This window comes from Arvicola amphibius, chromosome 7 (assembly GCF_903992535.2).
Source record: "Arvicola amphibius chromosome 7, mArvAmp1.2, whole genome shotgun sequence".
Classification (NCBI taxonomy): Eukaryota; Metazoa; Chordata; class Mammalia; order Rodentia; family Cricetidae; genus Arvicola; species Arvicola amphibius.
The window spans coordinates 110,375,747-111,529,179 of NC_052053.1; the positions used below are offsets into that span (position 1 = coordinate 110,375,747).

The 1,153,433-nt window shown below is 36.6% G+C and overlaps 2 protein-coding genes, 1 non-coding gene and 1 pseudogene across 3 annotated transcripts; all 4 read left to right on the plus strand.

Annotated features, from left to right (window-relative positions):
* Window positions 1-185,351: 185,351 nt before the first annotated feature.
* On the plus strand, window positions 185,352-888,251 carry Mdga2 (MAM domain containing glycosylphosphatidylinositol anchor 2). Its single transcript, XM_038337153.1, has 16 exons — window positions 185,352-185,424; window positions 500,290-500,429; window positions 563,411-563,585; window positions 627,403-627,599; window positions 640,494-640,626; window positions 668,677-668,946; window positions 708,955-709,284; window positions 733,520-733,813; window positions 797,286-797,555; window positions 818,394-818,542; window positions 853,507-853,684; window positions 857,176-857,331; window positions 857,770-857,928; window positions 872,656-872,786; window positions 886,412-886,517; window positions 888,163-888,251. The coding sequence occupies exons 1-16, from the start codon at window positions 185,352-185,354 to the stop codon at window positions 888,249-888,251; spliced, it is 2,850 nt and encodes a 949-aa protein (XP_038193081.1).
* Window positions 579,726-580,101, plus strand: LOC119819115 (annotated as a pseudogene).
* A 115,915-nt stretch (window positions 888,252-1,004,166) lies between the features above and the next one.
* LOC119820083 lies at window positions 1,004,167-1,004,291 on the plus strand. The gene has a single exon (XR_005286355.1). It is a non-coding gene; the product is annotated as a small nucleolar RNA SNORA63 (small nucleolar RNA).
* Window positions 1,004,292-1,029,753: 25,462 nt separating this feature from the next.
* Window positions 1,029,754-1,031,571, plus strand: LOC119819173 (60S ribosomal protein L10-like). The gene is given in 2 exon segments (XM_038337233.2): window positions 1,029,754-1,030,137; window positions 1,030,140-1,031,571. Coding segments are annotated over 2 exon segments (675 nt in total). The 5' UTR covers window positions 1,029,754-1,029,813; the 3' UTR covers window positions 1,030,491-1,031,571.
* Window positions 1,031,572-1,153,433: the final 121,862 nt, after the last annotated feature.

A 1,153,433-nucleotide genomic window follows, 5' to 3' on the forward strand; every position in this document is an offset into this window, starting at 1 on the left:
GTTTCTATTGATTTGCGGATACTGAAGTCATGGTCAAACCATGTTATTTTTTTTCACATAGTTGCTGATGGCCAATCCTTTGGCTGTGTATCTTTGACCTCTTGGCAGACCAAATTCCAAAGAGAGCAGAAAACTTCCATGCTCTAAGCACTGGGATGAAAAGATTTGGATACAAAGTTTTCTCCCTTCACAGAATGATTTTATGGTTCATAGCCAAGGCACCACAATGGCATTGGTGGCAAGTCCATCTGTAGTGAGCAATTTGAGGATGAAAAGTTCTTCCTGAAGCATGCAGGTCCTAGAATCTTATACCTGGCAGAAGCTGCACCAAACACAAATAGTTCCTCGCTTTCCATATACACTGCCAGGACTGAGTGACCTAATGATAGGCACATGGTCTTCATGAGATGAATGAAGGGGTGCTGCTGTGGAACCCAGGGAGAGAGAGTCAGGAATGGCAACACCAGCAAGATCTCCATTGCGACTCCAGACAGCTTTAATCCCGTTGTGAACGTGCATACATCCAGCTCTTGCTTCTGTAACGCTGGTGAGTTCATCCACCTATTTGCTTAGAGTGCCCCTACCATCTCTGTTCTCACTGCTCTCACTTAAGCTTTCTAGGCTCCATGTTTTCCTCTTTCCCCTTCACATCTCCCTAGATTGCAAAGTCAAGTTTATGATTGTGAATGAAAAATTAATAAGAAAAAAAAGAGAACATGGCTACACATAAGTACTTCACATATTTTTGATTTGTTGGATTTGAGTAGATTTTGAGTGCTGGGATGTTGAAAGCCTTCAGGTTAATCCAATGTGCTTCAAGATTCCTTCTCTGACATTTGCCGCATATTAGTCACTGATAATTGGGTCTCCTGGGCTCTTGGTACCCCTGCCCCCTTTTCATATCTCCGTTTGCTATACTCGTTAACTGGAAACTGCTCAAAGAGTATACAGGCTCTCAAACACAGTAAAACTAGCGAAGATAGTCATTGTTAGCATGCTGTTTGTCATTTATGTATGTGGCAAAAGGCTGCTATTCCTTTATCTTTCAGAAGCAAAATCTTGACATTTTCCAAAATAATGCCCACAGACTTTGGGACTTTTGGTAATTTTTTGAACAATTGAGAAAATTAAAAAGTATTTCTACTTTTTTAACATTCACTGCTCTTGCTAATGCTGCATAATTTGTCCATTCTCTTACTTAAGATCCTTGCATTGAAATCATTAGTAGTCTAAACGGGAGTGGTAGAGTTCTCTTGTGTCCATCAAATATATAGCAATAAATAATCTATTGTCATAAAGATATTATGGCAAAACCATTTTACAGTTCACACTTCTGCAGTATTATCAGAGTGTCACATGGTGGCTTTTCCTCGTATGCAAACAAATGGTTTTGAGTTTGGGTTTTATTAGTACAAATTTACCTACGACATAGGCCTACTCTTTTACTCTAAAGCAGGAAAGTTACTGTTCATAAACTAAGTAGCTGGTAACATCTTAGGTGCCTGTCGGCATTCGGCAACATTAAAGTGCAGCACAAGTAGTGGGAAAAAAAACAACATTTTGCCAAATCTACAAGGGGAAAGTGTTTTAAACAAATTCACATGTTAAGGTAATTCCTTACCTAACTCATATTGTAAAAGAGAGAAGGAAATTCAAGCCAGCTGGCATTTTTTGCACTGATATCATAAACGTAAATGTTTGTTTGTTTGTTTTCCAAGTCAGAGTTTCTCTGTAGCTTTGGAGCATGTCCTAGACTGTAAATATAAAGTTTTAATTGAAAGATAAATTTAAGTAAGAATTTTTACTGCCTTTTAAGAAAGTGGAATGGCGGAGAGAAGCGAGCATAACATACTGTACTGGAGGTTTCTCCTGCCTGCCAGTTACCAAATCATCACTCTGAAGCTTAATATTAATTACAAACTGTTTGACCTATTAGATCAGGCTTATATTCACTACCTCTTGCAACTTTAACCGATTTCAACTAGTATATATTTTACCAAGAGGCTCATGACATGTTATCTCACATCTAGCTTCCCAAAGAGCTCCTGGAGGCTCCTGACTCTGCTTTCTTTCTCCCTGTCTCTCTGCTTGGATTTCCTACCTGGCTCCACTCTTCCTGGCAATGGGCCAAATCAGCTTCTTTATTAATTAAAGGTAATAAAGCATATTCACAGCATACAGAAGGAAATATCTTGTGCTCAACCTTTACGTTGACAATGGGTCAGACTCCTGATAATTTTCACACTGTTTCTATTTCTCAGGGATAATATCTGTGGGAAATATTCTTAAAGACTAGGCTGAAGCTATTGAGAAATCTAGTTGGTTCTTCCAGAGAATCAGGAAATATATTCTGAGACAATTAAAAGAAGCAAAAGCTGAACAAAGGCGGTCATGGAGAATAGTTATCTGCAGCAAACTATTATAATCATAAAGTTATTGGTGCAAGGAATCTTTTGTGGCAAATGAGGAAACAGCTGTGTATTCCTTCCAGGTTGATGGAGAGCAGAAAAGAGACAGAGCAGAGCAGGCATGCAAACCACAGGCTATTCGTTAGAAATTACAGCAACACCTGAGATCTTTAGAGATTCAACCAATTTTAACGAGATTTCTGAGCCACAAGAATCATGACAGCTAACTTAGAAACTGTTATAAAACTTTAAGATTTGATAACATTCATCCAGTTTTTAATGCATCCTTGTCATTGGCCCCTCACACAGTTTGTGAAATAAATTCCCCCACTCTATAAAATCCTAAAAAAAAAAATCTCTAAATGCAGTCAGAGAGCATAAAGGCCAGTGAGGCTTGGGGAAGAGAGCTTTGTCAAAGCTTGACAGTGTAATCTGTGTGTTCTGCACCTTCTATTCCCAAAGGCTGAGGCTTAGACGACAGAGAACAAATGATGTAGGGAGCTGGAAAGAGGCAGCACAAACATATGACTGAATCCAATCTCGATGTGAATAAAGATGTCAGATTGCCCATATTATATCTCCCGTATACTTCCTGTCATAAACCCCTCTCCTTTAATATACATTTCACTTCAGTCTTTAGGTTCACATGCAATTTTTAGAAAAGAATTAGGTTTATGAATAGTTCTATTTCCCATATCTCCATTCATTCTTCAAGTAAGTAGCTTTTATATTCTTTAAATAGATGTCAACAAGATAGCAACAACTAATAAGATTATTTAATTAATAAGATATTTTTTAATTAACTAATTACAGAATTCCCTTTCATCTGCTTCCCTGAAAAAAAAAAACGCAGATAATTTGTTTCTAATCCCTTTCGGGTTTCTTTAGGATTTACTAAACCATCTTTACTGACCTGCCATTTAGGTTCAAGTTCTTGACTTATGGGTAAGCAAATATTTCACGTTGCGTGAAAGCTATCGTGTTCTCATTTTTGTAAGTAAAGTTTTATTGGCACACACCCATGTTCCTCTCATTATACCACACCTAACTTGACCATTAATACCAGGTCCAGTTTTGCTTCAGCGTCTGTGAAAGCCCCTTTCAATCACATATATGTATTAACTCAGCAAGCTCATCAATATTCCTCTTCCCTAAAATGCACAAATGAGGTAGTCTTTTAAGCAGCCTTTCTGCATCTGTTTTCCTGCCCATCTTCTATTTTTTAGTAAAAAAAAAAATTATTTATTATTTGAGAGTTTTATATGAGTTACTTATAACATGACTGTCATTAATTTATGATGTTCTGGCCTACATGCATTCCGATTTGATTTTTTTTTCTTCAACTTTTCAGGAATATAACTACTCTACAGAACTCATCTATTTTGTAATGTCTAAAATAATTACATACAAAATAAAAATGCAAACCTCTGTCTAAACTGTCTACTGATTCACACCTTTGTATATGCTAAATTTAAAGTTCTATGGATAGCTTATAGTCCCTTCATGACAAAATTATTTCTCTATAAAGACAAGATGTTTCAAAGCCATTGTGAATTCTCTAAATCAAATAGTTATAGACTTCTCTTTCCAACCATGTTCCTTCATGCTTGCATTTTTGCAGTAAGCCAATATATACCTAATTAATATGGTAGTTATTTGAGAATTTCATTTTTCCAACATAATATTTTATCGATTATTTGGGAATTTCACATCATGCTCTCCAATCACAATCACTTCCCAGTCCATCTAGGTCTGCCCCCACCCTTCTGACCTCCAAACCCCCACCCAAATAAAAACCAAAAAGGATAAGAAAAACAAAAAAACCCTACAAGTTCAATTTATGTTGCCCATATACTCACTGGAGCATGATCAAATTCCCAGTAGCCAGCCTCTTAAAGAAAGCTGAGGTCTCCTCGCCTGCAACCCTACCAGTGTCCTCAATTGTTGAGAGCTACACTGCAGCAAACTTACCATTTTTTAAGAGTTATCTTTAATGTTTTCCTGTCTAGGCTGTTGTTTGGGGGCGGGGGAAGTGTTACACAAGCCTCCTATGTCCCCTTTACTCAACTGAGTCTGTGGTTATTGATACCACTGCAAAAGTAACATCTTTGCCATGTATAGTCATTGGGAACACAGACCATAGACTGCCATGAGTGTTTTGAGAGCAGAATGAACCACGGGCATCCACAGGTTCTCCGGCATCAATACGAGCCATGGACCTCAACATGGTCTCTGTTGACAATGCAGACCGCAGACATCAACATGACCCTCTGCCATAGCCTGAGCCAAATCACTGTAGTCCTTGATAGAACATGGTCCATAGATATCAACAGGGTTCCCTCCTGCAGTAGGAGAAAGGACTGAGGCATGGTCTCAGGTGACTGCACAGGACACTCCTGTCAATATTGGGCACAGAAATTCACATGATTTTCAGTGGTAACACAGGCCAGAGTCAACAACATTGTCCCTGGCTGCCATAGGACTACAAACCCAGACATGATCCTCAGAAGCAGCACAGACCATTAACTTCCAGGTTTTTTTTTAAGTTTATAAATAATAAAACTTACAGTGGGTCTACTTAGTATAATAAAAACTAGCTTATGTCCAGTCACAAAATTAATCTCTGGAAAGTATTAAGAGTTAGGACTGTAAGAACATAGTTTTCAGTTCCATGTCCATAACTTAACATACTGTTTCTGACCTTGGCAGTTTCATTTTCTCTCTCTGTCTCTCTCTGTCTCTGTCTCTCTCTCTCTCTGTCTCTCCCTCCTCTCTCTCTCTCTCTTGAAAATATATTTTTTTCTTTCTCAATTTTTATTTTATTGAAAATATTTTTTAGAGAATGTGTTCTTTTTACATTCCACCAAATCCTCAGAGCTCTTTTTATACCTTTTCTCCTATCCAAGTCCAACATTCTGCCTGTCTTTCATTAGAAAACAAGCAGGCATCTAATGAACAAAAACAAAAAGATATAAAAACAGAAAATTGGAATAGGACAAAACAAACAAATAGACAAACAAACAGAAGAAAAATAGCAGGATTTCAGAAGCAGTCATGACCCTCTCCAAAGGGACATACACAGCCTCAGAAACAAAGGACTGGAACATCCATCCAACAAAGACCATATTGAGCATATTTTGACTACATTTTCACCCCCTAACACTTCCCATACCCAATCAAGAACTTTTTTTTATCATTGCATGTGAGACCTTCCACTGAGAGATAGATGTCAATGTACTAGAGACTACAAATTTAGAGAAAACTGACATTCTCTCTCTTAATATTTGTCAGTTGCTAACAGTTCTTCATTAGTCTCTATTTATCAACTGCCAACAGTCTCATCTCCAATTATATAAACTTCTAATACAGTGTACACAATTACTTCACACGCAGCATTCTGTCCACACATAGAACAAGTGCTTTAAGTAGCCTACAATTAGTTCTTCTGAACCCTGCCATCTTTGACACAGCCTGAATTCTGACACATTAATTTATTGGTGTCAGAACCTAAGCACCCATATCATGTCAATAGATAGTTTGCTCTTCATCACACACTAGGGCTAAGAATAATATAAAATATGCCACAAAATTTCTATTCTATGGCCATGTGCTAGCAGTTAATTAATCTATGATTATAATTATATAATATATAAAATATACAGGGTTTCTCAATAAAATCTTCTATGCCTATAAAAGGTAATCAATTAACATAAACCTTCTTATGCCTTCCACAATCAAGTTTACTTTGGTACTGATATGCTCTCTTTTCCCTGGTTTATTTAGAAGTTTGTTCGTGTCTCCTTAGGCAGTGTCATAAAACACTACCTTTGGGGGAGGAAAAAAATGTGAACCTGGGGAAAAACTGGAACCTACAGACTCTCTGTAGTCGAGAAAGCTATAGAAAATTGAGCACCATCATGATACAAACAGAAAACTGACACTCCCCTGCTGGATCTGTGATAAGAGTGTCCTCGGTGCAATGTGCCATTGTCTAGAAACATTAAGGCTTTGGAGACAAAAATAAGAAAGTAGGTTTGGCTCAACCAGACTCTTATTGGCATGATAATAAGTACCTGGGGCCTGGTGATTAGTACATTTTGGAAGGGGTAGGATAGAATGCTGCTGTCACAGAGAAGCCACAAACAAAAGCAGGGAGCAGCATATGGAAGGATTTGGAAGGAGGAAAGGGCATGACAAAAGGAAGTAATTATATTATAACAGATAAAAATAAAAAATTAGAAAATATAATATTACAATTGTAGCTGTTTTGAAACTAGGTCTTTGTCTCCTAACACACCACTTGCCTTTTGGACATGGCCAACAAAATCTGAGAGGGCCAATCTTCATTGCCAAGAGGAAAGACATAGAGAAAAAAGAGAGTTACCTAACAATCCTGTGAAAATGAGGGAAACTAAAGAATTGTCACAGATGAATTGGAACAAGGGATTGAAAGAGGAGGGGAAAAAACATAAGATATAGGCACACAAGTTCAAGGAGCCTTTCCTGATGTAAAGATGAGATCAGCCTGAAAAGTTCTCAGATTCAAGCTTTTCTTTCTTTCTTTCTTTTCTCTCTCTCTCTCTCTCTCTCTCTCTCTCTCTCTCTCTCTCTCTCTCTCTCTCTCTCTCTCTCTCTCTCTCTCTCTCTCTCTCTCTTTCTGTGTCCAAACTTCTTTTATATGACTTACAGGTGAGGGTCTCTGACCTTACTTAGGGATGCAGAATCTTCTGAAGGTTATTTAGAGAAAGATGAAGAACTGATCCAGGTCTAAAAACTTTATCTCTCTACTGAGACACTACCCAGAAAATCTTCAAGTAAGCATAGTTCCAGAAGAGAAATCTCTATCCACTGGCAGAAGGTCAATGTCTCCCTGGCCCCAGAAAGAGTATTACTCTAAAATAGAAGAGCAGAGGTGGATTGAAGCTTGATTAAAAGCCCATCACCTGAAATGGCTGTGTGTCTGTCTATACAGCCTGCTCCAGGGTATACCAGATCGTGATCACCAGAAGAACAACAGCAACACCAGAGGCAGCGAGAGAAAAGAGCCAATGTAAGCGTGAGAGGGGAGAAGGAGGCTGGAAAGGCTCCAGAGCCATGCTGGGAAAGTCCAGCGCCAATGAAAATGGAAAAACCTGCAATCCAACGGGGGGGGGGGGGGGGGGGATTTCATCCATCACACAAAGATGTGGGTGTTTACCTCCTTCTTGGAGGATCCATTCTCCACAGTCTCCTCGGTCTGTTATCCATAGCTAATAGTCCCCTTTGCCATCAGAATAGTCACATGGTTTCAAAAGTCACACGTACATTTCCAGTAACTTCTCTGATTGCCGAATAAATAAAATGGAAGCTGGTGTTCCAGGGTTTACTTTTTTTTCCTAGATTTTTACAGTTTTTTGTTTGTTTGTTTGTTTGTTTGTTTTGGCTGCTTTATTCTAGTCACCAAACACAATGCTCAGAGGGCCACATTTCACTGCAAATCCCACTCTGTTATTTTGCAGAATCCTTCATCTGAGCAGAGCATGCCTGGATTAATTCCTCCAACGTCAATTTCTTCTCTCTCCTTTTTTTAGTCTTTTCTCTCATCCTCTTCTTCCTCTTTTTCTTCCCCCACCCTATCTTTTAAAAATTTCTTCTGCACTTTTTTCTTCTCTCTTTCCATCCTTCCCTTTATTTATTCTTCCCTGTCTTTCTTTTCCGTCTTTCTTCCTTTTCTTTCATTCCTTTCTCCTTTATCTCTTTCCCTCACAATCCCATGCCTTCTTTCTTTAGCATTCTTCCCATTTCCTTCCTTTTGTTCTTACTTTCTTTACGAGTTCATTTGTTTTTCTTCTTTTTCACTATTTTGAGGAAGTGTTTCATCACCTCACGCTGGTCCTGAACTCACAATCATCCTTTCAGCCTCCTGAGTTCTTTCAGAATACCATATTAGTCGCTATGCTTGTCTTCCTAGACTCTTTGATCCACACACCTGCTTCATCATTTCTTGTTCTTAATCTGTGTTTGGACCTAAAAGTCCAATGTCTCTGAGAGGGAAGTAGTTTTTGTTTGAATTGCATCTCTCTTTACCTCCTCATAATAAGGTGAAGTGCCAATCCCCAACAATACAAACAAAATGTTTTTATTGAAAAGAAAGTCCTTGAAAACATAGCTAAATAGGTTGTCTTGGTTTTTTCCTCAATTGTTAGTTTACTCAATATATCAAGTGTAATAAGAAGAGTAGAAATAGAGAAGGACATGTAGATGCACGAGAGAGCTGAACACCACATCTTGTGACAAAAGGAAGAGAATGGAGTTCTGTAGATGCAAAATAAGTAGTACCATGGATTACACTAAACCAGAAAGAAGGGTATTTTAAGGGAAGATGCTCTGCACAGAGGGGACAAGGCTTTGGAAATCTTGATTTTCAATTTTGTGCTCCAGAATTGTAGGATAAAATTTTTTGTTTTTAGGCCAATTAGTTGAGCATTGAGTCATGGTCATCCTTATAAACACCATAAAACTTAACGTTGAAGAATGACTATGCCAGAAACAATTATAGGTAATGTGTAAAACTATAAGTACATAAAATAAAATTGGAAAAATTCTAAAATGGTGCAATGGTTAGGCAAACTAGAAAAATATATAAAGAAGTGTAAGTATAGCACAATAAAATGTTTATCTATGAATAATGTATAGATAAATACAACATGAACATTCACATTGATTTAATTAAAATTTAATATAACAACAATAGGACAATAAGAAACAGGATAGAATAGTAGAGTCAACAATGTTTGTTTTAAAAGTAGAAAAAAATTATTGTACATAATTGATTAATTATATAATAATGGTGTATATCTGGCTTCCGGTTCATGGAAACAAGAAAATAATCAAAAATAGTTTGTATCTCATGAGTTGCTCACCCGGCTATCTCATGAAACCCAGGATCATCAGCCCAGGAATGCCACCACCCACAATGGGCTGGGCCCTCCTTCACCAATCACTACTTAAGAAATGCACTGCAGAGCCTGGAGCTGGTGGTGCACACCTTTAATCCCAGCACTTGGGAGGTAGAGACAGGCAGATTTCTGTGAGTTCGAGGCCATCCTGGTCTATAAGAGCTAGTTCCAGGACAGGCACCAAAACTACAGAAAAACCTTGTCTCAGAAAAAAATATATCTAGAGAGAGAAATGTGCTACAGAATTGCCTACAGCCTGATCTTAAGGAGACATTTTCTTCTCTACTTATTTATTTTTCCATGTATTATATTCCAACCACAGTTTTCCTCTACTTCCAGTATCCTCCACCTTCCACTTCCCGCAAATCCACTCCTCCATTTCCCTTCAGAAAAGAGCAGGCCTCTCAGGGATATCAAACAAATGGCATAACGAGTTTCAAAAATATTAGGCAAATAAATTGAGGTTCCTTCCCCACAGGTTACTAGCTTCTGTCAAATTGACAAAATACTATCAAGCAAACTAGCCAACATTAGAAAATTTGAAAATACGAGATGATTAATTAGAACAAAATATTATTTCGAGAAGTTTTTATCAGATGAATTCAAGAAAATACATAGAACAGAGTTGAAGGTTAAAAACCTGTATGTGCCACCAAAGGCAAATGTATAAGGGTTAGTACAGACTTACCTCATCTTAGCAACTCTTCAGAATCCAGCTCCTTTTGTTATCGTTTTGTGTTGTTATTGTGTCTGTTGGTTTATTTTATTTTTGTTGTTGTTTTGTCTCTCCTCATTGTATATTATTCTATGACATGTGTCCATTCTCATGTGTCTTTCTTTGCAACTTTTGTGATTCACTAAAGTTTATCCAATTTTCTTAAGTTTGGCTTTAATTCCTATTCTCTCAGAAAAATTTCACTGCTAAGGACTTACTTCTTTTATGCAGATGGTCGACTCTTGGAATGTTTTGCCCCATATATATATAATGGCCACATTGGAGCCATTAATTTATGTTTCAAACCAGAAAATAAAATACTACTATGTATGGCTTTTTGGGTTTAAAACTTAATATTCAAGGATATTTTTAATCTTTCTAACATCACTCCATTTTCTAAGACTCTCAATTTATCAAATAAATATTATCAGAATTGTATAGTATTTCTTGCAATGTGACATTTCTGATATAAAATAATTTGCTTAAATTGAAAAAAATTAAACAAAATTTTGTCATTATATTAGCTCCAAATATATGACTACAAATAATAAGACAATCTGAATATATACAAAATACCTGTCAAATGTTTGTAAATTATAAATGATTACATAGTAGTCTGGATAGATAATAATATTGTTAAGTATTTATAGGTGACTTGCATAAAATTACTAAAGGCATTCTCTATGTCAGTTCTTAATTTTCAGTTTTAAAAGATAATTTAGTGCTCTTGGAAAATATTCACACATTTTGTTTTCTGGTTTTTAAATCACAGTACCAATATATTATTAGTTAGATAAAAGACAAATGATATCACATGTGGGTAAATCACACTCAGTTTCTTGTTTCAAGCTAAATAGTATCATTTTTCTTTTTTATTTACCTTGCAAGAGTGTCTTTAAAAGAATATTCCAAATTTCCTTAAGAAATACATTCAGAAAAGATCATTATTTTTCTCTGTTTTATAAATCTTATTTTACAAATATTATGTTTTTTGAAAAAAAAGCAATGTAACTACAAAAACATTGCATTATTTTCACTTCTCATGAGGCCCCTTCACTGCAGTAAACCAGATTTAAATGTTGCTGGAGTTCCCAGAATGTCTATTTACCACCCGGGGATAGTATCCCTGGAGATTCCACAGACATGAGGAGATTGATGCAGGGATAAAAAGCTCGAAGCAACTGTTAAAATATGCTCAGATAGAGATGGAAAGAAGAGAGTTAAGAAAATAATACAGATTTTAATTAAAGAAAGAATAAAGTTGTCTTGGGAGTACATTTGTATTTGACCAAGTTTTATATATATACCAGTTATCTGTTGTGCTACTGGAAAATAAGCCAAAAGTACATTATATTCATCATTAATGGTTTTAATAATTATCATCATCATTTACCTGAACACTGGATGATTTTTGTTGTTGTGAATTCAAGCTGGTCCCTAAAACATACATAGAATTAAAAACTAAAAGATGACTATGCAAATCGAAATTGCTTCCAATCATTCAACATGACCTATCAGAAGTCAGACTTATTGATTAGTCATAAATTTTGTGTAGTACATACTTAGATATGTAAGTGTGATAAACTGAGTTCACATTTAAGACTTGTCAATTTAAAAATATTTGAATATATGCATGTGATAGAGTTGTTTCTAGGTGAAGGCAAACAAATTCAATTCTTTTTAAGAAACGTTTTATGAATTACTATTAAGTTTTAGTGACCATAAAGGTAGAATCTATGATGTCACTTTTTGCATAATAAATGCTGTGGAAAATAGTTAATACTGTGTTATTTTCCATCTCCCAGTAAAATAAAATTTAAAAATTATTAAAAATTGAAATATTAATATTAAGTTATATATGCTCTGCTGTATAATGATGTAATAATAACAAAAATAAATTTTTATAAATTCTTTGAAACAAACTGAGGTAGGTTAAAGAAATTAAAGTTGATGGACCAATAATATTATAAGAAGGTTAAAATAAAAACATTAATGTATAATAGAAACCAAAGGAGTGTGTAAAAAAAGAATTTTTACTTAAAATGCCAAACATAATTTAACAAGGTAAAGAAATATGGAAGAATTATTGAAGAAATAATGACTACAATTTTCCCCAATTTAATTAAATCAGGTCATTGTAGATAGAAAGTCCCAGAAAACCCTGAAGGAAACAGTCAAAAGGCTCATCTTGCTCAAGCTTTTGGCAAGTGAAGTTCTTCATGTGAAAAATTCTTAAAAATTCTTAAAAAGTTATTAAGATCTTTCTCTCCTTTTCTTTTTATAGAAGATTCCTATATTCATGGCTTTATCTTCTGAGTAGGACCAGTATTTATACTTTTATCTAAGTATGATTTTTATTGGCAATATTTATTTTTAATAGAGTAGTTTGCTTTTCAGTATGTTGTTTATTGTCATACAATAAATGTACATGGTATATAAAAAAGAAAATTCAGAATGAATGGCAAATCTTGCACAATTCTACATCACTATGTAAGTTATAGCTTTCTGTTACTTTCTACATATTTATTCCAAATATATTATATGTAAACATTTTAGATGGTATTATAATATGTAATATATTGTATATATTATATTATAGACTTATATATAAATACATATACCATATATTTATATTTTCAAAGAACCTACAAAATACAAAGTTTTTAAAATGTGCTGTTGGGTCTGTAATATTTATCTGAAAAGTGAGGCTCATGAGTCGACTAGTTAAAACGGCACTTGGGAAACTCTGGGGTTACCCACAAATATAAAGAGAACAACTTATGGCAAGAAAAATGTGTCTTACAAAAGTATAATTTTGAAAATGTCCTTGTGTTCAAAACCATATTTTATTGACATAAAGTTAAATGGCATAACAACGAAGTGTTAGAATCACGATGGCAAACTGTAACCCCAAATAAACTAATGTGCAAAAGGAAAACAGCACTGGAAGGTGTGTTCCCTGCCAGAAAAGATTGCTACATCTTCAAAACACTAAAGTGACCGATGTAATATTTATAACACTGAAAAGCATTAAATTATTGAGGAGCTACATTTGCTATTACTTTGGGAAGTTAAATGTCCACAAGTTCTCTAATATTTTTTTACTATATTGTGTTTCCTTTGATAATAAAAATCTCAATTCACATGTTTATTCATGTTAAGTTATTACTTTATTTTCAAAGTCCCTCTTCATTGGCATAAATTTTACCAAAATCTGCAATACTATAATAAACAAAATATATCATACATATACACACATATACATTATATAACTGCACACATATCACATACACACACATATGTAAAGGCAATGTACTCTCAGGACAAAAATCCCAATTTCAGTCAGTTTTCACAGCCATTTTCTTCTCTTTTGGGTAACTCTGCATGCATGTTGCATGTCAATAGGGTATACTGAGTATGGTTTCACTATATAAAAATAATCTGGGTATCATGTTAGATTTCTCCTCTACTGGCTGTTCTGTTGCTATTGATATCAACCCGGTTTCTATCAGAATTTAAATGCCTTCAACAAAAAGAAATTGGAAAATAATTGAACTTTTCACAGTTTTTTTAGAGATGCAGGAATTATCTCTACTTAATAAAGGATATTTGTTGATAACATGCATAAAGAAAGTGACCCTGCTAGCTCATCTCATTCCCTTTCCTGCTGTAAACTTCAAGTCTTAAAAACCCGCTCAAAATTTTAGGTCTCTATAATCTGTTAACAATGATAAAGTTCTGTTACCTTATGAAAAAACTGTGGATGAATTTTTCATAGTTGATATATCTCAACTTCTTGAGAAAAGAAAATCCTCTTATTTCATTACTGGAAATCCACAAGAGTCTTTCACTTGTTCTTCCAAAATTGAATGTTCCTGTGCTTGCAACCCAAGATCTTACTTTAGGCTGCTCCAAATTTTCCCAGGCACTGTTCCTTCAACTCACTTAAAGAGATGACCTATTTCACCTGGCAGTGCAACTTCTTTAATACCTAATGTCCTTGCCACAATTTCCTTAACACTCGAAGGACTTCCACTCTGGAGTCCCAGGGTATGAACTGTTTCTCAGTTCAACAATAGTTAAGCCAGAAGTTTCAAGATGTTCCTGAACTTATTTTTTTCTCCTACACACGCCAACTGTATAACAAACTTCCACAACTTTCAAAGTGAAAGTCAACAACCATAAAAAATAGTCATGACCTCACTTGAAAACGATTTTTCTCACTTAAAGTACACAAGAATACATCTCTCTACTGCTTCATTCTACTCCACATATGAGGCAGACTTTCTAGAAGGTGAATTTTAGAAGTACAATTTGCCCCAGTGTGCATTTGCTACATGCATACTGACTTGTGGCAAAATGCATACTCAAATCTAACTAAACGTCAAATACATTAGGGCGTTCTGCTTACAATTGAAAACATCCTGCCAATGCCAAATTTAACTTCAAGGATTCACTTCTATATGCCAAAGAAGAATGACTTCTAACTGACTGACCCTCTCTGTTCTATGATAACAACCAAAGGTTACACTGTCTTTAGAGTTTCTCACTGTGTGTGAAATTTATAAAACCTCTAAAATTAGGGTTTCATTTTATGCAGCTACATCTACGTTAGCTCATCCTGAAGTGTGTCAAAGACATATTTACTCTTTAATTACATATTGTAAAACATGTTGTACGGTGCTGTGCTGTGATGCAAGGTACCCAATCACTTTGTTATTTGCAAGAAATTTTAATTAAAATATAAAATGACATTTACGAAGTTTGTAAGCATGTATCTACCCTTATGGTTCCAAAGCACTAGGAAATATCCTAGGCATAAGGGAGATGAGTCTATTTAGAATCCTAAAAAAAAGGGAGAGTGAGAAATGGGAAGTTATAGAGCCAAAGAAGGATTATGAGAAAAGAAAGTCTAACCAGAGAAAATCACCAAAATGATGATCTTGTGAACACTGTCCAATCCACCCTCACCATCACTGAATGACTTTGCCTAATCCAGGAATCAGAATTAAGGTTTTGTTTGGTTTTGGTTCAGCAAGTGCCATGTATATACCTTCTGAAGGACTTAATTATAAATATTATTATACTTTTGTCCTGAAGCTTGCAGATTGTCCACTATGGTTTTGTTTCCTATAGTCCTGATTCCAAGCCCAGCACATCGAATATGCTAGATCACTGAATAATATCCCCAACCTTGTAAGTTCTTTAAAGTCATATTCCTCTTTTATTTGTTTATTTATTTATTTTGATACAGTTTGATTCCAATTATTTAATCTCAAGCTCATGGTCTCAAGAAGTTTGTACCTCACTTTCCTGTATATCAAGTGCCAAATACCACTCTAATCGTTCCAAAGAGTATAAACGGTTCTAGACATATTGAATGTAAATCTGGGACAAATTCTAGTTGAAGAAGGCATGAAAAGTTGGAACTTATCCAAATGGCTATAGTCACTTACCACTGCACTTGGGCTTTTTATTTCACATATTTTCAATAAACATAATTATTTATACATGATAATGGGATTCTGTATAATACTTGCACACATACACAAAACATCTTTTAAGCATATCTAATTATTCTGCATTCGCATGTTCCACACTCCTCCCAATTCCAAGTCATCATTTTTATTTTTAAGTTGATATGAATGGACTTCTTTGTGATAGTTCCACACATGCACATAGCATTGACTAATCATATTCTGCTGTAGGAACTTTTACAGCTAGTAACCTTTAAGTTACCAGCCTACTTGGGCATGGCCTCTTATACTATAAATGCCACGTAAAGCTCACATTCCCTCTCTCTTCCGGCTGCTGGATTCTGTTACTGTTTCCTGTTCGTGCAGAGGACCATGATCTGTGAGTCTACCCTTAAATAACTTTTTATTATACTCAATTCTGAGCTAGTGTGGGCTTTCTTTTTAGTATCCATCTTCAATATTCAATCTCCTTTACTACACACCTACACACTATTATTTCTAATCTCAAATAATTGCTACCTTTTGGTCAGTTTTTTTTCTATCTCATTTGTAGTACTTGCTTGTCTGTTTGTTTATGATTTATGTTACTATTATATCCATACTTCTACCTATTTTGCTGCAAATGACAGAATACCAGCCTTATTTCACACTGAATAACAGTCTTTTGTATATATAACACATTGCTTCATCTTCCATCTGTTGGTTGAGGTCAAGGCTGCCTCTAGATTGAGCTGTTATGTATCATCCCGCAGTAGATCTGAGCATCAGCTATATTATCATCGGTGTGCTGGTTTCATTTGTTTGGGATATACGCTATGATGTGGGATAGCTCAGCCCATTGCGGGTGATGCTATTTGTGGAAAGATGGTCCTGATTTGTATAACAGAGAAGCAAACTAGGCAAATCATAGAAAGCAAACCAGTAAATAGCATTCCTCCTTGCTATCTGGTTTAATTCCTGCCTCCAGTTTTCTCTCTTTAGTTCTCTTAGCTTCCATGATACTGGACTATAACCTGTAAGCCAAGTAAATCCTGTACTACCCAAGTTTATATTGGCCAGGATTTCTTTTCACTGTAGCAGATAGTAACTAGATAATTCCACAATTACAATACTAGTTTGCATTCTATCAACATCTATAAAAATTATTCATATTCTTACAAATATGTTGTTGGGTTCTTTTAATAGCAGCTGTGCTACCTGAGATGATGTATCTCATCATTTTGATTTGCCTTTCCCTGATGAAAATTTTTTCACATAATTACTGGCCTTTTGTTTTCTAAAGCTTTTTGTTAAAGTTTATGGTTTCCTTGCATATTTTTAATAATATTCCCTTTATTCAAAGAATATTATGTTGTTGCTTTAGTTTGCTGAATTTTTTATTCTATAGAAAATTTCTTTTTATATAATAAAAATTATTTTTTTCTGTTTGTGATATTTTAATTTTTATTTTTAATTAACATATAATCATATCATTCTTTATAACCCCTCTCATGCCTTTCTCCATTTTTAAAATCATGACATATTTATATTGTACTGAGTCTGTTTATTGTTGCTTGTATTATATATTTTTAGGGCTGACCCCTTGGTATTGGATAAATATGCCAAGGGATATTCTCTTTGAAGAAGACTAATTCTTCCTCCCTCAATAGTCATTAATTTCTTATAATTCTTAATTTAGGGGTGGGGCCCAGAAAATTTTCTACTCCACCTTAGGATGTAAACTGGTGTTACATTGTTCAGAGCCTATTTGGGCAACCATATTTTTTAACATTTTAAGATGTCAAATGTACATACCTTCCCATTTCTAAAAGATTCAGTCTTGCAGTAGAGTCTCTAGTGCTCTGGCTCCTATATTCTCCATCCTTCTGTGTTGTACCCGGGGCTTAGATATAGGAGTGTATTGTAGACATATCAACTGGAGCTAGGCATCCCGTGCTCAGATTCTTTGCACATGTGAACAGTTTTAGCTTTCTGTAATGGTTTCCTTTCTATTGCAAAAATAAGGTCCTATGATGAAATGGAAGAGCTACCCTTATCTGTGGATATGAAGATCAATATTTAGAATATAGTTAGGAATTATACTGTTATAGGAAAATGATAGCAATACATTCTACTCTCAGATCCATGACTTTACTATTCACAAATAGTTGGCTAATTTTTCAGTACTAGGTGTGAATTCTCTCCTGTCAGATAGGTTTCACATCTAATTAGGTTGTTGTTGACTCCTCTCGAGATATAAGTGCTTCTAAAGAACCGTTAGGGATATCTTCCCATGTTGGTCATTGTTGAAGTTCACAGTTATCACAGCTGTGATTGCTTTCCTCATCTGGTACCTTCATGTACTATGAAAGGCTAAGTTTCCAGTATAAGCTAATTTTTCACAATACTTGAGAAGCCTGACACGTCATATGCAGCATGACTCTTTCTGACTTCTGTGTTAGAAGTGTATGGTTTCTCAGGAAATAGGGATTTACCTTTAACTTCTGGGAGGCAGCAACAATAGTCTCTATTGTTTACATCCCATCAAAAAGGTTTGTCAATTTCATAGCATTTGTACCACTCAGACCAATGGGTCTGTCGTGTAAGAAAAACATCACTATTGTAGCTGTTTCTATAATGGAATACTTTATAAGCCAACTTCAGACAGAAAGCAAATAGATTTATAGTGCAGGTTTTTAGTCTAGACGATCAATAGGTATGGTGTAGGGTCTCGCAAGGCCTTCCTTTGATACATCAAACTAGAAAGAAATGCATATAATGTCTTCTGTCTCTTATTTTTCCTATTCTCCTTGCAAATCCACCAAGATTTAATGTTAGACTCATTCCTTCTAGCCTAGTCTAAGCAGATTCCAGAAGGTCTCACTTCTAAACACCATATTCATAATTAAATTACACCTTATTTATACCATTAATATAGTATTACATGCCTTTGAAGTTTAAACCACTGCAAGAGACTGGGGAGATAATCCTTAGCAACTGATTGTAGCTAGGCAGATGACAGATATATGGTAATAGATAGACAATGGATAGATAAATAGATGATAGATAGATTCATACATATGCAGACTACATACATACATATGTAGATTTATAGAGAGATGATAGAAAGATGATATGGAGAGAGAACTGATAGTTTAATTATATAATATTAGATAGATTGAAAGATAATTCAAAAATAGGTAGGTAGAGAAATAGATGATAAATGATAGACAGACAGATGGACAAATGGACGGACTGACAGACAGAGAGATAGATGAGAGAAAACAAATGAGCAGAAGAAATAAATGATTGATAGATGTACTCCACTGATGTTTTTCCTTTCTTTTTGGTTTGGTTTGTTATGAGAGGTCTTTTGTAATTTCAGCAGGCTTTAAATTCACCGTATTTCTGTCTTAGCCTCCCAGGTGCTGGGATTTCAAACATGAACAACTCATCACATGTTTTCAATATGAAGAGTGATTAATATTTTATTCTTGTGTAGTTTTTAACATAAAGTTTTTAGTTTTACTTTTACTTCTCAAAAATTACATCTTTATCAGTTTTGTAACATTAGATAAATCCTTCATTACCTGAGGATTGTGTTTCCATATATAACACTTTCCCCATCATTATTAAAGTTACCCCTATAGCAGTTCCTTTCGAATTGACAGTCGGCTACTTTTCGTGGATCTTGGTTTATAATACATTAGTGTACTCTCAATCTTGCTGACAATCCTCATGGCATAGGTAATGTGAGTTAATTTTTCAGAGGTTAATTTAAGAAATATGACATAATTATATGTCTTATAATAAAGGATTATCCAAAAGCAGAACTTTTACCACTGCTTAAAATGTTCTCTATTCTGATATTTATTATTAATATAAAAGATAGGACAGACAGAATTGTTAAACAATTTTCTTATTTTTTTGCTCCAGTAAAATTTAATTGTAAATTGCTTTAAATCATTTAAATCATTTTATGAAAGGCTTTGTCTATATTCATTTATTCTCATTCTTGAATGTAAACCTGGCAGTTTTATGAGTTGCAGTTATGAACTATTCCCAGCTACCTTAATATGATTGTTCAATTATACTAAAATATTTCCCAATTAGCTAATTGCACATAAAAATAATATCATTTATTCCATAGCAAACCCAAGAGTACCATCAACAAAGAAAAAATCATCTAGTCTAAATGAGAAGATATAGCTGATGACAAATGCATTGTCGGTGCTCTGAGAATTTCCTGTAATCTTCAATCAATTTATTCATGTTTATTCAATCAAATCATTTAATAACATTATGTAACTATGTAAAGTATCTTCTTAATTATGTTCTTCATATATACATATATTATACAAAATTATACTTTGTTAATTATGGAAGTAGATATTTTTCTGTCTGTCTATCTTTGTAGGGTGACTATTAGTGTGGAAACACCTTGACAAAAAACAACTTGAGGATAAAAGGTCTTATTTTGTTTACATTTCCCCATCATAGTCCATCATCAAAAGAAGTCAAGACAGGAACCTAGATGCAGGAATTGATGCAGATTCCAGTGAGGAGAGCTACTTACTGCCTTATATCTTATAGCTTGTTCAGCCTGCTTTCTTACAGAGCCCAGGACCATTGGCCCAAGGGTGGCGCTGCCCCAAATGGATTGTGCCCTCCCACATTTATCACTAATTAAGCAAATGTTCTTCAGGATTACCAGTATCCCAGTTATTGAGGCATTTCCTCAATTAAGGGTCCTTCCTCGTGGGTTACTCTAGCGTGTGTCAAGTTGGCATAAGGACTAGCCCACACACTGTATTAATGATACCATGTTTGTATTTCACTTGTGATAATTTTTTAGCTAGATTTTTCTTCTTTATTGAAAAAGACACATACTACAATTGACTTAGCTGTATTAAATGATAGCAATGTGAACAGTGTATTATTGGTTCTCTACTATTACACAGTTTTATGTAAATTAAACTGATTGTAGTAACCTAGTTGCTTTCTGTCAGATTTTTTTGTTTGTTTTTTTTGGGGGGACTCAGCTTATCTTTATTATTATTATTATTATTATTATTATTATTATTAAAAATTTCCGCCTCCTCCCCACCTCCCGTTTCCCTCCCTCTTCCTCCATTCCCCTCTCCCTCCCTCTCCATTCCAAGGAGCAGTCAGGGTTCTCTGCCCTGAGGGAAGTCCAAGGTCCTCCCCCCTCCATCCAGGTCCAGGAAGGTGCGCATCTAAACACCAAAGCCAGTACATGCAGTAGGATCAAAACCCAGTGCAATTGTCCTTGGCTTCTCAGTCAGCCCTCGTTGTCCGCCACGTTCAGAGAGTCCGGTTTGATCCCATGCTTTTTCAGTTCCAGTCGAGCTGACCTTGGTGAGCTCCCATTAGACCAGCCACACCGATTCAGTGGGTGTGGGCACTCCTCCTGGTCCTGACTTCCTTGCTCATGTTCTCCCTCCTTCTGCTCCTCATTTGGGCCTTGGGTGCTCAGTCCTGTGCTCCAATATGGGTCTCTGTCTCTATCTCCATCCATCGCCAGATGAAGCTTCTATGGTGATATACAAGGGATTCATCAGTCTGTCAGATGTTTTAAGCAAATGGAACAGATTTTAGAGGTCATCATAGTAATCCCCCAAGACATGTGGTCGCTAACACCAGTTGTCTATATGTTAGATCCGTGTTAGGTTTGGAGGACTGCCTTCATCTGCATCCCCAAGTCTCCCAACTTTCCTATTTAGTGTGCTTTAGTACATTTGCGTGGGATTCTAATACGGAGAGAGCATCATTCTAGTTGCAGAAAGTGTCATGGACATAAACAAAGCTATTCAGGGGCCTAAGAATAGTGTTAGTAGAGTTTAAACAGTAACACATACATGTGGTGACGTATTTATTATTAAATGCACAACTCTCTTATGGATTAGTTGATTCAAATTAATATTCAAATTTCTTGATAGAGATATGAAGAAATTATTATTATAAAAGATTGGAAAATCTTCCATGTTTGTATGATATTAATTTCATATTTAATTGTATGTGACATAAGACTCTTTTTTTGAAATTTTTATTTCACATCAAGTATAATATACACAAATATGATAATGGAATATGTATGTATATATTCTACTAAAATAAGCTATTATTCTGAGATTCTTTGTTGGCAGAATTTGTTTTTCTCACTCTTAAGCTAGATATGCTAAAGAATATATTAGACTAAGTGTCTTTCAGCCATTTTTGATTCTTCTGTTGAGAGTTTTCTGTTTTGGTATTTACTCCATTTTTTAAATTGGATTATTTGTTCTTTTGATGATCAATTTCTTGAGTTCTTTGTATATTTTGGAGATTAGACCTCTGTCTAATGTGGGGTTAGTGAAGATCTTTTCCCATTCGGTAGGCTGTCATTTTGTCTTGTTGACCATGTCCTTTGCTTTACAGAAGTCACTAAAGGAAATATTTAACAACCTTAGTCATCAGAGAAATACAAGTCAAAACAACTCTGAGATTACATTTTACACATGTAAGAATGACCAAGATCAAAAACACTAATGACAACTTATGCTGGAGAGGTTGTGGAGGAAAGGGGACACTTCTGCATTGCTGGTGGGAATGCAAGCTGGTAAAGCCACTCTGGATGTCAGTGTGGTGATTTATTAGAAAATTAGGAAACAACCTTCCACAAGACCCAATAATACCACTTTTGTGTATATATCCAAAGGATGCTCCATCATGCCACAAGTTTATGTGCTCAACTATGTTCATAGCAGCTTTGTTTATCATAGCCAGAAACTGGGAACAACCTAAATGCCCCTTGACTGAAGAATGGATAAGGAAAATGTGGTAGATTTACACATGGAGTACTACACAGCAGAAAAAAATAGTGACATCTTGAATTTTTCAGGAAAATGATGGAGCTAGAAAACATTATTTTGAGTGAGGTAACCCAGACACACAAAGACAATTATCACATGTACTCACCCATAAGTGGTATGTAAACATAAAGAAATGAAAACCAACCTACAAATCACAATCCCAAAGAATTTAGACAACAATGAGGACATTGAGACATACATAGATCTAATCTACATGGGAAGTAGAGAAAGATAAGATCTCCTGAGTAAATTGGAAACATGGGGGACCTTGGGGGAGGGCTGATGGGGCTGGGAGAGGCAGGGAGAGGAGCAGAAAAAAATGTAGAACTCAATAAAAAAGAATGCTTGCTGCTTTTCCAGAAAAAAGAATATATTAGATTAATATGTAAGCCCATCCCACAAAAGAAATTAAAAGTACAGAAAATGCATGCTTTGAAAATTCTCAAGTAGTTTTGGAATGAAATTATGGGAAAAATAAAAAAAAAACAATAGTATATTGGGAGTGCAATTACTTCATTGGAGTAAAATTAAATTTGAAAAATTCATTTCTAATGGTAGTTATAGAAAATATCATTTTTCTATCAGTTGATGGATGAAGATTGTTCAGAGGGCCTATTTGAGCCTATGCAGGTTCCCCTAATGTCAGTCCAGAGTTAGTGAGCTCCTACTAGCTCAGGCCAGCTGTCTCTCTGGGTATCCAGAGAGGGGTCTTGACCCCTTTGCTCATATTATCGCTCATTTCTCTCCTCAACTGGACTCTGGGGGCATGGCCCAGTGCTAGCTTTGAATCTCTGTATCTGCCTCCATCAGTTGCTAGACGAAGTTTCTTGATGACAGTTAAGGTATTCATCAATCTGATTACAGGGAAGGCCAGTTCAGGGAGCCCCTTCACTATTGCTTAGGGTCTTAGCTATGGCCATCCTTGTGGATTCCTGGGAATTTCTCTAGTGCCAAGTTTCTTGCTAGTCCCATAATGGCTCCCTCAATCAAGAAATCTCTTTTCTTCCAGTCCCCCTCTGTCCTTTGGAAGCAGATGCAGAGATCCATAGCTAAGCACTAGGCTGAGCTCCCAGAGTATAGTTTAAGAGAGGAGCAAAAATATGAACAAAGGAGTCAAGACCATTATAGGAATACCCACAGAAACAGCTGACCTGGGCTAATAGGAGTTCATTGACTCCAGACTGACAGTGCGGGGGGAAGGGACTGTACAGGCTCTGAATGTGGGTGACAGTTGTAGGCAGTTTGTGAGGTCACTGACAGTGGGACCAGGATTTATTATCCCTAGTGCTTGAATTGGCTTTTCGGAGCCCATTCATTTTGGAGGGATACCTTTTTCACTCTAGAAATAGGGAAGAGGGTCTTGGTCCTAGTGTCAAAAGTTGTTGACTTCCCATAGGAAGCCTTATACTCTCTGATAGTGGATGGGGAGTGGGATGGGAGAAGGTAGGAGAATGAGAGGAGGGGAGGGAAGGGAACTGGGATTAGTAAGCCAAATGAGAAAAAAGTGTTTTAAAATCAATAAGTAAAAATTTGAAAAAGAAAATATCATTTTTTGAGATATAAAATTACATAGTGAATTGAGGTGTATTTACTAATTCATTTGAAATATGTCATCAAATCCTAAGCCGATATAGCTCTGAAAAAATAAATATTTCCAAGAGGATATCTGAGTTTAAAATTCAGCATATTTGAGAAATTAGGTTTATTGTATGTATAAATACAAACAATTCATTTTAATAATTGAACTTCTAGGAACAAAATATATATATGATGACACAAATTTCAGTAGAATTTTGTAAGTTTCCCAAATATACTGAATTTAATCTCACATATGGCCATGTATTCATTACAAAGCCTGGTTTTGACCATTCAGATATGTCTTGTTTGTGTTTTTCCAACAATGTGAGGAAACTCAGGTTATCAAGTCGACAGTGATACTGTCTCACCTGGGTCTCTGATACTCTTTTAATTTATTCTATAGTAGCTCAAAATATATAACTTCCTATCTCAAAGTACTACTGTCAGGTCAGACTGGTTATAACAAAGGACTGTATAGTGTGAAGCCAGAGGGAAGTTCAGAAGTAGATACTTCTTTGAGGGGACAGACAGGGGATGCAGAGGGAACAAGTACCATTTCAGAGCACTGTGGAACCTTAGAGACACTACTTTCTTTAGAATAATAACTTTCCATAGGATTCCTGAACCATAGAAATATCAACCCAAACCTAAAGAACTGATTTTTTTGAGGGCATTTAGCACAGTTTGCTATTGTAAACTCCTACTGAATTTTATAACTTTTAAATGTATACTTCATACATTTTAAATATTTAAATCTTTATATGTACTCTGGCCTCATACACCCATTTTCAGACATGAACGTGATGATAATGGAGGCTTACAATGCATGTAAAGGAAGAGAGGTAAGTTGAGAGGGTCTGGGGATGCACAGTTGTGGTAGGGTGATTGCCTTACATACTCAAGGCTCTGAGTTCTGCCCCCAGCATCACTAAATAAAAAGAAAAGAAAACCTGGTGAGAATAAACCATGTAATTTTATAATTGATTGATATCGCCTAATTTCCAAATATTGTGTTTTTAGTTTGTTTCAACCCCATGCCCGTGAGCTGACTTGACATTTCACCAAGCCTAATACAATCATATGAATGTATAGACTTACTGAGTTTTCTTTCTATTGGAGATATGTGAGAGTCAAGTGTTATTTTCTTAATCTCTCATCACAGCATATCATATTATATGTATAACACAACAGTTAATGTTTTCTGATCCCAGTACACATGAGAGTCATCTTAAGTTCTTTATGCTTCTGATTACCTTTATTTGTTAGATATCCCTGAGAAAAATCACACATTGCATAAATTTATAGAAGGAAAATGGAAGATCCATAAATGTGATATTATATATTGGGTCCAAAGGGGTAAGGAGTTATCCCTTTAGGAGACATAATTTTTTAAAACACTCTATTTTTAGAAATATTGATGAGGTAATACATTTTATTAACATAAAACTGGATGATACTATAAGCACTAGCAGTTTTCAGGTGCCTAAAATAATAGAATGCTTATGATCATGGATTATATATGATTATATTTGCATGCACATTGTCTGAGCACCAATTTTATGTGTGATTGATTTTCAAAGTGTGGAGAACAGAATACATTTTCAAGGTCCATTTATTCAAGATGAGGTTCAAGTCACATAAAATATAAGTAACTTTGCATGAATTATAAAGACAAAACATTTTCCAATATGCCATTGTTCACATGGATTCCTAAGGTAGAGCTCTTTCATTAATGATACAATTAGTTTAATCTGTTCTTCCATAGCCTAATATTTATGCCAAAAATTCTAGTTTATATGATCATCCTATTTTATACACACACACACACACACACAGACACACACACACACACACACACACACACACACACACACACACATATATATATATATACCAACAACAGAGGACACTTTCTGATGAACTTTTCTGCAATGATTAAGTACATCAAACCTTGTTAAGCTTTTCATTCATTCACTCATACGTGTAAACATTCATTTATTTATCGAATTATTACCTAAAAACTTATTGCAAATATGCATCTTCATGACATTTATTACTTCATGAGGAAGTAAGTTAAGAAAATTGATGAAGTTAGATATATAACTGGATATAACATAAATTGTTTCAGTGTGGTAGAAGAAAGACTTTCCTTAAGTAATTCTATTAAAAATACCAAGATAACCATGTTGTGTTTCCAACATGGACAACAGAATTCTTTTCAGGTTGACCATCTCATATTTCTCCTTATCTCAACATGCCTTCCTAAAACTTTCAGTACTCTTCTTACTTTTATTTTATTATTTTTTTCATAACACATTGAGTCAAATTAGTGATGACTTTTTGTGTGAATATGGGCCCATCTATTGGAGCAGGGGCAGCCTAATGACTCTCCCTTAGCGGATAGTTCCTCATTTAGGAGTGGGGCCTGGCGAGCTCCTTCTCTGTTCATAATGGAACTTTGGCTGACTAGATTTTATGTAGAATCTGTATCAGTCGTTTGTAATGCTAGTTTCCCAGAACTGCAGCTACCAACCTATATGAAGCTTTAGTATCACACAGAGGTCATAGTTAGGGTCACAAATTGATAAGTTCAAATGGCTAGTCATTGATTTCTTCCATCTCAGTCACTTGACATTTATATAAAATATGCAGTTAATTTTGGCCTCAAGCAATAAAAGTAAATTCCTACTTATTCAAGTAGAAAAGTATTTAGACTTCAGACTTCATAGAGCATGTCATAGTCATAAGCCTTTATAGATGTAAGCTTTTATAAATGTAAGTCATTTTCGTAATTGTATGTGTATGTATATACATGTTTATGTGTTCATATATGTGAATAAGGTTTGTGCAATTATGTGTGAGAGAAGACGATATCAGGTTTCCTTCTGTATTGTGAAATTTGGGAGATTTGTTCTGTCCCTCTCCTCCAAAGTAACTAGGAATCAAAGTCATTCAATGAAATTCATTCAATGAAATGTTTCAGATGCAAGATGCTACCATTGGATTTACAGACATTTTGGTGGTTGAACTTGTGTCCTCCTGCTGGGTAGCAAAATCTACACCCACTGAAGCTTCTCCATAGCCTGCACATAAATTCTTTCCCCAGAGAATTCCAGAGGATAGTATAGTAGTTGTGACATATCCTTAAGTTTAAGGCAGTTTTGAGAATTTAGGAATGATACATAAGATATGAAGATGTATAATTTATTAAGTAATCCATTATTAGCCTTAAGGGGTAACATTCTTTTGGTTCTCTTTAGATCCAGAATCCAGACAACCAAATTAAATTTTATCATGGAACAATATTATGCAATATCTAAGACAGCATTAAAATGAGGGCTGCTGAGAAGCCAAGGACAACGGCACTGGATTTTGATCCTACCACACATACTGGCTTTGAGGGGGCCTAGCCTGCTTGGATGCTCACCTTCCTAGACCTGGATGGAGGGGGGAGGAACTTGGACTTCCCACATGGCAGGGAACCCTTACTGCTCTTCGGACAGGAAAGGGAGGGGGAGTGGAGGGGGGAGGGGGAAGTAAATGGGAGGCAGGGAGGAGGCAGAAATTTTTTAAAAAAATGACAAAATATACAACTTTGGAAAAGGCATAGTACAGTTTTAAAATTTTCCATATCAATGAACAACATTTTAAAGTTGGATAGAATGAATAGAGTACAAATACAATTTCATGATGTTCACAATCTTTAAAGTTTAATCTTCTTTTTAAAGTGAAAGACCATCTTTAGCTACAAGGTGACATCCAGTATTAATGACGGCATTATTTGTTACTCAGTTCAGGGAGAAAAATCCTGATTGAACAGTCACTGCTAAATTTTGAGTCTACAGTTTTCTCAACCTGAGAAAGTTTGCTTATGTAGGGAGCTCTTCAGGATAGCATGCTATTCATTAAGTCGTTGCTATTCCACTCATTAAATCATGACTTCTGCATATAGAGCTTTCCTAAGAAACACAAACATTCAGCCCATTTCTCTTGTATGAACTTCTAAAAGCAAACTGTTTGGAGCTTGCTGGATAGAGGAGTAAGAGGACTCAGTTCGTAGATGGTGGAGCCCAGGAAGGACATGGATTCTTATCGCTGATAAGTTAACAAGGAAATTACATGCATCTTTACTCCATTTTTTAATCACCTAGTATCAATTACTGGGAGACAGTAAACAGACCAGAAACTATTAGTATTCATTAATCATGAATGAACAATTTTGCCTTTTGAATAGGTTTTAAATACCTAAACATAAAGTGGTAAATAAAAATGGCAGAAAAATGTACAATGATTATTCCTAAATAACCGCCTCAGTTTCCTGACTTGTGACAAATGGGGATTAAAAAAAGACACTATGATAATATTAATAACTATAGTATTTTGAAGAAAAATGAGAGCATGAGACACCTTAAAATCTTCCATGATGATCCAGAAAGATGCCACAGGCTTTCTGATTACTATGCCATACCTACCATTTCTTTTTATTGTGTCTAATTTCATGTTATACTCAAAGACATTTCTTTTTTCTCTGATTTTTTTTTCACCAAAATGTTTTTCATTGTTTGAGGAAGGTATTTATATAGGCAATATATTATTCTTTTCTTCTGGACAAGTAAAATCAATAATCATTGTACCTATTAGGAATCATTGCTCTATTGTTCACTAGTAACTGTGTCTCCTTGCGCTCTTTCAAATATATCATAAACAACAGTCTGGTATTGTTTACCAATATCAAGATTAACGATGGATACGGGAGAGCAGTTTATATATATATATATTATATATATACATATATAATATATATATGTCTTGTTAATATTGTAAACAATTTTGTGAAATCATTGCTTTACACTTGATGTCTTGAATAAAAACCCCTAGAGAATGAAACAGCATCATAATTCGAATTCTTTGGTATCAAACAAATCTATTAATTTAATCTAAAAAACCTTTAAATAAGGTAAATATATTTGTTCTCACTATTGAGTATTTTATTGTATATGGTAGTTTGTGTAATAAGACACACAAAGACAATAACATGAATAAAATATAAAAATAATAGAAAACCTTTTTATTCAGAGTATGTATAATTAACTAAAAATCTCAGGACTCTACCAAAAGAATCTTTTCCACAGAGGGATAACTTTTAATAGTTTGCATTGTACGAGATCATGCCATGCACATTAATTCTAGAAGGAAAATGGAAATACAAAATTTAGGAAATGAAATGACTCTTGCGGTAATAAATTACCTATTTAAGAATGACTACAACATTGTTTTTTACCGCCGAGTAGTACTCTAATATGTATATATTCCACACTTTCTTCATCCATTCTTCCACTGAAGGGCATCTAGGTTGTTTCCAGGTTCTGGCTATTACAAATAATGCTGCTATAAACATAGTTGAACAGATGCTTTTGTAATATGATTGGGCATCTCTTGGGTAAATTCCCAAGTGTGGGATTGCTGGGTCCTGGGGTAGGTGGATCCCAAATTTCCTGAGAAACCTCCACACTGCTTTCCAAAGCGGTTGCACAAGTTTGCATTCCCACCAGCAATGGATGAGTGTACCCCTTACTCCACATCCTCTCCAGCAAAGGCTATCATTGGTGTTTTTGATTTTAGCCATTCTGACATGTGTAAGATGGTATCTTAACGTTGTTTTGATTTGCATTTCCCTGATTGCTAAGGAGGTTGAGCATGCCCTTAAGTGTCTTTTGGCCATTCGAACTTCTTCTGTTGAGAATTCTCTGTTCAGTTCAGTGCCCCATTTTTTTAATTGGGTTCATTAGCATTTTAAAGTCTAGTCTCTTGAGTTCCCTATATATTTTGGAGATCAGACCTTTGTCTGTTGTGGCGGTAAAAAACAATGACATCTTGAATTTTGCATGCAAATGGATGGAAATAGAAAACACCATCCTGAGTGAGGTAACCCAGGCCCAAAAAGATGAACATGGGATGTACTCACTCATAATTGGGTTCTAGCCATAAATAAAGGACATCGAGCCTATAATTCGTAAAAATCCTAGAGAAGCTATATAAGAAAGTGAACCCAAAGAAAAACATATAGTTATCCTCCTGGATACTGGAAGTAGACAAGATTGCCGGACAAAAAATGGGAACATAGGGGTGGGGTGGGATGGGAGGAGGGGGGATGGGGCGAGAAAAGTGTGAAGTGGAGGATGGGAAGAGCTTGGAAAAGAAAATAAAAGAAATGTAAAAAAAAAAAAAGACTCAAAGTTTCACATAAAAAAAAGAATGACTACAACAAAATACATGTGATTGCTAAACTAAAATTTAAACAATTTCTTAATGAAATTCAAGAATTTAACTGAATGCAAAGCTATACTGTATTTATGGATCAGATTATCAAATTTATTTTTTTTGTTTAGGGTTTGGTAATATCAAGATTGACAGTGGATAAAAGAGATGTATAAGAGCTATGTAGGTTGCAAGAAAAAATTCTAGTTCGTGTGATGTCAAATTATTATTAATTATATCTCTTTGTTACATATAACGTATACTATAGGCAGCTTCATTAAAAAGATCTCCTGAGTAAATTGGAAGCATGGGGAACTAGAGGGAGGGGAGAGGCAGGGAGGGCAGCAGAGAAAAATGTAGAGCTCAATAAAAATCAATAAATTTTTTTTTTACTATAAATAGAAGAAAAAGTAAATGAGAAAAAAGTTTATATGGCTCCACAAAAAAGCAAAGGGACATAAACATTAAAAGTGGACATTTTTAATAAGCTGCACAAACACAATACCTTAATCATAGCAGAAATATAAATATAATAAAACTGACTTTAAATTTGTATCAATAAACCAAGATCCATACCAATGCAAAATATCCATCTCTATAGCATTTCCCCCTTTAAAATAAACAAACATTTGTAAACAATCATTTAGGGCATAGTTCTCTCTAAAATGCTTCCTGCTTTTTGTTGGGCAAAGTAATTTTGGGGTGTGTTTATTGTGACCTTTCAGAAGGTCTTGGTCCATCAAACCACATTAGTCTGGAAGCAATCCATAGGTTGTCATCTTCTGTGGATACAAATGCTGAACCTCTTTTCCAAAGAAACATATCCTTAGACCCAAATTCTGAAGTCATAATACCTTTAAAATATATATGTATGTTTAGTTTTAGAGCCCATAAAATAAAATGTCTCTCTGTACTTAGCTCATTTACAGTCAAAACATTAAAAGAAAACACAATAATATGCATAATCCAGACTCTCTTTGTATATTACATCTTTATGCGGCTTATTTTTCTTACTCTATTACTTTTTCTACAAGTTTAATATTTATTTTATTATCTTTACTTCTTTAATCTATGATTGTCTATACTATTTTATATTACATTTACTTTCTCCTTACTCTTTTTCTTCTCTCTCCCAAGCCTATATACATTTTTTAAAACACACTTTGTCTTATTTAGAGGTCTTTTATGTCTGAATCTGTCCTCTTGTGTTTCTGTAATCCTTTTCTGTAATCCTGGAGAGCTTTTTAAATGATAAGCAGCTTGGTTACAGCAGCCCTGCATGCTAGCTCTGCCTCTCTCCATCTTTCCTACATCAAGAGAAGTCTTGTCTCCCACCTCAGATAATTTAATCAACACAAACCCTCACAGCTTTGCCCAGAAGAAGGTTTTTCACAGTCACTCTATATAAAGTTGACATTGAGGCAAACCATCACAACAAACAAAAAGAAAAGTAGTGTATTTCTAATAAATATAGTGTATTTTTTATCAATTAATATTCTCAGCTATAAGTTAATACTATCTTAACACAAATGGGAAAGCAATATAATAAGATTACAATTATATGAGCTTATATAAATTTGCATGAGAATTAACAAAGTGATACATGTAATAGACTCAGTTGTGATTGTTTATACTTTGGGATCAATTTCTAGAGACGAAATAGTATTTTCCTGGGTGAACGATTGCATTCTGTATTGTAACACTTGTCAAATCTAATCAAATCAAGTACCTAAAATATGAGTTAGTTATTGTATCTAGATTTTTACCTTACCACAAAAACAGTTCAAGAAATCCAAGTTTTGATGAAAATATTGGATATTGTTTTAATGCATTATTGCATTATAAACCTATATTGATAGGTTTATAAAATGGAACAGCCCCTTTGACATATTGTTTTCTATATCCACATCTAAACAAGTATATACTCTGTGGCCTATAAGTTTCTATAGCATGTCAACATAATTATTTATAATCTTTAAGGTGCATAACATAAGTGCTTCTAGCTATTGATACAAAAGTATGAATTTATATGTTTGCTAAAAGACTATTGAATCTTTAACTGTGTTATTACAATTACTATGAACAGTAAATCAAATTCCTATCAATAGGATCAGACATCTACTCCCTTGGGTTCTTAAAATCTTTTCAACACCCCTTGTGTGATCAAAACACATTATTTTTATGTATGAATATTAAATCAAATATTAAGAAGGAGACAATGTATACATATATATGTTTATGATTGACAATATTATTGACATTTTGGACTAACACTTTTTCCAAGATGCATTGTAGGTCATTTAAGAGCATCCTTTCTATCTGACTGATAGATATGATCAGTTATATTACAGATGTGACAATAAAAAATATTTACTTGAGCTAATGGGAGTTCACCAATTCCAGCCAAACAGGGAATGAAACAGCATAGGACCAAACTAGAACTTCTGAATGTGTGTGACAGTTGTATGGCTAGGGCAGATTGTGGGGCCCCTGGCAGTGACACCAAGATTTATCCCTACTGCTTGTACTGTTTTTTTAGGGGGAACCTATTCTCCTTGGATGGATAACTTGTTCAGTCTTGATATAGTGGAGAGGACCTTGGACCTTCCCCAAAGCAATATGCCTTACCCTCTCTGAGGAGTAAATGGGGAGGTAGTGTGGGAGGGAAGGTGGAGGGAACGTGAGGAAGGGAGGAAGTGGGAACAGAGAATGGTATTTAAAATGAAAAAGTTAGGTGGTTTTCTTTTTTAAAAAAATACTAAAAAAAAAAAAAAACTACAGACATTATCAAATGTCCCTGAGATTAAATTACTAAAAAAGTATCTATAGACATTATCAAATGTGCCCTGAGGCTAAAAGATCAACTGCAGGTCAAACCCAGTGCCACAAGGAAATAGTATGTATCATTCACTGTTCTCTTATTCCTGAGTACAAACTAATAGATTATTAATAAGCATAGATCATGATGACTCTTAAAGAAGTAAAGTATTGATGATTAATTAAAATCTGTTTTTTAAGTTCAGTTGAGAGGTAGCTATGGGAAATCTGGTAGATTTAATGGCTTCTGTGATTATTCCAATTCCTGTTTGGGGTCTTACTATGTTTCTAATGTTTAATTTCCTATGTATATGAAAAGAAAACAAGTTCATTAAAATCTTCTAAATCTGGAATTCCATATTACTGATATTTGTGCTCAGTGTCTTATGTTTATTTCAATTTTGTGAACCTAAATAAGGTACTTTATTTTTAGAATATAATATTTTTATGCCTTCCTTTCACATTTACATGTATATTTTGGCATAAATCTTATACTCCAGATCTTGCCTCATGTTCTCAAAAAGAAATATGCTTGGTTGAACAGCAATGTAAATGGAGACATATGTTATGTGAGATGACAGGAAGAAATTCTCAAAGATGAAATTGACACCATTAGCATTTTTAAGGTCATAGTACTAATAACTATTATTGATAATTTAGTTAGTTTATTAGTGATAATGATCTAAAACATGATATTGGAGTCTACCTAGAGCTACACGAAGGGTTGTCATGAAGAGCATTTAAAGATAAATAGTATGACATTTACTAACCAACACTGCAAGAAATTCATAACACAAACTGAAGGATTACAAAGTCATTGCAAATGTTGTTATAATGTGAAGATTTGCTACAAAATACCTATTTCATCACCATATTACTACTATTTTCACTGAAAATCTATGAAGAAAAATACATTGCTTAGTTACTAATGAACTGTTAAGCTACTGCGTGTATTGGGATGTTTCCTGAGTTCAGTCTTTAATTATTACTGTTTTTTTTTTTATTTAAAGAGAAGATATTTGATTTGTATACCACTCTTAAGTGTTATACCGCAAAAGGCAATATTGTAAACTGCATTAGCTTACTTCACACTACATATAATTTCCAGAAAACAAAGGAGAGTAAATATTTGTCTCAACTTTTCTTTCTGTAACTTGAAAAACTGATTATAAAGAAAACAAAATGGAGAATAGCACTTTAAAAATACTTGACTTGAAAGGCATCTTGCATAAGTTCTTTACTCTCTCAAGAATATTTTAGGCACATATAATATAAATCAGTTTTAGTTATTCTGTAGCTCTATGTGCTCATGTATTTAAATATTTAAATTTCAGGAATTATCATATTGGTCTCTTGAATTACAATGTGCTTCATGGTCACTTGATAACAACCAAAATGGTGTTTTGTTTGTTTGTTATTAATAAAGGGAGTTGATCCCAAAGTTATGGAAGTAAAAGTCTGATATTTCAAGGTCTCAGTTAACTACACAAAGTTAAGTTTGGTGTAGGGCAATTTACTCTTCCATTTAAGTATAGGGATATACATTATTGTTCCTAGCTATAAATATAGGAGTTAAATTATATGTGCTCAATACTGTATTTGAGCTGAAGTGAGTAAATTCATTTCATTGAAAAGCCTATTATCTACCAGGTGAAAAGAAATCTTCTCTTGTAACTTTTCATAAATTGCTTGTTTGCATTTTATCATTGCATGTCTGATAATTACCTGTCATCTCCTCAACGCTTATAGAACTTACAATATTAAAATTATTTCCAAATACTCCCAAAGGCACAAGAGTACATTGTATTTTCAAAAAATTGAGAACTCACAGCAGTTTGCTGCATTCTTTCTGTTTCAGTTCTTCAGACCCAATGTTTTGTAATTATGAAACACTCCATACCTTGAGCAAGTTTTACAGCCCACTAAAAAGCCAATTAATGTTAAGCTCAAAGTGGTTCTTTTGCACTGATATTGCTGTGAGCTGTTGGCTTGGTTCAAATATAAAGTGCACTTTCCTTTGACCTGTAACTGAATGCAGGGGTAGCTCATTAAGAGAGTTGTAGTGTTTCTCAGGCATGGATACATTACTAATGCTCGGCTTTTAGAAGAAAAGGAAAGGGAGAGAAGGCTTGCAGGCCAGAGAAAGTTCAGGTGCAAGGTTGATGCCATACACAGTTCAGAGCAGCTCCTAGCTTGCTCTTGCATTGAGCAGGGGCAGGTCTTTAGAGGTCAGATATAAAGGAAAGTGTTTATTTCTTCTTCTCCTTATTAATCTTTCCAGTTTTGGTTTAAATGCAGAGCTTGTTTAATAACACTGTAAATTTGTATTAAGTATTATTTGTTGGAGGTCTTTTTAAGATATTTAAAATATTTAAATATTTTAAGTGCATTGGTAGGCTTCAACAATAAACTGTCTTAGCTCCACCTTTTTCTCCACCCATTTTGTGATGTCATTTCCTTATGATCTTTTTGACCAGTCTTCTGGAGATGTCCTTGACAATGTCATACCTGTTGCCAGAGGTTTATAGTTCTTCTCTTCTACCCACATGCTAGTTCAAAGAGGATATAACTAAAATAAATTGTTTTTATCAGAACTGAAGGGATTCCTGACCTGATAGGACAAGGTCTACCTAAACATAGCTCAGATGGTCAGTTACTATTGTACCCTAGAAGCATTTTCTCCGTCAGTTTTATCCCTAAACTAAGAATCTCAGTGACAATTTCCAAAATCAACTATTCTTCATGCCATGCTTCCTTTTGCATGACTTTCAGGAACCATGGTGGGAAAAAATATAGAGTGAGAGGAATTAACAAATGCATATTCCCTACTTTATTTATAAGATGATGTGAGACCTATATCTAAATTTCTTTATTTCATCCAATAGCAATATATGAGAGAGAGAGGAAAGAGAGAGAGAGAGAGAGAGAGAGAGAGAGAGAGAGAGAGAGAGAGAGAGCTGGTACAGCATTCGTGCTCTGGTCCAGTTGCGACAGGTTCATACATTCCATGGCAGGAAGCACATGGATTAGAAATGTCAGGCAGACAAAGCAGAGATACAAAAGAAATAAACAGAGACACAGAATAGAGTCAGGAGGACAGCACAGTGAATACTGAATTTGCCCGTGTTTATTTTCCATAGCTTTGTATATCCCAATCTAAAAGAGTGGAAGAAGACAAAAGACTGCTTTACCATGATACAAAGAAAAAACAGAGTAATTACCTCTCTAATACCTGAAACACCAAGTAACTATATCCTGAGTTAAGTATTCTGTTGTTTAGGCAGGATATGCAGCAAACAAATACACTTTAGACCAAGCTTCCTGTAGGCAGCTACTCCCTGGGTCAAATTTCCTGTCCTAACCTTGAGGGAGCAAGAATAGGCCTTAATTTTCTGATCATTGGTCAAGGTTGAACAAATCTAAATCCGTGGGCTCTGACAATTCTAACATTTTTAAATACTTATGAACATCAATAATAAAATAATAATATTGTTACCATAGTGTACTTATTAAATTTGTTTTACATCTAAATTCAAAGCATGTCGCTTGCTCATGTACATTATTAACAATGGGGCCTTGTTTTCACATGTGTAAAACTAAAAACAGCTGGAGTTTAATAGAAGACTACATGATTAGCAAAGCAGATAAGAGGTAGTGAAAGGTATCATATTTTTTCTCTTATATCAATCTAATCGGAAACAGAGCAGCTTAAAATATTTAACATTTAATTTAGCCAGTACTCTATAGTTTGAGCTGGGTCCACAGGCATTTCTTCTCTGTCTTTCTATTTCTCTTTCTCTGTTTCTGCTTTTGTCTCTGTCTCTCTCTTCCTAAGTTACTGCTGAGATTGTCTCTGTTAGAAGATTTACTACCTAGGTAGTTGAATATGGCTGTAATCACATACCTGATGATAAGCCTAGGTACTTGGGAGTCTCTTAAGAAAAACTTTCAAAGAACTCAGAAAAGCAACATTCCAGGTGGGAGGGAAAAGAATCCAAATACACACGTTCCTAAATAACAAATAAGGTCACAAATGGCTTCTGCAAACTCATGAATAATACTGTCTTAATTAGCTGTGTTGCTATATAAAAAACATTTCACACTGGGAACTTTTAACAATCAAACATTAATGTTAGGTTTGAGGTTGTGTGGGTTAAGCTCTTGACTACCATACTTGAAACCCCAGACTCTATCAGTAGCACTCCATATAAACTTCTGTAGTGATGTGTATGCCTGTATTTCCAGCACTATGAAGTGCCAGGAAAGTCACAAGTTCATGATCATCTTCAACGACGTCTTGTGCTATATGGGACTCTGTTTCAAAAAAATGAACTATTGATTTCTTATCAGTCTTGAGAATTTGAAAGTCAAAATGTCAGACAGCATGGTGTCTCAAAAAGGCCTTTTAATGGCAGATAGAATATCTGTTGATAGATATTCTCAAATCCCAAGAAACAGAAAAACAGGGACTGATGTGTCTTCACCAAGTTGAAAAGTAAGAGCCTTGTATAACCCATCCATGAGGGTTCTCTTTCCCAGACTGCCATACTTCAAGAAGACCCATTTCTATACATCACCACAAAGTGTGTTAATTTCAACATAGGGATTTTGGAGGGAGCACCTTCAAGCCAAAGATAACATTTAGTAGTTTTGCATTATATCTGAAGTCTGCATACCCAGGTAAATCAAATAATTTCATATCAGATACAATCACATAGTTTTACACAAGGTAAACAGATGCCAATGCAGATAATTATCAGAGGAGTAAAAGCTAAGTTCACAAATTCACCATGCTAGCATTTCTGTCTGCCTAGCTTAGAGCTCTCATGGAAATGATCATGTGAGAATAAGGCAGCTTAAATTTGAGAAGAAGAAAAAAAAACAGTGGGGACATTCGTTTGCTTGGGGGAGAATTTGTTTTCCTCATGGAAACAAAATTTCCTCAGGAATAAAATGTTTCCTTCTAAACATCAAGATTTTTAAAGGGAAAGGAAGCCTCTTATGCATGATGACTGGAAATAGAACACCTGAGGAAGACAAACTGCAGAAGCAGCTGATGAAAGAGAAAAGATCAAGCTAAGGAGTTGAAAAAAGAAGGCGAATGAAATTGTATAGAAGAAATGAAAACAGAGAAAAGGGAGCCTGATGACATATATCATAAGCACAAAAAAAATCTTAGAGACTGGCCATGTAAGGCAGTGAGTTTTGTGGAAACAGCATTCCCATCTTCCGAAATGAGCCAAGAAAAAGGACTAGAAACCATAAATCAAGGCAGCTCTTGAGGGACTATTACCACATCCCCAGTTAGGAGGTTGGAAGAGAAAAATTTAAGCCACTCTTGAGTGCTTCTGTAATTGGATTTGGAATATTTTTTAGTGATAAATAGTCTAGTAAAAATATTGATTGGAAGAAGAGTGAAAGTAGAAATATCTAGGGATGTACAACCGAACCAAAAACCTGGAGCTTAAATCTCAGCTCAGCTGTTTATAGAAATGAGCCCTGGGTAAAGTATCTCAACTTCATTGAGATAATTTGTTGGGTTATTTATTGATATAAGCTTCAGTTTTCTTGTCTATGAAATGACGTTTTTAGTGTTTCATTTTATTTGGAGCAAAATTATAAAGTCTAATAAATTATAATAATTAGAAAGGACCTGACTTGGAGCTGTGTGGTGGTGGCACAAGCCTTTAAGTGCTGCACTCAGGAGGCAGAGGCAGGCAGATCTTTGTGAGTTCAAGAGCTAGTGCCAAGACAGGCTCCAAAACTACAGAGAAACCCTGTCTTGAAATACCAAAAAACTAACAAATTTTAAAAAGAAAGGCCCTGGCTTGGGAACTGGGACTTTCCTATTCCTGAGCCTATGAAATGCTCTGGTGGGGTGTTAGTCACTGTACATTCCATTTTCTTTGTAAGACCAAGAATTTTTAAGAAGAAATGATAGATTGGCTCAATGTAATATCGGTAACATTGTTAGAGTATTCAATTTGTAAAACGATTCATGACAGGATTTAGAAGAGGTTTTGGGGATACTGGATGAGAAACACTTTTTAAACCTTTATTTCTTTTATAGTTTAGCCTACAGCGTACTAATTTTTAACTTTATTTTATGCCTATATATTCTTAAAGGACAAATGGGCATTAACATGTTAGTATATTTCATAGCTAATGTTTGAAAGTTGTAATATTGCTTTCTTCTCCTGTAAAATTATTGACTTCACAGTAATTAGAAAAATAGAGTTTTGAAAACTAGATTTTGGTATAAAGGGGGCTGAATAGAGGAGTGATTATTGGGAGCAGAAGGTGAACAGCTTACAGCGGCAGCTATGTATTCCTGAACCCTCAGAGTCACCTCCACCTTCTCTATTGAATGAGTCTTTACAGACAATCATACAATTGATGCTATTGGTTACTTTATCTTAACAGTCTTTTCTCATTTCACATACCAATCCCTGTTCCCACTTCCCCCTTCCTCCTGCTCCTCCATCTTTCCCCTACCCAACCCCCATCCACTCCTCAGAAATGATAAGGCTTCCCAAGGGGAGTCAACAACATCTGAGGCAGGACCAAGACCTCCGCCAAAATCTAGGCTGGTCAAGGTATCTGTCCAAAAAGGATGTCTCCAAAAAGCCAGTTCTAGCACTAGGGAAAATCGTCATCCCACTACCAGGGCCCCACAGATTGTTTAAGCCATACAACTAACACCCACATTTAGAGTGCCTAGTTTGGTTCTATGCAGGTTCCTCCCCCAATCTGTCTGGACTTAGTGAGTTCCCACTAGCTCAGATCAGCTGTTTCTGTTTGTATCCCCATCATGATCTTGACCCGTTTGTTTATATTATTGCTACTCCCTCTCTTCAACTGGTCTCCAGAAGCCCAGCCCAGTGCTTATCTGTGGATCTCTGCATCTGCTTTCATCAGCTGCTCGATGAAGATTTTATGATAACAATTTAAGGGATCAATCTGATTACAGAGGAAGGCAAGTTCTGGCACCCTCTCCATTATTGCTTATGGTCTTAGTTGCGATCGTCCTTGTGGAGTTGTTCTCAATTGTGTAAATGTACCACAATTTCTTAATCCATTTTTTTGGTTGAGAGTCAAGAAGATGTCAGAAAATAGTAAGATATCCAATGCTCTTGGATAGGTAGGATCAATATAATAAAAATGGTGCCAGGTTTCATGCTAGTTCTATAACGCCCCTCTCAATCAAGTTATCTCTTTCCTTGCTCTCCCTTTCTGTCCTTCCTCCATTTCAACCATCCTATTCCCTCAAGTTCTCCTCCTCCTCCTGCTCTCTTCCCCTCTTCTGCCCTCTCTTTCTTCCACTCATGCTCACTATTTTGTCAGGAGATCTTGTCTATTTTCCCTTAATATGAGGAACCCATGCATGACTCTGTTAGGGTTCCCCTTATTCCCTAGTTATCCTGGGGTCATGGGCTATAGGATGGTTATCCTTTGTTTTACATCTAATATCCACTTATAAGTGAATAGATACTGTGTTTGTCTTTTTGGGTCTGGGTTATCATTATCTCAGCCAGGACGTTTTTTCTAGTTCCATCCATTTGCCTGCAAATTTTAAGATGTCATTGTTTTTTTTTTAACCACTGAGTTGTTCTCAATTGTGTAAATGTACCACATTTTTTAAATCCATTTTTTGGTTGAGAGGCAAGAAGATGTCAGAAAATAGTAAGGTATCCAATGCTCTTGGGTAGGTAGGATCAATATAATAAAAATGGTAAAGATTTAATGCAATCCCCATAAGAATCCTAACACAATTCTTCACAGACCTCAAAAGAACAGTACTCAATTTCATATTGAAAAACAAAAAAATTCGGGATAGAAAAGCAGTCCTGTAGAAGAAGAAAGGAACTTCTGGAGGCACCATCATTCTTGACTTCAAGTTCTACTATATAGAGCTATGGTAATGAAAATAGATTGGTATTAACATAAAAACAAACAGGTTGTCTTGGTGAATGGGCGCACCCCTCACGGTCCTGACTTTCTTGCTTATGTTCTTCCTTCTTCTGCTCCTCATTTGGCCCTTGGGAGCTCAGTCCAGTGCTCCAATGTTAGTCTCTGTCTCTATCTCCATCCAGCGCCAGATGAAGGTTCTATGGTGATATGCAAGATAATCATCAGTGTGGCTATAGTAAAGAGTCAGTTCAGGCCCCCTCTCCTCAGCTGCTCAAGAAGCAAACTGGGGATGTCTCCTTGGACACCTGGGAACCCCTCTAGAGTTCAATCTCTTGCCTTTCTTCAAATGGCTCCTTTAATTAAGATATATACTTCCCTGCTTCCATATCCAAAGACCAACTGGACTGGGACTGATGGAGCATGTGATCAAACCGGACTCTCTGAAGGTGGCTGACAAGGAGGGCTGACAGAGAAGCCAAGGACAATGGCACTGGGATTTGAGTCTACTGTATGTACTGACTTTGTGGGGACCTAGTCTGTTTGGATCCTCACCTTCCTAGACCTGGATGGATGGGGGAGGAACTTGGACTTCCCACAGGGCAGGGAACCCTGACTGCTCCTTGGACTGGAGAGGGATGGGGAGGGGGGGAAGGGAAGAGGGGAGGACAGAGGAAATAGGAAGAGAGGAGGAGGTGAAAAATTGTAAAATTATATAATGTAATAAAAAATGAAAAAAAACACAAGCATCAAATTGAAATTGACAATAAATTATGTGCGAGAAAAAAAAACAGACAGGTTGATCAATGGAATCAAATTGAAGACCCTGATATTAATCTACATACCTATGAACATCTGATTTTTGACAAAGATGCTAAAATTATACCATGGAAAAAAGAAATCATCTAAAACAAATAGTGCTAGCATAACTGGGTGTCAACAAATGAAGGATGAAAACGCATCCTTATCTATCCCCATGCACAAAGCTCAAGTCCAAGTGGATCAGACTATAACATGAATTCAACCACACTGAACCTTATAGAAGAGAAAGTGGGAAGTAGCCTTGAATGAATGGTTATAGGAGAAATGACCAGTAGCACACACACTAAGAGCAACAATTAATAATGGAACCTCCTGAAACTGAGAAGCTTCTGTAAGGCAAAGGGCACAGTCAATAAGACAAAATGGCAGCCTACAGAATGGGAAAAGATCTTCACCACATCAGACAGAGTACTGATTGGTGTGAAAGTCCTTCTGTATATATGTTGCTTTTATTGGTTAATGAATAAAGAAACTGCCTTGTTCTGTGAAGGCATAGAATAGAGCTAGGTCAGGCAAGGAATAACTAAACTGAATCCTAGGAGAAAAAAGTCAGAGTCTCAGAGAAGCCATGGAGCCATCAGGGAAGAAAGACATGAGCCACCAGCTAGAACATTGCTCGTAGGCCACAAGCACCATGGTAAAATATAAAATACTGGAAATGGGTTAATTCTAGAGGTAAGAGCTAGCTAGCAAAATGCTTAAGTTTCTGGCTAAGCAGTGGTTCAAATCATGTAGTTTCTGAGTTAATTTTAGGGCTGAGCAGCCATAAGCAAACAAATGGACTCCTACAACAACTGATCTCCATATTATATAAAAATGCAAGAAACTAGACATTAAAATACCAAACAATCCATTTAAAAATGGGGCACAGACCTAAACAGAGAATTCTCAACAGAAGAATCTCAAATGAGTGAAAGACACTTAAGGATTTGTTCTACATCGTTAGCCATAAGGGAATGGTAAATCCAAATGACTCTGAGATACCATCTTAGACGAGTCAAAATGGCTAAGATCAAAAACACCAATGATATCTTATGCTGAAGAGGATGCAGAGTAAGGAGAATACTTCCTCATTGCTGGTTAGAGTGCTAGCTTGTACAGCCACTTTGGAAATCAGTAAGGTGGTTTCTCAGAAAATTGGCAATCAATGTACCTCATGATCCAGCAATACCACTCTTGGACGTCATTTACACAAAGGAAGCACACTCATACCACAAGGACATATACTCAATTGTGTTCATAGCAGGGTTATTCATAATAGCCAGAACCTGGAAACTACATAGATGTTCCATACTTTTTTTTCCCAACTGGTCCAGAATATTCACAAGAAACAACAAGAAAGAAAAAGGAGAGGGGAATGGGAGGAGGAGAGGAAGTGTAAATTTTTGAATGGAAAACAAACAAACAAACAAACAAAAATAAATAAATAAATAAGAAAGAAAAATCTAAATTATCATGTTAATTTTTTTTAAAAAGGGGGAGAGAGAGATTTATTGATTTTGAATCTACTCATTCATCTTAAGATACTGGTAATTCATTTAATTAGGGTGAAGATCACTAGAATGTGCCATGATTGGTTCTGTTTTGTTAGTTTATTTGTGGGAAAATACCTGGTGGCAATCTGCAGGATAAATAACACTGACATTAAAACTGATTTTAAAAAATAGTACAGATCATAAGTTCATTAGTATAAAAGAGAAACAGCTTAAAATATGTAGTCTTCATAGGATTATGAGCACATCACTCATCTTTATATTTCATGATAAACAGCATATGCTCAATAAACTATTTTTTGCATTAACGTAATTAAGGATCGATGCAGAATTACTAAAGTAGGGCTCCAAAGGATCTAGGACTGGGAGGTCTATAAAGGGTCACCAGCAGCTTCTGATACATACTTATCCACAGAGACATATCAAATAGAAATGGAGCTGATTATGGGGTTCAGCAGTTCCTGACTTGCAGAAATGTGTGTGTTAAGAGGTCAGCTTTCTCACTAAGAATTAGGAGAAAGTTTTTGGATGGTGGAAAAACTTTTTATGCTTTGAATAATTACACCTCTAAGACACTGTACTGAAACATAAAACATGGAACTGAAAAGAAATATAGCCATAGAAATGTTCTGACAATTTTTGTGACACACAGGACTTTAGCTTATTGACCATGGTTAAGTTCTGTTAAATAGTCTCTTGTCTGTCTTGGGATCTGTCCCTTGCTATCATGAAAAATTTCACACTACAATATCCTAGCACAGAAGTTAAAAAGAAAACTGAATTTATCCCCAAACTGGGACAGACTGCCACAAGCATCTGATTTCCCTTTCCATGTCTTTCTTCCTGCACACATGAATGTAAACATGACTGCTTTTCTGCTTAGTATATTCAATGTAGATACAATGGGTACCTTGTAGTTACAAAAGTGAAGACTTTTCTTCATTTTTTAGAAACATATAAAACTCTTCCCTCTACCTCTGTAAACCCTAACCATTATGCTTCTAAGAATATTTACTGGAAATTTGTAGTTTAGTGTTCTAAAGCCTTCTTTCCATGGTCAATTTGATTGTACCACAAGGAGCTCACAAACTATCTCCTCTATATTATACTTAAAGGTTTTTTTTTTAAAAAAAACAACAAAGCTATACTTTCTCTAATTCTGCTTTCTGTGACTTAAGCAGCTGGTATTTAATATAGCTGTTTATTATAGTTGCTTTCACACCACAAACTTATGAAACTGGAAACTGGAAACCAGAGAATCTAAGTAACTTGCCAAAGATCTTGCCTCTAGTAAATGGCAGATGTGAAATTTAACCTGTCAGTCAAGCTCATGGTATTTGCTCTTAAGGCTGCCTATATTGTTTCTTCTCCGTCTCCATTAAGCCAGTTATTCAGGACTCTATCTTTATACACATCTTTGCTTCAGTTGCTCTAGATATCTCTTCATTTTCCCTCTGTCTTTCATCTTCCATTTCTCTTCTAATCCCCATGGCTCTGTATTGTTGATCACTACTTTTTTTTTTTATCAAAAACGGTTGCCTTGCCTTTTGGATGATTAGTTTAGAACAATGATGCTGTACATATATATTCATAAAATTAAGAAGTAAAGTATTCACGTTTTAAGCTACACAAGTAGCAGAATTCATGCATCCTTGCATGACATAAATACAGAAGGAAGGGTTAGGTGGACAACACAAAAAGAAAGTTAAGAGCAGAAATAGATTTTTATGTACAAATTATTTCTTACCATTTCAAAGTACTAAAAAACTTAATTTTAAGCATATTTTGACTTTTTCTAAACCCTTATCTTTGGAGATATGCAAGGTCATTTAATTTTATTAATCTTTTGAAAAATAAGGTATAATTATTAGGTGATTTATGCTTCAAGTACGTATTCAACAGTCTCCTAATTAAAAAACTATTAATTTCAAATAATTTACTGCCTCTAACATAAAGATATATCTTGCATTTTTTTCTTTTCAGGAAGTTATGGATTTCAGGCTTACATATCAAAAGGAAACAAATTCATATTTTATATACGAAGCAATGCTTGCCCTTGTAAGATAACATCCAAAAATAAGGCTGTATTACTTCTAGCATAGTATACATGTGTATCTATTACCACATTCTTTAATAGAAATGAATATATATTAAAGGTTAGCTCTGATTTAAATACTTTGCTAACTCTTGTAGCTTAATGCTCAGCACAGGAGATATAAATTACAGTGCTTCAGTAAAGGAGAAAAAATAGGATAGGAGAGGAAAGACAGGTCAGGGTGGAGACATTGAGCTGTTTGTGGAAAAGTTTATGAATATAATTTATCAAAGTTATTTCACAAAAGTGATGATATCATTACTTACATGAAATATTTTTTAAGTTTTAGGCTAATTAAATTTAATTAATTTTTATAGCCTATTATAGAAATCCTGACTAAGTTTATCCTTTTCAATGATTTAAAAATATTTTGCACAGATCTTTTTCTAAGTTATGAGCTTAATATAAATTCCGCTCCATAGGAATGATCTCAGAAGGGAAGAGAAATTTATAAGAAAAATATCTTTGAAAGTAAAAATATAATCATAAAAATAGTTTTAATAGTGATATCTAAAAATGGAATAATAGTAGTCATTAATAGCATACATTGCAGATCACTGGAAGAAAAAATGATGTGAATTTTTTAGAGGGAGATAATGGAACAAACATTAAAAAATCAAATACATGAAACAAATGGTAAAGACAGCTTATCAAATCATCTTCATACAAATTTACATAGAGCACAGCAGAAGCAAACAGAGGACTCTAGGAGTATATCGCTATGAAACAGAGGGAAAGAAAGTTTCAATAAAAATGCTCTTGCCCCATTCATTATGAAAGTTCCAAGTCATATTCATCAAAACCACCATCTCTAAAAAATGGTGGGCTCCAGGAAGATACTCAAAATTTAATGAAGAAAAGACATATTCTAATCATGTAGGATTTTATACATACTAAGTTATAAGAAACATATCTATATATAAGAAATACCAAAAACATATACTTAGGAAAATAACAAAGGCATGACAAAATGTTCGTGGTTAATCTTCTCAATCTTGTAACTGGTGGTTTTTGTCTTTGGATATTTGCTAGTTTTGTAATTGCATTCATCACCAAGTCTGGTTTTAACAAAGAAATAATAATGAGGTATGAGAAGAGCAGCCCTAAGTTATATCCCTGCCCCCACTTGAGGTGCTTATCTGAAAAGAAAACATAATATATACCCTCTGCTCCTGGAGTGGGGGAAGGAATTTTGAGTGCATGGTGACCGGTCTTTGATCCCTGCCGGGGTCAGGTTACAGTCCCTTTGCAGCCCCCTCCTCATTTGGCACCATGGTATAAAAGCCAGCCCCAGCAGGACAATAAAGAAGCTGTTCCACCTCAACCTCCTGCTCTGTGCATTCATTCAATCCGGACACCCTTCGCCGAGATTCTTGGTTCCAGCCCGCGCTGGCGCGGCAATGAGGAGGTTCTCTCCCACTGTGGATGAGACTTGCTGAAGAGTAGTAGAACTATGTCTTAAGATGGAGAGCTTGGAAAAATTCTCATGTTCTCAAAGAACTTTCAGTAGAAAAAAATAACATGAGAGAGGAGGGGAGGGAAAGGAGAGAGGGGGGAGGGCCAGCAAAAGCAAGACAGAAACAGAGAGACAGAGAGATAGATTGAAACAGACAGACAGAGAGAAAGGTCTGCTAGTGCATGAGTAGAGGAAGGGCTGGTGCAGGGGCAATCTTTTCCTCTCTGCCCTTGATAGGACTAGTAGCCAAGTCAAGGCCTCTCATTGGCCCAGAGCTGTTGCAAAGGAGTAGAATGGATGTCCTGCATGTCTTAACTATCTACATGTGTCTTTTTCTGCTTTCCTGAATCCAGGATTGCCAGGACTCATCATGACAGACTTTCCTTGATAGCACTGTAAAAGTTGAACTAACACTCTAGCCTAAAGTGAGTATTTTTAATTGCTACTATTGCATTTTCTTAGTAAACACAGACTATTTTTTATTGTTTCTGTATAATTAGCATTGTACTCTTCGAGAGGGGTTGCAGGCTGAGATTGATGCCTTGAGCACTGAGCTGCATTCCTAACTAAGTGGGGAGAAACACCACCTCAGGTCAACTACAAATGACTACCATACAAACATTCCCAACACTTCACCTGAAGTATCCACAGGTAGTTTGTCAAAATGCCGTAAATTACTTAATTCCAGTTCAGTAAGTTACAATAAATAGATTTTAGGAATTGAAAACTGAAAGAAGGATTGCTTCCCAGAAAATTATTAATCCCACACTAATGCACCCCAAGGAAAATGATTCATGTAAAATCCCAAAGAATTCAATAAAATATTTATAAGAATTTATATAAAATATAGCCGGGCAGTGGTTGCGCACACCTTCAGTCCAAGAACTCTGGAGGCAGAGGCAGGTGAATCTTAAAATTTTCGGTCAGCCTGATCTACAAGAGCTAGTTCCTGGACAGGCTCCAAAGCTACAGAAAAACTCTGTCTCGAAAAACCAATATATATTGGTTTTATAAATTATATATGTATATAATTTATAAAAATGTATAAATTATATATGTATATAATTTATAAAAATGATCAGTGAACTCAAAATGGACATATATAAATGTCTGGATGAATTTAAAGAGAAATGCATAAAGATGAACAAAATAAGAAAGTCAAAATAAGATATGAAAGAGATAAGTAGTAAGGATTACTGGTAATATATAGTTGAAATTTTGGAAGTTAAATTCTATACAAACTACTATGTGATGAATCATCAAGTAAATAAATTTTGAGGGAAATTAAATCTCTCCTAGATTAGAATGAAAATGAAAGTGTAATATACCAATATAGGTGAGATATAATGAAAGTGATTCTAAGCTTATATTTATATATTCCAACATTAAAAAAATCTGAGAAATAATAAATAACTTAATAATTCATCTCAAAATCTTGGATAAGTATATGCATAAATAAAGAATAGGAGGGAGAAATAAATATTAAAGATTGAGGTAAAAATTAAAAAATGAAAACAAAAATAATAATGCAAAGATATAATGAAACAAAAAGTTTCATTCACTGAAGGATAAATAATACTTACAAACCTTTTGCCAAACTGACATGTAGAAAAGAAAAGCTTCATCTTAGAAAAATTAGAGATGAATAGGGAAACATAACAACAGACACTAGAAAACAATTAAGGCATTCTTTATAAACTTACATCCAAATAAATTAGAAGACTTAGACCAGAAAGAATTATATAAGAATCTAGATACATGACTTAGCAAATTAAGACAAGAGCATACAAACAACTTAAATAGATATGCAACATGTGGTAAAACTGAATCACTGATTAAAAAAAAATTTCTTGACCAAAGAAAATTTGGATCCAAATAACTTGGGTGTTGAATTTCTACCAGGCATTTAAAAGGAAAATAATACCATTGTTCTTCAAATTACTACATAAAATAGAGGGAAGCAATGTTACTAAACTTATTTTATAGATCTAGTAATACTCTGGTACTAAACTTGAAGGGGCGTGGTCGGTCAGCAATTGGAATTAACCAAACTAGCTTTATTATAAAATACTCAGCTTTAATAAAAGGAGGAAAAGGGAGAAACTTACAAAGCCAGAGTTCCAGCGAAGCGCAGGAAACAAAGAGGAAAAACAAACGCACAGGGATGTTTTCTAGACTGTGTGTGGCCCCGGGGGGACACACCCCACAGACAAGGTGATTGGCTGGGGCTTCCCCTTCATAATCTGAATATAGATACAATAAAAAGAAAATTGTATTTCAGATTACCTCATAAACATGCAAGTAAAAGTTCACATTAAAATATTTTTCAAATTAATTTCAATATACTTAATAAATATCCACTATGACCAGGAGTACATAAGATGCAGGGTTGGTTACAAATCAGTAAATCAAGTACATCATATTGATTGATTCAAGGACATATCATATTATTACCCAGTAGATGTGAAAAGACTTTTGACAAAGTTTGATATTTATGATAAGAGCCCTAAAGAAGGGCCTGGAGATATGCCTCAATGCTTGAGAGTGCTTGTGGCTCTTTCAGAGGACCCAGGATAATTTTTAGCATTCATGTTAAGAAACACAGTACAGCCTGTTGCTCTAGTACCAGGGGACTTAATGCATGCTTCTGGGCTCTGTGGGCACCTGAAGACACGCGCCCCCCTCACACACACACACGCACACACACACACACACACACACACACACACACACACACACACACACTATAAAAATCATCTCTGAGCTTCCCTTCAAAAGTGAAAATAGAATGACTATATGACTTAATTATATTTATCCTTGGTACATAGATAAGGCGACAAAGTCAGCATGTAATGGAGATACCTGCCTACCAGTGTATGTTATAGCAAAGCTCACAGTAGTTGATTTGGAATCAGCTTAGCTGACCACCAGCAGGTGGGTACACAAAGAAAACCTAGCATACATGCACAATAGAATATTGTTCAACCATAAAAAAATAAAATAATGCCATTCGCAATAAATTTAATCTAACGTTTTTTTTTTCACTTAGCAAAATAATCCAGTTTCACAAAAATAAGTATTTTGTGTATTTTCTCAGGGGTAGATTTTGGCTAACCACATACACACATACACCACCACCACCACCACCACCACCACCACCACCGCCACACGGAGAAATGGGTCTTCTTTGTAAATTAGTGTACATTAATTATATTAAGAAAAAGAAAGGAAAAGTAAATACTATTAGTTACTGTATGGGATTGTTTTTGCTATTCCAGGGTTTTTTGTTTTGCTACAGGAAATTGAGCATTATTCTTTCAAAGTCTGTAAAGAAATGAGTTGGAATTTTGATGGGGATTGCATTGAACCTGCCGATTGCTTTTGGTAAGATGGACATTTTTACTACTTTAAGCCTACTGATCCATGAGCACAGGAGGTCTTTCAACCTTCTGATGCCTTCTTCAGTTTCTTTCTTCAGTGACCTAAAGTTCTTTCCATATAGGCCTTTCACTTGCTCGGTTAGAGTTACCCCAAGATATTTTATATAATTTTTGGCTATTGTGAAGGGTGTGTTTGCCATGATTTTTTTCTCAGCTGGTTTATCATTTATATATAGGGGGGATACTGATTTTTTTAGTCAATTTTGTATCCAGCCATATAGATGAAGGTGTTTATCAGCTTTAGGAGTTACCTGGTGGAAATTTTGTGTTGCTCATATATATCGTCCATAAATAGTGACATTTTGACTTTGTCCTTTCCAATTTGTATCTCCTTGATCTCCTTTTGTTGTCTTATCATTCTAACTAGAAATTCAAGTACTATATTGAATAGGTATGGAGAGAGTGGTCAGTTGTTTTGTTCCTGATTTTAGTGGAATTGCTTTGAGTTTCTGTCTAATTTGGTGTTGGCCCTTAGCTTGCTGTATATTGCTTTACTATGTTTAGATATGTTCCTTGTATCCCTGATCTTCATGAGATGATCATGAAGGTGTATTGTGTTTTGAAGGTGTATTTGGTTTTTCAGCATCTAATGAGATTATCATTTGTTTATTTATTTCAGTTTGTTTATATAGGGAATTATGTTGACAGATTTGCATGTATCAAGCTATCCCTGCATCTCTGGACTAAAGCTTGATAATGATAGATAATCTTTTTGATGTATTCTAAGACTTCTAGTAATAGTGGATATGTAACCTGAACTGGCCGTCTCCTGTAATCAGATTGGTTACTACCTTAATTGTCCTCAGAGAGCCTTTATCCAGTAACTGATGAAAGCAGATGCAGAGATTCACAGTCAAGCACTGGGCTGAGCTCTGGGAGTCCTTTAGAAAAAAAGAGAAAAAAACTTGATCAAGCTGGGGACATCATGGTCATCACAAGGAAACCCACAGAGACAACCAACCTGAGCTCACAGAGGCCCATAGACACTGTACTGACAAGAAGCTGGCTTGTGACTCACCACATACATATGTTCTCTACATATGTGTGGCAGTTGTTTAGCTTGCTCTATTTGTGGGACTCCTAGTAGTGATAGCAGGATCTATTCCAGATGCTTTGGCAGTCTCTTGGTGACCCATTCCTTACCACACCTCAATAAGAGGGTGGGAGCTTAGCCCTCACTCAACCTGATATTCTATGCTTTGTTGACACACATGGGAGGCCTGCCCCTTTCTGAACAAAGCAGAGGAAGAGTGGATTTGGTGGGGACAAAGTTGAGGTGGCTGGAAGGAACTGGAGGAGAGGAAGAGGAAACTGAATCAAGATGTAAAATAAATGAATAAATTTAATAAAAAAGCATAAGTAATGACTTATCACATGGACTCAAAATTCATTTATATCAGTTTGTTAGAAAATATTGCCTAATGATCCAAAGAATTAGGAGACACCTAATTGCATGTTGCCCCACATTTTTGTGTATTAATATTTGGGAAATACTGATTGAGAGATGAAACTGATTAATTAATAGGCTCTTATGTGTCCTTCAGTCTGACCTTGAACTTACTACATCCCTGAAAACAATCTTGAACTTTTGATTCACCTTTTCCCATCTACCAAGTGCTGGGATGACAGGCATGTGCCATAACTCCTATCTTATACTGTGCTAGTTATTGAGTCTACAACTACTTGCAATTTAGGCAGACACTTAAACAACTGAGCTATGACCTCAGCCCATATTTAGAAATTTTAAATTTCACATATAAATTACATTTTTAATTTGTTGAATAAAACATGCCTTAACACATTGCCTTTAAGTTCTTGACTATACAGATATTTGAAAATACTTTCTGTATAGTTACTATTTGTAATACCCAAGTTTTATTCTTTTAAAAAAATATATTTTCAGCTAAAATTCTAAGTGATCTTGAGAATTTGTTGAAATTTACATCTTTGCTATAAGATGATACTATAACATTATGATTGAGAATGTGATTTGTGTTTTAAGATACTTTAATTTGAAGATACTCATAGGTGTTTTTTTTGTCCTCAAGAGACAGTGGTAGAATTTAGAGTGATCATGGGTGAACAGGTATCATGAGATTTAGGAAGGTCTAAAACTAAATTTGCTTTGAAGTTATGTACTTTATAAAGACAGGAATGCCTTATGTTTTAAGAATACCATTGTACTCACCAACCCACCATAGATGCATTTGCCTTCCCAAGAACTGCCCCAAATCAACACAATCAACATTCAAGTTTTAAGGGCAGCGTGACCATGAACAGTTACCATAGCTTCTTGAGGGAAAGTCAACTTTCTTTAATGGTAAGGACCATGAAAAGGCAACTATACTCCAGGTGAAGGTCTCACACCTAGATTCTGGACAACACAAACTGACCATAGTGAGCTCTTACAAAAAAACTAACATGAAGTCACAGGAGAGTTTGGAGGATAAGAAGTTTATCTGGAAGAGGTTAGAGAAAGGGATAGAGCATGATCAAAATAACCTGTGTACATGTGTAAAATCCTTAAGAGAATAAAAACATAATAAATTAATTACAAGTTAAAACACGACTAACAGAATCATATGTAAATAACGTAAATAACATTTCTCCTTTGGAATTATCTAAATAATAGAGAGCAGAGATGTATAAGCAATGGTTGCTTATGATTCTCTCTTCATTTTGTAAAGGTCTAATCTATGCCTAGACTTAGCTAAAAACTACTTTATCCAGTTGAGTTAAAATATGTTTAGAATATTTCCTATCTGAGAAGGCCTCCAAATAGACTTGGAAATGAATTTCATTAAAAGATAAAATCACAGCTATTCAACTTTATTTGAAAACCACCTTTAGTTCTTTTTGTTGATGCTTTGATGCTATTTCAGAAACTCTCCTAGGATTCAGAGCATCAATAAGCATAAAAGTGATTCTGAGCTTTTAACTATGGAAAGACGCCTGCCAAATGAAATCCTGCTTGTGCCCACTTATGACTGTATAAAAGAACAATCACTGCCAGTGAAGGAAAAAGAAAAGAAAAAGAAAGAAAGAAGGTAACAGTAGAATCTCTTAGTAGTTCACAATCCTTTCATCGTCTTTTCTACATCAAAGATGAGCTAGGTCTCCGAGTAGCGCCACCATAGGCAGGTGTGAGAAATTGTGTCTTGTCCAGGAACTTCATAAGGAATCACAGTGTGAGTCCTAAAATTTTAACTCATTCTTTTTAAAGAACACACACAGACACACACACACACACACACAAACACACACACACACACACAAATCTATTATGATCTTTTAGCTTCCCACTCAACAGTTTTATAGGTACAATATAAATAAAGAGCAGTGGGAAAAGATTCGATGATCTTTCACCCAAAACAACATGCAAAATTATGGAATAATTTTTGCCAAGGAGAAAAGTTGTTTCTGCTCAGTGTGTGAGACATGAGAAGTGGGCAGGTTGCTGGACATTTCTAGATGTGAAAAGCTCTGCAGTCTGGAACTTGTGATGTTATCTGTCTTTCCTTTTACATTGCGTTGTTGTTGTAATGTAGGTAATTTCTATTTTACAAACTGGGATGATAGCTTGATCTTTAATTTCTGGTATCAGCTGGGGTAGGTTGCCAGTAGCCTGTTATTTATTCAAACACTAATTTTGCTGTTGCTTGTTGGAAGGCATTGCTGGTTAGTCAGAGGTTGCAGTCTATCACGGCCTGGCAGCTTTTTCCAAAAAGCTCAACAACATGGAGACTCCCTCCATCTCCAGTGAAATTTCCTGCTTGTCCTTATCTGGAGAATGTCCCTGGGACCTTAGAACTGACTTTTTCTGAAAGCTGTCTCTAAACCACATACTTGATTTATATTGAACTAGAACCTTGGCACAGATTCCTGCTAAGAAGACTTGTTCTAGGAGTTCTGCTATAGGACTCTATGCCACATATTCAGCCTTGTGACAGGAGCATGCCATTGAATACAAATTAGAATTTGTCTCCAAGCACCCCGGTCTTATATATTACTTATATTCTGGGGAAAAAAAAAGTTGATCTGATCCCTGAAGTCTGTGTCCCAGAAGGCTATCTTCATCGTACCCACAGTCATGCTAACACTGTTCCCACCTTCAGCTCCCTCTACCCTCGTGGACCAATGCAGCCAATGATTCCAAGGAAGAAACAGAGCCACCGCTGTTGTGAGGTGTGTTGTGCTCGAGTGATTTGAAGCAAACTATGCTTTACAATGTGGATGGGTCTCACTATCAGCTGAAAACCTTATGAGGAAAAAGGGAGATTTTTCTGGAAAAAAGGAAATTTACTTCAACTGGCATCCCCTCTCAGCACAGTTTATAGCCTGTTGGACTGCCTGACATATTTGGGCTTAATCATATCTACAAGATCATAACCCGCCAATCACATAAGTCGGTTTCTGCAAACAAACACCAAATGCAAAGTTTCTCTCCTTCCTTTCCTTTCTCATAAAGAGCACTTGGTATCACACATCTCAAAAGTTTATAACCAAAAAAGCAAAAAACTTACCTGAAATGATGCATGAAATAAATAGCCAAATAGGGATGAAAATAAATTCAAGATATTGGTAATGCATAAATGGAGTATAAGGCTGAACAAATTAAGTGCCAAAATATACAAGTTCCTAAATGGGCAATAACTAAAAAAAATATTCCATTTAGTGCTTAAGTAAAACTCAAACTAATACTAAAATGTTGGCTTTGGAGTTTGGAGTAAAATGTGAAAAATCAGCAATGTATGTATGCCAAATACTTGGGAAAAGGAGGAAAATCTTCATATCAAGGAAGTGATAGAATTATTTAAATTATTTTAATTTAAATATGTGAAATATGATGCCCTGTAAGAGAAAATTTTATCTACTCATTAAAATAAATGCAATCGACTGAGATTTACTTGCCAATGAAAATATTATTAGAAAGGATTGAAATAAAAATTCAACTTCATGTAATAGCTAGGAAAAGAGGTTCTGTAAAGCACAATGAATAAAAGGTCAGAGACAGATATTGGGGTTCAACACCTGAAGACCAGAAAAGCAAAGCAGCCAATCACTGGCTCTTACCTTGACCTCAGTATGAAAAGGGTGATTTTGCCTCCAGGAAACCTCAGAATAAGAGTAAGTCTGAGAGCTTTCTTTTCCTGTTTTATAATACTCTCTAGCTCTGATATTAAGGGCAGGCACCACTACCACCTGGTTTCTATGTCAAACTAGTGTGGCTACTGGGATTAAAGGTGTGTGTCCTTGTGGCTATTGGAATTAAACTTCGAAGTTTCTGTAACTGAAAACAGGGGAAAAATTTTTGTACCTTTTCTGTCATAATTTTATGACATCATAAAAACAACTAATTCTAATTTTTTTCTTTTTTTTTTCCTTTGTGGTATTTCAAGGCAGGGTTTCTCTATAGCTTTGGAGCCTCTCCTGGAACTCACTATGTAGACCAGGCTGTCCTTGAATTTATAGAGACTCTTCTATCTCTGCCTCCCAAGTTCTGGGATTAAAGGCATATGCCACCACAGCCCGGTTTATAACTCAAATTCTTAAGTATATAAAGAATCCTTGCTTTCAGTTAAAAATCACAGATAAATAAATAAATCTTTATAAGGACCATATCTAATTTTTAAAGTCAATAAATATGAAAATCCAACCCAACAGTATCTTGAATCCATACTTTAAGCTATAAAATAGTCAGCCATGTTATGAAATATTGCTCAGCATCACCAGAGCAATCAATTCTAGCTAGTGGATCTGCCTCAGATCCACTGAATGCCTGGAATCACAACATGAAATGTGGATAAGGAGTTGCCGTATCCACACTCCAGAACTATCTATAAATGCCCAAGTATTTTGAAAAACCTATAATATTTATATGGTCTTATATACTGCCAGGAAACAACACACTGAGAGAGTACTCCTGGGCCGCACACCATTTTTCTTTGGGTGCCAAAAAGTCATACCATAACTTGGTCTCACCTCTTAAAGATACTTACTTGGTTGACAAAGATTCCCCATCACACACATACATGCTTTCGTCCAGGTAGATACTAGATACTGTTGTCAACTAATATAAATATAAACCAATATATTTATAATAAATCAGTTCTTGATTGTTGATGACCCTAAGCAAATACACAGGTACTTTTTCATAGCTATGGACTATGCATTAGCTACTCTAACCATCTTTTAGATATTGAATTCTATGATCTATTTTTAAGATTGCTTTCCTTCCAAATACAAACATGAGAGCCGTTTGGCAAACCCAGCCCTTTTATTTTCCCTCGAGAATATCTAGCCACCAAAAGCCCCATATTACTAAAGTGATAGCAAGAAGCATAGTGTAGCATGCCCTGGGTTGCAAGAACTATTCCTAATTTATTAGTTCTTTCATACTGAGGAACAAGGTCTAAAGACACTCACCATGTTTCAAAACAGTCTATTGCAGCAAAATACAATAGGGCACACAATGTCTCTGACTCTCCCTTCCTTTTTCTCTTGAATTTGGCTTACCATGTAGATTTTACTGATGCTACTCTTTGTACATTGTCCTCATACCTGTGTACTTGTTCCTTAGCTTAGAAACAGAGTGGAGACTGAGGGCTTTCAGGTAGCCCTATATGAACATACACCAGAAAATCTTCTTCAGCTGTATTTGTTAAGAGTTTATTATTGAACTAGAGGACACTATACCTAACACCCACTTCTTTTATTGCTCTTGGTTATTTGAGATTCAGCCATATCTACAACTAGAAACACAAGATAGCTATAGAAAAGTTTTACTAAATCAAATCTATCCAAGAAAAGGTATTGTGTGGGTGCTGGAATCAAAGAACCACAAGTAGAGATAATCATAAGGAGGAAATTTTGCTAAAACATCACTAAATGTTTCACATAGAAACAGCAGGAAATTCCACATTCTCCTCCAAAAAGAACCTGCATCTCTGCTGTATGGCCCTGAGGTGACATGAACTGCTTTCTGGTCCATTGTTTCTTCTCCAGTATTTCTTGCAATTTTGATGAAGCAAAGAGTTAAATAAAAGCCACATGTGAGTAAAAAATAGAAGAAAGAAATGTCAAGTATCAAAATACTCATTTCTTTTATTGTAGGTCTCAATTAGGCTTTCCCCTAAAAGAAAGGGGACAATCTGAACTACATCAAAAATTTGAGTTTCCTGTGTTATTATCTCAGATGAGCCAAAAACATATTAGAATGCTGGATTGTGTTGGCTGTCTTTAACTGTAACAAAACATTCAAACCAATAAATTTTTAAAAAGTAAAAAGATATTTGGTTTAAGGTTTTATAAGTTTTAGTCCATGGTTATTTGGCTCCATTGATTCTGTGCTTGTGGGGCATCAAAGCACCATCAGAGAGAATTGCAGTAGAATTAAGGTGCACAGCTTGTGGTGGACAGATGAATAAAGGAACTGTGGACAAAATAGGCCTCAGGTGACATATTCTCAACAACCCGCTTCCTCCAAACAAGCCTAATGTTTCTGTCACCTCCCTTACCCCATTAATATTAACCCAGCAAACTCTGTTCTACTGATGTTAGAGTCTATGATCCATTCATACCCCCAAATCCCACTTCTGAACATTTTCTCACTTAGAACAAAGCACTCAACATGAACTTTTGCAAGTTATCTCAGACCCAAAATCTACAATCATGTTAAAATCAAGAAAGGGGTCTCTACCTATGGAAATTAGAAACTAAAATGAGAAAAAGTGATTGCATCTAATTTGAATCCTCCTATGTACATGTTGTTGGAGAATCAATTTGCCTCATATGAAGATCATTTCTAATTGCTATCTACACTTTCAATTTTTATATAGCCATGGCCATAATACAACTTCATTATGGTCAAAGTATATTTATGCAGTCATCTTGACATTGATCCTGATCAAAGAATTTCTTTGTTACTGAATGCTATATAAGAAGATATTTGCAATGTTTTCTGATATTTCTATTGATTTTACTATTTTTCTTTTATTTCTCATATTATCTTTATGAATTTTGTATGAGTACTGTAATTTAATGATTTCCTCCCAACTCTCCTTCCTCCAACTCCTCCCATATCTCTCCAGACTTTTATTCAAATTCATGTCTTATTATTTAAATAATATTATCATACACACATATGTATAAATTTATAAGTAAAGAATACTAAGTTTACTTAGTGTGGCTGATATGTAAATGTGTTTAAGGCTTATGACTTGGTACTGTATCCCTTATTAGGGCTGTCCTCTCTGAAACAGACTGGAACTCCCTCTCTTAGCACTCATTAATGACCTGTAGATATTTACCTGAGAGTGGGGCTTTGTGAGGCTTCCCATATTCATATAAGAATGCCAACATTTGTTGTCATGTTTAGGTCTTATATAGATGACAATACTATTCATTACATTGATACAACACCCCTGCTATATATAGAAGACATTATCTCTCAACAAGTGCCCCGTTGTTCTACTCTTGCAATATTGCTACCCACTCTTTCTTGTCTCTTGAGCCTTTGATGTAGAGGTTGTGTTGTAGATGTATCAGTTGATATTACATGCCTGATTGTCAACTGTGATCTGCATTTTTACTGGTTATGTTCTTCTGTTGTGGTTTCTATCTTCTGTAAAAGAAACTCCTTTGATGAAGGGTTATAGCTACACTTATTTGTGGGTATAGGAGTATGTTTTAAGAACATGGTTAGGGAGTATGCTGGTTTAGGGAAGTGACAGACATAGGTCTCCCTCTAGCTTCTACCAGCCACAGGTAATTGCTTAGGTTTACAGCACCAGACAGGAATTCTGTCTTATTGAGCAGGTCTTAAGTCCAATTAGACATCTTCTGTTTATTCCCAAGATATAAAGTCATAGGGGAAAATAAAACCTTCTCCAAATAAGGAATGACACACCAATAAAGCTACAAGAAGCACACAAGAACACCAAATAGACAGGGCCAGAAAAGGAAATTTCCCAGACATTGTACAGTTTAAAACCTTTACTACACAGAACAAAGAAGAGGAAAAAAAATCACATCACATATAAAGAAAATCTCATCAGAGAAACAGTTAATTCCTCAGTGGAATCTTTAAAACACAAGGAGTATTGGCAACACAAGAACCAGTGGATATGGCTAGAGCTATGAGCTTGGAGAAAAGAACCTTGAGTATGACCTCAGCCTACTGAAACTCAGCGTCTTTTTGCTCTTAAGAACCTTGAGTATGTCCTAAGCCTACTGAAACTCAGTTTCTTTCTGGTCATAAGAACAAAACTTAATTACTAGTATTTGAACCACTTATTTTTAACTTTGTTGCACAACATCATTATAGTAATTTCTAACTTATATAAAACATTTTAATACATGTTTTTAATAGGCTATATAATACATTGTTGTACTTAATCAACTGTGCTAAAGTAACAATTCAAGCAAGGGGCAATAGGGAGGTTTTAAAATTGTAAGAAAAAGAGTTAGAAAATGATTTTCAATTATTAAAATATGGAGAAAGAGTCTTAGTTTGTTTAACAATTTTCTAATCTTGCAGAGATATTTCTTCTTTGCAAAATATTTTCTATTTTGGCTTGTTTCAACGTTATGTGAAAACATCCTCATGAAAGAAATAATCGACAGTAAAGCAGTAGATCTGTAGGGAAGATTAAATTGGTAAGGAAAGAATTTTATCAAAACAATTATATGGGTGTGGTAACCCAGGGCCAGAAAGGCAAATACTGCAGCTTCTCTCTCATCTGAGTTTCCTAACTCCAAATCATCAGATGTTAGTATACAACATGGAGTAACCACAAAGCCAGTGAAGTCTAAAGTTGCCATAGGCACCAGAGGGGAAGCTTGAGAGATGAATATCAGAATAAAGATGATTTAAAGTGGGAATAGAAAAACAAAGAGGAGAGGAAAGCATGTATGAGGGACAAAAGTCAGTCCAGAAGAACGGGGGACAAATAACATCAAGGCTGCTTGACAACGCCTTACAGAATCATATTATTTTATATTTGCCTAAAATTATACACGATTGGGCTGTGTGTGTGTGTGTGTGTGTGTGTGTGTGTGTGTTTATGTGTGTGTATGTAAGAAAGTTATGCCACTTAGGCTGCTGAGAAGAACCATAAACTAACAAGAAGCTTCTGTTCGAATGGCTAGGCAGGGTACTCCAAGTGACTCCCAAAACAGAATAGACTACTAATATAATCCTGGGTTCACTCTCAGGGCTAAAAGGTAGCTCTTTAAATGAAGGCACTGCACACATAGAACGCAAGACTTGGGTGGTTCACCTGGTCAAACTGAAAGCCACCATTCTGCTATGTAGTTTCTTACCCACAAGTCAGATAAAAACCTTTGTAACTCTAGTCTCAAAGGAAGCAATGCCCTCTTCTGGCCTCCATGGACACCAGGAACATATATAAGCAGACAAATCACTCATACAACATAAAAATAATAAAACATATTTTTAATTTAAAAAGGCAAAATACAAGGGAAAATTACAAGGCAAGTTCTGTAGGAATAGTTTAATAGGTCTGTGCATTCTGAGAGCACTGGGATCTTATGCCTTTGAAATGTGACCAGAGCCCTGTCATGCTCTAATACTCTGTAGTGCAGTAGAATGATTGGAGTAAATATTAAGTCAGACAGTTTTGGAGAGTCTTTATTTAGCAACAGCTGTATGACTTGCACAAACCTAATATTGTAGAACAGGATTGATAGTGAAAAACCACATAATCTTTTGGTCATGGGGCACTGTTACATAAATACATCTGTGTTGGTCATTTTAAGACTGCCAGCAACAGTTTATTGGATTAAAATAAAGGGGTTGAAGTCAGGACTACAATATGCGTTACTTGAGTGATCTCTTAGAGTTCATTCAGTTGTGTTCGTGTGGCGCATCCATCCATTCATTAAAGCCCATTTGTATTTCCTGATGAAACAGAAAGGAAGGCTTGCAGAACTGCATATCTAGGTGGTATTCTCAACCCAATTTCTTGTGAAAAATGAACTATGCTGATGCCAATTCACAGAATTCAATTTTACAGTTTTCTCAAAATTGGTGTGTGTTCTCACATTAATATGTGTCTATGTTAATTTTTGAGACTGTAATTAAAATAAGATGGGTATCATAAGTTTTCACCTTGTTTATATTCAATATTACCTTGATACATTTCCATATGCCTTTCCCCAGTAAATAAAGTGTTTTCTTTTTCATACTTTACTGCTCATAATTGGAGGACACTGTCTCAAACATCCTGAGAGGGGAAACGTGAGATGGGCAGAAAAGACAAGTGGCAAAAGGATGGCAATAACCTCATAAGAAGAAAGATCCTAGCACTAGAATAACACTGTGTTGTTTGTCCCATTCTGACGTGTTTATTTTGTTTTATATTATATTTTTTATTATTGCCCCTTAGATGCCTGTTTTTTTTTAAATGAGATAGAAAGGGAACAGATCCAGATAGGAGGGGAAGTGGATCAAGAACTGAGAAGATTAGAGGGAGGGGAAATTGTAATCAGGACATAGTACATGAGAAAAATGTCTGTTTTCAATAAAAGAAAAATGGTTTTGCTGTTAGGAGGGTTGAGGTAGTAGAAGATAAGGAAGCTTCTTTGATTGACATCAAAGTCCTACTTTCTTTTTTTTTTCTTTTTTCTTTTTTCTTTTTTTTGGTTTTTCGAGACAGGGTTTCTCTAAAGTCCTACTTTCTTAAAACCCAGTAGAACATGATTTTTTCTTCCAGCTCTAGTCAGAAGAAAGCATAGTAGCATAGTGATTTAACTTTTGTAGACCAGAGACACGAGGTTCTCTAAGAATTGTTTTTCAACAGTTTTATTGTTCTCTCATTTACTTAGTCAAAACCATCTGTACAAAATAAGGTAGATTTGGCTGACAGCTGTAGCTGGGGTGGGCTGTGAGCAGATGTTTGTGATTGTCCTCACCTGGCCTCAATGTTGCTTCACACCCTCATGTTATGGGAGAGAAGCAACTAGTTCCCTGGCCTCTTCTCGTTTGCTCTCTGAAATGTCATACATGCATATAATGTGTTTTGATCAAATTCCTCCCTACTCCTTCTCATCCACCCCTATACGCACACATTTTTCCTGCCCATGTTGATGTTATTTTCTAAGCCTCCTGAATCCACTCAGTGTATTCTAATTTAGACCCATCTACTGGAGCTGTCTACTACTGATATGTGTGGCCTCATAGGTATGGTATCCCTGAAGCAAAACTGACTCTCTCACCCTGCCAGTAGTCATCAACTGCCAATAGTTCTCCAGCAATGATGGTTGGCTTCATCTTTGAGGTCTTCTGCAGGCAGTCTCTGATGGTGTGACTTAATGTGTTCAACCGTGCTGACATGTTAAATAAGTACCGCTTCTCTGGAGTTAAGGGCACTGAAGCTTTGCCTGAGGGCTACACCTGCAAGATTGAATTACCTTCCAAAGGCTCCAGTTCCTAATATAATCAGAAAGAACAGAGGTTTCACAGTCATTTATAAAGGGTAGGAATGTTTCTCTACTGAAACATCAGTCTGGTGAATTATTCTGCTCTGTAACACATTTATAGGAAATAGAAGTTAAAGTTAATCATTAGGAAAATCAAAACCATCCATTACTGATGCAAGAATAAGTTTTACACACATGTTGTGAAGGAAAGACACATTGTTTATTAAAAATAGTCAGCTGTAATAAAAAATTTACTGTAAGAGATGGATTCTCGCTCCTCTTTGAAATGGCTTGAATGTAGGAAATATCTCAGCATAGTAAATGTGGAGAAGTTAGTAAAAGAGATATTCAGAGTTCAGGAAAATCTGTCTTCATCCAGTTAGGGTCTGTTTATTTTTAAGTAGTGTCTTAGTTAGGGTTTCTGTTGCTGCAACAAAACACCATGACCAAAAGCAAGTTGAGGAGGAAAGGTTTTATCTGATATATACTTCCACATCATAATCCACCACTGAAAGAACTCAGGACAGTAAGACAACCTGGGCAGGAACATGGAGACAGAGACTGATACAGAAGTCATGGAGGGGTGAGCACTGCTTACTTTTTTATTCCTTGTGACTTTCTCAGTCTGCTTTCTTATAACACCCAGGACCACAAACCCAGGGATGGCACCACTCACAATGGGCAGGGCCCTCCCCCATTGATCACTAATTTTAATAATACCCTAAAAACTTTCCTACAATCTGATTTTATTAAGTCATTTTCCCAGTTGTCATTCCTTCCTCTCAAATAACTTTAGCTTGGGTCAAGTTAGCATAAAATTAGCCAGCTCAGATAGGAAAACTTAAAGAAATTCTAAACAAAGCTGTAGACCCGTGCTATAAACTAGGAAACCTCTAAACATGCCATTGTCATAGGACACTTAAAGTGTCGCCAGTACTAGCAGAAGACGTATATTGACGTCGTTTAATTAGACATACTCAAATCAAAAGACTGTAAATTATCTCAATAAGGTTTACATTGACTAATTACAGTTGAAATGATAATCTGAACAATATAGGATTTTAAATTTAATACACAATCAACCAGCTTGAGTTTCTTTTTACTCTCTTAAATGTGATTCTAAGAGTCCTAGGTGTTAGATGCGACTCATAGTGAGTTCTCGCATTAGTTTCCCACAGCAGAACGTAGGTGTTGACAAACAGCACCAGAGACAGCCGAACAATTTTATCAGATCAAAGTGACCAGTAATGCATGATCTCACCAAGACAGAACAATTCAATATGTGATTTATAAAACCTAAATTTATATCTGCAACAAAAATTACACACTTACAAATGTGTTTCTATAGAAATAATAAAACAATTTTAAAACAGCACCACGAAATTGAGTGGGAATACTGAATTTTATGCATACTATATATACCACAGGAGTTCACTGTGAGATACACTCTACAGTTATTCTTCTGTAGCACATCTTTTGTAGAGGAAGACAATGGTCCAAATTCACTTTCAACCAAATGTGTTAGAAATTCTAAAGTCAATTATTTTATTCCAAAGAAAACAGTACATCTTGAGAACATTTAAAAGCATTCACAATTAAGACTTATTTGTTAAAAGTAATTCCTTTGGACTATGAAATCATTGGTTTTTAAAGAACTCAATTGAATCGATCTGAATTTTTTGGCTAAAATTGCTATTTTCATCATTTACAAATGAATTAAATACCCAATCCAATTTTATATATTAAGCCATTCTGCAAAAAATTCTTTTATTTTTCTCAATTAAAAGCAATTCACTACTTATCTGACTTATTCAGTGGTTAAAAAACAGTGAAAATACTTGATGCACAAACTAATTTTAAATGGTTACTGGTAAATATTATCATGACTGCATTTAGCCTAAGACTGCTCATTTTTCTAGCAGTTTGTAAGTGATCTCATTGAACTTCACCAATATAAACTGCTACTGCAAGAAGATATGATTTTTGTGATGCTAGCATTGTAATGTTTACTCTTAGTGTTGTGAATCATGAGATTCCCTGGTATCTTTAGCAAAAAAAAAAATACATTGAAATAGCATCTTATATCAAACTCTTATCATTATCATTGCAATGTTTTGGCTGATTTTATTCCTAATGCTGGATGTTTCATTCATTAATTTGAAATATTTCTTTACATTGGAGTAATGTGTACTAACATAGTAGTAGGTTCTTACAGAAGAAGGTAGAGTTACAGGCAGCTGTTAACCATCAGATGTGGGTGCTGGGAACTGAACGTTGGTCACCTGCAAGAGCGACATGATTCTTTAACCACTGAGACATCTTTCTTTCCCTGTCTTGGACTTAGTTTTACTGACTTCAAACTTTCTTTTAGATCTGTCATAGCTAGAGCACGAGCATTCACATTTGTAAAACTAAAATGTTTTGCCATGAAGTATATTTAAGTCACTCTCTTCCCATTCATTTTCAATAATTTTGGAGGTTATAATTCTTTATTGTTTTTAATCTTCATTAACACTATAAATGTGTGACTAAAATGAAGGTATAAATAATCCACACAATAACACGGTCATCCATTATATGAAAAACTGTTCGTCTTCAGTTTCCTCTGCCGCTGCTTTTGACATTTCTACAAACTCACCATACAAGTTCCGTATGGTATGTTTCTTATTTGGACTTCTGTCTAACATAAAAACCATAAGCTTTAATGATACTGTAAAGATGTTAATTTTAAAATCAATTTTATTACACTTATTGCTTTGTGCTTACAAGTACACTCTCTAAGACATAAACATTTTTCCCAGAAGGCCAGGTGTCATGCACACTTGTAATCTTCTGATTTAGGATTAGGAGGAAAAGGCATGAGATTTATTAATTTGAGACCAGCTGAAAAGCTGAACTTTACTTTTTCTTTTGTCAAGATTGTCAACTTCTATAAACATCCAATATGTATTTTAAAGAATGTATGTTTTTTACAATGTTTTATATCTACACACATAAATGCTTTTCCCTCTGTTCATATCATCAAGCTGTTAATAGTTAGTCAATACCTCTCTGCTATCTTTTCTTTATCTAGCATCTTCCAGTTTCTGAAAAGCATCATCTAGTATACCACATTAAGAGTGGAATTATAAATTATAGCTATGGTTTACATATATATATATATATTATATAAAATTTGATTAACTTTGTTCTTTGATTGTTTCATATATGTGTAAAATGGATTCTGGCTACTCTCATACCCCACCCTCTTTTGTCTTTCCTATGTCCATCTCCAGTCATGCAACTCAACATGTACCTAATTTCATCTCCAGAGCCTCTACAGGTAGAGTTATAGGCAGTTGTGAGCTGCAAGATGTTCGTACTGAGAACTGAGCCCAAATCATGAGCAAAATCATTGTACGTTCTTAACCCTTGGCCCCCTTTCCAGGCCCAGCTATTCCCTTCTATGTTCTATTACCATATGTCTCATAAGGTATTACTCCATTTTATGAGAAATAAAGAGAACTTTATTTCTTTCCCTAGGATATAGTTAAAACAGTCTGGATCTAATCTACATGAGAAGTAGAAAAAGACAAGTTCTCCTGAGTAAATTGGAATCATGGGGACCATGGGAGATGGTTGAAGGGAAGGAGAAAGGAAGAGACGGGAGCAGAGAAAAACGTATAGCACAAAAAAATCAAATAATAAAAAAAGAAAACCAGTGTTTGTGATAGGATCATTTATAGAGAGACTTGTCTCTCTCTGGTCTCCTGGAGACTTATACTTCTTAACTTCTGCACACATTTCTTCTTAGCCTTAAAGGGCCAGAAATAAGACTATTCATTAGCTCTTGATTTACACTTGGGACTTTAAACACTTGCTTTTGTGATGATTTATACACTTTTTACATGTTCATTGGTCTGAGCAGAGCATCTTCTCATGACTTTTTCCCCCAATCATAGCTCTTAAGTTTTGACCAGAGAGAAGTGTCTAGTGTGAATGAACAAGAGACATGTTTTCTCCCTGCTGTTGTTTTTGGTAATCTGATACTTGAAATACTTCATGTTTTTCTTATCTTAACAAAACGTATATCCATAGAGACCCACACCCAGATATTAGGCATAGTGTAAAATACCTGGGAGCACTCAACACTACACATGATGTCTCCATCAAATCAACCAACCACACCCCAAAGTCTCAGGGAACCCTGTAAAAAAAAAGAGGCAGAAAGAGTGTAAGAACCAGGAGAGACGGAGAAACATGACCCTCTAACTCAACATGAATAATACTCATATGAACTCACAGAGACTGAGGCAGCAGCAGAGAGACTACATAGGTAGCACCAGGTCCTCTGTGCTTATATTATGCCTTTCAGATTAGTGTTTTTATGGGATTCCTGTGTGTGTGAATAACTGAATCTCTGTTCCTTGTGCCTTCTCATGTGTTCTTTTCCTTGTTTGTTTTGTCCAGTTCCAAGGTGTTAGTTTTTGTTTCATCTCATTGTATTATGTTTTATTTTATTTTATTATTATGCCTTAGAAGAGTGTTTGTTTCCTAATGTGAAAGAGAAAGGGGGTGGACCAGAAAGGATGGGAGGTGGGAAGAGACTATGAGGAGTAGAAGGAGGAGAAACAATAAAATAGATATATTATGTGATTAAAACATTTTTAATTAAAGTAAAATTATTTATAAGATCTAACTCTGCTTTTAGAAAAAATAAAAGATTAAAGCATCTTTTTCTAAGGCATGTGTGTGTAAGTGTCTGTTTGTGAATGAGCTCAGATTATCTGGAAAAACTGGGTCATCTTCTCTTCCATGTTCTCTTTGCTCATTTATGTCTTCACAAACTCATCAGCTCAGTGATCCATCAAACCAAGTCTGTAGAAATAATTATAGAAATACTAAGAGAACAGGATTAACAAAATTATTTATTTTTCTCATTCTTATTGAGTATTGATTTAAGAGTACATGTCTATATATCAATGATACAACTTCAGATGAATGTTTTTTTTGTCAATTCTAAAAATTCAAAGGGGTTTTAAATTCAGTGAAAAACCTGCAAAAGTTTGAAACTCTAAAATCTCATGGTGAAACAGAATTAGTCTGTCTGACCATCTATCTATCTATCTATCTATCTATCTATCTATCTATCTATCTATCTTCATCATCATCATCATCTATCTCCTTCCCTCCATCTTTTCTTTCTATCTTTGTCTCTCCTTTCTTTCTCCTTTCTCCCTAATACACGTTTTTCAAAGTCTCCTCACTCTTGAATGCTGAAATCATAAATGTTGTGCCAGATGACTATTATTAGTTTTGTGAATGCATTATAGTAATAATTATTCAAATAACATGTGATGAAGCATTGTTATAAGAAAAAAATCAAGTGGTATGTCAATAAAAATAAAAACACTAGCTGATTTTGAAAGACAACAGGAGACACTAGCTAAGTAGATGTTTGGATGCAAATAAGTCAGTCAAAAGTGAGATAGGCAAAATTGAAATAGTGATCTTAGAAATTAAATATATTATCAAATTACTTAATCAAGACATGGAATCTCTTGGAATTGACAATATTTAAATTTAGAGAAGAAACAGTGAGCAACCTTGTAAAAATGAAAGTTATAGTTATAATCAATAAATAATGTAAGAAAATCAAAAAACATTCAGAATATGATACTCTATTTTCATGTCCAAAAATTAACATCAATTGCCAGCTCAGTCAAAAATTTCAAGCACATACAATGGGAAACTTGCTTACGATTTGAAATGAGTGAAAGTAATTTTAAATCATTTTATACAGTAAGCAAATAACTATTGGTAAAGGCATACCCACAAGAAAACAAGCATTCCAGAATAGTAGAACAAATTTACTTTCTGCTGAATCATTTTCCATGTTGCATTTAGGCATCCTGCTGGTTTCATTGATTTCTGTAGAGCAGAGAAACTTGCCTGTTAAGGTTCATTTTATTGCAAGAACTTCTGAAGGATAATGTCTTTGATCAACCAAACATATAATATATTCAAAATTTTTAATCTTATCAAAAAAGGAAAAAATAATTCCATTGCTCTCTTACAAATAATAAGGATATTAGTGTTTATTCAACAAAATCTTTTTTCGCTGAATAATGAAATAAGTTTATACTTATAAATTGATAAAATATAAAATAGAATGCATAAATTTTAACATAACCATTTTGAGATGTTATAAGTGGCATTAAACAATATTATAGAATAAGTGAAAATAAAAATAATGAAGATAATCATTTTTTTTCCTGAGTAAAATACTGTGTCAATCTACAAAATTTATGTCAACAAAAAATATATACTTTTTTTAACACAGGCTTTCAGGTAGAACAGGCTGGCCTTGAACTTACTATGTAGCTGAAGATGTCTTTAAACTTGTGAGCTTCTTATTTCCATTTCCCCACAGACACTACAGCCGGTTTTCTATATTAGAGAAGAAACCCATAGCTCCATGCATGTTAGACAAGCAGTCTGCCAGTGTGGTGGATCTGCCAGACATCATCATAGAAGTTTCTTTATATATGGATGATGGTTAATGCCAAAACGTACATTTGGTTAACCTACAGAGAATTAGTGTCAATAAATTACTCAAATGCATATGTGCTATGGGATGTTATTTTTAGTGGTGAAATGTGTTACATTTGTTTATGCTACATTTGTTTAATAATGTAATGATGTGTGATTAACTATGTAAAGATGTGTTGCATGTGTTTCATCTTGCCTGCCTAAACACCTGATTGGTCCAATACCGAGATAAATGCCAATAGTTAGGCAGAAAAAGGATAGGCAGAGCTGGCATGCAGAGAGAATAAATAGAAGAAGAAATCTAGGCTCACAAATGTGGAGAGAAGTGAGATGAAAGAGGAGGGAAAGCCCAAGGCAAGAAGCTAGGCAGCTGCCAGCCAGACACGTGAAGGGATGGAAATAAGATATACAGAAAGAAGGGGGGAAAGGTAAAAAGCTCTGAGGCAAAAGGTAGATAAAGAGAAACAGGTTAATTTAAGTTAAAAGAGCTAGCCAGAAATGATACACTGAACATTCATAAATTATAAGTCTCCATGTAATGATTTGAGAACTGGCTGGTGACACCAAAGAAAAATCCCCAAAGGCTCAGGAAAAGGGACACGAACATTCTAAAAGCCAGAGGTCATGAAGGACTGGAGAGAAACAGTGCCTTCTGGATTTGACATTATTGCAAAATATTTATTTAACCAGGCAAAGATGTGTTACACTTATTTATGCTGCATGTAAAGATGTGTTGCATGTGGGTTAATTAAATAAAATTAACCTAGGATCAGAGAGGTGGTTTAGCAACTGCTTGGCAGGAAGTAGCAGGGAGGAGCTTAGCATGTTTCTTTTTAAGTTGGGAAGGTGTGTGGTGTGGAAGGGCATGGTTTCCAGATGTCAGCAAAGAGCGAGTGTTAGCCAGCTGGTGCTCTAATTCTCTAAGCACACAGATTTGCAGTCTATCCTTTGACTCTTGAGTTTTATTAGAACTGTGGAAAAATTTAGTTAGAACTCCCTTTAGTGGCAGCAACAGAGCCATTGTCTGGGTTAACAGAATTCCCCCAAGGCTATGGCCTTAGCAGTTGGGCTACTTGTCATGTTAAGCACAGCCATTGTGACGAAGGCAGAACAAGGCTACAGGGCTGCCCTGCTTATGCATGCACAGCAGTTGCAGACGCCAGCAAATGTTATCAGTCAGCAAATGTTATAGTAAAGAATTGGAAGTTTGTCATGAATGGTCTACAAGTGATGGCTTCTGGGGGAGAAATGGTTTTCTATACAGCTCTGGCTGCTGGTAGGTGAACCATGCTTCAGTTGCTGGTCACACACCTCAGAATATGGACAATAATTCAAGTTACTATAAAGATATATTGTATATTATATTGTGAAATAAAAGAGAACACAAAGTTCAAGATTAGGGATGTGGGGGTGGATCTTGGAGAAGTTAGGGGAGGAAGTTTGGAGTGAATATGATCAAAATACATTGTATGAAGTTCTAAAAGAAGAGAAAGCTATTTAAAAATTGAAAGAATGATCGCAATTTTTTTTATTTTCATTTAACTCAAATCTTTTAACATCATATTGTATTTGTGACCTTATATGAAATTTGACTAAATGAATTAACAAAGTTTAAAATAAATTTAGTTAGGAGATTAATTAAAAGTCTGATCCATAATGATATTTTCTTCAAAGACATTGTTATAATTAAAGAAACTAATCTAACAGTATTTCTAGTTGCATGTGACTTTAGCATACTGACTTGATAAATGGACTCAAACACTCTTGCTTCATTCGTCGTGTCTTCAACATCTCAGTGGGGATGCACGCTAGTACTCTAGCCTTTGCAAGGGTAAGAGTAAATATAGACCGAGATGCTGGTGAAAAATGAGGTGGAGCAGTAGAAATCCTGACTAGGGACACTTCCCTGCTTTGTCCTCACTCTCTCCCTGCCTTCCACTGCGATGACTCAGATCATGCTCCTCTTCTCAGAATCTTAACAAGAAACTGAACCTGTCCAACTCACTTTTGTTCCCTTTACAAATGAACTGTCAGTGATCGATATAATGTATTCTGTATTTAGCAATATAATAATAACATGATTTCTTTCCTTCCTGAATATGGGCTTTAAATTCTCACATGATTCAAAACAATTTCACCTCTACAGAAGTTCTATGGAGCACTTACCCCTTATCTTTCAGATCAAGTACTTCAGGGAGAACAGACACAAAATATTCTGGATTTACCATGGATTAACTATAAAATCCCATGGATTCTAGATAACAGCATGTTATGTTGTGTTCTGGAGGATCTTCAAGTCAAATGATTTTGCCAACAGAAGCCAGCCCCATCTTGGACTTTGGTGGGTGCTTGCAGCACAGTGTAGCTCTGAGCATCCTGGGAAAGCAATCACTTCTGCAATGTGGACCCTTTGTTCCTCTGCCTTCTTCAACTCAGAGCTTTCACCTGCTGGCTGTCATTCCCAGAACAACCTTGATTATAAGTGGCCTTAGCTGTAGGGCAGTGCTAAAGGTGTGTGATGTCCTGTCTTTAGCATATTTTTTCCAGTTGCTGTTAATTACTGAGATAAAATGTGTATGCATCTCTCTCTCTCTCTCTCTCTCTCTCTCTCTCTCTCTCTCATGTGTGTGTGTTCATATATATATATATATATATATATATATATATATATATTCCGGTTCTATTTTGTTAGTAACTTAAATTAGTGCCAGTAAGAAAAATTTTGATTTCTCTTTTCTGAATTCTATGAAACCAGTGTTGTATTTTATTTGACACATTTCAACATGACTTATCTCACATCTCTTTAACTCACTTCTTTTTTAATACATTTAGTAATCACAACGCTTCCCAAATCCGCCTTAATTTTTTTCAAAATATATGTAGAAAGCACACACAACACTATAACATTGCAAGTAGGTCACATAGAACTCCCTGGAGGGAACAGAAACTAAATCATTTTAATATGCTTATTACTTGAAGCCCATCTGAAATCTTATTAGTGCTGAGGATGTAGAAGCTTTATTCTCTTTCCCCTTAGGCTGATGACTTATTTACATATCAACTTCTTCCACGGGGCTTGGAGAGGGTAATAAATGGGCACTGGATCAAAGAATAAAGTGGTATTCAGAAATGTCTTCTAATGGAGATCCTTCTTTTGTTGAATTACCAATTTGAAGTGATCATTATGTCATGAGCTAATTGCTAAGTGGCAAAGAACTTCTGAATCTGCATTGTTCATGTCTGACAGGATCACCCAGGCATTGGACTTGCAAATGCAGCCTTTGGCTCATGGTGGCTTAGTGTAATGTATGAAAATCGGAGATGGGTGTTTCAAACCAAGAAAATTCAACTCTGATTTCACATGCATCAAGAGCATTTGTGTGACAAAGTGAACGCTTTATCAAAATCATCTTTTCTATTTTAGTCGTTTGCTTAGTATTTTTTAATTGATCCTTTAGACGAAATGAAGGATATGTGATAAAATTTCGTGTTTATCCATAATTCTACTGGTAAAGCAGTCAATATGTCGTGGAACATATCACACACTGCATAGATGACCTACAGAAATGCGCCTTTCCCCACACTCCACTTTCCTCTATTGACCTGCCCACAATAAGACAATGGACAATCAAAACAGTGATTTTTACTAAAGCCCTCCAGGCCATGAAATAAAAATTCTTAACTAGTTACCTCATGTAGTAAAATAAACTCAAATATTATTCTTCCACTGCAACTTGGTGCCCAATATACCATTATTGTACTTAGTGACTCTTCATTTGGCAACTACAAATACATACCATAGAGGTAGTACTTAGAGTGAAAATACTTCCAAAATAACATTTATTATGATATGCATGTATGTGTATATATAAGTGTAAATATATATAATTGTAAAATTATGATAAGTATACTTAATTAATGTATTTATACAGGTTAATGGACCCTGCCAAAGCATAGATTTCACTCTTTTTATAGAATACAGTAGCATCCCAGACAACACTCAGCTGTCTAGCAGATGCTTTTACTATGATACTTATACATAGATTAGATTAATACTTTAAATAATGCACTTGGGTGTTATAACATATTCAGAAAGAAGAAGTGCAGTTTCATTTGCAATTATGGATAGATTCAAAAAATGACAATGAAAATATCTCAAAATTGCTTACATTAGACTGTCTGAAAAGGATTACGTATATACTGAGCCTTCTGATTATAAAAAAGGTTTCAAATGTATATCTCATTTAAAATTTAAATGAGCCAATCTGAGATATTTACTTGATTTTGGAAAAATCACCTGTCTTTTAGAAATTCAAATAATTTACCACTTTGCACTCATTTTTTATTCAGAGAGATGTGCTTTCCTTGGCCTCCTGACTTCAAGGATTTAAGGCATTGGGGTTTCCCAACTCTTTTTAGGATCTGGTGTAGAGTCCCTAACAGGGCTTCTCTGTGTATCCCTGGCTGTTCTAGAACTCACTTTGTAGACAAGTCTGGCCTTGAATTCAGAGATCTGCCTCCTTCTATCTCCCAAGAGCTGTGATAGCTTTCTCATTTCTTTGTTGTCTTTGACACCACAGATGTACTCAGTGTCTTTTGCCTTTCACGATATATCAACACAAAGGCAATGCTTACTAGATTCTGAAATATTTTCTGATTTTTACTTCTAAATTTGACTTACTGAGTTTGACTTGAAGTTAATATTTAGAAACATACCTCTAGAAATAATATTCTTCAACTTTTTTCATACATATCCAATAAGATTATTTAAATTAGAGTTACCATTTTCTCAGGATTCTTTCCAACTGAACTAATTTCAGTAATTTAAATTATTTAATTCACTTTTTAACTTCTAAAATTCTTAAATTATCGTTTTCTTATTTCATTAACATATATTTCATGCAAAGAATTGTCAAATCCCACCAGAAACAGCTTCCAGTAATTTACCAGCCCCTTATATGTATAGTCAGAGATTAATTTTTAATTAAATAAATAATTGCTGCCTTCTAAAATATATCAAATCAAATTTTATATATTACAAATATAATATCTTCTAGAGGTATTCATATTTTTTCACTAAATGTCTCCATGTTTATTTATGAAACCTTTCCAAAAATTGTATGTTAGGCATGCTTTTGTAGCGATTTCTTTCAAGAATGTATTTCCCTGGAAAGATCTCTCTGCAGTTTATTCTATGTCTATTTCAAAATAGTACAACCTTTGATATAGGAAAGGAAAACGCCTACTGAAGCTCTGAGCTCCCGTGAATAATGCCATCATTATATTATTTTTGGTTTTTTTCACAGAAGTTTTTTTCCCCTGTACTTTCAGTTTTCATGATAGTTTCAGCTATAAGGTAGAGGTTTATACAAACTCAAGTGTAGGTAACTTTCCACTTCCATGCTTTTGGAAATCACTTTTGTTTCCCACACTTCCTTGACTATTGTGTCTGAGTGTTTGAAAGCTACATTGTTGTAGAATTTATTTAACAATGTAAAAATGTGTTACATTTGTTTATGTTGCCAATATTACTTTAACTACGTGAAGGTGCTATGAGTTGCATTTCTTTACGCTGCCTCTGTTTAATTATGTAAAGATGGGCTGCGTTTGTTTCACCTTGTCTGCCTAAGCCACCTGATTGGTCTAATAAAAAGCTGAATAGTCAATAGCTAGTCAGGAGAGGGATAGGCAGAGATGTCAGGCAGAGAAAAATAAGTAGGTGGAGAAGAGAAAAGAAGGAGCCAGATGCCAGGGAGCCCCCAGCCAGAGAGATACTGGAGGAAACAGGAAAATAAAATACAGAGAAAGAAAGATAAAAGGTAAAAAGTCCTGAGACAAAACTTAGATGAAGAGAAAGGGGTCAAGCTATGAGAGTTAGCATGAAATGAGCATATGGTATGGCTGGGCATTCATAACTCGTAAGGATTGTCTGTGTCATGATTTGGAAGATGATTGGTGGCTCAAAAGAAAGCTGGCACACTACATGGATTCATTTGTTAGCTAATTTTTCTTCTATTGTTGCTATAGGTCTTCACAATATCTTGATTATATATTTAGTATTGGAATTGATGCAATTAGAGTAAATTCTTTAATCATATCCTGTCTCAATTAATTTTGCTCTGTATAAATTTTGTAATGGTTTATAAGTTTTCTTGTGAATTCTTTTGAGGATACTGAAGCTGGATAGAGGCTGCTCACACCAATCTGTGGAAATAGAAGCATTCATAATGTAAAATTGACTCCATGCAAGAGCATGTTGTGATCTTAATTTTTCTGTTTCTGTTCCTTTCTCTTCTATTCCCAAAATAATCATGATCTAAATATGGAGTTTGATGGGAAAAACTTGTTGCACAACTCTCAAACACATGTAATAAATGTGTGTTTTTGAAACTTTCAGTTTCGAAAGTTTTGTTGTTTGTCATTGTTCCATTAAGGAAATTTGCTGGATATTTGGATATTGATTAAGTGTCGATGGTGGTTAATCCTCATTATCAACATGGCTGGATTTAGAATCATCTGTCATGTCTCTGAGTGTTTTCGTTGAGTCACAGAGGTTTAACTGTAGAGGAAATGCAGTCAGAGCCAACCCACTTGGCAAGGCTCCTTTTCTAAATCACAGAGGACACCTCTCACTGTGTGGTCAAGTTGCATCAAGGATGAGGCCGCTTTTTGAGAATTTTTATAATGTCATGAATCCATTTCATAAGGTCACGATTCTGGCGACCTAGTTATCTCTCTAGTTCTCATTTATAAAAAATTTTATTTCCCATGGGAAATTTGGAGAGTAACGACGTTTCTAAGTAACCTGAGTTGCTGATGGATTTATTCCTATATCTTTCCAATTAAAAAAAAAAACAGGTTTCTAATTTTATTTTCCAAATCTTAACTGATATCATTAAGAGATAGAACTAAATTTTGCATACTGGCATGTGGCATTGTGGCCTGCAGCACTGTTAGATTCATTTTAAACTCACAGGTATTGCTTGGGAGTCTTCCTAGAACTTCCTCTGGGTATCCAAGGCCATAAGAAAAAGATTTTACTCCCATTTTCAATGTAACTTCTTCTTTTCTTTGTCATCATCACCTGTCCAATATCTTCTCACAATGTGACATTGAGAAGTGAGTGGTTGACCTTTCCCTGGTAAAGACTTCTTTCTCCCACTCTTGGCATTCTTTAGTTGCTGTATAAATAATTGTGAAGAATTGTGGCCTTCTTGATTTTCCTCAGTTCACACTACCTTGTCTATTTTGCTGCATTTGGTTAGCTCCTTTTAAGGAAGTCATGTTGGTGAGTGTTTATGGGGGTAGCTTCTGACATTCCATGGTGAAACAATCTCACAGCAAACTCCCAGATTCTTTGACTCTTACAATCTCGTTATCCCTTTTCTGCCATGTCTCCTGAGCCTTCTACCAAATTATTAGGCCTGATAAACATACAGAGAAGTAATATTGTACAGTACAGTATATATATATATATATATATATATATATATATATATATGAAGGGAATAAAGGAAAGCTTGCTTAATTACATGATGTGACATTTTCTTAGCTAGCAAAAAGAGATGTTGAAGATACCGAGCTTTTACTGGGCATTGGACTAGTTGCTTAAATAAACAACTTAGAAAACAAGCAATAAAAAATAAATGATTAGAAAACTCTTCCTCATGTTCCTGATTTCATGGAAAGAAATATACACTATTTGAATATAAGAATGTTACCATTTTCATTAGTGTTTAGACACTTTATAAAATTAAAAATAGTCCATTCAACTTTTAGCTCAGTAAGAGATTTCTCCTGGCTGAAATTTTAATCTTGTCCAGGCAGCATCTTGATTCTGTTCTGGATGTAGAACTCAGACATCTGGGCCATCTGTTTCTAATGGAGATTTCTCCAGTGGTCTTCCTTGATCAAACCTGATTTTTCTTAACTCAGAATAAATCCATAGTTTCTCATTTTCTGTGGAAACAAAAACAAATCTTCTTCTCCAAAGTAACTTATCTTTTGACTTCAATTTTGACTTCAAGTTATTTTCAAAATACCTATCTTGGATCAATTAAGCAGCATTTATAAACAAATTTCTTTTAGCAGCTGTTGCTCCTTCCCCAGCATTCAAACAATTCAAAGAGAACCTAATAACATACAGTATCCAGACTCTGTGTATTTTTCATCTTAACATGGCTTTTATTTTAACCTCTATTTCTTTTATTTTTACTTTTAATTTTTGGCTTTTTGAGGCAAGTTCTCTGTATATCTTTGGCTGACCTGGAACTTCCTCTGTAGACCAGGCTTTCCTTGAATTCACAGAGATCTTCCTGCCTCTGCCTCTCAAGTGCTGGAATTAAAGGTGTGTGCCACCATGCCTTGAACTCACAGAAGTCTTCCTACCTCTGTATTCCAAGTGTTGGAATTAAAGGTGTGTGCCACAACACCTATTCTCTCTCTCTCTCTCTCGACTTAAACTTTTTTTCTTTCCCAAACCTGCATATATTTTTAACACACTATAAAACATTTAGAGGTTTTCTTCATCTTTGAATCTCTCTTTACTGTATATCTCTCTTTCTGACCACATGAACCTTTAATTTGCTAAGCAATATGGAGAGGTTTAAAGGTATGGCATTGACGACTGGATCCAATCCATTTCTTAGCTTTCTGAAATTCTAGCCTCATGGTGGAGGGAGGTATCGGCCGTAGCCATGTTTATTACCATAACTCTATGGTGTTTCAAGGTCCCTACCAGCAAGCAAACTGCAACATTGTGCTCCCAAACCACACTCAAATGCTCTGTAGCTGGACCTCTTGCCTGAAAGAGTAAGAGTTTGTTCTGGCAGGATGGCCCAGAAAGCCAGCATTTTAAAATGGCACACTTTTTTTCCTGTTATAGCTGAAAACCAAAAGCATGAGGTCAGATTTTCATCAATACCGTTGAAGTGTTTTATGTCAGGACCTCTTAAACGAGCTGCTGCAAGCTAAAGCTGAGTCAGGAAGCCTCTCTTAAATGAGAGTGCTTGCTTGCTTCTAGCAGTCAGAGCACACCTGAGAAATTGCTGCTACCAAGAAATCATGCTTAATGCTGTTATTTTGTGTCTAGAATTACCTCCAAAGCTCTCTCAGGCTTTATGTGGATACAGTTGTCCTAGTGGGCACCATTTGTTTGTCGGGGTTTCTGTCCTGCCCAGTTCCCACAATCATTAAGTTCCAAAGAAATCACACAGAGGTCTACATTAACTTATTACTAACTCTTATAACTTTTATTAGGTCATTATTCTTGTCTATGTTAGCCATGTGGCTCAGTACCTTTTTTAGCGAGGCAGTCATATCTTGCTTCTTCTGTGTCTGAGCTGGACTGCAGTAGACTAGGACGTTCCTCTTCCCAGAATTCTCCTATTCTCATTGATCCGCCTCTACTTCCTGTCTGATTGCCCTGCATATACTTCTTGCCTGGATACTGGTCAATCAGCATTTATTTAAAATATAATTGACAAAATACAGACCATGGTACCACACTACTGGTATGCGCCACCAACGGGGAAGTTAATAAGAATCCTGAGCTAATGGACCAATCAGCTTATAATTAATGTAGACCTCTGTGTGATTTCTTTGGGACTTAACAATTAAGGGAACTGGGCAGTACAGGAACCCCAACAACATTTTAACACTAATGCAGAAACTATATTAAATGATTTTTGTAAATTGTCATGTGTTGGATGAATGGTACAATCCTGAGCAAGCCATATATTCCTACTTTGCTAATTTACATCATTAAATTTTGTTATTTTATATACAATCTGCTAAATATATCTGCACCAAATATATCTAGCAAATTCTTTTCTTTTTAGCATGTGCAATATTTGTGTGGATGTTCATATCTTCATCTCTTGATATGTTAGTCTGTACCTTCCATCATTCAAAAATATGCACTTTATTAATCTTTTAAGAATCATACTATGCCTTTGTTGGCCTTCAGTATTGATTAATTCCAATGGTATCTCTGTTTTTTTTTTTTTTTGTTCAAACAGGTTTCCTAATCCAGAGGCAAGGACCCAAAAACTGTATACATTTGCTTGTAAAATGCAGTTACTAAAGGGCTTAAATTGTGCTCTAGTGTTAGGAGGTCGCTTGTTTATTCCCAGCTGCTCAGTCCTGAAATAATCACACAGAAACTATATTATTTAAATCACTTTTTGGCCCATTAGTTCTAGCTTCTTTTGGCTAACTCTTATATATTAATCTAACCCATTTCTATTAATCTGTGTATTGCCATGTGGCTGAGGTTTACCAGCTAAAGTTCTAGCATCTGTCTCAAGTAGGGCTACATGGCTTCTCTCTGAATATGCCCTTCTTTCTCCCAGCATTCAGTTTAGTGTTCCCCACCTACCTAAGTTCTACCCTATCAATAGGCCAAGACAGTTACTTTATTATTTATTTATTATTTATTATATAGACTAAGAATTTCCTCTTCCCAGAATTCTCCTATTCTCATTGATGTCATTCAGAGCATACAGAGGGAAATTCCACATCACTCTAAAGGGCAATAGATATATGTCCCTCATACATTGAAAATTGGCTTTTATTATTTTTAATTTCCATTATCCAGTATCCCTTATCATTTTACTTTTCTTTCATCCATGATCTGAATGTTGATTTATTTTATCAAACTTGTACTTTTTAAAAATAGCTTTCCTTTATTCATTTCTCATTCAGTCCCTATGTGGTAAAAGACCAGTCTGTTGCTACCTTCTCTTTGAAACCCACATAAACATATCTTGGTATATCCTACTCACTTGTTTAATTTTTTATTCTGTTATGTAAGGCATATTTTCTATTTTAAATAAAAATGTAGAATTATTTTTATATTTATTGAGTTATTTAGTTATTCTCTCTTTTAACTTCAGATATATGTTTTATCTTAGTATGTAGCAATAAAAGGAAGAAAAAATGGAACATTCAATAATGTTGGAGTTTTTTTCTCAACTTGATCTGTAAATTCAAAACAATCCCAATCAAAGTCTCAGCAGGCTTCTTTTTAGATGTTGTGTTGACAAAAATCATTCAATATTTATATGGTAAGATCAGGTATAAAATAATGGAAACAACTGTTCATGAATTAAGTGTGAAGTCTCACACTGCCTGCTTTTTGAGACCGCCGAAGTAATCATCCCAATATCAACACTTGGACAAGCATGAGAATCAATGAAACAGAGTAGGGACTTTAGAGTAGACTCAGAAAATATAGCCAGCTGATTTTTGCCCAAACACAAATTAAAAAATAGTGTGACTCCATATGCAAATAAACAAAACTAGGCACATCTCACATTTTATGTCAAAAATGACAAAATGTAGATTGCTGAACTAAGTGCAAAATGCAAACATGCAAATTTTTACTATAAAATATAGATAAAATATAATTTATAATGAAGTTTGATCAAAATATTTTAAAACATCTCTAAAGTTAAACAAAATGAAAATAAATCTATTCAAAAATTTTAAAATATTTTGCTCTGCAAAGAAAACAGTTACAGAAATGAAGCATTGAGCAAATAGGGGAAAACATTTGCAAATGGTGACATGCTTGGTAAAGGCTTGTGTGGTATGCACGTTTGTATATATATGCACAATATGCATATATATATCCTATTGACAGATGATTTTTTAGTTTATATAATAGGTTTACTAAAATTATGAAAACAGTTTTTTTAAAAGCAAAATGATAATTCTAAACTCAAAGAACCTGTTTTATATTATTACAAAGCTCTAATAATCAAAATTATTATTGACAGACAAATAAATATGCTGACCACCCATGCAGAAAAAGAAACACGGGAGAAACTCATACAAATATGGCATGTAAGATCTGAGCAGACGTGTCATTGAGTATTACAAATGTTGCCAAGGAATCAGAGCATGCAGAGCCCTGATTCCCTGCTGCTGAGTTCACAAAGTGGCAGCCTGCAAGGGTATTTCACAGCTTCTTACAGAACTTACCAACAAGTGTGTACTTGATGTTCTTTGGTAACGTTCAGATTGTTACATGTCAGAGAAATGCATGCCAAACTGAATCCTCTCTAGACGGCCCATACTGGGACAATTTGAACAACTAAAGAGTGTAGTATGGAATTGTAACACAATGTATAATGCAATATCTATGAGTTTTGATAAAAATTTTATCAAGTAAACTTTGGAGAATACACTTACTTAGCTTTTTGAAATCATAAGGCTTCATATTTATTCCTTTCCTCCAAATTCTCTGATATGGCTTGAGTTGTCCCAAATATTTAATAGTAATTACTCTATGGGCAAATCTTATGAGGTGGGAGGGATCATTGGAAAGTGATAAGTTGCCTTCATAAATGACTGTGTCCTTACAGGAAATGACTTGGGAATTTCTTCACATATCTTTTATCTCAGTAAGTGGAAGGTCTTACTTGAGGAGAAGACATCCTTTCAATAGTACCAGATCTGTCAGCGCATTGATTAACTTCACCTTCCCGACATGAAAAAACACTTCTGTTGCTCCTAAGCTACCCCTTTTTGTTGTTGTTGTTTAATCAGGCTGAACAGATACTCTTCCTCACTCCTGGATAGTGACTTGCTCTCCAAGGAATAGCAGGAAAGAGGGAAAAAATGTCTTTATAGTCTGCCAATAAATGACAGGTGACCCAGACTAACATCAACAATAAGCTACAGCAATAGCTTAATCGCCTATGTAATGAAAAGACCATTTCCCTTGAAAGCAAAGAAAGAGATATCTTGATTAAAGGCACCATTATGGCGCTAGCAGGAACCATGGCACTAGAAAATTTCCCAGACATCCACAAGGATGACCCCAGCTAAGACTCTAAGCAATAGAGGATAGGGTGTCCAAACTTACCTTGCCCTGACTGACGGTCTTAAATATCACCATAGAACTTTCATCCAGCAACCAGTGGAAACAGAGGCAGAGACCCACTGGATTGAATTCAAAATCCAGTTGTAGAGTTGGAGGAGTGAGAATATGAGCAAAGAGGTTAAGATTATGATGAGTACACCCACCGAAACCGTTTACCTGAGCTAATGGGAGCCCACCAACTCCAGCCAGACAGAAAGCAAACAGCATGGACCAAACTAGACCCTCTGAATGTGGATGGCACTTGTATGGCTAGGGCAGGCTGTGGGGCTACTGGCAGTGGCACCAGGATTTAACCCTACTACTTGTACTGGCTTTTTGGGAACCTATTCTCTTTGAATGGATATCTTGCTCAGCCTGGATATAGTAGGGAGGGCCTTGGATCTTCCCCAGAGTATGTGCCTTACCCTCTCTGAGTAGTGGAAGGGGATGGGGAGGGTTAGGTGGAGGCAATGGGAGGAGGGGAGGGAGTGGAAACTGGGATAGGTATGTAAAATAAAAAAGGATGTTTGTTTTCCTTTGGAAAAAACGAAGAAAAAAAAGACCATTTCCCAACCTGAATTTAATTTAGCACAACCCAGTTTCCTTCCTAGATTTGCCAACAGGAAATCTGCATGGGCAGCAACAAAAGCTTTCCTTTCATTCCTACTGAGTTCCCCTTTATTATTCACGGGTGTTTTCATGAATAAACATCTTATTTTGTCTCTTTACCTTGAGTAAACATCTCTAAATTCTATTCTGTCTTGCGTAAACTTTCTAGAAAAGCCAAATGACATTTGCTTTCAATGTAATAATTGGTATTGTTGTGTTTAAGTTCAGTACAGTGGTGTTTGTTTTCCATCTCTAGAGTAGATTGATCTTTTCACTATTCCATTCTGTCTCCTCTGTTGATTTTTAATCATTTTTCTTTTGTTATTTATTTATGTGGTTTCTCTTACGAATTTTTATTTTACTATAGTGTGTCTTCATAGCCTACCTTTTACTTACTATGTGAACAATGGGCAAATCTTAAAGAAGTAAGACTGAATTACCACTCTCTGTTCTGTGCACCCTCACTATTGAATTCTACATATGATATGACACTAGCATCAATGCAGATATTATTAAGCCATATGTGGTGTTTATATCCATTTGCATGGCTGCTGCTGCTTCTGGTGGTGCAGACAGGGGTGTGCTGGTTTAAGCCCATGCTATTCTGTTACTTGCATGACTTTTAGTCTGTTACAGGACATATGTGATGCAAAAGAAACCCTTAAGCTTTTGTCTCTATGAAAACGTCTTATTTTACCTCCATCTTTAATAAATATTATTCGTAGATTATGTGAAAATGTCTTTTACCTCCATCTTTAATAAATAATATCTGTAGATAAAGAAGTCTTCATGCACAACAGTTTTTCTAATATTATTTAAATATCATCCCAACATTTCTGGCCTCAATCTTTCTGGTGAGCAATAGGCAGCACTTTTGTTGAGCTGAATGTAATGTCTTTTGTTTCCTAGATTTATTTAGTATGATTTTATTTTATTTTGTTACAGCATATGACTCTTTTCTCTTTTATTCCTGCTTTTAGTATTCAATTAGATAATTTCCCACTGACCTGAATGTAGGTCAATAATTCTTGATTCTTTCTTCTGCTGTTCAGTCTGTTTATAGGCTTATAAGAGGAATTCTTTAGCTCCAGTTTTTCATATTTGCTATTCTTTTTTGACTGTTCTTATGTCTACCACTGTTCATAGTTCCCTTCTCCTCCTACTGCCTTTTGCACAGGTTTTTTTTCATAGCTACTTTAAATTATCTGTCATTTCAACAACATCTTTTAAAAGTGGTTTATTAGAGTTATTATTAAATTACTAATTGATAATTCATGTATTTTGGGTTGATTTTCTCTGAATTAGCCTCATTAGATTCTGTCTTCACTTATCCAGCAATGTTTGCTTATATGCCAAAAAAAGCATTAACAATATATATATACACACATGTATGCACATGCAAACACATAAACAAAATACACATACATATATGTATGCACACACACAAACACAGAACACACATATATGTATGCATATACATGCACACACACAGAGAAGCACATTCATACAACACACACACATTCTGCGTTAGTTACTTTTCTTGTTGTTTGACAAACTTGACAATACCTGACCAAAGAAACCTAAGGAAAAACTCCTTTGGGTAACAATCCGTTCACTCATGGAGACGGTGGGACAGAACTAATGGAGATCACCAACTCCAGTTGGAATGGGACTGATGGATCATGCGACCAAACCCGTCTCTCTGAATGTGGCCAACAGCGGGGGCTGACTGAGAAGCAAAGGACAATGGCGCCGGGCTCTGACTCTCTTCCGCATGGACGGGCTCTGTGGGAGCCTTCTCAGCTTGGTCGATCACCTTCCTGGACCTGGGGGGGAGTTGGGAGGACCTTGGTCTTAGCATAGAGTAGGGAACCCTGATGGCTCCTTGGCCTTGAGAGGGAGGGAGGGGAGGTATGGGAGAAGGGGAGGGGAGGGAAGGGGGAGAAGGAGGGGAAAGAAAGGGGGAGGAGGAGGGGAGGGAAGGGGGAGGAGGGGAGGGAGGAGATGGAAATTTTTAAATATAAAAAATAAACCATGAGAAGAAAAAAAAAAAAAAGATCCATCATAGAAAGGAAGAAGTCTTGGTGACAGGAGGTTGAGGCAATGGATCACATTATTTCTGTAGGGGAGGCAACCAGAGAAAGCTGAATATTGATCCTTAACACCCATGTTTTACTTTTTATTCCATCGAGAACCCCAGCCTATGAAATTCTGTCCCCTTGTTAAGGTTGGATCTTCTCATTTTATGGACATGTTGAGAGATTTGCTTCCAAGGTTAATTCTAGATCTTATGTAGTTGATAATCTAGTTTAACCACCATATATGTCTGGAAAAACTGTACTTCTGAGTTGACCCTGTCTTCCAGTGATCTGGGTCAATTACTCGTCAGTGCTATAGTTAGGCTCATTTCAATATAGGTTTCAAGCTATTTGAGAGTGGGTTCATAAATGTTCCTTCATTGGGGTGGAGAGATAGCTCAGAGATTAAGAGCAAGTACTTCTGTTGTGGAAAACCTGGATTCAACCCCCAGCACTGGTATTAGGCTTCAAAACTCGTCCGTGACTCTAATTCCAAGGGATATTATATAAATCACCCTCTTCTGGCTGCCTTAAGTACCAGGTGGGAGTGCACTACACCTACATGGATATAGGCAAAACACTTAGACAAATAAAAATTAAAATTAAAAAAATCTAAAAAAAGGAACCCAAACCCACATTGTTCCTTCAGCAAATAAATAGGAGACTTTGCATGTCTGAACCACCTCTGAACTCTCTGTGCTAAACATGTCATACTCACACATCTGGAGAAGTGTGGTGTGTGTGTGTTGGTGTGTGTGTGTGTGTGTGTGTTTATGGTGTTCATACTCATATACTCATTCATGTGTACACATATTTCAGACACATATACATGTATAAACATTTTCTTGAAGAGACCCAAGATTAGAGTTGAGTGTTTCCCCTCTGCTTTTGTTTTTCATTAATTTTTGTAACAGGGCAACTCAGTGGAACCAGAGCTCATGAATTCAGAAAGACTATCGGACCAGGGAGCTTCAGAGATCCTCCCATAACTGCCTCTGCAGAGCTAGGAATACAGGATTATGTCATCACGCCTGACTTTTCACATGGCTGCTCTACATCCAAACTCAGGTCTTCGGACTTGGATGACCATCTGCTACAGAGCATCTCATCTTCAAGCTTTTGAGAATTTTCATTCATCTTCCTTTGCTCACTTCTAACCAGATGACTTATGTTTTGTGTTCTTTGTAAGACCCAGCATGTCTGAGTGATTCTCTCCAGTGTCCTGTGTGGTCCTCAGGCTTCAGTAATCTCTGCATGTCTCTCTGTAGTGTAAGGTTGAGAACAGGTGTTCTCAGTTGAATTTCTTTCTGAAGACAAGAAGCAGGTGACTAGGACAATTTCTCCCAAGCACCTGTCTTACGCTCATGTCACATGCCCATTATGCTAGTGCCTGATGAATGCCTGAATTGTCTATTTGGTTCTCTTGGTGTTCTTGTCTTCTAGTGAGAATTCTACAGTCGGTTGCCTACACATCCAAACCTCACATGGAAAATGTGCCAATTCTTTTCTGCCTACTTTCTTTCCAGTGAAATTTTAGGGATGCTTATGAGTAAAGATGATGCAGATTTTACTTTTTTTTTCTGTGGCTACTATACCAGCATTAGCCTTTGGCATCTTATTAAATAATATAAGCATTTTCCCTTAGTTGTAGCTATTGCGGCATCTCCTTTCACAAGCTGTTTCATTTTGTATGGGAGGAATAATGGGCCCTTTCTGCTCTAGACTTTGCTAATTACTTTGTGAGTTATAATTGAGAGTATTTCTTTACATGCTCAGAGTACTGATGAGCTTAAGAAACTATAATTCCTAGCTTGGGTGGAAAGAGTATCTTTTCCCAATTCTTTGTGTTTCCTATGTGGAACCACTGTCTTTTCCCCCCTTATTTGTAGTGAACTAGTAATGCCTTCATAATTATCTTTAAACAATAGTTCAAGAATGTTCTTTTGAATTGTAAGAATATGATTTATTGTATTCGTAAGAGTTTATTATAGGCAGAGACTGTTCGTTCATTCCCTGCCACTCAGACTCAAAATAATCACACAGAAACTGTATTAATTTCAACACTTTTTTGCCCATTATCTTAGGCTTCTTATTGACTGACTCTTATATCTTAGCTTACCCCATTTCCATTATTCTATATTTTATTAAGAGGCCCATGGTTTACTGACAAGGTTCTGCCTGGCAGCTCATGCCTTTCTCCTTCAGCAGCTAAATGGTTTCTCTCTGACTTCTCCTACTTTCTCTTTACAAGTTTGTTCAGAATTCCCGCCTTGCTCTATTCTACCCTGTCTAAAGACCCAAAGCAGTTTCTTTACTAACCAATGGCTATAAAGCATATTCACAAAATACAGAGGGATCCCCATATCAGTTTATGGGTCTTATAAATCTAAAATCATTGAGACGTAAATAGTTATTTTTCAGCATATATAATACCCAGACTTTTAGCTTGCCATGTCTCAGTAGTAAATCTAATTCGCAGTGGCTGAAAAGACTAACATGGCTAACTATCAAGAGAAAATTCTGTCTTCCCTTCAAGAATAAAGAGGTAATTTTTCTATATGTAAAACTTGAACAATATTGCTCTAGAGCTTAGAGTAGATGAAGAATTCTGAAGTGTAAGTACAAAAGTCTAGGTAGGATTAAGGTAATTATGCAGACATAAAAAGTCACATTGAATACAAAGATTTATTGCTTAAGCCTAATCCTCAGGATAATAGAACACTAGCACAATTCATTGAAATAATGAAGGGTCCATTCCTTAGGCCTTGTGTAAAGCAATGTTTAAAGCTTAAGAGAAGCTAAAGAGTGTGCTTGACATAACCTGAATATTAAATACTATTTCTATTTTGAAGATATCCATTTGAATATAAGCTTAATATCTTCAGATTATAAATTCATAATAGCTAATGAATTATTTTATTAGGTTAAATTGTATTCATAAATTCCCCCAATGTACAAACACCCAAGGGCATAGTAGAGTTGATACTAGTATATTTCGACAATACATTTTTGATTTTACTGTTTTCCTATTATTCAGGATACCTCTTGAATGCATGCATAGAAGCATACAAAAAGAAGTAAAAAAAAAAATCCTTGCTTCTCTCTGAGTACAGATACATGCATACTCATTAGTTAAGGCAAATACTCAGTGATTAAAATACTGATTGCTCTTCTGGAGGACCTGACTCACATGGTGGCTGAAAACTATCAGTAACTCTAGTCCCAGGGGATCATATGCCCTCTCTTGCTTCTCTGGGCACTGAAACTGTATGGTTTACAAACATTCAGGAACACAACTTATACACATGAAATTAAGTAAAATAATACATATTTTAAAACATCTGATGAATTAAAAGCACAAATTATATCAAAAATAAAAGGACAGGAGACAAATTTTATTTTGCTAGGTATGTGCCTGGTGTGTTACACCATAACTTGCCTTGGAACTCTCCGAATACATTTTTGAAATGGGTGGCTCCACGATCAGCATTCAACCTGAGTCAATCACTAGTAAATGGTAGTATCAAAATAGGCTGTTATTGATTTCTAATTTTATATTTAAGGAGAAGCATTGTTATGGCAGGATCAGAAAGATAAATAGATGGGGTCTGACTTCAAAGACACTAGTTTCTTCTAAAATCCCAGAAAATGGAGTTCAGAAGAAGGAAAGCCATCAAATAATAAAATTCTCTCAGGGACCATTACATCAGCTCTTGACCAGAGAGAATGGAGGACAAGCACACTGGCAAACGCACACACTGTTCACCTTACAGTGAATAAACTGGAGCTGGGACTGAAAATTACCAAGTCACCGATGTCTGTGGCTGGGTGAATCAATGAAATGAGGTATAAAAATGCCTCATATTAAAGCCTAGGGACTCTTTATAAGATAAACTTTGGTTAAAATTCAGCCTAGAAATCAGCAGGCAGCTTGACTATCCCCCAGCAACACTCAAGGCAATGAACAAGTTGTCTGAAATTTAGAGATGCAGCTACCAGATAGTGAAGGAGTAGGAAGACCTGCGATTTAAAGATACTGGATTGCTCTAAACTACCACTCATCTAGAAAAGACAATATTCTTTCTTTTCCTAAACAATGACCTTCCTAAAGCTACTGTCTGATGACAGTCATTAGGAAAGTAATTAAGAATCAGATTTAGATAGGTGAATATACTAAATTCAATCTAGGTATAATAAATCTTTGGAATATGTATGTCTTAAAAATAAGGCTACATATTTGGATAACATCTTTTATTGATACCATTAAATGTACATATTTGAATGAAAATAATTTTGACACTGGAATTTATTATATAATAAGCCACATAGTCCCTAGAAACAGATATATTGTTTTTTAAAATATAAAACACACATTTAAGCACAATATATAAAACCAAGTGCTCTAAATTATGTGAAAAGTATCCTACATTTAAAAACTCTTTTAATATAGTTTGAGATAATTAGATTTCAACTCTATCTTCTAAGAAGAATTCTTCCCTCCCTCCCTCCCAACCTTCCTCTCTCCTTCTCCCTCTCTATCCCAAGAGGTTATATCACTATAACATCTCAGGTTGGCCTAACTCTCAGTCTGTACATCTAAAATGCATCAACCCCTGTCAAAAACCTAAGACCCCAAACTGAACAAAAAGTTGCCTGAAGCCAGGTATTGTGGATTCGAGAAGAAAAGCAAGCTGACCCTTATCTCAGACACCCCCTTGGATACAAAGACACAACAGCCCCAATAGTTGTCTAAGGAAAAAGAGTTGACCTCCTGATAGAATCCTTCTTTCCCATTCTTTAGCCTTATCTATGAAAAACCCACCTTGAATCATGCAATCTCCCTTCTCTTGAATTGTCATCATTGAGTCCAATGACCTCACACTCACATGATCAGGGCTAGAGAATCTCTCTGGTATTAAGTAAAAAACTTGTTCTAATAGTTTGAGGTTCACCTTTCTTGGTTTCCCTACACACTTAATTCTTTTTTTTCACAATGAATGTAAATTTTAATTATAAAACAAGGAATATGAACAGAGCATTTAAAATGATCTCAATCATTTTGGCAACTCATTCATATCATTGCAAGAAACAAATCTGATCTTAAGAAAACATTATTTTATGAAAAACTTAAGTTGGACAGTTTGTTTCATTATGGGAGTTAAAACATGTTTTAAAAAGAACCTGGAGATAAAACCAGTTTCTATCCTGAAATAACTGGTATAAAACAACATGACATCTTGAAGCTGAATAGACCGGAACAATCTCATCTTCAAGCATTTCCCTTCACTGAAACAGACAGTATGGAGATGGGGCAGAGGCTCTGCCACACTTAATTCTACAGCACTTGCTCAGCCTCCCTGAGGACTGGGATAATCAACAGATATGACCATACTCAGTTTAGAAGGCTATTTCCTAAAAAAATTGCCTCTGCACATCTGCTTCAGTACAAGGGTTGGTGTTTTCAAGTATGTTTCTACTTCAACATGTATGCCAGCATAATCAGTTCTAATACACTGTCAGTACTGTTTCTTTTTCCTCACAGAAAGAACTTTGTCTAAAAAATAACACTAATTGTACATGTTTGTGAAAATTGTACTGAGTCCCAGTCAGTGTGACTTTAGATTAGTTTGCTATGTAAAGCACATGGAGCCAAGGCTAATAAAAATGACTGTTAAACATGTACGTTTTACTCTTAATTGTATAAAGATTCTGAAAAAATTTCCATGATTGGAGCAGCAGTTTACAGAATTAAATAAACACGTTCTTCCACGATGCCAGGGTCACTTTAATAGCTTCCATTATAGGCTGGATGTGTGATAGAGAAGGATTGCTTTAGACATGGTCATGTTATCTTCGTTCTGGAAAACATGATGAGAAATAAGAGACAAAGAAACAATTCAAAGTTGACTATCTGGTCAGAATAGATACTAAAATAAAAAAATAGCAAAAAACTTTGTTTGTAAATAGCATAAGAACCGAAAATATAGCCCGGCAGCAGTGGTGCATGCCTTTAATTCCAGCACCTAGGAGACAAAGGCAGGGAGATCTCTGTGAGTTCAAGGCCAGCTTGGTCAACAAGAGCTAGTTCCAGGACAGGCTCCAAGCTACCGAGAAACCCCGCCTTGAAAAAAACAAAACAAACAAAGAAACAAAAAGGAAATAAAAATATAGGTGAGAAAATATATTTCTAAATATTTACTGAATAAGACGTTTATATATGTTATAGACTTTTCAGATTGTGATAACCGAATATAACATACAGATAATATGTGTCATAGTTCAAATTTTTAGAAAAAATATGTGAAATATTTGTGAGAAGTAAATATAAAGGAAAAATAAATAACCTAAGTACTCAGCTTTGGAATAAACATGTAAATAAAAGCAACAGAAGATGCTTGGTCTTAGCATAGAGTGGGGAACCCTGATGGCTCCTTGGCCTTGAGAGGGAGGGAGGGGAGGTATGGGTGGAGAGGAGGGGAGGGATGAAGGGGGAGAAGGAGGGGAGGGAAGGGGGAGGAGGAGGGGAGGGAGGGGGGAGGAGGAGGGAAGGAGATGGAATTTTTAATATAAAAAAAATTAAACCATGAGGAAAAAAAAAAAGAACTCACTGAGCTGTTGCACTATGATTTGCAAACTTGTATGGATGCTGCATATAATAAAATTTAGCTTAAGATGTGAAAAAAAGAAGATGCATGATAAGACAAAATTAATTACTTAGGACAATTTTAGAATTGAACATATTAACATAAATTAATACATTCTTTAAATTGATTCAACACTATGACCATGACCCTAAGATGGAGTCATCTGTAGAACACAGAGTTCCGTGCCTCTTCTAGATAGTGACATGACTTACATTTCTACAACGCTAACTGCCGACACTCAAGGAGTCCCGAAATTCATGAAAATCTTCCACATACTTTTGAGAATCTATGGCCAGCTATCTACTAGCTCTCTGAGGATTTGTCCCTGCCTCATCAACTTGTCTAGAGCCTACCTGAGTGGTGGTGACTTGAAAACCTATTCACACATCAACACTGAGGGTCTTTTCTAGTTTGTTTTCTATTGCTGTGATAAACATCATTATCATAAGCAAGTTGGGATAAAATGGACTTACTTATTTTTCAAGTTGCAATCCATCATTGTGGGAAGCCAAGTTAGGAAAACAATTGAAGCAGAAACCATGGAAGAATACTGCTTAGTAGCTGACTCCAAAGCTCACATTCAGCTAAGGCTCACTTAAGCTCAGGCTACCTTTCCTATAAAGCCTGCTTAAGGATCTCACCACTTACACCTGGCTGGGTCTTTATATATCAATACAAATCATAGTCACACTTCCTAATTCTTTCCAAATGGTTTATCAGCTTGGGACTAAGCATGTAACATATGAGTCTATCAGAAGCATTCTTCTTCAAACCACTACATTCTTTATCCATCAAATCATACGTAAAACATGGTGATTTTTTTAATACCTATGACATTCCAATCTTAAACCAAGAAGTGATAAAAATGAATACAGGTTCATCACAAAAAGAAGGTTGAAACTGTATTAACAAACCTCTCAACAAATAAGAGTCAAAAACAAGATCATTATCATAGAATTTTAACAGACCTTTAAAAAAATACCTGAAACCAAAGTTTCTCAAACTATTTTAAAAAACACAGAAAAGAAAGAATGAGCCAAATTCTTTTACATGACCAATATTGAATGATAATTATATTAGTTGGAGACAAAATAACAAAAAATATTACCCAAACTTCCTGGTGAATATATATGCAATAATTATCAATAAACTACATATTAGGAAACTGAATTTAAGAACTCATGATAAGGAGCATCCACCATGATGAAGGTGGCTTCATTCCAGAGACATGGGGTGCTTCCCACATACATAAATAAATAAACACAATACACAACATGTAGATATCCACAAACTTATCTCATTAAAAGTAGAATGATATTGGGGAAATCCAATATACCTCTAATGGTAAAAGTCCTGGGGACACAAGTATGATAAGAGATGTATCTTCACACAATAAAGTAAGTGTACAAACTGTGACACAGGACATGTGAAATGCAGAAAAATTTGAAGCATTTCAAGTAAAGTCAGAAACAAAACAAGGATGCTTTTATTCCCAACCTCCTGCTCTTTAGTCTTAGCTAGAACAATAAGGCTAGAAAAAAGATAGAATTTATACAAATAGAAAATAATTTTGCGGCGCATGACCCTTGTCTGTGCTCTATGTGCCGCTATATAGTTCATGAACCCGGAAAGGGGCTTGAGATGAAACACCACAAAGACTCACAGAGACAGCACAGACAGAGACACACCTCTAGTCACTGGTAAAAAAGAAGCCCTTTATTGAATAGCACCACGGAGGCTTATATACACACACAGTCAGGTTGACCAACAAATGAAAACACTCATCCCCTGATCCTCAATCAAGGCCAGAGCAAACACAGCTCAGGAAGCAGAGCTGGACACAAATTTCAGTAGCTCAAATCAGAAAGTCAAGTGAAGGCAAGTAGCAGGGGAGAGCAGCTGGAGGCCAGGACTCCAAATGGTCCCAACATAATTCAAATTATATTTATTTGAAGATTAAATGATTTATGCATAATAATCCTAAAGGACTCTAACAAAAAACTCCTACAGCTGTTAAACATGTTCATAAAAATAGCAGGAAGTAAAAGTAACATAAAAATTGGTTAGCTTCCCATATAAGTAATAACAAATATACCTAGAAATAGTAAAAGTAATTCCATTCACTAATAGCCTCAAATAAAATAATAAAATTAAATAAAACCCTGGAATAAAAGTAATTAAGGAACGAGAGACTTGTACAGTAAAAATAGTAAAAGACTAGAGAAATAAAGTGAATAAGACACCAAAACTTAAAAGCGTCTCCAAATTCTGGAACTTATTTGATAATATTGCACAACTGGTTATCTGACCAAATGTATTCTACAGATTCCAAGAGAATTCTCCCTCCAAAATTAAATGCAACTATCCATAGAAACTGAAGAAATCCAAAGTTTAAATAAAACTCCAAAAGTTTCAGAATAGCAAAATTTATCCTGAGCAATAAACACATCCCAGGAAGTAGTTTCTGATTTCAAGTTATATTATAAGGACATAGTAGCAAAAGAGCATGATAATGTCATAAAAATAGACAAACTGATGAGAAGGATAAAATTGAGGGGCTATATCAAGCCCCATTTACTAACAGGCAATCAAAAATGCCATTGGAAAAAGACATCATCCTCAACAATGTTGCTAGACAAAAAGACAACTACATATAGGAGAAAACAAGCCAGATCCGTTCCTTATATTGAACAAAACTCAACTCCAAATGGACCCAAGCGCCTCCACTGAATTATTTGATGTAGTGGATTGTTATAGAAGATTGCTCAGTGTATATGCTCAGAAAAGAACTTTCTAAACAGAATTCTGCCAGTACAGGCATTCTAGAAGTGATAATTTGTACTTTCTCTGTGTCTTTTTTTCTTTTATTTAAATAATTTTTTTTTCATTTATTATACATACCAACAACAGTTTCTCTTCCCTCTTCCCTAATTGTGGTTCTGAATCCATGAGATCGCATGAGTTCAGGTGAGTTGTCTCTGTGGGTTCCCCCTCAATACCCTCCTGGCTCCTTCAATTCCCATTCCCTTTCTTCAGCAAGATTCCTGAACCTGAGCCCAGTGCTTGAACATGGATCTCTGCACCTACTTCCACCAGTTACTGGATAGGAGTATATCTAATGACAGTTAGGGGTAGTCACCAATCTGATTATAGTAGATGGCCAGTTCAGGAACCCCTCTTCACTATGGCTAGGAATCTGGCTGCAGTTATCCTTGTTATCCCTTGGAATTTCCCTGGGGCCAGGTTTTCTATCTAACCCCAAAATACCCTCCAATCAAGATATCTCTTTAGTTACTCTTCCCCTCTTTTTCACCTCCCAACCTACCTGTCCAACCCACTCCCACAAGTTCCTATCCATCTACTCCCTCTCTCCCAGCCCCAGGTTTCCCAGGAGATCTCTTCTATTTTCCTTCACTGGGAAATCCAAGCATTCCATTTTGAGAGCTCCTTGTTATCTACCATACTCTGGGCTGTAAATATAGGCTGTTATCTGTACTTTATTCCTAATATCCACTAACGAATGAGCACAAATCGTACCATGTTTGTCTTTCTTGCTCTGCGTTACTTCACTCAGAATGACTTTTTCTATTTCTGTCCATTTGTCTGCAAATTTCACTAGCTTGCATTTACAGGTGAGTGATACTCCACTGTGTAAATTCCTGGCATTTTCCTTATCTATTCTTTGGGTTGAGGGGTATCTAGACTGTTTCCAGATTCTGGCTATTATGAATAATGCTGCTATGAACATAGTTGAGCAAGTGTCCTTCTCGTATGATGAGCTTCCTTTGGGTATCTGCCCAAGAGTTGTATAACTCCTACCCAGGGTTTTTAAAGTAGATTGATTCCCAATTTTCTGAGACACTGCCTTATTGATTTCCAAAGGAACTGTACAAGTTTGCACTTACATCGCAGTGGGGAAGTATTCACCTTACTCTAACTCTCTACAACAGAAGCTGCCATCATGTTCTGGATCTTAGCCATTCTGACAGGTGTAGCATAGTTTCTCAGAGTTCTTTTTTTTTTTTTTTTCATTTCTCTGATGGCAAAGAGGTGAGCAATTCCTTAGGTATCTTTCGTTTTTTGAGTTTTTCTGTTGAGAATTCTCTGTTAGGTCCCTACCATATTCTTTTTTTTTTCCTCTTAGACTCTTTATTGCAGCATTTTGATGAGGTGTCTGGATAGGGGTAGCTAGCTTCAGGTTAGGACTCTCTGAAGACCTCATGGGCTTTCTCTGCTGCTCCAAGCATCCAAACAATAGAACCCTAAGACCTAATAGGATAATGATCGCCCAGGATGAGCCGGATGTAATTCTCTAATCTGTAATTTGACTCTGCCATACAGTAGCCCTTTATATCTACAATCAGAGAAGTCTCAAGATATGCCAGTCAAGTGAGATGCAGCAATTCCACTGTGTTTCAGTTGTGTGTTGAATGTTGCACAGTGCACCACTGTCCTGTCTGGAATCACTTCATCTGCATTCTGGAATCTGAAGGTTATCTGTTAATTATGTGAAATTATGGCATATGCAGAGTCAAATTACAGATTAGAGAATTACATCCGTACCATATTTCTTAACTGGATTATTAGGTAATTTGTGTCTAATTTCTTGATTCTTTATATATTTTGGAGATCAGCACTCTGTCAGATGTGGGGTTGGTGGAAGATCTTTCTCCATTCTGTAGGCTGCCATTTTGTCTTACTGACCATGCCCTTTGCCTTACAAAAACCTTTTAGTTTCATGAGGTCTCATTTATTAATTGTCAACTTCAGTGTCTGTGCTACTGGTATTCTATTAAGGAAATAGCTTCCTGTGCCACTTCCCACTTTATTTACTATTAGGTTTAGTGTAACTTGATTTATGCCAAGGTTTTTGATCCAAGCCTTGGATTTTGTTCCTGGTGGAAGACATGAATCTATTTTCATTTTTCTACAAGTCAAAATTCAGTTATGGCAGCACCATTTATTGAAGACGCTTTCTTTTTCTATTGTATAATTTTTGGCTTTTTGTCAAAAATCATGTGTTTATAGGTGTGTGGATTTATGTCAGGGTCTTTGATTTGATTTAATTGATCCATATGTCTGTTTTTATGTCAATACCAATCTTTTAATATTACTATATCTCTCTGTACTAGAGATTGACGTCAGTAGATGGTGGGAAATAATCAAACTCAAGAATGAAATCAGTAAATAGAAAACAAAGTGAACAGTGCAAAAAAACCAATAAAACTAAGAGTTGGTTATTCAAGAAAATCAACAAGACATGCAAATACTTATCAAGCCAACCAAAAGGTCAGAGAAGCAATATCCAAATTAACAAAGTCAGAAATGAAAGGAGGGATATAGCAATACATTGAGGAATCCAGAGAATAATCAGGTCATCTTTCAAAAAACTCTATGTCACAAAATTGGAAAATCTAATAGAAATAGACAATTTTTGATAAGTACCACAAAAATTAAATCAAGACCAGATACACAATTTTAATAGACCTATTACTTCTCTGGGTCTTTTTAATTAATTTTGATAAGTGTTTGTGAATCTTTTTGTTTCTCAAGTACCAACTCCTTGTCTCTGTGATTTTTTTAATGTTTTTGCTGTTGTTATTTCTATTTCACTATTTTCAGCACTGAGTCTGATTATTTCTAGCCATCTTACTCCTTTTGGGTGTGATTTTTTTTTCTTTGTTTTTAGAGCTTTCAGTTATGCTCTTTAATTGATTAGTTTTAGATATCCCCTTATGTTGTCTTATTGCTATTGCTAGAACTTCAAGCCCTATATTGAAGAGATAAGGAGAGAGTGGACAGCCTTGTCGTGTTCCTGAATTTAGTGGGATGGCCTTGAGTTTCTCTCCGTTTAATTTGATGTTAGCTGTCGGCTTGCTGTAAATAGCCTTTATTATATTTAGGAATATGGAAGCATTGTCCTTATTTGTTTCAATGCTAGATAATCCTTTGCACACCTTAGGGAAAAACTGTCTTACATAGCTGTGAAACACTGCAGCCTACAACAGTGACAAGTGTGCCCCATTGCTACCACAGTTGTGTGATTATATAACAGGTAACCAACCACTTCATCATTGTATTTCATGCACTTTTCACATCACTGAATTCATGTGTGCTGTTAACTCAGTCGAGAGCCTGTGGTTTGATTAGACACAGGTGCAAGGAGTGGCACCTACTACTAATATCCCGCTAAAGAGACTTTACATGAAACTGACCTCTAGGTACTTAATTTGTACAAAGACGAGTGCAGCTCTCAAACATCAACCTAAACATCTTTTTGCTGTATATGTCAATGAAGACAAACCGAGGGCTCACAACTTGTCAGATAATAAGAGGCCATTAAGTCCTTAGCCCTAAATGGGCTTGTCTGTCATCCTCCCCCCTCCTGCTAAAGGATCATAAAATTGGGTTAAAATAATTGTAAGATAATTAATAATTAATTAACAATAGTAATTTTTACATGATAAGGCCATTGCCACCAAAATTTTGCAGTGTCTGAGGACTGCATGTACAAACCTGAACAAGATCAAGGGAGTCAAAATCCTGTATGTGTGAGAAGATCACAAAGTCCCACCCTTGGCTGAGGTGATTGACGGATGCTGAGAAAGGAGAGTCTGCTGTTCCAGGGATGCAGTCCTTGATAGGCTACTCATGCTACAGTGGGTGGTCCTACATCTGTGCCCATACCTGCGTTAAAAGTTAATCATCATGTGTATTAAAAAAGAATATGTGAAATTGAGAGAGCAAAGAAGTAAGGAGTAGGGGGTAGTTAAGTGTAGGAATGGAGTATGGAAAAGTCACAACACGGGGCTGGAAAGATGGCTCAGAGGTTAAGAGCATTGCCTGCTCTTCCAAAGGTCTGAGTTCAATTCCCAGCAACCACATGATGGCTCACAACCATCTGTAATGGGGTCTGCTGCCCTCTTCTGGCCTGCAGGCATATGCACAGACAGAATATTGTATACATAATAAATAAATAAATATTTTTTAAAAAAGGAAAAGTCACAACACATTTGTACAAAATGCTCAAACCTTCATATGTATATAAGCATATATGTGCAATTTATATACATATGTAAATTAGGTTAATAAGATTCTATAAAGCAATACCTTTAGATGATAAAAATATTGATAAGTGGTAAGAAAACTTTTATTATAGTGAATACAGAAATAATGCCTGAGATAATCATTATTATCCACATATACTATAATTGAATTTGTTCCATCAGATATAATTTAGAATGATGGGTTTCCTTTGAATATGACCTTTACATGGTTCCTGAAACTCAAATCAGAGGAGATTTTACAGATTACAAATAAATAACTAATCCTATAAACAACAAATGCCAATGTGTATCAAAAGATAACATTCGAGCATTATGATGAGGCAAAATAATCCATGTTTTTCTCTATCCCCCACATATAAACAAATCCATAAATCCATAGATACATATTCCATGAAATAGCATGAGATATAGCTACTGTCAGAGTAGCTAACTCCTCTTGGAGAAATTGTAGGGATCATTTTAAGAATGAGTATCAGTTACTCTGAGCCAGGGCAAGTAAACCAAATCACTAATGTTAGATAAGTTTATTATAGGCCCAATAACAACTCTGAAGCAATTTTAAAAGAGTCATTTGTTTTTATTTTATATGCATGTGTGAGGGCCTGCACTTGTGTATGTGTGCCACATGCATGCCTGGTAGCCAAGTAGGCCAGAAGGAGAGAGTCAGATCAATTAGATCTACAATTTCAAATGTTTCTGTGCTGCTATGTTGGTGCAAGGAAGAGGAGGTGGATACTTTGCAGGAACAGTGAGTGCCCTTGATCACTGAGCCGCTTTCTCCAATCATCTACACCAATGTCTCAAGATGAAAAAAATATTCTGCCGTTAGTATGGAACATTAAATATGTAAATTCTGAGGAGTAATCAAGGAGAATTTCCCCAACTACTTAAACTGAGAAACATAAAGGTATTTCTAATAAAAGTTTGAGCCACAGGGTAATACAAACAGAGCAGTGGGAGAAAACAGGGAGTCACAAAAAATTCACAAGAAAGTGCGAATTAGATGAACCTTCAAAGACATAATATCTATATTATGGCTTAAATGTTTTTCCAAATCTCATGTGAAGATTGAGGCTGTAAAAGTATTCAAATTTGGGCCCCTTAAGAGGTGATTAGGTTACAAGGGTCTGATCTCATGAATGAATTAGTGCCTTGTAGGAGGAATACATTTAGTCATTGTAGGAGTAGAGGGCTGGGCCAAAAGTATGTGGTTTAACCCAAATATGTGCTGCGTCCAACCTCTTACCATGTACACCACCCAGAAACGTCCTTCTGAGAGAGGTAGCTCCTAAATCTAGGGCTTCTCTTCTCCAGAATTGTAGCCAAAAATAAGTATGGGTGTGCACGTGCCAGTGTATGGCATATGCAAGCACATGTGGACTTGTGTGTGTGTGGCGGGGGCAATAAGAAGTAGAGGCCAAAAGGACAATTCAGTGTGAGGTTCCTCAAACAATCTTATATTTTTTAAAGGTTCTCATAACTTGCCAAGCAGTCTAACATTGCTGCCCTAGGGAACTGTGGTCCTCCAGTTCTTCAGTTACGAGCTTGTACCATAAAATTCACTTTTTAAACATGGCCTCTCAAGATCAAACTCAGGACTCATTCTTGTAAAGGCGCAATTGACAAACTGAGCTATCAGATGGCCACAGATGAATTTTAATTGCTTCTAAATTATCTTCTTTGTAGTATTCTGTTCATAGAGGCAGAAATATGAACAATGACAATTGTTCATAATATAGGACTAGTGTGACTAAAATTTTAAGGAAAGTATCAATTATATCTGTTCCTCACACTGTAAGCCAGACATGAGAATATAGACAGTGAGACACTAAATACTTCAAAAACCAAAATGCAACATAAATTAATAGAATAAGATATATCAACTAGTCTGAAAGAACATTTTCTAGATTTAATTTTATCAGAGATAATGAAGGAATGCAACAAATGGCTATAAAGCACTTGTCCTATAACACACTGTTGGAAAGCTCAGAAAATCTTGGAAGGTTTCAGGCATCATATATCTCATGCATGTGTTTGTTTATTCTTTTTATTGAAACTTGACGATGGAGATCTTCATCAGGCATTTAAAATGCAAATAATGTTTCCTTTTGTATATTTATTATAAATTTTTAAATATTGACTCATATATTCATTCTACTTCTAGAACCAAAGTGAATAATATCTTTTTTTAAAATAAATACCCCATATCATTTTATCACAAAATATGTACACACACTAACATTTTTAAGACTTTTTGTAGTTTTTACTAAATTATTTCTTTTTCTGATTGAATTGTTCTATATTTGTTTTATTATATAATTTAACTTATACCATCATAAGCATATTATAAATCTGTGAGATAATTTTAGAGTACACACATTCATTCCAGAATTTATGTGTCATGCATGAGAAAAATGGGCCATTAAATTCTTGTCCTTGGAACCTCTTCCTTACTGAGCCAAGCTAAGGTGAGAGAATGTGGAAAGCAGTCACATGGGCCAAACCCCAGAATGTTAGAAGAAAGTCAAAACATGCACTGGGAACTGAGCTAAATAGTACCATCTACAGAAGGAACCTGGTTCCAGCATATATTTCTACTTAACCATTCTGTGGAATGCTGTTCATATAAAAAAATAAGTCAACAGAATAGTGGTTATTGCTAATGTCATCTAAACTATAAAGCCCCCCAACTACCTGATCTGCTCTAAGCAACATTGGTTAGTCACTCCATGGACAGACCTAGTGATCAAGGTTCAGCCAGCTGAACTAGAACGTCTTAGCCATGGAGGATATGCAGATTGGCCATGATGGGAAATTCCTGGTAGCATAGTCTCCAAAGAAGAACAACCTGCAGTACATTGATCTCAGCTGGTCCTGTTGCCGGTGAACGTTCCACTGACTCAGTAAGTTGACTTCTCCTGTTGCTTACTTGCTAGCACAATTACATTTAGTCTTTTATCTCCAGGACAACCTCGGGTGTTTATTATTATTATTATTATTTTAAATTTTATTTATTTATCTTTTTAGACTCCTGACAATTTTCCCCCACTGCCTGACTACAGCTAACTGCCCATCTAAGAATGTAAAGCTGGTTTTTCTATTATTAAGGTTACTTGTGGATAAATGGCAGTTAGTAGAATGAAACCTATTCACATGCTTCACATTATATGTTAGTTATGAATACATCTGTTGATATTGGCAAATTGATATGTGTACTTATTAGGTGTTTTTTTGTTTTTTTTTTTGTTTTTTTTTGTTTTTTTTTTATATTGACACAAACTAGAAAAATGTTTGTAGAGGGCACATCAGTTGAGGAACTGACTCCAAAGATTGACCTGTAGACAAACCTATGAAGCATTTTCTTTAATCATGATTGATGTGTGAAGATCCAGCTCACTAAGGGTGGTACGTCCCTGGGTGAATGGTCCTGAGTTATATTGGAAGCAAGCTGAGAAGCTATGAGGGACATGCCAGTAATCACGGTTCCTCCATTGGTCTCTGCCTCAGTTCCTGTTGCCAGATTTCTGTCTTGAGTTCCTCATTCTGACTCCAATTCAGTGTATTCATTCATGAAACACTATAAATTGTAGGATTAAATAAACCCTTTCTTCCCCATGGTGCTTTTAGTGTTTGGGTTTTATCACAGGGATGATGTGGGATTCCCCCTCTGTATGCTGTGAATACCATTGGTTAATAAAGAAACCTGTCTTGGGCCTGCACAGAGAATAGAGCTAGAAAGGGGAAACTAAAATGAATGCTGGGAGAAAAAGGGGCGTTAGAGAGAAGCCATGTAGCCCTCCAGAGACAGACACTGGGAACTTTACCCAATAAGCCACAGCCATGTGGTAATACACAGATTAATGGAGATGGGTGAAATAATATGTAAGAGCTAGCCAATAAGAAGCTAGAGCTGATGGGACAGGCAGTGATTTAGTTAATATAGTTTCTGTGTGATTATTTCAGTTTGGGGCAGTTGGGACAGACAAGCGGCCCTGCTAGGACACAGTGATATAAAGTTGACTAAGACAACTCTATTAGTCCTGTGTTGTCTAAAGGAACAGAACTTACAGAATGAATGAATGAATGAATGAATGAATGAATGAGTGTTTGTGGTGTGTGTGTGTGTGTGTGTGTGTGTGTGTGTGTGTGTGTGTGTGTGTGAAGGGGATTTATTAGAATGAAATACAGGCTGTGGTCCAGCTATCCCAACAATGTCTTCTATGAACAGAAGGTCTAAGATTCGAGTAGTTGTTCAGCCTATGAGATTGAATATCGAAACTAGTTTCAGTTATGCCTTAATACTGAAGAAGTAGGCTTTTAACCGCCAGTGAAGAAATGGAAATGCTGACAAGGCAAAGACAAGAAGACAAAAAAGATTAGCTTCCTTCTTCCATGTCCTTAATATAGGCTGCAAAGAGCAAGAATGACACAGATTAAAGGTAGATCTTCCCTCCTCAATAAACCTAAATTAAAGGTGAACTTCTCTCCTCAAAGATCAATGTTGTAAGTGTGTCTTCCCACTAGAAAGTAGCAGACAGATCTTTGTGAGTTCAAGGTCAGTCTGGTATACAGAACTAGTTCTTCGACAGCCAAGGCTACACAAAGAAGCCCTATTTAAAAAATATTCAAAAATATAAAAAATAAAAATAAAGAAGTGTGATTTTCTTCCTTCAAATGGTTTACTTAAGAAAAAATTCATTACAGGTGTACCAGTTGATGACATTTTAATTAATTACAGATAAAGTCAAGTTGACAATAGGCATCAGAAAATCTAGCATATGGGGATTTTAGTAATGTCATTCACTTCCAGAAAATGCTTCTAGTTTTCAAGCACAACTAATAAAATAGATTATGACCACAGATTATTTTTATAAACCCTTTTTGGCAACTAATTAGTTGCACTTCAGATTTGTTGAAATAAGGAACATAAAATGTTAGGAACTGAAATTTTAGCTTAGTTATTTGTATATTATACTATTTTAATTTTTGGAAGAGCCACTTAAATGCTTTATTAAGATTTAGCAAATAATAATACACTAGATAACCAACTCTATTTTTAGAATGTATTTTATTTTTCAGATTCTGATTTTTTGTTTTATTGAGCAATATATTTTCCTTCTCTCCCCTCCCTTCCTCCCTACTCCCCTTCTAATTTTTCCCATGATCCCCATGCCTCCAATTTACTCAAGAGATCTTGTCTTTTTCTACTTCCCATGTAGATTAGGTATATGTATGTGTCCTCTTTGTTGTCTAGGTTCTCTGGGGTTGTGAATTGCAGGCTGTTTTTTTCTTTACTTTAGGTCTAAAAGCCACATGTGAGTATTATATTTGTCTTTTCTGATCTGAGTTACCTCAATCAATATGGTTATTTCTGAGTTCCATCCATTTGGCTTGCAAATTTTCAAGATGTCATTATGTTTCTCTGCTGTGTAGTACTCCAACATGTAAATATACTCACATTTTCATTTATCCATAGAATTCATTTTATTTTTATCTAATCCATCCCTCTTTTTCCAGTTCTAAACCAACATGTCCTTCAACTTACATAAGTGTGGTGTGGAGTCGGTGTGTGGTGTGGTGTGTGTGTGTGTGTGTGTTGCATGTGTACATTTGTTTGTATGTGAGCTCTGTGTCCTGCTCTCTGTCATTGTGTGTTACTGATTTGGAGCTATATATGGTTTTGCTGTATGTCCGACATCTTTCAGTTTCTTCCCTGGGCATGGAATTGTTTTCCACTACAGGGTAGTGTTTTACTTCAAAGCGTCTCTACCCAATCCCAGTAACTTTCCATCTGTATGTCAATCAGCTCTCGCTTTCTGTGTCATCTGGGCAACAGGATGACAGCTTCACTCTTGCGCGGACTTTGTGTTCTTTGTGCTCTCCTTGTCCTCTGGAATGTCAACATTCATTCTCTTTTATTTGAACCCTTGCCAATAAACATTTCTCAAGAATCTAAATTTTAGTGTGCTTCCTTCCAGTAAAATCATGGCTGAGAAATAGAGCAAAGAGGATGTTTAAATTCTTTAGTAATTTTATTAATTTAATAATGTTACACGCTATGTCTTGAACTTAAGGTGATTTTTTATCAAGATATTTTGAGGCTCCAGCTCAGTTTATTCAGTTTATGAAAACTGTTTATGATGAAGCTAATTAGCAAGGTCAATTTTTCATTTCTAAGTCAAGAATAAAAATCACAAATAAAGCCGGGTGGTGGTGGCGCACGCCTTTAATCCCAAGCACTTGGGAGGCAGAGGCAGGCGGATCTCTGAGTTCGAGGCCAGCCTGGTCTACAAGAGCTAGTTCCAGGACAGGCTCTAGAAACTACAGGGAAACCCTGTCTCGAAAAACAAAACAAAAAAAAGATCACAAATAAATTCATTATTTTGTTGAAAAAAAACTATATAATTGTCTTATATTAATGAAAAATCAATTATGTATTCTTAAAAATAAATTTGCTTACCAGAGCATGATTTTAATTTTGCAAATTAGAAGTATAATTAAGCTATTATACATATATAGTTGGCTATTCATTCGAGTCATTAACTTATAGCAGCTGAGAAGTCCACACTAAGCTTGTACAAACATGGACCCTGTCAATACTCAGACAAAGATAAAGGAGAGACTTGTGACACTCCTACCTATTAGTGCTGAAACTACCAAGTACTGATACATGTAATGAGAGGAGAGAAAACCTTGCTTCAATATAATATTTCATAGATGCCCTTCAGTCTCCAATGGATAGCTCCAATCCAATGGTCTCACAGACATCCTCTGATACACTAAAAGGGTCACAAAATAGAACCAAAAGTCAGGAGCCTAGGTGACAGATTGTTAGGGATGGAAGGGTATGAGAAGGATGGGGTAGAGAAGTAAAAGTTGGGGAAAGAATAGTCAGGATCTCTTATATACATGTACGACGCTGTCAAATAACAAAAGTAATTCAATAAAAGTTGGTTGTTATTTGAGACATGATTTATGACTATTATTTATTGTATATTGTTATTGGATGATTGTTTGATAAAAAGTCATTTAAAACTCCCTTATTGAGTGCAGCCAGGCCATAAATCTTAAGAAATCTCATTTGCTCTATACACATTTTACCTTGATAACTTTACTATAAAACATTTTGGTTAAAAATTTAAAATTAGCTTTATTTCCTAACCACATTGATTCTGTATTTTTGAAACACACTTATATTTTAAGAAAAGATACTGAAAATAGATGAAAGAAATTGTTTAATTTTCTATCAGGATAATGGAGGAGAAAGGATGTTTTAAGTGTCCAATGATGCCTTTATGTTTCCCTCCACACTTACAATAATCTCACTCAAGTATGATGCCCATTTTGTTAGTTGCTGGAAGTTAGACAAAAAAAATAATGTTAAGAGAAAATTTTCCCATAATTATCAATTCTTCTATATCAGATCTATTTATTTATTGTGCAATAGGTCAAAATATCTCTTTCAATGAACAGTTTGCGTGTCTCACATAGTTCAAGTCATAAATGACATATTTCTGACAGGAGTCTAACATCAAACTCCTGGCTGATATGCAGTAACTAAATCATTGAGAACTAGTCTAACTATCCTCTAATATCAAAGATTATTAGACAGTGTGTTTTTCCTGATGTATACTACCTTAGAACTCTGAGTATATATTGAGTGGCAAGTTCACTGGGCAGATAATACCTGCCTAGTGGACATTACAGTATGGAAGCTCCAGCTATCCGACATTTAAAATTATGAACTTCAGAAAAATTGATTCTAATCAGTAGGTGTGTTTGCTAAAAAGAATATACTTTGAACTTCAGGCAGAAAATATGATTAGAAATATTTGGATATTGTAGAACACATCTGTAAACTGCTACTTGGAAGATGAGGCAAGAAGACTACAAGTTTAAGGACCCAGCATGGGCTTTACCGATAGACCCTGTCACAAAAATAATGAATTAAAGTATATTGATTCAAATATGCAAACTTAACTTGATGAGTGAATATTTAATCACTTCACTGCCTTATATCTGAGGTAGTGAATTTTCTCCGTATTATTTCTATGTAATAAAGTGTACTTGTGCCACGCATTTATTATAAATGATGTTTATTTATTATAAATTTGCTATAAATGATGTCCTGGTTAGGTTTTTGCCAACTTGATACGAGCTAGAGTCTTTTGTGAAGAGGGATTCTCAATGGAGAAAATCCCCTCATCACATTGAAACTGCAGGCATGAAATTAGATAGAAAAAAACTATCCCACTGGGGGGGTGGTGCTTTCTTTGGACAAGTGTTCATGCATGATAAAAGAATAGCAAACTGAGCAAGCCATGCGGGGAAAGCCAGAAAGGCAAGCATTTCTCATGGCTCTGCTTCAGTTCCTGTCTCCAGTTCCTGCCTGCTTGCATTCTGTTCTGACTACCACTCCTGGATATACTGTTACCTGGACTTATAAGATGAAATAAACCCGTTCTGATCCAGGTTTACTTTGGTCAAGCTATTTTATCACAGCAATTAAAGCCCTAACAAGGCATAAATTGACTCCAGATTCATGGTATATTGCTGTGACAGATCTGAACCTTGGTCTTTGGGTATAGATACCATGATGAGTTATTTGAAACTCTGGGCTGGAAGTGCACGGAGCGCTCAGGGCTCATGGAGATGTGTTATGGGAGCTTGGAAGAGTGTTGATTATCAATGCAGACAATGGAAGCCTGGCTTGTGCCGTTTCAGAGGGAAGCAAAGACTCTATCAGAGCCACTTATGTGATATTTTGAGTTAAGAGTCTGTGGTTTGGTCATGTGTAAGTGAAAAATTGGCTACAGTTAGCAATGAGAAAAAAAATCTACTAAAGTGAAATCATTGCTTTGCTTGGGCAGCTCTTGAGTTTCTGGTCAGCTGGGGCAGAGGAATCAGGTGTGCTTAGAAGAGAGCAGCAGATTTGAGGCAAAGATCTGGGAACTGTTTCTTAGTGACTAGCACATAGAAGCTGTGGTCCAGACGAAACCAAGGTTTACTCTTCGCTAGCAGCGAAACTTGGTTAAGAGTCTTCCAGAGAGTACTTCTTTTGAAGCCATGAAGAGGTAAGTCATAGAGAGCAGCCAGGGCTTGGTACCATATGAAGCCAGGAGGAGTCATTGGTGAAGGTGTGGCCTCAGTTGCAGTAGTTGAAAGGGTCATGGAGAGAAATTGAGACTTGGCACCATGAGGTAGGGTGAGAGTCCCTGAAGACAGACTAACGGCGAAGGGAAGGGACAGTCCAATTACAGTACTTTGGAGATACTGCTAGGACAAAAGCAGCTGTAGCAAGGAGCCAGACTTAATGTAGAAGACAGGTTCGTGTACTTTGGGTGTTAGAACAGGAGAAAAGAGCCGGGCCACTAAGGCTCTTTCTTGGCAGATGCCGAGTCCCCAAATCTGACACTGATGCTGACACAGCTGAGCTCTTGTTTTGCTTTGATCTGACTGTAACTGTGCCATGATTCTTCCACATTGAAATGAGAACATATGTAAGTTTCTTTTTCTTTTCTTCTCTTTTATGTTTTTTTTAAAGAGTCCACAGTTGAGAGACTGGATATTTTAGAGAGGATTTACACTTTGAAAAAGATGTCAGATGTTTTAAAGACACTGAAATTTTTAAAATGTTTGAATTTTTAAAGACTGAAGGGCCTTTAAAACTTAGAATGCATTTTATATTGAGATGCTGATATTGCAAGAGCATGAGCTCTTAGGGACAAGTAAGAAAGCAAAGTTCATAGTTTAATAGTTAAGTGTTATGTGTCGAGTTCATAAGGGGTCAATCATCCTGTTTTTTGTTTGTTTTTGTTTGTCCTTTTTTCTTTTTTCTTTTAAAGTTGACACAAAATATCCACTTGGCAAGAGAACACTCTCAATTGAGAAAAGATCCGTGGTTTGTTGGTGGCCTGTGATGTTTCTAATGACTGAAAGGCTCAGCTCACTGGGGTAGTGGCACCCCGGGGAGGTGATACCTGTTGGTATCATGACTTAGCAAGCCATGAAGAGCAAGCTAAAAAAACAGCATTCCTCCATGATTGGTGCTTAAATTCCTGCCTCCAGGTTTCTTCCCTGACTCACTCAGTGATATACTGTTACATAGATATATAAAATGATATATAAAATGATATGAACCCTTTCCTCCTAGTGTCTTTTAGGCCTGCTGTTTCATCAGAAATAAAAATCCTAACTGAGACCAATATTAAGACTATAGAAGCATGCCAAAGAAAGCCTTCTATGCTGCTTATCCAGGAACCCACACTGTAGGGTGGCAAAAGATACTTAAGGGCTGTCAGGAGGAGATCAATTGAAAATGTAGTCAGTAGTTTTGTGTATCTACTAGCACTAACCTCCATGCTAAGCATTTTCCACTTGCTGCTTTAAATAAAATTTCATCTTTGACGATATCGGACCAGTATGGTTATTTGTTGGAAGGCCCATTTGGAAGCATGCCCCTTTAACACATATTGTCTGGAGGCAGAGAAGGCTACAGGGATGAAGAGGTTCTTATTCTTACATATAGTTTTCAATTTTGATGATCTTTATATTTTGATGAAATTTTATCTATGATACTACCTCCAGGTTCTAGGTGTTGACTTACTTTAATTGCAAAGCCATAATTAGACAAAATACATGTTTCTAATGGTCACCATAATGTTTTGAAATTTCTCCTACATAGAGATATACTTCTATGAACATTAAACATATTCAAGGAACCCGGTAAAGAAGTTTAACCTGATATTACAAATAGGTGATGAAATTATTGCGTTTTGATGATAGATCAGAAGTAGAGAAATGAGGGGCAAGACAGAGAAGAGAGAGAGAGAGGGAGAAAAAGAGAGGGGGAAAGAGAAAGAGAGAGAGAGAGAGAGAGAGAGAGAGAGAGAGAGAGAGAGAGAGAGAGAACAGAACACAGAAAATGAAATTAGAAAGCCATTGGCATTCCAGAAAGTAAATCATTTCCATTAACTTTCACTTGTGTAGGCAAGGTTGTGTTATTTAACATAGTAGTAGGGAAACAAATGGTTGTTATTAATGGTTGTTCAGGTCTTTTTCGGGGGACACAGAGCTGAGCACCTCTCCACCTCCACCTCTCACCCGTATTTCTGGGAAGCAGTAGCCTTGAGAACATAACTCACTTCATCTGTGTGATATGTTTTGATCCTAGCAGTTGAGGGACAGCAGGCGAAAGACTCCGAAGCCCTGGAGAGCTGGAGCAGTCAGACAGCAAAGCAATAAATATTCAGCACAAACGATTCCTTCCATCTCCTCTGTTGATTTCCATGATGCGCTGTGAAATGCATGTCATACACTGTATGTCACCTGATGTTTGAAGCTGTTGCAGAATCTGGCTGATAGTTTGAACTTTTGTGACTCCACAATATTCGTAATAATATGCCTTTGATACTTTTTTATTTAATTTTACTGAACAACGCTGGCTATCTGATATGTTAAATTTTGCATGACTCGTCCTGTATGCACAAACATGGTATTGGTATGAACATTTCTCCAAAAAATACTAAGATGAACTTTCAGTGGATGCTGTCTTCAAAATGCTCATTAGCTGTTCACTTGTTATTGTTGCCTCTGGGAGTTTTTGTTGTCGATGTTGCTATTGTTTTTGTTTTTCCTGTGAATTTGTTGTGACAAATGAGAAGAGAAGGGGGTGTTCTTATTTCACACTTTTGTAGCCTGATAGAGTATTCAAGCTGTAAAATGGATATGATGTGGCAACCTTAGCACTGATAAGGGATCTGTATAAGTCTCTTAGGTGCTCATTTTACTGATATTTATGCAGCATATAAATATATTCAATATTTTAAGGGTATGCAGATTGAATTATGTGAAATAAAAATTCTGCTTTCCGATCAGTCATGAAAGATTGATGAGTAATGGGCTTAGAAGGAAAGGGTGAAAGAATAGCTTGCCAAAGTATAGGTTGGCGATGGTGAGTAAAGGATGTAAGGAGCAGGCGTTAGGGACTGTGTTTCTCTCAACGTCATTTTTCCCAATGAGCAGTGCTCATGCAGCTTTCCTCCAAGTATGCGTGCTGAAACTGGTGGAAGACAAAAGAGCCCTGCTTCCTAAGTTCATGACTGAAGTTCCTTGTCCAAACAGAAGGCTAACCATAAAATGGAATATTAATTTATTCAATAGGTAATACAAACTTATTTATGTTTTATTTAAGCTTTATTTATTTTAATTGTGTTTGTATGCAAACCTGACGATTGTTGTGTGTGTGAACATCGGCATGCCTGCAAGCATGCGTTTGTGTGTGTTTGTGTTTGCATTGTAACATGTTTATCTGTGTCATTAGATCAGAAAGCAGTTATCAGGTTAGAAAACTGTGGGCCTGGGAACTGAGTCCTGAATCCTCTGCAAGAGCAGCAAAAGCTCTTTAGCAATGGGGCTATCTCTCTCCAGTCCATAGACATCTTTAGAAACTAAGGTTCAATGATATTTGGAAAGCCTATTCATATTAAATCAATGACAAGTTTGATAGAGAAATATGTTCAGATAAAGATGGTATGATGGAATAGTAATAAAAAGCAGGCAAGGATTTTAAACAAAACATGTTTAGTTAGGTCCCTTCTTATGTTCCTGTGCAACATTTCCTGCAACATGTATCCTCCAGGTCAGGGGCTTATAACCGACTTTTAGTGTGTCATATGTCTACTTCAGGAGCAGAAGAATTCTTTCTAGTCAACACAATCTGTTTCATGTGTGTTGGGTCAGGAATGAGAAAAGACGACGGAGGAAACAGTCAACTTCTGTCAATATTTATACTTTAGGTAATGTGATCCTGAACCACTGCGTGAAGTGGATGTATTTCATGGTCTGTGTACGTCCCAGGTCCTCCACATTGAAACATGTGAAGAGGAGATTTGAGAAGACAGTTGTGAAATGTAATTAAGGGAATTGTCAGCATCTCTGAGTCATAGCAGACGCAGGTATGCTTAGGAATGCTAGGTCTTGTCATCATCAATTCCCTTCTCCAGGGTCACCATGCAATAAAACCAGCTAATCTGAATTATCAATCCAATCACTAACTCCAATTCTTGGGATTTGGATTTAGAAAAATCTAATTTTGTTCAGTTAAGTGTATTTATTGTGCAGTTCATAAAATTTGTATCCAACACTGTTCTCCCATTTATTCCAGTCCTCAATGCCTGCCATTCGGTTTCAGGGAGAAGACGTGGCCTTCAGGAAGTAATAAGAGTCATGTGCAAACTGGGCAATATTTGGCAGATGAAGAGACTTGTGAAGTCTTTTGTGGTGTTGGTACACAATGCCTTTTTTGGATTTAATTAAGGACTTAATTCTATTAGAAGTACTCTTCTGATATCTGAATCCAGATACATTACTTTACGAACAAAGCTAAGTCCTCAGGAGAAAAGTCATGTGTTTTTGGTCTATTATATTCCTAACCTGGCTTTATGCACATATTGAAAGCAGTAACAGTTACGAAATTTTAATGAACTACCAAAACATCTTCACTTGTGCATCTGCTCTCCGATACGCACGGCTTAATAGTCTGCGTTTTATTTTAGCTAGCAAGAGTCTTGTTTTTTTAAGAAACAGAAAAAGACTTTTTGTACTGAATGGACTGAGTCCACTTGCCTATTTTCAGTCTTTATACTTTCAAAGTGAATTTATTCTACAGATTCTTCAAGATTTCCAGGTGATAAAAAGGTGAAATATTATGGCTCAGTGCATCAGATTATGTTCGGAGCCTCATGTGAATTTGTACTGTCACTAATAAAAACATCTTAACATTTTATAATTTATCAAGTTCTGCTATTTTCTCCATTGGGGGCTTCAAAGCCACATTGACAAAAAGAAACTGTATAGGAACACTGTTGGCAAGGAATGATTCCAGTCAATTAGGCCCACTGAGATAGGAAAAGAAATGGTGGCATTTGGCGAGAAACTAGGGCTCTCAGAGTTAGAAAGAATCGGGTTGTTTGATTGTACCAGGCAGGAAAATTCTGAGGCAGAAGACAAGGAAAACTGAGTTCTCCTTTATGCGCTGATATAACACAAATACCCTTTTCCCATAGAAGCAAAGGGCAGATAGGAGGAGGCTGACACAACATGTACTCAGTTGTAATTCAAGAAAGTTTAGGTCTGCCATTGCAGATAAATATGGCTGTATAGCCAGAAAGGCATGGCCAACCTTCTTCTTTTTTTTTTTTTATTTAAAAATTAAGGTTTATTAGTGTTAGTCTGATGAAAACCATACACCAAAAATGGCTCAGAAATCCACAGAAGAATGTATCTTACAGCCTCTCATTTATTAGTAGACAGTAATTGCTTAATAACAATTGAGAGGTAGCTGTGCTTGGCTGAGATGTGTGGGAAGTCTCTTCCTGGATTCATTAGTAATTTCCAGGCTTTCCGGACAAAAAGTAGTAAGCATTGCTTTTAAAAATTTACAGTCACCTGTACTTTTTAATTTTGCATCTGTGGGGTGAGTTTTTTTTCCTTAATTCTTACATTACTATGTATATATTCTTGTTCCTCCTACTAACTTCAAGCTCCTTTTAGGTCATTGCCGCATGACATGTCAATCTAAGCTCACATCAGAAATGGTATAGTTAAATCACACACACACACACACACACACACACCACAACAGTTGTGAAAATTACATGTTTTCACTGTTTGTGTTGGTTTGGCCTTTTAAAAACATCTTAGAACAATACAATATGTATTATTTTTCAAATCAGCTTCTTCAACTAAGTATTATGCATTTTAAAAGTTTCATTACTTGATATTTACAATTTTGAGATCATAATTAATTACATAATTACCCTTAATTTATTAATTTCACTTTTGTAAACATTGTGTTAAAATATGAATCCTTGTGTTTCTCTGCCTCAATTTCTGCTGTTCCCTTAATGTTGGGGAGCTGAGGTCAGTTACTTACTTGCTTGTATCTAATTCCAAGCTTACCTGCGTCTCATAGGATAAGGTGTAATGGATCATTTCCTAAAAGATCAAATAATATACAGAGTTTTATAAGTATAGTCCACATTTTCTTCCTCTTCAACTTTGTATGCATTCATTCATGCTGTGCTTTTTTGCAATCTTGAGATTCTGGTTATGATGCTGACCTCTGAGCAGTGACATTCTCATCTTTGTTCCAACTGGTTCAAAGATTTTTCTTAGCTCATTATTACTACAGTAAGTTGCCAGTTGTCATGTATCAGATTAAATAATCTTTTTGGCTGGGAGGTTTTATCAGATAACATGCCAAATTATTTAGCAGCATATTTTTGTTACTAGACTGAACATATTTACCATTAGCCTGAATTGGATATTATAATTGATTTTCTAAGACTAAACTACTATATCATTTTGTAGTCACTCTTGATCTAGACCTCCAAGTATTGTTATGTTGGGATGTGCTCCCTTTCATCTATATAAATTTTTCTTATTGTATTAGGATGTATTATTTACATCAATACTTTTATTGTACCCAAACTTGATAATAAAAATGGTTCATTTAAAGTTCACACATGTTTTGGATATAGTTACTAATAACTATTTCATAAAAATTTTGATGTTTCCTCTGTAATGCCCATTGATCCTGGTGTTTGTACCTAGTAGAAACATTAAATTTTAGTATGGGTACTACTGCAGATATTTCTCTCCATTTTAATGCTTATGCCCTCTCATATATCACATCATTACTATTTATATTTCAAAACTTTTAATATCAAAGGTTTTTTATATAATTTTTTGTACCTGGTTTTATAAATCCTCCTTTTTCAATAAAGTCTTAGGCAGTGATTTGTGTCCAGGAGTGTGAAAGAGAAAGAGTAGAAGAAGGAAAGAAAAAAAGAAGGGGTTGAGGAAGGGAAGGAGGAAGAAGAAATTGTCTTACTGTATGCTTTGGGGAAGGGTAATGGGGTCTTAGGAACTTGTGCTTGCCGGGTGAGTACTATTTATCATTGCACTATATCCCAGGCAACCTGTTTACTCTGATTTTGAGACACTCTATGTAGTAAAAGCAGACCTTAAACTGATAATGTTCCTGCCTCAGACCCTGGAGAACCTGGGATTAAAGGTTCCCATCAGCATAGGTTCAGTTTCTATTACTGAAATTTTAAATTTTGTTGAGGAAAATTCTTCCTATATTTAATACCTTCAAGACATAATGTTCTCTATTCTCAAATGTATGTTTTTAATCTTTTTTGTCAAAAATTAAGCAGGCATGTCTTGCTAATTTTATTCACAAGTCATCTATCTTGTTCCAATGGTCTACCTATGTGTTTTTGTGGTCTGGCACGAGGCTGTATCTCTGTAGCATACTGTGAGTTTGTTTGGTTATTCCTGAAAAAAATTAAAAAAAAAACATCTAGCATATGATCAAGCTATTTCACTTCTGGGCATATACCCAGAGAAATTCATATTTTATTATAGGTATATTTGTCCCCCTCATGTTTATTATTCCTTTATTTTGTTGCAAATAGGACCAACCTAGTTGTCCATCAAAAGGCAAATACATAATGCATAATGCTACATATATAAAATGAAATATTGTTCAGCTCTAAAGAAAAATAAAGTCACAAAATTTGCTTGTGAATGAATGGATATATAATGTTAAGTAGAGTCAAACTATCTCTAAAGAAAAAAAAAACTTATCCCCTCCTCCCCCCCGGCAACATGTGGATTCTAGGATTTTCAGGATCATGAAACCTACCTACTAAGAATAAGGATATTGTTGTTCATAAGGAATAATCCCATGTACTTGGAAATGAAATTTTCATGTTTATAGTCCAGTTTCTGAGTCAGGCACTACTACATTGGAACATTTGACTGGGCTATCTGTTGTTCCCACCATGTCACCAAAAATTGCTTATTGCTGCTATCATGTAGAACAGTTCTATCAGTGAGAAGTGTCAGTGCAATAATTAAATGACTGGTAGATGAATATTGGAATAAAGTCCATGGTATTAGACTCACAGACATTTTTTTCTCACATCCCCATGCTTACTTTGTTCATATACTCAACAGCCTAGTAGCATTTGGGAGATTATGAATTGGGCAACCCATTCTTTTCACTGGGTTTCTGGTGTGTAGTACTTTCTTTCATATTTTCTTACAGTGATACCTGCAAGCAGTTGTATTATGTAATCTGTAGTATGTGAGCTGTAAGACCATCCTCAGATATGAAACATATTGTTCTTTTGATCTGGAGGACCTCCAGTGTTCTATTCTTCTGGCAAGGAGTACAAGAGACTGACTCTTATTTGTACGTGATCTATCATGTTCTACATCACCAGGATTCTAAATTTCATTAATTGGACAGGAATCATCCTTTGTAACATAAGAGGGAACCATTTGGTTTTTCCCTTGCTGCTGTCTCAGCATCATTTTTCTCATTAAATTATATTGACAAATTTGGTAAAAAAAAAAAAAAAAACCATGGATTACATATGCATGCACTCTTCTTGAATATATTGTTCCATCAATCCGAATGTGGATCCATATGCCAATATTTCACTCTCCATAGTGTATTATGATATGAATCTTGAGATCAGATAGCATAAATTCTTCAACCTGATTTTAAAAAGCACTCTGATGATGCCAAATGGTTCACATTTCATACATGCTTAAGAATCTGCTAGTCAATTTACATAAAAGTATTGCTGATATTTTAATCAGAATTTAGTTTGTTTTGTAGTTCACGCCGAGAAAAATTTATTAGCAGAGATGTCAACATGTATATCTTTACCTAATTTTAGGACCTGTCTAATTTTTCCTTGTTTGAAATTAATATTGTGTATTTTGTATTTATTTTTATTTTAACATTTTACTTAGCAGCTCTAACTTCTTACATTTTAGTGGTGGCTCTCCTGTTTACAAAACTTATAAGTTGATAGTTTAGGAATATTACAAATTAATTTAAAATTTAAAAAATCTATACTTACCGTGATTCTCTTTCCTGCCTCTCAACCTTCCCTTTAATGTTGGCCTTCTTCTTTCTTCCAAATGTTATAACATCTATTGTAAGTAAGCAATTAATTCCCTATGTATTTTTTAAATGAAGATAAATATTTTAATTACCACACACATATAAACAATATAACCCCACTGATTTCTGGTTTGGAAAGTTTCATATGAGAAAACATGCTAATATTCTAGTTTCAGTTATTCACAATTAACCTATAACCTTTTATCCAGGTATTTTTGGCCGGAGAGTGGAGTATGTGGGGAATTGTTCTACTCGTGCCCATGAAGGCAGGAATTCATTGTCCTGCGTCTATTTTACTTTACATTCCCCTTGTTTTATGGACATATGGTCTCTTAAATCTGGAGCCCACCAACTTAGATCACAAGCCCCAGAGCTTCTCCTGCCTCATCTTCGCCAGTGTTCGGGTTGCATGCTCACACCAACAGGCTTTTTACATGGTTCTGGCAGGTGCAACTCCAGTCTTCATGCTTTTCCAGGAAGCATTTTTTTCAGACTGAGACATATATGTCCCTGTGTCAACCTGGCACTTTTAAGATGTCCTCTTAGTGAATGTTTCAATTTAAATTGTTATGATCTTCAATGAGATGTTTGTCCTTCTACTCTTCTTGTAAGACATCTGAGATTTTAGAATTTTGTGTTTATAGGTTTTATTAAAGAATGCAATGACTGCAAAGTGGGGCTATGATTGCCATTTTAGTGTTTATTGCACATAATTGACTTGTTCAATTTGTTTTGTATTCTCCTCCTGTGTCTATTTGAATGATAATCTTGAGGTTCACTGATCGTTTTTCCATTTTCAACCATGTGAACTTTGAAGACAGCAATCCTTTAATTTATGTGTTCTATTTTTAGATTTTGTCACTTTTCTTCAAATCTGTGAACAACCATGATTTGTTTAAGTTTTTCTCTTCTAAGACCACTATTTTCAATTTCTGTTTAACATTGACTATTACTATTGATTTTTCTTGTGGTTATGCTGAACAATTTTCTGCTTCTTCTCATATATAGTTTCTCAAAGGCATCCAAATTTTGGGGACTATATTGCTGGTTATTTGAACTTTTATTTTCCCCTTCTTAAAAATGTCTCTCTTCTTAAGCAAGTTCAGAATTGTAGATCAGCAGGATTTCTGGAAGGCCTGTTTTTAAACTTTTCCTGTTTATGATTTAAAGGTTCCTCTATCTAAGAAATGTGTTAGTGTTCTCCAAAGGCCCAACCCCTATAATGCTACAGCTGTCACTGGATGCTCTGCAAAGGCCTGAGCCCTGCAATGCTATCCCTGGATGACCTGCAAAGGCCTGACCCCTACAATCCCGCCCACTGGATTCTCTGAATGTTCATTGTGTTTTGGATTATAGGAGATGCTTTCTAGCTCTGTTTGAACTCTGGGAATTACTCAGCTCAAATCTCTCAGCACATTGAGTTCCCCATGAATGAACAATTTCACACCTACCCCCATGTTTGAGGGTATCCTTTGCATGTTCTAGGAGGTCCTCCTTTAGATACCTACTTTCTCATTGGTAATCTGTTCATAGTTCATACTGTAGGTACCTTAGTCTTCTCTAGCTAGTCTGTTTCCTCAGTCCAGTGAGGTCAAAGATAGTCACCTGATTATTTCCCTTTTTCTTAGATAATTCTTGTGTTATCTATCACAATATCCTGAAAAAAATTTAACTCAAAGTATCTGCTTTTGTATACAATTTTTATATTTAAAGGATCCATAGCCAGAAACAGTATAATGCATCTATTCATTCTCAACAATATTTTGTTATTTACTGACTTTGTGACTTTACTTATTTACCCAAACAGATTATTTTACTCATTTTTCTTCCATTTCTTGTCATTCCATCATCAAAAGCCCTTAGAAAAGTTTTAATTATGTGTGTGCTACCTGTTGTTTCTTCTTGCTTGCTCACGGTGCTTTCCTTGATTATACTCATCTCAATCTTTAAATGCTAGGTCACATTTTGCTCTAGGGAGAATTTGTGGTTATTTCTGCTAGGAGTTTAATGTAGTAGAAAAATGGGACCAGCTTGCAGTTTATGATGCCAAGATACTCGGGTCAGATGCTTTAGTATAATCTCCAGCAAGGTTTTTCTCAGGACTACACACAAAGATTACATTGTGTATTTCAGGGACTTTAATTCCGTTTGGATTCAGGTTATATATCTTTTGCATGTTTGTTCTGTCTTTTTTTAGGGGGTGTACAAATAGATGTCTTTATTTACCTGTAAATTATAACACATTGAAATGTAGACTTTCATCGGAAAACCCAGTAGTTACTTACATAGTTTATTCTTTGTTTAATTTTGAAGAGCTTCTTTCTGTCGTTTCTGCTTGGTTTTATGGCAGTGTGTGTGTGTGTGTGTGGTGTGTGTGTTTATGTGAGTGTGTTTTTATGCATATGTATATATGTTTTATGGTTTTTTGTGTAGAATTTTATCATTTTATCTCCTCTGCCTTTCAACATTACATTTATTTACTTATTCTTTGAAGAAACACATCTGATATTAAATCTATCAGATTTTGATCTGTTTCCTCATTCTCTGCATTATTTTTAATATCTCAAATTTGCTTTAATGTTTTTCAAATTCCTAATACTGTCTCCGTATTTATTGACTAAGAACTAGTTGTCTTGTCTCCTTTAAAACAAAACCCTTAAAGAATATAATTTGCCCTCTTCTGGTCATATCAGCTTATAGTGATGCAATATTTAGCGGGCACAGGTTGCTTATAAATAAAGTTTCAAGACTTCTTGGAAGCTTTATAGATCAATGAAGTTGCTAGGGGCAGTCTTCTGGATAGCAGCTTGGGAAAGGAAAATGTGTGGGAACTTCTCTTCCTGCAAAGGATGGAATTCCTTTTGTGTTTCCAAATGTGTATGTTGAAACTCCTTACCCCAGTGTGATGGTTTTTTAAAGGGGATGCTTTGGAAGATGATTGAGTCATGGACGGTAACACCTTCCTGAATGAGACCCATTTCCTGACAAAGCACAAACCAAAAAGTGGGTGTCATACATAGGAATCCCAACACTCAGGAGCCAGAAGCTGGAGGAACAGAAGTTCAGGGTTATCATCCATATGGGTAGGTTCAGTTTGAGGTCAGTTTGGGGTACACAAGGCCTTGGGTCGAAAAATTAAATCAGCAAAAATAATGAAGGAAGGAATGAAGGATGGAAAGCAAGGAAGGAATTAGGAATGAAGTGTGGCGCACCGAGCCCCCGTGTTGCATTCGGTGCTCTATTACCCAGTTACCGAGCTTAGGGCAAGGGGCTGGAGGTTAAAATACACAGACACACACAGACAGAGAGACAGCAACACGGGCCTCCTTGAATTCCCCAAGAATGCCCCCTTTATTGTGTTCAGGGGCAGATTATATAGAGCGTAGCACCGCCTTAGCCAAACCCACCAGAAACCACTCTCCCTGTCATCAGGAACTCCTGAAGGTCTCGTGCTCAGAGCAGCTGTAGGCACTCGCATTAGGGGATTACAAGAAATTCAGGATCGGGGTCTCACTGCTCCCCAACAATGAAGGAAGGGGAAAAGGAGAGCATTTATGTGCCCTATGAGTATAGAGAGAAGGCTGCCCTCTGTAAATCAAGAAATAACTAAACACCTGAATCTGGCAGATCTTGTACCTTCCCAAGTCACTAGAATTGTAATAACATGTTATTTTAGCCATTCAGTATACAAAGGGTTGTCTAATTGCCTAGACTGATTGAAGACATTCAGTTTTAGGGAATGCTGACAAGCTTGGTATGGATTATATTCCGGGTATAGATATAGAAGCTTGTTTGGTTGTATCAGAAAAAGTAAATTGTCTTGCTGCCAGTGTAGAAATGTTTTATTATCTGTGGATATCCTATATTTCTTCCATTTATTAAAAGACATAAAAACATATTTGAAGCCGGGCGGTGGTGGCGCACGCCTTTAATCCCAGCACTCGGGAGGCAGAGGCAGGCGGATCTCTGTGAGTTCGAGACCAGCCTGGTCTACAAGAGCTAGTTCCAGGACAGGCTCCAAAGCCACAGAGAAACCCTGTCTCGAAAAACCAAAAAAAAAAAAAAAAATTTGAACTGTGATTGATTTGAAATTTTGTCAGAGCTACCTACATCCTAAGTACACCTAAGTAATAAGCTGATACATTAGAATATTTTTCCATCTTTTAAAATATTTTCATCTTTTTTTTCATGGTTTATTTTTTTATATTTAAAAATTTCCATCTCCTCCCCTCCTCCTCCCCCTTCCCTCCCCTGCTCCTCCTCCTTCCCTCCCCTCCTTCTCCCCCTCCCTCCCCTCCCCTCCACCCATACCTCCCCTCCCTCCCTCTCAAGGCCAAGGAGCCATCAGGGTTCCCTACTCTATGCTAAGACCAAGGTCCTCCCAACTCCCCCCAGGTTCAGGAAGGTGATCGACCAAGCTGAGAAGGCTCCCACAGAGCCCGTCCATGCAGAAGAATCAGAGCCCAGCGCCATTGTCCTTTGCTTCTCAGTCAGCCCCCACTGTTGGCCACATTCAGAGAGACGGGTTTGGTCGCATGATCCATCAGTCCCATTCCAACTGGAGTTGGTGATCTCCCATTAGTTCTGTCCCACCGTCTCCATGAGTGAACGCACCCCTCACGTTCCTGACTTTCTTTCTCATGTTCTCTCTCCTGCTCCTCATCAGGATCTTGGGAGCTCAGTCCAGTGCTCCAATGTGGGGCTCAGTCATTTTCTTCATCTATCCCCAGGTGGAGGTTCCCTCACGGTCCTGACTTTCTTTCTCATGTTCTCTCTCCTTCTGCTCCTCATCAGGACCTTGGGAGCTCAGTCCGGTGCTCCAATGTGGGGCTCTGTCATTTTCTTCATCTATCGCCAGGTGGAGGTTCTATGGTGATATGCAAGAAATTCATCAGTATGGCTATAGGAACTGGCCTTTTCAGGCTCCCTCTCCTCAGCTGCCCAAGGAACTAACTGGGGGCGTCTCCCTGGAAACCTGGGAACCCCTCTAGGGTCAAGTCTCTTGACAACCCTCAGGTGGCTCCTTAAATTAAGATATATGCTTCCCTGCTCCCATATCCACCCTTCCTGTATCCCAAGCATCCCATTCCTCCGAGCTCCCCCCATTCTCCCCTTCACGCTTTTCTCTCCCCATCTTCCCTTGGCCGCGTCTCACCCAACCCTCAAGTTCCCAATTTTTGCCTGGCGATCGTGTCTACTTCCAATATCCAGGAGGATTACTATATCTTTTTTTGGGAGTTCACCTTCTTATTATCTTCTCAAGGATCCCAAATTATAGGCTCGATGTCCTTTAATTATGGCTAGAAACCGATTATCAGTGAGCACATCCCATGTTCATCTTTTTGGGTCTGGGTTACCTCACTCAGAATAGTGTTTTCTATTTCCATCCATTTGCATGCAAAATTCAAGATGTCGTTGTTTTTTACCACTGAGTAGTATTCTAGCATGTATATATTCCACAGTTTCTTCATCCATTCTTCCACTGAAGGGCATCTAGGTTGTTTCCAGGATCTGGCTATTACAAATAATGCTGCTATGAACATAGATGAGCAAATGCTTTTGTAGTATGATTGGGCATCTCTTGGGTAGATTCACAATAGTGGAATTGCTGGGTTCTTATTGTAATCGATTTCTTCTTTTCTGCTTCCTTCAATTTAAAGCTACTTATTTTGCAATCCTTGTGTTAAAGTTTTATCCAAGAAATAGAAACAGCGGATTTGTTTATAATAAGGGATTTGTGTCATATGTATTTGTGGGTTTTGGGTCCAAAGCTTCATGGCCCTATTGTTTCTGTTTTTGGTGCTGAAGACATTAGAAAAAATGCAAAGATGGGGAAAAGATGAGTGAGAAATACTGATATTAGAAATAAATATTTAGAAGCTTAATGGAATTCATGCCATTTCTACTGCCTCCTAATGTTCTTTCCAAGATGACACAGTATACTTGTGCTACTAATATGAGCTGCAAAGTACCTGGCTCAGAACACAAAGGTATTGAAAGAGGGGGTGTACGGGAACATTATCTTTGTGGCTTCACCCCAAGAAAGCAAAAGAGTTACAATACTGGCTGTTGGCTACAGAAAGAAGCAGTGATTCTTCAGGGCTTAGTAAAGGCACACAGAACAAAACTTTCAAATTTGTATCTAAAATAATTTCCTAATGTTTAGCTTAATATTAAAATTTATTTTTAATTTTAGACAGTCATCTATCTAAATCTCACTAAAATAAGATAGAAATTTATTTCTGCCTATATTATTGAGCTAGTCCAGGTCATTATTTTTTTGTAGAGAATTCACAGCACAAGTAAGAAGTTGCTGCATCTCCTAGATTTCTACAATTCTAAGTTGAATGCATTATTCGGCTTTATGTTCCATGAGGATATGGGCTCAATAAGCACTTCTTCGAAAAGTCACTTTATATTCATGAAAACTTCTTGGAATCCTCTTCCTTTAGTAGCTAAGGACCTTAGGTTTTTTTTCTTTCTTATCTAAATTAAAAATCATCAATTGAGTCTTTGATTTAAAAAGGAAGATATGAATCTTCTTGATCCACTAAATTGATGCAAATCCACTTAGCAGGATTTTTCTAGTTCTTTTAGTTCTTACTACTACCAAAGATGTCCTGGTGTTCAAAATATTCAGTGACTCCCAGGGCTGGCTAGGCAACAGACACTGTGCTGTTGTTATAGACAATTTCTTCATACCTAATAAAAATTACACTTTATAATGTAAATAAAATATAATCATTAAAAATAATCATTTTAGTAAACTTTCCGAGATAACACAGACCTATTCAGCTGAGGTTTGGCTTTCAAATTGTCAGTCATCAAACTAGAACTGATCAATTAAAACGATAAATGAATAAACAATAAATCAAAAAGAAATTTTAAGATTAGACTTTTTTTTAGATCTAATTCTTGGGTCCTGGTATAAAGCACTCTAAAATAAACTGGAGACACAGAGTTTACAAAAGTGGAACAAACACTGATATTGTCAAAAGCAAGATCTGGTCAATACAGACAAGTAAATTTGTTCAGGGGGAAACAACTGTGGGTGCATTTAAACACAGGAGTTTTATTTTGTACCGTTTTATTTAGTTCAATAGTGGTAAGACAGAAGAAAATTATTTTGAATGCCATAAGAACATAAACACATTTTCCCCAGGGTAAAATGTTTGTACTAACAAGTTATTTTTTAAATTATCAAGTAATTTTTTGTGATCATGTCATATACACTTTAATTTAGAGTTTACTACTTTAAATTTTATCTTTAATTTATGTTTTGACATAAACCATTTTCAGATATTCAATGTGAAATGTTTATCAAATGTAGACACCCAGGCAACCATAATAATACTCATAGCAATAAACATACCCATTGTCCCCAGACATATCTTTGCCCTTCGTTATGCCCCCCTCCTACTTCACACCCATCCATGAGGAGCCATGGACTACTTGCTCTCACTGTAGACTGATTTGCATTTTCTAGGTTTTTATGTAAATTGAATCCTAGGATATGAATTTTTTTTTCCCAGCTTCTTTCACTTAGCATAATTGTGTTTAGATTTGTCCATGCTGATGATTCTGTCAGTAGTTCATTTTGTGCTAATGCTGAGTGGGAAGCCTTTTAAGAAATATACTAATATTCATCTACCATTTCACCTACTGGTAAAAAAATTAGATCATTTCCAGGTCAGTGGTTTTACAATGATGCTGATAAGAATATTGATTCATGACTTCATGGATGGATACCTTACTTATTAGTTTGGATAGGTTTCTGATGTTAAATATTTATTTGGTGTTTAGTGTGTGCTTTGGTTTGGAGACAGCATCTCAGCATCGTGTACGTAATAGGCTGGCTCTCACCTCACTGTGTAATCAGAGACTATCTGAGTCTACCTGCTTGCTCTTCGTGAGTGCTGGAATAACATGTGTACACTATTCATCCTTGTTCTCGCTATTAAGACTTAGAGGGTATCTTGTAGCTTTTATCAGATTCTTCATAAAGGAATAGCTAATAATAAAATAGAGAACTTTTTTCTAATAATTTTTTGTGCTTTTTTGTTTGTTGTCTTTTGCCACTGGCTAGAACTTGCAGTAGGGTAATGTTACTGAGAAAAGGTAGGAAAGGTAAATATTTTCATCTTACCTTTTTATGAAGAGAAGCAATTGATATCTAATGATTAATTATGATACCTACTGTGAAATTCAATGCATAGAATTTTGAAAGGTCTTAGATCTGCATTTATTTTATTCACTAATATTTCTTATAAGTCATTATTCCTTTGGCTTTATAATAATGATGTTCCAGGGTATCAGTTGAAAACCATTACCTCTTAAATTTAGAGTTCTTTGATGATTAATATTAATATATATGATTTATGTTATTATCTTCCTTTAGTATTTAATAGAATTCAACAGTAAAGGCATAGGAGCCCAGACTTTCTATTTTAAAGGAAAATGTTTGATGGAAAATTCAATTTCCTTACAATATAGGAGCACTTAAGTTATCCACTTCATTTTCAAGATCTTTGGTAAATGATAGCTCTATAGGAATCAGTCTACTTTATGTAAATGCACTTACTGTTCCTTAATATCTAAGAACCTTAATATCTATAGAACCAATTGTCTTATCCACCTGTTGTTAACTTATCTCTCTCAGCTATCTCTCATCTATTGCTAATCATCTATTATTCATCTCCCCCAACACACAGACTACTTAAACCTGTGTTATAATGTTCTAGTTTGCTTCCCATCTCTGTGATAAAAACATTCTAAGCAAAAGAAATTTGGAAAAAGAAATGGTTTTATTTTGCCTGTTACAGTCCATCTGAGGGAAGTCAGGGCAGAAATTCAGCTAGGAGCAGAAGCAGGAACAATAGAGAGAAGTCGCTTAATGTTTTTCTCATGTGGTTTTCTCAGCTTGAACCACCTGCCCAGGTTTGGCGCCACATACAGAGGTGGGATGGGCCCCCCACCATTAAGATAATTTTCCACAGATATGCCTTTATGTCATTCTGATGGAGGTAATTCTTTAGTAAAAGTTCCCTCTAACAGATGATTGTAGTTTGTGTCCAATTAGGACAAACTAACCAACACAGTCTGTCTAGAATTTAGCCTGGGTAAGGCCTTACCACCTCAGTGTGTGAAAGCAGGTTTTACACATGAGCACAATAGAATCATTAGATTTTTGGGATGTCTCGAAAGTCCTAGATGCTGATTCTATGCCAGGAAGGACACCAGAACAGGTTGTGAGGAAATCTGAAGTCTGGTTTAAAATAAGTTGAGAATGCTGGAATCTAGTCATGTTCACCCATTGATTTTCAGGGGTTCTCAGAGTTGAGAAGTGAGGAACAGCTGCACAGTCTGCTTAGTTCTTCAACGTCAGAGGATAGCTGACTCCTCACATGGTTCATGAGTTATCAGGCAGAATCCTTAAGCTTAAGACTGGCTGGGTCAGAAATCCTTTATATGATGAGAGTCAACAAAATATAGATAGGCAGAGTCTTATGCAAGGGTTGCTTTTTGTTTTGTTTTTATTTGGTATTTTTGAGACAGTGTTTCTTTACACAGCCCTGGCTCTCCATGAACTCACTCTGTAGACCAGTCTATCCTCAAACTCACAGAGATCCACTTGCCACTGCCTCCTGAGGCAAGGTTTGTTTCAAAAGACAAGGTTTGAGATATTTATAAAAAGAGATTAGTCAGTCAAATCAATGTATCACAGAGATGCTTGCATATCAAGTATTCATTGCAACACTATTCCCAATAGTTAAGTTAGGAAACCAACTTGGTATTCAACATCAGAGAAAATGATAAAGAAAATGCAGTTACCAAAATGTATAATTCAATAAAAACAATTTAAAAGTACAGTCACCTGCACAATGCATTTTTCACAAATAATTAATTTAATTGCCTGCAGGAAAATGGACTGAACTGGAAATAATTATATTAAAGAATGTAGCCAGTCTTAGACAATATGTGTTTGCTCTCATTTGTGGGTGCTAGAGATTATAAATACATAATATATGTACTGATGTCATGGACATAGAAGCAAAACTATGTGACAACAAAGAAAGGGGACTTTTAGAGGAGAAGTGAGAAGAGGAAAGATAGGAATGGGGGATATGCTCAAAGTTCATGACATTTGCAGGAAAATGGCTTTCTGTAGACTATATAATAAAAATCAATAGAACATAAAAAGATATTACCTACAATGTATAAGAAAGTCCTCAGATGAATCCCCATGTTTAAGAATAATCAAAGAACTGATCTACAAGGAACTAAGAGAGATATTTATAGAGGCCAACAAATATTTTAAAAGGTAGGACTCAAACCTACAATATATGCAATATACATTATATGCAATATAGCTGATCCTTAGTGCCATTGATTTAACTACCTAAATATCACAAATATTCAAACAAAATTGCAAGTATATAAATTCAGGCTTTTTTACTATTCCCTGAGTGATATAGTATAAAGAAACAAGGTACTTACATGATGTTTTGGGATAATCTTTTTGTTCACAGTGAAGATGTGTCTTTGCAAGAGTACCTTCTAATTGACTTAATGTAGAGTTGAATGGTAGATAGCTAGGCAAGAACTGTTAGAGATGATTTCCTGGCAGAGAGCAAAATTTAGGAAGATATAATCTAGGCGTTCTGGAGATATCAGCTAGACATGAAAGTTAAAAGCCACCAGGCAGTAGTAGCACATATCTTTAATCCCAGCATTTGGGAGGTAGAGACAGGTGGATAGCTGTGAGTTTGAGGCCAGCCTGTTTACAGAGTGAGTTCCAGGGCAGCCATGGCAGCTACACAGAAAAACCCTGTCTTGAGAAAACAAAAACAAAAAACAAAACACAAAAAAGAAAGGAAGAAGGACAGGTAAAAGCCACATGGCAGAGCATAGATTAAAAGAAACAGGTCAATTTAAGTTATAAGAGCTAGTTGGGAACAAATCTAAGCCAAAGACCAACATTCCATAGTTAATTATAAGTCTCTGTGTCATTATTTGCAGGTTGAAGGTCCCAATGAGAAAGTACTATTACATATGGTGCCCAACATCCAGCCACATAATCCACATAAGGTCCCAGAAAGTAAAAAGGCAAATAAAAGAGTTCCAAACATGGAATCAGAATCAACTTCTTGATATGGTTTCAATGTGACAGGCTAGGCATACAGAAGTGTGGCTCTTTTAAGAGGCTCTGTTGTGCAGTTGAGCATTTGAGCAACTAACACTCATAAAAATTAATAAATAAAACAGTTTAAAGTAATAAAGTCTTTAAGAAAAGAATAAAGTAACATAAAAATAAAAATAAGCTATGTGAAGATGGGGAATAATGACTCCTGGATCCTATATGTTGCTTTGTTGGCTTAAAATGCAGATTAGTGAAGGACAGATGCTGCTAAGAGACATTGGATTGTAGAAAAATGCTAAATTAAATCAACCTATACATTTTAAGAATGTCTTAACTTCAGAATGAAGTCATAAAATACATTGTATTGGGGTAGAGGTTATTATTTTATTTTCATGAGAAACACAATGATATGAATTTCTTCAAAATTAATAAATATTGCATCAGATCAGAGGAGACCTCCTGAAAGTCCTGGCTACAGAGAAGAAGGAAAATAAAACAGGTGACATGTAAGCTGATCCATCTACATGAAAACAGCTCTGATACCAGATGAGGCATGAAAAACCTTGTTGACTACAGAGACCTCATGACTTAGTATTATATGCCATCCATTCATATGGCATCAATGGAGGTTTTGTTTTATAGTTTGATTATGCAGTTCAAGCAGATTTAGAAAGTCGACAGATGTCTTTTTATTTGTTCATACATAAAACAGAGAATCATCTTTAGCTGATTTATACATAACACACATTCCATACCTATGTTGATGTAGATATATATGGGACCTTTCAAATTTTGTATACTTTCAGGACAAAAAGACCAGCCATGAATAAAGTCAAGAGAGGAGCACAGGTAATCCAGCCTTTCAGAATCCCTCCGTTAGAGTTAGAAAAATGTCAGATTGGCTAACTGAAATGGTCCAGCCTCACAGACTACTCTAAACAAGACTTCAGATAAGCCCTGTACTTTCCCATCACACTGATATTGGACATCAGCTAATTCTCCCAGACCTGACCATTATCTCCGTTTTCTCAGGGTCACCTAAAGATGCTGTTGCCTTCAGACAACAGGAAGTCATCTAGAAAACACAACACCTACATTCCCAAGAGGTTGGGTAGGCGTTTTTTGTTTGTTTGTTAGTTTGCTTGTTTTTTTTTTTTTTTTGACATTCAGTGGATTATGAATGTGTGTCATTTTTAAGGGGTTGGTTGCAAGTTGTTACTGGTTACGGTCAGTGAAGAAACTAAACAAAAGAGATTATATTCAGGGATCTCATTCTGAAAAGGAAACATGGGGAGAAATGGAAGGGAAAAGGTTCATTGAATCTACTTTTAAACTAAAAATTTTACAAATATTTTAAGTTGGTATGGATTTTTGTATATTGATACAAATTTAAAATTATTTATGTTATACTGTATATATGTTTCTGCTCTTGTTTAATATATTTTTCTACTATGATAAAATTTATTGTTAGTTTGTTCTAACATACTGTATTATGTTTCCAGAGAAGGTATAAGCCATGTGAAAATCCTGAGATAAGGATTTTGATATTGTCAGGCACTCTGGAACCAGTGCTATTAGATACTAATGGACCACTGTGCTGAAAACGAGGTTCAGAATCTTATAGAAAAACAGATCAATTCAAGGAAAGTATAAAGCATTAACAAGTGGTGAGCATGGGGTCTGAAGAAACCATGAAATCGCACTTAACCCTTTGTTGTTTGGAAAGGGGGTTGCAGAAACTCTGATGGTATCAGGACTGCACAGGCCTCCATAGATTGCCGTCCACTCTGTTTATGGAAACTCAGCAACACCAGTGCTGGATTACTGTATGTCAAACCTTAGGGAAATCAGAGGTAATGTGAAGATAGCAAAACAGGACATATAAATTGTAAAGAACATGATATCTTGGACAAATTCCTTTGATTATATCAAATTTTGGTACTGTCCTTTCTTATCAAAGGTGAAAAAAATATATTTGGCAACTCTTGGAAGTTTCCTGTGATCTTCTTGTCTAAACAATTCTCTTCTTGGAATTGTAGAGACATGTTCAGCTCTATGAATAACTAACAAAGCATTGAAACAGTTTCCTTTCTTGGTTTTAGAATCACAAGACTGTTTTGAAATAGAAATACCAAAAATTATAGATATCAATTATAGATTCATAGTGTCTACATGATATTACATTTTAAACTTATATAGAAATATTTTTAAATAATATTATTTTTAAACAAACTAACTTAACTTAATCATAAGAAAATAGTCAATTTATGTGTTTAATCATTAGGCTATTAGTATAGTTGTTTCCTGTTAAATATAAAAGAGACCCCAGATGACTGAGAGTTACCAGGCCAATTATTCATTTAAAGATTATTAAAATTTGACCTTCACAGATCTGTTTAAAGAATCAGGAAGAGTCAGGCAGTGGTGGCGCACACTTCTAATCCAAGCACTGGGGAGGCAGAGGCAGGAGGACCTCTGTGAATCTGAGGCCAACCTGGTTTACTGGTTTACAAAAGCCAGTTCTAGGACAGACTCCAAAGCTACACAGAGAAACCTTGTCTCAAAAATGAAGGGGGGGGGGAAGCAGTAGAAGTGACTTCATTCCCCACCTCATGAACATAAAAACACCAGTTCCACCAAAAACAGCTCTAGCAATACCTTAGCAGTGGGAAGGATGGAAGAGTGAACACTAAGAATCCCTGAAATAATTTTTTTGCTGTTATCTTGAATCTCACACTCTATACTAGAACTATGCTTCTCTTTCTTAGAATACTTATTCTAAACATTTAAAAAGAAAATCTTTGTGTTTTGCTTTCTAATTATGACTTCAAGGTATAGCCAGCTCTCCTCTAAAGATGATTATTGTTTTCTTTGGGAAATAAAAAAGAAGCCTTTCTCTTTAGCTATCCACACAAACTGTCATCTAATTTGTATCGAATTTAATGAGAAATTAGTCAATGTGTTATAAGACAATCTGTTGTTAATGAAGAATAGCAATTTCTGTTTAACGACTATTAAATGGCTTTATTGCCAAAATGCATCATTAATACTCATTATTACATTGGCATGAATCTGAAACACAAACTACATTAATTGCTTCCTTTTCATCTCTGTATTTTACATCTCTATCACTGCACACAGGTAACGCCCACAAAGAGCTGATTACACACTCGCCAACTTCTCTGAAACAAATGTCCACCACAACAACACCATCACTAAAGCTGCTCTCACTGAGAACATCTCAAAAAATTAATCCCAGAAGGTGAGAAAGCAGATAATTTTTAGAATTTATCTCTGGAAACTTAAGTTTACAAATAAAAGCCAAGGCACATTTTGCCTCATTCCCCTCAGAGTAAGTGAGAAGGTTAATCACAAGAATATGACAGACAGTAAGATGACTCTGGCCTGGGGCATTACGGGTGCCAACTGGCAGAAAGCTACTTCCAAAGGATGGAGGTCAAAGTGAAATGAAGCTTAAATACTAAATTCTTTTATTTCTATTGTATTTCCTTTGTACTTATTATTGATGCTTTATTATATGTCTCAAAATTTATTTTAGAGATGTCATACTTCTGTAAAAATTGAAAACAGATGTGATACCACCATGAGAGCATAAGTACAACCAAAAACAACAAGCAAAGCATCGGGAGTCACAGAGAGATGTGATTACAGGGGATCGATGCTTTTCAGCAGCCTGTGCAGGGTGTCATGTTAAAGCATGACAGCATCCTAGTCTTCCTCTGTTTCCCATCAATTCCCTCCATGTAAAAAGCTCTCAGTAGCTCTTCTCCATTGATACTTAGGATATGTTTTTATAACAGTATAAAAATGTATTGCAATTAATAATATAATTCCTTTGAAGGAAACAATTCATGAATGGAATCATAAATATTTCTTAGAATTCAGATCTAGACCAAAGGAACGTGTAAAACTGCTGGATAATGGTCAATTATACAACACCTCTCAAAGGGCTGCATGTCTTTTTCACAAGCATGTTCATATACATATGTTACATAAAATATGAACTGTTTACTGCTCTCCTTTGCTTTCAGGATCATATTTTCCATGAAATTACGTAGTAAGGAATTTACCTTACTATTTCTCAGAAGATTTTATAGCTAGTATTGTGTCTACTCACTTTTACATTATAATGGTAAAAGAGAAGTTCCCATTTTTATTTTCTGAAAATTTCTATTTACTATAACCCAGTTCAGCATATCTGTATTTGCTATGAATGGATATTTTATGTTTTCAATACATACTATAATTGGCCTAAAATGTTATGCACATTCAATGTGAATTGTTTAAACTGATAGGTTAAAGCTAAATTTAGGAAGCATATCTCTGAGTCAAAAACATTAGGCACAATTGTACAACTGTACATCAAATATAGCTAGTGACTATATTTTAATTTGCACTGTAACTTCAATCTCTTTTGCCCACCAGTTCCCAGAATAACCACTCTGAGGCTTAATATTAATTACAAAATATTTGGCCTATTAGCTCAGGCTTATTATTAACCTGCTCTTCTCTATGTTATTGCAGATGTCAGAGCTCACAATATTGCTTTTTGTCAATTGGTTGTGCAGACAGGTGTAACCCTGAATAATACACATCAATACCAGAATAGTTTTGACTGTTTTGCCAGTAAAATGAACCACATATGGAACTACCCACTCTCTGCACATAGGTATTCTATTTGAAAATGAATGAAGGCTCACACTATTCGATTTATTGTACTGTGCTTAGAGTTGAGGAAGCAGAATTTCTATGGTAAAGATCATAAATACCATAGTATAACATCTATCAAAAAATTCCATAGCAGGAAGTAACAGTTGTCTGTAGTTGTGGGGACACATAAATAAATATTTAGCAGTCATTTGAGGTTTGTGGAAGAATTATAATCAGATGGAGGTTTTAAGGCTCAGGTATCTGAGTGTTTGGTGTCCAGCTGGCAGAACAACTTGAGAAGGCTATGATACAGTTTGCAGACAGAGGCATGCTGGAGGAAGTATGCCACCAGAGGAAGAAATTGCAAATTGGTAGCCTCACTGAGCTTCATTGCTGTCTCTGTGTTGTGTTTGTGTTTGGAGGTGTGTTATCTCACTCTCCTCCCCCAGAGGCCTCCTTCCATGTCTCACCTTTAGAGAATCTCCATCCAGAACTGTACACAGAATAGATTTTCTTTCATGTCACTTTTATTCATGGTATAATATCATTACAAACAGAAAGCATTCACAGGGAGATTGGCATTTTCTCGGAGGCAGAAGAATCTGTGCAACCTTTCTGTGATACTTGAGGTGTAGAGGAAACCCTATCACTTAGAAAAACTAGAAATTACAAATGAATTACTCTGAAACCGGACTATCCTACGTATTTGCATCTAAATTCCTAGCCTTCTTCCCATCCTGCTCACCTGTTCGTTTTCATTTTTCCAGTGTTTATAAATACATATCAAAACAGCTCAAGGCAAGAGTAAGTTACTTAACTTTTAATAGAGATTCAAGTTCCCATCAATGAGTATAATCATTAATTTCCCCCTTTTTATTTTTGAAAGCAAGAAAAAAAAAAAAAGCAGGTAGAGCTTTCTCCAAACATCAGATATTTCTCAAAAATCAGCACACATCGTCTTAATGATTTGGGTGGTAGCTTTGTTTAGTTACTTTGGGGCCATTTGGATTCTCAAACTGTATCTTGGATATGTCACCTCAAACACCAGACACTGTTTGCTATTCATTGCTGGAAGCTCATATATGGAATCCATGTAAATGTGTAGATGATAGGTTTGATTCATTGCATATTTGTACACAGACTTCATTGTTGTTCCCAGGCAGATGACTATTTTGCCTCCAATAGTTATTTCAGTGCTTCAGTGTGACATGTCAGCTTCTCAAAGAAATTCTTACGAGGGACTTTGTGTTAGCCAGCTGCGGAAGTGTTCAAAGAATCGGAGTGGGATTTCTTAGTAACAGTTACCATCATCTCAAATACATATTGTTCAAACATTAAATTCATCAGCCAGCCCTGAATATTTTCTTGCTTAAAAAATACCTTGTTCATGATTTTTCCCCTCAGGAAACAACATACCAACAGGACACTGGTTATACTTATCTGTGACATCAGCCATCAGACTCAGCAACAAACTGTAACAATGAAGCTAAAGATAAACCTTTAGAAAAAAAAAAGCATTAAAAGCCTGTCAAACATCCATTAAGTACTGATTCCTCTGGGAGGGATGCATTCATAGCATCCAGTTCCTGACATTGATTAGAGGCATGGGATCTGAAGGCAGTTCACTATTTGTTAGCCCCGAAATTACACTCTGGAAAGATAAACAGCATCTGGCTGAATTCTCCTATCATGAGTTCTTTTTAAAGCCAGGCCAGAAAGAGAGATTCTGCATCTTATTTCAGTGTCCAACATGCTGCTAATTTCTAATCTGCTACAAAGACCTGATTAGTCAATGAACATATTTTGTTGATAAAATCTCCCCCAAACAATGAAAATGCAAACTACTTTATTTTGGAAACTATTGAAATTGTCTAAAAGATGTACATCTGGCACCCCAAACATTTCAACTCTCATCAAACTCTGCCTGTCCTAGTTTTTGGCCATCCCTGCACATGATTATTCCCAATCTTTTTGGAAATAACCAAAGGACTAATTAGGTCACTTGTAGCTTGGCTTCCGGGCCAGTCCAGGATCCCAGCTGGAAGTGAAGGCCCTTAGGAGAGCAATCACCATGTCTAACACTGCTGCTTGGCTTTGGGGATGATTGACATTTCAAGAGCTGAACAAGCTTAACGTTGAATAAAATGCATTGAGGCAGAGCTGACACTAGGAAATGAACACATTTGTTCAACAAATATTTGCCAAGCATTTGCTATGTGCCAGCCATTGTGCTAGGTGCTGGATATAGAAAGAATAAAATGAAATTGCCTCTGTACAAAAAAAAAAAACATACAGCCTATGCATTGAGACAAGTATGTAATTTACAATATTATATGGTACATGCTATCAATGATTCCAAAGTAGGGGGTTACTAGAATATAAAGTAAGAGTCTAAAATGAATTTTACCTGGAAAAGGAGAAAGGTTTTGGAAGAAGAATAAATACACTAGCAGTATGAATATTTCTAGGAAACTGTAAATAAGAAAAGACAGAAGCCGATAGGACACATGCATCTTATTAGAAACTGAAATACTTACTATGCTCATCACCTTGAGTCTCAGTGCCATAGTGTCTGCTTCTGACTTTCCCTAGGATCTTAGAGATGTTCCCTATTCCTTTTTTGGTGAGAAAGGGGAAGTCCAAATAACACATAATATGGCACCAAATAAATTCCCAATTCATGGGTTACATCTTTTTATGTCTTTCACCAGTGGAAAAAATAGACACTCAGATATCAAAAGCTGTCACAAATACTTCGGGTTCCCCTCTACAACTTGACAATAACACCCCATTGCTGAAGATATCACATACTAATGTCACAGACATGGAGAAATATAGCTGGTACTCGACTGGAAATTTTACTGTGACTTGCTAGCATTCATTGAGTTGGAAGGTGTTATATATGCTCCGGGAGGAGAAAGGCAATCATCAGGCTCACCCACATAGACATGCTCTAAGATATAATAATTACATACTTGTGATTTATACCCACTGGTACAATAGTTGCATGAATGCTATGGAATGGGCCAAATACTTTTTAATTGGTTTAAGGACTGATCTATGAGATAGAACATCTGACACATCTGACACTGTTCATGAAGTCAAGAACCTGAGACTAGATGTTATGGGCCTCCTTCATGTATTAGATAGCAAATAATGCAAAACTCACAGATGTGCCTTATGCTTTAAATCTTCAGTTCTTTTTTTAAATCTTTCCCTACTCCAAGATCTTTCCAACCCAAGTTATGTTTACTTGGCTATGCAACAATTGGGCAATTCTTATACTTCATTAAAATTTAAGTCTATACTTTTATAAGATTCATGTAATTAAATGATACCAACTCACTTTTATCTATTACCATCATGACAACATACAGAACACTGTAGTATTAATAGATGAAACAAATAACACTTGATTATTTTGACTATACTTGCTTATTGTTTGTCTACTTCAAAATTCCATCTCCACTAAATGTTTTAATTTTCATGGTTTTAATGAAATAAGTATTATCTTATCAGTATATATGTATTTATCAAGCAAAGGAACATTGCCCTCGGATTCATGCTTACATTTCAATATGCCATGGCTAATATATTATATTTGTCTTTATATCTTCACATGTTAGTCAGTTTTTGACCCAAAGTGAATATTCAGAAGAGAGGTGTTAGCTTTTGAATAGATGCATGAAGTATAGAGAGCTGTGATGGGATGGACTGTAGATGTGAGCAAAAAGCCAGTTCATAAAGGCCATTTAAACCATATCTAGAAATTTAAATCTCACATGAGAATAAAGTGTGAAAATGAATTGCTTAAAAATTTGACATAATAAAATTTACGTTAGGGTTGCCCAGCTCAAATGTCATATGAAATCAAAAATAAAGAAAACAACTGAAAAGTTCTAGTGGAAAATTTTCCACATCTATCATTACATCTTTGAGCTAAATGTAAAACATGCTAGCATAAGAATAAAACTTTTAAGAACAAGGAGACCAGACACCAAGGAGGATGGGTGGCCCAGATGATCCAGCATTTCAAAATGCCTCTGTTACAGTTCCTCAGAATTCTGCAACCAGAATAGATTCAAGGCTGCTGGCTAAGATGATACAGGCTCACAGAATGCTCCAGTCAGGACTTGCTACTCCTAAATTTTCCCAAGGTCCCTCAAAGATTACCAGCCCACCGGTCAACAGGAAGTAGTCTATAAAACTATGCCCACATTCCCAAAATAATGGGTTGTAGATGTTTATTATCATTTAAGGTGGGGTTTGATTACAAATTGTTGTGTTACTGGTCATAGTCAGGAAATGGATAAACAAAAGAGTTAAATTCAAAGTTTTTTTTCTAAAGGAAAAAGGGGGGTTGATATGATAGAATAAAAGGCAGATTATTGAATATACTTTCAAACTAAAAAAATGATAATATTATTGAAGAATGCTCTCCATATTGGCCCTCAACATTCATCTGGCCCTGACATGCTTGTAATACTATGTATGTCAATATCTTTTTTTTGTGGAGAGCATCAAAGAAATATTTTGAAACTAAAAAAAATATCTTAATACATGAGAGATGTATTAAAAGTTTTGATCTCAAAATTAAATTTCTTTATCAATATTTGGCTTCATTTTCAGACTGACATTTTTTTACAAAAATTACAAAGGTTGACTACCAACGTATCTTACAAAATTCATTGAAAAGGGATGATATCCCTTCTGTCTCCATCTTCTCATTCAAAACAATGAATGTATTTAATTAATACTGAGAAAAACATTCATTTGGCAAAGCAATAGCCCTTACCCAATGTACCATCTTCCCTCTAACTTACCAGTAATTAACTATATTTAGAAACTGGCTGACTTACGCAAATTGTATTGTTTTATTGAATCGGAATTAGATCATATACAAACTGTAAAATTTATATGGTATTATGGGCCTGTTTTCATTCAGTACTGGGAAAACAGACATCTTGACAGTTTACCTATTTTGGATATTACTGTGAGTATGAAGAAAAACTTAGAAGCTGGATATGTGACCCATGTATGTGACTCCAACACTCTAAAGACTGATTCAAGAGGGTTTCCAGCTCAAGACATCCTTAAATATTAAGATCATTTTTTTGTTGTTGTTGTTGCAAAACAAAAGTTTAAGAGAAAGTTGAACAGACATTTTTTATATGTTTTTGTTTAGGAGACCATGTATATTGCTGCTTCAATATAGTACCTCATCAGAACATCAAACCAAATCTACAATATAACTAAGTATGGAAAACATACTAATTTCCATAGAGATTGTTTTAGTCTACAGTGTCTTGGTTTCTCTTTATCTGTCTCTTAATGACTCCCAGATTCATCAGATAAAAATCAAATTATTACATATCCAAGGTACCCCTTCTCAAAGAAATTTGTTTTCTGTTAGAGATCTCAGGGCTATTTAACCAAAGCTGCATGCAACTAATAATTGCTTTGGTCCCTGTCACATAAAAAATTCATAAGTACTCATATGTGATATGAGGTAATAGAAAACTAAAGAATGGAATGTTTAATAAATACTAAGCAAAAATCATGCAGCCAATATCCAACAAAATAAAGAAGTAAAAAAATACAGAGACATAATAGAACATTTGAAACATTTTCAGAAATAACTATTATTAATAGAAGAAATGAGTGGCAAACAAAATTTTTAATCTGTGCCTGTTTTTAAACCAAATTTCTTTATACTTAAAATTGCATGAAATTCAAAAAATATCATGACTAAGGATTATCACATCCTATAACTTTATTGAAATGTTAAGAAAAAATTGTTTTTATTTACAAATTTTATTTGTACCTTCTTGATTTCACTTGACAAAAATGAATCTATTGATAGAAATATTGGCATTATGACTGTGAACTCCTTATGGAATATAGCATGATATTTAACCTATAGATCAGACACAAAACAAATTCAGGAAATACAATCTTAACATGCTGGGGTTAAACTATCCAAATGTATTGTATTTATAGTTATTTCAATGATGTTTTAATGAACACTAATGACCTTATACCCCTCTACAGAGAATTTACATATCAAAATAAACAAAAAATATTGCTTAAAATACATTACAAATTTCCTTCTTCAACATTCTATTTCTTTCATTGCAAATATAATAGTTTAATCCAAGTTAACACACAACAGTATTAATAACATTTTAAGAAAAATTTGGTTTGCCAGAGTACTTTTAAAACTGTTTTAATCAGATAACTGTTTACATATGTGTATATCAATTCTCATCTTTTGTTCCATAATTTATGGTTGAATTTTAAAAGCTACTAGGGAAATTTATTGATATGTGGTTTATTTTGAAAATATACAGAAATATTATGAGTAAATAATATTTCAAATGTAAGTTATCAATTAACAGACAGTTTAAAAATATAATTATAATATTACTAAGAGCAATATTATGGTTATAAGTTCTAGAAAAAAAATTCTCCAAGTATGTTTAAATCACACAATCTTATAAATCATTAGAAATGTGAAAGTTAATGTTTGTCATGGCTACCAACATCTGTCAACTGGTAAATGTTATAGGGAGCACAGGGTCCCTTGTTTGTTTTAGCTACCCAGCTAGCTTACACATAAACTGTATTAATTAAATTACTGCTTGGGCAATTAGCTCTAGCCTCTTATTGGCTAACTCTCACATCTTGATTTAACCCATTTCTAATAATCTGTATATCACCATGAGTTTATGGCTTACTGGGAAAAATAAAGCATGTCTGACTCTGGCAGCTCCATGGCCATTCTTCCCACTTGCTCCCTCCCAGAATAGAGTTCTGTCTTCTACCTAAGTTCTGCCCTATCAGGCCAAGTAGTTTCTTTATTGATTAGCCAATGAAAGCAACACATAAACAGAAGGACATCGTGCACCAAATAAATGCTCCTTTAAAACAATTTTTATTCTAATGACACCCTAGGCTTTTGTCTTCATTTAATGTCAACTTCTTATACCAGTGAAATATGTAGTTCCAAATGCTGTAGACAATATATTCTAGAAACAGCAAGTAATATCAAACCATACATGTATTATGTAATTTCTATATTTTCATATACTAGCACTGAAGTTTAATTAAAGATTAGACACAGGAGAAAATTAATAGTAACTAGTAAATGAACAGAAAATTGTAACAATATATGCCAAATACATTCTGGCACCTCTATCTTGTACTGGAGCCATTATTCTATAAAATAACAATTAGGTGTATAAAAAATTGTGATAGCATAAGATAATCTAATTAATAACACAGCTACTGTATGATTAAGAAGTAGACAGCCTACACTGCATGACTCCTTTAAAAGAAGGAATGACAAAAGTCATAAATAGGAAAGGACACTACAACACAAATTTCACCACATTATTCAAAAGAACCAAAATACCATAAAATTTGGTTTCCCACAGGTACTCATGCCAGGAAATCAGATAGGTGATTCCCTCTTCTTCTTCTTCTTGTCCTCTAATTCCATTCCCAAGTCTTATTCCCAGCTCTACATATAGATCACCAGCTGGAACGACCCTTTCTTTCTGCCCCCATTTCCATGAGTCTAAACATATCTGGGAGCACACCCAGATTTCCTCCCTCAAGTGGGCCTTTTCAACACTTTCCTGTTCTAGTCGCATCTCTATCTTTAGTTCCAGGTCCCAGTACCTAGAAAGACATTCTACTTCCAGATCCCAAAGGCCACAACTCTCAGTATCTCAGAAGTATCCCCTCCCAGGCAATCCACAGCCACTATGCCCCCCCTAAGAACCAGAGAAGGCAAACAGAAACCAAAGAACAAAGCGAGACATCCAACAAAACACAAGACCAGTTATAAGCACCTATAATTACAACCATCCCAATACCAGTTGCCTAGATGTAAACATAAAAAAAAAACAGTGACAGACAGAATAATGTGTCTACACTTGAGCTCAGTAAAACTACTACAGTATGCCTGGATAAATGCAATAGAGCTAAAACATGAGACAAGAACTTCCAAATAGTTGCTATGAATATGTTCAAGTTTCTTAAAGAGGTTATGTATAATTCCATTAATATGATCTATGAAAACACAAACCCACAGTGGAATGAAATAATAAACACTGTTGAAAAATATGAATACGAAAGTATAATCACAAAAGAAAACCCAAACTTAGGGGAAACTGAAAATAAGAAATTTAAGATATTGAACAACAGAGGAAAGTTTCACCAACAGAGTAAAGAGATAAGAAGAGAATATCAGTTATTGAACCCATGATAGAAGAAAAAATGCCTTCATCTAGAAAATGTTTAAATTTAAAAAAAATCTAGACACAAAACATTGAGGGATTCTAAGACACCACCAAAAAATCAAATCTCCAAATCATAGGCATAGAGGAGTGTTGCAGAATATTCCTTTATACTCTGTGAATATGTGCCATTGTGATTGATTTTTTAAAGTAAGTAGTTGAATGACCATTATCTAGGCAGAAAGAGTTTAGGCAGACTTCTGGGGACAGAGAGGACTCAGAAGGAAGAAAGGCAGTCAACGGTCAGACTAGGAGGAAGCACAATGGGCCTTACAGAGTAAAGGTAACCCAGTCATATAAAACAATGCAGATTAAAAAATATGGGTGAATTTATGCTATAAGAACTATTAGGAAGAAACCTAAACTAATACCTAGCTTTCATATTAATAATAAGTCTCCATATCATGACTTGTAAGCTGGAAGTCCCAATGGAAAATTTCATCTACAAATGGTGCCCAACATCCAGCCATGTATATCTACACAATGCTTGAGAAATATTAAAGAAAGGTTAAAAGTTTAGAACATGGAGTCAAATGCAGCTTCTTGGGGACCACCATTGCTTGTATAGGCTCAGTGGCATACAGAGACTTGGCTATAGGCCACTGTCTGCAGGCTGGAGTCAGCCACTAGTACCATTTGCCAGTATCATATGCTAAAGCGAGCTCTGAGGTAGATGACATAGCAGATTAAAATTTGTCTGATGCAATTAAAGAATGTTGTAGGTGTTCAGTAAAGACAGATCCAGATGGAAGACACCTATTAACAGGTTATAACATGTTTTTTTAAAATTATGTAGGCTTTAAAAAGAAAATAAATTAGGTACAAGCAATTATAAGAAAAATTAAATAACTTATAAATGCTAAGATAAAGTATATAAAGAGAGAATAAAGTGATATTAAAAGATAAGGGAAGGGGGAGGAGGAGGGGAGGAAAGGGGGAGGAGGAGGAGAGGAGATGGAAATTTTTAAATATAAAAAAATAAACCATGAAAAAAAAAGATAAGCCATATGACGAAGGAAGAAGTCAAACTTTCATTACATGCAGATGATATGACCAAAGAACTCCTACAGCTGATAAACACCTTTAGTAATGTGGCAGATACAAATCAACTCCAAAAAAATCGGTAGCCCTCCTATACACAAAGAACAAAGAAGCAGAGAGGGAAATCAGAGAAACATCACCATTCACGATAGCCACAAATAGCATAAAGTATCTTGGGTTAACCTCTATCCAAGGAAGTGAAAGATCTATTAGACAAGAACGTTAAGTCTTTGAAGAAAGAATTGAAGAGGATACCAGAAAATGGAAGGATCTCCTATGCTCTTGGATTGGTAGGATCAACATAGTAAAAATGGCAATTTTACCAAAAGCAATCTATAGGTTCAATGTGATCCCCATCAAAATCCCAACAAAATTCTTCACAGACCTTGAGAGAACAATAATCAACTTTGTATGGAACCAATTCTTGACAGGGAAACCAAGAAATATACCAGATAGTCCAGGGACCTATGTGAAAACCAAATGCCAGTGATCTGCTAAAGGAACATAGCAATAAAATTACTCCTAATGACATTCTGATATACTCATAGAAAAGTGCTTTCTTCAGTCATAAACAAACTGCTTTCTCTTCCAGTGGATAGAGATGGATGTAGTGATTAATGGCCAGCTAATGCACAGTTAGTGAGAGACATTAGAACCACACAACCTTAAATAGGATGTCTTCATCAGATCTTTCCCCTCAGGGCTCAGGAAGACCTACAAAAAGAGGAAGAAGATTGTAAGTACCAAAAGTGATGGAAAGCACCTAGGAAACAGGCCTTTGAAACACAGCAGAACTGATACATGTATGAACTCATAGACATTGTGGTAATATCCACAGGGCCTATACAGTCTGGAGCACATGAGATCCCCCAGTTCTAGCCCAGAAGCTATGTCTAATTGATAATACTCACAATAAACATAGGTTCTCCCACAGAGTCTCAGTGGGGATACAAAACACTATTAGAGCTGGCCCCATGCCCAGATGTATACGGCCAACACAAAATGAACTCTTTGACATATTTGAAGGCTGTTTGAAGCACAATTTTTTGTCATGGCATGTGTTTGTTTATTTATTTTTTATCTTACATGCCCTTCAACTGTATGTCTGGCTCCCAGGTGTGTTTTCATGGGATTTTTGCATGTATGACTATGTGTATCTCTGCACTGTATGTGTGGTCTTGCTTTTTCTTTGGGTCTTTTGCTAGCATTTGTCTGTTTCTTTTGTCACATTCTGATTGATTTATTCTGTCATATATTATTATTCTTTAGATTACTGTTCGCTAAGGAGACATAGAGAAGGTGTGGATTTGGATGGGAGGAGAGATGGGGAGGATCCTACAGGTGTTGTGGGAGGGGAAAATGCAATCAGAATAATATTAATGAAAGCAATTATTTTCAATGAAAGAAAAATCAAAAAATAATAATTCTGTTATTTAATAAACAGTGAATACACTACACCAAGAGAATTAACCTTTACAGTCAGTGATGCTAGATAATGAATTTTTACATTGATTTTTAAATGTCTTCTTTACCTTGATGAGGACTAAGAAAGAGAGTCTAAATTGGCTAATCATGCTACATTAGAAAGTTTATAGTCATGTTTTTAAAATAAAATAAGTGACACAGCAGGAAAGGCACAAATCTTCAGACAGACAGTGACATGATGCTTCTTTGCTGTGGAGGGTGGAGCAAAGGATTGAACCTATGACCTCATGCACGCTAGGTAGGAAGACTGTGCATATGACAAATATATGTACATCTGTGCAAGAAAACATATGCTATAGTGTCTCTTGTTAATTTTGGAAGTAACAAAATATTAATTTGTATAAAAATATTAAATTTAATTTATGTTTTTGTTTTAATTTTCAGTTAATTCAGATGTTAGTGTGTCATGGGATACTGGAACTATAGAGAGCAAATCTCTGTGATAACTTCCATGCTCTCACATGAGTGGCTTTAAAAGAGTGTCAGTATCTTGGCAAAGTTTATTCGATGTGCAAGTAGATGTGGTTTTCATAAGTGTACAAATAAATACCTGTGAACCTTGAAATTCAAAAGATGTAAAACAAATGGGAAAGATGTGGCTTTTAAATGCATTTGATTTAGACAAACAAAGGTTGTTCAAAATATTTTTAATTATTTTTTCATCTGTATGTGCATTGGCAGGAGAGGTCAAAATAGTGACCTGTTTCTTCTTACCTGAAATAGACTGGCAATCTATTATAACACATCTATAAATGAATAAGATCCACAGTGTTCTCAAGACCCTCAAAGCTTGGGTGGTGGGGACTATTTCCTTAAAATCAACAAAAATAAAGCAAAGTTTCTGTCCTCTTTATGGTCTTGATTTAAAGTACAGGGCAAGGTGGCGCACGCCTTTAATCCCAGCACTCGGGAGGCAGAGGCAGGCGGATCTCTGTGAGTTCGAGACCAGCCTGGTCTACAAGAGCTAGCTCCAGGATAGGCTCTAAAAAAAAAAAGCTGCAGAGAAACCCTGTCTCGAAAATCCAAAAAAAAAAAAAAAAAAAAAAAAAAAAAAAAAAAAAAAAAAAAAAAAGTACAGGGCAGATTAAGGAATTGGAAAGGGTTCTGGAGAATTGACTAGGTTGAAGTTCTAGATTATGGAGCCTTATAAACCATGTAAGTGCCAAGAGGGCTTGCCAGCTGCCTGTAATTCCAGCCATTGACGGGAAACTAAAAGAAGGCACATCCTCTGCCTTTGTGCACATAGACGCAAACATGAATGCACACATACATAACACATACACACATGTGAAAAAAAGATAGGAAATATTCTATAAAATATGTTTCATTCATAAAAATATCCACCACAAACCAAAATATATAACTGAAAATGGTGTCAGATAATGCTTTTTAAAAGCTGTGGCAAATAAATAGGGTTTTGTGGTTTGTATAACAGGAGCTCATTACAGGGAAAAGACGTTAAGATTGATCTGTGCTGCAATTACTGCCTTACTGAAGGGATCATTCTTCTTTACTGGATTTTGTTTTTATCTGTACAACTGAGGAAAATGATTGAGCAAATAAATCATGCAGGAGCTCAGGAAAACACTAACTGTGGAATAGACTTTACTTTTAGAGTTGTTTGGGACTGGACTGTAGGTTCAACTCAGTGATAGAAAAATTGCCTGATATTTGTCACAGCCCAGGGTCTATCCATGAGACAACATACACTTACAACACACACACACACACACACACACACACACACACAGACACACACACAGACACACACACATACACACACATGCACATAAAGACAAAAATAGATGATAGATAGTGAAAGTGAGCAAGAGAGAAGATAATTGTGGAATTTCTAAATTATTGCTTAAACATATTCAAAATTTGGAAACTTAATTCAATTCTTTCTGAATTAGAAAATCTGGTATATGATAAAGAATAATTGTGTTACATGAATTCCTTTAAAAACATCTGCCAAGGAAATTTCTGAGAGTGTTAAGTCAGAGCCTAAAGTTTAAGACGTTAAGACTATTTATAATAAAGCATTTGGTAGTCGATTTTAACATCTCACTGGAGATTCGGGGGTATTTATCGGTTCCAGCAGCAGCAGTTTTAGACCTTCCCTGTTGGTATAAAAACAAAAGCCAGGTTGATCATTAGCCGTGAATTTTTCACCTTCATGACTCAAATGGTCACCTCCAGAATAGCTGGAATCAGACCCAAGGCCAGCTTCGTCTGACAAGGTTCTCACGTACTCAGCCCAGTACCTCAGGCCCTTCGCTTCTGCCGTAGAAACTGCTCAGACTTACTTTGTCCTCCACGCTTTATCAACATTCCACTCACACATCAGAATTACTGAGCACGGTAGAAAAAACTGCTTGCCTACTTGACAATTTTGACAACAAGTTAGGGCACAAGCCTCTGAACATGGCTTGGAAGAATTGTCTAGATTTGGAGATCCTATAGTAGAAGCTGCCAGGGATTATCCTGAAGAGCTAACTGAGCTGAGAAGACGAGAATAACAACTGGTAGCACCATTCCTAGGGCTGAGGTCCTGAAGTGCATAGAAAGGACAAAACTAACTGAGCAACCGCTTCCTTCAGCTGCCACACCATGATTTCCCTGCCATGATCGGCCGTATCTAGAAACTGAGACATCTTAACCCTTCCTCCCTTACCCTGCTTCTTTTCAGAGCATTTTAATTATAGCAGCAGTAAAAGTAGCTGATACACTGGCACCCCATGTTTGATTCTCCATTTACCCAAAGAAGCTAAAAATCTCCGCAGTGCAGAGATATTCCCCCTTCATAGACTGCCATAACAAAATATACTGACTGATTCACCCAATAGAAATTTATTTTCTCTTGGTTTTCATGGCTGGCAAGGCAACATCACAGAGGCAGTAGGCTTGAGTCTTTCTGAGGCATCTTTTCTTGGTTTTCACATGAGTCGGCCACTCTCTTTCTGTGTCCCAACAGATCATTTTCCTCTGCAGCTGCGTACACAAAGTAGTTAAGTACCTCTTACTTACTCTTCTTTAATGTACACTTCTCATATTAGATTAAGATCTGCCGTAAGAACCTCATTTAAAATTAATCATCTCTTTCAAGGTCCTATTTTCAAATGCAGCCACATTCTGAAATTCTGTAAGTTAATTCTTCAACATATAGATGATCTGCAAGAACTATGAGCATTTATCTCATTTGCTAAAATTTATATGTTATAACTAGATAGAATATAATACCTTATTTATGAATAAATTCATTTTTATCTATTTACTCCCTAAATAATAATCAGATGTGGCTAAATAACAGAAGAAATTAAAAAGCAATAAACTTCAATAGAAAATTTTTTCCTTTCGTTGTTCAAGGACTTTATCAGTTTCCTTAAATCTCCTAAAGCTCACTTCACAAAGTGCGGTAGATATGCAATCTTTAGAAAGTATTTAATAATGAATATAAAAAAGGCAGAAAAGTGAAGTGTTGCCTAAAGTCAAGGGCAACATCATTATTGGATTTAATTATATAACAAAGAATATATGTACCTGACTCCCATACTCAATGATGGTGATATTTCAAAACGGTTATCCCTTTTATTAAGTGGTTGTTAATATCAGATTTAAATAAAGAAAACAAGTAAAACTCTTTGCATAGTGCCACAGCAACAGAGAATATTCAATAAATGACAGGGAACACAAAGAAGGATGTAAAAGAAGCTGAGTACTAAATGTTAACTTACTTGGGTGGGTCTATGCTATTAAACATTTGGCTTGTTTTGCAAATACTTGGCATCCTTTTCAGACTAAAACTATCATACCAAATCATCACATTTTTCTCCTTCATATCTATTATCAGCCTGCCTGTAATTTGTATGTATTGAATGTTTCCTCTGTGAGACCATCCTCCAAATATTTTTTAAAGAATTATTGTTTTTCAAAACCCCTCGACCTTCAAGCACACTCATATTATTCCTCATTTTAAAAGAAAAAAGCAATTTCCAACAGTCATATATTTACCAAATTCCTCACAGTTCTATACAACTTTGCCTGGCATTTTCACTGTTAATCACTAACTAGGTTGAACTCAAATAATCCAATTAAAGATCCATAATGATTAAATTATTAAAGAGACACGGGTTTAAAATAAATAAGCACAATTTTCAAAATTACACATTTTCTGTTTTTTTTTTCTTTTACTTTTTTACAAAGGAGATGCAATTTCAAATTAAAGAAGATCCTTTTGGACAAATCTGCAAAATGTAGCTATTCTGTAGTTCATTTCAGTTGATGAATATGCTACTTGGAATGTTCCATCCAAAAGAATTGGCTTTGCTTCTTGTCTTGCCTGATGCCTTTGTTTTAAGATACAGTGACCCAAAGGGAAGCCATGCTCTTCTCATGGGTGTCAATCACCAATGTGGGAAGGTATGATGTTTAGAGCAGCATGACTGATGCTGGCATGAAAGCAAAAATATGACCATTCCAGAGATAGCACATTTTAGACTTTGGTTCAAAAGTTATCAAAATGTTTCCTCAATTTTTTTTTGAATTACTAAACCTATTTAAGTCAGATTTACATGCGCTATTCCTCCTTTATGTTTGTTAATACATGTGCATCTGCATGCTATGTGTGTGGAGATGCCAGGGAGGCAAGAAGAAGGTGTCACATCCTTGGGGGCTGGAATTAGTCAGTTAAACTACTTGGCAAAGGTTCAAGCAAATGAACACACATCCGCTGGGTGAGTAGGACACACTCAGTCTCTGAGCCCTCTTTCCAGCACCTGCTGGGGCTTTTGTTTATGAAAAGCCAAAGGCTTGCTTGCCTTACTGGAATAAATGAGAGATACTAGATAAAAGTCTTGAATTTTAGAATTTGAATTAACTGTGAGAATTCTTTAACTGATTCACTTTCCTCTAGGTCACATGTAAGCTTACTATAATTTTCCTAGGGAACTATAGATTGTAATTTTAGAACAGAAAATAGGAAAAATTATTCTTACACAAAAAGTGTTTATATCTATGACTAAATTAACAAAAAGGCCCTTGGCAAAAAAAAGAGAGCAGTCCCAAATAGGTAATTTCACAAACGATGATGTGAAATTCTTCCATGAAATTGTTTTAATGAGTACCTTTCCTATAAGTCAAGTGTTCTTTTCCATACTTAGACCCATGCCAGGGCAAATTTCAAAGAAAATAAAGAATGTCTGCTATCATCATTTGAAATGATTGCTTTGCTTTAAAAATGCATTTACTTTCTGTACATACTCTTTCATCATCGTTGATATAAGAATTCACTCTATCTTTCTGCAGAAACTGTCAGACAATATATTCTCACTGGAGACTATTTATTCAAAGTCTGAACCTTGGCTGCCTGTGAACTCTGTGTAATGCTGCTGCTACTGTGATACCCATGGCATTTATTATCCCTGGAACACTTTCTTAAATTTTTGAACTATCATCTCAGAATCACTCAGTGCTCTGGCCTCTAGTAATCTGTGCCTTCATGGAAACTTCTCTTAAGGACAATAAAAAGAACAAGTGAAAACATTCCAAAGCCAAAGGAGATGCTTCTTTGCCCATAAGAGATGTATATCCCAAGATTCTTAAACAGAACTGGGCATGTACACAGGTATTTGAACTGGGCATGTACACAGGTAAAATCATTATTGGTGGTGGTCCATCATTGTACAATGCCTACAAGCTATATAAAATATTTTTTTTGTTTTTTAATGTAAATATTGAGTGATATGATGATGCTGATTAAATATTCATGAGAATATATATGGTGGATCGGTGTGAGTATGAATTAAAATCATTACTTAAAATAGTAAGTTTGATCATCTGTGTCTGAGTCTCAGCAGCTAAGGACTTTCTTTTTTCTAAGCAGTTTTCTATTTTACTTTATTTTGCTCTTTATGTCCATTTCTCTGCTATCTAGATCTTTGAACTGAGTGAAATAATAACAGTCAACATTATTGGGCATAAAAATTGTAAAATATTCTTATTTGACTGATTATGCATTAAAAATAATTTAATTTCTTTCTTAATGTTAATTACTATATAATACCAGCTGTATTAAATGATAACTATAACATAAAACCTAAAGAAGAATTGAGAGACAGAGTAAAGATATTTTCAAACAAAAACATATAGTAAATATGAACTAATCAAAATTTGCTGACACAAAAATGTGTAGAATCTCATGATGAAATAAGATATTTTATTCAGACAAGTTATGATATTAAAACTTTACCTGCTTATAGTCATTTCACAACTAATAATATGCAAAATACAGCTAACCAACTATAGAATCTAGTATATTTATTTATAGTTTGTTGATTTACATTTTCAAACTTGTTTGACTATCGTCTTAGTTATAATTTATAAACAAATGATTTGATTTTATAAAGTGTTTGTGAGCTACTATATTCCTATCACATTTTCTTTCTGTCAAGACAAAAAGCTGCTTATTTTCTTTTTATTCATTTAAGAGAGTACATACATACATACACAAACCAAAAAAAAAATTGACCTCAACATTGAGCTTGCTTATAGTGATCAATCTGTTTCCTTCCTACAGGAAAAGTCTACTTTTCATGATGTGCCACATTTTACCCAGTTGATTTAGATGATAAATTTAATAGTTTCCAGGTGATTCTTTCTATTTAAGCTCCAGGTGTTGAAAATAAACCTTGGACATTGTTTTCATTCCTGCAGATTTTTTCCTGTAGTCTGAGTTTGATTACCTTTAATGTCTTTACTACAAGCTGGGCAATTGCTTTGCTGATGAAATAGAAGTCATGTCGTAGAGCACATGAGCAATCTCTGAAAACAATGTGAAGGCCTGTCAGAAGCATCTCAAGAACAGTTATAAATTTCAGATCTGAACACTCCCCAGCTTGAAGGCCCCGACCAAGCAGATCAGTTAGCTCCTTTGTAAGACTACCAATTTGCTTCCTATATGAGAATACTGAGGCACTGTGAGACTCTTCCTGAAAAAGACTGAGGCAGAGTTGGGACTTTTTTTTTCTATTTTATTCTTGTTAAAATCTAAAAAATAGAGTTGAATATAAAGATAGAATTGCTAACATAAATATTACTGAACTTAAAGGATACTGAAAATTAAAAACTCATTAAACAAAACAAAAACTTCATGGGAAAGCCTCATCAATAAAAGAGGTCACATAGAAAACTTAATGTCCATGTCTGTAGTAGGAGGCTGTTTGTTCATTCCTGGCTGCCAAGACTCAAAATAAGCACACAGAAACTGTATGAATTAAATCACTGCTTGGCCTATTAGCTCTAGCTTCTTATTGGCTAGCTCTTACATCTTAATTTAATTCATTTTTATTAATCTTTGTATCACACGTGGCTGTGGCTTACCAGCAAAGTTTCAGCTCAGCTGTTCCCAAAAGTGGCTACATGGCATCTGCCTGACTCTGCCTTTGTTCTCCTAGCATTCAGTTTAGTTTTTCCCACCTACCTGTATTCTGCCCTGTGCAGGCCCAAGACAGTTTCTTTATTAACCAATGGTATTCACAGAATTCAGAGGGGAATCCCATATCAACTCCCATTTTCTGTCTAAATAAAAAGGAAGGTTTTAATTTTGACATAGTAAAATTATATATAACAAAACAGGTATCAAGCAAGAATTACAGTTACAATATTTATATATACTTTATCTTTTATCATAATTAAGGAAAACTATAATTATAATTATCTATTCTTCAACTCCATCAAAGATCCCAGAAGGATATAATATTACCTAAGTTAGCAGGAAGAGCAGTTTAAGCAAATTCCAAAATTTTAGGATTAACAGAGACATCTCACTGCCTGGACAGTCACCCAAAGTTCTTTGATAACATTGTGGGCACCCATCTTCAGCCTACTGGCCCGCAGTATCTGACAGACTTTCCCATGAAGTAGGAAATTTCAAAGACAGTTTCATCTATATTGGAAGTTTGTCAGTCACTTTTTTCTGTATCCTGCAGAATGTTTGGTAGACTCTTGCATGAAGCAGGAACCCCGAAGAACTGTCTCACTTTAGGCAACTTCAGCAGTCTTTTCCCAGTGGGTCCTGCATGTCCAGTTCATACAGCATAACAACAAGCAGTCTAGGAAAGAGAAGTCTTCTACCAAATGGCCAACATACTCCACAGGGAGCCTCTTTGATGCCCATCTTCCTCCTGAAGTAATTGGTGCTTCCAGCAGCAGATGTGTCTCATGTCATGAAAAGTCCTAAGTTCTTAAAGCACTTTAAATGCCATATTCCATAGGTCTTTAAAAGGTTTGAAGATTATCTATCTAACTGAAATTTATTTCTATATATCTAGAAAAACCTAAACTAACATGACTACAAGCTTGACTATTATAGATGACTATCTATTATACTATTTTTCTTAATTATACATTACATTTTTTTTTGGCTTTTTAAGATAAGGTTTCTCTGTAGCTTTTGGAGTCTGTCCTGGAACTACTTCTGTAGACCAGGCTGGCCTCAAACTCATGGAGATTCTCCTGCCTCTGCTTCTGCCTCTTGAGTGCTGGAATTAAAGGCATGCACCACCACCACCTGGCTTATACATTACATTTTTAAATGAGCATCACATACACAATACCTTATTCAAGAGCAGAAATATACATATAACAAAACTGACCTTAAATTTGTATCAATAAACAAAGATCCATACCAATGCAAAGAATTCATCTCTATATCATATCTTCCTTTAAATGTAAACAAACATTTATAAGCAATATTTGGAAATTTGGGCACAGTTCTCTCTAAACTGCTTCCTGCTTTTTGTTGAGCAAAGTAATTTTTGGGGGTGTTCACTGTGACCTTTCAGGGGTTCTTGGTCCATAAAATCACATTAGTTTGAAAGGATTCCACAGGTTCTTATCCTCTGTGGAAATAAAAGTGAACCTCTTTTCCAATGCAACAAATCCTTAGACTCAATATTTGTAATCAAGATATCTTTAAAATATATAGGTTAGTTTAGCTTAGCAGTCCATACAATAAAATGTCTCCTTACTTAGCTCTGTCACAGTCAAAAAATTCATGAAAACACAATAATACACATAATCCAGACTCTCTGTGTATTCCATCTTTATGTGGCTTATTTTTCTTACTCTATTACTTTTTCTACAAATATAATATGTATTTTATTATCTTCACTCTTTTAATCTGTGATTGCCTGTACTCTTTTATATTACATTTACTGTCTCTTTTATTCTTTTCTCTCACAAACCTATGTATGTTTTTTAAACACACTGTGTCTTATTTAGAGGTCTTTTATGTCTGAATCTGTTTTAGTGTGCATCTAAAATCTTTTTCTATCTAAGAGCACTTCTTAAAATGCTAAGCTCTGTTACTAAGACTAAAGCTGCTTTGCCTTTTGGCTTCACCCAGTCCAACATTGTAGTGCGGGGATCTATTCAGTTCAAGCCATGCTCACAGCTCCATTTTCAGACACTCAGTGGGTCTATATTGCCATTAAGCAAATTTTAAAACTTGCTAACAAACCATTTAAATGCGTTATAGCTGGACCTCCAGAAAGGATCAGAGTTTGTGCTAGCAGCAAGGACCAGGAAGCTGTCATTTCAAAACCACACATTTCTAATAATAAAAAATAAAATAAAAAATAAAAAAGAATCAAAGGTTTAACTGTAGAGGTTAAACACCATCTTATTAAACATCTGCAATGGCTAATTGATTCAGTTTAACGGAATTACTGAGTGACTATAAATTTAGCTAAACACTGTTTTTTGGTATAACATTTGGCAATGTTTCTAAAAAGGTTTGAGTCTGTGGATTCAGCAAAGCAGGAAGGCAATTCCACTGTCGGTGAGCATTGTGTAATTGGCTGAGAATCTAAGAGATCAAAGAGTAGAGGAATAAAGTAAGTTTCCCCTCCAAAACAAACAAACAAAAACAACAACAAAAAAACACACATTTTTTTTTCTACCGCTGAATCAGGAAAACCTTTCTTAAAGGATCCATGGCATTAATCCATGCTTAGCTCTGGTCTTTTGTGTCTAGAATTCCTCTCCAAGCTTTCTTAGCTTTAATGTAGATACAGTTGACCACTTTGACATGCCAAGTTGTAGTTGGAGGCCGCCTGTTTGTTCCCAGCTGTTCAGACTCAAAATGAGTACACAGAAACTGTATTAATTAATTCACTGCTTGGCCTATTAGATTTAGCTTCTTATTGGCTAGCTCTTGCTTCTTAATTTAACCCATTTATATTAATCTGTGTATTGCCACATGGCTGTGGCTTACCGGCAAGTTTCTGGCTTGACTGTTCCCAGCAGTGGCTACATAGCATCTCCTTGACTCTGCCTTCTTTCTCCCAACACTCAGTTCAGTTTTCCCCACCTACCTCTATTCTGCCCTGCACAGGCCCAAGCCAATTTCCTTGCTAACCAATGGTATTCACGGCATACAGAGGTGAATCCATTTGTCAGAAGACTTAGTAGAAAAATTTTATCACTTCTAAAGCAAAATCTCAAAATGTAAAAAGATATATGAAGGAAATATAGAAATGCTTTTTGTCACACTGCAAATCCTAACCTTTGAATTATGAATCTCAGAACATGCTATGGTGATTTGAATAAAAATGCTCCCCATAAGCTTGTATATTTGAATGCTTGACACTACTTGAATTGAATTAGGAAATGGCAAATTATTGGAGGAATTGTGTCACTGGGGGTTGGCTTTGGGGTTTCAAATGACCAAGTCAATCCCAGTGTCATTCTCATCCAGCTGTTTATGGATCCAGAAATAGAACTGTCAGATACTTCTCCAGCACTACATCTACTGTTTGCCACCATGCTTCCAACTACGATGAGAATGGAGTAAACCTCCAAATCTATATGCAAATCTCAATAAAATGCTTTATTTTTATAAGAGGCATGTGTATGATTGTGGTCATGGTATCTCTTCACAACAATTGAACATTGACCAGTACAGAAGCAGAATGCAATACACAAAGCACAGATAATATTTTCATAACATCACAGAAGCAGATTTTTCAAATATAAAGAAAGAAATGCCCATACAAGTTCAAGTAGTAGAAAAGAAATTGGCCATATCATAGTATCATTAAAACATGTTAAGAATCACAGAATAGAGAAAGTTCATTCAATGCTTTTAGAGAGAACAAGTTAGAGGAACTTTGAAAGTCAGAAATTCTTTAAAAGACCTATTCTGAGTTTGAGGGCCAACCTAGAATATTGAACCTAGCAAAACTACCCACTAAAATTGAAAGAGAAACCAAAAAAAAAATTACATAAAAGAAGAAATTAGGACCACTAAATCAATTCTATAGACGATGTTTTATTTCTTTCAGTTCCTCTTACTTTTGGTATTTTATGATTTGAAAACTAAAAATTTGAGGGTATAGGGAGATGACACACTGAATAAAATATTTGCCTTTCAAGTACAAGCAATATAGTTTCGATAAGCATATCCCAGATGAAAACATGTGGGGTTTGTGGTCTGCTATAATTCCAGTACTCATTGGGCATAAACAAAGAATCCACAGAACAAGTGTCTTGTTAGATGGACACTAGGAACAACATCATTCCATTTTTGGGATTCTTGTTGTCAGATGATGCTTTCCAAATTGAAAGAGCTACTTTTTAAGAAAGAATTTATCCTATGAAAGCATTCTCTTTGTTTTCATTTGAATGCTGAAGACTACACATACACTTTTCTTATACTTATGTGATATTCTTGATATATAGGTATTAAAATTATTCTCTATTTGCTAAAATTGAAAAAGGGAAGAACATTGATAGCTGCTCATCTGGAATCTAGCTGATAAATAGGTACCTTGAGTAGGAATGTGGGGCCTGTGGAAACAAAAATGCAATGAGTAGCTATTTAAAAAATTTTTAGAATGTATGTCACTACCCTTCCAATATCACTATTGTAGGCAGAGTCCTTTCTTAGTATATCTCACTTTTCCCTTTAAGATGATTTCTCTGAGAATCTATATTCATGCTAGTAGTTCACATGTAGCTTCTTAATTTGAGAGGCTTGGATGAGCTCCAGTACTGACTCCAATCTCCAGTCCACGTGAGAGAGCTGTCTTGCACAGTAACGCCTCATAGTCATCCAAAAATCATCTCCTCCTCCTTGTGAAGTCACAGAATCGTGACCAACAGTAATGAAGCATGATGCGAGGTTATTTTGATGGGGAGGGACAGAAACTTCTGTCTACACTACAAAGTCGTGGAGTGTTTTGCTGTATAGTGATAGACACTTAAAAGCAGCAACATCTCAGGATACAGAAGACATTAGAAACCAAAATAGCAGTTTGTACAGAAGAATGTGTTAGGAAGATCCATAAGTAGGCAACGGAAACATAAATACTGACACAAAGGGTAGAAAAACAGCACAGAAAATGGTTCTTATGCTAAGACTGGAAGAATGGAAACAAACTATTATGATTCCATGCAACAATATGTAGAGATTTCTTATAAAAATAGCTACATTCCTACTTTCCTTCAAAGTGAGGGTACACACACTATTTGAACATAAATGAACCCTCAATTCATTCATCGTTCTATTAAATTTACTTTAAAATATATAAAATTGTATATTTTTAAAAAGAAAAATTACGTGTGTGTGTGTGTGTGTGTGTGTGTAATAAAGCAAGGAAGAAATTTGCAATCTTGGAATAGCTGTCATCCTAAAATCCTTGCAGTCTGTTGCTATAGTGTCTTTTTCCCACAGAGCAAATGCATCCCTTAAGAAACGTGATAATGCTTTCATTGTCCGTGAAGTAATTAGCTATGAATAAGTAATCTCACTTCTATTTCCAGGGCTACTTTATATTTGAAATGTTCTTTGCTCTGTGTTAAGCAGTTGTACTGTTTCATCTACTAGGGAAGACATTGTTAACAGGTTTTAATATTTTTGAGACAAAATCACACCAAACTGTCTTAGCTGACTTTGAATTTACTCTTATAACCCATGCAGTTTGTGAGCTTATGATCCTCCTATACTGATAACCCAATTAGATGGGACTGCAAAATTATGCTATCAGGATTACATCTGATATTTTAGAATGTTATTTTGTATTATACTATATCAACATTCTTAGAAGTATTCAAAAGAATTTTCAGTATCCTGAATTCTAGGAATAATCTTCTTTGGTCTATCATGTAGCAATGATACATAATTTCTATAATAATTAGGAAAAATTATTTCACTTATTAGAATATCGATTTTGTCTAGTCACTTAGAGGCACAAGAAGATGCAAATGTTGTTAAGAATCTAAGCTACATAAACATTCGAAACATCTTTATGTACTTAGAGATAAATATCAAAAGATAATGAAAGTGGGAACTATAACAAATATGATCAAAGTATATTATTGATAATTATACAGTAGGAATAGAAATGATAGGAAGGAATTCTTAGATCTCCATAATGAGGCACCAGCAGAAAAACAGATTTAGAAGAAACATGAAAGGACAACAGGAAATCATGGTTGGGGCCAGTCTTAGTGAGATATACCTGTAGTCCCAGCATTGGGAAGGCAGAGGCAGAAAGATTACAAATTAAAGGCTTACCTGGATTACAAAGAAAGACTTTAAAAAAGGATAAAGAAGATGTAATAAGGAAGAAAGGAAAGACAAATAAGGAAGAGGTAAGAGAGGAGGGAGGGAGGAAGGAAGAAAGGGAGTATAAATAAGGAAGAGGGAGGGAGGGAGAGAGAGAGGAAGGGAGGGAGAGAGGGACGATAGCAACAGGCAGGTCAAAACTAATTTGGTATAGTGAATAAAGAAAATGAAAATTAAGGCATGAATATGGTTCTATTTTATCACCTAAAATGGAATAATTCTAATATATGGAAAGGATAAAAGATCATTTTAGTACATTTTTAAAGATGAATTGATTAGATGAATTGATAGGCTACTGCTTTTAAACTTGATTCTTAGTCAAAAGAGAATGCATGCAATCAGTGCTTTTCCTGAGAGAAACAGGTACTTTGAGACTAACAGTCCATGAGGTTCAAGGATGAAAGTAAAGATCTGTGTTTGATATGTGAGCTAAACAGCAAATGAACCTGCTTTTTAACTTCGGTTCTCAGAGCTATTATTCTGCCGTATGTAGAAGAAGCATAATATTGTTTGTGATTTAAAGAATGTGATATATTCTCTGATACCACATGATTTTATAATAGTACCTTGTAATACATCATAAATGACTACTCAGCAAGACATCCACCCACCCCATTCAACTTTTTAGGTCAATCACTTCTAGATGACACATTATGTAATAAGCCCAATTAAATCAGTAAGATCATTGGAACTGAGAAATTAGTTCCTTCATCATACTCAATGCTGAGTGAAATCGCATCAGAATGATTAAAGAACCGATCGCTAAAGGTGGCACCAGGTGAAGTATGTATATGGTCATTGAAGGATAGTTTATTTGCTGCAAGTATCTTTATCATGTTCTCATGAGAAAAAAGACTAAAAATTCAAGTTACTTTCCAGAGGTGTGCTAACCAACATAAGTAAAGGTAGCATAAAGGCAATATAATTTACAAGTTAGTAATGCCTTGGGTCGTGGCATTAAAAACATCAGCCTTGGTAAGAGGAAGTTCCTTTCATTGGTGTGCATATTTCAACTCTAACTCTGTGGATCCTCTGAGGAAAGAAGCTGTTGATATGCACAAAGATGTTTGTCTAGCTTATGATACAGCCTGTCCTCTAAATTAAATGTCCTTTGACATGCATTCAACACAGAACAAAAATGACTTCATAGTGCATTCCCTTTCAGAAATATTCATCCACATACTTCTTTCTTAATTCCTTTTAACAGACCTTCTATTCCTATTTTTTAAATTTCCAACTATCCAAACAAATTGCTAACAGGTAAACATCCCCAGTGCCTTCCTATGTGTACTTGCCTCTTGGTCCATACAAAGAAGACAGCAAAGCATACTTTTCTAGTATGTCTAGTATAACATCACACTTCACTTCTGCCATCCAGAATGATCAGAGTGTAGTATTACAAATCTCTAAATCATAAGAATTTCTCCATGAAGCCACCATACAAGCTAAAAGAGATGAGGCAACTCAATAAGAATTGGTTTCAAATAAGAGAGATCCATTTGCTTATTTAATTTCTGTGTGCCTATGGTACCCATCTGAGCCAACTCTCTTACCCATTTCTGTCTACTTGATATATTGACTTTCCTTATACTTGAGCCTGGGAGATCAGAGATGATGATTGAGACCTCATCTTTATGGTCTCCTAATATGTCAAAAGAACATCAAGTTCTTACCAGTGCCAACCACTGAGTCAGAAACTATTTCTCAAGCAGAAAAATGGTTATCTGACAAAGAAGGTATCATATCAGTTTCCTGAAAATCCTCTGAGAGTTGTACTATGCTTCTTCTAAGGTTGATTCCACTGAGAATATTCTCATTTGCTCCAAAAATTCAAATGTCATTAGATCACCTGGACTGTAAGTCCCAAGGGGAAATTCACACAGTACTGAAGCTCAGACTCATTACTGTTACTTTATTTCTCTCTGGGAGATCAACCACTAAAGCAATTAGTGTACAGATTAAAGTACGATGTTAAAAATGAACTGCATTTCTTTTAAAATTTGCAGTGTCACCCCAATGCACCTATCCTAGGTTTGGCAGGGGGGGAGAATTGGTTGGCAGTGTTGCAGTATAAAGTACAAGATGAAACAATTCACTCTGAAGTGTGGATCTTGAGCTCCAGACTACTGGGCCCTCAGAAATATCATAGCAATATTAATTAAGCCTGAAACTTTATTAGGTTTATCTTTGACTCTGATCCACATTACTGAGACATCTAAAGTGTCTACTATTTTCAGCTCTTCCAATCCACTGTGAATAGTATCAGCAATTTACAAATTAATGTTGATTACATGAGCAGTGTATATTTTTCAAAGGTTCGATGTGATCAATACTTCTGGAGACTATAGTTACAGGGCAATGACCAAAGCCTAGATGTACAACTGCTCAAAGAACTGTTGGGTGTGCCATAGAAAGCAAACACATTCTCTTGGTGGTTCTAGCACTTCTCTGGTGAACATCTGCAAACCAGATCCCACTTTGAATCATTAGCTGCAAGAGACAAATTATTGTTTAAGGTGTGTGAAACCTTTGTGTGGGGGCAGGGGAGGTTAGAGTTATGCCTCAGGAATTAAGAGCATTCAATACCTTCAGCACCCCTGGGTCAGTTCCCAAAACCTCCATCAAGTGGCTCACAACCATTGTAATCTACCTCCTTGGAATTCAATGCCCTTTTCTTGTCCCCAGAGCAACCTACACACAGGTGCAACTGCATACATGCACAGACATAAACACATACACATAAACAAAATAAAAATAATGTATTTCAAAACAAATTTAAAAATATTTATATAGCCACAGCCAAGTGTTCTACCACTGAGATGTATCTAAAGGCTAATGGTGGAGGCTGCTTGTTCATTTCCTGACCGACCAGACCTGAAATAATCACACAGAAACTGCATTAATTAGAACACTGCTTGCCCAATAGTTTAAGCAAATTTCTATCTGTTATAACTTGAATAAATCCATTTCTATTATTTTATATTTTACCACGAGGCTCGAAGTTTACCATTACTGGCCTATGGGCATCTTTTTCCTCCAGTGGCAATGTGATTTTTCTCTTTGACTCTATCTACTCTCTCTTCCTCTATCTGCTTGGAATTTCCAGCTTGCCCCATTGTGCACTGCAATAGTCCCAAAACAGCTTCTATATTAACTATTGGCATTCACAGAATACAAAGGGGAATACCATATCACCTCCCCTTATCTGTCTAAATAAAAAGAAAGATTATAACTTTAATATAGCAAGGTTACATACAAAACAGTTATCAGAAAAGAATTATAGATACAATATTTATATCTACTTTATTTTTTAACATAACTAAGGAAAACTATAATTATAACTATCTATTCTTCAACTCCATCAAAGACTCCAGAAAGATATAATATTACCTAAGTTAACAGAAAGTGCATTGTAAACAACTTCCAAAATTCTAGAATTGACAGAGACATATCAATGCCTGGACAGGCATCCAAAGTTCTTTTGTAACATTGGGGCATCCATGTTTAGCCTACAGGTCCATAGTATCTGGCAAACTTTTCCATGAAGCAAGAAATTTCAAAGACAATTCAACCTATACTGGCAGTTTGTCAGTCACTTTTTTCTGTGTCCTTCAGAATACCTGGCAGACTCTTGCATGAAGCAGGAACCCCGAAGGACCATCTCACCTTTAGACAAGTTCTGCAGTCATTTCTCAGTGGGTCCTGCATGTCAAGTTCATACAGCATAACATCAAGCATTCCAGGTAAGAGCAGTTTCTTGCCCAAATGGCTAACCAACTCCTTAAGGAGACTCTTTGATGCCTACCATCCTCTTGAAGTACATTTGTGTTGCCAGAAGCAGATGTGTCTCTTTATCATGAAAAGTCCTAAGTTTTTAAAACATTTCAAATATCATATTCTGTAGTCTTTGATGATCTGAAGATTAACTATTATAGACGACTTTCTATTAACCTGTATTTCTTAATTATACATTTTAAAATGAGCTGCACAAAAACAACACCTTATTCAAGATCACAAATATACACATAACAAAACTGATCTTAAATTTGTATCAATAAGACAAGATCCATGCCAATGCAAATCTCTATGGCATATTCCCCTTTAAATGTAAACAAACATTTATAAACAATATTTGTGAATTTGGGCACAGTTCTGTCCAAACCGCTTCCTGCTTTTTTAGTCTGGAAGAAATCCATAGGTTCTCATCTTCTGTGGAAACAAAAGAAGAACCTCATTTCCAAAGCAGCAAATCCATAGACACAAATTCTGAAGTCAAGATACCTTTAAAATATATATGTTGGTTTAGCTTAGCAGTCCCCAGAATCAACTTTCTGTAGTCAAAAATTCAAATAAAAACCAAAATAGTATATATAATCCAGACTCTCTGTGTATATTCCATATATACATGGCTTATTTTTCTTTACTCCTTTTAATTTATGACTGTTTTTACTCTGTCTCTTTAAAGACTTTTTTATTTAAATGATGTACTTCTTTTTATGACTCTCTATACTCTTTTTCATCTCTCTCCCAAGCCTATGTACATTTATCTAATGCTGTGAACCATTTAGAGGTCTTTTTTTTTAAAATCTGAATCTGTCTTTATTTTGTATCTAATTATTTTCCGAACAGAAGCACCTTTTTAAAAAAAATAATGCTAAGCGTGCATGGCTAGGACCTACATGGCCCTGCCTGCTTGTTCTGCTCAGTCCAACATAGTGGAGGCTTGTTTGCTCGCTCTGAGAGCCATGTATATTGCTCCATTTTTAGGCACACAGCAGCTCTATGTTGAAATTAAGCAAGTTGGACCACTCTGCTCTCAGACCCTATTGAAATCATATGTTAGCTGACCGCTTGAGAAAGTGCCAGAGTCTTTAGTGCTAGTGAATCAGGAAGCCTTCTTAAAAGAGATTTGCAGTTTTTGTTGCTACTGCTGAGTCACCGTCTCTTAAAAGAATCATGCCTATGCTTGCTTCTAGCAAACAGAACCTACGGGATAAAATGCTGCTACCAAGAAGTCATGCTTAACTCAGTTCTTTTATGTCTGGAATTCCTTTTTAAGCTTTCTTAGGTTTTACATGGATATAGCTGACCACGTTGGCATGCCAATTTGTTGGGGGACACTGCTTGCTTGTTCCCAGCCACCCAGAATGGAAATAATCACTCAGAAACTTTATTATTTGTAATACTCTTAGGCCAATAGCTTATGTGTATTTCTGGCTTGCTCTTATATACTAAACTAACCCATCTCCATTAATCTGTGCATTACCACAAAGTCATGGCTTACCAGGAAAGTTATGGAGGGTTCCAGCAGAGGTGTCTCTTCCAAGCAGTGGCTACATGGCTTCTTTCTGTCTCTGCCTTCTTTCTCCCAGCATTCAGTTTAGTTTTTCCACCTAGCTCTATTCTGTTTCATCACTGGCAGAATCAGATTAATTAATTAACCAATAAAAGGAACACATAGACAGATGGGCTTCCCAAATCACTCTAAGTTCCTGTTTAAGAATATGTTCTATTCTTGTAGTAGCATGTCCACAATTTTTCAGTTTTCTTTTAGATTCTGATTACCAACTTCGAATTCTTACTTCCTCATTAGTTTTCCATGGCTTTAACAGATAGATAGAAAGATAGAAAGGTAGATAGGTGTAGGTAAAAATTTGGAGATGTGAAGAACTTTAGAAACCAGGTTTCTGCTTTGCAGTACAAATATTAATCCAGATTAACTCATCGGTTCTTACCAAGCACAAGACTATTTCTTTTTATTTATTTTTTTGGGGGTAATGGGTGGTTGAGACAGGATTTTTTTGTGCAGCTTTCGAGTTTGTCTTGCAACTTGCTCGGTAGATCAGGCTGGCCTTGAACTCACAGAGATCTGCTAGCCTTTCTTTCCCAAGCACTGAGATTAAAAGGGCACCACCACTGCCCTGCTACAAGGCTTTTTCTTAAGTGACTCTGTTAACCATGGCAACAATGGCATGGAGAAGAAACACAATATGTTTTGTGTTTGCACTGATACACAATTCAAGTACTTGTGTTCTCTTTATTGGGTTTTCTTGTAATCTGTATTGAAAAGTTTTATTTTAAGATATATAGATATATTTCCATATGAAAATTACTTTTGGTTGAATATCATAACAAGATGCTTAAAATAATCTTCATGATAACATAATGAGTTACTTTACAACAATCTTTCTTGTTTTGGGGGTTGGGTTAACATATGATTTCTGGAAATTTATACTCTTAAGTGATTTTTTAAATTAGTTTAGACAGGATATGTTTGAGTGAATCAATTTGGTAAAAATGCATATAATTCAGATGCTTGATAACTCCGGAAAATAAATGGCCAGTATGTGTTATCTGTAGAATAAGCAGAATGGTGGGAGAATTTAATTTGTCTTCTTGAAGTTGTCACTTCAGAGTCTGATGTCTTTAGAGATCTAAAAAAATTAAGCCAAAGTAGAGTTGTAAGTTATTTTTTAAAATTTAATAAAATGTTAAGATTTCTTAAATGCATTTTTAATTTTATATTTATTAACATTCAACAGTGTGCAATGAATTAATACTTTTGTTTTTTGGCTGGCTCTTTTATTATTTAATTAGGTGATGTTACTGGAATAGGGAGACTGTGTATGTATTTTCTCCATACTATTGATTCAGAAATACCACCAAAATTTTTCTACAAATGTATGTTTTAGAATGATGGTTGCCCAGAATATTTTTAAAGAACCTCCTGTTTATATTGTTTTCCTTTGCAAACGTTATTGATTTAGGAGTTCAGGAGAGAACTCAATCATTGAAGAATGAACCTTGCATGAATACATGAGTTGGAGTTTGAGAACTCAAGAACTCCCATACCAAAGGCTTGTAATCCCGGTGCTTAAAGTTAGAGAGAGAGAGAGAGAGAGAGAGAGAGAGAGAGAGAGAGAGAGAGAGAGAGAGAGAGAGAGAGGGAGAGAAAGGGAGAGAGAGAGAGAGGGAGATCCAGAGAGATCCATTAGAGCAGCCATTCTCAACTTTTCTGTCAAGATCTCATTGGGGAATCACATGTCAGATATCCCACATATCAGATATTTACATTACTATTAATAACAGTAACAAAAATACAGCTATAAATCAGCAAAGAAAGAATTTTATGATTGGGGTCACCACAACATGAAGAGTTGTATGAAAGTGTTACACTGTTAGAAAGGTTGAGATTCACCACCCTAGAAGTTCATTTTCCAGAGAGCACAGCCTACTTGGCAACTTCTAGCCCAGTGAGACACCTTGTCTCAAATGATCAGTAGATAATGCCTGAAGAATAACACTAATTATTGTCCTTTATTCTTTTAATACACATGTGCCCACATCTGCCCACATATGTGTAACTATGCACATGTAAACATTCACACAGGATCTTAGTAGTTCAATATAGAAAACAAACATGAAGCAAGTCATTGTTTTGAGATATAGCAAAATGACTTAATGAAGTTTGTTATTGGTTCTTTATTTTTTGTTTTAACAATAAGAGATCAATATTTTCACAGGAAAAGGTTCACTTAGTTAGACACTCAAATAATTGTCTCCTTCGGATATTGTTTGTCAAATAAGGAGGTAGTGCACTAACATGGTGGAAGTCTCTTGTTGAAAAGAAAGTCCCATAGTTCATCACATTATTATCACTAATGTTAATTATTTTAAACATTTAATTATATAAAAGAAAAATTGCAACTTTGACAAGTAATCTTAAAATAAAATTTTCAAGACAGATTAAGACAAGCATGATGAAAAATTGCTTGAAATTCACAGATAATGTAAAGCCATAAAGCTTTAATGTAAAGCTATAATGTAAAACTATGAAGTCACTCTTAACGAAATCACAAGTGTTCGTAGCAAAACCACAAGAAAGTTTAAAATAGAGCAGTGCGATAGTTAATCATCTCACCAGTCAGCTTGTCTAGACCTGAAATCACCCAGAGGAAACCCATCCAAGCACACTTGTGAGAGATTATGTAGACGATGCTAGCCTGTGAACATGCTACTGAGGGATTATTTTGACAATGGTAATTGATATGGGAAGAGTCAACCTAAAAGTGGAAATCAACATTGTCAGAGTAAAAGAAATAGTAGCTGAGAAAGATCATTAATCTCTCTCAGCTTCTCGACTTTGGATACAATATCATGCATGCTTGATTGACTCCACCATGGAAATGTGAGCAAAAAATAATTTTCTTTTACCTTAAGTTTCTTGTATCAGGCTAATTTATTATACCAGAAAATTAACTCAAATAGACAGGGCAAGGATGATCAAAAAGTCTATCTGCACACTTAACACTCTTTATTTTCTATGAAGCCCAAGTTCATATAGTTAAAGCATGATTTTTTACTCCTTCATTGTGCATTTATTTTAAGTTAAGTAAATCTAGATATTAGATCAGTTCTACATGAAAATAATTATCAACAAAGTGTTTTAGAAAAATATGGTGAGCTTGTTTTTTGCCTATCATTGGAGCTGAGGTGACATATTTGTCTTTTGACAATCCTATATAATGATATATAGTACATGTGTTTTTGAAATGATGGGGTTTTGTTATTTGCTTAAAATGAATATGTTAGAAGTTGTAATAATATTTACTTATGTTGACATGAGATCTAGAGAAAATTTTTGTGAAATTGTCAGTATTCCATTGTTTTATATGTATTCTGATCCCTATGTTCATTTTGAGAAAATCTATTTCAATATTTTATGTACCTCAAATTTCATGAAGATTTAAAAAAAATATGAAACTTAAAATAATTACAATAAATTTTGACATTTATTCAAATTAAAATATGTGGGGTTTTATACTCTTAGAAATTTGTTGTAGGTACTTAGTGTTATAAACTTTCCATTTTATTGCCTTCATTTTATCCTGTAAGTTTTAATATATGGCATTTTTTATTTCAATTCTAGGATTTTTTTAAAAATTTCCTTCTTGGTTGCTTCCTTGGCCCAATCATTATTTAACAATGTTGTTTAGTTCCCAAGTGTTTGTATACTTCGTATGATTTCTATTTTGTTGATTTATAACTTTATTCTATAATAGTCAGATAGAATGTAGCATGCTTTCAAGTTTTTCTATATTTGTTGAGGCTTACTTTGTAACTTATTATGTGGTTAAATTTGGATAAAGTTTCATAATATACTGAAAATAATATGTGTCTTTAGTGTTTGGGTGGAAATTTCTTCAGATATTTGTTTGGTTCCTTTGATCTATGCCATCATTTAACTCCACAGTTCCTCTGCTAATTTTCTAGATGTCCTACCTATTGGTGAGGGTGAAGTCACCCACTAACATCACTATGTTAGCATGAATCAGACCTAATAGTGTTTCTTTTCTGAAATTAGATGCCTCTGTGTTTGGTGCATACATCTTTAGTATTATGGAATCCCTTAGGTGGATTTTTCTTTTAATTCATATGAAATGTCTCTCCTATTCCTTCTGACTAATTTTGGATTGAAGTCTTTTTTGTTACATATTATAGCTATGACAGCAGAGAGCCAAGGATAGTCCACGTGTGTGATGTCTTGAGTGAATGAGTATTGTTGTCATGAGTACTGCCATGTCAAGACTCCAAGACTGTAGACCTATGGAGGCAGTGAAGACCGATGATGAAGAGTCTCAGTGGGATGACACAGTTTTCTTCAACAGTCTAAATCTATGTGTTCAAGTAAAATTGATCAGTGAGTGCAGAGACTAGCAACGACTGACTCCTGTTGGAAGTTACAGCCTTACAATACTACATACAGAGATCTCTTACAGAGGCTAGCCAACACTAGCCTCTGTGATGTATCTAATAAATTAACTGAGGTTCCAGGTAGTGGAATCTTACCTGATGCCTGTTTTCTTTTATGAGAGTCTATAAGGTCTTCATCCCCTTGCTGCCTCTTTTCTGGGTTCCAGGATACAAGCCATGTAAGTTGAGGCATACAGCTGCTTGGTTTTTAGTTTTATTTACTTTAAATCCTTCTTTTTTTTTCTTTTTACTGTAAAAGGATGGAATCTATTGTTGGTGGCCAGGTGTTTCTTGAAGGCAGTCAAAGCGATCTGGGGGAGAACCTGTTCTCTAATCCAGTTTGTTACTCTGTATCTTTTTTATTGGGGAGTCGAGAACAGTAATACTTGCAGCTGTTTTTGAAAGATGTATTTTAATTTCTGACATTTGCTGAATTGATGATTTTTTTGCATTTCTTATGATTACTGGTTCCAATATTGCTATTGCTTGTTTGCTTCCAGTGGTCTTTTGAATAAATTCATTTTTCATTCATTATTTACAGTATTCCTTCTAGTATCGTGTGTGTGTGTGTGTGTGTGTGAGAGAGAGAGAGAGAGAGAGAGACAGAGACAGAGACAGAGACAGAGACAGAGAGAGAAGAGGGGATTAGTGATAGAATCTGGGTCTTCATGCAAGTTAGGTACATATTCAACAAAATATTCCTTGTTTCACTTCTTTTTTCTATATTAAACTATTAATAAATAAAATAGGAGACTGGTCAATAGGATGAAAGTAATCTGTATGATTTGAAACAAAAAAATCCCATTTTAAAAGTTGGTAATATCAATTCCATTAGAGTTCTTTCTCTGCTATAATGGAAAAAATATTTTCTCCTTTTCTTGGGTGTCTCCCAATCAAGGAGGAAAGTGTGACAGAATTTTTCAAACACCTAAAGAGGATAAACCCAGGAAAACTACTTAAGGTAACCTGGTCACAATATGAGGAATGGAGCCTCTAGCCATGTACACTCTGTAGCCCTCAGAGGAGGAAGAATAACTTACTCTGAATAATTAAGAAGCTTAAGTGTGCTAAGCAGCATTCAAATAATCTCTTCTTGGTTTACCACAAATGAAGCTTTCAGCATGCAGAACATGCTTCAGAAAAAACAATAACAAAATCAAGTGCAAAAGTAAGATACCTAAACTTATATCAGAATCTGGAAGAGAGGAATTAGCATATCTAAAACTTAAGTAGAAGTCATTTGGAAATTGAGTAGAAAGAAGAAAAAAGGGAAGAACAAATAGTGAGGGGAAAAGGAAAGGGATGAAGGAAGGAAAGAAGGAAAAGGAAGGAGGGAAGGAATAAAGAATGGAGGGATGGAAGGAAGGAAGGAAGGAAGGAAGGAAGGAAGGAAGGAAGGAAGGAAGGAAAAGGAAGAAGGGAAGGAAGAAAAAAGGGAAGGACAGAAAATTAAAAAATCAATGTTTTCTTGTTTTAGTCCTGGACTAAAATCAAGGGTTTTTTTGTTCTGCTTTGTTTAGTTTGAGAATAATAAGAACAATGCATTATATATTCCCTTACTTCAAAAGTCTTCAATAACCAAATGCTAACTAGCCACCTCACCTTGCTTTTCAAGAAAAGTTTGCAGAGGAAGCAAAAGGACATGTACTTTGTAGAAAATACGAAATACAAATGTTGCTGTAACATGATACAATTTAATTGCTTTAGAAACAGTAAAATAGGTTTTATTCAAGTGTGAAGAAAGAGTTCATAAAGTACTGCATGGCTTGCTTGGGTGCAAGAGCTACAGTCCCTAACCTGTGCTACTATACTCGGAAGGGAATCTCAGCATTTTACAAATAGAAGAGGTCAGGAGCTAAGAAACTACTGAAGTCTGTTAATAAAAATCAAACTCTCCCAGACGTAAACTCTCTTTTAATTTTAAAATTATTTAGCATATTTTCTACAAATTTTTGCAACTAAGGTGTATGGAGCCACACTGTGATGAACACATCTCTAAAAATTTATTACCAGATGGAAAATAAAATTACAGTTATTTACTAAACAGGGCTATGACATCTTCAGTGTCAGAGAACAATGTAAAAAGAGACAAAGTGAAATGTAGTCATGAACATAGCCAATGAATTACCCAAGGCTTCAAGAAAAATTACAAATCAGTATCACTAATACACTAGCAATATTCACTTGAATCTTTAGTGGATTAATTGAAAACGCTAAGGGATATAAGCAGCTACTTGCAGTGGATGAAATTTCGGTTAGCCTCAGTCTTGTTTCTTGGCATTAATGAATGAGTGGCAACATTGGCTGCTAGAACAGACATCACTTTTATGCATTCAGATGCACAGAATATGAATATACCAATTGAGAATGATTTTATGTAGTGAAATTACATAAAACTTGTATATCTAACATGAAAGGACATTTTCTAAGTCCTTAAAATATTTGCATAGCAAAAATTCTTCTAAGTCGGGTGTGGGTTTGGGCCGGACAGAAACCTCTGCCAACAAATGGTGCTAATGCAGACAACTACATCCACATAAAACCTGAGAGAGCTTGGGAAGTAATTCTAGACACAAAAGAGTTTCTCCCTCATCTTTGGCACCTTTCTGCCCTGCTGTATAGTTTCACAGAAGAGATGTATTCCCTTAAACAATCTTTTTTTTTTTTTAGTTTTAGTTTTTTCCTCTTTTTATTACTTTATAAATAATACCAATCAAAATTCCCACTTCCTCTCTTCCTCCCACTTCCCTTCTTTCCCCCCCTGCTCCCTCCCCCCACCCCTTTCAGTTTTAAGACAGGGAAATGCACCCTGCCCTGTGGGAAGTCCAAGGCCCTTCCCCCTACATCCAGGCTTAGGAAGGTATACATCCAAAGAGAATAGAATACCAAAAGCCAGTACATGCAGAAGAGACAAATCCCAGTGCCATTATCATTGGGCCCTCAGTCGGCCCCAATTGTCAACCACACTGCGGCCTTTGTAAGAGGCTCTTACACAAAGGACTTAAATGTTGTTTATGAATAGCTGACAACAGGCTTTTGGGTGGTGGCAAGGACCTTGAAACTCCATACAGTTGTGGCAACAAACAGGGCTCAGGCCAGTACCTCCGCTGTGAAGCTAGACTCTCAGAAAGCTAAGAAATGGGGTGGGTCCAGCCATCAAAGCCACGACTTTAATACTAGCCATATCACTTACCAAATTAAAAGACTTATGTGGTCAGAAAAAGAGGAATATACAGTAAAGACAGATAAAGACAAAAATAAAACCCTCTAAATGGTTTACAGTGCATTAAAAAATATATGTAGGCTTGGGAGAGAAAAGGAAAAGGAGAAAATCCTTAAAAAAAAAAGAAAGAAAAAAGAAAGAAAGAAAGAAGGAAGGAAGGAAGGAAGGAAGGAAGGAAAAAAGGAAAGAAAGAAAGAGAGTAGTTAGGTGTGGTGGCACATACCTTTATATCCAGCACTTGAGCGGCAGAGGCAAGAAGATCTCTGTGACTTTAAGGACAACAGCCAGATCTATAGAGTGTGTTCCATGACAGCCAAAGATACACAGAGAAACCCTGTCTCAAAAAACCAAAAATTAAAAATAAAAATAAAAGAAATAGAGTTTAAACCAAAGCCACGTAAAGATGGAAATACACTGAAAATCTGGATACTGTATGTTATTGTGCTGTCTTTGAATTGTTAGATGGTTGAGGAAGGAGCAACAGCTGCTAGAAGACATCTGACTATAAATGCTGCTAGATTAATCCAACATATAGTTTTTGAAAATGCCTTGACTTCAAAATTTAAGTTAAAAGATATGCTACTCTGGAGAAGAGGTTTTGCTTTTATTTTCACAGGAAATGAGAGGCTGTGAATTCACTCTGGGTTAAGAAAAATCAGATTGATCAAAGAAGACCCACTGAAATATCTCCAAGAGAAGTAGATGGCCCAGATGGTACAACATTTCAGAAGACCTCTGTTGGAGTTTCCTCTGAGTTCTATATCAAGAATATCCTCAGAATATTCCAGTCAGGACTTGACCATAATTCTAAATTTTCTTTAGGTTCCCATTAGATTATCAGTGCCCCCAATCAGCAGGAAGTAGCCTAGAAAACTACACCCACATTCCCCAAAATGGATTATGCATATTTGTTTTACTTTAGAGTGTTAGTTACAAGTTGTTATGGATAATAGTCAAGAAGAAAGCTAAACAAGGGCGATTAGATTCAGAGTGTTTGTTTTGGGAAAAAAAGGGAGAAGTACTGTGGAACAATGGTTACACCCTGTAAAGATTTGTCACTTGTATTGGTTTAATAAAACACTGACTGGCCAGTAGCCATCAGGAAGTATAAGTGGGGTGACTACAACAGGAGAATTCCTGGAAGAAGAAAGGCTCATCTGCAGTCATCACCCAGATGCAGAGGAAGGAATATTAGAATGCCTCACTAATAAAAGGAACCAAGCCACATGGCTAACACAGACAAGAATTATGTGATAGTTTAATATGCTAAGATGCAGAAATTAGTTAATAAGAAGTCTGAGCTAATAGACCAACCAGGTTATAATTAATGTAGGTCTCAGTCTGGGCAGGATAGAAACCGCTGTCAACAAAAGTCTACATGGAAAATTTCAACAAAATAACAAAAGTGAAAAAGGCAAATTTTACAACAATTTAGTGTAGCATACTTAATCAGAGAGTTAACCTTGGAAAAATTAAAAGTTTTTTCCATGCCAACTTTAGTTAATCAAAACTTCAAAACAATCATTACTGTATTTATAAAAATTTTTAGAAAACATTTTAAGCATACAATAAAACAAAGATTCCCCAGTCAGTGCATTATTTATCTGTTTGCAGGCAAACACTAAATTCTTCAGTAAATATGTGAAGCTAGGAATAAACTAATTATTCAATCTAACAAGGTATGACTGGAATGCCAAATATATCTCAAGAAATCAGAAAGAAGAAAAATTACAGATGAAAGCCAAACCAAGAAAATTAATTAGGAAGTAAGAAAAGAATAGTTAATGAATTTATTTGAAAACTGGTTGTTTGGAGTACATAAATCTTAAAAGCTCATGTAGCATGTATACTGATGAGTGTGTAAGTATAGGTATGTGTGTATGTGTGCATATGAGCACACACATATGTATACACATAAAAGATAATGAATAAATTTTGAGAATGAGAAAATGCTGTAAACATATATTTGCTTAAGTAAGAGGCTTAATAAATTTTATGTGTGTTATCTATGAAACTATATTTTAGTCACTGTTAGGAAATGCATGAATAGAGTAACAAAGAACATATCCCAGAGCCTGCAAATCTAGAAGTTAAGAAATTATTAAATTCTTTTGAAATTATATGTAATAATTTATTTATTTATGGAGATTATTAAAGCCAAATACTTCCAGATTAACCTAAGGACTACAGTATGAAAATAAATTTGATATAAGTTTTAAACAAGCACAAGACATTTCTGAATAAAATTATGAAGAAATTCTATACATTATGAAATGCCTAGTGGATTACTACAGCCATATTTTCTCCATAGAAATATTAAAATACCTTAATCTAAGTTCTCTCTGCCTCAGGTTTCTCATCTTGAAACTATGATGGGTACTAATTTATTTATAAGGTGGCTCTCAATGTTGAAATATTTTAATGTATATAAATGACTGAGAGAGTTTATCATATAACATCCCAGTGAAAAGCCATCATCCATAAATGGCAATAATCATTAAAATTAACTTATTTTAGTTAGTTAATATCCATCAAGATGTCTTTGAATCAAAATATAATTTTGAGAACACTTTCTCCTCATTTTCACCCAAATATAGAAATTTAAAATTGTGTATGTGAAACTATACTGTTCTTCTTGGAGTTTTGTAAATAAATGATATGTTTTTATATGGCATGGTATCTTATTCATATAATAAACACAAGTTTAGATCTTGGTCCATACCTTTGGCAGAAGCCTCCTACCTATCAGAGGCTATGACAGTTTCCTGAACACCAAGTAAGACTTACCCTTAGAGCACCCATTCCCACCCTTAAGAATCCCAACCACCTTTCCTCTCCTTGTTATCATATCCCTGCACATACCTCTGTCTAAAGCTTCCTAACCCAAAGCCAGGTCAACATCCCAAATCCCAGAGGACCCCTATCTAGATCTATGGTCATCCTTCTGTTGGACCAGAGGCCATCTAGACCAAATTAAGGGTGACCCTCTACTCAACCATGGGCCACTTCATCTCGAAGACCAGAGAGGAAACAGAAGCCTAGGAATAAAATCCACATACAACAAATAGAAGTCCAGAAATTAGCATCTAGACCTAAAATCACTCCTAACCTAGATACCTTGAATGTCAAAGTAAGAACACAATCAACAACATCCAGGGAAATATGTTACCACCAGAGCCTAGCTGTTCCTCTACAGCCAGCCATGAATATTTCAAAATAGTAAACAACATTAAAAACAACTTTTGAAAACAATAAAGGTCCTTAAAGAAGAACAAAACGAAATTGGAGAAAATCATTAAATCCCTCTAAATGTGTCAAGAAACCAAGAAAAAGCAAACAACCAGTTGAAGGAAAGAAATAAATATGCCGGGCGGTGGTGGCGCACGCCTTTAATCCCAGCACTCGGGAGGCAGAGGCAGGCGGATCTCTGAGTTCGAGGCCAGCCTGGTCTACGAGAGCTAGATCCAGGACAGGCTCTAGAAACTACAGGGAAACCCTGTCTCGAAAAACAAAAAAAAAAGGAAAGAAATATGTTCAAAATTTGAAAATTCAAATAAAAGCAATAGAAAAAACACTAGCTGAGGAAAATCTACACATAAAATTTAGAAAAGCAAATAAGAACTAAAGATACAAGTATCACCAACAGAATATAAGAGATGGAAGAATCTTAGGCATTGTAGACACAGATATACTGGTCAAATAAAATAATAAATCTATGAAATTCCTAATGCAAAACTTTCAGGAAATATGGGATACCACAAAAGATCAAAGGTAAGAATCATAGAAGAAATTTCTTGTCTCAAAAGCCCAGAAAATACTCTTAACAAAATCATAGAAAACAAATTTCAAACCTAAGGAAGAACATGCCTATAAAAGTAAAATAAGCTTAGACAACACTAAATTAATTGGACCAAAAAAGAAAATCCCTTCTCTATATAATAATTAAAATACTAAACACCTAGAACACATAAAGACTATTAAAAGCTGCAAGAGAAAATATCAAATAACATATAAAGGCAGACTTTGAAATCTAGAAGTACCTGGACAAATGTGCTGCAGATTATGAGACCAGAGATGCCAGTCCAGACTACTCTACCAGCAAAACTTCCAATCACCCTAAATGGAGAAAGAAAGGTATTAAATAATAAAGTCAAATTTACATAAAATATACCCCAAAATTTAGCCCTACAAATGGTACTAGAAGGAAGATTACAACTCAAGGGGGTTAACTCCACACACGAAAGCACAGGCAATAAATAATCAAAAACCCAAATAACCCATCGAATGAAAACACTAACAAGCATCTTTATCTTTCCCTCTCTTCCTTCTTCCCTCCCTCCCTCCCTCCCTCCCTCCCTCCCTCCCTCCCTCCCTCCCTCCCTCCCTCCCTCCCTCTCTACTTCCCTCCCTCCCTCCTCCCTTCCTCCCTCCTTCCCTCTCTACTTCCCTCCCTCCCTCCATCCCTCCCTTCCTCCCTCCCTTTCTCCATCTCTTTCTCTTCCTTTAACAATAAAAACTACAACAAAATAACAAGAATTAACAACCATTGGTCATTGATATCTTTCAAAATCGATGTACTCAATTCCACAATAAAAGGCCAGGTTAACAGAATGGATGTGAAAACAAGATGTATCCTTCTACATACAAGAAATTCAACCCAACATCAAAGATAGACATTACCTCAGAGTACAAGGTTGAAAAGAGATTTTCCAAACATAGGGTCTCAAGAAGCAAACTGGTGAATCTATTATAATATCTAACAAAATAGCTTCAAATCAAAATTAATCAAAAGATATGGGGAAGGATACTTCATATTTATTAAAATAAAAAATACCAAAATGCTATTTTATTCTCAACATCTATGACTGTGGCAATTTGAAAGAAAATCACCCAGAAAGAAAGTGGTACTATTAGGAGGTGTGATATTTTTGAAGTAGATGTAGTCTAGTAAGAGGAAGTATGTCACTGTGTTAGTGAGCTTTGAGATCTCCTTTGCTCAAGCTAAGCTCAATGTGGTAGACAGTCTACCTCCTGTCACCTGTGCAGTAAGATGTAGAACTCTCAGCTCTTTCACCAGAACCATGGCTGCTTGCATGCCACTATGCTTCCTGCCATGATGATAATGGACTAAACCTCTGAATGTGTAAGCCAGCCTCAATTAAATATTTTCCTTTATAAAGCTGCTCTGGTTATAGTGTCTCTTCACAACAATTGAAACCCTAACAGAAAATGCACCTAATACAAGGACAGTCACATTTGTTAAATATAGGTTATTATTACTTCTATGGGGAAGCTAGCAAAGGCAATGTCATAGAAGTAAATAGTAAATTACTGATTATCAGGGATGGAAAAATGTTTTAAGGTGAGATGTTGAGAAGACGGATAATGAATGAGTACAGGGTTACAACTGCATAAGTAGCAAGATTTCTAATGTTCTGTAGCATAATGGGATAACTGGTTGACATCTGATGGCATATTATAACACAAGGGAATGACAAATAGTTGAGGTGATGAATAAGTCAATTATATACATTTATAATACACATATTAATGTATTAAAATATTATACTATACTATATTCATGAGCATGTAAATTAGTTTATATCGTTCAAATTAAGATAATTTTTGAGAAAAATGCATCTGGTGAGGATTTTTGCTTTGTGATGAAAAATATAGTGTCTGTAAACCTGCTACTTCATATGCAGTAAGTTTATTATTGTACTTGGGTATAAAAATGCAAAGGTTTCTCTTCTTGTCAACTAGGAGCAAGAAAACAGAGAAGAGGAATTGGGAGATTGTGGACTCTTCTGGGCCACTTATAACCAGTAGGGTCCTCATAGGTCACAACTGGCACCCCTTCTTCTGTGTTTATTTGAACATAACAGGACTCTTCACTCCCATGCAGAGACAGTTTTATTTCTTTTAAGGTTTGTTTACTTATTTTTGTGTGTATGGATGTGTTGCCTGCCTAAAGAACTCTGAATGTGCATAAGTGCTCAAAGTCATAAGATCAAAGATCCTGGGACTGGAGTTACAAATAACTGTGAGCCACCTCATGGGTGCTGGAAGTAGAACCAGGGTTCTCTAGGAGAGCAGTCAGCAGTCTTAAACTCCGAGTACTTCACCGAAGTTTTAACATGGATTAGGAGTCTTGACTTTAGTTGTCCTGCTTCTTTGTAGCTTATTTAGATAGTTATTATTTTAATGGTTTATTAAACTTTCTTCATTTGGGATCTCATATTATACTGCAGTGAGTAACATAAGTTAAAGATGTGTAAGCGCCTACGCTATACACTATTTGATTTGCTCGGACTATGAAAGGCAGACTCTTTATAATATAATATATATAATATATTATGTTATATAATATTTTATATATATTATATATATTATATTATAATATATAATTATTAATATATTAATATATAATGTAATATAATATAATGACACAGATGAAATGCTCCCTGAAGAATTGCATTCTCTGGATGCCTTGGACAGTGGACCAGTAACTGTTTCATTGTGAGTGTGTGTAAGGCTCTGCGTGTGCTTTGCCAGGGATGTTGCAACATATGATCTAAATCTAGGTGGCTTAAAGCAATGCAACTTTATTTTCTTACAATCATGGAGGCCCAACCATTGAAATCAAGACATCTGAGAACCATGAGGAGTCCGGTTGAAGAGAGGGAGGGGAGATTATATGAGCAAAAGGGTCAAGACCAAGATGGGGAATACCACAAAGCCTGCTTACCAGAGCTAGTGGGAGCTCACTGACTCCAGACTCACAGCTGGGGAACCTGCATAGTACCGAACTAGACAATCTGAATGTGGTGACACTTTTGGGGCTTGAGCAGTCTATGGAACCATTGGGAGTGGGACCAGGGCATATCCCTAGTGCATTTTGGCTTTTTGTAGCCCATTTCCTACAAAGGGATCCCTTGCTTAGCCTTGATACTGGGGATGGACTTGCTCCTACCTCAACTTGATATGCCAGACTTTGTTGACTCCCCATGGGAGGCCTTACCTTTTCTGAGGAATGGGAGTTGGGTGGAGGGGGTGGAGATGGGGGTGTGTGGGAGGAGGTGAGGGAGGGATAACTGTGATTGGTATCTAAAACGGAAAAACAACTTTTGAATAAATAGTTGAGAGAGAGAGAGAGAGAGAGAGAGAGAGAGAGAGAGAGAGAGAGAGAGAGAGAGAGAGGTGAGTGGCTGGGTCTTAAAATTGCAAAAAGAAAAAAGGAAAGAAGAAAAAATATGAGACATATGGTCAATACCATGTCACAAAAGAATCTTACTTGCTACAGTGATATACATATTAGTTGTAAATTATAAGAATTATAAAAACAAAATAGACAAAGTAGGCTATAGAGCAAATGTGTTCACCGTCTTTCTTTTCTCTCTGAAGATGCTGGGAGTCCTTTCTGTTTTTTGACTGAAAGATTTGTCGCTTCCGTCTTTACCTCTGTTGGTGAATGATTTTCTTCTCTGTGTCTATACTTGTCTTTTAGTTCCCTTGTGTTTTCCTTGCTGATCACTGAACCTGAAACGCTGTGAATACTAGGTAAATAAGCGCCAACTACCCTACACCCCTACTCATCCCTGCCCTCTTCACCAAGAGACATCTGCGATTCTAGAATAAGTACACACTACCTTAGTTTGATCTCATCCTAACTAATCTTCCTCTGCTACAAATTTATTTCCCAAATAACATCAAACTCTGAGGTTCTGTGAGGGACCCGAATTTTGGGGGATGCCATCTAGCCAAAATCTTCTTGTCCTCTGCCACACTTTTCTTCCCATGTTTTTTTTTTTTTTTTTTTTTTTCCTTCTTGTTCATCAAGACACATTGGGTGACATGTTTGTTAGTCTTTGTTATCTTAGTCTCCTAATTTCTTCCTGGAGGTTTATCCCCCACCCCTGAAGGTGGCAACTTTCATGGTTTTTCATGGGACACACTCTTCACCAAGTCGTGCACTTCTTTTGATCAGCTCCTGTATCGCCAAGACAATGCCTCCCTTTTGTAGGCTACCCTATATGAATAGTTCATCATATTCCTACTTGCAAGTATATTTATAAAGGATTAGGATACTTATCATAGTTAATATTTTGGAAAATGTTTCTCTATTCAATCTATATTTGAGTTACTTCTGATTCCCTATAACACTTGTTACTCTAAGGCTTTTTGGTTATTAAAGTTAAGCATCCCTTCAGAGAAAGGGCAGAAACGAGGGGGGAAGCAATCACACACACACACACACACACACACACACACACACACACACACGAGGGTGGGGGGAACTCCCAGACTCAACATTTAAATGACTTAGCTCTCTGTCCGAAGATTCAAACAATAGTGTCTCTATAAACTAGAGAGTGGAGGAAAAGGGAGCTTGAATGGGAGAATTACAGTGAAAGGAGCAAGAAAGGGAGAAGATGTCTATGAGAGGGAACAGAGAGTGGGGAGGAGACGTGTTCTTTATATTTCAAGAATTTCAGGTGCAGGAAGTTCCCTTGAATCATGCATTATCTCTGATACAAATGCCCCCCAAACTGCGCATGTGTTGCACTTCAGTGACTGAAGGGCTGGAGAAGCCTAAGGCTGAGAGTGGAGGGCATTGTGTACTTCTGATTCCATGGTAGTAGGTGAAGATGTGGGCTTCAGCTAGAGCAGATAAGTGGCAAATGCTCCGAGTTCAAGAAGAGACAGTCCTGGGTGAGGGTGCAGGAGGACAGTTTTCCCCGGGACCATCCAACATAGAAAACCCAGCAATTAGGTTTGAGCCAATACACCTGTGAGCCCTTGAGCTTGCTCTTTACACCTTACCACCATAGATTGAGGCGAATAGGCTTTAGCAAGATAAATAAACTGAGGGAGAATGTGAAAAGTTATATTTCTCTGAGTATATGCCGTGATAGCAAATCAAACCCATCACCTGTTTAGGAGTTAAATTTCCTTACCTTTATTTTCTATCACCTAAACATCTATCTGTACATGGTTTCAAATCTCATGAAAAATTTTTGTTAAACTCTATTTAAGTCCTTTATGCCCAATCTGTGGGTGAATCAAATCACTTATTCATCAGAAATAGTGGATTTATTTAGATTTTCAACAGAATTTCCGATATTATTTGGATGTTGGTTTTTAATCTGCCTTTAATCTGGTTTATTGATGGCCCTAACATCTTAGCTTTTTTTTTCAAACTAATGTGTTTTTTAAGCTAGTAAGTCAAGCACAGTGATATGCAGAAACTTCTCTTTATTAATATTTAAGCTGTGGAGTTCTCCAAGGATACAATAGGAAAAAGAACACTTGAAAAAAAATAAACCTGAAGCAGAATTGTACTCTCAGTTTTTCAAGTTTTCAGGAGATCTTTAGATAGTCCTAAGTACTGCCCTACCAAAACCTTTCAGATAAAGTGCAAGGAAATCTGTAGGATTCGATGTGAACGGACAGAAGTGGGGCAGCCGAGCCTTAACTAAAACAAGGAATGTAATGCTTAACCCTAATAGTTATGCAACTGGAGATTAGAAGATGTCATATATGCAAGATGAAAATCACTTGCAATTAACCCACACATGAAAGCTCTGACGTAACAAATATTATCAGAACAATATCAAAATTAATTACTTCAATGCCCCTTGCCAGATTCTGAGTATGATACCACATAGATGCTATTTTATTTTAAAATCTGAACATGTTCTACCTCCTTCCATTTTACATGACAAAGATGTTAGGGTCCCACTGTATAATTCAGGCCCAGGGTATGCGTGTAACAACACTGAGTCCTTCTCTTATTTGCTTCATTCTCTTGCCCTGCACAGTACATTTATTTATTATTATGACTCTTATTATTCTGATACTATTTCATGTACTCTCAATTCAGAATACAGAGGAAACAGAATTAGAATTTATCTAGGACAGGCTACTATAACTGCCAAACCAATAACATCTAGGGGTAGGCTTCTAATCATGGGTTCAAGATTATATTGTATTTAACAGAAATCTAGAGTAGGGCACAAAATCCTGGATATCTAGAACCAAGGACTAGAATGCTTGGCTTTCAAAATATATAGCATATAAGACAGTAATACTCTTTGCCAAATGAGTGAAAGCTCTCCAAATTATGCTACTGCTTTTAAGACGAAAACAGAATGTGAAGAGCTTCAAAATTCTTGATTTTGTTAGCTGGCCTGACACCTCTCAGCGGCAGCCACAGTGAATATGGAGGCACTAGCTCCACCATCTGCATCCTGCCAGACCACCAGTATCTGCATAGATCTCTTTCCCAGGCACCTAGCTGACTCAGGATTTGCTTTCTCCAGGGATTTTTGTTTGGTGTTTGGTTCCTTACTCACTCCCTTTAGATTGTTTTAGTTCCGTTCATTTCGGGGGAATTCAACTTAAGTCCTTTATTTCCAGTATTAGCACTTGCCATTCTCATTCTCTTTGTTCACACTAAAGTCTTGTTCAGGGTCAATTCTCTTTCCTCAAACCAGCCATTATCTCATATCTAACCCTGTTAGGAAGATCTCATTGCTAAAGTATCAATACTGGCCGCCTGTGTTTGGGACCCGCAAGGTCATTGCCAGTTCAGTGTTGTACTTCTTGTCTTTATTAGTCATCTGAGATCATCAGTTGCATGTGATGTTGCTCAGACTTTTAAGATTGGCATCTATTACTAAACAAAAAGAAAGAAAGAAAGCCGAATGAACAGGAATTTGGTAAAAGAAAAATTTTATTGGTGTAAAAGATTTTGTTAATTAGAAAGTTAGTTCCGGCATGCGGGTTTTATCCAACTTTATTGAAATCTGAGCTATCTTTAAAAAGACTGGCCTTTTGACCAAGGGATAGGTGGGTCTCAGGTGTATAACTGAGCTACTGAACGATTGAGCTTGCCAAATTTTTGGAAATACTGGAAGTGAACTTAAATGACTAAGGTAGGGGTTCAGATATACAGTTAATTAGGTTAGCTAATAGCCATGCCAAGCTGTGTGGGGTGAGAAATCTGTGACTCGGAGCATTAGAGCCAACACAGTTAAGTTTGGATTTTGTCTGTGAGTAAAATTCCCAAAATATTTCATGTAGATCAATAATGATGCTTCTCATCCCTGTTTCCTTTTTTATAATCTGGCTAAGGGAGCATTGTAGATTGGAGTTTGTGTGATATAACTGTCTGCCAGAGGAACAAGAAGTAGGATAAATATAGTATACAAGATCTAGTATTTGTATTATGATAAGGAACTAGATTGGAAAAATTAAGACAGATTTGTCATTGATGTTCTGCATTTTCCATTCTCAGTCCTATTTCTAGAATTAGTATTTCATTTTTGGCTTCTTTACTGTACAGTCCAGGCTGGACTTGAACTCACTGTCATCCTTCCTCATACTCCTGAGTACTTGGGATTGCAGGTATATACACCAGGTCTGTCTTTCCTATCTAATACTTGTCCCACTGTCTAGAGTGGTTCCCATGAGCCCTTCATTGACATTGTCTCACTCACACTATTTAGGTTGAAACATTATGCTCATATTAGAGAATAGAAATGGAAGCACTAAATATTAAATGAATACTTAATGTTAATGAAACTGTAGTTAACAAACATGCAACAGTTGACTAACCTAATTCAAGCTGTCAGGGAATAACCACTAAGTATTTTATGACGCGCCATCACACTCAATAGTGGCCACAATTGTACAGGATACTGCTGAGTGGGTCAGGCTAACAGTGTCATGAAGGAAGTGTTAAATTCCATATAACAGATATATTCCATACATAAATAAAAAACAAACTGGTGATCTAAGAAGTGACTCACACTACTTCTGCAGGAAGTTCCTCTAAATGGGCTACGGCACAGTGTCGTGTCATGTTGTGGATTCGGTAACACGTTCTCCGGCTGTTGTCTCTGGCATAGTACCTTCTATCTGCTAGGACATCTCCTGCCTGCCTTTCAGGCTCAGCTCAGGCTCACCACCTGGAGGCCTGAAGTAGCCAGTGCTAAGGTGTGACAACAGCATCAAGCCTGCTTGGTCAGTGCAGCCTGAAAAAAAATGCTGAATTTCAAGAAGAAAATAATAACTTAATTAAATAAGCTGACCAATTCTGTCTGTACGCTATCTATATGTTTTTTTTTATAGGAAAGCAAAAGCATACATTAAGACTAGTGTAGTTTTTCATCTTATGTTTGTACAATACAATACAACACATCATTGCATGCAAAATTGTCCCTATCTGGGTTCTAAGACTTTTTGGAACACACTTGCAGTGACAATGCATGTATCGGCCAGCACATCCTGCCCCTCAAGAACCGAGTGAGGGGACGAGTCATGTCTGCTGGTCCTTTATCTGTTATTTGCCACAGTGTCTTTCACAGTGTAACTCTACCTTACCGTTTCCCAAATTTTCAATTCAACTATTCAAATAAATAGAAAAGGATCAGGTTAGCCACATTTTTATTCCCAACTCCAAAACATTCACTGAGAAACTGTCGAGGGCTTTATGGTAATTTTTAAAACCCATGCAGGGCTAAACATTCTATAGAAATAAACTTCCTGTGTCCACGGTGTGGAGTGTTAACAGCCAACCACATCAGAACCACACACAGTTTTCTGGGTTTCTTTACCACAGCGACACACTGACTGAGCAGGATGACACACTGAGTCTATGATTGCACAGCGAAGGGTTAAATATGAGTATAAATACGGATGTGAAGTACAGGATTAGAAGAGTACATAGAACTGCATGTAAGACGTATCCTGAGCTTGCATGTAAGAGGAAGGCACTCCCACGAAACAGCTGTGCTGCTGCAGTGTATAGGAACGAGATACTTCCAATAGGACAGAATCATAAGACGCCCCTCCACCCCGAGATGACCAGTAAGTAAACTTCAGTTATTTCCTTTCAGAAATACCGCACATTGAATTTTGCTTCTCAAGTGAGTTTCACTCCATCTAGTGAAAGCGGTCTCTCTTACATGAAGGGTTCTCAACCCTGGGAGCCATCCTCAGGAACCCTCTGAAATTCATGGTTCTTCATTCCTTGTAAAGCGAGAGAGATAGCGCTAGCTCACACTCTACAAAAATCGTATTCACAATTCACCAAGGGAGAGAAGGGTGGTGGAAATACTGAGGGCTATTCATTTCTAGTGCTTGGGAGTCCTCCCCCTCCCATTCCTCAGCAGAACTACCGCATGAATAGAAGGACCTCGCAGTGGCACTGTGTTATACCAGTTTATCATGGAGAACGTTAAATGAATACTCTGTACTCGAGATTTTCCTGACAGTAACTTTTCCACATGTGTAAATGCACATATTTAACCATTTCACTCACTTCCCTACCATGTTTGAGCTAAGGAGATTGTAGATATTAAACACTAATTTGAGTAAGAAACATACCAAAGCAACTCAGATGATCTCAGATATTCCCCCATTACATTTTGGTGAATTAGTTCTACACTTGTTCTAGTGTAAATTAAAGATGCTTGGACTTTCTCATCATTTTGTAATAGGGAAATTTTTAAGCACCTCAGAGCTGGATCCATTTCATAGGCAGAACCCTCAAAAAAGAAGGGCTTTTCCAGACATTTAACTTTAGGGGGCAACTAAAAAAACCCGACCCTCTCTGAACTCCTGGTGTTCTTTCCTCCCCCGCGGACTTCCTCTGATATGGTGACCATATTTCCACTAAAATATGACAGAGAGCGAGAAGCATGATGCGGCTTCCAATGCCTTGGCCTGTTCTGCCCTCTAGGCAAGCAGAGTGGATCCTGGAAGACCTTGGATGGTAGGAAGGGATTAAGGTGTCCTGTAATTACCACAGGTCTAAGGACATAGACGGCCCTTCCCTTCCCTTCCGCGTGCAAACGGCAGTGGCGGCATCGGAAATGAATTACCAGCCCTCGCCCCCATGGAGCTAGGGAGAACCAGGGAGGGCCTCAGCAGGGTAGAAGAGTGACTGGGTGCTGCTGCCCCTCGGAGCCCCTCCGCGCTGTCCACGCTGATGAGCTTCAGGGCTGACCCCGAGCGAGCAGAGCCAAGGAGGTGCCCGGGAAGCAGAGGGGGCTCAGAGGAAGGCAGCCGAGCCGCGCACTCGGCTTTGACGTCGCCGGGTTGCGGCTAGCAGCCTCGCGCTCTCAGCACGTAGCGCACAACGTGACCACACACAGCCTTCCTCCCTGGCAGCCGGGCCGCCTGCGCTCGGCGTCGGCCGCTTCTCCATCCTCCTCCTCCTCCCTCCTCTCGCCTCCGCGGAGCGCAACCCCCCAGCGCCAATCCAGGGATCCCGGGCAAGCATAGGGCCCGGGGCGCTCCACCGCCCAGCTCGGGCATCTCTGCCGCAACTGCGGCCCGCGAAGCAGCCACGCATCCGGGGTGCCCTCAGCGGGCGGCCGTTCCTCCGTTCTGCTCTGGATGCCAACACTCCGGTAGCCAGGGTGGGGAAGCCCTTCTGCGGCTCCGCGGTCTAAACTCCCGCCAGTCCCGACCGCCCCCACCCCCTCCACCTGGCGGGGGCGGCGCGGAAACGAAGAGGACGCGCGGTACGGGTGGGCACGCGTGGACGGTGTGCGGATCTGCTCTTCGTTCGGCGTCTTTCCTCTCCTACAAGTGGCGGTGCTCGGACTCTGTTCTTAGCTCCGGGGATCAGTGCTGCAGGCAGGAGCACCCTTTTCGCTGGCGGGGCGCTCAAGGCTGTTGGGGAGAGCCGTGGCAGTGGCAGCAGCGGCTGAGGCTGGTGCCTGGCGAGCTCCAGACGGGCACTCCGCTCCCGCCTGGACCCTTTCGCCCTCCTCTCTCCTCCTCCTCTCCCTCCTCCCCATCCCCCGTTTCCCACTCCTCCTCTTCCTCCTCCTCCTCTTCCTCTCCCCGCTCGGCGATGCGAGTCTCTGTCGTGTAACAGGATTGGCGTTGCAATGGCAACTGATGGAATGGGGGAAGGCAAGACAGCAGGGCTGGGGGCTCCGGACTGCGGGCGGGCGAGCCGCTGCCGCCGCTTGACGCTCCTCTGGGGACCTTCGCGAGTTACTTTGTAAAGGCGAACCCGGGCGAGGGAGCCCCGCTTCGTGGCCGGGTCAGAGGCCACTTCCTGCTCCCCGGCTGTCCAGCGTGGTTTGCATCTCGCGGCGCCCCCGGGGCCCCTGCCTGCGCCTGCCGCTTGCCCGCGCCGGGAGCCCGGAGCCTCTTCCCCGAAGAAGACTTGTCCTCACAGCTCTGCTTCCCATCACCGCCCCCTGCTCCTCCCCGGCGTCTGCGATTTTCCCAGGCGCCCGGTGTGAGTGCGGCTTGCGTGTGAGTGAGTGTATGGGGTATTGTGTAGTGGGAGTGTGTTCGCGCGTGTGCTTGTGTGTGTGTGCGTGTGTGTGAGTGTGTGCTTGTGGTGTGTGTGTGTGTGTGTGTATGTGTGTGTGTGTGTGTGTGTGTGTGCATGAGTGTGGGGTGTGTGTGGCTCCAGCGCTCTGCTCGCGGCCGCCGCCAGGGAAGGACAGACGGACAGAGCTTCCTTCCATCGGGAGCAGTTCCTGAGCACCTCATCTCGGCCCGGGCACAAGTGGAGCGCGCCTGACTGGACGCTGGCCTCCGGAAGGTTCCACTGCGTCCCCCTTGGGCTGGATATGTTTATGTTCACGTGAAGATGGATTTAGTGTACGGTCTCGTGTGGCTGCTGACAGTCCTTCTGGAGGGGATATCTGGCCAAGGAGTGTACGGTGAGTGGAATCGCTACGCTATCGTGACCTTGTGATTCCTAGGCAAGATAGGCTGCTGAGCTAAGATGCACGACTCGCGCCTTTCCGGGGGCCCCTCCTGGCGTGGCATTTGATTTACACTTCATCACGTTATTGGGAGCTGGAAGGAGGCAGCGAGCGCGCTGCGGATTGGGCTGTGAGCGGCTCCCCAGGCTCCTCGACTGGGGTTCTGAGTTGGGTCGGGCCAACAGCTTCGCACTCGCGGGAACTAGTGGCTTTGCACTTGATTTATCCCCGCGGGGGAACACAGGCTCTTGCAGTCTTGGAATTAATAATGGTTTAGCTGCTTGCAAGCCGCGGAGTCACTGCCGCGGTTACCCCTAAATGGAACCTTGGAATGTGACCCCCTTGAGTCCCTTTCACATTCCCATCCCTTAATTCCTGGGAAGTCCCTCTCCCTGCAGGTGCTTTCTTCCTTTCCACGTTTTTACCCTTTAGAAAAAAAAAAAGAACTCTTTTACCCTTTTCTGTGAATGTCTACAGGACTTGCTTTTCTGGCTCAGGAAATGGGTGACAGTTGAGTTGTATTCTGCACCAGCCGTGGCCATGAGCACTGATTTGGGGAGGGGAAATAGCAGGCAAGAGTCTCAGTGCCAGACACAATTAAGGGACATGTTTGTGTGAATGGATGAGCAAATGCATGAATGAACCTAAGATGAAGTCCGCGCGTCTCTGCTATGGGGCAGGACACCACTCTCTACAACCAGAACAAAATCTCAGCTTCAGAATGCCCCATCCAAGAGACTTGGGACCTAGGAAGGACGAAGGGTGAGCTTATTAATTGGAAGGCTTTTGAAGTGCTCCCAAACAAATCCTGGTTCCTTTGCCTGTCAGCAGTTGGCACTCTTGTGTTTAGTCACCTAAGACTCTCTCTCTCTCTCTCTCTCTCTCTCTCTCTCTCTCTCTCTCTCTCACACACACACACACACACACACACACACACACACACCCCTCATGTTTTTCTTGGATGCCTGTAGTAAGTTGGAGTTAGCCTTATCTTCTGGGACAAGCTGACAATGCCCTAAAAGAAAAGGAACTTTTGTATTCTCAAGATCTATCTATCTATCTATCTATCTATCTATCTATCTATCTATCTATCTATCATCTATCTATCTATCTATCTATCTATCTATCTATCTATCTATCTATCTATCTATCTATTGGAAGGATATAATGAAAAAAGGGAAGATTTGGAGGATAGAGCAGGCCAAGACTGCCTCTTAACACACACCCTCATGCACTAGGAAAATGCATGGAAAACTCGTGCTTCTGCATTGCCTTAGACTGTTTAGGCTAGGTCAATAACTACCTGGGGCAAAAACTATGAGAATCCATGGAAATGCTGGCAATTTCCCTTCGTTCTCCAGAACTCCAGAACTGCCTGTAGAGTGGTTACTGGAACCATGGACTTGAAGTCCTCAAACTCCTTGGGAAACCTATAGTGTGCAGTGGGTGGATGAGTGCAGCAGAAACCATTGAGCCCTTACTTTCTCCTCTATCTTCCATCCTGGGCAAACAGCTACATAGTGTGTGGCTGGGGCGCAGTGGGCAGAAAGGGGTGATCCTCAGCTGAGGGCTTTAGCTCTTCCTGCTGCCACTCCCTTTCATGTCTTCCTAGTTTTGTTCTAGGCTTGAGACAAATCCCTTCTTGACTTTCTCCCACCTCTGAGCACCTTCATTCCCCTGTTCTCCATTTTCTTGCCAAGTCAAAGCCACTTCTCTCACAGTAGCAGTGTCCCTCGCAAACATGGTGGTCAGTGTTGGCTTTGGTGAGTTAAAATATAGGAAAGAGATAGTCAATTTCCTGAACAGAGGAGGGCGGGGCCTGAAGAGAACTAGGATTCACTTAGAGTTCTTTTAAGGACTCTGCTACACACTCTCTCTTTGCCCCGAGAAGGAGAGAGAGAGAGAGAGAGAGAGAGAGAGAGAGAGAGAGAGAGAGAGAGGAGAGTGTAGGATGTAGGGCTTTAGGGAGTTATTGATTGAGGGAGTTATTCTTTCTGTAGTGTCTGTTGATCTCTACATCTCTCTCTCTTCTCCTCTACTCTTCTCTCTCGTCTCTCTAGCTCTCTCTCTCGAGAGAAACAGGAACTAGAACTCAGGATTCTATCTAGGGTCAAGGATTGCTGGTGAGAAGAGTGGTTCCCTTGAGTTATTGTCATCTCCTGTCCAATTTTATTTTTCTTTCTAATTGGCTCAGATCTTTCCAGCTGAAAGGAATTTTTGATTTGTTTTTAGAAATATATGAAGTATGCCAGGTGGTGGTGGTGCACACTCCTTTAAACCTAGCCCTTGGGAGGCAGAGGTGGTGTGGAGCTCTGTGATTTGAAGCCAGCCTGGTCTGCAGAGTGAGTTCTAGGGCAGCTAGGGCTGTACTGAAAAACCTTGTCCCTGGGGTAAGGGGTGGTGAGATAGACTCCGAGGAGGGAGGAATTCTGGAAAGATAAGAGAGGAACTTTGCATTTTCCTGACACTCACCATCTTTTGGGTTACTTAGGCAAGCCCCCTGTTGGCCAGAAGAATGAGGTTACAGCTTGGCAGGGTAGATAAGCAGAAATCAATAATTTAAATAAGCCTTGCCTATGTCACTTATCAGTAAGGAGGATGCTTTTCCATTACTGAGTTGGTCACTATGATGAAGAGAGTGGCCTTTGTTTCATGTTATTATGAATGGGGCTGTTAGTCACTTAGCTAGGAAGACAGTTGGCCTTGTGTGGAAAATATTAATCAGCATCTCTAGCCATTATAAATGTCACAGCTATTAGGTGGGTGAAAATAGAACATTTATATATTACTTTTCAGATCTGTTTTATGGATCATAGGAGGTAGTCTTTCAACAAATGAACCTTAATCATCAGCCTAAACTTTGTCTTAGAACTTTTTAAAAGTGAGGGAGTCAGGAGGAGGACTCTCAAAATTCCTGCATCAGGACTTCAGAGAGTGGGCTCCAGCAATTCCTGCTTGTCACCTCCCTCCTGGTGACTGCCACAAAGTCCACTAAAGCCAGAGAATGCTAAGGCAGATTTACATTTCATTGGTTTTACTTTGTAAATCAAGACCTTTCTTCACCTAAAGTGATTTCATTTTATGTTTTAAGTTTTCATGATCAAGAGAACACTTTATATTTAAAAGTTGGAAAACATAGATTTTGAAATCTATGAAATATTTTGAATATTTTACATTAAGATCTTTAAAAAATAATGAGAACTTTAAACACAAACGTTGAAAAAGTTTGTATGCTATGATAACCTGCAAACCTGTAAATCCACCATCACTTCATTTAATCATCCCTACCACATGCAAAATATTATTAATTTTTTGCACTGTATTTTAGTGACTAGCAGTAAAAGAAAATAAAAAGCATTTTCTGGCTAAACTGTGGGATCCCGCTTCCTCAAACCTGAGCATAAAATTCAGTCTTTAAGTCCTAGTACATTGAGATATTTGTTTTAAAGTATGGATTGTATCATCACGATGAATAAAACCTTCCAATTATTGTCATCTAGGCAGAACAAGACTTAGTTAAATGTAGAAGTTTTCTTCCCAAATGTAGTAGCTTACTGACATCAATCTTGGGTGCTGCTTTGGGAATTAGCAGTCCAGTGTCTACTGTGACAGGTGATGGAAAGATATTGGCCCTCCACTGAAAATTCTGATGCAATTTTATTTTTAAATGGGAATTGCCCTTTATATTTATTCCAAATTTTGAATTGTATGTAACATTACAATATATAATTACATACACTCCCGGAAGAAAAGAGTGCAGAAAGTTTATAATAGAATAACACAAGCATGTGAACTGCTTGGGATGGGTATTTTAATGAGATAATACCTATTTTGGCTTACTTGCATGTTTTTTAATGGTTAATGTTTTTAAGATTATACCAACTTGAATTTTACAAAATTACTTGCTTTAAAAAATTATCCCAAATACTGTTAGGAGGTTAATTTTGTTTCAATTCTAAATGGTCATTAAATGAATAATGACCTGATATCTCTTTTATCTGGCGTTATTAATTTGGTGAGTTCACTCTGCATTGTGCTTGGGGAATTTATTAGCTATAGTATGAAGGGTCAGGATGTCAACCCCAAAAGTGTTAGGTGACTCCTGAAGTAATCTGAATTGTATGTTTTGAAACATTTTCCTGTCAAATCATGTTTTTTGTAATTATTTGTATTTACGTGCCAAAAAGTTGAAGAAAAATTGGTCCATGGCCTCACTTCATGTGTACTTGTAATCATTCTTCCCTTAACTTCCAGGAGTTTATTTAGTCCATCCTGATTATTGCATTAGCACAAACCAATCAACCACTCCCCACTACAAATGGAAAGTCTAGCTCTAGGTATTTTTAATGGAAAGAAGTCAACTACTTGGTGCCCTGAAATAGTTAAAGCACTGTCTACGCAAAGCTTCCCAGATCAAGAGCCATAAGTAGAATTTGCTCATTAAACACATGTACTTGACACATTACCCATCTATATTTACCCATTTCAGGTCATATCAGCAAATCTCACACAGCTTAAACACAACACTGTAGGCAGTAGCTGAGCAGAAATGACTTGGCAGGATTGAGAGAAAGGAGATAAGTAAGACAGGAAGGTTCTGGAAGAAATTTCCAACTGTCAGTGGGTTGAAGCTGATAAACACATTGATTCCAATGGATAAGGCTGCAGCTGAAGGTCGACCGCTCCTTATTCCCAGTCCCCTGACGTTGCCTGCTCGTAGCAATGTTATCTCAAGGTATGTTTATTAGGGTTCTGTCCGCTGTGTAAATGGATACTGCCTTTGATTGAACCATTTGAAGTTGTCAGCCAGCAGAAGAGGAGAGTTAACTTAATGTTTTGGGGGGACTTAATCTGAAAGCACACACCATACAATTAGGCTTAGACTTCACCCTCCCCTGTCTTCAGCTACTGTCCATAGGTGCTCAGAGAAAAACACCACCGAAGAAAAGCATCTGGGGTGATCTGCTTATCTTGGAAATTTGGGGGTACTTTTGGCATTATTTGGTGGCTACGTTGGCAATATTTCACGTGGGAAACAGGCATATAATTTTACACAGTGGCATGTGCTTATGTCCTCAGTGTCCTCCCTGGGTAAGTCTTACAGGTGACTCTAAGTAGTTTAGATCGAGCAGGTCATACACCAAGGCCAAAAATTTATAGTGGATAAATTGATAATGGTGGCAGGTTTCAGACCACTGATGATCAGAGGTGAAGACATAGAAGTTAGGTAAGTCTTGGGAAGCCACGACACCAAAGAAATCACATGAAAGCATTTTTTAATCATCTTAATTTCTTTAATTTTATTTATTTTGGTAATAAAGCTTTATGTTTACTTTGTATATAATTTTTGTTTTTTTACTGTAAGCCACCTAAAACTTCTGCGAGAAGCCAAGACAAATACTTTTTTTTAAAAAAAAATGTGGGCTTGGTATTCTTCATAAAATGTATTATTTTAGTATAATTTGGGTAGAGTTTATGGAGATGTGATTACGCCTGGGTCTCGTGGGTCCAGTTTGTACCTGATTTAGAAAGAGATAGAAAGTCATGGATTGCTCTTCACATAGAGACGTGATTCATCACACACATTCTCTGGCCTGGTCTCCCTACTTCTGGAAGATAACGAGAGGAGTGGGGCTCAAGGATTGTGTCCCTAAAGGAATGCCAACAGCAACACATCCAGCTTCATCCTGCAAGTGAGCTTCAGGACCCCTGTTCCTTGTCAGTTTAAGGGGTGATGTTGGCGAGGAGTAAAGTCAGGGATGCTTTTCCTTTCCTTATTATTTCCCTAGATTGGTATGTTGGAAGAATATTCAAAGTACCCTCTTGAATAAATATGTGAACATATTCACTCATTATAATTGCTATTAATTGAATGGTCTCACAAAATGAATTTTTTTCTGTCTTTGCTTCAGTGACTGTCAATGTAAAGATATCACTTGGACTAGACTGAAAACATTATTACATTCGTAAAAATCTATCCAACATTTCATTTTCAAATCTAATTTTATAAATTTTGACAATGTAAATTCAAAAAGTTGTGAGAAGAGACTTAATATATTATTAAGTCTAATCTAAGACAAATTATAACAGGTAGTCTGAAATACTATGCTGTGGGTAAAATTTTATTTTTCCAGTATATGGCTCTTCATTGCGAAGTATTTTCTATACAAATTACTAAAACATTTCATGCTCCATTATCAAGGAATGTACTCAGTTTTTTTGGGTGAGGGAGTTTATTCCAGTTTAATTCCATTTTCTCTTCTAACATTGCATAGATCCTGTGTAAAGTATCCCATTATTGGTTTCTTTCAACTTTTTAAACACATGATATTATTTATTATCTTAATTTAAAAACATTTCATTTTCTTTCTTACTGGTATCACTTATTAAATTAAGATAGCTATTTATATTTTACAGCACAGACCATATATTCACAAGGAGCTCACAATCACAGATGACAATATCAACTATTAGAAGCGTAATTTTGCGATCTTATATTTACTGTTGGTTTTCATTTAAATACTTATTATGGAATAGTGCAATGTGTTAGAAATTTTCAGAAAATCTATTCATTCTGTCTGTAAGTATTCTGTGTCTACAATTTTACTCAAAGAATGGGTGTTTCTTGTTATTAATGAAAAAAATCTATATTAAGAATTGGTAGTTGCCAAATGGGATCACATTAGTGACATTTTACAATATCATTAGAGAGAAATTATTAATATATAATTTTCTCACTGTAAGTAGACTTTGGGATGTGCAGATATCTGAGTGATTTGGTGCATGGGAAACATGCCTAAATGAAAGAAAACAGTTGGTTCTCAGTGAGTTACCCCAGAGCTCTAACAGACAGCTTATAAGCAGTTGATATCTAAAATAAATGAGTAGGAAGTAAAAGCTGTTAGAAAAAAATGTATGTGGCCTTTAAATAATGTCAAAACAGAGAAAAATCATAATTTCTTTTCCGAGATAACTAAAACTTTGCTCAAGTGTATCAAAGCAGGTAGAAAAAGAAAAATGCCTGTTCTTTGACTGAAAGATGCTGTCAGGGAATTAACTAACTAATTAATTAATTAATTAATTGGTTGGTTGCCTGAAAAGAAGGATGGGCAGATAACAGGCTACCGAAGGGAATTGATTTCTCTGGAGGAGAGTGTTTTTCTGATGGTTAATTGTGTCGTATAGGACATGAGGAAAGTTAGGCTTGACACTAAGCATCGGTGCATTCCGTTTGTTACCTCTGACTGTATTTGTGAATTGTGTCTATCTACCTTGGGTAGATGTCCTATTCAGGGATACGAAGCTACTATGCATATTCTGGGAAGCACAGAGACTGTTTCAAGAAGGCATATGATGCACATAAATTTGTGGCCCTGAAATTTTGTAGAGATTTAGCCTAAGTACGGGGTAAAGGCAGTCAATTAATCAACAGACTTGCTATGTATGCTTAATGTAGTTATGTGGCAGACCATAAAGTCATAGGTAAGCCATAAAAGTTATCGAGGGGATAAACTAATGGAAAACACAGATTAGGACAGTAAGAATTGCCCTGGTGATTGGTTTAGAAAGGAACAACTATAGATGCTAGAGGCAACAGAAAGGTGCTGCATGCACCATGGGTTGCACCATGAAAACTTGTAAGCATGGTTCAAATAAAGAGGGAAGGAAGAGCACCGCTGCCTGAATTTCAGCTGGAGGGAAAGCAACACAGAAAGAAAAGTAAAGCAGAAATGGGTGCGTGACAAACCCAAAGAGTTTCCTTAAAGTTTACCTCAATTAGGAAGAGGTGTCTATCCTCTAAAGCTTGACATCATCCTTCAAAATTCTGAGCAGCATCTGTGAAATAAAGTGTCTGAAATTTACTTAGCTACATTATGTGCACCAGGATTCAGAGTTGGTATTGTATAGACTGCCAAGCCCTTCTTCACACCGTAGGAGAGTTGTCTCAGTTCCTGGGAGTTTCTGGGCTCTCCCCAAATCTTGGCAACCTACATCCAATCCCCTTTGGACTTAAAGTAGAAACAGCTTTGCAAAGGTTCTTTAAAATGTTGAGGAGAAGTGCTGTTCAAAAGCAGCAGAGTATGGACCTGGGAAAGAGCTAGAATATCGTGTTCTTTTCAGGTAGAGCCACCGAGGTGAGTTTGCTGCTGAGGGAAGATTGCTCCACTGTGCTACATCACCCCTTTTCAGGGAAGTCTGCTCTGGTGGGAAACCCACAGGCAATGGAGCTTTCCTGTCTGCTCACTCTGTCACCTCAGGTTTCATGGGAAGCACAAAACGGAAGGGTTTGCTTGTGGTGCCTTTTCTTATTCATGGGACAGAAAGGAGCAAGTGTAGAGAGTTTCCATCCTCTGAAATCTAACTGCCAGTCAAAACCACTGGCAGTTGAATCACATCTGCCAAGCAGTTTTTAGGAAGGACTAAGGGATAGGAAGCTCCCCTTTTCCCCTGAAAGGCAGTTCGATCGGTCAGTCTATCTGAAAATGTCTAATACATTTTATGGTTATGGGTAAGTTTATTTTCTTATGTCAGTATATATGGATTGAAATACTAGCAGAAATCTTGTTTTTGTATCAAAGTCTATAAATATTAGTTCTTTTATTTTTATTTTATCTTTTATTCTGTGGTTAATTGAAAAGCTGCAGTATAAACATGATTGACTACAATGAGAATAATATTATGGATGTGATATAAAAATATTTATAATTTTAAGATTTATTAAGAACATCTGATTTTGATTTAAAAAAAAACACCAATATTGATTTCTTACCCAGATGTTCATACAGTTTTTCTTAAAAGTCAATAAACTATATTTAATTGAAATGCTAAGATAAGATATTATTTATCTTTAAGCCATTATAACAGGCAGATACATCTAGAAAGCTGTTTTATTCAGCATGCATTTAAATAAACATACATTTGCATATATGGCTGTAACAAGAATTGGTGATGAAGGAGCCCATGAATTTGAAAGAAAGCAAAGAGGAGAATGTAGGAAAGTTTTGAGGATTGAAAGAGAATAAGAAATGTTGTGATTATGTTATAATCTCAAAAAAGATGAAATAATTTCATTTTTTAAAAAAAGTACTTGGTTTCTGTTTTTCTAAAGATGAATTATTCTCTTTTAGAACTCTTATTTATATTCATAAAATCAATGAGATGCATAAATCTCTTGATTTATCATTCATAAATCTCAGGTTACCCATATGAATACTAGAATATAACAATTTTTTACTACAATTTTACTTAGGACTTACTGTGAACACAGTATCATGACTTGTGAGGAATATCTTCATTTTATGAAATGAACAATGTTGAATTTGCATTAGCAATTGAACACGTCTGTACTGTAAGACTGAGATATGAAGAGACACAGCTGTCAGGTAGTTTTTGAGTTCATTGCCCATCATGTCTCAGAGCTCAGAATTGGTGAGCTTATACCTGAAGCATTTCCAAGAAGCAGCATGACTAATGTTTTTTATATTGTTTTGTGTTTGTGTCTTTCTGCTCATGCTTACATAGATGTGTACTGTACTTTTTCCTCATCCTCTGAGCCTTTTATTGTTTTTTTCAAAAATTTGTTTATTTTGCCTTTATGTATGTATTCATTGATGGATGGGTGGATGGATGTATTGATTGTGTGTATGTGTCTGTATACAAGCCACACTGGGCCCTCAGAGGACAGCTTGCAAAAGTCACTTTTCTCCTTCCACCTTGTGGGCTTCAGGGGTTCAAGTCAAGTTATTGGGCTGGGTAGTACGGACGCTTACCCACTCGTTTATTGTGTTCACTTTCTCCTATTGCTTCATGTTTCATCTTGGTGTATCCTTTCTATGCCTCTCCTTCTGACAAAAATGATACATTCCTTAAAAAACAAATTTCGGTTTTAGCTCCCAGTCAATTAGACCTCAACCTTTGCCTGATACCATTCTTCCTTTGTGCACATTCATCTAAATACATATAGTCCAACTAGGGTTGGAGATAGACATTCTCCACTATGGTCATTCTATATTATATGGTCAAGAGGATAGTGATATGATTACAGTAAAGACTGGATTAGAAGACAGGCGGTGGTGGCGCACGCCTTTAATCCCAGCACTCGGGAGGCAGAGGCAGGCGGATCTCTGTGAGTTCGAGACCAGCCTGGTCTACAAGAGCTAGTTCCAGGACAGGCTCTAAAGCTGCGGAGAAACCCTGTCTCGAAAAACAAACAAACAAACAAACAAAAAAAAGACTGGATTAGAAACCACCGAGTCTCTTACTGATGCAAGGATTGTTCATACTGGACAGCAGCCTGGGTTACTCACCCTCACTCAGGCTGAGTATGCTCTGATAGTTTCCTGCCTCACTAGCACCTTCCTCCAGCCATCGCAGCTGGCATCCAAAGACCCTTCCTCCCTGTTCACAGTGATGCTGCTCTTGAACTCTATTATCATCACATTATTTTGGATAATGTTTGAAAGCACATTTTCCTGCCATTATTGAACCCCACTTGCTAATGCCTTAATGCTTTGAGATTACTTATTGGGAATAAAATGCTTTGATACCCAAATGTTTAACCTCTCCAAGGGCAGAGAACTAAAAAATTTATACACAAACACATTTGTATGCTACAAAAAATATTTCTATATTTTATGTAGCTTGCATGCATCTTTTCTGAAATAGATTCAGAAAAATAATTCATAAAATACAAGTGCACATAAGACAATTCAGAGACATTTGCCATAGTCTTTCCTCTTGTCTTTTAGTAGTCGAGGTAGAAATAGTTCTCAGTCTACAAAGTACTATTCTTTTACATCTTACTTTATCTTTAGAGATAAATGTGCACTTGGGAGCCAGCACCACTGCATGGTCAGAGGACCCTCTTTTCTATCAGTCAGAGATTTGTCATGCCCAGATGTCTCTTATGAGTTTACAGTTTACCAGCCATTTCTACAGTCCCCCATAATACATCTACAAACAACTCGAGGAACTTAAGTTATCGTCCAGGGTAATTGTAGCTAATTTAACATAGAATACACTGTTCTTTAAAGATAAAGTCACAGATACAAAAGAAGTGCTGTTACAAGCCACACCCTGAATTAGAAGTTTTATAAATATTACACACCATGCCCTAATTTTTGAATAAAGTATATTTGAAATATGAATTTCCAGAGGTTTTAATTATTATTGCAAATCTTGCAGTGACTAAATTTAGAATGGAATATGACATGTATATAAATATAAGCATTTGTATAAAGCAAATGAATTACGAAAGCTATTCTCAGGTACATGAATGCTTAGATTTCTTGTATTAAACCATGCAAATCTTAAATAATATGCAAAATATAGCTTTAATGCTAACTTTTAGCTTTAACCAAAGACACACACACACACACACACACACAGGTATCATCACTTCATAGCATAAAACTTTTATTCTTGGAGTTGAAAGTTATTTTTTAAAAAGAATTGTTAAAATTTATTTTTGGATTGATAGGGTGTTTTAAGCCTATTCATAATTAGAAAGTATAGCATAATAACCTATAAAAAACCTGCCTCTATTATGTATTTTGCAGAAGTTATCTTCTTCCATGTAAAGCAGTTGCATGTGGTTTTATATATTAAAAAAAATCCCTTTTGTCAGCTGTAAGACTTCATTTTCCCCCAAGCTGATGAACAATCACTGGCCTTGGAAAGATTGATAGTTAAATGTCATATTTGGTCTGATTTCTGCCTTAAGTTCCCTCTGGGTATGGCTGGAGCGTTTTTCACACTGAGTTAATTGAGGAGACTATATCAGTGGATTTCTTTTCTTGAAAATCTTGTGCTGAAGAACGTTGATTGCAAGCTCTGCCCTCCCCTTAGCTAAGCAAGTTCCTCAACCCTCAAAGCTTACAAATTAGTGGAGCTTAGAGATTTGTTTTAGGTGTTTAGCTACAGCCTTGCTGCTATAAATGTCATTTTCCCTACGCTTTTGAATGCAGTTACTGTGTCATGTAGTATAACCCTGTGCCATTTTGACTATTGTGTGCTTGATACAGAAACTGCTTCCATAGGAAACCGTTCCTAGCGAGAACAGGAAAGGTATTATGTTCAACTGTCCTGCCATGCATTTCTAAGCAGCTGATGTTTTCTTTAACTCCTAGTCACCCGTAATTTCCAGAGGCGATTAAGTCACTCAGAATGACTTTAGCTCTTATTTGAATCTCTCTGTAAGAGAAGTACCCTGAAATTAACTGTAGCGCCATAGTTCATACTTGGAGGTTAATGTTTTCTAGTACAACTAGGGTCATAGTGTACTTCAAAGTCAGATCTCCTTTTTTTTCTCCATTTTAAAAACATGGAGAAGTGTTGCCTTTGAGAATTCCTTCTCCAAAACAGTGACAGTTTTGCACTTTAGCCAAATGCTGGAAATATGTGGGATATGGTGTTGTTTGCACACTGAAGAATGTGGTAATATTATAGGATGTGGACAACCATTATTTTCTAAACACACACTTCAAATTAAAATGCAAGGGTATGTGAGAGAATAGAGTAAAAATGAGTTAAATGCAAGTGAAGAGGAGTGGTCTGTTTTATTCTTTTACTGCTTCCTGCATTTGAGATTACTTACAGAACAGTACGTCTGCTTCTTATGTCTTGCTTTCCTTTAAGTTTATGCACTTCACAAGATCTTAGACCCATGTTCTGTTTTGGTTAATGTTGAACAATGATTTTAACACTGAGTCCATAAAATTGTATACCTAATAATTAAGTGTATCTTAGTTATGATTTTTCTTACATCTGAACATAACATTATTATATATTATATTAATTATTATATATTAATCATTAGCAAAAAGAAAATTGAATTCTATAAAAACTATAATAGACATTTGTAAGCAAAATAAAAAATGAAACAATTTATGCATCTGAAAAAGATGGGATTTTTTTTTTTTGCTTCCAAATCTAAAAATCCTAGGTTTTCTTAAAGATGGTTCTTAAACTGACCCAAAAATACTTAAATATGGAGTTCTTTCCATTCACTTTCATAATGTCATATTTCCAGAAATTATTACAGCATTATAGAGCTTTGCACAGATGGGGCAAAGCAGAGTGCAGTGTTTACATGTCGTTTGTTTGTTTTCTCTGGGACAATTTATATATAATTTTTTAATGTAAAATTACTTAGGAAAGAATCTTTAAAAAGAAAAGAGAACTTTGAATAAAGAATTGAAGAATGTTGACTCAGGATCAGCTACAAGGGAGTTTTATGTAGAGTGGTTGGGATTCTGGATGCCTCTGGCCATCACTTGGAAATTTCAGTGGCCTGCATGGGAATTGTCAGTGGGGTAACTTTGAAGGACATGAGCTACTGGCCAGTATGCCTTTTCTGAGGCCACATCCACAATGGATTCATTTGTTATTCATTTAAGTAAGGAAATGTGTGTGTGTGTGTGTGTGTGTGTGTGTGTGACCTTCATACCAGGACCTTCTAAAAACCACCAGCTTCAATTAGTCTTGCTTAAAGGCAGATCCTCCATTTCCTTATTTGTTTGTTATAAGGAGCTCAAGATGGAAAGGTATCAATGGTCAGAGAGTTTGGGATGCCTACTGTTTCCTTTTGGGAGTCCTATAAAACCTAGAACTTCATAGACGGGAAGCACAAATACAAATGTGGCACACTGGGAGCAACTGGGCCCATGTATACATCTTAGTTCTTAGATAAGAATATTCCACTCCACATTCATCCCACATGAAGCCAAGCTATGTGAACTGGGCTGAGAGAGACTTGGTAGTTTTACTGAGCTTCCCAGGAACAAGAAGTATAAGTTGAGGGGAGCTAGTCATTGCATCATGGTGGATATACGTGCCTTGGGCTCCTTGACATGTACTTTGCGTGACCAATTTCTTCTAATTTGTTTTCAGGTTCAAATGTACCGTTTTCATCCAATAATGACAGATTTCTGCAGAACTTGCCTGATCTTACAAACTGGCTGACCAAAACTAACTACTTTTGGTATCATGGTTTCTTAATAGCTTCTTCTCAGGCACTCTGCCTAAACCAAGGCTCAGTTGCACACTATCAACTGCTTCTAAGTGTGTGTAGTTCTTGAAAGTGACTGGAACTTACTTAAAACCATTAGATGTTTTTAGGGGCTTTTTTGTTTGTTTTTTGTTTCTTGTACCAGGGCTTGTCATGAACTCTATAAGGTATATTTTCCCACCAAAGATATTTTTAATGTCACAGAGTTTGTGGTCATAGATGAAAGCAGTAGATTACTTCAGAGAACCCTGTACTTTATATATATATAAAGTTTTTGATGTACATAGCCTCTCTGTTAGTCATCATTCCTTCAGTCATATTCCATAAACAGGATAGACAGGATATGTTTTGAACCCATTTAAACCTGTTGGATACTGTACTGCTTTTTTTCTTTTTATTGGCAGTGTAAGATGTAATAATTAGTCTTTTCTTCCTCTTTAAATTTTATATACATTGGTGTTTGACATTCTTGTATGTCTGTGTGAGGATGTCATATCCCCAGGAACTGGAGTAATAGGCAGTTGTGAGCTCCCATGTTGGTTCTGGGAATTTATCCCAGGTCCTCTGGGCTCCTAAAACTTCCACTGATGTTGTGTTTGCTTTACCATGGCTTCTCAAATTCTTGACAATTTGTACTTATCTAATTAATGCTATAAATTCTGTAGATATAATATAATGTAACATTCTTTTTAATATCTTGTAAATACAGTACATATTCTTCCATACTATATTATTATAGTATACAAAGGAATTTATTGAAATCTTGTTTCGGAATAAGAGATGTGTTCTATTGTTTGTACCATAGGAATGAGTGATTCTGGCTCTTCTCTATGGGTGTGGGCATGAATGATTTGTTAGATAGATTCCCATGAATCTTGAATTAATCTGTCATTGCAAAGATAACAAAGCCACCTAGTACCTATTTTTGGAACTCTTTACTCATGTGAGATTTTTTAGTATCCATCTGCTTGTTCTAGTAATAAGATGAGCAACAAAGTAGAGAGCATATGGATACTAAAACATCTGCTTCTTCAGGTCATTAGAGTCGTGGTTATCGGTGTCTATTATCCTTGAATGAAACACTGGATTTTTCCTGCTACTTGTTTAAAGATGGAAGAATAGGTAATTCAGAGAAGCGCCTTCACTGGGCTATGTACCGTTTTTACTATGTAGCTTCTTACAGTAAACCTTCTGCGTTGTTGTTGATAGCTCAGCACTTCAGAGTGATCTTTGTTGCTTAGGAAACTCAATTTCCCCACTGCTTTTACAGACTCCAGGTCTGCCTATATAGTCTTAGCAATGTAAATGTTTTTGTCACTAATGCAGACATAGTCAGTTGGAAAGAGGAAATTCTATTGAAAGATGAACAGAAAGATGGCCAAAGAGTTAATTTTGTTCAACAACATATAAATATTACCAACGTTGAATTACTTAATTTTTGTAGAAAGGGGAGACTTATACTCTGATTTTTCCCCCACCGTTGATGCTAGTCTCATTAATAGAAAACTTAAGAACATTCTTGTGTTATCTGATACTTTTATTGCTTGTTATGTATGTATCCTGAAAGTTCAGGTTTCTTTGTGAATAATTTATAAGAACTATATAAAATTTTGTTCTCAGGAATAATAGATGAGAAGGATATTGGGCACATTCACATATTCTGTAAATAAGCTTCCTTATTCAATAACAGTTGAGATGTTCTCATAGTGCTCTATGGTAAAGGGAAACTAACATCTTCTAACAGAAAACTTAATTATTAGATGCTTCTTTATGACTGTGCTTTTCCCTTAATAACCACAAAATTAAGATCTCTAGAGCTCTATATTTGCCCTGGTGGTTCTCAACCTTCCTACTGCTGCAACCCTGTAATACAGTTCCTCATGTTGTGGTGACTCCCAACCATAAAACTCTTTTGTTGCTACTTCATAACTATATTTTTTGCTACTGTTATGAATCACACTGTAAATATGTTTTGAAGATAGAAATTTTCCAAAGAGGCCCTGACCCACAGGTTGAGAATCACTGTCTTAGACCCTCTAAATATCATGTCTGTCTGATGTTTTCAAATTTGCGTAGTGTATTAAGATTTTTTTCTGTTCCATCTTCCCACCTTCCTTTTCTATCCCTACCTCTTATTAATCCTTCTTCTTCTAAGACTGGTATAATTATTTAATATGATTTTTACTAGTTACATCAATGTTCTTCTAAAGGGCATAAATTCATTCTTTTTTATAGCTGAAAAATTCTCAGTTTGTATGGATACCACATTTTCCTTACCATTCATTCATCTGTTGTTGGGCATCTATGTGGTTTCCGTTACTTGGTTTTCATGATGGATACTATAATAAATATTGATGTGCAAACATCTCTATGTCTCTCTCTTTCATATTTCTAACTAGTGAGCTCAGAAAAGTAAAAATTAATACTTTAAAAATAAAGTTTTGATTTTTACATAATACTTTCTCTTCATATGAAAATCCTGCATCTTACAAAGTCACCCACCTAGAAGACTCGCTTGATTGACATTACACATTCTGTTTATGACTGTAAAACCTGTCCCTCATTTTGATTATAAATTAAGTTTGAAAAATGGTCCAAAGATGCACCACTGTCATCACCATGATTGATTCCATATTTGTCTATGGCTATAGTCGTTACTAATAAGTCTTCCTATCTCCTGTTTGAATGACTCTCCAACAACTCCATATGTCAAACCAAATAACTACAAAATAGATTTTGTCCTTTCTCTGTTGTGTGTAAAAACAAAACAAAAGAAAACAAGAAACGATCCAGTGGTTCCCATTGCAATGCAGAAAAAGGCAAACTTTACGATCACTTTTGGGCATCAAGCTGCAACTTACTTTTACTGCTGCTTTATGTAGGATTTCATTACCCATATTTAAGAATTATTAATGGAGTTGCAAAGTTTTCATTCCATTCCGTACGAGCTGTAGACTCTTCCCTGTGTCCAGTTCTTTGCATGCCTATCCATTGCTCTAAACAAATCTGCTCCAGGATTTTCCGGGTCCTCCAGAGGAAAAGAACCAATGAATGAAGTGTGAGCTAGTGCATGTGTACATATGTGTATGTGCCTATAACTAATGAATTGTTTCATGTATATGAGAGATGGTTAGTTCCAAGATCTTCAGTTGCCAATGTGAGGAACATCCATGGCTTATGGTACCTAGAAGCCTGGTTTGAGATACTCATAGAGATAGGACGTTTAAATTTGAGTTTATATATAAGAATAACAGTGAAATTGAACCTCAGAGACACACAGGCAAGAGGTATTCTGGCTTATTTGTGGGAGATCAGTCTCTTGTTCTATTCATCTGACTGAATGAAGCTTGTCCATATCAGAGAAACCGTGAGGTAAATTTGCTTAATTTTTAAAAAATGTAAATGTAACTAAAATGTAAGCTCCGAACTCATGCCTTATTCATCCTTGATGTTTACAGCACATAGAACCTAACATGTTATAACACATTTATTTTGCATTTACTGGAGCTGTAGAATGATTGGATAGATACCCGAATAATTTTTTTTGGGGGGGGGGATGACCGTCAATAACTTATTTTATCATTCTTGTACTAGGTATTAAACCTAGACTATGAGAGCTAATATAACAGTGAGATGTAGTCCCTGAACTTTCATTTATAGACGGGGTCTCATTAAGTTGGCTCCCATTAGCCTCTTATTTGTGATTGATCTTTTAGCCTTAGTTTTCCAAGAAGCTACGGTTACTGGCTCTTTTCAATATTCTTGAACCTTTAGTGATATTTGAGGTGGTAATTAAAGCCTCAAAATAATACAATAGAAGTTTCATCTTAAAAATTTTTAACGTATCCATTTAGAAAAGCAAATTACCTAGCCTGCCTTTTGACACAAGTCTAGCTAGACTCATAATTTTGGAAGGAATCATTAAATATTCAGTGTGCACAAACATTTTATGTTACTAATATTAAGCATTTCTAATATGCTGTTATTGCCAAATAAGCAAATGTTCTAGCTTCATATAAAATCAGAATCCATACACTGTCATTTACAGTATTAATACAACATTAATATCCTTTGAGATAAAACTATATTAGTCTTTTTTCATTCTTATCTTAAGAGAATATGCATTTAGAATATTGTTCAATAAAGAAGCATTGAATATATAGGAAGAGATCATAAAATTAAGTGATCTTGAGCATTATTTTATGTCCCATTTCACTGAGGTCAAAATTAAGTTACAAAACTTATTCTGCTGAATATATTATTATTCTATTTTTCTTATCTTCTTTTCCCTTGCCAACACAACGACTTTCAGTTCTTAGTTGCCATTGTTCTTTTCCTGACTCTCCAGGACACTCACATGTCAGTCTTTGAGACAAGCTTTCTTGTATTTTAGTTCTTCATTTTAAGCAGTTAATTGCTTTTTGTCGTTATTGGGTGCAATTGTTCATTGCTGACATTTATCGTGGGAAATTATGTACACAGTACAGTACTCTCTAGACATGTAGGAAAACATCTGAAGAACTATAAGAAGGGTCTTTGTCTTCATGTAATATATGTTGTCTCTGGCATGACAAGGATATTTTGTCATCATGCCCATAATCTATTTAGTGTGAATGTTCTTCTATGTATCAGGTAATTTGTTTAATAAATTCGTAAAATATTGCCTAAATAGTATCCAAGAATTCACAGAGCCAGATTGTATAATTTGTAGAAAGACAAAACTATGAAACTAGTAAAACCCAGAATAGGCTCCAGCAGTATCCTGTCTCTAAAGCATGCCCCCAGGCTATTTAGCAGTGGAATACAGCACAACTTGGAGGGAAACACATGCATAATACAGGAGTGGGTATTTGAAAATAAATACAATTTAAGTGATCAGTCACAATGTATTGTTTTTATTGTTTAGTATTTAATAGGAATATTTGTGTGATGATCAACTACTATAGGATTAAAGATCAAATTAGATGAAGACAGATATACCATGGTGTTCGTAGTTGAGTGTGTGCTTCATAACATCTCATACTTAATGGTCCAGTGTCTTAAACAATGAAGAAACATGTTTGGGACACATAGGAGCACACTTTTCACCCTAATATTACTCTGCTGCATGCATAGGTAAATTAAGTGCAAATCCAGGTGGTGTGGTTGCTTTGTCTACAAGAGAAGACTAGCAATATTTGCAGTGTTTGAAGACTGGGTTTGTTTCTCCATTTAGGTTTTAATCATTTAAGATAAAATTTTATGATATCCATTCTCTGAGCCAAATAATAAATTTGAGTCACATCTTAAATGAATTATGATTTTTATATTATTAACTTGTAGTTCCTGTTAGTATACATTATTATGGAGAACGACACCCCAAAATGGTGTTACAAGGGTGCATACTGGCAAAAAGTGTAAGAATTCTTTTGAATAGATATATGATGCAGTTTATAGAAGACCCGTGGGGACAAATTTATAAGGCGGGACACATGCGACACACTTCAAATGATTTGGATAATTAAAAGTTTGTTTTAAAAATTCTTTCAAATGTGTTTTTTTTTTTTCATGGTTTATTTTTTTTATATATATTTAAAAATTTCCATCTCCTTCCCTCCTCCTCCCCCCTCCCTCCCCTCCTCCTCTCCCTTCCCTCCCCTTCTTCTCCCCCTTCCCTCCCCTCCCCTCCACCCATACCTCCCCTCGAATGTGAAGCTCTCATTTCAGAGACAATTACCCAATGCAAACAAATTAACTAACTAACAAACAAAAATAATAGAAAGGACAAAAAAATAAAAGAAAGAAAAAGCAAATAACAGAAAACTTTTCTGACTTATGGTTTGTGTACAGTTTGGCAGTGAATAAAACAAGTATGTTCATTTGAGACATTATAGTACCAGAGCCGGGAATTAGTGCAAACGGTGCTTTCCATAGTCAGCACTCCTCTGAGAAGATGAAGCACTTCCTAAGTCAAGCAGAGCTTCAACCCTCCTTTATATCACAGTGTCGGAGAATGTTCTAAAGAGCTGGCCCAATGAGTACAGAAAATACAAATGTTATGCTTAGCTCAGTGGACATATGCTAACATTGTGGAATTAGAGAGCAAAACAATTTTAAATTGTTTTACATAAGATTTTCTATGATCAGAATTTGTCCCTAATTACACAATGTCACCATATACTGTTATGCTTCTGTTAGAATCTGTACTAAGTATTGTGAGACATTAAACAAGGTATTTAACAATAAGAATCACACTGTGGTCGTATGAGCCCTTTATGTGCATTTTATGTACATTCCACAAAGAAGAATACACTAATTCTGGTCTTCCCTAATTGATTAAGATACTCAAGAAAATAACAAGTCTAAGTTCATAGATACTAGAGAGTTAATTTATAGAAATTCCTCAAGTATACATGAAAAATATAGTTTGATATTTAGATATGCATTTGAAAAGTGAAACAATGTATTTATGTATATAATCACATCTTGCTATTTGACATAAAACACATTGTTTAATGTTATGAGACTGAAAAAGATAAGCTCAATTTTTATATTGGCTGTTATTGTCGATTTGTTTCAAAACATTTGATAGTTTCAAATAAATACAAGGATAATGTCTGGTTAAATCTTGTTTCATCCATTAAAATTTTAAATTAGAACTACTATGTTAAAGGTGTGTATGAATATGGTCCACATCACTTCTGTAACCATGACGTATAAGCTTCTCAGTGCCTGACACTTAAAGCCACCAGGTACAATTTTATGGTTTTGAGGCTGAAAATCTAAATTGAGTCTTAATGTCACTCTTCATGATGTTCTCTTCTTTCTTGAAGATTTTGGGAGAAGCTGATTATTGACTTTGCCTCTCTGAACGATTGCTTGTATGTTTTTGATTTAAGAGCCCCATCTTTCCTTTCAAATCCAGTCTAGGAGTAGCATTTTCAAACCTATTATCCTCGTCTAAAATTCCTTCACAATCCATATAAACCACTGACTATATTTAGGTCTTCCCTACGACCCACGAGCATCTTCAAATCTTAAACTCTTTACTTACTGGGGACAAGTCATTTTTCCTGTAGAAGGCACATATTCTGGAATTAGGTGTGGGAATCTCCAAGGGACCTAGGTGCTGCCCATCATAGTCAGATCCTAGAATGTAGGGAGAGCATTTCCCTATGAAGTATACACCCTTATTTATCTTGGTATGACTGTGCACAAGCTCTGATAAAGTGAATTAAGCCTAGCTGTGAGAAAACTCACCTGCTCGGCACTCCGATCGATCCAATGACCTTTTAATAGCTCATTTCCTTCTCCTCACTATGCAAATTATACCAAACAAGGAGAGCCCTTCCTAATGAGCTTTCAGCTATTACCGTGTTTTTAAAACTGATTCAATCAGTTCCCCTCTCGATTTTTATTTATTTCTCCTACTTTTAAATGAAAGTGAGCGAGAGACTCTAAACTGCTGTTTTTATTTCAGCACTGTTTGCCCCTAAGTTTATCTTTGTGAGCAAAATGAAAAGTGAGACATTTTTATTATTCAATCAAAAGAACATTATACTGTATAAAGAAAACAAAAATTACAATTCTTGGTATTTTATGTGCACAGTAGAACTCTCAAGGAGGGATTAACTGCTCCTGTCAGATAGGTTAACAGTTGATGCCTCCTTGCTTTTTTACGTTTGAATAGGCAGTCATAAAAAGATGCAAGGTTTCATTCCAGTAACTAGCAAGCTGTTCCCTTGCACTTAAACTATTTCTAAGAGATGAGAAATGGGAGCTATTGAGAAGCTATTGCCATTTCTGTTTGCTTCAGTAATCTCTTTGCAGTAAACCTGATGAACTTGAATAACTCATTGATTTACATGTTAAAAGTGGTGAATTAATGACTTCTGCATAATTTTAAAATATAATTGATAGGAAGCACCAGGCATGCTAAAGCATCTTTAATCCATTTGGTAGACATTCTCATGATTTTTAAATTTATATTTTATTGTGGAAGTTTGAAATAATATTGCATAGGCTCTATAGTTTGCCATTTATTTAAGAGTAGAATATAATTTCCCAACATGTTGCAACCAATCAAACAATATTAGTAATAGTGAATGCTTGAAAATGCTTATTTTTTAAAAGCATACAATTTTTAATAGCATGGAAAATAAATTTTTGATAAAAAAGTATGTGCTGGTAATATCCTTATATATGTGCACATGTGTACATCCATACATATACACATGTATAAACATACATATATTCAAGCATTTAGATATACTCCCCCCACACACACATACACACTCATACCCATGCACTTCTTCTCTATTGACTTGCCAAGTGAGGAGACTATAGCAGAGAAAAATCAAATCTATGTTCCACAACTAGTAAATACTTTTTGGGTCAACATCTAATATATCTCCAGAATTAAAGCTCCCAACATAAATTGAATTGGATGTTTTACATTAAAAGCACAAGCCTAATGAATTTGCAAATCACTAATCTCACTTAAAATTTTTCTAAAACTTACAAAATAGTCTGTGTTCACTTGGCTGCAGTTGGGATGTAGACCTTAGAATGTTTAAGACTTCAGGTAGTTGTTTATGGGTGGCAGCCATGAAGAGTTCAGGATGTCTATGCCAGTGATATGAAGCTGTTGTCCTTAGCAGTATGCTTGAGGTTGAGTGAAATGTCAGTTTTGTTTTTGTTTTTGTCTTTTATTCTGGTGTATCTGTAGCATACTCCGCAAAAACGAAAACTTTCTTCAAACCCTCCCTCACAGTGGTCACTGGGCAGGTGCTGAGCTTTTGTCCTTTGAGGCTGTTTGTGATATTCATAGGCATCTATGTTTGATTAACCCATGCAGTGGTGTTCTGCTTCCTGTCTTTGAGGCTCTGTTCTCTGAGTGTGGAAATGTTAAATTGAAATAGCCTGTTCAGATAAGTAGCAAAATCATCTCCATTTTAGCGCTGAGAGAGCTGGGTAATATGAAATAAGCAAACTGCCCAAGGCCACCATGATAATAAGGTGTAGGCTTAGGATTGAAATTTAGGAAATTCTGCTTCCAGAGTCTTTTTATATACAAGTAGTTCAGATTCTAAATGTTTCCTTCGGGAGAGAAGTCTATCTTCTTGACTTTAGTTTAACTCACATTTTTTCTCTAAATTCTTATACCAGTTGGGAAAAGGTAGTCTGAATCTTACCTCTTTTTGTTTCTTTTGGAGTTTTATCTTGTTCTCATAAATGTACCGATTTTCTGCTTTTGTCCTCTCCCCTGCCTGTTGCTCACTTTCTCTGCACTTCCAATCCTTCCACTCCCCTTTCCCTTTTCTCTTTTTTCCCTACTTCTCCTCTCTTCTTTGTACTTTCAAGTGGAATCAAGAGACAAATGGACTGGTTAATGAACTTACATACTTCAAAACTGGCAGTTAGTGTGGCGTGCCTGACAAAACAAGACTGAAATATTACAGAGAAAAACTTTCCAATTATTTCATATCAATGATATTGTTATTACAAGTCTTCAACCTAAAATGTATTGCAAAGGATTATGTACTCATAATGATAGATATATTATATTGTAGATACTACTTATCAGCCTTTCTATTGACCTTTTATTGACACTGATCTAGACTTTTCAAACTCTTAGTCATCATTCAATCCCTTATTAGATTGTCATTTCCTTTCAGTTTCCTGTCCTGTATTGGTGTTCGTTCTCTTCCCCACCATTTCTGTAGTCATATAATCTCTGATATATTTTTGTTTCTCTACATTGTATTGTTACATTCACACTTAAAGCAAAATATGTGAGATGCCATTATGATGGAGGAGAGTTATTTGTCTATGTTACTTTCATTGGTTAATTAATAAAAAAAACTGCCTTGGCCCTTTAAGAGAACAGAAAATTAGGTAGGCGGAGTAGACAGAACAGAATGCTGGGTAGCAGGAGTGGGGAGACGCTTCAGGCAGTCGCCATGCTTCTCCTCTCTGAGATGGACACAGGTTAAGCTCTCTCCTGGTAAGCCACCCCTCGTGGTGCTATATAAATTACTAAATATGGGTTAAAGCAAGATATGAGAATCAACCAATAAGAAGCTACAGATAATGGGCCAGGGACCAGGCAGTATTTAAATGAATACAGTTTCTGTGTAATTATTTTGGGTAAAGCTAGCCGGGTGGCGGGCACAGTCCCGCCGTTCCTTCAACACCATTAAATGTATTCAGTGATTCAGTAAATACAGTTTCCAAGTGTGCCGAAGAAGAGAAGAAATGATTGATACATGTTTTGAAATAAGATCTTTATCTACTTTACAGAACACCCTTTAACTCAGATGCATTAATTTAAGAATCAACGTAGTTGTATTTCTATATACATATGTGTTTTTTATGCATGTAATATAAAATAATAATTAATGAAGAAGTTGAAAGACAGTGGGTAAGATATGAGGGAGACTGTAGGGTAGAAAAGGTGTAAAAAAAGTACTTATGTTGACACTCAAAAACAAAATTAAAAAATCAAAATAGTGGTCTGCATCTCTTGTTCCTGAACTTTTTGGCTTAATTGTCAACATATCAAATGTAAATATGCTTAATTTATATTATATATATATATATACATATATGTTGATATAAACAATATTTATCTTAAAATAAAACAGAGAATGTATACTATGTTTCATTCACAGGGAATTAGAGGAATCGTCTTTCTTGCCTTGTAAAGCAACTTAATCATTATAAAGACAAATTAGAGATTTACTTATTTTTAGGAAATATTTGAAATGTAACCTATAGGCATAAGGCAACTGTGTAATCTATGTAGTCATCTAGAGAAGAAATACTCTGACTTAATCAGGCTTATGATGTGATCTCATAAGAAACATGCCGAGAGAAGGAAAGCTTGAAAAAGGGTGTTTGAGTAAGTCCTCAAAGATCAGAAGTATGGGCAAAAGAGGATATTTTTAGCTGAGGGAGAGCATAGCACTAAGTCAAGTTTTTTGATACTTGGTGGACTATAAATGGGAAATCCATAAAGAATCAAAGATGATGTCTGAAAAAGAAATAGGGACCTCCTAGGGCAGTGTATAAAGCTAAGAAACTGATTCTTTAACATTCTAGAAATATACAGGCAGGCCACCACATACTTTCAGAAAGCATTATGATGTGGTTAGCTTTACAAAGGAAACCAAATAACAAACAAAACAACAACAAATGTTTAAAACACCTCTATCAGTGCATAAGGAAGTTTCTAGGACAAAACTAGAAGAAAGGAGGACAGTTAAAAAGGCATTCAAGTAAGTCTAACAAGAAATAATAAGGTCATGAATCAACATAACTGTGGCAGAATCAAATGAGGGTGTGTTTGCTGAAGACACAACTATAAGATGTTAACAGAAGCTAAAAACTATATGCATGTTTATGGCAAGGCAAATTCCAAATGTTGTCTCTTATGAGTTCAGTTTTCAGCTTGTGGAATACAGAACAAAATATTATTTTGTATGGCATTATATATGTAGAATACAGAACAAAATGTAGAATACAATATGTAGAAAAAAGAACAAAATATGCAAGAAAAATAAAAAAGAACAAAATACTGAAAAACAATATGTAGAATACAGAACAAAATATTATTTTGTACAGCATTAACATTTAGAGAGAGGAGATGAAAATACATGAATTAAGTTTTGAACGTGTGATCAAAATGCTCAAAGGCACTCAACGTTAAATGAGCATGCCATGGGGCTGGGTAGACTACAGTTCTGGAGGCGAGGGAGAGAAACGGCTTAGACTGATTCCAAGTCATCATCATTTACCCAGCACATTTTTGCTCATCTTTCTTCTTGTGCTAAGTACTGTGCTTAAAGCTAGCACTCCAATAATCAGCAATGATTTACCCCCATTCCTCAAGGAGCTGGGAGTGAATTAGTCAATACGAAAATCAGAGATGATCCAAAAAGAGGTTTTCTGTTGTGACTAATATCACACATGCACATGGACTTTTAGGGAGCAATAATGTTTTGATGTGTTGGTGTTAAAGCAGGCATCCTTGAATGAGACAGCAGCAGCAGCCCATGACAGGAATCGAATGGGAAAAAGACATAGAAATAAAAGCATAACATGTGATATGAAGTACCATAAATGTCTTTAAAAGAAAGACAACAAAAACACATTTTCCTTCAGTGTCTAAGAGGATATTGATGACCCTTGAGGAATCAAATGCAATTATGAGTAAAGATCAACTTGTAGTGGTTTGATGGGAAATGCAAAAAAGACCAGAGGTCATAAGTGATATACACACACTCAAAACAGATACCATCCCTGTTGTATGCAAAGGGGAAGTAGGCTGAGGAAAAGGCTGAGTTTCTTTGTTGAGTCAGAGTGGGTCAATGAGATTTTTCAGGAGCCATAGTGTCTGGACCTAACGGTGGTTGAGAAGAAAGATGATATAGTTTTACCGAAATGTGAAGTGATGAAGAGATTCACAATTCAGTTCGAAAAAGGCGGCAAACATAATTGCATATTACACAGTGAAAGTTGTGAGAAAAGTGACCACGATCAACTTGGGGATTTTACTGAACAACTGTGTAGAAAGTAGGCTGAAGAAATCTTTAGGTGAAATTCCTTTGCATTGTCTAGCATTAGGGTTACAGATAACAAGAGTGTGCAGATACTAAGCATTTGCTGAATAAGTTCCTTAGACTCAGCTTCCTTCTTAAGAAAAAAGGAGAGAATAAATTGAGTTGAGGTGTTAAGAGTCACCATAGGCTTCCATTGCTGCTATATTCTGTTGCAACAAAACGAGATTTCTAATCGATATCTTTGAAGAAATTTTCTCTGTTCCTCACCTCTACTGCTTAAATTTATTTTGAATGAGTTTGATTGGAAAATGGTTTTGATGTTTATATTTGAGAAATGCGTATGTCTGAGCATATTATATAAGCAGGCATGCTCTGTGGTTGTACACAGACTTACAGGCACCAATCCCTTCAATATTAGAATTAGAATTGTGCCATTTCATCTCCTTGGGTAACCACATAGACACTGAATCTGTGCATGTTGACATTCACCTAGCCAAGGCCAGTGTGGGAACAGAGGTATAATTTAAATGGTAATAGAGTCAGGAGGAACAATGAAATAAGAACAGTCAACATTTAGTATGTATATGCATACATAATATATATCACATGTATGAATAATACACACACATGGAAAACAGATCATGTATCAAGAAATATGAGACTTTATTTTATCTAAAACTGTCTTGCAGCCAAGAATTTTTTTTTTTGTGATGACTTACACTGGTCTGTATTTCATGTAGCAGACTATTTGAGGCCATTTCAGTATAGGGACATGGATGTTTCAGAGTGAGGAATTTTGCATTATTAGGAGTGGAGATATGTTTCTTTGAGATTTTGTCACCCTTAACTATTATTTCCTCAAATACCTTCAAGGACATTGTTCATAGAAAATTTTTTGAAAATGTTTTATGTTAATTATTACAAGTTACTAGGGTTATGTTTATCATTTGCTTTGATATTGATATGCCAAAGTTTATCTTTAAATATTGTTTTATTGAAATTGAATAGTGTACCAGTGAAAATAAAATTCTTTTATTTCTCACTTCTCTCTCCCCCTTCGTGTGTGTGTGTGTGTGTGTGTGTGTGTGTGTGTGTGTGTGTGTGTTGTGTTTAAGGTTTGAATTTTGGACTTATTCTTTTGATTGCACTACTTATTATTATGTTCTTATTATGATATATGCTACCAGTGCAACTTTATGTCCTATAGAACATGTAGACAATAACAGATTCGAGAGAGTTGTTGTATGGATTGAAATAAGAAAATGCCATACTTAGAATGCTTAGCCTGTTGTATGTACTAAGGCATTTTAGTCACTTAAAGTTGTTGAGATTGTATAAACATGCATGCATCTACTAATGCTGAGTTCCGGGGACCAGATAGTTTCAATTGCTGTAACTATCTCTGACTTTAGGAAAATTTTTGTGGCGTTAACTCTGATGATCACTTCACACCCAGAAATCAGCAAAAGCTCTCTCCTTTTGTGCAAAGGCATGATTGAGTTGCAATGCAGTTTCGTGTGTTTTCCAGTCATACTTAGTTATTGCTTCCAGTAGCTGTCTTTGTTATCTTTTTCTTTTTTTAATTTAGGTATACCTATAGGACTATACCTATACTTCAGGAGTCTTTGAGTCCAGAGGATCAAAGTCCTTGAATGTAGAATATCACTATGAATAGATCAGATGCATGATAAGAATCTATGCTGCAAGAAATTGCTGTTACTGGCAAGCCTTATTCCCCGAGGAGCTTTTTCAAAAGCATTTCATTTTATATTGCTTCCTCTTATTTGTTCATTGAGAATTTTTGAGCTGGAAGCTTTTGAATGAATATATTGAGTGAAATTTTGTGTCTGGCCATCCTTCTCACAGATTATGTTTTGCATAAGGTGTGCTTATTTTTAGCTCTTCTAATTTAACACCTTCCCACAGTATTCTTGAATATTTCACACACTGCCTTAGATGAAACCTGTGCTCCCTGGAAGACAACAATAGGTGTGGATATTTTTCTTGACAGAAAATTGTCCTGGTGAGGGCATGATTATTTCTGAAGACTGAGTTGCTCCTGACTTCAGCGACCATCGAGCTTTGGAGGTTAATTGTTTTCTATGATGACCATTGTCCTTAACACCAATACTGTGGCATTTTTGACAAACTCCTGCAAAGCTCTCCACACTCTGAACATCAAATATGTAACAGATAATGACAATTTGTAACATTTTGCTTGTGTAGTTTACATGTATAAATTAAATTCATTTTTTTCTGTAGAAATCTTTTTGTGCTTCTTACTTTGTAAAAGCAAAATTTATTAACCATCTTCCCTCTTAGATCACATGGTGTGCTATCTTAAATTTAGGGTATGATTAATTCATTTAATTGTTATGAATTCTACTGCATTTATTATCCTATATTAAGTAAAACTTGTGCTGCAGATACTCATTACATTTTATTTTTGAGGAATTTGATAGGGAAATAAGTAACCCATTCAATGTTAAAAGTTCTAGATGAAGAATTACGAACACTTCCTCCTTAGTAAACAATGTAAACCTTATTTGTTACCTGTCCTTTTAGAGTATATGATACCTAAAAATGGTATAATTCCAGGATTTGAGAAATTTTAGGTTGTATGACTATACAAGTAGCAAATACCACATACCTACCTGTCAGGTGCTGCTTTAAATGGTTCCTATTTATAAACTATGCAGTGCTTGCCACCGGTCTTCTAGCTAGGTGTTATATTTGATAGTCTGGATGGGCAATGCATGCGAAGTACATGACTGTTCTTGACTTGCTTACTCTCATAAAGATTAGTATTGGAGGAGCTGGAATACAGTCTTAGAGTCAAGTATCCTTGAACTCAGCTTTCTTACAGCCAGATGCTCATTTGAAGTTAAGTTATGGACTTAATAATGATTAAGAGAAAGATTCTCAGAACAGTGTGTCTTTTACCTAACACCTCACATTTATTCAATGTTACAAAACCAATAAATAGAAATAGTTTGCAACCTATCTAGAATATAACTCAAGAACTCAATAATAGAACTCAAACAGCCTGACACAGAAACCAATGAGTATTTATAACTAAAGCCTATGTATTAGGCACATGAGGAAGCCATGTTATTCTTTTCTGGGAATTATGGTTTCATAGAAATATGAGAACAATGGCTGGTATTGTAGCCTATTGGTAGAGCACTTCCCTAGTATATACTTAGTCCTGAGTTTGATCACAGCACTGCATGAACTAGGCATGGGAACAAAAGGCTGCAATCCTTTCAATCCTCTGCTCAGCAGGTGGAGACAGGGAGAATAGAAGTCCAACTTCTAGTAGCCTTCAACTACATAACAAATTTGAGGCCAGTCCAGGATACCTGAGACCTTTTTATAAAACAGCATAAAGACATAATCTCATGGATGAGTTTTATACTATGTAAAGTATGAGAATATAGTTTATAAGGCTTTCTCTACGTAAGATCAGATTTAGAAAAAAACATTGAAAAAATATAAATCTAGGGTTTAAAAACATTGATTTTTTTTAATATACTGGTAACAGATGTACATATTATGCAGAATTTATTAGGAGTGTTTACTATTATGAAAGCCTAATTTACTGATCACTTACATGCATTCATATTTACTCATTGTTGATATACATACAAAGTTAACCTATAATAGAAACCAATACAAAACAGGTGTTATATTTGTTATTATTAGTTGGCAAGATTCATGTCGGCATTGTGATCAGGATTTTATTTTCATGGGTTGCATATACCTGACATACAAAAATCTCTCCAAATTTGAAACCCGGATTGTTTTTTATATTTCCTTTATATTTTGAGAAACACTGTAATAGGCATCTGGCTTTTTTCTTCTCTCAAATTTTTCTTAAGGTGAACTTCCAGAAGAAGGATTACTGGGTCAAACTATACAAACATTTTTCCAAATTGCTTTCTAAAAGACATGTACCTTATTTCCTTTCTTGAAGCGTCCATTTACTGGTTAGGTACATATTGCTTTGTATTTCCTTGTAGAAAAGGACAAACAATCTGGTTTTCAAACCTTTAACCTTCGCAGTATTTCAACAAGGAGAGGTCCTCACCTAGACCTTTCCCCACTTATTTTACTTGGCACCACTCCTCCAGGTATAGAGGCAGGCATCCAGCAGTCAGACTCGAGACTGCTCCCTGGGAGCGACTTTCAGGATGAGCTCATGGAAGAGGACCTGCCCTGTGGTGAGAGCTGGTTTTAAAATAAATTTTCTGTTGTTTTATCAGTAACATTTGTAGAATTCTGTAGCTTTCATATCACGTTTATTAAATGTTTAGTGTAGTTCGTTGAGGAAATTATTGATATAACCCCAATATTTCAAAACACAAAAATTCTTTCAAGTTAAAAATCTGTGTTTTCTGTTTATATGCTTTCTTTATGTCTAATAATATATTTGGAAACTCTTCAAAAACTTTTATTTGTTTTTTAAAATGTGTTTGGGTGTTTCCCCACATTTGTGCCTATGCATCATCTCTTGTGTGTGGTGTTCACCGAGACCAGCAAAGGGCACTGAAACTTTTGGAGTTGCAGACTGTTGTGAGTCACCATTTGTTCAATGGGAATTGAACCTTGATCCTCTGGAAGAGCAGCCAGTGCTCTTAACTACTGAGTCATCTCTGCAACCCCTAGTATTATTTATCGTTGAATTCATTTACCTTTATTTATCTCAGATTTAAGACTCATCCCAAATTGCAAACAAATTACATTTAATGTTCGATTTTTCCTGACTTGTTTAACTTATACACAGCTACACATGCATACATACTGTGCAACGTGGTGCTTTGAAAACTCCAGCCCTGATGTGGTTGGAAAGGATTCCTTTAAATTCTGAAGCCCTTTTGCTTTTATTGCAGTGTTAACTGGTGCTGGTAAAGAGTCATCCCTGTGCTCGATGTCAGATGCGCAGTAGTAAATAAAACAGACATCATCTTGACCCGAGAGCAATTCATTATGTAGAAGGCTCAGAACAATAAAGCATAATATAGAGAGATTGCATACACTGGGGACAACGACGGGAGCAGTACTGAGGGCATAATGAGAACAGCTGGGACAGTGACCTAAAATGCTTTCATTCAGCGACGCTGTTCCAGGAGCTTATGAACAATAACAGTTATTAATATCACATACTCAGAAATGGGCCAGCCTTTTTGCAAGCATCATTTCATGTAATGATAACAAGGTTCTGTGACATAGACATTTCTATTGTCTTTAAAGAGAAATGACTGCAGATCAAGGAAGTTAGCCAAGTGCCTCTCCTTAGTCCACACGTAAAGGGCAAAGCCCCATTCAGAGTTAATCCCTGTCTAAAGTCTGAGGAGCTGCTTTATACCAAAATCCCAAACAATGACTCGGGCAGTATCCATAAGGGGGAAAAAGAGAAAACAAACAAAAACAAACAACCATAAAAACACTACTGCTACGCCACACTTACCTTTCAGTATCATAAATTCAAGGAAGTTTAAAAACTTCAGTGTTAGATTTGCAGGAAAACCCAGGTGAATCTAAACTGTAGGGATTTTTAGAGAAGAACCATTGAATTTGAATTTGGATTTTATTCTAAGGATACCCTTTATTTGAACGGTGCTGTTAAGGAAAACAACATTTTACACTTGTCCATTGCAATGTTCTTCATGGCTCTTGAATGTAGATTGGGGTACAAAGAACAAATCTGAAGACAGAGGACCGGAACAGTGGGGATAGTAATCAAGGCATTAGATAGCAGCTGGCAGACTGGATCCAGGATGATATCATAGGACATAATGGAGAAGGAAGACTAAGGGTTGATGGGGAAGGAAAGAGGCCTCAGACGTCCATTTACATTTCTGGGATTGAGCTGACTCATGGAATCATTCATTGCTTTTAGGAACTCTGGGTGGTAACAACGATCTACTGGGAAAATTCTGACTTCATTCTTGGGCGTATTAAATGCAGAAGCCTGTAGCTCATTTAGAATAGGTTGTGTGAATCCACACTTCAAGAGAGACTCAGCATAGCATTAAGAGCTATTTTAGACCAGAGTGCTGGTGATGGGGGCTTCAGAGCCATGCACTCCACACTGTGAAAAAAGTATGCGTCCCTCAACTAAACGTAAAGTATATTGATATTTAAGAGACAGGAAACCTACAACATAGCCAAGAAGAACCATTTTCATCTAAGAAGAAATCCCAGAACGCTGTAGTGTTGCAGAGCTAGAAAGAAACTAGAACCGAAAAACACAGCATTACAATCTAAACTTTAAATTTTGTAGTAAGGGAATAAGCCACCCAAGACTTTTATTGCTATATATGGCCCATATTTATAAAAATGCATAACATTTTATGGTATGCATTATAGAAGCAGTTTTCATTTTCTACAAGTACTCATTCCAGTTCACTAGACTTTCTATGATGTGTTCATTTCATAAGTACAGCAGTTAAGCAGCTAAGTGACTCCTTCAAATCTTGTGCTATATTTTATATGTGTTTGTGTTTTTATTCTTCATAAAGATGGAATCTGTACCCTTTCACAATACATCATAGGTAATCCCTTCTTATCCAATCCAGCTCTGAGCTGGGCCCCATATTCTCAGGTGTTCCTTTACTGTGCCGCTCATACCATGACCTGTGGACCAGAGCATCAGTAACACCTGGCAATGCAGAGCCTTTGCTTTCAGTGTAGAGCGCTCGCATTAGAAAGTGCATTTTAATGAGATCTTTCCATTGGTTTGTGCTCACAGTGAACTCCGAGAAGCTGAAGGGCTGAAGGGCCACAGGGAAATCCTGCGTTTCCCTTCTAGATGCTTCTAATGAACTACAAAGCAGAATCTTTGCCTCCTCAGAAGAAAGTCTCCACTTTCTTTTAATTGCTGAACTACCAAATATGCAAAATTAAGTTATAAGAGGAAATAATAAGGGTTAAGTTTGAGCTAGCTTGCTAAAACAACTGCAAAATGTCAGCCAGATAATAATTTTATTCTAATGAGAAACATGTCTTCTTTTTGGGCAGGATATCACTTCTTAGCCCAAGCTAATTGCATTTTTAGTCCTCAGCACTTTCCTTCTGACTAGCCTGTTTATAAAGATGCACTTTTTTTCATCTCAGGTTAATAAAAATGGTTATATTGTGTCAGTATACCAGCACATCCACCCTCTATCATTTCCTTCCTCAAAAAAGGTCCTTTATAGCAACGTGCATCGTTTAGGAAATAATGTAGTGCTTAGTGATATTTTTAAAATGTAAAGTCCATAATATCAGTCCATAAGCAAGTATCATTTTTAAGTAGCTATTAACAAACTGCTGGGGAAAGAGTATATGGCCATCTTCTAATGACTGACAAAATTAGCTAATAATAATAATAATATGTACAAATTCACAATACTGATATACGACAAGGTCTTTACCAACTTTTACAAATCTATGCAGAACAGGTTTTGCTCCTATTACACTTAGATGTGCTATGAAGCAGACCTTGAGACATGTTCTAATGTGTGGGTCTTCCGATAGGGAAGGCCTTTGTGCCTCTGCCTGTAGAAGTGAGTGAGATAAGTGTGCACTAAGAGAGAGGTTGAGTGATAACACAGAGACTGTGACAACCCCAGTGAACTCCGTCAAAAAAAAAAAAAATCTGTCAATAGGATGACCCTTCACTGTTGGGAGCAGTGGGACCCCAGATCTTGAATTTCTTGTAATCCCCTGATCTGAGTGTTTACAGCTGCTCTAAGCATGAGATTTTCAGGAGTTCCTGATGGCAGGAGAGTGGTTTCTGGTGGGTTTGGCTGGGCGTGGCTATCTCTATATAATATGCCCCTGAACACAATAAACGGGGCATTCTTGGGAAATTCAAGGATGACCCGTGTCGCTGTCTCTCTATTTGTGTGTGTGTTGTGTATTTTAACCTCCAGCCCCTTGCCCGAAGCTTGCGAACTGGGTTCAAACACACAGAGTGCAGACACGGGGGTGCGGTGCGTGGCAACTGGAGGTCCCCACCGAGGTTTTGGCAATTGGATGTCCCCACTGAGATATTGGCAATTGGAGGTACCCACTGTGATATTGGCACTTTTCCCAAGTGACAGAATCCCACACTCCCGCTTTTAGCAGTCTTCCTGCCTCAATCTCTTGAGTGCTGGGTTAAAATCGTCCCTCTAGAACTTTATAACTGAATGATTTGCTGTTCTTCAGCTGAGGCAATCTACAAAGTGCTCACTCTGGGCTGCCATCAGCTGGGGCAGAGAAATCTGCATTTCTGATGGGAATCAGAGGGAGTGATGCATTGCAATGTGCCCACTTCTTTTCACAGTTTAAATCCAAAGCAATTTATGGCCTTTCAGGATGTCCAGATAAACAATGGAAGGTAAATACTGCTTACAATAGTTTGAATCCATACACTTGTTGGTGTAATATTTAGTGAGGATAGTACATGAAAAATTCTTCACTGTGCAGTTCTTTTTTTGTTGTTGTTGTTTCAGAAGGCTGAAAATAGACTTCACAAGTTCAGGAAGGGACTCTGAAGCTGTTAAACTCAGGAGACAAGTCTAGATTGTTTTAATGAACATGGGGTTTGCATTAAAAGAAACATTTGTCATGACAAGAATGAATTTCAGCATAGATTACTGACTGATAGAATGAATATTCATAGGATGTAGTGAGAATTCATAGGAGAGCATCTAATCAAACAGGGTGAATGAATGCTTAAGCAAAGGCTTAACTATGAGTGAGCAGTGTTATCCCCAGGAGAGGAAGGGAAAGATGCTAAAATGTCAAAAAAAAAAAAAAAGACATTGGAATTTATAGACAGGAGCTACATCTCTTGGTCAGTTTTCTGTTTACCTGTAATGAGCTTTATGGAAATGACAGATAATCCTAGAACTAAAGAGGGCAACACCTAAATTTTAGGGATCTTGAGATTGAGGCAAGAGACTTTTCATTCTAAAATAAAATTAAAACCTTGTGACTGCTAGAAAGCATAAAAAATGCCATCCAAAAGAGTATGACAATGAGAGAATCCAATCTCCTAGAATAAGTATTGGAGAGTTAAGATTAGAGAGCAGCAAGTCAGGCCTTGTGAAGCACACTGGTAATCCCAATTTTGGTGAGCAAAAACAGACTGTTCGGGATTTGAGGTCATCTTCAACTTCTCATTTCCAGGCTAGTCTGTCCTTAATGAGATGGTTGTCTCAAAAGAAGAGCAACAAAACAAACAAATGAACAGACAAATAGCTGAGAAATGTCTCAATAGATACAGGCCTTGCTTTACAAGCTTGAGGATCCACATTGGGAGTCCCCATACTCACTTGAACACTGAACACTGTAATTTATACTTGTAGTTCTGTTATTGGGGGCAGAGATAGATTTTGGGGGCTCTCTTGTCAGCCATTCTAGCTGAAATAACTATTTTCCAGTGCTCTAAAAAAACACTGTCTCAATAAATAATGTAGAGAAATGTAGAGGAAGATACCTAACACAAATGTCTGACTTCTGTATTGGCTTTCAGAGTCACATGATTATAACACACACACACACACACACACACACACACACACACACAAAGGGAGGAAAGAAAGATTAGAAGTGGGAGATATTTGAAGAAAAACATTAATAGTCTAGATAATTAATGTTCTAAGAACTAATTTTAAAGGAAAGAATATGAATATGGATGAACACAATCTAGGTTTAAATAATCGTATGTTTATTTCAGATGCTAGCTTTATTTGATAATCAAAACCTATTGAAAACTTCTGGTAGCATGAAACCACAGTCACTCTGTTTAGGCATTGAAAATACAATATGAACTTTGTATAGTAGTGACTTTTTACACATTGGACTATTTTGGCCGTTAGCAATGGTATGTGATTATTAGTAGGATTCATTTCAGCATGTAAGTTTTAGAAAGAGACAAAACTTTTAGTGCAAAGGATATTGTAATTTGGAGCTAAGGGAAATTATTGTTTTTGTTGTTGTTATGATTATTGGTTTGAACCTCATTTTGGATAATCTATGTTCTTTACCCTGATTCTTATTGCAAATAAGGGCAATTTTTTTCCAGTTTATTTATTTTTTATTAAAAATTGCCATCTCCTCCCCTCCTCCTCCCCCTTCCCTCCCCTCCCCTCCACCCACACCCCCACTCCCTCCCTCTTGAGGCCAAACAGCCATCAGGGTTCTCTACACTATGTTGAGACCAAGGTCCTCCCAACTCCCCCCAGGTCCAGGAAGGTGAGCAACCGAACTGACAAGGCTCACACAGAGCCCGTCCATGTCGTAGAGACCAAGCCCATCGCCATTGTCCTTGGCTCCTCGGTCAGCCTCCACCATCAGCCACCCTCAGAGAGTCCGATTTGGTCGCATGTTCCATCAGTCCCATTCCAAGTGGACTTGGTGGTTTCCCATTAGTTCTGTCCTGCCGTCTCAGTGGGTGAACGCATCTCTCATGGTTCTGACTTTCTCATGATCTCTCTCCATCCGAGCATAAGGAGGGAGATCATGAGCAAGGAAGTCAGGACCGTGAGGAGTGCGTTTACCCATTGAGACGGTGGGACAGATCTAACGGGAGACCACCAAGTCCAGTTGGAATGGAACTGATGGAACAGGGGACCAAACCGGGCTCTCTGAATGTGGCTGACGGTGGACAACGGCAATGAATGTGAACTCTACAGCATGGACGGGCTCACTGTGAGCCTTAACCTTCACCTGGCGATGGATGGAGATAGAGACAGAGCCCCACATTGGAGCACCGGACTGAGCTCCCAAAATTCTGATGAGGAACGGATGGAGAGAAATAAGGGCAATTTTGATTGACTACCTTTTAATAAAGACTATTATAGGTCTCAATGAAATCATTCAAAAATAAATTAAAAATCAATTTCAGAAATAAACTATGCCATAACCAGTTGTTGAAGGAGGAGACAAAGAATTCAGGAGCAATGACTTATAATGTCTTGCGAATCTCACTTACTAATTATGCCTTTTTTAGGAAGATAACTTAAGGTCATGACCAATGAATTGGAACTTGAGAGCATATGTTGGTTTTGTATTATTACGATGATGATAATTTCACATATAAAGTTGATAAATGTAGAGTTGTTATGTTTATTATATAAATATTTTTGCAAACATGAAAGGTCTATGCAATTAAATTATCACTCGTTTAAAAACTGGTAGTGTGGCTTTTTCCAGGGAGTACCTTAGTCTTTTTAATTCTGTGAAGTACACACATTAAATGAAACAAGAAATTATTATTGGGCACAATGATTGCAGGCAGAAGTGTATGTTTCCCAGGTTAAGATCAAAGGAATTAATTGGTTTTGACTTCTACCACTTCACTGTGACCTCAATTTTAACTTAAAATTGGACACTCATAGGGAAATAGTTTGCCATTCATCTTATAACCTGGGGGGCTTTTGTTTTTGCTTGTTAACTGTTTGTAAATAACACTAAATTTACTTGTAGGCACTGGACCCAACTAATCCCTTTGCTCTACTTATGGGTTTATAATTTGATAACATGTCTAGAGGCTTTTTCTGGAGATTAAATAAAATTACTCAAGTAAAACCAAGGACATTCCAACTTACTAGTCTGTAGACTTGTCCTTTACATTTTACAATGACTATTTTTTTTTTAAAAAGCACTTATGTTATATAGGTAGACTTTAAATAAACCCAGTGTCTCAGAGAAAAAAGCATGTGAAGACTTCACATCACCTCAGGATATAAGGCACCTGAGCATCTTTTCCAGAACTAACCACAGTAAGCCAGTCATGAGCCTGAAGTTTCTGGGTCAAATAAGGGAACGTCTTTGAACTGATGGCTAATTTAGCATGTACTGGAGTTTCATTTTGGATTTTGTTTGTTTCTGTGTTTTACCCAAGAGGCAGACATCAAAAGAATAATAGATAGGGCTCTGGTGCTAAAGTCTACCACAAACATACTTTAGGAATGTGGTCAAGTTTAATAACACACAAAAGTAAAAGCTTAATTTTTCTATATCCTACAAAATGAGGATATTAATGCTGGATTACAGAACTCAAAAAGAGCACAAGGATAGCCAATTTAGGCATATTTAATGAATTAGAAAATGTTTGAGTGGAAATGGCATTCTGTGTAATGAGGTAATAATAGTCATTTCAACTTTGTCATCATATTGGTACTGATGTGATATTTGTTGTGTTCGACTTCATAAAGACCACCAGTTCCCTCAAAACTTGCTTTCAAAACAGTGATCAACAGAGGAACACTTATCACCAACCTTTTATTTTCCTGACCTAGACATCCTACTCTAAAGCAGCAGCCAGAGTTCAGTGCCTGCTTTCTTGTCCATAGTGCAACTATCTGGCCTCAGAAGCTACCCTAGCGAAAGTGACTTACCTACTCTGGTCAGTCTGTGTCACTGTAGGAAGATCACTTGACTCTGGGAATCAGTAGTATCTGTTTTCTGCTAGATGCACCTATGGCTCCCCACTTAGTTTCTTTTCTGTAATGCTTACTATAAACCTCATTTAAATTCTGAAGATTATCTTTTGTCTTCCATCTCTATCTCTTTTTCTGACAATGGATGGCTTTGCTTGCTTCTCTTGGGAAATAATCAGAGATGTGTGTCCAGCCTGAATGTCTTTCTAGACCCACAAACTCTGTTTCATTTGCTTAGGTCTCACTTATGCATGAGATTACAATATAAAGGAGCTTATTTAACTCTTCTATTAGTTTATAATTCACTGTGCTTTTCCCCATTGGCAACCCCCTGCATATTTCCTAGAAATGAACTTACAGAATTGCCTCATTCAAATATTTCTTCTTAGTATTTTTTTATTGTTTCTGACTTAGCATTTAATTTTCAGTAGATATTCACTCAATAAAATGATGCTATTGTTTTTCTACTGCCCCATCTAAAGATCTTATTTTTCATATTATGACTCATAGGTAACCTTGTCTGTTATCCTTTTTTTTAAATTTTATGCAGTACATATTGAAAAATTATGGCCATATTTTGAGGCATAGTGAAATGACTCTTGAGGAAACATATGGTTATATCCTTTAAAGTTCATGAGGATATTTGAAAGATACCATTGAGGTGATAGATACTTAACTACTGATGAATTGAATCATTTCTGCATAAAGTACCTGTGACTGAGCAGCACCCACAATATTTCCTATCGTCATCAGTGTAAACGTATGGGATATTCTAGCTTTCTTTATAAACTTTAGAGAATTTGTATACATAATGTTAGATGAGCTGGACTCTCATTGTCTTAAACAAAAAAGAGAGCCTATTTCTCACCATATGTGTGGGTCATGATTTTGTTGTGACCATTCCCTCTGGTCTGTCAAAAGGAACATTTCCTATTTGAGACATGTCTTATTGCATTTGCAGATAATAGCAAGATACAATGTTCTTATAAAAGAAGAACAAGCAGAAAGTGACAGAAATATTTGTTGGAGAATTCTTATCACATTTCATTGGGTAAAACAAATTGCATGTTCAATTGTGATTCTCATGTTTTCTTGCATTGTATATATATGAATGTTTGTTATAAGTAGGTCTGTGACCAAGAGAGTTAGCATGAAAAGAAGCAATAACCTTTTATTAATGAATAAAGGATGAGATAATTCACCTGTGCATGTGTGAGTATTGTCAGAAATGAGAGAGATAAGAAGAAGTGGCAAAAATATTTACTAAGAATGACAATCCCATAGTGTTATTAAAGAGTTTAGAGAGTTGAGAGGAAGCTAAGGATTGTAAATAAAAAAGAAATAAAGTTCTAATTTGCACCAGTGTGTGTTATGGGAAGAACTATTGGCCAGTAATTAATGACAGAGGCCAGTAATTACAAGCATATATATTCAGATAGAAATATTACATTGGACAGCCAGCGTGAGGATGATCAATCTTTCAAAGGTGGGACATTTTTAAGTACTTTTAAAACGCTTGTTATTTTAGTGTATGTTACAGATACACGATTGAGTGTAACTTATTATTATTATTAATAATATTATTATTATTATTTTGGTTTATCGAGACAAGATTTCCCTGTTTCGTTGGCTGTCTGGAACTCTCTCTTGAAGAATAGGCTGGCCTGAAATTCACAGAGACCTGCCTGCCTCTGCCTCACGAATGCTGGGATTAAAGGCGTGTGCCACCACTGCCTGGCCTGAATGTAACTTTTAACATTGAGGTTGCTCAGTTTTTCCAGGTATGATTGTGCTTTATGTGACAAATTGGTGTCCACTTTTTCCAACTTGGGGTTTATGTTGTCCTTGTTGGAGTAATGGTGCTCCTCAACCACCCTGACAGCACACACATCTCCAGTGCTCTTCTGTTGGGAAAAAGTCTCTTGTTTCTCTTTTACTCGTTTGTCTGTTTAATTTTCATTTGTGAAGACTTCCAGTTTTCTTAGAGCATCTTTGTTGACTTTCTGTGTTATCCAACTGGATCTGTGTCCTTGAACACAATGTAGTACACTTACTACTGGTTATTATTCCAAACTGAAATCTAAATTACTAATATGCTTGAATCATACACAATGATTAATAGGATGACAAGCATTATGTTGTTATTGGCTTCTTGATGTTTCATTTATTGCTAAAACTTGGCATCTACTTGTTGCCTTGGAATTCACACTCAATGACTGCTAAAGCTCATGAAATCAGTATTTAGCCAAGGATTACACTTATATTCATGAACCAGTAGCATCCTGTGAAGCTAATTTATTTTCTTTCTTTTTCTTTTTCTTTGCTTTTTGAGGAAGGGCCTCACGAGGTAGCCCTGTAAACATTGCTGATCTTGTATTCATGACAATTCTTCTGCCTCAGCCTCCTGAGAGTTGGGATTATACCTCTGACCCTTATGCTACAACCTTTTTCTGTCATAAAGACATAGAGGGTGGCTTTGGTCTTCAAAATTGAGTAGGTGGCTATGACTGTCAGTGTTCTACCATGCTTATAACTTTAGAGAAATCCATTAGTCAATCATTCTCAGTGTTGTGATTGGAGCCGTTGGAGATAGCCAGTTAAATTTTGAGTACATAGATCAGTATTAAAAAATCTGTTCCAATGCTGTGTGTATGTGTGTTTAAAAAAAAGAGAACTGTCCATCAGATGACTGAATTTGTGACTAGAAACAAAACATAAAGTCCACAGCCTTTGTAAATGTCAGGGCCCTACTTGAAAAGGGCAGTGTAGCCCCCTGTGTTTGAGTGAGCACAGGGAAGAACCTACCATCTGTGTGGTCTCTTGAGAGATGCCAGGGCTATTCATTCAGGGATTCCATTTCTGCCATCTAGAGAGAACAGATAGATCTCATTAAGAAAGGTCCATAGAATCAATATTGATGGATAGATAGGAAGCAGTCTAGAATAATAGGACCAAGTAGGGATGGAATGAGGAGAGGAGGTAGTGGGAGGGAATATGAAGATATACAGCTAAAATTAAGGGGAGTTTGAGGAGGAGGAGTATGGAACCTTAATGGATAGACACCTCCTGAGATATATGCATAAATATGATGGTGATCTAAGTAAAATTACCCAGTAATGAGGGAGACAGAGTACCAGTTGGCCATCTCTTATTACCAACCAAAACTTCCAGTACTGGGTTTATATATGTTTGATTGAGTTGTTCACCAAAGGGACCACAGAAATCTCCAAACAACCCTGGCTGTTGACAAGACTATAGATTACTCTCTACAAGCTGACAGCAAGGCCCCATTGCTGACAACAACACCTGTACAACTCATTGAAAATGGTGATGTCGAGTTGGTTCCTACATGGAGCCTCCACTCCTCCATTCCAGCATGTTTGGTACAGAAAGGTACTCAGCACACTATCAAAAAATAAGTGTGAGTACCAAGCCTGCCACAAATCCTATATCTGCAATGATGTACTACCCTCAACACATGCCAGGGCAATGGTGGCACAAAGCTTACATGGGTAACCAACCAATGACTGATATGCCGTAAGGCCCATTCCATGTGATGGAACCCATATCCAACACTGCTTGGGTGATCAAGAATCTGAAACTACATAGCCCAAGGATTTAGGGCAGAACCAAATAATAGTGGTATAAAAGAAGGAAAAATGTACTGATAAAGTGACTCCTAATGATATTCTGCTGTGCTCATAAATCAATGCCTTGTTAGCCATCATGAGAGCTGATGATTGATTCTTCCTGCAGCATATGGGAACAAATGAGACTCGCAGCCAGACATTATGCAGAGAATGAGAAACCTTGGAAGTCTCATCTCTAAGTGGGATGTTTCCATTAAATCCCTCTCCTCAAGATTCAGAGAACCCCACAAAAGTGGAGACAAAAAAGTAAGAGCCAGTGGGGATGAAGGAGAGTACAAATGAGTGGGGCTTTGATTCTTGTGCCCTCTCTTGGGCTATTTGCATTCTGTTGGTCTGTCTTGTCCAACTTCAATGTGATAGTTTTTATTTTATTTTATTTTATTTTATCTTATTCATTCATCATCCTAAATATAACTAAATTCATTCATTCCTTTTATTTAGTTATATTTAGAATGACTGAATGAATTAATGGAAGGAGAAATGAATGGGTAGATGTAAACCTAGGCACTAGGATAAACATTAACAATAGGAATATCATTTTTATGTGATGGGAGATGAAAAATCAGTTTTCTTCAATGGGATGGCATAGGAGTATATTAGCCACTCCAGGGAAGATCTCATGTTCAGGGACAGTGGCATAACAAACAATGGATTAAAAAAGCAAGAGGATCTGTTACTCTTATTGCAATTAACTAAAATAACCATCAAAATATGCCCATTATCCTACTGCTTTAAAAGCCTGAGAATAAAGCAGCATAATAAATACATGACAATAATTTCTTCAGGATTTAATTGCTGGCTTCCGGTATTGTCTCAGAAATTCAATTGAGTGTATATCCATGAATATCAGGATTTTTTATTTCTTTAAACATATTTTGAAGAGAAAACTTTTCTTTTTAAATATTTGTTTTTCTCTTTTTATTGGGAGCCTTGAGTTCCAGCCTCAGCACCCTCTAAGGGTTCAGTTAAGATTCTCTATGGCAAGAGAAAACTTGGCTAATTGGATCTGAAGGTAAATGGAATAAATCAATTCATGTACGTTACCTCTACTTGTTTTTTATTGCTTGGGCAAAGAAAGAGTGAGAGAGAAAAAAAAAGGGGTGATCTCCACCAGATTTTTAGCGTTTACAGGCATGCTTAAAAGAATCCCTTAATCAAAGACAATGATGATAAGCATTTCTGAATCACAAAAAAGGGCAGGTAGAACCTGACAAAGCAGTACACCAGGAAGTAGGTGGCACCACCCAGGAGGGATCAGCTTTAAAAGGGAAATACCGGACATTCCAAACCATTAGATAAGGTTACTAAATGTCCTTTAACCCTGGACTGTGAACACAGACCTGTTAGTAAGGGCTTCCTATCTTTTTGAAATTCCTACATGGGTCTGTTAGCAAGGGTAATTGTGGCAGACTGATTCTATGTAAATCTGACTGTTAGAACAAAGAGTGTATATTATTATAGAAGATCATTCCTTTGCCCAGGTAGGAGGAGGAAGTTACACTGATAAGGTATTTTGGGAAATAATTTCATTTTGAAGGGAGAATCATGGCTTCACAAGGTTTTTTACAGATTTGTTAGCGACTTCTCCGAAAGACAAGTGTTCCCTCAGCTCTGCTGAAGGGGTTTCTCCCTGTGGATACACTTCCCATGGATTAGTCTAATAGATCTGCCAGCTGCACGTTCACCTTGTAGTCTTGTGGGATCTATCATGTTTCTCTCTTTTTCAGTTTCCACTCTTAGGAAGTGAATGTTTATTTCCGTTATAGAGGAATCATTCACTGTTTTCCTATGTTACCTTTTCTTTAAATCTCTAATTTAATCTTTGTAATAACTCCAAAGAATAAGTGTGAAATTTGGGATTCTTTTGAAAAAAAAGATTCCATTTATTTACTGAAGCCTTAGAAGCCGTTTCTTCATAACACTTCCCTTCTCACTCCCCCTTTCTTGAGAATGTCAGTGAGGAACTTAACACATATGAAGTCTACGGACTGTAGTAAAGGTATAACTTCATAAGAATGTAATTGTTTATTCTTAGCACCAGGTAGGTGCTTCAGTTCATCATGTAAGAAGACTAATGTGTATTTGAACAATATAAGAAATATTTTGCTGTTCTTTTAGTTTACTTACTGGATTGTATCTACTCTTGACTATGTGAAAACACTTGTTCCTTTGGAGACCAGCGAGTTAGCTCCATCTTAGAGTCCTCTGCTTGTGAAGGGCATTTTGACAATGGAGCTCTGTGATCGGGCTGTGCAGCATGGCTGGAGAAGACGGCAGATGTTTTCGTTACTGCTGCTGTCCTCTGGGTAGGTTAAAGATCACATTTTAATTTTGAGCATTTGAAGTGATGGTAGTGAAAATGAAGGAGTGGATTTTGGTTTGGTTTAATCAACTTAAATTTAGTGAATGTGATTAAGGACTTTATATTGGATAGAATGGTTTTATATGATACTTCGGGTCTTGTTATTGTTTGGGGGTACAAATGTTTCTCATTAATATTCCATCTTGGAATTTACTCAAACATAAAATAATGTAACTTTCTTTAAAATGTCTCAACTTCTAAAAGAACTGCTATCTTTTTATTATCTTATTACCAAGGAAGAAATATTATAAATCAGTAAAGTGTCTCTTATCCCATTTGGATGACATCTCCTGAGTGGCAGAAGTCACCACATGTCGAAGGCAGCACATTACAGTGAGCTTTGAGCAGAGCCAGTAACCTAGCAGGAAAACATAGGGAAGGGTGTTTGAAACTCAGGTATTACTTAAGATGAGAGTTTTAAAAATGATGAAGTTTCTGTCTTAGAAACTCAAGTGGAAGAAGAGGTATAAAGAAGCAAGTTTAAAAACAATTGCAGCAAACATTGAGTGCTGTCTATGCATGAGCAACCTTAGCGAAATAAAACCCTTCTAACTAACCAATTCAGCATTTACTGCCAAGAACAAAGTCTTTGCAAGTGTTCGCTGTCCATCACGGAGTCTCAGACAACACACAGACATCCATTTTATGTCTCCTGCCAACTTTGGCAGTTGTATCCTATCTTATTTTACTATCTGCTTCCAAATTCAGAGTCAAGTATATTTTTTGCTGTAGCATAGGTATTTGTGACACGTTGTCTTTTGCGTGTCCCTAGTCATTTGTCCGCACTCTTGCCCCCCACTCGTGCTTCCCTAGGAATACTAAAATGCAAAAAAAAAAAAAAACCCTACACTTAAACACATATACACACACAAGAGGAAGGTGGATAAACCTACCAAAGTGTATCTTTAAATAAATCATGATACCCAGGAAAAAAAATAATCACATGCCAGTTACAGAATCCACGTTGTGACCTATAAATAACGACGATGATGCTAAACTTGGGGTATTTGTCACACATCAGATCTAGATTGAATCCTTAAAAGACAGTGCCCGCTGTCACCCAACTCACATTATAACCAAGTAGTATCGCCAGCCCTGTTTCCTGATAGACCACACTAACACAGAGAGCCATTGCATCATAACAAAGCTTTGGCGCTGGATGTGTTAATGTCATGCGATGTAAAAATTGCTTCATAGTGTGAATCTATTAAATAATTACTACATTTTTAATTTTATTTTTTAAGCACCAAAAACCATGAGTCAGCATCCTTGATTTGATCAGGTAGAGTTTTAGAACCTTGTCCTACAAATTTGCATTTATTTATTTATTTTACAAATAGTAGTGAATCATTTCAGTGAATGTGGATCCATGAAACAATATTGTGTTAGAATTTATTGCAATTTCCCTGTGAGTTTGATGAGTACAACGTAAATAAAATGTGTTTTGTGTGTATATGTGCACGCATGTATATCTGTGTTCCAGAGTGTATATGCATCTGTGTGCACACACGTGTTCATATGTTCATATATTCATATGTGTGTTTGTGCATGCATGTGTGTCTGTGTGTGCATACACTCTAGTACTGACTTTACGATAAGCATGATTCTTCATGAATCTATGTAGAATAGATGGAAGGAAAAGCACTGGCTTATAGAGATAATAAACAACTTTTGGGCATTGTGAGAAAAATGATTTTTAATAAGAGGAAACTAAGCTGAGAAGGCTCCCACAGAGCCCGTCCATGCAGAAGAATCAGAGCCCAGAGCCATTGTCCTTTGCTTCTCAGTCAGCCCCCGCTGTTGGCCACATTCAGAGAGACGGGTTTGGTCGCATGATCCATCAGTCCCATTCCAACTGGAGTTGGTGATCTCCCATTAGTTCTGTCCCACCGTCTCCATGAGTGAACGCACCCCTCTCGTTCCTGACTTTCTCCCTCAAGTTCTCGCTCCTTCTGGACCTGGGGGGAGTTGGGAGGACATTGGTCTTAGCATAGAGTGGGGAACCATGATGGCTCCTTGGCCTTGAGAAGGAGGGAGGGGAGGTATGGGTGGAGGGGAGGGGAGGGAAGGGGGAGAAGGAGGGGAGGGAAGGGGGAGGAGAAGGGGAGGAGGAGGGAAGGAGATGGAAATTTTTAAATATAAAAAAATTAAAAAAAAATAAAAAAAAGATAGAAATCCAAAAAAAAAAAATAAGAGGAAACTAATTTAGAATCTAAATGGCATTCATTGATTTCCTTAAGGGTGGCTAAATGCTGTCAGCCCTCCAGCCTAACTCTAGAACTCATTGTTAACAGAAAACTCATATTGTGAGAGTATTTTAAGTTCAGTGATTTCTGATGAAAAGCTGAGGAAGATTTCAATTGAAGACACAAGTATCCAAATAAGAATATGAATATTGTACAGTGTGATATGGAAACTCAACCACATGAAGTCTTTCCTGAACAAGAAAAAAAAATGGTCGTATCTAATACTTCTAGAAAACACAGTTTCACTCTTCTGACTCTTACACTCTCTCTGCCTCCTCTTTTGCACTGATCTGAGAGCCTTAGGTGCAGAAGTTGTCCTGTAGATGTCTGGTTGGGACTAGGTTTCACAATTCTGTGACCTGATTGATTGGGAAATTTGCTGAGAAAAAGGGTGGAAAATGTTTCCAAGGAAAGAGAACACCAATTGGTTAACAATAACAAATGGGTGGCCCTGAAAGCATACTTACAAAAAACATTATACAGACTGAGAAGGCTGTATTTACATATGTAGCAATATATATACATATATATATTTGTATATATATTTGAAGAAAAAAGAGGCCATGAATTTGAAAGAGAGTGAGTGGCATAAATAGGAGTGTTTGGAGAAACAAAAGTGAAGGGTGAGTTCATATAATTATATCAAAGATTAAAAAACTAACTTTTCGTATTATATGATGAATGATAGAAGCATATTTTTCTTGAGAAATCAAGAAAGATGCATTGTGTGTGAGTCTGTATTTTCAGTTAGCATATAATTCTATATTATAGATTTCTTAAGAATTAGGTCTTACAGTTGTAGCTTTATTTCTGTTTAATATTGTAATAAGTTTAGGTCTTCTTTTTCCTAATTTATCACATTATTTTTTTCTATGTGTATTGTGTGTATATATGTGAGTTTCCTGTAAAAGTCAAAGGACAACTTTCAAAAGTCAGTTCTTTTTCCACCATGTTGAACCTGGGGATCCAACTGAGGTCCAAGGTAAGCTTGTGGCAGGAACCTCATCTCACATGCTGTCTTGCTGCTCAGATTTGTTCTGTTAGAGACTGTATTGTCTTCAAAATATCAATTAAGCGATTTTATGTATGTATATATATATGTATGTATGTATGTTTCCTGGCAAATGTTTGAAATCGGCCTAGCCGCTTACTTTGTTTCTTTGACTTTATTTTTTTTTTTTTTTGCTATTGTTCTAGGATGTAGCAATCCGTTGAATAGAAATATTTTAGACAGTTTGCAAAAATAATAATAAAAGACAGTATAATAGGGAAGAGCCCTTAAGGCCAGACTTGCTGAAGTTTACTATTGGAGTGTTCATGTGGAAGGTATTTATCCAGTAAAGGCTTCTGTTGTTGCTTTAAGGAAGAAGGATAACAGTAGATACGTAAGAATTTGAGTAAACTATGAAGAAAATGAAAATGAGTAATGAAGTAAGAAAATGAGTAAACTATGGCAATTATCACAGTGAACAGCATAGGGAAACTACTTAAACCTGAATGTAAGTGACAGCAATCCCTGCCTCACTAAAGCTTCAGTCTGATGCAGCGAAGACAGCCAATATGGCATTTGTTGGTCTCCAGAGCATGCATAGTGTCAGAGACCCATGGTAGAAGAAAACCTGTGTCCCCTTGGACAGGCAGCTGCTGGAGGGGGAGCCCATGTTAAATTTTTCAGGATATATTTAAGTAACATAGCCCCTGTTGACATGTTTTAACTAGATATGGATTTCATTTTGTATGTTTTTAACCCGTGGAAATAGAATATGTCCAAAGTGCACTTAACTTCTGTGTATAACGTATTCCCTGTAAAAATCTATTTTAGTGCCTTTTGTGGGGAAAAAAAAATACAGATAGTGTTTAAAAGCACGAACAGTAGGAGAAGTGGAGAAGGCTTATTAACACTTCAAATCACAAAGCAGTTACCAACTGTTTAGCATAAAGCCCGGTCTTCAGATGCCCCAACAAGCTTGTGTTGGGCCACCTGTCTCATTCTGCTGGTTGAAGATAAGAGAAATGCTCCAAAGCAGAGAAAGACTTAGTGTGGTCACACTGGGAAGAGAAAGTTTGGTTTTAAACAGAGAACAACACACACACACACACACACACACACACACACACACACACACACGTTCATGCACACACGCATGCGTGTGCACACACACTCGTGTCTGCGTGTGTGTGTGCGTGTTAAGGAGTCTTTGTCAAGGTGTGGTTCCACTGTTAATGTCCCATCATTTTCTCTGACAAATTGATTCTCTAAGCATAGATTCTTACCTTCACGGACAGTTGTTTTTATTATTGGGTCTGTCATGTGTGGTTTTTCTTTCCCAGGAATTCAAGGCTATTCAAAGAGAAAGGTTGGGAACAATAACTATTTTCGTTTCCTTAAGCAAAAGAGAACACAATCTGAAGGCAGACAGGCTTTCATCCCAAACTGAGTTTCCTTGTATGTTCAAGTTAGGAATTAATACCATCTAGCAAAATAAGCTTCTAAGAGATTCATACTTAAATGCTTTTTTAAATATCCAAAAATTATTTTTTAAAATTCTCTAAAAGTATTTAAAAAGATTGTAGATAGCCCAGTTTAAATTTTAATTGAAAAATTTACAAGTATTGATTTGTTTAATTTTATCTTCATGTGTGTGTTCCTTTGTATATCTATACTATATGCAGTCAGAAGATAACAGATTCCCCCCAAACTGGAGTTGCAGATGATTGTGAGTCACCATGTGGATGTTTGGACTTGAACCTAGATGCTCTGTAAGAGTAGTAAGCAATCTTAACCTCTGAACCATGGCTAAACCACAAAATTCAAAATTTGCATGATATTTACTTGAATTGTGGTTATCTAGAGCATTAAGTAGTTTAAGAAAGTCATTGAGGTGGGGCATAGTGTTGTACAATTTTAATCCCAGCCCTTGGCAGACAGAGGGCTAGGCAGGCAGATTTCTGTAGTTTTCAGGATATCCTGGTCTACATAGTGAGTTTCAGGCAACCAGGGATACATGGAGGGACCCCTATCTTAACAATGATAAAAAAGTAAAAGTCATAGAATTTATTTTTAAATTATTTTCATTATATTTTATAAATTATTCAAAAATTTAAAGTATTAGTAATATAAATTAACGAGTTATTTTAATGCTTTGTGTTATGGAACTATATATCCACCTAAACTGTTTTTATTAATTGCATACATTAATTCTTTATGTGGCATTCATTGAATATGGTACTTCATGATAGTCACTAACTTTTGCTAATAAAGGACAGAAGGCAAATACTTAAACATATACATCACATATGAAATAATATGTGGCAAGTACAATGGTGTAATAACACTTAGGCACAAATTAAGAGAACCACAGGTTTTAGATTAACTATTCTTTTAGAGACTTGAGAATCACGTTCAAATAGGGGTATCAGAGTATAAATCCCTCTAAAGGTTATGCTCAGGATCCCATGTAACTTTTATATTCATGGCTCTATGCTAAGGACTCTTTGCTGAGCACCTTCCTCCATACCTGAGAGATACTAAGCTATGTTGCTTCCCCCTCCTTGGCCTTACAATATAGGTTATCCCATGGTATTTTAAAAATATTCTGTGTTGTGCTGTTGGACAAAATTGATCAGAGTTCATTGCCTCCCAGGTTCTCTCGTTTCCCTTGGATCTCCTTTACTTGCTTTGGACATGCATCTCTAACCTGCTTATATTTGAGACGAACCTATGAAAACAGACGGCTAGCATGACCCCACTGAACTTGCTAGTATAGAGTTCTTTCCCTTCTCAGTAAATACTTAGGGCAAAAACCGCGACCCTTTCAGTTTTTACCTAGGTTGAATGACTATCTGTGAATATAGCCTGACTGCTACACACAGCTCTCTGATCTCCTACTTGTTTGCCTATAGTCTTTACTTTTTCTAATTCAAGACATGGTATTTGTACAATGTATGGAGTAGAGCGTGACACGGTGATATAGAGACACATTAGGTAATGAACAAATCAGTGTAATTAGCATATCCATCTTGTCCCACGTTTATCATTTCATTGTAATAGGAACATTAAAAGGCCTTCTTCTAGCTGTTGTGAAATGTAAACTCTTATAATTTACCCCTCTCTCCCTGTGCAACCTAGCACTAGCACCGACCACTTATAAACTAGTTCCTGTCTTTTCACCTCTTTCCTACAACTTAGAGGAAATGGACAGGATGATTTTTTTTTAACGTATATATTTTTTGTTTGGGATGTGAAACAACTTTTATCTTAGAAGGATAACCCTGTCTGGAGTTTTGTTTTGCATATTAGTATCTACAGACTCATATACTTAGGTTTTTGCTGCCTCTCTGACATTCTCATATTCTCTCTCTCTCTCTCTCTCTCTCTCTCTCTCTCTCTCTCTCTCTCTCTCTCTCTCTCTCTCTCTCTCTCTGTGTGTGTGTGTGTGTGTGTGTATTCCCCCACATATGTGAGGGGAATGTGGGCTTTAGAATGTTGTGGAGGAGTGTGTAAGTCAAAAGACAACCTTGGGTGGTAGTCCTTGCCTTCTACCTTGTTTGAGACAGGATATTTTGTTGTTTGTCTGATATTTTGCCATGTTCAGTGGTCCTGGCTTTTGAGTATCTATCTGTCTGTGATTCCCTCCTATAGAAGTGCTGGAATTACAGATACTACCTTTACATATTCAACTTTTTTTTGTAGATTCTGAGGAGTCAAATTCAGGTCTCATATTCATTTGGCAAATTATGTTACACACTAAACCAACTCTCCAGCTCAGAACTTCTTATTTCTAATAGCTGTTAGTCACAGCTCTTGACACACAAACTTTCAACACCTTCTTTTTCTGCCTGTGTCTACCATGCAGACTGGATGTTTTGTGTTCTCTTCCTTTGAAATATCTCTTCCTGATTGCATCATTCTTTACTTACTTGAGTCAGCATGCAATGATCTTTGTCAAGCACTTTGTTCTCAGTGTTTCTGCCATTCCTATCAATGTGCATTCCTCTCACCTAATTTTATTCATTATCATCAGATATTTATTAGCTATATCCTTGATCCTCTTTCCTTTCACTTCTCATATAAACTTTATGAGAACAAAGACCTTTGTTGGTTCTGTTCTGCTTCTCTGATTGTTATCTATACTACTGATAAGAATGTATGAATTTGGTACAGCTGTTTTGGAAATCCATATGGTGATTTCTCAGAAAATGTGGAAACAACCTTCCTCAGGACCCAGCAATACCACCTTTGGGTATATAATCAAAGGATGCTCAATTATACCCCAAGGATATTTGCTCAACTATGTTTATAGCAGCAATGTTTGTCATAGCCAGAAACTGGGAACAACCTAAATGCCCCTTGACTGAAGAATGGATAAGGAAAATGTGGTGCTTTTACACAATGGAGTACTACACAGCAGAAAAACAAAACAAAACAAAAAACCCATAATGGCATGTTGAAATTTGTGTGCAAATGGATGGATCTAGAAAACATCATATTGAGTGAGTTATTCCAGACCCAGAAAGACAAATATCTTATGTCCTCACTCATAAGTGGCTTTTAGACATAAAGCAAAGTAAAACCAGCCTACAATTCACAACACCAGAAAACCTAGACAACAAAGAGGACCCTAAGAGAGACATACATGGGTCTAACCTACATGGGAAGTAGAAAAAGACAAGATCTCTTGAGTAAATTGGGAGCATGGGGATCATGGGAGAGGGTAGAAGGGAAGGGGCAAGGAAAGAGGGGAGTGGAGAAGATGTGTAGATCAATAAAAACAATTTAAAAATAAAGGCAAAAAAGAATGTATGAATTTAGTGCTTTTTACATGAAAGTTACCCTATAGCTTGCCTGGTTGCAATTTGTTTTGAGGCCCATTGACTATAAAAAAAGGTCTTTATATCTCATGTTACTCTGAACCACTATGGTCTACGAGTTGCTGTGAGATAGTGATGAGCAAAGGTGTGTGAAATATTAGTGTCTTGTGAGCCATGAACCAGTGATGAACAGAAGTGTGTGCTGTGCTCCTCTATGGCACCTTCCCCACTATGATGTCCAATAATGCTAAATGGACATCGCAAGTGTTCATTTATTGCATTTACATTGACTGTCTCTAACCATATCACCATCATTGTGGTGGTTGGATTGCAAAAAACAATTTGGTAATTTAAATAATGGTATTTTAGATTTTGTATTTACCCTCATTAAATAAAAGTAATTGATAAAATGGGAATAGAAAAAGTAGCCATCGTGCAATCTAGAGTCTGGCTTCAATACTTTGATCTTGTCACATTTATAACAAAGTGTTCCCCTGGGGACAGATTAAGTCATTTCTTATATGTGTGAGATTAAGATGCTTTCATTAATGAGATAATTATTGACTACTTATTTGAACATAGTGAATTCTTATGAGTACTAACCAGGTTTCTAAAACACATATCTCATTCTCCATATGACCTATATGATTAAGTCAAAATTGCTTTTTCTTGATTAAAGGCCCATTCTTCCTTTACTGATCCCAATGAACTCAGCACTCTATGGCTTAGGAGGAGCCCCCACCCTCTGTTTGCTTTTGATTCTCATCATTGACTAAAACTGGCTACACTGATAGCAGCTGCTCAGCCATACAATATCCTGGAATGCCTTATGTTTAAACATGTACATCTTTAAATTAAAGGTGTGGAGTATTATCTTTAATTTTTGAAAGAAAACAGAATGTTTCTTAATGTCTAGGAAGTATACATTTGCAGTCCTGAGCATCAACAGATGGGATTATTAGAAAAAAATTACATTGCAGTGACTCATTTAGTAGAGCAAACACTCTACAGAGTAAAAGAAAACCTTTACCAGTTGCACCTTAGACAAGAGACTAATATTCAGAATCGACAAAGAATTGCAGAAATTGAATACCAAGAAAATAAAGTTAACAATCAACAAGTAGGAAGAATGAATTGAATAGACACCTTAAAAACAAAAAGTAATAAAAATGGCCATCAAGTATTTTTAAAAGTATTCAATATCCTTAGCTGTCAGGGAAATGTAAATTAAAATTGCATCAAGGTACTACTTCATCCTAGAAGAATGGCTCTCATAAAAAAATCTGATAATAAGTGTTATGTGGAGAAGGAGGACTCCTAATTCACTATTGGTAGGGCTTCAACTTAGTACACCTGCTGTGTAAATAAGTTTCAATGTTTCAAAAATTCAAAATAAAGTATCATATGACCCCTTTATTTCACCTCTGAGCATACACAGAGAGCTCAATATACAATAAAATAAATATTTTTACACTATATTCATTACTGATTTATTCACTATAGCAAAGAATAGGAACCAATTTTCTATCCCATCAACAGATGAATATATAATGAAAATTTGGTGTATTAGGAAAGTGAATGTACTTAGAATATATAATGTTAAAGTAGTTCACACAATTTCAGAAAGATAAAAACTTGTTCCCATATGTGAAATTTGGCAGTTTATATATGCATATATATTACCAAAGAGTAAGGAAGTCACACAAGTTTAGAAACAACATGTATTTTATAATAAATGTGAAACACTTTGTTATCTGATGGAGTTGCATTAAAGTAGAAAAGTTTAAGCTGTTTTCTTATACACCAATTTCTTACATGAAATTATCAGTTAATATAGACTTGACCTTTGATAGCCATTACTGAAATAAATATCAACATAGAACAAATATATCTTAAAATAAAATTATTACTACTAATCACATTTTATTACAATCTGATTATTGTACTGCATGCATATTTATTTACTCAAACATACTTTTATTTTCATTCATTGAATTGCTAATAGAATGACAAAGTTTAAGGGATACAAAGAAAGCAACAAATTAAAAATAATCCTCTCTGCTTCTTGGGCATGGCATTTCAGTTTTGCCCAAGATGCACGCTTTCTGACTCACGCGCAGCAGCTCTTTCTGACCTCACAGTGGGAAGTAAATCATATCATACATCTTTATAAGTGCACTGCACACTGTAGGGGAGGGCCATGCATTTTGCATTTTCAAACTGCTGTGGGTGGATCTGCTGACATCAGGAAAACAGGACCTTTAGCATTTTGTTTCAGATGAAGAACTTCTGCTGGAGGCTAAATTTTTGTTATTGCTACACTTAAACAATACACAATTGGCTCTACTGATGGAAAAAAATAGGGGTTGGTTTTCTTCTGCTACAGCATGATGATTAATGAGCAAATATATGCTTAAATTTATGTATGTGTATATGGGTCTATCTATCTTATGTCTGTCTGTCTATCCATCTATCCATCTATCTATCTATCTATCTATCTGTCTATCTATCTATCTACCTATCTATCTATCCATCATCTATCTATCTATCTATCTATCAATCTTTCACCTGTGTTTCTATTTATCTACAGGGATAAAACCTTTCATACTGAATCATGTTCTTTCCAATATCTATTATGTTAAAAGTTCATTGATTCTCATAAAAATGTATCTTTTTGATTCGTCTTTACAGAAACAAGAAGTAATTTCAGATTTACAATGACAAGAGATTAAGTATTTAGTATGACCAAGAAACCAACTCTGCATTTTCTAATTGGTTGATTTGTCCTATTTGTGTGCATAGTTTATGTATTCTTGTTCTCACAACACCCACAGCAAAGGGCCCGTTGAAAAAGGACCTTGATCTCATAGACTAAAATTTAGTTGAGAAAAAAAAAGTAACAAAATGCAAGGTAATTTCAGTCAGTTATTTGTGCTATATATATTTTTCAGATTACTTTAGGAAATAATTACTTTGGGGAGGGGTGTTAGTAGTCATATTTACAGCCTTTAGTGCTGACTTCTGTGGGATAGCTCCATGAAGGAGCCTCCCATAAGAGGGAGCAGTAATGTATGTGTGTGGAGAAGGCACAATGAAAAAACTGAGTCCGCCATAAAGCAAAAGAATAGGGACAGGAAGGCAGATTGTTCAAGGCATTACTTAAGGAAGATACTGTGGAATTGCTATGAGATCATTATCTTTTTGTTAGGGGTATTAATCCTTATTTTGTCAGCCAGAATTTCACAAACTTCCTGTAGTTAGTATTGAAGATACTTGAAGAAATTCTGACAGTTCTTTTCTTCATTCATTACCATTATGAAGCTTGCCCATAGACTAGTGGGAACATTTGATTACTTTGTCTTGTTTTTTTTCTTTAAAAAAAACTATATTTAATTTTGCGTGTATGTATATGTATGGATATGCGCATACATTGTGGTCCTCTTAGAGATTAGAAAATAATTTTGAGAAATCAGTTCTTTATTTTTGACATGTGGGCTCTAGAGATCAATGCAAGATGCCATTAGTAATCCTCTTTACCTACTAACCTAGCTTGCTGTCACTAGTTTAAATATTTAATAGGGCAATTTGATGTGATTTTCCCATTCTAGCAAGTGATATCAAGATCTCTGATATGTAGTAATAATAAAATCCTGTGAATGATACAGCAGTGTTACATTTTATGTCTGATGGTTGACTCATCATTCGCTGTGGCGCCATATGCCTCTTTCACTTAGCGTGTCATAAATTTTGGAATGTAAAATGCTTTAAATGGTAGTAAAATTTTCATTGTATTTGTGAGCATGTGAAAACACAAGTTTTGCCATGTAACTCTTGCTTATTTATACATAAAAAGTATAATGGCCTTCGTTATGTTTTATTGCAAGATTCAACTGTTTAATTATTTATTATTTGTTAGTCATTAAAACAAGGTAATTTAATTAAATATAAGGAAACATGATGAGAGTAACATGTGTAGCATGAAGTTGTACAAAAAAATGATGGAAGACAGAAACTCAAATCTGAATATGTAAGCTGTATGTGCTTATAATCCACCTCCAAATTTAGTGGTTTAAAAGTCTAACTTAGGAATTGTGGTTTTATGGATTGTGTCATGATCCTATTGTTGTCTGCAACACTCTTGTCGTCATGAAGCTAGAATAGGTAGATTAGCCACCATTGCCTCATCCTGTACAGTAAGCCCAAGGAAAGTACTGAGGAAAGTCAGAGAATGCTCTGAGGGTACTAAGAGGATGAAAATGCAGTTTAGTTGGAAACAGAGCAATATCATTCCCACTTTTACTTTCATAGGGGCTATGTAAATGTGAGGTCACTTTGGTATCACACTTATCCTAAATTTAAATGAGTTGAGGAACCAAACTTGGTAAGGATGGTTGGAAGAGTGTTGGGGAGTAAAGAGGAAGAGGCGAGGAAGTGAAAAATAATTCTTGAGAATGCAAAAGTGGAGGAGGCTGCTAATAAGCCTTCTGTATTTTATCCTGTTGCTCAGTGAAATCAGTCACTCATATGGCTGTCAGCAAAGTCTTTGACACTTTAGAGACTCTGGATATTGGACAAGAGAAGAAGAAAACAAAGAGTGAGGGAAAGAGGGCAGGAGGTTATGAAATGTTTTTAAGGAGAGGCTGGGATGAGTTAGAGAATCGAGAGTAAACCCAGTCTAGGTTTTGCCCGCTCATAGACAAGTGAAAGCATTTGTTAATCAGCAGAGTGCAGGAGATCAATGTTTCCTTGGTTCAGAGGGGACACCTGGCATAAGAGCACTTTATATGTGACATCAAACAGTGCCACTTCTGAAGCAACATTCGGAAGAGTGATGATTTTATGTTTAGTGTGCATAATTTGAGGGTGTACTATGATGTTTTTGGCTAATACATGACTGTTTGGAAGTGTTGCTCATGGGGTGCTTTAGTTTATGAAAGTATTCAAATTGACTCCCGTAGTTTCATTAATGATGGGGAAAAGATTGTAAAAGCAGAATCAGTTAGTAGTGAGACAGAAGATTAGAATCTCTTTATTTAAATCATTGAAGACAGAAAGAGCGAAAAATATGTCATGTCTGTGCAACTTGGCAGACAGAATGTATGACTGCATAGAGATCTTTGGTTGTGATTTCTGTTGAGATGTGACTCATCTGCCTATTCCCCTAAATTGGTCAGATGGACTTACAAGGACAAGCAGCTCCTTGTGGGTTTGTGGACAACACATGAATGAGAGTTTTACAGCAGATCTGTTTAATGTGCAACTTAGGATCTGTGTTATTTTATTTCTTGTAAAAAACATCAAGCTTTCAAAGTTACTGAATACCTCACTTGAACTCCTATAAAGCATTCAATCAGAACAAAGTTCAAAGGAGTTATGTTGTACACATCCTAACCTTTTGCATCGTCTAGACACTTTTATGCAACACGACATAGTCACAGTCTCTCTGTGCAAAACTATGGAAGCATGGGCTTTGGGGCATGCTAGCTTTGAGCCAAGGTTTCCCATTCACCCGGCTCCAGGTTAGCTGATGGTATTTTCCTGTCCTCATAACTCTTACGCAATTACTCATCAGTTTCGGTTATCATTTTTTACACATTAAAGGAGCAAAATGGAATTCCTGCTCTAACTTTTTATTTTCTGGAAATAGTTTCACATAAAGAAGAAACTTAGCATATGCAAATTTCAACCTAGTAAGAGAGTACTCAGAGGTGTCCTCTTTTTCTCCCGACTTTAGAGGAACTGTAGTTGTTTGTATTTTATAGAGCTCCAGAGTGCTGTAAACACGTTCTAAAAATAAAATAGAATTAGTCTCCTCTTTTGATGAGCGATTCCTCTGATCAAAGTTATTATTGCTTATGCTTTGGCATTACCTGATCTAAAAGTCAGCATTCATTAAATCTGTTGATGCCGTCTCCTTGTGCTGTGCTCTCACATGCCAGGTTGCTTGTCATAGAATGATTGTCCCTGTCAAGCGGCTTGGTGAACAGGTCTCTTGGTTAGTTGGAATAGGCTATTAGCATGGTTAATTGATTAATGTCATCTTTTCATAGAAATATTAAGCTGATGGTACATGACTGTAGGGAAAACATGTGCCACGTAGTTAAAATATTCCTTTTCCCCAGATCAAAGCAGTCACGGGTGCCTAAGGTTCTTTTTGGGAAGAAATTTTCCTGGTAAATTACCCAGTCTGTGTTCTAGGCATTCTCTGTCTGGGTGAGTGAACTTGCGACAATACTCATACCTAGTTCTGTGTGATAACTCCAGGAACAAAACCTCAAAGTAGAACTCCAAGGCTGTAGGACAGTTTCTAATTCTTTTCACGTTGTACAGATTCAGGAGCCATCCTTGGATTCAATGCCAGTCTCAGTTTGAATTAATATCTGGTACTGCAGGCTAATCCATGCACTGAGTTGCTTTCTCTCCATGGACACTAGGCTAGCACATCTAATCAGTGTGCACCCATGTGGTTAACATTACCTCACATGCCACTAAATCTGGAAGTAAACCATCTTTACTCACATTTGTTTTTTTGTTTTTTTTTAATCGCAACCATGTTTGTACCTCTGACAGAATACTGCCAATTTTTCTTATTGTTTTAAATAAAACCATGTATTTTAGTCTTTTGAGTAGTGAAAAGAGAAATGAGCAGAACTTGTTTATTCTAGAATAGTGAGTTCAATTATTATTTTTTTGTTGTTGTTGTTTGTTTTGAGCCCTGTCTGACTTTGTAGGCAAGGCTGAAAGGTACTTGACCTCCTCTGCCTCACCCTTCTGAGGGCTGAAATTGCAGATGCACACCTTCTTGCCTGTATTCAAAATATGTGTGTTATTGTAAACATACATTATAATTTAAGGTTCCTCTCTTCTGTATTCCTGCATAATCTTCCAGAAGATTACTAACAGCTCTGGATAAACAAATAAAATTTTTCTTCTAGATTCAGGGAATAGGTATTCTGGAGGAAGTCACAAAGGTGGAGAAGATGCAGGGTTAACAAACAAGAAAAACAAAGTACATGCAGAGATGCCATCATGAATTCTATTACTTTGTATGCTAGTTAAAAGCCAGGGTTCCAAGAAATGACGCATGGATAAAGGGGTTTGCTGTATAACCCTAGGTACCTGATTTAGATCTGAGGAACGCACAGAAAGGGAAACAGAAACAACCAACTCCACGGAGTTATCTTCTGATATCCTGTTACACATGTGTCCAAACACATACCCATGTACTTGCACATGTGTGTGCAGGCACATGCAAAGAACACACACAACCCCCCTCTTTTACATACACAGAGAGAGAGAGAGAGAGAGAGAGAGAGAGAGAGAGAGAGAGAGAGAGAGAGAGAGAGAGAGAGAAAGAGAGAGAGAGAAAAAGAGAGAGAAAGAAAGAGAGAGAGCAAGACAGTGTTATTTTGAGTTTTGGAAGAATAAAAACATTGATTTATTTTCTAGTAGACTTACAACTCGTCACGTTGATGATCCTTTATCTTCCCCTGTAACACGATGTTCCAACAGCCTCTCCTAGGTACTTACTGTAATCATCTAAAATCTTCTTTGTTTATGGCCCCTTGATGAATCAACATATGTAGGAAACAACAAATAGTATTCACCCTGCATCGCGAAAGAAACATACATATAACTGTGCTGTCAGTGTACAGTATAGCTGATGCTGAAGAATCTATGCTAAATTAAGATTCTTTGTGTTCCATTTTGACTTTATATCAAATATTCTGTCAGCCTGTATCTTTTGAAAAATAAAAAACCCTGTGAAGAATGACTTGTGCTATGGCTTCACAAAGCTCTGTAGTCTCTCAGACTTTTAAAAGATATTTAGTACTGCATATCCTTGCGTGCTGAAAGAAAGTGCTAGCAATAACACAATGTAATTTTGGTATCACTAAATTTAAAATTTGCGTTAAAGTTGCCCATTAAGTCAGGGAAAACTTACTGGATGACAACTTTTTTTTTCTCAGTGTTTGAAAATGACTTTTATAAAAAGCTTTCAGACAGACGCTTAATTGAAAGCTGCCTTTTAGCTGTATGATGGATTTATTCAAATTTAGATGTATGTGTCTGTTCTTTTCTGTGATCTTAATGGTAGACAGTGTCTATGGTGTTTTAGACACGGATGCACTGAGGATGGGGTTGTGGACCCCCAACCACTCTTATGTGTTAGTATGCATTTTTTTTGGACCCTACCAGCCTGAGACTGTAATGAAAGAAAGATACTAGAATCTGGGGGAAGGTGTAGCAATCATTTTTGTTACATCCCAAAGGAACCCTGTAGTCATGAATTCACCAAGAATTAAGAATAATATGAGCATACTCTCCTCTGACAATCATGCACAGTTTGAAATTTGAGAAGACAAGGATAGGATAAATCCTGTATGTCTGCAAACCACACATCTCAATTCCGCCAAGCTTAAATTTCCATCCTCCCTTCTTTGCACGGCTGTCTCACACAGTACGCTTTTGCCCTTCGACACAGAGCAGCACACCAGCCAGTTGATCTGAAAATGTAATTAGCAATGTCCTGGCCTGAGATACCTGACAAAAAAACAGGTGAAACAAACTTATTTATGAAATCCATTCTGCTTGTAAATTAATATATTTTTAGAGCACAGATTTGCAAAGAATGTAGAGGTAATAATCTGTTTCTCACATAGGGAAACTTCTGAAGGCAAACAAAATCAATAAAAGTCCATGCCTGAGCAAGAGGTTAATGGACTTAAGTGAGCGACTCGTGCCTTGTTATTCCAAGCATGTATTATGTCTTACTACTAGGAAGGGCGAGGTTACCAAATTCAGCAGAATATTCAGGTGTGTGGAAGTGCTTTGAGGTCTCAGTAATCATGTCTTTCTGCCTACGTATGAATCAGTAATTATCCTAATATGATTTACTGCTATTAAAATGTAATGAAAAATGTAACAAAACAGACAAAACACCAGCACTTGCCTCAGCTTCTGTCTGAACTTTTTCTTCCTTGGGTTTGTCTTGCTCGCTTTGTTTCTGATGGAACACCTTGACAGATTCCTGTCAAGTTACAATAGTTGGCGGTGTGATGAAAAGCCTTTGTGCACAATGATATTATAAGATACCTAGAAGAAGGAAGGATGATGTTTTTCCATATGATCTAATGATCAGATTTAGCAGGTGATATAAATTTATGGGGAAAACATGGATTAACCCAATGGTGGTGAACAGCACAGTATCAATATTTTTTTTTTCTACTAAACTGTGCAATGTAGAAAGGGTCTATTCTCTTGGCTCTATCTCTTATGAGATGTATTTGAAATATACTTAAGTAGAGAAGGCTCCAAAGATGACTGTAGCTTTTCAATTCTTCGAGTGTGGTGAGTATAAGGAATACACTGCTATTATAACTCTTTGTAGAAAGACAAACTTAATGGCGGTGTTTTCACTGTGAACTCATAAAATTCAATTACAGCAAAGGAAACCATCAATAATCTGAAAGGCAGCCTACAGAATATGATACAATCTTTGTTAACTATACATTCAACAGATGATTAGTCTCTAGACTATACAAAGAATGTACAAAACTAAACATCAAGAAAACAACCCAAATAATAATTGGGCCATGGAACTAAATGAAAATTTCTCAAAAACAAAAATACTTTTCTTAAATTTTAAGCAGCCTATGAATTGATTTTCATGAAGATGTCACGTTTTTCTTAACTGCTTGCTTAGAAAGTTTAACCTTGAATTGGGCATTTTCACAGTGTCACATCTTATAGTATACATGCTCCAGGAAAAGTTGATCGAATTTTCTCATGGAACCGTCTGAAGTCAGTGGCTTTGGTGGCGTTTTCAGTGCAGCAAAGCAATGAGTCAATATGCCTTGGCAGGAGCCGTGGATTTTATTAGATACCACTTAATGCAAAGCAAGGTTCTTACAGAATTGGCTGACATACTGCATGTATTGGCTATGGAGACCAGTTCCCGATCTGGGCTCATGTCAGGCCTGTGAGTTACTTACTTTCAGAAACTAAAGACACTGCCTAAACTGTAACACTAAAACTTTTACCCATAGAAAAGAGGGATACAAACAACTCACCTTATAGCAATATTTTAAAGATTCAGTAATCTCATATAGCAGGGTATTTAATAGCGTCTGTATTAATTAATTCTTGGTGTCAGTAGTAGTAATGTTTTTATAGGGGAAAAGAGTAAGGGAGAAGAAAATGCAAATTGCTAGGCAATGTAGGAGAGGATGAAATTGGAACTGGAGAGTGATCAAAATCAAATTGCCCAATGATTCACAACCTTAGAAACATGAAAGAGATCTATAAATAAGGATAGGCCTTGAAAATCACCTTTCCAGGATGACTCAGAGATAATTTCTGAGGATGGTAAGGAGAGAAGTCATTTCTCTTCCTATTAAGGTTATTAGGGAGAATCAGTTGATTACTTAATTGATTAAGTTCACTTAATATTTCTACAAATCTTCTTGTGTTTTTTACTTAACTTTTAGATGAATTTTATTTAAAAACTATTAACATACAACTAAATACATGTTCTATAAGTATGTTGGTTCATGAATTTGAGAAATACAAATACTTTCATAACCACTTTCTTCATCAAAATATGGCATACCTCCATCACCAAACTGAGTATATTAATTTATAGCCAGGCCTTGTGCAACAACCAAAGCAAGATTAGTTGTGTGTGCTTTAAAAGGTGTGACATAAAGTTCTATTCTTAAAATTTTGACTTGTTTCCTTTGATGTAATATTTATTTAAAGTCAAGTTTGAGTCTATAAAGAATATATATTGCAACATATATGAATATATAATACACACACATATACATACATATATACATACATACACACATATATATATTACATATATATATATATATATATATATATATATATATATATATATATATATATATAAAACCTCATACACAAGAGAATTGTCTGTACCTTTAATGAAAGTTTTGGAAAGTATCAAATAGTAGTGAAATTGAATCATGGGGCAGTGATCATTGTCAGCCCACACAAGCTTGCCTAGCGTGGGCACTGTCTCTGACTCATTTCAGGTGATAAGCATTTAAGATGCATGGCTGAGGGTGGATCCCTCAGCATAATTAATGCTTCCCACTTTAGTATGCTGTCATGGCCCTGAGTCAGTCCTACATGTGTGCGTCCACATGGATGGGCATGTTTTGTGAGTTTCTCTCTCTTTCATGCCTCAGAATATAGCAGTTTTTAAAATTATTCTTTATTTTTGTCTGGTGTTGGGGACCAGCCAAAACTAAACGTTTGAAATGTTCTAAAGATCTTTTGAAACTGCAGATTTCTACATTCAACCCTTACTGTGTCTAGAATCATCATGCTTCTTCCACAGGGTGCCCAGATCTGTTAGGAGCATTCAGAAATGGCAGAGAAGCTAAAGCTATGGTCTTTGTTCTAGAGAAAAATGTGTGTGACCAAATGGAATCTGGTAAAGGAGTGGGAAACGAGCCACACCTTAAAAATAGGTGAGATTTCACTTGTAGGGACTGTGAGGCATTCTAATTTAAAGACAATGGGTAAAATTAAGATGACGGTTGGAGGTATGTGGAAGAAATTGGTAGACAAGCATAGCAATATCATACCATAATTACCTAGAAGAATTACAGTAGAAGTGACTTGAAAATAAGGGTTCTGTTTTACTCTGCTCTCTTCCCCGCATCTGGTTCAGTGCTGGCATCTTAGGACAAGCGTAATGTTTACCGTTTAGAGAATTGAAGAGATGAATGGAATCTCATCACCACAACTGTACCAAAAAAATGTACCTTTTTATCAATTATACACACACAGCTAAAAACTACACCCCTCCTACTCTTTAAATTATGAACATGGTTGTATGTCTTCTGAGAATACAAAGACCATTAAAGACTTTTTCCCATTGCTCTTGTAACCCTGAGTCTAAACAGTTGTTTCTTAAGGGTGACAGAGACCCTCTCTTTCTAAGCCTAAAACTTACTTATCACTTATACCTTTCAGCTCTGGACGTTACTATGATCCTTTGGAGGGTTCTGTAGATAAATGTGTCCTTTTATGGGAAACTGGATTTGTTAATAGCATCTCAGAAGATATAGTGTGTGCTCTAGTATTCATGATGGGATCTGAAAGTAGGAATCAGCATCAGAGAATTGTTACTTATTTGGGAACAAGCTTTACTTTGAGGGTTAATTGTACTCTATACAGGGCTATTGTTTACAGTACACAGTTCTTCTGAATTCCTTTTGGGGAGAAGAAATATATTGACTTTTGTTATAATGAATAGCTTGCAAATTGTATTAATTTTTTTATACTTTTTGAATTTCACTAACTGGGGATGAAATTATATTTGGAAAGGATTTTAAGTGGTAGACTTCTCTACACGAAATACTTTGCAGTACTTCATTTCTAAAATAATCTAGCGGATCTTAACTAAACTTCTGCCTTAGACTGGCCCAGCTTTGCATATAGTTCAATTCCTGCCAAACTTTAACAAATAAGTGTGAGAGCGTGGATGGCAGATACCCAGTCCCAGCAGTCAGCCTAAGGATTTCTTCACAGCAGGGATTAGCAGTTTTCCCTTGCCATAAAGACAAGCCCAGATATTCTGTTTTGTAAAAATTTAATGCAATTTCACAAAAGAGGCAATTTTTAGGACTCATGTAGTTTTTGTTCATTGCCAGTATAATGATGAAATATCCCATCGTAATTCAAAATTAGGTTATAATTAGGTTAAAAAGACCTTTTTCCAACAGTTCATCATTATTGGTTGATTAGTCATCATACTTAAAAATATTGCTTGGTGAAGTCAGTGGAAAATTTCCTTCTCTTGAGTTTAGGTAGCCAATAAATACATTACAAATATGTAATGTGATTTTATCCTAGTTTTTCTAATGTAATGCATATGAAAATATCTTGGTCTTGCTGATGTGTTGCATTACGTTAGTGTTTAGCAAACAAATCAAATTAAAATATACTTCTATCTTCTGCACTTCTAAGAATAATTAGTTATAGCAAGCATTATTATCACTGTAGTTCACATGGCACCAATTCTCTTTGATACTACTTTCATTATGTCTCAAATATACCTAACCTTATTAAATTCCCACTAATTCTTTAAGATCTGGTTTATGACTAAAATGTATATAGATTATAAATGAAATGAAGGTATCTATCTTTGTTAATAATGCATGGAAAATATAAAATTTACTAACATTTATATCATATAAATTATATATTATAAATATAAACGATACATTATATTATATTATGTATTGTATTAATTAAAATTATAAAATGCAAAATATAAAAATTAATAAAATAATGTTTTAGAGTATTAAATCAATGAATAAATGTCATCTGTATTTCCAAATATGGTCAATGAACAACTCAGAATTAAATGAAGAAAGTAATTTAATTAATAATACTTTGAAAAATATCTAGGGTTAATCTAATAATGTGTGAAGATATGTACACCAGAACTATGGTTTATAAAAGCAGTTTAAAGTAAACTACAGAAGACAGAAATAAACACATGGAAATGTTTTACATTTATTATTTGAGAGATTCCAAACTGAGAGACATATTGAATTGATGGTTTTATTGATTTAAAATGACTTATTTTGCAAAATGTTGAATTTAATCTCATTATTATTTTATTATTATTATTGCTATTACTATTATTATTAGACCACCTAATACAATTAGAGCTGACTATGCGTGAATGACCTGGGAATATCCACAGGGGCCTGAAGAACATAACTGCTGTCACATTCCCTAAGGAATTAGTGTATCTCTTACAAGCCTTCACCTACCAGTATCTTCTCAGCTAGGATGGTGGATTCATTCCTGCATGGTTTATGATGTTGAAGAGAAAAAGAGGTAATACTGGATGGATAAGATCCGAGTGCATTGTATATATATATTAAATGTCGGAGAATGAATTTAAAATATGAAATAAAACATATCATTCCCTGAGATAAACTGACAAACTTATTCTAAATTCAAAATGAAATAATTTGGTATGTAACAGTTAAAACAGTCTTGAAAAACTAAAATAGTTGAAGACTAATGGTACCTGATGTTAATTTTACTTCAAAACTATAGAGATCATGATGATACGATTTTAGGCATAAATCAGTAGAATGAAATATGGCAATATACTTGCATTTGCCTGTTATTAGTATATTTACTTTTAAGGATTTGTTGACAAGGGTTCTAAGGTAATTACATAGAGAAACATAAGTCTTTTGAACTAATGGTTCTGGAACAACTGGATATGTTTCTGTATATGAAACAGAACAATATTGGGCCTCTCTTTCTACAGGTCATTCACCTGACTCTGTCTTCAGCATGTCACTGCACAATTGGGACTAAGAAAGAGCTGTGAACTTGGAGGGAGAGGGAGGAATTCAGAAATTGAAAGGTGGCAAAAGTGAAGTAGAAATGATGCAAATATAACATTTATATATATAAATTCTCAGATATATAGTTATTCTTGTTTTCACTGAAAATAGATTTTTAAAACAATATATTGTGATTATATCTATTTCTATAAAAGGGGAATGGAAAAAAAGCCATTTTTAGAAATCATCTTCATTACTGTCTGGGAACAGAAAGTCAATCCTAACTTCAGGAGAGCTTGGGTTGTGCCACAGGCCTGTAGACATAAATCTCCAGGCTTTTCTGGGTTTTGGTATTTGTCTTTCTGAGCACTAATTGCCAGTGTCATACTGTTCACAGAGTAGGGGTGTCCCTCCTGTTTGAAGGATACTTGCCTTGTTCTCTAATTTCCCTTTACCTGGTGTTTTAAATTTTTGTACTCTTTGGAAGAGTCAACTCATACCATAGCAGCATGAACTGGTATGGGTGCCACTAAACAGTGGCTACTCTGCATGCTAGCTTAGTAGATATCTGTATTTTAATGTTAATATTTAATGAGTATCATTGTCCATAAAGTTGCTGTTTCTGCCTTTAAAGATAATTGAAGATAATTGAAATTCTCTAGTCAACCCAGAGCTACATAGTCTAAATATATCTATTTTTTTTATTCATGTGTATTTTATAGTGAGGACTGGATTGAACTTACACAAGAAATGTCTGTGCTAAATTCATTTTTTTTTTTTTGGTTTTTCGAGACAGGGTTTCCCTGTAGTTTCTAGAGTCTGTCCTGGAACTAGCTCTTGTAGACCAGGCTGGCCTCGAACTCAAAGATCCGCCTGCCTCTGCCTCCTGAGTGCTGGGATTAAAGGCGTGTGCCACCACCGCCCGGCTTAAATTCATTCTTAATATGTAATCATTTATATTTTTTTGCATAATAAAGGTCTACTTTTAGATATCTTGTAGCTAACTTTAATTTTAGGACTAGAACTTGATTGAATGGCAAATAAAAGTAAGTATTTTAATAGATATGTCTTAAAATAAAATATAATGTTAACATACACTTGAAAAGTTATCCAAAGTTTTTACTTGCATATTTAAAAACTATGTGGTTCTGGTTGGACACATTTTAACCTTCCTTAGCTGGAGTTATCGGTCCCAAGATAGCCAATGATATCTAGATATTTCAGACATTATTGTTTCTTATATTAATAAAAAGTCACATAGGACATTTTTATTTATCACTAAAATACCTGGAAAAGATGAGAGATTTTATATACATAATTGTTCATATTCAATCATGGTTAGATAACCCTGTATAAATAAGCATTTTTGAAAGTATTTTAGAGTCTGGGGATAAATTTTAAAAGTATATTATATGTGATAAGGTACATTAAAATGGAAATAAAATTTTACTTAAATGGGGAAACATGATTTATAAAATGCTTTACAAAGCTTTCATTTTTAAATAAAAATTCTGTATTTGTTTACTGATTCACTTCATTTATGCTTCCCCGATTTCCCACTCATACTTCTCTTGTGTCCCAACTCCTCAAATTAATGATCTCTTTTTTCATGATTGTTTTAAACATATGGATGCTGTGCATATACATTTGCCCCCAAACACATGCATACAGACAGAAACTGTTCGGACAGTTTAGTATAGCTCCTTTATTATGTATTTAAGATTGAGCTAACCCATAAATAACAAGGGCACTCACCTTTCTCGAAGTTTAATTCTGTTTTTTCTTTATCAGTCTTTTATTGCCTGGAGTTCTGCATCTGGGAAAGAGCTGTGAGACTTCTTCCAACTGATTTGGCACGTGATCTGGTGCCATCACCACTCCTGTGCTGCATAGGCTACTACATCTTTTGAGGTTCTATAGAAGTAGCTTCTTTGTCATATATAGAAGTCACTGTCTGGCAGAAGATACCCTGGGTCTCTGGGCTTTAGAATCTTTCTGCCCTCGCTTCCAAGATGTTTCCTCAGCCTTAGGTATAGAAGCTGCATTTTGTATGTATCAGTTGTCTATGGCCTGTTGTTTTGTGTGTTTTGACCTGTTGTGGATTTCTGCAATAGCCTTTTAAATAGTGAAAATAAAAACCTGCTTCCATCATGAAGGATGAGAGCTACACTTACCTGTAGGACAATTTTGTTGTTGTTGCTGTTTGGAAGTGCAGTTAGAAACTATACTGATTTAGTGAAGTGGTATTAGTAGGTTCTCTTTCTCACAGGGAATGGGTAGGTGGCCAGGTTTGCAATACCAGGCATGAATTTTCTCATATTGACTATGTCAACTGAAGAGCGTTTGGTTAACCCCAAGATATAACTGTCACTATTGCACCATGGGGGATATCTTGACAAGCTGGTTATTGTTGTAGTTCAAAAGTTTTATAGCTGGCTAGAACAATTGATTGCTTATCTCGCTAAGTATCATGGATTCTATGAGAAATGGTTTTCCGGGTAGAGATTTCCATATTAGTTCTATTAAGTCCTTTGACCAAAGTGTCAAATCTTTGGCAGTTTTATTTTCTTTCTTTGCTTGTCTTCAATTTCTGTGAGAAAAAATAATGGGACAGCCTATTTTATTTTGGAGTGTCTTGGATTTCTCTGACCAGCATCTCAAAGGGATGTATCCTGTTCCAAATATTGGAGATTTAGAGTTTTGTTAATTGTTTATAATAGATATAATGGTTATAATAGCTCTTGTGTGGAGCATTATCATCCCAAATGGCATTATTTAACACACACACACACACACACACACACACACATATGTATGCATAGTTAAGTAAACAGAAAATAATTTTCCAATATGGCTTTTTCACCTTTTCAGATCTCTTAAGTGGTATTCATCACTCCCTCTCCTTCTCTCTCTCTATTTCTCACTCTCCCTCTCCACTCCCAGCAAACCAATCTTTGTTTCCACTTCATGGCAGCTATGCATCACTATACTCCTCCCTATAGTTCCTTCCTCCACTGTGCTCCTTAAATAGAATATCATCAGAAGTTTCCTTACAGAAAAAGAAACAACCAACCAAGTAAAGAGAATGCCTGCAGAGTGGGAAGGGAATCTTTGCCAGCTATACATCTGTTAAAGGATTAATATCCTGAATATTTAAATAACTAAAAGAAGTTTCTAAGAAACAACTGACCCAGTTTGAAAATAGTCCATGGATCGGAACAAAGAGTTCTCAAAAGAAGGCATGTAAGCCACCAAAAAATACTGTTATAAAAATTGATGAATACCTTTAACAATTAGAGTTATTCAAATTAAAGTACTTACAGGCTTTATCTTACTCAGATCATCATCAGACCAATATCAAGAAAAGTACTGACATCAAATGCTGGCAAAGATGTCTGGAGAGGCCCTTCAATAGTTGTTAGCGGAATGACAATCTTGTGCAGGCACTATAAAAATCATTGTAAGGAATTCTCAAAAAAAAAAAAACCCCGAAAAATAGAATTTCAATCCTGCCACTCCTTGACATATACCTGAAGATATCAGCATCCTAATCTACAACCTAATTTGTCGGCTATGTTCATTGCTACTCTACTCCCCGCAAAAACTTAGATGTCCCTCAACTTTGGAATGGATAATGAAAAATTGGCTCATATACACACTAGAATTCTATTCAGCTCATGAAAGACCTAGAAAATACTATGACAAGTGTGGTAACCCAGACCGATCAAGACATGTGCTATCTCTTATTTAAGTGAAGTTGAATACATGTCTGTCATTCAGACTGAAGACTAAGGCATTCTGAAGTAAAGGAACATATAGAACAAGCATGAATCAATAAAGAAGAATGGATGTTCTGGAACTATAAGTTCAGCTAGGCTGATCTGTGGGGCAGTGATCAGATGTTCTAAGCCTGAATTTTAGCAGAAAGAAAGGAGGAGCCATTAAATACATGTATTCACAAAGATGACCTAAGGCAGACTCGTATAAATTAGGACAATTTTGGCTTATGCAAGAAGGTATATTTAGGAAACATTTCGACAATAAAGCAAAAGGCTTTAAACTGGCAAACAAAGAGAAGGAATGAGGGTGACTGCTATTTTAGAGGCTACTGAAGAATTTCAGAAACAGGAAAGTCAATGTCATGCACTCAGATTGCATGAGCACTTCTCCCTGTGCATAGCTTGTAAGCTTGCTCTCATTTCTTGTCTCCATACTGAGATTATATCTACAGAGACAAATATTATCCATCAGTAAGTGTTAATGAATATTCACTATGTGTCCAGATTAAAGGCTAATTTCTGACAAGAGAGTATTTACAATTTCACCATTTTTTTTACTGGACAACATAGAAATTTAGAAATAATTGATTTTTCAAAAGAGACCACATTTGATTTGTATTTGTATCACCAATGCACACTATGGGTGGAAAATAGAATTTCCACAATGGCTGCTTGTTTAGTAGTTGTACAATTAATACATGTTGTTGAGTTAGTGGATTAAAATATCAAAACATTATATAAAAATGAATTGTTTAATTAATTGAGTGGACTTGAGAAGACAATGGAGAAAACAATGACAATTTATCCAGCCTCCTGAGAGACTCTGAGAACGCGTGCTATGGAGTTGTCAGAAAGTTACCATATCGTTCAGAGTTTTAGTTTCCTCTTTAGTACAATAGGGATGAATTCCTACTAGTACAGTAGCTAATAAGTTCCCTTCTAAAGGCAGCTAATAAAGAATTGTCTAAGAAAGGAATTACGTTTTGAAGAAATAAACACACTTTTAGAGTATTTTAATCTAATATCTGAATAAAGTAATTTTAAGTGATGAGCGGGGAGTTATTAATGAACATGTGTGTTTAAAACACTGATTCCTCCATTATTTTATTGATAGTGAAAGGAAGATGGTTTTATTCCTGAAACTTAAAATATTCATCATTGCTTTGAGGTAGAGGAGATTCAACAAATTTTATTAAAAAGATGTTTCAGTAAACTGTTAACTATGAAATACATTCAAATGGTGTGCCTTAAATCTCAGTAGATAAATTATATATCATTAAATGTGTTACAAACGAATTGTCAAAAGCCTGTATTCCCTCCGCAGCCAGAAGTAGCATTGCCTTTTTGCCACTTGTTGGAGGCTGACTGCCATTCAGAGCTCAGCTTAAACATCATTTCCTGAGAGGTATGCTTGCTTTGATCATGTATTCTAGTGGAACTGCTACCCTTTGCCTAACTCTTTCTGAAGTCTCTATATCAAAGGCTTCATTATCTACTGTCACCTAAGCCTTTCCCCGCTATACTAGCAAGTGCAGAGACCCTGTCTATCTTGTTTCTGTCTTTGGTGAATGACAACAGACAAACACACTAATGAATCCAAGTGCCTCAGTAACATTTACTGAACTGGTGTTCTATGGATAACCATAGTTTCCATAACAAGATATTACTACTCATTGAAAAGAATAACGAGGCAGGCAGAATAGGGTGCAAAGTTGCTCATCCTAGTGAAAGGCTCATGCAAACGAGAGACTGAGTGAGACCTGACATAGAAATTGAAATGACACTTTTTGAATTAAAAGAAAGGATTTTAAATAATGCCGCAGTACCAAAAGGCAATATAGAGTTACTTATTGAGACTATGAAGTACGTTCAGAGGAAATTGCTGCATCTCTGTATGAAGTAATTGTTTTGGGCAGAACAGCAGGTGTATCACGACGGTTTAGAGCTAAGTGCTGCATTCCACTGTGAGCTAAACTAAATATATTACTGTTCTCAAAAAATTAGGCAGTGATTTTATCCTAGGATCGGCACTGATGTCTATAAGGTTAAAATAGGCAACATTGTAATTACCCAAACAAAATATGGAATCAAAGAACTCGTTAAATTTTCTTTAAAAATTATATACTAGGGAAGTCACAATTAGCACAAAATTTTAAAATATCTCCATTAAGATTTAACTAATTTTTCAGTTAAAGAATTCATGTTCAGTCATGTATAAAACCCATAGTCAACACCACATTTTGGAAGCATGAAATTATTGTGATTCCATGCTTGTTTTTTTTTTCTTCATTTTTATGTGAAAACTTAACTGTTGAGGTCCAACTTTGATACTAACATGTTAATTTATCTCAGTGGTAAGATTACATCTTTTCCTTCTTCCTACTTTCCTTCCCCGTTTTCATCCAAACCACTTTAGGGCATTCTGTACTATGATAATGTGTCAATAATTAAAATGTAAATTACCAAAGGGCAACATTACAACAATCATCATTTAGTAAGTGCTTACTGCATACCACATACTGGACTACAGACTTTAAGTCTGTTACCTTATATATTCCTATCATAGCAATATGAGGTAAATGCAGTTCTGGCAATTTTTGCCAATGAATGAGCTCACAGAAGTTAATTTACAGAAGACTCCTCTTATTGTAAAGATTCCATGCTTATCTGTACCTAGAGTAGTGAACAGATTGGGCATAAAGTAATGAACAGTAATGGGCAGATTGCAGGAAACAATTATAGAAACAAATTCCTGAAATGCAGTGAAGTAGGCTTATATATTAAGGATCCTCCCCCTCTAAGCTGTGGTTGCTCTTTCAGTTCACTGGCCCCTGAACATTTTATTCTCATCAAACTACAGACATGCTTTATACAAATGAAAGCATTTACCATGAATTTTCTCAGAGTCTATTATCATCATAGCCAACGGACCGTATCCAAGCACCACGTGGGGAAAGAAAGCATGAGGCTCCCTCTTAGCGATGAGCGAGGATGGTGCCATCACATTATAACCTGCCAACGGTACAGCCTTCTGGATTCTGGTGGTGCAGGGCACACTATAATCTGCCAGTGGTACAGCCTTTTGTATCCTTGTGGCACATGGCACAGTAAAACCTACCAGTGTTACAGCCTTTTCATATTCCACATCGCTCAACTAAGTTTACTTTAAACTTTATCCCCTTGATTTGCCCATATTTGAGCATAATGCCAATGCAAGAAAAAAATCCTTGGTTTTTTAGCAAATCTCAATTCTCGTACATACTAGTTATTCATATAGTCATCTTTGATCAGGGATTGGTTTACTGGAAACGAGGAGCTCAAACCAGCTATAAATATATCAGAGAAGTGATGTCTCCATCCCGGCCTCCTAGTCCCCAGTTCTTCTCTGCACTACTTTTAAAAAAGGAAGGGAGGCAGAGGTTTTATGCTCACCATACAGTATACACCTATGTGAAGATTAAAAACAAAACAAACAAACAAACAAACCCCAAAACAACAACAAAGGAAGGCTACTTTTCCCTAATCAGAAAGTGGTCAAGTAAAGAAAGAAAGACTAAGTGCACTTAGAGACAAAATGCCCACTCCTATGTGTTCGGGAAAACACATGTCTATAGCTTCACACACTCTAAGCATAATAAAGGGATAAATGCTCTTCAAGCAAATTTCCAAAGAAATAAAGGGCTTTGTGGCAACTTGGATTGGTTCCTGTTTCATATGATTCCATTGTGCCTGACCCAGTGATTGGGCTTTGCTGATTTAGAAGTATTAGCATTCACTTTTCTCTTCTAAACAACACAAGTTGCAGAAATCCGCTCAGCCAGGCAACCACTGTTGACATGTGCCCTTTGATGGGTGGCCTGTGGTGAAAGCTTTTGTCACCAGGTTGGCTGAGAGGGTCCAGGCAGCATGGTGCAACAGAGGCATTATTCCTCATAATGGCAAACCACCAGCCAAGAACACTGGGGCCTGTGGTCCCGACTTAAAATCTCAGCAAAATGCAAATGCGTACTATTGCACATACACAATAAAGCAGGCCTTGCGAGAGACGTGCTGGCATTTTTCTTCCTGTACTGGAAATATAGACAGCCCCTTATCATCTTGTCTTTTCAGAGATTAGTAGCAAACAGAATATTTTCTTCCTGCACTTATATTTTCATAGTCACGGACCTTCTGCTCCTACAGATTTTAGTAGTGAAGCATCCATTTTATAGGACCATATTTTGTAAATATTAATGTCCATGGTCCAAGTACTCTTGTTTTCTAAAATTCAGATACTGAAACTTGAATCTCAGTGTGATAAACCATGGGGGTGGGGCTTACAGATGAATAATAGGAGGATAAAAATAAGCCCCTCTGTGACTTTTAGTCACCCTGTAAAGACTCATACAGGGCAGCCATCTATGAGAACTTGACCCTAATTAGTTACTGAACTTGCTGACGCCTTTCTTTCAGACTTCTCAGCCTCCAGAGCTATGAGGGATGCATTTGTTATATTCATAAATCACTGTCTAAGGACTTGTCTTATAGCAGCCCAGCTGGGCACAGCTCCTGCAGACGCCAACTTACATATGAAAGCTCTAGTTCTGGGGAGTAGAAGATAGAGCTGTGTTCAAATCCGTACTCATTCGATCATGATGGAACTAGACAGAGAGAAACAACATCTTTGTATCTGCTTCTTTATCCAAACCATGAAAATAATGATTCCTTAATTTTGTATCTGCCAGGGAAGATTTTAAATGTAACTATACCTTCTATGGATATGTGCACACATTCACATAATACAGTGACGTATATGGTATAAGTCCTTGATAGCTTTTAATTGTAAAGTCTTTGCTTTATTCCAGACTGTGATAAATAGTGATAATGTATTTGGAACATTGCTAGCTTTTTTCATTCAAAGGTTCGGATTGCTGTCTCTTTTAACCAAAGTTGATAGAAGCAAGCACAATTAATGCTCACTATTGCTCCGTTCCCAAGAATGTGCTCCCTTGGCATATGAGTGGACTTGTAAAGACCAAGACATTTTTTTTCTAAATTTTTGAAGCTTTACACTTCCACTTAGCAATCAACTGTATTTCTGAATCATTTGATTGTAAACTCTCTGGAGGTGGGTATTATTTTCAGTATTGTTGAGCTACAATAAATGCACTAATGTATTTCTTAGCTTGAATGAATTCAGATGGGACCCACATTTAGCAGTATAACCAAGACCAAGAACATGTGGCTAGATATGTCATGGGCCTAAGGGGAAAGCCTACTATTATTATATTAAATATATATAACATTAAAAAAATCTTAGTGACTTGTTATACACATAGATCATGACATCTCTTTACACTCATCAGATGGAGTTTCTTTTTTCTTTTTTGGCTTGTTTTGTTTTCTTGCAGTGGATATTAATTAGCATAGAGACTTACAACTGGTCAATCAATTCAAGAAAATGAAATACTTCAGAGTTCTCAGCTGTAATGTAATGTATGTATCACATCTCTCACTTCAAGGCTCAGGGATCTTCCTGCAAGAGTTTATAGGAAGATTAGAGGAGATAGAGATGGCAGATGACTTCTAAAAAGCATTTGTGTGTGTGTCTGTGTGTCTGTCTGTCTGTGTGTGTATGTATACAACAGTTGCTGAGAACTCACAGAGATTGTGACATCTTGCACAAAACTTTTTTAAAGTCATATCAAACAAAATCCAAGCATGGTAGAAAAGGATATGTACTACACATTTAGCTGAGGAGCTACTAACAAGCTAAAGTCGATCTTTTTTAATGGTATGACCTCTGGTATATAAATAATGCTCCAGGATAGAGGCTATTCCAAAGAATAGTTGTACAGTATGGATTGAAATTGAGGGGAGGAGAAGGAGAGAGGGAGTGGAGGGGGGAGAGAGAGAGAGATAGAAAGTTGGGTAGGTATGGGTAGGTATACATGTAGAGGTGGCCCTCAAAGGAATTGGGGGAAGAAGAGGAGTATGGTCATGATACAATATACAAAGTTCTCAAAGGAATAAAAATAATAAAATTCTTTAAAAAACTTGAAAATGGACATCGTGGCACATACTTTTAATTGTAGCCTTGTGGGAGGAAGATACAGATCTCTGGGAGTGTATGGCTGGAGAGAACCAGGCCAGCCAATAGTACATCATGAAACTGTATTTCAAACAACCAAACAAACACACCAAAAGATATTGATTCCAACTCTATATTTTTATTTTTATAACATTGATGCATGATCTAGATAGATATGTTAATTATTTTAAGGGTAAGATTCTTTTTTACATTGATCTTTTTTTGTTTTAATCACAGATATTCCACAAAGCTGTTATATAGGTGGAAAATTAATAATGTATTATAGATAACAAAATAAATTGAATTAGCATTTTGTTCCATATATAATGCAGCAAATGATAAGCATGTAGTTAAATGAGGAACAGTCTGTGGTAACACACATCTTTGTTTTCATAAAGATTAGTATTAAATATGCTGCGTATACACAGGATAGGGAATATATAACATATACATAATATACATACACATAAAACCATACATATACCAGTTCTTCATAAATTCCCTATTATTTCTTTCACAATGAATTCTGAAATCTAACAGATGGCTTTTTATGTGCAATATATAATTTAGATAATGCATCTTTGAGTTTTTGTTACATACAAATTTTATATATATTCTTTTAAATTAGGAGCACAATATTAAAATATAATTTTGTAAATGACTTTCTGAATAACACAACTAATGAAATTCAAATTGACGTCTTTATAGTAGCCAATCTTGATCTCTGCTAAAACACCCAGCATCAATAGGAAAGGATGACTCACAGTCCTAAAACATCCCTTTACATCATTGATAAAACTGAATGCCTCTATTTTCTTATTAAAGTGATCATTTCCCTTCCAATTGAATTAAAACAGAACCATTAATCTTTCAACACTGGGGCAGTTGGGCCATATATTTTTACTGTTTGCTATTTTATATGAAAGCATTCATGAAGATGTTAAAAATCATATCATCACTATTTAAAGTAGAATTTCATTGTGATACTGTATGCTTTGAACTGGATTTCTTAGCTATCTAATGGAAAGTCCTTCTGTGGTATGTGTAAAGATGGATCCACGCACACGGTGCGGTGGTGCTCTCTGAAGAGCTAATGTACAGAGTAGATTTTGTAAAATGAGCGTAATGACTAGCAAACACTTTCTACCTTTTGGAAAGATGACATGGGTTCATAGATTCAGAAGTTACTTGCTTGAAAACGGCAGCTGGGGTGTTCACGCAAACAAGGCCCGACTGTTTTCCATCCATCCATCCGACTGAGTGAACTTATGTACTATGGTGATGTGTGGTTCATGTCCTCATCCGTCTGCAGCAAGTACTGAGGTGGGGCCGCAAAGCAACCAGAATAGAGCGGTCTGGGTTCAGTTTCAGTTCAGCCCCGTGCCTTGAAGCCGGGGTCAGGATCTTTGTCCTTTAGTGCCTCTGTTTCTTCATTTGTAAAATAAGAAGCAAGTAGCTACCACCTCAGAAAATTGGCGTTCCTAGGATGTCTAGGAAACTGACAAGTTTTTAGTCTATAATAAGCAATGAATAAGTTCTATGCAGTATTTTTACTCTTATGACTGAACTATAAATAAAGATAAGGAACAGTCCCTATTTTTAGGAAAGACCTTAGATACTGCAGTTGGTGTGCTATGACGGAATTAATTAAAATTGAGTTATACTCATACATAAGAAAACCAAAGCACATTGTCCGGTAAAACAACAACAAACATGTTTTGCTGATCTTAGGCATGTCTTTGAACTGGCTTAGGAATGACAAAGTTGTGATGTGTTGTGAAGTCAGGGACATGGATGTAAATGCTGATATAAGAGTAGAAATCAGGCAGGAGAGAGCATATGCGGAATTAGTTCATGCTTAGGATTCATGCACCAAAACTTCAGCTAGAGACAAAGGAAACGAGAATACAAAGAAATATTAACGCAACAGAGTTTGGCTCATGATGTGCCTAGGCCCAGAGATCCCCATCCGTTACAGAGACAGTTATTCTCACATGCTCAGGTATCTGAATCGCTAAATATAAAATTTCCTGATCTTAATCAAGCTTGCAGAACATCCCAAAGGCACAGATACCCCTTTTCTTCCTTATTAGAAGTGGTCAGTAGTAGCCTAATGTTTCTGCTTTTACCTGTACACGTTATCTCAGTTTTGTCCAATCAAAGGGCCAGGAACCCATAGAGCAACATGGCTGTTTGGCTTGAAAAGCATCTGTACATTCCACGGAGTTTCAATATTTGTCATCCTCTTTGTTTCAAAGTTTTCGCTTTCCCTAGTTTTACCTTTCTGAGATATTTAAAGACAGCAGCATTCCAGAATGATGTCACCTGTTAATTTTTAGACAAGGCTAACAAACTCACGAGTTGTGAAACGCTCCTTTCATTCAGTTTCCTCCAATCAGCTCTTCACATACTTGCTCTAAGCTCATTTTCTCGTGCTTATTAAGAGCAGCTGTGTTTAAGCAGCTGGCACTCGTTGGCCACTAAATGCAGGCTCTATAGATATTTAATACCACTTGGTGCAACCTCTAATTAGTTAAACCACAGAACCCCCGACCACATTAGGTAATGATTACTTTCCCCCCGTTTCTCAGCTATGAAAACTGAGTATAAGAAAGATTTGTTTTCTACTAGTGTTGACTTTGTTCAGGTTTTTGATGACAAGTCTTGTTGAGGCTTCATTGGTGTGGCATCCCTGACATTTCTAGGAGATGTGACCTCAAGGCAGATTTCCTTTTTAATCTACCTCCTATAGTCTTTCTCCTTCACCATGATATTCTCCAATATAATAAAAAGGTAAAGGAGTTGTGTTGTAGATATATCAGATGGGACTGTTTATGCTCTGTCCTACTGGTTATATAAAGATGAAGAGAAATTGAACACCATGTGTGAAAAAAATAGTTATTCATTGGGATTCTGGAATTGATATGGTAATAACATTTGTATTACCTTGTTACCTCATAACCTATGTGGTTATTCACAAAAATTATTGTTCTAGGCTAGAAAGAGCTCTAGGTTTACTGTGCTGGGTTATCTATCCAACAACTTATGCTTAACTGCTTGAAAAATGCCAGGGTAAGAAATATAAATTTGGACTGTTGTGGGGGTTAGTATCTCCGTCCAAGAATAAGACTCACTTGTTTAGTATGGTGTTTGAAATTGAGTAGTCTATGCTTTCATTATAATTTGATAGAATGGATATTGTTAGTACTTTTTGAAATGCATAATGAAGCAGAGAAGCAGGCTATTTAATTTTGTTACAAAAATATGTGTTAAATTAGAGAAATAATCAGTTACAGAGAGTTGGTCATTGGAGTAATTTCATAGGGACCTGCTCAAAACAAACACCCAAAGAGAAGCCATGGTAAATGAATTAAATTTAATCACCATGATTCTGCTTGTAATTATTGCTTTGTGCTGTACTATAAGGAAATGTAAAAATAACCAACCACAATATAAAAGAATATAAAAGGGCATTTACTTAGAAAAAACAAGTGGGGAAACCTGATACTTCTGTAAGACTGGTTATCCAATTGCTTGTTTTTAAGAGATGGTGCTGCTAGGCAGGCTTTTTTGGTCTCGTTTAAGAATAAAAGTTTATTTAAAAAGTCTCTATGGATCACTATATTTTCCAATGAGAAATGAACCTTTTCTGCTTCTGTAGTCTATCTCAGCTCCAGATAGATCTCTCTATGGCAAGCATTGGTTCAATTTATACCTGGATGATTTGTTTCCTTGTAAATCAATTCAGGAAAAAGTTAAGTATTTTACTTAAGACTATTACCATTTCATCATGGACCCATTCTTATTAATGACTGAGTTCAAATAAAAGAGCTTAAAAACTATGCACTTGGTTTCATAATTCTTTTTAGGCACATATTCTAAGAAGTGATGTGATCCCAAATGATTTTATTTCAAGCAGGATGTGTGGCTACTATTTATGAGACATCAGATGTCCTGTAACTCATGTAGAGATTAAGTAGGTATATTGGAAATATATTTGTGAATTTTATGAAATATTAGGAGTAGTACATGTAAGTAGGATTGCTGCTCATGGTCAAGTACATAAGTTTATCTTTAGTTGTATATAATAGAAAATATAGGAAATAATAAGAGCTATAGGCAATGAAGTCTAAAGGAAAGGTGATGGGATTGACTAGCGTAGGGTTCTCTTGGAAGTGTCCTTCTTAAAAAAATACAGAAATGTAGGATGGGCTGTGCAGAGAAAAGGAAAAAAGAAATGGCAGAGGCAGATTTATCAGATATTGTGTTATGCAGGATTCTCTAGAGTAACAGAACTTAAGGAATGAATCCTTTCCACCCTTCCTCCCTTCCTCCATCCCTCCCTCCCTCCCTCCTTCCCTCCCTTTCTCTCTCCATACATACATATATATACATATATACATACATATATACACATACATGCAATATACATACATATATACACATACATACATATATGCGTGCATGGGTATACAGAATATATATATAATAAATCCATATATATATGTATATATGAATTTATTGAAGTGACTTACAGGCAGCCATCCAACAATGGCTAGTTATGAATGTAAAGTCCAAGAACCTAGAACAAGTCTGCTCAGTCTCAGAAGACTGGGAAGACTGGGAGTCTCAGCTGATCTGCTGGGATCCTGAAGAGGAATGGATGTACGGACAAGGCAAGGGCAAGCAGGCAAAGAACGAACCCTTCCTTCTTTCATCTTCTTTCATTATCTTTGCAATGGCTTCCAGTAGAAGGTGTAGCCTAGATTAAAGGTATGTCTTCCAGCCTCAATCCCAATCAAAGACATGCTGTCTTCTTGCCTCAAGATCTGGGTGACAAGTGTGCCCTCCATTTCTGGATTTTAGTTCATTCTAATTATGTCAAGTTGACAACCAAGAAATAGCCATCACAATTGTATTCCTGCTCTTTTTACTGTAATAATGTAATGTGAGAAAATTGTATGTGTGTGTATAATATATATGTATATATGTAATATGTGTATATTCATAAGAATATAAAGTGCAGATGTATGTTGTGACTCTGTTTGTATGTACATGTTAATGTATTCATATATTTTTAAAAGAATATATATCTTATTTGTGATGGAAAGGCAGGAGAAATTTTTGTCACTTCTCATGTTATATGCAATTTAATTTTCTGACGTCTCTGTAGATATCATTATCATTGCTTGTCATAGGCATACACAGAGATATGGAGGTGTAGAAACACTGTGCTAAGTTGAAGACATACCTCTAACTCCAAATGATTTTATGGTTTATTGAATATCATACTGACAGTAAAGGTTTGAAAGTCACATTTAAAGACTATTTAAAAGACTTCAGAAAACACAGTGTTAAAAGGAACTGTATCTTGAAGTGGAAAAGCATTTTTCCTTTTATATTTACTAGCTTACAGGTAAATGCTGTGCTATATGTGAGGAAAATATCAGCAATTTATGTTTCTTTACTAATATATTGGACAAAAAATATTTTCCTTCATTTCTTAAATCAGATCAATATGTGGAAATAAATATAATTTAATTTAAAATATTTTTCATGTTCATCAACGATGAGCTTTGTTTTGCTTGAATGTTTTACTAAACATTTCAGTCAGGTTTTTATTTAATATTTAAACTTGGCTTTATATTTTCTGATACTTATTGTTGATCCATTTATGAAGCTAACACTTTTGAATTTAAGACCTTATGAGTTATTTCTTGTACTTCAGTGGAGCATAAAAACCAGAAAAGAGAGATCAGTATCTGAAATATACTTGTGAGCCTCAATGGGATAATTATTTTATTCCATTGAAATGGGATATAAGTAATGGAATTTCTGAAAAACTAGTGTAACCACTAAGGGGATTTCTTATCTCCAAAAGTTTTTCTCATTTTCTTTGAAAATAGATTCCCCCACCCACATGATAGCCTGATTCTTTTTCCCCTCCCTCCACTCTGCCAAGGTCTCCCCCATATCCTTTGGATCCACCCCAATTTTGTCATTCATTAGAAAATGAATAGGCTTCAAAAGGATAATAACAAAATGTAGCAAAGTAAAAGGATAACAAGATTAAACAATTATTGCATTGAAGTTGGACGAGACAAACAGAAAGAAAAGAGCCCAAGAGAATGCCCAAGAATCAGAGACACACTCATTTCCACAGTCAGGAATCCCTTCAAAACTTTAACTGGAAGCCATAATATGTGGTAGAAGTGAGACAGATCCCATGTAGGCTCTGTAAGCACTGCCTTAGTCTCTGTGTCCATATGAGCTTTTAACATTTTCATTAGAGGACCATGTTTTATTGGTTCCTCTGTCCCCTCCACCCCCAGCTCTTACACTCTTCTTCCCCTTCTCTGTGATTCTTTGTCCCCTGAGAAAAGGGATTAGATAGAGACATCCCATTTAGGGCTGAATGTTCCAAGCTCTGCCATTACTCTGCATAATGCCTGGTTGAAGGGGTAGATCTCAGTATTTGTTCCTATCTGCTATAGGAGGAAACTTCTCTGATGATGGGAAAAAAAGACATCTGGGGATTGTGTCACCTTTTATACTCTCAAAATTCATACACAAGGATTACAAGATAGAATGAGCAATCTGGCTCGTGTCACTAGCTGCTCTGCCATCCTCGTTGGGGACCAGCTCTCTTTTGCTGGTGTAGTAACCTTAATCCTAAAGGGCGATGGGGAAGTTTCAAGCCGAGACTGCCAGCTACTCCACCATCCAAAGGAGTAACCTTTGTTCTGCCCTCGTCGCTATGGACCAGATAGTGCAAGGCCATGGGATACATGAATACCCACTACAGTGTTGTGTGTTTTCTTTGCTAGTAATTCCACCCCTTTGGTCAAACAGTCTCTCACAATTGGTCAGCAGAATTCTCGCAGTAGAAGGTTGAACAAGGTGTTGATCTGAGTATAACGGAATATCAATATCATTAGGAGTCATTTTGTCGCTACAGTTACTTTGCTTGGTTTTGCCCTAGGTCACTGGGCTATCTATAGTCTCTGGCTCTTGGTCACACAAGGATTTTCAAGAATGAGTTCTATCTCAAAAGTGGGCCTTAAGTCAGATGAGCCACTGCTGGGTTATTCCTGTGAGTTTTGTATCACTCTTGCCCGAGCGTATCTTGCAGCCAGAACACCATTGATGTTTTTGGTTTGTGGCTGACGTGTTTTTAATCTATCGCTATTTGGTACCTTGTAACATACTGTCTTGTACCAACAATGCTGGCATATAGGGGTGAAGGTTGAATGTAGGTACCACCTTGACTTCTCCATGATCAATGAGTTGTGTTGGTTATGTACTCAGCAAATGGACCCTGTTGTCAGTTTATGTTGAACAAACTATATTCTTGACAATTGTCTGGTAGATAGGGGTTTCCCATGAGACCCCATTAGCCAACAACTCAATTAGATGCAACCCAATACCAGTACTGGAAGTTTCATTTGGTGGCAAGAGATGACCAGTTTCTCCAGAAAGGTTTGAAGTTCAAGAATTGATTGAGAGCTGGACCTCATTATTAGTAACAGCCCTCGTTATTATGAAGGATGGAGCATAAAAACTGCAAATTAAAGACCTGCCTGGTCTGCAGAAGGAATTTAAATACAAGGTCTGGCATGACTGCTTAGGAGGAACCTCTCTTTTCCAAAATATATAAACAAATGAACAAACTGACTAATTAACTAAAAATGTAAGAAAGCTGGGTTGAGCTAGCTCAGTGGTAGACAGCTTGCCTTTCATATGTGAGACCTGACGTTCAGTCACTAGCACTGAAACAAGTTTTAGTTCTTCACTAGACCAGACTATTGGAGTTTTTGAGGCTGGTTTTCATGGTGGCTGTGACATGGTTGAGGGGAAGACCTGGGCATGTGTGGGGATGTGTTCACTTTTGCTGAGAGACAGAAAGCATGCTCTACAACCTTGGGATGCCCAGCTCCCTTTCTTTTTGAAATCAGTCACATTAAAACAGCTTTGTTGAGTGAATGCCGTACATTGATTAGCCCTGACCACTCCAGTTTGAAATTTCTTTCATTCTGACTTTACTTTTAATAATAATTTTGAGCTTTTTAAAGTGTTATTTTGAAAATCAAATAAAGACATCAGAAATAAGGAAAAAGGAATTCAAATATTTTGCTTAATCATAAGTCATCCTTATATGGACTAAAACCTGCAAAATGGAAACATAAGGGAAGAAAATTGAGTCTAAATAGATAAGAAAATTTCCCATCAGAGAATTAACAATCATAATTCTAAATAAAAGTCTTAAAAGTATATTTTATATCAGTAAGGTTAAATGTCATTTACAGTCTCTCACATGAAGATTCAATGTTTACTTATTTAGACTCTAGTAATAATTTTAAATATGTCAACTCTTCTGATACCAGATAATTTTGCCAGAATTGGTAGAATGACAATTTTACCAGAATATAAAGATTTGACAACAATTACTTAAACCTTTTTCACTACTATTTTCTTCAGGGCATGTAAGCTTATCCTGCTTGAGGCAGTTTTCATCCTTTGGACCCTGGAGTCATTGAGACCCATAAAGTAGACATTCAGTAATCTGAGCTACATTACTTTCTGCACAGATATATTTAGAATATTTCTATGTTGGGGAAGGAATGCTGTTTTTTAGTAGCATATTTTTGGTGAAATTTACTTAGTAGTTTATACCCAGTACTGCTGCAGTCAATATTTAGATGCTGTTGTTACCAAAGCAAAAATCCAGAATGATTGCATTTTGTTAAGTCGAGATGATTCACTCTTGGCTGTTTCATTCTAGTGTTTCAAAAGACCTATGTTGAATACTTTGACTTACAGGGGTAAGGGAGGCTGAAAATGCTTAAGACTCGTACTCTTGGTACAGGACTAAAATTCCCCAGAACAGCAGTGGGTTGATGACTTTCGTCTATATAGACAGCATGAGGTCCATACAATCCACATGTGATTTGAAAACTTTTAACTTTAATAACCTTGCTTGTGTCATAACTCAGACAGGCTGCAACATAATCTTCACTATGAGAGCCCCAGCAGTACTGAAGAGCCCAGAAAAGAAGGAAAATGGGATTCTGCAGTGGCGACTGTGGACTGGAACATTATTGGGCAAGCTAATAAACAGCATAGCTAAGAGAGCCGGAGAATAGTACCTAGGTGCTTGTGATAGGTCTTCAGGCCAAGTAAGAGAAGGTTTTAGAAAATATGACAGTTTTTAAAGGAGCTCCAGCCATGCCTGGATGCATAATTAAATGCCTTTTCCCTAGTTTCTGATAACTTTGATTTTCAAATGTCAGCCCTTTAGCTAGCTTGGAATATATTCCAAACAAGTCACTCAGATTAAAAAAAAAAGGAATAAGAAGAAAAGAACAGAAGAGTTAAACAGGTATATGACTGAGTCCTTAAATAAATGAAGCTGCTCGACTGGTTCAGTAAGAACAGGCATCTTAAGGAAATGAAATAGGAGGGGAGGCCATCTCTGGGTTCATCAAGGAAAATCATAACAACTCTTATCCAACGAAGTGTAACCCTGAGCCCTCCCACAGGATCTAGGGACCCAGGATCTTCTAAGGCAAGATTCTCAATTATTCCTGACCCACAGAGTTCTTATCAAGCAGTTCCTAGTGTGCTTGGGATAGGCAGGGAAGGTTGATACAATTTAGTTCCAAAGAGCTCCAGACAAATGCTTTGTCTGGAGCCCTCATATGATTGCTGAATGATGGCAAGCGTTTATACTTCAACCGTGGTCAGCTTTATACAATGCTAAAAGTTTCCCTTTCATTTAAATTAGACCCTCTCATTTTAGATACTTTTGATATTTGTTTTTTAATTTCAAACTTAAGACTGTATTGACAACATTTCATTGCACCATCTGTCCCATACAGCTCCTCCCATGTCCCCAGACTCTCCCTCAGATTTGTGACTTATTCCCCAATTACTGTTTCACACACATACTGGCATACAAACAAGCATCCATGCACATATGTATAAATGAATACATCCTGCTCAGTATATTTGGTTTGCAAACTTGTGCATGCTTAGTGCTGGCCACTAGGGACTAGAAACTCTACCAGGGAGTGCATCTTTAGAGAATGCTTTCTTTCAGCAGTTATTATAATGTTAGTGTTTTTATTTATTTAAATCTTCATGTCTCAATTTATCCCAGGTAAATATTTGGTACAGATTTGATAAAAAAAAATCATCATACAAGAAATTTAATACCATGGATATTAGAATAGATATTTTAAAAAATATTTTAAAACAAAACAACTTTTTTAAAACTTGAATCCATTAATCTCATAAGTACTAAATAATTTTAGATTCCTGAAAAAAATCTCAATGAAATTTCTTTAAAATTCTTTGGCAAAAGTTTATTTATATATTTTAAATATGTTTATTAATTTTTCAAGAAAATGAAGCAGAGTTTCTGGATGATAGGTGCTTCCTTTAGTCTCTCTGGAAAAGTAGTATCTATAAACAGGAATGGCAGCAACTTTTATAATCAGGTATTTCTGGAAAATAACTTTGTTAAAATCATTAGTTTGTTATAAATTCACAAAGGTTTTTACTACAACTAGAATTACATCTTTCTACAAGGAAGCAGTTAAGTTTATACACACCTTAAATAATACAACTATCGCTGAGCTGCAAACAACAGTTTACTATAATAAATTCAAAAGACCTTTGAAAAAGGAACAAACGACAGGGACACATACATACACATATCATCTTTCTCTCACACACAGAATCACACACACAAACACACTTTAAAAACAGGCTAATTACAAAACGCTCCAAAGGGCCTGCATCTTTTGTTTATTTACATCATTTATTTCTGAAATGCAGACATGTTTACTCATTATTTTTGGAATTTTGACAGTTGTTCCTCATTTTGTTTGGGTACAAATATACAAACATAATGTGCTCCCCCAGAAAACTGAATGGTGAATCAGGAATTTTCAGTAAACACTTTTTTTTCCAGCTGCTGAGTTAAAGTCAAAGATGGTATTGTAAGTCTATCCTTAAATGACATTCTTCTAGGATATCAAAGTATACTTTATTTCTGATTTTTTAAAAGCCCAAGCTCACTGTTACCATAGATCTTTTAAATCAAGTATTAAAATTCTTTGAAGAGTAATTCTACTTTAGAAGCCATTGCATTTTTGTCAGTAGGCATAAATGGCAATAGGCAGTCTGCTATCACCATGAATATTGTTTCCTTAGGAGAAGAAGGAAGGTCTCATTTATGATTGGCTAGGCTTTTTTTCTGGACTTTTTTTTCTTTGCTGCCAATGCTTCCATAGGATTCTCTTTAAGTTCTTGGTAAATCCTTACTTGCCAAAAGTAGATGCTTTAGTCTGTTTTTAGAAAGTAGATAATTCAGACTGATACTTCATTTGTACATGTAAACTAATTTTGATGAAAATGTGCATAACCTAAAATCCAGGTTACTTAGTTTATTGGTTTGTATGTAAGCAATATATATGACAATGTCGAGAAAAAATTTTACATATAATAAACAGTTGAAGCCAAATCAAACCTTTGATGAGGAATATTTATATGGTAAATATACACAAGCATGCACACATGCATATATGTGAGTAGTAGACTTGGGTTGAGGGTTCAGTATCCTAATTTGCTGTGGGATAAATGCTCTTGGACACTATAAAAGATATGTCACTCATATTGATTTACTGAATGCTGATTGGCCAGTAGTCAGGTAGGAAGTATCAGTGGGGCAATCAGACTAAGAGTTTCTGGAAAGAGGAAAGACAAAGAATAAGTCACTAGTCACATGCAGAAGAAGCAAGGTGAGAATGCCTCTCTGAGAAAAAAAAGCCATGTTGCTAAATACAGACAAAAACTATGGGTTAATTTAAGTTGTAAGAGCTAGTTAATAATAAACATGAGCTAATAGGGTGAGCATTTTATAATTAATATAAGCCTCTATGTGTTTCATTGGGACTGAATGACTGCAGGACCAGGCGAGACAGAAACTGCCATAGACATACATCCTAACAACTAGGTCTTTTGTTTATTGCATTGTCCATGTCTGATATCAAATGTGACGTTGGTGCTATTCATGCTTGTTTGTTGATAAAGAAAGAAAGAAAGAAAGAAAGAAAGAAAGAAAGAAAGAAAGAAAGAAAGAAAGGAATGATTTTCATTTTACATAATTTAACACTGGCCACAATCCTGTCTCTGGAGGCTGGGGCAATGGGTTGGTAGACAAGATTGGTCCTGCAAATGTGGGAGCCACAGTTCAAAATTCCCAGTACCTACATAAAAAGTCTTTAATGGCTGCAGTATCTACAATCCTAGCCCTGGAGAACAGAGACAGGTACACCCAGGGAATATGCTGGCCAGCCAATTTAGCTGAATTGGTGGGACCCACTTTCAAGGTAGTATGGTGAGGAGCAATAGAGATAAGCAGTCTATGTCCATCTCTGGATTTGTGTACTTATAAACATGAAAACACACATATACAGCACACACAAACCTACACCAGAGACAGGGAGTATAGATACAGTCTTGGAGAGAGAGAAAGAGACACAGAGAAAGAGAAAATGCACAGAAAATTTCCTGATTAAAATTTTGAATACTGTCTCAAGTTTTGTAACACAGTGTGGATCCTGCTTTTTCCCCATCCTAGTCTGCTAATATGTTATAATCCCTTTTCTCATCTTGTGCTTCTTCAGATGTGGCTATAGAATGAACTTTCCTCACAACTAATTGATGAGCCGAGGTGTCAGGAACTTTTATACCCCCAAGACTTTATGTAAGAGATCAGAAAACCAAACCTAGTTAGTTATTTTTACAAGGTACACTCAGTTTCAGATTTTTTGCATGCCCTGATAGATAACAGTTCCTGATCTGAGAAGTCTGGGGCCACTAGACTAATTAGAGGCATGTCTGTACTAAGGTTGTGCCATCCTCTCAGTTTTATAAGTTTTGCTTTGAAATTTTGGGCTATAAATCTTCTACCTATCATGCTGCAGAGGTTCTTTCTACCAACCATAGTTATTCTGAAAAAAAAAATAATTTACAATAAGTTCTTAATCTTCACGTGTAGATTATGTTTCTGGTTTGTTCTGTGGATAATAAAATGACTCCAAAAAAGCAGCATTCGTCTCTCAATAAAGCTGCATAATAGTGTATGATTTGTGTGTGTTGGTGTGAGAGAATCATGTGCAATAGTGTCTGTATCATTGGTACTGGCAGCTCATTTGTCACCATGTAGGCTTTCCTTATTTTGGAATAAATTTCAGGAAAATATTAAATATACAAAATGTTGAATATCTCAGAAGATCTTTAAAAAAATGAGAAAAGCATTCAAAAATGTTCACCCACTGAATGATTTATTTGTTTGTTTATTTGCTGTTTGTTTGTGCCCAAAGTACCTCAGTGGTACAGTGTAGTGTACTTTTACTGGGCATCCATTATGAAAGAGGAACTTTTTATTTTATACTCAGATTGACATCTCGATTCTATGAACTTGGAATTCATGATTTACATTCCATCTATGACATCAGCTAAAGAAATATAACATAAACAAGATTTTCTATATGGACAAGAGGGATTCAGAACAAGTCATTCCCTCTCTTTTGATTATCTCCCTTGGATAATGACATTTAAGTGGATAGATGCTTACAGTTAAGAGGATACATGTCCCCACACTTGGGATCCCCTTGTCTCAGTCTCCTGGTTTCAAAGATTGTGGATGAAAGATCCCATTCTTGGCTGAAAAGGCACAACATACCAACACACAGAGGTAAAGCTCACAAGATCCTGTATAACCTGGAATATTCCATGAAGGACACTTAAGAGATGAGAAGCCCTGGACAGGTTTGGAATACCTAGTGCTAAGGTATGGGGAGAAATGGAGAGGTTGTTGACTCTAAGATTTTGATTAGAAAATACTGTTGAGTCTGAAATGCCTGTGGCTGGAGTTTATATTTGATTTAGTGAGAGGCAGGGCTTCATAATCTATACTGTATGGCACTTCCTTTGACAGAACTGACTCTGAAGCTAGGGTGTAAACTAAGCTCAGGAGCCTAGGCTACTGACTCTCATAAGTAAGCCTACTCACCTAAATTCAGCCAGAGAGATATCAGAGCTGTATCTCAGGTTTCTACAGAAGTCCCTCAATAAGAGAAACTAAGAGAACTTGAGGCCTTAAATTCAGGAACATTGAGACATAAGGCAAACCAACCTTCCAGACATGGGAGGTGTTGTCTTCAGTTGCTATGTCTTTGAAGAAGTGCTTCTCAATCGCTGTAGGGGGGAGGCATTCCCTTGGGTCTTTCACATGGGAGGAAAAGAAAATAAATGACAGAGCAGTGTTTGTAGAAAAACCAGTCTTACCCAGGCACATAAGATGGACGAAACTGGAGGGAAGGAGAAGTTTAACTAGGAACCCAGCATTATTTTAGCCAGCTGAATGACTGCGCTGTACGAAGTCGAGAAAAGATAGAGAGATGGGCTCTCATTTCCACATATTCACTATTTTTTCTTCCAATGTAGAAGTCACTTAAAAAAATCTTGGAATACTATTTGTCTTATGAGGACATAGGGTGATTATAATTTCTCATAATGACAACCGTGTGTCAACACTAAGTTTGAAAAATCATTTCCCACTCCATACAATGAGAAGAATAAAACTGCTCTGTCTTTCCAAACAATCTTTCACACATATCTATGGACTCTCTGCACCCTCACACTCTGAGTTTCATGAGCATGGACCTCTAACAATTGAGAATGTTCCAGCATTGATGAGGATAAAGAATGAAGAGATCAAACTTTCTAGTCTCTAATTCTAATGCTATTGTTAGGTTGATAACCATAGTTTAAAAGACTAGAACACCATTGCCTTCCATCTTTCTCATTAAGCCCCCAAACATTGACCATTCATTTTTATTTCCATCAGTGAGAAGGCACGCACAGTATTAAGCTTGTTTCTTGGCTTGTTCTTTGAGGTAAGTGTTCTGTGCTCACAATCTCTTTTCTCATAACATTTAAAGAATAGAGCTTAATGTTCATAAAGTTTTTTCTTTTGTTCCTTTAAAGTATGTTTTTACCTATCTCTGTCTGTCATCAGACTTGCTCTGTGTCTGTGGCTGATTCTCATGCCTTTACCTGCCAAGTGATAGAATCATTGTCTGTATCACCATACTTGGCTTCAATATTATTTCTGACTGAGTTGAACACATTTAAATGTGTAGGTTGAACTTGAGTCTATATCCTCCATGAGGAAAGTCAAGAAGAGAAATATAAATACAAGTAATAGAAAGGCATAATAGAAAAATGGGTTGGGCCATAGAAGCCTTTGTTAGATGACTTTTGGTATCCATATTCACATTCTTAAGAGAAAGGAACTGAAAGGAAAATTGCTACATCCATTTGAAATGCAAACTTCTAAGACAGTGTTTGAAAATAGTTGCAATGTAGGGATGGTGGATTAGGATGGAAAGTGTAAGATCGCAAGTGCTCACTACTGTATGAAACAGGAAGTCAATGTATTTTATTCTGAGAACTAGAAAATTGAATGAATTCATTATCAAAACACCCAAGGATAAAAATATTCATTTCTTATGACTGTGCTTAAAAACAAATGTTCTACAAAAACATCTGTATACAAATTAGCCTGCTTCTTGGAAACTTTCTAAAAGAATTGTTGACACCTCAGTTATCTGGTAGACTGGCAGGTGGGCATTGTCATCAATTTGGAAAATGTTTAGGGTTAATATTTGCAGACTGGTTTTAGAAGACAAGCTAATTTTTTCCCTGTACTTCTGTTTATTTGAGGATATTTTCTCCCTCCAGAAAACACAGTCAAAGCATGCCTGCACTTCAAAAAATAATCTTCAAGCTTTTTCTTCCTCTTCCGTTTTTTTCCTTTTCTACCAGCCAATTTTCTGTGGCCACGTTTGTATTTCTGTGGAATGAAATACAAACTACTAGGTTTGTGATAGTCCCATCATCAGACAGTCAGATGGAAGAATGAAGTTCAGAGAAAAAAAAACACAGCCAAATCAATAACACCTGAAATGGAACTCCCCCTCCCCAATAACACTTAGCACACAAGCATTCAAGACTCATGCACACTTCCATAATGGAGAGTGATTTCACTGACTGAACCATCAGCAAAGGTAGATGGATTTCCTAGATGATAACATAAAAAAAAATGTAGGAACGGTTAAAACAACAAAGCTAAAAGCAAAGTGTATAGAATGACTATTTTTATCTTTCCATCTATTTTAATGTCTGAAAAACCAAGGGGCTGTTTGGATTTCCTTTCATGTATGCCTTTGTTATTATGAAAGTGGAGGATATTAAAATAGTATCTCTATTATAAATAAATATTTGTTGACCATCTAATATGTAGAAAATACTGATAGATTCTAGGCAAATGATTGCATATATAACAATATTTAACCTTGTGCCTTATCCAGGTATTAAGTATGAGCAGGCATAGAATCATTCTGAGTAAATGGAGAAAAGGTCATGGTAGTGTGAGAATAATTAGAAAGAATTAGCTAGGAATTTGTCCTCCGATAACTTGAATTCTAGTACTATGGAGTTCCTAAATTATGTACTTATATGTGTATTAAACTAGGATCAAGCTACAAAATCTTTTGACAGAGAGGAATTAACTTAAAAAGTCATCACAATTCAAATTTCCCCTTGAGTCCCAAACTATATCTTAGAGTGTTGGTGTTTTACATACATAAACACATTTAGTCACAAGCAAATGCATTTATGTACACAGAAAGGTCAAAGTGCTTCAAAATATAAAATTATGGAGATAAATATAACATTTTCTTTTTATTTTTCAGTGTTTTACTAGAACTTTCAAGTAGGCTCAATAAAACTTTCTAGAAGTCGAAACCGGCAGAGCGCCTTTTGTGGCATGCTGTGTCTGACAGGTGCCGTGTGGACACACAGCTGAGGAAGAAAGGGATGGCACTAAAAGACATGAAAGGCTGAGGAAACAACCCAAAGACCTGTGGGTTCTGGGAATGGAAGTGTGTGCTCTGCAGGACATACCCACAAGAATAGCTGTGCATTTCTAGTCCTTGGCAACCTGACTAACTTGGGACAGTTTGGGGAGATGAAGAGATTGCTCAGGCTAGGAAGAACTAGACTCTTCCATTACAGAAATCTGTCTGTCACCTTTGATGAAAAAGACGAACTGGGCAGATGACTCAATGGGTAACTTGGGTTCTAATCTCTAGAACCCATTTAAAATTGGATATAGTAATATCTCTGCAATGTCAGGGCACATATGGGCAGATACACATAGAATACCAGTCTTCCGAGCTAGCAAAACTGGGGTGCAGTGTCGCAGTCAGCAGAGATAGGGTCACAGGTAAAGTGTGATGATATAGGAGGGTCATCTGTCTATGTGTTACTTTCATTGGTTAATAAAGAAACTGCCTTGGCCTTTGATAGGCCAGCCCTTAGGTGGGTGGAGTAGACGGAACTGAACTCTGGGAGGAAGAAGGCAGTGAGGCAGTCTCCATGAAGCTCTGGCCCAAGATGGACATAGGTTAGAATCTTTCTAGTAAGCCACCACCTCGTGGTGCTACACACATTAATAGAAATGGGTTAATCAAGATGTAAGAATTAGCCAGTAAGAGGTTAGAGCTAATGGGTCAGGCAGTGTTTAAATGAATACAGTTTGTGTGTTGTTATTTCGGGAGTAAATCTAGTCATGCGGGGAACCGGGCCAGACAAAAAGCAGGCCTGTTTGCCTCCTCACTACAGTGTGAGGAGATGACTGGCACCAGAATGGCAGCTGCATTTTTCCCTCTGATCTTCATGTGCATTGTGGGCTTTAAGAGTCACTGTTTTGTACGCACATAAACTTGACAATGGTAGGGCCACTGTGTTGGTATCAGAGCCAAAGGAAGCTTATGAGGAGTGACATCAGAAACGGGAAGAAATTACAAGTTTTAATCTTGAAATATTGTTTTAGTCCAATTTAAAATTTATCTCAGTGACCATAACTTTTTAGAAATGAAGTATACTTTCTTATTGGGAGACCAATGGAATCTGGTTCCTATTGTAAATACTACTTTGGTTGATGTTATGCTGGAAATGTTGCTCTCTATTCCCTGCCACATATATAATTTTCTCTTATTTTTCCCAAAATAGTCAAGATAGGAGATAATGGGGGGGGGGGAAGAAAGCAAAGCTTGTTTGTGCCACTGTATAACCATTCTATAGATGTGTAGTAATTTCTTTTAAAAATGTGTTTTTAGGAGCTGGAGGGATGGTTTAGTACTTAAGAGCATTTGTTGCTCTTGCAGAAGACATGGGTTTGATTCGCAGGACCCACAGGGTGGCTCACAGGGATCTGAGATTGCCTTTTGACCTCTGAAGGAAACAATCCCACATGTTACTTTCCTGCACTTGCATGTGGACAGGACAAACAGCCACATGTAAAGTAAGATGACTCTCATGCTTGAGTTTTCTGAAGTTTGTGATTTGTTTTCTAACATATCAAAGGATAGATATGAATATTTTTAAGATCTTTGGAGATCTTTATCCATTCCTGTCTTGGAAGGGGCTTTACTTTCTGGGAGGTAAGAGGGAATAAAATTATGGAAATGTATGATCATAAAGAGAACCCTTCTTAAAGGATTATTATGACTGAGAATAATGTCAAAGTATACCAGAGACACTCTTTGTTAAATTATGAAATTTTAAGTGTATCCTGGAGACTCAGAGCAGAAACATGCACATGGGAAGGTGTAAGAAGAAGCAGAAATATCAAGACAGTTCAACTGAACTGCACATCAAGCCTGATGTTCAGCTGCATCTAGGAGAGATGTTTCGATAAAATAGAAATGCATAGAAAGCAAATGTATTTATCCTCAGGCAAAGAGCAAGCTCAGTGTTTTCTGATGTGGTAATCAGAAATCACTATATAAGTTAAAGGCTGGCTTGTGATCAAGGTAAAAAGAAAAGCAACTACCTAAGCAATCTAAAAGCAGGTTGTTTTTCTCCATCACTTTAATAACAGGGATTAAAACCTTGGCCACACTGGGTGAGTGCTCCAGTTCTGGATAGCTCAGCCTTTTTAGTACCTTTTATTTTGTGACAGTCTTCCCAACTTGCCCAATTTGCCTTTAACTCACCGATTGACCAGAAAGGCCTTGAACTTTTTTTTTTTTTTTTTATCTCCCTGCCTCATCCTCTGCAGTAGTGGTGACGATTACCAGCTGGAGCCATCATCTTGATAATCAAGAGAGAATTTTGCTTTTGGAAGTTGTAAAGTATTTTTAAATGAATTTATGTTATGTGTTTGACCTGTACGTTTGTGCAGCATGTGCATTCCTTGGTCCTACAGAAGTGAGAAGAGGGTATCAGATCCATTGCAGCAGTAGGTATGGACAGTTATGAGCTACCACATGGCTGCTAGGAATTGAACTTGGGTCTTCTGTAAGTACTTTTAATTTCCGAGACATCTCTCCAAGACCTGAAATATTATTTTTTTTATCAGAACAAATATTAACTTCTAGAGACTAGAAGATTTTTAAACTGTGGTTTTAATATAATTTGGAAGCTATTACATTGTGCTTCATTAATAAAACTTGTAACTTAGAACACTCAATCAGTCAATATGTTTATCATTTTAACAAATACTTTAGTATTTATTTGAATACATGATAATTATAGATAGATGAGAATCAACGTCTGCCTGAAACGTAGCCAGGTTGGTTTGCTTCCTTCGTATTTCAGCAGGATCAGTTTGACACAGTGGACATCACACAGTTCAAGTTGTGAAAGGATTTTAGGGAGCCTCTGGTACCCTCTTCAAGTGTAGTGGAATCCTTTTCAGAACTACAAATTCAACAAGGGAGTATTTTCTTTGTATGTTATCTGGCTATCAAAAATGAGATTACCCAAGACAGAATTGGATATAACTTATAATAGAGACAAAACTGTTGTTCCTTTTGGCAATGTTCATGTTATTCCAGGAATTCTTATTTACTGCTCAATGCAGGACAGTGTCTACTTATAAAACTAGAGTCCCAGGAAGAATATTGTCAGGTAGGAACTTGTTCTCAATTTTCTTTAGAATAGTGAGTTTAAAAGCATAAAGGAAACCCAGTGAATGACTCATATATTGACTTAGGAGACATCTGAGAATTGCAGTGATTGTGTTTCTCCTCCAGCTATGCCTGTTCTGATGGTTTGTTTACAGATGCAGTACATACAGATTTAAGTCGTGTGCACATTCTTTGCAGTCTAAGTGACTTGGTAGTGGATTTCTATTCATAGAGCATGATTTTGTATTCTAGATGCTACTGATTTGAAACCTATTAGCATATAAGGGTAGATCCATAAACACACTTTCTACTCATACTTATAGACACAGTCGTGGGGAAATAAAATAATTCTATTCCCAAAGAATTTCTTAGTAAAGAAAAAATATTATATAACCTTGAATTTGTGGCATACAATAATTTTAATCAATTTCTGCCCTCTTTTGACTAATGACTCATACTCTTAGAGGGAAGAGGTGGGGTTAGAAAAGGTGCTGGCGGGCAGCTGTGAGTTCCAGTTGGAACATGTTGAAATTATAAGGAGGATTTAGAGGAAGCAGTCGAGGGCAAGAAACTCAGTATGTATTGGGAGATTCATGGTTTCTCTTACAAGGTCAGAAATAGATTGAAAAGAGCATCTGTAAGTCAGTCTGAGCTACTTCAACAAAATGCCACAGACAGAATGATTTAAAGAACAGACACATTTATCTTCCCACAGTCCTTGAGGTCAGAAGTCAGTCAGAGAATCAGTATGGCCAGTTTTTGGCTAGAACTGTCTTGGAGGATTATAGACAGCTGCTTTTTGGCTTTATGCCCAAAGACACTTCTCTCTACCTGTATGGTGTGTCATGGGAACAGAGGGGGTGATGGAGACAGATGTGAAGGGTCAAAGAGAAAGGGATAGTATAATGTCTTGCCTCTGCTTAGGACACAGCACAGCCTATAATGTCAGAATTGCAAAGTCAGCTTTGCTTCATCCCGTCGCAGTTGGATGCTTGCATAGACCCTACCTTCATATGGTACTGGCTTCCAATATGTAAATTTGGCAGGAGGAGCACAGTTCACTTCCATAAAATTAGCTAAAGCCCATGACTGGGAGAAACATAGATGCTTTAAGAATAAAGGATCAAGGCAGAAAAGAGAGTGTTTTTTAGTTCCAAATACAAGGCTGAAGAAAGCGATTATGTCTGCCTTTTTCAGAATCATCCTGAGAAAAGCCCTTCCAGTTTGGCAAAATGTAAGGAGCTCTCAATAAACAGATGCTTTCCGTTAATGAAGCAAATAAGAAGGCTGGTCAAAAACCTCCATCACAAATGCTTATTAAAAGATATCGGAATAAAACATAGGGTTATGTTAGTGTAGGGGCTATTTAAGAAAAAATAAATTTCAAAGGAAAACCTAGCTTTCTAACATTGTTTATCTATTAATCGTCTTCTCTTTTGCTTCATAGTAATATGAAATTGATTAGCTTTCTGAACAGTGTCTATAGTTCATTGTCTATTTGCCACTATTGAGGGAAAATATTTTTGAGTCCTATAAAAATGCTCATTCCATGGAAGAGTCAGTGTTCCATGCACCTAGCTCCAGCCAGACTGCTTCTTATTATTTAGTCTGACTCAGCTCATGCTCTGAGGAAAGCCCTCTCACTAATGAATTTAGGGGAAACACACACACAAACACACACACATCAACAACAACAAAAACCAAATTTTAAACATTAAACTGTCAGCTATAATTGTCAGCATAGACCAATCTGAAGTGCTGCTAACATTTGTGCCAAGTAGGCTGGCCAGAAACTCCTAAAAGACACCTCGAGGAAGAGATAATTCACAGGAAATATTTCTGCAATATCGCCAGGAAACTAGAGGATCCAATCATATAAAGAGCTGAGAAGTTATCTGGACATGAATTTTTCAAGATTTAATTTCTTATCTCATGCTAATCTTGAAACTTTGCAGAAATAAGAACACTAAGAGTTTTGAAGGGCTGAAGTTTTGAACGCGGGTCTCAAATGCATCAAAACATTCTATTCAAAGTCTAAGATTTTTTTTTCGTTCAAAGCTACTAAGAAATGTATTTTTAATCATTTGTTCCTCATGAAAATGTAATAGAGACTCCACTATCTATAAATAATCAAGAATATCAATAGGTAGACATTCTAGGGAACCATTAATCAAAGAAGAGAGACAACCAAGATAGAATATGTGAGTTCTTAAATTGTCCAGTTTTCTACTTAAGGCAATCCACAAAAGAGAAGAAAAGAATATGTATGTTTGAAAAGCGACCAGAGAGAAATGAAACTTAGTGTGCTCACAAGTCAAAGACTTCATATTAACTTCTATAAATACATTATTAAACTAAAGGAATTTTTACTTAATAAAGTAAATGGAAGTATAAAAACACTTATCTTATTGCTGTGACAAAATGCCCTATAAAGGCAATTTAGGGAGGAAGGGGTTTATTTTTCTTACAGTTCAAGGGTGCATACCATCTTCATGGTGAGTCACTGGCAGCAAGGACCTGAGGCATCTGGCCACCCTGTACCCACATTAATGAATGCTGCTGCTATCCCTTTGTTCTTATTCAGTAGATGTTGCTGCCTGAATGTAGGGCATGCATATGTGTGCTATTTAATATAACTTAGAAAACTCTTCACACACAAGATCATGAGTTTTTTTTTTTCTGTAATGACTTTAAATGCTTTCAAAAATCATGACTCTCATACTCTATCACATAGAAGAGACTATCAATAGATACAACTTTATTTTTGTTTTATGTGTATAAGTATTTGCCTATATTTATGCCTTACTCTACATGCATGCCTGGTTCCTATAAAGTCCTGAGAAAAAACATCAGATCCCTTAAAACTGGAGTTACAGATGGCTGTTAGCTGCCACATGGAGGCTGTGAACTGAATCTGGGGCCTCTGCTATAGCAACAAGTACATTTAACTGCAAAGCCACCTTTCATCCTCTACAAACAACATTTTAAAGTAGGATATGTAGTAATTTTGGAATTGAAAATGAAACAGCTAAGATGAAAATATTAATAAAGTATCTCAATAAATTAGACCTCGTACAGACAATAAAACACATATATTAAAATACAGGTGAGGTGAGACTTTTTCAGTCTTTGGAAAATAGAGATGGAATTAAGAACTAACAGAGCCTCCAAGCCCATCAGATGAGGCATCTTTAGCTATTATCAAGACACATGTATTGGTAGGCTCAACAGAGAGCAGACACATAGAGAGAATATTGGAAGAAAAGATATCCACATCAGAAGACAGAAAGTGATTTTTCCATCTGATTTCATTCTATGTGTAAGGTGTTACCTGCATGTATATATGAACATGCTTGCAGTGCCAAGGGAGACAAGAAGAGGACATTGGATCCTCTGCAACTGTTGTTATAGATGGTTGTTAGCCAATGGGTGATGAGACTCGAACCATGGTTCTCTGGTAGAATAGCCAATGCTCTTACCTACTGTAACCTTTGAAGTAAACATTTAATACAATGTTATAAGGCTCTGCCTGCCCATCCATCACTTCCTCAGATTCAGGGACTCCCTGTTAACTTCACAGTCTATTGAACTAGTGAAAGTGACACCACATAGAGTATTGGATCCAAGGTCACAAAAAAAGATGGTTTACCAAGAATTTCATGTACAGGCAGGGCAAATTAATGCATTAACTTTTAAGGAAAATTAAGGTTGCAAGATAAACCAATTGAAGAAATTGTCAGCAGCTGTGTGAATAAAAATGGAAGCTATCAGAGACTTACTAAAAAGGACAGCAAGTAAGTTCTGCCTAACAAACAAAAGAATATATAGTAAAGTACTTCTGCATGCAAAAACAGCATAAGAATGTTTAACTTGTGTCAATGTTTAAAGTGTAACTATATCATTTTAAAGCACAAATACCTACAATAAAAAGATACATTTTAAAAACAATTTTATCAGCACGTCAAACAACAATGGCTGGGATCAACCCAAAACATTAAGAAATGGAAAAAATAAATTTTAGGCTAAGAATAAATGGTATGAAGAATAGAAAAAAACAATAAAAAATTCTAAGAAAAGCAAAAGTAGGTTCTGTGGAAGTATCAAAAAAATATAACAGACCATTAACAAGACAGATGAGTAAGGGGGTGAAGTCCTAAAATGCTAAACACAGACTATGAAGAGTGGGCACCCTAAAAATGGTATAGAAGTAAAGACTATTATCTGTACGTAGTTGTAGCAGATATGTCTCCTTATTGTAGCAGACAACTGCAAGGTTAGTGGCCCAGCATGAGAAATTCATGCTTCACTTTTATTTTTATTTAAAACACTTAAATGGGACTCACTACTCCAAATCTGCATTTGTCCTTTTTATAGGCTGTGAGCTTGGGTGTGGAAGCTCCCTTGCTCTCCATCTTCTAGATAGGTCCATTTTCTTTGCTTCCATTCCCTCCTCCCCCACTTTCATACTCAGAACTATCTGGTAGAGTCAGCTCTGCCATCAAGATAATGCTTTTCACTCTTCAGATATGATCCCTTCTAATTATATTGGACTCACCCAAATAATCCAAGGTTGACTCCTATTTAAGCTTGGATAATTAGCTTTCTTAAGTCAGTTGCTCTGTCCTGTCTCCATTTTTCCTCCACAGTTGAGGACCTAATGGGTACATTCACTCCAGCTCCATCACCCAGGAGACTGTCCTCATTTTAAGGTCAAGCAATTAGCAAATTTAATTCCATCTGCCATCGTTAGCCTTCTTTGCCAAGATACAGGTTCTGTAGATTGTGATTTGTTATTTTAGAGGCCCACGATTCTGCCTGCCAAAAAAGTCCATGAATAATGTATGCTCACAAATTAGATAACTTAAGTGAACCAGACATATCCCTAGAAAGATGAACACTGGAAATTATCTCAAAAGGAAGCAGAAAAATCGGAACAGATGTATAAGATAAAGAGAGTTCATTTACATGAAAGGAATTATTTTAAACTTTCTCCAAAAAGCTCAAGCATACATTGTATCGATGGTGGATTATGCCAAACTTTCAAGTAGAATATTAAGAACCCTTTCTATTATGACCACAACACCAAATTAATAATAATAATAATAATAATAATAATAATAATAATAATAATAATATAGGAATTCTCTGCAATTAATTCTATTGGGATAATATTATCTTGTTCCTTCAAAACCATTTTACAGGGAAATGAAAGTCCATGGTCCTCTGCAGATAAGGATGAAAAATATAGTAAAACAAAAAATAATATCAAAGCCTATAGAATACTGTAGGTGAATAAGGGCCAGTGTTTGCAGGCAGGGCTTATTAGAACTCCTTTGATTTATCATCTACAAATGAATCAGTATCTAAATGAATAAACAATACCACATGACCATTTCAACTGATTCAGAAGAGCAGTTGAAGAAATACAAAACATTCACACTCCAGAGATAGGAATGAACTTTCTTGGGCCTTGGAAGGTGCACACATGCAGAGGACCCTGACTGGACCACTCACGACCACTTGTGACCCCAGCAGTAGAGCATTCCATACCCTCTTATAGACATCTGCTCTCATATACCTGCTGAGAGTCTTATGAGGAAAGGACGAATCAAAAGTAAAGACAAAGTTTTACGTAAGGTAAAAAGGATTTCAGTTTTCATTTAACACAAAGACATTCCTTCTAATTATGATTAAGTACCAATATTATTAAATTAAGCCTATTTAGTTGTCTGGTTTAAATACATGAATCCTTTTCTGTCTTCCATGTCTGCATGATGATAACTGATAGACTGAGTTGGGTATTATTTTCAACATATGAGAACTTGGACATCAACACAAAGCATGGCTGCATTAGGGCCTTGAATGCAGACATGGGCTCTGGTGGCAGCCCAGACATCACCATCTCATAGTTGTGGGTTGTGGGTGGCTTGATTGCCACCCACACCACTTTCATCTCTTCAGATATACCTCTGTCTAAAGGACACAAGCCTCTCTCTCTCTCTCTCTCTCTCTCTCTCTCTCTCTCTCTCTCTCTCTCTCTCTCTTTCCCATACCACACCATGTATTTGCTCACCTGAATAATGCCTGTCTACCTGGCACCAAGTGTGGGTGGCTTTCCATGTCCTACTCAGTCCCTACTCCGAGAGGAGTCCCAGGACTGATAGTGTAGCGCAACAAAATGTCGTGGACCAGACCAATGTCTCCTTGCAATTAACACTTGCAAGTAAAGATATATGCATAAAAGTGTTTAACTGCATGAATCAATGAGCAACACTACAGCTTCCATAATGAGATTGATTCTTTTCCTTTTAAATTTTATTTTGGAGGGGAGGCTGCAAAGGCAGATAACGGATATGAAGGAAGAGGGAAATGAATGGGATCAAGATACATGTTGTGAAACACAAGGAATAAATAAAAAGTTAAAAAGGCTTTTATCCTAACCCTTATCACTGATGTGAGGTAATAATTCCTGGTCAGTGTTTGTATATTCTCACTTCTTTCTCATATGAACACGTAAGCCTTCCTTTAACTGTTATCAATGTTCAGACTATGTGGACTTGATACATAAAGGCAAACAATTTGATGTTGGTTCAAATTTACATTACAGGGATGTTACATTTAGTTTAATTTTAGACAAAAGGTATTGCTAGATGAATTAGGGAATTTGATTTGTTTTTAGATATATTATTTTCACTGATTTCTAAAGCTTTAATCCTTTGAAATTCCTGGGAATGTTTTCAAATGTCCTCAGTCATATTTTCACATTGATAGAATGTTCATTAACTCGTGATAAAGCCATAAAGAATAGCACATGCATGTAAAATTCTTCCCAAAATGATCATGTATAAATTGAGTTTGGAAATAGTGTCAGTTGTGTTAATAGTAAGGGTATGTAACATTTAGCAGCCAGTACTCCCCTCATCAGTATTAAGCAATCAAGTTATTCATATCTAAATACCCCATATGTGTGGTGGTTTGAATAGCAATGACCCCTGTAGACTCATGTGCTTGAATGCTTGCCCCATAGGGAGTGCCACTATAAAGAAGTTTGGCTTTGTTGGTGTATGTGTGGCATTGCTGGAGGAAGTGTGTGCAAATGGATGCAATTAGAAAATACTATCCTGAGTGAGGTAACTCAGGATATACTCACTCATAAGTGGATACTAGCTTTAAAAAAGGATATTTAGCCTATATTCATGATCCCAGAGAAGCTAAATAATAAGGTGAACTGAAAGAAAAAACATATAGATCCACCTGGAAATTGGAAGCAAACAAGATCGCCTGCCAAAATTTGGGAGCATGGGGGCAGGAGGTAGAAGGAAGGAGAGAGGGAGAAGAGGACAGAAGGGGAGGGTTGGAGAGAACTTGAGGGAATGGAATAGTCGAGATAGAGGAAGGACAGATATGAGAGCAAGGAAAGAGATATCTCGATTGAGGGAACCGTTTTGGGGTTAGCAAGAAACCTGGCTCTATAAAAATTCCCAGGAATCTGTAAGGATGAACCCAGCTAAGACCCTAAGCAATAGAGGAGAGGATGTCTGAACTGGCCTTGCCCTGTAGTCAGACTGATGAATATCTTAAATATCACCATAGAACCTTCATCCAACAACAGATGGAAACAGAGGCAGAGACCCACATTGGAGCACTGGACTGAGATCCCAAGGTCCAATTGAAGAGCGAAAGAAAGAAAAGAAGGGAGAATATGAGTAACGAAGTCAGGATCATGAGGTTCACCCAATGAGACAATTTGCCTGAGCTAATGGGAGCTCACCAACTTCAGCTGGACTGGGAGTGAACAAGCATGGGAACAAACTAGTCCTGAATGTGGTTGAATTTGGGGCAGACTGAAGGGCCAATGACAATGGTACTGGGGTTTGTCTTTACTGCATGTACTGGCTTTTTGAGATCCTATTCTCTCTGGATGTATACCTTGCTCAGCCTAGATGTAGTAGGGAGGGCCTTGAACTTTTCACAGCTCAGGGTGCCTTGCCCTCTTTTAAGATTGGAAGGGGTGAGGGAGGGTGTATGGAGGGATTGGGAGGGGAGTGGGAGGATGGGAGGAAGTGGGAATTTGGATTGGTATTTTTTTAAAGTAATAAAATAAAATAATAAAATAAAAAAATTAAAAAAACTAAACAATCCACAAATTGAAATACACATTGGTAAATGTTTGTGAAATAGTTTGCTTAGTTTCTTTGTGAGTACAGAAAAATAAATCTGATTAAAATAAATAGTAGTGACAAGATTCCTTGTCACAGCTAAGCAGGTGTCCTTGGGCTTTGGCAAATTTTCATTGCTGATGTCAATGATGACTAATTTCATTTGGCAATGTGACACTGACTGAACCTCAATTGAGAAGTTTTCTCCATCCTTTGGGCCTAAGAGCATGTTGTATTTCCTCTTCTTTCTTAATTGCCAATTGATATAGGAATTCTCAACCCACTGAGCAGCATACCATCCCTAAGCAGGCAGGCCTGGGCTGAAACTGGGAGCAAGCAAGCAGTATTCCTCCATGATCTCTGCTTCAGTACCTAATTCTAGGTTCCTGCCTTGAGTTCCTGTTTTGGTCTATATTTGTATGCAATAAGTCCTTTGGTATACATTAAGAAATTTCTATTTGTTTTCCTACCAGAAAAGGTGGATCCATCACAATTAATGTCTAGTTCAGACTGTGTCTTGTTTCAATAATATTAGAAGTTATCTACATTCTAAAGTAGAAGTGTGAATCTGACTCTATACATATATAAATTCAAATGAAGACAAATATATGTATGTGTGTGCATTTACAAATGTCTATGCACATTAATTTATGTTTATTGAGAGCATATATTCAGATATTAATGTTACTTAAAGGAACTCCACATATCTGGTTGATGAATGTTTGAGTCTTCTAAGACTTAGCCATTATTGCATATATTCTTGTCCTTGTTAAAGGCTTTTGTTTATTAAATACTACCAGTTCTACAATTTCTTATGAAAAGTAATCTTCATAAAGTATTTTTCTTTGTTATCTATATGTGCTCCTTTTCTGAATTATACAAGTCTATGTGTATTGATTGAGCAATATACCAATATACCATTTGAGTATTAATTTTGTACCCTATCTACAATGTTCTTCTCCATTCCACCATTATATTAGTACTACATGTTGAGATTATATTTACACTGTCTAAAAATCCCAAAGATGCATTATGTATTAGAAATACTGCATGTTTAGAAGCTAGAATATACTGATCCCAGACAAATATCTCAATAAACTCATATTTTTTTAAACTTTTTGATGTACTTAACTGATAGTGACACCAGACCTATACATGGCCTCTTTCTCTACTTTTGTTTTTCTCAACAATTCCTTATCTGACACCTGTTCTTGCTGTCATCATCATCATCATCATCATCATCATCGTCGTCGTCGTCGTCATCTGCACCAAATGCTCAATGTGAGGAATGAAGATGTTTCCTTTTTCCCTTTAAATGTGACATAGTTCTAAAATGTTGTGAAAACATCATAATTGATATACGTTTTAGGGAAAAATATTTGTTGATAGAGGGTCACTCATGTTAACAATACATTATTAGACATTGCATTGCACAGTTTTTGTTTGCTTTTGATATGTGTAAACCTTTAATATGTGGCTTCCAATTGTGCTGTTGGTGAATTCCAAATGATGAGCATACCCCGTTTTTACAAACTGGAGTGTGTGCCCTGTTCCTCTCACACGATCCTTGCTCTTGCTTTGATATTCACTAATCTATGAAAACACCTTATTTTTTCAGCCAACTATTGGATGACTTTACCACAAATTAGAGATTTCCCCACAAATAGATGCATGTTGATCTAGATAAGGTATGCACTTCAATCTATTTCATAGGTTTTTACATTGGACACTTAATGTATCTTGAGGGTCATTGTCATCTTTAAGTGGCATCGCTCTTTCTCTTTTGTCCTTGTACTTTTACAAGGACATTTACATTTACCAAGAGCAGTAGCGGCTTGAAATTAATTCATGGCTGTGAAATTTGTCACAGAATTCTTCAGGTTTTTATATTAATAATAATAATACAAGGCAAAGGTATTTGATTTCAATATTGAATGTGATGTTTCACAGCTAAATCATTAAAATAATTATTCATCTAAAAAAGCTAAAATCATAAGTCATCACAGATGAAATATAGTTATTTTAAAATCAGTTGTTTATATCCGTTCCATTCTGTTTACAGAATAGGTTAAATGCAATAAAGTTATGTTTATTAAATAATCCTAATTTAAACCTTTAATATCTTTTGTGACCAAGAGAATCAGCTCTCCCATGGTATTTTTACATCTTTATATAGCTTATATCCCATTAAACTGTCTTATATGTATCCTTCCTTGCAGATCATCTAGAGACACTCATGTGATGTTTTGGCTCCTAAGTGTTGGTGTGCGGTGGAATAGCAGTCTTCACAACTCTCAGCTTCAGAGATCATTAGTGTGTTGATTGGAAGTTCAGGGCCTGCTGCTGGATCCACAGTTGACCAACCCATTGTATAATAAATAAGCCAAGCTTTATCAGTAGCAGCAAAGCAAACAAGAAGAATTAACAGCATAGCTGTTTGTTGTATGTGGAACTGTCTTACTAGGAAGAGGCCTTAGACATCATAGAGTGGTGATTGATATGTGTAGCACACCCATTCATTCAAGACTGAATTTAAAGAGACACTGATTACCTCATATGGATCTTTCTGACAATTAAAAACTTTCTGTAATTTAGGAAGCATATATTTTATTATAATTGTTAGCCCATGACTATACATTTGAAATATGCAAGTTAAACATATTAGGAAAGTGAGTTGATGAATTGCAATTTATCCTACTAATGGGTTTGTAAAAATCAAAAGGCATTAAACACAAATATCTTGTAACTTATTTTATTACTGGTAGTAACCCCTGTGTTTATTCCTTAACACACCTTTTAGCCTTTCTATTTTTAATATGTGGATTTTTTTATATTTAACTCCTCTGAGTTTGTTTAGTTCCACAATTTTGTGCAAGCTAATATCAGTTTTTCAGGATATTACATAGGCATAATATATAGTTTGGCTAAAAATTTCAAGGTGAGTGTAATAGATATTAGACTAAATTAGATTAATGAAGTTAATCATGTTTCCTTGCAACTATTTTTCCTTTAAAACTTTGGTATATTAATATGCTTTTTGACTGTGACCAGAGATGAATAATCAGCTGATGTCCTGGCACTTTCATAGAAAAGTCAGTGGATGAAGTCTTTGCACTATTCACTTTGTTGAATGATAGTTTAGTGCTTAATCTCCTAGATAAAAATCTTTCAAACACCTCACTTTTGATGATTTATAGATTTCTGTGGAGTCTGCTAAGTAGATTAGATGATTTATGTCCTCAGCAGTAGCAGAGTACATGAGTAAATGCAAGATATTTTTGAGCAATCTGAAAAAATTCATTTGGAGCGGCAAAACTAAGCAAGGTTCATTAAACTTATTAACCATGAGGAAAACTATTAAATTTATGGTGTCCCCTGCTAAGAAATTGCCTTAAATATTCTGCTTTGGATCATACCATGGCCATTATCTCTCTTAAACTAGAGTTAAACCACCTGTCTCCCTTTTCAAGACTTAGTGTTGACATCCAATTTAACACCTTAAGGCAATAGTAGTAAATCATAATCACCCAGAAGGTAATGAACTTTTCCTCTTTATTAATCATTTATTAAAGAATTGTTCTTCTTAACTCCAGTTATTATTTTATATATTTATTTTAATAAAGTCTGTGTTTTTATATCATGATAATATATTACTTTTTATTAACTAGAAGATAAATAAGGTCATAGGTCTATTTTTGATATAAAATATACAATATTCACATCAAATCTTTGAATTACTCCTATCTAATGCCTATGCATTAGTTGAACAAAAACAAAAATAAAAATGAGGTATTATTTTTATCTCAAAAGTTTAGAGACTTCATCTCATAAATAAATTTAAAGCTAAATCATAACCACAAGGAAATATGCTCAACTATGTTCATAGCAGCATTGTTTGTTATAGCCAGAACCTGGAAACAACCTAAATGCCCCTCAACCAAAGAAGGGATATGGAAAATGTGGTACATTTACACAATGGAGTACTATACAGCATAAAAAATAATGACATCCTGAATTTTGCAGGAAAATGGAAGGAGCTAGAAAACATTATTTTGAGTGAGGTAACCCAGACACAGAAAGACAATTATCACATGTACTCATTCATAGGTGGTTTTAAAACATAAATCAAAGGAAACCAGCCTACAAACCACAATCCCAGAGAACTTAGACAACAATGAGGACACTAAGAGAAATTTACATAGATCTAATCTACATGGGAAGTAGAAAAAGACAAGATCTCCTGAGTAAATAGGGAGCATGGGCACCTTAAGGAGAGGATTGAAGAGGGGAGAGGAGAGGCAGGGAGGGGAGCAAAAAAAATGTAGAGCTCAATAAAAATCAATAAAAAAAATAAATCTTAATAGTTTTATCCAATGTGACTTGGGGGTCGATGCTAATTTCATTATTTTTTATATATTAGAATTTATGATATGTTTAAATGTATTATGGGTTCTTTGGATTCAGCTATTTGAACACTTGTTTCCCAATGACTGCTGGTGGTATAAGTGTGTGGAATCTTTCGACAAGAGTCATGACTAGTAAAGACACATGCTAGGCAGGAGCATGGCTGCTGGAGACATATCACTGGGGACAGTTCAATGATTATGGTCCCACCCTTTTAGCTACAAATCTCTGATTGTTTTATGCTAATTCACTGTGCCCAGCAAGAACCTCCTGAATAAACCCTAGCTCTACTAAGCCAAAGCAAAGTTTTCTTTCTTTAAATTGCTTCTGTTATGTATTTGTCACTGTAATTAAAAACAAAAAAGACATACTAACACACAAAAATGTTGTATTTCCATCAAAAAGGAATAATTTTAAATGCTACCCTGTTAACAGTAAAGTGTGATCTGAAGGCAATGACAGTTTTGACTGAATTTACCCCAAATTTGTAATCATCAATAAAGAGAAGCACAAGGAATGTCAAATGGGCCAGCTCTAAGCAGCCTTGCCTTCTACTGTTTGGTAACTGATTAATTAACTATGTCTCCCAGGGATTTTACAGAATATAAAGTCACTTGAAAAGTCTATTTAATTGCAACACTTTACAGAAATAAACATGAGTTTTCAAGCATCTGTTGACGGCATAGTAACAGAAGACATTGTGAGCAGAATATCCCTCTTACGAACTTTTAAACAGAAACAACCACTCTTCTACAAACAAATTTTTGTTTCACAGTAAAACATTCTTTTCTTCTAACTGCTCATTTTGTTTGTTCAGGCACAGAATGCTGGAACACAATGGACGCTGTGAAACTACACAATCCATTCTGTTAACCCAACTTTGGAGCAAAATAATTTTCCTCCTCCTCCTCCTCCTTCTCCTTCTTCTTCTTCTTTCTCCTCTTTCCTGTCCCCTCCTTCTTTCCTGCCACCTCTGCCTCCTTTTATTCCTCTTTCTTCCGTTTGCCATTTTCCCCTCCCCACTTTTCCTTTAAGAAAACAAAATTATGATAATGAATGAGAGCGTTGGCTGCTAGTAAACCTTATGTGGTAAAACAGATTTGTAGGTACTGCTTTTTTTCCCTCCTTTAAGAAGACAAATGAGCCTTCTGTGATTCTCCCTTTTAGGAAGAGATAGATTCTGGCTAGGCAAGAGATGAGTAGTCAAAGGCACTAGACGGCACCCAAAAGAAGACTAAAAGGAAGTGCTGTCTAGCTTTACAAAGAATACAATAGAGTTGTTTCCAGGGAACCTAAACACTATAAGAAAACTCAAAGTAGAAATTTATCTATGTTTTCATGGCAACTAAAGAGATTTCAGAGCTATAATTCAACTGTTCAGTCAAGGTTTCAAAGTAGATAGATGCTGCTTCTGAAATCCTTCTGCTGGGGGCAGAAAGAATGAAGGATTTGCTGTGGCCTTGTCAGTTTGCTTGCTCACCTTCCTGGACTTAGGGGGAGTTGGGAGGACCTTGGACTTAACATAGTGAAGGGAACCCTGATGGCTCTTTGTCTTTGGAGAGGGGTGGAGTGGGGGTATGGGTGGAAGGGAGGGGAGGGAAGGGGGAGGAGATGGAAATCTTGAATAAAAAAAATGAGAAAAAAAAAAGAATGAAGGATTTGAAGATTTGAAGAGGGCATGAGGCAAGGGTGAGGATCTAATTACCAGGAAGGGGTTGGCAACAGTAAGAATTTGAGCATCAGTTCAGAAAGAGTAGATTTTGAAACCAAACAAGGAATGTCTCTAGTGTGTCTGTTGGGGAGCCACATGACTTCTGGCACAAACAGGGTCTACGGTCTCCCTCCAGACTGATTTTATCTCACAGAACATTTTGGTTTTGTGCTGGGGCTTTTCTGGCTCTTAACTTGAATTACCGCTTTATTTACAGAGTAAGATCATGTACTCCAAAATCCTCTGTGTTGCCTGTTTTGAAAAGTCTAAAAATGACTACGGTTGATTCCTCTTCCTTCTGTGGCTCCAGATTTCAATAGAGCTGTCGAGTGGCTTTTCTCTTCAGCCAAGACACACATCCACTTTACCTCGCTCACTCTGCCTAAATACACACACACGCGCACATACACACACACACACACACACACACACACACACACACACACACTGCTTGTTATACCAGGATTGGAATCATTTTCATCTAAAGTGAACAACTAGGCATGGAGGCAAAAGTTTTATTCCAGTAATGGGAAGACAGAGGGAGGGAGGTGATTGAATGATGTCTTTGAATTCAAGGCCAGCCTGAATGCCAGCATAGTAAATTCCAGGCCATGTGGGGCCGTAAAGTGAGATCCTGTATTTAAAGAAGGAATGACCCATAGTCTGCCCTTAGACACAAAGTGAAAGTCATTCTATGCATATTCATTAATCACTCATTGTGTCAGATACTGTTCTCAGATGTTGAAAAGAAACAAAAAATAATTCATTTGATTATATATTTGGATAGCAGACAATATCCAAAATAGTCAAATATAGAGTCTATAGTATATACAATATATAGAATGTTGTTGATAAATGTCATGAGAAATTTATCAGTGAGTTGCTCTTTTTAGGCAATGTCATTTAGAAAAGTCACATCAGGAAGGTGACATTTAAAGAAAATGAGTGGACAAAACCTCTGACTCTTTGAGGGGAAATTGTTCTGGGATGAATGAGCAATGTGGTTCCGATCTTGAGGACTCACTAGAGTGATACAAGAGCCTTAAATCTGCTGCACTGGGAGGGAATTTATCTGTTTGTGGATTTGTGCAAAGGGTCCTATCTATAATGTACTACAGATGGTTATTGGCACCCCAACATTCGTACTGAATGAGAGTATGTGATAACAGATGAGAATCAGTTGGAAATAAAAAACGAGTTCATCCTCTAAGACTGTACCAGCAAACTGGGTGTAATTAGCTCCAAATCTCTCAATTACTAGTAAATAACCTTTGCTGTTTAAGTTATATATATATACATACTTCAGATTCATTGGTTGTCAGAAAGCATTTAGGGAGGACCAACATTTAAACGATTATGTCCTAAGATGTGGTATTTCTCAGCATAAAGACCTCCTAAGTCCCACCTAATTACTTTTTAAGAAAATCTGTTACAGAATAATAAAAACCTTTAAGGTTTTCCTGAAATTGACTTTGTTAGTAGACGACATTAAAACGGAAGGAAGGCAGTTTTTTTTTCAGTTCTGAAATAGTTTGATTTTATTTGTTGTGTCTGTTGCAAGAATATTGACATGCAGCTTCGTGTAAAAATCTCCTTGCGTTTTCTACCCATGGTAAATACTCTGCTTCCTGGTGTACTGTGTCTTTCCCGCTGGGAAAAACACATATTTTGTTGTTCTGTTGACAAGTGGGCTCTAATGGGCTGTGTTCATCCAGAGCCAATCACAGATTGTGTGTACCCTTGGGATGTGTCCTATCTACCCGGGTAGCAGCTGTAGATGATATCAAATGTAAGCAACACAGCAGAATTCTCCACTCTTTATTGAGCTATGTCATACCTGCTTCAGGGAGGTCTAGGTACTGGACTAGAGGAGGTAGTGCCACCCAAACCAGTTGTTCCTTCCTCAGAAACTCTCCCCAGTCTTGGACATTTCTGTACATTTTTGCATTTGGTAAAACATTCTTTGTAAATATATTTTTAAGATATTTTCATATGATTAGTTACAATATATTAAATATAAGTAATAATATTTATGCATATCACAAATATTGTAATGATGTATTGAAAACAACATAGCTATTCCTTATTAAATAATTCATTATATGCAAAATATATATATATGTGTGTGTGTGTGTGTGTGTGTATGTTCAAATTATAGCATGATTTCTGACTCTTGGTTGGACCTTGAATGATCAGGTGGTGAGAGCAGAAAAAATAATTGTAAAATTTTAAGACATATCACCACCTTTAATCCTAACACTTTGGAGGCAGAAGTAGGTATATCCAGCCTGGTCTGAGAGTGAACTGCAGGGCAGCCCCAAAACAAAAACAAAAGCCGAACACAAAACCAAATAAGACGCATGATTGTCTTTTCAATAATCTGAAGAACACTATTTGAAAAGTCCAGTCAAAGGAGTAGAGATTTCTTGAGATCTCAGTGTGCTTCTACCATGACAAGTAGAGGAAAAGTTACAACTGATATGAACAAAGCTTGTTTAGTTCACAAGTTTTTGTGTACTCAATGAATAATGCAAAAACAAGGTTGAATTCAAGGCTTTAAACATTGTTAAATAACTGCTATATACAGAGTGACTGTGACCCTTTCATGAAATATACATACTTCTTTTTATTATGGTGTATGTAGAAGCAGAGATAATATCAATATATTTTCCATATGTGTATGTATACATATATACATATATATTCATTAAATGGTGGTATCTATATAAGGATACAATTGATTTGCAATTAGAATAGCGGAGGATTGGAAAAAGAAGAGAAATACAGACACACATACTATTTCATGATGAGATAAGACCTATAATGCAGAGAAGCAGAGTAACATGTTATTATGTGACTTGTCTTGGCAAAACAGAGAAACATCTATTCAACTCAGAGGGGGAACTGCTGAGAGTTCAAATATAAATTTCACTGAAGTCCTGCTAAGTGGACTGGTGAATTTATAGGGCTACTTACAAGATGATAGGTGAGGGGTTACTTACTGGAATATGGATGATTCAGAGAGCTGATGAGTTATACAAACTGCATCCCTGAATCACTGCTATGTGACACTATCCCTGTGAAGTGTGTAAAAGTCTACTCATCCCAGTTAGAGAGCTGGTGACAGATCAGAGTAAGGATATCATCAAAGTCTTAGGATTATTTATTGCAAGAATATAGGTAAGGGGTTACTTATGGGGAAAAATGATTTGCAGACAGTTTCATAACCAAAGCCCAGTCCAACATGGGTGTAACTTCACAAAAACTGATAAAATGAAGTGGACCTCATACCTGCACACAAGTCCACAGGTTGCAGTCCATCCTCTCCACATAGTTCAACTGGCCTGAGCTTCTTCTAGGCAGCTTGACTGCTCTCTTTCTGCTTCTTAACCTTTCATCAGATCTGCTTCTTCCAACCAGTTCAGTTTGTCCCGTTTTGGAAGCTTACCTTGCTGGAGAATGACTCTCAATGTTCCTTATGACTATATCTACTTCCAGAAGAGGGTGGGGCAAGCTTAATGTTCCTTGTGACTATATCTACTTCCAGAAGAGGGTGGGGCAAGCTTAATGTTCCTTAAGACTATATCTACTTCCAGAAGAGGGTGGGGCAAGCTTAATGACTTTTGTCACTTTCAAGAACTTCCTGAAGCCTGGGAATATTTTCCTTCCTGTGCTTAAAGAGCTTCCCTGAAGAATGAAATGTTTTATCATCTCCTCTTAGAATGTGCTCTGATTTAACCAGATTTCTTGTTGCATGGTATATTTCTCTTTCTCTTCTAGGCCCCTATTGCTTCAACTTCTTTTTTAACATCCATGTTCTAACTAGGTGCTTTCCTCCAAAATTGTAATTTTTAATATTAGAGGAAACAACTATAAAACAATCACTCTGTAGTACTGACAGGCAACTCCAATAAATCTGAGAATCTCCTCACCTCAGCAATAATTGCTGCTTGTATAAATTTGGAGAGGATGCTTGTGAGTTGTCTGCAGTTTCGGGAACTTCTTTGTGCTTATGGATTGTTTATCTCCTGAAATTTATAAGTGTTGTGTATTTCCTAAGTTTTAAGGAGCCTCTCATAATGATCCAATGTTTTAATTTTGGAAGAAATTCCTATAGAACATATGTAATAAGAATTTTCATGTGCATCTGTCAGGGAAAGTTAGAGACAATTTAACTGTGGGGAACACAGCTGTTAAGGATTTCCATGTGAGACTTTGCTATCTTGGCTCTTTGTATTAAACTTTCACCTGAATAAAAAAGATAATTAATAAGAACGCCTACTCGGGTTGTAAGACTAACGCACTTGATCTGTGATTATATGTGATAGAATATGTGCTGAGTACCATTTGCTAGCTTAGGAATGAACTTAGTATCATAGGCATTCACATGATACTATTGGAATAATTTACTGACCAGGTATTATTTATTACAAGAAAAAATGTGACAGTAAACTTATCAAAATTTAGTAAGATATTGTGATGCTGAGTAGCTTTTTGTTAAGTTCATTTCATCACTAACCCAATACCCAGCAAACATATTTGTGTTTAAGTACATTGTGCATTCAGAGAGTCTAAAGAGTATACTGTTTAGCTATCCCTTCTCCCAAATGATTAACATTTACTTGAGCTGTTTAATTATAAAATAAAAAATAGAGTATCTAAATCACTATTGTCTTAATATCAGGGCTAGTGACACCATTTTTTCTTTAGCAATATTTTCCTTATAGTAGAAAAACTATTTGAGGATAAAAATCCATTCACCTGTGCTGATGATGCTTATTATACATTATGTTGTTCTTCGGTAGACTGGTTCCTATAAATTTACTGATATGATCCATTCACTTGTTTCAGTCCTTAAAGAAACTGTTGAAATCATACTCTTGTTCTTTTGAAACTTTGCATCCTGGAATTAATGTGCAATATGAAGTAGTGAGGGGAGTTTAGATGATATTTTTTGGCATAAGATCAATGAATCAGTTCCAGTGTAAACAAAGGTTGGTTTAGTCAATTTAGCCATCTGTCTCTGAGGAATTTAAACAGTAACATGACAAATTTTACTACTGTAACCAGCTTTTTTTCCTATTTTTAAATTTCTCTGAAATAGAAGGGGTAAAGAAGATAATAGTATTCCCCAGGTAGCCTGTTCAGATTAATTCCTCAATTGCACAGTATCATGACACTCCTGCATCAACAGCTGGTGTATTGTGTGATTGTTGCACGTTTAAAGGAACTTCCTTTTCTAGATTCCACAGTTCTTAAATTCTGCTACACTTGCGTGACCTCTATTCCACTTATTTCTTCTTCATGGATTGTCCATTCTTTGTGGAATGATCTATAATATTGAATTACTTGCTTAGAATTAGTGCTACATTTTATTTCCTAACAGATGGCAAAAAAGGTATCTACTGCTGCTATGTAACTAACATTTGAACAAGATAATATATTCCTGGAATTTTGACAATTTTTTAGTAAGGCTATATGAACTCTTCATAATAAGCTGTCAATATTGCTGGTAATTTACTGATTAGATAGTCACTTTTTATAAATAGCTGATGGAGAACTTTCATTGGTTAATTCATAAAGAAACTGCTTGGCCCAATAGGTCAGAACATAGGTGGGTGGAGTAGACAGAACAGAATTCTGGGAGAGAGAAGGCAGATGCTTCAGGCAGTTGCCATAGTCAGTTGCCATGCCTCTCCTCTCCGTGATGGACGCAGGTTAAGATCTCTCCTGGTAAGCAACCCCTCGTGGTGCTACACAGATTATTAAATATGGGTTAAAGCAAGATGTGAGAATTAGTCAATAAGAGGCTGAAACTAATGGGCCAGGCAGTGTTTAAAGGAATACAGTTTCTGTGTAATTATTTCAGGTGTAAAGCTAGCCGGGTGGTGGGATGCAGCCCCTCCGCTCCATCTACAAATAGGTTCTTACTTAGTAGCTCCTCATTGCCTTATTAGAAAAATTTCACTTCACTAAATTCTCAATATCTTAAAGTCATATTGATATATTCTGGTTCTTAATTTTAGCATTCAAAATTGTTGGAATTTTGAGTAATATAAATGATTACTGAGTAGGGCACTTGTGAACTCACACTCCGTGACCAAATGCTTGAAACTCCTTGGTTCCAGCAGTGTAAAACCATAAGGAACTCCTCCTTCAGAACAGGCTGAAATCAGAGCTAGTCACCAGCTTTATTCTATTGTACTGATATTCATCTTACATTTGTACATGTAATACATGGGTCTATAGATATACTTCATAAATGCAGAACTACCGGCTGAAGAACAACATATGTTGTGTATTTAATAATGCATCTGTTTGTATTTCTTTTGCTAATTACCATTTGCCTAAGTCCTTGTGATAATTAAATTATTGGACCCAGTTGGTTGTCTTTGTCCTTCATCAACACCATTTGCATTTCTGCAAGCTTGAGAGACAAAACATTTCTTAACCTGCACAGAGCCCCACTATCTACATGCATCATTGGAACGTTCAAAGATGTGGATACACCCATAGCTTTCATTGTGTGATTGGCCCCGAACTCTGTCCTTGCCACTGTCTCTGCTAGATGAGCTTGTTATTCCAAGAAAAATGAGAACTTTGAAGAAGCCGTATAGAAGGCAAGATTAGCTGAAAGCATCTCAATTCAGTCAGTTCCCAGCCCAGCTGAATGAATACCTGAACACGAGATAAAGAACTGGTGCTTAGACCATTGGGTTTGGTGTGATTGGTTATGCACCATTTCAGTGGCTGAAAACTTAACTCATTCAGTCGCTTTATTATGAAGCTCAGTGACTTTGCAACTATTGTGTAGGAAATTCAAGATGAAAAATCTCACTCTGCCTATTTGATTTTTACCCCTATCTGCTATCTGCTTTATATATGCCCCTTCCCCACTTTCTGTCTCTTCTAGGTCTATGAGATGCCACTGCTCCTAGGATCATTTCTCTGACTGGGACTCAGTCTATTGCTATATTACTGAGTTTCACTCCCCACAAATAAGTCAGATCCACTTCTTGTACTTTATTCTAACACAGGGCTGGTGAGTTGTGCCTAGCGTTTTGGAGGAAACAGCAAAGACATCACGACAACTACACATTCATTCCCCTTCTCTAAGAAAACCAGCCCTTTCCACTGACTGCTAATGTAGGACATGACATTACTTCCATTGCTTTTAAACTTTGGATTTTACTTAATGTTCCAAAATTAGGAGTTAACCTCAAAAAACTAAGTAACTGACTTACATTTGAATGCTCAAGGGAGGAAAATGAAGCAGTTCCTTGAACAAAGAAAACCCTCTAAGAAGAAAATTCCTTTCTGAACAGTCGCAGCAGAACCGAATGATGCACAGGCTTAGGTACAGCAGGCTGATTTCTGCTTCTCTTTGTACATCTTCAGGAGTATGTGTGCGTCATTTTTAGAGCATCTTGTTCACGAAACAACCCGTGTAAGTGGCATGAATCAAACTCACTCGACTGCTTTTCATTTTACTTTTCTAGACATGCATTCTAATACTAGACTGAATGAATGTCACACTCTTTGCAGTTCTAATGATGATAAATAAACTCTGCAGAGATGAACATGGTTTCAGTCCAGTTTCTAATTTTGACTCTCAGTCTGTGTTTTCTATCATTTGACTGTATCCTTCTAGGACTGAAATGGCGAAAGAGGAGTGATTTTCCTCTCAGCCTCCTAAATTAGTCAATAAGACATCGATTGAGCCGCTGATTTTCTCAATACAGAATCTTGAAGTGTCCAGGGACTGTTTCCATACACGTTTGAGTGTAGTCCTCGCAGGTTCTACCACACGTTCTTTCTCACACAGATTCTTACATTTCTGCTTTTGGTGTGTCAGTATTTTATAAAAAGTCCACAGGCCTGGTGCAGAGAGCCATTGATCTTACTAAGGGAGCCTTGTCCATGTGGCTAATGTACTGGTTGATAATGAAGCAGCTTTATTGAAAGGCAGACTTTTTATTATTGCTCGTTCATTTATTGAAGGCTTGCAGCTTTGCCCCCACACCTCTACTCTGAAAGATATGGAATCGCGAAGGCTACACTGTAAGTCAATTAGAACTGCAACTGTTTTCATCATTTTAAAGCGGCTTCTTACAGAACCAGCTCACTCTTCCCTCCACACATCTTCTCTGTCCAGGACACGCAGGCCCAGTTTGCTCTGCTCAGAAAGGTTAGCGGTGCTTAAATAAAGGTCTCCTGTAAGTATGAAGAACCCTCCTATGATAGATGTGACAGGTTTGGTTGTGTTTTCCGTGAAATAATGGAGCTGAACCCTTTTTGTCCTGTTTTTTTTTTATATTAGACAATCCAGTAATAACTAATGCTACTTAAACTATAGGCATAGAGGCAGAATTATATAAGCTGTTTTCTACTGAGCTTTGGATGTAATATGTGCAAATAGCCAGGCCTGGTGATACAGGCCTATTATCTCAGTCTCCTGGAAGGTGAGGTAAGAGTCCCCAGGTGGAGGGAGAACTTTTCTCAGCTACAAGGTCAAACTTAATGTTAGAATAGCAACTGAGTTTTTTTCTCAAAATACAAAGCAAAAAGGGCATGAAGATGAGATTAGGTAATAGGGCATTTGCTTATTGTATGTGAGACCTGGCTTCAATACCTAGAACTACCAATTACAGTTACATAGTCATGACAATAGAGTAGGTTTCAGATTATTTATATATACAAACATACATATACATATATTGAGTATCCATTCTATGTAGGTAGATGTGGAGAGTATGAGTGGAATTCTATATATGTAAATGGAGACTGTGTTTTGTTTCCAGCCACCCAGGTCCAAATAATACACAGAAATTATATTAATTGCAACACTGCCCTATTAGCTCAGGCTTTTTATTAACTAAGTCTTACATCTTAAATCAACCCATTTTTATTATTTTATATTTTATGATGACGTTAGTGGTTACCTCTTTTTATTTATTTATTTATTTTTACAGATACATAGCATCTCTTTTGACTTCGCCTTTTTTCTCCCTGCATATAGTTTAGTTTCCCCATCTAGTTCTATTCTGCTCTGTCATAGGCCAAAATAATTTATTTCTTAACCAATAGTAATAAAACATATTCACAGCATACAGAGGGGAAGCCCACATCGTATCCATCCTAATATATTGACAGTTTTCTTAGTTTCATGTTGCTGTGATAATATTCCTTTGTAAAAGCAAGTTAAGGCAGAAGTAGTTTAGCTCACAATTTAAGATACAGGCTCATCATGTCTGGCAAGCCAGTGTGACTGGGTTATAAAAATAGCTGATGTCATCACATTCAACATCAGGAACAAAGAATAAAGAATTAATTCATACTAGTGCTTAATATCCTTTCTCCATTGTATGCTATCTAGTAGCCCTGTCCAGGGAATGATCCCACCCATGATAACCATCGTCTCTCCCAAACACAAGTACATGTATTAGGATTAACTCATTCACTCGAATTAATGTAGTTCAAACCATACTCATTTATGTAATCAATAGAAAACTGGAATGAAGAAGTGACTCTGTAGTTGATTGCTCCATTCTCTTTGAAAAAAATCTACATTCAACTGTCTCACTCACATCTGGAGGCTCACAACCATTTGCAACAAATATGACAGCTCCAGGTGATTGAGACTTTCTTCTGGCTTCCGTGAGCACTCACACACCTCTGACTTGCATAGACATACACATAAGCACACATGCAAGGCATGCCCCTACACACAAGTGCACACTTACATATGCATGCACATACACATCTAGAAACATACAGAACACAATCCTCAATAAGCATGTCCAGCGGTTATTCTGGATTCTGTTAAGTTGACAATTAGCAAGAACCATAACCTTCTTCAAACATCTGACCTGGTGCTAGTTGAATCTGTGTGATCCCTTTTTTCTCAAATGTGTCTTTTCAAGTAACAATTCTAGTCAATGGTTAATCCTAGAACATGTACTAAAAGTCAACTAATAGGATATTTGCAGTGCTGCAAACTGGAGAGAAAGGAGTAAGATATGAAGAGGATGGAGAGATTGGAGACTGGAATATATCCATATGATCTGGCTCAGAGCCTGTTATAGCACTGGGATGTGCCATTCTCAACTGCTACTTCCTTCTCAGGCTCTATTTTTTCTTTCTCTAACACTCTGATTTATACTGAGAAATATTTCATATTTCTGTGCCTTTCACAAGTCTTGTGTTTGGGAGAGATGATGGTAACTTAATCATTGTATACCAATTTTTCTGGTCTCAGAGACTGATTTACTAATATCTTATAAGGTAAGCCAGGATAAAGGTAGCAGAATTCAATGTTTGTGTTTAGTCGTGTTAAAATGATGCTGACTTCTCTGATAAGAAGACTTACATGAGTGTTAGAGGCTCTCATCTGATGTACTCATGCAGTAATCATGAAGGAGGCATGATATTGAAATTGTAACCATAGGATGGAGCCAAAGATGCAGATGTTTCTGTGAAAATAGATCAGAGGACCACACAGCAGCATCCTTGACAACATAGGATTCCATGAAACCTCCGATTAAATAGAAGGTAGGGTGAACTATTAGCTAAATGAGACAATTAATAAAAATGAAATCCTGTGTTTCTATTGTAACATACATTAATAAGTGTTTTTTTTAACCTACACAAAGAAATATATTGTCTGATAAGTACTGGGTAAAAGTACTACTGCCAAGCAGCACCAGCAATAACATAGATTGTTATGGATGGTGTAAGGAAGTGACTATCCTGTAATGGTAATAAACTGAAGAAGCTTTGGCTCCATTAGTACCTGAAAACACAGTGGTAGAACAGGGGTGAAGAATTCTTGAAGCTAAGCATCTCCAGATACTAACTAGTATGGAGGCTAAAGTCATTACAGATTAAGTCTAAGAATGTAGATTTAATAAAGTACAGTTGACTTCTAGAGGAAGTCCAAGTGTTATGGCACAGTTGTATGGTGGGAAGACAAAAATGAAGGTAAGAGAGAAGAAAAAGCCAAATCATAAACTGTCTAGTTGTAAGATGTAAGATGGGAGGCCCATTTACAATGCCAATTAATATAAGTGAATATGATATAATATTGAATACTAACAATTATAATAGTTATTAACATCATATAAGATAAAAAGTTAAAAATTGTTTGCTTTTTGAAAATTGTGCAGTTAGACAGAAATGTTTTCAGAGGGAAGGTACAGAGTTAGATTTTTTTGTAGTTCTTCTCGGGATCATTGTGTTAGAGAGTCAGAATATTGTATTTCCATTCAACAATCTCTGCAGAGATAAATATTCTGTAATTTTGTTTTGTTAATACTCATTTTTTTGTTTTTTTTTTCCTTAAATCATTTAAAGCTTCTATCTCTCTAAGCATATTTCTAAATATAAATGTTTACTATGCTTGGAGCCACCTAATATATTTAACTTCAAATGTAGATTGTGCAGATGTCAATCGGGATGCATGACATAAAGAAGATGTGATTCTGTCCTTAATTGTAAAAGGCAAATGCATTTCGTGTTGCAGGCCACATTTGACAAGTCTTTACAAGTCTCAAGTCGAAGGGTATTCCCTAATCCCCTCAATTAGCGTGAACTAATACAGCATGTTCTCCTACTGTCACCAATGGCAAGATTTCATGTGAATCCACTTCTTAGTCTTAACAAGTCTGTGTGGTAGAGTTTTGCTGCTGTTTTATCAAGAAAAGACTGAAGGTTTAATAGGTTAAGATGCTTTATATCTAGATATATTGTATTTATCCAGTGGCTACGTAAAATAGTCCAATACTTCCTTTTCCACTTTAGTATTTTAGCCTGGATAGCACTGGCTCTTGAAGGACAATGTGCACCATTGACATTTGTGAGCATGCAACATCCATTCTCATTTATAGCGTGCTGTTTGAAGTCTTGCCGAGCAGGAGGTGCTATATCCAGTGTTACATCTTTAGTCTGAAGTGTAATGTTAATTTCCAGACATCTTTATCTCCTTTTGAAAATTAATTTTAGCCTGTCAAGTTAATGGAATGTACATTAGGTGAGCTCATTAATTTTTATTTTAGATAAGGTGACCCCTAAAAGAAAATTGGCCCTCACTTTATTCTGCCTATCTTGTCTTGGTGGTTGTTGTCCCTTTGTATTTTAAAAAAGAAAAAAAATTACAGATTCATGAAATCACAATTTATATAGTTTCTAAGAAGACCAAAAGAACGTTGATGATGAAAAATGCTTGGGACTATATAAATATGTAGACACCATGCATGCCATTGCTTTGAGCGCTAAGACTTTGCATTTAGAAAGTCACTGTCAACGGCACGTATAAAGAGACATAGTCACTGTCAGACAAGTTTCCCACGTTCGTACAGTCCTAGTAGGAAAGGGAAGATTCTAAAAATACAACCAAGCATTCTGGAAGTCAGGAGAAAACTCTGCTAGGGGCTACCAAAAATAGGGACCAATAGGGCCTGCTAGACGGCCCAGCAATTAAAAGCCCTTGCCAGCAAACTTGATGATTCAAGTTTAGTCCTGGGAACCACTATGGAAAGATAGATGGACTTTCATGACCTATCATGTGACCTGCACACAGGCACCATAATATATGTTTCTGTGTGTGTCTGTGTGTGTCTGTGTGTGTGTGTGCGCGCGCGCGCACATGAGTGCACACATGTACCTACACACTTAAAAGAAAGTAAATAACATTTAAAAAGAATTTGGAAAATGAAATGAGAACACTTTAGCATTCACTTTGCTAAAAATATATTTGTTAAACATTACTAAACAAAATCTCTGCTGTAAAACTACAAGGAAAGGGTCATGGCAGACTTTTCTCTGGAAGAAGGTTTTTAGTAACTGTCTCTTGTTGCAAATTAGGTCAGTCCATTAAATAACCAGGCCAGCTCAAGAGTAACAATTATATTTTAATGGTTATAAGGAGAAACTCACACTACAAGAGTGGGAGGTCTGACATCCTATCTGCCCAGCAGGCGCTGCTGAGAGAGAGCACACACCTGGGTCCTTCCAGTTTTTCTTCCTGGACCCCAAGTAGCCATGCCTTAACTAGATGTGATTGGTTGAGAGAGTTTTCCCATCAGTCTCTGCAAATTTTCTCACATTAAAATTACCACCTGTGAGCTGCACAGACAGATGCTCCTTAGGAAAGTTTCAGTGTTTTAGGTTAATGATATCTGGCTCTAAGCTGGAAAATTTCATGAAATGGTTTCTTAGAATAATATATATTTTCACCTAAGTATGGAGGTTTAGGTCCCTTTCTTTGTAGTATATGGACCATTTAAAAAATCAAATTTATTGAAAATATTACCCACACAATTGAAACTTAGGGTATGTTAAATATTAGGGTATGTTAAATCAAATTAGTCTAAAAACCCAATATATTTGTAGAAAATCAATGGCATTTAAGTAATGCTGAATTCTGGAGAAATATTCTTTCCAAGGGAAATGCACACAAATTAGTTACTCAACACCAAAAGACCAGTCATGAAAACGTGCATGTAAGTAACATTATTCAGACTCTGTAGGTTTTATATACATATATATATAATTTTAAAAAGGATATGAATTTGTAAGAGAACAAGGAGGAGTGTATGTAGTGTTTGGATGAAGAAAGTGGAAGGGAGAATCAAATAACGTAACATAATCTTAAATGCAGAAATAGTTTTTTTTTAAGATTTATTTATTTTGTATACAGTTTTCTGCCTGTATGCTGACCTACAGGCCAGAAGAGTGCTCCAGATCTTATTATGGATGGTTGTGAGCTACCATCTGGTTGCTAGGAATTGAACTCAGAACTTATGGAAGAACATCTAGTTTTCATAAACACTGAGCCATCTCTCACGTCCCCAGAAATAGTTTTTAATATGGGTGGAAGGGAGGGGAGGGAAGGGGGAGGAGGAGGGGAGGAGATGGAATTTTTTAATAAAAAATGAGAAAAAAATAAAATAAAATAAAAAATAAAAAAGTCAATATAACCAATAATTTTTATTACACAGTTTATTTAAAGCAAACTATGTTTCTTTTTGATAGTAGCTCCTAGGCCATCAACTGTGTCAAGAAGAGGCTGAATATCTTCTTCTCAGCCACTGGCTGTCAGAACGCCAGTGAAATGGACAAAAAAGGGAAAATCTGTGTTTTCTGAGAACAGTATGGCCACAGAAGTTGCTGCTGCAGTTCCTGCTGAAGAGCACCTTCCTAGACCTGGATGGAGGGGGGAGGACGTTGGACTTCCCACAGAGCAGGGAACCCTGACTGCTCTTCTCACTGGAGAGGGAGGGGGAGGAAAATGGGAGGAGGTGAAAGTTTTTAATAATAATAATAAAAAAGAGTGGAAGTGTAGTGTGCTCTGAATCAGTGGTTAGAATAATAAACAAAGTTATCCCATGAAGTAGTTTCTTGACTCAAGGCAGACATAACCTGCTATGGAGTAAAAAGCATTCTTGCTAGAGATCAAGGAGAACTGGAGAAAGGGCACTTCCTTTAACTCAAATTTTTAAATTTCACTTAAAATCTGGGGTGCATTTTGGGCAGCAATCTGAGTGTCTTCAAATTGGTTAATGTCAAATGAGAAAGGTATTCTTGGACTGCCTGGCAGTACTGCGCTTCAGTGGCAAGGGCTCAAAGGAAGCAACGTAATCTACAGACTTTACAGTCTCTCTAAAGAAGATGCTGTCCACCAATATTTTGTAAGAAGGCTTTAAGTGAAGAGAAAAAAAAGTGTGACCAAAGTGATCAAATTTGGAGTCTTGTAATTTCAAGTTTTCTACAAAAACACAATATACTCTCCTGAAGATCAAACAATGGAAATAGAAGAGAGAGAGTGGACAGATGGCTCAGTGGTTAAGGGCATTTGTTACTCTTCCAGGGTAAGTGCCTTTTTTCCCCAGATCCAATATCATGGCATAAAACCATGTGGAACTCCAATTCTAGGGGTATCTGTCCCCTTCTTCTTGCCTATTGTGGTACCATGTACACATGTGGTATATAGAAATACAGGTAGGCAAAATACTCATATACACCTAAAATAAATAAGTAAATCAAGAAAGGAAGGAAGGAAGGAAGGAAGGAAGGAAGGAAGGAAGGAAGGAAGGAAGGAAGGAAGGAAAAGGAAGAAAGAGAAAGTTAGTTAGCAGGAAATAGAATATGCTAAATTATCTTTTGGCCAGAGAATTAAAAAAGACTGAGAAAAATGCCAAGAACAGATTTCCAAGAGACTTATGCAGTACTTGGTGACAGCTTCTGCTTCTGTGTCTGGTAAAAACATAAGGTATAATTCAAAATTCCTTGTCCATTCTAAATATCATCCTTGTACCCACAAGTAAGTATATCTATGAACCCCCATCAAAGAAGCCTGTCTTTATAGTAAAAGGAGATCATCTCAGAAAGCTAACACTAGACACAATGCCAAAAGCAACAGATCATGGCAAGCACAGCCATAACAACACACATCTATATTTAAGGTTCAGGAAACTTGGTGAAAGAAGAGATGGAAGGAGTGTTAGCAGGCAGAATACTGGGAAGGCTTTTGTGAAGCCACCTCTCTTAGAAATAGCTTCATAAACAAGAATGGAACAATGCAGTATCAATGAGCATGTTAGCATGGAAGGGGATAATTTTGTGAGGTCACATCCTTAAACAAAGAAGTATAAGAAAATAATGGCTCCTGGGAGGAGGACAATTACTCCCCAAGGAGGAGTCTATTGGTTGCTCAATGCTGAATGGTCAGCCCTGAAACCATATATGCACAAGCAACAATAAGTGAGCTCAGTTATATTTATGTATATTTGTACATGTACATACACACATATTTACACACATCCATCTACCCATACACACACACACACACACATATATAAGCGTATATATACATATATATATATATAATTATAAAAATAATAGTCAAAGAAAAGAAGCTATCAATTTGAGAGCACAAGGATGGGACAGGTTTGAGGGAGGGTATCTTGCAGGTGCTAGGGGAGAAAATGATGCAAATCTCTTTCATTTAAAGATATATTTTAAAGACTAAAGATAAAAAGAAGACCTTCAAAGTTATTATCAGACCTCGAAAAATTAGACAAACATGCAAACAACCAAAAAACCTGCTCACATGTAATTTGAAAACATGTATTTCATTAATTTTTTGTCACAAGTGTCTGCACTTTTAGGGGCTGCTTCTTTTCCATTCTGATTACCCTAAAATGTATTAGAATTTGTTCCTAAACGGTGACAGGAAATTCCATGACAATTGTCTTTAAAAGAAAGATGGAAAGCTGCCATAGTTACTTTACCCAAACGGCCATGCTTTGCTCCTGCTATCAATATTCAGGCAGATTGATGGGACTTGTCACTAATGTTGGCACAAGGAAGATGAAGCCCACCTTAATTCTAAATTTTGTGAAAACGGCTTGGTGGATTTCTTAGTTTATTGTATTCTGATTCTGAAACAAGGATAAATAAATAGCTAGGAATAATTATACCCCTATAACAACATCCAAACTAGAGACCTTATTTTGTTAGCACAATACTGTCTTACTAGTATTTGCCTCTTAATATCCTTAGCCTTTAGTTTCTGAATGTGCCCAAGCCTCTTCACAATTAAAACTAAGAAAATGATTTTATCTTTCTGCTTTATCTTTCTTTTCCCTAATGTCCCAGTTATTTAAAAGAATAATTAATAGTCAATGTCATTAAGGTCTCTTATATCTTTGTTATCCCCATTATTCTCAAAATAGTTATATTTTTCACCAAAGCTGATGTGGTGGGGACCATATTAAGGGGATTTATGTAATAAGTCTTTGCTATACTTGAGGATCCTTCACTTTCTGCCCTTATACTTTCTGAGTCTTGTATATATTTTTACTCCTCCAACCTCAAAGAACACAGTTGTATATTTTCCTTCTCCCATGCATTCTGCCCACAGACCTACTGTTTTTACATGCAGTCATACTTCATAAGTAACTCTTTCTACAATGTGCATAGTTTCAGATCCATATGAGTCATACTGCTTTTCCACTAGTTTTCTATCTTTCTTCTGTGATTTCCAGTAACATTTCTTTCGCTCCTTTTATTTATCCATTCCTGAGTGTGAATGGACAACAAAATAGTATATTCTGGTTGAAATCCTTGTAGTTTATAATCTTCTATAGTGTTTAGTTTTGGATATTTTACAGTGAATATCAATTGCTTTTATAAGGTCCAGCAAAAAATTGAAGTTGTTCCCAAGTAGAAACAACAATAAAAGTAATTCTTCTCAAGAATAAGTTCTTTGATTCTCCCACAATCATGTCACATAACTTAACCTTCTTCCCTTGTAAAGTAAAGTGATCTATATTTTAGTCAATTCAATGGACTGATACAATATTTGGAATTCAGAAAATATTGGATAAAATTTTTAATCATCTCACTGCATTTTGCAAATGTGCAGTCACAGATCACAATCTTGGGTGATGCGGATGACAAACCACAAATGACAGGAATTTGGCTAATATTCAGAAAATAAAAGACCACTGTATTGAACTTCAGAATTACTCTCATATAGAAATTGTTTGTTTTGAGCAATGCTGCGAGACTGAGGAGAAAACATCAGGCAGAACCATGGACCACACATGCTGATTTATATATGAAGAAGATCAATTAGGTCTGCAGAGACGATCAGGCCATGAGGGTGAAAAAACAATCTCAAGACCCATAATGCAATGACCTAGGATGAGGGCCAGCTGTGGGAAGGCGATAACATGCATTTATTCCCACCAAAGGCTAAAATCTGCAAATAATGGAAGATGCTAGAATTCAACTTGTGTTCCGAAATAAAGTATAATTCAGCTGTGAGAGACAGAAGACCAGGCAACTTTGCATTATTTTATGTCCTGTAATTAATGTTCATTTAAGATTCCATTCAAATGACCAGTTTATTGCCAACAGCAAAAATAAAGTGGAAACTTACTTAAAAGTTGAATGAGATAAGAGGATTATTAGGTATTTGCCAAAACTGATGATTTTCAAAAAACAGAAAAAGATGAAGAGTTTTCCAGAGAACTAGAATCTGAAAAATAAGACTGAATATTAGAACATGATAGATTAGCTGCCAACAAATTTGGTAAATAGAGAGAGTAAGCTGGGAGATACAGGAATCAAATGTCCACAGTAGAGCTCAGAAAGAAAACTCTACAACACAGAGGAAAACGCATGATGTGTTGTCTCTTACATCATGTCTGGAATTAGAACATGAAAATAGAGTAGAATTGTGGATAAAATTTAAAAACTGGTAATTAACCCACAAGTCCGTAATCTTCAGATTTCCTTAGGGGTGGGAGCAGCAGTAAAAATATAAAACAAAGTAAATAAACATTTTACAACACAATAAAATTGCAATGAGCCAAATAAAACAATGCACTTTAAACCAAAATCGGAGAACCTTAAAAGTGACCACATGATGTTTTAACTTTCCTCTGATTTGAGTTTTAGATCTGTAGAATACCATTGAAAGCTGGGAGGAAGAGAGGGAAGGCTCCAGAGATCATGAAAGGCCTATATTCAGAAACTGGAAAGTCATACAAATGTGAGAGGAAGGGGATCATTAAGTCCAGAATGTTTAAGTGAGACAATTATGGTAGTCTTAAAAAATTGAAGTGTATACAGGGCAAAAGTCCATAATCTTCTTCTTCTATGTAAGGACCGAGAACAACTAGAATGCAAGTTGCAAGAAAGCAATTTTTGACTAAGCAAAGAAAATATAACAAATTGGTCTGAATAAAAATGGATGAACGAGTCCCCCTCGCTGGCCTTTTAAAGCTGGGATTTAGATGACCATACATTACATTTGTAGATGGTATTCTTAAACTGAATGTGAGTTTAATGATCCTTCCTGGAAGGTGCCTTATAACCCCAAGGTTAAATAATTCCATAATACACATTTTAGTGATGGATTGTTGTATTTTCATGACAAATGACTTTCGATGCCATTCATTTAATCATGAAATCAGCAAATATTATTGAGTGCCTACTTCATGGGAAGCCCCACTGCAGGAAGCAAAGCTACGAAGAGGTGCAAAACATAGTTCCTGACATATTCTTAACTATTAACAGGAGAAATCCTTCTCTGAAGTGACAACAACTTATTCAGGTTTCTATAGTATAACTTCGGACAAAGGAAGACAGGTCATACATTATTAAAATAGAACTGAATAGTGAAAAAGAACAATCCAATAAATGGGAGTTTCATTCCTTTTACGAAGGAGATTACATGCTGTTTGTCACATATTTAAAAAAACTAACATAATATGCCCCATTTTCAGGTAATTAATTCTATTGTACTCTACCTTGGTGCTCTAGAAGCCATGCTCAGGGCTTCAGTGTTCTCAGCTAAACAATCATGAATTGTTCAGAGATTCCCAGTTTCTATTTTGGTTTCCAATGTAATGATTCCAATTTTCAGGCATGGAATGATCAAATCAAGTTTTTATGTAGCAGCAGAAGAAAAATGGTCACGGTAATTTTCAAGTGCATTTGCTGTGCTCTTAAGTTAAAACCCTCTGCACTTACTTCGTACTCCAAACATTTTCCATTACTAACTCTAATGGGTTTGAGAGTCCTTAATCCCATTGTTTTAATAACTCAGGCTACATGGTTGACTTATACTATAATAGGGAGAGATAAGAATAGGTATTTCCAACAACATGCCTTTTACACCGAAGCCTATTCTTAAAGCTATCATCCAGTGGAAAAGATGTTTTACATTTGATAGCAGTTTCCAACTGTAAAGGTAAAAGAAAATACCATGTCTCAGGTCTTTTTATCTGTCCTTGATTTGCCCCCAAGCATCCCTAAAAATATTGTCAGTTCCACCTCGTGAAGATTGTTTTGTGGGAAAGTCAACGTTTCATCTGTGATTCTGTGTTCCCATTTGATACACCTTTGTACTTATAAACTCCTCAGGGAAGAGAGTGGCATTCTGTTTCAGTGACAAGCTAAGGCTCAGCAGTTTCATATATGATGGATTGCTAAATAAAAATGTAGATGTCACCATGGTAGTTGTGTATGGCAGGCTTAATACAACTACTCACTGCCAGGTCTGTACATAGGCAGGTGAACAGGTTACCCGGAGCCTGAGCCTCCCTAGGGAGTATAGCAAAACTCAGTCACATAGGCCTTACCCGTCTTCCTGAATGTTCCCTCTCTGTATCAGCCTTCAAAAGTTTCTTATGACCTTATACATAGGGAACTTTACATTTATTCATCTCTAAAGTGATTTAAAGTTTTAAATTGTAATTAAAATTATAGTTAATAATTTATAGCCAATATTAATTCAGTTATAATAAAACCCTACTGTTAGATTTTATATTGATTTTATACTCCACATTAATTTAGTATTTTTGATAATCATATATTCTGTGCACTTACCAGACACTTTGTCACTTGAAAAAATAAGTAGGATGAATCAACTTATTGAATATACTTTAATCATCAACATTACCACCATATGATTATGATTCTTATTGTCCTTGATATCTATTTAATTGACATACCCAAATAGGGAAGATGAGCTTCCTTCTATGTCAGGGACCCATTGTCTGTGTTTGACAACTATATAACTATACATAACAATACCGCCGAGTCGAAGAAATTAAGCTTTGCAAAGGGCAGTGTTAATTTGTTGATCCGGAGCTTGAAAACATAGGTTATTTTGATATTAAGTAATACTCTTGCATGTATAATGGGTGGCTCTATCTCCCTTGATTAGCCACAGCAATTTCCTATGCATTCTATGCAAGGATAATGACCAATTTTAAATCAAAACAGACTGAATTACCACCAAAATTGTGAAGATCCCCAACAAAGCATCAATCAATTTTGAGAAAATGAAATTCTGGTATCTTAATGAATAAATCAAGTTCTGGAGAAATACTATACAAGAATATGGGTTATAGAAATAGAAGATAGAAATAACTTTTTGAATGTAACAGTTACTTTAAAATTAATGTAGGACTATATTGTTATCCCTATTCCTCTACATTCAATATGCCTTTCTCATTGCAGACCCTATTCTTTCTGCTTAATATTGTTTGAAACTTAATGCATCACCCAGGTACTCACTGCCTTGCTTCTTGAAGACTAAACAGACTTTATAACTTTTAATATTATTATTAGGCAAATTACAAAAAAAGGAACAAAAATATTATTTAAATTATTTCAGTTTGTTACTAAATGGTTAAATAGAAATAGAATGAAATTGATCAATATTCAGCCCCCCAAAAATGAATGACAGAGAAAAGATAATTTATTTGGTGAGCATATCCAAGTGAATATGACATTTCTACTTGTATCTGATTACACATACACACATATTCTGGATACTCAAATATTGGAAGACAGAACTACACCGTTTTCATTAACCTATTTTACACATTCAAAACAAACATTTATACTGAGAACAGAAATATCACTTCATTAGTTTCCCTATGGAAACAGGAATGTGAATGATTATGGCCATTTCATTTTTAAAATTAGTGCATGTGCTTATGTTTCAGTTTGAAGAAAGAGTAGATACAAAAAGAAAGCATCTTCTATTGATAACTCATTTAGGCTGGCTGAAGTGGTGCATGCTTTTAATCCCAGCACTTGGGAGCCATGTGCAGGTGGATCTCTGTGAGCTCAATGCCAGCCTGATCTAGTCAGTTTCAGAACTACCAGGGCTACAGAGAGACCTGTAATGAAAACAAAAAGAAAGAAAGAAAGGGAGGGAAGGAGGGAGGGGGAAGGGAGGGAAAAAGAAAGAAAGAACAGAAAAGAAAGAAAGAAAGAAAGAAAGACAGACAGAAAGACAGACAGACAGACAGACAGACAGACAGAAAGACAGAAAGACAGAAAGACAGAAAGACAGAAAGACAGAAAGACAGAAAGAAAGAAAGAAAGAAAGAAAGAAAGAAAGAAAGAAAGAAAACAGAAAACTCATTCAGGAACTCGAGACATTAAGCAGTAGAAAGATAAAAGGTTTTTCATGAGCATTTTATTTTTGATCATAAAATGTATAGCATGCCACTTGCAATCAAGTTACAATTAAAATACAAAGATACTAAGAGGAGTCATTGTAGGATTTAGATTTTTACATCAACCCATTTCAATTTTGAACTGCCTTGATTTCTAGCTTTTATATTGCCAAAACTTTGGTCTCTCAAACGTCCATTTTTTCTAGAAAGGAAGACCAGTTACAGCTGGTCTGTTGGTGTTTGAGTGAGGACAGTGGTTGATCTAGGAGTTAAGGAAATGAATAGAAGGAACAATAGGGAACTATTGTACCTAACAGATGCTCTTTGACATGTGATGGGGTTGGGGTGAGGAAAGAGAAGGGATAATTTTGTAATTGCATTTTAATTATAATTTTTAAAAAGAGAAATATTTTAAGTTTTCTTTTCTTGGTATGGACAATCATTCTTGAAATAACCTTTTGAAGATTGAACTTCTATCTTCAGGAATTTGAAACCATCTAAGCCCTCTAGTGAGTTGCGGGCCAGGTTCTTCTGCAGACTGAGACCTTAGTTTTTTTTTTTTTTTTTTTTTTTTTATTAGAAGTGTTATTTTCCATCAATACATATTAACGAAGTAGTAGATATCACTCCTCCTTTCCACTCTCTCTTAACCCTTAGTCTGTGTTCAGGTCAATACATTTCATCTGCACAGAGGATAGAACATGCAGTCAATTCTCCTTTCCAATCTCTCTCTCTTAACCCCTAGTCTATGTCAGGTCAATACATCTCATCTGCACAGAGGATAGAACATGCAGTCCTTGTCTATTTGTGTGCCCCTTACTTCACTTACCATAATGACCTCCAATTTCAAACTTAGTCTAGTAATTATTTTATTTCATTTTTAATATTTCAATACTATCTCATTGTGTATATATAGTCTATTATCTTTAACTGTCTACCTTTTGATGGGACATATTTTAGCTTTCAGGAAGAGCACTATGTTGGGAGCAGTGAACCCCCAGATCCTGAATTTCTTGTAAACAAATTGTTTTCCCCTGATCTGAGTGCCTACAGCTGCTCTGAGCACGAGACCCTCAGGAGTTCCTGATGGCAGGGGAATGGTTTCTGGTGGGTTTGGCTGGGGCATGGCTATCTCTATATAAGCTGCCTCTGAACACAATAAAAGGGGCATTCTTGGGGCATTCTGTTTCAAGGATGGCCTGTGTCTCTGTGTGTTTGTGTGTTTCAGTCTCCAACCCCTTGCCCAGTTCATGAAATATATCATGGCACATAGAGCACAGACAGGCATGGTGTGCCACAGCACTATGATAAACATGGACAGGGAGACATTTTCACATACTTCACTTATTTCACAAACACACACACACACACACACACACACTTATGTATATATATATATATATACACACATATATATATACACATATGTATGTATATATATAATATGTCTATCTAATTATGGGATTTTAAGCTCATCTCTTAGATCTTTTTCTAGTTTATTGAAGAAGCTCCAGATTTTTCCAATTTTATTCCCATCGACTATGTTTAAATAATTTAATTTTTTAATTGGTAAGGATCTTAAAATTGAGCTGATTATATTATGTCTCTTAACATTTTACATGAGTCAAAAATCCCATTTTCTACACATCTTTAACAAAAATAGTTATTTCATTGCTGTGCTTTTTAGATCACATTCTGTCTGATTGGAAAGAACCTCATAGTATATCTATATTATTTTCATTTTCCTGATAGCTAATTATGCAAACATTTAAAAATGTTCATTGGTCCTGTTTTTCTTCTGAGAAGTGTCTGTTCATGTCTTTCTTACAATTGGCATTGAATCACATATTTTATGGTTGTTACAGTTTCTAAGTTCTGTATATAATCTGGATTTGAACTCTTAGCTGAATACCAAGCAGCTAACAAAAACTTTTTTTCCCTTTTGTGTGTTATCCCTTCTCAGCATCAAACTACTCTTAATAAATGTGGACTCATGTAATCGTGGAAGTACCTCTAGTATCTGGAAGAACAGTGTATGAGTGCATCCTAAAACAAAACTCCAGTTTACATAAACAAGATGCCCTGGAAGGTTGAAGCATGTCATTTAATCAAATAATGGAAATTATTTTTGTGAGAAGCTATGTGTGTCAACCTAAAGGAAGTCACTAGGGGAAGACAACTCTTAAATCCATGACATATTGCTGTCATGGAACTTAAACTAATGATAAAATACTAATGTTCTTCACTCAAAATGAAAGGGTAAATTTTGATAATTTGCAGACCATCTTGAATTAGTACTGTTTTATAAATATTAATAATTCTCTTTTTAATTATATAACACATGGTTCTAGACTTTGTGGGCTACTGGGTCAGTATTAGCTTCAGCTGTATTCCTTTTTAACTTGAAAAACTTCCATTTGAGCCTTTCATGCAACAATTCTGATAGTTTTGAATTGTATGTCCTGTTGAGATCCCAAGTTTCTTGAGTGTTCTGATGTGCACATTAGTTCCCAACATGTCAAGTACTTAATTTAAAACTCTTATTGATATTCAATTTTTTGCTTGGCTGTGAGCTCATTTGTTTTAATGGATTGTTAATAAAATGTCAAGTCACTCCTGTTCTATGTCCTGTATCTATTTTCTGACTATACTTACTTATGATCTGTCATTGAAAAAAAAATGACTGGTATAATTTTAAGGCTTTGCAAGCTACTTACACTTTAATGTTCATATTATAGATTTTTACATTAGAAAGTTCATGTGGGTTCATAGCATGCAGCTTCACTTACCATTGACATTAGTCTCTTCTGGGAAATAAAGTCTAGGCAATGCTTCTCATTGGATTGGATAAGAGCCTGAACTGTGCTTTTAGATGGTTATTACCAGGGTTTTTAAGATTTTTTTATCACCCATTTTTCCCATAAATTCTGAGTACATGAGCTTTGTTCTTATAAAAATAAGTACATTCCTTGAGTCTGAAGCATAATTTGACTTGCATAAAGGATGAAAAATACCATTAAAGAGAGAACATGTGAGGATAAATGTAAATCCTCATGGAGCTCACAGGTAGCATGAAGAACAAGCAGAGCATGCTTTGATGGTGTGGGTCTTAACCAGGAACATGACCAAGGGATCTGCCCATTTTTATATTTCATATCTAGAATAGATATATCTGCTGAGCTGAGTGCCTGGATATGGTATTTGCCAGATCAAAAATGAACAAGACTACAAAAAGTGTTTCCTGTAGTGCTCTCCTTGGCTCTGAAGAACTAGGCTCCTCTTCTGCAGGCAGGACAGATTGTAATTAAATGTTTTGGTGCTGGACTGGTTTTTAGGTTTCTCTTTAGGTAGCCTGCAGAGTACCTTCCAGCACCAAAGAACCTAGAACTTGGGTGTGAAGGCTTCATGCAGACACCAACTCCAACTCTCCATGTTTAATTAGCTGTGTGCATGTTGTCCTCTGCAGTGAGGCCCTGCTGTAGATTTGCAGAGAGCAAACCTGTCCTAGCATCTGTCTGGGATGTTTGGGAATCTCAGCAGGACCCCTTCAGGGCAAACAACTATATCAAATGACCCAATTCAACCATTAGAAGCTTTGCTTGACTACAGTAATAGATGGCCAGTTTCCAGCTGGGAACTACTGGTGTCATTACTGTATGCAAAAAAAATCTTAAAAGAATTACACAATATATGTATACATATATAGTATATGTGTGTGTGTGTGTGTGTGTGTGTGTGTGTAAAAGTGGCTGAAATCTTTTCTCCCATAATAAATATAGAGAAGTAAAATCCTAATTGAGCTCCTGATACTAAAATCATTATTGTTAATGAAATATACACTAGGGCACAAACTAAATATTTTCAAGATTTATTTATTTATTGTATGTGTATGTCTGTGTGTCTGGATACGCATAAGTGCCCACAGAGATCAAAAGAAGGCATTGGATCCCCTGGAACTGAAGTTACAGGCGGTTGTGAACCATCTGATGTAGACAGCGGGAGCTGAACCCAAGTGCTCTAGCAGTGTCTTAACTGCTGAGTCATCTCTGAAACCCCACAGGTTAGAACGTTTTAATTAGCTATTTTCGTCTGCAAGGATCTTAGCATTACTGTTCTGTGCTTTTCATATATATACTGCTTCAGAAGTGATTTGTATCTATATAGATATTTTATAGTTGTACTTAGATTTTCCCCCACTAAAATGAACTTTCACAAATATCCTCTATCTCTGTGTGTATGAAATCTGTTGGACTCATCCATCTGCTAGTCTACTTCCATAAATATAACTGTTTTATGAGGCTAGAATGTTCTGCTTGAGGAGACCCATTGCCAGCTGCTATGGAAGACGTTTGTCCTTGTCCTGTGTGATGACATAATCAGTGGCATGCTTGCTTCACACACTGACGTCCCCTCTGTACACCCTACTGCACTATACCGCAGTGGGATTATTTTCATGACATTTTCTACCCAATTCCAGTTCACAACAATGCATACTTACATATGCTAACTATTTTTATCATAGCACCCATCATCTTAATTTGCTATAATATTTAGACAATTAAAAACACAAAAGCAAGGGAAATCTGAAATTATGCACAGTAAGTGAGGCAAAGCCTCATTTGCTTAGTAAATAGGGATTTATGAAGTCCTATTTTTAGGGGTTTAATCATGACTGCTGGTTGCAGACACTCAGGCTTCTTACTGTCCATGTTTGAGTGAGGCTACAGCCTTATGTGAGGTAACTAAATTAGGAACGTCTGCGTGGCACACAAGTTCACTCAGCTGACTGTGGGAAGCAATCTCCACAACAGCCCTTTGAGTCTGTATTCTAAGCATCTATATAACACACATTTGGCAACATGTTTTATATTGACTATAAATTTAATGTGTTTCAGTCTATGCAATTTATGTATTGAGAAATGTAGAAAGATAATAGTTTGGAAAGTTGACCAGCACTCTCTCCTTTGGTACTACAGGATGTGTGTGTGTGTGTGTGTGTGTGTGTGTGTGTGTGTGCACATATTCAAGCTCCAGTATTGCTGAATTTGCAAGATGGTGTGCTTTGACTTCCTAATTTTTCTATGAGCTCTTGGGAGTCTTAAACTTGACTTGCCTGGACTATTGAAAGACAGCCTGACTCAGTCACGCTTGCACTCCACAGTCACCTGGAAGCAAGTGTAAGAGACTCATTTATTCCAGCTAAGATGTCATCCATCTGATGTTTTCACTCTCAAAGCAGGGTAAGCACTCAGATGTGAAAGTACTGGTCTGTATCTGTAAGTTACTTGTTGATATTGAAAGTCTCCTGATTCTCAATCTGTCGTTCCTTCCAATTGTGTATTTTGTGTGAAATGAGTGGTTTTACATGATAATGTGTAATGCAGAAGAAAGAATTTCTCTTAATAAGTACTGTGTAGGTTTGTTGAATGAGAAAACTAAGGATTACTAGAGATATAATTCACCCATGAGTCAAGTAGGTCTCTACTTCAGAAAAGAACAACTTAGGCATGCCAGTACACTAGAAAATGCCCAGAGTCTTGAAATTGAGGTTTTAGAGCTGTGGTTATTTTCTGCTGGTGCTGGAAATCAATCAGTATTCATTGTCTTTTAGTCCCTGAGAATGGAGAGTACAAAGGACAAGTAGCCTTTAACTTAAAAAACAACTATGAGTCTTGTAAATAGAGACTGCACTTTGTTTCCCTGCCACCCAGACCTGAATAATCACAGAGAAACTATATTACTAATAACACTGTTTAGCCAATGGCTCAGGCATATTTCCAGCTATATCTTACATCTTAAATTATCACATATCTATTAGTATTGTCATGAGGCTGTGGCTTACCAGTAATGATCTGACATATTTCTCCTTTGGCAGCTACATGGCGTCTGACTGACTCTGCCTTCTTTCTTCCTCTATCTCTGCTTGTATTTCCTGCCTTAGTATATTCTACCCTGCCATAGGTCAAAGCAGCTCCTTTTCAAACTAATGGTAATAAAGCATATTCATAGCATACAGAGGGGCATCCCACATCAGAGTCCAATATTTGTGATGGTTTACTACTTAAAAAGAACATGTAGAGTTTGGTTTTGTCTTGAGCCCTGCATATATTACTGAAGAACAATTAATAAAATCCCAGGGATAGATATTATGGTTAAACCTGAAGGTCAGAGAAGCAAAATTAGCCAGTCACTGTCTCTTACCTCTATGTTAGTCCAAACTGGCAATCCTGCCTCCAGGAATCTGCAAATGAGACTGTGTCTAAGAACTGTCTCCTCCTGTTTTACAATCCTCTCTAGTTCTGGAATTAAAGGTGTGCACTACTGGTATTGAAGGCATGCACTGCCCAGTTTCTATGGCAACTGGTGTGGCTACTTGTGTTAAAGGTGTGTTACAACTGCCTGGCCTGTAAGGCTGACCATTGGGGCTGTTTTGCTCTCTGATCATCAGGTAAGCTTTATTTATTAAAATACAAATGAAATGCCCCTACATATTACCGTTCAAACAAGATCCATATTTTATGTTTTTATCCTTGACCCGCTGTCTTATTTATCTCTTCACATTCCTAAGGACTCTTGCTGAGATTTGAAGAATATTTTTTTCACTAGCACACAGATAGTAGGCGCAATGCTGTCTACTGCCTGACTACAGCATGAGAGATGCAGTCTATTCATTGCTACTCAGAGTAACAAAATTAAAAGTCCAAGGCCACCTCTAAAAATAATGACGCCCAAACTGGTGTGGAAGGCATCCTAAATATGTGTTCCTTTCTAATTCTCAATCTGTGCCTAGCTTTCTAGTCCCATATGCGAGTCTATTCGCCGGTCTAAATCCTAAAATAGACTCTTTTTTGTAAAAGGTCATCGTGATTACTTTCTACTGTTGACTGGCAAAGTCTCCTTTTCTCCTTCCCCCTTTTCAACTAATCTTGTTTATTCAGTGAACTTTACAGGAAAAGACAAAGTGATTATAGGCACAAAAGTGGAACTTTCAGGTGTATAAAGAGATAAAATATACTTAATTCGTATTTTACAGGTAATCATGGGGTTGACTCAAGCTTTTCATCACAGAAGATGAGCCAGGTGCACCAGTCTCCTGGAGACAGAAGAGTCAAGGGGCAAGTGAGAGAGTAGGGGGACATTACTGTGCTGTGACCTTAAAAAACAAGTGGGGACTGATATGGGCTGGTTGGGGGTATAAGAAAATCATATTATCCTTGGCTTATCAGTAGAGACTATCAGGGATCTTTATTCTTCATTTCTAAGTATGTAGAAAAGTTTGCTTTGTAATGATAATAATATAAAATCTTATGATACTGTGGAAAATATTCCAGAAATATCTAGAGTTTTTGTTTGTAAAACATGAGTCCCTCTACTCAGGTCCTGAAAAATGGTCAGCAGTAGGATGGAATTCCAGATGTTGAATTGATTCTGGTATGACTTTTTGATAGAATTTTGTTTGATTCTGGAATCCAGCTAGGATATCTTTGTGAAGAATTGCTTAAAATAAGTACCATATTCCCCAGCAAAGGGTGTGTGTGTATATATATATATATATATATATATATATATATATATATATATATGTGACATTTCTCTTAGACTGGAAGCTAAGATGTATACAGCACTCAAGTCAGGGAGAAAATACATCAATTGTTTTTTTCAAACTTCAGCTAGTAACTGTAGCAAGCATTCCGTTCATAGTCAAAAACAAAACAAACGGAATCCACACTGCCTCTGAGGCAATCAGCAGTCACCTCACAGAAAGGTTGTTTCCTTGTCGTGAAGTTGGCAGCAAGTTGCTTTCCTGACAGACTCTGAGGGACAATCGCCACCAGTGTTGTCCCATTCTATTTGGTGTTTTAGTTCAGGGAAAGCAAGAGGATGCTTTGCAATTACTGTTTTTCAAACATGGCTTATTCATCTTCAGCATATCCCTGCAAAAGGTGAGTAATCTTGTAAAGATGAAAGGTACACGAGAAATGCTTACTGAACAGATTTACAGAATGATAATTTAGAGGAGCTACTTAAGATTCATTTTTGCAACATTAGAAACAGGTCAGTTAATCTTCAGCCCAGGGTGAGTGCTAGTGTATACTAATATACTGAATTCCTTATATTTCAAACATTGGGCAGCTAATTTATTGTTATTGTTAGTTTTCAATTTTCATTACAATGTACATAGTCTTCTCTACTAGAATTTCATCCATATTCATTTGTTAGTCTTCCAACCCCTCATTTGGGGACAACATGTTTTGGAATTTATCTTAATAGAAAATATTTGCACTGTAATTTAGACCCTCAAATTGTCTGTCCCTTTCTACCTAGGTAGGAAAAGATCACTAATACAAAGTGAGGAAAGCATAAATAATTCTACTTTTTTTTTCCAATGTAGGAACTGTGACACAAACTATCATATTACCACAGATTAATTGATAGCCTCAAACTGTGTCTGATATTTAGAAATCGTATATTAGTGATTGTGTCACATTGGCCCTGATTTCTTTCCATCCTTTGAAACAAGTCAAAGATGGCTACTGTGCTCACAGTGAACATGTGGACTTTGCATGGCCCTACTGGGACTCTGCTTTCTAGGAGACTCCGTCAATCATTTCAACATCATGCTGTCATTGCTTAAGGAAATCATTGGACTGTGGATTTAAATTAGCATTTCACAGCTGAAGTACTGTTAAGTGTGGACCTTGGCCTGGGCTAAGATAGATTTATGATGTTGACAGAACAAGGCATCTCTTCATAAGTCACACAAATCTTTGGACCCAGAAAGGTCAATACCATTTCTGGAAATAAAATGGAGAATTTGATTTACGTAGGGAGACTCCACATCTTTATGAATGATTTTGAACTATAATGGTTTTGAGACCATATTGGATGTTTATTTCCAGTGAATTATTTTATATATATAGCACATAGCTTTATTGGCTTTTCTAATTAAAGACAAATATAAACAATGAGCAGTTTTAAGGGCATCCATCACCTTTTGTTTCTGACAGTTTTTCTCTGCTGTTAGAGAACTGCATCATATGTATACAGCCAAGAGTTTGCTCCTTAATATTTTTATGATTTGAGTACATTTTAATGTCGTTTAAAATAAATAAGACATTTTTTTCTATGCCCTGTGAGATGGTAGCATTGTACCAACCCTTTGACACTGTGTAAAGGGCTGAATTCTCCTGAACCAAAGTTATATTGTTTTTCAGGTTGTTGAATTTATGTATTCAAATAGATTGAACTTTTCTCTTGGGGTGTGAGGGCTGTAGATAGGCTACATTCAAACAGAAAGCACCAAGTGGCCATTGTAGGGTTAGACCAGATAATGTGTGGCTATTGCTTGTTCAGCTGCAGACTGTCCTTTTGTCTGTGCCTTTCCATACTCTTCCTGCACATCTGGCACAGTACAGACCCATGCTTGAGATGGAGGCTCCCTTAGTTGAACTGGCATTTCCCCTTTAAACAAAGAGGAAATGTGTTTTACTGTGGATCCGTGGTCTATGTTGACTTTGTTTTCTTCATTTCTCATGTATAGTGCCTAATAATTTTAATTACTACATTGATGAACACATTTTTTAAATTTTATAAAGATAGAATTTATGTTTAGGCCTATTAGATTTGTAACTTTACAAAAGAACAAAAAATCAAAAAATTTTAAAAGCTTATGTATTCACTAAAGCCACATAATAATTGAAAAATATTAACTACATCATCGCTATGTGTTAAAAGTATAGACTGTGATGTTAATTACTTCCACAGTAAGAAACTGTTTCACTATTGAATAGATGTCTTTGTTACTGAAAAATAATACAGTAGTATTTTTCCTATATGCATATTTAGTGCTGACTTCATGGGACAGATTTTCTAAATTCATTATTTAAAATCAGTTGTGAGGTTCCTTTTAGACTACAGCTTGAATTGTTTTCATTAAATCATTAATTCATCTTATTGATGTTTATTTACTGAGAGCTTTCCATTCAGTGGGCGTTCTTCCAAAATCTGAAAACCCCTGTTCATGAAATAGTCCTTGCTTCCTTTGAAAATAGATTAGCAGACATAGAAGATCTAACTAAAAACAGTGCGGACATCCATAGCTACCATAATGGAGTGAAGACTGGGCAGTAGAGTTGTGAGTTCCAACTTGTAAAAAGATAGCTGTTGCGATCATGATAGTGATGTCTATGCTATAGAAACGAGATCTGAGCCTAGATCTAAGATATGGGAATAAATTCATTATGTTTTATGCTTAGTAGATGGGAAAAACAAAAATCCCTTAGGCTTGAATATGCTCAGGGAGGGTCAGAAAGAGGGTGCATTTGGTGGAAGGTGAGATGTGATGATATCAAAGAGGCAGGAGCCAGCTCTGGGGGAGCTTATCGACTAGTGCGAGGAGTTTGGGAAGTCCCTGGCTGGTGGCCCATTTATCCCTGCGTCACCCTAGAGATAACAGTCCTTCTCTGCAGAATGAAAAGGGAGGGACAATGACATCACGGAGTTTTGAGGCAATGCTTGTTCACATCTTCAAAGGGGGAGACATCGAGTTAAAGTATAGAAAATAATTAAATTTGTATAAAACTCTTAAGATAATATCAAAAAGGTGAAAGTCAGGTAAGCCGAGCTATGTCCTATTTCTATCTGTTCTTTTTTTTATTAAATTATATATTTTTTTTTACAAATTTTCACCTCCTCCCATTTCCCTTTCCCTCCCCCTATTTCTCCTCCCAGTCCCTCTCCAGTCAAAGGAGCAGTCAGGATTCCCTGCCCAGTGGGAAGTCCAAGGTCCTCCGACCTCCATCCAGGTCTAGGAAGGTGAGGATCCAAACAGACTAGGTTCCCACAAAGCCAGTACATGGAGTAGAATCAAAACCCAGTGCCATTGTGGCTGACAAGGAGGGCTGACTGAGAAGCCAAGGACAATGGCACTGAGGACACAGGGGATGCTGATAAGCAGAGGTGTATAGACGGATGCCTGTGTCAGGTTATGTTGGGCTCCCTTAGACCTGCAATCCCTGTTTTAGTCAAACCTTCAGTTTTCAGAATCTGTGCTCAGAGTCAAGAACAACCTGGCTAATCAGTTTGGTGATCTTAAGCCCAAATTTAATTTTCTTCAGCTACTGACATAATGATGGCAGAAACAAAAACTTTGTATGAATTGTTTAAGCAACTCTGACAGTAAAGATAAGATCCATGTAAACATTTTTTCTGGGAAGGAATAAAGAAATAAAAGAATAAAGCATTACCTTGATGGCTAGAGAAACCTTGAAATTATTACTAAAACCCTTTCTTCTAGAGTCTGGTTATGTACAGCTCACTGGACCTGCCTACTTCTCAACTCTTTCTTAGATCAAGCATGGGTCTGTGTAATCCTAACCTAGCTCTTTTGACTGCTCTGCTTGGGACACCGTTTTGACTGGCATTACTACTGAGCTTGTTTTCGGAAAGATTTTATGCAAAGGGTTGTAGAAACTGATGACTCAGTCTGTGCACGTGTTGACCTTTTCCTCTAAAGTTTACGCATTCCTGAGCAAAGTGGAGTTTGTTTGTTTGCTTTCCATATTTATTTGCAGTTCTTTTTTTTTTCTAATCCTTGTTTCTTACCCTGTTACACATTGGAATTTAGTACATCTTCCCTAGTTTTAGGCTAATATTTCAGAAAGCTAGTCTTCTGTTATAAGCACAATTTTAGATTCTGCAGTTGACCTGTCCTCTTTCACATTCTCATTTACAGTATTAATTGATTTGATGCTGTTGTCTAGCCTCATGGCAATTCATTGAGCTCACAACTGTTTACAAACTATTCTTGAGTTATAGTGAAATAACTCAGAAAAATACAGTGGTACCTCACAGGAAAAATGGAAAATACAAAATAGCTTTTCTCTTATCTCTTTAATCTAGTAAAGGTTTAAAGTTGTCATAGAAATGCTGGATGTCAGAGCTCCAGGTTCATAGCAAGTAATGCAAAGAGCTTACTTCCAACTCTCTTGTGGTTCTACGCCATAGAGCATTGTTACTACATGAATATTTAGTGCCCCTTGTCCTGTTAGAAATTTCTATACCATAAGAAGAGAAGAGAGACAAAGAAGGCTAATGACCTAAATCAAAGGATCAAAACGTAACTTGTTCATGGGGCTTGTTCTCTTCTGCTTGGACAAGAGCTTGTTTGCGCAGGCATATTTATCTGTGAACAAGTTGCAGTACTAATGTCCCTATATGAGTGGCCAAGGGAAAATAGAGTTTTAAGAGGACCATTAATTGCATCTCATATTTTCAATTTTTTGATACCTTATTCTGTCTTAGTCTTCAGTATCTCCTGTACTGTTTACTCATCGTGCAGATCTTAGTTTTTTAATATCATCGTGACATCTGACCTCCAGTTGCCTAAGCATTTCATGTTCAAAATCTCCTACGGAAAATAAGGAGACCATTCTGATCTTTCTCGGCCAGCCATAACAACTCGCTGAACTCCCACAGTTTTATCACCACCATGGGAGACAGAAATGCAAGTTAAAGAGTGGGGCTTATTGAAAATAAGGGATGAATTAGTCTATATGTTTCAAATAATGGCATAAAACGCACTTTAATTTTGGCTATGAAGGATTATAACAACCTTGGTAATTCTCTTGCACATTAGTTCTGTAGCAGGGATCATTCTTATAACCACAGTTATGGCTGGAGTACATCACATGCCGCCCTGGCTTCTTCCTTACAGTGCTTTCACGCAAGATATGATAAAGAAGTTATGCATTACATATACACATGAATATTGTTCCCACCATTGTTTGTGATTTCTGTCAGAACTGGTGAAAAGTAATAGTTTCTTATTCCCAATTCAGAGCTCAAAAATCATTTTCATGACCAGATAATGCTTATGGATCTTCCTGTTAAACAACAAACATTTTAGAATCAAAATGCTATCAATGTATCACTGAGAGACGAAAAAAACACAGAGAATTCCTCAAAGAATTTAGACTGTCTTAGTGTAAATTGTTCCATGAGTTTGTTTGACCTTAAACCACATTTATATTAATTCCATTATAGGGTAAGCATTTAATGCTGTGGTACTCAGATCTCTAAAATAGGACCAGGTAGCTGATAGGATTCTTTGGAGACACTTAGGACTGTAAGTTTTATATATTTCCTAATGTTCCATGTTGGGAGCACCGAGACCCCAGATCCTGAATTTCTTGTAATCCCCTGATCTGAGTGCCTACAGATGCTCTGAACACGAGTCCTTCAGGAGTTCCTGATGGCAAGAGAGTGGTTTCTGGTGGGTTTGGCTGGGGCGTGGCCTTCTCTATATAATCTGCCCCTGAACACAATAAAGGGGGCATTCTTGGGGAATTCAAGGATGACCCGTGTCTCTGTCTTGCTCTCTGTCTGTGTCTGTGTATTTTAACTTCCTGCCCCTTGCCCGAAGCTCAGTAACTGGGTGCCAGCGCACCGAACTCAGACACGGGGGCACGGTGCGCGGCAATTGGAGGTCTCCACTGAGATTTCGGCAGTTCCGTAAAGTCATGGAATCTGTATTTGTAGAGGACTCCAAGAACTAAATATTACCAAGTGGGATACAGGTTAACCATTTTTTAAAGAGTTACGTGTAGGAAGTAAAAGAGAAAACTCAATTCAGCCCTAAACAACAGTGCAGTTTATCCATGCTCCAGAGTTTGCATGGGAGTACTGAAGGCCAATAGAGGACCAAATAGAGTCTAGGACAGGAGTCAGATAATGGGGCATAGTGGTGAGGAGCAATGACTCAGTTTGATTAGCATTATTCATTATGGAAAAATGTGACTAAACTGTGAATTTTTAAAAGGACACATAAAATATACTTTACTCTTGGACCCCTTGACTTTTCAGAAAACTTATTTGGAGGGAAAGCTCACCTTTCCTGATCATGACTAAATTTTAAAATGTCTTCACATTTCAAACATTATCTTTAAAAAGATGAGTCCGGCCATCCCAGTGGAGATGGGCCAGTGGAGAAATGTCAAATGCTTGGGGGTGTGGACTGGTTCCTAAGATACTCAGAGACTCCTTTGTTTTGTTTTGATTTTCAACTTTCCTTGAAATCTTCAAGTATAATAACCCCTTTAACTTCTCTCTCTTTTTCTTTCCTTTGTTTTTTCCTTCCTTTCTTCCTCTCTTTCTTTTTGTTTTGTTCTTTGGGATGTGGTTTCCCTGTGTAGCTTTGGTGACTATCCTGGAACTAGCTCTGTAGACCAGCTGGCCTCAAACTCACAGCGATTCATCTGTCTGCATCCCAGGTGCAGGGATTAAAGCCTTGCACCACCACTGCCCAGCTCAACCCCTTTGATTTCTAAGATGGTAGACTGTAAACTTTTTATAAGGTACAGATGAAAATTTTCTCAGGAAGCAATTAGAGATTATTTTTCAGCTATAGAGACGTATGGATTTAGATATAAGCATTGTCATAAAATCAGCGAGTGGTTAGATGCTCTGCCTGGGTTCGTTGGTGTTGAACTTTGGTACTTTTCACAAAGGCAAAATGAAGTCTTTGTGGAAAGGAGAGAATCTTTAAATTTAGTTGTTTTTATATTTAAACCCCAGAACTGATCTCATGGGCTTATTCACTTCTTTTAAACATTTCTTTTGGATCTTCTAAATCATTGCAATTCAAGCACATAGAAATTAACTTTCAGTATCCTTAATCCAGCTTTGGTAATTGTGAGAATTACCCATTTTCTTCCAATTCTTTTACTCCTCCTTATTTTAATAGGTAATTGTTCTAGGAATATTGCACTTATTGCTCCATGTGTAAATGCTCCAGAATATATTTCTAACTCTTGAGCATAGTTAAATAGTGTGTACGTTTTGCTATGACTGCCACATAAGAACCTTAAATTGCTTAAAGAGAAGAAATTAGTAAGTAACATTTTAGGAGGCTGAAAGCCTCAAATCAAGACGTTAGTAGCCATGCTGCCTTTTAGAGCGCTGTGTAGAAACACCTTGTACCTCCTCTCTTAGTCTAGGCATGGCTGTCTGTTTTTAGTGTTTCAGAGTATTTCTTCTGTTTGTGTCCATCTCTCTTCCACTCTAATCCCATTCGAGCCCACCCTAGTGAATTCACATTGAGTTAAATTGACCTCATTTAACTCTACTTTGCTGTGCTTCTCTCCTAATGAGGCCACCTCACAAGGTTTAGAAGGTTAGGACTTCATACAATTTAATACTATATATGCCTAATCCCACAATGAACTAACAAATCCTTTAATAACATCGAATACCCAGTTTCCATTTAGAATTTCTTAAGTTTTATTTTCTTAAACTATGTTTGCAAACTTCATTTATTCAAACCAGGAACCCCATGGTATGATTTAATGCTATTCACTTGTAATTCTTTCAAATGAAATCTTTGCATGTAGTTTTCTCCATTAGTTGTAGTTAATTATATTGAGACAAGGGTTCACTATCTACCACTGCCCAGACTGGAACTCATGATTCTTCTGCCTCAGTCTTCCAAGTTCTTGGATTCCAAGTTAATGCACCACCACACAGGCTGTGTTGAACTGATACATGTAATCTAGTATTGCACGTGGAAATTTCAAAATGTTCCAATACTTGTTTATAGGGTAGACTATTTAAGATGTGTTAAGCACATCACTACTTTTAATGACTTCCCACTTGTTTATCTTGAAAAACTTTACAATACCTTGTTCTATCTTCCTGAAGTGTGCATCTCTAGTCAACCTGCTCCTACCAAAACCACAGCTTTACCATTAAGTAATGAATCCTACCCTGTCTTCTTTTTGATAAATTTAATTGGCTTATCAAGAAACAAATTTACTTATCCTCCATGATTTTATCTGTTTTGTATCTGACTGCCCTGTTTCTTATGATGTCTGTTACTCATTCTGCTATCATGGATTGCCAGTGCTCTGGCATTTAGAGCCAGAGGTGGGAACACTTTGATTGTCATTAACATAATATTTTTATCACGTATTTGGGAATTCCATGTAGTGCATTCCCGTCACATTTGCTTCCCAATCATTCCAGGTTCACCTTATCCCTTTTGTTCCCCACACTCCCAAAAAGTACACAAGTACAATTTGTGCTTCCCAAATAGTCCAATGAGTCCTTTAAAGACAACTGAGTCATTTTCCATCCCACCCCTCTCTGCCAGAAGCCAACAACTGTGAAGCTTCAGCATCTTTATCACAATTTTAGCACAATTTTAAAGGATCATTCTTAATAGTTTTCTGCCTAAAATGTTTCTTTTTTCTTGTGGGGGAAGAAGTTGTTGAAGAAGCCTTCAATGTCTCTCACTCTTAATTATGAGTCTGGAGTCTTTTATACCAATCCAACAGATGCTTCCTTGCCAATAACACCAATGGATGCACAGATCACAGACATCAACATGAGCTCCAGTGACTGCCCAGATTGTGGACACCTACATGGCCTTCGACTGCAAGATTAATCATGGACATTTACATGGCCTCAGGCAACATCATGGATTTAAATATCAACATGGTCTTTGGTGGCAGATCAGGTCACAGACATTCACAATTTTTCTGGCAGTAATATGAACCACAAACAGCACGGTCTTGGGTAGCAGCACCAACATGGCCTCTTATGGATTCTCTTTTCATGGAATCAATGCCTTTCACAGTGGGCAGGCCTTCTCATCCCAATTAATGCATGCAAGGTAATTTTCTTAAATTATTTTTGAAAGGGTGCCCATGAGTGATATGGCTCAGTGGGTAAAGGTCCTTGCTGACAAATGACTTGTCACAAATATGAATTTTACCCCTGGACACACTTGATAGAAGGAGAGAACTGATGAAATTCTAAATAAAAAAGAAAATGAAGAAGAAGGAGAAGAAGAAGAAGAGGAGGAGGAGGAGAAGGAGGAGGAGGAGAAGGAGAGGAGGAGGAGTCTTCTCCTTCCTCTTCCTCGTCTCCGTACTCTTCCTCTGTCTCCTTCTGTCTCCGTCTCCTCGCCTCCGCGCTTCCTTCCTCCTCCTCCCTCCTCCTCCGCTTCCTCCTCCGCCTCCTCCTCTCATCCTCTCCTTTTCTCCTTTTCATCCTCTTGCTTCTGGTCAGTGTGAGGCCTTGACGCCTTGGAAGAGGTCCTGAAGGGGACGGAAAAGGATAGTCCCGCCTTTTCTTGGCAACTGAAAGGAGTCTATCTAGAACCAGGCTGGGTTGCCTGGGGCTTAGGCCATAGATGGTAACATGGCACCAAGAGCTTGAAGGCTGGAAGGAATGTGAGTAGGGGTGTGCAGGCCCAGGAGTTCATGGGGATCTATCTGGGCTACAGCTGTTTGGGACCCAGATCAGAAATTCAGAAATGCCCACAGGCCCTCAGACCGACCACAGGGAGACCCAGTGTAACATACACACTGGACACTGACTCCAACATCTTCACCGAGCATACATGCCACCATGGAGGCGCTGTGCACACAGCTATGGCAACTGTTTGTGGAACACAAGCCAGAGCCAGTAAGAAAGTCAGCAAAGAGCATAGAGAGAATGGCTGTATGTGTGGTAAATGTGCTCAGGCACATCTGTAATTTCTTTTATCGGAACCTTTAAAAATTATTTGAAAATCATCTCCTGGCCCCAGGAGGACCACTAAGCAGCTCTTAAGGGCAGGCCGTCAGTTCCAGTGACCTAGCCCACACCATGGGGATGCTACTCTGCCAAGGAGCTGCCTGCTCACTGCAGCCACAATGGGCATACACTGTGACCACTGCAGCTGCTATATGGGACCACATTGATGCTCACGTGTTTTTCAGTTTATCATATTATCTGGAAGCACATACTTCTAGTGTCTGACTTCAGTGGCACCAAAATTGCTTTTAGTGGTTTTAAATGAGGTTACTCTTATTTCAAAATTATGTTTCTTTCTTCAATATTTATTTTAATGAAATTAATTGATAAATATTACCTCAACCAATTATTTAATTAGCATTTCTAAACAATAATTTTCTAATTTTATTAAAAGACTCTTTCTCATTATTTTGATAAAAGGATAATCGACTATTGAGGCTTTCCCTTTTCCTTGATATTTCAAAATAAAATATTGATCTCGAGTGGTGATATAAATTGATGTAATAGGTCTGTTGGTATTATAATAGATATGTTAATTTAAAAAACGGACAGGTTTTGAGCATTTGTAATGTTCCTTTCCAGTATATCAAGAATTTTTTCAGGATGAGCAGGCCAATTCCCTTCAACCGACTTTGATCACTGCTCACTTTAACATGCCCTAAATGTTCTTAATCTCTCACTCTCCACACATCAGCACTTTCTAGGCCCGCCCCTTTAATTTACTGATTCTCATTGTTTGGTTAGCCTAGGCTAGGTGCTAGCTGTCACATTGTTCATTTTCATATAGTCTTATTTCAGAATTTCTTGCTCATATAGTAAGATATAAACTCTTGTAGCAGTGTTGCGTGTCTCTTATCTTTCATTTCTTATTCTCAATCCATAGAAAATAGTCTTACTACTAATTGCAATGTGAAAATTAATCTAAACCTGAAAACAGTTTTATGTCACTGTTTGAGACTTCTAATTGTTCCTTCAATCATGGAATTCATTTCATATTTGGAAGAGTTTTCACATAATTGGAGACTTTGAAGATTATGCATGTTTCAAGTATTTTCATTAAACTATTTTGTAACATCTGAAAAAATGAATGGAAATAGACATATAGATGCTGTGGTCCTTCATAACCACTTTATACATGTTTCATGTTGCCAAATTTACCTATTATGGCTGCTATTCAATTTGACGTTTTCTTTCATCTTCAAGTTAAACGTAGACATAACCTTTGCGATTGAATGGACAATACAATATAAGTGACAAGTATAACCCCATTGTCCCACAACAGTCTTTCAAATACATTTTGAGGGGATGTTTCTGAGGCAGATATGGAAGGACTGGGAAATAAGAGGGATTAGGGTGCATGATATGAAATTCCCAAAGAATCAAAAGAATATGGTAAAAATATAAAATAGTAAAGTATCATATATATATGACAAACTTTTTCAGTTATTAAACAAATTTAATACATAAAAATCATTTATGAAAATAAAAATGCCTAATAAAATTTGAAAAATATTCAATTTCACTAACTTTCAAAGATGTTAGGGCAGAAATATGATTTATCAGTAAGGGTATTGGCTGGTCTTCCAGAGGACCTAGATTTGATTTCCAGAACTCACATGGCAGCTTACTCTTCTTTTGGGATAACTAACATCCTTTTTTGGCCTCTACAGGCACTAGAAACACAATTAGTACACAGTCATGCATCCACGCTAAACAGCCATATATATAAATAAATAACTAAATAACTAAATAAATAAATAATCCCAAAGAAAATATTAAAATTTGGACAAAATAGAAGTCATGCCTGGTACAATTAATTAGGCCAGTTATCCATAACTAGATATGTCCTATATCTTAGGCATAATACTACTACAATTATATTGCTAAGTGGTCATAATACCAACTGGCCTCTAAATTCTTACTTTTATACCCATAGATTAGTGCCACTCTCAACTCTCAAATAACAGCTTTCTATTGTAGTGGTTGGCATTCCTATGTTAACACAATAGTTCCAATGTTTATCTAAAGTCTCAGTTCCAGCTTCTCTGGAGAAATGTAGGTTTGCTTATTAGATAAAATCTCAAAATATCAGTGCAGTGATCAAACTTTTGTCATTGGAGAACAAAATTTAAGATGTATTTTCAGCACTTCCATCACTATAATTTTTATGATGCTCTACTCACTGTGTTGAATAGCAAACTGTATAGTTCTCTCTAGTACATACTTGATGACTTCTGGCCCAGAATACTTTAAATATTAAGCAGATATTCTATGAGATATAGTACATGCATCAGAAATGAAAAAAGAAACTAAATACATGGTTATTATCCTTAATTATGTTTGGAATAAAATAACTTTTTAAATTACATTTCGAATGTATTTCTGGATAGTTAACATAACAGCAAAGTAAGATTTAAGAATATGTTAACATAAAAATGCAGCAGAAACCTTATAATATAAGGGTACTTATTCTGTGTGTCTACTAAAATATTACAAAAGGGGGAGGAAAATGCATAAATCTTCTGTATTCTATATTTGGCTTCTCATCAGTGTTCTTACCTGTATAATTAGTGATTATTATATTAAATACCACATAGCTAGTTTTAAAAACAGAGTTGACAAGCATGAGGAGACACATGTGTGTCAACTCTACACAATGTTGTCTTGTATGTGGTCATGAAGCTTTATTAGAAGATGGAGGGGAGAAATTTAAAGAACTCTTGGGTACATCTGAAAACCACTTTGTTGTAGATGAGGAGCGGGCTGCTTTTTGTCCCGCCCAGCTCCTGGCTGCCTGGCTTGCTTTACCCGAAATAATTACAAAGAAACTGTATTCATTTAAACACTGCCTGGCCCATTATCTCCAGCCCCTTATTGGCTAACTCACATATTAGTTCAACCCATCTCCATTAACGTGTATTTTCACTTGACTTTGGCTTACCCACATGAGTCTAAACAGCCTTTGTCTCAAAGAGGAGAGCCATGGCGTCCGCCACACTGCCTTCTTCCTCCCAGCACCCAGTCCTCTCTTCCCTGCCTATCTAAGTTCTGCTCTATCAAAAGGCCTAGGCAGTTTCTTTATTTGACCAATGAAAGCAACACATAGAAAGAAGGCCCTCCTATACCACCACTTGTAGGTAAATGTAGTTTGGAGAAAATAAAATAATTCTTTATAGGTTGAAAATTTAAGACTTAGTGAACAGCCCTTGAATTATAAAGCAAATGACTTCACGGTATCATAAAATAATTTTACCATTGTTAATTTTTAAGGTCTTAAGTTGAGGTCAGTCTTTTTAAAAATACTTCCCATATGGCTTTAATAATATTACTTACTAAAAGAATTAGCTAGAATGCAATATTTAAAGCTTAACTAGAGTAAAAGGGAACTTATTTAAATGATATGAAAGCAGAAATCACTTACCTATGTTGATGACAATTCATTAATATGAAAATTATTTATATGATCAATCTCAAATAGCTATCAATAACCTTTTGATGAAAGTATCAAATATCCTCTCTTTCTTTCTTTTGTCATCTTCCCATTTCTGTCCTGATTCCTAAATTTGTAGGCATATAATGAGTACTCAAATGGTGAGCTGATAGAGAGCATGGTCTTTGTTTCCTTGATGCTTACACAGTCTGCAGAAACACACATAAGGGGTCTATTTAATTATACCACTTGGACAGAGGTTACTTTTCAGTGGCAGAGTATTTCCTTAGATGTACAAGGCCCTGAACTTGATCCCTAGCACTACAGAATTTTAAAACAGAAAGCAAAACCAGCAAACAATAAGAAAAACACGTCAGTGTGACGAGAAACAGGAGAGTGGATGTTTGCTATGTAGATGATTGGATATGTGTTCTTGAAATCAAGATTAAAGAGCATTGTGAATGTGGCTACGCTGTGACTTTGCTTTACAAAGTAATTGTAGTGTTAATGTTTTAATCCTGGGGTAGAAAACAAGATTAAGACTGGAAAATGTTTCTGGATGCCTCAGATTCATTTGTAATCTCTTATGAGAGCTTCTGGAGGAAAAGGAAATGCCTAGTTCAAACAGACAGGTATTCAAATATCATCATACATTGCTAGAGAGCCCTAAAAAACAACTTCACTAGTCTGACCCAGAATATGGATAATGAAATTGCCATAATAAGAAAAGCAATTATGGTTTGCTCCAATAAAAAATAATATTACTATGATAAATGAAAATACTTGAGAGTTCTATAGTGAATTATGGTAGCTTTCATGTTAAATTATTTTTCTCACCAGATTATAACATTTTTTGAAAAAAAATAATACCTTTCTTCTTAAATATCACTTGTGATAAAACACCTACATGTATCATAGTAGTAATTACAACATTAGTATTTACTGAAGATAGATATTTATAATCCTAGCTTTGTTCCTATGAAGAAAACCAATCATTGCTTAGACATAGCTACATAGCTAGGTCACTAATATAGCTTCAAAGAAAAGCAAAGCCACTATGAAGTTCTATGACCTTTCAGACAACTCTAGGGGGATTTGGTGCACTGTAGTTTGGCACTGGTGAGTCCATTTGTGTCCTGTTCATAAAACCATGTATATAAACATTCTTACACCTGCTGTAGACTACGAGGTAATTATTGAATTTCCTTAGTCTTGTTTTAGTATTCAATGGAATGAGAACTAACTCCAGGAAAACAAATAGAGACAACCTTCTTTATTGTGTTTTTCTATTAATCACATTTTTAATAAAGTTATTATATTTAATATGATATTGATATATTTGGTAAATATTAAAAGTTTAAATCAATAGGTCTATTTATTTTCAGTATACCAACAGCTACTTCTGCTAGCTCTTTAGTAGTATTGGTACTGGATGGTTTTTATAGTTCTGAACAAAGCAGATTTTGTAGAAATCTCATCCCAGATCTTGTGAGACATTATTCTCCCTCATTGCATATACGTAGCTTGCTCCTGGATAGGACATTGCACTAGAGTTATCCTCTCATTTCCTAAGAAGGGGAGATGATCCTTTTGGAATGTTAGTGAATCATAGGAATCAAGAAAGAGATTGTAGATTTCCTTTGGTTAATATGATATTTTGTTTACTATATTGAATTTGTGATTTTTGTTATTTAACCACTTTTAAGATTTTCAGTTCTTTTGTAAACTTTATCCCTTATGTTAGATTTCTGCTAGCTAACTAAGTTTTAACACTGCTCTTGTTGTTTGTGTCGTATTTTAAAATATACTATACTAATTGAGCCACCTACGCTCAGTGTGTGTGTACGTCCCATAGACTTGATGAAGCAGGATCTCTTATTTGTATGGCGGATCAAACTCAGCTTTTCAGTTTGACAGCATGTCTGTTTCCAACTAAACCATCTTGTGAGTCCTGTGATAACTTTTAAGCATTCCTTCTATTCTATTTCACAAAAAATACTTGTGAAAATGAGATTTGGCAATTCTTGGATTAATGTAGTATGTGTAGGGGAGATAGAGGTGCCTTTATTATGTGGTTTCAAGAAAGCCCTCACTTGGTCCGCATGGAGTCCTCAAGAAGGCAGCAGTTTTGAACAACTTAATTTTTTGAAATGCATTCAGAAGTTTCTTTTCTTCTAGTTCTTTCACTTCTTTAGATTTCCTATTATTTATTTTTCATAAGTGTTTTGAAATTACCGAAGATTGGTTTTGTTAAGATAGATGAAGCAGTTAAACTTTTCTACAAGTGGGAAGGATGAGTGAATTTAACAAACATGAAACACAGAATTCTGAAAATTTTTCTATCAGTTAACCCCATGCCTTTGTTACTTTTCTATTTCAGTGAAGAAAAACTGGGATCAAGACAATTTATAAAGGAAAGGGCTTGCTGTGGGTTAGAATCCATGATCGTTATGGCAGGGAGCTCAGCAGGCAGACATGCAGGATTGGCACCAGATAGTAGCTGAGAGCTCACATTTCATCCATAGAAATAAACTGGAAGTGGTTGGACTTTTTCGAACCTCAAAGCCTACCCTCAGTGACACACTTCCTCCCACAAGGTCACACCCGCTAATCATTTCCAAATGATTCCACCAACTGGGGCTTGAGCATTCAAATATATGAGTCTGTGGTGGCCGTTCTTGTTGAAACCACCGCACAGCGTTCATTGGAGCTTGTGTAAGGTGGGCAGCAGGCACACTGGACTCCTGCTGTAGGTATTCACTAAAAGTGAAAAAGGAAACAGAAGAGGGAGTGTTTGACCCCTGTTCTCCATGTCAAATGTGGACAATTACTTTGGACCTTTGGAATTTCCAGTAGTTTAAAACTTGGAAGAAGATCAAAATTGCCAAGTAGTACTATATTTATTGATAATCTAAAGAAAACTTTCCATTGTTGAGCCTTTTCTCAAATTAACAGACTTCTTTGGATTTCCTTACAAAATCTGTTTCATGTTCTTGAGGTGTTAATTTGTGACTCATCCCTTTTGATTTACTTATTCCTTTAAAAAATTCTTCCTTTATCAATTTGAGGGTTGAACTTTATTTGACCTTGTAGAGCACACTTCTGTGTTTCCATGAAGAGAAAAACTAATGTGCATTCTTTTCCCTCTAATCTAGCCTAGAGAATTATGCCTTTAGGAATAACTAGATATTTATTTTAAATTTCTGACCCATATTTTTGTATAATAATCATGATATATATTATAAGATCCAATGAGTGAGCTAAAAATTTGTAACTTTGTAAAATTTATAAACTCAAAACGTTGTAGAATGTATGAAGTAAATATGAATATATGTGAATGATATTCTATATGATATATGTACCCATATATATATATATATATATATATATATATATGTTTTTCCTCCTATGCATTTATTAGTAAATTAATTTTAAAGCAACTTGGGAAATTTTATTTTTCACTAAGAGGCATTGATATGATAGCCAGTTAAGAGAAAATTTGTTTACCTGTAGCTTTCTATTATGATAGGAAGAGAAGAGGTTTGCTATTCACCCGTAGAGTTGTTTAACTAAAACCATCCAAACAATAGGGAAACTCGAATACTTTTCAGGAGCTAGACTATATCCTGGACACTTGTCTGAATAATAGCATGCTGTTTAGAAAATAGATACTCAGGGACTCCTATGGGATGGAAATAGACGCCAGCCACTTGCTGCCTGCTGGGGTTTGCCAGTTTGTGCGGAGAGTAAAGAGGAGTGTTTGTGGGAAAATTAGGCAGCTATGAATACGTTAACAGATGGAAGCCACTGTGAGTTTGACTGTGCAATGTTCTCACGAGCTTTCAGCTTTGTCTGTCACCATCTGTAATTCCCAGGGCACACGTGGTGGACCTCGACGCTGCGACCGAGGAGACTTAGAGCAGATGTATGCTGGGACTGCCTGAGACACTGGGTTGTAGATAAGTCGTAAGAATGATGCCGGAGACGAAGGCATTTTTTTTTTGTGTGTGTTGAAGGTCAGCTGTGGACTTAGAATGATGGGGGAGAAGACTACTAAGACATGAAAAGACAGCCCAGGGGTCCTGACCACTGAGTGTGTATCAGTGTGAAGCAGGTTCTTGCTCCTGAGCGTTTGTTTATAGCATGAGCAAGACAGGGAAATTGCTGGGATGAGAGGAGAGAACCATATGGAATATGTGAAATATTATTGAATGTAAGCAGAATGTTGAAGAGAAGCAAATCAAAACTACCCTAATTTTTAAACAAGAAACAAACAACTGCAAAACCAGTTACTGGGGCTTTACCGAATTATGTCAAGGAAAATACAAAGCCAATAAAGTTACCTGCGGTTATATTCTTTTCTAAAGTGGGGTGGGGTGGGGTGCAGAAAGCTTCAGGTATTCCTCTTCAGGTGCTATCCATCTTAGTTTTGCGACAGGGTCTTTGACTGACTTCTGACCCACAAAGTAAATGAGGCATAGTGGCCAAATATCCCCTGTCGTCCTCTTGCCCCATCTCCCTGGTGATGAGATTACAAACATACCTATCACACTTGGCTTTTTATTATCTACCTTCTATCTATCTATCTATCTATCTATCTATCTATCTATCTATCTATCTATCTATCTATCCATCCCCATCCATCCATCCATCCATCCACACACCCACCCACTCACCCACCTATCCATCTGTCTATCAACCCACCCATCCATCCATCCTTCTATCTCTGTGTCTGCCCATCAGTCTGTTCATGTGTCTGTCCGTCTGTCTGCCTGTTTGTTCATATGTCAGGGCTTAAAAAAAAGAAAAACACCTTACAGATGGAGCCGTTCCCTGGCCCACATATGGTATTATTAAAGTTATATTGTGATTATCTGGAATAATGCAATTTTTTGAAGAACCTTTTTAAAAAATTCTCTTAACTTTTTAAGATTTAAAAGTATGTCACAAAATGTCAGTTCTATATTTAAAAATGCCTTTGGGAAAATGAAAAAAAAATAAATGACTTTAGAGAAGAAAAAGTAAAATCAAAATCATGACAATGAAATCCCTTTCACTCCCTTCTTTTCCCTCTCTCTCCCTGCTCCTTTCCTCCTTACCCCTCTCCTGCCTACTTTCTCATTGCCTTTCTACACATTCAATCCTCCAGCAAATTTCAGTGCTTCCATAACACACACACATATTCCAAGCACTTGCTCCTACCTTCTGCTAATAATGCTTTGTCACAGGTCTAGAGAATCCCCATGGTCTAAACAGTTCTCTTTGGTCCCACAGTATTCTCTGTGATTTATTAACACAGGTGAGGATGGTATTTCCAGAGGGCAGATAAAATGTAACCAATGAGTGAATGAAAGAATGATTGAACAGAATATAAGATGAACAGATCATTCCGTTTTTTTTTTGTTGTTGTTGTTGTTCTTGTTTTGTAAGAGAGTTGCCCAGGTTTGCCTAAAATTCTCCATGTAGCTGAGTCTGTCTTTGAATTCCCGATCCCTTTTGTTTCTGTATGTCTCAAATATTAGGGTTATAAGCACATGGCAAAACATTTCTTTAATAAGGCTTTCTTGTATTATACGTTTGAAATGTACGTTTTATATAATAAATTAACTTTATATTTCTAATTAGAGATCTGTAGATTCTCCAGTCAGATAGAACACTATTCAATTACTCTATGCCTAGTGAAGAAGCTGAGACTCTGTTAAAGATATCATGGATAATACATACTGTGCCACAGTTTGTTTAGAGTTATACCTTATTTCCAGTCTAATGTTCTTTCCATCCATGCGATCAAACCACCCTCCACAGAAAGCTGTGCACTGTTAGCAGATGTGGCTGCCATGGGTCACATGTTCTATGGACTTGCAAACAGTGCCTCAGCTGGAACTTGAAATTTATTTTTTACCAGTATCAGATTGGGGACACTCCCCGCTTGTTTATATATTTATATATTCCTGTGACCATATTATTGCCTTCTACACGTTGGAGTAAAAGCATCTAGAGTTAACGCCTCTGCCCTTGCTTACTTCCCATGAAAGAAGTGCCAGTGAACCTCCACTGCACTCACAGCTAGGAAGTTATGGATGATTCTTACCACAACACCCAGGCAGCCTCTAGTGGCACCTGATGTGACTGATACATTATGTGAGATGAGAATTCTGTATCACTGCTTCTATGCACAACTAGCATTATAAAAATTGGGAGAACCATTATCCTCATCAAAATTTATTTACTTATTAGAACAGAGTGCCTCAGAAGCAATACAATTTAGATAATTTTCATAAATAAAGTGTGATTCAACTACTGAATTGTTTTTGATTTTTGTATTGCCTTGTTAGCCTGTGAAAAGACAATTCTGAAATGATGTTTTATTATAATATTTCAAAGCCAAATCTAAATTATTTCTTGACCATAGACATTACTCTGTTTTGGGTGGGCACTTGTTTTGTTTTTAGGTGGAGGAAAACAAAAAAGAGAAACATAATCTCTCATATGTGCTTAATTTACCTGATGAACAAAGGACCAGCACATTTGCTGACTGGGAAGTAATTATACGACTCTGAGATAATTTGATTGCTTTGTCTGCAGTTGAAAGTTGGATATTCCACAGTCTTTTAAGACAGAGAGGCATTATACCATGGTTCAGGATATTAGTGTCTCTCAGAATTCCCTCGTCTGGCCTTTTAATATGTTGAACAGAAACACCTTGCATCTATAAACCTTTTGCATTTCAGACAGATTGCGTCGTTTACAACTTTCATTTCCTATAAATGGGTGTCTCTTGTTCAAACTATCAAACAAAACTCCAATAGTCAACTCAGATGCTGGTTTTAAAGTCTCTAAGTTAAAATTGATTTATTTTCCACCCTAGAAATAGTACAAGTTCTTTGCCAAGTCAGATTTCCTCCCACGTTTATCGCTGTATGTGTGAGATGTGGAGTAAAGATGTAAGGCAGGAAGGCTGGTGTCTTTCCTCTGCATCTTTCTAACTTAAGCAACTGAACCCTGTGGAATTACACATGCAATGGTGACTATCTGGATATCTTTTAGGGATATTAGTTTCCAATTAGTAGGAAGTTCCTGTATAAAGATGTCTCATTTCTCCTGGTTCCCCCTTCTTCCTCATTTCCACTGTCATACAATGTAAAGAGTACTACCATTGCAATAGAGAGTTAATTATTGCTATCAGAATGATTATGGTGTTTCTCATGTCAAGATGCAAAAATAAATAATGCTTTTTTAATTATTAAAGAAGAAATTTATGATATGGCATTATTTAAGATTCCTATTTGAGGCAAAATTCTTTTTTCAGCTTTCTTTTATTATTACTATTATATTGATGTTGTGTATGCATATCTGTCTGAGTGCCCCATATGTGTCTGGTGCCAGTTGAGGCCAGAAGAGGGCATCAGACAACCCTAGAGCCCACAGACTGTTGTGAACTGTCAGTAGGTTCTGGGAAGCTCAACCGAGTCCTCTGAAAGGGCAGCTAGTGCTATACACCAGAGAGCTCTTTCACCAGCCCCTTAGTTTGTTTCCAATAGCAGGTATTAGATGCCAAAGTAGATGCTCAAGTTTCAATTCTGAGAGATGGAATTTATCATCCTCTGCTGTATAAAAAGCAGTTACAAAAAGAACGATAACTTTATTACTTTAAAAAGGATGAACTCAAATCAGTTCCAAATATTTTTGAAACTGTTACTTTATTGGAATGATTACCACTTAGACTTGGACAATGTATTCTAGAAATAATTATCTTGTAGAGGCCAATTTGATATATTGACAAGATTTTTTTTTTTTTTTTTTGGTTTTTCGATACAGGGTTTCCCTGTAGTTTCTAGAGCCTGTCCTGGAACTAGCTCTTGTAGACCAGGGTGGCCTCGAACTCAGAGATCCGCCTGCCTCTGCCTCCCGAGTGCTGGGATTAAAGGCGTGCTCCACCACCGCCCGGCCTTTGATATATTGGACAAGACACTTAGTGCTAAATAATTTGGTTGAATTCATACATTTTGTAGCCTAAATTTTAGACATATAACTTTTTTTTGGTTTTTCGAGACAGGGTTTCTCTGCAGCTTTTTTAGAGCCTGTCCTGGAGCTAGCTCTTGTAGACCAGGCTGGTCTCGAACTCACAGACATCCACCTTTCTCTGCCTCCCGAGTGCTGGGATTAAAGGCGTGCGCCACCACCGCCTGGCTTAGAAGTATAACTTTAAGCACTGATATATTCAATTCTTTTTTCAAAATATGTGCATTCTCATTGTTTATTGCTTTATTTTTAATGTTTCTGTTATTTAGCTTTCTAATACATCTGATAGTAAAGTTTTGTAAAGTTTAATTTGGTTGCAGGTTTTAGAATTTGTACCCCACAATTGTTGTCCCCATTGAGGCTGCTCCTGTGTCTAAGTTGTATCTTGTGGTAGGAGTGAAGGAGGAAATGAAAGCACTCATCTTATGATGAAGAAAAATGTAAGGGAAGTAGTGTGTGGCATCACTCTACCCTTTCCAATGTACACTTTGGAGAGAAAGACCCATTTCCTTACTTGAGGTTATGCTTTCGGGCACGCTTTCATTAGTTAATGCTTATCTGGGTACAGAAAATAGCTGTCCTAGGGAACATTCTTCATTCTTAATCTTGACATAAATAGTAATCCATTAGCAAAAATTGCCTTAAACATGGGAAGACAATGTTTTATAGTGCAGGATAATGATCATAGTTAATGATAGCATACACCTAAAAAAATAAAAGCTGAGAGAAAGAAAAGGAAGGACCTTATATGCTTCCATTACAAAGAAATGACTACTCTTTCCCAAAACGATGCCTCCCTTATTTGAATATTAGCCATTGTGTATCTATATAGAAAATAATCTTCACAATGTTCCGTAAATACATGAAATTATGTGTCACCTAAAATAGTTTGAACCCCTCATAAAATCTGTTGTCTGTCACAGTAATGAACCTAAACATAACAGTGACACTGCCTCTCATACTACTAACTTGATTCACCCCACATTTTTTTTATTTTCTCGGTAAGGGAGACCAGAGGAGCTGAATAGAGACCTGTCTCACGTGTACCTTAATAGAGATCAGATTTTTAGCTAGCTTTCTATTATAACATCAAGATGCTGATTTCTTTCTGAATCTAATTTACAATCATGTTAAAGAAGTCTATTAAAGGTAGCAGTATTTGAATATTTATATCATTATATTAGGTCATTGTATATGATTTTCACTTTCTCTGGAGCTTTCCGCATATATAGCAATCAAATAGAATAAAATTATTTATTTCTAGAGCTTTCTCAATGATATAAAATATGAGAAAATTATTTTTCTCATGTTTCCAGCCTTCAATATGAAGCAGATTTGACATTTAGAAGATACTTTTAAGTGATTATTATTTGCATAGCAAGTTCTCAAGATTCCCTATATGCTAAGACACTTTGCAAGAAGCTGAAGTCATTTGAGAAGCAATGCACCTGGCGTTTATATTCAAAGAGGTGCCAAGTTTACCTAGAATATACAGATTTTTAAAAATATATACCTTCATCTAAATCTGAATTAACATACTGTTTTAACTCCTAAAATAAACCATGAGAAATTCATTTTTTCTGAGGTCATGGAAAGCTTTGCTGGGGATAGCTAAGCCTCCAGTTGACATTTAGTTTATCTTGATTTATGATGTATCTGTTAGAATTGGTTTAACTTGACCTCAGCTGCCTGTACTCATCATAAGGAAAAATGCTATTCAACTGTCCTTCCTTGATGAGACTCCAGAAAGAGAAGCATATTCAATTCTACTCTGACCAAGAGTTTATACATATAGAAAGGCAGAATTGGTGCTAAAGTGTCCACTTATATCTCTCTGAGTATCCATATGTTTTGAAGCTGTCCTAAGAATATTCAGCTTCTAACTCAAAGAATAAACCTGTCCATCCATTCATTCTAGCTTTAAAGCATCTTTTTTAGATCACAAAGCAAGGCTGTAGGAAACTGTACCCACTTTCAGGAACACAGTTTGAGCTGAGCCCTGGTCACTGTCTCTACCTAGAAATATTTAAATTATTGAACTTTTGTGATGCTTTCTAGACTGCCTTCACCCCTTGGCTCTTCCTCTTTCCTGTATGTACTAATGCAACATAAGCATTACTATTAATATTCTGTCTCTAAATGCTCCACCCCTACCTCTGCCTATACTTATAGGACAGGCCAGTTCCCTGCCTTGCAATCTAGACCTTACTTTTGTCCCATGTTCGAGTGTTTGTTTAAAGTTGATGATAATGTGTGAGCAGTTCTACTTCATTCTTACCTTAAGGGTAGAATTAAACTTTATATTACATTGTTTTCTTATTAAAGCTTCACAAAATTTAAATAATCAATAATATTAAGCAATGTATATGGTATTAAATGTGTGCCAAACTTTATATTCACACATTTACATACAGACATATGCACACACACACACACACACACACCAGATAGAAATATATGCCTTATGAGATTAAAACAATTTCTTTCATCCATCAGTTCACACACGAGGAAACAGGCGCTGAAGACTAGACACTTCAACCCAGATCATACGACCAGTATGGTGTGTGAGTAAAGCCCCACTCTGAGAAGAGCAGTCTCCTGCTGTCTTTTTAGCTACTTATCATATCGAAAAGTATGTGTTGCTGTTACAACTACCAAATGATTTCACTGTTCATATGACTGAGGAAGAACATTCAGGTGATAGTTTCCCTCAACAGAGAGCATCATCTAGAGCCTACACTGCATGGGATGATGCTAAAGGTAGGGTTTTCCTATTCTTCATTTCCTTTTGCCTAAAAATTTTGACATGTTCCTTTCACAGTTGGGGGAAAGCATGAATTTCCTTTGCTTTTGTTTTGATTTGTACAACCTACAATCGGCAATTGATGAATAGCAATTCTTAGTCTTTGGCAAAGGAAAAAGAAGGCCTTCTCAATAAGGAACTCTGTCTTTGCTCTAACTGTCTACCTTCCTTGGCTTCTGTTGCCTGTTGTAGCCTTTATCATAAATCTTCCTGGCTTATTTTGAGGAAGTAGCAATTTATGATCTTGAGTCTGCTTTACGGAACATTTACTGCCGTTATGGCACCTCCACTACCTCTGTTAATTACAGTATCTTTGCTGGGGGTATGGATCAAACATTTGGCCTTGTTCCTTAAAGTAGAAGTGCCACTCCCCTTCCTTTTCCCCCTTGCTTTGTCCATTTGCTTATTTTTACACCGCAAATTGCACAGCAAATTGCAAGCATTGATAGTGGATGAGAACATGCTTGAAAAATGACAGGAATATGTATGCATAATTTTATGTTGAAATGCATTCAAATCCTAGTAATATATTAGGATATTATATCTAAGAGTACCATGGCTATGTACACTGTCATGTACGCATATGTATTTCAGAGGAGAATTTTGAAAGATTCACTTTGAAATAATATTTGTCCGGCAGATAGTCCCATGAATAAACAATGAAACCTCATCCATTCTAATATATGCATTTTAACGACTGTAAAAACTCTCCTATTGCCATTCAAGTCGGAGAGGAGACACAGTTTTGTAATACGGAGGCAGGAACTGACATTGGGAGAACCAAACAACAACAACAAGCTACAGGAAAAAAGAAAAGCTGATTCCTCTCTGTGCTTCTAGAGGATGGCACCAGTCTCCGTTCTTTTCCATTCTTTGTGTATTCTTTGCCCTCTTTCTCCCCATTTCCTCACCCTTCCCACTCCCTCTCCCCATCTCTCATTCCCTAATTCTAATTATTCTCTCATTCTGAATATTCACTCTCCCTATTCCTTTATCTGCTCTCACATAGGTCCAAATGCTTACATGTGTCCCAGGCTAATCTTTCTAACAAGGATCGCTTGGTGGCTATTTTTATGACTGTTGTTGGAGACTGCTTGTTTGTTTTTCGACCACCTGGCAGCTCAGACTCAAAATAACCACACAGAAACTATATTAATTAAATCCCTGCTTGGCCTATTAGCTCTAGCTTCTTATCGGCTGGGTCTTACATCCTAAACTAGCCCATCTTTAATCTTGTGTATCGTCACGAGGCTGTGGTTTACCTGGTAAAGTTCCGGCACCTGTCTCTGGCGGGGCTACACACTTCTCACTGACTTTGCCTTCTCTCTACCAGCATTCAGTTTAGTTTTCCCTGCCAGTCATATTCACAGCATACAGAGAGGAATCCCACATCATACAGGCACCTTTTAATTGCTATAAAACAATAGTATATTTTCAAGGGGAAAGTGACAATGAGTAGAAGAGTCTCACCGTGTAATGATCAGATCAGGACAATCCATCTCACCTCAAACTGTTAATTCTTAGTGTCGATTGCACTCTACGTCCTTTCTAATGGACACTTTGTTATAAGCAACTGATTTGAATGATGTACTTAATTCAAATAATTGCAAAGAACAAAACAGTTAATTTTTTTGACAACTTAAATGCCATTTTCTTCTGAGTTTGATGTTCAACTTTGGTCCATATTTGATCCATTCAGCTCTAGTGGGAGTTTGCCACTGACGGCCAAGCACGAGCAATCATCAGGATCACTGAGTTTATACACGTGCGTGTGTGTGTGTGTGTGTGTGTGTGTGTGTTGAAACGTGTTTTCAGCTAAACCTGTTAGTTCCTCTTGCAACGTTTGCTTTAGGAGACACTAGTTGTTGTTATAGTATCCTTAGTTTATGTCCATTGATGACCCGTCTGTAGCTGTCCTCTGAAAGGAGCTTTTGGCCTTTACACCAAAGTGTTATAGGAAACAGTAGAGAATGAAAAGACTGTTACTAAGTAAAGAGTAGTAGGTGCTTTGAAGTTTCCATATGATTGTAGGGAATAGACACAATCAGTGTTGTGAGAACTATATAAAAAGTGCTTAGCATACACATCTGATTTAGATCACACACGTTTGATCTCAGTTGTTACTTACTATGAGAAAACTTGATTGATCCTTCAAGATTCACACCCCCCAAGCCTAATTGATTTTATTAGTCTTCATTATTATTCTTCATTAGGTGTTGTAATTGGATGACATTTGGTATTTCTGTAATGGATGGAATATTGTCTATTCCGACTTTCACTTTTGCTTTTATGTCCCCCCTTTCTATACCAAAGTTATGTATTGTGATGATGTCAATGAAAATATCTATCAGAGTAAGATATGTGTGGGGCCAATTGTAGATTTATATGATCTGTTTTAGGAATTCGTAGATAAACAAATTTAAATGACTTTTGCAGTAGAATGAGATAAAGAAATGCAAAAAATAATTTAATAGCATTTCAATTTAAAATTTAAACTTGCTTAAGACTATTTTCTTTGAGTCTGAGGCATGTGGCAAGTGGGAAGGTAGAGTTTCATATAGTTCAGAAGTTCCTGGAATTTGACAAGCAAATTAGGATATACTAGACCTTCTGATCCTTTGCCTTCCACTCCCAAGTGCTGGAACTCAGGTATGAGTCACCATGTCCAACTCAGTCATGTTTATTTCTAAAGAATTAGATAACTGAGGAATATTCATGTTTTTCACATCTTATATTTGATTCATTACTTCAGTACATATAAAACTGTGAGGTTTCTATCCTACCTTATCATTTACACCTCTAGAAACTTTTTTTGTGTACACATGGCACTTGACAGCTATTTATGAATATTTCAGATCTCCTAGTGAGGTTCAATGTCAAACTCCCTTCTTTTGCCTTGAACAGTGATGACTAATATGTTTCTCATATATTCAACGGTTTTCACGTGGTAAGTTGATGGATGGAGTAGTCTAGATAGCTCTTCACTATCTACATATTCCAGACATAAAATGTAGTTGTGTTTAATCAATGACCTCAACTTTGAACATGACCGACTTTTAGTATGGCTTCTGAAATAGCTTCATGTGTAAAAATGACTGTTCACTGAACACAGCTTTCTGTCCCTCTTGAGAGAGTCCAAAGGATCTGCTCATGGGTGGGAGCACTATAATTTGAGCACAAATTTGTATTTTCTAATCGTGACTTCCATTCTGGCAGACTTTCTTAATGTTGCAGAGTACCGCAGGCAACATTTCTCATCCAGAAACTCTGGAGAAGCATCCATATAGAGCTTCCTGTGTGCTTCTGTCAGCCCTGGCTACCTCCGTTTGTGAGCCTCCTTCAAAAGCCCCTGGCTTTTATCAAGATGGTCTTTTGCAAACTAGATAGAAAGGCAGCAAAGCAATTAGAGTTTATTAAGCTTCCTTTATTGGAAAGAAACATCACTCACCTAACAGTATTGTTAGCTGTTGAGTTATCATCATGGCTTATATTTTTAATTAAATAGTTTACTGTCTTTAATCAATTGTGTCGGGATCTGACAGATTTGAATATGGGGACTTTGTTGCCAGCATCTATTAGTTCCTTTTGTCATTGGTTTTTCAGTCTTTTAAAAGTGTTCTCCTACGAAATAATTCAAAGTTTGTTTCCTAGGAAAAGTGAACTGCTTTGACCTAGAGTAGTGTGTTCACGTGAAAATAAAGAAACTGGGATAGTATATTGCTCAAATCTTGTTCATTAACCTGTTGCCTTTGGCTTTCCTACCAATTCAGATACTTTTTTTCTGCTTTTTAGTTTGCACCTCCCAATAGTTCTTAGTATGTTGTGTATGATATACATCTGAGCTCCAGAATATGGAGTCTGTGAACAAGAGAATGTTCACAGCAAGAAGACACTGTTCTGAAAATTAACAGTATCACTAAAAATTTAAGTAGTTTCCATTGTTTTTCACAGGGCTACTCGGTCTATAAAATGAAGACATGCTTTGTTATTATTTCCAGGTGGGAACCTAATCAAGACTGAAGTCTTTATAATTCTCTATCTTACTTCTCTTTTGAGTAAGATTTTTGACTAAAGTTTGCCCTTGTGTAACTGTTTGTCCGTCCTTGTTTCTGCTGTTTGTCCCACTTCTTTTGTCCATGCATATGAATACCCCACCCCCAATATTTATATATGTATATTTCATTTCATGGAATTTGAAAATACTCCATGAAGACCATGTTTCAGTGATGTAATAAATGATCCTTGGAAATAGTCTTCTCAGTCCCTATGTGGTTTCCATCCCCATCATCCTCACTGGCAGCTGTGTAGCATTAGCATTGTGCAGGGAGGGTTCTCATGATACAGTTGAGTTTGATAAGCAGTTCTACACTTTTTTTCTCATTTTTTTATTAAAAATTTCCATCTCCTCCCCTCCTCCCCCTTCCCTCCCCTCCCCTCCACCCATAGCCCCACTCCCTCCCTCTCCAGGCCAAAGAGCCATCAGGGTTCCCTACACTATGTTAAGTCCAAGGTCCTCCCAACTCCCCCCAGGTCCAGGAAGGTGAGCATCCAAACTGACTAGGCTCACACAGAGCCCGTTCATGCCGTAGAATCAAAGCCCATTGCCATTGTCCATGGTTTCTCAGTCAGCCTCCACCGTCAGCCACTTTCAGAGAGTCTGGATTGATCGCATGTTCCATCAGTCCCATTCCAACTGGACTTGGTGATCTCCCGTTAGTTCTGACCCACCGTCTCAGTGGGTGAACGCACCCCTCACGGTTCTGACTTTCTTGCTCATGTTCTCCCTCCTTCTGCTCCTCATCAGGACCTTGGGAGCTCAGTCCGGTGCTCCAGTGTGGGGCTATGTCTCTATCTCCCTCCATTGCCAGATGAAGGTTCTATGGTGATATGCAAGATAATCATCAGTGTGGCTATAGGATCTGGCCTTTCCTGGCTCCCTCTCCTCAGTTCTACACTTTTACAAACACAGTTTCTCTCTCAACTTATAAATTCGAGGTTGAAGTTTCCTCTCCCTTTTAAAAAATTCAAATTACTGGCAGATTCTTAGTGAAAAATAAATCTGCATGGAGAACGTACATTGTAGCCTTTCTAATTAAAGAATTTATGTCAAGATGGGGGAAAGGCAGAAAGGGAGAGCCAGAAAAGAGTTATCTTGATAGAGGAAGCCAAATTATCAGTTTCGTGGGAAACCTGACGCAAGGGAATTTCCCAGGAATCTACAAGGAGAACCCCTAAAAGTCTAAACAAGTGGAGAGAGTGCCTGAACTGCACTTCCCCTCTAAAGCATATTCATGACTACCTTAATTGTCATCATAGATCCTTCATCTAGTAACTGATGCAGAGATCCACACCTAGGCACTGATCCAAGTTCCTAGAGTCCAGTTACAGAAAGGGAGGAGTGATAATATGAGCAAAGGGGTCAAGTCCATGATGGACAAACCAAAAGAAACAGCTACCAAAGCTAGTGGGACCTCACTGACTCCAGACTGACAGCTTGGGAACCAGAATAGGACTGAACTAGGCCCTCTGAATGTGGGTGACAGTTTTGCTGCTTGGGAAGTTTGTGGGGTCACTGGCCATGGAGCAAGATTTATCCCTAGTGTATGAACTAGGTTTTTGGAGCCCATTCCCCATTGAGGGATTACTTTCTCAGCCTAGATATAGCGGGGGGGGGGGGGTCTTTGTCCTGCCTCAACTGATGTGGCAGAGTTTGTTGACCTCCCATGGGAAGCCTCACTCTCTCTCTGAGGAATGAATGGGGAAGTGAGGTTGGAGGAAGATGGAAGGAACAGAGGAAGAGGGAAGGGAGAAGCGACTGTGATTGGTATGTAATATAAAAAGATTGTTTTTTTAAAAATAAAATAATAAAGAGTTTATTTTTAAAATGTTTACTTTAAAAAATTATGTTAAGCTTTACCCTCACTATAAAATAGCTGCATGCTCTCACTCAAATAATTGAATCACTTTAGTAGTTTGCAAATCCCTAAGGGACTTTTCATGCCTTAGGACTCAATTTTAATGTGATATAGAGTGAAAATTATGAAAATGATACATGTCTTTCATAAACAGTTGGAATCAGATCAAGTGAACCTATTCACCATGTAAAGTTCAAGTGTATAAAAGCAGATTCAAATGAATAGACAGAGTCCCCAGGACATGCAAAGTCCATCACATACCATTTAATGGCAAATACTCACGTTGTGGAAGATAACCATCACTTAGCCCTGCTTCTTCCCACTCTTTTGAAAATAAATTTGCTCCTTATCCTTTTGAAAAGAACTTTGGGGAGGTAACTACCATAACTTGTAAATAATCTGTTTGTGTACCCACCAACTCTCATAATTTTAATATAGTAATTCATACCTTGAGAATTTCATATGTGTATGCAATGTATTTTGATTATATTCACCTCCTACCTTCCCTCTTAACTAACCCTGTGGCAATCTACACTCCTGCACCCTCCCCACTTCATATCCCTCTTTCTTTCTATGCTTTTTGGAAACACAGTGAATTCAGTTTGTGAAATACAGGGATGTAGAATCATCCAGTGGATCATGGTCAAACTGCTAGAGACCATACCCTTAAAAACACTGACTCTCCTCCCCCAGCATCCATCAGCTGAACACAGCTCTACTGCCAGAGATCTTCCTCTTCCACTCAAAAAGTTTCAGTGCCTTGATCTAGGCAGGTCTTAAGTTGGTGACCTCAGTTGCTGTGAATATACAGATTAAAAAAAAATGAGTACATTGTTCCTATTCTTTTTTTTTTTTTGTCTGCTCCTGACCTATCTCTGACTCATGATTTTCCCACCATTCTGCAAAATTCTTGAGCCTTGGCAGAAGGAGTGTGATACAGATACCCCATTTATGGCTGCATACTCCACATAAAATTAGTTTTGACACTTAAAAAGTTTTGAGATGAAATAAAAATAGATAATTTAAAAGTTTCTTCTTAATGTATAATTTTACTTGAAGGAAATGAATTAATACCTGCATTTTGCTCTCCTGAATTACCAACACACATGCATGTGCCCTCAACCACCCCCACAACACACATGAAAGTCATTGGAAGTAAAATAAGTAAAGAAAAGTAATTACAAAAGAAAGGAAAGGAGATATCTGATAGATGTATCACATAATTATTTTTGAGAAAAGAAATTAAGGGTTAAACCATGACCAAATTATACGAGGAATTTTTCACTATTTAAAACAATTTCACTACTGGATCACAACCTCCATTATTATCCTGTATGCAAAACCTTCACTGAGGTGAACACTAGGTATTTGCTTGTCACTCAGTCCTAGGACCTCTGCCAGATTCTTACATGTGATTCTTCAGTAGAGAATGAGCTGTTTTCCTTTGACCCATCACCACTAAGTCAAATACTCACAGACATCAGGGAGAATAGTGGAGCCTGTATTGATGGAACCAACTTGCTTATAAAGGTATATTTCCAGCACATGAGGTTCTATAGAATAGTACAAACAGCCTAAGCCACAGGGATTTAGGTATAATTTTTTCTGGTCAAAGAATTACAGATTATCTTAAATTCACTGGGACATAGATACTTCTCCTTACCAGTTAAGCAAACAGTGGAGAGCAGGAGAAAATCTACTTCCCAACCCATAGAGCACAATAGACAAGTTTCTATCCAGCACTGGGGAGATGAACTGGAAGCTCTTCAGTCAATTCTGCAGAAAAATGGTGTGTTTTCAGATCTAAAAAGCAGTAGCATTACAAGATGATTTCACCTCTCCTGTCTGATGGACGGGTTATTGTATCAACTAAAAAGTAATTGAAGAAGTAAACATATGACCTCAAATACTAAGATTTTAGAAAGATGTGGCTAAGATCTTTAACATTCGTCTTGGAAAATAATATACGTATATACATATTCATACATCCGCATATATACATGTATTGCCTATGACAGCCAAAGCACAGCCAACAAATGCAAAGATGAATAAGTGACTCTATATCAAACCAAGAAACTTTTGCTGAGCAAAGAAAATAATCAACAGAGGCAAAGATTTCCTAAATGAGAAAATTATGTGCAGGCCATGTATCTGATGAGGCGCTCATATTCTACAAACATAAGGAAACCATACAATACAATAGCAAAAAAACAAAACTGCCACAGAATGTCTCCATTATAAAGTAGATAGTGAAGGCAAATAGAGGTTTTTCTGTAGAAAACAAAGTCCCAACAGGGAACTATTTCTCAGTATGCTTCTAATCAGGCTACTAGAAACAGACAATGGAAGGGGATAGAGTGTAGTTGGGATGATTTTAAAATTATTAAATATTACCTCCATAAAGAGCAACAGAAACTTCGCTGCATGAGGAAAAAGGCATTTGTGAAAATAATTTGTTGTAGTAATATGGATGATTTTAGAAATTATCTATTTATTGACTACAAAAGAAAAAAATCCATCAGTGTTCAAACCTGAATACTAATTGCTTTTATATTCTTTTTCATAAGACATGTATCTTTTATACCCAGTAGTGAAGCAGTTAGCTATTATGGTAGTTTTAGTTTAAGTATCTGAGTAACATCTAAGCTGATTTTTATATTGCCTGTGTTAATCTACACTCATAGCAAGAGTTAATAGGAGTCCCTTTATTTCTAAACTCCTTTCAGCATCCTTTGGCCTATTTCTACATGATATCTCTTCTGACTCTGGTGAGCTAGTGTCACCAAATAGTTTTAATTTGTATTTTGCTGATGGTTAGAGATGAAGAACACTTTCAAAAATAGTTGTTGGCAATTTTTATTTAATTTTTCTGTTATTTTTAAATCTTCTATATAATTCACCTACCCATTTGTAAACTGGCAATCTTATATTTTTATAATTAATTTCTACAATATTGTTTGTAAATTCTATAAAATAGCCCCTGGACTGAAATATGGGCATTAAATATTTACTCCCATTTTGCGGAGTGATAATTTCGGTAGCAGTGTGGAAAAATAACTTCAATGCAGTCCCGTCTCTTAGTGAACAGGACGAGGGTCAGTGCTATCAGTCTTTGGTCATATAGTTCTTTCCTACCATAGTATCTTGACGGCAATTCCCTGAGGGTTTTTTTTCTTCTTGTCGTTGTTGCTTGTTTGCTTTTAGAAGTTTCAGTGCTTCAAGTCGAAATCAAGATCTTTGATCCACTTTAAATGTATTTTTAAACTAGGCGAAAGTTATTAATCTCCTCTCACTGTTCTTAGGGGAATATCGAGTTTTGTCAGCACTGTTCTGTAACTGGGCTTTTCACGACACCTGTTTTTGCCATTTGCCAAAAATTTCACGAGTATAACTTTGGTGGTTAATTTCCTGGTGCTCTGCTGTATTCTTTTCATCTGCCTGTTTAATTTTATGCCAGTGATAGGATGTCTTCATGAAGAGAGGTCTATAGTATAATGTGAGGTAGAGTCCTCTAGCTATGTTCTTACTCCTTAGAATGGCTTTGACTTTTGTTTCTTTTGTGGTTTCATATGAATTCGTGAATTAATTTTCTTAAATCTGTGAAACATAACATCAAAAATTATATAAGTATTATTTTAAATTTATAGACTATTTTTTATACTATACCCGTAATATTCATGCTGCAATTTCAGGGGCTTGTTATTCTCTCATCATCTAGTTAGTGTCTTTGACTTCCTTTTTCAATGTTAGGAAGCTTTCATATGATACGTCTCTCTTCTTCATTTTGCTATATTCATAGATATTAAATATTTGTAGTAACTCTAAATAGATTATTTTTCCTAATTGCTTCCTCCAAGAGTAAATTTTTGAATACTTAAAATAATCTACTTTTATATTGATTTTTGATTCTAAAATTTTAAGTGTTTATTATATCTAAGCATGTACAGTACATTCCATAAGGTCTTTTATGTAAAGGATCATGCTGTCTGCTCATAAGGACAGGATGCCATCTTCCTTTCTTATTTTATGTTCCTAATTTTCTTATTCTTTAATTTCTATAGCTAAGACTTTCAGTACTCTGTCAAATCAGAAAAGAGATCGTGGACATCATTATTTCATTGTTTATGTTTCAGGAAATGCTTTCATCTTCTCTCTATCTAGTAATGCTGGCTGTGTGTTTGCTGTATTTGGACTTTATTATTTTGATTTATGCTCTCTGCAGTCCTAAAACTCTTATCATGAAGGCAGGCTAAACTTTGTCAAATGTCGTTTTAACATAAATTGAGATTATTATGAGGATAGTATCTTTAAATTTGTTTATATGCTGTATTACATTTATAGATTTACATAATGCTGAATGAACCTTGCCTTTCTGAGATTAATCCCACTTGGTCATACCATATAATCTTAATAAATTCCTGAATTTGGTTTATAAATATTATATCCTGGGGCTCATATTCAAGATCTTAACTACATCAAAGTTCCCCAGGAACTTACATAATTGAATATTTTAAGCATTTCATGTTTAGTTTAATATTACATATGTCCAGACATACTTAAAAAGTTAGGACTACCTTCAAATACATATTGATTCAATATTTTATACAATATAAAGAATACAATTTGCCTTAGTATTCTCTTCCTTACGCATTTATATCTCATATAATTGGGGGTTTATATCTTACAGGCTGGTACCCATGAGCAAGATCAAGTGAAGTATAATGTTGTATTCTCCCCTTTCCATTGGTGCTCATGTGAGCTTGTCAGTGAGATCCTCCCCGAATCACCATTGATGAGACTCATTAGCTCTTCTTATTCTTCACATATTCATCTTTTTCACGAATCACTTTCTACTTGGAAAAAGGTGATATTGCCTTGAGTTCCAGTTCTGAGTAGATACTGAAAGTTAGTTGCTTTCCTCTTACAGCTTCTGGTAAACTTTTAAGTACTCTGACCAGGTATTTTATTAGGTGTTATTAACACACTTCTCGTGTGGAACTTTTTCTAGTCATTTCTAATACTGAAGGCTGAGGAGTGAGTCTAAACTGAAAATGAGGACTAAGTATAAAAGCCATTTGTTACTGAATATGTATGAAAACTTATTCCTAATGAAGGTGAGATGATAGACAAGCTTACAATAAAATAATGGAAGAATGAATAACTATGTTAATTGATGCTTGAAAATACTAATTATTATGGATGATATTGGACTTATGTTTTGTAATATTAAAGAAATATTGAATTTGCAAATATAGCACAGACTAGATATTCCTCCTCCCTACAAAACTGAATGATACATGATAACAGCACTTTATCATAAATAAATATTGTCACAGTTTGGAAGTGAAGTGAAAGTCTAACATGAATGTCATCTGCTGTCTGAGATCAGGAATTACAGGGCATATTGTCTATGATATAATCCCAGCACCCTGTTGATAGGGAACAAGTCAATCAATTACACGGGCTGGCAAACAGAGCAATGAAGAGCTGCATTATTAGAGCCAGATCTCTCTATCAGGTCTCATTTTCACAATTGTAGTAGCTGAGGGACCATATAGCCTATAAACTGACAAATCAAAGATTTCAATGGACTCTATGCTCTAATTTCAGCATGACATTTAGCATCTGTTTCCTTGTCTTTTTTAACTGTTCATCTATGTGACTTGATTTTCCATGAAATTAACACCAGGAGGAGTAGCAATTGGCCTTATGCCTCTATCTGTGAACATTGGTTCATGCAAGTCTACACTGGATGTGCGCAAGTGGCTCTCAAGGTCAGACCCTATGAGATAGTGTCTGGTTTTCCTTCCTTTAGACTTTTCTGTGAACTGCCTTTGGGCCAGACCATTATGCAGATATACCTAAGAGTTTCAGCTCTGCTCTAATTCTCTTATTAAAATAACTACGACAGGAGTAACTCCTATAACTGCTATTGCCTTAATCTTCTGAAGCTCTTTACGCTCTTTCTTTGGAAATGTATGTGACTTTAAACCTTGAACGTTTCAACTTGACCTATAGATAAGAGGTGGATGCTTAATGAGGACACTCAGCAGGAAAGTGATATCTAAACAAAAAGAGAAATCAGTAAAACAAACCTTGAGATCGCTCAACATTAATTTCAAATTTTATGAAACTGATTTGTCTTTATTTTTTCTGACCCTAAAACGCCTACATGTAGTACCTTATCATGAGTCAAACATTACTTTAAAATACAAAAATAATGAATTTATCAAAGACATTATTTTGCCTCGAGATTCTTCAAGATAATTTTTCATGAAATATTTTTTTTTTAAAAAAAAGGAAGGCAAAGCAAACAAATTATAGGAAATATAACCGAGCTCAAATAACTAAATTCTAAAATCAGGTGTAGCTTAGGTTAATTTTTTTCTGAAGAGAAAAGGTAATCTTTATTTAATATTATTTTTTTTACTTCTGTTGATGGGTGTCCACAATAATAAAGCAGGTAATAAATTATTTTATTTTTAAAAGCCAAGCTATGCAAAATACTTTAAACATCACTAAAAGAGCAATTATTATAATTTTATTACCCAAAATTGGATAGCCTACCAAAACAAATTAATGTTAAATTATTGGTGACATATGAGAGAATTGCTTTCATTAATATAACAACTGTAATGTGCAGGTGAAGTTGGTGGTATTCTACAAATTCGCTACTGTCTTCACTCACATTTATTTGTATTGTTTGCTTTTCCCCCATGTAATACAGCAGAAATCCTAAAATATTTACAATGCTAGCTAATATGTGCATTGGGTTCTTTCATCAAACTCTGGGGAATTTTGTAAACGCATTGCTAATATCTGCATTGTCAGACTTTAGTCACATAAAGTGAGAATCTCATAACCTGCCCACACATAGCGTCCCCATGTTAAAATTTTTCCACTCAGTATTGCTTTATTTGCCTTTAATCAATTATATCAGAAATGTTTGTATTGGTTGTTTATTTGTTTTATATTGCTTTTGATCTGGACCAACTGAAAACCTCTTCTTAAAGATTGCCTTTGGCTCTTAAATGTGTGCTATATTGAGCATATCAAATGCTTTTAAGTATTAACTTGTTTCGAATATGCACCCAAAGAATTTGTATATTATTTAAGACCATTCAAAGTAATAGGTGAAATAGCTCAGCGGATTCTATTTTACTCTTTTGTACAACGGCAACTCTTAGACCTTCTTTCCTATTTTCTTAGGGTATTTCCTGTTTAGTTTTATGTCAGAGCTTAAATGACCAACAAATATTTATTAATATTTTTTGCTTTATTTTACATAGTGAGCACAGTTTTCCCTCTTCCCTCTCATTTCCTCGCCCTGACTCCCATTTACCTCCTTCCCCATCCACACATACTTCCTTTGTCTCCATTCAGAAAGGGGCAGGCCTCTCATGAGCTTGAACATAACATGGCACAACAAGTTGAAAGAGCACCGAACTCCTCCCCATAAAGACTGGGCAAGGTAATCCAGCATGGGGAACAAGTTTCCAAAAGCTAGCTAAGTGTCAGGAATAGGCCCTGATCTCATTGTTAGGAGCCTTAAAAACAGACCAAGCTACACAATTGAAATGACAAAAATTTTATATTGTTATAAGTGTTTATTTATAGAGATAAATTAGATAAAATAACTAAAATTGGACAAATAGAAATCTCATTGCACTGAATAGCTAGCTGTTGAATGTACCCATCAACCCCATGGATAGTGTATAAAGATGCATTGAAAATTTTAGGATGCAAATGACTTGCTTTTTAAGTAGTATTAGCTACATTCTCTTGATAGGCAGTTTGATATAACTATTTACCTCAAGCATCATTTTTTAGATTAATATTAGAATATGTTGTCTATATTAATTTCCTAAAAGTAAATTTGGCTTATCTATATAATCTTCAAGGTGGGGAACTTTAAGGAGGCAACACATTCTCTCATACTAATCCTCAAATGAAGCTGACAGAAATACATAGAGTGACTAGAAAAGCCACACAAACTAAGGAAAAAAAACAACAGCAAAACATGTGTTTGAGGTCAAAATATTCATAATTTTATTCTTCCATTGAGTTCATTTTCTATTGTCCATCTACTGCTGGGTATGCAGCCTCCCTTAAGAGTAATTTGTTTCCCCAATGAGATTCCCTTGGAGAAAACTAAATTTTCATTTGCAAGTCGTTAACAATTAAAGACAACTTCTGCATTAGGAATGGGATATGTGTCTACTCTCAGTGCCGAAACCCTATCTGCTCCAGATTCTTACAGGTCTTGTGCACACTGCCACATTCTCTGTGAGTTTGTAAGTGTGTCAGTGCGACTGTGTTTAGACCTTCTTTCCAAAGTATTCTCTATTATCTTCGATTTTTACAATATTTCTTCCTCTTCTGTAGGATTCCCTGAGCCCAGAAGGGAGGGATTTGATTGAGACATCCTGTGTTCAGGGCTGCCAGTTACAAGTCTCTCACTCTCTGTACTATGTTTGGTTGTGTGTCTCTGCTTTTGTTTGCATCTGCTGCTGGAGGAAGCTTATATGGTGATATCTGAGCAAAGCACTGACCTATGAGTATAGTAGAATGGCTTTAGGAATCATTTTATTGTCTTTTTTTCAAGACAGGGTTTCTCTATAGCTCTGTCTGTTCTGGGACTCATTCTGGAGACCAGGCTGACTTTATACTCTCCTGAGTGCTAGAGTTAAAGGCATGCACTACCAGAACCAGGTAGTGTTTGATTTTATCCAAGTCCCCTAGACTACTGGTTCTTCTTTGTTTTGTCATCTAAGCAATGCTGTGTATGGTTTCCCTCTCTTGGAGTACCCCTTAAGTCAAATCAGATATTGGTTGGTTACTACCATGAGTTTTAGGACACTATTACACTAGCGTATCTCAAGGGAGATTCTAAATCAAAGGGTTTGTGGGTGGTTTGGTGTTTATGATTTGCCTTTTATAGTTCTTTTGTGTAGATCAACCTACAGTCTGGGCAACAGCATGGGTTACCTGTGTTTTCCCATGAGACTCTGTCCAACAACTCTTTAGACATAAACCAAACCCAATACTGAAAGCTTGATTTGGTGAAAGGGATGTCTTGGTGGGACTGTTTCAAATTTGAATTTTTGAAGTTGCTTGAATAACAATTCCTTCAGTTTTTTATTCCATTAACATGCATTATGAATTCTAATGGTAGGCATTGAAAGCTACAGTATTCTCAGTTGGGTGCAAAATATGCTTTCTTTTAGCTTTAAAATGTACATTTCTGATTCATATTCATGATTGTGTTTCTTCTCTTCCTTAAAAACCATAAGAAACTTTTGTTTCTGGTATATCCCATTGTAGGATGTTCCTGAAAATATCCCACTGCATGATCAAAATGAAAATAAGAACCTTCCTAAATAACAGATGACGAAAGGAGATATTATTTGACATTGGTATTTTTCTTTTTAAACAATATTATTTTACATACTAATTATAGTTTTCTCTCCCTCCCTTGCTCCCACTTCCCCCATCTTCTTCCACCCCACACCCATTCACTCTTCAGAGAGGGTAAGGCCTCCCATGGAGGGTCAAGAAAGTCTGTAACATCACTTGAGGTAGGACCAAGATCCTCTCCCTTGTATCTAGGTTGAGCAAGGTATCCCTCATTAGGGAATGGGCTCCAAAGAGCCAGTAATGCACTAGGGGTAAATACTGGTTCGACCACCCATCTCCCCACAAACTGCCCAAGCCACACAATTGTCACCCACATTCAGAAGGCCTCGTTCCATCATATGCAGGTTTCCTAGCTGTCAGTCTGGAGACAGTGAGTTCCGAATAGCTCTGTGTATTTCTGTGTATTTCTGTGTATTTCCCCACCATGGTCTTGGCCCTTTTGCTTGTAATATCACTCCTCCCTTTCTGTGACTGGACTCGAGGAGTTCAGCCCAGTGCTTAGCTGTTGATCTTGCATCTGCTTTCTATGATGACAGTTAAGGCAGTCTTTTGATTACCAGGGAAGGGCATTTAGATACCCTCTCCACTATTGCTTAGATTCTTATCTTGGGTCATCTTTGTGGATTCTTGAGAATTTACCTAGTGCCTAGCTTCTTGTTAACCCCATTATGGCTCTCTCTTTCAAGGTATCTCTCTCCTTGCTCTCCCTCTCTGTCTCCCTCCAACTAACATGCCCCATATCTCTATGCTGTCCTCCTTACTCCCCTTCTACCCTCCCCACTCCTCTACCACATTCCCTCATTCCCTCCCAATACCACGTTACTGAAACAATCTTACCTACTTCCTCTTCCCAGGGGAAATCCATGTATGTCTCTCTTATTTTAAAATGTCATTTTTACAATTGCTCTGAAAATAATCTTCCGTACCACTGATGATGCTAAGTGAATGATGTTGGTGTCTACACACCACTGCTGAGAAGTTACATCTCGATTCCTGGCCCCTCTGTAACTTCCTGTCAATTAGAAATCGTTGACTCACCTTTTAAGTATGATTTAACTGTCTTGACTGTGGGTAAGTTGGAGGGTGTGTTTCAAAGGACTTTACTCAGGGAAAGGAGAGCACAAAAGGGGAGCTCATCAGAGCTCTATTTAAACACAGCCGTAGGCTCATAATTGCTACTGTATGTTGAGAAGGTCCATGGAAGCAGGATAGGAGTCATTTTCAAAAAGCAAAAAAGGGAGTTGCTTATTTGCAGAAGACTTTCAAAGAAAGTTACAAATTCAGACTGTGTGTGTGTGTGTGTACTCTGTGTGTTTGTGAGTTGTATGGGAGGGTGTTTAAGTGTGAAGGCACATTAAACTCTGGTAACCTATGGAGCAGACAGAACTTACTAATGGCTGTCTGTCCCTCTTTTACTCATTTTGTTTCAAGGTCCTTTTCTCCTGTGACAAGAAACTATTGCCCAATGAGTGATCTCCCCAGTCCCAGAACTAGCTTTCAGAGTTCTTAGCTTTTTAGGAGGGCTGCATAGAGGGAAATAGACTCTCTTACACAGATAAAAGAGTTATCAATCATCTCTACAGTTTTAGCAACACTACTGGTCTACTGCACAATGCCTAAATGTCGTGATTCTTGCTGCCCATCTGCTACTAAAAAGGTAAAGAACAAATAGCAGTACCTCACAAAGAATGACAAGATAACTCCTCCCCCAGATCATATTAGGGCTCCACCTGAAAGCACTTATGATAGTGATAGTGTGGTTGCGTGTTTTCTTCACCAGCTGGCAGTTCTCCAATCCTCCAGAAACCCACAAAGTCTCTCTATCAATTAAATAAATTCTGACACTAGTTATCTATGGTTAGTATTACATCCCACAATTTAGGGCTCAGCTGCACAAATCACCCTCGCTTCTGCTGTCAGTTTTTAGTCTTGTAACAAGAAGATTTCTGACACCTGGCTTACAAATTCAAGGAGTTGTCACAACCTCCTGCTGAGGTTGGACGCTGTATTAAAATGGCCTAGAGAGCTCAGAAGAAATGCCGTGAAGTGATTGGACATTATGGACATTGGTTATCAGTTACAAGGTACACAAGAGAGGTCCAGAATCATGCAGTATATATGATCTTCTTTCCTTAGGCCTTCTTGGTCTAAGACCGGTTCTCAAACCAGGAAAGAACCCTCAGAGAGGAATATCGGGAAGTTTCTTCATGTAGACATAATATGTTATTGACTCAGCTTTTCCCACTTCCAGAAATAGAGAGGGTGGGTTTGAGAGAAAGTTCTAGATCTTGGATCAAGACTCTACCTTGCTGTAAATCATAAACTATTAAAGGTCTGGCCAAACACCATCTTACTAGAACAAAAGAGGTCCTTTCAGTTTGACGATTTCAGTGGGTCCAGGTATTCCTCTGTGGAGCAGAGGGCTCCTTCTGTAAATCTAGTCACTGGAGAAACAGAATTAGTTTCTGTTGATGATTCTACAGATCTACAGTTGTACACTGACCATAACATATCATGGGAGGGGGCCCTAGAAGTTTTAAAGCATCATTGTTTGGCAAGGTTGTTGTCTGTAAATGGCAAGACGCTGGTGTAGACAGCTGTATTCTCTTGACCTCAGCAAGGTACTTCCTAGACTAACAGTGCCCAGCTGAGCTAAAACATGGCAGGGAGAAAGCTCTCCATTGTGTTAAGCAAGATATCTCCCCAAACTAGGTATTTCCACTACTAAAATGATGATGTTTAATATGTGAGCACAGCATCTAAACACTGTATTATCTGGAAATAATGGTAAAATATTTAGGAGTAAGGGAAGAAGTGGTGAATGGTGAGATTAGAGACCCATGTGTGAAGGACTAAATTATTTTCTGCTTACGTGCTTTTGGATTTGGACCATTCAATCTAATGAGTAGAGTTGTGGTGGAGACTCAGTCATAGAGCATGAACAGAATGCTGGCTGGCAACATTTAAGTCTGCAGGAGAGGCCGACTGAAAACGATGAGACATTAACATCTTTAACTTAGATTTAACTTTAGAATGCACATGTCCCCCAATCTGTGTGTTCCTCGACATTTTTGTTTTCCTTTCCTTTCCTTTTCTTTTCTTTTTTTCCCCCTTGGATACCCAAGCTGCATTTATTTTATTCAGCTTAGTCCTGGGACTAAGCTACAGAGATGCCAAGTGGAGACAGACAAATGCAGACAGACAAACAAGTAGGAAAAACTTTCTTTCTGAATGTCACTTCAGTCTTTCAAGCCTTCATGAAAAGAACAAGTTAATGTATTTTTTTTCTCAATTTTTATAAATCACCAACTCTTCCCAGGATTTAGTATGTTTGTTGCCAAATAATTATCATTTAAAAGAAACCTCCAACCTGCTTGTTTTTAATTTTTTATTTCTGCTTCTCTCACAGTGAGTCACACTCCAAAGAGGGTGAAGCAATGCTTATCTGCTTAATCAGAAGCTTGCCTCTTCAAAATCTCATGACTTCCTTGCGGGTAGTGTACAATCTGAATCAGAAGCTGACAGTCATGTTTCTATTAGCTTCTGACTATATAATCTCCTACTCATTTTCTGTGGAAGACGAAGAATTCCCAAAAGTACTTTTGTAGATGTTGTTATTTTATTAAATCAGTCCAGGTCAACACGCACAAATTCACATCTGTGACAAACTATTTCTCGTAACACCAATGCTATGCAAAAATGACTCTATGATAATTAAAAAAACTGTATAAAATTGTGGATAATGATTTTTATATATTATTACTAACAGTGATTTAAGAAATTTATGGTGACTTTACCATTTGTATCCATTTTGAGGTGCCATCTATGAGGGGATGGGTTTGTGAGACTCCCTTGGAAAAAGCAATTGCTAAATGACTTTGCACAACAAAAATAAAAAAAAAACTATGGACTTATTACATGAGCAAAGTATTGGCTCAGGCTGCCTTCTGTGTCTCTACAAGACTGATGGAGCTAAGTTATATTTTGTGTCATGTTTTTCTTTTTATTTCTTCCCTGTCAACTGTCATACCTCTAGTATTGTGTATCAAGAAATTCAATTCCATTTCCAACTCATTGCCTTGTTTTTTCCAATTGTGCTTATCATTGTCTTGGCCCATTTAAAAAGGAAGTGGCAAGCAGTTGATAAAGGCCTCACTACTATTGCCGTCTTCTTGAGCCTTCCTCTTGTTCCCTAATGTTGTCTTCATTATATTATTTTCTTTATTCCTTATGGTCATCTCTTATTTGATTTTTTTCTGTTTTACTACACTTTATGATCTAAAAGGATGGAGAAAATGTATTAAAATGCAGTCTACAAAATTAGGTTTCCTAGTATGTTTTTTCTCCAGAAAACCATTTCTTATCTAATTTTTAAAATGTTTGTGGAATTGTTCTATTTTTCCTCCCCAGGAAAATCCATGCATCTCACTTTGACTCTCCTTGCTACCTAGTTAGAAGAGATCTCCTGTAAAGTAGGGGCAGAAGGAGGGGCATGAAGTTATGGGAGCATAAGGAATCCGGTTTGGTGAGTTGGGGATGGACAAGAAGATATATTTTTGTTATTGGATTCATCTGTGGGGTTGGGAAGAAGCCTGGTGCCAGGGAAACTCCCAGGAATCCAAAAGAATGACCCCAGTTAAGACTCCTAGAAATAGTGGAGAGTACTTGAACTGGCTATCTCCTGCAACAAGATTGATAGCTACTCTAATATCATCAGAGAGCATTCCTCTAGTAACTGATGGAAGCAGATGTAGAGCACTGGTTATACAACATGATTAAATATAATGCAGGTTATACAACATGATTAAATGAACTTTTGGTATATAATGATTTAGATATAGAATTTCTATCTTCAAATGAAAGAACTGAGATGTAGCCAGTAGGCCCACAAAGTAGTGTGCCATCCCTCTACTTTTAATGCCAAGCCCACAGGCCAAAAAAAAAAAAATGCCTGTTGGGGCTGAAGAGAGAGAGGAAGGATTATATGAGTCAGGTGAGTCAAGGTCATGATGGGGAATCCACAAAGACAGCTGACTTGAGTTCTTGGGAGCACACCAACTATGGACCAACAGCTAAGAATCCTGCCTGAGACCTACCTAGGACCTCTGCAAGTGTGTAACAGTTGTGTAGCTTGGTCTGTTTGTTGCTGGTCTGTTGTGTAGCTCCTAGTAGTGGAATTAGTACCCATCCTTGGCACTTGGCCTGGCTTTTGTGAACCCATTCCTCATGCTGGGTTGCTTTGCCCTGCCTTGATGCAAGAGGAGGAACTTAATCCTATTTCAACCTGATATGGAATGCTTTGTTGATTGCTATGGGAGGTTTACCCCTTTCTAAATGGAAACAGAGGAGGTGGAGTGGATGTATGCAGGGGCCAGGGTAGAAGGGACATAGAGGGAGGGAATGGGAGGACAGGATGGAAGGGAAACTGGGGTCGGTATTTAAAATAAGTGAAAAACTCAAAACAAACAAAATTCTTTTGTTCTTTAAAATTATGAGAATAATTCCAGTTACGATTTCTGGTTTTAGTAGTTGCATTTGTTATTCTTTTACTAGATTTAAAACATGCATATTATTATTACTATAATGATGGTATATGCCTGTTTGTGTGTGTGTGTGCCACTTTGCACGTATGGAAGTCAAAGAACTTTTTGTCATTTTAGCATGGGTTCCAAGGACTGATATAAGCTCATTTGGGTTTACAAGTGAACACTCTTAACCTGGCAAGCCAGCTTAGAAGTTCTGAGATTCTATTGAATTTCAAAAGCTGTATAAAGGATATATGCAGGGAACAGATTCTGGCATATTTCCTGAACTATGTAAAAGTCCATCCAAGTGACAGAAGATGAGGAAAGGGTTGTTCCCCCATGCCTGACATTTTCTTTTCAGTGCTTATGTTCTTTCCTCTTCTTTTGCATCTTTTCTATCATTGTTATTGTATTGTCTATCTTCCAATTCATTGGATATTCATGCATTTTAAGTAGACTAAAGAGGTTATACAACATGATTAAATGAACTTTTGCTATATAATGATTTAGATATAGAATTTGTATCTTCAAATGAAAGAATTGAGATGTAGCCAGTAGGCCCACAAAGTAGTGTGCCATCCCTCTACTTTTAATGCCAAGCCCACAGGCCAGAAAAAAAAAAAAAAATGCCTGTTGGGGCTGAAGACTGGCGAATTGCCAAGTAGTCTTTCCTTTTATCTAAGTGGTGAATGAGCAAAGTTCCCATGTAAGATGACTCTGGAAAATCTCAGAGGTTTTACATGTGCAATACAAGCAACAGTTTTAATATTCAGCAAAAATTTCAGGAATCAAGTCTAACTTCAAGAGGGAAGCTGATTCATTATTCAAACTTGCACGTATTAAGTATCTTGTGGGAGAGTATGCTACATGAAAAAAAGATGAAGAAAATGCTTGCTTTAGTGAAATTATGATCTAGGAATTGTTAAATATAATTGATCAATAAAGGCAACCACAGGTCTCATGTAGAACATAATAAAGACATTATTGAAGGATATCCAAAGAACTTTCTATTCAGGCTTGGAGCTGTACTATGTATCAGCCTGCATTCCAACACTTACATGAGACATCTCTATCAACCTGTAAGGTAATCCCTAGCTGGGTAAGAAGTGTCTTCTCTAGTTGGAAGCAGTTCAGTAACCTCTCAGTTTTATTTCTGGATATATTTGTCTTTGGAATAATATTGTATATAATTTGTATTTTCAATAGAGCTACTTGACATTGAAGTCAACTCAGGTTCAGTAGTGCTAGGGATGAACTTGGGAAATTGTAACTATATTTGATATTATATATAAAATTATATTTATTATAAAACTAAAATAAGACACATAAATATAGTTCTTGGAGCTAAATCTGCAATAGGAGATTTTAGAGCTAAATATATGTAATATATTCACATATAAATATTCCATATATATATGCAATATGGAGAGAGATTCATGTATAAAAGGTTTCCAAATTCAGGATATAATTATCAGAGTTAAGATAAGCATTGGTATACAGACATATATAATGTGTATGGGCATGTATAGAAAAAACAGGTTACATATATAGTCTAGTCATTCATGAACAGCAAGCAATTGCTTGTGTCAGCCTGAGCAAATGTCTTAAGTTTTTGCTTGTGCGTGTAGAAAGCTGGGATTTGACAATAACTAACCACAAGGCGGTTAATGGTGAGGATAAGTGTGCTATCACAAAGCTCTTCCAATAACTACTGCCTTACTGATTAGATTTCCTTCCCCTATCATACACCATGCCCAACCAATTCTATGCTGGTCACAGTCATGTTAAACATGCTTCATGCTTCTCATGCCAAGCTTTTGGTTCTGTGATTCTATTCACCTAGACACCAATGTGCCACATTCATTAAAATCTCCTCTCAGATCATCAGAGAAGGCTTTTGTGGCCAGTCTATCTAGATATGGATCTACTTTTTCACGGACTCGGCTGGGCTTCACTTTAACTGGAATTGCATTGTTCTGGTTTAGTGGTCTTTCTGTCATTCAGACATGCTCTCCATACAGAGCTGGCAAGGTGGCAGTTGTGAAAACCTTTGCTTTGTGAACACCAGGACTTCAGGTCAGTCTCTAGAATCCATGTGAAAAGCCCAGGTCGTTCGAACGGCCTTGTAGTCCTAGGACCTCAGAGGAAGAAACAGATGGGTCAGTCTAGCCTACACAGCACTGCTAGAACAGGGGAAGTAGCTAAAGAAAATAATATGGCTGACCGCTGACACACATTTACCCTTAATATCTGTGTACCTGTGCATATGTACTAGACACACACACACACACACACACACACACACACACACACACACACTCACAAGAGGGGGCAAGAAACTACAAGAAAGAGATCTTCAAGGACAGTATCCGTTGCTGTTTGTTCATACATTTGCAGCATCTGGATGGCATCTGGAATTATCTGACAGTAAGTCTGATGTACACAGGAACAAAAAAGTAAATGGGTATGAATTCCTTAGCATAGCTGTTTAACAAAAAATGACTTAAAATATGTTTCTATACTTGTGACCTGTTTATTAAAATAAATTAATACACACTGTGCTTAATTACAGGATGAGTACTATATTTGATAATTTCTACAATATTCTCTTCTTTATCCTTTTCTCTGTACTTTACTTTAGTGCTCATTATTGTTTGTTGCTTGTTTATTTGTTTTGCCAAAGCAAACCATTGAATCAATATGGTGGACTGGATTTCCTTCTTTGTTTCAGTTTTAATTTTTTGTGTTTATGGGTGTTTTGTTTTGCATGCATCTATGTCTTTGTACTATGTGTAAGCAAAGTACACACAGAAACCTCAAGAGGGCTTCAGATCTTCTGCAATTTGTGTTACAGACAGAAGTGAGCTTCCATGCAGGTCCTTGGAATCAAATCAGAGGTTTTTTTGGAAGCACAGCTAGTGCTCTAAAGTGCTGATCCCTCTTCCCAGCTTGGCAAAGGTGTTTTACTTCAGAGAATGAATGCTCCTGCTTCTTTTTTCTTCCAAGGCAAATATGTGGCCACTCCTTTGAATTCTCAGCTTTTTGTTCCTAGGGCAGTTTCTAACTAATAAGACTCATTGCAGCCAAAATTCTACTTCCTATTGGTAAAATACAGCATGAAAACTTATATGGGTGCTCTACAAATTACATATTCTGTTTTGTTACTCTGCTAGTCTGTAGCCATCACTAATGTGATGTATGAAAAAAAAACTGATACAATGGTGATGGGAAAAGTCTATATGATTTATCAATATAACCCTTCTATTACAAGATTAAGATGTTTAGACTGTATTGATGAAATATATAGCTATATATTTCAGTTTGCTGTTAAAATTAGTCTTTCATTTTAGTTTTCTAACTTGTATTTTTTTCATGTGTTAAAAATTTCTGGCTCCCATCAGTAATTTGACTTTTTAAAGTTTTGACATTATCAGATGATTTTATGACCATTTTCAAGTTCTACTAATTTAGTTTTATATTGTGCTTTGATATAATTTCTTTAAAAATTTTTGTGTATTAATTTAAAATTATTAATTTTCTATTATCTTAAAAAATATACACTTAATGCTATTAAAAGATATTTCATAGTTCTTTCTCTACATTGTGAGACAGTGTATTTTCTTCACATGTTTTGTTATGTTGTTCACTACCAGTTGGAACTTCTACAAATGCCTAGACAGGGCTTTCAAAGATGTAAATGTGCAAACTTTATTTTAGGTTTCCCTTACATTTTCCTTGTTCTGGTCTACAGTGGCAGTAACTACATCATATTATTTACCTTCTATCCATGAAACCTGGCTTGAAAGCAAAATTTCAGACATCATTCCACAGAAGGGATGCTGAGAGTCTATTGCTTTGCAAATCTGTGTTTCTATGACCACAGGACAAGTGGAATATCAGTCACAATGAAATTGTGACAAAGAGTGGTCCTTCATTGAATTCTGCAAAATCTTGACTCCTCCTTCCAGAAGGATCCATCATGGGGAACTTACTCTGCCTCTGCTCCCTACGTTTGCTATACTGTCTAGCTGCTCTGCATTCTATCATGCTCTCAGTTTGGAAGGTGTTTGACTTGATAGTACTTGTTCACAATTTTTTTTATGAAAGGAATTTTTTCATAAAGAACATCCTGGTAACACATATCCATAACTACTCTGTTCAGAATTCATGCACCTCACTTTCTGGCACCCCTGAGCTCCTAGTTATCATTCTCTCTGAGTCAGGTTCTTTTGTCCTTCTCCTGCCATTGCTGTGCACAGATTGGACTGCACATTAATATAGCTGATGGTAGATAATTTCTGGAATTCTGTTTATGAAGTCCCCAAATCAAATCATAACTTGCCATGATTGAACTATTACTATTAGTTGTGCTCTGACATTATTTCCACCCTTGGAATGGTGGAATTTCACTATAATGGATAAGTGAAATTTTTCGTATAACTGACACCCTGGGTTTCAGGAAGAAGAACTGTGTCTTTAGAGCATTTGAACACAACTTCGAGGTCAATGGTCAGGAAGATAACCTTTGTGGTCTTGTTTGTGCTCTCATCCTCATGGGGACTCTCAGTAAGCCTGTGGACAGTGTGGTGGTGTCATGCTGGCTGAGATCACAATTTTGTATTAGCTTCTCTTTTGTTTGCTGATGGTTTCTACTGCAGAAAGATTGTGGAGGACTATAACATTTTATTCTGCTTTGGAGGAGGGAAAATTAAATTGGGTGGTGATTTTCTAGGTTTTCTGCTTCAGAGTTCACCTCTCTCACTCAAGAAAAGATCGAGATTGAAATTTCATGATATGACAATTAAGAAAATATTTCTAGGAGTGAGGCTAGCATATGGGAAAAAAGGGAAAATACCCAGCTCCTCAGGAGTATAGATGCCACTACTAGCAGATTTCAGAGGTATAACAGCAAGGACATGGATCTTTTATGTCTTTGCAGAGATCCAACTCATTGGTGCCTCTCTGTTTGCAGATGAGGAAGCTTCATATTGCAGAGGGCCAGAAGGGTGTCAGGGGCAGCATTAGTTTGATCCCTTGGGAGTTGAGAGAGAGGGAGGAACTCACAGCCAGTGACTGCGATTACAAAGGAATACCAGGATGGTGGGGAGTGCAAAAAATGTGCTTATGACGAGCTTCCCATGCTTCTATGAGAAAGTTTCTACTTTGAATCCTGGCTCAAGTAAAGCAGGTGACAGGAATTTTGTACCTCAAGCACTGACAGAAAACTGGAATGTTTTGTGCAGAACACTTATTGTAACATAATGTCTAAAAACACCCTGACAATAGCCTGTTCCTTATCATGCCCCAACTGTTCGTATGCCTGATACTGTGACATGTTCCACATATTGGCCTTGGTGAACGTGCACACAGACATATGCACGCACGCACGTGCGCGCACACACACAAATATACACACATGTATTTTTTTTCATAGAACCACTCTCCTGATCACTCTTATGTCCTCAAGAACATTGTTTTTAACTTAGCTGTGTTTACACAATGCTGATTGAACAGTATATGCCCTTAAAAAAAGCAATCATCATGCCTATAGGTAGAAAATTTCAGATAAAACCAAACCAACAAATTATTTCCCTATACTTATGAAGTATAGATAATGCTTGCATGTTAATGAATCACCATAAAAATGGAGATTGGATCAGGAAAAAGTCAGAATGTTCATCCTTAACATGGTTTAGGAACCACAACCAGGTATATATATTCTGGACACTGATTGCTATATAAGCTGTTTGATAAAAGGAAAGATAAATATAAATTATCCCACTATATACATAATAAGTATATTTATGCAATGAATATATATTTATATCCATACACACTTGAACTATAATATTTTGGTCTATCTATAGTTCATTTGCTTGTTTAACTTAATACACTGCTCTGTCTATCAATATAGCCCTTACAATCAATTTTTTATATAAAGGTTCTATTTATACCTGGAATGACTATTATTGTTACTATTATTAATCAAGCAGTTTGCTTCAGTAACTGGAGCAAGACAAAAGAACCTCATTCACTAGACCAGCCTCATGGATAGCTAAATTCTGCAGATTATTTGCAAGTGAGTCAGCCTATTTACCAGGATAATTCAACTTGCAAATTAGTCATGTAGAAAGATTGAGTTGGCGAAGATAGAGTAGGCACATTTGCCCTAAAAATAGACACACTATGCTTGTTCCTAAAGCAGTACAGTAGCAGCACACATAAAGAGACACAGTGAGGCAGCAAGAAACATTTTTTCCCTCTTACTCAAATGATCAATTCCTCTCCCTGGTCGAGCTGAGCATGCATTGCCAGGCATCTGTGCCAGCTTCTCTCTGCTCTGGAGAATCAACCATGGCCCATGCTAATGAGTCGGGCACTAGCAGCACCAATTGCTTCGGTTCCCCTTTTGCTTTCTGCATTACTGACATTTCCTTCTTCCAGCTTGGGAGGCGCAGCTGCAGGAATAGAGCTGCAGCGTATTTCTGGCCACTGTCTCCTTAAAATGGTATCCCTGAGCTGGAGAAAGAAAGTAGACATGCTAGTCTACAAGCATAAGAAATGAGAGCCATTTAGAACCTGGTTAAGGGTATTAATTAAAGTCCTTTGAAAAAAATGTGTGAGTTAGGCTGCAAGGTCGGAACACCGTGTTCCCCTTGTATCCAGTGATGTTTCTTTCAGGGTATGCACTGAGCCTGAAGCTTGTTAGACACAGGTGCCACTCCTTTCCAGAGTGATGTCTAGAGAGATACTGGCTTCTGTGACATTATTGCGGATCTTACTTTCCTCTTGTAGTGACAATGAATTCAAATTATCTGTTTTTTTTTTATTTTTTCTATTTTCAAATTTCCAGTATGGCAGGCAGTTAACAGTAACTAAGCGCCAACAGTTCTTGAAGTGGAGAGGTCATGGCCACCCTTACCGTAGTAGTTTTGAATCATACCTTGAAGTAGAAAGGGTTGTAAGAAGTGTGTCTAAAGAAAGCAAAATGAGTGGAGGACATGTCATGACTCTTTTTATGCGGAATACATTTCCTTATGATAGCGGAAGGTTCCTGACAACGAAGACTGACACTTCCTGAGAAAAGGCACTGTTTCTATGGTGTGACCTTATGTAGTACTCAGAAACCCATGGCTCTCTTAGAGTGCAGCGTGATTGCTTGAAACGTACAGAGGCCAGATCTCATTAATGAGGCAGCTTCTGAAAATTACCCTCACTGTGGATATGCTTGCATATTGCTGGACCAAAATACCAAAATTTGCATGTGTTTTTCCAGCTGTGCTTGCTTTTTTTTAATTTAAAAGATCAGCTGCAGAAAAAAAAAATTATGATCATATTCTCAAATTAGGAGATGGCCCCAGATCCCCGATTATACCGGGAGGCTGAGTCATTTCACAGAGTAACTTCCTGTCATTTTTTGCCTCCACTCCACCCTCTACTCAGTTTTAGGCTTGGTAATCAATTTTCTTTACACACTGTGGGAAGACTTGGGTACAAACCGTGAGAAAGTACATCTATTAAATAAATAGTGGGTCACGATCATTCTAACTTAGCCATAAACGTATAGGTGCAATACTATGTATACAACTTATTTAATGTTATGATTGAACAGTAGAGATGTGTTGAGGTTAGGAAACGGGATACAGGTGATAGCTAACACTTCCTTACATTTATCATCTACCATGAAATGGACAAATGTTAGGTACATCATCACATTTGAACACCTCAACCCAGTGCAGAAATAACTCTGTCCAGTTGAGGTATTTCGAGCAAAAGGAACTTATATGTCCTGTGGTTAGGCTGGATCACATATAATCAAACACTCCTCTAACTGCTTCAACAAGAAGTTTGTTCATAAGTAAAACACACTCAGTCTTTTGACATTTCTACTAGGAGCCTAGAAACATTCATCTGTGACTAAAGACATCCTGCCATGATTTAAAATTTGAATCTCTTATCAATTTCCCTTTGCATAAATTCATGAATTAATTTTCCCTGAGATGTCCAATTTGAGAAACATAAAGTTGTAGTAAGGAGGCAACTAGTTAGTTCCCGGCTGCTTATTCTGAAACAGTCACACAGAAACTTTATTATTTAAATCACTGCTTGGCCCATTAGCTCTAGCTTCTTATTGGCTAACTCTTACATCTTAATTTAACCAATTTCTATTAATCTATGTATTGCCAGTGGCTTACTGGGTAAAGTTCTGGCATATGTGTCCTGCAGAGCTACATGGCTTCTCCCAACTCTGCCTCTTTTCTCCCAGCATTCAGTTTAGTTCACCATGTAGCTTTGCTACAACTCTGCTATAGGCCCAAAGCAGTTCCTTTATTAACCAATGATTTTGACAGCATACAGAGGGGAATCCACATCATAAAGTATGGATGTAACTTATGATTTGCGGTGTGCACCGAATGCATATATTGAATCTGAGGAAGAGCCTATAGTGATGAAGGCATATTCTGTCATGAAACATGACCAATTAGAGAGGGGCAGGGGTGGGGGAAGGGAGGAAAAGATTCTTAGAAAATATCTAGGAGCCGGGCGGTGGTGGCGCACGCCTTTAATCCCAGCACTCGGGAGGCAGAGGCAGGCGGATCTCTGTGAGTTCGAGACCAGCCTGGTCTACAAGAGCTAGTTCCAGGACAGGCTCCAAAGCCACAGAGAAACCCTGTCTCGAAAAACAAAAAAAAAAAAAAAACAAAAAAAAAAAAAAGAAAATATCTAGGTGTCTCCAGATGGGTCAGTTGGGAACAGTAGATTTTCTAGGAAGAAATTGGAAACACTATTCGATGGGCTTCATTCTGCCAAATTCATAAAGGAATGGAGTCAAGATATGTGAGCCCAAAAGCATAGAAGGGGAACTTTCGCAGCAGCTCAGTCATATGGAAATCAAACCATCTATCACTGTGTTGCTGGCAAGAACATAAAGGCATATGCTACCGAGTAGAAGAGTGAATTGGCAGGACTATTGCTTTTCATATCTGTGAATCTGCACTATAAATGACAATTCATGGTAACTAGAGAAAGTTTCTGAAAATAGCCGAAATGCTGCTATGAATTTAATCGGAACTACACTCTATAGGTCAGAAGCAGTATTCAGTCATGTAGCAGTATAGAGGCAAGGGATTTCATGAGCAAAACTACTAGTGTATAAAAGCACTGATTTCTGGGTTGTGTTCAGACTTGCAGCTTGAAGCCTACTACGAAGCCTAGGCTCTGCATAACATGTGGGTTCAAGTGAATATGTGCATAATTTAGGATATTACAGAAATCTGGGGAAAGTATATGGCAGCCAAAAATACATGCATTGCAGAAATGCATTCAAGAAATATCTGGCAGAAAACAAAGAAAATATTGGCTTTGCTAAAAATTAAGACACTGATAATTTTAGGAACCTGCAAATAATATTCCTCATGAATGATATTCCCCGACAGATAAGTAGAGCAATGGTTGTATTGCCTGAATAAAGTACAGTTGTATTTTTCAGTGTTGGTTTTATGCATATTATTATGACACCACTCCCCTTTTGTTGGTATATCAGGATCCAGGCCAAAACTTGTGTTCTTCATACTAAAATAATTTGAACTAGAATGCAAGAATGGAATTAACCATTTAAATATAAGGAACATGCATATTCCACACATATCTTAGCCATGAAATACCTATTATGAGGTTAACTTAACATTTCGGTTACTTTTTAAGTGATAAATATAAAATAAGATAATATCTCTATGCACAATGAGAATGATATAAAATAATGATATTTGTCTCAGAAATATTCAGGAATTTAAATTTATTTCAGAATTATTTGATAAGATATGAACTCCAAAGACAAATTAATCCAGGTTTTTTATGTTTTGCTATTGAAAGAATTAAGGGCAACATTGATAGCTCTAATAGCAGAAAACAGTGGTAATGGATTAATTATTTAAAATGTATGAGTAATACTTTCAGTATAGCCTTCATATTGTGGCCATTGTATTGTGGTCAAAAGTGAAAGTCCTATGTTCAAAAACTTGCTTTTTGCCATCAAAGTGATTAGTATAATTTGATTCCTTTTCAGATACCAAACCCTCAATTTTTCTCTTTGAAAAGATGATTAAATTATGTTCATTTTTGTATAGCAATGGTCCAGAATTAATTCAAGGTTGTTCCTCATGGATAACTGTCCTGATTTTATATTTGTCCACCATGATTAAATTTTCAGACATGCAGATACTTAGTAATGGCTGATACTTGATTCTTGACCACCTTGTACATGTGCTCTTGGAAGCTTCAACACTGTCCTGAACGGGAACATATATTAGCTTCCTGCACAACTAGATGATATATTTAAATGGCAGAGAAAGCACCATTTCTGCTTTGAATAACAAAGGGATCGTTCAGTTTTTTCACTGTGTTTATAATGCATGACTACAGCTTTATTCCATTTTCATGAAATAACAACATAAATGACAGCACCAGCCTCACATCTCAATTCCCCAATTTCTCTAAACTAGAATTACCAATTTCCTTTATTAAATGGCTTTCTGCAAGCCTCTTCAATCTGAAACTATTCCCATTAAGACATACTACTTTTTTCCATAATTGCTATTAGTCATCTTGTTTATTTTATAGGGCATAAACATTTTTTCAAGGTGAGTTATTCTAGCTGTCTTATCCTCTCTCCATTTTCCTGCACTTTGATTTTGGGAGTACAAGTGTAGTTTCTCCAAAGAAACTCAGTCAGATGGAAGGTCACTTGCTCTTTGAATTCAGTGCTTTGTGTTTCCACAAAACAGTCCTAATTAAAAAGCCAAGGACGGCGAAGAGCTGTCTGTAGTTCCCAATATGGCAACTGTTGTCTGCAAGGGTTCTGAGGCTAATGGTATCAAAATGCTTTTGATGAAAAGCTATTTATTGTGGTTATGTTCATTTTATAATTACCCAAATTCATGTTCCCTCTCAAAAGTTATTTTCTATTTCCTGCCCTCTTTCCTTTGAAAAGGCAATTGTATCTATAATCATTGCTTGCTGCATGCCTTTCTCATGTGCCCTAGAGGGCAGATCTCTCAGAACATAGAGACTCAAGTTTTTCCTTTCTATCTCTGTTTCTCGGGAATTGGCACATTTCTTAGTACACATTAAGTACTCTGAATAAAGAACTAGCAAATGAAATTAAATTAATGCTTTGGTCCTGATCTGCAATTAATTTCTAAGATAATCATTAATAAAATAGTGTTAAAATCTCTTATGTTGTTTTTCTTATTCATGTTCCACATTAAAATGTAAGGAATTACTTCAAATTATATTTTCTATAATGTATTTTTTTAAAAAAATCTATTAATAATGGTGCCCCATGTATTTAATTGTGTTGTTTATATTTGTGGCTTCAAGATGGGGAGGGCAATTTTTTAAAATGTTTCCACTTAAAATTTTTCTTTTGCTCAGGCATCGTATTCATGATATGCAAGGTTTTTTTTTTTTTTAATGTCAGGAGTGTACAAAAAAGTTTAGGTAGTTACTGAAGCATTTCTTTTTTTTTTTTTTTTTTTTTTTTTTTTTTTGGTTTTTCGAGACAGGGTTTCTCTGTGGCTTTGGAGCCTGTCCTGGAACTAGCTCTTGTAGACCAGGCTGGTCTCGAACTCACAGAGATCCGCCTGCCTCTGCCTCCCGAGTGCTGGGATTAAAGGCGTGCGCCACCACCGCCCGGCCTGAAGCATTTCTTATTCTAAGCAAGTACACAAGTCTGTGAATCAGCTTTAGTCCTATCACTCCTTTTTTTTTTTTTTTTTTTTTTTTTTTTTTTTTTTTTTTGGTTTTTCGAGACAGGGTTTCTCTGTAGCTTTGGAGCCTGTCCTGGAGCTAGCTCTTGTAGACCAGGCTGGTCTCGAACTCACAGAGATCCGCCTGCCTCTGCCTCCTGAGTGCTGGAATTAAAGGCATGCGCCACCACCGCCCGGCTCTATCACTCTTTTTTTTATGCGACCATTTTTTTATTAAAAATTTCTGCCTCCTCCCCCTCCCTCTCCTGTCCAGAGAGCAGTCAGGGTTCCCTGCCCTGTGGGAAGTCCAAGTTCCTCCCCCCTCCATTCAGGTCCAGGAAGGTGAGCATCCAGACAGGCCAGGCCCTCCCAAAGCCAGTATGAGTAGTAGGGTCCAAATCCAGTGTCATTGTCCTTGGCTTCTCAGCAGCCCTCATTGTCCGCCATGTTCAGGGAGACCAGTTTTATCTCATGCTTTTTCAGTCCCAGTCCAGCTGGGCTTGGTGAGCTCCGAATGGATCAGCCCCACCATCTCAGTGGGTGGGAGCACTCCTCGCAGTCCAGACTTCCTTGCTCATGTTTTCCTTCCTTCTGCTCCTCATTTGGACCTTGGGCGCTCAGTTCGATGCACCAGTGTGTGGCTCTGTCTCTATCTCCATCCATCGCCAGATGAAGGTTCCCTCACGGTCCTGACTTTCTCTATCACTCTTTTAGCATCTGTGTGCAAAATTGCCCTTCATATGATTAAGATAAATAAGAAACAGAAAGCATATATAGAATAATATTAATTCTTGAGGGAAGGCATAAGTGTAATTTTACTGATATATGTAGGACAACATATATCAAAATTTTCATTAGCAGGACAAAATTTAAGCAGAGCTCAAACACCATATGTTAGTATTAGGTTTCTGTAACCCCAAGGAAAGTGTGACAATTCAGTAAAGTCTTCTCTGAATATTAAATATACCTTTGAACCACAAGTTAAATTGTCCCATAAGGAACCAAATTGCACTATGAAATCTTTCATTGCAAAGGAAGAGGGGTGCCTAAGCGTAGGAATGTGCTGTCATTGAGAATACTTGGACTTAATGAAGATTATCTTTCCACAGTAGTTCATTTATGTTCATTTTCTTTGGTCAATCAAATTAGTAGGACAAAATGCCTCACCTTTATCCAGTTTTCACACATCATTCATTCCTTAAAGCAGAAATGCTCCAGATGTTAGTAAGTACCTCCGAAGGAGTGTTTATAGAACAGTATGCCATGGAGCATTCGCTAGCAGATTTAAATAGATGTCTAATGCCAAAGTTTTGAAGATTTTAGCCACTGAAGTGTGTCTGGGATATCCTGATGCGATGCTTACAGTAGAAAAAGTCAACTCAAGAGCACTTCTGTGCAGCTAGGTACTGGCCTACACCTAATAAGCAACATCATATGCAACTTTGAGCATGCTCATATAAAGTATTGTAACTTTGTCCTGCTAAGGACTTGTGATTGTTAAAATAAATATATCAATATATTTGCTTTTTGTAAAACTAAATTTAAAACTGAATTTAGAATGTTTTGAATTGGGCTCCACCACCAATTTCTTAATGGAAAAGTTTCATTGAGTAGCTGATAGAGGATTTATTAATAATGATAGTCACAAGCTCTCATTCTTTATCGTTATCACTATACATACATTCTTAACACATATTAGAGTTTATAGCATATGTTTTATATTAGTGTATACATATCTGTAAGTACACACGAAATATTATATGTAATATAGTCACATAAAATATATACATTGTGCTTATATTTATATATATTTGATGTGTATATAGATGTTTCAAGAAATTATATATAATATAAAATTTTCTCATATTTATATTAAGAATCAATTTATATGTAAATATGTGTGAAAAAAACAAAATTGCCTATGCAATCTAACTTCACTATGAGGTTAGGAATGATTCTGCCTACATGGGCCAAACATTCCCAGCACAAAGAGATAATATAAAAACATCTAAAAACACCTGTAAATTCGTTACGCACAGTTCTGTCTTTCACACAAATGAGTATATATTCACTCTGTCTTCATTTCTTCTTTTTTAATAATAATATCTCTAGTTAAATAATATTTATTTTTTTATTTTTCATTAATAATATCTCTAACTAAATAATATTTCTTTTTTATTATTTTATTTTATTACTTTAAAAAAAATACCAATCCAAATTTCCACTCCCTTCCCACTCCCTGTATACACCCTCCCACCCCACCGGCTCCAATCCTAAGAGAGGGCAATGTACTCCACCCTGTTGAAAGTACAAGGTCCTTCCTACTACATCTAGGTTGAGAAAGGTATTCATCAAAAGAAAATAGGATCCCCAAAAGTCAGTACATGCAGTAGAGACTAATTCTAGTGTCACTATTAGTGGCTCCTCAATCTGCCCCAACTATCAACCACATTAGAGAAACTAGTTTGATCCCATGCTTGTTCACTCCCAGTCCCGTTGGAGTTGATGAGCTCCCATTAGCTCAGGCACACTGTCTCAGTGGATGAACTCCTCATGGTCTTGACTTTCTTGCGCATACTCTCACTCCTTCCACTCTTCAACTGAATCTTGGGAGCTCAGTCCAGTGCTCCGAAGTGGGTCTTTGTCTGTGTTTCCATCTGTTGTTGGATGAAGGTTCTATGGTGATATTTAAGATAATTATCAGTCTGACTACAGGGCAAGGCCAGTTCAGACAATATCTCTTCTTAAGGTTTTAGTTGGGGTCATCCTTGTGGATTCCTGGGCATTTTTCTAGAGCCAGGTTTCTTACCAACCCTATAATGGCTCCCTCAATCAAGATATCTCTTTCCCTGCTCTCATCTCTGTCCTCCATCTCAACTATTCCCTTCTCTCAAGTTCTCCTCAACCCTTCTCTTCTCTCCTTCCTTCTACCCCTTCCCCCATGCTCCCAAGTATTTTCAGGCAATCTTGTCTGTTTCCAATTTCCAGGTGGATTTATATATGTTTTTCTTTGGGTTCAACTTATTACCTAATTTCTCTAGGATCATGAGAACTATAGCCTCAATATCCTTTGTTTATGTCTAATATCCACTAATGAGGGAGTACATACCATATTTGTTTTTGGGGGGGTCTGTGTTACCTCACTCAGGATAGTGTTTTCTAATTCCATCCATTTGCATGCAAAATTTAAGATGTCATTGTTTTTTACCGCTGATTAGTACTCTAATGTGTAGATGTGCCATACTCCATACTTTTTTTTTTTTTTTTTTTTTTTTTGGTTTTTCGAGACAGGGTTTCTCTGTAGCTTTGGAGCCTATCCTGGAACTAGCTCTTGTAGACCAGGCTGGTCTTGAACTCACAGAGATCCGCCTGCCTCTGCCTCCCGAGTGCTGGGATTAAAGGCGTGCGCCACTGCCGCCCGGCTCTTCTCTTTATCCATTCTTCCATTGAGGGGCATCTAGGTTGTTTCCTGGTTATGGCTATTACAAATAATGCTGATATGAACATAGTTTAACAAATGCTTTTGTAGTATGATTGAACATATTTTGGATATATTCCCAAGAGTGGTATTGCTGAATCCTTAGGTACGTTGATTCCCAGTTTTCTGAGAAACTGCCACACTGATTTCCAAAGTGGCTGTACAAGTTTGCATTCCTACCAGCAATGGATGAGTGTTTTCCTTACCCCACATCCTCTCCAGTATAAGCTATCATTAGTGCCTTTGAACTTAGCCATTCTGACAGGTGTAAGATGGTATCTCAGAGTTGTTTTGATTTGCATTTCCCTAATAGCTAAGGATGTTGAACATGTCCTTAAGTATCTTTTGGCCATATGAAATTCTTCTGTTGAGAATTCTCTGTTTAGTTCAGTACACCATTTTTAATTGGATTATTTATAATTTTAATGTCTAATTCCTTTGCTTTACAGAATCTTCTCCTTTTCAGAAAGTTCCATTTATTTATTGTTGCTCTTATTGTCTGTGCTACTGGAGTTATATTTAGGAAGTGGTCTTTTGTGCCCATGCATTGGTGTCTACTTCCCACTTTCTCCTGTTCAGGTTCAATATGATCAGATTTATATTGAGGTCTGTAATTTGTTTGGATTTGCAGTTTTGTGCATGGTGATAGATGTAGATCTATTTTCATTCTTCTACAGGTTGACATCCAGTTATGCCAGCACCATTTGTTGAAGATGCTTTCTTTTTTCCTTTGTATAATTTTAGCTCCTTTGTCAAAAATCAGGTGTTCATATGTGTGTGGAATAATATCCAGGTCTTCAATTCAATTCCATTGGTCAACATCTCTGTTTTTAAGCCAATACCAAGCTGTTTTCATTACTGTATCTCTGTAATAGAGCTTGATGTCAGGGATGGCTTTCACTTTGGCAGTTCCTTTATTGTACAGGATTGTTTGGGCTATCCTGGGATTTTTGTTTTTTCATATGACGTTGATTATTATTTTCTCAAGGTCTTTGTAATATTGTGTTGGTATTTTGATGGGGAATGCATTGAATCTATAGATTGCTTTTGGTAGAATTGCCATTTTTACTATGTTGAGCCTTTCTATCCAAGAGCATGGGAGATCTTTCCATTTTCTGGTATCTTCTTCAATTTCTTTCTTTAAAAACTTAAAGTTTTTGCCAAATAGGTCTTTTACTTCCTTGGTTGTGTTATCCAAAGATATTTTATGTTATTTGTGGCTATTGTAAAAAGTGATGTTTCTCTGATTTCCCTCTCATCTTCTCTATCCTTTGTGTATAGGAGGGCTACTGATTTTTTTGAGTTGATCTTGTATCTTGCCACATCACTGAAAGTATTTATTAACTGTAGGAGTTCTCTGTTAGAGTTTTTGAAGTCACTTATGTACACTGTCATATCATCTGCAAATAATGAACGTTTGATCATTACAATCTCATTGAGGAAGCTAAACAGGATTATTAATATAGATTAGGTAAACCAGAAAGAATATAAAAATCAGGGTTTGAATACCAATAATTTTATATGGTCATTTTGCATTCAGTATCAGATTAAAAATAGACCATATTTGAAAAATTTCAAAGTTCTACATAGAATAACCTCTTAGGCTAGGATTACTGTGTTTCAGCATAAACAACCTGAGTACCTGTTATTTGAGAGATAGGGTCTCTTGTAGCTCAGTCTGGCCTTGACTGTCATGAATATTCAACTGGGATTTTGAACATTTTATAATATTTACTGCATTTTTATTCATATCACCCAAATCATAGGTATGCACTTCCACACCCTCCCTAACCTGTTGATTTGTGCTATGAAGATTAAGTTGAAGTAAGAATCTAATGTGTCAGTCAAAAAGTGAAGTGAAAGAGCACTTTTATTTTTCTCTTCCATAGGGAGAATTTTTTTTTTCATTTGAACAGTTAAAATTTCCAACCTCCAATAAAAGCATTCTATCAACCAACTTCATAAGTATGTGCTATATTTAATTTAGCAGACAGCACAGATTGTGGCTAAGAGGTTCTTTGGAAGGTGACTGTTGACAGCACATGTACTGAGGACAGATGGGAATTTGATAGCGTTAGCGTTACTCCCCACTCAGTTCTTCAGGGGGAAACATTTAGTTTATATCCTCTTAGTTCACCAACGCATCCTAATGGTTGAGCTGACACATGTTCAGTTCACGGTGTTGTCTTAACTACTCAGTTGTCTCCCAGCTGCCTATAACTATACAATGGGCTTCTGTAGACATAGCACACATAATGTTATTGTTGTATAAAAAATTGTCTTTATATTTTATAATTTAATATAAAATTTTATTTATATTCCTTGTTTTAGCTGAAGCAACAAAACACTTATACCCATTTTATAAAATGCATTTATCTGTGAACTCTCTGCAATTGCTGCTCTAACCCTCCTCAGGGTCAATATGTTTTTCTTTTCTGTAGAAGTCTCCTGTACAGCATTATTCCATCCTTAGGACATGTAACCCTGAAAATTTCTCACCTCTTCTTCCTTACCTGTGGCATCCCACACTTACATGGAATTCCTTGTTTGCCCATCTTTCACACTAAAAACAAATCTTGATTATCTTGTCTAGTTTTTCAACATCATTCCTGGTATGTTGCTTAGAAAAAAGAGGGGCTTAATAAAAAGGCTTCTGAAAAGCAAATAAATGCATCTATTATGGTTAATAAGAGATATTGACACTGAGTGTTAGGATAGATAATAAAGTGTACAAAATCTGCTTTAGGGGCTAGGGAGTTGATCTGTTAGTGGTACCCTGTCTGTTTAAGTCTGAGGATTTGACATCCAATAATGAACACCCAAACAAAAGTTGAGCATAGCCAAATGAACCTGTAACTATAGCACTGGGACAGAGACAGGGTAATTCTGGGTGCTTGTAGGCTACCTAGTATAGTTCAATGAGAACTGTCTCAAAAAGTGAGGTAGTCAATGATTATGGAAGACACTTGAGATTGAACTTTGGCCTCTATATGTACATGCACACACATGTAGACACACATTCACACACCCTATATTCCCCCACACAGTCTCAACTTGTTTTATAAATATATGAAAAGTTTGAGAATTTGATATTTCAAAATGCAGAGATACAGGAAATGACAAATATCTTTAGACAAGAAAAAAACTAGTCCTGAAGGTTTTTCCAGGAGAGGGTGAAAGATGAGCACCATGAAAAAGAGATAGAGCATGAATGAAAGCAAAGGAAATACAGAAGATTTTTAACACCATATCTGGGTTAACCTTGCTGAAGTTGAATGTATTTTTTTTTAGTGAGGAAGAACTTGAACTAAATGTACTCTCTCTGTGGTTATATTTACACATATTATGGATTTGTGAGTTTCTTAGTTTTATTCAACAATATGCTATTTTTTTCTCTATTGAACTATTGAATGGGATTCAATATACTTTATGAGTAGTACAGGATTGTCGCATGTAACATTATAATGTTGTAAGGCCAAATGTTTGATATGTGTGTGGATATATTACATAGTTTAGAGAGATGAATAATAATATTGAACTTTAATATATTCTTTATTTTTGAGCTCACTTGCCATGTTCTTTATATGGTGCAATTTCTAACCTAGAAACCACAAATTTGAAATAACTGGAGACAAATATAAACTTGATTCTGAAAATTAATTATTGCATCATCCAACCAGGATCTCCTTATTTTGTGTTGAACTTCAGTAACAACTCATAAAAGTATCCTTTCTACTTTACTACTGTAGGAGGAAATAGCTAGTTAAAACATATAAAACAAATTTTAACCTTCAGTTAAATGTGGAGAACCTAGGAATGCATATATTCTTTTTTAAATATTAGGAGACCTTACTGGTTTTGGCATAATGTTTTCCAGAAAAAAAAATATTGTTACTTATTAGTAAAATTAGTTCACAAAATGTGATAAATGATTTGCTTATTTTTGTATCTTGGTTCACTGATCTATTATAAAGCCATGAATCCCTTAAAAATGTCTCCCTGTAAATGGACCAACAAATTAAAAGATCTGTTATTAAAATAAAGAAAAACTGGTAAGATCAATAAATGTACTTTAGTGAAATCAAGGAATGATTTATCTTCCTTAGAATTTTAGCACCATCTTATTTCTCTCCTACATTGCAGCTAATCCATAGATCCTGACTAACTGCATGATAAATTTTAATCTTGACAAGCGAAAGAGATAGATCTCTTAATGATGAGAAACACCTCTTTCACACAATCTGCACTCAATCAAATGTTTAGCAGAAGCCAGAGAAGCTTTCTGCTAACTCACTCCTCATTGACACTTTCTCAGACAGAAAGAATTGCTAGACAATTGAAACACATTCACCATTGAGAAAGTGTCCGCCATCACTCTACATCCAAGTGAAGGAAACATGGCTTTGCCCTTTTGACCCTGTCTCTTGGCTGGAAAAACAGCCAGGTACTCAGTTGCGTATGGTTCTTTCTTCCTCTGAGAATGCTGCAAAGGTAGACAAGGAAAGCAGAATGAGGAGGTGGTGTGTATTGGTGTGGGAACAAATAAGAAAATATCAGGTAGACTTGTCTTATAAGTTGCTTCATATCATCATTATCCAGTAAGATAGTAGAAGTGTTTAGAACACAGGAACTACAGTGATGTCTAAAACCGTATGTGTATTATATACATTTTTCCTGTGCAGCTGTAATCAGGATAAAGTTTTATTGCCTATTTTATTTGCATAATTGCAAAGTTTATATTATCCACTATATCAAGATATTAATGGCAAAGAAATAGAATAATTATGACTATATTGTTATAAATTTACTGGGTTCCTTCTTACCATTCTATATTTACCCTTCTTTCTTTTGTAAGAATGTTGAAGGATGAAATAGAACTTGCTATTATTGGGAGGCAGTATAAAAGCTATGACTTACTTCAGGGGAAGTAAACACATGAATACCACAACAATCTGATAAGTGAGATGGTTGCAGAGTGACATACAAGGAGGAAGCATGTGTCATAGGATTCTCTTGCAGACAGGATAGTGTAAGTCAGCATGACATTTTATCACAACATTCAGAATGACCCACAAATTAAATGTGTACCTTGCTTTGTCTTCAGAATTTCCAGCTAATATTTTCAGAGCACAATTCACCATCCATTACTGGAACTGCAGGATTCAAAGTCAAGGACCAGTAGAGACGGACTACTCTAGTATTGAAAATATCGTACTTGCATGTCTTACCTTACATCTGATAACCATCCGTCTCTGCTCTCTGCCTTTTCATTCCTTTATCACACCTCACTGTTCCTTTCGGTTCCACAGCCCCAAGTCATATTTATATATAATCGTTTATATTTATTGCCTACATTTCTGTTAGGTTAAGGCTTTTATATGGAGGGATATTTTATTTATAGCCCCAGACAACACAATTAGGCACTTTTTAAAAGAGATATGCAAAAGTAATGGCAAGAAACCATTATATTGACATTAATGACAGGGTGGCAATAGATAAACAATATACTGGCTTTGGTAGAACTAGGAAACACTGTCAATGTACAAACAGGCTAATTCAGCAAAATTCTTTGTTTTTTCTAGCAGCCTTTGTCAATACTTGTCGTCATCAAACCTTTTTTAAATTTTTGTTGGAGAGAGTGTTTCTTTTTTTTTAAAACTTATTTATTATGTATACAGGGTTCTACATGCATGTATGCATGCAGGCCAGAAGAGGGCACCAGATCTCATGACAGATGGCTGTGAGCCACTATGTGGGTGCTGGGTACTGAACTCAGGATGTATGGAAAAGCATCCAGTGTTCTTAACCACTGAGCCATCTCTCTAGTGCAGCAAAATTCTTAAAGTGTCACACAATTCAAACATTGTCTAACATCCACCAACCGGAGTTGACTATTATTTCAGTGTTTTTCAATACAACCCACTTCCCCTGTGCTTAAAAATAGTAACAAAGCACATAGAGGGCTCTGTGGGAGCCTTCTCAGCTTGGTCGATCACCTTCCTGGACCTGGGGGGAGTTGGGAGGACCTTGGTCTTAGCATAGAGTGGGGAACCCTGATGGCTCCTTGGCCTTGAGAGGGAGGGAGGGGAGGTATGGGTGGAGGGGAGGGGAGGGAAGGGGGAGAAGGAGGGGAGAGAAAGGGGAGAAGGAGGGGAGGGAGGGGGGAGGAGGAGGGAAGGAGATGGAAATTTTTAAATATAAAAAAAAATAAACCATGAGAAAAAAAAAATAGTAACAAAGCACATAGAGAAATCAAAAGCTTACTTTTCGTTGCCAATTCATTTGTTGTGTATGCCCCTCCCCTTCTGCAAATATGGACTCTTAGTAACATAATTTAAAGCCCATGAATATGAAATGCCATACTTCAATCAACATAAATTGCTGAACAGCTAGGCAGTTCCGTGTGTGTGTATGTTTATGTCTTTTTGAATTTTTTAAGAATTGCTTTCTCCAAAGTATTAACTACTTTGCTGCAAAATGATTTTACTTTTTCTTTTATAAATGTAGGATCTGATAGTATAACAAGGCATTTTGTGTTTATTTTGTTTCATGATTCAAAGAGCCACTGTAATTCTGCAAAAATACAATCTGTGAAAAAAAACTAAAGGCAAATTTAGCATACAAAATCACTCTTCAGAAATGTAAGAGTATATAAAAAAGGCACAGGATCCACTGGGAATGAAATTATGATGATCAAATTATGCATAACTTGATCTGTAAATAAATAATGAGACTATTGACTATAATCCAAAGAAAAAAATCAATAACATGACTTCTTGCATACATAACTACCTGAAATAATAAATAAATGAGATAAAAGTAAAAATTATTTCTTCAATCAATATTTCATTAGTGAAATGTAGAAAAACAGAGAGAAAACATATTATCTTTAGGTTATTGCTCTAACAATTGTCACAGAGCAGAACCTCTGGTGGGATTCAAATTAGTGGGCAATGTTCAGTGTGCAAAACAAGAAACCCATTAGAATATTTAGTGCAGAGGAATGGAGAACTGGCCCAGTGGATAAAGCAGCTGCTCTACATCTTTGAGGGCCTCCATTCAGATCCTCGGAACACATATTTAATCATGGTGTTTCTTCTGGATTATCTATACAGACCCTCTTCCCTTGTAACTTCATGAGAGACAAAAGCCGGTGTGAGACACTGAGAGAAAGTTGTTCAAATTTTGCCTTCCTTGACAGAGATTCTTCCCTAGAGCCATCTAGAAGCAGAACTAAGCCCTCCTGCATCCAGATTTTCTGCCAATGGGACCTGTGTCTAACAGTACAGCCTTGAGGGATGACAAATATATATGTGTGTGTGTGTGTGTATATATATATATATATATATATGTATATATATATATAATTTTAAGCTGCATTTGTTGATGCAGTCTGTTTAAGAGCAATAGAAATTAGATAAGTGCTAACTACAAGCAAAAGAAAGTTTGTTTTAGAGAATCCTGGTGTCCTAATAGTCTCAATTATAAACTTGACACAGCCCAGAATCATCTGAGAATGAAGTCTCTGTTGAGGGTTTGCCAAGATAATATTATTCTATGCTCTCTTGGCTAGGTCAGTGTTTCCTGAATTTTAATTGATACAGAAAGGCTCAGTCAATGGTGAGTGGTGTCATTCCTAGGCAGTCACAGGGTGTGTAATAAAGCCTTGTGACAAGCTAACAAACAGCATCATACTTGGTTTATTTCTCAAACTCCTCCTTCAATTTCTGCCTTGGTTTCATTGAATAAAAGATCATTGCCTGTAAGTCAAAATAAATATTTCTGTTTCCTAATTTGCTTTTAGTGATGTTGTTTGCCATAGCAGCAGAATAAGATTAGGGCACCTTGCAGAGCCTGTTGAAAAGGTGATCTTCAATATAGATCATAGTCATACACCATAATCAGAACATGATGAGCAAACATAATCTATGCAGTAGTCTCAATGATGAATGACCTTATATCATATCATGAAAAGATATTAGAGAAAACCAAACTGATATATGCCCTTGAAGATATCGTGGCTGTGAGAGCCAAAGTTCTTTCACAGATTGGAGGAGTGGTTGGTGAAGTAAAACCTAAATTCAGTATGGGGTCCAGGAATGTATCATATAGTATCAAGTGGCATCAGCAACAATTCTACTGAATTCAGTAAACAAAATAAAAAATGAAATCTATAATTTTGTTAATTCAGTATTATAATGTAGTCAGTTTGCTTAATTTGTTTAATAACTGATCTGTGGCTTTGTTATATTGTCAAGGGTGGAAGACGTGGGAATTCTATAATCCCTTTTAACTCATTCTGCAACTGAAATTATTTTAACATTTTGGCTGCTGCTGCTACTGATTCATTCTCTCTCTCTCTCTCTCTCTCTCTCTCTCTCTCTCTCTCTCTCTCTTTGTGTGTGTGTGTATGTGTGTATGTGTGTGTGTGTACTAAGATATTATTCTCTTGAATGCTATCTTTAGAATTATATATCAATGAGCAATATCTTTATACTCCTTAACATTAATGAAAAGAATATATTGTTTCCTGTTCCTGGAAGATTCTAGATACTGAGCCCTTTCTGTGAATGGCCAGGTATATGTCTTTAGTAAGTTTTGTTTCTAGCCATTTTGTTTACGTCCTTTCTTCTAGTACTTAGAGTTATTTATTTAGAAAAAATTATTAGGGTTCATGGTGATGTTTATTATCATTTTGTGCCTTTGGGTGATTTTTTTCTATATCTATGTTCCTCTGAAGTTAAGCAAGTGTTTAGTTATCTGAATTATAATTCCTATTTAACACATTTCATTGTATAGTACTGAAATTGATATCCTTGAATATGAAATTAATAATTTGAATGTCATTCATCAAGCAGCCACTCCCAAGAAGACATTAACATTGCACCATAATCTTCAAGGACAAAGAATTTTCACATTTAAAGAAATGCACAAGGGATGATAGGGGCTTATCAGATAAGCTAAATTTAAACTGCCTGATAATTTAAATGAGAAATTCTGTTTGAAGATCTATCGTGGGAACTGCTCCAATTCCCATATTACTTGACGGCTTCTCTGTGATCGCTCTGACTCTTTTCCTACTTCTGAAACTCTAACTTTCTGTGCACAATCCATGATCCTTTCTGGTTCCCAGTATCCTTTTTTCACTGTTTCCTTCGACATTAACAAATGAGTCAAAAAGGAGATGATTGATTATTGCTTGTTTTGAACAACAGGTAACTTGACAATAAGAGTACAGTTGGAAAGAGGAAGCGATTGTGTTAGTGAATCAAATCATGAGATTTTTCTCATGAAGATCGTAGTTGTGACATAATCATAATCATAATCATAATTGTTACTCAGGTGAAAAAAGATTGGACCAGCATGGGATGCTCTATGTAAGCATCTTCATTAATACTCTTCATCATCCATGCAAATTCAGAACTTCACCATTTACAGAAGTAACAACTGGGATGACTGCAACTGTACTGACAAGAAACATATTTCTTATGAGTTTCAGTGCTGATAAAGTTCTGAAAGACTTGGGGAAAAGTGAGGGATCATTAAAAAGATGTATTCAGGTATCTTCCTAGACAACCATTTTTAACGGCCACATCTTGAGAAAGTTGATAGTCATTCTGGACCTGAGATGAATTCTTTATTGCTAAGTAAATGACAGTAAACAAAACAAATAGTGTGGAAATTCTCAGGACAATACCCTCACGTAAGTATCTTTTTGTCTTACTGTGCTTAATCAGTGTAAAAATTCAGTAGGAAAAGTAAACCGAGTTCCACCATAGTTCTTTACTAGCTATGTAAGTAATAATGATGGGAAGACATTAGAATATGAGCAGAGAATACTACTTTTCAGGCTGTGCCTGATTACTGTGGAATAAAGGGTGTAATGAGAATGAGCACAAAGTGAATTAAAACCAAGAGTAGCAATCCCTGTGTGATCTTGGAATTTTTACCTAGCAATTCTGAGCTTACATCGGCTCTCACTGTCTAATGATTCACTGTGGTGATTAAATGTGATAAGTAATTAATAGAACATGTTGTTTACTCTCTTATACAAAATTACAATTTGAACAACTATTACTTTCCTAGACTTTTATATAAGCATTGAGTACAGCTATCTCCATATGAAAGGGTGATAAATTGACTTACCAAAATTAATCCTATAGTGATTGAAACTATTTTTTCTATTTTTATACTGCTCTCTTATATTTTACCTACAGTTTTCTAATCACCACTAAGAGAAATATTTAATTTATGACACTTCAAATGTTGAAAAATTTATTAAGTAGACATCAGCAGCTATGTTACATGTTTGAGACTCATAATAATGAGAAAATAAGGAAAATATTGTATACATATGTTACATATATCTTATATATGATTCTATTATATATTATATGTATAGAACTTACAGAATCACAGCAACATTTTCTAAACATAAAATTCGAGAGCAGGGTATTTTATTTTGGGTGGTTAGTTAGGGTTGCTATTGGCGTCATGAGATGAAATGACCAAAGCAAGTTCAGGAGAGAAAGGTTAATTTGGCCTATACTTACACATCAGTGTTTGTCATTGGAGGAAGATAGACTAGGAAATCAAACAGGGCAGAGACTGGGAAGCAGGAATAGATGCAAAGGCAATCCAGGAGTGCTGCTTACTGGTTTGCTTCCTATGGTTCACTCAGCCTGCTTTCTTATAAAACCCAGGGCCACCAGCCGAGGGATGCCCTCACCCATCATGGACTGGATCCTCTCCTGCTGATCACCTGTTAAGAAAATAGCCTACAGGCTTGCCTACAGTCAGACCCTAAGGTGGTATATACTCAATTGAGGCTCCTCTATTTATGATGGCTGTAGCTTGTGTCATATTGACACAGAAGCCAGCACAGGTGGGAAGGAGCTGAACAATGATCATGTAGGATTAACCACAGGCAAAATCTTTTACCTTCCAGGATTTCATCCACCATTCCTTTCTAGTACTGATTCTAAATGTCAACTTTAACTCCAGGCTTATGGCTAGACCAAAACAGTGGGGACATGAATTGTGCCTTTCAAGTTGTGAAATTTGGAATACTGAGAAGGAACAAATTTCTACACCATGTAAAACTTCAGCCAAACAATTTTTTTGTTCATGTTATTCTCCTTTAACTTTGTTTTTATGTTATCTTTAAAAAATGGATGCTTAAGTCTAGGATAAAAAGGAATGACCAAGGAATGACAAGCTGTGGGGGTGTTTGCTACAAATTTTAGTATAAGAAACTGAAGATATTATGGGAGGCAGAACTACAGTTATGGAACACATTAGACAGAAGCCGGGAGTAGTAAATGGGGAAAGGAGGAAGCAACTGAAGGGCGAGGAGCCATGAATGCTATGGTGCAGGGACACAAATATCTACAAATATGTCTAAAGATGATGCGATGAAACCTAGTGTGTTGTATGTAAACCTCAAATCTTAATAACAACAAATAAATGAAAGAAAAATTCAGGCCTAACACTTGAATGATGGAAATTGACCTAGTCAGTTTAAATGTTTTTTCGTCCAAGATACCTCTTTACTTCATGCTCGTGTTTACCTAATCCTCCCAGAGCATGTCCTGACAGCAGTTTCGGTTTAGGGAGATGTTTTCAGTTTTACTTTTGTTCATGCAGAAGCTAGAAGACGAAATTAAGAGTGGTCAGGAGACAGGAGATGTCTTGCCTTGTTAGTCAAAAACCTGAAGAAAAAATGCACGCTTCCTTGACTAGATACCATAATTGGAAGGTCAAGATCAGCACATCAACTTTCATGCTTCATTCTTAGCACATGAAGACCTTTCTCTCTCTCTTTCTCTCTCTCTCTCTCTCTCTCACACACACACACACACACACACACACACATACACACACACACAGAGAGAGAGAGAGAGTGAGAGAGAGAGAGAAAGACACAGAGAGAGAAACTTATGTTTAATCTATGACTGTTATATAATGTTGACAATGTCTTACTGTAGAAGAGAATCTAGAATTTATGAGTTTGGAGATAAAAATCAGAAATTATTGACCTGGCTTTTAGTAACAGGAGAGAGAAGGTGAGTGTCTTCCAAAGTACTTGTGGGTAACTTCAGTGTTTTTTTCATAATTTTAGTAATTTCACAGTAGCTCTATGATTTCAGAGGATACTTTAAAACTTGTCAAATGCTTTATTACAGTAACCATGCCCATATGGTTTTCGCATACCTGCATTTTTGAAAACATACAGAATGAATTGGCATACCAATAGAATGAGGGCATGATTTACCACAAAAACAAGTTAAATTTTCTCTGTAAATTAGACACCCAGATATTTGAAGCAATGGGATAGGAAATTAACTTTAGACCATAGGGCCTCTGTATAATTATAGAAACTTTATCCTCTTAATCAATAAAAAACTTTATACATCATGTTAGAGACTCTCTTAATATCTTTAATTTTTTTCTTCCTATCCGTACATCATTAGTTTGCCATGTATTTGGTGTCTGCTGGTATTCAAGTGCTTTATATGTAGGATTTGCAACTCCATTTTTTCACTTTATGCAGATCAGCTATTTCCTCTTTCTGTTAGTTTGTGCGGTCTTGTTTTCCATCTTGAAAAAACTGAAAGCTACATAAACCATACTTGTGCTTCAGTTTGTTTGTTTGTTTGCTTGATTTTTTTTTGCCTCTTGTTCAGGGTTACTGATGTTCATGAAATACTTGTCACTCTAGGTCAATCATGAAGGTCCCTGGATCATGTTGGTTGTTGCTCGTGTTGGTCAGTTCTCTGTTATGCTCTCCAGGGAATCTGGCTTCTGTCCCCAAGTTTGGAGGATGGTTCTTTCTCAATCTCACTGACTCAACTGATTTTAAATGACTTGCATAAAGTATGTTTTGAGCCTTCCTAGGTCCTTTGAAGAATAAATTTGAACACATCACAAATGGAGCTTAGTTGAGATATGAAAATGAACTTCTCCATCCCTCTTATGTTAAAGTCACACAGCAAATAGGTGCTTGAATTACAGTAACGATGACTGAAAGACCAGGCAGAACAGAATCTTAGATGCAATCTTTGCTTGTATAGGAAGAAATTGTTATTTGGTTCTAGTTTGATGTCTAGTCAGTTTGTCTTACTCTACTCTTGATTAGTTTATTCTTGAAACTGAAAGGCTTCCCTTGCATCTAAATTAATGTAAAACAAGAACCCAAAATATCTCCTCAAAGTATATGTTTATTCTTATTCTTGATAGAAGAAACAGAATTCTGTAATGTTATTTCTCCTTTAAAAACTGACTTTATCCCTGTTTTCTGTCTTTATCATGTTTTCCTCCCAACAAGAGAAAATGAGAGTCTTCTCTGTGTATGTGTGAAGTGTGTGTGTGTGTGTGTGTGTGTGTGTGTGTGTGTGTTTATGTGTGTCTGATATTAAAAGGCTTTTTCATCATACAAGGCCTGTAAGACCCGCAACTACATAGAACAGAGCCGAGATGGAAAAGGGTGTTCTATAACATTCACAGCCGTACATAAAATTTTACCTCCTTGACAACTGTCTCTTTTCATCAGCTCAGAATTTTAATGTCTGTTTTTCATAGCACTGTTAAAGAAGAAGTGACAGTGTGTATTTAAGTGAATCATCTTTGTTCTTTGCTTCCATGTTGCCCTCTACCACCTCCATGTTCCCTCTGCTCCCCTCCTACCTCATATGCCTTTTCTTTCTTTTCATTGTACTTTTTTATTCTCAGGGTTAATTTAAAGACCTTTTTTTTTTTTTTTGCTAACTGAGCACCTAAATATTACTGAAATATTTAAATTTTGGATTCACAGTCGATCCTGACATACTTAAAATAGAACATCAGGAGTTATTTTAGACCCACTCTGTTTCTCTCCCTTCCCGTTGGAAGACTTTATCATTCATCTTTGTCTTGTTATAAGAGCACATTACTATGACAGACTTATTTCTGAAAAGATTTCGTTGAATTGAAATGTCAGTTACCACATTTACCTTGCTTAAGTGTATTTCACCATAGCATCATGATTATGAACATTGCTCTTTAAAGTGATCATACTGTATGTGTAGAAACTCTATTATAAAATTCATTAATTTACTTGCCACTATAAATTAATAAAACATCAGTGGTGGCACATACCTATAATCCCAGCACTCAGGAGGCAGAGGCAGGTGGATCTCTGTGAGTTCGAGGCCAGCCTGGTCTACAAGAGCTAGTTCCAAGACAGGCTTCAAAGCTACAAAAAACATCTGTTTTGGAAAACATAGATAGATAGATAGATAGATAGATAGATAGATAGATAGATAGATAGATGGATAGATAGATAGGCAGAAAGACAGATAGAGATAGATAGATGATAGATAAAATGTATTGAGTTGTTAGCATGTATTTTTACATGCATGTATATGAACATAGTTGAATATTTTTATTACATCTCACCTTTTTATTCATTTCCCTGATTTCTAAACTACTACTTATGCCATTTGAATAATAATAGTTATTATAATTATCATCCTTAAGTGTTTTAAAAATGAAAATTTTAGTGCTGGAGTTTTTGCACCAGAAGTTTTACACACACACACACACACATATTCTGTTGTTTGTTTTTATTTTATCTTTCAATATGTATTATCCATTTCCCCTTGAAGAGGATTCAAACTCTTATAAGTGTATCTTGCTCTACAAAAGTCAAACCCATTCCACAAAAAGAGAAATAGATCTTCTGGCATTATAATCTTTATTCTCTTTTGGATTAACCAATCAATTCACTTATGTAGCCAGTATGCTTTATGGACAACACAATAATGTTCTGAATATTCTGATTTATGTTGTCCTTTATTTACATCCTTACAACATAAATGGTGCTAATGTCAAATTAAACCATGAATATGTAATGAATGAGAACCTGTGTGAGAAATATTTAATTGAAGCTTTGATCTGTGGATACAAAAATATGAGTATACCTAACCCAGAGAATAGAACAGTCCTCTCTTTTTCTATATTTATCCTTTTTTAGAAGTATTGAAGTTATTTGTTTGTTATAGTTAGTGTACAGAAAAGTGTTTCCCTATGGCAATTTCATATAATCTTCTGTTTATTTGTTCTTCTTTCTCTCTACTTCTCTGGCCTTCTTCTCTTGTACTTTGCACAAAATCCATCCATATCCCTATTCATTTTACAGTGTATTCATTTATTGAACCTTTCTATCCTCTACCAATGGCATTTTCTCTTGTTTTGTGAATTATATGCACACCCACAATTTGATCTATAAACAGTAATGAAAACTAAATTCTAGAATTCACATATAAAAGAAACATCCTACAAATTTTATGAATTTAAAATTTAAATATCTATTATTTATAATGTACTAATGCATGGTATTTTATAAAGTAGTCCAAATAGTCTAAGACAAAAAAATGGTACATGAATTGGTATGTTTCTGTAAGAAAATTCTGAAAAATTTAGAAGTAATTTCAGAACTAGAAATGAGAGAACAGGGAAGATTTATTGGTATATGCTATAAGAAAGATTTGCATTTCTCTGAACAGACCACTAAAAAGGGTTCTAGAATGAGTCAGAAACAAAAAATAAAGTTGTGGAGAGAAGCTCAGTTGTTTCTGAGAAAATGCGCATCATCTGGATATGGACATAGGAGAAACTTGGACAATACCAACCCAACTGACCTAGACAGAAGTGAAGAGAATGTTATTAAAAAAACAGTGGGGGGAAATGGCGCAGAATTTAAAAACTCCATAAGAGCTTAGCAGATGATTCATACAGCCTTTTGCTTTGTAGAAAGTAGAACTTGTGATAGATGAATGGGCTATATAGATAAAGAAATATCTACAAAAGTGATTAAAAATATCTTTTGCCTATTCCAAAATGTTTGCCTGTAAACATGTGAAAAATGAAATTGAAGGTGGATTTTTTTTAGTCAAATAAGAAGTAGGACTTTACTATTTGCAAATTTACTAACTTATTAATGTTCATAAGAGTGAGAAATTAGGCTTGATAAGGGTGTGGCTAAAAAATGAAAATGTATAAAGCCTGGTGGGTTTTACAGAATGGTTTTAAATTACATGTCACTGCATTCCTAAGCAGTGTTTCTTGTCTGCCTCATATTGTTAGACCCATGTGAGGCACAGGGTTTAGAGCATCCCTGAAGATATCTGACATTGTGAACCTTGCATGATGCCACTATTCTGTTGTGCACCATTTTTGCTCTGTGAGAATATAGCATGAGGTGGAAACTACAATTAGAAGTCAGACAAAACAAAATGATTAAAACAAAACGAAAACTTGTACGATTATTATAGAAAATGAGTATAGATAAATTTGCATGCTTAATAGTAATCTAATACCAAAGAACTAAAGCACCTTCCTAGTTCCAGTTGCCAGAGCCTGGGTAAAGTCCCCTAAAGCACTTCATGGATCTTGTTCATTTACATGATGCTAAAAGACGATGTATTGAGGCTTTTTAACCATGGTAATTAATAAGGTTGCATTTATCCCAAATTAATTCTAGGATTATAGCCTCCAGAAAAGTGATGGTTTTTATTGGCTCGAAATCACCCATTCTATAACATAGTTATGTGCCTGAGTGCAATACGCTCTAATGTCTACAAAAATTCTCAGCACGTTAACAGGCTAAGGACTTCTAAAATAAAATAGTTTTCCAGAATTAAAATGTATAATAAGCTTTAAAACAAAATATCTACTCTTTAATATGCTGACTGTGGGCTTTTATTGTACAGATATATAGTTATTTATGCTGTATATATAAAACGTATTTTAAAGAAGCTAGGATGAGGATTGAGGAAGTGGCACAGTTGATATAGTGTTTGCCATGCAAACATAAAGACTGATCCCAGTTTGAAAAAGCTGGATCCAGCAGTGTGGATCTGGAAGATTATCACTCAGAAGGTGAAGCAAGAGAATTGCTCGGGCTTATCTGTTGGTCAGTATAGCTGAATTTTCAGCTCCAGGTTCAGCAAGTGACCATCTCTAAAAATAATGTGGAGAGCTGTTGAGAAAGACACGTGACATTGATATCTGTCCCACAAATGGAAACATATATAGATATACAGACAAAAGTGCAGTAACAAATATATTAATATTATAGAACATATGCTGGAACCTAACTATCTATTATTGTGAGATAAAGATAGGTCCTTCGGCTTGTCATTTAGAAAGTACAATGTTTGGTCTCTGTTTCTTTGTTGCGTGTTTATAGCCATAAATGTATATATTAAAAGATTTATTCTTGTGCTAATTTATCTGTATTTGTCTCTAGTTTGATTTCCTCAATAGAGTTCAATATGTCAGAATAGCAGAATTAGTTTATTAGTTTTGAATGAACTAGATACACCAAGTAAGCCATCTGATGGAAAATACTCCAATTTATATGTAAATATATGTGACTATTAATATCCTTAACCAAAGATTCTTTCAAAAAATTGCTTCTTCCTTTTTGTGTTTTATTTGCAATGAAATTAAACTTGAATCTTTGCTGTGTTATTAAAGAGGTAAATTACATCAATTTTATGATTGTTCTTTTGACTTACTTTTATGTCTTTTAAATACCTATTTTGCTGCATCTAAATTCTCTTTTGATCTTGGTTCCATGGTGTGAATTCAAATCAGTTCAGAATTTCATAAATCTTAATGATGTCCCAATGTTCAATGTGGTGCTCATACACAAAATGAAACCTGGATCAAAGATAATATTTTGAAAACTCCAACTTTAGTGGATTTTACATTCATAGATGCAAGTATATATGTACCATATATGGAATCATATTTGTAGAACTCTGGCAACAACGTGGTTTTCTAGTTTTTACTTGAATTAATGAGTTAATAAATCTGGCCCAATTTTCATTGCCTTTTGCAAGTGTTATTACATGTGTGTATAGATAATCCACAAACACACAAACTTATTTATCAAGAGATTTATTTTTAGACACTGATCTATAGTATAACAAAGGAAATTAAGACCAATGACAGCTAACGTTGGTATATAGCCTTATTATTATACTAGAAAGTAATAATATATTTACAAACTCTCGGTCATAAATCTGATGACTAGCAAATTAAGTGATAGTTCTGAAATGCAGTGTTACAAAAGGTTCAGTTATAAGATCAATTATGCAACATTGAAGAGATTGGCACTCGATTATAGCAAGGTACTGTTTGTTCCTAGCTATGATAGAAGCTACAGTGGTCCTAAGACTGCAGAACATTTACATCTGTTTAATCAGCTGACTACAACTCTGAGACTATCATGTCATGTCAAAGCAGGTTTCTCCTCACTACTCTAGTCCACTGCCCCCTCCTGTCTCGTTCCACTGTGACATTTTATTTGTCCATTCTCTCACAAACATTAAGACATGGTCTTGATCTTTTATGCATTCAATCTTACAGTTTATGAATTTGAGAACTAGAGAGCCTGGATTGCATCCTCTTATTTCCTCATTTTTTTTTTACTTCTATCTCAAAAGTTTTATTATTAGCCAAATATTTGCACCCATGAACATTTATAAAAGGATATGGAAGAGAAAGGTGAATAGGTATATGTATATAGATGCATATACATATAATTTTAGGAGTATAAAAGAAACGAACATTCCCAAGCTTAACACCATGACAGTACCATAAAATACAATGGCGGCTATTGAATAGAGGATGAAGGTGAGAAACAGAATGCTCACATTGCATTGTAAATCCAGAATTTAATCCCTGGCAAAATAAAAATGATTAAAAAGTAAGTAAAATCAAATGACCTCCACACATGACTTACATAAATAAGATAACATAATTTTGTATGACAAATGGCAAAAACTGATACAAGGAGGATATTTCTCATGTCTTCCTTAACGTCCATAGAGTGAATTTCTTTTTATACCAGTTATCTGAATGTGCTATTCATGCTTTATCTGCTCCTGCACTTATATATTAGTGTGAATGTTTGACCATGAAATACATTATAAGTGCATTCACTCATTTTTTATGAAAATAGATTCTTCTTTCATACAACATATGCTCCACAGTTTCACCTCTCTCCACTCCTCTCATCTCCTCTCTCAATTCCCCTCCATTTCTACTCTCCCAAATCTACTCCTCTCCCTTTATTTCTCTTCAGAAAAGAGCAGGCCTCTGAGACAGCAACCAAACCTGACAAAACAAGATGCCATAAGTCATGACAAAAGCCCTTCTGTCAATGTTGGACCAAGCAATCCAAATGGAAGAAAAGAGCAGACTGTAGTACTTAGGCATTGTGCGAAGGCGATGGCATGGAAGACTGGTCAAGTATGACCTATGTTCTTGACTCATTATGCATCCCTGATCTTAGTATTACCACAGATGCTTTAGTCAGATTTCTTCCCACACTATTTTAATATAATTTTGAGAATTACATATTCGTATTCAGAAAATATGTGTTTAGTTACGCATTGATAAACTGATGAGTAATTTTGCCTTCTCAATTAAAAAACAATTGCTGACCATTGCTTATAATGAATATGGTATATAAAAATATAGTTCATCTTTGTGTTTTACAGATACATTTTGAAGGTCTATTACAGTATTTACTTTAGGAAGCATGTTAATTTAACTTTGAGGCCCTTCAATTTTGTTGAAGTAATAATTTTCAATTCCTAGTCTCAGAAGCTTTGAGAATGTTGAAAACACCTTCCTCATTCTTTTATTTCGTTTTCCCATATCATTTGTGTTTTCTCATTGCTGTTCTTTTTAAAACAAAGAAATTATTTCTCTGTTGAGAAATTCAAACAATAAATGTAATGCATGCCACAGCAAAAAATTAGTAATGATTATTTAAACTCTATTTTGTTAAAATTTAGGTTTCTAATCTCAGAAATTTCACTGACCCCAAGTTTTTAATTAATCCAAACAAACCCAAAGAATTTATGAATGTTCTTTCCTTGATGTCAAATGTTTACCCTAATTCAAGCATTTTGTAGTTGAGTTAAAAAAAAAAACTTTTTGTATTTAATAAGTGTTTAATTTTCTGGCTTTTAAAAATAGCCATTTCTAAAAACTTAATTAGTCTCAGATGCTTAGCTAGACATATGGAAAATAGTTCATGATCTCAAAAGACTTTTATATAATATTTTCTGGACAGAAAAAAAAGTTTCTGAGTAAAATCAAATATTTTATGAGATGCTGATTGCTTTTGTCACATTAATGAATTTCTGATGTATGTAATATATTCAGAAAAGCATTTATTAAAGGCATTGAGTTTTGATTAGGATGAATGTAAAGATATATAACCAAAGACCTTTTCCTTTTTGAAATTATATGAACAACATGTGTCTAATGCACATATACGAATAGCATTTGTAATCTTCAGGGATTATTTCCTGTGAAAATGTGGGAGTTGATTTGGTTCCAATGTGGTGTTTTTAGGCACTATAGACACTTCTTTCATTCCATCCTGCCTCCTCTTCTGGACCAGTACCAAGATAGTTATGTAGGAACTGGAGAGATTGTTCAGTGGTTGAAAGATGCTGCTGCTCTTAAAAAGAACAACAGTTGCACCATTACCAAGGAATTTAAAACCTACTGTTCTTCATTTTAGATGAGAAAACTCCATTTCCTAGACTCTGTGGGTATGGTATTTACTCGATGCACATACACACAAGCAAACACTCACTCAACACACTCAAAGTCAGTTTCTGCACATAGCTCACAAACGTAAGTAAACATCAAAGAGAACATCATATGGTTTACTACTCCAAACATTCTAGACCAGTTCTGTAGAATGTTGCAACCCAAGGAATTGGGGAAGGCAACACATTAAAATCTAAAAGTAGCATTCTAGGGGGCCTCATTTTATTGATAATTGTTCCATGTTTCTGAGATCTCCTCCCCCTGGAGACAGAACTCAGAATATGATGAGTCTGACTTTCTCATCTAGGTGCCATATACTTGATTGATGTGGTCTACAGGGGGTCTGCTGTGCCATAAAGAAATTACTCTTCTTAGCCATCTAAAGTGCACCTCCATTCAGATTAGAAGCATGTATGACAATATTAATATGCCAGATTGTTACTATATTGTGTATTTGGGGTGATATACTTAGTAACAACTTGTCATAATATAAGAAATGCTTACTATTCTTGTGACTCCATTAATTTAAAGGCTCCTTCACTTTCTGAGACTAATACCTGACTTACTAGGATAAAATCTTTGCTTATTCAAAATAATTCCAAAGTTTCCTTTCCAAAGTTTTCTTCCACACTGATACCAATTTGCTGTCCAGCCAGTCTTTGGAGACTCTGTTTTTACCCCTGTAAATACCTTGCAACTTAGCATCTACTCTAACGTTGCTCCAAACATTATCTTATGTTAGGGCTATAAACACAGAACCTCTGCCTGAAGAAATAAGGAGAAATCAATGTTCCTGTAGCCTTATCTAGGCTTTGAAAGTTTTACTTTGTAAGATAAATTTCCTCACATTGGAAACTATTAGAAAGTGAAACCCAAAGTAATCTTTGATGGTCTCAACTGTTTGCCTTTTTCCAATTGTCAACTCTAAAAGTGTTGTTCCTAATGTGGAGCCATGCATGAACATAGAAAATGTTTGGAAAGATTCTTTGTAAAGGTGAATCTTTTGATTGAATTTAAGATTGCCTCATGTGTCATTTATACTCTGCTAGTTCAAGCTCTTTAAATCTTCCCTGTATTGTCTTCATGCTCCATGCACACAGAAGATTATGCATAATTATGTGACAAAAGGCACAGATTCTAAAAATAGAGCAGACAACTGTCAAAGTGATTTTGCTTTTCATAATTCAAGAAAGGTATTAGGAAGACTTTGAAATTGGACAGACTATTGCACCTGCCAAGTCGAGTACATAGCTGTTGCAGTGGGTTGATAGTTTCATTTCTTCTGCCATCAAGAGTAGGAGCAGTGTTTAATATTCCCACTCCCCTTATCTTCAAGAAACATGCAGATCATAAAAGACATGGCAGAAAGGGGAAATAAATGATTAATTCTCAGACATTTAGAAACAACATATAACCATCTTTTTCATGGTTGAAGACTTTGTGGAATTCACAGATATGACAGAATATTACACTCTGGCAGTAATACATCAGAGTTTATGTTAATCACAAAAGATCCAAGTGCAAAAACATGAAGTGAGAAGAGACTTTATGTTTTACTTAGAAATTGAATTAATAAATGGAAGGTAAAGGGCATATCATACTTCTATGATTTAAAGACATTTTAATTACTTTGCTGCCTTGATAAAGCTGCATTTGAAGTATACTTGTTATTAATAATTTGGTATAAATAAAATATATGTATAAATTAGAGGAGATATGCAAAATAAAATGCTTTATGAAGTATTGTTTTAAGGATGTCACTCAGCTACTTTTTGCTATACACATAATCTTTTTTCTATACTAACTTTTACATATACTAAAAGATGTTGAAAAATCTTTGATTTGTTTTGTTGTTTGAGACAGGATCTTACAACACAGGCTGTCCTTTGACTTTCTATGCAGCTGAGGTTGGACTTGAACTCTTGTTCTTCATGTTTATATTTCACCTGTGGGATACGGCAGGCCTGCTGTAGCATGCAGGACAAGAGTATATAAAGAGTATATAATTTCTTCTGCATGGACGGGCTCTGTGGGAGCTTTCTCAGCTTGGTCGATCACCTTCCTGGACCTGGGGGGAGTTGGGAGGACCTTGGACTTAGCATAGAGTGGGGAACCCTGATGGCTCCTTGGCCTTGAGAGGGAGGGAGGGGAGGTATGGGTGGAGGGAAGGAGAGGAAAAGGGGAGGAGGAGCGGAGGGAGGGGGGAGGAGGAGGGAAGGAGATGGAAATTTTTAAATATAAAAAAAAATAAACCATGAGAAAAAAAAGAGTATATAATTTGTATATAAAGTGGGCTGAAGTTTTTCATCATTGTTGTTCTGCATAAAAATATTATTTTATGATAAAGTGAAATAATATAATATTTGTTTATGGGTAAGTAAAGACATTTGCTTAAATTCTTTAAAATGTATATACTATAATCACTTCATCAAAATATGTGATGGCTACAAATGAAGCAGAAGCCCTGTAGTAATTGTACAAACCAATATAAAAATACTTTTTAGAGAGAAAAACAAGTGTCTTCACGCATCACTATTTATTGCTAAGACCTCGAAAAGAGTGAGGACGGAGGGAATTGGAGGAGCAAATACAGAGTAAAATGTGATCAGGATATAAAAATAATTAATTAAAAGAGAAAACACATGGACTTTGTATAAAGTTTGTATAACATAGTAGCCTTCAAAGTGAGAACCCACTGAATTAGGAAGCCTGTGTATTTTTTTGCATGCACATATGCATGTAGCTATGCTCATGTGTATGTGTGTATGTGTATACATCTGTGTTTATGTGGCATATATGTTTGTACAAACACACTTGCAGGTACCCAGAGGCTAGAAATCCATCTCATCATGTATCTTCCCCTATTATTTTCACCTAATTTTTGAGGTAGAGCCTCCCTCTGAAACTGGAGCTGAGGGATTTGACCAGACTAGCCTGCTTGGAGGATGCCGTAATCTGTCTCCTTCCAACCCCTAGCCAGCTCTAGGGATACAAATCAGGGCTACGGTGCTAAGCTTTCTACATAGGCTCTGGTTGTAAACACCAGGTTCTAAGGTTGCCTGTTTAAGAACTTTAGCCACAAAGCCATCTCCTTAGCACAAACTTTTTACTTTTTGTACTAGTTTCATAGAAGAATAGATGGATATGCAAATGTGTCATTGTACAACATCAGTGTGAAGTAATAATAAATCGGGAAAACATAGGAAGCCCCGCGTGTTCAGAGTCACATACTGTGTGCACTGGTGTCATAGCGAAGACATTTCTTTCTTTGGGTACTGTGTGTGCTTCTGATTAAAGTTCCAGAGTGCTCTTCTGGTCTGCTGCAGGAGAGAAGAGTGTGGGAGGTCACGTGCTTCAGCTGTCAATCTGTCATATTTGGGGTTTGCATGTCCTGAAACTAATTATTTTAAAATGCAAAGTGACTCAAATGCAAACTTAATTTAGGGTGCCCAGAAAAGTTTTGACGGAGAGATGGGCACTGGGCTTTGAAGACAAATGACACACGGGACATTTGTACAATCTAGTAGTGGTTAGCGCCTGCAATGAGATGGAAGGCCTGAGAGACAAAGGAAAGCCTAACCCTGAACCATGCCTTGTTGTGGCTGGAGCACCGAATGTGTGATTGAAATTATCAGCTGCTGATTCTCAAAGGGGACAAGTATAGTCCTTAAAATAATCTAATTTATCCCCACACTTTAATCGTGTAGGAAAAATAAAATGGAAACAAGAAATACTGTTAGCAAACTATGCAATCATCAGAATAGTGCAGGGAAGGAAGGAGTGGGGCCAGGTCAGTGGCGAAATAAAAGAGAAGCTGCAGTTGAAGTAGTCGGTCAGACATCATCTGATGATAAATTGATAAAAGCAAGGGAGGGGAAAGGCAGCAATCCTGGCTGTGGATATGTTCATCTCCCCTAAGACACAGGACAGAAAAGAGAAAATCCAAAAAGGCAGAAAGATAAGGATAAGAAACATAATGTAAAGAGCAGCATTCAGATGTTATAATGCGAATCAAAAATGTTTTCAGGAAGAATGTAAAAAATGGCAAATATCATAATATAGGTAAGAAAGGAAATGTTCGATTGATTTAAGAAGCAGATAGTTGCAAAGACTTGACGTAAGGAGTGGGGAAGGATGAGAATAGGTTTACCATAAATGGTAGAAACAGAAGGCAATGACTGGCCAGGAGCATTCATAAGATACAAATGAAAGAGTAATAATCATAAGATGTTTACCTTTCAATATTGGTTTCCTTATTGCTGCTGCTGTCTACATGAAACCTAAACAAGAAGGATATAATATTACCTGAGTAAACAGGAAGTATAATGTGAGCAGCTTCCAAAACCCTAGAATTAACAGAGACATGTCGCTGCCTGGACAGTCACCCAATGTTTTTCTGTACCATTGGGCATCCATCTTCAGCCTACAGGCCCATAGTATCTGGCAGACTTTTCCATGAAGCAGGAAATTTCAAAGGCAGGTCTGCCTATATTGGCAGTTTGTTAGCCACTTTCTTCTGTGTCCTGCAGAAAGTCTAGCAGACTCTTTCATGAAACAGGAACCCCGAAGGATCATCTCACCTTTAGGCATGTTCAGCAGTCATTTCTCTGTGGGTCCTGAATCTCTATCTAGTTAGGCAGTCCAAGAAAGAGCAGTTTCTTGCCCAATTGGCTAACCAACTCCATAACGAAACTCTTCACTGCCCATCATTCTCTTGAAGCAGCTGGTGCTGCCAGGAGCAGATATGTCTCATTGTCATGAAAAGTCATAAGTGATTAAAACATTTTATATGCCATATCCTGAAGGTCTCTGAAAGAGTTGAAAAATACCTATCTAACTGAAATATATCTCTATACATCTAGAAAACCTAACATGATTACAAGCTTGACTACTATAGATGAGTATCTATTAACTTCTATTTCTTAGTTATACTAATATAATAATAATAATAATATATAAATTACTATTTTAAATGAACAACACAAACACAATATCTAACATAGTTGACATTAAATTTATATCAATAAACCAAGATCTATACCAAAGAAAATATTCATTTCTATAGCAAGTATTTCTGATAGTTTCAGGCCTCTATGAGAACATATATGCTGAAGAATATTTTTTTTATTTTGACATGGACATTCAGAGCTACAATTGCAGAAATTCAGGGAATGATGCTGAAAAATAGCTAGATCAAGTCTGACCCGGGCTTTAGAATAAGTTCAAGGTCAATTAAGGACTCTTAGTGAAGTTTTATCCCTATATAAGAAGAACAAGAGATCTGGGGATATGAGTCATGGGTAGAGATAGTTTGCTTAGCATGTATAAAGACCTAGGATCAGCCTAAAGCACCTGTCACAAGGAAATAAATGAATCTATTGACAATAAGGTTGTGAAGGATTTAGAAAACATATTATCAGGATGTTTATTTCAGTATGTGGTTTTTCTAAATAATAAATGGATAGCTTTAAGTGTTCTTTATTTAGAAATATTTTTATGTATATATGCTTGTTCTGTCAACAAGACTATTTTTACCATGGCATAATGAATTCAAACTAGAAGAAAACTGTCAGAAAAGGGAAGTAAGTCAAAGGCACATGCTATTATTATACTATGGGTCGGCCATTTAGCTGTCATGGCTTAATTGTATATTCTTGGTACTACACAAAGGAACTTGGATGGTAACCAGACCCACCTTCTCATGGATACCTTGTCTGACCACATCAGCTGACCCATACAGAGTGACTTTTCTTTCCTCTGATATCCTAAAACCTACTTTTATAGCCTGTATTTTGTCACTACTATGTATAGTCACACAACCTTACCTTTTGTTTTATAAACGCTGCACTCTCTACTGAACTTTTTATAAACTTGTTGTGGAAGTAATAGACCATTTACTGAGCATGCAGGATGTGCTGGACACTTCACTACATGCCTGCACACTTTATTGAATGTAGTACCTATTAGTGTGCTATATAAGTTCCGTGGAACAGAAAAGCATTTTTCCCAAAGCTAGACAAGCCAATCTAGTCTGTAATGGTATGCAAAGTGGATTTAGAGTCTGCTTCAATCATGATAGGGTTTACTGAAGTCTCCCAACAGATGGGATTAAATCGACCTTTAAGGTAATGGAGAAGTAGCTCCTAGAGAACACAGGGATGGAAATAAATCTGTGAGTTCCTGTTTTCTTCCAGTTCTACAAGTAGAAAGAAAGTATTCATGCTAACATATGTGAAGAGGAATGTTAACTGATCTTTGCATTCAATTTCACGTGTGTCCACCCATTTGGAAATTCGGTAGCATCTCTCAAGGGATCAAGAAAGGTAGTGCAGGTATAATTGGATATTTGCCTAGGTAAACTGCATTTTCAGATTGGTTATACTTGTCTGTTGCTGTAAGATTTATATGACAGTGGCTCTGACTGGTAAATATTTGGAGTCTAGACATTTGGAGAAGGCTTTGAGACATATGCTTAGCTTATCTGTTACTTTCTAATTCAACAAGCTTTGGTGCTGGCTAAGGCTCTAACAACAAGTGATACAGCTCTTCATTCAATCCATTGTGGACCCATTGCCTTTGTATTTTAAAAAGCAAATACGTGGTTTCTATATTTATGGATTGTTCAGTAGTTCAAATCAATGTGAAATGTGTTCTGAAAATAGTCAGATATTTAAAAACCATGTTCCATATTGTTATAGATAATTTGCCTGTAATGTTATTTATTTCTATGTAGATGAAATTGACAACTGTAAGTTTTACTTTTCATAAAGGCCAATGAAAGTAGAATACTCAGCAATTTTGTTTTTTAAGAGCATGAGTAAACACACTTAATCTTTCATACTTTCCCTAAGTCGCTAACCAACATAAATTTCAGTGATTAACTCTACCATATTTAGCAGCAAGTGTCTCTTTTCTAAGAAAACCCTCAGTTCTACAAAGCCCTGAGATTATCTGGGTCACAGACACTTTTCCCTATGTCATGTACAGCAAGTCACAGAATCCCAGTATTGTAAACATGACAAAAACTTCAGGACCATTTAGATGCTGAATGTTTGTTGGTTACGAATGCCACATTCATGTTAAAAGAAACAGTTATTTATCAACAGTATTTTATTTTTTAATTGAAAATATGTTCATACATTAAAGGCATTATTTTATTTTTAAATCGGATATTTTTAAATCGGATATGTAGAAAAAAAATACTACAGATTTAAAATTAAAATTTAAAATAATTAAATGAGTTTCTTTTATATGTTTGTATTTCTGTATGCATGTGCATTTGCATGTATGTGTGTGCTGTATCTGTGTGGACATGTGCATGTTATGTAGTGCATATGTAGGTATATGCACATCTACATAGAAAACACAGGATTTTGTCAAGTGTTTCCTCCAGTTCTCTGCAACTTAGCGCTTGAGACAGTGTCTCTCTCTGAACCTGGATGAAGATCACTGATGAGATTAAGATGATAGACCTGAAAACTCCAGGGTCTTCACTCTGCCACCTCAACACCAACAATATAACAATGACCCAATTCACTTGATTTTGACATAGTTCCGGGGATTGAATGAGCTGCCTATGTTTGTATGTCAGCAGACCCAATGACTAAACTACCTTCCCTGCCAAAAATAAAGATTCCTTAGAGGTAAATTTTAATGATCCAGCATGCACATTGATTCTTAGCCATGTTTTTGAAATGAATTACTGGATTGCACAGCTAAAGGTATTCTTATATGCATCCTTCTGACTATTGAGGTTTGAGAAAAAGATTTTTGTTACAGGTAGCTGTTTATATTTATGAGTACAGTTCTTTAAAACATGTCTACTCTGGTTAACAGAAATTCAGAGCTGTCACCAACATTTTAACCTTTAAAAAGTTCAAGGATTAACTTCTAGTCACTATTATTCTCAGAAGTACTAGAGTAAAACAACATCTCTCTCCAGAATTCCTTTTTCTGATGAACAAAGGAGAGTGCAGATCTACCAGATTCACATTATTCCACACCTCAGGCATCTCGTCCCCAGACGCGATCTTTATGTCCATTTGGACTTGTGTGCCTTCTTGTTTGATTTCAGAAATCTGACTCATCTCACAACTTGATAATATTTTTGTGGCTATTTAACATCATGAGTATTTCTGTGGGGCTGGGAAGATGGATCAGCAGTTATGAGGAATACTACATGTATTTCTGTGGGGCTGGAAAGATGGGCCAGCAGTTATGAGGAGTACTACTTATGCAGAGGGCCCAAATTTCGTTTCCCACTTCCAATCCAGATGACTCACAACCCAGTCACCTGTAACTCCTGTTCCAGGGGTCAGACCTTTCCAGGCAGATGATCTCATGAAATATATACCCACATGTAGACCTCCACACAAACCCCTAATAAAAATAAAATAAAACCTACAATTTGATGATAAACTCAAGTTGAAATAATTAGCAAAGCCATGGGACTCTGTGTGCAAATTGCTCAGGGCTGTCAACATGTGAAGCTTAGATCAGTATTCACTTTTCTAAGTTCACCAGGAAGATGATTCAACATGGACACTGATGGCAGGTGGAGCCACAGTGCAATCCACATAACCCTAATGTTTGCTGCAGAGCAATAGCAGCAAAACCCTTTTCCTGTCCTTTCCCCCAAAGTTCCAGAGACATGATGGAGCATGTGTATCTCAGCAAGGGCTGCCTGATCCTAAGCTTCACTGTTGGCGTGATAATTTGTAATAAATATCTGTATTTCTTTTGTTAATAATTATATATTCCACTTAAAGATATTTCTTGAAAAATTACTTTTTTTTCTCATGGTTTATTTTTTTTTATATTTAAAAATTTCCATCTCCTTCCCTCCTCCTCCCCCCTCCCTCTGCTCCTCCTCCCCCTTTCCTCCCCTCCTTCTCCCCCTTTCCTCCCCTTCCCTCCACCCATACCTCCCCTCCCTCCCTCTCAAAGCCAAGGAGCCATCAGGGTTCCCCACTCTATGCTAAGTCCAAGGTCCTCCCAACTCCCCCCAGGTCCAGGAAGGCTATCGACCAAGCTGAGAAGGCTCCCACAGAGCACGTCCATGCAGAAGAATCAGAGCCCAGCGCAGTAGTCAAGGTCCCAACAGCATTTAATCCCTTCTGCAGCAAGCACTTAGAGAGTCTGTCTGTGTCATCGGCAAATTTTAGGGCCTACAGCATGCCTGAAACGTCCCAATGAAACTGAAGCTGAAACAATGCCCGTGCTGAATGATTTACCTTGTCAAATCATAGATGCTAATGATGATCGGAGCATCACTTGTTGATAGGCTACAGACTTCATCAATTGTATCTTTTCTTAATCAATTTCATCTAATGTATTTATTTATTTGTCTATTCATCTGTTAATTTACTCTGTGTGTGTATGTGTGTGTGTGTGTGTGTATGTGTGTGTGTGTGTGTATGTGTGTGTGTGTGTTTATTGCATGGAGTCTATGATACCCTTGATTTCACTATTTAGTTGAAATTGTCCTTAATGACTGGCTATCTGGATTTTACCATCCAGTGCTGGCATACACTACCACACTCAGCTTGCATTTTATTGCATATATCCTTTGTTTGATGCCCTCTTTATGCGACCTCAGTGATAAAAGTTTAAATCTTTGAATTTTGATCAGACATCAGACAACTTAATTTAAGAACAGGGTGTGCCTCAACTTTGTCCTTCAGCCCTCTAACCTTTTGAGGGATGCATTTGAGACTAAAGAATAGTAACTAAGATTAAATAAACAATAAGAAATGACTCCCTCCTTTTCAAAAGGAGAATGGATGCAGAACTATGACTTGGGAAATAAATAAAGAAAATGCTATAATATCATTTTCTGAACTGTGAGTTGTCATGTTGGAGTTTTCTCATCATAGCAGCAGACTCACTAAGGGCAATGTTGAATTTCTGACACTAATTATGTCTACCTGGTTGTTTCCAGTAATTGGTTGACATTGCAAATTAGTAAAGTGTTTTCAGCATCACATGCCTTTCTGCTAAAATGTCTTTTGGAGATAATCAAGATCAAATCTGACATTTTGTAATTGACAAGCCAAAGATGATAGAAATGGGTTGTCTGGATTAGTGAGCTATATTTGTATACCTACATTTGAGTAAATCAAGTGCAATTAACAGAGGTGTTAAAGTGGGGGTGAAGTCAGCATGGAACCAGGGAAGCGCCACAGCTGGCATTCAGAGAGTCTCTGCGGCTGATTTCACAGACACAGGGCCTGAGAAGGAATCTCCTTGCATCTCCTTTTCTTACAGTCAGTTTCACATTCACCTGCTTAGAGAAACTGGTTCAGACACACTGAGAGAAACTCTGCCAAATGGTTTTACAACACAGCACGACAGTCAAATGAACAGAAATCCTGCAATAGATGCATTAGCGTATGCATTGCAGTCGGGGGATTGGAAAGACCAAATCAGGGTAGCATTTGTACTGTACTTAATATAATTATTACTTTTATCAAGTCTGGCCCAGAAATGCTTCTGAGAAGGCAGAAGGGAGCTGTTAAATTTGCCAGAAGAAGGGAGCAGATGATTCTAGCCAGAAAGGAGATGCCTGGAAAGCACAGAATTTAGGAATGCCATGTCTCGAAAGCACCATGTTATACTGAGAGGGCTAATTTTGGGGCTTAGAAAGGTTAGAAGCAGGTGACAGGAGGACTGAGACCCTTACAGTATTCATCTCGTTCTATGGCAGGAAAGGGAGTTCAGCCAGAGAGGGAAGGACTGACAGTTGGAAACAATTTTGGAGAAACTGCTGTCTTAAAAGTCAAGAGCAGATATGTCACATCAGAACCTTGACTTCAGTATCCTGAGAAAAGACTCTAATTGGTCACAAGGGTGATGTCATAGGCTTGAAGGCTGGCCTGGGAATATCTTTTAGAACAGGTGAAGGCTAGTGAGGAAGTTAAACACTCAGACCCAAGCGAGACAACAGTTATGAAAGTGCACAAAGACACTCTTGGTTATAGGAGGGAAAAAGAGCCACCTGTTGGGACTAATGAGCCCTGGCCTTCAGCTGCTCTTCCCTGTCTAGAGCCTACTAATTGAAGTGACTAAAAGCTGTGCTTTGCCTAGAGGATCAGAGGATGCGATTTTCACCTGTTGGCCATTGACTGCAATGTATTTAAGCCTCCATGGTGCTATTAAAGGGGCTTTTTGGTACCAGTGTTGGAAGGTCTGTGTGTCGGTCTGTCTCTGCGTGTGTATTCTCAGCCTCCAGCCCCTTGCCCAAAGCTCGTGAACTGGGTTCTAGTGCATAGCGCAGATGGGGGCCGAAGCGTGCAGCAGCTGCCGACTTCTTGTTGTGCCACTCCATGAATGGAGTATTTTTGAGAGAAGAATATTTTACAGAGAGCTTTGAGTCTGATGATTTTCCAACTTGAAAACACAAGTAACAAAATAAAGAATCAATAGTTGTAAAAACATACCAGAAATCTTTCCCTGCATTTCGAATCTCTCATAAATCATATCCTTTTCGGTAGAGGAAAGACCACATCCTGAGTTTATGGCACTGAGTCAGGGCATAGGGCTCTGCTGGACGTCTTAGTCATCTGAGACTAAGTCAGGATTACAGGCAAATCAGCAAGACTTGAAGAATGGAAGCACACTGTATGAATCATGCCAATCACTGTGTGAAATCAAGGGCATGAAGGTTCGACAATCAGCAACCTATATGTGATTCTTTCTATAGCATTAAGTGTCCCTTCTAGAGCAGGAACAGATCTTTATTATAAGAATGGATCATTGGCACATAGTTTACTTGCTTGGAGAAGGTAAATTGAGGAAATGAGAATCAGGGTCATTCCTGGAAGTAGGTGTGTCTTGACCATTCAACATATTTAGGAATCAGACAGCATACAGAGGATGAATTGAAATCAAGATTAATTCAGTATATAATACCAATAAGAGCTGACGTGGTGGGATAAAGTAGCAAGTACTGTCCTTGTATGAACATGGATCTCACTAAAGAAAAGTCCAGGAGGTAAAGAAGTAGAAAATGGAGATATATTTCATAGATAAAATTGGGTTGCAAACATCCTGAAAGGGTTACAAGTGCCAGGCATGGTAGAGATGTTAAGGAAGACGAGGTTCCAGGAAACCTTATTTCATTTGAAAAGAAAGAGGTGAAGTGAGACATAAGAATGAAAAAATTAATTTGATCAGGAACTAGGTGAGAATCATAAAATATATTGACTGGGTGTTAACAAATATCAAGGCAATGTTTGTAGATCAGTTATAGTAGATACTTGACAAAAAGAGCTAAGGTATAGAATTATCCAAATCTTAACAATTAAGATTTATTTTTGTAAGCCAGTGATGCAAAGTCTTCAAGCCATGCCTTCCTTTCTCCTTGTCCACATGTCTACCTTTGTTAAAGTTCTCCCATGAGCAGTCTCCCCATCTACAGCTTCAGATTTCTTGCCAGCTAGTGTAACTCCCTGCTTTCCATTATGAAATACCTTCAAATGACGAAGTCAACTGTAAATCTCTAAAGATTAAAGAGGATTTGGGAAGAGTGTGGTTTTAGTCACGCCAAGGAAAGTCTGATAATCATTTTGCTTTAATATATTCTTCTAAACATAGATTTTTGTGGACTGGTATTTAATATGTGGCTAGCTTTAGGAAAGCGATTCAAGCGAAGGAATAATTTGTGGCATGAGTGTTCTATGTCTCCAGTGTATTCAACATTCAACTAATGTTCTGGGGACATCTGGTAGAAGAAAGAAAGCCAAAAACTAAATGATAATGGAAGCAAAAGCAGAATTCACAGTAGTTGATGGGCAGGTCTTCAGGTTTAGACAGCAAGGGAAAGATAGAAACAGTTTGTTATCATTTTGTCTTCTAGTTCACCAACAATAAGATGATAAAATAGGGAAAATTAGAATTGATTGATATTCACAGTGTGATGCGTAGGCTAAAAGGAACTCTGTATATATGTTGCCATTTCTATGGTCTTGAAGCTTATTCTGGTCTAGGTCAGCTTTTCCACACCAACAGGTCTAGAAATCAGCAAAGAGCCTCTTCAGATATATACATATACATAAACATACATATACATATGCACAAAGGTACTAAGTCTGTGTCTTTCTATTGCTTTCCAATTTAAGGCTGACCTTGAGCAGTGGTTTTCAATCTTCCTAATGCTGTGACCCTTTAATGCAGTTCCTCGTGTTCTTGTGACCACCAACTTCATAGCTGTAATTTTGCTACAATTATGAAATGTAATATAAATATCTGTATTTTCTGATGGTATTAGGCAACGCCTGTGAAAGACTCATTTGACCCCAAAAGAGTTTGAGACCCACAGGTTGAAAGCCACTGGCTAGAGCATCAGAGTGTGTCAGTAAAGAGGGCGTTTATGTGGTACTTTTTAATAATATTGGATATTGTACCTAGGGTTGTATTTAGAGTGAAAAACTGTTATGCTTTATCTTCAGTCATCCTTTTCCAATTTTTGTTGTGTGTGTTTTTTTTTTTTTTTTTTTTTTTGCCTTAAATTCACTATGTAGCTAAGATGGCCTTGAACTTCTGACCCTCCGCAATTGTGTTTTCTGAGTCTTGGAGTTGCAGCCCTGTGTCAGCATTTCCAGCTTTTGGTGTTTTGTTGTAGGTCATCCATAAGACTCACTCGTTAGCCCAGAATGGCCTTGTATTTGCAGTCTAACTGCCTCCCTCTCCTTCTTAGCTAGGATTAAAAGTCTGTGCAAGCATGGCCTACAAACACAAGTATTAGTCAAAAGATGACATTTGAACCAAAGTTTTTAGAACCGGTGAGGGTTTCAGTTTATGCACTGGAGCAGAAAATTTAGAGTAAATACCGAAACTTTAGTTTCTCTTCTTTTAATTCTATTTAGTTGAAATTTCTTGAACCAAGAGAGTATAAGAATAAAACGAATAGAAAAGGCCATTCAGTGGGCATAAGGAGGAGCTAGAAGACGGTGAGTGGGCAGAAATACTGAGCAGGTTCTACATATTGCTCACAAGGATCAGAAGACAGCAGGAACAAAACAACTTTCTTCTCTGCATTTGGTCTTCAGCCACTCTTTCTAAGTGGTAGGGAGGGTTCTAAGGGTGCTGGGGCAACAGTGAGACTAAAGTAACCCACTTCTCTCCGTCTTGCCCCAACGTACCTGCTCATAAGTTCAAGAAAGGAAGCCAACTCCTGGATCAATTTGACCTATTTAAAAATACGTGTTAGAAAAATCTTTAATCTTTCTTTGGGTTGCTGTAACCATTTTCTTTTTAAAAATAGGTTTTCTAAAAATAGTGGCTCAGATGACAGAATCAGGCGCCCTCTGAGGGTACAATTAAAAACTGGGATGCATTGTGCTGTGTAGTCTACACATAGACTGGTGGAATTCACTGTTGGTTGTTAGTATTGATCTACTTGGTTATACCTGCTCAGACCTGTCATTTGTAGTGACTACTACTCTTCTTTTGCATATGAATAAGCAAAATACTTTCTGAGATCTGTAGCTAATAGATGGAGCAGGCAGCCTGCCTTGTGAATTCGCTGTCACAAATATTCCTTCCACTGGTAAGGGTAGAGATGCTCTAGAATTCCAAAGTGGCTCACAGACCTTCATGGTGGTGGATCCTCTTCATCCGACACCTCTCCAGAGCTTCAACAAGTGTCAATAGTGTTGGTGCCATTTTCTCCTCTTGTGTCTTTAATCTGCTACTGTGGCTAATCAGCTCATTCAGTCGGGTTCACATTTCCTGTTGTCGACTCTGGAGAACTCAGTCACCGTGCAGTTTTCACTTCGTTGCTATTTTTCTGATGTGATTGTCGCACTCACATCGTGGAGGACTGGTGGCTGCTTTATTGTTAAATTGATGGTGATGAGTGTCTCCTTGTTAAATGTGTATTTCCAACCAGTAGTTACATTTTTTTTCTTTTATAGAATCCTCCAGAATCAGTTCCAATGCCATCACAATCATCACAGAAAAAATACAAATAAAATTCACTTACATAAATTGAAAAAATAAATGTAAATTGCTGTAATGGATATGAGCTAAGTACCCCTTTTCTGAGTTAAGATAACTATGTATTTTTTTATTCTGTCTATAGTGTATGATAGTAGCAACAGTCCTGGTATTTATTATTGATATAGTGAAAGTAAACAGCTGCCTGCCTCAGTTGCTCAGTGTTTTCCTTGGAACATCTTAGGTCTATATCTTCCGTATGAGCACACGAGTTTAGCTATTTTTTCTATATTCTAGATAGATTCTGATTTGTGAGTTTACCCCCAAATAAATAACCATCTGTTTCTCAATTCTGAGCTAGTGTGGGATTTCTTTTAAGCGTCCTTCCACAGTAAATGTGCGGTTGTTTTGCTTCTGTCATATCACGGAGGAAAACATAGGCAGCAGTGATAATGGGAAAGAGTGATGTTTGCAGGAAGAGGCACTGATGCTCTCTGGTCTTATGTTGTAGCCCTCTAAAACTTGGGAAAGAAGGAAAATTAGTTTTTCTTATCAGTACCTAATCATGCTCACACATCCATTAAATAGTAATATTATAACTTAATTTTTATAATAATAATCTAAGTGCTATTCTGGAAAATATAATCAAGTGCTGGGGATATGGTAAAGGGCTGCCTTCGCTGTCGTGAAGATCAGAGTTCAATGTTTACACCTTCGTAAAACAGCAGACATAGTGGTTCACATCCCTGTGATCTCAGCTTGGGGAATGAAGGCTGGCAGGTTCCTGGAGTTTGCTGGCTAGCCAATCTAACCACATCTGCAAAATCCAGACCTAGAGAGAGATGCTGTCTCAAAGTAGTAAGGTGGTAAATGACATGCATGCACACATACACACAAAAGGAAATCCACCTGGTTGCATTTGGGTTTTCATCTGACAGCTAGTAGGATTCAAACTCTCTGCTGGAGTGTGCCACTGTTCACGTGTTCCTTCGCTGCTTCGATGTTCTTTTTTATTATTTAGTGCTAGCATTTCGCCAGTACTGAGGAATGAATGCCAGTTCCTAATCTTGTAATCTATAACTATTCTTAGCAGATTCCATCTGGATATAGAAAGTACCAGTGGCAGCATAGCTGCTTCTGCTCGTGGAATAAAGTCTGTAGTATCTGGAATATAATTCATTACAATTTATAGAAGTTTTTTTTTTTATAAATAAAGGGTATGGTTTTGTACTTCTCTCATATTATCAGATTTGCACTATGTACATGAGATGGAACACTATTATTTCTACCTGAGGCCTTGCAAGCAGTTTGGGTTGCTTTGTCTGACATCATTGAAGCTACTAATAGCTCAGGTGGACTTTGAAGCCCTGTCTGCTCACACCCAGAACAGTTTTTCCTCCCAATTAGAACACCCTGGTAAAGCATCTTTGAAATAACTGGAGCTATCAGACAAATGTATTGGAAGGCCCCTCCACTGTTACGGGCTCAGCTTTCTTTGTGTTTTCAGGCTGTACATTTCCCTGATGAGCTCTGCAGCGCTCTGTTCATCTAGTCCACCCCACTGGGCTTAACGCCCTCATTTGTTCAGTGACTTTCAATTTGTTTTTGCAATATTTCGTTCTCCCCTGGAGAGTGTCTAAGTGGGTATATCAGGTGGGATGGAGCTACTGGGAGCTGTATGGAAGTACTATGGCACCCACCCAAGCAATCAGGAGCAGTGATTTCAACGGCAGCATGTGGTAAAGTTGCCCTCTTGAGCCACACTGCAGAGCATAAAAGTCTGAAACATGCAATGTCAGAGTGAAGGGAATGCAAACATTGGGAACCTGAGCAGTACTTCCTAGTGCAGTGCACGGAATCCAAGGGGAAGCAGGAGCACAAAGTGGGGAGAGAATGTGTGTTATGCTAAATGCTGCTGGAACTGATTCTGGAAAATTAATATGAAGAAAACCAAAATGATAAAAGTATGGTCTTACTTTACATTCTACCTAGAACTGAGGATTATCCCCAGACTTGCCATCTCTATGAAGCTGCATAGCAGAATTGCGGAGGCCTCTGAACAATGCTTTCTGTGTATAGTTCAGAAGAAACTCTCAATAATCGGGTTATAAAACTCAGTATTTTTGATTCTGTTGATGGCTTTCTACATTACTAACATCTTCCAGAACGTTTTTACTTTGTGCTTACCTGATTAGCAGGCTCTATTTTGCAATATTTTGAAAGGCTCTGTATTATTCCTCATAGTCAAGTATATGTGAGAGCACTTCCTTATATTGACTATGTACTAATAAGTATGAGCCACAATTATGTTTGGCTTATCAATCTATCTAAACTTCTATCTTGAATAGTTTGTGGGGAAAACTGCCATTAGCATAAGGTATTCCATAGATGATATTTGCACGGAATAATGACCATATATTCCCAAGTAGATATTTTGTACATAAGAAAACCATTAGTCTTTCTTCAGAACCACGTATGACATGTATCATTTGCTTTTTCCACAGAATTTTACGATTTCTTTAAATAGTAAAATTCTTGCAGCGACGAATTAATACATGGGCCTCTTTAACAACCATTCATTTTGTCAAGTAATCTAGTTTCTTTCCTTTCAAGTTTACCATCTTTATATTGTAGAATTATCTACTCCAGGTAAATCTGGAAGCTCTGTGCATAGTTTTAACTCCCATATGTTATGGATTTGACATGGTACTTCAGAGGATCTATGTGCCAGTGTTGCAGGGTTTGACCACAGCAGTGGTTTTGATAAAAGGTGTAGTCAGAGGCATTACAGTGATAGGGGATTTAGTGGGTCCTTCAGATAGTTTTAGGAAAAGTGACATGTACAACGAACTCACACCAGCTCTCCCTTCCTTTCTTGTCATGGGTCACTCTTGCTCATGGTCTTAGAATAACTAAAAATCAAAATGTGAATTAATCAGAGATAGAAAATCAGGGCTGATTTCTTGCTCTTAGAATTTTTCACTTCTGACTCTAAAAGCCAAAAAAAATGTTAATTTTTTTTATAAAGGATCTAACTTTGAATATTCTTCTATAGTCAAGGAACCTAGGCTAACATACTGTATTCCATCATTCTTCATTTTTAGTAGGTCATCTCACTCTAAACTCAAAATCTCCCCCATGTCTCCTCAAGATAAAACCACAACTATACTGTTATCTTGATTTGTTTCATCCCTGCCAAGGTGTGTTACTTAAAAACTTGCTCATTTCAACTCTGTAGACCCATATTTTATACAAGACAGGTTCTCTGGCCATGCTTAATTTTAAAGGTAACTGCAATCCTGCCAAACAAGCTAGCCACCTAACAAAGACCAGGATGTATAGCTCCTTTTCTTTCACTAAAATGTAGATCGCCTCGGGAGAGGTGTTGAATCCAAGCTGATAACTGAAGTTGTAGGTGTTTTGGTAGTCCCGAGTCCCCTGAAAAGAAAATATTACTGAGTTTCCACCTTGGTTTACCTGGGAGATAAAAGGTGTTTAAATAATAAACACGGGTAGATCTTCAGGAATGGATGAAGCCTGAGACGTCCTTCCGATATTGTTGTGTGAACTGTGTCTCATTATTTCCCACGCCTCTGTACCGGTCAAGTTAGGGAAAAATAGTTACTATGTTGGGGCCATGGACCCTGACACAACTACCCCAAAATTAAATTCGAACTCTAGGGCCTTGGAGAAGTGTATCCCCATGGAGCTCCAAGCTGCATGTCTTGATTAACCAGCAGGTCCAGGTTCAATTAGAAACCTTGTCTCGAAAACTAAAGTGGACAGCTGTGATAGGAGGAGACACATGTTATTGACTTCTGGCTTCTGCATCTGCACACAGACATGTCCACTTATACCTGCAGACTACATGCGTGCACACACACATACACACACACACACACAGATACTTTACATTGAGAGTTGTTCTAAAATTAGATTAGTGTTCATGAGAAACTTGTGATTTAGAAATTATTTTTACAGTTTGCATAAACAACAGGGTTATTGGATTAGTGCAGTTCTTCAACCTGCGTAAGAAATATGTAAATACAGAATTTAAACATTTGCCAGGAAAAGTTATAGGTGGAGTAGGTATAAAATACTTAGCCTATCCCTACATTAGACACTCCACTCCTTATTGCTATTCAGTCCTTTCTTTATTAGTATGCTTTTGATAACTCACATAGGTTTTCTAATAAAAACAGAGCCCCCAAACATATCATAACTAAAATTAATAAAGATTTGTGTCTGTCCTTTGAAGCTAAAATACGGAAATACAATGTTTTTTTTGTTGTTTTTCCATTTAAAATATTGCAGAATGCCTTTTCATTGATTTGAAGCTATAAGCTGCGATTTTATCTTCTTGTTGATGCAGAAGCTTATATTACATTGAAAGGACTCCTGAGTGTGCAGGTTGCTTAGTTGGATGATCACATTGAAAGCAAACTGACCAGAGATGAACACATCAAATGACTATGGACTGCTCCTTGTGCAAAGGTGTTTTGGGCATACAATATTGTGGGGGATAACATACCTTTTTAATGTTACACATAAAATATATAAATCAACAGAAACTACGGTAAAGAAGTTCTGAAATATTTGCTAAATAATTGCTAAATAAAAAAAATTAATAGGTTTCTAAACCCTAAAAACTGCTGTTTCAAAGACTTGGAAAAGAAAGGCATGGCTTCAAAGTAGGATGATTATACCTTTGCCAAGTATGTAAATTTAGATGAAGACAAAAATGTGAAAATTGGGATAAGTAAGGTGTCATTTTTTAATATCCTTTAATGGAAAAAGGGAATTGTGAAATGTAGGAAGACAAAAAATTAGGCAAAGAAGCTAAAAGCAAATATAAATAGTGTTTTTTTCTTATTTAAGAATGCCATTAGAAAAATGACAGGATTAAAGAATGCAAGTTATTTCTAATACTATGAATATATGAATTTCTCTGAAACAATAGGGAGATGAGATTAGATCAAGAGAGATTTTAAAGGTCATGGTAAAGCCATTAGAGTTTACTTGGTAACTTATTCCTGTAACTGTGCGTTAGATGTTTTAGAAGTGTAAAAACTTGCAGAGGGTAATAGGATGATATGTTGGCAGAGTTTGTTATTCTAAAAATAGGATCATGCAGGGAGAAAGGCTTTGATTAAGGCAGTAGGTTGTAGGCTAATTTAGGTTAAAGAGACTGAGCTATTACTGAATGAGTTGCTTTAAGAGTCGGTGGTGGTACATGGCTTTAATCCCAGCACTTGGGAGACAGAGACAGGCAGATCTCTGTGAGTTCGAGGCCAGCCTGGTTTACAAGAGCTAGTTCTAGGACAGGCTCCAAAGCTACACAGAGAAACCTTGTCTTGAAAAACAAAACAAAACAAACAAAAAACAAAACAAAAGAGGCACTATGAGACTTGATTTTAGTGATGGCTAAGGCTAAGGAGCCGCCAAGAGAATCACAAAGCTGATATGATTTTCCAGTTTTGTAAGGGAGGGCATTGCTGTGGAAAGGTTAAGTGACCAGGTAAATGCTTAGAAAGTACGTAATTAGACCTAGAAATACAATCTTTTACCACTCTAACACACAGAAGAAACTGTATTGTCTATGTGACATAATTATCTTTGGGGTGGGAATACTAGGTAGAGACTGTCAAGATCCCTACCCAGATTGAAAGCTGGGATATTATCACATCTAATTATATCTGTTTTGTAACAGGATCTTTCTTGCTCTTAGTCACTGTGTGGCACAGACTACCCCTTGAATTCACAGTAATTCCCCTGCCTCAACATTCCAAATACTAGTATAGTGGTTATAAACAGTGTCACATCTATTTTATTGCTATCAATGTTACTTATGAAAAACAGAGTTGTAGAACATAATCCAACCAGCTTCTCAAGCAGTACCTTCCACAACACAGACACAACAAAAAATTTAAATTCTCCATTTCATATGTATTTCAATATTGTTTTAATTTTCATTTCACTGACTACAAATACAAGGAAAAATTTTTGTAAGTATCCTCTTCTGTATAATGGCAATCTTTCCCTTTGTGCTTTTCTCATAAGTCCTGTTGACTTCTTACAATTTATTATCATTTGTTTTTCAATTGCATTATGACTATTTTATCAAGATTTATAATTTTTTGTTTCTGATATTCAAATCATTTGCAGTTTGAGATTTATCTATTCTTTGTCATTTTCAAGTTTTATTGTCTCAGAAAGGATTTCATAACCTTCTAGAGATAATGTAGTTCTACGTATTAAATGTTTTCCAAATAATAATGTGTTTAAGCAAAATCACATCTCTAAGGTATTAAGTAGTACTACTATGCAGAAGAAATGTCTCACTTATTTTTCATATTCCCTTATTCTGTGTTCAATCAGTTCAATACTCTAAATCTTGGGTAATTTACATTATCTCACTTAGAATACAAAATGAGTATATATTTTTGACCATTTCTCAGAAGAACATTAAAGTTAAGAATATATAATATTAACTGCATGTGACCCACAGATTACTTCAGAAAGAGTGGCTTGCACAGTCTTTCCACTTAGAAAACAGCCTTTGGCATTCCATCTCCAAGCTGCTGTTCTTGGTCTGTGCTTCCCTTGGTTCTCTTCATATTAAAATGCACCTAGGTTTACATAATTATTGTGATGTTAATATTTTATGAGAAAATATATTAAATTCTGTTTTGAATTGAATACAATTTCTGCCTGAATAGAATTAATGTTTTTATTGAGATGACTAAAAATGATTAGTAATTATAAATAAGTAACTTGGGTGTTTTGAAAATGTGAATAATGCATTTAAACTTAATATTCTTAAATGAAAAAGGCATAGTGTTTTCCTTCATCACATTGGGAATATCAGTGTTCAACAGTAGCCTATGCTACTGTTTTTTAAATATCATAACTGTAGCAGTAATAGAAAACTAATACTTTTTCCTGACAATATCCTCACATTCTCTACTCAAAAGAGAAGGTTCACCAGTCAGAACTCAATACCCATTGCAAACACAAAGCAAGAGTCCAAAGAATCCAATGACATTTCCCTCAAGAAAGGCGCAGAGTGATACGAACAACAGCTATACTTAGCTGGGTGGTGGGTATTGGAGAATTAAGTTTTGCAGAAGTTTTGACTATGGTGGATTTAGCACATCAGTTCATTTTAAGTAGCTTAATTAATGGGAGCGATACACAACATCAACAAAACAGTTCAGCAGCCTGTTTTTTATACAACAGCTTTTTGACATAGGATTGCTAACTTGCAGTAAATTTCTGCCTAATTGCTAACAACAAAATTCTGACCTATGAATTTATACAAAGAAGGACAGTAAAGGGCTCAGTAGAATGTTCCTTAATTCATACACAGGGATCTGATCAGCTGTTCCCTCAGAGTGGCCTTTTGTCACCTGCTGTGAATATCTCCCCTTTACCCTGGCCTGTCAAGTCCTCTCTTTCTACTTGCACTGCCTTTTACCTTCCTTATGCAAAACATTTGCCAACACTTTACATTGCAGTCTATAGTTATGTGCTATTTTTTCTTATTCTCAAATGTAAATTCCTCAAGGGGATCGGGCTGTGTTTTCAGCACTGGATGCTTATCGCCTATCACTGTCTGTATTCACACTTAACAATGTACTTGTTTAATTTGTTATTTCAAAACTCAGTCATTCTGAGTAGATCTGGTACATTCAGGGTTGTGTGACTGTATACCTTAATTTTTAAAAGGAGGATGTTGCAAAAAACAACTTTAACATTGGAGAGAAAGCAAAGAACAAAAATTCATGCTTCTTTCACCTTACTTGGATAGGGGTGTCAGAATTATTAAAGACAATTTAAAATATCTGTTAATTAAAAGAAAGATTTTTTTTTAGGTTTTTCAAGACAGGGTTTCTCTGTAGCTTTGGAGCCTGTCCTGGAACTAGCTCTTATAGACCAGGCAGGCCTCAAACTTACAAAGATCCACCTGCCTCTGCTTCCCCAGGGCTGGGATTAAAGGTGTGCACCACCACCGCCCAGCAAAAGAATTATATTTGAGGAATTAACATGATTCCTCATTGCCGGTTGTGGTGGAACACGCTGGTAGGATTTGCTGAAGGAGGCAGAGGCAGGAGGATCATGAGTTTGAGGCCAGTCTGGGCTACACATTTTGCCCGTTGTGGTGGCCCATGGTAGGATTTGCTGCAGGAGGCAGAGGCAGGAGGATCACGAGTTCGAAGCCAGCCTGCACTAACATGATTCCTCACAAAGTTTCTAATGCCTATATTAGGATGTACAACATAAATGGCTAGATGGTTCTGTAGGCAAAAATATCACAAATAAATTAATAACTATAATCTTATCTACTAGAATGCCTATTCTAATTATTAAATAATTTATGTTATTAAACACAATGAGATCTTACAAACCAGGTCACAAAATATGGCTTTATCAAAGTGATTACTTGGAAGTATACGTGAAAAAAATTCTTAGTAATTCTTAAAGGAAATACAATTAGTTCATGCTTTTATGGAAAATACTCTACCATAATTATAATCAAGTCAATTCCAAATAAACTATAGTGAACACTGTTTTTCATATGTCACTGTGACACTTTTGGGAGGGAGGTGTTTTTTGAGTTATTATCATAGAGTTTTAGTAGATGACATAAAAAAATCATCATATCTTAATAAAGCAATTCAGAAATGGTGTCAGTCTTATATACTATTTGATCCAGTACATTTCATTTCAAAATCTATTATGTAATAGACATTTTGACAGAAATTATAAAACATAAAACATATATATCAACATCTTCTTTACTGTGAATGCTCATTATTGTACAACATGGCCATCCATGATGGCACACACACACACACACACATATGGTGAGTGGAAATAGGAGGGTTTCTGGTCTATCATGGGTTACATTTATGTGTTCATTAGTTTTTTGGCCACACTCCTTGGTCATTGTGGAACAGGTAACCACAGCTGAGAAAATGACTCCATCAGATTGGATAGTACACAAGTCTGGGCAATATTTTCTTACTTAATTATTAATAAAAGGAGCACTTTATTAATTGTGCTCGGTACCATTCCTGGGCACAGACTCCTGGGTCATATATGAAAGCAGAATGAGCAATCTGTAGGGAACAAGGCAGGAAGCATCATTCCTTGATGACTTCTGCTTCAGATCCTGCCCTCAGGTTCCTGTCTTGAATTCTTTTCCTGACTCCCATTTGTGATAAATTGTTAGTTTATTGTAAGGCTTTGCAAACCCTTCACTTCCCCAAAATTTGTTGGTCATTGTGTTTATAATAGGAATCAAAAGCAAACTTATGCAAAGACAGCCCATTATCAAGATATCAAACACACAAACACACAAAACAGAACAAACAAAAAACCAAGTCCTCAAACTTTGTTCAGGAAATAAAAACAATCAGGAATATTAAGTGTCATCATGAGTTTTTGTTACAGATGCCTCATGATGTGTGTGAAACAATATGTTTTATACTTATATATCTACTGTACACTGTATCCACTTATCTAAATTCTATTTTCAGTGATAGAACAATGAATTTACAATAAATCTTTGGAACCCTGGATTATGTCATTATACATTGATTTTTTTTTTAAAATATTTTCCTCAATACTGCTCTTGCAAAAGGTATCAATTTAATTCCCAGCACTCTTATCAGGTGGCTCACAAGTACCCATAACTGAAGCAGAGAAGCCCGAATGGCCACTTCCTGCAAGCACAGGCTCACATAAGTACATACATCCACATGGACATAAACGTATATCTAATTAATATTTTTGAAAACAAATATGAATGTATGTGATAAAATTGAAAGAACACAACAGCACCTTTTGAATGTTTGCAATTTTCAGCAAGTTGAACTTTTAAGAAATTTTCTGTTAGTGCGAACTCTCTAATCACATGCTATCTGGCAAAACTCTATCTGTGACCTTATAACTTTACATAAAGGATTCTAAGTTTTTGAATAAGCATAAGATAATTGTTTGTTTTAGTATGAATTATGTCATTACATGTGAAAATGAAATGAAGTAACTGGGATTGAGTACTTTAGATTTTAAGTAGCAAGTACCATAATATTACCATCAATTAGCACCCTGTAAGAGGGCATTGTGCAAATCTGACTTTGAAAATAGTCCCAGATTATATATATTTTTTACTCTTTTCTTCTTTTTTTAAACAGTTAAAGAGTATCTTTCTTTCATACCCGAAAAGATTATTCTTTCTTTATGTTCTGCAATGATTCAATTGTTTTATTTCTGTGTCACCTTCTGACCTAGGTGGCAAAGATATTAAATTTTGTGAAGACATTTCATCAAAGTTTGTGTAATCCAGACCTCCAGTGCCATTTATTTTGGCTTCAGATTAATGTAGGACATTTCCATTTTCTTTTTCTTGGAGGAGCATAGCTAACAGGTTACTTGGTATTTTAAGGAGAAAATACACAATATTGTATATCAAAATCATCATTATCTTAAATTTTCTACTTAGATTAGTAGTAAGAACATTTTCCCAATAGAATTTTGAGACTTGACATCTAGGGCACTGTCCAAGTAAGGAAATTGACAAAGGCAAAGAAAGGCAAGTTACAAAGGGAACTTATCAGGTCAGAAATATGCGTTTGCAACCGTGGTTCCAGTTTAGTTTGACTTGTTTTGGTCTTATATACAGGAAGGGAGAGAATAGTGTATTTGCTTAAACACCTTTGTCGTAATAGTCTCTAAAAATGAACCATCCTCCACTCCATCAATTCCTTTTGGAAAGTGCTATTCACAATTAGGAAACTGTGTTAAGTGACTAAGCAAAGGGTGGTCCTGTTAGATGAGGAACTAAATTTAATTATTTCTCAAAGTTCATGAAAAACTTATTATAGAAATCTATGAGCATGATTCCTTCTTTCTTTCTTTCTTTTTTTTTTTTTTTTTTTTTTTTTTTTGCTTTTTACGAGACAGGGATTCCCTGTAGTTTCTAGAGCCTGTCCTGGAACTGGCTCTTGTAGACCAGGCTGGCCCAGAGTTAAGGACAGACACTTTTAGTAATGCAACCCTAAAGGAAAGATTTAGATGATTTTGAAAATTAAAAAATGTTATACCTTAATCAAAGATGGTTTGTAACACTAAATATATGTTTAAAGAGGCATCTGTGTCTCAAGCCCTCAAGCCTTTACTCCCAGTACTCAGGAGGCAGAGGCAGGCAGATATTTTAAGTTTGAGGCCAGCCTGATCTACAGAGTGAGTTCCAGGACAGGCATGGATACACAGAGGAACTTTGTCTTGAAAAACACAAAACAAAAACTCAAATAGAATATTCACATGTTAGTTTTAGTAGGCTATTTATTGCTACTTAAAAAGATATTTAAAATTTTTAGATGGAGCAAGAACATATATTTATTGAGCGACTTTATATGTCAGACATATGCCCAACAAAATAGAGATGTGAATTTTTTACTAGTATTATACATTTACATTTTTTTCTTTTTGAATTTTCTTCATGCAGTATATTTTGCTCATATTTCCTCCTTTCATATCTCTTTCTAGTCCCCCCACAACCCTTCCCTACACAACCAACCTCATGCTCTCTCTCTCTCTTTTTAATTAATAACCCAGCTTAAAAAACAGGAAATAAATGCAAATTAATACAAGTCCCCAAAATGAAAATGAAAGCACTCAAAAAATCAATAACACAAAAATTGTCAAAGCAACACAAAATGAGATTTTAAAAAAATTCTTCAAAAATAGCTTTGAGTTCATTTTGTGTTGATGAATCACTACTGGGCATGGGGTCTGCTCTGCCCAGTAGAAGTTCATATACCCAGTGATTGATATGCCAAGTGACAATCAATTGGAGGAAACTGGCTTTACCTTTACCAGCAGGTATCAATTGCAAATAGTTTCTTTATTGGGATGGGACTTTGTTTCTTTTTTTTTTTTTTTTTTTTTTTTTTTTTTTTTTTTTTTTTTTTTTTGTCTCTATGCTAGGACCTAGTTTGTCTTGAACCTCCCCAGGTTTTGCTTATTCATACAGTCACAGTCTCTGTGAGGTCCTATGTACCTCTGTCTCATTGTTTCCAATATTTTTTGGACTCATCCATCACCTCCGGCTCTAGTAATCTATCTGTTCTCTTCAGCATATTTCCCTGAACCTAGAGGGGAGGCTTTTGATAAAGACATTCCATTTAGGACTGAGCATTCAACTGTTTTGCACTTTCTGTTCATGATCAATTGTGAATTTGTGTTAATTCCCATCTACTGCAAGAAAAGTTTACTCTGATCAAGGATGAGGAAGACACAGAGCTATAGGTATGATAATGTGTCATTATGAGTCATTTTATTGCTCTTTAACTTTTTGGAATTAAACATCTATCATATGCCCTTCTTCTCACCTCCAAATTCTCTCATGTACCCATCCCTTGCTCTCATTCAAATTTATGATTTTTCCTAAAACTGGTTTTATATACACACAGAAGTGCTGTTTGTCTAGAGTTGAAATCTCAGCAGTTTTAATTTCCTAGTTAGAATGTCTATTGGTGTCTTCCCTACTAAGTCTCATGCTGGTGAGACTTCATGGATTCAGCATCTTAGATTTCTACAAGACACCATCTAACAACAAATTCCCTGTTCTCTAGCTCTTTTCTTTTTTTTTTTTTTTTTTTTTTTTTTTTTTTTGGTTTTTCGAGACAGGGTTTCTCTGTGGCTTTGGAGCCTGTCCTGGAACTAGCTCTTGTAGACCAGGCTGGTCTCGAACTCACAGAGATCCGCCTGCCTCTGCCTCCCGAGTGCTGGGATTAAAGGCGTGCGCCACCACCGCCCGGCTTGTTCTCTATCTAGCTCTTAAGATCTTCCACAATATTTTAACTGCTTAATGTACAGAGAAAAACAAGATAGCATCATAATATGTGATTTCCTCTTAAAGTGTAAACAGAAGTAGGCTAAAAATTCCATCAGCATTCTTATTTAGCTGTATGGTTTTTTTCTTTAATGACATATGCATCAAACTATGCAATATATCAATCTGTAACACTTTTACATTTATTATGGTTCTGTTCATAAGTTCTTTTCATAAACAGATTTGACTTTTCTTCAGTTATAAGGAAAACTAGTGGACAAAAGTCAAGCATAAAAATGACTGCATTATAACAAACTTTGCTGAAATATATTGTCATTTGAAAGCCTGACACCCTCAGATATGCTGAAGAGTGAGGACTGATGCAGAGACAGAAGAATTTACCAGCATTTTCTAACTTTCCTTTGGTGCTGGGGATCAAAAACCAAGCCTCACACTTGGTGACCTGTGTTTTCTTACTAAACTACATCCCTGGAATATTAAATGTTACTTCAAAGATCTAATGTGTTTTTTAAAGCAAAGAATAGTAAAAATAATGAAAATACTGTACTGACTTTGAACTTCTTAATTATACTTGAAACAGAAAGAAGCATTTTCACATCACTAAAAGTAAAATACATATCTTAACTGAGAAGGATATCTTCTCTGGTCTATTACAGAAGAGAGCACTGACTGAAAAAAAAATAGCTTCCAAATATAAGTAACTCAATAGACGATTAATAAATGGAAGACCAATTGGCTGTTCTTAGGGCCTTCACCATAAGAGCCATGAAAGAACTGGTTCACCAGGGCCAGATCCACAAAGGATCTGAAATCCAAAGGATTTCAGTTTCTGATTTGAACTGTAGAATAGACTTTTTTTTTTCCCATGGGCTTTTGAGGGAGATCAGAAGTGACAGATGTCTTGATAAATTCATAGCTCTATTTTTCCCTACCTCTCTTCTTTTTGTACAACAGACATGAATGTGCAACTGGAGATGAAGGACTGGTAGCTGGGAATCTCCAGTCCAGCATTATTCTAATAATTTTCCTGACTATGTCCAATAGCTTTGGAAAAGACTCTCTGTATATACACCATGCTGTGGGAAGTAGAGGCTAAATGGCAAGAACTGCCCCTGTGACTTATTATAGTGGCGTAGAACTGGATTCCACCCCTTTTTACTTTTCCCTTCATGCATAGTTATTGAGATTGCATTTATGATTGAGTTCTTGGCACCTCGGCTCTAGAAAAAGATTTAGATAAATTAAAAGAGCTTCCGAGAAAAGCCACAAAAAATGATGAAAGAGTTCGCAGTATTGATTTATGAGGAGAGATTAAAGAATGACTACACCTTGGCATGGCACCAAACTAGGTTGGGGTGGCACACTGTGACTATAAATATTTGTAAACAGAGGGAGGCGGAAAAGTTCTTTTCATTGGTCCAGTGAGGCAGTATGTCATACAAGATGGAGAAGGTCAGCACTTGGCATAAATGTCCCTCCTTCTGGGTTTTCTCTTTAAATCTTCTGGCTGTATTTTTTTCCTAGAAAAGTAAAACCATCATTTATTGTTTAGAAGTTACTGACTTCCTCTGGTTATACGTGGAAGAAAAAGAGGAAAATGAAAAATATATCTTTGTTCTTTATCCGTGTTTGAAAACTGTTGTCCAATGTTTCTGAGTTTCCTCTCATGCAGTGCTGGTCATAGTATTGAACTGAAAGATGAAGCATTGAGCTCTCAGCCTCTCATTCCTTGGTGCTTCTACCTATGCAACTCCTGTCAAACGTTTGTGTTCCACTCCACAAAGAGCCTCACTATTTATTATCGATGTCATTGTCTTCATCTTAGCAGCTGTGCACACTGTAAGCTACTCTCCCATGGGTAATCTTAAACAGACCACAAAATCAGGGTTGAGAACTGTGATGAACACTACTCAAATATGTAAAGACAGGCACATCTTTCTTCTAATCTAGAAGGTAAAAACAGAAAGAGCAAAGGACACAAACTTTGTTTTATTTCTACAATGGGATTGAGCTATTATTTAGAATTGATCCCATTCAATAGTGTAGAAAGCAAACTATAAATTTTCTCCAAAAAGGAATTCTAGTATATATATATATATATATATATATATATATATATATATATATATATATATATATTTCCATTAAATTAATATAAGCTGTTTCTTTGAATTTTTGCACATTATGTCATTGAATATCATAAGTGATTTGATTTTTTAGAGGGAGCCATAAAAGTCTACTCAGAAACTATGAATAATTCCATCTTGACTCTGCTAAGCAACTCTTCTCACATTGTTTATATGAGAAAATGAACTTTAAGACTCAACTTTGAATAGCAGGGTGACATTCTCCTGAGGTCCAATTCCCTCATTGAAGCTTTGTGTGGGACAGATTAGTGTCAATTATGTTTAATTATCTCAATTTGCTTTAGAGGAAGGACCTCATTTGGTTGTCACTCACTGGAAGAGCTTCGCTCTAACAGGCAATATAATTCATGATTAACAAATTAGTATTTCAGTATTGAAAAATTACCTATGTACCCTCTCCTTTGAAGATGAGTCATACATATTATAAAAGTAGAACTAATAAAATTTAAAAATCACTAGACTTATTATTTGAAATAAAGAGATGAAGCCAAATACCTAGAAGTGCCAAGATTATGTTTAAAATTTATCTCTGAGCATGTGATTTGACATGGATTTTCGTTTATTTTTCCCATTTAATGTAGAATTCTTCATATGTTCATCTTTGTTTTTTCAAAATTATTTGGCTTTTATTTACAACATCATTACAGTACATATAAAGAAAGAAATATTGTTTTAGAGCAGGAAAATAAAAAACATTTCAGAATCCTTGGAGATGCCAATCTTCTCATCTTGAGATTCAGCAATGATGTAATTGATGCGTAGGAATGCAGACCTATGGTATCTTCCTCCATGTCTCTCTCCTTTTATTATTAAAACAGTGATACTAAAGAAAAACCTACTAATTCCTATTAGTCTAGGTACCAGTTAGCATGAGGAATCTCCCTGAGATATACCCACCTGGCGTTTGCATTGATTCAAGGTATACAAACTCTGCTCCTCATTATTGCACAGAAAGCTTTTTTATACAGAAACCATCTCTCCAAGATAAAAAAAAGAATCATCTTGAAGGATGCATGTGTGCAAAAAAAGCATGTATGGAAAGAGATCACTGGACAGGAAGACGACTCAACTGGTTATTGGGATATTCTGCTTGCAGGTTCCCTTTTTTCCTTTCCATGCCTTTATTTTTTGTTTGTTTGTTTGTTTTGTTTTGTTCTATCATAAGAACATTCCATCTAAACCTCTGAAGCCCAATTCCTAAGAATCTTTTAGCAATATTTTTTGAGAGTTAAACTTCATAACAGTTTACCTATTCTCTGTGAGCTGATGCATATATTTGAAGAAAAGGGTGTTGTTCTGATGTTATATGAAATATGTCTTTATTTTTGTAAGATGAAGAAATAGTGTTTTGATGTAATTATTTTCATTTCTTTCTTTAGTATTTAGAATGCAAGGGAATGTGAACGAATTCAAAGCAGGGCTCACAGAGGGAGTAAATAAAGCCTGACAATATATAATAAAATTTTTTGCTGCATTGTTAATACTTCATTTTGTTGTACTGTATTGCTACCTTTTAACTAGCCAGTATTGATGTGATGATCAATAGTCATCACTGATTCTCTCATTGGATGCTCAGGGATTCTTAAAAGAAGTCATCAGTCTCAGAGATTCATCTAGTCCCTAGCCCAGCATTTTAAAGGTCAGCAACCTCTCTCAAGGCATTGTGTAGCGTAAGAGCTTTGGATCTGTGTAATGTGACAGAAGTCTAAAGTGGGTAGCAGACTCAGTCATTTGGAAATAAAGGTAAGAGCCTTCCTACTACATGAGATCAGTAATGGCAATAGGGTGTTATGAGCATATACTTTTTTACTGTTTGGTGAGTACTGTATTAGCTTAGTTGGACTGCTTTAATATGCAACTGCAGATTGAATAGATAAAACAACAGAATGTTTTTATCTTTTTCTACATCACAGAGTCCAGGATGAAAGCTCTGGCAGGGTACATCTAAATCTTCTTTCTTGGCTGTCAGCGGCTCACCCTTTTGAATCATCTTTATGCAGTAGCATTTTTGTGTATTCAACCCCTTGGGATGCTTGCATGTGTCCTTATTATCTACTTTTAACAACTGTACATGTAAAGTATACAACATGATAATTTGAAATAATTAATAGTGTAAAAATGGCTAGAGTAAGGCATGTAGATACTTTTTTGAGTTCATATTGCTTAAATTTGACTTTTAGCAAATTTGCATTTTACAGTGCAAATCTGTTACTGTAATCCTCCTGTTCATCTGATTCCTAGATATATAGTCATCTTATTTAATTGAATCTTTTTACCTTTTACTGAGAGTTCATTTCAAATCATCCCCCTTAGTCATACTTCTACTTATTTTGTATTCACTTGCCTTTTTTCCCTCTCTCTGTCCTATTTATTTAATGTTCTGTAATATCTTTCACGTTTATCTTTGATTACAAAAATGGTAGAATCTCATTATTATAATAGTATGAGTCAAATCCACCTCAAAATGTATGAGTTTGTCAATTCATGGACATATAAAATGTTTCCATATCTTTTTAAAGAAATGTTATACTGAAATTTAGAATCTAAATACTTCTAAAAGTTGTTACATTTCTTTCTTATGTCTATAACCTAAAGAAAGATGGCTGGATTATATGATGGATCTATTTTAAAGGGAATATTTAGATAGTTCTTCACTATTGTGTCAGTATAATTTGCCACCAACTGGATATAAATAAGGTTTCTTTCTCCAACTTATAGCTAATGTTCATTATACCTATTATTCTTTGATAATAGCCATACTTAATAATGTGATGTCAACTCTAACTTAACCTTAATATTTTCTATGTTAGAAATGTTAAATATATTTTGATTTAAATTTATTCATCTATGTATTTAAAACAATATTTTCTCATTTTATATGCCAATCCCAGTACCCTACTACTTCACCTCCTCCCACTTCCCTACTTCCCCCTCTATCCATTACTCAGAGAGGATAAGGCTTCCATGGGGAGTCAACAAAGTATAGCACATCACTTTGAGGCAGGACCAAGGCCTCCCCCACTATATCTAGGCTGAGCAAAGTGTCCCTCCAAAGACAGTGTGCTCTAAGATGCCAGTTCAAACTCGAGGGATAAATAAATCCTGATGCCCATGCCAGTGACTCCAGAGACTAGCCCAGCCATACAACTGTCACTTACATTCATAGGGCCTAGTTTGGTCCTTTGCTGGTTCCCCTGCTGTGAGTCAGGAGTCAGTCAGTGAGTTCGCACTAACTCAGGTAAGCTGTGTCTGTGTATATCACCAGCATAGAATATATTTTTGTATGACGATTGATCATATTTTTCCTTACTACCAAAATGAAGATTATACCATGGTTTGTTATTGAGTTATGTTCTTGTATATTTATATATGTATATTTGTATGTACATAGATGTTCACTACCAGATATATAGCATGCATGTATAAACCTTCTATCAGAGGTATGGCATATTTGTGTTTCATCTGAATCTGTGGGAAGCCCTTTGAGTGAGTTATTTTTTTCTATTTTATTCAGAAACTTTTTCATTTTACATAGTCTTGATTATTTATTTTTGTTTACAATTCCTGTACTTCCGATACGCTATTCAAATATTGTTGCCAAAAAAATGTTAAGGAACTTGTCTGTGTTTTCTTTTTGATTATTTTTACGTTTGTCAAGTCTTATGTCTGGGCTGTTCTCCATGATGTCTTTGGCAGATGGTATTATCTAAGAATAAAGTTTTATTCTTTGAATGTAGATAATCAGTGTCTGCAGCAACATTTATTGAAGAGGCCATATTTTCTACATCATATATCCAAATTATTTTGTACGAAAGTCTATTGGTCAGTTATGCTTGAATGTGTTTCCTGGCTTTTTATCCACTGCATGGCTCTACCTTCCTGCTTTCATTTCAGTGATATGATTTCTTGTAAGATAAATTAAAATTAGTAAATGTGATACCAATACTTTTTTTTTCTTTTTCAAAAATATTTTGGTTACTTACTGTCTTTCATGGCACCTTGTGAATTATTTAAAGGAATGTTTTTCAATTTCTATGGAAACTCTCATTGGAACTTTAAAAGGCAACTATGCAATCTGCATATTTCTTTTATTGGTTTTGAGAATTTAGTGATAATTTTTTGTCTCTGAATGTTTAACAATTTTCCACTTATTTGTGTCTCCTTTGGTTTCATTTACCAGTGTCTTACAGTTTTATTACACAATATTTATTCATTGTTACTATTTATTTATAACCATTTTATTCTTTTAGACTACACCAGGGATGGATGATTTTCTTGACTTCTCTTTAAATGAGTCATTAATGTAAAGAAATGCAATTGATGATCAAATGTCTATCTTTTGTCCTGCAATGGCATTACATTCATTTCTTCTAACAGTTCTTAAAGGTCTCTTTAAAGTTCTTGAGTGGAACATTCCAACACTAAGTAGGCATACAGTTTCTTCTTACTTTACAATTTGGGCACCCTTGCTGTCCTTATTATTACTCTGTTCAGTGCTTTGAGTTTGACTCTGAACTGATATGATATAAATTAACTTTCTTGCATTGTACTTAATAACAAAGATTTTTAGTTTATGCTAACAGTTATAAGATATATGTGTTTTTTTAATAAATTGACTATGTTGTACTGAAAAAAATTTCTTAAACTTTTAATTTGTAGAGAAAATTTTAGTAATAAAAAGATGTTGATCATTGCTATATGTTTTTCTGTGTAGATGTTGATTATTGTTGTTTATTTCTGTCATCATTCATAACATAGATTGCACTGCTTTGCATATGTTAAACCAGTCTTCCACCACCACATGAGTCCTGCTTTTGGCTGTGTTGTAGAATTTGGTTTTCTTGTGTATAGTTGAGAAGCTGGACATCTGTGTTTGAGGGAATTGGCTTGTTGACTTCTTTTTCTCTGATGTTGTTGGCTTTGACATCAGAGTGATGCTGGCCTGAAACAATGAGTTTGGAAGCATTCCTACTTTTTTATATCTTGGAAGAGTATAAGACTGGTATTAATATTTCTCTGATTTTGGGCAGAATTAATCTATGAGCAGATCTGGTCCTAGATTTCTCTCTGTTTGGAAAGATTCACTATTTCAATGTCTTCATTTGCCCTGATTTAGCTTAGATTTTTCTATTTCTTTCTTTGCAAAGGTGATAGTTAGATTGAATCAAGAGTCATACCAAAGAAATAATTTTAACTAAATAGTCTTAATTTCTCTACAAATACACCAATTTTATGAGATAATGATGATTAGGACTTCATTCTTGAGGTCATAATTCAACCCATGGAAGCTACAGAAATTTTGGATTACCAATAAGCATTTCTTTGACAGCATGACATAGCCAATGCAATAAAATAATATGCCTAGATTGCTGTTAAAACAGAGAATAGCTAGTTACCTTTCCTAGAAGTTCTCATCAATTTGAAAAGAAATTTTATAAATATTACTATTTTCCTGGAAATGTCTTTATAAGAAGTATAAGTAGTATCAAATATACAATATACATATTTTTTTTTGTTTTTTTTGTATTTTTTTGAGACAGGGTTTCCCTGTAGTTTCTAAAGCCTATCCTGGAACTAGCTCTTGTAGACCAGGCTGGCCTCGAACTCAGAGATCCACCTGCCTCTGCCTCCTGAGTGCTGGGATTAAAGGCGGACCCAATATACATATTTTTGAAGAAATAATGTGTCACACATGTGCTGTTCATTTCATAAGCTTTATTTCATATAATATCTAGTTACCTCCACATAGGAAGACCTCAAAACTGTGAAAAATTAGAAAATAATATTTTCCTATAATGGCTTTTAATTGTATGTCATTGAATTCTATATGCATATTTTGGTATCTACTCATTTTTAGCTATAAAGTACATATATCTATAAGGTATATCATGAGTAGCTGAAGACATCAAAAGCCTTTACTAATTATATTAATCATTTGTATCTTCAAGTGTTTTGAGTGTTTACCTGATTTTTTTGAAATACCTATGAAACTGTGTCAGTTGGCAATTCATATTAATTAAAATGATGATTATCTTACTTTCTAGGTATTGACATGAGACCTATTGGAGAATGGCATAATAAATCTAAGGACTTTTTTTCAGTAATGTAGCTGAGATAACAGATGCGCAGTGTGCATTTCAGGCTGTCTTAGGAGTCCAGGAGGATGATTTTTAGACCTTCTGTCACATCTTACAAATTACAAGGAATTATTCATGTTGCTTTCTATATGATCATATATAAACACAGTATCCCATAAATGATAAATTCATTCTAATAATATAATTCTTGTATATATATATATATTAATTTATGTGATGTGTCTTTAAATATGTAATATGGCATAATTCAAATAATCCCTCAATATCTTTGCTCCCACATACAATTTAACCTATTCTCCTGTAATTTTCATGTTTCTGTGTACATCCAGTCTAAATGGAAAGGTATGATGCCTCAATAACATTCTGAATTATTTTCTCTTCCTCAACATTACTCCCATCAGACAAGTGAAAACAAATTTTATATGGAGCCAAGAAATGCATTAATGCTTTGGGATAGACAAGACCGTTAAAACCAGAATTGCGATTCATCATGCAGAGAGGAGTAAATAATAGGTCACTACTTAAGAGAAGGCAGATCCTCTAACAGAGGTAACAGAAGTAGTTGCAGAATGTGATCAGAATATGTGCTAATTGCTAGCAAATACTCAGAGGTATCCACAGACATAAGGTCAAATACATGCTGTCTTTGGTTCCAAAGTTCATACCGTCCTTCCAAAAACAATGTCCAAGCCAAGGCAAGTCTGAGTTCTGTGAAGCTGATATGTTTAACATAGCATCAAGCAACACATTGGCATAGTGACAGGATCCTGGTGAGTGCAGGAAATGACAAGGTGCCACTTTTAAATGGTTAGTTTATAAAAGGTATATTGAAAAAATATCAGAACCCTACTTGTTTCTTTTATGTTGCAATGTTACAATCTCATTAAGGCTAAGTCAGTTCCTCATTATGTGGAGATTTAAAATTTTCTCTTCAAACCTCAAAGTTATTTCGATCCAAGGTATAGGAACTCACACCATTACTATCTGTCTATAGTCAGCAGGTAAGAAGATATTCAAAAGAACTTGTCTACCAGTAAGACCATTTTTAGATGTCTCATGTGTCACCCTTGCTTTTAGACTCCTGGAAAATCCTTACTTTCATGAAGATAATCAGCAGCAAGAGAGACTTGGAAATTCATTCTTTTGTAGTTTTTTATTCAAAAACATTTGTAACACACAAAATTAAAATTAAATTTGAAGATGAAAGGATATCAAACAATTTAACAATTTAATTTTAATTGTTGCAGAAAATTAGGTAGGCGGAGTAGACAGAACAAAACTGTGGGAAAGAGAGGGGAGACGCTTCAGGCAGTCGCCATAGTTAGTCGCCATGCTTCTCCTCTCTGAGATGGACGCAGGTTAAGATCTCCCCTGGTAAGCGACCACCTCGTGGTGCTACACGGATTACTAAATATGGGTTAAAGCAAGATATGAGAATCAACCAATAAGAAGCTACAGATAACGGGCCAGGGGCCAGGCAGTATTTAAAAGAATACAGTTTCCATGTAATTATTTTGGGTAAAGCAAGCTGGGTGGCGGGACAGAGCCCGCCGTTCCATCTACAGAAAATAAAGAACTTCTTTAAATTAGAAAGATTAATACTGCTCTTGAAGCCCGTGAAAATGCTTGCAAAAACCTGGCACTGTAATGTATTTAATTCAATTGCTCAGTACTTCAAGATAGGCATTTAGATAACAGGTTGTGTGTTTATACGTGTGTATATTCATGTGTGTGTGTGTGTGTGTGTGTGTATGTGTTATATGTTGTATGTGTGTGGGTGAATTCATTCATGCAAGCACATATGAGTGTGCATGTTTGTGGGTGCAAGATATCAGGCTCCTATGGATCTACCTGTTTTTCAGCTGTTGCTCTAGAATGAGTGTGCAAACTTATCTGTTTTCTTTCTTTTTAACACAGTTTCTTATGAGCAAACTCAGGTCCTCATGTTTATAAACCAAGTATTTTACAAGCTAAGACATATCCCCAGACCTAGGTTGAAAAAAAAAACTTAAAAACATAATTGCAGTGTTAAGCATCACTTGAAATGCTATTTTTAAATTAGATGTCCTTAATTATCTCAAATTTTAATAAAATTATGTTTGTGAAAAATCAAAATTTGATTTTTATCCAAAAGTCATGTCTGTGAGGTCCATATTTACTTGTCTGTTATTGTCTGTAAGAGCTTCCCCTTTTTTTTTACTTCCTCAGCATCTTTTTTCTCTTCTTCCTCCTCCCAATTCATATACTTATGGAAGAACCCAGGTGATTGAACTCAGAATAGTACCCCTCTGATTTTTGTTGATTGCAACTATCAGGGCTTCAGGATGTTCATCTCTCCTCAATCTTCTTGCTTCCATGCTCTGCCTTCTGTCCTCTGTGTAAGCAGTTATTTATGTAAATATGAAGTGATTTGGGTTCAGGATTTGCCAAGGCTATCTCACATGGGATGCTGCATAACAGGGATGCCCATATACCTACCACCAGCGACATGGCATCTGCTCGAGACTCCACATTCACCTGTAATCTTTCCTATACTATCAATCCCCAAAGGAAAAAGCATTTGAAAGCGGTGACATTCTCAAACCTCAGGTTGTGCTACATGTGTGACTGGTATACTTTGATCTGACTCCTGTTTAAGAACTGGGTTCTCACAATGTGGTCTGGTGAAATTCAGTTTTAAGTTGGCAGCATGCCACTTACTACACACACCTTTACACTAGTATTTAAATCACACATTTATGTATCTGAATGAGTTTTGCACATCACATATAGCAATCATTTTTTTACCACTACAGAGGCAATAAGTGGAAGGTCAATGCTACTATAAAACTAATGTGTGTCAAACAACAAATATCTTCACTTAAATATACTCATTCAAAAGCATATTCGAATTGAAGGCTGGTTTTTCTTTGTCTTATGTCTAAAAGCCACTTATGAGTGAGTAAATATTCTGGATCTGGGTTTTCTCACTCAATATGATGTTTTTTAGATCCATCTGTTTTCCTGCAAATTTCAAGAGAAACCAGCCTACAATTCACAATCCCAGAGAAACTAGACAAGAAAGAGGACTCTAAGAGAGACACACATGGATCTAATGTACAAGGAAAGTAGAAAAAGACAGGATCTACCGAGTAAATTGGGAGCGTGATGATCATGGGAGAGGGTAGAAGGGAAGGAGAGAGGTAGAGAGGGGAGCAGAAAAAAATATATAGCTTAATATAAAGAAATTTTTAAAAATGAACAATAAAATCTAAGGTGCAAAGCGATAGAGGAAGACACCAACAGAGTCTCACTGCACAGGCACACACAAGTTCACACACACACACACACACACACAAAATAATAATAATAAACCAAAGTGAGAAGCTGTCAATAAATAATTAATTTTAGAGAAAAACAAAACCATACAACACTTATATCTTATGGCATTTTAGTCAATGTTTGATTCTTCAGTGTCGCAAGATTTAGGAAGTCTCTTTGGTATTGTAGGTAGTATCAAGACTATGAAAACTGGTCATGTTTCAATATTTTCTACATGTATTCTGCTTTCTGTAATTATGTACAATTTTTTCTACCAAATAAACATTTTAAATATATATATGTACTTTCTATCATATATTCCTATATTTATAAAATAAAATAATAAAAAATTATGTATTTAAATATGTATGATTTTTAGTATATATCACATATCTTATTTTATTTTATAAATATGGGAATATTTAAGTAGGAAGTATAGCTTTAAATGTACATAAAATTGTACTTCCTTTTACTTGTTATTTTCTCTGTTTACTGTGATTGTTAACAGGCATGCTGAAAGTTAAAACTTCATTGCATATTTAAAATAAATTAATAAAAAAGAAATATTTTCTTTAAGCCCTTCCTGGATTTGAAAGGGTCCCTCTGTATAGCTAAACAAAGTGAGTCTGTCATTGAAAGAACTCTGTTTATGTTAGCAGAAAAATATCATAAAGTCCACGTCTGCCCAGCTGTTTCACCTGAGGGCCACCCTCTACTGGGACACACTGATCTTCTGAATAGGCACTGTGGCAAAAAAAAAAAAAAAAAAAAAAAAAAAAAAAAAAAAAAAAAAAAAAAAAAATTTCCTTTGGTAATTGTACTTCCACAGAATGTGAAACATGCCAAATACCTTCTTACCAAAATGCTCTTATAATTGTTAGAATACCCTTCTGCCTGTACAAAAATATGCGTATTCTCAACTCCTTTCCTTCATTCATTTCCAGCATTGCTGAGAGTGAAAATGGGGCCTTAATGCTTTCTTATTCCTTTGAGAAGAAAGACAATACAGGACTATAGTTCATATCTTTCATACCAGCTCACCCCCTTCTAGGACTAAATACACTTCTTTCTTGTGATATGCAGTGAATTTGTAAAATAAACCTTTATTCCCTCATGTTATAATTACTACTTAACTCATTTCAGTATTTTTTGTTTATTGCCTAAAATCTCACTTTTGCCTTCTTTCTAGGATCCTACTCAAGATGTTATTTGACATTTTTCTATTATTTTATGTTGTAAAACCATCTATTTATTCCCTGAATTCTGTATCATTGCATTTCCTCCAAGATAGACTTGTACGTGCAATCAGCCTTTCAGAAACCCTGTAGGAGCCTATCCCATCCATTCTTTCTCTGCTAGCACCACTAAATATGACAGATGTTACCCTTTACTCCTTGTCCTGTTCTTCCAATGGCCTATTAAATTTCCATGTATAATTTTCACAGTATGTTGGTGATTCCAAAATTGTGTTACCACTCACAACCTCCATCTTTTGCTTCGTGTTACAGGTATTTTAGACTCAGATGGTGAAATTGGAACACACAGGTTTCAAAAACTCTCCTTCCCTTTTGTCTTCTCTCATACATATTGTTACCCCAAACTTATGAATGGGAAGAATGTCATAGAGTACCACCCCGGCTGAGGGTCAATTGACAGTTAATGGCTGCGATAGTCTGTTTTCTCCAGGGACAGGGTGGCTGAGACTGCATCCATGCACCTTCTATCAGCACTAAGCAAAATTAATCAGTTAAACAAGCAAAACACATTAATCTTCAAAAAAAAGTACTGGGAGGTTAAGAAAAAATGAGGGACAAATTTACCAAAACATGTTTTATATATACATACCTCTATATATATGTATGTATGTATATATTTAAATATAAGTCAGGACATAAGTCAGGACAAGACTTAGTTCAGACTTTCTCCCACAGATCCACATTGAGTAAGATTCTGAAGCCTGCATGTCAAAAAATTGCATAAATTTTTCCATTAATTAAAGCAGAAATCAGTCAAGAATAATAGTTAACATTTAATGACAATTTGCTAGGTGTCTTCTAACTAACATGAAATTATCCATTTGAGCCAAACTACTTTCTACTCAACTCACTGTCTTATGTGTCCACAAACACATTTGGTGTGTGATGGAAAGACAAAAGCCAACATGTAGTACACATTTGTAGAATATAAAATTTATCTAGTTTTCGGCTAGCAAATTTATGTCCATTGTTTGAGCTTCATTGAAATTCTTCTTCAGTCTTACAGTGAAAGATGCTTCATGCTGTCAGGTTGTCAGTTCTCTTTGGTTTTATTCTCGAACCATTATCTTGTTGTAAGACTGTGTGTGTGGAATTGGGTTAGTGACAACCCAGAATTTGAATCGACACTGTGTTGTCTCCAGCTGTTTCCTAGAATTTTCAGAAGAAGGCATCCAAAGGGAACCTAACCTTTGATATTAAATTCTTTGATTTTTCTTTTCTTTTTTATTTTTCTTGATATTTCATTTGTAATAAATATAAAAACAGTTGTTAGAGGTGATTTTTTTTCAGTGAAGAATACTGGAAAAGTCTATCTACTCTTATTGCCTTAAGAGGAAGCTTATAGTTCTTACCTCTTACATTGTAGCATGCAGAAGACATTTTAATAAGCAGTTTTTTTTAAGGGACAGTTTTGAGTACCATTTTTTCTTCCCTGTTGGAGGATTTCCAGATGGGATGAAATCTAAGGAGAATCATCTGTTGAATATTTAGTATTCAGAACAGTAGAACTACTCTTGGCATGTTCTTTATTTGCCAAGTCTTGGCTAAAAATAATTGGAGTTTTCCTTTCCTCATTGTTCTTTTTCCAAGAGCCAGAGGTGTAGAAAAAGAAATGTTATTATTTACTTTTCAATTTCATTCATGAAACATCAGGATGAATTTCAAGAACAAATAAGCCAAGACTTTTTTACTTTAGATTTTTCTCCTTTTTTACAAGATTTTTTAAGCTCTGAAATAATAATTACCCATCGATTGAGGATGTGTGTCACACACATCTGCTCTAGAGTCCCATGTTAAGTGTGTGCTCTATATTGTGTAATATAAAATCAATTGCACTATGTAAATGGGTCTTAAACAAGTTTTCCTTTATTTAACTAATCATCCAATTTCCTAGCTCCCATCTGCCTTAGACAGTGCCCTCAGATAGAAAAAAAGCCCTGTATGCATTCACCTAGTCCTGTTTTACAGGATGCAAAGTTTTCATTAAAAATATATTTGCAAAGTTACGTGAAAAATAAGACAAAACAGAATTAAGCTCCTTTATATATTAGTAGGTACTAATTATATTCACTCACCATAAAAAAATAATCGCTGTTTTCAAGAGAATAGGTAGGACTTGTTTTTAAGGATCCAGTCATTTCCTTCAAACTGGTAAAGCCAATAGAAATATTTGCTGTAGCTTCCTCTTCAGAATATGCTCAAAGACCACATCATATTTGCTGCTTGGTGTTAACATCCATCACACATGTCTCTACTACTGAGAAAAGGTTTGAAGATCACAGGTGGAGGGGTTTATATTCTTTAATCATCTTTATTGAGTGTAACTACTGTTTAAGGAAGAATAAACTAGATTCACAAATGACTTTGGTTTTGCCTAGCCAACCATTACAGCAAATGTGTTTGTTTTTATATTATCAAGAGGAGGTTCCTCTCACAAAAGACCATCAATTGTCTTCACCCTGGGCAATCTTTAACAATAGGATGAGAAGCAAAACATTTGTCCTGACAAGATGGCATTGTGAAAAATTCCTGGCTGTGCACATGCCAAAGCTAAAAATGCTACCCTCTTTATGAAATAAAGAACTCTTTTACCCACCAGAAGAAATGTTTTTGATAACTACCAAGGATAAAGAAGGCAGAAGGAAATTGTGCAGGAAATGAGGGAGACAATTGGAGTTCAGCGTGATTGTGTGGTAAACAATGATGAGCTGTTTGCACACGAAAGGGGGTGGCACTGACAACTCAGTGTATTCTAGATGTGTGGGGGTGTGCTCTTCTGATGTCTCTGAGAATCAGGGGAAAGGAATCAACCGCAAAGTGGTGACCCATTGTTAAATTGAATCACGAATCGCTCCCCCTTTTTTTAGATACACGTGGCTGTTTTATTCTGAAGTTTTACATTTTACCATACCTAATTCCTTTTTAATGCATTTATAAATGCATATAGCCCAGATAATTATGTACTGCATAAGTATGCTGGAAAGGTAACAAAGACATCAAGTCCCCAGGAAAGCTTTAATATATCAATTAGCAAGGCAATACGAAATTGCAATAAGTGTTGAACTTTTTTTTTTTTAAGTGGGGAAACAACTTTCTTGTGTTTCTGCCATTTTATTTAGATAGTGAATGTAAATGGCATCGTTGCTCCTTGGGGTCCGCTTGCTTTGTTAGACAAGTGATTTCCACTCTGTGGCAGTTAATTACGCTGTATCAACTCAAGATAAATCTCAAAAGAAACTATCATGAAAGCCACTGGGAGTGGAATGACAAAAGGAAAGAACGAAAGGGAACGTCGGTGTCTACATGAGGCTAATCAGTGAAAATTTAGTAATGCTGATGCTAGGAACACAGCTGAACTTAGTCATGCCATGTTTGAACTGTGGGGGTATGCAGCTGATCACAGAATCACGTCATCGTCTTCTCGGAAACTCAGTCACCTTGCGTTTCTGATGCAGGGCAACACTCAAGACCCACTCCTCTGTACCTAACGTATACTGGGCCCCCTTTTAGCCAAAAGAATTATCTAAAAGTAGACTTACCACCTATTTCATTACACCTTCTAGTGTCTTAAGTATATGTGTGCCAGTGTGGCTTCAGTGTTTAATTGTAAATCTCCAGGACTCCATGCTGGTTGTGTTTCCTGCTTCCCCACCTCATGGCTAGACAGCTTGTGATAAATTCTCCCAAGCAAAGCACCCTTCCCTACTCCTACTCTTCTTCAGCTAAACAGATGTGCTTTCTACTAATTTTCTGTAAGATTTAGATAAGCCCTTTTCCACAGCAGAACCCTAGCCTTTATAGATATTTTTTATGGTCACTATAAATACAAAATATTTATGTTTCTATGATTCCTCCTCTCTGCAACCCCAGCTCAGACACTTTTCAAGTAAGAAGACCACTGTCTATTTAAACCCGAGCTGTCAAAAACAAATCTTCAACAATCATCTGTTTTCTAAATGGGTGGTTCACTTGAAACACATGCCTGCCTCTCCCCACAGTTACATCTGAATTTGAGACACCAATCTCTCCCCATATGGAGTTTATCCTAGGAAATACAATACTATATTCCCCACTTCCTTCTTGGCACTCTCTCAACCTCTTATATTCTTAAAAAACAGGGTATTAATTTTATCTTGAGTTAGTTCATTTGAGATCCTGACACAAATAGAAAGCCAGGTCCAATACCTGAGATTGTCCCTTCACCTCTCCATATGTTCTGTGGCGTGCACAGGCCCACAACTACACACGCAGATGTGCATGCATGTATGTACATGATCATGCATTCACATATTCATACAACACATTTTTTATTTTTTGTGTGTGTTTATTCAAGACAGGGTCCCTTTGTGTAACTTTGAAGCCTGTCCTGGAACTCACCCTATAGAGCAGGCTGGCCTCAAACTCACAGAGATCTGCCTGCCTCTGTCTCCCGTGTGCTGGGATTGAAGCACACCACTGCCCAGCTCATACAACACGTTTTGAAAATTGAAAATATCCCACTTAGAAATTAGAAAATTGCCCCAAAGTGACTCATATTTCTTCTATCTTTAATATGATTTCTTTTCAATTACCTTACTTCTGCAGGCATGAAAAAGATATCAACTCAGATTTAGACATTTCACTCTGTGATATCATCAGTATTTGCTTATTGGTTATATGCTAGCATGGCCAAAATACTAAGTCAGTGCATTTTATTATGATTTATAGTATCTATTTACTTGTATCTATAAAAATAAATTACAGCTCCTCAAAACATAGTTTCCCTATTAATATTGTTTTGTGAAATCTACTTTTATTTTGCCTCCCATTGAATGAAATGTTTACTTTAAGATGTTTAAAACAAGGTCTGTGTACAGGGGGATGAAGAGTTGGGGGTCAGTCAAAGGAATTAAATGTGATTAATACATAGAGCAAAAGGATAAAGGCCTCACTGGAAGAAAATGATCACATCAGGGATAATTCTACAACATTGAGTTTTGAATGTATGAATATATAATGCTCCCAAACTAATTATATATTTTTAGGTCACCTGCAATTATCAGCCACTGGCAATGATTGTCCAATGAGGGAAAGAGTTTATCCAGTCCCCGACCTCATGTTTTTTGGAAAAGAAGATTCATGTTTCCTACTGCTTGTTTGAATGCTGCATACCATTTACTGATCCTCTTGTGCACTAATTATGTTCCATAGCAGGCTGTTTACATATCTAATAGAGTAGAAAGACTTACTTTATTTATATTTTTGTGATGCAGAAGATTGAATGCATAACCTTTCAACCTTTCAAATGATAGACATGTGCTCTTTTATTGAAACATACCCCAGCTTCAGTGAGAATGTTTGAAAAAACAATTTGTAACTGAATTGATTTAGTTCTGGTGTCAACAAATGGCATTGTTTCCACTATCAGAGAAATCCCTGGGGGTTTGGTCTTGGATTGGCATAGATTCCCCAGAATGGCACAATCAGAAGTGGTGAGTATTGACTGATGCCACCTTTCTGCTTCTTCTCTATCATGAAACAATGGCTGAAAATCAATATTATTTATACTTTTGATTTCCCATTTCAGTTTCCAAACTGGCAAAGACTCCACTGATCAGCACTAGTTTGTTTGGCACTGATATTTCTCATTACAAATTAGCCAGCAGGAAGTTTATTTGTAAATTGGGTTATGAATTGGTGTCTTGAGAGTTTTGTTAGCCAGAATCATTGCAATTGAGTATACCCTGTGGTGATCTCTGGTTTTGCTGACAAAATTAAATAATTACCTATAAAAGTGAGGACCCTAAATTTTGAGTACCCAAACTGTCTCTGGAAACACTTCAGGAGTGTTTAGCTATCTGTTCCCTGCAATCTATGTTTTTTCCTTCTTATATATTTCTTAGATCAACAGGAACTTATTACCTTTGCATCTAATTTGATGAATTCTGTCATTTCTTTGGATGATCTTTATAATATATAACAACAATTCTCAAAAATGATTAAATGTTGAAATTATTAGAGAAATTATCCATATGAATATGAGTACATAAACATGCATTCTTGTGTTTATAAAAATATATGCATGCTTTAAATTTTTAAAACGAAAAATGTAGCATGATGTCATCGAGAACTTATTACGAACCATGGGTCCCATCACCTGCATTAAATCCCAACACTTGAGGTGGAAGCCGTAGAGCTATGTGAGTACACATTTTACCCCGTCTTTGTAGAAAGTTCCAGACAGTGAGGACAACATAGTGAGACTGTCTGAAAAGAAAGTTATCAATATTACATTTCTTGAGAAATACAAATTTAGTTAAATATCATTTGTAACTGAAAATTTTTATTACTAAAACTTGATTAAGCTATCATAGAAACTCTGCATTCTCTTACAACTCCACCCTCTTGTACATTCTTTATAACCATACATAGATACACATTCCCTCATGCTTTGAAGACTAAGTGGTCAAAAATGAAAATGTTAATTTTAAATGGACTGTTCTTGTAAAAGACACAAATATATTACCAATGATATGTTTTAGCCAGAAATAAATGAAAAAGCTTTTATTTCTGCCTAAATGTTAGTGGTTCCATATAATTCTTTTTATTTATTTGTGCTTTGTAGTTTTGGGATTTTTGTTTTGTTTTGTTCTTTGGAGCCTGTCCTGGAACTAGCTCTTGTATACCAGGCTGGCCTCGAACTCACAGAGATCCACCTGCTTCTGCCTCCCAAGTAATGGGATTAAAGGTGTGTACCACCACCACCTGGATTCCATTATAATTCTTGAAATTAAGAGATTCCAATAAGAATATAGTACTATATCTAATAGTTTTCTATTCATTAAATTAGAAATTTGTGGCCAGGTTGCAATGACTGCATACATACGAACAGTAACACATGCCCTTGCCCAGAATCATGTCTCAGAAATGAATATACTCACTGTTCGATTTTATATATTTGTATACAGTTCAACATCGCAGGAATGAATTATAGTAACTTAGAGCACTAAAATGTATCTTATGAATTTTAATGGCTCACTGAAATATTATTATTGTCCTCCCATAATATTTTGAAAAAGGATATTGCTGTGAATAGAAATTTTAGAAACAAATCGATTTACACTATACAGCTGTGGGATTGATTAGAGTGACCACTTCTCTTCACCAGTTGGTCAAGCACTATTGTTTTCAAAAGTGATTGATGCCTGTGCATGATATGGACACTTATATAGGCTCATATTATAACCACCCAAGGAGGCCCTTTCAAGACAGAAACTAATGTTTATGCTCTGAAAGAACAAGGAATAAGAAATTTGGTATTCTTAGTTAATTAAAAAAACAACCACCCAAGTTGCTAATGCGTAGAAGTTCTTTCCTGTGTTTGTGAAAAGCCAGGAATAATCATATAACTGTGATGGGAGTCTACACATTTGAGTAAACCATTTGTGATGCAATCTATATTTTTATTATTGCCCTTTACAACCAAAATCTAATAAATATGTCAAATTCTCCTCTCTTGAACATCTAGAAAACTTTATAATCTATGAGGCACTTAACAGATTTTATGATTACTTAATCACGCCATAAATTTAAACAGATTAGTGAGGTTGAGACCATTCTTTGGTTCTTGGCATTGAACATCAGTAACAAACATGTACATATGATGCATGTGAAATATAAAGAGATTGTGTCGTAGGTTGTGAATGAGCTAAAATCTGTCTAGCTAGTCCCTGTATTTTGTAGCATCATGTTGTCTCTGTCTGGTGGCATAAATAGAGTTACCAGGATGGATGTATATGATATATACTCTCAAGACTGTAAGCTTGCACAAACTCTTTAAAGCCAAACATATCAAATATAATTAAGTATCACTCATTCTAATCCTTATGATCTAGTTTGGTGACAAGCTAATTAAAAGAATGAATAGATAATTAAGGAATCACAACTATTGAGACCTAAGATTGTCTCCCCTAGATTACTGAAAAGAATACCGTAGGCACACAGATTATTTTAAGACATTTTCAGAATGAAATTGCTCCCTTGCACTGTGCAATTATTTAACCAACTCACATGGGAAAAATTAGTTATTTAATAAAAAATTCAGCCTAGTGTTGTAATACATGTGAATGTGCAGGTTCAAACACATTATCACGAAGGTCTGTCAGTTTTAAATATCACATATTATAGGCTAAATTATTTTAAACAAAATATAGGCTATAATGGCATAGGTTCTCCTTGATGTTTTCTATAGTAATTCTATAATAGTCCATAAAGTTTGATCATTGAATGTTGAATACTGCATGATTCTCTATCTAGTCTATATAATACTGCAGTTTTTAATGCTACAGAAACTAGCCTCTAGTCCAGTGGCAAACAGTTGAACCATGCATTTCTCCTCTTTTATTTGCATCATACCTTTAGTCAGCTTTACCAAATCTCTAGTTTTTTCTTTGATTTTATCTCTAAACCCAACACAAATGAATTATTATCAGCTGATAGTATTCTTTTTTTAAAACTTATTAGATTTTTAAAAATTACCAGTCCAAGTTCACACCTCCTCCCTGCTAGTATTCTTGTCCTGAGAAAATTTAAAACCTCTCTCCTCATTTTAGGTTCAGAATTTTATACATATTTACTCTTTTTCTTTAAATAGTTGACATGAGAGTTATGTTACTCTCTCCTAATTAATCATAAACATTGGAATTCTAGATTTATTATCGTCAGTTTTGCTGAGAAAGAAACAAAAGATGGAATAGGGCACCAGGTACAGATAGTGCCCACTGTTGTCCTAATAAGAGTTCTCGGTTCTTCGGTGGTTCTTCAAATCATTTCACTTTAAAGACTATTTTAATAATATTTCAGAAATTTTTTTAACACGTTCATGCCCCTCGACCCCTTTCATCTCCAACTAAACTCTTTTATTTACATACAACTTTGCTACCTCGTTTTTAAATACTTGTCAGGTCCCATTAGTACTGACGTTCAGGTGTTGTGGCCATTCACTGAGGCATCCTAGACCCACCATGAACTGCAATTTTAAAGAAAATTAACATGCTCATTCACAGAAGTCATCAACTATGAATAGCTCCTCAGGTAGAAGTAGGACTTCCTGCTCACCTCCTTCATCCATATTTAGAATTGTCCTGAATTAAACTTGAGCAGGTCTTAGAGAAGCTATCACAGCCTCAGTGAGTTCACATTTGCACCTTCCTATTGCATTCAGAAAACACTGGGTTTTTTTGTTTTGTTTTGTTTTTTGCACCCCACTGGTTTGGGCTTTGACTGCTATTCTTCGATCATCCCTGACCTGTGGTAGAAGGGCTATAATATTGATGGCCCAATTGGGACTGCTAATTCCACAGTCACTTATTCTCTTCCCTTTGATCAGGGTATATATCTGTGTTATCCATCATTTACAGAAATAGTAAGGTCTTCTGATGAGTGTTAAGAGATGCTCTAAGCTATTTGTGTAAGAATAAGTCATTAGGAAGTGGTTTAACACTTTATCTCATTAGTAAGATAACAGCAGTAGGTTATCACTTAGGGCTGATGACCTACCTCCCTAGACAGAGATTTTTGGCCCAAGTCTGTACCAGCCGTGGGTTCTGTCTTTCAAAATGGACTTTAAATCAAGCATTCATGTCACCATAACACCAGTGGGTCGACAATTACATTTCTACTTCATTAGTACTCATAGCAACTTTCAATACTATGGAAGCTATGCAGTAGCGATAAAGCTTCTAGGTCAATACCAGCTTGAATTCTCCATGATTGATGATTTAAGTATCTGTTAAACTCACCCATAAAGTTGTACTGTCTAGTTGTGGAGGTTAACCAAGAGCAATGGCAGTAGCCTCATCTCAGCCATCATGGAAATGCAATTTAAAACTTCTTTGATATTTCATTCTTCCTCAGAATATCCAAGATAAAAACTAGCAAACAAACAGTGGCCAATGCTGATATAAAGGAGAGGAAAGGGAAACACTTATTCATTGCTGGTGAGGGTGAAACAAGGTGGAGTCACTATAGAAATCATTGTGGTGCTTCCTGAAAATGTTGTAAGTCGCAGTACTGAATAATCCATTTGTCTCATTCTTTGGCATATTCCTAAAGGACTAAAGATCTCATTTCAGAAATACTTGCTCATGAACTCACAGTGCTTGTGACTGAATGGACAAGATATGAACAAGATCAAGCCAGCCAAAAGCTCAACATGAGTGAGAGGGAAGCTCATTAGATTCTACTCATTACTGGGGAGCTATTGGAGACTGGGTGAGGGTAAATCTATTTTAGTCACTGTCATGGTCTATGGGCAGCTATTCATATGGTTCTACACCCATGCGCATACATAGTGAACTTAGTGGTTTTAAAAACAGAGCACATAACCCTGAGAGACAATCTTGGTGGGGAGTATAAGGAGGAACTGAAGAAGAAGGAATGAGGGTGGTGCATAAGATCTAAACACATTATATGCATGAATGAAGTTTTCAGACAATAAAAAAATTAAACAAAATAATCATGTTTTGTAAACAGTAAGTGCTAAGATCTTCATAAAGGCAATAAAGTACCCTCAACCCTCAAGTTCTATGCATAATATAAGGCATGTACATATATATATATATGATCTTCTATGATTATATATATATATGTATGTATATATTATATGATCATTCTCAGAGACTATGCTGGGACTTGATTAGTCTTTTTTTTACACATCATTCATTCATTGATTCATTTCTCTTCTCCTTCCAAGTTTGAAATTAGTTCAGATATCTATTCACACTTTCAATTCTTCTGCTGCACTCAACACAGTAAATCTTTGTGGGGTAAATAAATATATTTTCTCTACTTTAATCATCAACAGAACTACAAATGTTTATTGATTATCATTTAAAAATTAATTCTGCTTACACTATTTACTATATATATGTAATATATTATGTTGCAATGGTACTGATTTTACATAAATTATATTTTCCATTTTATTTCTTATAAAGAACCAACTTTGGTTAGTTTGTTTGAAATCTTAGCCATTCTCACAAATAACAATAGTGCTGAATTAATGAATCTCCATAAATACCAAGATATCAAACAATTGATCTAGTGCAGTTATTTACAGTAATAAAGAAAATGTGATCAAATGTCATTTTAGACTTTTGTTTTCTAACCTATGACAAGTCACTTGCATGTAGAATGTAAAGTAACGCCATATTCAGAATGTCACTGCTCTATTCGGACGTGACCATTTCTTGCTTTGAAGGCATTGCCTTTTCCCATGTACTCCTACTGGGACTCAATTTCCTTGTCTAAATCAGCACTAGAATTGAGGTGTCTGTGCAAGCCCTGAAGCCCATTTTCAGGTCTCTCTTTCATCTCTTCTGCTGAGGTCATGATGACTTCCACGTTGTTTATGTTATGGTAAATTCTAGTTTGATTCTAGCTTTTATTTCAATTGCCCTGTGAAGTCTCCAAAGAAATGTATTAAATATTGGTGATTCTGGGTTTTGGATCTTTTCTTGCTTTCTACTTTTATATTATCTCTCATACCTGTATTTATCAGTCCTGTCGTTCCAAGACTCATGTGGAAAATCATGATGCCATCCATTAATTCCCTGCAGGATCCCACATTTATAAAATCTTGTGTGCTTAGTTTAGTGTTTGCTCTCAATAGATTAAATACTAAATTTGTAGTGAAATTTTAACATCCATATTTTTTTATTTTAATTAAACATCAGAAACAATTTAGCTATATAGTTCTCCATTACACTCTGAATTTCACCCCCTTCACCTCCCACCAACTCATGACTGAGTCAAATCAATATCATTTTTCTGGTCTTACTGAAGGTTTACATCCTTTGAATATATGTTATCATATTAGCCACAGTGACTCTATATGTATGCAGATATGCATTTTTACAAACATGTTTAGTCTGATACAGACACATACATATGTGTATGTGCATAAGATTGATATTGTACTATACTATATTAGTCCGATGTTTATATTATGTAATTAAATTTCTAATCATCCAGAGTAATGCAGATACTAAAAAGCCATGCATAGTCAAGTCTCCTGAGACTGATTACATCACCTACCAAACTCTCCCTTCAGTCTATCAGTTCTATTGACACCATATCCATCAGGGTTTTTGAGTTGCTGTTTCCACCATTTGGGAGGTTTTTTACACGTATACCTGTTTGTCTCATTCCCTCCTCTAAATCAGAACCTCTTGTATATACATTTGTTTTTCAAAAATAATATTACCTGAACAATCTACACCAGTAGTTCTTAACCTATGGTTCATGTCCATTTGAGTGTAGAACAGCCCTTTCCCAGAGGTTGCTAATTAGATATTGTGCAAATCAGATATTTATATTATAATTCATAATAGTAGCACAATTACTGCTATAAAGTAGAAATGAAATAATTTTATGGTTGGGGATCACCACAATGTGAGGAACTTTATTAAAGGGTCGAAACATTGAGAAAGTTGAGAACCATTGAGCTATACCATTTATGCATGTTGACCATGAAATATACTTTTTTAGACAGATTATTTACCCCTGGCTGGACTTGTAGCTGAGGATGACATTAACTTTGTGTCCTCCTAACTGTACCTCCAAGTGCTATGATAATAGACATGTTCTATGTCACCTAGTTTTATGTATCCCAAGGAGTGAACCACGGCCATCTGTCTATTCCTCTGTCTCTGAAATCCATATATATGTATTTTTTATCTGAAATATTGATGAACAAAAAGCATGAAATATTTATTCATAATTTGGTATAATATACTATTTACATAGTTTAAATTGTCTGTTAATAGTATGTAGAAATGATGAGGATGGGAATTTTGTTTGCTATTTACTTACTCAACCCATTGTAAAGAGTTCTTTCCTTTCTAGATATTTTGCAGAAACTTTAACAAAACTAAACAAGGCAGTGTATATCAAGCATATTTGGTTTCGTAAGTCAACAACAATCAAATATTAAACTCCTGACCTGCAAGCTAGAGTATATTTACCTTATATGTCCTCTAATCTAGTTTTCTGATATTTAAAAATTAATTTAAGATTAGTTTATTTTATTGTATATGTATGAGTATTTTACCTGCATATATTAATGTGTGCCACATATAGGTCTGGTGCCTTCAGTGGCCAGAAGAGAGTGTCAGATCTCCTAGAACCAGAGTTCTATATGATTTTGAACCATTTGTTGGTGCTGAGAAATGAACATAAGTCCTCTGCAAAAGCAACAATTGCTATTAACTCTAAGTCATCTTTTAGCACCATTTCTATTTTTTTAAAAGAATATTTTAAGAACTAACGTATCACATATAGCCCAATTATTCTGTGGATGCAGTTTACTTCTCTTTACATCAGAGATCCTCCATCACACACAAAATTAGATTTCAGAGTACCATAGTTTCTTATACTTTATCCTATTGGAATTGTTGATTATGTCATAAAATGCATCGTTTATATTAAAAATGTTGTCATATATATAATATATATATATATATATATAGAGAGAGAGAGAGAGAGAAAGAGAAAGAGAGAGAGAGAGAGAGAGAGAGAGAGAGAGAGAGAGAGAGAGATACCAGTAAGCAATTGACTTTTCTTGGAGAGCAATCAAACATACAGCTCATACAAAATAAATTTCAAGTCTTTAGTTTTAAAATAACAAAGGATAATAACAACTTACATTAACCAGAATTTTTTGTATTTGTATTTTTATTAAGCAAAAAGTTAAGTATAGTTACTATTGTGAGCTTGTCATCTTCTGAACAACCTCATTGGCTGTTATTTTGAGGTTTCATTGTCTCTGTATGAAAGTCAGGAACAAACGCTCTACTAAGAGACTCTGGGACTGGCCTGGGACAGTACATGTGGTGAATGAAGTATGGGTTAAATTCTGCAGGATCTTAACTCAGAACCTTGAACTCAGACGTGACCCTACTGGAAACTGGATTCGGTACCCCGACATTGTAAATTTCATTTCTGAACTTTTCCAACTCATAAACAAATAATTTGTATTTGTCAAAATCACCTGACTTGGGTTTACAAGCAGACCTAATGTACCTCAAATCTAGATAGATTCTGTTTCTTTTTCCTCTGCGGAGTGTGCTGTGGAGGACTCAAAAATAATTCAGGAAGCTTTTTAATTGCATATACCACACCACGACTTTAACAGCACTCCCCATCAGAGTAGACAGCGAGACACAGTTCCCACAGAATTGGCCCTTACAGCTTTGCTGAGACAATTCCCTTAAACTCTGAGCAATAGTTTCCTAGAAGTAATTTCTCTACCAAAACTGAAAATACATAGGAGGTCCCAGAAAAACTTTCTAGCATTATTGACCTAAGAAATCATTTCAAATATAAACTAAAATTATTGACATTAGTTATGTTTTAAAAATGCATACTCAGAATATAATTTTTATTCATATGTAAAGTGAAAATAAAATATATCCATACATATTATTGATTAAAATAGGCTTAGAGACATTTAATCATGAAATCATTTTCTCCTACTGTTAAATATTGACTCACACTTTATTGCTCAAGGTAGAAATCAGAGAGATGAGAGGGGAAAACATAAGTTATCTATTAATAATAGTATAATTATAATTTTTAAGCTTTGCTTTTTCTTTAATTACTATATTATCAAAATCCATAACCAAAATTCATGATTGTTCTGTTGAAACAATAATCACTATGTCATTTTATTGAGACACCATAACCAAAAAAGAAAAAAAGATTTTGATAGCTGTGGTAACATTGGATAAAATTATAGATCTTTACTATTCAAACTAAGTAGCAGAACTACATATCAGTATGTAACTTTTTCTAAAATAATTGGAATAATTAGATTTTAGTAATGAAATATTTTAAGTGAAGCATTATAAATTAATTTAACTTCGGTATTTAAGTCTAAAACTTGTTATTCTTTTGAAAGACATTTTACCTTAATATTTAGCTATCTTGGTGTCAATCATCCCCTTTTTTCCTTCCTTCTTTTCTTCTATTCTTTCCCTCCTTTCTTCTATTGTATGTTTTGTTTTGTTTTCAGTATTAGGGGATGAACATAGAACTATCCCAAGGTTGGCCTTGTTCTGAGGGGCTTCCCAAAACTTCCTCTTAAATAACTAGGATTCCAATCTTGTGCTGTGAGGTTTTCCTCCATCTCTTTTTCTTGAGATTTTTGTATAGAACTTTATGACTTTGTCTTTGCCTGGGTCACTATGATGACCTAGTTTCTGTCTTTGTTGCAAAAGATATATAGGCACTTTTCTTTTTAGAAAGCTACAGTTTCCTGTATAAACTCAGGTTCCCTATAGTATTTTTGGTGCCATATTGAAATGCTGTTTGGAAAAAGAAACATGTCTGAATGTTGCTTCTGTTCAAGTGACATGCTGTTTTCAAAGTGTCTGGAATAAGGCCAGCGGACACTTGCCCAGTTTCTGAATGCAAACCAATTCCTGATTAACAAATCTCTGACCTTAAAGGAGACTCCAGAAATGACTGACCTCCAGGTTTCCAGCTGAGTAAACTGGGCTTAATGAATGTGATCACCTTTTATAGGATTTCACAGAGAGCTAAAGGAAGCATTAGAACTTACACTAAGATGCCCGAGCAAAGTGACTCCCGTGGTCAACCCTAACTTTGTTATGTAACAGTTGGAAAGATATCCTTATGTCTTCATGTGAAAATCACAGGATTTTATTTTTTCTTCTGTTTTTTTCTATCTTCTTTATTTAATTGTTTAACTTCTGTTCACTGCAATGTCCATAAATACTACATATTTAGAAATATGTACCTGTGGCCAATGATTACAGAAGGAAGAAGAGTTACTTGAAATATCTGTGATTCAGAATTGGAAGCAACCTAATGAAAAGAATTACTCAGTAATCAGGAAGGTCTTGCTGATCTAGTTACACTAATGAGTGAGTACAAGATAAAGCAAGAGTCCTTATTAATCCTATTATCATGTAATAAAATAAACTTCTTTCTTCATAGTTCTGATAGGCTAAGGGTTAGCAAAAAGCAAATTGTAGTAAGAAGTAGTCCAGACAAGCATTAAAATAACTTCACAATGGAAATAAAGAAAGCATCTTCAACAAATGGTGCTGGCATAACTGGTTGTCAGCATGTAGAATAATGCATATAAATCCATACATATCCCCATGCACAAAACTCAACTCCAAATAGATTAAAGACCTCAATATAAATCCAACTACATGGAAACTGATAGAAAAGAAAGAAGTAACCTTCAATGCATGGGCACAGGAAACTACTTCCTAAATATTACCAAGTAGCACAGAGACTGAAACCAACAACAAATAAATGGGACCTCCTGAAATTGAGAAGTTTCATGTAAAAGAAAAAAGAACATAGTCAATAAGACTTTTTTTTTCTAAAGAAAATAAGAAAAAAAGAACAGGGTCTGAGATTGTACAGACTTGTTCAATTCCTTAACAACTGTATGATTTTGAGGAAGTTACTTTATTTTGATGAGCCTTAGCATTTATCTATAAAGAGAATTAAACTTGCTTAATTGAGTTGTTAATAAAACTTAAATGCAAATAATCATAAATCACAAAATGTCTAGTGCTTTGAAAAAATATAAGAAATATATTCACAGGAAATATTTAAAAGAATGAGAATAAGCCAGGTGGTGCACGCCTTTAATCCCTCCACTTGGGAGGCAGAGGCAGGCGGATCTCTGTGAGTTCAAGGCCAGCCTGGTCTACAAGAGCTAGTTCCAGGACAGTCTCCAAAGCTACAGAGAAACCCTGTCTCGAAAAACCAAAAAAAAAAAAAAAAAAAAAATGAGAATACATATTAGGGATTTGAGGGAAAGCCACATTACATTGTTGCAAAAAATAACTGTTCTCAGCTGTCTAGATTTAAAAATTAAATTAAGTATGTGTAGGCAAACACACTAGCCTCTGCAGTATGCATTTTATTTTAGCATCTTTCCGTTCCTTGTCATAATGACATGGATAGTAATTTCCCTGTTGACTTTTTTTCTTTTTCATGCTTCACACCAAACTGCTGAGGGCTAAGTAAGTACAGAAAATTGCATTTTTCTTTCTAATCTCAACATTTGATTGAAGAAATATGTCACTTTCCATCTTATAAAAAACACATTTTCATAAAAGTAAGCTTCCCCTGATATTGAAAGTAGCACTACATTTTACTTTTTAATTATTTATTTAATTATGTACACAGCAAAAGGCATTCATCATTTATATTAACTTTTTCATTGATCTTTAATAAAATCCTTCATGGTTTGGTACTGCATCTCACAAAATTTTCATTATATAGCTTTTAGAATCACCAAACTGAACACAAATCAAGAGGAATGGACTTTTTAAAACACCAACATGACTAGTCACTTCCATTGGCATTTCATTAATTGTAGTTATCTTTTGATCCAGACATCATACAAACACGGAAAAAAGATCCCATAAATGTGTAATTTTTTTCATAGATAAAACTTTAAAATCTTACACTTTATAGACATGTAAATTTGTTAGATAAGGAATCCGAAAAGATGTTCAAGAGAAGTGTTTACATAACATCTTTATTTCATTCATAATTTTTAATAATGTCAGTTGCAAATAAGTGATCTCTGTGGGACTTTGAGAAACTATTTAGATAGGCATTTCAGGCTCAGTAGGCTATAACTGATCTAGTTGCTGGTGGCCATATGAAAGACTAATGCATCATTATGTGATAGATTTGTCCTTACTAAGGTTCAGTCCCTTAGATTCTAATTCAAAGCAACTTGGAAATAATATAATAAATATATATTTAGGATGCAATCTTCTCTTTCCAAAGACACAAACTCATTTCTGCCTTTCAAATAAATTTTATCAAATATTTTTTTATTCTTATGCTATTCTGAATTATGACGAGGAATTTTGAGGTGATTTGAACTATTTGGGTTTTTTCTCAGTATTTGTTTGGATTTCCATTAATGAAATAGACACAAATGCCAAGCTGCAGTATGTGATATCTCTGGGAGAAACTGTACTACAAGCTCATATATGGGATTAGTAAGAACTCCACTTTGGTGCTCAGAAAGAATATAAACTACAGCAAAGTTTTATAGGAAAGTGTTCTGTCTATTGGTGGAAAGTGAGAACATTACTAAAGTTCCCAGAGAAGGAACCAGAAGCCTCTGTTTTCTCATTCCAATCAATACAAATTGCTCTTGTCTTGTGCACTCTTCCAGTAGATATGCATCCTCCACGTTTTGTTTTCTTTTCTTTGGTTTTTAAATTAGGCATGTTTAATAACATAAGCTCCTATAATTTATAAAGATTTTTTGCTTTGCAATATTTGCAATATGCTTCCTTTGGTAGTTCTTACACTTAATAACAATTACAGTGCACAGCGGCTGCCATGCTGCTTGAATGCAGTGACAGTGACAGCAGCAGAAAATCAAAATCTTGCTTTCCTTGGCTTTGAATGTTTGTGGAATAAAAAAAATCACTTCAGTTAAATAGTTTATTAGAATGAAAAGAGGTTGTTAGAGTCTTGTTGCTGGCGATAAATCTCAAACCAGGATGTTCCACAAAGCAGTAGGCTAAACGAAATCACACTAGGCAACTGATCTTAGAGAAAACAGTTTCTCAAGTAAGAATGATGGCCTTTATCTATAATTGAAGGCACAGTTGATGTCCTGTGGGCTGTTATCAAACCACAGCTATGTGTGGTTTTGAGTACAGAATGTCTATATGCACAGGGTTTTAGACCTTTTTGCATTTGTTGCAATACTTGAAAATGGGGCAGTGCGTTTTACCTAATTATGAAGAAAGGAGGCGTGATATATTCAGTGTTTCTTGGAGCTGGGGAGATGGTCAGCGGGCAGAAGTGCTTCCCGCACAAGTGTGAGGACATGGGTTAGATTGCCATATGCCATCTAAAACTATCTGGAATGCTACCACTCCTGCACAGACACGGGAAGCTGAAAAAAGGAAGATCTAATAGGCCTTGAGGCTAGCTCACTTAGCACTGGACAACAGAAAGAGCGCATCTCAAACAAGGGGGAAGGTGAGGCCTGACTACCAAGGTCAGCCAGTGACTTCTCTGTACACTGTGGCGTGCACATGCCATGATTGCATTCTCATGAGAATACAACACACACACACACACACACACACACACACAGAGAGAGAGAGAGAGAGAGAGAGAGAGAGAGAGAGAGACAGAGACAGAGACAGACGGGGGAGAGAGAGGAGAGACAGAGACAGAGAGAGAGGAGAGAGACCATGGTGGGTGGGAGGGAGAGAAAGGCAAAGGGAGAGGTATGTTGTTGTTGCAGACGTATAATATAGAAAAAGGAAACATTCAGATATCTGAGGCCAAACAACCTCACCTGCTTGGTGAGCTCCAAGTCAGTAATACAGTGTCTCAAAATGCAGGAAGGCGGGAGTGGAGAGATAGTTCAGTAGTTAAGAATGTTTAAGTTGCTCTTGCAAGGGGCCCAAGTTTGGTGGTTTCTAGTACCCATGTAGTATGGCTCACAAACACCTGTAACTCTTGCCTCAATAATCCAGTGCTATCTTATGGATCCCCTGGTAACATGTCCTCCTGGGCAGACACGCACTGGCGCGTGCGCACACACACACGCACACACACACACACACACACATACACACACACACACACACACACACACACACACTTGAAAATAATAAAAGAAATTATTTTTTAAAATTTCTAAAACTAAATTCTGATCTCCTGATCTTTGTAACCCTGAAAGCTTAATTTTTGTAGTCTTACAAAGCCTGTGCATCTTCTCTGGTTTAACATGTGACTTTGTTACAGAAAATACATGGAATGCTGCCTTAGGCCTTTGAAATTTCTTCCCTAGTTATTAATGAACAGTCCATTAGTTAAACAAATTAAGTTAATGGAATATTAAAAACATTGCATTTACTATACAAGTATTTAATAACAAATTCAAGATTCCTTTATTTTTCCCACCTTATCGCTTTACTATAACAACGACATAGGCGTACATGATGCTGTAATTGTCATCTGCCTGGTGTAGGGATGCTGCACTTTCCTTCACACAGTCCCAACTGGCTAGCTGCAAAACAGGTCAAAAAGAAGAAAATGTGACAAAAAATATACATCAGCAACAATCAGTTTGCTTATTTGCCTTGTAAACAAGATATTTAAAAATTTTAATTTATGGGTGTTTTGTTTTCATATATGCATATGTACCACATGAGTGCCAGGTGCCTGTGAAGACAGGAGAGAGCACCAGACACCCGGGAACAGAGCTACAATTAAGTGCTACTTTCTGGGTGCTGGCATCGATCCTGAGTCCTCTGCAAGAACAGCCGGTGCTTATAACCACTGAGCCATAGCTAAAGCTCCTCCTGAACATTCTTTTTCTTCTTGGTATAGTGTGGACATATTTCACAAGAGTGTTTGGTAGAAAGCTTTTACTCTGAAGGCATTTTGTTGCTCAAATACTCAACACATGAAAACAGGACAAAATCAAGAACGGAGGAATAAAGAAAACAGAATGTGCTGGCCATATATGTAAGAGAAAGTTTTTCAGACAGAACTTTGCATTGGAAATTACTCATTTGGTCTGGGACTCGAGGCTGCAGAAATGTTCAATGTGATGCAGTATCTTCAGACAATGTATAGTACCTAGTATGATAGACTCTGACCTTCAAAGCATAGTATTGGAGAATATTATAGTTTTGCTTCCTAAAATTACAATGCATTTTCTGATGTGGAGTTTTCCCCCTGGTCATTTCCCTTTTTTGTTTAATTTTAATAGAAAATTGTTTTCATATAATTTATTCTGATCACTGTTATTCCTCCCCTAAATGTTATTCCAGATTCTTCCCTCCTCTCTACCTAGCAAATTCTTGCCATTTTATCTCTATTTTTATAAAGAACACAAAAAAATCAAGCAAAGAAACAAAAAAGAGAGGAAAAAACTAAGGAAAAAATATAAGAAACACACAAATAAAAAATAAAATTGGAAGCAATAATAAATATACAAGCAAAAGACAGGTAAGAAAAAATGCCCAAACAATGCAATATTAGACAAAAAATCCACATAAACACCATTGCCTTCATTTTTTGTTGGCCCTCTATTGCTGGGCATATAGTGTGGTTAATATTCCCAGTGAGACTCCATTGGAGGAAACTGAGTATTTTTTTCTTTTTTTTGGAAGCATGTGCCAATTGAGATAGCTTCTTGGTTATGGATAGAAACTCCTGTCTACTTTCCACACTGGCTTGAACCAATGTTATCAATTCATTATGACCCTTACAATATTTTTGCCTCCTCTTCTGCCCAGCAGCACCCTGAACCCTGAATGGGAGGGGTTTAAGAAGACAGCTCAGTTAGGACTGAGTGTTCCAAGATCTTTCAATCTCTGCAAATTGCCCGGTGTGGTTCTCTGTGTTCATCCCCATCTGCTGCAAGAAGCAGCTTCTCTGATGCAGACAGTGATCTATGGGTATAACAGAATGTCATTAGGAGTCATTTTCTGGCTGTGATCACTTATTTTTTATGCTAGCCTCAGCTAACTATGAAAGATTCTGTAGATGGGAGAAGACATAGGAGTTCACTGAGAATAGAAATCATTGTGAGGGGAAAAATCTATGTTTCTTCAGGAATTCATGTCTAAATTCAAATAGTCTTCCAGATAATGATTTAATTTATTCTCCTCTGCCTACTGTGAAGCGTTCAGACCGTGAAATTATAGAGATGTCAAGTGATGCTTAAGTAATCCCCTCAATCTTTCCATCATGGAAACAGTCCAGGAAAAAAAATGTAAGGTTATTGTAGGGTATGCAGCATTTGTATTTGTTTGTATTCCAGAAACAAAACCTGCAACAGTGTATTACTCTTTTATCCAGCAATTTTAGGCAGCAGCTCTGAGTCTAACAGCCTTTGGTTCCTGCAACCACCATTCCAGCTGCCGCTTTTTGTCAGAGTGTGAACTTTTGTCCTTTGTTTACCCTGCTTGCCCTTTAGGATTCTTTTGCATATATAAAAATAACGTATAACATCTAGGATCATGTGAACTGGCAATGGGTGACTATGTGAAATAAGTAACATTGAGTCTGGGATTATTCAAAAACATTCCAGTTTTACACACACACATACACACACACATACAGGTTTTTATGTAAATATAGAATGTTCCTATTCATGTATGAATTTACAATATATATATTATAAATAAGTAATAATGGAGAGCAATTCTAAGTGTCCAGAGAAGGAAAGACAACAATACTTCAGAATGATGAGTGTGTTACTTCGGTCTTGCTTTACATTAGGAGACTTATTGTCAGTCATGGTCTATTCTTGTCAATCTGTCAACAGCCTTAATGTGGTGACAGAGGCAGGGCTCTTCTATCATCGTAATGATGAGAAAGGAAACTCATCAAGCCTTTCTTTTGACAAGCCTTACACAGTACAGTGTGTGTGTGTGTGTGTGTGTGTGTGTGTGTGTATACAGTGTGTTTGTGTGTGTGTGTGTATACAGTGTGTTTGTGTGTATATACAGTGTGTGTGTCTGTGTGTTTGTGTCTGTGTGTGTGTGTATACAAAGACAAGCAGATGTGCTGGCATTCCCTACCCAAGCTTCTGTGTTGTTTTCTGTCTCATTGGGCTCTGTGTGGGCTGGCTCAGCTGGGCTGGGCTGTGATTGGACTGGTAGATGAATGTAGAATACACTTGCTGTAGCTGAACTGGTTGGGGAGATTCTTTATCAGACTCTCAGAGAGACCCCAGTTTTGTCCACAGCTCTGTACCCCTGCTCAGTTAATGGCTCCTGTCTGAAGCTCCATTCTAGCTGCAATCTGGGTAGATCCTGGCAATATCTCCTCAAGGCCAGATAGGAAAGGGCTCCCAGCCCTCATTACTCCCGTTGCCGTCTACATTGTTGCTGTCCTTTCTAACACCACCCTCTTGTCCATTTTCCTTTCATTAGCATATCACCAATCATAGGTTTTGAGTGGGCAGTCTGATTCCTGACAGGACTTTGAATGATAAGAATCTCTTCAATGAAAGAAAATTAATGATTTCTCTGTAGAGAGGAAGGAATAATAGATTATCCAACTACAGGAATCAATAGCACTTAATGTCTCTATTTCTAAAGCCAAGACAAGCTGTAAGTGATTTGTCTGAGTCTCTCCCACTTTTTCTTTGTGTTAGGAGTTTGTAAGAATGGCACAACTGTGCGCTTGCACACGCTTCTTTTGTGCCCTATTCTCAAGAGTTTTATTATGGTTAGCATCTGAGAGGAACTGATACAGCCACAGCGAAAGAGAGTGGCTTGAGAAGAAAGAAAATTGATACTGGAAATATTTATTTGCAGAGCCAGATGTATGGTCCAAGCCTTTATCCCAGCCACTCTGAGCTGAACTAGGGAGATTAATTACTTGAGATCATTCTGGCCTAAATAGTTCTAGGCAAGCCTAGGTTACATAGTAAACAACAACAAAATAAAAAAGCTCACAAAAAAGCAATATGAACTGAGGTGGTAATAACTTACTGGAAAAGCCCACATCTAAAGTACACCAGGCCTTCAATCCAATCCTTACTATCTCAGAATAGCAAGAACTTCCACTAGAGACCACTATGGTTTTGTGTTTTAGGTAAGATACGAGAATGCCTTTACCTCAGTCAGAGGGAGGGAAGATGCACTATGGAAAACAATGTAAAGTTATTTAAGAGCATTACAATACAGTGGTTAAGACAACTCACCACCTTTTGGAGGCTCGATTTCTCCTTCATCTTTCCAAAATTTGAAAATTAATATTAATGCCTTTCTCACAGACATACTTTAAGAGACGAGTCTATCCATTTCTCTGTCAGTCTGTATACATAACCAGCGAATAGTCCTTAGCAGCTAATAAGCATAACAAACAAGCATAATGTTATATTTCTGTCAATTCCATGTAGTTTTTTTTCCTTCAAATTCTTCATTGTTGTCAGATTAATATCTAGTTTCCCCATGCACTAAACTCTAGATCCCTTGTTTATAATCCAGGTTTTCACTATGTGGCTTCTGCTGTATGTATGTCTAAGGTTGAACCCCTTTTACCCAGTAGAGCCATTCATATTGCTGCACTGTGTCTTTCTTTCCATTTATCCTGTCTAAAGTGGTTGATTTAGTTTGAGGAATCTTCAAACGCCCTCTGTTTCTCTCTTTTCTTTTCAGGGTTCATGACCATAGTCTAGAAGCTGGAACTTCTACGAGCTGAGATTATCAATATATTAGCTGATTCCCTCATTGTGTTCTTCTGCCTTGCATTTAAATATTTTTCAGAAAATAATTATTCACCTCATCTCTGAACACAACACAACAGTTTCTTTCAAAGGATTGTGTGTCTGCACATGTGTGTGATGATGTGCATTCATGTATGTATGTATTTTATCATCTGTGTGCAGGTGGATCACATGTGTGTGTGCATGCTTGTGGAGGCCAAAGGCAAATGTCTTCATGATCACTTTCCACTTTATTAATTTAGATGTGCTCTTTCCCTTGAACAAGGAGACAACCAGTTTAGATAGTCTAGCTAACTAGCTTGCTAAAAGGATCACTTGTCTCTGTCTCCTGGGCCCTGGGGTTTTAGATGAAAGATCACACTCATGTACCATATATACAGGTGCTGTATATCTGAACCCTGGTCCTCATATTTGTCTGCCACCTGGTTTATTCTCTAAGTCATCTCTCTAGCTTTTCAAAGTAGCTTTATGTAAGAAACAGTATCCTAAGATCTCATGGAAAGTAACAATGTAGCTTCTTGGGTCCTGAGAGGAGATTCTGAGTCAGTAGTTCTCTAAGTGCTTATGCTGACTTTCCAGGGGAAATGGACTCATACATCCCAGCCCTCATCTCCTCTTATTGACACAATCAAGGTTGTTTATGATCCCTCTAGTGCCATGGGTATGATAGAAGGATGTGGTCAATCTATTACACTGACTTACTATTTCAGTGTGGCTGAATTGTCAATTTCCTTTTCATAATCAAGAGGACAGTAGGAAAAAAATCAGGTTTTGACTTTCCAACCAAAATAAATCATACTTCTACCTCTCATAATATTTCTTTATTCACATCTCACTCTGGTGTCATTCCTTCTTATTCCCATGCTTTGTGCAGTTTTACTGCTAAGTTTTGTTTCAATGCTGCAATATTATCTGGGTAGGATACCAGACTTTATAACACTTTCAATTTTGAAATTTTTGATTGACATAATTGTTGTACATTTTTATGTGATCCACTGTGATGTTTTTAATTGTGTGTATGTATGAATCAAAGTAATTATGTTTACCACATTAAACATTTTATTTCTTCATGCTGAAATTGTTTTCTAAAACCTCTCTCTTATTTTTATATATACAATAGATGGCAGACAACTTTATTTGATCTACTGTGTCAAGCAGAACACCATCATTTATTACTTCTGATTGTAGTATTATACCAATTGGCAAACATTGCATATTTATGAGATATATATCTATATTTTTTCTTAAATGTTTTTCTCAAGTTTACTATAACACATTTATTTTCTTTAATTTCTGCAGAGATGGCCTAATCTTTTGTTTTTGTTTTTGTTTTTGTTTTTGCTTTGAGATTGGAAAATCATTATGCTTTATATTTTTCAGAAAACAAATTAGACTTAAATGCTCTATGATTATCCGCAACATATTTACTATTGAAATATCTTTCAAGAGAAAATTAGTTTATAAATATTTTCTACAAATTAAAAATTTATTTGAATTGTTTTCTTCTTTATAATTTTTTTCTTATTATTTAAAAAAATTTAAAAAATTTCCATCTCCTCCCCTCTTCCTCTCCCTTCCCTCCCCTCCCCTCCACCCATACCGCCCCTCCCTTTTCAGGCCAAGGAGCCATCGGGGTTCCCTACTCTATGTTAAGACCAAGGTCCTCCAAACTCCCCCCAGGTCCAGGAAGGTGATCAACCAAGCTGAGAAGGCTCCCACAGAGCCTGTCCATGCAGAAGAGTCAAGGATCAGCGCCTTTGTCCTTGGCTTCTCTGTCAGCCTCCACCGTTGGCCACATTCAGAGAGTCTGGTTTTGTCTCATGTTCCATCAGTCCCAATCCAACTGGAGTTGGTGATCTCCCGTTAGTTCTGTCCCACCGTCTCCATGTGTGAACGCACCCCTCACAGTCCTGACTTTCTTTCTCATGTTCTCTCTCCTTCTGCTCCTCATCAGGACCTTGGGAGCTCAGTCCGGTGCTCCATTGTGGGGCTCAGTCATTTTCTTCATCTATTGCCAGGTGGAGGTTCTATGGTGATATGCAAGAAATTCATCAGTATGGCTATAGGAACTGGCCTTTTCAGGCTCCCTCTCCTCAGCTGCCCAAGGAACTAACTGGGGGCATCTCCCTGGAAACCTGGGAACCCCTCTAGGGTCAAGTCTCTTGACAACCCTCAGATGGCTCCCGAAATTAAGATATATGCTTCCCTGCTCCCATGTCCACCCTTCCTGTATCCCAAGCATCCCATTCCTCCGAGCTCCCCCCATTCTCCCCTTCACGCTTTTCTCTCCCCATCTTCCCTTGGCCGCGTCTCGCCCAACCCTCAAGTTCCCAATTTTGATCTTTCTCTCTTCATCTGTTCTCCTTCCCCCCAGATCCCTATCTCTAAATAATAACATAGCATTTATTACTCTATATCACTCTTTCTTCTTTTACTAAAATAAAATAACCATCAAAAGAAAACAATAAAACCTTTCACTATTTTTAAAATTTCAATTTGTTAAGAGAATATGAAAATGTAAATAATTTAAGTCCACTTATAAGTAAATATATACTGTGTTTGTCTTTCTGGGTCTGAATTACCTCACTCAAGATGATTTTTTCTAGTTCCATCAATTTGCCTGCAAATTTCAAGATGTCATTGTTTTTTTTACAACAGAATAATACTCCACTGTGTAAATGCCCCACATTTTCTCCATCAATTCTTTGGTTGAGGGGCATCTAGGTTGTTTCCAGGTTCTGGCTATTACAAATAATGCTGCTATGAACATAGGTGAGTAAGTGTCCTGGTGGTATGACTGAGCATCCTTTGGGTGTATACTCAAGAGTGATAGAGATGGGTCTTGAGGTAGATTGATTCCCAATTCTCTGAGAAGCCGCCATACTGATTTCCAAAACTGCCTTACAATCTTGCATTCCTACCATCAGTACCCATAGAAGTTTGCACTCCTTTCCAAAATAAGATGTTATCAGTGTCTTTGTTTTTAGCCATTCCGACAGGGGTAAAATGTTGCCCAGTGTCATTTTGATTTGCATTTCCATGATAACTAAGGATGTTGAGCAATTCCTTAGATAGATGTCTTCTAGCGATTCTGGGGCTATAATTCACAGCCCCAGAGAAGCTAGGTATCAAGAAGGGCCTAAGAGGCACACATGCATCGCCCTGGGAAGGGAAAGTAGATGAAAACTCCTTGGTAAACTGAGGGCTGGTTGGCAGTAGAGGGGAGGTGATGGGGATGAGAAGATGAGGGAACAGGATGGTGGACTAGGGACAGAGAGGAAGAACAATGATAGAGGGAGCCATTATGGTGTTAGGGAGAAAACCTGGTACAAGTGAAATTCCAAGATATCCAAAAGGATGACCACAGCTAAGACTCCTAGCAGTACTGAAGACAGTGCCTTTTTGTTTGGTTCTTGTTTTTGCTTTGTGATCCATTGATTTGAACAAGTACAAATGTGAAGCTATCCATTGAACCATAATTATTTAAAGTGACCACATCTCTGAAGATGATGACTGTTCATTCAGCACTCCTGTATTGGCATTAGTGCCCTTCAGTGGGTAGGGCCTCTGTTAGGCGCCCTAATGAAAGCTCATTAGCTCAGACTATGTAGGTCCTATGAACATATCTGTAGCTGTTTTAAGTTTATTAATGCCAGGGCCACATCATGCCCAAATGATGGCAATTCATGACCCTACTTCCTACTGTCCTTATGACCTTGAAATAGATGGCCCATAGGTAGCAACATGTCTGATTTTCCTAATCATGCTGTGAACATCAGGAAATCAGAATCCTTTGTGCATTTAGGTATCTGTCACAGAGTGTTATACATTTATTTTGTTTCCTCTTCTCAGTTAAGTGTTTGCTAAATTGAGATGTACACAGTGACTGAAGATTTACTTTTCTCATAATCTGACTTATCCATGCTCTCGCTCTTATCATATTCCTCTCTGATACCTTCCATGTTTGTCTCTTTCCCTTCCATGCCTCTGACAGCTTCCATTTTCACAGCTGTGTTACAGATCACTTCCATCAATCTAGTTGCTGGGGCCCACTAGTTTGTTTTCAGCTACAGGCAGTTTCCCTTTTTCTTTTTCTTTGTGTTAGAAATCAATAATTTATTTTTAATGTATCTATCAATCAAGCCCAGCCATAAATCATTTTAAAATAATTATATTTGAGACATTTCTTGGCATTCTCTTTCAAAGGCTCATCATGAGCCAAACATCGCAAATATCCTGGGAGAAGTGGTTACATGAATAGAATTCATCTAACTCTTCATAATGTCTCTGTCTACATCACTGACACAGCTATAGGAACACTCCCTTTTGTATTTCTTGTGAAAACACTAAGTGTTTACTGTACTTCCAAAATGAGGGAGGCGATGGGTTAGTTGGAGGGGATGGTAGTAGTGGTAGCAGACGTGATGGAAATGGAAGATGGAAACACTATGATTAGTTGATACATTAACTAATTGAGGTGATTAAATCCTCCCGACATCAGCAGTGTCCCTATGATTCTGAAAAAAATAGTTCTTAGGAAGCAAAGAAAAAGAAATCAAGATTTCAGGAAAATGGATGTAACTGGAAATCTCAAATAAATAAACCAGACTAAGAAAGTCAAATAAGCTTGATTAATTATATATATACATATATATATATATATATATATATATATATATATATATATATATATAGTTGGAGTCTTAGAAATCTAAAGGAGATCATGTGAGAGAAGAAGAGATCTTAAGGGTGAACAAAAGCCAAAGAAAGTCTAGGGGGAAAGTGACAAATATCAGGAAGGCAATAGAGAAACACAGGAGAGGAAAGTGGAGGAAGCCCAATAGGAACAAAGTTCTTATGAAAATGGCACAATAAGACACACTGCTTTGTGTGCTAACTTTAAAAATGAAGAAGCTTGAAGTAAATAAACCTAGTTTTCATAGTCTAAAGTCAAAGTGAATCAAACAGATCTGTGATCCAACCCATCTGAGATGTGCATCTGCCTTGGACCTTTGAGGGCACATTGTGTTTTCTGGTTCCTTTCACATCAGAAGTCCTGCTCCCTCTACTCCATATTACCCCTGAAGGGAGAAAAGCACGAGACATGTCTATTCCATGGGCATTGTTTGTCTGCACTGAATTCCGTGAGAGAGCTTCATTTTCATCTTCTTGTGAGAGACCACTAATTATTAAGACAATAAGAAAGCAAAGTAAATTACATCGGAAAACTACCTTACAAATTGGTAGAGATCCTTGCCCATAAAATTTATATTTCAAAACTTATCCACAAAGTATAATATTAGGGAAAGAGCCTTTTGAATTCAGAAGCCCTTAGCTTGCTGCTTTCTCGGCTGTCTGTGGTAATTCCTGCTGGGGATGTTTTAAAAGCATGCGCTGTATAACATATGGCATGTCTGTCAGAGTCTGTTTCTCTGGCGACAGGGAATCATTCCAACTAGAAGATTGTGAACAGAAAGGCTCTTCATATGTGGTATTTTGGAATCTCTCTGACTCTGTTGCTTTTTCCCCTCAGTTCACTATTAAATTTGAAACTGGTATTTTTGGGGAGAAAAAAAGCCAGTTTTTATCATTTTGTTCATCAATAACTAGCAAATACTAAGTGCATTCACTTAATATCATAAACCCTTAGAACTGAACACGATTGCTAAAAGGAATTGTTAAATGTCTGTTACTAACTGATTTTATTATTCTGAATACGTGTGATCAAGAGCTATAGCCACGAGAGAAGATGTAATAACGTAACGGTTTCCCAGGCCAAAAATAAACGATAATAGTCGTGGGCTTAGCACTGCAATTTCACTGCTGCTTATTTCAGATCTCTACCGCCTTCCTTTTCACTTGATAGCCAAAAATAATTCTTTTAACTTTTTCTTTCTCTGGTAATGATAAAAAGCATTGTAGGGTTCATACTATTGGGTGCTCCATGACTGTTACTTAGCTCTAATCGCCCCCACTTGGTCAGCGTCTAACCCAGAGGAAGGCACAGAAGAGTAGAAGGTAATAACAGTCTCCGGTAGGAGAAAGCTGGCACTGAGCACTGACATTCTTAGCAGGCAGCGGCTGGGTTTCAATTACCAGCCTTTAGGGCAATCAATGTATGACAGGCAGAAATGGAATGCATCATTTGGGTAAGACATCCACTTGAAAATAAAATCTGCAGGAGCTATTATATGTGATGCTGATGATGCTATATTGAATACCAGCTGTGTCAAAAAGATAGTAATTAAATGACAAGAGAAAGCATCAACAAAGCATCCCTTGCAGTCCTGACCTTGGCTAGGTCTGTGACATAGAAAAATCTTCAAGAGCAAATTTCTAAGATTCCTAGTACTTCTTATAGTGTCCTGTCCATGTATGTGACTATTTCAACTTCAGCGATAAGTGTAAAGGTAAAACATCCATCTAACTGTTTAGGAGGTGCAGCAGGCTCTTCTGTCACTTAGTTTCGATTATTCTTTGCCTAATTCAGTTGTGCGTTCGGTGCATATTTGTCCTAGGAAAGTCAAAACTTACCATAGTATAAAATGGAGCCTTGAAGCTCTTCTTCAGTGATGCTTTTATCTATGATGCTTTTAGCTATCATCACTGAGTACTTTTTATCTTTTTATTAGAATTTTTCATTTATTTTACTTACAGACCAGTTTTCCCTCCCTCCTCTCTTCTAGTTCTGTCCCCCTACCTCTCATCTGCCACCCCACCTGCTCCTCCGCTGTCTCAGTTCAGAAATGGGCAGGGCTTCTGGGGGAGTCCACAAAGCATGGCATACGTATCAAGTTGAGCCAGTGAACAATAATGTTGGCACAGTGCTTCTTTGCCAAATGGTAGAAAGAGCACTTCCTCTCAAGGGTGGAACAGATACTGGTATTCATGGTAGTCATAAAACCTTTCATCCATTTTTTATTCCTTCCAAGAAAAATACATGATTCATGGCTGTGAGATAAAAGTCTCATATTTTTCAACCATCCTTTTCTCTTGCTATACTAAAATTCAGACAAATGAAGAACTTTCCATGGAAATCTCAACATAGAATTTTCTTTCTTTGTAGAGTCTTAGACTATTATTCGCCATGCTCTCTCTCTCTCTCTCTCTCTCTCTCTCTCTCTATATATATATATATATATATATATATATATATATATATATATATGGAAGAAAAGAAGTAAGAAGGGAGGTGAAAAAGGAAAAGGTAAAAAAGGGGCATGAAAATGAAGGGAAAAATTAAGAAAAATGAAATGAGAAAGGGAGAGCCCTGGGTATCAGGAGACATGGGCAGGGGGTGGAAGCATGAGTTGATGTATTTGACAGCTTGTTCTTGCATAGGAGCTTAAACAGCACGATGATACATGTTTTCAGTGTTCTGGACATGATACCCTTAATATCAGATGTCTCTAAGTCCCTACAAAATAGTTTTTTCCAAAACACTTTAAAAAAGTAAAAGCAACTTTGATTGACTGTCAGTAATCTTTGTTTTTTTTTGGGGGGGGGGGGCTTAATCAATTAATTACACTAATTGCCTTGATACCTCCAAAACATTCTCCTTGTGAACGTATGTCAAATCTCCCCCTTATACAATAACAGTGTGTGGAAGCTGAATGGAAACTCTCATCGCAATGTGATGCCCACTGATTGGTCAGCCCAGAATCATGACCATAAAAGTAAAATAGTACAGAATGGTGGTATTTATGTATTTAGAAACTCTCTCTCTCTCTCTCTCAAAGAAACAGAGGCCATGAATTTGAAAGAAAGGATAGGTGGAGGTGGGAGTATGTGGACGAGTTTGAAGGGATTAAAAGAAGGGAGAACTAATGTAATTATAATATCAAAAAGAAGAAGAAGAAAAAGGTTGGTGGTCATTTTCAAAAGTTCGCATGTACAATTTTATCTCAATTGTGAAATAAAGTTATGAGACACTAAATTTTATCATATTTAATCTATGTCGATAGAAAATATCTTAAATACGTATATTTATATGATTTACAAAGCTCTATTTTAAATACTGAAAAGTATTATTTTTTGTCCTACTTATCTAAAAAGAAATCTTTTTTTCTGGAATTGAATGATGCAATTTCCTTCCTAAATACCAATTTAAAAAATACCATGAAGGGGTTGGAGAGATGGCTCAGCAGTTAAGAGCATTGCCTGCTCTTCCAAAGGTCCTGTGTTCAATTCCCAGCAACCACATGGTGGCTCACAACCATTTGTAATGGGGTCTGGTGCCCTCTTCTGGCCTGCAGGTGTACACACAGACAGAATATTGTATACATAATAAATAAATATAAAAAATACCATGAAAGCCCATTTATCATTATGTTTAGTTTTTTCTTCACTGTCTCTCATCAAATGAGTAGGGTAGAGAGAAATTCTTGGACTATATTGCTGTTGAGGTGTAGTTTAAACTATTTGGCTGGAGGTTGCAATCTGAATTATTATGATGCTCATTCATTAACTCTATGTCATAATTTGATATACTAATGTAGGTCAATAGCAAAACAACACTTAAAAGCACTGATAGCTGTAGGAACACCGAGTCATGAGAATGTGTCAAGCAGACCTTTCACTGTAAATTAAGGAACGCTTGATGTATGTCAAAATAGCTCTGGAATTAGACCCTCAGGTCTCTTGTTCTCAGCCCTTAATTAAAATGGAGCTTTCATCTGCATAATACCATTCCCGGCTTCTGTTATTTCTTGAGTATATATTTTAAGTGTTGAAGCTTCAATAAGGCAAATGTCATGCTATCATAGTTTAAATTTTTTTCTTTCTTTTTTTGGAATATATTTAACTTGTTTCAAGACCTTTTCAGAAATCAAATACGTGTTGTAGAGTCTGGGAATTTACATGCTATATCTTAGGTGTTAATTAGTTTTACTGATAATAAATAAACCTATGCGATTTTTAACTTCTCTGTTTACATATTTGCTAGTCATACAATAACCATTCATCATTTTACTTTATTTAGAAGTTGTTAGTGACATTAAATAAATTAAAAAGTATTTACCTTAAGGAATTATTGTCCATGCTTACTTTTACAAACTGTTAAGGTTACATATTTTTTGAGTACTCTTCAAGAGCAGTGGAATTTTTGGTGATGTTGCTAACTTTCAGTCATAGTAAGTAAATCCAAATAAACTCATTTGTTTGACAATGTGGACACCTTGATGGAATTACTACTTTGGTCTGTCATTGGTTCCCTATATGGGGTGCATATAATTTGTTCAAATTATCAAGTAGAGTTGCACAAAATCTGTAAAACTGAATTATAATCATACTTTGTGTCTGATTTTTATAGCTTTGTGATTAACATTCAGTGGTACAGTTACAAGTAGTTGGAAAAAGTTGTAATCTATGACATATTCACATTCATGGATATATAGAGTTTGTGTATAATAAGGGAATCTGTGAAAATGTTCTCTGATTCTTCTTTCTAAAACAAAATGATTTATAAAGATAATGAGAGGAAAAAAGTGAGTAAAACTACAGTTGTGGTTTTATTTTGGATGACAGATCAAACTCATTAAGTATTAAGCAATCTATCAGATTAAAAAAAAGATGAAGAATTCATAAATTCTGTTACCAATGTAAATATAAGTCGGACCACACTGAACCTGATAGAAGAGAAAATGGGAAGTAGTCTGCAACACATGGTAGCACAGACAATAAGAGCAACAATGAATAAATGGTACCTCCTGAAACTGAGAAGCTTCTGTAATGCAAAGGACACTGTCATTAAGACAAAAAGGCAACCTACTGAACGGGAGATCTTCATCAATCCCACATCAGGCAAAGGTCTGATCTCCAAAATGTATAAAGAACTCAAGAAACTAGACATTAAAACTCTAATTAACCCAATTTAAAAATGGGGTACTGAACTGAACAGAGAATTCTCAACAGAAGAAGTTCAAATGGCCAAAAGACACTTAAGGTCATGCTCAACCTCCTTAGTGATCAGGGAAATGCAAATCAAAACAACTCTAAGATACCATCTTACACCTGTCAGAATAGTTAAAATCAAAAACACCACTGATAGCCTATGCTGGAGAGGATGTGGAGTAAGGGGAACACTCATCCATTGTAGGTGGGATTGCAAACTTGTGTAACCACTTTGGAAATCGGTGTGGTGGTTTCCAGGAAATTGGGAGTCAACCTTCCTCAGGATCCAGCAATTCCACTCTTGGGAATATACCCAAGAGATGCCCAATCATACTGCAAAAGCATTTGTTCAACAATGTTCATAGTAGCACTATTTGTAATAGCCAGAACCTGGAAACAACCTAGGTGCCCCTCAATAGAAGAATGGATAAAGAAGGTGTGGCACATATACACTTTAGAGTTCTACTCAGCAGAAAAAAAAACAATGACATCTTGAATTTTGCATGCAAGTGTACGGAAATAGAAAACACTTTACTGAGTGAGATAACCCAGACCCAAAAAGAGGAATATGGTATGTACTCACTCATAAGTGGATTCTAGCCATAAACAAAGGACATTGAGCCTATAGTTCATGACCCCAAATTGTACACAAAGAAAGTATTTCATGGAGCTTTAGAGAGCTCAGCATTTAAGAGCACTTGCTGTTTTTTCCAGAGGACTTGATTCTGGTTTCTGACACCCAGGTGAGGTGGTTTACAATTATATCTTCTGCTCCAGGGGATCCAGCAACTTCTTCTGGCCTCTGCAGGTACCAGTCCATATGTGGCATACACTCAAGCACAGAGATAGACAGAAAGACAGACAGACAGACACACACACACACACACACACACACACACACATTATTCTCATTTTAAAGAGAAGGAAATGTGCAAATTATTGCTAGAATAATAATATAAAAACGTGTCTAAAATGCCCATTGGAAGAATGTCAATGGTGATGTTTTGAGGCATTTGTTCTCATGATATTGATGCAAGAACTGACTCCCTGTAGGACAAGAGGAAAAGGGTCCATGCTGAAAACTCCCAGGGACTGACAGATGCTGATATGAAAGCAAACACCATGGTTAAAAGGAAGACTTGGCTTAAAATGCCAACTCAAGGATAAGAAGCAAAGCTTGTAATTGATTGTGAAAAGGACACACTGACTAAATAGAATAAAGACAGATAGTCAGACAGACAGACAGGTTCTCAGAAGCAATGCCAGTGTTGCTGGACTGGATCTGAGCATATTGGTCTTTTACATCTTCTTGCTTCTAAGGTAGCCAATAGAACCAGTCAAGTTTTTAAGAATGGTTTCTGCCTCTATCTTCTTTAGGAAAGAGACCACAAGCTACCTTGGAGAAATTAACTAAGAATACCTTTAACTGCTTCTTGGTAGTTGTGAGAAAAAAAAATGAGAGTTTATTGTAAGGAACTAGACATCAGATTCCTCCAGGGTTATCAAGTAGTGATGTTGACTCAGTGACCAGAGTATAAAGTTTCAAGATCAATAATTAATGAAGCCACAGATTGACAGGGTGGCGTTTCAGTCGCCCTTAACTTAGAGTGGACAAAGTAAATAGCAGCATATCATCCCCTGGCTTTGCCCTCTATTTGTTCAAACCATGATAACCCCGAGAACTAAACAATCTCACTTGGTCAGTTCTAACTAATCCAAATCCAAGTCACCAAAATTGCCTCAGCCTTTGCTCTATTTATGCATTAGTCAACAGATAAATATCAACAGATTTTCTTCCTCTCCTAGGAATCCCTTTCTCAATATTACTATGCATTTTCCATAGTTTATCTTTACCGAGAACTAGCAAAATGATTATACAGTTTATTTCTATGCTTCAGAATCAGTTTTCGTCTCTCTGATTATGATGGTTTTTCTACTTTATCTTTACAATTTCTGTAATCATTTTATCCAGACAGATAAAACAAAGAATTGTTATAGTTTTCTACATGAAACTTATGGCTTTTATTAATGATTGGGAAGCTTACATCACTTTAATTATGGGGATTTCAAATACAGTACTTTTACCCAACCTGCCAAGTTTGCCTGGACCATAGCCAATACCTATAACTTGGGAGATGTCTTACTCTTTCACATACTATATTACTTTAGGCCAGTATCTATACATTCTGAGAGAAGTCATGTGATGTTGAAATCCATTAGCATTATTGGAGTGTGATATGAACTTACAGTTTTCTCCTAAGATACCAGCACCAACTTCTGTTCTACCTCTCCCTGAGTTCCTCAATAAAACCCTTAATAGTTTCTGGCAGTATCTCAACCATATGTTAATTCCTCTCAACTTATGTTTATAGAAAATAGGGTAATAAATAAAATTACAAACAGTGACCAAGCTCATTTTGGCTCAAATCCATGGCTCTGTTCAATCCCCATTTCCCCTATAGTGAGTCACAAATCATATATTGTCATTCCACATTCAGCTTTTGTCTCAAAATTCTAAGACGTTTTTTTGCCAAAAAGCAACACAGAAATTTTATGGTATTCGCGGCAATTTACACAGTAATTAAATCTGTCAAAATTTTAAACAAGGAAATAAGAAAGTTAACTTTTTCACTATACTTTGTCTTTATTACATTAGGTAACTTTCCATTACATTTTTCATTTATTACTTTTATTCTCTCACCATTCCTTTTCTCCATCACCTTTCTGCCCCATCCCTGTTTAGGTCATTCTATTCCCTTTCTCTTTCATGTGTGTTCTGTTATCTTTTCTACACTGGCCTGCTAAAGCTCTCCTTCCCTCCTCTCATCCAGCCCTTTCTGACTTAGTGGCACCTACACTCACATGTAGACATGCCTATAGGAAAACTATGAACTATCTACTGCAGTAACTTTCTTCTATTAAGTGGTCAACCATGAGTAAATGAATTCATGAAGATGTCTTTAATTAAAATCTCCAACAAGCTTTAAGCAGTCTCAATATTGCTGTATTACTGTCTCCATGTTTGAGTGGATTTCCTTCCTTGAAGAATGTGGTTTCCCTTTGGTTATTCATGGGACTGGGAGGATTGACCTTTCCAAACCGTAGTGTATTAGTCTAACAATTCCATGAAAAAGTCAAATCTAGGGCTAATGATGGTTCATGGCTTTTGGAAACAACCAGTCAAAGTTTCACTTTTGTTGGAAAAACTTCATGTACAGAGTAATGTTTAAATAATATTTATAGCAGTAACTGTTAAACTCATTGTATTTTCTTTTTCTTGATTCTGAAATTTTCATATAAAATATTTTCATCATTTTCATCTCAATAATTTTATACAAGATACATACAAAAATTTATACAAAAATTTTATAGCCGGGCGGTGGTGGCGCACGCCTTTAATCCCAGCACTCGGGAGGCAGAGGCAGGCGGATCTCTGTGAGTTCGAGACCAGCCTGGTCTACAAGAGCTAGTTCCAGGACAGGCTCTAGAAACTACAGGGAAACCCTGTCTCGTAAAACAAAAAAGAAAATCTATAAAACTAGATATAAAAATATTTGCAAGTGCAGTATCAATTGTATATAAATTACCAACAAAAAAGGTTAAAAAAAAAGGTCATCACTTTGAAGACCAAAGAAATGTGCCTTGCCCTCTCTGAGGAATGGAAGGGAGGTGGGGCAGGGAGGCAGGTGGAGAGAGTGGGAAGAGGGGAAGGAGTAGGAACTGGGATTGGTATGTAAAATAAAAAGACAGTTTTTTTTTTAAAAAAAAGTAAAAGAAAAGAATTTTTTTTTTAAAAAAAAAATCTGTCATCACACAAAAGTTCTCTTTTGTAATGTTGTTAAAATTTTCAACTGAAACTGGCCAGAGTCTCCTCTACCATAAAGTGTCTACTTTTGTTGTAACTGTGAGGAGGTGATATAAATATAAGTTTTAGGAACTTCCCAAAACACATTTGTTTTCTTCAGTCATATAATTAGAATGAAATTGTTATACAACACACAGAGAGAAATAAAGACACAGGAAAGTCATTTACCTAGTGTCAAATAATTGTGTCGCAGTGAGAATTTGAACCACAGCATGTAGATTTAGAGTCCTCATTCACATACATGGTGCTTCTAAAATCTTTGTACAGTCCATACCCTTCTCCAGGGTCTACTTTTGAAAGATAACAGATGCCAATGTTTATTCTGCCAATATATATTGGTAATACAGATGTAAGTTTCTGTATGTGCTAATATTCAAGTTAAATTTTTTACATATATGAAGTGGGTGCATTTTTCATTGCATCTTTTTGAGATTTGTCTTTTTGATCAATTTCCTTAAAGATAGACCCAAACCTGTGTGCATTTCACAATTGAAATTACATTAGCAAACCCACTTCAAGAAAAACTAATGAGTCTACCCATCAAAAATGAATGTATATATTGCATTACAATTATCTCAAAAGTAGTATTGATTTAATATTTATATCTAAGGCAAAGCAAAACTAAACTATTTAAATTTGTTTTCAAGGTATTTATGTTGTACTGTATTGAACATATTTCATAGGCCACCTGTTCTTTGAAGTAGAATTTAAAAACCAGTAGCCTAGTTTTCTCAGAACTTGTGTTGGTGATTAAGTTTATTTAACTTGGTTTTCAATAAAGACTTGATTTACTCAACTCTACAGGCTAAACATAGAAGATCTTTCATGGTAGAAATAAAAACTTACAATGGAGGTCTAGGGTAGGCGTGGGCACAATAAGCAATGAGCTTGCTTTGAAAGCACAAGGGTCTGAGTTTGAGCCCAAAACCTAGGTAAATGTTCCAGGCTTAGTAAAATATGTGAAATATCACAACCTGAGAGGTATAATAGGTGGATTTCTGGAGCCAGTCCAGTCTCACTGATAAGCTGTAGGCCAGTCAGAGACCCTGTCTAACAGGGAATAGAAATTGTTACTGAAGAAACCTATAGTGGTTTCTGGTCTCTACACAGACACACATTCAAATAGAAATTATAGTTAAACAAACTTTTCTGAAAGAATTTTTAAAAAATCATTTAACCTTTAACAGTAAAGTGCTGTAGTTACAATAAATGTTTACTTAATTTTTGTTTTACTTATACAAAAGTGTCAGGGGATGTCACTAGTCAGAAGGTTTAATAGAAGGAAACTGTTTTTAAAATACAAAGTTCACTAAAAATGATTGCAAATGTTAAGAGCTAGGAGTCACCCATTTGATTTCCTATTGTCATTAAGATTCTGAGATTTGTGTGAAAATGCCAAATTCAACAATGTTTCACAGGCAAATACCAATTCTCTTAATATAATTCATGTCTGTTCTTAAAAGTTATATTTGTGAATTTAAGTAGGAGCTCATATAAAATGTTTATAATTGAAAGTGTTCTTGTCCAAAAAAAAAAAAAAAAAAAAAAAAAAAAAAAAAAAAACAAGAAATAAAAACTAGGTTAGGTAACTAGGTTAGGTATACAGTTAGTTCTAGGTGTACAGTCCTGAGAACATGAGTGACAGACGACCTGGGAGAGGCATGCAGAAAAGGGAGAAGGGTTATCATGGAATGTCGTGCAGCCTTGATTTGCCAAGATACTTACAGGATCAGTTTCAATGCTTCATACTCAAATGAAAAAATTGCATTATTTGAGCAAAGAATTCAGGCATTTCAGCACTGTGTGCATTTCTTTTCAAATAGTGAAAAGCTGATACTTTGAAACATGAGAGTTGATTAATAACACTTACTAATTATTACTTACATCTTACATTGCGTGATTTGGACACATTATTTTCTTTAAACTCTTATGCAATGGCATCAAGTAATTTTATAAAACTGTTCTTAGTGTCTAAGAATGTAGATGACAGTTTTCACCCTTTTTTTATTTTTATTTTTTATTTTTATTTTTTTTCCTCATGGCTTATTTTTTTTATATTTAAAAATTTCCATCTCCTTCCCTCCTCCTCCCCCCTCCCTCCCCTCCTCCTCCCCCTTCCCTCCCCTCCTCCTCCCCTTTCCCTCCCCTCCTCCTCCCCCTTCCCTCCCCTCCTTCTCCCCCTTCCCTCCCCTCCCCTCCACCCATACCTCCCCTCCCTCCCTCTCAAGGCCAAGGAGCCATCAGGGTTCCCCACTCTATGCTAAGACCAAGTTCCTCCCAACTCCCCCCAGGTCCAGGAAGGTGATCTACCAAGCTGAGAAGGCTCCCACAGAGCCCGTCCATGCATAAGAATCAGAGCCCAGAGCCATTGTCCTTTGCTTCTCAGTCAGCCCCCGCTGTTGGCCACATTCAGAGAGATGGGTTTGGTCGCATGATCCATCAGTCCCATTCCAATTTTAATTGTATTCTTAATCCTTAAATCCAAGAGAAAAAATATAAAGTTTTAAAATTAGAATGCATTGTCCTTAAATGAATAAACATACATATAATGCCAATAAAACATATAAAATCTGTTTGTAATGTAATGGAGAAATGCAGACAAAAACAGTGCCTTGGAAATTCATTCTATTGCCTGGCAGTGTTCATATATTCACATGGAAATAAAAATATGTGCTTCTCAGAGTAAGCAAGCTTTTAGTGTTTGTTGACTTGAATCCGTATTGCCATCCTAGAGACTAATTGGACAGCAGTTGCTGTGCTTTTCATTGGTCAGACTATTGTCCTCCTGGAATCTTAATGGCTAGCACTAGCTGTGCTTTCGATTGGCCGATTGGTACCATGACTGTACTTCTTCCTCTCGTCTGAGGCCTATAGGCATTGACCCCATTTGCTGAAAAACTTGCCCTCGTTGGAACTAGTCACAGACAATGAATGACATTTCTCAATGGAAAGAGGGAGTGGAGACATAAGCAGGCCAGATTCTGCTATTTCTGTCTGTTATCATCACTCTTGGAAAAGCAAATTCAAGTTTTCATTTCTGGCACATTTTGTAATACATCCCTTTTTTTTTGATGAGCGTGGCTGAGAGAAAAAAATTATTCTTTCTAAATAGCCAATTTGTGATTAAAGATGGGAAACAATGGGAATAGATTCATTATGTTTAGTGTACGCTGAGGCTATGTAGTAACTTCAGTAGAAGCAGAATAGCTCTAACTTTTAGGGAAGTATGAATATGTTGTTATACCATTCATGCCTGAACCTAAATAAAGTGACATTACAGGAATGTCTCCTATTCCCTGTTTCTTACTGTATGGTGCTATTCCTTTTAAATACAATGCATGGAACACAAGATAAATATGACTTCTGACATTTGATTTAGAGGAGACCCCATCAAACACTTCAGAATTGCATGATGTTACAGACCTTCATACAGTCTCACAACAGCCTGTTCCCTTCATTGTGCCCACACGAAGAATGGTGCCAGGTGAGCAATAGGAAAGCTGCTTTGTGTTTATCTTAAATAATATATGTGTATCAAATATATATTATATTTACTTATATTTATATTAAATGTTTAAATATATTTGATTTTGAGGTGAAGGGTAGAGACCTATTTTCTAAAATTTTGGAGTAATTATATTTATTTAAGATTAATTTTTAATATTCTGTAGGTCTGTTTGTGGATATGTGTGGATAAGCAATAGGTGTTGGCTGAGACCAGAGTCATTGGATCCTCTGGATGCTGACGTAAGAGATGGTAGAAAGATGCCTCAAGTAGGTGTTAGGAACTAAACTCTAGTCCTCTAAGAAAAGCAGTAAGTGCTCTTAAAAACTGAGGCATTTATCCAGCCTCTGTTTTTATTTAAAAGGCAGTAATCCAGCCTTGACTTAGAGGGAAATCAGGATCTTCTAGAGAATGTAATATAAAATTGAGACCCACATGGAAATATCACATTTCTACCAAAGGAAGGGAAGCTTTGCTCTTCCACACATGTGTCCTCATGTTGGAGAACTCTGCACAGCACACATAGGTCCTGCTTAGCCAAACATTTGCTTAATAAAATGTGTCATAGACTCCAATATTGCATAGAGGCATTCAAATATTTCTCCTGAGAAATTCCGGGAAGAATGTAGAAATGGCTAGGAAGGGCATCTTACTAGAAATAGGAATGCCTGGTGACCAAACTTGAATGTGTCAGAATTGATTGGCCCTATTTCTTCTCTGCTCACCTGTCAGTTATTGTCAAATGCTGAGCAAAGGGAGGCAGAAGCCTTACAGTCACTGAAATACAATTTTTTTCTTCCATAAAACATGCAAGCAACTTTGAAACTTTAGTAGTTTTAGATATTAATAAGTGACACTTATAGCTGAAAAACAAATGGATATTTCAAAAGGAATGTAAGATAACACATTTGTTAAAATGTACGGACATTTGATTTGAAAAGACATATATAGGTGACTTTATGGAAGTAATTTTGATTAACACAAAATATTTAACATCTGTTCCAATGAGAGCCGTTCACCACAGCCATGAGGTTAGAATGAGCTTTTGATTAAAGTCTATGTGATCAATAGATTCTTACTTCTTCCATTCTATTATTTAGTAAGTTAGAAAATTTAAACATTTTTCTACCTAGGGAAGAGGAATACAGAATTAACCAAATTTGGAGGGTGAAGAAAACTCGTAAAGAGAAGGGAGACAAGCTCACAATGTTTCTAAAACTGTAGTTAACTCCAAACAAGTGAAGGAAACAAAAAAGAGCAAGGGAACTAAAGATAGATTTAAAACAATGTCATCTGCATTATTTATATATCAGAATATTGCCTTTTGGAGATGACTTAAATAAGTTGTATGTTAAGTGTATTGTTCCAAAAAATCCTTGCAATGGAAACAGAATCAGGTCAACAATGCTGAGAAGGATGTAAAAGAAGAACATGGTTGGGGGAAGGAAACCTTACCAGAGTAGAATTTTTGGTTGTGCTGTGCCTTTATAAATATCAATGAACAGGAAAGGAGGCAGCCAGCAGGGGGCAGGACAGCCAAGCATGCACATAGCCTTCTTCCATGTGCACCCTGATTTCTAATGGCCAAACTGCAAAGGCAAAACAAGAGCAGGCCTGTTGATGAGAATATGTCTTTTTCTTGACTGTTTGCTTTTTAAATAAAAGCAAGATCAATCGTGTTAAAAACTGTAGAGATGAATCCTGATTGCCTATTCTTTTATAGAAGTGATTAGAGAGATTTGGAAAATGCCATCATGTTTGCTAAAACTTTGGAAAAGTTGAACCTGTTAAAGAATAAGAAGAAAGAAGGAAATAGATTAGATTCTTATGAAACATTGTTTTAAAAGGTGAATGGAAGATTCTATAAATTGCTATGTTGGCAAATCAGTACTGTCACATTGAAAATAGAGATATGTGGCATCTTATCCATCCTTTGAGGATGGTACCGCATTTCTGTTGCACTATTTGGTTGCTTACTCCTTGTTTATTTGTACATTTTATAGCCCTCGCCAGCAGTTTTACTTAACACTGCCATCCTGTTTTGCTTGACCAAGAGTTTTTTTGCTCAGTCAGGTCTCACATCATTCTTCTTTTGATCTCCCTTCTCTGCAGACTTGGTGTCGCTCAGAATTCACCAGCGCCATCTAAATGCTCAAAGGCAATGACCTTTTGTTTCTTCTCCTCTTAAATGACAACCCTGTCAAAAATATGTTCTCGAGTCCCTTCAGGTAACTTCAGAAGCACACATTTGCCCTGCTTTCCTTCCACTCCTAGACTTTGTAAATCCTACCAAGTCTTTTTTCTTGCCTTATATGTTTAAGAGATTCCACTGATGTTGTTCAAAACCTTTCTAAGTTCACACACTACATGGTCTGCTATTGAAAATTCATTTATTTGCTTATTAAAAGTCCTAAGTCTTCATGGCCACCAACAGCTGCCTAGTCATTCGTCAGTAACAATCAAGACTGATATATTTATATCTTTTTTTGCTCTCCAACTCTGATTTTCTGATTTTGTGTTTGTGATTATATATTTGTGATAAAATATATACTCTGACTAGTCTGAGGGGGAATGCCAGTCAATGAAGGGTCCTGAAGATTAGGAATAACTAGACTAGACCAACATGAACATTTAAAAGTCAGGTTATAAGATGATCATGAAAAGAGAGTTCAGATAGTCATTGAAAATAAGCAGCAGAGAGAGAGGAAGAGCAGAAGCCATGGTGTCCCAGAAGTATTGCGTACATAAGCTGCATTGGGAGGAGTGGAATAAGGAGATCAATTGCCAGTAATGCTGTTTAGCTAAGTGTAAAATGATGTAGAAAATGAAATTCAATTTAGAAAAGACTATGACTGCTTAAATCAATGGGAAAATTGAGGGAAATTCTGAATATGATTGCCTTTGGTTTCATAAGCAAAAAGGAATGACAGGAGGGAGAATTGTAAAACTCTGTGCTGATTCTGCTGTCTCTGCCTGACCATGTAAGAGCAGTTTTCTCTCTGTTTCTCTTCCAATACTCTCCTCTCCTCTACTTGTCCCTTGTGCACAGGGATTTACTGATCTACCCATTGCAGTAAAAAGACAAACAAAAGGGGTTTCCTATCTCCAAACTGTGTTTCCTAGGAGATCCTGTATATGCACCAAGAGCCTAAGCTAAGTTGCTCTGATGGAGAGAAAACATTTTAGTGACAATTTTAATGGGACAGAGCAACTTCATGAGGTATATGAAGAACTGAAGCCATCTGCTAAAGTCTAAGGCTTTCGTTGGGGGCTCTTAAAGCAGTGAGGTCTAATAAGAAAATGATTGTTACATAATAACAGCATAAACTCCAAGGACTGTAATTGTTAGAGGAAAAGGCTTAAACTTTAAAACATTTCTCATCAAATCCCTCATTCTAACAATTGGCCATGACTTACTCATAGGGTCCCTTATTTCATGCGTCTCCACTCGGTAAGTTATGTGTACTCTTAAGTGACTGAGTGTGCCTTCTATTAAGTCGTTTTTCTTAACATGGTACAGAAGATGGAATTTTATGCAGCTGTAAAGAAAAATGACATTGTGAAATCTGTGGGGAAAAGGGTGGAACTAGAAGTTACACAGGGGTGACCTTGTTCAGATAAGCAAATATTACATATTCATATCCCCTCCTCCTGAATCTTACTATATATCCCAGGTTAACTGGAAGCTCACCATGAAGTTCAGCTCATAGAGATTCACATCTGGAGGGCTGATATTGAAGGGGTGTATATCTGACTGCATAGCCTACACATTGTCTTTCATATGCGGATCTCAGCTCTCAATGTTCATAAGCACACAGAAAAGTGCTGTGGCTGTGGCCGTGGGCTACACACTGCAGAGGAGACGATGAGAGGGGAAAGAGGTGTGGAGAAGAGGGAAGGCAAAGCAATGAGACACATTTGATTGAAAAACAGGAAGAACTCTAATAGGGTAAGGGCATGAGAGAGAAGAGAGGGGAAAAAGGAGGAGGAGACAAAACCAGAGCAAATTCTGTTTGGAATGTCATAATGAAACTTCATACTTCATATGCTGGTTAAATGAATTAGCTTTCAACTGAATTGTTCATTCTGGGGAATGTAGTGGGACAATCTTCTTCTATCTACATTATGTGTACTAGATCAATTTTTAAAGGTTATTGATCTTTAGGTTTAATTAGATATTCTTCACCTCATTTTATTTTGAATAAAATAATTGCTTTCCTCTTGGCCAGGCTGGGTAGCCAGCAGTGCCATCTGAACTCACTTCCCTTCCTTCACACTGCTTCAGTAAAACCCTATCCATCAAGACCTTGAACTATCTCTCTCTGTCACGTCGGTCCGAGGCATTGAAAAGCAACTTTCTGGTGTCTGCAGATCAATTGCTAGGGTAGGGGAGTCATACTGGAGTCAAAATTTAGAGTAGATTATTTTTTAGTGAATGAGCCATATGCTCATACCATTCTTTCTGGAACACAACAGCGCTTGATTCCTGATATGTTTTCAAACAGACTGCTTGTTCTCAGGAGTGTCTCCCTGCTTGTGTGCTCAGAACCTCTCTTTCCAAACTTAGCTTAAATGTCACTGAATTTGTGAAGCCTGTTGCATTGCCCTAGGCAGTTTTAGCTCTTCTTATCTTTGTTCCAATGTAACTTTAAATTTTTTCTTTGGGTATACTACCTGTTCTGTTTAACCATCTTTTATTTTTTCCTAGTATGCAGCTCCTGTAGGCTGTCAGCTCTTTGAAGACATAGCTTCATGTATACACTAGTATATTTCATGTAGACACTAACCTTCATGTATAGCCTCACCCTGGTGTATTAGTGGATGCTGCATGCAATGTAAGAGAATAAATATTCTCCTAGTTTTTGTTATTTGGAATTTATCTGTGTTCTTTTTTCAACTGAATGAATTGAAATTGGGTTTAACTTTCAAAACTATACTTTAATAAGATAAAAAGTGTCCCTCTTTTGCCCTTTTAGATTGACCTCTTGAACACAAAACTAACTTAGTCAAATTAAGGTACCTGGTAGGATTAGTGTTATGAAAGTAATGGGATTTGGTTGACTTCAAAATATTTGGATTAATCTGATCACATGCAATATTTTAACATCTCAGTTCATTGCTGAATCTATAGGGCAAGGGAAATCATAACCTTTGCTCCAATTTCAAGATGATAAATTGAAGCTTATTCCAACAAAGTAAAGGACAAAACCATCTTGTTTTTATATCAGACAGCATATTTCATTTAATGTTAATAAATCCAGCTAATGTTTTAAGAGACAAAATTAATGTCTTTATAATTTTGGTAATGTTTACTAAAACGCAGATACTATTAATAACTCTGTTTTCTGAATTATGTGATGTGCGGCAGATATTAAATATGACACTTCTAGAACAAAAGTACATGATTAATTTTTTTAAAAGGAGTTTGTATGTGTGTGTGTGTGTGTGCGTGTTTGTGTGTGTGTTAGCTATTTGACAAGCAAACAGTTATATGCAGAGGCCAATAAAAGGTGTTGGATCCTGTGGAGTTAATGTTATGAATGGTTGTGAGTCTCCTAACATGGGTACAGGGAACCAAACCTCGGGTCCACTGGAAAAATATCAGAAACTCTTAACATCTGAATCATCTCTCCAGTCCATGAAGTGCCTAACATTGTGTTTGAATGTTAAGAAAAGATAAAAATACAGAAGGCAGTCCATGTATTCTGGGGTGAAAAAGAAGATAAGAATTGTGCTTATTAATCTAAGAATTCACAATGAACATGGCTAAAGAGAGCAGTCAGGGAATCCTAGATGGGAGAATATCATAAGCAAACATGCTTCAAATCTCAGAGCTCCATACTCAATCACTGGCAGGGAGGTTCTAGAAAGAGACAATGTCTTCACAGTTGTAGGTGTCTGGAGCTTGGAAGGGTCAGGAACAGGACAGTGAACTGGGAAGACACTTTGTTGCATTTGAAGCCATTAGATCATTGATGTTAGTCTAGTTATGGTGATTGACTTCGTGGATACTTTCACAGTACTTCTTACTTATTAGTTTAGTCTAAACTACTTTGGGAATTATGAAGACTCCCAATGTAATGACTCCAGATACAGCTTCAACAGACCAAAGAACAAACAGTGCAGAGGACCAGGGGTATTGGTTTTCTTGCATCCTTGCTTGCTTTTTCTCATTTAGGCTACAGCAAACATGACAGCTGATGTCCTTACGTTTTCTTTTTCTAACTTGGAATTAAGAGCATTGATTTGGATGAGTCTAATAACCATTCAGCTATGTTTTCTCTGTAACTAACCCAGATATCCAGAATATTGACCTTTGCCCTAAGCAGCCACAGTACTGAGAGTCTATCTAATGGTTAGCAGGAACATATGCTCAAAACTAGGTTTGGGAGAACATCGTGGGTTTTACAGAATAGGTGGTGCATTCATGCTGAGAGAGCAAAAACAATTACCTTTTCCAAGAATGTGTTAAAATATAGAAGAAAATGGTGGAAAATTAACCCTTACAAATGTCATGATTTGCCTACTGTATAATTTAAATTGTTTAAATAAAGGTGCTTATTTGCATAACGAAGCATTTGAAAGATATATCTTAAAAATAACAACACTGGGCATTTACTTGAAATTTAAACAAAACAGCAAGTACAAATTAGTCTAGAAAGAATGTCATGTAACTGTGTAATTAGATGTATTAATATAGGTGGACTATCATTTATGAGGCTAAATTTAGCATGGGTATTTATTTAAAGAAAAATATCTAAAAATATTTTCCATTTAAATTGTTTCTATTTTTGTTTTTTTCAGCATCTGTTAACTTTACACGTATATAATTATACAAGGCAGATGCCTTAAAAAGTACCTGCCAGGATTAGAGTTGTCGAAATTGAATTCTAAATTTTATTACTGTCTGAAATAAGTTGGGAGAAACATTGCATGAGACACCAGAGCATCCAGAGCATCAGCAGTGTCCAGTGTCACAGGACCCCAGAAATTGTCTCATTATCTAGACAGAATCCAAAGCAATGGCTGAAGTTTTGAACCAAGTAATTCTTTTTTTTTTTTTCCCTCATGGTTTATTTTTTTTATATTTAAAAATTTCCATCTCCTTCCCTCCTCCTCCCCCCTCCCTCCCCTCCTCCTCCCCCTTCCCTCCCCTCCTTCTCCCCCTTCCCTCCCCTCCCCTCCACCCATACCTCCCCTCCCTCCCTCTCAAGGCCAAGGAGCCATCAGGGTTCCCCACTCTATGCTAAGACCAAGGTCCTCCCAACTCCCCCCAGGTCCAGGAAGGTGATTGACCAAGCTGAGAAGGCTCCCACAGAGCCCGTCCATGCAGAAGAATCAGAGCCCAGAGCCATTGTCCTTTGCTTCTCAGTCAGCCCCCGCTGTTGGCCACATTCAGAGAGACGGGTTTGGTCGCATGATCCATCAGTCCCATTCCAACTGGAGTTGGTGATCTCCCATTAGTTCTGTCCCGCTGTCTCCATGAGTGAATGCACCCCTCTCGTTCCTGACTTTCTCCCTCATGTTCTCGCTCCTTCTGCTCCTCATCAGGACCTTGGGAGCTCAGTCCAGTGCTCCAATGTGGGGCTCAGTCACCTTCCCCATCTGTCGCCAGCTGGAGGTTCCCTCACGGTCCTGACTTTCTTTCTCATGTTCTCTCTCCTTCTGCTCCTCATGTACTCACTCATAATCGGTTTCTAGCCATAATTAAAGGACATCGAGCCTATAAATTTGGGATCCTTGAGAAGATAATAAGAAGGTGAACTCCCAAAAAAAGATATAGTAATCCTCCTGGATATTGGAAGTAGACACGATCGCCAGGCAAAATTGGGAACTTGAACCAAGTAATTCTATAGTCCAAACAGACATTTGATTCATAAAAATACTATTATTTTTTAAAACCAGTAAAGTGTTTGGTTACTTTGGGGGTTATTATTTAATTAAAATATAATTCTGTGTGAGCATTGTCAATTTGGATGCTCACCTTCCTGGACCTGGGGGGAGTTGGGAGGACCTTGGACTCAACATAGTGTAGAGAACCCTGATGGCTGTTTGGCCTCAAGAGGGAGGGAGTGGGGGTGTGGGTGGAGGGGAGGGGAGGGAAGGGGGAGGAGGAGGGGAGGAGATGGCAATTTTTAATAAAAAATAAATAAACTGGAAAAAAAGAACCACAAGCCAAATGCTTTGTATGAGAAGAAAAAATAAAATAAAATAAAATAAAATAAAATATAATTGCGTCACTTATCCTCTTCCCTCTTCTCCTTCCAACCACTCCCAAAATCTTGCTCTCTTTCAAATTGGTGGCCTCCTTTTAATGACTATTGTCTCTCTCTCTCTCTCTCTCTCTCTCTCTCTCTCTCTCTCTCTCTCTCTCTCTCTATCACACACACACACACACACACACACACACACACACACACACACACACACTGATAAGTCCACTTAGTGAGGTTTTTCTGTATTTAGTGTGAGATTTTTACCACTTTGTCTAGATTTTCCCTTCTGAGTTAGCATGTCTATTGATATTATTACTGTTTCAGGTCATGCATGGTTACTTGATTAAATTTTTTTTTGATATGTGTGGGTGTTTTGCATGTGCGTATGTATGTGCACAATTTGAGTATCTAGTGCCTGAAGAAGCCAAAAGAGGTCTCAGAAACCCTGGAACTGGAATGACAGATGATTGTGAACTATCATGTGAGCACCTGGAACTGAACCCAGGTACTCTGAAAGGGCAACCAGTGAGTGCTCCCAAATCTTAAGCCACATCTCTAGTCCCATTGTTTGGTTTCTTTAAAAAGACAAAGAACATTTATCTCTCAGAATATTTTCACTTAGTATAAAAATATTTATAAGACCTAGAGAAGTATTTCTATAATGTAGTCTGAGTAGTAGTACCATTACAATCACATTAATGGGGATTAAAATGTAAAGTCTTACAGTTATTTTGCCATATGTCAGGTCATTCTGTGTACTAAGGAAAGGTATTCATAGCAAGCACTAGGGGCAAGAATTACTCAGCTGGAACATTGCAGGAAACCTTCTAGAAATGGCTTTTATTCCCAGCCAGCTTTGTAGCTTCTCATGATGAATAGTAGGGAGAAATTTGATTTTTTTCTTACTTATATGCTTATTTTTTAATAATTTTTATTGAGCTCTACATTTTTCTCTGCTCCCCTCCTGGTCTCTCCCCTCCCATCTTCAACCCTTCCCCAAGATCGCCATGAACCCAATTTACTCAGGAGATCTTGTCTTAGTGTCTTTGAATGCCAGGCTTATATGCACAGAATGTTGATTTTTTTTGTTTGTTTTTTTGTATTTTGGTTCTCGCTTTTATTTTTTCCATCTCATGGACTTATCTATTTTTATTTCCACTAAAATTTAGAAAGATGAAAAGCACACCCTTTTAGTTATTCATCTCCGTGAGTGGCCTAAGAATCCAAGTGATATATGTCAAAACATTACATATTAGAAATGATTTTCCCTTTAAAACATGATTTCCCAGTAGAGAACTTTTCACAAATTGAGTACAGTCTTTTTCCTCTTCTTAGAACCACCAACATCATTCTCAAGAAATATAGGACTAGTGATCTTTTTATGACATTTTTTAAAAAAAATCAAACATTCTAGCATTCTTTTTTGGAAATTGATAGCTTCTATTAAGGGCAATGCTGTTTAGAATAGATAGTCTTGTCAGAATAGTCTGTGATTGCTGCCCACTATATGTGTAGGCAATCTTCCCATTTTCCTTCAGTTAAGATAATTTTATCTTTTATCTCCAAATGTATTACATGCAAAAATGATATGTCCAAAAATGGAGATGACCTCTGTTCCAAAGTTCCTAGCTGTCAGTACATATTTGATCTCAGACAGCATGTATGATTAGCTAAGGATATCTCATCCTTTGAGGACTGTAAGTCTCTTAAGGCACTTTAATATTTCCCCACTATTGCATGGGAAAATAGGAATTTAGGCAACTCCGTGAGTGTTAAATTATTCTTTAATCAAAATTTAGACCACGTCATCAATAATTTGCTGTCATCTACAGTATCTTCACCCAAAGACCACATTTTGTTTGTAATAATTCAGGGATCTGTAGATGCTGTTAACTGAGTGGATATGCTGTCTCTAAGCATGAATATCCCTTAGGTCCTTTTGTGCACCACAGGACGTTAAGATGAATTGACTTATGTCTAAGTCTTTAGTTTGAATCTCTTGTTCTCTTGTATATGTCATCTTCCTTTTGTGTGATTTCAGGTAAATCATTACTTATATTTTTCAAGTTTTGTTTCAGAAATGAAGGGGCCTTCCTACATTTTAATAATCAACTTGGCATGTAGTGACATCATTTCAGGATGCATCAATTTTCTCCCACTGCTTTGTTCCTCGTTGTAATTTTCAGAATGTTGTAGTGACTATTAGATAAATTTGAAAAGTTTTACCAAGAAAATCTCAAATCCCTTGAGAATGTTTGAAGTGTTAGGCTAATGGTTCTGGCTATCGTAGGATCTAATGAGAATTACTCTTACAATTGGATATTTCGTGTGAAGATGATTTACTTAAGTTTTCATGTATCTTGTGTCTTTTCTTCCTGCTTCCACAGCTCCCCCGACAGTTCGGATTGTGCACTCAGGATTGGCCTGTAATATTGAGGAGGAGCGCTACTCTGAAAGGGTCTACACTATCCGGGAAGGGGAAACTCTAGAGTTGACCTGTCTGGTTACAGGACATCCACGTCCACAGGTGAGTCCTGAGCTGTGATGTTGAAGAAGACACTGACTCCTCTTGGAATTTGAAAGTTCACACTTTACACAATTAAAGCTAGAATTTATGTATTTGTGTGGCTGGGTGTATTGTTGGGGGATGCGGGTTGTGTCTGTGTCTTTATTTGCCACTCAAATGTAAATAATAGAATGAAAGATAGGTGTGATCATTTCTAAATATTGATCAAGAGTGCAAGAGCATAAGAAGAAACAAGAAATTTTGGGTTTTCTATTGTGAGAAATTTAGAATGCACTCCCAAGAAAGGCGTGAAAAAGACAGCTACAAAAATGGCTCAGTAAGATAACAATTCATATGGCGATGAATCTATTTTGAAATGTGGAAAACCTGACTTCATGATGACATCATCGTACCTGAGGAGCTTTGTTTTGAAAAATGTGATACAAGGCTTCACATGTACTTTTCTTAATCTTAGCCATTATATAAAAACATGCACAAATGTTTTAAATAAACAATTACAGGTATTAAATGCATTTGGACTCTCATATAATTAGCTGCACACTTCTTAAATGATTACCAAAGGAAGCATTTAAGAAATTTAAAAGGTACTAAAATTACAAATAACATGCAAAGAAAGAGCATTCAAAACCAAAAGACATTAAGATAATGTATGTAGAATATACAATTATGCAAACATGAAATTTGTATACATAATATTCAAGTGTTTTTACTCATTAACAATTCTTATTTTCATAAAGTTAATCTGACAACTTGAGAGTTCACACAAATATTTAAGCATGGTAAAGAAAATAAGTTGATTGAATAGAAAAAGTTATATATCTTAAGTGCTTTGCTGTAATGACAAGAAGTCTAGCTAACACAAGACACAGAAGAGAATGAAATAAAGAAATGGGGGAGTTATGAATTTCCCACTTCTTTGTTGTCATTCGCTTCTGCCGCTCTTAACTTAAGGAACCCTTGATTCTACCACACGAACACACACAGCTAAATCTGTTACAGGATGAGACACTGGATAGGTAGGCTCATTTGAAGACAGATGATTAGATTAAACAGGATAGATGGATAGGTTCGCAGGTTCACAGGACCATAGTGATGACTGAGGTGATAAACTGTATTTTTTAAATTAATCTTGTTGGTTAAGCCTAAAAGTGTAAAAGTAACCAAAAACAATGCCTAAAGGTTTTTTTAAATAAAAAAATTATGAGTAATTATATTTCCTATTAACAGAATATGAATTAAAGAATAGAAGTTAGCTTAATAAAATTAAATTCCATTAAATCTGACTAAAAATCGTTGAACATGATCTAAACAATGATTCCACAAGAGAACAGGCAAAGAACAGTGCTAGATATAAAATGAGATATGAGACTAGTGTTTTTAGAATGCATAGAAAAATTGAGTTCAGGGAGATAATTTCATCGCCTACTTCAAAAACACATTTAGAGTTAACACAAATAGTAACTCAAGAAATTTTGAGAATGAAGAATGATGTTTATCTGAAGATATCTAAGCACTGCAGTGGGACCATTTGTTCAGTAGTAACTTTGGTTATATTCAAAGATAATATAGCCAGGTCTAATGTTTAAAGGTGAAATGATGAGCACGATATATAGATGATTATTGTAGCAAAGGATGACATCAGGTTAAGATTAAACTGACAGTTGTTTGTCAACTGTAGCTGGAAATCTCTAGTTGTTTGGTGTTTGTCCAAAGGTTGCGATGCCCTTTGTGCAGGGTAATTGCTCTTCATGGCCTTTTGTGAGTACTTCTTAGTCTTACATTATGACTTCCTTAATAACTTTTCTGTCAGCATTATTTCATCTGTTCTTGATTATGGTTTGACATAAGTAGCTTCATTTTGATTGTGAGAGCTTCTTTGAGTTATGATTTCAAAGTTCTTTGAGGGTACATTATTCAATCCAAGCTATACATAAATGATTTTAAGTGGCCCCCGCCCCAGCAATGTCTTAGTGGGTAAATGTGTCTTCTGCTTGGCCTGAGGACCCATTTCATTACCATGTCCTACAGGATGGAAGGATAGAAGCAAATCCCTCAGGTTGTCTTCAGACAACCTCACATACACCTCCCACAAATTATTAATTAATTATAAGATTTAATAAGATTCACACTCTTTATGAACACATTATCAGGTTGTCACAAAATTCCCTTTGCAGCATGGTGTTCAGAGTTGGTGATAACATATTATGAACATACAAGTTGATGTAATACACTTTTGATACTTCCTGTCTTAGAATATGTTCTGTTGTAGAGAATTCTCTTAGTTTTTTTTTTTTTTCTTTTCCGTGATAAGCACTATGGCCTAAAGCAACCTATGGAGGATAAGGCTTATCGGTCTTACACACCCTGATCACAGCCTTTCCTCAGACAGAAACTAAAGAAGTCATGGGGCAACTGCTTGTTGCCCCTTTTTTCTTTACCTGCTCTTCTGGAATTTTATACAACCCAGGTTCACCTGCCGAATGGTAGCACTGTCCACTTTGGCTAGGCCCTTCCACATCAATTATTAATAATAAAATATTTCATACACTTGCCTACAGGCTAGTATAATTTAGGCATTTTTTCCTCTAAGATGACTCTATTTTGTGTCACATTGACAGAGACTAACCATCATAATGATAAAGGATACAGGATCCTAAAATTTTACTGAGTGGGCACATATCACTAGCACATATTTTGGGGGGTAATTGTTCAATATTTTAAGCACATTGCTTAGCAGATTGCTTTTGGAAGGCTAACTTTTGCCTTGTTAGGATGACTTCATAAACTAAAAGTGTATACTAATCTTGCAGAGGACTTGAGCTCAGTTCTCAGCTTCTATTTCAAATGGCTTACACCTGCCTCTAACTCCAGTCTCTGAGGATCTGACACCTTCTTCTGACCTATAGGGGCTCTGGCACTCACAAGTACATACTCAAGAACAGACACTATATATTTAAAAATGCTAACTTCCATCTGTTTAAACATGTGCTATTTATCTCTGTGCACTGAGCATTTGAAGAGTTCTTTGAATCTATTGTATCTGAGAACTGCAGTTAGAATCATGTATATCCATACCTATTGGAGTATAATAAATGTGACTTTGATAGTCTTAAATACTTGCAGCATCTTTCTATTGTACTACAATTCAACATTAAACATGAGCATCATAAGTGTCCATTGCTAATTTGCAAAGTATCAGGAATAAACTGGATATCCACTGATAACATCAGGCTACAAATACATAATTCACTGTGTAAACTATATAGAGGAAATGGAAGACTGGTTTTCATTCAGAAAGAGAAAAATCAATATCAGAGAATGGAGCAGAATTAGAAGATTCAGGCTTTATGATGTTTTGATATTTATGTACACACTGCCCACAATCCACACAACAGTCTTTCATTTACATGAAATCTTTACTCCTCACAATCACAATAAGCCTTGCTAGGAAACTATTACGATGCAGAAGAGTGGATTTCAGCTGATACAGAGTTTATGCCTTCTGTTGCATTTGCTTAAATTTCTTCAGCTTACTAGCTCAAATAAGGGAAAGCAACTGCCTAGCCTAACTTACAAAAAAAAATAGCCAAATCAACATGTCTTGGGCCTATATATTTCTACATGAATGACTCTCAGTGGATTCATAATGCATGCTTAATGTTCTCCGAAGAAGTGACTCTATTTACTTCTAGTCTCTAATGCCTACTATAGATCACTTAGAACTGAATATGTAAAGCAGAAACCATTCTGATTTTATTTTTTTAAAAATGTCCAGTTTAGGAGCTGAATAGATAGCTCAGATATTAAGAGCACCTGGTACTCTGACACAGAATTCAAGCTCAGTTCCCAGTACACACATCAGGTAACTCAAAATTGCCTGTACTCCATTCGGTAAATGTACCACATTTTTTCTTTTCCATTTTTTGGTCGAGGGGCATTTAGGTTGTTTTCAGGATATGGCTGTGACAATCAATGCTGCTATGAACATAACTGAGCACATGTCCTTTGAGTACTGATGAGCATCCTTTGGATATATACCCAAAAGTAGTATTGGTGGGTCTTGAGAAAGGTTGTTTCCTAATTTTCTGAGAAATCGCCATACAGATATCCAAAGGGGCTGTACCAGCTTGCACTTCAACCAACAATGCAAGAGTGTTCCTTTTACCTCACAACATCTCCAGCATAAGTTGTCTTTCTTTGATCAGTGTTTTTGATCTTGGCTATTACTACAGGCATAAGATGGAATCTCAGAATTGTTTTGATTTGCATTTCTGATGACTAAGAATGCTGAACATTTCTTTAAGTGTCTTTCATCCATTTTCGATTCCTCTGTTGAGAGTTCTCTGTTCAGGTCTGTACTACATTTTTTTATTTGGTTATTTGTTCTTTTGATGAGAATTTTTTTTTTGAGTTCTTTGTATATTTTGGAGATCAGTCCTCTGTCTGATGTGGGGTTGGTGAAGATCTTTTCCCATTCTGTAGGCCATTGTTTTGTCTTGTTTACCATGTCCTTTGCTGTACTACACAGCAGAGAAAAATAATGACATCTTGAAATTTGCTGGCAAATTGATGGTGCTAGAAAACATCATATTGAGTTAGGTAACCCAGATCCAGAAAGACAATTATCATATGTACTCACTCATAAGTGGCTTTTAAACATGAAGCAAAGAAAACCAGCCTACAAATCACAATCCTAGAGAACCTAGACAACAATGAGGCTTAAGAGAGACATACATGGATCTAATCTACATGGAAGGTAGAAAAAGACAAGATATCCTGAGTAAATTGGGAGCATGGGGACCATGGTAGAGAGTTGAATGGGAGGGGAGAGGCAGGGAGAGATCAGAGAAAAATGTTTAGCCCAATAAAATCAACAAAAATCACTAAAGAAAAAACTGATGCCTACTCTGATCTCTGAGGTTGCTATGCTGATATGCACACACAATTAAATAATAATATCAAAAATTAAAATTCTCAGCTTAAAACCAGTAAAATTTAAGGTTGAAAATTACTTAATCTGAAGGTAGATTGGAGAAGAGAGCGGGCTAAAAGAATGAATTGGTATGCAAACTGAGCTTCTGCTAGCCCTGCCAGCCAGTGAAAAGAGTACCACCTACACTTGGTACCTTGTTTCCACACACTGCTCTTCACAAATAAGAATTCTTCCTGCTAAAGAGGGCACAATATGTTCTAAACTGGATTTTTTAGGCCCCTAATCCTGGTTTGATTGATACAAGTGAACAGATTAAGGATTGAGTTGATTTTTCCAAATCTCATAAAAGGAAATATGCATACAAACAATCCAAAAATCAAGTTTGGTATTCATGATGAGAAGTCCAAATCTAGACGTAGCAGACTGTTCCACGCATCATCTGAGCAAGCAGGGTAAAGTAAAGGAAAATTACAATCAAAACATGATTCCAAAATTTGAAATGGCATTGAATTGGGCATGGTTTTTCCAAAACAGGATTATGCTTCTGGAAAGCCAGCTCAGAAACCAAATAAATGATACTAGGAGCAAGGCTTGTCAGTGGAGGCACCTGAGGCTCTCTCATCTGCCAAGGGCTGAGAAGTATAGATCTGAATCTAAGACAAAATCCTCCCAAGGACAATTAGTTAAAGAAGCTTGATTTTCTGTTAACAAGATGATCATTTCCTGTTTTGACTGACACCTCTTGTCTTTAGATGTATTAATATTAGTATATTCATTCACTTAATGGCTGAATATCAGAAGTATGTTGATATTGATACATAAATATTCATTCTTCATTGATTTTTGCACCTTTTTTGTGAATTTCACTTAATGAAGCAACTGTCCTTCTCTAAGGACAATCTTATTTCCTGTAAGTATAATTTATTAAAGATGTGTGCATTTGATTATATTCTGTTAGAAAGACAATGCAGTTTTGATTATCCTATTAACTTCTCTATATTTCACAAGATTTTGGAAAAATGCTTTTAAAAAGATGGTGAGACCAGCACCACACTATGCTGGGGGCAGAAGCAAGATGGCCACCAGACTGTCAACCCCACATTCTTTCCACACTAGTTCCCATATTTTCAAATATTCAGATTTCTCCTATTCCGTTTCTTGCATAACTTTTAACCTTGGGGAGTCTAAATGACCTTACTTGACTGGATAGTATTTTATTATTCTTATTCATTATGGACATACCTCATGGAGCTACCTGTAAGATCTGTAATGTACTTGCGATCACCTTGCTAATATGATCTCAGAAAAGGGAAACCTGATGATTAATTTAAATGATTAACCCTATTAGAAAGGGATTCCATATTTGTTTTTCTATCTCTTTCTTATTTCCTTTTAATTTCACCCATGTTGCCACACATGACAGGATTTCAGTCGCATTTATGACTAAGTAGCATTCACTTGTGCATGCAGATTATATTCATTGGTTATGAATCCCTCATTTGATTCGACTTCCTGGAGATTGTGACTAGCAATGCAGCAAGTGTGAGTATGAAGGCATCTCTTCATCATGTTGACTTCATTTTCTTTCATATGAGTGAGAAGGTTGCATCATATTAAACCTCTATTGTCACTGTTTTAGGAACCTCCGTGCTGATTTCTATAACTTCTGTATTCATCTACCTTACTGTTAGCAGTGTGTTAGGAGAGCATTGGCAAGGAAGAGTTAATAGATTAGGAATTGGGTAGTGGGTATCCAAGAACGGTAAGATAGGAGGCACAATTCTAGTATTTTTTAACACTGTACAGTGACTTTATTTTTGAGTCACTTATTAATTATTTCAAAATAACTATAAAACACTGGTGTGAGAGGTCTTTTTGTCTGTGTGTTTCCTTTATTAGTTCATGAATAAAAAAGCTGCTGTGGCCTTTTGATAAGGCAGAATTTAGGAAGGCTGGGAAGACAGAACTGGATGTTGGGAGGAAGAAGGTGGAATCAGGGGATGCCATGGAGCCTCCGCCACCAGAGATAGAAATGTTGAAAATTGCTGGTAGGCCACGGCCTCTTGGTGATACACAGATTAATGGTGATGGGTTAGATTAAAATGTAAGAGTTATGGACGGGCTCTGTGGGAGCCTTCTCAGCTTGGTCGATCACCTTCCTGGACTTGGGGGTAGTTGGGAGGACCTTGGTCTTAGCATAGAGTGGGGAACCCTGATGGCTCCTTGGCCTTGAGAGGGAGGGAGGGGAGGTATGGGTGGAGGGGAAGGGGGAGAAGGCGGGGAGGGAGGAGGGAGGAGGAGGGAAGGAGATGGAAATTTTTAAATATAAAAAAAATAAACCATGAGAAAAAAAAAAAAAAAAAAAAAAAAAAAAAAAAAAAAAAAGAGTTAACCAAAAGAAGATAGAGCTAATGGGCCAAGCAGTGGTTTAATTAATATAGTTTCTGTGTGATTATTTTGGTTCTGGGCAGCCGGGATGAACAAGCCACCTCCTCCAACAAAACTCCATTTTAAACATTCTGAAACTAAGAAATGCTGACTATGTTGATTTTGTTCTTGTATAGTATATGTATATATTAAATTACATTGTATTCCATAATTGCATATAATTACTAGTTCACTAAACAATAGAATTTATTTTAATTGAAACTTTCAGACTAAAACCATGGAATTATTGACATTTTAAAGGACAAAAACCTATTCATCTGATAAGAAATTTAGGAATATGACAATGATATTTGCTTAGCATTAATAAATTTTAAACTTAGGGTATAGTGCATACTCTTTTTCTCTTTGGGATTTTTTTTTTTTTTTTTTTTGGTTTTTTTCAAGACAGGGTTTCCCTGTAGTTTCTAGAGCCTGTCCTGGAACTAGCTCTTGTAGACCAGACTGGCCTCAAACTCAGAGATCCACCTACCTTTGCCTTCTGAGTGCTGGGATTAAAGGCTCTCTTTGGGATTTTTGTTTATAGAGTTGACATAGTTGCTGTAGAAATCTACATTCAGAATAGATGCTGGGGAGATGGCTCATTATATAAAATATTTTTTTCTCCCAAGTGTGAATCCTATGTTTGGATCCCCAGCATCCACATAAAGCCAGAAGCGGTGCTTATGTCTGTAATTGCAGGGAATCATCAAGACAGGTAAATCCCCAAACACTCTCAGGCCGGCTAACCTGCAAAGAGACATCAAGTGACTGTCTCAAATAAGACAAAAGGCAAGAAGCTAAGTCTGTGTTCTGATTCTATATGCCTACTCAAGTATGGAAGCAGTAACATTCCAACATGAGCCTATCATCACAAGCACATCACACACACACACACACACACACAAGCACATCACACACACACACACACACACACACAAGCACATCACACACACACACACACACACACACACACAGAAGAATTAAAAATGATACTCATGTAATGCATTTTTTTAAAAGAAGAACCACTGCAGCAGTATGGAAAATACATTTTACTCTAGTTATTGCATGCAAAAAAGACACAATGCAAGCTTTGAGCAAATTATTACGAATTAGTTTATATTGTGTTTAAAACCAAAACCAAAACAATATGAGTCTTAAAACATACCAAAATAGCACATGTATCGCTATGCCATCCATTTCCAAAGCTCTTTGTACTTTATATTTCTTGAAAATAGAAGCCTGGTTTAATTTTCATTCATTCCTTATTGATTGCCATTATTTACAAACTTAGTAACACCTTTCAATATTTTTTTTTTGCTAATTCCAACAACTTCAACCTAACCTATACGCTTGAAAATATCATTCAGTGTATGCAATGGATTAATAGACAAAGTAATAAAACATGTAGTTCCATATTATGATTATTTCATTAAATGATATTTCAAGTGTACCTGTTAATCATAAAAATAGAGATTTTTCTTGCCTTAAATTTTTATTTTTATTTTGAATATTCAGAAGTATTTTTTATTTGCGAAACTCATTCCACATTAGTCATTTATCTTTCTCCACTCTGTGTGTGTATGTGTGTGTGTATATGTATGAGTGTGTGTGTGTGTGTGTGTGTGTGTGTGTGTGTGTGTATGCATGTAGAAGTCAGAAGACCACTTTATAGAGTGGACTCTATCCTGGCACATTTCTTAAATTCTGAGAATTGAACTCAAATCACCACGGGAGACATCCTATATCCATTCAACTATTTTGCCACCCAATGAATTTGGAATTTTATATGGGTAGAGTAACTAAATTTCTGAAAACATTTGTCTATCAGATTTTCTCCTTCGTTTTTCCTCCCTCTCTCTCTCTCTTTCTTTCTTTTTCACTAAATCTCTCTTGAATATTAAACTGCATTTGAATTTGCTATGGAGAGAGGATGGCCTTTTCTTTCTAATCTTCCTACCCCTATTCCCCTCTTGCAGGGATGACATCATTCTTAGTATCTTTAATTTTAGGCAGCAATTTCAGTCTCTATATGAACTCTTTATATTTATATTTTAAATACAAATATATAATGCTTTTAACAAGATATAAGAATGTCATATTAACCCACATGTTCCCATCACCCCTTACCGCCTCCCTACCCTCACCCCCAAGATGCCAATTTTTGCCAGGCAATCTTGTATACTTCCAATATCCAGGAGGATAACTATATGTTTTCCTTTGGGTTCACCTTCTTATTTAGCTTCTCTATGATCAGGAATTATAGGCTCACTGACCTTTATTTATGTCTAGAATCCACTGATGAGTGAGTACATACCAAATTCATCCTTTTGGGTCTGGGTTACCTCACTCAAAATAGTGTTTTCTATTTCCATCCATTTTCATGCAAAGTTCAAGATGTCATTGTTTTTTACTGCTGAGTAGTACTCTAATGTGTATATATTCCACACTTTCTGTATCCATTCTTCCATTGAAGGACATCTAGGTTGTTTCCAGGTTCTGGCTACTACAAATAATGCTGCTATGAACATAGTTGAACAAATGCTTTTGTAGTATGATAGTGCATCTCTTGGGAATATTCCCAAGAGTGGTATCGCTGGATCCTGGGGTAGGTTGATTCCGAATTTCCTGAGAAACCGCCACACTGATTTCCAAAGTGCTTGCACAAGTTTGCATTCCGCGAGGAGTGCGCCCACCTACTGAGACTGCGGGGCTGGTCTAATGGGAGCTCATTAAGGCCAGCTTGACCGGGACTGAAAAAGCATGGGATCAAACCGGATTCTCTGAACGTGGTGGGCAATGAAGGCTGACTGAGAAGCCAAGAACAATGGCACTGGGTTTTTTTTTTTTTTTTTTTCTATTTAATGCTAATCTTTTTAATTTTTTTTTCTCATGGTTTATTTTTTTTTATATTTAAAAATTTCCATCTCCTTCCCTCCTCCTCCCCCCTCCCTCCCCTCCTTCTCCCCTTTCTCTCCCCTCCTTCTCCCCCTTCCCTCCCCTCCCCTCCACCCATACCTCCCCTCCCTCCCTCTCAAGGCCAAGGAGCCATCAGGGTTCCCCACTCTATGCTAAGACCAAGGTCCTCCCAACTCCCCCCAGGTCCCTACTGCATGTACTGGCTTTTGGGGAGCCAAGTCTGTTTAGATGTGCACCTTCCTGGACCTAGATGGAGTTGGTTGGACCTTGGATTTCCCGCAGGGCAGGGAACCCTGACTGCTCCTTGGACTGGAAAGGGAGGGGGAGGGGAATTAAGGGAGAGGAAGGGAAATGGGAGGTGGGGAGGAGGCAGGAATTTTTAATAATAATAATAATAATAATAATAATAATAATAAAAGTAAAAATAAAAAAGAATGTCATATTAACAGAAAAGCATAAATTAAGATGATGGCCAATGAATAGGAGAGGCAAACCTTTCAGACCAAACATGCATTATAATGATACGGTATTTAATAAACATAATGAAAGGGGAACATGAAGACACTTTAAAACTTCCAAGACATTAGAACTAAAATAGTAACAGATAATATATGATCAGTAAGCATATGGGAGAAAACATAATCACATACATTCTGGATGAGACCAAAATTTATAAATGTCACAAAAAGGAAAGGAAGGTTAAGAATAATGGATATATGACTATAGGGATGCTTCAGGGGCTAAGAGCACTAGCTCATCTTCCAGAGAATCCAGGTTGGACTCTTACTATGCACATGGCAGCTCACAACTGTCTGTAAGGAATCAGACACTCTTCTAAGCTCTGTGGCAAGTGGTTCACAGACACACATGCAGGCAAAATACTTAAGAACATTAAGTAAAATGTTTTTGTTGTTTTGTTTTTTCTTGTTTCTTTCTTTTTTTTTTTTTTTTTTTTTTTTTTGAGCTAGGTTTCTCTATGTAATTTTTGCTCTACTGGAACTATCTCAGTAAATCTGCCTGTCTCTGTTTCTCCAGTTCTGGGATTAAAGGCCTGTGTCACTCCTGGGAGATCAAGTAAAGGTTTTAAAATACAACAGTGGACTTAAATCTTTGACACTGATGTCAGAACAGTGCCTCCATCTTATAGACATGTTCTTGCATGTGTTGCAAAGGGAAAATTTCTTAAATTCAAATGCTGTTTACACTAGATGAATAGCATGAGCTATTATCAATTTTAACTTAGAGTAATAAAGATATTTTGTTTTTATAAGGATAGTTTAGTACATTAGCTAAGCTATTTCATCAAAATTTGGTAACTTATCAGACACCCTAAATTATTAATCTACCACTTCCTAGAGGAATGATGGATGCTTTCATTTATATATTGTTTAATAGTGAAAGAGTTATTTCTTGTATAAATAATCTGGGGAGACACAAAGCCAAACAAAACATGTGGTTTTTTTCCTTTACTATATTTCCACATATCTATACATAGGAATACTGAGGCACACTGGTAGGATGTTGGGATGATTCATAATTTTTGATTAATGTTTTATAGTTTCTTCAGTTAGTTGTTATTTAAAGACTTAGTGTCCTTACCCATCTAAATAGTCTCCCACTTATCTCCAAAAGAATGCCAAAGCATTATTTAAAAGCAGGAAATATAACTTGACTTTTATAACAAATACCTGATCATGTTTACATGAGAGACTTTTGTGGGATTTATATACTGTGTAAATGTATTGTTATAATTGGTGCAATAAAAAACTGAATGTCTAATAGCAGGGCAGGAAGTATAGGCAGGACTTCCGTGCAGAGAGAGAAAAACTGGAAGGAGGAATCCAAGTAGGTGATTTCTCCAGCAGACTCAGAGCAAGTAGGATGTGCTGGACTAAGAAGAGGTAACTGAGACACATGCCAGAATGTAGATTGAAAAAATATGGGTAAATTAAATTATAAGAGCTAGTTGAGAAAAGCCTTAGCTAAGGCAAAGCTTTTGAAAAAGTCTCCAGGTCATTATTTGTGGGCTTGTGGTCCAAAGATAGTGCTACAAGAAAGCTTGTTAACAAGAGGCAAATATAGGAAAGATGCTTCTGAGAGCTTCATCTGGGGCTCTAAAGTCAAACCACATGGCTGAAGAACTGTCTGTATGCCTTGGCTGCTGCCATGGAGGCATTCACATTCATCCCTTGTTTCACCATGAGCATCTCTTTGGATCCTTCATACAAGGAACACCAATCTGAAAAGTTTTTCTTCAGTATAATTTTTCAATAAGACAGTGTAGTTGGTATTGGTAATATATCAGAAGACAGGCTGCTGGTGTTGTGAAGAAAAGGAACTCTGTGTTGACAGAAGTCTCCATTCCATACACACTCTATCTATAGACTGTCGTCATGAAGAAGTGGAGCACTTCTGAAAAATGTGATGACTGGGTCCTTGTCTGCGTCACATCAGCTTACTAAGTCCCAGCAACTTTGATGAAACATTTCATACTTGAGATGAATGTTGAAAATTTGCCTAAAATAAAATCTATTAACATAATGCTATACTTTGAAATTTCTACTGTTTAAGACAAGTGTAAGTGCTTTCTTAATATGATATCAAAACTTCAAATAACAGAATCAGCAAGATAAAATAGCTAAACTTCAGTACATACAAATTAGAAAATTTTGTGTAAGAACTGAGATATTTTTTTTAAAAAAAAATCAGTAATGCTATAGCTATTTCTCGTACTCCTAAGTCAAAAGTAGGCAGATTTCTGTGAGTGTGAGAATAACCTGATCTACATAGCAGACTTTAAGCTAGCCAATTCTACATAATGAGACCCTGTCACAAAAAATAAAAGAGAAAAGGGAGGAAAAAGGGGAACATTTAAACAGAGCCTCACAGTATGAAAACAGCATTTACAAATTGCAAATGATAAGAAACATTGATCTAAAGTATAGAAAACACACTTGCAATTTAATGTGAAAGGTTGACACAATTTATAATGGGAAAAATCTGAATCATCTCTCCAAAAATATGGGAATTTTTGTGCCAATAAGCACAAAAAATAAATACTTGCTATCTTTAGTCATTAGGAAAATTCTAAACAGCTATTAAGAGATTGGTGTCTTTAAAACCTTTAAGAGTTTTAAAAATAAGTATTATTAGTAAACATAGAAGAGGATATGGGGAAATTTGGACTCTCAAATATTATATGAGGGACCTTAACTGTGAGGAGTGCGTTTACCCATTGAGACGGTGGGACAGATCTAACGGGAGACCACCAAGTCCAGTTGGAATGGGACTGATGGAACAGGGGACCAAACCGGACTCTCTGAATATGGCTGACGGTGGAGGAGGACTGAGAAACCAAGGACAACGGCAATGAGCATGAACTCTACAGCATGGACAGGCTCACTGTGAGCCTTGTCAGTTTGGTTGCTCACCTTCCTGGACTTAGGGGGAGCTGGGAGGACCTTGGACTTAACATAGTGAAGGGAACCCTGATGGCTCTTTGGCTTGGAGAGGGGCGGAGTGGGGTTATGGGTGGAAGGGAGGGAGGGAAGGGGGAGGAGGAGGGGAGGAGATGGAAATTTTTAATAAAAAAAATGAGGAAAAAAATGTTGCTCCTATCTTGAAAAGCAATTTGTTAAGTTTTCAAAATATTAAACAACTAATTTTGTATGATGTACAAAATCCATTTAGAGCTATAAACTCACAATATAGAAACAAGTTTACAAAAAGCTTGTGCACACAGGGCCTGGAGCGATGGTTCAGCACTTAAGAGGGCATACTGCTCTGTCAGAGGATCCATTTTCCAAACCTGGAACCCATATGGCTGTTTACAGCCATCCATACCAGCTCCAGGAGATCCAGTGCCATTTCCTGGCCTCTGCGGACACCAGGCCTGCATGGAATGTACTTACATACATGCAGAGGAAATACTCATACACATAAAATAAAATAATATTTAAAAACTCTTGTCTACATAAGCACTCATATAGTACCCTAAAACATCAAAGTTGAAAGTCCCAAATGTGTATTAACTGACAAATGGGCAAGCAACCTATAGCATATCTGTATAATAAGGATGGACTTTCAAAATGTGTTAATATTGAAGTCACAAAAAGTCTGTTACTCACCTTTTGTTGCTCACCCCGAATTATATGAAATCTACAAAGTAGACATGTCCAGGAGAGAGAAAGTGGGCAGGTTAGGGCATGGCTGGGAAGAGCAGGGGCAATAAGGAGAAATGGGGAATGTAAAATGATGGTAGCAGGGTATCTTTTAGAGGCAACAGAACTATTCTAATAGACTTCAGGCAGTTGTACAACCATATGAAAAATGTTAAACCCTGAATTGTAAACTACATTTATTGGGTTCCAATAAACTAGTCCACTGCCAGGGTCCCTTCAGATAGACCAAGTTCATGACTGTCTTCCACATTAGGAGGGCCTAGTTTGGGTGTATCCTTTTTAGAAAAAAAAAAAAAAAAACTAATGCACTGGACTGTTCATATGGTTTGATAAAGTGCACATCACTTTTCTTTATCAGAATAGATATTTTATAATCAGTGATGCCCCTGTGATCATTAAAGCTCCATTAAGACTCTAAAACATTGCTAATTAACTCTGACTTATCATTGCCTCTATATACTTGAAAGAGATGGACAGTACCAATAAAGGCTCATTATTCTGATATCACATATTTTTCAAAGTATTTTGTTGCTACTAATTTCATTAATAACAACACCATGTAGCTTGGTGTGAGTTTGACATTTGAAGCACCAAGTAACACTCATAAATTGATTATCCATCCAAAATTGTGCTTGAGAAAGTAGACAGTCCTCAAACTCAGTGACTGCAAGATTTTTATAAATAGCCTTTCTCACCCAAACCTAATTAAAAGCCTAATATATAAACTATATAATAACCTCTGCTTTTATAAGGAATTGAAACCTGGATTCCAAAATCAAAGTTCACCTTGGGCCTTGGAGAGCCTCCAAAGACTTCTCCTTAGAATAACAACAATGCTTTGGTTGGCCCAAGTGTCTTGCAGATTTTCCTGCAACTGAAGATCTTTTTATGATTATTATGCTTCTGTTTTGTGAGAATTTCTTGCATGTGTACTTACACGAAATATTTACATAATTTTCACCCCCACACACTCCTGCCTCCAACTCCTTCCTTGTGCCACAGAATTTTTTATACTAACTAATTGTATATGTGTATGTATACCTGCGTGGGGGAAGATAGCTGGGTGGTGGTGAGTAGGCAGTGGAGGTTAACCTTCTGTGTCATTCCTTGGGACCAGTATTCATCTTAGTTTTGAGACAAGGTCCCTCTCTTTGCTTGATTGGGAGCTCACAGACTGAGCTAGGGTGGCTGGCCAATGAGCCTCAAGGTATCTTCTTGTCTTTGCCACCCAAGCACTAGGTTTGCATGTGTGTATCAGGGCACTGGCTTTTTTTTTAAACATGAGTTCAGGAGTCCAAATTGAGATTCTTATTCTTGCAAGGAAAGCATTTATTGACTGAGGTCTTCCTGAGCTAAGCTTGCTTAGCGGTGTGTTGCTATTGCATATGAAAACAATGACACCTATTCAATCATTTGTATATGTATAAGATACTTACAGTACAATTTAATTTGTATATGAGTATGCGCATTGCTTTACATGGCATTTTAACAGATTAACTGAGAAAAAAAGACAATAGAGTAATGGAAACAACTATGCGCTGGGCTGCAAGCATTTGATTATCAGTAATATCAAAATGTAAATTTTGACAATTAGTTCCATTGCATAAAACAAAGATTTTTTCCAATAGTGTAATTACTTTCATTTATTAGGTTTGCTTCTTCAGAACCTAAATTTAAGTAGTAGAGGAAGAGAAAAATTGCAATTAGCTTGGAGGTGGCTGAAAACCCTGACTATGAATTTGGGAATGGACAAGGAGGCGAAGACTGGGCATCCTGGTTAGAAGGATGATGTGAAATGGCCTCCTCATTTCTTTCTTTCTTTTTTTGTTTGTTTTGTTTTGTTTTGTTTTGTTTTGTTTTTTAGAGACAGGGTTTCTCTGTGGCTTTGGAGCCTGTCCTGAAACTAGCTAAACCAGGCTGGCCTCGAACTCAGAGAGATCCACCTGCCTCTGCCTCCCAAATGCTGGAGATTAAAGGCATGTGTCCCCACTGACCAGTCCTCATTTCTTTCTTTTTGCTTCCTTCTCCTCTGGCTTATAACTTTTTCTACTCTCCTCTTGGCTTCTCATTTTTATTTTTGAGATTTATAATATAATTGCATCATTTCTCCCTTCCTTTTCTTTCCTCAAGTTCTCCCATTTATCCATCCTTGTCCTTTCTCAAATTCATGACCTATTTTTCATTGACATTGCATGTATATAGATAGATGATAGATATCCATTCATATATATATATGAATTTACATGTGTGTATATGAATAAATATATATCTAAATACACTCACACATTCATACACATACACACACATCCCTAAAAATAACCTGCTGGTCTTGTATAATGTCACGTGACTGTAAGTTTTCAGGGCTGACCATTTGGTATTGGGTAACTAATTGGTGCGTTCTTCCTTGAAAAGCCTGTTTCTCTCATTCTTAGCATTCCTTAGCTGCCTACAGTTCTTTGAATAGTGTTGGAGTCTCCTGAGGTTTTCCCTTTCCTCTTTAGCATGTCTGTTTGTGTCATGTCATCCTTGTGCAGCCCATGTTTGGGTGGTCATATTGATGAACTTTGTGGTCTGTAGCTTTTGACAGTCCTGGGAGATACAATCTTATGGCAAAGTCCCTGACTTTCTGGCTTTTTCAATCTTTATCCTTCCTCTTCTACAATGTCCCTTGGAGTTTAGTTACATGATGGAGGATTCTTATTGGCTAATAAACAAACTGCCTTGGCCAGCCCTTAGGTGGGTGGAGTAGACAGAACAGGAAGAAGGAAGTGAGGTAGATGGCTCAGTCAGATGCCACGCCTCTCCTAAGTTAGTCAGACTGCCGTGCCTCTCCTCAGGAAGACAGATGCGATAGAACCAGCCGTTCAGACATGCTGAATCTTTCCCGGTAAGACACCATGCGTGGTGTTACATAGATTATTAGATATGGGTTAGTCAAGATGTGAGTAAGAGGCTGAAAATAATGGGCCAGGCAGTGTTTAAAAGAATACAATTTGTGTGTTGTTATTTTGGGTAAAGCTAGTCGGGCGTCACGGGAGCCGGGCAGGAATGCAGCCTGCCGCTCCCATCACTACAGTTACAGGAGAGTTTTACAGATGGATCCACTGGGACTGGATGCCACAATTATGTATTTTGGTTGGCTGAGGTTTTCTGTAGTATGCTCCATCTGTTGCTTTTCATATACTTTATGTCAGAGGTTTTCTGACCTCTTCTAAAGTGTATCTTCAGAGTCCTAACTTTCATTTCAGTTTTCCCATAGGTGAAATAAAAGTCATGGAGCCTCCTTCCTAGGAGGGTCTTATGAAGGACGTATGAGGGTATCTATACAAAGTATTTATTTACTAGGCCACCGACTTGGTGTCAGGGCTCCTTAAATATCCATAATTGATCTTTTAAAATTGGTTGTTTCCTCTACCACTTTTTCTTAATCTTAATTGTTGTTTCACTTTTTATGATATTTCTTTATTGGACTTACTAAAGTAAAACATGCTAACCATTTTTGTTTTTCCTTTTCAACGCTTGATTTTGAATGTACTTTACTGAGATAACAGTTTAAAAACAAAAACAAAACATCACTGCTGATTGACAGCTAGAGTGGGAGAACTGGCTTTACAAATACCAAATCATGTGTACTTAAACCATCAGAGACTTTTCAGCAGACTAAGACATTGCAAGGATGAAGTTCTAAATAAAAATGGTTCTATCAGAGCTAGTCATTCACAACTGAGAAAGAAAATAATAGTGGAGATCTAATGTAACATAAGGGACTACTATTTGAATTTGTGGCATGTAGGAATACTGTTGAGAAGGAACCTTACCAATTGTCTGGGCTGTCTTTCAATTCGACCCAGCTGCAGTAGCTTCCTAGTAGCTGGGGCTAGGTGTATGCCCCAAAACACCACATCTGCAAGCAATTTTTTTCTTAATAGTCTATTGTTATTTATATTTTAAAGAGTCATTTTGAGATTAACAGAATATCATTTTGAGAATAACAGAATATCATTAGGACAATAAGACTAAGCAAACCCTCATATCAAAGCAAGGCGAGGAAACTCAGTAGGAACAAAGGTTCCCAAGAGCAGGTGAAAGAGTCAGAGACAGTAACATGTGCACTGTTAGGAGTCCCATTAGAATACCAAGCTAACAACTACAATATAAACATAGTGGACCTAGCACGGACCCTTCCTGCTTCAGTCTCTGTGAGCCCCTCTAAGTCCTGCTTAGTTGATTCCGTGGGCCGTGTTCTTCTGGAGTCCTTGACCCCTCTGGCTGCCTTAATCCTTATGCTGAGTTCATTTGATATCCCTAGGAGGTTTTCTTTTTTCTGAAGTGAAATGGAAGAGGAATGGATCCTGAGTAGAAGGAAGTTGGGGGTAGGGAAGGAGTGGAGGGAGGTGAAGCTGGTTTTGGGATATAATGTATGAGAGAAGAGAAAAGAGTTCTTTTGGGTTTTTCCTTAACATTATTAGACTTGCTAAGCATTAAGAGGGAGAATGATGTTGTGTTTTGCCTAAGGTTTTAGCAGCGCTAGCACAGGGAGGAGACGAGGACTGTGAATTGTAGTTTGGTGCTGCTTGATGACTTTTCCTCGGGCAGCATTCCCAGGACCTTTTCATATCACAGACTCTGCTCTGCAGAGTCTTACTCTTCCTTTTTGGCACACTCTCCCTTTTCAAAGGGAACTGGCATCGCATTTTAAGATTTTAAATTTCATCCACATTTTTATCTTATGGAGAAATGTCCTTACACACACTTTTAAACAGTCAGTCAACAAACTTGACCATACAGTTTCCTTCATCTTTGTAGATAACTGCCCTCACCAACTGGTAATGGGATAATAGAACAGAAATCATTGTGTTTAACTGTTGGACATGGAACTAAAGAAGTGAAGCTCTTGTGAACCCGTGAACAATGTAATAGTGCTTACTCAAAGAGAAAGAAGAGCTGAAACCTGGGACGAGGCCAGAAGTTAGGTGTGCACATAGCCAGACAGCAGAGTTCAGAATAATCTTTAAGTTCTTTGCCTGCCACTCATATCAGAGCCTGTGAAGGGTCTATGACTTCGTAATGAAGGTCTGGGTTTTCACCCAGTGGTGAAAGTTGTCCAGAAAGACACAGAATGATTCGTTTTCACATAATAAAAACTTCCAGGGATAGCTTTGACCTTCTCTGTTCTCGTTCCCCTAAAAGGTGGCCATAGAGAAAATCATCGCCCAAGGAAACAAATCCCATGAGTTTGAAAACATATGTATCTTCCTCAGATATTTTTATTATTTTAGATTTTTAGATGTATACCCCCCAACACACACACACACACACACACACACACACACACACACACACACGCGCACTTCAGTTAACAAAATACTCAAAGTACGCTTATTCTCGGTCTGTCTCAGACTTGATGAAATGGTACTTGCAGTTGTCTTAAAGTGCTTAACTGTCCCTTGCAAAATGCTGAAGCTAGTTTAGTCTTCTGTCTCTGCTATATTTTGACTTAAAACCACTGTAAAAGAACTTTTTAATCTCCAGACACCTTGTCATTTGATCCACATGGGAAACAAGATGAGATGAAAGATGGAATGATTGGTCCTCTTCCCCCACAAAAAGCAACATACAATACGTTTCAAATGCCTATTTTTTTTTTAAAAAAAAAATTAGTTTAGATTTTCTTGGCTGGCTAAATGACAACAACCTGGTTTCTTTTTCTCTAGCTGCATAAATCGCACATGCTCCTTATATGGACATGCTCATCTATGCTTTTGCTTCTCATTCCTGCCGCTTGCTAGGATGGACAATTCTCTGTGGAGCCACTGCAGTTGGCCAGGCAAAATCAAGACTGCAAATCTATTGAATAGCAAACACTAGTACTCTGGAAAATGGCTAGAAAAAAATTGTATTACCTCTTTTTTTTAGTAAAAAAAAAAATAACCTCAATATGGTGTTTAAGTGTCTAACATTGCTTAATGGAAAAAATCTGTGGTACAAACTAAATGAAATAATGATGTAAGCTGTGCTACTCCTTCAAAACAGCATCTTAAGTAGATGCTTATACACTTCTTAGTTTAACCCCACCAGCAGCCCTGCAACCTCAGAGCCTGTTACGGACATTCATATTCCTTTAATGGAAATGACCCCATGCTGTGCCTTTGGTTCTCCAACTGTGGCAATAATAGTTAGTAATCAAGTCGTAATATAATAATCACAACCACAAGGAAATGCTGCCTGGTGTAGTGGGTTGCACGAGGGAAGCCGTTGGTACTGTTCCAGGCTTCATCTCTGTCTTTTTAGTGTGTGGGGGAAGACTGTAGTCTTGTAGGCGAAAACAGCCCCTCAAAGGTGTCCTCTCAGACTGCTTGCTCTTTGTACTCGCCTTTTCTCATCTAATATCTACCGAACCCACAGATGTGGCAATTTTGTATTAAAATCTGAAAAAGACGACCTTGCTTCTATTCTCTTACTCTTTACTAGTATTTTTAGAAGCAGGCATTGACAGAATATATTTCAGATCTATAGTTTGTAATTTTTAAATTTTCTTTTAAATGTAAAGCTTTTCATAACAAACTGTTACTCGCTGTCTGTCATGACTTGTCTCTAGTGCGTCTCAGTATTCATCATGGGCCCTGAAATGGTCCTAGTAAAAGTGCAGCGTCTTTTCATGAAGAAGTGAAAGTATAGTTGTTTCATGAAAGGCATATTTTCAATCTTTTAAAAAATAGCTCGGATAAGGACACTGGTTGCTGATGAGGCAGTGGACTAAATACTCTATATGCAGAGTAGCCTGAGGGAATAGAGCTGGTGCTGATAATGGGCTGTTTCAAATGCTTAGTGACTTTTTTTTCTTTCGTAAGAATAAATATATAGCCGGGCGGTGGTGGCGCATGCCTTTAATCCCAGCACTCGGGAGGCAGAGGCAGGCGGATCTCTGAGTTCGAGGCCAGCCTGGTCTACAAGAGCTAGTTCCAGGACAGGCTCTAGAAACTACAGGGAATCCCTGTCTCGAAAAACCAAAAAAATAAATAAGAAAGAAAGAAAGAAAGAAAGAAAGAAAGAAAGAAAGAAAGAAAGAAAGAAAGAAAGAAATATATAACACATCGTAGCGAGAGAAAATATATGTGCAAGGGTCCTCTGTGCAGATAATTAGCTAAAGATCTTAAAGATTATACTTTGGGTAAGTGTGCCTTTCAGCATGTCCAAATTGCCTTAATTGTAAAATGTCATCCCTTTGGATGTTTCCTTGCTCTGCTAGGACTTCTCCCTGCCTTCATTTTGCCTGATTATTGCGCACAGTGGTCAGTCTTGCTTCAAAGCACCCTGTAAAAACTTTATACACCCGAAGGCATCATTTTCTTCAACAGAATGTAAGGATTTAGCCACCACTGAGCTCACTTTGAAGGAGGCAGGAGGATCTCTTACTTGACCAGTACAAAGAGACAGAGGGGGAAGGGAAGAGGGCGGAGAAGGAGTGGCAGGGACCACAAGCTGGAAAGGAGAAGGTACAGTGTTTTCATAAAACCCACAAATGTGGAGAAAGATGTAAGGTTCAACTCAGAATGCTCTCTGGGACCAGTTCCAATACATCTCCTTGTCTTACCTCACAGGAATTCAGAAAGATCACTCTAGTTCTATGGGAACACCTCTGTGTGTGGAATCTTGCCCTGTAGTCCTCCCTTCAGCTTCTAGTTAGAGGAAGCACAAAGGCTGCTGATCCACCACCCCAGTTGTTGCTCTTGGCTACTTTTAGTCAATTTCGTACCATTTGAAAATGATTGCACTGTTTCTCTATCAACAAAACAGATAGTCCCACTTACTCTGTGCTGAGCATTGCAAGCCTTAGGGAAGCATCACTTTTCTCTCCCATGCAAAGTCAGTGCAGTGCATTGTGGTGGCTGGGACACTCAGGAGTTTCTGGTCCACAGTTTACATGTGATAGACGGAGCCTTGGCAGAGTCTAAAGAAGACGTTAGCATCATTTCTTTGGGTAGCGCAGGCTATTTGAGACAGATAAAGTGCTGAGAGTGAGTGCAAGAATCTCTCAGGGGATGTGGGGGGATGTCGTGGGGATGGATTCTCATGGGTTTTATTAGAGGGGTGAGCATGCCAGAGCCCCTATCATCTTGAAAGCTCCAGTCATTCTCATGATCATCTATACCAATCAAGTAACAGAAATACAGAAACTCTTATTTATCGGTGTTGTACAAGGCGTATGGTCTCTTTTTCTCCAGCCTTACAACAACATTCATTACTTCCCAACTTGGGAACTTTGTTTTTTGTCTACGTTCTGCCCAATGGGTGTTAATGTTTGTACAGGCCATACACCTGGAAGCCAAAGTGTGACAGTTCCCTCCACTGGGTCTCCATCTGTACACTTTGGCTTTATTTGTCTGCAGTAAGAACACTCCCTATGGACACAAGTATTGTTTCCGACAGTTAGGAAAGTGTTCACCAGCTGTTTCATGGCAACAAGCCTGATCTCAAGCCAGATTAACAAATTTGTGGAGCGCCAAGGGGGTTCTGCATAAACCAAATAATGTTCTTCAAATGAAAGGCTGCTGCTTCCATTGTGTCTGTCAAAATCAAAATATGGTTTCCACTCCGCCAGAGACTCCACTATGTCACTGAGTTCTGAAAACCATCTTTTCACAAATATCTTCAATGCTTTCAGATATACCCCACAGCAGCTGAATGATTTTCCTGGTAGCAATGGCATAAGTGATTCTCCCAGGTGCTAATAGCTTCAGGATATGCTTCCTGGGGTACCATATGCCAGTTTTCCATTACCCGGGAATCCTTACTATTGTGATCCAGTTTGGGTACAAGCTCCACCTGCAGGACAACCATAGTTCAGAAAAAACATTCTGGGCCTTGGTTTTCGTCCCCTATGCTGTCACCTAAACTGCTATGATCGCCACTCTAGTCTTTGCCATTCCTGGGCTGCCTACATCCAGGATGAGCCAGCAGTCCCACACACACATCTTCCTCCACTTCACACTGGGTATTCCTTTTTTTAAAATTAAAGGCTACTAATTCAAATCATACTTTCTCTTTATGGCTGTTCTGAATGATAGCTTGTGTCCCTACCCACTGAGTCTCACAAGACCAGCTCATCTACTCGCAGAATTCACTCCTTCCAGCTGTGAAGATTGTGTTTGAAAGCAGCGAAGAGTGATGATGTCACATCATTATCGATCAGGGGTCAACTCTGAACCCATACTGCACTCTCGTTATTCAATAAGAAATAACTACATAGTTGGACGTCACATACATTAGAATTGCATCTAGACTTCTGATAGCATAGCTTTACTTTTAAGAAATGAAGGCTTAGAACTAGTGGTCACTGAAGACTAATTTCTTGATTATGGAGATTCAGGATGAAATGTTTCTGAATTTGTTTTTTCAGTCTTGCATTTGGATTTTAAAAATATTTGATGGATAGCAGACATTTGTGTTTTTAGAATCATTTTTTTTCTGTGAATAATTCTTTTTCAAAATTTCTTTCTCTATAATGTTGACTATATATTTCAAGGAAATACAATATGTCATGTGGCCAGGCACAGTCTTTATCATATTGTCCTCTCTACATTAGCACACCAATGTTTAAAACTCAAGGCAGAAGAATGACTTGTATTCAGTGTTCTTAAAAAAAAAATATTTTGACCATTATACTGAAGAACCAGATGGTATGCCGATGACCCACTCAAGGGCTTTAAATTATTTAATTGCTTTCTTATTTATAATAAATAATAATTGTAAAGGCAAAAAAGCATAAAATATAGGTACCAACAATGAACAACACTGAACAGTGTAAAATCTGAAAAAAATTCTCAGATGTAATGTTCATTTATTTACATTAAGTTTTTATGCAGAGTTATATTTCTTTGTAAGCAATAATTTGTAAAAACCAGCATTATTCAAATATGCATACATTAAGAACATTAGCAATAGAAATTTACTAAATTGAATTGATAGAATTTCTATTTGTTTAATTTGTCCTGAGAAGTATAGTTATCACAAAAAGGGAAAATGGAAGAAGAAATTAAAATGTGATAAAAACAAAATCAAATAGCTGAATCAAATCCCTCTAAATAATTAGCAGCAGTGAGAGATGCAAATGAAGTGTTAGTAGAATTTTGAATTTAATTTAATCGCTTGAAATTGAGTTACATTCACAAAGAAGACAATTTAATTTTAACTATACTGATATTGGTGTAATTGTGATTAAAAGCTTTTGTCCTTATGTAAGCTATGCCTACGGAGAGAGTGAAAATACAGAACCAACCAAAATTTTCAGAAGGTATTTATGTGGGAATTTGGAACATGAATTTTAATATGATGTATAAAATATAAATTTAGAGAATTCTATTTTAATTTTTGTTGCATTTTTATTTTTTTCATTTTTCTCATTATTTCTGTGTATGAGTGTGTGTATGTATCTAAGCAGTGGTAGCAAGCATGTTTCCTAAAACAGGGTCTCTCTAGGTTGACTTCAAACGTCTTCCTTCTTAAACTTCTGATTCCTCTGCCTCCATCTCAAGCATGCTGGGGTAACAGGCATGTGCCACCATCTTTATACATGGGTGTATAAGGAACTGGAGATGAAACCCAAGGTTTCCTCCGTGATGGACAAGTACTCTGCCAAGTGAGTCATATTCCATGCTCAATTTTAAGTTTTGAATCTTTAGGGTTTTTTTTTTTTTTTTTTTTTTTTTTTTTTTTTTGGCTGTTGGAACACAGGCTTTGTGAACTGTCCATGGTTCTTGGAATGAAAGAGATGATTATTAAATTATTATTAGAAATTAAACAATTTGAACATCTACTTAGGTAAGAGAATAAAACAAAGACAACACTCAAAAGTATTAATTTATTAATTATTTTACTAATCTTATGCTTTGTTGAACTTAAGGAGCATATCTACAATGACACTTAATGTTTTGTTAGCAGAATTCCTAATACTACAGTCAATGGTGCTATGTCGCCTGCTCTAAAGCAGTTCCATCAGTTCTATATATACACCAGAAAATTGTCAAGTGTTGCAAATCAAGGATTCAGTTTTGCTTTGGTGTTGTTTGAAGAGTTAGTGTTAAAATGTTTCCTAGTACTCCACTGCACATTGGTGACTCTTGGTTACAATATTACAAAAAAAAAATACAAAATATTTTTTGAAGGGATAATGTCACAATATTATAAAAGTTAAGGTGAAAGCATTTATCAGAAGGATTGGTGATGTAAATCTCACTAATCAGAAAAAGTTGGAAACAGTGGAGTTTTATAAGAAGGTAAAACCTACAATGTAGGACATTTTCTTCAGCCCTGCACTGAAGACCAGACTGAGAACATGGTGGCTGGTAAGGATTTTAAAGGCATATGTGTAGGTTAATTTTCTCAAAATTGTGACCAAATGTCTGAAAATAACAACTTATAGAAAAGAGGGCTTATTTGAGATAAGAGCTGGAGGACATTTACCCTGGTAGTGAAGACTTGAGGTGCTGGTTCCATTACGTGCAGAGTTAGAAAGTAGACATACATAGATGCTAACACTTCTCGTCCATTTGGTTTGGAAGTGAAGACTGCTAGATGATGTTACCAAGTTCCGGATGTATCATCCTCCCTGAGGTAAACTCTCTGGAAATACTCTCACTGATGTGCCTACAGTTTTTCTCCTAGGTGATTCTAAATCGAATGGCATTGATAAGGAAGATTTGCCATTACAGGACGATCTCTGAGCATTACCAGAGAAGATGACTTTAATGTAGTTCTAAAAACATGCTTTTTACATCGATTGCCACATATTGCCGAGCCAATATCAGCCTACTTGGAGTAAAGAGCATTTTAAACACTTAGCTATTTATTATATTTGTTTACTTTTTAGATGAAGTTATCTATAGTTTTACATTCATTTGCCAAAAAATTTCAGAACAGAATAAGTGGTGAGGAAATTTAATTTCATTGAGATTTTAGTCAGTGTGTTATAGATGGATCCTAGGAGTGGAAATACAGGAAGGCCGTCAGAAATAGATACCCTCTGCTATTCCAGAAACTGTGGTTATTAAATTATTCTGCAAGGGCACCTTGACATATAGAGTCTGCTTCCTGATTTTCTCCTTAGGTTTAAGAAATAGCAATAGGGGTACATCTTATAAGCTAAAAAATTGTTTTACTGTGCTCGTGTTATATAACTCTGTTTCAAATTGAATACGACTAAAGACTTTGGCTTTTCCATAGAGAAGGGCTGGGTCACAATATTTTGCTCACTAGATATTCCTTATCACAAGTTGGTTTTAATCATTAAGGTCCTTATTGTTATTAGGAATTTAGGATTAAATTGCTATTCTCTTCATAAAGGAGAATTGGAGCTATGGCAATCAATAATAAATGGTTAAAAATAGGAAAAAAACACGAATTAATATTTGGCTTCCAACATTGACCTTCAAGTGAATATTTAAAAAGGCAGATCACCCTCAGACATCTGAAAGGCAAATAGGACACTTTTGCTCTAAGAATGACCACCTCTATGAGATGAAGTGTCAGGGCTGCACTGGGGTCTAACATGAATGAGTATATACAGGCTAAATCTTTACACATTTATCAAATATTATGAAATGATTTTGTAAGAAATAACATTATATAGTTTACTCCACTCCCTAAAACTTTGCTACTTAATGAGGATCCTACTGAAATATACACACATGCACACACACGCACACACATGCACACACACGCACACACACACACACACACACACACACACATCACTACCCATGGCAGAAGCAGATATCTTTTTAATTCAGACAATGACTTCTCAGTAAGAAAAGGGTTTTAGTATGAGAGGAATTTAAAAACAATATTATTCTATACTATGTAAATCATACCTATATTCTTCCATTTATTGGTCATTTCAATGAGATCGTAAGTTTGTAGGGAAAAACTAAACACGAAAATAAACCTCATCATTAAAATCCAAACATTTGAGAGAATCCTTGAGCTTGTGCAACATGAAGGAATAAAAGAGAAATTTCCTACTTACTTAACCAATTATGCAGCAACAGCTGCCCATGCTTAACCCGTGAGAAGCTGAAGCATCATCATCAACAGTGTGGTGTCACCAGAATGATGCCTGTAACAAAAAGAAACGATGCTACTGAATTGACCTTCCTCCGTAGTTTGCACCACAGCCTCATTTGTGCCAGCATTCAAAATTTTCAGTGAACTTGGAAGACCAACTCATGCTCATAAAATCTACTGTGATTTAAAGCTACATGTACAAAGATTAATAGCTTACCTGTAATGACTAATCTAAATAATTGGGTCATTTCATTCTGAACTTGAACATCATTGTTTGCCTGGAAAACAGTGGGGGAAGTCAATATGTAGTAGTAAAGCAGACATTTGGTTCAACATATGAAAGAATTGGGTTTTCACAGTTGCTTCTGTTTCTGTCTGGGAGGGTGAGGTCCATGACACCAAGGCCTATCAGCTAAACATTGGGACCCTTCCTTCCAACTTTCCAGGTCTGCTTTGATAATGGATGACTACATTTGTCTTTTTTTATTTACTTTTTTTTTCATTTTCTCTACCAACCCCAGTTCCCCCTCTCTCTTCTTCTCCAACTCCTCTAACTCCCCCCCGTTCCCACTACCATCTACTCCTCAGAGGGGATAAGGCTTACATTGGAGCCTCAACAAATTCTGGCATACAAAGTTGAGGCAGGACCAAGCCCTTCCCGCCAGTATCAAGGTTTAGCCACATTTGTCTTTTGAGTACCTGTTGCTCAGAGCAGTCTCTGTTCAACTTCTGTCCTTCAGAATAGGAGCCTGAAGGCTGACAGGAAAAATCGTGATCAAAGGAGGGAAATATTAGAATTTGCAGTTGTGCTCATCTTTCATATTTTTCTATTTTATATATGCCTAGAATGATCAAGTATATCCAATAAATAAGGTACAGATTCAGTACCAGCCATTGCAGCAAGGACTTTAAACATTTGAGACAGTTATGTAATTTCAATTAGGTATAGACTAGTGATCACAGACTAGTTCATGATAGAAGACCTGAGGCTCATACCTGGCTTGTCAGGAGTCCAGATCTGTGCTTTTTACCCTCATTCTACAGTTTTGTTGTTGTTGTTGTTGTTGTTGTTTGTTTGCTTGTTTGTTATATACTCCCTGTGGACATTCCAAGTGATCGACTGTATCACATTAGTGAGTGTTCTTTGTTAACTGAACCTTGCAGACAAACCCATTGGCCTGCTCTAGACTATCTTTCTGATTTTATAAAGGTTTTCACGTATCTTAAAGTGCTTGCTCTGATCCGTTGGGGTGATGCAATTTGAACGAAATGTTCTGTAATTCCAGGTCCCTGTTTCAGTCTACGGTCTGTGTCCACATTCCGTCATCAATGTTCTGACACCACTTCAGTAATTTTAATGTTATTCTGGAAGCATTGAGTGTCAATACTCTTCATGAGTACCCTCTTCTTCATAAGTAATGCAAAGGCTTAGTGAACAAAACGAAGTCGCTGAAAGTTCATGTAGAGAATTGAACCGTTGTGTTGCTGGTCTAGATTTTTTTTTTTTTTCTCATCAGTTGCCATCACTCAGGTGGAGACACAAGACAAGGAAGCCTCATTTGTAAAAAGAGGTTAGTTTCTTTCATCTGAGTGTGCCAAGCACCCAGACACTTAAACATATACAAGAGAGCAAGATCAATTCAGAAAATAGCAACAAGTGTTAAGAAGAACAAACTTTTATTAAAATGAAGTTGCTTCATAAAAGTATTTTTGCTACTGTACTTGGCATCTTGTTAATAGAAAAAAAAATGTCTTGCTTGGGCTATTTTCGTTTCAGTCTGCAAGTGTGTGTGATTAGCAGTGTGACTTGGGCCATCTGCCTTCATGTCTGATGATGTAGCACACTCTCACTGTTTTTAGCAGAAGAGTCTTTCAGACACACCTCACGACCTTTGACCCTTGTCTCCTTGTTGTGTCATTTTTTTGCCATCTTGATGAAAACCTCCAAGTGATCCGGATCTAATTTTACAGTCTTCCATGACCACAAAGCTAAAGTGAAAAGGATGTAGTTAGGAAAATAGAAGCATCATAATTGTCAAAGATTCTGGGTATCAATCCCCTGTCTTCATTTTAACTGTCAGTTTTCTTATGTTTCAGGTTCCAAGTTCAGGGTTTATAGAAGCTTGAAAAACATGATATTAAGAAATATCTGTGGGTATTGCGAGTTATAAATAAGGACGCTTACAACCTCCTGATGGATTTTCCTTGTAACTATGCTTTTCCAAAGTTCAGAATTCCCTCAAACCTTTCTTGCTTTCATTGTTATTATTATGTGATATGACATTAAAGCAATTTGCTTTTTTCCTCAACCCTCATGTCACTCTGGTCCATATTATTAACTCAGTGGGCTGGAATGCTAACAACTTCAAATAGTCCATTGGTCGTCATAGTAACTGATACTAAAGCTAAACACAATTGGTCTCTTGGGTTTCATGTTTAAATCATTGTGGGTATTTCCATCCTTTTTTAATTCCCTTGACTGACTGCCAAACTTGGGCTAAAGTGGGTTTTGAAAACGCAAGTTTGGTGGACGTGATCTATTGGCATCTAGTGTTAGGTAAGTTTTAAGGTACGTTCAAAGTCGTTTCAGTTCCATCATATGAGTGTCCAGAGAACCCAAAATGTATGCTTGTGGAATGCCATAGGAGCTATAACATAAAGTTCTACATCTCTGAACTGTGAGTATTCATTCTATTTTCTGCACTCCCTGTTTTTTCCTTCCCTTCGCACAACTTTGCAACACATTGTATGTTTCTAAAACTGTAAAACTTGCACTTAGAGACTTAGAATGAAAGATGTCTATTATAAGAATCTTTATAAGAAGAACGACTCCTGGATGGATCCTGCTATCTGTTCTGTGCATGTGCATGTGTGTTCTATCTGTGGACTTGGTGAAGATCCATTTTTTCCTTCATGCTCGACCCTCTCCTTTCATCTCTCTTACACTACTTCCTTTTCTTTTCCTGTACTGCATAAAGTATCCAGAATTTCATTGCCATTCTAAGGAAGCATAGAGAGAAACAAAAAATAACAAACAACAAGAAATAAACATAAGTTCTAACTAACTTTATATGCTAAATCATCTTTCATTCATTCAATCCACTGCCTTCATCTCAACTGTTTAATCATTATTTTGGGGTATGTCTCATTTTTACATAGCCTTATTTTGTGGGTCATCCTCTCCTTCATCTCCTTCCAAGAGCACTATTTTTTTTTTCCTTCAGTTATTACCATTCAAGCCTGAGTGGATTTTGTTAGCTCCCAGGTCTCTGGAGATGCTCTTCTTTTCTAAGTTACCCTTCCACCTCCAGCTTCCAGAAGAAAGAACACTATTATCAGCATCATCTCGACTGCTGAATATGCATGAGATGTTCTGATGGTTGGATCATCTTGTCAAAGTCTCTTACATAATAGATCAGTGGTGACACTATGTCCTCTCCCTCCCCAACCCCTAATTCTCACACCAGCACCTTTTCTGTCCTGCATATTCGACACGGATCACTTCCTCAATCCCTTTCTGTGCTCTCAGATTCATTGTTTTTAAAGTTTCTCTTTCTTATGACTTCAAAAGTCTTATCAAATCCATATCTTCTAAAGCCACTTGCATTATCGAAGGAATTACTAAGTAGAGAAAGAGACAATCCACGGAGACTGAGTATGTATGAACATACATGTATTAGAGGCACCAAGCACGAGGTTAGATGTGTAACACTGAAATCTGTTTCTGTCCGTTTTCATCCATATCACTAAGGAAGGGGAGTTTTATCTTCAAATATGACTTAGAAATCCTGGATTAAAGAGACAGGATTCTACAACAGGGAACAATTATATATTCTTTACTCATGGTTCCTGGGCACTCTGACTCTCTTAAGAAAAAAAATGTCAGCGTTTCCCTAACATGTTTACCCTGTACGTGTTTCAGGATTTTCATTAGCTGATGGTTTGTTTTATTTTAATGCTCTCTCAAAGTAGCAACCTTCAAGCAAGGACGTGTTGGAAGAAATAGTTACAAGAAAATCAGCGTAAATACCTTTAACCTTCACACAAATGCTTGCTGGAACGGAATCACCTGCTAAGGAGTTGATGGGATTTACATTTCCTTTTCCTTTCCTCAATAATCACTCCTATTCCTCCAATTCACAGGGGGGAATGCACTTAGCAACCTTAATCTTGTTATTGAAACATTAGTCCAGAGTGAAATATCTGGCAAGGCAGCAGACACACTGAACTTGTTCTTGGATGGAGAAAACATGAGTGACGTTCAGCTTTGTGTAACAGATGCTTCTGCAGTCAAAGTGATTGCAGGTTGACCTTCAGTAACCTTTAAGCTAGGCCTAATGGGATAATCAGCTAACAAGTTATTGGAAATACGTTTTTATATAAGACAGCATTATATGATTTTTTTCTTTCTGTTTCTTTGGAGAAAATATCTGTGATTTAAAATTCCCTTATTCTTTTATAGGTTAACAAGTTCCTTAGTTCTCAACAGAAAAATGAAGAACTTCATAACCAACATGACAAATCCCCGGTATCACTAACAATAGGCCATGGCCATTGAAGCATGAGGACTAATTAGAAAAAGTCTTCGTTAAGGGATGTATTTCTCGTCAATACTTCTCATATTTGGGAGTATATCTTTATTACTTGGCTCAATTATGCACTTATAGAAATTTAGGTGTAATTCAGAGGTACATCTGAATCCCAAAGTTGTGCTCATATTTGCTTCCTGGATAACCTTAAAAATGGACATGTATTATTTATAAACAGATAAATGTTTTAAGATATAATGCTGTGACTAAAAGAGGAATAAATTGTGATTCAAGAAATTTTTTTAATGATTTAAAATTTCTAAGTATTAAATGAGTCGGTATTTTCATAAATGATATTGAATATCAAATTCTTGTTTGTTTCATGGATTTGTATAAAGTATAAAGCTGTTGTGCGTAGAAATATCATTATCTAAGTTGGGAACTCTTTGAACTGTTTGAACAGAAGCTATATTAAACGCTGTGCAGTGTCGCAGATAATATTCAAACCTAAGCTGGGGCCACCAAACTGTCATACAATCTTCTCTCTCCCAGGTTCATGTTGACGTTTTCCCTTTCTTTTTTTATTTTTTATTTTTATTTTTTTTGGTTTATTTTTTTATATTTAAAAATTTCCATCTCCTCCCCTCTTCTTCCCCCTTCCTCCCCTCACCTCCACTCATGCCCCCCCCCCCGCTCCCTCTTCAGGCCAAGGAGCCATCGGGGTTCCCTACTCAATGCTAAGTCCAAGGTCCTCCCAACTCCCCCCAGGTCCAGGAAGGTGATCGACCAAGCTGAGAAGGCTCCCACAGAGCCCGTCCATGAAGAACAATCAGAGCCCAGAGCCATTGTCCTTTGCTTCTCAGTCAGCCCCCGCTGTTGGCCACACTCAGAGAGACGGGTTTGGTCGCATGATCCATCAGTCCCATTCCAACTGGAGTTGGTGATCTCCCATTAGTTCTGTCCCACCGTTTCCATGAGTGAACGCACCCCTCTCGTTCCTGACTTTCTCCCTCATGTTCTCGCTCCTTCTGCTCCTCATCGGGACCTTGGGAGCTCAGTCCAGTGCTCCAATGTGGGGCTCAGTCACCTTCCCCATCTGTCGCCAGCTGGAGGTTCCCTCACGGTCCTGACTTTCTTTCTCATGTTCTCTCTCCTTCTGCTCCTCATCAGGACCTTGGGAGCTCAGTCCGGTGCTCCAAGGTGGGGCTCTGTCATTTTCTTCATCTATCGTCAGGTGGAGGTTCTATGGTGATATGCAAGAAATTCATCAGTATGGCTATAGGAACTGGCCTTTTCAGGCTCCCTCTCCTCAGCTGCCCAAGGAACTAACTGGGGGCGTCTCCCTGGAAACCTGGGAACCCCTCTATATCTTATTAGACAATGTGATGGCTGGGTGCATGGTTAATTTGGAAAAAAATAAACTAATAATTAAAATTGTGCAAGGTTCCTGGTAGACTAGGTGCCAGCAGAAAAATGTCTGGGGTATTAGAGAAAGAAGATAGAGTGCAATGAGAGGAAAAGCACTGTCGGGAACTGCCAGCTAGCATAAACTTCTGACTACAGTTGAGGGGAGGTGCCCAAAAGATGTAGTTAGGCAAGTTGAGCATCTACTAATTTGTTTTACAGTCCTTTGCTTGATCCCACTCCCAATTTCCCCCAAGTTCAAGCGTCTCCTATGCATGCCTCATATTCATTCCAGTCAGAGGAAATGTATTATATAGCTTTTTGTCGGGTATCAAATGCAAAAAGTTAACATTTACTTGGTAGTATCTTAGTCTTGATTATTAGAAATGTTATAACAGGTGCCTAGAACAAAACCAGATAATAAACACACACACACACACACACACACACACACACACACACTATCCTAAGTCTTAAATATTTTGTAGAAGTCTTGTTCGGAATATTAGACTTCACACTAAATGAAAACAGTAGATGGTAAAGGAGGCACTTGTTTGATATTGAAAACGCTTTAAAGGCTAGGTGACCTTAACTGATATCTGGGCTGTAAAAACCCATGCAGCACTTATTTCGAGGAAGGATTACTTTCAAGTCTCACTATGCTAACAAGTATCTAGTGCTCAGACACAACAGTAAAGACTCAAACTTATTTGTATCAGAATTTCATTGAGTAGAACCATGTGGTATGAGAATAAGAAGTGTTATGATTGTTGGATGCAAAAATTAAAACTATGTCAGAATTAACCCATAATAGCATATTTAAGTACAAAGGCAAAGGTGAAACTATCTAATAAAAGTGACACCTTATCCTATGTAAAGAGAGAAAATCAAATGGAAAGTGAATATGAAAAGAGGTGGTTGGTGAATTTCACTTGGAGAAGGAAGCTGTAAATGTCTTTTTTATGAGAGTCTGTTGGTAAAAGATTAAACTAGATGAGTAAATCTAAATGCTTACAAGCTGAACATGGGCACAGGTATACACACAGTAAACATAGATATTAGGTATGCCGTCTTCTTGCTTAAAGTCAACTGCTGAATCTCATTACTGGTAAGACACATGGCCAGTCTCTTGTTCTCTTCCAGTTGGCCTTAATAGTTTACAGGAATGTTTTAAATTTATGAAAAGATTGTAAATAGAGAGATTTAAGGCAGATAAAGAGAAAATATTCAAGTCTCTGGCTAAGCCCAGTGACATGAAGAATAAGACATGTCACAAGAGCCTGGAGCAGGTTGGACTGGGAAGGCTGAGAGGCAAAGGACAAGAGAGTTTCAATAACTCAATGATCTGGAAGGATCACATGCATGAGCTCGATTTTCTATGTTTATCTGTACCTCTGTCCCTACAACGCAGTTCTTAGTCTCTACAAAATCCTCAGGTGGTCTTCTACCTGCCAGCCTGCCCCTTTTAAATTGTTATAATAGTTAAAATAAAATGATAATCTGAGATCTAACTAGAGCAGTGCTGAAAAAAATAGTAATGATAACATAGGTCTTACATTTATGAAACTTATTTAAGTTTAAATAGATATTTATCCAGATGTAGCCTAGAAGCAGTCAAGAAAAATAGAAATGTTTGCCATTACTTAACTTTCAACACTACTATTGAAAGGTACAATGAGACATCACGTCATCCAACAGAATGGCTACCACAAAAATACAGAAATTAAACCAAAAAGTATTCATGCTGAAAAACTAGAGCTCTTATTAGATATTTAAATGGTACATTTTCTATATAAAACAGGGTGTCAGTTCTTCAAAAATTAAAATTAGAACTACCATCTGATCTAGTAACTGTACTTCCGGATATATATCACTTCCTATTTAAATGTGAAATCATAAAATGATATACGCATGCCATATGTATAACAGCATGCAGAGGAACCAGAAAAGGAGAGCAATAATGATATCTTCTGAATATTTGATATAAACAATATAGTAGTATCCACCCATAAAAGCAAAGGAACTGATGCTACATGGTAATCATAAATGAGTTGAGGGCATTATCACAAGTGAAATAAACCAGTCATAGACAATCAATATGACACTTCTTACATGAGCAATCTGGAGTTTCTAAATTCATAAACACAGGGAATAGAACGTTGGTTTACAGGCTCTATGGAAATCAGAAAACAGTGAGCTGTCATGAATGGCTATGGAGTTTCTGTTTTGTAAGGTGAAAATTTGAGGAAGATACCGTACAGTATGTGTATCTACTGAGAATTTCTGGATGGCACATTTTTAAATAGGTAAGAGGATTAGAGGAAAAAGTCACAGGAAAAATGTTAGTTTTCTTTCTTTTTTACTTTTTTGAGATTTCTCCTAACCTCAACCTCTTCTCACCTATTTTCTAATTCTTTTTTTAATCTGCTGACAAGCTGTCCCATCATAATCATGATTATCACTTTATTTTCTATGTTCCTCACAAGACTATCCACTGAAAGTAGACTTCAATTCTAGTCTCTTTTGCTTATCTTAGAGATGCATAACTGTAAAAAGATCCAGACATATCTACTTCACAAAATGAAAGAAAAGAAACAACTGCATGCTGTGTCTTAACATTTTCAACCCTTCATGTCACCATATTCCTAAAAGGGCAGAGCTGCATCATGTCAACCCAGGTCTACACATGAAATATCCTATACAAATCATCCATATATTAAATAGAAGATAATCACAACTTACAGTTGGAGGAGACAGAGAACATCAGGGCAGAAAGGCGTGGTGGCAAAGTATGAGGTGGCTTGCTACTTCACATCTGCTTTCAAGAAAGAGTGGAATTTGATTGCCAAAGGTCAAGGCCTACCCTGGAACTCACATCTTCTAGCAGGTTCTACTTCCTTAGGGATCCATCACCCTATACCTTTCAAGATATAACCACCAGCTGGGAATCAAGGTTCCAGATACTTTAGCCTCTGGGAGCTGTTTTACAAACTACAAAATATGCAAAAGCCATTTTCTGCCATTACTGAGACACCATCCTGGACTGAACAGTCGTTATTACTCAAATTTCCTAGTCAGCTCTTTCTACACACAACTATACAGTCATGTTTAGTATTCTAAACTTTGAATTCAGGATGTCCCTCCTTGAAGCCTAATTACTCTAACCTTCAGGTTTTTTTTTTAACTTGGTCTAAAAACTATATTGCTTTCTTCAAAAGATTCATTATCTTTAAATTAGATGTCATTAGGATCAGTATTTCATAGTGTTATTGCTATTAAATTATTTAATATCTGATAGCTCTTTAAGAATCATCCTCAAATATGGGTATGGATTGAATGCTTGTCATCTTGACACTTAGAAGGCAGTTATAGAAAGAGTGTAAGTTCCTAGACAACCTAAGTGTCATAGAGTGACTTTGTTTCAAAACAAACAGACAGACAGATAAGAAAACAAACACTCATATGGACTTAGAGTTGTATGAGTGATTTTCAATTCTTTTCTTGAATAAAGACAGAATGTTACAATATTTAAATTAGCTTTCAATTAGATAATCATCTATTTTTAACACAGTGGGTAAATACTTTTCATTGAAAAATCAATGTAATTTAGAACCTTACAGTGTACACAAAGGATTTTGCTTGATTTTATGACTTGTTTAACTGTTTTCCCACAGCTTTATAACTTGATTCATTTTTTTCTGCTTAAAATATATCTTGGATAAATTTGCATGTTGGAACACACATATTTATTTTTTGTCATAGTTCTGTAAACCTCAAAAATAATTTTGAAATCGTTTGTACTCTACTTTTATCATAGTTGATTATAGGTCCTCATAGTATTAAGTTCTTTGAGTATATGGTCCACAAACCTAGAGTCTATCATAGTAACAAATTATTGTTGTTTTGTTTGTAGTAACTCTCCTACCTTCTAAGGGAGAAAGGAGGACTTGGTATATTCAATGTAATGAGAAAAGCACAAAACCTTTTGTGACTTCTGCTGATATATTACACATTGAGGAGGTGCATAAATAATCTTTAATCCTCTCTTAAAAGTAATGATTTTATGCAAACAGTAAAACTATTACATTATAATTTGCTTACTTGTTTTCTTAAGACATAGCTTCGCTATGTGGCTTTGGCTGTCCTGGAACTTACTCTGTATACAATACTTGATTTGAATTCACAGAGATGTGCCTGCCTCTTCCTCACAAGTGCTGGGATTAAAGGTGTACACTGCCATTGAGTGGCACATTATAAAGCTTTCAAAGGGATGACCAGAATTCTGAGGAAATACATCACTGGAACATAAACAAAGCTGGTCAGCAGAGATGGGAGAAAAAATGGTGAATTCAAAACCAGTATTCTGACAATGAAGGGAAATATCATTTACAACACAGACTCCATTCTCCCCTTCATTCAAGGGTTAAGAACTTGCAGGATCATGTCATATCTATACCGAAAAATACAAAACACTGCAGGTTGAAAGTCCTAGAAAAAAATCAGAATATTCTCCTTTGACTCAGCATTGTTGAGTGATCACTTCTCCCACATTCTGACAGAACAAGAAGGACTTACATTTTGAAAAGGGTGACTAAGAAAATCTCTGTACAGGTAAAGGAATAGTTAAATGAGCTAAGAGGTGAGCATTTTCCCACATCATTTAGATGTCCCGAACATGGCCCCAATCTTCTGCAACAGCAAACAGAAATTGCTAGAAGCATAGTATAAACACACCAGGCAGGAAACAGAGATGTTTTCTGTGGTCAATATGGTGAGGAGGGAATTCTAAAAATTCTAATATCTATCAGAAATAGCCTAATATGTCATCACAGATCACACCTAGCATAAATTTCCACAGATTATTAGTGTTCTACTCTTGAACGAAATGTCAAAGAATAAATAATTCAATTAATGAAATGTATCTGAGCTGAACAGGTCATTTTCAGAAGAAGTATAGCAGCTTCATTTGTAGTCCCACAGCTAAGACTAGAAATAGGGGCATCAAGAGTTTGAGACCAGCCTGAGTTGCATAGTGATAACCGCAGATCAAAAGGAAGCAAGATGTATACTTAGAAAAACAATATTATTCTTAGCTATTTGGGAAACACAAATGAAAAATATACTGAGATTCTATCTTACCCACGTCATAAGATTTATCATCAATAAAACATAAAATGTAACATTTTAGTATTCTTAGGACTTATGCACGTATGTAAATTAGTCCAACCACTAATGGAAATCAGAATAAAGGTTCCTCAAAAATTTAATATAAAGCTACCATATAATCCAAGCATACTGTATGCTGGAAAGAATCAGAATTACCATAAAATATAAAGACCTATATATTCAAGTTAATTGTTATTCACAATACTGAAGTTATGGAATCATTAACTGATGAATGAAGTAATAACAGACAGTCTATATCCACAGTTGGAATTTAATCAACCCTAATAAAATAATATCATTTTAAAAGAGCAGAATATCATTGAATTAAGTGAAAGAAGTCAAACTCAGAAAACAAATGTAATGGTTTCTCTCATCTATAGACCCTAGAATTTTTAAGACATGAAAGTACAACTTTATTATTTGTGTATTTTTATATTGTGTACATGAGTATTTTGACTACATGTATATGAATGCCTCTGCCTATAAAGGCTAGAAGAGTGCTTTGGATCTCCTAAATACTGAGTTATAGAAAATTGTGAGACACCATGAGAATGCTGAGAAGCAAAGCTCAGTTCTCTACAAACACAGCAAGTGCTCGTAACCACTAAGCCATTGCTCCAGCCCAAGTGACTTTTGGAAGTTATAGTCCATTGAAAGAATGACAATGAATAATGGAGACCAACTATGATCAGTGTCGATTATTTGCCTGTATGAATACAACATCCTGAAATCCGTTATTTAGCTAATATATACTCATTAAAAAATAAGACAAAATAAATCAATGGTCTTCATTTCTACTGTATTATTCAGATAACTGAAGAAATATTGCAAAAAAATTTGAGTTACACACTGTATATGTCACCCTGTTTGCGCCATTACTGTACTACTGTTCTGTTTTTAGACGTGAAGGTGAAAAACATTTCATATCTGTTGTTAATGTTTAGTGAGAGGCCAGGCACAAGGAATCAAATAATTTACCTGCTAACTTAATATTACCTTGCACACATGGGTAGGGCTATGCAAAGAAGAAATAGAAGTATATCTAATTCATTACTTGACTAAATCAAGTGAAATATATCCATAATATGAGACCTTCAGGTAAATCTTTACGGAGAAGGTAGCTGCTCTCCTGACTGCACCTTTTCTTCCTTTCTTCAAATATTAGCATCGTTCTTCTGTCCTCGCCCAGGCAAGGCAAGCTTCCTAGCACATCCGCGTTATTTGGCTGCCAGATATCAATCCGTGTCTCACAGATATTTTTTCTTATGTTCACCTTTATGTCTAACATGATATTTGTCTCTTCTGTTTCTTTCAGTACACGGTTTTATTTGTAAGAGGCCAAGGGAACAAAATAACTGTGTGGAGCTGATATATACATAAAAAAAAAAATACTGACCTCAAGGCCATGCCTTCAATATCTCTTCACAGGACCGCTTCTTCTACACCTTAAGCAAAATGTTAGGTCATTGAAATATGCCAGCTGGCCTGTGTGCTCTGACTTAGACAACAATGCATTTTCTTCCAGTGCTTGGTTCTCTTCTACAGGAGCTTTGAAAGTCAGCATAGGGAGATTAGAGAAGTGTTTAAGACTGAAAAGAGAAATCCAAGTGGTAAACAGAAGATTGATTCTTGAAGGACTGACAGTTTTGTTAATAGATAACTGAAAGTTTCTGAGTGAGCATCATATACATACATACATGCATACATATATATATATATATATATACATTCATACACTCACATATATACCTAGAAAAATACATACATGTATATATGTGTATATAAATATATGTGTGTGTTAGATATATGGATATGTATATTAGATTATTAGCTGCTGGAGACTGGATAGGCAAGGAGGTCCAGTAAAAAAAGGCAAATGTACCATGAAAACATGTATATTTAACAATGTATTCTATGAGTAAATGCATATTTAAATACATTTTTATTAATGTAGCACATAAAAAAATTTCTGGAGTTGTCAACTGAATGTACAGAAATTTGTTTATTTAGTTTTAGTGAGTGCCTAGATATTTCTTTAAAGAAATATAACTTAAGCACATAAAAATTATTATAGGCAAATTATCTTTTCTGCTGTAATATCTAGGACACTTGTTCATTAATTAGCCACGTTTAAATTCTACTGAATTTGTAGGTATTTTACTGGCAGCTAGGGCAGAAGGATTGGGAAGATATGAGTTTCTGCCTCCAATGGCAGACTCTCTTGGGAGGTACAGATATGAAAGAACGATTACCCGCTAGGCATATATTACTGTAATCCCATCACTGGGAAGGCAGAGGACAAAAGATAGTTCATGGCTAATTTGCAAGATTAAGGTCAGCATAGTCTACATAGCAAGTTCCAGGCTCCTCAGAGCCACAAATGGAAAATCAATCTCATGAAAATTCACCATAATAGCAATATAAAAGCAATTATAATCTAGACATATACTGCATGCTTTTAATCCCAGTTTGACTAAAGGATTAGGAGTTTCATTCCAGACTGTGTTTAATAATAAACTCTGTATATAAATAAAGACAGACATAAATAAATATAAATAAATAAATAGTAAATAAATAATAAGCGATTATCAAATGCCCAAAGTACCAACAAAGAAATAAAATTCATGAGCATATTCTAGAAAGCATAAACTTTCAGGTAATAAAAGTAGAAAGCACTGCAGTGATTTCTGACATTTTTATGTTCCAGTAACCTGTGCGTTGGAGAGAATAATGATGCAGCTATAGGCAGAGGCCAACCACTCATACACGTGTGTGCTCTGTTACCAATTAGACACAGTCTCCAGGCACTACATGAAAAGGATAGAATATTGGCTGTCTGCGTGTAATATCCTCTAGACAATGCGATGTTTCATCAGTGCATAAATCACACACAGTGATTAAAATACAGAATTGCCACATCTGTGAGTTGTGATGATAGTCTTTAAGAGCTCCGTTTCTAGACAAAATAAATGCCATACCAATAGAAATAGGTTTTGGAGGAGAAAATGTTTTCCTCAGTACTATGAATGGAGCAGAGACAGTCATCAGTGAAAACACACCATGTAGAGAAGCAGAGGACATTGTGTGAGTCTAGCCCTGAGCAAATGTGTGTTGTTGACAGGCATGGGCATATCAAGGATGCTAAAGAAAAGGAAATGGTAAAGCCATTGACCAAGTATGAGTGTTCATAGTGTTTTCAGAAAATGTCCACGAGAGCTTTCTTCCTCTTGCCATATATTGCCTGAAGTCTGCTTGCTTACAGTAACTGCCCCACTGAGATCAGATTAATGTGTCTCCTTGACCTAGTTATATGCCATAAACACTACCTTCTCATTTATAATATAGAGGTTATTGTATAGTAACCTCACCTCTTTACTATATGCAATAATCCTATGTCTCTGTTCAACTGTCTATAATAAACATGCTGAGCTCCCAAGGTGCTCAGGTTTCTCCAGCAGAGATCCCTGACTATGTGATCCCAGCTTTTGGTCTTTTGGTGTGTTTCTCTGTCTTTTCTTCATTCTCTTGATATCTCCAGTCAGGCTCAAGTCCTTGGACACCATGTGTGGACACAAGAACCTGTATCTTTTTTTTTTTTTTGCTGTATACTATTTCTTGTTTTCCTTCACAGTGGTCCTATGATTTGAGTATAACTATCTCCACCTTACTGATGTACAGTGTGAGGCTTTAGGGGAGAAAAAAAAATCACAAAGTGATTCATTCTAGAAGTGGGAATTGGCTACTGATTTTAGCTTTGCCAGCTCCCAATCTAAAAGTATTTTGTAGAATATAGATGTTGTCTTGGCAGCATGTATGCTAAATATTATTTTTACACCAGTTGGCTTATGATGCTAGGACAACAAGCAGTCATTCAGAAGAAGAATATATATTAAGGTATATATTAAGTATATATTAAGAACACAAGCATAAGCTTTGCTGTAGTTGGGTAGAGTGCCTTTATGTTGGTCCCATAGCTCCAGGCAATGTGAGGATGTTTTAGGCTTCCTCTGAAAGGAAAGTGAGGGTGTGAATGAATGAGGTCCGTAGTCCCACCTTTGTGTCTGCGTTCTGTCACAGCCTTAGAACATAGACTAAGTTTGCCCTAATTGCTCCAGAAGGTAATGTAAGGTTCTTAAGATCTGAGTGACAACTCATCAAAGTAGCATTTTAAGCATGCAATTTTGCATGCCTCATAAGGAATGAGCATCCACTTGTCAAGTTTACGGTACTAGGATTTGAAAGTTTGCAATGATTACAGTAGATTTTGTTTAAAAGTCCAATATTCTAAAATGTCTCTTTCCCTTCCCTTCAGACCCAGATCTCTTTCTCTTCTTTCTTCCCCATGCCCCCCTCTTTCTCACACACACACACACTTTTAATACTCTCATAAATACAGCATTTTCTAAGGCTGACTCAGCTAATTCTATGAAAAAAATCATCTATTTTAAGTAATCTGCAAACTAATTAACAAACACCCTTCTCCTTGGGGGTCTGTGACTTTTCAAAGGGTTGACAAGAACTACCTGATTAGGGCCTCGGAACAGAGCACCGAATTATCCCCTGCTTCTACCTTAACTCTCTTTTGTCTTAGTAATACTTTTTTTCCCTTAAGTGTCTCTATTCAATATATTCTAAAACATGTACTACTTAAAAGCATGCTTCGTGCACTTCTCTCCATGATTTTGTGAAGTCTTTTCATTTTTTTTTCACTTCTGCCTCTCCACACTCCTCTTCAGTTCCGGCTTGTACTTTCTCTTACGTGGGAGATCCACAAAGATGGGTGCAGTGGATGATGCTTCCTGAGTGATGACAAGCTCTGGGCTTCTTGAATTTTCCACTTATCCAGCTGCCCTATGTCATAATGAAGATAATTTCACCATGTCCCTGACTCAACACACTTCTGTAACCCAGTTCAAGAACCTGAACACTGACTACGCAATATTCCTACCTGGTATAACATAGATCCCTTCCACCACACACCATTGTTTAAGCTGAAATCACTCTGCCTTTGACCTCATCTTTGACTGACAAGGTTAGAAGATTGAATGTGCCCAGGTTGTTTCAAAAACTGAAAAGTTTAGAAAAGAAAAGTTACTATACATCAGAAAGAGTATAAGACTGTATGAAGCATACAATATGAAAATATTATATAAACCTATTATTTTGAGAAATGAGGAAGCAACAGCAGTTGTAACCGTAGAGAACAAACATAAAGCAAATAAAAGTTGAATCACTCTAACACTTACTGAAATAATGACTGTTCAAGCAGGTAATTTAATTTAGGATATTGCAATATGTTAAATATTGAGGCTATATTTTTCCTAAAGATGATATATTTTAGTTTTATTGGAAGGGTACCAACAAAATTGCCATGAACTTACAGCTCCTTTTGTTGTGAATTTCCCTGTAATATTAAAAATTGATAAGAGTCCTCTGTGATTATAATTATATTCTCATAATGGTTTCTTTCCTGTGCTAGAAGATTTTAAGTTCCACATAAAATTGATCAAAGTACATTGCTTGCCTTTTTCTAGGCAAACACAGTTTTGAGAATTCTAACTTTCTCTCACATTAGAAATTAATAAATAATTTTATACAATGCAATGTTCATTATCTTCTTTAGAGGGATGCCAGTAATGAGGCATTTATCAATAAAATATAGGTATTTTTCATCAACTCCTTGCTCCTGATCCATGGAACTATCGCTTCATGACAGATATTCTTCTTACCTCTATGGAGCAGTGTGGGAGCTGTTTTCTTATGAATTTGGGCTTGCACAATAACGTGGGTCTTCAGAGTCATAAAGTGTGTCTTTTGTCTAGCAGGTGGGTAGGAGGCTCATGTTAGGTTTCCAATGAAGGTTTGAGCAATAACAGAAAGAAGCACTCAACTTTGTGGGTGGGATTTCCTATTTCACAACTATATATAAAAGCTTGGATTCAGGGATCTGAAGAAACATAATAAATAACAGTATTGGGGATGGAGAGGCAAGTAAATCATATGTTCAAAGTCATCTTCTACAACATTATGGGGTTCAAAGACTGAGACCCTGTGTGAAAACATCAGTGGAAAGGGACGGACTGTAGATGGAAGTTTCTGTCTTGCCTGGTTCCATAGCCGTTCAGTCCTAAAGAAACACACAGAAGATTATACCAATTATAGACTGTTTGGCCTATTAGCTGGAGCTTATTATCAACTAGTTCCTACAACTTAAATCAACCCATAATTCTTGTCTATATTTAGTCATGTGGCTTGGTACCTATTCTCAGTAAGGCATTATCATCCTCCTTTCTCTACATCTAGATGATGACCGCATCTCTGCTTTCTCCTAGGCTGTTTGCCCTGCCTATACTTCCTAACTGGCTACTGGACAATCGCTGCTTTATTAAACTAATATGAATGACAAATTTTTACAGTGTATAAGACCATTACTCCACACACAACTAACCATTGCAGAGCAGATCACATGTCCAACAATAAGCTTTCCCTACCTACTTTGCATGGTCGATTTTTTAAATCACTCTTTGGTCTTGGTATTTTAAACAGATTTTCCTAAATTTGCTTTGTATTGGAGTGGGGGTGAGTCAGCAATCTTTTAGTAGAAACAATATTTTTCTTTTAAAGTTTTTCTAGTTTTCATATCCTAAAGTGTGAAGGAGTCCGTGGGCAGGCTTCCTTTTCCTCTCGACCTTTTGCTTTCTTCTCTTCTTAAAACTGCTGCTTAAGTCTTTCCATAAAGCTTTCTCTGAATAAAATGCTCTTCTGGGACACACAGTGTTTCCACATTTATTTGGAGAGGTCTATAGGGTAACTTAAAACACAAACATTTTAATTAATAATGTGATGGTTTTACTATTGCTGGGGGGTAACCATTATTTTTGTTAGGGCAAATTGAGCTTCTTAGAGGAGAGATTTACCTCAGAATTACATAGAGGCATTAATGAGGTCCTTCCCGATTTCTAATGCTTCCCAGGGAACTGTAAAGTGAGCAAGCAAGCAGTGTGCTTCAAGATGGAGATGAGTGTTAAGAATCTGAAAAGAGGGAAACGCTAGTTTGGGGCTGTGATAAGCAGTACACAAAGAGTTAACCTTATTTCAGATACCACGGCGATTTTCTTTTATTTTTTATTTTTGGAGAGAAAAATAAGCAGCAAGCACCTTTTGATTCTTAGTATCAAGGCACTCGGAATAGAATTATAGTGGATAAAGCCTAATATGAATAGCAGACACTATTATTGGATAAAGGGGATTCTAGGGTTTTCCTTTGATTAAATTCAAACAGGCAGAGTTAAGAAGAGAGAAAAGACCCTGGTGACTTGGCTCCCCAGTTAAGTGCACTTGTTGCTCCTGCAAGTGATCTGTGTTCACCTCCCAGTACCCATGTGGTGTCTCCCAAACCTCTGTAACTCCAGTCTGAGGATGTCTGGTGTCCTCTTCTGACCTCTAAGGGAAGCAGGCATACAGGTGGTGCACATACACACATGCATTTAGAACACTCACCCCATACAATAATAAACAATAAATAGATATGACTTTTTTTATAAGGACTAAAGAGAATACTAGGCCGTTCTGAAATGAGGAGCGTTGGTGTGTGAAGCCGGTCGTTGTGTCTGGAGTGTGGTGGCTGGTCAGAATGAAGAGTCCCGGGCCTGGTGAATTAGGGGTTGAGTATGGGAAGTTGGAAGTAGAAGGTGAAATAATAAGGCTTGCATTTCTTCTCAGCTACTTTGGCTATAATTTGGGAAAAAAAAGAAGGGACAGTGGAAGCTGATTTGCCAGTGGGAATGACAATGACAGAAAATACATTTCCAGATGGCATTTTGAGTGAAGGTTTAATTGAAATATTGGCTATGGGAACAAGAAAATAAGCAGGGAAGGATGCTGCCCAAATGATCTAAGAAACCATGTGGTGGGTAGGCCACATCCAAAGAGGCAGGAGTTTTAAAGTCCTAAGTGATCGTCACACTTACTCATGTATCATAAGAAGACATTTGCCAAACCTCAAGCTTTAATGCATACATGCTATAAAATATAACCTGACTATTATACAAAGAACATGTTGCTTCTTGCCTCTACTCCACCTTTCCTTTTAGTAACTGAGGGGAAATGTTTCAGTACTTTCACGTGTGTGATCATACAAGCTTTGGCTTCGTGTACAGTTATTGCTGCAACCCTGAATTCAGAATATAGAGAAGCTTTTACTGAGAGTAGCCTGGGAGCCGTGGGTGGACGATGTGAGCAGGAGGTGTTGTGAATCACTTGGTTATATTAAAGGCTTGATTTTGTCACACTGCCTAATCTCATTTTGATATTTTTAATCAGGGAACTAAGGTTAGATTTTAAACTTGACCTTGGATAAGATCCAAAAAAAGAACAATAATTTTTTCTTTGCTTCTATCTTTACAAAGGAGGTTTTTCTGACATTCTGAATTAATAACAAGTCTGTCTAAATTAGATATAGGTTGTGCAAAAAGGAAGACTTCAATTACTTCAGGACAGGCAGTAGCTATTTTTATAAGAACCTGAATATTGTGAGCGCTGCATATTTGGACCCTGTGCACTCCTAAGGTATTAATAGGTAACTTGAGAGCAAACTTCTAAGAACTGGGTCAGAGAAGGGTTCCAAGTGAATGCCGTGTAAGGTTCACTGTGGGTAAGGTGTTACATTTTAAAAACAGGCAGTGCATTTGCCTGGAGACCATGCTGAGTCTCACCACACAGCTTGGGGATTTCCTGACTGCTGTCTTCATTTTATTAAAATAAGAGCTGAGGGTGCTTGTTACCTTATTTGAAACATTTCAAACAAGTTGATTATTGGTTTTGCTAATGTGGGAAGTCAGCGTTTGTTTTTATGGCCTCCCTGAAGGTGCTGAAGTGGCTACTTAATCAATTAGCAGTCGCTTATGGGGTGATAAAAGGGGCCAGTACTCAATCTATCATCAATCCTCACACAGAAACAAGAATCATTATGAAAAGGAGCATTAACTAAACTATTGTGTTGTATTTGTTGGAAGAAAGCACTGGTTAGCTCTCCACTCTTCCATGATGGCATTTGACTTTCAAACTCCTCCATCACCACTGGCTGTCAATCACTGTCTTCTAGCTTCAACTGGTGCAACCTTTTGCTACTAGAGGGGTTCTCAGGTGTCCAAGGAGATGTCCCAGCTTGTTCCTTCAGCAGCAAAGGAAAGAGTGCCTGAAGTGGGCTTGTCCTATAGCCACACTGATGATTATCTTGCATATTACCATAGAACCTTCATCTGGTGATGGATGGAGATAGAGACAGAGGCCCACACTGGAGCACTGGGCTGAGCTCCCAAGGTCCTAATGAGGAGCAGAAGGAAGGAGAACATGAGCAATGAAGTCAGGACCTCGAGGGGTGCGTTCACCCACTGAGACGGTGGGACAGAGCTAGTGGGAGATCACCAAGGCCAGTCGGAATGGGACTGATGGAGCATGTGATCAAACCAGACTCTTTAAATGTGGCTGACGGTGGAGGCTGACTGAGAACCCCAGGACAATGGCGCTAGGGTTTGATTCTACTGCATGGACAGGCTCTGTGGGAGCCTTGTCAGTTTGGATGGTCACCTTCCTGGACCTGGGGGGAGTTGGGAGGACCTTGAACTTCCCATAGTGTAGAGAACCCTGACTCCTCTTTGGCCTGGAGAGGGAGGAAGAGGGGGTGTGGGTGGAGGGGAAGGGAGGGAAGTGGGAGGAGGGGAAGAGATGGAAATTTTTAATAATAAAAAATTTTGGTTAAAAAACTGAGGGGAAATCAACCAAAAAATTAAAAAAAATAAATTATAGGAGCATTTATTAATAAAATATCTCATGAGAGAAATTGTTCAAATGTACCCCAACTAGCCAGCTATCAATGTTCTTTGGTTGTGGGTTGTAAACTTCGGCCACACCATCTTTAGTCTCAGCACTTGTGAGGCAAGAGGATCTCTATGAGTTTGAGGCCACCCTTGTATTCATAGTGTGAGCCAGGATAACCAGGACTACATAAAAAGATAACTAGCAACAGCAACTATGAAAAAGATATCCTGCTTCAATCACAATATTTCTTACCCATTAGTTGAATTTTGTATATCTTGTTGATAATTTTCAGTCATTTGGATGTTGGGAGCAATTCACTTTTAAGCTGAGAGTTCAGTGTTTTATTATTAATAGTTTCAAATTCCTATAAAGCAGGTTTTGTTCTAGTTTTGATCTTCTGTAAGTCATTACAAAATTTTGATAGCAAAAAGTGGGGTAAAGATTTGTCCATTCCTTGAATATATCAGATAGCAATTGAAGACAGCATTTTTCTTTACTAGTTCTAGTAGGTTCCACAAAAAAACTAACAAAAAACAAGATGATTTCATCAAAAACTTGGCAATTTAGTGTAATTTTTTAATACTATTACTATTTTAGATTAACTTTTAGAACACATGAAATAGAAGGCATTACTTATTTGAGAAAATTTACCTCTTGGGAGTAATCTAGACTATTGTGTTGATAAATGTATATCAAATCTCTGTGTGTCAAAGATACTGTTAGTATTCTGTTGATAGAGGCTGTTCGTTCATTTCCCAACTGCCCTGACTCGAAATTATCACACAGAACCTATATGATTTGCAATAATGTTTGGCCAATAGCTTAAGTGTATTTCTAGCTAGCTCTTATATCCTAAACTAACCCATCTCCATTTATCTGTGCATCACCACAAGGTGTGACCTACTGGCAAAGTTTCGGCAGGCTCTGGCAGAGGTGTCTGTCTCCTGCATTGGCTATATGGCTTCTCTTGACTCTACCTACTCTCTCCTCCTCTATTTGCTTGGAACTCCTGCCTTGCCCTATTCTGCTAAGCCACTGGTCAAAAAGCTTTATTCATTAACCAATAAAAGCAACACATATACAGAAGTATTTCCCACACTGGTATTCCATAAGTGTGCTGGGTTTATATTGTTTTTCTCTTTAAATGTAAGGGGTTCATTTGATTACCTTATGAATGAATTAAATACAGCTTCAATAGATTGCAGCTGTGGAGTGAATGGAACAGAGCAATTTATTTTTTATTACATTTCTAATACTCTGCAGTGTATTCAATACTGTTAATTGAGATTATATTTTATTATAAAAGACATTAAAGAAATTACTGCTTCTCTTTCAACAAGATTGAGAATGATGGTGAAAAAAATTCCCCTAAGAAACCTATAAAAAGAAGATGTAATGCCATTCAGCTGTGACATTTATGAAAAGGCTTTGATTTGTAAATTTTGGGGAAAATCAATATTGATTAATAACAATAAAGGTATTAGTTTAAATCAAGAAAGCCTTTAAAGTTAAAGAAGAAGCATTATAATAAAAGTTGAATACCACCATCCCCCCACATTTAATCACAGTACTCAACTAAAAATATGTTTGGAATATACTGTAAGCTGTTACAGCACTTTCTCTATGGAAAAATGACATAGTGATCATTTAATTGTGATATTCCACTAGAGGCTACTAACTTCTTAGTTTAATGATTTTTGTAAATGAGTAGTTTATTCTTCTTCTCCTGAGATGTTATTCAAATCTTTTAGAGAACTGAAATTCAGCATTCCCAGTGCATGCAGTTCTCTTTATTTATTTGCGAAGTTCTAGTTAATTATTGAACAGTATTACTTTCATTATTTTGTGTTAAGGTACAGAGCCTACCTTTTCTTCATAAAGCCTTCAGAATTAAAATTATATCTCTTATATTTTGTTTGAATTTTCATGACAACGCTGCACTTGGCAGAAGCACAGTAGCATAAGCGAGAGAGTTGTGATGCAGTGTCATAGAGAAGAGGTCTAGTTGTGAAGAATGCTGAAATGGCATTCATTTCCAGAGCACCGCTATGGATCTGTCTACAGTGAGGTATTTCCTTCACTGACATCTGGGGATTTAAACTTCAAGATTATCTCTGCCATTTACTCACTGCTGTGGGTCTCATTGTGCCTAAATTGCTTATATTTATGCTGAACACTTATATTACCCTTGGCAGACTGACATTTTGACATAGGTGAAATACAGGATGACTAATTCCCAGTGAATAATGCGGAAGTGGGTCTCTAATGATGTCCCTTGGTAGACAACATTCCTAGTAGTTGTCGCAATTCCATGCTGGTAGAACTAAACTTATCCTGTGTGAATCATTGTTCCGCATATCTTTATTCCCCTTTGCCTATGTTCTTTGGGTCTTTTCTCTGTACTATAACACACTCATAAGTGTGACTTTACACTGAGTCCCAAGATTCCGTCATGATTTCCTGCACCTATGTGTGATCTCTTAGTTTTGTGGAAAACGTGAGGAATAAACAAATGACTATGTTACCAATTCATCACTTAGAAAATCCTATTTAATTCTATCATAAAAACTTATGGGAATTATGTTACACACCTGGGATTTCAGCGCTAGTGGGTAAAGGTCGAGGATCAGTGTTTTATAGCTAGCTTCATATATACAGTGAGTATAAGGACAACCTGGACTCCATGAAACCATATCTCAAAAGCACAAACACATAGACGAGGAAACAAGCAAATAAAGTCTATCATGAAACTATTTGTTACGGTTTGGTTTGGTTTTTGAGCAGTAGTGAGGAGTAGCTAGGAATAAAACCCAGGGCTCAATGCATGCTAGGGAAGTGTCTACAACTGAACTGTATCTCCGGTTTATTGTCTTCTTTTCTTCAAATGGAATACTTTTTTGAAAACCTTTATCCTTACACCTGTATCTTGTAATGTATTCTTATTTTTCTTCTAGCAGTTTCAGAGCTTCAGGTTTGTACTAAGGACCTTGGTCTATTTATCACTGATTTTTGTGTATGGTAAAGAAAGGGATCGAATTCCATTCTCTTACACACATTTATCTATATTTCCAGCATCATTTGTTGACGATGTTGAGTCTTCTGCAGTGTGCATGTTAGGACTCTGTCAAAACTCAGGTGTTTGTAGTTGTGCTAGATCATATCTGTGTGTACTGTTTGAGTCAGTACTATGCTGTTTTTACAACTATGGTTCTGCAATGTAACTTGAATTCATGCAGCATGTGGGGGTCTTTTATGTTTCATTGTGAAATTTTGTGTTTTCTTTGTTCTGTGAAGAATGCAGCCGTAACTATGATTGAAATTGCTTTAGGTTTACAATGACCTTTAGTGGGATGGCCGTTTTTACAATATTAATTATACCCATCTATAATTATGGAAGGCTTTTTATTTTCTAGTATCTTCCTTTGTTTCTCTTGTGAGTGTTTTAATGTTTTGCTAAATAGCTCTTTTTTCAATTAATTGGATAAATTTATATCAAAATAGTTCATGTATTTGTTTAGCAATGGAGAATGAGATTTTCCACTGAACTTTTTCCGTATGCTTGTCATTGATATAGAGGTAAGCTACTAGTTTTTGTATCCTGTCATTTTGCAGAAACTGTTTATCAGTTGTATAAGTTTTGTGATAAGAATCTTTAGAGTCATTTATTTATAGAACCCACTATCTTCAAAACTTCGGCTTCTTCCTTTCATATATGTATCCCTTTTATCTCCAGCTCTTGGCTCATTACTCTAGCAATGACTTCAACCACTGCATTGAAAGGAATGGAGAGAGTAGAACCCTTGCCTTATTCCTGGTCTTAGTGGAATACACCATGTCTATGTCTAAACAGGACATTTATATTATCTACTCTCAGGCTCAGGTAACGCTGAGTAGGAGGGAGTAGAAAGGAAACAGAAGCTGGGGGATAGGAAAAAGGACCATGTAGTTGGCTCTGTTTTATTCTTTGGACCCTTTTGACTCTAGTAGACCTGCCACCCAGCTACCAAATAATCAGACTTGGAGACTTAATTCTTACTCATAAATGCCAAGCTTTAGCTCGTCTTGTTTCTTGCCAGCTTTTCTTAACATAAATTATCCCATCCACTTTTTGCCTCTGGGTTTTACCTTTCTCTATTTCTGTAAATTTTGTCTTTCCTTTTTATTTTGTGCCTGGCTGTAAAACTGGGTGGCTGGCCTCTTCTTCTCTCAATCCTTGATCTTTTCTTCCAGATTTCTCTTCCTATTAATTTTCTCTGGCTGCCAGCACGGCTTATCCATTATCCTTCCTAGCTATTGGCTGTTTGACTCTCTATTAAACTAATCAGAGTCTTTATTAGACCAATTATTTTGTTTTAGACAAACAAAATAGCACAGCTTCACAGAGTCACAGAAACGCAACATATAAGAAGGCAATGCATTTTTGCATCATTAAAACAACATAAACAAATGTAACACATCTTAAAATAATATTTGAAAATAAGACCATATTGAAAGCATGACACAGGACTTGTAAACATGATCTTATGCAAGTACAGTTACCTTTACTCAATCTTCACAAAACTGGTCTATGAATAGTCAGTCATAGATCTGGAAGGAGCTTATGGGCCCTATCCCACACTCCTGAACTACTGGTAGCTGATGGATTCTGGGAAAAAAAACAGTCATTGTTTTCAATTATGTACCAGGTTGTTCACCAAGCTCCATAGTTCTAAACCTGTTGCCTCACAGGTTTTCTTAGCTAAAATCATGGGCCTCAAAGAAAAGAAGCAGAAATGTAGGAAAAGGGCTTGTTGGGGAGGGGACATAAAAGATGGGAGAGTAATAATAGAAGAAGGAGGCATGAGTAAACAGACTTCATTATATGCATGCATGAAATTGTCAAGGAAAAATCTAGTCAATCAAAAGGTATTAAGAAAAAAGCTTATGTCATTAATCTGTATGCATTAATTTTCTATGGAATATACTATCAATTATCCATAGAAGAGCTGGACAAATTTTTCAGTTTAACCCCGAAGAAAGAGCATGTGGAATAGTTATGCACATTTATGAGTAATATATGTTGATCGGTTTTAAAAACTAAAAAAAAAAAAAATAGTATTTTCTGCTTATGCCTTATATAGTGTTAGCAATAATCATGTCTTTCCTTCACTTTTTCTATTTATTTTCAATCTCTGTATGTGTGAGGGAGTGAGAGAGAGAAAGAGAGGAAGCATTTAAGTGTATTTCTGTGTTTGTATGAGAATGGGTATATTAGTGTGTGTGTGTATGTGTGTGTGTGTGTGTGTGTGTGTGATACTGTACATATGTATGTGTGCATATGTGTGTGATACGGACACTCATGTTTAGAATGTTTTAAACCCATATATTATTTGTGTAGCAGTGTGTTTAATCGTGCTAACAATTATAATCCCTAGCAATCTAGCTATAAAGAAAAAATTAAAAGTTTAACACTTTATTCCTTGTACGTAGAAACTTTCAGGTGAAATTTTCATCGCCTTGTCAGAAAGCTGTAGTTCCTCCTGTAAAAGCAGAATTAGAAGCAAATGTCATGGTGCCATAATTTACTGCAGGCTGATACAATTTATTAAAAATTTAACCTGTATTATCTAGAGTCTTATGGCATTCAGGAGTCTATTTATTGTACCAAATAATTCAGAGAGAACCTATCTCTGTATAATTTCTCCTGATATCAGCATAAGAGAAGAGGATAACCTTTATTTTCAATGCTCTCATGAACACTGTCTGCTCATAATTGCTACTGTGGATATTCTTTTATTCCTGTCCAGGATGATGCTCCTTAAGTAGACTTTCAGTTTCAGCTTTTCATGACACTGGTACACAAATCCTCAGATGATGTTTACCTAATCTCATTTTTGGTCTTGTTCTTTTTTTCTTCTGCTACAGGATGTTTTTTTTTTCAGAGTTCAAACAATGTTGGGGCCAGCTCAGCTTTTGCTATGTAGACTGATCTGAGTATATTTGGATTCACTCATTGACAACCAATAGAAAGTAATTTTAGTTAATGGACTCTCATTTAGTGAGAATCAGTGGAAGAATGAAATCTAGGTCTCAGAAATGCTGAATTCTTGGTTCAAAGTGTCTGCCCAGCATCTGTGTAATATTCTTCTTAAAATCAAACAACATAAGCACCCATCTGTGTTTTAAAGTTTTGAATGTTCTCCTAAGATTATCTGAGTGAACAATTATTTTATTTAAATGTATATAAAGCAGATGTTTCAGTAGTATCTGGATTCAAAAATCAGAATGGATCATGCTGTTAGGAGCCACCTTGCCTTAAGTGAGATTCTGAGGTCTGTACCCTTAGCAGATCTCCTTTCCTTTCTTCAACTTAGGTAGGAAGTTACAAGACCAAGTATGTCCTAAATCTAATGCCTTCCTTCTTCTGTTCCTGTTATTTATGGGAAGGTGACTGATACTGTGTTGTTGTAACAGGGTTTAAACACACGAATATTGAGGAATACATACATCTGAAAGCAGGATAGTCTCTCTGTCCCATGTGGAATTAGTAGTTGTTTCAAACAGTCACTTCCTGTTTCTCAAAAGCAATAGAACCACCAGATTTTAATAGATAGATTCTGTTCTCAGGGAGCTGTTTCTTTTCCAAACTTTCTCGTAGATAAGCATGTTGATTCGACTATGCTCTATGACAGCTTCCCATTGTAAAAGTTTCCAAGCAGGTGTCAGATCTTCTATCATTATACTAGGAAAGAAATATGAATAGTTTGTGGGAAACTGCTGTTCTGGGCCTTGAACTCAAACAACTCAACCAAAAGAATATCCCCACAGAGACCGAGTTCCCAATTACTTAATGTCGCAGGTAAGCATCGGCTGGCCTCACATCAGATTTGAGCTAACCAGCATAGACTATCTTTCCCCTGCATAAGTAACTGATAGTGGATCTGAATTATTTATAGCTAGCTTGCTGCTTAGCTGTACTTGAAACAAAAACCTGAATTTTAGCTCAAATACTATAGTTTTGTTCAATAAATTTATATTATTTAAGTGCTAGGGATCCAACACTGAATTACCCATAAAGCATTCTTTACCCTCAAGGCCACCATCCTACCTATGGCATCGTATCATAGAAGAAACTCCAGGAAATTGTTGAAAATAAGAATGAGTTCTCTTTGTATCCTTGAACATTCTGTAGTTTAGAGCCCAGCAAACACATACAATTCCAGAAGTGCTATTTCCTCATTCATTTATCCCTTCTCACAGATGGCTTTTTATTTTCTATTTTCCTCTATGGACTACATATACTGCAGTAATAGGTTCTTATCCAGAAATAGCTATCTGTCCCTTGATTTCCCCATAAGGACTTTCTTTTCAGTTTTGTCTTTAAACAATGTTTTTTTTTCCTGTGTTTTCATCACACTATTAAGCATATTTATAATTACAGTGAATGATGTTGGTTACCAACCAAGGAAGCATACTGCTACTGCACCTTTAGGGTAATTGTTCCATGCTAGTGTTGTGGTTAATACGTGTAGTTAATAGTTATATAAGACTGCTGCATGCTTCCTTCCTTCCCTTGGAATCTTGCATGATTGCCTCTGATACCATGAAAGCTCGCCCTCAGAGAGGATGCCTTCAGGCCAGTTTCTATTTAGGAGGCCATTTTTTAATTGGGTTATTCAAGTAAATTGTCCTTTTATAGCTAACTAAGTGAAAATGGTCATTTATTTGTTTTAATTACCAAAGGAAGAAAATTTTAGTACCTTTACCATGCTTAGTTGTGTGATTACACATACATTATCTTAAGAAAATAGTTGGTTTTCTACTTTATATTTTGATTTTCAAATTATATTTGATTCACTTTCAGCTCTCATCAGCATTAACTTCTGTGTGTGTATGAGTGTATATTTGTGTGAGTATGTGTGTGTGAGAGAGAGACAGACAGAGAGAGAGAAGAGAGAGAGAGAAAGAGAGAGAGAGAGAGAGAGAGAGAATGTTCTTGATCACTTATGCATAAGATGCTGGGTATGAAATTCAACATCTGAAGCATACAAAGCAAATGCTGACCTTTGTTCTCAGTCCTTCTGTATCTACTCAGTAGGTTTGTTCTATTGATTCCCATAAATAGAAGAGTGAAGTATGTTGTAGTTCAATGACTGCCAAGTCAATGTAAGAATATTTGTGTCTATCACATCATTCATAAAATTTTCTGAAAGGAATTTTTGACACTTTATTGTTGCCATCTTGCTAGCTTCTCACTGTTTCCGACTGGGAGATAAACTTTATTTCCTCTTGCTTTAATGAATATGCTTGAAATTAAAATGCTAAGAAAATTTTTAGCTACAACATGTTCATTTGTGTTTCCTTTATAAACTCAAATTTTATGATCTTGCCATTCTTATTCACTTACTATAAATATAATATGCATGTAAATATAATTTATATAATTGAATGCTACCCTTGAATTTTGACATTCTTTATTATATATTCTGGTCTACATGAATAAAATAATTGGCACATTTATTGAATTACTCCCTTTTCTTTATTCTGCTCTCATATATTACATTCCAAATCTTGCAACCGAAATTTTCCATCTGGGGATCATGATTGAATTATCTGTGCTCCAAAAGAATCAGGCAACCCTGCCTCTCTACCTCTAAAACCTGCAGTCCTCATGGGCTCTCCCTTGAGCCAGTTCCACCCCATGCAAGCAGATTACCTTCATGGATGTTACATGCTCCTAGTGACTTCAGTATCATGCGTCTCCAGACAACTTAGGTTTCAAGTTCACAGCTTCACACATTGGCTTTGTGATGTTATCTCAGAGATTCCCATTTTCATTCACATCATTTTGCCTTCTGTTTTTTTTTTTTTTTTTTTTTTTTTTTTTTTGAAACTTGTCAGAAGCTTACACCACCCGCCTTGGTCTTACTTCCATCAGGACTCTAAAACCAGCACTGTGTGAATAATGCTGCCAGCTCAAGATAGAGATTGCCCCCCTTGGACCTCAGCTGAGTCAGTGTTTGTGTGCCTTAAACAACTGACCCTTGGGAATACCTCCTCTGTTCTTTGCAAACAAGAAACCCCTATTGACATTATCAGTTAGACTTTCTCATTTCCAATGAATTTTAAATTTTTACTTAGTGAGTTCTTTAATAGATGAGATGTTGCCCTCTTAACAGCACTCCTAGTGACCCAAAATAGAGCAGATTTCTCTTTAATAGTGTAACTTCTTTAATAATTTCAGCCACTTTTCTCAGCACCAATATCTTCTTTCTTTCTCTCTCACTTTCCTTTCTTTTTTTCCTCTTTTCTTCCTTCTTTCTCTTTTATCTATCTATCTATCTATCTATCTATCTATCTATCTATCTATCTATCTATCTATGCAACTATCTATCTATCTATCTATTCACTTATCTCTCATATATTATATTCTGATTGCAATTTCCCCTCCCTCCTTTCCTCCAAACTCCCCAAGCCCTGTCCCCCAAATCCACTCCTCCTCCATTTCCAAAGGCAGCATAACAAGTTACAATAAGACTAGACACATACTTCCATATCAAGGCTGGACAAGAAAACTCAGTAGGAGAAAAGGGTCCTAGGAGCATGCAGAGAGTCACAAGCACCCTACTCTGCTGTTAGGCATCTCAAAAAAATCATTCTACACAACAATACATATACACAGAGGAGTTAGTTCAGAATTGCTTTTTTAAAATTTAGGAGGCTTAGATTTGAAGTCTTGATCACTATAGCATCAGGGTAATTTCTACCATTGGTCTTAAGGATTTTTAAGACATCAGTTTTCTACATTTACGTCTCTGGTGCACCTGGAATTTATCTAAGCATGCCAATTATAGAACAACTGTTTCCTCCTTGTACATATACATCCCATTGCCTCCACACTGTTTTGTAAACAATCCTCCCTCCTGTCTATTTCTCTAAAATGCCACAAATGTGATTTTTTTTTTTACATCTCACTTTGTGGGACTGTTTCTGTACTCTTAACAAAAAGTGTGTTCCAGATAATGGCTACAAATCTCTCTGGTGGTGGTTTGTGATCCTTAAAGTGATTATGAGGGAAAAAAGACATTTTGTTGCTGTATAACATGTACAGTGATGGTGTAAGGCAACTGCGGGTTGAGGATGTGTCACTCAAGCAAAAAGCAAAATAGTGATGTCAACTTAAAACCGACTTTTTTTTCCCCTGACTGTTACATCCTTAGCACAAAACAATAGTGATTTTAAGCATATCTCTAGTAAATCCTGAAGCTTCATTATTTATAATACTCTAAGTGACAAAACAGAAAAAAAAGAATTTATTATTTGCAATAACTGGGTAGTACTGTCAAGGAAAGGAATTTGTGTGGGTGAGTTTTGTGATGAACTAGCCATTTCTTTCTTTCTTTCTTTCTTTCTTTCTTTCTGTCGTTCGTTCTTCTTTTTTTTTTTTTTTTTTTTTTTTTTGCCTTGGAGGGATAGCTTGTTCAGCCTAGATATAGTGAGGAGGGCCTTGGTCCTGCCTCAAAGGGGTCTGCTAGACTTTGTGACACCCTTGGAAAGCCTTAAGCCTTACCCTCTCTGGGGAGCGGATAGCAGTAGAGTGGGGGAAATGTAGAGGGAGCAGGAGGAGGAGAGGGAGTGGGAACTGGGATTGGTATGTGAAATGAGAAAAGATTGCTTCAAAAAGAAATGAATAAATTTAAATTTTAAAAGGGTGATTACTATTAAACGTGTGGTGATTCAGACGTGTATTTTCTAAGCATTTTTTAATGAATTAATTGACCATGCCCCATTTGTCTTAAAACAATTTACATAATTTTAATGGTGATAAAGGCATAGTTTTAAGAGAAAAATTATAATTTGGGAAAGTCAGCATAATGGCTTTTTGAAACTTAAAGGCTCTAACGAGGAGACACTTTGATGGAGTTGTTACGTGTGATCTCAGTTGTATCTTAAAATGGTGAAATCAGAAAAATATCTGTAAAATATTGCATTTATTCTGTGTTAGCCATTTACTGTAAGACTTGTTTCCAGTCCTGAGTGAAGTAAGTACACCCAATAATACATCAACAGAGAAAACAAACATTTCCAATGGGTTATATGTATCTAAGTTCCTGTTTTTATTCTTACATAAATGATTTTTATTTTAAATTTTCTTTTTTCAATGTTTGTTTTCTACAGAGAGAAGAAGAGGGTGGGAATTTGGGGAGGGGATTCAGTATTCAGACTATATTGTACAATTTTTTCAAAAACTGTATAAAGTAAATAAAACTGAATAAAATTTTAAAAGAATAAAAAAATGGTGAAGCTTGGTACTAGTAACTTTTTTTAAACCTTTGTAGCTCAGTGGGTATTTCTCAAATGACTAATATACAATGTTGCAAAATAATGCAGGCTCAAAGATCAATTCAAGAGCAAAAATGACTGACGAGTCTTCATATAATAGACTATAGAATGACTTTTGTTGTGGTTTTGGATTATACTGTGCAAAAAAATGTTGAAAAACTACCACTTGTGGGGTTTCAATGTAGAAGATGCATGATTCTCTGAAAAGGCTATTGAATGGTGAAGCCTTTCTGAATAAGTATCAGCGTGGATTCAGATTTTCTTTGTCTGTTTCTTAAAAAGAAAACATCTTGACTATGCAGAAGTTGATAAGGAACTCTGTCTAATTTGGTTCCCCTAAGCTGGATACTAAAGAGAGTCACAGTGTTGGAAAGTATGTCACTCTTAATTGTTTTAGTAAATATAAGTTTCTGATTAAAAGCCATACTGCTGTTAGTATGGCATAGCTTTAAGATTGTATTTAAAATACAGGCTCTATAGATTAACACAATTTTATTTAAACAAATAAATGGATAATTGCAGTTGAAAAGTATTCCATTGAATATACGTACCACGTTTTATTATCCATTCATCGCTTGGAAGACATTTAGGTTGTTTCCATTTCCTGACTCTATAGGAGGGAAGCAATGGACATTGCTAAGTAAGTATCTGTGGAGCATGTCCTTGAGTACTTTAGGCTTATGCCAATCAGTGTGGCATGCAGTAGATTTATTTTTTAGTTTCTTGAGCATCCTTAACACTTATGTCAAGAGTGGCTTCAATAATTTACATCCCTACCAAAATGAATCAGGGTCCTCTTTCTAAAACTTCAGCAGCATTTTTTGTCAGCAGTTTTATTGATCTTAGTCATTCTGACTAGAGTAAGATGAAAAAAAACCAAAGTTGTTTTATTTTGCATTGAGCGTGAGTGTGTATCTATCTATGTAACAATAATGATCAGGAAAAATAGGCTATCAACATGAGAGTAGGGAGAGCATAGGAGTTGTTAAGAGAATATTTGGAGGAGATGGAGGGAGTAAGAGGGTGATATGATTTTACTCCACTTAAAAACTAATTTTTAAAAAATGCATAGAAACAATTAAACAAAGCTCCAAAGAAGATAGGTAACAAGGAGAACCCTAAGACAGACATACATGAATCACTCTAAGAAGGGGAAATAGATGAGATCTCTTGGGTAAACTGGGGTAGGACAGGTAGAGGAGAGGGGATGGGCAATGAGAGCATGAGGGAACTAGATGGGAGGGATAGAGAGCAAGAGCAATGAAATTGATATCTGTATAGAAGGAGTCATTATGGGGTTAGGGAGAAACCTGGTGCTAGGGAAATTCCGAGGAGTCCTCAAGGATGACCCCTGCTAAGACTCTTAGCAAGAGTTGAGAAGGTGCCTGAACTAGCCTTTTCTCATAATCAGATTACTGACTACCCTAATTGTGATCGTAGAACCTTCATCCAGAACTGATGGAAGCAGCAGATGCGGAGATCCACAGTTAAGCCCTGGGTTGTGCTCTGGGAGTCCAGGGAAAGAGAGGGAAGAGAGAATATATGAGCATGGGGGGAGGGTCAAGATCATGATTGGGAAACCCACAGAGGCAGCTGATGTGAGGTCTTGGGACCTTAGGGACTCAAGACCCACAAATGGGGAGCCTGAAAATGAAATTATGTATATTAACAGCCTAATTTTACAAAATTCAGACTTAGACCATATCTATAACTCATTTAATTAAGACCTTTCATATTCTGAAGCATTTAATTTTCTGAATCAGCTTTAACATTATTTTGAAACATTTGCAAAAATTGTTATTTAATAACTTGAATTTTAGTATCTATTTTTAAATAAAATAAAAATCTCTACACAAAGACAAAACTGCCATTTATTTATTTAAAAATCCTTATTTATTGCTTATAGATATTAAAATTTAAGTTTAAACAGAATTCTAAACTTTTCAGTGGAAACATCGCTATCATTACAGATTTTAGAGATAACGTAATTGACAAACTACTTGGCTACGAATTATACATTTACTTCCTGTTGTTTTCCATACACATACCAAGACTTGAAAAAATAGAGGCTATTTCTTTTGTCTAGAAAACATTTTTGGTTGCTTTTACGGTGCAGAAAAAAAAACATGCTTATTTTCATCCTGCTAATTTATGATGTGAAAAACTTTTTTAAACACATCTTAAAGCCATTATATTAAAATTTTAGTGTGCAGTGTGTGAAAGTGATGGAGCTGAAAGTTCCACAGCTTCAAGTTTGAAAACTCCTGCTTTGGTTTCTCCATATTTCAACATGCTTAATATTGTACAAATTTAAACAGAGTATTTCTCTTGGTTCCTTCCAAACTCTAAATAATTTTTTTTTAAATACACGGGCAAAGCAAAGAGAAAAATAAAACCAAACAGTTTTCATCTTCTATCTTGCAGCACTATACACCATTAACATGTGGCTTTTATTCCGGTTTTATCTATGACAACACACAAAATTTAAGTTGAATACCAGTAGTTATTGCTAGCAAACACAAAATCTGTTGCTCACAGCTGTGTTCAAAGGAATGGTATTGTTTATAATGGACAATTTTAGATATTCAAATTGTTTTGACAGTTTGATAGGATTGCACTCTCTGAAAAGTTGACACATTTTTTGAAAATAATTATTGATGTAAAGTGAATTCCAATTTTCAAAACAGCGAAGCATTTGTGGGCTTATTAAAGCGAAGTCATTACATAAAACAAAACCCCTTTTAACCACCAGGTGTATGAAATTATACATAATCTCTATAAGCCATTATGGTAACATGCCTACATTATCTAAACCAAAGAGAAAGTTTTAAATGAAATAATGAAGCAGGTCCCAAAAGAAACGAGAGCCTATTTGATCCAAATCACAAAAAAGTGCCTTACAAAGTTCAGACATGTATAAGGAAATTTGGAATGCTTAGCAGACACAGAAGCTGAGTCTTGTTTCTGCGGTGCATTACCTGCAGTCTGGTGAGACCGCTGAGGACTTCCATACGTTGGTTCTAGCTGACTCGCACTCTACGGTGATGAGGTTAGCACCTGCGATTTTGTAACTCAGTTGGCGACATATATTTTAATTTCTCACTAATGCAATAGAAAGGCAGCACAATGGCTCTGAAAGCCAGCTCGTCATAGGAATAACTGCTGTTTGATTGTCTGCGGAAAACCAACCTAAAGTAACAATCTTTGTTGATGCTTGCTCAGATCAGGTGGACCAAAACAGCAGGAAGTGCCTCTGACAGATTCCAAGACTCGAGTGTCTTCAATGAGACTTTGAGGATTACAAACATTCAGAGACACCAAGGTGGCCGCTATTACTGTAAAGCAGAGAACGGCTTGGGGTCCCCAGCAATAAAGTCGATCCGAGTGGATGTGTACTGTAAGTAAATCTCAGCCAAATACTGTTCTGACTAATCTGCTTCTGTCTTTAACTGTGGCTTGCTGAACATAAACAGTTTCTTCAGTTCTGAACAAAAATTTTATAATATGGGGTAATCCTTTAAGAAACGTCTTTTTTTTTTTAAACGTGTGCTTCTGCACATAGGTGAATGCATAGAAAGGGTGGATGGCAACGCTGAGTATCCTTCAGGTTCAGACCACAGCGAGTGGGTGCCACCATACCTGACATTTCCTTATAGATTTTGAAGACCCAAATCAGGCCCTGAAGCTTGCATGGCAGAACCTATTCCCTAACTTGCTCTGAGACATTTCTGAGAATAGAAATTTCACTTCAAGTTTTAATAATTTGTGGCATAATACATAGTTAGTAGAGAATATGCACTATCCCACTAAAAAGATGGTAAATATTATTAGTAATACCAATAGCCTCTTTGCATTTAGCATGCACACACATGCACATATACATTTTATGTTTACATGTGTGGTACTCTGAATATAATTGGCTCCCATAAGCTCATTGAGAGTAGCACTATTAGGAAGTTTGGCTCTGATGGAGTAGGTAAGGTTGAAGGAAGGAAGTGTTTGTGAAGGTGTGCTTTGATGTCTCATATATGCTCAAGTCATGACCAATATCACAGTTCACTTCCTTTTGGCTGAACAAGATGTAGAACGCTTAGCTACATCTCCAGCACCATGTTTGCCTGTACCCTGCTATGTCCCGTCATGATGATGTTGAATTAAACCTTTGAACTGTAAGCCATCCAATTAAATGTTTTTCTTTATATGAGTTACTGTGGTGTCATGGTATCTCTTTGCAGGAACATAAACTCGAACTAAAACAACCAACATATAGGTGCATACATGCACAAACACACACACACACACACGCACACACACACACACACACACACACACATACACACATATATATTTCTTTGTGTTGCCCGTGAATTTGCTCTTTAGACCAGCCTTGCTTCATGCTCAGATTTCCACTTACCCTTGCCTCCCAAGTGCTGGGATTAAAGGCATGTGCCACCACAGTCTCGTAAGCATATATACCTTAATTAACTTTAAGAAGAAAGGATCATTCCATAATGTACTGTGACTTGCTTGTTCATTTTATCTGTCTGTAGAGTCAACCGTTCTCATTTTTAATGCACATTTTGTATGCAAGCACAGTTACCTGCATTGCCTCGTGAGGGCCCGCACATCTCTCTGAACAGCATACTGTTTGCAAGTGGCCATGACTGACCCCAAAAACACGGTGCCTTCTGGAGACTGTTACTTGACTGCTTCATTATGTCACATTTTCCTCCTTTTCCTTCTTTACTATGTTTAGAATCTTCTGCTCTCTTTACTTCTTTCCCTAGCAAAGAAATTAAGCGCCTGCATTTAGTTCGGTCTGTTACACAGGTTCATCTGAAACACTTGTTGTTTTCACAAGAAATGGCACTTATTTTTAAGCCTCTAATATTAGATTGCATTTTTCTCTCCTTTAAGTCATTCAGACAGAATAACAAGTGAGGCGTTCCTGTTTTCCAGCCTGTTCTCTTTTTATTCCCCTTTCCTGTTCTTTCAACATAGTGCAGGTGTTACATAGTTAGAGAGAGGCTAGAAATTATCAATGGTCTATTCATGGAGCCTCTGCTAGGCTCATTTATTTATGGAGACAATAAGGAAGGAAGGAGTGACAGTAGCATTTGTGATTCATCTTCCACAGTTAAGGACTTGTGGCCCTCTTGCGTATGACAGAAGCCCATGTGCCATTCATTCCAGGATCTCTTAGCCCCAAGACATCCACTAACATGATCCTGGCAGGTTCATCCTATGTGCCACACTTAACTTCTGTGTATCCAGGTTGGTCATACCTGTATACTTCCCAGCCATAGCCAAGCACCAACCCTCCACGTAGGTTCTATAAGGTTTGAATATATTTGTAAATAAACTTATTTTGATTTAAATGAATTAAATACTCTTATTTATTTATTGCACACCATTTAATTAAATGAACTGCTATTTCCTTGTTTATTAGGTCATGATGTCTAAATACAAATCTCTAGTATCTTGAATATAATTCAAAAATATAAAATGTTCTCAGAGTGAATACATGGTTCCTTTTTGTTTGTCCTTTTGTGTTTGGGTAATGCTTCTCAGTTTCATATAATACAGGTTGGTAGCAAAATGTGACCAGAAGCTCCTTAAGTACTAAATTTTAATTTTTAATTTATTCTTTAATTACTTTACTTTGTATGGGCAAACATATTTTGCTCACAAAATTTGTTTGATTAGCATGTTGCCAGCACTCCTGCTAGGGTTTTCATATATTATATGGTGTATGTATTTATTTTTTAAAAAGAAGTCCTATAAGTCCTGAAACACAGTAGCAACCAGTTTAATAAGAGTTTCTGACAACATTGATACCACAATGGGCTTGATGATAGTAAAATATGTGCCTTTGGGGCTTAAAAACTCATATACAAAGCAGAAAATAACATTTGAAGAGTTGTAAAAGATTTTTTTTTCCTGTGGCTAAACCTTTCAATACCATCCTGAATTGCTCCTTTTTACCTTTCTATTCAGAGTGGGTTATCTGAGCAGTTGATGCTGGACAGCTTCCCAGGATGATAGTGCTGCCCATTCCATTCCCTGGCTCTTCTCCTTTATTATTATGCCAATAAAACCTTGCAGTTATATTGCCATCTTCCCTTTGATTTTCTTTGGGGATATTTTAGATGTAATTTAGGTTTTACAAACACCACATTCTATGTTATTTGAGTGAAATATTACTAAGATATGTGGCATATTTAATTTATATTGTTTTCCTGAGCCTTTCTGATATACAGTCAATGAGACAGTCATCTAAATTTGAGAAAATAATACTAAGCTTTGGACTGTATTAACAAATGCAACATCTCATTATGAAGGATTTCCCAGGTAATGCCCTCAGTTCCCATGATCAATTCATAGTGCAAGAACCTGGTAATTTTTCCACAAATATACCTACTTATATGACTATGAATAAATTTCCTTTCATAGTAAATTTTAAAAGTTTTGAGTGATAAAAATATAGAGGTAACTAATCTATTTGTAAAATCTGTTTTCTGAATATAACTTCCAATGAAAGCCAGAGTACATAGGTTCATGTTTTCATGTACTAAACAAACCTCAACAATTTGTAACTGTCCATCATTGGTAATAAGAACATGGCTAACAGAGCAATCTTGTGCTTTCTTCCCACACTGTAACAAAATGCCTGACACAAGCAGTTTAGGTGAGGGATGTCTTTTGTTTAACTTACATCTTCAGAAGTTTCAGCCCGTGGTTGGTGGACCTCCTTAGGATAGGCAAAACATTGTGGTGGCCTCGTGTAAAGCAGAGTATTCTCTTCCCTCGTGACAGGAAACCGGTAAAAGTACAGACTGTAGTAATTTGGTTTAGTAGACATGTCTTTTACACTAGGAGAGATGAAACTTTTGTGGGACCTCACAGGAGTGTTGATGGTATGCCTTGATATCACTTAAGACTTGGCAAACACCTACCATGTAGCCAGACTCTCTCAGGTTAGCAAGCCTTTAAACAAGCAATGCAATACCTTTAAGTTTCTATATTTGAAGGTTAAAATGTAGATACCCCCCACAGACTTATATATTCGAATGCTGTATTCATATTTAGTGAAAGTGTTGTAAAAAGGATTAAAGAGCATGAGGCGTTGCAGGAGGTGTTTCACTTGGGGTGGCTTTGATGTTTTAAAAGCTCACATATGGCTTAGTCTCTTATTTTCTGTCTCTGTCTCCAACTTGAAGAAATAACATATAAACTCTCTGCTACCATCCCAATGCTGTGCCTTTCAGCTTGCTGGTTTGCTCCCTGCCGCAGTGGTTTGGTACTTACCCTCTGATACTGTAAGCAACCCCCTAATTAAATGTATTCTTTTATAAGTTGCCTTTAACGTGGTGTCTTTTCACAAAAACAGAAAAGTAATGAAGGCAGCATATAACTTTTAAAACCTAAGTTAATTATAGCTTTAAATTAAATGCTCTCATCCTCTGACCCATAGTATATGTGTGTATGTGTGTGTTATGATAACCAGTTACTAAAGTAGCCAAAAGGTTGAAAGCAGACTTATGCAATAAATATCCACTATAAATGTTATGAGCAAAATAGATACAGTTAATAATGTCTGTCTGCAGTGTTTTTTACTATTTTGGATCAGTACAGGTCAGTAAGGTAATTTCTCCCCCTGTTAAAGGTGTCTAGAAAGAATCTCTAACCTCGTCCCCTTGCAATGTTTTTTGTGTTGCTTAGTACATAACGCACAGCCCTTTATTAGGAATAAGATGGATAGATACAATAGATTCAGACAGGAGACTGCCAGGCATCTAACAGACAGACTGAAGATACAGGTAGAAGAGAAAATTCAAATTCGAACTAGCTCTTGGTCAAATTAATCCAAGAGGAAGTGCCATGTTATTATTCCTTAAAGCAGCATGGGCATATTTTGGCCCCTCTGAGGTTATCATTAATGTGGGAACTGTCAGAAGAGAGAAGTACCAGCATGGAACAAGATACCCACAAGGACTCATTAGAGTGTCCTACATACTCCAATGCAAACTTCCTCCTAATGTTTTCAGGTGACACTGCCAGCTGGACACCATGCCTTCAGTAACAAGCATTTGGGGACAGGCTTTATCTTTAAACTATAGCAAGGAGCTTACCTGTTGCTTTGTAAAAGATTTTATATCTCTCACAATAAGCTTAAAGTATGGTAATCATCGGGCATACAGAATAGACTACTGGAAATGTGGGAACTATTAACAGAAGGCACCAACAAGCTGTAGGGAAAGAGATGCAATCGGAACATGCTGCAAGGGTCAACAGTGAAGAATGCCCACATAAGTACGATAGCATCGGAACTAACACAAAGTGGGAAGTAAATATGTGGAAGAATTGAGAGTATTAGTATCTGAGAGCGAAATAATTCTTGTCCATGAAAAGAAGTAAGTAACCCAATGTGAAAGATGAAAAATAAAACTATAAAACTGTGAAAAACAGCACAGCAGAATCAAATGTGAATAGGATGCCTTAGGAAAAGCCACCACTAAACATTAAAAACACCCAGGCAGTCCAGGCGTAGTGGCACATGACTTCAATCCCAGCTTAGTTTATGTAGCAGGTCAGACCAACGTGCAAACATAAATTATTTCCTATGAGCTTGGTGTTGCTGTGGTGCTCCTAACAGTGGAAGTAGGGGTGTTTCTGACTCTCTTGCCTCCCCTTGGGAGCTTTTTCCTCCTACTGGATTGCCTTTCCCAGCAACCTGTATGAGGTTTTGTGCCTAGGCTTATTGTAACTTTTTAAGCTGTGTTTGTTTGATATCCCTAGGAAGCCTGAACTTTTCTGAAGGAAAACTTGGGAGGAATGAACCTGGGGAAAAGGGGGTGTGTTTGTGTGTGCATGGGGGTGGGGGATGAGGTTTGGAAGGAACAGAAACTGAGGTCTGGATGTATTTTATAAGGGGATAATAAAAAAAAAACATAAACAACGACAGCAAATCCCACCTAGGCAGTTATTTTCTATGCAGCTATTTAGACTTTAAAGCGTGTCATGCATTTTTGATTTACAAAACACATGCATGACTATTAAACCTGGAGATTCCTGGTACTCTTGAATATTTAAATGTGGAGATCCCACAATTCTGAGGTAACTTATCCCAAATCTTCTTCAGAAAACCTTAGGCAGATTGCACAGATTAGTTTTCTTCTCTACTTTTAAAATGTGGTGAAATTTGTTGGTATTTAATACTTGAAAATAGAAACATTGGCCCAATAGACATGTGATAAGTCAAGTACAGACAGCAATTTAGGCAATGTTGGCACAACATTCTGACAATTAATAAATATCCTAACTTTAAAAAATAAACTCTTTCAGGGTCATCTCTACTAATATGTCTTTATATGCTGGTTGTGGTTAAACATTTTTAAATATTTATAAATTATTTAATATTTTATAAATAGTTAAAATATTATGCTACTCACAGTATAGCACCATCAGATTCTGTAAGGCTAAAAATCTAAAAATGTGGTTTTTTATTACATTGTATGGCTTCAGTGAGTTTCAGCTATTTAAGGAGACAAAAAGCGTATGAATTTATTTCAGTAGATTATACCAGCTAAGTAGAAAGTATCATGGCATCAGTTCCCACAACATGAAGTAGTGATAGTGTGCCATTGCCAGAAAAAAATAGATTGCCACGAGGAAAAGGTTAGTAAGGTTTTTTAGCAGGAGAGAAGTACTTTGAGAGGTATCGCTTCCAGGCAGTTCTACATGCTTTAGTTCAGTTTGTGTCCTGAACTGCCGTTCACCAGAGTTTATGTAGCAACCCGTCTCAGACAATAGAGACATAGCTTTCCTTAGGAGTAGAGGGATGTTTTGTTTCCTGGCCACTATCATGAAGATAATCTCTAACTGAAGGAAAAGAAGAGATTCATTTGGAGCTTCTGTTAAATGCGGAATAATCAAAGCTCAGTATTCCTAGGCTCTGTTATAAAAGTACTGGGTGCAAAGAATACATTTAGGGTGCCCCATTTTGTCCCCATAAAAGTAGAGGAAAAAGGTAGCCTAGAAAAGCAGGAAGCTGGTATTTACATTGGAGACACCATTAATAATGTCTTTTCCTTGTGCCCCAGAAGACCCTTGGCCTCAGGATCTCATGAAAGTATAATCAGCTACATGTTAGTCAACAGGTAGATAAAATTTCAGAGTGCTCACAGCTCCTGACCTTACGAATGTTAAAATAAGTAAAAGTGGTTTACCAAAGTAAAGGAGAAAGCCAAACACCTAAACAGTGGATGAAATTTCTGATTAAAGATATAAAAAAGATAACTGCAGAACAGCATTCGGGGGAATACTGAATAAGATGCTGAGTTTTAGAAGGAACGAAGGATTAATTTGAAAGATGGCTTGTTAAATAGTTTTGAACTATTACTGTTGATGCCTTAGACCTAATGAATAGTGATCTCCTGGACGCTGTAGAAAGAGAAATTATAGTGTTATGACTGCAGACTTACTGATGCATTCTCCACACTAACACATTGCTACCTGTGTTATAAAAAGCAATTTCATTCATTATGCCTCCAAGCTGCCTGTGGAGAAGGAAGGGGCATCGTCTACACAGGACATGAGGTTCTGGATTTTGGTGCTCTCATGCTCCAATATGTTTGTCTTTTGAAGAATCATGATGATATTTAAACAGTCTTCTAAGAATGTAATCACCTGATACATTTACTTATCTCCAGCCCTGACTGTGTTGTTCACAGGGTAATAGAGGTCATACAACTTGAAAGGTTAGGGCTTGATTAAAACTTAGACTTAATTCGAAAAGAAATTGGATTTGGAGGCATTAACTAAATATGTTTTCATGTGTGCAGACACCCTTCACAAATGAAACAATTTTTTTCAAATATTCATTAAAAATTTGCTAGCATTTTTATTCCAGAAATATATTCTTCAATCTCATTTCACTTATGTAAATTGTTGTATTTCATTACATTTAGAGCAGGAATTTTTTTTCAGTATGTGTCTATGAGGTTTATTATTTATTACATTTAGGCCCAAGAAAATAATCGGAGAAGAGTAGCAAACATGTTGCCAACTTGTTCTGCAGACAAAATTTACCTGTGTTAGAATTAGAAATTACATGATTAAAAATGATGACTTTTAATTTTATGGAACTCATCAGCGTGAATCTTGGACAGAGAAGTTTAGCAAAAGACCTTGCAAAACTGGTGTGAATTCTGAAGGCTCCCCAATGTCAGGAGGAAAACCGATTCCCAGGTAAATTACACCATGCATCATTTTGTCTTCTACCACCCATCTTCTCCAAACAATAGGCCTAGGATTACAAAATCAGAAGAGTGTTTGATATGATAATTACAATGTCTTTTGAAATGGGTAGATCTCACACAAATAATCCTATTAATAAAACAGGATTTTGTGATTTTAGGTATGTCACACATGAAAGAAAAATGTTTTCTTTGCAGTGTTATTTACTGGAAAGGTCTGCACTAACATAATTCCTAGACAGAAGTCTTAATAAAAGGCCTTCAAAATAGACAAACAGACAAGTAATGATTTTAATGTGGGTTAAGTGCCATGGTCTGTTTTTGCTGAGCTTAATTTGCCCTGATAGAGTCCCAGAGGATCAACAGCCATCAAACCACCCTGAGTCAGTGGCTTCTCTCATCGAAAAACAAATAATAATAATAATAATAATAATAATAATAATAATAATAATAATAATAATAAGTAAGATAATGTAGATTTATTAGGAGCAAATGAGAACTCCTAGGGGTGGGAGGGACTTCAAGGAAGGATTAACACCCAAGTTGCCAGGTTTTTTGTTTTTTGTTTTGATCTTATATGGAGAGAATTCAGTGGAGACTTAGGTCATCTTTATTGTAACTGGTCATTTGAGCATGTGACTGAACTAATAAGGAGTCTACACCCTAAGCATTCCCATCAGCCAAACCTGAGAGTTAACTTCTTTGTAGGTGGAATTAAGTACGTGTTCCCTCTGACCATCTCATGATCCATCCATAACTTGCCCTTGCCCTCTGCAGGGAGCTATCTCTTCTCTCAATGTCAAGTCTTTCTATTGCTTCTTATACAAAGACACAAATGGACAGTTACTTTGGGATCAGGTGAGCATTCTCTTAATGAAGCTGATTATATTCAATTCATTATAAATCAAAAGTAGGCTCTCAAGAGGTATTAACAGAATGCTAGTTGACTGTTTCCAGAACCCCACAGGTACAGAGAATGGCAACCAGATTTTCTCTCCTATGTCCTGAACCTGATCTTGCTGCCTTCGGGTTCTCTGTTCAATCCATCTGATTCCCAGATATTCTATGATCTACTTTGACCTGAGGCACTGGAAGCCACATCCAAATAGAATCTGTCTATCGCCAATGTTATTGAAGCCTTGCTGTTTTTAAATATTCTAGTAGAAGATTTGTTCAGAGATAAAGCCAAATTGTAAGCCCTTTGTCCTAGAGAAAGTTTAGAATGAGTTGAAGATTTGAAAAACATAAACATGAAGAACTTAGCTAAAGTTCAGTTTAGTAAGTATAAAAAAAAGTTTGCATGTTGAAAGTACTAACCCCCAAATTATATAAAAGAAGACATTAGGTCTTGTTAAGTACATTACAGACTATAAAATGTGTAACTGTATTATGTGCGACTATGCTTACTCTCTTTGTTAGTAGTTGTATGAAATCTATTGAGCTCTGAGCAACTCTATGAAGTAAAATTTGTAATGTTTTCCACAAACACTGAAGGCTATTAGCACTTACATCTATGTTTATTTTGTTGTTGTTCTTTGTCTGCCTTTTCCATAAAGGGTTTCCAAGCCCTGACTTAAGTATAAAATAACATTATTGGCAATCATAAACAGTTAAATCTGTTGATTAAATTGATCGACAGGTTCTTAAAATCACTGCTTGCAGGAGTGTGGGATTCTTTAGCCGAAGGTTAAATGGCTAGCAGATGCTCCTGCTGAGTCAGGCAGAGATTCCAGATTGGCATCCAGTGTTCTCTTCTCTAGTCAGTTCCTGAGTACTCTGAACCTAGCTCTGCCCTGAGGGCCAAATCTGCGGCTGTCGACTCAGAGCTGCATGCACACTGTATTACCAAAGTAAACCATAGAAAGAATATTACATAGAAACAAACTTGCTAATATGAAAGGGTTTACATTCTCACATGCATGCACTTAATGTGATTCTTTTCACATATTTAAAAAATCTGATAACTTCTGAGTGACACAGAAGAGGAAGTAGAAACAAATTAAAGCATATATATTTATACATTTAATACTGGAAGCTACCCAGCAGCAAGTTCTTCAGTCCAGGGGATATTATGCTATCTGATTTAAAATTATCAGGTTCCCAAGCAATCTTTGCTTCTGTAGTTCGGTCAATAACACTGTTACAAGGGAAATCATGATTTCCCCTTTGAATGTGTAATTGCCTTAATAAAAACTTCTAAACAGACTCGGAAGGAAGCTTCAGGACATTTTATTAGTGCTTGAAAGAATAACCAACAGGCCAGGACAGCTATACATTTTTGGCAGCTGCTTGGAAGCAGGAGATAGAATAGAGGTAGATAGAAACCATGCTATTTTAGCTACGGTCCAAGAAATCTGGTAGGTTCACCCATGGAGGGTCACAAACAGCTGAATCATGAAAAGAGAGGGGTTTAAGGAAAGAGTGAGAAGGCCCAGAGTGTAAGGGATAGGGTGTCCACACTTGGGTAAATATTCTAACAGAAAACAAAGGAGAAATAGAAACAATTACACTTTTCAGAACTCAGAAAGGCAGTTAGGCTTAACAATGCTGCATCACTGGAGTTCTGTAAGCAGTTTTACCTAGGGTGGGGTAGTGTTGCAGTATGTTATGTCTTCAATAAAGGCTAGAGTTGCCATATTATTTTAACCAGGAAGTTTAAGGATGTGCATTTGTAATACTCTTCTTTCTAATGTTACCAGAGAAGTGGAAGGTGGTGTCCAAAACTGACTCAAGACATAGGTCTATCATCAGTAGCCGCCAAGGCCACTAATCCCTGTGTAGCAAGTACCGTGCAATGAGCCACATCATTTAAAATAACAATTGTTGACTAGTTTCATAAGATATAGAAGAAAATTCCTCATAGAAAATTCAGATGCCCTGGATTTATGCAAGGTAAGAAGTTCCTAAAACGGAAGTAGTCATTATATCTTTAAGGCTAAGAGTATTTTTTTTTTTTTTTGGTTTTTCGAGACAGGGTTTCTCTGTGGCTTTGGAGCCTGTCCTGGAACTAGCTCTTGTAGACCAGGCTGGTCTCGAACTCACAGAGATCGGCCTGCCTCTGCCTCCCGAGTCCTGGGATTAAAGGCGTGCGCCACCACCGCCTGGCAAGAGTATATGTTTTAATTAATGAATGAAATGTATTTTCAAGAATACCAATAACTTCTGACATCACCATGATATTTCACATTCATCAATATTTCCTAGATGTTTGAGCTCATGGAACAGAGTGATAGGAATAATATAGGATGATGCTGAAGAATCTGAATATTACCCTAAATTAATCTCTTAAACTCTACATGGGATAGAAATATCTACTTGAAAGACATTGCAAACATTTTTTAATTGATGATCCTGAATATAAAAATCCAAGTGTCTCTTGACGCCTCTGAAACATACATGTAATCAAGGCACATGCATAGCTGTAAATAAGTTAATGGGTTTGATTCATTTTAAACATTTTCAAATGTCCATTCCTTTGAATTACACTCTAAATGTAGAAGGAAATATGCAAAGAATGTACTTTATTCGTATCTTCCAGTTATCAGAGGGGGCTGAACTAGAGGCATTGTGTTTTCTGAAATCACCTCCTGTTTCAGTTTTATTCTTGTCCCTGGATGTTAAATGCCTGGTTCCTGAATAAACTTCCCCCACATACTAGACATGTTCTTTGATAAGAATTCTCCCCTTACATTTCTTCAATCCCTACCAATGACTCTCACTCAATTTCTGTGTTCAGCACTGCTCTTGAATCGGTTTCTACATATTGTTTAATGAAAGTTTTGGTTTCTCTACTGATTTTTTCCCTCTCCTCTTCTGTGATTTCTTACTCTCCCACGGAAAGTTCTTCACCCCTCATTTCTTGGTCCACGTGGGTCAACTGATCCTTATGCACCATATGAAGGGTGTTCTGGCTACTGCCTCCCATCATGCTCTGGATGTAACTTCCTCTGTATGTTGCTCACTGGGCTAGTTCTCAGTGTTTGCCTACACTTTGCATTTCTTGCTGAGTCCTTGATTTGTGTCATCATCTTCTCCGAGAATTAAGGCTTTGATTTTTACATGTTTATTAGAAATTTGTGATCTGATTATTTTGGCTCCTTTCATTGCTGTCAAAAATTTATTTTATGAGACACTGATGATATTTCAGAATATAGAGTTCTACCAATTTTACAAATTCTATGAGGAATACAAAATAATTTTGAAACATCAGCAGTGTCATGTAGGGTAATATCTATGATGAAAATCGTTTGTTTTCTGTAGTCTGAAGTTTATCCTGAGTTACGACACAGGTGAAACGAGAGAAATGAACTCTAGCTGAGCCTCTGTCGCCTTGATGGTGTTCATCACTTCAGAGCCACAGGCAACACTGCGTGCTCCGAGTGGATAGGAAAATACCTTCCCCGTTCCCTTTTCTAGACATTTTTAAGTTTCATAATTACATAGACAGTACTGTGGAATTATATATAATTGTGTATAAGGCATCATGGATGCATACATACATTTGTACAGAGTCACCATAATTGGGATGAATCATACCTACAGTTTTAGTTTTTATAAATATTCTATAAACTCTCCGAGGTTGGGGAATCACCTTATGGCATCATGAAGTATGCCAATTTAGTGCTGAACTTGTAGTAGCATACAAAACAATATACTGGTGGAGGGACTGATCAATTATTGAAAACACACATGAAAGTAAATTTATTTCTTGCTATCTTTCTCCAAATGTACATTTGAGAATTTGCCTCCATACCTCTATAGAACTATTGCTTCTCTTTTGTGACCTTTCAATTAAAAGAAATAGCTATATTTTTCAAAGTTAAAAATTTGTGATTTCACAGTTCCCTATGTAGCAATGTCACATAAATAATACTAATGATGATGATGATGATAAAAGAGGATATGAGGAAAGAGCCTCCATATAAATAAATCAGGAAACAAGTTGACTTATGTTCAGAGTAGAGATGGTTAAGTAAAATATTGTCAAGAAAGAAATCTAATCAAAGAATGCATCTATGTATTACTAGCTTTATGATATCAGGCAAATTGCAATGCTCCTAAATAATGGATAGTAATGATATCTAATCCATGAATTCGTGTTATCTAACCAACACAATTACTTTTATGAACATTAAGCATGTGTTTGCCTCAAAAAACTGATAGCATTTTCTTCTCTTATTCTCATAAATACCAAAATGTTTATAATGGTTATAGTTATGTAGTTATAACTTCAGAATAAAAGCTATGTTAAAGAAAATTGAAGAATAGATGCAAGAGACAGTGGAAAAATGGAATAAATCCCATTGCTTTTTATCTTCTCATGTTTACCTGCAGAATACACACACACACACACTCACACACACACACACACACACTCACACACACACACACATTATATGTGTGTGTATCACTGTTTATACTATAGCTATCTTGCTAAAAGTATTAAAACATGTCTGTTGTGGTTAGAATAGGAATGGCCAAATAGGCTCATATATTTGAATGCTTGGTCCTTAGGGAGTGGTGTTACTTGACAAGGACTGGGATGTATAGTCTTGTTGGCAGAAGTGTGTCACTGGGAGTGGTTTCAAATCTAAATCCAGGTCCAGTGTCTCTCTCTTTCTGCTGTCTTCAGATTCAGATTCAGAAATCTCTGGACCATTTCTGCATATATGCCACCATGCTTCCCACCATGATGACAATGAACTAAAAACCTCTGAAACTCAAAGCATGCCCCAAGTAAATGCTTTCCTTTATAACAGATGATGTGGTCTTGGTGTCTCTTCACAGCAACAGAACACAGACTAAAACAATATCTCATGGTGTTTAATATATGTCACATATTACATCAAATGTATCACATAAAGTACTTCATATAATGCATCCTATGTGTACAACTATGAAAATGATCAAATGAGAAGCAAAGATGAACCTTATGGGACAGAACCAATATTTGATGGGATTAGAAATGTGGTGGGAATTGAAAAACAATTTGAGACCTAAAGAGAAGAGTAGCTTTTACTCTCTAAGACTAAGATGTTTGGGAAGAAAATGGGAAAAATATGCAGGCAGCAGTTTTAACATTCAGAAATGTTTGCTTCATTAACCTTTTCTGCATATGAAGAAACTGGAGGATATTTTTTGAGAATATAGGCAAGGGCTTTGTGAGGGGTCTGAAGAAAGTTCTTCAGAGTTGGGGCTTACCCTGAAACATATTTACCTGGAGGAGGAGGAGCTTGTGAAACTGCATTAAAGTTATAATCAACTTACTGAAAATTAAAGTTATAATCAACTTACTGAAAATTAAAGTTATAATCAACTTACTGAAAATTAATGCAAGGCAAGGCGATAAGAAGAAGGTGGTGAAGGTGAAGACATTGAATATGTGGGATCTTAAGGTCCAGGTGGGATCTTGTGAGCCTCGCAAGTGTAGAAAGAGCTTGCAAGCCCTGTACAGAAGCATTAGGAAAGAACAAGGAGCTGGAGAAAATTGGATCGATATTGGTGGAGTGAAACCACATGACTTGGTAATCTGAATCATGTCAATACATGAGGAATAAAAATACTCAAAAAGAAGTTGATAAGATGAACAGGTCTTAGATGTTGTGTAATAGGTAGAGGAGAAACTGCATGTGCACAGAAGAAATGCATAGCCAGTCTGGTATGTGAAATAGGGCATTTTAGTAAAGCATAGCCAACATGCAGAAATATTATAGAAATATATTTTGTTCAGTTATTTCATTCAACTTCATTTTAGTCATCAATAAATATTTTTCATTGCAGTTGACTACTTTTGTGGTTGATTTTGTTTTTGTTTTGTTTAGTTTTTTGGGGGGAGGGTAAGGATACTCAAAGTCTTCCTATGTAGTCAGACTGGCCTTGAACTCTTTACCAAAGGCTGGAAGGTACAGGTTTTGATACCTAGTCTATTGGGGTTTGTTGTTGTTTGCTTGTTTGTTTTTATTAAATATACCTCACAAGTACCATATGCAGGAACAGTTGGTGAGTGCTTTAAGCTAAAGCAAAATTTATTATTTATATTCATCTTCCTTTCTCATTCCTTGATTTTAAATATTATTATATATAATATAGAAATGCAAGCATTGATGGGCACACATGTAAACAAATCTTTTGAATATGCACATGCATGAGAGAGAGCTACATACAGAGAAGTCTGGTTTGTTTTCAATTTCTGTTTTCATTATCTCGTTACTTTCTTCGTCTCTTGCCGTGTTTTATTCCATCTACATATTTGTCCTGGCTATTGATGTTAATAATATACTTGTGTTTTAGGCTACTAAGGCTGCATTATGATTATTACATTTTTATTTCCTTAAAGATACATTTTTTATTGATAATTCAGTACCTCATCAAAGTATAATTTTGTAAAAATGTTGTACCATTCTGAATCTTCTGTGTAGTAAATTCATGCTTGTGTCCCTAGAAAGGGATCTAGATTATTATGGAAGTTAAAAATAGAGTGCAGAAAGACGCTGTCCATATTTATCTTCAGTGATTTCAGTGATTCAGCAAGCACTCGCTCGCATGCATCTGCATGTTGTAGTCTTGTCTCACCTGGTGTGATATCGGTGGGACCCTTTGCAGAAATCAAGAAGGTAGACTCCTGCTAACACAGTCCATGTGAAAGGAGTGATTTGGGAGGCCTGGTTTTTAAATCTACTTGTTCCTGACTTTCTCCAGCCACTGAGCATAGCCCTTGAAAATATGGGGTTTGAAAGTATCATATTTCAGAGCAAAACTTTATTGTGTTACACTATTTCTGACAAAATGTAAGCAGATGTGTTGTCAAGCAAGATAGGGAGCCCATGGCAGACCAATGTATGACTACATCTATAATCCTACTTGTGAATCAGTGAGTTATATTGGCATTATTTACAGGAATATGAGTTAAGGGTCACTTACAGGAGCAGAAATGGCTCAATCACAGCTGCGCTAAAAACATACCACAGCAGGTGACATTCACAAAAGCTGGAAACCTGGAGTACATTGCACAGCCTCCAGAAAGATCATCAGGTTAGGACAGTGTCCTTTTTGCCTGTTTCATTTGCTCTGAGTCTCTTCTAGTGAGCTTGGCTGTTCTTTGTTTCTTTTAGGCCTTTTGGTGGGTTTCTGTTTTCTTCACTTGCAGAAAGCAGCCTGTCTGAGATTCTTTTAAAAAAAAATCAGCTTCTGTTTTTCTGGATACTGCTGGGATTCAAGGAAGCAGAGGCTTGGGTGCTTTCAAGATTCAGCCTCACCTGTGATCCACTGCCAAGGCCAAGGAAGCCATTGCTGCTAGAAATGTAATGGTTGTCAATATTGCTCTACAAGAGATGCTGAAGACCGCTGTCATCTATGATGACCTAGCATATGGCACACGTGAAGATGTCAAAGCCTTAGACAGGAGTCAGACCCATCTTTGTGTGCTTGCATCAAATTGTGATGAGCCTAGGAATATCAAGTTTGTGGAGACACTTTGTGCTGAGCAACAAATCAACCTAATTAAGGTTGATGGCAACTAGAAATTAGAGCTTTTGTGAAATTGATCTAGAGGGGTAACCACAGGAAGTGGTTGGTTGCAGTTGTATAATAGTTAAATATGGCAAAGAATTTAAGGCCAAGGATGTCATTAAAGAGCACTTCAAATGCAAGAAATGAGTAAATAAAACCTTTGGCTCATAGGAAAAAAAAGCTTGCCTGGTAGTGACCCTCAGCTCTCTTTTTTATTTATATATTATTTAAATCACTGCTTGGCCTATTAGCTCCAGATCTTCATTGGTTAGGTTTTACATCTTAATTTAAACCATTTATATTAATATGTGTATTGCCATGAGGCTATACCTTCCCCGCAACGTTTCAGTATGTCTGTCTCTGGTTGGGCTCCATGGCTTCTCCTTGACTCTGCCTTCTTTCTCCCAGCATTCAGTTTAGTTTTCCCCACCTATATCTGTTCTGCCCTATCACAGGTCCAAAACAGCTTCTTTATTAACCAATGGTATTCACAGCTTTAGAGGGGAATCCCACATCACCTCCCCTTTTCTGTCTAAGTGAAAAGGAAGGTTTTAGTTTTAAGATAGTTTATCTTTAATGCTTATACATTCTTGGGGCTAGAGGAGCTTAGTGAATATAGTCAAACTTAGGGACTTCAGGAGTTCTTTGTTTTCTTATCTTAATTGGCTTCTCTATAGGATGTAGTGTTTCACCTCTTTTTAGAACACCCTTATTTTACTTCCATGTGAACATTTTGTTTTAAAACTCCCTGTTGTTTCGCTCCCTTTACATTCCGTCTTATTCAAGTTCCTCCAAGGTGGAAGGAAGTACAAAGTTTATTTGATGAGGCAGGTGAGATGCCAATGGGAAAAAGAGCCTGCCCAGTCAGTCTGGTGACCTGTGTTTGTTCCTGAGTCCCCATGTACTTACACACACACACACACACACACACACATACACACACACACACACGCGCACACACACACACATGCACACACACAAATAATGAATAAAATAAAAAGATGATCATTTTTTTCAAAAGAAAATTGCAATGCCCAGATCATGGGGTTCTCCAAAAGCCATCATGAAGTTTGCACTTGTGTGTAAAAGCAAAGAGCCTTCATTCAAACTTAAGCTTGGATTCTCCATCCTACACTGCAGTTGAGACTAGAGTGTGCCCAGCCCAGTCCAGTTGCTGTAGGGTTTTTAATCATAGTAGAGGTTCAGGTGAGGGGATTTTCATGATCCAGGACCCTAATTGGCTGACATTTATCTAGGGGTCTTTTCCAAATGGGAATATGTGGCATCTATTGATCTTATCTAATCTTATTTAATGTTTAGAATGTCGGGTACTTTCCTTTAGATGCTGGCCCTCCCTGGTGGTATCAGTTTATGGCTTTCCCCAGAACCCAGTGTTGCCTGCCAGTAAACTTTAACTCAGGCCTACTTTTTAGCTGGTTTTTTATTAAGTGTCATGGAAACAGTGTGGCCAAGTTGTTACGGACCCACGTGGCCAAGCTGTCTGAGTCCCACAAGAATAAGCTTAAATATTTTGCCTTCTTTTTAAAAAACAGCTATTTTAGCTTTATGATTGTGACATAGAAAGGAATCATGATGCCTAATTGTATTCAAGGATACATAGTCATAATTATTAGTGTAAATTAAGAAGTAAAATAATTATATAGACCAAGTTCTCTGTCTTACTTGAAAATCAAATGAGGAATATTTTCAGTTTTTAAATAGATATGCATATATGCATAAAGGGAAAGAAATATGCTTGCCTCCTTGGCTTTCATTCTGTGGGAGTCAGCAAGTCCGACATTATTATAAGCAATGGTGCAGTGAAACAGCGAAACCACTGAACTGGAAATCGCCATGGGCAGAAAGAAAGGGTTATTTGAGGACCAAACTGCCATGGCTATTTGTTGGAGAGCAGAGAGAACAGAACACGGCAGAAAAGCAAATGAATCTTATGACAGTCAGTCAGTGGTGGTGGGGGTTGGGGAGTGGGAGGATGGGAATTGGCTTTCTGATATAGGCTGTTCAGATTAACTGAGATCTGAACATCCTTGCCTGAAGTACTTGATTTAGGGCTTGGAAAAGGGAGGCAGTGGCTTTTCTGATAAACAGAAACATACTCTTGAGCTTCTGCTTACCCAACAGCAATCCTCTTACTTTTGCAGAGTCCTGTTTAGGACACTATCATTTTGGGGGCTGTTGTAGAACTAGCAGTTTGTCAAGCTGGCCCGCCTGGTAAGTGTTTTGTAGCAGGCTTGTCTAGATTCCACAAAACAGTAGACTGCTGATCCACGTTCTGTTCTCCATTGAAGTATTAGGGAGACAACCATGTTCTTCTGGACACTCAAAGCCTTCATCTTCATCTAGGTGAAGACCATTCCCCTGACATTGAAGTCTGTGTCTCTCAGTGTCTGTTGGCTAAGAATTAATACCATTCAGAAACGATTTCTAAGTCCTGGTATCTGGCTAAAGAAATAACCAAACCTAGCCACACTGAATAAAAAAAAACTAATCACTTCACCTTTCCCGATCTCTTTAAGGGCTTCTTCATCCAAATATCTAAGGAGTTCTTTGTGAATGGGAAAACAGAACACTCAAGAAAAAATAAAAAATTAAAAGTAAAAAATGAAAAATATGATTTACTCTGAAGGAAAATATGAGCAACAATTGCTCAGAAACGCGGATTTAGCTTGTTCTGAATTCACTTTCTAAAGTGGTAACAGTTCATTGTTTTAGCAGAAACACAGAGAAAGTCATAAATTAAGGTGCTTCTCATATACATCAGTGGGCACCTTAAGTGGTGAGATTAAAGCAAAGAGGGAAAGCTCTGTTACAGGGCTCAGAGGCATCTGACAGCACAGCCTTTGGTTGGTGGCAGCCAAGTCTGTCACATACAATGTCCCTTTCAGGAACTTTCTTTTATGTCTTTATAAATGTAAATAGATTCATCAGCAAAATCATGGCTGACTATAATGCCTGGGTTAAAAAAATAAAAAAGAAATTCTTAGTTCTTTGAAGCATTTAATAAGCAAGCATTTTATTAATAATTAACACATTTTAAGATGAAAATCATATCAACAAGTAGCAACATTCTGTGGTATGAAACAACCCTCTGGTCTCTTTGATATTTTCTGTTTGTTATCATGGAGTCAGACTTGATCAATGAGAGGTATAATCAATTCAAGCCAGCACAGTTGTTTTGGTACATTCCACCTTTTCTCTCTTTTCCCTGTTTGTATCCAAAGAGCCTCATAAGACTAAAAAACAAAACAAACACAAAGCTCCTAGCACCTCTGTTTCTGAAACTGCTGGGCTTATTCACAACTCTGTAATATATTCTGGGAAAATTCTTTGAGATTTATTATTTAGTCTTGGAAATTTTCTTGCACAAGATTACTCAGTTGTACAAATTCTAAAGAGTTCTCAGATTCAAATGTACCCATATGTACTACAAAATAAAGAGCCTGGGTCTGAGAGCTGGCCCAGAGGGAGATGAGAAACAAGCACACATTCTTCCTCTAAGACTTCTAAACCAGTATCTGAGGGTTCCACCTTTATGATCTAATTAACTCTCAGAGGCAGTGCTTCCAAATGTCTCACAGAGACTTAGCTTTCTGTATGAATTTTGGTGAAATACATTCCATTGGTAGCAGCAACTTTTATCATTATGTATTGTTAAAAATCATCATTTTAGATATCAGAAATATGTTCAGTATTGAAAAGAAAGGAACCACCACTCCAACTGAGGTGTCTGGGGAGGGCAAACTTTACTTTTGATCAAGAGGGTGTGCTTTGGAGACGAACACACAAAGACAGAATGTGAATTTGGTTTTGATTCTAACTCAGGTGGCAGCTATATCTTTTCTCTGTTGGCTGGGGACTGACCTCACAACCTTATACAGTTGGCTAGTCTGATTAAGCATGCAGTTTCTGGACTGTGGTACTCCAGAGTAACAAATTCTAGAACAGAGCAGTGGACCTTTGTGTAAACAAAGGTTTACTGGGTGAGGAAGAATGAAATGTTTGCATAGAAGTCTCCCAATGTGGGGAAAATAAAAAGATTTTAATTGCCTGTCATAAACACAAGTTTCATAGTATTAACATGAAGGAGTCCATTTTGATATTTTATGTAGATTATGGCATTTATATTGATCATGTTAAATGAGAAAATGTAAAGTCCATTTGACTGCTACACAGTGAACGAATGAGAATGAATGAATGAATGAATGAATAAGGAAGACTTGACTGCTCCTAAGGGGAGGAGAAGGTGTATTGTAGATAGGGGGGAAAGCAAAGCCAGGGGCAGAGGCAGAAACATCTGGGAGAGTCCAGAGTGAGCATGGGCCAGAGTGAGCTAGGCCATGTCAGGAGAGAGAGAGGAAGCGACCAGAGAGGAGCATCTGGCCAAGTGTGGCTTGCTTGGGTCAGGAGACTGGCAAAGCCAAAATGGCTGAGTTGTATGGGGGCCAAAGGAACTGGGGGAAGAAAGCCCAGTCGGATACCTGGGCTGAAGAGTTCAGAGCAGGGGACAAGGTATGCCAGTCAGGCGGACCCTGCAACAGGTAGGAATCAAGAGATGCTGGAAGAACCTGGTTCTGTTTTGATATGTTAATAGGCACCTGAGCTTTGTGCCAGGTTTGAAACCTAACAGATATAAAAAGTGAAGGGAGGACCAGTCAGGATCCTCTCTTTTTATTGACTATATTAGGATTCAGGCATTATGCTGGTCTGTCACCTGGCAGGATGCACTCAGGCAGTACCCCGGTCAGCCCAAGGTCCTATGATTGCTATTACTTGTGTATTCTGTATGCAGCTGCAAAAGGTCCCCTTAAGATACAAGCTCCAACGATTCCTGTTCTCCTTTCCTACTGTTGTTCTGAAGAGGTAACCAGTTTTTTGCTCCTCTGTCTCTCTCTCTCTCTCTCTCTCTCTCTCTCTCTCTCTCTCTCTCTCTCTCTCTCTCCTCTCTCTCTCTCTCTTTCTCTCTTTCTCTCTCTCTCTGTCTCTCTCTTCCTCCCTTCCTTCCTTCCTCCCCCTCTCTTCTCAGTAAACTCTCCAGGAGTTCTGTATGCCTATAGCATTTGTTTCTCACCAACTACCCCGCTGTGAGGCCTCTGGCCTCTCACCCTCTCACCATCCAAGGTCCCTCTCACACAGAACCATTACAGAAAATACTAAAACAAACTACTGTGTCTGCTCTGTCTAATCCCCTCACTCACTCTCGTACTACAGCTGCTTGTCATGTTTTCCATAACACACTTGACAAGTGCCACTGTTTACATGATGTGATTGGTACTTTTAATAAATTTCTCAATTCAAGAGAAAGCCATTTAGTTCACCTTCATGTGGTAGTTCAATTTTCACTGAAATGTAGTCTCTAAAGCAAAAAACACATTTGCTTTTTCATAACTGCATTTAAAGCTTTTTAATTATTTTGTTTTATTGAAAGTAGATTTTTTTCCATGCCCTGTATTCTGATTACAGTTCCCATTCGCCAGCTCTTCTCAGATCCTCCACACACACCCCACTCACCCCAATGCAGACACTTCTAGCCATCAATAGAATACAAAAAGACATTTAAAATAATAATGAGAATGGTAAGGTAAATGAAGATGAAAACAAATAAATGAGCATTTTAAAAGGAGCAAAGGAGAAAACACAAGAAACACACACAGATGCTGAGACACACAAATCCACACACAGATAAAACCCATAAAAACAAAGCAGAAAAAACACACACAGCGATGCTGAGGCGCCCAAATTCACATTCAGAGAAAACCCATAAAAACAAAACAGAAACCATAACATGTAAGCAAATGATCTGTAAGAGGGAAAAATGCCAAACAAAGCACTGTAAGAATATACTTTCCAAAAATGTCATTTAGTTTATTTTGTGTTCACTATCTACCGTTGGGCATAGGGCCTTAAGTGTGGTTTGTATACCTGGTGAGTCACTGTTGGAAAAAGCTAATTTTCCTTTCTAAGTGAAAGAGAAGGTAGAAAGATTGTTAAAGCCACTAGGGATGAAAGACACCAGTAAAAATCGCCTTTTTTTCCTTTTTTTCTCATTTTTTATTAAAAATTTCCATCTCCTCCCCTCCTCCTCCCCCTTCCCTCCCTTCCCTTCCACCCATACCCCCACTCCCTCCCTCTCCAAGCCAAAGAGCCATCAGGGTTCCCTTCACTATGTTAAGTCCAAGGTCCTCCCAACTCCCCCTAAGTCCAGGAAGGTGAGCAACCAAACTGACAAGGCTCACAGTGAGCCTGACCATGCTGTAGAGTTCAAGTTCATCGCCGTTGTCCTTGGTTTCTCAGTCCTCCTCCACCGTCAGCCACATTCAGAGAGTCCGGTTTGGTTCCCTGTTCCATCAGTCCCATTCCAACTGGACTTGATGGTCTCCCGTTAGATCTGTCCCACCGTCTCAATGGCTGAATGCACTCCTCACGGTCCTGACTTCCTTGCTCATGATCTCCCTCCTTTTGCTCCTCATCAGGACCTTGGGAGCTCAGTCCGGTGCTCCTATGTGGGGCTTTGTCATTTTCTCCATCCAACGCCAGGTGAAGATTCTATGGTGATATGCAAGATATTCATGAGTATGGCAATAGGATCTGCACATTTCTGGCACCCTCTCCTCAGCTGCCCAAGGAACTAGCTGGGGGCGTCTTCCTGGACACCTGGGAACCCATCTAGAGTCAAGTCTCTGCCAACCCTAGAATGGCTCCCTTAATTAAGATATATAATTCCTTGTTCCCATATCCACCCTTCCTATATCCCAACCACCCTATTCCCCCAAGCTCTTCCCATCCTCCACTTCACACTTTTCTCTCCCCATTCCCCCATTCCCCCATCCCACCCCACCCCCAAGTTCCCCTTTCACGATAGCCACAAATAGCATAAAATATCTCGGCGTAAAAATCGCCTTTTAAGCAAGAAATAACCAAAACACATATGGACACATACATAGAAACTGTGACTATGTAGAAAGGCTCTGCAAGGGACTGAGCCAGACAGTGTCAAAGCACTGAGGGCAAGTAGACACAAGACCCATCCCTATCTTAAAAGCCATCTCCAGTTGATAAGTGAATTTTTATCTTGTAAATTAAATAGCTTATGATGTCATTAAAAAAGTGGGAATCTATCCCATTTTGAAAGTTTTCCTTATCAGTCTAATGCTTAGTGTTCTCTATTTATATATGTGTGTCCATAGTGAAATATATATATATATATATATATACCTTTTAATATACATAATCATATGATGTGGGATTCCCTTCTGTATGCTGTGAATGTTTTATTGCCATTGGTTAATAAAAACACTGCTTTTGGCCAATGGTTTCATAGAATATACCCAGGCTAGAAAAAATATATAGAAAGAATAGCCACCCCCAGAGACAGATGTCCTAGAACTTTGCTGGTAAACCACAGCCATGTGGTGATAGACAGATTAATGGAGATGGGTTAGGTTAGGATATAAGAGCTAGCTAGAAATATGCTTAAGGTACTGTCAAAACAATATTGCAAATAATAAAGTTTTTGTGTGAGAATTCTGGTCTGAGCAGGCAGGAGACAAATGAGCATGCCTCCCTAACATACATATATACACACAACCGTGAGACAGTGTCAATATTGTATCAGATACACATGCCCATATATAAGAAATCAGTAATATTAGGATCAGAAGCTGAAAATTAATAACTTACTTTTCTTATTTTGTATATAACTATTTTATTTGTATGTGATTATATGCATGGGGTCATTGCTTATACCTGTTTATGCATATTCAGACTCCAAAGATTGACAGCAGCTGTCTTCCTCATAACTTCCTGTCTTACTTTTGAAGACATGGTCTTTTATTGAGTCTGAAACTGGCCACTCAGTAGACTGGGTGTTTAGAAAGCTCCCAAGATGCTTTTGTTTTTACTCAGCCCTCAGTGATAGGCATAAAGGTGTGTCCAGACATGCTTGGTGCTAGAGATACAAACTCAGGTCTTAATGCACTTTAGCCATGGAGCCATCTCTGTAGCCCCAGGTGGTTATTTTATTTTAGATTTTTAGATGCAGTTATGTGTATGAATTTCTCTCTCTTTCTCACTCTTTCTCTCTCTCTCCCTTTCTCGTGTGTACGTGTGTGCATGTGTGTGTGTGTGAGAGAGAGAGAGAACATGCTATAGAATAAACAATTTCATAAAAGCTAAATGAAATTTACAGCTAAACTACACTTACGTCTCCCAGCTGTATCTTGTATTTTACCATTTCTCTTTACTCCACAAAGATGTGGTTTTCATAGTTATTTGCATGTATTTTACACTTAACATGTAATCATCAAAGTGAAGGGAATATATAATCTACTTACTAGTTTCTCAATTGCCCATATGACTTCAGACTGCCAATAAATGAAGTTTTCATTGAATTTTAGAAATTTAATGTGAAATGAAGGAAAGAATAGGAGCCTATATTTTATATAAAACACCAGTCACCCCAGGACAGGAAAACTTAGGAAAATATGGTATGTTGTAATATCTTTAACAATTCAATAGTTCTGAGAATGTTAGGAAATCTCTTTCACTCGGAAAGTTTCTTATGAAAACTGGGCAGAGAGCCATAGTGTCACAGTGCTTGTGGAGATTCTCTAAAGAGATAACTGCCAATGCCATAGGATAGCCCTAGGATAGCCTGGGCAACACAAATACCTTCATCTGTGCCCTTTCTGAGTCACCATGTCAACACTACAGTTTTATTGTGGGGTTCAGCCTTATTTTGAGCTGCTATTTTATTGTACAAAATTTAAGTGCTGATCCCAAACCTCTTCTTCCTCAAGAGGTCAAGAGGCTCCAGAGACTAGTTAGCCTCTGTTTAATGGGGAATCAATTCCTCATTTTTCCAAGATTAATGTTACTGGGTGCTGTGGGAATAGTGGAGTTGGGAGAGAAACAGAATAGAGTAGGAAAAGAATTAACTCAAATGCTTGTCAAAACGTTTTATTTGATGATTCAATGTTATCTATTTGGTACATGCATACACGATGAAGCTACTTTGAAAGTACTTCTGGGAAAATAGGCTTTACTTTTGTTGATAATCAAGGACTTACATCTTCTGAGTGAACTTGGGTTTGAAATGTCTTGGTCTATCATTGTTTTTATTTAATCAAACCTTTGTCTCAAAACATTGAAAGGAATTACTGTTGTTTAAATATTCCTTCAAGTCATGTTTAGATCTATTACCAGAATGTAATCTTAGTCATCAAAATATAATATAAGAAAATGGAATTATAGCTATGGGAAATATTTTCAATTTTTTTCTCATTATCTCTTTTGAGATGTAGCATGCTGGCAAGTGACTACTAATGTACTTATCTTAAAAGCAACGTCAAGAAATTTATTCTGTTATTTATTTTAGAGGCTAAAAAATTACTGTTACATTCAACTGAGCCTAATTATGTTGCCAAATATACTCTATCTGCCAAATATACTCTAATCGAATTAATTGAAGTAGTAAGTCTTCTATGAGTATAATATATTGAAAATAATTTTATAATACATCATGGTTGGTAAATGCTATTCAGAGAACACCTGAATGAAGCACCAAAACAATACTCCAGAAAAAATTAGTATAACTTCCTCCTTCTCTGAGCTCTGGTTTTGCTTTCTTCCAGATTGGATGCATTAAAACCTTCTGCCATTCAGATGCTTACATGGTTTCTGTCTACTTATACTTGTGAGCCAGTGTTCTACAGCTTTCTAAATATTAACTCCATTAATGCTAGATTTCTCTTGTGAAGGAGGAGCTGTCAGAATAACTACTACTTTCATTATTTCTTGGGCTTTAGATTAGAACCAAATGTCTAACCAAAACTTCCTAGTTCTGACATATGTATCAGTGACCAAAAATGAATTGAAGGATGCTGTCTTCACCTGCAGATGCTCACCGAATGACTGCAATGAACTCAGAACTGTGTAGAATGGCATGATTTGGAACTGTCAGGAGGAAGTATATGAGGTCATGAGGGCTCTAACTCTAGGATTTGTAGATCCAGTTCTTAATCTCAATATAACTGTCTATGGAGCACTAGTTAAGATGCCAAATATAGAAGCAGTTGTTATTGGTAAAACACACACCTTGATACTCTGCTGTAAAAATGTTTAGATGAGTTTTATATGTGATAAGAAGCTTCATACGTGTAAAGGTCAGTTGTTGTGCCAGCCATTGTTGTTCCTATGGCGGCCCTACCATCATTCTAAATAGTGCTAAGAGAAGGTGGCACTAGATTTTTGTATTTACTCTGTTAAAGAGGATTGAGTAGGCTTCAGTGACCGTTTCAGGTGGCTGGCAGGCAAGGATGTTGCATGACAAACCTATGGATAACAATTCTCTTTGAACATGTAGGGCTATACTGGTGGTCAGGTCAGGAAAAAGTGTTCATTAATAAAAGATACTATCAGTCTTTTTTCTTTAGGTGACTTATTAGAAATCTCCATTGTTATGGCTAATACGGGCATATGTTTTACCTCCATCATGGCACATTTTTTTTCTAATTCATGTGTGTGTTCGTTTGTACATGTATGTATGTGTGTGTGTTTTGTTTATTGACACTGGCATGAACCTCCAATGCCCAAGTGATGGGATTGCAGGTATGCATTATTATTCCTGGTTAAAAGAGAGATACTTAGCAACTGCAAAGAATAAATAAACACATCCTGTAACATAATAATTCTATACCGTTTGTTATTTTACAATAAACTAAACAACATATTATGAAGATCTGTGACTATTAGTGTTTTGTATATTTCCCAAAGATTTAGAAAAGTAATTATTTGTCTCCCAATTGGTAGAAAATATCACTAGGTATATTGAAATTGTCTTGCTCATATTATTAATTACTATCAAAATTCTTTATATCTGTATGTATACACATTTCAAACTTCATATCCAGAATCCTCACTAACCCCATAGCTACAGTATTTGCTTTCTCCACTATGTTATAGAAGGCATAAGGAGTCACTTGCTTTTCAGTTGGAATAGCGTCTCTATGCATATTAGAGAGCTCTACACCATGATTAATATCTGTGTCTTTCTGCCTTGGTATTCACTTGCTGTGGGCATATCACAGGTGAGTTCATTTTCCTTTGTTTGGGTCTGAAAATGAAAACTAAAATGGATCTACTGCATCTCTCTGACTGCTCTACACCTGGAGGTCTTTCCTCTTTGCAGTCTGTCTGTTAATTGCAAAGGTTAAAAAGAAGAAGACATCCAGGCATAAATAGTGTTGTTCAGGGTAGATGCAGCAAGCATAGATATTGTCCTTCCTTCCTTGGGTAATCTGGAAAAAAGTAAGTCTTTTTGTCTTGGAATGGAATAATCCCATTTTGTTTTATTTGATCTGTAAAGAAAACAATGTATAAAAGAACCAGTAAGCAGTTGCTATATGTTTGCATATGGATCTTCACAATATTCTGAACTTGAAAGTTGAAAAGTTGAAACTTGAAAGTGATGTGGGAAGTCCTTCTCTATATGTGTTGCTTTTATTGATTGATGAATAAAGTTGTTTCGACCAGTGGCTTAGCAGAATAGAGCTAGGTGAGAAAACTAAGGGAAAATTAAACTGAATGCTGGGAGAAAGTGGGCAGAGTCAATGAGAAACCATGTAGCCACCAGAGGAGAAAAACACAAGCTGAGAGCCAGAACCTTGCTGGTATGCCACAAACTTTAATGCAGAATATAAAATAATAAAATGGTTAATTTAAGATATAAGACCTGGCTAGCAATATACTTAAGTGATTGATCACATAGTGATTTAAATAATATAGTTTCTATGTGATTATTTTGAGTCAGGACTTCCGGGAAACGAACAAGCAGCCTCCCCCAACATGAAAATATTAACTATATATACAACTCTGGTCATAAAGAACAGTACATAGACATGTATGTATGGGGGCTAGTGTGCACATAGGTCATGGTAGCCAAATACAGCTGCTCCAAATATGTTTAAATTTTCCAGGTTACTTGACTCTAACACTTCATTTGAAAACTTCCCCATATTCTCCAAACCAGATATACTAGCTTTTAGGGCAAATGTCAACTGACACATTTTGAATCATCTCTGTGAGTGAAAGACTCCTAAACATTTGAGCTTCTGTTAAGGAAATCTTGAACCACGTACATTGTCACAAACAAGACAGTGAAAAACTCAGTGCATACCCATGGGCCCAGTACTAAATTTCCTCCACTGAATTGCATGAGCATGTCTCAGATTTCCACTGTGGATACAGGAGAGAATTGTTTTAGATAGTTCCTTAATCAGACACATGTTTCCCCATTTTCTGTTGATAAAATTCATTCCCTTGAGGAAAGAAGGAAATAAAAATACTCAATAATTTATATGAAATCATCATTCCATGAATAATATTAGACCCATAATGACTCAGAATGTTATACAGACATGGCAGTCCTGTAGAGACTTTCTTTACTTTTACATAGCCAAAGTTAATTTGCCATCCTGGGATCCTTTGCTTTATATTCAATCTGTCATACTACTTATTGGGTTTGCCAATGTTTGTGTATTTCTACACCTATATGAATAACTGCAATGGGTACATGTCCATGGAGGAAATAGATTCACACGGTACTGTCCTGAGCACCTAACTCTTCAGCCCAAAGGGCACAAGCCTCTTCATTCATGTTGTCCATGTTAACCTGGCTGTTTCTGGGGCGGTAGTGCAGACACTTTCAAAAACTAGCAAAGTGGCCATGACAGCCAATCTATGAGACTAGAAGGAAGACGTAAGTTTCATTTGTTCAGGATCAACCTTAATTTCTTTTTGATGCTGTGACTGAGAATTCAAACTGACCTGAGTTTGTCCTTTCTCCATTATCCACACAATACTCTGTTTTGAACCTTTGCCTGCTGCATTCTCTGTTAGAACTCTACTTCCATGTTGTATCCTCCGCCTTTTTTTCTATTTTATATTTGAAGACAAATATCTTCTGGCAACTTATTTGGATGGTGCCCAAATATCTATATCCCACATAATGAAGAGCAAAAATGGCAGCACATCTAGTGTCAGTTGCTTTGGTTGCCACACTGAAATTAGTATGAAATAAGTCCCCCCCCCATTGCTTTTCTTTTTATTGTGACTCAGATGTGCCTTAAGGATAGGTAACAGAACCAAATATATTCAGTGACTCTGGAACAGTTCTCTGTGTGTCCCTTTGTCAAGTCCCTCTGAAAAGTGAAAATTTTTATTGTGTTTGTGAACTGGTATGTGTGTGGGAGTAAGGAAGGGAGGTGCAGAGGGAGGGAGAAAGAAGAAAAATATTAGTAAATAAATATTAAAAAATATTAGTAAAGAGGAAAGAATAAAAGGGCAGAAGGGGGAGCCAATGAGGTGACAATAGACTCAGAAAAAGGAGCTGTGGGTTCTCCTGTTTGTTAGTCTTTTTTGTTTGTTTGTTTGTTTGTTTGTTTTTCGAGACAGGGTTTCTCTGTGGCTTTGGAGCCAGTCCTGGAACTAGCTCTTGTAGACCAGGCTGGTCTCGAAATCACAGAGATCCGCCTGCCTCTGCCTCCCGAGTCCTGGGATTAAAGGCGTGCACCACCACCGCCCGGCCTGTTTGTTAATCTTTAACTGAAAGCATGTCCAACCGAATGAGCAAACTTGTGTCAGCAAATGTTTTTGTTTCACTGAATATGGTGGTTTATGTCTTTAATCCCAGCATTCAGTAGGGAGAGACAAAAGGACCTCTGTGAGTTCAAAGCCAGTATGGTTTTCAAAGCAACTTCTAGGACCAACCAGAGCTACATAGTGATACCTTGTCCCTGCTACCTCCCCCACAGATTTTCTTGTTTCTAATGCGTGTACAATGCAGACACAATCTGGTTGGGTAACAGAAGAAATATAAACACAAGCACATCAGATTGATGTATTTTTTACCTGAAGTCCAATGCATTTTGTGCATAAATAGCTCTCAGCTTGTATGGCCAGACTCAATAAAATACTGGAGTGTATGTGTCCTTCAGACGAAAGTAATGAGATTTGTTTGTTTATTTTTGTTTTTAAACCTTTGCTGTCAGTCAGGCGGTAGTGGCACTTGCCATTAATCCTAGGTAGGACTCCAGAGACAGATGCAGGCAGATCTCTGTGAGTTCAAGGCCAACCTGGTCTACAAGAGCTAGTTCCAGGACATGCTCCAGAGCTACAGAGAAACCTTTCTCAAAATTAAAAAAAACAACAACAAATTAATCTTTGCTCTGTTACCTTAGAAGTTAACTTGTGTCATTCATCTTTTAAAGTCCAACCAGGATAATTGTACTGTTTTTGTTTTTATTGCAAAATATTTTTCTATTTCATACCTTAGTTTATAGTACTTTCCTAATAATGAAGTATTTAGTTTAAGTAAGAAACATTCATCACCTCACAGTTTATGTATCATGGCTACGTTTTGTGTTCAGGGAGTAACATAAAGCTCCTACTTACTGTTATCCAAGCTAGCATTTGTTTTCAATTCTAACTCAGGGATAATCTATCCCAAGATAATGTATGTCAGCAGGTTTCAAGACACTGCTTTCAGGAAGCTGGAGAGAGAGCAAGAGTGGGCACCCAAGAAGAAAACCACAGCATCTTTGTAACATAATCTTTGAGGAGAAACCCTGTAAGCCATGATGAATGTATTATGTTAGTGAGATGTGTCAGTAGATCCTTACTGAAGAGAAGCTTTTAAGGTTGTCAGTTTAACCGATGTGAATAATGTGGCTATTGTTTGTCTTATTTCCCGACCACCCGGAGTTGAATAGTGTGTAATCACAGGCAAGTTCCTAATGTTTCTATTATGCTTCCTAGTTGTCAGAAGGGAAGGTCTGTCTTCCTGTACCATAGAGGTGCTAGAGTTAATAAGGTCAATTCATGAACAGTATGCACAAATGCAACATGATGGATATATCTTCATTCTGTCCAAATTGTTAACACTTTGCTCCGTTATTTAAACTACTGATATTTTTAGACTTTTCTTCAATTTTTGAGATTATAATATAGTTATAATATTTTCCCTTTAGATCCTACCTCCAAACCATTCCAAATACCTCTCCTTTCTCTGTTTCAAATTTCTGGAACAAACTGGAATATGATACCCGTTTCATGAGACAGAACTGATGGGCACCTAAACTGTGGTATGTAGAATGTGGAATGTGGAAGGATTAGAACTGTTTCAGGTTGGGTAGTAAAAGATGACCATGACTTACCATAGTAAATTAGATAAGTTTACCTTTACTTGTAATAATAACCACATGAAGAAAAGACTATACATGACCCATGACCCATATAATAGAGAAACCATTGGGGGGGGGGGTAATGAATTAGATTTAAGTTTCAGATTTCTATTAACAAAAAGTAAAAATAAAATATAAAACCAAAAACTGGATGCTATTACAAATTAAAGTTAAAATCATAGTACTTAGCATTACTAGGTTTACCTACCTTCACTTGGGAGGCTCAGATGTGTAGGTTATGAGTTGAAGGACAACTTGCATTATATAATGGGTTCAGGGCAGTCTGTATTACACAGTGACACATTGCCCCATGCTTTCTCACCAAAAGTGAATCAAAGTGAGAAAAGTGAAAACGTGGATTATGCAGCTACATTGTGACAGCAAGCCGTATAAGAGGTCACTAAAACTGAACAACAAAAGGGGACTGATTTAAGAACGATTGTTATACAAATTGCCACTACGTGCTTCAGATCTGGTGAACTAAAGCTCTTTCAATGTGTTAGTGTTGTTTTTGTGTTTATCGAAACTATGGACTGTGATTGTAATCTTTTTAAGTTCACGTTAAAGTGTTTTCTGTGAAGACAGTAAGAATAGCATAGCCTCTGTGAAGATGGTAAGAATAGCATAGCCTGAGCCACCTGTACAGTTCTGAAATCTAGAAGGCTAAGATCAAGTTGACTATGGGGTTGATTGCTGGGGTAGCCTCTGTTCCTCACTTGCAATCAGCCAAGTTCTCAGTACCTCGTTTCTGGGCCTTTGTTTTATGATTTTATACTTGCGAGGTATCTTCTGCTTCATATACTTCATATATGACTTTATTCCTTCTGGAGTCAGATTCCATCTGCAGGACTGCATTTAACCTTTGTGGTCTTCATGCTGATTCTGTCTACAAACAAAATCTCACTGAGGATTAGGCCTCCTATACATAAAGCTGAATTTATAGCGAGTATTCAAAAGTTAATTCAAAGCAGCGTTGATATCAAAACAAGCTGAAAATTCAAACACAATCCAATATCAAATTTGCTTCAATAAAACTTAGCTATGATGACAAATTCTGTTATCTCCCCTAAGAGATGTCAGAGTAACTGTCCTGAATCTCAGATAAACAGAAAAATCAAAATCACAAGGCAGGTGCTTCTTCCCCACACTTGGAACATTTCCTGGCATAGATTAAGACATAAGCCATTTAGTTTGGGATGAACGTTGAACAGAAAATAGCTGTCTGATTAGTTCACCAAAAATTAAATGCAGAAAATCTGAGGCTTTTATAACAAGCTAAAAGATCATCCAGTTTCAACTTAATACAAATAGAAATGAAATAAAAATAGAATATAATTGCTTTTCCAATGTTGTAGTTACTTAGAAAAAAATGGTTGGTACCTCAGTCCTTCTAAGTTTTATTTAACCTACATTTTTCTATGATCATTAGTAGTTAAAAAAAATAGAGATATAATGTGAATTGCAGAAAAAAGTATTAAATGCAAAAGAGAGATAAAGGAGAGAAAATTATAAGAGATACCATTTTAACAGGAAAGAAATTAAATCATTGATTAAAAATAACACTTGAATGATATCTGAAGTAAGATAGGGACTGTAATCTCTGAAGTGGACATGAGAAAGAGGACACTTTGCCAAAAATCGCAAGTCAGGATTCTTTGACTGAGAGAGAGCTAAGCAAGAGAGACTGAAGGAGTAAAGAACAGAGTACGACAGTGAGATAGTAGGGAAGATGAGCCATCCATTAGGATGCAATGAATTACATTAAGAAAATTAGTAAATTATTTTTCTCCATCTTAAAACAGATAATACCATCAAAAGAAGGAAATGTCAAGGTTAAATTATTTTAAAATATAATTTGTGATTAAGATAAAGTAAGATAGAATATTTCAGTATTTTAAGTTTGTAACTGCACAAATATATGAGAAGTAACTAATCGGAAATATTTAAATTTGACAGTTCAAAACTATCTCAAAGCTCTTCACTTAGAATTCTTCGTTCATCACTTTGATCGTATGAAGATGGTGCTTGGATCAGTGGTTTTGTGTGACATACATGATATACACAATTACATTAAGTAACTAAACACACACACACATTTAAGCCTCTATCTCAGTACTATATTAAAAGCATGTGATTTTTTTAATAAAAACACAGCAATTGATTAATATTATATACAAAGGACTTGAATTATCTAAGTATACATTGTAATATGGGAACGGGTTCTGAATAGTACAAAAATGTAAGTTCTTCACAAATATATAATACTCTGTTTAAAATAATAGACAATTGAATAAAATAAAATGTTATGAAAACAAAATGAGGTTATTCAGCATTGATGACTTAAACTACAATGTATAGAACTATGCAAGGTAAATCCAATAAGAAAAATATCATAAAAACAAATGCTATTCTTATGTAAGGATAATACTGAGTGGAAGTAATGGGTTGAAATTAGATATTGAAATTACAGCTCCTTTTTATATGATTGCCTTACAGCTTTTAATTGTAGTGTTTTTGTGGTTTTGGTTTTTGTTTGTTTGTTTTTGACATTAGTATTTTTCCACAAAGACACTCCATATGTTTTGCTTGTGATATTTGTGTGCTAGCCCTTGGCCAAATCTAGAAGGTTTTCAGCTGAAGTTCCTTGCAGGCAAGCTCATGTTCCACTGTGCAGGTTGTTCTCTTCTAATACTCTTAAGTGTTGCTCTGTTTAGTGTGAACTGCTTGTACTACTTGAATATAAAGCATTGACCAATCCTTCCAGTATTTGTATTGTTCCCTGTGTTGGGAACGAAGTAGTGACTCTTCACTTTCCTAAGATTAGTTTAGGGTCACTCTCTCCATCTCTTCTGTCAAAACCATTGCAATTTATTCCTGAGTCCCTGGGTAAATTTGGGGATGATTTGAACATAATCTTATATCTCTAATAAAACATCTCAGTAGTTTCCATGTGACCAGTAACAACAAAACGATGTTATTTTTGCCTTCTTTTCCCCCTGAATTGAATTTCTACCTCTTTGAAGGTCGAAATGTTCTTGGAAACATTCCTGCTTCTGTTAACTTAATGCCTGGAACATAAATTCCAGGAAAGAAATATTTTAACCAGCAGGGCAGTTAAGTGAGCAACATATTTCGCAAGTGCATTTATTTGGAAAACAGATTCAGAAGTAGTATTTTGTAGTCTCAGGTCCCAAATAGGGTCAGTTCCAAATTAAATATCGGTTTTAACACTTTAGAAAATGTTGGGATCAGTCTAGTAGTCTATGCCCAAATGAAAATGCTTCTGAGGACTCTTCAATTATGTAAAATAACAAGAGAGCTAGAGAAGTCCCAGAAATTTGATGTTTTCCACTGTGCCTTTCCTAAAGCACACCTGAAAATGACAGCACCGTGTCTCTTGTGTTTAAATGCCACAGTACTTCTGTCATTGATTTTAAGGCTAATGAATTCCTTTGTTTCAAAAGAGAGCTAAAACCCTCCTGCTATATCCTTCAGTTGTGTCTCATAAACAATATATCCCCAGAGTTCGTTCCAAGGGAATTTTCTCTGTGACATTAGTAGGCCTGAAGTAGAACTGATGCAAAGTACTCCCGTTATAGTTTCTGATGATGTGGCTCATGACAAGTCCCCACATGATAGGCAAGTGCTCTACCACTACGCTTCATTGTCAGTGCCTAAACATTTCTATTAATATTGCTCTGAAACAGTTTTAAATCAAAAGTAGTAAAGGTAATGTAAAATTTTGGTCTCGGATTCTTGGCACACATCTGTAATCCCGGTTCTTAGGACAAAAGCATGGAGATCAGGGAGCATTCAGTGTCACCTTGGTCGCCTACATATGAGTCTTGAGGCCAACTACCTCTCAAAAAGTGTAATATACACATGCGATTGATACATCTATTTTAAATAAATATAATCTCAAAAGAAATTATTCTTTTGAATAATAAAAATAACTTTCTTTGAGTTGTATTCCTTGTTGTTTGTAAAAATAGAGGATAATTTTTATAAATTAGTTTGTAGTTCTTTAATCATTACCTCTTTCTCAGGGCAAGAACATAAAACTGCCAAACATTCTCCTATGGAAATTAAGATTTCTTCAATTTGTTCATAGTGGATCCAACATAATGATGTTCAATATGTTACTATTTTCACTTGAAATTTCATCTTTACATTGCTCAAAAGATTCATAACTGATCGAGCTTTAGTAGTACTAAAGCAAAAAATAAGACTTTCTATTTCATTCTACTCAGATTCCTTTAATCATATATATAGTGGTTAGAAATGACCCATAATCTTGTCATAGCTTATTGCTGTCTTGAGTGTAAAAGTCATCATGAATTTTTGTTATAAAAATGTCCAGTTCTGTAAGAATGTGTAAGAGCAAAGGACTGATTTAATGTATTATGCCCAGGACCATGAACTAGTGCCATATGAAAAGCATATGACTGGGGACTTTGTACATACTTGAGTGATGCTGACAGGATCAAGCAGTATATGTGTGTCAGACGTCGTCTTTTGCTGTGTATTGTCTGTACATGCGAAGCCACTCTTAACTGTGTTACAAAACATTTGCAAGTTCAGGATAGTGAACAACATAATCAATTCTTTTCATGCTGTTCATTATATTTTTAAGTTGTGTTGCTCACCCTCATTCACTTTTAACCTCGGAGAAAACAAACCAAAAAAAAAAAACTAAAGTTGTTTAGAAACTTACCTATAGAAAACATCCCCATGTGGAATGGTGAGACTTTGTGTGCAGTTTTGTAGAATATTTTATCTATTTTCTGTTTTAATATTATAAGTGTGTCTAAAGCAGTTGCAAAGTCATAACCATGTACGTGGTTCCAGTAAGTATGTGTGAATATTTCTCCATGGATAAGATATCTGTACCATTCAATTCATTGATTATTGCAGAAACATATTTGAAGTCAAACGAAATTTTCTTGAATCTTTTTTAAGTTATTATTCTCTCATACATTACATTGTGACTGCAGTTTCCCACCCCTCCCCTTCTGCCTGCCTGCCCACGACCTCCATCCTCCCTCGGACTTGCTCCTCCTCCTTTTGCCTTTGAAAAATAATCAGGCCTCCCAGGGATTTCAACTGAACATGGCATAACATTACAATAAGACTAGAAACAGACCCTCATATTAAGGCAAGAAGAAGCATCTCAATAGGAAGAAAAGGATTCCAAGAGCAAGGAAAAGAGTCAGAGACACCCCCCACTCCAACTGTTAGGAGTCCCACAGTTGTACCCAGCCACATACAACCATAACTTACATTCAGAGGACCTAGCTCAGACCCATAAAGGGCTCATGATGTGATTGTCACTTCAGTATCTGTGATTCCCAATGAGCCCTGCTAAGTTGATTCTGTGGGCTTTATTCTTATAGTGTCCTTGATCCTTCTCACTCATATAATACTTTCTCCCTCTTTTCTATGGAGTTCCCTGAGCTCTTCCTCATGTTTGACTGTGAGTGCCTGCATCTACTTACATCAGTTGCTAGATGATGCCTCTCTGATGAAAATTGGATTATACACTGATCTATAAGTATAGCGGAATATCATTAATAACCATTTCATTGATTTTCTTTTCATTCGTGTTTATTCTACCCTGGGTCTCTGACCTGTTGAACCTCTGATTGCTGGCCATCCAGATAATGTCAGATGTGGTCTCTCTCTTGGCATGGACCACATGTTGGGCCAGTCATTGGATGGCCACTCCCAGAAGTTCTGTGCCACCATCAATCCACCAAATGTCTCAGGCAGGACAGGCTGTAAATCAAAGGTTTTATGATTGCGTTGATGTCTGAGTCCAACTTCTGCGTGGTGTGCCTGGTGTAGAAGATAGATGGCTACATGGACGTCACCACTAAGAGTCTTCACAGGGTCACTCTCAGATTCCAGGGAGTTTTTACTGCATTAGGTTTCCACATAACCTCACAAATGCCCCCAATTCCAGTTGACTTTTCCAGTACTCTTTTCCTCTATCCATTCTCTGCTAAGTAACCATGAAGGCTAGGTGGGGTAGGGGAACAGTGAGTGGGTGGAGCATAGTTAGATATCCCTGGGAAGCAGAAAGAGTAGATTTTATGGGTGAACTGAGGATGGGTGGGGATGAGGACAGGAGGGATTTTCTTGAATCTTTACTGTCACCTCTTGGTAAAGGTGCTTAGCATCACAGAACAACAGATATAAATTTTTCACTTTTAAAATGGTAATGAGAAAAGTGATTGAGGTAGTTCCACCGATAATGATTCTTTCTCCAAACTGGATGCCCCTTGTTGGAAGGAGAGAAGCTTGTCCCAAGAATTGTCCTTTAACAACCAGATAAGTTTCATGGAACTTTTTGTCCAATACCACACAAACACACACACACACACATACAAACACACACAAATTAATGAACATTTTAGAACTGTAAATGGCAATAAGAGGGCCTAATTCAGGGCACATTTTTACAAATTGGATATAAGGTACAGTGTGTGTATAGTATCTAGAACATAATAGGTTCTTATAAATTATAGCACATAATTTAGCCTCCTGATTTATGATCTTCTCATTAACAGTTTCCCATTGTCAGTCATATCAAGGAAGCCCTCTTATTGCTGTTGGAATTTTCTCTCTTTTAATTTATTTCTAATTACCTGAGTTTTAGTGATTAAACAAAGATCAGAATTGTGAGCAAGTAATTAAACCCAGAGCATGATCATAAGTCAAAGGAAAAGTGCCACCCGCCAACAGTAAAAGTCCTTACTCCTATTCTGGTTGCCCCGCCTATATTTCCTGCCTGGCTACTGGCCATTCAACATATTATTAAAATAATACAAGCAACAAACATTTACAGAGTAAAAGATAATTGTCCCACAGCACTCCCCCTCTTTTTTCAAAACAAAACGAACTCTGATTCTAATCTCCTTTGTTTAGCCTTTTCCTTGACCATTATCTATAGCAACTTGCATTCAACACTCTAAACATCCATAATCCATTTTAGGGAGGAATGTGGGCATAGTTTTCTAGGCTACTTTCTGCTGATTGGGGGTGCTGATAATCTTATGAGGACCTAATAAAAATTTAGAATTATGATCAAGTCCTGACTGGAATAGTCTGTGAGGTTTGATCATCTCAGGCAGCAGTCTTTGAACTGTTCTGGATGTAGAACTCAGACATCTGGACCATCCGCTCCTATTGGAGATTTCTCAGGGAGTTTTCCTTGATCAAACCTGATTTTTCTTAATCCAGAATGAATCCACAGCCTCTCATTTCCTGTGGAAACAAAAACAAAACCTCTTCTCCAAAGTAACATATCTTTTGACTTAAATTTTAAAGTCCAGGCATTTTCAAAATATATATGTTGGATTCATTCAGCAGCATTTATAATCAAATGTCTTTAGCAGCTGCTGCTCCTTCCTCAGCATTCAAACAATTCAAAGTCAACACAATGACATAGAGTATCCAGACTCTTTGTGTATTTTCCATCTTTACGTAGCTTTATTTTAAACTCTATTTTTTTCTTTTTCTTTTTAATTTTTGTGGTTTTTTTTTTTTTTGAGACAAGGTTTCTCTGTGTAATCTTTGGCTGTCCTGGAACTCACTCTGTAGACCAGGCTGTCCTTGCATTCACAGAGATCCATCTGCCTCTGCCTCCCAAGTACTGAGATTAAAGGTGTGTGCCACCACACCCAACTACTCTCTCTCTCTTTTAAGAACTTTATCCTTTTTCTTTTCTCTCACAAACCTACATATATTTTTAAACACACTGTAAACCATTTAGAGGTTGTTTTTTTTTTATCTGAATCTATCTTTACTATATATCTCTCTTTTTCTGACCACATGAGTCTTTAATTTGCTAAGCCATATGGCTAGGATTAAATGATGCTGTATCCACCCCATTCCTTAGCTTTCAGAGAGTCTAGCTTCATGGCAGAGGTACTGGTAGAAACCATGTTTATTACCACAACTCTATGGAGTTTCAGGGTCTCTGCCATCACCAAGAAGCATGTTGTCAGCTATTCATAAATCCCATTTAAGTGTTTTGTATCAGAGCCTCTTAAGAGAGATGCAAGGTTTTGCAGCTAAAGCTGAGTGAGGAAGCCTCTCTAAAATGAGACACACTTACCTCTATCAAAAGAAAACCCACCTGAGAAAATGCTGGTACCAAGAAGGCATGCTTAACTCTGTTTATTTATGTCTAGAATTACTTCCTAAACTCTCTCAGGCTTTACATGGATGTGATTTTCCATGTTGGTGCCATTTGTTGACAGAAGTTTTTGTCCTGCCCTGTTCCACAGTCATTTAGTCCCAAAGTAACACACAGTGGTCTACATTAATTATAAATTCCCAGAATTCTCCTGTTCTGATTGCCTCACCCGTACCTCCTGCCTGGCTACTGGCCAATCAGCATTCTATTAAACCATGCAAGTGACAAATATTTACAGCTTACAAGACAGTTTAGTAAAGACATTACAATTACTTTTTAAAACTGTAGGTGAATTGCATAATTATATAAATAACTGTGCATGGTGCAAAACTATGGAATATATATAAATGCTCTGGAAGTAACTTCTAATTTGGAGTTGTGGAATGTAAAACTTGGTCATATTGTTGAATGCATAAGTAAGCTGAGTTTTCAGTGTACTTATTGTGCATGTCTTGATGTATGCAAATAAAATGGGAGCTACCAGTTGGTCCCTCTTCTTTTACTATGCCTGTTTAGAAGGGAACTGCCTACAACTCAGCAGCTGCTGCTCTCGTTCTGTTCCTCTGGGCTTCTTATTTTGTTGTGAGAATATTCACTGATCTGACTTTCTCTTTCTTTAACTTTCTCTTTACCAGGAATTCAAAGTTGTGCTTTTCATAACTAATGACTGAGAGGTCTGACTACAGCTGCTTTTATAAGACTGATTTTGGAGAGAGGTTACATTTGCCGTATTAGTATTAGTAAGACCACAGCAAGGATGCCAGCAACGATTTAGCTCCTGTAATCAGTAGATAGAAATGTTTCTGTATTCAATTTCAATAGGAAAGTGTTCCATCCAGTTACTTTTAAAAATAGTTTTGTGTGTGTGTGTGTGTGTGTGTGTGTATGAGAGAGAGGGAGAGAGAGAGAGAGAGGGAGAGAGAGGGAGGGAGAGCAAAAGCCATATCTTCACTAGAATGACAACTTACAGGCTAAATAAAAAAGAGGGAGGGTTTGTATTCACGGTTTCAACAGTGGGGTTTAGTCAGGCTCTGCTTTTGGTATCCTGCTAATTTTCTATGTGTGTGATTACAAACTTCAGACTCCGTGGCACTGGCAGCTGAGTGTTGGACCTGATGTACTGGATATGCAGCTAAAGGACCTGATATGTTGACAAGAATTCCCTTACTTACCTATGTGGATCCCTGAAGCTTCGTTCTTAAATTGATTATTAGAATAAGGAGCATTTGATAATAAGTGGAACTATAGACAAATTTGTTTCCTCAAGCATTTGGTTATTTAGATTTGGTTTTTGCACAATAATGTTTATGCTGGATTTGGGTGTGAAGGATTCTCTACGTGAGCATTCTCAGGTGAGAGTCTTTAAAAGATTCTCAGATGAGGCTTTCGTCTTTGAGTTGTGGCACTTCATGGTTTTGTTTTGTTTTTTTAAAAAAGGTATGTGTGAATTATCTATGGGTCTGTGTATACATAGGTGTGTGTGTGTGTGTGTGTGTGTGTGTGTGTGTGTGTGTGTGTATGTACAAGTGTCCATCCATAGAGCCATAGAGGCAGGAAGATGGGGTCACAAGAGGTTATCAGTCACCTGATATGAGAAGGGGCTCTTATCCCTTTAGCCATCTCTAATTTATAGCTTTGTTTCTTGATTTTTTTTGGTTTGTTTTTGTGATTCATTTTGTGATTCATTGTAATTCATTTTGAGGTTATTTGTCCTTCAAGTGTTGAACTTTAGAGATATGGATAAATAACTTCATCTAGATGGTGCATTATTTTGAAATCTGTGATACTAATGAATGAAACTTTCTAGAAGGAATGGCACCTTACATTAAACTTCGGCAAGGCCTGACTAACTAACAGATTAAAAATTTCAGTGATTGCAGAGAAGGTGGAATGTTGCAGGTTCAGAGGCTAATAATAATTTACCTTCAGCTGTTTATAGCTCCCATGTGAGCCATTACTTTCCCACACACCCATCCTACCTACCTAACATCCGTGCTTCTAAGTGACGCACATAGACCCAATGTTTCACACACAGACCCAAGGCCTATAGCAAACATTTTTCCTATCTAAAGTTTTCACTTATGTATTAGAAAATAACCCTGACTTATAACTTTCTTTGTTCTGTTATTATTAGAAATTCATGCAACGTTTACTATATTGGATTATGGAATTGTGGGTAAGCTAAATTTGTACTTCTAGGCCATGATTATTGGTTCATATTTGGCTGGAGAATAAATTATCTCTTATGCCTGTTGAGGTGACAGTTGTAGTTTTCAAAAGATGATGGTCCATTTTTCCTCCATACAATACATTTTGATCATATTCTTTCCCCTTCCCAAACTCCTCTCAGATCCTTACAGTACCCCACATGCCAAATTTTATGTTCATCCTCTCACTTTAAGAAGAGAAAAGAAAGGGAAAAGTCAAGGTAATAAAACAAACAAACAAACAAAAACAATAAGACAAAAAAGTCAAAAATTATAAAACTCTCATACAGAAATCATAGTGTCTATTTTGTGTTGTTCAACCACCTGCTTCTGGGCATGGGGCCTACCCTGGAGAGTGGTTGTCAAAGGCAGGAAGTCTCCTCTGGAGAAAACTGAGTTTCCCTTCCCTAGCAGGTGTCAGTTGAAAGCAACTTCTTGGTTAGGGTGGGACTTTGTGTTTATTTCCCATTTCCCATGCTGGGCTTTTGTCTGATTTGTACCTGGGCAGAACTCGTCATGCTTAAATGTGTACAGTGTCATTGGGTTTGTAATTGCACCACTAACTTGAGTGGAGAGGTTTGATAAATACATCTTGTGTAGAGCCATGTGCTCCATAATCTTCCACTCCTTGCAAACTGTCCAGTATTGGATCTCCATTTTAATTACCATGTACTGCTAAAAGAAGCATCTCTGATGAAGTCTGATTTATGAGCACAGCAATATATCATTAGAAGCCATTTTATCATTATGTTCCTCAATTTGCCACTGTGACTGTATTGTCTAAGATCAAAAAATGCCAATACTTGGATTATACAGAAAACACATCATTTTTGTTAAAAGAATTGCAAGGTGCATTTTCTTTAAGGAAATAGAGAAAAATAGATATCCAGAAATACACTTTTTTATACTAACATAATAAGTAATATATGTGCGTTGGCTAAGAAGAAATTCAATGTTAAAATACTAAGCAGAATAGTTTATAAAAATTGAAGAAGGCAAAACATAAAACAGAATATGTGTGTGTGTGTGTGTGTGTGTGTGTGTGAGTTTGACTTTTAGTCAAAAATGTCAATATTTTCAAATATTTATTTAATTTTATTTTATATGTATGATTGATTCCCCTGCATATATGTAGGAGCACCACATGCATGCAATGTCCATAGAGGCCAGAAAAAAAGAGTCAGATTCCCTAGAACTAGAGTTATAGAGAGTTGAGAGCTGCAATATAAGGCTGGTAACTGAACCCAGTTTCTCTCCAAGAGCAGCAAGTGTTCTTAACCCTACTGTTCAGCCATCTCTCCAGCTCCACCAATGTTATCTTTAAGTATACAAATCAGTGTTGACTTCTGTTTCTACAAAGGATGAAATTCTGTGTGTCTTTATCTCTCATATTTCTTATATATTTAGTTCCAGAGAGAATGTGTCCTGTGGGTAGTTAGTGTAGAAAGGAGGTGTCAAGGAAAGGGGAGGAAAAACCTAAAGTCTTAAGTAACAAACGTCTGCACCTTCCCCCTTAGGCTCTCAGCATATCAAGCCTCAACAAGTACTCAGCCGTGGTGAATGGAGACCGTCTAAATTGCAAAGTTCACAGGTCTTTTTTGTTAATTATTGAAGTGGACATTTTAATTACAGAAGTGAGATTGTTCTTGTGACTGACTACAGGGAACTGAGAAACTGTGAAAAGTGTCTAAAATTTCAACCAAAGGCAGGAGAAAAAAAATAGCTCATCAACTAGGCTTAGGTTAGGGGCCAGTGGGAGAAGGAATGAAGTTGACTTCTGGCTTCCTCCTATCAATAGTGCTAATTAAATGAAAACAGTTGATGTAAAATCTGGCTGATTTAAATTACATCCCTTTTACCTATATAACACACACAAGCAACAAATAAGTGAAGAAATGTGCACAGCTGAATTTTATAAAATCACTAAGGTCATAGCAAGATTAGAAAACAATCTGGAATGGTAGTAAAACTTGGGAAAGTCCCGAGTCTTTCCTTAAACCTGTGAAGACAGGGGAGCCACTGTGCAGCCAGTGCGACCTGAGCTGTTACTCGTACTAAACAGTTGCTACTGACATAACACAGCCGTCTTGTGTCCCAGGCAACTCAGCATAGCTGCTGCTTCACCATGTACCACTGGACTATATCTCCACGGCAACTGCTTTGCCTCAGTTTTTCATTATCCGTTACTGATGTTGGGTATGTGTAGTTGCCAGAGTGTATAAATACTCCATAACTTAGGCATTAAGAGACTAGAGGGAAAATGGATGGTAAACACTCAGTCTACGAAAATAGAATTCAAATGCTATGCTTTGTATTTGATAAGGACAAACGAAAACAAAACAGTATTGGAAAAATAGTCATTTGCCAGATTAGTCGTTACATCTTTCCAAATGCCACGACGGAGAAACAACAGTGCAGTAAGATGAGTTTCTGAAGACTCTTTGATGCCTCAGACATTTCCATCTGTGCACAGTAGTTCCACCTATGACCTCTTAACTCTCAAGACTTGAGTATATATCCTAGCATACTACATATTCACAGCCTCCACTGCAGACACCAAAATCAAGCCTCATTATTTCATACGATTAAATAGTAAAGTGTCATTGATTTGATGGTTTATTTTATAAAATCAATTTTTAAAGCCATTTGTGCACAACAAATAGAATGCAATTTCTTCTGGAGCCTTTGAAATTTACTTTGCAGTATCATTGCATCTGTAATATTATTATCTATCCATTTAAATAATATCAGTTTCCACTGGCTTACTCCTATATGCCCAGACAACTCCAAAGCACTTACTTGGCCACCCCACATTCATTAGTTCACCTTCAATATACTGTCAGCATTGTGGCTTGTCACGGTTACAGAAAGTCACATTAGTTTATGGCAAACCCTACTTAAACTGAATTGAAGGTTCAGTACTTCCCTCCACCACAAGTCTTTACTTTGGCTGAGACCCTCCTGGTCCAAAACCTTCATTCCTATTTTACCTCCTCTCCCTCACCTTTGCTTCACCAATACTTCCTTTGTTTCGTTTCAAAGAATCCATAAAATGGCTACCCCTTCCAAGGCTTCTGATTTCTACTGCATTTACCTGAAATTCTTCCCAGTGAAATCGACCAAATTCACCTTATGCAGATTTTTCCTTGGGGAAATGTTCCATCTGTTCACCTTTCATGCCTCATATTACACAATGCCTTTGTAATTCCATTTATCATAGGAGAAATGTTAACAAAATGTTTCTATGATTTATTATTTACTGCTTATATATTTCAAAGGAATGCTAATTTCATAAGGGCAAAGTCAATACAAATTTTCTTTCACCCCTCTTTTTTATCAAAAAAGAAATGAATAGTGTATATTATATACTGATTAAATTGAAGGTGGCTGATGATAGAAAGAAGGATAAAAAAATATTATGAAGAACAACTGGTATTAGTTGCATGATAAATAGAAACAAACATATCTATTTATTCAACCATTAGACTGGATTTGGATTTTTTTAAGTTTAACTTTTTCATATTTTAGTAGTGCTTTAAAGGCATTTCTGAAGGAAAAATATTTAACCTCTTATTATTTATTTCATTATCTGCAAACTTGTAAATACATTGGGCTCAAACATTAAACATTTCTAGTGTTGATCACCTACCCCTTTATGCAAAATTTGTTATTTGTAGCACCAGATTGAAGCATGCTATCAAACACATGTATTTGTGTTTAAAATATACATTATGTGAGAGGAGATACTGAATCCTTTCAAGGTGACAATATTATCCATGACAAGTCAACTTGTCAACACCTAATATATCACTTAATCCATAAATTTCATCCCTTTGTTCCCATAAACTTGTGGTCATCTCATAATGCAAAATCCATTCAGTCAGTCAGTCCAATTCCAAAGGTCCCTATGGCCTTTAATAGCCCTAACATTGTTCAAAACTCTAAGTTCAGAGTCTCATTCCTGCACTCTAGAGTACAGAGTAAAATGTTTCAATAAGACATGATACAATAAGACAAGGCACAAACCCTCATATCAAGGCTGGACAAGACAACATAGCAGGAGGAAAAAGATCCCAAGGGCAGATAAAAAGAGTCAGAAATAGCACCTGCTCCCACTGTAAGGAGTTCCACAGGAACACCAAACAACATAACCATAACATATATGCAGAAGACATAAGTTCTGATCCATACAGGCTCCCTGATTGTTGCTTCAGTCCCTGTGAACCCCTATGAGCCTTGGTTAGTTGAGTCTGTGGACCTTGTTCTTGTAGTGGGTGTCCTTGGCTCCTCTGGCTCCTTATAATTCTTCCTCTCATTCTTCTGAAGTATTAGCTTGAGTTCATCTACTATCAGTAGTTGGATAAAGCCTCTCTGATGTCAATTATGCTAAACTCTGGTCATTATACCAGAATATCATTAGGTATTTTATATTTTTACACACGCACACACACACACACACCACACATTTATGTGTACATATGTGTAAGTATAGCAAGTCATGTTTGGTTCTATCCTAGGTTTCTGGGCTATCCCATCTCTAGTTTCTGGCAATTCAGACAGTATAAGGAGTGGGCTCCCTCTCAAGGGAGTGAACTATACAACAATAGCAAAGAGTGTAGGGACATTTTCCCTATAAGAATTATCAGCCTTGTCTGCTGATATTCTGCTGACTCTCAGATAGGGAAACTTACTATTCCCACACTTAGGAGACTCTCTAAATTTGCTATTAAAGAACAGCAATACAGACCCTCATGTATCCTGTGGCCAAAAAAACAAAACAAAACAAAAAACCATGTTGAGTAACGTATGTCTAGTTAAACAGGATGTTTGCCTCGTGTGATTAAGTACAGACAAAATTAAAATCTAAGTTGAATATTTAAGAGAATGTGCTGGATGTAGGCCCTTCAGGGCATGAATGTATATTATCCACATGTGTACATTCAAGTTTGTGGGGACTGAAATCCATAAGTTTAATTTGTAGCAAGCTTTGTAAAATTCCTGAAGGGATTAAATTAAAACTAAATGAGAGTAAAGGTAATCACATAGAACAATACAGTAATAATTCCAAAATTAAGAGGAAAATGAAATCATATAGTAAAATATAGCAAAAAGGGAATATATTTATATCCAAGTTCCTATTTATAACACCAGAAGATAGAAAACTAGGACCACTTTGTAAATAGTAATCCTATGGCCAGTGATGATGCTATTGACCTTGGGGTAAAAGAAAACAAATCTCCACTGGTTTGTAGAATTTCAGGGAATGCATCACTCATTACATAAGCAGAAGACAAAACCTAAAAAAGACTGAAAGGAAAGAAAAATAGGGACCTCAGGATGGCAGGTCCAGTGGTGGGAGTTCAGAGGACTGTGACTAAATCTCTGGGAGTTGGTGGATTGAATGTGTTCAACGGGGATCTGAATACAAACTGGAAAGCTGTGAACTTCCCTAAGATAGACAGATGGAGAAGAAGAAGAAGAAAAAGAAGAAGGAGAAGGAGAAGAAGAAAACAGAAAACCTAGGTTGATGCTGAATTTGAAGAAAGGGAATACATATGTATACTTCCCCAAAGGTTTCTTGTCAGAGGCAAGGAGCAAAAGTCAGGATCAGTACATGCCATCAGGGTTATTTCAATGTATTTCATTGACATGAAGAGAAAAGGGAGAATCAAAGTGAACGACATTGGAAAAAAATTATCTCTTCTTGAGGATATTATTCATATTTTTAGGGTCAAACCTTAAATTCCAATAAGTAAAGATTTGTAGAATACAAGTTCCAAACATAACATACTGTATAATAACCAAGTGATGACTAGATATATTTTAATTTGATATTCAAAACAGATCTTGATTATCTCTGTGTTGAAGGGACATCAGCAGTGAACTAGTGGTTACCTTGAAGGAATCTATACAGTGTACAGTTTAAGCTCCCTACAAGTAAATGTTGAATTCAGTGTATAATATGCAGCTTTTGTTACTAATAATGAAATAGAAATTCATGTTCATCATTATTATTTTTAACCGAACACAAAGTATCTAGTAACAGACAACAGAAGCAAATAGAAAAATAGGAAAACACAAATCTTGGCATGTTAAAATTCAGGACAAATGGGCCAACATTTAGAAGCATTTGCTTTTCTTACAGAGAACCCAAGTTGGGTTCCTATAGCTTGTGCCATGGAGCTCTCAATCATGTGGAACTTGGGCTGCATGGATTCCGACACACTCTTCCGTTTTAGTACTCACATGCTTGTGATATATACATATATAAGTGTCTAAAAATAAAATCATAACAAAAGTACATCTGAAAGTGGCAATCCTCTAACAATTCTAGTGATGTGGGAAAAGAGCAAATATTTGGCAGATGTATAATAAAGAGACATAACCTTAAATTAAGCTCTGATTTTTAAATACAGAAGATATTGTAAAATGAAGAGGTAACTCATTCTGCTCTCAATGGAGTGAAAAAGTAAAACGTAAATGGTGAGATATTATCATGCAGCCATGCTAGGTGAAAATATACCTCATAAAATTATTTGTTTATTTATTTATTCTTCTTTTGTATATTATATCCTGAAAGTAACTACCCTCCCTCCACTCCTCCTAGCCCATCCACACTCCCCCCATATCTACTCCTCTTCCTTTCCCTTTAGAAAAGAGCAGGCTTCCAAGGGATATCAAACAAACATTACAGTTTGCAATATGACTAAGCACATACCTCATACCTAAACAAGGCAACCCAGCAGGAGGAAAAGGATCCCCAAAGCAGACAAAAGTAGTCAAAGATAGCCTGCCCCTGCCCTGCTCCCATGGTTAGGAGTCACCCAAGAACACCAACACACAAGCTACACAACCATAACATATATGCAGAGGACCAAGGTTAAAAAATCCAAACAGATTTCCTGAATGTTGTCCCAGTATCTGTGAACTTGAGGTAAAGTAATCAACTTTTATCGCTGCACATATCCAGATGTGTTTCTGGATAAAAATGAGCACAAATATAATACAGTCTCAAGGAAGAATTTTAAAAGTCTTGTGTTTGTGCATGTGATTTTTAGTTTGAATAAAATAAAATACTCTAGACATTAACTCTAATACAGGAAGCAGAGAATAACCAACAATGTGTGAAATTGAACAGCACCAATGAACGAGGATCCAAGAAGCTGTCTTAGTAGAACTTGTAAGCTAAAAATCTTCTCTGTCACATTGCATTTTACATAGGAACAGACAAATTCATATAGCACAGAAAATAAACCAGAAGGAGCTCCTATTATGTGGGAAACTTTAATGTACAATAAAAGTTGGGTTCAATTCCCTGTCAAATAATGAACTATTAGATAGGGCTACTGAGTCTATTCACTCATCAGAAACAAAGAAATAAAACAAAATCTAACTCATTAGTCAATCTTATAACATTCAAAATTCAATTTTATATGTAGTAAACCTTCATTTTCAGTGTCGGGAAAATCTAGCCTTATTTCATGAGTCAAACAATACAAATAGAGACTATTTTGTTCATGAGAACACCTATTAAATAAAAATGAAAAAGCCTTGAATAACAGTATTCTGCTATTTTTTTTAAAGAAAAAGAATAATTAATCCAGGTGAAAAAGAAACAAAGGATATTTATAAAGATTAGAAAACAAAAGTATATAGAAGGCCATTTATGAAATCAAAAGCTACTTAAGTTCACAATAACCAGGAAAGTGCAATACAAAATTGCAATGAGATACCACCTTATACAATCAAAAACATAAAAATTCAGAACAGGAAAAAATATGACTGAGATGCAGAAAAAAATCATGCTCATGTACTTTGCTGAGGTACATGTTTCTTTGGAAAAGCAACCTAGCAAAATCAGTTACAATGATTTACACACCAATTTTCCATTTAAAAAAATGTCCTGTCAAAAATGTACATATTCAAAAACCAGGAATGTGGTGCTTTTCTATAATGATAATAAATATTACAAATGCTATTAGTGACCCTCTAAAACTTAGCAGGGATAAACTGTTACTGAAGTAAACATAGGAACCTGGAGAAATCAAGTACTCACCTGGAAACTTCATCCTCTGAGAGTATGTATAGGACCTTGCAGCATTATGTAAAATAATCAGTCTTCTTACCTTGCTGTGAACTCTGAGAGTTATTGCAATAAGTGTCCTGGAAAGGCATGTCCCACTGGGGCAATGGTGGCATGAACATTATAAAGTAACCAACTGCATTCTAATTGGGTTAAGGTCTCTTAAACAAGCGAAAACTCACATCTCTCACAAATATTGGGGAAGAGTACCTGTAGCTAGACAGATCATGGGTTCTAGAGATGAATCTACTACTCTTATTCTGCTAAATAACAGTATTAAATCAACTCCTAGCAACTTCTCATTACACTCACAGATTAGAAGATTTTTCCAGCATCATCAGTGAAGATTCTCTATTCATAGTAGATGAGGATTAACACAGAAACTCACAACTAGTCAAGATATAAAAAGATAAGAAACTTCTGAATGCTCATTGAATTTCTATATTACATTCCATCCTCCCAATACTCAGGATCATTGTAAAAGAGAGGACATGTTGTAGGGAGACCACTTGTTCGTTTCCCGGCTGCCCAGGCTCCCCAAATAATCACACAGAAACCATATTATTTAAATCACTGTTTGGACCATTAGCTCTAGCTTCTTATTTACTAACTCTTACATCTTAATTTAACCCATCTCTATTAATCTGCGCATCACCACGAGGTTGCGACCTAACAGCAAAGCTTCAGCATGTCTATCTCCGGCAGCGGCTCCATGGCTTCTCTCTGACTCTACCTCCTTTCTCCCATCATTCAATTTAGTTTTCTCCACCAAGCCCTATTCTGCTCTGCTAAAAGCTCAAGACAGTTTCTTTATTAACCAGTGGTATTCACAGCATACAGAGGGGAATCCCACATCAAGGGCCGAAAGATTATAAGAACAGAAGTTATTGATGGTGACAAGGAAACACTACTTCCAGACACAGCAGGGCTCACAATGACACTTATAAGCTCACAATGGCTGTGATAGTATGCACAAATCCTGCAAGAGTTCAAACCGGATCATATCCTAGCAAGGAAAGGGGAAGGTAGTCACTAAGTTGCACCACTAGCTGAGGAGCTTTTAGCAGTTGACAGTTGGGAGAATAGTCAGCTTTCTCTAAGAGTGTATGCCCTGTTAGAGCGACCATGCTCCAGTGGAAGATCACACATACGAGAATATAAGAAAGGCACAAATTGGAGTCTTTGAGTTTCTAAGAGAGAGAGGGGGGAGAGAGAGAGAGAGAGAGAGAGAGAGAGAGAGAGAGAGAGAGAGAGAGAGAGAGAGAGGGAGGGACAGAGAGAACATGAAGATGAGTGTATAGAAATAGAGGTGGTTCTGGAAGGATTTGGGGGAAAGGGTGAAAAGGATAAAAGAACACCTTGTATGAAATTATCAAAGAGATAATGAAAAAATAGAAATGAAATGAAGAGAAAATGAAGGAAATATACAAGAGTTATTACTCCAGGAAATATAAAATTTGAAAATTTCACTCCCTGGAATGATATGTAGAACAATATCATCAAGGATCTGTAAAACGTGTAGATACATGTGTTTTTCAAAATCATCACAAAAATTCAATGTATTCTAGTTTGTGCTAGTAGATGACTAACAGCAAATTTTCACACAAGAATGACTCTAAATCTTATAGCTCACCCTACTCCTGTAAATATCTTGCTTTGAAAAATAATGTCTTCAGGAGCTCTGAGGAGCTGGCTATGAGTATTCATTTTGTCTGCTTTATTTTATGAGTTACCAGATAAAATTAATTGCTATTCAAAAATCAGCATGAAGGAAAAAATATAAAATATTTCTTCTCACCAATTGTAGAAAATTCTTTTTTGTTTTATTAAAGCAAACATGACTTTGAATTGGTATCTACAGAAAATGCTAAATATTCATTATTTCTGTTTTCTCACTCATAATAAAGTGTTCTGTTCTTAATGACTAATATGTCTAAAGAAGACTCAATTGTTTTGTTTTTTGTCTATTGAAGGCTTCAGGTTATGGCAATTTTATTCAGATTGGGTTAACTGACAGGCACATATGTGTAGTTTAGCACTATCTATTGTTGTGACCATTTATGCTACAATTATTCAAATCTTGTCTCTAAACTGGTAATGTATTCTACTATTTACTGCCTTCTAGTATATTAAGTAGTTTTTTTGCATACCCCTCAACAAAACAAAGACATAAAACCCTTTTGTGTATTTTCTGCATAAGATTTCTAAGGTGTCTGGAATTTTCCGGAGGGAAAGATGCCATCCAATACAGTACTCATTGTATCTTTGCCATCTGTGTTTTCAGATTCATTTGGTTTAATTCAAAGATTAAAAGACAGAAAAATTGGACCAAATGGTGGAATAAACCCCTGTGGAAAACACACTTCTGCTGTGATTATTTTTTAGATTAATTGACTCCTTAACTAGCAACTGCACCCTAGAACTTCAGCTGTAAATAATGATTGATCATCATAATGCATTGATTTGTTTGGCCGATACAGGCTGGCAGTCAGGTTAACTGTTTCAGGTCACTGGAGTTAAATCATTAAATAAGTGTATATTGCATCAAACTGCCTTCTAAATACCAATGTTTATACTGTCAGCCTCAATCGAAGAAGCCCCTCTTTGCAGTGAATGAATGGATTCAGGGACTCATGGCTGCTCAAGATATTGAGACTAAGTGAGGGATGAGGACCATTCTTAAAGAGGACATTCATACTACTCTCTCGAAGCCACAGCAGCACTATGTAAGGAATGTACAGACTATGAAGAGCTGGATTAGAGGGCAAAATCATATGAAATGCCTTCTTCTCGGCACAACCCAACCACTGCAGCCATGAACTCAATGCAGCCATTTAGTTGTGCTAGTTCTATACAAGATTGTTCTGTCCACAATCACTTATACCTCAGAGAGGGCTCCTTATAGCTGAACCTTTGGTTATTGATGAGTTATCATAAAGGAAAAGCCATTGGCTTTGCTTATACTCTCATTGCAGAGCCATCTGGCTTCTAATGGATGGCACCAAACTCATGGCCACAAACGTCCCTGGTTAGATTCAGTGTGTCACAAAACAAAACAGGAAAAGAAATGGCAATTGAAGATTCATCTTTCAGGTCTATGGTCTCTTTATCTAAGGATAGTTGATTAACAGTACCAGGAATGAATTTCCCCCTCCTCAGCTTGTTTTATGTCCAATTAGAAAGCTGTTGGTGACTCGCAAGTCTCCAGGTCAGATACTTTGTGACTGGAGGAGTGGTAGTTTCCTGACATTCAACATGATCCACATTGAACTAACTCAACTTTTGCTCATCCTACCCAATGGCCAAACACAGTTCTCATTTCACACACATAATTGACCCAACTTCAGTTATAAATGGTAAACTGCCAAGGTTAAGAGTAAAAATAAATTCCCTTAAGTAATTATTATGATATATATAATAATAATTATGATGATATATATGGGAAGCCTTGCAGAAAACTGACACTGGTCATATCACTAAGAGATTTGTCTTACTTAAGATTGACTTATTAGGTTTTTATTGAGTATTTAGGTAGCTTATATTGGTTTGTGGAAATAAAAATCTGACTACAGGAAGGGTCCTACACACATATGCAAAGACTTAATAGCAAATCTTAGAAGTCACATAATTTAGATATATTTAAGACACAGTTTTGCATATCCAATAATGCACTTGCTAAATCACGTCATTTTATAAATTTCAAACACTTACCCACAGCTAAATGACTCAACTGTTTGTTTGTTTGTTTATTTAAATCACATGCTTTTTACTTGTATGAACATTTTTCCTGTGTGATTATAGTTTCTGTAAGTTTGAGTTTTTTTATAAACAGGCTATAAAATTAATATGAATACTTTTTAAAGAAAACTGTGTTAGAAATGTTAGATAGAATATAATTTATGTGACCTCTCGATCAGTTTTGTTCACCTAAAAGATCTATCTATCGCGAGACTGAGCCTTCTTATAAGTAAGAATCTAATGACTTATAGTGCCCCTTGTTGAAAAATTGTGCAGTGGCTTTGCCAGTTCCTCAACTCAGGACCTCTGTCCCAACTACCCAGAGCCTTTGTAGTAATGCATCACAATTTAATACTTCCCACTGTGTAATCATTGCTTAAGAAACACCTGTTCACAAGCAACCAACAGTTGACACTTGGGGAATTTTGGTTTTGTTTGTTTATATCTTTCATTGTTGTTGGTTTTTGTGTTCTGGGGGTAGTTGTTTGGCATTTTCTCCCAGCGTTTGAACCAATCGACTCCAGGACGTTTTCATGCTAGGCAAGCAACCCTACATGAAGTACTCTTCCATTAAGTACACTTGGGACAATTCTTAATGTGTTTTCTCAAAGCATGCTATTATCAAAATATCAGATTTCGCAAGTATTCCTACTGTGTGGTCTAAAGAATTTGCATTAGAAATGTATTTTAATGACGCATTGCCCATCAGCCACCTAAGCAATTGCCTGACACTCTAAGCAAAGCTAAAGGCCCCAATGGAAACAATGTGGATCCTTGAATGCTACAGTGATCTGCATGGAAAAACTTCACCTGTGGAGAGGAGGGACATCGGTGGAAAGTAAAACAGCATGAGCACAATCTCTCAGGAGGAATTCAGGGGAAAGAAATAATTCTAAGAATAAGTGGAATCATTTTCTTCTGCAATCCATTCATGCCATGCTCAAAAACTTCATGAAAGGATTACTGTAATTAATCACTATTTGAGAGTAATGAGAGTAGAAGATCTCTGTAACAAAATATGAAGAGATTTCTATTTGGAAGCACAGTAGAGGGTCAGACGAGAGAGAAAACTCTGTTTAAAGTAGACTGTCAAGCTGGTAATTTTTGAAGTTAAAAACTCTGAAGCCTTAGATTTCCTTAAGCAGTCTAGGCTTTAGGGAAGTAGCCTGTTCCTTGCAGGTTCTACGATGTCCTTCTTTGAAATGATACAGAAAATTCTTGACTTTAAGGAAATAGATACCGATCAGAATATATTGTCTGTTTTCAATCATGGCAAGAAGATAAATGCATACAGTCGCTCTGTGGCATCACTTTCCCAGGGAAGGAAATGGTCACCTGCAATCTTAGCACTCAGAAGCAGATAGAGGAGTGCTGTACAGCACAAGTCACTCCAGTGGACACAAAATGATGCAGGCTGGCTGAGGCTATATAAAGTATGAGAACCCTGTCTCAAATAAGGAAAGAAACAAATGTACAAACCAACAATAAAATTACTTTTCATTGAAACTGCTATGTTTTTAAATGAGAGAGGGAAAAAGAAAACTGTGATTCAAGAAGAATGTAGCAGGAGTTATTACAGTGTGTATGAAATGAGATCCTAAGACTATGGAATTAAATGTGATGGAGAATAAAATTGAATGAGCTTGTGGACAGAGGTGATCAAGTGAGATTGAAAACTAAAAGCTTATTGACATGTGAGCTCTCTGGCATGACGAGCTCTTACCGCCTTCGGAGGCAGTGGGGAAGATAAGGTTCCTACCGAGTGAGGTAAAACTGCCACCATTGCAAAGCAGAGTGTGTGTGTGTGTGTGTGTGTGTGTGTGTGTGTGTGTGTGTGTATATATATATATATGTATATATATACATATATATATATACATACATACATACATACATACAGATTAATGGACTTGCCAAGGTGAATGGCAGATAAGATCCAGAAATAATAATACCTGACCCTATTCCGTATAAATGTTTAGAGGATGCTCCACTGACCAAAGCAGTAAGAATACACTCATAAGTGAGTCGTAGACATCACTGAGCATCTCATTGCTCACAGTCCTTTCTAGACAATGTTGATGGGAGGAGAAATGAATATATAATTGGATTTTGCATGATTAGTGGGCATGACAATTTCTCAAGGTCATAGATTTCAAATGATAGTGCTTAACTGGCACAGACTGGATGAGTATACTCCTCTACATTAATAGCTAATTGGAGTGCATTTAGCACTCTAGTCTCTCAAAAACTGTGGAGATTCTTAGGATATATTATTCCTGGGAAAAAATTAACTAGATAACCACTCAGTATTATACAGTATATGTATATGATTAAAATAAATTAAATATGTATAATTAAAGGACTAAATATGGACAATTAGAAAAAAACTATGCTTCCTGAGGTAATTTCACAATGTGCTTATATTGACTAAATGGGCAACTAAGTTACTCTGCAGCATCACCCCGACTATTTTCATGATATGCCAGTCACCAAATCCTTTCTAGGAAGAGCATGCATCCATTTACTTGCAAAACAATATACTGGGGAAAGGAGACCTTGGCACATTTAAGATACGCCACTTGCAGGATCGGTGTTGTTATGGACATACAAAATTTTTCAGTGTGCGTGTTGTCATAGTATTATCTTGTCACAGTGTATCCCACATCACCTGGAAATGCTGGCTTTGTAGAATGATAGAATGGCCTTTTGATATGTCAGTGTAACTTTAAAGATAGACTCCAGCGAGGAGAAGGTGCTTTTTCTAGCCGGTAGTGAAATTCCTGATCACTGCTCAGAATTGCATGATATTTTCTTAAGAACTCATGGGTCTACTATAATGCAATTATACTATAAATATACTTTTATAATTAATTATAAAATGCAAATATTTATCTTACAAAGGTGATAAGAGTCTCACATTCCCCTTCAGAACTCAAAACCAGAAAGCCTCCCAATAAGCCTCACCTCCCACAGAGTACTTCCTGTCAAACAGAGCACTCCTGTGAGAAAAGCCCTTACCAGTAGGCCTTTGGAGTCACTGTGGTTATCAAAGAGAACATACAAATGCAAATCAAAGTGATAAGAACTGATAATGCCTTTCAAAGTTTATTGTGACTTTTTGATGGAAAACAGTCCAAACTTCACCTGAAGCAGAGACCTGAAAACTACTTAAAAAGTAAAATAACAAACTATCCCTCGATTCTCAGAGAATTCTTTTTCTCTCAAATGATGTCATTAGTACTAGGAAGACCCGGGCTTGGTTATAAACAAAAGTGCAATGATAAAAAGCAGGCATTGTGTGCAGCCTTTACAGTGTGGTTGAAGGGGCCAGGCTGATAGGTTAGTGACAGATTGGGATCTCAGTGAGTAACGAGGCTGTGACCTGGCTGGTGAGAGGGATGTTTGAAAGGAGCCAATTCCAACCTTGGCTGCCACAGTCTCTCAGATAAACTATGACTTTATGTTGTGCATTTGGAAAGGTGACTACATATGAAATAAAATCTAATCCTTCTCTTAAAAAAAAAAATAAAAACATCAGAATTGCGTGAACTCTCTCTTAACCAGAAGAAACTTAGGTCGGAATAGTGAAAGCTAAGAAAAATTATGATGGAAGAGATGGTAAAGAACTGCAATGAGATGGAGCCCATTAATAAAGAATGACAGATGCATATCTCAAACTGCTGTCTAAAAAAAAAAATAAACTGAAAACTGTGGCCACCTCTGCCTTTTGACCACAGACATCTTTGAGAACAAGAATGTCTTAAGTTTGACAATGACAGTGCCCAATGTATGTCTAGTGGACAATTTTACCAAAACCAAAAAAGCTGTTTTATTTGTTTTTGTGTCCTCTTTATATATGGTTAGTCGTGTATCCACAATTATTTCCCAGTAGTCAATTGCCCATATCAAGATTGACTTTTCTTACCTTCTTTGGATCACTGGTACAAATTTATCTACGCCCAAGATTCTGACCACTAAGAATTCTAAAATGTGCTTTTCATCTGTACTGTATACTTTGAGTCTGAATTGATTAACTCTCTCTCTCTCTCCCTTTCTCCATCTCTCCCCATTTGTCTTAAAAAAAAAAAAAAAAGAACTCATGGGTCTAAGAAACATTGGGTGACCTCAGTTACTACCATCACACCCAATGACCCACTGAAATCGATACTTTTCTTCCCACAATGCTAGGCTTTGCCAATTCTGTGACCCTGTTCCCAGAAGAGGAAAAACTTTTATTAAATGACACAGGAAGAATCCCATTAATCTCTAAGCTATGGCCATTAATTACTTTAGCCTCCTGGATCAAGAAACAACACATAAGCAGAGGCACTGTCCTGAACAGACAGAATATACATTTCACACAAGTAATTCATGGCAAGAAAGCAATTGAGAACGTGAGGAATGCTCCCTTAATCCAGGGAGAATTTTTTGGCTTCTCTTTTCCATGTTTGGTGGTAAATATATCAACTCATCCAGCATGACTGAGAAACGCATGGTGACCAAGATCTCTCCTTTCTCTGCATAAAAGTTCTAGTAACCACACTAGGAAAGGTGCCCATGAAATACAATATTCGAGGCCAAGATGTGAGGGTTCTTGAGAAATAGTATTACAAGGACATGATGGATGTGATCCCACCATAGATTCCTGCAGAAATTTCTTCCAGGAAATGAGACTACCCAGAATCCTAGCCTTTCTCGGCTAGAGCCATTATATCTCCCACATAGCTCTGAGTAATTATTTTAATTGAAAGCCTGATTTCCTGCTCAAGATCGCAGCTCTTATTCTTCTTGCTGCTGAAAGTATTGCAGCTAATGATCATCAACAAATTCCCTTTCTAGTTATCATTGCAATCCAAGCAGTGCTTGTGCTTTCAAAGGTCCTATATCCTTGTGGGGAAAAAAGAATTAATTGAACCCCAATGTTGGTTTAGAAGGGGTTACCCAGTTCAGTTACTATAGCAGCATATCTCCTTGTTCCTTATTTCTGACACCTACCTATGAAAAATATTTTTATTCAGTATTCAGTAGTATATAAATTATAAATTAAAGAGAATATATACCAAAATATATATTAAGATATGTCAAAGTGATATATGTGTATTACTTAAACAGTATGTACACATAGCATATACTCAGAATACACATATATACTTACATATGCATAAGTATTTGTAACCTACTTCTAATATTTGATTTGCTTACACACATCTTACTCAGGATTGCTGATTTTCACTTCAAAGAGAAAAAATTCATGGGTTTTTCCAGTAGAAACTATGCCAATGAACTCTTTAAAAAGCTGTTATTCCAAGATTAAATTCTTAGAAGGCTAGTGACCCATGACTTAAATTGCATGCAGACCAGGATAAAGGATGTATAAATGGGTGTTCATATCTAGGCCATTACTATCCGAGCCTGAGCACATCACCCCCAAACAAGAAAAGACCTAGGAATACATCTGAAAGGGGGTACTAGAAAAGATAACCCTATTATTTAGGTTGGATATCAATGTCCCCTTAGGCTCCTGTGTTTGAACACTTGTTCCCAGCTGATGGCACTGCTCAGGGAAGTTGTGGTAGCTTTAAGAGGTTGAGACTTTCTGGAGAAACTATATCAGTAGGGGCAGGCTTTTCCAGTTTTATATATTATAGCCTCCTCTCACTTCTTAGTCTCTCTCTGCTTACCATGAGTGAATGAAATGTCATCAGTTTGCTCTCTATGAGTCAGGAAAGCCTCATATTCCTGCTCCATGATAAACAGTGTCCTGTCTGGAACTCTAAACTCTCCTAAGAGGATTTTGTTAGTGTGTTTCATCATAACGATACAAACGAAAGCAATAAAGCTATTAACTATTCAGAGTGTGAGGAGCCGCCATGATTATGTCATCAGCCCATGGTTACCACCGAATTCTGAGGGAAACACTTTTAACAAGAAAGAAATAAAATGTGCACAATCACAAACACCTACTTCCTTATTCAAGTGACTAAACTGAATTCAGTTCACCAGTCTGCTGTTGGATTAGGTTTCTGTGAAGAGCTAATCATTATGTGAATATGTCATAGGATTGGGAATCCCCCAAATCCCAGCTTGTTAAGATCAGACAGCATAGTGTCTGCATGGACAGCAGAGTGAGTTTGATCTGACAGTCCTTAATCTTTCACAGAAAGCAGCAGTTGTTCTGTAAATCTACGGTACTAAAATTAGAGGTCTGTGAGGTAACTGTGAAAAGATGCTAATGTTGGAAGAAATCTAAGAGAAAAGAGAAAAATCTTAAAACGTTGCAAAATGAGAAATCAAAGTGGGACTGTCATGTAATTCATATTTTTTAAAAGACTAAATTGAGAAATTTTGCATTCTGCCATCTTTTTCTCCCTCCATCACTAGCCATAACTTCACTACTAGTATCGGGGTTTTATTATTTTATACATCAAACAAATCTTTCCTTAGGAGCTGTGACTTTTTAAACATGACATGTCCCATATGCTCACATCCTTCTTTATTTTGCATATGTACACACTGTAGCTTTTCTCCAGGCTTGCACTTGTCATCTGGAGTCTTTGATAGCCGAAACAAATGGCCAAATGCCTCATTCGTACTTATTCATAATGAGTTGAGAGCATATAGGGTCATGAGATAAAGGCTAGAAAAACCATGGAATCAATGGCAGTTATTAAGTAAAGACCCTAATACTAACTGATAGATATTGATAGTAAAAGCTAAATTGTGTTGACTGTTTACCGTGTGCCTATGTTTTGTTTTTAATTAATTCTTCTCTCATATATTGCATCTCAACTGCAGTTTCCCCTCTCTCCACTCTTCCCAGTTGCTTCCCTTACCCCCCCTCCACAGATTTACTCCTCCTCCAATTCCTTTCAAAAAAGAACAAGCCTATCAGGAATTTCAACCAAATATGGGATAAGAAGTTACAGTAAGAAAAGGCATAAACCTTCATATCAAGACTGTACAAGATAACCCAGTAGGAGGAAAAGGGTCCCAAGAGCAGGCAAAAGAGTCAGAGACACCTCCACTCCCACTGTTAGGAGTCCCACAAGAACACCAAGCTAAACAATCGTAACATATATGCAGAGGAACTAGCACAGACCTATGCCAGCTCTAGAATTGCTGCTTCATTCTGTGGGCACTTATGAGCCCTGCTTAGTTGATTCTGTGGGTCATGTTCTTAGGGTATCATTGACCTCCCTGGGTCCTACAATCCTCCCTCTGCCTCTTCCTTGGGCGGTCCCCAACATACAACCCACCCAGAAGTTCTGTGCCACCATTATCCCAATACATCCTGCTGGATGGTTCTGAGGCTGAGTTGTTGTCTTAATCCCTGCACTGGAAGCCTTGCCTGGTTATAGAAGATGGCTGGTTCAGGCTCTATATCACCCATTGCTAGGAGTCTTCGCTAGTCTCCACTCATAAGATCCAGGATGTTTCCACTGCACTAGGTTTCCACATCACTGCCCAATACCTGACAATTCAGCTCATTTCTCCCAGTATTCTCTCCCCCAATACTCTCTACCTGGTCCCCGTGATTCGCATCCCCAACTATCCCCTCAGTTCACTTGTAAAATCTATTCTATTTCCCCTTCCCAGGGAGATTTGTGCATAAGACTTTGATCCCTCCTTTCTATTTAGCCTCTCCAGATCTGGTGATTATAGCATGATTATTTTTTACTTAACAGATAATATCCACTTATGAGTGAGTACATACCATGTTTGTCTTTTGGGATCTGGGTTACCTCACTCAGGATGAGTTTTTCTAGTTTTAACCATTTGTATGCCAATTTCATGACACCCCAGTTGTGTAAATGTACCACATTTTTCTTATCCATTCTTCTGTTGAGGGATATCTGGGTTGTTTCCAGTTTCTGGCTATTATAAATAAAGTTGCTATGAACATAGATGAGAAAGTATCCTTGTGACAGGATGTAGCATCCTTTAGGTATATGCCCAAGAATGGTATAGCTGAATATAAACATAGATAAAGTCCCATCTTCCTGAAGAACTTCCATATTAATTTCCATATGGCTGTACAAGTTTGCTTTCCCATCAGTAATGGTAGAGTGTTTCCCTTCCTCCACATCCTCACCAGCATGAGATGTCATTTGTGTTATTTTTTTTCTCAGCCTCAAATTATCTACACAATAGAAATAAAAGGAAAAATGCCAAATTTATTTTATGATGTCTCAGTAACCCTTATTCCCAAAGCAAAGAAAGAGAATTAAAGACCAGTTTCTCTCATGAACATAGATGCAAAACTATTCAATGATTACTCACAAACCAAATCCAAGAAAACATACATGATCAAGTAGGCTTCATCCCAGAGATGTAGGGATGGTTCAATGTAAGAAAATCAGTCAATATAATTCACTGTTGTAGGAGGCTGCTTGTTTGTTCCCGGCTGCTCAGCCCTGAAATACCGACACAGAAACTATATTATTTGCAATGCTGTTTGGACGAAAGCTTAAGCATATTTCTGGCTAATTTGTATTTTAAGTTAACCCATCTCCATTAATCTGTGTATTGCCATGAGGCTGTGGCTTTCTGGATAAAGTTCACGTGTCTGAATCCACCTTCTTTCTCCCAGCATTTAGTTTAGTGTTCCCCACCTAGTTATACTCTGTCCTATCAACAGACCAAGGCAATTTCTTTATTAACCAATAGTATTCACAGCATACAGAGGGGAATCCCACATCCATCCACTGTATAAATAAACTGAGAAAAAAAAGACTGTGATAACCTCAGGAGATGCTGAAACATCTTTGACAAAATCTAATCCCCTTCATGATAAACATCTTAGAAAGAGTAGAGTAGGGATAAAAGGAACATACCTCAACATAATAAAGGCAGTTTATAGCAAGCCTATAGCCAACATCAAACTGAATGGAGAGAAAACCAAAGCAGTAACACTAAAATTAGGAACAAGATAAGGTTGTGTACTCTCTCAAATATATTCAATATAATACTTGACATTCTAGTTATAGTAATAAGGCAATTGAAGAAGATCTAGGGGAAATATATTGGAAAGGAAGAAGTCAAAGTATCTATTGCTATTAGCAAATGATGTGATAATAAACAGAAGGGACTCAAAAAAATTCTACCAGAGACTCCTACAGCTCATAAACACTTTCAGTGAAGTGACTGGATACAAAACTAACCAAAAAATCAGTAACTGTTCTATATGCCAATGCCCATGTTTTATGAGCTCTCTCATTTATTAATCCTCAGATCACCTGAATAATATGTATCATTTTACTGAAAAGGAATATTTCTAAAGTTAAATAGTCTTTCAAAGTTATACAGCTGAAAGAATGCTCAGTGGGTTGTGATGGTCATTAATAGTAAGTGTTTGCATCATTCCTAAGAGTCTATCCTGGTTGAGTTCAGTTTTAGTGTTTTGATCTCTCTCTCTCTCTCTCTCTCTCTCTCTCTCTCTCTCAACTTTTTTGAGATTTTAATCACAACACTTCTCCCTTTGCTTTCTTCTCTTCCAAGACTCCCATATAACTTTCCCCACTCTCTTTCAAGTTCATGGCCTCCTTTCTCATTTATTGTTTTAATTGAATATATTCATGCATGAAATAACAATTAATGTATGTACATAGGTGTGTGTTTCTAAATATAACTTATTGAGTACATATAATATTAGTATTGTGTATTTTTAGGGCTGGCCATTTAGATTTTGTTCAATTTCCTGAAATCTTATCTAAGTGGATTCTGGCAAGGAAACTAAAAAAAAAAATGTAAGAACTTCTGTACTATCTTAACAAATCTGAAGAAACTGTCAAATTTTAAGATTTTAGCTTGAAAATTCCTTTGTTATTGAGTTTGGTAAGCTTAATCATGTACTTATAGCACCACCATCAGTAGAAGCTTGCATCATTGTTCAGGGCATAAGTTTGCAATAGTTTAGAAGATGTACATCTTGTAATGTCCCTTGCTTATTTTTATTTTTTCTAGACTTGGATGATCCTGTAGTAACTGTTCATCAAAGCATAGGTGAAGCTAAAGAACAATTTTACTATGAGAGAACAGTGTTTCTCAGATGTGTGGCCAATTCTAACCCGCCTGTGCGCTACAGCTGGAGACGTGGCCAAGAGGTTTTGCTTCAAGGATCTGACAAAGGAGTGGAGATTTATGAGCCCTTCTTTACCCAGGTAAGAGACTAGGAACGCTGTTCCTACCCTAACAACAAAATTATAGCTATTTGAAAAGATTATTCTCCTTATCTACTCTTTTATAAAACAATATATGCTTGATTGAAAGACCAGAACACCAAGATATAAAAGACAATTAGTTTTTTAAGTGTTAGTTAAATCTGAAATGCCGATTCCTGAAGTCATATTTTTCATCCATATGCTTACCTCGGTGTCCTTTTAAAAACCTTGCCTATACACTTCACTGATAAATTTGATTGAAAACATTTTAAAGCAACAATTGTAATTTTCCAACTTGTAATGACAAACTTAAATTATGCCTTTTTCTTTAATCACTATGATTACATACACACACATATATATACATATATATATATACATATATATACATATATATATATATGCATGGATAACCACCAATCTATATGTTAATAAATACATGATGTGCCTGTGTAGTGTTGCTTGTATGTTTATGTTTTCAGGGCTGAGCACTTGATATTGGATCACCAATCAGGAGACTTACCACTGTAGAAGTTTATTTCTCCCTCTCCCACTAGTCATTAATTGCCTTTACCTCTTACCCAAGTGTGGGGCCAATGAAATTTCCCCCTTCTACACTAGCATGCTATTATTGTTCTCTTTGTTTGAGTGTTGTGTAGACAACCATGTCAAATCATGGGAATAGCTTGCCTTTCATTTCCTTTTTATGATTTTTATTGAACTATATATTCTTCTATGCTCCCCTACCTTCCTTTTCCATACCCTTCTACCCTTTCCCATGGCTCCCATGCTCACAATTTACTCAAGAGATCATGTATTTTGCTACTTCCCATTTAGATTAGATCCATGTATGTCTTTCTTAGGGTTCTCTTTGTTGTCTAGGTTCTCTGGTATCATGAACTGTAGGCTGTATTTTCTTTGTTTTATGTCTATATGCCACTTATCAGTGAGTACATATGATATTCATGTTTCTGGGTTTAGGTTACCTCACTCATTATGATGTTTTCTAGATACATCTATTTGCCTGCAAATTTCAAGATGTCATAATTTTTTTCTGCTGTGTAGTACTCCATTGTGTAAATGCACCACATCTTCCTTATCTATTCTTCAGTTCAGGGGCATTTAAGTTCCCCAAATGCTTTTCATTTCCGAGATACAGCTCACAGCTGACTTCTTCTTCATCCTCTGACTCTCTCTGCCCTTCTTCCACATGTTCCATGAACCTTGGGTGTGAGTGTTGAGTTATAGATTTATCAACTGGGCCTAAGTATCCCATGTCAGTAGTTCTCTGCAATTTCACTAGCTGTGGTTTTCTGTAATGGTCTCTGTCTCCTTCAAAGAGATGCTTCTTTGAACTAGACATATTGGTGAGTATAAGTATTTACAATGAAGTTGGAAGCTTTAGTGGTTTAATTAAGTGGCAGTGGAAATTTCTTCTCAAAGATTTATGACCTCACTATCTCAGAGTAGTTGGCTATTTCAGTTACCATTTGTGGTAAGGAAGTAGACAAGTGTTGATTATCTCCAACTTATGAATGCCACTGTTGTACTTATGGATATCTTGCTGTAGTGGTCATTATTCTGGCTTATAGGCATCACACCTGGATAGGGCTACTGGTTGTTTTCTCCCTTGGTAGATTACATAGTAATTTCATATCCTATGAAAGCTAGCAAGAAAGATGCTTTCCAATGAGACCTAGCTAAATTCCTCATAGTAATGTGTCCAACGTACATTGAGTCTTCAGTAATAGAGACCTATATTTAGTTTCCAGGAAGAAACCATGAGAAACAGCAATAACCTATGTTGTCTGGGGAATATCTTGGATGCCTCTGACCAAAAACTGGAAAAGAGGTTTATCATGTCTAGGACTGAGATTTTTCTTAGTCTATTGAGAAAAAAATGTATAGATTTTCTTAGTCTTGGAGAGAGGGAGTATTATCTCTAATTAGTATAGCTTCATTTAAACTGCATACATATGTATATACATACACTTGTATGCACATACAATTTAATCCAACAAAATAAGTTCTATAAAATTTCTTATGAAGAAATGCTGACTTAAGCCATGTACTCTAATGGAAGGTTATGGGATTCGTCCTTGACTGGGTCATACTTGTTTGCTTTACTGCAGGCATCACAAAAGCCAATGACTGAAACTAGTATGGCAAAGAGACTCTGTGACGCTGCCTGGGAGAGTGAGCTAAGATCTGATAACTCCTGCAGAGAACAGAATGTGCACACACACTCTTTAGAAAGTAGCAACTGCCACTGCCCTGTGTCTTTTTTTAATCTTTTAGTTTTTTAAAGATTTATTTTATTTATTATGTATACAACATTCCTTCCATGTATGCTTGCATGCCAGAAGAGGGCCCCAGATCTCATTATAGATGGCTGTGAGCCACTATGTGGTTGCTGGGAATTGAACTCAGGACCTCTGGATAAGTAGTCAGTGCTCTTAACCTCTGAGCCATCTCTCCAGCCCTGCCCTGTGTCTTTATTTGAACCCTGGACTACCATTTTTGAAATTCTGCTTGAATCCAAAGATTATGGAGGATTGATCCTGTGGCAAATAATAGTTTTATATGACTTTACAATACTTCTTCAAAATTATGCTAACTGGTGAAAATTAGAGTAGATTGAGACATTTGGGTCTAATTCTAACTTTCAAATGCATGTTCATAATACAGAAAAAAAGTGATAAGGAGAACATTTTTATCTACGAGTCTACTTAACAGTCACTAACACCCTCATTTGTAGCTGTCAATTGCCAAAAGAAAATTGAAAGTACTGTGATTTTGGAGCCATCTTGTAATGGAAAGCAATGTAATTGATTAAGCTTACTTATTTTACTATGATAACATTTTCTCAGTTTTAATTTACAAATGTATTGAGCTGTTTTTCTCAGCATTAGAAGGTAAAGCAAAATGTATACTCTAATTGTACAGAACTTTATGGTTGAGATAAGACCACCAATTATTTATCTAACTATCATTGTTGCTTTTGAGTTAAAACTAATTATATGTTATAGACGTAAAATATTACCAAGGTCCATATTTTCCTTGTGTGATGACTGTGCTCTTTCATGTTGTTATTCTTTTTTATGATCACATATGTATCTTCCTTCTATTAGCTTCTAGAGACATTTTTCCATTGACTGCTAAGAATACTTTATGGTTAACAATCTTTAAATATTAACAAGTTTTATATTAAAATATGTCTTGATTCATGCTCTGATCTTACAACAACAATCTGTGTACTTTATTTAAAAACATACTTCTCACAATTTTAGGTAGGAGAGAGTTCAACATTAAGGTGTTGGCACCCATCAAGGGCATTCTAGTTACAATGTAAAAGAGTGGGGGAACACAAAAGAAGCACAAAGTCACTCCTATTATTGATGGACATACTCCTAAAGTAAAGAAATAACTTTATATATGCAGACTTAGACATCAATGTAACTGCCCTGCAAAGGTCCCATCTCCCAACACTGTCACAGTAGCAGTTAAATCCAGCTTCCTTTGTGAAGAACAAAGACAAACCACTGTAGAGTTCTTTAACTCTATTGTCTAGGACTTCTGTAATTTATAAGTGAGGAAAGATAACCTTAATTTGCCATGTGAAAAGGATGGGAAGATGTTTGCCAAATGTGGAGGTGTTGGGGCAAGGACCCCTCTTCCTAACATGGTTAATGTATAAGGAAGGAGTTAAGGGAAAGAGGAATGATTATAGTGCAAATAAAAGCAAAAAGAAGTTAAAATTGAGGTTAACAAAATGGTTTGGGAGGATGCAAATGACAGAGTAGCATCAGAAATAATAATGAAGCAAATGACTCCCTAATGTTATTCTGTGCCTAAGATACACTAAACAGTAATTTCTCTATGTGGAGATGAGTTCATTGAGAAGATGGGAGGGCATTCTGGGACAGTGCTGGATAAGGAATCGGATGAAAGTTCATATACTTTTAATGTTGGAAATTAAACTTCTGTGAAAGATATTAGATTTTCAATATTAATGTTATTCAACAATGTCTTGTTTTAATAAAAATAATTTCAGAGATGATGAAATGACTCTATCTTATGTGCCTATGTATACAGGCTAATAACAACATCAATTTGAACTGAATATTTATTTCACAATTCTCTGAGGTAACAAATTCTTATTTATAGTTTCTTGTACTTATTATATCCAAAATCAAATCAGCGAGTGTTTTTGAGGCCAATGTGAAATCTCAGTCACATAATAAGTTTAAGAGGAATAATTCAAATCTCTACTCATTTAACAGTGAAAGGGCAAAAGTATGTGCTTATATGTATCTGTATGTTTATAATATATTTGAGGTATGAATTAATATAAATTGGGAAGTATGCTTTGCCCAGTAGTTCAGGATAGTATATATGTGTAATTATATATGAAACAATATTTTTAAAGGTATAATATGTTTTTAAAATAACTTAAAATATCATTTTAGGTAATAGTTATTTTTGGTTTTTACTTTAGAAAGTCAGCATTGGAAGAGCCTATAAGCTGAGCTGAGGTTGCTCGTTCATTTCCCAGCTGCCCAGACATGATTAATAACACAGAAACTATATTAATTGCAACACTGTTAAGCCAATAGTTTAGGCATATTTCTAGCTAATGCTTACATCTTAAATTAAACCATTTTGATTAATCTCTGTATAGCCACAAAACTGTGGCCTACCGGTAAGATTCTGGTTGGTAGCTGGCGCCTTTCTCCTTTGGCAGTTACATGGCGGGCTTTTTTTTCATGGTTTATTTTTTTATATTTAAAAATTTCCATCTCCTCCCCTCCTCCTCCCCCTCCCCTCCACCCATAACCCCCCTCCCTCCCTCTCCAGGCCAAGGAGCCCTCAGGGTTCCCTACTCTATGCTAAGACCAAGGTCCTCCCAACTCCCCCCAGGTCCAGGAAGGTGATCGACCAAGCTGAGAAGGCTCCCACAGAGCCCGTCCATGCAGAAGAATCAGAGCCCAGCGCCATTGTCCTTGGCTTCTCAGTCAGCCCCCACTGTCGGCCACATTCAGAGAGTCCGGTTTGGTCGCATGTTCCATCAGTCCCATTCCAGGAGGAGGGGAGGAGATGGAAATTTTTAATAAAAAAAAATGAGAAAAAAATGCATGAATATCCAGGACCCTATGTGTCATAAGAGATACAGAATACTATTTTCCCTGTGGTCCTAAGGACCTCATGTAAGAAACATAAACCAACATCTTCACTGGAATCCACAACACAGCACCATGTAGTGGGTTTTAAACAGATGTCTAGTATACAGAAACAAAAACTCTTCAAAAGAAAGATAATTCACCTTTAATTGTTGATGTCTTACTGGGCTTTAAAACAATAAGTTTAAAAAACTGCACTTCAGATTATAAAGAAAAAATATTAATAGATGAAAGTTTCATTTAATAGCAAAATACTAGATTTCAGAAAGTATCCCCCCAAAAGTTATGAAACTAATTTTATGGTAATAGAATTTATTTGAGAAATGAATATAATTTTGTTTAGACTGCCTAAAGCCTCCGTTAATGAAATAAGTTTTATCTGAAATGGACTTTCAATGAAGAGGTGGTGTTCATTATTTTTTAGCATATAAAAAGCATGATGAGAGAGGGAGTGGTGGTAGAATACAGAATGATTTGGATAAAGGATCATCTAGAGTAGGCAGAACAACCTGAATCAGAATAAATCAGTGTATGATAAATCAATGGTTTGTGAGATTTAGAAATGGAGCATCTTATCTTTGGAGGCTGTCAATTAAAAAAAAAGAATGAATTAAAAGCACATTTATCATTTTTTGGGAATGATAACCGTGAAGAATGGATGATGGTTTAAATTCTGAGTCTGGGTAACAGAGAACATGCTAGTGATGGTCACTGGGACAGTAGCAACAGCCCGAATGAAAGTGAATCGGAGGATATAGAGTGACTAACCAAGTGTGAAAGTGAGTTTGTAGAATCGATATGACCTAGAAATTCAGCTTCAGACAGTTACCAAAGAACCTGAGATGAGAACAGAGTTGAGACATTCAGAGAGGAGCACGGAAGTAGCGATGCAAGGAAAAAGACAAGGGAATCCAGGGAGAAGGAAAATCAGATATGGTAGGAAGCAGAAAAGTCAACTTCTACTTACTCTTTATTGGTCAAGGATGAAGTGTGTGTGTGTGTGTGTGTGTGTGTGTGTGTGTGTGTGTGTGTGTGTGTGTATAAAATAGTACCTTAAAAAATAAAAGTCATTAAGCAACTCTAAGAAAAAGACATTAGAGAACCAGTACTTATCAAGAGGGGAAAAGAAAAGAAAATGCAAAAATACCCCAGTATCAAACATTTTAAGCAAAAGGACAAAAGAACGTTATAAACAACAACAAACCAACCAAACAACAAAAAACTAGAAAGAGCTAGAATTTAGTAATATTATTGCTGATTTTTCAAGTATGATATCTCTTTTTTTGAATTAGCAATTTATTGTGTATCTATATATGGGATAATGGATGAGGTTTCACTAGAAGTATACTTGTACAAGATTGCAGATTTAATTTGTATCATAAACAATGAAATAAAAAATAAACTTAGAAGGAATTTGATTTTTATAATTATAAATATTTACACATTTGGGGACTATAAAAGTCCATCTAAAATGTGTGGGGAAAACAGAAAGGTATAGTTACATAAAATTATATGGCTTATTGTATATTAACAAAATAAAATATCCTTAATTGTATTAGTGGGGTTAATTTCAGTAGACTCTTGAGAAAGTAGTAACCAGATTAATATGAATTAAAGATAATGTCTCACTGAGTATATCCTTATGAAGTATAATTAATTCTGTGTTGAATCAATTTTTTTTCATTAATTATGGAACTAAGTCAAACTTTTCCACACTTTAAATATATTTGAGAACTATTATTATATGACTGGCTTTAGAATATTGGTTTCATATAATTAAAACTCTTAAAGAAACAGAGTTTGTTACCATTTAGAATTTAAAGTCATTTTGTATAAAATTAGAAATATATATACATTTAATTCCACACATTTATATTATTTTTTGTTATATCTTTTACAGCTACATACAGCAATATACCACTTATATTTCTGTTGATTAACATTTATTTCTTTGGTAAGATTAAAGTTTCACTTGATTTTGATATTTTTGTCTTTAATAAAATTTTCTTTCTTTTCCATTTTTTAATCAATGTAATCTAGATAAGTTTTTACAAGAGAATAATGCTTTTTATTGCACACACAAATATGGTCTGATTGTGTGCAACTGAGTGAAAGCCTTTTGTTAACATGTGTTTGGTGTCTATGTGATATTTCATTAACATCTATTGAATTCAGAACAGGTGCCAGCCAGGCAGAAAATTCTGCATACACAATGAATACCGAGCAAAACCAAATGAACTGAAAGGTAGATGGATATGACAATTTGAATTTAAAAGAATTATTATTTCTAAAAGTGAATTTTATGTGCTAATTCTGTGATTGCCCTCATGATACAGTATTGAGAGAGATAGTCTAACATGAATGTACTTAGGACTTTACTGGCAAGGCAAGGGAATCTAGAAAAGATAAATCCATTGCCCAAATGAATGTAAAAATAATAACATGAAACAGAAACATAACTCATTTGGAAGGATTCTTCCAACAGGAGGAAACAAGCATAGAGCTACATTTTGGAGTGGTAAAGAGTGTTTGCTTCCAAGGAATAGATTGAATTAAGGAATAGGTAAATATTGAATAAGCAATAGGTAAATAGAACATGGAAAGAGGACAATGGATGAGGATTAGGGTATGAGATGATGAAATGAATAGAGACACGATGTGTTTATTTGTTAAAGCAACACTAAAGTTTTCATGTAATTTATCATGGAGGTAGAAGGAGCTGATTTCATATTTAAAAAAACAATAAGTCTACAACCCTGGTAGCATATACCTATAGAGAAAACTTGATCAGAAAGATTGTTCCTAGCTAGCTTAGGCTATATAGCTAGTCTCTCTCTCTCTTCTCCTCTACATATATATATTGGTAGATGACAGATATAAAAATTATAGCTTTTATATAAAAGTTATAGATAGATAGCCAATAGATAGATGATACTTGTAGCTAAGAGATTAAAAACAATGAAAATAAAAATTCTATAAAGGGATGGACATTCAGTTAGCTTGGTTATGCACTTATGTCATAATGTAAAGGTCTAAGAAAACAAACCACTGTACACTTTAACATATAATTTTTATTTCTCAGTTATACATCACTAATGCTGAGAAAATGGTTGAAATGTCTATTTGTTCCCATACATCCTCCAAGTCTGCTACATTTGTTTAAGAGTTTGTCAGGTGAATGAACTGTCACCATATTTTAATTAAAAATAAGTAAAAAAGAATACTTTGAAATGGAACACATTTAAAGGCCAACAAAAGAGCTAGCTGAATAAGATTCTGAATATGTGCATGAAAAGTTAATGAAGCCTAAGATGTGTTATTAAGGGATAAAGCATTGGTTTAGAGGATTACATATCAAGTTCACTTTAGGACATGTGAAGCATCAAAAGCACGTGTTGAGGCAAAATTTTGGGTAGTGAACGACAAATGGAGCTGAAGGACTTTCTGAACTAATGAGATGGGTAGAACAATAGAGCTTGCAGTAGAATTCAGTAACACGAAAAGCCACCTAAGGAACTGGTACAAAGTGATGTTAGTAGAGCTGGAGTCCTAGATGACACCATTACCTGTTTCCATGAGTAGAAAAAGTAAAGATATCTGAGCAGTTAATATCTTAGGAAAGGGAGTTAAGGACTGATGGGGTGACTGAGCAGTCTTTGCTGCCAGGTCTGATGACCTGAGTTTTAGTACCAGGCTTTAAATAGCAATAGGTGAGTACCAGATTCTTGCAAGTTGTCTGGAGACCTTTATACACACACAACCCCACATTTAAACACACACACACACACACACACACACACACACATCACATGTGGGAAGTCCAAGTTACTCCCCACTCCATCCAGGTCTAGGAAGGTGAGCATCCAATCAGGCTAGCCCCCACCCCCACCCCAAAGCCAGAATATGTAGTAGGAGCCAAATCCAGTGCCATTGTCCTTGGTTTCTCAGCAGCCCTCATTGTCTGCCATGTTCAGGGAGTCCGGTTTTATCCCGTGCATTTTCAGTCCCAGTCCATCTGGCCTTGGTGAGCTCGGATTAGATCAGCCCCACCAACTCGGGGGGGTGGGAGCACCCCTCGCAGTCCTGACTTCCTTGCTCATGTTCTCCCTCCTTCTGCTCCTCGTTTGGACCTTGGGTGCTCAGTCCGGTGCACCAATGTGTGGCTCTGTCTCTATTTCCATCCATCGCCAGATGATGGTTCTATGGTAATATGCAAGATATTCATTAGTATGACTATAGGATCTGGCCTTTTCTGGCCAGGCAGTAATTTAATTAATACAGTTTCTGTGTGGTTATTTCGGGGGTTAAGCTAGGTGGGCAGTGGGACACGACCCGCTCCTCCTACAACAATCTATGTCTGGGTAAGAGGCTTACATGGGCTTTCTGTGTTAAATCACTGAGTAAGTACTTCAGTCCACACTGGCATATTGGGTGGATGGTGATTTTAAAGAATTAATGATGTTATGTATGCCGAGCAAAGATAAACAACAACAACACATTGCCAGTCACAATGTCATATCTGAAATGGGAAAATTCATATCGTGAAAATTCTTTCACATAGGAAGTCATTAAGTCGTGCTATTTTGTCATGAAAACTGCATTCCTTAATGGAGGAAGTATTTTGAAAGGAGACAGGGGAGATTTTTACTAGATTAGAGAATTCCAAGGACGCTAGCCTGGACCGAGCAGGAGAAGCATTTGCACTATAGATGTTTGTTCTCTTTATACTCGCACAGTTTCAACCAATGCTTCTACAGCCCTGCTCAGCAGGAATTCTTTGGTATTCTGATCATTTCTGAGTTAGAGCAGTCTGTACAACCCCAAATTGGAAGAGTTGCCCCTCAGCTTCTGAGTCAAAACAAACGGCAAGAACAGTAAGAATCGAGAACATCAGAAAACTTCCTCCAGCCCAGGTTGAGTCTGGCATCTGCTAATACTCCATCTACACCAAATTTTTATGGATGTAAGCATAATGATCTAAAATTAGATTTTCCTCTCCAATTTGTTCTAAAACCAGCATTTCATTCATTGGCTCTTCTTCAGAAGCCTTTTTGGTAATAGTGTTTCCTGCTGAAGTCTACATAGACTGCCGTGTTTGTTGAATAAACTCGATTATTAAGTGTACTGTTCAGAACTTTGCATGATAATTTGCATCAATACTGCCAGAAGTAGGCTTTCCTCCCCCAGGAAGCAAGTGTACCAAGAAAACATTACAAATTTTCATTTTTATCTGTTATATTTTACCTTGAGACATATGCTAGTATCATGCTTAAGTACAGTGATTCTTTTTTCATTTAGGACATGTTCTGCTAATAATATGATTTAATACCTTACAATGGTGTTGAAAGGTGGCTGCTAGTTAGTTTCCAGCTGCTCAGACCCCCAAAATAATCACACAGAAACTATATTATTTAAATGACTGCTTGGCCCATTAGCTCTCAATTCTTATTGGCTAACTCTTGCATATTAATTTATCCCATCTCCAGTAATCTGTGCATCACCACGAGGTTGTGGCCTACCAGCAAGGTTTCAGAGCATCTGTTTTTGGTGGGGCTTCATGGATTCTCTCTAAACTCCGCCTTCCTTCTCCCAGCATTCAGTTTAGTTTTTCCTGCCTAGCTCTATCCCCTGAACAGGCCCAAGATGATTTTTTTTTTTTACTAAGCAATGATATTCACAGTATACAGCGAAGAATCCCTCTTCACCTCCTCTTTTTCTGTTTAAATAAAAAGGAAGATTTTAATTTTAACATATTAAAATTACATAAAACAAAACAGGTATCAAGCAAGTATTACAGTTACTATGTCTATAACTATAAATTCTTCAATTCCATCAAAGACTCTAGAAGGACATATCTAAATAAACAAGAATTGTATTATTCAAAACTCTAGAATTAACAGATACATCTCATTGCCTGAACAGTCACCCAAAGTTCTTCTGTTCTATTGGGGCATCCATCATCAGCCTACAGGCCCATAGTATCTGGCAGACTTTTCCACAAAGCAGTAAATTTTAAAGACAGTTCTGCCTATATTGGCAGTTTGTCAGTCACTTTCTTCTGCATCCTGCAGAATGTCTGGCAGACTCTTTGATGAAGCAGGAACCCTGAAGGATGGTCTCACATTTAGGTAAGATCAGCAGTCATTTCTCTGTGGGTCCTGCATGTCCAGTTCATCAAACAGTCCAGGAAAGAGCAATTTGTTGCCCACATGGCTAACCAACTCCAACAGAGCTTCTTCGAAGCCCATCATCCTCTTGAAGTAGATTGGTGCTGCCAGGAGCAGATAAGTCTCACTATCATGAAAAGTCCTAACTTCTTAAAACATTTTTTGTCCTTACTTGTGTATATTTTTATTGATTTATATTGAGCTCTTCATTTGTCTCTGCTCCCCTCCTTGCCTTTCCCCTCCCCTACTTTTCTACTTCTCATGTAGATTAGATCTATGTGAGTCTCTCTTAGTGACCTCAATGTTGTCTAAGTACTCTGGGATTGTGTTTTGTAGACTCGTTTTCTTTGCCTTATGTTTAAAAGCCAGCTATGAGACATAATTGTCTTTCTGTGTCTGGGTTACCTCACTCAAAATAATGTTTTCTAGCTCCATCTATTTTTCTGCAAAATTTAAGATGTTGTTATTTTTTTCTGCTGTGTAGTACTCCATTGTGTAAACATATCACATTTTCCTTATCCATTCTTCGGTTGAAAGGCAGTTAGGTTGTTTCCAGGTTCTGGCTATGACAATGCTGCTAGGAACATAGCTAAGCACATGTCCTTGTGGCACGATTGAGCATCCTTTGGATATATACTCAAAAGTGGTATTACTGGGTCTTGAGGAAGGTTGTTTCCTAATTTTCTGAGAAATCACCACACTGACATCCAAAGAGGCTGTACCAGCTTGCACTACCACCAGCAATGCAGGAATGTTCCCTTTTCTGCACAACCTCTCCAGCATAAATTGACATCAGTGTTTTTAATCATGGCCATTCTTACAGGTGTAAAATGGAATCTCAGAATTATTTTGATTTGCATTTCTATGATGACTAAAGATGTTGAACATTTCCTTATGTGTCTTTCAGCCATTTTAGATTCCTCTGTTGAGAGTTCTCTGTTTAGGTCTGTACCCCATTTTTTATTGGATTATGTGTTCTTTTGATGACAAATTTCTTGAGTTCTTTGTATATATTTGGATATACAGACCTCTCTCTGATGTGGGGCTAGTGAAGATCTTTTCACATTCTATAGGCTGTCATTTTGTCTTGTTGACAATATCCTTTGCTTTACAGAAGCTTTTCAGTTTCAGGAGGTCTCATTTATTAATTGTTTCTCTCAGTGTCTTTGCTGCTGGGGTTATATTTAAAACATTTTAAATGCCATGTTCTGAAGGTATCTGAAAGATTTGAAGAATACATAGCTATCTGAAATACATCTCTGTATATCTAGAAAATCTAACATGACTACAAGTTGGACTATTATTGATGAATATCTGTTTACCTATATTTCTTAATTATACATTCACAATACCTTAATCAAGAGCAGAAATATATATATATATATATATATATATATATATATACATATATATATACATATAACAAAATTGACCTCCAATTTGTATCAATAAACCAAGATCCGTACCAATGCAAATCTCTATAGCACATGTCAATTCATTCTTTCTGGTTACCACTGATTTGCTGATGGCCTCTTCTCCCTTTTCAGGGTGAAACAAAGATCTTAAAGCTAAAGAATCTTCGACCTCAGGACTATGCTAACTACAGCTGCATTGCTTCAGTGAGGAACGTGTGTAATATTCCAGACAAGATGGTATCATTTAGACTTTCCAATAAAACAGGTACGGAATCATCACTGTATTTTGTATGCGTGTTTTCTGAAACTAGTTTTTAGAAACCTTTTTAGCCTTCTTCCAGGCCAGTTGATGGCTACAGATGAAGAGAGTCATAATTTTCCCGCCAGATGTTTGGCATACCTCTAAACAAGGAAAAGTAACACAAAGAGACTGTGTGATATTACTATATATGGAATAAATAAAATCTAATATTTTAAAATATTGTAGTCATAAGTTTTACAAATTAGCCTATGTGACATTTAAAGAGAGTTTTGAGGAGCATTGGATTTTTCATATAAAACTTTACCATCTTATTTGCTGAAATTATCTTATGATTACAAAGCTAAATAAGACTCATTTTTGCTATTTTGTAAATTAAAAATGTAATGGGTAAATTCAAGCAGGCTTCATCAGGAGAGTTCTTTTGTACAAGAAAGAATTAATGTGTTGATATATCTAAAACATCTAGAAAATACATTGTTTCTTCTCCCAGAAAGAACTGATCAGCAAATTCCAGCCAACGTACTTAGTGAAAAGATTTGAGTTTAAGATTTTATAGAAATAGTTTCCAGAGTACATTTGTACTTTTGTTTTGTATCGGTTCTATCATTTTCATCTGTTCAAACAAGTCGCTGAAACTTGAAATGACTATTCTTTTATTCTTTCATTTATTCCTCAATAACTTTTTGAGATTCTACTGTGTGTCAGAACTACTGTGTGAAGGAATATTGGCTAAATGGCCATACAGTAGAAAATGCTGTATTAACCACAGGGTGAAAGTCAGTCCAGGCAAATGTAAAAATAATGAGTGATAAAAAAATCAGCTTTACTAACTAATAAGGATATAAAATACTTCATAGAAAATGTTTCAGAAGAACCATGGACAGAAAAACTGTTTAAGGAACAAAACATCAAAATTTAAACTTAATATTTCATGTTGCCTAAGTCTAGAGATTTGATATTTCACAATTCATGAGTTGGGGAATACTGACTGACTCCTATGCTTGAGGAGTTATTTAGGCAGAAGGATGACCAGCACTTTAGTTTGCTTTGAGTTGCTGAAAAGAAATTCAAGCTGAAGTCAGAGTGTTTTATTAGATACAAATATGATGTCTTACTTCATCGACAATACTAGAGTGGAAAGTGACACAATCCCTAAAGCCCACTGGAGCAGCTGGTCTCTCTCTCTCTCGCTAGAGGCAGCCTGCGAGAGAGGAGCTCTCTCTCTCTCCCTCCAGCGTCCTTCTCTCTCTCTCTCGTCCCCCGTCTCTCGTCTTCTCTCTCTCTCTCTCCTCTCTCTCCATCCTCTCTACCCTCCATCTCCTCCTCTCTCTTCTCTCCCCTCTCTCTCTCTCTCTCTCTCTCTCTCTCTCTCTCTCTCTGTCTCTCTCTCTTAGGCTTGTTGCTAGAATGACTTAATAAAAAGAGCAATGGCTACTGTTTTTATAGGGTCATGGTTTTTTCCATATTACAAATGTTCCATTGAAACTTTCAACATTCTGTCATTTTTCCCCTGCACTAAAGTATATGACTAAGCAGAAAGAAATGATAAGCTTCTTATTATAAATCATGTTTCAATAAATCGTCTTATATCGGTATTTATTACAAATGAGTATTGAAACTGTGAAAAAAGATTGGGGTTATGCTACTTGTTTAAGGCTTCCCATAACTGCAATCAGACACATCATTTGCCTGACCTTTGAGAGGTCAGACCATTCATGTATACTTCTTTCCCATCTGGCTGTGCTCAGATTTGGGAAGGTTTGTGCATTTCAGTTACATGAAATCATAGTAGCTTCCAAAGAGTATCAGGAGTATCTCAGCTCAGACCATTTTCACGCAAGTGGATATGTAAAACAATAGGCCAAACTTACTGTTTTTCTGACATGAAAGAGAAGCATGAAAATAAGGGACATAATCAATGTATCATCAGGTATTCTGTTAAAAACTGTGGGGATACACACAAAATAGGAAACCTCTGTTTTGCAACATATTATGGAAGATATGCACACTTTAAAAAGATAAGAAGTATATTGTGAATGTTGTAATTGGTCTGGTTAATGTCCTCTGTAACAAATACACTTTTAAAATAGAAATTTGGAGATTTTAGTCCTAGTAGAGAACAAACAACAGACAAGTATAAATTTACTATGAACAAACTTTTGATGAAAATCCCTGTGGTCATTTGAACTTGTTAATGAGGATCAATCTGAAGGCTTGTTTATACAATACTCAAATGACAGAATGAGCTAATATAGAAACCATAGCTTCATTGATAATTGTTGTTATTCAGAGTTCTTATAGCAAAGCACTTTCAACGTGAGTAGAATACTGGGTCCATTCTATACCTGTTGAAGCAGGATTTTGGTGTGAGACCTAGGAATATAGAATTTGAAATAAGTTTAAATGATTGTTTTGGATGAGAAGATAATGTCATTGTTATCATAGTATTTTAATGAACTCATTCCATTCTGTACAGATGAGCTTTTGTTAAAGAAATCAAGTTGCTAGTGCATTCGCCAAGAATCATTTGAAAGGTCATAATCGTCTACACATTACCCAGTAATGGGTTGTCTTGACCCATTCTGAGAATGAATTAGCATTGCAGCTCAATTTTAAATCAAATTAAGGAAAATATCAGTATTTTTGATCCTCAGTGATGACATGCTATAAAAATATATCTTGTCACAGTATGTATTGCATTTAGCCCATTTTCCTTACCCTGCTATGACTGTTCATAGCACTTTATATAAAAATTATAAAGTAACATTTTTATTTATACCTCTCACTCATACTGACCAAGTGACACAGTCCTGTAGCTGATTCCAGAGACTGATGGTTTTATTTGAAGAAACATTACATTAGTCCTTTTCTGGTAAACTATTGCTGCAATTTCATTTCTCATGGTTGATTGAAATAATCCACTTAGATTTGTAAATTTATAATCTCAATAAATATATGTGTATTTTGAAATGATCATAATTATGATAACTAAGAAATTATTTAAACTATGTACTACAACATAAGGGTGCATAGGAATTATGATAAATTTTTCATTTATTTTAATGTATTTCAAGCACTTATATGTTGATATCTCATGATTTCAATGGCAACTAAGAATTAAGTAGGTTACCTATATTAGGATGAAAAACATGTTTTGTACCTGCCTGAGAGGTGATGATGAGGCCTATAAAGAAACAAGACAGGTGGGGCTAATTTTACTTAATTATATAGATTCCTTGATTTAGTCTACACAGCCTTAGCATTTATAAAAATTACATAATTAAGATGCCTTCCTTAAAAGTGGGTTACATCCAGAAAGGAATGTGATACAAAGGTGATACACAGTAAACAAGTAGCAAACTCCCATAGTCCTCTGTGGCTGCTCTTTCTCCTTCTCTTCCTCCCTTACCTCCTTCTTCCTTGCCCACCCTTGCCCATCTCTTTCCATCTCTTCCTTTCTGTCTCTCTCCTCTCTCATTCATTCTCTTCAATCTGTCCTCATCAATTGTCACAGAGGAAACAGATTCAAGAAAAGCTCTCTCGCATTTGTTTTCTGGTATTGCTATTATTTAGTGTAACTCTGAGCTCACTCACAGTCAGCCACTGCTGTGAAGTGCAGTATAAATCACAGAATAATCTGCTTTTTTTTAAAATGGTGGTCTCTTTAGTTTAGAGGAATGCAGCCTACATGTCATAAGAAGCAAAATATTATTTTAGTTGTAGCAATTTAGTAGCCCAAGTTAAGAAACAAAATATATAAATACTTCTTTGTATAATATGCACATTATCAGAGATGCCAATTTAAGGTCAAGAAAAGTAAGTATGGGAATTTTGCTCTTACAGGTACACACTGACCTTAGCTATTTCCCTTAGCCATGTTGCTTTTTCCTAAGTTACTCTTTTCATGTGGACATCACAGAATCTAAGTGATAATTATTGATGATTAGAATCTAGGCATGTGCTGCACACGGTGACCCTGTCTGCACTCTATGCGCTAGAACCCAGTTCTCGAGCTTCGGGCAAGGGGCTGAAGGTTGAGAATACACAGGCAGAGATAGACGGACACATGGACCTTCAAACACTGGTACCAAAAGCCCTTCTTTAATAGCACCATGGAGACTTAAATACCCTGCAGTCAATGGCGAACAGGTGAAAATCCTATCCTCTGATCCTCTAGGCAAAGCACAGCTTTTAGTAACTTCAATTAGAAGGCCCTAGACAGGGAAGAGCAGCTGAAGGCCAGGACTCATTAGTCCCAACAGGCATGTTATCATGCCAACTATCATTTTTATTAGAGAGATGGATTTTATGAGATGCAACTACAATAGATATAACGTTGGCCTGTATCAGACTTTATGGACTGCATTATTATGATGCCTCATCCTTAAAGCACAAGCAGCAGAAATGCATATTGTCGTGGTTCTAGAGGCAACACATTGCAGGATCAAAGTGCCATCTGTCTGGTAGGAGCTGTCTTAGTGAGTTGTCATGGTTTTCCTATCACTGGGTGGTCACATGACGTTTCCTCTTTGCTATGTGGAATGAAAGCTCCATATATCTTATCCATGTAAAGACATTCTTCCTTAGGTCAGCGTCATACTTTTTATATATTAGTTAACTTTTGATTTATTCCTTTTTTTCATTTCAAAATAGAATTCTATTGTGATTCTTTACACCTCTATATATTTTGTTTTGGGAAAATTGGGATAAAGCAAAGCTAAGGGAAAAATGAAGCTTGAGCCTTAAGAGAAACAGACATGATTTTATTATGGTACTCATTATTTTTTGAAAGCAGAATAAAGATGCTAATGCTACTATTATATGACAGTGAAGTATGCATTTTTCTGGTTAAAATTTTTTATATTTCTAAATTTAGTATATGAAAGACAAGGGAAACTTTTGTCTTTTGTTTTTTTTAACCTTTGAGCACATTAGGATATTGGGAGCAAGTAATTGATGTCACCGGGAATAATAATGTTTTATCAGCATATATGCTGGTGTTTAACAGTAAATGTTGTTAGACTGTATTTGGCAATAACATGTTTTCCTGGCCAGGCATGGTGTTTTGCGCCTACAATCTTAGTACAGTAGTATTATGGAGAGTTTGATACCAGTTTGAAATATGTAATGAGTACCAAGTCATACAAAACTAAATGATAAAGTCCTGTCCCTCTCAACAGGGTCTCCATGGGATGGGGTGTTGTACAAAGTGCTTTTCTGTAAGTGTTTTCATTCGAAAACCTAGGGTAAAAATTCTCGTTCTTTAAGTCTAGAGACATTAATTGACTTCTGTTTTTGATACTTCTTAAAATTAGAGATAACAAAAGCAAAAGGTAATCATATTGTTTGTTTTTATAGGTAGGAAATCTAGATATCTAAAACAGAAAAGTATTTGGCACATAGAAAATATTCCCAAATACTAATTATGATAGGATTTATAATCCAAATAATAGAAGAAAATATATGGTTGTAATCATCACTCAAGCGAAGATGACTAAGGAAATGCCATACTCCCATGGTTGCTTATTTCAACCACCAACAACTAGTCTAGACAAAGTTCATAATGCTTCATGTTCGTTATTAATAGACTACTTTCTTACAAATAAATACTATTTCCCAGAGAAATCTGAGGGATTTCTATGCCATGCGGGATATATTTGTATGTGACCTGTGTTATTGACTCAATTTTTAAATATAAATATAAAATATGACTTCTTGAAATAGTTTAGTTTCTATGGTCAACAAAAAATAGTCTCAAAGCTATCTTTGGAGATACTTTGTCATATAGTGTCATCTTTCATTTTTTAAATTTTATTTTACATTTTATTATTTTTAATTTATTTTATTTATATATTTTTTGTTTTATCCCACAAGTCCCTTTCATACTTACGCATACACACACACATACTCATATAAATGGCTTTATGTTTAGTCGTCGTGGTAGTTGTTATTGTTGTTTTTCAAAGCAGAGTTCCTGGCTTTTCTGGAACTCACTCTCTAGACCAGGCTGGCATCAAATTGAGCTCTTTTTCTTCTGTTGATTTGCTTTGTCCCCTTCGAATGTGTTAGTTTTTGTTCTGTCTTTTTCTATTTTATTTTATTATTATCCCTTAATCCTGTTTGTTTTCTGAGAGACTAAAAGGATGTGGACTCGGATGGGAGGGGAGGTAGGAAGGAACTAGGAGGAATAGCAGAAAGGAAACCATAATCAGGATATATTACACGAGAAAAAATAGTTGCAATCTAAGACAGAAAAGGGGAGTTTGTAAAACAAATAGAGGAAAGTAATAACATTGTTGATACCCAGTAAATCATCCATCTAAGTGCTTTCTCGTTTCCGAAGGTAATCAAAATTAAATGTGCCCCAGACTCACTAATGCAACTTCAGATATAGGACAATATAGATGATGGCTTCACTGTCAATTGGGGAGAAAAAGTAATGGTCATTATGAGGTTTCAACTTTGCTCTTCCTGAGTGTTTCCACAGCAACAAGATGACCCAGATTTTCCAAAATTGTATTACCATAGTAACAGAAAGTTTGCAAGTTGCTGGGTTCTCGCTCTACCTGTGTAGCTTGTCCTTCCAATGAATTTTTTATATTCCTAGAACTCAAGTTTATTTTGAGACTCTAAGTTCTTACATAAAGCATCCCTCATCAACTAGCAACTTTCCCAGAAGATTCTATAATTCAGAAACTGGATGGTAAAAAAAAATACAAGGTCAAAGAAACTTTATTAATCAAATAAGAGACAGTAGCACTATACGTATTAAGACAGAAAGAAATGATATGAATGTCCTTTCAATACAACAAGAATATTTTAGAGCACCATCAAATAGTCTGTTTTAAAAGGTGTCCAGATGGTTGCTTATTATGTTTCCAGTGTAACTATCTTTAATTTAATATGTTACTTGAATTTAATTACAATAAAACACTATTTTTGTTTATTTATTTACTTACTTAGGGGAGAACTTGTGTTCCAGAGTGCACATGTATGGGTCAGAGAATAACTTGCAGCAGGTGGTTCTCTTCTCCCACCACTTGGACCTAGGGATAGAACTCTGTTTTTCAGGCTTGGCAGAAAGTGCTTTTACATGCTGAGCCCTCCACCTGGCCCACAAAGCATTACTCAGAAAAACCTTCAGAAGCTTATATCCTTCTGTTGAATAATTGTTTCACGGAATTAGTGAGGTATATTCAGCACCATTTTTAATATTAAGAATATTAATTTATATTTTAAAAGTGAAATATATACAACATGGTTTGACTCTTTTCAAATTTCCAGTTTCTAACAAATCCCTTAAAAGTCATATTAAGCTTCTGTCCTGCCTGCTGGTCATTCAAAGTACACAGAGTCGACTAACCCTGTCCCCATGTCAGTCCAGACCTTTCAGCCTGGGCTGTCATCCATTGAATCTTTTTATCAATTGGAAGATAAAGAGAGGAAAAGGAGATAGCAGGGAAAGGAAAGGAAAGGAAAGGAAAGGAAAGGAAAGGAAAGGAAAGGAAAGGAAAGGAAAGGAAAGGAAAGGAAAGGAAAGGAAAGGAAAGGAAAGGAAAGGAAAGGAAAGGGCGAGAGAGAGAGAGAGAGAGAGAGAGAGAGAGAGAGAGAGAGAGAGAGAGAGAGAGAGAGAGAGAGAGAGAGAGATCGCGAGGTTTGTTTTGGGGTTAAGCACATTAATCCTCTCAGGATATTTCCATATCTCAGGTTGCATGTGTTATTATTTATAAACACATGGTGGCAAGGGAGCTGTCCCACAAGGGGCAGTGGTCCTATGAGTGGCAGTGGTGGGCCACCCAAGGCCTTAGTGGTGGAGGGGGGCAGCTGAAGTTTCCCTTGTTAAGAGGGAGACCAGGGCCTGTGAGAGACAGACAGATACATCATGCAGAGAGAGAGTTAGACTATAGAGATTATTTAGTGAGTTGTGGAGGGAAAAGAAAAGGGATAAGAAGGAAAATGGGAAAAGGGGAAGGGGAGAAGTGGAGGAAGAAGAGAGAGGGGCAGTAGTTACCTCTTTAGAAGGACAGGAAGACAGAACAGGCTGGAGAGGAGGCTGGGGATCTGCTTGCCTCAGGCAGAAGTGAATGTTGGGAGTGGGCAGAGCTTGTCTCTTAAAGGGACCGGGTACCCAAGTGACACAGAAGGTGAGCAAAATAATGGAAGATGGAAGTTTTATCTGTTTGTTGGAGACCTGGATGCTTGTAGACCCAAATAAAAATTTTCTGAAAAAATGGGATTTTCTATTTTTAAACAATTAATTGTTTTAAAACTTCTGTGACAACTTCTGGTTTCCAGAGGGGTTTGGGATTTTATAAATTACTGACTCTAATGAGGAAGATGCAAGATCTTCCATCCTTTTTCCTTCCTTCTCTCCCTCCTTCCTTTTTTCCTTCATTCCTTCTCTCTATCCTTCTCTCCTTTTTCCCTCCTTCCTTCCTTCTTCCCTCCTTCCTTCCTTCCTTCTCCATCTTTCCTTCCTTCTTTCTTTCCATCCATCCTTTCTTCCATTCTTCTTCTATCCATTCTTCCTTCCTTCTTCCCTCCTTCTTACCTTCTTACTTCCATCTATCTTTCCTTCCGTCCTTCTTTCTATCTTTCCTTCTATCCTCCCTTTCTTCATTCCTTCCCTCCCTCCCTCCCTTTCTCCCTCCCTCTCTCCTTCCTTCCATTTATGTTGTTGGGGGTTTTGTAGTAGTTTTTTGTCTTTGTTTTATTCTTTGGAGATACAGCCTCTGTGTAGTATTGACTGATATGTAGCTTACACTTCACTCTGTAGATAACTCATTGCTGGTTCATATCATTAATTTCTGCTAAACTGCATTGATAATATGATCAGTTGGACAAAGATAGATGAAACTTATGTACTCTAATATTTCACTTTTGTTTGTCAAGGGAACAATAGCAACAGCAAAATTTACAGGAAATGATAAGTGGCAAGAAATGATGTACAACTGTCTATTGATCCTTGACCCTTAAGAAACTTCCATGAAAAGTCTAAGCTTACAGAATTTGAGAATGTTGATACCTGATTTTTGTCCTCTTATACAAGGGATTTATATTACCATTCAAAAAAATGGGCAACAAATCACTTTTGAATTAAATGCATTTTTTGAAAGAGTCTTTGTAAATAATGTTTTCTCAGTGACTTTCATTCAGGATTCTATTAGGCAGTGTTACTCCTACAGAGAAGATATGTGACTGCCACTGTTGTTTTCCACCCATAAGGCATTCAGAGTATCAATTTTCCTGATAAATTGCATGCCATTACAATATTGTGCAGATGGCTGAGATTACATGTAAACTGTGCAGGCCAATCATGATGACAGAAAGGAAAGCTTTGCCATGCATAACGCCATCCTGCCAAAGGAATTCTTTCTCCTGTTTCTTCAGTTTGCTTGTTTTTGAAAAGTATCAATGATTCAACCTACTAATCTGTACTCCCAGCAGAAATATTAATTCCCAGCTATTTCGTCCTAGCTTCTTTTGTACATAGTTGGAAAAATAAGAAAAAATGTTAGATATTATATATTCATTAAATACAAACTCCCTAACACCTGTGTGAAAGTAGGCTGAGTGTTTTATTTCTATTGTGTTGATTTCTGTAATAGAGAAAGCCGAACATATTTTCAAAGCTTCTTGTAGGTAGCCATACCCATCAGTCAGTTACCTACAAAATTGTCAAATTTTTTTTTTTTTTTTTTTTTTTTTTTTTTTTTTTTTTTTTTTTTTTTTGGTTTTTTCGAGACAGGGTTTCCCCGTAGTTTCTAGAGTCTGTCCTGGAACTAGCTCTTGTAGACCAGGCTGGCCTCGAACTCAGAGGTCCTCCTGCCTCTGCCTCCCGAGTGCTGGGATTAAAGGCGTGCGCCACCGCCGCCCGGCTTCAAATTTGTTTCTTATCAAAATAGGGATTAATGTTTTACCAGAGAACACTTATAAAATACATTTTCCACACTAAAGCTGAGGCAAAATTCAAATAGAGTTCCTTTCAGTGAGCCATGGATATATTCTCTTCTTTAATAAACTATCATGATCAAAGAAATATACTTTTATTGTCTTTATACTAATATTTGTGTTTTCCAGACATTGTCTGCTTATCAGTAATCATAAAATTTATGAATAGCATGACTTTAGGTGGTCATGAAATCTCTGTTAAATACAAGCATGTACCTACCAAAACTCAAAGCTTATTCTGTGTATGTTTGTTTGTACTTTTGGTTTCTGTGAATATTTTAATTAAGTTGAGAAGACACCATATTGAAGGCGTGCTATATCCAGTATACACAGGTTATAAAGAGAGTGATTATCTAGAAGATGGAGAGAGTGAGCAGGCAAAACATCAGATACATGCATGTTTCTTCTTTGATTGTAAGTCAGGGTACCCTTTTTATTTCAGAGTGTGGCACCCATTTCTTAAACCATGACAATTTTTTTCAGCTATTCCCCTAATTCCTGGTTTGGTAAAAGTCTTAAGAGCTGTACTTTTATTTATTGGAATAAAATAAAAACATGCTCTTTCTGTTGCTGCTTTATTGCTGTAGAAAATAGGCTTGTCCAATTGTTCAGTAATGTGCCTTAGTTCATGTATTGAATGACAACACTTTATGCCCATTCTTTTCAGTTACTCTGCTTGAGATGCTGCATTTTGCTACTTGGGCATGCTGTTGACTGGTGATTCAGTGGCATCAATCTCCAATAAAGTCATCAATATAGATTACTGGTAGACACACAGTGTAATGGGAATATGTTCACTGTCACATTGCCTTCTTTCTCTTTTAATGAGACTTGATATAAGATTAGAAAAATTATAAAGACAGCTAGGCATAGAATGCTTAACATCTAAGTACGTGTGTGTGTGTGTGTGTGTGTGTGTGTGTGTGTGTGTGTGACAGTTTGCTTGAAATTGCTTTTTAGGTTTCTACTTTAGAAACTTTGAGCAAAGCCGGGCGGTGGTGGTGCACGCCTTTAATCCCAGCACTCGGGAGGCAGAGGCAGGCGGATCTCTGTGAGTTCGAAGCCAGCCTGGTCTACAAGAGCTAGTTCCAGGCCAGGCTCTACAAAAAGCTGCAGAGAAACCCTGTCTCGAAAAACAAAAAAAAAAAAAAAAGAAGAAACTTTGAGCAAAATGCTACTTTGATTTGGTAGAGGAAGATATTAAATATAGATACAAGTTAATAAAGTATCACAAGTACATACACAATATATAATAAATGTGTATGTCATATATAATACATTTTGATACATCTATATTCTATATATAAAACATATTAATCCAAAGTTGATTTCCAACATATTTATTTGGTTACTATGTAAATCTCTATATACTATTATATGTATATATGTTGCTTGTATAAATATGTAAATCACTATATATGAGTATTAATTTTTTATACTTCTGTGCTAAAAATAATGGCTGGTAAATGTTAACTCTGCAAAGATATTTCATTAGCTAATTAACCTAATGATAAATGTAGTTTGATAAAAATAACTACTAAATATGCTGTAACTAAAATGTGATAGCTTTTTTTCTAGTAACATTGGGAAAGGAGATACTTGCAGAATATTGTCTACATGCATTTCTGCTTAGAAAGGAAGTGAATTAGAAGTGATTTAATGTTTTATCTTTCATTGAATAAAAGTATTAATATGATTTTATTTTATTTACTTTTTCCTTAAGCAACATTCCATTTTGTGCAGCTTATATTTTTCCTCTGTGTGAACACAGTGCTGTTCATTTATTTGAAAACTAAGTACCTTCCTTATCACATAACAGCACAGTCCTAAAACACAGAACAATATATGTAAATACTCTCTGAAGCCCCAAGATAAGAGCTACTTAAGTGTTAGACTTGAATGGACTCATTTGAACTAGACCTGTGATAACAGAATTAGGCAGCAGTTAGTAGTTTCTTCAAGTCAGCATGATGCTTTAGTGACATGGACTACAAGGTCCATAGTTTAAATTTGCTACCTTATTCAGTGAAAAGCACAACTTTCTGACTTTGTAATCCAATCTATTAAAGCAATTCCACCTAGATACAAAACTGGAAATCACAGAATCACAGTCTTCTCTTTGATAGTTTTATTTTTTAATTCCACTTGTAAATGTGTTTTATTTAATTCGGGCTAGGGGCAAAAGACAAAGATCATATCTGTACTCTTACTATATATATATATGTGTGTATGGGTGTATATTATTGATGAGTATAAGTACAGTGATACACTACAGATCTGAGAGTTTGATCATTTTGCTTGGTTAATGTTTTATGCCCAGATTATGAATGCCCACTTCATTCTCCCTAAGCCCTGGCCACCACTGTTCTACATTCTGGGAATTTGATTGAATGTGTTAGATATGATTTATAAGGAAAATCATATACTATGTGTCCATTGCCTGCTTATATTTCTTATCAAATTGTTCCATAGTTTCACACATTACATAATTTTTCATTTTGAATGATTTGTCTTATCATGTCATGTGCAATGTTTATATTTACTATATCCATTCATCCTATATAATTTAGGGTTTTTTTCTGATTTTTGGCTATTATGTTGTAGTTAATGGAAGAGTCCTAACATCTCTTCTTCTTGATGTGATTTTCCTGAGTACTATTCAGGATCTTAAAAACCATTGCACAGAGCCAGGCGGTGGTGGCGCACGCCTTTAATCCCAGCACTCGGGAGGCAGAGGCAGGCGGATCTCTGTGAGTTCGAGACCAGCCTGGTCTACAAGAGCTAGTTCCAGGACAGGCTCTAAAGCTGCAGAGAAACCCTGTCTCGAAAAACCAAAAAAAAAAAAAAAAAAAAAAAAAAAAACATTGCACAGTAACCTGGAAGTTACATTCGTGTTGATGAGTCTCCATGCTGATGCTCACTGCACTTGTTTTGCACCATTCTCAATGTGGATGTGGATTTTTTCAAAATATCACCGTCCTACTACATGTTAAAAAAAAATTTCTATCTTGACATGTATGAGTGATGTCATGCTGTTGTTTTTAATTTATCATTTTCTAATGATTGATAACAATGAGCATGTTTTGCCAATGTCTATTAGCCTTTTATATGTCCTCTTTGGGAAAGTGTTAATCTTTTTTTGTATATTTCATTGGATATACAGATATGAAATTTTTATGTTTTAGAGATTAACTCCTAATATCATATGGAGCACAACTATGTTCTTTCTTTTTGTGAATTGCATTTTCCCCCTGGTGATTTTTTTCTCTTTGCTTTTCAGAAATATTTCAGTTTGATTTGATCTGTGATGTTTACTTTTCTTTTCTTTTCGTAAAGCAATAAGTGTCCACATGTAAAGCTTTTTGGACAACACCTCAGATATCGTAACAACTCCAGTCAGCTTTATCTATTGACACACTCCAGGAGGGCAGGATTTCTGTTTGACTTGTTATGACATTATTCAAAGCCCAGGCCAAATCCTGGTACACAATTGATTCTTAGTGAATCTATATTAGCTTGACAATTTTTTCTTAAAATCATTTATAAATAGAGAACTCCATCAAATTTAAAAGTCTCTCAACAACAGAAGAGTTAAGAGAAGCCTCTAAGATGGAGAGAAACCATAGTGTACCACTTATTCAGCAAGGAATTAATATCTAGAACACACAGGAAGAATAGTAAGAGCAAAGGAGGACTAGAACTTGATCAAAGTTGCTTAATGCCTAGACTGAGGAATCGTAAGCAAGCCTCTTACTTTGCCCAATTAATAATCACTAAGACAAAATATGTGTGTGCACATTTGTCATTGAATCACCTTATTCTGTTGCTATCACTGACAAGGTCGCTTAGACTTCTCAAGTGACTTAATACTTGCTATATTGTGAGCCCATTTATGTATTTGAGTACTGTACGAATAATTATGTCCTAAGATGCGGCTTTGTGCCCCAGGGCTTTCCTTATCAAGGCAGAATATGCTCCAGGAAGGTCTCCTTAGAAACTAACTAATTTACTCCTTGATTAGAGAAAAACCCAGCACTCTGGAGAATTATGAACAAACCACAATCAACATTCTATGAATTGAAGTTATGCAATTATACAGGATTCAAAATATAACACTGAAATAAATTAGTCCCAGGATAGGTAATCAAAGCTATAACATCTTTAACAAACAAATATTTAAGTAATATGAGAGCTGTTTTTGATATTCTCACAATTAAAACATACAATAGCTAGCTGTAAAATCAACAATAGATAGTCTTCAATTGTTCTGTTCTCTCACTGATGTTATTCACATAGAAGAGTGACTGACTTAAATCTTGGTATCTCATTGTAATTACCTACTTACTAGTTCTCCAAAAAAAAAAAATGATCCCTTTATTTGATTTCTGAGACATTACTTAGCTTAATTGTTTTATTTATAAACAGTAATATTCAGTAATAGAACTGAAAAATTCATGTTAAAAATAAGACTATTCATTTGTTGATCAAAATAAAACAAACTATGTTTAAGCAATTCTTTGCCATCACTATTAGTATTATAATATATGTGATTTATTTCAAGAACTGGTGAGTTTTTACAGTTGCTGTGTGTGTTTTGGTTGTTTTGGTTTTTTTTTGCTGTTTTGCAAATAGCTCATATTACCTGATGGTTGATTTGTTTGTAGACAAAACTTGGCTTCAAAATGGTAATTCCCCCTCCTGCCTTAACCTCAACAAGTGTTATGAATACCAGTGTGTGCTTCCACACCTTATGCAGGTCTCTAATTTTTTTATTCATGAGAACATCATTAACCACTTAATTCTTTGTTATATCCTCTTCCAGGTGCTTGTAATACAAAAATAAATAAAAACAAACAAACATATATTGCTCTTGTCACCTTGATGTCCTATTCCTAACGATGTCATAGTGGTAGATTACTACAATCATTCTTGCTCGCGAAAAGGAGGAATTGAACCAGTCACCTGGGTAAAAAGCTGCAGATCATGATGAAGACTAGACGTTGATATTTAAGCATAATAAATTAAGTTAATGGCTTAATTACTAAATGGGTAAGCAGTGAAAGTGAACTACAGGCAACAGAAACAGTGAGTTTCTGCTCTGCTTGTGATAAATTTATCCTCGCGATACAGCCTTACTCTGCTAGTTCCAGTATCTCCTGTGCACAACAAATTAGTTTCATGCATTGCCAATGTCTTAGCTGGAAGTATTTAACTTGAGAATTCTTTCAGTGAATGCTAGCTATCATAACTTTTTTGATTCTCTTTTGACCTTGAATGAGACCAGGTCTACCAAGAGCTTACCTGCTGAAAAGGACAGGAAGGGACTGTGAACCAACAGAGGAAGCTACATGCAATTCTGAAATTTGTCTTTATAGTGCCTTTCCATATTTATAGAGACCTCTCAGGACAATAGATGTTTCTAATGGCATAGATAATTGTCTGTGGCCATTTTTCCTTCAGTGAGTGTATTCAGGGAATGAGGAAATGATATGACAATATAAGGTCACATGAGACAAGGGGAGTTGACTCCAAGGGCCTCATTATTCTGAGCGTTGGGAAACTGGGTTGCTTTATTCATTGCCACATTACAGAAGGTGATAATGTCCTTTAAATGCCCTATAAATATGTACTCAGTGAAATGAATAGGTCGGGTGTTTCACTGGAAAGAAGCAAGACATTTGAAGGCATACAATCGCTGATGATTACAGTAATACCAGCAAAAGATACAGTAAAACCACCCTCCATATTAAAAATGAAATCTAGAGGCTCCGTTACTTGAGATTTGTGTTGTTATAAAATTGGCCACTTTCTGAATTCTTTAATGCAATTTTCCACGAAGAAATAAAAAAGATTGTCTTCTTGAACATTTCCAGAAACCTGCCTTACGAATATGACGATAATGAAACACATGTTGGTTTCAATATCTCTAAAAGGTTCACACCTGCATTAAGTACTATTTACAGGGACTAGTTTGAATACTGTAGTATCCTTGGACATCATTTCAACTACACTTCCTCAGTATGATATCCTCCTTCGCCGTCCTGAGCATCAGCCCGTGAGTGGACGATAAAATTGAAGCGAACAACTCACGTAAATGGACAAGATCCCTTAAAGTTTTCAACTTCAAATAGATTCTCCCCTCTTTATTTTGTGAAGTGTTCATTTCCCCACACATGGCATGAGATACACATGGAGAATGAAATCTGCATGAAGTGACTGAAGAGACAGGCATGTTTTCATCTCAACCACATTGGTCTTCTTTCAAGAAACCCATGGTTTCTAGGCATCTCTCTCCACAAGCTCACCTCAGATGGCCGCATCTTCTATATTTTCCCACCACTTTAAAAACATCAGGTTATAGAACAAAAAGTTAACAGACTCCATTTGTCTGTGTTTGCTACCTCATAATGTTTTCTCATTCACTTCATTTGACACCTACCTCATGATTGATAGCAGAGCCGACCTCTGTGTTCTTGTTCTTTATTTATCCTTTGCACAGAATTTTCATGTAGCTGGTAATTGCTTTTGAATGTACATGGAAAGAGTGGCCACGGACAGCAAGAGTGCTGATGCCTTCTGTTCTTTGACTCTCCTGTAAATTGCTATACTTTTGGTAGACAGATTTATTTTTTAAAAAATTTGATAATTGTTTTAAATATTAGCCTAATAATTTCCTGTATTTGTACACTGAAGTATGCCAGTATCCAACCATATTTATTTTTTTCTTTGCAAGAGAGATTTTTTTTTCAATTCTTTCCCACTTTAATAAAATGTAGATATATGTTCCCACTGTTAGGCCTGTGACATGCCCCATATTAGAAAACTCATGGCAGTGCGTGAAGCATTAAATTCAAGTAATACTTATTTTTATTAATAAGTATATCACAAATATTTGTTTTAAAAAGGCATGCATAGCACATGCGTTTGTATCCAGAGCCTTTCCAGTCTAGTATGTCTCACTATTATACACAAATCCTGAGTGTCTTCTAAGTTTTGTTTACTTGGTAAAAATTAAGCTTTGGATTGAATTTACTGAGATAAAGCTATTAATTATATTTAATATTAAATAGATCGAATACAGCTTTATCTTAAGACATTAAAGCTCTCATTTTTAAACCTATGCTAGACCCTGAAACATAATCACTGAGACATAGCTGGCCCTTGTCCTTAACAAGTTCATACTAATATTCATAATTTACTTCCATATGCCCCCAAGTAACCTTATGAGGCTACTTCCTGGATGTATGCACATATCTGTTGTTTCTTTTTTTTTTTCATCTTCCTCTTCTCTGGAAGTCCCAACATCTATCTAATTGTTCCATCATTAACACTTCTCTTTATCCTTCCGTGTGTTCTTGCACTTGACAATCAATATCATCATGTACTTCTTGACCAGCTTGTATTTCTATCTGAATGTCTTTCCTAACCTTTCTATCAAACTCCTGCAAGTTTAGAATATAATTGAAAGCATCATGTCAGAGTTAGCGTGTGAATTTACAGTGTCTGCTTTTAATTTCCCCATTGCAGCTTTGGCATCTTAGCCATTGCAAGTGATTTTCAGCATTGCAGATTGAAGTCTACATAAACATTTTCAGACTCGGAATGCCCAGAAACATTGTTTATCATGAACAGGAATTTACTCTCTTCCTTCCTCTTTAAGTATGTCTTCCCTTCTGGGGGAAGAAGCATTGGTGAAATCATCTCATAAAAGAATGATGGCTGCCATCATTCTTTCTGAGGATAGGGATGATAATTTTTGTTTTGTTCATATACCTTTCAGTGTTGCCACATAGCAATACTCCTTCATGATTTAAAAAGGTGCTGCAGTTCCGAAATCATTTATTCCTTCATGTCTCCCACCCACATATAATGCCTTGTGCATCCTAACTGTGCACTTATCATGCGCATTGGCTATAGAGTTTACAGTGTGAGATGTAACTAGCAAATGATTCTATCTCCCACCTCACAGTGTGTGGGTAGGATTGTATTTTCACTGTGGCATTAGATACATTGCTTTCACTTTCTTTATTTAATCTTTGCCTTTTTCCCTAAAGGATGCACTCACTGGCTTCTTGTTGTCAAATCTGAACTGTAGGCATCAGGACTTTTGCTTTGTTGCCATTATTAAGGAAAATAAAGGTTCTCTGGGAACAGATACAGCAATGTTGAGACAGGAGACGTTTAAGCCAGAGGACTACTAAGTGACAAAGGGGCCAGCAGCATATGCAACATGGATGCGTTAGACAATGAAATGATTAGTGATGAAGGGGACAGAATAGGATGCTATAAATTCATGCTAATTAAAATTATATGATTTAAATCTAATGAACAATTTATTTATGGAGTTTTTCATGTGATTTTTTTAAAATCTTGATAACCTTGGGAACCTAAAACCGCTAAAAGCAAAACAACCAGATTTTTTATTTGTAACACAATCCTAATTGGTCTTATTAAATATAAATCTGTAGTCGAATATTAGGGATTTGAATTTGAAAGCTGAAAGATCAGAGAAGGAGATCAGCCAGTCACTGGAGTTCTTACCTCCCTGAATGCTCAGACCCAATAGACAAGATCCTGTCTCTATGAATTCTCTAAGGCTAATTAGCCTGTCTAGCTTCATACTCTGATCTTCAGGTTAGCTATATGTGTTAAAGTACAAACAAAATATCACCGCGCTAATATAGTTAGCTTTTACTGTTAACCTCGTAGAGCCTTTTATTACTTGGAAAGGGAGTTTCCAGAGGAGCCATTTACATCAGATAGGCCTGTGGGATTGTCTGTGGGGATTACCTGGCTTACTAAGTGGTATATTAGCCTATTCTGAGTTATAACAGTCCCTGGCAGGAGGTCCTGCACAATAGGAAAGGGGTAGCCAAGAACAAGAAAACAAGGATCCATGCAAATATTCTCTCTTTGCTTTTGACCATAACTTTAACTTGTCCACAATAATGCACCAGAACCTAAAATTGTAAGACTAATAATCCCTTTCTTGTTTGAATATTTTTTGGGGGGTCCAGAAGTTTATCACAGCAACAAAAATAAAACTGAAATAACTGTCCTTCTGTACAAAATGTTTCTCTGGAGACTGGGATATGATGAGCCTGGGAAATTAAAGTCTAGTGAGTCATAGATGCTGAAAAACCCTCCTAGTATCCCTGATCATCGAAAGAGTTCTGAGGGGCAAACTCCTGGTTGTGCAGGAAAGAGCTGTGTTTCGCACTCCAAAGCCTGATGATCACAGCATCTTTCCTGACATTTCTCCATTTCTAGTCTCCTTATCTTTGTTAATGCTCCATGCAATTTTCACCCAAGAATGACTTCCAGGACCCACTTCCAATGATTCAAATTAGGAAGATATTAACAGGAATAACATTTCTATCAAGGAATTCTTACTTGTTATTTTTTTCCTTCCTTGTCGATTTTCTTGTGAATCAATCCACTTATTAATTCTCATATTACTTGTATCCAAGGAAACACATTTTGCTCTTGAAATATTTGATAGATGCATGTAATAAGTAACAGCTTGCGGTCTTCAAATTATAGCCCAGGGAGCAAACTAGTCTCTACTCTTATGATTAAATATCCCAGGTCCATGGAATTGCAAAGTCTATGAGAATGTAGATGTGAGACACACTGTGTTCTAGTTTCAGGTTTTAAAAGAGGGCGTACGCTCATACTTTCCTCCACCGATGGGTGGCAAAACAAACAATGCACCCAAGAAGGTATTTCTCTTCCTCACTCAATCTACTTTAATCCAACTAAAACTAAATTGTTAAGATTTCATTCAAAATCTTTGTTTAATCTCAACAGAAAATGTCACTAGCGACAGAGTTGCTAAAATTGAAGCGGACATTAATCTAATTCCATATTTAAAATATTTTTTTTCTAATTCACAATTCAATTTTATATTTTTATTCAACTGTATATAGTGCCATGATTTTAGAAATTTATTACAGTCAATTTACCATAACTTGTAGTGCTAGAGTATCCCCTAGACATTTTTATTATTTTGTCTTTTTGTATGATTGGGGATTTAACTCATTCTCAAAAATTTTGGGAAAGTGCTTTTCCACTAAGCCACACTTTCAGTCCTATCTGAAAATTGTGATAAATATATTTACCTGAGAGTGTTTTCCTTTTTACTCTCTTGGAGACTTCAGTTCTACCTGGTATCTCTATTTCTTTCACTCTTGAGAACTTTGAGTTCTTTCCCAGTGCCATGAGGATACTGTGTCCTTGAATTTAGCCAGCCACACTCTTCCTGTCAAATGTGAGAAAGAATACAAGTTCCACTTACTGTGTAATATGCATTGTTAGGAAATAGGCATGTGACAGTCAACAGTCCTGTCATCCTTTCATGTACCTCTTAAGTATTTCCTGATGTTGCAAGGGAATGATCTGCTTGTTCGTCCCAGCTGCCCAAAACCAAAATAATCACACAGAAACTGTATTAATTAAATCAGTGCTTGGCCCATTAGCTCTAACTTCTTATTGGCTAACTCTTACATCTTAATTTAACCCATTTCTATTAATCTGTGTATCAACACGTGGCAGTGGCTTACCAGGAAAGATTCGGCATGTCTGTCTCTGGCAGCTCCATAGTGTCTCTCTCTTACTCCAAGTCTTCCTCACAGCATTCAATTCTGTCTTGCTGCCTACCTGAGTTCTGTCATATCAACTAGGCCAAAGCAGTTTCTTTATTCATTAACCGATGAAAACAACACATTGACAGAAGGACCTCCTACACTACATTAGCTCTAGCTACTTATTGGCTAGCACATTTTAATTTAACCCATTTCTATTAATCTGTATATCACCACAAGTTCGAGACCTACCAGCAAAGTTCTTGCATGTTTGACTCTGGTGGCAGCTTGAAAGCATCTCTCTCCGACTCTGCCTACTTCCTCCCAGAATTCCATTTAGTTTTTCCTGCCTAGCTCTATTCCCCTACAGCTCTGTTATAGGCCCAAAGCAGTTCCTTTATTAACCAATGAAAGCAAAACATAATCAGAAGGACCGCCTACACTATCCTGATTATCTCAGGGGAAAGAATTGCTTTTCTTTACTAAGAAAAAAGAGCTGAAAAGGATATGGGAAAAAATTATAGACACGCTATAATGAAATTTGACTAAAATGTTGGTTGGCCACAGTGGTACAAATCTGTAAACCTAGAACTTGGGAGGTGGAAGCAGAAGGGTCAAGAATTTAGAGATAGTCCTGAGCAACATAAGTTACTGAATCAGAAAACAGGCTTAAAGTTTATTAGACACTGTGTTGAACAAAACAGTCTAGAAATTTGGAAAACAGAAATGCAGCTCTTGTTACCTTATCTCTCTTCTCAATCCTTCTCTATCTTTTTTGTCTTACTCTTCTTTCTTAACTTTATCTGCTCCCATCTCTTGCAGAATTAAAATCTCTGCTATATATCCATCTATTTGTCTACCACCTATTATCTCTTTGTCAAACTTTTTTCATCATTTTAACTCCAGAAGCCAATATCCTAAGGGAGGGATGATTTGTTTTAACTCACAGTTTCCAAGGCTTCAATCCATCATGGTAAGGAGTGCCTAACAGAGCAGAGCATCTCATATCAAGAACAGCTGGAAGAAAGAGGGGAGGGATAGTATGGGTATGATATATAACAAGATAAGGGCAGATAAAAACTTTAAGACAGCCCCAACCCCAGTTGAAACTTCCCAGTCACAGGCTTCTTCAGTTCTGCAGCAGCTCCTGATGTTTTCAAAGTCACTACACATAGCAGTGTCAGATGAAGACCAAAATTGCCACATGATGCTGTGAGAAACATTTCACATTAACCATATTATCTTTTAAGCTCTTTTTTCCTCTTTATCTTTCTCATACTGCTCTCTTTTCTTATCCTCCTTTTCCTCCCTTCCTCCCTTCTGCAGTTATTTTTATCATTCCTCATTTTTCAGATCTTTGTCTCCCTTTCTCCTATCTCTGTGTAATGAACTATTTGTAATATTTCACCTATCTATAATCTATCCTGTATATACCTATCACCTATGATTCATCTATAGGTCTTTATATTATTCATCAATTTCTGTAGCATTAATCATCTAGTTATCAGCAATTATCTGTCCATCATCCATCTATCATCCATCCATCATCTATCTTCTGTCTATCTATCTATCTATCTATCAATCAATCATTTATCTGTGTATCATCCATACTATCCCCATCACGGAGCACATAATGTGTGTTACAATACTGTTATACTCAGCCTAAAAGAGGGGTCCAGTCTCCATACTGTGATAACTACCTTTCATCATTAAGTTCTGGCACATTATCAGTCTGACATCTTGACTGGCACCATAGTTAGATGTAAACAATGAATACAGAAAGACTATCAGCACATGATGGTGTGACTGCAATTATTTTCATGTCCTTAGATAGAGCACTTTTTGACAGTTTATAAAGCAAGGTTTAAATTTCTTTGCTGCAGACAGTGAAGTTTGGGCTTTGAAACAAATCCCAATTGAGATCTGCATTGTGAATTGTCAGCATAAGAGGCTGGGGACTCCAGCAAGTACCCAAGAAGCTCTAAGGATCCAAAGACCTTAGCAGGAGCTACAAAAAAAAGATGTTATGAAGTTGGTTAAGCCATGTTTATAAGGAATAGAAGATTTTGCTCTCAAATCGCCAGGGGAAACAAGGAAGAGTGGATAGAAAAAATAAGAGAATAAAATGAGGTTTTATGTTGTAAGAAATAGCATGTTCCTGTCCTTGAAGTGGGTAGTCTGATATAGAGGATGTTTCTCTCTGTCTTTAATATGCTGAGGGTCAGTATTCCCTTAGACACAGAACATGTTTCTTTCAGAAACAAGACTATCTGCAGCATTTATTAATATAAATGTTTAACTTTATTTGTAGGTTTGCCTTTGTTTATGTGTTTCACATTGATGGTTTTTTATTTGAAGAATAGTAATAATGCATATTATTTGGGTATAGATTTAACTCTATATGTTTTATAATGGTGGTAATTAAATTATACTTATTAAATATATTCATTAAATATTTATTAAATCATATATTAAATATACATTAAATCAAGGTAATATATTTCTTCTCAAACATTTGTTATATTTTTGTACTGGGAAGTATCAGATTTCTCTTTCTTGGTCCTCTAAAAGCATATCAAAGTGCTATAGATATGTTATACAGTTGTCATCCCACTGTGCAGTAGAACTCTAGAATTTAGTCCTCATCTCATCATGTTTGGGAACATACTATACTCAACACTCTTCCATCTGCTTTACCTTTTCTAGACTTTAATGACCACTGGTTGACTTTTTATTCTATTAAATCAACTCTTCACTTCTTCATCAGTGAGAACATACCTATGCCTTTCTTGTGTCAAGTTTCTTTCCTTTAAAATAACTTCCACCTCCCACTTCTGTTATCATCTCAAAGAATAATTTCATGTTGTCCTATTTTGTTTTTTCTCTTGTTCTACTTCCAACGATGTGCTTATTAATTGCTTTAAAATGAGGCAAAGTAATTTGTCTTACATACTAAGAAGAAGAAATGAAACATATGCCCCTAGTTTACAAATGAGTGTATAGTTTATTTTGTTTGTTAGTTTGTTTGTTTTGAAATAAGGTTTCTTGTAGCCAAGGCTAGCCTTCAACTCTCTCTTTATCTAAAAATGACCTCAAACTCCTGGTTATCCTACATCTACCACTGACATTCTAGAATTACAAGTCTCTTTCTCCATGCCTAGCTATAGATGTGTGTTTTAGCAGTTACCTCATCAATACAAGTGGTAGCTTATGCCTCACACTCAGCTTGGTCCATGATATAGTGCAGTGGGCTTTATCTGTCTTCATTTTCTGAATACTCATATAAACACAGGACAGAAACCTCATGAGGCATGACCTCAAAGGGTGAAGGGCAGGGGTAGGTACTGGAAAGTGCTGGAGAACAGCACATGTCTGCAAGACAAGCATAAATTATCTCTGTGCTTTTAACAGTCAAATGAAAGCAAATTTTGAAATACAGTGAGTTTAATTCTTTAATAACAGTATTATAAAATGAGACTGATAAGAGCTCATGTTTCTCAAATTGAATGACTTTTAATGTTTTGTGTGCTATGGTATAGGACGTTCAAAAACTCCAAGAGATCTTAAAATACCCCTCACACATGTAATCAAATCAGTCCTTGCTTATAAATATTTTGTCTCTTAGCAGCCACACTTTGTGTCAGGTTACAACTAAACCTTCAAGGTGGACATAGAATGAATGACACTATAAAGCGCTTCTCAGTGAGTCTTTTGTAGTAGGTATTAAAGTAAGGACGTCATATTTATGCTCTCAGTCAAAAACTAGTTTTGTCCTTTGCGTTAACAATGCCAGTAAAGCTGGGCAGTGGTGGCGCATGCACTCGGGAGGCAGAGGCAGGCAGATCTCTTTCAGTTTGAGGCCAGCCTGGTCTACAAGAGCTAGTTCCAGGACAGACTCTAAAATTACAGCGAAACCCTGTCTCGAAAAGCCAAACAAAACAAATGCCAGACTGAATTATGGTTGAAATGTTTCATTTGTAACCTGGGAAATATATGCAATGTGTGGAGAGCTAATGAAGTTTTGACTGATTGTTGAGAAAACCATAGCCATGCCAAGGACCCCAGTGACAGATCCACTGGGTGGAAAATCCTTTTCCAGGTCTGGCTCAGCGGAATCTCAAAGCCTTTCCCTGGTTTAAGTATGGGTATTGATCAAGAACTTTTGACCTTTAGCTGAAACCATTGTATGCAGAAGCTATCAATCACAACTTTCTCTTCCTGGATGACAGTCTGGCCTTCTCTTCTTTCAGGCTATGGGAAATCAACCCAATGGGGTTCCTGGCTGCCATCAGTGCACCTCCATCAGAGAGCACAGCTCATTCAGTGCAATTCTTCTGTGTTTGTCTCCAGGTTCCTCATTCCCCATTGCTCTAGTTAGAGCCGTCCCTGAAATCATGCAGGCCTCAGCCACAAAGTGACAAGAAAGCATGAAGTACTGAAACACTAGAGCTAAGGGCATGGTTCAGCAAGGAAAAGCTCTTGCCACCCACCCACCTGGCCACCTGAGTTCAATGCTCACATGGTGAAAGGAGAGAAATAACCCCCTCAAGTTATCCTCTGGGCTTTTTATTGGTGCCTTTGTCCACACACACTACACTGTCCTACAAAATACAGACATACACACACACACACACACACACACACACACACACACACACACACACCATTACTTATTAGCATGTGACTTTTGAAACTGATGTCAGGTATAGTGATAATGCCTGTCATCCCAGACCTCAGGAGCAAAAGACTCCAAAAATGGTAAATTTAATGTCCATTTGGTTGCACAGTGAGATAGTTAATTCCTAAATTAAAGAATCAGGTCCTGTCTAACTGAAATAAATTATGAAAGGCAAAACCTCCTTCAGAATGTTTGTATACAACCTCTAATTAGCAAATGACCCATTCTATCTAAAGTCTTTAAAGTTTGATGTTAAAAAAATGAGTTTCCTGTATTAAATGATTTCTGTGCTATGGTAAGCTATAGCTTACTTTAACGTGATTCCACTTATGCTCTAAGAATCACATGCAATTCCTAAATAAGACCTTATAATTATAAAAGATAGTTCACTAAATGTTACATGCTAATGCACATATGTCAAAAGTTCCACCCTGTAATTTTCTTGAGATTTATTTAACAAATACATTTTAATAATATTAAGGCTACAAAACTGTTCACCCTCCTATAAGCCCATTTATATAGACAAATATTTTTTATATAATGTAAATTCAGTTTTTCTGTGATCCTAATATACCTTAGTAAACTTTGACTTGGTTACTTTTAGCTTAACTTAAATTCATGTATAACACATTAAACATTGTTAGTTTTATATATTAGGATTTATATAATAATTTTATTATAACTAAAACATTCTAGGTTTGTGCTATTTACTTCGGTAAGTAGTCATTTTGCCTCTTGACAGTAATACATTAATAATTAAGTACAATGCATATTTTAGAAGATTTAATTAGTGACATCTTCTATTCATTAGTTTAATATTTAATAATTCTTTGATACATTTTGTTTTCTCCCCAACTGTGGTGAGTTTTGCATATCACCTTTACCATATGTATTTCCTAGCATCTATTTAATAATAAATCTTTATACTTTAATGTCAGAACATCAGAGGAGCTGATGTTGTGACATTTTGAAAATTCCCATGCTATTTTAATGATGTTAGAAGAACCAGGAGGCAACAAGGATGTTTGAAAATGCCATATAGACTCCCTGATTCTTTCATGAATATTTAGTATGGAATTATTGCTCTATTCTTGCTTTCTTTTTCTTTTCTTTTCTTTCATTTCTTTTTGTTGTTGTTGTTGTTGTTGTTTGTTTGTTTGTTTTTTGACTCAGGGTTTCTCTGTAGCTTTGGAGCCTGCCCTTAGAACTAGCTCTTGTAGACCTAACTGGCCTTGAACTCACAGAGATCTACCTGCTTCTGCCTCCCAAGTGCTGGGACTAAAGATGTTCTCCACCACTGCTCAGCTTGTTTTATTTTATTTGATTAAACATACAAGTTAACAAGTTTTAGTTCTAAACTGCATCTCTAAACTGAGCTTAATAATTTTTTAAATTAAAGCAAGAACATTGAAGAATTTAAGTCTCTATCTCTATAAATATATATGTATAAATTACATATAATATAGGTTTTATTTTGTCATAAAATATTTCTGAACACATGAAATTGAACATCAATAAAATATATGTTCCCTACTTCTATTTATGAAAGTGTTGTGTATACTTATTCTGTGCTGTAAGTAGAATATACCCTGTAGGAATGTCATATTTTATGTTCTATATATAGCTTCTAATTTCAGTGTTGGGTGGAAAGGTGATTGTTTTTTAATTTAGTGAGTGTTTATTTTTGTACTTTTAACCTGAGAAATTCAGAAGGCTTATTTTTCACTGTGAGAATTTTACGTTTAACCATAAAAGAAGTGGTCGGCTCGGGATTTCTGCTGGGGCATTTGTGGCTGTTTCTTTCTGAATGTTAAACCTGGGCTTGTGAGAACTTGCTAGCTAAACCGTCCTGACTCAGGGTACCGCCTTAGGCACATATTTTCACTCCATATGAACACAGGCTTGAATTGGCACCTGAAGAAGTGCAGTCAGGCCTTGCTGTGTGTAAAGACTGTGAGGATTTATGCTCTCTACTGCTTGCTTAAATTCAGGTTGAAAAATCAATCATCCCATTCCTGAATAATCCAAAAGTGAAAAAAATCAGCCATCTATACCATGAAAACACAAGGACTGAACAACTACAAATGACAGAGAGAAAAAGTAGCTTGTCACTGAGGAGAAATGGAAGCTGCGCTTGGCAACTTCCCTCACTTCTGTTTTCCTCGTGATAGAACAATAGTTCTGGGAAATGAATATTTGCATATTCTCCTGTGACCTTTCCTAGGGTGGCCTGAACAAATGAGAGCATTGGCAACAGCTCATGAAGTTATTCCAGTCTAGCTAAGAAACCATGAACTTTCTGGAGTGCCTTACGGGGGCACAGGTGGTGTGAAAACAGCTGCACTCCTGAGAGCCACAGCCAGGGTTGGGGACTACTAGTAAAGGCTGACTTCATGGAACTTTCTGCACAGATTCCAGGCAGTGAAAATGAAGAGAGTGTCCTCTCCTACCAAAGACTGGAGAGGAACCTTGTGAAGCTTCCGGAGAAGCTCCAAAATTCTTATGAGTTTCATGAGTTTTCTGAACCAAATGGGTTTGATTAATATCCTAAGTCTGGAGATATTTCATGAGGGAATGTTTCAGTTCTGAGGGAGTAGCTTCAAAATATCACATCAAGTATAAAAACATTTAATGATGTTCTGTACATTTATACTGCTTAAGTGAGGTACAGAAGTATTAAACTCAGCTCAAGTTTGAGTAGTACCTTGTCTTTTTAATAAAAAAAGGAACAAAGTTTAATTTTAACTGCTCAAACATTTAAGTATATATAATCCTGTTGTTGATTCCCAGTTGCAGCATCTCTCACTAAATATATGTATGTCTTCTGTTTGTGTCTTTTAGCATCCCCGTCAATTAAGCTTTTGGTGGATGATCCTATAGTTGTAAATCCTGGAGAGGCCATAACATTAGTGTGTGTTACGACGGGAGGAGAGCCCACGCCCTCTCTCACCTGGGTCAGATCCTTTGGGACTCTACCTGAAAAGATTGTTTTGAATGGAGGGACGCTTACCATACCTGCCATCACCTCAGATGATGCTGGTACTTATAGCTGCATTGCCAATAATAATGTGGGCAATCCTGCAAAAAAATCCACCAACATCATTGTGAGAGGTAAGTTGGGCTGAAGAGGAAATAAATATTGCCTTGTTTAATTTAAAAACATTTTCTCAGATATTGACTTTGTATGCCATTTATTGAGAAAATGTTTACAAAAATCAGATAATATGTAACCATATCTAGAATCTGAAAAATCTTAAATCCTATTGATACTTTATTTGCATGAAAAAAATTTACAACATACTTACAATGATGTGTTGACTTGTACTTATATGTTATAAATAAAACATAATTAATAAAGTGTTATATAAAATATAGATAAAGCATATGTCAGTTTAGACATTTACTAATTTTGTAAACTTCATGATTTATCAATATTTATAGAACCTAATTTATGTGAAGGCTTTACATTTTGATATATAGAAAGTTATATGTGTTCTTATACTTAAAAGATTCTACTTAAATTTACTGAATATAAAATAAATATAAAATACAGTGATAATTGCATGATGTGGTTTGGAAAGTATAAAAGTAGATATAAAATATCAAGTTCTTGCCAGGCGGTGTGGTGGCACACGCCTTTAATCCCAGCACTCGAGAGGCAGAGGCAGGCGGATCTCTGAGTTCGAGGCCAGCCTGGTCTACAAGAGCTAGTTCCAGGACAGGCTCTAGAAACTACAGGGAAACCCTGTCTCGAAAAACAAAAAAAAAACAAAACAAAAAAAAAAAATCAAGTTCTTTTCCACTGAGGTCATTAGGAAATATATAAAGACATTCATACTCACTTGAGTAAGGTTTCAAAAGACCTCATTGAAACAAAGACTTGAAAAAGTAGGAAAAAAAAGAAATGCTTATTTGAGGGACTAGAGAAAAATATGTATGAGCTCCTAAGTTGCCAGCAACAGGGAAATTGCTGTGATGGTTACCAGCTAATATGTTGATGGTGTATATAGCCCCATTATTAGAAGAGATAAAGGAGTTAAGAAGAACTTCAAAGAGAAATTATGTTCTTTGCATCATAGTCGCTTAACACGGTACTGGATAGGATGAACAATGAGATGTCACAGGAGCAAGGAGAGGCCCTTTGCACACACAGATTATTCTGTGAGTGAAGCCTGATTGGCTCCATTGTCATTAATGTGTGGTAGTTTTGTGGATTATTGTAGTGATTTTAGTGATCCCAGCTCACTGTGTCAATGTACAAAGCGTTAGACACTCCTTGACAAAATTATACTTTGAAGAAAGTGTAAATTACTATAGTGTAATCCAAAACACTGTGGTTCTTGGCCACAGCTGAAGAGTTGTTAGCCATAGTATAGTCAGTAACTGTGAGGTGTTAAAGCCATCACTTTATGCATTGTGATAAAATGAAATAGTACCAATAAAACTACCATAATGCCTCTTCGTGGATTAAAATGGCTAGACCCAAAATCCTGAGTTGGTTATTAGCATTACCAAAGCGAGATTCTTCTTTTAATTTAAATAACCTTTTTGCCATTTACTTTACATACTATGCAGTTTCTCCACCCACCACCCACCTATCCTCCTGTCCTCTTCCTTTTCTCCTCTAGGGCTTGTTATATTGAGCAACCAGAGTCTATCATTCATCAAACACGAACTGTTTAAAAATGAAAGAAATGGGAGCAGAGGGGGGCAGAGTATGCCGTCAACAGTATTTATTTTCTGTCTGTTTGTTTGTGTTTGTTTTTAAAATGCCTATATTGTCAAGGAGATGTAAAATAGTCTGTCAAATCATGCTGTCAGATTGACATGAAAACATTGTAACACTTAGCCTGAAGTGTCACAGATCCAAGAGTGAATACCTTATTATATTGTTTTATCAAAGAAGCAAGTTCACTTGAGAAAAAGTGATGAGTTCAATCTAGTTTACAGAGTACAGTCATTTATAACACTGAATCTGCAGACAGACAAAACGTCATTGTTTTTCAGGCGTCCTCCAGGAAAGAGGAAATGCACAGCAATGCACCCTACCCGTTTCTTGCCTCTCCTTGTCATCATTACAAAGGAAATCTCCCAACTCTTACCTAAGTAACATGATCTAAGTAAAGCCTTAACAATTATTTATTTGATACACAATTTCTTTGTTCTTATTTAACTTTTCTGGAATGTATATTTGCATTATCATACTATCTTACCAGTGGGATTTCTCAGTACTGACATTCAAATAATCAGCAAATTGAGGTTGTATGTTATCTTACTGAATATAATAGTCTAATGGATACTATGTTAATCTGGAGAGAATACTACAGTAATTCCAGGAATCTGTCTTCTATCCAATGGCAAGAAAGTAAGCTTAAAGAAAAAGATTTTCTCTATTATTTTTAGTAAGTTATTCTCTAGACTTCTGAATGTATTTAACTCCATAGGGTCTCAGTTTCCCTGTATCACAGAAGAGGCAAAATACAGAATGCTGGACTTACCTCCTTTTGTGATTGTCTCTAACTAACTGGGAATCTGTAGGGAGATCAAGGATATATTGTTCTTAAAACCAGCATTTCAACCTGTGAGTTTCTACACACAGAAGAGTATATAGAGTTCAAAGAGGAATAAAAAATTGTCAGACACATTTCTGAACTCTTTGTTTAATCTTTTTGTTTTTATTTAAATGATTTCATACAGAACATTTTGATTATATTTATCCCCTTCCCCAGCTCCTTCCAGTTCCTCCCCACCTTCCAATTGATCCAACTTCATGACTCCCATCACAAAAAGTAAAATCAAAACATCAAAACCCATAGACATAATAAAAATGACTAACAAGCAAAAATTAAAAACAAATGCCTACAACACCAAAATTAATTAATTAATTACTTAAGTAATTAATATTGAGTTTAGTTTTTGCTGGCCAACTACTTCTGAACATGGGGATGCCCTGGAGTATGGTCTAAACACTCAGTGACACTCTATTGTTTCCTTTTGCCAGGAAGTATCAATTGCACATATTTTCTTGGTTAAACATGGAACTCCTTGTCTACTTCTGCCTCTCCATATTGGGACCCATCTGTCTTAAACTTGTGTAGTCCCTATGAGTGCTGCCACAGTCTCTGAGACTTTATATGCATGTCAGCCCTGTTGTGTCTGGAGGACACTGTTTCCTTGGCTCTTGAGCACAGGGTATTGATGAAGACATTGTATGTAGAATTGAGTGTTCCAACATCTTTTACTCTTTACACATTGCTCAGTTGTGGGTCCTGTGTTAATTTCTATTTACTACAGGAAGAAGCTTCAATGAGAAGCACTGGAACAAAGCACTTACTTATAGATATAACATGTCCTTAGGAGACATTTTGTTGCTATATTCCTTTAGCAGACTAGTAGTTTTAGGTTTTTCCCTATGCTCATAATCTATCTATTCTCAGGTTCTTGTCCTCTTTAGCAGCGCCAATGACAGGTATATGTTCCGTCTTATGAAATGTACTTTAAATCCAATAAATAAGTGTTTGACTACTCCCATAACATTCATGTCACCATTGCTCTAGCATTTCAGCTAAAATCAGGAACAAGATATTTTCTTAAAAGTGAAAATGTTTCAAAGTAAAATATATGTGTGATTTATATATACTGTTTTCTGTATGCAATGTCTCATTCCATAAATATAGCCAGCTCAAACTGAAAATGAATCTCATGGTTTACAATCTGAGTAGAACATTTATGACTAAGGCACAAATGCTTCTCAAATGATCCTTAAAAAGTTTACAGTGATTGAGGCATATTTTCCTAAGTCAAGCAAGAAGCAGTTGCCTGATAAGTGTGAACAGAAAATTATGTTGATTCTTAATCTCATCCTGGGTGGCTGAGCTCAGTGCATTCCATACTCCTACTAGATAATGTGTTATTTCCATCCGAAGTTTTTTGTTGTGATTTGCTAGTTTTAGAGATGGCCACACTTCTTCTGTCATGATTAAGACGCTATTGAACAAGCATGGAAATAATATATTCAAGAAATTTTCAGCGTATTTTACTGTATTGTGGGATGTTTAAATTGCTACAGTGCTTTCAAATCATAAATGTATATGTGATCCAAAATAGCATCAAACTCTAGCTGTGTTTCCTTGGATGCAGTTCAGGTCCATTTGGGGCCGGAAACTGGCAGTGAGGAAAGAAGATGAAGTATGATCAACTTTTCTTCTTTCCCTTTGTCAATTCTCTGCTCCTCTCTCCTCTCTCTCCACCATCCCTTCCCATACCTTCGTAATAGAGGCCACCCTTACAAAAGCTTTTCTTGTGTTCCCATGCAGTGTTTGTGGTCTCAGGAGATATTTTTCTCAATAACATAAACATCTGTTCAGTTTGTTGTGGGTGTGAAAGGAGGAAAGAGGATGGAGAAAGAAGGGATAGAAAGGGGTAAAAGAGAGGTGTAAAAGTGACCCAAAGTATTATAAGTATGTACCGTGTGTAATAATTTGTACAATTAATACATGACAATAAAATTCAAAGAAAACTGTGTCCTCTGATGAGACTCTCTAAAGAAACCATTAATATGCAACATTCTTGAACATTCCATTATTTCAGAGGATTCTCTCTTTCCTAGCAGCATCCAAATAAACGTGGCACGACATGAGATCATTTTTTTGGGACATTCACTTCTATTTAGTCGAAGCATTTACTATTAATTCTGTAAGACCATGCAAGTCACTGTGTGCTATCTCCATCCATGGAGTTTTATAATCATGAGAGTATGATTTCTTCTAAGGTTTGTTTTTTGAACAGCCAGAGTCTATCACCAGACCTCACTAAAACATAGTTTTCAATATCAAACATGTCAAGCACAGTAGAAAACAATTATTCCCAAACCCAGAGAATAGAGAGATCTTCCACAGGACTGAGATGAGATAGATGAGCCTTTTTTCCTTCTTGAATTTTGAAAAAGCTTACATCTCAGTTGTCCCCATTGTTACATCTGTAATTAACTCTATTATCTGACTTTCTTCTACTTTTTATCACATATTCAATCTAAGAACTAAAGAATGAGGTATATTCCACGTCTTTTGATAAATTGATAAGACACTTTTTGTGTCTGGATTCCAATCTTTGGTAAAATGAGTCAGGAATATTCTATTATTTAGACTAATGATAATATTAAAAATTAGGAAATTGACAGTGAGTTTTTACTCTTCAATATGACCTACAAAATCTCTCCCTGCCTCTACCATCAAAAAATTATATGACCAGATCTTCCCACATTTAATACCATCTGATACCATCATTGTTCTTTTCATTAGAATATCTCCCTTGGTTTGCTAAACTAATCATCACACTAATCATCCTGTAGACACTTTTCCACAGAAAAATAGTAACTTAGGGCTATGACCTTGAGTGGAAATTTTATTCTCAAAAGGCCCATTGTCATTAAAGGATCGGTCACTGGTTTGACACATTTGGGAGTCGAACAACCCTAAGAATGGAGCAGACTGAAAAGTCTTTAGATAATTGCTGGTTTGCATGATGTAATCCTCAGATAACTCACTTGGGAGTACTGACTAGATTGTTCTTATAAAAGGAATATTTTAATCAGCTCTGATAAACACACACACACACAAAACCTTCAGCAAAGGAAACCTTAAAGGAAAAGTTTTATTTGACTGACAGCTTTAGAGCATCTCTGGCCACTTGACTCTACTCTCTGTGGTCCTCTGGTTAACTATAACTCCAGGGCAGAAGCATACATGGAGTCATATGCTGGCTGGAAAATGACAGAACTAAAGCTAAAGCAACCCCTTTAAGTACATAACCCAATGACTCACCATGTTAGCTATTTCTGTCTCCTAGGTTTGCATCTCCTTCTAACAGCTCTTCAAAGCGCAATCCCATCAATGGATTCATTCATTGACAGGTTTAGAGTCTTCATGATCGAAGCACTTCTCCAAAGCAGCTAAGCCTCTGTAAAGCACATAACATTTGGAAGGAATTGTCAATATAAATCAAGACCAAGACGGCAGCAAATGCTGTAGATGCCCTTTGATGGACAAAGTATCAAATAATTTACAGACAGGCTTTAATACTACTACTGAATTCAGGGTGCTCTGTAAGCTATACGCTTCAAAACATCATGCTCCCTGGATGCTTCAATACTCACGTTGTGCCTACCTTTCTTCCTAATCTCTTAATCTCTTATGAATTCATTTCCTGAATCTTTGTAAAGTAGTAATGTAAAAACATTCTCCCCTTTCAATTTCAAAATTGTTTCAACATTTTTGTTGGTCGTAATCTATTTTGGTGACATAATTATATGATTTCAATATTGAGTTACAATTCACCTTTTCAGAGAAGGTCAATATGTACTCACTGGGGACTGAATATACATTTCCCTAGTTGCATAGAAACATAATGTAATATCACAGGACATCATAAACCCCATTTTAAAAATTTAATTTAATAAAATTATCTATTTTATAACAATAAAATAAATAATAAAATGAAATTAAATTTAAACATGTTAATATTCTTAATTCCAGTTTATATGCATGGATAAACTGACTTCAAAATTTTTAATTTTATTTTTAAACTTATTTATCATGAAACTATGTAATTGAAAGACACATTATCACCATAAACACTTCAAAATATTCCTATTTATAGTTATTGGTGGGAAAAATTATCATTATAAACTTCTATGGCTAAAACTATTAGCTTTAAAATTCACCAGTTCTAAGTAATAACAACCACCTGTACCAGTTACGTATCTGCTATGTACCAGATAGAACACACACACTAAAGGCATTAACATTTTAGGTTTAAGGACTGATGAACTGACTGTTGGTGTTTTTGCAGAGGACATAAATTCAAGTCTCAGCATACAAGACAAGTGATTCAAAACCAACTGTAAATCCAGCTCCAGAGCATCTGATATCCTGTTCTGGCCTCCACAGACATCTGCACATGTCTACACACACACACACACACACACACACACACACAATACTCAAAAAAATATGAGATTATGAGATAGGAGTATGAATATTTTAAAGAAAAGAAAATTTAACAGAGATCTATTAAACAATTTCACAAATCAAGCTTCATTTCAGCAATAAAACCAAAAATCATAACCAGGCTTTGGACCACTGACAAAACAAAGGTAACCTACAAAATTTAGCCAGATTTTTACCAATAATTTACTTTCTCTAAAAATTTGAACTGAGTGAAGTCAATCTCTCTCTGTCTCTCTCTCTGTGTCTCCCCTCTCTCTCTCTCTCTGTCTCTCTCTCTCTCTGTCTCTCTCTCTGTGTCTCTCTCTCTCTGTCTCTCTCTCTCTGTCTCTCTCTCTGTCTCTGTCTCTCTCTCTCTGTCTGTCTCTGTCTCTCTCTCTCTCTCTCTCTCTCTCTCTCTCTCTCTCTCTCTCTCTCTCTCTCTCTCTCTCTCTCTCTCTCTCTCTCCTGTTCCCTCTGTGAGTTTCACCCCAGGAGTCTCCAAGCCATTTCGGGGCTCTCCTCTACTTTTGTAGAAAAAATAGCCCTTGTAGGCATACTAGCAACAAGTTTAGTTTGGGAACATATTCCCTTTTTACTTACTAAAACAACAAACTACAGTAATATTACAAAGGGAGATACCTTTGGAATATACAACCACTTTAAATTGGAGCATGTTTGGGATTTTGCTTTTGTTTGCTTTGTTACTGTTGTTTCAGGGGTTTGTTGTTCATATTTTTTCTTCAGTAATCCCAAACATATGTTTATTGACTTTTTCAGTGCTAACATGAAATACACAGATTATTATTTTCTTAACAAGAATACATTGTGAAGGACTTGACATTACAATGATTTTTTTCTGGCTTTCTTGCAAGTTATTGCACAAAAATTTAGTAATTTCTTATAATTGGATCAATGGGATCATGTAAAGATACAAAAATATTTATACAATTAAAATGTTAAGTATAAACACAAAAGAAAATGAGCTACTCTAAATATTCAATAATTGTGAAAGGATGATGACCAACTCTTGACCAAAATGTTAGTAAAAATTAGTTGGAAATGTGTCAGATAGAAATGAACATATTTTATGCTTAATAAAATTTTTAATGGCAATTATTTCTAATATTTTAATTGTAGTCAGTAGAATGTTACACAGATCCCCATGGTTATCAAATTCAGTTTTTAGCCACCAGTATCTTCATTGTATGATCTGTTATTAATAATAGAACATCTAAAATTATACAAATACACCCTTTCCTGTCCCAAATCACATTACCTGTTTGACGAATGACTTACATAGGGCCATGCCCAGCAAATACCTAATCTCTTTTCTCCATTTAATATTCTGTGCTACTTAAAACGCTCTTCCCAACTTCACCACACACAGACATACACACACACACACACACACACACACACACACACACACACACACACAAAACCATACCAGAGAGAGTTATATTACATTGTTCTCTGGCTCTAAAATAATTTTATGGTTCTCTTTTTGAAGATTGACCAGAGTCATATAAATATCTAAAAATGATCAGTTTTCTTTCCTGCCATGTGACAATAGATAGCTTTGTTTTAGGATCTAAATTTTTTTCTATGTTCATTGAAATAGTATATGAGGAATCTCACAAAATATGTTCTCAAAAAAAGTTTCATCCTGATATTGTATTATCCCACATTTACTTTTGTATTGCTATTGTTATTCTTAAGTAACATATTTATATTTATTTGTATTATTAAAATTTAACCTCTGGCCTGTGATAGTACACTAGGGAGGGAGAAGCAGCTAGACCTCTGTGAGTTTGAGGCCAGCCTGGTCTATAGATCAAGTTCCAGGATAGTCAGGGTTACACAGAGAAACCTTGTCTAGAAAAATCAAAAATAAACCTGACATATCCTGCTTACCGATAGAACCTCTCTTATCATATTTATACTGGACAAAATGAAATATTTCAATTTCTAGATGCTCTAAAAATCAACACCTCTAAATATCTAGCAAATAAGAAACATGCTTAATCAATTTTTTAAATTCTTTAATTAATTTTTGAGGGCAGAGCAGTCTTTAGATGCCCCATAGCTGTAAAATGATGTTGAAGCAATGGATTCTTTGAAAAGTCAATTATGTGTCTTCAATTCTGGGTTTTGTTTTTGTTTTTGTTTTTTTGTTTTGTTTTGTTTTGATTTGATTTGATTTGACAGATCTGTTTTTCCCAGATCCAGAGGCTCAGCAAACTTTGTTTATGTGGCTTTTACAGTCTATAAACAGAGAAGTATTAGGCAAAATGCCTGTCTCATTCCAAACACTGTTCCTTAGATTAGCTCTTACATCGTGATCGCATATTAGTCCTGCTTAATTTTCTGTCCAGCTAGGCAGTTGCACTGTATCAACTCTAATAACCATAATTCCAAGCATGTGTACTCCTTGCTACCACAAACCTCGGGGTCGTTCTTATTTCTGTAGTGTCTAGGGACTTCCTCATTCTGCTTTGCTTGTTACACTCACTCTAACAAAAGTGTGAAGACACAAGAGTCCATGGTTTTGCCTTTATTCATATATAGTTATTTAAAAAAAACTGAAGTTTAAAATAAATTCTTTTCTGACTAGTAAGAGGTGAGAATGGCTGGGCATTGGTGGTGAACACCTTTAATCCCAGCACTCTGGAGACAGAGGCAGACAGTTCTCTGAGTTTGAGGCCAACCTAGTCTACAGAGCAAGTTCTGGGACAGCCAGGGCTGCACAGAGAAACCCTGTCTCAAAGTAGCAAAAAAAGAATGGAAGGAAGGAAGGAAGGAAGGAAGAAAGGAAGGATATTTTTTAGTTATAAATTCTTTGAGAATCTCAAAATTGTATTTTGGTAATATTCACCACACAACTACATACCCTACTTCCCTACACACTCATCTGTTTGTTGTCAACTTTGGAAACACATTGAGTACAGTTTGCACTCCCATATACTCTTTAGTGTGGAGCTCTACACTAAGTCAAAGGCAACCTACCAAGGCTAGCATCACTGAAGAAAACTGACTAGCCCACTCTTTGTTATTTTATTTTATTTAAAAAAAAACTGTCTTTTTTTTTCCATTTTCCATACGAATCCCAGTTCCCACTTCCTTCCTCCTCCTACTCCACCTATGCCTCCACCCATCTCCTATTCACTTCTCAGAGAAGGTAAGGCACATTGCTTTGGGGAAGGTCCAAGGCCATACCTACTGTATTTAGGCTGAACAAGGCATCCATCCAAAGACAATATGTTCACAAAAAGCCAGTACCAGCAGTAAGGATAAATTCTGGTACCACTGCCCATTGACCCACAGTCTGCACCAGCCATACAACTGTTACCCATATTTAGAGGGACTAGTTTGTACCTATGCTGGTTCCTTTCCTGTTTGATTGGAATGGTGAGCTCCCATTAACGAAGGTAAACTGTTTCAGTGGGTGTGCCCATAATGGTCTTGACCTCTTTGCTCATATTCTCCTCCTACTCTTCAACTGGTCTTTGGGTGCTCATCCCAGTGCTCCACTGTGGCTCTCTGCCTCTGTTCCCATCAGTTCCGGGATGAAGGTCCTTTCATGCAATATAAGATAGGCCTTAATCTACCACAGGGCAAGTCCAGTTGGGGTACCCTTTCCACTATCACTTAGGGTCTTAGCTGGGGTCATCCTTGTGAATTCCTGAGAATTTCTCTAGTTCTAGGTTTCTTGGTAGCCCCATAATGGCTCCCTCGATCAAAAAAATCTCTTTCCTTACTCTCATCTCTGTCGTTCCCCCATCTTGACTCTCCCTTTCCCTCAAGTTCTCCTTCCTCTACACCTTTCCTTTCCCCTTCCACCCTCCCTTCTGCCCCCACCCCATGCTCCCAATTTTGTCAGGTGATCTTGTCTACTTCCCCTTGCCAGGTGGATCTATTTGTGTTTTCCTTAGGGTTCATCTTATTACTTAGCTTCTCTAGGATCATAAACTACAGGCTCATTATCCTTTGCTTTACAGCTAGTATCCCTTTAGGAGTAAGTACATACCATTTTCACCTTTCTGGGTCTGGGTTACCTCACTCAGGATGGTTTTGTCTAGTTTCATCCATTCACATGCAAATTTCAGGATGTCATTGCTTTTTTACCACTGAGTAGCACTCCAGCCTGTAAATGTGCCACATTTTCTTTATCCATTCTTCAGTTAAGGGGCATCTAGATTGTTTCCAGGTTCTGGCTATTACAAATAATGCTGCTATCCCAGTCTTAATGACTATGGCATCTAGATTGTTTCCAGGTTCTGGCTATTACAAATAATGCTGCTATCCCAGTCTTAATGACTATCAATTTACATAGGCCCTCACCTAGAAGGATTTCATGCCCACTTCCCCTCTGCACACTGGGATTCTGTCTGAATGCCCCACTGTGTCTGAAGAACACTGTTTCTTCAGATATAGATATAGATACCTCTATATCTTGCAGTCTTTGCCTCCTTTCTTACACAATGATGCCTGAGCCTTGGGAGAAGGGGGGTAATATATGTGTCCCTTTATAGCAGAGCACATTGTAGTCACTCATTCTCTATCCAATGACTAGTTGCGTGTTTCTGAATTAATTTCTACTGCATAGAAAATCTCTGATGAGAATTTAGAAATACAATCATCAGTGGGTGTAATGCTAAGTCATTAGTAGTCAGTTTAATAATATGTTGATTTAGCAGAATAATTTTTCAGCATAAAAATTATGATAGAATATAAAAATATTGAAAACACAATGAATTTTCATGTTAAAGGCACAAACTGTAATTTTATGATATAGTAATTAACAACACATAAACAATAATGGGAAAATGGCTCAATCATCAAATAATGCAAATTTAAATTGAGCAATAAATTTGTATTCTTTTCCTTTTATTATTCAACATTTCTTGATTTCAGGTATTGTGTGCATAGAAAAGAATATGGTAATTGATGTGTATTTCCCCAGTGACAATTTAGAAATGATGCATAGTTACTAGCTGATTTGTGATGTAATTTTGGGTATAATTCTATCATGTCAGTTAAGAGACATTTTTTTTCCCAAAAACAAATTCAGAGTATACCCCTTTCCTGACTAAACTATAGTAGAATTTGGGTTTTTTTTTGTATTTGTTGTTATTTTTTTGAAGCACATTGTGCCCAAATGTTCCTCCTAGTTTTTCTGTCCCTGTCACAAATGATGTATAAGTTTGAAAGCTGCATGAATGTGAAAAATATATTACTTTTTGAAAGTTGTTCTGACAGTATTTAATATTTGAATAGAATAATTTGATTTTTATGATTTGATTTCAATAAGTTGTCCTATGCATCACTTACAAACTAAAGATAATATAAGATAATATGGCATAAACAGAGTAGAAATGAGGTTTGAATACACGTCTGATGAGACAATTTTAATGGAGAAACAATTTTTGTGAGTCTTGAAAGAGTGCCCCAAAACAAACTTTGTTTCTGAGAATTTTATAAACAGTTTTTAAGATGGCGACATGGTGAATGATATAACATACCAGAAGGAGTTTATGTGACTAAGTTTCTGAATTTGAAAGATAAGGACATACACAGAGGTAAATCTGAAGGCAAACTTCAGCAGACCGTGAGTGAATCACACCTAAGAAACACTGAACTCTTTGGGAAATTGAAATAAAAATAGAAGAAAAATGTAGGGATGTAGGCAAGATTGGTTTTAACATAATAGAGACTTGAATGCGAGTAAAAGTTTGAGTAAACAGTGAAAAAGTAGAGAAAATATTTTTATTAATTCTTTGATGATTTATATATTTTACTATTTACCTCTCCTTCACAACTCCTCAGAGATCCACCCTACTTTCCTATATACTCAACTTCGAGTTATTTTTTTGTTTTTTACTTTATTATTATTATTAATCCATCAAGTTCAATTTGTTCTGCCCAACTCTTCATGTGTAGGTTTTCCCCTGCAGTGTGGTCCGCCTACCAAGGGTCACACCATTATAGGAAAGTGACAGCTTATTCTGTCTCTCAGCAGCTGTCAACTGCCAACAACTCCTCTGCTAAGGGTGGGAGTTTGTGCTCAACTTCCTCCCTCTGTGCTGAAGTTTTGTCTGGCTTGAAGTGGCATAGGACTTGCGCATGCTATCACAATCACTATGAGCTCATTTGTGAAACTTCCCTATTTATCTGAAATGTAGTTTTCCTGAAGTCATCCGCCACTTCTAGTTCTTACAATATTCTGGCCCCCTTCCAGGAAGATTTCTGAGCCTTGGATGAAGGAATGTTGATAGGAATGTCCCATGTAGGCACTAGCATTGACAGTGTTCTATTCTGTATGAGTGGAGTATTTGAGGGTCTTCGTGTTAATTTCTATCTACTGCAAAAAGAAGTTTCTCCAATGAAGGTTGGAAGATGCAATGAACACAACAATAACTCATTAGGAATATTTTAATACTATTTTATTTAATAATATTTTAATCCCTTTAGCAGAATAATAGTAGTATTTCCCCTGCTAGGGTCTAGGGCTTGTGTAGCAACAGATTTTTGGGCCTATTAACAGTCCCAGGTATGGATTACATTTTGTGCAGTGGGCTTTCAATTCAATCAGCAATTGGTCAGTTACCCCTATAACACCCATGTTTCTGTTACAGCAATGTGCATGGCTTGTGAGAGCCATCATTATTATAGTTCTCAGGATTGTCAGCTGAGTGAGATTGCTTGCCAACCAGCATGCCTGGGACTTGATCTGACTAGAGGCAATGAAGAAACATAGTGATACTAAATAAGTAATAGTCACAAATATTCAAGAAACCTGGGGTCAGTTAGGAATGCGTGCTTTGATGCATGCTCTGATGGATACATATCTATTACTGCAGCAACCTAGGATTTCATCTTGTTTATTATGTACAGCACAGGGGGAGGAGTTAGCTGGTCTCAGTAGGAGGTTTCTATAGGGTAGCAGTATCACTGTATAAACATCCAGGGGGAGGAAGCTGAACTTACTAGTTTTCTGTTGTTGTGGTTTTGTTTTGCTTTGCTTTTTTTTTAATATTTCCATCACTTGTAAACATTTGTTTGTGTTTGGATAGAGGAAGGTTTGCCTTTCTAATCCTGACCCAGGGGAAAGGCTTTGCCAATTTTGTATGGATCATATTCTTCAGTCCTTGGCATAGCTATTTCATATCAAACAATACACATTCACTCAGAAATTCACTTGCTCAGGACTTCACTTGTTCCTTATGATTGATGATGACTTGTAATTCCAGTAGCATGCACAGCACCTTCCAGCACTATGAAGTAGGTAGTAGGCATAAGGTTTGCAGGTGAGTGCCAGCTTAGTTCCTCTGCTTTCTATGACTCAGCTCTGTGATGTCTTCAGCAGTAGGATCTTATGATCAAGTTTTGGGTAGCTCCATAAGGGTTGGGAATAGACTGTCATGTTTGGCATTCATTATGTCAAACTCAAGCGCCACAAGCAGAGAAAGTGCCAGAACAAGACTGATCCAGGGCTGGACCCATAACAGTAAACTGAACAGAGGAAAGAGGAGAAGAGTGGTATCAATCAGATTTACTTGGTATGGAATTCCCTTTGGGCTTTGATACATGATGTTGTTTCTCTCGCTGAAGTTGATGAGAATGGCTTTGACACGACTAACATGCAGCTTGAGCGTGTAGCTTTGAGGACTATGAAATCAGATTCTGAGAGGTAAGGACATTGAACAGAAAACATATAACACCGAGGAGCAAAAAGCCACCATAACATTTGAAGCATGTGTGTTATCTGTATGCCTTCCTAGTAAACCCAAAACAACTTCCAACCTGATCTTTACTTAGCATAGCATGACAGTACGTAGTACTATTTTACATGAAAAAAAATTGACGATTACATTTTTACAGTATTAATTATATTTTAATTACAATTCATGATAAACTATTGCCTATTTGAATAGAGCAATGGCTCTGCCTTTTAATTGGTCTTTTTGCATCTTATTTCCAAAACAAAAAGTAGATAATAGAAATTTGCAACAAATTGTAGTAAAATTCAGTAAGCCTTGAAAATAAATAATTAGTAAATAATGTTAAAAGATTGACTATCTCAAGATTTCCTTTATAAAATGTATTTTTAAATTATTCATTAAAATGTACACTTCTTTACTAAAGTTAAAGTCTTCCAAATTTCTTGTGAAGGGAAATTAAGTTGCTCTGTTTTCTCCTACAAACAAGACAATAGAAATATTTTTAAATAGAAATTGTTAAATTAAGTATGAATACAATTTAGGCTTATTTTTGCTTCTATGGGTGTCTAAGATAGTCAAACGTTGGTTTAGAATTGTATTTTCCTTCTTTGTCTGAAATTACAAAGACTCTGCCCTAAAGCCCTAAAAATGCTTCTGTTATATAATTGATATTCACTATGTGTCAGTTTAATTGAATTAGAAAACCTGTAAACATTCACCTTCTTATCATCCCCTGTGTTTGATTGAATTCTGGGTGACCTGCATATAGAAAAACATTTGACCCAAATAACATAGAACATTGGACAATTCATCTTTTGTCAATATGGCCTAAAGCTCATATTATTGGCATCATTACAGGTTTTTAATAAATTTTTCCATAGTGAGACGACATTCAAAGGGATATTTTGTCCTTGTCACTGAGACTTTTATTAGCAAATTTTAAATAACTATGCCAAAATTTTATACTTATATATTTCAATGTTAAGTTTACTCAGCTGTGTTTTATTACTCCATATCATGCAGAAAGCTGAAGTGCAAAGTAAAAACTTAATTCCATGATGATCTACTCTATCTTCTAAAATATTGAGTTCATGAAATCACATAATTTTCTTATCAAAGAGACACATTGGAAGGATGAGCACAACTAAACATATTGTTTTGAGCAGTAGTGTCTGCATTTCTCGATAGGTGAAGGCATTTAGTTCATATCATTTCAATCATTAAATAACTTACACAATAATATAGCACAAAATCTACCCAAATGGTTTAGCAGTAACACCAGGGACTTCAATATGGAGGTATTTTCAGTAAAGACCTAGTAAGAGTTGAACTTCAAACACCCCCCAACTTTTCTCACCTCCTTCTCCTTCCCTCCCTTCTTTCTTCTTGTTTGTAAATGAACGTGAAGAAGATGAACTTAAAGATCTAAGTTATGGATTGATGTTCACCGGGGCCAGAGAGAAGGTGATCACTGAAGTCATTTAATTAATGCAAAATTTCTGTTGGGTTCCTTTGACTAGCAACACATTTCTAAGCTAAGCATGTTTATCTTGGAAAAAGGGCACTTCGGGATTTTGGAATCTAAAATGTAAAGTGAGAAGGAAAAGAGAAATGGGTTCAGAGAAGAGTCTTGATGCGTGCCAAATGCTGGCCAGTCTTTAGGGATTGCAAAGAGAACAGTGCCTAAGTTTTTGTTATGTTTACTTGTTTTGTTTTATCTTGATACTGGGTCTTGGATGTGTTAGTCAAAATTTCACAGGTTACTATCTAAACCTGAGTATAAATGACAGCAGAGATTCATTTTATGACAAGGGCTACAGAAAAATAAAAAAAAAAAATCACATTTAACATAACAAGTAGATATTGCTGTTTTAAAACGTTTATTTATTCCTTTATTTATTATGCATACAGTTTCTGCTTGCATGAACACCTGAATGCACACCTGAATGCCACAAAGGGCAGTATATCTCATCATAGATATGATGATAGTTATGAGCCACCATGTGATGTAGTTGCTGGGAATTGAACTCAGGACCTCTAGGAGAGCAGGCAGTTCTCTTAACCTCTGAGCCATCTCTCCATAGAACCTTCATCCAGCAACTAATGGAAACAGAGGCAGAGACCCACAGTGGAGCAATGGGCTGAGCTCCCAAAGTAGAGTTGAAGAGTGGGAGGAGTGAGAATATGAGCAAAGAGGTCTAGACCATGATGGAGACACCAAGTGAAATAGTTTACCTGAACTAATGGGAGCTCACAGCTCCAGCTAGACAGGGGAGAAACCAGCATAGAACCAAACTAGGCCCTCTGAATGTGGATGACAGTTGTATGGCTGTATTCTTACTGCTCTAGCTAAGACTTCAAACAATGAATCAAACAGGTGAGAGAAAGTGGACATCTTTAATGTTCCTGATATTAGCAGAAATGATTTGAAGTTTATCTTTGTTTAGCACGATGTTTGTTGTGGGTTTGTTGTATTCTGTCATTATGATGCTGAGATGTTGCCCTGTATCCCTAGATTCTCTAAGACTTGTATAACAAAAGGATGTTGGATTGTTGAAGGGCTTTTCTGAATCTAATGAGATAATCCTATGATTTATGTCTTTAAGTAGATTTATATGGTGATATGTCCTTATTATTTACATATGAGAAATCATCCACTAATCTCTGGTGTGAAGATGACTCAGTTATGTGAATAAACATCTTGATGTGATCGTGAATTTGGTTTGCAAGTATTGTTTTCACAGTTTTTGCATCTATATTCATCTGAGAGATTGTTTTATAATTTTTGTTCTTGTTAGATCTTTATGTAATTGAGTTATCAATTTAGTACTAACATTATAAAAAACTTAAAAGTATGTCTTCCTTTTTTATTTTACAGAATGGTTTGGAGTCTATTAATGGCAGATAGTTTTAAGGTCTATTAGAATTATGTTCTTAATCCATCTGGTCCTGGGATTTTTTTTTTCTCATTCAGATACTTTTAATCACTGTTTCTTCCCATTGATTGTTTAGATTATTTACATCAAATTGATCTAATTTGCTTCTTGATTTGTTCCTTAGTCCAATTATCACTTGGTTATTTTGTCTTTTCTATTGTTTTTGATATCCAACTTTATTCTATTGTAGTCAGAGAGAATGCAAGATGTTATTTCAATTTTTCTATATTGTTGAAACTTGCTTTGAGACCTGATATTTTGTTAATTTGGGGGAATGTTCCACAGATTACTGTAAAGAATATGTATTTTCTAGTGTTTGGGTAAAATGTTCTATGTCTATTAGACACATTTGATTTATAATGCCGTTTACCTTCTCTATTTTCTCTATTTTTTTTCCAAATGACATTACTGCTGTTGGGAGTAAGGTTTTAAAGTCACCCACTGTCTCTGTTTTTGTGAATCTTTCATTTAAACCTAAGAAATGTTTCTTTTGTTAAATTACATGCACCTGTATTTGGTGTGCCTATACATAGAAATACACCATACCATGGGTTTACTTTACCTTAAAAAATATGAAATGCCCTTTATTATCTTTTCTGATAAGTTTTGGGTTGAAGTCTGTTTTGTCAGACATTAGAATAGCAACATCAGATTGTTTTTAGCTCTACTGTCTTGGAACACTTTTTCTGCATTTTTACCCTAAGATGGTATCTATCATTGGGTAAGGTATATTTTTTAGAGGAATCAAAAAGGTGAGCCTACTTTTTTCTATTATTATTATTATTATTATTATTATTATTATTATTAGTGAGCTCTAAATTTTTCTCTGCTTCCCTCCCAACTTCTCCCTACTTTTTAATAAATCCATAAATCTATATTTCTTTCTTGGAACACTGACACAATTAACACTTTTAGTTTAAAATTTTATTTGAGTTTTCGTGTGTTAAATACATTTTTACATAATTTTCATTCTTTTTTCTCCCTCTCCACCTCCTCCTATGCCCCTAAAACTCTCTCAAATTCATGACTCATTTTTTCTTTGTGTGTGTGTATTGACCTGTTGAGTCTATTTACTGTTGTGCATATGTCGATAAGTTTCAGACTGCCACTTATGTTTGGATAGTCTATTGGGGAGCTTGTTATAGAAAACTGATCATCTTAGCAGCTATAAACTGCAGGTAGTTCTTCATCTAAGTTGGAGTTTTGCAAAATTTCCCCTATTCACAGTGTCATGTCAAGAGATGTAGCCACTATGCAGGCCTTGTGCAAGCAAGCAAGTTGTTGAGATTTTATGGGTACAGCTTCCCTGCCATTTCTTGAAGACCCTGTCTTAGGATGCAGTAAGAGTCCTTGTCCTCTGACTCTTTAGATCTTTTCATCCTTTCTTTCTGCTATGTTTCCTGATCCTTAAGTGTAGAGATTGGATTTTAGATATACCAAAGAGGGTTGTCACCCCTTGAAGACTCTTAGTATTAAGGATTGATTGCTGACATTTTGTTTTGTGATTTTTTTAATCGTCTTTTGATTAACAGTCTGAAGTTGTCTTTTACTTGTGCTCTCTTAGGAATGTTTTTCCTTTTCCTCATATTGAAGCATTCCTTCCAGTATCCACTATAGAGCTGGCTTTGTAATCATAAATTTCTTTATTCTGTTTTTTTTTTTTATCATGTAAAGTTTCTTTCTTTTTCAATTATAATCAATTACTTTGCTGGGTAAGGTCATCTGCTCTAGAATTTGTGATGTTTTACAACCTGAAGAACATCTGCCCAAATCCTTTTATATTTTAAAATCTTCATTGAGAAATTGGGTGTTATGTTATTTTAGTGGGCCTCACTTTATATGACACTTAGTTTTGCTGTCTTGCATCATTTGATAGCCTTCCTTTGCTCTGAACATTTACTATTCTACCTATTCTATGTTGTGTTGAGTTTCTTTCCTGGTCCTGTGTATGTGGTGCTCTATTCTCTGGCATACTGAGAAGTTGCTCAGACTTGAAATTTTCTTCTATGAATTTGCCGAAAATTGTTTCCTTCTATACCGTTGACCTTGGTGTCTTCTTCTACATTGCTGTGACAGATATGACCATGTTTGAAGGAGGATTGTGGAAGGACTTTAGAACTTTGGGCTAGAAGAATCATTGAGGTTTCAGAGCTTTGTGGGATATTCTTTAGCAACTTGGAAGATACTAATATGGAGATAAATGCAGGAGATGAAGCCCTGACTTGCAAAGTTTCAGAGGGAAATTTAAAAACTCTGTCAGGGCCATATGGTATTTTGAGTTAAAACCCTGTGGTTCTGGTTAGCTGGGGCTAAAGGATCAGCTGTGATTAACAAGATACTCAAATTACTGAAGCGAAACCTTTATGTTACCGGAACAGTTGATGCTGGTTAGCTGGGAGCTTAGAAATTAGCAGTGATTAAGAAGAAACAAACATCACTGGTGAAATCTTCTGGTAAGTGTTTTTTGAGAGCAAAGAAAAGCTGTGATCCAGAGGTGATCATATTTATTCTTCATGTTGGCAGCCAGACTTGATCATGTGTAAGGATCACCCAGGTGGTACTGGTTTTGAAGGCATGAAAGGGACATGGAGAATAGCTGATGCTTGGCACTGTGAGATGACAGGAGAGGCCATAGGTGAAGGTACAGCCTTAGGGGCAGTCGAAGGACCAGGAATGAAGGGGACGTGCAAAGAAGCTGAGGTTCGGCACGATGAGGAGTGCCTACGAGAGGCTGGTGGTAAAAGTGCAGCCCAGTTGAAGCAGAAGACTCCAGCATTTTGAAGATGGCAGTACCATGGGATGACCACCAAGAGTGACAGCAGCAGTAGAGTGGAGCCAACCAGTTTCTGGAAGAAAAGTTTTAGGTAACTTGCAGAGAGCAGAGCTGTAGAAATGACCCATGCACTTTGAAGGAGTCCAGAGGATCGTGAGTGGATCCCAGACACTGAACAGTTGGAATTTTGTTTTGCTTTGATTGTGACAGGGCCCTGAATTTTCCCACTTGAAGTAAAAATATATTTTACTGGAGCCCACGGTTGAGAGACCTTGAAATCTGAAAGACTTCGGGTTTTAAAAGAGATTGGTTACTGAAATTTTAATGTGTTTGAATTTATAGAGACTGTGGGATTTTTAAAGTTATTTATGTTCTTAATGTGAAATCCTGGGGATGAATAAGAAAGGAAGAGTTATGGCTCACTAGTGATGTGTTTGTGTATCAACTTGACAACGGTCAGTTGTACTGGCTGGTTTTATGTGTCAACTTGACACAAGCTGGAGTCACCAGAGAGGGAGGAGCCTCAGTTGAGGAAATGTCTCAATGATATCCAGCTGTAAAGCATTTTCTCATTTAGTGATCAATGAGGGAGGGCCCAGCCCATGGTGGGTGGCACCATCCCTGGGCAAGTGATTCTGGGTTCTAGAAGAAGTTAGCCTGAGCAAACCATGGAAAGCAAGCCAGTGAGCAGCTTCCTTCCATGGCCTCTGCATCAGCTCCTGGCTTGGGTTCCTGTCCTGGTTGAGTTCCTGTTCTGACTTCAGTGATGAACAGCAATGCTGAAGTGTAAGCCAAATAAACCTTTTGCTCCCTGATTTGCTTTTTGGTCATGGTGTTACGCTGCAGCAATAGAAATCCTAGCTAAGACAAATGGGAATGCTATTTTGAAGGAGGCAGATATATTGTCTCACTTTTCATGTTTTTTATACTTTTATGATGGGAGCAATCCTATGGAGTTAGGCTATTGTTATGGTTACTTAGTATGAATATCTTTTTGACTTTTGTTTGCTGAGTATTGGAATCACTGTTTCCTGTTACCTCAAGTTGTCTGGATGTGGACCTACTAAATTATGCTGAAATACGGTCTTGTAGGTCATTAGATTGGTCCCAGCTCAGCTAGGTCTAGGTGCAGTTTGGAAGAACAGGGCTAAATTTCTGTAGAGTTTTAAGGCTCTCACAGTGGTCCTCAGAACTCTGTGGAAATCTCACAGTGTTTTAAAGTGTCCCTTCACTGGGGCTGTAGCGGAATTGAGAAGTACCACCTGGGAAAGTTGTGCAGGATGAGGAAACCTCAGATGTCAGTGTGGAGTTACAAGGAGAGTAAGAATCTCCTACCTAGGTGTGGCACAGAGAACACAAAGTCCTCAAGTGACAGGAGTGGGAGTCTCCACCTGAGGTGGCCCATAGGGTACCCTGTTCTCAGGCAGCAGGAGCCTCAGACTTCTTCGGAAATCTTTACTCTAAAATATATTAACATTCCTGAGGAAAGTCTGTTAAATCCTTTTTAGTATATATAAAACCACTAATAGATGAGCTCCTGCTTCTGACACAGGTTAAGTCCTGTTACAGATCTGGCAAGGTAACATTATTAAAAACCCAAAGGGAACCAATTGAAAACTGAATGCAGTAAAAACAAAGGCAAACAGCGTGAGTATGAGAAAGTGTGTGGGTGGTCATCATGAAATGTGCATGTTTTCTCATAAAAGGAAAACATAACCGATTTGGGAAGAAATTATTTGTCCCAGTCCTAGCGTGATGGTGAGACCTGAAAGTTAATGGATAATGAAGAAAGTGGTAGAAAACGAAAGAATGCCATTCATTGGCAAAAAGACTTTTTCAGTGCCAGTGAGAGTACCAAACTGTGCAGGTCAGTACAAGTATTACTCTAAACACATGAATGTTTAAGTCTGTAGTCTTAAAGTCATATACATTGCTTATCAACTACAGATTTTAAGATCTTGCTGTAAAGTCCTATTAAGTTGGTAATATTTACTTGTAAAAATGGGTATGTAGAAGTGTATAGAATACTACTTAAACAGGCAGTTAAGAAAATAGTGTCTGAAGGGTAGAGAGATAATTCGGCATTTAATAGCATTTGCTGCTCCTACAGATGTCACCAGCATCCACACAGTGACGTACAGCTGTCTATAACTCCTGTTCCAGTCGGGATGCTTTTCAGGCATCTATAGTCACTAGACATGAACACAACAGGCAAAACACTCTCAAATAAAAAATAAGAGGAAAACCTAGAAAGAAAAAAAAAGAAAGAAAGACTATAGTCTCTAGGTATATTAGTTCTCTTTCCATGTTAAAGTACCATGACCAAAGGCAATTTATAGAATAAAGGTTTTCCTTTGGCCGCTGGTTCTGAAGGGATACTTGATAATGGCAGGGGAGTTATACCATCAGGTGGCCAGAGCTTCAAGCTAAGGGGTCATGTCTCACAGGAAACAGAGCAAAATGGAAGTGGGTGAAGCTATAAATGTTCAAATCCTAAACCTAGTGATTCATTTCCCAAACGGGGGCGGGGGCTTAATTGCACACCTTCATCACCAGTAAAGGACTAATATTCAAATACCTATGCCTGGGCAGGACATTTCTCCTTCAAACCACTATCCTGGCTCAACTAAATACCAACTGATCTTCTGTGTTATCGCCATGAATAATAAGAAGGAAACAAAACATAAGAAGCTAATGTGGTAGCATACTATTTATAACCCAGATCAAAGGACTAAATCCAGATGCTTAATTCCAAGAAAAGAATTGAAACCATGGCCTTTTAAATTCTAATTGGTTTGTCCTCAAATTTCATATAAGTCACTAAATAAAGATACCTTTCCACATAGTATGACCTTTAATAAATATCTCTCATGTTATGCTATAGCTATAGATAAAATTGGTAGTAAAATGAGGAATTTATGTTCAAGATGTCTAAAAACTCATTCTCTCTGAGGTACACATACACAATACATACCCACACTTACATATATGCATGTGTTGAAATAAGTGCTCCCTTAATGAAACATTCCATATTACTTTCAATATTTTATGTGGTATGAGCTCTCATAGGTTAATATGGGGCCATATAGTTAATAAAATGAAATCTAATAGATCATCTTATTTTAACTCATATAATGTTATAGATATTAATGGTAAATTACAGATGATATATATTAGATGACCCCATATTTGTGACTCTCCTTTTGAAATGCATACAGTATTATTAATTCAAAGAATTACAATGTCTTTTTGTGTTCTAAAGTATTTTTCAAAGTGACTGATCATGTGTTTTAATTTGACTAAGAAGGATATTCTACAATAAGATTTTATAAGGCTGTGAAGCAGTCCACAAAGGCACCTAACATTTATCATGTTCCTTCACTAATTGGCTTCAACTGTGCATGGAGGATTAATCTATTTACTTGACAAATATTTTATTGAGAAAGTCAGTTTCCCAGCTTAATTTTTATTTGCAATTTTGTGGAGCCTATGTCAGTATTTGATGATGATTTTTTTCCTCTTGATAATTTTCAAAAGGTCATAAAACGTCTGTTGAGCTTAACATGAGAACAATCTTCTTGAGATGTAAAACATTAGCATGTATACTTTCACCACGAGAACAGATTTCAAACCTGTGTGTACAAATTAAGTCAACCTGTTGCTGTTTTTAATCAACTCATGAAACACCTGCTTTACAAATAAGGCCGGGATAAGAAATCTCCATATATATGCTTTAGTTTTATTATGAGTTCATATTCTCTCTTCCACCTAAATGTATATATGCACATAAGTGCATGGACATGTATGTTTGAGACATTTTGAGACATTTGAGCATATATTGATTATATACTGTCATTTTGTAAAATATCTTTCAGTAGCATTCCATATGTATTCAGCATATGGTTACTACATATGACTTCGGCACAATATTATTTCACCTGTAACTCAAATGCAAATTTTGCCAGGCGCCTTGTAATTGACAGAACTGACTAAATTTTTTGTTGTTAATGCTCAGGCCACGGACACTGACGGCAATCGCTACGTGGAAATGGCTTCAATTGTATCCTCTGTGAGCAAAGTCTCCACAGAACTTTTCCCTGTTGTTTCTTATCATCAACCTATGTACTGTAACAATTCATTTTTTGGAAGTGAGTGTGCTCTCAGCAAGACAGAAATACAGACTGAGTTTGTTGTTGTTGTTAATTTGAGAGTTCAGAGAATATGTAATATTTGGAAACTTAATTATGTGGGAAACAGTTTTCCAACCCAAAACAAATAGTGGAATTGCATCAGTAGAATTGCTTGAAGTGGAATTGAAGTTTTTCATTTGGATCCTACTTGGCCAAACAGCAAAGTAATGCGCCATTCTAAGTAAATGAAACAAAAATGGAGAATACTGAGGACTGGAACTAGTAAAGAACAGAGCAGAACAAGACAGAGTATGTGGAAGAGGATGTTACTAACGAAAGGGAGTGAGGGAGAAAGGGAGGGGAAGAGAAAGACTGAGAGAAAAAGACAGAGACAGAGGCAGAAACAGAGAGAGAGAAGAAAGGGAGTCGAATCATGTCCTAAAAGTGGCGATACAGTGATTTAATCGTCCATATGCTCTGAAGCACTGAGCCACACAAGAGCCCACATGGGCAGCTGAAAACAAACGACTAGCACAGAGCTCAGACCTGCAGTTTTCCTAAAGTGGCATCTGTTGTGAACGAGAAATAATGGATGTGAAACAGGTTCTGGAAGGAGACGCGAGGCAAGGGTAACTCGGCTTCAGGACAAAGAAAGTAGAAATAGGACAGGCGTCAGAGGAGAAACTAGAGGTCGGGTCAAACTGTCCCTGGCAGCTGTGTGGGAGAGGCTGAACTCTTTGGGTGTCCTCTCCAACAGTCGTTTGAGAAAAGTTCTATTCTGATGGCAACTAAACCATGGGAAAGAGCCTTAAAGTGTGTGGTTTGCTTTGTGATGACACGAGGCTAGGAAAGAGAATAAAAAGACCTCAGGGGATAGAGAATTTGAGGAAAAGCTTTCTGTATTATTTTGAGTCATAGATTTGTTTGTTTGTTTCTTTATAGTTCCTAATTTAAACATTGTTTAAGGGACATTATTTCAAGGGAAGTTTTTTTTTTTTAAATTAAGAATTCAAGAAAATTAGTGGTTTTGTATGCAGACCTAGACTTGAATTCGTGAGAAAGATTAAAAAGTCAGTCCTAGAAGAAAGAACATCCTTGCAGATATGGCAGGGAGAAGTAAATTTTTGAACTTACAGAAGAAAAAGTCTTGTGGGAAAATAAGGAATTTGCTGTTTTGTAAAAGCAACTGTTTATGTGGTAAGAAGTTTTTTTTTTTTTTTTTTTTTTTTATATTCACACGAGGTTGTCTTTAAGTAGCTGGGTATCTTCTAAAACCCTTAATTCTCAGACACCATCAAGTACAGGAGAATCCTCTGATTTTTAGATAATTTTATATTTCCCTTACTTAAATAGTTCCTTTCATATTAGCAAGCACCCTCAATCCCTGCCTTTGTATAATCCCTCACCCATCCTTTGCCACTGATTTATATCTGGGGGAGCAAGAAGTCTTATAGACATGTAAGCACTCAGGGAACACTGGGTAGAAGATAGTTGACATGCAATATGGTTTAGTTTATATCCACAAACTCAGCGTTTCATGGATCAGTGTCACACTTGACCATGTCTGCTGTTTCTAGGTTGGCAATATCTCCAACCAGGTGCCACCATTGGCAGCCGCATGAGCAACTATTCTAGGTGATTTGCCCAGACTGTAACTTGTACTCTTTCTACAATATGAAACAAGGCTCTATTTGGGGATTTCTCCTTGAATCAAAATTAAGTCTGAAACACTTAGCAACTGGACTATACTCATTTGTCTGACATTATAAGTAGCTTACAAGATGAACAGATAGATAACCAGCTCTGAAATTTTCAGTCTTGATCAAGGACATGACCAAAAGGAAATAAACTGTTACCTTAAAATGACCACTAACCTTATTATTATTTGGTGAAAAATAATTAGAAATAAAAATTTTGCCTCAACCTCAAGTTTTGGCTAAAAACAAAGAAAATATTAGACATTAATATTTCTATGTTCAGTTTAGACCACTTTACCATTCATATTTCCAGAAGCCATTTCTTGATACTATTTCATGTCCTATCATCTAGAGGGTATATTCTTGGGGGCTTTGAAGAGTAAATAAATATGTATTCTAAACACTGTGTGTGTGTATATGTGTGTGTGTGTGTGTGTGTGTGTGTGTGTGTATTAAACAAGGAATAACTATGTAGACTTTGATTTGCCTAGAACTTACTGTGTAGACTAGGGTTGCCTCAGATCACAGAGATCTGCCTATTTCTGCCTCCTTCTTTCTAGGAATAAATGTGTACCACCATGTCCTGGATGTTCTTTTTAGCATATGCCTTAACAAGCTGATAAGTTTTCTGAGCATGGTGATATCCTGCGGCTTTCTCCAGTGGCCCCGAGGTTTTAAAGAATGCCAGGGAAATGGTTCCTAAGACAGAGGCACTCCAGCAGTAAACTATTAAAAACATGAAAAGCTGGACAAAGGATCTGTTCTGGGGAACAATCTAAATATCTCCAATAAGATACCTAGTGATGCTTTTACCTCTACTGCTGATGCTGGGCACTTTTGAGAACTACTATTCTGAAATACAGAAATCATTATTTTGATTTTTCAAAGTAGCTGTAATTTTGTACATGACTGACAATAGAATCTAATCATGTAATCACTGTGAGCATAAATTCATATCAAGTCTGCTAACATTGATGCCAGTAGTTACAAGTTACTAAGAAATGACATACTTAACAACACTCTAAGAGTGCAAATATTTGATTCATCCTGAAGTGTTTGTAAAAATATTTCTTGATGTTCTCACAGTTTTCAGACTGTGAGTTTTATATAGAGAGATGCAAAAATACTTTAATTAGTATATATTAATTGTACAAAGTAATGATTTTACAATAAGGTTGTAAACTTGTATCTAATGCACTATAATCTTACTCATCTCTCTGAGGCTCAGTTTGTCCCGCTTCTGCTTTACTTCTTTCTCATCTACAATGCTAGCCCACCTGTTTCCATTGAAGCCTCTTCCTAGATCACACATGAAAGAAAATGCACGCTATCTCTATTTGTAAATATGGCTTATATGGCCATGAAGTTATATATTCATAGAGTTTAGTTTTCACAGGAACCCCTTTTATCCTTGTCTAAGTATGCTCTCTCCACCTCTTTAGAGTCTGAGTTCTGATCTGTGAATGTGTTTACTTGGTAAGAGTATGTGAATCTTATGTCATGACCACCTACTTCATCTTTGTGTACCATATTTTTATTAATTTGTTGAGAAGTCCACTCAGTTCCTTTCAGATTTAACTGTTTTCCTTACCCATCCAACTATGTGACCTCTATTTTTAGTTAAACATTTAATGAAAAATTGTCATGCGACATATTTTGATCATATTTTCCTACCCTGAGTTCCTCCCAGATCTATTACTCACCCTAATTTATGGCTTTATTCTCTCTCCATCTCTTAAAAAAAAGCAAGAAATAAACCAAAACCCTAAAACAAAATCAAAACTAATAAAGAACAAAAAGTACCGAAAATGCCCAAACAAAGCAAACTGAGACAAAAAGTCTACAAAAATACCATTAAGTTAGTATTGTATTGAGCAACTAATCCTAGATATGGGACCCAGTCTAGAGTGTGGGTAAAATGCCCAGTGAGACTCCATTAAAGAAAAATGATTTTTTATTTGCCAGTGGGTATCAGTTGCAAAGGATTTCTTGGTTAGAGGTGGGAGCTGTATGAGCTTCCTCCTCTCAGTGCTGTATGGGTGCTGTGAGAAGCAGCCTTCAGCAGCTCATGGAATGAAGGCGATCCATTGAGTCAGTGAACACTCAATTTGACTTTATTATCTAAGGGAGTAAAACAAGTCCTTGGGAAGTGAGGCCTCTAGCTTAACTCTCTAGGGCTGACAAAAAAAAAAATATGACCACCTTTAGGGTCTTTCTATCATTTTCTCTCTCATCTATTTTTTTCTTAATTCTATCCAGAAATATCCTTTCTGTCTATTATTAGTTTTTCCTTAACAGCTTATATACCCCAGCAAAATCTCTCCAATATTATAAAAACAACAATTTGGTTACAATCTATCTTTCACGTGGACTATTACAATGAATACAAGTAAAAAACAACTTGTTTCCCCATCCCTTACATGATTAAACATTTTATGTATTACAGATAAAATATAAGTTGTCCCAAGAATCCATATAGATTCATACTCAAGCAACTAGCTAGAGATTAACAAAGTGTAAGCAAGCAAGGTATTTTTCTCAGCCAATTCTTTTACCGTCAGGCTACATTTTGTGGTTACAAAGAAAGAATCAGTCACTTTATTATTTATCTCGAAAGGGAATCATATAAGAAATCTTAAAAGAATCACAAATCTAAACTTTTATATATGAAAAACAACCAGTCAGCTCTGTTTTACATTCTGAGTACACACACACTCATCAATCGTTTTTTATATCAGGAAGCTGAGTGCAGAAATGAGTCCAAGGAATTGCTCGTCACTCTTGATCACCTACCCATCCTAGCAAGAAAGGTACTTCAGTCAGCAATAGTCAGACTGTTATTGTTCTTGTTTCTTGCAATGAGTCCTTCACCTAACTACGTTTCTTTCTAATAGACTTTTTCCCCAGGTTTTTCACCTCAAAACTATTAACAAAGTCATCTTAACCTAACCTTATGTCATATTTAACGTTTTGCTTTAGCTATGATGCACACCAAACTCATGTACACATCTCTCAACAATAAGATTGAAAGAGCTTGAGCAGGTTTAGCTTTTGGGACACAATTTTTTTAATCATTAACCTAAGCTGCAGTCTAATAGGCTCTTCAAGAGAAACTCTTGAGTCTTACCTTGTTCTTATTTTCTATCCTCTGCAGCTCATTTTATCAGAGGTAGAGGCAACCACATGTCTTTTTTTTTACTTACATTAGTTATCTCAATAAACTAACTGCTATCACAGTCCCTTACTCTATTTATCAAAAGCTCTCAATCATCAAAATTCTACTTAAGCTATATTATTGTATAAAAGAATTGCTTGTTAAACAGTACAGCTTAAAATGAAATCATCTTCATAATAATCCACAGTAAAAATGCCCAGTAGAGTGGGATATTTCTATGAGATACTCACACTACATTAAAGGCAGTGGGGATCTCCCCAGACCCATTCATGCCATACCAGATACCAGAGAAAAATGGCGGCAGCAAACATGTGAAGGCACAGCAGCAACAGAGACATTTTGAAACCCAGCCCTCCGGGCCTTGCCTATCTGAGATTCACCCATCAGAGCTTTCCTTCCTGGTGGGCCAATCTCCCAAACTTCAATTGCTACCTGCTGCTCCTCTGACATGGCCACCAGCAACTCAAGAGCAACAGAGAATTAAATAATAAACAAATTTTTATCATTTTTAAAAAGTATGACAAGAGAAAAATAACCTTTTAAACTCTCAAATACTCTTTACTTATATTATTTTCCATCATTGAATCACTTACTATAGCATTGTGATAGTTCTGGTTTATGTATGAGTGTGTGTGTACATTGACTATAAGCATTCTTTTGGTATTTAAAACTTTCTTATACTGAATTTCCTAACTTCATCCTAATTCTTTTACTTTAACAGTTCAGAGAACTTAATTTAGTAGGATAAAATCAAAGTTACACTTAATAGTTGCAAATATGGGATTTCCTTAATTACTACTGTGATGAAGGGCAAGTATAGAACTCAATAGCAATGAAGCAAAAATGAAAAAAAAAACAATTAAATGGTAGGATAGCAGATGGGAAGTTAGAGAGAAGATTGCTGTATATTATCCTTAAGCTATCATTCTTTGTCTTTTTTCTCTTTTGAAGTTAGGGCTATACTCTATACAGATACTGGGAAATAAGGCCAGGAACCTATAGTCAGAAAGAAAACCATCAAGTATCAGTTGTCCTAAGGGAGGGTTCTATATTGTTAACTAAGTAACACAAGCATTTCATCTGTTTGCGAGTAGTTAGTTACTACATTGAGGTTATTCTTATTTCTGTTTTACAATGCTAAATGAAACAATAGATTTAAATCTGTTTCCTTTGTATTGAAATGGTCATAAATATGACTACAACATTTTTTTGTATTAGGAAATGAAAAAAACAAACAAAAACAGTAATTCCATGTTCCTGAAACCTAGGCAGCAAAATATATTGAGTACTAAGAAAAATGTGTTGTTTGTGATTGTGTCAAAATAATTCAGAACAAAATTCCTCACTCAATAAGATTTATTTTATATTTACTGTTTGAGAGTCTGAATGAACAGAGAGATTGACATTGGAATTGTGATGCAAATGAGCAAAATCCATTTATTTATGGTTTGTATTTTATTTTATTGCTATTTATATTTTATTTATTCTTTTCTCATATAAAACAACCTGATCCAGCCTTCCCTCCGTCCTCTCCTCCCAGCTCCCCTTCCTGGAGGTCTCTCTCCCCCAGATGCATTGATTCTCCATTTCCCCTTATAAAAGAGCAGCTCCACCACCCCCCGGGGATATTTTGTTTCAACCAAAAACAGCCTAACAAGATGCAAGAAGACTAGGCACAAACCCTCATATGGAGGCTGAATAGGCAACTCAGTAGGAGGAAAAGGGTTCCAAGAGCAGGCAAAAGAGTCAGAGACACCCCTTTTCCATTGTTAGGAGTCCCCCTAAAAAACAACACCAACAACAATAACAACAACAACAACAACAAAAAGTGAGGTGGAGTGCAGTGGGGCAGGGTGAGTCCAAAGGGGCCCTAACTTGTTTATCTTCTCAAGTGTTATCTGACAATGAAATAAAATGTGAAACGAATGATGTAAACAATGCAAAAAATGTGAAAGAACTAAAAAAAGTGGCATGGTATTAATCAGTTAAAAAGTCAGTGCCAGCCTTGGAGTTCTTAAGGCCAAAGTAGCTCAAAGAGTACCTGATATAACCTGTCAAAGTGAATGAATGCATGACAGAGCAGTAGAGGCAACTGGTGCCTCGTCATTTCTTCAAGAAATGGGCCATCAACAGGTTAAGGAATGGACCGCTGGGTAAAGAGAAGGGTTTAAGTGTGGGCTAAACAAGTTTCTTGTCTGAAAAATAGCTTAGAAAGAAAAACTACTGAAATTTTGGAAGAGGATAACTGGAAGAGAATTGGATGTAGGGTAGAGTGAAAGAGGTTGGCAGAGGAATCAGTCATTTGGTTTTGATTCTGCTGTATGTACTGGCTTTGTGGGAACCTAGTCTGTTTGTATCCTCACCTTCCTAGACCTGGATGGATGGGGGAGGAACTTGAACTTCCCACAGGGCAGGGAACCCTGACTTCTCCTTGGACTCAAAAGGGAGGGGGAGGAGGGTTGGGGGAGGGGAAAGTAAATAGGAGGAGGGAAGGAAGTGAAAATTGGTAAAATTATATAATTTAATAAAAAAGATTATAAGTAAAGAAAAGAAAGACTATAACTCTCGAGAGAAGAAACCAAAGCATGAAAGTAAAGCGCGACATCTAATGCAAGGAAAATGTTTTAAGTAGGAGTACTCTCACTATTTCCCTTTTCTCTTTCCTTTAGTTTTTTTTGTTCCTCCCTCTCAAAAAACAATTATTTAGTGTACGCAAGGGAGCAGTTAGGTGACAGTACTGCCTATTTATTCACTTTCATTCTCACTATTCGGGCTGGTTTTCCAAAGCAGTTCCATATATATATATATATATATATATACATATATATAGGTATATATATATATGTATATATATATATATACATATATATGTATATATATATATAAAATATGTATTATTTTTAAAAGAATTTCAAAAGAATTATGCTATCCCAGAAATTTCTAGTTCCAGATCATTGAATAACTGTTTCCAAACCTAATTTTTTTTAACAGCTTAGTAAGATATCTACTTAACTTTGGTCATGTTTTTTGCTTCTAATCGCTTAGGGCCATTTTAAAATTTGATGGAAATGTGAATTCAAAATACTAGGTTTGAACATCAAAGGCCCAGCAAATGGTGATGATTAATATGCCCCTATTTAAATAGGCAGTGATAAGTCACTAGGCTATGTAAAATACCCTTTATATGGTAGTCATACTGTGAAAATATTCTTTAATATGTTACTTATGTGGCTATTTTGGTAATTTATGAACATTTTATGTTTCCTCTTAAGATCAAGCTGAAATAGAAAGAATGGAAAATCATGGTGATAGTGACGATAAAGAAATCCACATTTAGAAAAATCAGAGCCCAGAGCCATTGTCCTTTGCTTCTCAGTCAGCCCCCGCTGTTGGCCACATTCAGAGAGACGGGTTTGGTGGGAGGACCTTGGTCTTAGCATAGAGTGGGGAACCCTGATGGCTCCTTGGCCTGGAGAGGGAGGGAGGGGAGGTATGGGTGGAGGGGAGGGGAGGGAAGGGGGAGGAGGAGGGGAGGAGATGGAAATTTTTAAATATAAAAAAAATAAACCATGAAAAAAAAAAAAAGAAATCCACATTTTAGGCTTTTCAAGGAAGGGCTGGCTTTTAAAAGCATGGTATATGCGTACCTGAAGTACTTTTCTCTGCCCCCCTTTAAGGTCCATCTTTGTACAGTTGTTTTGTGGAGTAAGAACAGTCAAACAACCATTACAGTTTAGCCACGCTTTGATTAAACAGTTTGAATGACGACTATGGTGATTAACTTCAAATAAACCAACAAAATAAGCGGAGCCTTGATACTTTACAGAGAATAGAACTCAGACTACCTTTCGGCATCTAGTCTGCGTTCAGGTGATTATGGGTGCTCTATTAGGTCTGCTATAAAAAAATAGGGTAGTTTGTTGCTGCTGCACTGCTAATGAACTTCCACTTTGGTGGCCGTTGGTTGGCAGTTTGAATGTGAAAAGGACATGAATGTATAATGACTGGTAGTTCATAAAGAAAATGAGGAAAACAAAGACAAATTCTTCCAATCCCCAACTATCCTACATCCATTCTTTCTACTCTGAAATCATATATTTCATAATACATAGTATAAATAAACAGATTATTTCTTTCTCAAAATTTAAGGTAGATTTTTTTTCTATCAACTTTGCATCAACTCTTCTAACTTTACACCTAATAATAATACAGTAATGTCTTTTTAAGGCTACTTTCATATACAAAATTCTCTATTTCTGAGGTGTGAGCAAACTGAAAGTTACCTTATTAAAAATATTGCAAGTACATTGATTGCCTTAGTGCTAACATATTTCTTAGATAGCTCTGAAGTGTTTGATGACTTCACTGAAACATTGATACTTGAAATAAGAAGTCAAAATCTATCTTTTGTGTTCTCATTATTTTTTATCATAAATTTCATTTCCCTGTATAGTCTAACTTGTTGGTTATTTTGTGATGTTTTCCATGAAAGTGGTTGAGACATCAGGAATACAATACATTTTCAAAATGCTTCCATGATCCTTCCTATAGTACCCAATTTCTGGATTTTCTGGAGCATAAGACTCAGAAATTTTTAACCAAAAAAGCAGAACTTTAATAGCTACAGCCAACCTCCAGGCATGTGGCAACATGCTTGCAAGAATATTCACAGCTTTGAACACTTCTCCACAAAAGCAACTCTATGGACACACTCAAATGCCATACACCACTGTAGTTTGTTTTAATATAACTCTCAATAACTTTCTGAAGTAGAGATTCTAAGTGTTTCTTTTCCTCCATCTTTCTTCAGATTTGGTTATCTGCTCTGATTTGATTATGAACTCTGACACAAGTAAAGAGCACTCTGGCCTGAAATTAGGTCCCCTTTTAAAAATAGACTGTGTGACAGTTGATGTTTCATGATCATGATATATATATATATATATATATATATATATATATCTCATGAATATATATATTCACCGAGGACCCATGATATACATGCACCCAGTCAGAAGCTACACTGTAATTAGAGCTTCTGTGTTAGTCTTTTCCTCACCAAAATCCCTATATTAGTAGAGTCTATCATGTATTGTTGAATCCATGTATTGTTGAATCCTTCTCTATGCGTATTCTTAAGTCTCTTTTTCTATCTCATCCCCTCCCCCACCGTGAAATTGAAGAGTCCAACACAGTAAAACAAAATCAAAGAGAACACAGACATTACACACTGAATGTAGCTGCAGTTTTCCATCCCACCTACCAGTTCCCGAATAACCATTATGGAGACTTAATATTAATTATAAATGTTCAACAAATAACTCAGACTTATTACTAACCAGCTCTTACAATATAAATAAACCTATTTTTATTAATCTATTTTCTGCCATGCAGCTTATGCCGTTACCTGTCCTCCATCATGTCTTGCTCCCTCTGAGTCTCCTGGCAATTCCTCTGACTCCATATTTCTTCTTCTCAGCATTCTCTCTACTCTGAAAATCCTGCCTAGCTATTGGCCAATCAGCTTTTTATTAACAATAAAAGCAACACATTTTCACAGTGTGAAGAAGGATTATTCCACAAGAACTGAATGCAAACAATTAGTATTTGCAAAGCAAATTCTTTGAAATGCCCACTTATATTAAGTCTAATGAAAATTGTTGGCTAAATATATAAAATAAAATAAAAAGGAAATCATGTTTGGATTTGGGACAATACAGAAGAATGAAAAGTGGCATTGCTCTGAAGCTGTTCATCATCCCCTCAGGCAGTGGGTGCCTAATTATAAAGGAAGAGATAAAATATACCATTGTTAATTCTATTTCATGTCATTGCTGAGGTAATCTATTTCCAACCGTGTATTCAATTGGCATCTGGTGGGGTTGGAATACACCTCATTTCTCAAACAAATTTTAATTCTCTTTAGCAGAAAATAGGAAAATCAATGCTTTATTCATTTGATGGTTCTGTTAATGATTTTTGTGTCTGTTTCTCTCAGTAACAGTTTGTAAAGTTTTTTATCCAGAATTCCACTGAAATTTAAGATGAGGTACATCTGGAAAGTCTTTTCACTATTTGTGTTCATTAGTTAATTTATGTACTAGGTGTTTGACCTTTACACACATCTGTGTACTATATGTATGCTCACAGAGGCCAGAAGAAGCATCTGATGCCCTGGAACTGATGTTAGAGATGATTGTGAGCTACCATGTGGATGCTGAGAATCAAACCTTGGACCTCTGTATAATCAGTCAGTTCTCATAAACACTAAAGTAACCCTGTAACCCCATCTTTTTACTAATTTGGCAATTTAGATTGGTAATTAGAGGCTGTGCTGTCTCTATGTCTTTATGAAATAAATACTTAGCAGAAGTCCAAAAGCAGACAGCAGCTGATAATTTTCATTTCCAAAGAGATACTTTTTTAGTTGCTATGTTTATTGTATTATCTTCATCAATTGTTTCCGTTGTTATACTTGTACTTTTTATCTAACTTATGGAATAATGAATCAACAAATATGTGTTTCAATCTTTTATTAGTTCTTCTGGACTTTTATGCAATGTGTTTGGATAATAAATGCCTGCCATCTCTAAACTCTTTCCAGATTCACTTCTTCCACATTCATTCAACTTTATGTCTTTTTTTTTTCAAGAGAACTTTATGATGCCCATATATTCTTGGACATGTGACCTGATATTGGAGCAAGTCAGACTTATTAAAGTCTACACTCATATAAAAAATGACTCTCCCTTTGCCAACAGTTGACAACTGCCAATAAGCCCTAAGTAGGGAGTAGGATTTCAAGCTCAATTCCCCTCTTCATGCTCTTAGGATGGTGTTACAGAATTTTCAATATTAAACTAAGAAATTACATTTGGAAAAAGAGATTTCTCCTCTCTTTTTCAAAGAACACTTTAGTACTCTATAGTCTCATAAGTCTACTGGACAACTACTATACTTAAGCACTTATCTCAGATTGATTTGAACAGGTTGAACTCTTAACTGATAACAAGAAATGGCTTTAAATTAGCATTTTTTAATCGACTAGAAATTGTTCACTGAAAAAGAGAGTGTTTAAGTGTAAATTAAGGGACCTGCCTCACAGTTTATTAACTAAATTAAACACTTTATATTTTCAAGGCTCAAACATAATCACTAATGCTATTTCTCACAGTGGGTCTCTGAGCGTGCCTAGTACTATTTTTATACCTCCTATTTTTATGAAGAACACACTTGGCCCATAAAAATTAGATAACCCATCTAGGCCCTCACAGAAGCAAAAAGATAGTTACAAGTTGCTGTTTACATATGCTACTTTACAGAGCTAGTCTCTTAGCTCTCTGAACAAAATGAGTTAGAAAACAGAATAAATTTTACTCTCTTGTTAGTGTGGAAAAGCATACCTCATGTTCACACAATTATATTTTATTTTGTTTAGACTATTTCTCTTCTGTTTCCATAATTACTTGTTTAGATACAGGAAAATCATAAAGAAACACAAAATGATTGCCGTGCAGCTGAGTGACTCAACTCTTATTCCGATATTCTTTACCTTGATTTGAATAAACAGATGAGTTTGTTCTTTTTTACTTTTGTATCCTTTAGTATGATTGGCTTTGGCTAACTTATTTAATGATTTTATACAGAGATCAAATATCTTTTGCATTAAATTTATTGTTTTAGTAACTTATTAAAATATGTTTGATTGTATTGTTATAAAATACTGCAATTATGTACGACATTTAATCTTATTGTAGCTATATAATCTTTAATCTTTTTACTTAGGCTTTTGCAAATAACTTTTCATGAGTTAAACAGCCTGTAGCATATAATGTGAATATTGATTTCACATGTTTTATCAGGGATTTTTTTATTTTGAGTATAGCACTTTCAATTGAATTTGGCTGAGTAATATAAAGTGACTCTGGTGTCAATAATACTTTCAACTCATTTTCATGCAAATCACTGAACTGCACAATAGTACTATGTTTTAAGTGGATCCCAATCACATGAACAACTAAGTGGGTTTTGCATCTGTTTGTATATGTCAATCAACATACCACTTTGTAAAGAAAATTGTTCTTAATAGTATCCAAATGTACCCTCATATTAGTTTAAAGTTATTTATTAAGTTGATATACATAATTTATTTTTTTCTCAATTTTACTTTAAGTAATAACTCCATTTAAAATTTGTATTTACTTTTAAGGTGAAGTAATGTTTAGAAATAAAACTGATTTAGATGTTATTATACTAAGATAAAAACATTCTTGACATTTTTAATGTTTTTAAAGAGCTATTCTCTGACACTCTAAACTGGATTATGAGGAGAACTATTACTATATTTTGAATTATATGTACACAGTATCTTGTACCTAATATGCTAGCCAAGTGTGACCACATTTTAAATTATGCTTCCCTTCTGGAGAAAGTGGATTCAGCTTCAGTGCACATTATTCTAAGTTGTAGACTACCTCAATGTATCATTAGTTTGACCGACAGTAACCTACTTATAAAGATAGGGTTCCACAGAAATGAAATTCAAGGATTGCATGTTATTATGAAAAATTCAATAAACAAGAAGATTAAATGCACTGTAATTATTTGTCATCTGATTTTTCATTATCATCAAAACTACATTTTCAAAAACACTAATTTGTGAAGTTCTTTTGTGTAATTCAGGTTTCCTGAAGCCTGTAAAGCTTTTCATATGTTTATGTGCCTAGGTTCCCTATATTTATGCATCATAAGAATGTGATGAAAAATTGTAATTACGAATTATTGGAAATGATGACATCATACATTTACACAGGGTCCTGATGATTTCTGTGTTGTTCATCTCAAATGACTTGAGTGTCTAATCATGGAGAAGGACCGTACAACAATGTACCGAATACAAAGAGGAATGGAAACACTGTTTTCATGGTTTTCTCCTTCTCCGGAGACACAATGCATAAAAGAGAAAACTCTTAAGATGAACGAAAAAGGAACTTAGATGGCATGTGTTTTCAGATCAAAAATTTACTCATCTCTTGTTCGTTCTGTGCGTGTGCTGTTCTTGATCTTTCCAGGAGTAACTGAGGCAACTTGTGTTAGGTTCAAGCAAGTCATGCAAATGCTCTTGTGTAGCCTCTTGACTTCTGACGGTATCTCTGTGCTTGTAGCTTCGAGGTTAAAAATAGGGGTCCAATATTTTCTTCTGATACAACTCCACTGTATAAATTACATTTCATATGCAGGGAGGCCAATATCAAGCTGAAGAAAAACACAATCATGTAAAACAAATAGTATGTCCATATGAGAAGCAGCTGTAACTGAAAAAAAAATTTATTCCCTTTTGGTTCTAAACTGTCAAGCCAAATTCAGGCCCCTAGGAAGCCATCACTCCCACCCCAGCCACATTCAGTCCACCATTAAGGCAGAATCTGACTATTGTTATCACTGACCCTGGACCGAGAATGTACTGTTGTGAGGACAGAGCATGGCAGGCATTCTGGGTCATCTGCAAGGAGTTCTCCAAGAAAGTGTCAACCTTGTTTTAACTGAACCATCTACTTACTGTGGGGTTAGGAGAATGTTTTGCAGATGAAGTAGCTCCCCCACCGCCAGTTCACATTTTGCATGTAATCTAGAAATGATTCATAAGAATAAATGGACTCAAGTCCTATAAAACCAGCTTTGATCAAAATGTAGATATGATCTCAGAGGAAGTTTCTTTAACCTTAATATGAAATTTGTACAGCATGTGTATAGCTTGGGAAATTATGGAATTGTGAAAGACCTACAAAAGGTCTTAGGCTAGATGATACATGTTATTTTATAAACATTAATGCCCTATGATTTTAGGTAAACTGTTTCCATTTCCATGATTCATTTAATTTTTTTTATTTGCCGAGACAATGTTTCTCTGTAACGTTGGAGTCTGTCCTCGAAATAGCTGTTGTAGACTAGATTGGCATTGAGCACACAGAGATCTACCTGTCTCTCCTACGATAAAAATATTTAATCATAGTACAGCATAGTTAAATACAGTTGTCATAGTTAGCTGATGTTGCCATTGTGATCCACCTAGAGAGGGGAAACTTCCATTGAAGTGTTGCCTACATTGAATTGGCTTGTGGACATGTCTATGGGACATTTTCTTAAATGCTGCCTGATGTAGGAGGGCTCAGGCCACTGTCTGTGATGTCATACCAGGACAGGTAAGTCTGAATTGTGTAAGAAGAGTTGCCAAGCAAGCCAAAGGGAGCAAGCAAGCCAGTAAGCAATTCTGTTTGCCGTGGTCTTTGCCTGAGTTCCTGTTCTGGGTTCTTGCTTCCCTAAATAATGGCTTGTAGGTGTAACAGGAAATACAACCATCCTTTCCCCAAGTAGATTTTGGTCAGTGTTTTACTTCCTAGCAACAGAGTCCTAACCGGAGCAAGAATTGTGAGTAGAATTCAAATAGTATTTTCTCTATTAATGTTAATCTGATGTATAAAAATCGGTGTTGAGGATCTTTAAATGGGTTCTCATTTAGTTTCTTTTCTGGAGTACCTACTAAGATTTATAGTGTAAATAATGAAAGATTAGCAAAAAAGCATATGCTCATTCTATTTTGCTTTGCTTTATTATTTCAGCCCAGACACTATTACCTAGAGTGACGGAATCCCCACAATCATGAAGGTAACACTAACTCCTTGTGGAATTTTTATGTTTTAGCCTTAAAAAAAGGACGATTTTGGATCACTCCTGATCCTTATCACAAAGATGACAACATCCAGATTGGGCGTGAGGTGAAAATATCTTGCCAAGTAGAAGCTGTTCCTTCTGAGGAGTTAACATTTAGTTGGTTTAAAAATGGTCGTCCATTAAGAAGTTCTGAGCGGATGGTTATTACACAGACTGACCCGGATGTATCTCCCGGAACAACAAATTTGGATATCATTGATTTAAAATTCACAGACTTTGGGACTTACACATGCGTGGCCTCTCTGAAGGGAGGAGGAATATCTGATATCAGTATTGACGTTAATATTTCCAGCAGTACAGGTAAGAGGATCGCTCATGGTGCCAAATGCTTTTAAAATGACTTGAGTTGGGTGAAATCATTGAAGCTAAGAAATCATTACTTTTTAAATCAAATCTAAATCTTACCATCCTAAGGATCTAGTAAATATTTGAATTGAGACATTGCTGCTTTTATTTTTATTTCGATTTAAATGGGATTTTATAAAAACTATAAATAAAATCAGTAGCAGTGTAAAGTAAAGTTTTCCCAAGGTTTAAGTAAAATTGTCCCAGCTTTTTTACATTAACCACAGTCCCTGTAGCATTAAAAATCATATTAGGAAAGTTTAACCAGTCACTAAGGCTTAAGCATTTTTCTAAATTTAAAATATAATGAAACTACTTGTATCTAAGGCATGAACCTTGAGAAGTAATTTAAGAGTGTTTAAATAAAAAAAAATACATAAGAAATGTGTTTTCTACTAGAGGAAACCTTTTCTTAAAGCTGTTGCCAGGTAGAACTTCTTATAAAATACCATGGTACTATTCCCTCACAGTGAAAATAGCCAAATACAAAAATCTATTGGAGGAGAATTCTTTCCAAGTTAAAAATGAGAGTTTGTTATCCTTTTCTGTTTTTTAAAGTGTTCTGTCTAGATGAGGGGAAGTCCAGAGCTTTTAGGAGAAGATGGGCCTGGTTAACTCTCAGGGTGTTTTAAAGACCTGTGTGTATTTTCCAATCTGTTACCAGATTGTTTTAACTGAAGATCCTTACAGGGTGCTAGGTGGGAACTACAAATTTACCTCATAGAGCTTCATTACAGGAGAAAAGCTCCGTGTTTGCAGGTGCTGAACAGCTGGCTTCTCCTTTCCAGTCGGGCAGCATGTCGACCCTTAGACATGTTTGATTCGCATGCAACTGTGTGCCTTTTCTTGGTTCCCATGGAAGATCACGCCGGATTGGTTTAACTATGTAAAGTCTCTATGAAAGGCTGAAAATGTTCTCTTGTGTTTTGTAATTCTTTGTTCTAACGTACATCCAGTCTTTATCTGACACATAATCTATGTGAAAAGAAGTTAAAATGCTAAAAAGTAATTGTATTTGGATATGGCTCCTATCCTAGCTTAGGCAAAGCCTCTTTATATCTACCTGATATGTAAATATTTGAACTAATGTGATCAGATAGATTTATTTATGATTTCAATGGAAAACAGTTGGCATATATTTATTCAGTCAACAGATATCCATATACGGCCTGCATCAGTATGGTAGGCATCCTTGTACTAAGTGACATTCATGGATGATTTCCCTGTAAAAGTAAGAAAATTTCCAAGGCCATTTGCCTTTATTTTTGAAGGGTAACTCTCCAGATTTTTTACCCATCTACATCACTCTACTTTGTTTCTCCTGTTTTGTTCACTCATATCTTGTTTGAAAACTCATCAGCACACACACACACACACACACACACACAGAGAGAGAGAGAGAGAGAGAGAGAGAGAGAGAGAGAGAGAGAGAGACAGAGAGAGAGAGAGAGAGAGAGAGAGAGATGAATCATTACTTTTATTTAACAGAATCATTTGAGGAAAACGGTTCATCGGCAGTTCAAATTAAACAAAATAGATCTCAAAAAATGAGATTTGTAAAATTATTATTAGAATATGTTCTTATATTCACTTAAATACTGTGTCTACATCTGGTTGTTTGAATCTTAAATATTGTGAATGACGAAGTAGAAATGTTCAACCTCAACTTATGAAATCCCCAAGAGATTCTAAAAGAAAAATTCAAGTTGGCCACCAAACAGGTTTTTGTTCATGAAGACCCTAATAGACATTAGAATATTTGTATTAAATTATCTTCACTCTTTGTTTGGTTTCTAAAGACCACAACACCAGAAATAAAAAGCAGTGTTATGATTTTTAGAAACAGACTCTATGCCTTTTCTTTCCTGCCACACACAGATCTGATGCCTGCTAAGAGGAACTCTGTGAAGACTAGATTTTGCCTCTCCTGTTCAGTGTAGTCTCGGCATTAGGTAAAATACATGGTATATAGTCAGAACTCAATAGATAGTTGTTTAATGCAACTATAATCTAATTTATGAATCTAACATTCTACAGTTACTGCTTTTTCTTATTCTACCTCGATAGTACAAACACTGTTGCCCTTGTTATTCTTTCTTAATTTTCTACTAACATGACAAAAAGTTCTTTAGTAGATATATGTATAATTTGATTTAATGTTTCAGCCTCAGGACAAGATGGATCTTGTAATTTGTCTAATAAAACTAAAAATGTAAGTTTTTCCTTTTCAAAAATAGCTAAGGTATTGGTGTGCAAAAAAATATAAGCATTAAGCCAAGTTCAGGAACAATGGGTTTTATTTGAAAACAGAACTATTATACTCTTCAGTCTGGACACCCAGAAAAATCACATTTTGAGAGAAGGACTGTAGAAGATAATCCTTAAACTAATAAGTGTGTCTCTCTTTGTGCTGAAACAGGCTTGTTTTTCACATTTCTTACAGTGCAATGACATACCAGCGTAGATTATACAGTTCTCATGGATGAGATTTTGGGATTCTACTCATACCATTAAAAACATTATCTCCACATCATAGAATTCTACACTCAAAATGGTACTTGAATATGAAAACAGAGATGTTATAAGCCAGAGTTTGACTAAGGAGGTTGCATAGGCTGTATCACAGAAGAAAGTCTCAGATTTTGTCAATTTAACAAAACCCTTGAGAATAGAGAAATTTAGATGAATTGGTTGAGTGAGTAAATCAAAGAAAATGGAGCAATTGTTAATGATAAAAATAACAGGACATGTGGTTCCATTATAAAAAGCCTGTATTACAAAAACGACAATCAAAAATATCTACATGCCTTCTCAATTTGGGGGTTTCTTAATTGTCACAATTTGAGAAAGTTTAACAATGGCCAAGTGGTCAGTGGTTTTATTATAGTTAAACATTTTTTACATTAAATTTACATCATTTTAGGTTACATTTTTAGATTTATTCTCAACTTTCTGAGCCTGGTATGACACAGGAGTCTACCATTAATTCCTCAGTCGTTACTGTGTTTTAAGGGGTGTATACATGATCCTTAATAAGATGAGGATTTGTTGCCCTGAGACCTTTCTGCAATAGCACAGAAATCTTTCTTTAATCACAGCCCCATAGTCAGCATGTGTGTTCAACGACACTTAAGCCTGATTGAAGTGGGAAATAACACTGAAGGCAACCTGTACTTTGCAGAATTATTAATGGTTTTAAAAGACAATGATGTCGGAAAATGAGTTATATTTAGTTATATTAAAACTTTGGAGAGGCTATGTCTATTTCAGGTTTATTCATTTATAGGACACTAAAAGCTACAATGTACATGACATTGATTATATATTATTTTCCAATTATTTCAATGTTAACAAGCACACAGAGAGTTCTGTAAGTTTGCACATTATCCTTGTTGTAACCATTTGCTGCTTTCTCAATTTAAATAGCCATTCATTTCCAATTCCATTACTAAATTCTTTCCGTGTTGGGATCTATATCATATGGAGATGATTCAGACAGACATTGCTCTTAGGTCATGCAATGAAGAGTGCTCAGGAGCCTGATATAGTCTGCAGTAGGCAGATACTGTTCTTGAACTTTGACCAGATTTCTTTAAATGCCCTGAGTGCTCCTACAGTATAGACACAGGACAGTCTCAGAGAGAGTTTAGATTGGATTTGAATCTTAAAGGAAGCAGAAGAAGCAAACAGAGGATGGGGAAAGTCTCAGAAATGGCAAAGCTGCTATTTATGTCAAATTTATAGCATTGGCACTGATCTGAGAAAATCACAATTGTTCATTCTAGTCTTAATATTTCAATGTTGAAACTATATTTTAGGCTAGACTTCAGGTAACTTAAGATATTTTCCGTGCACCACTGTAAATGTCTCCATTGCAGATTTAAATGTATCGAATTCTAAATGTCACTATTCGGTTTTGTGAGCTATAGATTTTTCATGCGCCTCCTAAGGCAAAATGCATGCAAATTTAAGCCTAAATTATTAGCAGCTCAAATCAAATTCTTAGAATATCATCAAAGAGCTGTTCTTCCTTTCTGTGAGCATAATTGGCAGGGTAGAATTTTTGTTTTCCTGGATTTTTCTTTAAAACATTCCACAGCTTCAACCCCTCACTTCATAGTGAAGGCTCTGGGGCTCATGAGCATGCACACATTCCTTCACATGACTCAATAAGCGTGTGTTTATAGTAAACGCAGAGATATGTATATCAGGCCTTGAAAGTTAAAGGAAAATTGGTTTCCTTTGGAACTCATGTTGAGACATCTGGTGAGCAAATACAGAAGACTCAGCATGGGATTGCAGGCTTGTGTTCCTTTCTTAGTAAGAGTACAAGGGAATTTTATGTGGCAGAAAAAGAAACAAGATTGTGTGGGTTAATCAAGATAGAGAAACATAAGTGCACAAGCCCAGTGATGACCACCTGGAAATGACTTAGCAGTTTCAGCTTGCTGCTGGCCATCTAGTTACTCTGGAAGAGAGCAAATGTCTGCACAGGTACGATGATTGTGCTAGTTAGCTCGGGGCTGTGGTGCACAATGAATTAGAATCAGAAGTGAACACAAGAGCAAAGAAAAAACTCATTAAGCCCATTTCATTGGATATGTTTCTTTGTTTTTTTTCATTTCGTTTTGTTTTCTTTTTTTCTATTTCAAAAGGAAAGACCTAGGGAATTTTGCAGATTAAAAGTGTATTCGTCCAGAATGACTGTAGTAAGGAGTGGAGTGCTTCTGCTAAGAAATTTGAACTCTTACATCAGCATGAAAAATAATGCTTTGTTCAGAGGATAACACCAGCAGTTAAGATTTATACATTCGTGCCCAAGGTAGTAGACAGAGAAAAAACAATTTACCTTCTTAATGCCCAAACAAAATCTATGAACCTTGAACTGACGCTAGAGCCCTGGGCTGGTGAAAAGCTGGGAGCAGTTGTCAGCATCTCTAGCTGTGCATGTGGTTCAGCTACAGCTATTCTGCTGTGCTGAATATTCTACTGATTATGACAGCTAAGCTACCTTAGTGAATAAATGGGCAGAGCTGCGATAAAAACTTTCTTTTTCAAAAGAGGGAACAAGGATATGTGCCTAGCGTTCATGATATGCTGAGCTCTAAGTTATAATCTTGTAATCATATTCATTAACAGGACAGAATGAAACAGATGGGCTATGTGGGCTTGCTAAAAATTTAAGTTGAACTACTATCTACCGATGAAAACACCATCACATCCCTTGTAAAGATGGATGCAAAACCCCTGACTTCCCCTGTATTTCCTTCAATTACATGTTTTACTGACTACCTTGCTAAGCTGACTGCTGTCTGCTAGAGTGGTCCACACTGTAAAACTTTGTATGCTACAAATATTCCTGAGGTTATTTTGTGACTGCTCAAGTCCTCAGGCTTTATCCGTGACATGGAATTGTTTTCCTGCTGCTGATGTTACGCTGTTTATAACTCTTCCATCCCTCCGTTCCTGTGAATACATAAGAACAGAGAGAGGTAATGTGTGCGTGTGTGTGCACGCGCGCGCACACACGCACACAAATGGCTTAAAAGACATAATGCAAAAATAATTAGCTACAGCATTACTAAAAGTGAAATAAAAAAAATTAACACTTTTGAGGCCACGTCATCTTTTTTCGGATGGCCAACTGACCGCTTTCACACCATTCTCAGGCAGGACTGCTTTCCTGCAAGTTAAACTCAGTCCTTAAGTCATAAAGATTGATTCTGGTATTTATTTTCAGGTAGTTTACTGGACTTAAGTCACCACCTGTGATCTTAGCAAACAGAGTTCAGCCACTCACCTTTAATAAACAAATTAAAGGAGCCAAAATAATAGTGAAAAATCAAAAAGGGAAGATTCAATATGGACACACTGTGAAGAAGGACAAAGACATCCAGTGAGAGTCCTGACAGAATTATGGGTTTAAAGGGAAAGCAAACTGCTAATGAAGGAAACAGTCTTCCACATTGTCTCCATTCCCCGTCTCTCCTATAAGATCATCTGTCAAGATGTAAATCTTCCTCTAGGAGGCAGTTTCCTCCTCTGGATGCCCGGAAGGTTCTAGTTGTTCCCTCTCCCAGAAGGAATTTCCTGATAAAATACTAATTTCTTGGGATTCATTCCCTCAATTTTATAATAAGCAAGAAAGAGAGCACCAAGTGCATCTTTTGAGCATTGTAATTCCTAGCAGACAGAGCATTTAAATACCTATTAGTTTGTTATACCATTTCTCAGAATAGGCCAAGGTGAAGGATAGCATTTGGTCATGGTAACAGTGGGGCGATTTTCTCCTGCAAACAGTAGAGCTCCTTCTGTGGCCTTTCCTGTCTTCCTCCTTACAGACTAACCTCTTCTCTAGAGTCGAGAGGGGCATAGGGGCAGTGGGTAAGAGCAGCCTGAGCTCAACTCTACCAACTAGTGGTAGAGTTTTAAGAGGCCATTTTGTTCAGTGAATTTCCCAGGGAGCCACTGGACTACAACACCGCTCTTCCCAAGTCTCTACACATCCTTAAGTATGAGCACAGACCAAGGAAATTAACAACTCAGGGTACACACAGAGATACATCGTTTTTGTCCGTCCTTTGGAAAGAACAGTATGCATGTCAGTCAGTGTTACAGAGGATCGTTATATAATTCATACTGAGCTACAAAAATCTTTCCAAGAAGAATGTCTTACTGTTACCATTGTTTATTTGAGGAAAAGGTTTTGTTCCATAAATGTCTTTTGTGTAAAATCTGAAAGCTCTGTATTAAAAATTTAATATGCTTCCAAGAATTATTAAACATTTATCAGAGTTCTGCTGACTTGAGATAGTCCTATTTAGTTTAGTGTGGGGGTACAGAAACAAATCAAAAGAAAAAAATAGCTAGATGACATTTACCTGCATTCTGGGTTTGAACTGGTAATATAGTTGGCTAAAATGGTAAATAAAAGTAGCAAATTTTCTTAATATTTTAGTTTCATGCCATTTTTTGCATAGAATATTTTATTTAATCATTCTTATTGATTAAATAGTCTGCTGGAGACTGTGGCTCCTAAAGCTATTGTTCCATTTCTTCTGTTTTTTCATTCGACTTTCAAATGGTCAAGAAAGCTTTGAATATTTTAGGATAAAAACACCTACTAAAAGTTTACTAAGTGCCCTGTTAAAATGTATTGAATGATTTAAATGACATTGCTTAACAACACAAAATAAACGTCGGGCATGGCAGGAGAAAACACTTTAGCTGAAAACACACTAGAGTTTTGAAATGTTCTGACTCGACAAAATTCTCCCACAATACTTAGCGCAGTATATGTGCCCTGGAAATCAAATGTTGAGGAACAAGGCTAACTGAAAACAGAAGTGATAGGAAGTGATAGGCAAGTTCCATACCAAGAACTAATACGTGTGTCACAATTGTAGAAATAACTAATGAATACAGTGCACAATCAATCAAAATATTTACTAAATAATTATGATAGAAAAGTGGCAATGGAAAGAAATAAAATTCCATAGAATCTAATTAATAATATTCCAATGTGTTTACATTGAATACCCTTAATAACTGGCAAAGTGTAACATTTGCTTTAATGTGTTACCAAAGTTTATGAAAATGCACAGGGCAATGCCTGACCCTGACCAGCAGCAATCCTGAATGATAGTTGGCCACTGAGCTGGATCAGGAACGAGGCACTGGTCTTAAGGGAGAAATGTATCATTAGACCTTATTAACACATATTTACATAATTGTCCGAAAATGAAGAAAGAGAGGAAGGAAAGCAGGGAGAGAGGGAGGGAGGGATATGGCAGATGTTTTAGGGGCCTAATCATTGGATGACCATTCAGAGGTTAAAAAGCAACAGTTGATAAAAGGCAAATCAAAGTCCCATTAGGGTTCTTAGTCTTATTAATAAAATAACTTAAGAAAGGACAAGAATTCAAACACAGTTTTATTAGAGTAAAAGAAAAACCTGAAGTATGGGCAAGATGTAAATCACAGCTGCTTAGAGCAGAAGGCAGGGAAACAAGCTGTGCTTTGGCAGCTGTCTGAAAGTTAGACACGTGACTGACTCCTGGTGGTATGTTGGAGAGGGAGACTCAGTGAGGTACTTCAGGAGGAGTGGAGATTCTGGGAAGAAGGAAATGCGGCATTGCGACATTTTATTTTAAAAATAGCAATATTGCCTCTTTCTAGCATGGCTTAGAGCCCAGTTTCCTGTGGTGGATTATTGGGTCGCATGACCAATTGGACTGTGAGGTCTCCACCCAAGCTGGAGGTTTTATCCTCTGCAACAGAGGTAATTCATTCTAAACACAATTATAAGAGAAATGGTGGGAAGCATAAGGTCCAAATATGTTCAAGGATTTTATAATGAATAAATATTTCTTCTATTTCCTCAGCAGTGGACACTACTTTTGTGTTTTGAGGAAGTGTTCTGGGAGGAGTTCAGGTACAGCTAAATATGAGGGAGCAACAGTAGTCAGCTCTGCAGAGGAGTAGATATATCATTGCCCTTGCAGAATTAGCTTTTTAGGGAAAAAAGGGGGAGGGCGGGCCCTGTGATTCAAACCTTAAGGTGGGTGAGCATTAGAAAAAAGGGTACAATTGCATTAAAGCAGTGTAACGGAGTCTTAAAAGGAAGGAGACACTCCTTTGAATCTTAGAGAGGAACCTCAGAGAGAAGGATAGCTTAAAGTAAGATTAAGAGACCTCATTAGTGAGACATTGAAATTCTAACACTAGGCCACTGTGAGGGAAATGGAAAACCTTTGTCGAGTGTCTCCAGAGTTTGAAGACTCAACCAAGTTGTTCTCTGTATAAGAACAGAATTTCTCAGTATTCAGGCACCAGGTGGAACAGTTGCAACCTACAGACAATTTGTTGTTTTGAGTTGAGAGTTTATGCTGTAGTCCATTCTAGAGTGGAACTTGCTATGCTGTTGAAACTAGCCTTGAACTCCTGGCACTCGTCCTTCCAAATTACTCACGTGAGCCACCATGCCTGGTTTCAAAAACCAAAACCAAAACAGAACTTCCTTTATATCTTTATATGTCTGTTTGCTTGTTGTGATGCTGAAGATTTAGCCAAAGGCGTTATGCACACTATACAAGCCTTCTACTGAACTGTCTCCTGAGATTTTTTAAAATTTTTTGTATATTTCTGAAGAGACCAGAAGAGGGCATAAGATACCCCTGTAACTGGAATTAAAGGTGTGAGCCCTGATGTAGTTGCTGGGCATTGATCCTGGGTCTTCTAGAAAAGCTCTTGGCTTTTCTTGGCCAGTGAGCTATCCCTCCGGTGCCTCCCCTAGAGAGTTAAGTATCATTTTGTAGTTGGCAAAGTCAGAAGTCAGAGCTATGTATTTCAAGAGTTACAAGACAGAGTATAGAAGTAAGATTAATACAAAGATACCCCTAACACATTATTGTGCGAACACATACATGTGTTATCTGAAGTAATTAATTATGGGATTATTTATTTTTGTTGTTAAATAACAGTAAAATCTAGAAACAATAACAGAACAATATAGAAAACCCTTAAAGTGGAATTTGGGTCTTAAAACCAGGGTATCATATATTCTGAATATTTTAGAATAAATTTAAAAAATATAAGTGGGTTCCAGACTCCATGTTCTTGTTTCATAAAATGTTTAAATTCTTTTTTTTATATTTTAGTTTTGTCTGTTTGAGTGTGCACCTGTATTTGGAGAGTGTATATAGCTCTAATTTAAATATCAGCAGTACTTCTGGAAAACTTAAAGTACATTAATAGAGATTACATTGTCTATGTTAAAAAGATAGTTTTAAAGTTTCTTTGTATCATATTAGGCTTTTAAAATTTAGGAATGCTACTTAGGCAGCATAAAGAGTGAGTACTTGTCTCAACCTTCTTAAATAATATGCTGAGGGTTTTGAAAGCTGGATATCACACACAGGAAATTGAGACATAAACATTTTTCAATAAGTATGATCTTTAGAGTATTTATTACATTCTAAATCCTAAGCTAATCACTACAGTTGGAATGCAGGATACCATTTTATCAGGTATTGTGGTTTCACTTACATTTTATTGAATACATTCATTTATTGACAATTGACATGTTTGTATATGGTACATTCAACTTACCACTCCCACAGTATATCATGCCCTTTCGCTTTGGTTTGTGACCCTCTTATTGTAAGTTGAGCAGTCTGAGTGGGCACGGGTTTGAAACTATCTATAGGAATCAGCTGTGCTCTCCATTTGGTTCTCAATTGAAGACAACGATTGCCCAAACCTTGGTTCTGAGAGGGTAAGGTTTGTGAGCATCTCCCCATCCATGATTGTCTATGAAGAGAACCACTCTTTTGCAGGCCCAGTGCAAGGCACTCAGTTGTTTTGAGATTGTTGTATTTGCAAAACAGTGTCATACCCTGAAGATACAGTATTTCTCGTCTAGAAAGCACAGCTTTGGAACCATATGTCATTTTCCTCAGGGCTCCTCAGTAGCGACACAAGAGGTTGGATATAGGTCAGTTAATGGGCAGAATTGCGTTTGTCACACAAACACCAGTGGATTGAGCTCACTTAATGAGATTTGGATCTATAAATATGTACCGTGGGATAGGTAATTCTGGTGGGTATACAAATTTAGGAAGTCTTCTAATATGGCCGACTCTGAAGACCTACTGGGGGACAGTTCAGGTTCAGGACTGTATGCTTCAGAAGGATGGATAATAAAGGCTTTCAGGGTGCAGGAAAAGCTGAGAAGACTAGGTTACTCCCAAGTCCATGAAAGTCAATATTTCAGAACTCCAGAAGTTTTGTAGATCCTTCAGTACCGATGAATAGATTAAAATTTGTGAAATGAGAGAGAAGTATATCATGAAACCTTTTAAAGAGATGGTTTGCATATTACAAAATACGTGGGGAGTTTAAAAGTAGAAAAAATAAGATGGCACTTGGACCAATGTCTTTTTCCAATATGCACTTAGCATGAATTACAAATGACTGTAAAAGTTACATTAGTAGTACACTTTTACCAAGTCTGTCTAAATAATATTTGTAAGCAACATTCTTCAGTTGACATTTTAACAGAAATCTCGTTTGAAAATCAACTATAACATAAAGCATACCTCACAAACCCCTAGATCAGAATGAGTTGCCACAATCGATGGCATTATATACACCTCTTTGTGGTTTTGAAATTGGGTCCATAATTTTAGAGCTGCATTCTGCACCTCTCAGAAATGCAAAATGCATCGTAAGATGCATGCTTGCTGCCATGCAATGTTAGTGAGGACTCCGTGTGTTATATGCAAACTCTCCTCCTATTTCCTTTTAATTGACCAGTCATCAACCAGCAGATCTGTTAATTAAAACTCATTTGCTCGAAGGAACATGTGGCCGTGATCTGAGGAGGGAACATTGCGTTCGCTGGTCCTTTCATTTTACTCTTGATAAGGCATAAAGGAGCCAGCTCCGTCTCATGTCAAAATGTTTATTAAGACGGCAATCGTATCTATTTCCAGAGAATCAGGCATCTCCAGTGGGGCACAATCAGTGCTGTAATTAGGGAATTTGTAAACTACAGGCATTGTCCGCAGTGATCATTTATACGCGGCCTAACAATGTCACACGGGTTCTATAAAGAGACAAAAGGCCTTTTTGTTGTACAAGAAAATTGATTTTTTTCTAACCATTCTCTTTTGAAGAGTTTAGTGGTGTGAGCAACAGTTGCTGCAGAAAATAAAATAAATTTTAGATTGTTTTGAAGCATCTCTTACCATGCTTTTACAAAACACATTTGGTATATATCATCTGTCTTCCTTTAAATTCAGAGTTCTTTCACCATCGGAAAGCAATGCCATAATTAACATGATCACACAATTCCCATTCACTTTCTAGTCTGTGGTTTTCATGGCTACACCCTGACCTTTCTGAAAATGGACAGCACTGACATTTTGTCATCCTCATAAGGGAGAAATGGATCTATTTAGGGATGTCCAGACCTCATTACTTCAGAGAAAAAGAACGAGAGCTGGATATCTATGTAGCCTGCCATTTATGATACTATCAAGACATAGAAATCAAATTATTGCCTGTAATGGCAGACAAATGTAAGCTTCTTCCCTTAGGATGTCTTTAGATGAGCCTCCAGATACTCGTTGGGTACATTTGTATCCTCCCCAAGATGTTATTTTCCTCAAAGCAGCCTTATAGTAATGTATTGTATCTTCTCAACTACTGGAAATGGCAAATGTGTGGATGTGTCTGTGTGTGTTTGTGTGTATATTTGTGTGTGTGTTTCTGTGTGTATATTTTTATTTCTATAAACATTTGTGTGGTTGGATATGCACCTGTGCTTAATAGTTGAGATGAAATATGGTCTATACTCTTAATATAGAAATGTGTATATAACAATATAGCATAATATGTAATAGTATGGTAAACATATTAGTGATATGAAGATGACTAACTTGTATTGTGTAGTTACTATATCTAGTGCTTTTCCTTTATACAGCATATATATGTAGAAAACACACTATAACTATAAAAGAGTGTAAAGTAGGTATTATTGTGTTCACTCTATATAAACAGAGGGTCAGACTAGACAATGTTCCCCAAGTTACCAGCACTTGAAGCTAGCCACTCAACCTAAGACTCATTTTCTGTAAGTCTGTTTAGGGGCACTTTGCTCTGCAGTGTGCAACATTCGCTTTAAATTTGTACTAAATGTTCCTCTCAGCCATCTAATTTAATTCTTCAGATGAGGAAGCAACTGCCATCTTCCCATTGCTAAGATTATGCATTTTATATGTGATGAGGTTCTTTGTCTAAGCCAAACTTTTAATCTAGCTTTTAATTTTTAATTTCTTTCAAAGATGTATTTTTATTCTTGTATATACATATATGTATACACACAGACACACACACAGCACATACACACACAGACACACACACACATATATATATAGGTATATATATATATGCCTATATATATACCTATATATATATATATGCTGTGAGTGTGTATTTCACATGTATGCAGGTGTTCTCATCGGCCGGAAGTGTGTGTGTTGGATCCCTAAGAGCTGAAGTTAGATGTGTTTTTCAGTCACATGATACGGGTTCTGGGAAATGAACTTAGATCCTCTTCTGGAAGAGCAGTAAGTGCTCTTAACCACTAAACCATCTGTCACAGTCTTCTAAATTTTTAACCTAATATAATTAAAATTCCTGAAAACCCTCCATGCTCATTTTAAACAGTGTTCTAATTAATAAATTATTATGAACAATTACAGCTTCTAAAAAGTCCACATGTTTATCATTTCCCACAAAACAGTGTAACTTGATGTTGGTGAGTGGCCTAATACGTGCCTCTTGTCTGCACTCTTAAATGTATTCACCTATGGAAAGAGCTAAAATACACGTTAAAGTAGTAAGTCTAGCATAGGCTACATATTTTTATATGATGTCCTGCACTTCTTAGTTCCATGAACTTTCTACCATGCTAGGGGAAAATGCTGGTACACACACACACACACACACACACACACACACACACACACACACAAACACACGCACACACGCACACTTTTTTTAAAGTTTACTGTGTAGCCCTGACTGACCTGAACTCCCTATGTAGATCAGGCTGGCCATGAACGTACAGAAAACCATCTGCCTCTACTACCCAAGTGCTCTGATTAAAGGCATGTGCCACATGCCCAGGTGGAACTTCACTTAGCTAACATTTATCTGTAAGAGTATCTTTTCTACCCTCTTAAATATGTATTACATTCTATTTAAAGTATTTTACAGTCAAATCATTTGAGTTTTTCCATATAACTGTAGTTTTCAATTTTTATCTTCTGTTATTTTACAAAATCTCAAATATACCAAACATTTAATGAAGCTTCTATAAGAGCAATAGGTTGGGGAACCAGACTGTAGTTCCCAGACATGCATATGACTTAATGTTTCTTTATGAAATAATCTTTTCATTCTCCCAAATTATATTCAGACTTATACGCTATGTTGCTCCTGTGAAAATCTGTTTCTAATTATAGAAATCATCACGTGCTTCTGCCCTTTCTTTCAAAATTTCATTCTAAATCATAATTTGGTTTCTGGTTGCTAAATTTTCACATAATTTGAGTTACTAGCTAGCTTTAAAAACTTTTTCCTGATCCACAACCCAGAGAACCTAGACAAGAAAGAGGACTTTTAAAGGGGCATACATAGATCTATATAGGAAGGAGAAAAAGACAAGATCTCCTGAGTAAATTGGAAGTGTAGGAGTCACAGGAGAGTATAGAATGAAAGAGGGGAGGAAGGGAAGGGAGTAGAGAAAAAATGTATAGCTCAATAAAAACAATAAAAAGAATGTAAAAGTAACATGTTCCTGATTATGTAGTTTAAGAAAAATAAAATTTTGTTTGTGAGTCTTACCATCCATAATCAGGAACCAACAATTACTTTTAAGGATTTCAGTGCAGAAGAAACAAAAACCTGAGAAAGAATTTGAGGTTAATAAGAAGTTTTCATAATAGAGATTAATATAATAACTCAACAAATATTCCATCAGAAATGCAAGTTAGATCATTAAATTGTTCAAAGATCTAAATAGCTCAAGATACTAGAAAACCTAACGAGCAGTGCCAAAATTGATGTTAGCCATCAATAAGGCAGCAGGCACAGGTTCTGAGTTTATTTGCAGCAAGTCTTTTGGCTCATGTAGCAGAAAACATTTGAATGCAATGCAGAGAATGATTTTTCTGGTTTGTTCTTACACTTTGTGTTCTGTGGAATCCCTCAGAGACTATTCTTGTGCCATAGCAACACCTGCTGGGAGAGGAAAGTTGGAACAGCCATATCAGATGCCTGCCAAACCAGCTTTCCCAATGAATGGCACTGCATGCCCTCCATCTCCAATACCAAATCTTCAGAATTGCTACTTCCAGGATACTGCTGCTCCCCATATGCTCCAAACACCTAACAATGCTATTATAATAAGATTTCCTAACTCTTCAAAAGTAAGCATTGTGTATGTGTGTGTGTGTATTATTGCCCTTTAACCTTCTCCTTAGAATATTTCAGAAGTAGATCCCGGGCTATTTTAACCTTCCGTGTATTTGCTTTCTTTCTGCTCTGTCCTGAGATCTGTAAAACACTATCAACATTGTATGGTTAGCATCTCCTAATTTATTAAGGTGAAATGCTGAAAAGCATGTGCCAGTGCAAAAACAAAAGGCAAGTTTTATTTACAGAGTAGGGCAAGGGATATATTTATCCTAATTCCTATCACAGATAGGAACAGTGGGCACGCCATCTGGTATGAAGACATATTATAAATAAGTGCTTGTTCATATGTGGACAGGACTGTAACTGATGCAAGTCTGGGAAGAGAGGACCACATGAGCACTCTTGTGTACACCAGACTAGCCTTTTATTGGCTGCTAGATGAGGAAAGTCATAGAATGGGCAAATCACTCAAAACTAACAAGTGCTTTCTTCCACATTTCAATGTACTATTTCTGCTTCATTGTATCATTGTTGTGACCAAATGAGAGTAGTAATATTGCTACTAATATAATAATATATAATATAAATCCAGTGTTTTCAATATTTTTTAATCATTAGATAATAATTATTCAGTAGTATTTTTTCTTCTTTGGTTGTCTAGTAACTTTGATTTAGGACTATATGTCAACCAGAACTTTACTAAACACCTCTGAAGGACCTTAAAAAGTCACAGGGGATGACGGTTACTGAAAAGATAGAAGACTTTGGTTAGAATAGTTGGTTAGAATATTTCAGCTACATCTGATAGGATGTACACATTTTCTTGGTGATAAATAAAACAAATTTGAAATAATAGAAGTCAGAGTCACAGAAGATGAACAAAGGATACAGGAATTGGAAAAATTGAATAGAGAAGAACATTTAAATGGAGGTGAAACATTGCGTGGTATGGTAGGTTTGAATTCATTCGTGAATGGCAGTGCAAGTTACAACTGAGCAAACTTGTTAGTTAGATATGCAGACCAGCCCTGTCCTAACCAAATAGGGAGTTTTCATAGATGTACTGATTAAGATATTCATACTAATGCACAGTACGTAAGATGGATTAAAATCAGTAAGATTTAGACATTCCAGCTCAGAAAATGGGGTATTATTAATATACACATTCAGGTGATAACATTTTTCTAAAATTTGTATATATATATATATATATATATATATATATATATATATATATATAGTCATTCCATAATATGGTAGCAATGAAAAGATTGAGTGTAAAATAGCATGAATGTGGAAAAGCACCCTGTGATAGAATATCTATCTTCTAAAATGTGTAGGGTCTGAACTTTGAGCCACATCAAAGCAAGATTAAATTCATCAATTCCTGTTGCTTGACCTAGGATGTTGTTCCCTTCATAGTCTAAGTCAGATAGAAGACTCATATCAAATACGACATAAATTTTAAATATGGGTGGTAGCTCAGAGCACACACTGGTCTTAGAGATGACCAAAATTCTGTCCCCCAACCCACTCTGCCTCTCAGTACAGCTTTGTAACCCCTGCTACAGTGGATACATAGCCCTCTTCTGATTCACTCAGGCACCCACACCAATATAGCATGAGCATGTATTTAGAGGTAAATAAAATATAAATACTGAAAAATGATATTGTCACTGTTTATAAAACTTTCTATTGTTTTTGAAGAGGAAACATACATGCATACAGTCACATGATTTCATTAATTTATCTCATTATTGCCTTTGTGTGTTTGATACTAGAGCCATAGCTTAGTGCTTTGTGCATGTTGGGCAAGGGCTCTCCATGAATTAAATCACTAGCTCTCATTTTGATTATTTACATCTGAAAATTACTTTACATTGGTCTTTCTTTTTTCTTTACATCAGGACATTTCGTGAATTCTTACCACTAGAGGTCCCTTCATGGGACCCATTACTCCTTTGAAATCTTATTTTCTTGTTTTTTTTTTTATTTTAGTATCAATTATGCTCTCTAGAATATACACGTCTAATATAAACTAGATTTCCTAAAACTTCAAGTGTAAATTAATTAATGGTGTATTTATTTCAGGAGTCTTTATAATATGGGTCTGGTTAGCCAACTGTAGAAAGATCTACGTGCTGCATTTTAAAAATAAAGTATTCCTTTCATCTTCACATTCCTTTTAAAGTTCAGCACCTGCCAGGAAGTGCACAAGCATATCTGATTTCTTTTCACGTTATTATTATTTCTGGGACTTGAAATGGACCTACGTGTTTGGAAAAATGAAATTTTCCAAGTAAAGATTGAAGAGTTGATGCCTTCTGTTTCCTCCCTAATACAACATGGAAAGTATTTCCCCTTTTGATTCACTCACTGTGTTTCATTTACAGTCTGTGATATAAGAGAAAAGTTGTCAGAAAGCCATTTTGTTTGAGTTGTGGTTTTATTGTTTTATTTTTGTTGTTGTTGTTGTTGATGATGTTTTTAATGTTTGGAAGAAGAAACAGGTCTTGATCAAGACCTTCCCAGTTCCTCCCACGATAGCCTTTCAGTATGAACCACATCAGAAAATATGCCTATATTTTTATTTTCAGAGACTTTTTTTAATAAAAATTACCTTCTAAATAAATATGATTTACAAGGTGCAGGTGCGTAAGACTGCTGTCTTTTACTTGATATACTTTTATTTAGAAACAATAAATATTATAATTCATATAAACCATCTTAAACATCCATAATGCAATTAATTATGTGCCTTTAAATTGCCTCTCCTTTGTCTATTTTAAAATTAGTTTGGAGCTTTGTTTTTTCTATACACATTTTAAATGAAAGAAAACAGAAAAATAATATGCAGGATCATTTTTTTTAACTCTCTTAACTTTGAGACACCTCTAAATGGGAAGACCTACATTTTAAATCTACCCAAACATTATTTCTTTTTCACAGTTTCTACTTATCTGAGTTAGTAATTACATATTTTTATCATTTTTCTATATTTTGCTGTTAGAAATGCTTGACTCATGTCAGTTTATTTCTATTATCTGATTTAGTCCCAGATATGCAATTTTCTGCCATCCCACTTTCCACTGATTCCCCTTTCTTCCTTTCTCAGTTATTCCATGTGCTGTTAGGATGGGCAGTACAATTTGCCAATAAAAACATCAAGACAGTGGCTGCAAAGGGTTTTCTTGTCCCCCAAACATGGGGGAAATGCTCAGTAGAATTTCAAGATTGGGAACGGGCAAAAGGCACCTGTTTCTCATAGCCATGCAGAATGAATTTCCAGGCCACAGAAAAGGGCAAAATCTCACTAGAAGTTGAAAGTAGTAATGTCTAAGGCAGGGGGGATGCTCAGTGAGGAGAGTGCTGGTTTGTAAGTATGGGCAACAGAGTTTGGGTCGCTAATACCTGTATAATCCACAGTGTGTGTATGATCACAGCTCTGGATTCAAGTGCCTCCATCTTTATACAAAGGGTAGGGAAAGATTGAGAAAGACACCTGCTATCAGCCTCAGGCTTGCACACAAAACACACACACACACACACATTCATACACACACACACACACACACACACACACACATGTGAGCTTGCACATGTACTCATACAGTAATGTGAACCCATGTACATGGAAACACAAATGAATAGACATTGCCTACACATATACATAGAGAAAAAATTTAATAGCATTTGAACTGAGTTTTAACATGTAGGGTGTGCAGAAGTTCTAGAAGACCCCAAGAATGCCCCTACTTCTAAACAGGGGGAAATAAATGAGAAATAACTGATTGTTCAATATCACTATGGTCATCGAAACCTATAGAACATGGGTGTTATTCTGTTGTTCAGAACACCATCTCTGGAGTGATTCATTTACACCGTGAAAAATACACTTTCTTTTTTTATTCATTTTGCATACCAACCACAGTTCCCACTCCCGCCCCTCCTCGCCCTTCCCCATTATCCCATTACACACCTATCATCCACTTCTCAGAAAGGGTAAGGCCTCCCATGGGGAGTTTCCAAAAAGTGACATATCAAGTTGAGGCTTGATCCTCACCCCTGCATCAAAGCTGAGCAAGGTACCCCATCACAATAAACTGGCACAAAAAACAAAGCCAGTTCATGCACGAGGGATAGATCCTGGTCCTACTGTAAAAGGTCCCACAAAAGACCAAACCATGCAACTGTCACCAGCCTGCAGAGGGCCCAGTTTTGTGCCATGCAGGCTACCCATCCTTCAGTCCAGAGTTCCCAGGTCCCAGGAGCTCAGATCAGCTGTCTCTGTGGGTTACTTCCTCATGACTTTGACCCACCTTGCTCATATAATCCCTCCTCCTTCTTCAATTGAACTCCTGGAGCTCCACCTGTGTTGGGGAAGCTGACCAATCCCTTGTCTGAGGGCCGTGACCCCTCCGGGGCACAAATGCTTTGTTTGTTTTGGTTTCTTGGTTCCCTGCTCTTTGCTGGAACTCTGGCTCTGTAAGCTTCTCCCATTTTCTCCTTTTATTAAAGCTGAGTATTTTATAAAAGGCTAGTTTGATTATTTCCAATTGCCGACCAACCACGCCCGCTACACACCTGGTTTTGGCTGTGAATCTCTGCATCTGCTTCTATCAGTTACAGGATGGAGGATCTATGATGACAATTAGGGTAGTCACCCATGTGATTAGAGGAGAAGGCCGGTTCAGGCACCCTCTCCACTATTGCTAGGAGACTTAGTTGGGGTCATCCTCATTGATTTCTGGGAGTTTCCCTAGCACCAGATTTCTCCCTAAACCAATAATGGCTCCTTCTATCACGGATGAGTTGAGGGAGGGACTGAGAGGGAGAGCAATGAAAACCACACATATCTTTGAATGAATTCTGAATATAGATTGCTTTAATATTTCACATTTTTATGGAACCTTTGATATGCTAAAGTTTCACAAATATTGGGGAAGAGTAAAATTTGAAGCAAAATGTATCAAGACAAAATTGACAATAATAACATATTTAAGGAAAACCACTGTTCTTGTCATGTGAAGCCCCTGCAAGAATTTGCTTTCCTCCTTGACTCTCTCTATTTCTATCTCTGCTTCCTCCCTGTGTCACTGCCTAGCTATCTCATTGTCACAATTTATTTGTTACATATAAATTTTTTCACTGAATTTATATTATGTATAAGATTGTCTCCTGGATGCTGACACTACAACAATGAAGTATGTGTGTATTCGTTCTGGAAGCTCTCATTTCTATTTTGACGTGTAGAATATGCTGTTATAAAATACACACGGATAATAAACCAGGTACCGTTGTGAAGCACATGATGAGCTGCCATCCCCTGTAGTAACTGGTGAGGTGGGAGAAGAAACCGTTTGCATAAAATAAGAGTTTGTACCACATAACAGCATGCTCCACTTAACAATAGCACTGCAGTTATCCACACTGCCTGCTAACATGCTGTTCCTTGTCAATACTGATATTTTATCTATGTTTATCGAAAACGACATCATCATTTAAAAGCCTTTATCATACTGTACCACGACAGTTCCATGATTGAACAAACCTATCACGCTGTTTTCAGAATTTCTTAAAACAGTGCTCTGATGAGCAATCTCATGGAGGTTTTCGGACTTCATAGTAACCTGAACAAAAGTGTGTTTGTGGTGAAAAAAACTAATGAGAGGACAGCAGGAGAATTGGGAGAGTAAAACCTTCATAACAGAGACACTGTATAGGATACTGTCACAAGAAAGCAAAATGATGACTTTCCTGACTGTCAGTAGTTCTACAATAAAAAAATAAATAAATAGGCAGGGATGAAAGATATTTTAATGTATATGCTGTATATATTATACACATGCATATGTAAGCATGCTCATTAGGATTAGATAGTACGTGGAAGTGCAAGCAAGAGGATATGAGAAACCTAGAAAAACTATCATTTTAATTAGCAGATGGCATGTATTGATAATTAACTATTAATTTAAGAAATGATTGGTATTTGTGTTTGAAGATTTAAAACACTTGGAATATAAAAATAGATTCCTTTGTAGAATTGAAGAAGTTGGAAGAGATTAGAATATCTACTGTCATCGCATAAAGACGAGAAAAGTCAAGAGTAACAAACAGGATCTCCCATGGAAGAGCTGATAGCAATAATTCAGAGTTTGGTGTCTATTTTTAGGATATAGAACTTTTAGTCTAAGCAAAAAAGGGGAAGCTTATAGTTGTTGAGGGAAATCACAAGATATTTTTGGCCAAGAGAGATGGTTACAAAAGTTTAAAGTCCTTAAGCCAGTACAGTCTGCTCTCCTGTAAGCCCAGCACTCGGAAGCCTGATGCATAAGGATCATGAGTGCCAGCGCAGTTGAGATAGGATAGGAAGCAAGCTTCAGAGCAACAGTGTGGCGCAAAATACTGCGAACCCTTCCCCAAACCAAAGCCACCGAAACATTTTACAGAATAAAAAAGATTGCAAAATGTTTTTTAATCTTTGTTGCTGAGTAAAACTTGAAGTAATTCATAAAAGACCTATCTTTAAGCTGACAAGATAAAAAATTGAATTGGTTTTACTAACTTTAATTAGGCAAATTAAAACATTAACGATTTTAAGTCAATGAATAACAAATGCACAAAGGTATTTCTTATACTATTCAACATAGTATAAAGTTTTAGGAAAATTTTAGGTAGTCAAGCCTTTAGGTATAATGGCCTAATGTTTTAAGATATTTAAATATCCACCATATTAAATCAAGATACAAATGTTTACCTTTGACTCTGTTCTCCTTCACTTTCTGTTTCTATCATAGGACGAGTGCCCTCAGGACTGATGCAAAATAGTCAAATAATTAGTTTCAAACTTTAGAAATTAATGCACAGATTGATTACACTTAGCCCACATCTGTGGCTTGGGGAGCTTTATGGAGTAAATATTTAAAGCAACAGCAATCCATTACAGCCTTTTAAATTATGTCTTTTTATGTAATTCAAAGAGAGTAATTCAAGTTCAGATACACACTTGTATTGAATTAGCTTATATTTATTTTGATATGTATTCAAAAATATTCTAATTGAGTAACTTTTAGTTCGGAAATAATATAGCATAGGAAAGAATTTTATGAAATATACATCATAAAGTCACTTGTATTTCTTCTGGCCTCCTGCCGAAGAGCAGTAATTGAAAGGAATTTTGTCCATCATCCTGTGAGGCTAGTGAGTGTGGGTGTTGGGCAAGGAGCCCACCGCTCACTTACAGATACTAAACTCTCTAGCCCCCCTAAAGTGTCACATCAGATTGTCAGTGTTTTCATTTCTGGTCAGTCATTGATTTGTCACCCTGAAACTCAGTGCTTCTCCTTGGGTAAGTTTTGACATTAAATATTTGCTCCTTAGGATTATTAAGAGAGTTGAACACAATTGTAAAACCTCTAATTGTGCTTGGCATATAGTAAAGACATCATATGTGGGAAATGTCCAGATCATTTTGGTTATTCTATTTCATTTACTCTCAGAAAAGGCAATCAAATATTACAGTTCCTTCTGTTTTGTTGAGATACATGGCTTACAATTGCATGATTTTTTTGTGGTTTGCTTATAAAAGAAAATTTTGGTCATAAATTATTAATGTTACTCCAAAATAAATTATTTGAGTAAGTCATTTAAGAATTACGTTTTTATAAATATTTTCATTTTCAGATGAATTTTGTTGAGATCAACTCCTGTAATGTATGTATTTGCTTCAAGAAGATGATGATTACTTATCATATTATCTGACTTGAGAGATTCTGTAATGTGTATCATATAACTTTTTTATAACTTTTAGTAAATGGAGAAATTAAAATAAGAATGTATGTGTGAGACATTTGAATGCCAAAATAATTTTGGTATCTCATTAATATCTCTAAATTAATGTTTTTAAATGTAGTAAAAATCTACATATCAGCATTAGTTGAAAAATAACTTGAAATTGTTTGTTTTGCTACCCTGAAACAGAAATAAAGTAAGGCTCGTAATCTCTCATGGGAAAATAAATCTTACAGTGAACCTAAAATCTGCAACACCTTCAAAAGAATTGCAGCATTAATCAGAATCATGTTTCCATCCACCCCTATCTCTAACATTGAGTATAGCTCATGTTTGTGGACACTTTGCTACATAAACCCATTTAATTTCAGTCAAATACAATTGCATTATTAATGCAAATAAGCTCATGTGATATGGAATACTCTTTCTGATATTGTTTGTAAGAAAAATCATTATATTTCCCACAATACTCATGTTTTCCATTAAAACCTAACATGAGTATTATCAAGCATGAAGGAATTTTTCCAAAACTCCAGCCTAGTCAACTATGATCCAGCGAAACCATTCCAATGTCACACTAAGTATACTCAGTACAATAAAAATATTAAATTCACTTTAGGAATTTTGAAAGATGCTTTGACTGTCTTTCATAAGAATAATTTTATAGAAATAGTAGTAATATCTTGCCAAGAATCCATGTTGCTTCAAAATATAATTTGGAATCTTACAAAATTTAAATTTCTAAAAGACAAATGTGGGAGAATATAATGATTATCTGAATGTGACATTAGTCAGCTGCTCTATTAAATTCTCACCAGAGAGAAAATAGACCATAAATCTTAGCCCCTTTTCTTAAACTTCTAATTTATATCTTGGGTTCGTCTTTTTTCTACTAGTTCTCCATGCTGTGTTGTCACGTGCTCATATGAGTAAAATGAAATAATTTAAAAACTGAATTAAATATTTCTACCTCATTGCTATTATTTTGATTGGCAATTTTCTATATGACTGATAATGACTTAACTGTTAGAAGAGAGTTGTGTTTATATGTGCTAGCCACTCTTGCATCAACTTGCTTGTTCTGTTTAAAGCAAAGACTGATGGTCCAGTTAATGGCTAATAAGACAAAACATTGAGCAGAGTTTTCTTTTATTGACCATTTGCCTTCAATGTAATATTTTTCTTATTGTGAGAATATATATAGTCTTTATTTTAGAATGTACAGTGAAAGTTGTATGATTATTTTAAGTGACAGCATCTTCCCCTTATTTCTGTGGTTCCTATATTTTATGCCACCTGCATTGTCAAATTCCTTCAGCCAACACAAATTGTTTCCTTATGATGTTCTGTGACTGAATATGTCTTACAAGTTTATACTAACCTTGAAAAATTTTCTTTTTCCCATTTCAAGTTCCACCCAATCTGACTGTTCCACAGGAAAAATCACCTTTGGTCACCAGAGAAGGAGACACAATAGAACTTCAATGTCAAGTAACTGGGAAACCTAAACCAATCATCCTTTGGTCTAGAGCCGATAAAGAAGTCGCAATGCCTGATGGAACAATGCAAATGGAGAGTTACGATGGGACATTGAGGATTGTGAATGTGTCGAGGGAAATGTCAGGGATGTACAAGTGTCAAACCAGCCAGTACAACGGATTCAACGTGAAGCCAAGAGAAGCCTTGGTCCAGCTCATCGTACAGTGTGAGTAAATTCCCTTCCCGTTGGTTTCTCTGGGGGAGCAAAGGAGGAGATGACAGCACCTTGGTTTGAATAAAGAGGTGATTCTTGGCATTGGATTAGTATAAAATGAAAAAAATCAATTACTGTCCAACTTATATGACAATTGCCATTTATCTGCATATTATTTAGCTTTTAGAAAACAGGTCTCTTATAGACACATTATGATCATAATGATGTTTAAGACTAGGGAATCAACAACTGTAATGGCTAACAGCCATCTGGGAACAAACAAAGCAAGATGGAGATGAAAGGAACTGTTAATCAGGTTACTAAGCTCTTTAATTTCATATTTCTTCTTTTGCAATAATTGCATCCATTTATTTAAAGAATCCCTTTGCCTAAATGTGAATGTCTGATCTTTGAAATGGTACTTTTGCATGTATGAAGTTGTTACAGTAGGTTGCACAATTATCTAGGAATAGAGTTAGTGAGGATCTTAGGTGCTGAATTCTGTTAAATTACCTAACAGATAAGTGTTTAATTATGAGTTAAATAAGATAATTCTTGAACTGCTTCTATTGAAACTCTGGCTGTGTTTCTTACAAGAACTATAGACACTATGGGGTTAATATTTGCTCTTAAAATAATTAAATCAATAAATTTAAGAATTAATAAAAACTGAGCAATATCACTGGCACTGCGTACTTTGAGAAAATGCCTAAAATCAGCACAAGATTGTACAATTTGATCTTATAATAGCAGATAATGAGAACGATTGTGCTGTTGTTTCTATGGTGACAGGACTGTTATTCAAAAAGATACCAATAGACATGAGGAGAATTCAGCTCTGTTGGTGTAAGCAGAAGGGTATAAGGTGCAATGATAGAGCCGAGTACTGGCTGTGAGGACGTCACTCAGAGCCCTGTGTTCATGCCCTGTCAACTCTGAAAGCCAAACACCAGCAGCCTTTCCAGGTCCAGCCAGGGATGCACTGTGTTTCAGGAGCCTCTTTACAAAGATTTTGACTCTTTCTGAAGAATCTAATTATGTGTTTGAGAATTTGCCAAGTATAAGCAACTGGCAACTTTCTGAATACTCCCAAGAGAATCAGTTCATGTTCAAGCAACATCATCCCTGTCTGTGGACATATACTCCATGTCTACAAAAGGCTTGCTCTGACAAAACTAAAATAGCAAACATTTTAATTTTTTCATTATAAAAGTATAGTTTTGCCTAATTTTGATAACTGTGATACATGTAATATTATTGATATAAAATATAAAATACTATTCTACTATACAAACATACATATGCATATGTATATACATGTTCTGTTCATTGCATCCTTTACAGCAAATTCCATTATTATATATAACAAATGAAATTTTATTTATTTATATGTATGTGTGGGTGGTATATAGACATGTGTGCATATGTTCACACAACTAGCCAGACACATGTGTTAGCATGCATGTGTAAACCTGAGGTTGGCTTTGGGTATCTTCTTCAGTTACTCTCCAGCTCAATTTTTAGATAGACTCTCATTGAACATGAAGGTCACCAATTATATAGAATGGCTGCCTAGGGGTCATCCTGTCTCTGACAACCTGGCGCTGGGGTCACAGAAGAACACCAGACATTTATATGGGTGCTGAGTGTCCAATCTCAAATCCTCAGACTTGTGCCGCAGCACACACTTCCCTCACAGAGCCACCTCCTTAGCCCACAAACTCTTTACACATGTGAATTCCAAGCATGCTGTATTTATGCTATGGCTAATTACTGAAGCTGCTAAATATATGTGAATGCCAGTTGACAAGTATATAAATATATGTTTAAATTTGAAAACAAATATAAATATAGATACATACTCGCTTTCTACTTCTGGTGAAATTTAGGTGTCAGGAGTATCTGAGGACTTGAAGAGTATTGTTTGGCTGCATGGATCATGCTGGCATTGAACTCAGGGAGATCTACTGTCTCTCGAGTTCTAAGACATGGAACATCACTCCTAGAAATTTAATTAATGTTTTCAGTACTTTCTAACTTGTTATACCAAGTAATGACTTAAATATGATGTTTTCATTCAGACATTTTTTTAGTCATCTTTGTTCCTCTCCCGATCCCTCTCTTGCTGGTTTCTTTCCTCCCCCCAATACCTTCTTTCTGCATTTGTGCCGATGTACTTGGTTATATTCTTTTTAAGTTTTTTGTTCTTCCTCCACTGCTCCCTTAAGATTTCTTCTCCTCTTGCCATCTTCTTCTAATTCATGACCTACAAACACACATCAAGTCTAGGATACACATATGAGAGAAAATTTACATTATTTGGTTGTTTCTGTTTTCTTTTGTTTGGAGTCTGGATTATTTTGCTTAACACAATGATTTTTGTAAAATATTTCCTCTAGTTAGATGTCTTAATTTTATTTTTTCAATAAAATGTCATTATATATCTATATATAGATATATGTAGATATATCTATATTTATAGATATCACTTTTTTTACTCATTCATGAATGATAGTCTAGGCTAATTCTGTTTCTTAAATAATAAATAGTCTTTCAATAAAGTGTAAGTGTAAAGTTTTTTCTTTCTTTTCTTTTTATGTGTTACATTGAAATTGAGACCTTTGGGTATACTTTCAAGAAGCAGCATAAGTGGGTCATTTGGTAGTTTTATTTTCAGATTGAGAAGTTTGCATACTAATTTCCATGATAGCTGCATTAGATTATGTTTCCTCAATCTTCTTTAGCATTTGTTATAATTTCTTTGTTTGCTTTGTTCTTTATTTTTATTTTTATTTTTTATTTTTTTGATTTTTTAAACGTTGTGGGTTTTTTGGTTGTTGTTGTTTTTTTTTTTTTTTTTTTTTTTTTTTTCCCGAGTCTTATACTGTATACTGGCTATCCTGGGACTCACTATGTAAACCAAGTTGGCCTAAAACTCACAGTGATCCTTCTACCTCTGACTCTTGAATGCTGGTATTAAATGTGTACACCACTACGTCCAGCATCATTTTTATTTTTATTGATAACCATTCTGACCAAGTAAAATGGGATCATAGAATAGTTTTAAATTAAATTTTTTTCTGAAAGCTAGTAATGTTGACCAGTTTATAAATGCTTACTGGCCATTTTATTTTGTCTTCTGAGAGCTTCAATTGAAAAAACCCATGTATTGATGGGAAGATTTGAATTTTGAGTGTTTGGTTCTTTCATTTTTTTATGTGCTGTAGTTATCATCCCTATGCGAACATTGGCTTCCTTCCACTCTGTAGAGTGTCTCTATTCATTGCTAATTGTTTACTATGGAGAAACTTGTACATTTCACATAACATTTGTCAGTTATAGGGATTATTTCCTTTGCTATTGTAGTCCTTTATTTAAAAAAAACTCTTGCTAAGCTGATATCTTGAAAGTATTCTCCTATATTTTCCCATAGTAGTTTTAGTGTTTCAGATTGTAAATTAAGATCCTTGATGCAGGTGAACAGCCTTTTGTACAGTGCAAGAGACATAAACCTTGTTTAATTTTTCTTGTTGATATGCTGTGTTCTCACCATCACACCACCTCTGATTACAGAAAGTGTCCTTTTTCCATCGTAACTTTTTGACATTTTCATCAAAATTTAACAAGTGGTAGTTGAGTGGATTTATTTTGAAGCTCGTTTCTATTTTGTTTGCTTACGTTTTCTTTTGTTTTGCTGTCTTTGTCACTAAGATTGTGTAGTGTACTTTGAGATCAAGTATTGAAATTCATCCATCATTGCTTTTTTTGCTTAGGTTCCACTCCTTTGGTTATTTATGGGATATTTGCGATATGGGATTATGTGAGTTTTAGGATTATGTTTTCTAATTTTGTGAAGAAGGTCACTGCCACTTGGATTAGAATTGTTTGGAAACTGAGGATAACTTTCAGTAAATAGCTGTCCCTACAATATTAAATCCGCCAATCGTCAACACTGAAGATCCTTGAATAGGCTAGCGCTCTCCTCTCTTTCCTTTTCCCCATTTTCGTGTTTTCATAGAGGGGCCTTTCATTTCCTTAGCTGGAGATGTGTGAGCTGGTGACATAATCACGATTTTTATCATTCTTTGTGGTGATTATATATTAGTTAGGTTTAGTATGTTCTCTTTTTTATTTTTTTTTTCTTTTTACCCACTCTATGTCACTATGTGTGTTTCCCCGGTTAGTTGTCTTTTATTCCATGAATATTCCCTGCTTCCATTTAGGATAAAATCCTACTGTAGTAGCAAGTATCATGGGTGTTAACTTGCACTAGAAAACATCTGTGTATTTTCTTTGTCTCCCCGGTAATATTCAGAGAGTACACAAAAAGAGTTCAAATTTGAAAATTTGTTTATATTCTTTAGAGTTAAGGGCATTAATAATTAAGTGGTAAAATGAAGATGGAATTGGAAAAAGAGAAAACTGGAAGTAATTCATGAACAGAAGGGGATGTATGTACTGGAGAGGCATAAGAATAGTACTTGAAACTATTATAGTATAAGAAAAGGAATGAGAATAAAAGTCTAAAATGATGAGTTATGAGCTGAAACAAAACTACACAAAATGAAACAATTGAAGTACAATAATATAAATGAAAATAAAAATAAGGAAAAATAAAATGTAAGATATTATAACCTCAGTCACTTCCTTCTTGAGGTGACTGAGTTGCCTCTTTCTTGTCTGCACCTGCCAAGGAAGACTTTTAAATTCAATAATGGAAAGAAGTTTTACCAAGCCTTCCAGACCCCTCTTTTAGAGACCTTGTCTCAGGTCTCGGATCCTATTTTCAATACCCTGCTAACTAGTTAAGACTTCTTGTGATGAAGGCTCTGAAGGGGTGTGAAGGGACCCCTATGTGTGTTTACTGTGTAGTTAGACTGTCTCTTCCCCGACCCTCATGTGATGCTGATCAGCGTACTGATACCACCCCCTATTGTTACTTGCCCAGATACTGTCAGGGTTCTTTCTCTGTCAACTCAGTTTTGGGTGTGTGTAGCGGTTTTAAAGAAAATGCACTCCAAAAGGATTGGCACTATTAGGAAATGTGGCCTTGGTAGACTAGGTGTGTTCTCGTTGGAGGGAATGTGTCACTGTGGAGGCAAGTTTTAAGGCCTCATATATGATTAAGCCATGCCCAGTGAGTCAGTTCACTTCCTGTTGCCTGCTGATGAAGATGTAGAATCCCCAGCTCCTTCTCCAGCACCAAGTCTGCTTGCATGCTACCTTGTCTCACCATGATGATAATGGACTAGACCTCTGAAATTAAGCCATTCCAATGAAATGCTTTCCATTATAAGAATTGCTGTGGTCATAGTGTCTCTTCATAGCATGTACAGTTTCTATTAGAAACCCCAAGACAGCATGTATAGAAAATTTCAGCTTCCAACTCCATAGCCTGTGTCACACCAACTGTCCCTTTTCTAGTGATGTCTCCACAGCCCCTGCTTCTATCCCTGCAGCTCAGTCTCTTTGCAATTAGTCATTGCTTTCCTGTTCAGTGGATTTGTAAGTGAAGGGACAGTATCTTTTTTTACAGGATAGACATTAAGTTTTACTCTATTTTTCTCTTTTTATTTTTAATTTTTTATTTTTTATTATTATTATTAAAAATTTCTGCCTCCTCCCCACCTCCCATTTCCCTCCCCCTTCCTCCACTCTCCTCCTGCTCCCTCTCCAGTCCAAGGAGCAGTCAGGGTTCCCTGCCCTGCTGAAGTCCAAGGTCCTCCCCGCTCCATCCAGGTCCAGGAAGGTGCACATCTAAACAGACTAGGCTCCCCCAAAGCCAGTACATGCGGTAGGATCAAAACCCAGTGCCATTGTTCTTCGCTTCTCAGTCAGCCCTCATTGTCTGCCACGTTCCGAGAGTCCGGTTTGATCCCATGCTTTTTCAGTCCCAGTGGAGCTGGCCTTGGTGACAGTATCTTAACTTCTAAACAGAGCAATAGAAACACTTGAAGAGCTGCATCTATTCACAGTCTGTGTACTGTAGACTTTCTAAGAATAATCTCATCATTTATTCTCAGTCTCCTGAACAATGCAATCTGGTATTATTTCTTTGCCTCTACCTTGGCTTCTGTTGCTCCCTTTCCCTGTTCACATAAATTCTTCAATCCTTCAAGTATGTCTAAGTCCTTTTCCATCAGGGTGAATCTGGAGTCTTGAATGCTGAGTTAAAAAAAAAAAGAAAAAGTCAACAACAAAGCATTCCTCCCTAGTGTTGTTTGGTCAAGGTACTTTATCACGATGCATGATGAATAGCTATGACAGTTGCCTGCCACAGAACTCTGCTGGATTTCTGTCTATAGAGCTATATCATATCACATATCAGCACAGAGATAATATGTGAACTGAACATTTTTACAATGAACTCACTTATTTCAATAAAGTTACTTGTGTGTTGTGACCTTTAGTTTCCATTCATAACATAAATTACCTTTATGAATATTAAAAGGCTGCATTAGAAGCCTGAATGACATGTTCTAACTTGGTTTTAAAATGTATAGGCAAGGATGGTCTAAACACTCTTCCCTGGGTGCTGCTCCAGTACTCCTTCTGAGGGAGCACCCATGTAGAATCTTTTTTTTTCTCACAGGGTCTTGATTTTACAAACCTTCATTATACAATAGATATGCCTCCTGGTGAGTGTCTTCACTTTTCTAGTCATTAGTTTTCTTGTTTCCAAACAAGGGGAAATACTTGCATTTTTTATTAGTGTTTACAGTCTCAAACTAGCTTAGATAGGGTTTCTATTGCTGTGAAGAGAAACCATGGCCATAATAAGTCTTATAAAGTAGAGCATATAATTGAGACTGGCTTACAGTTCATCATGGTGGGAAGCATGGCATTGTGTAAGCGGACATGGTGCAGGAGAAGGAACTGAGAGTTCTACCTCTTTATCCACAGTCAGCAGAAGGAGAGCATGTACAAAACTAGGCAAAACGTGAGCATAGGAGACCTCAAATCTCTCCCCCACAGTGACACACTTCCTCTAACAAGGACATGCCTACTCCAACCTAATACTGTCACTCATTATGACCCAAGCATTCAAACCCATGAGTGTATTGGGGCCATATCTATTCAAATTGCCATACAAACTATACTAAGAAATACCAAGGGCAGTGCAAACCACAAAGAAGAGAACGGGGAATATAATTATTAGTATGATTTTCATTTTCCTAATATATAACCTCTGCTAAAAATCCATTTCCTGCTTGCAGATTATTCATCCTACTTCCTACTTAACTTAGTAAGGCTGTTATAACAAAAATATTATAAACTGGATAGCTTATGCATACCAGAAATTTCTTCCATTTCTGAAGCTGTGAAATCCACGATCAAATGTGAAGTCCCTATCCCTTCCTCATAGAGACACTTACTTTTTAACTGTACTCACGTGGTAGCATGGTGGAAAGCACCATTTCTGTGGCATCTGTTTTAAGGGCACTAATATGTGTGCGATAGAGCCTTCTCCAAAGCTCTACTTTCTAGTACCTGCAGAAACCAGAAACGACTGGAGTGGAGAGACAAGTGTTCAGATCAGAACACTTTCTTATTTTTGAAGAATGATTCCTTCCTATTTTGCTCTAATTCCTTTGCTTGTCAAAGCAATTTGTGTGTGTGTGTGTGTGTGTGTGTGTGTGTGTGTGTGTGTGTGTGTGTAGGTATGTAGATAGAGGCAGGTTTTCACCAGGGTTGGAGATTGAACTTGTGCCGCCCACCGCACCCCCTTGTCTGCATTAGATGCGCTTGAACCCCGTTCACGAGATTCGGGCAAGGGGCAGGAGGTTAAAAAACACAAAGACTCACACAGACAGAGAGACAACGACACGGGTCATCCTTGAATTCCCCAAGAATGCCCCCTTTATTGTGTTCAGGGGCAGATTATATAGAGATAGCCACGCCCAAGCCAAAACCACCAGAAAACCCTCTCCTGCCATCAGGAACTCCTGAAGGTCTCGTGCTCAGAGCAGCTGTAGGCACTCAGATCAGGGGATTACAAGAAATTCAAGATCTGGGGTCTCACTGCTCCCAACAAACTTGGGTATTCAAATACCTTATAACTTTTAGCATCATGGTACTTATACGTGTGTGTGTCTGTGTGTGTGTGTGTGTGTGTGTGTGTAAATTTTTTATTTATTGGTCAATAATCTGGTTTCCCATTCCAAAGAACAGTGTAGAGACAAGCTCTCTTTGATAACACATCCCCAGTTTTCTCTTCCCACTTTACAGTGTACTCTGTCTGAAAATGGGTTGAGAAAAGCTCCTGGTTTCCTAAAAAGAAATTAATACATTTGGTGTACATTTTTCCAATTTTTAATGTTAACAGTTGCTAACGAGAACTCTACATTTTTTATACAGCATTCCTTTGTTTGGATTAAATGGTTGTATTAGCTCTTTCGTTGTTTTCAGTAGTTATTGGAAGCATTAATCAACTGAACCCTGAGGCAATGTTAACATTTTGAAAACATTAATATTTATATTTTCTCCCAGCCTGCCCATGGCCTCCTCCTTGATCCTAAGACCTTTTGTTTACCAAAAAGAAACAATTGAGCTTATAGGATACCATTCAATTTAAACTCTGTATTAATAATTTATAGAGATATTATCTCAGATCAACATATCATATACATTAATATACATATTCTACTTAACCCATTTATGAATTTCCCTTACTCCTAAGTATTTAAAAGTTTAAGTTCCCATGTATGCAAATTACATTTTCAGGAAAATTTTCGAGTTAATTTACTATAGCTAAACTGGCCTCCGATTCTCCTGTTTTGAGTTTCTACATTCTTCTGAAGAATAGAACAATTGACAACCGCCTAAGGGCTAATGAATGCCCGAGAAACTATCCATGAAAACAATAAGGGGCTCTCGCACTCTCTACAGACATTCTCAAAACAGAGCAGGAAACCTGTGCTTTAGACTCAGTAAGCATCACCTGGAAAAAAAAAAATGAAATCCTCTAGCCTATGGCTCCTCAGAAGAAAATCAGCACAGTTTCCCTTTCTGCCTCAGCCTCTGTTGTTGTCTGAATGAAGATGCGGGCAGAGATTGCTTAGGGAAAGTGTATCTACTAAAAGTGCTTTATTAAAGCATGTTTACAAAATTGGAACAGGAAAAAGCTGGGTTTAGCATTGTGATTAAATGCACAGCTTAACCCAGCCAAGCTTTGTGTTTCATCACCCCAGTCATCTAAGTTCTTCTGTTTAACACAACTGTGTAGGAAATTCAAGCAGTGGTCACAGCATCACATATCTACAAAGCTTCCATACCTGAGCCTTTCAGGTATGGCATGAAACTGAGTGCTTGTGAACTGGAACATGTATCATCTCTTTTTCTGGGGAAATGTCCCAGCTTTCTCCCTTTTTCATTTCATGGAACTGAATTCTCAAATACATGAGCACAAACATATAATTATCAAAATTCTTTTTCTTCGTATTCATTCATAATATATCAATGATCTTTCTTTCAAAATGTAGAATTTAGGCATTACTAAATACTTTGAGAGTCCTTATAAAATAAAAATATAGTAACAGTAAACCATTAAAATATATCACCGTGGTGAACAATAACATGTCCCATAAACAAACCTTTATGACTGATCCCAGCACTGTAAAAATAAAAAAGCAAAAGAGCAAGAACAACAGCAATATGTGTTTGTGTGTGTGCGTGTGCATGTGCGTGTGCGTGTGTGTGTGTGTGTGTGTGTGTGTGTGTGTGTCTCAGTGAGTGAACAGTAAATCAATCAAAAGAGGAGCACTTAAAGAACTACCCTGTTATGAGAGAAAGCTGGGAAATTCTAACACCGTGGCAGGCGATACTCTTACAGAGAACTCCATCTACCAAGGGGGTCTGGTCACATAAAATTTTAGTTTCTATTTTCTTAGGATCTTAATCTTCATTGACAGTCCAATTGTTTAATGCAAATTTGATTATTTTACTTTGTGTGCATGAGTATTTTGATTCCATGTACGTCTGTGCACCACATGTGTGCTTTGTGCCCATATGTGTGCACTAAATCTCTTCTAACTCAACCACATGTGAACAATTATGTGGGTGCTGGCAACTGATCCTGGGTCCTCTACAAGAACAAGTGCTCTTAACCACTGAGCCATATACCCAACCCACATTGTAATATCTAATAGCAACTGGAGATATCTTGTTTATATATACTATATTAGATTGTATTTTATTGTACTCATTGTTTTGCAAATAGTGCTTAACATACCAAAGTCATTTTTAGCTATAACTACTTTGACCAGCATAAGACTATTTGAACTGAATTTAACCTCAGAATGTCTCACAGGACTCTAGAATAGAAAATACAGTTTACCGCCAGGCCTTATAATTCCCCATCTCCCAGAAAACCCTTAAAAAATATAGGGGGTCAAGCATGGTGGCACACCCCTTTAATTTCAGTACTTAGAATACATAGCCAAGTAAGTCTTTATGAGTTCAAGAAATGCCTTGTTTACATAGAGAGTTCCAGGCCATCCAGAACTATATAGTGATACCCTGTCTCAAAAAAAAAAAAAAAATACACACAAAAGGAACTTTTGGATGTTTGGAGTTGTTTGTTTGCTGCCTCCTTAACTCTGGGATTCGAGGCATGTACCACTATTCATAAGGAAGGGAATATTTTTCATCATGATTTGAGAAAGAGTTCTTCTTGATTCTTGTGAGTAGAGAAGTTAGGGATACTGCAAAAGCGGCAGATTTTTGTAGTACTTCCCTTAACGCATTTTTCCTGCCAGCTTGTAGTTAGTTGCTGGAAGAGACAATCCTAGTTTTCTAATTGTAGGGTTTTGAGGCATCCCTAATTTCCAGTCTTTACATGAGACTGCAACCCTTTCCATGTCATGACAACAAAACATATCTCCACGTATGGTCAAATTTCCCTGAATTGAACACAAGAACCCTAGATGAAGAGCCACTGCACTGGTGATGACTCCTGTTCGAGGAGACAGAACTGCGGAGGGGATGGAACTTGGTGGAGCATCCTCGCCCAGGAAGGAGCCCAAATACTTAGACCCACAGTATATAGACACCATTTTCAGAGGCCTGGAAGAAGCCTGCCAGTTACAAGAGTTACTTCACCGAGTTCAAATCTTTGTCCTCACTCAGAAGCAGTTTTCGACAGGGAGGATGTCAGGAGTCATGGCTGATACTGGGCCCTTCTCATGTCATTAGGACATCAGTGCTAGGGCCCTGCAGAAGGCAGTTCCAATGTGGAGGACCAGACCAGAGCTTTTCTCACTTCATCCTTCTCAGTTTCTCTGCCTTTTCCTCTGTCAAGGAACCACGGCAGGTCTTTTAGTGTATCAAATGTCTTTTGTTTGTTTGATTTTGTTGGTGGTTTAAATTTGGTCCCATTTTTATTTTCTACACAAACAAGTATTATTCTAACAAAGTTATTTTTAACACACTTTTAGAATAGAAAATAGCTATAAAGTGCTGTTTGTATTCTTTCTTGTAGGTCTTTTGGCTATATATTTGAATAGGAAAATCTATATCTTACACTGTCCCATCAATCCATTCTCATTCTCCTTAAAACAATCTTTGTTTTTTAATGATGTACAAGTCCTTCAGTATTGTAGTAAACAAAGGCAAAAGTTCTTCCAATTGTTTAAATTGAGTTTAAATAGGAAATGCATTGTGAAATTTAAAGAAATGCCTCCTTAATTAAAAGCTTGATACTTGCTTTAAATGTGAATATTACTTTCTCTTTGATTCAAAACTAGTTGCAAGCCGGGCGGTGGTGGCGCACGCCTTTAATCCCAGCACTCGGGAGGCAGAGGCAGGAAGATCTCTGAGTTCGAGGCCAGCCTGGTCTACAAGAGCTAGTTCCAGGACAGGCTCTAGAAACTACAGGGAAACCCTGTCTCGAAAAACCAAAAAAAAAAAAAAAAAAAAAAACTATTTGCAAAGAGAAAGTTGCCATATACATTATTTTAAAATGAATAAGTGGAGTCTATTATTATTATTATTATTATTATTATTAATCTTAGGGATTGAAGCACAAAATGGTTTTCTTGAAAGCAATCTAAAATGTTAGAGCAGTTTATAATTATTTTTATTACGTTATGTGTGTGTTAAGGGCGACTTCTAAAAGTCGCTGTTCTCCTGTAGTGGAGAGCATTGAACACAGGTCATCAGGCTTGGTTGCAAACACTTTGCATGCTGAGCCATTGCTTTGACCCCTGGGTAGAATGTTTAGAATAGGGAGATAATGATACAAAATTAATAAAGAGAGAACATTTTGAAAGTAGAGAATTGGGCCATGTGTAAGAAAAAATGTGAAGTGTCTCCTCGTTTATTTGCAGAACATAGCGGAAGCAATCATGCAGTCTTCTTTTGTGCAGTTTCAGCTTCCTTGTGTCCATCCTTAGCAACTATTTCCCTGTATTCCTAATGTCTGAGCATATGAGCTCATCTAGACTTCAGAACTTCCTAGTGTGTAGCAAGAGGTTATTGATACACAGCAGTGTAGCTCAGGTAAAAGATAGGAGTTATTTCAGTAGGCGATATTTTTACATCAGGTGCTCACATGAAACACCAACACGCAACTGTATCAACCAATCACCCACATATGTACATAGATGAAGATGCACGTGGTAAACACCACAACCATGACTGTGTATCCAACATTTCTATGCCCTTTAATATCCCTCCGTCTCCCCGCATGTCTCAATGTGAACTCCATACAAAGGACATTCTTGAATCAACACTTATTCTTGCTAATTCAGTCTTTCATCCATGTTTTTTTTTATGACAGCAAAGTATATGCGGATTCTATTTTAATCCTATAGTTAGGCTTGGGTTGCTATTTTTTTCCTCCTCTCTAAATCACATTTTCTTCCTACTATTTCCTGATCCCCACTCTCTTACTTGGCAAGGTAAAGGTTTATCGGCACTGTGCAGATCCTCCCCAAAATGTGTATGTGAGACATTCAGCTGGCTTCTGCAAAATGTCAAGATAGTTTCCTGATGAACCTAAGATCTGATATAACTAAAATAAAACTTATAGTAATTCTCCTGAGTTCTTTTTTTTTCTCTTCTAGGAACTCATTTTCCACCTACCAGGCCCCCTCTCATCGATACCCAAGTTCACACTCGTCATCTCTTTTCCTAACCCTCAAATATGCCCGTGAAATTGGGTTATCACATTCTGGAATTAAAGATTTTACTTAATGTACACATTTCTACAGTCCCCATAATTTCTCTAAAATACATTTTTTTTTATGTTTGACATGATGAAAAAAATCAGCAAACAAACAAATGCAAATTAAATATGTTGATGCTTGGAAAGTATTTTAGTTCAGTATTTAGTACAAAGTCAGCACATCATTGTTTTATATCCTATAAACCCACCCCGAGTATATTCCGACTTCTTGATTATAATTTTCAGTTTCAACATGAAAATGTAACTACTGTAAGAAGCTCCTACCATTTTCTCCCTCACAGATCTTCTCTTTTCCCTCCCAGCACCACTCACAAATGTCCACCCCTTTATGAGGAGGAAGACTTTAAATTGAAAACTGTAGAACTTCCTTCAACTGTTTTAGGGAACTAGGTCCCTTTGCGTTTAATCATAAGACTAATGTCACCTCCCTAGGACTGGCTTGACTTGGATAGACACAGATATGACACACAGGTGGAAATGCAAGCATTTATTTTTTCTCTCTGATAATTCTCCATGACTACATATTATCCAGGCCTCTGAACTAACAAGGCCTTCTATCCTTTGTAGAAACTATCATTCGTGTTGTAATGGAGGTGAGCAGTTCGTTCGCTCATCATCCTGTGCAAACTCGGTGCCTCTGTCCCCTCATCATTTGTCACACATAGAACTGAAGTCACGCCCAGGGATCACATGCTTTATCACCGTCAAGGTGTCACTCAGATGCCATGTCTTCCACGGAGCAGTCTGCAGTCACCTGTAGTTTTGTTAATAAAAGTGTGGTACCGCACTTGCCATTTTTTGACTTGCACTGAGAAAGACTATAGGAAAATCAGAATACATGAATGGGGAAATGTGAATATATGGGATAGAATCGAATTTTGCAGAGAGCTCTAAAGTTTTGCATTGCCCATTTTAGTTATGTAACCGTCCATTGCTCTTCATCTCCTTCCCTTATATCAAAATAATCTCCAAATAAACTCAAGTTCAAAAATTGCTACCAAAAACTGATTTACAGTCAACGTATGAATAACAAAAAGGTGTGTGTGTGTGTGTGTGTGTGTGTGTGTGTGCGCGCGCGCATGCGTAATAATTTCAGGAATCTCTATGAAATTGCATGCTTAAATTAAGAAAGAGAATTAAACTTCTTTGCAATGCATTTTTAGTATAAAAATTAAACTCACATATGTTACAATGGCAAAAAGAGTAAAATCTACTTGAAAATTAACAGCACAATTATATGCATGTGTCTTTGTTGAATGTGGCTCCTAGAGAAAACAATTGCAGAACTGAAAAAAACATTAGGTTGGGTGACAAGATTTAAATTCCTTGGTCATTAATTTTAATTTATAAAATATTTTTACTATATTCTTTCCCCTTTGTTTTTTTCATGATTAATTCTCATTTAGAATAAGAATAGTTACTGAGTAGAACCCTAAGTCCATAAACTTATCCAAATTTCATGCACACAGAACTCTGTAATTTTCCAATTAATTGTTTCTAAAGAAGATGAATATGTGATCTTATTAAATATAGTTTGTGAAGTTCATTCTTGATGTAACCAAACATCCACATAAATACAAAGAGAGAAATATGTTGGAGTTCTTTGGAAATCAGCTTAATTGACGGCACTTTGGCTCCACATCTGTCCCTGTGTAGATATTTTCTGTGCTTATCTGAAGAAAATAAATTTTACCAAGGAATAAAAAGATCCTGTTGTCTGCAAATTAGTGTGCCTTTCTTCGCTGCCACTTCACAACAGATGCTCCATTGTAATTTACATTTCCTTTGTCTTTAGCAAGTACCCTGCTTTGAAAAGTTTGTAACTTTTTCCCCTTAAAAGTATCCTGGTTTTTTTTTTCTTTCTTTTTTTTTTTTTTAAAGTTCTGCTTCCAGTGTTTTAAATACATAATGCAAATTTGTTTGGATAAGAAAATTAGTTGGTTCAGCAAAGACACATTGACATTTCCCTGCTGCTAAAAAGATTTGGCTTAAAGTGACTATTCTAAAAATATCTTGGACAGCTCTCAGAGTCTGGGGAAAACTTCTTTTTCTTGGGCAGTTGTGTGTGTGTGTGTGTGTGTGTGTGTGAGAGAGAGAGAGAGAGAGAGAGAGAGAGAGAGAGAGAGAGAGAGAGAGAGAGAGAGAGAGAGAGAGAAAGAGCACATAAAGGACAAAGAACAACTTAGGAATTGTTAGTTAGGCGCGCCTTCTACCTTGATCATATAAACTTTATATTTTTGTTCATTTGTTATTTTGAGTCAGCATGTCTCATGGGCCTGAATCTAGGAGAGTGGCTAGTCTGCTTGCCAGCAAGCCCTGGGGATCTATCTGCCTGTCTCCACTTTCCCAGTGAAGTGATAATGAGAGGTGCCACCATGCTTAGTGCTTTTAGCAGGAGGGGGAGGGGGGGATTCTGGTGTCATACTCACTGCTGCTTGTACAGCAAGCACACTGCCAGTGTTCTTTGCCCAGTTAATGGTCTTTCTTTCAGGAAGTTGCTCCCTCTTCCTCTCCTCTTTCTTTCTTCTTTTCTCCCTCCCTCTCCATTACATCCTCCTTCCACCCCATTCTTTTCTAACTTCCATCTCTTATTTTTCTTTCCTTCCCTTTCCATTTTCCTTCACACCCTGTTTCACACACTACACACCCACACTATATCCTCCACCTCATGCATGCTTAAATATAGATATGCATTTAGGAGATAAGGTTAGAATTCATTGCCTGTTGTTTGAAAATGGAAGCTTGTCCCTTGTAAACAATCAGGCTTGATTTCTGAAGAATTCTAGGAGAGTCATCATCTTGGCACTCTTTCGTGCCTGTTAAGATGAATATCAGGCCCACAGTCATTCTCTGATTAGATCTTCACCGTTGTTTTTTTTTTTTTTTTTTTTTTCTAAGTATCAACGACTAAATAACCCAGGGTTTATTAAGAATTATATTTGAGCGGGCTGGAGATAAGGCTCAGCAGTTAAGAGCTCTGGCTGCTCTTTCATAGATCCTGGGTTCAATTTCCAACAACTGCATTGTGCAATACAACCATCAGTTATGAGATCTGGTGCCCTCTTCTGGCATCCAGGCATACAGAACACTGTACACATAATACATAAATAAATAAATAAATCTTTTAAAAAAATTACACCTGCAAGGTCATTTAAAAAATGAATCCTATTTGATCTAACACTGATATACTTACTAACAGTGTTAGTTAGAGACCCATATTGAAAACACCAATGGCATTTTCTTTATGGTGTGTGTGTGTGTGTGTGTGCATCCACATTTGATTTAAAATTGCCAATGCTTTGAATTTTCTATATTTTCACTTTTCTACTTTTGTTTTTGAGAAGGGAATTGCAAAGTTAGGCTCATGATTTCGATAAAATTCAAAGATGAGTCTGAAATCAAAGCTAAGGGAAATAAAATACATGTTGCCTCCCTTGTAACAATAATAACTGTATATATGTTCAGTAGTCATAATTTTCTAAAATATTTTCTCATTTTAGAAGGCAGATATTATTTTAAAGGCAAGAAAAACCGAAATAACAATGAATTAAAACAAATTGCAAATTGTTTCTGATAGTAACTTGTCTCTTATGCTTTCTATGACTATTTTGTATGTTTCCTTATTTCCTCAAGATTAGTCAGAAGGACTATTCTTCTTGCATTGTAGGAGCTCAGGATATTGACATTGCATTGAATCTTAAGGTGGTTACATAATCTATGTTGTTAAATAATTGAATCTTTCTGTTCTAAGGTAATAACAATATTGTATTTTCACCAAAAGCAGTATATAAATCAGACAACTGCAATAAATTATGTCAATAAATGTTTACTTTTAATTAGTTTTCTCAATAAATATTAATTTCGTCAATACAAATTTATCAATTTTTCTGTTAGGCTAAGGGAATCCACATGAGAATTAAAGGTGATCTATGCTCTAATTTAATGTTTAAAAAGACAAAAAAAAAACCGCTAAACTAAGTTTCATGGCAGACAAGCTATGTTAGCATCACACAAGAAGTGAAAGCAGAGAGTCTGTAGTGTCTGCTGTGGGCCTTTACGTTCATGTCCGTCCATATTAGCAGGGGGAGTGTGGACATTTACAAGCATTCCCTTCATCATCTTACTTTGTTTTCCTCTCTCAGCTAAATCTGTGTGCATAATGACTTGGGTTTTCTAGATAATGGGGGAAGTTGCCTACCTAATATTTACTACCTAATAATACTGCCTAATATTTCTGAGATTTTCTGATGGCTCCCATTCTTTTCCCATATCACTTAAAAGTCTACAGTGTTTTCAGCAACTCCTCCACATTGTCCGTCAACAACTGCAATTTTCCTCTCCCATAAACTTCGCTGTTGGTCGTAGTCTCTTCTCATACTCCTCCGGAGCTGGTTAAACCAGAGGCTAAGAATCTGACCAGATTCTGAAAACAACCTACCCATTAGAGAGAGGGTAAAGCAACGGACATGGAGAGAGGGAGACCCTCTAAGGGTGGACAATCAGTCAGTAGATAGCTGCCATTCGTCTTTGCCTCCATGAATAACTTCTCTCTCATAGAGTGTCCAGCGCTCACCCAGTAACATCTGTATTTCCTGAGCAAGCCCTGGGAGTGGCAGGATGCACAGGTTTGTGTTATACGCTGTGCAGTGGTGCATTTGTTCTCACGATTACCATCTACTCTGCAGACTACCCTTCCACACACAGAACAACTGTTAAAGGAGTTGTTCTAAATAAGAAGCCAATTATCACTCTCAGCAAATTACATTTCCACAACATATAATAAGTTTAGTCTTGAGAATAATAGATGTACTTCCTTTCTTGGTACTGGTGAATATTACATTACTCTGTATGATGGTAGTGGTGTGTGTACACGTGCATGTCTTTGTGTTTAGTTGTGTACATGTGCTGCAATGGTGCTAATCAAAATACATAAGGGAGAATGAAGGGATGAAAAGTATAGAGCAATAAACGCCAGAAATATTAAGTCTAAAATCTAAGATAGAGGCAAAAAAGGTAATATCAAAGCAAATATAGATATTTTGTCACAGATACCCCTTTGAACAGTGTAAGGCCATGCAGATCCTATTTCATGCCATGCTTGTGAAAACCCTCAGAATTCAAAGGAAAATTCAAAAGGAAAATTCAAAGGCAGTATTGATTTAAGAAAATGAGTTATCCACTTGCCAGAAGAGAGGGGCGGGGAATATTTCTCTAACACTGGAGGACAAAAGAAAACTTCTTATAATAGCTCTGTTGTTTTGTTTTTTTTATTTTTCCTCATCTTTATGTTAAACTCAAAATCAGGAGAATTTTATTTTTTCTTTTCTAATAAAGAAAATTGTGTATGTTTATGTAGATGCTGTAACTTTGACCTCATAGGTTAGGAAAATCCCAAAGTATCCTTCTTCGACTCTCTCCCTGGTTCTGTCTTCTGTTTCTGTTTGTCTTTTATAGCTGGACAGACTATGGGATTATAAAGGTATTTTATTTATTATTATATGCATTTGCTACTTAATTTATGAGATTATACAGATTATTCTCAGTAGAAACTACAAATTAAAATTCAGTTTTAATTAAATGAAAAATACTTTATTGTAATTATTTGTGTGGCGGGGAGTGTTTTGCATAAGTAGATGTCTGTGTTTTATGTATGTGCCTGCTGCTTTTGGAGGCAAGGATACGATGTCAGATCATCTGAACTGGAGTTACTTATGGGTTCTGAGAACAGAACATGGTCCTCTGCAGGAGCAGCAAGTGTTTTTAACTGTTGAATCTGGTCTACAGAGTGAGTTTCAGAACAGGCTCCAAAGCTACACAGAGAAACCCTGTCTCAAAAGAAAAAATAACTTGCCTTTATGGGAAGTAAGGAGTTTGAAGTTAGAAAAATGCTTTTCTATGATAAGTCTGAAAAAATCGGTTCTACAGATTAAAAAATCAAAAACCAAAGAACCAGAATCCTTGAATTAAAGAATTAGAGGTCACCAATTTGAAAGATCGCAGGGGAGGGAAGAACATGGAGAGCTTGGAGGTAGGAAAGGGAAGAGGAAATGATGCAATTATAGTATAATCTCAGAAAATAGCAAAATTCTTCTATAGAAGCGAATCACAATAGGTGTATAGAAATGAAAACAGGAGGAAGTGGTGTAGACATGTGACACCTTCTACCTTTCCTGAGTGAGAAGCTGCCTTGCAGGGTAAAGGTGGAATTTCCTAATTGATCCCTAGGTTCAACTCAAGTTAAAGTTGATGACACATTTCACTCAACATCTTACCAACAATGTATATGCATATTCACCAAACAAAAGCTCCAAAAAACCTTCCCCGCTTACTGGGGTGATTTGCAGTTTGCAGCTCTTCACAAAGGGTTAGTATCCTTTGCTCATCTTACTCCAGACTCTAATGGCTTTAGCTGTGCTTTTGTTCCTCTAGCTCTTCCTGAAGTTCCGCCTTCCTGATGAGTTTATTTTGTCTTGTCTCATCTTCCTCAAGCTCTCCCTCATCTTTATTTTTTTTTATTTTTTTTATTTTTTTTATATTTAAAAATTTCCATCTCCTTCCCTCCTCCTCCCCCCTCCCTCCCCTCCTTCTCCCCCTTCTCTCCCCTCCTTCTCCCCCTTCCCTCTCCTCCCCTCCACCCATACCTCCCCTCCCTCCCTCTCAAGGCCAAGGATCTTTAAAGTACATCTTGTACACCATAGTCTTAGATCACGGCCCCTTTCCTTCTTTTCCAGTTTAATTTATCTTGGCCTCAGTTTGACTATCTAACTTAGCTGTTCCACATTTTCACTGTGTCACAAGCAAATCACAAAAACTTTACCTTGGCCTCCCATGCCTGTCAGTGAGTCCAGAGCATCTTAGCTATGGCTTTTCTCTGTCCCTCTCCCCACTCAGTTTCCTGACACCAGTTATTTTCCTGCTTCCGTCTACTTCCCTTTTGATGACTATTTGTTTTATAGACTTCTCTTTGTCCTTCACCTGACCATACTACATACCGCTTTGATTAGGATAATTGATTTGAATCTTCCATTGAAGTATGTCCTCATGCTTCTAGACTTAAGTCATCAACAAGAGCATCAATAAAAACAGAAATGGCATTTGTGGAAAACTTATAACGAACATTACAGCAAACTCTTTACATGCACCGTTTTATTTAATCTTCATGTTTTTCTCAGATACACATCACAGGAGCTCAACTGTGTGCATATTGATATTGTGTTCCTTTTTTCTATCCAGAAACTAAGCTTATTTTAAGTTTCTAAAGATGAGGTGGTGATTTATTTGTCCTTGAACTTTTGAGCACAAAGAATTCAGTGCCAGACACTACATTGGTATCAGAAAACAATACAGTAAATGATTTAATGATGTGGTAAATCAATGTTAAGTGCTCGCCTGAGAATTCAGCTTCGGAGGACATCTGAACTGATTACCATCTGGATTACAGATGTTGATTCAATTGATCATTTTAATGTCAAGTCCAGTCCATTTTATGCAGTTCCTTTTAACACCTGTACTCAGTTAAATAAAGCATCTCGGGGATGTTTAAACCGATCTCCATCTTCATATTTGACTTTATGATTCACTGCTCTGTTCTTACCTTTTTTTTTCAAAACGTGCCGTTATGTGTTATAAATTCAATGTGGTCATGAAATATGGAGTTTGAAAAAATTCAAAATCTTAACATTCACAAAGGCAAATGGCCTAATAATCTGATAACAGTATGAATTAGAAAGATGTTGTAAAAATAACATATAAGCTGTGCACATAGGCATCTTACTAATAAAGTTTAAATTGAGAGAAATAAAATAATGGTAAATTTTTATCCTTGTTTGCTTTTCTTCTTTTAAATAGTTTGCAAGGAAAATCCCATTATTTGAACTACCAAATTATTATATTTATAATTATAATTATTGTATGAGATTACTATTAATTAACATATATTATTTATGTTTTAATTTTTGATATTAATTTATATGTATATAGATTAACATACATTTTTCTACATTGTCATATAACTTTAAGTAAACTCTTAAAACATAACTTTTCTATATCACAGACAATTGCAAATATGTACTTTTCAAATTATTGTTTGCTGAGGACATGACACTGAACAAAGTTTTGCAACTGTGCTAGAATATGAAGTTAATAGACTATACAATACACCTACTGTAAACTGTGAAAATTCAGTTTTGAAAAAAATGTCTTAATGAAATATTCTATAGGATGGATCTAACTCCTCAGTTCAGTGGAATCACACTGCTACACGTGATTTTTCCTTTTCAACACATACGGAGAATACAAAACATTCTTCGCTGTCTTCACTTCCTGATACTGTGATAAAATAGTCCAATAAAAGCAAGATTGCAAAGCTCTTGCCCCTGTTTAATACAATGCAGCATGTACAACAGGGAATCTAAATGTACCCCTCACAGTTTATCACAGTTACCATTGCACAAATAGTGTTCATAGTTTCCTACAATTTGATAAAAGAATTCAGAAATCCTATGTCCTATAGGTCAACTTTTCTTCCAGTTCAACCTTGTATTGAAAGATTTTAAACTGTACTTGCTTAGAGAAGGGTGGATATTGACTAGCTTTTAATGATTGGGAGCAGATCACCAGAGAGACTATTCAATGTATCAGGATTCCACAATGCCTAGAGGAGATGGTAAAGGAATGTAAGCTGATTCTTAAAACACATGCAAGGGTGGTTCAACTGAAATCATTTTGGCTATGCTATAACTACTTCATTTGAATTTTTTCATATTCTGTTACTGTTGTGCTATTTATTGCAGAAAAAAATAAATGTAAGCTTGAACATATAGTTTCACTATCAACCTGACTTTTGTAGAAAACTAATCTATGGGACTGTATGCATTGTTCTATCCAATATTATAGAATTTTGTATAACTAGATCATTAATATTGCATTGAATTTTATAAACCAAGAATAGTCAGCTAGGTGACAATCACTGAGAATAAATTGGCACTGGCTTATTTATGATCTGTGTGGTCAGAAATACTCCTTGCAATTCAATGTTATGTTAAAAATAGACATGAATAGATAATAACCTAGTTTTTGGAATAAAGTTTAATGGTTAGGCAATTAAAATGTGTTCAGGAAAACGAAATTTTAGAACAATTCTAAATGAGGATCTTAGATATACTTAAACCCATTACTTATGAGAGAAGGAAGAAATTATTAAAGGGAGGCTGAGACTTGGTGGAATGATCTACAGTCATTCTGGAGAGCTTCAATTCCTGTGAATATCTCCCAGCACATGACTTTGTTTTACCCGAACTCCCAGAGCAGATGCTTGATAGATAATGACATCATATCTTAAGAGATTAAGTGACTTAAGTAAATCCTTCACCCGATTGCTGACAGAAATGGGACCAGAATATTTGGTCCAATGATAGATTTCCCCTTATACTGCCAAAGTACATAAAATGTTTAAATGTATAAGTCAATATAAAAGGGCTTTTCAGAGTAGATATCTAAAAGGTACTCTATATCTTCATTGTGTGGAGTCCAAAGGATATAAACACAAGACACAGGAATGGCAGGACTTTGAACAAGGGAGACCAGAACATTTTGGCTGGCAAAGAATAATACTCTCAAACCACGTTCAGAGGGGAGTTGGCTCAGGTTAGATGTTCACAGGAGCCAACTGCAGCAACAACACTGGCTAGGCTCTGGCATTTTCTCTAATGCCATATATTAAGAACTTATTTAGTTTTCAGTTGTTTTCCTACTTTACCTTTTAATTTTTCCCGTTATGTCCTAATGTTTAAGAGGACATCAGTTGTATTTATTCCTTTAATACACATGTTTCTAAACATCGTTCTCCTGCCTGCATATTATTTTCATAGGATAAAAGTTCTGGGCATATTTATTCATTGTGGAATTTGCAAAAGCATGATTATACAGTGGTCATTTGCCATTTGCAGTTGATATTCAGTAAACAAAAAGTTTGAATTGTAGATATAAGCAAGAGTCTCACATAAAACACACTTAGAAATTTCATGCTTTGCAAAATAATTTTCATCCTGTTATAATCTACTCTGTGCTCCATTTATTCCTTTCTATCATTATTGAAAATGAACATAATTGAATGCTTTTAAAATTTCATTCACCCAAAGTTAATATAACTCTAACAAATAACCCACATCATTAAAATGAATGTATTAGCATGATAGGAAAAAAAGCTCCAATATATATTAAATTAGCAAATGATGTTATCTTGTCATATAACGGGAAGCAAGATGAATGATCTGGAGACATTAAAGCATATCAGAACTTCCCCTGTGTATTCATTTCCCTACAGGTCTTGTTTTATGGTGCAAGCACAAACACACAAAAAACCAGACTGTCTATAATCATCATAGCAATGTTTTCCCATGTTTTGTGTGGATGTGCATGTGTCTGTATATGAGTGTTCAAACATTTGGGCTCATGGTACAGGTCTATGCATATGGAGGCCAGAGTTTGATGTTGGAAGTCTTTCTGGATCATTCTCCATCTTATTCATTGAGGCATGATCTCACCATTAAATAAAAAGCTTTCCCATTTAGTTAATCTGGAAAACCAGTTTATGCATTGATACCCTGTCTTTGCCTTATAAAGATTGCAATTATAGGCGAACTGTCTTAGCCATTCAGAATTCACTTGAGTTGTGGGCATCAGAACTCAGGTCTTACACTTACAAAGCAAGAGTTTTAACCCTAGTCATTTAGTAGTAGTTTTAAATTTTATTTTTGATATTATAATATATTTACATCAGTTTTTCCCTTCCCTTTCCTTGCTCCAAAGACTCCCATATACTTCTCCTCTCTATCTTTCAAATTGTGGCCTCATATTTTCATTGATTATTGTTACAACTGCATATGTATATGCCTAAATACTCTTAAATAAACCTTGAAAGTCTATATAATATTACTTGTATGTATGTTTTCAGGACTGATTATTTGATATTGGATAACCCATTGTCATGCTCTTTCCTGAGGAAAACTATTTCTCCCACTCTTAACATTTCTTAGTTACTGTAGTGCTTTGTATAGGATTAATGACTTGTGTTCTCCCCTGTCTAGATAGTAATCCTTAATGCTCTGTAATCTTTCATGCCTTACTTCCCTGGATAGCCCTGCATCTTCATTAAGTATCCACGGTTCACCACTTCAATATATACTACAGCATCTCCTATGTTGATGGAGGCCCACAAAGAACACTTTGTCACTAATATACTTTCCTGCTACCTCACTACCAGACTCATGGAACTGTCACGATTCATGCCTCAGTGGGCTCATATGTTCCAGGGTGGGAGCATGTGGATTAGAAATGTTAGGCAGAAAAAAAAAAAAAAAAACAGACAGAGATACAAAAGACAAGGACAGAGACACAGAACAGAGTTGGGAGAACAAGCTAGTGAATACTGAATTAGCCTGCATTTATTTTTCATAGCTTTATATACCCCAACCCAAAAGGGGGGAAAAAGCAAAAAAAAAAAAAAAAAAGAAATGAAACAAAAAACCAACAAAACTGCTTTACCATAATACAAAGAACAGAGTAATTACCAACTCAGTACCCAAAACATCAAGTAACTATAGCCTGAGTTAAGTATTCTGTTGTTTAGGCAGGGGACGCAGTAACCATATCTTAGGCCAAGCATCCTGTAGGCAGCCACACCCTGAGTCAAACCTCCTATATTAACCTTGAAGGAGCAAGAATAGGCCTTAACTCTCTGACCTTTGATCAAGGTAGAATGAATCCACATCCATGGGCTCCAACTTCAAACAATCCCAGCAAACATTGGTGGATATAACAATTTTTTAAAAGCCAAAACAAATTTGAAAATAAAAAAAATAGGCCCTAATGGCTCTGGGCTCTGATTGTTCTTCATGGACGGGCTCTGTGGGAGCCTTCTCAGCTTGGTCGATCACCTTCCTGGACCTGGGGGGAGTTGGGAGGACCTTGGTCTTAGCATAGAGTGGGGAACCCTGATGGCTCCTTGGCCTTGAGAGGGAGGGAGGGGAGGTATGGGTGGAGGGGAGGGGAGGGAAGGGGGAGAAGGAGGGGAGAGAAGGGGGAGAAGGAGGGGAGGGAGGGGGGAGGAGGAGGGAAGGAGATGGAAATTTTTAAATATAAAAAAAAAACCATGAGAAAAAAAAAAAAGAAAAAAACACAACTTATGCAGAAAAAAAAAATAGGAACATTAACACTGCTGATCTATGCAGCTTATGATAGAGGTAGACACAGGGTCATTAATGCTGCTGATCTATCAGCTTACAACAGAGGTAGACACAGGGTCATTAACAATGCTGATCTATCAGCTTACTACAAAGGTAGATGCAGAATCATTAAAACTGCTCATCCATCAGCTTACTACAGAAGTAGACACACGGTAGACATGCAACTGTGCAATACAGTGAGATGTCTTGACTCCTGGGTAGGTCAATCAAATTTCAAATTACAAAACAGAACAAATAAATAGAATGTGACGCTGGTATTTGGGAAGTCTGAATAATAGGACAGATGAGACTGACACATAGGTAGACAACTGATTATCTCCTAAGATGTCAAAGAAATTTATCTTAAGTAGCTTTTTAAATAAATTATATCTTGACAATTGCCTTTCCATATGCTTAAAAGTGATGTTGGAACTAACCCTTGAACTATACAAGTATTATTTTATATAAGTATAAAAGTATTATTTTACTTCATTAGGTTTAGATTGTCTGGAAGTAATCTGATGAGTATCTCACTGCTTCTTTTTTGAGACAGAGTCTCTCAATGACTTTGGTATTTTCCAAGGAGTCTGGAAAAAGCCTACCAGTGAGCACTAGGGATCAGATCTCCACCTTCCCAGCCATGGGAATACCATGGCTTACCATTCCCACCTGGCATTTTTTACATAGGCTCTGGATTTGAACTCAAAACCTGAAAGAATTTTTTGATGGGACCATTTCTTGAACCCCTAGTTTTAATGAATGAAGTTGAATTGGCCATTTCTTCCTTTCGTAGGCTGATTGGACATTATAGCTAAGAAATCTACATCCTCAAATGTTTTTCTACAAGTTGTACAGTTTCATATTTGGTTCACAACAGCACATTAAACACCATCATAAAGAAAAGACAAACTAATGTTGAAAAGTCCTCACAAACTTCAATTATTTGAAACAAACTAATTTAAAATAAGCTTCTAAGTAAGAGATTTTCAAAAAAAAATGAAAATATGCAAATGATTTCAGAACTCAATGATAGGAAAGTTATAGCCATACTGATCTTAAACTAAAAACTCTGTGACTATCTGCAAAACAACCATTAAAATTGTAACCCACTAGCACTACTCACACACTATAATCGCTGATGCTGAAGGGCGGGTCATTCCTGTTCTGTGGCTAACCATTAAATAGTTGCATTTTAAAAACCTTTATATCCACTTGACCTCTAGATTTTCCTCCTAATTCAGTAAACCTTATAAGAAAAAAATAAGAAATAATACATGATCCCACTTAATTCACATTCTAGAACACACCAACTACATGGTAGAAGGTGGGCTGCCATGGTTCTCTGCCTTACACACACACACACACACACACACGCACATGCCCCCCCCACACACACTATTCCATTGGCACTTGCTATAAAAGTGTCTTCAATTTATTTGCCATATAAACTGCTAGGACTAGTTTCCTGAACAAATTACTATGAGCTCTAGGTAGCTGCAAACGACACCTTTCTACTGGAATTCAGTACTCTAGCTAGGATATGTACTAGTGCTGAATATTCTATTATATTTTATCTCAGAATAATTTTGTTATTTTGGGGAAAAGATTACGTTTTGTGTACTGTTTTAGAGTTATTGTTTAAATAACAACTTTAGGAATACTTGCTTTTCTTATTGAGTAGTATTTGGCCTCCTAATTTATTATTTACATTCTGGTGTATAAAATGCATCCCCCTTTTTTATACAGACACATCCTGAATGAGTTAGGCTTTCGGGCATTTTTATAACTCAGTTTTCAGTCATGTGTGCTTTGTTTTCCTGTCTCTCATATCTTCATTTTCATCTTGGTTATTTTAGTGATTAAATTGCTTATTAGTCTCAATTTCTCTTTTCATCCTGTGTGGCTTTAACTGCTCATTTATTAACACTTACTTTTTTATAGAACTCAATTTCCCTTTAAGATATGCTACGATATAAACCTTTAGTTATGCTCTTTTACTCAGCTAAATTTATTGTCCACATTTGCATACTGCATTCTGTTCCTCCACTGTAAAATATTTGCTTATATTTTTCCTAATCTGTTTGCTTAACTGATATGATTTTTGTTTCATCTTGTTCTTGACTTGGCAACTCATAAAAGACAATTCTTTGTTGTGACACACAGCGTTGGCTTCTACTGTTTGGAGCACCATACATAATGTAGACGGATGAATTTCTATTTTAGTCTTACTTAAAATATCTGGAAAAGCTAACCAGTTTTTTAGGATTCATAATAAAAATGTACTATTATTGTTTGTAACATTAACTATGCCTGCTTTAATAGCTGAAAAAGCATCTGACTTATAAACATTATTTTCTTCCATTAGTTTTCACTTGGAAGACTATGCATTAAAAGTCAAACACTAAAAATGCAGTTTATTTGAGGAAACCAAGAAAAAGACTAAAAGTCTAGGAAATTGAGTTTCTTTCAAGATCCATTGCTAACTCATTTGTGATCTTAAGCAATTCACCTTATTGCCTTGTAATTCATTTTTGAACTTAGAAATTGCAGAGGCCTACATGATCTCAAAAAATTACTATGAGTCTAATACTTTCAAAATACTAGCCATCATTTTCAGAAGGTCTTTGGTAGACAAGGTCAGCATCTCTCCTTTTTAAAAAGCTGTCATTTAAGCATCATGCTAAAATAGCTGATAACAACCTTCTCAGCAATTTAATTCACAAAGCTCCTGCCCACTTTATTATTTACTTTATTTTGATATTTTCACAAATTCCTGGAGTCTGGACAAGAAAGGATTTTCTTTTTAGCATGCTTTTGAGTCAGACTTTCTACATTTCAGCTTCTTTTTCTGTTAACTATAACTGTTTCGAAGTCATAGCCTTGTGAGAGTTAAATATACCAGGAAGAGATTAAGTATCACTTAAATGGAAACTAAATTTTATATAACTTTATAGGTCTAATATCTTAGCTACTTTCACTTATGTAATTGCAATTGTTTTCAGAAAGAATAGCTAAATGTTGTAAAGAGTAAGGGTCTTGGCAAAGTTTGTAGGAAACTGGCAGCCATGCTGGGGTTCTAATCTCGGTGTTTCATATTTGCCATCATTAAGTTCTAGCCATTTTGTCTAATGAGTACAATTCATCCTTATAAAACTCAGCCACCTACAAATGTGTGCAGGAAAAAAAGCAGTGTGGCCTTGAACTTTTTAATTTATTTGGTATATATCACTTCTCAGCCATTTCTTCATCAATTCAAATATTTGTCAGGGTGACAAAAATTTAAGGAGGGATTTCATACAAAGCAAAGTAAGAGGAGGCAGCCCTATTTTGATTTCTAAGCTGGCAGAGAAAAGAAAGTTATTAATATGTTTTCCCCAGCTCCCAAAATATTCACCTCAGCCAATACTTAGAGTCTTTAAATAATGGTGGATTTGTACCTAGTTAATCATTCTTATGAGAATAAATTCTCCTTCTTGAAAATGCCTAAATCATATATTACAAAGCAAATAAATACCAGTGAAGTTTTTCCAGACTTCATTTAGATTGAAAAATGCATATTTTATTTTTGAAACATTAGATGAAAATCCATTAATCTTGTATTATATTGGGTTACCATGATGTATCTGTAGTTTTGTAAAACCTTCCTAACACTTGGCATTAAAAATTCAAAGAAAAAGTAGCTATCTGCATATTTTTGTATTCTGTTAATGCTTACGACCTCAATGATTATAAAAATCAGGTCTCTGTTGCATTAATCTTGAAACTTACTGAACTAGCATTTCAGTATAAAATGTATTTGATTTTTTTTTTTGTTTAGCTTTGGGTAAAATGGAGCATTGTGTCCCATCTCTTCATTTTATAGTTAAATAAAATTTCAAGCTGCTTTATTTTTAATATTAAAAGAGAATATTTTGACTAGTACTAGAAAATAAGGATGGAAGTAATGAGAATCCCCATAGGCTAAGATGATTATTTGTATCCATAGTCAATTCTGCATATTGTTATAGTTTATGGTTTTATTGACAGTTGATCTAGTAGACCATTGCTTTCTGTGAAGCTCAGGTTCATCAAATTTCCCCTGTGGAACAATTTGTATCCCAAGAACTCAACAGTATTCAGGGCAGTAGTGAACAAGCATGCCCGTGAAGGTATAAGTCCCCTTGCATATTTTAACTTCCTTGAAACTATGAAAATAACCCACCAAATAAAAGCAAATAAGCGATGTCACACACACTTTTAATTAGTGATGGTGCAGAGCAGATGTTTTCAATTTACTATTCACAGCTAAGAAAAAGAACCTTGCTATGCCTTCTGGGAAGCATAGTAAATGGTTTTTATTATTTTTATTTTGCAAAAAAAAATAGGTCCACTCAAAAGGAATTTTGCATGAGTACCCCATCTCCCATGGGCCTATCTCATGTTGTGGCTAAAGTTTAATGACTTCTACCTTGCACATCCCTTGCCTGGTTTTCACATACAGAATAGCTTGACATTGCTCATGGACTTCTAAGATATTAACAAATCTATATAACCTCTATATATTACTCAGTCTAATGATGCCTCCCCAGTTTAATAAACCATGTTTCAAAGCATATGTTTATAGAACCCTAGAAATTGTTAAAAATTCCTTCTTGAGCTCATTCTTTCCTAATTCTGGCTTGATACTTATACATCTCATGTGCACAGAAATCATTTCCTACACCTCATACTGCACAGCATTTTACTTTCTTATTAAGGGTCCCCCCCCCTTTTTTTAAAAAAAATGTTTCTATGACTTAGAGGACTCTGTTAACATAAAAAACATCATTCCTTTTCTCGTCTCCATTTTTGGAATGTTCCCAATTGATTCATACTTTTCATATGACACTCAGCAGGAATTATTTAAAATAGTCAAATTTCTAAAAATAATTTTTCTTTATAAAGAAGCAGTATATGCAAGATGTATACTTGTTGCCCTCTTAATTTGTAGTGCTCCACCAATGTTGATTGATTTATAATATTGAGTTTTGTCACCGCTAAGTAAAATCCTCACTTCACTTCAAATCCTTTAGAATACAATTTCAGTGGTAATCTTAATAAATATAATACGGGTTTTATGTTCTTTTTGCATCTTCTAATAGTAGAACAATTTTACTAAACATGGATTCACTGATTTGTGTTGTACGTTGCATTTCTTTTTCTACACTGTGTGACGTTATCGCTCAGAAGCGGTATTAATATAAACTTATTTTCAGCAACATCTAGGACAAAGTGGTGAAGAAGGCTAAACCTCTGAAAGACAGGTAGCATGAGCAAAATGAGGGATGACGGCATTTGTTTCAAGGAGCCCTTTGCCGGCAGAACCATCTCCTGAGCATTTTCTCCATTGGAAATACTGTAGGAGCAGGACCTCTTTTTTATTTTATTTTATTTTTATTAAAAATTTCCATATCCTTCCCTCCTCCCACTTCCCTCCCCTCCCCTCCACGCATACCCCCACTCCCTCCCTCTCCAGGCCAAAGAGCGGTCAGGGTTCCCTACACTATGGGAAGTCCAAGGTCCTCTCAACTCCCCCCAGGTCCAGGAAGGTGAGCATCCAAACTGACAGGGCTCACACAGAGCTCGTCCATGCCGTAAAATCAAAACCCATCACCATTGTCCTTGGCTTCTCAGTCAGCCTCCACCATCAGCCTTAAGCACTGCATAAATAATATCCCCAAAGGTCTTTCCATGCTTCCTCTATGTGCAACTATTCTGAGGTCCTAACCAGCTTTTCTGTAAAGTTTTCAATAAATGTTGGTCTTCTTCCTAACCCCATTGATTGTCCATTCTGTTAAAAAAGAAAGAAAGAAAAAAGAAAGGGAGAAAGAGAAAGCAAGAAAACATAGAAGGAAAGAGTATTGTTCTTCCAAAGGTTCTTGGTAGAGGTCCTGGAGAGCTAATACTGGCATCCTATAGGGAAGTCAATTGCCAAACACATACCATGAAGAATATGTTCACTTAGAAAATCCAGTCATTTTCTAGTCATTCTTTAAATAATAAGTGGTAATAAAGTGTCGAAAGGACCCCAGACATTGTACTGCCTATGTAAGTATTCTACCATGGAGCTGCCCCCAACCTTCCATAGTTTTAAAATGATCAACTCTCACAGATGCATTCTCCATTGCTAAAAAATGTCCACAACTTACTTAATGAAGGCTACAGTCTTCTGACAGAGCTAGATCTTGAGATCCTGAAGGTTCCATTCTGTGAGCTCTGGACAAGCTCTACGAGCATGACCAAAGCTCACATGGTTTCTGTTCTACCCAGAGATATTTTTCTGGCATAAAATTCCTCCCACGAGCTTTCTGCCTTCCCCTCATACTTGAGATGTTTGAAGATGCTATTCCTGCTTGTTAGATTCACTCAGAATTCATGGGCATGAAACTAGGGGACAGGTTGGAGACTCATTTATATAAAGATGTTTTTAAAAGCTACCAAGCTTTTCCTCATCTGAAACTATCTCAGATAGTGATACATTTCATGTAAGTTTATGGAGGAACACATGGAGTGTTCACCATGAACATGCCCTCTGTTGATCTCCAAACACTCATGTGTTCAGTTCTTGTCCCAGTTAGTCTGACAGTAATGCTGGTTGAAACCCATTCTGCATACGAACTGAAACCCACAGAATAGACTCTGAAATCTCAATTATTTTAGTTTTGGATGCTTTTTCAGAGTAGCATAAAGAGAGTGGGAAATATCAGAAATGCTACTAAGATTATTCATGTAGTCAAGGATTGGAGAATTTTTCAGTGTAGTCAGTGTTTGGAATTTAGGTTTGGTATAAAACGGGACAATCCAAAGAGTTTGTAAAAGGCAGATACAGGGAACCTTTTAAAACTACCAATTAAAACCAAGGATATTTCAGGTTAGAGTACAAGCTTTTGTCTTTGGTTCTAATGGACATTGGCTTTGCAGCCTGCAGAAGAGGATTCAAAAGAATAAAATGTATTCAAGCAAATAGAAATATTGTTTTGTTACTTTAAATGAGTGTTTTTCTTGTTTCCCCAAGTCCTTTCTTAGATGGTTAATCAACATCATCTAGTTTACAATCTCGAGCTCAGCTGGGAATAGGATTTTACTCCTAATCATTTCAGAAAAAAGGTCTTTCCCTGTGTTATATCTGATAACTATTGAAGTGGCAATTTCAAATCTGGAGGTTTTATCTGAAATATGTTTAATTTGAAGGCATTTCTATTTCAAACTTGAGTTAAAAAAATCTGGTCATAGTTCAAGAAGCAGGAAGAGACATATAGGGCACCAGCAGGACCTCACTGAACTGTGACTGTCAATGTTAGTTACTATGTATTTGCTCTGAAATTCTGTCTCTATATTTTTAAGATTTTAGAGTCTGTAAGTACACCCTTGCAAGTGCTTGTGCATGTGTGCATGTGTGTGTGTGTGCATGCACACATGCACGTGTGTATATTTATCATTTACTTTTAGGACATCTAAGCATTTTGCCAAAGAGTTAACACAACAGCAAAGTTTGAGGACTCAGCCTTTGCAGACCTGCCTTAATTCTGACACCACAGTGATGAACAGACACACCTCCATACCACTTAGCGGTTTGGTGATTTGTTAGAAAGACTCAGAATATTCCTTGAAAATTACTATATTTAAAGCTGCAAAATATTAAAAGGAAAATATATAGATTAAAATCAGCCAAAGAAAGAGACACATGCAGTACAATTTGCTAGAGTCTCAAACTCGAGACATCAGTTGCTTTTGCTATAGAATTAAAATATGTCATCTCCCAACATTAATTGTGACAATATCCAAAGATAGTACCAATGAGGAGAACCTGATTTAGGGCCTTCATTGACGTTCCATTACACAAGGTTTTGTGCTAGCTGAAGTCAACGTTCTGGTTAGTGATAGATTATCACCCAAAAGGTTTACAATAAATCACTTGGGTTATCTTCCTTTGTGACTAACTCTTACTCTAAATCACATAGTTGATCTGTGTGACATGCCATATCCCAACCTAACTGTATGATTTGATAATTTCAGACTTGGAATAAAAATAAAGATACTATGTACTATCTTGTAGATTTCCACCCAGAGGCTTAAAACAAAGATGAAACCCCCCTTGAGTAAAGTTAGTTCATCTTCAGGCAGATTTTTAAAGCAGAAAGATGAAAAGATATAAAGAATTGAATAGAAAAGACAGTTAAAAGAATTCTAATGTAAGATGGTATGGTTACAAAACAGGAATTATGTAAAGTTTATATAGTGTTTTATTATCAGTGATGTAAATGTATAAGATTTTCAATAAGGTATTCAGTATCATGTACTGAGGATCAAAGAAAAAATAATGAAGGGATATATTGGTTTTCAAATGTAGATAGAAAATGTAGATACCTTCTATTTGTTTTTTATGATTCCTATTTTTTGTGGATAAGCAGGCTATGCCATGTTTATTAAATAATTCTGTTTTAGAAAACTAGTGTATTAATCATTTTAGTGTTATGGTAACAACCATCTTCACCCTTTCTTTATAACCTGTTGACATCTTTTTCTATTGTGGCTTCATCCCTGGTGTATAGAGTGACTTTTTGTTAATATGTGAGCTGTTCTGTTTTTGTATGAGTATTTATAATTAACTTAAAAGATAAAGGAAACTCTCAAATAAATAATTATACCTAATAAGGGAAAAGTCTATAAAGGTTTACAACTTTGGGCAGATGTTTTCACATTCATTTTACCTTGACAATATTAAATGACATGTAAGTGATTAGATTTAAAAAGGCCTACCACTGTGCTATTAATCAGCTTCATGTGGGTCTCGTCAATCGCCAAGAATGTTATGAAAGCTATTTTTGTCATTGACTGAAGTTTGTAAAGTTGAGCTCAAAATTCAATTTCCTTGCATATCATAGGTAAAACAACTGATGTTACTATACTCAATAAATAGGAGCTTTTTGCTATGTACTAATGGGTTTTACCAATGGAGCATTGAGGCTACGCTACAAGTTCTGCGAAAAATGCACCAATCAATGCTCAGAAAGTATAGCAGCATTTTATTTTCAAGAATGAAAAATACTCCACATTTGAATGTTTGCTCTATGCACAAGTTGGAAAGTAACTGCTACTATTACAGTGTGTACGTTGCTAACTAAATGTCAGTAGCATTCAATTATAATAAAAAGTATTATAGTAATTGTACCCACTACACTTAAAAGAGTTAAAAACTATTATCTATCTATTTTTAAAAGGAATATGCATGAACTACTTCAGGTAATCTTGCTAGACTTCTATTTATACTTTTTTCCTTTTGAATAAAATAGTTTTGATTTCATAGTAGATATTTTAATAACATCTGTCAGTTCTAAATTACAAATTCCGAGACTCTTTGCAATGGAACATCTCTCTCCTTCCCTTGTCTTCCTTGTGATCTCTTCAACAATTTGAATTATGTGAAGATTTCTAAGCTCTGTCATTGGAAGCAATTTCATCACCATGGTGTGTCCCTCAACTGGTGCTAATGGATATTCTTTTTCATATTATAACACAAAAAGTTATAGTTAGGTCTATCTTCTCTCACCAAATCATGAAATGGATTAGAAAAAGATGTTCTCCTACAGAGATTACACAGCTGCATTTTCCCGAGTCCATGATGAAGACCTAAACCTGTACACAAGGCTCTTTTTGTTTCTCAACTTTGGATGTGATCCAACACTGAATGCTATGTTCACAGATAGACTTCAACATTGCAGTGTATTAAAGGAACACAGTTCATTAACAGTTTATTTCAAACTTAAAAGTTTATAATTTAACTCTTTCATTATCTATTCTGGTCCTCAAAAAAAAAAACTATGACAAAATATTACATTTTCGTGTCAGTGGACGTTTTGTGGTTTAAGAGTTTTTCCTCAGTGACATTCAAGTCTAGGAAAAATGTGAATGGAAGATCCATTAAGTGGAAAGATAGTGTTTCCATATGTATATTTACTATGTATCAAATAACAATTTACTATCAAGGCCAAAATATGCAAGCTTATTACTTTGAATCTTAATACATAAATGAAAATCGGGGGAAGGGGCATGAGGAATACCTGAGGTAGTTTCCTGAGTGACAGCTGACAAGTGCAAGAAGAAAATGTTTTCCAAGTACTCAGATGAGCATACCACTACCTTTCTCTTTGAAAATAAATACCAAAAAAATTTATTTGCATTTCATCAAGGATTTGAATAATCCCTGGGAGATGACCTTTCTGGAGTGGAGGATAACTTTGCTACTATGATGCCACTTCCTGGTGTTCTTATTGATGTCTGTGACATTTCCAGTGGAATTTGGATAGAAATACAAAAGCAATAAGAAGCACATTCATAGTAATAAAAAATGCTGGCTATGTGACCCTAACAAGACAAACTAAAAACCAACACTGCTTATTCCATATCGAAGGACCCAATGGTAACTAGAAAAAAAAATCACAGAACGTAAATCTTAAATCAAAGCATGCTCTTAGATTTGTAGTCATAATCCTTTGTGAAAAAGACCGTCAATCTCTTTTATTTTTTAGACTATATATGAATGTAGGCAGATATGCGCACCTGTAACTCCATATCTACAAAAATGCTGATAATAATGAAGCTATAGGTTTATACTGTCCTTAGTAATTAGAATGTCACGTGTATAGCCACCTAGAACTATGTTTGCAACAGTTTGAGGTGTTTTCCCAATGAAATGTGCATTTTATTTTTTGGCTATATCTTCCACCCAAGATCTTTGTTCTTAGTTTTTTTTAAATGATATGTTTTAACTGCAAAAACAAAGCCGTCGTTAGCAACAAGATTTCCTATATTACCATAACCTCAAAACTAAACAGAACAGTTACCTTCTTTTGAGACAGTCATCAACCTGTATCAACAGGTTGGTTTTCGTCATATCTCTGCATCTGTTCTGTTGTTTCTCAACACTGTTGTTTGTTAAAACATGTCACTAATTCTCAAGAGAAGAATTATGCCTGCAGCATTTCAAAACAAACATGACTATAAAATCATTTGTCTAATAATTTAATAAAATTAGTATTTTAATTACCAAAATAAACAAGGCTAGAAATGTTTCTAATTCTGTGAGTTTATACTATAGCCAAGGAGTCTCATAGGGTTTGTCCTAGGTTGGACATTTACAACTTAGAGTAAGATACATTGAATTTATATAGGTTACAATTTCTTTCAGATCAAACCTGTGAGTTAAATACTATTATCATCTTTGTTTTACAAATGTGGAAATTGAAGGGTAAAGGAAGTTAAAATCATGTATGTCAAACACATAGCTAATAAGAAGTCAATGTAACTGCTCTTAGTAATAGCGTACTACATTGAGAACTGACATATTCATCTGTCTTCAATGAGAAACAAGTGGTTTTACTCTATGTATGAAATCTGGAGCTTCAACTTCCATTCACTAACACGAGTAAACAACATAGTTGCAAATGAGCAGCGGGGATGCCATTTCTGCTAAACTGAGCTGCTGCTGGTCTGTTGACATCTCATTTTTCGTCAGATGCTGAGCACTCTACAGTGTTTGTAATAAGTAATGTATTGGGAGTCTCTGCCACAGTCTCTTAGTTTCTGCAAGTTTGTCTCCCCAAGATGCTGCCACCTTTAAGAGTTAACTGGACGTGTTTTGAGTAGCTTTTGACAACAGATGACTCAAGCTGATGTAGTTTGTTTAAATCATCTTTTTTCTAGTGTCACCTAATTCTGTCTACAATGAAAAAGATGCATTGTGGCAGATTATCACTTACCAAGACCAAGATAGATTGATAAACTCACAATAAGGGTCTGGGAGTGGGATCCGGGTTGGGTGGGGGATTCACTGTGGTCTTGGAAACAAGGGCATATTTTACCAGGCTGTTAACCACATTGCCCTCAAGTGTTCTGGGAAAAACATAACAACAAGCTATGCACTCCCGTAGAGGCCAGCACACTACACAAAGAACTCTAGGCAACCATGGCATGTTGAGTGTAGGAGAAAGAGCCTTCTCTAGGGAAGAACACACCAATAGGTGACTCGGTATCAAGTCAGCTTGGGAAACATACATATAAATAACATGATAAAGAAGGAGCAGGTTTATTTAGAAACATATATGTATACGCATATATATGCAATTAATGAAAAAAGAAGTAATGGGTTTACTTATTATTTTGAGATAGGACCTTAATTAACTTGCCTGATAGGCCTTAATCTTACTTCCAGTAGCTCAGGCACTCCTTTAACTTGGTGGTCCCCTGACTCAGCTTTATGAGTAGATAGAATGACTGCCATCAGGCCCAGTTCTCCCTTTTGGAAGAAATTTAGTATTACTGAAACCAAGGTTCATAAGTCAGTAATAGGCATTTTGTAATGGAATAAATAATTTACTTATGAGATGTTCAAAACATATTACAGGTTACTATTTTTATACATATTGGGATCTGTTTATATTTTTGCCTTTCTCCATACAGTAATACTATTTTCATACAGAAATTATATTTGTATTGAGGGATTAGAAGGTGAGGATCTTGAACGGAAGAATCAGAATCAAAGGGGAGAAACATGTTCGGGGCAGAAAGCAGTTGCAGGATGAGTAGGCATGAAGAAACAGGTAACGAGTCAGTTGGTGTTTGGCATGGTGGAGAGCTCACAGGGACAAACTCCTCTGTTTGATCCTCACTGTATCCCTGCCTTCTCTCTTATCTTAGGGAACTAGTTGTTCAGAGGAAGAGAGATGAAGAAGGAGCAAATGTTCAAACACAGGTTTGCAAATATTGGAATGAACAGTTCCTGAGATTCTCGACTTGCACCTCTTCAGTGCTTATATTCCTGCTAAAGCCAATTCATAATTCTTATTTTTAACTTTTAGAATTCTCACTATTTTTTTCTTCTAACCTAAGTTTTAACAAACATGAATCATCTTTATTTGTTTCTGTCAAACCTATCACTTCTATTTTAAACTTGACAATCACTTTATCCTCTTATATTATACGGTGTGGTCAGCATTTTGCTTTTCTCTGAAGGGTTGGGGAGCTTAAACTCAGATGAATTCTTCCAGGGTATTGTTGGATTGCTAAACCAATCTTTAAGCAGCCTCTTTCTACACTCAGGGTGTAGAATTTTACTTTTTGTTTCAGAATTCTTTCTTTTCCATCTCCATAATGTATGTTCAGCACCCAGAAAACCCAAAAATAAATCACATATTCCCAGTTACTACCTACTGCTCCCTATTTTATTCTTTCTCAGTTATGATCTCCACTTTGCACCGTGACTTCTCAATTTACAACATGGTTCTCTCTCTCTCTCTCTCTCTCTCTCTCTCTCTCTCTCTCTCTCTCTCTCTCTCTCTCTCTCTCTCTCTCCTTCCTTTCTTCCTTTCTTCCTTCTTTTCTTTCTTCCTTTCTTCCTTCATTCCACCTTTCCTTCTATTCTTTCTTTCTCTCTTTTTCTTTATGTTTTTGTGTTTCTGGAACTGGTCTAACCTGAAACCTGCTATGTAAACCAAGGTAGCCTTGGACTTACAGAGATCTGCTTTCTCTGTCTCCTGAGTGCTGGATTTAATGATCTGCACTAGCACACCTGCTTGTATTCGTAATAATTTTAAATTCAGTAATTACTGGCCTTTCCTCTCGCTGTTCTGTGCTATAATCTATATCTTAACTAGAGTGTACTTTGGTGGTCACTTATACCATACACATGCAATCTGGAGTGGTGAATCACCCCACATTTGTCATATGTGCTTCTCATATCTTAGTAGAAATGATGTTCTATCAACAAGGAAGATGTTTTCTATGTGTTCTTATGGTTTGATTGACTGAGTCCAAGATAAATTGCCTATTATGCTGCAACTTCCATTGCCACTAATTTGCCTTTATTTTGCAGAAGTGTTGCTCCAAACTTTCTGTGTGCCTTGTGCATGTTCAGAAATTTAAGGGAAACCCATCAGATGTGCTAGTTTTCTTCTTCAAATTGCTTTGTTTTCAGATCACTGAGAGAAATTTCCTTGAGTTTGTTGATAAAGGAGTAGCCATGCTCTGTATTTGTTGTCCTGGACACAAAATATTGGCCTTATCGCTTCCTGCATGGTGTAAAGAAAAATTATTTGATTTCTCCACAGTATATAGCAAGGAGTAGCTCCTGTGGATGTCATGAAGAAAGCATTGAAAATGAAATTTGTACCTTGGGGGTAGTTATGTTAAATTCTCAGTTAGCTAAGTCACTGTGTATGTGTGTGTTTATGTCTGTATATATTTATGTATGTAGATGCATATATATGTGTGTATGCATACATGTATGTTTATTTGTGTGTAAGTATATAGTGTATGATTGTATGTGCCAAGTATGTGTATAGTTGTGTGTACGTGTATGTTTATGTGATTGCATGTATGTGTGTATGTGTATGTATGTGAGTATGGGTGTTCTAGTGAAAACCAAAGGGACTAACTCACCAAAAAGTGACGATCTCCTACCCTTATTTTTTTCACTGGTCTCTTCCCAAAGACTAATCCCGTAGTACTGTAGGAAGTACTTTAATCATTTACATGAAAGAACTGTCATGTGAAAATGAAAATAAATAAGTTTCTTGAACTAAAATACATGGTTTTTTTTGTTTGTTTTTCGAGACAGGGTTTCCCTGTAGTTTCTAGAACCTGTCCTGGAACTAGCTCTTGTAGACCAGGCTGGCCTCGAACTCAGAGATCCGCCTGCCTCTGCCTCCCGAGTGCTGGGATTAAAGGCATGCGCCACCACCACCCGGCTTAAAATACATGTTTTTTATGTCATGTGTCTTCGTTATCTTAGTCTGTGTTTCACTGTCATGAACTGCAACAGTAAGCAGGCATACACACATGTATATATGTACATGCACACTTCAGTGTATGCATACATACATGACTGACACGATTGTTAGAACGACTTTAATGATTCCAAATCAAGCAAGACCCCATTGGGTAATGGGGAAAGTTTCTATTAATAACCCTTAATGTTCATTTCCTAGAATGGATCTAATAATCAATATGTTCTCTAATCAGGCTTTCTAGGTTATTATCAATAGAAAAATCAAACTCATTTAACATATTATGCTAGGAAGTATAGATTGCATTGCTTGCTTCTACTGATTTCAGGAGTAGATCTATCCTTTACAATAAAACAGTTTAGCGCATATGTTTTGAGATGCCTGAGGAGTACATGAAAGGTATAAGTAGAATAAGGGACATCTACTGCTATGAATTGTGTGGAAACTTTAAATCCTTAGGAAATGGGTGTATTGAAAATCCATTAGTAGATTATTGAAGATTAGCTACCATTAAGAAAACTTAATGATGTTTTATTTAGAACGTGGAGGAGTGAATTCAAGTTTTGTGCAAGCTATCTACATAGCCAGCTACCACAGAGCCACATGCCCAGATCTTAATCATGAACTTAATCAATCTATAGGTGAGACTGCAAAAACAAATCTAAGTGTTTTAAGGGAGGGTTAACATATTCAAGGAAGATGGTTAGGATAGTCTGGGATCTTGTGCTGGCAGATTCATAGGCTCTTTCCCTTCCATATTTTTTTCTGGTTTTATGTGACTATTGCACAAAGCACTGGTTTTATGTGACCATCAGCATTGCACAAAGCACCCCGTTGCTTTATAATTAAGTGAAGTAGCTCAACTTCAGGTAGAAGCCCTGTGGAGGCTCTGTGAATGCAAACAATATAGACACAGATGTGCAGGTACCTCCTAAAACTTATTGTACAAAAGGATTCTGTAGCCATTTGTGCATAATTGAGTTCTGTATGTGACATCCTTCTTGAATGGAGAACAATTGATATCTTTGAGCCATCTGCTATTTTGTGTCTGTGCCAAGTGCCAACACCATAGGCAAACACAGAGGTTAGTGGGCGATGGAGTGCATTGTTCCTCACTTGGAGTCTAATTCTTAAGCAAATAACTCCAGGCTGCAGCATACAACAAAATACAGTGACAGTTTTTAGTAGACAATGATAGTGCTAATAATAGTTGTCTTTTCACAAATCACATGGAGCCACCTGCGAAAATAAAAAGGCTTGTCTTATAGAGAAATTTTCCAATTACCAATAACTGATGCTGACTCTCAGTAAGGAAAATAGCAGTCATCTTGGTGCAGCAGAACGAGCTATTGATGGCTCTGGTTCTTATGTTAAATATACAGAACCTTTCCACAGAGTGCCTGATGATGGAAATTAGGTGAGGTCCATTCACCTCTGTTATTTCCTTGATCAGTATATCTTATCACCTCTTGTAAATCACTGATGTTCAACTCTTTTAGACCACAAAATACTTGTTAGGAAAGATGACATGTTCATTGCTTAATTTTAATAGTGACATCTCTCTCTCTCTCTCTCTCTCTCTCTCTCTCTCTATATATATATATATATATATATATATATATATATATGTGTGTGTGTGTGTGTGTGTGTGTGTGTGTGTGTGTGTGTGTGTGTGTGTGTGTGTATGTATACATACATTTTGCATACTTCCAAGTTTTCAATACATTCAACTAAGGGAGAAATGAACCACCAAGGAAACCCTACATTTCTCCCAAATTTACATCTCAAGTGTAACATAACATCTCAACATTTTAACTGGAGTCTAACTTGAGTAATGAAGTTAAGCATGAAATAATGATTGAATTCATATAAGTGCAAAACTCGTTTCACTCAGTCCAATTCTTCTCAAAAAAATTTTTTAAAGAAACATATAGTAAATGTTATGCACTAGATTTGTCAAAAAATAAATAATAAATAGAAAGTAATGTTGATTATATATACTGTATATATATATGCTGTATGTATATATATGTATATATACTATATATATACTGTGTTGAGATAATCCTCTTTTATAGTCACTTTGACATCTTCTTTCATTAATCTTTATAAAGTTCCATTGAATAAAGCCAAGCTTGGTAGCACAAACCTGTGCTTTTAGCTACTAAGAAGAAAATCAGAAATACCCAGAGTTCAAGACCAACCTGAGATCTGAGCTACATATTAAATCATAGGCTAAACTAAACTACATGAAACTCTATCTAGTCTTTGATAAAAGAAAAGAAAATAACTCATTGATAAAGACAAGGAATATATATATATATATATATATATATTTCCCAAATATCCACAAGGGAATTTAGTTCCTGCCTTGGTTCCTGTTATCTAATCCAAGATCTTTGAAACACTCAAGAAAATATTTTGCATTGTCAGTTACACTGACATATAAACACATGAAAGATTTGCAGATAATAAATCATATAGAAATTTGTTTTATAACAATACATTGATACACGTGTATTTTATTACTCATCAATAATAAAACCATACTTCCATACTAATAAACTGTATAGAATTGTTTATATTTGCAAGAGTTTCATCATGTATTTGACACTGTAGGGCAAAGAGAGTCTTCTATGTTTTCCAGAGCTGGTTGATATATTATAATCATTAATGTTTTAATGTTAAGATTGTTACTTTGCTCATAAATGTAGCATAGAAGGGCAGACATATATTTAGTAACCTTTTATTAATTCTAATGTGATCATCAAACAAAATTGATTTGACAGTTTTTAAAATGAAAAGTCAGCACCACTGACAGCAAGTTTTAAAATCTAGCATTTAACATAATATAATCAAATGACTACTTGTTGGGGATTAAAAACATTAGTAATCTTTATTTTTCAAAGGTAACCTTTATATTTCTGTAAGAGCTGAAGACTTGGCATGCACTGTGAAAACACCACAGTTCATAGCATACAGTAGATTCTAAAGGGAGATGAGATACTGTCGGCAGGGTTTATTGGCTCCACATGGTTGGAGGTGGATAGTGCAATTGGGTATTGAGAACCAAGATGATAGTGAAGCCACATGGGCAACACAGCTGAATACTAATAAAAGTCATTGCATTTTGATTTTGGATTAATTTTTTATTGTAATATATTACTGTTGTTAAAAATTTCATGATCCTATATGGGCTCTCGACCCACAGTTTAAGAAGCTGGGCTCTAACCTATTAGCTTGAGACCCGGGTTTCGGCTTCAGGATCCCTGACTATAGATACGTTCTTTTCTTCTGAGTTGAGCTATAATTCCCAAAAGCCACAAGGAAAAGATAAAATGAATATGAAATAAAGCAGACTGAGAAATATTGATAGAACCAGCGCCACTTAATATTTTGTTAAATTTGGAAATACCAATTCAGAGGCTTCAGGATTAATTGTACCTTAGAATTACTTTTCTTAATTTTGACTTAAAGTTTTGTCAGTGTTAGGATAATTAGATGCAAGACAAAAAGAAAAATAAAATGGAAAGTGGGGCTATGTATAAAATTGTATTTTTGATAAAATTACAGCATGAAAGTAATTTCTAGTTCTTTCATAGTTGGCAATCACAAGTGTTTGTATTTTGATTTATATTATGATTTCATTTGTGTTCTGTGTGTTTTGATTAATATTTACATATCTGTGAGCTGGTGAAGAATACTTTTTCTCAGCATTCTTAAAAAACATAAAGCATATATTTAAAGAAAGCCAAGCAAACCAACAAAATGCCCTGCAATATGCTCACAGCTTTTCTTGCAGCCTTATTCCTATGTTAATCTGACACCAAAATCAAAGGCATTTTTGGAAGGTCTCCTTTAGAAAAATATAAGAAAACAATAAGTCAATGTTTAATAGAAACTCATATTAGAAATAGAAGTAGAACAGTTATTTCCTAGAGATCATAATTCCTGACTGTTCTACAACAAATGAAGATTTAGAAATTACTGTCAGTTATTCGTGTGAAAAATAAGATACTAAATAGTTGGGTGTGTTTGAGACATGTACAGAAGCAAGACTGAGGCTATACGTGCTGATCTTTATAGGGATTGAAACGTGGAGTTTCCCCTTAGATACATCCAGTGTCAGTATGTTTCACATACTGACAAACTTGTTAGAACAGCCTGTTCCCATTACTAAGTACTGCACCATCAAGTTTATACTTAACAATATCAACAATTATATTAAATCTATACTGATAAATAAGTTCATATTCAGATTCCTTTTAAGAGCATCTTAGTAGGTAAGATGAGGAGAACAATTTGTTGGATGAAAAGAATTAGCAGAAATTCTCATCTCCTTTGCCTTTTGAGTGATAAAAACAAGAGCTATAATGGTAACTGTAGTTAAACTCACATCTTTCTCTTTCAGCATGTAGTTCCCCCAAGCCTTGCAACTGGCACCATACTGGTATCACTGAAAACCTGATCTAAACCAAAGGGACTCTGCAGTTCATTCCTGCAGAGTCCAAAGACAAATCTCTAAACCTGCTATTTGATACATGCCCAGTTTTTATGTTTTGCATGGATTTGTTTTAGATAGAGTCTCACCATACAGTCTTGTAATGTCTGGTACTTGATATTTAGACCAGGCTGCCCTCAGACTCATAGAGATCCTCCTGTCTATGTCTGATTTCTGAGTGCCGGGGTTATAGGTATATGATATCAAACCAGCTAAGATGTGTCCACTTTATACAGGTTTACAGGAATCTTTTGATTGAACTTCTCCGAAAGTAAAATTAAAGACATTCATTTTTAAATATGTTAAGTTGACATTAAAAACATGTGGAGATTCTGTTTATTTCAAATATCTAAAGTATGAAATACAGGTCATATTATTTAGAAATAAAAAAATGCATAACCATATTGGAAAATCATTCATCAGAAAAAATAGAATTATTTTAAAGAAAGTCTAATAAATAGTCAATAATAGACTTCTCATATTTAAATTGATAGAAACTAAATGAAACAGAGTAGTCCATATCCTTGTAGATTTTTCCTCATAATGTTGCCTAAATGTATCTCTCTATAAATTTTCACAGACTTATGCTATATTTTCCTTTAAAAATATTTTAGACTTCTATTTAAATGAATGGAGTTTTAGCTTTAAAAACACATATAAATTAATAGGCTAGATTATAAATATTTCAAAATGTACAGCAGCTAAATAATTTAGGGAACCCGTGTAAGGTTTAAAAAGAGAGTCCATGATTATTCAATTTGCAGTTTACATATCAGTACTAACATTATGCAGTAACTTGCTTTTACTAGGGAGCCCAAATTAACATGACGACACAGTTTATGACAGGTGAAGGTTTTTATACCAGCTTGTTGGACTACGCTCAAGTTTTCAGGAGCCAAGTGTAGCACCTAGAGTTTAGAGCAAGGAACTTTTAAAGGCAAAAAAAAAAAGGGAAAAAAGAAAAAAGAAAGAAAAGAAAAGAAAAAGATCGGACACCCTGGTATTCTGCTCTGCAGCTGTGGACTGAGGTTTGCACAGTCAGTTTAACAGAAGCTATGTTATCTGGGGCATCTTGACCTCAGGTTTGTAGAACAAAGCTGGGTAATTTTCCACGGGATTCTCTGTCAAGGAGATCAAATTCTAGTTAAACCTGAAATGGCCTCAGCAAGACACAAGACGAAGGAACTGCTGGACTGTCTTGCCCAGCTACAGGATTATATTTTATATATAACATCTTCAGAATAAAGTATACATATTGAACGAAAACCTAACATACAATAAGAGAATAGCTTTTATGTTTAGATGGTTTTGAAAGGAATGACAGATACACAAATTTGATTTTCTGTGTATTACATGTTATTGACTTAAGACATTTTGTCTTGTGTGGGTGTTTATTATCTATCACTATCGTCTACATGGTTTCTGCCTTACTATCTCTATTATTTCATTCATAGATATACTCTTATGAACCTAGTTACTGATTATTAGCTTTGGAGGCCATTGAAAATGGACCTCCTCCTTCAGGGTGGCTGTGGATCTTCCCCAGTCCCCACCTTTCTCTGCTAAATACAACAGCCCCTGCTTAGAATTTAAGCTACCATATAAAAAGGTGCAAATAGCAAGACATTGTTCAGGCAAATCACTTTCTGCTCCTCACTTAGAAATGTGGATGTGAGTTCTACCTCTGGCCCTGAGTAGAGACCATCACATACTATAGTCTTCTCGTATAAAAGCTATACTACTGTCTTCTCAAATATGAGTTTATCTCACTGGGCCTGTCAATCACCTGGCCTTCAAAGCCAATTCACCTTCAGGAGCTCTCAGTCTTCCCAGGAACACCTCTCCTCTCCCATTCAGTACTGCTGAGCCTGCTGGTTTTTGCTGGACCTATTTCTTCTTGCTATGAATGCTTGTTTGACCCTCTGAGTTTTCCCACCCTTTCTCTGAAGACTTCCATCCCTTAGAGCAAGCAGAATTTTGCCAAACTCCATCAGTTAATCCACTGGTGTGGGAGGTCCTTATGTCTGTGTGTTGTTTTTCTTGGTTATTGAATAAAGAAACTGCCTTGGCCTGTTGATATGGAAGAAGTTAGGCAGGCGGGGAAAACAGAACTGAATGCTGGGAAAAGGAAAGAGTCAGGGAGACACAGTAGATTCATGGCCAGTGGTAGATATGCTGAAACGTTGCTGGTAGGCCATGACCTGGTGCTGATACACAGATTAATAGAAATGGGTTAAATTAATATTTAAGAGTTAGCCAATGAAACGCTAATGGGCCAAGCAGTGATTTTATGAATACAGTTTCTGTGTGATTATTTAAGGGCTAGAGAGCCGGGAAAAACAAGTGGCCTCCTCAATTCAACAATCCACCAATTTCCTTGACCAACCCATTATGCACAGCTGTCTTCCTCTTTCAGTTTCTTGCTTAGCCACCCACCAGGATGTCTCTGACTTCCCAACCTGCCTTTGCTGTTTTTCTCTTAAATGTTATTAAAACAGAAACTGTGAGCTTCCTTTTGAGTCCATTTCAAAATTATTTTATTAATGAGACAAAGAACACCAAGGGGAACTTTAGTTTCCCCATTGGCAGCATTTTCCTCTGCGGTGAAGCTCAAATTTGCAAATTAAAAAATGACTCAAGGCTGTAAGCAAAACATATTCTCTGTCAGAGTACAGCATTCAGACTTGGAATCCTAGCCCTTCTTCAAACTTAAAGACTCTTTCCTACATTCTTCCCGTGCTACAGTTTGATGGTAAAAATCCTTCACCCTATCTCCCTCCCACTGCACCCCTCCCCACACACAGACACATTAATCTTTTCAGACATTTCTTTCCAGCTTCCAAAGCGTTTGTCATTCTATAACTTGTTTCTTGCCAGGCATTTGGTTACAGTAAGAAGAAATAGGGGCTGGAGAGATGGCTCAGAGGTTAAGAGCATTGCCTGCTCTTCCAAAGGTCCTGAGTTCAAGTCCCAGCAACCACATGGTGGCTCACAACCATCTGTATGAGGTCTGGTGCCCTCTTCTGGCCAGCAGGCATACACACTGACAGAATATTGTATACATAATAAATAAATAAATAAATATTTAAAAAAAGAAGAAATACTATGAATACACCATACTGTCTCACTAATCAAATACTTTCTTAAAGGCCTCTAAAATCCCTGGGATGAGTGGCTGAGGTGCCTGCTTATCAAAGTGCCTATCAAAGTGAACCTGGGCACCAGGTTCTCCAAGCATCCCTCAGACCCTACTTATTCCAGAGTTCTTCTAGCTAGTGTACCCTGCCCTGTCCTGAATTCTCCAGCCCAAGGGGCTAGAATGAATTTCCCTATATATGCCAGCCATTTTGGTTATCTGCTCCTTTTGGACCTTTGCTCTTTTGGCTCCTACCACCCAAGTCAACTCAGTCTGGTCATGTCTACTCTGGACTCTCCCAGATGTCTCTGCCTCTGGATATGCTTTCCCACATATCTAGAATAAACTTTCTCCTCTACCATATGTAGAAGCTGCCATGTCCTTTTGTTTTTATTTCTTTTTTTTTATTCAGCTAGGTTATAAGAAACTGTGGTCACTAATATTCTCACACTAACATTCTATTCTAGTTAAATCTGAGCAGGACTACTATATCATGCCCATCTTCACCTTCACTTCAAGTTCCGGAAATCCCATAAAGCATCTCAAGTTTAGTGTTTAAATGTTCTGGTAATCATGCCTAATCCTTCTATGATAGACCATAAAATGTGAGAAGATGAACTGTCTACTCTTTCCTACAATGCCTATAACACCAATTTACTTACAGTAGTGTTAACATTTTAAGCAAATATAGTCTTGTCTATCAAATTGTCTAAGTTTAATACTGTGATTAGTTAGACCTGTCAGAATATATATATACTGTTCAGAATCTGGTATTTTCTTAATGGGTAGAATAAAATGACATGCACAGTTCTCTAGAATCTCAATACATATTTTTATTGACATATGTATGTGCTGGATCTGAAATAAACTAAGGTTCTTTAAAATCAAAAGCTTCACAAATTTGAGATGCATATATTTTCACAGAGCCATTGATGAACCCTGACTCATATGTTGATAGATATGATCAATACATTTTATATACAGAAAGTCTATGAAATTATCTTGCAAATTTTGTCTGTAAAATAAACTTATCATTCCTCAAATATTGAAATTATATGTATATGTACATATACATGACCTTTCCTTTGAGCCATTCTTTAAGAGATATTTTTCACATTTAATAGAGACCCTATCCCTTTTCCTAGTGTTTTCACGGGCGGCATCTATGTGTTCTCAGAGGCCAGGGAGCAGCAGCTTCCCTGTCACCAGTGGCTCTTAACAGCTCAAGCTGCAGCACCACAGACTTCAAAAGGAAAGCATTTATAACACACAAAAGAGTGATTTTCTTCTTTGGTCCTTGCTCTTAGATGAGATTTAGTGATAATGTTTGTTGTCTTTGCTAGACTTGTTGATGGTTTAGGGTTATTTAGAGTCCACCAGCTAGCAACCACTCAACACTGCTATCTAAATTGCTGCTCATAATTTTCTCTTTCATACAAACCCATTCAGCACCATGCTTGCTGGAGTCTTGGCACCTAAGGTAGATGTTTTTCTTAAAGTGTAACAAAGAACCCTTTTTGCAGTATAATTAATCATCCCCTATGTATGAGTAGTACCTGAGAAATTTTTTATTCGGTTTTGATCTTGGTTAGAATAGGGAGAAGAACACATTAATACTAACAGCATGTGGTAACCATATTATGACATAATTTTGCTGATATTTAAATTAAAATTATTTGGCATTATATCCTTGCTTTGTTTTGTTTTGGTTTGGTTTTCCTGTGGGAAGTTTCATAAATAAATACAAAATGTGTGAAGGATGCCGTCATCTTCAAAGAAAATAAAACACAATAATAACAAACAAAAAACATTCTGAAGAAAGCTATTAGCTATGAGCAAAATAATGAGAAAAAAATCCCAGAATGTCTACTTTCCTTCTGGGACTTATCATCTGTTAGCAAATCACTGAGATGAAACAACATCTGATACTCTTTGGCTTATGATTTGACATTTTAACACCGGCACCAAGATTCTTGATAATAATTTGATGGTTTCCAAATATTTCCCCCAATTTCTATAGACATGCGGGGGTGGGGGGGTGGGGGAAGCCCTTTATTTCTCAAGTGCCAACTAAGATAAATGTAAATGATCTCTGTGGTCTTCATGTGTCTCGTAATGGGTGTATGGACTTATATGACAAAAGAATCAATTTTCTAAATTAAGTAGACCTGTGAACATATGGAATGGTGAGTTATGGCCTACTTTAAGGAATAAATGTGTTATTTTCAGCTACATTTTCCTAAGGCCAACATTTTCCAAACTGAAGTTATTATCAAATTGCCACTTCATTTAGGAGCATAGAAATGCAGCAGATTGTCTATCTTTGACTCCTGTGAACAGAAGCAAATTAATTGTTTTGCTTCTGTTTTTTATGTATTAAGATTTTTCTATCTTTTAAAAATAAAACCACTCTTGTAATGAAGTCACGAACAAAACTTTTGCACATCTAAATTAAGGTAGCCAACCAGATGAACCTCTGCCCTGTCTCACAGTGCATGTTTCTCAGTAAACTTCTATATGGTTAGAACAGCCATTCTGAAGCCATGGAGCTGGACTTGGGGCTTTATGCTTTCCCTGTCATTTACATTTATGTACATACAAGAAGAAATACCCAAGAGAGACATTAAAAAATAAATAGCTTTATATAGTCTTCCGCAGCCCACATGTCCTTTTGCCTTCATTCTAGCCTTCCTTCTGGTTTAATATTACCTCTTCTTGGTTTCCATATTAGACTACATTGACAATCACAGCTATTTAGATAGAGATAGATAGATGATAGATGATAGATAGATAGATAGATAGATGATAGATAGATAGATGATAGATAACAGATAGATAGATAGATAGATAGATAGATAGATAGATAGATAGATAGATGATAGATAGATAGATGATAGATAGATAGATAGATAGATGATAGATAGATAGGTGATAGATAAATAGATAGATAGATGATAGATAGATAGATAGATAGATAGATAGATAGATAGATAGATAGATAGATAGAAGATAGATGATAAATAGATGATAGATAGATAGATAGATAGATGATAGATAGATAGATAGATAGATAGATAGATAGATAGATAGATAGATAGATGATAGAGATAGTATGTACTACATACATTCATGGACACATACATACATGCACACATACATGCACGCATGATAGATAGGAGACCAGTATCTTCAAATGATGAAGAATATGTGAATTTTCTTCTCCAACCCTAGAAAATCTCTTTGGATGCTGCAAACTCAACAAGACGGAGAAACTGATAGCAGTAAGCCTCCTACCACTATGGCATCACTCTCAACATTGCCATTGACGTAAAGGTCGTCTATGATTCACCAGTCTGCATCTTCTTAATCCCCTAAATCCTACAAGCAGCTGGACGTTTTCCTGTCCTTATGGGTTTTGCCCTTTCAGAGTACCATGCATACAGAGTTACTGTAAACATGTGTCTTTTCAGCATGGCCTCTTGCCCTTTGTAAAGTGTTTTTTTTTTATTTAAAAAAATTCCATCTCCTCCCCTCTTCCTCCCCCTTCCCTCCCCTCCCCTCCCCTCCCCCATACCCTCGCTCCCTCCCTTTTCAGGCCAAGGAGCCATCGGGGTTCCCTACTCTATGTTAAGACCAAGGTCCTCCCAACTCCCCCCAGGTCCAGGAAGGTGATCAACCAAGCAGAGACGGCTCCCACAGAGCCCGTCCATGCAGAAGAGTCAAAGATCAGCGCCTTTAATGTCCTTGTGTCTCCTTCTGTGTTAGTAATGAATAATATTCCATTTGTCTACGTGAACCAAAGATACATTCACCTACTAAAAGGGGCATTTATTTTTTCTAAGTTTAGTAACAAATGAAGGTAATATAATAACAACGCGTAGGTATTTGTGCAAACATAAAGGTTCAGCACCTTTTGGATACATGCTTATGGAATTGCCGTAGTATCTAACAAGACTGTACCTAGTTTCTAAGAAAACGCCAAATGACTCCAGTATTAGTTCTTGGTTTTGTTTTCTCGAAAGCAATGCTTTCTCCACCCCTTCTCCAGTATTGAGTGTTGTCAACGGTCGAACTATCAGACATGTTAATGTGTGTACTGTTTCTTTCATATCGCTGATGTCAAGGAAACCTTTTATTTGTATCTTATTTCCAGCTGTCTGCCTTCTCTGATAGGTATCAATTCATGTTCCTGCTAGGAACTTTGACCCATTTTAAAAACCAAATCACTTGTCTTCTATTAGCCTTTATAATTCTTTTCATATTGTGGCTAACTGTCCCGTATGACACATCTCTTGGAAAGCATCTTCTTAGTTTGTCCTTGGTCCTTTAACTTTTCTTAACAGTGACGTTACAAAAGAGGAGAATTCAATTTTAATAAAGTATAACTTATTATTTCTTCTACAGAACATACTTTAATATAATATCCAGAATAAATTGCATTGAAGCTGGTTATATACTTATTTGCATATGCTATTCTCTAAAATAGTGTAGCTTTAGGTTTTTAAATTGTTACTTTGCATATGAACCAAAAGTCTGTAACCTGGAATAGGTGTGAGGTTCTTGATTGCATACATACTTGAAGGGTTTTCTGCAGGTGTCACACAGAGAAGTGAACTATGAAGAGATGAGAATGGACATCCGGTTCAGATTGACTTCAACAACCTGAATCAAAATTTCTAAAGCCTGATATTAGGTGGTTTATTCCCATAGTGCAGTATAGCTTAGAAAAAAATTTCTGGTTAGCACAATTCCAGTATACAAGGAAGCATAATTACAGGGCACATGCTATTTTTTTCCCAAGAAGATTGGTTCTAAAGATAGGCTAACTGTACTATCTTAAGGGATTAAGGGTCTGACTGGCCTGGTATCAGTCATAGAGATAGGGTAAAGATTATTTGAGCTACTAGACACTTCTGGTCCTGATTGTGGGAGCTTGGGGGCACCTCTGGCTATAAGGAGTCATTTAGATTACTAACACCTCTGGTCTTGGTTTTAAGAGCTTTATATGCCCTGACTCAACAGATAACACAAATCATCAGGCTATTTATCACACTCCCAATACTCAGCTTTCTAGATGGAAGAACAGGATCTTCATGTTTCACATTGGCAAAACAATCCCGTGTGTTTAAAATTCCTGGTTTCTCTGGAGATCTGTGGGTACAAGGACCTTCTTGCCATGCTCCCAACACTTACTTAAGAGAAGTCTCTTTACTTATTTAAATGAGAGATCATGAGGCTGTTTCTCAAAGTTGTTTTGGGGACTAAATAAATATAGGCATATGAAATGTGTGATCATGTTAATATAGAAGGAACTAGCCACAAAATTTTACAATTTCATTTTTCTCCTACATTCCACTAGAAAGATCCTAGAAATTTTTTTAACAATGATTTGAAATAGAATTTCCCTACTCCCTTCAAAACAAGAAAAGAACAGATGACAGATGGTTTATTGGGGCAGACTTTTCCTTTTAAGAATAAACACTAATGTATGTCTGTTTAGTAATGAACATTAACACCAAATTATTAGTAGTTTCCCGTTTCTACACTGAGGTGCTCCATGTGATAACCATTCTTTTTCCTAGAGTGTTAAGTCACCAAAGACTCTTCAAAAGATATCCATTCTCCATCCCACAACCTATTAAAAGTTTAAGAATAGGTTCCATCAATGTTATCAATATAAGTTTAAAGATTTCCATGAATCACTATTGGCTAAACAAATTGGTTAAAAAACACAGACTCTTACAGAGTTAAACATAATCACTTCATTTTATTTTCATGCCCATTTTTAATTTAAATGATTTCATCATATAATATATAAAAATATGAAGGCTTTTGGTTTTGCATATTGTCCTTCATCATGAGTCATGCTAATCTATGTATCATTTGAAGTTTTGTATATGTGCTGCTGAAGAGACCTCAAGATATTCTTGATTCTTTAAATAGAAAATTGTTTTTTATAAAATAAAAGTACATGTTACTTCCACCCATGGTATTCATCTAAAATTGGCTGTTGTTGCCCAGAATTCATTGCAGAAGTTTATTTTTTTATGAAGTGTCAAACTTGCAAAATAGTCTCTGATCCCTCTGCTATGAAATAAAAGCTAATAGAAAATTTTCCATATTGTATTCTATATCCTCAAAAATTAGACTGGTTATGTGCATTTGAACATTAGCCCCAACTTCCATTCCAAACACTTGGCCAGACATCCTGAGCCAGTGTTCTTGAGCCAGTAGTTACATAAAGAAAAAGTCTAAGCTCAGAACTAATTTTTATTTAATTGGTTTTTACAATTAAACTTTTATTAGTTTTCAAAAGTTATACTTTTACCTTTAGACATATACACTATTGTATGAGAAACATATTCATTCATATTCACAGAGTGGCACACAAATTACAGGTTGATTCTGGTTTGAAATCCATTGCTAACATTTGTTTTCTTCTACAAGATTTGCCCCAGTGGTTTCATGCTTCCTTGAGGATTTTCTGTTTCTTATCATTGGTGATGGTGTGATTGGGTCAACTTCTATTCCTGGTCCTCTTTGAATGAACTAATACAACCAAAACAAAATGGTATCTGTTTTCAAAATTACAAAGCACAATTGCAATGGAGAGAAAACATTCTGAAATAAAATTGCTTTGATTGATCACTTATTCTGCCATTTTTAGATGAGTAATATCTTTAACTCTTATGTGTTTTAGGCACTTCTAAAAAGGATGCTATTGTCTGTCATAAGGGTGTAATGTTTGTGAGTATCTTAAGACCTAGCATTGAGTGAACACTGCAGCAGCAAGTGTCATTTATTTTAAGAGCATTTAGAATGACTTTGAAATAGATACTTAGAACTTAGTAACTTATTTACTCATCTCAAGAAATCCTACTTTTGGCATTAAAAACACATTAATTTTGATAGTATTTTATCTATACTTTCATTAGTATTAAATATTTTAATAAATATCCTGAAGAAGTCCTTGCAGCATGAAAGCTATTCAGTTAGCAATAACATTTTTAGCAGCTGCAGATTCTTTCACGTTTCCTGTCTTCTCACCATACATTTCATCGTGACTGCAAAGTTGAGCCTTCTAACTAGGTGAACCAAAGAGTGAAATGCAGAGCTCGTTAGTATCTAGTGTGCTAAAGGTGAGCCTTTCATGAAGAGAGTTTCCATAGGTGGATTTCATTGGGCCATAATGAGTGAACCTCCAGTTACAAATCCGCTAGCTTTCGGAGATTAAAAACATTCTGGAATTCAAGTCCCTTCTGGCAGCCTTTTAAACAGAAGTAATGGCTGCAGCAATTTGGGGATGCTTTCCAACTCAGTCTATTAGACATTATAAAACCATACTGAATTGGAAATATTTTAAACGAAATTACAAGGTAGCCTTATAAGCCATTAGTAGACTACCCTGAGTGATTTATGTGAGGAAAATAACACTAACACATAGAGATGGTACCAAAAAGTCACAATTTGAAATAATGTAAGATGCCAGATAAAGTATCCTCAAAGTAGCCATTCACAAAAATAACTAAGGCTATATCCCTGCTAGAGAAAGTTAATTACTTTATTACATTAAAATTAATTTAGAACATGAAAGATAATCAATGGCAAACACTTAATTTCTTTTTACAAATACAACTTAAGAGCGACTGTGTTTTCACCTAACTTGTTTATGTTTGACTCTCATGTTCTCAACCTTCTCTGAATTTATCCTTCACTTTACTGGTGATATCGTTGGTCTTCTAAGTACTGCCAACTTCTGGGTCTCTGAAATGTTTCATTCTAGCAAATCTTCCTCAGTGCTCTAAGTTTTTGCCTCCAGGTCCTGATGATGCAATATGCTGGCTGATTTCCCTCATAAATTTCCTACTAAATTATTTTATTTACCAAACTGTGGTTTATCCCTATCCCTGTCCCTTCGCCTTGTTTTTTGTCTCTTCTCATTTCAGCCCACTAAATTCAATCTCTGTTCTCTGTATCAAATTATGAGGTTATTATTGTTTCCTCATTGTATGTTTGTTTAAGACAGGCTTTCACTAGATGACTCCAGCTGGCCTGAAACTCATAGCTCAGACTGATCTTAAATTTCAGTAGTCTTCATGACTTTACCTCTAGACTGGTGGAGTTATTGGTGTGCACCCCCATGCCTGGCTCAAATGAAAGAAGTGTGGTGTGTGTGTGTGTGTGTGTGTGTGTGTGTGTGTGTGTGTGTGTGTGTGTGTGTGTATGTGTGTGTGTGTGTATGCATCTGAGTGTGCAGGTATGTGTGCAGTCCAGGACAGGACATTGGGTGTCTTCTTATTTCACCATGTCTTACTGCCTTTAAATACTCCAACTAAGACTGAAGCTTACCAGTTTCAGACAACTGGATGATCAGGTAGCTCTTGGGAATCTGATTCTTTCTGCTTATAAAGCTGGAGTATGAGGCAAGCAAAGTTTTTGTGTTGGTAATAGATATTTGGACCCAGGCCTTAATGCTTGTTGACCACAATCTCTTCCCTACCAAGGAAGCCATCCTTCTCTCCAACAACTACATTTTTAATGATAAAAGATGTGTTTCATGGCGTTGTTACAACCTGAGAAATAAACATGATATCAAGGAGATTAAAAGAAGCATGCTTCATTATAACCTGCTCTGAAAATGATCATGAATGCTGAATTCTAAAGTCACAAAATCTAAAAGATTAAAGGGATCTGCTATTGGAAGCAGAACAATGATTCAAACGAACACATTAGGAAGGACAAAAGTACATTTTTGCCATAGATATTGACATTTACTTTTATTTTCATAGGCTTTTGTCTGGTTTGAGCATCAGGGTAATATTTCTCCATAAAAACATTTTGGAAATGTTCTTTCATTTTTTATTTTACTGAATAATTTGAGGAACTTTGGTGTATTTTATCCTTTGAAGATCTGGGAGAATTCTGAACTGAATCCATGTGGCCCTGAGTTTTTATTTGTTTGCTTGACATTTTTGTTGGCAGATTTTTAACTCCTACTTCTATCTTATTAAATTATAGGGTCTGTTAGAAGTATTTATTTTATCTTAATTTAGCTTATCCTTAGCCAAGAAGCTATTGGCAATTGCTAGCTGCTAGAATGGAGAGAGTGCATTTTCTTTTAAAAAAAATGTAGTTTCCGGTAAGTTGATCATGCTACAGTGGAAGACCACACACGCAATAATATATGGTCAGCACCAACTAGACAGGATGGATGTTAAAACAACAACAACAACCCACACACACACACACACACACACACACACACGAATCTGGATGGGTAAGGAAGTGGGGAAGGTAGATATGGGTAGAATTGAAGGATGGGTTGTGTGTGATCTAAACAGTTACAAAATTATCAACGAAGGAATTCATTTTCTAATTGGGAAAAATTAAAGTAGAAAGAAAGGACAGAGATGCCAGTCCACTCCAAAAACTACTTTCTTTCCATGCCTTATAGAAAGAAAAGTTGGTCGAGAATGTAGCCAGAGATGGAAGTTACAAGACGTCCTCAGCAAAGTGAAAAGGTGGTGATCAGTGGACTCAGTGAGACGCACTCAGTAAGGACACAATGTGAGGAGGCTTCTCCTTAGGAGCAGGTGTTTCTGATTTGCAGATAGAAAGGGGAGACCATAGGGAAGGCTGCTGGTCTGCTAGAAGGCATTGCATGGACGGCTTGCTTTCTATGGAACACATAATGGTGGAGGAGTAGAGTTTCAGTGAAGTGTGTATAAGTAACTTCATGAGATACTCTTGGTACAATCTACAGAAACAACTGTCTTTTATAGTCATAGACACTGCTCCTGGGCTAAAGGTTATCTGCAGTTTTCCCTATGTTTAACTCTTTATTTACATACTCCAAATCTATTGGCACCATGTATATTTACTTTCATAAATTAATTTGGAGCTCATTTATAAAAACTAGATACTTTTAGAGAAATGCATCTTTGTTTCTCACTATGATGAGACAGCTTATTATTTCTGTTATTTAGAACATACAGCACTTGGATCTGAAGAGATAGCTCAGAAGGTAAGAGCACTTGTTGCTCTTAAAAAAGAACCTGGATTCAATGGTTAGCACATACCTGGTCATTCACAACCATCCGTAGCCAAGAACTCATGTGATGCATATACATTTATGCAGACAAAACACTCACACATATAATAAAATGAATAAATATAACTATTTTTTAAATGTAACCCTTTTATTTGTTTAACATGTATATTTTGAATATCCACAAATCACTGATTAATTTTATATATTCCTCTTTAGTGGTTATTTTGCTCCAGCTCCATGAGTGAATATCCACAAAGGAGAGACCAATTTTGCATTTTATTTGACTATTTACACAGTCTAAGCGCAACTTAAAACCTACAACTTGAAACCATCCAAATTTTATTTAAAACATGATTTCAAGTAGTCTAAACTGTCCTTAAACTGATCTTTCTGCCTTAGCCTTTCAAGTTCTGAGATTTCCAGGTGTGCATTTATGCCCAGATCTTATGGGATTTTATAGTCATATGTCCTCTTGACTAACAAGACATATCTGAGCAGATACAAAATGGAATATTCTATACAGCCTTTCCAGTTGACACAAATGAGAAATGCTTCCTAAGTCCTATTAAGAACATGAAAATGAGTAATAAAATACACTTCAATGAATTTGTAGGAGGGTGGTCAAACCAGCTACATTTTTACTGAGTACCTTTGCTGACTTGGATAAATAGGAGGTCTGGTTGTTAATATCCCTGAGCAATGGGTAAAGAACTTCAAATCTAGAATATTTATGGGGGAGGGTCTCCACTGTAAACACTTGTAGACCCTTTCCGAAATGGAAGGAATTCAAGGATGAGAACAAAGATAAAGTGAACACAGTTTCTACGCTTTCACTTTCAAGAAAGACAAGCAAATGGCCATTTTGAAACTATAATACAATTTAAGATGCTGAAACTGAGAAGTTCATAGCACAGCCTCTATCATTTAGTAGTTCAAAGAGGCTTGCAGCCATAGGCATTGTATAATTGCAAGTATTGCTGCTAATATTTGTTTATGGAAATGAATTGTCTCTGCAGAAAAAAATATCAAGATGATTTTAAACTTCAAAATGTAGGAAAGAATCAACATTTACAAAGTGACAGAAATACAATGAACTCTAAAGGAAAAGCAGTAGGAATATGCTCTTCAAGTTCTTCACTATCAGAAGACATTTCTTTTTTATTTTTTATTATTATTTTATTTTATTACTTTAAAAAAATACCAATCCAAATTCCCAATTTCTCCACTCCTCCCACTTCCCTCCCACTCTCTCCACACACCCTCTCTCCCACCCCACTCCAATCTTGAGAGAGGGCAAGGCACCCTGCCCTGGGGAAAGTCCAAGGCCCTCCCCGCTACATCTAGGTTGAGCAAGGTATATATGCAAAGAGAATAGTATCCCAAAAAGCCAGTACATGCAGTAGAGACAAATCACAGTGCCATTGTCATTGGCCCCTCAGTCTGCCCCAACTGTCAGCCACATTCAGAGGGATTAGTTTGTAGAGACAAATCACAGTGTCATTGTCATTGGCCCCTCAGTCTGCCCCAACTGTCAACCACATTCAGAGGGATTAGTTTGATTCCATGCTCGTTCACTCCAAGTCCTGTTGAAATTGGTGAGCTCCCATTAACTCAGGCACATTGTCCCAGTGGGTGAACCCCTCATGGTCTTGACTTCCTTGCTCATACTCTCCCTCATTCTGCTCTTTATCTGGTCCTTGGGGGCTCAGTTCAGTGCTCTGATGTGGGTCTCTTTCTCTTTCCTTCTGGTTGCCTGAACTGGCCTTGCCCTGTAGTCAGACTGATGATTATATTACATATCACTAGAAGAATTTCTATACTTAAACTAGTTAAGAACATTAAATATAGGTCTGAGCATGCTAGCCAGTGTAATAGCTTTGCAGAAGAATTGCATAGAATGTTTATAGTTTAAATATGAATTATTGAATTTAAAACACCATGAATACAATTAGCAGATCAAGTAGTATTATAAAAAGAGTTAACAAATTGTGTTTTCTCAGATGAATTTATTAATACTAACACACAGGAAAAAAACAAAAACAAACAGAAAGACTTTAGAAAATAGTTTTAAAAATGTGGAAGATATAAGAGAAAGGATCATCAAGTAAGGATTTAAAGAATACAAAAGAAGTTTTGTTTGAAGAGCTGATGATGAGACCTTTTCAAAATATCACAGATGAAAGACAAATGTGAACTAACAGCTATAAGCACATCAAATTGAAACCTCCAACTAAAAAGAAGCTCATACCTATAAACACTACATGGAACCATAGACATCAAAGACAAAGAGATTTTGAAAGGAGCTAGGTGGAAGAAAAGGGAGCTCAAAATGGAAGGCTTTGAAATTAATTTTCTACAGGATGCACGGTCATCCAAAAATAGTGGAACTGTGTGATGACAAACAGAGAGAATTGCTAGTCTATAAAACTGTGTGCCTTGGAAAATCATTTTAATAATGAAAATATGCTTTGCATATAAAAATCATAGAGATAAGCAAAGATGTGCGGGGAAGTTCAGAATAGTGACTACAGAAACAAAGGAAAGGATCGCAGGTCCAAGGCCTTAATAAATTAAGGAACACACGGCTAATGTACCGGGGCATAGAAATGTTAGCATTGCAGCTGATGTGAAATAGAATTTCCAAGCAAGGGAGAATTAAATTCACGAGCTGGTAATATATGTCAGGATATGAGTCAAAGAGGGAGAAAGTTTCCAGATTTAGTTTTTCTCTAGGTACATGGTTATGGAATCAAAATAATAGGAAAAGTGGGCAAAGCCCAACTGGCAGCAAGAAAAGGGTTGGATAATTATTTAATCCAACAATCAAAGAGAAGGCAATGAGAAGTCAAAACCTGAAAAACAAATACAGAAGGAGAACAAGTTTATCCAGAGGTAAGGGGATGGCGTGCTGAATGCCACGGGGACGGTTGCCAGGCTCTCAGAAACGACAGACGATAGGCACAGGCTGGTCAGAAGAGCCTGGGAAATGCAATGATGCTGAAGCTTAAGAGTAAGAACTAGTCAAAAGGTGAAATGCGAAGACTAGATAAATAGTGTATGAGTAGCTAGCTACATTACTATAGAAAATAGACTCTTAAAGCGAAGCCTTGGAGATAACGATGAGTTTACAGTAATAAAACCTGAACTCATGAAATTTAAAAGGTGCATATTTTTGAAGTACAGTGGAGAAATAGGTAGAGCAAAAAGAAGATAGAGTTACAAGAGAAAAATTTAAAGCTACGAAACCCTTTTAGATGAGGCTAAAACGTGTCAAGATTTACCCAACTAAAATAAGGAGGCAATCACTCAGTTAACCAGTCTTGCCAGACATGATCTGATCGATGAAAACACACTCTCACACTATACAACGTTTCTTCTTCTCTCTTTTCCTCTGAGTGGAAGAGCTACACCCTGTCATACAGAAGCACCAGCACATGTGGAGGACTGAGTCTATATGAACTTTTGTATAACCATGAGTCACTAAAATAATGATTCAAAAGAAGAGATAACCAGAAATAGCTTCTATGTTTGAAAATAGGTAAATTAGTGCCATAGGGGATAATAGGGGAAGCCCTTGCTCCCAGTGTGACTCACACATGCAGAGAATCAACATGCCAACTAAACACTAGATTCCCATTCATTTCTTCCCATTTGTAGAACTGACCTCATCGCCCACCTCATTGAAAAAGCAATCACTTGTTTTCCCACTTAGTTCACAGAGAGTTGTTCACCATTTTATTCTTTTCTTTTTTAACCAATGCTGTCATTTTTCTGCAACTTGCCTTGTCCTCTCTGCTTTGTGCCCTTTTTACTACTACAAATTTGTCTTACTAATTGGTAATATTATGACTAAAAATTTAATCATGTAAGTTTTTATTTTTTATAATTTTTCTAACACTGACTATAAAACCTAACTCTGTAACATGAGACCAAATAATCCTTGAACAGACTTTCCTACCTTTCTACTGTCATTTTCTCCAGAGTCACGGTGGTGCTTCATCCCTGGTCCTGGTAGTGCCTTTGAATTCCTCTGAGCATTCCTTCCTCACTGGCTCCTTTAAATGCACCCTACTCTCATACCTGGAATGTCCTTTGTTACGGCGTATGCACCCTAAATGTCTTTCCTTTCTTACAAGATAAAACAAAGGCACCACCATTCTTAAAACACCTGTCAGTGTTATACCATGAAATACATTTAAAGCAGGATATTTTCTTGTATATAGAAAAAAATCCATACTGCTTTTAGGGAAAGGATACAAAGAAAAAATGAATAGATAAAATCAGAATAGATAGAGAGGCTTAACAATGTTTGCTGAAAGGAAGAAGAAAGACCATTCAGTAGACTGATAACAAGAAAATAGATTGAAAATATTTAACAGGCAACATAGGGTGAGAACAATTCCAGACTGACAATAATCAATTTCCAAAACCTGTGAGCAGTGTGAAGTAAGAATCATCAGGTACAGCTGTGCAGCTTTTTTTGTTGTTGTTTGGTTGGTTTTTGTCTTGTTTTGTTTTGGTTTGGTTTGGTTTTGGTTTTTTGAGACAGGGTTTCTCTGTGGTTTTGATGTCTGTCCTGGAACTAGCTCTTGTAGACCAGGCTGGCCTCGAACTCACAGAGATCTGCCTACCTCTGCCTCCCGAGTGCTGGTGGAGCTGTGCAGTTTTTATACTGGACAATTTACAGGAGTTCCATAAATGTCTAGTTAAGGGTGCAGTCGCCAAACATTTCAGCCGTGTAGGAATACACAGATTCCAGTGACATTATCCACTTCAGAATGTAACTTTTAATTGGAGGTTGCTAAATGGTTAAGCAAAGGTTTGCTTTTGGGTTTTTAGCAATGAGATGTATATATTTTTATACATTACATAGGGTATCGCAAATTTCATCATCAAAATCAAAAATATAATGTAACAAATATATCAAGTTTTAATTATACAAAAATCATAAATATTTCAAATAAGTCTGCTATTACAGTGGGATTAAAAGCCATCTTAAAGTGTGGTACAGTTTGAAAAATGTCCTTAGGTTTTATGGATTGTGGATTTTCAATACAAGGAAATCAAACCTAACCATTTAAAACACTGATTTATAAATCTTTCTTACTAATTTTATAAACTAATAAGTATCAGACCACAGACTGAGCTCAACAAATGGTAACTATAATTTACAGATGAAATAGAAGACTTTCTACTTCACAATCTTGTGCTAATGTGAAGCCTTGATTTTGTTTGCTCATCCATAACTTCATGGGTGCCTGAACATGATGTTTTTCCTGGAACCAGCTAGAAGGAAATAAGAATTTGTTATTGTTGTTGTTTTACCTGTAAATGGTTTTTCTTTTTGGTTTTATTTTTGTTTGTTTGTCTTTGGAAAGAAACAAGTCCCTTGACTGTCCACTATGAGAAAATCTTATTTCCAAGCTCAAGATGAAATTCTTCCATTTAGACGTTCTCCACCTTCCTCTTATACTCACCCACTGCAATATATGTTCTTAAAAATTGCCCTTTCATAACAGAATAGCCAATAAGAGTTCTGCTTTGAAAGCCTCATCTTTCATCTGTTTTAACGTATCTTTCCCCAGATCCCCCAGCTGTGGAACCAGCATTCTTGGAAATCCGTCAAGGACAGGACAGAAGTGTGACCATGAGCTGCAGGGTCCTGAGAGCTTATCCAATACGAGTGCTGACCTATGAATGGCGTTTGGGCAATAAATTATTACGGACCGGTCAGTTTGACTCTCAGGAATATACAGAGTACCCTGTAAAAAGTCTTTCCAATGAGAACTACGGAGTCTATAACTGCAGCATCATAAATGAAGCCGGGGCAGGGAGATGCAGCTTTCTGGTGACAGGTAGGATTCTAAATTAATTTGATTTTGTTAATAAATGATTTTGGAGCAACAGACCTTTGACTTATGCAAATGCTGGTTGAAATCGTGAATAGATAATAGAAATTCGTGAATAGATAGGTGTGTAAATTTGTGATCTCGCTGTTGTAGTTGCAGCTTCTATCTGATTATTTTCAGGGCAGGCAGGTCTGTCTTTCTGGTGAGAACAATGCCTGTGCCTGTAAAATAGCACAGATACTTCGCTGAATTCAGATGAGGAGAGCAAGTTCTCCTGATCTTGTTTGTCCATTTCAGTAATAACACAACTGATTGTGGTAACTGGTAGCTCTGAGATAAGATTGCAAGCTGTGACTTGTGGTCTCGCTCTCATTTTTTTATTAGAAGGAGCAATGTTTTGTTTCCTTACTTGGTTATTACCTCTTAGTGGCCAAGGATGAGTGTCTGAGTTTGGTCTTGGCTTGTCACATGTTCTCAAATATTTTGTGGCAGAGAAATAAACTGTTATACTAAGTATGACAAACAGAGAGAAGTACTAATATATTTTGATGCTGTTAACAACTGTATGTTCATGCTGTATAGTTTTAGACCCTTATTGAAAGTATTCTGATATTCGCCATGCTATGGTAAATCTATTCTTTTGCTATTTTTTGAGCCAGAATTTTGGAATGTATTAAAAGAAAATTACCTTTTCAATGTTATTTTTGTCTTATGTAAAATTACATTTAACAGTTAGAACTTTTGTGATAGTGAATAAAGAAGCTGACCCCTGTGTCATCTCTAAAAAGCTATTGTTAAAAAAAGAGGAAAATATTCCAGACTGAAAACTTGTTCATTAGTGAGAAATCCGGTTGTTAAGTGTTGATTTTGAATAATCTCTTTGTACTGGGTAGTTTTTGTGTATCAATTTGACACAGGCTAGAGACATGAGAGGAAGAAGCCTCAGCTGAGGAAATGCCTCTTTGAGATCGAACTATAAGGCATTTTTCCATATAGTGATCAGTGCAGAAGGGTGCAGCCCACTGTGGCTGGTACCATCACTGGCCTGCTGGTCCTGGATTCTATAAGAAGGTGGATTGAGTAAGCCATGGGAGGTAATCCTGAAATCAGCTCCCCTCCATGGCCTCTACATCAGTTCCTGCCTCTGGGATCCTACCCTGTTTGAGTTCTTATCCTGACTTCCTTCAGAGATAAACAGCAATGCTGAAGTGTAAACCTAATAAACCCTTTCCTCCCCAGTTTGCTTTTGGGTCATGGTGTTTTGTTGCAATAATAGAAACCCAAAGACACTAAAGCTGGATTTCCTTTGAACCAATTTTGTTCCTAAAACATATTAGATTGATGAAATCATTTGTCTACCAAGGAATATGAAGCAGTCTTCTCCTCTGTACTATTCTTCTTTTGATTTAACAAGCCTTTATTATGGTTCATATCAATAAAAGCCTTTTATCATTTGATTCTTAAAGTAGATTATTAACACAAAGCCAAAATTCCTAGGACAGTGTGTTTAGCTTGGGGGAAGAAGGGAAATGTCAGTGTAGTGAAATTAATAAGGACTGGAATGTTGTCTGTTATTTAAGAGAAGATTTGCAATCAGCTAGTTTACTGATAATCTTTTTTTAAAAAAGTGTTTCATCTTTGTCTGTTTGTTTTGTGCATTTGTTTGTACTTGTATGAAGATGGTTCACCTTTCATGTATGTGGAGGTCAGAGAACTTCTTGCAGGATTCATTTCCCTTAGGATGGAACTCGGGATGTCAGGGTTGGTTCCCAATGACCTTCCATGCTGAGCCATATGACCCACTTAGTCACTCTCTATGTATTACTTTCAATCGTGTTGAGATAATTAATTTTCTCATGTTTACACAAATGAAGAATCTGACTTTCATCCGTTAATCCTTAAAAAATAGACATCATAAAATTAACTGTAAGCTTTTCAATTCTTTTGGCCTTAGATAATTTCCAATTTTCTAAAGTGATACTGTTCTTTAGCCGACTGTCAGGTTTAGGAACATGCTGCTTCTGTAAGGCTTTCATTAGTTCCTCCTTATGTGATCCAAATTCTCTTTGAAAAGTAGAGGACAAGCTGAGACCAGAAGAAACTTTAAGCTCCATTCTTCCACCTCACATCCGTGGGGTGCAGCAAGTGGATTTTGATAACCATGGAAAGGAATAGATTTGTTATGAGTTTCCTCACAGGGAGAAAGGAAATATCCACAGGTGTTATTTTCTTTTTGTGGTGTGTGCTCTTCAAACTTCAGGTCAACATTATTGCTTCAAGATCTCCTCATAAGATGAAGTGTTTAAAAAAAAGCAGAAAAGGAAAACATCAAACTTTAAGTAAAGTACAATCAAGGGAAATACAAGGGAGAGTAGGTATTTTCATAAGTGCCCATGGAAGTGCTTTGGAAAGAGAGTATAGCTCTCCTACTGAATTATATTAGAATTACCATCCCTCAGGAGTTAGGGACAACTCAGAATTCTCAACTAACATGAGACAAACAAGGGGTAAAGAATCTGGTGGTGTTTGCCATGTTTACTTAGGGAATTTTTACAAGTTTTTAGGAATAATATGACACATTGGTGTAGTAAAATTAACTAATTTGTAAACATGAAATTTTAAGTTGCTATATAGATATTTATATGTGTATATGCATGCTTTTATATCAGGACATAGACATCATATTTGTATCTTAATAAACAGTTCTATGCCATTATAGCAGAGAGAGAAAATGGAATTTTACATTATACCATGATGAAATTGTTCAACTTATGGAAAGTATTCTTAAGTGCTTAAAACACCTAGAATCATTTATGACATGACTAGGTATCTTTCTGTATTTGATCCTAGCACATAATTTGACCCAGGGAAGATGGTAAATCTTTAGTTATTAAATAGGTGAATTGATAACAACACTTTTTATTGAAAGAAAGAAAACTAGAACTGAAACATGATTAATAAAGAATCAGTCAGAAATGGGGGTTCAACCTGAAGATCCAAAAAGCAAAGCATCCCTGAGAGCTGCCTCCTCCCATTTTATACTCCTATTTTGGGGACTAAAGGTGTGCGCCACTGAGTTTAAAGGCATACATCATCTGGTCTCTATGGCAAACTGGTGTGGCTACTGGGGTTAAAGGTGTATGTTATTGCTGTGTGGTCTTTAAGGCTGGTCAGTGTGGCTGTTTTACTTTTCTGATCCTCAGGCAAGTTTTATTTATTAAAATACAAGCAAAGCGCCATTACATAGAGTAAATTCATGTTTTAATTAGGAAAGGAAATGGGTATGAACAAAGATAAAGATTAGTTCAGATTGGAGATGAACAACGCATTTCACAGCCGGCTAATGGATGGCCACAAGGTTGTGTCTATAGACTCACTTGGTAACTCAAAACTTACACCACACACTAAGAAAAAACGAGAGATAAGTTCAGATGTTTCAGAGAATATTCTGGCTATTGCAGGAGGGCTCTAAATGTAATTTTCCATATTCTCACAAGGGAGAGACAAAGTGAACTCTGAGAAGAGGACAGACTTTGAGTAAGAGCTGTTTATTGTAAAGACAATCCAAAGAAGCTCTGATGTCACTTGGACTGAAAGAGAAGCAACTATGCTCCTCCACAGCCTCAGCAGGAGGGGCGCTGTGCTCTACCATAGCTTTGGGTGTTGTTTGTCCTTCACAGCCAGAACACAGGCACAGTGTTTGTAGAGCATTTAATGGTAGTCTTAGATAACTAACACATGTATCTCATTGATCGCATTCCCAAAGAATTCTCTTTAAAAATGCGGCAAGGCTTTTAAGAAAGGACTGCTGTGTTGAGTGTCTTCATAACGATTAATCAGATTTCTCATGACTCAGCAGAGCTGTGCATTCTGATTATTCTTGTCTTCTGTAGAGCTAATGGAACCAGATTAGAACTAGCAGTCAGTAGATCAAAGCAACCTGAGAGATTTAACCTACAGATGGCATCCGTTTTATATATTCATTTATGTAACTCATCAGCAAAGAGCTAGTAATATTCTCTGTATTATAATGTCATCACAATTTCATCAGATGATCAAGGGGAGAAATCTCCTGAAGCTTAGTTATCGAGATGGGAAAGAGCCTATGAGCCAAATATACCAAGAGTACCAGACATGAAGAAAGACATGACTTTACTTCTTTATAAGAGAAGGATCCTGTTACTTGTAATAAAATACAACACTGGTTTATGAGATCCCAAATGATTTGTTTATCAAATGTTCTGTTTGCTACTCTTGCATACTTAGCAATCAGGATGACAGGTCTAAGTGATTTCTCATGTTGTTTCTAGCCATTTTCTCTCTGTAATTATTCAATAGTCTTATGATGGTAAAACTGTTTAAATTTGCATATGTGAGGGAAATCAGACTTTAAAATCACACATCAAAAAGAAAAGCTTTCAGTTTAACTTTTGATGAGCTGTTTAAATAAAATGTAGATGATGGTATGAGAGCCTGTGTATTTGTTACTCTACTTTATATAACATAAGAATTAAAAGTAACATTGTTTTCATGTTTAGCCTAGAAAGGGAAAATAGAGCATCCTCTGGTTTCTAGAAAATACATTCAATTAGACTTATAAAAAAATTAGGAATTTAATATTTGGAAATCATTTTAGATATTTTAAAAGGAAAACATGAAAAATAAATTATCCTTTTCAAAAAATTATCCAGTACCAAGTAGCCATCCTGTTAACATTATCAAGACTGAGCAATATGTTTATGTGTGTATGCATATATATATACAATTAAATATTATATACACAATTAAATAAAAAGAGACAAGAGGCCATGAATTTAATGGAGAGCAAGAGTCCATGGAACACGGGAAGGATTGGAAGAGGAAAAGGAAAAATGATGTAATTATACATTCATTAAAAATTTGTATAGTAGCACTAGACATGCAGGGTATTCTTATTAGCATAAACATTTTTATAGTTGTGTATGAAGACTATGTAACAGGTTCTTATCTGAGGAAAGTTTTACAATCCTGAAAGTATTTATGGGGAAATAATGAATGTTGTAAATGGATATTTCCTATTCCAACTGCCTGGTCCCAAATAACCCACTCAGAGGCAGAATATGAATTTTAAATTCTCAGCCAATAGTTCAGGCTTGTTACTAGCTAAACCATACATTTATATTAACTCATTACTATTAATCTATGTATCTCCCTGTGACTTTACCTGTCCTCTAGCATGTCTTGCTTCCTGGGCGGCTTGCTGGCTTCTCCCCACTCTTCTCATCTTTCTCGGTTTGCATTTCCTGCCTAACTTCCTACCTGGCTACTGGCCTGTCACCTTTTTATTAACCAATGAGAGTAATATCACAGTGTAAAGAAGAATTGTTCCACAGCAAAGTATGATATGGTAGATTAGATACTTTAACTAGAAAAATATTTTCTTAGCCTTTGCCAGTCTTATAACTGCGTAATTTTCTTCCTGTGTTACTTGTGAGGACCTAACTGTCTTTGGGATACTTTCATACTACCATTCCACGTCTATATTCATGGGATGTGCTTTGCTAGAAATTCCTTCTTACAGTTATGTGAGAAATACTGGTGCTCTTTATGTCCTGGGAGATACAGAAGTGTTTCATTGCTGTCATCCTTCAACCCCTTCACTCAAACCTCACAGAAAGTACCAGGAGTTATCCCTCCCTCAATTCTACAAGACACTTCAAAGTCACTTCAAATGAGATAACAGTATATGAAAGATCAAATCATTTTAGGACTTGTTCCTTTGTTTTTGCTGACACTGTATTGTGAGTTACTAATCCTGTGTGTTCTTCTAGACTGGCCTTCATACACTATGATGATGATGGCACATTAGTCAGTTGGCAGCATATAGGCTGTGATAACATATTGTTTTCTAATTTATATAGTAATGTATGAATTTTCCGGAGCATCTAAAGATACCGATATTCTCCAAGTAATCATAACTTAAATGGAATAGAAAATTATTTCACTCTGGTTTCTACCTGATGTATTACTTCCGAAACGCACGTAAAAGTGCTTCTACAGAGTTCTCTGAACTACAGCCTATTCCTTCCTATTGCTCAACCACCATCAAATCCACATCCCATTGCCTTAACGGCCTCTGGAATTCTCATAATTTTCCCTCATTTGAGATGAAAGTGAAATCTAATTCTTCTTGAGGCTTTTCCAATATTTGTATATGCCTCTTTATTGAAAGTGGCTTAATCATTGCTGTACCTGCCATAAATGCTGTGAGTACTGACTTTTTTAGGAAATGAGTAACACTCCATCTCTTGTAGATGTTGAAAGGTTCTATCTTTGAAAATATCGCAATGAAATTAATCAAGTTTGTAAAGGAAAATCTTGGATCTTCTGGTTTATCTTTGAAATTACTCTCAGCTATTGTTAATCAGTTATCTATTACTGTTGAGTAACAAAATACTGGGCCTTCCTGTCATATAGGAGCAGACACATTTAATGCCAGATGATTTTTCATGATCAACCAGAGATTCTTAAGAGATTTCACTGATAAACTATAGCAAGTTCAATGTGTTACTTCTCATTTTCATATATAAATTTTACAGCAAGAAGCAATACAAATCTAGCATAACTTAATTTCTAAATGTCAATACTCTAACATTTCTCTGTTCTGGAATATACTAAGGAATATGCTCATATCTTGAGGTGCAAAGTGAAGGAATTCTTTCCATACTTCTCTGTTTTATTAAAAGAGTGTCCTTTCCGGGTGGTGGTGGCATACACACTTTTAATCCCAGCACACAGAAGGTGGAGGCAGACAAATCTCTGAGTTCAAGACAGCTCGGTCTACAGAGTAAGTTCCAGTATGGTCAGGGCTACACAAAGAAACCCTGTCTTGAAAAACAAAAGAAAAAAAATGACATCTAATATCCAGTAAATATTAGAGACTTTGCTATACACTGCCCGGGACCAGAGGTTACATTTAGTTCTGGAAAAATGCTTGCATAACCAAGATGCTAGTTCTCCTGAATGGTCATGTGATTCATGAACCAGCAAGAGGAATCTTCAGTTCAGGCACTCCAAAATAGAATCTGATACAATGTAACAGAGTCACAGAGGTGTCTTTCAATCACCTTTGCCACATTATGTTAGCTTGGAAAGAAAAAAATCATAGTTTCCTATTACACTCAGTAGTATAAAATTATCCAAAGAAGTATTTGGACATCATCTTACAGTTTGCATACCACCCATAGTACCATTTACCATCAGGAACACCTTCCGAATACAGTCATCTCCGAGTAAAATTCTTGTGTCTAGTGTAGTATTTAACTAAAGACTTCCTTCACAGTCTAATCTCGTTCAACATTCATGGTAAATAGGCTAATAGCTAGCAAGAAAAGTGCAGCTGTGACTAATTTTCTCTCTCGTTTGGAGTATTTGTTTAAGGATTGTGTGCCCTTAACTTTTCATTTCATAAATGGCAAGATTGATAGAAAAACCACCATTTTATTCATGTTCAGTATCAGCATATCAGCTACTACTAAACTGAAGAAATAAGGGAAGGGCGAGGTGTTTTAAATAAAGGAGCAAGCTAAAGCACCAAGGATAATTGGGGACAGGAAGGCCCCCTCAGATGGGTTAGTGGGTGTTATAATTCCTTTGCCTGGTAAAGTAATGGGGAAGAAATAAAACCAAAGAAAAATTTAATTCTCCATAAAGTTTTAAAATTTGTTCTTGCTTTATAGTTCTGCATTTAATGAAAAATGACCAGATGAAAATCTATCTTGATCTTTGGCATGACATCTTTTAGCAGCATTCTGTTAAGTATATAATTCTTATAAATAAATTAAAATAAGCAATTTAAGGTTGTTTAAAAACTATTCACAACTTGTAAGAAGGGTGGAGAATTTAAACTTTGAAAATAAAGAGCAATTTCCATTTTTATTCATTATACTAACTCTAAATAAAAAAAAAATCTTTGTCAAATATTTTTACAGGGCCAGAATTCCAATTAACATTCTAGAATTCTATTTAGAAATGATAAAATATACTAGTGAGTCCAAGTGTTTCTTCCAGCACCTGATTTATTAGGTAACTTTTAAATAGAAAATAAGAATACTTCTTAGTAGTTCTTAAAATACAATATTCCTCCATATATGATGTACTCTCTTTAAAAAAGGTGGGACCATCTGTTTTTGAATAATGGAAGTTCAATGAGCCTGTGATACAATCATCAATCTTTTTTTAGACATGGCTTAATAGTAACTGTTTTAAAAATACTAAAGGAATTAATTTTTGATAATTAATCTAAATAAATGTGGGTTTGTCCATGAATTATAAAAGGTATTATTTAAAATTATAAAATAGACTAATGAGACTACTGTTATTACTTTAAAATATTACCAACACATGCATAGGAATTATAGATTCAAGTTTCTACATCATTTTTTTAAAAAAATCTTCTCTAGAAAACATCATGAGGTACACATATTTCATATTATATCTGAATTAGAACCTAAGCTAATTTTAAAAATTATTATCACAGAAATAATATGATATCTTAAATACTCTGTATTTTTTTATCTTCATTATAAACTCCTGGACTTTCTCCAAGCAAAGATGAGTTCCTGTCACAGTGTCAAGACACTGGACTTGCCAGAATACAGTAAGGGTAAAGACTGAGTTTAACAATTAAGGTCAATTTGAAAGTTGTAATTACCAGGTCTCAATATGTGGGTCCAACATACAAGAATGTCTGTGTGATAGACATTTCTACTCAGGAAAAATGATTACTGTATCTTGAAACTACTAAGACAAAGAGAGTAAATAATTCATATACACAGAAACAGGGCAAAAAGACATGAACTTCAGACCCTCTACCGTGAACTGTCTTGTTTCACCTCTAAAATTCATATGTTAAAGCTTTAGCGCTATGGGAGTTTGGGGCTCTTAGGAGGTAATTAGGGGTGGGAGGGCACAAGGTTCATAGTTGCTGAATACTCAGAATCACCCAAAGTCCACTGGGAAGAGCGGCTTCAAGGTCACTGCTTACACCACTGAATGCTGATGGAGTGAGGATAGGGTACACCTTATTAAGAATTTTGCAGAGCAGTAAAAAGTTAAGCTGAGGAAAACTCTCAAGATATAAAGATTTAGGAAAGAGAGAGTAAATGTTTGACAGATTAGACGACCCCAGGTTTGTGCAGGCTTTCCTGGTCATGTCGTTAGTGGAACAAAGTCAGGGATGCTTGAAACACTGCTTTGCTAATCTCTGATTGTGGCTTTATCAATCTTGACCTTGACTATGAGCCTGCCATCGGGTACTTCCTGGTGTCCTAAACACTGAGAATTAAATTTAAAGTAAGTTCTCTTTGCTCTCACAGCTCCCAGGAGGAAGCTGCAGTGTTCCTGGTCGTTTCTCTGTAGAAGGTAGTTTGGGATAGAGATAGGTAGTTTGAATTTTTTATTTTTAATTTTATATTTTTTCCTTTTTTATTACTTAAAGAAAATATCAATCCAAATTCCCACTCCCTCCCCTCTTCTCAGTCCCCTCCTTCTCCCTCCACAGACTCTCCCCACACCCTTCAAAAAAAAATAATACTGTTTGGCCAATAGCTTAAGCATATTTCTGGCTAACTCATATCTTAATTTAACCCATTTCTAATAATCTGTGTATCATCATGAGGCTGTGGCTTACTGGAAAAAGTTCCGGCGTCTGTCTCCAGTGGGGCTACATGGCTTCTCCTCGACTCCACCTTCTTTCTCCCAGCATCTAGTTTAATTTTCCCCACCTAGTTCTGTTCTATCCTATCAGACCAATCCAGTTTCTTTATTAACCAATGGTATTCACAGCATACAGAAGGGAATCCCACATCACCCAACCTTTTACTTAATTTATACATCATTACAGCAATAAAGCATATAAAAAGATGCTGAAGCTTCTGAGAGTGCCTATATCCTTATTTAATAAATATAGTTAATGAAAAAAAGAGATAGGTAGTTTGGGGTGGAATCAGGTAGTTGGGTGTAGAGACAGTTAGTTTGGGACAGAGACAGTTAGTTTGGGGGTAGAGACAGTATGGGGGTAGAGACAGACTTATCAAAGGCCATACTTATTTACAATTTAGTATATTGCAATTAGTTGCATTAGAAGCTATGTATTAAAAATCATAAATATGTAAAAAGCAATAGTGCCTACAATGTGTTTCCATCCTGCCCATCTTGCTTCTTAGGGCCTGCTTTTCTCTTACCAGCATGAGTCTTCGATCTCATAGCCAGCTTCAAGCATCTTTGTCTTTTATCATCAGTGTTGCTGCCTTTGCTGTTTTAACTGTTACACTCCATGTTTACCTTTGTATCCTTTCCCCCTGTAGCGTTGTGGGAAGCTTGTAGTTTTCAGGATGGCCCATTTCCTTTCCAGGCTAAAACGAGTAAAACCCTGACTCAACAGTAAGTTATAATAAGTAATTGTGAGTCCATATTGAGAGCAATGCTAAAACTAAAATTAGATAATATTTGAGAAGTGGAATTAATATAGACCTCAGTGGAGTGTTATAATATGAATTATAACCAGAACTGACAGATTAAAACAGCATAATTTAAGCCACAAAAGGATTCCTAGGAAGTTTATAAATAGTATATAAAAAGATTGAATATATTTGGAGTTATTCAAAAGTGTTCAGGAGTAGGACAAAAGAAGAAAAGAACTGTGAAGGAACAAGATGACAGACAAATTCAAGTATTTTAATAATTTCATTAAGTGTGAGTGAAATTAGCATTCTAGTTAACTGTCAAAAGCTGGTAGATTGAGTTCTTTGAAAAAAAATGAATTACAATACATATACTGTGATATGCCAGAGTCATACCTTAAAAGCAAAGATATGGGCTAAGTATGAGGGATGTATAATTGGCAAAATGGGAAAACTTGAGAGAGATGACATGTCTGTATTCTGTATAATTATTTTAAAAGTAAATTTTAAGGTAGTGAATAAGAACAGTTAAGTCTTATTTAATAATTTGAAAAGGATTCTACATAAATGTACACATAACAATAGAACTTAAAATTCATAAACTAAAAACTGTACTTAGATAGGCTACCATATAATTATAGTTGACTAGTTTAATATTCATGTATCAAAAATTGGTATAACGTGTAGATATAAAATTGTCAATTGTTTTACAAATATGAACTACTCCATTAAGCATCTTCAATTGGCTCATATTTATAGAGCACTGTAACATCTACATGGAATGCTCAATGAAGTGGATGATGTATTAATTAAACTACTTCTAAGATTGGAAGGAATAAAAAATTAGTCTTCCTAGATACCAATGCTATGCTGGAGGTCCTTGAAACTTAAGTATCAGAAAAGTGAATGAAAAGCATATGACTTGGAGAGAAGGAAGTAAAATTACATTTTTCATGGTCATGTTTTTATAGAAAGCCTATGGAATATGTAGTAAAATAAATATAAATTAATTACATAATTTAATAATGGCATAATATAAGATTGTGTAAAATCAGTGATTATTTCTGTAAAGGGTATCCCTTAGCATTTGTAGGGGATTAATTTCCATGGCCCCACAGATACCAAAGTCTCTGAACATTCAAATTCTTCATTCAGAATGACAGTATTTGCATAAAATCTCTAGATGTCCAATTGTACACTTCAATAACTAGTTACTTACGATACCTAGTGCAATATCTAATTCAATGTATATGATATGTAATATCTGCTAGCAGTATTCTTTAAGAAATAGTGACCAAAAAAGAATTCTATATATGTTCAGTACAAACACAATTTTTCTTATATATTTTTAGGCCAAGGCTCCTTAAGTCTACATATTCAACCTATGAATACACAGATATGGGTGTAATGACTATTTTGAATTTTCAGTGTAAAAATCTACTTCTAATGACATCCAAATGAAAATGAATTTAGTAAAAGGTATGTAACACACAAAACGAGAATTCCAAAATATTTTTAAAAAGAAGTTAAATAAAAGTATTCTACATTATTCTTTATTTACATTCATGGATGGAAAGAATAGATATTACTTTGATGTAGATTTTTTTCCAAACTTCTCTATGGTTCAAGCAATCCTAATAAAACTGCCATTGTTTTGTTTAGTAGGATATCAAACATTTATTCTAGACTTTATATTATATTTGGATATATGAAGGAAAAGATAAACAAGTTATACTATCTCACTTGAATGCCTTCTGTAAAGTCAATTTAATCAAAGTAATGCAGTTTTGAATAATGATAAATAAATGCATCAATGAGATAGAATTCAGAGTACAGAAATAGACTCTTAGGGTTACATACCTAGATTAGTTGACAAGTTAAAAACACCAGCACAATCTACTGGAGAGCAATAGTTTTCTTGGAGGCAGCGGAGGTAGTTCAGTATGTAAATGCTTGATGAGTAAGTATCAGGACCTAATTTTGGATCCCCAAACCCATTTAGAAATGACAGTGTGGTGGTGTGGGATCTGTAACCACAGCACTCCTAGGAGCTCACTGGCCACCCAGTCCAGTCCAAACAGTGAACTGTAGGGTCAAGGAGAGACTTGCCTCAAAAAGTAAGTTGGAAAACAAAGGAGAAGACTATCCTTACATTAACCTGTGGCGCGTACACACACCCACACACACACATACAGAGCTATTCCTTTAGATATATTGTGCTGGAACTACTGGATATCTATATTAAAAATCCTAAAACAATAACTTACATGCAAGAATAAAACCGACTACAGATTTAATTATAAGTAAAAACTGCAATATTCTGTAAGAGGAAATCAAAACAAATTTGCAAATATAAAGACTTTTCAAAACCAAAAGATCCAGTTATTTAAAAAAATAGACTTTAATAAAAGTGCAGGCCTCTGTTGGTCCAAAATATTAAGAAATGAAAAAACAAGGAACAAATAACCTAATATTCCAAGTGTATAAAGAATTCTTATAACTCAATAAGAAAATAAATAACTTCAAATTGACAAAACCTTGAGTAGACATTTCAGTCTAGTATATAATTGGTCAATATCTATATGAAAAAGTCATCACTATTATTGTGTATCATAGAAAAAACTTTATACCACATTGAAGTCATACTACAAGCACACATCAATTATATTTACTAAAGTTTAAATGGCTGGCAATATCAAATGTTGAACACATCAAATAACTGATTCTATCACATACTTCTGGTGATAATGCAAAATGAGATTAAGAAATATAAAGCATCATGCGCCCTTATCAATTGACTTAGCAAGTACCCTAGTTGATTATAGAACACTAGTGAAAGTGTATGTCTGCTCAAAGTCTGGGCAGTATTACCCGTAATAGCATCAAATTTTGAGAAAACAAATCTCTATTGCCAGGTGAAACAACTTTTGATACATTCGTAAAATGCATTTTATTTAGTCAGAGAGACTCAAAGAGCTAGTGACACCTACAACAGTATTATTGGTGTTCAAAGCAGTATGGCTATTGAAAAGAAAATTTATACTCATAAGTATATGAATATTTTAACAGATAACACTAATCTTTAAAAACAGAAGAAAATAATTCTTGTTTCTCTAAGACTCAGATTCTTAAAAGTGATTTCAAAGGTGTAGGTTCTATGTCTTACTTAAAGTACAAATTATGAAATAATACATATTTTTTTCCAAACTCACGAAAATTTGCCCTTAAAATGTGTGCAAATGGGAGATTAAGGCTATAACTCTATGGCAAAGAGCTAGGGTAGCTTCCACGAGGTCCTGAATTTAATCCCCAACACTGTAGTAACAAAGTGTGTTATAGCTCAGTGAAGCACTACTGAGTACCTGGATAGTATGCTATTCACCAACTTAATTGCCTTGAACATAGAAAATGCTTCAAAATATCTACAATAATAAGGTATATTGAAATCTATATTTTGCTTACAAATGATGCAAAAATAATTTGTCTAATATGCTGCATCCATTTTCCCTCTGAACCTGTATCAAACTACTTTTTAGAAACTTTAAGTGTTTCATTCTTTGTGGTATTTTCCTTCCTCAAGATAACTGCTATTAATTTTTCCTCAGTTATATGCCTTGTTTCAAAAGACAGAATGACCTAATAAATCAGTATCAAAAGACATATAAAATTTAAATGAAAAAGATATGGATCAGATTATATGTGCTTACCATTTTCTAAGTGGACAATGTCATTGCTGTTCAGATAAAGGGCAAACAGGTATCAGCAAAACTAACGAGGGTCAGGGATTCCAAGCTTTTTCTCACAGCTTCCTTTTCTATTTTGGAGTCTGCGTGAGATATAATGTATGCAGAATAAGCAGTCTGAAATCTCAGTTTCCTATGAGAAAAGAACATATATTCATTGGTGTCAAAGAAGAAAACAGCATTGACTTTTAAAATGCAGTGTGTATGTGTGTGTTTGATTGTGAGAGAGAGAGAGAGAGAGAGAGAGAGAGAGAGAGAGAGAGAAATGTCCTTTCTTTTTTCTTAAGAACCAGTTTAGCATTAAGTACCTCAATAAAACACTACCAAGTACAAGGATGATATTCACCTACACTCACTTCCCTCAGCGATGGGCTATACCCCGGGACTTTTAGGAAGAAATAAAGCCTCTTAATTTGAAGTTCTTCCTTTATCCTGTCCTGAAAATCATATTCACAGATGTAGTAATTCTTTGGAGTTGTAGTGAAATTGACTCTATGAATTTAAGTTGTTCGTTTTGGAGAAAACGAATATACCTAGAATGATTTTCACATGGTGTCTAAATTCACTTTCAGTTGCTATGATAAACACCATGCCAAGAAAGCAACACTGAGAGGAAACGGTTTATTTCATCTTAGAATCTCAGGTTATAGCCTATGACCAAGGATGTCAGAGTAGGAAGTCAAGGCAGGAACTGAAGCAGAACCTTGGAGGAATGGCGTTTACTGGCTTGCTTCCACTGACTGCTAAGCTTACTCTCTTATATAACCAAGGTCCACCTGCCCAGGAGTGGCACTGTCCCGAATGGACTGGGCCTCGTCACGTCACACACTGATTAAGAAAATGCCCCAGAAACATGCCTATACACCAGTTTGATGGATGCAATTCCTTTATTGATATTCCCACGTTCCAGACAGCCCTTCTTTGTGCCAATATGACAAAAGCCAACCAGCAGACATAGATATAGAGCAGTAATAAAACCAATAATCGAAAGAATCAAAGGACTCTTTAGATCAGTGACCTCACATCTGCTTAATCACCTGGCACCTGTCCATCATGCTGACAGATGTTTAATGGATGAGAACACTATAGACCATGTTTTCAGGGCATGCGAGAAATTGGACATAAAGCAATTCAGAGAGAGAGTCTTGTGTCATAGTTCAGAACGTGATGTGTGTTCATTTTCCACTGAAGAAATTGTGTGCATTTTTGTGCATGTGTGTAGGGCGTACATGTGTTCATGTATATGTGTCTGTTATTCTAATAAGCTTTGTCTTAATTTTAAGATGTCATCAAGGCAACAATTTCTATAAGCCCTGGGATCTAACTTTGGCCAAACAACCATTTCAAAGTCAGAGCCAAACCAGAGAACTCCTTAGCAAAGGGAAAAGAACTCTTAATTTGAAGCCCTTTCTTCATCCTGTTCTGGGAATCATGTTCACAGATGTTGTAATTATTCTTGGGAGTTGTAGTGAAGTCGACTCTAGTAATTCAAGTTACATGTTTTGCAGAAAACAAATGTTCCTAGAAGACAAACAGTATTGCTTCAGGACTTCTCTGTAATTCTTAGGAACACACTTCTCATTCCCTGCCTGCCTGGCCTTTGTTGCGTTCATACTCAGAGACAGAAAAACCACCCATGTGTGCAGCAGCAGCCCTTGCAAAGAAGTTAATGCTCATACCCTGAACATTCAGTTCTCTCAGTCTGAGATTGTCTAGGCCAGTATATCCATCTGTTACCTCACGTGAGTGCGCACACCCCAAATCATGGTCCTTCAGATAAATGCAAGGCTTTCAGGTATTTTGTTACCAGTCAGTTTTAAGAAATAGTTTTGGAGAAGTCTGAATGCATTTATTGGTTGCTTATTATATATTCGTTATTCCTGAGTTAAATGTTTAATAGTATATGAATAGCACTCATTTGACAGATTCGGTCAGTCACTCTATCTCATTAAAACCTCCCAAGTTGATAACGCTTTCAAAAAATGATACAATGACAGGGACAAGGAGTCCCAGGGACACAATAATAATTTGTGTTTCTTACTTACAGAGGGCAGAGTAAGTGGGCAGATTGCCTTTTTCCATTAGTGGCTCTAGCATTATTGCAGGTAATTCGCTAGTTTCTATATATAAATTAAGGACATGGAGGAGGGGTGCACCTTTTCTGTATAAATGGAGCTCCTATTCTAGGACATACTTGATGATAATAGTGACAGAGTCTAGATTTTAGCCTTCATGTCCAGGTAGGCAAACAAAATCAGATGTGAGCAACCATACCCAGAGGTACTGGAGCCTGGTGTAGAAAGCAGCTGGACAGTGATCCAGATCAAATTTTTTTTGATATCATAACTATTCACTATATTCTCCTGTAACTTAAGATAGATTCTCTATTTGTTTAATGCAAATTTGGAACCTAACTTGAAGATGATGTAATTCTAACTTAAACAGGTATTTTTTTCTTTCTTCTTCTTTTTGGTAGAGAACTAAGAGATGCATGTAGGCTTTTTGTTTTGTTTTGTTCTTTGTTGTTGTTGGGTTTTTTATTTGTTTGTTTTATTTGGTTGGTTGGTTAATTTTCTGAGACAGGGTTTATCTTTGTAACACCCTGACTGTCCTGGAACTCACTCTGTATGCCAGACTGGCCTCAAACTCACAAAGGCCTACCTTTACCTCCTGAGTGCTGGGATTAAAGACATGTGCCACCTCCACCCAGTGCATATGTTTTATTGTATATACTCTTGGCATTCTCTGGTGGGTCTGTCACTACTTTCCTCATTATATAATTATATGGGGACTCTGATTCACAATCATTTTATGAATACTCAGGCCCTAGTGAAAAAACACAGGCAGAGGCCAACAGCTCCTATTATTCTAAGGTTTATTCTTAATCAGGGTAATATCAGTGTTAGTGCTTTTTGTCTTGGATTTTAATAACATCTTGTTATATTAATCAATACCCATTTGAGAAATTTTAGATTTACTATCGTTGGTTTGCATTTTAAATGGTGTCATTGCTTTCATTCTAATAATTATCTCATTTCTCATTCAGATAATTGTTATAATGGAGTACCTGGAAAAATAAAAATTGAGGCATATAATAAAGTCCCCCCCCCTCAAACATGTGGAAACTGTGTGGATGTTTTCAGAATAGCTGAAATATAAAGTAAATGTTCAGCAACTAATTTCATCAAACATGGTTCTTCACAGTTCAGCCCTGGGCTATTATTTCCTCTTTAAGCATAGGAGTTGTTTCAGGTACCAAACTGGGTATTGATGACACAGTGTCCTTACAGTGTATAGTCTGGTAAAGAAGATGAGAACTGCATCTCACCTCCATAAAAGACTCTCGTACATTTAGAAATATTATCCTCCTCTTGCTCACTCAGCATAAAGAATAACATTGGCATCAACAGAAATGTTAATTATTATTTCACAGCTGGCCAACAGTACCTCCCTTTCATTCTCTAATATACAGATTCACCAGTTTTTAATATATTTTGTATCATTTTTATTTCATGTTTCTAATATTTTTTTGGGGTTTTCGAGACAGGGTTTCCCTGTAGTTTCTAGAGCCTGTCCTGGAACTAGCTCTTGTAGACCAGGCTGGCCTCGAACTCAGAGATCTGCCTGCCCCTGCCTCCCGAGTGCTGGGATTAAAGGCGTGCGCCACCACCGCCTGGCCTGTTTCTATTATTGAATAGCTAATACTGCTGCAGTATTAGCCTCCCTTCCTTGACCTTCCTGGCCACACATAGTGGGATGCATGTTTGTGTGTTTGTTTTGGTGGATTTTGAAATCATAGTCATTTGAACAAGACAGGAGGATTTGTATTTGGAGAGTTCTGTCTTTCACGTTGACAGCATGTATGTCCCAGCCAGTGAGACCTTGGCTGTCCTGTGTACAGTATCAGTAGCAGATGATATTTTTTTATTCATAGCAATATTTTTACTCCTTAATGGAGAGTGGCAATCTCTTTTTTAGAACATAGCATGTTCTAAAAAAACATGGCTGACGTTCTAGCTTCTGTTGACCTTCTCAGATGTGGTGACATCATTTAAACAGTAGTGTCATCTCTTTCTGGGCTTAATATGCAACTCAAATGAGTATAAAAGCCAACACGTCTCTTGTCACAGATTGTTATTCATTGTCTTCTTTTTAACATCTGTGTTCTTTGACTCCTAAATAATTTTTATTTGTTTGTTTGCAAGCTTAAGCATCATACTTATGCAATAACATTTGCTGTAATATAATCCAACATTCTTGGCTACAAATGTGAAAGCAGTTAGTGTTTTAACTGTCTGTATCATGTCTACAATTGATCGTGGTTTATACTGGTGGGAGTTTCACTTTTCAATATTTTGGAATATAAAGCAAATGGACCTATATAAGTTATTTGATGATTCCTCAACAAATAAAATTTATCTGATATCTCTCATACATATTCAAACATATTCTGTAATCCTCTCCTTTGCTAAGGTAAATTTACAGATTTGTTTATCTGCCTACGGCTTCTTTTCTGAAATATTGACTTTTCAGACCATGTATTTACCTTGACCACTATCACTCCCTTTCCCTTTTGTTTCTACATACATAGGCAATGCTACTCAGCACTTTAAGTCAGTTCACATAACCTAAAGCATTTTAATGCTTTAAATGCAAACGATTACTTCAGTATATTTATATGTATCTTTATGCTTGAAATTGTATTTGAAAAAAAACTGTGCTATCATTTAAAAATATTTTTTTTGCAAATATACTGTTCATTTTGTTATATAAATTGTGTGCAAAACTCTGAGTACTACAATTACTTCTACCTGTGTATTTTAAGAATGTTGTAAAACCTAAGATCTATATATTGACATGCATAGTGTTTCTAAAAAAATGATTTCCAAATTTAAATAGTGGATATAGATCTAGGTCAGCTAATCTAAAAATTTCAAACTGGAGCATGCATAAAAATAAAACTCGAATATAAAAAAAGTAAGAGGAAATCTTTGCCTTCTCACAAGAACTAGAAGAAAGCACATGCTCTGCAAATAGAAAAGAAATGTTGGGAATTCATTCTCCGTTCAGCCAGCAGATGTCATGTTTGGGTGTCAGAGCTCAGAACTGCATGCCTGCCATGGCAATGTGTCATTTCTCTTACAAATGAAAGAGAATAAATATAGACCATCAGAGAAAACGTTTCACATGTGTTTTTAAAAACTATAGAACATCTATAACAATTGCAGAATTTGTTTCTAACAAATATTATTTATTATACTATTTATGTCTCCTCTGTAATTATTAGATTGTATAAATTAAAAGGGAAGTATTATCAAGCTCTATTTTTAATTTTGAATGGAAGATCTTCCTGTGTTAATTATTTGTCTATATCATTTTCACCTGCCATCGATATGTCTGCTCTAGCTCAGCATCCCCTCATCTGTCATATGAGCTATTCAGTTCATCTCAAAAATCTCCTGACATACTGCTCCAAGAAAATTATTACAAATTCAGTTCATTCATAGAGTGTTTTTACTTTTAGTTAATTGGTCACAAACTAGCATCAGTTTATTGATACCGTAATCATCATAAATTGAGCAGATTAAAACACTGAAATTTGTTCTCATTGAATTGTAGGGTCAGATGTTCAAGATGTGTCTATGAATTGAAAGCCAAGGCCGACACCAAGAAAAAAGTAATTCTAGATGTCACGGGACAATTAAAAAGAACCTGCACACACTATTGATGCTAAGACTTTGGAACACATTACCAGAATCCAGATATTTAATGCACCTTCTCTCATTTTACTTGCTAGAGAACATATTCTTTTCTTTCATATGTCAGCACTGAGAGTTGTTCTGGGTAATGCGTATTTTGTTTAATGCTTCCAGTTTTATTTGTTGGAAGTTAGTGAGCTTTATAAAATTACTCCATATCAATTCTTCCAAGTTTCAGAACTTTAAGTCTTAACTTTTAGACCTACTGACCACAAGAAGAAAAAACAGAAGGTTTTTTTTATCAGTCTCCCCCCCCCATAACAAGGGAGTTGATAATACATCTCCCACCATGCTCCTTTGATGATACTTTGTCTTTTAAATTTTCTTTCTCTCTCAAGTTTGATGGCTCTTCTCATTCCTTTTAGCCTTCCTTGTATCAGTTCTCAGAACTTAATCATCTTTTCGCAGTCTCTGAAATCTCTTCGGTAAGGCCCTCATTCTCAGCACTCTAGTTTCTGAGTACGCCTTAAGCTAGCAAGACCATAGCACCAATTCTTCCTGCTCCCCATTCCAGCCTAGTTAAATCCTGCTATATACTTGGAATATCCAATTTATCACTCAAATTGTTAAAAAAAAAACCTTATTCTTCCTGAACATATCTCCAAAAATTCAATCTTTCAATAGCTCTCTGTTTCAGCTGGTAGAAATGTTATTCTAAGAGTTGCTTAGCCGATAACCTGGGCTTTGCCCTTGATTCTCCTTTTCTTATACTGCTACTCAAGTCAACCTTTCATGTTTCTATTTTCAAAACCAATCAGGAAATGGATTTTACTTTAACAATATGAGGTTTCATGTAGGAGAGTTCCTTATGACAGGCACAATGTAATGAGACTAAGAGATCGGTGAGTTTGTTGAAGGTCTGATGCGTCCGCAGTCACATTGAGTCACTTTCTGTTTTAGGGAAGGCCTATGCCCCAGAGTTCTATTACGACACCTACAACCCTGTGTGGCAGAACCGACACCGAGTATATTCCTACAGTCTACAGTGGACACAAATGAATCCTGATGCGGTGGATCGAATAGTTGCATACCGGTTGGGTATTCGGCAGGTAAGAAATTTAGTATCTGTTTTGATTTTTTTGTTTTCTTGTAATCTCTTGTTGAGACTTTGTTGCTATAATTTTTATTCATATTTTGAATGGATTACAAAATTTATTTTATTTTATCACAATATTGCTTTACAGAAACTACTCAGAATTAATTACTAATCTTTTAAATTAATCTATGCATTTTTATCATCGCATAAACCTATTGAAATAATTCCCTAAGAGCCTATAGAACAGCTATATCGCTAGATGTCTTTGAGAAATTATATTACACAATACCACAAAAGGAATTTAGGATGTTCTGGTGTATATTGGATTGTATGAATTCATTGCCCTTTGTCCTAAAAGGCTATATGCCATATATATTTTTACTTGAAGTGTCAACCAATATACAAAAGGTTTTAAAAGTTATTAGGTGTGAAGATTATAAATAATTTAGAAAATTGCAAAGTAATAAAGTAAATTATTCTAATTTACCTGAAGATGTATGAAATGGTTTATATGTTCTTTATACAAACTGTAAACTCAATGCTTGTTGATATACCTGACAGTTTTGAAATTATATCTAGATCTCCAACTTGTTTCATGTTAGAGACTTTTCTATGTGGATGTTTCTATGTGGCAAATTATTTTGAAATGAAACTATGAATCACATATAGATTTTTAGTACATGTCCCAATTCCTTAACTAAAATCACAGAATGAAAATCTGAGTTAGGAGAATAAAAGCAAAATTTTGCTTGGAGATCAACAGTTAATCCCTGTCTTTGCTAGGGTTTCTTCTGTTGCTGTGGAGAGACACCATGGCAGCTCTTACAAAGAAAGCATTTAAATGGGGTGACTCACAGTTCAAGAGGTTCAGTCCATTATCATCGTGACAGAAAGCCTGGCAGTGTGCAGGCAGACATAGTGCTGGAGCTGAGAGTACAGCATCTTTCAGGCAACAGGAAGTCAACTGAAAGCCACACTAAGGGAAGCTTGAGGAAAAGAGAGCCCACCCACATTGTGACACACTTCCTCCAACAAGGCCACACCTCCTAGTAATGCACTCCCTTTGGGTGCCATTTCTTTCAACCAACCAGAATCCCTATCCTACCAACCTGTCCAGCTGTTACCATAAAACTATTTACTTTATCTTCTTAACATCAATGATAAGAAAATGTCTAGTAATGTAAGGTTCAAGGTAAGATTCATTATACATTTTATATTCTTATACCAGACTATTTCTATTGGGTCACCAATTGACTCCCAAATCATGACACAGAGACTTATTATTAAATTTGAATATTTCACCTAGCTTAGCTCTTTTTTGGTTAGCTCTTTTAACTAAAATCAACCTGTTTCTCTTTATCTGCATTTTTCCTCAGAGCTTTTTTAATTTTTCTTTCTTCTGTATATTTTACTTTTACTGTTTCTCATTTCTGGCTGCCTGGCAGCAGCTGGCTGTCTTCTTGCCTCTGTCGTGTTCCCTCTCTCTCTTGTTTCCTCTTCCTTCTTTTGTGCTTCCTCTCAATTCTCAATTCATCCTCCTACTTATTCTCTCTGCCCACCAGCCCCACCTATTCCTCTTTGCCTATTGACTGCTCAGCTTTTTATTAGACCAATCAGATGCCTTAAGGAGATGAAGCAGTATACAACACATCTTTACATACTTAAAGACACACCCTTACATCATTAAATAAATGCAGCATAAACAAAGTAGCACACCTTTACACAGTTAAAGTAATATTCTAGAGCACAGACTCATCATTATTGTTTTTAATCTTTGAAATGGAAAATCATAAAAACACGCGGGTATTTGATCCCCACAGCATTCTTATCTGGGTTCTCACAGGTCAGTGATCACCTGACCCCAGACCATTCAGAACCTGTCGCTTTCATTATCATCACATTTACAGGGATACTTGGAAATTCCCAGTTCCATTTCTAAATCATGTCCTGCTTCTTACAGCTGTATACTTTTCCTTAATGGTACTGATAAACATGAGACATTCAGACCAACACACCATTTTCCTCCAGCTGACAGAGTTACCATTTCTATAGCCCTGCTTTCTAAGCAATTACATTTATTTATTTGGCGTGTAAGCACAGAAATGCTCATACAGGATAATGTATGAGGAGGTCAGAGAACAGTTTGCAGAAAGTCGCTACTTTCATCCTGCCACATGAGTGCTGCAGATCAAACTTACATTGTCAGGTTGGAGGCCAGTACCGTCACCCACTAAACCATCTCACTGAACCCTTTCTATATTCATAGCAGAGTTCATATTTTAAAAGTATTATTTGGAGCATCTTAGAGCATTCTCGTTTTCATACCTCATTTTCTTTTTATTTTAATTCCTTACACATTGTTTAGTCATTCATACTATTGTCTTGTTATGCATTCATATACAAATGTATACATTGAAACATGAACACCAAAAAACAAATTCTTATTTGCAAGAATTCGTTTTTTGGTGTCCTTCTCTGATTTATTCCGAAGATCGATTGTTTTGTGAGTCTTGTTGTTGTTTTAATCTGTGGGCATTTTGCCTGCCTGTGTGTATGTGTACCTCTCCTGTTCCTGGTGCCCATAGAAGCCAAAAGAGAGTGTTAGATCCTCTGTAACTGGAGCTATAGAAGGCTATGAGCTACTAAGTGTGTCCTGAGACCCTAACCCACGTCTTCTGGAATAGCAGGCAGTGCTCTTAACCACCGAGTCTTCGCTCTTTCCACACAAATCTTTCTCCAATGTTAAAGTCAGTTTATCTTCAGCTTTTGATGTCTTCATTTGTACTTTCTTAGAGCAACCAGGAAAATTCCCATTACAACTGGGGGACTTTCTTCTTAAGTCAGTGGGATTAGCCCAATTTTTCTTATCCTTTCTGTTGTTTCAAAACTTGTGTACCTACCTAAAGTTCCTGTTATATATGAAAGTCAGAATCCTTTCCTATAAACAAAAGGTAAAAGGAAAGCTAATTGCCAACAAATGTTTTCCTATCTTCAGACAAAGTAGAAATGTTTGGGAGAGGTTTAGGGCTGTTTTCTTCATACTCATGGTAAAAGCCTGTCCTGCAGTGATTTTGCTGGAATGGCTGATTTTCCCATGACACTAACCCCCTTTAAAATTTGCTTTTTCTAAAATGAATGCATCCACAGAATCCACACTGATCTGTTTCTGAATCACAGCTCTGTTATAACCACCAAACATACAGGGACATACATTTCCTCATATGTTTCTGAATCACAGCTCTTTTATAACCACCGAACATACAGGGACATACATTTCCTCAGCACTTCCCTGTTCCTTTGCAGCGAGTTCATTAAACAGTGTTCTATTCTGCTTCTCTCCAAGATCATTCATACATGAGATGAGATGTGTATATAAATTTCCCTCTAGTACGACTTTGAAAATAATGAATTCTAGACACCTCTAGCTTCCAAGTCTAGACAGCCTAGCCTCATCATTTTTAGTTATATAACCCTGAGCATGTTTCTGAACTTATCCAAGTCTGAGTCCAATAAATTGAACGTAACAATATCTTCCGGTGGACCAGGCCTCCACTTAGCCATAGTTCAAGTGCTCTCTCACAGAGCCCTCCTGGCAAGGCTTTGTAAGAGTTCCTGTACTAATTGGCAAGATGGTATAATTTTTTTCCAGGGTTTACCATAGCTCACATTTTTGTATTGTATTTTATTAAGCATGCCATACACCCGTGCTTCTGTGTGATTCCCAGCCTTTCTTTTGAAATAAACTACTATGCAGACATTTTCTATCATGACTTTCTTATTTTTATTTCAACCTCATTATCCCCTGTGAGATCCATTTTGCTGGCTTACATTTGTCTCATCCACTTTTACTCCCGTTAAAGCATTCTTGATCAGCTCAGTCTGCACAGCTAATGCGCAAGGCAGTGCGGCTGCTGCAAATCATATTTCTATCAAGTGGTGTCCAAACAGCAAATCATGTTCCCTGCACTGTTTTGAATCTGTTGCCCTATCATACCATGAATTTTCTGCCATTACTTGTTACTATATTTTTTTTATATTTATAAATGAAGTAGTATCTTTTTATCAGAATCTCTCTACTTAGCCCTGACTGTTCTGAAACTGACAATAGTTTCAGATAGACAGGCTGACCTTTAACTAACAGAGATACAACTGTCTCTGCCTCACAGTGCTGAGATTAGAAATGTGGGCCATCACACATGGCCTATAAATAAACATTCTATTCCTGGTGTGATTACTATGATACTTTGTCTTGGATGATAATTTTACCCGGGTTTTCCATCTTGCTGTAGAAGAGACACAATGTTTTGTTTTGTTTTGTTTTGACGTTGTCTCAATACAGGGTCGTGTTCTTATGATCTCAGCCAGTGTGAAGAGACAGGTGGTGCTTGTCAGCACAAAAATATGTATACATGTTTCTTCTCTCACTTCCTTGTTCATTACATCCAAGTCTCATGAATAACCTACAGGCAGAACACTCTCAACGACAACATTGCTCTTGAAGTTCCTCTTACGGGCAGAATTCTGCCCATAATTAACACAAAGCATTTCATAGTCAACGAAATTCATGTAGTGCTTTCCCGCAAATCTTTTCTCTTCAATTGTGGAGAAAAAAATATTACTATAAATAATGTTTATTTCCATATTATCTCAGAAATGTAAGTTTATTTTCTGGTTCAAGGGAAATAGCATACTGACACTTTATTAGTACAAAATCCCATTATTTTAAAAAATTTACACATAAAATCTGATCTTATTACCACTTTCATGAAGAATGTTTCTAACTATTTATGACTTTTCCAGTTAACTCACTTAGAGCCAAGACTGTAGCTCACAATTTCGAGCATTCCCATCAACTCACCTTCCCAAATTCTATGCTTATATCAGTGAATCTTTATGCCTAAATGTAATAAATGTAGCTTGAATAATTTTGAAATAAACATATTAGAAGTGTATTCTAAGAAAATTTACCTTTTAAAATTTATGAGAAAATACATCTTGGGATAGAGAGAAGGCTCAGTGATTAAGAACACTTGCTGCTCTTCCAGCCTATCCAGGCTTGATTCTCAGAACACACAGACTGCTCATTATTATCTGTTAAACGTAGTCCAGATGATTTGAAATCACCTTTTGACTCCTGAGGACACCAGCTATGCAGGGTCATATAGCACTAATAATAAAAACTCAGAGACAGATATTGGTGTTCTTCCTGAAGATCCAAAAAGCAGCCAAACACTAAAGAGGCCTTTTACCTCTACCAGATCTTCAGACCCAAGGGGCAGGATCCTGTCTCCATGAATCCTCACACTCCCCACTGTTGAGTTCCTGTCTCTTCCCCTGTATATTCCTCTCTCTGCCTAACCATATTGTTCTTGTCCCCACCTCCCTAGTGCTGAAATTAAAGGTATGTGTTCCCAAATTCTGGGACCACCTCTGTGTGAGCTCTTTTTCTCTTTTAGACAGATTAAATCTTTTGTAGTCCAGGGTGACCTGGAACTCACAGGGCTCCATTAGCCTCTGTCTCTGTCCTGGAATTAAAGGTGCGTGCTACTACTCCCTGGTCTGTATGGCTGACTAATATGGCTGTTTTGCCCTCTGATCTATAGGCAAGCATTATTTATTAAAACACAAATAATATACGTTCCCGCCTTTTGTCTAAAATATAAAAGAAGGCTATAACTAATATAAGAAAAACTATGTACAATAAATACAATAAACATATACAAATATAGGCAATAAATACATCAACAATGTCTATTCCATTTGCATTTAACACATTTAGAGAATACTCAATTATGTAATACAATCACTATATTCAGTATATACAGTTAATAAATATATCAATAATGTCTAGTCCATTTGCATTTGACAAATTCAAAGAAAATGCTCCATTATCTATCCTATTTTGGTGAGTCCAAAGTCTTATATGTAATTTGCTTTCTATCATAACTTGTTTTCTGGGCCTGGTAAACAAGGAAAACTTTAACTCTATCTAGTCTTCAACTCCCTCAGAGGCCCAAGAAGGAAATAACATTAACTGAGTAAGCAGGAAGTGCAAACAACTCACTTCCAAAGAATGTGAGAAATGATAGAAACAGCTGGCTGCCTGGATAGTCACCCAAAGTTCCTCTGCATCCATATTCCAGGGAGCATCCGTTTTCAGCCTACAGTCCTAGCATATCTGACAGACTTTTCTGTTAAGCAGGATATTCTAAAGGGCATCCCTTCTTGTCTTGACAGTGTTTGGCACTCACTTTCCTTTGTGTCCTGCTTGTCCAACTAGGATGGCAGACAGTCAGCACTGGAGGCAAGGGCATTTTCTTGCCCAATGGCTTGCTTTTACCACAAAGAAAACTTTATATGGAGTTTCTTTGAAGCCCGTCATTTTCTCTGAAGTAGATTGGTGTTACTGTAAACAGACATGTCACACTGTAATAAAAAATAGCATCTTGTTTATTAAAACATCTTAAATGCCATATTATGTAGACCTCTGAAGTGTTTGAAGATGAAATGTCTATCTAAAATATATCTTTGTTTGACCTTGAAAACTAACCTGTATACCCTTAATAACCTAAACAGTTGGTAGTAATAATTTTCAAGGACTAGAAATTTGCATTACATTGTTAAATGAGTTGTATAGGTACAATACCTTGAACAAGAGTAGAAATGTATGTACAGTATGTTCTAACAAAATTAATCTCAAATTTGTATCAATATAAAAAATTTGCATACAATATACAAAAGTCCAATCCAATGTAAAACATTTAAAGTAGCTGTATTTTTTAAAAGTAGATGCATTAATCTACTTTTTTCCTATTATATCTGTATTCTCCCTTATTTCTTCAAGAGTAAATTCAACAATCTATCCTTTTATCTTAATATATCTGTATATCCCTTTTTTTTTCTTTTTAAAAGAACTCTGTACCTAATCTCCTTTGTTCAGTTTTCCTCCCAGCCATAATCAATAAAAACTTTTAACCAACCCATCTAAACATTTACAAATATTCATAACCTATTGAAGGACCAAAAACCACCCACCCCACCTCTTGGGAATGTGGGTATCATATTCTTAAATCTACTTCCTTCTGTCTCGGGGGTGACAAGTATCTTTAGGGGTTCCTGAAAAGAAAAATCTGTGTTAATTGTCATGGTCTGGGGGAGGTAGCTGTGTTATTTGTTGTCCAGTGTCTACGTGATGAGAAGTTGCAGGGTTGGTCTCAAGCCCTGGTTACAGTGTCTGTTAGACTAGATCATCTAAGCTAGCCACCTCAAAATTGATCTGAGCAGTTTGCAGTCCAAAAACCAATCTTTAGATGGTGATTTTCAGCTTAGTGGTTTTATCATAGTCATGAAGGAATCATTGTTAGGGATCCCCATTCTCCTTTTGGGGACTTGGCAGGTCGCTCTCAGATGTGGTCATAGTTTACTGCAGAAAACTGAAAGAAACTTAAACCTGAATCATTTACAGGAAGGTAGATGAAATCTTTTTCTAAAATTAGTTAGTTCTCTATATGACCATTAATAATATGACAAAAAGTTTAAATATATATGTGTTAATTTTATAAAATTTATACATTAAAGAGAACAGTTAAGGAATCAATATAAAAACCAAAGGATTATGAGATTAGACGCGATAAAGTAGTCCTCAAATATTTGTTTTTTATCTGTCCCATATCAGGTGGTTCTTCAGACATGAGGCAGATATTATGGATTTCACTTTAATTAGCATGCTTGGGTTTAGAGAAAGAGATAGTCACGCTACAACTCCAAGCCAGCTTTCAGATACATGTAGACAAAACAATAATACAGGATAAATAAAATAGAAAATATTTTTAGGCATTAAAAATATTAAAGTACAAAATGTACTCAAATTAAATATCCTATTGAAAAGTACAATTAATATATCCTAATAAAAATTTAAAAACAAAATAGAATATAAAGTTCATTTAGGAATTAGTGTTTATGTATTCTTAAGGAGATCACCTTTCCATAAAGTGTGTGTTAATTTATGTTAAAAGTGTGAAAATTTTTACAGTCACTTGCATTCTGTATATCAAATGCATTTATATTAATGAGTCATCAATGACTGACTAAACTATACCTTAATCCCTGTTTATGATTTTAAGGAGACATTACCTTAGGTCGGATACTTATTTTAAGCCTATAAATCTAAATAAAATATTCTGTTCATGAAATATATACTCTACCAAATATGGCATGTATCCCTATTGAACAATATAGACTGAATAATACAATAATTTTTGTGTTTGTTGGAAGTTGAAGAAGTCCATTCTTTGAGTATCAAGTGTAGTTATACAGATTCAACTTGGTTTTTAATTCAGAGCACTTTAGAAACATGATTAGCTCTTCTTAAATTAACTATAATTGCAAAATCATAGTTCTGTTGTTAGCAAAAGACTGGAAGACAGTGCTAAACTGAACCAAGAATTCCATTCTGCTCTTCATTCAGCACTCTGGGCAGTGCAACCCTGGATAGGTAGTTCTGGAGTATGTAGAAACCAAACTGAGCAAGAAGGAGGAGCAAGCCAGCAATCAGTATTTCTCCATGGTTCGCCTTCAATTCTAGCTTCCAGGTTCCTGTCTGAGCTTCTGTCTTTGATAGATTGTAAGCTGTGAGAGGAAATAAAAGCTTTCTTCCCCAGGTTGCTTGCGGCAGCGTTTCATCTCCGCAACAGAAAGCAAGCCACAACATACAAATTTAGCAGCACTTGGGACAATACGTTTGTAGGTTAAAACACAATTTCTAAGACAGAACCTTTATGAATACAATAGGTTTATCCCTGTCTTTTCTGTTTTTAAAGGACTTTTATTTTGATTCCATGCATATGCCTATCTGTGTATAGGAATGTGCATGTAAATGCAGGTGCCTAAGGAAGTCAGACAGCAGTATTGGCTCCACTAAGGTTGACTGATAGGGAGCTGTGAACCACCCACATGGGAACAGGAATTTGAACTCTGCATGAGCAGTGTGTTTTTCAGCACTGGGCTATCATTTCAGCCCTTAGCCATATTTTTCTTTAAAAACAAAAATTACTGATCAAAAACAGTAGCATATGTATTTGGGGGCTAAGTGACTTATCCATTGAGTTCAACCCACAATAAGTACTTTACCCCCAAATTTTAAAGTTTGCAAAATTATAAAACTTCAAATATCAAATGCTAAAATCAAGTGGTTTATTTAAAAACTAAGACATTGAATAGCAGTCAAACAATTATGTGCAGATTTGAAATATCACCAGACAATGAATTTCAAAACTAATTCAAATGATCTGAGTTATACTGACCATCCATGTGATCAATATTTTACTAAAGACTAATTGATATACATATTTGCTTGAAAACTACTAATATAACTTGAAGTAATAGTATGTTATTGTAGATTCCAATACTTTTGTTGTTGTTTTCTTCTCTTTTTATAGTCTTAATAAATAAAGCTTGCTTGAATATCAGAAGGGCAAAGCTAAATTTAGAGAGGTCAGACAGTGGTAGCACATAACTTTAATCTGAGGGCTTGGGAGATAGAGTCAGATGGAGCACTGTGAATTCTAGACCTTACTGGGCTACCCAAGATCAATGCAGAAACAGAACCAGGAGGTGGTGACTCACACCTTTAATCACAGCACTAGAGGAAACATAAAATGGGAGAAAAGAAAGACTCTGATTTGTGTGCTTAGTCTGCAGTCACCCAGCCTTGGTAGAGGTAAGACTTCTCTAGTGACTTGACTGCTTTGCTTTTCTGGTTTTTGGATCAAAGTCCAATATCTGACTCTGGGTTCTTATTATTTGTGCTGCATGGATGCATTTTTTTTTGAGAAGTGGTTTCACTATTTAGCCCTAGCTGTACTGGAACTCACTGTGTGGACCAGACTGGCTTTGAACTCAGACATCCACCTTCTTCTGCTTCCTGAGTGCTGAAATTAAAGGTGTGTGCCACCACCACCCGCATGGATTCAATCACCTTAATCCTTGTCAAAGAAGCTCCCCAATAGACTAAGAAATGGCCAGTCTCATGTGACTAGAAGTATAAAACTCATTAGAAAACAGGTATCCATTTAACTGATTTAAAAAGAAATACATCATAAGAAGCTTCACATTTAGACTAAAAGCCATCATATGTTCTCAGGCTTTCACACTATGTGAGCTGTTTGTTTAACTACAAGTTCATTCTCCAATTGTGCATTTTATTTATGGTTCCTGTTTATACCCTTAAAACACTGCTTGCTCAGCAGAAGTGGCTCTCAAGATGCAATGCCCCCAGATCTTCTCTAAGGCTTGTTAAACTAACTGCTAACTTACTGCACCTGGGACGGACATTTATAGTACTAAGACTTCTAGCATAGTGGGGAAACAGCTTGGGCCACACTTGGAGACATGTTATTTGGCCATTCTACTATGAGAAGACTGAGCTCAGACACCATTTTTGTCTTTCTTTTTGACAGACATTCTTTTATGATGTCAGGAATATAAAATTTATTTTAACCATAGCCTTGAGTATACTGTGTCAAAACCTTTTTGTGGAATAAATGAATTTTCAATTTGTCTGGTAATTCTATGGCTTTCATTATTTTTTATTCTTTTCTTCTCTCTGTGGAGCTGAAGTTGGGATGCTGGGATGCATGTATGCTTAGCAAGTTCTACACAACAGAGCTGCACCCCTTCCATGATTTCTAATATTACCAGATAGATGAATTTACTTGTTATAATTGAAATTGTTCTTGTGATATCATTTATATGATCAATTAGTTATTTCCAAGATGATTGATGGAGTTATGTTTTAGGAATTAACAGATAGTCTGAGAATTAATCCTAATTCAAAAATTTTCTTTCAGTATGGCCAAAGTATACACAGTTCCTTGGGATGATATTTGTAAGGGCAATCTATGTATAAATACATTGGTGACAATGTATTTATTTGGATGATTTGTAGGGGATATGCATATGTAAGGGCTTGTGTGGATGCACGTGTGTCTTTGTATGTATGCATGTGGTGCTAGGGTTCAGCATAAGTGTGTTCCTCAATTGCTCTTCATCTTGTTTTCTGTGACTGCATCTCTCCCTGGCTTAGAGTTCTTCAGTTAGCCATGATGGCTCACCAGCAAACTCCAGGTGTTGCCTGACATTTCTGTAATGCCTGGTCCCACAGCCATTCAGTCCCAAAGAAATATACATAGGTCTACATTAATTATAAACTGGTTGGCCTATTAGCTCAGGCTTTTTATTAACTCTTACATCCTACATTAACCCATAATCCTTACTTGCATTAGCCACGTGGCTTGGTACCTTTTATCAGAGAGGCACTCTCTTCTTGCTTCCTCTGTGTTTGGGTGACTACTGCAGACTGCAGACTTTCTTCTTCCCCAAATTCTCCTATTCTGGTCACCCTGCCTATACTTCCTGCCTGGCTACTTGAGTGAAGTATAGCCTTTTATAGCAGGGAGGCAGCATTGAGAACCTGGGAGAAATACCCAGGGCAAACTCTATAAGACCTGGTGATTGAGTGAAGCTTGGGGGAAAGGAGGAGTAATTCTGAGCCAGAATGAAGACAAGTATTCCACACTTACATGCTTGCAAATGCTTTTAAGACAATCTTGTGTTTTCCATATTAAACTGTATAGTTTAAAGTACTTGTTCAAAGAAGAAAATTAACCATTTCAGAGTTGCATATTAGACAGACATTTCATAGAATGCATTCAGAGATATGTGAGATGATAAAATTTAAGAATAAAATCTGAAGGAAGTTTTATGTCTTGATATAACATAAATAAAATGTACATATATTCATGAAATTGTTTTACTTTATATCCTAATAGTCGTAGGACAAATTATCGCTTTCAGAAATCCATGCTTTTGGAATTGACACAGAAAATACATTCATGGATACCTTGCTTAGATATAATAAACAGCTTCTGTACTTAGAGATGTGTTTTGGAATATAAATGGATTTCTACTAAAAGGTACTGCAATAATAACTGTAAAAGATTTTAAAACCATACCATGAAAGCATTTTTAAAAGAATAATTCTACTTTCAAAATAATTTTAATTTTTTTCTTAATCTATTTCCTCTGTTATTTTTGTGTTCTCTTTTCTTCAAATTACAACTTGTGTTGAGCCAAGAGTTTTGTTCCACATAATACAGAAGGGTTTTTTTTGTAATATCAGTTATGATTGGAGGGAGCTTGTAAAAACATACACTGCTCCATCAGTCCTCCATATTGATAGGACCTGTAACATGTTGTTCATCACTCTGTGACTAGCCCAGGATCCGTGGTGTTAAAGTCAAAAGGGCAGAGAAACTCCAGTTGATCCTAAGCTCCATCTTCCTGGCTAAAAATGTGATCAACTATATTAATATCAGTTGATTCTCTGTGGCAAATATAGCCTCACTAAAATCTACATTTTAGTCTAGATATTTAATTTTGTAGCTGTCCTGTGTATTTCAAATAGTACAGATACATATAAGAAGATCAAAGGAAATCAAGAGATCTTATGAGTGACTGACTAAATAAGTTATGATATAAATGTCTTGTCTACATATGATCCATGCAAGACAACAATGAAGCATGACACATGCTCCTGTTACCCTGTTAACAATTTGCCACAGCCACAATGTTCTTTGATTCTTTGTAGGTAGACTCATATACCGTTAGAGGTGTGTAGGAAAGGATGGAACCAAATAAGAAGCACATTTGTGATTTTCTGAGTCCTATAATTTGGTACAGAGTAAACCGAAATAACTAGAAGGATAATTTCAGAAACATGTTAATGCTAATAATTTCAGAAAGATGTAATAGAGTCAAGTACAAGAAAAGCTTTCATTTCATCATAGACAAAGGCCTACCTTGCCCCGGGCAGTCAAATCCAAAATGAAGATTTGAGAAAGCAGCTATGACCGGGCTTCGTGATTCCTACATGTACATTAGTTTTGTTGCTGTTTTAAACCAATTAATCTTATTGTTATCTTACTTATATGCATGAGTGCATTTTGTATGTGATATGTTCACATGACTGATTGCAGGTCCAAGAAATAAAGCAGATTGTGAGCCACCCAACCCAGGAAATGTGACTTGAACTCAGGTTCTTTGCAAGAACAGTACGCACTCTTGACCAAGAAGCTTTCTTTAATTTTTGTGACCAAGTATCTTTCTTTCCAGTACCTATATGCTTATTATTTTATTATAGTTGTTAAATAACATTGAATAAAAAGAAGTTTCTTGCTTGTACTTGTAAGTTCTAGCTGAAAGTGATCAGTACCTTTCCATGTCTTGTTGCTATTTTATCCTTAGAATTAACCCTAAATAAACTGAAGGACCTAAAACTCAAAGGCTGCACATAAAATTCTCAAGTCAATCCAGTGTAAGAAAAGAAAATCTAAGAAATTAAAACCAGATTAGGTTATCATATTATCTATATTGAGAATATGGCATTCTGTGAAAATCTATTAGTAATTTATGAATAACTTTCACAAGAAAAACCATCAAAAATAGGAAATTTGTGAGGTTCTAAGGGAGATGATTGTGAAGGTGAAATTCCTGCTGGTAAAAGGGTGAGGACTCCTAAATACTTTAACTGTAACTTTTGCATAGAATAGTCAGAGACCTCAAACATTCTCAAAATGTGTTCAGGGACAGGAGACAAAATCATCAAATTTCATCAGCAGATGTTTTCTTTGTTACATATAAAACCAAAAACCCTACATCCTCTGCTTCCTCGCCCCCTGTCAATTGCTATGTGCAATGTAAATCTCTTCCACATGTACTTCTCTGGATAGTTTGTTCATATTTTATAATAAGTACTAATAATTATTAATAACTCCCTTTATTTTATTTTTGATGTGATAGTAATGTGTGAATAACTATTTGGTTGTTGTGGATCCTGTATCAGTATAAAATATGAATCCTGGAGCTATTCCTATTTTTTTATCATGCATGTACAAATGAGGAGATGGCCAAAGTAGTAACAGTATACAAATATGGTATGAGCTCTCTTCACAGGTAGAATAATGAATTACTATTGGATTAAAAAGAGAATGCATTGACACATAGTAATAATCTCTTGTCATTTACACTTCTGCTAGCATGATCTTTGGTTGTTTATGACTTGGCATTGGCAGGGCTCAGTTTGTCTGTCAATTCCATGAGGAATTCAGCCATTATGAAATGCTTGTTCTGTTTACTTATTAAAATGAAAACCAATTATTATTATCTACTCATTAGTAATTTTATAATAAATAGGTAAATTTTACATTTTTGGTGTATTCAAAAACCCATAAAATTAAAAGCACATAGTAAGTGTTATGTAATAAGTAATAATTATTGTTGAAGGAAAGCTGGCTCCACTGTAAAAGAATGCCATGTAGGCAATGATTTTTCAACTGTAAATGCCCTACAGAAAAATGAATGAGGTTATCTCAAAAGCAGAAAATTTATCCATCTTTCCTTAGTTTTCTTTTCCTTCCTACCTGCCCAATTCATAGGGTAGTGTCTGGTTCAGAGTGACCTAAATGTTCAAGGTCATTACCAACATGCTCGATATCACTGTTTACCATAATTATCAATTACTTTAATAGTCTATCATCTTAAATTAAGATAATTTCATGAATTCTTTCATTGTATCAAATATATATTTTTACTTTTTAAAAAATATAATCTATTAATCTCTGATTGGATATAATCCCTGTGGTGTATTTGTATTTATTTCCATTTTCTATAACTACACATTAAGATTAACTGTTGCTTCAAATAAATATGAAATTTTTATTCTGCTTTGCACATCTAATTTTAAGTGTATATATACATTATGTTTACTACATATACGTTACATATTATATATAATTTCAAGAAGCAGGAGTTAAGTTTATGCTGTCTACGGAGGGTCACATTTATTTTCAATACTTGAATGTGGGCTTCCAGAGCAAAACGTCTTCAAAACTGAGATCCGGTTTTCTAAGGCTGGATGCATATATCTCCTAATTCCTAGGTTGTATTAGAGGCTGGATAAGGATGCACTTCGGAGAACTCACCTTCAAAAAGAGTTTCTGTGCAAGTCCCTAAGAATGAAGAGTGTTTGGAAATAATAGTTTTCACTATTTATTAATTTGAATCATTGTAAAGAACACGTTGATGTAAACACTGGGTGATATTAAGTTGTGGGTTAGATACGTCAAAGGCTTTGAGAGCTAACTGAGATTGGTTATAACTAATAGAGTTATCTCAGTGGCTAAGACTTGCATAAACAGATCTTCATGTGCCTGGGTTTGATCCCAGCACAACAAACATACAGGGAAATAAACAAGACCAATAACAGATTGAATGAAAATAAATGAGTCTAGATTAAATGTTCTCATATTAGTATATTTGAATGTGCATGATTAGCATTTTAGAATTGTAAGAAAGTTATTAACCTTTCCAGAACTCTGGGTAGTGATATGCCCTTATATAGCTTGAGTCCTGTTTGTTTCCTATTTAATATCTTTATTATTAGTGCTTATGTGGTCAAATGAGTCATGCTAATTTTAATTTCCTTTTAGAGAATTTCATTTATGAGTAGTGTGTTTACATAACTCTTCTGCTTCCCATGCATTCCAATTCTTCCCATGTCCCCCTCACTCCCAAAATTTATGGATTCTTGTTCTTTCCTTTATAATTGTTGTTTACGTGTATGTTAGTTCACAAATGCAATCGGATGAGATCATTTAGTGTTGATCATATGCATATGTGTATAGGGTTTATTTCTTGGAACTGATTAACCTATCAGAGGATTTGTCTCCTAGAGAAGACAGATTCTTCATATCCCAGCAGTCATTCATTGTCTGTAGCTCTTCTTCCAGCTCTGTGAAATTTGACATTGCATACTCACATTGACATACTAATAGTTTTTTTTTACAAGTCTTTTTTAGAAAATCATGTTGTTTAGATCTCCTGGCAACACCTCTGTCATACATAGAGGACACTTTCACACAACAGATGTCCTATCTTGGCTCTGGCACTGAAAATCTTTTCTCCCTTTTTTTCATAATGTTCTCCAAAGTTTAGGTTTATGGATGTTTTGTAAAGCCATCAACTGGGACCAGGAACCCTGAAGTTGATTCTCATCTCATTTTCACTAGTTATGACTTTCTGCAATGGTTTGTGTCTGTTACAACAAGAAACTTTTGTGATGAGGGGTGTCTTAGTTGGGGTTTCTATCACTGTGAAAAGACACCATGACCACGGAAAACTCTTATAAATGAAAAAACTTTTAATTGGGGTGGCTTACATTTTAGAAGTTCAGTCCATTATCACCATGGTTGGACACGGTGGCGTATAGGCAGACAAGGTGATTGAGAAGATATATAGTCCTGCATCTTTAAACACAGGCAACCGGAAGTGGTCTGTCTCATTGGGCAATTCTTGAGGATATATGAGACTTCAAAGCCTGCCTCCACAGTGACACTCTTCCTCCAACAAGGTCACATCTCCTAATAGTGGCCTTCCCTATGACCTTATGGGGACACTTTACGTTCAAATTACTACAAGGGGCAAGAGCTACATTTACCTGTGGGTATAAGAATGAGTTTTAGAATGCTGTTAGAAACTAGCCTGTTATTGAAGGGTTAAGTGTTTGATTCTCTTCTACTCTGTGGCCTCCCAACCACAGTGAGTAGGCTGGGTTTACACTTACCATTTTTGTAAATCTTCCTTCTCCTGACAAGTACATAGATTGAACCAGATGCATAGTGCATCTCTATCGTGCCAGAACTCCCATGGCAAGATAGAAAGTGAGTCAGGAGAATCCTGAGAAGTGATGGGCCTGCTAGATTAGCATATACTCTCACAAACAAGATACCCTGTGCCAAACAAAGTGGAATGAGAAGACAAACACCTGATGCTGTGCTCTGACCTTCCCATGTCTGCAAGTCACCTCCACTCATATGAACAGGTGGGCATACACATAGACACATATGCATGAAACATTTTAAATTTTTAAAACAAAGGTTTTCAATTGTACTCATCAAAGCGAATGTTATTAGTTAAGTAATTATATTTTATCCAACATTGTTTATGATATCTTTCCTCTTTAATTTGTGTCATTATTGTTAGTTCTTTATTTTTGAGGAATGGTTGATTTTTTTCATTTTTTCCATTAGTTGAAAATAGATTTTTTTCTAACACAATATATTCTGATTCTAATCACCCCCCTACTCCCAGTTCCTCCCAGCCTTCCCTCTCTTCCCTTCTGGATCTACTGCATTTCTTATGCTCATTAGAAAAGAACAGACTATAACCAAAGATGACAAAATAAAATGTAATAATATGAAGCAAAAGCTATCATTTCAAAGTTGGAAAAGGCAACCCAACAGGAGTCCCATAAGCAGGTACAAGAGTCAGATTGTAGATCAAAAGCCTTGTGGTTGGGTTCATGTCCAAGTTTCTTATTCAGGGTCTCACAGAGTACCTTCTTGCCTCAAAGAGACTAGAAATGAGGGGTGGAGGCTCCAGGTAGGCACCAGATTGAGTTCTTTCTCTTTCTTCTTTTAATAATTTTTATTGAGCTATACACTTGACTTCTCCATGTTCAATGAGTTATACAGATGTTGTCCTAGGCAATGGAGCTTCACTGTTTCTTGCTGAGAGCAATCCTTTATCTTAGGTTGTTTAAGAATTTCGATGTGATCCTCTCACATCGAACACAACGCAACAACTCACATCCAACACCTCAATTGAATGGAACCCAGTCTTGCCACTGAATGCTTCCCCTGGGGACAAGACATGTCCAGTTGAGTCTCAACATCCCCCATTCCTAGGAGTCCTAATTAGGATCACCTTCCTATATTCCCAGAGGTTTCCAGTGGTACTGCTTCCATACAATGCCAAATGCCCCCAATTCCAACAGTCTCTCCCCCTGAGTCTCTCTACACCCATCTTCCCCTGTACCTGAACCCCTGAAACTCATCCTCACCTACCCCCAGTATGCCTGTAAAATCTATTCCATTTACCTCTCACAGGGAGGTCCATGCATTTCCCCTACCCCTGACCCCTCTGCTTTACCTAACCTATCGGAGTTTACTGATTGCAGCTTGGTTATCATTAGCTTAATGACTAACAATCACTTATAAGTTATTATTGTAAACATGTTATTATATAACATGTTTATCTTTCTGGGTCTGAGTTATCTCACTCAGAATGATTTTTTTTAATTTCATCCATTTGCCTGAAAATTTCTTGGTGTTAATGTTTTAGTTGCTTAGTAATACTCCATTGTATAAATATACTACAATTTTATCTATTCTTTAGTTGAGAACCATACAGTTTGTTTCCAGTTTCTGAATATTATGAATAAAGACTCAATGAACATGATTAAGCAAAATTCCTTGTGGTAGCTTTGAGTGTCCTTTAAGTATATGCACAAGACAGGTATACGAGGATCTTAAGGTAGATCAATTCCCAACTTTCTAAGGAACTACCATATTGATTTCCATAGTGGCTGTACAAGTTTGAACTCTCACAGCAATGAAGGAGTGTTCCCCTTGTTCCACATCCTTGTCTGTCACTTACGTTATTGATAGCCATTCTGATGGGTGTAGGATGGAATATCAAAGTAGTATTGATTTGCATTATCCTGATTGCTAAAGATGCTGAACATTTCTTTGTTTCTCAGCTATTTGGCTTTCCTCTTTTGAGAATTCTGTTTAGATTTGTACTCTGTTTTAAATAGATTGTTAGGATTTTTGGTATCTAGTTTTTGAGTTCATTATATAATTATATATAATAATTATATAATGAACTCAAAAACTAGATAATAATAATTTGTACAGACTGAAAATAATGCCTTCAGTGGGGTCTGGATTTGACATACAAAAGAAAATTCTATTTGTATATTAATTTCTACTTTAAAAATCTCTTCCTTTAAAATCATACTAGCAGAGATAACAGATAAAATGGAGATATTTAATGTTGTGTGGGAATGTGGAGTGGAACATGCCATGTATCAGAAACAAAGCAACACGTCCATATATCAGCTAAAATGTGCTCAGCTTTAGTCTCAGTTTTCAGACACAGTAACTCTATAAGAGATAAGAAGGATCAGTGTTTCCTCTGATGGGGAACAGATTGATGTTCTTTGCATTTGCAAGATTGGTTAAGATTCTAAAATAATTTTTAAAGCATGAACTGTGTTATATCAGAATAATGAAAATTCAAATCACATAACTTTCATTTTTTTTAATCTAGAAATGCTACCTGAGGCTAAAACCATAATTATAGGGATGTATTTCGTGGTATATAAAACAAATCCATGCTCCTTTTTTTCAGTGTAATTTGTTCAAAATTACATTATATAGCCAAAAAGGAGATATAGTAATTAATCTCTATATTTAGCTAGGTCTGTGTGTTCTCTTATTATTTTACATTATGGTCATGAAAACTATTGTAAACTTTAAGAAATTCTAATTTTTTCCATCATTAAATGTTATATCATGTTACCCAAAACGTGAAGTGGATCCTTTGTCATTATTAGAGGGTACTATAAAATATGGTGGTCGTAGATGACAGTGAAAATAGACAAATAGAGGAATTTGCTGCTGCAGACTGTCTATGAACACATTTTATGGCACTCCTGTGGCATTCACATGGGGAGAGTGCTGAGGTAACAAACACTGCCTCTCTAGAAAACTCCTTCCTAGCACATACAAAAAACCAGTTATGGAAAAAGATAGGCTTTGTCCCTCAAAGTGTAAAAATCCTGTATGTCATCAAAAATATGTTGAAGAGTTCCAAAATTCCATTTGAGAGAGTATTTTTCAAAAGAACATTCTGAAAGAGCACACACACACACACACACACACACACATCTCCATATCCTGAGGGCAGAAAGATATAGAAGCAAAGAATGAAGGATCAAAATGAGGGTTCTGTACATTTGTATTTTATTAACAGTAAAAAGATACATTGAGTAAGTACAAGATAGCAAGAGCATATTTTATTGATAAATATATAAAAGTTATTTCTCTGTTTTCTGTATAATTCTGTAATTTTTGAACAGTTTTAAACTGTTTTCAGACAAATCACTTCTGCGGTTCCTAGTCTTAGCACACTTGTGTTTAATGAACTTCATGCATTGCAGCAAACAGTCCCTTCACCATCGCTAATATGAAGAACATTAATGGGGAATTATGGCATGCTATTAATATTTTACCCCTTCCTATGAATTAGATACTCTACAGAACTCAGCAGTCTAGTTTACTAACTGCCTTGAAAACCAACCTTATTTAATTGATAAGATAATTACAGACCTCAAATTTCTTGGTATGTCCATGAACACATTAAAGGTCACTATCTCATTGCCTGTGTGTTTTAGAAATCATTTTATGCCCTAAACCTATGCAATTTCTATTCTAATGTGTCTTAATACAACTTGTGTGTGTCTTAGAATTTGAGAAACCTAAGAAATGAGTGCTATGCAGTGGGATGCATGCCTTTAATCCCAGCACTTGTGAGGCAGAGGCAGACAGATCTCTGTGAGTTCGAGGTCAGTATGATCTACAGAATGAGTTCTGATTTTCAGTTCTTTGTAGTTAAATAACCTGTTTGCTGGAAAATTTTGGAATTTCTTTCCAGTGATTTTATTAAATTATTGTGTGTGTGTGTGTGTGTGTGTGTGTGCGTATTCCCTACCTTGATACACATTTTCTAGTTCTTTACAAAAATTTTGATATAAAGTCTTTTTGCAGTAATGAAAAATTATTTTCAAATAACTTAAACTCACAACAGATTGCATAGAAATATGCAGTTGGAATGGGACTGATGGATCATGCGACCAAACCCGTCTCTCTGAATGTGGCCAACAGCAGGGGCTGACTGAGAAGCAAAGGACAATGGCGCTGGGCTCTGATTCTTCTGCATGGACGGGCTCTGTGGGAGCCTTCTCAGCTTGGTCGATCACCTTCCTGGACCTGGGGGGAGTTGGGAGGACCTTGGACTTAACATAGAGTGGGGAACCCTGATGGCTCCTTGGCCTTAAGAGGGAGGGAGGGGAGGTATGGGTGGAGGGAAGGGGAGGGAAGGGGGAGAAGGAGGGGAGGGAAGGGGGAGGAGGAGGGAAGGAGATGGAAATTTTTAAATATAAAAAAAAAATAAACCATGAGGAAAAAAAAAAAGAAATATGCAGGGAAGTTCTTTGGAGACCTCCAACATCAACCCCAATGGAAAGTCCTGAACAAACTCAGTATGTTACAAAACAAACAAACAAAACCAAAAAGTTGATAGTAGTACAAGTTCCAGCATGCCACCAGCATTTTTCAGTTGTAAAATACTCTATTTGGTATGTATGTGTGCTTGCTTGTACAGATGAAGTGTATGTAAATCCCATGGACCGGTATACCACAGAGCAATCAGCATACCCTACTGTATCAATACATAAAGGCTGTCTTATATTACATTATTATAGCCACATTCACCCGCAACTTTGAGAAACCACCAATTTTCTCTTCATCTCTATTAGTATCATTTATTTTAATTATTATAAAATCAACCAAAGTAATCAGCATCTTTGGTTGACGTTAGTTAACCAGTGTAAATTCCTTGAGATTCATCCAAGTTGTGGCAAGTGTCAGCATTCTTTTATTAAGATCTAAGTAGCAGCCGGGCGGTGGTGGCTCACACCTTTAATCCCAGCACTCGGGAGGCAGAGGCAGGCGGATCTCTGTGAGTTCGAGACCAGCCTGGTCTACAAGAGCTAGTTCCAGGATAGGCTTCAAAGCTACAGAGAAAACCCTGTCTCGAAAAACAAAAACAAAAACAAAAAAAAAAAAAAAAAAAGATCTAAGTAGCATTTTGTGTATGAATATACCAGTCTTCTTAGCTCTTTGAAATGTATTTAATTTATGCAAGTTTCTCTGTTTTGTCCAGATCTGGGGTAAGCATAGGTATCCTTTGATGAACTGAAGTTCAAACGGTAGTTTTTCCCCACCACTTCAACTTAAGGATCAGAGAGAAAGTGAATAGTACAGATGAATTATTCCATAACACAGCCAGCCCCCAGCACTGCAGAAAGACTGAACTCCTGCCCGTACCCCTTCAGACTCTTCTAAGAAAACCTAGGTTTTAGCTTGGGGAAGGCTCCTTACACCTGAATATTTTGAGGGGAGAAAATACTCTCTGACTGTCAATTTGCCTGTGTCATTATCCATCTGTGACCTTTTACCTGATGTGGTCATTTTGTTCATTTGTTTCTTTGAAGGAAAAGGCTGAGTAATGACTGTTCTATACAATGATGGGAGAAACAAAACACTATCTGCTAATGTATCTCCTGTTTGTAGCATGACCTTCTTTCCATTAGGGGCTGCAATTTTCCTCTAACAACTGTCAATCTTCTCTTATGATTTCTCTGCAGTTGGATCTGGAGAGTATAAAAAATCCTGTTATATTTCCTTCTTTCTCTTGAGAAATTCATCGTGTACAAACAAATCTTACTCCTGCTTATACTGAGCTAAAATTCTTACACTCTGGTGATATTTTCATTGATTCCATCTGCTTAATTAGAATTATTGACACCTTTTGTTCTTAATTAGTTGTCTGACCTTGATAAAACATACTTTCTGCAAGTGTTTTTCCCCCATCCAGTCACATGGTCTTGCTTTCAATTTAATTTCAATTTCTTGCATTTAATCTCCTTTTCTGTCTCCATCTTCCTTTAGTTTTATTTTTTTAAAGGAGTCGTCACATATATGTGATGGTCATTAGTGTGCATTTATTAAACACTTAAATTATGTGGATGGATAAAATTCTTAAAGCTGAGTGCTATCTCCCCATTTGAGAAACATTTATTTTCGAGGCCTCTCAAATCAGACAGTTGAAAGTCTTCACCTGCTGTGTCCAGTGCTTGATCCTCCTCTGCGCTACCTGCTGAAATGAAGGGGCATTGTGGATCCAATTGCTCAGACTAAAAAGAGCCTCCCTGTAATTCATTACTAATATCCATTTTATCAGTGAGTACTGAAAATTTTATCTCTTGAAAGCCCCTTAATGGTTCCATCTTTGTTAACCTCTTTAAATTTTCCCAAGTCATATAAACCTCTTTCTGAATGTTTTTGTACCTTTCCTGTTTAAATTGTTTACATTAATTAGCTACAACTTTTTAAAATTCTATGATTTTTCTTACTAATTATACAAATTGCATATATTAAGAATTCTGACCCATGTTTTGGAAATTACCATCATGAGTTTATCTTTGCCTTTCTAATTGTAATTGTACATGCTTTAAAAACTATGCAATTGAAAATTTGCTTTTTACAGCCTCTGAATGTTAGGTTGTATTAGAAAAGTTAGCATATTCAAAGACATTAAATTTTCAAATATTTACTTTTAAGACATTAATGCTTTCTCTTAGAAAACTGAAGATTGGAACATGTTGTGCAAATTTATCTTAATTTGGGTAAAGTGATGAGGATTATATTAAATTAAAATACAATTTAAAAATGATGAAGTTGCTCAGTAGTAAATTGCTTACATAAGACCCAAGTCAAACACAAAAATCATTTAAAAATGATATTTGGATGTAGAGAGTTTTAACTAGGGAGTAATATTAGATCGCATATTTAAGAAAGATGAATAAATTATGTTATTAAAGATAATAATTTCATGTAAAGATGAATATGGATACCATATGGAGTTCTCTAAAAAATGTTTAAATGTCTATATCATTGGTTGTATCAAATATTAATTTATTTGGTACCATTTAGAGACTTATTTGTTGCATATATCTAAATTAAACTTGATGTGACCTTACTATTTTAATAGTCACCACTGAAAGGCTAAGAAATGTTTTTAACAATTATCTTTTGCAAAAATTTGGAATTAGTCTCGTATTATGAGAAGGAGTTGCTGCATCTGTGTATGGCTCAGTCACAGGTGGGTGGGTTTTAATGGAAAGTAGATGAAAATTTTTCAGATTTTTAATACATTAACGTTCTTGCTTTTATTTGTGATTGTATGAAGGGATTATGAAATACAAGGCTGGAGAGATGGCTCAGCAGCTAAGAGAACTTGCTATGCAAGTATCCTGAGTTCAGACCTCCAGCACCCATGTAAAAGGCCTGCATGCTGATGCCCAGACCACTGTGGAGATCCGGATGCAGAAACAGGACCACTGTTGGCTGGCAGCCTGCCTCCAGGTTCAGTCAGTGATGCTGTCTCAAAGAAAGAGGCAAAAGTTATAGAGCACAACATCTGGCCTCTGCATGCACCCATACATACACATATGTATGCACCCACACATACGTGTTGTAAGAAAAATGAGGCAGAGAAGCAGACACAATCAGTTTCAACAGCCTGACACTGCTTTATTAGAACAGTGAGGCATCCCAATCCTTCTGTGGGATGAAGGTTGAGTGTTATTAGAAGGGTTGTGGTACACAGACACACACACACACACACACACACACACACAGTGAGAGAGAAAGAGATAAAGACAGAGAGAGAGAGAGAGAAAGAGAGAGGGGAAGGGAAGGACAGATGGACAGAAGGGGAGGGAAGGAGAGAGAGAGAGAGAGAGAGAGAGAGAGAGAGAGAGAGAGAGAGAGAGAGAGAGAGCAACAACTAAATTACAGCCACTTTCTATGGTTTGACTGGGAACAGGGTGTGTTGTTTCTAATAGCTGGACATATGTTTCTGTATGTGGAGTGGATCACACTAGGGATTAAGCTATTTTATAGGTAGGGGCTACTGCCCAGTCTACTCAATTCCTCCATCTGACGCTATACCCAACACGTTATACACACATACATGAACACAAAATATACAGTGAATTACAATATGTGTGTAAGTTTAAATAACTTACATATTTTGATAATTTTTATTTAATAACAAAATTTTACAGTGAGGAATTGTGATCCTCTCAAACTTTTGGAGAATCTTGAAGTATACTTTTGTACATCTTAGATTTATTTCTCTTGAAACTTTACCCAATATTGGAACATATCTCAGACCCACGCAGGTTGGGTATTCCCATGAGAATTGCTCTTTGCAGAGAAATGATAGCCGCAATTTCTCAGCCTAGACTTTAAGATACCATGTAGAATCCTGCTCACCTCAACAAACCATTTGAGCCCATTGAGGAGAAAAACCTGTAGTGAGTTACTTAACGGACCAAGATAATGACGCACATGGAACTAACCATGAGTCCAACTATGACTAGAAATGAGGCAGAATCTGCCAGGTTTTCCCCAGTTGACTTGGACAGCCTGTACACAAAAAAGAAATAAATGTTTGTGTATGCCAAGAAGACTTCTTGGTGATCTGTTATATTGTATTGCTTGGCAATGGTTAAATGCAACATTGTGTTATTTTTTAGTTTGATGTTTCTTAAATCACATTTTTCTTCTAGTTTTTAAATGGAAGACAATAATAGCAAAGTGTAACCCAAATTAGAAAAAATATCTAGAAAAAATATTTTGCAGTGTAGACAGATGAACTGTACCATCTACTGTTAGCAATACTATATATAACATTTAAAGTTGCATATGAGTGTATAATATTGAAAACAGCAAAATGACAGAAGTGTCTATGAAATAGATGTGAATTTCTACTTTACATAACCAGTTTAGACAGCTGCAGCTCACGGCCAACAGGCTACCTCATGGGAGCATCGAATAGACACAGGTGGTGTTTCTGGTTTTGTTTATTTTTTTACCTTATGTTGTTGTGTTGTGTCCATGACTTCCATGTTTGAATTTACGTGTCGAATCAAGAGCTCCAAGCCATAATTAAGAATAAAAGTAAAGCGTTAAAAAATGTAAAATCAAAAATTTCTCCAAATGTATGAACCCATCCCTAGCTGTTTATGAGTTCTCCAGTTTCAAAACCACCGCCCAGCATCTCCATCCACATACATTCTCTCTTTAAGAGCATGAAGACTGAGAATGGGTTAACCACACTGACTTGTAAATGCAAACCCATTAAGGAGTTGTTGATTCTCCTTAATCATAAACTCTAGAAAATTCATGATTTTATATTTCTGATAATGTTTAAGTCCTAAATTTTCTATGTTCCTCTTACAGGTGTAAAGAAATACTTGTTATTCACAAAATAATTCAAATAAATGACCATATGTCAGAGAGACAGCAAGTTAATCCAAACTAAAACCTTGAGATAATTTAAGCAAAAAACGTGAAACTATGCATTTCGTAAATGAATAGCTGCGCCACTTCATTTCACCAGCCATCCCAGCTTGAAATGATGATCAGCTCCAGTTTAGGCTGAAACAGCCTTTCATCTGTGGGACGCAATGACATCAAGAAAGTAACAGGCTTTCCAATGTCTCTATTCCTGCCCCATTTAACCAACTTCTCTATGGAGTACTCAGTCCTCAGCACAACTGAATACAGAACTTACATAACTGCAGGTTCTTGATTCCAAATTTTAAACTACTCAGTTCAATTTGACATGGCAGGAATTAACTATAAGTTATCAGCAATGGGGTAAAAATGAGGTTTGGAAACATACAGATAGTCCTGATTAAGGAGGAGCTATTTGCTACAGAATCCGTAATTGCTCTAATTGCCTCTGCACATAACTTTCTAGTACCACTTAATTTCTTTTTTAAAAAAATATTTTTTATGGCTTATTCAACTTTATTTTATGTGCATCGGTGTGAAGGTGTCATACCCCAACAACTGGATCTTCAGCCAGTTGTGAGCCACCATGTGGGTGCTGGGAATTGAACCCAGGTCCTCTGGAAGAGCAGTCAGTGCTCTTAACCACTGAGCCATCTCTCCAGCCCCACCACTTAATTTCATATGCAACAATATTCTGAATATCAAACTGGCACCAGAAAGTATTACGCACATTTAGGGTAAAATATTTCAGTAGCCAGAAAAGTTTATTCCTTCTTCAGAAACTGGAAAATTTTAGTTTGGTGTTGAAGCATACAGAGTGTTGACATCACTTCCTAGTTTGTGTCTGCTAAAATGATTTATGTATACTACAGTAATATTATACCTTTCAAGTCTGACATAAATATGGATCCCGAATGCTTCCCAAGCTGTATTTTTATTCTTGCAGTCTGATTCCCACTGAAAGTCATCGATAGCATCAACCTGGTCATGACCTGTTAGATTTATGACCATGGAAATGCTGTCAGCAGTAGTAGATGCTGCCGTCACACCCTAGGAGACGGCAGAAAATTTAATCAGCAAATTTTGGTGCTTTTTTTTGAGGGGCTAGGTTTGAAACAGTCCATCAAAATGAAGTTGGCTTCCACACAATGCTACTTTCCTCTAATAGCGAAATAATAGTTAAGCTTCCAAGAGCTGTGACCACCAAAAATGAATAGGCCCTTATGTATTTCCTGGAGAAGGTCCTGTCAGCAATAAGTTAGATGAGAGTAGGAGCAAAGTTTGATATAGACCTTTTCCAAACGTTTATGGGAAGTAACTCTAGGACACTTCCTGCAAAACAACTTCCTCTATAATCCAGCTGAAACAACGGTGCATCTGAAATTTGTGGCATCCATTTTATATTGGGGGGTATAAAAATTAAGGCACATGGGGACCATAGAGTATTTTTTTAGCTATGATGAATGAATTTTTTAATTTTCAGGAAATAAAATGGATACAACTCAAGATCATTGTGTTAAGTGAAATAAGCCCGTCTCGTGAAAACAAATATTGCATCTTTTTTCTTATAAGTAGAAACTGAATGGGGGTATGAAGGTGAAATTCGGGACACTTGGGATATACAAAGGAAAGAGGCATAGGAGGATGAAATAGATGGATAGAAAAAGTGACAAATGGATTAATATAATCAAAGCACGTGGATGGATAGAAACACCATAATGATATCACTAACTCTGTACCATCAGCATATGCTTGCTACAGAAAAGTAAAGGAAATGATTTGCAGCATGAAATCTCATCATAGAGGTGTATTATTCAGTGAATAAGCATAAGAATGTATGGATTAGACTCTGCAATGTCCGTATTTTTAAAGCCAGCTATTATAGTCCCTTGCAGAATAACTGGTGAATGCAAATAGCAGTTCACATGGAAAACAGTGTTGGCCTTCCTCTCTAGCTAGTCAATTAAAACAAGAGGAACGATGGTGTGGATGTGCCCTATATTCAGTTAAAGTACCCATATTTTCTTTTAGCTCTCTCTCTTCCAGTCCTTTTCGGTGGAGTTCCTAAGAGTGCTTTTAGGTGTTAGCCATCCAGATGGAATGAGGAAAAGATGGCAGCATGATTTCATTTCCTGCTTTCAATTTTTTTATTATAAACCATTTGTCCTATTAGCTCAGGCTTATTATTAACTAAGTCTTACAACTTAAATTTAACTGTTATTCTTTTTTTATTAAAAATTTCCATCTCCTCCCCTCCTCCTCCCCCTTCCCTCCCCTCCCGCCCACCCATACTCCCACTCCCTCCCTCTCCAGGCCAAAGAGACATCAGGGTTCCCTACACTATGTTAAGTCCTAGGTCCTCCCAAATCCCCCCAGGTCCAGGAAGGTTAGCAACCAAACTGACAAGGCTCACATAGAGCCTGCTTTCAATTTTAAGTCTGTTGCAGATTTTTGCTTAATTTGCTTAAACTATCTAATTTGTTCCTTTGAAAATTAAAGGAAGAATCTAACGTGGTTTTTTCCTCCTGAGACCTGTTCAGCAATAGCTATTTAATAATCCCATGTGGTATAAATTTAAAAAATAAATAAAACCACAAACAAAAGTTTTTAATTAAAAAAAAAAACCACATTGCGAGTACTTTGGGGCATCAGCTTGCTCTAAGATATATGAAAGGAACATATCTTTTAGGCAAAAGGAAATGGATTTTGAAATCATCATGAAAAATTTTAACCCTTAAATTTCTCAGCACACAAGAGGGACAAATTGGAGCTTTTTCTGGTTTTATGGTGTAGATCTGTTATTTCCAACTGCTTCTTGGTTTCAGTCTCAATAAGTGGGTGTAATTGTGCATTCATGTGTTTGGGGAAAACAATACTTTCCACTTTCCATTTATATAACTTGCACAGCTAGCTGATAAGCAATACAAAGAACTAATTGCTTATGCTTTCAACGACTGAATGGTATACCTTTATGACAGCTTCAAAGGAAGGGCTTCGATTTGAAGGCATTTCTTTTTAAATTCACAGGTGAGGTTAGAGACTTCGGATTTATAACAACATTGCCATAGCCACACCAACCAAAATATTTGAGCACAGCCTTAGCTGCATCGACATACCTATAATCTCTCCCTCTGGTTGTGTGATGAATAGGGGCTATAATAAGCTTACATGTCCAGAAGACTGTATCCTGATTCAGCTACTATCATATTTGCCTTTATACATGTATCTGGAAGAGTTAAGTTGATTTTATCTACCTTTTGAAATAATTAACACCTTTGCCTTCAGCTCCTACATATAAAACTTAATATTTAAAGACATAAGAATTGCGATTTACATTAAGTTATATTGAAGAAAAATTAACCCCAGAGATATTTTAGGAATAGCCTTTGATTTTATTTTTATATCTTATTTTCTTATGCTTATGCCATTTTCTGTTTCCTATGTTATGAATATTCCTGTCACTGAATATAAGAACTCACCTGTTAAAGGTGTAACATTTTTTAATGCCATACAAACTTGGAACAGTTTACATATCCAGCAGGACTATATGCTTGCAGGACAGATGGTTACAGACATGAGTTTCTGCATGTCTTGTGCACACAGACACACCGCATCATTTTTTATAGCCACATTTTTTCAAGTTCATTTGCACAGCAAACTTCCTTAGAGAATAATTTCCCTTTCTGGAGTGCAGGGAAGATTTGATGTCCAGTATAATAAAGATATAAATATGTTGGGCAGGTTTGGTTGTTGTCTGTTCTATGACATAAGGATCTTACAACTCAGGGTCCTTCAGACGTACCAAAGCATATATGCCATCAAACGGTGATTTGCTACCCCATGAGCTATAGAACTAAGGGGAACCAAGGCTATCAGATAGCTTATCATAGCTGTCTACTGTGCCATAAATCCGGAGTCAGCATTACCAGAGTCCTCTGAGAATTCCTAGCACCTTTGCAGTCTGATTTGTTAGGGAGGTGGAGTTACGCTCACTCCCATTTCTTACACATAGGTTCTGACATGCTTAAAGTTTCTTATTGTTTTATTGCTACACCAAACTTTAATACTGTTTAACTTTTTAATATTTTAGCCTGTCTGATTATGTGAAATAATGGGGATTTAATTTCTATTTCATTGATTCTTTGTGAAGACTTAGCTTTCCCTAATTAATTAGTTATTGGAGTTTCTTCATCTGTGAAATACCTATTATCTGAGTCATTTTGCTACTGCATTCTGTTTCTTGTTTACTTATAAGAATTTTAATGTATTCAGGTTGTTCACAGCTCAGGCTTATACATCCCTATGTAATGTAGAATTCTAAGGAGAGCAGACTTTCAAAATATGTGATTTTATTATTTTTTGAGTTTCATACAATGCATTTTGATCATGTTCACCCCTACATCTCCGACTCCTAACTCTTTCCAAATTCACCCCTACCTACAACTCCTCCCAACTTCTAGTCTTTTTTTGAATTAGCCTATGGGGTACAGTTAGCGTTGACCATATTTTAATGGGTGAGGCATTGACTCACCAGGGGCTAGAGCCTTTAAGAAAGACTCTCCTTCCCTAGCGTTATCCAAATGTCCATAGTTCCTTTGTCAGCGGTGAGGATGGGAAACACCTCTACCAATCATTTGGAATTTGATTGCGATCATGGGCTATTGGGCAGGTAGCCACAGAGCCGTGTGAGTTCATGAGTTCAGAGGTGTTGTTATTCCCAGAAGACACTGCTTTACGTTTTTTTTTTTTTTTTTTTTTTTTTTTTTTTTTTTTTTGGTTTTTCGAGACAGGGTTTCTCTGCAGCTTTAGAGCCTGTCCTGGAGCTAGCTCTTGTAGACCAGGCTGGTCTCGAACTCACAGAGATCCACCTGTCTCTGCCTCCCAAGTACTGGGATTAAAGGTGTGCACCACCACCGCCCGGCTGGCTTTACAGTCTTCTATCTCTCTTCTGCAACAGTCTCAGAGCCTTGAGAGCAGGGCATACAGATATCCTATTTGTGGCTGAGTACTCCACTGATGCTCATTCCCTGTATAGTGATTAATTGTGAGTTTCTGTTTTAAGCACTCATATTTATGTCCTCTTGATTATCTTTTTTATCTCTATGATTTATTATATTTAAATATAACTGCATAATTTTCTTTTTCTTTTCCTTTCTCCAAATCCTCCTGTGTACCTCTACTTTTATCTTCCTCCGATTCACGGCCTCTAGCCTGCTTTTATTAATTGTTGTTATGTTGTGTATATATAATATATATTTATATACTTATAAGAATGGAAAGCACCCTGATCAGAATTTGGCCACTTGGTAGTGTATATACAATTGATGTGCTAGTCTCTAGGAAAGACTATTTCTCCCACTCCCAGAATTTCTTTGTCTGGAGTACTTTGTCTATGATAGGACACTCTGAAAGTTCCCTTTCCATGTTAACACATTCATTGGTGTCATCGTTATTTGGGTCTTGTTTAGGCAGTCATTATGATGACATCTCATGGGAGTTGTTTCCCTGACAGTTCTAGGAAATGCGGTCTCTCAGTAGACATCCAATTTTGTCTTCTAAAGTTAAAAGTTGAGCTTTCTGAGCCTGATTTCTCTGTGTAATACGTAATGATCTTATGTGTGCTTTTATTTTGTACACATACCTCTTCAATAGCATATTCTTTTATTTCTTCTGAATACAGCTCCAAGAATTACATAGGAAATAATCTCTTCCGGATTCAACTATTTCTTTTGTTCTTTTTGAGACAAAATTAGTGAGAAACACAAACAGTACACATATTAGAGCTTTTCATTTTCAGAAGTTTAGCAATAGAAGTATAAGAACCAAAGGAGTCCAAGTTTTATAGTCAGGACTAATCCACCTTCAGGGAACAAATCAGTTTTTATATGAATATAGATAAATACAAACACATATATGCACACATATCTAATACATGGATACGATATATATATATACACATATATATATATATATATATATATATATATATATACATATAAGGAATCCATGCATATGTGTTTACAGAGATGAGAGAAAGAGAATTGCCATGTAAAACTATAAGGAAACATGTAAATACACAATCCACATTAGTAAGTGGAATTCTTATTCAAACAATTGTTGCACTTAGCTGCTCACCACCAAGGCAAATCTGGACTTTGATTCTTAATATTTTGAGACAAACAAAAATAAAAACCTAAGACCAGTGGAAACTAAGGAATTTTCTCCACCTTTATCTGAGCTATCAAAAGGTTTCACAGTCAAACAGTGTATAGCCTTGTGAGATGCCCTTAGGAGCATTTCAGAACAAAGGTATGCCTCTAAAAGACTGTATCTTTGCCTTTAGCCCCAAACATTCCCCGGTGAGAGAATTTTAGGTCACCTGATCAGCACATAGTTAAAAAATATATCAAGGGCATATATTATCACAAACAGGAGTATATGCAATGTATTTTAGATATGAGCAGTAGCAGAAAATATTTTAAATAAGCTACACCTATTCCCTGTCATTTGTCTACCATCTATGTCATTGGATTTAAGAAAAAAAATCCATGAGAATTAGATAAGTCAGCAAAATATGTTAAAATGATAGAAAACCTCAATTTACAACAGAAAATAAATCTATAATTATTTATTAAGAACTTTAATGAATAGGATGCAATAATTTATTTAGTAAATTTAAATTAATAAAATTTAAAATGTTAAGAAAAGATAGTCCCGTGAATCAGAAATAAAGAATAGATATTATTTGTATGAGGGAAAATCAAATATATATAATACATATAAGAGGAAAAGTGGGAAGGAGAGAGAATTGAGAGACTGAGAGAAAGACCAGGTGATTTTATATCAATGCAGACAAGTCCATAGTCTCAATTACTAATTGTTTTCTAGGGTTTTTTTTTTGCGACTACTAGATACAATTCAATATTCTCTTCCCATTTCAATTCCAAAATAAACAATTGCAATAAATGAACATTATTAATAAAGCATCTTATAGCTTTTTTTTATTTTTTTTCTCATGGTTTATTTTTTTTTATATTTAAAAATTTCCATCTCCTTCCCTCCTCCTCCCCCCTCCCTCCGCTCCTCCTCCCCCTTCCCTCCCCTCCTTCTCCCCCTTCCCTCCCCTTCCCTCCACCCATACCTCTCCTCCCTCCCTCTCAAGGCCAAGGAGCCATCAGGGTTCCCCACTCTATGCTAAGTCCAAGGTCCTCCCAACTCCCCCCAGGTCCAGGAAGGTGATCGACCAAGCTGAGAAGGCTCCCACAGAGCCCGTCCATGCAGAAGAATCAGAGCCCAGCGCCAATGTCCTTTGCTTCTCAGTCAGCCCAGCATCTTATAGCTTTATGTTCAGTTTCATTCATACGATTAATCAAGTTATTGTTTCTAGGCAATTAATAGGTTCACTATAAACAAATATTGAAGCTTGTTGATTTCTTCATGTAAAATAAACTTATTCTTTTTCCCTTAGCAGACATCCTAACATTGAGCAATTCTTTTTTTTTTTTTTTTTTTTTTTTTTTTTTTTTTTTTTTTTTTTTTTTTTTTGGTTTTTCGAGACAGGGTTTCTCTGTGGCTTTGGAGCCTGTCCTGGAACTAGCTCTTGTAGACCAGGCTGGTCTCAAGCTCACAGAGATCCGCCTGCCTCTGCCTCCCCAGTGCTGGGATTAAAGGCGTGCACCACCACTGCCCGGCACATTGAGCAGTTCTTGACTATTTGGACAAACCAAATGTGAAGTTGCAAAAAGAAACTAATGAATTTGTTTCATGAATAAATATCTTTCTTTCTTAACTGCTCTACTGGGTTATTCTTAATTTTTCAAAATTTTAATGGAATGGTACTAGAAAAGGTTTATTTTTCATAAATTTTTGGAAGAGTCTTTTCTAAGATCCCAATTGGTTTATTGTTAATTTATTTTTCTGTTCTGTCAAATTGTCTGGCCTAGGCTGGAGAACAAACCTCAGAGAACACTTGCTATCGTGTGTGAGGCCCCAAGTTGAGTACCTATAACTCCCCAAAACTAATCATAAAATTATCCGAGCATCGTGTTTAGTGTAGAATACTGTATGATGCTAGTTCCTATTTTAGCTTGCTACAGTACTGCTTTCATCCATTTTGCTCCACTGCAACAACTTATTTCAAAGTCACTGATACATACATCCCCCTGAACCTAATGGCAGATGCCTGCGTTTATCTTATTAACTACCAAACAACATTCTTATGGGGTCGCCCTCTGATTACTTGGAAATGTGCCCTTTCCAATGGCATTTACTGGATCACTCTGGATCACTTTGTTATTTTAATTTTTTAATTGCATGTGTGGCTTGTGGAAATCATTTTATAGTGAGTTTTATTTCAGTTTTCATTTTCAGTGTTTTCGATGGACTCCAAGAGCTAAGGAAATACTCATCTCTGTGTTAGAACTCGCATACCCACAATTCACCCTGGAAACTATTAGGTATAGAGTATATACATTTATTGATATGATAAAAAGTTACAGATGTTTAAGAATCTTATATGCTATCAATAATTTATGTTAAATGGAGTTACAAATATATTTCTTCACCAACATCGAATGATGGTCTTTGAATGTTCCAACTCTCAATATAAAATGATCAATTGAAATCAGTTGAATCTATTTAACTGATCTCTGGTAATTTTCAGCTATCAAGAAACATCTGAAAGAGGCTTTATAAAATATATGTAGAAAACATACATATATAATAATAGTGTATGAGATATAATGTGTTTGATAAACTTCTAAATGGAAGTTAACTAAACTTCCAAACTGCCTTTTCACTTTCTTAGAACAAAGCAAGTAACTTTAAATTCGATGCTAAAAACATTATTATGCAATCATTTTGATTTCAGGCTGGTCAGCAGCGTTGGTGGGAACAGGAGATTAAAATAAATGGGAATATTCAAAAGGGAGAACTGATTACATATAACTTGACTGAACTGATTAAACCAGAGGCCTATGAAGTCCGACTAACTCCTCTCACTAAATTTGGTGAAGGAGATTCAACAATTCGTGTAATCAAATATACTGGTAAGTAGGGTTTTTTTTTTATTTTACAAGTATTTACTTGTGTATGAAATGATGTGGAATATTTGTTTTAATACAGATCCACATGTCTTGATGACCTCTGATCATAAAATTATTTTTGTTGCTACTTCATAACTGTGTTATTTCTACTGTTATGAATCGCAATATAGTATCTGATGTGCAGATGGTCTTACGCAACCCCTGTGGAAAAGTTCTTTGACCTCCTAAAGAGGTAATGGCCCACAGGTTGGGAACCACAAGTCTACATGTTCGTGTGTAAGGGTGAACAGGCTTATTCTACATGTTTGTATGTATTGCTTTTTTAGGAATATGTAAGTTTAACATGGTGGCTAGCCAGACACTAGGAAGTGGTAAAACAGAAGTCCCACAAGGGATATTACCAACCACCATATTTCTGGGAAGAAGCAACAAGGCTGTTACCTCTAGAGCAGAATTTGCTCTCAGTGATAACTGAGGACCATAGACGCATTCCCATTACATTGTAGTGTAGAAATGTTTTTGTTACTTGTTACTAAAACTTGATATCTTTATTTCTCCCTTCAAGAGAAATCAGATAGCATTTTTTATGGAAAGCATAATTGTTTTTCTCAAACAAAGATTTGTTTTGTGCACAAAAAGTAAAAAAGTATCCTGTCCTTAAGATATGTTAAATCTTTGTTTACAAATTTCTGTATGTGTGTGTGTTAATTTAATCAAACCCAATGGTAATGGTGTTGATTTATTTCAGACACATGACATGATTTGATAATTTTATTATTTTTATGTCATATGATTTTCAGTAAATGTGGGTGTAACCAAATATAAATATAATCTCTTGAACAATTGCTTCCATTCTTAATTAACATTGATTATAGATTATTTTACCCATGACTTCTGTTTGACTTCTGGGTTTGTTTAGTACTGGTTAAGGTGAACAATGCCATTCCTTGTAAAGTGGTCGACTCCCCTATGCACTTTAACACTGAATGTGTGGCACTTTGAAGTTCTTCACACAAGCTCAATGTAAAATGTACTCCATCCCATAGAACAAAATGGATTCAGATGCAATTATCCACTGACATAATTAGGATTGGAAGAAACCATGGGATTCTGAGTAGACTTACTAAGGTATTGTTTATAAACAACATAGAAGCCTTACTAACGTTTTTCTTTTTCCCCCTCTCCTGCCCTGCTTTTTTGGCTTTTCTTCCAGCACCTGTAAATCCTCACTTGAGTAAGTATATTATTTTCACTTTGGAAAATCATATTAAATTACATAGTGAAGAAAAATGGATGACATATAAATATACGAAGATTAGATAAAAACTGTTCTGACTTGGCATAAAACAATGATTTCAAAGCAGTATAATTGGCACTGTGTCTGCACTTCAAAGTTCAGAGGATATGGTTTTACCAGAGGATACAAACAAATAATTTGAACTGGCTATAGATGGTTATACATTTAGCTAAGTAAGGAAATATGGAATCATTTCCCCAAACTGGCTAGCATTCTATAACTATGGCATTCACTTTAGTTTCTGTGGGACATCAATTGTGAGTTTCATTTTGCAGTCTTCTTTCTTTGATTTGTTTCTTGATTTGCTGTCTTTTCCTCAGAAAGACTAAGGTTACTTATTAAAGCCATTTACTATAGTAATTATTATTGCTAGTGCATGTGTGGGCATAATGTATGTATACAGTGTGTGTGGTAGGGCACATGTGTTCCAATTTGCATCTGTGGAGGTCAGAGGACATCTTTAGAGAATCAATTCGCTACTTTTACCATGGTATCCTGGGTTTTAATTTAGGTCACTATACTTAAGCTACAAAGTGTTTACTCCATGAGCCTCCACCCCAACCCTTGATTATTTAAGTTTGTATTTTAGTTTTTCCTTATACATGGTATTATTTTACTTTAGCATTGTATTTATTAAAGACCGTGTTTCACTGTATAGTCTAGGGTGGACTAGAACATAGACTCCTCATTGCACTGTCTTCAGTACCACCTAAGTACAGGTATTTCAAACATCCACCAACATACCTGGCCACAAATTATTAAATTTATGTAAATTAAATTTCCTGCATACTTGATCTTGAATTTTGAATTCTGAATTTTTGCTCTATGTTAAATTTTATAAATACATGATGAAGAATAGTGTTCATATACCTGAAAATTAGTCCCACACATAAAAGCATTCCATATTCATTACCTAGTAGAAGCAACTTCAGTGGAGCAGGACTCTTGTTTTCTCATGTTATAAATATGGATACCATCTTTCATGGCAGGAAGGCCTGACTCTGGGATCTGAAGTCAAGAAACAAATACATGAATGCTGGTTCCTTTCTAGATCTCCCCTTTTGCCTTTTCATTCACTGATCCCAACTTATGAGGTGGTAATACCCATATTCAGGGTGGATTTGTCAGGCTCCAAAACTACAGAGAAACTCTGTCTCGAGAGACAAAAATAAATAAATAAATAAATAAATAAATAAATAACCACCCATATTTATGGCAAGTTGAAAAAGTCTCTCTCTTAACTCAGCATATGGTGAGCATTGAAAACTCCCAGTCCTTCCTCAGGGTCTACATAAAGTTATTTTATAAAATTCACCTCAAGTGGATCTTACACATCTGGCAGACCCACATTCAACTCAAGCATGAAAGATGACTGCTTTAAAAACAATTTTTTGTCGCATTGCCCTAAGCAAACGTACAGTTTCACAGATGTGTGTATAGAAGAGCATTTCTAGAGGACAGGGCATAAAAAAATTACACGCTCCAGGTGTACATGTTTAAGATACTATCAGGTGACCTCCAAAGTCTCATTTTCTTTCGTTTCTTAAGACAAGGCCTTGTCTGTAGTAAAGGCTGGCTTGGGATTTACTGTACGTTTTAAGTCATGATGGTCCTTCTACCGCAGCTTCCTTGGTGCTGAGATTATGATCTGTGCCACCTCTTCTCTTTTAGAAAGTTTCTTTCCTAATTGACCCTTCTGCCTCAACTATTCCAGTGCATTAAAAAAAAAGTTAGGAAAATTCTCCAGGAATAAGTCAAACATAAATTGTTGTATTCTTTTGAGTTACCTGGTTTCTTCTAAACAAGAGATTTGGACTCAATTATATAGTAAGGTATTGGTTTAATGTAAAATAAGGTATTACTCTTAAAGGGGGCTATAGGGAACATGAAAGAGAAAAGTAGAAAGGGGATGGTAGATATCCAGGGTGTGGGAGTGATATGATCAAAGGCATTCATTGTATGTTCGTATGGAGATGCCGGAATGCAACCCATTAATTTGTAAAATTAAAATAAGCTAATGAAATCATTACACTTTTACAACAAAATTATAATAGTTCTATATTTAGTGATAATTGTGCCATTAAGGCTGAGATGTCATTACTATGCTATTATTACATTGTAATAGTTGAAATTTTTCTAATAAAATGTTGCAATGCTCTAATTAATATTTATTATTTTAATTAAAATCTATTAACAGGAGAGTTTCACTGTGGATTTGAAGATGGTAATATTTGTTTGTTCACCCAAGATGATACTGATAATTTTGACTGGACAAAACAAAGTACCGCGACAAGAAATACGAAATACACTCCTAACACGGGGCCCAATGCAGATCGCAGTGGTTCCAAAGAAGGTAGGAGGGTTTCCAGAGTTGTGTGCAACTGGAGAACTGGAAACGTTCTCAATAGAAAGTACAAGTGTGTCGTGAGCTATGTATTTGAGAATCATAGAGTAAAATTTTATATCTCATGCATACTAACAGAAATTCAGATAATGACCAAAGTTTGTGGTCATTAATATTTTTTCACATCTTAATGATAAATGTAGTTGAAAGATCAGAGTACTACCTTTTATTTTGTACTAATTCATCTCTAAAATTATCATTTCTCTTAGTTCTTCCTGTGTTTTTTTCTGTTAAAGTGATTAATTATATGTAACTATGCAGATTTTATAAATGAGATGTAAACCATGTTATCAACTTTTACTTTGGATCCATGCTCTGACATGTCACAAGGATATCTTATGTTTCTTAATAAGAATGTGCTTCAACACTGGCTTCTCCAACTTCCAGGTTTTTATATGTACATTGAGACATCACGGCCCAGACTAGAAGGTGAAAAGGCCCGACTTCTCAGCCCTGTATTCAGCATAGCTCCCAAAAATCCATATGGACCCACAAACACTGCATATTGTTTCAGTTTCTTCTACCACATGTATGGGCAGCATATAGGTAAGATAACAAAATGTTCTATTTTCTGTATGCCGATCCCAATAAAGGTTCACTCACTCCATGAAGACAGCTTTAATCAGAGAATACCATAATTAAGTTTCATGACTTGCCTACAGATTGCTAGCCAAGACCCCACAGGTGTCCTCCCATCACACAATTCAGACACTCAGACAAGAGCCTGTGACTGTGAGTATCATTGCCCCTCTGGATCCTGAGTCAGGCAACCCGTCAAAAATTACACACTTCACGCGCTCATCTCTGAAGCTTGCATGACAAAATTTAGGCTTTGTTTCTTTCTGAAGATCAAATACTCTCTCAGTGTATGATGATTAAAAGGAATATTGTCACAAGGCAAGAACTTTTAGCACTATCCACATGTTAATAATAGTGTTATGATTGTTTTATGTATATACAATAAACTCACTAGAATTTAAGAATATCAGAAACTTGGAGGGACTACAAATCTGAGGGCATCTACCTTTTACTGTTGCACACAGTAGTCATGAGAGTTACCATAAGTCGTGATGCAGCTCTGCTAAAAGAGTACCATACCATGCAACAACATGAGAATTTCACACCCCTCAGTGGGAGCAAAGATTGCCCGCATTTACAGTTTGTAGTATCCAATGCCGAAGTCTAAAGAACTGAGCACCCACTTATTAAAAATATAACCATTGGACTGTACAGTCAGCACAGAAGACAGATATACTGATCTGCATATGTTGGAAGTATAGGACTTGAAATAATATGAACCTATATTTTTATGTGGAAAGCAGAAAACAATTATATTTGCAGCCTATTGCTATATAAAACTGTGGCCCTGTGTTTACCATGGCTGTCGGTATCATTTACTATCCTAAAAGTTTACATTTACCACCTCCCTAAACTAAGACACAGTCCCGACGAGAAGTAAATAAAACATGTCTAGCCCAACAGAGCTTGGTCAAAGGATTGTACATCTGTACCAGGGTGAGAAATGAGGTGGTGGTTCTACACAAAGGAAGACAGTCCCCTTGTGAGTAGTAAGGTAGAACTAACACACTCGCCAATCGTGAAAACAAGGGTGGCCCTACACTCTTGATACATACTAACAGAAACAATGTAAATATGCACTGGCATAAACTACTAAGCTACTCACATAGTGCCTATACCAGCTACCATATTGTTTAAGCTGCTACTCTCACTGTAAAAGTGAGCATTACACCCAGTGTTTCCAGTGAAGAAAGCTGCACCTCATGAGATTAGCGTGGGTGGATCCGTCACGCTGTTCACTCACTCTTGTGTCTGAGGTACACCCGTGTTCTTCTCAGTGCAGCAGCAAGTGACAAGCCTGGGTAGATAGCGAGTAAAATGAAAAGGGCCACAACCTGAAACACAATGCACACAAGGGATACTACAGTAGAAGCACACAGTCCCCTTAAGACTTTGCAGAAATCACGTTGGATGCATGTTCTTAGACCCCTCATATGCAAAATGGGAACAATAATTCCTGTCTTGGGAAGCTCTAGTTTGGATTTATAAGACCATAATCACCACCCTCTCTGATGTAACAGACGATAGTCCCCTGTTCATTCAATACTCAAATCGCCGTGGTAGAGGGCACTCTGTTGTTATTTCTTTTAGTTTTCACAGTAAGCATTTGGACTTGTTAAGATAATTACCTTCTATCTCAGATAAAGACGCTGAAATACAGAGCTTTGGTTACCATGCCCAACACACAGCTAATAGTGAAGTCGTAATTCAACCTAGGAAGCTGAACCCAGCCACTGCTCTGCAGGAAGACTTACTGGAGGGTCATGAAAGTCGGGCTAAGTATGCGACAGGCAGTTGGTAGTCAGAGTGATTTATCACAGACTCTACCGATCAAAAGCCGGCATTTTTGACTATGGAAGTAAATTCTACAGGGATGACTAATATCATTGAGGTATGGAACAGACACAGAAAAATTGCTATGAGAGCTTTGGGATGAGAGACCATGGTCTTACTCTCTATTAACTATGAAATGAATGATTTATCTCAAATTTCTTACTTCCCTAATTTATTGTCAGAAGAAAATATTAAGAGTGGAATTAGCTCAGATATAATTTTTCTTTTCAGTTTATCTTGCCTATTTTACTTACTATCATTTTGAAATATATTTTTAAAACTTCCTTTAGCCTTTCATAATTTATTTAGAAACACATAAAAGATCAAGTATGTAATACTAAGTTATATACTAAGATATATATATATATATATATGACAAAATGTATATGTATTTGAATTTTAAATTTTAAATTCCCTCTGTTTATGGGATGCAAATTGCTTCTGACAAACATCTAACTTCCACTTCTTTCCCTTCACTCTTAGCAAATAATCATCAGTGTTTCCCCTGATCTTATTAAAACTATCAGTGGCATTGGGTTTTTTTTTTCTTCTGAGTAAATTTTTATCATTTGAGTTTGTTGTCATTTCTCAGTTTAATCTGACGCTCAAAAGTAGCAGGTTACATTCCAAGTTTTATATGTGTGTCTTCTAAGCAGAGAACAGGCACAAAAATTGCTAAAATTTTAAGTACAAATACTTGTCCCTGGCTGTGCTTTAAACTAGAGCCAGATGGAATGTAGGCATTCCTGGTTTTATTATATTTTCTTTTATGCGTCTCACAGATACTGCATTATTTGGAAATGGAAAATTTGGGCAATCCTAAACTGAGTTTGTGTTGATAGAAACACACCGTTCTCCCCTCAAAGAGGAGATGTTGTTTATTCTGGGATCAATATGAGTGATTATGGTCCAAAAACACAGATTTAGATTTTTTTTATATTCCTTGTCCCAAAGCCATAACAGTTTGATGATGCCCTTATAGTAACAGGACAAATCAAGGTACTTTTAAAAGCATTTGTAGAAATATTAAATTGTGGGCTAGAGCAAAGCAAGGAAGTCTCATCTATGGGCCTCAGACACCCTCTGACAGCGACTCGGACCTTCAGTCGCTTATAAACTAGGTTTCTGTTCATACATACCCAGGGACTGATCTGATTGCTATAAGATATTAGGTCATATAGGAGGAAGGCAATAAGTGGCTATTAAAGAGTACTGTTAAAGATGCTCCAAGATGATTTGTCTGTGGGCTTGCAGCATCCTAAATTCATCACATCTTTGAAATTCTGATCAATTAGTAGCCTTGGCAAAAAGGATCAGGGGAAGGTGTCTTTCTTGTCAGGTACACTCTGCACATTTCTGAGTCCTCTTATCCTACAGCAGGAATCCCATGAGTCCTTCTGCTTGTGTTGAATTTTGCTAACTATCAAAATACTTGAAATTTTCTTAGTCTTATTGTATCAGTTTTAATGATCTATGTTCCATTGTCTTTGATGAAACTACTCTATTTGAAATCATCAGAAACAATGCTCCCAAAAATGGTGCCCTGCCTGCTACTTTGGCAGGCTGTTCCTCCTTCATCCACTCCTCTCCTCTAGCTTCCTTAGGCCATGAGCCCCAACACATTGAATCTAGGTCAATCAATAACTTTAGTGGCCTGTAAATGTTCAAGTGAAAGGTTCTCATGCCTCTTGCTTTTTACCAGAATTAGAAGTGATTGAGCCTAGAGAGGAAGGCATGAAAAGAGCTCAGGTAGGTTACACTGTGCTAAGCTTGTCGAAGCAAACCACTACCACGTTATCAATGGAGAAAGAAAAAGCCACCGGAGACATCAAAAGTTCTGCTTCATGAGCTTACAAATGCCACATAATCAAGCTGGGCTTAGTGCTGATGCAAAGAAACATGAAATGGTCCGTTAGATCAAACCAGGTACAGCAACCCATTAGGTCAAAGAAGAACACAGAATAAGACTTTAATTCTTTACAATTCTATAATAACTAGGAACGTGTAAGGAACCAGGAAAAAGATTTTGAAAGTAGTTGAGTTATGAGATTTCAGGTAGGAGACTGTCCCTGTAGCATAATGACAAAAATCATAGTTCAGCGTGAAATTAGTGCTGGTGTAAAAACGGCAGCATGTTTTTCAGAGGATTTTTTAAAAAGTGAGTAAGGAAGATGAGTACATTAAAAGCAAGCTTTCAACGTAGAGCACTCAGGGTTCCCCAGAGTAAAAAAGCACGAAGGACTTTGATAGCTAGAGAGGTTAATTTAGCACCTGCATTCAAAGGTCAGAATAACACCCACATTAGGACTAAAGGATGAATCCAGCGAACGACTTCACACTGAAGCCAAGGGTCACATACCATCCTGAGATTCCTAGGGATATTATGAATTTTAATTTTACTGTCGCCGTGTTCCATAAATGGATTAAGAAATGCTGAGTGGTCGCCTATGTGTTTAGAAAATAGTTTATTGAAGTTTTTAAACTCACAGCAAAGGTCAACTATAAAAAGAAAAGATCGTCCTTTGATAGTGTTACTGCTCAATGACAATGCATCTGTCGAGCCAAGGGCTGAGAGTGAAAGGGAATTTTCTGTCCACTCTATGTGTATTTATACATCCATTCTGGAGGACATGAAAAAATGCAAACGTGGTGCCTAGGAACAATTGCTTCATAGTCTTCAGCTGCCAGACTACATTTTGTCCGATGCTCTCGCAGTCAGTTGAAGTTCTGGAAAGGGTTCACCACAGACATGGGGCTTCTTCCACAGGAGGCGCTGCTTCACAGAGATTAGCTTATTAGGGGAATCCACTTTTCGATTGCTGAAGAGGCTCTGGAGAACGTTGAAATGACAACAGAGAACCTAAACAATCAGCATCTTAAGCTTAGTCAGTAGAAGGGTGAAAAGGTTTGCTTGGATTGATGTTAATTTTGAGAAAATTCTACTGTGACTCAAGTGCATTCAAATAGCCTTGCTTTCTGCTCAGAAATCCTTTGTTAAAGAAAACATCGATCATTGTGGCAAACTTTGCTGCCATCTATTTTAAGACATTGACTTTGCCGCCCAACCTTCTAAAACCACCATACCGGTCAGTTAACAGCCAACAACATTAAAATAAGGTCTCGTGCCAACAAAAGTTTCTATGAAGGTTGGTGATTGTTAGTGTACTTTAGCAATAAAGCATTTTAATTAAGATATAGATTTAGTTTAATTAAGGTATATTTCACAGGCAAAAATGTATTACATACATAATAAACTGAAAAATAATATAAACGTAAATTTCATGTACTTTGGGAAAGCAAGATAAAAGACCTACACTCGGTGTGTTGGCATTTACTTTATTGGAATAATCTAGAATTGAAGCTGCATCATCTTTGAGGTATGTTTACTATCTTGGCACATTAACGCAGACCCCTATTTATCTGTAAACTTAATATAACTACAGTGACTCATTTTGCAAATAATATTAACGGTTGTGTGGGTTCCTTTTAAAAAACATGATTCCAAAATGAGTCTTTTCTGGATGTGTCATATCCCAATTTCATTTACTATGTTTTGATTAATTGTGATGAAGTCTTGCAATCTTAACTGGCTAAGAGGTAACATATTGAGAATCAGCAGTTTCTAGCAATACAAAAATAAAGAGATCCACATGAGTAAAATCTGATATGTTATGTTTAGTCATTGCTGCATGATTAATTTACAACCTCTTTTTTAAAAAACACCAAAAAACTGTGATTTAAACTGAACTATTCTCTCATGGTGTCTGCAGATCATGAGAATGCACATAGTTTACCTGGGTGTCAGTGGCTCTATCATTTTTTGAAGTTATTAGTATAACAAGAAAGGAGCCAGGTGGTGGTGGCACATGCTTTTAATCCCAGAACTCAGGAGGCGGAGGCAGGCAGATGGATCTCTGTTAGTTTGAGGCCAGCCTGGTCTACAAGACCTAGTTCTAGATCAAGCTCCAACATTAAAAAAAAAAAAAAAAAAAAAAAAAAAAAAAAAAAAAAAAGATAGCAAGAAAGGAATCCAGTTTCTTTTCAAGAATCAATTTGGGAGGATCCTCATTAAATTGCCAATTATATGTTGCCTTCAGACCTTAGGATGCTAATGTTTTGCTGGCTGTTATCCAAAGAATGCCTTTGGTTTTTGGAGTGTGAATATCTCTCTCTACTGAGCTGTCCTATATCATGGAGTGGGTTTCCTTCAAAGTAAGTAATAGATAACAGAGAAAGCAAATGAATGCTGAAAACATTTATAAAGTATTCACCGAATTGGCTTTACACTGTCTCAATTTATTTTAATTATAACTAAACCCCTACCCCAGAAAAGAGAATTGCAGAAGAATATTCATATTAGGTTTAGCTTATAGGTGCAATTTAAAGGCTGGGCCAGACTGGTACAGTTGTGGGTTTGTTAGATGCCTTATCAAAATTGATTGAGAAAAGAATTTTCCAATCAAACACCCGATCTGCTGTGGTTTAAAGGTTAACATATATGTAGATGATGTATGTATATAGCTTGATTTCTGTTGCTGGGATAAGACACCCTGACAAACTCATTACAGGAAGATAGGACTTATTTTAGTTCACAATTTTAGATTATTTTCCAGCCCTGTGAGGAAGTTACAAGAGCAGAATCTTGAGACAGCTGGTCACATGACACCCACAATATCAAGCGGAGAGAAAAATACCCATATATGCTGATTTTCTTTTGTCTTTTAATCAGTTCAGTTTCTCTGCTCTTATCCTTACAGTTTAGGATCCCTGGCTTAGCATGTGTTCCCTCACAGTAGGCTGGGTCATCCTACATCAATTAACTTTTTAGATAACCACCTAACAAATACACCTACAGGCAAATCTGATCAAGACAGTCCCTCATCGAGCCTTTTATCCCAGGTGATTCTAAGTGGTGGCAAACTAACAACTAAAATTAATCATCACAATGTGATGTTTAGCTATTAATAATAACATAAATATTACCATTTCTGTGTCTCCTAGTGAGCTATTTTTAATGAACTAATTTCTAGTGAGCTAATTCTTAATTAATTGAAGGAACCTTTGAAGTCCTAAAGAAACTTTATTTCATTGAAATCACTAAATATTGTAGAAGTTTGATAAATAAAAAAAAGTGAGCTAGAAGCATCACACTGTCCCAGAAAATTAGAGATAAAATACAGAATACATTTATGAATAAGTCCTTTGAGTTTGCTGAGAATTAAACAAGGTTCTGCCTCTGGAAATCTGCTGCCAGGGCAGCCCCTGTCTGCGCTCTATGCGCTAGACCCCAGTTCGTGAGCTTCGGACAAGGGGCTGGAGGTTGAGAATACACACGCAGATACAGACCGACAGGCAGACCTTCAAACACTGCTACTAAAAGCCCTTTATTGTGTTCAGGGGCAGATTATATAGAGATAGCCACGCCCCAGCCAAACCCACCAGAAACCACTCTCCTGCCATCAGGAACTCCTGAAGGTCTTGTGCTCAGAGCAGCTGTAGGCACTCAGATCAGGGAAAAACAAGAAATTCAGGATCTGGGGTCTCACTGCTCCCAACAGAAATCCTATTTCACTGTGAAGGCACAGAGAGGAAAGGAAAAAGAATTAATGAATGAGTTATTCTTCTGTGATTATAATAACCACAATGATGAAGAAATGACAATAAAAAGATGTGGGCACACAGTCGGCCCGATATGAGAAAGAAAAGTTAACAGATGCCGTAAGTCCACGAGGAAGAAATTTTTATGAAAAGGTAGGAATGTAATGCCTTGATAATTGACTTATCCCTAAAGAAGGGAGTTAATTCTAATTCCACTGAAGTGAGAAAAAATAATTATGTAAGAACATGGCTTCTGATGCGTTTCTGCTAGCAAGAACAGCAGGCAACGTCAAAGTCTCATCTTCTCTCTAAAGTAAATCTAAAGTGCATGCTCCAAGAATGGACAGTTTTAGAAGAAAGTAAAATGGAGTCAAACTTGATAGGTGGAGAGGCTGGAACGAGGCCCTAAGTCCCTGGGACTCTGAAATGTGTGTCAATCTAGGAAAGAGAAGCCCGGTCAAAATCTTATGACTTCAAGCAAACAGTACAGACTCAGATTCCTAATTTCCACCCTCTCCCTGGCCCACCATGAAATCCATCCTTTAAAACTTGTAACATAAAAGCCTCAAAAACGTATCCCTCCATGGCTTCTCACACCTGTAGCTGTGAAGGGCAAGGGTGCCCATGTATCGCAAGCCAACACAACACTGTATACTTAACACAGTATTAGACATTTTTTAAAACTTTATTTTGGAACTCAACCATGCAGTTCTTGAATGAGAGCTTCGTAGATGGCAATGTTGTTTCACAGCGTCAGAAGACTTGGACGTGCAAACAAGGACAGTCTGTGCTAGTCACATTCAGCACACTTCAGGTTCTGTGGAGTTGGCTGCCTCTGACCTTCTTCCTGCTGAACTGTGCTTCATGAGGGCTGCAGAAGCAGCGACTCTTCCCAAGGCAAGGTATCCCGAGTAGAAATATTAGATTAAGCATGCAATCAACATTCATTTACAAATAAATATATTTTAAGGCTATGGGACAGACTTAACCCATTTTCTCTTTCTTTAAGCATCTGCAAAATTTGTATTTCCTTTGAGATAACAGCTAAAGGACGCCTTCAGTGTTGTCGGCCTTCTCTGCTCCCTTTGTTTTCGTAGCTTCTGCTGCAAATCCCTGCATTTGTCACACTGAAGCTTGTCCCTTTGACGTCTTCCCAAGGAAAATAACCAAGATGTATTTATATGTGATTCTTGAGAACAACAAGTGCTTAATAGGTTTAAAAGATAGCCTAAAGTAGCTGCATTGCCTTTCATTTGTATTAAAAGAATAACAAGAGAAAGTATGAGGAATGCAGACAGGAAATGGAAGATAGTTCAAGAAAACTTCTTGCATTGTACACATAAGAAAATAATTAGTTAGTTATGGTCCCCCAGTGAATTTACATCTAGGGCTCTGGTAAGTAACACAAAATATGGGGAAAACTATCACATGTGATGTAGTGTCACAAGCAGCTTATACAAAACATGTTTAAATAAAAGCATACACATTGATAGTCCATTTGCATAAGAAAATGAAATTGTATCCAAAATGCTGTGATTCGGATATGCTGTCTTATGATAATCTAACTAAATGTAGAAATAGCATTTAAGAATATGGAGTTAATGTCTTATTAACTTTCTCTTTATAAAAAAAAAGTACCTGGAATTATTCTTTCACATGAAGTGGATATTAATGTTTTTGGACTATGTGATTATGCTGCAATTCTAATATTTTAAAATGGTGATATAAATGTCTTTGTACAGATAACAATGAAAAGTGGCTATATTTTGAATGGTTTTTGGAGACTACCTTTTGTTTCTAATTTTGGTCAGAGACAGTATTTATCTTAATTGTATGGGGCACAAGTATATGATCACAAATATATTGGATGCATGTAAAACATGCTGTTTTTATATTTTTCTCCAGCTGGAGAGATGGCTCAGATGTTAAGATGACTAGAGTTGGGTCCCTAGCACCCCCAGCAGGTCACTCAGAATTGACTCTAGTCCAGTGTCAAGAGATTCAATGCCTCTGTGCCCAGCTTCATATCAGGGTGCACATAGAGACAGACAGACAGACACAAATTTTGAAAATAAATAAAATGTTGAAAACTTCTTTTACATTGGTGAATTCTCAAAATTAAGTTCCATGACTATTTTAGGAACTACAACAGGATGCTAAAAATTCTTCATTTGAATATTAAATAATAGCAACTATACTGTAGTAATTTGATAATAACTGATGTCTGTTAAGATTAAATCAGTGACTGCAATGAAAACCTGTTTATATTTAACAACTGATAGCATCATATGACATTCATTCAGTAAACTACCTACTTAAATGATAAGTATTTAGAGTAGGAGATATGAGTAGAATCTAACTATTTTTTTGCTTCCTATGTATAAATGTTATTAGAAACAGTTATCAAAGATACTCTGATTAAAAACTACAAGTAACACCTAATGAAATACATTTATTTTTTAATACTTGTTTTGATGTCACAATCTCTGAAATGATCTTTGTTTTATATATTATTTTTAAATGTTATTTTTATATTAATTATATAAAGTGTTTTGTTATGGTATTTACGTACTTGCATATAATGTGCATCGCCCATAGCCACTTCTTTAACATGCACTGAAAATGAACCCTTCGATGTGTTTAGCAGAGCCCAGTATATTTAAGCAAAGTTAAGTATGTGATCTACAGTAAATAAATAATACCATTTCATCATGGTGTAAAAGTTTAACTGGTTTTTCTTCTTACCCAATGTAACAAACATTAAACTCACTTTATTGATAGTAAAGACATTTTTTTTCTTGATTACTTCATTCACTTACCGAATTAATCAGGACTAATTGCATGATGCGGGTGCTTAGTCCTATTTAGAATTTTATAGAAGATAATAAAGAATTATGGCAAATGTTTCCTATTAATCAAATGGCTTTTCAGGGGTTTAACATAATAAATTACTAAATTAAAGAAAGTATATTCAACCAAATGTATAACAGGCCTATACTGTGGGTGAACAATAAACACCAGGACAGCCACATTAACTTAAAACTTTCTCTGTAGAGTTTGAAAAAACAGCATCCTTCAGTAAAAGTAAGTAAGAGAAAGCAGAAAACAAAAAATGGCAAATGTGAGAATCAGAAGGCACTAAGGTGTGAGAATGGAGAACACTTCCAGGGGAGGGTTAGAGATGAAGAGCCAGAAGATGCAAATAAGGAACCTGAAATGGCGTGGTAGAAGGTCTGAACAGAGCACCACCAGAAAAAAAAAAAATATGGTATAAATTCCACTAGATGCCAGAGGCATGGTAATGATGGGAGAAATTGACCTGACTTTTTGGTTTAAGATATTGTTGCAATTGCATGTTGGAAAATAGTATCAATGCAGCCATCTCTATTCAAGCAGGAAATAACGACTTCATAATTTCTCACTTTGTATGTGTGCATAAAACAAATGATGCTAACAATTGCCTATCAATATACATAGATCTTGCCTGGAGTCAGATAATTTTCCAGCATTCTCATCTTTCCAAAGGATGTGAAACTTCAATTAATGAATCTATGTTACTGATTATAATAAAAATGCTATCTATATGCAACTGATAGTCAGATGTTAGAACAAGCCAAATTACAAATTAATTCACACAAACTGCTCCATTGCAAGTATCTATGGTAAAGATAAATGTACATTTTAAGATGTGTCATTAAGTTGTTTTCTAAAACAGCTAATATATTTTATAGTTAAATAATCAAGAGACAATTATGTGAAGACTTAAAGATGACAACTAGGTAATCATGATGGTAAATAATGTTTATGAAAATTATGTTTTATATGGTAATATAGATGAAATAATATTAAATATGAATTGTGGATATTGCAAAACAAGAAGCCTGAATTTTAGTCATTATCTGTAATATAAAACAACTAAGGTTATTTAGCCTTTCACAGCTGGGAGTCAAGGAAGGGAAATCTATGATTTAGCTATTTCTAACTTTTATCTTAGAATTACATAACATTAGATCTTTGGGGATGGCTAAGTTCATATATTCTGACATCTGATGCCTACTCAAGCATAAACCATCTCTCTGAGGATTAAAAATTGCTTTTAAAGAGTATTAACACAATCCATCATATGCACGTTGAAATTTTTACTGTAATAATATAATAACGTGCTGAATCAGCTCTGCTGCCTCTAACTGCTTCCAAGGAACTTTATTTATTCTGTTGCACAAGTTCTAATTTTGTTGACCAAGGTAACCTAGAATAGGGATAAATGTCTCTTGACAGCAGGTTCTGTCTTAGGAACTAACATGGGAAATGCTAGGGGAAATGTTTATTTATGGCCTTTTGGCATCATCTCAGAAATATACCAGCTAAGAAACAGTTTGTATTATTCTTGGAGACAATAAGATAATTGTAGGCACCTATGTAAGAAGTTGTTTAAATTTTAACACAGGTGGAAGCCATCTTTCAATAAATTATATTATCTTTTTCTTATAAAACAAGTATTTTCCTTTTAAAATATAATCTAGTCACAATTTCATTACAGCTCATCTTGTTTATTCTAAATCTTATTTTAACTCTGATATGATTTAGATCGCTACTGTTTAGATATAGGCAAAAATACTTTTCATACAAAATCTATTCAATAATAAAATAACAGAAATAAACAAAATAACTAAAATGTGAATTTAATATACATATTGAAAATTGGTTAATGAAGAAATTGCAAAGATGGTCACAGCAGGGTGTGTCTATTAACGAGAAACGCTCTATTAAACTCTGAGACAATGTCATGCAATTATTCATATAATAATATCACTGTTAGTTTTTTCTTCTTGTCACAAAACATCCAAAATAAATAACTTGGGAGAGGAAAGATTTGTCTCGGTTTCCGATTTAAAATCTTCTGTGTAGTGTCACTTGACTTTGTGTTTGAAGATGTGAGGTAAAGCAGGAACATGAGAGAGAGGCAAGCTGGAAGAAAGCTACTCACCTCATGGTGGCTTGTAATCACAGAGAGATATGGGGTGAGGAAGGGATTTGTACAAGACATATCTTTCTGAAGCAGACCCCAGGGACCCACTTCATACATCCAGACTCTATCTGTTAGTCTCTTTCCTCACCTTCCAATAATTTCATCATGAGTCAGTCATATACTAGGTCAAAATTCTAATGTTCAATTATTCACTTCCAGTAATTCATAACTCTGAACATTGCACTAAAAACTAAGCCATTGGCATAGAAGCCATTGTGGGGCATTTCGGATCTAGCCTGGAACACTTATTAGTATTAATAATGTGTGTTTCACTAAAGTAAATTATAACCTCAAATTCTGACAGATTTATAGCATTCACTATTTGTTAATTATAATTATAATGATCTTATCTAAAAATTAGTATCATTCTTAATATTTAACTAATCCATTTATCAGTATGGCAACAAGATCAATTTTCTTTTAGTTTAACCAAAATATTATCTTCTGCTCCCATATGAAAAAAAATGGAAAGGAAGTAGTAAACGTGCTCTTGGGGAAAAATGCTACAGGATTGCTTTACATTGCAGACAAAAGCATAAGGAATTTGAGGACAGAGACGAAAAGAGAATAAGAGAGAACCGCGTGGGAGAGTGGAAGAGAGTTAGGGGCAGAACACAGAGAAGCAGATCTGTTGAAAAAGATGCACTTAACTTTAAGTACATTGCAGTTTTATTAATATACATTAAAATATGAAATTCAGGAAACAGAAATGGTGAACGATAGAACAATGGGTGAAGAAAAAGCAGAAGCTAGATACGAAGAGGAGAAACAGAAATTATGAAAAAGTGTGGCAGGTAGACTATAGTAGCTGGATAATGGGTGGACTCATTAGAAATAAAAGAAGAGAATCCGCAGTATAGAAATTAAAGTATGAAACGATAAAATGTTTGTGTGTAGAAATCTATAAATATCCATTACATTTTAAAAGAAAACATAGAAATTCTTGAAGTAGTATATGAAAACAATAAGAAAGGTAGAACAATAAAAATCCGCTTAAGTTTATAGATGAATAAGCGTACGTTATTTTCACCCATAAAACTAAATGAATAGATATTAAGACAAAAGAAGTTTCATCTATTATCGTGTAAAATGTATTCTTATAGCATGGCCTTTGTTCACCATAGTAATGCAACATATCATTTCAGTGCAGTTGGTGTTCTTAATTATCTCTATTCAAATATTGATAGCATCATCAAAAGACATAAAATTTAAACTCCGAGTTTAAAGCCTGCCCCTGCTATTTTCTTGTTACATTACTTAGGGAAAATCTCTTAAGCCCTATAACTATTCTCATCTGTAATGTGGGATAATTGCAGTAAGTACTTTATAGAGCTCCGGAGAAGATTAATCCCTTATATGCACAAGTCCCTAACATACATTATATTGCGTCAATTCTGTTATCATCATTACTTTTCACTTTTCTGTACAAGACACAAAATTAGACATATTAAATGGTGCAATAAAAAAAGCTATCTATTTTATGTTCAATACTTTCAGATGGAAAATATGACTTAGATGAAAATAAATGTGATTTTATTTTAAAGATAAAACAGATACTAAATGATAATACAAGTCAAAATGGAGACCAAATTAGTGTGTGGTCCATTTAGTACCTGAGTAAATACTGTCTTGCCTCTCCACTGCTGACATAATAAATAGCAAACCACAAAAAAAACCCACATGGCTTAAAATAGGATTGATGCATTACCTTACGGTTCTGGAATTTCTGGAACACAAAATGCAAAATAAGTACTCAAACATTGTGGTGTTAAAATCAAGATAACAATATCCTTCTGGGGATTCTGGGGGAAAAATCTATTCTCTTGCCTTTTCTAGCTCATATTCTTTGACTTGTAGATATATCTTCAGTAGGAGATCACATTCATCACAAGCCTGTCTTCTCTCCTGAAGCAAAATATTTTTGGTCCTGGTCCAAATATTAAGTGTAACTGCATTTAGAACCTACTGAGACAATCTAGGACAGCCTGTCCACCTCAAAAACTTTAAGCTTCACTGCAAAGCCATTTTAACAATAGAAGGTATCATTTAGTTTCTAGGAAATAGGACGTTATTATCTCTAGATCACACCATGATAGCAAAAGAACAGAAGGAGAGGAGTAGACACTAAAATGTTCTACAGGATTTAATTTTAAGTATTTATAAATGTTTGGTCGAGGAGAAATAAACTCGAAGCAGACACAAATATACAACATCAAATCCCATTGTTATTTTAGGTGTTTTAAATGTCTATCTACGTTTGAAAGGGCAGACAACAATAGAGAATCCTCTATGGTCTTCAAGTGGAAATAAAGGACAACGATGGAATGAGGCTCATGTTAATATATATCCAATTACTTCATTTCAGGTAAGAAATACCTTTGTTCATTGATTGCTGTGTATTGCATGCAACATTAAACACATATCCTGAAGAAGCAGCAAATAAGATGGTAATACTCAGAAATTCTATATGAGACATATAAAAATCACATATTTTAGTTTCTCTTCAGTTTGAAAAACTACTTTATGAAGACAAATGCATCTTTATTATGTTCCACGAAGTAGCATATAGAAAAATAATCTATCAGCCGGGCGGTGGTGGCGCACGCCTTTAATCCCAGCACTCGGGAGGCAGAGGCAGGCGGATCTCTGTGAGTTCGAGACCAGCCTGGTCTACAAGAGCTAGCTCCAGGACAGGCTCTAAAAGCTGCAGAGAAATCCTGTCTTGAAAAACCAAAAAAAAAGAAAAAAAAATAATCTATCAAAACTCAAGGTACTGTGTGGCATAGTATATATGCCTTTAATTTCATTGGTTGGGAGGCAGAGGCAGTAGATCTCTGAGTTTGAGGCCAGCCTGGTTTGCAAAGCATGCTCTAGTACAGCCAGCCCTACACAGAGAAACCCTGTCTCCAGAAACAAAACAAAATAACTCAAGGTATTTGCATAGCCATCTACTTTCATAGAATCACTTGCATGTATTTTGTTCTCTGTAAAAAATAATATAGATTTTCACACAAATAGAACAGAGTATCAATATACCAATTTTTTGACTAATTCTTGATCCAATTTCAAATGAATCTGTCACCTCAGTCATTTATTACTTTAATCAAAATTAGAATTTTAAACAAATTATTTTTCTTTCTGTTTGAAGTTAAACTTCAGTTGAATGCCAAAATATCATCTACAAAGATATCAAAAAAATTAATGACGAGGTTTTTAAGTGAAATAAGAAACTTTAATAATCACTGTAAAAGATGACATACCAACAAGATATTTTAATAAATCGGCAGCATAGATTTGTGGTTTAAGTAACATTAACAATGTGTGTGTGTGTGTGTGTGTGTGTGTGTATTAATACATTTGAGGCTAACATATAACAAAATGTTTTTATTTCTATAAAATAATAAACTATCTTTAAAATCTAATTACATTTAATATAGTCTATAACTTTATTCTTATTTGAAAGGACTCATATCCACTTGATATCATGCATATGTGGTATGGCATACATCTAAGGGTACAGAGAATCACAGTGATCCAATTATACAATCTTTTCCTTACTAGAATCTCTTTTCTCACAATTTGTAAAATTATGATTGTTTGAGAGGTTAATCTTCTAAACCTAACCAAGTTGAAAAAATGAATGAATTTCTTCACAAGAGCAGAGGGTAAGGAATTAAAACTACGTGGAATCATGCCTACGAATGCAGCAGAATCGTTTTGCATCTATGGAGGATAATACAATGCAAAAAACTGAAAAAAACTTAACCTGGGAAAACATGATTCAATGTTCAACTAATATTAAAGTGTGTGTGTGTGTGTGTGTGTGTATGTGTGTGTGTGTCTGGACAGTGAAGATTATTTTTCTAAAAATATTGACATACTCTACGTATTTTTCTTCCTACATAGGCTGCCTCTTCATCACAAATGATTAAATTAAACACATATACAAGAAGGATTTAAGTTATGATAATGTTATAATCAAGTCAGTTCTTTATTGACATTATATCAACTTAATAAACATCTGTTAAGTACCTCCAAGACAGTCCTTTATTTCTCTAGATATTAGTTGAAAAATATGTGAGCTCCAACTTTCTGTCTGTTACACAGCAGGCATAAAGATTTGGTAAAACTCCTGTAAAAGATGCTGGAAGCTACCTGGTATACAGGAAGGAGAGTGACGTCAGGATATACTTTTCTTGTCATGACTGGAATCTTGGAAGCAGGCATTACTGACTAAGAATATTCGGCTTACAGAGTGTTGAATAATGCCTGATCTCCAGATTGTTTTATATTGTAAAAAGGGAGGAGAGAGGAGTAGAAATCAGATTTAGGAACATATATGATTACTTCTGACTTAAACAAGTTAATAAAATGCCTGGTTTGGAGGGGGGGCATTTTAAAGATATGTAGAAGTTGTTGGAATTACGTTACGTATCTAAAGTTTTAAAGAGACAGGTATGGATATGTCATCAGATTATATCTCTTACTGAAAACTGCCTGAAGCTGGGCAGTGGTGCTGCATGCCTTGAATCCCAGCACTTGGGAGGTAGAGGCAGGCAGATCTCATTGAGTTCGAGACCAGCCTGGTCTACAAAGCAAGTCCCAGGACAGCCAGGAATGTTACGCAGAGAAACCCTGTTGAAAAAAACATAACAAACAAACAAACAAACAAAAAGAAAACTGCCTGAGTAATTGTTATTATCAAGGAAAGTTTTACATATTAAAATGAGCAAATCAATGGTGTAAACCATACAAAATCAATCACTAAGAACTATGACAGCCGTACTCATCCTAAGTAGTATCTTAGAGAAATTCAAATAGTCATAGAATTTTAAAAAAAAGAGAGAGAGAAACCCAAAATAGAAAACAAGTAAATTACTTGTAGAATGTCCTTTCTGTCAACATAATTTGTAAAATTCTATTTTCCTGAGAAATTTAATTTCTAAATCTTACCAAATAAAGTAAATATTTTTGTAACTATTATAACATAATTAGCAATCTTAGGTCTTAGTTAATTCACAGCTATACAAGTTATATTTTATACAGGATACAGTGTCCACTAGAGAATTCTTTTTTGATGTTCAGTTTCCTTTAATGATCTCTATCTCCATGAAAGTGTGGGTACAGGTTTGTTTGAATATCTTGTCTTGATTGATGGCTTTGTCTATATGCTGTAATGTCCCCTTCGAAGTAAAGTACTTTTCAACCAAGGTCTGGGTCTCCTCACTACCAGGGTCCAGTATCCAGTATAAATGTCTATGACTCAAAGTCCACCTGCCAATTTAGACCCACTCAGCAGAAAAAGAGGCTCGACCTGAAAAGACCCATATGCCAGAAATGGAGCTGCTGTTGTCGGTTCTGAACAGAATGAATCTAGCTAAGGCATTCTTCCTCAGTTTTTCCAATCCCTGGAACATTCCTGTCTTATGGTTGCAACCCATGAAGGCCGGGGTTAGCTCTTCAGGGAAGTAGTACTCAGCATACCCACAGGGATTATCCTTATCAAAATGCTCCTCAAAATATGGCACCACAGAGAGGGTGTCCTCATAGGCATATTTACACTTAAACTCATTCCACATGAAGATATCCTTGTGAAGGTGAACTAAGAGTCCCTAGCCTTGGGCTCAGCTGCCAGCGCCTACTCACGTTCACCCATCTCCTCAGGAGCTGAGGCAGCTGCCTCGTTTTTTCTTTCCACTCAGCTCTTGGGCCACACTTGAATTTTTAGTCCACACCTTGAGGAAGGGGTGAGGATTCAGAAAGAAAGAGACAAGAGAAAACACACAGACTCTAGAGGGTATCCAGTGAATACTGTAATCTGCCCTAACTTTAGTGCTCAAAGTTTTTATATACTCAAACCCAAAAGAAAGAGGAAGGCAAAAGACTTCTTTACCCTGATACAAAGAACAAATAAATGTAGTGACCTCCTCACATCTCAAAACATTAGGCAACCACACTCTAGGTCAAATTATGCTTTTGTCTAAGCGAAACATTCTGTAGCCACAACTTAGGTTAAGCATCATGTTGTATAACCTTGAAGGAGCAAGAATACGTCTGAACTCTCTGACCTGTAATTAAGGTGAAATGGGTTCACTTCCAAAGGCCCCCACACAGTCTGGGGCTTTTCTTTTCTTGGGGTAGAGTTTTAAGCTTGGCTCTCTGCAAACTTCTTAGCATCAGACTGGGCTGTCTTCTCACACAGCTTTATTTACACCAAGAGAGCGCTGAAATGGATCTGGTTAATTCAGGTAAGAAACCAGCCTTTGGTACTGGGTACCGCCTAGGGAAAAGTAGGCTCTCAGACCTGTTTATAGAACCACAGCAGGGAGCAGACAACTGTGTTACCAACCAAGGTCACTAGTTTACCGCCATGAAAGCTCCTAGGTTACAAGAAGCATCCAGCTGCCTTATCTCCCCTTGGACGTGTACATTTTCAGTGGCCTGTGCATAATGCCCAAAGTGGGGAAAACTGAATGATGTCACTGTCAGCAAAACTCATGCACCACCAGAGCTGCTGTCTCTGGAGTACTTCTTGGCAGCTCCTCATTGCTTACAGAATCGGTAATGCCATTGCTCTCAAAGACACAGAATCCATTGTCACTCTCCGATGCTGGAACCCTTCCGGCAGGAAACTTTTCAGAAATTCCAGGGCACAATGGCTTGGCAAAGGAAAGGGGGCAATGCAGAGAGCACAATGATCTGAGCCCCACTGTATTGAGCAAGGAAGGCCTTCCAGTTTTCAGGATTTTTGTACAAGGTCCCATCTGCCATGGTAATTCTGCAGAGGGGGGTAAGACGTTTACATGGGAGCACAAGGAAATTAGAAAAGAAAATAAATAAATAACCATCTTAACTAAAACCCATTCGATATTGAGAGTTAATTGAACTGCCTGCAGGACAATATTAAATTATAATATGATTTATTCAAATAGGCTTTTTCTTCTATCAGTTTTTCACATTAACAGAAATATAGAGTTTGCTTATCAGATAATGCTTTTGCAAGAAATCCTAGTTCATTACCCAAAAGGTAGCATGGAGACCATAGATAGCAGTTGCCCCTGGAAGAGGAGTGCTGAGGAGAATCTTACGGAAACAAGAAATGGAAAGCAGAGAGAGCACCAGGTCAGAGATTGAAGTTGTGGGCTTCCACTCTTAAGTCCCTTTTCCTGCTCATTTACTCATACCCTGGACCCAGTTTCTCACAATTGTTGGTTAAAAGAAGGAAGATCAGGATCTTTTCTTATCAGAAATCAAAGGGGTGGTTTAAATTCCCGAAAGAGGTCCAGGTCCAATACCCATGAAAATGTGTTTCTGTAGCTGCAGAGATTGGTGTAAAAGTCACAGAAATGAATAAAAAGGAATGTACAAAGAGATGTCCAAAACTGTAAAAACTAATCAAACTTCCTTCATAGTGGTCTAGGTAAGCCTTGGAGAAATTCTCCCTGCTACATTCGGCTCTACTTCTGATACAGAAGGCAGCATTGGTTTGTTTAGTTGGTTCTCAATGTACTTTCCATCCCTTGGGTTGCTTGGACGTTTTCATAGATTTATAGCAGTGCAAAGCACCTACTTTCTTCTGCTATCAGTTTTGATTGGCCTGAAGGACTTCATTTGACATTTCTTGAAGTGTGGGTCTGTTGAGGATGAATTCTTTTCACCTTCTGTACTTTTTTAAAAAATTGTCTGTTCACCTTCATTTTTCAAAAAAAGAAAAAAGAAATCGTTTTCTCTAGGCATAGCTTAGGAGTTTTTCTTTTAGAAGTTTCTGGATGCCCTTCTGTCTCTGTCTTCTTCCCAAGTAAGAATCTCCAGTTGCACACACATTTATTTTTCTCTCTAGTGTGCAAACTTCCTTCTCTGAGATCGTTTCAGACTTTTCTCCTTATTGTTGGTTGTAAGAACCTAGACTTTGATATGCTTTGGTGTGTTTTTTTTTTCTATGTACTACTAAATTACTGAAATTCTTGACCCTGTGGGTTCATCATATATGAAAACTGAGAATTGTGTGGCTGATTTCTTCATATTTCTTTGTTACCCATTCTGTGTTTCAAACTCCTCTTTGCAAATTTGCATTTGTTTTTTTCTTTTCTTTTTTTTGGGTGGGGGGCATTGAGACAAGGTACTTTCAATGAATTTTTCATCTCAGCAACTGAACACTTCATCTCTATAAACTCAATGTTAGTCTTTTTACAAAATATTTTTATTTCCTTAGTCAGTACCATGAAGGTAAATCATGATTAACTATTTGGAGTCACTCTCTGTAATGACACATCTATTTCAATCCTTGGTTGGCTTAATAGATGTATTCTTCTTCCCTTTATGGATCATTGTTTTGTTTTTCTTTGAAAAGCTAGTAATTTGGTTGGTAGGCATCATGAATTTGAACTTAGGTGCTGAATATTTGTAAGATTTTTGTAATAGAAGAAAGCATTAACAATGATGTGCTTAATTGACTTATGAACAATCTGTGTACTTTAAGAATTTAAGATTTATTAAAGAAAACCACCTCTCTCTCTCTCTCTCTCTCTCTCTCTCTCTCTCTCTCTCTCTCTCTCTCTCTCTCTCTCTCCTTTTCTTCCTTTCTAATCCCCACTATGTTTTTTTCTCCTTTTTTAGTATTTTCTGGTATTGTTTATGCCTGACCACATGACCACATATATTTTGTTTTCTTCCTATTGTGCTTCAAGAAAACATAAAATTCTAAACCAAATTCAAATCTTTTGTCAATCTTACAAATGTGACTTGACAAACAAATGTATCAAACCCAGACATGGCTAAGTAAAGCAAAAGTTTATAGCATAGTTTAAAGGCTATTCATGTGAAATATTTAAAAAAATAAAATCTCTAGCTGCCTTTTTCTATGGGAGTCTCAATTCAGTTTCTTCTGGTCAGATTTTCTGCCAGATTTTGAACTGGTTCTGATTACAATGATCTGAAAACTCCATCAGGGCAAGTATTGAGTGACTTGGTTTTTTTCATTTCTCATGTATCTATGATTATCATTATATCAGAGTCTGACTATTTCATTTAGTAATTTGTGTATTTCAAATGGAAAAAATAATCTGATTTCCAGTACTTTGTTTGGGGTAAAAACCATCAGAAGTTAAAAATTAGGTCCAGGGTATCTTTAGCTAAACTATCAGTGAGAAATCAAGATAAGTAACAATTTTTAATTATGAAATTTCTGTTCTTTTATTTCACAATGTATTTTTAGATCTATGACTAAAATCTTTATTTCAGTAAAATGTTTATTTAATTTCCTTAATCTTAACTGTGCAAGGAAATTACTCATACTTTGACATAATATAGTCTTAATTTGCTTTATTCTTCTTTATTGTTAGTTAGAATTATTTTAAAAAAATTTTTCTTACTCTGAAATAATTTATACAGAATGAAGAGTTTTAAAATGCTTTCTGTAATGTCATGCCTACCAAAAAGCATTGTTACAATAAGAGATACAAATATAATGTCATGTAAATTAAATTGTAAAAAGTTACATCATTCAAACATATAACATTTGGAAATATTTTTAAATCATGTACAGAGCATGATTTTCTCCTTCCTTTTGGAGTAAATTAGCTATAAATGGTGTCAAATGCCTCTTTTACTTTGATTCATTTAGTTTTATTTGATTGAAAATTTAATTATGTTGATCTAAAAACTCTTGCAATATATATACTTGCCTGTTCTATTGAGCATCTTCTGTTTGCTTAGGAAAAATAAAATTGTATTATACAAAATAAAAGTTTTATTATATGAATATTACTTTGCAAGCTTTCTAGCATACTTAATTTAGCACCATCAATGTTTTAATTATATTTTCATTGCATATTTTTCTATATTTTCAAGGATTAGAGCAAAACTTATAAAAGCATAAGCTCAATATTTTTTAGCCCTATAAAATACTTTATATTTTATATACCATGTGTCAAGGAAAATAACTTATGTCTCTTGCTAATACTGTAACTTGTTTGTAATATAGTATATTTTTTCCAGGAATCATGTGTCAAAAGACATTATGAGACAATACCATTTGTAGTTCATTAGTTTTGCCAAAAGTGATTAAGGATCTTTTACTCTTGAATCAGCATTTAAATATTTGGATACAGATTTCAAAGAAATTTAAATGTAAGTAATTATTACTAAATGATGATCATGTTTTCTCAACATGACTTTAGTGTCTAATAATGAAAAGGTATCTGGAAGATATCACTATCACTCAGGGACATATTCCTATGCAGCTCTACACCTGACATGGTGAGCCAAGTTCCAGGAGGTTTATGCAGATATTTGGAATTTACCATTTCAAACACTTTAAAGGGCAGCACAGATAGCTCATAGGTTAAATACATACGGGTCTTGCAGAGGACCCTAGTTCAATTCTTAGCAACCACAACAGGCAAATCACAACAACCTGTAACTCCAGCCCCAGGGTCTCCAATGCCTCTGGTCCCTATGGGTACCTACACATTGAAAGAATCATATAAATAAAGAGAATTAAAAATAGGAAACTAAAATTTCTGAATAAGTGCCTCCCACTTAAAACTCGCAGTGTGCTCTGTTTCTCTGTCTTCCCAGCAATTCATGTCTTAGGTTGTTATTTCAGATTAGAGGCTCTTCATGCTGACACTCAGCAAGTAGCGTTGTGAAGTTGTTTTCACGGTTAAGCTTGCAGATAGCTACTCCAAGGAAGAAGTCAGGACTATCTGACTGCTGGCATGTATCGCCTCATATCTCTTTAATTTTATTTTTCTTTTTATTATATTTTTATTACTTAAAACAGTTTTTTTTTTAAATTTAGGTACGTTTTTATCACATTCGTCCTTCCCCTAAGTGCTTCTAAATCCTCTCCCTGCTTCTGAGACACCCACCCAACGTTAAGTTCTTTCTCAATAAATAAACAAAGACCTAATGCAACCACAAAACTCCCCCAAAACCAAGAAAAAAATACCTCCCATAAACACTGAACTGTAGCAAAATAAAAGCATACAAAAGTCTGTGCAGTCCATTATCTGTTGATCTCCTAGTCCTGAACATGAGGCGTGTCCTGAAGTGCTTGATATACCCAGTTGAAGAAAGTTGGTTTTTCCCTTTCCAGCAAGCATAAGTGACAGTTTTCAGTTGTTAATTTTCACCCTAGTAGCTAAGTTTACATTCATTCATTCATTTTTGAAAAATAAATATAACCAAATAAAATATAAGAAGAGAAAATAAAAACTGTCATACAAGTCAGACAAGATAAACCAATAGAAGGAAACACTGTTGGAGTGATCAAGAACTGGAAACTAGATAACCCAGGGACCTAGGGTAAAACCCACTAAAACTTGTCTAAAAATAGAATGAAAATGTAAGGATAAAATGACTCCTAATGACGTGTGCTATACTCAGAGACCACTGCCTAATTCACCCATGACCTATCCTTTATAATGGGTGATCAGAGTTCAGCAAAAAAGAACAAAAACTAAGAAGAAGCAACGAGCATGATGAGAGTAGACGTGTGAAAGTGGATGGGAAAAACCCACAAAGCGTCAACCCTACACGAATAACTGCGGCAACTGAAAAAAACTAGGAGTAGGAGAGGTAGCATTCTCCAGAGAAGAATACACAAATTGGTTGCCCAAGGCTTAATGGGCAGTCCTGAATACATGCATACAAATAACATTATGCGTACTGAGCAGGTTATATTTAGGTGTGTGTGTGTGTGTGTGTGTGTGCAAAAACAGTCATTGAAAGAAGACAAGAATATAAAGAAGAAGGAAGAGGGGTACATAAGAAGGTTTGAAGGGAGAAAAGAGAAGAAATATAATTGTATTATAATATCAAAAGTAAAAATAAGTCTTAGAGAAGCTTTCTGAGACTATAATAGCTCTTTGTCCCACTGGTTTGAGTCACAACAATCACAAAGTTACACATAAATATTAAAAACATTTTACACATGGCAAATTTTTTGTCAGAGAGTATTTTTATCATACCAACAAATAATAACTAAGTCCATGATTTAATTCTATAGACTATCTAAACTCATGCTATGTTTCTGTAGGGAGAAATCACCTTGCTACATATATTTAATGACCAATGATATTATCATTGGTTATAAAAGTCAGCAAAACTAATAAATCTTCAAATCATCCAACTTTTATTGCCATCCAAATAATTTAATATCTTTTTTTCTTTTGGTTTTTTCCAAAACAGGGTTTCTCTGTATCTTTGATGCCTGTCCTGGAACTAGCTCTTGTAGACCAGGCTGGCCCCGAACTCACAGAGATCCACCTGCCTCTGCCTCCCAAGGGCTGGGATTAAAGGCATGTACCACCAGTGCCCGACTAATTTAATATCTTGAAGTGATGAAATAATCATGTATAGAATTGCTCTAAGTATAGATAGCCCTCTTGACAAAGTATAGTTCAATTTTTATTGACTGGTCAATTGAATATATAATGTAACACATTGACGGTGGGAAGACAGCACAAAGGTTAATTTATTTTAGGTAATCTCCCCAATAACTCCCAAAAGAAAAATGGTATCTTTCACATCCTGATTCAAGACTTTTTTTCTTCAATGTAAACTTTGATCTGACCTTGCAACTTGATCAAGCTCTTCAGCTTGATCAAGCTCTTCAGGAAGGCGGGAAGAAGAGAAAAAGAAAATTAATAATTACAAAAATAATTGAACCAGTAGAAATCATCTGTATTAAAAGGCAATGACTAGAAAAAAATTTAAGAGTGATGGACTATTAAAATTAAGACATAACTTTCCAGGGAAGCAGCTGAAAAGAGATCACAGACGATTTTGAGAATTTGTTCACTTTCATTTTCTATTTTTAAATACTAATGTTTCACCTTTTGTTGGCTCCTGACTACAGACAATGAGAATTGACTTAGTGAACATAAGTGTATAGTTTAAGGAAAGCTTGATAATTTAATCAAACTATTCACTCTCACACAGAAAAGACAACATAAATACTAATAAGGCTGTTGCTTACACAGTTTCCAGTGAAACTTTGAACTCCAACTTCCAATGTTTAAATCTCGAGTGATTTCAGCTTCCAAGTTAAATGGCACATGTAGAACTTCTTAGCTAACTCTTAGTGGACTCAGCCCTCTTACATCACTATACCATACAAAGCACATAGGAATGTAGTTTCCTTTTCTTCTCCATGGCTGCATTTCCCTGCATTTCCTGTCCTGACCACCACACACTGTCCTGGCATCTATTTTCAAATTACCACATTTATTATTTATAAATGCTTGGCCAGTGAATCAGGCTTATTATTAACTAACTCCTACATTTTAAGTTAGCCCATTTTCCTTATTTATACTCTGCCACTTGGCGGTGCTTTTTTAGCATGGCACATACATCTCCTGCTCCCTCTGTGTCAGAGTGGCCACCCTGACTCCACCCTTCTTCTTCCCATCATCCTGAGTTTGGTCATCATGTCTGTACTTACTGCCTGGCTACTGGCCAATCAGTGTTTTATTAAACCACGTGACTAATCTTTATAGTGTACAAGAGGATTATTTCATAGCACTCCATAAGCATTATTAGCTGAGTTTCTGTTCCTACTTCCTGTCATGACCTATTCAAAGTCAAATTCTGAGTAACTGAGGATAATTCTGCAAGAAAAGTCTACACAACTATGCATAGCTACTTATTGTGCCAAAATTAACCATCTAGAACATATCTCATTTTCCTTCTCTCTAAAATTAAGATGACTGGCCGACAGTTACTTTAGTGTCAATACAGTGTTCTATATAACACTATATTCAAGTATTTATAATACATACGTAAAATAAAAATCTATTCTCATAACAGCACCCTACCTTAATCCAACAAAGTGTGGCTTTTTTTAAATCAAAAGTGGAACATTTCTGCTTGTGTAGAACTAAACAAATATTCAGTAAGACTCTCAGAGCTGGCTTCAGATGACACTTGGTTCCTGTTATCATCAGCAAAGAGTCAGTATCCCATAAAGAAAGAGAGAGATGGTTGGGGTAATTTGGTTTATTCTATCATTGATTCTGAATAAGGTGAGGATCTGTAGCTAAGGCCGTCCAAAGTATTCACATCTCCACCTCTCTGTAGTCATGTCCCAGACAACTCCATCCTTAACATCCTAACTTCAGCAGTTTCTCTCTCTTGGTTTGCTTTTTTTAATTGATTTTTATTGAGCTCTACATTTTTCTCTGCTCCCCTCCCTGCCTCTTCCCTCCCCTTCTACTCTCCCCCAAGGTCCCCATGCTCCTAATTTACGCAAGAGATCTTGTCTTTTTCTACTTCCTATGTAGATTAGATCTGTGCATGTCTCTCTTGGGGTCCTCATTGCTGTCTAAGTTCTCTGTGATTCTGATTTGTGGTTCTGCAGTTTCTTATTTCAGAGCATATAATTTAGTTTTTTCTGCCCATTTGCCTTGAAGACTCAAAATTCTTAAACTGAAAACTTGGTTCTGAGTGTTTGAACTTTAGCCTGCCCGCTTGCTTTCTCTTCAGTGATGCATGCTATTTGGGATATTTTCCAAGGATGGCTTTGTGCAGTCTTAATTATCATGAATAAATACTAAGGGTAAATAGGAAACAGTATTTAAAAATTAAATCTGTTAATTAAGACTTCACCAAACATTTCCCTTGCGAAGTTGTAAAGACTCTGTCTACCAGACTTCTAAATGAAGGGCAGGGAATTAAGAAAACATTTGAAAACCAATGTTCTTGCTTACTAATTGATGCAAGGTGTCTCTCTGTATGCTGTGAATGTTTTATGACCATTGGTTAATAAAGAAGCTGATTTGGCCAATAGTCAAGCAGAATAGAGCCAGGCAGGACATCCAAACAGAGATACAGGGAGAAAAAGAGCAGAGTAAGGGAGATACCAGCAACTGCTGGGGAAGCAAGATGTGAGGTAACAAGCTACGAGCCTTGTGGAAAAATATAAACTAATAGAAATGGATTAATTTAAGTTGTAAGACCTCATTAATAATAAGCCTAAGCTAAAAGACCAAACAGTATGTAATTAATATTAAGCCTCTGAGTATTTTAAAAGCGGCTATGGCAGGATGAGAAACTTCCAGTTTCAACTAACTGGAGATTTTCATTAATAAAATTATCATAGCATACAAGCAATGTTGATCAGCTTTTCAAAAGTAGCCTAAACTCTCTAAGAATAATCTTAAATTTGTCTTCAATGAACTGTTTTCAAAGATGAACCAAAAGTAAATTCAAACCATTCTTACTGCTCAAAATAAATCTTCACATGCAGATAATAGTAAAATAAGATTATTTTGCAAAATGCATGCAACTGTATTACCTTATGCTAGAGCTGTTTATTAAATTGTTGTTTCTTTGGAAAGACCAAATTAATATTTTATTTCAAAATTTCCAGAGTACAAACCACTAAATACATTGGTTACATTTTAGAACCTATTTTGTTTTTTTCTGGATGAAAGAGATAGCTTGAAGCCTAAGAAGATAATTCTAAAGATCTTGTTTCCTTCAAGAGTAATTAATTAAAGTTATCTAACCATTCTCATTTGTTATCATAGCTGGAATTTATAAATGAAGGCTGCCTGATATCACTCATCTGCCCTCTCAGCACTCATGCATTGGGCCTCCATGATCGAACATTGTAAATACTGGAAATTCAAAGGCTTCCCACTAGATTCAAATTTATGATTTTTATACACATAAAATGTCATCAAGTTTTAAATTTATAATTTCAAAAACATCACAGCAGGATGTCAAAAGGTGAGTATAAAAGCATGAGGAACCTGTGCAGTGTACCTGCACATCATCAACGCATTTCGACTGGGTAGGGCACCATTCTGCTCTTGACTATATATATATATATATATATATATATATATATATATATATTTTAAAAATGTAACTGATTCCTTCCTTAAGATACTTCTGGAAGAGTTGGGCTGCATACTTAGGGGAAACTGAGAAATTATGTTTCTGTACAATAAAACCACTCTAACAAATCTATCATATTTTTAGCTAATTTTTGAAGGCATTCGAGGTCCTGGGATAGAAGGTGACATCGCCATTGACGATGTATCAATAGCTGAAGGAGAATGTGCAAAACAGGACCTAACAACTAAGAGTAAGTGTCTCTCCTGTTGAGTCTCACTTGATGTGATGGGGAAGTTACATAGTCACTATTACAGCAACATGTTTCCATTTCATACAAAAAGTTATGGTTTAGTTAAAACTTTATTATTTCTGAATGTAAATCATCCAAGGTATGCTTAAATCAAATAATTAAATGCCATTGTTGCCTTATTTGCAGCAGCATAAAGCGATAGTAATTTCTACTTAATTCTATATAAGACTAATGCACTGTGGTATTAGAAACAGATTTAAAATATATTTATTTCTGCTATTTTGTCAAGGGTTTGGAAAACTTTTACTAAAATATTTGCCAAATCTATACACATAATACTCACATAACCAAACTGTTTTTAACTCCAAATAGTTGAAATATATTGTTTATATAAATGCAGTTATATGGGAATTTAGTGTGTATATTTTGTATTGGAGTAGCCCTACTTATTCTGACATAATCTACTTCATATTTGTTCCACAGTCTTGTTAAATAGTTTTGCTTTTATCTGCAGAACAGTTTGTATATTTTACTTGAATGATACCTTCAAATTTCAATTTTCTATTTCAGGTCCATTCTTAAATAAACAGGAATATTTCAAAAGTACTAGAAATATGTGTGGCCTTGGTCCCTAAATCTTCTTCTCATTTCTTTCATTTGAAATGTGTTTTCAGAATCATATTTTCGAATGGATTTCAATTGCAGGATTTTCTTAGACTAATCTGGAAACTTTAATTCTATGAGCACACAATGAAAGAGTAATCAAGCTAAATTTAAACAAATAACTCATCAATGGTATAACATAGTCAAAGGTTTGAAAATATATGCTGCTCAATTCTGATGTGCACCAGAGCCTTTTTAACTCAGCATATTTATGGAAAAATTATTACAGTCTAGATATTGAAAGTCAACTATGCAATTACAGCTTAATGTACAAAAGTGACTCTATTATTTAACATTATAAAAAAACAAAAACATCAATAGGTCGTGGTGTCTTGTTATGACACTTAGTATTTAAAATACACCCTTAGTAACAACTATCTCGATTTTCACTTCAGAAAAGATTCTACTGCACCCACATGAACCTAGTTTGCCCAGAACACACACACACACACACACACACACACACACAGAGTATTCTCTTCAGAGACTGTGGGATTTCATTTTGCTTTCAGAACAGTTATCAACGATGCTACCCTTACAATAAATGAAGTTCATATCCATGTTGCATGCAAATGTTACATTTTTACTAAAATTAAATGCATTGGATTTTATAATTTGAATTAAACTTTCCACATGGGGAGGATAAGAAGGGAAAGCAGAAGTGGTGAGAATAGTCCCAAGGAAATGACTCTGGAAGCCTACCATGCTTTCAGTATCATAGTCTGGAATATTCTCATGTCCAGGCTTTCAAATTAGTAAATACAGAGTAAAATGTGTCTACCATATACATAACTATATATCCAGGCTGTTGTCCCTTCTGCTTGCCTTAGAAACAAAGCTGATGTGTCGTGCAAAACCTATTTTTTCCCCAAATTATTTTTCATATGTTCAATTTATTAGTTCAGAAAACCTGTATGAGTAAGTTTGTGGAATGTTTATGTCCTTAATGTCTGTTCTGGGCACTTATCTTCTTTATCTCTAGATTCCGTGGATGGTGCTGTTGGGATCTTAGTTCATTTATGGCTTTTCCCCATCATCATCCTCATCTCTATCTTAAGTCCTCGAAGGTGACCTTATCTTGGCAGAGGCTATCAATGATTCACCAGGCACTGGCATGAAGAAAGAGTCTTTGTAAATGGACACAGAAAAAAACAAACAAACAAAAAAAAAAAACAAAAAACAAACTACCAAAGATTCCTCCACTGACTACTGACTCAAAAATTAATAATAAAAAACAGCATTTTTTAAGCACTGGGGATAAAAAGACATCATGGAAATATAACTTATTCCAAACTACATATAGAAGATACTCTTGGCCTGAGTACGGAAAAGACCTTCAGGTGCTTTTGTGGCTAAAACGATTACAGCTTCATCTGGTTGAACTCTGGAAAAAGAAAAAAAAAAGAAAGAAAGAAAAAGAAGAAGAAGAAATAAAGAGCTATAGAAATCCTCGTCAAAGCACAAAGTCATGGCTGGTTTTGTTTCAAATGAATAGTTTGCTTGTTACCATGGAAACCTAATGGCCTGCCAACAAAAACCTCACTGTAAACAGGGTACGTGGAGAGCTGGCATTTATTTTCCTTTCAAGAAGGTTTTATGTAGAGAATGAAATAAATGTGGGCCCTTTTACCTTTGGCTGTTATCCTTCATTGAAAATACTCCAAACTCAGAATTATTTAAAGGTTTCATGTTTATCCCCATTTACCCCCCACCCCACTTTTACTGTCGTTTGTTTTTGTTGTTGTTACTGTTCGCTGTTCTTTTTTTCTTTTTCTCCCTCTCATGGCTAAGCTAGATAACTATGTGATGTCTCTTTTTGCATGCACTACTATCCAGGACAGTAAACCTGGGCTTACATATTACACAGGCTTATCGGAGTTTGCTTGCGGCCACTTGAACACCCAAACTACGTCATCTGTTCCTATGAAGAAACCAAACCACCATCTTTTATAAATTGCCATGGAAACCAAGTGCCTTCAATGAAACAAGCCTGAATAATTCTCCACTCAGAAGCTTGCACTGCAAACAATGGTTTGTGTAGAACTAGTTTGTAAACAGACGACACAGCCGAAACGTGCAAACTCCAGGCGAGACGCCCCAGCCGCTTCTGAAGAAGAAAGGACCCGCTGCTGCAGAAGCCCATGCAGACAAGATTGTTTGTTTGACCTCCTAGACAGCCATGGCCTTTCGGGTTATTGTCCATAGAAAGGAACTTCCACTGAGACCACAAATGGGAGCAACACTTTTTCTTCCAGGTTATTAAATGGGTCAACCAGAGCAAAAGGTTCTTGTGATAATGCCTAGCGCAGAAGGTGGTAAAACACAGAAGTGATTTTTTTTTTTTTTTTTTTTACTCTAACCTCCATTTGAAATGAAATTGGCCCTGCCTTTAGAGGAAACGAGGAAATGGTTGAGATTGCCGTGCGGACGAACTCTGCCGCGGAACTGGGCCTGAAAAATCCGGCTTTATTCTAAACTCTGAGGGTAATATGCCTCTGCCCTTTAGTCAGACTCCGTGAAAATTGTGAAATATTATTTTATTATTTTAACAAGATTAAAAAAACACTTTTACAAAAAAACAAAAACATGTAAAAATGATTTTGAGCTACCTGAGGACAAACCATACCTTTAACCAGCCAGTTTTCCAATGCATTGTAAATTCCACACACTTGTTGGTTATGAAAATTTGAAGATCTTTTTCCTTAAATTATCTCAGCTTTTAACTTCATTTAAAAAGACTTTTGTCTAAAGAAGAATATTATTATTATCTGTTCTTTCCATACCCCAGGATTTAAAAAATACTGATTATGCAAGAAATTGGGATCTAAGTATTAAATTGCAGTATTTGCAAATATTAATATAAAAAGCACAACAAAATGTAGTAGAAATGACAAGCTTGATTTTTTAAAACAACTGTAGAAATGTTTGTGCAAATTCAATAATTCACTTTAAAATATAATTTTACAGCTCTGTTCAATAAAGCCTCTTTCCAGGTAAGGTATGATAAGCAGTATGTGTGTTTGTTGGGCAATATTCACTTATCACTAAAATGAGATTAGTTATGTAATTTACTGGTTATGTTATCTTGGGATAAATCTTCAGTGCTTCATACACAATTAAAGTCTGAGTACAAAATTTTAATAGAAACACCCAATGCACTTTCCTTTATCTGTAATACGTGTAGGAACTGTTGTACCTCTATAGGTAAAGAATGAACTAAAGGCAATTTGAAATTTAATGTTAATTTCATCATCAATTCAAAAGGGGACATATCAGAAAACCTAGGTAGTGATAGAAGCAAGCTAACCCAAATCCTTTAAATTGAACAAAAGGAACAAATTACTATCATAATTTATTTTAATTAATTAGTCCTCTTGATTTTTTTTCAAAAATTCAAAGGCATACTTCTATTCTGTCAAACCAAAGATTTCAAGTAAATGATATATGGGACACTTAGCATCTGAAAAATGTGCATTTGCCTGTATTTCCACCATGTTGGAACTAACCACATCTCTTCACTGTCCAAGATTAGGAAAACACAATTTTATTGATTTCATCTTGTTATGTTTTATTTTTTACATTCTCTTTGCCAGAACACCAGGAGTATCTTTTGATTTAAGGAGAGGCTTAATTTCTCATCTTCTTTCAATTATCTCTAAGTTGGCTTGAGTGATGATTTTGCAAGTTAAATGTAAAGGAAAAAGACCCCAAAAGTCAGATAATTTGAAAACATACATATTCTCTCAAGAAAAATAACAAGGTTTTTCTTTCCTCTAAGTTATCACGAGCCAACAAGCTGTTGTAGGTAAGAGATTCAGTTATCTCATTACGCATTTATCAAATACTAAATAATTTTTCCTAAAGTTTCATATTGTCAGAAAACACACTACTGAGTTCATGAGAACTGGCTGGTACTTCCAAATTCATTTTGATTAAACTTCTAAGAAGTTGCAGAAGACTGTGAAGGACAGGGGGCAGTCAGAGGGTGAAGCAACCAGACTACTGAGATGACAATAAAATGGGTTTCTCACATGAGATGTGCATCCATTAGACAAGCTAACAGAGAGAACCGGTGTTTTGACTTCAGATCAAATGCTCAGTTGCTGTCATTGAAGGCAAGTGGCCAAAAAATGTGGAAGCTTTAAAGTGATTTGGGAAAATGAACTGGAAATTTTGTGAAATCACCTTGTCTTTAATAGAACTACTGATCACGAAACCCTTAAAGCACCTCTGTATCGATGGCAATCCCATTCCTAACACTGCTATGTCTATCGAAAACCGGCCTCAACAACACTTTCCCTTTGCCAGTTTGATAGTGTATCAGCCTACAATGGAGATAAGCCAGTGGAGTTGAAGGATTTTTTGTTGTTGTTGTTGTTGTTGTTGTTTTGTTTGTATGTTTTTGTTTTTGTTTTAATGGAGAAGCATCTAGCCATCAGGTTTTTGTTTTCTGGGAGACACAACATACCGTTAATCTCCAATTATTGACAATAATTGACCCCTATTAATCAGAAGCAGGACCACTTTTCTTTGGTTAAATGATGTTCCTTTACAAGTTAACATTTCTACAACTGGGCATATTTTGATTGCAGTTAGCAGAATTTCCATGTAGTGATATGAAGGTTCACACGGGAGCTGAGGGAACCTGAGTATGAATATTCACCACATTCACAAAAGTTGCCAGAAGTGCCACACAATGTCAAGTATGATCTTTTCTTCAAACCTGAAAGTGAGAAAAAAAATCACAATTATAGGATGTCTGTCTAATCATGGACTATGCAGTTTGTAACCTAATTTCCTTTGCTTTTTTAAAAGATCAGAGTCTTCTCAGATGCTTTACAATCACACCTGCCCTTGCTTTTACATTTCCTACTGATTTTCCTGACATCTGTTCTTATAGTTCCATTATGGATCTCATGTATTCCTGGTCTACTGTGGTCCCTGTCTCCATGTGGCTTCCTGTATTCAGTAGATCAGAGGTTTGCTCCATGACTGCATTTCCTTAAGAGAACTGATTAATAGACATTTATAATGTCAGGCAGCGGACCTTGACCTGAATGGTCTTCATTTCATGTCTCCCATTGATTTGACTCAGCAGAACAATGAACTGTATCTGAGTTAGAACCTAGATAGTCGTGATACCATGTACTATATAATGAATATAATTCCATTCTTGACTTTCATACTTGGAAATATGAAGAAATATAAATTACAACTGTACTAATTTTTCACCAAACATGAAATTTATTTTAAGTACTTTATAATAATAAACTTACCTGCCAAAAACATGGGTAATTCAAAGAATAATTAATTCATTTAGTTCTGTAGTTAAGACTATAAACCTCAAAAAACAATTATTTTTTCATAATCAATTTATGTTTTTATTGATAATTTTAAAGTTAGTGATAGACTGATCTGATTTTGGTAAACTTTTCAAATGATTTTCCTAAGTTCATGTTCTTTATCGCAAAACTTTTTTTTAAATGTGCCTTTCAAATACGAGGGCCACTCGATAGACATTTGAAATGGAAAAAATTTACCTTCCCCACAAAAATTCTGGTTGATGACTACGTCCACTGTTTCAGCTGTGTCTCAACAAAGTAGAAGGTACACTCTTCTTGCAACTGGGCAGTTGATGTCAATGAGGAGTTATTGCATTTTCTGTGAAAACAATAAAATCATAGGGTTCAATCCCAAGCTATTTCTTTTCCTACAGCGTTCCCTTTGTGACTAACCCATTTAATTCATTTTCTTAGTGTTGTTTTTAGAACGCAATATATATATCATTTTCTACTCTGTCTTAGGAGAAAAGCTACTATAAAATTGATTTTTTCAAAGCTAATATAAAAATGACTGAATATTCATAGTATGTATACATATAATTGTGTATGTTATTTCATGAGTAAAGAAAGAAATAGAAGCTTGACACTGTACTGTGAAGTACATCAGCGAGGAACAGTTCTGAGTGGGTTAATATCTGCCTTGAAAAAGAAGTGAGAGATAAAGAAGGTAAAGCTTCCACATATTTCTATATGGATTGCTTTATGAGCACATGTTCATTTAAAGCTTAATAAGTTTATGAGTAGTGGTTTCACTACCCTGAACCCATGTGAGAATCTCAAACTGGAATCCAAAATTTGGACTTGGGCTGAGGTTAAACTCTGGGTAGAAACTGCAATAGTTTTCTCAAGGATATATTTACAACTGATTGAATTTAATTTCAATTGTACTAATTTTCCATAAGTTGATCTGAAATGTATTCTTATTTTTCAATAAAATGATGGGAAATTCTATGAGTAGGGATAAGCTTGGTAGTTTTGCTTGTTTTTGTACGGCTCTTCATTGTTGCCCTGGGTTTCCAGGCTATCATTTTTATTTCTTGAGTCTCACCAGTATATTTAAATGTATAAGTTTAATCAAATATGCATTGTATTAAATTTCTATGAAATACGATTTACATTGAAGACCATAAAGTTTAGATGGAACTTAATTTACATTTTGATATTTTCCTTCTTTCAAATAGTTTCAGATAGCTGTATGTTATTTTACTTTGTTTTTTTTTTCAATAAATGAAATTATGTTAAATACTCTGTTAGTGTTTGGGGAAATTTTCTACTGTCAATAAGCAATCACGTTTAAAAAAACAACAAAAAATGATATCTAAAATGACAATTAAAATGAAAGTGTCATCTTTTCCCTCACAATTAAGAAGATTGTATAGACTCGCCACCACTGTGAGCATAATTAGACCGTCAAGATTTGGGTTGATTTTTGGCATCCTTTGTGAGAGATTGTTTACATGATTGGGATAAGCCACTAGACACTACAATCTTCATGAACAAATGGGGTTTAAGAATTCAGATGTGGTGCAGTACCTAAGCTTCCCTATAAGACATGAAATTACCGAAGCTTAATGATGCAGGGATTTCAGCCTTGGTGCTGCAGTAATCGCAGATTAATAACGCGAACTTTATTCAGGGAGGGTTTTCGTTTTTCTTTTTTTAATCAGACATTCACCAGGACACTGTCAGATAAATGTAAGTCTTCCCAAGGAAACAAATACACTGTCCCACAATGATCGGTCGGAATCAAAGTTTAAGTGGGATTCTGAAAACTAGCACAAGATTTTACTGTCTCTTCTGCTTAATTTTTCTCTATCTTTGCCACTAAGCCTCAAAGTAAACCCTTGAACATTAAGGGATAAATATAATTAACATTTAACCCAATTAATTGTGTTTAAAAATCAAGTCCCTTCCTATGGTTCTTCCACTAGTGTTCTATTACTCTGCATTCTCCATAAGCTATTTAAATTTAGTAACATTTTATAGAACTAATCCATTTTTTTTGTTTCCTAAAATACTAGGAAGTTATTCCTTAGTTCTATTCATTTTTATTTCCTTGAAGAAATTGTAACCTTGTTTATGGCAGGCTGTCTTTCCATGTCTTACATGAGGTAAGGTGTAAGTCTGGGCTCAGTGAAAGATAGAACATGACTTATTGCTGATTAAGTTATATTTGAACAAAAAACTTAAAAGGAAATATTCAAAAGTGTTATCTTTTAATTATAAAATCATTGAAATTTCATAAACAGAAAATATGGCCTATATATTAGGAAAAAAGAAAAAGAAAATCCAATTGCTGCAAAAGTTTTGTTTTTAACACAAATATCTGGTGTTTCTTAACTTATCAGGCAATAATAATGGGTTTTTTTTTGGATAGAGGATCTCTTGTAGCTCAGGTTGGACTCAAAATTTCTGTGTATCTGAGATATTCTTTGAATTCTGGGTCTTCCAGCATCTGAATATCTTAATGGGGGTATTTTGTGTGTTAAAATTTGTTAATGAGCCGGGCGGTGGTGGCACACGCCTTTATTTTTTTATTTTTTTTTCTCTTTTTTTTCTCATGGTTTATTTTTTATATTAAAAATTTCCATCTCCTTCCCTCCTCCTCCCCCCTCCCTCCCCTCCTTCTCCCCCTTCCCTCCCCTCCTCTCCCTTCTCCCCCTTCCCTCCCCTCCCCTCCACCCATACCTCCCCTCCCTCCCTCTCAAGGCCAAGGAGCCATCAGGGTTCCCCACTCTATGCTAAGACCAAGGTCCTCCCAACTCCCCCCCAGGTCCAGGAAGGTGATCGACCAAGCTGAGAAGGCTCCCACAGAGCCCGTCCATGCAGAGAATCAGAGCCCAGAGCCATTGTCCTTTGCTTCTCAGTCAGCCCCCGCTGTTGGCCACATTCAGAGAGACCGGTTTGGTCGCATGATCCATCAGTCCCATTCCAACTGGAGTTGGTGATCTCCCATTAGTTCTGTCCCACCGTCTCCATGAGTGAACGCACCCTCTCGTTCCTGACTTTCTTCTCCCTCATGTTCTCGCTCCTTCTGCTCCTCATCAGGACCTTGGGAGCTCAGTCCAGTGCTCCAATGTGGGGCTCAGTCACCTTCCCCATCTGTCGCCAGCTGGAGGTTCCCTCACGGTCCTGACTTTCTTTCTCATGTTCTCTCTCCTTCTGCTCCTCATCAGGACCTTGGGAGCTCAGTCCGGTGCTCCAATGTGGGGCTCTGTCATTTTCTTCATCTATCGTCAGGTGGAGGTTCTGTGGTGATATGCAAGAAATTCATCAGTATGGCTATAGGAACTGGCCTTTTCAGGCTCCCTCTCCTCAGCTGCCCAAGGAACTAACTGGGGGCGTCTCCCTGGAAACCTGGGAACCCCTCTAGGGTCAAGTCTCTTGACAACCCTCAGGTAGCTCCTTAAATTAAGATATATGCTTCCCTATTCCCATATCCACCCTTCCTATATCCCAAGCACCCCATTCCTCCGAGCTCCCCCCGTTCTCCCCTTCACACTTTTCTCTCCCCATCTTCCCTTGGCCCAGTCTTGCCCAACCCTCAAGTTCCCAATTTTGCCTGGCGATCGTGTCTACTTCCAATATCCAGGAGGATTACTATATCTTTTTTGGGGAGTTCACCTTCTTATTATCTTCTCAAGGATCCCAAATTTATAGGCTCGATAATCCCAGCACTCGGGAGGCAGAGGCAGGCGGATCTCTGTGAGTTCGAGACCAGCCTGGTCTACAGGAGCTAGTTCCAGGACAGGCTCCAAAGCCACAGAGAAACCCTGTCTCGAAAAACCGAAAAAAAAAAATTGTTAATAAATAAAAGTTAAATTAAATTTAAATTGTAAGCAGGCACCAGAAGAATGTCAAAGCACAAATGCTAATATTTTCTTTGAGAAGAAAACTCACAGTTAACCTGGAGAAAATTAGACTAATTGAATATGTTTTTGCTAGAAGCCCAGATTAAACATGGAAATAATACTTTATAAGGTCTCTTCTTTCAACTATAGTTTATTAGTTAAAGATTAAGTGGTTTTTGCTTGCTTGTCTAATGTTCCAGATTCATCATATTTCAAAATCTAGTCTCTTTCCACATCTTTTGCAGTATAAATGTCCTGGTCTCTGCTCACCTAGGAAACGGGAATACGATATGCAGCATGCGTTTTCAGACATGTTTGATAATTTAAATTGCAAAACAATATTATAAAAATAATAGGATATAACCCAGGCATGGAGGCTCACACGTGGAATTTCAGTTCTCAGGAGGCTAAACACAGGAAGATCACCACAATTTTAGATCACACTGAGCTACATAGCAAGTTCCAGTACAGCCTGAACTACATAGTGAAACCTCATCTCAAACAAAAACCAAATTAAAAAAAAAATCTATATATGGAAAATAATAAATGTATAAAATGAGAAACAAATAGTCAAAATCAAAACAGTACTGAGCAGAGATGGCTAATGATCTTTTAAATTTGTTTCTGTTTTGGATTATATAGTTTAATTCACTACACTGCACAATTTAGCAACGCAGTGAAAGATGTTAGGGTGGTATTATGCAGCAATAGCGCAGCGTTTAATCATTAAGTAAATGGTGGGAGTACTTTGTGTGTTAAATTTTGCTAATGAAGTGAACATGCATCTTCATTTTTGTTGATTAAGTTTTTATAATAATATAAATTATTTCAGTGGAAACTTTGCTAGTGTCCCAGAAGCCCTTACAATACTGAGGAACTGCGGATACTAAAGCTACTAAAGATACCATTCTGATTCTACAAGCTCCACGGAGCTTGTCATTACTTACTCACTGGCCCATTCCTTTGCCCTTGGCAGTGGTTTCTCTGTTTTGTTTTCTTTCAAGTTACAGACGCTCTCGCAGACAAATTAGTTCCTGCTAATGGAGAGTAGCAGTCATCTGTCCGCACAGTCTTAGTTTGAAACTAGAATGAGAAGACAGTGGATTTTCTGGCAAGAGTTAAGGAACAAGGGGTAAAAGTATAAAAAGAAGAAGGGCAGGCAATGTCAAGATGGTGTTCATTCCATAGTTGTCTCAAGGACAGTTGAGACTGCATACCCAGGTCAGACAGTGCAGACTGCATGAGATGCTCACCAAGCTATCAGGTATCTGAGAAAGCTCAAGCAACAACATGGTGAGGCTTGTCGTGGAGAAACCCACAGTGGTTCCCAGAGAGAAGAAGGGGGAAAGGCTAGAGATAATGACTCTTACAAGGAACTAAAACACAGTATCCATGTTATTAGAAGGGAGAAAAAGAAAAATTTCACAGCCACATGCTTTCAAATGGGTACACAGGAGCTAGAATATGAGAATAAAGTATCAGTGAATTAAATAAGCTTTTAAAAGATTTGTAAGAAGTGTATCTGTGAAGATTTGACCACATGCACATCTTACTCTTCTTCTCTTAGGCCCACTGTACGTTCAGCAGACCTTGCCCTTCCAATATGGGTTCACAGCAAACTGTAGCCTACTCTAGAGTACATTTTACTGTAATGTCTCCTTCATTGAGCAAGTTCACATTGCAAACTACTTCTGTGTGCTCATACTCTACGCCAATTTCTCATATGACTTTTCCTATTCTTATGCCCCCCCCAACTCTGCCTCTCTCCTGTGAAATAGAGACACCAGCAACTGTATGATATGGTATTCCAGGCAGCTGATGAGAGGTAGAGAACAGCTGTCTTTGTGAAGCGCTTAAACAGCTGTGTAGAGCTAAGGATGCCAAAACATCGACGAACATTTACTAACTCTTAATGTGCTGATGGTTTTTGAAGAAAAAAAATGTAGTAGTGAAAAACACCTTACACACACTGTTTGGAAATGAGCCTTCTGAATTATTTCCAATTTCTGCAAGAGCATTACTTACTCAGACACACATGCTATTTACATGACTTGCCATGTCCAATGCGTGCATCTCCAGAAGCATCGCTTCATCTGCTGTAACTCTTAAAGACTAATAGCTCACACTCATTAACTCTGTGAATAGCCATACAATGAATGACATCCCATTTCCAGCACTAGGTTTCTCCTGACATCCTGAACACCCATTTCATTTGAGATTTAAAAGAACCGTGTAATAAGCATGATTCTATATGTTATTATCCAGTGTGCCTCTTTGCAGTTGCAAATCTGAGTTACTCTTTGTACAACTAAAAATAACAAAGCATTTACTTTTGTTACAGTAGCAAGATACTACCAGTTATGACAGGCAGTCTTGTTTTAGAGATGGTGAGTTGTAAACAAAAACTGAATTTTAGGATTACTGAAGTGATGGGGCAGGAGATAAGTTTCAACAATTAAGAGGGAGGCCCAAGTCCAGTTACCAACACCTACATTGGACAGCTAACTGCTATGTTTCTAGCTCCAAGAGAGCCAGTTCCTTCTCTGGTCCCTGCAGATACCTGTATTTATAAAGCATTCACTCCAACAGACACACACACACACACACACACACACACACTTAAAGCAATAAAAATAAAGGTCTAGGAAAAGATTAATGAAGTGTGAAATTAGGTACAAATTGATCAGTTATTTTATTTGAACCTTAAATGAAACCTCTATGACCCAGAATGTGGCTGGATTCACATTTTAATGTTAATTATAATCTCAGAGAGAAACCTTGAAAATTAAGACCCCACAGTTGTAGCATGAAGGAGATTTTGATCCCTTAGAGTTGGAGGAAGGGAAGGAGCTATGCTTCTAAAAAAATGGCTTACTTAATTCTGATACTCTCATATTGAACGAAGGGAAGACAGGTATATCCTTGAAACTCACTGATCTGTCAGCCTAACACAAATGCATGTGCTTGTGCTTCAGGTCCAGTGAGAGACACTGTGGTAGAGAGAAGAAAGGAAATAGACCGGTGGAGAGTGATTGAGAAAAAGACGCTGTCCACCTTTGATCCTATATGCATGTGCACGTAGACATACAGTCACACATTCATGCACATGGACACACACAATAAATAGTACATACCTTGTAGACATGAACACAGCATGTACTAAGACATTAGATGAAAATAATTCTGAGCTGTTTGATGTACAGTTTGAGAATCATCAGATTCCCTACTGGCTATGATTTTACCAAAGTAGCTGCATGACCTTGACTAGAGAGTATAAGAAGTGTTCCCGAGCTAGGGCACTGAGTCACCTTCCAGTAATTGGCAGTATGAGGCAGGAAGACTGTTGTGAGAACAAGGCCTACCCAATCTTTGTGTGTGTGTGTGTGTGTGTGTGTGTAGTTTAGTGTCCCTTACATCTGTTTCTTGCATAATCTCCCTCACTTCCCTCATCTCTAAATAATATATCTAAGAAGTTCATTCACATGAACCATGACTGACATTTAACAAGTATTCCCACAAGTGTCTGCTCACCTATGAAAATGTTTCCATAGTATTTACCACCACAACAACACTGATTAAATGGAGCAATACTCACCAAGCATCTACAGTGATCTTTGACTTTCAACCTGCCCTTTCATTTTGCCAGTGCAAGAACATAAAGAGGGATCCTGCATGTTTATACTGAAAGATGTTTCTTCTCTCAACATAACTCTACGGAGATGATCAGTAGCAATAGGTTTACATTCATTACTGCATCTTGCAGAGTTTTGCTGTGGGATAGTTTGTGAAAGCATTTACCCAAAGAAAGGAATGGGTTGTTACCATTATGGGACTTTTCAAAAATAAAGCAAAAGCATAAACCTAGAAAAAATACTCATCCACAATATTTGTGTAAATGTTGGATCTTTTTTCTTCTTCAGGATAAATGCCTTTAAGTACATCTGCTGAGAAGTATGGAAATTTTATATTTGGTTTTATAAACATCTAGTAAGTTCTCCAGGGTTTTCTGTCATTTAATATTACCAGATATGAATAAGTACTCCAGTTTCAGTATATTCTCAGCATTTGTGGTCATAGCTCTTTTATTTCAATAATCCTAGATTTAATTTTCATTTGCAAATCAAAAGAATGTTTTTCAGTCAGAGGTCTGACAGTTGAGAGAGATTTGTTCATGACCAGGCACTACTTAAAAGTGTAGTTCAAAATGTTTCGTAAACACAGCCACAACTAAATGAAACAGCCAGTCCATTCCATTCTTGCTACCTGCCACCCTCAACCATTTGCCCACAACCAGGTTTACCCTCACTCCTAACCTCTGCCTGTTACCAGCTGCCTTTGACCCGACAATGCCCTTCCCACTACCTTGTACTAGCTACCCTCAGTTTACTGCGCCACAACCAATGACCCACCCTATCCCACTGGCCTACACAAACTACCATCAACCAGAGGTTGGTATTGCTTGCCTTGGCCGAGACTAGTTCTGTCCCGTTTGAAAATTTCCAGAGTTCTCCAGCAGAGTCAAATTCATTGCCTATAGTGCCCTGGGATTAAGAGCAAGCTTTCATCAGTTATTTAGTTTTTTCTCACTTCCTCATATCTCTACTGGAATCTCCTGGAATCACTATTCAGATAAAATTCTGGCTTTTCATTTCAAGACAGCTTTGGTAAATCCAAACTGAAAACTCTGGCTTATTTAAAGAAGGAAAGGTCAAGATTCTGCTTTTAAAGACAAGCTGGCACATTTTATTCTGCTAACATCCCAACATGCTCACTATATATAGTCTGGATAAAAACATGTCTACCATTACATGTTTTCTGACATAAGCTGTTCTGACTCCTCTATCCTCCTGTCTGGTTGGATTTGTCTTATCCTCCAATCTCTGCTCCCCTCTTCCAGTATTAAACATGTTAATTCTGTAGTTTTAAAAAAATGGAGGGTAGGAAGGGAATAGATGAAATGGTTCATCATAAAAGAAGAAATTTGTGCATGTGGTGAGGTCTGGTCTAATTCTTTACAAGACTAGGGTAGGCTGAAAAATATAGCTTTACATTTTCTAAATTTAAAAGAAGCCAAACGCAGGAAGAACAGCACACCTCCCTGATCACATCTCAGAGATGGGCTGAAGTGATGGAGCAGAAAACTTAGGGGGACAAAATGCCTCTCATTGTCACCAATTGCACACATTGACCAAGAAAAGCAAGTAGGTTAAACAATCAAAATATGCTAATATTTAGTATTTAGTTAATGAAGCACACTTAATTTAAATTTTAGACTGGAAATAATAATTGTTCAGAAAAAAGTGATAATCACATTTGAAAGTTATTGGAGATGACAATATATGCACGAACAATGGCAATAATAAACACTGTATGCTAGAAGAAATACTGATTTCTGTGACAGGATGTAATGGGCATATCCTTTAAGAGTTTTTAGCATAGTCCAATAAAATCAATTTTAAAAAAGAAATCTACACAAGTTAAGATATTGAAAATTTTAAAAAAAAATTTACTTGTTAATCTATCCCCCTATACACTAATCATTTGTTGATCTCAGTTATAGGGTTTCCCCTGTGCTTATTCATTCTGGGAAAGAGTGCATGAACATGAACGCAGCCCAGAGCTGCAGTACATTATTTTCGTCTGTCTGGCTCAGATAGCACAATTGATTTGGGTGTGTGCTAATGACAACTATTCTGTGGACTCAAACACCATCTTAATTAGCTACACATACCAAGATAAAACCCATGGATACACTCTGCTTGCTTCAGCCAACTGTCTGAGAAGTTTTTACAGTCAGAAGTGAAGCCAAGGTAGAGTGTATGACTAAAATGAGGTTTTCACTCCCGTTATTCTTATTTATTAAAAATTCAATATTATTCTTTGTTTCCCCCGTCACTTCTCCAGTTTCTCTTACAACTAGAATGGCATAGCCACCAATAAATTAACCTTGATATTATTCATTGTTCACCTTGTACACTCAGTCAATTATCACAGCTGGTCAATTTTGCTTCTCGTATATAATTTAAATGTATTTTCAAATTATCTGTCTCCAATGTGCCTGCTATAGACCAAGCTACTATGAAATCTGCTAAGACACAAGACTTCTTGTTGTAGACTTCTACATCCTTTTGGCTGCATCACATACCTCACATGTAGAATATTTGACTGTCTTAGAACATAAGGAAGTAACTATTTTGTTTCTTGATATTTTAATGGCATCCCATTGCTCACTAAAAAAGGACTTAATTATTAAAGTAATAAAATGTCTATATGATCTACTTTCTACCATTCTAATTCATGACAGTAGCTCTTTATTTTGTTTTCAGATACTGAGCTCGCCTGAGTTTTTCAAATTATGGCTTCTGTAACTTTAGCACTTTTTTGACTAACCCTAAACATGGTTTCACTTTTATGCTTTCATTGAATACATATGCTCCTCTGGGACCCCTACTTGAGCATTTATATCTAATCAGTTTATTTAGTATACGCATCCTCAGTTTTTCCCTTATTACGTTTCTCAGAAGTTTGATTGAAGGCTGGTATGTTTTATTGAGTCCCCACCTAATACAGTGTGAGCTCCGGGAAACCAGGAGGAGCATATATTTGCTGCTTAACCATTTATTCAAATATTTCTGAGCAACACAGTGTCAACAGTGGTGTTTGCCTCTTTAGAATCTCTGAGAAGCCAGTTCCAAAGAGTTCCTTTGAGATCCATTCCCTTCAGTCATGGTTTTTTTGGTGATTAAGTTCATCACCCATCAGTTATAAGATTTACAGTATCAGTATATGTCATAGTGTTGTATGAGCTTTCCTGGTGATGATACAGATTTTTTTCTGTTTCTTCCCAAGCTGAATGTTCTTCTAACACAACTATGGTTATTCCAAAAGACCTGTGTTAATTTTGTCCTGTTACAGCCCACCCACTATATGAGTTTTAGCGCCAGTAGATTATTTACAAATTGAAATTGTTCTCCTAGTCTGTAAATCTTAAAACACAAATATGAGATTAGTCCATGAATTGAGAATCTTAATAAATAATCAGCTTCTTCTCTATACATACCAAAAATGTTCCATAATTAATGTTGTGTTATCAATAGACTGCTTAAGTAACCTTAGAACTGTTTTAGATTCCATCATTACAAATAAAATGAAACACAGGTTTTTATCCAACAACTTGTTGTGTTTTAACCCATATGTTTATACACCCAAACAGTAAGTTAATAAGTGCACATACAGAACTCTGATTTGCAAGGTTGTAGGAGTATCTGGATCTGAATTATTAGAAAAAAAATGCCACAAATAGGTCTGTTTTAACAAAACACAAAATAAAATCTTTATGTGATTCCAAAAACAAACAAAAAAAGACAAATGTCATCTGGAATTCTGAACTTCTCCCAGACTGCCTTGTTAATATGGTCACCATTACTCCTGTTTCTGCCTTCCAGTAAACTATGCTCTACTGTGTGTAAATCTACTGAGTCATCTTTACCTCCATTTCCCTCGTGTCTTCAATCTAATCACTATTTTTTCCATTTATGATATCTTCAACCTCTCTGAACCCCATTCTCCCTACACAGAAATTCGGACTTTGCAAGACCATCTCAAGTCGTGTCTCTCCACTTATGTCTCATTCTCAAATCCATCCCCACAATCCTATCGAGTTATCTTCCTAAATACAGTCTCACTCTCTTACCAGAACTATGAGAACATGGCACCTCAAGCCTCCTGGTTCCCTCTCAGGGATCCTCACTCTCTACCCATGACGTGTTTATTATAGTACAAATACCTACATGTAGAACCACACTTTAAAAAATATTTGTATTTTGCTAAACTACTATATAGTGTGCTTTTACAGAAAAGAATACTATCCCTAGAAAACATTCACTCTTTCTAAATTCTTTGAATTGGATGCAAGGGAAGTCTTCTAATTTAATGATGCCTTCTAGCTTATGTTCTAGCTTATGTTCCTGGGTCAGGGGGAGATCTATTTATTCTTAAACATTTATGTCAAATGCTGGCTTTTTATCTGATAATTTTGTTAAAATCCATGTCACCTCTTAGTATCTCTTTTACAAGATAAATATTTTGCTTTATAGTATGACTAACTGGTCCTTCTTATTTCCTTAAAAAAGACTGTAAGCTCCATATGAGCAGGCACTATCTTCAACTTTATGTTCCCTGCAGTGACAGCATCAGGGATTAGTGTATACTAGGTGCTCAAATAATATTTGTTGAATTAAATTAAATATATAGGAAACCAAGCAAATAAAAATGTGTATATACATTTAAAAATTCAAGAAACAAGAAAACTTTGTATATCAGAATGTACAGAATAAAGAATTTATTGTTCCTGTTGAATCACTTGTTTTATTATATTACTATATTTAATATTACTCATATGTATAGGATTTAATTACCAACTTTTTAATAAAATATTAATATAATGTTTGCAAGTGTTCTATAAGATAGAAGAACAATCCTCATTCGATGGATCAGTTAACTTGAATAGAGATTTTATTATTGCCCTATAGAAGGCAAGGCAACTATTGACTGACCTAGAACTCAAACCAGGGGATTTTAATGTCTATCATTATAACATATCCTCAACTGTTCCTAGTATTATTTGTTTACAGATACAAAATGAATTACTACACTTGTGGTATTTGAAAGTTTAAGTCAGTTAACAAGGCATATTATGTTCTATAGAACATAATGCTGTATATTCTAAACATGAGAAGACTGATTGACAAAAGAATGAATGCACTTATCAGAACTTATCATGTGTATAATCGTACGTGTGTTTTATACACTGCATATAATGTACACAAATATAAGTACAGTCATTTAAGCTTTCATATATGTATGTATGTGGATATATGTATATATATATGCATATGTATGTGTATATGTGTATATATATATATATATTTCAGTAATCAATGAAAATTGTAGTCACAGATTCATTTCAATTTTCTTATAATTTTAAAATAAAATGTGTAGTCATTTTCTCAGAGGCTGAATTAATCTACTGGCAAGGAATCAAATCTGATATACTGCATAGTTATTCTCAAGAGATGAAATTGGGGAACATTTCTTTTCAACAAACTGAATCAGATTCATGTTATTTTGAGAATACCTGTAACATGAGCACAGATGGGGCTCACATAGCTGCGGTGTTTGCAATTACTTCAGTGCTGGTTGTGTCCAACAGTCTGTGCGTGCATAGCCCAAGTTGAGATCCCTCGTAACGCCTACCCATTTGAATGTGGAGCTACATTAGAAACTGGGCAAAGAAGACATGGTATTCAAACTTTGTCATTTTCACTCATCTTTACCACTGCACACAGGTTTCAGAAAATAACTGGAATTGTCATGGTACTGACAGGAAATGCCTAATAACAAAAATCTATACAGGAAGTTTTTTTTTTTTTCTGACACACTCACATGGATAACCTGGTATATCTAATAGGCATAAGCAAAAAGAAAAAAAAAACTGATATTGCTGAAGAAATTACATGACCTAGCTGTAAAGAAAATCTGTATCTATAATTTCTTCCAAAAATGAACTAAACCAATTTAAGTACTGTGTCTGTCTCCATTAGATTATTACATTCCACAAAGGAATTTCTTGAATGTTAATGTTGAAATCGAGTAGAGATATTTTATCAAGACAGAATTTCAGAAAGTCCAAGACAATGCTGATTTTCATAATAAATAGCCTACGAAAATACCATACCTGTTATCAAGTGACTTCACAACATCACTGCTGTCCTACTTTTTCTTTAAGTACAATTTCTTTTATAATTTCAAGATAAAGGAAATATCAGTTTTTCTATTCATCAGAGAGCAAATGTCCTGTCTGAAATGCAATACCCTCTACTAGAGGAAACCATGAACTAATAACTATTCAGTAACTAGGAAAACATTTCAAATTTTAAAATTAATTTCAATGCTATTTTCTGTAGGATAATGCTCTTGTACACTGTAAGGAATTAACAATTGTATTAGTTTATTAAAATGCTGATCAGCCAGTATCCAGGCAAGAAGTGTAGGTAGAGTACAAGACTAAGATAATTCTGGCAAGAGGAAAGGAAGACAGTCAGTCACTCGTCAGACAGAGAGCAAGCAAGATGAGAATGCCTTATTGGGAAAAGGTACCAAGCCACATGGCTAAACATAGACAAGAATTATGGGTTAATTTAAGTTGTAAGAGCTAGTTTATAATAAGCATGAGCTGATAGGCTAAACAGTTTATAATTAATATAAGCTTTTGTGTGTTTCTTTGGGATTGAACGGCTGTGGAACTGGGAAGGACAAAAACTACAAATGAGCATTTTCCCCTTTTTGTCTTTTCAAAATAAGAACTCTGAATCTAATCTCCTTTGTTTATCTTTTTCCTGACCATTATCCATAACAACTTTTAACCAACACTTTAAACAAAGATGAACATCCAGTATCTAATTTTGAGGAATGTGAGCATAGTTTTCTAGGTTACTTCCTGCTGACTGGGAATACTGATAATAGTAGTGAGAGCTGTGGACCGCTTCCCGCCACCTGGCTCTTAGCTGCCTGGCTAGCTTATGATCCGAAATAACAACACACAAACTGTATTCATTTAAACACTGCCTGGCCCATTAGTTTCAGCCTCTTACTCACATCTTGATTAACCCATATCTAATAATCTATGTAGCACCACGAAGTGATGCCTTACTGGGAAGATTCTAGCGTACGTCCATCTTGGGCCCGAGCTTCATCGCCTCTGGCCCAGAGAGCAGAGGCATGGTGATTTATTAACTTCCCTTCCCAGCATTCTGTTCTGTCTACTCCGCCCACCTAAGGGCTGGCCAATCAAATGGGCCAGGCAGTTTCTTTATTAACCAATGAAATCAACTCAAACAGAAGACCCTCCCACATCAGATAATCTTATGGGGATCCAAAGAAAATTTGAGATTACGATCTAGTCTTGACTGGAGTATTCTGTGAGGCTGGATCTTTTCAACCAGGAATCTTGAGACTGTTCTAGATGTAGAACTCAAAGGAAACTGCAACAGAGGTGCTCTGAAACATTGGATCATCTGGGCCATCTGTTCCCATTGGAGATTTTTCAAGGGGATCTTCCTTAATGTAACCTTATTTTTCTTAACCTCAAATGAACCCATAGCCTCTCATTTCCTGTGGAAACAAAAGCAAAACCTCTTCTCCCAAGTAACATATCTTTTGACTTAAATTTTGAAGTCAAGGCATTTTCAAAATATATAAATTGGATTAATCCAGCGTATTTATAATCAAATGTCGTTTAGTAGCTGTTGTTCCTTCCTTAGCAGTTAAATAATTCAAAAACAATACAATAATATGCAGTATCCAGACACTCTATATATTTTCCATCTTTACATAGATTTTCTTTTATTTTGCTCTATTACTTTTTTAAGGACATTCTCTATCCTTTCTCCTTTCTCTTCCAAGCCTACATATATTTTTAAACACACTATAAACCATTTAGAGTTTTTTAAATCTGAATCTGTCTTTACTGTATATTTCTATTTTTTTCTGAGTATATGAGTCTTTAATGTGCTAAGCAGTATGGCTAGGATTGAAGCAGCAATTTTGGCAGCTGGCTCTGCCCATTCCTTGGCTTCCTGAGAGCCTAGTTTCATGGCAATGGTACTGGTAGGAGCCACATATATTACTACAACTCTGTGGAGTTTCTAGGCCCATGACACCACCGAGAAGCATTCCACTGAATTCTTATAAACATCATTTAAGTGTTTGGTGACAGGGCCTCTTAAAAGAGTTGCCATATGGATTTTGCTGTTAACACTGATTCAGGAAGCCTTTCTTAAAGGTGTCATACCTTTGTTTACTGCCAGAAAACAGAGCCTACAAGAGTAAAGACAGTTACCAAGAAGATGTGCTTGACTCTGTTTTTGTCTGTCTAGAATCCTTTTTTTAAAGCTTCCTCAGGCTTTATATGAAAATTCTTGCAAACATTTGGGCACCTTTTGTAGGTGGGAGTTTCTCTCCTACCCAGTCCCACAGTCATTCAGCCCCAAAGAAACACACAGAGGCTTTTATTAATTATAAACTTTTTGTCCTATTAACTCGTGGTTGTTATTAGCTAGTTCTTACAACTTAAATTCACCCATACTTCTTGTCTATGTTTAGCCATGTGGCTTGGTACCTTTGCACAGTAAGGCATTCTCATCTTGCTTCCTCTACATTTGATTGGTGACTGACTCTATTTCTCTTTGCCAGAATTCTCCTAGTCTGACTACCCTGCTTATACTTCCTGCATGACTACTGGCCAATCACTGTTTTATTAAACTAATACAAGTGACAAATCCTTACAGTGTACAAGAACATTATACCAGAATTATTTTCAATAATTTTTAAAGTGGGCTTTACTATTGAGAGAAGACAAGATAAATTTTCAACATAACTCATGCTTTTCCAGTCAATCATGATGGGTTTAACTTTTCTGCTTCTGCTTCTTTCCTCCTGAAATTATTCCTCCAAGCATTCATTCATTCACCAGCAGTACATCCTTGTGTGAGCTAAGGTTGCTGCTGAGCTCAGGAAATACAATTGTTCACTGTTAAGTTGCCATCAAGTTGCATATGCTTTTGCTTTTCCCATGTTTATAGCAACTTTGAGTGAAAAAATGAAGAGTAATAAATGTTTAATCAAACATATATATGTACATAGCCATATCATTTTGAATTGTTACTGCTTACCTAGTAAATACATTCAACTCATCAAGAGTCTCCAAAGGTTGATACCACATCTGTGGTGCATCACAGGATGTAAGAGGACCATGTTGGAAAGAAGGTACTCTACTTCCTCAGACTGCTACTAACTACTCATTAGACCAAAGATCCTTTATAGTGTTAAACTTCCAGTATCCAAAATAAGGTGATCGCAAAGTGAGGAGAGACATTAACTCTGGAGAGGAATGCCATGAGGCTCTGTGAAGGTTGATAGTTCAAAAGGCCATTGTGTCTTTCCAGTCAGATACTTTACAAAATGATAAGCACATGTTTTAAAGGTAAGGCCTTAAAGAATTTTGAAGATAAAAGCAAATTATCTTTTTGTGATATTAACTCTGATCTGAAACTTAAATTTAATTAAAAAAAGAAATATTCTTACTATGAACTTGATGGAATCTGTGATGCTTTGTACTCAATTGAGAATGAAGCAGTATTAAAGAGTCTATGATTAAATATGTCCATTTTAAAAAGAGGCATTACCACCCTGATTTTCCTTACCCTTAAGTAACATAAAACTTACCTCATTAGCCTCCATAAAGCAAACCTTCCAGAACTGACTTACAAGTCAAAGAAAGAATAACGTAGAAATGAAATTCTTGCATTTAAAGAACCATCTCAGTTCTGCTATAAGTATGTTCTGTCTTCAGTCTATAGAAGATCATCAAATTGCTATATATTCAGAAATTTTGTGAACATTTGCTTTCATGATAACATTATAGACCACTCCTCATTTTCAAACAATTACTAAATTCAAACAATTACTAAATCACAAATATACTGATGTCTTTTTAACATGACAGATGCAGGCATACCTCTATCCATTCACTCAAAAAGACATAAATCAGTAGGCAAGAACAAATTTGAAGGTATGCTGAATTATAAATAATTAAATTATTATCTTGCATTTAAGGTGTTTGGAATTTGGAAATTGTGTATTGGCTGATTATAAATTTCTTGTCTTGGCAACTCATCATCTACTCCTTCATAATGGTTACATAGCGTATCTCTAGTGTAATCCAAGCTTTCCAATTTCCCAACCCTCTGTATCCCTCTAAAGGGAATACTGGGGAGGGGGGAACTGTATGAAAATTCATAATTTTAGTTCAATTTGACTTCTCTATATATACAATATTCATTTATTTTTTAGATTTCCCTTCAGTCTACATTTTCAAATAAGACATTCAAATGGCCAGAGAGATGGCTCAGTAGTTAAGAACACACATTGCTCTTGTGGAGGGCCAGAATTACTTTCCCAGCATCCCTATTAAACAATCCACACTGCTTGTAACTTCAGCTCCCAGACCCTCTTCTAGCCTCCATATGTACCTGTACATCTGTGGCACATACATACGTGATATGCACACACACAGACCCACACACATACATGAGTTCCACATCTGTACACAAACACCGAGACCTCCAAGACTCTGGACAGAGAACAGAAGACCGATTGGTCAAACACACATCTTTGGTTTGATATGTAGGACAGAAGCACTATGATTGAATCAGATTGCTGTACTAAACCAAGAAGAACCAGGCTGAAATGTCAAATAGTGTCTTCAGAAGCTAGTGGTCACAGAGCAGTATAGGTGCACTGGTGGGGCAAATGAAGTCATTTATCTTTCTATTTGATAAGAAGAAGCTTTGTTTTTATTTGTTAGTTTGCTTTGTTTACAAATCTATAGCAGAAATCTATAAATACAAAGAAGTAACAGTAATTGCACTTCAAACCTTAAGCTGACTCAGTGTCTTTATACATTGCACTAAATGGCAATATATGGACTGACACCATATCTTTAAGGATTACAGTAACTGCTAAGTGGTTTTAAACCTCTGATTAAACTCGGATATAACATCAATTTCCACTTAGGATTACAGAGGCTGTTATACCTTTGCTACCTAAGAACTGAATAGCAGGAAATCAGGGTGTCTGAAAATATATGCTGAATTCTGTTGAGCTTTTCATGTTGGAATGTAGAGACTGAATCTCATCTTCCATGACACCTACCAATGCTTCAGTTAGTGCAACTTGTCAGAGAAGATCCCTTCTGTGATCAGTGCATCATGAAGGCTGCTGCTACAAAACACAATGGTTAACTTAAATGAGCCCTAAGTCAAATTTATTTACTAAATAAAAGTACTTACTTAGTAGCAATGTTTGCCTTTAATAAGCAAAAACTCAGCCGGGCGGCGGTGGCGCACGCCTTTAATCCCAGCACTCGGGAGGCAGAGGCAGGCGGATCTCTGTGAGTTCGAGGCCAGCCTGGTCTACAAGAGCTAGTTCCAGGACAGGCTCCAAAGGTACAGAGAAACCCTGTCTCGAAAAAAAACAAAACAAAACAAAACAAAACAAAAAAAACAAAAATAAGCAAAAACTCAGTGCAACCCAGAAAATTTCACCATAACTATTCCTTCAATTGAAGGTAGAATTCAATTTAAACAGAATAACAAGTTATTCTGTTTAAAACTCTGATGATCCTTATATTCCCTGAAGTATCAACACAAGCTTCTCAGTTATCATTCTGAAAGTGTTGTCCATTAGCAGTAAGGAATACTATTTCATTTGTGTGACTATTTTCTCACAACACTATTGGATTACAAATAGCAAACAAAAGTTCCATATTTTTAAATTGTTTAATATAAGGCTTTCACACATACACATATATGAACACCATCATTAATTGAATCAAGGTATTTATCAGGTTACATAGTTACAATCTTTATGTAACAGAATTTAAGCATCCAGTTTCTTGATGGTTTTAAGACTACAACTGCTGTTATGAATTCATGACAAGCTCTCTAAAATTTAACAGCTGTTTACAGAAGAAACTTTCTGACCTCACATTTCCATTTCTACAAATGCCTTATAAATCCTTTTTCCTTTTCTATGAGGTTTTTAAAAAATGATAATCCCATTAAGTATGAGAAAATGGGAATACAGCACAAAATGAAGTATGTGTGTGGTTTCTCTTATTGTTTGGAAGAATCAACTTTGCATTTTGAGAAGCAAAACCATTGGCAGTATCTTCTGAAATATCCATTATTTAGCAGTGTATGGCAGAGAGGTTTATTATAAATTGAAAAAAGGCCTATATAATACTAATGGCTAACCATGTAAATCTTTGGGCACAGATTCTTCCTTTATAATCATTACTGTGAAAATCTGAAAGCAAATGTAATGCCATCACTGGCAATTACAAGTGCCAAGTTATTAAGTGCATTAAGGATTTTAGTCTACTGGAGTCCCACTTAGTGCATGAGGGGAGCAATTTACTAAATGGACTCAAGTGGCCTGAAAGATCTAATGCACCCCGCAAAGGTGTGCACTCAATCATTTTATTACCATTTGGATCATCTATATATTCATGAAAAGAAAGTCATGAAAGTGAAAATTTGTCATCAAGAAAAGAGAAAAACATGCCAGAGCATAAGCAATCTAGGAATTATAATTTCTTGATCAGTCAGGGGTTTTTAAATCCTTTTAAAATTAGAATATTAAGTTTTTTAACTATAATGTCAAAATTGTAGTTGATAAATGTAATCTTCTTTAAATACTCAAGATTTGAAGTAATAATTATCTTGAAATCCTCCTGCAAATAAATGCTGTAATGTTAAAAAGGTTTAAGAGTTAAAAAAATAATCAATATTACTCCATTAACAAGCATGAAATATATTGCCATTATAAAATGCATCTTAATTTTATAAGAATATGCAGAACACAATGGTACAGATACAATATATATAACAAAGAATTTTGATTACTAAGTTTTTTAAGTTCATACTTCAAAAGACTTTAAAGACAATAATACATATAATCCCTTTGAATTAGTTATGAAAATAAATTCACTCTAAAAATTATTGATAAGAATCTTATAATTGATAAGGAAATAGTGAGCAAGCTGCCTTACCTGAGCTGATGCCCTGGATCTCATGACATCTGCCTCCAATTGGTAGATAGTATATAGTAGCTCATGATTTTTTTATTTGTTTTGAGTTCCACTCAGTTTAACCAGGGCCATCTACAAAGCAACAAGTGTGGAATCCAATGGGCTCATCAGTGAATATATAACTAAAGACAATGATCTCTTCTCCTCCAGGATTCATCAACTGCTAAATAACTGATAGATCATCAGAAAGAAGCACAGATCCTTAATCCATTTCTCTACAGATACATGACTGTTCATAAATTGAGTCTTGTGCAGGCCCAGATGTAGGTAAGCAAAGCTGATGAGTTCATGATTGTAACGGCTGAGTCATGCCTGTAGCACACAATTTCACAGTCTTTCTCCATATAATCTATTCTTAGATTCTTTTCACTTCAGAATGTTTCCCAAGCTTTAGAAGGTGTGGCAATTATGTCTGTTTAGAGCTCAGAACTCAGCCATTACTTATTCTCAGCACCTTGTAAAGCTATGAGTCTCTGTATTCACATGGTTCATGGCAACATAAGACTTCTCTAACCAAGGCTGAGAGTAGCATTGATCTATGGGTATAAATATAATATTTAGAAGATAGTTTAATACCGTGCTGTATCACAAACAGCAGTAGTAAGTTCCCCTCCTAAGACTTATGATCACCCCAACCATGAAGTTTTACCAGGTTTACAGTACTAGTCAAGTAGTGCCTCAAAGGGAATGAACCTCAGATTTTATTAGAAAGGTTGGTTGTCCCCACAATAATCATTTCAGAACTGCACCTTTAAGCATATATATTGATTGTATAGTCAGTATTATACAACGGAGGGTCCAAAGCCGGGCTAGATTTTCAATGACTTTTCTCCACTGACAAATTGTATAGCACCTTCCATCCCTATGAATGGTAGTCAACAAGCAAGAAGCTTCCATATCAGTTCAAAACCATATTAATTTTGAATTATATTCATAAGTCCTTCAACATAACTCATCCCCTAGTCTTTAAAGGGAACAGTGATCCCTGGTTCTTCATTTTACCCCACAACACTATACCTTTTAGCTCTTTGTTTCTCTACCCATTTCTTCTTTCTTTTTGTTAAATGTGGCTCACCTGCACCAAAGTAAATTTAAAACTTAGTTTCTGCCTGAATTTGGGGTTTCTCAAAATCTCATTTTATTTTGAACTATGCTTTTATTTTTCACTGTAAACTTGTAGAGGCTAACATAAATAATTCCTCTAAGTTGCGGTAGGATGCCCAACATAATACTGGTTTACTTAACTCTCCAATGCCATAAACTCTAGTCATGTGAATGAAAATCCTCTATCCAAAACTTGCAATGTGGCAGCCCAGAACGCTTAGATTCCCGCACCTTGGTGCTGGTTAAATACTGAGAAATATGCTTTGCTTGACAAATTAAGAACAATTAAATCATTTCTATATATGGAATAAGAAGCCCAGAATTCGTGAGCCAGAGTCCGGAAGTTGCACAAGTCACCACACAGCAGGGAATGTGGCAGTGGGGGCAGGGGACCAGGGGCATGCTTGAGAAATTTCCAAGTTGCTGCAAGCAGTTAGCTTCACTGCGGTGGGGGTTTTACAAAACTCTGCTTAGTAGGTAAAGGAAGTCAAGAGGGTGAGGTTGGGAGACTTTCTGGACTGTGGATCATTTAGGCCTTTAAGCCAATCCACCTGGTAGGTGTGGAGTTCCAATCCATGTGAGGCGCCAGATGAAGGACGCTAAAAAGAAATCCCTCACTACCTCAGAATTGAGAATAATAGAGGGTTTTTTATTTAGGGATAGACTCACAGGTTACAATTCTCTAAGGGCAGGGGGAACAGCAACTGAATCCCACTGCTGGAAAAGAGGCCAGAGGCATGCTTTACATCAGTATATAGAGTGTAAGAGACCACGCTCAAGTGGGCGGGTGACTTAAAGGCTACTGGCAGTGGGAATTCCTAAAGCAAATAGTAACAGAGAATATACATGGAATGTTTCTGAAACGTCAAGTCCCAGCACCAGTGACACACAACCCCAGCTTCTACTCCTTCCCAAATAGTTCTACCAAATATTCAAACCTGTAAGTCTATGGGGCTATTCTCATTCAAACCACTGTAGCTATATTCTTTGGAATTGTTACAAAACACCAGACATCTAATATTCATTAAAACTATTCAATCATGGAGAAATTTGGTGTCATACATTCTAAAACAAATACTAAATTTTATATTTTGTAGTGTTTTTCTTCATGTTTCATGGAAAGATCACTATTACACACATTTCACTTTAAAAGGGAGAAACAAAAGCTTATTTCTACACCATTATGTGCACAACACCTCTCAAGTTTCTTTATAAAAGTAGAAAATTCAACTTCAATCTTTGTTCATTCAAATACTACTGGGGATGCTTTGCAGCCTTCACATTGCCTAGCATTGTGAGTTACTTCCCTGGATTTTCATTCATATTTTTATGAATAATTTAATTTTGGAGGATGTTGGCTGTGGAAATGAGTCAGTGCTGTTACCAATGATTCATTTAGCTGATTTCTATATATCCTTTAATAAACCCTTGTGACAAATTCTCTTACTTTGAAAATAAAAAGAAATAACTTTAAAATAAGAAAAGAAATAGGGATGAGAACACAGTGACTCATAAGAAGACAAAGGGGTGGGTGAACCACTATCCTTTTCGGTCTTGAGAACAATTCTAAAAGTTGAAGTGGTTTGGCAGTCCATCCTGTCTGTTTTTCTCACCTACAGACATCACTTCATCATGAGAAATAGAGTGATATACAGCCCATCATGAGCATTCCACTTCAACTGTGATTGTCTCACACTAGAAAATGAGGAGCACAGCCCAAGGCAATGCACAATGTTGGGTCATGTCATGACCAAAAATGAAAACATGTATTCTCTCTCACTAATAAGCCAAAGCTAATGAAAGGAAACAAACCTTTCTTTGAAAGTATTGGTTAATGTGAATAAAATAATATTTTCCTTTATTATGATTCATATTTATTTAAAGAATGTTAATTTGTAGGTGTATGTGAATGCATGTGCACATGTGGGGGGGCAGTGAGTAGACCCATACATGTATGTAGTGGCCCAAGAAGAAAGCATAGTCCTCCTCTAACATTTCCACTTACTCTTTGCAGCAAGATCTTTCTTTGAAACTAAGGTTCGCATTTACTCAGCAAGGCTAAAAACCAGCAAGCCGGAGTGATTCTCATACCTCTGTCCTGCTCACAGCTGCAGTGACAGGCATTCTGCCTGTTACATGGCAGCTGGGGTCTGAGCTCTGATCTTGAAAAATATTTAGCAAGTGCTCTTTACTACTGAGATATCTCTCCAACTCTAAAACCAAAATAAAATTTTAAAATATTACTACTACAGTGCTGCGAAACTCTAGATGTATATGAATAAGTCTGTCAGAGAACTAAGAAGATTAATCACATTCAAATTTTATGATGAGCCTTTTATTTGTAGCAACTAATAGACTTTCAATAAACATGAATACATAAATAACTTTAACAGCATGTAGAATAAATTATTTATATTATGTATATAAATATGTATAGAAAACGTGACAAATAAACAAAAAATACAAACATATGGAAATAACAGAAATAAATCAGAGCTTATGATCTTTTTGCATTTGTTATGAAAAGTTTGAAATCCAGAGGAATGCTGTCACCTTCACTCTGGTAACATTTCCATCTAAAGATGGAAGTACTTAGGTCAATTTATGAAGATGACATAGATGAGGGAAAAAGTACAAAGAGAGGCTTTAAAAAATGGGACAAAATGCACAAAAAATAGCAGCATGTAAAAAAAGGAGCCTGGGATTTCATGTCACTTTTTTTTGGTTTATTTTTTTTTTTTCCAACATGCCTTGATGTGTGGTCCAGACTGGCGTCAAATCGAAGTGATTCTTCAGTCTTAGTCTTTGTAGTGCTGAGGCACACATAAGCCACCCGTGTCTGCTTCTGTTCCTGGAAACCAGAAAATTGCTAATGGGGGGGGGGGGGACAATAAACTGAAAGCAGAGAAGTGTGCATCAGGAGATGAAAGGGACGCTGGAGGACTGAAACAGCAGCCTGGACTGAGGCTGGGAGTCTCCAAGACAGACGTCTCCAACGCAGAGTCCCCTTGGATGGTTTCTGTTGGGAAACAAAGACAACGAAGACATTTTTGCAAAAGACTTAGGCATAGACAAAAAGTGGAAGAACGAAAGGAGCATGCGCACAGTGGAAGGCCATCTAGGAGAGCTTTCTAGGAGACCAGCGACCTCAGAGTGGTGAAGATCAAAGGATTGTTATGTTTTCAGAATATGTGCAATGTAGAACAAATTTTTGAGAGCAGGAATGATATTTAGTCAGTGGGAATACGATTTTGAATTCTATTAATTTGGTAAGGCAGATAGTAATATCTTTGAGTAATTTTCCAAGTTAAATAGATTCTTTATAACTCGGGTTCACTATAGAAGCAACATGCCACATTTTACTGAGTTATATTTTTGCTAGGGCTCAGGCTGCAGTATAGGCAAACTGAACTATCAAGAGGAACAGTTAGCACAAAGGGCCTAGAAGTAAGATCCTCCAGACCTATTCTCCCCTTCTTTCTTCTTTTTCTTCACCATAACAAGCCAAAAAACTAGAATTGCTCTTACCCATAGTGCATCTTAGTCATTAGGATTCAATTCCCCTCAAAAAAGATATAAAAATCTAGAAACATTACTCTAAATCCCCCTGCTTTTTATATAAGAGCTGGTCTTCTTCAATCTCCATTATCTCATAAGACCCTCCCTTCAGAGTCTTGTACTTGGAAGGATGGAACACACAGAAAGACAGAAGAGAATGACCTGGCCACTCCAGGTTTCCCTTTACAATCCACAATTAGATCACACCCTTTTGTTCAGCCCCTTGCCTACAACACTGTACATTCTTCAGTACACTTGAGCCTAAAATCAGAAAACATTTCCGGGATTTTGCACTTTCAAAAGCTTGATACATCATGTATAAATTTTGCGTGGATAAATTGAGAATGTTTTCCTCACCAGGTGGTGGTGGCACACACCTTTAATTCCAGTACTCGGGAGGCAGAGTCAGGGGATCTCTGTGAGTTCAAGGCCAGCCTGGTCTATAAGACAGGCACCAAAGATACTGAGAAACTCTGTCTCGAAAAACAAAAACAAAGAAAAAAAGAATGCTTTCCTCTTGTGAATAGTTCTTTGTCAATTCGATCCCAACTCTAGTCAGGAACCATAAAAATACTGAGGAAACTTCTTTCTCCCTGTAGTGAGAGCTGCAGGCAGCCCTGCTTTTCATCCCGCTCGGCTCCTGGCCACCTGGCTAGCTTAAAACCAGAAATAACAACACACAAATTGTATTCATTTAAACACTGCCTGGCCCATTCAGTTTCAGCCTCTTACTCACATCTTGACTAACCCATATCTAATAATCTGTGTAATACCACGAGCGGTGTCTTACTGGGAAAGACTCAGCATGTCTGACCTAGCAGCTGGCTCCATCGCGTCTGTCTCACTGAGGAGAGGCATGGCGATTTATTAGCTTCCCTTCCCAACATTCTGTTCTGTCTACTCCGCCCACCTAAGGACTGGCCAATCAAATGGGCCAGGCATTTTCTTTATTAACCAATGAAATCAACTCAAACAGAAGACCCTCCCACATCATCTCCCTACATTATTGAGTCAATGTGATTTCTCAATATTTAATTGTTCACTTCCTGCAGATGGTTCTATGTGACCCTTTCCCACTTTGGGAGTCAGAATATGAAATTTTCAATATTTCTATTTTTAACTAGATAATGCTTGTGTACAGTAATTGAATGTGTTCATCTGAAAGCAAAGGGACTAACATAATAAGAAGAAAAGTGTAAGCTCCTTAAACTGATATCTGAGTGAAAAAAATGCTGCTTCAACGGTTTCATTGATATCCAAATATTATGTTTGAATCAGGAGACACATATCAGGCTTCTAGAGTTGTTCACAAAGTTCCTATGCTCACGACTATCTCTCTCAACTTCTCATTAAAGCTAACAAGAAATCGTCAGAAAAGTTAAATAAAGATAAACTGTCAAAACTGCTTTTTCTAAAAAACAAAGAAAAAAGGCTATCATTAGACTTTAATTCTATTATTCATGAGGCTGGTTTAAGAAAGAGCTTAATACTTATCCTCCATAGGCATCTCTGGGTTGTGAAGAGAACTCTGAGCACTTAAGTACAACACTGACAAATGGTCTCTTTCCAAATTCCTGGAAACATTTACACAAAGACTGTGTGTTGATCCAAGAATTAAAGAAATGGAGGTCACTTAAAATTTCTCGAAGTACATGTTTCTCTGTCTAATCCTTGTACAGAGACTTGACCTGATTGGGTTGGTAAAAGAAGGAAGACAAGAAAATATGTGTGTGTGTGTGTGTGTGTGTGTGTGTGTGTGTGTGTACACATGGACAAACAGACCCAGAAAAGCAAGGATTAGATGGGTGGGGCTTATTGATGAATGGCCTCAGCATCCCAGAGGCTCAGTATGCTTATTATATACAGCTCAACAAGAAGGTGGGGTTACTACAGACAGACCATGAGGCAGGGTTTATGGTACACAACTGAGTCAGGGAGACAGGTCTCGGTCATCTCAATAGGAGCAGTCTCTGTGGGGGAGCTGTCTCCCGGCTGTAAACACACAGAAGGGAAAAGCTATGCTGAACAATTTCTGCACATACTATTCACATCTGCACACAGACCACAGAAAGGCTTTGCTATACTTTGAGCCTCATTTAAGGGGGAAATTTTTGCCATGTTTCCATTGGTCTGAGGCTATGATCCTTGCCATGGCCAGCTCATATCAACAACACACATTTACTCAGGACTTCACACACTCAGGGCACCTCCACTCCCCACAGTTATCCACATTAATTTATATACATACATACATGCATACATACATATATATAATTTATCCATGTTAATACCCATTTTATGCCTAAATGTCAAAGAGTGGCAAATAGGACAAAATTTAAGTTTCCCAAATAAGCATGGTGCATAGTCAAATCCTAAAGAAGTGTTCCATTGATTTTTTTTCCCTCTTTCATTCTTTAGGCTTCATATTCAGTATTGTTATAGATATCAATAGACTTGTACTTAGTCTGTTTACAAAGTAAATAACCATTCCTCTATGAACTATCAGTACTATCAGTACTTTAGCCTGTTAGCTACTTAGTGAATCATAACGTGGACCTCATGAATGACTGAAAAATATGGAGTTCAGGGTGACAAGATCTAGGTTTCAAATTAAGAACTTCACATTTGCTAACAAAGACAAACCTGTGAAGTCTTCTTAAAAATACCTTTAGTTTCATCAGCTGAAAAGTAAGCATAATGGAATCAGTTTTCTGTGGATGTATCTCAAAAGGAAAATAAAAACATTTCATACTCAGCACTGAACCTAGCACATAGTTACTCTATGTGGTGTTTAGTGGCAAGTTAACTGTAAACAAATGCCACCCCCAGTGACTCTCAACCTGTAGCCATGGAACCCTTTGGAAAACGTATCCCCGAAAATATTTACATTCAATTCATAACAGTAGCAAAAGTATGGTTATTAAGAGCAATAAAACTAATTTTATGGCTGAGGTCACCACAATAATGAGGTACTGTATTGAAGAGTTGCAGCATTAGGAAAGTCAAGGACCTCCGCTACCAGAATGAAAAAGGAAATGATTTGCAACCTTCTGCAAAAGCTTTTACAGTGTCTTTAAAAAGGGAAAAAAATACCAAAGAACTTAGAAAAAAATCTCAGCTTTTAAAATGCCCAAGAAAATTCATGAAAAAAAAACAAGGTTTGTCTATTGTTATGCAAATACAAATATCAACCATTAATCTAAAAAGCAGCATGTTAGATTTTACTGAGAAAAAGTTTAGAATAATCAGGGTAAGAAATAAATAAGAGAGTTGAAGCTGCATAAAATTTGATTATGAAACAAGGCACACTTGAAATATGTGGAAAGCATCAGCAAGGGGGGCAAGCTAGGATTTGGCAAACTGAGAGAAACTAGATAAGGACTGGAAATATAGGTGGTAAATAACAGAGATGTCTCAAAATAGTGACGCAACAGAAAAGAGCACTGACTCAGGCAATAATGTCGAAAGTTCAGGTGTCCTCAACCTTGGATCGAGCCCCTTTGGAGGTCTCATAGCAGATATTCATACAACGTTTCATAACAGTAACATGATTACTGTTATGGAAGTAGCAATGAGACTATTTTATGGTCTGGGGTCACCACAATATGAGGAATTGTGTTTAGGAATCCACAGCGTTAGGAAGGTTGAGAACCACTGAAGCCAGGACTAGGATGGGCCAACTGCCTGAGATAAAACTAATTACGACTGAACAGCAGAGTCATTGCTGGTAACTGCAACCTTGAAGGTTTCTGAGGGTGGCATCTTCTGTCATAAGCGCCAACTTGTTAAATGCAGAATAGAAACTGCATAACTCTGCTAATTGCCTCAACACAATGGGATGAAGTCTTGTCTTTGGCTCTTGGTGGAGTCATGCCATATTAAAGTGCCTCCACCACTATATCTGGTGGACACTTTCTGGAAAAAAAAAAAAAAAAAAAGACAGCGTTATCTTTTCTCCTGAATGTGGTTGACAGTTGCATGGCTGGGGCAGACTGAGGGGCCACTGGCAGTGGCACCGGGATTTATCTCTACTGCATATACTGACTTTATGGGATCCTATTCTCTTTGGATCTAGATATAGTAGGGAGAGCCTTGGACCTTCCACAAAGCAATGTGCCTTACCCTCTCTTAGGATTAGATGGCAGTGGTGTGGGAGAGTATGTAGAGGGGATGGGAGGAGGGGAGGAGTGAGAATTTAGATTGGTATTTTTTTTTTAAAAATCTAATAAATTAAAAAAAGAGTTAATATAAATAAATTTGCCAATCACTTGAATAGGCACACAACTCCCAGAAAAGCTGTTTTAGAAACTTTAAGAAAGCCGGGCGGTGGTGGCGCACGCCTTTAATCCCAGCACTCGGGAGGCAGAGGCAGGCGGATCTCTGAGTTCGAGGCCAGCCTGGTCTACAAGAGCTAGTTCCAGGACAGGCTCTAGAAACTACAGGGAAACCCTGTCTCGAAAACCAAAAAAAAAAAAAAAAAAGAAAGAAACTTTAAGAAACAGTATAAAAAAATCTACATGAATATGTAAACAAATACAATGGTGTCACAAATTGGGGATTGGAAAGCCAAAATATTACAGCCCGCGCACAACAGAGCACAGAAGGAGAGTGCAGCTGCCAATGTTGGCCTGCTTTCCCCAAACAAAGGGAGACTCCTGATCATGCTCAGGGTCATAACTCAAGACTAAATGTGGCAGGAAAGAACACCTCTATATATTTTGGAGTGATTTCAAAAGGCATTGCAGCTACTCAAAAGGAAAAGAATGCTGATGGTCGCTTCCGGCTTATGTCACCAGTCACCAGAAATTATGGTGGCTATGAGAAGATAAAGCGGAAGCCTGGAGCTGGAGAGGAGAGGCAGTGGCGGAGAGCTCTGACCGCTGCTGCCAAAGACCTGGGTTGTTTTCTACCATCCACTCCCTGTGGTCCACATGCCCCTGTAAATCCAGTGTCAGGATATCTGATTTCCTTTCCTGGCCCCAGTGGGCACTGTGCACACATGTGAAACATGAAAACTCGCCTAGGAAGAGCTGTAACAGATGATCCTGCTGACTTATCCTTTCTTCCCAGCAATCAGAGCTTGCTTACACTCGGGGTAATCAGAACATTTAACGAGCAAAGGAAAATGAAGAGAAGTTACAACAGACCAATGCCTCAGTCTGGCCATTGGCTACTCCCACATTGTGACAACGTTTTCCTTTTGCATGGTTCTTTGGGTGTCACACCCGCTTGCATCCCTTGAAAGTGCTGCGGTTTTCTCTGTAACTCTGGCTTCTATGTTGTGATGTGGATGTTTCAACTGAGTTGTTTCCCAGAAGGCACCAGGGCCAGGAATCTGAAAGAAATTCAGAGCAAAATTTTGGTAACATATTTTGATATTTCTACTTGGGTGTGATTAGATCTCCTTCATTTTTATTGTGGTAGAACTCTTTCATCTTGGTAAGGTGGTTGGGTTCCTCTCCCTTAGATTTAAAATACGAGCTGTCCTTTCTGCTCACACTCTCTCTGGTATACACAATTCTACACCTGGCTGGGGCATGACCTTCTTATATGGAGGAGCCTATGACTCATGTGTTCATCTCTTCTTTGCCACATCCAAACTAACCTAACAACAGGTGCTTTTTCTACAATCCTTGGGTGTCACTTATGCATCTCTTATATCATATTAAAGAATTAAGGCTAGACCTCAGATGGTGAGGTTCTTCTGTAATAAAACATTTGTTTTGTATGAAAATACTAAAACTGGTTCCAAATGGAACACTTGTGGGCAGAAGCTTCGGATGCTCTGTTACCAGGATGAGTGTCTCTTTTTGTTCTATCCAATTTCTCCAAAATATTACAAGAAGAAAATCCATTTCTCTACCTGAAAAGTATTTATATCTTTACTATGGACAAAGTAAACAAACAAACAAAAAGGGAAAGAATGAAAATTGGTCCCCACAAACCAGAGTAGTCAAATGAGATCCATGAAGGGATCCATGAAGCTTAGGGAAATTGCTCTCTGCTGACCAAGGTAACTTTAGAATTGGGTCACTTTTGTGCTCCAGTCATATCCGTGCTCTAGGATGCATTCTTTTTTTTTTCTTTTCAGTCTGTAAGCAGCACTAATGCAAAATTAACCATTACAACTATACGCTTCTAGAATGGGTACGGCAAACCTACAAGCTCCCTTCAAAAGCAGACATCATGCAAAGGAATTTTACCCATACCTGTGTGTTTTGGAAGCTTCTCTGTCATAAAAAACCTCAACTGCCACTAAATACATTCTTTCAAATCTGCTCTGAGTAAAACATGGATGGATTTAGTGAAAATGTGATATGTTATCATAGTGGGAAAAAAAATCCTTTGGAAGGTGATCATGAAGCCAGGCTTGGTAGGCCACACCTGTAATTCCATTATTTTGGAGGCTGCAGCAGGAGGGTTAGGTTTTTAAGTCTAGACCATCCTACATGCATAAATCTTTCTAAAGTGTGAAGAAGTTTAAAATTAAATTCCTTTAAAGTACTGACTGCATAGTACTCCAAGAAGCATGTGTTGATACAGGACTATGTTCTGAGTATCAAGAATATTCAAGAAAATCACCCTGATTGAATGCTTCCTTTAATTTTCCTTCTCATTCTTTTATCTGTCCTATCAGAGAATGGAAGCCATGGTTAAAAACCTTACAGTTTCTGTAAATGATGTGGATTCGTAATCATTTTATATTAACTGTAATAATGTCTGCAAAATTTTAATGATGCGGTATGTTGAATATAAGGCATTTGTTTTCACAGTAAGCTATCTCTAAGATAGGAAGGAAGGAAGGAAGGAAGGAAGGAAGGAAGGAAGGAAGGAAGGAAGGAGGGAAGGATGGAAGGAAAAATAAAAGCAGCTTGTCTTTCATTTTCATAATGGGAATATTTTAACACAAGAGAGCTAAAGATAACACTACTGTATAATGAACAGGTAGAAACAGTTTTGAACAGAATGATTAAAAGTAAAACATTTCAGTGATGAAATTGTCTCTCATAAATATTTTTGAATAGGTAATGCTGGATATAATTTTATATGGATATCATTTTAAGGTCACAGTGGCTACATTTAAAACTGATTTGAGGATTAGAAATATCGCCTAGTGGTTCAGAAAATACACTGCTCTTGAAGAGGCCCCGGGTGTGTTTCCCAGAAATCTACCACCCACTTTTGAAGGCACCTGTACGCAGGTTCATATAGACATGTAGAGACACACATATACATGATTCAAAATAATATTCTAAACATTGATATTAACAGTTAAAATTTTACAGCTTCATATTAGCAATATGGCATGTGCTGAATATTTAATTTCAGCCAATCACTGCTTGTATGACCACGGTTTACATGTTCTTTTCTTAAACTGTTTTGAGCTCATGAAATACTGCTTTGCACAGGAGAAAAGTACATCTCTAGAATTACCATGCAACAGACTTTTATTTCATTATCTAATTAGTGGAATCGTCAAATGTAACTGAAAGAGGCTGGCAGTTAGCCAACATTCAAAGTGAAAGAAAGAATATAAAATGAGTGGCTGTCTTACCTCATCTTCCTGCATGTATTGTCCTAGTGTGTAAGTCAGTGAGAGTCAGAGTTGTCTGTACTGAAGCGTTTGAAGAGAAAAGGGACTTCAACTTCTATCAGTTTCTACCATTTTCTAAACAACCTGTGGTAGGTGAAGAAATTAAATCATGTCAACTTAATTGGGTTCCAAGTGTAAAGTTTATCCTCTAAAAAGGATTATGAGGTGCTGCTTGTCCAATCATCTCAAGGTATACACTAGTTTCCCTATAATCATATCTTTGTTATCTGTGTAGAAATTCATTTTAAAAGCAGGACATACACTAAAAAGATTCACTTGATAAAGTTGATACTTCTTTTTTCTAATCAATATAAAGAAGTAAACAACATTTAGTTTTATTTTTTCAGTTATAATGATGACAGTGTTAGTTACATTATTATCCGAGAAACCATTCACTGATTAATAAACTTAGAAATGGGTAATGTCAGTAAAGGCTAATTTTGTAAGTGCTATTCACTGCCAGCTTCTCTTGAAGCAGCATTTTAAATATCTTGATGCTGACTTTACCAGTGCCTCTGAAGTACATAAACTCAATTTATAACAAGAAAGAAAGAGCATAAATTTATTTTGAAGTAAATGAACTGTCCAATTCTGAACAAATAATAAAAATATATGTGTATGAGAGGAAACAAAAAATAGATAATTTAGGTTAAAATAATTTTATATCAATCATGGGAGAAATTCACTCTTCACAAGGGTAAAAGTTCACATGAAATTAAATTTCTAGAAGTTAAGTGGTGCAGCTTGATTCCAAATACAATACTGATTAAAGTAATTAATTGTATGGCAAATTCAGAAATAACAAGTCAAAATTTCATCTGTAAATAGACATCTTCTACAGTGGTCCTATCCTCCTTATGACCTTAATGCAATCATAAAGTACTTTCTATGCTACAATATACTGTGCGACGCTTTCTGCTGCTATTTAAACACATTTTTAAAACTTGTTTGAACATTAATGATCTACACCTTCTATTCTGTGAATTCACTGTGATTTATAAATCACCTTATGTTATAGTTAAAAGTTTTAACATAAAAGTAAAAAGCTGTTGTATTGTTTAAGAGGTGATAGTCATATGCTGTACTCAGATCTTCCATTATTATCTATCCCAAACTCTACTGTGTATCCTTTTCTCCAACAATCCCTCATTGCACGTTATTGCTAGATATGCCAGCACCTCTATCCGCATCTTTTCAATGTGTTTAGCATTTTTCTTAAGAGATAACACTTGAATAAAATGAAGTAATTTTTAATGTAATGCTAGGCATGCAGGCTTATGTACATAATTTTATATGCTAAGATTTATCATTATCCTAAAAATATCCTCATCTAAGCCTGCCAAGTAAAATCCTACTTCGAGTTTTCCCAAAACAATGCTTCTACTATTTTGTTATAATTTTGGTGTCCATGACATGTGTATATGTGTATATAGATATCTATATCTATATACACATATACAACACATGTATTGTATATGTGTGTATCTATATGTAAATACCATATATATATACCATATATATACCATATATATATATATATATTTATTCATGTACACACTTGGGTCATCTACAAGATTATATGTCAGTGTTCCATTTCTTTGGCTGCCTAGAATTTCACTGTAAGCATGTTCCACAGACTGTGAATTCTCAAATTGGTACACACTTGTCGTAGTTATACATTTGGATTATTTTTCAGACATAAAGATTGAACCAAGTGGCCTGCATGTATAACAAACATTCTTCTTACTCCTGAACTACATTTTTTTCCCATTTTATTTTTCCATTTTGGATCATTAATAGAAATCAATTTTTTTTAAATTTTGGTAATAGACATTAAGCCCAAGGACTTTAATATACTATGAACATACTCTCCTGATGAACGACACTCCATTGAAGAGATCATTAATTTATTAACATTTTCAAGGATTTAATATATGTTTATTTTCTTTGTATCTCCCAGTTCCTTGACGTTGCCTTTTAAATACTAAAGTAATTTATTAGCCAAATTTTATAACTGACGTGCCTAATGATGACCCATCCTTGTATTCTTTACATAACTTGTGTTTTGTGATGGTAAGAGTTTTAAAATTTTAGTCCGTTTTAAGAAATTATGTGGTAAAATTTCATTTGTGAATATTAACAATAGTATTTATGAAATTGGTCTAAAACAATGACAATTACCAACACCTTGAAACTAGCCTCCACATAGTCTAATCAAAATGAGTTAAGACTTGGAGAAACTGATGGCAAGACAAATACAGACCAGTTTATCAACGCTAGACCCTAACTAAGACTACATGGATATTCATTTACTGTCCTGGAAATGGTCCATGCTTTTAATGTTGAGCAGAAAAGGTAAGCAAAATTTGTTAAAATGTTTATGAGTTTGACAATATAATAAATAAAAGTAAGAGTTGACTCTTCTAGTACAAATACTTCAAAAGTGATAAAATTTCTATAATTAATTTGACTTCATTGCTTCTTATTTATATGCTAGTTATTAACATAAAATCATTAATACCAGGCATATTCTGTCCTCCATTGGCATCAATTTTATCCTAATCTGTTATCTACGGCCTGAGAATTATTAAATAAAAAGTAGGAACGTTAATTGCTGTGACTTGTTCCAACATTTGTCTTTGGGTTTTACATTCATTGCAGACATTGAAAATTACGATCAAGTGACCGAGCAGTAAACTGTCTTGATGACTTACCATCATAATCATAGATTTGCATCTCTCAAACTGCATCAAATACTTCCTTTTAAAGTAGTGGGTGACTGCTGGAGAGACAGCTTAGATGTTAACAGTACTAATTGTTCTTCCAGAGGTCCTGAACCCAGTTCCCAACAACCACAGGCTGGCTCACAACCATCAATAATGACATGGCGCCCTCTTCTGGCTCACAGGCGTATATGCAGGCAGAACACTAAATAAATAAATAGATCTTTAAAAGAAAACTAGTGGGTGATTAACAGACACTCACAACTCATAAAAGTGCAGAGAATAAGAAGCTGCAGAGTTCTTAGCTTTTTTTCTCATTTTTTTTATTAAAAATTTCCATCTCCTCCCCTCCTTCTCCCCCTTCCCTCCCCTCCCTTCCACCCATATCCCCACTCCGCCCCTCTCCAAGCCAAAGAGCCATCAGGGTTCCCTTCACTATGTTAAGTCTAAGGTCCTCCCAGCTCCCCCTAAGTCCAGGAAGGTGAGCAACCAAACTGACAAGGCTCACAGTGAGCCCATCCATGCTGTAGAGTTCATGCTCATCGCCGTTGTCCTTGGTTTCTCAGTCCTCCTCCATCATTAGCCACATTCAGAGAGTCCGGTTTGGTCCCCCACTTCACAGTGAAAATTGTTTCTGGCTTCAGCATGCTGGCTCTCAATGGGAGTTCTTAGCTTTTGAGACAGATGAGACATCTATATCACACCCATTTTCCCAAGACTCAGGGATAATCCTGGAAAGGGGGATGGTAAGTTTATGAGAGCCAGAATTACTGGATAGCCACAAGAATACAGAACTTTCCAAAAACAGCCAGGCGGTTGCACATATGAACACACAACAGTTGCCACAGCACACATAGACCTATGCATGCTGAAGCCAGAAACAATTTTCACTGTGAAGTGGGGAAGTGGACGTGACATCCCACCGCTAGTTGAGGAACTGCTGGTAATTGGTAGTTGTAAGGATAGACAAGGTAGTTTTAGTCAACGGTGTTACTCCTGATAGACAGACCCATCCTCCAATCAGTGCTCGAACACTAAAGAGTACACAGACAGCACTAAGTTGGCTAAAATGAATCTGTGGTTTGAATAAGAATGGCCCCTATAGGCTCATACATTTGAATGCTTAGTCACCAGGGAGTTATTCGACTAAGTTATTCGAAAGAGTCAAGAGGATTAGACATGACCTCATTGGAGGATGTGCGTCACTGGGAGTGGGCTTCAAGGTTTCAAAAGCCCATGTCAGGCTCCCAGTTTCTCTCTCTCTCTCTCTCTCTCTCTCTCTCTCTCTCTCTCTCTCTCTCTCTCTCTCTCTCTCTCTCTCTCTCTCTCTCTCTCTCTCTCTCTCTCTCTCTCTCTCTCTCCCTCTCCTCTCTCTTATGCTTTGAATTAGGATGTAGCTTTCAGCTAATGTTCAAGTACCTGCTGCATGCTGCCGTGCTCCCTACCTTGGCGATACTGGACTAAATGTCCGACCTTGCAAGGAAGCCCCTAATTCAACGTTTCCTTTCATATGTGTTGCCTTGGTCGTGTTGCTTTTTCACAGCAATAGAACTAATGACTATGACAATGAATTTGCAAATAGTAACAATAAAAACACAAAGGTGGACCTGGGGCATGTCGTGAATACGGGCGAAATACATTATATGCAATTCACAAAGAATTAGTAAAAAATTTAAAAAAAATAGTAAGCACTGTTCTCTGTGCTGGGCATTTATCATCAACCACAAAAAAAGTATTTAAAAATGCCTGTTCACAAAGAGAATGTATTCCATTAGTGATAGGTATAGGTTAAAGATATGTTAAATAAACAAATGTTATGGGAGTTTATAAAATAAAAATTGATTCAGAGAAAATGCGAATTAATAAAATTGTAAGAACAAAAAGTTCTGAAGTGGAGTTATGGGACTGACGTTTGAAGTAAGAAAAGACCCACAAAGCGTAACTTTCTAGCAAACTCTAAGATCCTCTACTATAAAGCATACTTATCTACATATGAATTGACTTTTTTCATCTTCCTATGTAAGTCTCTGTTATTCGTGTGTTAGATTTTCCACATGACAGTTTTCACATTATTGCTGAGTCTCTGCTCTCCAGGCATGCGTAATTCCTGCTACATCCTTTAGAATTCACAGAAAGACAAAATGCAGGAAACCTGATTGCAAGCTATATTACCAAATTTGCCAATGTATTTTTAGGAACAAATTTATTTAAGTATTGCTTTATCTATTTACAGAAAACTTTAGAGTCTTGCTTTCTATGTAACTTTTCAAATGTTCTACTGCACAGCTTTCAGTAGCAGTAATTTTTTCATGTAAGATAATTAAATAGAAGCCCACTAAACAATGGATTTGTTATGAAATTCACTATATGAATACTATAAGCCATTCCACCATGGCCACTTGACAAGCTCACCTAGCAATTTTACAGGAATATATATATATATATATATATATATATATATATATATATATATATATATATATATAAACTATCTACTACTTGCTTAGTATTTTAGAAATTCTAAAACAGTTACACATTTATTTCCTTCTATGTTTCTGGCTCTTGATTATTAAAGAAAATAAATAACGACTTCAAGAGTCATTCACATTTTTTGCACACATTTTTATTGCCTTACAGTTCTGGTAATAAAAAAATGGCACTAAAAATTAAGATTGAAGGATGTGGGAGAAGTTCAGAGAATAGGATGTCAGCTGACAAGCATAAGTACCTGAATTGAAATCCATAAAATTGATAGCCTCTATCTGTAATCACGGTGTTCCTAGGGTGAGATAGGAGGTAGAGATGAGACACTCTTAGAAAGCTTGCAGGTCAGATATTCTGATGAATGTAGCATCAAATACAAAGATACTCTGCCTCAAACAAGTGGCAAAGCAATACCTCAGATCATCCTCTGACCTCTGGATTATCACCATGGTATGTGCATGCCCACACACAAATGTATCCACATGCCATACATATCAACACAAAAGAATATTTAAGAATTAAGTTTAACTGAATAGTATTCTCATTTCCACATCATTTTGAATGTGTGTGTTCATTTATAACATATTGCACATTTTCGAATAAAATATTACATGGTATTCTTGCACAGGAAAAATTCATGCGCTGTCATTTAACTTGAATCTATAAATTGAATTCAGTTTAAGCAAGAACTACATAGATAGCTTGTTTTCCCCATGATGCTAGGTTGAAAAGGATCTGCTGAAGTAGAGGTGACATTCTCTAAGAAATTTGAAAATATTTTTAAAAAAAATTTCAGTGTTAAGGAAAATAAAAAGCTCTCAAGTAAATGAATGATGGCTTCTTTTTACTTAATTTTTAAAGCAAAGGTCAGGAGCTGGAAGGACAGCTTGATCATTAAGAACTCTTGCTGCTCTTGCAGAAGAACAGGGTTCAATTCCCAGCACTCATATGGCAGCTCACAGCTGTCACTCATTTCCGGATCTGATGCCCTCTGACCTCCGTGAACACCAGGCGTGAATGTGATACAAATGTGTGCATGCAAACAAAACTATACACAGAAAATAAAATGATACATTTTAAAAATGTGCAAATTAGGCCAACCATATAATCACTAGTTGCTAATGAAAGCACATGAAACCACAGATGAGGGAAGATAGAGACTATGCCAAGGTTAAAAATTCTGCTCTAGTAGACGGAATTCATATTCCAGCGCTCACACCCGGCAGTCTGTGACCTCCTGTATTTCCAGCTCCACAAGATCTGATACCCTTGTCTGGCCTCCATGAGTACCTGGACTCACAGGAACATACTCAACACACAGAGACATACACATAATTTTAGAAATAAATATTTTTTAAAAACACTCATAAAGTCATATTACCATGATATGATATTAGGAAAGATTCAGAAGTATTGCAAGTCTGTAAGAGTCCAGTCAAGGGAAATGAAACTAAGAAAATCTGGATTAATGCCAGACATTTACTGGAAAAATAAAAAAATAAAAAAAAAAACACTAACTTCCTAAACTAAAATCTTACAAAAGAAATATATCAGATGAAGGAAATTAAAACATATTAAAAAATTTAGTCTAAGTCTTTATATGGATTATGGCCCAAATGATCAAATTGCTAAAAAATTGGACATCTGTAAGAAAAGAGGCCATTTGAATTCCAACAACACATTTTATAAAAGTATTAATTTTGAGAGTGAAGCAAATAATATTAAAATCATTTCGTTTTTAAAACATTACTTTAGCTTTGAATCATCTGTATATGCATGTGTCTGTCTGTGGGTACATGCATGCAAGTGCATGTATTCATGCAGGCACTGGAGTTACTGGCTATTGGGAGTAGACAGATGTGAGTATTGGGAACTGAACCTAGGTTCTCTGCAAAAGCAATATGTGCTCATAACTGCTGAACAGCATTTCCAGCCAAGGAATTGTGTATTTTTAAACTTAGAGAGACGTGCACAGAATATTTTCACTGCAGTTGCATAAAATCTGACCAAACAGGTAAGAGTGTTGAAGAAGGAGGGTGTTGAGATTGGAATTTGCTCACAGCATTTATTAGTTTATTTTCCTTGATGTACAATAATATTAACGCGAATTAATTAAAGGGTACATTTGTGCAAAGAATCCCACACGTTTTAAATGTGAGGAGCTCAAATAGGGATTGAAATTGTGCTAGGCATGTATCTCAAAAGCAAAAAGAACTGTTCTGAACAAATACAAATTTAGAACAAATTTGTTTGCATCATTGGCAAAATAAAACTTCTCTTTAATATATTATCTATAGTGAACTATATCTCAGGAATGTTTATCATCATATAATAAAATTTATATCAAATTTGTTCATAATATAAATTAGACTAGTTAGAAATGGTTATTTACAACAATATATACGTTTGAATACTGTAATTATTAATTGCATTCACTACATGATTTGTTTGTAAGATGTGCATATTTTTGTTCCCTAATTAAGGGACAAAAGAGTGTTCATTTCTTTGAGTGCAGCACAGCTCTAATTACATAAATAGCTAGATGAGTTATTGGTTGCTAGGTAACAGTATTATCATAAACTCCATAGCTTAAAACAACAAATATCAGCACATAGAGTCGGTGTCTTAGGAGCAGGTGCACTGCTTTATCTGGGCCATCTTCTGCCTGGAATTAAGGAATCGGCTTGGGATGAGGTTTGATCTGAAGCTTGATCAGACGCACTTTAACTCATTTGATTATCTGAGTGCTACTGACACCCAAAGAGATAATTCATCTACAGGACAGCTGTCAAGGGTTGTTATCATGGATACCACCCAGGAATCTTATCTACTATCAATTATGCCTATAAAACAAAATAAATATTTAGAATAAAGTATAGAACAAACTTCTTTTTGATTATTACATATGAATTTGTTTTACATTAGAGAGATATTTAAAATATTTTTACATACTCATTGTGAAGCATTACTCTTAATGTTTTTCTTTGATCTTATTTATTTAATGAAAAGATGTTTGGTATACAAAACATTTTAACTTCCAATGACTTTTTAAAAATTATTCTTGTGCATGTTTTATCCACTCATAATCATGATCATGAATTTTTGGCTGTTCTGAGAGAACACAATATTAAGCATAAATGTTTAATGATGATCTTTAATATCCTTATTTATTATAAGCAGCTCATATTCACTCATACTAATTTAAGAAAAACAAATGCATTTGCATTTAATAAAATGACATCTCATTCTTTGGCTATGTCTTCACAAGGAAAGAAAAATATATAAAGATCTATCAAGTACAGCAAAATTTCCTTGGAGAGGTCAAAACCATCTGTTCATACTTCATTTCAGTTTGCTTATGAGATGGCATATGCCGCTCTGTCATCATTTGCATACACTCATAATTAGCTTTAGTATTAGACAAATTTGAAATAAAATAGTCCATTCCAAAGAGCCCTTCAGTGATTGTATTCATACCAAAATATAAATCTTCTACATTGCTCCATTTTCTAATGCAATTAGGAAATGTTTTCTATTAAGTCTTAAAAGACTAACTAGAAATTTAGTTTCATACCACCATTTGCAAACCTGAAAGGAGGCTCTAGATTAAGTTTCCAGCAAATATTTTTAGCAGCAAAACTGCCACAATTGGGAAAATTTCAAAAAACAAAAATGTGAAGCTACTTGCTGAAAGTCATTAATACAAGACAATTTCTCTATCTGTGTTATGCATATACACATACTCGCGTGTATTCATGCAGGTACACATATGTGTATTATATGTTACTTCTTCCTTTTAATGTGTCTTTACCTCAGAAATAACCCCTGTCTGTCACTATTCATTACTGAGGTTTAAACAGTCACTGATGGTCCTATTCTATGGAAATAGAGACACAACAACCTGATCTTTAATAAGAAGTCTTTATCCTAAAATGTATTCTTCTCTAGGGACGAACACCATTACATACTAACATACTGCCAACCAGCTGACCTTTTCCACACATTTCAGAATGTCTGTTGAGTCTTTATGAGAGAATAAACCTGAAAAGCGATGATTACAGCAGAGAAATGAGAAAGCAGTCAATACTGTTTTTAATAAATTTGTATTAAATTAAAATGGTCTAAATTTATTAAATTATATATGCATTTTTAAATAAATGAGACAAATAGAATAATAATAGCATCGCAATTATGCATAACAATGCTGGATATAAAATTTAGAATATAAATACAAGACTATGTGTAATTTTCTTAGCCTTTTCATAACTAACCCTCCGTTTACCCTTGAGTTATGTTTACCCTTGAGTTTTGTAACTTTAAGAAACTCAGAAATTTGAAACTTGAAACTAGGCTGTATTGCAGTAAATATTAGAATTAGAAGTTTCTAGCAGAAACCAGAGGGGCAAACCACTGTTTCCTACCCCATTTGGGACATCACAGCTCTGTTTCAGTATGCTTATATCAACGTATGAGCCTCTAGCAAAGAGACATAACAAACAAAACCTTTGCATAACCTGCAAGGACAACTGATTCTCAGCTTCAACTGGTCACCACCAGAAATGCTACCAGACAGTTCCATTTACAGAAGAGCAAAATATTTAGTTAGAATCTTACTTTTTGAAACAGGGTCTCACACTGAACCAGGATCTCACCAATTCCCGACGCTAGCTAAGCAGCAAGCCCTAGAAACCCACCCGTCACCGTCTTCTCTGGCTTGGGATTGTAGGTGCACACTGCCACACCCAGCCTTGTGCGTCAATACTGAGGATCCAAATTCAAGTCGTTATGTTTGTGTGGAAACTACTTTACCAACTAAGCAGCCTCTGCAGGCCCAAATCTTATTTTGAAAGGTTTGCGTGTGATTCCATAGGCTGCCAAATTAATTTAAAAAAAAAATCAATCTCAGCTATGGGGTATTGTCCCTGAAGGTATAGGACAGGGCTACCTCAGAGAGCCCACAAACTATTCAACCGATTGCTGTATAAGACGCCAATGCTAGAGATGCTGTGGTCTAATGACATGAAGAAATCAAGCTGATATTGATCAGGATGCTTCACTCCTATTGGCTAGATTTTTTAGTACCTGAGTTGCTATGTAGGTTGATATGGGGTAAATGTCATCAACAGTATTACCCATTTGAAACCATGGAGAGAGTGGCAGGATATACTCATGGGGACAATAATGACAAAAATATCATAAAAATAACCAACTGTTTTCTGATTGAAATTGAGACCCATACCACAACAGGAAATAGAAGCTTGATACTATAAATCTAGCCAAGAGCCCATGGTGAAGGAATTTAGTCCCCAGGGATAAACCTGCTACTATTATATTTTGGTAAATGATAGAGAATAAAACTGATCTGTGAATTTGTACTTCTATATCCATAGGTTAGTGAAACTCTCAGATCTCTGCAGAGAAGTGTTGTGGGATGTTTTGATTACACTCCGACTCTCACAAGATTGACAAAAAAAAGTTTACTTTGACCCAGAGGGTGGGGTTAGTGACTATCTGACCAAAGTCAGCCATAGAGGTTTTGGAGAACAGAGGACATTTGGAGAGACACAGGAAGTAGTAGGGAAGGGTTTAGAAAGATTTTCGGCCCTTTCAAATCTAGGAAAGAGAGACAAAGGAGGTCCCTGATCACTTCTCTGCTGCTTCTCTGATCACTCAGGTTCTTACCATGATATCTGACTCTCGAGTTTTTATTTCTAAAAAATAATTAGATTAAACACTTAAGAGAAGTTTCATTGTCAATAACTACATAGACGGTGGTTAATACAGGAACTCACAACTGCTCCAAGTTTGTAGAATAAGTGACTTTGGAGGACTCAGCTACAAATGGAGCATCTATATAACAACCCGTTTTCAGGGGTCAGGGAGCGCTGCAGAAAAGGTGGCAGAACGCTTGTGAGAGCCAGATGTTGAGGAAGACCAGAACAAAACCCTGTCTTATGGGCATGGCAGTACTGACACATTCATGGGTTCACAGCAGCCACAGCGGCCTGTTCAAGCCCTGCATGCACAAAACCAAGCCAGGCAACATCGCAACACTGAGACAGAAGTACATCAAAAGCCTCCATCCATAGCTGAAGAGCTGTTGACAGCTCATGGATGTGGGGGAGGAAGAATCAGTTTTAGTAAAGGATGTGTGTGGCTCCTGGAAAATCAGCCATTGTGGCAATTTATTCTGATAAAAATCTCTTTTATGTTCTAAAAGACTGGAACTTTTTCTGTTCCTCATAGCCAGAGTTAATAGCATACCTTGAGGTTACTTAAGACTTAAGACTGATACCCTACTGTGTACTCAGCATGTTTGTTTAACATTAAAGGGAATAATGTACATTTCTTGCTTTGGATTTCCCCTGTAATCTACTTTGAAAACCTAAACCAACTACATTGCTGTTGTCACAAATTCTGTACTCTTCCATGTCTCTGATCCACAGGGAATATACACATGTGTATTGCACATGTGTTATGGGTAAACATTTGCTGAAAACAGAAAAGATAGAATGTGAACAACTTTATTTAATGAATATCCACCATGAATGTGGAACACAATACATGGATATCACTTAGCACTTAGTAAACGGGACTGTTTGTGGTACTGTTTTTTGGGGTTTTGTTTGTTTGTTTGTTTTTGTTTTGTTTTTTGTTTTTTGCTCAGCTGGAGTCAGAGACATAATCCACCACAAAACTCTGCTAAAGATTTCCTTCCTTCCTTCCTTCCCCATGTTCTTTTTGTGCTATTCATTAGAAGAGAGAGTAAGACATTTGTTAGGGACAGACAGAGGAACAGGGAGAGAGTCACATGATTGCCTTCAGGCAAGCATAGATTCAGATTCATGCAACTCACAGAAAGGAATAAAGGAAGACACGGGAAGAATGAAGTAGCGAGGTCAAATCTGGCTTTGTTCTTGGTTAAAAGACAGAGGGGAAGGACCGACTTTTTTTCCAATTACCACCAACACATTAATGGTGGATCTGACTTTATTATTTATACATTCAAACTGACCACAAACCCGGCTCCAGGGGATTACACTCAGAAGTATGTGGATAGCAAGAATGAGCCCCAGTGGGGTTTAAATTAGAAGAACAAAAAGCGGATGTGACGTTTGGGAAATTGGAAAGTGGGGTAGAACTTAAAAGAGTTGGGAGAGTGCAGGTAAATATCCAAACACATTGTATACATATGTGAAATGTTCACATAATTTTTAAGTTATATTTTTAAAAAATTAAGATTAATTACAAGAGTTGGGGCAATGGGGAAAGAAGCAGAGGAGGAGAACAAATAAGTCCAAAGCACATACATACACTTATGTATGTATATATGTGTGTATATATGAAAATGCCATGAGGAAGTCCATTACTTTGAATACTAATTTAAATCTTTAATAAAATAAATGTATGTGAACCATGCCAACTTATCCAGAGATTTTGTTTGTTCCCAGAATATTAGTTTATAGTAACTTTTATTTTACTGCATTTCTAGCTATGTCTTATTTCAAAGTTAGCAAAGAACTACATGATTTTTTTCATTGAACACAGGAAAGATTATCTTCTTTGCATTAACAAATACTGTCATCTTTCTTATAAACTGTGCCACATTTCCTGAGTTTTAATCATTGGTTTCTCATACTATTATATGTAAGTTATATATTAACTAAGATTAAATGGTCGAGAAGCATTGTACTCATTTACAGCTTACATAATAGTAGAAACTATAGACTTTTTGAGGTTTTGCTGAAATATTACTTGGTTTTACATTTATTCATGATATATTTGGACATTATTGTTGTTGGAGGAAGGCCACTTGTTGGTTCCTGGCCACTCAACCCAGAAATAATCACACAGAAACTGTATTAATTAAATCACTGCTTGGCCCATTAGCTCTAACTTCTTATTTTCTAACTCTTACATCTTAATTTAACCCATCTCCATTAATCTGTGCATCACCACGAGGTCATGGCCTACCAGCAAAGTTTCAGCACATCTGTCTCAGGCAGCAGCTCCATTGCTTCTCCCAGACTCTGCCTCCCTTTCTCCCAGAATTCACTTTCGTTTTCCCCATCTACCTAAGTTCTGCCCTATCAATAGGCCCAAAGCAGCTTCTTTATTAACCAGTGGTATTCACAGCATACAGAGCAGAATCTCACATCATATTGTGGTTCTCCTAAATTTACCGTATAAGTAGTAGAGGAATCACAAAGATTTTAATCCAATAATACCAAAAAACAAACAAAAAACACAAAAACAGAATGAGGGATGAAGGACAAGAACAAGAACGGTCGGCTTATGTTTTAGAATATGAAAAACAATGCTTGATCTGAGAATGTAAATAAAAGGGAGAGCACGTCCAGAGCAGAAACAAGTAGAACAATAGCACCTGTAGAATGTTAAAGGCCCAGAAATCATTAAGGAGCAGGTAAGAGTGCGAGAGAGGGTAAAAGCTGGGAGGGTCATGTAAAACTTTATGAGAAACAGTTAGACCTCTCTTATCTCTGTAAGTTTATTAAAGACAAAAGTCAAGATTCTGTCTTTTCTGCAGAAGAAAGAAAACCAAAGAACTTACGGCGTGGGAGGATGAAGCAAAGCGCTGCAAAGAGGTGAATAAATGGGCAACAGGACAGTGGACGCTTGTTTCCTCCTCTTCCGATCTCAGATCACCGTGCTCGATAGCTAAATATACAAGTCTTTAGGTAAGAAAGAGCAGGCAGATCACCATGCTCTATAGCTAAGTATGCAAATCTTTAGGTAAGAAAGAGCAGGATTCCTTTCTACAAACCCGAAAGGATCCTAGGGGTAGAGCATACCTCTAGAGAGTGAAACAGTACCGTGGTGTGGGAAACGCCACAGGAAAAACTGACAAGCCACCATGAGCTTTCTCACACATTGTGCACTTCGATATTATTTTCAGAGGTAGGGTCCAAGGATGGAAAGGAGTCAAGTAGAAATAGATATCAAAGGAGGACATACAGTATTGAAGACCAAAGAAGAAATGAAAGGAGACAACAATGCCAGAAGCAAGAAAAAGTCCCAGTATGTTACTAACATTCTTAGAGAGAGTGGAGATACGAGGAGGGGAAAATGGTGAGTGAACAGGAAACAACCTTTCTAAAGGAAGCATGTAAAAGTCAAAAATACAGTCAGAAGAAGACCCAAAAGATGCTAAACCTTGAAATGAACAAAAAAGAACTAGAGATCCAGTCTAAGAGACCAACCCTGGGAAATAAAGTTTTCAGAAATGACAGACAAAAGAAATAAATGGCGATATCAGGTGAATATGGGAGCAGAACCACAGATTGACAGATGCTCACTGTAGACATTAGTAAACCAAGAATATAGTTGTAAAATTTTAGATAGCAGGAACGACTGAATGTGTGTGCTCACAGGCATACACTCATGTGTATGGTAGTGGCGAAGAGACAAAGAAACCTGCAAAGGCAGAGGGATTCGAATTCCATTGTGGTTTGATTGAGAATGGCTCCCATAAACACGTTTGAACAAGGAATGCTACCGAGCCAGGCATTTTGGTGTAGTTATACATGTGTGGATACCCCAGAGACCATTGCTTGAAGATGTAAAAGTAAAGTCTTGATCATGTTGAAGACCTCAGGATGTTGTAGGTGCCAGAGCATAGGGATATCTGCCAAGGAGAGCCACCAACAGCCTAGTAAAACCAGCCAGGAGATAGATGTGTGTTGCAGTCAGCAAAGGTGGAAGAGATGGGCCATCTCAGTTCTTTGAAATTGCATATAATGCTGCAGGTTTCTGCAGCTGTTGGGTTTGGTCTTGCTTTAATCCAAGATTTCCTCACTGTACCACCTCTTCTCCCTTTTGGATTTATAAGGCATATTCTGTGCCAAGATGAGTTAGAAACATGTAATGATTTGCTTTTTGCTTTAAAAAGGACTTACAATTAAGTGATTTCCATGATTCTTAGGTTAGACTTTGGACTTTAAAACAATGTTCAAACTTTAAAGACTGGGGGACTTTTGATATTGAATTAAATGTATTGTGCACTGTGATCCAGTCAAGTCTATGGAGGTTGGGGGGAAATGTGGTGTTGTAAATAAGAATGGCCCATGACACATATGTTTGAATACTAGGCCTCCAATTGGTGGAACTGTTCAAGAACAATTAGGAGGTGTGGCCTTGTTGGAGGAGGTGTGATACTGTGAGTGGGCTTTAAGGTTTCAAGTACTTTAAGTGTCAATTGCCAGTGCATCATGCTTGTGGATCAAGATGGACACTCTCAGCTATTTCCCAAGTACCATCCCTACCAGCCTATCTGCCTGCTGCCTGCCTGCCTACCACCATGCTCCCTGTCATAATCATCATAGACTCTAACACTCCGCAAATCTGAGACACAAATTTAATACTTTTTTTTTCTAAGTTGCCTTGGTCATTATGTATTGTCATGGCAATTGAAAAGTAAAAGATGCTCTCGGGTTTCTCCAAGAAGTTTTAAATGCTAAAATACAGTGCAATTACAAATTCAAATTATTATTAATATAATAACTACCCTATAAAATACATACATATTTATGCATATGATCAAATAGGCTAGGACGTAAGCAAGACCAATTGCCAATATGTCTTGGTGGTTGTATTTTCTGATGGTCAGAGTACCCCTATGTGCTCATACACATTTGAAGCTTTGGTTAGGTTCTTTCCACTATACCAAAATCTAAGATGCCAGATATAGTGGAAACTATATCTCTTCTAATTGCCACACTTGAGTACTAGTGAAGGGTCTGAATCTGCAAAATCCCAGTGCATTATAACATCACTTGTACTGTGTATTTGACATTCTTCCTCTATGCTTTTCATGCCAAGAAAATACCCTTTACGTCCATTCTAGCATGATTTGGAAGGGAAACAGGGTTATCTTAGTTAATGAATATGTGACACACATAATAAATATTCATTAAAATCTTTTTCAAATTCACTAAAGAACCCAATGGGCTGATAACTCATCCTTCAGGTAACCTTATTTCAATTTGTCTCTGGAGTGTGCCATTTACCTGGCTTTGCTAAATAAACTTCTGCTTAAGTGGTATATATAAACTAACTGGCTGTTAGTTATAAAGAATAAAAGAGAAACTTAAACCTGTTGAATTATTACTGAATAACATAATAAATGAATAAAGCTACTTTTTAATGTATATGGCTTCAGAAATATTCTTCCTCATGTAGCTCCCAAATGAGGACCTTAACTTTGGTAAACTTCTCATAGACTCTTAAGAACAAGGATTAACACAAAAAGAATAGTAGGACCTTCTCAGAATAACATTATAGGGCATTTTCCCTGTGACAGTTGAACACAACTGGTGGTGATCAAAATGGGCAAAATGGATTAATAGAGTAGAGAGTTGAAGGGTCATCGCCTAGGGAAATTTATCATGAATAAATTATCTGGTAAATTTGATAAACCGAAATAGCACTAAAGTGATTTCATCAACTAGGAAATGACAGAATTAAAGTAATAGGAAATTTGCCAAACAATGGCAAAATGTAGAAAAGAGTAACATACCTCACTCAACAGAATCAGGTAGTCAAAACCTCAAAGTCATCAGAAACTAAGCTTTTCTCATCATCGTCTCCTGATGTATTACTCTGCTACCATGACAGAGTATGGAAAACTAAATAGTTAAAGGGGAAATTTACTGTTTCAATTATGGGCAATAGAAGGATGATGATAACCAAATGGGTTCTTTTTTGAGATTGTGAAAGACAGTCTATCCCTTTTTCCTTGCTTCTTGTGAGTTGCTAGAGTCCTTTTCCTTCTTTGGCTTCTCCAGAATCATTTTTAATCTCTGCTTTGGTAAGCAAGTGATATTTTTTTGTCCGTATATACATGTGCATTCAAATTTCTCCTTTTGATAGAGACATCTCATATGACTGAGGGTCATGTTTCAGTACTAAATGTAGGATGTTTCAGTACTCATATATCATTTCATGCTAAATTGTGTTTTATTGTGGATATATTACTTTTTTGTAGGTGTTTGATCTATAGAAATTCTGTTCCTATGATACATTACTGAATATTACAGAGAGTTGTTCAGTTCATGATGATTAGAAAATCATCATGAACTGAACCCTCACAAAAAGATGTATCCTTATGGAAATACTATTGCCACCTTTTGTTTTCACATTTGTGTATGAAATGTCTTTTCAATAATTTATGGGAAAACATAGTATGGAGAAAAGTTGAAGAATTGACCTTTAGAGAACTTGTTACTTTTGTAACAAGGGGAGTATTTAAGGTAATGAGTAAATGTAACCATAGCTAATACTTCAATATACTTAATTTAATATTTATTTATTTTTATGTTAGTATATTTATATTTAATTCTTAAATATACCTTAAAGAAAGAGAATGGCAAACTGGTTCATCTATTGCAAAGACTGGGAAAGCTGAATTTTTATATGCTACATATCCATGGATAGATGAATTACTTTTGTGAATTTGTACAAAATGTAAGGACTAAATTATTAAGGTAACTCACATACATTTAAAATTAACCTAAAGTTCTATATGTTCCCAAGTAGACTGTTGTTGTCTAGAATTATTATTGTAGCATTGGGTTTATTCATCTCACATACAAAAGAATGATCACAGCATTCCAAGAGAATTGAAAGTAAAACTGAGATTTTAAGTTCCCACTATTTTTATGGCTTTATATTAGTACCAGAGACCTGAAATATTTAATAAAATGGTTTTCATAAAATGTAATCATGAGGTAGCAGACTAGCTTCTGGGTGAATCAATAATCCCATTTTATGTGAATACTTACATTTGAAGTCCTTTACCCCAAGCAGCATGTCACATTCAAAAGTGACATTGTTCTATAAAAGTCGTGATAATTATACTGTGCTTCTTAAAGTAGTTGACACTGTACATAAATCCTTCCCAGAAATCCATTAGTTTCTTCTGTCTGTTAGGTAGATAGCAATAAAAATCCCACAGGACATGATACTGACGGTGTTTTCTAATGGTTTTGACTGATAGTTTTCAAAAGAGTGAACTTTAAAAATGATTGTAGTTTTATTTCCTAAAGGAATGAAAATATCATTTCTATTCCTTATTCAATTTTATCTATGCTAAATATGAATCATTTAGTAGATGCCATGTACGATGGTAGCTTGTGGTGATAAAATAAAAAAGTGTATAATATGCATGGATCACCAGAAAGTATGATTTTCTCACACTATGTGCTAGTAAGTGGAACAGTTGAAATTTCAAACATTTGTGAAAGTAATATGCTTGCTCATGATAAATATGAAATTACTTACAGAAACAAAAATTTATGCATGAGGTTGTCATTATATAGAAGAGGAAAACAGACTTGTGTGTTAGATATTTGGAAAACAAACAAATATTGTTTGCTTGATCTTTGCATTTTTGAGACAGGATATCACGCAGCCTCTTCTGTTCCTTTTGGAACTCCTGCCATTCCTGTTTCCCTGTCATGATTACAGGTGGGCATTAACATCCTAGCTAAGTAATTATCACATTTTTGAAGGCTGCATTACCACCCCTGACTTCAAACTCTATTACAGAGCTACAGTATTGAAAACAGCTTGGTACTGGCATAAAAATAGAGAAGTCAACCAATGGAATTGAATAGAAGACCTGGATATTAACCCACAAACCTATGAACACCTGATTTTCGATAAAGGAGCTAAAAGCACACAATGGAAGAAAGAAAGCATCTTCAACAAATGGTGCTGGCATAACTGGATGTCAACCTGTAGAAGAATGAAAGTAGATCCGTATCTATCACCATGCACAAAACTCAAGTCCAAATAGATTAAAGACCTCAATATCAATCTGAACACACTGAACCTGTTAGAGGAGAAAGTGGGAAGTACTCTACAACATTTGGGCACAGGAGACGACTTCCTACGTATAGCCCCAGCAGCACAGACATTAAGGGCAACATTGAATAAATGGGACCTCCTGAAGCTGAGCAGCTTCTGTAAAGCAAAGGACACTGTCACTAAGACAAAAAGGCAGCCTACTGACTGGGAAAAGATCTTCACCAACCCCTCAACAGACAAAGGCCTGATCTCCAAAATATATAAGGAACTCAAGAGACTAGACTTTAAAATGCTAATGAACCCAATTAAAAAATGGGGCACTGAACTGAACAGAGAATTCTCAACAGAAGAAGTTCGAATGGCCAAAAGACACTTAAGGGCATGCTCAACCTCCTTAGCAATCAGGGAAGTGCAAATCAAAACAACGTTGAGATACCATCTTACACCTGTCAGATTGGCTAAAATCAAAGACACCAATGATAGTCTTTGCTGGAGAGGTTGTGGAGTAAGGGGTACACTCATCCATTGCTGGTGGGAATGCACACTTGTGCAACTGCTTTGGAAAGCAGTGTGGAGGTTTCTCAGGAAATTTGGGATCAACCTACCCCAGGACCCAGCAATCCCACTCTTGGGAATTTACCCAAGAGATGCCCAATCATATTACAAAAGCATTTGTTCAACTATGTTTATAGCAGCATTATTTGTAATAGCCAGAACCTGGAAACAACCTAGATGCCCTTCAGTGGAAGAATGGATGAAGAAAGTGTGGAATATATACATATTAGAGTACTACTCGGCGGTAAAAATCAATGACATCTTGAATTTTGCATGCAAATGGATGGAAATAGAAAACACCATCCTGAGTGAGGTAACCCAGGCCCAAAAAGAGGAACATGGGATGTACTCACTCATAATTGGTTTCTAGCCATAAATAAAGGACATTGAGCCTATAATTCGTAAAAAATCCTAGAGAAACTACACTATTTTCTTTACTCACTGGCCTCAAAACCTTCGAGCCTACAATGAAGCAGTGGCACATTGTACATATGCTGCGTCATTATGGGCTGCATCGTGATCTTTCCAATTTATTTGTTGACATTCTTATTTCTAGCACCTCAGAATGTCACTGAATTTGGATACAAGCCATTTAAAGAGGATAATAAGTTAATATCTGGCAACCTAGTTCCCCTAATCCAAACTAGATGGGGTCTTATAAGGGAAGTTTAGACATACTCAGTTGCCCAGGGGATGTGTACACAGAAGAATGCTAAGAAAGGACACAATGTCAATGTAATCTTCTGCAAGAAAAAAGTAGACTTTGGAATAAACCAAACTTATATAGGCAGAATTAACATAGTAAAAATGGCAACCTTAACAAAAGCAATGTACAGATTCATTGCAATGCCCAGAAAAATCCTTCAAAAACCTTGAAAGAATGGTACTCAACTACATATGGGAAAGTAAAAAACTCAGGATAGCCAAAACAATCCTGTACAATAAAAAAAAAACTTCTGCAGGCATCACAATCCCTGACGTCAAACTCTAGTACAGAGCTACAGTGCTGAAAACAGCCTGGTATTGGCACAAAAACAGACAGGAGGACTAATGGAACTGAATCAAAGACCCGGATATTAATCTACACACCTTCAAACACCTCATTTTTGACAAAGAAGCAAAAAAATCAAATAGAAAAAAGAAAGCATATTTAACAAGTGGTGCTGGCATAACTGGATATCCTCAACTTCAGCCTCAATTTCATATTTTAACACAACAGTACTTCAAGAGCTCCGAGCAGAGAAAAAGACCCAATCACACATTTCTTGGACTCGGAAGTTCTCTGGAACTTGGAAAACAGGCCTCTGTGATCTATATCTCTTGCATTTTGCATGCATTCAAAACCAGCATCCTGTGGACAACACTATGAAGATCTACTGGCAACTCAAGACTGTACTCCGGCCCTTGTACTACAGCTCTAGTGGCCTCTGTACACCTTTGCAATGAAAACTGGGAAAACATTTAACTAGGTGCCTTCAGAGACAATCTCAGCTCAAGATCTCATTTTTTTTTTTTTTTTAGCTAATGAGCATTTTCATAAGTTGGAGGATTTGAGGAGTTACATGTATTATATAACAGATAAAATAGATAAAAGAGAAAGGGTCACAATGTATCTGTTTAAAACAAGTTCTAAATTACTTACTTTCTTTAAGATGGCCACACCTTCTGCACTTTCTATTACCCCTAATAACGCCATCAGTCGGAGAGTAAACTTACAATTCATGAATGTTGTAAAAACATTTAAGATCCAGACAATAACAAGATAACATACCAAGACCAAAAGTTACAGGAGATCTTGAACTGAATATCTCAAAACCAAAATAAAACAAAACAAAAAATAACCAACAAACCAGCACCACAATAACAAAAACTGACACTTACTTTTACTGAGAAATTAATCCAAATTCAAGTTTTGTTTTTCAGATATTATCAAACACATTCTGAACTGGTTCTATAGCTTACATACTATGCTTTCTTGCCATTAAATGATAAGAATATGCTCCAGAAATGTGAATAAATAAATTGAGTTGAAAAGTGAAAGACATTACAATCACAGTTCAAAAAAGTATAATACTGTTTCTAATAAAACTACTCACTTTAAAATGGACATTGTAAGAATCAAAGATCCCCTAAAACCTTAAGTGTTCGTGTGTGTGATTGGACCTATGGCCTCATGCATGACAGATGAGAGCTCTAACTGACCTTTTGATTTTGCACACTGAATTTTATTTTCACCACATCACTTTGTTTCTTGAGTTACAACCTCCCTTAAATATTCTAGACTATGCAACAATTCTTGATTCATTTGTTGCCTTCCGAGTCCTAATTCTTTTCCCCATGTTTCACACTGCTGAAAAAATTCTTAAACTGCAGAGATTAGTTATTCCTAGATCACTAAGCAAGTTCCCACATGCCTGGAGGGATAATGCCCCATTCTTTTTTTGTTTGTTTGTTTGTTTTGTTTTGTTTTTTGAGACAAGGTTTCTCTGTAGTTTTGAAGCCTGTCCTGGAACTAGTTCTTGTAGACAGTGTCCTCAAACTCACAGCGATCCGCCTGCCTCTGCCTCCTGAGTGCTAGGATTAAAGGCCTGCATCGCCACCGCCCAGCTAATGTCTCATTCTTAAACATGAGACTTCTGAAGGTTGGATTCAACCTGTCTAGCTGATTTAGTTTACTTTTTTCTTTCATTTGTCCTCTGCACTGACATACTAAAATATGAGTCATTCTCTGAGTCTAGCATGCCCTTGTAACTCCTTGAATGGGGTTTGAGATGATGCTATGGTAGGATGTGGTCCAACTTGAGTCCTTATAAAATACTCTAATGATGCTGTCCACACCAGTTTATTTTCTCTCAAAGCATTAGTTTATTGCCTTTAAGTTTTAATCAAACTTCAGTTCTATGTGTTTATAAAGTTTAAAGAAATCAAACCAAGCTTGAGAATGAGTCCTGTTGAGTCCCTATCACTCGAACAAGCATCTAAGGGTATAACAACGTGTCCTTCGATAGGTATTACAACACATCCCTATATGGGGGTAAGGTGGCAGTTGCTGGGGTACATAAAATACTGGCATGCATGACTAATTATTTTCTTCAACAAGTTTTTAATTCTATATCTCACTGAGTCAGAGAAAAAACTATACTGTAAAATTTTGAAGCAATTTATATTATACTAAGAAAAATAGTATGTTGCCAAAATAGGATATACTATTGATTTTGAGATGGGCTAAGGGATTGAGATGGACTCAAGGGTAGATCTCAAAGTTCAGGTGCCTCTGAAGAAACTCACTTCTGTAACTTTTCATCTAGTATTGACTTTTTAATAGTCAGAATAGAGACTTACAAATCATCGCAAGCACTTCTTTGGTTACCTATTTTGACTTCAGCTGAAGGATTCATTTTTAACGTCATGTTATCTACAGGGTTTTTGTTGTTGTTATTGGTTTTTTATTTGCTTTTTTTGGAAAGCAATAACTCAGTTTTTCAGAAGCAGACAAAATGTATATTTACGTAGAAAGTGTTGTCTGTTCTTTGTCTTCTTAAATTCTTTCTACTGAGTAGAATAAGTCACAATTAAAGAAACTTTTATTGTTCTTTTGGTAACAGACAGTTCTGGATTTTAATAGTCCCGACTGCTACCTTGTATGCAGACTCTGTACATTTTGACAGAGAATGAATATTTTGAGTTATTTTTTAAAAAAATGAGACGTCATCTTTTTATTTCAGAAAAGATTCATCATAATTTAAGTATTTCTTTTTGATGTATCTAACCTAAGTGTTCAGATCCTCAAACAATTTTAGTTCATCTAGAAGTGATAAGAGTTTATGACTTAACAATATAGCAAATTAAAATTTAATAATAACTTTTAAATCTGCAAAGGAATAATATAGCTATCAGGGAAACAAGTGGCTTCATGCACTTCCAGACTCTGTTTTCCCTTTTAAGAGTCTTTGAAAGGAAAACAAAATTGTGATTGGAAGCTGCTTGCCACACAGGAATATGAGAATTCAGCCTTTCTATTTGGACACTATAATTTTTACCATAAATATTCTGGAGACATATTGGTGTTTCCAACTCTCTATGTATTTTATGGCTACTCTTAGTACTGTACTTTATCAGAATTACAATTACATACTTTATGGAGCCAACAGTTTTGATGGTCACAGTATTCTTAGAAATCTCACAGTTAGAAATAGGGCTAAAACAATCTCATTAAACATCTTCTCAAAAAGATGTCTTAGAACATGTCTCATGAGTATACATCTTTGTGTGCTGATCTTTATAGCTTGTAGTTTCAGATAGAAATTTCACCCTGATATTTTAGGACAAGAATTGCCTGCAATGTACAATGTTAGAAAATTTTGTTCTACAAACAGGCAGTAGCTTTACACCATTGAGACAGGGTTGTCCTATATTTTGATTCTGTAAAATAAAGTAACGAAGTACGTCTTTAGAATAAGATATTAGATGTGTCTCTTCACAGGAAAATTTATTGGGGCATAAAATAATTCCTTTTGAGAATTTTTGTATCAACAAGAATAGTTGTAGTGCCGGGTGGTGGTGGTGCATGCCTTTAATCCCAGCACTCGGGAGGCAGAGGCAGGCGGATCTCTGAGTTCGAGGCCAGCGTGGTCTACAAGAGCTAGTTCCAGGATAGGCTCTAGAAACTACAGGGAAACCCTGTCTCGAAAAACCAAAAAAAAAAAAAAAAAAAAAAAAGAATAGTTGTAGTATGGGTTTATTTTTTATTTCTATCTAAATAAGTTACTTGCTGCCTTCTATATTAAGGAAAAAGTAATCCAAGAAAAATCTGTGATAAATTTAAAACCAGAAAACATCTACATAAAGTATGTCATTATGAAGTCGACTGAGATAAAAATTCTTTACCGTCTCTCTGAATGTGGCCAACAGCGGGGGCTGACTGAGAAGCAAAGGACAATGGCGCTGGGCTCTGATTCTTCTGCATGGACGGGCTCTGTGGGAGCCTTCTCAGCTTGGTCGATCACCTTCCTGGACCTGGGGGGAGTTGGGAGGACCTTGGTCTTAGCATAGAGTAGGAAACCCTGATGGCCCCTTGGCCTTGAGAGGGAGGGAGGGGAGGTATGGGTGGAGGGGAGGGGAGGGAAGGGGGAGAAGGAGAGGAGGAAAGGGGGAGGAGAAGGGGAGGGAGGAGGGAGGAGGAGGGGAGGAGATGGAAATTTTTAAATATAAAAAAATAAACCATGAGAAAAAAAAAACAAAAAACAAAACAAGGGTAAACCAGGAAAAAAACAAAACAAAAAAAAATAAATAAAAAATAAAATAACCACTCAGAAAAAAATTCTTTATCCAGTTACTATATTCTTTTTATCCAAAAATTTTCCTTAGAGCTGCACCTAAAACAATATGTCTGTTATGTTTGATTTCTTCTGATGTATTGTTCTGCCTTCAGAAAGTTTACTTCCTCTGATGCTTGAGTTGAATAAAGCTGTCACTGTGTCTCAGAACATTAGTGTGTTGTTCAAATCATCAAATGAAATTTTAATAGAATCATTAAAACACAGCTACTCTAAGACCTCCCTCTCTTATCACTAAAGTGAAACTTAGAGTCTGTTTTCTATGCATAGGACAGGGGATACATATTTTAGGTCCTTTTTATTGTAAAAGCTAGTCTGAACATGAAATGATGTGCCTGCTGAGATGTTAGAGGGACACTGTTGTGTGTGCGTGCCTAACTCACAACTTCCAGACTTCCAGACAAAAGAACCCTGCTGTCACAGCTGAAGCCCCTCCCCCTGGAGCAACTCTGTAAGAGAGAAAATGTTTGATTTCCTCGGCACGAAACCTCTCTGATATTTACATATAAGGAATCATTTCATGCTTAACTGGCACTTAGTAAACAGAAATATTTTTAAAGCAAGATTCTACTATTTTGTTTAAAATGAAATATTAGAGGAAAGTATGTTACAAATCAGCACACTCTGTAGACTGTCTAGAAAGATGCTACTGCCTCCCATCACCTCTCCCTCTTCTTTTGCTGATAATTTTGATAAGTTTCTGTACTCTGATACGCCTCTCCACCGGCTCAGACCAAATCAAACCAACTTAGAAAAAGCCCAGGTTTAATGAATAAAATGCTCACAGATGATTTCCAGTCCCTTTCAGAGAGGAGACAGAAATGAAAGACTGGAAAACCACAAGTCTGTTTTCTGGGGGCAGTTTAAATACTCTGTGGGAGCGGTCTTGAGCTTGTCTGGAGAAGTTGGCATCATTTGGCAGGCTTTCTGAGATGCAACAAGGTTTGGAGAAAGATGGGGGAGGAGGCTAGGGGCAAAGCTGTCACCAGAACATCCTAGACGCTTTGAGTATTGTTCAGGTGGAAGTTCCATCCCAAGTGCCCCGGGAGTTGCCTCAGTCCAGACTCCACTACCGAGAAAGCCCACCAAATGGTGACCCCTCCCCACAGATCCTCAAGACCATTCCCACAGGGTGTTTAAACTGCCCTCCAAAGAACAAACACAGGGTTTTCTGGTCTTCCTTTCCTGTCTCCTCTCTGTGGGGTTGGAAAGCCAACCGAGAGCATTTGTATCCTTTAAACCTGGGCCTTTTCTAATTCAATTTGATTTGGTCTGATTCAGATTATTTTTACAGTGAAGGGGGTTATCGGGGTGCAGAAATGTTTTATCTGGACGTCCCATCAAAAAGGTTCTGTTCTCCCTCTGACCCAGAGCCACGTGTTGGGAAAACATCCTTCTTCAATTCACCTGCTCTCCACCAGGATGAGATCGGATTTGAGGGACACCATTGGCTTAGAGGCTCAGGACCTCATGCGATTTGGGGGCTGCCCTGTGAACATGTAACATGGTCGCAGCAGGCTCCAGATTGGTTATCTGGACAACAAGGACCTGCCTTGTCTTGCGGGATCCCTTTTTTATGAGACATCCTGTTCGAGAGATTTTCTCATGCCCCTCTGCTTTTCGTTTTTTGTTTGTTTTGTTTTTTCTTACCCAAGGTCTACCGCAGTGGACACATTGCATTAAAATTCAGGTCTGGCATAAACTTGCAAAATGGATACCTACAATTTGAGGCCTGATCCCCAAATGCCACTGGGTTGCCTTTTACACAATCTTTTGAATTGGGGCTATCTGATATGGTACATCCTTGACACCTACAAATTATTTGCTGATTTGGGAACAAGTCACTCCATACCTGCAGGACGTAATCAGACTTGAGCTGGTGCCCCTATACCCAAATGTTTGAATGGAAGTCTCACCCCAGTCCCTGGTATCAATATATCCAATAGTGTGGAATGTTTGTGAGGAAGTTCCATTCCAAGCATTCTCCCCTGGGAGTTGCCTCAGTCCAGACTCCACCCCTGGGAAAGGGCACCAAATGATGAACTCTTCCCCAGAGTTGCTCAAGACCTCTCCCACAGAGTATTTAAACTGACCCCCAGAGAACAAATAGTCTTGCTTTCCTATCTCCTTTCTGAGAGTCTGGAAAGTCATACAAGAGCGTTGGTATCCATTAAACCTCGTTTTTTTCTTCCCAATTCAGTTTGATTTGATCTGATTTGGATTATTTCATCAGTGGAAAGGATATTGGGGTACAGAAACTTTTTAGGTACATGGATACCAGGGGGTGAAGTGAAGCTTCTACCAGAACAATTGTAACACTAGTTTTTGGTGAAAAAAACTAATTGTCCCTGAAACTAATAACTGCTTTTCCCCACTGGTAAAACACATAGCACTTTCCAGCCCTGTGAAAGCTGGAGGTGACGTTTCCCGGTGAGCATCAACTGATTTCTCAATGTTCTATGACTCAAGCATGTGGTGTCTTCTGCAACAGAGCCTTACTGTAAAGTTCTCAAAGGTCACTAAGAGCAGTGCCAATAGCTTAAGATGTTTGGGGAATCAGTGAAATTCATTGACTACCAAAATAAACACAACTCGCTTCTGGCAATGCGCCATTTGCTTGTTAGCCTGTGGTTTTCAGTGGCGGCATTGGGGCATGATAATTTGTTTTTATGCCTTGGCAGTTATGCTGAGTCCCCCTAACGTAAAACTAATTAAAAATATGAAATACATGTGAGGCATAGATTGATTAGGCCAAATACCATTGAGATATTTTATTTTATTTTTGGTTTTATAAAACAGGGTTTCTCTGTGTGACAGCCCTGGCTGTCCTGGAACTCACTCTGTATAACAGGCTGGTCCCGAACTCACAGAGATCCTCCTGCCTCTGCCTCCTGAGGGCTGGGATTAAAGGCATGTACCGCCACTGCTGGGCTGAGATGGTTTTAAGGAGAATGTAAGAACAACAGTGCATTTGATGGCTCTGAAGTAAGAACCAGATATCCGACAAAGTTTCACATGAGCTGACTCAAAGTTAATATGGCTCCAGAGAAATAAGAGGGGCATAGCTGTACAAGTTGTTGGCTTCACAGAGGATGGTAGACAAATGGACCAACAAGGGAAGGGGTGTGGAGAGTCAGATGGAAGAGAAAGTACTTGACCAAAATGGCATATGTAATATAGCAGGTATGTGTATTGATTGATTACTCGTTAATGATAGTCATGCTGGCAATAGTGTTTAGCCGAGAGATGCTTTCTAGTATGGGATGTGGATGATTCCATTTAAACTATTTTTTTCTTTTTTTTTTTTTCGAGACAGGGTTTCTCTGTAGTTTCTAGAGCCTGGCCTGGAACTAGCTCTTGTAGACCAGGCTGGCCTCGAACTCAGAGATCCGCCTGCCTCTGCCTCCCGAGTGCTGGGATTAAAGGCGTGCGCCACCACCGCCTGGCTTACACTATTTTTTATGTGTGTGTTTGTGTGCATGTATACACCCAGTAGTTTATATTAAGTACATTTTGCAGTAATAGTTTTTCAAATGGCTTTCTCAGATCGTCTTTAATGTTATCTCTCTCTCTCTCTCTCTCTCTCTCTCTCTCTCTCTCTCTCTCTCTCTCTCTCTTTCCCCTTCTCCTTTGCCCTCGCATCCCCCACCTTGTGTAACCCTTTTTGCTCCATTATCTCCTTTCCTCCTTTTAACCACTGTCTACTTTATTTCATCCATTTAAAACAGCACCTTCCCCTCATAGGTACCTTACTAATTTGCTGACATCTGTATTTATTTCAAAAGAAAAATAAGTTTGTCTAAATATTCAATGGTAAGGTTCCCAAACGAGGGAAAACTCCAGTGTTTGTCTTCTTATACCTCCTATGTTACCTGACTCAGAATGACTGTTTCCAGCTCTATCCATTTAGGTACAGATTTCATTTATGCTAACAATAGGTTAATGTTCTACTGTGCAATATAGCATATTTTATTACCCATTCATTCACTGATGGACATTAGACTGTTTCCATTCCTTGGCTGGTGTGAATGAAGCAGTAAAGAACAAGGATGAGCAAGTGGCTCTGTGGCTGAGTATAGGAGTCTTTGGTAGAAGGCCAAGAGTAGTACTATTGGATCACTTTGAATCTCTTTCTAGTTTTCTAAGGTAGCTCCACACGGATTTCCATAGGGGCTTCAGCACTTTGCACTCCCACTAGCAAGGAAAAGTGCTTCTCTTTTGGCGAATCCATGCCAGCATGTGTTCTCATTTAAATTGTGGATCTTTGCAATTCTGACAAGGGTAAGATGAAATCCCAAAGTAGAGGTTCTTGATTTCCTAAAATATAGTATTCCTTCTGAAGATAAAATAGATGTGAGTGGACGTTCAGCAATCTTATCAACAAATATAAGTATTTATGTTTCTTTTGCACATTTCTACCATCGAGGGTTTTTTCTTTCCTAATAATGATTTTCAATCATTTTCTCTTTCTCTCTATAAGGTCACAATTTATAGAGCAGTGTCTCTTATCCATCATGCTTTACTTTGGCTGCATGGGCTTTGATGTCAAAAAGATCATATTATCTTGAAGGGCAAAAACTGGCTGTCATAATGTAATAAGGTACCCAAAATTATTGGTTTGTTGAAAAGAAACATATACATTCCTGACTTGCTAAATACAGCTTGTTGGAACTGATGTGTTTTATGTATCTAAACATCTGTTTCTATTTGATGAAAAAGCTTTTAATTGTCAAAGTCATAAGGTAGTAAAATACCCGGAAGTACCTTTTTAGGATTTAAACTACAGCGATCAATTAGTTTATTTTCATATTATTGCTCTGCTACTCTAGAAAGTTCTTTTTTTCTATATTTCTTTTATAAGAAATAGGCAATTCTCAACTTAAGATTTAAAATTCACAAAAGGTGCAGGTGAAGGTGGCTTAGAGGGTAAAGGCACTACCTAGCGACGTCTGTCGACGTGAATTCAACCCTAGGACAGATTTAAAGGTAGAAGGGAAGAATCAGCAGAACTGGCCTTCATATGAATGCTTACTGTACACCACACACACACACACACACACACACACACACACACACACACACACACACAATACGGTATTGTTTTTAAAAGTAATGGGATTTCTCAGATTTCTGCTATATTATAGATAGATAGATAAATAGATAGATAGATAGATAGATAGATAGATAGATAGATAGATAGATAGATAGATAGGAACAGCTATAGTATTCTCAAATTTGTATTGGCATATGGCATTGTATAGAGGAGAAAGGGCCAACCTTGGCCAATGGCCATGATCAGTCCTCACTAGAATGTTGTACTGTGACTCCACACAGTGAAAGGGTATAAAAAGAGAGGTACAAATGTAGAAATCAAGATGAAAGCAACAGTCTTTCCAGTGTAGTTACACAGAAATAAATACGCTTCTCCACCAGCCACTGTCAGAGCACATGTGAAATATTATCTGTAAAGGGCGCTAGCTTTCCTGAGATCAGAGTCTGGGTTAGTCATGTGACTCACCACAATCTCTAAAATACCTCAGAGGAAGTAAGGTCAGAAATAAAAGTGAAAATAATACATGGTCAGAAAAACTAAAAAGGAAAAATAAAAACCACATAGTACATACAGTTTAAATCCACACAGTGATATATTAATCCTGTTATCAGAGTGTCTCTTTAAAAATTGCCAATCTAGTTTCCCAATAATGGCCAATATGTCCATAGTCTTTCTAAAGATTACCTCACACCTCTTGTGTTATATTCTATACTTGGGAAGAAAGGGACAGTTCAAGTGTCAACATCTGTATGGAAAAATCTCATGAGTTTTATTGTAATCTCATGTTGGAATGTTGAAAATCAAATATTATATGTAGACAGCTAACAGCCCATGTGTTAACACCCTTCTACTCTAAATGCCGGCAGTTCCCTCCTTTCTCACTTCTATCTGTGATTGAGAATTGAGACGTATAACAAGAGATTGAGCAGTAATAGGGAGTGAGTTCATGATGCTAATACCCTGTTCAGGCCATGGGAACCCTTCTAGGTGCCTGACTGGAATTTTAGAGTCCAGAAGTGATGCCAGAACAGCTTCCCAGAAAATTTTCTCAGCCTTCTTTGAGAAGCAAAATGGATAACATTCTTTCTGAGGAGTAATGATATTTTTGTAAGTCACCTCACCCAGTGCAATTACTGTCAATCAAATCATTACCAAAGGTACACAGAATGGCAGGTAAGTAAACAGCAAATTCTTCAGAGATCAAGTAGCTGGCGCAATAAGTCAGTCTGTTGGTTAAGTAAGATACACACCATGGCTTCCCTCATGGCCAGAAACACTGTGTGTGGGAAGGAGGAAGAAAATAACGGTTGTGAATATGCAATGCAGAGAACAAATAGAAAGTCAGAAAACTTTGAAGGTATCTTAAGGAAAGACCACAGATCTTACTATGGCAAGTGTTGGGACTAATGAATCCTGGCCTTCAGCTGCTCTTCCCTCCTTGAACCTTTTAATTGAAGTTACTAGAAGCTGTGCCTAGTTTAGAGGATCAGAGGATGGGATTTTCACCTGTTGGCCATTGACTGCAGTGTATTTAAGCTTACATGGTGTTAATAAAGAAGGACTTTTGGTACCAGTGTTGGAAGGTCTGCATGTCGGTCTGTCTCTGCGTGTGCATTCTCAACCTCCAGCCCCTTGCCTGAGGCTCGCAAACTGGGGTCTAGTGCATAGAGCGCAGACCAGGGCAGCGGTGCTCGGCAGGCAAGGTGCATAACTGAAGTTCCTACCTTTGTCTTCATGTCAGAATTGTAGCCTTCATTAAATGTTCAGCCCCAGGACAATATAAGGGAAGGTAATGAGAAGGAAAATATTGGGGTCTTAAGATATGAGGGAAGTCTTATGTAACATGAACAAGGCTGAAACCTCTCACTTCGCCAAACCCTAAAGCTTCTCTGCTGCTTAAGTATCTGATACCCACAACCAGTATTTGGAAAGCACCATCTACTCCTCTATAAGCTTTTTAGTAACACCATCTATGCTATTTGTCATATAAGGAGTTTTCTGCTTACCTTTAGACATAGTCTTCAGTTCTCTAACATGAGACAAAACGGAGATGACATAGTCAAGTTCAAGACTAAATGTTGGAGGAAACAGCTCATGTCCCAAAGAGTTCTAAATCTTGCTAATATGTATATGCAGAAAACTCAGAAACATGCATGGCAGCAGATTCTAAATCTGTTAGATGAAAAGGGGGTGAGCTTCAAGTCTAAGTTTGAAGTCATGAACTCTAATGTTAAAAACATTTTGGGTTCTTATAGATTGACTGAAGTACCTGGGGATAATACTAATAATCTAGTAGACTGGATATTTGAAGTCTGAAAAAAAACTTGGTCCAGAGTGAGGGTCAGTGGTGCTACTTCTGGTATACCAAAGAATGGTGGTTTTAAATAGTATTAGGGACTGGAATTATACAAAGGTTTTTTTGTTTGTTTTTGTATTGTTTTTAATGCTGGAGTGATAACTGGAATCCTACATTTCTAACAAAATTACCCATCGATCCTGATTATTGCTAGTGCTGAGATGATACTTCAGGAATGAGATCTAGACCGCCAGGGTAAAAACAACTAAACATAAAAAAATATTGTCTTCTGAAAGAAACAATTAATAAATTGGACCTCCAGAAACTGAGAAGCTTCTGTAAAGCAAAGGACACGGTCAACAAGACAAAATGACAACCTGCAAAATGGGAAAAGATCTTTACCAACCCCACATTGAACAGAGGGCTGATCTCCAAAAATAAAAATAACTCAAGAAATTAGTCATCAAAGGAACAAATAATCCTATTTAAAAAATGGAGTACAGACCTAAACAGAGAACTCTCAACAGAGGAATCTAAAATGGCTGAAAGACACTTAAGGAAATGTTTAACATCGTAAGCTATCAGAGAAATAAAATTAAAAACAACTCTGAGATTGCATCTTACACCTGTAAGAATGAGGAAGATCAAAAACACTGATGACAACTTATGCTGGAGAAGACATGGGGTAAAGGGAACACTTTTCCACTGCTGGTGGGAGTGCAAACTGGTACAGGCATTTTGCTTTTCAGTATGACGATTTCTAAAAAAAATAGGAAACAACCTACCTTAAGAACCAGCAATACCACTTTTGGGTATATACCCAAAGGATGCTCAATCATACCATATGGACCAGTGAGGCATGATGCACCCACAGGTGCAACTGTGGCATAAATGCTATGGAGGTGACCAGCCACTTTCTGGTTGAATTCAAGGCCTAGTACACAGAAGAAAACTCAACTTATTACTGTAAATCTGGCCAAGCCCTGATGGTTGGGCAACTCACCAGCCCCAGAAGAGAATTCCTCCTATTCTGCTAACTGTACAGAGCATAAAACTGCCCTCTAAATTTGTATATCCCTACCCACAATCGGCCCTCAGACCTCATCAGAGAGGTCATCTTTGTGCAGTGGGCAGTGGCTATGTGCAAACTCACAACCGATCATGATACATTGTGAGAAATTCTCAAAGAATTAATAGAATATTATACTTTAAAATAGTGTTTTTAATTCTCTCTATGGAAAACAAGAGACAATAGTTTCCTTTTTATTAAGGAATCACTCGTCACTCTAAGTAGTTTCTCTTCTCTTTGAAATATGTGGTGGATCCTTTTGAAATTATCAGGGCCTTTGTCTGTTCTATGACCTAGGAACTGTCCTTCAAAGTTCTGGATATGATTCCTGTGAAATGTACGTATCAAAGAGGACAGTATGGCCTTTCTTCCTTTCTGTGGGAGGCAGGTAATGTAACGTCGGTGGGGCTTCTTATCCCAGTTGCAAATGCACCAGTTCTTATGAAGAAAGCAGAAGGTTAATTCCCTTTGGATAAAACCAATTAGCCCTCCCAAATGGACACCTAACTAATGGACTGAGAGTAAGTTGCTTATGGTGAGTAGTGTCCTTGAGTCTGAGGAGAAAATTCATTATTCAATTAATCCAGAGCAGGGTGCCAGATACATGGAGTAGAATAACTAGTGGTTATGATGTGCTGTGCGGGTGCTGAAATCCAAACTCGGATCCTCTGCAAGAGCAGTGTGCTCCCTTAAAAGCACAGAGCTATCTCTCTAGTCTCCTTCAAACACTTAATGGCTTACATGCAATCATATTCTGACCTCTGCTTATTGAAAATACTTTTTTTCTGTCTTTATTGCTTTTGTAAGAAAGTCTCTGAGTTTGGAGAAGATTTTTTTTAATTAAGTCCCCTAAGCCATAACCACATTAACCCTGATGCACACTTTTTCTTTTCCTGTCTGATGATCATCACATACAGCTTGTGTGTATACAGCTTGTCTCCCCAAGGTAGAATTATAAGGTCACAGTTCAAAACAGTTGTGTCAAAATGTTCTGATCACAACCTATCCACATATTTGTCAGTTCTCACAAGGTTTCTTTTATTAAAATAAGGTTCAGATTAATGACTTATACAAAATCTGCTGCTGCCAATGCTAAACATGTTTTATTTAGCAAAACAAAACAAACAAAAAAATTGGCTTATCTTCTGACATTATTGCACTTGACAGAAAGAGAAAGAGTGGATCTGAACAACTCAAGAAGGTATGCACATTTTAAAGAGATGGGAAAGACTGAATGGTTTGGCACAGAAGACCCTTTCAAATAAAGTGAATGCCTGTGTTTCACATCAAGAAAGACATTATTTTATATAGAAAGATTCAATGTAGGAGGGAACTGGCAAATGGTGGCACTGACCCAACAAGTGTGGTACAAAGGTTGAATAGATGCACCAAAAGAAAGCACAGACGACACGGTGTTAATGTCACAGACTTCGAAATTCAAACCAGATTCCCTGGGAAACATGTGACAAGGTCACTAATATCTTTTTTAAATGTTTTGAAGTCTCAATATTAGCCTAGAAATATTTTATAATGCTTGACATCCAAAAATTGTTACCATGCATGCATATAATGCCCTTGCAGTGTCAAGTAGACAAAAACAGAAAACTAAACAGCATATCTCTATTAAACATCTTTGAAAATTTTCTCCACCAGGTTGTGGTTTGAAAGATTTACGTTTTTTAGGATTTTTTTTAACCTTGGAGCTTGATTTGCACAAATTACTAAACCCTCTGCTCCTCCAATTTGAGAGTAACAGTTTCTGATCTAGTTTGTCAAAGTCTTTTTTATTTATATATAAACATATAATATGAGGGATTAGGTTTCATTATGTTACCTTCAAGCAACAACTGTTTTGTTGACTTTCCTCTCCTCTGAATCATTACTGTCAGGCTCCTTTCTTCTTTCTTGACACAGATGTCAAAGGTTCAGTTTCTGAGAACCTGGAGTCTCTATGTCTCTCTTTCAAGTCAGATCTATTCAAATATTGGGAGAGTTACTAATCCAAAGGGGTACAAGAAAAAAAAATCCATGGATGGAACATTGAAAGATTATTTTATTAACCTAGAAATTGACCAGAATTAGCCATAGGTGGGAACAGACAGTGTGATGAATCACCTTTTTTTAATTTTGTTTTTAGACACAGTTGACCCTTTTGTCACACTAAAGCTGTAAACTCAGAGCGTCTTGATACAAATCCAAAAAGAAGCCAGTAGGGTCTTGTTCTCATTTCACTTTGTTTTCTGTTGTGTAGCGGGTGGGTGCAAATACTTCTTTGTAAATATCTTTGGTGAATTTGTATCTTAATTTGAAGCTTCCCAGAACCATGCATGTAACTTTTCCCTTATGGGCACTTGGAAAAATGTCTTCTTCCAGTGACTCCTTTCCTGAACAGAGATCTAGTGAGCCAGCAAGGTGGCATTCTTTCCTCCATCTTTCTGAGACAATTTGTACCCTTGGCCAGATTCCTGTGTGTCCAAATGGAGCTGTGGCAAAGTGTGAGATTGTAATTCAATTTCTTTTGACAGAAAGATTAAGTTTCATATTGGTTCAAGCCTGAAAGAATCCTTTCATGTACAGAAACATGAACTCCATGGACCACGCTGTGTAACACTATTACAACCCATGGTGTGACCTTTTAATCATAATCTTATTGCTTTTTCTTTCTTATGTGGGGTAAATGTTTCCTTCTAGCTTTTGTTTCCTTCTTAGACTTTGTAACTCCCTGAAGACATCAAGGCCACCAAGAATATCTACCCATGTCTTCTTTCTCTCTCTGACTCACCTGACTTTAACTGAGTACAGGTGCAAGGAAAACATCATCCCATCAGAGCACTGTTACAACGGTTTAACCAGCACCTGACTCATCTAGTAGCCTTTAAACGCAGAGACATTTAGGCCATGTGCCTGAGATTTTTGATTCAGTAACTCTGTGTGTGGGTGTTCATGCTTGTATGTTGGGGAGGAGTGCACATGAATATCTGAACATGCTTGTGGCAAACAGAGATGAACTTCAGGTGCTATCTTTGGGTGTCTTCAACTTTTTTGGGTGATATGGTCTCTTGCTGGTCTGGAGCTCACTGATTAGGTGACACTAGCTGGCCGGCAAGCCTCAGGGATTCATCTGTCTCCACCTCCCCAATGCTGGGATCACAAGTTCATGGCCCCATTTGTGGTGATTTTAATGAGAATGTCCCACAAAGGTTCATATATTTTCATGCTTAGTTCCCAGTTGATGAACTGTTTGGAAGGACAAGGAGGAGTAGCCTTGTTGCAGTAGGTGAGGCCTTTGAGGAGCTGTGTCACTGAGGGAGGGCTTTGATGTTTTCAAAGACTACACAAGTCCCAGTCGCTCCCTTTTTCTTTCTCCTCTCTGTATCTCTGTCTGTCCCTGTGTCTTTCTCTCTGCCTCTCTCCTTGCTGCCTATGGATTAGCTACTGCTCCAGCGCTATGCATGTCTCCTTCCTGCTATAGTGATCATGGACTAACCCTCTGAAAGTATAAACAAGTCTCTGATTAAATGTTCTTCTATTAGATTTGCCTCAGTCATGATGTCTCTTCAAAAGAAAAAGAACATTGACTAAGAAAACATGTGTGGTGTGTGTGTGTGTGTGTGTGTGTGTGTGTGTGTGTGTGCGCGTGCGCGCGTGTGCGCGTGCATGCGCTAGAGGCAATTCTTACCTCAACAATATTGACTTGGACAAGCAAGTCATTCTTGGGTGACAGTGTCCTGAGAAGGAAGTTCCAGAGGGTCAGAGATAAAGGATGTAGACTGATGGGCTGTATCGGTGAGCAGTAGGGTTTAGGAGGCGCACTTCTAACCCACGACTTAAATTTTAATTCATTGTTCATCATTTCTCATACCATCTCACAGGTAAAATTAAAGGATGTTTACTGTACTTCAGATATCATGAATTAAAATAATATAAAGATTCATGCTTAAGGGCTGGAAAGATGGCACAGTGGTTAAGAGCACTGGCTGCTCTTCCAGAGGTCCTGAGTTCAATTCCCAGAAACTACATGGTGGCTCACAACCATCTGTAATGAGATCTGGCGCCCTCTTCTGGCGCGCAGGCATACATGGAGGCAGAATGTTGTATACATAATAAATAAATAAATATTGAAAAATAAGAGAGAGAGAGAAAGAGAGAGAGGGGGGGAGGGAGGGAGGGAAGGAGGGAGGGAAGGAGGGGGAGAGAGAGAGAGGGAGAGGGAGAGAGAGAGAGAGAGAGAGAGAGAGAGAGAGAGAGAGAGAGAGAGAGAGATTCATGCTTAAGTTCTTATTGCAAGAAGGGGGATTTTTAAGCTGATATAAGCAATGATACATTTTGGAGTCTGTCTATGTAAATTCAGTGTTATCTGACACATTGGCTCCTGACAGTGTTACTCAAGCTGAAGTGAAACATCATCTGAAGTGCTGATTCCTTGGCATGAAAATGAGCCGGAAACAACAGTACCATCACATAGATTGCAAAGGTCCAAATTTGAGGCTAAGGAGCTTTCCCATAAGCATGAAAACCTGAGTTCAAGTGACAGAGCCCAAGCTCATGCAATTCACAGTTCTTTACATACATAGTAGCTACCTCTGTGTCTGCCTGCCTGCCTCAGTCTCTGTCTTTCTGTCTCTAATTCTCTATCACACATACACACACACACACACACACACACACGAATGCACACACACACACGAATGCACACACATACACAAATACACACATACACACATGCCTTTTGTGTGCATGCAAATTTATGTGTGTGGGTTGGAGCATGTGTTTTCATGTGTATAGAGGCCAGAGATCAACCTTGGGTGTTATTTCTCATGTGCTGTCCACTATTTCTTTTTAAATCTATTGACAATTGATTTTTCTCTCATACAACATATCGCAACCACAGTTCCTCCCCCTTCCACTCCTTCCAGCTCCTGCCCCACCTTCCCTCTTGTAAGTGCTACAGCTCAGAAGGGAAAAGTGCCCTGGCCGTCAGAAGCCATTCTATACCTATAAGTGTTACAGCTCTGAAGGGAAAGGTACCCTGGCCGTCAGAAGCCAGTGGATAGCTACAGTACTGTTCTAGTGGGGGGTGGCCATGTCCCCCTGTCTTCGTGCCCTTCCCCAGTTCTCAGGAATTTAACAGTTCTGCTCCTCCCTAAGAGATCCATTACTTCTCTGCTCCACTCTGCTAAGGGGGATTCCCTGCAGAAATACAACAGTTCTGTTCCTGCTCCGGTGAAAATTGTTGCTTCTCTGTCCTGCTTAACTTCAGCAAGAGGTCCGTTACCCAGACCTCATAGAGAGTTACTGACAGGGAGGAATCCAGAAAAGTGGCTGCTTCTGCCAGGGTGGAAAAGATAAGTCCCAATTAAACAGATATGGGGCTTATACAGGGTTTCCTAGGAACATAGTTTATTCAGGATGAAGATTTTTCAAGTGGGAATTGGTAGCATTTCAATCCCTGAGTTTAGTCAAACTCAGAGATTGGCTAGATTTTGTATTCATGGATTGGTTGATTTTTGTGCTGAGTTGCTCAGGGGCAGAGTGTGTTTCTTTGGCTCTGGTTTCAGGGCCAAAGTGTGTTTCTTTCACTGGCCCTTTTTAACCTTTTGACTCTGGTTTCGGGGTCAGGGTGCATTTAGTTGAGTGGCCCTTTTACCTATACTTCTCCCCGGAATCCACTCATCCTCCACTTCCTCTACAGAAAAAAAAAAAAAAATGGCTTCCAAGAGACAACAGTCAAATGGTACAAAACAAGACACAATAAGACAAGTATCTTAGGGTTTCTATTGTTCTGAAAACACATCATGACCAAAGCAATGGTTACAAGGGGAAAACATGTAACCAGGGCCAGCTTACAGTTCAGAGGTTTCGTCTACTGTCATGGCAGGTGGCATAATTATCTTGTTTAATTATTGTTGCTAATCTTCTCATCTTTTGTATTATGTCTAGTTTAGAAATTAAACTTTATTATAAATATGTGTGTATACGAAAGAACATAAAGCATGTACAGGTATGGAATATATTTTCCTTGGATGATGGTGAAATGACCCACTTGCTCAAACCAACACTGAGTGTTCTACTAAACTAATATATTTTCTCAACCAAAATTTTTCTGCCTTTCCTTTAGTGCAATCAGCTTCTCAACAGATTTAAAGCTGATGCATTTCAAAACATTTAAGTGGCCATTCAGTTCCAAATACTAGGTACCTATATAACTTTTTTTAAAGTAATTTCTAAGATCACATTTTTTTCCCCTTAATGCGTTTTCACAGTGGAAAATTACTGTTTGCGAACTGGAAAAAAATATTTTTCAGTAAATCACATCGGTGCAATCAATTTTTTGAACCATTTGTAAAAGTTACTCTATTTTACTAGTAATGATTGAACGTTACAAAAATACCAGTAAGCACTTTTTGAAATACCTACAACTAAACTTCAAATTCAAAAGTATCTTTGACCTCCTATAAATCATGGTATTTATTTGAAATATTATGTAACAAACATTAAGTGTTTATTTAGCATTATGTCATATATTATAGAATGTTAAAAGTTGGACCAGACACAGTGAAGAGATAGGAAATTGCTTTTGCACATCAAGTTTTATTGTACTAAAAGAAATTATTTTCCACCTGACTGCAAAGTACAGCCATTTTTCAGAGGTGTTATAGATAGCTTTAAGGCCTATTTGTAAAGGAACATGATCGGCATTTACAATGTACACTTAAACATTATGCTTCGGATATTTTCTTATATAAAAATTGATGCTCATTTTCCTTAGCCCAAATCAAATAACTAATAGCATCCTCCAAAGCTCAAAACTTCAGTGTGACAAGCCAGCAGTTTAAAGTATTAGTTTAGGGGTCAAAACCTGTAATGCCTATACAAATAAAACTGATAAATTAATGAACCATGATATCCTAAAGGGATTCAGAAACTGTAGTGAACTAATGCCACAATATTGTTATGAGAGCATATAAATATTTTCTTACTACATGCATTTTTGTTATTGAATAGTGACTTGGAGATACCACATAAAATTTACTTTAAAATAATTTATGATATAAACCACAGAAAAAGGCACTAAAGGGACATTTAAACTTGTGAGTCCTCATATCTGAAACTTTTTGGTAACAGAGACAATTTTGACAGTCTGGTGAGGACCATGAATCTCTTCTAGAATAAGATCTAGTAACACATAAAATAGATTAAATGAGCTGAAAAAGAAGCAGTTAAATTTAACTATAAATAACAACATTAATAAAAATATACTTGTGCTTTAATATGTAAATTAACATGATGAATAGAATGTCGAAATATTATTGTAATTCCAAAAGAGTGATCATTTTTGAGACATCAGGAACAACTTTGATTTGACATTAGAATATGTGCTTTTTAAATTATTAAAGAGGCCCAGAGTGCTATTTTTATTTCTTGAATGTATAAATAATACAGAATATTTAACTAATACTGAAATTGTTAGTTAGCTTCTCTAAACTCACTGACCCTTTGAATGTCACTGAAAGGTTTCTATGGAGAAGAAACCCCAACCACTTCCTCTCCTATATAATCCAGGAAAACAGTATAACAAGGAAGAAACACGTGGAAGTATCACAGGTTTGCTGCTTTGCCACAAGAGTAAGATTGTACTAGTTTGTCTTCTGCTAGAGGTCATGCATAGAGTTTCCTCAATTAGGAAGGAGAAACTTTTACACCGTGAGTTAATGTTTAGTCACAGAACTTACTACTCCTTAGTCAATCATGAAAACTGAAAGTTCTCTTCAAAGTAAATAAAGGTGTAGGTAAACACTCTGATGCAAAACCATATGAGGTCCATGTAAATCTGATTTTAGATGATGTGTTTATTGTTTGAATGTTTCTGTGTTTTATGATTTTTTTTTTTTTTTTTTGGTTTTTCGAGACAGGGTTTCTCTGTAGCTTTAGAGCCTGTCCTGGAGCTAGCTCTTGTAGACCAGGCTGGTCTCGAACTCACAGAGATCCGCCTGCCTCTGCCTCCCGAGTGCTGGGATTAAAGGCGTGCGCCACCACCGCCCGGCTTGTTTCTGTGTTTTATATTTTCCTAGTACACATCAGATAAAGTAGCTATATCTGAGCATTGATCTAGTCATTACCCTCCTGTAATTATCGGGAACTAATACAGAAACCCACAACTGGGCAATGATCAGAGAGTGGGAGACTTTAAAAAAAATTCAGTCCTAAATGGAATTTCTTCATCAAACTCCTCCTCTCAGAGCTCTGGGAGCTATGAGGAAGAGGAGATGGAAATATTGTAAGAGCCAGAGGGAGTGGATGATGTCAAGAAAACAGTGTTGATGCACAGCTGAACGCATAGACTGTCAGTATGCAGAAGGCCTGAGCAGAGATAAGCTAAATGTGGTCCCAGCATGGTAAGGGGGAAGGGGACACAAATACCCATTCCCTAGTCCAAACACTGTGTGCAAACGACGGCCATGAAGAATAGACATTGGCCACAGCACATTCCTGTCCTCGGAACTTGGATGACGGCACAAGAGAAAGAAAGATGTGTGAAAGAAGACTTGAATTTATTTGTTGTAGAAACAAGCCAAAAGAAGAGAAAACTTATGAACAAACCGAACTTGAAATAAGCTTGCTTTTGATATGACGGAGGAAAAGGATGGATGACCTAATAAATGGCATAAATAAAATAACAATATTTTATATAACGAGGAAAGAATACTTCATTCTATATTCAAAAACTGATACTTCACAGTCAATAAGCATCCTACAGTTTTGCTGCTTTACAGAGGATAATAATTATCAACTGGCATGAGTTTAAATAACATTGTTTTGAGAAAAATGAATGTGTCTAAACATTTCAAGAGGCTTAAAACACACTATTTCTTAGGATACTGAAAATGTATAGGAAGTTTTACTTCAAAGATAATTATATAGAAAAACAAGTATTTTATAATAAACATTCCCTTCACAATTTGGGAAGAAGAGCCCATTCACTTGCTAAGCACTGCATTATAACAGGTGTTATGTGTATGCCATCAACTATTTTGCAGATATTAGGTAATGCTATTGGTTTTTATTTAACTTCATCTTGACAAAAAATGAAATTATGACATTTATAAAATAGCAAGTCAGCTATAATTCCATGTTTCAAAATTATATATGCATACACATTATGCACATAAGCATATAGATATTCTATATATACATATGTACATATGAATACCTTTATACGCATGATGAGTAGATATATATAAAATGTGAAAAACAGTTCTCCATGAGGTATCCTGGGAAAATTCATGTAACTCTTTTCCTTTGCATTTACTAAATTCCTATCCTGAGGAGACATCACTGCCATGAGTAGAAAGAATCTGAAGAAAGCACACCTTAATATGATAAAAGCTGATATAGTAGATCTGATACAGCATTTTTCTGATGGATTCTTTTGTAGTTATTCTACTTGAAGAAAATTTTTTCTCAGTGCATCTTTGTGAAGGAATAAATCATAAAATAGATGAGTATGTGATACCATAAGACCAGAATCATCAATTAAGCAGTGTGATTTAGGAGCTGGGAAATGGAAACCGACACTGCTGGCGCTGTCGTTAGCCATAAATAATATGTAATTTATGATTTTTAAAAGTTTGATGTTTGTTTTGAGGCACACTGGCAGAGAGAGTGAATTTAACATCATGCACGTCTTCTAGTGATACAATGACCTTTTTGGAGTAGCTTCTGATTTATTTCAAGAGAATATAAACCAGTTAAACTTTTATATCACAGAAGCAATTAAAAGTTAACTATACAATAAATATGCTTTTCTTAGATCTAATTTAAATAGACAATCTTCATAAAGGCTGCATTTATATCAATATTTCTTTTGTTAATGTGAACAAACTTACACAGCTCAGTCAGATGATTTTGAGACCTTCAAGATGAGAATTTACTAGTGATCCCGTATCATTCTTACCTTTTACTTATATGCCTATACCATATGTTAATATTGAGAAATTTCTCAGATGTTAGTGTTAATTAAATCTATGATTTTCAGGTGGAGGACTATGATTACATCAAATATGCTAGCAGTATTGTCATGTTTTTAAGTGAATGCGAGATAAATGTTTAGGAAATATAGAAGAGAATGCATGGTACCACTTCCTAAAATATTATGAAGGTGTATTTATATTGCAAGCTGTTAAACTTGTAATCAGGGATATTAAAGTGCCTCAGTGGTAAAACCTGAGTTTGATCTTCAGCCCCAACATGGTGGAAGAAGAGAATTAAGTCCCACAAATTTTCCTGAGACATCCGCATGACCAACATGGTATCCACACCCACACTTCTATAGTCACACACCCCTCCACACATGTAAATAAATACATGAAAAAAAAAAATCTTAAAGAGAAACAGCAACAAAACTTACTCCCCAAACCAAAGGAAATAATTAAAAAACTTAAAAATTGTAAGCAGTTGTCCCAGGATATAGAACAGGATAATTGATGTCTATAGGGTACTAATGAATATTTCTCTTGCTGAATTCTGAAAACAGATCTAGATAGAGCTCAAAAATATTTTATTACTGATTAAGTTGACATTGAAGAAACCATCTAGGCTATGTAGCAAGAAAAAACTTCTTTAAACTGTACCCCACATTAAGAAATATTGCAGATCTTAAATGAGTTAAGAAAAAAAAGAAATATTGCAGAGACTAACACTGTAATATTGGTAGATCATAGGTATCTTCTATGGTGTATTTGTGAAATATTACCGGGGGGGGGGGGGGCATGTGGGGTCGAAAAGTTAGGAAAGAGTACGAAGACACAAGTGAAAATATAAAACAGAGAACATAGGAGAGTACCAGGAGGGAGCTCCCTTGAATACTGAAGTCACCTGTGTTTAATTTTCCATACACTTTTATACCCCAGTACAAAAGGGGATCAAGACAAAAGACGGTTTGAACATGATACAAAGGACAACTCGAACAGTTACTTGCTTTAACCACCAAGCCATTAATTCATGAGAAAATCATTTTGTTGTTTATGCAGTGAACCCACCCTAGACCAAGTATCCTGAAGGCAGCCACTCCCTAGGTCAAATCTCTTAATTCAAAAGAAGAAAAAGTATTACGCTTGAATTCTCTGACTTTTGGTCAGAGTAGAGTGGATCTACCTGTATGGGCCATGTTAAGCCCAAAATACCAAGTTACCACACCTTAGGTCAGGGTGTGTACCCACACTTGTTAGCAACAACTGTGAGCAAACTGAAACTCTCTGATCATTACACAAGGTGGAAAAGGCTTCCGCAGGTAGGGAAGAAACACTACATCAAAAACTGATGCTTCTTGTGAAAATATAGCCACGCATACAGAACATATGAACACATTCACATAAGAACATATGAAGGACAATAACCTGCCCCCAAACTTGTGGTGCTGTAGATCACATTACCTCATAATAGTATAGTGATCTTAGTATGTTTGTATATATAGCCTATGATGATCCACAACATAAAATCTTTTTTTTTTTTTTTTTGGTTTTTCAAGACAGGGTTTCTCTGCAGCTTTTTAGAGCCTGTCCTGGACCTAGCTCTTGTAGAGGCTGGCCTCGAACTCACAGAGATCCGCCTGCCTCTGCCTCCCGAGTGCTGGGATTAAAGGCGTGTGCCACCACCGCCCGGCAACATAAAATCTTTTAAGGAAAATTTTGTCAGAGTGCATCCCAAGTACTTAGAGAAAGAAAATTCTCCTCCAACTTCAACTCTAACGAAACACTGGAGCCTCTTGGATGGGCAATTGATGAACCTAAGATGGGTAGATAACAAAATACTTCATATTTGAATTCTTAATTATCTGTTACTTTGCAGAAATTATATTGTTTAACTCTTTTCCAGGAGTTCTTCCTATTTCTACCTATCTATCTATCTATCTATCTATCTATCTATCTATCTATCTATCTATCATCTATCTATCTATCTATCTATCTATCTATCTATCTATCTATCTATGTTTCTATGTATCTATTATCTACCTACCTACCTATCTACATATCTATCTATCTACATGTCTGTCTGTCTGAGTGTCTCTCCAAGAATCAACAGCAGACATGTAGCAGACTGAGCCCAGTAGTCCTTCAGACATTCTCAAACATGTATGAACACAACAGAGCAGATGCCTTCAGCTCAAGCAGAGAATCTGACACGAGAATACATGGGGCATACCTTCCCTCTTGCTTATTTCTGGCTCTCACTTTCATTTAGTCTAGGGTCTATCTCCTAAGTTTAAATGTGTCTGAATATCACTTATTCTGCCGTATGAATTCTCCTAAGGTATCTTTGAATCACATAATTGGAGACGTTAGGAAATGAATACTCAGGAGTCATTTAGATAAAATATACCTCAAAGGCTAAGGCTCTCTCTACCTTCTCAAAGCAGCAGTCACCTGATTCCATGTGAAAATCCGTTCCTTCCTTTTGAAAGTGTCTATTCTATTTGAGCATTTGATCTTCAGGAAGTCATTTCTTACTTTTAGTCAAATTTCATCCCATAGTAATTCAAATATATTTGCCTTAAATATACACAGATATACTGAACAAGTTTGCTTATATTTGCCAATGAGATCTTCTCAAATGTTTAAAAGTATTTACCATTGCCACTGTTCTTTATTCATTTACTCATTCTGGAAAATTATTGATGTACAATTGACAAATAGATGCAGTTCTACCCTCCAGATAAGGTTGCAGCCCTCAAAAATCTCACATCTGGGTGCGGTTTTGGTGAAATAGTTATTCTACTAGCAGAAAAAAAAAATCTTGGGAGGAACCCATCAGGTCCAGTGCAGTAAAAAAACAAGTCACTGATACTAACAGTGAATAAAAAAATAAAATAAAAACAATATTCCAACAAACCAGAAAAATAACAAGCAAAATTGCCATTCATATACTATTAGTATTATTTACCTTAATTATAAGCAACATCAACTTATCAATAAAGGGACACAGATTCCTGCTCCTTCGAGGATATGGCAAGAGGTTTGAGCCAGGAAGTGACTGCCTACAAGGTGTTTGGTCTAAGGTGTCGTCACTGCCTGTCCTGTCTAAACAACAGAATCCTTAACTCAGGCTCTAGTGGCTTGATGTTTCGTGTATTGAAGCAAGTAATTGCTCTGTTTGTTCTTTGTATCATGTTAAAGCAGTCTTTTGCCTTCTTCCCTCCTTTTAGGTTGAGGAATAGAAGCTTATGGAAAATAAACATGGGTGAATCCAATATTCACTGGATCGCCCTCTTGGTTTCAAACTATGTCTCTGTATTTCTTTCATATCCCTGTTTCTCCTGTCTGATATTTCATATCCATAAAACCCTACCCTGGAATTTGTGAACCCCATCAAGGCTGAACCCCGACAAGATGCATGATGTGAAAGACACAAAGAATAAATAAAAAGAAAGCTAAAATAATCATTTCAGGCAAACAGAAACCAAAGTTACCTGTCTTTTACCTTAAAACTAACTATACGAACAGGCCATTGTAATTCCAGTCATCTTTTCACTAATTAGTTTCTCCTGATGTTCAGACAGAAAGTGCTGTGTAGGTAAGTTTTCTCTCGGCTCATCAAATTACTCCTGAGTGCTAACTACTCATCTGCAGTCAGAATGCTTCATCCAGTGCAATATCTGTATAATCTGACATGAGCATTAGAACCTTACAACTTTACATGAGGCTGACTATTGAGAGGCTACTCCGTTCACCAACAGTCTGTCTGGAGCCAAAGCCTACCAAATGGTTTCAACTCAGTCCTGAACACTCAGAAATTAAATTAAGTGGAAGTTAACTCAAGATCTTATTTTCTAGTTTCTAGTTTATTGTTTGCCATATATTATTTAACTAAGTTCTTAATGTGAGAAACAGTATTAACACCAGATTTTTATAGTAATAAGGGCACTTGATCTCAATGTATTTACACCTTATGTACATGGAAAAACAAGAATTTTCCAGTGATTATCTTATGTCTATGTTTGTGCCTGGTTAGACTTTAGCGTAACAGTTGTTTCCATATTTTGATTTATGTTAACGAGGAGGAAGAAAAGTGAAGGAAATATTTGAATGTTTAAAATTTGGCAACATTTTCTTCTGCTTCGGAAACATCACTTATAGAATCATGCTGATAATTCCACAAATCCTGCTATATTCCAATATTGGGATTCGTTAGGTTTTTATGTGTTGAAATAAACTTTGTGACTTAAAATCTCATGGGATAAGTCCTTCAGATATCACAGTGCTGCGGCATTAAAGAATGGGCTATGGCCACAGTCACATAGTCATCGGCCAATAAGTGGGACAACTTTTAGGCAAGTAAAACTGATACTGTTCTGAGATGTTCATGGATCTGAAATTATGAAAGTTTTAGAGCCAAAGAGATACAAGCTTAATCTTTTTTCAAATTGCATGAGTTTAGACTTAATTTGATTGTCTTCTTGGCTATCATATAATCCTTTGTATTATACAGAAGAAACTCTACCAATCTCAAGTTATTTTGCTGCCTCCTTAACATATGTGCATCAGAAGAGCAAAGATTTTATATGCCCTGGTCATGACAGGACACCACAGGGCTTGGCACAGTATAAGCAGAAGGTTTTAGTTTGCATTCTGTTTCATTTCATGTTGTAGTTCATTGCCCTGGGACAACTGAAAACTGTTTAATTGCCCTCCAGCTGTAAACTCTGGAAATCCCCCGGTTGTTCATTCCCTACTATAGACTGAAGTGTTGGGAGATATCTCTCAAAGAATGTCTCAGAATTCGGAGCCAGGTTTCTACTTAAACAAGCTTGGGAGTTTGAGAATTATATTGAAATCCAAACTAATCAAGATGTTTAATTTGGGCTGCAGATGTGTGTGGATGTGAGAGTGTGTGTATTTTGGGGCCTGTGTTACAGCTCCTTCAATATGTACGGTTAAATTCTGGACTTAGTCAACAGCCACGATGTGCCAGGAAATACACCTAATGCTTTCTTTGATGTAATTGCCTTTGTTTTATTTCTTTGATCCCTTGTCCTGATGTCCTCTTCCTCAACTTAATGGACTAATTTGAGGTCGTCTGGAGAACTACTTGATGGGAATATAACACTCATAGCTGATCTCTCTTTTTTTTTCTAACTTCAGAGTATCTTTGTTCAGTTGAGGAGTTCCATTGTGGCTGGAAACATTTCATCTTTTATTCTGAATACTGTACCTCTAGTAACAGATGGATGGAAGTTTTTTCTAGGCTGCATGCTCTATATGCTCTCAACATCAGTAGTATCTTTGATCTCTGAAGGTTTTTCTTTTTTTTTTTAACTTAATACATTTACCCATGAATCTCTTGCATACCTCCCCTCACTTCCTAACCCCTGTTCTCAAGCGGCAGGCCATCAGTCTGGATCCAGACAAGTGACTATTTTGCAGTGCATGATATAGGTTTCCCTACATATACCTTACATTATGAGGACTTTCATGGTTTGACTTTATAATTCATTACTTATTAACGTAATGTGATAAAATTAATAATAACATCTTAGTGGTTAATCTAAAACAAAAATATTTCTTGCCCTCATAATATTCTCTTGGTAGAAGGGAGCATAAGCACCTACTTCAGCTAAGTCCTCCTCCTTTCCAAATGTGAGGCTGCCATACTCGAGGGTTGTCTTGCTTATTTGTTTGTTGTTGTTTATGTGTGTATATGCATATTTGTATATATGGGAAATTTAGGGAGTTTGACCCAGAGAACAGAGAATACTAGGGAAGAAATATTCTAACACTAAGTAATACTCTCAGCCTAGGAGTTCTCCTTAATATTTGGTAAAGAGGATATGAAACGGATGGTCATTAAGAAAATTATACTGGTGGCCAGGCAGTGGTGGTGCATACCTTTAATCCCAGCACTCAGGAGGCAGAAGAAAGTGAATCTCTGTGTGATCAAAACCAGCCTAGTCTACAGAATGAGCTTCAGGACAGGCCCCAAAGATGCAGAAAGCTACAGAGAAAACCTATTTCTAAAAACAGAAAGAAAGAAAGAAAGAAAGAAAGAAAGAAAGAAAGAAAGAAAGAAAGAAAGAAAGAAAGGCCCTCCCTACTATAACTAGGCTGAGCAAGGTATACAATCAAAGAGAATAGAATCCCAAAAAGCCAGTCCATGCAGTAGGGATAAATCCTGGTGCTAAGTGCCAGTGGCCCCCTCAATTTGCCCCAGCCATACAACTGTCAACCACATTCCGTGGAACTAGTTGGGTTCTATGCTTGTTCCTTCCCAGTCCAGCTGGAGTTGGTGAGCTCTCATTAGCTCAGGTAAACTACTTCAGTGGGTGAACCCATCATGGTCTTGAACTCTTTGTTCATATTCTCATTCCTTCCACTCTTCAACTGGACTTTGGGAGCTCAGTTCAGTGCTCCAATGTGGATCTTTGCCTCTGTTTCCATCAGTTGCTGGATGAAAGTTCTTTGATGACATTTAAGATAATCATCAGTCTGATTACAGGGCAAGTCAAGATCAGGTCCCCGCTCCTCTATTGCTTAGGGTCTTAGGCGGGGTCATCCTTGTGGATTCCCAGGAATTTCTCTAGAACCTGGTTTCTGCTAACCCTATAATGGCTCCCTCAGTCAAGATATCTCTTTCCTTGCTATCATCTCTGTTCCTCCATCTCGACTATCCCATTCCCTCTAGTTCTCCTCCACGCTCCCCTTTACCCCTCTTCTTTCCCTTCTACCCTCCCTTCTCCCCCCACCTCCCTGCTCCCAATTTTTTCAGGTGATCTTGTCTATTTCCAATTTCCAGGTGGGTCTATATATGTTTTTCATCAAAGTCCATCTACATACACCTTGCTATGATGCACCTTAAGGAAGGTCATCTAGTCATGTGGCTCTAAAGAAAACAGAAAAAACCCAGTTTGTTTCTCTCCCACCCCAGTGATTATACCCCTCAGACACAGCTTTATGTGACTTGAATTTTGACAGGAAAGCACTGGAATATGTGTAATCACGTGGCTGTCAGTTTAATAATGATTTTTCAAGGGCTATGGGAAAAAAGCAGTCATTTTAAGAGTAAAGGAAAACTTCTCTTCAATTTTAACTTTTACCAGAAAAGACTCAACCCAATTTAATTTCTATCTAAAACAATTTATCGTGTTTGTTGTATTTCAGTATATTCTTGGCTATTTCCAATCTACAACAGCAAAGAAAAAGAGGGGAAAAAAGCATTCACTTTTCTGTTATTGGCACAATCCCTGTGAAATTGATTGGTAGCCTAATCTTTAGGTAATATTGGCAAAAGATAGGCAGGAAATAATACCTTAATATCAATTATATTACTATTTCTCAATGTTAACTTCACATCTCAAGTGTAGAGTTCAATAAATCAACTTACTCTGAAACACCAAAACATTGTTACACATTTCCAATTTGCTCTGAAAGCTCTTTAATGTAATTTATATCAAATCCAGACATTCTTAGAGTTTGCTTTTATAATTGACATGCCCTTTGGTAAAGTCTAAATCTTACAAATTGTTAAGTCTCAACACATAAGATTTCACAATTCAGAGTTTAAACAGCTGTGGTGTATATGAATGGTAGGCTGCATCTGTAAGTTTTGCATCTATAATGTTCTCATTTTGTTTTTGTGACATTATTTCCTGCATAATATAGTATAACCATTGGTTTACCCTTTATATAAGATTCAGGTTTATAAATAATCTAGAGATGGTTCCTGCATACAGGAGGATTTACATAGGCTATATGTAAATACCGTTCCGTTTTATATAAGACATGTGAACATTTAAGAGCTTTATTGTCTTAGAATCTGAGTAAGATTAGCTCCAGGGATATGGAGAAACAAGTACATTTGTTTATGTATTTTAAAAGATAATAATTTTTAAATAAAGCAAGTGGAGATTTGGAACATGTTAGCTCTCAAACCAGACTGAGCAAGGAGTTTTGTGAGTTCAAGGTTATATAGTAAGATGCTGTCTCAAAGACAGAAAAAGGATGGAAGGAAGGAAAGGAGGAAGGGAGGGAAAGAGGGAGAGAGGAAGGAATAAAGACCGGCAAGCAACTTGAGACTTACTGCATCAGAGTTGGTACAGGTTTGTGTCACAGTTTGGATGGTTATCAATATGAAGTGAAAAGATAACCCCAGCTCCTAGTTCCACAACAAAGTTAGCATTTCCGTATGAGCCTAACACTAAAGACGCGCATCTGCTTATTGAAAAGCAACTAATTCTCTGCCTGTGCTCCCAGTGGAACAACTGCGAAGTTAGGTGGACACGAATCGCTTCCCAGATGATGGACTCTGCAGGACTGTGATATGCAAGTCAGAGGAAACAGAGAAGAGAACGCTGAGGACTCAAGTCTTCTTCTTGGAAGAAAGTTCTTATTCTAAGAAGGAAGGAGAACCCAGGGGATTCGAAGTCCCATGAAGGAAAGGAGACAAAGAGCAAGCTGGAAGAAAACTAGGACGGGAGTTCAGATCAGAGTGTTACAGACAAGGGAGCAACACGGAAAAAAAGCTTCAGAGACTCCCAGGAGAACCCTCTTGAGTTTTCTACTAATTACCATACCGGTCTGTACACAGGGTGCAGCACAGTGAGGTTATGAAAAGAAGATTTTCAAGGAAACAAGCAGACCAATTTTCTAAGCTTCCGCAGACACAGGCAATACTTGACCAGCCTGGGCGAAGAGATATACTGAATACTTGGAGCAGGAGATTAAAAGTCCAAATCTTTCCGTAAAAGAAGGCATGAATTAATGTGGAATGAAATCTGTTTCTATTCACACAAACACTCAACTTTACAAGTTAACCTGTAAAACTGATGTCAGTGTCCTGTAAAGGAGAAGAAAACATGCCCTGTAGGGAGCTGATAAGATGGTATCCTCAAACTTGAGCTAGGTGTTCAAAACTAAGCATCAGGACTGCTGGCACTGTTTCATCCACTAACAGAGCCTCATAAAACTGCTTCCTCCTCATGACATTTTTAGTTGGTACTTGCATCTCTATTTGTAAAATATGTTATTTTACATATCATACTAAATTAAAATAGTTTTAGTGTTTAAAGTTTAAGCTAATCAAATGTCTCGAAGAAAAAAATAGAAAAGATATTTTATAAATCATTTGTTATAAGAATTAATAATAAATAACTTAAGAATAAAGAGATGTCTCAAGTTGTTACAAGCACTGGCTACTCTTCCAGAAGACCTGGATTCAATACATAGCACCCAAATGGCAACTCATAAATGTCTGTAACTCCAGTTCCAGGGATTCTGACACCCTCACACATATATACACGAAGGCAAAGCACCAACAAATATAAAATTGATATATATACTAAAAATAAATAAATAACTTTATTGCACTTCCTATTTAAATAGCAAAAATTGAAGATAATTATTGAAAGCATTTCAAGTTAGTCATAAAATTTCAAGTAATATTGCATCAAAGAAAATTATAATCTTAATATAATATTTGAATTAAATAAGAACACCTAGTAAGCTTAGTATATGTCATATATCAGAGAAATAAGCTGCTTTGAGTTTCCTCGCCTCTTAAAGAACACAATATGTATATTAGGTATAGCCAAGCTTGTTAGTATGACAACCTACATTCATGTTCACAAAGTCGCGAGTATATTTAAGTTGAAAATGTCTAAGATTCAAGCATTGTTACATTATGGCAAATTCATTCATAACCAGCTATTACTTGTGAAAAGAGAGTTTTTATATGAAAATACATTTTTTCCTTTCCTTTGCACTTAAGGCTTTACAAAAGGGCTTTAAACTTGCATGCATGCACATAGAGGGAAAAGTTCCTTAACTGTCGTTCTTCAGAAGCCATTCAACTGCCTCCATCTCCTCAGAACTAGGATTACAAGATTACACCCTCACACCTGGATTTATACATGGGTTCTGAAGCTCAAACTCAAGTCGCCATGATTGCACTCCAAGCCCTTTCCCAACTGACCTGTCTCCTTACTCCCAGTTTGCAGTTTTGAGAGGAAATGAAATGCACAGTGACCCGGTAAGAACGACCCTGACCCCATAGCACTGAGAAATTATATCTAATCACCGTCCCTTGGAGATGAGATGTTAGACAAGACCAGGGCCCCCTCACAGCAGACTCATAGGTCCTGATATGCCCAGCCACTCTTCCAAGAGCCGACCATATAACAGTTCATCTCTGAGGCAGTCTGAGGGTCACGCACAGTGTTCTGTGAGGCAAACACTCAGAGTTTCTCTTGGGTTTGTAAATTTCTTCATGCTCTGGGATTGGAAATTTCTTTATGCAAAATCATAATTTTAAAGCAGAGGTGAAAAACACATGTCAACCATAGTTCCTCTTGAGAAAAGGTTAACCATTACAAGAAAAGTTTCTCTTGACAGTTTAAAATTTTCCCTGCTCTCACCAAAGTAATAACATTGTACTTGGACAGGACAATAATTTTAAGAGCTCCACTGAACTGCATGATTATAGTTAATAATATTGTACCAAAGACTTGAAAATCAATGAGAGATTTTTCAATGTGTTCCCCACAGACCCCATTCAAACCATAAATATGGAAGGAAATGAACATGGTGACAAGCTTGATTTGCTCTTTTCACCATTGGCTGGGCTACTTTTAGGTCAACTTTACACAAGCTAGAGTCATCTGAGAAGAAGGAACCTCAAGTGAGAATCCCTTCACAGATTGGGCTGTAGGCAAGCCTGCAGAACATTTTCTCAATTAGTGTTTGGTGGGGGAGAGCCCAGCCTATTGTGGGAAAAGTCATCTCTGGGGTGGTGGTCCTGAGTGCTGTGAGAAGCAAATTGAAAAAGCCGTAAGGAACAAACCAGTAAGCAGCACTTCTCCATCCGGTCCTGCCTCTATGTTCCTGCTCTGAGTTCCCGGGATGAGGGACTATAAGCTCTAAGATGACATAAACCATTTCCTACCCAAGCTCCTCTGGGTCAAGGTGGTTTATCACAGCAATAGATACCCAAACCAACGTGGCAATGTATTATTATCTTAAAGCATAGCATTGCATACTCTAAGTGTACATGTTATATTTTCTGTCATTTATACTACAATAAAGCAGGTAAACACAATTTATCTGTCAATTGATCAAGTATTGGGCAATGTTCCATGTTAATCCTATATCTACAACACAGATATAAAGAACCTTAGGGAAAGGATCAGTGTATCAATCATAGCATTTCTAGCTTCTTTAAGAAGGGATTTGGGAAGTTTATTGTGGTTTGCACATATTTGTGTTATTATTAAAAAATATCATTTTGACATTTTGTCTTAGTATTAATATTAGTCAGTTGCTATCTCTTTTGTAAATACTGATTCAAGAAACTTTTGATAAATTTGCCAGGATTAATGAATATTTATGCCTCAGCCTATTATTGATTAGATCTATGATAGCAAAAAGAAACAAAATCATTTAAACAATTGTAAAAATTTCATGTAAAGTATTCATCTAGGAGACAACAGACTATTATCACACTGATGTTATTTGGACAGAGGAAGTACAAGTCACATGCACACACACACTCCCTCATATGCTAGGAGACCAGAATCAGCCCTGTTTTAAGTTCTGCTTCATATTAATTCAAGCATCACTTAGCACTCTCTAGAAAATGCCAGGTAATTTGAAGGAGTGTATAATGGTCATGGTATGGACTAATATGTAATTTTCTTGAAGGACCCATTTTCAAGTACTATATTATCACACTTTTCCTTAAAATCATTTTCAAGTATTTTAACTCAAAATCAATTCTTAAAATGTAACACTATAACTAAAATTTCTAGGTAAAAAGCTTTTAAAAGCCTCAGTAATGATCTACTTTCAGGAACATAACAATTAAGAGTAAAAAAAGTAACAATTTATTGAAGTACCTTTTAATTTTCATTGCATATTAATGACAATGTTTGGATATATTCAATTTCCAGGTTTCTCTATGTCTTGTGGAAAGAAATCACAGAAGTTTGCCAAAGACCAGCATTGTGAGTGTGTGTGTGTGTGTGTGTGTGTGTGTGTGTGTGTGTAGGTGTGACTTCTTAATTTCTTTGTGGATACTCACGGCTTGCTAATGGATATAATTGTGTTCTGCAAAAAGTTTCTTTATGTGAGTATGAACTTTCTAACCTTTCTAACAACTCGTCTACACAATTTGCAATCTACTACTGATTTATAATAACAGAAACCTAATAAGTATCCCTGAAAAGCAGAAAACATAGATTCCGATAAAGAAGGAAAAGACAGGAAGATAATTTATGGGAAAAATTTAAAAGCAAAACCTAAGGCAACTGTAGTGGAACCGAAAGGAGAGAGATGTGTACACAGTAAGTCAGCGGGGGTCCGAAACTTAAGCTCTGGTGGATGGTTTCTCATAAAATCAATCTATTTTACAGCTAGCTGGCATCATAGAGTTTACTCAAGCAAATGTCCTACACATTCATCAAAAGGAAAATGAAAGAAAATTAAAGAGACTTGGAAAGTGTATCTTAGCTACAAAGATTCAAGGCTGAAATACCCATCAAATGGAATATCCCGTGAGTATTTTTCCTACCTCTTAGGGATGCCAGTGTAAATTTAATGTTCTGCTTACCTGAGCATACATAACACCTGGGAAAAGAGGTGTTAGCTTGATCTCAAACTCTTTCAGAGAATGCACAGCCTTACAAAAAGAATGGGTTTTGTTCCCCATTCAGCTGTCAGTTCATTGAGTGGTTTTGTGCCTCTAATAGAAGCAATATGTTTTTATATGAAACATGAAAACCTATGAAATTGAGTCCATAAATTTCATACAAGTCTAAAATTCAATGCATATATTTATTAAAATTGTTCAAATAAAGCATCTATTCTATAAATACCCATTGTGTATTTTTTATTTATGTGAATATAACTTTTAGGAAGGTAATGTAGCTTTTAATAAATAATGGCTTCCAATCATTAGTGATACCAAAATATTTATAAGATTATGGATTTTAGCTATACTTTGATTATACTCATGAAACCAGTATTTGTGTTATAATCTTTGCATATAAGTAAATATTGTATAGGTACACTTGGGGAACAAGGTTAAGACTCCCACAAATAGGCTCATTGTTTTCTGAAGACAAACAAAAATGGAATAACCTTTGCCTACTCAGTATTGAAGTGGAAAAGACAGTGGAGGAATATTACAGTCGGCTTGATCTTCTACACTGAGATAGCATAATCTCAATGACTCATATGTAAAAGAAGTTTTCAACCTTCTGGAGGCTGAACATTCTATATCAAAGAACAGGAGGGCACAGTAACAAGTAGAGGACTGACTCCTGTTTCATAGATGGCCATCACTTTACCGCGTGTTTACAGCTTTGATTGGCAAGGCAGATCTTTGAGGACTGTTATGTAAGGACACTAATCACACTCATCAGAATTCTGTCCTTGTAACTTGAATCAGCTCTCAGAAATATTAGCCAATAATATTAATATTAGCTAGTAAGGCTGCCTTGGGGATCTTGATATTAACATACGAGCAAGGAATCAATCAGTCAGTCCTAGCTGGAAGCAAACTAACAGTTCATCCCAATGTTACTGCTTTTAAAACATCCAACTGGTATGGATTTTTTCCAATGTACATAGTTCAGAACTTATGCAACTGTTATTCAAATCCTATAAAGATAATCAAAAACTCTTACTGCTTCAAATGGAAAAAAATCTAGGCCCAGAAAGTATTTCATTTTTAATTTAGACTTGGGTTTACATTTATGTAGTATATTACCAGAGAGGACAGTTTCTGAGCCAGAATGTTCTGACAAGAGGAGTGAAGGATACCTGTGGAAATGGTAGAATGGTTGATTCAAAAACTGATACAACAAAATCCTAGGTGAAGATGATCATTAACTAGGAACAAAAGCAAAGCATACCATTTTCTATATGTCTAATTTATAACTTAAAAAATGACACAGAAAAAGAGAAAAACATGCAACAACTTTCCATCACCTTAAAAACAGCATGCCCTTTTTATGAACCCTCACCCATTAAGTGAAGCTGAGTTCTGCTTACATGCTCTCTAAAAGACTAAGCATAGTAAGAAAACTACCTTTGATGTATTACATTTCTGTTGTTGCAATAAAACACTATGCGCAAGGCAACATACAGAATGAAGAATCTATTTGATGCTGTGGTTTCAGAAGGATGAGAGTCCGTCACGTACGAAAGTATGGCAGCACAAGTCAGGCATGGGGGATGGAGCAGGAATCTGAATGCTCATTTCTTAACTGCAAGCATCTAGCAGACAGAACAAACTGGATGTAGGTGAGGATTCTCATGAATCTCAAAGCCTTCCAGTAAGTCTGCACCCATTGAAGCTTCACAGACAGTGCCATCACACATGGCCCAAGAGTCCAAAGGTCTGAGACTATGTGGGATTCCCCTCTGTATGCTGTGAATACCATTGGTTAAGAAAGAAGCTGCTTTGGGCCTATGGAAGCACAGAATAGGGCAAGGAGGGACGTCCAGGCAGATAGAGGAGGAGAGAGTAGGCAGAATCAGGAACACTCCATGTAGCTGCAAGAGGAGAAAGATACCAGCATGCCAGTACCTGTAAACCACAAGCCTCGTAGTAAAATATAAAATTCTAGAAATGGATGAATTTAAGATGTAAGAGCTAGCTAGAAACATGCTTAAACTATTGGCCAAACAATATTGTAATTAATACAGTTTCTGTGTGATTATTTCGTGCCTGGGCAGCTGAGAACCATTAATTATAAAGCTCAAAAAATTAAGTTATATCTACTACTTCTATATGATTTTGAATTAAATTAAAAATTTATAATTATACTCACCTACAGAACAAGGAGAATGTTATTGGGATAGAATAATTGGGCTAAGAGAAAATCTCATTTTGAATAATACTGATGTCATTGTTTATAACAATGTGCTGATGTAGGTGTCCAGTAAGAAAAAAATCACTCCAATGAGGGAAGGCAGTATAAAATGAAGGTAAAAGTTTGATTGATTTGGTGCAAAGAACAATGTTTTTCCTCTGTCTACTCCGACATAATTGTTTCACCAGGAAATTCAAAGACAAACAGTTGTCTTCAAAGACAAACAGAAAAGCACAAGTATAACTGGCAAGTTTGTCACTTTGATACCCAGGCATGTCTTGTTTTCCTCTAGAACGGGTGTGTGTGTGTGTGTGTGTGTGTGTGTGTGTGTGTGTGTGCGATTGTAACAAAAGTGTGACGGTGAAATACAGACCCCCATTAAGCAGCACACTGCTGCTTGTGACCTTGGTGATCTCAAGTTACTTTTTACAAAGTAGTTTTGGAGGCTTTCAGTTTGTAAGAAAATCATAGTCTGTGCGACACGTGGGTGTCCTGCAGAGTGACTGGAGTGTTTATCACTGAGATAGCTCTAAAAGTTAATGCTACAGAGCAAAGGGCAGGCCTGGCCTGGATGGTTAACTTATATATCAACTTGACGGGGCCAGGTCATAGCAAGACGGCTGGTAAAATAATGTTTTGGGGTATGTCTGTGACAGTACTTTTATTAGTTAGTTTCAAATACTAACATTTGAATCAGAAGAACAGAGATCTAGTTACATGGTGACTTATATTGCTTATCCCACCTACCTAGGGCTCTGTACCAGAAGGGACACAGGTTTAAAGCCTATTGGGGCCGTAGAAGGTATTCATGGTGAGGTAGGGTAACTTAGCAAAGTCGTGCTTCAAAATAGCAAATAATATATTTTTAAAAGGTTGCAGACGCTGTTCAGTAGCACAGTGAAAAAAAAAAAAGGATGGAGAAGGACACAATTCATTCCTTTTCCTAGAGAGAAGACATGCACACTGTATCCATTAGAGTCAAAATACTTTGGTCCTCGGGGTCTGGGACTTTCATCAACAGTGCTTCTTATCCCCCAAATTGGTAGCCCTTCGGTTTAGTAACAGAACTCTTTACTAAAGAGTTCTTGCTTTGTTCTTAGGCCTTCGGATTCAGGTTCAACTCCACTTGCCTTCCTGTTTCTTCCATTAATAGTCAGCATATCATGTGACTTCTTGTCCTGGATAATTACATTAGCCAATTATTATAATAAACAGATTCTTAGGAGCCTGTATCTCTCACTGTTTTGGTTTCCTTGAAGATCTTTAACTTTCATACTGCTCGTATTTCAAGGTTTAAGGTTCCGAGGCACAGGATTATAATGGTCTTTAAATCTGGAATCAGGAATGAAAGCTAGTTGAAGTGGAAGTAGATAGTAAGAAGAAAGAGGACGCTTAAGGTACAAACAGCACATAAGATTTTCTTGCTCAGTGTTTGAACCACATTTGTCATAATCCTGGCTGTCTTAATTTGGAAGGAATTTATGTCATCAAAATGTTATCAATACAGTAGGGTTAAGAAGTGCAACCGTTGGCACAGATTATCTTTCTTGTGACACTGGGTTAGTACCATAGGAGAAGTGGGAGGATGGATTGTTATAAAGTGAGCCAGTTCCTTTGTCCCATCTCTGTTGGGATAAAGCCATAAGCACATTTTCCTATTTTGCTTTTCCACCAAGTAGGACCAGGCTGCAAACACCTGATCATGAGCAAAGTAAATATTGTGAAGGAGACTGAGATAGAAAAGGTTCACTGTTCACTTTTCTAAGTTTTGCTAGCTCTACTTATCTTCCTGAAACCTGGAGTAATTTTCTTCCCTGTTCATGAATGTTTGTTGTGCCCTTTCTGCCTAAAGCGACAGCCATTGAAGAGCCCTAGGTTCAAATCTCATTCAAGAACTAAGACAGTTCAACTTTCATCTTTCCTCGGACATTTTTAAAAATTTTACCACTCTTTTTCTTCTTATTCCTGTGGTGAGCAATAATTACCTGCAGGAACAATTTGAGTTTCATACTTTGATTCCAAAACATCTACCACTATTTCTTAAGGTACGTAATGTATTTTATTCATTAAATTAGTTGAAGCCCATTTCTGAGCCAAGTGAGTTGGTAAATTCTAATCTTGTAGGTTGAGGGGACCCTGCAGGTGGTCACAGCAGGCAGGGAAGTGAGCTGTGTAGAGAAGAACATGAAAACTCGGATCAGATTGACTTCGTCCCCCTGGATCAAGACCTCAGGGAATGGTGCTAGGCAGCTCATTGCCAACGTATTTAAAACACAGTACAATCTGGAAAAAAAAACCTTCCTGGGGTAACACAAACCCCTGTGCCTAAGGAAGGGTAATTATGTCAAAACTCAACTCAGATCATTTGTTACAAGAAGATGGGTGCTAGAGGTAGGCTACCTCTAGTAGCTTAAGGGCCTAAGGAAGGCTCTGGTCTGTTTGTCATACAGATAGCATAGAAGTTACTTGGGCTATTCACCACCTCTGGTCCCGGTTGTGGGAGCTTGGTGGAGCCTCTGGCTATACAGACAATGTAAGGGGTCACTTAAGTATTAAGTATCTCCCTCCAGTCCTGGTTGTAGGAGCTTGAGGAATTCCTGACTGTAAGGATCATTTAGACTATTGGCTACCATGGTCCTGCTTGTAGGAGTTTGATACAGCCTGGCCCAACAGATAACTCACATCACCAGGCTATTAATCACTTCCAATTCCCAGCTTTCTGGATGGAAGAGTCAGTTTTTCCTTTTTCCTATTGGAAGGATTGTCCTGCATGCTTAACCTTCCTGGTTTCTCTGAAAATGTGTAGGTAAGTGTGAGTGAGTGAGTGTGTGTGTGTGTGTGTGTGTGTGTGTGTGTAAGTGTAAAAAGCTCTGTAGAAGAACTGGCCTTCGACCTCTATTTTCTTAGTACCATTTTTAGGTACTTCTTCTCTTTTTATGTACAACTCCCATCCATCCAACAATGGATATTTCTCAAGACACAAACCAGGTCATATCACTCTTCCATAGAAAACCTTGATCAGTTAATGTTTCATTACAGCAACTCTAATCCAAACTCCTGAGCACATCAAAAGATAAACCATTAGCTTGTATATGAGTTATAGTTTTCTTGGACTTTTTCACCAAATTATGTAGTTTGGTTGTGGGTATATATACTTTGTTTTTGAACAGCGTTTCTCCTATCATGATAAATGGGCAAATCACATGGGTCTAATCATTTTTTCAACAGCTCTCTGACACCTTGAATTAATTAATCTATAAAGCCTTGGGTATTCCAGCTGTCTTACCTACCTTCCTGCAGCAACAGCCCTGACAAAAGCAACTTAAAAGAGAAAAATGATTTATTTTGGTTCACAATTCAAGGGTGTCGCCAATCATGTCAGGAAGTCTTGGCAGGGGGTCATGGAGGCACCCTGGTTCTACCGTGTCCTCTGTCAGGAAGTAGAAAGTCTTCCACTTCTCAAGCTCAGATAGCTTTAATCTTTTTCTGCAGTTCATGATCTTAACCTAGCTGACGGCACCTCCCACTGGTGGCCTGGGCTTATTTTTATCATAGAGAACAATTTGGACACAATAATAAGTATCTGCTGACTTAAGAATAGTTTTGAAAGTTGACATATTAAAAATGTTTTGGAACGGAATTCCCCAGGCAGAAGAACCTGGGAGAGGAGGCTGAAACTGGAGAGTCTAGTTTCAGCGGAAAGCATGGGGTAGTCAAGGGAAGTAAGCATTCCTTGCATTCATTTTCAAAAATTATCAGCATAGTTAAAAATCAACACAAGGCATCAAAACAATGGGGATTTTGATGGTCGAGGAGCTTGTTATATTTCCAAGTTGACACGAAACTGCTGATTTCTTACACCCAATGCTTCCCAAGGGCAATAAAGAAATATTCCAAAAACCACCTGAAAGAATTTTATTTCTCCTGTGTTATAAGTCAGCTTAAATCAGTATAAATTTTCAACATTTCATAAGCTGGAGACTAGCTTCCCCTTTGAGGTTCATCAGTTCCACAATGTACACAGGTTAGGCCTGATGACACTTGCTGATCATGGACATGACAGCAATTGAAGTTTAAGCATTTGGGTCTATACCAACTGAGATGATAGGAGAGGAGAGAGCTGGTAAACCACACTCTGATTACATAGAAGCAACCCACACTCCCTGAATGAACAGTGAAATGACCTAGTTTCTTCTCTACATAAGGAAGCTTTCTGCCAGTGGCCCACCATTGCAGAACAGTCAGAATGGTCCAGAAAACCCTTATGAGAAATAAAGGGATATGAATGTCAGGGGCTTAAGTAAAAGTTTGATGACAGGCCCCCAAATGGTTTCTGAATTGAGGAAAACCAAGGCAGCAGTTGATAACACTCCCACAGGGTAGTCACTCAGTCAGAAAAGAATATCTGAAAGCACATCCCTGCTATGTTTCCAGGCGTTTAAGAGGATTTGCTACGTGTGAACTAGAAGGGTCTTACACTATGTGCTGTTTGCTCACAGTACAATAAAGCTGAATCGGCCTAACATTCCTGATGGGACTTCGGAGTGGCAGTTAACAGGAAATGGCAGGTTTTATGGCTCATTTTAATTTAAAATATATTTAGTATCTACTAAAATACATGTAGGGAATAAGATAAAGAATGAAATTTATTTTCTGTTCTGTTGGAGATTACATTTGGGAGAACATAATTTTATCATAATACATTAAGCAGAATTACAGCTAATTTAATGGTTTAATCAAGTAAAACAGAAAAATGGATTTTTCATTGAAACTATTAAGGCTTACAACAATGACCACTGAAAGAGAAACAAAGGATATAATTTTTAAAACACGAGAAAAATAAAATGGGAAATAGGCATTTTAAGTGTTTCTCTTCAGGACTTGTGAAATTACATCAATTGCTACTGAATTATACTTAGTGTTATAGTAAAGCCATCTAAGAAAAAAGAAAAAACTGCAAAACACTTCAAATTCTTTGACTTACTTTTAAAGTCACACAGTTCAGTCTCCCAAGTACAAGCCCCTCTTACATCAAGACAAGCTACACTGCTAACCGGGTTATTGTGAATGACAGATGAGATGTGTCATGCTTATTCCTATAGTGATTCCCTAATGCCTGCACTCTTGCGGGTCCTTTCAATTCGCAGCAGACACCTGTTCCATCTATCTCTATGCTGTTTGCCTTATTGTCTATTTTGCATGCTGGGTTTAAATAAAATGCTTCCGTCATCTGTAAAGTTCAGCTTTCAGTTGTTGCCGTGTTTCGTGGGGAACCAGAAGACGCAGGCACACACTTAATCTCTAAAATATCACCAAAGGCAGCTTACACGAATGGCAGAACTTCAAAAGCAACCCCTGCACTCTAACGAGTCATTTTCAGTTTGCAGCACACAGTGGATTAGCTTCTCTAGGACTGTGGCATCGTTCAGGAGTGGTGTGCCTTCAGTCTGCAGTGCTGCAAAAACACCTGCATCCCTCCATTTCTCGTGTTTTGTTGTATTGCCGGCTTAGAGAAGAAATTCTTCCTTAGATACTCTCAATTGTCACATCGCCATTATTTAGACTTGGTACATCACATAATTTTGACTGGTGAGATATGAAAATAGATTTATTGGAAAGTTTCTCACAGGTGTTACTCTTCCTTTAAAATGATACATAAAGTCAGTCTCTTCCTAACAATGGATATTGTGAGAAAGGGATGTGGGGAAGTGTAAAAGTCATTCTAGAACTAGGAACGGGCCAGTTAAGGAGGAAAATCAGTTCATTTAGTACCAAAGTATGGGGTCTTAAGGCATGCAAAGATAGAGAGGAGAAAAATCCATAAGTCATGCACAAAACAGACAAGGTGTTCTTATTGAGATTTCATCTGACAAACAGAGGAGAGCCAGTGCTGATCAAAGGGGTAATCAAGCCACTTCCTCAACAAAGAGAAGAACTAGGTGTTATTGATTTCTGTGGAGGGCTAAAGTCTGATAATTATTCACTGGTCACAAGCATAGTTTTGAAAGTTTTTTTTTTTTTTCCTGTATGAACACTCTGACCTCCAAGTTTGATTGTTAATGAATAGTTAATTTAGTTAAGGGACAGGTGTCTTACCCCAAGACTTAGAAAATTACTCTTTCAGCTAGTATCCTGTCCTTTTATAAATGCCATGGCCTCGTGGTTTACTTGGCCTGGACCTTAGGAATAGACTGCGTTGTCGTGAAAACACAAAGATAGCTCGGAAGTAACACATACTAGGTCCAACAGGAAATGTGCCAAATTAACCTTGCGGTACAGCTTTGGACAGAAAGTGCCAAATTAATATTATATTACAATCTTGACAGAGCAATTATAAACGATGAACACATCTACATGCAGAAGGATTAAGACAGAATAGAAGCAAACACAACTGAAGACAGAGTCACAATGTCTTCTGTCTTCTTTTGCCACACACAACATTCTACAGGCTCGAGTGGAAAGCTTCAGGGATTTTTTATTAGGGAAAGTGAACTTTGACTCCTCACAAAGAAACCTTGATAAGGTTACCTAATGCTAGAACGCTAATACTGTATTCCTCAGCTATGATGCCTCTAAAATCGGTGTTTTCAAACCCAACTATGAATGAGTGACCCTGGATTTTCCTTGGTAGTGCTTTGCTATTCACGGGAAATGGGGGCCTGGCTCAGTATTTCTTTGCTTTTGGTCTGCAGTTGTCTCTGTCTCAGAAGGAGGAAGGCCAAATGAGAACAGGAGTCACGTGCTTCTTGACTGTTGGCTTCAAAATCATTTAATTATTCTTTATCCAGATTTCCTTCCACACAAGATGATAAAACCTAGGGCCTACGCTTCTTTTAACCAAAGTGATCTTTGTTAGCAGATGAACAGATGCTAAAATAGGTTTCTGGTTGTTTTAGCATCAGTAATCCTTTAACTTGATTCACTCCGGTATTTTGTGTGATTATAGATCGGCTCCAGGTTTCAGTGCAAGGATGGCTGGTGACACTACTTTGGGGCCCAAGATGAGACAGATGATGATGGAGGTGCAGAGTGGAGCAAAGGGGCTCATCTCAACAGAAAAGAAGACTTAAAGGGCAGGATACCTTGGCTAAAGCAAGAGTCCATTTATCTACTTCCTGCCATCAGGCCCTGCCTTGGACAATTTCTACCACTTCCTTCTATTTTCTTCCATTTTAATATGACCAGTACATCTACTAATAATTAGTTCCCATCCTCAAGATTCAATTACTCACAGTCCCCAAGAACGTGATACCAGTGTCTGCACCTTCTGAGGAGTGACAGCGCCTCTACACTAACCTTGCCTCTAGCTTTTCTGCCTGGCCATGGATCACATGTCTGAGAAAAACCAACAGACACAATTAAACTGTTTTTTATGTAGTTCTGATATTCTTTCAAGAATCTAACACTACCATCCACTGGTAATATCTTCTCAGTAGTCCCAAAATACATTCACCACTCCATTTCTTTATGAAGGTGCTGTATTTAAACTGTTAAATGTCTTGTAGATGAGAACAATTTACAAAATAGATCATCTTCTTTCTTTGAAAAATTTTCAAAAAAAACTTTCTTCATTATAAATGTGTTTCCTTGCTTGTTGATGTTTCAAAATGTAATTTTCAGCCTTTAGTTGCTTATTGTTTCTTGATTAATCTAAATATCAACATTTTATAGATAAAATTAATAAAATTAAATTAAAATTGTATTAAATACTTCCTCCCTCGGAGAGATGATGAGATAAGGTTAAAAGAAGTCCCAATTGTTGTTTTTCATTAGTGCCTTTAAGATAAATATACTGCAAATGTATTAAAATATGGAACTTGCCTTAAGTTCAAATGAATAAACCAATAAGTAAAACTCTCAGGAACAAAAAGATGGCATCTACTTCTTTGCCTGAAGCTAAAAAATTATGATGCTTAGGGAAATGATTGCACAGCAACTGAAGATGTATATATTATATAATTTATATTAATAATAACGGTTGATATCTAAACGTACTTTCTACGCTGAGATCACTACAAAAGATACAGGTTAGAAAGAAAAATAACCACTATGCCTTCAAGCTCATGTAAAAGGTTAATATGATATAAAGAAAACATTACATGTATCAAAATAGTTTGTTTATTTAGCTTTGCTCATGTAGTTTATATCTGGGACCAATTGTTCTTGCTTACACTCCCACTGCATGGATCCAATATGCACTCAGAACACATTCAAGAGCAGAATTCCACTGGCATACCATGGATTCCCTCCATCCCCTAGAATCTCTGTGTAGACGAGCTATCAAACAAGTTACACCATCTTGATTTCCCCAACGACTGGATTTTATCACAAGACACAAAACATGAACTGACTAAAAAAGTGTAGCTGCATAAAATATCCACTAATATGTTGCAAGAGTGCCTCTAATAACACAATTAAAACAGGAAGTTGATAAAATTTGGCTGGTAATAACAGCAAGCCTGTTTATGATTCTAATTCAAAATAAGATACAATTTCATATATATATATATATATATATATATACACACACATAAAATATGTAATTATTTACTTTATTTTATAATCTTATACATATTATATATAAGGTACTGTGATTGTCTTTCCCTTCCATTATTTTCTCTTTGCCTCCTCCTGCCAAGTCTTTTTTGCCCCAACAGGGCCAACGCCTGTTTTAAGTCTTGTCTGTCTAAGTCCCACTGAATTTATTTAGTTTATTTTCTCTCATGAGTCCTTTACTTGAGTAAGGTCAATTAATCAGTGAAGAATAGGAATCTTTTTCCCCCAACACATCAGCTGCTTATAGCTCCTCGCCTCATGAACTCTGCCCATCTATGATGAACTGTTGACTGGTCCAGTCTTGTGCAGATCTTCTGTGGTGACAACTGCCTTTGTCATTTCTTGGTGAAACTGCCACAAAATAATGTTTATTCTTAAGACACAAAAACTACATTCAATGCGACTCCATGCCACTCTCTTGACTTCAGTTATGAGATCAATTTTCCTACTTACCTAGACACATTTGAATGTTGTAGTTCATTAACAAGGTAAAGATTTTTATTTAATTAACTAAATGATGAAATACAGGAAAACTTCACGACACGCCTCTCAGTCGTGTATATGTATTAGGAAATAAGTTTAGAGGTTTAGCCTGGATTTTTGCTTGAATATTATACTTCACTGTGACAGGAATTCATGCATTCAATAAGCAACTACGGATTTCCTGCTCTGTTCCAAGAGTTAGGATAGGTACTGTTACAGGAGAGAAAAACCAGTGCCCTCTGCCCAGAATGACCTCCCAGTCCAACAGTGTTTAGGTCGGCAGAACACTGGGAGAGAACACAGTTCAGTTCTTCTGAACAGGTAACAGTAAAGTTCACAAGCTGAACAGCCATAAACGTGTTGCCTGGAGGAACCCTGTACTACTTTACTGAAAGTTAGCACTTCCTCTTCAGGCAAAGTAGAGAAACACTAAAATATCAGGGTGTGGGGTAAACAAGGAGTTCCCTCACTCTGGAGTCTCTCTCCTGCTGAGAATCAAAAAGTCCATCAACTTCCGCTGTGAAGGCTGCCTACTCAGATGCAATGTTTAAGCATTAACATATCAATAAGAATAGGACTAAGTCTAAGGCCAGAGTGAATAAGACCTCAAGTATGGCCTTTGTCTTCCCCCAGGCAGTTTCTGGGAATCTCAACAAGGTAACTAACTTTTGTTTAGAATGTAGAAGATATTCTATTTTCTTCTATCCCTGAGGTCAAGAATTTTGTCTTATCAATTATAAGCCTATCAAGTGCACCTATGAGCCCTTCCGTGATCTCATTTAAATTTCTCACTATTTGAGGGTAACTCACCCAAATCCTACAGGTGGCTATGGTAGGGACAGTGAAATAAGATTCTGTTTCAGATTCCTGTTTTCCCTGTCCTTGAGCATCTCTTTTCTTTAACTTTTTAATTTATTTCTTCTCTACCGCTGCTTAGATCTTTGTATTTGTAAAGACATCTCTTTAAGTAAATTCCAACCTAAAATTCCTTTCCGCAGTGAAATTTAGGGTCCTGCTTTATCTAAGTGAAGGTCTCTGAGAAGAACTCAAGTTGTTTGTTTGCTGCCATGGCTAAAGATATGTTTTAAGTTTAAATTACTGTGTTTAAGAGATCTATACAACAGAAATGCCTCTAACCTGTAAGCCACACTGGCCCAAGAATAGCAACTTCCTGGAATGCTGGGGGCTGTTATTCATGTAAAATAATATATCACGTGATTTCACTTCTGTAAAGAACCTCGCCCCAACTGCACCAGGTGTGCTTGATTACACATAAGTGGGAGGTATGTAGGGGGGAGGTATGTAGGCAAGAAGTATGTCTGGATGTATGCTTGGCCCAATTGGACAAAGGTGGGAAACATTTAGCCTTATGTGATTTACCTTTAAAAGCCACTGACAAATGTAATTTTGGATCATAAACTGGGAATCCTGGGTATGGATATGACCAATATCCATCACCCTGACCAGTATTTACTAAAGTGTGGTTCAAATTTGGCTCAGAAATTGTGGTAGTGCTCTTATTCTTGTGCTGTGGAACTAACAAAGGTGATGTGGGGCTGTGTCTCTCCCTGTCCCTTACCATGGTGGATAATCCAAGAAACATGAATACATTTTCCAAGTAGGGAGAGTCTACAGCCTTCTTTGAAACAATTACTGTTCCTTATCCCTACTATAGTTTTTAATCACATTATACTTAACTACGGTGTATCTCTAGCTCAAGGGGTTTTGCTACATGGGATTTTTCTTGACTAACCTGCCTGGTATCTTGCTTCTAATGTTTAAAAAACACCCTCTGTTATGTTTTTGGGTGTGACTTTCTCAATGTGAGCAGAACAAGGACCACACCAATATACATACTAACACTGAAACAGGAAAGTTCATGAACCCTTAACCCTCAACAAAGAATTACAGACAATGAAAAAAATCTGAGAGTGGGAGAAACAGTCTTCCTCAAGGAAGAACACACTAATTGGTTAGCCAGTACCAAGTGGTCAGCCGTGAAAACACACATACAGGTGACATTGTACAGACTGAGAAGGTGGTAGCTATGTATTTAGAATATTTAGGAATATGTGTGTGCATATGCATGCACAGTCCCCACATGTGCACTGGCAACCACCACACGTGCATGTAACCAATTAATGAAAAAAGATACCACTAACATTAAAGAGATCAAGGAGAAGTATCTGCGAAGGTGGTAAAGGCGTGAAGGGATAGGCCGGCAGGCCGGCAGGCAGAGAGACTTTATAAAATTAGGTTTTCTCCTCCTACTCAAGGAAACCCAAGTCTCCAGGCTTCTTGCTGAGAAACTGCCTTTATCTGTTGTACCTTCTCATGACCCTACACATCATCTTTAATAGAATCCCATGTTCACCTCTGCAGCAGCATAGGAAGGCAAAGTCTTTCTTGCCATGATCTCTAACAGTGGCAAGGTATATTTTAGTTTATGAAAAAAATCACAAGACTGGTTTGAGAGGGATTTTAAAATAAAATCTTCACAATATGCACAATGTTGACCATGGGAGTGGAGTAGATCTGTGTTAGATAATAAGTCAATGAAGAAAATCCAGAAAAGAGAAAATAGCAGCAAAATAATTAAACAAGAATAAAAAATAGTGATGGTTAATTATGCATTGTTAATGTCATCTGATTTTTGCTAAATTTGAGTTACATTAATATGTCTGAGGTTTGCAGCCACGGCCACATAATTACCTCTACAATTTACTACAGACAATGGGCTCTCTTTTGTTCAGAGAGAGTCTGAACCATCTGCCTAGATCCAGGCTTTCTCTGTCTCAGCCTGTCAAATCCTATTTACAGCTAAGTCACCACTCCCAGCTTGGGATCCTCTGCACAGAAAACGACAGGGAAATTTTCTCAGTAGCCCTCCCCCCGCACAAAAGAACACAAAATAATTTTGTCAATATTAACCACACCAAAATGTCAGCAGTAATTTCCCGAAGAAGAGACTTCTACGCAGTTTAATGCAAAGCTATCCTTTAAAACCATATCAAAGTAAAAATGTTATGTTTGGTAATTGCCTTTGAAGATCTATTCCATGAAACGTGAAAGTGTGCTGGACAAAAGATTAAAACAGCCATGGTGCCAAGTACTTTTAACAGATATTTTGCATTCTGTGTGTAGATTGGCTTGGCGTTTGCAAGTGACCCAAAGTACATTAAATCATCTTTAGAAGTTAAGATGCTGTAGCTGGGCATGGTGGTGCACACCTTTAATTCCAGTACTCGGAAGGCAGAGGCAAGCAGATCTCTGTGAGTTTGAGGCCATCCTGCTTGACAGAGCAAGTTTCAGGAAAGGCTTCATAGCTACAAAGAAACTCTGTCTCGAAAACAAACAAAAGTTATGATTACATATTATATGTAATATGCTCCAGTTGCTGTGCTGTGTTGTTTAGGGAGTAAGTGTAAATGGTGCAAATCTGAGGGGAGTGGAATCCTGGCAGATGGGAGCCAAGGAATACCACAAATTCACACCACACAACAAGCCTCAGACAGGAGATGTGATATTTTGTTTGTGATCTAACAAATAAAACTTGCCTGAAGATCAGATTACAGAGTTAGCCCCTAGTTAGCCATAGACGCCAGGCAGTGGTGGCTCACACCTTTAATCCCAGCATTTGGAAGTTACATGCCTTTAATCCCAACACTAAGGAGATGGACATAGGAAGGGATACAGCTGGGCAGAGAGAGGAATATAAGGTAGGAAACAGGAGCTCAAGGCGTTCATTCTGAGGGTTCAGTCTGAGGATTCCTGGAGACAGGATATTGCCCCTTTCGGTCTGAGAATTTGGTAGAGGTAAAAGTTCTCTCTAGTGGCTGGCTTTCTTACTTCTCTGATATTTCAGCGTTTACCCCAATATCTGACTCTGGATTTTTATTATTAAGACATATTAGAATTTGTGTTAAAGGAGATTTATTGGGAGAGACACAAGAGGGTGACTAGTCACTGCTTGGGCAAAAAGCAGCAGGGAACTGAGTAGGAGAGAGATTTCTATAGGGTTTCTTAGGAGAGGAGTTTTCCAGGATGGATATTTCCAGAGTGGTGATTGGTGGGTTTTAAGTACTGAGCTTGGGACAAGCTCAGGGATTGGTGGGATGTTGAGCTCAGGAATTTGGGTCTACACTAAGTACAAGAAAAAAAAAAACTGTCCATATTTAGAAAAGATAGAATGTTTTAAATCTCTAGCCGGGTGGTTAAATCTGTAGAATACACACTGATAAAGAAGGAAAAATGTGTAATTATCCCCTGGGACAAAGCCATTCATCAAGTATGAGAACTTGGTGAAGCACTGAAATTTGCTTGTGAGAGCGATTATTTAGCTATGTGTGCTGAGGGTTAACAGGCCAACTCTTTTGAGATGAGGCTTACCTAACACACAAAACTGGATATACATTTTAAAGAGTGAAGAGACAAATATCAACAGCTCACAGCAAATAAAGGTTATAAGACAATTCCTTTTATATCCCAGTACCTTTATTTCATATAGTAATGTCCCCATCAGTTGGAGAACTTTTATCTATTTTGGCATTCTCTTCTTTTCTATAAGTAGATCAATATATTTTTAAAATAGTTTCTACAAGAAAATCAGACACAGCAGAAATGTTTCTTCAGTTCTAATTGAAGACACAAGTAAACTGGTTGGCTATAGGCCTTACCTCCCTATTTTCCAGGAAGTTAATTGGTTGAGTTGGCTTAGGCTCAGTGAGAGCCCTGCGATGTCCTTTTCTTGCCTGTGGCTGCAGGCATGCCAGGCTGTGTCACTACATTGATGTGTGCTGACTCTCACCCGAGGCACTGCCTGTGGATGTCACTTCATATAAAGAAACAATGGTATTTATTTTCTTCTATCAAGTATGCCCCTTTCATCTAATAAGGAGTATTTTTTGGAAGAAAACAGTTCCCTTTTATCTCACTATAACAAAACCTACCCACAAACCAACCAACGATTAGCCTAAAACCATGCATCTTTCCCATCCAGGCGAACAACCATCACATTCAGAGACCACAACCACAAGAGAGGGGCTGGCTCTGCAGAGAAAGGTGGCCCACTTCTGTGAAGAAAGAATGATGGAACATTTTGTGGGTGACCAGAAGTAGCTGGCACAATGAGTATAGCCAAGTGTTATAAGAAGTGATTGAGTGATCTTTGAGAATGTTATACATATTTTATTATATTCTGCTTCTTCTGCGGCAAAATAATAATCATCTACATTTGCTGATTTTGGAGATAGAATGAAGAGAATGAAGCCAAAGCAGGAGAATAAATGGCTTATTGATTATTTTAGGCATGTAGCCAGACCTTTGAAAAAATGAATTTCTTTTATGTTTGCTGCTGTTTTATACTGAATCGGCCTCTTGCTAATGGGAGGTCAGACTCTTGTGTGGGGGCAAAAGCATACTCTATGGCTTCAGGAGCCATTTGAAAGTTATCAAGACCATAAAATAAATCCTAGAAATCAGTTTAAAAGACAAGGAAAATGGATATCATTAAATCTGATTTCAGAGTATTTTGTTTGGGCTCCTCTGGAGTGTAAATATCTTAGAGAAATGATCCCAACTTAATGTTTTTATTATAATGTTTATTTTCTTAGAAATTCACCCCAAATATACTGTAACTCAATGAATTCCATCAGGCAATATATAATCTCTTCCATAATTTTTCAGAGACTTTCTACTTGATAGAAGCAACTTGATTTTTTGACAGTTGGAAGTGTTCCTATTTTTTATTTTCAGAGAACATATCTTATGTCAGAAGAAACGTTTGAAAAATTGTGGCTTCCAATACTTGTAGACATTTCTGGGTATAAAGGGAAGAGCTTGTAATGGTGTACAATGGTAGGTACAGCGCTGGACTGTGCACAGCTACTGAAGGACTTTTATCCACAACTTGGTTGATGGGAGAGCATCGCTTGGCTTGTTTCCTGTTATTTGAGTTACACAGTTTTATCAGTGGACAATAGATGATAGGCTTACATTCCCAAAATGAGGAAAACCTTGAACCAATGGGAACAAAAAAATGTGATGAATATTCAATTATCAGTCAAAATTCTAACTTACTTCATATCGAATTTCATTCTCTAACTGTCAAACTGTTGTTTTCCTATCAACATAAAGCATGGGTTCAAAGGGGAAAAAGCACCAGAAATGCACTGAAATTATCTTTAATAAAATCAGAATTCTGGCAACACAACGAAGCCATTCAACTATAATAAGCATGAATCAGAACAGGAAACGATGACTACCTAGCAAATGTAGGACAATATACTATCCTTCAGGAATAAGCTAACTGGCCAAAGCCTATCATTGAAAATGGTGACATAAGCAATAGAGTCTATCTTACTGAATGTCTGGCTTTTTCTGACTCTGCCAATACAGATGCTGATAGTATTAGGAAGAGAGTCGGGGAGGGAGTTGATTAAGTCATAATGGTAAAGACATTATAAATGCAATAAGTGTCCTTACCAAAGAGACCCCAGAGATGCCCAGCTGCTTTAAGCAAGTGAGTTAACGGTGGGAAAACTGCTATTTGTGAAGAAATGGGCTTCCTCGGGTGCTAATCTGCCAGCCCTTTGAATGCTCCAGGAACTCCCAGCCTCCTGAAAGGTAAGAAGTATTACCTGATGTATAATAGCCACCCCGTCAAGTCAAGGATATTACCATAGCTGTCCTAATAGACTAGCTTACCGTTTGATGGATTCTCTCCTGTTTTAAACAGATGGCCCACTTCCTGTAGATGAGTAAGGTAAGCTGTCACTAGCAAACTTAAAAACTGGTATAGGCATGGGAAGCAATAGTGAAAGGAACCGGAGAAAATAAATCAAAATAAATAAAAGCATTTCAAAGAGATTTCTACCATAAATGCCTAATTTGGAGAAGAGATTCCTCCCAACATTACCCAGGTTAGGCTACAAGTGGTCAGCAAGAACCATGAAAGCGTAGTGTTATTTTTATTTTAAAATTAATTTATTTTCACATATATATGTGAAAGTACAGTTACAAGTTATGTATGTCTATATAGCATGTGAGTGCCTGGAGATGCTAAAAAATGCTGTTAAATTCTATAAGGATGGACCATCCCGTGAGTGCTGGCATCTGAACCTGAGTCCTCTGCATAATCCACAATTGCTCTTAACCACTGGACTATCCCTCCAGCACCAACAGCATTTTTTTCTGGGTGAATACAGTGAGACAAGAAGGAAGACTCTAAGAGGGCTTTAAGCAGAGTTTCTTACGTGGTTGGCATCAGTCTTACGGCTGTAAAATGGAAGGTTTTCTCAAAATAGTCCTAAGTGTGAAAATGTAGCTGGATCAAGGTCTCACAGACAAAGCTGGCAAGGACATTGGACCGATGGGAGATTGCAGATGGTTGTTGGGAAATGTTAACGGCTGGCACTGCAGCCATTCTGAGGAAACTGCAGTTTGGAGAAGAGATGTGTGAGCAGACTGCAAAGGAAGAAGCAGGAGGGCAAGGTGACTGGACAAGCAGAGAGAGCTAAGATGCTGCTGTTTCACCTCAGGTGTGTATGTGGACCTGACTCAGGACGCACAGCTGTTGGAGAGAGAGAGGAGTCCATAATTAACATGTTTTCAAAATGCTTGACTAAACCTCAAAGTGTTAAGAACAAACTAGACAGACAAGGAGATAGATTTGTGTCCTATGGAAGCTGCATTTGGCAAATTCTTCTGTTTTTCCGTATATGGAATACTGTCACAATCGTATTTTGTACCTGCCTTACTGTGTGCTGTAGTTCATGTGTTCTGACATCTCAGGCAGTCATTGTGATCGAGGCCCAGGACATATTTGCTTTGATCATTTCTTTTCAGTAGTTATTTTCATTTTTCTTGGACAATACATTGTATTATATTTGACAGAGAAAAAAATGTTCCTTTGAAACATCAAAATTTTATAAATAATAAACAGCTTTGTTTATGTCAATACAGATGATTAGAAATGACTCCAAATGTTGTACTGAAAAGGAAACTAAATCAAATAATTTCCTATATTCTCCTTTAATTATATAAATTTAACTGCTCAGAAAATGTATTTGTATTAAGTTAAATAATTGTAATGTAGGAAGATACATATTAGAAAATTTTAAGACATGCTTTTTAAAAACTATGATTCTAAAAGCATTTAAAAGGTTTCTCTTTAGGCTTGAAACTTGATTTTGTGCTATGCCAACCCATGGATTAAAAGATGGAAATGAGGATAGAGCCCAGAGATATTTCTTTCTCATCCACTTTTGTGGAAGAAGAAATTTAAGATGAATTTGGGCTTCATAATTTGCTTTATTATGAGGAGGAACTCATTCCCATCAGAAGGAAAGAAGTGATCATGTCTAGGCTTGCAGTGAAACATTTCAAAAGCTTACCTTGTGTAGCAAAAATATAATCCTAAAATTGACAGTTGATAGATTTTCCAAATGCCTCAGTGTATGGAAATCCATCAGGAAAATGACAGGAAGATAAAGGAGAATGCTGCAGAGGAATATTAGTGAAGATTGAGACTTGTGCTAAAAAAGCCATCATACCGCTGAGAACATCATTAGCGCTATTAACCAACCAGTATGCAATGCCACAGCCGCACACTTTGAGTGATGGATTAGCAAGTAACTCAGTTCATATGTTGTGCACTCGCCTAAAAGAACAGAAATCATATAAAGCTACTGTAAAGTACCAAGCTCTTTATAATCGAGAAAGCCTGTATATTTAATGCAGTGAAAAATGAGAGTGTGTATTTCCAGTTAAAATGACGCCAAAAGACCTAAGGCAGAGAAAGTAAATAGAACACAGATGGGAATAGAGACGGCCGGTAGGGGCAGCACCTGAGCACCCTTTAGATCTGCCATTCCTTTCATTAGCATGCCTGACCTTAACTGCGCAGTAGGCGGAGGCCAGAGGATAAGCATGGGGAGTCCCACTTCTTCTATCACTCTGTGGATCCAGGGACCCAATTTAGGCTGTCAGTTCTGAAAGGACCTCTACCCACTGAGTCATCTGATCAGCCCTTAACTGCGTACGTTCTATGCCTTTCGTTCCAAATCCTGTATACTCATTAATCATTACCACAGAGACATGACGCTACCGGTCTGTACATTTTGCAAGTAAGGACTCCCATGCAAAAAGATAGTTAGCTCTTCCCACGCCACACATTTAGAAAATGCTAGAACGTGACAGCAGTCTGACTCCAGGGCAGGTTTTTCTGTTATGTTTCACCATCCCTACCATAATGGGTTCAACTGTAGCCAAAATTATTAACTTAATAAACTTGAAAGGGAGCATAGGCACAGAAAAAGCATGCTTGACATTCTAAATTAACTTCAGTTCTCTATTCTGTGTTTTGCATGATTTTTCCAAGTGGTTCAGAAAAAAAAAACCAAACAAACGTTGTGAGCTATACTCTAAAACAATACATTAGAACGTATTAATTTCTTAAGAAAGGTAATAGGAAAGAGTAAGGTAAGGAGTATGAGTTTTGTAAGGAAACAACATGAATTTCTTAGTTACACTAGTTGACCAGGGCAATTTCTATAAAGCCTACTCGGATCACACTAGCGCTCAGCCGTGTAGACCTGGATAAGCCATTTAAGTCTCGATGACCCCGTGTTCAATAGGAGGAATTATTTAGCTTTTTTTTTTTTTTTGTCAATTTACTTGTATTTATAGTTCGATGAATTAATGGAAGTTTAACACAGTGGGGTATCTGACAAACCATAATTTTAAAAGCATATTAATTAAAAACAAGCAGCAAAGTATGAGGTCACTTTGCTTTTCTGGTGAAGTAAAAATGGGTATGAAAATAGCCAGACTTATTTATTAAGCAAATGGCTTGGTGGAAAGTAATATAGTTCACAACTTTCCCCATTTATACCATTTACTATTAAAAGCACTGTAATCACAATAAATGGTTAGGAAGAGTTTTAGTGCTGTGTAAGAAATATAAGCATCACTTCACTCAGAGTTGAGAATAAGTTCTCTTGCAGCAGGAAGAAACTGTAATTTAGCATTTTACTTTGTAGTGAGTGCCTAATTACTTAAAGGCACAGGAAGACTAGCAAATTACCCATCAGCAGGGACCTTCAATAAATAAGCAGTTTGTGTTGGCAGTTGATATTTCTACAGGTTATACTTTGCTCTAAGGTCTTTTAAGTTTACTTTCAATGTAACTAAATCTGCATATGCTGGCAACAGCAGAAAGAGTATTATCAATTCAGCATTACAATTGTCCTGTGTTTTGAACATTTCAGTGTTTGAGTTGTACTAAAGTGAAATATCCAATATTCTTCCAAATATTGTCTTTTTTTAAAAAAATAAAATGTTTGTGCAGCTGGGGTGGTGGTGGCGCACGCCTTTAATCCCAGCATTCGGAAAGCAGAGGCAGGTGGATCTCTGTCAGTTTGAGGCCATCCTGGTCTACAGAGTGCAGAGTGAGTACCAGGATATCTAGAACTACACAGAAACCCTGTCTCTAAAATGTTTATAACTTTGTGGTTTATGCATGTGTGTATGTGGAGACCAGAGGATGAGGTCATATGTCTTCCTCTCGCACTCCCTACCTTATTTTTGGGTCAGGGTCTCTATTGAACCAATAGATCATCAATTTTGTCCAACTTAGTGTTGTGCAAAGAAGACATGGCAATGCCTGGCTTCTGTTATGAGTGCTGAGAATCCAAACTCAGCGTCTCGTGCTTATAAGGCAGGCATTTTCCCTCAAATATCATCTTGGAGAGATTTTAATTATGTGAAAATTGTTCCATGTAAAAAGTGGCCTCTAGCATACATTTTAATATTTATTTCGAACACCTGGCATTTTAGTACCATTAGGGGAAGACCAACTTTCATAATTAACTTCATTTTCAACTTTAACGTAGTTCAGAAGAGGGAACCCCAATTGAGGAATTGCTTTTAGTAGTTTGACCTGTAGGCACGTCTGTTGCACAGTTTCTTAATTACAATTTGATGTACTGGGGCCCAGCCCACGATGAGCAGTGTCATCCTTGGGCAGGTGAGGATGGGTTGTATAAAAAAAATAGCCAAATGAGCTAGAGGGAGCAAACCAAGTCATCAGGGTTCCTCTGTCAGTTTCTGCTTCCAGCTCTTGCCTTGAGTTTCTGCTTTGGCTTGCTTGAGAATAGATAGGAACCTATAAAACAAGTAAATCCTTATTCATCAAGTTGTTTTCATTCAGAGTGGTTTATCACTGCAACAGGAGGCAGAATAGAACACTAACTATTTTTAATAATAAGCCAATGATTTATATTATTGCTTCCTTAAAAGAGGCTTTTTTTTTTCAAGTAAGCTTGTGTCTGAGTTTGTTGCTTACTTGGTAATGAATTTTAGCGGGTCAGCAAATAGGAATCTATAATTAATAGAATTTTTAATATTCCATTATTCATAAACACAGTTTAGCCCTATAGAATGATTCAGTAGTTATAAAGACAGAGCTTTCAATTCTCTTTGAAGAAAAAAAAATCAAAAAGTACAAGTGTCAAAATGAAAAAGGTAATACAATTTCATTCTGTAGTAGCAACTGCCTTTCATTACACAATCAACATATAAAAGTCATGCAGGTAAAGTTACAATATAACTGAAGTGTTCTGTTGTCGTTCCCCCTGCAGAAAGTATTTGATACTTTACTATCTCTGCTTAGCTCTACCATAGTCTGGCAGAGACGCTTGGTTTCAAACATTTCTTTCTCCTGTATTATTAGCTGAAAGTTCAACAAAATACATTGATAAAACATATAAAAGTTGTTTCACACGGGGCAGTGGTAAAACATGCCTTTAATCCCAGCACTTGGGAGGCAGAGGCAGGTGGATATCTGTGAGTTTGGGGCCAGCCTGGTCTACAAGAGCTAGTTCCAGGACAGGTACCAAAGCTACAGAAAAACCCTGTCTCGAAAAAAACCAAAACCAAACCAAACCAAACCAAAACAACAACAAGAAAAAGTTATTTCACACAAACAAAAAGCACACTAGCAGGCTTGGACATATGGACAATGCATTAAGAAGTATGACTCAGGGCTGGGGCAAAAGTTCAATCAAGAGTCTGCATCAAATCAGAGAACTTGAGTTCTAATTTCCACCTCCTATACAAGAGCCAGGAATAGTGGCATCTATAATCATAGCACAGAAGGTCTGGAGATAGGAGGTGGGGGTCAGATACAGGTGGATCCCTTTAGCACACTGACCAACCAGTATGGTCAATCAGTGAGAGGGCAGAGTTAGAGACTCTATCAAAAGATAAGTTGGAAAAAGAGGAAGATGACACCGACATAGGCCTCCAACCTCCATACCTTACAAACACATGTGTAGATGAACAAAAACGCACAAAAATTACACACACATATACACCAAAATAAGTAGATAAAAGTCAGCAAAAAAATACAGCTCATTGCTAACCTGTCTTTCTCTGCTAATTCTTAGTTTTAGAGTAATATAAATACTATAATTATATGTAACTTTGATTTTCAAATGCCAAATGTTTAATTAATTTAAATATAATAAGCAGGAATTGAATGTTTAATAAAATCGTATTAGCAATTCATGGCATTAATGATTAACATTGGTGACATATAGTTTATATTTATCTTTTAGTTCAATAATGTGATGAATGAAATGCTTTACTTGAGTTTTTATTGTTATTAGGATGTATACAGTAAATTTCCTGTACTTATCATTGCACTGCTTACTCATTTAGTTTAGGAAGATGCCCAACATCTCACCTATATGTTACCAAGTTCCAGAAAAGAAAGAGCAGTGCCATGCAAGAAGGGAGGATATGGACTGTGAGCATTTTCCTATTGCATCTGGAATATATCTTTTTTAAAATTTTTTTTTATGTATTTGGTTTTTCAAGACAGGGTTTCTCTGTGTAGCCGTCAACATCCTGGAACTCACTCTTATAGACCAGGCTGGCCATGAACTCACAGAAATCTGCCTGCCTTTGCCTCAGGAGGAAAGATGTCCACCATCAATGTCTGGTTGGACTATATCTTTATTTGGCTTAGAACTCAGTGTAGTTAGAAGGTTTAGTGAACTGACTTTTTGATCCATTCTTCTTTATGTTTAACAGTCGTAAGAACAGCACAATGTATACACATGCCATTTAATTCTATTATATAGAGAGCACCACCAACATTTTGGTTAATGTTCTTACTGTCTTTATACCACATACTAGCATGTGCTTTGTGTATGTGTGTGTGTGTGTGTGTGTGTGTGTGTGTGTGTGTGTCACATACATCTAAGACATAGAACACACATAAAACATTGCTTTAGTTAAATCTTCTCATAAGGGCTGAAAATAAAATAATTTTATTCGAAAGGTAAGCCCAGAAGCCTTGCACGAAGCTTGCAGGAAAGAAAGTCCACTGCATGGCATTCATAAATCAGTTTTCACAATAGGAGAGATACGCTATGGTGTGGGTACCCTTTAGGAAACTGGAGAGAACATGGGGGAGAGTCATCCCATCCTACTGGATGATGAATTATTATTGAGTAGAGCCCCCAAAATGTGAGCCTATTTCCACCTTGTCTAAAGGTCAGAGAGTTGTTAACAACATTGTGGCTACACACTCCAGCCTAGTGCGTGGTCTCTTGGTGTTTTCATTAAGATGGCCAATACAAATAGATCCACTTCACCATGGCCAATGGTCAGGAAATTTAAGCGTACTTCTACTCCTTCCTTTGAAATAGATGGTTTGACCTTGGGAGTGGCTGTCACTAGGATACTTGATCTAGGGTGAGTTCATTGCCTAAACAGCAGAACATCTAACGAGTTGATGTCTCAGAGTATTGAAGTAAATAGCTGTTCCAGTGGTCCTTTGTATCATGTTAAAACAATCTTTTGTCTTTTTCTCCCTGTAGTGTTGGGGTATAAACACATTTTAATTGAAAAATTAAATGCAGGCAATTTCAATGTTCACTGGAACTCCCTCCCTGTACTCTCCTGTTTCTGTTTATTATTTTCAGTCACATCTTCATTCTCTTTACTTATTTTTCTAATCCCCATGTCTCTATCCTGGTAAGTGAGATCCTTGTCGAAGCTGGTGTCTGACATCATTGAGCAAAGGTTAATCTTGAGCATATTGTGTATTCCTTCAGGCCTATTATGCAGGCCCATGGATAATAGCACCTAGTCCCTTGAGGAAATCAAAGGCAACTGGATGGAAGACATCTATAAGCACTCAGTATAAATGCTGCATATTTACCATCTTATTTTTTTTAAAAAATTAATCTAATTCAATAGCTTTCATATTGGTATAGCCTTATCATTTTCAGATAGCTAACATCCTTATTAATATATCAGCATTATAATTATAACATTGTTATACTATTATATTTTCCATTGTATAACTTTTACATTTTCACAAATTTCCTCTTTTAATAAAAGTATAGGAAAAACCCTTTCACTTCATAATGAAACCTTGGAAGTAGAATCACGAATTAAGAATTTATGCTTTATAAGTTTTGGCTAATATTCCTTATTACCTGCTCTTAAAAATATTATTCTATAGCTAAACAATAGAACAATCGTATACCTGCTTCATTATGACTTTCCACTGTGTTTTAATAAACTTTAGGTAACTTAATCTAGGATTATTTCTTTTCAATTTGCATTATTCATCAATTTCTATGACTGAGGACCAATTGCCCATTTGTTCTTCCATCATATTATCCTTAAAGATGGTAAGTTTTAATTCTATACAAGCCCAAGAGTACAGATACCATGTTACCAATACCTCCATGCCACAGATGCCACAGACCCTTTGACACTTTCTTATTCAAGAAGTCATTATTAATGCTTTCTCCACTTGAATTTTCTAAAACAAGAGTATTGTTCTTGTTGGTTGGTCTTGCTTACCTTGGCATGCTTTCAAAACTTTAATTTAAGGAAGGAGACCAAGAGAAATAGTATAGGCACACACAGTCATCAGTCAACCAGCAAGACACAACACACATTGCCTGTTTTCACTCAGATGTGTGTGAGCTTGCTGCTGATTTTTGTTTTGTTTTATTTTTGAGGCATGGTCTCTCTGGGTAGTCTGGATTTCTAAGAACTTTCTAGTAGAACAGGCTAGCCTTGAAAGAGCTCTGTCAGCCTCTGCCTCCTGAGGACTGGGATTAAAGGCATGTGCTTCCACACCTGGCCTAAAAGGTATTTTACACAACTGAATTTAATTATGCACATTTAAAAGGAAGAAATGTTGAATGCTATTTCCCTAACCGCTGCACAAAACGCTGCTTTAGGAGAGGATCTTCATAAATGTGGTGCGGAAACATTTCTAGCTTGCTGGTGACGACAGGGCAGTGCCCCACTGGGTATTTACAAACAGCACTGAAGCAATAAATCTTCCACTGTATAATCGGAACAACCTGAACCTCTCCTAAGTGTTAAATGCATATTTTCAATGAAATATATTTTCTCAGTGTTTCTAGGCAGAAAGCCTCTGAATTAAAGACAACATATTATACCACTAAGGCTAGCTAGAGATATGGTTTAATAATTATCCTGTACTCCCAAGGAGCAATTTTATGGCTTTGAGCTACAGAATCTCATATATCCTATGACGTTAAGGAAGTTTTCTGCCAAATGATGTGATTAACATTCATTTAAAAAGCCATGCGTTCCACTAAACAGGTGTAACGTCTGATACTACTAACATTAAGCAGACTTGGCTAGAGGTCCTTAGAGTTTGGTTAGGTGCTCTTTGTGGCTTTGCTCTACCTCTTGAAACTAAATTATGTAAATGCCTTTTGAACATTGGCTCCAGGTATATAATACATAAGACAAAACGTTTAGCAGCCTGGCAAGCTAATGTACTGTTCCTTATGTATTTGTGACCATCTCAGTGGGCTAACATTCTTTATATATCTTGTAATTCCAAAGTACAGAGGCATATAGTCCAAAGGCATATATGACTTAATAATAGGGTTTCCCCATCATTTGTATTTCTTTTTGTCTTTTTTGTTTCTTTTTTCTTTCTGGGTCTTTGATATTCAAACATTTTCAGTCAACATTGAATTTTTAAATTGACTTCCTTCATGAATAAGAACTCTTTGAAGCCATTCCTATCCTAACATTGTCAAATGATATAATACATACTGTTTACAAAAGCATGAAAATATTTAAATTTATCAGAAACAGATAAATATTGCCACCAAGAAAATATTTGTCGCCTTACTAGTAAGATCCCGATGGCCTCAGGTCCTTTCCAGATGCCATTCTTATCTCTCACTAAGAAGCCAACTCTCAAATGCCATCTGTCTCCCTTTAAAATCTATGACATCCTCGACTCTCTTACTGGCTGTAGTGCCACAATTATTGCTGTTCCATGCTCACACCCAACAGAAAAATTACTTAGACTATTTCATTTAAAATTATGTATACCTGTGTCGGGTCCGGCCCGACTTTACCTGTCTGTTCCTCAGAAAAGAAGTGGGGATTGAGATAAGAAATAGGCAAAAGACAGAAAACAGAATCATGAGGGTTTCCAGTGCATTTCTCTATCATAATATTTTATTAAATTCTGAGAGGACTAGCAGTGGGTGAGGCACTGAGTGCGCTGAGGAGGACTGGGAGGTCTGTCAGTCATCTCCACGTGAGGACTTGTGAAACAGCTGTACAGCCGTTCACTTTGGGCAAACACACCCAAAGATAACTAGCCTTTAAAATCAACTTAGTCACAGTTTTAAAATAGTATTTTATCATTTATATATATATAAATCATTTATATATATATATACATGAGTTTTATATTTTATAATAAATCGTATCAAAGTGCACATTTAATAAACTTGAATTTCTTACTGTACACATCAATGTACATGACCCTAAATCAGCAAATAGAACATTCTAAGCATCTCTAGTCACTGACCACCCTGTAGCAAGAACAACTACCGTTAGGTAAATTCTGAAGTAGAGCCTCTCTGCCCACACAAAATAACTTCAATTAAACCAGATTAGACCAAACTAAAGATGCCCACGCTTTTTTGTTGTTTTCCAGACAAGGTTTCTCTGTAGCTTTGGTGCCTGTCCTGGAAGTAGCTCTTGTAGACCAGGCTGGCAAGATGCCTATGTTTAATGAATGCAGTGCTCTCTTGTGGCCAAGAGCATAGCAAGGGGAAAAGACAGAGAGTGAAAGCACATGCAAATTCCTTTTGCCAGCTCGAACCCAAACAGCCTGTGGGAGTGATCCTGACCCTCCCTGGGGAGGTGTCAGGGCTTGGCAGGCTTTCAGGAGGTGGAGTCTGGACCAAGGCAACTCCCTGAAGGAGGGAGATTGAGAAGGAGTCTTCTGCTCCTTTGGCGCCCTGAGGATGAATGCCAGGGACTAGGGTGCCGCTTGCAATCAACTACATCTTGATTTTAAACCGGCAGTTTATATAGAGTAGTTTGCCTATTTGTGTCCATAATTTAAAAAGAATAGATGCTCATTTATTAAGAACACTTTCTAACAGTGGTACTAAAAGAGCAAATCTCATGTTCTCACACTGTTCGCCATCACAGATTTTGTAACTAGCTCCTTAACCCACATTGCCGAGGGAAAATTAAATTGCTAAAGTAAGCTGCACTGTATATGAGAAAATACACACATGAAAGTTATCGCCAGTTAATAGTCATGTTTGAATATTTCCCTAACTAATTTGTACAGAAAGAGTCAACCTTGAAGTCAGAGGGAAGGTCCAGCTGCACCAAGAGTCATAGGTAGGTGTGGTTTACAAACTCCTGTCAAGAGGTAATGTTCTGAAAAGGAATACATTAGCATGAGCTGAACACATTCATTCCTCTCAAAGAGTGTTGGGGACCAGCCTCGACAAAAATACCTCTCGCCAGGGCAAGGGCACGAGGATTAGAAATATAATAAAGACTATGAAGACGCAAATGAAAATAATAAAACAGAGAAACATATAGGAAAGTATCAGGAGGGAATTTCCCTGAGTACTGAAAATCGCCAAGGTTTAATTTCGCACTGCTTAAAATATTCTCGACTCCAAAAGGTAGGAGTAAGACAAAAGACTGCATTAACATGATACAAGGAAATGAACATACCAGTTGAAGGTTGTGGGCTACATTCATTGTTAAACATTCTGTTGCTAGAACAAAACAAGTCACACTTACACCCTAGACCAAAACACTCTGTAAGCAAACCACTCCCTGGGTGGAATACCAAGTTATCTCCATAAACTGGAACTTATTTGGATTGAGGTAGGAATAGATCTATTCCTGGAGCCCAAGGTCTGGCAGTTAGCCACACCTGTTGACAATAACCTTGAGAGAGCAGGAACTCTCTGAATCAACACCTACGACGTGGGACCTTTGTTTTGAGGTAGAAGCACAATAACCTTGAAGGAACTAGAAACAAGTCCCAACTCCCAGACCTTTGGTCAAGGTAGAAATAGGCCTTTTTGGGCCTCCACAAAAGAGAAAAGGTGTCTATGTAACTAAACGGGTTAGAAAACCATACAAAGACTCAGAGAAGGTTTCCATTTCACTCACTGGTAATAAACACAGATTCAAGCTGACTCAATTTGCTTCCTAGGAAGGATGCTGAGTCTTATTTTTCCATGCCAAGGTTTGGAGAACTGCACAGATAAAAGTATGTATATGTGTCTGAATTATTATTAATTATTAAAGATGTCAAGAGATTTTTTTATTTTTGTGCTTTATCAGTGATATCAAAATTTCTGCCAAGTATGTATAATCATTGTAAAAGAGGATCACCTCTATTTATAGACTGTGAGGTAATGGACTAGGACAGCAAGGAGGAGAGACTTAGGAAATACAAGTAATGAAAAACTAGTTTCCTGATAATTTACATGAGTGTCACTTCAGAAACATGGAGGATGGAGGAATTTTTTTTTTTGTGCTTCCTAACTAGAGATTCTTTCTCATTTATTTGTATAGGGTTTGCCTGTGCCTGTCTGTGTGTGTGTGTGTGTGTGTGTGTGTGTGTGTGTGGTGTGTGTGTTTGTAGAATACCATGGTGTACGTGCAATTTGCCCACATGGAGGTCAAAGGACAATGCCCTGTGGTTAGTTTTCTCTTGTCACCTTCTGAGAATTCCTGAATTGAAATCAAGTTGTCAGGCCTGTGTGCAACTGCTCTATCCATGGAGTCACCTAATGATTCCCATAACTTAACTTTGCCCCGTCCTGCTCTATCCATGGAGTCACCTAATGATTCCCATAACTTAACTTTGCCCCGTCTGTATTCATCAGTTCTATATTACTTTAAGAAGTAACATAGTTACTTGTTGACTGAGGTTTCTGTCCTGACTGGTCCCGCAGCCATTCAGTCCCAAATAAACACACAGAGATCTACAATAATTATAAACTGACTGACCTATTAACTCAGGCTTCCTATTAACTAATTCTTATAACTTATATCAGCCCATAATTCTTGTCTATGTTAGCCACATGGCTTGGTACCCTTTTTCAGTGAGGCAGTCACATCTTGCTTCCTCTGTTTCTGGGTGACGACTGTAGACTGGCAGTTTTCTCTTTCCAGAATTCTCCCTTTCTTGTCACCCCACCTCTACTTCCTGCCTGGCTACTGGCCAATCAGAGTTTTATTAAAAATAATATAAGTGACAGGATAAAATACCATTGTTCCACAGCAGTTACTCAGGTTATTTTTTAAAGTTTTATTTTGGTCACAATTTTGCCAGCTTCAGTCTACAAGGTTAAGGTTAGCTTTCTTACATTTGTGCCATGATAAGGCATTCACTTTGTGGCTAGGTCTCAAAGGAGAAAAGGAAAGGGGTGTGATTCCAATATCCCCTTTGAGGCATAGTACAAGGGAAAGAAGCTGATAGCAGGCTCCACTTTTACAGAATGCCCAAAGAATGAGTAAAAACATTAAAAAAATACCCTTTACCCCTCCCCATAACATCTTGCTTATGGACTTTTGGAAGACACGGCCAATCCACAATCCCACTTAAGCTGAAGGAACTATTACTTTCTTCAAATTTTATATCTCAGGTATGAAAAGCAATTATGAGCATCAAAGTGTGTTGAGTTTTTACTCATTTTTCTTCATGTGCACACATCTTATCTCTCAAATTAGATTTTCCTCACAGCTGTTGCTCCCACACGTGGGGAATGCAGCAGAGCAGAAGTGAGCCTGTGTCACTCACTAGAGTCTCCTTTAACTTAATACAAAACTTGCTGATTTTAATTCAGTTCAGATGATCAACTAAATAAAACTGTTATGAGCAGAGATGCTGTGGGAGGAGTTTTGTTGTAAGGATCTACCTACAGGTTGGATCCCATAACTTGTGTTCTGTGAGTTCTCAAAAATTTAAGTTATTTTGCCTGGAGGCTAACTAACTTAGGTAAAAAAAAAACCTATGAATTACCTCACATTAAATCTTAAAACTGGGAGTTTTGTTCCGTAAGTAGAGAAAGCACACAACACTGAGACAAAACAAACTTGGGGTTCATACATCCATGCGTCAGAATTAAAGATGGCCTGGCATACTTGTCTCTGATTGTACATTTACAATTTGTAAAATATGCTAGATGGCAAAAAACCTTCCTGTATTACTTCCTAGGAGGATGAAAGTACATCCACACCACAGTAATACAATACAGAGGAGTAGTACTATAATATACAAGTGATAAGAATTAGAAATTAATATGCCATAATATCTATGTCTTCAAAGACTGTGTTTCTAAACATTTATGCTGTTCATCTTTAAGGGCCAATTAACTGTTTTCTGTTTATTTCAACAAATTCTGTCAGTTATGGAGTTGATATAGATAATATATAAATTCTGATGGGACTGGAGATGTGGCTTAGGGCTCACAATACTCTTTCAGAGGACCAGAATTCAGTTCCTACAATCCATGTCTAGTTCACATACACGTCCAGCTCCAGAGAATCTGAAGTCCACTTCTGGCCTCTGCAATCATCTGCAGGCACAAATGCAAAATAATATAATAAACACATACACACAGATAAACACACAAAGATACAGACAGAAAACACAGACACACATACAAATGCATGCACACACACAAATAGATGATTATATCCTTTGAAAACAATGTTTTATGAAAAAATGGTTTGAAATTCTTGGCATTTTTCTTCACAGTTAATGAGAGTCAGCCTAAAAAATACTAAGACTTGATTAATAGTATTATTTCATAATATAATTAGTGATTAATAATTCATTTGTTTAATATTTCATACCGAAGGATTGTGCTTTGATTTGATGCCATTTTTAATTATTTAAAAGAAGCTCAAGGAAGAGATGATTCTATTTATTCTTGCGTGGGTGGGAGGACTAAATATGAACAAAATTTGTGCCACAGAGTTCTTCAAAAGTTTTCTCTTTTCTTCAAGATATACACATTGTTTGTTTTAGACATTACAATGGAAAAAAGAGTGAATAAAACTAAGCCTACCGACACAGTGATTAGCAAAATTAGCAAAGACACTTCACTTCCTGTCATCAATATTGTAATAATAACTCAATATATTTTTTAAACATTTCCAGTGTGTACTATCATTTTACTTCTAAAATTTTTCATTTAACTTTTAAAAATTTAAGGGGAACTGACAGTTCAATCTACACAGATAACTACAACACAGTGATTAATATATGTGTGTGTGTGTGTGTGTGTGTGTGTGTACAAGTATTTTCTCCCAGTTTGTAAGCTTCCACATCCATGGCAGTGGTCAACCTATCTAATTTTCCTTCATTATTTAAGCTTTTGGCATTATTGAACAATCACATAGTTTCTATTTTCTCATAATATTCATATGCTTTTAGGTTTTCCATATTGGTGTGTGTCCCACTTTGCGGTATTTTTTTTAAAATGTTACAAATCTGGCTTTATTTGTTACATCTGCATATCTGATGTCCCAGCATCGTTAGGAAGACTTTTCCCCCCTTTGAATCAGCTTGTGACTATTTTACCAAAATAACAGTATTCTATAAATACAATGAATAATTTAAAAGCCATCTTTTTTATGCCAAACCACAGATACTTTATTTAATGCATCACATAAAATAAAACCACTACCAAGTTCCATTAGTGTTTCCACAGTTTACTCAGAAGTTTAACAGTTAAAATGTGGGTGTTTTGCCCAAAACAAAGCATCCCCCACCACACAGGCTCTACAAATATTACTTTTTCACCCATGCTCGCACATTCCTGCGAAAACACAGGGTTTGGTAATACAGAGCTCAAAGCCACACCGGACCTTCTATCTCCTTTGCGCTAGCAGGCACTGAATGAAAGATTAAGGAGCTAACACATCCAGCACCCTTACCCAGAGTCAAGACTTCCCTAACATTCCTTTTTCTTCATCGAAGACATGGACACCAAAGCAGTTTTGCTTACAATTTTCAGCCTTCTGTTCTCTGAATGGCTGAACTAGGACAGCTGACCTTCAGCTGACCTTCACAAGGTCAAGACTGGCAGAGCGAGTCCCAGTTGTAGCTTGGCGTGACACTGCAAGTTACCACAGGTGCAAATAATGAAAGATGGTAACTCACTCCTTCCTTCCTTCCTTCCTTCCTTCCTTTCTTTCTTTTTCTTTCTTTCCTCTTTCTTTCTTTATTTCTTTCCTTCTTTCTTTCTTTCTTTCTTTCTTTCTTTCTTTCTTTCTTTCTTCCTTCCTTCCTTCCTTCCTTCCTTCTTTTTTTTTTTTTTTTTTTTTCTTTTTTTTTTTTTTTTTTTTTGAGACAGGGTTTCTCTGTGGCTTTGAAGCCTGTCCTGGAACTAGCTGGCAAAGACTGTCTTGATATGTATATATATGAACATTGTTTTAATCAATGTTAAGAATCTGTCTTAATAACTGTGACTATTTAATTAACTATATAATTAAAAATATAAGGGTCCTGCAACTGTCTTTTGCAAACTTGTAATGGTCATTCTTGATCCATTACAGAATAGGACCATTTATTTTATAAAAAAGTAAGAAGTCACATGTTTTATTTCAAAAAATCTTTTAGATTCCCTGAGATTTTGTAAATAGATGCTAAAGTCTGCAAACAAAATAATTTTACTTCTCTGTTTCTGGTCTGTATATTTCCCACATGTATTGTTAGGGATGAAAGCTGAAACTTCACATGTGTGAATCAACAACTCTACCACTGAGCTGTTCCCCACCCCCGGATGCTTTTACGAGAGCCATTTTATTTGTATTTTTGCCTATTACTCTGGTTAATGCTCTTCAACAATACTGAGTAGAAATAGAGAAAATAATTTGGTTTCATTTCTAATCTTAGGAAAATAAGTTTTTTTCATTAAATATTATATTAGTTGAATGTTATCCAAAATGCTCTTTACCTAGTGTTGTTTAATATTTTTAATGAAAGGGTACTGGATTTTGTCAAATACATTTATCATGTATCTATTGGAATATCCAAGTGGTTTCCATTCTTTATTCTTGACTTTTGTGGGCTATAGAACAATTCATATTTAGTTACACTATATAATCTTTATTGTATGTCACTGGACTTGGTTTACAGAATTTATTGAGGGTATCAATGAAGATTATCTATAATTTTTATTTATCTTGATTTGTAAATCTGGTTATTGAGGTAATATTGCTAATAACTGTTGCTTTCAGAATTAGTTCAGTATGATTGATGTGAATATTTGATATAATGTATTATCTGGGTATAGGTTTCATTTGTGAGAAATGTACAGATTACTAACTCACAAATTGAACTTAATTACTATTTATCTCTCCTTAATTATTATAGGCCCTTTCAGATTTTCTCTGTTTAAAGTTAGTTGTTTAAGTAGTCCTTTCTATTGTTCTATTGTTATTATTATTATTATTATTATTATCATCATCATCATCATCATCATCATCATCATCATCAGGACCTTTCCATATAGATCAAACCGTTTTTGGATCAGTGATTTTCCTGCTTCAGTCTCCTGACTGCTGGGATTTCAGGTGTGTACCAGTGGCGATGATGAGCATAAGAATCTGTCGATTTCTCAGCAGCTCTTACCTGGTTGATAACTGCTCACATGCTGGCACACATGTAGAGATCACCGCTCTTTTGCTGCCTGGTTATGTGCTTTACGCTGTTTTCAGTTTTGATACTCAGACTTGAGAATCTTAGTTTACTTACTTACAAGGTGGCTAATTACTCCTTCTAGAAAATCAAGCATGCCCATCTAACGAATTATTCATTTTAGCTATTCTATTTTTGACTCTAGAGTTTTCCATTCATTACCATTAGTTTTTAAACTATTAGTAATTTTATGCTTGTATATAGCATATAACCCATTCCCCCAACTGTCACTCAGACCTTTTTACACCAATACTTTCGGTCTGTTTACTACTAGTCTCTTTGGCAAGCATGATCCCACTTTTCCCTTTAGTTCTTTAGACACTATTTTAGTTTCTGAAGATATTTGTTATTATAGCATTAAAGCCCTTGCTGATTAGATCAACAGCTAGGCTTCTTTGGGGATAATTTCTTGTAAAACTGCTTTTCCTCATTGGAATTTGTTGCTCACATGTTATTGTTTTGTTTCTTTTTTTGTTGTTTTTGTTACTTCTGATTTTGACTATTGATATCTGAGATAATCTGTGTGTGCATGGGGGGTGTGGTCTGCACACATATGCAGATGTGCATATCTGTATGCACATGAAGGTTTATAGCATGATCAATTACTTTCTCTATGGCACTATACCCATTGCCTTAATGCAGGGTCTCTGAACCGGAAGCTGCCCATTTTGGTTAGACAGGCTAGACAGTGAGCTTTCAGGTTCTGTTTGTCTCAACCACTCAATGCTATGATAATGGGTATATATGTAGCCATGCCTAAATATTTTCTTAATGTGTGCTTGGGATTTAAAGGTAGGTCTTTCTGCTTATCTAGTAATCATGCTTACCACATGAATCCTGCAGGCCAGATCCTGAGGTCCTGAGTAATTCCTTCAATAATGTATTCTCTATTATATATGTTCATTGAAAACTGCTCATTTGAAAGGCATACTGTTAGGAGAGAAAATAGAAACTTCCTCTCTTGTTCCATATCGTATGTTTTTCTACTCTTGGCTGCAGGGTTCATTTTGTGCATCTGGGTATCATGTTAATGACCTATCAGTCTGTAGCATTATAGAATGTTCAGCTATTGTCTTTCGGGACCTCAAACCCAGCCACAGAGAAGAGATCAGAACTTTTGGGAAGTTCTGAACCTCTATGTGGCCTTGTACATGAACATGATTCTCTAGACTCCTGGGGTCAAATCAGAGATAATCAAATCTCCCTCGAGATATTTCATCACCAATATTTTTCTTTTAAGTTTTTCAGGCACTTTTCTGCATAGTTATTTTTCACCCTAGGTACACCCTAGTTCAAACTGCTGCCACTAACTGCTTGCAACAGTCAACTGAGCAATGGGGCTTTGCCCACTGAGTCAGCTTTGAGATACACCAGTTAACAATCCCATATGTGAGGGTTTCAGTGGAGGCCCAAGCATGGTGAACAGTTAAGACTTTTACACTGATGCTGCCTTTGGGAAGCTGTCTTCCTTACCTGACCTGTCCTCTAGTGGTGCTGTGCCTCCTGGTGTCCAGAGTCACCTTAGAACTCAAGATAGGAAAATGGGAGTTGGGCAGGTTAAATACAGGACTCATGGTCTTAATGAGGAGAAGCAAGTTCTCTAGAATTATTCTTAACCCCTGAGTTCAAACCCAGGGCCTCGTGTGTGCTAAGCAAGTCATCTGCCCCCAGGCTGTACCTTATCCTCCAGAGAGTTAAGTGTAGGAAATTTGGTCCAGGTGAGACCCCAGACAACAGTCTGAAGTAACCTGCAACTGTGTGTGAGGACTTTCCACCTGTTTGCTGTTGCCATCTGGTAAACTACGAGAAAATTCCCAAGTGAAGATGTTCTGACTGAGCATATTCATCTTCAGGAGAGTTAGTAATGTTAGCCATGGCTTGTTTTATTGCAGAGGTCCTGATTCACCGTAGTAGATTACTAGCACGGATTTGGTACTGGAGGTGGATGCTATGCTTCCCAGCTCTAAATGTGGCCCTGGCTTGAAAGCCCATTAGCTCAAATACGTTTAAAAGACTGTGAGAGCTGATGGAATTCTGGAGGGTTTTGGCAAAGCTTTTTGTGGATACTGAAATTCTTAAAAAAAGATTATGAGAATTCAGAAGAAAGATGTCGGTGTGTCCTGGCAGAAGTTTTAATGTTTTTGCAGTAGAATAGAAAATATGTTTAATGAAGTAGACATCCAGCAAGAGAGATTTCAGTCAAAGTGCTGGAAATGCCACCTGGATTCTTCTAGTTGGTTGTAATAAAATGAGGAGAGAGATTCGTTAATGAACAGATGGTTAAATATAAAAGAACCCAAATTAGCATATTTCAAAAATAAAACTGCTCTTCCTTCCCAGATTTTCCAAATAGAAAACAATTTTCTAAATCAGAAATAACTTTCAGGCAAAGATCAAATTCCTAGCACTGTCAGTAAAAAACAGGGCCAAGAAAGTGTGACTGCTACACCGTTTGTTAAGACATTGCAAAATATTAACACCACTCAGTCGCTTTCAAAAGTCAAAATGCTCTTCAAGGAGCTTAAGGATGTGCCTTACTGATCTCAATGAAGTATTATGGTTTCTGAAATTTTAACCTGGCTTCTTCTCATATACTTTGGGGGAATCTAAGGTAAAGAGAACAGCTTACCTCACAGATTTGAGATTAGATCTTTGCCTTGTAATAAGACCACAAATACAACTCACAGGGCGCTAAAAGAGTGCTCGAAGTAATTGAATCACGGAAAAGACCACCATGCAAGATTACAGGATACAGAAAAGGTACAAAAACAAAACAGGGCCTTGTGCACTGGGGCTTGAGTGAATATAAAGCAAACAAATATACTCAGGTGTAAGCACAAGGTACTTTTTCTTTCTTTCTTTCATTTTTTTTTTTTTTGTTTTGTTTTTGTTTTTTGAGACAGGGTTTCTCTGTAGTTTTAGAGCCTGTCCTGAAACTAACTCTTGTCGACCAGGCTGGCCTCAAACTCAGAGATCGGTCTGCCTCTGCCTCCTGAGTGCTGGGATTAAAGGCATGTGCCACCACCACCCGGCTACAAGCTACTTTTGGTAGAAAATGAAATACTAATCAGATCTAAGAGCCCAGAAGCCATTGTCAAAATATACAGAAGATTACACCCATGAAGCATGGCTGAACCACACAAAAGAATCTAGTGAATACACATGGACTTGTGCATCCTTGAAAATAGAGTGTGTGGACATCTTTCAGCTTTTCTTCAATGCCTGTGTTGTCTGCTGTCCGGCTATGCTTAGTCTGTTATCATATTTTAGAAGTTTGGGGCCAGGAAATTTAATTCTTCATACATGAATCTTCTTGTGGTGTTACTCTTAGGAAGCCAATTACCACACAGTGGGGTACAATGAGGAGGCATGTGCTATTCTGACTGTAATATCAGTTGGATTCCACTGACTAGTATTAACTGATAAACATGTAAGCACTAGGGTTTAAGATGATGCTAGGCTCAACAATCTCCCTGTTGTAACATCAGGAGCAGCTCTTCCTTCACACTTTCATTGAGGACAGACAGCAGAGGGGTGTTGGTAATCCACTGGTCAGTCTAAAGGGAAAGTATGGCATCATGCATTTGATTTTAATAAACTATGTTCAAGTACTAAGTAGTTGTGTCAATGGATGGATGAGTTCCTGCTAGTTGGTCTGATGCAATTTCTTCCAAAATTGTTCTGACTCCTCCTGCTGCTGACTCATCCAGTTCTCCTCTGTACTGGGAAACAAGATAAATGGAAAAGATGAAACGGGCCACATTCCCTATTAAAAAAATAGATCTCATCGATTCATGATTTCAAACTTATTCATTAAATAACAGAGAGCAAATAATGGACTGTAAAATAAACGCAGTGAAGATGACAGGGAGTATTTTGCAATCAAGAACCAGAAAGTCAAAACAAATTTCAAATTCTATCAATAGCTTAAATTAATTAAATAAACATTTTAATTGACGTTAATAGGCTCTTGGATGATTTTTAAAAACACTACAAAATTCAATTAATGGAAAATTGATGAATTTTTTGAGCTCATTAGAGAAAAGCATTAACTTTTCTAGCTAATGTGACATGAGTACCAATCCAATGAAGGAAGCACATAACTCGACACAGAACAGCAACACAGCCTTCCATGCCTTGACAAAGAGAGGCTTATTATAATATGAAAAAAAATACCAGTCAAAAAATGAAAGTGGAGTTTTCTGTGTGATCTTCTGGCTGCTGTGACCTTTGGTTGAGTAGAGGGTCTCCACCTAAGTTGGGACTTCTGGTGGTCAGAGTGACCTCTGGTATAGAGCAAGGGGTCTCTTCTTGAATTGGGTGTTAGGACACAGCAATGAGAAGGGGAAGACAGGTAGCATGGGACCTAGACAGTGAGGGTGTGTCCCTGAGCAGGTAGCTTGAGATGGGGGCTGGAGATCTGGAGGCCTGCATGACCCTTGATCCAGTAGGGAGTCTCTACCAGAGTTGGAGACTGATAAAGGAGGAAGGGAGGGATTATTGGGGATAGTGTTTATGGGAAGGGGAGCCTGAAAGAGTGGAAGAGGTCTGTGGGGGGGTGGCCTTCCCTGGATTTCTGGTGGCTGTTGTGGTCTCTGCTCTAGCGGGGAGTCTCTGCCTGAGATGGGAGCAGGAATGTGGCAAAAAGGAGGGGAAGGGGACTAGGCATGTGTCTAAGGGAGAGTATCAAGAAAGTCGGGGACGTCTATGGGTGGGCAGTCTATCTGGTCTCCTGGCAGGAATGGCTTGTATTTGGGCAGTGGAAGTTTGCTGGAGTTGGGAGCTGGGCCACAACAACAAGGTCAGAAGGGACAGCTGAGGATTGGATCTGCTGGAAGCTGGAGCAGATGCGGTCTTCAGTCAGAGGGCCTAGCTTATGGTCTGGCCAACATGCGTGTGGTTTTACAGTGGGTGTCTGCCCAAGGGAACTGAGAGAGTCTAATTTTGATTATACTTTTAACACTGTCTAGTGCAAATTTTATGTCTCCAATGGCTGGCTGCCCTGATGTAATATAGAAAGAAGTATACATACCTCTTACATGAGGCTATGGAGCAGAACAGATACATGGAGGAAGAGGTTATCAAAGCTACATGGGTGCTGCTTGCTTTCTTAGAACTTGAATGTTATCCAACCATGCTCAGCCACAAATACATCATTTCAGGGTATGCACTATTAGGTTCACCCAAGAATGTCTCTTCTAGTTTCCTTATCTCAGAGCAGCCAACTAACAGTGCTAGAGTCCACTAACACTGGCTCACATAAGCAGACTGTGTACTTCTCTAGGTTTGTGTTGAGTAACATCACTTCGGTGTTTTAAATGGATGTTAGAGTATTGGTGTCTAATAAAACAGCAAACGCTGCACATTAGAACTTTCTCTTCCTTACCCCCAAACACCCATGATGAATGAATGAAGATAAGAAATTGTGTTCTAAATGTATTTTGTGTGTGTGTGTGTGTGTGTGTGTGTATTCATATGGCGAGGTGCACATATGGAAGACAGAGGACAACACACAGGATTCTTTTCAGTCCTTCTACTTTGTTTATCCCAGGATTTGAGCTCATGGTTTCTGCTAAACAGCCTGGCCACTGAGCGTCCAGGATTTACCTGATTCTGTTTCCTACTTCCCAGGTCTGAATTACGATGCATGCCACCATGCCTGGCTTTTACATGGGTGCTGGGCGTATAAATTCAGGTCCTCATGCTTGTACAGTATTGTGAGCTAGGCTAGACTGGAGATTGTCCAGAGCCCTGAGGATGAGATGTAGGCATTATTCCCCTCACCTAGACATAGTCATACAGGGTAGCTACGGACTGGTGCCAGAGCCTACCGACATTTCCCCTGTATGTATGTGGTCAAATCTTCCAGACACTGAGATGTCAAATGCTTTGTATGCCATACCTTGCTAAAAAAGGAATCTGAGATAGCCTGAGCTCCCTGCAGCCCTGTTCCTAGCTTTAGCCTCTTTCCTTATCTCCTCCCTGCTTTGCTCTGGGGTCCAGTCAGGAACCCCTGGTCCGGGTCAAGTGGCAGTGGAACAGGGACAGAAGTAAGAGCATACATATTGGCAAGGTAGGTACAGCCCTGAAGCTTCAGATTTAGACCAAGCATGCCCGGCCTGAAAGAAGAGGCAGGAAAATAATCAGTTAAAGCTTGGCTGAAGAAGATTCTAAGGAAAACCTGATTTTTTTTCAATTGCTTTACTCTCTGACTTGTTCTCCATTATGTCATGTGTCACCGAAACACTTAGAAAAAAATTTTGCTTTTGTGCAAAAGATAAAAATAACGAATCAAGAAATAGGGATAAAAGGCCCTAAGGACTCGGAAGCTGTTCTGCTCTTGAATTACTTCCACTTCATGAGGCCTCAGGATGAAGAGGAAGCCTCTCTTTTTTTTGACGATACAGTCATAAAATCACACAAAAAGGCTCTGACCTGCTTGGCTGAGTCAAGTGCCCCTCCTCTTTTATCCTGTAAGGGACTATTAGATCCCCAGTTAAAGCCTTCTGCCTTCCAGTTGTAGAGGCTGGGCAAGCCTGGGCTCCCTAATAAAGTATTTTGGACCGAAAAGCCTGCTTGTTTTTCTGGATTAATTCCTCTATAGCAGGGAATTTCTCCTCAGGGGAAGAGGAGGTGACTGGTTGAAGCAGCCACAGGGGTTTGGGCCAGGAGAAAAGTACCTGCTGGGGTTTGGGGGTTGGGGTGTTTCGGGGTGGGCATGGAGACTGACTCCAACACTTCACAGGACAAAGGTCTAAGCTATTTCCCACCGTCAAGTCCCCTTTCTACCCCCACTGTTGTCCTTCATTTGTACACATTCGAATTTCCCCAGTTCAGGTTCCTAAATCTAATTCCCCCATCTGTCTCTTGGATGGAACTGAGTGAATGATCTGCCTCCTTATCAGAGCTATTGCCAAATTGTCCTGTGTGTCTGAGTCCAGGAGGGACTCTGAAATGTGGGATTCAGTTCTCTCACCATCAGATTCATGTTTGTTCTCTTGGTATGTTACCCCAAATCCCTGGCCCTTGGTCAGGCCAATGCCCTGTCTCTGTAACAGAAAAAAGAACCCTAAGACATTGCATCTAAAAGGTAAAAGCTAGTCCCATGACTCCATGGCTTGGAGCTGCTTGTACCATGCCCCATCCAGGACTGGGCTGATAACTTTTCTTGGGGACTCCACCCCACCCTTGTCCCCTCAGCTCCTCATCTCTTCTGCACCCTTGAGAGAATTCTCACCTATGATTCTGACCACTCCATCAGCTCTCTGTGGGCTCAGCCTTCTTGAGCTGAGGAAATGTTTATTTTGTAATTTTAATGTTTTGTTTTACATTTGATAGTTTTGAAGGGAGGCTCTGCTGGGTTTCAGTTCATTGTTACTGCCGCTGCTTAGTGTCTCCAGGCCCATTTTCCTCTGAGAGAAATATTCCTTCCCCCTCAGTATGCCTTTGTTTCACACGGCAGCTTTTGAGTTTCCAGATCTAACAGTACATTGACTAAAGATCTCTATGTCATTTCCCTTTCACAAAGTCTAAAAACATAATCCCTACAAAATTATGTTTAAATTTAGTCTTGTTTCATTAAAATGCCTCATGTATGATAAGTATCAGTCATTTTTATACAGACAAAAAGCTAAAAAAAGAGAGAGACCTATGTAAAGTATAAAATGTTCTCATATTGAGTAAATGGGTGCTTCTGAGTCACCCCCACTCCCAACAGTGATCCCATATTAATTATCTGTAAATAAACCTCATAAATTCATTGGCTCCCCAGGATGAACTTTAAGACTGAACTTTGACTTGTCATAAGGACTATAAAGAGGGGATAGACATTACTTAGTAGCCCTCTTCCCCTCCCCCAAATTCTCATAACAGATAATAAATTATTTACTAATGCATTATATCTCATAATATTAAAATATAAAAACGTTACAAGGATTTATATATAAAAGATAAAAATTGTTTTAATAAAAATGTATATATAAAAATTAAAATGGATATTTACAAAGTAAAAACCAAAAAACCCCTACAAGTTATAAAGGTCTAAATAAGTTATCTAAAATATGAAATACATAAAGGATGGGATTTCAAAATATGATATCAAAATCTCAAAGGTCAAAAAATTACAAAGAAATATTGTTAAAATATATGCCCATAGAAAGTTTATTTAAAAATATTTGACTATTAAAATACTACACAATAGTTGAATATAACAGACTGGTATAACTGAAAACAGTTTCATAAAAGAGTTTCTGTAAAAAATAAAAATAATCTCCCTTTATTCTCTAACTCCATATAACCTTCTTTGTTTGTTTGCTTTATTTAATTTTTCAAGGCAGGGTTTCTCTGTGTAGCCTTGGATGTCCAGAGTATCTGTCTGCCTCTGCCCCAAATGCTGGGATTAAAGGCGTGCCCCACCACTGCCCAGCTCACGTAATATAAAATTTTTACAAACAGATCATCTGGAAACAGATGAAAACCCACAGTCAAACATTAGGCAGAACTTGGTGACCCCTACAAAAGAGGGCGAGAAAAGATTGTTAGGAGCCAGAGGGGTCAATGACACCACAAGAAAATCCAGGAATCAACTAACTTGGGCTCAGAGACTGACAATCAGGAAGCCTGCAAAGGACTGACCTAGGCCCTCTATATACATAAGACAATAGCTTGACCTTCCTGTGGGACTCCTAACGGTGGGAGCAGAGGTTATCTCTGACTCTTTTACTAGCTTTGGGGACCCTCTTCCTCATTCTGGACTGCCTTGCCCAGCCTTTTTATGAGAAGAGGTGATCAGTCTTATGGTAGACAACATGATGTTTTCTTGATAGCCGTGGAACACTTAACACTTTTGTGAACAGAAATGGAGGAGGAGCAGACTGGGGGTTGGGAACAGAGAGGGGGTGAGAGGCTGGGAGGAGAGGGGAGAGGCTAGGAGGAGAGGGGAGAGGAGGTAAAACCAACGGAACAGATTATTAAGGGTGAAGATTGGGCAAGCAGCTGAGCAGGTGCAGAGGGTGGAGAATCACCGTGGAGAGATGAGGCCACAAGAGAGTGGCAGATTCTGAACAGAACACCCAGCACTAATTGGGAAATAAGTATGAGTTTTTGTTTTCCTCACACAGCTGACAGACCATGGTGGGTTCCCCTGGGAAAAGAGAGAGAGAGAGAGAGAGAGAGAGAGAGAGAGAGAGAGAGAGAGAGAGAGAGAGAGAGAGAGAGAGAGAGAGAGACAGAGAGAACCTCTTCCAGCTCAGCCTACAGGTGAGAAGGCTGTGCTTGGGAGAGCCTCTGAGAGACCATCAGAGAACACCAGAAAGGTCCACTGCAAACTTGGGGTCAGGTTAAATTGCTTATGATCAGGGGAATCACAATGGTTAAATTTTTAATTAAAAATAAATAAATTTTAAAAAAAGAAAAATATAAAACCTATACACCACTCCCATACACACACCCCTTATCTGACCTTCCGGACTATTACTGCCATAGTGATGGAGGTGGGTAGGTACTGGGCCTACATTGCTGATCCCCCAATCCAGTAATATGGAAGAATCTATCTGTCTGTTTGAATATTTACTGACAATTCAGTATTCTTTGGCAACTCAGATACCTCTCACGAGGTCTCCCACTTGGCCTGACATAATGGTTTTTCTTTCTTTTTTTATTCTCAGTCCTCCCCCCTCAGACCTGCCCAGAATCCTGATAGAGGTGGTTTGGGTCAGTGAAGAAAACACTTTACCCACTGAGCCTTTCTCCCTAGAATATTTTGATTTTTATGGCACCAATGCCTATTTTACTTAAACTTTTATCTGCATTTATTAAGATAAAAATTCAAATAAGAAAACTCAAATTGTTCCTTCTATGCAGTCCATATTTTACTTCAACCTACTTCAAGAAAGGAAAATTTTATGCTTTTTGTTTGTTTTGGTTTTGTTGTTTTGGTTTTTAGCTCAAAATAATGTCACTGTGGGTCACAGTATTATGGTGGTCGGGTAAGTATCATTCAAAATTTTTAGAACTGAATTACTTGGATTATACATTTCTCATGGGCTCTCCCCTAATATACCTAAGGCAAGGTAGAAGAGTATACAAGAAGGATGTCAGCTTGCCCCTGCTGCTCTGTCCACTTTCCCGACTGTCTTGTAACTGAGGCAGCTATGTGCATGAATACGGTAAATAAAACAACCCTCCTAATTTTTTGTAGGATGTCATACTTCAAATCCTATAACTAGCACATGCCAAGTAACCCAGTGTAGGTTACCTTTTGGATTTTTGAAAAAGTTTGTTAGGCAGGCCTGATGGTGACACCACATTCTCTGTTAAGAAAATTCTATAATTTTGGAAATGAAAGGCAAAATCAAGGCAGGTAGAAACACCTAGTATCACACGGACTCTGATTAGTCATTTTCTTATTCTTACCTCACAGATTCCTCTCTTTCCTGAGCTTACAGCAGATGCTGGGCACTACACATTTTACATAAGGTAAAACATAGTAAATCATGCTCAGGGTTTCATCCTTTTGCAGTATTATAAAGTATACCCTTCTTACGTCCTTGCATACATTTTTCATCAGCCGGGTCTATTCATCTTAGTCCAGTCAGTGAGAACATTCGTGTAAAGCTCCTCAATAGAGTTTCAATAGCGATAGCCTCACTAACGTTAACCAGGACCCCGGATTTGTAAAATGGCTGAATTGTGATATGTGAAGTTCCTTAACAATCCCAGCAGCCTTATTTTAGTTTAAAGGTTTCCTGTTCCTGGTACCCAGGGCCTTCCCATATGTAGGTCACCATTTATCTGTTCCCGTAGAATTTAACATTAGTCTTCCCTGACTGCTCTCCTCCGTCTAGATCGGCACTCCATAGAGTCTCAGGGGTTCTCTTCCTCTTCCGCACATTTATCTAAAATAAGATACCAAGTACGATTTAACTTCTCTCATTATGTAAGCCAAGGTGGAGACAGCATACTGTTTCAATACCCAGGAACAGAGCAAAGGGTCCCAGAGCACCTGAGCGAAAGAGGGATCAAAGTGTTATGGGTATGGAGTCACTCGGAGATTCACCATTACCATAAATGAATTTTAATAAGAAGAGGCTTTTTATTTAGGTATCGGCATCCAATGTGGAGCCAGAACTACTCCTGAAAGTGCTCCCAAGATGCAGACCCTAGTCATATCAGCCAGCTCTTATAAAGGCAAAACCCACAAGATTACATACATGTATTTTGTCTAGATGTAAGCAGGTTCTAATTTTCGTCTACGTCTTATAGTTTCCCTGGTCATCTTTATGAACAGATTAAGCAAATTTGATTACAAAAGCAGAAATGGCAGTTAGTCTTACGACCTACTATCTTGCTAGAACACCAGATTTTACAAGGTCAGTTAATTTAAGAGCAGTCTTTACCATCTGTTCACAAAGGGAAGTGGGCTGCTATGTACAGCCTGTACAAGTGAGGGGCTTACATGCTATAGGCCTGTCCCTCAGGTTAATAAGTCTGAATTGTTTGTTTGTTTGTTTGTTTTTGTTTTTCGGGACAGGGTTTCTCTGTGGCTTTGGAGCCTATCCTGGAACTAGCTCTTGTAGACCAGGCTGGCCTCAAACTCACAGATATCAGCCTGCCTCTGCCTCGCGAGTGCTGGAATTAAAGGCGTGTGCCACCACCGCCCAGCAATAAGTCTGAATTTTAAAAGCAATGTTAATACACACACACACACACACACACACACACACACACACACACACAGTTTCAAACTTCTGTGGGAAAATTCTCTATAATCCAAGTTTTATTTGTTGTATTCTAACATGGGTATCCTATAAATCTGTAGGCAACAAGAATTACTATATAGAGTATTAGTTCTTCTCTATTAATAAAGGGAAAGTTATCAGGAAAATTTATACTGGGATTTTGTTCTAGGAGATAATGGGTTTGTGAAATAACATAGATAATTAAAAAATAATGATAAAAAACCTGGAAAAATTCAAACCCTGTTTGCAAATTCTAACTTCTCTTTCTCAGCTACCTTCCGTTCCACGTCTCAATAATCTTACAGAAATAAAACATCAGGATCAAAAAGATACTCATCAGTTAAATGGAAAGATTGTTTAGAATATATTTATAGTTTGTAGCCATTTTAATATTAGAAAACCAATAACCTTAAGTTAAAACACTCAAGTGGCATTTCAATCAATTTTGTAGATCCCGTATTTAGAAAAAAAAGTCATTTCCTTAGGCCAAGTAAGTTTCATATTTTAAAACAACTACCGTGTAATAGGTACTGTTATGGAAAAATTAAAAATTCTACAGGATCCCCGGCGAGAGAGAGCACTCAAGCTAGCTAACCGAGCGAGGGAGGGAGGGAGGGAGGGAGGGAGAAGCTGAAGATCAGTTTGCCTAAGGATGGGGGAGGGAGTGGGCGTGGCTTCTCTTAAAGAGACACAACAATCATTACGGGTACAAACGACATTTTCATTACCCTTCCATGGTTCTTATCTTCTGAGCCTTACTAGTGCACATGTGCCAAGCCAAACATGTAGATAAAGCAGGAAAGCTGCTCCTCCACTTAAAACAAAACAACAACAAAAAACTGATCTACAAAGCTCAGTGTGATACGAGCTCTGGAAAGCCGATTATTATATGGTTATTATTTAGCCTAACTGCAAACCGACCTGACTTATTTTATTTGTGGATTTTCAAGGCAGGGTTTCTCTGTAGTTTTGGAGCCTGTCCTGGAACTTGCTGTGCAGCCCAGGCTGGCCTGGAACGCACAGAGATTCACCTGCCTCTGCCTCCTGAGTGCTGGGATTAAAGGCGTACGCCACCACTGCCCAGTATAGGAGACTTTATTTTTTACCTACTACAAAGCATAAGGTCAAAGCCCCAAACCCGAGATGATCAACAAGGCTGTTACGAAGATGACCCCCGGCTTTCTCAAGCCTGAAAAAGCCCACACTGAATCCCCACCCCCACCCACTCCCACTGAGCATGCGCTGTGCAGAGTGACTCAGCGATTGGGCAGAAGGGTTAATCTCTCCTCAAGTCCTCCTCGCACTCTATGGTCCCCGCAAGGCTTTGTGGGTAACAGATTTCGCCCCGGGCTCCATTTTGCCGCCGGCCGTGGACTCGCGCTCCAGAGACTTCTGCGCTCCGGAGACTTCTGCCTTCTGCCGTCGCCATGGGTCGTCGCCCGGCTCGCTGTTACCGGTACTGTAAGAACAAGCCGTACCCCAAGTCTCGCTTCTGCCGCGGGGTCCCCGACGCGAAGATCCGCATCTTCGACCTGGGTCGGAAGAAGGCGAAGGTGGACGAGTTCCCGCTCTGCGGCCACATGGTGTCCGACGAGTACGAGCAGCTGTCGTCGGAGGCGCTGGAGGCCGCGCGCATCTGCGCCAACAAGTACATGGTGAAGAGCTGCGGCAAGGACGGCTTCCACATCCGCGTGCGCCTGCACCCCTTCCACGTCATCCGCATCAACAAGATGCTGTCGTGCGCCGGCGCCGACCGCCTCCAGACCGGCATGCGCGGCGCCTTCGGGAAGCCGCAGGGCACCGTGGCCCGGGTCCACATCGGCCAGGTCATCATGTCCATCCGCACCAAGCTGCAGAACAAGGAGCACGTGGTCGAAGCCCTGCGCAGGGCCAAGTTCAAGTTCCCCGGCCGCCAGAAGATCCACATCTCCAAGAAGTGGGGCTTCACCAAGTTCAACGCCGAGGAGTTCGAAAGCAAGGTGGCGGCGAAGCGCCTCATCCCCGACGGTTGCGGAGTCAAATACATCCCGGAACGCGGTCCCCTGGACAAGTGGCGGGCCCTGCATTCCTGAGGACTTTGCTGGCAGACAAGTTGCACAAGTGATGGTTATGGTTTGAGAGTGTTTGTTCCGTTTATAGCGTAGAGGACGTTAGTTTGCATAGTACAGAACATTTCGTTGGACGGTGCCTTCCTTGTTTAAGGGACAAAAAAAAAACTGCAGTTTATAGACAACGCATTTGCTGTTTTGAGCCATCTACTTTAAATTTTGGGGGTGAACATTCGATTAGTGAAGGCATAATGAAACTGCTATCTTGGATTCAGAGTGCTAGAGGACTTGGAAGATCTGTGTGGAATTATATTTCGAGTGTATCTTTAAAACTAGTTTATATCTAAATTTGGTCGTTTTGCTATAAATTTGTCAATATTATTTTTAGGCTTACCTGTAGCCTCAGGTTATCAATCTTGGAACAGTTTGGGTATACTGAAAAGAGATTTTCTAGCCAAGCCTTACATTGTCCTGCACTCAGGAGACAAGATTCAATCTTTTCTTCATCACAGAAAGGTTACAGGTGACAACAGAGTTCATGTTGCTTGTGTTTGGGTCCCGGTAGAATCAGCAAAGAGGAGAAAATGACACTAAATCAGCCGTCTGCTCTGAGGGGGTCTGAGGAGCATCTGTAATCTGTTGCTGTTTGCCCTGTATTAGAGTTACATTGATCACACGGCTGGTTTCTGTTTTATTTAGAAATGATATAACCTAAAATTATTGAGCTTATGCTGTTTAGTTTGTGGTTAGCGTACCCGTTCTTTGATTGAGACCTCTGAATCTTAATCCTGATTATTCAGCCTCCGGTTTTCCTCCACTAATGACATTTTCAGAGGCAGCATATTTAAAGGAGGCGGGAAAGGGGGACTAAAGTACATGGTTACATTGCTTATTGTTCGCATTTATATGCCTTCCTTAGTCAAATGGCACCGCACCTGACTTGTCCCTGTAAGTTACTTATGTGTTTTATACTTAGTTGTTATTTTACACAGTGACAATATTCATGTTATAGGTAGTTCTCAAAAATAACAAGAATTCATTAAGAATACTTACCTGTTGTTTCACTGAGTGCTCTGAGAACTCTTGAAACTAGGAAATTACATCATGTGCACTTAATAAAGGTAAACGTTAACCAGATAGTTTGACTCCTGTGCCCTTTTTTGAATTTTGTCAAACTCAAAAAAGCTAAAATTGTCTTAAAAATTCAAAAAGAAACAAGCAATCAGCCCTTGCTTATTTGATTACTATTACCATACCCATAACATTTGGGGGTTGTTCTTTTTTGTTTCAAACTCCTCAAACATGTTAGAAAGAATCTTGAGACTTGGAACTCTGCCTTCAATATATTTATAAGAAGACAGTTATGGATAAGAGTTTTTTATTGTTATGTTTGGTTTTGTTTGCTCTCAAGATTAGTAGTAATGTTTGTGCATACAGATGTGGGGAAATAAGAGGAGGGATATAATAGCTCAGTAATAGTGCAGAGTGTACAAGGCTTTGTCTCGATTTGCTCCCCAGCATCACAAAAGAAATCTATAGTATTGTCATGTTAAAAACTGGTGGGTAGCTTTCAGCTTTAGGGAAGAGGATTTGCACAAATGGGTAAGATATTAAGACTATAAGTCTGAGCCTGGTGGTGGTGGCCCACGCCTTTAATCCCAGCATTCAGGAGGCAGAGGCAGGTGAATCTCTGAGTTTGAGGCCAGCCTGGTCTACAAGAGCTAGCCACAGAGAAACCCTGTCTCAAAAGAACAAAACAAAACAAACAAAAAAAGACTAGAAGTCTGCCTTGGGTATTCTGTTTTTTGTTTGTTGTTTGTTTTTTTCTCGAGACAGGGTTTCTCTGTAGCCTGTCCTGGAACTAGCTCTTGTAGATCAGGCAGGCCTCGAACTCAGAGATCCGCCTGCCTCTGCCTCCCGAGTGCTGGGATTAAAGGCGCAGGTCACCACCACCTGGCTCTGCCTTGTGAATTCTACCTTAATTGTGATGTTTTGTGTTATCGTTTGTGGGTGGAGCTCACCAGTTCTTAGTCTAGCTAACTAACTTGCCCCATGGTTCCCCTGCCATTTCCTCTCAAATATTGGAGTTATAAGTGGTTTTGTTTGTTTGTTTTGGTTTTTCGAGACAGGGTTTCTCTAACTTTGGAGCCTGTCCTGGAACTAGCTCTTGTAGACCAGGCTGGCCTCAAACTCACAGATCTGCCTGCCTCTGCCTCCCGAGTGCTGGGATTAAAGGTGTGGGCCACCACCACCCGGCCTATAAGTGGTTTTGACAGGGATCCTGGGGGTCTAAGTCCATATGCCAGTTCTTGTGTTTGTTCAGCAAGGCCTTTAAACATAACCATGTTCAAAGACCTTACCTTATTTTTTGAGGCAGGGTCTTACTAGGTTCTAGAGCTTGCTAAATAAGCTAGACAGGGTGGGCAGCTCACCTCAGGCCTGCCAAGCTCTGGTTCACCAGTGCTTGAATTACAAACAGGCCACCACTCCTGGCAACTTCCTGGATGCCAGGACGGAACTCCTGTTTTCTGATCACAAGGCCAGTCTACTGACTGGGTCAGCTATCTGCTGCCATGTCTAGTTAATTTTTCTACCGTTCTGCATTATAAGTGATTACATTTTTCTAATTAAATTTTTATTTCAGATATTGGAGTGGAGGAGTCATATTTGAGGACAGAGGACAATTTCTAGGAATTAGCTCTCCGTCTACCCACTGGGCCATCTCTCGTGAAATAAATTATTTATAACTCCTTTTTCTTTAATGTTGATATAAATATAGTTTTACCAATTGGTTTTCTTTGAAAGCTTTATGTTCCTAAGCGATGATATTTTTTAATATTTCTGATTTCAGAGTTTCAAATTCTTATTTGAAAAATTGGATGAGGTCAGTTGGACTCAAGAAAAATTGTATTAAGGCTCTTATTTTAAAATTTTTATTGAAAGTGCAAAATTTAATTTAGAACCTATATTCATGTGTTTTCTTGCACATTTGGGTAATAGTAAAGCCAGGGTCTGCACAGATATCCATGGCCCATGTTGCCACCAAAGGCCACATAGATGTCTGGTCTGGGCAACAACCTGTAGCTATGAGGGCATCTGAGGACCAGGCTGCCACCAGGGACATCCTAATCTGAGTGGCCTGTACACCCGACAGCTGGGGCCATGGTGTTATCGGGTCAGGATTGCTGTAGACGGCCTGATGTATGGCCCTATGGCAGCCAGGATCTGAGTTAATGTCCTGGGTTCCTGTTGTCATTGAGGGCCACGTGGAAGATGGATCTGGCCGGCCACCTTGGACCACATTGATGTCCACAGACCATGTTGTACCCAGGGCCATGCTAATCTGGTTAGCTGGTGCTAACCACCCCGAGCCACGGAGACATTCAGACACAGACACCTGCCTAGGGCCATGTCTGGGTCTGTGGCCTTGTGGAGGCCAGGATCTGAGGTGGTCTTCCTGGCTCCAGTTGCCACAGAGGGCTCTGCAAATGCCCAGGGTTTGGGCAGCCACCTGGTACGAAATTGGTGCCCTGGGGCTGTGCTGTTGCTGACAGGGCCATGCTGATCTAGGTGGCCTGTGTTGTCACCGGGGTCGTGGTGGCCTTCAGACCCAAGCTGCTGACAAGTGCCGTTTCTGCATCCATGGTCCTGCTATAGCTGGGGTCCATGGTGGTGTTCATGGCCCATGTGAGCATGGGGGTGGGGGTGGTCATTGGAACCGTGCTGTGCCAAGTCAGCCGCACCCTTCATTGGCCATGGGGTGGCTTGCCCTGTCCCTGGATACTGCAGCAGGCAAAGTGGCCCTACCCCTCAGGGGAGAGTTTGTCCAGGCACTAGAGAAAGGTGACCCCACCCTCACTACAGGCATGTACTGAAGGTGACCCTACCCCTTGTCATAGCTGTGCACCTCACCTGAGAAGCACACTAGAGATGACCCTGTGGTCCTGCAGTCAGGGATACAGGTGAGCCAACCCTAAAGGCCTGAGAGCAGGAGAGCTCCAACACCTCCCCCACCCGCTTGTCTGCCGCCCTTAGTCTTACCACCTGTGGCAGGCCAGTGACAGGCCCCATGTGAGTTAGAGAGCTATCCCTGCCCCTCACCAGCTGTAGCACACAGAAGGGTGGGCCCTGCACCCCGCCTGGGCGCAAACTAGATCTGAGCCTGTTGTGAGGGGCGTGAGTGAGCCAGCCCTGAGAGGATGAGGCAGGAGAGCTGACCTGCCTCCTATTCCCACCACAGCAACCAGGAGAGAGGGTCCTGTACCTTGCCTGGGTAAAAAACTGAGCTGGCCCGGGGACGGGATCTGAGGGCCCAAGAGCAAAAGAGCTGGCCCTTCTACTTGCTGTGTTGGGTGAGCTGGCCTCCACAGGGCTGGAGAGCTCACCGGGATAGTGTCAGAGCTTGAAAGCTAGGGAGCTCACCACCCCAGCGACCTATGCCCAGATAAAGGGCTATAAGTTCGCCCATCCCAACATCGACTGCATTTGTATGTTGGACCATGTGAAGGGGACAAACGTACAGATGCAAAACAGCAGGATCTCTAAGACACGGGATAACAGGACTATCTAAGAGGAGCTCCAGCGAGAGCCCATTATCTACGGTGTAGCAGAAGTCAGAGGACCAACGATCCTAGCAATGAACGCTTGCAAAACACTACATCTTCTGCAACAAGATTCTTCTTTTTAAATTTTTAATATTTTTATTTTTAATTTTAGTTTGCTTTGTTTTTGTTTGTTTTTATTTTGGTTTTTATTTTAAATTTGGTTTTGATTGTGGGGAGGGTTGCAAGGGCAGAGGGCAGATGCAAGGAGATGGGAAGGTAATTGAGATTGGAATACATGATGTAAAATCCACAAATAATAAAAGTAAAAAAATAATCAAAGTGGAGAATTTAATTTAGAACCTACATTAATATATTTTTAGTTATGCACAACTGCAAAAAAAACATTTACTATTTGAAATATATATTGAAAACTAAATTGAAGAAAATATTACCTAATAAAACTTTTTCATTTAGTTGATCAAGTCTCCAGATTTTATGGAAAACTAAATAAGAAAGACAGAGAAAACCAGTAGGCCTATACACACTTTTGGCTGAATTAGGAAGAGTTCATTTCAAAGGTGATCGTTTCATAATTCATTTTGGCTGCATCTAAAGAATGGAATTATGTTAAGCATCTTTAGCCTAAAATATTCATTTTTAAAATGAAAATATATATCTCTAGCACGAACTGTCTGTGGCAGATATCTTATACTCTGTTACTACCCCTGACAGAATTCAAGCAGGACTTTGAGTGTTAGAATCCAGTATTGACCTAAGGACTGAGGCTAAAGACATCCTTTAGTACCAATCATGCCTGCCTTAAACATTATAATTGTGTATCATAATCACTTAATCTACACTTAAAATACTTGCGGTGGGGACTGCCTTAGTGTTTCTGTTGCTGGAAGAGACACGATAACCCTGGTAACCACATATAATTGGGTGGCTTATAGTTTGAGAGATTTACTCCATTATCATTATGGCGGGACATGGTGGCATACAGGCAAACACGGTGCTGGAGAAGGAGCTGAGAATTCTACACCTTGATCCACAGACAGCAGAAGGAGACTGTACTACACTAGGCATAGCTTCAGCATGTGATACCTCAAAGGCCACCTCCACAGTGAAACACTTCTTCCAAGGCCACACCTACTCTAACAAGGCCACACCTCCTAATCGTACCACAGCAGGCAGCTCACAGCCTTTTATAACTGCCAACCCCAGGGAATCTGCCCTGTAGCCTCTGAAGGCACAGACACTCATGGTCACACACCTACACAGCACATACTATTTAAAATAAATCTCTAAAAAATAGAGAATCCTTAAAGCCTTGAAAGATGTCTCCATAGTTAAGGGAGCTTGACTGTCTTGCTGAGGACCCAGGTTTGGTGTCCAGCACCCACAACCATCTGTAACTTCAGTTTCAGCCAATATGACCCCCAATGGGTACCAGGCACATGTGTGATGTACATACATATATGCAGGCCAAACACTCATAAAATAAATCTGAAAACAGCCTTTAAAAGTAACAGCACAACTCCATATGCAACACAAATTTTAATCAATTCACTGCTAAAAAAATTAAAAAGAAGATGAAGCTGGAGGACTGTCTATCTGAGAGGAGTTAAGGGGAGGAGAGAAAATGAAGCTCATTAAAATACTCTGAAGGAATAGAAAAAACTTAAACATTAACTAAAAGCCAGGCAGTCGTGGTACACGCCTTTAATGCCAGCACTCGGGAGGCAGAGGCAGGCGGATCTCTGAGTTCGAGGCCAGTCTGGTCTACAAGAGCTAGTTCCAGGACAGGCCCCCAAAGTTACAGAGAAACCCTGTCTCGAACCCCCCCAAAATAGTAATAATTAAAAAAAATTAAAGGTATTTTTTAACTCACCAAACCAAGTGCCAGTATTTTCATACCTATGTTGTAAACTAAGAGGGAAGACACAACTAGGTAATAGTATTATCCATAAATAATATGAATGGTGGCATGAACTCTAATATATGTGTTCACAAAATCATGGAGTGAAGAATTTTGGAATTTGTTTAAAACAAATGTATTATGTAACTGAACAAAACATCAAAAATGTGGTTTAAAAAGTAGCCACATGGTGCTTTGCACGTATTAAGGACATAAAATTGATGCCAGTTTTTAACAGTTGGCACTGGTATTAAGTTTACATCTGTTCTTGTCTCAGTGCTACTCAGCTCTTAGCTCTTCTGAGTTATCTCCTTTAAAATGATTTCGTGTCTTTAATATTCTGTGTTCCAGCACACCCTCTTTTGGGGGGGAGGGGAAGGGTTTCTCTGTGTATCCCTGGCAATCCTGGAACTCACTCTGTAGACCAGCTTGCCCTCAAACTGAAAGAGATGTGCCTGCCTCTGCCTCCCTAGTGCTGGTATTAAAGGTGTGCACCACCACCCAGCCAATTTTGTAAATTTCATGTCTGTTTAATTTTATTTTGTCATTTACCTTATGAGTCCCTTTTGAGAAAAATTCATCTTTATTTTTACTATTTTATGGACTCATTATGGAGATTTGCCTGATCCTGCCTAGACATGAACTCTCATGTACCATTTGTTTCTTTGCTCTTCATTTTTTTTTCATTGTATGATCAGTTCCCTATTAAACGCATTCCTTTCAGGCTTCTTATTAGAATACAGCTGTTTTTCACAGACCTGTTCCATGTGAAAAGCTGAGATTGGGTGTAGTTACTTTTCACGGGGTTTTTGTCATTTTTCATTTTGTCTTTTCTCTGAGGGCTAGAGTTCAAGGGCTGAATAATGCAATCCATCTACTTTACAATATCCTAGGGATGGAAGGATGGCTAAAGGACACAGTCTGATGGATGCTAGGTCTTGACTCCTTAATATGTCATGGGATACCCTATACTAATACCCGGCCAGCTCAGATGTGTGGTCTATACTCCTGATCTGGTGTATTTCTTATACTTGGTTGTGGAAGCATTTTTACACAGAGGAGCATTTTCCCTTTCCATCTCTGATGGGATCTACAGAATGCAGACTGACAGAAAATTTTATTTTACCTGAAAGTTTAAATCTCTGAAGTGAAACCAAACCAAATCAAATCAACAAACAGGATTCGATGCTGGTAGAGGTCAGAAAAGATGCCAGAATCAAGAATTTATTAATCACCCTTCTCTTTTTTTCCATCATTTTCTCCTATGGAATGATAACAAAATAAAATACATTTGTCAGGGACCACCCTCAACAAAAAATACCTCTTGCCAGGGTAAGGGCATAGGGATTTAGGAATATAGTAAAGAATATGATGACGCGAACACAAAGAATTAAACAGAGAAACATATAGAATAATATCAGAAGGGAGCTCCAGTGAGTACTGAAATTTGCCCAAATTTAATTTCCAACTGCTTAAAATACCCCTGGGCCCAAAAGGTAGGAGTAAGACAAAACTACATTAACATGATACAAGGAAATAAACATACAAATTGAAGGTTGCGGGATACATCCATAGTTAAACATTCTGTTGCTAGAACAAAACAAGTCACACTCACACCCTAGACCAAAGCATTCTGTGGACAAACCACTCTCTGGGTGGAATCCACTGTTATCCCCTTAAGGGAACTCGAACCTTAGTTGGATCCTTAAACTTTTGTTTAAGGTGAAAACAGATCTACTTCTCAATACTTGAAGTACAAGGTAAGGCTATTAGCCACACCTGTTGACAACAACCTTGAGAGAGTAGAACTCTCTGACCCACAGCTAGAGGGACCTTTGTTTGAGGTAGAAGCAGAATAACCTTGAAGAAACTAGAGCTAAGTTCCAACTCTCTGACCGTTGGTCCAGGTGAAAATAGGCTCACATTTTTGGGCCTCCACATACAATAAGAAAAAAAACCAAAAGCATACAATTTGGAATATGATAAAACAAACAAGAAAAAGTGCCAAAGAAATGCATAAAGATTTATAGACACACACAGCCGTACACACAGGAACCCCATAAAAATCCCAAGCTGGAAGCCTTAACAAATATGTAAAGGACTTGTAACATAGGAAAAAAAAAATCCCCTGACTTAACATTAGGAGACAGAAAGCCTCCAAAGGTAGCATGGAGTGTGTTTTGTACTGCTGGCTATGCCTACCCTTAACAGCCTTGGTTGTTTGGGGGTTTGCATGGGTCCCCTCTGGTCAACAGCCTGAATAGTTATAATCCATTCCTGGTACTGGAAACCTCACTTGGTGACAAGAGATGGTTAGAGTTATGTCCCCCCCATTAGTTTGCAATTTCATTTAGATAATCTTTGCATATGTATATATTGTAGGAAATTCCTTTTGAATCAGATTTCCATATAACCCCTCAAATGTCCCTTAGCTTTACTTGTCTCCACATATTCTCACCCTTACCTTGGTCTTCCTTTCCCTGTGTGGTCCTCCATCCATAACTATCTGCTCTATTCCCGCTTCCTACGGAGCTCCTCCCCACCCAGCACCAAGTCTGTTACTCTCTATCTAACCTTTGGTTATTTGGCTTATAGTTGGCTTACCGATGACTTAACAGCTAGTATCCACATATAAGCAAATATATACCATATTTGTCTTTCTAGGTCTGAGTTACCTCACATAGGATGATATATTTTTTTTGGTTCTATCCATTTACCTGCAAATTTCATAATTTCAATCTTTAAATGACTTTTAATGACTTTTCATGGTACAAATAGTCTACATTTTCTTTAACTATTCATTCATGGCTGTCTAAGTTGTTCCACTTTCTGGCTACTATAAATAGAACAATAGTAAACATGGTTGAACAAGTGTCTTTGTAGTAGGTTGAAGTATTCTTTGTTTATATGCCAAGAGTGGTATAGCTAGATCTTTAGGTAGATAGGTTCCCATCTTCCTGAGGGACCACTACACTGATTTTCATAGTGGCTGTACACATTTGCAGTTCCACTGGCAATGGATTGGTGCTCCTCTTACTCCATATCCTTCCCAGTTTGACCTATCATTTGTTATTGATCTTGGCCATTCTGATCGGTGTAAGAAGAAATCTCAAAGTAATTTTGATTTGCATTTTGCTGATGGCTGTTGAATATTTCTTTAAGTGCTTCTCAGCCATTTTACTTTCCTTTTTTGAAAATTCTCTGTTTAGATCATTACCACATTTTTTTAATTGGGTTAATTGTTGTCTTGATGTCCAGTAGGTTTATTTTTTTTAGTCCTTTATGTAAACATCTATCTGATATATATATTTTGAAAAATCTTTCTTAATTTTGTAGCTTGCTGTTTAGTACAAATGATAAAGTTCTTTGCCATGCAGGAGCTATTCAGTTTCATGATGTTTATTTATTAATTGTTCTTAATGTGAGTGATATCAGTGTTTCTTTCAAAAAGTTTTTTCCTAGACCAGTGAGCTCAAAACTGTTCCTTACATTTATTCCTATGAGGTTCAGTGTATCTGGCTGCATGTTGAAGTCCTTGATCCATTTGGAGTTGAGTGTTGTGCAGGGTGCTATGTATGGATCTATTTGCACTCTACATATAAATATTCAGTTTGATCACCACCATTTGTTGATGGTGCTGTCTTTGTTTCCAGTGTGTAGTTCTGGTTTCTTTATAAAAATAGTTATCCTTAGCTGTGTGGACTTATATTGGGTTATTCAATTCTTTTCCATTGATTAACATGTCTGTTTTTGTGCTAAATAGTGTACTCTTTTTATGACTATAGCTCTGCAGTACAATTTGAGATGGTGATTGTGACATTCCCAGTATCATAAGGAGTGTTTTAGTTATCCTGTGTTGCATGTGTGTGTGTGTGTTTTTTTTTTTTCCCAGGCTGGCCTCGAACTCAGAGATCCACCTGCCTCTTCCTCCCAAGTGCTGGGATTAATTAAATTCTGTGAAGAATTACATTGGTATTTTGATGGGAATTGCACTGAATCTGTAGATTTCTGGGTAGGATAGCAATTTTCACTATATTAACCCTAATGGTCTAGAAGCATGGGAGATCTTTCCATCTTCTGATATCTTCATTTTTTTCTTCAATGTCTTAAAATTGTATTTTGTTTCTTAATTTTTATTTTTCCCTCATACATTATATCCAGAGTGCAGTTTGCCCAAGGCTATCTTGAAAACTGTTGTTTCCCTAATTTCTTTCCCAGTTTATTGTCATTTGTATATAGGAGGGCTACTGAATTTTATGTGTAAATTTTGTATCCAGTTATATTGCTGACATTTTTACGAACTGTAAAGGTTTCCTCGTGGAATTTTTATGGTCATTTATGCATACTATTATATTATCTGCAATAAAAGACTTTGACTTCTTCCTTTCTAATTTTTATACTCCTGATGTCTATCAGTTGTCTTATTGCTCTAGCTAAGACTTCAAATACTGTTTTGAATAGATATGCAGAGGGTGAACAACCTTGTCTTGTTCCTGATTTTAGTGGAATTGCTTTGTTTACCTTTATTTAATCTAATGTTGGCTATAGGCTTGCTGTAAACTGCTTTTATTGTGTTGAGGTATGTTTCCTGTGTACCTAATCTCTCCAGGCCTTTTATCATGAAGGGATGTTGGATTTTTGTTAAAGGCTTTTCTTCATATGATGAGATGACCATGTATATTTTTGGTTTTCCTGTCTGTTTATATGGTAGATTACATTGACATATTTTTGTATTTTGAACCATCCACGCATCTCCTGGATGAAGCTTACTTGGTCATGGTGGATAAAGTTTTTCATGTGTTCTTGGATTCAGTTTGCAAATATTCTATTGAGAACTTTTGCATCTACATTCATAATGGAAATTGGGCAGTAGGGTCCCCCAAACCATTAACAGAGTCAGACACAGCTCCTGGTTCCATTGTTAGGAGTCCCAAAAGAGGACCAAGCTACAGAACTGTCACATGAATGCAGAGTGTTTATGCCTGTCCCACTCAGGCTTCCTGGTTGTTGGTTCAGTCTTTGTGAGCCCCTATGAGCCCAAACTAGTTGACTCTGTGGAGGTGCTTACTTACTGCAACTTGATAAACTGTGTGTTGTTTATATCCATGGGAGACTTGACCTTTTCTGAACAGAAACAACAATGGAGGAGTGGATTGAGGTGTGAGAACAGAGGGTGGGATGGGGGAAGGACTTAGAGAAGGAGATGATGGATGGAAAACTGCAGCCAGAATGTAAAATACACTTTAAAAATGTACACACACACACACACACACACACACCATTCTTTGCCACATTAAAAAAAAAAAGTGAGTTGCACTTCTTCTTGGTGGATTTTTTTCCTTTGGTGAGGATCTGGTGAACTTCCCTATGTCTTCTGATTACTTTTGGTTTGATGTATTTTATTAGAATGGCTACACTGGCTTCCTTCTTAGGTCTGTTTGCTTGGGCTATTGTTTTCCGTCCTTTTATTCTGAGGTGATATCTATTTTTTCTTGTTTTGTTTTTGTTTTTTCAAGGTAGGGTTTCTCTGTAGAGTCTGTCCTGGAACTAGCTCTTGTAGACCAGGCTGGCCTCTGCTGGGTTCTCCAGCAAATAGGGCAGAGGCAGAGCTGTCCTGCTGATCTCTCCCTGGGGCTGAGAGGATGGTGAGTGTTGAATGACCCAGACCTCCCCACTGGCCACCAAGGAGAAAGACACATGAAGCCAGAAGTCTGTTGAAGCAGGATCTCACTTTATTTCATCAGGGCAGGAACAGCCTCAAATTCACAGACATCCTCCTGCCTTTGCCTCCCAGTGCTGGGATTAAAGGCGTGAGCCACCACTGCCCAGCTTGATCTCTATTCTTGATGTAAAGACGTGTTTTCTGAATTCAAAAGAAGGAAGGATACTGTTTTTTAAATCCATTCTGTTAGTCCATATCTTTTTACTGGGGAAGTCAAGACCATTGATGTTGAAAGTTATCAATGAGCATTATTTGTTGTTTCCCATCATTTAGTTTTTGAGGTATGTGTGTGTGTGTGCATTTTTTTCTCCTCAGTTTATTTGATTTGGTGGCTTGTTCTTATTACTCTACTTATATTTTCTTGGGCAGAATCAACCTCTTCTGGTTTAAGTTTTACTTCTAGCCCCTTCTATAGGGCTTGACTTGTAAGATAGATATTAATACATTTGATTTTATCATGGATTATCTGTCTTTTTCCATTTATTTGAAATTTTTACTAGACACCTGTGTATTTCATGTCAATTTCTTCTGTCAAACTTGTTCCATAACTATTTTGATGAATATCTTTCAAAAACCATTTCAGCAAATATCCAAGTCATTAAAACTTGGAAGCATATTAAAATTGTAGAAAAACGAAACCTAATTCAATACAAAGAAACCATTTAACACCCTTTTGAAACAAACCCACCCTCTTCTACTCTGCTCACATAAATGCACTAAGTCTGGGAAAATTTCAAATTCTCCCCACTGAAATCCATATCCATATAGCTGTAGGCAAACTCTTCATCTATGTGTGTATGCAGATAATAGATATCAATATCTAAATATGATATTATTATGTATTATAGTTATACAGCTTTGTGCTTCATTATTTGTTTTGTTCTAAACCATTAAGGGAAAGACTTGTATGATACAGCAATTCATATCCTGTGGTCATGGAATCAGACAAAGGGGGAGGGTCTCTGTCAGTCAATGAACTTTAAGGTGTAGAACCGAGTTAGAGTGTGACTTTTAGGGTACCCAGAGAAAAATGTACGGGCAGCCCAGGGTTCTCTCTCTCTCTCTCTCTCTCTCTCTCTCTCTCTCGCTCTCTCTCCCTCCCCCTCCCTCCCCTCCCGCCCTCACTCCCTCCCTCCCTCCCCTCCCTCCCTCCCTCTCTCTCTCTCTCTCTCTCTCTCTCTCTCTCTCTCTCTCTCTCTCTGTGATTCCTTCGCTACAAAGCTGAGCTTAGACTTCTCATTCCTGTTTCACGAGTTTGCACCTTATAATAAAGAAAAATATGATTGGTCTATCTTTTAGTTAGCCTGGTATTTCTTGACCTGCATTAATTCAACAGTTGGCACCCAATTGTGGGGCTCAGGTCCCCCGTGCCTACAGATAGCCACCACCATGTTCTGCATGGTGCATTTGGGTAGTGTTGCGCACCGCGCCCCCGTGTCTGCGCTCTGTGTGCTTTTACCCAGTTACTGAGCTTCAGGCAAGGGGCAGGAGGTTAAAATACACAAACACATATAGACAGAGAGACAGCAACACGGGTCATCCTTGAATTCCCTAAGAATGCCCCCTTTATTGTGTTCAGGGGCAGATTATATAGAGATAGCCACGCCCCAGCCAAACCCACCAGAAACCACTCTCCTGCCATCAGGAACTCCTAAAGGTCTCATGCTCAGAGCAGCTGTAGGCACTCGGATCAGGGGATTACAAGAAATTCAGGATCTGGTGTCTCATTGCTCCCAACAGGGTAGCATTCCCCTGTGGCAGCCCTGAGTAGCTGTTAGCCTTGGTAGCATCCTAGAGTCACTCTAGGTCCCCAGACATATGCGCCCCTGGTGCACTGCCGCTGGCTTGTGGGTTCAGGTTTCCTGATGTGCTGCAGAAGCTCAGGCAAGGTGCAGGCTTCCCCAGTTGTCTCTGTGGGCATTGCTGCTTTGCTGTCCCTGTGTAGCTGCTGACCAGGAGCACACAGTCTGTGATTTACACTGAATAAGTGCTTTTAATTTGAGCTTATTTTTCAGTAAAAACCAATTCAAACTTTTCAAGCTGGCCACATGGCTACAACTGTGCTGTGACACCTACTGGCCGGTAATGGTTATTGCACCTACTCCAACTCCTCACAGGTAAGATTTATAAGGTCAAATTTATAATTTATAATTGAGTCTGTAGTCGTCACCCAGAGCGAGAGGAAGCTGATGAAAAGCCTGAGAGAGCAACCTCCATGTGAGTGGGAGCGGATTCAGACCAGGGACATTTATGGAAACAGGACTGAACCAGCCACCTAGGCCAGAGCAGGCCTGAGGCAGCAAATTCAACAGGGAAGGACTGAGCCAGTGACCTGGGCTGGAGTGGGCCTGGGTCTGTGAACTCCATGACAGCAGGGGCAGATACAGACAAGGGACATTAGAGGAAGCAGGACTGGGCAAGGAACCTAGGCCAGAGCAGGCCTGAGGTGGCAAGCTCCATGGGAGTGGAACTGAACTGGCAACGTAGGCTGGAGTGGGCCTTAGACGGCAAAATCAGCAGGAGCAGGAATAAATTGAGACCAGGGACATTTGTGGAGGCAGGACTGAGCCAGTGACCTGGGCTGGAGCAGGCCTGGGATGGCAAAATCCACAGGAGCAGTACTGAACCAGAAACTTAGGCCTGAGCAGGCCTGAGACTATGAATTCTGCATGAGTGGGAGTGGATCCAGACCAGGGACATTTACAGAAACAGGACTGAGCCAGCGACCTAGGCTGGAACAGTCCTGTGACAGCAAACTCCACAGAAGAACAACTGCTGAGGGAGTCGGCTGGAACCAGAGAGTTCTGCGGGTCCAGGTGTGAGTCTGGGAACTTCATGGGAGCAAACCTGAGCCAGGACCCCTGCAAGTCCAGGCATGAGTCTGGGACCTCTGAGGAAGTAGGCCTAAGCCAAGACCTCTGTGGGTCTGGGTGTGATTCTGGGACCTTTGAAGGAGTAGGCAGGAACCAGAGACCTTTGAGGGCTTAGGCTTGAGTCTGGGACATCTGAGGGAGTAGGCCTAAGCCAGGGCCTCTGCAGGGTCCATATGCATAAAAGTCTAAGAACTCCCAGGGAGTAGATCTGAGCCAGAGACATTTGCATGACCAAACCCAAGTCAAGAACCTCTGCAGGAGCAGATCCAGACCAGGGCCATGTACAGAAACAGGTCTGAGCCAGCAATCTAGGCCAGAGCAGGCCTAAGACAGTGACTCCATGGAAGCACTGAACCCGGGGAGCACTGAGCAACTTCCAGGAACACGAAGTGACCAACAGAGTGAGTGGTACTGTGGCACTGACTGCACCATGAGGAGCAACAATCTGAGCCTTGGGTCCACTGGCATCTGGAAGATTGATCAAGAGAGTCACAGACACTAACTACACCACTTAGAAGAAAATATGAGTAGACAAAGAAAGAACACACAGTACACCACAAAGAGCAACACACACCAGTAAAATCTGTGACCCTACAACAGCAAGATATGAACAACTAAATATAGATGAAGCAGAAGAAAATGGCCTAAAATAAAACTTTAGAAGAATGTTTGAGACCCGTAAAGTGGAAATGAGAAATTCACTCAAAGAAATGGAGGAAAAGACAAAAAAAGGAGGGCATCAACAAATCCCTTAAAGAAAACTAAGAAAAAGAAATCAAACATATGAAAGAAGCTATTCAATACATAAAGACTGAAATAGAGATAATAAAGAAAACACAAGGTAAGGGAATTATAGAAACAGAAATCATGAGAAAACATCCAGGAAACACAAATGCAAGTATAAACAACAGAATACAAGAGATGGAAGAGAGAATCTCAGTGCTGAAGATATAATAGAGGAAACAGAATCATCAGTTAAAGAAAACATTAAATCTAAGAAAAACTTAATACAAATTATCCAGGAAATACAGGATAATATGTAAAGACCAAACCTAAGAATAATAGGTATAGAAGAAGGAGTAGTTCAACTCAAAAGCACAGAAAATGTATTTAACAAAATCATAGAAGAAAACTTTCCCAGCCTAAAGAAAGATATCCTTATTAAGTTACAAGAAGCTTACAGAACACCAAATAGGCTGGATCAAAAAAAAAAAAGTCCCCTTGCCACATAATAATCAAAACACTAAACATACAGAATAAATAAAGAATATTAAGAGCTGCAAAGGAAAAAGGCAAAGTAATGTATAAAGGTAGACCTATCAGAATTACACCTGACTTCTCAATAAAGACAATGAAAGCCAGAAGGTCCTGGTCAAATGTTATACAAACATTAAGAGACCACGAATGCCAGCCCAGACAACTACACTCAGCAAAACTTTCAATCACCATAAAAGGACAAAACAAGATATTCCACAACAAAACCAGAATTAACCAATACCTAGCCACAAACCCAACCCTATACAAAAGAAGGAAAACTCCAACCCAAGGAAGATGGCTACATCAACAAAAACACAGACAATTGATGATCTCACAGTAACAAATCCCAAAGAAGGGAAAAACACACAAATCAACATCACCAACAATGAAAACTTACTAACAGGAGATAGCAATCACTGGTTATTAATATCCCTTAAGATAAATAGACTCACCTCACCTATAAAACGACATAGGCTAATATATTGGATACAAAAACAGAATCCATCTTTCTGCTGCATGCAAGAAACACACCTCAACCTCAAAAACAGACATTGGCTCAGAGTAAAGGGTTGAAAAAATTTTCCAATCAAATGACCTAAGAAACAAGATGGTGTAGCTATCCTAACATCTGACAAAATAGACTTCAAACTATAATCAATCATAAGAGACAAAGAAAGACATTTTATATTAGTCACAGGAAAAACCATCAAGAGGAAATCTCAATATTGAACATTTATGCCCCAAATACAATTGCACCCTCCTATGTAAAAGGAACACTTTTTTCCTTTTTTATTGTTATTTATTGAGCTCTACATTTTTCTCTGCTCCCCTCCCCCTTACTGCACAGTTGTTTACAGATTATTTAATATTCTGATATAAAGTCTTAGTCTTTAAGTTGTACAGGTATTAAGTATTATAGGTCTATAGTTATTCATGTTTGTTATACATCTAGTCAAATTAATTAGGTTCTTTAAATACATAGATATTGTATTCTGTCTTGATGGATAATCTTCAATCACTTGAAGGATCTGTAGAACATGGCATTTAAATAACTTAGGGTTCTGTTGATGTGAGACACAATTGCTCCTAACAGCAACAATCTATTCCTGAGAGAATGATGAGCACTAAAGACACTCCACTTGGAGTTTGTTTTCTTCTTGGCACTATTGGCCTTTGGCCAAGAAACTACCCATGCCTCAACCACTGACAAAGTACATGGTGTCCAGACTAGATAAACAGGACACAAGAAAAAAGATTGCCAAACCTTGCCAAGACAGGGTAAGACAGTTCTGAAATTTTTCCTGCCTCTGAAAATGGTCTGTCAGTTACTCTAGGCTTTAACCAAATTTGGTTGCTTCAACACTGCAAATGAGACTTTGGGTGATTGCTCAGGTAGCCAGTTTTCTCTGTCATATGCTCCACACTTTGGTAGCTGCTTGATTGCACTTTCTGCCTACTTAAGTAATATTATCTCCTGTCTCAAGCCTTCGATGGGGTTGAAGATTAAATAGTCTTAGTTACCTTCTTCTTATGACTTAGCCAAGCCATTTCTAATGCAAGACTTAGACTCCTTAGAATAGGATAATTATTAAAACATTTAACATAAGTTTCTTGCTTAATATTGTTTATACTGGTTGTAATTCTAATTTATATTTGATATCTGTTACTACTGTTTATAGTTTTGTATTGGGCTTGGAACTCTCTTATTTATACAAAATAGGGAGGTGATTGGGAATCTCTGTCAGCCAATGAACTTTAAAAGATGGGGTCAAGTTAGGGCATGACCTTTTGGGTACTAAGAGAAAAACACTGGGCAGCACAGGGTTCTCACTCTATCTGTGGTTTCCTAGCTATATATCTGAGCTTGGACTTCTTGTTCCTGTTTTGTGAGTTTGCCCCTTATAATAAAGAAAAATATAATTGGTCTATCTTTTAGCTAGCCTGTTATTTCTTGACCCACGTTAATTCAACAATGTTTTGTTCACTTTCTCCATTATCTCCTCATTATTCCACCAGGGCTCTCAACTCATGAGATGGCATTTAGCGTGAGTCTTCCATATTAATTCTCAAGATGTTGCTTTCACAGATATACCTACATGTGTGCCTTACTACTCTATAGTATGATTCTAAATATTATCAAATTTGATGTGGGACTTCCCTCTGTATGCTGTGATTACCATTAATAAATAAAGGAACTGGCTTGGTCTGATAGGGTAGAACAAAGTTAGGTGGGGAAAATAAACTGAATTCTGGGAGAAGGAAGGCAGAGTCAGAGGAGAAGCCATGTAGCCCCACCAGAAACAGATGTTGGGAACTTTACCCAGTAAGCCACAGTCACGTGGCAATACACAGATTACTAGAAATGGGTTAAATTAAGATGTAAGAGTTAGCCCATAAGAAGCTAGTGCTAATGGGCCAAGAAGTGATTTAAATAATATAGTTTCTGTGTGATTATTTCAGGGCTGAGCATCTAAGAACGAAAAAAGCAGCCTTCTAACAACACAAATTGACAACAGTAACCATGACAAATTGTATGTTCTTCCATTTAATTTTTAGGAATGTGACAGATACATCAGCTTCAAAACAAAATTTGAGACAAAATTGTCAAAATGTGTTACTAGGAAGATCCTTTTATCCCAATTTTATGCTTCAAAAGTTTAAATAAAAAGTTATCAGACATCACAACGTACATGATTTGAATCATCTTATCTAAGGATACCTCGATATTTTCGAAACTTTATCTTTAACTATATTTAATGACATAGTTGTAGCAAATAGCTCCAGGGATGCTGGATAGTGAATTGGAGATCTATATACATTTCAAACTGAGAAAGGTACTTTGACATTATATATTCAATTTCAAAAAGATTTTGTCTAGAGTCAAAAAGACTACTCTGGGAGCTGGAGAGATGATTCAGTGGAAAAGGGAATTTGCTGCTCTTGTGGAGTGTCCCACTTCAGTTTCCAGTACCCACATAGTGGCATAAATCCTCTATAATTGAACTTCCAGGGAATCTGATGTTCCCTTTTGGCCACCTCAGATATTGCATAGATACAAATTACATATGCATATGTACATGCAGGCAGCCTCTCCTTTTTGCCTAGCTTCTCTGTGGTAGTGAACTGTAGGCTCATTATCCTTTGTTTTTGGTCTGATAATCCACTTATGAGAGAGCACAAACCATGCTCCTCTTTCTGGGTCTTGGTTACCTCACTCAGGATTTTTTTTTCTAGATCATCCATTTCCATGCACATTTCAAGATGTCATTGTTTTTTACGGCTGAGTACTGCTCCATTGTGTAAATGTACCACATTTTCTTTATCTATTCTTCTGTTGAGGAACATCTAAATTTTTTTCCAGGTTCTGGCTATTATGAATAATGCTGCTTTGAACATAGCTGAGCAAATGTCCTTATAGTATGATTGAGCATCTTTTGGGTGTGTGCCCAAGAATGGTATTGCTGAGTCTTGAAGTAGGTTGATGTTTTTTATCTTAGCCATTCTGACTGGTGTAAGATGTTATCTCAGTCACTTTTTATCTGATTTCTTATTATCTCCATTAGGACACTTCCTCCAAAGCTTCCTCATTTTTTAAAATAATAATAAGCCCATTATTTAGTATTACTTGTAGTATTTCTGCTTATCTGGGCTGACTTTAAATTATACAGGAATGATTATTAAAATCATAAAAATTACTTAGTTTACATATGTTCTGGTTTCATTTCTCCTGTTATTATGATAAAACCCTGACCAAAAACAATTCAGGAGAGGAATGGGTTTATTTGGTTTATAGTAAAAGGTCACAACCCATCACTGGTGAAGTCAAGGCAGGAAATCAGGGCAGAAACTTAAAAGCAGGCTTGCTTGCTGTTCCACAGTTTCACCTTTGGCCTAAGAAGTTACTTTACAGTCAAAGCATGGCAGGAATGGTGGAGTGTGCTGCTTGCTGGCTGGCTGGCAGGTTTATGCTGAGTTAGCTTTCATATACATTTTAGTACCAACTGACCATGGATTGTGCTGCCCAGAGTGGGCTGGACACTCTGACCTCAACTAACCAGACAATTCATCACAAACAGGTCCATAGTCTGAAGTCATCTAGATAATTTCTCAGCCGAGGCTTCCTTCTTGGATAATTTGAAGTTGGGGTAAGTTGATATTTAAGAACAATCAGCACACTAGTTATTTAAAGAGAATAAATTACAGCACTTGCACTTTTTGGGGATAAGGGTTCTGCTTCTACTTTGCCATTCTTCTTGAGCAATTTAACAACTACTTCAGATGTCTAAATTTTAATAGTCCTAGAGGTAAAATGATGATTATAATAGTCATTATGAGGACTTAGCTGAACTTCTGGGATATATTCCATATTGCCTATCTGAATGCAGTTTGTTTTATTGCTATTGTTACTTAATCTGAAGTGATTGGTAAGTATAATAGTTGTGCTTATTTTTATATAAAAAGTTGATTTTTATTACATTTTCTCATTTAGTATATCATTTTTTACAATAAATTTTGATCATGTTTCCCCTCCCCTAAGTTCTCCCAGAACCTCCCTTTCTGTCCAACATATTCTCTGTCTGTCTCTCTGTCTCTCGTCTGTCTCTCTGTCTCTCTCTTTCTCTCTTTCTTCTCTAACAATAGGAAAAACAAAACAACAAAAACCCAAAAAATTCACAAAACCACAAAAATAAAAATTAGAACAAACTGATAAAAATTTCAAGTAGCTTTTAGTGTTAATTGTTCCTCCCCATATTCTCTCCATTACCCTTCTCTCCCATCTCCCTCCCTATTTTATCCTTCTTCTAGTTTCTCCCTTTTCTACACGTAACACTATATTCTTGTTCCTCTTTCTCAATAGATTATCTCCTCCATGCTGGTTACTTACTGGCAATCTAACTTGTGGTTATACTAATTGTACTACATATATGAAAAGCTTAAAATCTAGCATCCACACATAAGAGAAAATAAAGAGTATTTGTCTATTTGGGTCTAGGTTATCCCACTAGGGAGATTTTTTTCCAGTTCTATCCATTTACTTGAAAATTTCACAGCTTTGCTTTTCTTAACAGTGGGATAATATTCCATTATGTAAATGTACATTTTCATTGTCCATTCATCAGCTGATGGAATATAGGCTGTTTCTAATTTCTGACTATTATGAACAGAATAGTTATAGACATGGAAGCGTGATTATCTCTGCAGGAGGATGTAGAGTACTTTGGATACTTTGTATACCAATGAATAGTATCAGCTATGCTTGTTATTGTATTGGCTGTAAACTAAAATATAAATTTCACTTTGACTTTTAAAAAAAGAGAATTTCAAACTTTATGTTAACTTTAAAATTCATATTTAAGATAGCTATTGAATATGTTCTTCTCTAAGTAAATAGTGATGAACTGTTTGAATGAGTGTAGAAAGTTTTAATAGCTTTTTGCTCACTATTTCGTAAATTATGCTAGGCAAACATTGTACAGATATACTTAGTTAAATCTCCAGGACAAAAAAGAGAATATTTTAAAGTAATTTTTGTATAAGTTTAAAGCATGTCAAATAGTATATTAATTTGTAACTAATAAGTTATGGAAGTATATTTGTATATGTCATTTTTGCTTAATGAACTGTGAAAAGTTATGATTAAGTTAAATAAGGTATTTTAAATTAATCATAATGTGTTTTAAGATATATGTTAAGTTTAAGAGTTAACTGAGGAGGGGAGGAGCTAGAAATATGTGATCTTTTTCCTTAAGTTACTTTTGATGAGTTTCATGGAAAATGTCATCTAAATTAACAAATTTGATAGGCTTAATGTAAGTTAAATTTGTGAGTAAAATCAAAGTATTTGTGAGATCATAAACATTTTTGAATTAGGCATTGGTTTTCACTTTGGACTTAACTAATACACCAAATTCACACTTAATTGCACTAAACTTTTAAGCTAGATTCTCATATATAAACATTTCTTATCTCTTTTTTCAGTCTCTATTGCTGTGGCTCTCTAACACATAATACACATTCACAAACCCATAACTATGTACATATATGTACACATGTCACACCTATACTTAATACTGAAGACTTGCTACCATCATATTTTGATTTTCTTTAACTGTTTTTACTTCCATATTGAATTGAGGATTGATTGGTTAGTTTGAAAGCATTATGAAGAAGTCTAGATTATAATTATGTTGTATCCATCTTAGTGTACCTACGACAGCCTTCAATGTTTAAAAAGAAGTAGAGAGAGGAAGTCTAGGTTCTTGAAAAAGTAGAGTTTGTGATGCTAATATCTTAGTGCAGTCAAGTTGAAAAAAGGTAAGAATCATAATCAAAAATGTCAAGAGAGCCATAGTGAGAATCAAAAAATTTTGATGTTACAAGGAGCTGCAAAGATAACTAGTAGATTGCACCTTGGGTATGAGAGTTTAGCAAGTGGTACTTTTACAGAAAAAGAGGAGCTCTCTACATTACAATATTTCTTTCAGGGGAAAAAGAGGAGGAGAATTTATTTATTTTACTCTGTTACTCTCCTTTCAATGACTACCATTCATTAATAAATAAACTTCCAAAGAATAGTGTATAGGATTATACCTAATGTGCAGTGTATAATTACTAACCTACATAGAGGAAAGGCAAAGTTTATATTCCTTTTAATTCAACATCTGTCATCTATATTTTGTCTTTAAATGTATGGACTAAGATCAACATTTACCTTTATGCTCACTCTAAGAATTATTAGATACACATTTTTAATTAAAGAAGTCCTCTTCCATTCCAAGGTAAAATCTGAAGAACAATGATTATTATATGAATAATGTCAACAATATAGTACAGTAAACTTTGCTGTGTCTGCCTTTTCCTCATGAATTCACTATAATAAATATTAATATGGCAAACATACATGAGTGGGACTCAATGGAATGCATCTGTGTTATTATTTGCATGAATTGTATTGACTTGGTTTAAATACTAGCTTCTAAAAGACTTTTATTTTCCTTTTGAATAATATACACAGAACACAGGACCCCAACTCTTACCACAATAGGTTCTTGTCATCATGTAAGCTTATTGTATCCTTGATTATTAAAAATTTATTTTTAATAAATAAAACCTTTATCACAGTTATAGCACTAGCTATACTTACTTTTCAAACCCTCATGGTCATTTTGCTTATGTATATAGCAAAATATTTTTTCTCAGTTACTCATGATCCTATCTTTATTAAGTACTCAAAACTCTCGATAACATTTAGTTGTTTGGTTTCCTACAACCACCCTAATTTGTGTCTATGGATGTCTTTGAGATTTTATGCAGGATTCCTGAGAAGGGCTAGAGTAATTGGGACTACACATCATGTAACAGGAGGAGCTGAAAGTATGTGGATTTATTTGATAAGTTATTCTCTATTAGTTACATGGAAAATGTCTTCTAATTATATGATTTGATTAGCTTTGCATAGGTTAAAATTATGATTAAAATTTACTAACAAAAAACACTTAATAAATCATACAATATTTGAAATGTTCTTATCAATTTCCTTGTGGACTCAATGCCCACAAAATGCTTCCATTCCTCTCTATCCTGTGGTCAGTTAGTTGACAATACTACCCAGTTATCATTCATAATTTTCTAAAATGTTCACTAGATTCTATTGACATTGGTCTTAGTTGGGGTTTTTATTGCTGTGAAGAGACACCATGACCATGGCAACTCTTATGAGGAAAACATTTAATTAGGGTGATTCACGTATAGTTCAGTCTATTATCATGATGGTAAGAAGCATGGCAGAGTGGAGCAGACATGTTGCTGGAGTAGCAGCTGAGAGTCCTATATCTTGCAGGCAACAGGAAGTGTTCTGTGGCACTTGGTGGTATCTTGAGCATGTATGAGACTTCAAAGCCCATCCTACAGTAACACACTTCCTCCAAGACCTACGTCCACACCTTCCTTCCATACCTAATCCAACAAACCCACACCTTCTAATTGGGCACTCCCTTTGGGGACCATGTTTTTTTCTCAACCAGCACAACATATGAACCTAGAGTACTTGAAGTAAATGCTGTGAAGTTTATATCACTTACTATGTGGGCTGAACTTTTAATCTCTTCCAAAATTGTTATGTTGAAATTTTAAGCTTCAGGATCTTATAATATTATATTTGGAGAGAAGGTCTTTAAAGAGGCAATTTAGTTAGAGTAAGTTATTAAGTGGATCTTTGTTTATAGGACTGATGCCCATAATAAAAAATAAATTTATACAGAGACAAATACAGAGGGAAACCAAAGTATGTAGATATAAGATCACTAAGCCAAGGAGAGGTACCTAGAACACATGCTTTCCTAATGGCACTCCCTTGATCTCAGATTTCTAGCCTCTAGGACTTGGGTATGAACAGATTTCTATTGTTCAGGTCACCCTTTGTGACATCCTTGGCAAACTAAGATACTTCCCTATGAGAGTCTACAATTACAGACACTTAAGGCAGACTCCAGGCTTCCAAATCCATTTACTAGAGAGGACTGATATTTTTCTAGTACACTCAAAATATATGACTAATATAGTATAATATGGAACTCAATACCTGCAAATTTTTCTTTGTAAAGATTATGATTATTTATTTCCAATATGGTACAATCTTAATTATGTTTGTAGATATTTTACACTATTTTGGGATGTTAAGTTTGTACTTGATGACTATGTTGCTTCAGGATGATGTTCTCTGAGAGATCTGCATTCCTCAGTGCTGAGTCTGCAAGAAAGGACAAGACAAGGCCCATGAAAACATGCTGTGCAGAGTTTTGATGACCACTGCTCAAAAACTACCAGACCATACAGCAGAGTGAATCCAGATGTCCCAGAGAGCAGTTAGAAAGCAAATGAGACATCATGTAGGGGCTTGGAGAATCTTACCAAAGAAAAACAATTCTCTTTCTCTCTTTTCCATCTTATAATATCCTAAATGAAATCTCAATGCATTCTTGTCTTTTTATAACACACATTACCCCCCCACACACACACACACAGAGAAATGTGTTGACAGGAAAGAAAATAGATCAATGTAAGCCATTGATAGTTTTCTACACTTATTTATAAAGTCAGAATTAGACTATTCTAATGTATGACTCTTAGGCTTGTATAAATATTCAATCATAATGAAGAAATGGAAAATAGATTGGAATAGATTCAAGGAAGAAACACATTAATACATCAGGAACATTAAAATGAATGCATAAAGGGAAACTAAATTGACTTCATTCACAGTGGAGAAGGGAAGACAGTAGAATGACTATTTGCAATGTAATTTGTATATTTAATGGAAAAAGTTTCTAGTTTTCTTATAAGTCATATGCAATTTATGTCGGTACAATAGCTCCTAGAAAAGCAAGTTGCATATAAAGTCTTAGGCTGTGCCATGCACAACGTATAATATTTTATGGTAAGAATAATTTTTCCTCAGTCTTTTAGTCATCTTCAACTTAGATTTTCAATAATGTCATGTTTATTATGATTGCACATATAAGATGAACACTGCATTGTTATCATCTTCTCAGTTTGTTCTTTCTTTTCAAACAATTAGAATGCTCACATTTGCCATTTCCTGTTGCATTTCATGTTCCATTCAGTGTTCAATATGTACAGCCTGATTTTGTTTCCCTTTTTCATGCACCTATTAACTGTGGAGGTTCCTTGTGCAAGTGAAGACTTTGCAGTGCTCCAGAGTCAGTGGACTGGAGGAAAGAAGAGAATCCTCCTTTGCTGGACAATTGATGCATTTCGAGAGCATAGTCATGGTTGCTCCGTGCTGTGAAATCTTGGGTGCTTGATGTTGTGTGTATTTTTTTGTTTAATGGTGGTAGCCCTATGCCTGCTACAGTTGCAGTTTCAGCTTCAGGATTGCTCTTACCTATTATTATTTGAAAGCTCCTTTTATAGATGAAGACATTTTAATTTAGTTTGTGGAAAAGGTTTTGGTTCAAGCAATTATAGTCCATTTCTGAATTTTAATTTAAGTCACTATTAAGTAAAAACACATTTTACTAATTCGTTTTTCATATTTATGGCAGGATCCAGGTATAGAAGCTGACTGGTGTGCAGACAACTGTTGTAACTCCTAGTCAGCATCCATCTCCCAGTCTTCTACCTGAGTGCATTGCTTTGCTTTTAGCTTGCTTTGTTTCTCTACTTGTTGTCTTAACCATTCAATATGGATCTGTTGTTGTCCTTTGCTTTTTTCCTGGGGAGGCATTTGTATGCATTTGAACAGAACTCATAAATTTTACAGATTTTTCTTCATATGCATCAGTTATTATTTGCTTAAATCCTCGAAGTTCTAGGTTCTTCTTATGAAAACTTAAAGATACAGTTTAAATTAAATAATCCCTGTAAAATATTTAATCTGCTGATTATAAAATATTTGTTATAATTCCACACTGACCCTATACCTTTACCTTTGGGTTCTTCTGAGATAATCAAACATAAGATTAGAGAGCTCATGCTACTGAGGACTGTAATAATGTTGAAAATTCTAGCTAATAATTTTTTGTAATTCATTATAATATTGCCTCCTTATCCATGGGGTGTGCACTCTACAAACTTCAGATTTTTCTACTTACCCCATTTGTTAAAAATGCCCATAGACATTTCTTTGCTTCTGAACTCTTCCAAAATATTTCTCGGAAAAGTCAGTGTGCACCCCCAAAACACTTTAATTGTATTTTTTAATAATGAGATTTATAATTAAAAGGTGTGATTTTCGATTTATGGACAATATTAACATAATTCTGCCCAAATAAACTGTGTACAGGTGAATCAGGGAGGCTGATTACTCTGCTGTGATTGCATGGATAGCACAGAGAAGTGTGCTGCATTTTAGAAAGGTGAGGCTGATTTCTAACCCCATGGCGACTGACAGCAAGAGTAACTGCTGAACTGTGGATAGGAGGAAATAACAGGGCAAATCTGCTCTTTGGCTTCTCTCTGTGCCCTTCCACACACAATATGCCTTCCTATGTATTGTGGGATAGGAAATAATACCTGAAATAAAGACTGTAGTACCTTGCCAGTAGAATTATTAAAGCAAAGACATAGTTTCATATATTAGTTTTTCTATTTTAAAAATATTTATTATGTTACTTAGTAAAAAATCTTGTTTTTTATATGTGGGTGTTTTGGTTGCGATACACATCTATGCACTATGTACGCTTGATGATCTCAGAAGCCAGAAGATGCTGGATCCTCTGGGACTGGAGCTACAGATGATTATTAGTTGTCATGTGGGTTTCAGGAAACAAACCTGAACCACGTGGAAGAGCAGCCAGTCCTCTTAACTGCTGACCCATGTCTTTCAGCCTCACGCTATATCTTAAGCTGTGTGTGAATTGCATGGGTATGTGTATATATACATAAGAATCTTTGGAGGTCATATTCCTTAGAGCTGGAGTAAAAGACAGTGGGGAGCCACCCAATATGGTTGCTGGAAACTGAATTTTGGTTCTGTGTGTGGTGTGGGAAGTCCTTCTCTCTGTGTGTTGCTTTTATTGGTTAACGAATAAATCTGTTTCAGCCAGGGGCTTAGCAGAATAGGACAAAGCTGGAGTTGCAAGCAGATAGAGGAAGGGAGAGTAGGCGGAGTCAGGAGAAGCCATATAATCAATGCTGGGGATGGATGCTTGCCCTGGAGCCTGGTGAAACTTTCCCAGTAGGCAATGACCTCATGGCAATACACAGATTATTAGAAATGGGTCAATTTCAGATGTAAGAGTAAGCCAGAAATATGCTTCAGCTACTGGCCAAACAGTATTACAAATAATATAATTTCTGTGTGATTCTTTTCGTGGTTTGGGCAGCCGGGAACGAACAAGCGGCCTCTACGAACATGTGTGAGATTAGTACACATTCATAACCACGTAGCCATCTCTCCAACCCCTCTTTGAAAACCCGTAAGCTAAAGGATTTACCACTCTGTAAGAGTGGTATGCACTCTTAACTGTTGAGCATATTTCTAGCCCAGAACATTATGAGTTTATAAAAAGACATCTGTTTCAAAGACACATTTGGATTCTCTCTATTGTTCATCGTAACTAAGATTGACAAGTGATGCTGTGGCAGGAAGGACAGTTACACCATACAACAGGACTCACATGGGAGGTATATTGGGAAGGGGGTTGTAGACAGAGTGGTGGGGCCTGTGAAGTTGGGGGTTGAGCGGATTTTACCTTTTATAAGGGGACATAGCACATGCGCACAGGGAATGGCTGTAGCTGATGTGGTATCTTGCCAGGTCCCCAAAGGCAGGCCAGTGGAAGTGCCTGGATACTAAGAAGCACATGCACACTGAGAGTGTTCTTAGTGGCTGCAGCTGAGTACCCAAGGGCAGGCCAGCAGAATGCCCGAGTGCCAACAATAATGATGAATTTTTATTAGAAAACATATTTGGAATACATTTTAGTTGAAATATAATTACATCACCTCCCCTTTCCTTACTCAAATCTTTCCCATCTCTAGATCAGCTTTTCCTCTTGGCAATAGAAACAAGGAACTAAAAATTGAAAGAGCTAAGGAAGTAGGTAGGTGAGAATCTTCCAGTTTTAAAAAAAAAAAAGTGTTAAGGATGGAAACAACAATAATAAAACACCCTAGTAAGTCATCCTAAATTCTTTGAATTTTCTGATTGGAGAACATAGAAGGTTGAATTATGATGGTGAAAAGGTGACCCAGCTGAAAATGAACACACACATGGGCAGTTTGGTTTTGGTTTTCCCAAAAATCTGGATCGGGGTATTCCAAAAGTGACTAAGGGGGAACTAGAAACCAGATAAGAGTATTTGCCTGGAAATAGCTAAAACGGAAGGAGCAAAAATGCCAGCTAAGCAGAGAAGGCAGAACCATTGTTCTTGCTCACAGTAATGGTTCGGCGCTTCCCAGCCCTCTAAAACTCCCTGTAATCATGCTTTTTCCTTTGCTACTCTCTATCACCCTGATGGCCAATTTATCCCCGGCGGCATATTTACAAGCCTGTTTACAGAATTGAAATTCGTCACCAGTGCTGATGCTACACTGTCTCTGAGCACCATAGCATTAATTGAACCAGCATGAAAGAACTGATGAATGGCTTTGCTCACAAGGAAAGTGGTGCACGGCAGAATTTCAATGGAGGGTGTTAGCCAATACTTAGCTGCTGGGATACAAAACTGCTGGCTGTTGCAGTGTTATCTTTTCCTTCCAAGCTTACGTGTGTCTGATTACTATTTTCTCTGTCACATTTCCTTGACCTTTTCCACCCATTTTATTTACTGTAATCAAGGCCATATAGTGGGCAGGGATAACTCAGACATAGATGCAAACTTCAAGTGTATTAATTTATATGGTAAGTCACATTTTGTGCTGACTTCTGACCAGTCCAGTCACAATGGGTTTGTATGTTCCAGGATAGGGGCGTGTGGATTAGAAATGTTAGGAGGAACAGAGATATAAAAGAACTACAGAGGCATAGGATAGTCCTGGGAGGGCAACTCAGTGAATACTGGATACGGAATTTGCCCGTGTTTAATTTTCATATATTTTATACCCCAATACAAAAAGGGGTAAGAAGGCAAAAGATTTCTCTAACATGACACAAAAGAAAACCAGAACAGTTACTTGCTTCAATACTTGAGACATCAAGCCATTATTTCCCTAGTAAAGCATTTCATGATTTGAGCAGGCTATGCAGCAGAGTATTTCCTAAAATGGACCTTTCTCAAAACATTTATTTCTAGTGTTCTATTGTTAGGGTTTCAAAGTTTGATGATCATTCTCTTTTTCCATCAATTTTTTTCCTCTTCTAACTGAAGGGATTTCTTTTCTTGTATTTCTATATAATAAAAACAAAGCAGGAATTACTCTTATTTCCCCTTCTTCATTTTTTTTATTAGTAATATGCTTTTAACCTTGACTTTTCAAATCTTATCAAGTGTCAGAAGGTTCTGAAACAGAAGTTTCAGAAGTGATCTTCCATGCTTAACTTTGTTATCTACATGACTAATCTATATATCTATATGTCTATATATCAATATCTTTATATCTATCTGTAGCACAAATTTTAATTGTTCTTAATAAAAAAAAAAAACAGAGTCAGCTATCAGGGGTAAAAACTGAAGTATCAGAAAAGCAGAACAGTCAGCCACTAGAGAGTTCTTACCTCTACCAATGCTCAGACCAAAGGGGTGATCCTGTTTCTATGAATCTCAGATTGAATACTATCTCTACGGAACCTCGGACTGTCTGCTAAGACTGAATTCTCAGATTGCATCCTTTTCTATGAATCTTCAGACTGCACCTGAGTTCCTGTCTCCTGATGGCTTACATTCCTCTCTCTGCCCAGCCATATCATTCCTGTATCCACCCCTCTAGTGCTAGGATTAAAGGTGTGGGATCTCAGAACTTGGAATTCTGTGTGAGCTCTGTCTCTCTTTTGGACAGATTTAATCTTGTGTAGCTCATGGCGGCCTTGAATTTACAGAGCTCCGTTTACACTCACAGAAAATCTCCGTCTGCTGGGATCAAAGGTGTGTGCCACTACTGCTTGGTTTCTATGACTAACTAGTGACTTAGCTCTGGAATCTGATCTTCAGGCTAGCTTTGTTAGATCACAAACAAAATATCACCAAACCATCTATCTTTCTAACATCTATTTACTATCTCTCTATCTATTTACTATCTATCTATCTATCTATCTATCTATCTATCTATCTATCTATCTATCTATCTCCTATCTACCTATCTCCTATCTATTTAACTGTCTGTCTGTCTATCTATTATCTATCAATCTGTTAAGCATTTATTTAAAACAGAAATTTGTGTTATTTATAATTTTTCTGCTAAATAACACTTTCCTGCTTTGCATCTGTACTTTGATTTTTTCCTTGTCTCTATGCTTTATAAAGTTTTGATTATATTTTGATTTATTACTTTAAGGCTCTAGCTTTAGTCCTCACTTTGACTTTGTTTAACCTTATTCTAACTACTTATTTACTGTTGTGAGCATGAATTAAAAGTTATCCTAATTAAGCACTGAATTCTGTCTATCTGTCTGTCTGTGTGGCTGTCTCTTTTTCTATATGTGTGTATACCTTACAGATATAATTAATATACGGTTTATAGCACAGGTATATAAGCTGTCTGCTCAATATGGTTGCTTTATTCCTTTGACCACTACCTATGATGCCAATGACAGCTTTTGATTTCTCTTATTTTTTCATTTGCCTTGTCTACATCAGAAGAATGAGCTTGGAATATAGTGCTTAATGAGTTGCACTAATACAGCACTCATTGATATCAGAAGTCCCAAGGATTCTTTGCAATGAAATTGTTCCTTGAAAACACTTAATATTTTAATTTCTATTTTGTATTAGACATAATATAAAGATGGATAAATAAAAGCTGTATTTGGCAAAGGTATGCTAAGTTTAAGATGTTGAAGAATAAATTGTTTTCAAGAAAATCAGAAGTTTCTATATTTTGTTAAATATAGAATTGTTAAATATATTAGATAAAATATGGTGAATTATATTTTGTACATTGATAATACCAGAAAGATGGTTCTTAAAAATTCTTTCTGAAATTGGTATTATATTTACTAATCTATATGTCACTGTTTGAATATTATTTTCTTTTATTTTTTTAGCTGAATCAAATAAGTTTGATTCATTTCCTTTTCACATCACATTTGCATTCTGTTTGGTACATCATTACATCCATTTTGTTACTTTTGAAGCATTTATGGCTCTATATTACTATATATTAAAACAAAATTGTCATAATTATAGGTGGTATGGAGACCCCAGTATCCTGTGATGGACTGGGAATGGAAAAAGAGCTTATAGACTGGTTGCAGCTACAAGAAATGAATGTAAATGTGATAGAAAAGATATATTTCTAAATCAAAAGTATTACTGTGATATTGTGAAAAAGTTGCTTATCTCCTAATCTACATGGGAAGTAGAAAAAGACAAGATCTCCTGAGTAAACTGGGAGCGTGGAGATCAAGGGAGAGGGTAGAAGTAGAGGGTGGAGGGAGAGGGGGAGCAAAGAAAATATATAGCTCAATAAAAACAGCTTAAAAGCTGCCTATATCATTCATTTAGTCTTTGTTTCAGATTGTTAAAAAGGATTATACTTTTTTGTTATTCTTAGTAATATACTAAGGAAGACATAAGGTGTCTCAGACTACACCACTCCTTGTTCCAGGTTCAAGGCAGAAAGAAGAAAAGGGGTTCCTAAGGCAGCAGGCCCTTCCTTACATTCTTGTTCCTGTGCCATTTTAAGTGTCCACACCTCTACAGAGTCACCAGCTCTCCTATGATATGATGTCCATACACAAAGACGACATATGTTTTGCTTTAAATTAGAGATTATGGGATTGCATTTGCCACCTACTTCTTAAAAATGGAATGTTTGTGTCTACTATTTATGACGTGACTGGTTCCAACTTTGCAGGGGTGGTGTCCTCTGTAGGTTCTGGCACACAGTCTCCCAGCATAGAAGACAAATGCAGGACTCCTCACAGTGAGCCAAGCTGGGAAGGATGAATACATACCCTACCTGCTTTTGGCTGAATCTTCAATTGTGTTTACAGTGAAAGACTCTTATTCATTTATCTCAAGCAAGGTGGGATTTTAGATCACCCTTGTATATAAACAGGATTGTGTGTAATGTCTACTATGACCTAGTATACTAAATGCTTAGACTTATACTTTATTTGAAAAGCCAGCATACCTTATAGCAACTGCTGAAAAGCTGAAGCATAATTATTAAATATCAGTTTTCTTAAACAATCCTGGAATGAGATTTTTCAAAGAAAAGGTGCAAATGTTAGTATTTTGTTATAGGTTCCACACACATATATATCAACCCTACCATTAAAGCCATAAGCCCAAAGGGAAACCTAAGTCACTAAGTTGTTTTAAAAAAAAATTTAAAAAATGTAAATTTTAAGAGGAAAATAACATTATATACAACTTTTTAGTGATATCTAAAAATCACCAATACTTGGTAAGTTTCTATAAGCCAATTAGATAAATTTAATATTGTATGTTGAAATGGAAATTATGACAAACCAGGAAGGAAAGACAGATCTCCAAATAAACATAAGGAAAGTTTTGCTCATATCCAATTATGCACATCCATTTATTTTTATCAACAAAGAAGATGTGATTAAAGTTATTTGAATTGTGAAAAAGAAATTTCCATGACCAAAAATTCAGGTAAAAAATAAACATGCCCTTATTAACTATTAATAGATATTTGTCAAATATCCCAAACAGAATGAACCAATATTTCAACTATGAAATGAATAGAATAACAGTCAAGAATAAAATAGAATTAAGACTACAATTACTCTCCTTAAATATGACTAATTTAAATAATTCAATGTTATATTTACCAAATGATTGTATCAACTCAGTATTTACATGTATATAAATATTGGCTGCGTAGTTTCCATTATAAACATGTTTTTCTATTGTGTGGGAGAGTACTTTGATTGGTATTTTAATACAATTTATACATCTTTTGCATATACTTTTTGTAAGAAATGTAAAACGAATTTTTTTCCATTTTTATGTTTATTTTTATAATTATGTAGTTATTCATTTGTCTATTTATAGATGGGTGGATACACATGACCCTATATGTTTGTGGTAGTCAGAGAACAACTTGTGGGGGCCAGTTCCCTCCTTCAACCATGTATATTATAGGATTGGATTTGGGTCATCAAACTTGGCAGCAGCCTTTACCAGCCGAAAAATTTGCCCTGCCCTGAACTTTATTTTCTTGACACAATTTCCAGCTATTCTAAACTTTAATAAAGTTTACCTAAGAATCCAAAAATGTGTGAAGGTTTATAGAGTAATATGAGATACAAGACCATTTTCTCTTAAAGATAAGAGAAATTGAAAAACCACTGAGTATTTCCTAACCAAAACTGCATAGAAAAAGTGATATGTCAGGCTGAAATACATAATTAACTAATACATATCTATTTGCCTGGCCTGTACATGGATAAGAATTTCAAGAAGATTTAAGTTGGATTTTCTCACACCTCTGCCTCGAGTCTTGTATGAAGGCCTCCACATAAACTAAAATGCTTTCTTGTGGTTAAGCAGCACAGTACTGTTTGTAAAACATGTATGAAGATCCAGCAGGAAAAGGAAAAAATAAAGAGGGGGGCAATGGTTAGAATAGCGCCCCTCCCAACTGGTGCATGTATTGTTTATCAGCGAGCTAGTTAGCAATGTGCCAAGCCGCTCTTAATGCTGTGCCTTACATGTGACTCAAGACCAAAATCCAAACCAGGATCCATTTCAAAGCATGAGAGCCTGGGTCAAAACAGGTGACACTTACTGGAGAGCCGCGGTCACTCTCCATAAGACCCAGACATTGGGGTCCAGACCATGCAGTGGCATGAAGAAGCCAGGAAAAAGGTCTCCCTCATTTGCTGTATGGTAAGCCTAAATAAAGTGTTGCTTGTAGGAACCTTGAGAGTTTGACTTGTGTTCTCAAGTCCCGGAGCTAGGTACCATTTTCCACAATGAGCTATCATATTTTCACTGATGCAGATAGTATGCAGGAGTTCTCTTTTTTTCATACCTTCACCAGGTATCTTTTCTCTTTTTTAAGAAGTCTGTGTACTTGGGCGATGTGATATGTCAATGTTGTTCTGATTTGGACTTACCTGATGTTTAGTTCTGTTCTGTGTGTTATGGTTCTTTGAAATATGCCTTCGTGGTCTTTTTGTCCACCTAAAAATTTGAATTATGTCATAATGACAGTTCCAAAAATCCAGTACCTAAACAGTTGTCCCATAGGCCTATTTTTCTGTTAAAATAAGCAGACAAACCAGCTAAGACAATTTGGTGTGAGGAAGAAGTGGTTTCAGGTGGTGGGATTCGTCACTATACAGTGTATGCCTATGTGTGAATATAACACTGAGTCACACCCATGTGCAGTCAATGCACATCAAACCATAATGGGGGGGGGGTGAAGAGGTAAAGTGTCCACTTCAAAAGACTTAAAAATGTTGAAATACACATAGTTTAGACTCTGACTCTTACAACAAAGTATGCGGAAATCTACATCCAAAAAAAAAAAAAAAGAAAAAAAGAAAAGAAAGAAAAGAAAAAGAAAGGTTGAAGAAAAGAAAAGAAGAAACTTTTATTTTGCATTGAAGATATGCCAGGTGCTTCTCAAGTTGGTAATACCATCTCCATAATTGTCCTACAATACATTTGTTATAACCTCAATTTTATAAGTTAAGACTTTGGATGTTTCTAGAGGAATTGTTCCTTGCTAGCACAGTTCAAAGAAGCAGAAACTGGAGGCAAATTTAGAACTTAAAAGTGGAAGATTCAGGGATTTAATTGAAGTTTCTTGTGAACGTCTTGTACCAACTCCAAATAAACTCCAAATAAAAATCAAGATAGCTCCAACAATAGGAGATTTAAGTCCTAATGATGGCTGAAAGTCCTGGTTTCAGAAATATCTCTGTAATCACTTTCATCTCTTCAATATATAGGTCCTATGACTCTGAAGGAGACAAGGATCACCACAGAACTTGAAATATGTCACACTTCCTGGAAACTAACCAATAAAAGTTTGGAAAGCCTCTGGACAGTAAAAGTATATTGCATATAGTGTTTTCTTTTTCTTAAGTTAAGCTTACAAAAGATCTAGGTAAGTAAAATTGAAGTATAAAAAGGTTTAGGGTTTATTCAAGAACACAATTGTCTGTGGCTTAGTGGCTTGCTCTCTGGTACATACTTTCATTAAATACAATAATTTTCTTAAATTAAAAAAAATCTTAGGCTGCTTCAAATTGCTTCACCGAGTGTTTCCATCTCAAGAACAGCAGGTGAATGTGAATAAGTTCAAACCTATTTTTATTTTCCAGTAATCCCAAATGCCTGAGCTTTGCTAGCTAATAGCATCCAAAAACATGCTGATCTTGGCAGTAATGAGAGCCCTGAGAGAGACCAGGCTGAGCGAAGGAATATAGGGCTGGGCTTTCATGGGGATGTTTAAAAGCAATCAATGAAAACACAAAAACTTTTAAGTTTATCTTACCCTAATTCCCAAACTTTGAAATAGCATGTAAGAAACAAATTAATCCAACTTCCCTTTCTTCTGCAAAAAAAAGAAAAATGCACTTCAACCCCCTCCCAATGAAGGGGATATAGCAGCAAGCACAAGCCATACACTCTAAAGTAAATAAATATGCACTGACCATATTTCTATATATGCATAGAAACGTAAGCCACAAGTAATTACGAAGCTGTGCAGTAGCAAGCCATTTCCTCTATGAAGTTCACAATACAATTTCTAGATTGTTTCTCCTCACATGGTGCTGCAAATATGGGGCTTGGATTTTGTATATATGAATTTCCCAATTAAACACAGTTAAATAAAGATTTGATTTGTTCCCTGCTTCTTGAGAATGTCCCTCAAATTCAGTGTCATGACAACGGAACACTTTCTTCCTCATTTTGATGTTGGCTTATTCATTTATTTGGGCACAAAACCCTTTGATAATTACAATATAGGATCCATTTTAGAATGAACTAATTTCCCACTGGGCTGTTGAATGGATGATTTATATTGTTGGCGTTTGCTCCATATGTAGCCTGGAACATGGACATTCTGCACCTTGGATATATTAGGATCAATCATGCAGTGAAAATAGCATGCTACCCTTAGTGGCAAGAACAGTATATATTTTGCATTTTCTCAATTTTAACTTTTATTTTTGTGTTATTTTTTGAGAATTTCAGACATGTATATAAGGAAACATTATCATATCTACCTCAGACTTCTCCCCTCATCTTTCTTCCATGTCATACCCCAATACATTTCACTCTCAGATTCAAGTTCTTACTTTTATTACTAGTCGAGTTAGCACTGCCAGTATGTTCATGGGTTGTGGGGCCATCGTCAGGAGCATGGGAAACCTCATGGTTTGAGCATGGACACATCCTCAAAACTGAATGATTGCCCCTTCCTCAGCAGCTGTCAACTGCCACTAACTCCTCAGTAAGGGGTGGCCCCTGGGAGCTCTTCTCCTCCTCTCTGGCAGGGTTTTAGCTGTGATAATTTCATGCTAGTGTTGTGCAGGTAGCCACAGTTCCTGGGAATTTAAGAGTGCAATAGCCATGTCTGTGCGGAAGACCACACCTCACAGCACTTCTTCCTGTTCTTTGATTCATGATGTTCTGGAAGTTTCCTCTTCTGTGATGTCCCCTTAACACTGATAGTGGGAGGTCTTACAATAGATGGAGTAAGAATTCAGTATCTTATTCAGAGCACTATGAGCAGTTACGTCTCTCTCTTTCAACGGCTTCTCATAGCAAAAAAGCTGCTGTCATCAGGTTGGGAGAAGCCCAAGTTTATGGGTATAAATATAAATATTTAGAAGGCAGTTTTACAGCATGGTCATTTAGCCAAGTCATGACAGAAGATTCTATTCTAAGGCTTAAGGGTTCCATAGCCATAGGTCTTTGAACAAAACTATAGTACCAGACATGAATTCCTTCCTATGAAGAAGGCCTCAATCCAGAAAGAAAGTGTTTAGTTACCATATAACAGCCATGCCACCACTGTTCTAATGGGCACCTCTACCTGGTTGGTCTATACTGTACTATTCAGTTTCCAGAGTTGTATAAGATCAATGATGTCTGTTCTTACTTAGCAGACTATATAGCACCTTCCAACAATATGGAAAGTAGGCACAGGAAGGATGCTTCTTTGTCAGTTGAAGATTGATTTCTCTGTAGAAGGAACGGCGGGGCTGTGTCCCACCACCCGGCTAGCTTTACCCAAATAATTACACGGAAACTGTATTCTTTTAAACACTGCCTGGCCCATTAGTTTCAGCCTCTCATTGTCTAATACTCACATCTTGCTTTAACCCATATTTAGTAATCTGTGTAGCACCCTGAGGTGGTCGCTTACCAGGAGAGATCTTAACCTGCATCCATCTTAGAGAGGAGAGGCATGGCGACTGCTTATGGCGACTGCCTGAAGCGTCTCCCCAACTCTGCTTCCTTTCTCCCACAATTCTGTTCTGTCTACTTCGCCTACCTAATTTTCTGTCCTCTTAAAGGGCCAAGGCAGTTTCTTTATTAATCAATGAAAGTAACATGTAGACACTCCTCCATCATTTCTCTATGTCCTCTGGTCCAAATCTGTGGTATCTTCAGCCATAAGATCTTACCATGTATTTATGGTCTTTAACCAAGAGCAACGACAGTGACCTTTGTTGATTCAGAGTCCTCTGGGATCTTTGTAGGAAGGCATCCCATGCCAAGAACTGCATTTTTCACTTATAGTCCTTTTTATTTCCTGGGAGTGATCTTTTCAAAGTTGTATTTTGGCATTAGCTAACTATTTACACACACACACACAGACAAACAGTTTCTGTTACCCCTCCCACTGTGCACTCCTCTCTCCATCTACGCTTACCCTTACTCTTAGCACTCAGCTCTCTTCTTTCATTACACATGTGTCTCACTATCCTTCCACTTATGTTTTCTTTTTGAAAGTTTGGCTGTGAGATAAGTTCCATATGACTTTTCATACCTCTTACCTTTAATTAATCCTCCCCTTCACCTCCTGATTTCCCCATACTTCATGTCCCTCACTGATTAAGCCGTTCTACCCTAGTCTTCCATGTCACTGTCTTTATTTTACCTACAATGCTTTCTGTCACTCCCTTCAATCTATTCCTGACTCAAAAGGCTCCTTCCTAATTTCCTGGCTTCTGCTTGCACCCCCAGTTAAGCACACACAGCACAACATATTTCAAGTCAAGATTCACACATGAGACAAAATATAAGGGATTGAGAAAAGTGGAATTTCAACATGCAGAAAAATATAAATTAAAAAAAGGAATGAAAGAAAGAAACAAGAAAACAAAGGGGGGGAGAGAGAGAAGGAGGGACAGAGGGAGGGAAAAAGGAGGGAGGGAGAGAGAGAAGGAGGGAGGGAGGGAGGGAGGGAGAGAGGGGGAGAGGGAGGGAGGGAGAGAGGGAGGGAGGGGGAGAAAAAGAAAGAAGCTACAGGGCTATCTTTCCCTGTGCACAAAACTCAACTGCAAATAGATAAAGGACCTCAAGCTGAGAGTGGATGCCCTGAAACTGCTAGACGACAAAGCAGAACACAGCCTTCAGGTTACAGGTAGAGCTGAGAACTTTCTAATTCTGGTAGCACAGAAAGTAACACCAACAACCAATATTTGAGGTCTCTTAAAACTCAAAAGCTCTGTACAGCAACTGAAGCTGTGAGGCAAATGGACAGACAGCCACAAAAAGGGGAAGAAACTTTATTACCTATTCATCTGGCATATAATTAGTGTCTAGGACATTCAAAGATATAAAAAGTAGCCAAACATGAAGAAAATAAATAAGTCAATTAAAAATGAGCTATAGAACTGAACAGAAAATTTTCAAGAGAAAGAAGAAATGTAAATGGCTAGGAAAACACTTTAAAAAGTGCAAGTATTATTTTTTTTAGTTACCAGGGAAATGTAAATCAGAACTATTTTAAAAGTTCATCTCACTCTCATCAAAAATGTCTTCAGAAATACAAATGAAAACAAATGTTGGCAGGGATGCAGCGCAAAAGGAAGTTTTATATACTGATAGCTGGGTGTAAAGTAATGCCACCACTTAGGAAAACAGTCTGGAGGTTTCTGAAAATCAAATTGCCATTTGTCTCAGCTATGCTACTGCTAGGCATATACCCAGTGAACTTTATATTCTAATACAGAGGAACTTGAACATCCATGTTTATTACTTGACTCACAGTATCTAGGAAATGAAATCAACCTAGATGATCATCAATAGATGAACAGATAAAAAATACGATCGATATGTACATGCAATGGGATATTACTCTTTCTGTAAAGAAAAATGAAATTATGACATTTGCAAGTAAATAGATGGAACTGGGGAAAATTATTTTGAGGGAGGTAACATAAGCTCAGAAAGATATATTTTGCATTTTTGAATGCATAGTGGGAAATTACTCAAAGGAATGTACTTTTTTCTTTGACAAAGATGATGACAATGATAATAAAAATAAAAGTTGTCTGTGAAAGGCATATATGAGTTTTAGAAATGAATATTTCTTCAGTAACATATAAATAGTTACAGCAAGTAAAAATATACATAACCATAAAGGTCATGACTAAGTAAATGTTAAGGCAATGGGCAAACACGGCATTTCAGGTAAGAGCATGGAATCTCATCCTTTGGCGGTGAGATAGAGAAAAGTGAGTACTTGAATCATCTTAAAAGGGTGTTTCAGGTGATGCCCAGCCCTGTGGATAGGTGACTGATGGCTTTTTCTCTTTCATAGTCAGCAGGAGAGTGAGCCACAACCTACACGGAATGGCTTCAGAAGTCAGGTCAGTTTAGAAGCTCAAAACGCTGCTTCAATCAAAAGTTTTATTTTAATTGCCATTCCATCTTTCTAAATAAAACCCAGACTTTTCTTTGTACAGTTCTCTGTTAGACATCAAACATTTAAAAATGTACTTATTTTTATCAAGTAATCTGCTACTATAGAGTGATTATTACTATCTCAGCAATAATACAGAATTCCAATGTGTCAATCTACATACAAAGCAAAGCTCAGCACCATCAATACTTTATGAAGTAGCCCAGTAGGAATTAGGCATACTCTAAGCAAAAACATGGAGAAATTGAAAGGGAAATTTTGTGTCTGAATAGTTGTAAATGCAGTATGTTTATGGGAGAGTATACAGACAGAAAAAGGCACATAGCAGTACTTTCTGGACTTACATTTCAGGACTTTGGGGAACATTCAAAGTGATCTGTGCAAATTGCCGTTCAACTCAACAATTTATTAATAGATATTAATAAATGTCAGGAATCTCTCTGGTATATTGAAGAACACTGTGATACACTAATGAATTCAATAGACATCCAGCCCTATGTAGTGTATAGATTAACAATGAAAATGAGATCCAAATTGACAATATAATTCAATTTTATAAGATTATTAAAAGTTGGCAAAATGTTGGGAAAATTGTGAACTGCTTACACAGTGAGGTCAAATCTGTGAAATACAGAAAGGTATATTTGGAGCCCTAACTTTATATTGTTACCAGAAAGAGAGAGAGGCACACTAGTACTATTGATTTCAATATAGAAGTCCCATCAATATGATTTTGCAGTAATAATGCAAAGTGAGAAAGGGAAAGAGCTAATGGAGGCTTTGGCTCAACCAGAATTGTATATGGAAGACAAATGCACAAAAAGCAAAGTTCCTTATGACGCAGGGAATCCCGAGGAGTGTGAAGGTACTCAGGGCAGAATTATAAAAGGAAAGTAGTAACAACAAGTTTCCATCTCCACATTAGACACAAGAGAAGACAAAGCTTTGGACAGTTAGAAAAGTCGATTAAGCATGACTATCACATCTATCTGTCCTGCTTTCTGTATCTTCAAAAGCTTTTTGCACCTCAACTCATGTTTAGGATTCAAAGATGATCAAGAGTTTCTCACATGTAAGAGTACATATGTATACATGTACATGTGCACATGCACACATGATGTATCATGATTTTATTCCCTTTAGCTCAATGCTTACTATTTATAATTTCCTAAACTTTTGTTTGTTTGTCTTATACTCTGAACTGTAACTACAAATAAAGATTCTCTAAGGGGATGAAGTTAGTGCCATCGTCTACCTACGTCGCCTTGAAACTGCAGCACTATTTAACTAGTGTTTTGTTATTATATAATTAAATATGCAATTTAATGCAGAATAAACTATTCAGAGGACAAATGAGTGGGAATGTAACACATTTCTGAGCATATTTCCTTGAAATTGTACCTAGTGTAGCATTTTCAAATTGAGTGACAATAAAATCTTTAAGTTCTTGTTTTCTTTATGATTTTGAAATAACTTACAGTAAGTAGAGAGAACTGAACTGACCATAAATTCACAGATGGAATTTACTTTGTTATTTAAATAGCAATAATCATTAATGAAAATGTGCAATTAGATGTTGACTTACATAGGTTTTGCTTTTGTTTAATAGATAAGTGATTTAGTTATATGAAAGAATAATTTTCATTCCAAACTAAATTTTATATCTAAATAATTTGATTAGGCATGAAATTATTATCTGATTTTAGATAATTTATAAATCTGTTTGTTTATCTCCATATCAGAAGAGACAGTGTAGTTGTATATTATTTGTATTTTGGTAAATAAATCTTGCTTGACCAGAGGCAAAGTTAAGGCCACTAGAGGTCAGGCAATAGTGATACACACCTTTAATCTCAAGATTTGGGAGACAGAATCAGATGGATCTCTGTAAATTCAAGCCACCCTGGGCTATACAAAATCAATGCAGAAATAAATTCAGGTGGTGGTGGCTCACACCCTTAATCCCAGTCTTAGAGAGTCACACACCTTTAATCTCAGCACTAAAGATGTAGATGGAGTGGCGGGGCTGCATCCCACCACCTGGCTAGCTTTATACCCGAAATAATTACACGGAAACTGTATTCATTTAAACACTACCTGGCCTATTTGTTTCAGCCTCTTATTATCTAATTCTCACATCTTGCTTTAAACCATATTTAGTAATCTGTGTAGCACCACGAGGTGGTCGCTTACCAGGAGAGATCTTAACCTGCGTCCATCTCGGAGAGGAGAAGCATGGCGACTGCCTATGGCGACTGCCTGAAGCGTCTGCTTCACTGCCTTCTACCCAGTGTTCTGTTCTGTTTGCTCCGCCTACCTAATTTTCTGTCCTATTAAAAGGGCCGTGGCAGTTTCTTTATTAACCAATGAAATTAACACATAGACACTCCTCCATCATAAAGGGAATATAAAATGGAAGGAGAGAGAGGTTTAGTTTACTTAGTTTGCTGTCATCCAGCCTTGGTACAGAGGTAAGACTTCTCCAGTAGCTTGGTTGCCTTCCTTTTCTGGTTTTCATGTTGAAACCCAATTTCTGTCTACGGGTTTTTATTATTCATGCTATAAAACAGTAGAGCATAGTTACTAGTGGCTAGTGAGAGAATTTGTTAAATAAGTATTCTTTTAAGATTATGAATACCAAATTATTTTAATGAACATAATCACACAAAACTTATTTGTATAAATGATATTTCTGAACCTAAAATGTTTGTTTTAGTTAGAGATTTTAGTTATTTATTTCATGGAAGGAATAACATCTGATGTCATGTAGTCTAAGAACTTCTCAGAGTCTAGGATTGTTGAGCACCTGTCCATTCAGGCTAGTCCTCTGTCAGCAACATGCAACTTATAATGCCATTTACAAAGAGCCCGTATAAATTCAAGAATATGTAATGTGCAGCTTTTTAAAATTCACACCGAAAACAGAGTAATCTATGACAGTGTTGGTGAGTGGTGATTTAGATAAGATAAATTCTTTAGATGCAACAATAAATTCTACAAGCAGCTGAGAGTCATAACAAAAATGTCATGGTATCAGGTTTGATATTTGCCACATGTGGTGTTTCACACAGTGGGACCTCATGTGCTTCTATTTCCTATCAATGGATGGGGTAACAATAACCTAAAACTGTTGCAAAACATGAAAAAATTGGCATAAATTTAGCAATGGATCTGGAATACTAGTTATTTATTCAGCTTTTCCCACTGGAATTCCTGGTTCCTCAGGCCTTGTTCTAGCAAGAAACATTCTACTTGAAAGAACTTCCTGTTAATTGAAATATAATGCCAATATGTTCAGAAAGCAAAAATATTTTTTATCGGTAAGGAGTTCACCCAAATCTTTCTTTCCAGGTTAAAAACATAAAAATGAAAGTTCCAGAGTCCTACATTGTGAGTTCACCTCCGGAAGTACCCCTTTGTTCCAAGGACCACAAAGCAACAGAGGCAGCATAGATCCTAAATGGAAGGTCCAGCTGGGAGATCAAGGCTGACATGAAAACACAGTCATCTAATGAACTTGAGAATTCATAGATAATAAGAGCGGCATCAGTCTTTGTGTATCTGAGTATTTCCATAATAGAATTAAACCATTTTCTGGAAAATGACAATTTCATTCTTTATAGTGTTTATATACCATACTTTCTTTACCACTTACCTGTTGATTTGAACCTAGGATGATAGATAAAAGATTGACTGGGGGGGGGCAGGCAGAAGAAAGACCAAGGGAAGATATGGGACCAGTAAGAAGAAAAGAGAAAGAAACTGAAAGGAGAGGATGGGGTGGGGATAAATAGAGGAAGAATATATCATATATTTAAATTTTCTCTAGAAGACTAACACTATGTTCAGTGAACAGTTGCTTGTAAAAGCATTTTATGTTATAGAAACCTTAGGAGACTGAAAAGGTCAGAAAGGTAGCTGAATTCCCCTAGTGTAGACATAGGATATCGATGTTCACTATGTATGGATCAACAACGGAGAGAGATGGATGGCCAGGTTGCAGAATTTGAGGGGACTGGCAGAGATGGTGTTTTGATTGCGGAGAGGATCACACAGTTACTAGAGAGCTTTTATCCAGATATCTGAGAAGATGTGATGCAGAACAGGCACTGTGAAGAAGCGTCCCACTGGGAGACAAAACATGGATGAGCAAATGTTCTGAGTGTCCACAGAGAACACTGGAGGTGCTGACTTGAGTCACTTCTGAAGGATCTGAGTGAGCCTGCTTGACACTCCTTGGTGAGTGACACTGACTACATCTTGAAGCACAAAGGTACAGCAGCCTTCAATCTGGCAGCCTCGCCAGACCCTCTCTGCTGGCACCTTCCTCTGACATGACCTACCAGGTGTTTCTTTGGCAGGAAAGTTTGAGAAATTCCATATTCAAATTCTCTAGGGGTGGTGTGTAGGGAAAAAAAAATAATAAATGGGAGAGTTAAAGTGTCAGTCCATGTCATATTCGCTCCCAGAGAAATTAGGTAAAAGTGCGAATCTTTAACTCTTGTGTATCAGAGATGTGTTTTCTGTCCAATGTCCTGCCCCATTGAGCCTACTATAATATAGATGAGTAATATTTAATTTCAGTATACTTTATCACACTCTAAGATTCTAGAACTCCTCTATGAAGAAGAAAATTTAAACCCAGGGAAAGCTTGAGATTAGAGAACACATTTTCTCAAAATTACTGAACCATTTATTAGTTTCAGTACACCATTTATTTTATGTATTATATTGTCAACTAAAATGAATTACTGAGATATTCAATAAAGTTTATGGTAAGTATTTATGAAATGAATACTTTATAATAAACTTAGACTGATTCAGATATTTTTAACTAACCAAGTACACTTAAAATGCAGATTTGGAATTTGTTAATAAACAGCCTAAAAAATGTTAACATTATTTCAAGACTATTTAGCTAAAAATATTTTTGGACACATAGTCTCACTGCTTGTCCTTGGTTGCCCTCAAACTTTCTGTATAAACTAGACTGGCCTGGAACTTACAGAAATCCCCCTGTTCTGCCTTCTGAGTGCTATGATACCAAGCCTGGATAGTTTTAATTTCTTTAGTTCTGTTATGAAATATCTATGATGAGATTATTTCTTGAGATTAAAGACAGTTGTGGCTTCATGATTTTAATAATAGTTATAGAATTACATTACTTATAAATTTAATTTTAGAGTCATTCAGTTTGACATTTGATATGGTCAAGGCTTAGATGTACATGAATGATGATATATTTATATTTAATATTCTCATTATCTACTATGCACAGAGCAAAGAATTTTGTGTGTGTATCCTTTCAATTTTTCACAAGAAAATCTTTGGAATTCATGGTTTTATTACTCACTTAAGACTCTCAGTACTATTATACTTGATCTTTAAACTTATCATGTTGAAACCAGTCTCCTAAGTTTCTTCACCAGACTGATCCTCTAAGCTGAGAACACAGAGATTTAAGAAGGAATTAAAAAAAAAAGAAAATATCAAAACCAATTCATAAACTGAAAACTTAAAAAAAACTCCATTTCATTTCTTTAAAAAGTATTTTATTCTTGTTATTGAGACTTTCATTCACATAATGTATCTTGATCAATTTGACTCTTCACGCCTCTCATTAACCTCCTCTCCTACACCACCCACCACGACTCCCTCCCAATTTCATCTCTCTCCCTTTCACTAGCTTTTATTTTCCAGTCCCACCAAGTCCACTTAGTGCTGCCAATACTGTCTGTGCATGGGTGTTGGACCTTCTACTGATGCATGGTAACTCCTCAAGGCTCACATCTCCAGAGACAACGAACTCTTCTTCTACCTGATGTCAATTATAAATCTTCAGCTTGGCGTGAGACTTTATGACTTCCTTTCCCTGCCATGTTGGTCGTATGTATCTTGAGCTTCTGTATGTCTTGTGCGTGCTGTTAGAGCTACTGTCAGTTCATATATGCAGCTGCCCTAATGTGTCTAGAAACCACTGTTTTGCTGCAGTCCTCCACTATCTCTGGTTCTTACAGTCTCCTCTTTCAGGATGATCCTGACCTCTGAAAAGAGAGGATGTGATAGAGATGTTCCATTTGGGTCTAGCACTCCACAGTCTCTTATTTAGTTCACTCTTAACTTGTCAGTCGCTTAGTTCAGTTTACTAAGAAATGCTAAAATTTCTACCTTGAAAACAATGGAATCTAAGCAAGCCTCAACATCTCCACTCTACTTTGGTTCTGGAGCCATTATTTGAGTCTCTCTCTCTCTCTCTCTCTCTCTCTCTCTCTCTCATTATTGAAATTAATTACTAACCTTCTGCTCTTAATTTATTACTTTCTTTTACTCTTGTCTGAAAATGTCTTTGTTTATGTTTTCCATTGTAGTCATGGCTATTCTATATGATAACTCAAACAGTGCCCCTTTTCTACTCAATGTTCTCTGGTGAAAACTCTAGTGTTTTCTACTGGATTAAACATCAGACCTTACAATAGTCAGTGAGACACTGGAGCCCGGGATCCATGGTTACTGTTGTATTTCTTGTGGTCACTTTACTGTGACCACTACACTGGCCACGTTTCATGTTGTCATGCATACCTTTGCTGGACTCTTGGCCCGGAAGGACTGTTCTTCACTTATCACTCCTTATCAATGTTTCCTTTATTGTTCTTTCCCTGAATTTATATGGAACACCCCACTAAGACAGTGAAGACATATCCCTCCCAGCAAGTATTAACCCTGTTTTATTTTTACTGCACAGGATATGTTTAGCTTTGCCAGAGCAAATGTTGCAGTGGGCAAAATTAAATAACTAGAAAGGACTTTATTGCAGCAGGGGACACAAACCCTCCAAATTGCCTGAATTCTATTTTACTGAACCAAAAGCCTCAAGAGGTTTAAGAGCTGAAGTAGGAAAGATCTTAGGCCAGGTTTGTATACAAATTGGTCTTACCCTAAAGAAAAATACAGTCCCTTAAATCTTCATGGTAGGGAGAAGTTTTATAACATTAGCCATCAAAGCCAGGCTCTACCCTCCCACGGAAACCTGGAGGCAGGGGCTCTATCTTTCTTCACAACTATATTTCAAAATATGAAAAAAATTACATTTCAAAGCAAGATAGTGCTATGTTGTAAAACAGTCAAAAGGCTATGAGAAGATTTATATCTCTAAGAGGAAGAGAAAGAATTTATACTTTTACGTTTTCTGAAGTAAATGATCCAAGAAAAGGAACAAAGAACTCTTTGCTCAGACTATGAGGAGTCTGTATGGGAGAAAAAAGTGATCAGAAGCCTAGAAGGAAAAAGTCAATGATTCCATCTTTTATCGCTGTTTAGCCTTCCTTTGGACTATGCATACCATACAGATGGGACTATCTCCTTTGCCTTATTCACTGCTATTAAAAACAAAGAAACAAAATGCCAAGCAAGGTGGCCTGTGTTTGCAATCCCAATACTGAAGAGGTACAAACAGGCAGATCCCTGGGACCCGTCTCCAGCGAGTTTCAGACCAATGAGAGACCTGTCCAATAAAACAAAAGTATGTGACTCAACCAAAGAAGGCAAAACAAAACAGCTTCATGTTTGAAGCAGATGGGATTATGACATGTAGGTAAATACAATAAAGTTGTCCCACACTAGCTCAGAATGGAGTATAATAAAGGGTTCTTTGTTTAGGGTAGACTCATAGATCAACAGTCCTCTGCACGAGCAGGAAACAGGAACTGAATCTAGCAGCCAAGTGAGTGTGCACGTTTCTACAACAGTTTATATAGTACTCAATGCCATGCCCAAAGTGGGCCAGCATCTCAACCGCTGAAGGAGTTCCCCCAGCAAATAGACTTGAATAGCATTTCATACTGAAAGCCCTTGGTCTTGAACACAAAAAGGATATTAGACACAGCAAGGTTTATTAGATGCCACATAACTAGTTAAATAACTAGAAATAACTGTCATCTCCCCTGGTACTGTGCTAAGTACTGAACAGAGTCCTCAGCAAGTGCTGGTACATAGTCTCATGTGGTCCAGGAAACTTGTGTCACTGTTGGGTTCTCATTGACTTTGTTTTCCCTGGTAATTTTAAAAACCCGTCTGCTGGTTCTCCGAGAAAGGACAAGCCTTGTCGGAGAGAAATTCGTATTCCCACTGCCTTCTAACGCTGTCTCTAGGAACAAAGCCACTCTATTATCCAAATCCTAAAACGCTTATAATCAGAACAGTCACACTTCAGCTGTCAACAAAGGGTTAATCTTACTGATTCCCTCTTAATTGGTCTTAATTCTTAATTCATGAACTATAAAGAGCTTTAAAAGCAGACATACATTTTTTCTCCTCGAGAAAAGGATTACAACACAATCTGACATACCATGAAAAATTCATCAGCAAAATAGCTTCTTTTCTACTAAAAACAAAAAGAAGTCAATGAATTTTCATTGCCTTGTGAGATACTTAATTGAAACTCCCGTCTATCCTCTGGAACCCTCTGGAGGAAATTTATGTGAATGATGAATAAAACCGCTAAAATGACAAAATGGATCTGAAATTTAGTTGCCAAAAAGACCTTCCCCCAGTGCTCTGTGGCAGTGCGGACTCGTCTCAAATCTACATCTTAAAGGACAGACACATGAACTACTTGAGTAGTTTAAACTTTTATATAAAGATTATATAAATGATTTCTATTCTTTGCATTTTAAGAAACAAAATGATATCTAATAGGTTATAAGAAGACATAGAGAAACAAATTAAATAAAGCCACCAGAAATAAATGAATTTTTTATTAGATATATAAATCTTCTGTTCTTTTATTAAGTCCTTCAAAGATTTATTAAATTTTCTCTGATTTGAGAAACACTGCAGAACTGTAATAAAAAAGATGGATGGATTTTAATTCAGTTTTTATAATGATCCAATGGGTTGATTGTAACATTTTGATGTAGAGGATATAGAGATAGTATAAAAAAGATTTATTTTTAAATTACATTTTTGGGAGTTATAGTAGGTTTTTCAGCACATTTAGTTGTCATTAGACACTGAGTTTTCTCTTTAATATCTTACTATCAATGATCAATTTTTAATTCCAATGAATTACAAGGGGTACAGTTACAAAAAAACCCTCCAAAATGTATCTGAAATAAGTTACGTGAAAACATCACATTCCTGTTATGTGTATACCTACAGGCACATTCAATACATAAAATAGTGTTCTTTTACTGTGATTCTATTTTTGAAAATGTTCTTTGCTGTGGAGCTCTGCTTATTCAAGCCTAGAGTAAAACATTTCCATCTTCAGCTAAGATTTAGACGATGCTTCCACGAAGCTCATTTCTTTTTCTGTCACTGGCATTTTGACATGTGTGTGGAGATATAAGCATGTCACAAAAACTAAAAATTTGCATTTCAACTTTCTTCTGGGAAGGTAGCAGGTTGCCATGTACTTTGGTTTGAGGCACTGATCTGGTCTTGCATCCAACTGGCTGCCAGTACTCATGCTCCAGATGCTAGCAAAACTTCCACTTGTCTGCACTTACTCACTGGGCAGATGAGTAGAAAGGTACCACATGCAAGGCTCCTATGGTAGGTCCTTAGCTTCAAACTTCTACTCAAAAAGTCTTCATCTGGGGCACATAGAAAGAAAAATAAGCGAACCAACACGTGAATATACATGTTACATGCTAATAAGTGCATTGAGACTAAGGAATTAGGAGAGAGTGTCACACAGGATGTTAATCTCTTGAAAAACGGCTTGCGTGATGACCAAGACAAAGTGAAGATTTAAATGGTATCTATACCTTCTTTATGAGGCCATTAGGGCTAGAAGGAAACGGCTGATAGTCATCAACAATAGAGCTTCCGGTTCTAAGCTCACAGCTGCTGAATGGGTTTTCCTCCAAGTGCAGGCAGTCAGGAGAGGAAGAGTGTTGAGCAGCCGTGTTAATGTGTAGTTTGTATTTCTAATGATGGCTTGAAGTGTTTTTGGAAAGACACTTTAAAAGTACAAAAGTGGGAGTTTGGGATGCAGCTCGGTGACAGTGCCTCTGACTTTCATGTGAGAGACCCTGGGTTTAATCTCCAGTATTGTTTACAGAGTGGAGCCCTGCACTCTCCTCTGGCTGGTAAAATCACTGGCGCTCTGTTGGAGACCGATAACTCAGAATTACTACACATATTGAGTCTCCAGAGAGACTCGGCTGAAAAGTTGATGAACCTGTAATCGTACTATAAGCCCACGAAGCTTGAATAGGCAGCCCTGAAAGCAGTGCCTCCTGTGTTCCATCTGTTTCAGATGGATCAGGGACCATGATAAGAAACTGGGCTTCACTGAAGAAAAAAATATATCTAAACATAGAAAAAAATTTAAAATTATAAGAATTCGTAAATAGAAAAGAAAGAAAAAAAAGAAAACATTGAGCCTATGCGTCGAGTAAATGATGCCAGGTCTAACAACACTAACCCTAGATTTTATGATTTAAAAAAAAACAAAATTGGAAAAAATTATAAAATATAAGACTAAGTTAAAGTTTCATAAACCTTGGGAGAAGAATTTTTAGCAAGGAACAAAATTTAAATTATTCCTTTACTTAATTGTGTAGTTCTTACTGTGAAATAGCTTGGGATGTCAGTTTGTTTCTAAGTAACAACTGATTGGGGTTCTGTATTTGAATTATAAAATTCTGGCTTTGATTAAATTTTCTTAAACAGTGAAAAATAAATAAAGCACTGGTAAAAGTCAAGCTTTATGGCTTCTGCTTGTGATCCCAGCACTTAGGAGATTAAAGGAAAAGAACTGTAATGAATTAAAGGTGGCCTGGGTGGCTCTGTGGCTTTCACGTTGGCTCTGGCTATAGAGTGAGATTCTCTCTCAAAGAAATAAAACATAAAAAAATAAACAAACAAAAACAAGAAAACAAGTAATAGAAAGGAAGGAAGGAGAGAGAAAGGAAGAAAGAAAAAGAATGAAAGAAGTAAGGAAGGAAGGAAGGAAGGAAAGAAAGAAAGAAAGAAAGAAAGAAAGAAAGAAAGAAAGAAAGAAAGAAAAACAAAATCTGGAAAAAATTCAAAGTTCAAGGCTGGAAATCACCTAGCATACTGATAGAATAATTTTCTGAGTTGGTAGACATGAAAGTGATAAAATACGGTTCAATCTTGAGTATATTTTGCAACTTTGTTGACTGATTAGACATGCAACATGAAAAATATCCCAGTGATCATACCAACTCTGAAGGATGAGCAGCCGAACCTCTGGAGTTTGTTACTTAACAGCGAGACCGATTTGGGAAGGTCACTGAGGTTTTCTTTGGACATAGTGCCTATTAAACCTCCAAGGGATTTCAATAGGAGTTTGGGCAAAATAGAGATTTAGGTAATAACAGTAAAAACTTTTATTCACTAGATCTTTAGCAAGATGTACTGCTTCTAATTTTTCCCTTCTCCCTGTCTTTATAATTCCCATATTATACTATGTCACCAATTCAGAAAGAATGGGCTACAAGAAACAAGCCTATAGTGGAAATGTAACTTGTATCCACCAAGGTATAGGTGAACTTTTAAAGACACAGACTGCATGAAGTAAAAGTCATGGGCAAAGCATATGTACATAATAGCTGTACCAAAGCTTAAAGACTGAATGGAGCCAGCAGTGCTTAAAAAAAATCATTGACAATGTTGACTCAGAGAGGAAGGAAGAAAAGAGCAAAATTTTGGGAAAAAGCAATTGCTTACGAGCAGGCATGCTAGCTTCAGTTCCTTTAAAGGAAGAGTTCAAGATAAGGATTGAAAAAGAGAAAAAGGAAAGAATGTATTTAAAAGGCTAACATATGGAAAACAGTGCCTTGAGTACAATAATGGGCAATAAATATTCACAACCATTTTTTCCTGTTTTTATTGTCACTATGTCACATCAAGAGTCACCTGGTAAAAAGGAATCTCAGGTAAGGGATTGCCCATATTGTCTATGGTCCTATCTGTGGGTAAATGTTTTGATAATTTATTGGTATGGGTGGGCCTTTACCTTTGGGTAGGTAGCCTTGAGTCCTAGAAGAAAGCTGCCTCACCGTGACCAAGAGCAAGTGAGTCAGTGAGCAGCACCACCGCCCCTATGGTTTCTCCACCAGGTTTCTGCTTTTCCTTCTTGCGCTCAATGATGGACTATGACCTGGATGTATACGCCAAACAAACCCTTTCTTCTGCAAGTTGCTTGTGGCCATACATTTTTTATTTGTTTTTAAATCATAGTAACAGAAAAGTAACTGACTCAATTTATCAATGATGATCTTTGTTACAATGGAATTGAAGGAAAATTTCATTATTCAGTATCCAACTGGTTCTGGAAATTGACCTCTTTACCTAGACTTTTAGTAAGAATACTTTGCATTCTAAGTCAGTTTCTTACCCCTCTTTAATATTGTATATTATGATATGTGATATTTTCAGGTAATTAATTGGAAAAGATATGTGCGTGATGAGAATTTTTGAGATTTGCTGCATCTGAAATAAGCTGAATCTACTTACTTGCCCCAATAATTCATTGTTGGTTTAAAAAGCCTCTCTTTGTATGTGTTTTCTGACATCTGAGAACGCTCAAATTATCCCAATGGGACTTTTTGAACTCATTCTAGGCCATCCCTCAGACACATGCTGTCAACTTTTATGGTAGGCAAACAGGTGGTCTATTTCTAAGCTGAGTGTACAGTTCAGAGCTTACATCTGAGGAAGGAAACCTGTGGAGAAAGAGAGGACATTTCCTCCAGCTCCTGCATCACCGGTCCATGAAAAGAGAGGTGGCCTGAGATGCCTGCCCTATCAGTTTGCACACATCAGGAACCTAAGCCTGGTTATTTAGTGTGTTGCAGCTTTCTGCCACATTCCTTACAATACAAAATGTACACAAGAAAAGGAGGCTGTGTTTTGCCTCATATCTTGCCACTTTTGGTGATCAAATTCTGTTATTTCCAAGTCTAAAAGATATGTATAAACATCCTTACATTTTTTGTACTACACTCATTTATAAAAGCATTTCTAATTTTTTTTCAAAAGACAATCTAGTCTCTTCTAGATAGAGTCAGGGATCTAATAAAAAGCAGCTAGTGGAGAACCGCTATTTGACAAGTGCCCCACTTCTGGAATATTTCTGCTGCTATCATGTTCTTCATGTGTTATATCATTTGACTTTAACCTCCATATGGGAAGAGTACCAGTAAGAAAAAAGGAAAGCTAGTTTTTAAAGACAATGTAATTAGATGATCAGTTCATGTCTTTTGCAAATGACTTTGTCTAACACTGGTTTCTACAACTTCAATGAATTTGCAGGCAATTTGAAAAAGTATTTGAGTCATGTCTATATGTCATTTATAAAAGTACTGACTGTTCTAGAGATTTTCACGTTTATTTTGTTCCAACAGCACATGTGAGGGGTAATAGTGTCTTGTTAAATTCAACTCAAAATCAGAACGTATTTCTACTATAAAAAGCTTGAATGGTTATTTTAGGATGCCCTAGGAGTCCATTAGAAATGTTAATACCATCTGCTTCCACCAGTTACTGGGTGAAGGCTCACTGATGATAACTACGGTACTCACCAATCTGATTGCAACAAGGTGAGGAGCCCGGTCCTACCCCAGCTTGATGTGCCATGTGTTCAAGCTCATGACAGACCTGCCCCTTTCTGAATGGAGGCAGAGAAGGAGTGGATGGGAAGAGGAGGAGATGGGAGTGGGAGGGAGAGAACGGGAGGAAAGAAGGGAGGGAAAACTGTAGTCGGTACGCATAATAAATAAGACTTGTTAACTAACTAAAATAAATTTTTTAAAAAAGACCAACTTCTGAAGTTAAACAAAAAAAAGGAAAAGAAATGTTAATACCATCCGAAGAACCAGGGAAGAGCCATTAGCAGACTGAAAGCTGACTGAGAATTAGAACTGCAAAGAGAAAACGAGTTGTCGTCTCCATGGGATAAAATGAAGCAAGGAGATGCTGGATCAAAACTGACTGAGAAATAATGGCTGCAACTTCTGAGGGAAAGTTGAACTAAGTTAGCAATGAAGGTACATATGGAAAAACACTAAAGACAGAGTCACTGCCTTATCACGTGATTGGTTTTTAGGCATGGGGAACAAAGCACCAACCAAGCTTTATATGAATCTCAACCCAGGTGAAAGAGATACTGATAGATACTAATAGAGAAGAGAGGAAATTCAGATACTGAAAAGTAAGAGTGGAGCTTCACGTTTATTCTGGGAGGGAAGTGATCATGTCAGTTTAGGATGGATTGCATCTCTGGCCATAAATTGAAAATATGCTTCAACAGGTTTATAGAACTATAAATATTAAAATAATGTCTAGACATTCTAGATTTAGGAAACAGTGACATTAAATCAATAGACAGACTAAAATATAACTATAGAGCTGACATCAATATAAAGGAATGAAATAAACATAAGAGAAGGAAATAAACTAAGATAACAAGTTCATTAAATGGGCTTCAAATATACGCCATTGATCCCTAGGTCTCATTATTTTGTCTCTGTATAAGCATCATACAACACAGACACCAAGTGAGAATAAAACGGAGTTTATGTACTATGGATAAGAAATGTTGATCTGGGACTGATTTAAATGAGGCTATTACAATAAATAAAACCATTATTTTAAAAAAAAACCTAACCAAAAAATGAAGAAGTGAACGAATGTGAGATGTTGGTTTCTAGAAAGACTAAATATAGTAAAAATGAAACTGTCTCAAGGCAATATGCAGGCAAGTATACCCTAGTTACCAGTTTTTCGGGGGAGTATAAAACTTTCATCAACGAGCTGGGCATGGTGGCATACGCCTTTAATCCCAGCATTTGGGTGGTGGAGGCAGATAGATTTCTGTGAGTTTGAGGCCAGCCTGGTCTACAAAATGAGTGCCACGACAGCCAAGACAACACAGAGAAATCCTGCCTTGGATGAAAAAAAAATTCATCAATTGAAACAAACTTCTAGAGAAGAAATAAGCATTTTTAAGGTATAAATGTTAGACTTGCTCTCCATGTTGTTGGACTAAAAGATAAGCATCAAACACAGGTGATATTATATTTAAGTATAAAAGATAATACTCTGTCCATTTTTAGTGTATTAATTCTAATTTATTAAGATTAAGTGAAGAACTACTAATAAGAACAAAAAGATGAGTGTCATTGTAATTGTATGGGTTAATTAAATGCAAATGTGAAGTTAGTGTAAATTTGATTTTATGTCACATGTCAGTATATATGTGGTAAAGAAGTATTCATATATTAGGATAAGAAGATCACTGTTCATAAGCAGCTGAATGGAAAAAGTTTTAATATTCAAAAAATCAGAAATATAGTCAGTCATATGGTCTACTAAAATTTATACTATAAAATATAGTATTAAAATGAAGCAAGAAAATACGTTGAGAGGATAAAAAGAATAGTTTTATTGCTCTTGCTCTTAGATGTCCCCCAGGAATGGAAGGTAAAGTTCTTGTTGCTGAAGACACCAGTACTTTCAGACCTAGAACCCATAGGCCTCTGAGCTTTACTGACCCAAAAGCCTTCTCTCTAAGGACTAGCTTTCATGGTACCAGAAGCAGCCATGCAAGTTTCAAGAGGAGGGGCCAACCAACAGTCCTATGAACCATCCAGAACGGCACATAGCCTTAAGGTTACAGTAGTGGGACACACACCTTGGTGCTAGCCAACAGCTCTCTAATTGGACTTACGACATGCTCCACAAAAGGAAAACCATGTCTGATACGGGAAACCTAAGTAAGTACTCAGTGCCAGCGAAGTTGTAGATCTTGGAGAAGAACCCACAATGTTACTAAACCAGCATAATCCCTAACTATAGTCTAGATATTTGTCCTCATATCGACAGACAACTGTAGTCCTCATCCTTCATCAAGGAAACTTCCTTTTGCAACCCACGGAGAACACTACAGCAAACCACAACCAATCAAAATGCAGAGTTGTGGACCCCAGTCTCAATGGATAGACATATGTAAACACCCCCATACCTAAGGCTAAGAAAATATCGAGGAAACGGGGGCAGAAAGATTGTGAGACTGCATCTTCTAGGAATGTTAAAAGCTACAACCCTAAGGTCTCACCAACATGGCTATCTAAATATGAGCTAAACGAAGATGACACCAATGAGCATGCAAAGAGCTTGGGAGATTGCCCATGAGACTTCAACCCTACAAAGAACTCCAGCCAACTAGGAAACACTGAGCATGGGATAAATAGTCTTCCCCAGGGTACAGCACAAACAGTTGGTTATTTTTATAACAAGTTATATTTATGTATTTAGGAATATATTTGAATATAACTTCACAAATATGTATGTAACAGTAAATAATGAGAAAATGCTATGAATCTGAAAGAGAAAAAGTTGGAGTAAATAGGAGTTTGGAGAGAAGAACAGAAAGGGACAAATGTAATTATACCTTAACATCAAGAAATAAAAGAAATAACTTTAAAATGTAACAGCCCTTATTCAAATTCATAAAACTCATTAGAACATGTTAGTCTAAATAAAAGATTACACTTCAAAGTAGAAAACATGTTTAATTAAAATAATGAATTATTGTCACAAATGTCCACCTATGCAGAAATTATAAAAGCTTCCTAAATCAGGATTTATATCAAGGTATGTCATCTCCCAAAATAATAGAATGTCATGTTCTTCGAATGCCCCAAGTACGTTAGTTGATTAGATTAGATATTAACACAGTGAAAAAGTTCAAAATGTAATGCAACTCAGCAATGAAACTGTTCTGGAGCAGATATTAGAATACTCAACTCTATAATATCTCCAAACTTGAGCCAACTCTCCGTTGACTTATTAAGCAATGGCCCTGAGAACCATGCACAAACACAGGATAGGCTCTGACTTGGACACAAACTCACAGACACAAATATATTTTTACAAAGGCTGCAAAGCGTCAGCAGAAACAAAATAATCAAGTCCTAGTAAGACAAGAATATCCAATCTCAAATATATGTAGAAGCAGGCTGTAGCCTATTTCCTGGATATTGGACATTGTAGTCCAGGAAAGCCTGCCTATGTTGCACATGGCTGATGCTACCTCGTGTGGTGGACACTGTGCTGGAGGAACTCCATGCTAAATGAACAGCCAAAGGTAGATTTCTGTGCAGGAATTAAACTTAACAAAACACCAAAGACAGACCGCACATAGCTCTCCTTTGTCTAGTCTGTCTGAACTTTAAACAATCAGCTCTTCTATTGCCTTCTGAGTTGATTACAAGACAGTTCAGGGTGTGAGCAATCCCATCCTCCCAGTAAGGAAGAAATATTGGCTGTCATATATTAACGTTTTCTCTTTTAAATTCATTTGCATTGTTTTGTGTGAATTTTGTCTTGCCTGATTAAATCCTATGATTTTTCTCCTTTTTTCTTCACCCATTATGTGGTTTTCTCTCTTTTTGTTTCTCCCACAATTAACCCCATATACTTTTCCACTCATCTGTGTTAATCATCTTTAAGGTTACTCATTCCCCCATCTTTTTATTTTGTACTTATTTAATGCCTTAATTTTAGCAATAGTTAAATTCCATTTATTTTAATATTATCTAAGCTTTTTGTCTTATAATCTTGTTGTGGATTTAATTGAAATACCCATTTTATTTTACTACATTTTAGTAAATTTTTTGGCAAATAATTGCTCCTTTTACTGCTGTTTGATTCTCCCCTGTAAACAGTAGTGGGGACCATATATCCAATGAAGACCACCCACTCTAAAGACCCATATCAAAGTTTAATAGAACTGTAGAAAAAAGATTGAACAATGCATCCATCCCCCCAAATGCTTATATCACAGCATAGAAACACTGAGAATGTTAGAAATCAAGAAAATAAGCAAATATAATATGACTAAAATCTCAAAAATCACGATTTCCTTAACCAGGAAAGTTAATTTTAAAAATCAATAAAGAAATAAAGACATTTCATGATAATCTCAAATTAAAGAATTTCATGTCCAACAAACCAGTACTTCAGAAAATATTTTCTAGAATCTTAAACACAGAAGAGGAAGAAAGTCATCCTCAATAATTACAGAAGAGAGCAATGATAACTACGGATAACTATGGCTCTTCTTGGAAGAAACAGCTCCTGTGACCACCGCAAGGCTGTGGAAGAACCTGGACACACAAGGTCCCAGTGCTATTTCATGTCCATAATTTTATTTTTAGGAAGGAAATAATGAATCAAGCATCGGTACAAAACAAGCCTTTTAGTCAATACGTGGAGATTGATCAAGTTGATCATAGAGCCTTCAACAGGAAATCTATTAAATAATGATCTGGACAATCAATAAAGGAATGCAAGCAAGCTATAAATACTTCAGCAGGAGCTGGTTTTCCCTAATCAAAAGTTTGCATAATAAGACCCCGAGAAGTGCCTTAAAAGCACATAGGACTACAGGCCTCCACGATACAGGATACCTCAAATTGTGCCCAGGTAAGTACGCCATTAGAAATGAACAAATTCACACAACTCTTAGGTTGTGATTATTAAGCATAATGCATTGAAAATATGGATCTATGTTACACTTGAAAGCAGAAGTCAATAACAAAAACTCAGATGATTAAAGAAGAAGAGTCAATATTCTGTTGCTAGTGAGATGGCCCAGTGCATAAAGATGCTTTCTGCAGTTTGAAAGGGGAAAGAAGGAACAGCCTCCTGAAAATTGTCCTCTGACTTCTGTGTCTCCAGATATGTACACACGCTCACGCACACACACTAATATTAATAAATAAAGTTGAAAATAAGATAAAGTTGAAAATAAGTCCAGGTCCCAAAGAGAAAACTCAAAGTAATCCAAGATGGAATCTTAAAAAAAGGGGAGGGGGACTAATACACAATGCAGAACTCAGGCTGACAACAAAATGTCAGAGACGGGGTGAATCATACACAAATAATACACTTTTGTTTAATAACTCTGGTATTTGCTAATTCTAAAGCCAAAGTTCATTTCTTGTTAAATCTTTCTGTCTGGTTTGCAGAAGTTTCTACCTTGTTTTTATGATAGAGTTAGGTCCCCTTCACTTGAAGGTTTCTCACTGGTGATTAAACACCACTGGCCCCTCTCCAAATGCTATCACATTGAGGCTTATGTCTCAACATATGGATTTTTAGCACTGTAGGGACATAACTTCAGTCCACTGCATAGTATAACCTGAATTTTCAGTTTGATTCAAATACTTGTTCATTAAATTTGTCATTGCTCAATAAGTTGTAACAGTAAATTTTAGAAGTGACTTTCGAATTGAAAACAGGGCTAGGAAATGTCGGAGATCAGCTTCAACAAGTATGCCACTTATCAGGATGGGAGCATGGGAGTTAGAAAAATAAGTAAAGGGAATGAACACACAAGTGAGGATAATAAACAGAGACACAGGATAGTACCAGGAGGGAGTTCCAGTGAATACTGAAATCATCTGCATTTCATTTCCATTTGTTTAAATACCCAACCTCTAAAGGTGGGAGTAAGATTTTTTTTAAAAAAAACTGCATTAATATGATACAAGGAATGAACAGACCAATTGAAGGATTTTGGGCTACATTTTTAGTTAAACATTCTGTTGCCAAAACAAGATAAGTAACACTCACATCCTAGACCAAAATATTCTGTAGGCAAACTCCCTGGGTGGAATCCATAGCTATCTCTCTAAGGGAGTAGGAACCTAGATGGATACTTAGACTTTTGTCTGAGGTAGAAAGTCTACTTCTTAATACCTGAAATACCAGGTCTGGCTATTAGCCACACCTGTTGACAATAACCTTAAGAGAACAGAATTCTCTGAGCTAAGTCAAAGTGGAATGCAGCCTTGACCTTTGTCTGAGGTAGAAACAGATCTACTCCTTAATACCTGAAATACCAGCTCTGGATCTTAGCCATACCTGTTATTTGAACTGTTGACAATAACCTTGAAGGAACAACTAAATTCCAACTCTCTGACCTTTAGTTAAGGTGGAATGGACCTATACTTACAGGCTGTCAGGGAAGACAGTGCTGTGATTGAAAGTGGGTAAATTAAGAAAATAGAGGGGAAAATAAACATAAAAATTGTGAATTTCTAAGAAAGCAAAGAAAACCATAAAAGCAAGATGGATGAATAATTGCAAACTATTAAAAATGACAAAATAGTATCAAACACATTTGTTAGAGACATGATATGAGCAAAGATGAAGATTTTAGTTGCATAGAAACCGAGGGAAAGGAACATCATGGAGGAACGAGAGATACAGGTGAGAGCTGCTTGTGAGGTGGTTTGTTGGTTATGAAAATAAAGGCAAGAGAGGATGTGTGTGTGTGTGTGTGTGTGAGTTTGAGTGTGTATGCTTGAGTGGGTATATGATTGTGAATGTGAGTGTATGTGTATTTATTTGCTAACTTTTAAAATTTATTTAATTTTTTATATAATTTATATAATGATTTAATAAAAATATAATTATTTTATTATGATAAATCTTTTACCCTTCCCTTTCCTCCCATATACCTTTTCCTGCTCTTCCTAAATTTTTACATTTACTCATGTGTTTATATATGGGTATGGATATTTCTAAATGCATTAGTACAGCCTGCTCAGTCTGTGTAATGTAAGTTGTATGTATGTTTTCAAGACTGTCCATTTGTTATTGTTTTACCAATTGGTGTCCTTTTCCCTAGAGAATATTATTTCTGTGCTCTCAGCATTTCTTGATTGCCTTCCTAGTCCCAACAGTGAACATCTACAAGAAAATTCCCACATCTAAGACTTGGAGATCTTTGCAGAAGGGAAGGTAGGAAGATTGTAAGAACCAGAGGAATGAGGAATTTGCTGTGAGATCATGTCTCTTAGAAATGTCAGAAGCTGCACTCATAACATGAACTGAACATTGGAAAACTCATTAGGCATATTAACATAAATAAGAGGAAGCCCAGAGAACCTCAACACTACATTTAATTTTTAATCAAGCAGCCATATTTTAGAATTTTACTTTGGGCCCCTAATTCATCATTTTGCATGTATTATACCTATAAAATACCTCATGAGTAGATAAATGAGGCTTTTTTTAAATAGAAGAGACATCTTTTAAATATATTTATGATATTCTAAAAGTAAATGTCACTCTATTATTCAATCAACAAAAATAAATTGTTTTTCTGACAGTCTGAATATTCAAGTGTAGTTTACTTTGACATAAAACAAATGCCAAGACACTTTAATTGTCCATTCTGCTTAAACTTGAAAAGGAATTGAGTAATGGCTTTACAATTATGGCGTGTTCTGCATGTCACTCAGTCAGCTCTGCTCCTGGGAGAAAATCCTGTACAGGGGCTAATTCACATTCTCTTTCACACTTTTGCAGCACTTATCCTCACTTTGTCTTCCCAAAAGTCCTCTTAGTAGCCTATTTGATCAGTGCACAAAGACATACACAAATCAACTCTCACACCCTTTGACAACACAGTATTCTTTTTCATTATTGATTTTTAATAAGCTCTACTTTTTTCTCTCCTCTCCTCCCTTCCTCTCCTCTCCTTCAACCCTCTCCCATGGTCCCCATGCTCCCAATTTACTCAGGAGATCTTATCTTTTTCTACTTCCCATGTAGATTAGATCCATTTATGTCCCTCTTAGGGTCCTAAGACCAACACAGTGTCCTTACACCATGTTATGGGTGTTTTTCTTCTCAAAGAGAGTTATGGACATGAAATAGTTTATTTCAGGCTCACAGAATGGAAATAAAAGGAATGACTCAACACTCCAGATAAGCTATTTTTAAAACGCAGGGATGGCTCAGCAGGGAAGAACATCTCTGCTTGTGCAGAACACCCGTTTCAGTTCCCAGAATCTCTGTGGTGGCTAATAACTGCCCACAACTCCAACTCCAGAGGAGATGGTGCTGTATTCTACCTCTGGGGCTCTTGCATGAATGCAGTTAGCATAGATATATTTCAGCAAACACATACACATGGAATAAAATAAATATACTTAAAACAGTAGCTTATGGGTATGCTTTTATTACATTGCTACTCTGCATACAGTAATTATACTCTCTAAGAATGATGTATCTAGGCACATCAACTGCAATACTGCAGAAAAAGATTTATTTTATTTTGTAATTAAAAACAATTAAGACAAAGTTAAAGATCAAAAAATATGTAGCATTACAGTTATATCATTAGTTCAATAGGACCTATTAACAATAGGTCCCCTGGCATAGTCTGTGGGATGTGTGGAGAAATATTCCATGATATGATACTGGAAGGATTTTAAAAATAGACTTCTAAATAATTTTTAAAATAGCTTATTGTAGTGTAGAGAAATTCATTCCTCTTATTCCAAATCTGTGAATCAAAACATATGTTCTAATCACAACCGGCTTCCTAAGTGGAGTGTTCTGTTCTTATACATGTCCGAGATTCAGCTCCACAGAGGAATCTCCCCTCTTATTCCTACAGTCTGAGAGGAGGGATGATGCTGAAGAAACAGTCCATTTCCCCAACCCCATTTGTATTTGAATAATTGTGTAACGTTTCTTTAAGGAAGTCATTCCTTTTCTTTCTTGTTTTACTGTAGTCTAACTAGTCTGTTTCTCTATTGATGATCCTAAAATATTCACATTTGTAATGAATTGCTTTAATATTCCTTATATGCCATTTTTAGTAGTTTTATTAGGACTTCAAAGGAATTTTTCTTCATTTTTGTTGTGTGTGCTTGATTTTTTTTAGATTTTTGAATCTGTAAGTTTTTTTTATCAAGTTTACATATTTATACTATAGTTTTCTATTGATTTTTATTGAGCTCTACATTTTTCTCTGCTCTCCTCCTTGCCTTCCCCCTCCCCCTATTATTTTCTCAAACATGTATCTTTTCTACTTGCTAATGCTGCTTCTGCTTCCCTATCTTTAAAATTAAGCTCTCAAAAACCTTTCAGTCATGTCTCTTATTAGACATCAACTTTCAAGATATTTTGATCCAAGTAATGTTCTCTTTATTAGTAGTATAAATGTATACAAAATTAAGCACTAATGTTCTGTTATTGCTCTTTATATTCCCTATAAACTATAGAGTAATTAGAGATTATTTTTTCAGCCAGAGTTTTGGAATGATTTGTGTGAAGTCTTTTGTCATGTAAATGCTGAATAAAAACAAGCTTATGTTATATTAATTACTTTTAATTTAACTATTTTCCACTCAAGATCTGTGATGTGGGATTCCTCTCTGTATGCTGTGATTACCATTAATTGATAAAGAAACTGCTTTGGGTCTATAGCATGGCAGAACAGAGCTAGTCAGGAAAAACTAAACTAAATTCTGGGAGAAAGAAGGTGGAGTCAGTGAGATTCCATTTAGCCTCCACCAGGAACAGATAAGTTGGAACCTTCCTAGTAAGCCTCAGCCACATGGCAATACACAAATTAATAGAAATGGGTTAAATTAAGATGTAAGAGCTACCAATAAGAAGCTAAAACTAATAGGCCAAGCAGTGATTTAATTAATACAGTTTCTGTGTGATCATTTTGAGTCTGGACAGCTGGGAACGAACAAGTGGCCTCCTCACTACAGATCTGTGATGTGGGATCTTCCTCTGTATGCTGTGAATTTGTTTTATTACTATTAGTTAATAAAGAAACTGCTTTGGCCTATGGCACGGAAGAATATAGTTAGGAAAGAGAACTAAACTGAATGCAGGGAGAAAGAAGATGGAGTCAGGCATACTCCATGTAGCCGCCCAAGAAGCAAGAGGTAACAAACCATGAGCCTCATGGTAAAATATAAAATAGTAGAAATTGGTTAATTTAATATGTAAGAGTTGGTTAATAAGGAATTTGAGCTAATAGGCCAAATAGCATATGATTAATATTAAGCCTCAACGTGGTTATTTCAAAAGGGACTTTGGGAGCAGATATGCGGAAAGAACCCGGTCCAGGGGGACCAGTGGGACAGAGAATATTCATAGCTACAGATCTGTCAGGCTTTCTTCACTTATATATTCAATATCTAACGTGGTTTCTTACATTTAGTAATCAATAAGCCATTTGAGTTCTAATTAGAGAAATGAATGAACTTCTGGCTACCTGAGTAAGAACCTCATCCAAGTATACATACAGAAACAGAGGGCATTTGTTCAGTCACTGCCACTGTTACTGAAGAATTGCACGCTTTTGTTGGTCCTCATTCCAGAGCCTCATTCTGCTTTTTCTTTTCCTGGGGATGCTGTGCTGAAATTCTGTTCTTACCAAGAATTCACATACGACCAAGACTTATTTCAAATGCAATCTACATATGGTAGAAAACAATCATTTAATAAACCAGAATGCCTAATTGGGGGTGGGAGGTGGGATTGGAGAAATCACTTGACTAAGAGAACTTGCTACTCTTTCAGAAAACCTGAGTTGGTTCAGGCAGTTCACAATCACCTGTAACTCTAACTCCAGTGGATTTTATACCTTTTTGTTGTCTTTGTAGGCACCTGCATATATGTACCAAATACTCAGACACACACACATATGCACATAAAAAAACAGAAGATTATAAAAGTAATTTTTTAAAAGGAAGGCCCATAATTGCAACCTGTATAAAAGCTTGAGACAAATAAACGCAGAGATACAGACAGACAAATACATACAAATACACAAAGAAAGAAAGAGAGAGAAATACAAGAGGGCAGAGATTATTAAGCTGGGTCAAAGAACATACTTGAGGCATAACAAGGATTCCACCTTTCTGATTATGCTTGGCTTATAGTCACTCCTCCTCTTACACTTTACTCTTTCTTGTTGGTTCCTGACTCCCCTAACATAGTTCTTGTTATGATTTTACATTACCTAACTGTTAAAATACTCACGTGTGTAAAATACAAATACATATTACAGTGTCCTAACAGTGTAACTTCTCATACTATATCTCTCAGATATCACTATTTCATTAGAAAGTATAAACCTGCAGACTATTTTGAAACAACTTTTTAACTTATTACAATTCAAGAACGTGTGGTTTCTATGCTTAAAACAAACTATATTTTTAGTCTCTAATTTAATAGCCTTATAACTAATTATTATGTCCCTGATGAAATCTTACAATTTATAAAAAAAGTTAAAGAACATAGTCAGGGACATTATTCATATAATTAATGACAGGAAATTTTTTTCTAAAAAATTACTAGGAGCCGGGCAGTGGTGGCACACGCCTTTAATCCCAGCACTCGGGAGGCACAGGCAGGCGGATCTCTGAGTTCGAGGCCAGACTGGTCTACAAGAGCTAGTTCTAGGACAGGCTCTAGAAACTACAGGGAAACCCTGTCTCGAAAAACCAAAAAAAAAAAAAATATTAGAATCCACGTATACAAATATTCAAATAATTCTAATATTGTAAAAGGATCAAAGCATGGCTAATTTTCTATTTCATACTTAATTTGTTTTATGACTCTTAGGCATCATGAACTATAAATTTTCCATTTTGATTCACCAGAATTAAAAAAGAACCAAATTAAATAGTCATTAAAAAGTTTTGAAATGTTCCATTATTACATATATATTTTTAGAAAATAAGAAATGTCCCTTAAAAATTCTTTAGTATAGTAATCACTAAAAGAATTTCATGATCAAAATGTACTTCAATTTTCAAAGAAATTAAAACAAAGGTCATTATTTCAATAGAATATTATTACCTACTTCTAAAAGGAATGAAATAGGTCCATTGAGGACTACCAAGGGCACTGAACAAAGTCAAGGACACTAGTATTGCCAAAGAATGGAATGAGTCTTTCAAAGCACTCATGAGAGATATAAATGTTACAAAATAATCATATATGAAGTCAATTATCTTACAAGGAACTGTGGATTAAGACCCCTTCTGAGATAATGGAGAAATATGAAACATCCTTCTGCATCCAGAAACCAAAGGGTTTGACCTTGGAATAATACAATAAGATGAAAAATACCTTGTAACCTTGCTTTAAGAAAATGAAATCATTCCATTCTGGCCAAAAATAAAAAGTCTTGATCTACTCTTTAAGAGATGATGGAGGGACTGACAATTAAGAAATAACAAAATAAGCAAGAGAAACATAGAAGAATTAAAATGGAGAAAACCAGATGAAACTCAGAAAACATGTTGAGACAAACATGAAACCTAAATGCTAGTTAGGAGTGTGTCACTGGGGGTGAGCCTTGAGGCTTTATAGTCTGACCTCATGTCCTGTTAGTTGCCACTTCTTGAATGTAGATGAAATGTGCCTAACTTTCTTCTCATCACTGTGCCTTCCCAGCCATAATGGACTATAGCCCTAAGGAACTATAAGCCCAAATAAACCCTTCCTCCCTTGTATTCACCAGGGTATTTTATCACAAAAATGGGTAACAAAACTAAAACTACATAAAATCAAAAGAATTCAAAGAAATAACTATGAAAAAAAGCCACATAGAGACAAACTGTAGAACCAAAGATTTCTTATCTTTGTCATTTTAATCGAGAGATGTATTTGTGACATTTAAATAGATTTGTTTATATGCATTTTCAGGTAGCTAATAGATTTCAGATGGCATAAGCCTGAAACATGTGTGCCTGAAAACATGCTGCCAACTGCCTATACCATGCATGGAGAGTGCAATATAAGAGTTTAGGTTCTGCTTCTCATGAGTAGGTTCTAGAGGTGTCTCCTTTATTGTATGGCATTCTTTTGGATGGTATTCTTCTTTTGTAGCTTTATTCTTTTTTATTTTGTCTAACAGCCAAAGGTAGTATATAATAGCTAAGATCACAGGCTGAAATTCTCATCTCCTGTCTTAAGTGAATTTTAACCTTGATCTATTTACTTTCTTTCTTCCTGCTTCACTGTTCTTACTTCTTTTTTTAAATTGATTTTTATTGAGCTTTAAACTTTTCTCTGCTCTCCTCCCTTCCTCTCCCCTCCCCACTTTAACCCTCCCCCAAGGTCCCCATGCTCCAAATTTACTCAGAAGATCTTGTCTTTTTCTCCTTTCTACTTCCCATGTAGATTATATCCATGTATGTCTCTCTTAGTGTTCTCATTGTTGTCTATGTTCTCTGGGATTGCGGTTTGTAGGCTAGTTTTCTTTGCTTTGTGTTTTAAAACCACCTATGAGTGATTACATGTGATAATCGTCTCTCTGCATTTGGGTTTCCTCTGTTAAAATAACGTTTTCTAGCTCCATCCATTTTCCTGCAAAATTCAAGATGTCATTATTTTTTCCTGCTGTGTAGTACTCCATTGTGTAAATGTACCACATTTTTCTTATCCATTCTTTGTTCAAGGGGCTTTTAGGTTGTTTCCAAGTTCTGGCTATGACAAACAAAGCAGTTATGAACATGAGCACATGTCCTTGTGGCAGATTGAGCATTGGATGGTATTCTTTTCAAAGGTGTTGTTAAAGAAACATCGCACTGATTAAAATACATACTAAAGAAGACTTTGCTCAAGACTGCTACAATAGAAAAGAGGTTAATGCAGCTCGGTTTAAACAGGAGATGGCTTGAAACTATAGAAGAATGTTGAATGGTGGGTGGTCAATGTTGTTAGGGCAGTGTCTGATCTTCTGCAGAAACTAGAGAATAGGGTTATATCCCCTCTAATGACTACCTAATGAGTGGATCTCAAAGGAATGTTTTGTACATCCCTAAAAAAAGATATTACTGGAGTCTAAAACTGTCAAAAATATTATTAGAGTTACATCCCAGCACTGCCAAGAAGGAATTTGCAAATACAAGATACACACATACACACATGCATGCCTACACACACTTGTGTAATCATATAGATGCAAGCATGCGTATATACATGCATACATACATACACATGAAAATAAAGCTCTATATACTCAGAAGAGTGAAAAAATGTAACAGAAAATTGAAATATAAAGAGCAGCTAATGCTGGCTATCTAGTACTCCCAGCTCTTTAGCTTTAATGTACTTTGAGGTCATATAATTTTATCAGATTGGTCTTCACAGATTTATATACTTTTTCTCCTCACCTGGTGGGTGCTAAATGCTGATTATAATTATTATAACTGCAGTGTGAACACAAAACAGAATATCCTTGCAAGCTCAGAAGCCCTAAAATCTGAAGACTTACTTTTCAAATCTACTAAATTCCTCTTAAACAAGGGACATTTCGTTCACTTTATATTTGTTCTAGCTTTTATTTTATTTTTTTTTTTGTGTGTGTGAATGCTGGAGATGATAGCCAGCCTTCAGATGAAGTCTCTGATTTGTCTGCTTCCCATCATGGGAAAGAAACTCTTGCAGACATACTGGTCATTTTAGAAATTTTGTAATCACACTTGATATTCAATATTATCTGGGACTTTGATTTTCCACTGTGACATATCATTCCTCAGATTAGATTATTATAGAAGATTATAGCTTGGCTACCTCTTCATCAAAACCAAATCCCTTCTTGTTCTTGGTTTAGGCTGAATTGTAGTTTGATGTGGTTTGTGACCAGCCTTTACAGCTGGAATATGTCCTTGTTGCCAAAAACCTTTCAGATGTGGGAATAACTTATATATTGGAAATTTATAGGTGTATTTAAGGCTGATAATTTTTGTTTTAGTGCCTAAATTATTGGTGAATGTCAAGACACATGTCATTGCAAGAAAAATTTATTTGACCTTGGGATCATGAGATTTTATTCTGAAATAGATGGAGATGGATTTACACTGTTCCTTGACAACGGATGTGAGTGCATTGAGTGTGCTTGGTGAAGAATGAAAATGGGCAGCTGGTAAGTAGGAAGTCATGGGCATAGCTCTCAGAGAGGGATAACTGTCATGTTGAAAATAGACATGAATGGTAAAGATGGAAGAAAAGAGCTGCACAGACAACTGACATCTTATTTCCTACTTGTGAAGCCTGCCAATCCATCATGAAATCCTGCCATAGCCTTCAGTGTAAGAACTCAATTTAAAAAATAACAAAATGCTTAACCTGGCAGCAACAAAATGTCTTAACAAATAGCAGTCATGAGATCAATCTTCAGAACCTTGCACATTCTCAGAGAGGAGTTATATGAGATCACCAAGATAAGAGCTGATTTGTCTTGGTAACTACAATGCCTGACAGTCAGATTACTTCTGTGTGTTTAAATGCCACTGAAGCTGAAGGCAGGCTGCTCTCAGCATGTTACCACCAAAAACAGGTCAGGAGATATCCTACACATAACTAACAAAAATGTCTGAATTATAACACCAGTTATGCTGTAGTTTTGATTTCTTCTCATGAGCTTTTCTAAAGGGTCACAAAAAAATCTTTAAAAGGAGCTAAGATTCAGATTTGAAATATGGGAGAAAAATGGTAACTATTCAGCAAATATATCACCCACCTCACAGATATTCATAAACTCCACTGAATCATTTTCATCTGAGGAACCAAACCATGTATCATAACTAGTGACTAAAATTTGTTTCTTAGAACTGTAATATTCTTCTAGCACTCTTCCTGTTCAGATTTGGCCACTCAGTTTATTCTTACCAATATTAAGTATGGTGAAGTTGTTATATTTCAGAAGCAAGCTTTGGAGGAAGTGAACTTCTCTTCTATAGTCTTTTAACCTTTTCCATGGCTTAGCTGGAGTATGAAGGGTAAAATTAAAAGTCTTAACGAAGGAGCAGTCAGGGTTCCTTGCCCTGCGGGAAGTCCAAGGTCCAACCCACTCCATCTAGGTCCAGGAAGGTGCGCCTCTAAACAGACTAGGCTCCCCAAAAAGCCAGTACATGCGGTTGGATCAGGGAGGGGGAGGGGAGTTATGGGAGAGGGAAAGAAATGGGAGGTGGGGAGGAGGCAGAAATTTTTAATAATAATAATAATAATAAATAAATAAATAAAATAAAAAAGTCTTTACGAACTGTCACCACATCTCCTTCAGTCCAGTTATCTGAAAACTGTAAAGGAGAGATGAAGACTCAACAATCTTTTTTCCTGCCCACGACTACTCTAGGGGGTACTGTCTCCACTTAGATTCACGGCATTGTGTGTTTTGGTGTTTGTCTCAGTAGTTCTAGTGTTAGGCCAGTGTCGTTCCCCTGGGGGAAAGCTAGCCCTCCCTGGTATTTTAGTTCTTAAAACTGGGTGGGCACTGTCTTAGTTAGGGGCTCAATGGCTGTGAAGAGACACCATGGCCTTAGAAACTCTTATAAAGGAAAATATTTAATGGGTGGCTCACAGTTTCAGAGGTTCAGTTATCATCACAGTAGGAATGTGGTGGCATGCAGGTAGACAGGGTGGGGAGAAGAAGCTGAGTGTTTTACATCTTCATCAGCAGGCAATAGGAAGTGAATTGAGACACTGCATAAGACTTAAATGTCTCTTAGACCTCAAAGCCTGCCTTCACACTTTCTTTTTTTAAAAATTGATTTTATTGAACTCTACATCTTTCTCTGCTCCTCTCCCTGCCTCTCTCCTCCCCTTCAACCCTCTCCCATGGTCCCCATGCTCCCAAGTTACTCAGGAAATTTTGTCTTTTTCTGCTTCCCATGTAGATTAGACCCATGTATGTCTCTCTTAGGGTATTCATTGTTGTCTAGGTTCTCTGGGGTTGTGATTTGTAGGCTGGTTTTCTTTGTTTTGTGTTTAAAAACCACTTATAAGTGAGTACATATGATAATTGTCTTTCTGGGTCTAGGTTACCTCAGTCAATATGATGATTTCTAGCTCCATCCATTTGCCTGTAAATTTCTAGATGTCATTATTTTTTTCTGCTGTGTAGTATTCCATTGTGTAAATGTATCACATTTTCCTTATTCATTCTTCAGTTGAGGGGCATTTAGGTTGTTTCCAGGTTCTGGCTATGACAAAAAAGCAGCATACATTTTTAAACAAGGCCTTACTTACTCCAACAGAGCCACACCTTCTAATAGTGCCACTCCCTAATAATGCCATATATAGAGCTTATGGGGGTCATTTACATTCAAACTCCCATAGGGGCATTTGAAGGCATTTTGTATGCAGAACTCAGAGACCTCAAACATCCTATAATATGAAGAAATTTCCCCCACCAATGCAAATAAGGAATTATCTCCCTAAAATCTTTTTAAAAAGCTAAGGTCTTCTTCAACTAGACATTATTGAGCCATGAATTAATGTTAATTAGCTTAATGATTAGCTTAATGTGCTTTTCATATTTGGGAAGTTGCTTAACTATATTTACAGAGAGAAGTTTTGTTAAACAAGTCTAAGTTCTGAACTGTATTCAAACTGGATATATCAATATTTCACTACACACTAAATTGTTATCAACCTTATATTGCATGTTAGGATATATTAATAATACTAAAGGAGAAAAATATAACTTTGATGCTATAACAGTTCCTTTTATGTTATAATGAAATGAATAGCCCAACCAAAACTTGAGTCACAGGTAGTCTTACAGAGACTGTTTTGAATCACTTCTCAATTTTGCTGGATCTTTGGAAGTAGAATAGGAGAAAGTGCATAAGCACCATCGCTTTAATAAAAGCTCTCTCCTTTGTAACTGGAATGGTTTCTCATGAAGAAAGGAGCTAATAAAATAGCACAACTTCTTTCTAATATTATTTATTTTTCCAGTGGCACTGTTGGGGATCAAGTCTAGAACTTCCTGCATGCAAGGAAAAAGCTGTACCACTGAGCTGTATCCAGCCCTTGTATGAAGTTATCTTTAATGCTATTCTGCATTACTTATAGTTTCCTTTAAATAGGGTGAAAATGATACAGCACAGGGAAATTTAATGAGCTATGAAAATTAAATTATATCCAATTACAATTTAATTATGTGAACATTAAAATAAAAACCCAATCAAATGAAGGTTTTTAAAAATGTATACAGTATGCAGCTAAGTTCTTCTCACATAATTGCATAAGGTATACATCAACATTAAGAAACATTTTTTTCTGAAGCTAGGCTTTTAACATGGAATACAAACAAACAAAACTAAACAAAAACAGCAACATGCTAACTAGCTATAAAAGTGACAAAGAACAGATTCCCAAGAGTATTCTGCATAATTACATTGATAAATACTGGAAAGATTGTAAACATTTGTTTTCAGTTATTTTTCAACTTTTTATTAACATGCCTTCATTACATAAAAATATAAGGTTCATTATGACATTGTCATCTATATAGCATGTACCCTGCTCATATCTATCCTTCATTTTCCTACACAGACTTCTTCCCATTGGTCCCCTTCCTCTCCCCAGAAAAATCCCCCAGAGAGATGATTGTAATAGGAAGACTAAGAAAGCTAGTGGCAGTTGAAGCACGCAAACCAAAGCTCACATTAAAGGGTATTCATGCATTAATTTTGTCCTCCTCTATAATTTTATTACCAAAACCAATGGATATTTAAAGATGATTTTCAATATTTGGAAAAGTCATACATTCATGGTTTAGATTTCAAGCATTAATTTAAAAAGTGGACCTGGATTGTATTTTTTTTTACATTAATCACATTTATAGATATAATGTTGAGATGGGGAATCTATCTAAATGGGATAATAGATAATTCAGTGTGAACTTATTCACACTAATAATAATAATGGTCGGTATTAGAGTGAATATTTGTGAGCTATTTTTTATGGACAATTTACATTGGTATAGTTTTTTATATACTGATACAAGTTCAAATTATGTTTGTTATTTTGTTTACAATATTTGTACACCTATGCAAAGTTCTTTTGTCAGATTGTATGCATGCATGTTTCTACCTCTGTTTAAGACATTTTGTACACTGATACAATTTTTAGGATATATTTTCATATTGCATTATATAGTCCTACAATCAAGATACTTAAACAGTGTTTACATTATGAGGTCACTTTCCTCATTTACTTCACAGTTTTTTACAGATTATTTAATATTCTGATATGAAGTCTTAGTCTTTAAGTTGTACAGATATTAAGTTTTATAGGTCAATAGTTATTCATGTTTGTTATACATATAGTCAAATTAATTAGGTTCTTTAGATACATAGAGATTGTATTCTGCTTAGGTAATCTTCAGCCACTTTAAGGATCTGTAAAATATGGCATTTAAATAATTTAGGGTTCTGCTGACATGAGATATGATTGCTCCTAATAGCACCAATCTATTCCCAAGAGAATGTTGAGCATGGAAGACAATCCACTCGGAATTTGTTTTCTTCTTGATACAATTGGCCTTTGAACTAAAAATTGCCCATGTTTCTACCACTGACAAAGTATATGGTGTCTGGACTGAATAAACAGGACACACACACACAAAGAAAGAATGCTAAACCTTACCAAGACAGGGTAAGACAGTTCTAAAAATCTTCCTGCCTCTAAAAATATTCTGTCAGTTATGCTAGACCTTAGCCAAAGTTGGTTGCTCCAACATTGCAAATTAGACTTTGAGTAATTACTCACGAAGCCAGTTGTCTCTGTCATATACTGCACACTTTGGAAGCTACTTGATTGCACTTCCTGCCTACTCAAGTAATATTATCTCCCTTCTCAGGCCTTCGATGGGGTTAAAGATTAGATAAACATAGTTACCTTCCGTTTATGATTTAGCTCAGCCATTTCCAATGCAAAACTTAGACTTTTTAAAATAAAATATTAAAACATTTATTATGTGTTTCTTGCTTAATATTGTTTATGTTGGTTGTAATTTTATACTTGACATCTCTTCCTATTGTATATAGTTTTGTATTGGGCATGGAACTCTGTTATTTAGACAAAAGGGGAGGTGATGGGGAATCTCTGTCAGCCAATGAAGTTTAAGGGCGTGACCTTTTAGGCACCTGGAGAAAAACCCCTGGCAGCCTAAGGTTGTTCTCTGTGGTTCTGCACTACACAGCTGAGCTAGGACTTTTTGTTCCTATTTTGTGAGTTTGCCTCTAATAATAAAGAAAAATATAGTTGGTTTATCTTAGAGTTAACCTGGCATTCTTCAACCCATGTTATTTCAACAATGTTGCTGTCAATCATGAGTTGTAATCATAGTAAAAACAGAATACAGTTAGTCACAGGGTAAGTAGAATGTATTCATGTTTAATTATTATCTACCACAAACACCAACATTTATTCTGACTAGAACAGAAGCGTATATAATCTCAAGAGCATAATATAGTGAATGTGGAAGATAACCGTAAACATAGTGTAAATAGAGCACTTACATGTTAAAGCACTTAAGATATTTTCCATAACATAAAAATATAGAGCCAATGAGATGGCTTAGTGTGATGATATGTGTTTTATTTACAAGAACCCATGGGGTAGAAGGAGACAGCAAACTTCCTAAACGCTTCACACTTGCAATACATATGCATGCAACTGAGCACACACAATAAATAAATCCAAAAAATGTGTATTTGTGTTTCTAATATACACATAAATATATACTATATATAGATATTAAAAATTAACTATAAAATGAAGCTTTAGAACCAAGTGAGAATCTTAGGGTAAGCTAGTAAAAATATCTATACCTAATCATCATTGAATTGGTTAATTGGAACTCTATATGTAATAATAAATATGAAATTTTCAAAGATCTCTCTCAATGAGGATACACAGAGGAGGTAAAAATTGACACATTAAGGCATCACTACCCTGGGCCAAGAAATGGCTCAGTGGTAAAGAATGTATAAAGCTTTTGAAGGGGAGCTTATCTTGGTTCCCAGCACCTCCAATAGTAGGTCACCACTTTTCACCTCTAGGAATTTGACATCTTTTTTTGACATCTTACACACAGTCATGTGTATGTGTATGCACACACACACACACACACACACACACATACACACATAGAGGTATACATAATTAAAAATGAAATATGCCAAATTTTTAGGCATGGTGACCCAAGCCTTTAATCCCAGGACTCGGAAGCAGACAGAGGCAAATCTCTGTAAGTTTAAGGCCAGTCTGGATGACACTACAAGTTCCACGTCACTCAGGGCTCTGGTGAGGCTCTCCCTTCACCCTCACCCTCTGTCTTTTACACACACACACACACACACACACAGAGAGAGAGAGAGAGAGAGAGAGAGAGAGAGAGAGAGAGAGAGAGAGAGAGAGAGAGAGAGAGAGAGAGAGAGAGAGAGAGAGAGAGAGAGAGAGAGAGAGAGAGAGAGAGTTGGCCTGAGCACGTTAAATAAGACAATAAATGGAAGTTCTTGCACGGTCTCCCACAATGATGGATGTGTTTATCAATGGCCAGCAATGAAATTGGAAGTATCTGTAATGAGCTGGGAAGTAGTATATGACACACCAGGGTCAACGGGGCAGTAGACAGAGTTGGTGTTCTGTCGCTGTTATTTTGCAAAGTTCTTGGGATGTGAACAGTCTATCAGTTACTGTTGGTGGGTTACTATTCCACTGGGGAAGCTGTTCTTCTCAAGATTTTCCAAGCAGACATTATTCAAGATAATAAATCAACCCATTAAACTTTTATTTTAGATAGGGTTAGTGGTGGTGGTGGTGACACTGGAGCTCAGCACAGCTTTTGAATCATTAATAGATGACCAAAGTATCAATGGAAATATTTACTGAATGTTCAATCTGATAATCTTTTTATATAAAAAATAGGTGATTGTTAAAGTATTTGGTAAGATGCAAAGATACTGTTGCTCTTTTGATTAAATCTGGGATCACAGAAAGCAAGCAGTGGATCACTAGCCACATACTGTTTATTCATTTATTTTTCATTTTTATTTTCAGACAGAGTCAGTGTCAGACAGTTCCCCTGACAGGTTCTATCTGCTACACAAATAGATCTCAGACTTGCAGTCCTTCTTCCTCAGTCACCAAGCATCCGGGATTTCCTTCCTGAACAGCCACACTGGTCAGACTCAGCAGTGAGACAATTTGGTGTCCCTCCAAAGATCATGACAGTTGGTATGTGTATGGTTGAGTGCCTTGGAAATTCCTCATGCTGGGTTCCAAAATGTGTCATTTTGAACGCCTTACTAACAAGCTCGGAGCACCCAAATATGTCAGTGTCACATTAAGAAATTAATTAAGCACCTCCACTTAATATTTTCCCAAGAGCTAGCCCAAATGTGAATTGTCTACTTTTTTCTCCCCTTGTCTTTCATCCTTCATCTACTACGTGAGTCTGAGTCTGTGTTTGCCTGAAAGTTGTTATGTAAACCTGTGTGTTCCTGACTCTGTGTCTAGGTGATCATGCCCCTGCATGTCTGTCCCTCACAAAGGCTTTGCTCTTTCTTTTACTGAACTGCACAGAAAACATCACATGGGGGATGAAGAGGGATACTTTACAGAAATCGTTAAGAGTTTTACAAGTGATAGTCACTGATTACAACTGACCCCAGTAGACCCAAATAACAAACAGTATTGCAAATATCATTTTTTATCAAGAAATATTCAAATGGTGCACTCAATATTTATGGTGAATATTCATCTTATAAAGCCACTTCCAGCCTATTTCCTTTTTCCAGCAAATAATTTTCATAAAACATGTATCACATACCTACATTCCTGGTGGGTCAGGGGCAGTTACATAAAAATGTTACAGTTATCCATTAGCTTGGGTTATTTTTTCTATTTATCTTTTTTTGAAAATATTTTTAGAAATTATTTTGTTTAATTGATTCTTTGTGGATCTGACATCATGCATTCTGATTCCACATATCTCCCTGACTCTTTGTATCTTCCCTCTGTCCAAGCAACCTCCCCAGAAAACAAAACAAAATTTAAAAGAAAAACCAAGAATCAAACATTAAAAAAAAAAGAAAAAAAGTAGAAGAATCTCATCACGAATCTTTAGTGTGGCCCATTGAGTCACACAGTTTACCCATTAGTCCATTCATCTTTACTTGCTAGTGTTCAGTGCTATGTGTCATTGGGGTCACTGGTCTGGCTCAAGGCCTGTGGCTTCTGCTACACCACTGATAATGGGCTCTCACTGCAACCCTCTTGGATGTCCTATTCTGTGTCTTGGAGATTCTGTTATTTTGTACCTGTAGGTTGTTCCCCTTCTCATGCTCCAACAGTTCATAGATAAGGTGGATGTTGGGGTTGGCCAACTCTTGGCCTGGGTGGTAGGTAGCTGGCTTGGTCAGCCCCCTTGTTTGTCAGTTCCCAGGTGATTTCTCCCCGACTGCTTCAGTTACTCACCCAGTGCAATGTTCAGCGAGGAGCCTGGCCAGTTCTCCTGCTGTCAGGTCTTCATATGGGGCTCATTCACACTCACAACAGCTGTACTGTTTGACCCAAGAGAGGTACAGGGCCCTTTCTTCTGATCGCTGTTGGGTGGCAGGGTCAGCTCCCTTGCTTTCCTGCCTTCAGATACTACTCTCCTGTGCCCCTGACAACAGAGTCAGCTCTAGTTTGCTGCCCAATCAGGGTGTAGGACCTGCTCTCTTGTGTACTGCAGGGTTAGTTCTCTCACTTTCCTAATCCCAGGGCCAACTCTCTTGTCTGCTGCAGGTAGCAGTCTTAAATCTTAAGTGACCTCAAGGTGTATTATTAACTCTAGCAAAATTCAAGTACATTTGAATGTAAAATGTTTTCCTAGTAATGTATTGCCACAGACAATATATGTGCCCCAAGACATGAAGGCATATGTGACATGGACTATGATGTAAAAAGCCTAAAAGGAGTATAAAAGACATAAGCAAATCTATGATGGAGAGACTTTTTGAGATATATGTGGATATGGTACTCTAGGGTTATAGAAAGGTATCCATATTAGACCTTTCATACCAGTGGTCTACTTTAGGATAAGTGAATACCTCTTTGGAGACAAGGAGCTGCCTTGAGATTTATAGGTATGAGCCAGTCATATGTAGTTGGTGAAGCATGTAAATCTAGACAAAAGCTACGATTTTTCATGTCATAAAAAATTACCACATAATAAGTGTGTGTCCTGCTGCCTCTATCATAATTCCATTTGTTATTTCTGACACTGAGTACATTTACAGCTTCATTGAAATAATACACAAAGCATTGTCGAGAAGGCTCTTCTAGACTACCCAGGTTCAGTTCCACCACCCAGATCAAGCAGCTTGCAACAACTTGTAAGTCTAGTCCTAAGGAATCTAGCACCCTCTTCTGGCCTTTGCACCACCTGCATTAAGCTGCCACACATGCATACGCATTGATATACACACATACATAAATGATTAAGTGCAAAGATAAATAATTGTCACACAAATACAGATGCAACTTGAAGTGGGAGGACGGATGCATCAAGAGAATATTCAGCTTTAAGGAAGACATCTGTGCTGTCCTTTGCCTTTGAGTTTCAGCTACATGCAGATTTTAGATGAAAGTTTTACCCATCACTGGTGGTAATGCAAGGCAGGCCACCTTCAGCACCCTCTAATTATTATTTAATTATTAAGGACTGAAAATGTATGAACTTGGCATTATTTAATAACCAGTATGTTTATAGAACCATTGATATTATCAATAGCTTTTCATTTCACCTTAAAGAATGTTCTGATGTGGTCAATATACAAATTATATTGTATTTCTGCCCGTTATTTATTCTCCAAGAATAAAGGGAGGATCATGATTGCATGTTCTCGTTTTTTTCTGGTTGTGTTCCCAAGTTTCATGTAACAATTCATTCTTTAGAAGCTTGACATTGGAGTTTTATTTTCTTCTAACTTCATTTCAATGAAACAACTTCTGCAATAGATATAAATAATACTTAATATGGTAACAGACCTGTTTTTGCCTTAGGACAACAAGTCAGTCAATTGTTTAGAAGCAGTAAAGATGGATTTTGTAATGATGATATAGCTTAATCCTCCAGTTATATGAATTAAAAATGATACAACATTATCCTTTAGGCTGTTACACAGAATTTAGTGTTCTTCTTGAAAAAGGAAATAAAGGGCACTATTGCTGTCTGTTCCTCAGAGCACTGCCATAAACTACATTTTAGTACCTATTTTTATGTACATAACTCCTAGAGTGAAATAAGGTAATAGAATATAAGATTTTGAGTTATTAAGATGAAGAAAAAGGAGGAAATGCTGTGCATATGTGCATATGTCCATCTAAAGCATAAATATGCTCATAGTATATAATGTGTATAATTATACAGAAACAACATGCAAATGTACATGTTCACTCATTTTTAATGTTTTATATGTGTGTATCCCTCCATCGCTGTATGTAAATGGTAGGATTTTTCACAATCTTAGTATGAAAAATTAAAAGAAGAGAGGTGTTTTGCCCAATATCAAATATTTCAGAGCTAAAATTAAGAATCCATTTGACTCCTAGAAGCTTTGTTCTTAAAAAAAATTAACCTCATATTCAGACATGCATTTAATATATTTGACTCAAATGTGCAATCCATTCTCCTTCCTCCAATTCCTTTTCTACATCTCCACCATTTTTCATTTGCTCTTTTATCATTTAATAAAAACTGATTCTGATTCTCTTTCCCAACAGTCATCAAATAGCTCCTCAGATAGGGGTTGAAGCTTCATCAGCTCCTCCCCAGATCATGTTGGGATTCTGACTTACTTGATCTTGTTTATGTAGTATCAGCCACTGTATGATCCTCTGTTCAGCTACACACCCGTACCAAGGAAATACTGTTGTGTTAGAGGCATCTACTCTCTCTAGCTCGTAAAACCTTCCTTTTCTCTACTCTGTGTTGATCTGCGCCTGACATATAGATGTCTCGTTTAGAGTCGAGCACTCCATAGTCTTTATTCTTTGCACTATGGCCAGTTGTGCATCTCTAAATTCATCACCATGTTTTTCAAAAAGAAACTTTTATTTAGAGTTGTGAGATATACTCACCTATGGTTATAAAGACATACGTTCATCTAGCAGAATGATAGTACTAGACTTTGAGATCCTATGACCTAGTCAGCCAAGAATGCTTTGATCTAGTCCATGGTACCAACCACAGGTTTCATCTTGTACTGTTGACTTTAAATTTAATCAGGATGTGGTTAGTTACTCTGATAGCATTCATGCTAACATTGCAGGAAGTACTGTTACTTGCCAGAGCAGTAGTTATTATAGCTCCTTGTATTCACAGCTGAGTCTCCCCTGGTTGCATGCATAAGATCTTCCAGCAACATGAGATCTAGATAATGGTGAAGAAAGCTTTCAGGTTAGGGCCTGCTCGCTTTCTCTATGCTCTGTGAGTCAGGTGCATTTTGTCTTTAACAACAGAATCTCATCATCAGGAAGAAACATTTTTCCAAATCATTAAATAAATGATCACTGGTAATAGGAGGTTCTTAGGAGCAATTGAGGCTTCTCAATTTAGGTGTGCATAGTACGGAGACCTGAGTACTGGACAACTCAACAACCTCCAGAACCATCCCAAGTCAAAGGCTTCTGGGGCCTTTGCCTGCTGGATTTGAAGAATGAAACTCATCGACTACAGAAGGATGAATTTTAGAAAAGAATTATTATAAGTTCATAGGTGAGAGCTTAAAAGGCAGCACACAGAACTCCTGTGTCCTGAGTGCTTTCCAGGAAAAGAGAACGAGCTACAAAGTCAGGGGCCTTTTATAGGATTCATGCCAGAAACTGAGATGAAGCATCAGTATGAGAGTCGGCCAGCCCAGGTGGCCCACCCACCAGGTGTCCAGTTTCAGTCAAGTTCACGTGAATAGATTTTGGGAAGTCATGCTCATCCAGGTGGTCTGAATGGAGAAGAAAGATAAGAAGCCTGACCACAGGAACCACAGCTCCATTTCAGCTGGCCTCGCCTCGGGTCTGGACTGAAACAAATACATTTCTGGGCATTTTTCAGGTCCCTACCCTAACCTGCTGGGTCAGTGTCTATCATTTGTTCTCATCATAAGGATAATATTTTAAAAATCAATGCAGGGAATGTGAGAGAAAAAGAAAAATGAATCATGCAATGTCTTTTGTAAACATATCAAACCAGAGGATACTCGGCTATCTACTCAGAATCTAGTGTAAGAGTGAACATTACTGAATCCTGCCTTATCCCTGCTTATCCCCACTCCTCCCCAATATATTGTACTATACTGTATTTACTGGTCCTTGAACTTTACAGGAGCATACCAAGTGTACTTTGTTTCATAATATCAGTTGTGAAAGTCACCAGCTTCTGCATAAAGAAAGAGTCATTCTGTCACATTCATGTGAAGCATTTTACTAAAATTATATCACCATGTATATTGGGAAGACCATCCTGTTGATCAGTGTATGAACGGAAATAATTTCATGCTACTAAACAACGATATTGATGGAACATTTATATGAATGATGCATTTCCATTGTATGTTGTCCTAGGAGTAGAATTGCTGAAGTATAAGAAATCACAGGGCATAGGCAAGCGGTGGTGGTGCATGCCTTTAATCCCAGCACTTGGGAGGCAGAGGCAGGCGGATCTCTGAGTTCGAGGCCAGCCTGGTCTACAAGAGCTAGTTCCAGGACAGGCTCTAGAAACTACAGGGAAACCCTGTCTCGAAAAAGCAAAAAAAAAAAGAAAAAAGAAATCACAGGGCCAGTGATTTAATCCATTAGTAAGCTCTGACACTGTCTTCCTTTTAAAAATTACAACCATTTATTTATTTATTTATTTGTTTGTGTGTGTGTGTGTGTGTGTGTGTGTGTGTGGCCATTCATGTGTGAAGGTCAGAGGAAAACTTGCAGGGTTCAGTTCTCTCCTGCCACCATGTTGGTCCTAGGGATCAAATTCAGGTCACCAGGCTTTGTGGTAATGACTTTGATGTCCTGAGCCATCTGGCTGCCTTAGATTCCATCATTTTCTTAGCGCATGGATCAGGATCCTCACACAAGCAGGGTGACTTTTCTGTCTTCACATTCTCCCCAATACTGGGCATTTTTTCCCTTTTTAATCTTAGTACTCTGGAGGCTGTGTACAATATTGCAGTTTTAATAGTTATTTCTCTGATGGCTACTAGAGTTGAGCATGTTTATTGGTTATTTGTATATTTACTTCTGTGTAATATCTACAGGAGATTTTATTAACTTTCTTTAATTATTTGAAGTAGCTCAGTATGCATTATGGATACAATATTTTTGTGTGTGTGAACTGGAATTTCAGCTCTTGTCCTTGAATTATAGACTGTACTTGCTAATGAGATTTTTAAGTTTCCCAGTGAGATTTTGAACTTCTAAGCTAGTTCCACAATTATTTAAGTGAACTTCTTGTAAAAACCTCTCACATATATCGGTATATGTCTCCCTTAGTCAGCTTCTCCAGCTGAACTATACTGGGTACAGTGTCATTCTTCAGAATATAGAATTTACCATATCTTTTCAGTTTGATAAAAAGCTTTTATCAGGAATGGTTGTTGATTTTTATAAATGCTTTTCCAAATCTATTGAGATCATAATTTGGCTTTATTGCATCAATCTATTAATGTGACGCACAGTGATTCTTTAATAATGACCCATAATTTATAATAATTCCTAGAATGAACCTCACTTGTTGACAAGAGTCCGTGTTTTTTTAATTTTTTTCATTTCTTTTTTTTTATTTTCTCGTACACTACATCTCATCGGCAGGTTCCCCTCTCTCCAATCCTTCTAGCCTCCCTCCATGCCTACTCTCTCTCAGATCCACTCATCCTCTGTTTCCTTTCAGAAAAGAGCAGGCCTCTCAGTGATAGCAACATGGCATAACAAGTTACAGTAAGGCAAGGCACAAACCCTCATATCATGGCTGGGCAAGGCAACCTAATAGGAAGAAATAGGTTCCAAGAGCAGGCAAAAGAATCAGAGACACCCCCACACATAGTTAGGAGCACCACAAGAACACCAAGCTATACAACCATAACATATGCAGAGGACTAACTCAGACCCATGCAGGCTCTGTAAATGTCACTTAAGTCTCTGTGAGCCCCTCTGAGTCCTACATAGTTGGCTCTATGAGCTATGTTCTGGTATCCTCAACCCCTTTGACTCCTACAATTCTACCCAGTAATCCACCCTCCCAGAGTTCCCTGAACTCTGAGGGGAGGAATCCAATGGAGTTCTCCAATTTGGGTTTTCTCTACCTAATGTTTGGCTGTGAGTCTCAGCATCTGCTCCCATCAACTGCTAGAGAAAGCCTCTCTGATGACAATGGGGCCAGGCATCAATCTATGTGCATAGCAGAATACCATTAAGAATCATTTTATTGACTTTTTCTATCCTCTATCTTTGAGCTGTTCATGTTAGGTATTATTATGCCTGTGTACGATGTGTGTATGGGTGAAAGTGTACCCAGCTGCACATGTTGAAGACACTGGACAACTTGGTGGAGTCAATTCTTTCATCTTTATCTGGGTCTGTGTAGAGCGCAAAATGTGCTTGTGTTCAGATAAACACTGGAGAAGTCAGGAAAGTTGAACTTGCAGGTATCCTTCAAAGGAAAAGGTGTTTAACTTGTCCTTCTTCTGGAACGCTGGGAATCGATGTAGTTTACAATCTCATGAATCCTTAAAGTCTGATGAGCCAGGTTCCACCCATAGCATCCAGAATTTCTGTTTTACTTATTCCAGACCCTTCCCCGCTAAAACCTTGAGCATGAGTTCTAGATCATAATACTCATTCTTTTGAGAGACGTCATATGTACTTTATACAGCCTAAGTGACTTTGATGTGATCTTATGGACAGGAATTATCTTTACCTCAGTCTTTCTCCCTAAACCCTTATCTTGAGCATTGTTTCTAAGTTTAAAAGCATCCATCTTACAGGTGAAGCCATATATACTTTGTAAAGAGCTTCAGTGTAAACATGTCTGAAGCTTCGTTGAATTCATGGGATTAAACTAATTGCTATCTAAATTTTTTTTCCAAAATTGTGCTATGGATAAAAATGGCAAAAATATACAAGCTGATGCAGACTAGAAGTCTTCATTCAGCACCAGTATTAAAATGAGGCTACACGGAGTTTCATCCTATCTCCTCTGAGATCATTTACCTACCTGCTGTAAAACCTTTAGGAACCTTCAATGGGTACCAGAGACTGTGGTTTGCTACAGAATACCTCTCAGACCCAGGGTCTGTACTACTGAATAGTAGCCAGTAATTTTCCTTTGCTATCAATGTCCTTATTAGGTGTCAGTGAAAAATGCAGTCTTATAAAAATGTTATTAATGTTTCCTCTTTGGGAATAGAGTCAATGAAAGAGGATTTGAAGATTTGTATCACTTCCCTTTTATTTGGACTTCTTTGCCCATATAGTTATCTAGGCTTAATCTCTCCTATTTTTTTCCAGTCTTGTATAATTTTCTGTGCTATATTCACTCTATACTTCTTTAACAAGAGATTTTTTTCTCGTATTAGTTATGGTACTTATTATTTATTAAATAGTGTTTCATTTTCTTTCTTTCTTTTTATTTTATTATTAGTTTTTTGAAATCTCCTGTTTATTTATTTTTCAAAAAAATATTTTCTTATTTTGCATACCAATCCCATGGCTCAGAGGTTAAGAGCACTGGTGCTCTTCCACAGGTCCTAAGTTCAATTCCCAGCAACCACATGGTAACTCACAATCATCTATAATGAGATTTGGTTCCTTCTTCTGACATGCATATGCTAGAAGAACATTAATAATAATGTTCTATTTTAACTATAATATTTCTTGCCTAAAGTTATTTTAGAAATGGTTTTATAGTGATAGCCCTCTTGATGACTTATATTTTTATTCCTTCTGGTTACCTTGAAAGTATTTAAAATAAACTCCTTCATGTTTGTTCATTATTTTAAACATGTATTTAACTTTGACTTAAATTTCTGTAACTGATTTTTTCCTTCTCAGTCTTATTTTCTTTTGAAAGATTTCTTTATTTTTAAGATTATCATGCATGTATACAAAGAAATGTGATTACACCTATCACCACATATTTCTCCCCTCAAAAATCTCCCCATTTGCTTACAATATGCCTCTCATCCAACTTTATGTCCTTTTTATTCTTAAATCACCAGTCTGGTTAGTGATGCCCATTTGCACGTGTGTGAAGCCATTCATTCAAGCATGGGAAGCCTGTGGTTAGTTGCCACTTCCTCCAAACAGAATGATTTCTCCTCCCCCAGCAGCTGTCAATTGCCAATAACTACTCAATTGGTATGGGGCCTAGGATGTGGGGATTTTGGCTGGCTTGATCTTGTGCAGGTAAACACAGCTATCATGAGTACTTGAGTGCAAGAGGCATGAATTTCTTGTCCAGAAGACAGAATTTCATAACATCTCTTCCCATCCTTAGCCCTTACATTCATTTTTCCCTCCTCACCTAGGACATTCCCTTAACCTAGGTGATAGGGAGAGGGGATTAAGATAAGTACCCATTTTGGCTAAGCACTCAGAATCTTATTTCTAGCACTTTGACCAGAGATGTTATTTCTTTATTGTCTACTGTCTACTCCAAAAAGAAGCTGCTCCAGGCAAGGTTTGGATCAGTCTAGGATTATGGGTATAAATATAAATAACTCTGAAGGAAATTTTGCAGCATGATCATTTAGCAAAATAACAATAAAGGATCTACCCTCGGACCTATGCTTACCTGGGCCATGAGATTTTCATCAGTATTATAGTACCAGGAATAAAATTCCCTCCATTCCGAATGTGTTTAGTATTCTGTGTTGCACCAGGGGAGCATATCTTGTCTGGCAGGCCTATATTGTAGCATTCAGGGCTCAGAGTTCAGTAAGACAATTGATATATATTCTCTGTAAGCAACCTGGATAGCATGTTCTGGCAATATGAAATCAAACCAGTAGGAATAGAGTTCTAGGTTGGTTTGAAGTTGATTTCTCATTGTCATTCATGTAAAATATGAAGTGTCTTCAGCAAATTTTTGCTCTACCTTACATTGGAAATTGGAAATTAAATTTAAATTTAATAAATTTTATTTAAATTTTCATCCTTCAATCTTTTCATTATTTATTTTTTCAAATATATTCCTGTATATTTATTAGCTCCTTTAGAATTTTTGTCTTAGTCATTGTTCTATTGTTATGAAGAGAAAATATTACCAAGTAAGTCTTAGAAAACATTTACTTAGGGTTTTGCTTACAGTTTCAGAGGTTTAGTCCATGATCATCGTGGTAGGGAGCATAGTGATATGCACATCTGGCACCAGAGCAGTATTTGAGAGCTACATCTTGATCCACAGACTGAGAGAAAGAGACTGGGCCGGGCATGGACTTTTGAAATGTCAAAGCCCTCCTCTAGCGACACACTTTCTCTAACAAGGCCATGCCCCAACCCTTCTAATGCTTTAAAAGAGTTCCCCTATGTAGTCACTGAGCTTCCCAACGTATGAGACTATAGGGACAATTCTTATTCACACAACCGCAATTTTGAACATGTTTTCATAAGATTCACCTTCCTCTTCCACAACTTTTGACAGATTTGCTCTCTTTTCCATACCCACCCAGTTTAATATCTTTTCTCCCCATCAAGGACAATTTGTGCTCTCTAAATACTCCTGGATTTCTGGCTGTTTACTGGTATGTTAGGGATTCACTCTTATGGAAATCTACCCTTTCCTCTCCCAGCGGCTACCATTGCCAACTGCTCCTCATCTAGGGCGAGACTTCAGCCCACTCTCATCTCGAGTCTGGGATTTGTTCTGTTCTGAGCTTGTACATGTCTTATGCACCTGATCATAACTGCTATGACTTCACAGAGACAGCTTCCCTGCTGTGTCCTTAAGATACTGTTTTCTTATGGCCATTCCCTGCTTCTGGTTTTTACACTCTTGCTGCCCTTTCTTCAAAAGTACCTCTAAAGGATTTAAAAGTGGGCAATTAAGATACACATCTCTAGCACTAAATTTCCTTATGAACTGACTCAGAAGATCGCCATGTGGCATGAAAATACCTACAGGACCAGAAGTTACAAGAAGCCATCATCCGGAGTCTATTTGGGGCTTTCTGGTTCCAATGTGTTCTGTGAGATTGCTCCTCATTCAGTGAGAACAACTAGACGACAAGGCCAAGCCTCTCTAGATCTGTTGCCATGGTTATTCTTACTTAGTGGTTATTTTTAACTCTTTTCCTAAAAATAGAAGATAGATCTCCATGCATTGTTATTTATCATCTTATGAATCTTCTTTACCAATACACCCTACTTAACAGAAATTACTTCCGAAGCTCTGTGCCCTTTATCATCCAGGCCAGTGCACACTACCAATTCCATTATGCTTTTCTATTTGACCTCAGGACAATGTTCTTTCAGTTCTAATCCGTTAGGTTTGTCCAACTATCATTTCAAAGATTGATTTCTAATTTAATTTCAATGAGAAAAGAGTTTTAGGCTTTATTGTATTTTAGCACATGATAGATCTTAATAAATCTTTCTGACAATTTAAATGTTCACTAGCCAGGCTGACTTCTGATGCTGTGCTGCACATGACATTAACAATTGTAGGAAGCACAGCATATAGACCTTGTTCCCGTGATCTGACCATCCTGCCAGAGAGAGAGAGGCTGTGTGAAAACTACCACTGCAACTGGAGACTGCTTCCTCTCTTCTCTGATTCTTTCATATTTTGGTCCAGAGATTGTAGGTGTATACAAATAGAGAATTAGTGTTGAATTTTCCATTGAAATAAATATTCTCATGTTTATGGAATGTCCCAATTTTGCTTAGATTCTTTTCTTAAAATTTATTTCTCTTTCTTGCATGATTGATGTACTTTTCTCTTTTGTGTTTTTATTTTCAGTCTCTTTTTAAAGATTTGTTAACAATTTACATTTGTAATTATGTATGAAACATAAATGTGGGTGCCTGTGGATTCTGGAAGAGGGCGTTAGAGCCCTTGGAGCTCGAATTACAGGTGTTTGTAAACTGTGGGTTCAGGGAACTGTAATCAGGTATTCTGCAAGAGTGGCAAGTGCTGCCAATTACTCACCCATGTTTTCAAGCTGCTATTTTCAATTTCTTTTTTTCATACTAGTTAAAGTATGTTTTCTGTAAATAAACAATATTGCATTTATTATTTTTTTCTTCTCCATGCTATAAAAGCTTTGTTAATCATAATGTTGTGTGTGTGTTTTGTGTGTGTTGTGTGTGTGTGTGTGTTCATACATGTATTATACGTCGGTATACTAACTTGGTGATTTGTTGTCCATTGTTTTGTATTTCTTATCACTTTTTAAATTATTCTATCTCCTTCATTGAAATCTTAGCGATGTAGCATATCATTCATCAATAGTTATCTTGCAGACTATAACTACACATGCTTTATTTTCTATAGTATTCACCATCCCTTGAAATTACTAAACTCTTACAATTTAATTCCATTTATCCACTATAGAATTCTTTGCATTTTTTACACTTTGCTTTCTTAATATGTTTTATATATCATATTGTTGTTATTTCTTAGAAGTCAATATGAAGTAGAGAATTTGCTAAGATATCTTATTAGATTTTTTTTTGTTCAAATCACTCATTTTACTAGGCCTAAGACTGAGCACAGCAAAATGAAGTGATTTATCCAAATTAATACATCTTGTCTTAGCAGAGCCAAGATTTGAAACATCTGAATTCCAGGTCGGTTCTCATCTCTTTATAAATACCAGTTTCAAATATTTTGAAATTGAATCATAGCTTTTATATCTATTGACATAGATATAATTATGAATATAAATACAGACTAACATTCCGTAGCAAAATGTTCTTTTTAGCAGCTACTATTGGAACAAGAATCATCCTGTGTGCATTAGTGAAACAAGAGTCTTCACCAAAGAGGACATATTCCTAATGTATTTTATTAAGAATTTAAAGAGTATTCCATCTGAGCTATCCTTTTCTGACAGTTTAGTTAGTTAAGTTGAAAGCATTTGACAAGCAGGAGGGACACAAGGTCACGCTCAGCTTCGTGTTATGTCTTGAATGACAAAAGGAATGTCCCAAACACCCGGTGCCTTCCATGCATTAGGAAGACAGATGTGCTCTTGTAACAAAGAGGGGAAACAAACACTGTTGTATCAACACTCATCTTGTTATTTGCTTCTTTTTGTAAACAAAGAGCCCAGTCCATGCCCGTGTACTTCTTCACAAAATCACAACTTACAACTCTTTGTCCAAAGTAGTATATAATAAGTAGTATATAGTGTTTTTATTTGGGGCCTTCATTGCCTTCTGGAGATAATTGTTCTAAAAAACACATATGAATGAATTTGCATGCTTTATCTAGTCATTCTGCCACATACCCATCTAGGTCGCAGATCCAGTTGAGATACTAAGATATAAGGATTGATATTAGTCCCTTATAAATAAGTTTTATTAACACTTACTAAGACTTACTATAGACTAGGTGTTAGGTTTCCTTAGGCAATACCCAGTTCCAAGTCATATGTGTTAACTAGAAGATATATAACCTCAGGGACTGTGCAAATGGTACAGTGAGTAAGGGTGCTTGTCCTACAAGCACGAGGACCTAAGTTAAAATCTTCAACACTTACATAAAAAGCTGGGCATGGGGCCTGAAGAGATGGCTCAGCAGTTAGGAGCACTTGCTGTTCCAGGTTTGGTTCTTAGCATACTTGTTGGATAGCTTACAACCACCTGTAGCTCCAGCTTCAGGGGTTTTGATAGCCTCTTCTGTCCCCATGAGTACTAGCACCCAATACCATATTAGCACCTAGATATTCATACTTTAAAATAAAATAAATGTATTTTTAATTTGGGCATGGTTTACATTGGTGGAAAGACAAAGGTGGATCTGAAGAGTTCACTGATTAAACAGCCCACTCCAACATGATTACCTTTCAGCTCAGTAAGAGACGCTTTTTCAAGGTAGTAACATGGAGAACAAATGAAGACACCTGGAGTCCTGTTCTAGTCTATATGGCCATTCATGTGTACATACCCCCGTGCACACAACACAGTACTTAATTATTTGTTCTTATCTTGGATACAATGCAGAAAAGAGCACCAAGATTTTTCATAATAATTTACTGGATACAATCTGGGAAGGCATAGTGTACTTTGCTTGTGAAGTTCTTTGTTTTAGATTGAGTCTGGGATCCTCAAATATAATATATTTATGGGTCATAGATGCCAATGCTGCTTGCTAGTGAGTGGGCACCACTTCTCTAGGCAAAGCCTCACAATTAAATGCTGTCTGTAGAAATTCTATGTTGTCTACCCGCCATAGATATCAAATACAGGTGTATTTGAAAACTAGGTCTTTCAACTTTAATAAAAAATCAAATTGTCAAGAAATCACTTCAAGGCATTGCTGTGTAGCTGCTACTCTATCTTAACAGGGTTTGTAATAGGCACTAATCTAATGTAAAGCAAAAGTAAGACAGCAAAATTACAAATAGAAAATAAACCCTATTTTCTGAAAAATTGTTCAATATATTGGAAAATAGAATTGAAAGATAAAGAAAATAAAAAATAGAAGATCGCTTACAAGGAAATCTAAGAAGGCATTATAGGAATGCTCTATTGTTGTGACTAGTATTACGGACTCATATAGATGCTGATCAAAGGCAAGAAAGCAATGCTGATGGTATTCTTCAAGAAAATCTGACTGATATTTAAAGATTATTTGTAAAGACTACAGGAAAAAATAAGTTGAAAAAATAAAGAAAAAAAGAATTTCCTTTCAAAAGTTATTGTATCTTCAAAAGTACAGTAAAATGGATTGTTGGTTGCCTTCCTGCCATTGCAATGCGATGCCATGATCAAATGCAGCTTAGAGGAGAAAGGGGGCTATGTTAGATTACAGTTCCTGAGAGGATACTGGATACTGTTAGTCATGGTTGGAAAGACGTGGCTGCAGAAGTATGATCCTGGCCTGGCAGCAATGAAGCATAGGGATCATACTTTATCCATGCACAGGAACCAGAAAGAAAGAACAGAAGATGGGACAAAGCTCTAAGATCCCAAAGCCTGTCTAGACGTCCTTCAGCAAGGCGTAGCTCTCTATTGGTTCCATAACCTCTCCAAACAGTGCCACTGACTCGGGGAAAAGTGTTGCAATACCTGAGCTCATGCAGGTGGTGGGTGTTTCTTAGATTAAAATAACTTAGTGGGAGAATGTATTAGTGTGATTCATATTTTAGAACAAAGTTCAACTCAAGGTCTTAGGTTACACACATATTCCATGAGCACAATGAGGTTCTAGACTGACTTTAGAGGCATGTTAATTCAATATCAGTATATTGTAGAAAAGGCATAAGTCCCTGGAAGGAATGTCTTCCTAAGGCCAGGGGACTAATTAGTAAAAGTAAAGCTATATTCTATGTTAATATGAAATAATTTGCCAATCCTTTAAGATTTTACAACATGAAAATTATGATCTTTCTGTGGGACATATCATGATTTCTGTCTTTGGGTACTAGATATTCATCCCTTCCTAGTTGATATTGTTTTAACCAAAACCATCATTTGGATCCTTGAGTTCCTGAGTTCTGTTATTTGCTAGGAACTGGGTTATCTGCTGTGAGTCATACTGTTTATCTTAAGTAGAAAAAAAAGTCTCAGTAAAACCTATAATATTTCAAGTAACCGAATGGGGAATAATTGTGTTATGTATATTTCTTTACCACCTGCGTTCTCTATTCTGATGTTATAGATAGAAATCTGCCAGCTACATTTTCCAGATTTCCATCCTAGCTTGCTTTGTGATATATGTGTTCAGCTAATGTAGATCCTCAGCAGGTAATTTGAAGGCTAGAAGAACAGAGATGCTTTTAGCTTTGACTATAGTGGTTGTTGTTGCTTGCTGTTGGCAATTGCTTCTACTGCTAGAGTTGAGATAAAATAAGGTGACTGAGAATTGTCTGGCTCCTATCGGTGTCTGAATTTCGCTGCTTGTTCTCAGTCCTGCTGTCCATAGCAATTCTCCAGCAGTTTGGAGTCTTGCAGTGCTAACCTCCAGTAGCCTAGCAGGAGATGCGAGCTCATGAACATTATTCCCCTATTACTAGAAGGCTGTCAGGTACACCTCCCTCTGCTGTTCTGCAGGTGTCTTTGCTGCACCCAGCTTCCTAATGCTGTGTAGGGATTGTCTGTTTAGATTCCACCTTGTTGGAAACACGGTGCTTATTTCTGTTTCTTACCTGTACCTTGATTGATAAAATTTCTAAAACATAATGACATGTTTACTTCTAGGAGAGAAAAACACAGTGTTTGCATCCACAACATTTTCAGCTGAGAAAATCAACATCTTTTGTAAGTTCAAGATGCCAAAATGCCCACAGAAGAAGAGGTTTTGTCAGCATACAAACAAAATGTTGCAGCTTTATCTTCCCAGCAGTATAAGCATTCTTTCCTCTTAGGCGAAAGTGATTAAGTCTATTTTCTCTTTGTCGGGGATATCCATGTAACACATTTTCTCAACGATGTGGATTCAAATGCAATTAAACCTGAAACTCCCTATAGTAACACTAGTCAAAATGAAGTCTGTGCACTGACCAGGGTCAGGCTACAGACATTTTGCAGTCTTTGAAGAAGGAGGAGGAGGAATGAGAGAGAGGGGTGTGGAAAAGAGAAAGAAATTTTTTTTTCTAGATGAAAATGAATGCACAACACCTCCCTTCAGAGAAAATTCATTTAAACAAATAATTATTTGCATATGTCATAAGCTCATTATTATAAGACTATTAGTAATATGAAATAATAAATAGGCCTACCATAGAAAAAAGAATTACAGAAAAATTTAGGGTAATTCTTATGAATACAAAGAGTACCATATACCCCTTGCCTTTCCTCCCTCCCAACTCTCCCATATATGCATTCTTGCTGTCTTTCAAATTTGTTCCCTCTTTCTCTGTGGATTCTTATTACTTGTGTATTTGTATACACACACACACAAAAAAAAAACTTGTTCATACAGTTACTTGTATGAATGTTTTCAAGGCTGAGCATTTGTTATTGGATAACCAATTGGTGTGCTTTCCCCCGAGGAAGACTATATTTCCACCTATCAGCACTCCTTAGTTGGCTAGAGTTGTAGATGCTGAGACTCCAGGGCTTTTTCCTCGTCCCCTTTGAAACTTGACGACTGTGCTTGTTCAGCTCGTATTTACCCAGTGCTGTTTTCTGAGTTCAGCTCCTGAAGGTGGTCTCCCAGTAATGTCTGAAGTTAGACTGGTTTTCCTTAGAAAAATATCTTTGGGGTCAATGTGCATTTTTATTTTGGAGAAAGAAAGACCCGACCACAATTATTTATGAAGTAAATACCACCTGAAAATAAAGAAATGCTTACAAATCCTAGCGATCCCGAGGAGTGACCACTAGTCTCTAAGAACAATCATATTCCTTGTTCCACAATAAAGGAAAATGATGGTGTAAAGAGTAAGAATTTGAACAAGGATTACAACAATGACAACTTTCGAAGAGCCTAATGAAAACTAATTCTACTGGACATGAAACAGAAGATACAGAAAGTAAAGTCAGAGAACAAAATTTTAAGAGTTATCTGCAGTCTGACAGATCTGTAACACTGGGTTGGGGAAGCTTGAAGATGTCAGAGATAGGAAAGAATAGAATAGCTAATTTCTGGGAAAGAAGAACAAAAACTAAATAAACAATTTTAAATATTTGATGAAGACATTTCCCAACACAGCTTCTGAATAAATAGGAATAATTTAGTCATATTAGTTCCAGACCTTAGTAGAGTGAGAAGTTTCTTCCACAAATCTCATTCTACTACTTAAAAAAGATTTTACTTATTTTAATACCTGTAAATAATAATTACAATATTATAATTCTCACAATTTGAGCCAGCTATCTTGATCTTATATCTAGTAAAGCTTGCAGAAACAAAACACCAACATCATACCTTATGGAAGCAAACTATTGGAAAATCAGCATCAAAGTTAAATAGAAACCAAGTTTATTACAATATTTAATACTTCTGCTATTCCTTTGTACTCATAGATTCCTTTATAGGAAACTTGTTCCAGAGGCTGAATACAGAAGATATTTGCGATGCTAAAATAATTGCAGCCCATTCTATAACCTCAAACAAATAATGCTTTTGATTTAAGATTGTTTAATCTCAAAGAGATCAGTATAGAAAACAGATTAGAAACGTGGATGGAGTGCTTTCAGACAGAGACTCCATTCAGCTCCGAAGCTAAGCAATGGCATCTCTAAAAAGATGGCTTCGTGGTGGGAGCTGGAATCAAAGACATGACTGCATTCCTTTGAATTTAAGTGAGCCTTTAAATCAGAGGGTGAGGGTATCAAAAGCAGTCCTTTGTGAAGGACTGAATATGAGCCAATGCTAATTTTATATCTTTGCTCTCCCAGGAAACATATAATGACTAGAGTGAAAAGAAAATGAAACCCTTCTTATATTTTAAAATCAAAATTCATGTAGACAGAACTGTTCTGTTGCTAAACTTGTGTTCAATGCCAAGATACCCGAGTTCACACAAATCACCACCACAAATATAACAGCAAAAATAAAATTCAGCAGCCACCATCAATATTTACTGAGTGAGCAGTGTGAGCCACAGATTCTTTTAAAAATATTTTGCATTTGCTAATTTAGTCTTTAAAAACATTGCATAATTTAACAGAAAAAGAGATGGACCGATGAACATTTATAATCAGAGTCCTCGAGCCGAGTAAAATGTGGCTTCTCTTTTTCATCATTAGAATGGCATGATATGATATGTCTTAAGATTTTAAATAATATCTTATGTAATGTGTGCCCATGAGCGTTCATGTTGGTACCCCAATTCATCTGTAGGCCAGAGGGCAGCTTTGAAAAATTGGCTTCCTCCTTGAACCATACGGACTCTAGAGGTTGAAGTTTGATTGTCAGGCTTGGAAGGAAGCACCTCTAGCCACTGAGCCATTGTGCCAGCCTGTGTGATAATGTATTTTGCAAAGCCATTCACACAAACCAAGCATCTAAACTGAGAAATAAAACCAAAATCACAGAAAGATGTGCATTCACTACTTGTTATAGAAACAAAGCTCTTTCATACACAATGGCCTTCCTCAGAAAGTGAGAATTCAGATTTGTTAGGTGTCTTTGTAAAGGCTTTTAATAACACTGGTAGACTAGAAGTAGAAAACAATTATAAATTAGGAGGCAATAATTTTACCAAATTAAGTACAGCATGAGAACAAGGAGTATTTTTTTATGTTTAAGCATGAAATTTACTATGTTTCCATGCAGCCACAGCAAACTATAAATCAAAGATAGTGTTTTAGCTATTAGGAGCAGGGCAAATCACTTCTGTGTGTGTGTGTGTGTGTGTGTGTGTGTGTGTTTTCTCGTTTTTAACCTGAAAATATTGCTAAAGGGAAAATTTTCAGAATAGATACTATGAATAAGTCTATGGACCTATTTTCAAGTAAAATATTGTTTTATTTATTTTTTGTAAAATATTGTTATCTGAAAAAATTACCTAGAATTCAAACAAAATTATTCTGAGACCTTGAAAATTGTTCAAATAAAATTAAACAAATGATTAAAAGCCCAAACTAATCATGGAAGTGTACTGACTCTGTAAGAGAGGCTGGCCTGTCACACCTGAGTCCACGTGTAAACTTCTTTCCTGAACATCGACTGGAGATCTCCACCACAGCAGGCAGGGACAACAGGGCAGGGCTCCTTTTACTATCACGTCTTTTCCAGTGAATATTTCATCTCAGATATCAGCAAGGTGTCAATATTTGCTGCTTCCTTAAGCTACGCATGGCAGAGGGTAGACTTCAGGTCAGTTGGACCAACATGCTCAAGCTCATTTGCATATCTACAATCTACTTGTGAAGTGGAGGCTCTAGCCCAGGCATCAAAGACCAAAAATTCTAGGACCTCAATGTCATAATATCCCTTGGCACAACTTTGTCGGAATGTGTGTGCTTAGGACTCTGTTCCTGCTCAGCATTCTGTACATAAAGCAAAGAAGCCTCTCACAAAGAAGATGGCCACAATCGAGCTGTAGCTCTGAATCCCAGGATGTGACATGTAGGCTACAGGGAAAGATGTGATAATGGCAAAAATGCTCAAGTTGGTTTTACAAGAAACAGAATGTGAGGAATTTCTAGGCTTAGGGCATTCTCAGATACAATGGGAACTGGGCGGGAATCAAGGAAAGGAAGCTGGTGACTCTGTGATAGCACTGAGCTAAGTGGCCACTGCTGTCCCAGACAGAACAATTACCATGAGGTAAAAGTACTAAGATTTATCCTTGGGCTCACCAGGGAATCCTAATAAATGAACTCAAAGATTACTATGGCAAGGCAGGAAAAATTTAACTGGCTTTGGGCACACAAAAAGCTATGCTTTATGGATATTTTGGAGAAAAAGTTTTAAAAATGAGGATTCAATTTGAAATTTGGGGAATAATATGTATGGATAAGTTAAATAGCATACTCTGAAATAAGTCATGAATCCAAAGTGAAAATACATATTGTAAATGAATATTTAAGCCATAATAAATTACAGGGTAGATGGAAATACAGATAAGATGTTAGAATCAATAAAACACAAGGTGTGCATGCATTAGAGTGGTGTTTTTTAATAATGATGAAATGTTGACTTGTCTGTGCCATAGGCACACCATGAAAATATTGTACAAAGCAGAAGAACAACATTGCACAGACAATGCATTTTATGGGTCTGTTTGTCTTACATAACCATTATAAGCTGGCATAGGAACCCAATATAGATTAGTGATTGCCTAGCGCTGAGGTATTAGCATGAAATGGAGAACGACAGCTGATGGGTACAATATTCACAAAGGGGTAATGGAAATTTCTAAAATTTATTGTAAGAATGGATGCATGATTCTGAATATGCTAGAGCTTACTGAATTGTATTGTTTAAATGCCTAAATTGCATTGAAATGATTGTACAATATTTCACAATGTCAGTACTGGGTGAAATTGTAAATTTTATAAATTAGGACAGCTATTACTGATTCTACTATAAATAGCTCAAAACTATGTAGTTTCCTCAATACATATACTCTGCCTTCCTAATGTTCATTTGTAAACTAGCACACTGAATTAATACTTCTCATTAAAACATAAAGATCTAAGTGTCGTTAAAAAAAACCACATAATGGTATCAGACCATATCACCCTTCAAAAGAACTGAGATTATATGGGGGTTGTTATTTGGAATCAAATAGAGTTTACATTAATAAGAAAATAGAGGGAGCAAAACAGTCCCACTGGGGTAATTCTAAGTCCTTGGACTCTTACTTCCCCTATTTTCCAGAATGCTAAGATTCAGCCTTGGAAGAGCATACATGAAGCAACTGTATAAGCCACTAATAATCTGTGGGGTAGCATGTGCCCCTCAAAATTCATGCAATGAACCCCACTTAACAATGTGATGGCATTAGGAAGGAGATGGGACTCCTGGAAGTAAAGGTGGCATAGTCATGAGGGGGATTATACTCCTTATAAAATCAACTTGAGGGATTTTATAAGGGCTAATTAGCCCCTTTCTATTGACTTGAGGTCAAAGCTGGAATCATTCTCTCGGAGCTCTCACAAAGCAATGAATTACCAGCTTCTAGAACTGGGAGGACCAATTGTTATTTATCACTACTTAGGTAAAGATACTTTATCCTAAATGCCTACATATACTAAAAGTCCTGCAGTCAGACATTAGTGCTCCAACTACAGAAATGACTGATCTCTACCCCCTGATCTAGATGCCAGAAAATATGATATTAATAGTGATGATTCAGTTAATAACTGTATACAGTACACTACAAGATTGTAGTGAAAAATTATGGGCTAATGAAAAGGATTTTGTGAGGCAATTTTAAATATTCCTTTTCCAGAATATGAGTTAAATGGCAGCAATCTAAACTGCAAATGGGATTTGACTGTAACCCTGAGCCACCACCCTGGGAACCTCAGCTGTGTACTCCTGAGTCTGGCTGCTGTGAGCACATGCTGCTCTTTTAACCCTTTACCATAGCTGACTCGGGGTTACTGTGTGCTAATTGGTAGGGACAGCGCACAACAGGGTATTCTTAGTGGGTGTATGTAGAGGTGTATATTATACCAAGATTACATAAACAAGAAGCAGGCAATGTGGGGACAAGGCTGGGTCCTGAGCAGGGAAGCTTGGTAACATATCAACAACAGAGGGTATTGGTGACATAGGCACATACCCTCAACAGCCTCGACATGACAAAAATAGCACACAAATAGCCTGTGACTTGGGAGTGAAATACTGAGAAAACTTATAGAGATTTGGATCTAGCCAGAAACTACATCTTATGTAAGGATGTTTAAAATCAGCATAGATAATTAATATTCATATTTGTACTTGAGGATGTGTTCAAAATGGAAGCAAAATTCTGAACTTGCATACATGAATCTAATCTACAAGGGAAGTAGTAAAGGACAAGATCTCCCAGGTAAATTGGGAGCATAGGGACCATAAAAGAGGGTTGAATGGGAGGGGAGAGGCAAGGAAGAAAGCAGAGAAAAGTGTATATGGCTCAATAAAATCAATAAAAAAAAATTTAAAAAATTCTGAACTTGGGATCATGATCAAGAAAAAGGCAATGAAATGCAATGCTGTGATTCTTGTGCTAACAAAGCAGTTTTCTTTGTGAATGCTGTGTCAGATGGGGCAGTCTCCAAAGACAGACCTTGGAAAGAGTCCATCAACAGCACGATTTACTGGTAAAGCCTTAATGGTAAATATAAGACCTGGGCCCGAAACTGTGAGTCAAACAGTAAGAATTAAATACAGTAGAAGAGGAGTTGTCCATCCATACCTATAACCCTTTTTCAGTGTCAATGAAAACTGGGAACATCAAAACAGATGTGAAAGACACCAAGAATAGCACACACGGGCCTTTCGCATGTCTGTGCAGCAAGTGTACGCCTGGTGTCTGGAGAAAAGAAGAGGGTGTCAGATGTACTGGGACTGGAGTTACAGACAGTTGTGAACTGCCATGTGGGTGCTGGGAATCAAACCCTACCCCTCTGCAAGAATAAGTATCTCTCCAACCTCCATTTTAGGTACTTAGAAATTACCTTATTTTTAATTATATGGTGTATGTTTATGAGTGTAGGTACCCATGGAGTTCACAGGTGCTAGATTCCCCCTGGAGCATAGGTAACTGTGAGCAATCCAGTGTGTGTACTGGAACCCGAACTGCAGTCCTCTGCAATAGCTCTTGTTTGCTGAGCCATTTCTGCAGCTCCGTGTTTGTTCGTTTATATCCAGTGGTTAAAGTTATTGACAGTGGGACGGTAAGTGTGGATGACAATATCCCCAGGCCAGATTTAGATCATCTATGCCCTGAAGACTGCTGTGGTGAGAGAGACGAGATCTCTTTTAATGGAGTGATCTTTTGTTTTTTTTGTTTTTTTTTTTTTATATTTAAAAATTTCCATCTCCTTCCCTCCTCCTCCCCCCTCCCTCCCCTCCTTCTCCCCCTTCTCTCCCCTCCTTCTCCCCCTTCCCTCCCCTCCCCTCCACCCATACCTCCCCTCCCTCCCTCTCAAGGCCAAGGAGCCATCAGGGTTCCCCACTCTATGCTAAGACCAAGGTCCTCCCAACTCCCCCCAGGTCCAGGAAGGTGATCGACCAAGCTGAGAAGGCTCCCACAGAGCCCGTCCATGGATCATGCGACCAAACCCGTCTCTCTGAGTGTGATCTTTTGTTTTAAGCCTATATATTTTTCTAATCTGATAATGGAGCAAAGGGGTGTAGCAAGACTGATGAAGGACATAAAATATTGCTATCCTACTGAACATTTATTTACTTATTTTAGTCTTTATATGAGGTGAGGGGTCCTTTCTTGTCCTTGATTTCCTTTAAATTGCCATTGTCTTCCATTAAATTCAGCATTGAAAACGGTATGCAGTTGTGTTATGCAGGCTAATATATCTGTAGCCTGTATATAGCTGTGTATGCAGGAGAACTCTTCCTGCTGCTGTGGTTTATAAGGGGAAAATTCTGATAAGAAGAGGCTTGAGGACCAGAACATTGAAAAATTCAAATTCAGTCATTTGTTCATTTGAGTTTATTCCCCATGCATCCTGGAAATGAGAGAATAATTTCCCACGTTACACATGATGAAGCTTATAGTGACAATATTACCCTTCCTCCTCTTACATAACTGGAACACCACTAAATGACTTTAAGATGACAACAGACTCCCAGTTTGTAATGCTTTCTGTGCAATGCAACCTGCCTCTTCATTTTTAGATCTGTGTCAGGTACTGAGAAAAGTCTACCTAGATGTCTCTTTATTTCTAGAAGTGAAAAACCAGAACATCAATTGTCACATGAGGTCCTGCTTGTTAGGGTTTCTGTCCTGCCCAGTTTCTACAGCTGGCAAGCCCCAAAGAATCACACAGAAGGTCTACATAAGTTATAAAACTGATTGGCCCATAGGCTTCTTATTAGCTCTTATAACTTATATTAGCCCATTATTCTAGTATATGTTAGCCACATGGCTCAGTACCCTTTTCAGCAGGTAGGTCACATCCTGCTTCTTCAGTGTCTGGACAGGACTGAGGAGGAATGAACTTCCTCTTTCCCAGAATTCTCCTGTTCTCATTGTTCTGCCTCTGCTTCCTGTCTGGTTGTCCCACCTACACTTCCTGCCTGGCTACTGGCCAATAAGCATTTATTTAAAACATAATTGACAGAATACAGAATTGTTCCACACCATTCCTCCCCCTTTTTTTAAACAAAGGAAAATATCCATAGTCCATTTTTTATGGAATGTGAGCATAGTATTCCAGGCTACTTCCTGCTGGTTGGGGGCACTGATAATCTTATGGGCACCTAAAGAAAATTCAAGGTCCTGTTCTATAAACCTACTTGTCATAAAAATTTTGGGAGGATTTCTACCCCTTTATGTTTTTATTATCTTGTTTCTAAACCAAAATTTATAGGATAATAAGAAAAACATGATCCCAAACAGCACAAGTGTTCTGACTTTGTAATAAAGAATAAGAGAACATAACGAAAAAACTTTCTCTGGAAGTAAAAAATGAGGACTCCAAAGCACTTTGGTCACTTTTGTGAGAATTAGTTGATCTTTGAGTAAAGGAGGTATGTTCGTAGGACTTTACTTTATGGAGGATTGGCTTAGAGTCCCCCATTGTGAAGTACTAAAGAATGACAGCATCTCAATGGCTGCACGATTTCCTGTATATTGAAGTTGGATAATTCCTTTGCTCAGGTTGCATTCAGTTGGAGCTACCTAGTAATCCTGGCCTCACCCCATAGTGGGCATCTACAGCCCAATTATGGTGATTCACTTATTTCTGCTTTTGCTTTTATGTCTAATGCTGTTTTCAGTGCCTACCTACTCTCCCGTCTACCACTCCCTTTTATGGCTGTTAGTTACCTATGCTTTCAAACTTTCCATTTCTCCTTCCTCCTTTTTTAAAAAAAAATAAAACAAAATCTTTGAGTGTTTGCATGCATGCACACATGTGCAATGGTATTCATGCAAAAGTTAGAGGATTACTTGAGCAAGTGAGTTCTTTTCTTCTCTCTCTTAGGTACCAGGGGTAAAACTCAGTTTGATAGCACATTCTTTTACCCACTGAGTCCCCTACAATTCCTGATTCTTAAGTCTATATAATTCTCTTCACACTGAGTTTATCTATCAACGTTCAACCCCCACCCTTAAGAGATTTTCAGTTCCTTCAGTCTGCCAATAGCTATGGAAAAGTCACATTTGATAATCTGGAAAATTTCATTCCTTTTATTTTCATTGTGTGAAGAACTAGATGCTGGTCTGTTGTAAGAAGGGCTGTTTGTTCATTTCCCGGCCACCCAGACTCCCATAATAATCACACATAAACTATATTATTTAAATCACTGCTTGACCCATCAACTCTAGCTTCTTATTGTCTAACTCTTACATATTAATTTAACCCATCTCCATTAATCTATGTATTGCCTCGTGGCAGTGGCTTACCGGGTAAAGTTCCATCTGGCTCCAGTGGGGCTACATGACTTCTCTCTAAACTCTGCCTTCCTTCTCCCAGTGTAATATTACCTAAGTAAACAGGAAGTGCATTGTAAGCAACTTCCAAAACTCTAGAAATGAGGAGAGACAACTCACTGCCTGGACAGTAACACAAATTTCTTTTGTACCATTGGGGCATCCATCTTCAGCCTACAGGCCTCATAGTATCCACCAAACTTCAGTCACTCTTTTCTGTGTCCTACAGAATGTCTGGCAGACTCTTTCATGTAGCAGGAACTGCAAAGGATCATATTATATTTAAGCAAATTCAGCAGTCATTTCTCTATGGGTCCTGCATGTCCAGTTCATCAAGCAGTCAAGCAAGAGCAGTTTCTTGCCCAAATAGCCATGAGGAGACTCTTCGATTCCTGGTTTCTTCTTGGAGAAGATTGGTGTTTCCAGGAGATGTCTCACTGGCATGAAAAGTCCTAAGTCCTTAAAATATTTTAAATGCTATATTCTGAAAGTCTTTGAAAGATTTTGAAAAATCCCTACACATCTGAAATACATCTCTGTATATCTAGAAAATCTATCTAACATGGCTACAAGCTTGACTATTATAAATATTAAGCTATATTTCTTAATTATACATTGCATTTTTAAATGAGTTGCACAAACACAACACCTTAATCAAGCACAGAAATACACATACAATAAAATGGACCTTAAATTTGTATCAATAAACCAAGATCCATACCAATGCAAATCTCTATGGCATATTTATAGACAATATTTGGGAAAATGGGGTGGTTCTCTCCACACTGCTTCCTGTTTTTTTGTTTAATGAAGTAATTTATGAGGATGTTCATGGTGACCTTTCAGGGGGTCTTGGTGCATTAAAGCACATTAGCCTGGAATGAATCCACAGGTTCTCATCCTCTGTGGAAACAAACACAGAACCCATTTTCCAAAGCAACATATTCTTAGACTCCAATTTTGAAGACAAAACTATATATTTTGGTTACTTTGCTCCTTGACAGTCAAAAAATTCAAAGAAAACACAATAATATACATAATCTAGACTCTCTGTGTATTCTCCATCTTTACATGGCTTATTTGTTTTAAATATATTACTTTTAATATTTATTTCATTATCTTTAATCTTTTAATCTATGACTGCTTATACTCTGTCTTTTTAAAGACTTTGTTTCTTTTTTTATAAATCATTTACACCTTTTTATAACTGTCTATACTTTTTTCCTTCTTTCTCCCAAGCCTATTTACTTTTTAAAAACACATTGTGTCTTATTTAGAGGCCTTTTCTATCTATGTTTTTATTGTGTATGTGTAATTATTTTCTGACCAGAAGTGCTTCTTAAAATACTAAGCCCTTCTTATGAACTTAAGCGGTACCATTGCTAGGGGAAATACAGCGCTACCTGCTTGCCCTGCCCAGTCCAGCATGGTGGAGCTGTTTGCTGCCTCTGAGAGCCATGCGCACAGCCCCATTTTTAGGTACATAGCTTGTCTATGTTGCCATTAAGCAAATTGTAGCACTCCGTTCACAACCCCCATTTAAATGCTCCATAGCTAAATCTCCAGAAAGAGTCAGAGTTCGCGCTAGCAGCATGGCCCAGAAAGCTAGCATTTCAAAACAGTGGCTTTTTTTCTGCTACCACTGAATAAAAAAAACAAAACAACAACAAAACAAAAAACAAACAAAAAACCCCTCTCATAAAGGAGGCATAGCATGCTGCCAACAAACAAAGCCCATTCAGGAAAATAAATGCAGCTAAACTTTGTTTTTCAGTGTCTAGAATTCCTTTCCAAGCTTTCTCAGGTTTTAAGTGGATTTTAGTTGGCCACTTTGGTGTGTCAATTTGTTGTAAGAAGGACCACCTGTTTGTTTCTCTGCCACCTAGACTCCCCAAATAATCACACAGAAACTATATTATTTAAATCACTGCTTGGCCCATTAGCTGTAGCTTCTTATTGGCTGACTCTTACATATTAATTTAACCCATCTCCATTAATCTGTGTATTGCCATGTGACAGTGGCTTACCAGGTAAAGTTCCATCTGGCTCTGGTGGGGGCTAAATGGCTTCTCTCTGAACTTTGCCTTCCTTCTCCCAGCATTTAAATTAGTTTGCCCTGCCTAGATCTGTTCTACCCTGTGAGGCCAAGTCAGTTTTCAATATTCATTAGTGGTAATCACAGCATACAGAGGGGAACCCCACATCACTGGTCCATGATTATAAGAGGCAAGTCCTCTACCACAGAGCAATTTTTTTTTCTGTCCCAGAGCTCTAAGTTTATTGTTTTTCCTAAAAAGCAAACAAGAAAATGCTACATTCAATTTTTACCTTAATCAATTAGTTTTTATCATATTGTTACTAATGCTCTTAACCATAAAGACTGATAGTTCACAATACCAACGTATCCTTGCTTGTAAGACTTGTAAGAAATAGCAGTGACTGAGAAGGAGGAATAGATGGAATTGTTCTTTGTTCTGTTTTAATATTGTTTAAGTTTGGATATTTTTTCTGACAGGTCTTTAGTCTGCATCATATGCTAGCCTGGAACTCATCTATAGATCAAGCTGCCTTTGAATTTGTTATTGCTTCAGCCTCCTACATGCTTTCCTCTGGTTCAGCCACCTGTGTGCTGTGATTATAGGCACAAGCCAACTTGTCAGGCTGGAATTTCTTTTTTTTTTTTTTGTTTTTGTTTTTCGAGACAGGGTTTCTCTGCAGCTTTTAGAGCCTGTCCTGGAGCTAGCTCTTGTAGACCAGGCTGGTCTCGAACTCACAGAGATCCGCCTGCCTCTGCCTCCCGAGTGCTGGGATTAAAGGCGTGCGCCACCACTGCCCGGCTAGGCTGGAATTTCTTAAGAGAGACAGAGGCTGTGAATTTGAAAGAGAGCAATAAGAGGTAAAGCAGATATTTTAGAGAAAACAAACAGAGGGGAGATATAGTATCACCCCCAAAATAGAAGTAATTCAAAAATATCAGAAAATAAGAAATGACAACATAACTATAATTATCTAAAAATAAAAACAGTTTTGAAATAACCCCAAATCTCAGGACCATGGAAACATCTTTCTTACACTGAAGTGCAATCAGCTGAAATGCAGATCCAGGTCAAGGGTAGGAAATACTGTGGACTCTACACTGAGAGAGATCCTACAGTTCTGAACACACTGCAGCTAAGCACATATCATGGAATGAACGGAGACAGCGAGGAGAATCCAGGAGGTGTATGGAGCTGGTTGCCCATACCATATCGAGTGTTGTTGGTAGTATGTACGGAGAAGCATTGTTTCATGTCGTTAAACACCCACCCAAAATAGATTTCAACTCTTTTAAAGCCTTATTGGGTTGGTGTCTGAGAAACAGATTACTGACCTTTACAGATTTAACTGAAATACTCAATCTCTTTTTTTGTTATTTGTTTACAAGGGAATAAAGTAAAGACAATTAGTAACATTTCGCCAATACTATTCTTTATAAAATCTAGGATTAAAACTGAGGGATACTCTTTACATATCATTTTAAAAGTCTAGTAGAGGCCATCAAGAACAATAACTGATTATACATCTTGCACCTTTTAGGAGCCATGTTTGCAATGGGTGGAGTCTAAATGGAGTTCTATGTGATCTAGCCTACTAGGGAAATATCTCTAAGGAAATATGTGTTTAAGACACTGGATAATGGAACTACTCTAAAATCTGTTGATGTGCTTTGCACACCAAGCCAGATTTTTGTTTCCTCAAGAGAGGAGCTTCACTTCACTTCTTTAGGGAGTCGGAAAAGTGATTCTAAGTTATGAGAATTCAGGGACTGTGATCAGGCTCACATTGCAGAGGCCAGGAAGCAAGGTTATGCATGTGATATGTGTCTGCCATGAGTCTAACAAGGAAGAAAAGCAAAGTGCAGCTGTAGACATGTGTAGGCAGGCAGCAGCCCATGTTCCCCAAGGTCCAAATGTGAACCTCATTAAAAGGGTCTCAAGTCACCTTGTAAGAAATGTCAGCCACAAGGATTTCTAGGTATTAAAGGAAAGATAAGGGATGGAGCCCAGCTAAAGGAGACAGGAGTGAGCTGCAGCTACCCTGAAGTTGGCCCACATTAGACATATCACTGCAGCCTCTGTCAGGTAGAAAAAGGAGCTTGGAACTGATCATCTCTCACACAGAAAGCAGATCTCAAATGGAAACTGACACAACTAACTTATTATTTGGTATTTTTAACATTTGTTCTAAACTAAGTCTCTTGGTGTCAGAAACAGTGCCAGCCTAGTAAAGAAATCAGAGTGGCATGGTAGCTGGCCTTCCTAGGCCTTATTACCTGCGGCCCACTGCCCAGTAGCACACTAATGTTGTCCCCTGCTTAGTAGCGCACTAATGCTGGGCACTCTTCAGTAGCACACTAATGCTGGACACTCCCGAGTGGCACACTAATGCTGTGCACTCCCCAGTAGCACACTAATGCTGGGCACCCCCAGTAGCACACTAATGCTGTGCACCCTCAGTAGCACACTAATGCTGTGCACTCCCCAGTAGCACACTAATGCTGTGCACTCCCCAGTAGCACACTAATGCTGGGCACTCCCCAGTAGCACACTAATGCTGGGCACTCCATAGTAGCACACTAATGCTGGGCACCCCCAGTAGCACACTAATGCTGGACACTCCCGAGTGGCACACTAATGCTGTGCACTCCCCAGTAGCACACTAATGCTGGACACTCCCGAGTGGCACACTAATGCTGTGCACTCCCCAGTAGCACACTGATGCTGTGCACTCCCTAGTAGCACACTCATGCAGGGCGTGGTCCAGGCTTTCCCTGCATTACTCAGGCTGAGGGTCTTCTTAAGAAAGTCAGATTTGGGGAATTGTCAGTAACTGGGTGGGGTTTAATGACTGAAATGAAACTTTTCCTACAACTAATAGGAACCTACAGAGTTTTTAATTACTAAAATTCACATTTCAAGCATGAAATCTGTTCTTAAAGGGATGTTAACAAAACGTTCAAAAATTCCCTTTGGCCTGGAACCTAAGGAAATCATCTTTTGCTTGAAGACAGTTGTATTCTGAGTTACTTGAATTTGCTTCAAAGTTACATAGCAGAAAAGAATGCTACGATTTAAATGTGTGTGTGTGTGTGTGTGTGTGTGTGTGTGTGTGTGTGTGTGTGAATCATATCATCATATCAGTGTATCTTCTTGATGTTAAGACAAAGGATCAATTCTGGCAATTCAGTCCAAAATGTCAAACTAGATGTCTGGCACGAAATAAGTATAAACAGCTTCAGCATTGACTGAATTTTTAGCAGTTATTTGAATGTCAGAAAGATCAAAATATGGAATTTGGTGACCTAAAGCTTTAGCCAAAAGGTTGTGTTTTCAGATGCTTCATATTTTATGCATTATAGATTAATTTGCTAACTAAACCATTTCCCCTGGCCTAGCCTTTTAATAATTCATAGGCAGCTCATTGAGTGCTGATAAGTTCACAATTAGTATCAGACAAATACTTTAGGACTCTATAGCATAATGATTATTTTGGAACAATCACTTACAAAGATTAGAGTATGTCATTTATCTAGTCAAAGCTACAATTAATTAGAATATTCTTTTCTTCCCACAAGCTACAAATACCACACTATTGTCTTTCCTATGAAGTAGGTAGTATTTTTTTTTTTGAAGCGGGATGCCTGATGCAAGCTAGCTGCTTATGAGGTTTGCAATTATATAGAACAGTACAGGAGACACAAGCTATACTCTGACACACGCATTTCTGTATGACATGGCTGTTTGTGTCTAACTTTTATCTCACAACTTGCAGAAAATATATGTAGGTTTTATCACTTGAAATCTCCTTTGTTTCCTGTGTTCTTTTTTTTCTTTTTGATGTCTCTCTTGTCAAGCTGGCACTGTGTTTTTGAGCATTTAGGTGAGGAGGATGCAAAGAGAAATACGATTGCTTTTTCCACAAAATAGCCAGTCTTACTGAAATGACAAGTATACGATTATAACTTAAGCATCTCTGTATAAAAACAGGTACATATGTGTCTACAAAAATAAGGGCCACATTCGGATGCTCTCTTGGAATGCTTCATAGAGAGGATTGACGCTTGACCCCTGCTTCACACCACATGGCCCTGCCCTTTATTATAGAAAACCCAGATTTATGCCGCGCAATATTGGCTAATGAGTTTGATAAGTCTAGTATCTCCATTTTAAATTTGTATTCAGCTCATGTAATATTGCCTGTTAACAGTTCTACTCAGTTTATTCTGAGCAAACACATGGGCTTGAAGAGGAAGGAGTCTTATGCCATCAGGCAATGTTATTGCATGGGCAGGTTAGACTTGCTGGTGAACATGGAATTCTTTTCACAACTTTAGAGAAAATTATGTATCCTTTGCAGATATTAACCATGGCAAAGCATGGTAAACTGAGATATAATCAAACAAATATGATTACATACTTTAAAGATGATTGCATATGTTAGAAAATGAGGCTACCCAAACTTCAAGTTTGCTACCCCCAAATTTATTTTGATCATTGCCTGAACAGTGTCACATTATATAAAAATATGTATGGCTTTTTATGTAATAATCAAAAACTAAGCCACAAAATTGCACAAATAAAATTATATTACTTTCATGATTCTATGGTTGATTTTAAAAGACTGAGTCTTACAACAAACTACATGATGATTTAAATTGTGCTAAATATTTTTGGTTAGAAGGAATATTAAATGAGAAGTAATTGGATCGATGTTCATAACTTCATGTTCCCAGAAGAGCAATTCTTATTCAGAGATGAAGCAATTTATATAAAAGGCATGAGAAAACCAATCAGCTTGATTTCTTATGAAATAATCCATTTTCTTACTGTACTATAATTTCACCATTCAATAATGACATTTATAAACTATCAAGTATAAAATGCAGATTCACAGATGAAAATCTCATCCTTCCAGTGGCCAAGTCAGACCTCACTAGTTGAAGGCCAATGCACTGCCTTTCAGAACACCAATTTCCAGAAGAGCTGGAGTGTGTTGTCCTTCAAGGTTTGTCTTTCCTCCTGCCATTGTCTAAAAACCCTGATCTGTGATCAAGTAGATTGTTCTTAGGAATGTCAGGGTGATAGCAGAATCTCTCATGACTGGTATAGAAAGCCAGTGAGTTTATTTTAAAGACAAATGGAAGCAGCCTTGGAGACCGTAAACTGCATCTCCAGGATCAGCATAGTCCTTACCTATAAGGCAGACTACCAGGTAACCTAGAGTAACTATCACAACTCCTCCTGGAAGCTGAGCTGCTTGGGAGAGCAACTGACATTTTACGGTTATTCTTCTGAAGCTTTACAGTGTACCCAGGCATGAAACCTTTATTCCATTTCTTTTTTTTTTTTTTTTTTTTTGAGACAGGCCGTTTTTATGCACAATTTTAAGCTGACTTCCCCATTCAGGCCCGAGAAAGTCAGCTCTGACTCTCTACCTACAAGGAAAAGATTATAGTTATCTGCATTTGTTCCTCTTGATTGGTTTATTTTTTCCTGCTTATTCTTCTACTTGTTCAGATCTCTTTTGACCGTGATAACGAATAAACACACATTTCAAGGTATAGTAGAGCGAACTCTAGTCCGGGGCCTGTGACACAACAGCTCCAGCCATGCCTGTGACTGGTGGGAGCAGGACTCAGGATCTGAACTGGGACTAGAGTCCCAGCAGCAACTGCAACAGCTCCTCACCATGCCATGTGGCTTGGAGAGGAGGGTGCAGGACTCTACCAGCAGCCTCCTGGGGTCTCTGAACCTAGGCTGCAACACAGCCATCATGGCATGGCTGGGAGTGCGGTTTCAGGAGCCTTGGTGCCTATGGCTCTAGGCAGTCAGATACTATTATGTTGAGCAGGTGCATGGTTGGAAGGTGGAAGAAAGAGGTGGAGGGGAACATGGGCAGGGGGAAAGAGGCAGATCTGTAGAGGTGAGGGAGGTGAGAAACAGGCTAATTTGAATGGTCTGCTAGCCACCTGAGTTCAGGGTCATTGCCGGGCCTGGTCAAGGACCAGTCTTGGTCCAAGACCCTGAAGCAGCTGAGGGGACATGAGGTGATGTCGGTGGCTCCTGTCACCACTGAGGGCCATGAAGAGGTATTTGGTCTGGGTTGTTACTTGGGGCCAGGTTGGTATCAGAGGGCTATGCTGCCCTGAGGATGGGACCAAGGTTTAGACTGCAACCTGTGACAATTTTGGTGTCTAAGGGTTGTGCCGCAACTAGGGCCACGCGAGTTGAGTGGCCGGCACCAATGACTCATGGTGGCAATGATCACTTGCGAATGCACATGAGAGAACTGAAAACATTACTGTGTGACTCAGCAGGCCACACTACAGCTTCCAGGACCACGTTCTACGTTCTCTTTTTCTTGTTGTTGCTGTTTTTTTTTTTTGTCTTCTGTTTTAAATTTTGTTTTGCTGTTTGTTTTGTTTTATTTGCTTCCTCTGTTTTTTTTGGTTTTTCTTTTAAATTTTGTCTTGTTTTGGGGGAAGATTGCAAGGGCAGAGGGTGGATGCAGGGAGAGGAGTGGAGATGAACAAGATTGGAATGCTTAATGTGAAATCTGCAAAGAATCAATAAAAGTTTAAAAAAGATGTAGTAAAGCAATTTCATTTTTCCATTTATATTATAGACTATATATTGTTATTTCCCTCTTTACTCTATATGAACAATTTTTAGGATTACCTGAGATTTTGAATAAGAAAAAAAATGACATTTGAGATTATAACAATATCAGTAAAGTAAATATTGGCAGAACAAACTCTTCAGCCACTTAGGCATTCTCCTTCACAAACATGATTGGTCTCTTCATTGACTCAAGGCTCTTATATCAATGAAATCTTATTATCTACATTCCAGCCTTATATACTTTTCTGGTATTTTATATTTTATATAGGGATTATGCTGGATCTTCTTTTATCATATTTTATTATTGCTGGCATCCATAAAAGTTATTGAAAATCCCATTTAAAATATTTTTGGTAGTGTTGTCTTTTATTGTCATATCTATTAAGAATTGTATAAAATGCTATTTGATTATATTTTTCTGCTTACCCAGCCCCTCCAAAATCCATTTTCCTTCTCTAACCACCCAACTTTGTGTCCTTTTGTTTGTTTGTTTTTGTTTTTATAATAAAGTCCACTTTGTGCTGCCCATATACACTTAAATGTCTGACCATTCACTGGAATGTGGTTGACCTACCAGGGACCACAAACATAAAGAAATCAGACTCTCAATTACCAATAGTTCCTCAGCTAACAGTAGGATTGCATGCCTACTTTCCCTTTCCATGTTAGAATTTTGTCTGGCTTGAGTTTGTGCAGGTCCAGTGCTTGATATCAAAGTGTTGTGAGTATATACATAAAGTTATCCTGTTGCATCCAGAGAAACATTCTTTGGCTAGCTTTGATAGCAACCAGAGGCACTGCTTATGTTTCTAGGTTATTGTGGAAGTCACCATTGATCTTAACCATTTGTGACCTCCATTAACTCTAATAATGACTAGTATGGCAAGATAGCCCATAAGTGTGATAGTGGCACTGATGTTATAATGACAACTGATTTCCCATTGAATTTAAGACCTACTTCAGAGAAAGAAACACATGTCAGATACATCAAGTCTGGTCAAGAAACAATGTTTAGGAAGCTTGCAGGCCCTAGGGGTGGGTGACCCTACTTCTATTCTTTTGCTTAATGGACAGCAAAGTGTATTAAATTTTCCTCTAGATGCATATATCTCTGCTCATTGATTAGTGTAGCTTTCACTCCTCATCAATGGTGTTTCTCTGAAAACTGGATGTCAGTTAATTCAGAAAATCACTATCAGATCACAGAGAATAAGTGTTAGTGGGATGCTCAGCCACAAATGGAGTATGTATATCATGTCACCCAGGGAAACCCATAAGTCTTAAGGATTATCATGAGTTTGTGGAAGACTAAACAACACAGTGTCTTCTAGATATTACAGGGCTGCTGCACTCATGAACTCATGGCAGCTATGGTTGCCTGCATAAGACCTGCATGAGTGCAAGCCAGTCAACATTCTAGCCTGGGAAGTCAGGAGTTCAAGAACATCCACTTTTGCTATGGAACTATTGGCACTTGGTGGCTTCTTGAGAAAGGAGAGTCAGTCTCCTTTAAGTGTGTAAGTTATGGTATATCTAAAACACTCCCATGAGTTCCCTACTCCCATGAGTGGTCCCACATCCATAAGTATCATAAATTAGGGAGGGGAGTTGAGAAAATGTATAGCTCAATAAAAACAATAAAAAAATAAAGAGAACATGAAGGAGGTAGGTTTTAGGATTTGGGTAGATATTAGAGGAATTGTGGGAGGGCAAAAGGGTGAATTTGCTCAAAACACACTGACATTCTCAAAGAATTAACAAACTTGTATATTATTCCTTCAACTAGGCATTTTGTTGAAGCATCTCACTATCCTTTGTTCATTAAGCCAATACACTCAGTTTTATACTCATGTGCTGTGGGATAATGCTCTTTCTTGTATGCGGTAGAGATTTATTGTTTGTATTGGTTTAATAAAATGCTGATTGTCCAGTAGTCAGGCAAGATGTATAGGTGGGGCAACCAGACTATAAGAATTTTGAGAAGAGAAAAGGCGGAAATTCAGTTGCAAGCCAGATGCAGAGGAAGCAAGATGAGAATGCCTCACTGAGAAAAGGTACCAAGTGTCATGGCTAAACATAGATAAGAATTATGGGTTAATTTAAGTTGTAATAGCTAGTTAATAATAAGCCTAAGCTAATAGGCCAAACAGTTTATAATTAATATAAGCCTCTGTGTGTTTCTTTGAGACTGAATGGATGAAGGACTGGGTGGGACAGAAACTTTCTGTCTACACTTATATTTTTATTCATTGTGGAAAGATTTATGGTGCTATATCTGGGCATGATGTGACAGTCTGTAGACACAGATATAAGAGTTATGGCAGTTGCACAGAGACAAGATATTCTAGAATGGGAAAAAAATAAGGAAACTGGATTAGAGAATCAACATTGAAAAGACAAGAACAAAACCCATGAGTGTGAAGGCCTTAAAATAACAGAAGGATAATAAGACATTGCTGCCATATGAAATACTTGTTTAACTATGTAAAGATGTGTTGCTGTTTCACCTTGTCTGCTGAAAACACCTAATTTGTCTAATAGGAAGCTGAACAGCCAATAGCTAGGCAGAAAATGGATAAGTGAGGTGTTCAGGCAGAGAGAAAAGAGGGGCCAGCTTGCTAGCAGTTGGCCACCCAGCCAGAGGCCAAACAATTAGACAAGGAGAAAGCAGGAGAGCAGGGTGGATAGTACATTGAGGTGAACGAGCCTCGGGGAAGCACATGGATGAATAAAAATGGGTTAATGTAGGTTACCAAAAATCTAGCTAGAAACAAATCTAAGCTAAGGTCAAGCATTCATAATAATAAATTTCTATGTCATGGTCCAAAAACGCCTGCTACACAACATGTATGATGTAACAGTAGAAGGAGGGAATGCTGGGGCAGAAACGTGTAAGCAGGGATGGGAAATAGGGAACTGGGGAAAGTGGACATAGTGGAATTACTCAAAACTAAGGTGGTATGAAAAGGTCATATGGAAACTTTCTGCTTTGTAAACTGTAAGTAGTCAAACAAAGAAAACAACTATCATTGGAGAGCCTTATTTTTCCTCTTTTGCTTGCATTTTATTTTGCTACTTTGATTATTTAATCCAAGAATTATAATTAATTAATCAGTAATAGACAACGCAATCTGCTATGTATCTACTGCAGCAGACTCACAGTCTCTAGGGGGACTTTTTGCTAATGATGAGGCAAACAACCAAAAAGCTAATGTTTGGTTTCATACTGTTTTCTTGCTGGTAGAAATTGCTTTCTAAGAAAATAGCCTGGATACTTTTAAGTCATATTTCAGACATTAGAAAGATATGAGGAAGGGATTATTATTACACAGTTATGCTGACTGTAAACTAACAACACTACCTCCTGAGTGGGAGAAAGTAAGCAGACTAACACCGAGCTCTACTCAACAGTTACCTTCATTAGCACAGTTCTCAGCTGACCCAGAATTGACCCTGGTGCTCTAATTACCTCCCATTTAAGTATAATTATGACCACACAGTAAGTGAAGGATTCATAAACTCAAGTGAATTTAAATACTGAGCTGTGAAAATGCAGATTTTTGGTGCTTAGACTATACTAATATGTAAATCCATAATGATTTTCACCTCCAGAAATAGAGGTTATTTCCCCCTCAAAGTAATTACTATCATTCTGGCTTCATAAGTATGTGTTGTTAATGCATTGTAAGACAGACTGATTCCAAAATTTACTTTCTTCTCCTATTTTATATCCTCACCACAGCATTTTTATATTGATCTAGTCTCATTTAAAGAAATGTTCCTAATTTTTTAAAATGCAGCTACAACTGACCTTGTCAAGAATAGTCCTGTTTTTATATTAAATTTTTAACTAGTAAAAGCATACACAAAGAAAAATGGGCTGTAAGCAGTAATTCTGCTCAGCCTATATACTACAGGATCAGCAAGACTAAATGGCTTTCTACAGCCCATAAGTCCCTATCCTAAGCTTATTCTTTCCAAAATGTATTCACTGAATACTGTGAAGAAATAAAGAACTTACAAATGATATTTATTAAATGATTGTTCTCTAAAACCCCAAATCATTTGAAAGCAAAGAACTGGGCATGAATCCAGAAGTTGAATTTGGAAAAACTTACGACTGCTTATTGTTGTGTTGGTATGTTTAATGTGAGATGTATATATAAATGTGTTTTCTCTCCATTACTATTTAAGGTATTAGCAAGACTTGGCCATGATTAACCTATATGCTTTGACTGACATGTTAATTGTGACTAAGTCAGCAAGCTTATCTTGCTCTTCATAGAAACAGTCCTAAAAGCCTTGTAATATTTGATGTATATTTAAGAAAATTATCACACTAGCTAATCACTAATTAAAATTTTTGTTTTTACATAAAAATAATGATCATGTAAAGAATGATTATAGAATGAAATTATAAGTCATCTGAGGTCACTTTTGATAGAATTATTAATTGAAAATAAAGAAAGCACCTGATTTAAAACAGGCAGATAGAATTCTCTAGGCTCAAATCTCCAATCTCATTTTCTTTGACATTAGGGTAACTAATTAAAATTTCTGTATACATATACCAGCAAGCTAATTGTGTTTTACTCTAAAACTGTGGTCTCAATTTTAGCTCAGATGTGAAGCCCATAGGCTTTTCATCATCCTCTACTCTCTAGCAAAACACCCGACAACAAGGTAAGACAAGCTATATTAAAATTAGATGGCTTATGTGTATTTGAGATAAATGAATGGAATGTTAAAACCGATAAGGTATCTCATGGTGAGCTTGAACATAGTTGGGGACAGCTGAAACAGATGATGGAGATACAAATAGAAAACAATAAGTCAAAGCAGATGATGTGATAGTAAGGATAAGTGAACTTGAAAATTCCACAAAGAAATCCCTACAGCTTATAAACATTTCAGCAGTTAGCTGGATACAAAATTAACACACAAAATCAGTATCCCCTCCATATACAAATGGCAAACAGTCTAAAAAAGAAATCAGGGAAACACCACCTTTCAGAATTACCTCAGGAAATATAAAATATCATGGGTTATCTCTAATAAAGCAAGTGAAAGATTTAGGAACTTGAAGATGGAAATATTTCTCATGTTCATAGTTCAGTATAGTAATATAGTACAAATGACCATCCTACCAAATGCGAACTACAGATGCAGTGTAGTCAGCATCTATAGTCCAACACAATTCTTCACAGAATTGAGAAGGCCAATTTTCAGCTTCATATAGTAACATGAACAAAACAAAAATCAGGATGGCTAAGGCACTCCTATATTTTCAAAAGCAGTACTGGAGGTATCATCCTCTCCAATCTCAAATGTGCCACAGAGATACAGTTATATATTATATTGGCAAAAAAAAACCAGACATGTTGACTTAGACATAAATCTAAATACATTTGGACACTATTCTTTATAAAGAAGTCAGAAATACTCAATAAAAGAAACATCTTCAATAAATGGTATTGGTCAAACTGGATGTCTATATGTATAATAATCTAAATAGATCCATACTTATCACCCTGCACAAAACTCAACACCAAATGGACCTCAGCAGCAGACACATGAAATCTGATAGAAGAGAATGTGGAAAATAGCCTTGAGCATATCAACACAGGAGAAAATTTTATGAACAAAACATCATCAGTGGAGGCACTGAGATTACTAATTAATAAATAAGACTTCATGAAACTGAGACATTCTTCATGGCCAAGAAAGTCATTCTAACAACGAAGCAGCTTATTGAATGGTGAAGGATTTTTATCAACTACACATTCAAAAGAGGACTAATATCCATTGTGCGTATGTGTGTGTGTGTGTATTAAAAAAATACAACCAAATTAAGAAATGAAGAACAGATGGAAACAGAATTTTGCAAAGATGAAACTCAAATAGTCAAAAACACTTTACACTTAAAATATTTAACATCCTTAGTTATTATGGAAATAAAATCCCAAACTACTTTGATATATCATCTTACACCCATCAAGAAAACATATGACAGCTCATGCTGGTGAGGATGCAGGGAAAATGAAACTGCAAAATTATATAGTCACCATGAAAACCTATGTGGTATTTTCCCACAGAGAGTGGAATCTATCTACCTCAAGATCTAGCTATACTACTCTTGAGCAAATTCTCAAAGGATTTCTCATCTTTATCACAGAGACACTTGCTCAACCATATTTATTGCTGCTTTATTCATAATAGTAAGAAATAGTAAACAATCTATATGTTTTTCAGCAGAGGAATACATAATGAAAAAAAGTGATACATTTAGACAATGGGATTGTGAGCTGTTAAAAAGTTAACTATGAAATTTATAGGTATATGGGTGGAACTAGGAAAAAACTTACTCTGAATGAGATAACCCAAATCCAGGAAGACAAGTACAGTATGTATTCCATTACTGTGGATATTAGCTATTAGTGATACCCAAGTTACAATTCATAGAACCACGGATGTTAACTATAGAATAAGAAACTTGGAGAAGAAAGATATGTCTTTCTAGGAAAGGGAGATAAAATAGATATTTATGAGTAGACAGGGGGTAGCTGCTGCATGAAAGGATCAAATGTAAAAGTAAAGGGAAGATGATAATGAGGTAGGGAATATGGGGAATAGACACTAACAGCCAGTTGAAGTGTAGTATGGGAACCTAATACAGTAGAAGCTTTTGATAATATAAACATTTATAAAAACACTCTAAATGAGATGGTAAAGTAAAGGTAGAGCCAAAGTACCAACTAGCCATCTCTTGTCACCATATGAAACTTCCATTATAAGGATTGGGTTACAGCTAAGTGAGTTGTTAGCCAGTGTGTTCCCGTGGAGATTCCCAAACAACTGATATTTTTGCCTATAGGTTGTTCTACACAAACTGATTGCTAGGTCATATTATTAAAAACAGCAGCTACAAAAGTCGTTAAGCAAGGAGAAGTCAAGCTGGTGCCTATTTAAAGACTTTACCGCTTTGCACTATCATCTTTCATATAGGAAGCTACCTTGCACACTACCAAAAGAGACATATAAACACCATTGCAGCTACAAAACTCTTGCTGTACAATGGTGTCCTTCCTGTAAGACTTACCATCCCAGGCCCACTCCTGCCTAAGTTGCTGGCTAGTCCTGTTTTTGTGGAGTTCACTACCTCAGGCCCACTCTGGCCTAGGTCTCTAGCCCAGTCTTTCTCCTGTGGAGTTCATTGCCACAGGTCTGATATGGCCTAGGTCACTGTCTCAATCCTGCTCCTGTGGAGTTTGCTGCCTCAGGCCTGTTCTGGCCTAAGTTTCTAGCCCAGTCTTACTCCTCTGGAGTTCATTGCCTCAGGCCTTCTCAGGCCTAGGTTGCTGGCTCAGTTCTGCTACTGTGGTGTTCTCCTGTTTGTTGATTAAGGAGAAATAGAAATGGTGTGAATTCAGTTTGGAGGGATGATTTCGAGGATTTCAAAGGGAAATTGTAATCAGAAAATATTTTATGAAAAATATCTGTCTTCTATAAAGGAAAAATGCAAAAGAAAGAATGTGTAGTACTCTTGAAAAATACCCCAATTTAAGTTTCCAGCACTCATATCAGTTTATTTACAACCACCTACACTATATCTTCAGCTCCAGAGATCCAAATTCCTGGCCTCTACTCATAAGCATAGCACCCTCTTGCAAACACGCACAATTAAAAAATAAAAATTAAAAACAAGATCTTAAAACAAACTGATACGAAAATGTTGAGGTAAAAAAATTAAGATCTGAGCATGAAGTTGAGTTAGGTTAACAGTTTACGTATGATAAAATATGAAATTATAAATCAGTCTAAAGCAATTTTATGATATGTAAAATTAAACATGTTGCTGTGTAATCAACTAAGCACCAAAAAATTAAAGTTCATTAAAAATGCAAAACTGAAAAGCTTTTTATATTGCTGACTATTAAACTAAATTTTAGAGTGCTATCATAACAGGTATGCAGTAAGTTATTAATATTTATTAATTGCCACACAAATTGCTGGTATTACTCACTTCTCTGTGCTTGAAATTGTTGTGAGTCTGATCTGTATGTCTCATCACTATAGCCCTGGGAACTGGTTATGTGAATCAATGATGTCTGGCAAGGCTACCATCTAGTGGTGATTAGTTTAAATTTTAGACTGCTAACTAGGACCATTTATAGTCCCAAGGGAAGAAGGCTAAGGAATCCTGCAACAGCAGCAAAATTTGCACAGATGATTATTTGAGTGGAAAAAGCATGAGGTTCTAATAAATGATGTTATAGTATGCTTCCACACTATTAAATTGTGAACAAGAAAAAATAACAATATTGTTTCTCATTTGTGAAAGAATGTATTATTTTTATTACCTTATTGAATTATTATATGGCATAAAACTGTTCAAGTCATTGTATGACACAAGGTTGAATAATAGTCTTTAAAAACACATGGGAGTAAAGCTGGGCAGTGGTGGCACACTCCTTTAATCCCAGCACTCAGGAGGCAGAGATAGGCAGTTCTATCTTATTGAGTTTTAAGGCAGTCTGATCTACAAGAGCTAGTTTCAGGACAGGTTTCAAAGCTACAGAGAAACCCTGTTTTGAAAATACAAAAACAAAACAAAACAAAAAATAGGTGGAAAGAAGGTGACAGGCAAAATCAGAAACACATATTGAGACAAGTTAGCAAAAAGACCACCCAATTACGTGCTTACACATACTACTATCAATGTTTCCCAACCAGGATTCTTCAGGGAAAACTTGGTAGTGAGATTTTGCACAGCATATAGTTTGCTTATCAATGGCTTCTATGGCCCATCTCACATCTCATCTCAGACCTCTATGTAATTGGAATTGGGCAGACCTCATTATACTTTGCACTATATACAAAGCATTTTAAAGAATGATGTTATGCTGGTTTTCTCAATTAATTACAGCAAATGTCAGCATAGACAGCTTGCAACAGCTAATTGAATTTGACAGGTTAACATGAGTGTCCTTTTTTCTGAATGTGTTAGGGAGTTAGGGCAAGCAAAAGGCTGCCCAAGATAGAAAAACTAATCACAAGTGAAAAACGTGGTGGTCTCATCACTAGACAGCGTGGAAACACAGATCTGTAAGTAAAAAGGCTATGTCTGTGAGGCGCCATGTCATTATGCTTGGGCAGTTAATTTGTTTCTGCTGTGGGTATTTTATTTTATTAGTTTAAAATTAGCATAGAGAACAATAAGTTTCTTTATAGCATTTTTTAGTCATTTGTCTTTGCTGACCCACCTTCCCCACTTTTTGCCTGTCTTTCTTTTGCCCCCCTGTATTACCCCACCCACTGCTAACCCTCCTCTCACCTTACCTCCATCCACTCACTCTGCTTTTATGTCACAGGCAATCTACAATCCACCACCTTCATCCAAGAACTGTGTTTCCCCTCACATATTCTCTTTCCCACTACGATGAAGGTGTCAGGTATTTCTAAACTAAGGTTTTTAGAATTTTGGTGAGGTTTTTGCATTGTGCTAATATCTGTACAAAATGAAGAGAAATCAATATTTCATGCTTCCTATTGGGGGTATCCAAAAACCATGACCAGACAGATGTTCAAAATGAATTTCATTTTCTTACTTCCCAATTTACCTTTGTCTCATTTCCCGACATCTCAGAGACTTGTTAAACAGTAATATTAGAACACTCCGTTTGAGCCAAATACAGTCTTTAACCTTTTCATTTTCTTTCATAAGTTCTCCACTCGCACCTTTTAGTGAATTCTATTATTTCTGTTCTTCGCATGTCTTGGAAATCTCTACTCATTGATCTCTATGGTTCAGATTCTCTCCATGTTACCTGGCTTAATGATAATATTAAAAATCTGTATTAGAAACCTGGGAACCCCTCTAGGGTCAAGTCTCTTGACAACCCTCAGGTAGCTCCTTAAATTAAGATATATGCTTCCCTGCTCCCATATCCACCCTTCCTATATCCCAAGCATCCCATTCCTCCGAGCTCCCCCCATTCTCCCCTTCACATTTTTCTCTCCCCATCTTCCCTTGGCCCAGACTCGCCCAACCCTTAAGTTCCCAATTTTGCCTGGCGATCGTGTCTACTTCCAATATCCAGGAGGATTACTATATCTTTTTTTGGGAGTTCACCTTCTTATTATCTTCTCAAGGATCCCAAATTTATAGGCTCAATGTCCTTTAATTATGGCTAGAAACCGATTATGAGTGAGTACATCCCATGTTCATCTTTTTGGGTCTGGGTTACCTCACTCAGAATAGTGTTTTCTATTTCCATCCATTCGCCTGCAAAATTCAAGATGTCATTGTTTTTTACCTCTGAGTAGTATTCAAGCATGTATATATTCCACAGTTTCTTCATCCATTCTTCCACTGAAGGGCATCTAGGTTATTTCCAGGATCTGGCTATTACAAATAATGCTGCTATGAACATAGATGAGCATATGCTTTTGTTGTATGATTGGGTATCTCTTGGGTAGATTCCCAATAGTGGAATTGCTGGGTCCTGGGGTAGGTAGTTCCTTGGGCAGCTGAGGAAAGGGAGCCTGAAAAGGCCAGTTCCTATAGCCATACTGATGAATTTCTTGCATATCACCATAGAACCTCCACCTGACGATAGATGAAGAAAATGACAGAGCCCCACATTGGAGCACCGGACTGAGCTCCCAAGGTCCTGATGAGGAGCAGAAGGAGGGAGAACATGAGAAAGAAAGTCAGGACCGTGAGGGAACCTCCAGCTGGCGACAGATGGGGAAGGTGACTGAGCCCCACATTGGAGCACTGGACTGAGCTCCCAAGGTCCTGATGAGGAGCAGAAGGAGCGAGAACATGAGGGAGAAAGTCAGGAACGTGAGGGGTGCGTTCACTCATGGAGACGGTGGGACAGAACTAAAGGGAGATCACCAACTCCAGTTGGAATGGGACTGATGGATCATGCGACCAAACCCGTCTCTCTGAATGTGGCCAACAGTGGGGGCTGACTGAGAAGCAAAGGACATTGGCGCTGGGCTCTGATTCTTCTGCATGGACGGGCTCTGTGGGAGCCTTCTCAGCTTGGTCGATCACCTTCCTGGACCTGGTGGGAGTTGGGAGGACCTTGGACTTAGCATAGAGTGGGGAACCCTGATGGCTCCTTGGCCTTGAGAGGGAGGGAGGGGAGGTATGGGTGGAGGGAAGGGGAGGGAAGGGGGAGAAGGAGGGGCGGGAAGGGGGAGGAGGAGCGGAGGGAGGGGGAGGAGGAGGGAAGGAGATGGAAATTTTTAAATATAAAAAAAAAATAAACCATGAGAATGAAAAAAAAATCTGTATTAGATAATCTTGCTTTCAGTTTTTTTCATCTTCTATGTTCTATTGCCTTTGACTCCATCTTCATCACAATTTTATGGTTTCCCCTAAATTTAAAATTCAATTGCCTTGTTGACAGCTATAAAAGACTAAGCACTGATTTTTATATGGAATTAAATTGCTTATTCAGATTTAAACAGGTATATGTGGGCTTGAGGTTACTGCACTACATGACACAGCTCTGGAAAGGCTTTCAAATGTAAATAAAATTCAAATAAAATTCTAAAGAGATATTTTATTTACTCAAAGTATGGGGGAATAAATGAAATAGGACTGCAAAACCAGAGGGAGATGGAAAATAAGCACATTGGGACTGGGGAGATGTCTCTGCAGTGAAGAGCCCCTGGGGCTCTTGCGGAGGAACCCCAACACCTGGCA

What these genes read in the sequence shown, in the direction of transcription:
- Mdga2 (XM_038337153.1), top strand. Translation starts at nt 185,352, where the DNA reads ATGGATTTAGTGTACGGTCTCGTGTGGCTGCTGACAGTCCTTCTGGAG. An exon ending in TCGCAGTGGTTCCAAAGAAG is followed by an intron (nt 857,332 to 857,769) that starts GTAGGAGGGTTT and finishes TCCAACTTCCAG; the next exon opens with GTTTTTATATGTACATTGAG. An exon ending in ATCCAATTACTTCATTTCAG is followed by an intron (nt 872,787 to 886,411) that starts GTAAGAAATACC and finishes TCATATTTTTAG; the next exon opens with CTAATTTTTGAAGGCATTCG.